The 916,217-nt window shown below is 44.5% G+C and overlaps 3 protein-coding genes, 2 long non-coding RNA genes and 1 other non-coding gene across 12 annotated transcripts; 3 read left to right on the forward strand and 3 right to left on the reverse strand.

Annotated features, from left to right (window-relative positions):
* Nucleotides 1-26,251: 26,251 nt before the first annotated feature.
* On the reverse strand, nucleotides 26,252-32,595 carry LOC115477772. The gene is made up of 3 exons (XR_003943374.1): nucleotides 32,551-32,595; nucleotides 28,064-28,371; nucleotides 26,252-27,659 (listed from the first exon to the last, which is right to left on the reverse strand). It is a non-coding gene; the product is annotated as an uncharacterized LOC115477772 (long non-coding RNA).
* A 38-nt stretch (nucleotides 32,596-32,633) lies between these two features.
* Nucleotides 32,634-305,779, forward strand: WASHC1 (WASH complex subunit 1). 4 transcript variants are annotated; one of them, XM_030214831.1, is made up of 11 exons: nucleotides 32,634-32,752; nucleotides 113,372-113,516; nucleotides 186,201-186,312; nucleotides 186,610-186,756; nucleotides 229,136-229,272; nucleotides 238,428-238,563; nucleotides 256,601-256,805; nucleotides 275,273-275,434; nucleotides 276,155-276,313; nucleotides 304,927-304,992; nucleotides 305,416-305,779. In XM_030214831.1, exons 2-11 carry the CDS (start codon nucleotides 113,377-113,379, stop codon nucleotides 305,568-305,570), a joined length of 1,419 nt encoding a protein of 472 aa, XP_030070691.1. In that variant the 5' UTR covers nucleotides 32,634-32,752; nucleotides 113,372-113,376; the 3' UTR covers nucleotides 305,571-305,779. The 4 variants fall into 4 exon arrangements, with proteins under 4 accessions (XP_030070691.1, XP_030070690.1, XP_030070692.1 ...); XM_030214830.1 differs by lacking the exon at nucleotides 32,634-32,752 and adding an exon at nucleotides 32,825-32,870; XM_030214832.1 differs by lacking the exon at nucleotides 32,634-32,752 and adding an exon at nucleotides 32,880-32,901.
* Nucleotides 305,780-306,280: 501 nt separating this feature from the next.
* On the forward strand, nucleotides 306,281-315,778 carry LOC115477497. The gene is made up of 3 exons (XR_003943340.1): nucleotides 306,281-306,295; nucleotides 315,184-315,189; nucleotides 315,698-315,778. It is a non-coding gene; the product is annotated as an uncharacterized LOC115477497 (long non-coding RNA).
* Nucleotides 315,779-315,802: 24 nt separating this feature from the next.
* Nucleotides 315,803-664,173, reverse strand: LOC115477495 (putative ATP-dependent RNA helicase DDX11-like protein 8). Its single transcript, XM_030214406.1, is given in 31 exon segments — nucleotides 315,803-316,042; nucleotides 316,857-317,011; nucleotides 329,546-329,621; nucleotides 331,071-331,155; nucleotides 331,328-331,428; nucleotides 340,546-340,614; nucleotides 371,017-371,117; nucleotides 371,120-371,165; nucleotides 372,484-372,490; nucleotides 377,657-377,742; nucleotides 377,744-377,762; nucleotides 378,351-378,382; nucleotides 378,384-378,428; nucleotides 390,923-391,035; nucleotides 400,706-400,849; nucleotides 411,658-411,778; nucleotides 426,468-426,506; nucleotides 435,771-435,838; nucleotides 447,912-447,956; nucleotides 459,524-459,603; nucleotides 459,921-459,967; nucleotides 484,832-484,984; nucleotides 508,628-508,830; nucleotides 509,823-509,910; nucleotides 524,374-524,481; nucleotides 544,375-544,420; nucleotides 552,936-553,087; nucleotides 582,141-582,227; nucleotides 603,080-603,328; nucleotides 632,021-632,164; nucleotides 664,115-664,173. Coding segments are annotated over 31 exon segments (2,766 nt in total). The 5' UTR covers nucleotides 664,127-664,173; the 3' UTR covers nucleotides 315,803-315,997.
* On the reverse strand, nucleotides 472,750-472,822 carry TRNAK-UUU. Its single transcript has one exon. It is a non-coding gene; the product is annotated as a tRNA-Lys (tRNA).
* Nucleotides 664,174-677,195: 13,022 nt separating the features above from the next.
* Nucleotides 677,196-837,048, forward strand: FKBP4 (FKBP prolyl isomerase 4). 4 transcript variants are annotated; one of them, XM_030214573.1, is made up of 10 exons: nucleotides 677,196-677,572; nucleotides 702,358-702,502; nucleotides 733,087-733,229; nucleotides 745,461-745,581; nucleotides 759,308-759,464; nucleotides 787,506-787,596; nucleotides 831,973-832,056; nucleotides 832,345-832,530; nucleotides 835,854-836,093; nucleotides 836,296-837,048. In XM_030214573.1, the coding sequence occupies exons 1-10, from the start codon at nucleotides 677,480-677,482 to the stop codon at nucleotides 836,416-836,418; spliced, it is 1,383 nt and encodes a 460-aa protein (XP_030070433.1). In that variant the 5' UTR covers nucleotides 677,196-677,479; the 3' UTR covers nucleotides 836,419-837,048. The 4 variants fall into 4 exon arrangements, with proteins under 4 accessions (XP_030070433.1, XP_030070434.1, XP_030070435.1 ...); XM_030214574.1 differs by having other exon boundaries at nucleotides 677,197-677,361; XM_030214575.1 differs by lacking the exon at nucleotides 677,196-677,572 and adding an exon at nucleotides 687,898-687,902.
* The last annotated feature ends 79,169 nt before the right edge of the window (nucleotides 837,049-916,217 follow it).

Raw genomic sequence — 916,217 nt, forward strand, 5'->3', positions numbered from 1 at the left:
CTGAAGCATATTCCCCTCCCCCGGTCACCCCCTCCTCCCCCCATCACCTTCCCTCCCCCGTCATCTCCAAGAAGTATCACTTCTTTACTGGGTAACTTGGCAGCTTTGCAGTAACGGTGTTATTTTAGCAACAAAAAGGTGTCTTTTAATTTTCGTTTCTATGTTTTATTGCTGTTGATTACTGACGTTACCGACACCCCACAGACAGTTCACCCTAACCCCGGAGCTCTCACACTGCCTGCCTCTCTGAAGCGTTTTAGAATGCACTGCTGCAGCCTAAAAGCGTCCAAAGTCCGGGAGTCGGACCCGCTAGCGTCGCGACGACTACACAAACTTTACAGCGGCCGGCCAATCACACGACAGCTACTGCCTTCCTCTCCTCTGATTGGACCCAATGTTCAAGGCCACCAATAGGAGCAGCTTCTCCAAGGTCCTGGGGAATCATTGTAGGCTGTAGCTGAGTGTCACTATGGCGATGTGGGCTGTTGGAGCACGAGGCCTGCGCAGGCTCCTACTTGACGTTAACGGCGTTCTCTACGACAGCGGTGGGGAGGACGGACTAGGGAGCGCTATTGCCAGTCTGTGCAGGCTGTGCACGCCCTCCCGCACGCACGTTTGTCCAGAAATCCGGACAAACATGCGTGCGGCCAAAACCCGCCGGACGCCCCGGACATGCCCTTAAAAAGAGGACATGTCCGGGGAAATCCGGACGAATGGTAACCCTACCCTGGGTGGGCGTGGCCCGCTCTGGTCCTTTGTTTCTCCCTCTGCCCTACTGCTGGTGTACAGCGCGTGTCTGGCATCTTGGGGCCCGGGTGGCCCTCTGGGTTCTTTCACCCCTCCCTGTGTGTGATTGGGTTCCAGTTCAGCCGTGAGGCTCGCACGACTGGCTCTGTGTGCGTGGGTTCCGGTTCAGCCGTGAGGCCCGCCTGCATGCCTATTTCCCTTCTTCCTGAGGGACTGCGGGGAGGGGTAGCTTAGGGGTATTGGATAGCTGGGGTGTGTGGTGGTGGGTCGGTCTCCCCTTGGCCTCGGCCAGGGCCCAAGGGCTCACGACCAACCCAGCGGATTACACTAACAGATCTGGTTTAGTGTCCAGAAACCGCTGAAGCCCCAACCACCTCCTGCAAAACTTCACTACCACACTCCTCTGAATTGCAGTCAGCTGCTCCATCAAAATCACAAATCTCAGTCTCTTATACCAATCCCCTATCACTGGGGGAGAAATCAATGTCCATGCATAAGCAATAACGCATTTCACCACCAACAAGCAATGGTCAAGCCCCATAAGTAATAAGCACAGTTCTGGAGTATTCCCCAGGTGCAATCCCAGGGCCTCATTAATATCAACTAGTATGCAATCCCAGAATGAGTGGATATAAGGACAGGCCTACAACATGTGTAACCATGAACCCCGCTCCTTGCAGCCCCTCCAGCAATGCCCAGACCCCACCCCCACTCCAAAAGGATTGCAACCAAACAGGGGTCATATTTCAGAGCATAAACACCTTAACGTTGGTGTCCTGCTGCTGAGCCGAAACACTAGTCTTATATACCAAGCTAAACGCCTTTTTCCATTGCGGGATACCATCATTCTCCCAGTGTATCATATAAGAAAGTTTCTTAAATTGATATCCCCAAATACATTTATAGAGTGTAGATATCAAGTCAATTATGGTGGGCTGTTGGGTTCAAAGAAACTCCAAGGGCCCTGGGACCTTTGTGGTCACTGTCTTATAGGGCTCACAGTGCAGGCTGTGTCAGCACTGGAGGTAGAAGAAAAAAATCCAACTTAGTTAAATTATACTCTGACTGAAGCTGGGCAAATGCTTTCAGCTGCCCCTCTTGTAATAAGTGAGGTATCAAGGCTAAGCCCTTTAACCTCTACTTCTCCGCCACCTGTTTCTGATCTGGGGATGCATTCTACACTGGTCTGTCTTCAAAGGGTTTGCTGCCAATCTGCTTGATTCAGAATGCTGCAACAAGACTGCAGTGGCGTAGCCAAGGGTGGGCTTGGGTGGGCCCAGGCCCACCCACTTTGGGTTCAGGCCCACCCATTAGCAGCATACCTATGATGTGGCTGGCAGGGATCCCCAAGCCCAACCAGCCGAAAACTCCCAACAAGTGTTCCTCCTGCATACCTTGTAAGTAGCAGATCTTCGCCTGCAGTGAGCAGTGACATACATACTGCTCGCACCGGCCCCACAGCCTTCCCTCTGATGTATTTCTGCCTAGGCGGAAACAGGAAGCTGCATCAGAGGGAAGGGTGTGGGGCCAACATGAGCAGTGCATATTAGTTGCTGCTCGCTGCTGGTGAAAATCTGCTATTTAAAAGGTATGCAGGGAGGGGGGATGTTTGAGAAACCATATGGCATGCAGATGAGAGAGGGAGACACCAAATCACCTGTGGGATGGGGCGAGGTTCTTCTGCCCACCCATCTTGGGCCCAGGCCCACCCAAAATTGGGTGTCTGGCTACGCCCCTGCAAGACTGATAGAAGGTTGTAAATTACATGACAAAAAACTGCACTGCCTACCAACATAATACAGGGCTAAATTTAAAATTACATGCCTGATTTTTAAGACCCTTAAAGGAAATGGGCCTGAGTATTTGAAGAAAAGGATCTCCTTCTACAAGGTAACTAAGTTCCTCCTCCCAAGGAGTGTCTCTAACCACACCCTCTCTAAAGGACATCAAAGGGTGTGAAACCTGCCAGCAAGCCTTCTTCAGATTAGCCCCCTATATTCTGGAATGCACTCCCTGAAAAGCTTCACTCAGTACAAGACTATCTCTACTTCAGGAAACAGGTGAAAGCTTGGATCTTCTCTCAAGCCTTTAATGGAATAAGCAATTAACTTGCTGGCCCCATTTTGTAGCAGGACTTGCTTATTCACTCCTACCCCAGCAGAGGTTATGTTCTTGCTCCTTTCTGGCTTCCTGTGCAAGTTTGTTTAAATCAGTCCCCTTATTTTTGAACGCCTGTTACTCTCTACCTTATCTGTGTGTTCCACCTTTGCTTTACTCTGTGCTGTCTATTCAGTTGTCTTACTGTGCATTGTGTTGACAATTTAAGTAGCATATTATCGGCCTTATTTTTGAAAGTGATGGGTGCCTATATTTTGTCCCAAATTGGGAGATGGGTGCCCATCTCGCAAAGGCGCCCAAATCGGTATAATCGAAAGCCGATTTTGGGCGTCTTCAACTGCACTCCATCGCGGGAACGAACAAAGTTGACGGGGGCGTGTCGGAGGCATGGTGAAGGCGGGACTGTGGCGTGTTTATCAGCTGAGGAGAGATGGGCACCTTCGGCCGATAATCGAAAAAAAAGGCGGCAGAAGCGAGAATTTGGGTCGCTTTTTCTGGACCCTTTTTTTCACGATCCAAGTCCCAAAAAAGTGCCCCAACTGGCCAGATGACCACTGAAGGGAATCGGGGATGAACTCCTGTCTCCCCCAGTGGTCACTAACCCCCTCCTACCACAAAAAAGAACTTTAAAAACTTTATTTGACAGCCTGTATGCGAGCCTCAAATGTCATACCCAGCTCCCTGACAGCAGTATGCAGGTCCCTGGAGCAGTTGTTAGTGGGTACAGTGGATGTCAGGCAGGCGGACCCAGACCCATCCCCCCTACCTGTTCCACTTGTGCTGGTTAATGTTGAGCCCTCCAACCCCCCCCCCCCAAAACCCACTGTACCCACATGTAGGTGCCCCCTGCACCCCTTAGGGCTATGGTAATGGTGTAGACTTGTGGGCAGTGGGTTTGGGGGGGGGATTTGGGGGGCTCAGCACACAAAGGAAGGGTGCTATGCACCTGGGAGCTATTTTAATTTTTTTTTTTAATTTGTAAAAGTGCCCCCTAGGGTGCCCAGTTGGTGTCCTGGCATGTGAGGGGGACCAGTACACTACGAATCCTAGCCCCTCCCACGACCCAATGCCTTGGATTTGTTCGTTTTTGAGCTGGGCACCTTCGGTTTCCATTATCGCTGAAAACCGATAGTGCCCAGCTCAAAAACGCCCAAATCCTAGGCATTTACCCCGCACAACCCATATTATCGAAAAAAAAGATGGGCGCCCATCTTTTTTTGAAAATATGGTTTCTCCCGCCCCTTCACATGGCCGCCCATGGAGATGGGCACCCACTTTCAATTATGCCCCTCTACGCCATCTATATACTGCTATTTGAATATTTTTACAACTGTAATCGTCTATTGCCTATATTTGACTTAATCTTGCTGTACACTGCCTAGGGCGAGTTACTTCAAAAAGACGGTAAATAAATCCTAATAAATAAATAAATCTTTATTAGTATGCCCATATTTTCATGCATGATAGCATTACCATTAGGTAAAGCCACATGCAAAAGAACGTGTGTAATCACTAGCCATACATTGGTGTTAGATAATGTCCATGTTTAACCATTATTAAAGGTAGACATTAATGCTAACACCTATAAGTATAGTAGCCCCTGTGGCCAATGTGGGAGATACTTGTTCTGTCCTGTTAAGATTTGTTTGTGCAGAATATTTCAGAGAAGTCATTCTGCATACTGAAATAAGTTTTTCACATCAGATCATGAAATCAACCTAGGTTTCTGCAGAGCATAGAGACGTCACTTTCCCATTTCATAAAACCTGCAGTGTCAATGTGTGACTTGGAAATACATTGTGAAGCAGTGTACGAAGAACATGGAATGTGCTGAACTACTCAGAGGGAACTGTTATAATTGAATCTCATTAAACTTGATTTTCCCAAGTAAAACTTAGCTTCTGGAGGGTGAACAGCAGAAAAAGGTTACATGGCAACTTTCATAAAAGCAGATATTTCTAATATATTTGGCATAATCAATGTTCATCACAAAAATGTGTTCTTTGCCTAAGAGCAGCAGCTACCAGATATGCTCCTTTAATAACCTCCAAGCGATTCATGCCTACCCGTTCCACTCCACTTATTATTTTATACACCTCTATCATATCTCCCCTCAGTCTTCTTTTCTCCAAGCTGAAGAGGCCTAGCCGCTTTAGCCTTTCCTCATAGGGAAGTTGTCTCATCCCTTTTATCATTTTCGTCGCCCTTCTCTGTACCTTTTCTAATTCCACTATATCTTTTTTGAGATGTGGTGACCAGAATTGAAGGTTTTCAGAATTCTCACAATTAATATGTGTGAGATAGATGTGCATAGAATGCAACTAATTTAGGGAAATTTCTCATGCATATTCATTGTGAGTATCCTGAGGATAAGGTGTATTGGTCTAGTTACTGTAATTACTGCTGCAAATCAGCCAGGCAATGTGTGGTCTTTTAAAATGACATTCTTTTCAATACATGTCATTTCCAATTTGAAACAACATGAAGAATAAAACTTTTTTTTTCATTTCATTTCTGTATTTTAGCTTGTGCTAAATAGTTTGTGGCATAAATTAAAACAAAATTTTACAGCAATGTAAAAAAACCAAAACAAAGGTTTTTCCCATGCACACACCAAAAAATTACATAAGAGATGTAGGATAGGTGATCTGTATATAACCACAATCCAATGCAGAATAATTTAAAGAGTTCTTGACTATTCCACACCACCAGCTGAAGAAACATGTGAGCCAATTTCCTTCTCACTTGGAATGCCAATCATGAAAGTATGGTAAGTGTGTATGAGTGATTCTGGTGACTCATTTACTTCTCTATTGAGTAGCCCTGTTAGGCCACCCCACCCTGGACCTTTAAAGTCTTTTTCAGAGAAGATCTGGAACAAGGTACCCCCAAACACACATTCAGAACAGGAAATTTGTCCACCACACAATGCACATCAGGAAACTCGTCCATTATACAACCTCTATCTGAGAAGCAAGTATCACATGCAGGACAGGGGGAGAGGTAGAGGCAGACGTTTGATCAGATACCCACAGTACAAGGCTCGGTACCCCCAATGCATAGACAGTTGGAGATAGAGATCCCCATTGTCAATCTGTCAGATACAATATTAACCAAGATGGAGGTTGGTGTTTTACAAAAGGGCCTTACATATGTACTGTCTACCCAGTATAACTTTTTTCAGACCCAAATAGATTTACTTAAATTTACTTGGAAACTCCAAATCATGCATGCATGCATTATGTAACAAAGTGTTGGATCATATAGATATTTCAGTTGTAAAGAGACCCTCGAAGTGGATACCACCTGAACCCATAGATCCACTGATACATACTTTAATTCTTGTGCACAATGTGATATTAAGAAGTTGAAACATACTAATAAGCAATGTTCGTTCTTTAGCGAATGTTAGAGATTCTGCCCACATGATTAATTTGTTAGAAGAGTTTGATGGCAATTTGTCAGGCATTTCGTTAGTCACATTAGACATTGATTCCCTTTATAGTAATGTTCCCCAGCTAGAGGCCCTGTTGGTTATTGAAAATATACTCAGAAATCACACTACTAACTGTAGGCTTCCCAACCATATCATTCTTACTGTGGCCACAATTTATTTATTTATTGCATTTGTATCCAACATTTTCCCACCTATTTGCAGGCTCAATGTGGCTTACATAGTGCCGGAGGTGCGTTTGCAGACTCCGGTGTTTACAAATACAGAGTGTTGTTGAGATAAGATAAAGTTCATGTGGGACAGCCACATAAGGTCATTGATCAGCTGGAGAGTTGTGTTTTGTGCATTCCGAATTTTAGTTTTGTTGTGTTGCAGAGATCAGACATTTATGTTGGATTGGTAGGGTATGCCTTTTTAAAAAGATACGTTTTTATTGTTCTCCGGAAGTGTAGGTGGTCGTACAAGGTTTTCAAGGCTTTTGGTAATGCGTTCCACAATTGGGTGCTTATGTAGGAAAAAGTGGATGCGTAAGTTGATTTGTATTTGAGTCCCTTGCAGCTTGGGTAGTGCAGGTTTAGGTACGTTCATGTTGATTTGGATATGTTTCTCATTGGTAGGTCGATCAAGTCTGTCATGTATCTTGGGGCTTCACCGCAGATAATCTTGTGAACCATTGTGCAGATCTTGAAAGCAATGTGTTCTTTAATTGGAAGCCAATGTAGTTTTTCGCGGAGGGGTTTTCCGCTATCAAATTGGGTTTTTCCAAAGATAAGTCTGGCTGCCGTATTCTGAGCGGTCTGAAGTTTCTTTAAGGTTTGTTCTTTACATCCCGCATAAATTCCATTGCAGTAGTCTAAATGGCTTCGTGCAGTAGTCTAAATGGCTTAGTGCCATTGATTGTATCAGGTTGGGAAAATAATTGCACTTATTAATAATTATTTCAAGTTTCAAGACACATTTTCACCAACAGGTTAAGGGAATGGGTGTGACTATCCAGCTTATTTTCGAAAGAGAAAGATGCCCATATTTCAACCCAAATCGGGAGATGGGCATCTTTCTCCCGTGGGCAAACAAATCGGTATAATCGAAAGCCGATTTTGGTCTTCAACTGCACTCCGTCGCAGGAACGAACAAAGTTGATGGGGCATGTCGGAAGCGTGGTGACGGCGGGACTGGGGCGTGGTTATCGGCCGAGGAGAGATGGGCTTCTTTAGCTGATAATCAAAACAAGAAGGGCGTTTTTAACGAGAATTTGGTCCGCTTTATTTGGACCCTTTTTTTTCAGGTCCAAGTCCCAAAAAAGTGCCCCAACTAACCAGATGACCACCAGAGGGAATCGGGGATCACCTCCCCTGACTCCCCCAGTGGTCACTAACCCCCTCCCACCAAAAAAAAACCCACTGTACAAACTTTTTTCCCAGCCTGTATGCCAGCCTCAAATGCCGTACCCACCTCCATGACAGCAGAATGTGTTCTATCATCTGACAGCCTTTCCCTGGTTCTGATGCGGGTCTCGGGTGAGTGTGACACCCTTTCTGTTATGCGCACCGCAGAGTCACATCAGCAATGCATTGTGGTGGGTGTAGGGTATTGGGCTCCGTGATTCCACTAGCTTGTGTTACATGCTCACGATGTTGGTAGTTGGTAGGCTCTACTCCCATGGTGCTTTTCCCTCTGCTTACTGGGTCAGAGTGTGCCCTGTTTTGTTTCCGGTAGTCCATGAGGTAGTGGCCATTTTTGTAAGACAGTTTTAGATCCCTTTCATGTGTTAGCCACGTTACAGAACTTAGTTCTTACCTTGAATGTTGCTGATAGAGGGCATTGTACACCATTCTGCCAGCTCTGATCTACTGCTCATCTCAGTACCAGGGAGACTCTTTGCCAGTGGGGCACAACCTCTGATCTGCAGTTAACTGTGAGTAAACGTGCTTATTCCGATAAAGGACGTTTTCAGACACATTAGTCTTCAGGTGTCAACTGGTGTGCCAAGATTATACAGCAGCAACAAGTCCTAGAGGCCTGCGTGTATGCAGGTCCCTGGAGCACTTTTAGTGGGTACCGCAGTGCAATTCAAGCAGGTGAACCCAGGTCCATCCCCCCTACCTGTAACACTTGTGCTGGTAAATGGGAGGCCTCCAAAACCCACTGTACCTACATGTAGGTGCCCCCTTCAACCCTAAGAGCTATGGTAGTGTTGTACATTTGTGGGTAGTGGGTTTTGGGGGAGGGGGGTTGGGGGCTCAGCACCTGTGGTAAGGGACCTATGCATGTGGGAGCGTTGTCTAAAATCCACCGCACTGACCTCTAGGGTGTCCAGTTGATGTCCTGGCATGTCAGGGGGGCGAGTGTACTACGAATCCTGGCCCCTCCCACGACCAAATGGCTTGGACTGGGACGTTTCCGAGCTGGGCGTTTTTAGTTTCCATTATCGCTAAAAAAAACAAACGAGTGGAGTGGAACAGGTGGATGTGAAGCGTCTGTTCACGCTTTCCAAAAATACTAGGACTAGGGGGCATGCGATGAAACTACAATGTAGTAAATTTAAAACAAATCGGAGAAAATTTTTCTTCACCCAACGCATAATTTCCTAAAGGACAAGTCCATAAACCACTACTAAATGGACTTGGAAAAAATCCACAATTCCAGGAATAACATGTATAGAATGTTTGTATGTTTGGGAAGCTCGCCAGGTGCCCTTGGTCTGGATTGGCCGCTGTCGTGGACAGGATGCTGGGCTCGATGGACCCTTGGTCTTTTCCCAGTGTGGCATTACTTATGTACTTATGTATAAAATGCATAATTTACAAACATATAAAATATAGAAATATGCATAAAATACAGTGTGTAAGAGCATATATAATCATATAAAGTCAAGGTAACCAGACATATGTGAAACTGTATTATAACTGAACTAAAATGTTGGTACATCACTATATTATATAATAATATAATTAATTATTGATATTGATAGCCCCTTACTCTATTATTTTTGTTGAACTTTGTTTAGTGAAAGTGGTCTATAAAAGTAACACCCAACTCCCTACTCACCCAAACATAAGCTACCTATACTTCACACATATACACATCCCCCACCCCACCAACAGACACATGAACACACAAACACATCTTTTTACAAACCTATGTTAGAAAGCATTCCTAAAATCATACCCCTATATTTTGTATTTATTTATTTTATTATTAGGATTTATTTACCGCCTTTTTAAAAGAATTCACTCAAGGCGGTGTACAGTAAGAATAAATCAAACGTAAGCAATAGACAATTACAGCAGTAAAAATATTCAAATAATACAAAGTACGGCATAGTACATTACTTACAATGTCAACTCAGTACGTAATAGAACATTTTAATAAACAGTGTAGGGTATAAGCAAAGAAGGAGCATATAGATAGGTATGAGAGTAAGAGGAGTTAGAAAATAAGGTGACTAATTTAAAGAAAGTTGCACATGAAATCAGAGAGATTATTAAATGTTATCTCAGGCTAGAAGTAAATAAGCATGTCCTGCTGCAGTATGTACAGCCCGTGTCACTCCTTGTGTATGTGAGACTAACAAGTTAGTTACTTCTTCCATTAAAGGTCTGGTTGAAGAGCCAAGTTTTCACTTGCTTCCTGAAGTAGAGATAGTCTTGTGTTAAGCTTCAGGGAGTGCATTCCAGAGTGTGCGGGCTACTCTGGAGAAGGCTCACTTGTGGGTATCACATCGTGTAATGTCTTTTGGAGAGGGTGCGGTTAGGGATACCCTTGGGAGGACCTTAGTGTCCTTGGAGTTGTGTAGAGGGTCATCCTATTCTTCAAGTACTCAGGGCCATTTCCTTTAAGGGCCTTGAAGATCATAGTTTTAAATTTAGGCCTGTATTGCACTGGTACTAATGCAGAGGCAAATCCCCTGTTTTGGTTTCAGTGAAGATCATCATATGAGGACTGTTTCTGTTCCATAACTGGGTCTGAATCCAGATTGACATGGGTCTAGCCAGTTTCTCTCTTCCAGCCAATCACTGAGTTCAACACAGACTGTTTGTTCTATAAGTTTCCCTGGAAATGGGATGTTGGATACTGGCCAGTAACTTTCAAGTTTGTCATCCTCAAGGTTGTTTTTCTTTAGCAAAGGGTGAACCACTGCCCTTTTTAATGCTGTTGATAGTTGCAAATTAGAAAGAAAGGAGTTCACAATTTTTGTGGTACCTTCTATGAGGCTCATACTTGCCTGCTGCACTATCTTTGATGGGCAGGGGTCGAGGGAGCAGGTAGTTGGTCGAAGGTCTCTTAGGATTTTGTCAAGGCTCTTCTCAGTTATTGGGTTAAATCTATACTTCCTCTGCTCATTTAAATGAGGCACTGTGGTGACTGAGCATAGACAAATGCTTTCCCTGGCCTTTCCTTAATTTGAGGTGACAGCGCAGTGGAAGAAGGTTCATTTAATTTTCTCCACACAATTTCATATGCTGGTAATATCAAGAGAGTGATTTTGCATATCATGAAAAGGATAATAAGGGTCATGCATATTTTAATGAGGCTGACGATGTATTATGCTGGTCAGAGTATAAGGACAGGGTAGAGGCATTTTCTGCAGCTTTTCCAAAGTATGCAGGATGTCAGAGCCATAGTTTTAAATAGGAGCTGCAATTACTTTTATATTGTCACTTAAGAACTTTTAGTCATAAGATTTTAAAATCTTGATTTTGGAGGAATGGCGATCATAGAGTACAATCATTTCTCTTGTATTAAGACTTTTGTCAGAGGGGAAAGGACTAAAAATGATTGTTTGAGCCTCTAGGAGACAAACTAAATTTTATTCTGGTTTGAGGAGTCATACAAGCTTTGTCACATTTTAAAATTAATGGACAATTTCACTATCCTTACCCATTACAGCCCTTGTCTACCCTCACTGAAATCACAAGCAGGGAACCTGCCTCCTCCTCTGGACACAACTGTGAAATAATCCTTGTATAGAGATGGATGAATCAAACTTATAAGATGAAAGCAAAAGCCCCTGAAGTTGTACAATTTAAGATGCATAGTCTATGAATTGCTTTATTTAATATTTGAGAACCAGACTATATTTAGATCTTTTTTGCTAAAAAAAAAAAGAATATGGATTAAAATGAGTTTAAAGGAAGGTTTCCTGTAGTTCTTCTACACTGTAAACTGTCCAGGAACTGCCTTGAATCACAAGACAACTGAGATTAGCTCTTTAAGGATAAACCATGTGGAACAAATTTGGAAAGTTTTGCACACTGATTGATCATTAGTGTGGCTTGAGGCAAAGGTACTCAGCCACTGTGTAAAAAGCTGTAGTTCTGTCTTGTAGAGAATGACACGTGGATGGTGGCATGCAGTTAACCACAGGGACAAGGACAAACTTTGACCCTGTGCCATTCTTTAAAATCATACGATAGTGGAACAGGCTGTTCCAACTAGATGGATCAAAGATTTTGAATAGGTCACTCTAATTTGGAAAGTGGGGGTAATCAATCTACTCTTTACCAAATCCAGGCGCTCTGTTACATATTGATAGTAAAGGCACTCATAGCTAGACCTACTAGCTTAATATTCAGACCTCAGTAGCGACTCATTTCACACGAGGTGCTCTACCAAGTGATTCACTTTATTTGTCATTGGTCTTTCATATCTTTTCCTATATAGTTTATGTCACAAATTCAAGGTAGGTGAAATATTGCAGGAAGACCTTAGGAAATTGGAAGACTGGGCATCCAAATGGCAGATTAAATTTAATGTGGACAAATGCAAGGTGATGCACATTGGAAAGAATAATCCAAATCAGAGTTACCTGATGCTAGGGTCCACCTTGGGAGTCAGCAACTAAGAAAGAGATCTAGGTGTCATTGTAGATAATATGCTGAAATCTTCTGCTCAGTTTGCGGCGGTGGCCAAAAAAGCAAACAGGAATAATTAGGAAAGGGGTGGTGAATAAGACCGAAAATACTATAATGCCTTTGTATCACTCCATGGTATTGCATTCAGTTCTGGTTGCCATATCTCAAAAAAGATATAGAAGAATTAGAAAAGGTTCAAAGAAGAGTGATCAAAATGATAAAGGGGATGGAACTCCTCTCATATGAGAAAAGGCTAAAGAGGTTAGGGCTCTTCAGCTTGGAAGAGACAGCTGAGGGGAGATATGATTGAGGTCTACAAAATCCTGCATGGTGTAGAACGAATAGAAGTAAATCAATTTTTTACTCATTCCAAACGTACAAAGACTAGGGGACACTCGAGGAAGTTACATGGAAATATTTTTAAAACAAATAGGAGGAAGTACTTTTTCACTCAATGAATACTTAAGCTCTGGAACTCTTTGCCAGAGGATGTGGTAACAGCGGTTAGCGTATCTGGGTTTTAAAAAGGTTTGGACAAATTCCTGGAGGAAAAGTCCATATCTGCTATTGAGACAGACATGGGAAGCAACTGCTTGCCCTGGGATTTGTAGTATGGAGTGTTGCCACAATTTGGGTTTCTGCCAGGTACTTGTGACCTGGCTTGGCCACTGTTTGGAAAAACAGGATTCTAGGCTAGATGGACCATTGGTCTGACCCAGTATGGCTACTTATGTTCTTATGGCTCCACTTGCTGACCTTTTCAATGCCTCCTTAGAGTCTGGAGTGGTCCCAGAGAAGGGTGGATGTTGTCCCACTGCACAAGAGCAGGAGGTGGGAATTACAGACCTGTCAGTCTGACCTCGGTGGTGAGTACACTAATGGAAACGCTTCTAAAGCAAAGGATCATGAGGTTTCTCAAATTGAATGGACTGCAGGACCCGAGGCAGCATGGCTTCACTAGAGGCAGATCATGTCAGATGAATCTGATTGATTTCTTTGACTGGGTGACCAAACATTTAGATGTGGAAGGGATGCTAGAAGTGGTGTAATTGGGATTTTAGCAAAGCATTTGACATGGTTCCACACAGGCGACTGATAAATAAACTGAGTGCCCTTGGTATGGGACCTAAAGTGACTGACTAGGTTAAAAACTGGTTAAACAGGAGGAGACAGAGGATAATGGTAAATGGATCTTGCGCCGAGGAAAGGGATGTTATCAGTGGTGTGCCGCAGGCCCTTTTTAACATCTTTGTGAGTGATATTTAGGAAGGGCTGTCTGGTAAGGTTTGTCTCTTTGTTGATGATATCAAACTCTGTAATAGGGTGGACACCCCAGAGGGTGTGGATGACATGAGGAAGGATCTAGGGAAGCTTGAAGACTGGTCTGAAAATTGGCAACTAAGATTTAATTCTAAGAAATGTAGGATCATGCACTTGGGTTACAATAATCCAAGGGAACGGTGCAGTATAGGGGGTGAAGTGCTTCTGTGTATGGAAGAAGAGTGGGACTTGGGGTGATTGTGTCTGAAGACCTTAAGGTGGCTAAGCAGGTAGAAAAGGCGACGGTGAAAGCCAGACAGATGCTTGGGTGCATAAGGAGAGGGATGACCAGCAAGCAAAAAGAGGTGATAGTGCCCTTGTCTCTGGTGAGGCCCCATTTGGAGTACTGCGTGCAAATCTGGAGACCACAGCTACAAAAATATATAAACAGGATGGAGTTGGTCCAGAGGGCGGCTACCAAATTGGTAAATGTCATAAAACATATAGGGACAGGCTCATGGACCTCAACATGTATACGCTGGAAGAGAGGTGGGAGAGCGGGAATATGATAGAGATGTTTAAATACCTCAGTGGCATTAATGCACAGGAGGTGAGCCTTTTTCAAATGAAGGAAAACTCTGGAATGAGAGGGAATATGATGAAGTTAAGAGGAAATAGACTTAGGAAGAATCTAAGAAAATACTATTTCACGGAAAGGGTGGTGGATGTGTGGAATGGCCTCCCAGTGGAGGTCGTGGAGACAAGGACTGTGTCAGAAATTATGAAAGCATGGGACAGGCACTTGGGATCCCTTAGGAAAAGGAGGAGCTAGTGGTTACTGAGGCAGGGCAGACTGGATGGGCCATTTGGCCCTTACCTGCCGTCATGATTCTATGTTTCTCCCAGTCAATACCCGTTCCATGCCCCCTCAGACAAAATCAAATCAGGAAAATACACTAATGCAATTTATTGCGCAGTAACAGCCAATCTACTGCAGAATACTTTAACATATTTGTGCAGTAGCTTGTTACCATACATTAACCACGTGTTTTGGGCTTCAGGTGCTTGAATAAAAGGGCCCCTTAGTTTTCTGTTCTCTAATTAAAGAACCATAGCCTGCTAAAGCATTTTTCAACTCTTCATTTTTGCACCTAGAAATATACATATGCGCATAATATTTTACAATACATCTCACAATTGTTCTATTACTGCCCTTCTCTGTATCTTTTCTAGTTGTACCTTTTTTGAGATGTGATGATCATGAAAACTCAAAGTATTTATCTGGATTTAGCTCATGCTTTATTAATAGCTCAAGGGAATTATATTCAGGCTCAGTAGGTGTTTCCCTATTGCCAGACAGCTTGCATTCTGAGGGCTAGATTTACTAAAATATGCTACCACATACTTATTATATTAAACATGCTATTAGTAACAAGAACCTGTTATATAAAATGAAAGCCATATGGTGTCTTTTAGTAAATCTAGTCTTAAGTTGGCACTTGAGAGTGAAATGACTTATCAAATGACTTGCAGGATTTGAACCCAAGCTTCAGCCCACTGCTTTAACCATAAGGTCATATGCCTCAGGTTGTGAACACTGGCCCTCAGTGAAACAAACGCTCTTTTTGCCTGCTGATACAGAAATTCCCAATACTTAGTTTTGATTGTTTTTTTTTTTATTCCATCCTGAATAATTCCTCTACCAACATTGAACTCAGCATTGTGTACATGAAGGGCGACTTTATAACTGAGCGCCCACATTTACATATCACTTATCCACATAATTGCACCGAATACTGCCTCTGGCAGGTAAGTGGCAGCAAAGTTACTAAGCACTGTTCTGTAACAGTGCATATAAATGCAAATTACTGTAAATTACGCATATGCCTGCCACATTTACATGACTATTGTTATATCAGCTCTATGGCTGCTGTGACTGCAAATGCCTAAATGTATGATGCGTGGATATGCTAGTATTTTGTAATGGAACCCAGGCACCCAGACGCCATTATATAAAAGGTTCTCACTTGCAGCTTGAGGTACCTAAATTGAGACACCCAGTTATAGAATTACCCCCACGTAGTTCAGATGATTAAAAGTTGTAAATTACAGTAAAATATTTTGTTTAAATATATTTTAAACTGTGTGTCTATGTGAATTATCATAGTGCCAAACTGCTATTTGAGAGAAAGAGGAAATAAGTATTGTTTTAATTGAAATCCCACCCTTCCTACCCCTCATTTCATATTTTTCTTACATATATTGCTAGTGAGGCAGAGACTCGGGTTTTTTTCCAAGGTTATCTAATTGGATAAAGTGGTCTCTATGCTCAATGAAACTTCACTTATAAACCCATCCTTTAAAATGGCTTTAACTCTTAATCTCTGGTTTCCCTCAAGCACTTTTATTTGCCTCGTCTGCTTAGGTTGATTAGATTCTAAGCTCTACAGAAGAGACTCTCTCTTATGGGGTGTACAGCATTGCATATATTCAGTAGTGAAATATAAATGAGGTACAGTAGCAAGATTTGTCACTGTAATTTTTTTACTTGTTCACATTAAACTTCATCTGGCATTTAGTTGCCCAATTCTCTATAGGTCCTTTTCCAGTTCTTGTAATCTGCTTGTGTTTAAACTACTGTGAATAATTATGGGTCTTCTATAATTTGATCATGTAAGTCTTTTCTCCCTTTTACAGATCATTAATGTTAAAAGTTAAATAACAAGGTTCCAACACACATCCCTAGTGCATTGTACTACAGATGCGCATTCACTATCAGATGAATAGGAAAATCAAATGAACTGCACCACAATTTTAATTTCTTTTGTTTTTGTCAAAGATACAATTGTGAGCACAGATATATTGGAGCCGCTTTAGGAGGGAGAGATGGAAAGGGGGGGGGGGGGGGACAAGCTAGAAGATTGAGGCACTTCAGCCAGACATGGTGAACTTTTGTGACACATGCCAAACAAGCCTCTCTCTATTTGACTTATCAAAATCCCATGAGTCATGATGACAGTAGCTGGGCAGGAAGAGGCACCACAGGATCATGGCAGAGCATCATTTTATTTCTCAGGTTTTCAGAGAAAGAAGAGATTTTCTGTTTTCTCCCATATTTCAATAATAATTAAAAAATAAATAAATCATCCAAAAATGTACACAGCTCTGTGACCAAAACTAACCTGTGTCAAAAGAACAGTGCATTTCACAACTTTTGCATGGTTTTGGCCTGGTGTCTGCCTGTTAATCACTAAGGGGTCCTTTTACTAAGGTGCACTGAAAAATGGCCTGTAGTAGTGTAGACACGTGTTTTGGGCATGTGCAGAATTATTTTTCAGCGCACCTACAAAAAATGCTTTAAAATTTTTAAATTTAATGTAGGCAGGTCTCTGGGTGGAGGTGGGCTCCGCAGTGCCCAGGACATTAAAAAAAAAAAGTTTTGTATTTAGTGTTGTATCCTTTAGGGTGGGGGGAGGAGATGCTAGACCATGGGGGATGGGTAGGAGGTAGGACAGGGCTGACATTAGGCTACGGGGAGGGATGGGGGGTAGGGTAGGGCTGATGCCTAGCTATGGGATGGATGGTGGGAGTGGGCTGATACCGGGCTATGGGGATGGATGAGGAGAAGAGGGTAAGGTACAGAAGGGAAGGGCTGATGCTGGCTATGGGGATGGCCTTATGTCTGGTCAAGTTTGATATGGCATAAAGTAACTATATTCAAAAATACTGTTTTTTCCATTAAGTATGTATGTGGTTTATATTGATGCAGGGCAGCTGTTGGGCAGACTACTTAGAAATCCATCATCGTGTATTCTAAAGCATTTTGTAGTATCCCAAGAAACACTACTCATACCTATTTACATAGTGCCCACCCATATTAGCTCTGGGTCCACCCAAAATGTCAAGTCTGGCTATGCCACTGGGTCTGAGACCTTACCGCCAGCCATGACCTAGCGGTAAAGTCTCATGCGGTAACTGGGTGGTAATGACCTATGCGCATCAAATGCCACGGCACGCGTCCAATGCTTACGCCCGAAAATAAAAATTAGTTTTCAGACGCACATATCGGATGCATGCCAAACCTGAAATTACCACAAGAACCACGTGGTAGCCGGGCGGTAGCTCCATTTTGACGCACATTGGGCATGCGCAGACACGCGGCTTAGTAAAAGGGTCCCTAAGCAGTCAGAGTGGCATACATAGGACAGAGAAGGCTCAGTGACTCAGGCCCAGGTACACTAAGATCCTCGTTAATAATCCATCCGTATTTTAAAATCGGTAAAAATTAATGATTTGGAAAAACAGAAGAATTCCCAGAGAATTGCATGCAAATGAGCTGCTCATTCCTTTTATGACCCAGTTCATTTGCATGCAATATGGGGGAAGCCAATCGACCATCTGTGCATGCAAAGAACAGTCCATCGCTAAGAGTGGCTGCTCTGCGCATGCTACAGATGTCTCTCATAGACGCAGACAAACTGCGTGTATAAAAGCCAGCGCAGCTTTTTTTTTCCCTTTTCCAAAACTGTGATGCCAGGAGTCTGCACTTGTTCATTGTGGTGCTCGGCCAGACGATTTTGGGAATGTAGCGGCGGAGGCAGAAAAATAGTAGTGGCATGGAGGATTGCGGAGGTACAGCTTCTTGGAGCTCATGGGTAGACCAGAACTTGGCACCGGATGAAATGGAGCAATAATATGCACTGCAGTCTCCTGGGGGAAGGGTGGGGGGTGACTGCGGCAGATCCCAAAACTTTCCGCTGCTTCCCACCCCCAGATTCTCACTCGTGCTAGAACAGCTGATTTCAAAAGAAAAGGAAGGTAAAGGCCTCTCCGGTACTATGTAAGCCACATTGAGCCTACAAATTGTTGGGAAAATGTGGGATACAAACGTAACAAATAAAATAAATGATTTAAAAAGTGATCACTAAAATGTACCATATGCACTGTGATGTCTGTTTTAGTGGCCCTTTACCAGAAGAAAAATAATGTGCACAAATATAACGCATGCTAACTGTGGATATACAAAAAAAACACCTCGTCCCTCTACTTCTGTTTAATATATTTGTGAGAGATATTGCTAAAGGGTTGGAAGGAAAGGTGTGCCTTTTTGTGGATGACACGAAAATTGCCAATACAGTGGATACCCTGGAGGGAGTAGAAACGATGAGAAGGGATCTCCGAACCTTAGAAGAATGGTCGCGGGTCTGGCAGTTAAAATTTAATTTCTAATCCAGGCTCACACTACCTGTGTGCTTGTGTCGTGGATCTCCCTCCCAAACAGCAGCTTAATCCGATATATTAAATGTGGAGAAAAACAAAGCCTCAGAGTCTCCGCCCAGCCAGTCCCCTTCAGCGGACTATAAGGCAGGAGCTCGGCGTGCCATCATGTAGCTTTAGAAAAAAACTCCACATATATTAAATATCAGTCACCAATTCTATTATGTGTACTGCTCAATATTTTGTGTGTCCACTACAACTTCAAACAATATACTGTATCTTCTTGGTGAAAACTCTTAAAGCAACCCAAGGAGTGAAGGAGTGGCCTAGTGGTTAGGGTGGTGGACTTTAGTCCTGAAGAACTGAGTTCAATTCCCACCTCAGGCACAGGCAGCTCCTTGTGACTCTGGGCAAGTCACTTAACCCTCCATTGCCCCATATAAGCCGCATTGAGCCTGCCATGAGTGGGAAAGTGCGGGGTACAAATGTAACAAAATTAAAATAAGTACAATTGTATTCTATAGAATGCACATCTAGCAAATCTTTCCAGAAGAAGTCACCCCAAAACCACTTAGCTTTATATTCACACTAAAGTGTCCTTCTCTGGGTAATTCTTCTTAGTTCATGACCCAACAGGGAGCCCCCGTTTCGCGAATGCTGCGTCAGGGGTAATTTCCAAAATTCTTTCTCACAGAAATGCATCCACTGCCATTACACTCCATTTCCTCTTAAGGCTTACTACAAAACGGTTAAGCCTCTTTGGATCTCAGACGCCATTTAACACGTATGGAGACCAGCTAATAAAGTTTGCTTGCTTTTATTTTTATTTTATTTTAAAATTCTACCTGTGTTTATCAATATCCCACAAGTCCTCTTTTAAACCCTTATCTTGAAGCTATGGCAGAAACTTCAAGTTTTAAAACTATGGGGAAAAGGCTATGGAGACTAGCTAATAAAGTTTGATTGCTTTTTTTATTATAAAATTCTGTTTGTAAATATCCTGCAATTCCTCTTTTAAACCCTCATCTTTAAGCTGTGGCAGAAACTTCAAGTTTTAAAACTAGAGGAAAAGTCTATAGAGACTAGCTAATATAGTTTGCTTTATAAACATTCAATCATTACTTAAATTGGATAGGACTACTATCCAAGTTAAGTAATGATTGAATGTTTATTTCACCAGAGGAATGGCGTTTCAATGAGCCTCTACCATAAGGTATTGTGAAAGGTGTATTTACATATAATCTATGAATAAGAAGAGTGGAGTTTTTTTTTGTGAAGACTAGTGATTGAAGAGTTCTCTGAATATTGAAAGGTTTGCCTTTAAAGAGACAACTCCATGGTTTCTGAAGTCTTTTTTCTCCACAATTATATTCATTTAGAATTGTGATTTTACACCTCCAATACTGGGGTTTATAGGGTAGAATTTTTTTGATAATACTTGATTCATATTCTACTAATTCCAATATTTATATCGGTAATTGAAATCACCCATTATTATGTTGCTCATTTTGCCAGCTTTCCTAACTTCTGTAATCATTTGTTCATCTGTCTGTTCATTCTGTATACTCTTCCCCTTCACACATGGAATTTCTATCAGAAGGATTCCACACTGCTGTTTCATGTAGAATATTTATTTTGTTTGACTCAATTCCCTCTTCAACATATAGCACAATCCCCCCCTCCAGTTTGAACTCTCTATCATTGCAATATAATTTGTACCCTAATAGTGTCCCATTGATTTTCCTCCTTCCACTAGGTCTCTGAAATGCCTATTATATCTACCTATTCATTTAGTGTTATATACTCCAACTCTATCATCTTATTTTTTTAAGCTTCTAGCATTTGTATATAGATACTTCAAATTTTGCTTTTTCCTAGCATCTACAAGCTGCTTTGAAGTTGACGGGGATAATTTGCATCTTTTACTCTGTTCTCCAATTAAACACTCCTGGCTTTCTTTCACCATTACTGAAACCTCTCTATTGGGATGCCCTAAAGATCCTGTTTCAACAGTATCCTTCAAGTATACTCCACACCGAACCATACGCTCCTGAACAACTGTCGGCTTTCCCCCTGTTTTAGTTTAAAAGCTGTGCTACCTCTTTTTTTCACAATCCTCTTGTTAACAACTTTAACTTTGTGTCATCAGCATTTAATTACCTCACTAGTTATTCCCATCTCTAGCTCATTTATAAATATGTTAAAAAAGCAGCGTTCCAGTACAGATTCCTAGGGAATCCCACTATCAACCCTTCTCCATTAGAATACTGACCATTTAATCCTACTCTGTTTTTTTTTAAAATCTTTTAACCAGTTTTTAATCTGCAATAGGACATATCTCCTAGCCCATGACTTTTTAATTTCTTCAGGAGTCTTTCATGAGGTACTTTGTCAAATGTTTTTTGAAAATCCAGATACACAATATTGATCGGCTCACCTTTATCCACGTTTATTCATCCTTTCAAAGAAATGTCCCATCTGAGGGACACCACCTTACAGTGGTGGAGGGGCTTCTGTGTTTCAATGACTCAGAGGGCTATGCTGAAGGGTTACCCATATCAGACAGGCCTCTCAGGAGAAAACCAGACAAAGAGTGTCCCAAACTAGGGAGAGTGGAAAGATGGCGACCTGAAGCTCATACGCTCAACGGCCCAGCTGTCCTCTGAAGTTCTGTCTTTGTTTACTTGAAATTTCCTCTCTGCAACTGCAGTTACCTTAACTGAGAGGAAGGGGACAACCGGGGGTCAGCCGCCGATGGCCAGAGTTTTGTCCCCTGTGCAGCAAGTGTGGGACCGCTGCGCGATGAGCTGCCCACAGATGACTGGGTTGGTGAGTCCTTTGATTAGCGCCGGCGAAGTAGCGTCGACGCTCTTGGACCTGGAAACAACTTCATCGCTCCCGAATCATTTAACCACCTTGTCCAAAGGAGTGGAGGAGTGAGTTAGGAGTCCATGCTGAAACGGAAGTCGTTTACAGCTGAACCCGAGTCGGCGGTGCCACTCCTAAACCCGTAAGAGCTATCAGCTTGGAGTTTTCGGCTCCCATGGAGGTTACATTGAATATCATCTGGAAGGTGCTCCAGGACCTAACGTTGGTAGTAAATAACTTTGCTTCAGATATAATCTTATTAGTGAGTTACATGGATAACCTAATCGAACCCTTTGAGAAAGAAAAATTGATACAGCAAATGAAGTTCTACAAGAGTAGGAAACAGTTAAGATTTTGAAAATGATAATAGACCAGAAATTTGAACAAAAGGAATATTATTACAGATGATTAATATTGAGATTCTTGTTTTCCCAGAGTTCCAGGTATGACTCCTAAAGATTTCCTCAGAAATATTTCCTAAAAATGTTGTTCTTTTCCTTTGTAATGATTCCTCTTAGTAATATAAATTATTACTTAGTAATATTAATTCAAAAGAAGTGAAGCCTGCGAAACTGGAATTACCTTAATCAGTGGAAATTGGATTAGAGACTCAAGTGTTCGCATTATTAAATAATTTCTGGTTTTAAAAGAGAAAAAATGAAATTAGGTGTATTATTTTTACTAATATTGCACAATAAGTATGTTTTCAACGAAATAAATTGAATATACACCATTTTGGGTTTGAAGAAGCCAACCAGACGATCAATGTGGAATAATGATTCAGATACATAATAACTGGGGATAAATTTTTTTTTGCCAGCCTCAAATGTCATACCCAGCTCCATGATAGCAGTATGCAAGTCCCTGGAGCAGTTTTAGTGGGTGTAGTGCACTTCAGGCAGGTGACCCAGGCCCATCCCCCCCACCTGTTACACTTGGTGCTGGTAATTGCGAGCCCTTCAAAACCCACCTGAAACCCACTATACCCACATCTAGGTGCCCCCCTTCACCCCTTAGGGCTATGGTAGTGGTGTACAGTTGTGGGGGGAGGGTGTTTTGAGGGGGGTTTGGGGGGCTCAGCACCGAAGGTAAGGGAGCTATGCACCTGGGAGCAATTTCTGAAGTCCACTGCAGTGCCCCCTAGGGTGCCCGGTTGGTGTCCTGGCATGTAAGGGGGACCAGTGCACTACGAATGTTGGCGCCTCTCACGACCAAATGGCTTGGATTTGGTCCTTTTTGAGATGGGCGTCCTCGGTTTCCATTATCGTCGAAAACTGGGGACAACCATCTCTAAGGTCGACCTAAATGTTGAGATTTGGGCGTCCCCGACCGTATTATTGAAACAAAAAAATGGACACCCATCTTGTTTCGATAATAGCGGTTTCCCTGCCCCTTCAGGGGGCCGTCCTGCGGGGACGCCCTCAGGAAAACTTGGGCGCCCCATTTGATTATGCCCCTCTTGGAAGAATAATATATAAATACAACGTGTAATCATTATAAAAATATGTAAAATCTGTTTATACTAATATAAATGAATACTGAAGTTCTCTATAGGAACACTGAGAAATCAATTTCCGCATTCAGTCCTATGGGTGAGATGGTATTTAATTCAAAGATAAGTCTTTGCTCATATTTCAACAGGGCATCATGAAGGTTCCCTCTCCCCACCTCCCTTTTTGACTATTTTTAGCGCGAAATTAGAAAAGGTTCAAAAAGCAACCAAAATGATATGAGAGGAATTCCATCCCCTTTATAAGGAAAGGCTAAAGAGGTTAGGGCTCTTCACCTTGGAAAAGAGATGGCTGAGGGGAGATATGATTGAGGTCTACAAAATCGTGAGTGGTGTAGAACAAGTAGGTGAATCAATTTTTCACTCTTTCAAAAAGTACAAAGACTAGGGGACACTCAATGAATTTGCATGGAAATACTTTTAAAACAAATAGGAGGAAATATTTTTTCAAGCACTGGAACTTGTTGCTGGAGGATGTGGTAACAATGGTTAGTGTATATGGGTTTAAAGAAGGTTTGGACATGTTACTGGAGGAAAACTCCATAGTCTGCTATTGAGACAGACATGGGGAAACCACTGCTTGCCCTGGGATTGGTAAAATGGAACCTTGCTACTTTTTGGGTCTCTGCTACAGGGCTAGATGGACCATTGGTCTGATCCAGTATGGCTATTCTTATGTTCTAACCAAATGGTCCTGCTGGACAAGGTTTCCAAACACAGATCTGGTTAACCCCCTGCATCCGTTACCTTCGCTCCTGCACCCGATCTGCTGAACGACTCTGGAGGAAATCTCGCACCCTATCAGACTTCACCCATTACAAATTCATGCTATCCTCCTTCCAATCCTCCCTATTCCTTGCCAAACAGGAATATTATTCTCAATTAACCAATTCTCTTGGCTCCAACCCTCGTCGCCTCTTTGCCACTCTCAACTCCCTACTTAAAGTACCCTCCGCTCCCACCCCTCCCTCACTCTCTCCTCAATCACTAGCTGACCACTTCCGCGATAAAGTGCAGAAGATCAACCTTGAATTCACTTCCAAGCCTTCTCCTCCCTGTGACTTCTTAACCCACTCCCTCAACCAACCTAACCCGGCCTCCTTTTCCTCCTTCCCTGAGATCACCGAAGAGGAAACTGCTCGCCTTCTTTCTTCCTCCAAGTGCACCACCTGTTCCTCGGATCCCATTCCCACCAATCTGCTTACCAACATCTCTCCTACAGTTATCCCCTCAATCTGTCACATCCTCAACCTCTCTCTCTCCACTGCTACTGTCCCTGACACCTTCAAGCACGCAGTAGTCACACCACTTCTCAAAAAACCATCACTTGACCCCACCTGTCCCTCCAACTACCGCCCCATTTCTCTTCTACCCTTCCTCTCCAAATTACTTGAGCGTGCTGTCCACAGCCGTTGCTTTGACTTCCTCTCCTCTCAGGCTGTCCTCGACCCGCTTCAATCTGGCTTTCGCCCACTACACTCGACAGAAACAGCACTCTCTAAAGTCTGCAATGACCTGTTCCTCGCCAAATCCAAAGGCCATTACTCCATCCTCATCGACCTATCCGCCGCCTTTGACACCGTCAATCATAATTTACTTCTTGACACACTGTCCTCATTTGGGTTCCAGGGCTCCGTCCTCTCCTGGTTCTCCTCGTATCTTTCCCAACGCACCTTCAGAGTATCTTCTAATGGCTCCTCTTCCACCCCCATCCCGCTCTCTGTTGGGGTTCCCCAAGGATCTGTCCTTGGACCGCTTCTCTTCTCGATATACACCTCTTCCCTTGGCTCGTTGATCTCATGTCATGGTTTCCAGTACCATCTCTATGCCGATGACACCCAGCTTTACCTCTCCACTCCCGACATCACAGTTGAAACCCAGGCCAAAGTTTCAGCCTGCCTTTCCGACATCGCTGCCTGGATGTCCAACCGGCATCTGAAACTGAACATGGCAAAGACTGAGCTCCTTATCTTTCCACCCAAACCCTCTTCTCCTCTTCCCCCACTTTCCGTCTCTGTTGACAACACCCTCATCCTCCCCGTCTCTTCAGCACGCAATCTCGGAGTCATCTTCGATTCCTCCCTCTCCTTCTCTGCCCATATCCAACAGACAGCTAAGACCTGTCGCTTCTTCCTCTATAATATTAGCAAAATTCGCCCCTTCCTCTCTGAACAGACCACCCGCACCCTCGTCCACTCACTCGTTACCTCTCGTCTTGACTATTGCAACCTTCTCCTCGCTGGCCTCCCGCTTAGCCACCTATCCCCCCTTCAATCTGTCCAAAATTCCGCCGCACGTCTTATCTACCGCGTGAACCGATACTCTCATATCACCCCCCTCCTTAAGTCGCTTCACTGGCTCCCAATCCACTACCGTATACAGTTCAAGCTTCTTCTATTGACCTTCAAGTGCACTCAATCTGTTGCCCCCCATTACCTCTCTACCCTCCTCTCCCCGTATGTTCCCACCCGTAACCTCCGCTCTCAGGACAAATCACTCCTATCTGTACCCTTCTCCACCACCGCTAACTCCAGACTCCGCCCCTTCTGCCTCGCAGCACCTTATGCCTGGAACAGACTTCCTGAGCCCATACGCCATGCGCCCTCCCTGCCCATCTTCAAGTCCTTACTCAAGGCCCATCTCTTCTCCCTTGCTTTTGGCGCCTAACCACCTTCCCCATTCCTGTTACCTACACTGACTGCGCAGTCTATTACCGTTAGATTGTAAGCTCTCTTGAGCAGGGACTGTCCCTCCCCGTGTTTAAACTTGTACAGCGCTGCGTAACCCTGGCAGCGCTATAGAAATGCTAAGTAGTAGTAGTAGTAGTAGTACGCCAAAGCCCACAAAAGTCTAGCCACAGCCAGTCACTAGCCTCATTGCTATTCACATCTTAAGGTAGACAGCTAAGTTGTTTACGGCAAGACTGAAACTTGAGAAGCATAGGTTCAGCGAGATAGTTAGATATTTGCCATGTTTCTCCAGGTTATAATGCGAGAGAGAACCTACCTTTAAGAGATAGTTTTTGTCCAGGGAAAAGGTCGGAAGATGAGTCTCAAGCTAAAAGGTCAGAAAATGAGCCTCAAGCTATATTGAAACCTGCTGGTACCGGAACAGAGGCTTTTTACATTGAGGGCTTTGTAACAGGAGAAGCAACTGAAATCAAGAGGATTGGTTAAATAGTAGTGTTTCTGTAGAAGGGTATGGTACATAAGGTCCTAGAGTTTAAAGTTCTTTTAACTTACTACAGTTCAGAGGTGTAAGGCCAAGGGATACCTGTGAACAAGTAAAACAAAAAGCACTGTTTATAGATCTTTAGTAGACAGCTGTCATTACAAGAAACATTTGCCTCAATCATGACTTTAAGAAATGATGGATTTGGAACAAAAATTAACCAAGTCAGAAATTTACAATAAAATAACATGCTCTCTTTCAGGCAGGCGTGTGCTCTGTCCATTTGTACGATTAAGGCTGAATATCCTTTAAACGTTTATCAAAACCAATGTCCAATTTCCAATCAAATGTAAAGTTGAATACTGTTCTGGGAAGTATATTTTTTTCAAACCACCACAGTCACCTTTATTAATAGTAAGAGAGCTTTGGTAGCTTCGAATGTAGAGCCTGAGATTTGTGCCCATTGTAAATCTAAATAGTCCTGGAACATAGTGCTTTTTTGCTACTTTTTGTTAGTTAATGGTTGATTTACTTATTTCATCACAATTTTCTATCCTTGTCTTCCTCCTATTGTGGGCTTGATATATGCTATTGAGGTATTTCTTTTGAATAGTTTCTTGAATCTTTAGCATTTTTCTGTAAATGCTTATATTGCTTGGTAATACATGTAAATTGCCTGAATATTAAAATTTAGTTTAGGTTACTGATGGTATGTTGCCTATTAACGGCAGAGGACATCGCTCCTAACGAAGCTTATTGCGAAACAGAAGCTTGCTGTAGAGCATCCCCTGACAAACTGTTGCTAACAGCTCAGATAAGTGCTGCTAATCTTTTTGAATATAATACAATATAGATACATAAAATTAGCAGCGTTAAATTTGGAGGTTTTTGACTAGTGACGAGCTAGCCTGAAATCCACAGCACGAGCAAAAATGTTCTATGTGGGATATTGAAGGCGTTAACCCTATAAAGTTAATCAGAGCGTTAACAATGAAAGGTTACGCATCTGAAGTCTTTTCCAACTATGTAATTCAATAGTAGATTAGTGAGAGGGTTATGTGCATTATTTAAGCTGAATAATAAAATAAAATCATAAAAACATAGTTCACACCTGACTCCACTGGCATCTGTGGCAGGTATTCATGCCTGTTCATCACTTCCACAATAATGATCTTTTCACTATGGAATCATTTTACTAAGGTGCGGTAACAGATTTAGCATATGCTATAATGGGCGTCTTATCATTTAGCACACGCTAAATCCATTAGCATACCTAGTAAAATGATCCTAAGTTTGTCCCCAGCACATCTGCTGCTCTTGCTCATTGACAAGTCCAACCACATTCACTTTGATGTCCACCCTCCCAAGGGATGCATGCATCTAAGAAAGCCCCCAATGCGATTTTTTTGTACAGGGATATCTTTCCTAGTTTGACTCTTCTAGAGTTATGCACAGTATCCTAGAAAAGAAAGGAAAATAGATGTTAAATATGGACGCAAAAAAATAACAGAAATATGTCCTAGTATAAACATTGATAGATTTCTAGTTAACTACACAAATGACTGTTAAATACCGAATTCAACTTCCTTCTAAATGTTTGGCTTATGAACTTAAGCTGTCCATTATAGCTTGTTTATATAAAGGCTGAAAACAATTCTGCCTCAGTTTTATTACATTTTCATAAATGTTGAGGAGTCCTTTTCACGTAATATATCTTCTCTGTCTAAGTAAAGTGCTTTCACGGCCCTTTCCAATTTCTATTAGTTAACATTCTGTTTTGGGTTTATTTTATAAGCCTTTTGCAGATGAAGTGCTGCAATAAGTCCCATAACCAGTTTGCACAGATAGGAAACACTACTTTACCTGAACTCTCCCATTGCCTTTCTTAAAGTGCTGTCAATGTCATCAGATGAATTGTGACTTTGAGTTTACTTATGTGAGAATGTCATGTCTTGTGTTCCCACTGTTCCAATGAAATAGGTCCCTTCCTCTTGTAGTGGAATTTTCCAGTGCTCTGGTGGAAGAGAATGGTGGGAAGCAAAGAAAGCATTGTTTCCTCAATCTGGCAACCTTCCACCAACACCTCCAGCACTTTTGACAACAGTTCCTCTTGGTATCACATACTGTTGGAAACTCGCACTCAGGGAACCTTCCCTTTTGACAAACCAGTGCTGAAAATTAGAGAGAGTAAGAAACTCAAAGTTTGAAAATAAAACTGAATTTTGCTGCTTTTTATGAGTGAGGATGAAAAATTGGCACCCAACAGGGCAACCATGATGTGCGAAAACTCTTATACAGTAATATTCTTGAAGAATTATTATATTGGTCCAAAAAAATAGGTTATTTCACTACCTGCAAAGAACTCAGTAGCAGAAAACGTAAGAAAACAGCAAGGCAAAGCAGCCAAGAGATAATCCCTTCCTGATAGTAGTAGGAGGTAGAGAATCTGAACCTTCAGTAACATCAATGGTATAAGGGCAGATGCCTGTTGGAATCCTACAGGATTGCTTGACCCAGCAGTATAGGATCAAGGCCAAAAATGTCCCCATAGGGAAATCCTCTGCAGAACAACGTAATTAATGACCATAATCTCTCGCTTCAAGCGTAGAAGAAGAATTAAAACTCTGCACATCCAGGATGGGTCCTGGACTGGTTTAGTAAGACTCAAGGAAATGAAATTAAGGAGGTGAAAATTTAAACCTGTTATTGTCCCACTAGACCAGTTCATACCAAAGGGATGTACAAGAGCAGTGCCTTAATGGTAGAGGGACGACAAGGCCCCCTGAATAACTGCCCTGGCAAAGTCCATTTCCTGTTTGGCCAAAACTTCTATCTTGTAATGCTTTACAAAGGAATGCAGTAATGATCAGGTCTTCTGGTGAAACAGCTTGAGCCTCTACCCAGGACGCTGTCTGTGCCTATTTTGAGTTAGCTTACAGCCCAAGCTTGTGCCTCAATGACCAGTTTAATCCAGCACACTATGAAGGCCTTGGATGCTAAGGGGTACCTTGCACGGCCCATGAAACAGGACAAAGAGTTTGTTGGACTTTCAAAAGGGATTAGTCACCTTCAAATAATCTAGGACCTTCCTCACATCCAGTTTATGGTCCTTGCAGAAGTCAGAACCATCACTCTGCTCAAAGGCTGGCAGAATCGCCATCTGATTGAGATGAAAAGGGGAGATCACTTTGGGCAAAAAGGATGGTACAGTCCTGATCAAAACTGAGTGCTCTGAGAAAGACAGGTAGGGGTCCCTTCAGAATAAAGTCTGCAAATTGGAGACCAGTCTGGCTGAACAAATCACCATTAGAAACGTCATCTTCAGGGTAAGATCCTTCAGGGTAGTATGCTTCAAAGGTTAAAAGGGGGATCCACCCAATACACTGAGGACCAAATTAAGGTCCCACTGGAAAAGAAAAGCACTCAAAGGAGATATTTGACCCCACCCCCACTCCCCAAGAACCTCACCACATCCAAGTGGGATGCCACAAAATAGTCCTGGACTTTGCCCTGGAAGCAAGAGAGCTTCCACCTGGATTCTAAAGGTGTTAAGGGCTAAACCATGTTCCAAATCAATCTGTGAGAAGGCCAAAATAACAGGAAACGGTACCATCCATGGTGAAGCATGTCTTTCAAAGCACCAGTTCTTACTCTCCACACTTGCATGTAAGCCATAGAGGTGGAGTGTCTCTGGACTGTAACAAGGTCTCAACAACTGATGCTGAGTAACCATTAATCTTTTATCAGGTTCCTGATAAAAGAGGAGGGGGGGGGGCCTACCAGGAGGCACTGGAGATCTGCATACCATGGATGTTACTGTCAATCAAGTGCCACTAAAATTACTAGCAAAGCATGCCTTGCCACCCTCTTGCTGCTGATCAGAGGCCGAGGGGGGGGGGGTGCTCTCTGCAGGGCCACTGTTGTACCAGTTTGTCTATTCCTGCAGCTCTGGCCTCCCTTCTGTAGCTTTTACATTCCACCTCAAAGTCATCAGACTGCAACAAGGGAACTCCTAGAAATGCTATGTAAAATTGTGCAGTAATGATTAGTGTAATAGTTAGGTAAATCTATACAAACATGTTTCAACACTAATCAATAATGAGCTATCCAAACTCATGTGATATTTCGCAAGGAGAAAATCCCTCAGAAACCTTTTGGATTTATACAAATCCTAGGTTTACAATGGCAGGACTCTTATGCCATTGTTGAGTTTCTATCATCGGGAAAAAACTCCTTATTGCTTTTTGCTTACTGATATATACGTTTGATATTTTTAATTCAATTCAACATTGAAAGCATTTGTGCTCGCTTCTTATATTCAAGTCAGACTCTATATATCAGCGCCAGATAAAGAGACAACAGCACTTAACTTAAAGTCCGACGGGGCTGCCGTTTCACCTGTGTGGCTTCCTCAGGAACTTGTGCTGTTAGATTTGGCTTATAGATGTTTTCAGTTGTTAAACTTCAAACAAACCTAACCCACTTTGTGAGTTTCTGAGAGGGCTAACAACTTGTTCTCCCCACCAATGACACAGCCAAGCTGCCTCCAGGGCCACCACAACACTCCTGGTCTCTCCGTTTGTTAATATAAGCCAACACAGTGGCATGCTCTGACATCACTTGGACAGCCTTCCCAGCCATGCTTGGGAGGAAGAACCTGGGAGCCAAGCAGATGGTTTGGGTCTCCAGGTGATCAATAGGCAAAAGTGCCTTCCTCAAAGACCACTTGCCCCTACACTACCATGCCACTACCACCAGGCTAGCATTTATTGTGACCACTACCCAGTAGGAACCCCCCTCCCCCGGGCCAAATAAGCTGAATTGTTCCACAAGGCCAATGCTTCCCATAAGACTGGGGAGAGCAGCAGGCGGACTTCAAAAACCTGCAAATATGGAGCCCACCCGAGAGCATGGCTCTTTGCAACAATCTCATAGGCACCTTGGCCTAGGGAACAACTTCTATAGTTGTACCATTGACCCCAGAAGCCCATTTAGTTATGTTTAAACAAAAGAGATCTGCAGGAAACAAAATATTTTTTTTATTTGGAGTTATAAAACCACTTGCCCCTGAAACATGTTCCAAAACAGAACAATCCATTTGTATATCTAAAAGTCAAACTTCTACAAAACAGATGAAAATTTGATTCCATGTGCCCCAGTGAAAGGAGAGTTTAATTCTACTTCCATTTAATTTCAATATATTCCATCATCTTTATAAACACCAGGCTTCCCAGGCAGATTACAACAGTTAAGATGAACCCATTAGGAAACAAGATATCCTCACTGAAATCTGGTCATCTATATTGCACAGAACACTGAAGAAAAATGACTACAACTACCATTTACAATAAATTTTTAAGCTTTTTTTTAAATGATATTCATAGTAACATATAGTAAATGACAGTCCATCCAGTCTGCATAACAAGATAACTCATTTTGCATGGCATGTAATATTTTATATGTATATCCGAGTTTTCATCTCCACCACCTCCCGCGGGAGGGCATTCCACGTATCCACCACCCTCTCCGTGAAAAAATACTTCCTGACATTACTCCTTAGTCTGCCCCCCTTCAACCTCAATTCATGTCCTCTAGTTCTACCACTTTCCCGTCTCCGGAAAAGGTTCGAATGCGGATTAATAACTTTCAAATATTTGAACGTCTGTATCATGTCACCCCAATTATGTCTTTTATCTTCCACCTTGTAAAACCTGCCAATCCAACTGAAACAGCTTTAGGCATGTTACAGATGGATCAACAATAAAGAACTACAACATAGATGCAGCAACTAATAGGTTTGCTTGCTTTGTTTTGAGTGAATGGCAATGACGGCTGCTAGGGGGAGTGGAAACAGAGATGAACCAAATTGACTTCCTTGCTTACAGTGGACTAGATAGGCTCACTTCCACTCCAGTCTATTGCACCTCTTTGTTTAACTTTCTAAAAGATTTGTGCAGCGCAGGGTTATGGCTGGTGATCACTGCATACTGTAAGCAGTAGCGGCCGTAAAAACAAAGAAGCGCTCCTTCTGGGTCATTAAACCTTATTTTTAGCTTCAGAACGCCCGATCCGCTAAATTACGCCCCCCCCCCCCGTGACGTAATGTTTCTGTCGCACGGAGGATCGCAACTTTTAAGGAGGACAAGATTGGTACGGAAATAGGAGGATCCCGGGAGAATAATCCTCAGCGTTAACTACATCAGCTGTCTTCTTCTAAAAACATTTATTTTGGAGGATATATGTAAAATGTCCACATGCAAACCACTGGGCAAAGAAAAATATTAACTTTTAAAAGTGTTTAAATCGAATCCGAGAGGACCCCGAGGATCCTACTGTATCCGTTTTTTTACCTTTTGGCGTCACAGTCTCAGAGTGGACTTCCTTTCCCTGCGTCCTCCACCTCTGATACGATTTCCTGTTTCCGGCAGAGGGCGGGTGCGAGGCAGATTGTGTCACAGAGGGCGGGCCGTCGTAGGAGGAAATCTTTGGGCAGGTTGTAACAAAACCTGTAACAATTATTGCTTCTGCTGGTGATTTTAAAGACATTTGAAGGTAGGAGTGGGAGTTTGAGACTGAGAGAGATACGTCGGACTATAGGTAGGATAGGACGTAGAGTGAAGGAAGAGATCCCGGACGGACATGTTGGACTGGGAAGAGAGAATGAAAGATGGTATACTGAGGGGAGGGGGGATCCCTTGATCGTATGTGAATAGGGATGCTCGATGTGTGAGAGCAGTTAGTTGTCTGTGTCATATGCCCGGTGCGCGTGACTGCTTCATATTTGGGGGCAGGGGGAGTTATATCTCTCCTTGAATATAAAGCTTGTATTTATGGACTAAGTCTCCTCCTAGTTCCAATTCTGCAGTTATGCCTGTTGAAGAAAAAAAAGTTTTATCTTTAATAGTGTGTTTAGAGGATTATATGTACTATTAATAGTTTTTCATTTTGAGCTTTCTCTAATTACTTTGGTACTCCTCCTGTAGCCAGTATCACCAGTAGGTTACCGAACTGTCCAATTAAATAAACTAGCTCTGTCTTTTGAGCCTAGGAGAATGGTGCTTCTGTGCTTTGCTGCATTATTCCCATTGTCTTTTTGCTTCTTACTTTATGCAAAGCACCTGACTTTAGCTCTGATGGAAGCTATGCCTCCAGGCTATCTACTTCCGTTTGCAAAGATTACCAGTACCAGCCCCACTTAAATTCACACACTATTGTTCCAAGCCATGCAGTTTTTAGCTTTGATAAAGTCTTATTTGCTGTGTTAGAGAGAGAGCTGAGGCTTCTGCAGAATTATTTTTCACTTGAGGTCACACAGAAGCTTTTAAGCAATGTGCTTGTATTTTAGCTCTGTTCTTTCACATATCAATCTTATGCACATGTCCACTAAAAGTTTTGTTAGTAGAATCCACTGAGTTATTCGAAGATTTTTCACTCCCCCTGAGATTATTGCTGTGTCCAAGATTTTTCACTGTATCATTGTAGGCAAAGTATAGTGTATCTTAAACAGCCTGCTTATACCATCCCCAAACAGAAACTTTATACCAGTAGACTCGCCATTCTTAAGCAAATCTTCTTTATTGTAGTACTCATAATAAAGAAAATTCAACTTACGGTTCAGTTGCTTAGAAGAGAATTGCTGCCTTCTGCACATAGTCTGTATCTAGCCACCCCAGAGGCAAGGAGATGGCCAGACTCAGCCCAGCTGAGAGGAAAAGCTGTAACACTCACTCAAAAGAGGATAAGGGGAAAATTCAGGAAAAATAAATGGGAATGGCTTGGGGAAATTACTTGGGGCAATGGTGAAAATTCTTGATGGAATTACATTAGATTAAGGAGGGATCAGATCCCTAGAACAGCTGCTGATCACAAAGGCGTGCAAGGAAAACTGGGCGCTCTCACACAGCTCACAAGGGCAGAGAGCGAGGGCTGGCCTTAGCTCAGCTATCAGCCAATAGGGAAAGCTCACAAGGAGTCAATCTCTACAGAAAAAATTAGTCCTAATACACAGTGCTAACTATACACAGACAATACAATTGAATACAAATAATGCTCATATTAAATATACATCACAATATATCCTGGCTACATGAATATGGGGCAGAACACTCGTTCAGATGATGCCAAGCATTGAGTACTCCCATGTTTGTATAAACCCTTTGAGTCGTCTGGTGTATTTGTTTGTAACTGTTTGGTTATAGGGTTCAGCATGGAGGTCAGGGTCATACTGAAGTCCCCCCTCCTATTACCCAGAGCTTGGTATTCCATCAGGTATCTGTCCTAAGTCAAAGTAACCTTTCTGGTTATCAGTGGGGGCATAGACAGATACCAAATTAAACAATGTGCCCTGAAGGTCTGTGGGTCCTTAATAGTGTCCTACCAGAAGGTGTGTGTGGACAAATAGAATATCGACCCCCCTGTTTTTCTGTGTTGGGTGAGATGCAAAAAAGAATGAGTGTGGAAACTGTTTACATCTAAACAATCTCTTGGTTCAGAAGATGCATCTGCAGAAAACATACCAAGGCCAAGAACCTAGCAGCTTTCTTATATATACACTGACATTTGTAAGGGGAATTTCAAGCCCCAAACATTGATAGCTGCAAATTGTAAGGTACTCATGGTGGGTTCCAATTCGGGTTTAAAAAAAAAAGAATTGTAAGATAAAAGTCTTTGATAAGAAATAAAAATTCTCTTGGTTATTCCATTGAACTGAAACAATACAAAAAGAAAAAATGTCACGAAATGCCTTGCCACCTGCCTGAGGTTACCCAGCAGCCACTTTAGGTCTATTCACAGCTCAGGTCCGCCTGCACATGCCACTCGTGCTCTACACTAGCATCCTCCTTCCACTGACTAGGTCACAACTGCCTCTGGGCGAGTCTCCCACTGTCAAATTATCCCCATTGATTTCTAGGTTAGAAGAGGCCACCCTCCCACTGGTCTCACAGTTCCCAGAAAACACTTGCAGACCCAATGCACAAACCACCAGGATTCTTTATCAGTCCAGACAGACAGAGTCAATAAACAATTGTTTATTGTCTTAAAAATATATTGAACAATGAACAAAATGTGCAATCAGCAAACAATAATAGGTAATTGAAATACGGATCAATTATAACACTAACTAAACATTTGTTTACTTTCTAAAATGTACATGGGGAGATCAGGACATATAGCTACTCACCAGTTGGCAAATATAACTGTTTTTTTACAGGGCTTCAGCAAAGAGCTTTCTCTCTTCTCCCGGGCTAAAACTGGGGCAAAAGCCAGTACAATTCAAATGAAAAAAGCTCCTGGGAAAATCAGAGCCCAGTCAAACAACAACATTTTTAAAAAGCTGGTTAAATCTCTATAGGCATTTCCTTTATCTGTGTTAGCTAAAGAAGGGAAAGGTCAGTTCTTTGTAACAGCTTGAAACAGTGGTTCCTAAACCTGGTCCTGGAGGTACCCCAGCCAGTCAGGTTTTCAGGGTACCCACAATGAACATTACTGCAGGCATTTCCTTTATCTGGGTTAACTAAAGAAGGGAAAGGTCAGTTCTTTGTAATAGCTTAAAACAATGGTTCCGAAACCTGGTCCTTGAGGTACCCCAGCCAGTCAGGTTTTAGGGTACCTACAATGAATATTCTTGAGAGAGATTTGCATGCAGTGCCTCCACTGCATGCAAATCTATCATGAATATTCATTGTGGCTGTACTGAAAACCTGACTGGCTGGGGTGCCTCCAGGATCAGGTTTGGGAATCACTGGCTTAAAACATAACATGCACTACCTGCTGGCCAAACTAGAGAAGTGCACTTCAAGTTTTAATAAAGGGAGTTTTAAAGGCTTAAAACACACTGTCACTAAAACCCCTCCCTTCACCTTCCCCATCCCAAAACTCCACTTGTCCTCCCAGGGATACCAACTCTAACCTCACCCCCATGATTTTCCAAGACATGCCTGCTAAACCCCTCCCGGATAGGCTTTGGAGAAAGTGCCCCCCCCCCCCCCCCCCCAGCCCCAGTGGAGCATATTGAATCTTTGCAAGGAGGAAACAAGGTAAGATTTAAAAAAAAAAAAAAAAAAACATAATAAAGTATAAACTAAGCAATATTGACCTATCCCAGACAAAAAAATAACAATTATGTCAGCTTAGAATACTACACATGAGAGAGAGAGCTCAGGTATCCCAAACGATGTCAGTGAGCCTTAAGAAGACAAAAATCCTGATCCCTCAGCTGTCATTGAAGTACTAAGTCCAGTCACGAAGTGCAGGGTAGTGGGCTCCAGTTGCTCAGTGTGGAGGGGTCCCTGGTAATCCTGTAGCAGAGACCTGCCTACATAAGCAGTCATGTCGATTGGTGGCATGTTTCATCTGGGATTTAGCTTTCATTACTGGGGCTCTTTAGGCGAGAGTCCCAGTTTTCTTCCAGGACTTGTACCATCTCGCCCCTGGATTTAGTTAGGTAGTGTTGTCCATCCTTTGTAAAAGTTACGGCAAATGGAAACTGCCAACGATATCAGATACCGGTTTCTCATAAACGTGATATGAGAGGACAGTTTCCCGTGGCATTGAAGAGTCTCTGCTGATATATCTTGGTACAGGGAAATTTCATAGGTATCTCAGGTAATAGCGCCCCTAGTGTGTGCTTGTTTTAAAACTGCTTCCTTTATCTTGAAACTCTGGAAATAAGCCACAGTATCACTAGCCACGTTGGAGCAGGTCTTGCCCAGGGCTTTGTGCTCACATGATCTCAATTTGTGTGAGCGGCACAGGTTCACCAGTTTCAGGAGAGAGCTTGCAAAGTACGGTATTACTTTCTCATAGCATAGTCCAAGAGTTCTGGCACTCCCCAAATTCACAGGTTGCATCAACAGGACCTATTTTCTTCAACTTTAGCTTTTGTGTGTTGTTTTTCACCTCATAACTTTTATCCAAAGAGATCAGTCCTCTGAATGCTCATCAAGCCATTGATCTGTCTGTTTGACCCAGTTGCCGAAGTTGGTTCTTTTTCCCTCTCAGATCTGCACCCAGAGTAGATGGTTCCAAGAGAAGAGCCTTTGTCATCCTTGATTTCCTGCAACCAAGTGTGTATTTCCACTACAGGTTTGAGAGCAGATGCCTGTTCGTCCCCTATATCCATTATTTGTACAACCACAGAGCTTTCCTCTCGATGGTTGCCCGCCGTGCTGGAAATCTTCATATGTGGGGCCTGAACCACACTTGAATAGGAGAACTTTGTGAGGTCTACTCCTTTCCACTTAGAGGACACAACACTGCCAGATATAAGATAGAGATGTTCAGAGCCTAGAATCGGCCAAATGTTTTATTGGATGCCTGGGATAGTGCTTAGATTAGGGCTGGGGAGAGGAGAGCTAAAGACTCAAGTGGCATCGCTCCTGGTGACATCAATTCCTCCCCAGTGCATGGCCGTTTTTAATGATTACCACGTGAGTGCTTACTGTTGCCCATTTTATAGGCTGTAAGGGTTCAAACAGTATCCCTGCACTAACCAGTAAGCACACAATAATAGTTAGTGAGGAATGCCCTCTCTGTTCCTGACACACCCCCTCAAAAATGTAAATATTTTTTTAGCACACACATTTGAAGCTACTTTAGGATACCTGTGTGTGTCCTGTGGTACTCCATTTTTAGCTGCATTAGGCATTCGTCTAAGTAAAAGGACACCTTATTTCTTTTGTCATCTCCTTTATTTTTATCTATAATTACATCAGAGGCCCTGTTATGACAGAGCCTATTAGTGGAACTAACCTTAAAGCTAAGAGTAGTTAGGGAGGTTTTGAGTTCTAGGAAGCATGAATATCTTGTCTTCCCCTCCACTTCGGGTTTTTCTTCTTACCCTCTTTCCTCCTGCTTGCCAGAGTATGGCTGGTAAAAAGACAAAAGCAAGAAAGTTTCCCATTACAGTGATCTTTTTGACACCAGCTAAAAGTTGTGTAATGTCAGCTTCTTTAGTAAGCAGGTGTGGGTGTTCGTAGAAGTTCTGGAGAAGGCAGAGGGATAGCGGTCTATTCTGTATGGAAGAAACATGCTTCCTATCCTTTGAAACCTGGGGGGGGGGGGGGGGGGGAGTAGGGGTGGAATGCATGGAATAGCCTTGACGGTGGTAACTGAATTCAAGAAAGCATGGTACTAGTAATGCGAATGTGAGGCAGGGAGAAGGGATTGTTGAGGTTAACTGATGTAGGTGAGCAGACTTGAAAAGGTCAGTTTAGAAATGTCTGCAAGAAATAAAGTGGTTCTTGGCATCCCAAAATACATCAGCATCTTCCTCCTCTTCTGTTCTCCATCTCTCCCCTTAGGTAAGTGCCTCCTTCATGAAGCCTACCTCTCTTCTACTGGAGGAGACTGCTCCGGAAAGATTTAGGCCACTAGAGCTGTCAGAGAGCAGAGAAGCCCACTATCACAAATGCTACTAATGCCCAAGGTTCCACCACTAAGACCTTAAGAGAGGTAGGCTCACCTAGCTACATGATGGCCAGGGCTATGACCCTCTCCAAGGAGATGACCTTCATCCTTCTCCAGGTCCTTCTAAAAATCCCCAGACCTTTAAAGGAGCTTGAGGATAATTTACTAATTTACTCCCATCAAAAAAAAAAAATATATATATATATATAAATATAAATAATCTGGAGCAAAATCCCATTGCTTGTTAACAAGGAGGAATACCAGCAGGGACCTTAGTCCCTGCTAGATTATCCTGACTAACATGAAGTGATTTTGTTTTTATAGCGTAAACCACAGATGATGTAATGTATCCATTCAGATAATGGATAACAAATACAAAGATGGGGGAAGGGTTAGACAGAAAACAGATGGAAAAAAATCATAGGCACATAAACAAAAAAAAGGAGGTAAAAACCCTCATGATACCGTGAGATATGAAACAAAAAAAGTGAGGAAAAACCAAGTGAGAATATCAAAAAACACTTTATTGTATTAAAAAACGACCCGACATGGCCGTGTTTCGGCCCTAAGGCCTGCCTCAGGGGTCTTGAACAATCTCGGATGATCTAGTGGTAACTGAATATACGATTCTAGAAGAGAGGAGGATTTCCTTTATCCATATAACAGGCCTTTTTTGGCATCGATGTTTCAAAATCAGTTGGTAACTGAATATATGATGTTCTAGAAGAGAGGAGACCAAAGAAGTTTATGTTTAAGTAAAATTTCAACAGTGTACGTTCATACACTAGATCATCCGAGATTGTTCAAGACCCCTGAGGCAGGCCTTAGGGCCAAAACACGGCCGTGTCGGGTTGTTTTTTAATACAATAAAGTGTTTTTTGGTATCCTCACTTGGTTTTTCCTCACTTTTTTTTGTTTCATATCTCAAAAAATCATAGGACCATAAATATATCACTCTGGTGCCCAAGAAGGGAAAAAGTAAGCATTCCTACAGACAGCTCATCTCTTAGCTATTGCCTGTAGTGCCTGGACAATCCTGAGGTTAAAGGTGAAGGCTTGGAAAACAAGTCAGTCTCAGCATTTTCTACCATCAAATGTAGAATATTTTCCTTAAGCATGCTAGACTAACATTAACCATTTATTTACCAGATTCCACTCGGTCTCTCTGCTCCCTGATCTCCCCTAAGAGACAACTATCTTAAATGACAAAGATGATGTTATCAGGGTAGTTTAAAGGGCTGGGGAGAGGTATACCACTCTCCCAGAACCATGAGTGAGAGATTATGTGGATGCCCATTGGCCCTTTCATGGAGAGGTGTCCATATCTAATAACTCGATTGGCAAATCATAGTTCTGACATTTTGCATTCTCAATATAAATGCCTGTAGGGAGGGTTTTGGCAGGCACTGGGTCATCCTGAAAAAGTGGGGGTAGCTTTTTACAGGATACTTTGTACTCTAGAAGCTGAGTATCTGGAGCAAGGTGGCTATTTTGTTTAGCCTGACTCTGCAAGCAGAAGTGCTGGAAGCCCAATCTGTGGTGTCAGGGGGGATGTGCCATCTCTGTGTAGGGGGTACAAGGCCCCTGCCATCATATCACCAAGTTTGACTGAGTTAAACCTGTGGGATACTTGAAAGAAACAACAATCCTGCAGTGCTTGGCTTTACAACCCAGAGACCTTTGCTATGCCTAAATAATTTGCAGAGTTGTCCTTACTCAGAATAAAGACTGCTACGTGCCTGTGTGCTCCAATGAGTTTAGTTACTTGAGTTCTAGGAAAACCCCGAGAAACAATGTCACAAGACTGTTCGGAGCCATGAATTCCAAGAAATGCATCTTGAATTATGTCAAAGCCATTCCTGTGTCTTCTCAAGCCAATCACCTACTAAAATGTAGTATAAACACACACTTTACTGTATTGGCATATACCTAATCTGTCACCCACAAGCAGTTACAAAGTTTGGCCATACAACCTGCAATGTAGTATAAACACACACTTTACTGTATTGGCAACTGCCTAATTTGTCACCCATAAGCAAAGTTTGACCATACAGCCTGCATGTGTTGACATATTAGGTAGTTTGTTTCTTTAGATTTTGCTCACACCTTTTTCAGTAGTAGCTCATGGTGAGTTACATTCAGGTACTCTGGATATTTCTGTGTCCCAGGAGGGCTTACAATCTAAGTTTGTACCTGAGGCAATGGAGGGTTAAGTGACTTGCCCAAGATTACAAGGAGCAGCAGTGGGATTTGAACCGGCCACCTCTGGATTGCAAGACCAGTGCTCTAACCACTAGACCACTCCTCCACTAGTTGCCAGTAGAGTAAAGTGTGTGTTTGTACTAACTAATTTCTGATAATAAAATGCGAGTTTTATTTTCAAAGAACCTTCTCTCTGAAAATGTATGTCATTATTTCATTCCTGTAAATAGTCGCTTACTATATTCTTTCTTTGCTTTATTAGAGTTACATATTCGTATGATCTATGAGAACATATACCGAGGGTGAACTTAGCTGTTTGGACATGGTGTTTATTATTATTTCCAGAGAGCATATCATTACACTAGTCTTAGCTGTGTCTTCCTACCAAACCTGTGGTGAATTCTGACACCCTCATGTTACTACATCTGGGTTTGATTTACAAGATGTTGCACAGTTAATGTAGACAACTTATATGCCTCTGTGAACAGGTCTGCAAGGTCAGCTTATTTGTTGACCTTAGATGTCGATGAAGAAGTAGTCCTTGGGCATGACTTAATTATGCTGTTGACCATAGCAGGAGGGAGGTCATCCTTCCTTGGCCACCTTTCTGGGGGAGGCTGTTTACCTTTCCTGGCTGAACAATACTTAGCATGAGCAGCACCCTGGGATGGCCTCCAGCTTTATCTGTATTGTATTGGAGTCTGATGGCATGTCCCACTCTAATTGATTGGTAGTATTTCAGCTACCTAAATGACTTGAGCCCTGTTGAATCCTATGATTCTCTTGTCTTCTTGGATCAAAGTGCTGTGACTGCCCAAGGTGAGAGTCTACCTCATCAAGCCACCTACTCGCATGTCTTAACTCCCTTCTTGGGAAGAAGGGCTCTTTACAATGGTCTAGGAGACACTTTCCTCAGTCAGTGGTGGGACATGGGGAAGGGTCCACGTTTGATGCTTTGTAGAGAATATGCTAGGTGTGCTGAGCAGCTGTTGGCAAAAGTGTTCAACCTGAAGCCCTGGCTCTTTAATGCCCACTGTAAGTGTTTATCCTTCAAATACACTGGAAAATGACTTACCCTCCACATTGTTGAGACATCCAGTTCGTAAATCAAATGGAGTATGACTTACATCTCTTCTGTGGGTTGGAGAAGAGGCGGGAGTACAAGAAACAGATAGCGTTTGCTGAGAGAAGCAGGGCAAGGGCTTCAAACATTTATGCGCAGTGTGCAAGCATAATAGGGGGACAGATAAGAACATAAGCATTGCTATACTGGGGCAGACCGAAGGTCCATCAAGCCCAGCATCCTGTTTCCAATGGTGGCCAATCCAGGTTACAAGTACCTGGCAAGATCCCAAAACAGTACAATACATTTTATGCTGTTTATCCTAGAAATAAGCAGTATTTTCCCCAAGTCCATCTTAATAGTGGCTTGTGGACTTTTCTTTTAGGAAGTTATCCAAACCTTTTATAAACCCCGCTAACCTAACTGCTTTTACCACATTCTGTGGCATCGAATTCCAGAGTTGAATTACACATTGACTGAAGAAAGATTTTCTCTAATTTTGTTTTAAACTTACTACTTTGTAGCTTCATTGCATGCCCCCTAGTCCTAGTATTTTTGGAAAGAGTAAATAAGCAATTCATGTCTACTCGTTCCATTCAACTCATTATTTTATAGACCTCTATCATATCTCCCCTTAGCTGTCATTTCTCTAAGCTGAAGAGCCCTAGCCGCTTCAGCCTTTCCTCATAGGGAAGTTGTCCCATCCCCTTTAGATTGTGAGTATAAAGGGGGGGGGGGCACCTTGACCAAGTGGTAGCATCCCTGAAGCCCCCTGGCCCGGGTTACAGCAAACCATTTCCCTTTCCTGACCCCTTTTAAAAGGCAAGAAGACAACAACACCCTCCCCACATTGTTAGCGTATGTTTTCCCCGTGAATTTGATTCCAGGTGCTTTTTCCTAGCAAGGTGCACTAGGCACCTGGCTTTCTGTTAATATACTCATCTTTTAATGTGTCTAGAAGGGTATGTGGGTGACAGTTCCTCACAAGGGGAAGAGCTGAAGGTTGAAGAATACAGATGCATAGATGATCGTGGCAGGGCAGGCATTATAAAGAATAAAATTAAAGAACGTGGACAAACATGGTTTAATGGGACAGAATTGGTGGGTTCAGCCAAGGGAAGTCTTGTCTCACCAGTTTGATTCATTTCTTTGAAAACGTGGATAAAGGTAAGCCAGATGATGTAGTGTATCTAGATTAAGTTCCTCATGAAAGACTCCTGAGAAAATTAAAGAGAGTCATGGGAATAGGAGTCAAGGTTCTGGTGTGGATTAGGAATTGGTTATTGGACAGAAAACAGAGGGTAGGGTTAAATGGTCATTTCTGTCAGTGGAGGGGGGTTAACAGTAGAGTGCCACACGGATCTGTACTAGGACCGGTACTATTTAACATATTTATAAATGATATGGAAATTGGAACGACGAGTGAAGTGATTAAATTTGCAGATGATACAAAACTATTCAAGGTTGTTAAAACACATGCAGACTGTGAAATATTGCAGGAAGACCTTAGGAAATTGGAAGACTGGGTATCCAAATGGCAAATGAAATTTAATGTGGATAAATGCAAGGTGATGCACATTGGAAAGAATAATCCAAATCATAGTTACCTGATGCTAGAGTCCACTTTGGGGCTCAGTGCTCAAGAAAAGGATCTGGGTGTCGTTGTAGATAATACGCTGAAATCTGCTCAGTGTGCAACGGCGGCCAAAAAAAGCAAACAGGATGCTAGGAATTATTAGGAAAGGGATGGTGAATAAGACTGAAAATACTATAATGGCTTTATATAGCTGCATGGTGTGTTCGCACCTTGAGTATTGCATTCAGTTCTGGTCACCATATCTCAAAAAAGATATAGCGGAATTAGAAAAGGTTCAAAGAAGAGTGACCAAAATGATAAAGGGGATGGAACTCCTCTCATATGAGGAAAAGCTAAAGAGGTTAGGGCTCTTCAATTTGGAAGAGACAGAAGAGGGGTGATATGATGGGAGTGGAGGAGTGGCCTAGTGGTTAGGGTGGTGGACTTTGGTCCTGGGGAACTGAGTTCAATTCCCAGCACAGGTAGCTCCTTGTGACTCTGGGCAAGTCACTTAACCCTCCATTGCCTGCCGCATTGAGCCTGCCATGAGTGGGAAAAAGCACAGGGTACAAATGTAACAAAAAAAAAAAAGGTCTCCAAAATCCTGAGTGGTGTTGAACGAGTAGAAGTAAATTGATTTTTTTTACTCATTCCAAAAGTACAAAGACTAGGGGACGCTCAAGGAAGTTACATGGAAATACTTTTAAAACAAATAGGAGGCAATATTTTTTTCACTCAACCAATAGAAGCTCTGGAACTCTTTGCCAGAGGATGTGATAAGAGCGATTAGTGTATCTGGGTTTCAACAAATTCCTGGAGGAAAGGTCCATAGCCTGCTATTGAGACAGATATGGGAAGCAACTGCTATGGAGTATTGCCATGATTTGGGTTTCTGCCAGATACTTGTGACCTGGCTTGGCCACTGTTGGAAAAACAGGATTCTAGGCTAGATGGACCATTGGTCTGACCCAGTATGGCTACTCTTATGTTCTTATGACCCTTGCCTTAGATTTCAGCTAAGCTCATTTGGCAGTACTACTGTGTTCTTATACTGATCTCACAATCTGTCTCATGAAATCAGTGCCTGAATGCAGGTTTCCATGAGATCTGCTTTTTGGAACAGTGAAGAATAGTGTGGCAAAAAAATGTTGGTTAGGCTGGGGCCCAGGTGGTTCATCCCTTTCTGAGGTCTATGTTATTTTTGCCTTTTCAACTTGTTTCAGTTTGGTGCTAGATCCATATGTTATATGAACATATTCATTTGATTTTTAAATATAACTGCCCTGAAAATCTGGCTGCTGTAATCTAAATGATTTCGGAGATAATGTATGTACAAAGTGAATACATTAGCATTTTTTCCTCTAAAAAAATGGCTTATTAGTGGAATGTTTGTAATATGGTGGTTCTGAAAACTTCAGACTAGTACTGATCATTGGCATTACAACCACCAAATAAGCATGCCTTTCTCTTCAAAGAAGTTGCTCCAAATTAATTGGATTTTAGGGTTACTTACTCTACTTTTCCAAATCCTAGCTATTCATGAGGGTTGGAATGATTGCTCAGGGTTGTGACATTGAGCATGTGAGAAAATAAACAGCACACTTATGAATAACTGAACAATTATTTTGGGTAAGAATGTTCTGTTTATTCTGGAAAAAGTGGCACATCCTGTCAAACTATATATTGTTCTTGACGTACTAATTTTAATAATTTCAATAAAAATAATTGAACTAAAAAAAAAGAATGTCTACGATGGGTTATTGTAACATTGTATATTTGGGACTAGTCACTTGTGTTCACTCAATGCAAATTGTGTGCGGCTGTGCACCTCATCTGCTTTGTTGAAATATGATCATATTTCAGCTCACCTCAAGTGGCTGGGCTGCCAGTTGCATTTTGGGTGAAATTCAAGTTATTGATGTTAGTTCATCATGTTTTGTTTCATGATTCTACTATGTATTTGAGAAATGTTATTTGGCGTTACGTCCCACAGGAGTAGCCTAGTAGTTAGTGCAGCAGACTTTGACCCTGGGGAACTGGATTTGATTCCCACTGCAGCTCCTTGTGACTCTGGGCAAGTCACTTAACCGTCCATTGCCCCAGGTACAATTAAATACCTGTATATACTATGTAAACTGCATTGAATGTAGTTGCAAAAACCACAGGCAGTATATCAAGTCCCATTTCCCCTTTCCCCTGCTGGGAATTTAGTCGTGCCTGCTATGAATCAATTTCGTTTGGATGTGACTAGAAAAGGCTCTTTTTCAATTGCTGGGCCTTATGAAAGGAATCGTTTAACTGCTGGTTGAAACATGAGACTCATTTATGGACTTTCAAGTGTGGAGGTAAAACACACTTGATGTGTTTGGTTTTCTCTGCTACTTTTTGTTAAGTATAAAGCTGTGCTTTGAAGATTTTTGGCAGTCTATTTAGATTAATGATTGTTAGAATTTAATTCTTGGTATGTTTTGTCTTATTTTTTGTTGTTGTATTTTTATATGTGCATATTGTACCTCACCCTGGATAAGGGTGGGTTATAAATAATAAATCTAAATCTATCTCACGGCCGGGCAAGATTTATTTCATGGCAGTGTTTTCAGCTGTCGACAGAATAATGCTTATTTATTTATTTATTTATTTATTTATTAGGATTTATTTACCGCCTTTTTGAAGGAATTCACTCAAGGGTGGTGTACAGTAAGAATGGATCAAACATACACTGAGACCTTTTTTTAATGCTGGGATCCTAAGTTGTTTGAGGCTTGTGCAACGTACAAGGATTTTTGTTTTTTAAGGGATAATGGGTTACAGAAAGAATCTCTGTTAAGGTTTCGGGGGCAATTTCTTCTGTGACCAGAGCTATATGCAGTTGCACAGAATCTCTGTAGGCAAAAGTAACAAAATATAGCCTGTTTGTATGAATTCCTTAAGACAGACTGCAGTGTGGAGGTTACATTAGTCAAAAGTTTTATCTGCGTGAGACTTGCTCATTATAAAGAAACTGGGGTAGAACGTGAAAGTCCCTTAGAATTGCAGCTCATTAAATCCAGAGAAGTTGGGATGGTCTTGTCTAGGGGCCAGCAGGGGGTAGGCCATTCACATGAAAAGTTAAAATGACTAGCAATAAGTTTAAGACCTGAAGCCTGTTCTCTCATTAGCTTCTTATTTCCACCTTCAGGGTCATCAGTAATTGTTTTCCTTATAGATCCCAACAATTTTGTCATTCTAAACTTCCCAACTGAGTCTTTCCAACTCATTATAATTCTCTGTTTGATGGAAAGGTCTTATGACTCAAAAAAGGGAGCTGGTGACTGACTCTTGTACTTTCATTTTTTTTTTCTCTTAAGTTTTCACTAAAGCGGAGATGTCATGAGAACTAGATTCTGGAAGGCAACATTTGGCTAGTGCTGATTTTATTAACTTTCATACATTCTGTTATTTATAATCTTAATTCCGCAGGTCCTAAAATGCATCAAGAGGATGTTATGAAAACCTGAATTGACTAAAGTCCCTCTTCCCAAACTAGATCTCTTCATGTCTTTGAAATGTTGTGTAAATTTTATTAGAGTTGATGGTTGAAGTGGGCAGTACAAATCTATCTGACTTTGTGAAGTCACTGCTGCAAGCCATAGGTCCAAATGAGTTATTAGTTACACCCCAGCCTGGGTGCAGGTCTGATTGCCAACATCCAGATAAGTATATGTGCATTGCCATTGTAAAATCAGAAACATGCATACCTTGCTTGCCTACCCAAACCTTACCCACAACTTGCCTCCTTTCAAAATGTGTGTGCCGAGGATGTAAATGTGTAAATAGTGATATTCCTAGTTACACATGTATCAAGTGATGAATTGGTGATGGATAATAAAATATTGCATGATATTTACATTTAATACTTTATTCTTCGAGGACAAGCAGACCTATTTATTTTCACAAGTGGGGTGACGCCGACTGCATCACCCAGTCTGGGACTTATGACGAACATAAGTAGACCTTTCTGGAGTGCGAGACACACTCCACTGCGCATGCATGAATACCTTTCCACCCACCACGAAAATGTGGTGAGCTCAGTTCTTTTTCTACCGCGGTGAGGAGAGGGTTGTTTTTTTTTTGTTTTTTTTTTTAAGTCTCCTCACATCGCTTAGTCCAAAGAGCTACATTTTGCACCTTCTGGCATTTTTTTGGCCTTTATTATGTTCCCATTTTTGGAACCCCCTCTTATTTTGTTTCTTTATTGTCACATTCTTTTTTCCCTGGTTTTAAGTTTCCTTGTTTTTCCATTGTCAAACGGCCGTTTTTTAAGCCTTGACTTCAGCCTGTTTCTTCCTCTTTATTTTTCTGGCGCCTTGCCCCTTTTTCAGGCACCATCGCTTTGTTTAATTTAGCTATGGAAGTTTTTCCATCTGTGTCCTCGAAGGTTCCCAGTGGCTTCAAGCACTGTACCCAGTGTAATCGGACAATTTCTGGGAAAGACACCTATTCTTGGTGTCTTCGGTGTCTTGGGCCTGACCACAGCCCGGCTAACTGTGTACTCTGTCTTCATATGAAAAAGAGAATCCAGGTTTCCAGAGAGGCTCAACGCGAGAAGATTTTTGGAGTCAAATCCAGTTCCTTGGCATCGAGGTCGGCGGCATCGACATTGAGCATCGCACCGGCATCGGAAGCAATGATGCGTAGTGTGGGTCTCCTCTGCAGAGCTCCCGGGACTGTCCACAGTCAGACCTGAACTTCAGGCGATGTAAGGATTCAATGCTGTCCTCGTTGGTGCTGAGGAGCCTTGATAGCGAGCTTCAGGGTAAGGCCAAGAAGCAGAGCATAGTCATTAATCGCCCTCAACGCATGATGCTGGGAGCTCCAGGGCATCAAGGGAATTGGTGCCGGGAGGACCGCTCCCCCTCCATACAGGAGGTGTTGATGCGTCAGTCTCCTCAGCTCCTGTATCGACCCCAGTGGTTCTGCAACCTGCTCCTGAGCTGGCATCCCAGCCTTTCTCGGTGTCTACCCTCAATGAGCACATCTAGGCCTTGCTCCATGAGCTGCTGGATGACCTATTGCAACGGTTTGCATCGGGGGTTCTTGAGCCTACCCTGCCTCCTGTTGTGGACTCGTTTGGCCCTCAGACTACGGTGTGGCCACTGATGCTGCATGTGGCCCTGGTGTCGACTGCCACCCAAACCGGCACTCCCTCGACGTTAGTGGAGGAAGCTTACCCGGAGTCGAGGCGGGAACCTGCTTCTCAACGCCATTCTAGAGGACATGGTTCCTCTATGTCGAGGCAGGTTTGGTCTCGACACTTCCTCCTGGAGGTGTTGTCTGACACCGAAGAGGAGCGTTCATGGGATTCAGAGGAGGATCCAAGGTACTTGTCCTCAGATGAGTCCTATGGAATTTCCTCTGAACTCTCCCCTCCACTTGAAAGGAGAGTCTCCCCCGGAGAGCCTTTCATTCCCTTCTTTTGTCAAGGAAATGGCTGCAACCATTCCATTTCCTTTGGAAGTGGAGGGTGAGCCCAGGGCCAAGATGCTTGAGGTTCTGGACTATGAATCCCCTCCTAGGGAGGCTGTGACTGTCCCTCTCCATGAGGTACTCCAGGAAGTCCTTGTCTAGAATTGAGAGCCCCCTCTGTTCGTCCTGGTAATGCCCAAGAAGATTGCTACCATGTACCGGTTCCACAGCACGCCTGGATTTGATAAGCCTCAGTTGCCCCACAATTTCATGGTGCTGGAATGTGTTCTCAAGAGAGCCAGAAGTTCTAGGGACTGTGCCTCGGCTCCCCCAGGCAGAGAAGCTAGAACCTTGGATTCTTTTGGGAGGAAGATGTTCCAGGCCTCTATGCTCGTGTCACGTATCCAGTCTTACCAGTTCTTCACAAGTGTTTGCTTGCAAGACTCGGTGCGCAAGATTCTGGACTTAGCTGACACGCTCCCACTGGAGCAAGTTGAGTCACTTTTTCAGTTAGCCAAGCAGCAGAATATGTACTGGAAGTTCTTGGCCAGGGGCACTTACGACACTTTTGATATGGTGTCCAGGATCTCTGCCCAAAGTATAGCAATGTGTAGATTCTCATGGCTGCGTATTTCTGACTTGAAACAGTCAGTTCAGCAGAGGTTGGTGGATGCCCTATGCCGAGGGGGATAACCTTTTTGGAGAGAAGGTTGAGGAGGTTGCTGACCAAATCAAAAAGCATACTGATACCGTCTCTTTTCTCTCCCACCGGATGCCTTCTGCATCTGCTTCCACATCTAGGAGGACTTTTGGCATGTCAAGGAGGGGTCCCTATTAGTCTCAGAGGTGTAGGTATGCCACCTCTCCAGCCTGTTGAGGCTCAGCCTCAGTGTGCTTGTTCTCGTCAACAGCATGCGTCCAAGGCCCCTACTGCTCCCCAGTCAAAGCAAGGGACAAGCTTTTGACTGGCTCCAGTAGAGCATAGCCGCTGTCAGTGTCCATCCCAGACGAGTTGCCGGTCGAGGGGAGGGTGAAGTTTTTTTCAAGAAAGGTAGCCCCTTATAACCTCCGACTGGTGGGTTCTCCAAATAGTCCGTGTCAGATATGCCCTCAGTTGGTATCCGAAACCTCCAAATTGCCCCCGACAGCTCATTCCTTCAGCTCTCAGCACAGGCAGGTACTTTCAGAGGAACTCTCAGCCCTTCTGAAGGCCCATGCAGTTGAACCTGTTCCACCAGGGGAAGAAGGGTTGGGGATTCAATTCCAGGTACTTCCTTGTGCAGAAAAAACAGGGGGGATACGTCCCATCTTTGACCTAAGGGCCCTGAACAAATTCTTGGTCAACGAAAAGTTCAGGATGGTTTCCCTGGGCACCTTTCTCCCCATGATCCAGGAAAACAATTGACTCTCTGGACTAACTCTCATCCCGATACTTCCAGCCCACCTGAAGTATCTACGATTTTGGCTGGGGACACATCACTACCAGTACCGCGTGTTGCCTTTTGGCCTCATGTCAGCTCCCAGGGTTTTCACCAAATGTCTAGTGGTAGTTGTAGCATCGCTACGCAGACTGGGAGTCCATGTGTTCCCTCATCTCGATGATTGGCTGGTGAAGAGAACCTCGGAGGAAGGTACTCAAGAATCCACATGCGGAGGACTATTTGATTACTAGAGCTACTAGGGTTCGTTTTAAACTACCCCAAATTCCACCTTCACCCTGCCCAACAATTGGAATACATAGGAGCCCTGCTCGACACACACAAGGTTCGAGCTTACCTTCTGGGGCTGAGAGCGGACACTTTAGTCGCAGTGGCTTCCTAGGTTCGAGCCTCTTAGTAGGTCATGGCTCAGCAAATGTTGAGGCTCTTGGACCACATGGCATCCACAGTGTACATATCACTCACACGTCTTCACATGAGATCAGCCCAATGACCCTTGGCTTCTCAGTGGTATCAAGCCACAGGAAGTCTGGAAGATGTCATCCAAGTGTCCTCAGGGCTTGTTCACTCACTTTACTGGTGAACCATTCGATCCAATTTGACTCTGGTACTTCCATTCGAAATACCTCAGGCGAAAAAGGTGCTGACGACAGATCCATCCCTCCTGGGTTGGGAAGCTCATATGGATGGGCTCCACACTTAAGGTGTTTGGTTAGCCCAGGAAACAAATCTTCAGATCAATCTCCTGGAACTCTGGGTGATCTGGAACGCTCTAAAGGCTTTCAGAGATCGGCTGTCTCACCAAATTGTGCTCATTCAGACAGACAACAAGTTTGCTATGTATTACACCAACAAGCAGGGGGGCACCAGATCATGCCCTCTGTGTCAGGAAACCATCCAGATGTGGCATTGGGTTCGCCAACATGGCATGTACCTACTAGCCACTTAGCGGGCAAAAACAAAAGCCTAGCCAACAGACTGAGCAGGGTTATTCAATCGCACGAGCGGTCTCTCATCATGACTATTGTCTGCAAGATCTTCCGAATGTGGGGTATCCCCTCGGTGGATCTCTTTGCCACTCAAATCAATCACAAAGTCCCTCAGTTCTGTTCCAGGCTTCTGGCCCACTGCAGACTAGCGTTGGATGCCTTTCTCCATTGGGGGACAGGTCTGCTGTATGCTTATCCTCCTGTATCTCATGTGGGGAAGAATTTGCTGAAACTCAAGCAAGACCATGGGACCTTGATTCTCATTGCGCCCTACTGGCCTCGGCAGATCTACTTTCCTCTACTTCTGGAGTTATCCTCCGAGGAACCGTGGAGATTGGAGTGTTTTACAACCTTCATAACTCAGAATGAGGGATCTCTTCTATATCCCAACCTTCAATCTCTGGCTCTCACAGCTTGAATGTTGAGAGCATAGAATTTGCTTCCTTGAGTCTTTCGTAGGGTGTCTCCCGGATCTTGTTGGCTTCCAGGAAAGATTCCACCAAGAGGTGTTACTCTTTTAAATGGAGGAGGTTTTCCGTCTGGTGTGAGAGCAAGGCCCTTGATCCCCTTACTTGCCTTACACAGACTCTGCTTGAATACCTTCTTCACTTATTTGAGTCTGGTGTTAAGACCAACTTCGTAAGGGTTCACCTCAGTGCAGTTAGCGCTTATCATCGTGTAGAAGGTAAGCCTATCTCTGGACAGCCTCTAGTTCAATTCATGGGAGGTTTGCTTTTGTCAAAACCCCCTGGCAGACCACCACCAGTGTCATGGGACCTCAATGTCATTCTCACCCAGCTGATTAAAGCTCCTTTCAAGCCATTGACTACTGCCATCTGAAGTACTTGACCTGGTGGCTGTTACTTCAGCTCATAGAGTCGGTGAGCTTCTTGCCTTAGTAATGGATGCTCATTATACTAAGTTCCATCACAACAGAGTATTCCTCTGCACGCACCCTAAGTTCATGCCAAAGATGGTGTTGGAGTTTCATCTGAACCAGTCGATTGTCTTGCCAACATTCTTTCCCTGGCCTCATGCCCAGCCTTTTGAGAGCACCTTGCACACCTTGGATTGCAAGAGAGCATTGGCCTTCTACATGGAGCAGACCAGGCCCCACAGACAGTCTGCCCAGCTTTTTAGTTCTTTTGATCCCAACAGGATGGGGGTTGCCATCGAGAAATGCACCATCTCTAATTGGCTGGCAGGTTGCATTTCCTTATGCCCAGGCTGGGCTGACCCTAGAGGGTCATGTCACGGCCTATAATGTCAGAGCCATTGCTGCATCGATAGCCCACTTGCGGTCAGCCTCCATTGAAGAAATTTGCAAGGTTGCAAGGTGGTCTCCAGCCCACACATTCACATCTCATTTCTGCCTGGAGCAGGATACCCAATATGATAGTCGGTTCAGTTAGACAGTATTGCAGAATCTGTTTGTGGTCTAGAATCCAACTCCACCCCCCTAGGCCTGTTTTTTTTTTTCTGTTCCAGGCTGCATTCTCACTGCATTGTATATAGTATCAGGTTAATCTGAGTACTGTCCTCGCCGTTGCAAGGCCAAATTGACCAATGTTTGTTGTTTTCGATGAGCCTGGATGCTAGGGATTCCCCACTTGTGAAATTAAATAGGCCTGCTTGTCCTCCGAGAAAGCAAAGATACTTATCTTTAGCAGGTATTCTCTGAGGACAGCAGGCTTTATATTCTCATAATCTCTCTCACCTCCCCTCCCCTTGTAGTTGTCTCCTATTTTTTATTTTTTGATGTAGTATATAACTGAGCTCACTGCGTTCTTGAGGTGGGCGGGAAGGCATTTTTTGGTGGAGTGTGTCTTGCGCTCCACAAAGCTCTTCTTATGTGTTCCACAAAGCTGCTCTTATGCTTATCATAAGTCTCAGACTGGGCAATGCGGTTGGCGTCACTCCAGTTGTGAGGATATAAGGCTTGCTGACCTCGGAGAATACCTGTTTTATCCAAGTCTTGTAAAATGATCTTATTGTGTTAGGAGATTTAAATGGGGTTTTTTTTTTTTTTTTTTGGAATGTGGTAGTGTGTGGCCATGGCAATTTCATAATTTCTTTAATGTTAGATCTGCCTTGTTTTCTTAGATCATTAAAGAATCTATTTGTGAAACCAGTTATAGTTTAGATATAATTTTTTGCTCTGAGTCTGTGAAATCTGCTTTCCAGTTCAGGGGATGGCAGTATTCCAAGTATCTTGATATGTTTTTTCTTCTTTTTTTAATATAAATCTTAACAGGACATAGAATCAAAAAAAGAAAACAGTCTGGGATTTGCAATGCCGTAACTATGAGACAAAGCATATTCATCTTAGAGCATATACAATCTAGAACATATTTTACTTAATGGAATTACAAGGTAGTATTATGAAGTTATTTAGGGGCCCTTTTACTAAAGCTTAGCATGTACTAAATGCTAAGAAGCCTCTTAGCATTTAGCGCACGGTAATTCTGTTAGTGCAAGTTAAACTGTAGTAAAAGGGACCCTTAGTGTTAAGTGGTAATGTTTCACTACCTCCCACATTTTGAAATATCACTTTAACATGTATAAACTGTTGAGCTATTGCCGTTTTGTATTAGAGTTTGAAGAACTAACCACCATGCAGTCAAATATCTATTCTGCACTTTTCCACAATTTAAACTTATTTCCATTGCACTCGCTCTAATTGTTATCAAATAATTTAGCTTTCCAATAAGAAATATCAAATTTTCACATTCACGATTTGAAATTTATCTGTTTTAAATCTAGGCTAATTCAGTATTAAAAAGAAGTATTTGATGCCATACATCACACCAGAAGCTTAGGACTAGTGGGTAGAAATATAGCATATGCAACATTATGCCTTTTTTCTGCTAACAGGACCAATATAAGGGTGACGAGGATAAACCTGCATTAATTTTAATTTTTTTATGGGGGTCCATGATGCTTCATAACTAATAATGTTTGAGAGGCACTAGTTGATTTCAGAACTTTAAATGGTTTGGGCCCAATAAAGTTTTTCCATTCTTCTGCAGATAGAAATCTGTAGGTCAGATGACCAAATGTCTAGCCCTTTAATGCTACAAGGGGCAAAAACTCCTAAGTAACTTATATAATTGAGAAGCCACATAATCCTGAGCTACCGACTTATCTGCCTACTTAAGAGCCTCTTTTATCAAGTTGAGCTAACAGTTTTTGCACGGCAATGCTGACAAAGCCCATCCAGAGTGAATAGGCTTTGTTGGCATTACAGCACCGGAGAAATCTACGCAGCTTGATAAGAGGCCCTAAATAAGGTAGGTAATTCATATAACTCGGCTAGGTTTAATTTACTCTGGCTTGTACAATGCTGTAATTGAAGCCATTTATGGAACTAATTATAGGGAAGATGGTATTTTTCTTGTAATGTCTGAAAGGTAGATAATTAGTGTGCCAACTGTTGCTCAACATTCCAAATATTCTTTTGATGTCATATGTTCCAAGAGATTTTTTGTTGATGTGTGATAAAGGATTGTGCCAAATAGATGCAGGTACCTATGGAAAACTAAATATCTAATTCTTTTATGCATTTATAACTTTCTATAAGGGCAATATCACTTCTTATCTGTTCCCTTCTCTGCTACTGCCAACTCCAGACTTCGCTCCTTCTGTCTTGCTGCGCCCTACGCCTGGAATAGAGTTCCTGAGCCCCTACATCTTGCCCCATCCTTGACCATCTTTAAATCTAGAGTGAAAGCCCACCTCTTTAACATTGCTTTTGACTCGTAACCACTTGTATCCTCTCGCCTCCACCTACCCTCCTCTCCTCTTTCCTCTACACAATTGATTTGTTTGCTTTATTTTTTGTCTACTAGATTGTAAGCTCTTTGAGCAGGTTCTTTCTTCTATGTTTGTGCAGCGCTGCGTACGCTTTGTAGCGCTATAGAAATGCTAAATAGTAGTAGTAGTAGTTAGTTGAACTTATAAATCCCCAATGATATATTGTGAAGGAGTGGGTTGTAGTAGTTTCTTCAAGTTTTAACCAGTTAGCATTATAATCTCGGGGGGGGGGGGGGGGGGGGTCTATACCATAATCAGGGCTGGTGTTAGGGGTGGGCAACCAGGGCAATTGCCCTGAGCCCCCATGTCACAGGGGGCCCCAAACCTTCCTGAAGTTAAAAAGGGACAGCTTACAAACGAGCTGAGGGGTGCTGTCCCTAGCATCTGCCCTGGACCCCATCATGTCTGACCACTAGCCTTGACCATAATAAACCTTGGTGTAATATATATAAGCCACCTTCTAGAGCGTCCTTTCAAATTGCCATCTTAGCCACAACATTAAGTACATAAATATTGCCATACTGGGACTGGCTGAAGGTCCATCAAGCCCAGCATTCTGTTTCCAGCAGTGGCTAATCCAGGTCATAAGTACCTGGCAAGATCCCAAAACAGTACAATACATATTATGCTGCTTATCCTAGAAATAAGCAGTGGATTTTCCCAAAGTCCATTTTAATAATGGCTTATGGACTTTTAGGAAGATATCCAAACCTTTTTAAATCCCTGCTAAGCTAACTGCTTTTATTACATTCTCTGGCAATGTATTCCAGAGTTTAATTCCACGTTGAGTGAAGAAATATCTTCCCCGATTCACTGTAAATTTACTACTTTGTGACTTCATTGCGTGCCCCCTATTCTTAATATTTTTGGAAAGAATAAGTGATTCACGTCTACCTGTTCCACTCTGCTCAGTATTTTATAGACCTCTATCATATGTCTCCTCAGTCTTCTTTTCTCCAAGCTGAAGAGTCCTAGCTGCTTTAGTCTTTCTTCATAGGGAAGTCGTCCCATCCCCTTTACCATTTTCGTTGCCCTTCTCTGTACCTTTTCTAATTCCACTGTATCTTTTTTGAGATGCAGTGACCAGAATTGAACACAGTATTCGAGGTGCGGTTACACCGGTCCTCGTTTTTGTTTTCCATTTCTTTCCTAATAATACCTAACATTCTATTTGCTTTTTTAGCCGCCGCCACACACTGAGCAGAGGGTATCAACATATCAACGATGACGCCTAGACCCCTTTCCTGGTCAGTGACTCAACGTGGAACTAGAGATTTGCACAGGAACGGGATTCATGGGAATCCCGCGTAATCCACAGGGTTCCTGCGGGAACGGAAGCAGTTCTGTGGGGATCCCTCGGGGACAGAAGCAGTTCCTGTGGGGTTCCCGTGGGGACGGAAACAATTCCTGCGGGGTTCCTGTGGGGACAGAAACAATTTCTGCAGGGTTCCCGTGAAAGTGTACATTGCACTTGCGCCAGCCTCTCACCTATCGAGTACCAAGTTCTTTGAGTTCTGTCTCCTCCTCCTTGCTCTAACAGCACAGATGTGGAAAGTCTCCATTAAGGAAGTGGTAGAGACACAAATGGTGACGGAATTCAAAAAGGCATGGGATGAACACAGAGTATCTCTAATTAGAAAATGGAAGTTATAAAAAACTTAAACAAATGGCTGCATGTGTTTGGACACTTAGATGGCTACTCTGGTTGTGATGAACTAGGGCCGATACTGGGTAGACTTATATGGTCTGTCTCTCATATATGGCAGTCTGGTTTAGGATGGGCTGGAACAGGGCTGCCGAGAGGGGGGACAGGGGGGACAAAATTCCCGGGGCCAGGGCCTCCAAGGGGGGCCCGGCGCCGCAGTCCCACCGCTACCGGGCCCCTTCCACCCGAACCCCCGCCAGCAGAAGTGCTGTCTTCTGACTCTGGCATGCGCGGCCCACACAGGCGTGCTCCTCTCAGCTGATCTTCGCTGTACTCTGCGGGGCTTCTGTGCGTCTGGAAGGGGCCTGGCCCGGTGGCGGAGGTGGGTGGGACTGTGGCGCCGGGCCCCCCTCGGGGGCGGGGCCCAGGGGCGGCCTTGTCCCGGGCCCGGCCCAGTCTCTTGGTGGGCCTGGGCTGGAAAGGGCTTAGACAGCAACTTTAGCGGCTGGAATATGAGGACAGTGCTGGACAAACTTTTGCGATCTGTGTCCTGCAAATGAGAAGGCAAATAGGCTAGAGTGGGCTTCGACGGCAACTATAGCAGTTTATTTATCTATTTATTATTATTATTATTAGCATTTGTATAGCGCTACCAGACTCACGCAGCGCTGAACACCTGATACGAAGAGACAGTCCCTGCTCAAAAGAGCTTACAATCTAAATAATACAGACAGACAAGACAGTTACGGGTGAGGGAAGTAATGGGTGAGAAGGGAGGAAGGGACAAGGGGAGGGCAATTGTGGCTAGGAGCTAAAAGCAGCAGTGAAAAGGTGGGCTTTCAGCATAGATTTGAAAACAGGTAGAGATGGAGCTAGACTTATAGGTGCAGGAAGTCTATTCCAGGCATAAAGTGCCGCGAGAGAAAAGGAGCGAAGCCTGGAGTTAGCAGTGGAGGAGAAGGAGGACGACGACAAGAGAGACTTGTCCAGTGAGCGGCGTTCACGGGGAGGAATGTAGGGAGAGATGAGAGCGGAGAGGTAATGGGGGGCTGCAGAGTGGATGCATTTAAAGGTCAGTATGAGAAGTTTAAACTGAATGCGGAAGCGGACAGGGAGCCAGTGAAGTGACTTGAGGAGCGGGCTAGTGTGGGTGTAACGATTCTGGCGGAAAAAAAAGTTGTGCCGCAGTATTTTGGACAGATTGGAGAGGAGAGAGATGGCTGAGTGGAAGACCAGTGAGAAGTAAATTGCAATAGTCCAAGCGAGAGGCGACAAGGGTGTGGATAAGGGTTCTGGCAGCGTATTCAGAAAGGAAGGGGGCGAGTTTTGCTAATATTGTAGATAAAGAAGCGACAGGTTTTGGCAATCTGTTGAATATGGGCAGAGAAGGAGAGAGAGGAATCGAAGATCAAGGTTACGAGCCGAGGAGACAGGAAGGATGTGAGAGCCATTAACAGAGATACTTACTACTTATCATTTCTATAGCACTACTAGACGTACGCAGCACTGTACAAGTTTGAGTTCAATGTGGCTTATAAAAAACAGTATAGGATACATAACAAAGAATAATGCATAAGAAAGCAATTTGATTTAAGAATCTAATTTTACAATACAGTATCATAAACATACTGGGATAGCTATGGATGTTTAACATTTAGAAAATCTATTATGAATGAGAAATTGTACATGAAGCAAAGAGAAAGTTAATGGTAAATAGAGTAATAACCAATTCAGGTAATAATTAATTGTTTGAGATATGGTTGTTCTTTGTGAGGGTTTGTTTGAATAGGAACGATTTGAAGATTTTGCAGAATCTAATATATTCCTGTATATTTCTTATTTTGGGTGGTAAGGAGTTTCACTATTTGGTTCCTAGGTAAGTGAAGTCTGCAGAGTGGACAGTTTTGTAGATCACTTTTTTGCAATTTGGGAGGTATCTGAGATACTTTCTTGCCCCATATTTAGTGTTTTTCTGAGGTAAGTTTACTAATAGTACCATATAGTCTGGAGCTGTGCCATTTAGTATTTGAAAGATAAAGGTACATAATTTGAAAGTAATTCTTGCTTTGATGGGAAGCCAGTGTATTTTGATTAATAAAGGGGAGGCACTTTCAAAATGAGAGATCCTAAATAATAATTTGCACCTCCAATGTTCTACGTCTGGATGCCTGGGTTTGTAATACACTTCCCATTGGTCCGCCCTGGCGATGACGTCAGAGGGCGGATCAGTGAAAGGGAAGGGAAGCCAGCACCAGCCAGCCACAGAACGTTGGAGGTGAGTAGAGAATCGCCCCCCTCTCCTCCTCCCCCCTCCTTCTCCTCCCCTCTCTCCTCCGAGTTCCATGCCCCCTTACCTCCCTCCCTCTCCTCCCCTTCGAGTTGCAGGACGCCCCCTCCCCTTCGAGTTTCAGGACGCCCCCTCCCTCTTTCCGAGTTACAGGACGCCCCCCTCTCCTCCGACTTCCACGCCCCTGCGCCTCCCTCCCTCTCTCTCCCCTCCGAATGCAAGCACGACCTGTCCTCTGCCTGCCCCTCGCCTTCCTGCATGCCAGCTGTAATTTAAAAATTCTTACCTCAGGGTCCGGCGTCAGCAGTGAAGGCGAGTGGCGTTTCGGACTGCCTTCCCTTCTGTCTCAGCTCTGCCTCTGGTCCCGGCCTCATTTCCTGTTTCTGGAAGGGCGGAGCCAACAAGTGGGCGGAGCCAACGATATTTTCAAAAAAGATGGCTGGCCATCTTTTTCTTCGCTAATATAGTTGGGCCCGGCCAAATGTCAGAGATCGCCGGGTTTGAGATGCCCGGCTTTGGTTTTCGGCCATAATGGAAAATAATGCCGGCGATCTCAAACCTGGCCAAATCCAAGGCATTTGGTCATGGGAAGAGCCAGCATTTGTAGTGCACTGGTCCCCCTGACATGCCAGGACACCCTAGGGGCCACTTCTAAAAATTAATAAAAAAAAATTGCTCCCAGGTACATAGCTCCCTTACCTCTGCAAGTACCTGCCTGTGCTGAGAGCTGAAGGAATGAGCTGTCGGGGGCAATTTGGAGGTTTCGGATACCAACTGAGGGCATATCTGACACGGACTATTTGGAGAACCCACCAGTCAGAGGTTATAAGGGGCTACCTTTCTTGAAAAAAACTCGTCTGGGAGGGACACTGACAGTGGCTATGCTCTACTGGAGCCAGTCAAAAGCTCATCCCTTGCTTTGACTGGGGAGCAGCAGGGGCCTTGGACGCATGCTGTTGACGAGAATGAGCACACTGTGGCTGATCCTGAACAGGCTGGAGAGGTGGCATACCTACCTCTGAAACTAATAGGGACCCTTCTTCGACTTGCCAAAAGTCCTCCTAGATGTGGAGGCAGATGCAGAAGGCATCCGGTGGAAGAGAGAAGAGTTGGTATCAGTATGCTTTTTGATTTGGTCAGCAACCTCCTCAACCTTCTCTCCAAAAAGGTTATCCCCCTCGGCATGGGGCATCCACCAACCTCTGCTGAACTGACTGTTCCAAGTCAGAAATACGCAGCCATGAGAATCTGTGCATTGCTGTACTTTGGGCAGAGATCCTGGACGCCATATCAAAAGTGTCGTAAGTGCCCCTGGCCAAGAACTTCCAGTACATATTCTGCTGCTTGGCTAACTGAAAAAGTGACTCAACTTGCTCCAGTGGGAGCGTGTCAGCTAAGTCCAGAATCTTGCGCACCGAGTCTTGCAAGTAAACGCTTGTGAAGAACTGCTCTACAAGTCTGGCTTTTTTTTTTTCATTATTGGGCGAAGCCGGCCATCTCGTGAGCATGCCCCAGTCCCGCCTTCACTACCCTACCGATACGCCCCCTTGATGTTTCGCCGGCTCCACGATGGAAAGCAGTTGAACCCGGCCAAATTCGGCTTTTGATTATACTGATTTGGCCGGGTTCAGGAGATCGCCAGCCATCTCCCGATTTGTGTTGGAAGATGGCCGGTGATCACTTTCGAAAATGAGCTGGATAGTAACATAGTAGATGACGGCAGAAAAAGACCTGCACAGTCCATCCAGTCTGCCCAACAAGATAAGCTCATATTTCCTTGTCATCAAGCAGATGCAGCCATTACAGATGGGTTGTGTCCATCAACCAGCAGAGGGAGATAGAGAGCACACTTTTTTCAGTGCCTCATACCAGCTTGCTCCACTGCCTCTCTTCAGTATTCTCTATCTCCCCTAGCAGAGTGGCTGCAGCTTCTTTGAGCGCCATCTAAAATCTGCCTGGAGGTTGCTCCTGTGCTTTTGCCAGTTGTTAGCAGGGGTGTTGGAGGCTATAGCAGCTTCACTTTAAAGGCACATAGGTTCGCCCTTTCACTGCCTTACCCATACCTCCATGGATGTGGACACATTGCTTAGCTTTCCCTGTCCTTCCTCACCAACAGTGGATGCAGGCACATAGGTTCGCCCTTTCCCTGCCTTTCCCACTCACCTGAGCCTCCGGAGTTCTATTTACCTCTGCTTTCCTCACAGCGTTAAAAAAAAAAAGTCACGAAAAAGCCCGCTGGCTTAAAGAATCTACCTTTTCAACTTATTTGCTTGCCAGCCTGCCTCCGCCTGATGCCTTTAAGGCGCATTCCACTAGAGGAATTTCCTCCTCTTGGGCTGAAACTGGAGCACTCTCTCTTCAAGAGATTTGTCGTGCAGCAACATGGGCTTCTAAGCTCTCTTTTGCCCAACATTACAGGCTGGATGTGGCTGCCAGGAGGGACGCACATTTTGGAGCGCAAGTGCTGGCGCGTGGTGTGGCTTGTTCCCACCCTATCTAGGGATTGCTTTGATACATCCCATCTGTAATGGCTGCATCTGCTTGATGACAAGGAAGGGAAAATTAGGTTCTTACTGTGATAATTTTCTTTCCTTTAGTCATAGCAGATGCAGCCATGATCCCTCCCTGTCTGATGCTATCTGCTGTAAATCTATTTCAGGTTCTGTTCGTGTTTCCTGGAGATTCCGTCCTTGGGAGAAAGTCGGAAAACAGTCTTCAGGATTCTTGTTCAATTAAAGGAGGATGACTTAATTCCCTCCAGTTCCATGTTTTGGAGGATGAGTTTATTCCCTCCGGGAGGATGAGTTTATTCCCTCCAGTTATGACTCAGTGGAGGATGAGTTTATGCCCTCCGGGAGGATGTTTCATTCCCTCCATTCTGAGTTAATGCCCTTTGTTGTAGGGCCATCGTTTGCTGTGAGGAAAGCTTATGTTATTCCCATTGCGGTTTGCCATACTGCTTTGGAAGCTTCAAATACTGAAGAGAGGCAGTGGAGCAAGCTGGTATGAGGCACTGAAAAAAAGTGTGCTCTCTATCTCCCTCTGCTGGTTGATGGACACAACCCATCTGTAATGGCTGCATCTGCTATGACTAAAGGAAAGAAAATTATCACGGTAAGAACCTAATTTTCCCATGTGCTACTTTTTGTGTATACCATACCTTGATTTGTATCTGCCATTTTCAGGGTACAGACCGTAGAAGTCTTGCCCAGCACTAACCCCGCCTCCCCCCACTGGCTCTGCCACCCAATCTCAGCTAAGCTTCTGAGGATCCATTCCATCTGAACAGGATTCCTTTATGTTTATCCCACGCATGTTCGAATTCTGTTACCGTTTTCATCTCCACCACCTCCTGTGGGAGGGCATTCCAAGTATCCATCACTCTCCGTGAAAAAATACTTCCTGACATTTTTCTTGAGTCTGCCCCCCTTCAATCTCATTTCATGTCCTCTAGTTCTACCACCTTCCCATCTACAGAAAAGGTTTGTTTGCGGATTAACACCTTTCAAATATTTGAACGTCTGTATCATATCACCTCTGTTTCTCCTTTCCTTCAGAGTATACATGTTCAGGTCAACAAGTCTCTCCTCATACTTCTTGTAACACAAATCCCATACCATTCTCATAGCTTTTCTTTGCACCGCTTCAATTCTTTTTACATCCTTCGCAAGATACGGCCTCCAAAACTGAACACAATACTCCAGGTGGGGCCTCACCAACAACTTATACAGGGGCATTAAAACCTCTTTTCTTATGCTGGTCACTCCTCTCTCTATACAGCCTAGCAACCTTCTCGCTATGGCCACCACCTTGTCACACTGTTCCATCGCCTTCAGATCCTCATCTACTATCACCCTAAGATCCCTCTCCCCATCCGTACATATCAGACTCAAAAAGGCAAACTTTACCTTCTAACGCTTCAGCAATGTCACTCACAAATATATTGAACAGAATCGGCCCCAGCACTGATCCCTGAGGCACTCCACTACTCACCTTTCCCTCATCCGAGCGAATTCCATTAACCACCACCCTCTGCCGTCTGTCCGTCAACCAGTTCCTAATCCAGTTCACTACGTTGGGTCCTATCTTCAGCCCGTCAAGTTTATTCAAGAACCTCCTGTGGGGAGCCGTGTAAAAAGCTTTGCTGAAATCTAAGTAGATTACGTCTATAGCACGTCCCTGATTCAGTTCTTCAGTCACCCAGTCAAAGAATTCAATGAGAATCGTTTGGCACGATTTACCTTTGGTAAAACCATGTTGTCTCGGATCCTGCAACTTATTGGCTTCCAGGAAATTCACTATCCTTTCCTTCAGTATCGCATCCATTACTTTTCCAATAACCAAAGTGAGGCTTACCGGCCTGTAGTTTCCAGCTTCTTCCCTATCACCACTTTTCTCTGGTGGGGTAGTTGTACTCTACTGTTATTGTCCGCCAGGGAAATGGAGGGAGGTGAAGGGTGAATTTTATAATTTTTTAATGACTTAAGGGATACAGTCGAAAGGACAGTTGGTGGTTGGTGATTTCAATATTCATATAAATGAACAAAACTGATCATGTTATACAGGAAGTTTTTTGTATTTATGGTTAGTATTAATCCGAGAATTTCATAGTACTCAACTAGGACATTGGTTGGATTTTTTTTTTTTTTTTTGCTTTGGGCTGGGATTTTGAATTTCTGTTGAGGTTGGGCTCTAACATTACGGTTAGATCATTTTTTTAAATTACATTTTGCAATTTATTGGCAAGAATCTGTTATAAGAGAAAAGGAGAGAAATATTGTGAAATCTGAAATGAGGTGTCGAATAGATCCTTTGCTTTTTCGGTCAGTGGTAAATGATTGATAAATATAGAAAATTCAGTATTGTTGTGCTTAATGGAATAGTATGGTGGAAGAGGTTTTAGGTGAATTGACTCTTTAAAAAATGAGAACGAAAGAAAGAAGTTCATTCTGCTTTGATGGAGATTTACTAAAATTAAAGCAGACATGTAGAAAATTGGAGAAGCAATGGAGAGACTCATTTAGAAGATAAGATTGTGTGGAGAAAATTAGTGAATGAGTATAAAGCCTAGATTAAAATAGCTAAAGAAAGATATTGTGCTGAGAAGATAAGGAAAGGTAGGCCTGATTTTTAAAAAAATTATATCATTGATTTTTTTTTTAAATGAAGCCTGAAGAACTGACTTATAGGGGTTAGTTATCACTCCTATGGCAGATTGGTTGGCTCATTACTTTAGAAAGAAAGAAAGTGGAGGATGTGAAATTGGAGATGGAGAGTAAATCATCAGTTCGTGTTAAGTATGAGCAAATTGTTTCTAGTATGTCAAGAGTGAAGCAGTTGAGAATGGAATGTGCAATAGATAGGTATTGGTCTGAGTTTTTACCAGTTTCTGAAACTGGATTTAGAAGGCTTTTATCAAAGTATATTAGGTCCCAGTGTCAACTTGATGTCCTGTGTTTCTTTTGAAGAAACTGTCTGAGAGTTATGTGAAGATGGGATGTGTTAAATAATTTGCAGGGGTCACAAAAAATGTTAAATAATTTGCGTGTTCTCACCAATTATCTCAACCTCATATTCCCCCAGACTGCTCCTACACAGTCCAGGATTTGACAAACTCCATAATCAGAAGGACTCACTGGGATATAAGAAGATAGTTTATTATAATCTTACCAAAAGTAGTACAAGCAAATTAGGCATTCATCTCCGGTACATGATGGAACACCGCTTCACACAGCAGGTGCAGTCTGATCTCTCTCCTCAGCCTTCCACACCCCTCTGCCCTCTGGAGTCTTCTGATGCCTTCTGCACTAATACCCTTCAGACTGCCCTTTTTATACCTTTCTGACCCTATTCATCCCAATGGACCCTAACTTTCTCACCAGAGCTCTTTGGCCCTTATCAGTTGATACGAATGACTTCACATGTTCCCAAGCTCTAAGTATAAACAAAATATGTTCAGGACAACATCTGTGAAGAAATGACTTCACAGGTCATTCTGCCCTCCTCAGCTCCCCCCTGGATGATCTCATCCGGGGTGCAGCTGACCCAGTACTATCTTCATGAAGCAAAAACATCTTTGCTCATGACGTCTTATAGATGCCAGTCTTGCTCATTTGTTTATAGAGTAGATTCCCCCACCCTTGTCAGCTCTCAATTACCTCATTTCAGCACTTGCCACAGTGAAATGTAATTTGTGTCAGAAGTGATCTTTGATTTTTACAGGCCTAGCTGTTAGCCTGAGCCTGAGCCATTGACCTGTATTTCAAGCAAGTGACAGCATATTTCTACAGATGGCGATGGGTTCAGGATTCATTGGTGAATGGTATTTTCCCCGGAGCAATTAGGTAAGATTATTCTTATCCCAATACCAAAGAATCAGATAGGTGATATGAGTGAAGTGGCAAACTATCGACCTGTAGCCTCAATCCAACTTTATGCAAAAATATTAGAAGGCCTCGTAGTGATTCAACTTATGGAGTTCTTAGAGCATTTAGCTTATTACACTTCTCTTAGTCGGGGTTCAAATGAAGCTATAGCTCAGAGACAGTACTGGATACAATTATTGGTGATTTTAAGAATCATCTTAGTTTTGGCAAATTGATAATGGTTATGCAATTTGACCTATCCAGTGCATTGTGGACCACCAAGTTCTATTAGAGCCTTTTGAGCTTCTTTGGAATTGAAGGTCATGTGCTGGGCTGGTTAAGGGGTTTCTTCAATGTAGATCTTAATAGTGTATGGATGAATAAAGATATCCAAGGATTGGCAAGTAAATAGTGGTGTTCTTCAGGGATCACCCGTTTCACCTATTTTGTTTAATGTGATAATGTTTGCATTGCGTTTGTATTATGATGGTAGAGAACTGGGCAACTTGTCTCCATCTTAAACTAAAGACAAGACAAAGTTTTTGGTGATGACACCTTCTCATATTGAGACTACACTTAATGTTGGACAATACCCCTTTAAGAACTGAAACAGAGTTAAATGTATTTGGGTATCCTGTTAGATCAACATTTGACTATGGAAAAATAATCACTCCAGGTAGTTAGTCTTTTGTTGTACTGAGGAAATTGAGACAAGTTTGTTACTGCTTTAGTAGAGATAATTTTAGATTGCTAGTACAGTATTTCATTCTATTCCAAGTAGATTATTGTAATGTTTTATATGTTGGTTGTAATAGCATAGTTAGGAAGAGAATACAGACAATACAGAATGTGGCCGCAAGGTTAATTTTCTCTAAAACAAAATATGAAAGGATAACTCCCTTATTTAAGTTACACTGGATGCCAGTTGAGGCACGAGGGGTTTTTAACCTTTTACCTTTATTTACTTGATATTTTATGGAGCTGCACCAGAGTATTTGACTATCTGGATAGAGTTTCCTAAGGCAAGGGTTAGAAGAATCGTGGTAAGTTACACTGATTTTGATATTCCCCTCTCCACAGAGAGTGAGAGAGAAAATGTGCATCTTACTGTTGTTATGCTGTTAACAAAATTGTAAGGTTTATGTTAAACTGTATGTACTGTACACCACCTTAGGTGAATCTCTTCATAAATTCTTTTTATATTTATCAGCAAAATGGTAGAGTTCTACCCAATTCAAATAAGGCTAATTCCTCTGTATGAAAGCTCTGAAAACTTAACTATTTGAAAAATAAGTTTTTAACCAGTTGTTATGTATAACATAATTTTTTTTTTTTTGCTATCTGATATATATTTGATTGTAACTCCTGGACTGTCCATTATCTTTTTATGTAAATCGCACTGAACCTTGTTGGGTATGTTACAATCTATAAGAAATCAAAGAAGTATAGCTGGGGATTCAGGCCTTTAGCTCCTTGTGGACCACTGGGGGCCTCCTCAGTTCAACTTGATGGCATTTAGAGCCAGTGCAAAGGCAGAGCGATTTTCAGTTACTGGAGGGACCCAACCTCTTCCAAGATAGATGCCCTTGTACAGCTGTGGCTGGTAGTGGACCCCCCCCCCCCCCCCAAGCCAAAGTCTTCCTTCATGGCCTGTTATTAGTTGCTTGTTGTGCAGTGAGTGTTGCTTGTCATTCTCATTTGTCTTGCTGGTGATGTCAGATTGACCTTGCAGACATTGGTATGCGGATCTCTGATGTCTGCTGTTGGAGGATCTGCTTCTGCTACCCAGGGATCAGGGTCTGCTCCAGTGAGGGCTGGTAGAGATAGAAAACCCTTCAGAAAATGGAAGAAGGAACCGAATGAAAATAATAAGAAACAGCATAAAGAATGTCAAGTCAAATGCAAAGCGCTGATAAGGAAGGCTAAGAGGGACTGATGAGTCGGAGAAACAATGAATTCTCTGTAAACCTGGAGGATGTAATGGGGCAGTTCTACAAGCTGAAGAGTAGCAAATCTCCTGGACCGGATGGTATTCATCCCAGAGTACTGATAGAACTGAAAAATGAGCTTGCAGAGCTATTGTTAGTAATATGTAATTAATCCTTAAAATCGAGCGTGGTACCAGAGATTGGAGGGTGGCCAATGTAATGCCGAGTTTTAAAAAAGATTCCAGAGGAGATCCGGGAAATTATGGACTGGGGAGTCTGACGTCGGTGCCGGGCAAAATGGTAGAGACTATTATTAAGAACAAAATTACAGAGCATATTCAAAAGCATGGATTAATGAAACAAAGTCAACATGGATTTAGTGAAGGGAAATCTTGCCTCACCAATCTACTACATTTCTTTGAAGGGGTGAACAAACATGCGGATAAAGGTGAGCCGGTTGATATTGTGTATCTGGATTTTCAGAAGGAGTTTGACAAAGAACCTCATGAAAGACTCCAGAGGAAATTGGAGAGTCATGGAATAGGAGGTAGTGTTCTATTGCGGATTAAAAACTGGTTAAAAGATAGAAAACAGAGAGTAGGGTTAAATGGTTAGTATTTTCAATGGAGAAGGGTAGTTAGTGAGGTTCCCTAGGTGTGTGTGCTGGGACCGCTGCTTTTTAACATATTTTTAAATGACCTAGAGATGGGAGTAACTAGTGAGGTAATTAAATTTGCTGATGACACAAAGTTATTCAAAGTCGTTAAATCGCGGGAGGATTGTGAAAAATTACAAGAGGACCTTATGAGACTGGGAGACTGGGCATCTAAATGGCAGATGATGTTTAGTGTGAGCAAGTGTAAAGTGATGCATGTGGGAAAGAGGAACCCGAATTATAGCTACGTCATGTAAGGTTCCACGTTATGAGTCACCAACCAAGAAAGGGTTCTAGGTGTCACAGTTGATACTTTGAAACCTTCTGCTCAGTGTGCTAAGAAAGCAAATAGAATGTTAGGTATTATTAGAAAAGGAATGGAAAACAAAAATGAGGATGTTATAATGCCTTTGTATCCCTCCATGGTGCGACCGCACCTTGAATATTGTGTTCTATTCTGGTCGCCGCATCTCAAAAAAGATATAGTGGAATTAGAAAAGGTGCAGAGCGAAAATGATAAAGGGGATGGGACAACTTCCCTATGAGGAAAGGCTAAAGCGGCTAGGGCTTTTCAGCTTGGAGAAAAGGTGGCTGAGGGGAGATATGATAGAGGTGTATAAAATAATGAGTAGAGTTGAAGGGTAGATGTGAAGCGTTTGTTTACGCTTTCCAAAAATACTAGGACGGGGGCATGCGATGAAGCTACAATGTAGTAAATTTAAAACGAATCGGAGAAAATGTTTCTTCACTCAGCATGTAATTAAACTCTGGAATTCGTTGCCGGAGAATGTGGTAAATGCGGTTAGCTTAGCAGAGTTTTAAAAAAGGTTTGGATAGCTTCCTAAAGGAAAAGTCCATAGACCATTATTAAATGGACTTGGGGAAAACTATTTCTGGGATAAGCAGTATAAAATGTTTTGTACTTTTTTGGGGGATCTTGCCAGGTATTTGTGACCTGGATTGGCCACTGTTGGAAACAGGATGCTGGGCTTGATGGACCTTTGGTCTTTCCCAGTATGGTAATACTTGTGTATTTATGATTATCGTTGCAGCTGCAGTGGTTTATGGGGCATGGGTGTGTTACAAAGGAGCCTTCTGCTGCTTGGGCAGATGCATACAGGATTGTTCTAGGGAGCACCTCTGTTTATGTTGGTGATGTCACTGGCAAAATAAGCAGTTCTCTCCAACTCCACCTGCTGGTAGGAAGGGATACTGCCCATTGGTGCAGAACAGTGTTGCTGACTAAACAAAAGGAAATTAACAGGTAAGACATAATTTCTCTTTTATGTGACTTCAGCCAGTGATTTCTAAAGAGGTATTTAACAGTGGCAGTTCATTGGCTGTACCTGTTCACTGATGTGCCTTTTTTGCCAGTGTCTGACATGACCTATGTGCTCCTGATGCTGCACACAAGCTGTGTCTGTAAGGTCTTTTTCACAGGTGATGCAGCAATTGATATCTTTCTCTGTAAAACATCTCTTATGTGTTCCACATGGGGCTGGTAGCAGAAGTGTGCTAGTCTGCCTGTAATTACAGTGCAGATGGGGCCGTTTACCAAAAATGTCAGCCCTATGATGAGCACTTGGCAGTCTTGTTAAAACATCTTGTATCATATTGGATACTGACAGCTTGAGCTGATCACTTATATATAGAATAGGGGAGAGACTCTGGCATTGTGAGCTACCAAGCTCAGAGAAATAAGTAGCAATATGGAGTGGCCTTTAAAAAGGTTTTCTGGATCAGCTTGTAATATATTTAACAGCTTATATCAACCTGCTTTAGTTGCTTCTCCATTCCTCTTTTTCACTTCCTCAGCTTCTTTGGTTCCTTTGTCATTGGTTTGGTTTTTGTCTTCATCTTCTCTTCTACATTTGCCTTTATTCCTCTCTCCCTATTGTGCAGGCACCTATTCATTTCAAGGTAGGCAACATAAAATACTTTATGAAACTGGTTTTGCAATTTTCTTTCTTTTATGTTTTACATGCCATATGCAGTTTTTTAGCAGACGGTTTTCTTGAGGACATTCTTTGTTGTCATTCATACATAACTCCTCCATAACAGACTTAGATAGTAAGGCACATAATAGAGCTGCTGGGCCATCATGTAAGCCATGGTTCTCCCACACTGTTTGCTCTAGTAAGGGAGTACTGCTTTTGATGGTCCCTGGTGCTTGTGATACTCTTGAGATCCAGGAACAAGGACATATCCACTGCAGTTGAAGGTGTTCTAAACAGTAATTGACAGAAAACACATTTACTACTACTACTGCTAGTTATTTCTATAGTGCTACAAGATATACACAGTGCTGTACACAAACATTGTTGCTCAACAGAGCTTACAGTCTATCCAAGTCAGACAAATAGGACAAATAAGAAATTAGGGGTTTCATTTATTATTTGGATAGTTAAAAGATGAGTATTTTTTTTTTGTTACATTTGTACCCCGTGCTTTCCCACTCATGGCAGGCTCTATGCGGCGGGCAATGGAGGGTTAAGTGACACTACCTTTCACCTTTAAGAAGGATCCCTTGGCTACTGTGAGCCACCTTAAAACCCTTAGCCTTGCACAGGGAGAAAGTGAGACGAGAGGGGTGGAGCCAAAACCAGGAACTATAAAAGACAGGGCCAGAGTGGGGTTGAAGAGGTGAAGCATCTTGCATACACCTTTACGACATGTGTCTAGCTACTATGACCTAGCTGAGGTAAGCCAACTTTTGGTTTGAAGACTTGTAAGCTTTGTTCTGAGGTCTGGTTAGAGCCAGACCTGGAAACCCAGAGAGAGAGAGAAAGGAGAAAGTTACAGACTATGTTTGGGGCTTGGCAGTCACAAGCCACAGACCTTGTTTTGGGCCCTGTCAGCCGCAGGCCCTGGTTAAGACGTTGTTCTCTGAAGTAAAATGACTTTACCTTTGTTCCTGGGCTGTGAAGTAATAGGCCTCAGATTGAAGTTTAATAAAGCATTTATTTCATTTTTAGAACCTTGTCCAGCTGTGTTATTGTGAAGGCCCACCCTCAACCCTTGCTCACAGTATCACAAGGGCTAAAGAAGGCTTATGGTGTACTGACTCAAGAAATCTATTCCAGGTGTACTGCACAGCAAGATAGAAGGAATGGAGTTTGCCGCTGGTAGTGGAGAAGGCTACAGATCAGAGTGACTTACCTGAAGAACAGAGTTTCTTGGGAGGGGTTTAGGGAGAGATTCTGAGGAGTTACAGATACAAATAGTACTACTACTAGTAGTAGGGCGAATAGAACCAGTGTTGGGCAGCCTTCTATGGTCTGTTATTTTTGGTGAGCCTGCTGGCAAGGTATTCCCAAATGTGAGAAACAATATCCTACTTGTCCTCAGAGAAGGTGGTTACTTAGCTGTAGCAGATGTTCTCCAAGGGCAGGGAGACATACATTCTCACATTCTTCCCTCCTCCCCTACATCTACATTTTTGCAGCTGAAGGAGGGGGTTATTCGGAAGCCGGAGGAAGGTGGTATAGGATCTGGAGTTACTGCTAGCATAGTCATCAGTTGCAGAAGGCAGCCAGCAACTCCAAAGTGTGGCTAGTCCCTTGTATTCTGAGTCATCTAAGCAGAATCTGACTTCAGGCACTCCTGCATTACCGGTACCTGCTTTACCATTCACTTCTCTGGAAAAACCTGAGAATGTCATGTTACTCTGTTTGAGATACAGTTATTCATTTTGCTTATTTTTTTTTCTGACTAATTAAACCGACATAGATATTGCTTTGTATGAATGTAAATCCAAATTAGTGACCTAAGAGGCAAAAAAACTCCCAAGGTGGAGGTAAAACTAAATGGTGTTCAGTGTAATATTGTAGATTTACAGAAAGTGGAAGATATACATGAATGTGGAATTTATGGATTAATTAACAAAATGGAGAAATTTGAGAACGTTTGTTAGAAGATTGACTCTTCGTTTTGTAAATTTCCCAAGTGTATGGATATTTCTCCATTGGAACTTTTGAGGAAATATTTCCAGGAAGTTCTTGAAATCCTTAAGGAGGCTTTATCACCAATCTCACAGGTATATTTCTTTCCACATAAGAGGCACCAGAATACCAGGCGAGAATATCTTTCCAAAGATGGCCTAAATGTCACTCGAGCCTTTGGAGCTGCAGCTCTACCCTATTTGTATAGTTTTGCCCCAAAGAATCTTCTTTTCCAAAGCGTCAGCAGCAGATGAATCCAAAGACTAGTGGGTTGTGACCATCTGCCAGCAGGTGGAGATAGATAGAGAGTACTGAACTGAAGAGCCTGATGGGATTGAATGCACCTTGACCAGTCAGTATATCGCTGGCAGGTGGATGGACTGCCTTTTCCATGCTCCTGGCTTCATCTGGTGCTAGCTCCTGTTCTGTCTTCAGTTCATTGTAGTTTTGGGAGGACTGTGGTCCCACCGTACCTTATATTTAGTTGGAATTCAACATCATACTACATCATAAGACTCCTGAAGAAACACGGCTGTGTTGAGACATACCTTTTTTTGATGTTACCAATAAACTTTTTTTAATCATACGTCTTTCTCTCTGTTTGGAAAGAGCCTACCTTCCCCACTCCTTCTCTACGTTGTACTCAAATATTGGAAACATCTTTAGAAAGAGGAAATTGAGATCTACCCTCTTGGTGACATTTTGTTTTTGCTCCAGATAAGGATTTGTTCATGAAACTATATTTTAGGAATTGAGAGTAAAGTGGTGTGGTAGCCATGTCAGTCCACTTTTAAAGGTTATAAATAGAAATAAAACAAAACAGAGAAAAGAAAATAATTCCAGCCCCTTTAATCCCTTCCCTGGCAAGTTTCCCTTCTCCCACCCCCTGGACCTCCAGTCCCCCTAATCCACCCTTCTGACAGCAAAAAAAAACAACAACCCAAAACTGTCCCTGGTGGCCTAGTGCCCTGCAACCCCCCAGTACCTTTAGGAAGGAGTAACCTTCAAAATGGCGGCAACTTGCCCTGCCCGATGCATACCATATCCTGAGATGCACCGGACAGGGCGCTGCCATTTTGAAGGTAGCGCCCCAGGAAGAGGGAGTGCTACTCCCTCCTCCCTTCTAAAGGTGCTAGGTTTATTTGGGGGGCACTAGGCCACCAGGGGTATGGTTGCCCACTGGGCCACCAGGGGCAGGTTTTTTTGCTGTGGGGTAGAGGGTAGCCCAGTGGGCCAGCAGGGAAACTTGTCTGTTGGGGGAGGGGCAGGCGGACTGGAGTTCCACTGGACCACGAGCCCTTTGCTTGTGGGAGATGTGGGGCCTGTAAATGCATGCTGGACAGGTCTCCCCATTCCTTCACTAACCCTAACGCCAGCTCCGAGTTGGGGTAGGGTTTGCTGAGGGAGTGAGACCAATGTTTGGCATGCTGCCTGCTGAGCATTGGGGAGGAATAGGTAATGTCCTGTTTTTTTGCATGCAACTTGCAGTCAGAGTCAGCAAGCCCATTTGTTTCACGCATCGCTGGCTCTGATCAAACGCGGGTGCTATTATGTCGCTAATAGCCTCTAGCACCCGCGTTTGCTTCTGATCATCGGCCCCTCAGTAATTCAGCCTCATGGAGTAATGCCTTTAGATGTTTTATGATTCTTTTTTTTTTTTTAAGTATCTTTATTAACACCAGAAAAGAAGTTTACAATACATTGTACCTCATAATGTCTGTAGAACTTATATACAATATGCAGTCAAACACTGCTCATGGTCATGTTCTTTTCAACAATCGCCAACAAATACACAATGTCCCATAAAGGGCGAATGATTCTGTCTTCCTTCTGGCTTTTCTATTTTATGATATAACCCCCACCAACCCCACCCTCCTCCTCCCTCCCCTCCTGTCCCCCCTCTCCATACCCCCCTCCTCTCTCCCCAGGTACTTCTCATTGAGGGCTAATGGCTCTTGGAAATTAATGCCCCCCCCCGTGTCACATAGCAGCAAATAAGTCTTCCAGATGTCTCGGTATGCCTTATGCCTGCCTGTAGGGGTCAATGCATATTGTAACTCCACCCATGCCGTCATCTCTTTCATCAAATGGTGCCAATTTTGGTTTGATGGTGGCAGCGGCTCTGCCCAAAACTGCAGAATACATTTTTGACCAGGAGGGATGCCAGGAGGATAAACCTACACTGTGCCTCTGATAAACCCTCTTCTCTTAGATTGTCTATCCCCCCAGCAGCACTACTTGAAATGACCACTCAAATGGTCTATCTATAACTTTTTCCATAACTTCCAAGGAGTTGGGTCCACAGTTCTGCCAAAGCTTGGCATTCCATAAATGTGTGAATAAATGTGCCTATCTCTCTCTGACACTGCACATCCATCATCCTCCCAAAATCCCATCTCCTTCCCCCGCTGTCGGGTGATATACACCTTATGGAATATACGGAATTGGGTATCTTGTAACGCTGCATTAGGTGTAATTCTGGGAATGTTCTCAAACGCTTCCCCCAACTGCTCATGTGTTATCCTCTCTCCCAATATATCACTCCACCCTGCCGCCAGTCCATCTAAAGGTGGCACCCTCCTATAATCAACTATGCTCTGGTACCACTGGGAGAGTCCGTTTGAAGTTATCGGCATCAACAAAAACACCTTATCCAAGGCTGTGAAATGTATTGGGGAGCCCGTTGCCCATGCTAACTTATAATAGTAGTCTCGTACCTGTGAGAATTGAAAAAATTGTTTATTAGGTTCCACGTGTTCCTAACTTGCTCAAATGTTGGGAAGGCCTGATTACCTAGCTGCATCAGCTGCCCTATGTATTTGCACCCTCCTTCTGCCCATAATTCAAATTTACTTCGCCCCACCCCCATGGGGAATGCCTGATTGTCTACTAATAACAAAAATGGGTATCCTTTCGCAGCTGCTCCTATCACTCCTCTCCACCATTTCCATGCCTTCCTCAAGGCAACTAGAAAGGGGTTCTTGCGGATGTGCTCCAAGAGCTCCCCTGCAACCCCTGAGGAGAGAAAGCACATCAAAGGGGCCGCACCAGCTCTGCCGGAACTCCGGTAATGCATACCTGGCAGATCCGGTGTGGCATTCATGGAGCCAACGCATCAATGTTGTCCTCCTTCTCTTCTGATCCGGACTAGTTTAGCAAATGTGATTCGAGGATGCTTATTATGCCAAATAAACGTACCTATTATGTTACGGTATAATTACTCCTCCCGTTTCACCACCCACAAGGGTATCATCTGCAGCGGGTAGAGTAACATGGAGAGGAGCACCATCTTAACCAGTGCTATGTGACCTTGAAAACTAACCGGCAGGGACTGACCAAGATGGCGTCGAGACCAGACGCACTAAGCTGAGCTCTGGAGTTTTTTTCCTTAAGTCTTCTTTTTCTTAATTTGACTATGACTGCGAGGAAAGGGAAAGTAAGAGGAGGTTTCTCCTTACCCTCTGCGGACCCTACTCGACGACAGTTACCGATCACAGCTTACGCGATGCCGATTACATCGAGGGACGCTCCATTGACCGGATCTGAGAGGAGTCCTGGCCAGGAAAGTGTAGTATCACTTAGTCCCCGCAGTCCTAATCACCAGGTTCTAGAGGCAGAGAGCAGACTGGGTGGTAAACTTGTCCAACTGTCGGAAGTCGCGGCGGAGAGACGAGATAAGGAGAATTCCCCCCAGGATATGGTGACTCCTCATGTGGGAGAATCCCATGAAAATCTGAACCTAACGTCTACTCATAAAGAGAGTGGGAGTGAGAAGTTCGTTTTGGAGAAAAAAATTCTGCTACGCAGCTGGAAACAGAAACGCGGCCAAATTCTGAAACGTCCCTACTACCTTTAGAGAAACCAACAAAGGTAATTTTAGATTCCCTCTGGACTGCAATGGAATCTTTGCATAAGGTATGCCTTACTTTTGTTACTAATACAAATTCGAACTCCTCTAAAATTGATTCTCTTCACGCTCAAATTGCTCTTCAGGAATCTAATTTAAAACAATATGAATCATCTTTAACCCAAGTTACCCATGTTACCTATGTACCATATCTGCATTACTTCAGAATGCAGATATGGTACATCGTAAATTGGAGAACTTGGAAAATTGGGCTAGATTGTTGAATTTGAGACTTTAAAATTTTTCCTTCTACTAAATGTACCCCAGTAAGAGAATTATTTCAAAGATTTTTAAAAGAAGTTCTCCAATATCCGGAAAGTGTTTTTCTTCTGGTGCGAAAGCTCTATTATTTGCTTGCTCGAGATCCTAGATCAAAAGAAAAATTGCCTTTATCTGTTCCCCCTGAAAGTCTGAATGTTTCAGCGCTTCTCGAGCAGTCGCAAGATGAAGTAGATTTTAGGTCTGCTCTATTGGTTTCATTTGTTTTTCTTCAGGATAAAGAGGCATTAATAAGACTTTACTTATGACAGACTACTCCAGTTCTATTCATGGGAGAAAAGATTCAAATATTTCCAGATGTTTCTAGAACAACCCAGGAAAGAAGGAAGAGATTCTTAACTATGAGACACTTTGAATTTGGGAGCTAAATTCCAATTAAGATTTCCTTGTAAATGTGTAATCTACCTTGAGAATAAGACATATCATTTTTTTGAACCATTACAACTTCGTTCATTTCTTAATGCAAAAAATCCTAGCTGACCATAGGGATTCTTATTGTTATTGGACTTTAATTGTATGATGTAATTGTAGTCTCTTAAGCGCTATCCTTGTATAATATGATATAATTTCTTTTTAGTTTATCCTTATCCTCTATTTTTTTTTTAAGGATTAACGTGTCAGTTCCCCCCCCCCCCCCCCCACTAACTTTGAGGACTACAGCATGTATGATAGCAGTGTAAGGGAATTTTTCCCATAATTGTTTTTTTCCTTCTTGTCAAAGTTCGCTTTGGAATTGTATTTAAAAAATCAATCAATAAATAATAATAAAAAAGAAAACTAACCGGCAGGTCCTTCCACTGCAAACATATCCTCCTCACCATTTCTACCTTCTCTATAACATTCTTCCTGTACATCCATTCGTGGTCAGAACTCAGATACACTCCCAGATACTTGATTCCTGTACTGGCCCAAAGCAATGGGAAGTCTTCCAAAGTAGTGCTAAGACATGGTGATGCCACTGCTAGCGCTTCTGACTTCCCAAAGTTGATACGTAACCCAGCAAAAGCCCCAAATTCTCTAATTATCTCCATTACTGCCGGCAGTGACTCTCTTGCATTGTCCAATAATAGCAGCATATCATCGGCAAACATATTAACCCGATACTCAGTATGTCCCGTAGCTATACCCTGCACCCTCCTATCCTGTAGCATCCGGGCAGCCAATGGTTCTAGCGACAATACAAATAGCAATGGAGAGAGCAGGCATCCCCTGCCCCAAGGTGATGCTGGGCGTAAGGGTCTCGTTTATCAACAGCTGGGCCATTGGATTGCTATATAGTTCTCGCACCCAATTCAGAAAAGCCCCTTTAATACCAAAACGCTGCAATACCCAGAAAAGGTAGGGCCACAGGACCTTGTCAAAAGCCTTCTCGGCGTCTAGGCTGGTTATTATCAAATCTCCTTGCCTGTGTCTGCCCTCTCTCAGTATGCGGCAGACTTTCAAAATATTTGCTGACGCAAATCTGCCGTTCATAAATCCTACTTGGTCCATGTGCGCCAAGAGGGGAAGGAGTTCCCCCAGCCTTGCAAGCACACTGGCCAGAATCTTAAGATCTTGCTTTATGAGTGACTAGTAAAAGAGGCCCGTTTCTGGAACAAATGAAACGGGCGCTAGCAAGGTTTTCCTCTCCAACACCCCCCCTCTCCCTCCCTACCTACCTGCCGACCCCTTCGTCGTTCTGACGCCACTGCTCCGCCCTCGGTGTGTGACGCCATTGCTACACCCTCGACATCATCACGTTTGACGCGAGGGCGGGGCCCCGAGACTTGGCGATTTCGGTGGCTTCACCACCACAAACCCTTTGAACCCGTCTTGAAGGAAGTGACGTCAATGACTTGGCTTCACTGATGTCAGTGTCTTCAGAACGTTGAGGGTGAGTTTTATTATATAGGATATGGGTCTATACAAGCCCACCAATTCCATGTCTTTCCCTGGCTTTGGCAATACCGTGATATAAACATGGTTCAATATGGGCCCCATTGTCTGGGACTCACGTATATCGTCACACATATCTACAAAGGTGGGTATGCAGTGATCTTGTAATATTTCGTAAAATTCTGTCCCCAACCCATCTGGACCGAGGGCTTTAGCTAATTTTAGATGCTTTATCACCGTCTGCATTTCCGTTCCTGCAATGGGTGCGCTTATCTGCGCTACATGTTCTATTGTCAACCGCGGCAGTTGCAAATGCTGAAAAAATTCTTCACACCTCTGGCTAGAAAAGGTTCCTGAGTCATATAGTAACGTAGTAGATGACAGCAGAAAAAGACCTGCACGGTCCATCCAGTCTGCCCAACAAGATAACTCATATGTGCTACTTTTTGTGTATACCTTACCTTGATTTGTATCTGTCTTTTTCAGGGCACAGACCATATAAGTCTGCCCAACACTAGCCCTGCTTCCCAACCACCAGCCCCGCCTCCCACCACCGGCTCTGCCATCCAATCTCTGCTAAGCTCCTGAGGAACCCTTCCTTCTGAACAGGATTCCTTTATGTTTATCCCACGCATGTTTGAATTCCGTTACCGTTTTCATCTCCACCACCTCCCGCGGGAGGGCATTCCAAGCATCCACCACTCTCTCCGTGAAAAAAATACTTCCTGACATTTTTCTTGAGTCTGCCCCCCTTCAATAAATGGTAGACTGCAAAGGGTAGTAAAGCATAAAACCGTGTAAACTCTCCCTGTATGTCTGTTTGAGCAGTAATACTTTTTCCCCCTGCTCCCTTCAACTTGTGATGTAGGTTTTCCCCGGCCGTTGCCTCACCAGGGAGGCCAGCAGCTTCCCTGTCTTATTCCCCCATCTATGGAGACCATACTTGTATAGTTTAATGCTATACAAAGCACGCTCATTTAGCAGGCTTTGCATCTCCTTCCTTTATTCCATATATAATCGCCTGTTCTCCTCCACCTGGTGTGATATATACCGTCGGCGAGCCTTTCCCAGTCGTTGCCCTATAAGCACTACAGCTTGGTCCCACTTCTTGCGTGTGGCGGCCACAAATGCAATTATTTTCCCCCTGAGGACCGCCTTTGCTGCTTCCCAGTATACTCAAGGCTCTACATCTGCCACTTGGTTCTCAGCCACATGTTCTACCCAAGCTGCCTTCAGATATTCCTTAAACTCTGTGCTTTGGTATAAAGCTGGATTCATACGCCAGCAAGCTGGCCGAGCGTTTGCGTTCCATTCAATGTCTACCCAGTGCATGATCTGAAATCTTCACTTCCCCAATTGCCGCCCCTTGTGTCCTGCCCAACAGGGTCCCCGATACCAAGATGGCCTTGTGATGGTGAGAGAAAAACGTAAAATCTCTCTCTTCCTCGTGCAGTAGGCGCCATACGTCTTCCATTGCCATTTCGGCACTCAAATAGTTGACTCCCTTATTGAAGTGCTCCTTTAGGAGTTGCCTTGGAGGCTGGAAATCAATGGATGGGTCACTGGTGAAGTTAGTCACCTCCCACAATTAGGGGATAATCATCTATCGTTGCTAATTTGGAGCGGATATGCGTGAAAATTGATGTGAGTATATGTTTGGAGCATAGAGGCTACAAAAGGCTGTTTTAACTCCTTGCAAGTTGCCCGTTACTATCACCCATCTTCCCTCTGGGTCCTGTACTATTTCATGTAGTGTGAATGCCAGGGCCTTGTTTATCAGCACTGCCACTCCTCTCTGGCGGTCACTATAGAATGCAAAATATACCTCCCCCACCCAGTCCCTCTGCAATTTAGCATGCTTTACTTTATTCAAATGGGTTTCCTGTAGTAGTGCTACATCTGTCTTCAGTCTCTTTAAATATTGCAAGAGCCTCGTCCTCTTAACAGGAGAGTGGACCCCATCGACATTAAGAGTCACTATTCGTAGTTTCGCTAAGGCCAGATCTCCGCCTATATCTTTACTCTCGGAGAAACCATGTCTGTTAGGCGGGCCGGCCTCCCAGCCAAGCCTTCCCGCCAGCCCCCTCTTTGTCCACGTCCTCTGCCCTCTGTTCCCTTTAATACTGCTTCCGGTACCTGGAGACCCAACCCTATCCCCCTGCCCCCAACCCCACCTTCCGCTATACTCCACCCCGCCCCCATAACCTGTTCCCTCCCTCGAACATCCTCCACTTCCCACCCCTGCCCTGCTCTCGCCTCCAAGCATTCTTCCCCGCTCCCCTCCAGTCTTCCAAGCCACTGACCAATTAATTCCAATTACCCCCAAGACACATGCACACTTTTCCCCTTCAACCAACCACATCCGGATCAATCGCTCTACCACAAAGTATCACAAGCATTACATAGAGGGGACTCAAACTGTTGTCAGAAAATATAGTAAATCCCCATTACTTATCGTACCCCCCTTCTCCCGCAAACACTACCTTAAATTCCAACCTCCATTCACCCACATAATCCTTTACCCATTATTCAGTGTGACCCTCTAGCAAAGTAAGTAATAATAACATAACTTATAAACATTCAACCTCAACAATCTTTGCTGTAAATCGCCCAGCCACAATTCGAACGCCAGCTCACTTTTCTTCCTCTTCATGATGCACCGAATAGGGTCCCATCACAAGGTTGCAGCACAGTTTTTGTTTGGGGCTCTTTACCCTTTGCAGCCTACCATTTATCACCTTCGATTATCTCGCTCTTGAAGACCAAACAGTGCCACTCATTTCCAGGTCTAAGCTTCAGGCTTGCCCCCATCCCGCCTGCTGTAAAGGAACAATAGCATTTTGTAGGATGCTTCTGCAAACCATCGCCTTAATAGGCCATCTATCCCAGCATACCTCTTTGTTGCAAAACTCAACAGACCGCTTGCCCATCAGCCCTGGTGCCCCGTCCGATTTTCCAGTGATCCACATTCTCCACTTCCAATGTCGCTGGGCACTTTCCAACAAATATCGTCCTCAAAAAGCTGGAATTCCTGATCACTTCTAGAAGGGTTCCCCATTCTCTTCCTGGTTGTGTAAAACACTTCGTAGCACCCTCTTTTAACAATGAGGCTCCTTTAAATCCTGGCTGTAAATGCTTTGAGGTCTGACGGATCAGTGAAGAATAGGGTCTTATTATCATGTGTCATACGTACCTTCACTGGGTACAGCAGCGCAAATCTTATCCCTTTATCATGCAGTATCTTAGTGTTGCCCCATTCGCCTCCTCTGCTCTGAGACCTGGGCAGAGTAATCTTGAAATAATAGGATGCGCGTGCCATTGTAATCCACAGACCGGGTTACCCTGTATTGCCTGCATTAGCTTCTCTTTGTCAGAGAAGTCCAATATTTTGGCCAAGACTGGCCTCGGGCGCTGATCTGCCTTCATGACTGCGCCCATATGGTGCACCCGCTCCACCCACATCTGGCCTTGCAGGTTTTCCACCTTAAGGTGCTCTGGCAGCCATCTAGTGACAAAGTCTCTTAAATCACGATCCTTTACAGTCTCCGGTAACCTGATGATCCTAATATTACTGCTCCGACTTCTATTCTCTAAGTCATCTGTCATCTGGGAGAGAGTTTGTGTCAGTGTCTCCACCGCCGCCATTCTGCCTTCAAGCGTCTCTGAGTGGTCCTCCTGTCGACTGATTCGCTCCTCGGCCTGCTGAAGGCGTAGTGCCCGTCTTTCCAGATTTTCATTTATAGTGTCCACTGATGTTTGCAGCTTTGATAATCTATCATCCAGTACAGTCGTTAGCTGCCTTGTCAGCTCTCGTATTGCCTCTTCTTTCAGCGTTACCACGGCGGCGGGAGCGGATGTGGTTGCCATCTTGGGAGGGGAGGCCGGTGTGCAATCCCTAACAGGCCGTGGCATTTTCACCGGCATATTACCTCGCCCCACAGCAATTGGGTACCCGACTCCGTCCTTAAGGCTGTCGTTCTTCCTGCGTCGGACCAGGTGCAAGTCGCCTCGGTGGGGGTGGGAAAACTAGTTAAATTAGCAGAAAATTCGAACTTGTGAAGCGGAGCAGGGTGTACGAGCGTCCACTCAGCCCGCAAGCATCACGTGACCCCCGATCTTTTATGATTCTTATCAATTTTTCCAGCTCTGGATTGTATGTCCTGTTGTAAATTTAGGGGTTCAGAGACCCCCAAGACGGCTGAAGTGACCTTAAATCTGACTCCATCTCTAAATAGCATTAGTACTGGGGTAATCAAGGAGTTGTGAAGTTCTAAAAGGAATTGCCACTGAGAGAGACGTTAGGTCTAAGGAAAAGATACCAGCCTTATGACAAACTGGATTTAGATTACAAGTTATACAATGCAGCGAAAGATAGCCTGATACAGCAAAAGCATTTATACTTACAGCCTTTCATCATTAAGTGAAGCCCACAAATCATCATTTGGGATGAGGAGTTTATTTACCAAGATACAAGTCAAATCAGTGATTGACAACAGGCACGTACAATCAATTAATTATAGGAATATAATAATCCAGCTGCAAACAGGTGCTATCTGAATCTTAGTTGTTTATAATTTCTTTTACCAATTAGCGGTTTTACAAGGGAAAGCAATTAGGTAATTTGTCAATTCTGCTGGACACATTGGTTTCCCTTGGAGAGAGAGAGTGGCAACCCTTCTTTTCTCTAACTTAAACCAGGAAATACTCTGATTTTTATAGGTGCCCTCAGGATATGAATAATATGACAATAGATATACCTGATTGGATCTATGCTAATGTCATGGTTGTCACTGATTGGCTCATGCTAATGAGTAGCTTTTATCTTGCTAACATGGTTTTGTCTCTAGCTCGCTTGACCACAAATCTTAAGCAAGACCCTGCATCCAGCTACACCTGGCATGACTCACTCATTTCTCAACTTGTTTTTCTAACTTACATTAGAGAAAATTCCACTTTGTAACAGATACGGCTTCCATTTTGTGCTGAAATCCTCCATTTTGTTTCCATATCTATTGACCTAACTTTTCCTAATTTAGCTTATTTAGGCCTCAATCCGGGCTACAAACTAGGCCATACTTTTCCAGTAAGCTCCCAGTTATGTCAGCCATCAGATTTCTGACTCAGCCAAGGTCTGTAATGGCCTGAGCTCTATGACTGGGCCCGCCACCATTCCAGTGGGGGGGGTCTCTGGCTGTACCATAATTATACAGTCCCTACAAGGGGGATTCTCTTTTCTTTGTGCTGCAGTAGGTTTTCTCTGGGTAATTTAAGGGATTGAGAGAAGCCGTTTTTGAGTGGGAAGGTATGGATTTTTCCAGATATCTGTGCCGAGACACAGGAAAAGAGAACAATTTTTGTTAATGCGTCTGGAAGCTTTAGCTCTTGGTGCAAGTTTCTTCTTACAATTTCCAAGTAAATGTTTAATCCAGTTAGAAGGTAACCAGTACTTCTTCTTCGATCCCAAAGAGATTGGAGCTTTTCTTGATAATTTGCGTCTAGTACTGCCTTCCGACTTGTCAGGAGAATTGAATATGTAATAACACTCCTTTCTGAAGTCTTTTCCTCCATAGATTAAAAGAATTCTTGCTGTATTTACTATAGTAGTATTCCTCAGTGGCAAGAATCAGCAGTTAGTTGAAAGTACCACAAGGAAATTAAGGCTGAAGTTATTATTAGATGTACAAAAATAAAGAAAAAAAAGACATCTAGGCAGATACTGTATACTATTTAAACTTCCAAATAAAACTCTGTATTCGATGTCACAATGGAGGCAAGATGGCGGCGATAACGGCTGTGTGATCCCGGAGCTCCTCAGAATCTTCTCTGTACGACCTCGAGAATTTCTCTCCCCGACTGTCTAGATGGGGAAGAGAAAGGCGAAAACGCTGGTACCTACCTCCGTGGCACCAACTTCGACACCAATCTCCAGGCAATCGACATTGGAGAACTTTGGTATCGGGATCCTTGGCGAGCTGACCTCTACTTCGACGGTCTCAACCCCCCCGGGAGATGAGCGCAGCGCCGAGGGAGCGACGTTGAGTCCTCCTGCTCTCACTGCGCCTCCACAACCCGGAAGTGAATTGCTGGTGGTGGGGTCACTGCAGCTGGAAGCGTGTGCTCCATTGTCCGTGGTAGGAGGACCCACCGCCGGATTAACCTCGAGTTTGGAAACAGCAAAGCAGGGGCAGATGCAGGTCACTGCCCCTGTTACCCGAGGTCCTGCTTCCGAGAGCAGTGGAAGAAGAAAAAGACCAGTATCGGTGACTATAGATAGTTTGTGGGACGCAATACAGGAGGTAAATGGAATGTTACTGCAGATGAATGCTTCTATTAAGGGCGAGATAGTGGAATTGAAACAGACTACTCAAGATCTATCTTTAAATGTTCAAGAACATAAGGAAAAGATTTCTGTGATGGAAAATGAGGTTAAACAACTAAAGAATTTAACTGTAACTTTGGTTAAGGAAAAAGAAATTCAGGAAAGAAAGTTAGAATATTTGGAAAATAATAATTGGAAGAATAACCTGAGACTGTTGAACTTCCCCAAATCTCCTTTAATACCAGTATGCGAAATGCTTAAAAAAATATCTTGGTGAGGTATTGGGGATTCCGAAGGAGGGGTTTCCCCCTATAACATGGCTCCAGTATATTACTGGAACTGTGAAACCATCAAAGGAACAATCTCAGGCCACTTCAAGCTTGAACTTCACTGAATTTCTTGAAAACTCTCTGGAGTGTATTACAGAGAGAACAACATTGCTTGTGACTTTTGCTCTTGAACTGGATAGACACAATATTCTAAGATTATATTTTCGCCATTTAAATGACTTATTTTTGGGGCAAAAAATACAGATTTTCCCCGACTTAGCAAGGAACACGCAAAAGAGAAGAAAGGAATTTTTACTTTATAAATCTAGAGCTTTAAAATTGGGTGCTACTTTTTTGCTGAAGTTCCCATGCAAATGTCATATAATGTTTGGTTCAAATAATTATATATTTTTTACCCCTCAAAAATTATTACAATTCATTTCATCTATGGAAAATGTTCAATTACCTAATGTGTTGCCTCCCTAATTAAAGCGTTGTTACGTTGGCTGTAGAAATCAGCTATGTCCCTACCGTTATAAATAATTGGCTTATTTTTTATAGGCATGTTTTTCCTTTCAATTTCCTAGTATCTTGTCTCAACTTATTGGGGACTAATAATAATTTGATATTTTCTTACTTGGAACCAAATTTGGTAATAAGTAATTTTGTTTTTCTTGTTAAGTAGTATTTCTGATATTTCGTACGTTTATGTCATGAGATGTAAATGTGAAAATTTATAAATAAAGAATTAAAACTCTGTATTCACTATCTGAGGTATCGTGAATAACAGACTGGCTTAGATCTCATTACATAGACTTTCTTACTATGTGAGACTATGATACAGGCTCCTCATCAGTCAAAAAACCTCCATTCTTAGTATAATAGAAGTTTATCAGTATGAATTCTTTCTTTCTTGTACTCTTATTTTCACAAATTTGTAAAGGTTTAAATACACCTATCTGGGCTGTAGCGTCATCGGGAGGGTGTGCTCGACAGAAAGCTTCTGTTTCCCAAATGCTTCGTCGGGAGCCAAGCCCTCGATCGCAAATTGTGCCCTTAGTGTGTCTGACTGGTTCTATCAGCTGTCTTGGCCAATCTGTAAAGCTTGGATTCCTTCATTGTCTATTAGATTGTAAGCTCTTTGAGCAGGGACTGTCTTTTTTCTATGTTTGTGCAGCGCTGCGTATGCCTTGTGGCGCTATAGAAATGCTAAATAGTAGTAGTAGTAGTAATAAGGAGACAAAATTTGCAAATTAGCTTTCTCTTTAATGGCTTTGAAAATTAGTATCATTATTTCAATTTTGTCTTACATAGTTAAATACTATAGTTCTCCACTTTGGGTTCTAACTTCATCCCACTCAGTTTATTGATGAGCCTCCTGTGAAGGAACCATATCAAAGGCTTTGTTGAAATCCAAGTAGATTACATCTAGCTCATGTCCATATCCAGTTCTGTTCACGTAATAAAAGAAATTAATAAGTTTTTAGTTTGGCAGGATTTTCCTTTGATCAAACTATACTGCCTTGGATCTTGTAACCCATTGGATTCCAGAAAATCCAGTAGTCTCCATTAGTTTTTCCTCCACCAAAGTGAGGCTTACTGGCCTGTAGTTTCCCAGTTCTTCCATGACCGTAGTTTTATTAAGCGAGACCACTTTAGAGGCTGACTGAATTTCAATTTCGGCACTGAAACTGGCCCAAAATCTTTTTTCTGCCTGGTTTTGATTTTGGCCAAAGGGTTAGTTTTTAAATTTTTCAGCCATGTGTTTGTTTTCGGCCAAAAAGGACCATGTATTTTCAGTGGAAGCCAAAAATTTTTGTTTTGTTTTTTTTGTCTTCTCCCCCCTCCCCCAGGCCTGTTTTATAATCTATGATGGTCTAGAAGTGTAGTTGGTGCAGGAGCAATCCACAGTTACACCTAGTGCTATACAATTCATGATTCAAATTGATTTTCCAATTTGTTTTGGGTAAATTGATTTGTTTTTGGAAATATTTGGACTCTCCTCCTCCCTCACCCCCTCCCTCACCCAAGCCTTCTGCTGCTTCTCTATAGCAGCAAAAAATGTTTAAACACACATGGATGCAAGTATAATTTCTTCTCTTACTTGTTCAGTATATATGGTGGAGTAGTCTCATATATATCACATGAAAAAAAAGGTGATTTGTTCACTCTGTGGTTTTTTTCACCCAATGGCTGGGTGTATCACCCGTGTGTGTAGTCTAATCATAGACTTAACCTCCTCCAACCTTTGCTATTCCCTTGCTTTTATATATTAATTCATCTCTCTTTCACACAACGTGATCGACACAATTTATACAACACTTAACTTGAATAGGTTGGTGCTCTCAGAACCCCGACAGGTCCCCGTTTCGTAACAACTTTGTCAAGGGGGAGTCACCAATTCCGGTAACTGCCTCAAGTGCATATCAAGCGTTGCTTTGTAAAGCAACGCTTGATATGCACTTGAGGCAGTTACCGGAATTGGTGACTCCCCCTTGACAAAGTTGTTACGAAACGGGGACCTGTCGGGGTTCTGAGAGCACCAACCTATTCAAGTTAAGTGTTGTATAAATTTTGTCGATCACGTTGTGTGAAAGAGAGATGAATTAATATATAAAAGCAAGGGAATAGCAAAGGTTGGAGGAGGTTAAGTCTATGATTAGACTACACACACGGGTGATACACCCAGCCATTAGGTGAAAAAAACCACAGAGTGAACAAATCACCTTTTTTTTCGTGTGATATATATGAGACTACTCCACCATATATACTGAACAAGTAAGAGAAGAAATTATACTTGCATCCATGTGTGTTTAAACATTTTTTGCTATATATTGTACACTCGACAGAGCGTAGGCACAATTTTCGTTTTGACATCTCTATAGCAGCAGCAGTGGCAACCAAAAAAAGGTTAACTCACCACGGGGTGGGCGCCATATTGGTGCAGGCTGCCTGCTCTGCCCTGGAACAGGAAGTGACATCAAGTAGGTGGAACCAGCAGCCACACCAATAGAGAGTGCTGCCCTATGGTGAGTTTAGCTTTTTTTTTTTTTTTTTGCCAACACTGTTGCTCTAGAGAATCAGCAGAGGTGTAAGGCTGGGAGGGAGAACGAAGAGGAGGCAGAAGCTGGATTGGGGGTAAACGGGTGGGACAGTGGCTGAATGGAAGAGGTGGGTGGGGGAGAGAGGGCAGAGGCTGAATGGAAAGGGGGCAGAGAAAGAGAGGACACAATACTATACTATATGATACTAAATTCTAAGTGGACAACACTAAGTTTGTTCGTCCTATCAAGTTGCTGGCAGTTTTTAGTCCTTTGATAGTCTGTATGACGTTCTAGGTTTTTTAATTGCTATTGTATGGTAATATGGAATATGATAGGGGAAAAGGAGGTTAAACTCCTGTTTGGAGTTTAGTAGTAGGCTCTAGAAAATGTGATAGAACAGCCATCAGGTTAGATATTTCCCAAAGAGTTCAGCATACTGCAGAAACTAATTGCATCCTTATTAATGTTTTTCTTTTTTTTTTTTTAAATTTACTTCCATTTTTCAGATGGTGATTAGTTCTATTTATAGGGGCAAAGTTCCTTAATATTCCACACAGCACACCTCTTGCCAATCAAATCAGCACCATCTGCATTCTTGATTGCCGATTAAGAGCACTGTAAAACATGGTTAATTAAAAAAAGTATAAATAGGTCTTCACTTCCTCTTTATTTTTCCCCTATAATAACTGAAGCAGGTCTCTCCTCATGTGATCCAAATGCAACTATAAGTACCTTGAAAGTGCAGGTTAACCTACCACTGACTACTCATTTCTGTAGTACAGAATAGTATAGATAAACTTGGGAAATGTTTGCTCCATAGAACTTATACACTTGTCTGTCATGATGTATGTTTGTCTTGATCAGATTTTAAGTTCTATGGAGCAAACATTTCCCAAGTTTATCTAAATAAACAGACTTCTCATACACTTGTCTGTCATGATGTATGTTTGTCTTGATCAGATTTTGAGAAGTCTGTTTATTTTGTGAGCCAAATCCAAATAAATAAAAGTTGGTTTGAATATGACCATAGAGTGAGCATCGGTCATTGATTCAAGAAGTATATTCCAGGCATGTGGTGCAACAATTTGGAAAGCATTCAGTTGAGAATTGGTGATGGAGCAGAAGGGCACAAGTCAAGAATGGTTTGACGGACAATTTGTGTGTTGTTTGATGAACTACAATCATTTTTAGCATTTATTATCCGTTGTCGTTTATATATAATTCTGAATGCACTTTTTAATTCATTTATTTATACATTTATTTGTATATTCTTATTTAACATATGGTTACATGGTTTTGAGAATGTGTATTTATGTTCTGTTTTGCATTTATTCATTTATATTTTAATTAGTATGACTTTTTAGTGATTTCTATATTTTTTTAATAAGGTATGTTGACTCCTGACACAGGCACATAATGCTGAAACATGGTCGAGTCTGTTATATTGTTAGACAGTCGGTTTTGCTTACAAGATTAAAGGTTCCATTTTTTAACTTTTGGAATTCTCATTGACTTTGTCGCCTCTCTTTTTGGTTGTTGCTGCATGCTTGTGAGGTTAGGATTTTCTTCTTCTCCCTTGGACTATGACTTATTTACCACTATTTCTATGGATAAACTGAATAGTATTCCAAAGACAGTCTTGGAGTTGAAACTCCATACCAGATTGAAACCTTATGCTGATGCCAATTCAAATTCAAGATGTAGAAGTTTCAGCTAAATTGATGTTTAGAAATATTGCTTTGATCTTTAGTGTCCTGAACCATAAGTATTAATTACTACATATTTCACGCTTGGGTTGAATAATTGAATATTGCATATATTTTTAGTTTGGAACTGGCAGACCTTTTAATTATTTTCAAAATAAAAAGTAGAGAAGTTGCTAGAAAATTAAAAAAAAATGTATGTAGTGATTGTGAATAGTAATAATTACAAATAATATTCTTGAAAGGGCCTAGTGCCAGAATCGAGACATTGCTTTAGAACATATGAACTCTCCCAATGACCTCTATTTTCAAACGGAAAACAGGCCATTGTAGCTTATTTGAAAAATCTCTCTCATAAGCAATTTTTCACCCATTTGAGCTAGGTCACTTTACCCTAGTTAGTGCCCCATCACTGCTTCCAGGCTGAAATTTTCTATTTTGTCATTACAGCCGTTGAATTTACTAGGTAAGATATTCTGTTGGGTGGTCTGAAAATATCTTTAGAAAAAGATTCTTACGTTTTCTGAAACCATTTTCACAGTGCAGGAATTTACTTTGTAAAGAAAAAGATCTTTTAACAATAGTTCCACAAAAGGTAAAATTCTAATGGGAATAGAAACCATGAGTAGAGATCTCCAAAAACTAGAAGAATGCTCAAAGGACTGGCAGTTAAAATTTAATAAACTGTATTTTTTTAAATCACTACAAAAGTATCAAATATTATAAAATTTTCTTTAGATATAGTGAATAGTGCTCAGACTTGAGTGCTCAACATGGCCCAAGGAGCCATCTCCTCTAGTTAGCATTGCAAACCACCCCATCATTGCACTGGAGTCTACCATCCTACCAGTGTCCTTGTTCATTTTATGTTTCTAACACATTGAATTGTTCACTCATTTAGTCAAGTATCAAAATCAACTTATCTTGTAGTTACAGATTTCTCCACTATGTACAAGTGTGGTATGAGGCAGTGATCGCTCCTGAACACAGGGCTATTTTGCCGCAATCAATTCAAAATCTGTGAACATGTATATTCCCATAGTATTTATAAATCCATCTTTTGTTTTCTACATGCTGGCATGTTTTGCCGTACTCGGCATCCTCAGGAGAACGTTATCTACAAATAAACCCCGAAAAGATATTTTTCATTCTATATGACTAAACAATATATCTAATTTTTGAACTTATTCATAAGCATTTTCAATCTAATATTTCAGTAGCTGACCTGTAATGGAGAGTGCTGCTCTGTCTTCTCCAGACACCAGCAAGACGCTTGTGCATGCACATCTCAGCATTCTAACCCTGCTACCCGCTTTTAAAGGCAGTTCATACTCTCATTGACAGCAACCAGTCAATTTCCTTATTCAAGCCTCCTGGGGCTACTGTCTGCCATTTGAAAATGAATTGGTTCTTTCTCAATAGTATTGTTGGAACATTTCCCCCTTTATTTAAGATTGAGTTAACACCACAAACAATAAATCCTGATCTTTATGTGAATACTGTTCCCAGTGAGCAACAAGTGGATCTTCTTTTTTATGTGCGTGTAAATTACTGAGGTGTTCAGCAATTTAGTGTGCTCTATGTACCACTTTTTACATGGGCCTAGTATACCATAAATTACTTGAGATGAATTGCAATCAGTATTGAATTTCAGTTCAAATCTTCATCCTGTTACTGGATTCTGCACATAAGATGTCACCCCTGCATATTTACAATACACACATTTTTCACGTTTATGATGTCCACCACCAAGGGTTTTGGTCCTTTCTTATTTAGGCATTCATCCAGATTTTTTGCCCTGGTGTAAGCAAATTGGGGATATGTTGTTAACCCATGCAATTCCATCAAATGCCAGTGTTTCAGAAATATTCTTTTGATTTGTGTCGCTTGTATTGAGTATGGTAATACACAAATTATCCTGTTATTCTGCACCTCATGATCTTTCAATGGGTCAAAAAGCTGCCCGTTTATAAGCTTTTTGTATTATTTTTCTTGGATAACCCCTCTGTTTAAACTTGTCACTTAGATCTTGCACCCATGATTCAAAATTCTTAGTATGGCACAACTTCTTTAATATCAAGAGCTGACCCATGGGAATTCCTTCTCTTTGAGCCCGTGAATGAAAGCTATCATAATGTAAAACTGTATTCTTATCAGTGGGCTTCCGAGAAATGGAAGTCTGGAAAACCGTGTGGGACAGCAAATTGGGTTTGCCAGCTGAACGAGTCCAGGAATTGATGGCAGGTAGATCACCTGTTTGCATCAGAAGTGGAGAGCTCTGGTGTGGAGTGGCCAGACCTTATGAGGCTGAACAAATTAGTAATTTGGACAGAATTTCACATCAAAGCTCTGGTAGAATATTGTCATAAACAGAGTCCCAAGAGGACTGTGGTGGAACAAGGAACCTCGATTCCTAGATGATAGAGTTTGTTGCCACATGGAATGAAGTAATCTCCTGCTGTTCATTAGACTTGGTGCTGTTAACAGTGGATAAATTACAAAAACAACTGATTATACAAAATACAGAACTTCAACAGAAAATGGATACAGTTGTCTGTTTTAGATAAGACGACTTATGAAACACAGTATCAAGTCCATGCTGTAACTATAGATAAATACAAGCAGGAAATTAGGTGCAGAAGATCGCCAAGTATAAGAGAGATGAAGCTGATTATTTGAAAGGCTATGTGTATCCATGGATAAACACCACTAGAAAATCGAGGGTATCGATGGATGAAGAGAGTTGGATTTGTTAATACATCTAGTGAATCATCGGGGGATGAAGGAATGAATGGAGACCATGACATCTACCTCATTTTTTTTATATACCACAGGTGAAGTTCAACAGACCCATTGCTATCTCAGACCAGACCTGGCAGGAGTCATCGTCAGCATTGCATTCAGAGAGAGTAGTATATAATCTATCGTCTAAACTGCTCACTACAGCTCAATATGGGGTTATTTTTGTCCCCTCGTCTGGGTATGATGCATTTGAGAACCGAATACAATTGCATAGATTTTTCCGGAAGCTTAACTTGCGAGCATATTTTGGGGAACAAGTGCAAGAATCCTTAATTCCTGATTCTACTTCGTTTATGACTCACTTCCTTCCTTCAACCTGGTTACCACCAGGGCCTCCTGATTCAGTAAATGAAACATTTCAACGGTTAATGTTACAAGATTTAGAGAAAATGCAATAAAATTTGAAATATCCCACAATTTAACGAGAAGACAAAAACAAGCTTTATTAGATGTGTAGCAGGATCAAGACACCATTATTCTAAGGGCAGAAAAGGGGGTGGGGGTTGTAATTCAGGGTGTGAATCAATATGGGATGGAAGCACAAAGACAACTGATGGATAAAGAGTTTTATACTATATTGAATCAGGATCCAACAGTAGATTATCAAGATAAAAGAATCATTGCAGCAAATAACACATAAGGGCACTTTATAAGGGAGTTTCAATATCTGTATAATTCTTGTCCTAAGAGTCCCCAAATTTATTTTGTGCTGAAAATCCATAAAATGCTCCAAAATGCACCAGGGAGACTCATAGGAGGCTTGAATAAGGAGAGTGACTGGTTGCTGTCAATAGAGTATGAACTGCCTTTAAAAGTGGGTAGCTGGGTTAGAATGCTGACATGCACATGCACCGGTGTCTTGCTGTTGTCTGGAGAAGAGAGAGCAGCAGTCTCCATTGTAGGTCAGCTATTGAAATATTGGATTGAAAATGCTTATGAATAAGAACAAAACTTAGATATGTTGTTTAGTCATATAGAATGAAAAATATCTTTTCGGGGTTTATTTGTAGATAACGTTCTCCTGAGGATGCCGAGTATGGCAAAGCATGCCAGCATGTAGAAAACAAAAAGATGGATTTATAAACACTATGGGAGTATGCACGTTCACAGATTTTGAATTGATTGCGGCAAAGTAGCCCTGTTCAGGAGCGGAGATCACTGCCTCATAGCAAACTTGCATGTAGTGGAGAAAGCTGTACCTACAAGATAAGTTGATTTTGATACTTGATTAAATGAGTGAACAATTCAATGTGTTAGAGACATAAAATGAACAAGGACATTGGTAGGATGGTAGACTCCAGTGCAATGATGGTGGTTTGCAATGCTAACTAGAGGAGATGGCTCCTAGGGCTATGTGAACACTCAAGTCTGAGCACTTAAATATTTAAAGAAAATTTTAAAATATTTGATATTTTTGTAGTGGTTTCAAAAAATTCAATTTATTGCAATACAGTGGAAACCAAAATATTAGTAATACCCTGTTAAATTAGTGGAGTTAAAATTTAATGCCAAGACGTGCAGAGTGATGCACTTGGGGTGTGGAAATCCAAAGGAGATGTACCAGATAGGAGAAAGAGATTGTTAAGCACAGCTCAGGAGAGGGACTGTGGTGTGATGGTGTCTGAGAATCTCAAGGTAATGAAACAATGTGACAAGGCAGTGACCATGGCCAGATGGATGCTAGGTTGCATAGAGAGGGGTATAAGAAAGGAGGTGCTGAAGCCCCTGTACCAGTCGTTGGTGAGGCCCCACTTGGAGTATTGTGTTCAGTTTTGGAGGCCATATCTTGCTAAGGACGTAAATACTTGAAACTGTTCAGAGAAAAGAAATGTAGACATTTACTGCATTTGGTGGAAACATTATACAGCAGTATATAAGCCCTTTAAAGGAGGTGTTTATAGTTACAACCTTGAACATACCATCCTTTGTTGTCATCAAAGCAATGGGAGAAATTAGAGAACAATGACATTTTATCCTAATGACTTCTTAGCTGAAGGTTTACTTACAGAATAAGACATGAAATTTGAAAAATTAGCTGTTTTCTGATGATGCATCAGTTTTAAAAATACATATTTATGCAATGTTACATAGCCTAGTGTTAAGACTATCGGAGTCTTAACACTAGGAGCAGTAGAAAGTTCTTTTATCAGCGCTGACTCTGCTCATGCAGATAAGTAGTCGCTACTTATATATATTCACTTTGATTGGGTTGCTCAAGTTTTTGGAAATATTTCAATTTTAGATCCTGTTGCAATTTTTGCATTTCTATAAGATATTTTTAAGCACATGCTCACATATGGCATTCAAATAAAGTACTATTATAAAGACTTCGGGTCCAACTTGGCAAGTGATTAATATTATGCAGTAGGCTCAAGGGTCTGGAATAGCTGAGCGCTGTAGGAGACCTAATAGCCTGGCCACTGTTCTATATCTGGTGCTACCGGTCCCCTTTCCTATATTTTATTTTTTTTTCACATCACAGTATCTTTTGTTCCCTTTAAGATATTGGAGTATTCCATCATAGCATCTGTTACCTCTGACCTAATTTAATTGAATCATCTCTGACATACCCTGCTGATAATGCCTGTGTTGGTAGAATCTTTTCATCAGTAAGTCCACATTTCAGGAAATAGACTATCAAGAACTCTGGAGACTTTGCCTGTGGGGTTTCTCAGTTCATGCTGCTGTAATGTTTAGGTGACCAAGTAGGTAAACACAGAGGAAAGCAAATACACCTTAGCAAAACTACAGGGCTTGTGGGCCAATAATAGCTGGAATTATTTTCAACACTTACTATGACATGAAATGCTTTATAACAGGGTGTGCAAAGAAAGGAAAGAGTCACGCCTCTGTAGCAGAAGTGTGCTTTTACAAGATATAGAAACTGTGACAAAAGGCTTCTAAAATTGTTTGGGAATTGCAGTTCAGCAAAATATTATCAGATTTTTTGTTTTCAAATAAGCCTTTGACTTCAGTAATAGTGATGAATGAAACAGTTGAGGACTGAATATAGTAGCTTGTATCTATACTAATGCAGTGTTTTCTTTTGATGTCAGTTTAGCCTCTCAGCACTGTAAGGTGAACTTATTAATTTTAGAAGTTTAGATATTCATTTATTAACAGCTTGTATTATAGTGCAATCAAGGCATCAGTTAAATTTGCATGTAGAATATCTGTTAATTAAAAAAAGTTTCTAGATGATTGCATGTTCTTCATTGACTGATTATGCTGGATATAGTCAGGTAGGTATGGTGCAGGCTTTTCATTAGCAGTACTTTTTTTTTATTTTAGAGAGATGCTCAAAAAACCTAGGGTAACCACACTTGCAATAAACACTAAGGGCCCTGAATACTAAGCCACGCTAGAGGCACGTTGGTGCTTTTAGTGCCCGCTAACCATTAGCATGTGCTAACTGTGCAGTCGCCCACAATATTCCTATGGGCGCCTACACAGTGCGCCCTAATTTTGTGCATGCACTAAAAACGCTAGCGCACCTTAGTAAACAGAGCCCTAAGGTAAAATATTCAACAAATACATACTAAGACTATGCGTATTCAAATTCTATATAAATACTATAAAAGAACAAATCTTAGATGTGAATGAGTTCAGCCTGCAAATAATTAAGTGTAGGTAACTATTTAAAAAGTAAAAAATTAGGAGTGTCAGATTAAAGGAAGCTTATTACATCTTAAATCATATGTACCAGCAGGCACTTTGGGGGATAAATTTAAGACTGGATAGGCATGAAATACCCAAACACTTTTCTAGCCAAAGACTTTGCACCAATTTCAGAGTGTATTTGGCCCTGAACTTGGGTACTTTCCCTTTGGAAATTGTCTAAAGAATGTACCTGCACACAATTAATACCTGCTAATTTGTACAGGTGCTTTCTTCAAGAAATTTTTTTTTTGTTACATTTGTACCCCGCGCTTTCCCACTCATGGCAGGCGCAATGCGGCTTACATGGGGCAGTGGAGGGATAAGTGACTTGCCCAGAGTCACAAGGAGCTGCCTGTGCCTGAAGTGGGAATTGAACTCAGTTCCCCAGGACCAAAGTCCACCACCCTAACCACTAGGCCACTCCTCCGCACATACATTTGAAAATACAAAAATATGTGTGCATTTCCAAACCCCCATTCTGGTCCTGCCCTGGGGAATCTCTCTCCATACTGTGAGTAGAATAGAAATACACGTGTAGTAGACCTGTGTGTATATTTTAACTTGCATGTAGAGCATTCATTTTTTTTCTAAAAGCCCGTTTATGCAGCTAAAGCACTGTTTGATGTGCATAAGTGCCTTTTAAAATTTCCCATCCTTTGAACTCTGTGTCATTCATATGAATTTTGACCTCATTGGCTGCACCAGGACATAGCCTCAAAGTTGAGAAAAATGCAGCTTACCTGCTTTTAATGTAAATAGAGAAACAAAACATTTTATTAGGACAAATCTTATGACAATTTTGTTATGATTCATGCCCCACTATGAATATTTAATTTCTGTATTTGGTTGTGTGTGCAGACGTATCCATAACAAAATGTTTCTTGAATAATACATTTTGCATGGTTTCGTCAGTAACTATAATCCTTATGTTTTTTTGTGGGATGGAGCTCGCACAGCCTAGTTTCTATACAGGTTTATGCTAGCATTTAATGAAGTAAGTAGTTCATAGTCTTTCTGCTGCTATCTGTGAGATTCTTCATAGTTTCCTTGGTTATTTTATAACTTGATATTTTCACCTTGTGCACATTCTGACTGTCTAGACAAGAAAGGTGCATATGTTGCCTCTAGTTTATAAACACAATATCTGTGCCTTTTAATAAGATAGGAGTAAGATAGGCGTACACTTATATGTATATGTGCTGGTAGAAATCGGCCATATGCTGGCCCATTTTTTTCATTGCTGCTGATTAAGGGGCTGATCCCCAAAACTAAAGCCAGTGTTAAAAAAGCAGTTAGCGTCTGTTCCTTGTCATCAATACCAGACCAGTCCACACCAACGGGTTATGTCCATCAAGCAGCAGAAGAAGACAGAGAAAATAGTCCCAAGTACTTCACCCCTTAAGAGTGCAGCCTGGAATGCTCAGTATTTTCTCTGTCTCCTAGTGGATGGTGGACGGATTGTGCATCTCCTCTCTGGTGCTTGGCTGGAAGCTCCTGTCCTGGCTTGTCCAGGTTGTAGTTGAGCAGAAGGTTATGACTGAGTTTCTTCTGGTTTCTGCCAGCTATGGATGATATCCGGTAGTCCTGGGCCCCTCATCCCTCAACTGGGGTGACAGCTGGTGGTAAAAACTCCCTCTCTCGAGTCACTCCATCCCTTGGTGGGGTCCTTCATGAGTGCTTGGGGTGCATGTTTGGTGGCCATCTGAACAGCAAGTATGTCTGTTCAGTTTTTATGCCTGGCTCTAAATTAACGATGAGTGCCTGACTTTGAAGCGGGAACTGCGCAAAAACCCCCAATTTGGAGTCCCTTTTTTTTTAAAAAGCTGATTCCTTCCAGGTTTTTGTCTATTTTAAGTTTTCCTTTTCCCACTCCCAAGCTGCCTGCGGCGGTTGTTTATTTTTGGTGGGATGCTTGCTCTCTTGGCTATTCCCTTTGGGTTCTGTTCTGCTACCTCTTTTCTGGGTTGTCTCACTGCCTTACTCTAGTGTGGCTTGCATGGTGGTTCGGGAAATGGATTTGATTTTCATTCCTGCTGGCCTCTGCTCCCGTATCCTTGGAAATGCATGGGTGGATAGTTTGCTGACAGGCTGTTTGCTCGTTCTCATCTGAGATCGACTGTTTCCTGTTGCCACATCTTTAAAAAAAAACCCCACAATTTGGCCACATTTCCCTTTTTGCGCACATTGTTGGGTTCGTGTGCTTCTTCTCTTGCTTTTCCCACGCTTTGTCATGGACAATGTTCGGAAAACAGGCTCCACACAGATACGTGGTCTGCTATTTGGTCAACGCCCTTGGTGAGCTTGTGAGTTGGTTTTTTTTTTTTTGTTTTTTTTTTTTTTAGGAGTCCTTCCATTTCTTATTCATTTAACCCAAGGCGGAGCTGGCACCTGTGGGATGGCTTCTCTGGCTGTAGCGCTGCTCTCTGCCTGGGCAGCAGCTCTGTCTGCTCAGGCTGCGGCTCCTCTCTCTGCTGGGGCTATGGCTGTTTTCGGCACTATGGCTGCAACTTCTTTCCTGATCATGACAGTGACTATGTTCAGTGACAGCCTCAACTCTCTGCTGTCTCTGCGACTCTTCCTGATGATGTGTTCCCAGTTTTTTTCTCTGGGCTCTGGCAAACGCGCATCTCTGGGCTTCACTGGCAGCCATTCTCATTTCTCTGCTGGTTGTTTGTCTCTGAGCTGTCTCCAGCCCTTCTGGTTTCAGGAACAGGCTTGTCTCTGTGCTGTGTTTCTAGCCCTGTTAGTACACTGGCTCCTTTTCCTCGCAGGACAGTTTTTGATCTGCTGCTCCTCTCTAGGGTGCTCAGGGTCCACAGTGTCGGCGGGACACATAGCAACATAGTAGATGATGGCAGAAAAAGACCTACATGGTCCATCCAGTTCGCCCAACAAGATAAACTCATATGTGCTACTTTTTATGTATACCTTACCTTGATTTGTGTCTGTCATTTTCAGGGCACAGACTGTATAAGTCTGCCCAGCACTATCCCTGCCGCCCAACCACCAGCCCCACTTCCCACCATCGGCTCTGGCACAGACCGTATAAGTCTGCCCCGCTTTCCACCACCGGCTATGCCACCCAATCTCAGCTAAGCTTCTGAGGATCCATTCCCTTGGAACAGGATTCCTTTATGTTTATCCCACGCATGTTTGAATTCCGTTACCGTTTTCCTCTCCACCACCTCCCGCAGGAGGGCATTCGAAGCATCCACCACTCTCTCCGTGAAAAAATACTTCCTGACATTTTTCTTGAGTCTGCCCCCCTTCAATCTCATTTCATACCCTCTAGTTCTACCTACTTCCCATCTACGGAAAAGGTTCGTTTGCAGATTAATACCTTTCAAATATTTGAACGTCTGTATCATATCACCCCTGTTTCTCCTTTCCTCCAGGGTATACATGTTCAGGTCAGCACGTATGGGCAGTGTCTGCCTCTCCTGATTGGGTGGCGTTGGGTCTCCTCTGTTCTTCTGTGTCTGCTTTCTTTGGTCACTGCACCATTCACAGCTGTGTTCTTCTGTGGCTGCTGATTTTGGCTAGCTTGCCAGGAGCTTTTACAGTGGTCTGGCTCAGATGGGTCACTGCACCTCGCTTGGGCAGAGGTTCTGTGTGTATGGATTATTTGGTCTTTGTCCTACTCTTCAGTATATAGTGCTTTTGCATTGGAGTGGACTACTGGGGTGGCTGCCCTAGCAGCAGTTTGGCCCATTCCGGGTGTTTTCTGCGTCCTCTGCCCTTTCCATGGCGCGGTCAGTCGGAACACGTCTGCAGGGGTATAGTATCCTGAATCCTGGCTCATCTCCCTCCTCTTGTCCGTTCCCCTATTTTCTCAACCCCTCCGTCCTTTTCCTCCTTTCCCGAGGTCACTGATGAAGAAACATCACATCTTCTCTCTTCCTCAAAACGAACTACCTGTTCCTCTGATCCCATTCCTACCCACCTTCTTAACACCATCTCTCCTACTCTCACCCCTTTTATCTCTCATATCCTCAATCTCTCTTTCCACTGTGACCATTCCTGATTCCTTCAAACATGCTGTGGTCACACCGCTCCTGAAGAAGCCATCACTTGACCCTACCTGTCCTTCCAACTATCGACCCATCTCCCTCCTCCCCTTCCTTTCCAAGTTACTTGAAGGCGCCGTTCACCGCCGCTGTCTTGACTTTCTCTCATCTCATGCTGGTCTTGACCCACTCCAATCTGGCTTTCGCCCTCTTCATTCAACTGAAACTGCACTTACTAAAGTTTCCAACGACCTGTTCCTGGCCAAATCCAAAGGTCTCTATTCTATCCTCATCCTTCTCGATCTATCTGCCGCTTTTGACACTGTTGACCACAGCCTACTCCTTGACACGCAATCTTCATTTGGATTCCAGGGCTCTGTTCTTTCCTGGTTCTCCTCCTACCTCTTGCTTCGCACCTTTAGTGTACACTCTGGTGGATCCTCTTCCACTTCTATCCCTCTACCAATCGGTGTACCTCAGGGTTCTGTTCTCGGTCCTCTCCTGTTCTCCATCTATACTTCTTCCCTTGGCTCGCTGCTATCTTCCCATGGCTTTCAATACCATTTCTATGTTGATGACTCCCAAATCTACCTCTCTACCCCTGAAATCTCAATCAGCATCCAGACCAATGTCTCAGCTTGCCTATCTGACATCGCTGCCTGGATGTCTCAACGACATCTGAAACTTAACATGGCCAAAACCGAGCTCCTCATCTTTCCCCCTAAACCTACCTCTCCTCTCCCCCCTTTCTCTATTTCGTTGGGTGGCACTCTCATTCTCCCTGTCTCATCAGCTCGTAAACTTGGGGTCATCTTTTACTTCTCTCTCTCCTTTTCTGCTCACATTCGCCAAAACCTGTCATTTCTTTCTCTATAACATCAGCAAAATCCGTCCCTTCATCTCTGAGCACTCTACCAAAACCCTTATCCACACTCTTATCACCTCTCGTCTTGATTATTGTAACCTACTCCTCACCGGACTCCCTCTTAGCCATCTCTCTCCTCTTCAATCAATCCAAAACTCTGCTGCATGACTCATTTTCCGCCAAAGTCGCTATGCCCACATTAGCCCTCTCCTTAAGTCACTTCACTGGCTCCCTATCCGTTTCCATATTCAATTCAAACTTCTCCTATTGATCTATAAGTGCATTCACTCTGCCGCTCCCCAGTACCTCTCCACTCTTGTCTCCCCCTACATTCCCCCTCGAGTACTCCATTCTGTAGATAAATCTCTTATCCGTCCCTTTCTCCTCTACTGCTAATTCAAGACTCCGTTCCTTTTATCTCCCTGCACCTCACACCTGGAATAGTCTTCCCGAGCTTGTATGTCTAACCCCGTCTTTAGCCGTTTTCAAGTCCGAACTCAAAACCCACCTCTTTACCACTGCTTTTGACTCCTAACTCACTTACCCTGTCCTTTATCCTCACCTCTTATTCCCATACCTTTAATTGTTCTGTCTGTTTACCTGTCTTATCTAGATTGTAAGCTCTTTGAGCAGGGACTGTCTTCTGTGTATGGTGTACAGTGCTGCGTATGCCTTGTAGCGCTGTAGAAATGATAAGTAGATAGATCTTTTCGGCAGCTTGGATGGGCCAATCGGATCTTCTCTGCCATCCACTATTTGGTTGGAAAGGGCAGTTTTTTCTCTCTCTTCTTTTCTGCTGTTGTCTAGCTCAGGTCACAGTGTCAGCAGCTATAAGGGTATATTACTCTGGTTTTCTTTTTTTTTTTTTTTTTTAATTTGTAAAACTTTTTATTAATGCTTCAACAAAACAGAGTAATGAAGAACAATTCTCCTACATATATCAATATCATCAACATTCAAGCAGTGTCAACATTCATTTTTCCCCTCCCCTTTATTCCACAACCCCCCCCCCCCGCTCCCCCCTCTTCCCCCCTCATTACCCCCTCCAATTGTAACCATTCCTCTGCACTAGACTTATATTTTCTCCTGCGTCTGTCTGTCATTTTTTTCCATTCCCATCAATAAGTATAATTTGTCCTTCCAGTCTTGTCTCGTAGGGCCTGTTCTTTGTTTCCATTTCAATGCTATAGTTGTTTTAGCTGCTGCCAGACACATACGCTTTATTCTGGTTTGCCATGCCTTCCCTCCCTTATTCCCGTAACCCAACAAGCACCATTTGGGATCACAAGGAAACTGAGCCCCTATTGCTAGTGTGATTAATCCCGTGACCGTTTCCCAAAAATCCTGTATAATCGAGCATTCCCACCAGTTATGAAAGTATGTTCCTTTCCCCTCCTCACACCTCCAGCATATATCTGAGCCATTTGGGTACATTGTTTTTATTCTATCTGGTGTATAGTACCAGCGACTCATGACTTTATATGCATTTTCCTTGTCCAGCACACAAACAGATGCCTCTTTAACCTCCACGCACATTTTCTTCCATTCTCCCCTACTAAATTCCTGTTTAAGATCATGTTCCCAAGCTTTCATATAGGATAGCTTTTCAAAGGTATTTCCTCTAATATGTTCATACAATTTAGAGATCCCTTTTCCTCCCCCACTTAGAGTCCCCCACAGGTTTTCAAACTTTTCACTCTCTAACCAATTACCCTTATGCCATTTTACTGTCACCATATAATTTTTAACTTGGAGGTAAGCGTAAAGTTCTGTCTCAGGAAGATCATATTCCCTGCTGAGCTCTTCAAAGTTTTTAAGATTACCATCTTTCGTGAACTCACGGAACCTAATCAGACCTTTGTCAAACCATGAGGCCATTATCTTATTCTCTTGCCCCCGAGGGAACCCCGTTTCCTGTGTGAGCCAAGCGTATGTGGATCTATTATGCGTTCCCCTTAGTTTCTTTTTAAGCCTACCCCATAGTGTAAACAATTGAGAAATGAAGGGGTTTAATGTTAGGGTTTTATATGTATATTCTGGGATAGACCCCCAGAGTAATGCATCCAGCCTTCCCTCCTCTACAAAAATCTGTTCCAGCCGAGTCACCGGTGAAAGATCTACCCTACTCCAGACCCCAATTTGCCTCAGCTGGGCTGCCCAATAATACCTTCGCCGCCTGACCTCCCCAACCCTCCTCCTCATTCTCTTGCTCCACATCCTGCTATCCGCGGGAGACATTAACCCTAATCCAGGTCCCCCTCACCTGTCCCCGTCCTATCCATGCGAACGATTCCGGGATGTCTCCAATCTTGTCTCTATTCCCCTCCTCCCCCCTCTTCCCTCCCCTTCTCATGCGCCTTGTGGAATGCCCACTCAGTCTGCAACAAACTGCCCTTCACCCACGATCTCTTCATCTCTCGCTCCCTTCAACTGCTCGCCCTAACCGAAACCTGGATCTCCCCGGAAGACTCAGCCTCAGTCGTGGCCCTCTGCCATGGAGGTTATCTCTTCTCCCACACTCCCTGCCCAGTTGGCCGCGGTGGAGGCGTTGGGCTACTACTCTCGCCCTCCTGTAGTTTCCAACCCTTCCCCCTACCGCAGTCTCACTGCTTCTCATCCTTTGAAGCCCACTCCATCCGGCTATTCTACCCGCTGCCACTCAGAGTCGCAGTCATCTACCGCCCCCCTGATAAATCCTTCTCTTCCTTCCTCACCGACTTTGATGCTTGGCTTTCCGTCTTTCTTGAACCCTCATCTCCGTCCCTCATTCTCGGAGACTTTAACATACACGCTGATGACCCATCCGACCCTAACGCTTCTAAGTTCCTCACCCTAACATCCTCCTTCAACCTCCAGCTGTGCTCCACCACCCCTACTCACCATGACGGCCATCGTCTTGACCTCGTCCTCTCCTCCGGCTCACCCTCCAATTTCCACGTTTCTGCTCTACCTCTCTCCGATCATCACCTGATCACATTTACACTTCACCCCCCCGCCCCGTCCAACTTTAACCACCACCTCCAGGAATCTCAAGGCTATTGACCCTTCCCCCCCCCCCACTTTATCCTCTAGTATCTCTAATCTCCTCCCCTCCATCATGTCCTCCGAGACTGTAGACAAAGCGGTCTCCGCTTACAATGCCGCTCTCTCCTCTGCGTTGGACACCCTTGCCCCATCCACCTCCTGTCCCACAAAGCGTACTAATCCCCAGCCTTGGCTGACCCCTTGCATCTGTTATCTTCGCTCCTGCACCCGATCCGCTGAACACCTCTGGAGGAAATCTCGTACCCATTCAGACTTCCTTCACTACAAATTCATGCTAACCTCCTTCCATTCCTCCCTATTCCTTGCAAAACAGGACTATTACACCCAATTGACCAATTCTCTCAGCTCCAACCCTCGTCGTCTCTTCACCACCCTTAACTCCCTCCTCAAAGTGCCCCCCGCTCCCACTCCCCCTTCACTCTCTCCTCAATCACTGGCTGACTACTTCCGCGACAAGGTGCAAAAGATTAACCTTGAGTTCACTAACAAGCCACCACCTCCTCTTCAGCCTGTAGCCCCATCCAACAACCAACCAACCATGGCCTCTTTCTCCTCCTTTCCTGAGATCACCGAGGATGAAACCTCTCGCCTTCTTTCCTCCTCGAAATGCACCACCTGTTCCTCCGATCCCATCCCCACCAACCTACTTAACACCATCTCCCATACTGTCACCCCCTCCATCTGTCGCATCCTTAACCTTTCTCTCTCCACTGCAACTGTCCCTTACACCTTCAAGCACGACGTGGTCACACCTCTCCTAAAAAACCATCACTTGACCCTACCTGCCCCTCCAACTACCGCCCCATCTCTCTCCTACCCTTCCTCTCCAAAATACTTGAGCGCGCCGTTCACAGTCGCTGCCTTGATTTTTCTCTCCTCTCATGCCATCCTCGATCCACTTCAATCCGGTTTTCGCCCTCTTAACTCGACAGAAACAGCACTCTCTAAAGTCTGCAACGACCTGCTCCTCGCCAAATCCAGAGGCCACTATTCCATCCTCATCCTCCTTGATCTATCAGCTGCGTTTGACACTGTCAATCATGATTTACTTTTTGCCACACTGTCCTCTTTTGGGTTCCAAGGCTCTGTCCTCTCCTGGTTCTCCTCTTATCTCTCCCACCGCACCTTCAGGGTACACACTCATGGATCTTCCTCCACTCCCATCCCACTATCTGTTGGAGTTCCCCAGGGATCTGTCCTTGGACCCCTTCTCTTCTCAATCTACACCTCTTCCCTAGGCTCACTGACCTCATCTCATGGTTTCCAGTATCATCTTTATGCTGATGACACCCAGCTATATCTCTCCACACCAGACATCACCACGGAGACCCAGGCCAAGGTATCGGCCTGCTTATCCGACATTGCTGCCTGGATGTCCAACCACCACCTGAAGCTGAACATGTCCAAAACCGAGCTCCTCGTCTTTCCACCTAAACCCACTTCTCCTCTTCCTCCACTCTCTATCTCAGTTGATAACACCCTCATCCTCCCCGTCCCATCTGCCCGCAACCTCGGAGTCATCTTCGACTCCTCCCTCTCCTTCTCTGCTCATATCCAATAGACTGCCAAGACCTGTTGCTTCTTCCTCTTCAACATCAGCAAAATTCACCCTTTCCTCTCTGAGCACACCACACGAACTTTCGTCCACGCTCTCATTACCTCTCGCCTTGACTACTGCAACTTACTCCTCACCGGCCTCCCACTTAGCCATCTATCCCCCCTTCAATCCGTTCAGAACGCTGCCGCACGTCTTATATTCCGCCAGAACCGATATACTCATATCACCCCTATCCTCAAGTCACTTCACTGGCTTCCAATCAGATACCGCATACAATTCAAGCTTTGCTCCTTCACTGGATGTCTAGCCTTGCTCCATTTCTAGCCATTGTGCCTTTCTCTGGCTGTCGAGCCTTGCTTCGTCACTGGCTGTCGAGCCTTGCTTCATCACTGGCTGTCGAGCCTTGCTTTGTCGCTGCATGGTGAGTCTGTTCAGTCTCCTCTCTATAGGTCACATGGGGCTCCATCTCTGCAGGCCTGGCGTGGCTCTCTCGCTGTGGCTCCCCCTAGGAAACTCTGGCAGAGCGGCGTTCCTGGGTGCATGGCATATTTCTTGCCGTTTCTCCTTTGACACCTTCTTCTCCTCTGGAGGAGGGCTATTTTCTGTGTTCCTGGCTTTGAGGGTGTGCCTCCTTCTCTGTTCTTCCGTCCTTTTGGGTAGGACATGGTTCTGCTTCAGGTTGTAATGTCTAGCTCAGCTGTTGACCAGGCGGAGATTTTCACCAGGAGGCTTTAGGTGTGGTACTGTTCCAACAGTGCCCGGGACTCTACTCTGGTTGCTTGGCACTGTTTCTGCCTATATGCCTGTGTTTCCACCTCTCCCTCATTAGGGAGTTCATCTTCATTTTGGACTGAGGCTGTGGGGCGTGTCTGCACCGGGTTACAATCCAGCCCCCTTCCTTTGGAGTTCTGTTGCTAGATACGCACTTTCAGATTGCCTTGCTTTAAGTGAGCGGTGCATTCCTCCGTCTAGGTTGATGGTGCCTCTCTGATTCCTCTTGGTGACAATGGTTCTCGTGGTCTGCCTGTGGGGAGTCTGGACCCATTTTGGTTTTGTCTCAAGACTTAATTTCTGATCCTATGGCAGATGTTAGATTCTGTACTGGTTTGGACAGTGGTCTGTAGCTTCCTTTCTTCAGTGTGGCCTTCTTCGGTTCCCGGGGTCATCTTTACTGCCTGTGGCACTTTCTCATCTGGGTCTTCGGAGTTCCATGGGTGCCTATCTTGCACTCTTTTGGGTCTTGGGGTACTGGCTCCTACTAGGTGCCTTTTATCTTCCCCTCTGTTCGGAGTTGTTTTCTTTCCACCGTTGGAATTTCTGGATGTTTTCGCCTGGTGAGTTTCCCTCTAGCGGATACTTGGCTTCTTTGTGGATGTTACCTTTCCTTTTTGGGGCATTGATTTTTTTTTCTATTTGTTGTTTTTCCCGTCCTAATCCTGTGACTGCTTTGCTACATTCCATTGGTCTGGACTGGTCTGGTATTAATGACAAGGAAGGAAAAATTGTGTTGTTACCTGATAATTTTCTTTCCTTTAATTGTACCAGGCCAGTCCAGATGCCCACCCTTTCTATTTTCTTGAGTGCCTTCTTTGTTGCATATTCTAGGGGTTGTCTGTTTTTTGTATGTGACGAGCCACTACTCCTGCTTCGAGGGTTCATCTGCATGGATGACGGGAAGTCTGGATGCTGCCTCACCTCGTTCCTCGATGGGTTGTATGGCTGGCAATTGGTTGCCCATAAATTCCAGAGGGCCTTCACTCTGGGTGTTCTTGGCTTCCTCATGGGCTCTTTTCCTTTGCTCTTATTTGAGGCAATTGGGAGCACCATTGCTTGGCTATTTGAAATACTGAGCATTTCAGGCTGCACAATACCCTTAAGGGGCGAAGTACTTGGGATTATTTTCTCTGTCTCCTTCCGCTGGTGGATTGGCATAACCCATTAGTCTGGATTGGTCTGGTATGATAAAGAAAATGATCAGTTAAGAACATAATTTTTCCATTTGTGCCCACATTATTGAGTGCAGAATTGTTCAAAGGGCTTGTGTGCTAAACATGGCCACAAATTGCGGTGAAATGCATTTAAATGGATGCTAATGAGGTCAGTCAGTATTCCTTGCCAATGCACAGTGAAAGTGCTGTAATGCATAGAAGGAAATGATGGCCCATAACCAGTGGTGTGCTGGAGCTGACTCGCACTGGCTCGCAAGAGCCAGTTGTTAAATTTTTGGGCATCTTGCGAGCCGGTTGTTCTGGGAGTGCGAGCCGGCTTGCCTCTCCTTGGATTCTTTTGGGAGGAAAACGTATCAGGCCACTATGGTCGCCGCCAAGATCCAAACTTACCAGCTGTACACGAGCATCCACTTGCGGAACTCGGCGAGACAACTGTCTAGTTTGGTTGAAGCTCTTCCTCCGGAGCTTGCCAAACCTTTTCACCAGGTGGTCAGGCAGCAGAAGACGTGTTGCAAATTCCTGGCCAGGGGTACTTATGACACTTTTGATGTGGCATCCCGAGTAGCTGCTCAAGGTATTGTGACGCGCAGACTCTCATGGCTGCGTGTCTCTGACCTGGATCATAAGACCCAGCAGCGGATGGCGGATGTTCCTTGCCGGGGGGATAATCTTTTGGAGAAAAAGTAGAGGGCATTGTTGATCAGATCAAAAAGCACCATGATGCTATGGATTCTCTCTCCTGCAGGGCGTCTTCTGCTACCACCTCCTCATCCAGGAGATGTTTTGGAGATAGGAGGAGTGCTCCCTATTCCTACAACAGTCGTAGGTACACTCCTGCTTCTCGGCAGCCTACCCAGGCTCAGTTCCAGCACGCTCGTTCCCGTCAACGGCGTGCGCCTAAGGCCCCTTGGGCTCCCCAGCAAAAGCAAGGAACGGGCTTTAGACTGGCTCCAGTGCAGCATAGCCTCGCAAAAAGTGTCCATGCCGGATGGCTTGCCAATCGAAGGGAGGTTGATATTTTTTCACCAAAGGTGGCCTCTTATAACCTCCGACAGGTGGGTGCTTCAAATTGTACGGTTAGGGTACACTCTCAATCTAGAATCCAGGCCTCCAAATTGCCCACCGGGAGCTCAGTCCTTCAGCTCCCAGCACAAGCAGGTACTTGCACAGAGGAACTCTCCGCCCTTCTAAAGGCCAATGCGGTCGAACCCGTTCCACCAGGGGAAGAAGGGCTGGGATTCTATTCCAGGTACTTCCTTGTGCAAAAGAAAACAGGGGGAATGCGTCCTATCCTAGACCTAAGCGCCCTGAACAAATTCCTAGTCTGAGAAAAGTTCTGGATGGTTTCCCTGCCCACCCTTCTTCCCATGATTCAGGAGAATGATTGGCTATGCTCTCTGGACTTAAAGGATGCCTATGCCCACATCTTGAAACTCCCAGCTCACAGGAAGTATCTTCAATTTCGGTTGGGAACTCGGCACTTTCAGAATTGTGTACTGCCCTTTGGACTCGCGTCTATGCCCAGGGTTTTCACAAAATGCCTGGCAGTTGTCGCAGCATTGCTACGCAGACTGGGAGTGCATGTGTTCCCTTATCTTGACGATTGGCTGGTGAAGAGCACCTCGGAGGCAAGCGCTCTACGGTCCATGCGGATGACTATTCGGGTGCTAGAACTTCTAGGCTTCATGATCAATTATCCCAAGTCTCATCTTGTCCCGGTTCAAAAATTGGAGTTCATTGGAGCTCTGTTGGACACACAGACGTCTCGAGCTTATCTTCCCCAGGCAAGGGCAGACAATCTCCTAGCCCTAGTGTCCTTGGCTCAAGCGTCTCAACAGATCACAGCTTGGCAAATGTTGAGACCCTTAGGGCACATGGCTTCTACTGTTCATGTAACTCCCATGGCACGCCTACATATGAGATCAGCTCAATGGCCCCTAGCTTCCCAGTGTTGCCAGGCCACAGGGCGTCTAGAGTATGTGATCTGTCTCTCCACCGAATTTTGCAGTTCCCTTCAGTAGTGGACCATTCGATCCAATTTGACCTTGGGACGTCCATTCCAAATTCCTTAGCCACAAAAAGTACTGACGACGGATGCATCCCTCTTGGGATGGGGAGCTCATGTAGATGGGCTTCACACTCAAGGAGCTTGGTCCTTTCAGGAAAAAGGTCTTCAGATCAACCTCCTGGAATTACAAGTGATCTGGAACGCTCTTAAGGCTTTCAGAGATCGGCTGTCGAACCAAATTGTTCTAATTCACACAGACAATCAGGTTGCAATGTATTACACCAACAAGCAGGGGGGGGCACCGGATCTCGCCCTCTGTGTCAGAAAGCTGTCTGGATGTGGCTTTGGGCTCACCAACACAGCATGCTTCTCCAGGCCACGTATCTGGCAGGCATAAACAACAGTCTGGCCAACAGGTTGAGCAGGATCATGCAACCTCATGAGTGGTCACTGAACATGGACGTTGTCCGCAAGATCTTCCGAGCGTAGGGCACCCCCTCAGTGGATCTTTTTGCCACTCAGTTCAATCACAAAGTCCCTCAATTCTGTTCCAGACTTCAGGCCCACGACAGACTAGCTTCAGATGCCTTTCTCCTTCATTGGGGGACAGGCCTTCTGTATGCGTATCCTCCCATACCTGTAGTGGGGAAGACTTTGCTGAAACTCAAGCAAGACCATGGAACCATGATTCTGATTGCGCCCTTTTGGCCCCGTTATCTGGTTCCCTCTTCTTCTGGAGTTGTCCTTCGAAGAACCCTAGAGATTGGAGTGTTCTCTGACCCTCATCACCCAGAGCAAGGGGTCGCTTCTACATCCCAAACTCCAGTCTCTGGCTCTCACAGCCTGGATGGTGAGAGCTTAGAAGTGGCCTCCTTAGGTCTTTCGGAGGGTGTCTCCCGAGTCTTGCTTGCTTCCAGGAAAGATTGCACAAAAAAGTGTTATTCTTTCAAATGGAGGAGGTTTGCCATCTGGTGTGATAGCAAGGCCCTAGACCCTTTTTCTTGTCCTACACAGACCCTGCTTGAATACCTTCTACACTTATCAGAGTCTGGTCTCAAGACCAACTCCGTTAAGAGTTCACCTTAGTGCAATCAGTGCTTACCATCAATGTGTAGAAGGTCAGCCTATCTCTGGACAGCCTTTGGTTCTTCGCTTCATAAGAGATCTGCTTTTGTCAAAGCCCCCTGTCAGATCTCCACAAGTGTCATGGGATCTCAACGTCGTTCTCACCCAGCTGATGAAAGCTCCTTTTGAGCCACTGAATTCCTGCCATCTGAAGTACTTGACTTGGAGGGTCATTTTCTTGGTGGCTGTTTCTTCAGCTCGTAGGGTCAGTGAGATCCAAGCCCTGGTAGTGTATGCACCTTATATCAAGTTTCATCACAACAGAGTAGTCCTCCGCACTTACCCTAAGTTCTTTCCGAAGGTGGTGTCTGAGTTCCATCTGAACCAGTCAATTGTCCTGCCAACATTTTTTCCCTGTCCTTATACCCACCCTGGTGAAGACAAGTTGCACACCTTGTACTGTAAGAGAGCATTGGCCTTTTACGTGGAGTGGACAAAGCCCTATAGACAGTTCGCCCAGTTGTTTGTTTCTTTTGATCCCAACAGGAGGGGAGTTGCCATCGGAAAACGCACAATCTCTAATTGGCTAGCAGATTGCATTTCCTTCACTTATGTCCAACTGGGCTGATTCTAGAGGGCCGTGTCATTTTATGGCAATAAAATGTGCACACAACTCTTCATTGGCTCATTATGATGCCACATTTTTTCAAATATATTTTTCTTCTATAAATTCTTAAAACATCTTCTCTTAAACAAATCGGACCCAGGGGTTGTTGTTAACGTCCAATTTGTTTAAGAGAAGATGAGTATTTAAGTATAATGTTTTAAGAATTTATAGAAGAAAAATATATTTGAAAAAATGTGGCATCATGGTGAGCCGATGAAGAGTTGTGTGCACATTTTATTGCCATAAAGTTGAGTTGGCAATATGCACAACTGAGGTTCCTTGAGCTATTATAAGAGTATTCTAATGATTGGAAGAAAAAATATATATATACTGAACACATGAGTGGAGGAGAGGGGAGTCATTGATAATATATAAAGAGAGCCTTTGAAAATATGCATCTCTATCTTATATTTTAGTTTTTCTGTAGTATTACTATACATTGAGTCAGACTTCTTGAGGTTTCCAGTTTAGTTTTTTGCCTTCGTATCTCTGTACTTGGTCTGTGGTCCTTTGTTTCATTCATATTTGTTGACAGTCTTTTGTGTGTGACTGGAGTGTGGTATTCTGTTAGCATATAGTTTGCAGTCCTGTAGTTCAGGAGTGATGGAGTAGCCTAATAGTAACATAGTAGATGACGGCAGAAAAAGACCTGCATGGTCCATCTAGTCTGCCCAAGATAATGGTGGAGTTGAGGAGTAGCCTAATGGTTGGTGCAGTGGGTTGAGAACTTGGGGAACTGGGTTCAAATTCCACTTCAGCCTAATGGTTTGGGTTGAGATCTGGGCACTGGGTTTGAATTCCCACTGTAGCTCCATGTAACCCTGGGCAAGTCACTTAACACTCCATTGCCCCAGGTACAAAAAAAACCTTAGATTATGAGCCCATTAAGGACAGAAAAGTACTTGGGAAAAAATAGTATATGTAAACCGCTTTGGTTGTATCTACAGAAGATGGTATATCAAGTGTGGAATAAACATAATCACACACATTTTTATTATTTATTTATTTTAAACACTTCTAACCCTCTTATACCCTAAAAGACCTCCATAAAAACATACATATGAAAAATAACGCAGACTAGGAAATATTATTTAAATAAATATAATATAATTTTAGTTTGTCATACCATCATACAGGGTTTTAGAAATTTTGCAGTAACTGAGATGTGTTGAGGTGCAATAAGAACCTGTTTATCTTGCAACACCCAATCTCATGAGACAGCAAAATCAACAGGCTCTTCATAGAGAAAGCAAGAGAGAGAGGGGCAGGTAGACTGGCTGAAGGCAGATGGGATGTGTGAGAGAGGGTCAGACTGGTATGTATATAGAAAGATGCCATGGTTCATTGGGTCTTAATTGCTTTTTCAAATAATCATAAATTTAAAGCACATCAATTTTCACATAGTTTATAACATAAAGAAAAACTTCAGAAAATATCATTAGTATGCTATGTCAGACCACATTGGTTTCTATTTATAAAACAACAAAAGTACTTAACAGTGGAAAATCTTCTTTTTTTCTGTTTTTATAAACAGACCCCATCTAAATCTCATTGTTAATTTTTACTCAGTTGGTAAGAAAAACACATCATCTGTCAAGGGGCAAAATGTGTTCTGGTCTGTATGCTTATATTTGTTATGTATGTTGCCTAGTTAGAAAATTCTTGGGCATATATTATGCTGCTACCAGGGCCTTTACTATCCCTGAATGGCCAGCACAACAAAATGTATCACCTCTAGCTAGGTCGGTTGATAGTAGATGATGGAACATAAAGACCTGCACGGTCCATATAGTCTACCCAATAAGATAAACTGATAGGATGTGTTGCAGTATAATATATATATTCTTGATCTTGATCTGTCCTTGCCATTGCCAGGGCACAGACTATAGAAATCTGCCCAACGCTGGATATATTCCCCAAATACTGGAGTTGCTGTCGAAGCCCACTCCAGCCCATCCAGATGTGTCTAGCCATAATTAGGGCTCAAATTGTAGAAGTCTGTCTGGCACAGACCTTATTTCCCAATTACTAGAGTTACTGTCTAAGCATGGCAAAAGATTCCTGACTCTTTTTTGTGTTCATTTAATCTATTTATTTTTTCAGGTATGCATTGTATGGGCCCCAAGATCTTTTAAAAATGCACATGAGCAATTGTACATGTTAATTCATAGTTATATGGATGCTCACATTACTGCATGCACTTTAAATTTTTTAGGCACCCAAATTAACTGAACTTGTGCTCACTAATGCACACCCTTACTAAAACATGAGTGCAAAATTTATCAACCTTGCCGATCAGGAATGCTGGACCAGGGAAGAAATACTTTTCCTTCGACTGGCATGCTGTTTTCATAGAGGACACTGATTAACCCTCATATGTTTGTTTCCCACAGACACAATGCCCCAGAAGAACATAGTCCCAGGGCAGACATATTCTGTTCCTCTCATCCAGCCAGACCTGCGGAGAGAGGAGGCCATTCATCAAATTGCAGATGCCCTCCAGTATTTACAGCAAGTTTCCTCCGATATCTTCAACAGGTAGAGTACTATGTTGTGTGTGTATGTAAGGCTGGGGAACTTGAACTCAAATCAACTTTTCAGCTGTTAAGTTTTCTGCTGGCTGTCAAAATGTCCCTGAAAGGGGGAATGCTCTGGATCTTGTATTTCAGAGGGAGTTGTTCTACATGTGTGGTTTGTTTTGATAGTGCTTTAATATGTGGTTAGTTTTTATAAGCTTTAGGATCCATAGTCAAAATTTGATGAAATTCTATACTTTACTGTGACATCCCCCCCCCCCCCCCCCCCCCCCCCCCACCACCACCAGTTTTTCACTTTTCTAAACATACTTTTCTTCACTTGCTGGTTTGCAAGCTGGGCTCATCCATAACTGGATTTGATTGATCTTAGCACTTGTATAGAATTTGTATTTTCTGCATATTTTATCCTAGTGTTTGTTGCTAATCAGGTTGGTTTAGATTTTTGCAATGAAATGCTCAGTGAAGAGCCTCCACTGTACCCACCTAGCATAATCAGTTACCAAAGGACCTGCAATCATCTAAGAAATATTTTTTAATTAACAGATATTCTACATGCAAATTTAACTGATGCCTTGATCTCTCTAGAATACAAGCTGTTAATAAATGAATATCTAAACTGCAAAATTAATGAGTTCACCCTACAACACTATGGGGACCAATCACAATTGCCATGTCTCAGGTAGAGAACAGGTAAAGAGGGGAAGTATACAAATGACAAGGAATGGTAATTTAGCCCTCTGGGATTAGTTAGGTCACAAACTTACCCTTCACAGATTTGAACTCATTACAGTCCAAAATAACACTGAAAGAAAAGGACACAAGGCTCAGATATTATAGGAAAAAATAGAAAAGCTGATTTATTAAATATATTGGCAGCAATCATAGCAATGCAAATTGGAAACAATGCACTTAGGCAGAACCAACCGAAAATGATAGTAGAACCCTGAATTTATGTACCTGTCAGGGCAGGTCAAAGATAACGCATACTATCTCTAGTCCTAGAACTTACAGGACACTTGACTCCCAAGGCACTATGGAAAGAAAAAACAGTTCAACGTGACAGATGTCAACACTTTCTCACCCACCCACCCATTCACAAACCCCAGATCCAGAGGCAGTCAGGGAGCTGTTGGATGAGGCAGGAACCGCAACAGGGATGACAGATGGACTCTTTCTCAGGATGGCCAAACAGCAGCAGAGGCCCCAGGCTGGTCAGCAGATAGCAGCTTTCCCTTTACATGAGCATGAAAGCAGGTTGGCCACACTTTCAACGAGTCATCATTATGTGGTTGGCTGGCTGACTGACAGCAGCTCTCGCGCGAACTGCACCCGATAACAGCCAGATAACACTGATGTTTTCTGGAGCTCTTCTTATATCCTTTTCTCAGGATTTGAAGAGTCATGTTGAGGAAGGACCAAATCTGGTGTTTTGCCTTTGGGACCCAAAGGGCCAGCTTTAGACGTCGTAGTTGTTTTTCACTTGACTCTGATGTCCCCAACTTGATAAACAAAGTAGTCGTTCACAGTTATTTTTGCCTTTCATTAGCCTTGATGTGTCAGCAATGTGCTTGAGGCCTGCTTCATGAACAAGGTTGTGCATGAGAACTGACACTGACTTAAGTCTGTTTATTAAAAAGTCAGGTTCACAGTACAGAAAAGTGCCTTCCGTAGGACCAATATTGTCCTCACAACACTGTGTGACAAAATGCTATATGTTTTTCCGTGAGCTGCTACGTTCAATCCTGAACTAATCTGCTCACCTTCATTACAGTCACATGCCCATCTGACAGTAACTCTGGTAATTTACTGAATCCGAATTCCCAAACGATCCTAGAAGCTTTTTGTCAAATTTCTGTACCTTCTAAATGCACACTTGTACAATATAAGAGCAATTCTTCCTTTTTGCATAAGCAGTATAATGTGTTTTGTCAACACCTGCTGTCATAACTATTTTTTCCATTATGTAGCTTCCCACTATTCCAGAACCTATGGGATAGTTGTGTCCATCAACCAGCAGGCGGAAATAGAAAATACTGAGGAGCTGGGCTGGATACCAAGAGAATTGTCTCATCTCCGTTTCCACTTCTCTATCTCCAGCAGGTGGATGGACACACTTTTCAGCCTCTGGATCTGAGTGCTTTTTCTCCTGGTATACTCGGTCTACTTCATTGTCGAAAAGAAAGAAGGCACCTTTTTGTCCAGTCTTAGATCTCAAAAGGTCTAAACCTCTACCTCTGCGTGTCCCGCTTTTGCATGGAGACACTAAGAGCAGTCGTAGCCTCTGTTAAAGTGGGAGAATTTCTCACAGTCCTTGATCTCAAGGAGGCATACTTGCATATACCCATATGGTCACGGCATCAGAGTTTTCTACGTTATTTGGTGCTTGGCCATCACTTCCAGAAGCTCTTTGGTCTCACTCCAAGAACGTTTACCAAAGTTATGGTGGTGATGGCTTTCTTCTTTTGGCGCCAGGGAATCAATGTTCACCTGTATTTTGATGACTGACTCATTCGTGCATTGTTTTATTTAGACAGCGTGGCAGCAACACAAAGTTCATCTTCTGCAGTCATTGGGTTGGGTGATCAATTTCAAGAAAAGCAGACTAACTCCATCACAATGTTGGAATATCTGGGTGTTCTATTTGACACAGCACGGGAGAGGATCTTTTACAGAATGCAGGAGGTTGAAGCTGGTTCAACAGATTCATCTTCTCCTCAGTCAAGGCAGGCCCAAGGTCTGGGACTATGTCCAGGTTCTGGGGTCAGTGGTGTGGCGGTGATGGAAGTGGTGCCATAGGCAAGGCGTTACAGGAATCTCTTCTCAGCCACAGAAGTATGACCTCTTCCTTGGATTCTGGTTGCCAGACGGAATATGCAGTTGTGCGAATTTGACCTTTGGAGCTTTCTTTCCCATAACACAATGAGAGGTTGTGACAATGGACGCCAGCAAGTTAGAATGGGGTGCCTGTTACAGGTTCCTTCTGCCACAGGACATCTGGATGGAAAAGGAGTCTCTGTGGTCGATAAATTGCTTGGAGTTCAGGGCAGTGCGGAATGCCTTACGCGACTTTGCTCCCTGTCTGGCGGGGCCCTTGTCTGAGTTTCTCTGACAATGTGATGGTGGTGGCTTATATTAACAAGCAAGGCAGGACCCATAGTCATCTGATGGTGGTGGAGGCGGCCTCCTTTATGAGTTGGGTGGAGAAAATTCTTCTATGCTAGTTGGCAGCTCACATCGTGGAGTCCTTGAATGTGGTGGCGGATTTTCTCAAGCACGCCTTGGACCCAGGAGAATGGGAACTATCCAGCCAGGTGTTTCAGACCGATAGAGTTCTCCGCTTCTGGATTTAATGGCGACAAAAAGGAATGCCAAAGTGCCCAAGTTCTTCAGCCATTGGAAAGAACCAGGCTCAATAGGGATTGTACTGCAGCCCTAGCCGAAGACACATCTATCGTATGTCTTCCTTCCTTGGCCCATGGTAGGCGACATGTTGAAAAGGATCACATTGCATGGGGGTTGAATAATTCTTGTAGCCCTGGATTGGTTGTGTCTGTGTTACATGGACCTGATTCGACCTCTGGACCATTATTAAAGTCCATAGACCATTATTAAAATGGACTTGGGGAAAATCCATTGCTTATTTCTAGTATGAGCATCATAAAATGTATTGTACTTTTTTGGGATCTTGCCAGGTACTTGTGAGTTGAATTGGCCACTGTTGGAAACAGGATGCTGGGCTTGATGGACCTTCAGTCTGTCCCAGTATGGCAATATGTATGTACTTTTGAGACAAGTGCAGGGCACTCACCAAAAAAGAGCAAAGCAGGAGTTAGGCTGGGGTCTAGCAGGGATTGGAGCCAGGATCAAGGAGCATGCAAAATGAACTGGATCTGAAGTATATCAGGCATCTAAAGCACAAGGTGACACTGAATAGTGCAGACCAGGCTCTGATAAAGAAGCATAGCCAGGACTGGCTTTATATATAGACGCTAGACAGGACTAAGATGGCCTCTGAAAGGAAGTGACATGTATAGCATGCTAGAGTGGCCATTCAACTGAGTGGAGCTTACTGAGACTCGCTGGCTCGCTGGAGGTCGGAAGTGCATCTGCACAAGACTCTTCGAGGAACTGAGCCACCAGCAGTCTGTCGACAGAACTTATACTTGTGGCCTGAGAGGAGAGTGAAGAGGTTGGGGTAGAGGTAGAGATGAGGATAAGAGGGCTCTGGGGTTGGGTTGAGAAAGAGGATGATAAGAGAAATGGAGGGAGATGACGAGAGAGCTGCAGGGGGCCTGGAGGAAGAGAGATGGATGGGAGGATGGGATGAGTAAGAATCTACACAAGAAAATCATATCTTCCCTCATCCATCAGTAATTACCTATTGCTCATGTTTGTGTTTGATCTATTCATATTGTACACCGCCTTGAGTGAATTCCTTCAAAAAGGCGGTAAATAAATCCAAATAAATAAATAAAGATTGGAAGGGGAGGGGGAGAGCGTATTCTCTCTCATCCATCTGTAATTGCCTATTGCTCATGTTTGATCTATTCATATTGTGGATCGCCTTGAGTAAATTCCTTCAAAAAGGCGGTTAATAAATCCTAATAAATAAATAAAGATTGGAGGGGGGGGGGGAGAGCATATTCAATGTGTACTCCTGCTGCTGCTGCCACCCCTTTCCCTTTCTAAACAAATTGTTGGAGGGAAATGGAGGATGGGAGTACATTTTGTCCCATGAAAGCAAGTCCTAGAGGAATTTTAGAATACATGCTGATCTTGGCATTTGGATAATTTTGCACCTGTAACTAAATCTGACACTTCTGTATTGCTCAGTATACTTGAGCCTTTTAATTACTGCTCCCACTCTCTCTTTTAAATGAGAGACTCCACTTGACTTTTAGTGTTCTCTGAGCTGCTTCAGATGCTGTCTTTATTGGTATAATTAATAGCAGTTTAGTAATTGTGCCAGTCCTTGATTGAAAGTTTCATAGGCTGTTGGTGTTCTCAGCTGGTATAAAGCAAGATTTTCAAGGTAGAAAAGTAGAGACTGGTTTAGTTGCTGCCATCTCTTTGATTCCAGGTAACTTGACTTATTCAAAGTCTGTTCTCAGAGGGAGGAATGGATGGAAATCAGCTAGTAGGGTTGATCCTATTGAACCAGACTCTGTGCAGTTTTGGTATGATTTTTCATTGTGATTGTTTTTATTTTTATTCTTTTTGCATGGTTGGACAAACCCTGATTGGAACAGAGGAAGGAGTTGCCACATGTGGAGACAGTGTTGCTGTTTCTTTGGACAGGATTTGCCGCCTTCCAATGTCATTTCGTACTGCTGTCCTTTTGTTCATTGAAATCTTTTGCCCTTTGACAACACACGTTAACTTGTTTACTAAGTTCTTTCCCCTTCAGTCTTGAAGAAAAATCTGTTACCCACTACTACTACTATAAATCACTTCTATAGCGCTACCAGTCGTACACAGCGCTTTACAATTGAACATGAAGAAAGACAGTCCCTGCTCAAAAGAGCTTACAATCTAAATCAGGACAAACAGACAGGATCAATAAGGATAAGGGAAGGACAGACAGAAGGACACAAGGATAAGATTCAGGTGGCAGTGAAACATCCATGCAGCAATGTCAGAGAGGCAGGCAGATACCTTGGATTGGATTTCTGCCGAGATTACTGGTGTGGAGAGGTAGATCTGGGAGTCATCAGCGTAAAGGTGATACTGAAAGCCGTGTGACGAGATCAAAGAGGAAATAGTCTCTGAGTACCCTTAGAAGACAGCAAAGTCCCCATTAATCTTTTAGGATATGAATAGGTACTGTGAATTCCCTTTGTTAAATGCTCATAAAGCTGAACACATGCTTTACATTTCAAAAGTTTGTCTTTTTATCTTTTATTCAACATTGTGATTGGAGTGTTTGCTATACAATATATGTATTTGACTGTTTATAGGTCTTATAAATGTGTGTAAAAGAAGATACTGTGTAGTCTGTCCATGTTGCAATACACAACATTAGAAGGTTCCATTTGTGCGGTTCTAAGGGACAATATACAGTGGGGGAAATAAGTATTTGATCCCTTGCTGATGTTGTAAGTGTGCCCACTGACAAAGACATGAGCAGCCCATAATTGAAGGGTAGGTTATTGGTAACAGTGAGAGATAGCACATCACAAATTAAATCCGGAAAATCACATTGTGGAAAGTATATGAATTTATTTGCATTCTGCAGAGGGAAATAAGTATTTGATCCCTCTGGCAAACAAGACCTAATACTTGGTGGCAAAATCCTTGTTGGCAAGCACAGCGGTCAGACGTCTTCTGTAGTTGATGATGAGGTTTGCACACATGTCAGGAGGAATTTTGGTCCACTCCTCTTTGCAGATCATCTCTAAATCATTAAGAGTTCTGGGCTGTCGCTTGGCAACTCGCAGCTTCAGCTCCCTCCATAAGTTTTCAATGGGATTAAGGTCTGGTGACTGGCTAGGCCACTCCATGACCCTAATGTGCTTCTTCCTGAGCCACTCCTTTGTTGCCTTGGCTGTATGTTTTGGGTCATTGTCGTGCTGGAAGACCCAGCCACGACCCATTTTTAAGGCCCTGGCGGAGGGAAGGAGGTTGTCACTCAGAATTGTACGGTACATGGCCCCATCCATTCTCCCATTGATGCGGTGAAGTAGTCCTGTGCCCTTAGCAGAGAAACACCCCCAAAACATAACATTTCCACCTCCATGCTTGACAGTGGGGACGGTGTTCTTTGGGTCATAGGCAGCATTTCTCTTCCTCCAAACACGGCGAGTTGAGTTCATGCCAAAGAGCTCAATTTTTGTCTCATCTGACCACAGCACCTTCTCCCAATCACTCTCGGCATCATCCAGGTGTTCACTGGCAAACTTCAGACGGGCCGTCACATGTGCCTTCCGGAGCAGGGGGACCTTGCGGGCACTGCAGGATTGCAATCCGTTATGTCGTAATGTGTTACCAATGGTTTTCGTGGTGACAGTGGTCCCAGCTGCCTTGAGATCATTGACAAGTTCCCCCCTTGTAGTTGTAGGCTGATTTCTAACCTTCCTCATGATCAAGGATACCCCACGAGGTGAGATTTTGCGTGGAGCCCCAGATCTTTGTCGATTGACAGTCATTTTGTACTTCTTCCATTTTCTTACTATGGCACCAACAGTTGTCTCCTTCTCGCCCAGCGTCTTACTGATGGTTTTGTAGCCCATTCCAGCCTTGTGCAGGTGTATGATCTTGTCCCTGACATCCTTAGACAGCTCCTTGCTCTTGGCCATTTTGTAGAGGTTAGAGTCTGACTGATTCACTGAGTCTGTGGACAGGTGTCTTTCATACAGGTGACCATTGCCGACAGCTGTCTGTCATGCAGGTAACGAGTTGATTTGGAGCATCTACCTGGTCTGTAGGGGCCAGATCTCTTACTGGTTGGTGGGGGATCAAATACTTATTTCCCTCTGCAGAATGCAAATAAATTCATATACTTTCCACAATGTGATTTTCCGGATTTAATTTGTGATGTGCTATCTCTCACTGTTACCAATAACCTACCCTTCAATTATGGGCTGCTCATGTCTTTGTCAGTGGGCACACTTACAAAATCAGCAAGGGATCAAATACTTATTTCCCCCACTGTACCATAAAAACATATTGGAGCAGAGAAGAGATACATTTAAGGCACGGTTTGCTATAAAAGAAAAAGCAAAAACACTGAAAATCTTTGGGATTGAAGTTAAAAACGAGTGTTGTGAGGGCCCATGTGCCGTAATGTACCCTTAAAGAAAGAAAGAAAAAAATATGTGAGGGACCTTTGGAAGCTGTGATGAGAAGAGATTGTAAGAGCCAATGTGCTCTGAATAATAAAATTGTAGAGGGCAGCGAACAGAAAAAGCAGTTCTGGGATAGGCAATGTATTTTATTATCCCTCATTTTTGTTTTCCATTTATTCTTAATCACTGTTGTCCCCAGATCTTCTGTCCAGGAAACTTCAAATTCCTCTGCTGACTGAAGTTTGAAAGGGAGATCTTTTGTGATATTAAACTTTATATTTTTTTGGTCAGACAGATTCACTGCCATAGAGAAGGCAGCTTCTGCTGTCTCCTGGTTTGTGATTTGCATCACCTCTACAATATACTTGAACCCTGCTGGATTTGCGTCTGCTTTGTGATAGGGCCATGTCACACTAGGAAGATCCATATGTATTCTGTGAAATAAAAATGGGCACTGGAAAGGGACCACATGCTCTAAAACAGGAAACACTGAGAAGGGGGGACATAAATGATGGAAGGATATTGTTATGGCTTTTGTGCTGACTGTGCTGAAGAGAGTTGATCTTGACTTGTTAGATCAGTAAAATACTGGATAATTGAGTATTTCCAATGTACTGTATTTGGTTAGACTTTCTAGAAGTAGAGAGGGCATTTGTTGTATGACATGCTCATGTCAAGTGAGCACACGAATCCATTTGATGCAGGTTTAAAGGATGGAAAAGCTTAAGCTGTTAAGACAAAAACCATTGTTTAAAGATGAATGTGTTACAAGGGACATAAGATTTCTTGATGAAATCAAGGACAGCTTCATGGAACAGCTAGTTCAGGAGCCGACAAGAGAAGGAAAAATACTAGACTTAGTCCTTAGTGGTGCTCATGATCTAGTGCAGGGGGTAACGATACGAGGGCCGCTTGATAACAGTGATCATAATATGATCGGTTTTGATATTGGCATTGAAGGAAGTGAAACTAGGAAATCAAGTACGCTAGCGTTTAACTATAGAAAAGGTGATTACGACAAAATGAGAAAAATGGTGAAAAAAAGACTGAAAGGAGCAGCTCGCAGAGTAAAAAACTTGCATCAGGCGTGGATGCTGTTTAAAAACGCCATCCTGGAGGTTCAGGACAAATATATTCCACGTATTAGAAAAAAGGGAAAAAAGACTAAACGTCAGCCGGCGTGGCTAAACAGTAAGATAAAGGAAATCATTAGAGCCAAAAAACAATCCTTCAGAAAGTGGAGAAGAGAACCAACTGAAAGTAACAGGATAGATCATAAGGAATGCCAAGCCAAATGCAAAGCGGAGATAAGGAGGGCAAAAAAGGACTTTGAGAAGAAATTAGCGTTGGAAGCAAAAATACATAGTAAAAACTTTTTTAGATACATTAAAAGCAGGAAACCGGCCAAAGAGTCGGTTGGGCCGCTGGACGAAAATGGTGTTAAAGGGGCGATCAAGGAGGACAAAGCCGTAGCGGAGAAATTAAACGAATTCTTTGCTTCGGTCTTCACCGAGGAGGATTTGGGGGGGACACCGGTGCCGGAAAGAATATTTGAAGCGGGGGAATCGGAGAAACTAAACAAATTCTCTGTAACCTTGGAGGATGTAATGGGTCAGTTCAGCAAGCTGAAGAGTAGTAAATCACCGGGACCTGATGGTATTCATCCCAGAGTATTAATAGAACTAAAAAATGAACTTGCGGAGCTACTGTTAGAAATATGCAATCTGTCCCTAAAATCGAGTGTAATACCGGAAGACTGGAGGGTAGCCAATGTTACTCCGATTTTTAAGAAGGGTTCCAGAGGAGATCCGGGAAATTATAGACCGGTGAGTCTGACGTCGGTGCCGGGCAAGATGGTGGAGGCTATTATTAAGAATAAAATTGCAGAGCATATACAAAAACATGGACTGATGAGACAAAGTCAGCACGGATTTAGTGAAGGGAAGTCTTGCCTCACCAATCTAATGCATTTTTTTGAGGGGGTAAGCAAACATGTGGACAATGGGGAGCCGGTTGATATTGTATATCTGGATTTTCAGAAGGCGTTTGACAAAGTGCCGCACGAAAGACTCCTGAAGAAATTGCAGAGTCATGGAATCGGAGGTAGGGTATTATTATGGATTAAGAACTGGTTGAAAGATAGGAAGCAGAGAGTAGGATTGCGTGGCCAGTATTCTCAGTGGAGGAGGGTAGTTAGTGGGGTCCCGCAGGGGTCTGTGCTGGGTCCGTTGCTTTTTAATGTATTTATAAATGACCTAGAGATGGGAATAACTAGTGAGGTAATTAAATTCGCCGATGACACAAAATTATTCAGGGTCGTCAAGTCGCAGGAGGAATGTGAACGATTACAGGAGGACCTTGCGAGACTGGGAGAATGGGCGTGCAAGTGGCAGATGAAGTTCAATGTTGACAAGTGCAAAGTGATGCATGTGGGTAAGAGGAACCCGAATTATAGCTACGTCTTGCAAGGTTCCGCGTTAGGAGTTACGGATCAAGAAAGGGATCTGGGTGTCGTCGTCGATGATACGCTGAAACCTTCTGCTCAGTGTGCTGCTGCGGCTAGGAAAGCGAATAGAATGTTGGGTGTTATTAAGAAGGGTATGGAGTCCAGGTGTGCGGATGTTATAATGCCGTTGTATCGCTCCATGGTGCGACCGCACCTGGAGTATTGTGTTCAGTACTGGTCTCCGTATCTCAAAAAAGATATAGTAGAATTGGAAAAGGTACAGCGAAGGGCGACGAAAATGATAGTGGGGATGGGACGACTTTCCTATGAAGAGAGGCTGAGAAGGCTAGGGCTTTTCAGCTTGGAGAAGAGACGGCTGAGGGGAGATATGATAGAAGTGTATAAAATAATGAGTGGAATGGATCGGGTGGATGTGAAGCGACTGTTCACGCTATCCAAAAATACTAGGACTAGAGGGCATGAGTTGAAGCTACAGTGTGGTAAATTTAAAACGAATCGGAGAAAATTTTTCTTCACCCAACGTGTAATTAGACTCTGGAATTCATTGCCGGAGAACGTGGTACGGGCGGTTAGCTTGACGGAGTTTAAAAAGGGGTTAGATAGATTCCTAAAGGACAAGTCCATAGACCGCTATTAAATGGACTGGAAAAATTCCTCATTTTTAGGTACAACTTGTCTGGAATGTTTTTACGTTTGGGGAGCGTGCCAGGTGCCCTTGACCTGGATTGGCCACTGTCGGTGACAGGATGCTGGGCTAGATGGACCTTTGGTCTTTCCCAGTATGGCACTACTTATGTACTTATGTACTTATGTACAGTTGCCAAGCAATTCTTTCTGTATGTAGTATTTTGGTACTAGCAGAGTTTTCATATAAAGATTGCCATAGAGTGGGATGTGTGTCTTTAGAGGTTCCCTTTCCTTAGCATCTGGGTTGTATCATCCTGAACAAGTGGGTGTTATCTTGTCTTGCCAGCAGATGGAGGTAGAGAAACTGATTTTCCCAGTGACATCACCAATATAAGGATAGCTGGTGCAGACTGGAGAACTCCACGATTTATCTGACATCAGCAGATGTTAGGTTGTTCAGACTGTGGTGGTCCTGGTCTGTGGACTAGCTCCCAGCAGTATAGTCTGATGACTCACAGCTTGGATATGACCTGGTGGTCACAGGGGGGTATGTTTACTAAGGTGCGTTAGCGTTTTTAACGCGCCTGTAAATTTAAGACGCATTAAACAATAACACGCCTATATATTTCTATGGGTGTGTTAGTGTTTAATGTGTGTAAACCATTTACGTGCGTTAACACTAACGCGCCCATAGCACCACTTAGTAAACCTAGCCTTGAGTGAAGTGTGTGCCTTAGGGTACGGATCTCCAAACCCCAACCCCTCTACCTCTGCCCTTGCACCATTTTGGGTGCTTCCCCACTCCCCATCCCTATCCCCTTGGTCTCCCCTGCAGCTTCAGAGAAACAATATTGACCGGTTTAGCTTCACTCCCTTAGAGAATAAAGATAATTTTTAAAAAAGAGAGAGAGAGAGAGAGCTGGTTTTCAACTTTAAAAAAAAATCTGCACACTTGGAGGTGCAAAACAGGGGGCATGGGAATCATGGAGTCCTGGGCTGTGGCCAGCCTGAAAGAAACTGGCAGGTCCCAGTGCAAATACAATAAAATTTATATTCCACTACAAACCATTTTTGGATCAGTGTGGATTACAATATACAAAAGAAGCTAGGCCAACTCTAGTAAAGTGACATCTTACACAAATTTCCAGTATGTCAAAATTGAAACCATCAAACATTAATTAAAATATATAGAAAATAAATGTGTTTTTAATTTATGAAACTGCAAATAGTTGGAAGTCATTCTCAATTCAAAAGGGAGGGAATTCCAGCATTGTGCTGAACTGTATGCAATGCCTATAGCATGGATCGATTTATACTTCACAACTGTAACAAACCTTGATCTCTTAGCCTAAGTGAACGATCTTTCTTCCTAATAACAAGCGAACCCACTAGATATTTAGGGACAAAAGCATAAAATTTCCATAGCCTCAGCAGCAGATGAATCCAGAAACCAGTGGGTTGTTTCTGTCTACCAGCAGGTGGAGATAGAGAACGAAATTGCTGTGAACTATACCAGAGTACAACCGCAAGGTTGCCAATTGGGCGGTTTTCCGCGACCCGCAGCGGGAAATTTTTGCCCGCCGTGGGTCGCGGTTTTTTGGGCTGGTTTTTGGGTTTTCTCGGTGGTTTTTGTGCGGTTTTTCGGGCCGGTTTGGACGGGGCTAGTGATGTTTTGGGCGGGGCTAGTGATGTTTTGGGCGGGGCCGGTGATGGAGGAGGCGGGGCTGTGACTGAGGGGCGGGGCCGATTGCGGAAGAGGCGGGGTCGATGACGGCGGAGTCGATGACAGCGGGGGCGGGGTTGATGACGGCGGGGGTGGGGGTGTGAACTTTTTGGGCGGGTTTCGGGGCCGAGTACCTGGCAACACTGCTCATAGCATTTAGTATATCTGTATCTCCAGCAGGTGGTGGACGGATCTGTCTCCAGCTCCTGGGGCTTTTCTGCTGCTTTTGGGGTCTCCTGGGCTCTTAGCCAGTTGAGATCAGGGGTGCGTGTGGTCTATGACCCGCTTTGGAGGTATATTGTGTTCTAGGTCCCTGCCTCACCCTGTGAATGCAGTGTCTCCCTGTGCTTTGACTCTGTAATTCTTCTCTCTAAACTTCCTCTCAAAAAAAAAAAAAAAGAGCCGAGTAGAGCAGATGCTGCTGTTTGTGCAGCAGGGGAATTCCCCTCTGAGGTGCTGCAGTGTGCTGGACCGGAGAGTCAGTATAATTGAGGGTAATCAGATCTGCCTTTGCCCTTGGTGAGTGATTTCATCTTGATTTCTCCAATTCTTCGTTGTCCTCCCCCTGCGCCCCCCCCCCCCCCGCTATTGGTAATGGCAACAGAGGCAGTTAAGCGCTGCTCCCGCTGCGGGAAGTGCTGGGCTGCTACGGGGGTGTGTAGTGCTGATTCAACCACTTCTCTTGGGGGTGATGCAGGGTCCCTTCTGGCGCACTGGTTTCCCGCGTGGAGCTTGACGAGATGGGCGCCATATTGGATTTGCCCCACGGTTCCGTTTTCTGACTACTACTACTACTACTTATCATTTCTAAAGCGCTACTAGACTCTCTGCAGTCAAGTGTCTGCTCCCTCGACCAAAATTCCGAGGAGGACTGGGGGGAAAGGCAGTAAGAGAGCCTCTGAGGGACCAAGGGACTGTGCAGGATTGGCAGCAGGGGATGAGGAGTCTTCTCTTGCGGGGGGAGAGGGGCATTCTCTTCTGAATTTGTTTTGCTTTTGCACCAGGCTTATTTGTTAAAATGCTCCCTGCCTTCTTCTGATGTGCCAGATGACGGGGATGCATCTGAGTTAGTGCTAGATAGCTCTGTTCAAAGCCTTCATCCTCTGGCCTTAACTCAGGTTCAAAAGCGCAGACGCGCAGAGTCAGGGTCTGACAGGGGCTCCGTGGGGCCGCGTTCAGTTGCCCCTTCCCTTCTGGTCTTTTCTGCGGGCTTGTTGAGATCTGCGACTGTGGAGGAAGTAGAGGAGAGGGAAATCATCTCGGAAGAACCGGATGACCCCATGGCGGTGCGCATTTTTCATAGGGGGGAGCCATCCTCTCTTATTTCCTCGGCCTTAGAGATATTGCATATTGAGGACCCAGAGGCACAGGAGGTGGCGAAGGTAAATGTCTGCATGGCAAGTATTAGAAGGCCTGCTAAGGCCTTTCCTGTGCAGGAAGCTATTCAAGAGATCATTTCTGCTCAATAGCCTGATCCAGATGCGTCCCTTAAGGTGTCCAAAGCCATGTCTCATTTGTACCTGGTGCAGGGAGATCTAACGGAGAGGTTTGAGCTGCCCTAGGTCGATGCCTTGGTGGTGGCAGTAACTAAGAAAACCACCCTCCCTGTAGAAGGGGGAGTGACATTGAAAGACATGCAAGATAGACGTCTGGAAACCACTCTGAAGTGCGCCTTTGAGGTTTCCACTTTGGCCCTCAAGGCATCCATTTGTAGTTCTTACGCGGCTCGAGCTGCTCTTGAGTGGTTTCAGCAGTCTGTAGATCAGGAGCAGGAAGCTAGCTCCTTTTCCTTGGCAGTTGTGCCTAGGATGGAGACTGTTTTGGCATATCTGGTGGACGCCTTATATGATCTAGTGCGATCTTCAGCGAAACTTATGGCCTTGGCTGTCACTTTTCGGAGGTTGCTTTGGCTGTGGCATTGGGTTGCAGATATAGCCTCTAAATAGCGACTTATCAAGTTACCCTTTAAAGGCAAACTCTTGCTTGGAGAAGAGTTGGAGAAGATTGTCAAGGATTTGGGAAACTCAGAGGTTGCCGGAGGAAAAGCCTAGGTTGTCGGCTCGTGCTGGAGCCTCAAAACCTCACTTTCGAGAGACTAGACGTTATTGGCCAGGTAGACCATCTTCGTCCATTCATTGTTCTCGATTCCAACAGAGAACTTCCTTTCGGGATGACGAGAAGGAATTGGGGGCGGTAGCCCGGCAGGGTGCAGCCACTCGTTTTTCCCAATGATGGGATGCCGACCCACTCTGGGACAGTGGAAATAGTTTGTAAGATAGTTTGTAATTCTTCTTGCGATCTTGGGTATTGAGTTCCAATGTTTAGAACCCAGATAGCTGAAACCGGCCATGTAGATGGATTTGTATATTATGTTTCTGCAGTTTGATAGGTGAAGTAGTAAATAGCTTCTTGTACCTGGGTTTGTGTTTCTTTGGGATAGTTCAATCAGGTCTAGCATGTAATCCGGCGACATACCGAATATTATTTTGACAATAATAGTACTGGTTTTGAAAAATAGTCTTGCTTTTATTGGGAGCCAGTGTAGCTTTTTGAGTAGTAGTGGTGCTGTTTTGTATTTCGATTTTTTTATATATTAGTGTTGCTACTGTGTTCTGAACTGTCTGTAGTGATTTTAATGTATTTTCTTTGCACCCTGCATATTCTGTATTACAGTAGTCTAGTTGAGATAGTATTAGCAATTGTACGATAAGGCGAAATGATTGTCTGAGAAAGTAGTCTCTAATCTTCAGTTTCCATAAATTTTTGAAACTCTTTGATGTGATTGCTGATATTTGACTTTCTAGAGATTAGATGTTTATCAAGAGTAATTCCTAGTAGTTTTATTTGTGTTTCAGTATTGCACGTTTGTTGGTCGATTAAGTTTTTGGTAGGAAGTTGGGTTGTGTGGGCTGAATAGAACCAGGAATTTGGTTTTATCTTTATTTATTTTGAGTTTGAAAGTTGTTGCCCATTTTTCCATCAGGTCCAGACCTCCTTTGACCTTGTCTACTATTTCTGTGATGTTTTTGTTGAAAGGTACATAGATGGTGACATCATCGGCATATATGAATGGATTAAATCCCATTTGTTCTAGTTTCTTTTGTTTAGTATAGTGCTGTCTGCTGTCTAATTTTACAGAGATCAGCCAGCTTTTTGTATGTAACTTACTCCATTATCTATGATCTGGCAGGGCAAACAGCTAGCCTTTGTCTTCTTGGCCTTTTCAGGGACAAGATAGCAGGCAGGCTTAGCCCAAGTCATGAGCTATAAAATTTGGAAATGATAACAAGTGTCTGATTGTTCTCAAACAGAGAAACTGTTATCAGTGAAGGACAGATATGAGTGGTAAATATTCAGGAGAATTTGAGGTTACAGAGGGCAAATGATGAACAATGGAAAAAATACCAAAAAAACAGAGATATGATAAGGTGACCTTAGAGGTCAGGGTTGAAGAATACCAGATAAGAAATAGAAAAAAATATAAAAGACATTAAGAGATTAGACAAAGGCAAGTTTCAGTATCTGACTAAGCATGTCTTGTAGCAGTCAGACCTGATAGCTTCCAGGGAAACACATAGAAAAGCCACCAGAGAGACATTTTATTTTGCTTTTGCTGAAATTTAGATTTATTTAAATAAGAATTCAATTTTCTGTAACACTAGGATAAAAGAATTTTATTGTAATCATTTGTTTACTCTAATAAATTTTAGCATTATTATAAAAGAGAAAAAATATACTAAAGTGTGTTCCCTTTGTTGGAAGGGCTTTCTGACCCCTCCGAAGTGTTTAGCTCCCCTCAGAGGCAAAGGAGTGCTTTACACTTTCCGAGTGGAGCTATCATGACTTTGAACAGTGTGGATGATTTTGGAGACCCTGTAGTACTCCACAGTCAGAAATCCAAAGGGTTGAATGTTGGTAGATATTTTTACAGTGTAGGATCTAGTCCTTAGAAAGCCATTGAACCAGCCTTGTACTTCGCTGCTAATTTCCATAGTCGAGCAGGGTCATTAGTGTTGTATGACCACCCAGGACAAAGGCGCTTGTCATATCAAATTGTAATTGGGTGTTCTGTCCTTGGCTTATTAATCTTCTGAATTTTGTTATCAGAGTAATTATGACTGTCTCCGTATTGTGTAGTGGTCTGAAGCCTGATTGTAAGTTATGAAGGAGTGTGAAGTGTGTCAGGTGGTCCATTTATTGTTGTGCTACTAGTCGCTCCATCATTTTTGTCAGTAGTGGTATTGAAACCATTTGTGAGTTCGTTGACTTTGTTAGTTGTATTTTTAGATATTGGAGTGAGTAATAATGTTGCCCTTATCAGAGGGGAAATGGCCATTCAAAAGCATGTATTTTATGTGTTCAGTAAGATGATCAATGAACCAGTCTGGTGGATTTTTCATCATATAATTGGGGCAGCTGTCTAGTAGGCAATTTGCATGTGCGTACTTTGTCAGTAATGCTTTACCTGAGCTGGTTGTAGGTGTCTTGAAGGTGAGCCAGGTTCTCTCTGCCTTGATGTGGTGGTTGTCGGTTTCGCATTCGTGTAAAAATTTTGTAATGGATATTTGTGTTGCAACCAAATTTGTTCTTGTGTTTCCTATCTTTTACTCAAAGTATTGTGCAAGCTGATCTGTAGTTGATGGTGTTTCGTTTGATGTTTGTAGGGTTTGGGTGTTCAGTAGACTGTTCATGAGTTGGTATATTGTTTTATTGTTTGCTTTTTTAGTGTTAGTCTGTTCTGGGTTCATATATAAGGTCATATGATAGAGGTCTATAAAATAATGAGTGGAGTTGAACGGGTAAACGTGAAGCATCTGTTTACGCTTTCCAAAAATACTAGGACTGGGGGGCATGCGAATGAAGCTACAAAGTAGTAAGTTTAAAATGAATCAGAGAAAATGTTTCTTCACTCAACGTGTAATTAAACTCTGGAATTCGTTGCCAGAGAATGTGGTAAAGGCGGTTAGCTTAGCGGTTTTAAAAAGGTTTGGACAGCTTCCTGAAGGAAAAGTCCATAGACCATTATTAAATGGACTAGGGGAAAATCCACTATTTCTGGGATAAGCAGTATAAAATGTTTTGTACTTTTTTGGAATCTTGCCATTATTTGTGAGCTGGATTGGCCACTGTTGGAAACAGCATGCTGGGCTTGATGGACCTTTGGTCTTTCCCAGTATGACAGTACTTATGTGCTGTAGTATTCTGTTTTAGCTTTCTTTATGTTTTGTTTATACTTATTGACTTAGTGTAGGAGGCCTTCAACATCTCTGAAATGTCTTCAGCTGGAAACCCTATTTTGGAGAGTATAGTGGGGCCCCTGAATCATTTTCCTTTCCATAAGATGCTCTCCTGCAAGATGCTCGTGAAGTGGGTGGCTCCTGTTGGGGGGGGGGTGTCCTCTCTTGGTGGCCCCTGATGGGGGGTGCTTTCTGGGTATGGCTTCTGATGGGGGGTTCTCTCTGGGTATGGCCCCTGATGATGGGGGGTGCTCTCTGGGTATGACCCCTGATGATGGGGGGTGCTCTCTGGGTATGACCCCTGATGATGGGGGGTGCTCTCTGGGTGTGGCCCCTGATGATGGGGGAGATCTCTGGTTGACTCTGATAGGGGAGCACACTGGATGGCCAAGGAGTGGAGGAGCCTTCTAGTGGTTAGTTCAGCAGACTGAGATCCTGGAGAACTGGGTTCAATTTATACGAAATCGTTAAAATCACTAGTTGGTACTAAGCTTCCAAAACTCTGAAACTTATATGGTCATTGAAAAAGGAGAAAAAAAATCCCTCAGAAACCTATCGGTTTAAAATTCCTAGGTTACAACAGGTACAGATTTTTGCCGTTGATTTGTTTCTATCAAAGGGATTAAAAAATTTATGTGCAATCTTCTTATTTTAAAAATGTTCTACAAAATTCAATGTGCAAACATCTATATGCAAATCAAACTCAATATTAAAGCGCCAGATACATAAACAACAGAGCTTATGTTTGACGAGGCCACCATTTCACCCATACTTGGCTTCTTCAGGAACATGTGCTTCTTATATCAACTTTTACATATCTTAAAAAAAAAAAAACTTTGTTAATTCCATAAGTATGTATGGTTTACAAAGCTATCTAGCTATATCTCCGGTTCACGTACTTGCAGCTAGTTAAACTTCAAACAAAATGGCGCTGTCACGTCACATGCCAACTCTGCCCTTTAAATAAGTTGATGGTAACAGCTGATTTTAAAGTGACCTGTATATTTAAAGATTCGGGCTTACTTATACGTACAACTAAGTTCTTATTTCAGTGATATTAATTGACTTGGTAAGATGCATTCCAGTCTATCTTATTATTTAATCCTACAGGTTCCAATGTTTTCAATTTGAAGGTCCATTTTGCCTCCCTGTGTTGCAACAATAATTTGCGATTTCCTCCTCTCTGATTTGTATCGACTCTGTCCAAAATGCAACATCTGAGGTCTTTAAACGAGTGCCTCATGAAAGTGCAGTGCTCAACCAGTGCCTCTTTCATGTTTTTTCTCACAATGTTAGATCTGTGTTCTAACATTCTAGTTTTGAATGGTCTCGTTGTCATTTCTATATATAAGAGGCAAGAGCCTTAAAGAAGAACTGTGTCCTGCAGCCCTTCCAGCAACTTCATGTGGAAATAGGAAAATTCAAGGTCATTTCAAATGTGCAACATGCCAAATTTATAGGATTACTATACAAACAAAAATCTTTAAGGACATCCTCAACAATCAAGAATATCCTTGAATTCGTTACACCAATTGCAGAACCAATTTTGTTGTCTACGTCATCCAGTGTCCGTGTTACAAATTATATATAGGAATGTCAAGGAGACCATTCAAAACTAGAATGTTAGAACACAGATCTAACATTGTGAGGAAAAACATGAGAGAGCTACTGGTTGAACATTGTACTGTCATGAGGCAGTAAGTAGTGAGGTAATTAAATTTGCTGAGGACACAAAGTTATTCAAAGTAGCTAAATCACAAGAGGATTGTGAAAAATTACAAGAGGACTTTACGAGACTGGGAGACTGGGCATCTACATGGCAGATGACGTTTAATGTGAGCAAGTGCAAAGTGATGCATGTGGGAAAGAGGAACCCGAATTATTACTATGTAATGCAAGGTTCCACATTGGGAGTCACTGACCAGGAAAGGGATCTATGCATCGTCGTTGATATGTTGAAACCCTCTGCTCAGTGTGCTGTGGCGGTAAAAAAGCAAATAGAATGTTGGGTATTATTAGGAAAGGAATGGAAAACAAAAATGAGGACGTTATAATGCCTTTGTATCGCTCCATGGTGTGACCGCACCTCGAATAATGTGTTGAATTTTGGTTGCCACATCTCAAAAAAGATATAGTGGAATTAGAAAAGGTGCAGAGAAAGGCAACAAAAATGATAAAGGTGATGGGGAAGATTTCCCTATGAGGAAAGGCTAAAGCGGCTAGGGCTCTTCAGCATGGAGAAAAGACGGCTGAGGGAAGATATGATAGACGTGTATAAAATAATGATTGGAGTGGATCGGTTAGGTGTGAATCGTTTGTTTACTCTTTCCAAAAATACTAGGACTAGGGGGCATGCGATAAAGCTACAAAGTAGTAAATTTAAAACGAATCAGAAAAAATGTTTCTTCATTCATCGTGTAATTAAACTCTGGAATTTGTTGCCAGAGAATGTAGTAAAAGCAGTTAATTTTGCAGGGTTTAAAAATAGTTTTGATGGCATCCTAAAGAAAAAGTCCATAGACCATTATTAAAATGGACTTGGAGAAAATCCACTGCTTATTTCTAGGATATGGAGCATAAAATGTATTGTACTTTTTTTTGATTTTGCCTTGTAGATGTGACCAGGATTTGTCACTGTTAAAAACAGGATGCTGAGCTTGATGGACCTACGGTTTGTCCCAGTATGGCAATAATGTACTTAAGCCCTTGTCAGGAACTGGGTGTCTCCTCTGTCGGTCCCTGTCATGCCCTAGAAGATTGACACCCAGTATCGGCGCCACAGTGTGCCTGGTTTTGATAAGCCTCAGTTGCCTCACAATTCCATGGTGGTGGAGTCCACTCTCAAAAGAGCCATGAGTTCCAGGGACTATACCTCGGTGCCCCCAAGTAGAGAAGCTAGAACCATGAATTCTTTTGGGAGGAAGATGTACCAGGCTTCAATGCTCATTTCCTGTGTGCAATCTTAACAGCTCTTCACGAGCATCTACTTGCGAAACTCAGTGTGCAAGTTCTCTGACCTGGCTGAGACACTCCTTTTGGAGCAGGCCGAGTCAGTTCACCAGTTGGTCAAGCAACAGAAGGCATGTTGAAAGTTCTTGGCCAGGGGCACTTACAACACTTTTGATTTGGCCTCCAGGATTTGTGCTGAAAGTATAGCAATGCACAGACTCTCATGGCTGTGTGTTTCTGATTTGGAGCATTCTGTTCAGCAGAGGTTGGCGGATGCTCCATGCTGGGGGGATAACCTTTATGGAGAAAAGGTTGAGGAGGTCACAGACCAAATCCAAAAATACATTGACACAATCTCTTCTCTCTCCTGCCAAGTGTCTTCTGCATCAGCCTCCTCAGCTAGGAGGACTTTTGGCAAGCCAAGGAGGAGTTCCTGTTACTATCCTAGGAGTAGGTACAACCCTTTGGCTCACCAGTGAACTCGGGTTCAACCCCAGCATGCTCATTTACGTCAACAGCGTGCACTTAAGTACCTTGCTGCTCCCCTGTCAAAGCAAGGGATGAGCTTTTGACTGGCTCCAGCAGAGCAAAGCCGCAGTAAAAGTGTCTGTCCTGGACGATTTGCTGGTTGGGTGGAGTCTAAAATGTTTTCATCAAAGGTGGCCTCTTATAACCTCCGACTGGTGTGTTGTTCAAATAGACAGACTCAGATGTACCCTGAATTGGCATCACAAACCTCCAAATTGCCCACAGAGAGTCATTCCTTCAGCTCTCACACAGGCAGGTACTTGCAGAGGAACTCTCCACCCTTCTGAAGGCCCATGAGGTTGAACCTGTTCTACCAGGGGAGAAAGGGCAGGAATTCTAGTCCAGGTGCTTGTGCAAAAGAAAACGGGGGATGCGTCCCATCCTAGACCCTGAGCAAATTCCTATTTCGAGAAAAGTTCAGGATGGTTTCCCTTGCACCCTTCTCCCAGTGATTCAGGAGAACAATTGGCTATGCTTTCTGAACTTAAAGGATATATATACTCACATCCTGATACTTACACCCACTGGAAGTATCTTCGATTTCGGCTGGGAACACATCACTTTCAGTACCACGTGTTGCCCTTTGGACATGTGTCAGCTCCCAGAGTCTTCATCAAATGTGTAGCGGTAGTTGCAGCATCGCTACGGAGACTGAGAGTTCATGTGTTCCCGTATCTCAACGATTGGCTGGTGAAGAGCACCTCGGAGGAGGGTGCTCAGGAATCAATGTGGATGACTATTCAGGTGCTCAATCTACTACGGTTTGTTTTAAATACCCCAAGTCCCATCTCCACCCTGTCCAGTGATTGGAGTTCCTAGGAGCTCTGCTTGATACTCATATGGTATGAGAGTGGACAATCTTCTTGCACTCGCTTCCTATGTTCGTGCTTCTCAGCAGGTCACAGCTCAGCAGATGTTGAGATTGTTGGGCCACATGGCTTCCACAATGTATGTTACGCCCATGACACGCCTTCACATGAGATCTGCTCAATAGACCCTGGCTTCTCAGTGGTATCAAGCACAGGGAGTCTGGATGATGTCATCCAAGTGTTGCCAGAGCTTGTATGTTCCCTTCATTGGTGGACCATTTGATCTAATTTGACTCTGGGACTTCCATTCCAAATTCCTCAGCCACAAAAAGTGCTGACAACGGATGCATCTTGCCAGGGATGGGGAGCTCATGTAGATGGACTTCACACTCAGGAGTTTGGTCCTCCCAGGAAACAAATCTTCAGATCAATCTTCTGGAGCTCCAGGTGATCTGGAATGCTTTAAAGGCTTTTCAAGATCACTGTCTCACCAAATGTTTCTTATCCAAACAGACAATCAGGTTGCAATGTATTACACCAACAAGCGGGGGCACCGGATCATGCCCGCTGTGTCAGGAGGCCATCCGGATGTGCCATTGGGCTTGCTGATGTGGCATTTTTCTTCGTGCCACTTATCTGAGCAGGATAATGCAACCATACAAGTGGTCTCTCAATATGGGCATTGCCCACAAGATCTTCCAATCAGGAGGCACCGCCTCGGTGGATCTTTTTCCCACTCAACTCAACCACAAGGTCCCTCAGTTCTGTTCCAGGCTTCAGGCCACTACTAAAGCCTGAAGCTCACTGATTGTACAAACTGAAATAACAACCACCAAGAAAATGACCTTCCACTTCAAGTACTTCAGATGGCAGGAATTCAGTGGCTTGAAAGGAGCTGTCATCAACTGGGTGAGAACAACGTTGAGATCCCATGACACTGGTAGAGGTTTGGCAGGGGCTTTGACAAAAGCAAACCTCTCAGAGTAGTTCTCTGCAGTCATCCTAAGTTCCTGCCGAAAGTGGTGTCGGCATTCCAACTGAACCAGTTGATTATCTTGCCAACATTCTTTCCCTGACCTCGTGCCCATCCTGGTGAAAGCAGCTTGCATACCTTGAATTGCAAGAGAGTATTTGCTTACTACATGGAGCAGACAAGGCCCCACAGACAGTCCGCCCAGCTTTTTGTTTCTTTTGATCCTAATAGGATGGGGGTCTCAATCGGGAAATGCACTATTTCTAATTGGGTGGCAGATTACATTTCCTTCCCTTATGCCCAGTCTGGGCTGGCCCTAGAGGGTCATGTCACGGCTTATAATATCAGAACCACTGACGCATCGGTAGCCCACTTGAGGCCAGCCTACAGTGAGGAAATTTGTAAGACTGCAACATGGTCTTCAGTCCACACATTCACATCACGCTACTGTCTTGAGCAGGATACCCGATGTGACAGTCGGTTTGAGCAGAGAATGTTTCAGAATCTGTTTGGGGTCTAGAATCCAACTCCACCCTCCTAGGTCCATTTTATTCTGTTCCAGGCTGCACTCTCATTCAGATTGTATATAGTTTCAGGTTAATCTGTGTTATGTCCTTGCCGTATGCGAGGCCCAATTGACCAATGTTTGTTGATTTTGGTGAGCCTGGATGCTAGGGACTTCCCATTTGTGAGAATTATAAGCCTACTTGTCCTCAGAGAAAGCAAAGATACTTACCTGTAGCAGATATTCTTCTAGAAGGGCAGGCTTTATATTCTCACAATCCCTCCCACCTCCCCTTGGAGTTGTCTCCGTTGTTCTTTTTACTTTATTTTTTGTATAGTATTAAACTGAGGAGACCGCGTTGACAGGGGAACCATGATCTTCATTGCTCCTTCCTGGCCAAGGTAACAAAAGAGAGTACACAAATATAAATAATAAGAGAAAAAAGCATAGCTGGGCCTTCAGGATTGAGAGAGACCCGACACAGACCGTGTTTTGGCGCAACAGCGCCTGCCTCAGGGGTCCAAAATCACAATGTTGGAAAAAAACAGGACAATAAAATCCTAGCGGCAATAAAGTATCTCCCAAGGAGAAGTAAACACTGATATCCACACTCTTAAAGAAATGCATTTGGGGAGGAATCAAGATGGCGGCATGCTGGATCTCCTGAATGCTGGTGTGATTAGAGCTCCATTTAAATAACTTTTTCCATTTACTTTTTTTTCTTAACAATGCCACATAAACGGAAGGGGAAGGTAAGGGCCCTACCTGTTTTGGACTCGTTGCTTCCCATGCCTTTGGCATTTCAACACCGGATTGAAGGACGTTTTGCCCAGCCAAACCCCTGCTGTGGCATTGTTAGTGGAAATTCCGACCAGCTTGGGAGTGAGGTTTCTGTCAGTCCGTGCGAGCACTTGATGCCAGCCTGGTTGATGCGCTTTTGGGTCTTATTCGAGAGAGTGCTGTTCAGGATGGAAGTGGTGAGTCTAGCCTTGGTGTTTTCAGAACCTCCTCCTTACCTTTCCCCAGGCTGTGTTGAAGCACACTAAGATACAGAGGGAACCGTTTGGACTGTTCTATCGGATGAGTCAGATGGGCCATTTACCCCATACTGGGGGTCTCCAATGATACATCAGAACAACGGGCTGATTTTAGATCTGGGTCTGGAACAGTACATCAGACAGGGGAAGTGACACTTAAAGTCATTTGGGGCCTACTTACCAAGTTGGAATCGACTATTGTAAGTTGCTGTTCTGGTATTTTTAATCTAGAGCTATCTTGTGGAGTTTTGGCACAAAACTTTGAGTCACTAGAAGTTGGATATCATGAGAAGTTGGAAACTGGAAAAATCACGAAAGATAATTCAGCAGTGGTACAGACTTTGGTTAAGGATAAAATCGTGATTTATCGGAAGCCGGAGCAATTTGAAATAAGCAGCATAAAATTTATTGAGCTTTTTTGGAATCTTGCCAGATATTTGTGACCTGGATTGGCCACTGTTGGAAACAGAATGCTGGGCTTGATGGACCTTGAATCTCCGATTTACTTAACTTTCCAAAAGTACTTGGTGTACAGCCATTGGATACCCAAGTACTGGCAGATAATGGACAATGCAATATAGAGGTATCTGCTATTTTGGACTCTTCTCAGGAATGTGTCTCAGATTGTGCCACTTTACTTGTAAACTTTGTCTTTGAACAAGATTTAAATATGGTGATGCGTTTATATTTTCGCAACTTGCAAGTACAGATTTATGGTCAGTAGGGATATTTCCTTTAGCAGGAGAGACATAAGGCCTTTTTGGCAATGAAGCAGGAGTGCTTATTTCTGGGTGACACTTTTGTTTTACGCTATCCTTGCAAATGTATAATTAAGTATGTGGGTACTAGATATATATTCTTTGTCTCAGAACAACTACGTTCCTTCTTGGATTTGAAGAAGCTCTGTTTCTCCAAGTCTTCCTCCTCAGTCTGGTACTGTTAGCTTGTGCTGTAGTATAATATTTCGGATAATCAACATTCCAAAGCCTTATTGCCTTTGTTGGGTCCCCTGGGAAACAGTGATCAGAATGTGATCAAGTTTGAGATATCTGGGATGAACCCTCAAAGGAAATCTACTGTAGCTGCATTTAATTTTTGAAAGGGCAACTATAATAAAATGAGGAACATGGTTAAAAAGAAACTAAAAGGATCGGCTGCAAAGGTTAGGAAACTAAATCAGGCATGGATGTTGTTCAAAAATACGATCTTGGAAGCTCAGTCCAGATGCATTCCACGTATTTGCAAAGGTGGAAAGAAGAGAAAATATCAGCCAGCATGGTTAAATGATGAAGTAAAAGAGGCCATTACAGCCAAAAGATTGTCCTTTAAAGAATGGAAAAAGGAACCAAATGAAGAAAATAAGAAGCAACATAAGCACTGGCAAGTCAGATGCAATGCATTAATAAAGAAGGCTAAAAGAGAATATGAAGAGAAACTTGTGGCAGAAGCTAAAAGTCACAGTAACAACTTTTTCAGGTACATCAGAAGCAAAAACTCTACGAGGGAATCCGTCAGACCATTGGATCACGATGGAGCAAAAGGGGCACTGAGGGAGGACAAGGCCATAGCAGAGAAACTGAATGAATTCTTTGCTTCTGTCTTTATGGAAGATGATGTAAGAGATGATCTACCTGTACCGGAAATGGTTTTCAAGGGTGATGCAGAGGAATTGAAAAATCTCTGTGAACCTGGAAGATGTACTGAGCCAAATTGACACATTAAAGAGCAGTATATCACCAGGACCAGATGGCATACGTCCAAGGGTACTCAAAGAACTCAAGCATGAAATTGCTGATCTGCTATTAGTAATATGTAACCTGTCGTTAAAATCATCCATAGTACCTAAAGATTGGAGGGTGACCAATGTGACGCCGATTTTTTAAAAGGGTTCTTGGGGTGATCCCGGAAATTATAGACCAGTAAGCCTGACGTCGGTGCCGGGCAAAATAGTGGAAACTATTATAAAGAATAAAATTACAGAACATTTAGACAAACAAGGCTTAATGAGACAGAGTCAGCATGGGTCAGCCGAGGGAAGTCTTGCCTCACCAATTTGCTTCATTTCTTTGAAGGCACAATAAAGTTCCTTATGAGAGACTCCTGAGAAAATTAAAGAGTCATGGGATAGGAGGCAAGGTTCTGGTGTGGGTTAGGAATTGGTTATTGGATAGAAAACAGAGGGTAAGGTTAAATGGTCATTTCTTTCAGTGGAGGAGGCTGAACAGTGGAGTGCTGCAGGGATCTGTACTGGGATCGGTACTATTTAAGATATTTATAAATGTTATGGAAATTGGAACGATGAGTGAGGTGATCAAATTTACAGATGATGCAAAACTATTTAAGGTTGTTAAAACACGTGCAGACTGTGAAATATTGCAGGAAGACCTTAGGAAATTGGAAGACTGGGCGTCCAAATGGCAGATGAAATTTGATGTGGTCAAATGCAAGGTGATGCACATTGGAAAGAATAATCCAAATCATAGTTACCTGATGCTAAGTTACACCTTGGGGGTCAGCACGCAAGAAAAAGATCTGGTTGTCATAGATAATACGCTGAAATCTTCTGCTCAGTATGTGGCAGTGGCCAAAAAAGCAAACAGGATGCTAGGCATTATCAGGAAAGGTATGGTGAATAAGACTGAAAACACTATATTGCCTTTGTATCACACCTTGAGTATTACGTTCAGTTCTGATCGCCTTATCTCAAAAAAGATATAGCTGAATTAGAAAAGGTTCAAAGAAGAGAGACCAAAATGATAAAAGGGATGGAACTCCTCTCGTATGAGGAAAGGCTGGGCTTTTCAGCTTAGAAAAGAGGCAGATGAGGGGAGATATGATTGAGGTCTACAAAAGCCTGAGTGGTGTAGAACAAGTAGAAGTAAATCGATTTTTTACTCATTTCAAAAGTAAAAAGACTAGGGGACATTCGAGGAAGTTACATAGAAATACTTTTAAAACAAATGGGAGTAAATATTTTTTCACTCAATGAATAGTTAAGTTCTGGAACTCTTTGCCGGAGGATGTGGTAACAGAGGTTAGCGTATCTGGGTTTAAAAAAGGTTTGGACAAATTCCTGGAGGAAAAGTCCATAGTTTGCTATTGAAGCAGACACAGTATCATGTTCATGACTTTTTTTCCTTGGGTTGTGCTCCTCTCGCCCTCTGGTGGCCAGAACCGGTGGCTGCCATAGACTTTCCATACTCTTTTCATTCCGGTCCAGATATTTTAGCCTTCCAGTCTTGTGTGGAAGTTTGGCAGCTAGCCTCCCCCGTAGCTGCCTTGTGATTGTTGCAGCTGAGCTCAGCTGTGATGAGCTTATTAGCCACCTGGGAACTTGCTGCCTTTGCAACATTTTGCTTTAGGTCCAGGTTAGTGTTGGTGCACTGTGCACTTTTGACTTATGTGTTTAGCTTCCCTGCCTTTTCCTTGTGGCTCCCCTGCTTTCCCTTTTGGTGCGGTTAGAAGTACTTCGGTTTTGCTGTTAGAAGTACTTCTGGTTTTGGTGCTGTTAGAAGCACTTCTGTTAGTGGAGTGCTTAGGAGCACTTCAGTCTGGTTACGCTGTAGGAACACTTCTGAGTTGCTGAGTTTCCCTGCTTTTCCCTGTGGCTTCCCTGCCTTTCCTTCTTGTGCTTAGCAGCACTGCCGTCTGATCCTGGCCCTGCATTCCTGGTTCTTGGATGGTCAAGCTTGCTCTATAGTCCCAGTCCCTGTGTTATCCTGCAGCCGGTAAGTCCTGCCGGCCGCTTGAACCCAGGGGCTCAACTCCTGGGGGACAGTGGCTAAGTGCAGGTGAAGCAGTGCGGACCAGTTCAGTGTACTCCAGTGCAGGGTGTTCCAGTCCGGTGTGTTGCAGTCCAGTGCGGACCAGTCCGGTGTACTCCAGTCCAGTGCGGACCAGTCCGGTGTGTTCCAGTCCAGTGCGGACCAGTCCGGTGCACTCCAGTCCAGTGTGTTCCAGTCCGGTGCGGACCAGTCCGGTGTCCTCTAGTCCAAGGAGTCCCAGTCCGTGTGTTCCGGCTCGCTGGGCGGCGCCTGCAGTCCTTGCCTGTGCCGGTGTGCTAGCCCAGTGTTGGTTGGTGGGTTTTGCCTGCTGCTGTCACTCCTCGTCAGCAGCCCAAGGGCTCACGTTTGCTCCAGAGCCCGTCCCCGCGGGCTCTGAACCTGGGAACCTGACACACGGGAAGCAACTGTTTGCCCGGGGATTTGTAGTATGGAGTGTTGCCACAATTTGGGTTTCTGCCAGGTACACGTGACCTGGCTTGGCCACTGTTCGGAAAACAGGATACTGGGCTAAATGGACCATTGGTCTGACCCAGTATGGCTTCTCTTATGTTCTTTTTCTTAGCTTTAAGTACTCCACATTTTATTTGTTGTCTCTACCTCCCTCTGCTGGCAGGAGGGGATAGCACCCACTTGTTCAGGATGGTACAGCCGAACTGAAGGAAAGGAAATAAATAGATATGACTAAATTTTGACCTTATAGTAGTTTGCATCATAATATGTTTGATGCTCTCATGGAGTGGCAGAAAAGCAGGCCAAAATGTAAAAAGCTGAAGCTTACATAGGAATGTGCCTGTTTTCTCCCCACAGTTTCTTTGGTTTTGCATAGCTGTCAGGATTGTGAGAACTAGATTGCTGCGTAGGAGGAAGAGCATTAGAGACTTATTCAGGCTGTTTACCTTTGCTGTGAAGTTCCTCTGTTCAATGCTGCATAGCATAAGCGTCTGTTGTGCACAGTGGGGGGTAGGGTAACAGGGGTACCAGTTTATTGAGATACTATTGAGAATAAGGTTGTTATATATAATTTGCTTTTTAAATTTACATAAATGATCTGCAATATTGAAGCACCAAGACTATATACTTCATTTCTGAAGGAGGCAAGCAAAGATCTGTCTAAGTTCAGCCAGTTCTTTATCATTTATCTTTTTTCAAAAATAGAAGAAAATTGCTTAGTTTGAGATTCTGTTTAACTATTGGTAATATTGCATGTCTCCAGGTTTTAGGTCTCTTCTTTTGCATTGTGGAATATAGGGATATGTATCTAGGGTTGCCACGAACATGTTGTGAAGAAACGCCAAAAGAAGCCTCTGAGCTTTTGACCTTGGCAAGAGTGACCAGGAAAACAAAGTATTAAAAAAAAAGAAAAAGCAACAAATGTCTGAGGTGAAGAAGATACGTGTTAAAGCTGTGAAGGACAGAGGAAGTGACGTCGCAGACCTGAATGGCTGCCTAGGTTCGTTGCTCCGACGCACCCCACTCCTCTATTAGCTAAAATAGCGTTATCTTGCTCCTTAATCGTGATTTATTTGACGGCGTTGTGTACTACTCACTGTGCTGAAGCAGTCGCGGTAATTTTTTCCAACGGCTATGGCGACTGTGAGGAAGGAGAGCGAACGACATTCTAGTCGGCAAACCGCTAAGAACTTGCGCCGCCATGTGCTCGCGTCCGATCCCGCCTTGCACTCCGACTCCAATTCGGCTCCGTCGCTTTCTGAGACTGGCACAGTCTCTGTGAAGCGCGGGCTTGCCAAGGATCTGACAAAGTGCTTGATGGAAATTCGGGCGGAAATTAAAAGCTCAAAAAATGAGATTTTGGAGAAAATGGACGCCCTGAGAGTGGACCTCCGTGAGCTAGGAGGCAGGGTAGAAGAGCTTGAGGTCAGAGTGGACGAGCACGAGGTAAAGTTTGGCGATGCTGAGGCGCGCTGCACGAGATTATTTGACTTATACACTGACTTGCAGTTTAAAGTTGATGATCTGGAAAACTGTGGGCGACGGAACAATTTAAGATCTTGGGGGGTCCCGGAGGTAGGGGACAAAGAGGATGTTGCTGCGATTGTGAAAACCCTGTGTAGCAAACTGTTGGGAAATGAGGAGATTGCCATTGAAAGAGCCCACAGAGCACTGGGGAAAAAATTAGAAAATAGACCCAGAGACATTGTTGTCTGCTTTGCCTCTTTTACTGCAAAAGAGCAGGTGTTGCAGCGTGCAAGACAGACCCAGCACATAGACTTCAATGAAGCACAAGTGAAGGTCTTTCAGGATTTGTCTGCCCATACCCTGGCTTTGCGGCGAGAGATGAAACCTGCCCTGGAGATACTAATTAAGCACAAGATCCCTTATCGTTGGGCATTTCCATTTGCCCTTTGTTTCTTGGCTGGAGGGAAAATGCATCGGGCTCATACTATGGCGGAGGTCTGGCTGATCCTGAAAAATGAGGGGTTGGTGACAACGGAGGCTCCTGCAGCGGAGTTAGCTGATGCAATGCGTGCCAAACTGCAACAGTGGAAGAGAGTGCCGAACAAACCTAAGAGCACAAGATCTGCTTCTTGATTGGATTATATACTTAAGGGTCCTTGTATTGCAGTTAAAACAGTGGATTTGGTTCCCAAGTGAGCACGTGTTATATGTTTAGGTTTGCAACATTACCATGTTCTGTAAAAAATTGATTTGTATGAATATAAGGGTGGCGGGATTAGTGGGGGGGGGGGGCAGTAGGGTGAGTGTGTAAGGGGAGCTTAATGGGAGGGGCGGCTAGAATAGATCTGTTTGAAGATGCAGTGATGGGAATGGGGGTTGTGGATGGAGGGGTTCGTGGGTAGTTGTTGGGGTGTGTGCGTTCTTTCTCTCTTTCTAGCTTAGGAGTAATGTCCTTGGCTAGAGGTGGGATTCAGGGGGGGAAGGGGATAGGGATGGCTGAAAGGCTTTTAACAGGGGATAGTGTACTCTGGCGTGTTGGGGTTGTGTGTTTTTTTGGGGGGCAGGAGGGTCTACTTGAGAGGGATAGGTTCTGGAGGGTGGGGGGAGGCCGGGTTGGGTAGGGGGTAAGCTCCTTTTGTTATGCATGTTTGTTTACCAGAAAAAACAAATGGCAAACTTTAAGATACTTACCTATAATGTAAAAGGGCTGAACTCTCCATATAAAAGACATGCTCTGTGGCGTGAACTCAGCTTGTTGCACCCACAGGTGGTTTTTGTGCAGGAAACTCATTTGTTAAAAAGACATGAGGGGGTGGTATCCTCTAGACAATACCCGAAGATGTACTTTGCTTCTGATGTAAAGGGGGCTAAGAAAAGAGGGGTGGCCATTATGTTTCATAAGAATGTACAGGTGCAAATACTGCACCTAAGGAGAGATTCTGAGGGCTGATTTCTCTTTTTACATGTTATGTTGGAACAGGAGGAATATACCTTGGTTAGTGTGTATGCCCCGAATGAGAGGCAAGAGAAATTTTTTGTCTATCTTCAAAAGGAGTTACAGAGTTTTGCTCGAGGCAAATTGCTGGTGGCAGGAGACTTTAATGCCACCATGCAGCCGGGGCTTGACAGATCTGCTTCTCCGGCCCCTCTTGACTATAAAATTTCTCAGGCTTTAAGGAACTTTGTGAATGTTATGGGTCTGTATGACGGGTGGAGGCTGGGACACTCAAGGGGAAGAGATTACACTTTCTATTCACATGTTCATCTCTCCTACTCTAGACTTGACTACGTCTTTCTGGATAAAACTTTGACAGAGGGGGGAGGTGACACTGGCATAGGTTCTATCACAATATCTGACCATGCTCCGGTCTGGGCAATTCTTCCTTCATTGAGGGAGGAAACTAGAGATTGCAGATGGACACTTAACAACTGTTTGTTGCAGGACCCAGACATTGTAGCTAATTTTATACCGGTCTTAAAGGAGTATTTTGCTAACAACTTGGAGTCTGGACCGCCTCTCGGTACTGTCTGGGATGCCTTTAAAGCAGTTTCGAGAGAATATTTCATTAAATGTGCTAGTCAGAAATCCAGAGTACATAAAGAATGTTTGAATCAGTGTATGGAAAAAGTAAGTGTCTTGGAGCAGGCCTACAGGGCTTCTGGCTCCGTGGCTGCTTATCGAAAGCTTCAAATAGGGCGACTGGAGTTGAGTACGTTACATGATGAAAGTTTGAAATTTGTGAATGCACGTTTGAGGCAGGTGCACTATGAATGTTCTAATAAGCCTGGGAGGGTGCTCGCTGCAAAACTTAGAAAGTTGAGAGTAGATAGACAAATCTTGCGAGTGAAGGATGACGGGGGTGCCATGTTGCATAGCTCTGCCCAGATTAGGGAACGTTTTGCTAAATTTTATGAGACACTCTACATGGAGGATACCGCTGTACAGACTGGGGAAATTGATGGCTATTTGAAAGATAAGAAATTGCCAGTTTTGTCTGCAAAACAGAAGTTAGAGCTGGATGCCCCGGTGACGAAGGATGAGGTGTTGCAGGTAATTAAAGCACTGCCGACGGGGAAGGTGCCGGGCCTAGATGGCTTCACAAATGAGTTTTTTAAGACCTTTGCAGATGTGTTGGCACCCTATTTGGTGCTGATAATTAATTCTGTCAGGGATGGAGTATCCTTCCCCAGGACGATGATGGAAGCCTGGGTGGCGGTAATCCCGAAGCCTGAAAAAGACAGAACCGACTGTGCTTCTTATCGCCCTATTTCTATATTGAATACAGACATAAAAATTTTAGCCAAGGTGCTTGCTAATCGTCTGGGGAGGGTCCTTCCTGATTTAATCCACCCAGACCAGGTTGGCTTTGTACCGCAGAGGCAGGCAATGGATAATATACGCAGAACTATAGACCTGCTCTACGCGGCTCAAAGGAAGGCCTGTCCGATGGTGTTATTAGGATTGGACGCTGAAAAGGCCTTCGATCGGGTTCACTGGGGGTACTTAGATTCTGTCCTGCATAGATTTGGGATAGGTCCATTATATCGGTCCTGGATTCAAGCGTTATATACTTCGCCGCAGGCTTGTGTTAAAATTAATGGGGGGCTTTCTGGGGCTTTTTCCTTGGAAAGGGGAACTAGACAGGGCTGTCCGCTCTCCCCACTATTGTTCGCTATGGCTATGGAACCGTTAGCTGCTGCTATACGAGAAAATGTGGATATTAGTGGCATACGCGTGGGAGCTCATGAGCATAAAATCGCGTTATTTGCGGATGATGTGCTCATGTCTCTGACCAAGTCTTTGATCTCATTACCCAATTTGATTAAGGAAATAGAGCAATATTCTCGGATATCTGGTTACAAATTGAATGCCTCTAAGTCAATGGGGTTAGAGGTGGGGATCCCACCACAGATGAGAGAGGTGTTGAAGACTTCTTTTGCCTTTAAATGGTCGGACAGAGATATACAGTATTTGGGGGTTAGGATCCCTGGAGATCTGTCTGAATTATTTGCTCTTAATTACCCGGGTCTTCAGAAGGCTTTACGTAGAGATCTGGATAGATGGGCGACCATGGGCTTGTCTTGGTTGGGCCGGATAGCAGCAATTAAAATGAATATTTTACCGCGCCTCCTGTACTTATTTCAGGTTTTGCCATTGCGGGTCTCTCGGTCCTTTTTGTCCAGCTTACAGGATATGTTGATCAGATTTACGTGGAATCAGAAGAGGCCGCGTTTACCACAGGCCTTATTATATAAGAGTACGCGGGTTGGAGGGCTGGGGGTACCTAATCTGTATTGGTACTACGGTGCTGCACAGACCAGGTCAGCTGTTGAATGGTTCAGGTGTGAGGACCATAAGCTGTGGGTACATATAGAGCAGTCTTTGGTAGGTTCCCGTAAGTTAGGGCATTTAATGTGGCTTACGGATAAATATCGAGGACAGGTTGCTCGGTTTCCTCCAACTGTACAGGCCACCTTTTACTATTGGGACCTTATGTTTCCAGAACGCTGTCCCCCTGTTTCGGGATTGGCGCCAATAGTAGATAATCCTATGTTCGAGCCGGGAGTGGGGAGCACGCCTTTTTGTAGATGGGCGGAAGTGGATCTGGATATGCTAGGGCAGCTCCATATTGGAGAGGATCTGATCCCTTTCGCGACATTAACGGAAGATTATAAACTTAATCCTAGTGACCATTACGGCTACTTGCAGTTGAAGCATTTCTTGAAGGGGCCTATATATGGTGAGTGCCTAAGGAGGGAGGTGCACTCGTTGGATGAAATCTGTGTGACTCCTAGGAGTACGCGTGGGATGATTACTTATTTGTATGGAGTGCTGGCGGCGCAACAAAATCCTTCCTTAGTGCATAGGAGGAAGTGGGAGCAGGAATTGCACTTTGTCCTCTCGGATGAGGAGTGGTTGAAATTGGAGAGAGGGATATTGCGATCATCACTAGCTGTGCATATGAAAGAGAATGCCATTAAAGTGTTTTACAGATGGTATCTTACCCCGGTTCGTCTGAATCACATGTTTCCTACAGTGCCAAAAACATGTTGGAGGCAATGCGGTGAAGTGGGGACTATGGGATACATTTGGTGGTCCTGCCCTAAGGCAAAGGCCTATTGGAAAGGCGTGCAGTCACGTCTTCAGGTGTGGGTGGGAAAATCTGTGCATTGGCATCCTCTGGTCTTTTTACTGGGGCAGAGGCCGGAGGGTTTGCCATCTCACCAATGGTTTTTAGTGAGGGGGGCCTTACATGCAGCTCGACTTAACTTGGCTCAAAACTGGAAGTCGCCGCTGGTCCCCTCTCTAGGAAGGTGGATCACCAGGGTGCGTTATATCTGTGAGATGGAGAGACTGATGGCTGCTAAAAGGAGAATGTTGTCGAAATGGGAAAAGATATGGATACCTTTTTTGAATGTATGTTCTGGTTGATTGATATATTGTTGAGTGATGGAGGGAGCAGAGGGGGTGGGGGTTTAGGGGGGGATATGAGAACTGAGGAAGGCTGGGTGGGTTTGGGATCGGGGGGGGAGGGAAGTAACCTGTAAAAACCAAAAAATGTTTGAAGTCAAGTTGACAGTAGATATAGAGCTGACACGTACAATGTACCCGATGTCTTGTTTGTTTAGTATTTCATGTTAGTTATAATATACTTTGTCCAAAATTGTATTGTACTGAACTACATATGCTTTGTTATGTGTTAACAATGCTTAATAAAGACTTCTATAAATTAAAAAAAAAAGCTGTGAAGGACAGATACTGAAGCATATGAAGGAGACATAGAGTGGTTGGATAAAGATAGTAAGAGCTATGGTGGAAGAAGTATAGCAGAAAGGAGGAGGATAAAATTAGTAATATAGGAAAAATGGTATAGAATTGGACGCAAAAATAGAAAACATAGTTAACAGTATAAAGAAATTAGGAATATGCGTTCCTTAGTGTCAGCAGCAGATGAATCCAGAGACCTATGAGTTGTGTCCGTTTACCAGCAGGTAGAGAGAGAGAGCACTGATTTGCCCTGTGCATATAGGACCTGACACTGCCTGGCTAGTCAGTATTCTCTATATCTCCACAGGTAGACGGATGTGCTTCATAGACTCCTGGCTTCTGTGGTGGCTCCTGTTCTGGCTTGGCTAGTTCAGTAGAGCTGGTGTTGTTCTGGCTGAACAGTGCCAGCTTCAAGGGGGTACACCTGATCACCCCAGTTCCCTCCCCCACCCTGTTCTCGTCTCCCTAAATTCCTTTGCCAACCCTTCCTTCCTCACAGCTCTGTCTGTAGTTTACAACAAAAAAAAAGGGGGGGGGGGGGGGAAGCGTCCATTTTGTGCTTTGGCGAGAGAGAGAGCTTCCTGCAGCTTTACTACCTGAGTTGGTGGGATTCCTTCTTCAGGCTCCAGTGGTGAGTTTATCTTTCCTTCTTTCCTTCAGTGAAAAAAAAAACCAGATGGGAACAGAGGGACGAAGGAAGCAGGATCTAGTGGACAGCTATTTGCAGGCTGTCTTATGGCTGCAGAATCAGTGAAATGCTCCTGCTATAGGAAGCTGCGAGCAGCGTCCGGCCTGTGATCTGCGGGGTGTTCAGGCTCCGAGGCCTTAGATGGTGCCAACAGCGAGTTGAAAGCGGGGGGTTCCTGCACGTGGGAATCGCGCTCTTCCCATTGCACTGAAAAAGAGCAGACATTTTGTCTGGGCAGGGAGCGGTTACCGCAGCTCTTCCTTCTTCTGTAGCGGTTGCTCTCTCCGCTGCTACGGGCTACTCTAGTTCCAGGGGCGAGACTCTTGGGTACCTCCTCTGGGGGAGAAACAGCCTTTCCCTTCTCCCCGGAGTTTGTCTTATTGATGCATTGCACTTTTTTGTTAAAGCAGGTTGCTGCTGGGTTTGACAGCCTGCCTGCAGTCATGGAGCTTGTTGCTCCTTTGGCATCTGCCTCTACAGAGAGAGTGGCCCCTATATCAAAGCGGGGGCATTGGAGGTCAGAGACTGAGGGGGATTTAGACATCCCTTTCTCTCCTGCCCCAGGGGTGGGGGCTCGGCGTCCTTAGCAGAAGAGGACTTGGAAAGGCTAGAGATTCCAGACCTTCAGACTTTGGAAAGAGGTGATCCTACAGCCATGCAGATTTTCATAGAGTGGAGTTGCCCTCCTTTATATACAAAGTCTTGCATGCTTTGAATATTTCTTCTTCTGAAGTGCAGTCCACATCTGCTGCTAACCCTAAAATGGCCAGCACTAAGAAGTCCCATAGGACATTTCCGGTTCATGAAGCTATTCATGAGCTTATTTCTGCGCAGTGGGCCATGCCTGATGCAAACCTCCATATAGCGAAGACCATGTCTCGTCTTTAGCCACTTACTCAGGAGGAATTAGACCGCTTACGCTTACCTAGCATGGATGCCCTGGTAGCAGCTATGACTAAGAAGACTACCCTGCCTGTGGAAGGTGGCATTGCCCTCAAGGATGTACAAGACCAGAAGCTGGAATCCGTCTTGAAGATGTCCTTTGAGCGGTCTGCCGTGTCTTTGCAGGTGGCCGTCTGCCTATGCTGCCCATGCTTCCCTTTCGTGGCTGCAACAAGCGGCTGACACACTGTTGGACTCAGGAACTCAGCCATCCTCGGAGTTTCCTGATTTGGAAACAGGGTTGGCATATTTGATGGACACTATATGATCTGGTAAGAGCTTCTCCCAAGCAAATGGCTTTGGCTATTTCGGGAAATCGGTTGTTGTGGTTATGCCACTGGGCTGCAGACCCAGCGTCAGCGTGTGTTCAAGTTAACTCCTCTTGGGTAGGACTTGGAAAGGCTGGCCAGAGATCTGGGGGATTCTGAGACTCAATGACTCCTGGAAGACACATCTTGGTCTTTCTAGGCCCTCTCAGCAGTGGCCTCGTTTTCATGACACTAGGAGATATTGTCCTGCTCACTCTTCTAGTGCACCCAAATCTCAATACCAACCATGACAGTCCTTTTGACAAGATAAGCGCTCTTTCCCGAGTGCTGACAAGTCCTATCCTGCTGTCCGGCCTTCCCAGTGATGGGGCCCTGTCCCACTCCTTGATTCCTGTAGGGGGCAGTTGTCCCACTTTTATGAGGAATGGGCCAATCTGATTGCAGACCTGTGGGTCTTAGACCTAGTTCGAGACGGTTACAAGCTAGAATTTTCTTCTCCTGTCACAGATATTTTTCTTGGCTTCCTCATGTGCTGCTCCTCAAAAGCGTCAAGCCATCTCTTCCATCCTGCTGCAGCTCTGTCATCTGGTTGCGGTGGTTCCTGTTTCTTCACTGGAGTGCAGTCAAGGACGTTACTCTATCTATTTTGTAGTCCCCAGGAAGGGTGGATCTTTTCGTCCGATCCTAGATCTTCGTTGAGTGAAAAGGTCTCTGCGGGTGCATCGATTTTGCATAGAAACTGTACACTTGATCATCGCTGCAGTTCAGCCTACTTGCATATTCCCATCTGGCCTCATCAGACATTTCTACGATTTGCAAATCTTCAGCATTTCCAGTTTCAGGCCATTTTCTTTGGTCTGACCACAGTTCTGAGCACCTTTTCAAAGGTCATGGTAATACTGGCAGCCGCCTTGTGGCGGGAAGGAATTCGAGTCCATTCCTGTTTGGATGACTGGCTAATTCATACCTCCTCAGTCCAGGCAGTTTGCGGGCCACTTCTCGAGTGGTCTTCCTTCTCGAGTCCCTAGGTTGGGTGATCAATGTGCCCAAGATTCGCCTCGTCTCAACTCAGACACTGGAATGCCTGGGAGTGTTCTTCGACACAGCCCAGAGACCAGTTTTTCTGCTCTGGCAGAGGCAGACCAAGCTTCAGCACTAAATTTGGCTCCTACCCTGGAACCTGGATTATACCCAGGTTTTGAGGTCCATTACAGTGACCCTGGAGGTAGTCTTGTGGACCCGAGCACACATGCGGCCTCTACAACAGTCCTTGTGGAGTCATTTGTCACCTGTGTTGGAAGATTATGAAAGACATCTGCTTTGGAAACTGTTGGCACGTCGCAATCTGCACTGGTGACTCCACTCCTGCAGTTTGATGCGAGGTGTTTCCCTGTTAACTCCTGATTGAACGGTGCTAATAATTAATGCCAGTCTGAAGAGATGGGGGAGCACATTGCCTTTCCTGTTACAGACAGGGACTGTGGTCCATGACAGTGGCACTTTGGTCCATCAATCAGTTGGAGCTTCGGCAATTCACAAGGCACTGCAGGCCTTTCAGGATCTCCTTCGGGGTAAACCAGTACGGGTCCTCTCAGACAACATGATAGTAGTGGCATATATCACTCGTCAGGGGAGTAGTCACAGTCCTCTGTTTACAGAAGAGACGGACTTGCTCCTATGTTGGGTGCAGGAGAATCATCAGCTGTCCACGGTGCACATTGCTAGGGTGGACAATTTGCAGGCCAACTTTCTGAGCAGCACCACTCTGGATCCAGGAGAATGGGAACTTTCGCCGACGGCCTTTCACTTGATTGTGCAATTCCAGGGGATTCCTGTGCTGGACTTGATGTGCGACTTGTGCCAATGCCAAGGTGCCTCTTTTCTTCAGCAGAACAAGGGAGCATGGCACAGAAGGACCGGATGCTGTTTTGCAGCTGTGGCCAGCGGAGGTTCTTCTTTGTCTTTCCCCCTTGGCTGTTGATCGGCAGGGTTCTGTGTCGAGTTCAGGATAATCTGGGCCGTGTGGTACTCGTGTCTCCCGATTGGACCAGATATCCATGGTTTGTGGATCTCATCAGGCTATTGGTGAACAAGCCATTCCGCCTCCGATCTTCTGTGGCAGGGGCCAGTTCTCATGTAGGATCCTTCCCGCTTTAGTCCTATGACCTGGCTCTTGAGCGGGCGAAATTGAGGAAGAGAGGTTATTCGGATTCTGTTGTCACTATGCTGCTTCAGGCTAAGAAGCGATCCACCTCCGCGGCTTATGCATGGGTCTGGCACATATTTTAGGCTTGGTGCTCCGATTTGGCCGTTTCGCCCTTTCAGACTTCATTGCCTCATATCTTAGACTTTCTGCAGTCTGTGCTACAGATGGGTTTAGCTGCCAGCTCGCTGAGAGTGCAAGTCGCTGCTCTTGCCTGTTATCGCAGTCGCATTGCTCAGCTTCCTCTGGCTTCTTACCTGGATGTAGTCCGTTTCCTTAAAGGAGTCACGTGTCTTAGGCCTCTGCTTATTCAGCCTTATCCTAGTTGGAGCTTGAATCTGGTGCTAAGAGAGCTTCAGGCGCCTCCCTTCGAGCCACTACGCTTGGCCTCAATGAAAGATCTCACTCTTATGGTGATTTTTCTAGTGTCTATTTCTTCAGTTCACAGGGTATTGAAGCTTCAGGCATTCTTGTAGAGACCCCTTTTTTTCATTTTTCAGAAGCAGGGGTGACAGTTTGGACTGTTTCTTCTTTCCTCCCGAAGGTGGTTTCCACCTTTCATCTTAATTAGCCATTGTTCCTACCTTCCTTTGGTGTGGATCAATATCCAAGAGAATTTTGCCGCTTACACTGCATGTGCTCCGTACTCTGATTTGGTACTTGGTAATTACTAACGACTTTCCTCAGTTGGATCATCTCTGTGCTTTTCGCGGGACTGGGGAAAGGTCAGGCCGCATCGAAGCCTACAATTGCCCATCATAGCAGCCTATATCTTGGCTAGCCATTCCCCTCTGAGTAGTCCCATCCCTTGCCCCGTAGGAGGGGAGGACACTTCAGCTCTCAGAGGTAGACTCCTTGGCTGGAGTAAGAGAGACAATTAGACTCAGATAAGGCACAGACTGAATAACAAAATCTACTCAGCAAAGCTTTCGCATTCTATGCTTATATACTGTCACAAGTTTCATTTCTCTTAAATCATGTGATGGCGTTCCAAGATGGCGGCACGTAGTTGAGTGAGCTCTGATCTCGATTCGATCGCGTCTTAAAAACTAAATCTCTTTGTTTATGCCTCATACTAAACAGAAGGGTACGGTCCGGGGTAAAGCTTCGATACCCCGGACCTCATCCCTGCAACAGCTTTCGATCAAGCAGTTCATCTTGCGAACTTCTTCCCAAGACGCCGTGAGTGTTCCCGCTGTCCCCCATAGCGGGGGAGCTATGGAGGACCTGGGACTCGATGTCACTCTTTCTGCTCCGGTGCTTAAACCACCGCCGCACCCAGAAGGACGCCGGAACCAGAGAGGTTCCCTCGAATCCGAAGAGGGTGTCGATGGTGAACCCCTAATCGAAGGGGCTGGAGCGGCGGTACCAGACGGGTCGCAAAGGCTTGAGGGCCTGAGCCTAGAAGGGAAGCTTTTGAAATCTGCTCCTGGGTCGGTGTCGTTGGAGAACATTTGGAGTGTTCTCCAACAATTAGCGGTGAATGTGGACAAATCTACGAAAGAACTATCTTCTCTTGTAAGTACAATGAATGCCTTTTCTGAATCTCTGACTGGCATAAAAAAGGAGTTTACAGCTCAAACTATAAAGCTCAATCAAGATGTAAAAAAACTGCAAGACCTATCTTCAGAAATGATAAAAGACAAAACTATAATAGCAAGAAAGATTGATCAAATTGAAAATTATAATCGAAGACTCAATTTGAGGATTCTGAATTTTCCAACAGAGAAAGGAGTAACACCGTTGGATGCCTTTAAAAAAATACTTAATTGAAATTCTGAAATATACCCCAGAAACTTTACCTCCAGTTAACAAAATTTACTATATAATGAATAAGATCTCCTTGTAAGCAGGATCCCTAACTGATAAACCTGTAAATTTAATGGAACAAACAAACTTAAATGTATCTGAACTGTTGGAAGCTACTATATCGGATCAATCAGAAAGAATGACTTTAATGGTTCAATTTGTTTTCTTGCAAGATGTTGAAGCTATAAAAAGACTATACTTTCGTCGAATAAATGACTTGTTTTATGGTAAAACAGTTCGTATATTTCAGGATGTAACGAAACAAATGCAGGATATTAGGAAATCTTTTTTGAGCATGAGGAAAGAGACCCAGGAATTGGGAACCTCTTTCTTCTTAAACTACCCAAGCAAATGTGTGGTGAAACATCAAGGTTTAAAATATATATTTTTCCAGCCAGAGCAGTTAAGAGTATTCATTGACTCTAGGAAGTTATGATTTTTCTACATTCTAACTAATGTTTAAAGCTGTAAGAAATTAAGGAAGAATGATACGTGCGAAGTCTGTTCTTCAGTTATATTTACCTATATTTTTTCCCCATTTATTCTTAGTAACGCCTTGGTCTCGTGTTTTTTTTTTTGTGTGATATAAAAAAGGCATTAATGTATCTTCATAAGATGAATGTGATAACTTCATAATATTCTGTCTGATTTACTTAGCAAGTTTGTCTTGTATTGTAAAGTTTGGAAAGTATAAATAAAAATTTTTTTTTAAAAATCATGTGATTTCTCTTATTCTAACTTATTGTTCATATAAGGATTTTCTTGTTTTCTTCCATTACACATATATGGTTGTATTCTGTTATTTTTTCTCATTATACAAAAATGACCATTTCCTTTATTCTACCATCCTCTCGTGCTTGTGTTCACATGCACGCTTTGTGATCATTGGTTAATCCCTTATCTGTAAAGCTTGATCCCAACATGCTGTACCAGCAAACAAGCAAGTAGCATTAAACACCTGGCTTTCCTATTTCCTAAGCAAATATTTGTGGAGGTTTGTGATCATTAGTTAATCCCTTATCTGTAAAGCTTGATCCCAACATGCTGTACCAGCAAACAAGCAAGTAGCATTAAACACCTGGCTTTCCTATTTCCCAAGCAAATATTTGTGGAGGAACATCTCCTTCTTCGGAGGGGTCCGCAGTCTCGCTTCACCGTCAAGGTTATATTAATTTTTGTCTGCCATATATGGGCCACCTAGCCTCAGTTTCTCATGGTTTCTCCTTGTCATGTGAATTACCAGAAGTGCATACCAATATTTGGTATTTACTGATCATGCACTCTGTATACAAGCAGCTGTAGAGAGAAACAAAACTTATGCTGATGACAGCAGATCTGAGTGCTTACAGGCCTAGCTTTGCAGACCAAGCATAGGGAGGAATATACAGCTCTGGGGTAAATAATATACATTTTCTGCTGACTTTTGTGTCTTCCTGGGCAGAAACTCGCATTGGAAATTTGGAAGAAATTTGTTGGGCAGCTACATGGTCCTCTGTGCACACCTTTGTCTAGCATTATCATATAGACATTTCAGCCAGGGTAGATTCTGCTTTTGGCTCTGCGGTTCTTGATGTCGGGCTTTCTTCTGCCCACCTTGTTTAGGTACTGCTCTGCTACATCCCACAGGTCTATGGATTCATGTGCTGCTGGTGCTAAGGAATGAAAAATTATATCTTACCTGATAATTTTCTTTCCTTTAGTAGCAGCAGATGAATCCTGAATTCCACCCTATTATTCTGCTTGTTCTTCAGTTTTGGTAGAAGGTTTCTATTCTGTGCAGGATTTTGCTGTAGGGTTCTGTGGAGAGGGGACTGTTTCCTTTGTGTTTATTCTTTTTTCTAGTTGTTCAATTTTTTGTTGGTTCCTGAGAGGTATACCTGTGAAGGAGTGTATTGGTTTCTATCCTTTGCATTTTCACAAGATATACTGACTGGCCAGGCAGCGTCACGTCCTATACACACAGGGCAAATCAGTCAGTGGCGTAGCTAGGTGGGGCGCAGGGGAGCGGTTGCTCCCCCAAACAGACTTTTAGAAAAAATGGCGCCTATGCGCCACTGCCACATGCCAATATTGTTCTCTACCTCAGTCCTCTTCCCTCCCTTGCGAGCTTCTCCTGTCTCTTCTGCCTCTCCCATCCGCATGGCCATTTTTACAGCCCTGAAGCGTTCTCCGTCCGGCACCAGCGATTCAGATAGTCAGCCTTCTTGCCAGCGTTGGGGCCTCTTCTCAGGCGCATCCCACCTCTGCGAAAAACAGGACATTGCATTACAGTAGGCGGGGCGCGCCTGAGGAGAGGCCCCGATGCTGGCAAGAAGGCTGACTATCTGAATCACTGGTGCCGGACGGAGAATGCTTCAGGGCACTGAAAATGACTACGCGGACTGTAGAGAGGCTGTGGGCGAAACGCGAAAGATGTAAGACTCGGGGAGGGGGTGGAGAAGGGAAAAGCTGCCCAAGGAGGTTTAATAGGAGTGGAAGTGAGCCTATCTAGTCCATTGTAAGCAAGGAAGCTGGTTTGGTTAATCTGTTTCCACTTCCCCGCGCAGCCGTCATTGCCGTTCACTCGAAACAAAGCAAGCAAACTTATGAGCTGCTGCCTCCACCTTGTCATTTTTTATTGTTGGTCTATCTGTAGCAAGTCTAAGGCTGTTTCAGTTAGATAGGCAGTGCCTTAAAAGCGGGAGGAGAAAAAAAAGAACAATTGAATATCACTAAAACAGCATCAAAAAATATTGTAGCCGGTAGAAACCGCAATTATAAACTCTATAGGTTGAGCTCATTTTTCTTCACTGTTCTTATTCTATACAATACCGATGTCCAGATTTCAGTGAGGATATCCTGTTTCCTGATGGGTTCATCTTAACTGTTGTTGTAATCTGCCTTGGGAAGCCTGATGTCTGAAAGGTGATAGAATATATTGAAATTAAATGAAAGTAGAATTAAACTCTCCTTTCATTGGGGCACATGGAATCACATCATCTATTTTGTAGAACTTTCTTTTAGATACACAAATGGATTATTCTGTTTTGAACGTGTTTCAGGGGCAAGTGGTTTTATAAGTCAAAATAAAAAGAAATATTTTGTTTCATCAGATCTCTTTTATTTAAACATAAATGAGCTATATGCCCCTAATGCAGTCCTTTGGTTTTCTTATATTTTTTGCTTGTGATGACTGTGCCAAAACTGAAAACTCTTATCGGTTGGCTGGTCTTTTGTTCTCTCTGTGGATTAACTTGTTTTTATAACCACGTGCATACATAAAGGAAATATTCAAGCCAATTAGCTTCTTCTCAGAGAAAGTTGTTTGTGACCCCTGAGGCAGGCGCTTTGGCGCCGAAACACGGACCGTGTCGGGTCCTTGATATGAATATTCTGAATAAACTGGTTTTTGATATTATCTCCTTATTGGTTTGCGCATTTGTCAGCCTCTACATTTGCTGTTTTGCGATAATAAAAGGAACACTATCCACCCTAAAAAGTTGTTTTGTGGCTGTGCATGAGGAATTGTGATATTGAATAAATAAATGAATATTTGTGTCCCTAGTCTTGCATCCTACGTTTATATAATCCTTTCAAGAAATCCAGTTAATCATTTAACATTAGTGGAACATAGCCACAGAGGCATGGTATGGTCGCGTTTTTAATAATGGTAATATTAGGGCCCATCTAAGGAACAGGTTATTTTGAGTTAGTCTTCACTGACTATATAATATCCACAAATATTTGATGTATGTATTTTTAAATAGAGGAAAAGCCTCAAAATCTAGAGGAACACTCTAACGTTGATAATATCAGCATAAGGAGGTCCTCTAAATCATCATAAGCAAAAACCTCTTCTAAATATGGCTAATATGCTCAAAATACTTTTCACAAAAATACCGTGTGAAAATTCACTAATTGGTTACTTATCTTTTTACACAACAGTCAACAGACACCATCCATGGCCCCTCCGGCCAAAGTTTCGAAGTACTGCCTCAGGGTCCGTGGTGTTTGACTGAAAAGATCTGAAAAGAAAACATACATCAGTGTAGTCCTCCCGAACTTACAGAGCTCAAACACACTTCTTCAGCTCTTACAAGGTGATATCTCTATCTGGACTCCTTTGCCAAATGATCACAAGATGACTACGGTCTTTTTTTATGTTGACGTCAGACGCCTCCGCTAACTCCACCCCTAAAAAACATTCATCAAAAGATGTAAAATCTTCTTTGCGAAGAACAAACAACTTTTTTTCATAATAAGAGGATTGGTAAAAAAAAATTGATTCCACTCTATCAGGGCCGTGGATGGTGTCTGTTGACTGTTGTATAAAAAGATAAGTAACCGATTAGTGAATTTTCCCACGGTATTTTTGTGAAAAGTATTTTGAGCATATTAGCCATATTTAGAAGTATTTGCCTATGATGATTTAGAGGACCTCCTTATGCTGATATTATCAACGATAGAGTGTTCCTCTAGATTTTGAGACTTTTCCTCTATTTAAAAATACATACATCAAATATTTGTGGATATTTAGTATAGCTAGATTTTCATTCTATTTTTTGTATATCCTTGTTTGCTCTTTATGGTGTTCTAGATTAGTCTTCACTGGACCAAACTTGCTTTCCTTGTGCCATCACTATCCAGCAGGATAGGCAGTGTCTTAAAAAGTGGAGGATAAGGGATTTTTTTTTTTTAAACATTTATGTCACACATCCCAAGCAAAGTCGGATTAAATGTGGCTAATATTTGAAAATACAAATACCTGTTCTGTAAAAGGTACGTTTTTTTTTTTCAATTTTTATTTTGCAAAGTACAGGAGAAAATGCATTTCTGTTTCTTTTTTACCAATATTGCACTGTTTATAGAGTCTGGCTTCCTTGGACAGAGAAGAGGGGGGTCTCTATTTCAATTGTTGTTGTTTTTTTTTTTCTTTTGTGGCTCCATATTTTGTATTAGATTGTTATCATGGAATGTTGTCACAATTTGGTTTTCTGCCAGGTGCTTGTGACCTGGGTTGGCCATTGTTGGAAACAGGATAATGGGCTACATGGACCATTGGTCTGACCCAGTATGGCTACTCTAATGTTAACAAGGTGTCTAGCAGTGAAATAAATGTGTGTGCTAGGTAGTTAAGAAGACAGGTTTCCTGCTCTGGACAGTCCAGGGACCTTTTCTGCATCCTGCCTCCTGATGTAACTTGCTGTTTCCTTGTAGGCAGGACGCAACAGAGACAGCCTGTATTAATCAGTGCCCACAACAGCCCTTGAGCAACAACACAGACGTTGCTGTCTAGCTGACCCCAACCCGGCGCCTATTTTATAAAAGTCTGCTCCCCCTGAGATCAAAACCTGGCTACTCCTCTGAAATCAGTGCTCTTTATCTCCACCTGCTGGTAGAAGACACAACCCATAGGTCCCTGGATTCATCTGCTTTGACTAAAGGAAAGAAAACTATCAGTTAAGACATAATTTTTCATTTTTGTCAGTCATTTTCATCCCATTTTAGTGCACCTATTTTGTATATTAAAATGAAACAGAAGACTGAAATGGGGGGGGGAAGGAAATGGAAACAAAATATGAAATAATTTTCCTCATTTATTTCACTTTTATTTGGCAGTATTTTCAAAGCAGATCAAGAATTACATAATTTAAAGATATAGAGTACATTTGCTTTCTAAAGTGATACTGTATGAATACAGTAGCAAAAGTATCTGTGACACAGCTATCTGATTTTAATTAGCTGTCAACAAATAAGTGGACTGCATATAAAATCTATATGCGTGGAAATGTACCTAAACTAGTGGCAGAAAAAAAAGATTGCATAAGCAGTCTGCACATAGAACCAAAATGAATCACTTTCCCAAAAAATATATGTGGGATTGACTTTGAACAGGAGCTTGGATGGAGGTAATGTGCTTAAAGATAAGTCTTGTCATTTCACAGACATCGATTCAGGGTGGAAGAATTGGAAAATACAAAATGGTTTGAAATAAGCATATTAGAAATGCACATTCTAAATGGAAAGACATGGAATAGGCGAGAGAGAGAGTTTTTTTTTGTTTTTGTTTTTTTTTTTACATACAATTTAAGAATAGATTCTCATACTTTCATTTTTCTTTGTGTAAAAGCTGTCAATATGTTTTTCTGAAAACAGATATGCTAAAGATTTTAAGGTGTGTATAAAAGTCTTTTCCATTTTTGAAAGACTGTGCTTTCTACTATAGCTGAACCACTGAATCAAATGCAACAAATCCATTTGCAAAGAGGAAGTGACTGCAAAAATGTAGGATGAATATGTTTTATGGTAAAGAACAGGCCCTAGGGACCTAACACCTAGTTTGTAAACATGTGAGCACAACTTTAATTTGAGAACAAGAAGAATGGAGAGAATTGAAGAAATGCATTTTGCAGCAAACTGAACATGCTCTTTGAACAGCACTCACTATCTAAGTACAGTCCATTTAGTGATGGACAAAAGATCTTAGTGCAGTAAGAGTTTAGAGAAATCCATTTTTGTGAACAGTTGAAAACTTGTGTGTATTTCTGAGGAAATAATTCTTAGAGATGTCATGAGAAGGAAATTTTTTTTCTCTAATAACTGCTCTGTATCAGACCAAGTAATCAGAATGCTATTATGTAGTTCAGTAGCTATAAATCTAAGACAATTTAGAGACTGACGGGCCAAATTTCAGTTTCTGTGCGGAAACTGACCCCAAAATGCTAATTCAGTCCTTTTTCAGTCTATTGCAGCCTCTGCTCCCGCCTCCAGAGCAGCTCCTGTCCGAGGCCCCCCCCCAATGCCCTACCCACAGGCTTACATTAAAACATTGGTGGTGAAGTGGGGGCTGGAGCAATCTGAAGTTGCCCCTGCTGGCTCCATTGTCAACGTGCCTGTCAGGACTTCAAGCGACTGTCTCATGAGACAGCAGCCAGAAGTTGCGGCAGCCATGTTGAGAGAGGTCCTACCCATACAGGTTCTAGTCTGAACATGGTTGCCATGACTTCTATGTTGACAATGGAGCCAGCAGGGGCAGGGTAAGTGCGGATTGCTCCTGCCCACACTTCACCACCAATGCTTTTAAGGTAAGCCTGGGGTGGGGTGCCTGGGGGATAGAGGGTGTGCAGTTTGGTTTCATTTACAGTTTCCATTTTGGCTAAAACTGAGTGACAAAATTGGTCACAGGTTCGGTTTTGGTCGGACTCTAAATCCATGTGGGAACAGAGCTTGCCCCATCTGTCATCTCTCTGCTTTGAAATAAGAGTTGACTCAACTAAGCGAAAAATTAGCTGTAATAAAAAGGGTCTCCAAAGACAAGAAGACAAGCCATCCTCTCTCCCCCTCACTCCCACAAAGAATCGGACAACCTAGAGTAGAGGTTTTCAAACCAGTCCTCTGGGCACACCCAGCCAGTTTGGGTTGTCAGGATATCCTAATTGAATTCAATGGGGATATCCTGAAAACCCTGACTGGCTGGGAGTGCCCCAAGGACTGGATTGAGAACCTCTGACCTAGAAGCAAATGGATTACTGTGGGTTCTGAGAGGATATGACCTGTTACACAAATACCCACTCCCCCAAAGGATACCCCTGAAAAATGACTTCTCTGCCTTGAAAATGTTGATGCTCCAAGAATTGGATCTGAAGTGATCTCATTAACGAAGAGCAGCCCTCCGTATAGCAGAAATCCCTCAGGATGTGAAATAAAGATGCAAGGGGGAAAACTGAAAATATCAGGAAATACATTCTCACAGAGAGAGATTGGTAGATGCCTGGAATGCTCTTCCACAGGAGATGAAGAATTTGAAAAGATGTGGAATTTACAAAGAGGATCCCTATATGGGAAGAGGATGGAATAAATGTATAGAGGTTTTCCACTCAAAGTACAACATAAATGACTAGCTTAAATAAAAGAAAAAGAGTTGAGGCATCATAGATGGAGGGGAACTGCATAGAGCAGCAAGTACAACCCTGGCCACCTTTCTGGGCAGACTGGATGGACCATTCTGGGCTGTATTCAGTATCATTAACACTGTTAACTATGTTTATATCTAGTATCATTAACACTGTTAACTATGTAAAAGAGAACAATGAGTGCAGTGATTAAGTTTGAAGGTGATATCTACTATAATAAAACTCACCCTCAACGTTCTGAAGACAACGTTCTGAAGTCACTCAGTCACTCACTAAAGGGTTCATGGATTCATGGTGGTGAAGCCAGAACACTGACCATGTCTCTCTGCCCCGTCCTCGCAATACGGACCAATCAGAAAAAACACCCTCAACATTCTGAAACACAAAGGACCATCACAACACCGTTCCCAGGCAACACTAGGCAACGTAAGACGGACCAATCAGAGGAAACTACGTGACAATAAGGGAGGAGCGTTTCCCAGCAGAATGGCTCATTATCTGTGCAGCACGGAGAGCACAGAACCACCGCTGGAACGAGAGAAGAATATTCCTGCTGTGGGTATGTGCAAAAATAGACCGGGGGGAGAAATTTTTAAATGCCTAATGCCAGTACTGAAGAGTGCCAGAGGGCCTATAGCACAGACTATATTTGGGATCGCTTGACATGGAGTCAGAGGAGCCGGAAAACAACATGCCCGTCACCATCTGGGACGTGGGCGAACAGGACAAGCTGCGGCCCAGCTGGAAGGATTACCCACGACCCAGCCAGCAGCAAACAGCGACCAAGGAAGGGGGAGGAGTACTCCTTCCCTGCCTAGGAATCGCTGGAGACTGGCTGCCAAACTAACGAAACAACCGCACACCGATGCACCACCTCCATCATCAACAACCTGCACACACACCGCACCCTCACACACACACACACACACAAAAATAACTCTGTGACACATACACACACACACAAAAAAAACCACATGCTAGCGCCCGTTTCATTGGTTTCAGAAACGGGCTTTTTTTACTAGTAACATTGGCTTGTGAGTAGTTTGTGGGAGACCTGGCAAAAATGGAAGAATGAGCATCTAAAATTTAAATGGCAGTTGAAATTTAATTTGGACAAGTGCAATGTAATGTATATAAGGAAAAAATAATCTTACCTATAGATGCATGATGCTGGGTTTCATATTAGGAGTCATGACCCAGAAAAAAGGATCTTTGAGTCATTAGACCAGAGATCCTTACCCTTTTTTGGTTCCTCCATCTCTTGGATCTAAGAGATACAGGAACCAACTGATGACTACTGACAGCTACATATGTCGGTTAGCCGTTGACAGTGCTAACTGCTAACATGTTGCTAAAATTACAATAGTACACAGTTATACTGTTCTGTCATTTATACCGTACTAGTAAAAAAGGCCCGTTTCTGACAGAAATGAAACGGGCGCTAGCAAGGTTTTCCTCGCAGTTGCAGCTTCCCTGTCCCCTTCGAGTTCCAGAACCCCACCTCCCCTTTGAGTTACAGGCCCCTCCCCTTAGAGTTCCAGGACTGGCCCATGGTACAAACAGCGCTTGAGTATTGTGTGTAGTTCTAGCTGGCCCAACTCAAAATAAATATGGAGGAACTAGAAAAGATACAGTTGAGAATGTTAAAAATAAGAGTGATGGAAAACTTCGGCAGAAAAAGAGCTAAACAGGTTAAGGCTTTTCAACTTGGAGAAGAGGCGGTTAAGAGAAAACATGAGAAAAGTTTATATCATGAGTAGTAGAGAATGACACAGGGAAGGGGACAGATCCCACGGGGACGAGGCGGGGATGGGGACAGAGACCGTGTGGACGGGGACAAACTTTGTCCCCATGTCACTTTCTACTTTGAAGCCTGTTAATGAACTGGACTGTTGTTTATGTTTGATGCAGATGACAATATATATACTTTTTTTTTTTGGGGGGGGGGGGGGGGGGGAAACAAGCAAACATGCTGGCCACAGCTAGCAAAATTTGCATGGGAGATCTTGTGCATCCTGCTACCAGCACATCTTCTAAGAAGACATATTCTATTGCAGGAGGGACTGTGGAAGACAGAAGAGTTAGACTGAATCCTGAGATTGTTGATGACTTATTCATCAACAAATTAAAAAATCGTAACAGTGCTTCATAGGGCATGTTTCTCCCCTCTAGGTCATACAGAGCGGGTTGTATTTGGTACCCCTGGACATTCTAACAGGGTGGATTAGGATTTCTTGGAGTAGTAGAAGTCAGCTATTGTTGGGGTTGGAAGGATAGAGGGTGGTGGTGGTGGTCAGGGCCTGTCTTAGCAAGGGCGGGGCCCTGTGCAGATCAATTTGGTGGGGCCCCATCCTAGCCCCACTCCACCTAGCCCCCCACCCCACCCCACCTTAGGTCCTTAGTGGAGCGCATGATCTGGTGAGGGACGTTATGGTACTGGGGCCGCTTGATAACAGTGACCATAATATGATCAGTTTTGACATCGACCTTGAAGTAACTGTACACAGAAAGTCAAATACGTTAGCGTTTAACTTTAAAAAAGGAGACTATGATAAAATGAGAAGAACGGTAAAAAAAAAAACTTAGGGGGGCAACTGAGAGAGTAAAAACTGTACAACAGGCGTGGACGCTGTTCAAAAATACCATCCTGGAGGCCCAGGCCATACATATTCCGCAAATTAGAAAAGAAAGACGGAAGTCCAAAAGACACCCGGCCTGGTTGAAAAGTGAGGTGAAGGAAGCTATTAGGGCTAAAAGAAACGCCTTCAGAAAATGGAAGAAGGAACCGTCTGAAAATAACAAGAAACAGCATAAGGAGTGTCAAAACAAATGCAAGGCGTAGATTAAGAAGGCCAAGAGGGAGTATGAAAAAAAGATAGCATTAGAGGCAAAAAAACATAGTAAAAAAAATTTTCGGTATATTAAAAGCAGGAAGCCGGCAAAAGAATCGGTTGGGCCGCTGGATGACCGAGGGGTAAAAGGGGCGATCAAGGAAGACAAAGACGTAGCGGAGAGACTGAATGAATTCTTTGCTTCGGTCTTCACCGAGGAAGATTTGGGTGGGATACCGGTGTCGGAAATGGTATTTCAAGCGGACGAGTCGGAGAAACTTACTGACTTCACGGTAAACCTGGAGGACGTAATGGGGCAGTTCGGCAAACTGAAGAGTAGCAAATCTCCTGGACCGGATGGTGTTCATCCTAGAGTACTGATAGAACTGAAAAACGAGCTTGCGGAGCTACTGCTAGTGATATGCAACTTATCCTTAAAATCGAGCGTGGTACCGTAAGATTGGAGGGTGGCCAATGTAACGCCCATTTTTAAAAAAGGCTCCAGGGGAGATCCGGGAAATTATAGACCGGTGAGTCTGACGTCGGTGCCTGGGAAAATGGTAGAGGCTATTATTAAAAACAAAATTACAGAGCACATCCGAGGACATGGATTACTGAGACCAAGTCAGCATGGCTTTTGTGTGGGGAAATCTTGCCTGACCAATTTACTTCAATTCTTTGAAGGAGTGAACAAACATGTGGACAAAGGGGAGTCGGTTGATATTGTGTGTCTGGATTTTCAAAAGGCGTTTGACAAGGTACCTCATGAAAGGCTACAGAGGAAATTGGAGGGTCATGGGATAGGAGGAAATGTCCTATTGTGGATTAAAAACTGGTTGAAGGATAGGAAACAGAGAGTGGGGTTAAATGGGCAGTATTCACAATGGAGAAGGGTAGTTAGTGGGGGTTCCTCAGGGGTCCGTGCTAGGACCGCTGCTTTTTAATATATTTATAAATGATTTAGAGATGGGAGTAACTAGCGAGGTAATTAAATTTGCTGATGACACAAAGTTATTCAAAGTCGTTAAATCGCGACAGGATTGTGAAAAATTACAAGAGGACCTTACGAGACTGGGAGACTGGGCGGCTAAATGGCAGATGATGTTTAATGTGAGCAAGTGCAAGGTGATGCATGTGGGAAAAAAGAATCCGAATTATAGCTACGTCATGCAAGGTTCCACGTTAGGAGTTACGGACCAAGAAAGGGATCTGGGTGTCGTCGTCGATAACACACTGAAACCTTCTGCTCAGTGTGCTGCTGCGGCTAAGAAAGCGAATAGAATGTTGGGTATTATTAGGAAAGGTATGGAAAACAGGTGTGAGGATGTTTTAATGCCGTTGTATCGCTCCATGGTGCGACCGCACCTTGAGTATTGTGTTCAATTCTGGTCACCGCATCTCAAGAAAGATATAGTAGAATTGGAAAAGGTGCAGCGAAGGGCGACTAAAATGATAGCGGGGATGGGACGACTTCCCTATGAAGAAAGACTAAGGAGGCTAGGGCTATACAGCTTGGAGAAGAGACGGCTGAGGGGAGACATGATAGAGGTATATAAAATAATGAGTGGAGTGGAACAGGTGAATGTGAAGCGTCTGTTCACGCTTTCCAAAAATACTAGGACTAGGGGGCATGCGATGAAACTACAGTGTAGTAAATTTAAAACAAATCGGAGAAAATTTTTCTTCACCCAACGTGTAATTAAACTCTGGAATTCGTTGCCGGAGAAAGTGGTGAAGGCGGTTAGCTTAGCAGAGTTTAAAAAGGGGTTGGACGGTTTCCTAAAGGACAAGTCCATAAACCGCTACTAAACGGACTTGGAAAAATCCAAAATTCCAGGAATAACATGTATAGAATGTTTGTACGTTTGGGAAGCTTGCCAGGTGCCCTTGGCCTGGATTGGCCGCTGTTGTGGACAGGATGCTGGGCTCGATGGACCCTTGGTCTTTTCCCAGTATGGCATTACTTATGTACTTATGTACCCTAGCCCCGCCCCATTGACAAAATTATGAAATTTTTAGAAGCATTTTTATTTATGAAATTTCAAATAAAGACAAATGAATCAAAACTTGTACAGAAAAACTGATTGAAATAAGGAAAATGCTATCATAGGAAATCTAATATTAAGCAGTGACCCCCCCCCCCCCCCAAAATTATTCAGTTCAAGTCCATTACAAACGATTAGGAGTTCCAATTCTCATAACAGAGGAGAATAAAGGAAAAATATTAATTAAGAAAAGATCCAGGTATGTGGACATAGTACTTTCAAATTCATCTATTACTGTAACCCACCAACCAGAGAGGCAACACCAGAGATCCCCAAGTATCCTAAAAAGATGTCAAGTGCATAGGTTTCCATTAAAGACAAAACTATATATTCCAGTACCACTCCAGTGATCCTTGGATTTGATTTGAAGACTGATCAACCAACCAACCAACCAAACAAGATCATCCCTCATGACCCCTCAACCCAACTCTCATCATTTTGTGTGGTTGCTGACTGACTGTTGACGTTGTCTGTTGTGGTGTTCATTAAAAGTGATTCGGAGTCAGTCAGTAGAATAGGAAAGAAGAAAGATTTATACAAATTTTGGAAACCTTTCTGAACTCAGTAGTGCCCCCAAAATTAAGGATATGATACTTAAACTTTCATACCTGAGAGACTCAGGGGATCTTTTACTAAAGGTTAGCTCGAGTTATTTGCAGCAGGTCCTATTTTATTCCTATGGGCCTTGCTGCAGATGGCTGGAGCTAATCTTTAGTAATCATTACATTATAATGTGTGTTCTTTCCGTTTCCACCCCCCCCCCCCCCCCCCCCCGTTAGTACACTAGTCTAGTAAAGTAGACTGTAGTAGTACTTACTCTTCTTAGTTCTTCTGCCTTCTAAACACGACTCAGTCTCTGTCACCTCAGGAATCAGGACTATTTGGCTGAGTGATGTTGATTCTGCCAAGTAACTAAGTGCCAAGCTCATGCTGGAACTCTCTGCCGCGGGCCACCCTTGAGGGTTCAGGAAGGAAGTTACATACATCAGGAGGTGGGCAGGCTGCACTGCAGACAGAAGTTTCTTCCGGTGGCAGACCGCACAGCAGACCAGGTGGGTGGGACCATGGCATCATTCTTCTGGAAGACCTACCGACCGTCACCGACATATGTGCCTGGGCCTGGCTGCCTGCCTGCAGTGCTTATGCGCCAGCTGCGCAGCCAGCCACAGCACAGCAGTCAGCAGACACATACCACCACGGCGGTTGGTGGGGGTCATGGACGGGGTGTCAGGTGATGATGCGGCCAGCTACGGTGTGGTGCGTGGCCAAATCTGGCTGGCGTGTGTGGTGCCACGGCGTGCAGAACTTCATATGTGCAGCACATTAAAGAGTCAGACAAGATGGTGGCAATCTGGCTGAAATTGTGTGGCGCTGGCTCCGCGGCGGGAGAGGCCTGAGGGGGACGAGAAGGAGGTAGAGTTTGATTGGATCACATTGATGACTGCAAATGCATGCAACAGGAAGCAACCGGCTGTGCCCCACTGGGCCCCTGTGAGCGCGAGGCCCTGTGCAGTCGCACCGGTCACCCCTGCCCCTGGTGGTGGTGGGAGGGTTTATTATAGCTGCTCATTGTTGTTATTATTTTCTATTTGTAATTTATACCCAACAGTTGCACAGCATATTATTCCTTTTTATACTTTAATAAAAAGATTTAAATATAAAATCATAAGTGTTCGAGGCTTCTGCAGATGAGACCAGAGCCCATGAAGATGGGGCAGGGATGTAGACAGGGCCTGCGGAGATGGGATGGGGATGGAGACAGGGCATGCAGGGATGGGATGGGGACGGAGGCAGAACGGACGGGGACAAATTTTATCCCCTTATCATTCTCTAATAGGGTAGAAGAGGTAAATAAGGAAAGGGGACAGTTCACAAAACTAATAGGTAGCACATTTAAAACAAATTGGAGAGAATATTTTCTCCGAGGACAAGCAGGGCTATGTGTTCTCACACATGGGTAATTCAATCCCACATTGCTTGGTGCAGAGCTTATGACAAGCCGTAAAGAGCTCTGTGGAGCGCGAAACATGGGCCGTCGCATGTGCGCGAGTGCCTTCCTGCCTGCCTCGAGAGCGCGGTAACCACAGTTCCTTTTTTTACCGCAGTGAGGAGTGGTTGCGTTTTGCTGCTGCTGTTCACAGCTCGATCTGAAAGAGCATTTTGGTGCCTCTGTGGTGTTTCCCCCCCCCCCCCCCCCCCCACATGTGCCAATGTTCGGGTTGCTTTTTTCTTCTAACTTTGTTTTAGTTTTCTTCCCTATTTTAAGTTTCCTTTTTTTTCTGCAACAGGCTGCTTTTATTCCTTGACTTCAGCTGGGTTCTCCCGTTCTTTTTCTGTGGTGCCTTGCCCCTTTTTTTGGCACCATCGCTTCATTTCATTTGGCTGTAGAGGTTTTTCCTTCCATGTCCATTCAAGTTCCCAGTGGCTTCAAGCACTGTTCCCAGTGCAATCGGACCATCTCTGGCAAGAATACCCATTCTTGGTGTCTTAAGTGCCTAGGGCCCAATCATAGTCCTTCTGTGTCTTCATATGAAGAAAAAGGACCCAGTTGGCCAGAGAGGCTCAGTGGGAAAGAATTTTTGGAGCCCAGTCTGAATCCTAAACATCTGCATCAAGGGTACGTAAGCCTGCTAGACCTGTGGGCACTGGGAACAGTGATGCATCAAGTGGGTCTCCACCTGCCTTGATGCCAACTACTGTGCAGAGCCCCTGGGACCCGGCCTACATCGGACCCAACCCCGAGACGACGTGAGGATTCAATGTCGTCTTAGCACCGAGGAGCCTCGATGACCGGCTTTGGGAGAAGGCCAAGAAGCATCGACATCGCTCCCTCTCGATGAATGGGGCTGGAAGCTCTGGGGCACCGAGGGATTCGACACCAGAGAATCATCAGCACTGGGAGCACCACTCGCCCTCCATACAAGAGGTGCCAGTGCAGAGGTCTCCAAGCAGCCAGGACCAACTTCCTGCATGGACCCCAGTGGTTCTGCAGACTGTTTATCCCTCTTTCTCTCACCTTAGCCTCTGTTTCACTTCTCATCTACTTACTAGCTTTTACCATTGCTCCCTCTGTCTCTCATTTAACCAGTCTCCTAAACCCCTGTCTTTTCCCATCCTCTTAGCCCTCATCTACCCTCCACTGGATCTCATCACCCTATCATCCCTGTCTCTCTTGCATTTCCTTGCTTACATTCTTTTATCTCTTACCCTGTACCCCATGCCCTTCCATTCTCTCCCCCCCCCTTGCAAGGTCCAGTGTCGCTTCCTCCCTCCCTACAGGGTCCAGTGTCACTTTCCCTCTCTCTACCCCCACAAGGTTCGGTATTCTTTCCCTCCCTCCCCCCCCCCCCTACAAGGTTGGTGTCGCTCTCCCTCCCCCCCCCCCCCCCCCCCACACACAGAGTTGGTGTCACTCTCCCTCCCTCTCTTTCTCCTTTCCCACAAGGTCCGGTGTCACCCATCCTTCCTCCCTCCCTCCTTACATGTCCGGTGTCACTCTCTCCCTCCCTCCCCCCCTCCCGCTGCTGCCAGGTCATGTGTCATGCACTCTCCCTCCACTCTGCAAGTTCCAGTGTCACGCTCTCTCTTTCCTCTCCTTGCACCCCCCCCCCCCCCCCCCCCCACCAACTCTTTCCATCTTCCGGGCTGCTGGCAGTGTTAGCAGTGTAAGCATGCTGCCTTTGCTTGGCCCGGAAGCCTTCTCTCTGCAGCGAGCAACCAACCCACGTGGAAACAGGAAATCGCACTAGAGAGAAGGCTTCTGGGCTGGGCAATGGCAGCGTGCTTACATTGCTAAAGCTGCCAGCAGCCCGGAAGATGGAAAGGCTGCAGCGGGAGCGGAGAGGAAGAGTGACACCAGACCCAGCAGGGAGGGGTTGGAAGGAGAGAAAGAGATGCCACCATGTTGGATAAAGAAAATGAGGAGGCAAGCCGTTTGGGGGGGAGGGGGCATTACTACACCCATGTGTGTGCTGCTTTCAATCCTTGCTAACTAGGTCTGGCTGCAAGGACAGCCATGTGACACTCCTCCTAACTAGACTGGACCAAAAATATGTTTACTCATTTAGCGTGATTTGTTGGGCAAACAATGGGAGAAGGGGAAGTGGACCTTTTAATGAGACAGATGTGTGTGGGTGGGAGACGGTTATACAAGATCTTAGGGAGAGGGTGCATCATGAGAATGGGAAAATAAACCTGTCTTTTTCTGTATTTTTGCTGACCAATGTTAAGATCATGTCTAGGGCAAGGTACTGTTCAAGACAGCATAAGAATTTATTGCTTATGAACTTTGATACAAGCTTTTAGAAGATAAGTACATGCATATAGAATGGTCCAGTGTAATTAAGAACTTTTTTTTAATCATTTATTTATAATTTTTCATTTTACAAGGGTCACTTGCAAACAGTAATACAGAGATGACTGCACATTAATACAAGATAAGAAGAAAACAATCCCAACTAGATATATGGATTATACACAATCTTTCTCTTTCTTAGACCACAAAGTGAAGAAAAATAGGGAGAGTGAGATAAGACAAGGAGATCAATTAAACAGTAAACAGAAAAAAGAAAACATGGTATTCACCTGATTGTCCCAAGATATCACTCATCCAATTCACCATTCCACATTGATCATCTGGTTGGCCTCCCCAAGACCAAATACGGTGCATAGTCAACTCACTTCATTGAGAACATACTTATTGTCCAGATCTTAGCCAGAAACAATACATTCTCTCTCTTCCAAAAACCATCTTAAGTAGAGGAGTGTGGTAGCCGTGTTAGTCCACTCTTAAGGTTATCAATAGAAATCAAACAAAATAAAACATGGAAAAGAAAATAAGATGATACCTTTTTTATTGGACATAACTTAATACATTTCTTGATTAGCTTTCGAAGGTTGCCCTTCTTCCTCAGATCGGAAATAAGCAAATGTGCTAGCTGACAGTGTATATAAGTGAAAACATTCAAGCATTACTATGACAGTCTGACAGGGTGGGAGGAGGGGGGTGAGTAGGAAGTATGCATGGGGACATCAAAGCATATCATTGATATTCTAACAGGGTGGGTGTGGATAGGTGAGGGGAGGGTGATCAACAGAGACATAAAGCTGTATGTCTCTGTTGATCACCCTCCCCTCACCTATCCACACCCACCCTGTTAGAATATCAATGATATGCTTTGATGTCCCCATGCATACTTCCTACCCACCCCCCTCCTCCCACCCTGTCAGACTGTCATAGTAATGCTTGAATGTTTTCACTTATATACACTGTCAGCTAGCACATTTGCTTATTTCCGATCTGAGGAAGAAGGGCAACCTTCGAAAGCTAATCAAGAAATGTATTAAGTTATGTCCAATAAAAAAGGTATCATCTTATTTTCTTTTCCATGTTTTATTTTGTTTGATTTCTATTGAATTCCAAAAACCAGAAATTATCCAACAATACATATACTCAAGTCTCCAATTCAAATCCCACTGATCAAAGCAATCCCAGCTTTCACAGGCTTCACTCCTTTCGAAGTAATAATTAAGGAAATATTTCTGAGGAAAACTTTAGGAGTCGTACCTGGAACTCTGTGAAAAACAATAATCTCGACATTAATCATCCACAATAACATCCACCTTATCATTCAAAGTTTCTGGTCCATTACCATTTTCAAGATCATAACCACTTCTAGCTTGTGTAGAACTTCATTTGTTATATCAATTTTTCACTCTCAAAGGGTTCAGTCAAATTGTCCATGTAATTCTCCAATAAGACTATATCTGAAACAAAGTTATTTACTACCGCCGTCAGGTCCCAAAGCGCCATCCAGATGGCATTCAATATAACCTCCATGGAAGCCAAAAACTCCAAGGTGATTTCTCTTGAGGTGTTTAGGAGTGGTTCCGCCGATTCGGGTTCTGCTCTAAATGTCCTCCGTTTCAGCATATGCATCTAACTCACTCCTCCACTCCTTTGGACATGATGATTGAATAATTCGGGAGCGATGGAGTTGTTTTTCCAGGTCCAAGAGCGTCGACGCTCCTTCGCCGGCACTAATCAAAGGACTTGCCAACCCTTTCATATGTGGGCAGTTCGATGCGCAGTGGTCCCGCACTTGCTGCTCAGGGGACAAAACGCCGGCCATCAGCGGCTGACCGCCGGTTGTTCCCTTCCTCTCAGTTAAGGAAAGTGCAATTGCGGAGAGGGAATTTACATAAAGAAGACAACACTTCAGAGGGCAGCTGGGAATACGAACTCCAGGTCACCATCTTACCACTCTCCCAGTTTGGGACACTCTTTGTCTAGTTTCTCCTCAGAGGCCTGTCTGATATGTGTAACCCTTCAGCACAGCCCTCTGAGTCATTGAAACACAGAAGCCCCTCCACCACTACAAGGTGGTGTCCCTTCGGAGGGGGTAATTAAGAACTTTAATGGATATTTAGATTTATATTAATCTTTGGATCAAGATTTCCTGTGTTTCATACAGTTTGAAACCACATTATATCTAGATAAGTGAAAATGGGAAGTTGGGAACAGTCTGCTAGGTCAACCACAAGGTCAGCTGGTACATATAGTTTGGCTATGTGATACAAAAAACCTGCTGAAATAACATGAGGAGTGGGAGCATGGAATTTGTGACAAGGTATGGTGGGAGAAAAGTTTCTAGTAGGTGGGTGAAGATAGCATGACTTTTGGGCTCATTTTCAAAAGAGAAAAACATCCAAGAAGTGACATAAGTCTGCATTTGGACATTTATCTCACAGAAATGACCAAATCAGTATTTTCGAAACCTCTTTTTAGACATTTTTCTTTGAAGTCTGTTAGAAGGACGTCTAAATCTCAAGGGGGCCTTGCCAGGTGCGTGTTCAAGGCGGGACTTGGGCGTTCCTATGACTTAGACGTCTTTCAGCCATAATGGAACAAAACAAAAACGTCCAGGACTAAAACTTAGACGTTTTGAGCTAGACCTGTTTTTATTACAAATAAGGCACAAAATGGTGCCCTAAGTGACCAGATCACCCACTGGAGGGAATCAGGGATGACCTCTCCTTACTCCCCCAGTGGTCACTAACACCCTTCCACCCTCAAAAATTGTGATTAAGAACATTACTTGCCAGCCTCTATGCCAGCATCAGATGTCATACTCAGGTCCATTACAGCAGCATGCAGGTCCCCGGAGTAATTTAGTAGTAGGTGCAGTGCACTTCAGACAGGTGGACCAGGCTCCTACCTCCCCCTACCTGTTACACTTGTGAAGGAAACTGTGAGCCCTCCAAAACTTACCAGAAATCCACTGTACCCACACATAGGTGCCCCCTTCACCCGTAAGGGCTATGATAGTGGTGTACAGTTGGGGGTGGTGGGTGTTGGGGGGCTCAGCACACAAGGTACGGGAGCAATGGTCAGATGTGTACCTGGGAGCAGTTTATGAAGTCCACTGCAATGCTGTCCTGGGATGTCAGGGAGATCAGTCTACTAAAAATGCTGGCTCCTCCTATGTCCGAATGGCTAGATTTTTGGACCTTTTGCACTTGAACATTTTTTTTTTTCCGAAGATGGCCGAAAAACAAAAACATCCAAATCACAAAACATCCATAGTATTTTCGAACACAAAAGATAGACATCTATCTTTTTCGAAAATTACCTTTTTTCCTGTTCGGAATTTGGATGTTTTGTGTAAAACGTCCAAATTCTGATTTAGACGTTCTATCGAGAATGCCCCTCTTTGTGATTCAAGGTCAGGTGGGGTGATGTAACTGCTATTCTAAGAACTAGAGTATGGACTGAAAATTGATAGGATAGAAGTCACATGTGTTGGTATAGGAAAGTAGATGATTGGTTAGTGGGATGTGCTAAGATGGTAATTTGTTTCCAGATTATTGTATAACATGTACTGTGACAAGGCTACAGCCCAGAGGTACAAAAAGAAACAACAAAACCCTGAACTACATCTCCCAGAATGCATTGCCCGTCCCAGCAAGGGGAGCCCCAGGGATAGGCAAGCTGGCTATATACCAACTCTGACCACAAGAGGGAGGGAGAATGAAGAAGCCCAATTCCCCTGGCTCCGTAATCAGTACATCATGCCTCCCACCTGTAAGAGGGAAGGGTGGGGTGAGAAGCAGGAGGAGGAGTGGATGGATTGGGTGGAGGAGGGGGTTAAGGAGGCTGAGCAAGAGGCAGAAGGCAGGATGGAATGGGAGCTGGAGAGCCCTGAGGAAGATAGCACCTGAAGGTGGAAATCTATGTGTTTAAAAGATGTTTTGATTTATAAACCTGCTGTAAGGAAGCCTGTTTTTGATTAGAACTGTTTGCTGTGGGGGGGAGGCAGAGGGCTGGAAGAGTTACAAGCCTGGTTCCCCCAGCTGCTCCTGATTGTGGTGTAAGGACTGTGTTGGAGCTGGAAACCCTGGTTGGACAGGAGGGAACAATCCCGTTTAGAGGCCAGCATGGCTTGTGATACAGACTTTGAAAAGGGGTATTTTCACAGGGGACTATTGCAGCCCTTCAAGAAAGGGCAGAGACTTTGGATTGCTGGGTGAGGGGCAGCACAGCCCTGCCTGAGGCAGCCCTAACCCAGGGCTGGACTGAAGCTTTTGTCTGTGACTTGGAAACCAAAAATAAAAAGAAAAGAATATTTGAAAGATTGGTTGGTGGCAATTTTGTGGAGCTGGGATTAATCCTGGGGAGGAGACTTCCTTCCTCTCCCTACTGGCGCAGCGGGCCTGTTTACAGTACTAAATCAAATTGTATAAAAATGGGAGAAATCTATGTATGGGGGGCTTCCTTGTTACCAAGGCAGTGAACTGGCTTGGAGACAAGGTGATCTCTCTAATGATTTCTTTTCTGTATTTCAGACTTGCTATAAGCCTCTGCTTGAGCCACTATGTACTTGTTTCCAGAATAAACTTTTCCTTTTATTTCACTTCAGAGTAAGTAAATATTATTTGTTTTATTAGTGTAAAAAACAGACCCAAGAACGTGGGTGTTCCAGCAGTACACTTGGGAGTGATTAACTAATGTGTGATAATTGTAAGCAGACCCCAACAGTTTCTTACTGCTGGCTATTTGGCTCCATTGAGGAGGAGGTTGGAGGTTTTATATTTGCCATACTGTAAAGACTTGTGTCCTGAGGGGGCCGTTTTGTTGCTACAACACTTGCGAGACTTGACAGGGTTGAGAATCCCCTTTTTCCAATTCTTTAAATTTTGAGATCTTTTACAAAGACTCTTGTCACAATTTGCATCGAAAACTGAAGGAGTTGGAAGTTGTACTGTTTAAAGCCAGGGGAAGTACAAAGCTCCTGTCCCACATCTATCACTGTTTGTCCGAGCTGCAACCTTTCCCTGACGCTCTGCATGCAGCAGCTTGGGAGCGATGGCTGGTGATCACTTTGGATATGGAAGACTGGTTCCATATTTATGATTATATTCAACAATGTCCGGCAGTAACTGACTATCAACAACTGCAATTTACGTTGGTGTTGAGACTTTATTGGTATCCTGCCAGGATAAAGGCTTCAGGAGAGAGATCTTCATCCTCTTCCCTTTGTTGGAGAAATTGTGGCCTGGTGGGTAGCCTTGAACATTTGTGGTGGGACTGCCTGCTCAGCCAGCGGTTTTGACAAGGAATATGGATGCAGATCCAACAGTGGTGTGGAAAAATTTGAGACTTTAAGCCACAGATCTGTTTGTTGTCATATGTCCCTGCTTTGCCGCCATGGGCTATACATGAACAACTACTGCTGTCTTTGCTCTTGGTGGCCAAAATAACCAGCTTGAAAGGGCCCTATGGGCCCCTCGCTAGCATCTTTGCGATCTGTTTATGCTGAGATGCAGAAATAAGAGAAAAATACAACCACCTTGCAGGGGAAGCTTGCACAGTTTGAGAACAAATGGAGTCATGTCCCCTATTAACTGCATTGCCTTGTTTAAACTCCAGAGTGTTTGTTCTCTATATTAAGTAGACTTTGTTGTATGTCGCTACCATATGGATCTTGGTATGAAGTCCCTCCTTTACTTAGCTCTACTTGAGTGTTACCATCCTGCTCTTTGGTACTGGTATTTGCTTTGATCTACTTGTACTTGCTTTGATCTTTTTTGATCCTGAATTTGTAGTTAACATATTAATATAGTAGATGACGGCAGATAAAGACCTGTATGATCCATCCAGTCTGCCCAACAAGATAATCTCATTACATATGGTATGTGATACTTCATATATACACCTGGTCTTGATTTGTTCTTGCCATTTTCAGGGCATAGCCTGTAGAAGTCTTCCTAGCATTGTCTTGTTCTAACGTTTCTGAAGTTAATATCGAAGCCCCTGAACAGCTCCACTCCATCCCATCCAAATCTATTCAGCCATGATCAGGGCACAGGCCTTAGAAGTCTGCCCAGCGCTTACCATATTCTCCAACTTCTAAAATGAATCTGTCTAACCACAATTGGAGCACAGACTGTAGAAGTCTGCCCATTACTGTCTTTGCTTCCCAATAACTGGTTTTGCTTCATGATCTCCACTAAGCTTCTTTGGATCCATTCCTTCTAAACAGGATTCCTTTGTGTTTATCCCATGCTGTTTTGAATTCTGTTACCATTTTTATCTCCGCCACCTCCCAAGAGAGGGACATTCCAGGTATCTACCACCCTCTCCTTGAAAAATACTTCCTGACATCATTCCTGTGTCTGCCCCCTTTCAACCTCAATTCATGTCCTCTAGTTCTAGCACCTTCCCATCTGTTTGCAGATAATACCTTTCAAATATTTGAAAGTCCTGTATCACATCAGCCCTGTTTCTCCTTTCCTCCAGGGTATACATGTTCAGGTCAGTAAGTCTCTCCTCATATGTCTTGCAACACAAATACCATACCATTTTTGTCACGATTCTTTGAACCGCTTCGTCTTTTTACATCCTTAGTAAGATACGGACTCCAAAACTGAGCACAATACTCCAAGTGGGGCCTCACCGACAATTTATAGAGGGGCATCAACACCTCCTTTCATCCACTGGTTATACCCCTCTCTGTGCAGCCTAGCATCATTCTGGCCATGGCCACCACCATGTTGCACTTTCATCATCGTCAGATTCTCGGACACCATCACCCCAAGGTCCCATGCCTGAGCCGAGCTTACCAATCCCTCTCCTCCTATCCAGTATATCTCTTTTAGATTTCTGCACCCCAAGTGCATCACTGTGCACTTCTTGACATTAGATTTTAACTACACATATATGCACATCTGCAACTCCAAATCTCTAGATTTATTTATTTATAATTACAGACTATCAGAGGTTGACTTTCTTGAGCTAAAAATTATAAAGAACAGAATTGGATATGCAAGCTGAGATCAATAGAACCTTACAGTTTAAATAAAGAATGAAGGATGAAGTTGGTCTAACCATGTATTTGGATTGGTTAAAGCAGAGGTCATGTGACTGGGGTTGAGTATTAAGATAGAGAAGAATTGCGTGGCCATTTTGACAAATAGAAGCAGGATGATTTATTTATTTATTACATTTGTATCCCACATTTTCCCACCTATTTGCAGGCTCAATGTGGCTTACATAGTAACGTACAGGCGTTCGCCAATTCCGGTATAAACAGTTACACAGTGATGTTATGGTAGAATAGGGTTCATGTGGAACAAACAAACATATTAGGGAATCGTATAGAGAAAGAGTTACGTTATGTCCATTACGTTCTTTGGTTTCATCGTGTTGCTGGGTTCAGGAATTTAAGTAGGGTTGGTAGGGTATGCCTTTTTGAACAGGTAAGTTTTTAGTGATTTCTGGAAGTTGAGTTGATTATACGTTGTTTTCATGGCTTTTGGTAGTGCGTTCCAATAATTCACCGCAGTACAAATTAAGGTATTGGGGACTGAGGAGTTGAATGATATATGTATGTCATACTTGGGAGATAATTTTAGTTGTTTGATTTGTAGGGGTTCCTTTGAAACAGCATAGACAAAACATGTGTTGACACATACCCCCTTGGAAGAAATCTTGAGGGCAAGTACTTAAGGCAGCTTAAGATAAGTACTTGAAGTTTGAAATCTTTAAGAAAAAAAAATAATAATATGACTAAATGAAAAGTGAAAAATGAATGATTTAACAATGGCATAAATGAGTGTTAATTTAAAAATGGAGTAATAGAGTCATATAACAAGACATTTTCAAAAAAACTGTATGATAGAGTAGTTCCACGGACTGATGATATAGGTGTTTCACCTACTTCCAAAAAGTATGACATTTTTATCTCAAGAAAGTTCACTTCTGATGGTCCGTTGTTGTTATAAATAATAAACAAAATCTAGAGATTTGGAGTTGCGGATGTGCATAACCGAGTAGTAACAAATTGTATATCTATCACTCACAACTTATTGTAAGCCACACTGAGCCCGCAAAAAGGTGGGAAAATGTGGGATACAAATGCAATAAAATAAATAAAATATATGTATGATTAGATTGATAGATCTGCAATTAGTAGATTGACTTAACAATAGGCCTTTTTGATACTTAGTTAAGTTTTAACTGCCAGACCCTTGACCATTCTTCTAACGTTTGGAGATCCCTTCTCACGGTTTCTACTACCTCCAGGGTATCCTCTCTGTTGGTTATCTTCATGTCATCCACAAAAAGGCAAACTTTTCCTTCTAACCCTTAGCAATATCTCTCACAAGTATATTAAACAGAATCAGCCCCATCACCAACTCCTGAGCACTACTCACCTTCCTTTCCTCTGAGTGTATTCCATTTACCACCACCCTCTGTCGCCTGTAGGTCATTCAGTTTCCTATCCAGTTCACAGCTTTGGGTCCTAAGTTCAGCCCTCTCAGCTGACTTCTTCAACTGGGTGATCAAATAACTGGATGAAGGACATGCACTATATGTAATCTACTTGGATTTCAGCAAAGCCTTTGATATGGTCCCTCACAGAAGACTCATGAATAAGTCAAGATTCATTTGGCAGAATTTTCCTTTGATAAAGCCACGTTTCCTCGGATCCTGTAACCTGTTGGCTTCTAGAAAGTTAGCTATCCTTTCCTTCAGCAGCGATGCCATTATTTTTCTACCACTGACGTGAGGTGTATTGGCCTTTAGTTTTCCACTCTTCCCTGTCTCTGCTTTTGTGAAGAGGAACCACACCAGCTCATTTCCTGTCCTGAGGAACCTCTCCCATCTCTAAATATTTAGTAAATAAAGAGATCCCGCCAGGACTTCTCTGAGCTCCCTCAGTATCCTGGGATGTATCCCATCTGGCCCCATAGCTTTGTCCACTTTCAGATTCTCAAGCTGTTTATAAATGTTTTCTTCCGTGAATTGCACAATTTCCTCTCCCTTCCCAAATACTCCCTCAGCATCGGACAGTGGTCCTTCTCCAGGATTTTCTTCCGTGAACATCGAAGAGAAGTATTTGTTTAGTACGTTCACTTTATCCTCATCACTCTCCACATAACCATTCTGAGCATCTTTCAGTCTACCAATTCCATTCCTATCTTTTCTCCAATATATCTGAAAAAAGGTCTTGTCACCTCTCTTAACATCCTTAGCTATTTTTTCTTTTGCTAGCCTTATTTCCCTCTTCGTTTCTTTGAGTTTAATCCAATAATCTTTTCTGTGATCCTCTCATTGCGTTCTTCTGTATTTCTTGAATAAAGCCTCTTTTTCCCTTATTTTTTTTTCAGCCACTTGCTTAGAGAACCATATAGGCATCGTGCTTCTCTTGTTCTTGTTTACTTTCCTCGCGTAAAGATCAGTTGCCATATTTATAGCAGTTTTCAGCTTGGACCACTGTACTTCCACTTCACCTATGCCTACCATCAGTTCCTTCTTCAGGTATTCCCCCTTTTTACCAAAATCAGTACATCTGAAATCCAGTTTTGTATGTCCGCACTCCGCTTTTGCTCTTATATTAACCATATTGTGTGATGATCAGTATTACATTTCCTGTTGTTCTCTACAGTGCTCCAACACTGGGAGTTCAAGCAAGAGCCACACAGGCCTGTAAGCTTTTCCCTCATTTTAGAGCCTGAACCAAAGTCTAGGCAGGGGACCAAGGCTCATAGCTGTAGCATTTTTATACAATCCATATGCAGTTTTTCTCCTCTTTTCCCTTTCCCTCATCTCTGTCAGTATGCATCTCCTCCTCTCTCTTTCCTCTCCTCCATCCATGTCCAGAATTTTTCCTCTCTCTCCTTCCTCCATCCTTGTCCAGCATTTTTCCTCTTTCTCCTTCCCTCCATCCATGTCTAGCATTTCTCCTCTCTCTCCTCCCCTCCATCCATGTTCATCTCACTTCCTCTCTCTTCCCTCCCCTCCATCCACGTCCAGCATTTCAACTCTCTCCCCTCCATCCATGTGCATCTACTTCCTCTGTCTTCCGTCCCCTCCATCCATGTCAGCATTTCTCCTCTCTCCCTTCCCCTCCATCCTTGTGCATCTTCTTCCTGTCTTTCCTTCCCTCCAACATTTCTCCTCTCTTCGCTGCCCTCCACTCCATCCATGTCCAGCATTTCTCCTCTCTTCCCTGCCCTCCATCAATGTGCATCTCCTTCCTGTCTTCCCTCTCCTCCATCATGTCCAGCATTTCTCCTCTCTCCCCTCCCCTCCCCTCATGTGCATCTCCTTCCTTTCTTCCCTCTCCTCCATCATGTCCAGCATTTCTCCTCTCTCCCCTCCCCTCCATCCATGTGCATCTCCTTCCTGTCTTCCCTCTCCTCCATCCATGTCCAGCATTTCTTCTGCCCTCCCCTCCATCCATCCATATCCAGCAACTCTCCTCTCTCTCCTGCCCTCCCCTCCCATCCATGTCCAGCGATTCTCCTCTGCCCTCCCCTAACCATCCATGTCCACCGATTTCTCCTCTCTCCCCTCCCATCCATGTCCAGTGACTCGTCCCAGCCCCCACCTGCCCCCCTTTTCAGCCCCCGAGTTCCAGTTCCAACCCCAGTCCCACCTGCCCACCCTCTTCCACAAAATCCTCCCTTTCTTTCCTGTCACCCTGCGTTTAAATCTTTTATTTTACCTCAAGTCGCAGCGACGTCGACAGTGAAAGCAGCAGGCTCGCTTCTAGCCTTCCCTTCCATCTCAGTGTCCCGCCCTCGCGGAAACAGGAAATTACAACAGAGGAAGGTGAGACACTGAGAGGGAAGGGAAGGCTGGAGGCGAGCCCGCTGCTTTCACTGCCGCCGCCGCCGCTGCAACTTGAGGTAAAATAAAAGATATAAACGGAGGGTGGCAAGAACAGAAATGAGGGCTGCTGGGAAGCTGAGGGCGGGCAGGTGAGGACCGAGAGCGGCCTGCAGCTGGGAACTGTGAGCCGCCCGGCGACGGTAAGCATGGCTTGTGGCGCCCCTCTGCCATGCTTACTGGTGTCACGTCTGTGGCCGTGACCACCCTCATACTTACCCTGTTTCTGGGAGTCAGTGGCTGTGCTGGCTTCTGCTTGTCTCTGTGTCTGTGTCTGTCTTAGTTTCTCTCTGGCTCTGTGTGCTGATTGCTCTACTGAACCTCACCTGTGTGGGCTATGCCTCTTCCAAGATGGCTGCCGCCGACTCCTCTATGCCAGTATCCAAGATGGCTTCCGCTGGGCTGACTTCTCTGTGTGTCAAGCCTCTGTTTGGATGCAAGGTGATTGCTGCAGCTGTGCCTCTGGTGTTGAAGGGCTTTATTAATCACTTAGAGACTACAGCCCTTGCCTTTGCATTTCGTCTAAGGGCCCTGGTGTGTAGAGTTCTCTGTGTTTGTTCCTAGTGTTTGACTAGCTAGCTTAGGCACCGCTTGGCTTGTTAGCCTGTGTATAGCTTTGCTAGTTCTCTGTGTTTGTTCCTAGTGTTTGACTAGCTAGCTTAGGCACCGCTTGGCTTGTTAGCCTGTGTATAGCTTTGCTAGTTCTCTGTGTTTGACTAGCTAGCTTAGGCACCGCTTGGCTTGTTAGCCTGTGTATAGCTTTGCTAGTTCTCTGTGTTTGTTCCTAGTGTTTGACTAGCTAGCTTGGGCACCGCTTGGCTTGTTGGCCTGTGTATAGCTTTGCTAGTTCTCTGTGGTTGTTTCTAGTGTAGGACTTGTTAGCTTGGGCACAGCCTTGCTTGTTAGCCTGGGTATAGCTTTGCTAGTTCTCTGTGTTGTTTCTAGTGTAGGACTTGTTAGCTTGGGCACAGCTTTGCCTGTTAGCCTGTGTGTAGCTTTGCTAGTTCACTGTGTATGTTTCCAGTGTATGACTTGTTAACTTGGGCACAGCTTTGGTTGTTAGCTGGTGTATAGTTTACTAAGTCTCCTGAGTTTGCTTAGTGTATGTTTCTTGTGTATGACTGGTTTGCCTGGGCATAGCTTTCCTATTAGCTTGGGTACAGTTTACTAGTCATTGTGTTTAAACCTGCCTACTGACGGAACCCGGACATTCCCTGCCTGTCTGCCTTGCCTTCGCCTAGGTGCCAGGGGGCACTCCTGGATCCTCATTCCTACTGTTCCTGCTTGCAAGTTCCAGTTCCGGTTTTTCCTGTAAGCCCTACCGACCGCCCGAACCTGAGGGCTCAACCCTCGGGGAAAGGTGGTTAAGCGTAGGTGAAACCTAGGTCCAGTGTTTCCAGTCCAGCGGGTTCCGGTCCCGTGGGTTCCGCTCCAGTGTGTTCCAGTCCAGCGGGTTTCACTCCTGTATGTTCCAGTCCAGTGGGGCCCCTCCAGTGTGTTCCAGTCCAGCGGGCTCTACTCCAGTGCGCACCCGTCCGGTGCGTTCCAGTTCCGTGTATTCCTGTGTGGAACTCCAGTCCGGGGTTCCGGTCCAGTTTGTCTCATCTCTACCTTGAAGGTGATCTTGCCTGCCACTGCCGCTCCACGGTAGTGGCCCAAGGACTCACGAAACCAGTGCTCCCGGGGAAGAAGCCTGACCAGTTGCCAAGGTCCTCGAGCACGCGACAACTGGGTTGAGCAACCACTCCTGTCACCCCTGCCTAAGACCGGCCCTGGCAGTCTGCCCTACCGCCCTTCCCTCAGTACGCAACTGTCCAGTTCGGCACCCCTGTGAGTTTGCTGCGGCACACAGTTTAGGAAACGCTGCATTAGAGGACAGGTTGTTAGTGGGAGAGAGGATGTTTAAGGGAACAGAAGGAGAGAGAGAGAGTAGGGTGGGTGGTTTAAAGGTAAAATGAGTTATAACAGGATTATGTTTCTAGTTATGCTTTACTTCTGCCTGCTTGTTGGTGTATGCAAGTGTTTATATCTTTGTTTGTTATACTCTTTAATGAACGCTGAATAATTTTTAAATGAAAAAAAACCCAACCTAAGAATAGTCCTTGTCACTAACTACAGCAGCAAGCTGTGCTGGAGAGAGCTACTATTTTATCACATAGGTGATACCTGTTTTACACCTAGTGGTCTGAATCAGCCCCACAAAGGGCAAAACATGGCCTGTGTTGGGCATCTGGTTCTTTTATCTATTGTGAATCAAATTCTTTGACATATAAGATTTTCTTCAGATCTACTTCTTTGCTTTTACCACATTGGATCTTGTGGATCGTCTGCCCTATTGTATTTTTGGACTAACTCAGTAGTGTAGAGTTCTTATTAGCCAGGAAAAAAACCAACCTAGGCTATGATATACCTCTTGTTGAATAAACCTAAGAATAACCTACAGAATTTGTATTATATAAGTTTTAGAAGCAACATGTGGTGCCACCTCATGTTGTGGCGTGGAAAGCTGCTTATGAAGATATCATGAGCAGATGCCAGGTAAAGGCTAATCTATTTTTTAAAGAGTAAGTTCTAACTCTCCAGCTTGTCAGGAGTTTTCATTTGCTTCTGTTCTAGTACAGTGAATCTCAACATTATCTGTTCAGGATCCACTGAAGAGTAACAGCAAAATCATGCAGCCCATCTCAGCATCTAATTATAGCAGGCAAAAATAAGTTATGTATCCTAGAGATTTTTAGTTAAGTAAAAATCCTTGTTTCAAGACTGCTTGGTGATTAGGCCTGATAATTTGATTCTAACTCTAGAAACTGCAGCTTTGCTGCAAGCCCAAATGTTCTAATGAAGCAAATGTTTAAGACCCGTGTAGTAACATTTGTATGCATTTGTGGGATTTCAACCTATGGGCTATGAAACGCTGATGTTGCTTTGCATGTGCATATGAATACATCACTGCAAGTTTTCTTTTTTTTTTAAGTTAGCTGATGAGAAAACTTGATTAATATAGATATAGGTAGTCTTCTAAAGCCACCATCTCTAGTTCAAAATGGCTTTCAGGTTCCAGAGCCTTAGGTTGGATGAATTTAAATAACTCCTCTAGTCTTCACACTAACCCCAGCTTTTCATATTCTTAATAATCCATATCCTTTAGCAAGACTGTTAACAGCCTAGAACTCTACAGCTTTGATTTCTGTAAATTTTCTTTTTTTCTCTCTCTCTCTAAGGATTTCTCAGCGTGTGGAGACCAGTAGGACCCAATTACAGTTAATAAATGAGAGAGTTGCACTTGCTCATGCCAAAATCAAGAAGATACAGGGAAGCAAGAAGGCTATCAAGGTAGAACTTAAACTTGGTTTAGAGTGAATCTTTGTCTTCATTATGCTTTCTGTCTGCATTTCTTTCTGACTCTTACTCTGTACTGTTATCATCAATCAACCTTAACCTAATACCATATTTATGGCCCCACACAAAACCTCATTTTGTAGCAGTACTTCTCCCTTGACTACCTTTCATTCATGCCTGTCCACCAAATCACTAAGCTGTGGAGAGAAGTTCATTTCTTAATGTAGTATTTTTGTTTATACATTAGCTGCATCCTGTCCATGTGTTTGATTCTTTTTGCTTTTTTAACAGGTATTTTCTAGTGCCAAGTATCCAGCACAAGACAAGTTGCAGGAATACAGTTCGATTTTCGCAGGTGTTGAGAATCAAAGCCCCCAAAAGCGACCACGGCATAAGATTCAGAGTAAACACCGGCTACTAGAAGAGAAGACCTTACAGGTAAATAAAATACAGAATAGAAACAAGAGGTTTTGTGGCGTCTGCCTACCTACATCTGTTGAACGCATTGCCATCTGTGTGCTGTAACCCAGTGTTTCCCAAGCCCAGTCCTGGAGTACCCCTTGCCAGTCAGGTTTTCAGGATATCCTCAATGAATATGCATGAAAGAGATTTGCATATAATGGAGGCAGTGTATGCAAATAAATTTCATGCATATTCTTTGTGGATATCCTGAAAACCTGACTGGCAAGGTACTCCAGGACTGGACTTGGGAAACACTGCTGTAACCCAGCTAATTATTCCTCCCGATTTGTCAACTTGCAGCACATACTGACTCAGAACACCAATAGACCCGCCTCCCTGTGACGTCAGAGAGGAGTGCGGCGTCTATAAGAGGTTGAGGGTGATGCCAGAGGCGTTACTCACTGGAGAGCCATCCGCCAACAAAGGAGCGCTCCTTCGTGTGAACTTGGGGCGAACTGAGGAAGGATTGGTTGTGGTGAACTTTGAGGTGCTATTGAATATTAGTATATTTGAGAAGGTATTAATGATAATGGATGAAAGTTTTATTTTCTGAGCACAAGCAGACCAATAATTCTCACATGTGAGGTGACATGTCCCACTTCGCATGGTTCAGAGATTGAAAAAAGCTTTTTGTAGCTTTAAGAGGGCATGTAGCACTCCCACCATGTTTGTGTGAGTACCTTTCTGCCTGCCTCGAGAGCGTGGGACCTCCAGTTCTCTTTTTTCCACAGTGAGGAGAGGACGCCATTTTTATCACAGCTCGGTTCGAGAGTGTTTTTTTTTTCTGAGTGCCTGTTTTGTGCCTTTCCATCTGTGCTGCTTTATTTTTTACTTTGTTTTATTTTGGGGCAATTTTTCCCCCTTACCCTTGAGTTTTAGTTTCTTTTTGTCCTCTCTTTGTGTCCTTTATTTTTACCATGCTCGGTAGGCCACACTTAGGCCTGAGCTCTGGTCGGGCTTGTTCCTATTTTTTATTTCTGGTGCTTTGCCTTTTTTTTTCCGGCCCATTGAGTCTTTTGATTTAGCCACAGCTGTTTTTCCTTCCATGTCATTGAAGGTTTCTAGTGGTTTTAAGCGCTGTTGCAGTTCCAATAGGAGCATATCTGGCAAAGACACCCATTCTTGGTGTCTTCAGTGTTTGGGACCTGAACATTCCCATTCTAACTTTGTTCTTTTTCTTTGTATGTAGAAAAGAACCCAGTTGGCCAGAGAGGATCAGTGAAAAAAACATTTTGGAGCCAGGTCAGCAGCCTTGGTTGGTCCACATGGCTGCTAGGCCTGTAAACACTCGCAATGGGTCTCCTCTTGCCTTGATGCTGGTTGCTGTGCAGGCCCCCCGGGACCGGTCAGAATCACACCTAACCCCGAGGCTATGTGAGGATTCGATGTTCTTGTAGACACTGAGGAGCATCGATGACTGGCATTGATCGCCCTCGACACATGGTGCTGGTAGCTCCAGGATACTGAGGAAACGCCCGGTACCTGAGAAGCGCTGGAGCCATGGGAATTGCTCCCCCTCCATACATGAGGTGCTGGTGCATGGGTCTCAGCACAGCCAGGACTAAGCACCCACTCCAACCTCGACTGTTCAGCTGCATGTCTCGACGTCCCAGCTTCCCTAATGTCTGACCTCGATGAACACCTCCAGGCCTAGGTCCCTGAGCTTTTGGTGGGTCTCATACAACAGAATGCATCGGTGTCTGGGGTGCTTGCGCCTGCCATGCTGCTCCGCATGGTCATCAGCCTGCAGTGAGATCTCCAATGCCGGTGCCGCCTGTGTTGGGACCCCCTCGATGTCGGTGGAGGAAGCTTCACCAGAGTCGAGGCTGGAACCGATGCCTTGACTCCCCTTTTGGGGACATAGTTCCTCCTTGTCAAGGTGGGCTCGATCTCAGCCTTTTCGTGAAGAGCTTTCTGGCTGACACCGATGAGGAGCACTCATGGAAATCAGGTGAGGATCCACGGTACCTTTTGGAGGAGGAGTCTTATGGCATCCCATCTGATCCCTCTCCTCTACAGGAAAGGAGAAAATCTCTACCTGAGAGCCTTTCCTTCCCATCTTTTCTTAAGAAAATAGCAGCTGCCATTCCCATTCCTTTGGAAGTGGAGGATGAGCCCAGGGCTAAGATGTTTGAGCTCCTGGACTAAGAGTCTCCTAGAAGAGGCTATGATAGTCTCGCTTCACAAGATCTTGTTGGATGTTCAAGTGAAGAACTGGGAGTTCCCTTTGTCAGTCCCTATCTTCCCTAAGAAGATTAACAGGAACCAAAAGGTAACTGAACACAAACGTCCCACGGGAAAATAGCAGCACACAAGAAAGTGGGAATCAAAGGAAAGCTGAACAAACCCCGGGATCAACAAATACAATTTATTGCTGTGATATATAAAAGTGCATATAAATGTGCATAAAACTGAAAATTGATACTCAAGATTCGACACGACATCAAGTTTCATAACGGATGTGCCTGCCTCAGGAGTCTACAGTAAATAGTGAAACACAAAAAATGTTAGCACATAAAAAAGTCAGTGGTTAGAAAAATAAGACAATTATATACTATGTACACCATTGACAGTATATAATTGCCTGTTTTTCTAACCACTGGCTTTTTTTTTATGTGCTAACATTTTTTCTGTTTCACTATTTACTATACTTTAAAGTAATTATAATGTTCATGTTATGTATTTTAGGTAGTCCAACACAAACAACTAGCAAGGTGGACAAACAGGATCTGCTACAATCAGGACAAAGTAAACAAAATTGGGGGAGTAGCATGATCAACACGACTCTTCCAAAAATCCCAGGAGATGTAATGATGGAATAAAGGCAATGTTAATCAACACGGCACCGTGTTTTCGCAAAGGGCCTGCATCAGGAGTCTAAAACACAACAAATAGAAACAATAAATACAATCTTGCAAAAATATGGAAAATTATGTAATCATATAAAATCATATAAGACCATTATCATATTTAAAAAAGGAGATACAATCGTATGTGAAAAAATGTAAAGGAGCATGACATAAATACAACCACATGAGAGAAGTAAAATCTTTGAGTTCATACATATATAGAGAACATTACATGAATATGTGCTTGTATGTAGTGATTAGCATAGTATAAAAATTGAAACAAGAAATAATAGCATATATGGAGAGCATCACATGAATTGCAATCAAACCAGCAGACAAAGGTGGGGGCATCGTCATGGGTAAAGAAGAATATACTTCAGAAATTTATTGCCATCAGACTCCACAACTCAGCTACAACAAGAAATCAAAAATGTCATCAAGGTTGCATCCAAAGCTGGGTTCCTGACCAACGAAGAATGCCAGTATCTCCAAGTAGGGGCGTATCTGCGTGGGGCCACAGGGGCCTGGGCCCCCGCAGATTTCGCCCTGGACCCGCCTACCGCCGTCAACCCTTTCCCCGCCTACCGCCGTCACCTACCCCCGAGGTCCGCTTCCTCCTGCCGGTTTATTAAAATATTATTTCAGCTGGCGGGGGACCCCAACCCCCGCCAGCCCAGCCGAGGTCTTCTTTAACTTCTTCATCCTCGTGCTGTGAAAGCTGTATCCTTCCAGTTGGACAGAGTCTGACGTCGCAGCACGTTGACGTCCTGCACGTACAACATGCTGCGACGTCAGACTCCTGTCCAACTGGAAGGATGCAGCTTTCACAGCACGAGGATGAAGAAGTTAAAGAAGACCTCGGCTGGGCTGGCAGGGGTTGGGGTCCCCCGCCAGCTGAAGTAATATTTTAAAAAACCGGCAGGAGGAAGCGGACCTTGGGGGTAGGTGACGGCGGTAGGCGGGGAAAGGGTTGATGGCGGTAGGGGGGGGGGCGGCGGCCGGGAGGGGCTATAATGTGCCCCCTCACTCTAGCCCCTGCCCCCCCTACCGCCGAACCTCAGATACGCCCCTGTCTCCAAGTACAACACCCCATCACTCCAACCATATATATTACCTAGGATACATAAATCTCTCACTAATCCTCCAGGTAGACCGATCATCTCTGCCAATGGGACCATTCTAGAATCTCTCTCCACATTTGTTGACTTTTTTCTCAGGCCTTTCATACCACAAATCCCTTCTTATATCTGTGATTCATCTCATATGATACAGCTACTTCAAGACTTCAAAGACCTTTCTGGATTGGTCCTTGTTACTATAGATATCAAGGCCATCTACACCAATGTTCCCCAGCTGGAATCATTCATCATCATAGAAGAAATCTTGAGAGCCAGAACCACGCACAGGGGATACCGAATCGTCTAATTGTCACCCTTGCAAGTATAGCGTGACTAATAACTTCTTTTGTTTTCAGAATACATGTTATCAGGAGATTAAGGGCACTACAATGGGTGCATCCATGGCCTCTGATTTAGCCAGTTTATACGTTACACATTTTGAAAGAGTAACCCTCAATTCCCACTAAACCCTTATTATCAAAACAAGATGGGCGTCCATCTTTTGTTTCGATAATACGGTCGGGGATGCCCAAATTGCGAAATTTTGGTCGACCTTAGAGATGGTCGTCCCCGACTTTCGGCCATAATGGAAAGTGAGGCCGCCCATCTCAGAAACGACCAAATCCAAGCCATTTGGTCGTGGGAGGAGCCAGCATTCGTAGTGCACTGGTCCCCCTGACATGCCAAGACACCAAGCGGGCATCCTAGGGGGCACTGCAGTGGACTTCAGAAATTGCTCCCAGGTGCATAGCTCCATTACCTTGTGTGCTGAGCCCCCCCAAAACCCACTCCTCACAATTGTACACCTCTACCATAGCCCTTATGGGTGAAGGGGGGCACCTAGATGTGGGTACAGTGGGTTTTGGGTGGGTTTTGCAGGGCTCACAAGTATAACAGGTAGGGGGGGATGGGCCTGGGTCCGCCTGCCTGAAGTGCACTGCACTCGCTAAAACTACTGCTGGGACCTGCATACTGCTGTCATGGAGCTGGGTATGATATTTGAGGCTGGCATAGAGGCTGGAAAAAATATTAAAAAAAATTTTTTTTGAGGGTGGGAGGGGGTTGGTGACCACTGGGGGAGTAAGGGGAGGTCATCCCCGATTCCCTCCGGTGGTCATCCGGTCATTTAGGGCACATTTTTGTGGCTTGGTCGTAAGAAAAAGAGGACCAAATAAAGTCGTCCAAGTGTTCGTCAGGGACGCCCTTCTTTTTTCCATTATCGATCGAGGACGCCCATGTGTTAGGCACGCCCCAGTCCTTCCTTCGCTACGCTTCCGACACGCCCCCGTGAACTTTGGTTGTCCAAGCGAAGGAAAGCAGTTGAGGATGCCCAAAATCGGCTTTTGATTATGCTAATTTGGGCGACACTGTGAGAAGGACACTCATCTTGCGATTCGTGTCGAAAGATGGGCGCCCTTCTCTTTCGAAAATAAGCCTGATAGTGTTACTCAGAGGCAAGCCACCTCCTTTCATTTTTTTTTCCTACTCAACACTTTATGTTTCAACATTTTTATTGATGACTGTTCAAAATATACAACACCTTCATACAAGGTTAAGAACAACAAATCTAAACTTTACAAATCGTCATCTGATTTCATAATATTTAACTCCCCCCCTCCCCGAACACTATATATGTATTTCCACCCACTCTCCCCCAACTAACGTCCCCCTCCCCTCCCGGTCCCACCTGGACTTGTACTCTGATAGTCCAAGTGCCCCCCCCCCCCCCCTTTCCCTGGTTCCTACTACAGAGCAGAAATAAACATAAAGACTCATCTTAAGTCTAACATAGAAGGCATACATTTTTTTTAATTTTTGTTACATTTGTACCCCGCACTTTCCCACTCATGGCAGGCTCAATGCGGCGGGCAATGGAGGGTTAAGTGACTTGCCCACAGTCACAAGGAGCTGCTTGTGCCAGGAATCGAACTCAGTTCCTCAGTTCCCCAGGACCGAAGACCACCACCCTAACCACTAGGCCACTCCTCCACATCACATTATTGTGTCATGTTAAGAAGCATACTACGTCCCCTTGGACTCAATCCTTGTATATAAGAACTCCAAATCTGTGTAAATTGTTGTAACCGTTTCCGTGATCCTTTCACCTCTCTAGCTTCCCATGTTGCTAACATATGTACCTGATTCCTCCAATGCCAATAAGCTGGCGGTTCTGAGGATATCCAGCATTGTAAAATACACTTACGAGCCACAAGACACAGCCTGCGACACAATAAACAGGCACCCTTGGTTAGTGTATGAAAAGCTTGTTGCGTGTCTAACACGAAATGTGCCCAGGTCCCAGTCACGGGGGTCCCCATTGTTTTACACATGTATCTCTGGATGCGTTCCCAGAAAGCGTGCACCCCTGGGCATTCCCAAAAGGCATGAAAAAGGGTATGAGGTGACTGTCCACACTTGACACACCTGGCTTCCTGTGAGGTTCCCACATGGGCCAACTGTTGTCTTGACATGTAGGCCTGCATAACCACTCTATAGCCACACTCTCGTAGTCTCTCATCAGAGGTCAAAGCCGGGACACCCCTCAACGTTGCCCCCACATCCCAACCTACCAGTGACCCCCCCCCCCCCCCCCCCCCCCGATTCCTGTTCCCATTTATTTTTAATTTCTGAAAAATTTTTTGTATTGTTTCTTTTCGCTAGTGCCCGGTGCAATGTCGACACTGACATACCCTCTGTTTCCAGTTCTTGAAAGAATGCCTGTATGTCCCAGTCGAGTTTTCAACAAATCTTGATTCAGGGCTAGTATGTAATGTTTAACTTGGGTATATGCAAAGCGATTCCCCCAATTTTCTCCGATCTTAGCTTGCATCTCTTCATAACTTAATAGGTCCCCTGTTCCTCCCATTTAATGTTCCACTCTCGTGATTCCAAGGCTCTCCCACCTGAGAAATTGCCCGGGCCTAAAATCCATGTTGCCTCTAAAAGCTAGTTGATCCAAGACCGATGGGTTCCCCCCTAATTTCTTAACCAGTAGCTTCCACATCTCCCTTAACGGTTGAAGTAACGTGCAGTATTTTAGATGATGCGGGAGCTGAGCCAGTTTGTGGTGTAGCAATGTAATGAGGTCATAGGGGGCAAAATACTCTCCCTCTAACTCTATCGGAGTAAACTCACTTGTTTGACAAACCCAATCTCCTAGATGACGCAATAAGCATGCTTGATTTTACAAGTATAAATCAGGTATCCCAAGCCCTCCTTGTTGCCACCCTCCCTCCCCCCACCACCATACTAGAGAACCACAATTTAGGTTTCTTCTTTGCCCAGCAAAAATTACTAAAGATTCTATATATACTTTTCAGGTCTTTTGGGGGCAAGCGAAGCGGGAGCACCTGCAGTACATATAGCCAACGAGGGAATACCACCATTTGTATTAGGTTCACCCTACCTCGCAGGGATAATGGGAGGCCTTCCCACTTCCCCAGTTGATTCTTCGTATCCTCTAATAAGGTGGTGATGTTGAGAGCATATAACTGCTCCAAGTCCATGGTCAGCCTTATTCCCAAATATTTAAATGATCCCACAGCTCAACTCAAGGGAAAGTCCTGACCCAACAGCTGTTTCACCTCCAACGAGGATGCTAACGCTTCTGATTTACTTAAGTTTGAACTCAACCCTGCGTAATGTTCATATTCCCTCAAAATGTCCATTAATGCTAAGAACGAATCCCAAGGTTCTGACAACAGCATTAACAAGTCGTCAGCAAATGCTGCTATCTTAAAGTCACACTGACCACACTGTATTCCTTTTACAGACAGATTATCCAAGATGTCTCGTATCAACGGATCTAATGATAGTACGAATAACAACAGAGACAATGGGCAGCCCTGTAGCGTGCCTCTACATATGGGGAATAGCGCTGATTCCACTCCATTTACCAGAATCTTAGCTCGAGGAGAGTGATAGAGCGCTTTAACTGCAGATACAAAACACCCTACAAAGCCATAGGCCTCCATAGTATTGAACAAAAGATCCATCATACCTTATCAAATGCCTTTTCCGCATCAAAGCTTATAAGTAATGAAGGGGATCCTCTCCGCCTCAGCGTCTCCAACGCCCCCAGTATCCTCCTCAGATTATTGGCTACCCTCCACGAATCCCACTTGTGACTCATGTATCACTTTTGGTAAAACTCTGGCCATATGAGTCGCCATTATCTTAGCCAACAACTTCGCTTCCACGTTTAGTAATGATATAGGGCGGTACGACTCTGGTTTCAATGGAACTTTACCCGGCTTTGGCAGTACTACAATCTGCGCCCATGACAGGCCCGGTGGTAACTGTTCTACCTCAACCGTTCTATTGAGATACCTGGTTAAAGCTGGTGTTATAGACTCCCCCAGCATTTTATAAAACTCCATTCTAAATCTATCCGATCTTGGAGCCTTCAGCAGATGGCCCTTTGCAATCCCCAGAGTTACCTCGTCCTCCTGTATTGGCTGATTCAACATATCTAAATCCTTCTGAGTAAGCGTGGGCAACTCAAGATTATTCAAATAAAGAGAACCTGGTAATCCCTGATCTGCAGGGCTTTCATACAAATGGCCATAAAATCTGGAAAAAACTTCACAGATTTCAACATCTTTGCGCACCACGGTTCCTTGGCTATCTCTCAATTGGAGGACTCTCTCCTTGCTACCTCTAGGCTGTGCTAGGCACGCCAAAAGGCGGCCTGTTTTGTTACCATATCTGTACAACTTATATCTATAATACATTTGAGATTGGGCAGCTCGCTGATGCAGCAATTCATTCAGCGCCACCTGCAGCTCCAACAGTCTACTTCTGTGTGCCACCGCTAGAGTCTGTCCATACAACTTGCAAGCCTTACACACCAAAGAGCTTAGTAACGTAGTGCTAGCTAGCAGGCAAGCAGGCTTCTACTGTGGGGGACTGATGTCAGGAGATGGTTACGAACGCAGTGAGACACACTGGAACGTTGAAGGAGCAAATTATTATATTAGATTACTCTGAATGTTAAGTGGGAAGTAACATGGTTAATGATGACAGATAAAGATCTGAACGGTCCATCCAGTCTGCCCAACAGTCACATTCATTATCAATTCAAGATTAAATCAACAATGAACGTGAGATTATATACTTGACCACTGTTAAGGGACATAGACCATGATCCGCCCGGCTCTGTCCTTATATTCCAATTTCTGGAGTTGCCGTCAAAACCCACTCCAGCGTATCCAAATCTGTCTCATCAGTTGCGTAATACAGACCATAAAAAAAGTGTTTGGCACTGTCCTCACGTTCCAAATTACTGGAGTTCCAATCGAAGCCCTCTCCAGCCCATCCTAAACTGGATTGCTATATGAGGGACAAGACCGTACAAGCCAGTCCAGCACCGGCCTTTGTTTTTATAGCCAGAGTTGCCATCTAAGCACCACTTGACATGCAAACACATATGCAACCCTTTAAGTTTTGTTTTTTTTATACCATTTATTTTCTAACAAGCCGTAAACCCCGTTACAACGAGCAAAATTTCTGTTGTATGCAATGAAATAGCAAAACGGGGAAGATTTTTTATTTCTGAAATGTAATTTTAAAAGTTGATGAACGTAATGTCAGTTGTACAGGTTTATATACTATGTTCTTTGTATAAACAACATTAGATCCTTCAGAATTTGAACCTTGTTATTGTTAGACTTATGTGATTTCACATATCCCTTATTGTTCAAATTTTTTCTGTGTGTGTGTGATAGAAAGCGTGGGTGCGCCTGTCTGAAAGAGAGAGAGAGTGTGTGAGAGAGAAAGGAAGTGTGTGTGTATGCATCTGTCTGAAAGAGAGACAGAGTCAAGGAAGGAGAAGATAAATTTCTCCCTGCTTTCCCGAGCTTCCCTCTTTCTTTTAGTCTTAGAATCTCCAGATTTCGTGCTACTCTGACATAATGTGAATAGCTGATAATTTCACCATGTAAAGCTGCTTTGGCTGCATCCCAGTACAAAAACGGGTCCATCACATGGTCTGCATTCAAAACCTCGTAGTCATGCCAACGCTCCGTTATCTTCTCCCTAAAAGCCTCATTTCCATATAGCTCTACTGGGAATTTCCATGAGCCATAATGAGATTTCAACTGACCCAACTCCCATTCCATACACACCCACGCGTGGTCCGAAATAGCATAGGGTCCAATATTTACCGCTGTAACTTTACCAATTTCGGATACCCTAAACATTCTTGGAGTTACCATCGATCGACACCTAACACTCGAGAACCACGCGAAAAACACAACCAAGAAGATGTTCCACTCAATGTGGAAATTAAAAAGAGTAAGACCTTTCTTCCCAAGAACTGTTTTCCGTAACCTGGTACAATCAATGGTGCTCAGTCATCTAGACTACTGCAACGCACTCTACGCCGGCTGCAAAGAGCAAATAATCAAAAAACTTCAAACAGCCCAGAATACTGCAGCCAGACTCATATTCGGTAAGACAAAATATGAAAGTGCTAAGCCCCTAATAGAGAAACTACACTGGCTCCCACTTAAAGAACGCATCGCGTTCAAAATATGCTCCCTAGTTCACAAAATCTTACACGGAGATGCACCAGCCTACATGTCAGACCTGATAGACCTACCACCCAGGAATGTCAAAAGATCATCCCGCACATTCCTGAATCTACATTTCCCTAACTGCAAAGGTCTAAAATACAAACTAATGCACGCGTCGAACTTTACTTACTTGAGCACACAGTTGTGGAATGCATTGCCGCGCAACATAAAAACGATCTACGAACTAACGAACTTCCGCAAACTACTGAAGACCCATCTCTTTAACAAGGCATACCACAAAGATCAACCAATGTGAATATACACAACTCCTCCACATATATTCAGAACTGTCTTATAATAGTTGCTTGTTATACTACTATCATGTTTTATCATTATCATGTTACGCAAGATCCTTCTGTATCACTAAATGCTTATTTTCTAATATATGACCACCATTCATGATGTATTGTAAGCCACATTGAGCCTGCAAAGAGGTGGGAAAATGTGGGATACCAATGCAATAAATAAATAAATAAACACGTCCCTTGTAATGAGTAGGTAGTCAATCCGTGCCTGTGTAGAGTATGCACGTGACAGATGTGTGTAATCCCTCTCCGCTGGATGCAACACTCTCTAAGTATCTACTAAGTCCGCCAAGCGGCTTAATCTCTGCAAGCCTCTGCTAGATGCCCACGCATCACTCCTCTGACCTTGTGAACTATCCATCAGGGGGTCCCATACCGTATTAAAGTCTCCATCCACCACCATATACTCATTAGGATATCTAAGTAGCTGTCCTATCACTAAATTATAAAGCTTCCTATCATATTGATTGGGTGTGTAAACATTGCACACTAGGACCTTTTGACACTGAAAATCCATTGCAACCAATACGTATCTCCCTTCCGGGGCCGAGAAAATAGGTCGAACTGCCGCTGCTACTCCCTTACGTACTAACACCGCCACCCCTCCCTTCCTACCCTGGGCATCAGCTGAAATACATTCCCCCACCCACCACGTCCTCAGCTTGGCATGCTCTGCTTGATTGAGATGTGTTTCTTGTAAAAGTGCAATATCTATTTTGTGCCTCTGTAAGTGTTGCAGGATTTTAGTCCTCTTTATCGGGGAGCTAATTCCCCCTACATTCCAAGTGACTAGTTTTACCATAAGGAGCTTGAGTGCTGCTCATAGTTATCAACATAATTCCACCTGTTCTCCCCAGGGCGGCATCCCAGCCCCTGCCTCCCCAGGCAAGCCCAAGATCTCTGCATATGCTTCCTCCTCCTTATAACCTCCCGCCTTCCTATACTTTCGTAAGCTCTGCTCCCAAAGTTGCTTGTACTAGTACTATAAGACTTAGACACCTCCCCACTCCTTCCCCTCCCGTTCTCCTCCCTTCCCTAACCCCCAAGACCTTTGTTCCGTGAAAGGGAACCATCACGTATTGACACCCCTCCCACCTCTCCTCCCCCCCCCCAGCCCCACATTACATATTTCCTTAAGGCTTCAGCTTAATCCTCCTCCCGTTATAAGAATACACTGTGGTACAAAAAGGCAAAGAATCACCACACAGACCCCTTTCCATCCATTACTTAGCTCGCATACCCCATACCCAATATTCAGTATAAACTGCAGCCCTCCGTTCCTAAACCCAAATTACTTTCCTGTTGTTTTGGGGCAATAATCAACTTTAACAGTCTTAACATTTTAACAACCTGCCTCATTTGTAATACTCATTGTCCCTTCATTTCACTGCCCAAGCAGCTGAAACCTGGGTATCCGGATCTCGCTCCTTCCCCTCGAGCAGTTCTTCAATGAGTTAAGATCCCGCTTCTGCCTCAGGGCGGTGCATCTCTGCCTGAGTTGTCCGTGAGTTCCTCTTCTAACTGAGTCACGAATTTCTTCACTGCTGACTCAAAGGAACGTGCTGTCCCCTTGTGCATGACCTTCAATATAGCAGGGTACATTAAGGTAAACCTTATTTTCATGGCGTACAGTTTTGCACAGAGCGATGAAAATGCTCGCCGCTTCCCGGAGACCCCCGCTGAATAATCCTGAAAGCACAGGATCCGTTTGTTCTTGTACATTAAAGTGTTTTCTGACCTCGAGGACTGTAGAATATATTGCTTGTGGGCAAAATTCAGCACCCTTAAAATAATCACTCGGTCTGGAGTCGTTTGCCTGGCGGGGACCTATACGATCCGCTCTTTCCACCCTTAGGGGCCCCATACTGATGGGGAAGTCGATTTTATCTGCAATCCATCTTTCCATTGTAGTTGCCAGGTCCTTACCCCCCCAGAGGCTCAGGGAGCCCCACCAGGCGCAAATTATTTCTCCTCGATCGATTTTCTAGGTCCTCCACTTTCTGCTCCAGGGCCGACAACTGTTTCCTGAAGCTTTTTTGCTCCCCCTCCACTTCCGACACTGTCGTCCACCTCACTTGTTCTTGTCTGGAATGCCACACATTCATGAGTCAAATCCTCCATTCGAGATTGCAGTTTCTCTAGTTTTATATCTATTGGACACAACAGCCTCTCTAAAAGTTCTTCTAACACTGTGCTCATTTCTGAGGTTATCTCCGCCACCCACGTGGAGGAGACCGAGGAGCCGGCACATCTCGACGTGGGCGCCATCTTGAATTCCACCAGTTTGTGTCTCAGTTTCTCTTTTTGTGCTGATTTCTATGCCATTTCTCCTCTCCCGGCCCCCCAATCAAATTTCCAAGTGTTCCGCACCTATTCCGCCGTCAGTTTCTTGTTTCTGGGGTGACCGAAAATGGCCCGATGCTCGGGGGGAGAAGTCAGGAGCCGGAGAGCACTTCACTTACGACTGCTGTCTGGCATGGCGTCACGTGATCTCCCTACTCAACACTTTTATGCCTCTCTCTGACATTTAATTTTTTTTTCCACTGCCCTCACTTCGCATTTACCATGGCTTTCTTAATTCATTTTTCAGTATCTTCTCCCCCGTAGCATCACTTATAGTCTATTAGATATTTCTTGTCCCCTTTTACCACCACTCTGTTTTCCTTTTTTCTTTTCTTCTTTCTCCTTTCAGCACCTTTTTTATATGGCATGTAGCACCCTTTTTTTTTTACATTGCCGGTTTGCATTGCCCTTTCTGTAATCCCATCCTTTTGCCCCTTAGGAGGAGAAAACACTTCAGCCTTAGAGAAAATTCTCTTCAGCTGGAATGGTTAGAATGGTGGACTTTGGTCCTGGGGAACTGGGTTCGAGTCCCACTGCAGGCACAGGCAGCTCCTTGTGACTCTGGGCAAGTCAGTTAATCCTCTATTGCACCAGGTACAAATAAGTACCTGTATATAATATGTAAGCCGCATTGAGCCTGCTATGAGTGGGAAAGCGCGGGGTACAAATGTAATAAAAATTTTTAAAAAGTAGACGCAGCAAGCAAACTTTTTTTGGTATTTCTCTAAGTCGGTACAAAAATGATTATTTCCTCTGGAGCAGTTTTTGTCACACAGCCAGCAAGACATTCAGGCTGAGCTACAAGGCTGCTAAGTTTGGCTTTCTTATTCTGCACTTATATACTGTTATAAGTTTCATTTCTTCTAAAACATGTGATTTCTCCTATTCTAACTTATTGTTCATTAAAGGATATTTCCCGTTTTCTTCATTATACAAATAAGTTATTTCCTTTATTCTTACCAGCCTTTCTTGCTCCAATTCACATGCACACTTTGTGCTCATTGGTCATTTTCTTATCCCAAACATGTGATCCCTTCATACAGCAACTGCAAACAAATTGCATGGGACACCTGACTCCTCCTCCTCCTACTATGTCTTTTTCATTTTCCCCCTGCCATTTTTAACCAGCTGTCTTACTGTAGCTCTCTTTATTCCGGTGCATATTGACTTTTTCTGGGGAGTAGTCAATTTTTTGGACACCACGGTCTCAATCAGTGATGGCTGTATACAAACATCTATATACAAGAAACCCACAGACAGATGCACCTACCTCCACAACTCCAGCTTCCATCCTTCACATACAAAAAGATCCATCATTTACAGCCAAGCCACAAGATACCACCGTATCTGCTCTGACCCAGGGGACAGAGACAGACACCTTAAAAGCCTGAGTGCATCCTTCAAACAGAAAGGCTACAACCCCAAAATAATCTCCAAGAATATTGCCTCCTCCCTCAAAACACCCAGGGAGAATCTGCTACAGTACAAGGAGAAAAAATCCACAGAGAGAATTCCCCTTGTAGTGACATACAATCCAGAGCTGGAAAAACTGAGGAAAATCATAAGAGATCTACAACCTATACTCCAGGAGGATGAATTACTGAAAGAGATATTCCCATCCCCACCAGTACTGGCCTTCCGACAACCACCCAACTTAAAACACAAGCTAATCAGAAGTAAACTTCCATCACAGACTGAAAAGGAACAGAAGGGCATACGTCCCTGTAATTTATCCAGTTGCAAACTATGCCAAAATATTTCACAGGACCCCACAGTTACCCACAAAGGAAAGATATTCAACATAAAGGGATCTTTCACTTGCTCATCTTCCAATGTGGTATATATCATTCAGTGTAAAAAATGTAACGAAGGATGCTATATTGGAGAAGCAGGCCAGATGCTTAAGACAAGATTCAATTTACATAGACATCACATGAACAATACAGCCAGTAGGGCCCCCACCACGGTGGGACAGCACTTCACAGAACCAGGACACTGTACCAGTGATTTCACAGTGAGAATACTGAAAGGTAACTTTAAAACCATACAAGAACGTAAGACCTTTGAAGTCAGAATGATTGAATATTTTAACACCCAACAGAAAGGACTTAACAAGGACCTGGGGTTCCTAGCCCATTATAAACCATAAAGCTGTATGTCTCTGTTGATCACCCCACCCCTCACCTATCCACACCCATCCTGTTAGAATATCAATGATATGCTTTGATGTCCCCATGCATACCTCCGACCCACCCCCATCCTCCCACCCTGTCAGACTGTCATAGTAATGCTTGAATGTTTTCACTTATATACACTGTCAGCTAGCACATTTGCTTATTTCCGATCTGACGAAGAAGGGCAACTTTCGAAAGCTAATCAAGAAATGTATTAAGTTATGTCCAATAAAAAAGGTATCATCTTATTTTCTTTTCCATGTTTTATTTTGTTTGATTTCTATTAATAACCTTAAGAGTGGACTAACACGGCTACCACACTCCTTTACTTTTTTCTTTGAGAATGTGGAGATTTGATTGTTGTGTTGGTTACCAGCTCTTAGATCTCCACTGCTCCTTGAAGCTAGCAAAGCTGTTTGTTTCCAGTTTTCTGCTATTTAATGGCTTGTAAAACTACAAGCAGATTGTATAGACTGAAGTGGAAATGCTGTCACCAGCGTGAGATCACCAGGGGCAGGGGAGGAGAATGATTTAAAATGTTATTGTGCTGCAGCAAGGCATGTGCAGTTGCTGCCCCAAGGGATACCCCAGCTTTGATGTTGCACTTTCTCTACTGAATATAATCAGTCAAGTTTGCCTCCTTCAAGTGTATGTGATCACTTGACTGATATAAAGCTAGATTGAGAGGAGATGAAGGAAGTAGTAAGGCTTCTTTTACATTTGTGCAGGAAAGAAGCTTCTAAGAAATATTGTTCATACTCTTTGTTTATTCATGAACTTGATATACAGCCTTTACCTGAACAAGGTCAAAGTGGTTTATTTAAAAGCAATATAAAAAGACAGAAGGGAGCTCCATTAAAAACTGTAAAGAATACAATCATACAGTTGAAACGGAGAGAGAGAGAGGGAGAAGGACTTAAAACTAAACAGAACAGAAACAAAGTGCAGTCTTGTGTTCCTGCACAGCTCACAGATTCAGAGGTAATCAGTCCATTGTCAGATTAAAAGCGAGATTAAAAGAAATAACTTTTTAGAAGTGACTTAAACTTATGTGAAGAAAGCTCAGATCGGATATAAGGAGGAAGATTATTCCAAAGACTGGGGGCAAGAAAGAAAAATGCAGATCTAATGGATTCCATAGTGAGCTTGCTTAGGAGGCAGAAGAACCAGGCAGTAAGCATCGAGGGAACGAGCAAGGGTATAGGGAACATTTACTGAAGAGAGAGGTAAGGCGGACATCCAATATATAGGGCCTTATGAGGAAGGACCAATGTTAAACCAAGATTGCTAGGACAGAGGGAGCCAATGTAACTGCAGAAACAAGGGAGTAACATGTCATGTTGCTTGGTCCTCATTAGAAGGCGGGCAGCTGGATTTTGCAAGGTCTGAAGCTGGCAAAGATGAGTTTGAGCAATACCTGCATAAATAATGTTACAGGATCTAAATTAGAATAATGAAAGAATGAATCAGTGTATGCATTGAAGCAAAATCCAAATACTTACTAATGGAATGTAGCCAACGTAACCAAAAGAAACCTCTTTTAACAACCTGGGATTCCTGGGGTTCAAAAGAAAGGTGAGAATCAATAATAACCCCCAAGTAATGAAAGGAGGGAACTGGAGACATGGGAAGATTTAAAAACAAAAAAGTGTAAGGGGATTGAAGATTGGGAGTGAAACCCTGCTACCCAACAGACAGTGGTCTTTGAAGTATTTAGAACAAGTCTATGTGAGGAAAGCCAAGTAGATAGTGCCATATTAATATGGACTTTATCTAATCATACCTAGATATATTCACACAGAAAACATAAAACTGAATCTCACTCCCATTGTCTTTTATGCATGCTATTTGTATACCTATGCCCAACTGTTCTCATTTTCTTTGTGATAACATACAGTGTATTATAGCTAATTTAGAGTACTGTTCTCATTAATATATGCTTTGGTATGCATCTTATATGTGTATATTGCATATTGTTAACTATACCAACTGTGTAAATTTAGATAGAATAGAACTGAACACAGATGTAATTTCCCTGTCTTGAGCTTAAGAGTATTGTAAATTATTTACCATGATGGAAAGGAAGAATTTCTCTAATTAACTTCTTGAATCCATCTGGAGAACCTTCTATATCTAGTAAGGTTTTAGAAGAGAAGTGTATTAGGATTTGGTCATTCTTAACAAAATTAGTCAAATGATCCATTTATTATTGACAAGGCGGCAGGAGCTTGTTCAGATAAAATAATACTGAGCTCTTGCAGCACAATGCTGCAGTGAGGTTGAATGGGGATATCTGATTGGGGAGATGATGTTTTTGTACTTCTGCTCTTAACAACCTGAAGAAAATACTGAAATCCATCCTAATAATGGGAACTGACAGATAATTATGTCAATGTTGATATGTTCTTGAATTATTAAAGAACACAAATGTCTTGCCTGCTTTCTATTCCATACTTGAATGGCAACATGTTCCAAAGTTATTTTAAGATCTTGGCCTCAGGAAATTAGATTCACATAATTTTATGTACCCCATAAAGACCACCTACAGTGAATGAGAAAAAAAAAGATGTGACAAAGTATGGATGGGATTTATTTGCTGAATAAGTGAATAATGATATAATTATGGGATTATACAGGATTTTGGTATATTAAATACTCAATCTACTTCATTATTTAGAAAGCAATTTTTATTAGAGTTTTGGGGGAGCTAGTCCTTTTTTATGTGGGTGCTCAGACAATGTAATCTGAATTACACTAGGACTATAAGTATTATGTATAGAAAAATTCACAGTAGCTCTGTATAGCAAACCACTTCAAGCAATCAAGAGACATTGTATGGTTTAAAAACGTATTTTTATTCCTGAAAGTACACTGAAACAAATAATAGTATAATTGCACTTCAGTTATGAGGAGTAGAATGCATTCATTACCATGATGGAGTGGTGGCTTATGAGGCTCAATGGGTTCCTTGCACAGGACCCAAGAGGCAGGCAGAGCTCCAAAGTCTCAATGCATGGTTGAGACAATGATGCAAGGATGAGGAATTTAGATTTGTTAGGAACTGGGCAACATTCTGGGAAAGGGGGAGCATGAGAGCCTATTCCAAAAGGATGGGCTCCACCTTAACCAGGGTGGAACCAGACCACTGGCACTAACATTTAAAAAGGAGATAAAGCACCTAACCATTATACCTCCATTCAGGAAATCTAGACTGCCCCAATTTGTTTGACTGCACTTTTTTGTGCTTTAGATTGTAAGCTCCTTTGAGCAGGGACTGTCCTTCTTTGTTAAATTGTACAGCGCTGCGTAACCCTGGTAGCGCTTTAGAAATGTTAAGTAGTAGTAGTAGAACGGAGGGGGCGAAGCTGACAGTTACTGAGGAGTGCATGTGTGGTTCAGAGTAAGGTGTCTTTGAAGGATGCTATCAAAACAGGGAAATCAGGGAATCCTGATAGACAGATTGCCACACAAGTGAAAGAAAGCCAAAAGCCCTTAGAACATAAGAATAGCCATACAGGGTCAGACCAGTGGTCCATCTAGCCCAGTATTGTGCTTCCAGCAGTGGCCAATCCAGGTCACAAGTACCTTGCAGAAACCCAGTTAGTAGCACCATTCCATGCTACCAATCCCAGCACATGCAGTGGATTCCCCCATGTCCATCTCAATAACAGACTATGGACTTTTCCTTCAGGAATTTGTCTAAACCATTTTTAAACCCAGATAAGCTAACCACCTTTACCACATTCTTTTGCAGAGCTTAACTATTCGTTGAGTGAAAAAGTATTTCCTCCTATTTGTTTTAAAAGTGTTTCCATGTAATTTAATTGAGTTTCCCCAGGTAGTTCTACTTTTTGAATGAGTGAAAAATCAATTCACCTCCACCCATTCCACAGCACTCAGGATTTTGTAGACCTCAATCCTATCTCCTCTCAGCTGTCTCTTTTATTTTTATTTTATTTTTTTATTTTTCTTACATTTGTACTCTGTGCTTTCCCACTCATAGCAGGCTCAGTGTGGCTTACGTATTATATACAGGTACTATATTTGTACCTGGGGCAATGGAGGGTTAAGTGACTTGCCCAGAGTCACAGGGAGCTGCCTGTGCCTGCAGTAGGAATCAAACCCAGTTCCCCAGGACCAAAGTCCACCACTCTAACCACTAGGCCACTCCTCCACTTTTGCAAGCTGAAGAGCCCTAACCTCTTTAGCCTTTCCTCATACGTGAGCAGTTCCATCCCCTCTATCATTTTGGACACTCTTCTTTGAACCTTTTCTAATTCTGCTATAACCTTTTTTGAGATACAACGACCAGAATTGCATACAATAGTAAAGGTGAGGTCACACCACAGAGTAATAGGCAGTATAATATTTTTGGTCTTATTTTGCATCCCTCTCCTAATAATTCCCAGCGTCCTGTTTGCTTTTTTGGCCACTGCCACACACTGGGCAGAAGATTTCAGCATACTCTCTACAGTGACACCTAGGTCTTTTTCTTGAGTGCTGGCTCCTAAAGTGGACCCTAGCATCAGATACTATGATCGGATTATTCTTCCCATTTAGATGCCCAATCTTCCAGTTTCCTATGGTCTTCCTGCAATTTTTCACAATCTGCATGTGTTTTGACAACTTTGAATAGTTTCGTGTCATCTGCAAATTTAATCACCTCGCTCATCGTTCCAATTTCCAGATCATTTATAAGTGTTAAATAGCACCGGTCCCAGTACAGATCCCTGCAGCACTCCACCATTCATTCTCCTCCATTGAGAGAAATTGCCATTTAACTCTACCCTCTGTTTTCTGTCCAATAACCTATTCTAAATCCACAGAAGGACATTGGCTCCTATCCCATGACTCCTTAATTTTCTCAGGAGTCTCTCATGAGGTACTTTGTCAAAAGCTTTCTGAAAATCTAGATTACGCTACATCAACCGACTCACTTTTATCCACATGTTTATTTGGGCCGTCAAAGAAATGAAGCAGATTGGTGAAGCAAGACCTCCCTTGGCTGAATTCATGCTGAGTAAAGATTGCAAATTATCCCTGTCAAATTATAAGCAGCTTGTAGATACCAAGAAAAAACACCATTTTAAATGACTGTATAGAAATGCTAGAAGCGAAAAAATAAGGTGGGGGAGTTAGTGTAGCACTAAATGAAGAGGTAGATCTAATAGAGGGGGATAATCGAATGGGGGCACCCATCTCTAAGGGCGGCCCTGTAAAGGGGCGGGGCAACCCCTATTATCGAAACAAGATGGCCGTCCATCTTTCATTTCAATAATACGGTCGGGGACGCCCAAATCATGAAATTTAGGTCAACCTTAGAGATGGTCATCCCCGGTTTTCGGCGATAATGGAAAACGAGGAAGCCCATTTGGTCTTGGGAGGAGCCAGCATTCGTAGTGCACCGGTCCCATTAACTGAATGGAAAAAGCCCTTCCTTTACCAATCTGGAAAGGAACGGGCATGCATGAAGGAAATTGCATGCAAATGAGCTGCTCACTGTTAGCTCATTTGCACACGATTTCCTTCCTAAGGAGGGGAAGCGACGGCAATTGAGGACATCCTTCCCTGTGACGGTAGTTGAGGATGTCCAAAATGTGGATGTTTCTGTGAGAAGGACGTCCATGCCATTGCTATGCCTCCGAAACCCTCTTTATTTATTTATTTGGATCACAAGTAGCAGCAGTGGGATTTGAACTGGCCACCTCTAGGGCAGTTGAGGACATCCAAAATGTTTGAAAGAAGGACGTCCATGCCTTCTTTATCCCTCTCCAGACACACACATACCCCCCTCCCAGGGACCTGCATACTGCCCCCCCCCCCCCCCCCCCACAGGGATGGCCAAATTTCAAGGGATTTTAGTGGCGGAGTGGCCTAGTGGTTAGAGCACTGGTCTTGCCATCCAGAGGTGGCTGGTTCAAATCCCACTGCTGCTACTTGTGATCCAAAATCCAAATAAATAAATAAAGAGGGTGTCGGAGGCATAGCAAAGGCATGGATATCCTTCTCACAGAAACATTCACATTTTGGATGTCCTCAACTGCCGTCGCAGGGAAGGACGTCCTCAACTGCCGTCGCAGGGAAGGACATCCTCAACTGCCGTCGCAGGGATGGAGGCATAGCGAAGGACATACTCTTTAAAAAAAAAAAAAAAAAAGACAAGTTTTTGAAGTTGTTTTTTTCAGGATGGGAGGTGGTTAGTGACCACTGGGGAAGTCAGGGGAGGTCATCCCTGAGTCCCTCCAGTGGTCATCTGGTCATTTCGGGCACCTTTTTGATGCTTGGTCGTGAAAAAAAATGGACCAAGTAAAGTCGGCCAAATGCTGGTGAGGGACACCCTTCTTTTTTCTGTTATCGGCCTAGGATGCCCATCTGTTAACCACGCCCCTGTCCTGCCTTCGGTACACTGCTGACACGCCCCCTTGAACTTTTGTCGTCCCTGCGACAGAAAGCAGTTGAGGACACCCAAAATCGGCTTTCGATTATGCCAATTTGGGCGACCTTAGGTGAAGGACGCCCATCTCCCGATTTGTGTCGGAAGATGGGCGCACTTCTCCTTCGAAAATAAGCAGGATAGGCATCTCAAGAGACCTGGTGGAAGGAGGACAAACCATGGGATTCTATGTTGCCAGGATACAAATTATATTGCACTGATAGGTGGATCAAATTGGAGGGGAATGGCACTATATGTTATAAGGAATTGAGTGTAATTAATAAAAGTTCATCAGGGTAGCAACGTGAAATCCTTATGGAGGTCCACTCCCCCTCTATCTAGGAGGTACTGATGCGTGCATCTCCAAGCAGTCGAGATCCTGCTCTCGCACCAGCCCCAGCGAATCTGCAGCTGCGCCTCAGTCAATGCACAGTCTTTTCCAATGGCAGCCCTCGATGAACGCATCCAGGCCTTGCTCCCTGAGCCTCTGGATTGCCTTATGCAGTGATGTGAGTCGGTATCTGGGGTGCTTGTGCCTACCATATTTCCCACTGTGGCCCCGCCTGGCTCGCAGCCCCTGACGTTGGTGCCGCTTGCGGCACCGGTGTTGACAGCCACCTAGGCTGGCATCCCCTCCACGTCGGTGGAAGAAGCTTCGCCGAAGTGGAGACAGGAACTGGTTTCTCAATGCCGCTTCAAGGATATGGGTCCTTGACATCAAAGCAGGCCCGGTCTCGGATATCCTTTAGGGAGGTGCTATCTGACACTGAAAAGTAGTGCTCATGGGAATCAGAAGAGGATCCTAGGTACTTTTCCTCCAACGAGTCCTATGGGATTCCTTCTGAGCCCTCCCCACCACCTGAGAGGAGACTATCTCCACCTGAGAGCCTCTCCTTTACATGAGGACACCCAAAATCGGCTTTCGATTATGCCAATTTGGGCGACCTTAGGTGAAGGACGCCCATTTCCCGATTTGTGTCGGAAGATGGGCGCACTTCTCCTTCGAAAATAAGCAGGATAGGCATCTCAAGAGACCTGGTGGAAGGAGGACAAACCATGGGATTCTATGTTGCCAGGATACAAATTATATTGCACTGATAGGTGGATCAAATTGGAGGGGAATGGCACTATATGTTATAAGGAATTGAGTGTAATTAATAAAAGTTCATCAGGGTAGCAACGTGAAATCCTTATGGATAGAAATTACATGTGTGGAGGGGAAAATAATACTGCAAGGGTTATACTACCATCCGCCAGGTTTTTTGTTTTTTCTTCTCACATGTTTCTCTACAGATAAGCATGCTTGCACAGCTCTTTACCCTTGTGATTTGGATGGGAAGCTCACTAAGTACTTTTTATTCTCCGAGGACAAGCAGGCTTGCTTAATCTCATGTGGGTAGACACCGTCTCGGTAAATTTGCCATAGAAAAAAACTAGAGCTTTTAGGAGCGCGAGCCACAAGTGTCTTCCTGCCTGCCTACTTTTGCTTTTTCCGCATGAGGAGCAGCTGCTTTTTGTGGTGGCTCCTCACACGCCCGGTTAGATCATTTCTTTCTCTTTTGAGTGCCTTTTGATGGTTTTCTACCTGCTTCATTTTGCCTTTTCAAAAAAAAAAAAAGGTCCTTTATTTTTTTATTTTTGCCCTGCATCTATGTTTCCTTTATTTTTCGACGCAGGCCGTTTTTAGGTCTGCCCAGTCAGGTTTCTTTCTTTTTGTGCCTCATCCCCTTTCTCAGGCACCATCACATCTTTTGATTTTGCAGGTGTGGTTTTTACTTCCATGTCCACGAAGACTCCCAGTGGCTTCAAGCTTTGTACTCGGTGCAACAGGACCATTTCGGTTAAGGACACCCATTCTTGGTGTCTTCCATGCCTTGGGCCCAACCATAGTCCTGCCAACTGTGTCTCTGTCTTCATATGAAGAAGAGAACCTAGGTTTCTCGAGAGGCTCAGCACGCAAAGATTTTTGGAGTCAGGTCTGGTTCATCGGCATCAAGGTCGAAGGTGTCGGCATCAACATCGAGCATCGCACCGGCATCAGTAGTCCAGGTAGGAATGGCTGCTTTGAGACACTGGGAGCAGTGAGGCATCGAGCGGGCCTTCACCTGTCTCGAGGCCTTCTGTAATGCAGGCCTCCCGAGACCATCCATCGTTGGACCCGCCCCTGAGGCGACGGGAGGATTCAACGTCATCCTCGGCACCGAGGAGAATGGGTGACGTGCATTGGACGAAGGCCAAGCAGCAGCGTCGCTGATCTCCCTCAATACATGTTGCCGGGAGCTCCAGGGCACTGAGGGATTCGTCACCCAAGAAGTGTCGACGCCAAGAAGTCCACTCCCCCTCTATCTAGGAGGTACTGATGCGTGCATCTCCAAGCAGTCGAGATCCTGCTCTCGCACCAGCCCCAGCGAATCTGCAGCTGCGCCTCAGTCAATGCACAGTCTTTTCCAATGGCAGCCCTCGATGAACGCATCCAGGTCTTGCTCCCTGAGCCTCTGGATTGCCTTATGCAGTGATGTGAGTCGGTATCTGGGGTGCTTGTGCCTACCATATTTCCCACTGTGGCCCCGCCTGGCTCTCAGGCCGCTGTGCAGCCCCTGACGTTGGTGCCGCTTGCGGCACCGGTGTTGACAGCCACCTAGGCTGGCACCCCTTCCACGTCGGTGGAAGAAGCTTCGCCGAAGTGGAGACAGGAGCTGGTTTCTCAATGCCGCTTCAAGGATATGGGTCCTTGACATCAAAGCAGGCCCGGTCTCGGATATCCTTTAGGGAGGTGCTATCTGACACTGAAAAGTAGCGCTCATGGGAATCAGAAGAGGATCCTAGGTATTTTTCCTCCGACGAGTCCTATGGGATTCCTTCTGAGCCCTCCCCACCACCTGAGAGGAGACTATCTCCACCTGAGAGCCTCTCCTTTACATCTTTTGTATGGGAAATGGCTGATGCCATTCCATTCCCCATAGAAGTGGAGGATGAGCACAGGGCCAAGATGCTCGAGGTCCTGGACTACACCTCCCCTCCTAAGGAGGCAATGATGGCTCTTCTCCACGAGGTACTCAAGGAAGTCCTCATTCGAAACTGGGCATTCCCTCTGTCCCTGTGGTCCCCAAGAAAATTGATACCCAGTATAGGATTCACAGTGAACCTGGGTTTGTGAGGTTCCAGTTACCTCATGATTCTGTGGTGATGGACTCTGTTCTCAAGAGAGCCAGGAGTACTAGGGACTATGCCTCAGCTCCCCCAGGCAGAGAAGCTACAACCCTGGACTCTTTTGGGATAAAGATGTATCAGGTCTCTATGCTCATTGCCCATATCCAGTCTTACCAGCTCTTCACAAGTGTATACTTGCAGAACTCAGTGAGGCAACTGTCAGACTTGGTCGATGCGTTCTCTCTGGAGCAGGCCGAGCCATTTGGTCAAGCTGCAGAAGGCATGTTGCAAGTTCTTGGCCAGGGGCACTTACAACACATTTGACATGACATCCAGGATTTCTGCTCAAGGTATAGCGATGTGCAGACTCTCATGGTTGCGTGTTTCTAACCGGGAACATTCTATTCAGCAGAGGTTGGCGGATGCCCCTTGCCGGGGGGATAACCTCTTTGGAGAGAAGGTTGAGAAGCTCGCTGACCAAATCAAGAAGCATACAGGTACTATATCTTCTCTCTCCCCCGGGCGTCTTCTGCTTCTGCCTCCTCATCCAGGAGGTATTTTGGCAATTCGCGGAGTGCTCCCTATTACTATTCTAGGCATAGGTACACTTCTGTGGCCCACCAGCCTGCTCAGCCCCAGTGCGCTCATTGTTGTCAACAGCGTACACCTAAGGCCCCTGCTGCTCCACAGCAAAAGCAAGGAGCGAGCTTTTGACTTGCTTCAGCAGAGCATAGCCGCGGTCAAAGTGTCCATCCCAGACGACTTGCCGGTCGGGGGGAGGTTAAAGATTTTTCACCAAAGGTGGCCTCTCATAACCTCCAGCTAGTGGGTTTTTCAAATAGTCCGGCTTGGATACACCCTCAGTTTGCTTTCCAAGCCTCCAAATTGTCCAGAGAGCCCATTTTTTAAGCTGTCAGCACAAGCAGGTACTTGCAGAGGAGCTCTCCGCCCTTCTCCAGGCCTATGCGGTCAAACCCATTCCACCAGGTGATTCTATTCCAGGTACTTCCTTGTGCAGAAAAAGACAGGGGGGATGCATCCCATCCTAGACCTAAGGGCCCTGAACAAATTCCTAGTCTGCAAAAAGTTCAGGCACCCTTCTTCCCATGATTCAGGATCTTAAAGGATGCATACACTCTCATCCCCATACTTCCAGCCCACCGGAAGTGTCTTCGGTTTTGGCAGGGAACACATCACTTTCAGTACTGTATGTTGCCTTTTGGCATTGCTTCAGCTCCCAAGGTCTTTACCAAGTGTCTAGCAGTAGTCTCAGCGTCACTACCCAGACTGGGAGTTCATGTGTTCCCTTATCTTGACAATTGTCTGGTCAAGAGCACCTCTGAGGACGGTGCTCGGGAGTCCATGTGGATGACTAGTCTGATGCTGGAACTACTATGGTTTGTTATTAACTACCCAAGTCCCATCTTCATCTTGTTCAACAATTAGAGTTCATAGGAGCCATGCTCGACATGAGGATTGTTCTAACCTACCTCCCAGAGGCATGTGCAGACAATCTTACCTAGAGTCCAAGGTTCGGGCATCGCAGCAAGTCACAGCTCAGCAGATGTTGAGTTTGTTGGGCCACATGGCTTCCACAGTGTACATTACACCCATGGGATGCTTGTACATGAGAGCTGCTCAATGGACCCTGACTTCTCAGTGGTATCAAGCCATGGAGACTCTAGAAGATGTCATCCAAGTGTCCCTGGAGCTTGTATGCTCCCTTCAGTGGTGGACAGTTCCATCCAGTTTGACTCTGGGACTTCCATTCCAAATTCTGCAACCACAAAATGTGCTGACGATGGATGCATCTCTCCTGGGAATGAGAGGTCATCTGGATGGGCTTCACACTGAAGGAGCGTGGTCCTCCTAGGAAACGAATCTTCAGATCAATCTCCTGGAGCTTTGAGCGATCTGGAACACTCTATAAAGGTTTTCAGAGATTGGCTGTCTTGTCAAATTATTCTAATTCAAACCAGACAATCAGATTACAGTGTATTACACCAACAAGCAGGGGGGCACTGGATCTCGCCCTCTTTGTCAGCAAGCCGTCCAGATGTGGCATTGGGCTTGCCAGCATGGCATGTTTCTCCAAGCCACTTATCTGGCGGGCGTAAACAAGGACCTGGCCGACTGGCGGATAATGCAACCACGTGAGTGGTCTCTTCATATGGGCGTAGCCTGCAAGATCTTCTGAGCATAGGGCGCCCCCTTTTTGCCACTGAGATCAACCACAAGGTCCCTCAGTTCTGTTCCAGGCTTCAGGCCCACAACAGGCTAGAGTCAGATGCCTTCCTTCTACATTGGGGGACAAGCTTTCTGTATTTGTATCCTCCAATACCTCTAGTGGGAAAGACTTTGTTGAAACTCAAGCAAGACCGCAGAACCATGACTCTGATCTGCCATACTGGCCGCGGTAGATATAGTTCTCTCTTCTTCTGGAATTGTCCTCGAAGAACCATGGAGATTGGAGTGTTTTCCGATCCTCATCATACAGAACAAGGGGTCGCTTCTACATCCCAACCTCCAGTCTCTGGTTCTCACAGCCTAGATGTTGAGAGCCTAGAATTTGCTTCCTTGGGTCTTTCAGAGGGTGTCTCCCGAGTCTTGCTGGCTTCCAGGAAAGGTTCCTTTAAGAGGTGTTATTCTTTTATATGGAGGAGGTTTGCCGTCTGTACCCCCCTATTTTGTCCTACACAGACCGTTCTTGAATATTTTCTACACACTCCATAAGGTTTCACCTTAGTGAAATTAGTGCTTATCAACGTGTAGAAGGTAAGCCTATCTCTGGGCAGCCTTTAGTTGTTCGCTTCATGAAAGGTTTGCTTTTGTCAAAGCCCCCTGTCAAACCTCCACCAGTGTCTTGGAATCTGAACGTTGTTCTCACCCAGCTGATGAAAGCTCCTTTTAAGCCACTGAATTCCTGTCATCTGAAGTACTTGATCTGGTAGGTTGTTTTCTTGGTGGCTGTTACTTCAGCTCGTAGGGTCAGTGAGTTTCAGGTCCTAGTAGTGGATGCACCTTATACTAAGTTTCATCACAACAGAGTAGTCCTCCGCACGCACCCTAAGTTCCTGCCAAAGGTAGTGTCGGAGTTCCATCTGAACCAGTCGATTGTCTTGCCAACATTCTTTCCGCTTCCTCATGCCCATCCAAATGAAAGCAGCTTGCACACCTTGGACTGCAAGACAGCATTGGCCTTTTACATGGAGCGGATGAAGCCCTTCAGACAGTCCACCCAGCATTTTGTTTCTTTTGATCCCAACAGGATGGGGGTCACCATCTGAAATCACACCATATCCAGTTGGCTGGCAGATTGCATTTCCTTTGCTTATGCCCAGGCAGGGCTCACTTTGGAGGGTTATGTCACGTCTTATAATGTCAGAGACATGGCTGCGTCGGTAGCCCACGAAGTCATCCTCCACTGAAGAGATTTGCAAGGCTACAATGTGGTCTTCAGTCCACACGTTCACATGTCACTACAGCCTTGAGCAGGATACCCGATGTGACAGTCGGTTTGGGCAGTCAGTATTGCAGAATCTGTTAGGGGTCTAGAATCCAATTCCACCCTTCTAGGCCCATTCTATTCTGTTCCAGGCTGCACTCTCATCTAGTTTGTATATAGTTTCAGGTTAAGCTGCTTTAAGTCCTCGCCTTTGCGAGGCCCAATTGACCAGTGTTTGTTGTTTTTGGTGAGCCTAGATGCTAGGGATTCCCCACTTGTGAGAATAAGCAAGCTTACTTGCCCTCGGAGAAAGCGAAGATACTTACCTGTAGCAGGTATTCTCCGAGGACAGCAGGCTTCTTATTCTCACAATCCTGCCCACAGCCCCTTGGAGTTGTCTATTTGCATGTTTTTATTTGTTTTTTTGCTTTGGTATTAAACTAAGGCAGGAATGTTTGTACGACGGGCGGGAAGGCACTCGCGCATCTAAAAGCTCTAGTATTTTCTATGGCAAATTTGCTGGGCCTGGCGACATGGGACAACGTCTACCCACTTGTGAGAAGAAGCCTGCTGTCCTCGGAAAATTCCTGTTACAGGTAAGTATCTTCAATTTTTGGTAGGTTTGCTAACAGATTTTAGAGGGGAGAGTGGAGACCATTTAGAAGTTAGAACCCATAGGATAGAAGGGGGGTTGGGGAGGGCTGCTAGCTGAGGGAGGATATTACTACTACTACTACTACTACTATTTAGCATTTCTATAGCGCTACAAGGCGTATGCAGCGCTGCACAAACATAGAAGAAAGACAGTCCCTGCTCAAAGAGCTTACAATCTAATAGACAAAAAATAAAGTAAGCAAATCAAATCAATTAATGTGAACGGGAAGGAAGAGAGGAAGGTAGGTGGAGGCAAGTGGTTACAAGTGGTTACGAGTCAAAAGCAATGTTAAAGAGGTGGGCTTTCAGTCTAGATTTAAAGGTGGTCATGGATGGGGCAAGACGTAGGGGCTCAGGAAGTTTATTCCAGGCGTAGGATGCAGCGAGACAGAAGGCGCGAAGTCTGGAGTTGGCAGTAGTGGAGAAGGGAACAGATAAGAAGGATTTATCCATGGAGCGGAGTGCACAGGAGCTAGGTTATTTTGCAATCTGCTTTTGTAGGGTATAGGTTATAGGGGGGCTGGGGTAGGGTTGGGGGGGGGGGGTACCTGGAATAACACATCTGGACCACATGGGTTGCTACAGAGTTTTTCTTCTGGCTGGTTTCGTCTTGTTTTCTGCTGGAGTTTGGAATGCCCCTTGGGTTCCAGGTTTGCCCCAGTTCTCTTTGCAATGTCTCACTGTGTATATACAATCTCAAGTTCTTAAGATATTAAGCTGGAATGTGGGAGGGATGCACTCACCAATCAAATGACATGAAGGGGATGTAAGAGATCTATCTTTAAACAACAGAAGACGGTGGTGATGGAGGTAAAAAAAATTCACTCTGTCGAATACCAACAACACAAACCCCCCACTCCAAAAAGTAAGGAAGAGTGAAAGTCTTGTTTTTCCTGTATTGAAGGTAATGGGAAGGGTTTTTTTGCCTATGATGAGGAACAGATCCTTTTTTGACCAAGAGATAGGTCAACAGGATCATCTATAGCTCTGTAGATTCGTTGATCAAGAGCGCCTTGAGACTTTTTCCTCTCTTAAACCTTGAGTCACCAGATTTTCACTGTTCCTTACTATTTGGAGTGGGGGATTTGTGGTGTTGGTATTAAAGATCTATCTGTGACAGAAATTATTATTAAGGGTGATGATATGGAGGAACTGAAACAAATCTTGGTGAACCTGTAAGATGTATTGCTCTGTGGTGCGACCTCACCTTAAGATTTGTGGGCCGTTTTTGCCGTATCTCAAAAAGGACATAATGGAATTAGAAAAAGTTTGAAAAAGAGCAACCAAGATGATTCAGGGGATGGAACTCCTCTTCTTTAAGGAAAGGCTTAGGAGGTTAGGGCTTGACAGCTTGGAGAAAAGATGGCTGAGGGTGAATAAGATAAAGGTCTACAATATCCTGAGTAGAAGTAGAATGGGTAGTCATGAATTGACTCTATCAAGTTGTATGGTAATAATTTTAAAACAAACAGAAGAAAATACTTTTTTAACTGAACAAATAGTTAAGCTCTGGAACTCATAACTTCATAACTGAGATGTGGTAACCACAGTTAGTGTATCTAGGCTTAACAAAATGGTTTGGAAATATTCCTGGAAGAAAAGTCTATATTCTGCTATTAAGGTATACATGGGAAAAGCTACTACTTATCCTTGGGATCAGTAGCATGGAACTTTGCTACTTTTAGGGATTCTGCCAGGTACTTGTGATCTGGATTGGCCACCGTTGAAAGCAGGATATTGTGTTAGATGGACCTTCAATCTGAACCAGTGTGATTTGTATGTATGCTCTTATGTTAGAGAGGCAAAGCTACACAAACTATAGAGTATTGATCTTTCCTCCTAATCTGAGTTGAGAGGATTGAGAGACAGCCTCCTCCATGATCAATGAAATATATATCTTCACTGTGGTGGGTTCCACACTGTGGAACATTCTTCCAGCCGATCTCCAGCTCAAAATGAGCCTATCAAGATTTAAGGCTGGGTTGAAAACCCAACTATTTAAAGATGCCTATGGTTTATGACCTTTTGCCTTCATGCTCAACGGTAGATAGCCTAGTCCAGGTAGCTGCATTCTCCTGTCCCTTCACCTCTACTCCCTGTGTTAATGTATTCTCTGCTACCCTCCTTTTCTTTTTTTTCTTTACATTGGAGATTGTACATAGTTTCTGCTTTCCCTTCTTTGAATTGAAATTGTAAACCACTCAGAAGAATTATTTGATGGGTGGTTTATCAAATATTTGCTAAGATGCTGAGTTAAGTTGAGGCTCATTGGTGTTAACTTGCCTGACAGTTACCTACTGCTGTGATCCTTCCCTTTTATTTCTGCATTTATTTCATGCATTTGTTTTGTGAGATGAAAATAAGGAAGTTTAATAGTTCATTTGAAACAGTCTCACAGGGTTCAGATTTCTTGCTGAAGTGAGAAATATTCATTCCATGAAAATTCTATGTAAAATCATTCAGGCATTCTAAAACAATTAAACTTCCAACTGAAATGGATGGAAACAGAGGAGACGGAAGAAACTGCTGTCAAATTAGAGCAATCCTAATAAGAAAAACACTATATTCAGAACTACTGTACAAGGAAAAAAAAGTAACACATTTTTGTAGAAAAAGAGTAAGCTATTACTAGGTTAATCATATCCTCCAAATGCTTTTCAAAGTATTCTGACATGGCGGTGCTGCTAAGCACCAAGAGTGATGACAGTTTCGATGTTGTGCTCTAGCTGACTCTGCATCAGATTAAGGCATCCAGCTTCATTCATCCAACTCATCCCCTAACAGAATTATTCATCTAGTGACAGCTTACCTACCATGGCATCTGGTAAATCGGGTAAAAAGAGACAGAATTGAACCTCTCTCACCAAAAAAAGATCTAACTCCCGAGCCTGATGATTCCTCTTTGTCGGCCATCTTGGAGGAACTACATTTGCTCAAAGACATGTTATCTGATTCCAAGGAGGATTTAGGTGACATAAAAGAGGGTATACCCACGATAAAGTCAGAATTAGAACAATTTAAAATATGTATTGATACAGTCAGCGGCGGAAGAAAACATTAAATCCTTGCAGAAGCAATGCAAGCACATCTCGTTTCTAGAAAGAGAGCTTGATTGCATGATGAGGAGGAACAACATCAGGCTTCTAGGCATCCCTGAGAGCGCCCGAGGGCACAAATATGATCAAATACCTGGAAGAGCTCATACCGACACTGCTTGATCTTAACTTCAATTGCACCTTCGAAATAGAACATGCGCATCATGTACCATCTCATAGTAGCCCTTGGGCTGCACACCCTTGCCCTATTGTTTTCTGGTGCTTTATTACAATCACGTGGTGGACATTATGCAGCGCACTCAGATCAAAGCTCCAGTTAAACTTGAGGGGGAAATCATCCAACTTTTGCCTTCCACAAAAACACAGCTAAAACCCACAAACAGTTTCTGGCATACCGCCCCAAGCTCAAAGAGCTCAATGCGTACTTCGGACTCTTCTATCTGGCGCAGATGCGCCAGTGATTTCTCAGACTCAAATACCCTAGCTGTGTTTCTTGAATATCTTTTACCTAGTCCTATAGATGTGGTATGATCAACTTGAATTGTATATCTTTATTGCACAGTTTCCTATTCTCATATGCTAGCTAATATTGATCTTTTCCCTATCATCAAGCCGATCAATCCATAGACTGGTGGGTTGTGTCCATCTACCAGCAGGTGGAGATAGAGAGCAATCTTTTGCCTCCCTATATGTGGTCATGTGCTGCCGGAAATTCCCCAGTATGTTCTCTATCTCAGCAGGTACAAGTATGTGGTCACACAGCAGCAGCTCTGACTAGGTCTCCAAGCCTAATTGTTTAGGTTTTGTTGAGTACCTGGGGTTGAGGGCTCTTCGTGAGCAAGTGCAAACCTGGTGGTGCCAGGTCCCTCCTTTTCTCCCCCCTCCCGCTGGCTCCGTTAAAAAAAAAAAAAAAAAAAAATTTTGTTCAAAAAGGACGTCCATTTGCAGCTGCTCACTGGAACAAGTCGTCGCTGCTCGGAGCAAGAAGCAGGTAATTTTTACCTTTTACTAGCGGGCAGGGGGTTCCCCGAACGGTCTCCACGTGGCTATGGCCTCGGATGGCAAGGGCACGAAAAGACGCTCCCCGGAACGCGCTCGCGCGCCTAGCAGGGAAGCGGGGGGATCGAAGGTAGAGTCGCCCTTTTTGGGCGCCCTTTCGGAACCGGGAGAGTTCACCGGTTTTTCCGGCGTGGCGGCCTTTCCCGCCTTAGGCGCCCATCCCCCGCTGGCCGCCCTCCCGGTTGTGACCGGCCACGCGGCTCTGGCAGCTTCTTCTTGGGCCGCCCTCGAGATGGGAGATGTTAACAGCTTGGTCACCCTTGAATCGGGCGACAGTAAGAAGTTGGCGAAGTTAAAACGCCCTTCTTCCTGCGCGGCTCCTGCTGGGAGTTTCGCGCTGGATGCCATTTTGGACGCACAACACGCCTCTCCCCCGCTACTGGGGGCGCAGATGGAGGGCGCCTCTAGGGCCGCGGCACAGGCTGCAGAAATGCACAGACTGGGGGGTTTCTCCCCTGAGTTCATTTTGCTGCTGCATCAAGCCTTTCTTATGCAGAACACTGCCCCTGCCCACCTCTCTGATCGGGGTGATGAGGCCTCTATACTTAAGCGCCCTCGGGTGGATCTTCCACCCTCGGGGGACTCGGTCTCCTCTGATGTGGATGACGGCACATCTGAGTTCTGAGTTCTCCCAGAGATCCTTAGCGGAATCGATGGAAGAGACTTATCCTCGCTCGGATGGAGCGGACAACTCCTCTGCAGCGCGGCTTTTTCGCTCAGAGGATTTGCCCAACCTGCTTGTGCAGGCCATGAGCATTTTTAAGATTGCCTCTCCGGAGGAAGGCTCTCTCTCAGCCTCTACTGGCTCCGCCATTATGCTGGGAACGAAGCACCCGCCTCGAACCTTCCACGTTCATGAAGCCATGCAGACCTTAATTTTCAGCGCAATGGGATGCCCCTGAGGCAAGCCTGAAAGTAGCCAGGGCTATGTTCCGTCTGTACCCCCTTCCTGAGGGGGAACGGGAAGCCTTTGTCTGGCCCACGGTAGATTCCTTAATCACTGCTGTGACTAAGAAAACGGCGCTGCTGGTGGAAGGTGGCATTGCCCTGAAGGACGCCCAAGACAGGAGAATGGAGGCAGCCTTAAAGTCATCCTTTGAGGCGGCCGCTCTGAGTTTGCATGCCTCGGTTTGCGGCTCCTACGTGGCTAGGGCGTGCCTGACTGTTTTGCAGCGGGCTTCCCCCTCGGACCCTTCCTGGAGGGCGGAATGGCCGATCCTGGAGTCGGGTTTGGCCTACTTGGCAGACTTGCTGTATGATGTTTTGAGAGCCTCGGCCAAGGGCATGGCTCAGACAGTCTCTGCGCGGCGGTGACTCTGGCTAAAGCACTGGTCTGCTGACCATGCCTCTAAATCTCGCCTAGCCAAGTTGCCCTTTAAAGGCAAGCTGCGCTTTGGGGACAAGCTGGACAAGATTGTGACGGAGCTCAGCACGTCCAAGGGCAAGAGGTTGCCGGAGGTCAGGACTCGGGCCGGCAGTGCCCGTCCTGGTTCCTCTAAGGGCCGATTCCAGGAAGCCCGTCGGTATCGCCCGGGCAAGTCGGCCTCCTCTGCCTCCGCTTCCTTCAAACAGAACTTCTCCCCCAAGCAGCATTCCTTTCGTAGGGACCGCCGCCCCGGAGGTTCGTTCTCCGGCCCACCCCCAGGGTCGCGTACCCAATGACGGGGACCTGGTCCATGGCCCAGTGCAGATAGGAGGAAGGTTGTCCTCGTTTCTGGGCGAGTGGACCAGGGTAACTTCAGGCGCTTGGGTTCTGGAAGTCATCAGAGACGGCTACAAGCTAGAGTTCCGCCGGCCCCTAAGAGACAGGTTTGTAAACTCTCCTTGCAAGTCTCAGGTCAAAGCAGCTGCTGTGCAGCAGACTTTGAGCAACCTGATCCGCCTGGGCGCAGTGGTCCCGGTGCCAGTAGATCAGCTTGGCAAGGGGCGCTACTCCATTTACTTTGTGGTGCCAAAGAAAGAAGGATCTGCTCGGCCTATTCTCGACCTCAAGGGAGTCAATCAGGCCTTGAAAGTTCGGCACTTCTGGATGGAGACCCTCTGCTCCATAATAGCTGCGGTGAAAAAGGGAGAATTCCTGGCCTCCCTGGACATCAAGGAAGCTTACCTACATATTCCCATCTGGCTGCCTCTTCAGCGCTTTCTGCGCTTTGCAGTGCTGGGCCGACACTTCCAGTTCAGAGTCCTCCCGTTCGGGTTGGCTACGGCTCCACGGACCTTCTCCAAAGTAATGGTGGTCATCGCGGCCTTCCTCCGCAAGGAGGGAGTGCAAGTCCATCCCTATCTGGACGACTGGCTGATCCGAGCCCCTTCCTATGCGGAGTGCGGGAGAGCTACAGACAGGGTCATTGCTCTTCTGAGCTCCCTGGGATGGATCAACTGGGAGAAAAGCCAGCTGCGACCGACTCAGTCCCTAGAGTATCTGGGAGTTTGATTCGACACCCAAGTGGGCAGAGTGTTCCTGCCGGACAACCGGAGCGTCAAGCTTCATACCCAGGTGGGCCAGTTCCTAGCCTCCTCTACTCTTCGGGCTTGGGGCTATGTGCAGCTGTTGGGCTCCATGACGGCCACGATGGAGGTAGTGCCCTGGGCCAGGGCTCATATGAGACCACTACAGCACTCTCTTCTGCGGCGGTGGACTCCAGTCTCGGAGGATTACACCGTACGCCTTTCTTTGGACCCAGCGGAAGGCGCTGAGCTGGTGGCTGAGGCCAGGCAAGCTGTCCGCAGGAATGCCTCTTACGACCCCGGAGTGGGTTGTCGTCACGACAGACGCCTGCTTGATGGGCTGGGGAGCCCACTGCCTGGGACGGACAGCGCAGGGGCTCTGGTCTCCTGCAGAGACGAAATGGTCCATCAACCTTCTGGAGCTCCGAGCCATTCGGTTGGCGCTTCTAGAATTTCTCCCGGTACTGGTGCTGAGGCCTGTACGGGTCCTGTCGGACAATGCCACGGCTGTGGCCTGTGTCAATCGCCAGGGAGGTACCAGGAGTGCCCCTCTAGCCAAGGAGGCCATGAAGCTATGCCTGTGGGCGGAAGTGAATCTGGAACAGCTGTCGGCGGCCCACATTGCGGGAGTCATGAATGTCAAGGTGGACTTTCTCAGTCGCCATACCTTGGATCCCGGAGAGTGGCAACTGTCTGCTCGGGCGTTCTTGGACATCACGAAACGCTGGGGCCGGCCGAGCCTGGATCTGATGGCGTCCTCGGCCAATTGCCAAGTGCCGCGTTTTTTCAGCTGAGGACGGGACCCTCGATCTCTGGGAGTCGATGCTCTTCTCCAGCAGTGGCCGGCACAGGAGCTTCTCTACGTGTTCCCGCCCTGGCCCATGATGGGCAGGGTGCTGGGCCGGGTGGCAAAGCATCCGGGCCGGGTGATCCTGGTGGGTCCGGATTGGCCCAGACGTCCCTGCTATGCGGACTTAGTCAGACTCTCGGTGGACGATCCTCTGCGGCTGCCAGCGGAGCGGGGCCTCTTACATCAGGGTCCCGTGGTGATGGAGGATCCCTCCCCCTTTGGTCTTACGGCCTGGCTCTTGAGCGGAAGCGGCTGAGGAAGAAGGGCTTCTCAGACAAGGTCATCGCCACTATGCTGAGAGCGAGGAAGCGCTCTACTTCAACCACTTACGCCAGGGTTTGGCGTACCTTTGCGTCGTGGTGCGAGGCAGGCTCTATATCGCCCTTCACTGCTCCAATATCTTCAGTGTTGGCGTTCCTGCAAGAGGGGCTGGAGAAAGGCCTGTCGCTCAGTTCGCTGAAAGTCCAGGTGGCGGCTCTAGCTTGCTTCAGGGGTCGTCTGAAGGGGGCTTCCCTGGCTTCACAGCCGGATGTGGTACGCTTTCTCAAAGGAGTTAATCACCTGCGCCCCCTCTGCACTCGATAGTGCCTATGTGAAATCTCAATCTGGTACTACGGACCTTGCAGAAGCCACCCTTCGAGCCCTTGTCAAGGGCATCGCTGAAGGACCTGACATTGAAAGCAGTCTTCCTGGTGGCTATCACATCAGCCAGAAGAGTTTCCGAGCTCCAGGCGCTCTCGTGTAGAGAACCGTTCCTGCGATTCACTGAGGTAGGAGTATCGATTCGCCAAGTGCCTTCCTTCCTGCCCAAGATTGTTTCTCGATTCCATGTGAATCAGCAGCTTTACCTACCCTCCTTTCGTAGGGAGGATTACCCAGAGGAGTACCCTGTGCTCAAATACCTGGATGTTAGACGGGTCATCATCAGATACTTGGAAGTGACCATTGATTTCCGGAAGTCGGATCATCTGTTCGTGCTGTTCGCAGGCCCTCGTAAGAGTCTGCAGGCATCTAAGCCTACAGTGGCACATTGGGTCAAGGAGATGATCGCGTCAGCTTATGTGGCGGCGGGAAAGATTCCGCCTATTCAGCTGAAGGCACACGCTACTAGAGCACAAGCAGCCTCGATGGCGGAGTCCAGATCGGTCTCCTTGGAAGAGATTTGCAGAGCGGCTACTTGGTCGTCGGCTCATACCTTCTCACGACATTACCGCTTGGATGTGGCTGCTCAGGCCGAGGCCCAGTTTGGGGCTTCAGTGTTGCGTTCAGGGATTTCCATGTCCCGCCCTGGGTGAGTACGGCTTCGGTACATCCCACCAGTCTATGGATTGATCAGCTTGATGATAGGGAAGGTAAAATTATGTATCATACCTGATAATTTTCTTTCCCTTAATCATAGCCGATCAATTCATAGCCCCTCCCAGATATCTGTATTGTTTGTGTTCTGGTTATATTTCAGGTTCAAGTTCAGTCTTCATTTCCTGTTCACGAGGACTTGTGTTCAAGTTCTTCCAATTGAAATCTCTTCGAGTTGAGACGATTTTGTGTTACAGTGAGCTGCTGCTTCCTCTCCTCCCGTTTCGGCGGTGGCTGGATTGATAACCAAATTACGCCGGCGCTCCCTCCCGCTTTGGCGGTGTTAGGGTAAGCCAGCTCCTCCCGCGGTAGCAGGATAAGCCAGTTCCCCCCCGCGTCGGCGGGTGTGGTTTCCTGTCCACCGCCCCGGCGGTGGTGCGCTGGAATATTTCCCCTCCCCCGCTTCGGCGGTGGTGAGCTGGGCAGAGTGTCCCTTTGTGGGTGTAATTCTCTAAGTGCTGAGTCCTGCGGATGGAGCTTTGATATCGACATACTGGGGAATTTCCGGCAGCACATGACCACATATAGGGAGGCAAAAGATTGCTCTCTATCTCCACCTGCTGGTAGATGGACACAACCCACCAGTCTATGGATTGATCGGCTATGATTAAGGGAAAGAAAATTATCAGGTATGATACATAATTTTACCTTTCCACTCCAGGTGACTTAATGCTGTTGCATATGGTATTCATTGTCAATAATTATGATTTTTCTCCTTATCAGCTCCTGCTGGTGCCTTTCCTTTTGTTAACTCTTGATATCTAGCTTGCTTAGATATCATCCACTCACTGAGTCAGTGTCTTTATATTGCTTTCATTTTACCTCACTATCCCAGGGGTTACATATTATATATGCTTTCCTACATAATGCTCTTTTTGCACATGACTGTCCTGGGTTCTTGTAATTTTGCTATCATACTAACTTCAGTGGTTATATTACTACTCTGTCATTTTTTTTAATGCAGTACATTATTATTCTAATGGGTGTTAATATTATTTCTCTCAATGTAAGGGATTTTGACAGTCCTATTAAAAGAAAATAAATTCTGTCACAACTCTCCTGATACCATATTCTTTCAGGAGACTCATGTCCATCAAATTACAAACTAAGTGGTCACACCCTCCTGTATTTTTACAAGCTGATGGCAGAAAGATAAGATGGCAGATGTGTGGGTGAATTCTTTGGAGGAAGCTTTGGATATTGTTGGGCCAAAAGAAAGAGATTAAATTGAAAAAGGACTATTGTTCATGTCCTTGTGAAAGTGAGAGCTCAGTTACAACATGCTGAGAGGAAATGACGTAAAAGTAAAGATGTGGATGATTGTGATGGGTATAAGATTTGATTGCTTGAATACACTTGGTTGTGTGAGGACTTAAAAAATGCATATTTTCAACAAAACGTGGCAGGGGCATTAAGTAGACCTAGGGAGTTGTATCAAACTGTGAACTTTTTGTTACATGGATATTAGAGTTAAGAATCTGTTGAAGGATTTGATGCAGATGCATTTTTGAAATTTGTATGTGGAAAAGTGAGGAAATTGAAAGAGGGTGAACTTACAGGTTCAACAGAGAATATCTATTTTATTTATTTGTTACATTTGTATCCCACATTTTCCCACCTGTTTGCAGACTCAATGTGGGTTACATAGTACCGTGAAGGCGTTCAACAAGTCCGGTAGAGGAACAAATACAAGGTGATGTGGTCACTAAGGTAGATATGTTTCGGGTACAATTAGGGTTGAAGATAGGGAAGGTTATAAAGTGTCTGGTACGATCTTTGGTTTTGCTGTGTTGCAGAGTTTAGGCCTTTATGTTGGGTCGGTGAGGTATGCCTTATTGAACAGGTGGTTTTTAGTGATTTCCTGAAGTTTAGATGGCCGTAGATTGTTTTCACAGCTTTTGGCAGTGTGTTCCATAGTCGTGTTCTTATATAGGAGAAGCTGGATGCGTAGGTTGCTTTGTATTTGAGTCCTTTGCAGTTTGGATAGTGGAGATTTAGGTATGTTCATGTTTCTGGTTGGTAGATCAATGAGGTCCGTCATGTATCCTGGGACTTCACCGTAGATAATCTTGTGGACCAGGATGCAGATTTTGAAGGTGATACATTCTTTGATCGGTAGCCAGTGCAGTTTTTCTCAGAGGGGTTTGGCACTTTCAAATCGTGATTTACCGAATATCAGCCTGGCTGCTGTGTTTTGGGCAGTCTGGAGTTTCTTTGAATTGTTCTATGTTTCAGTTAGTGACTGATAATGAGGTTGAAGCCATAATACAGTCAATAACACCAGCACAATCTTTGCATGATCCATGTCCATTGGGTGTGTTGCGAGATTTAGCATATAAAGTGTATCCATCAGTTAGATTGATTGTGAATAAATCATTGTGTGAAGGTATGTTTCCAGACTTATGTAAACAAGTGGAGTGGAGGAGTGGCCTAGTGGTTAGGGTGGTGGACTTTGGTCCTGGGGAACTGAGGAACTGAGTTCGATTCCCACTTCAGGCACAGGCAGCTCCTTGTGACTCTGGGCAAGTCACTTAACCCTCCATTGCCCCATGTAAGCCGCATTGAGCCTGCCATGAGTGGGAAAGCGCGGGGTACAAATGTAACAAACAAAAAAAAAAAGTTACTGTGAAACTGTTATTAAAGCTAATTTGGATCCTGCTGATCTGAGTAATTATCGACCAATATCAACTGTCCCTTTTCTGTGAAAAATCATTGAGAAGGTAAAGCAGCTTGATGATTTTGTGGAAAGGGTAGATGGGTTGGATCCATTTCAATATGGATTTAGAAGAGCTCATAGTGTTGAGACTTTATTAATCTCAACTGTTGATTATTTAAAGAGAAATATGGATAATAAAATTTGCTTCTGTCTTGTTTCTTTTGCTGGAGCTCTTGACTCTGTAGATTTAGATTTGTTGATTGATACACTAAAAGAGTTAGGACAAGATCTTCAATGGTTTATTGTCCGGAGCGGTTCTCAGGTTTCAGCTTCAACTGAAGTTGACTGTGGAGTACCTCAGGGTTCAGCATTCTCTACATTACCCAAAAATATATTAAACAGTAAAGTTTTCCGGGATCTGGAGATTTGTTATCGCTTTTATGCGGATGATGTGCAATATTTTTCCCAATAGTATCATGGGGAGATGTTTTGAATGACCAGTTATATATCACCAATGAAAGGGAAGAGAGTACCAAATCCAGTCATATAAATATAACTCTCAAGGTAATTGGCAAAAGAAAACTCTCAAACGAACACAACAACTATAACTCTGTGAGGTGCATTCGTATTGTTTGAAAAGGGTAAGGGAAAAGGCATCTGATTCAAGCCCAACCTCCAACCCAATAGTTATAGGTTAATAACAAGGGTGGAGTTTTTATGTATGTATATGGGTATATTTTTCGTCATAGGCACAAAACCCTTTGATATACATAAATGCTATCTCCACAGAGTATATGAGGGATCCAAATAAAACATGAAAGAATCAAGTCCAAACTTAGCTTTCAAGTGCTAGTGCAGGGAAATGTGTGAGTCATTGGTTCAGCACGCTGACTGTGGCCATAGTTTCACTAGAGAAGTGCTATATCAAGGCGTGAGTAACCAGAAAATCACTCACGAACAAGGAAGTTTATCAGTTGTCTGTCCTCTTGGTATTTGGGTTTGCTGTGTCTTGTCTTTTCTTTGTGTTGAGTTTGTTGGCGTGTATTAATTCTTCCGTTATTTTGGTTGTTATTCCTTTGGTGAAGTGTATTGTGTCTGGATGTTATGCAGGGTATATGCATTGTGGGTGTGTTGTGATGATTTTGGGAGAACAAAGAATGTTGGGGTATTGCAACTATTTTTTACTTTTGGGATTGCTATATTCAATAAATGTCTAATGTGGAAAGGAGTCTAATTTTGAATTTCTTATAATTATAGAAGTGGAAGGATTCCATTGGTACTTTAGCCACCCAGTAGTAAGATCATTCTAGGGCAGGGGTAGGCAACTCCGGTCCTCGAGAGCCGCAGGCAGGTCAGGTTTTCAGGATATCCACAATGAATATGCATGAGATAGATTTGCATACCATGGGGGCAGTGCTTGCAAATCTATCTCCTGCATATTCATTGTGGATATCCTGAAAACCTGACCTGCCTGCGGCTCTCGAGGACCGGAGTTGCCTACCCCTGTTCTAGGGCATGTTAGAGGGTGAGGTGAGGAGGGGCAGTTTGGGTTAGGTTTTCATTGCTGAAATTGTTTTCATTTTGACACCTTGGGCCATAAGAAACCAGGTTGCTGGTGGCTTTTGCCTTCCTTTCTTAAGTGGAGGGGAGGGGGATATATTTTGGTATGGAGTAGTGTGATGGGTAAGGGGGGGGGTTCTTTGTTTTCGTCAACTTATTATATCTGATAAAAAAATGTAATAAAATTGTTTAAACATAAGAGACAAGCATAAACTATATGATATTCCCAACTAATGTGGCCCTGGCTACATCCGGGATCTTTGTATCCTTTGTGTAGTGGTGTGTTACCAGTACCCCATCTAATTAGTTTGTTTGTTTTTCCAGGAGAAGCTTAAGTACTTTCCTGTTTGTGTGAACACACAAGTCCATGAAGATGATGAAGCAGAAGGAGGCTTGGGCAGTCTACCTAGGAATATCAACTCTGTCAGCTCCCTGCTGTTGTTTAATACTACAGAAAACTTGTAAGCAGCTCAACATAAAAAAAATGATTTCCATTTCACATGTCCATCAGTTTTTTGTTTTTTTTTGTTACATTTTGTATCCCGCGCTTTCCCACTCATGGCAGGCTCAATGCGGCTTACATGGGGCAATGGAGGGTTAAGTGACTTGCCCAGAGTCACAAGGAGCTGCCTGTGCCGGGAATCGAACTCAGTTCCTCAGGACCAAAGTCCACCACCCTAACCACTAGGCCACTCCTCCACTAAAGAAGCATTAAAGACTTTTAGTAGAGACATATTTATCTGAATTAGAGAAACTCACATGTATAATAGGATCTGAACTTTTATATCATGAAGACAAGAATTGAACTTAAAAGATTCTCCAGTTCCATTATAGACCTATGTAAGATGGAATTGGGATTGTAAGTGTGTTTTGTTTTGTTTTTTTACCAATTATGGAGTCTGCAATTAGGAGAGAGACACACATTATTAAAGATAAATCTACTGCACCTGATATGAATACCATTATTAGATTACATAGAAATTAGATTTGTACAAATTTTGGTGGTGCTAGCCTATATTCTGGGTCCAGGTCTCATGTTTCCTTCTTCTTTACAGACAGGAGGAGAATGTTTTTTCATAACTCTGTGTAGCCTCATCTGTCATGTATTACAGGACAAGTATGGCTTATGGTAGGAAATTGAAACCATCTGCTAGAGATGGTTATATACATTAATACAGTTCCCTTCTCCTGCCAACCCAGAAAAGCAAAAATAAGGTAATGGTGTTGTGCAAGGATCATGAATCAGATGGTGATGGGGACAAGGTGTGGAGGAGGAAACTTGGTATTAGAGGTTTCTACTGCTTCTCCCTCTGTCAGCCTAAAGCTCAAACACTGGTGGAGCTGAACCTATGTTCCAGCTTGGTGGTAGAGTTCATGCATCATAGGCCCATCTTAACTTGCTGCTTATGATTGCATGTAGAGATTTAGATTCAGGGGCAGTGGAACACTGTGACAAAACAATGGGTTTTTAAGCCTGTAAAACTGCCTTAATTAATTCTTGAAATGTATTTTTCTAGTTCTACCAGCAGATGGTGCATGTTTATGTTTAAAGCTGTTACAGAGAACTGACAGTTCCTCCTTCAGTTAATACAGATAAGAGGTAACCTGCAGTGATGTGGCCAGCTACTTTTAAAATTTGTTGTTCTGGGCTCTGATTGGCCCAGGAGCTCAGTTCATCTAGAATGTACTGGCTTTTTTTCTCCAGTCTTAGCCACGGAGAAGAGAGAAAAAGATCTCTTTGTTGAGGCCATATAAACAGTTATATTTGGTAACTTGTGAGCAGCCATATGTCCTGATCTCCCCAGGTACTATATAGGTAGCATACAAATGTTTAGCTAGTGTTATAATTGATCCATATTTCAGTTACTTGTTATTGCTTTGCTGATTTCACCTTTTCTGTTCATTGTTCTAATTTTTTTTCATGACGATAAACATTTTTAGTTTATTTCCGCTGCTTGTTTGGACTGACTAAGAAATCTGTTGGTTTGTGTATTGCGTCTGTGAGTGCTTTCTAGGAGCTGTGGGACCACTGGGAGTGTGGCCCCAGTAACCTAGAAATCACTGGGGATAATTTAAGAGCAGGAGACTCACCCAGAGGCGGTTGGGACCCAGTCGGTGGGAGGAGGGTTCTAGTTAGTGTAGAGCACAAACGGCAGGTGCAGACGGATCTGAGCTGTGCTGGGGTAGACCCTCAAAGTGGCCGCGGGGTAGCCCCAGGCGAATGGCTAGACGTTTTGTGACACACCTTTGTGTTGGAGGGGCAAAACAAACCTATTTCTGGCACCACTATGAAGCTTTCTAATTGTTGATGTATTGGGCCATGGCCCCTGTGGTCCACCCCATTTTGCTGCCTATGTTTGGATTTATTTAAAAAATTGGTATTAGTCTTCAGGGGTAACCTGAAGACTAATACCAAAGGGAAGTTAAAATGATTACTAGATGTAGACAAGACTAGAAATAATGGGTTTGAATTACAGTGGGGAAAATTTAGATGAGCTTTCAGCGATAACTCTAACTCCAAGGATAATTAGAGTAGATACCTTCACTAATGTGTTTCAGGGACAGTTTAAATCCATTTGCCCGAAGGCAGGGGACTGGATTAGATAAATTTTATAGCCTATATATCGCTTCGGTAAGAATAAACCATGCAAACCTGCAAGAACACCTTACCGCAATCTTGCTCTACAGACCACCAGGCAACTGGCAAGAATCCCAAACATACCTCATGGACTTTATCTCAAACACTTGTGTCTCCAGCTCAAATCTTATCTTAATAGGAGATATCAACCTACATCTTGAAGATCTCAACTCAACCAGTACACAAGAATGCGTAGAGTTCCTACATTTATGGGACCTTCACAGGACACACACACAACCTACGCACAGACAAGGACACACTCTAGACATCATCACACACAACTTTAACCACAATGCAAACATTACGTTAACAGACACAAAGTGGACACCCGCACCATGATTGGACCACTAGAAAGCAAACATCTCCCTCCAATGGAGAACAAAAGGACCACCGATTAAACAAGAACGGAAAACTTACTCCACGAGAGGAAAAATAGACACGATAGAATTTTGGCAACAGATTTACCACAATGAATGGACAACAAAAACAGACACAATCCAATTCCTCTCAGAATGGGACAATAGATGTAGATCTATACTAGACAACATTGCTCCAACCCAAACAAGATCTTCACACAGAAAGAATTCAACACCATGGTTTAATGAAGAATTGAAAAAACTTAAAACACAAGTCAGAAGGTTAGAACGAGCTTGGACTAAAAAGAAAGACGACACCACACTAAAAGCCTGGAAACAACTCCAAAGAAAATACAAATACACCATAAGACAAACCAAAAGACTACACTACAAAACTTTAATTGGACCAAACTACAAGGACACACACAAACTTTTCCAACTCGTGAGCAAACTAATAGACACCACACCAGTCACAACCAACAGCAAAGACACTCCTGGAGCAGACAATCTTGCGAAATACTTCAACGAAAAAATAGTACAACTACGACTTAAAATACCTGTCAGCACCACCGACTATACTGAACTCCTTAATTGCCTAGACCCAGCCCCTGGCATTCATCCAACGGACAGGACATGGACCAACTTCGAGATACTATCAGAGAACATCATCTCCTAAACGCTCAAAAGATTTGCCAAATCACATTGTAAACTAGACCTATGCCCAAACAACCTGATGACATCTGCCCCTTAACAATTCATAAACGATATAACGAAACACCTGAATTACATGCTACAAAATGGATTCTTCCCGAAGGAAAAAGGAAACATCTTACTCACCCCCATACCCAAAGACACAAAGAAGAGCACTAGTGAACTAACTAACTATAGACCGGTAGCATCTAATCCCTTAATAACCAAATTAACCGAAGGGTTGGTGACTACGCAACTTACAAACTATGTAGATAAATTTTCTATACTCCACGATTCCCAATCAGGGTTTAGGTCTAACCACAGTACCGAAACAGTATTAGTAACCCTCATGTCTAAATTCAAACAAACGATTACATCTGGTAAGAACATACTACTTCTACAATTTGACATGTCAAGCACTTTTGACATGGTAGACCACGGAATCTTACTACACATCTTTGATTACTTCGGAATCGGAGGCAACGTCCTCCAGTGGTTCAAGGGATTCCTAACCGCAAGGTCATACCAAGTAACTTCTAACTCGACCACTTCAGCCGCATGGGTACCTGAATGCGGAGTACCACAAGGATCCCCCCCTCTCGCTGACTCTATTCAACTTAATGATGATACCCCTAGCAAAATTACTATCAAATCAAAACCTCAGTCCATACATTTATGCGGATGACGTAACGATCTACATCCCATTCAAACAAGACCTAAAAGAAATTTCTAATGACATCAACCAAAGCCTCAAAATCATGCATTCATGGGCGGACGCATTTCGGCTGAAACTCAATGCAGAAAAGACCCAATGCCTAATACTAACCTCCCAACACAACAAGAAAGAATACACCGCCATCAACACACCAACTCTAAACCTTCCTATTTCAAAAACCCTAAAAATTCTTGGAGTCACCATTGATTGACACCTAACACTAGAGAACCAAGCGAGAAACACAACCAAGAAGATGTTCCACTCAATGTGGAAACTAAAAAGAATAAGACCTTTCTTCCCAAGGAGTGTTTTCCGTAACTTAGTACAATCATTAGTGCTTAGTCATTTAGACTATTGCAACGCACTATATGCCGGCTGCAAAGAACAAATAATCAAGAAACTCCAGACAGCCCAAAACACTGCAGCTAGACTCATATTTGGCAAACCAAAATTTGAAAGTGCCAAGCCCTTACGAGAAAAATTACACTGGCTTCCACTTAAGGAACGCATCACGTTCAAAATATGTTCACTACTTCACAAAATTATCCATGGAGATGCACCAGCTTACATGTCTGACCTAATAGACTTACCACCTAGGAATGCCAGAAGATCATCCCGCACATTCCTTGATCTGCACTTCCTCAGTTGTAAAGGAATGAAATACAAATCAATGCACGTGTCAAACTTCACCTACTGTACTTGAGCACACAGTTATGGAACGCACTGCCGCGCAACTTGAAATCAATCTATGAAAGAACGAACTTCCGCATATTACTGAAGACCGATCTCTTTGAAAGAGCATACCAAAAAGACCAACCCAAGTGAATATACACTACACAACTTGCCTATTTAATTTCAGAACTGTTTCTTAAAATCTGCTTGTATACTACTACTTTGTTTTTATCATCATACTAACCAAGATCATGCAATACTAAATGTTTATATTACTAACACTCTTCCACTACTCATGATGTATTGTAAGCCACTTTGAGCCTGCAAAGAGGTGGGATAAGGTGGGATACAAATGCAACGAAAAATATATATAATATATAAACAGCTTTGTATCACAGAAATTGAAAGATTGGCATCCAAATGGCAGATGAAATTTAATGTGGGCAAATGCAAAGTAATGCACATTGGGAAGAGCAATCCAAATCATAGTTACCTGATGATAGGGTCCACCTTGGAGGTCAGCAACCATGAAAAAGATCTTTTAATCTTGGTGTCATTGTAGATAATATGCTGAAATCTTCTGCCCAGTATGTGGCGGTGGCCAAAAAAGCAAACAGGATGCTAGGAATTATTAGGAAAGGGAGGGATGGTAAATAAGACTGAGAATACTATAATTCCTCTATCTCTCCATGTTGCAACCTCGCCTTGAGTATTTTATTAAATTTTGGTTGTCGTATTTTAAAAAAGATGTAGTGGAATTAAAAAAGATTCAAAGATTCTTTTATGAAGAAAGGATAAAGAGGTTAGGGCTCTTCAGCTTGGAAAAGAGACAGCTGAGGGGAGATATAATTGGGGTCTACAAAATCCTGAGTGGTATAGAATGAGTAGAAGTGAATCTTTTTATTTATTTATTTTTTTACTCCTTCAAAAAGTACAAAGACTAGGGGACACTCAGAGACCCTTTTACAAAGCAATGCAGCATGCTAATCTGGAGCTACCTCTGGCCCAACACGGGCACTGGTGTTAGTTACAGCCCTGGCGCTCGCCATTCCCCATGCTAGAGGAAATCGGGCTGTATTTTTTAGCGCAGCATGCTACCAGGTTACTGCCAGGTTAGCACAGGAGCTTTCACCACCACCTCAGTGGGTGGCAGTAAGTGCTCCCCCTCGCATGGCTGCACGGTAAGAGCAATCTTACCCTATAACCATAGCTATTTTCAGTCTTTTTTTACCCGCTGTGGTAAAAAGGGCCTCAGAGTGTGGCAAAATCAGCCCCTGCCACTAGAATGGGGCCCTTTGTACTGCAGCTTGGTAAAAGCGACCCCTCAATGAAGTTACATGGAAATACTTTTTTATGTTTCAACAATTTTTTATTGATGAGGTCACATGGTATACAATTCCATCTCAGTCAATATAAATCGTATAACAGCAAAGTCTAGTACATATTACTAAACCTGAAATGTCCATCATCAATGTTTTCCAAACTTTTCTCCCCTATCCCTTCCTTCTTGTCTACTCCTATATCTATAATGTGTACATGTATAATTACTGTGCAGTTGCATAACTATTAACAATAAACTTTTATATGAAACTCCAATATTTATAACTCGTGTTTTACTCAGTGTATTATCCCAACAATATTTACCGGTGGGTCCTCTTAATGTGCTCCTTCAAAGGATTGTTCTACATGGAAATACTTTTAAAACAAATAAAAGGAAATATTTTTCATTCAACAAATAGTTAAGTTCTGGAGCTCTTTGCCAGAAGATGTAGTAACAGTGATTAATGTATCTGGGTTTAGAAGGTTTGGACAGGTTCCCAAGGAAAAGTCCATAGTCTGTTATTGAGACTGACAAGGAGAAGCCACTGTTTGCCCTTGGATTGGTAGCATGGAATGTTGCTACTATTTGGGTTTCTGCCAAGTACTTGTGACCTGGATTGGCTACTGTTGGAAACAGGATGCTGGGCTAGATGGACCATTGGTCTGACCCAGTATGGCTATTATATTCTTATCAAATACATTACCCATTAACATAAATCAATAATGTGGGAAGAACATCTTGATGATTCTAGCTTTTTTTTTTTTTTTTAATTCAGAGGTTAGAGAGCAATTCCATCAAAGAGAGATAACCATAACTATATAAAGCATCTTGTGCTACAGCTATGTGCAATAATTTGGACATCCTTGGTCAAGTTGTGTGTTTGACTGAATCCTTAAATGAATGGAAGCTGACACAGCTCTACATGGTATAAAGTTAAACACGCATCTTTCTCCATATTTTAGTTCCTAATGTCTGATTTTAATAGATTGAAAATAAGTACTTTAAGAAGGTCTCAGCTTGTGATTGTTTTGTCTACTTTCAACAGCCATGGGCTTCTGCAAACATAGGTGAACATGAAGAAAATTTATTCTTATAAAGCAAGGGAAGGCTGTAAAAAATCTCTAAATGCTTGCTAGAAATAATAAAGAAAAAGAAATGTCAATTTTTAAAGAATTTTCCTTGGTTTACTATAATAGAAGTTTTTGTCCCAGATCTTTTGTCTTTCTTGTGTGCCCCCCCCCCCCCCATTTTTTAACCTTATATTAATGTGGTTTTGTCATACTCCACTATGTAAATCCCCCCCCCCCTTTTTTTTTTTTTGCTCTTTCTGGAAGATGATGTAATTTCCTGATAGTGGATTATATTTTCTTTTCTCTAGTGTTATATTTGAATATTGATAATCTGTAAAAGAAAACAACAAAAAAAAAATCTCTAAATGCTTCCAGCAAGTAATTTCAACTACCAGCAACATTGGAAAGAAATGCAAGTTACATGAAACTGGAGTCCGGGCAAGATCTGGAAGACTAACAAAAATGTGACAAACCGCCCCAAAGAGAGTCAGATCTGCAAAACAGAACCTGTAGAAAAGATTAGCTGACACTGGAGTGGTTATCCACAGGTCCATGGTATAAGGTTGCCTATATAACAATGATCTCCATAGGAGAGTGGTCAGAAGAAAACCTTCCCAGAAAAATCACAAAATTTATGGCCTACAGTATGCAAAAAAAAAAATTGATAAGCCTGAAACTTTTTCAAATACAGCGCTTTGGACTGATAAAACCAAAACTGAACTATCTGGCCACAACCACACCAGATATCGCGCGAGAAAAAAAAGACATTGCCATTAAGCACAGGAGTGGACCAATTCTGTTTTGATGTTGTGAAGCAACCAGTGGCACAGGAAAAATTTGCAGGTAGCTTTAGAAGAAAGAATGGATTCAACTAAATATCAACATGTCTTAAAAGCTGATGTTCCACAGTCTGTGAAGCTGAGAAGAGGTTAGATGTTTCAGCAAGACAAGTCTGAAAATACTGCAAAATTTGTACCCCGCGCTTTCCCACTCATGGCAGGCTCAATGCGGCAGGCAATGGAGGGTTAAGTGACTTGCCCAGAGTCACAAGGAGCTGCCTGTGCCGGGAATCGAACTCAGTTCCCCAGGACCAAAGTCCACCACCCTAACCACTAGGCCACTCCTCCACTCCAAGAAAGAAAGATAGTTTTGGAATGGCCTTAAGTCCTCAGACTGTGGGGAAAACCTGAAGGGGAAATCTCAAGCATATAGTACATGCAAGGAATAAGAATATTTCTGAGCAGGAAGAGTTCTGCATGGAAGAGTGAGAAGAAATTTCTAAAGCAAGAAGAGTGATGTATATAGAGACTGTTACTTGTTACAAAGTACTCACTGAAAGAATGCACAGACTTTTATGTTTACCATTCACCATTTATCTTAGTGCTTTATACAGTCTTTTGAATCTATAAAGCACTAAAAATAAATGATTGCACAATAAAACTAGCAGAAAGATGTCATGTTTAACTTTACACAATGTAGGGGTTTTCAGTTTTTCTTCATCTAGGGCGTCTATTGAAACATACAGTTTGACCAGGGGTTCCTAAACCTTTGCACACAATTATATATGTACTGCATAATACCTAGGAAAAAAATCAAAGGAGGCCCACTAGATATACAGCAAATCTATTTATTAATTAAAAATATATTTATACTATTTCTTTAGAGAGAGAGATAATAGAAAGATAACTGGACAAATAGGTCAATTATCTGATCTCAGGGCATCATCCACCAAGGTGGTCAAGTCCAACTAACTCACCAATATTAACTGCCTTGTTTGTACTTCCATGATCACTGTCCTCAGCCTCTCCCACTCACTCTCTTTATCATACAGTTGCCTATGTGACAGCCTTGTGCCAGTCATCACCTCAGGACCACTGCTTCTGCCACATGTAAAACAAAATATGATGTCCTTTACTCTGCCTTGTTTTCCCCCCCTTTTTCTGATGCCAGTAAATTTACATTTTAGAAGTCCATATATAAAGTTTTTCCCATTTTCTGACCTACCCTACGACCCAAGGTGAATTACTAGATGTGAAAATACAGAAATATAGAGCGGAGATTACCAGATGCAGGGATTTTATTTCGGTTTGTTGGCATTTTCTTCTCCCATATGGTCTTTCATTCATGATTTTGAAGCTGTTTTTTTATCGTCAGGTACAAGAAGTATGTTCTCTTGGATCCACTGGCAGGAGCAGTGACAAAAACTCACATGACCTTGGAAACGGAGACTGAAGAGAAACTGTTTGACGCACCGTTGTCTATCAGCAAGCGAGAGCAGTTGGAGCGACAGGTAATACATGAGAAAGCAAACTGTTAGGAAAGTAGTACTCACGTCCTGGATCATGGGTTAAGGTGGGGCATTTTGAAGGTGACTTTGAGGCATATTTTCAAAGCACTTTGGGAGGCTAAGTTCCATAGGTTTCTATGGAACTTTGGGAGGCTAAGTGCTTTGAAAATATGCCTCTTTGTTATGGGAGGGTGGGGCACGATAAAATTCTTTCCCATGGGTTATTTTCTCCATAAACATAATCTAGCAAGGGTGTCATTGTCCCTATTACTATTTACTTTAATGATGGAGCCATCCAAACCTTTTTTTAACCCCGCTAAGCTAACAACTTTTACTACATTCTCTGGAAACAAATTCCAGAGTTTAATTAGATGTTGAGCGAAGAAAAATTTGTAGCTTCATTGTCTTCCCCCTAGTCCTAATATTTTTTGGAAAGAGTAAACAATCGATTCATGTCTACCCATTCTACTCCAGTCATTATTTTATAGACCTCTATCATATCTCCACTCAGCCGTCTTTTCTCCAAACTGAAGAACCCTAGCCTCTTAGCCTTTCCTCATAGGGAAGTCGGCCCATCCCCTTTATCATTTTTGTCGCCCTTCTCTGTACCTTTTCTAATTCCAATATCGCCTTCAGATGTAATGGTCTGCAATAGTGTTAAAAAAAATCAGGGCAATCAGTGTTTGGAGCTTATACATTTAACAAAGTCAAAGGTCTATCATCTATAGTCACTGATGCCTTGACCCATTTCCCTATAGAATCTTTATCATATTTACGCAACTTAATATCAGCTCTATTTCTGATGATGATGGCAACACCATTTTTTTTTAACCATCAGTTGCAAAAAAAGGGGGAAGGAGAGACCAGTTAGTTTTTAATTTGAATTCATACTCTGATAGGTATGTTTCTTGAAGAAAAAAAAAAAAAAAACAATATCCGGGGAATGTTTGGTCAAGGAGTTCATTATTTGTTTCCTCTTGATAGGATTGTTAAAACCCTTGACATTCAGGAATATGATAGTGGTAATCATTTGATATCAAGGGTGATTAATAATATTTTCTCCGAGGACAAGCAGGCTGCTTATTCTCACAAGTGGGTCAACGTCCACGTTGGCCCGGGAATCAGCATTTTGCAACAGCAAAAACAAAAATGTTTTGGCAGATTCTTCTGGTGTGCGTGCACTACACATGTGCAGACTGACTTCCCGCCTGCCACGCAAGCACGTACCTCAGTTTTTCTTTTTCCACGATGAGTTGCGGCAGGTTCCTTCTGTGCTCCTCGTTGAGGCAGGGGAAAGGAGTCTTCCTTGGTTTCCCTCTCTTTTTGTGCCCCTTTCATTTTGGCAAAATCACATCTTTTGATTTCGCCGAGGCCGCTTTTCCTTCCATGTCATCAAAGACACTGTCACAATGGTGTCTGTTTCCTTGTCTGTGCTCACCTCTCCCTCTGGTGGCCAGAACTGGTGGCTGCTATGGACTGTCACACGTTCCAGACTTCAGCCCAGTCCGGTCCGGATCTTCCGGGCTGCCAGACTTGCTTCTCTTGTTTGTGCCTGCATAGCACCCGGAGCTGCCTTGTAATTCCTGCAGCTTGAACTTCAGCTGCTGATGGGCTTTATTAACCACCTGGAAACTTCTGTGTTTGCCTTTGCATTGTCTAAGGTCCCTGGTACATTGGTGTGCTCTGTTGCACTTCTGGTTATTCTGTTTCTTGTCTGAAATCCTTGCCTGGTTCTAGTCTAGTCTTTGTGTAGTTAGCTTATACTTTGTTGCTGGTTTTCTAGTCTTGTCTCCTGTTTGTATTTCCTTGTCAGGTCCCTGGTTATTCTGTGTGTAGTTAGCTGTTAGCTTTTACTGCTAGTTCCCTTCTTAGTGGCTGCTTGGCAGCTTTCTGTTCTTGCTCTCTTGTCTGTCAATGTTTTTCCCTAGTGGCTGCTTGGCAGCTCTCAGTCCTTGCTGTTACCTGTCTTTGTACCCCTTTTCAGTGGCTGCTTGGCAGCTTTCAGTTCTTGTCTTTTAGCCTGTCCACTTCCTGCTTAGTGTTATATTGTCCGTCTGTGAGTCCTAGCCCAGTTTTCTGCCTTCCCATTTATATTCCTTTCCCCTCTGACCCTCAGTCCCTGTTCAGCCTACTTGGTATCCAGTTCCTGCCCTGTCCGGTAAGTCCTGCCGGCCGCCTGCACCCAGGGGCTCAACTCCTGGGGAACGGCGGTCAAGCGCAGGTGAAGTCTATCTGATCCTGCTCTGCCTGTTCCAGCTTGTTTGCCTCAGCTGCAACTCCAGTCTGGGGTTCCAGTCCTGTTCTGCCTTGTCTCTGGTTTGGGGGTGATTTTGCCTGCCACTGCCGCTCCACGGCAGTGGTCCAAGGGCTCACGAATCTAGTTTCTGCCTTGAGAACCTAACAGACACCCAGTGGCTTCATACATTGTACTCGGTGCAACCGGACCATCTCAGGTACCGATACCCATTCTCTGTGTATCCAGTGCCTTGGGCCTGACCACAGCTCAGCTGCTTGTAGTCTGTGTCTTCGTATGAAGAAACGGACCCAAGTGGCTCTAGAAGCCCAGCGAGAGAAACTTTTTGGGGCTCGGTCCGGGCCTTCAACATCGGTACCGGGTTGTCGACATCGAGGGAGGCATATATATTAGGAGCAGAGGTAATGGCTGCTGAGAGACCAACTCTCGCTGGGAGCAGTGAGGCATTGAGTTGGTCTCCACTTGCTTCGAGGCCTCCTGCTATGAAGGCCTCCTGGGACTGACCATCATCGGACCCGACCCCAAGGAGACGTCAGGATTCCATGTCATCCTCGTCGGTACCGAGGAGTCTCGATGACGGGCATCGAGCGAAGGTGAAGAAGCACCATCATCGATCTCCTACACACGGTGCCAGGAGCTGCGGGGTGCCAAGGGATTCGGCACCCAGGAAGTGTTGGCGCAGGAAGTGTTGCCGCTTCCCCTCTATATGGGAGGTGCTGATGCAACGGTCTCTTAGCAGTCCGGTACCTGCACCTGAGCCTCAGCAGATTCTGCCACCGGCTGTTCCGCCAACCCCACAGCCTTCTCCAATGGCTGCTCTCGATGAGTACATCCAGGCCCTGCTTCCAGAGCTTCTGGAAGGACTGCTGCGCCAATCTGCGTCGGTGTCAGGGGTGCTTGGGCATTCCGTACCACCTACTACAGCAGCGTCCGGCCCTTCGCCTGTGGTGAGGTCTCCGTCCTTGGTGCCACTTGCGGCGCCAGTGTCGGCTGCCACCCAGATCGACTCCCCTTTGACGTTGGTGGAGGAAGCTTCGCCGCAGTCCATATGGGCGTCGACCTCTCAACATCACCATCGAGGACGTCGATCCTCGGTTTCAAGGCAGGCTCAGTCTCGGAGTTCCCTAAGAGAGGTATTATCCGATACTGAAGAAGAGCGTTCGTGGGAGTCAGAGGGAGATCCCAGATACTTTTCTTCCAATAAGTCTTATGGGATTTCCTCTGAACCTTTCCCTCTGCTTGAAAGGAGACTGTCTCCTCCTGAGAGTCTTTCCTTCACGTCTTTTGTCTGGGAAATGGCTACGGCTATTCCATTGCCTATAGAGGTTGAGGATGAGCCCATGGCTGAGATGCTCGAGGTCCTGGACTATGCTTCTCCACCTAAGGAGGCTGTGACGGCTCCTCTACATAAGGTACTGAAGGAAGTCCTTATGCGGAACTGGTCGTTCCCTCTGTCTGGTCCTGTGATCCCGAAGAAAGCTGATTCCCAGTATCGGATCCACGATGAGCCTGGGTTGATGAGGTCTCAGTTACCCCACAATTCCATGGTGGTGGACTCCGCCCTCAAAAGAGCCAAGAGTATTAGGGACTATGCCTCGGCAGAGAAACTAGAACTTTGGATTCTTTTGGGAGGAAGACGTATTGGGCCGCTATGCTCGCTGCCTCTATCCAGTCCTACCAGCTCTTCACGAGCGTACATGTGCGTAATACGGTGAGGCAGCTGTCTAGCTTGGTTGATGCCCTCCCTCTGGCGCAGGCCGAGCCTTTTCGCCAGGTGGTCAGGCAGCATAAAGCGTGTCATAAATTCCTGGCCGGGATGCTTACTACTCCTTTGATGTGGCATCCAGAATCGCTGCTCAAGGTATAGTGATGCACAGACTCTCATGGCTGCGTGTCTGTGACCTGGATCATTCGGTCCAGCAGTGGATGACGGATGTACCTTGCCAGGGGGACAACCTTTTTGGTGAGAAAGTAGAGGATCTTGATCAGATCAAGAAGCATAATGATGCTATGGATTCTCTCTCCCACCAGGCGCCTTCTGCTACAACCTCATCTAGGAGATATTTTATGGGGAAGAGGAGTGCTCCTTATTCTTATGCTAGGCATTGGTACACTCCGGCTTCCTGGCAGCCTACCCAGGCTCAGTCCCAGCGCGCTCGTTCTCGTCAACAGCATGCACCTAAGGTCCCTGCTGCTCCCCAGCAAAAGGGACAGGCTTTTGACTGGCTCCAAATAAGCTTAGACTCAGTAAAAGTGCCCGTGCCAGACAACTTACCGGTTGGACGGAGGTTAATATTTTTCATCAAAGGTGGCCTCTTGTAACCTCCGACAGGTGGGTTCTTCAAATAGTCCGGTTAGGATTCACCATCAATCTGGAATCCAAACCTCCAAATTACCCCCCGGGAGCTCATTCTTACAGCTTCCAGCACAAGCAGGTACTCTAAAGGCCCAAACGATCAAACCCGTTCCACCAGGGGAACAAGGGCTGGGATTCTATTCCAGATACTTCCTTGTGCAAAAGAAAATGGGGGGGGGGGGAGGGGGAATGCATCCCATCCTAGACCTAAGGGCCCTGAACAAATTTCTAGTCCAAGAAAAGTTCAGGATGGTTTCCCAAGGCACCCTTCTTCCCATGATTCAGCAGAATGACTGGCTGTGCTCTCTGGACTTAAAGGATGCTTGCACTCACATCCCGATACTTCCAGCTCACAGGAAGTATTTTCAGTTTTGGCTGGGATCACAACACTTTCAGTACTGTGTGCTGCCTTTTGGCTTGGCTTCTGCGCCCAGAGTGTTTAGAAAGTGTCTGGTGTAGTCACAGTGTTGCTATGCTGGCTGGGAGTGCATGTGTTTCCTTATCTTGACGATTGGCTGGTAAAAAACACCTCCGAGGACGGTGCTCTGGAGTCCATGCGAATGACTATTTGGGTGCTAGAGCTACTGGGGTTCGTAATACATTACTCAAAGTCCCATCTCACTCCTGTCCAAAAATTGCAGTTCATTGGAGCACTGCTGGACACGACAGCTCAGGCTTACCTTCCCGAGACAAGGGCAGACAACCTCCTGACCCTGGTGTCCATAGTTCGAGCATATTAGCAGATCACAGCTTTGCAGATGTTGAGACTATTAGGGCACATGGCCTCTTCAGTACATGTAACACCTATGGCACATCTTCATATGAGATCAGCTCAATGAACCCTAGCTTCCCAGTGGGGTCAAGCTACAGGGAATCTGGAGGATGTGATCCAACTGTCCACCGAATTTCGGAATTCTCTTCAGTGGTGGACAGTTCAATCCAATTTGACCAGGGGATGACCATTCCAAATTCCTCAGCCACAAAAAGTGCTGACGACGGATGCATCCCTCCTGGGGTGAGGAGCTCATGCAGATGGGCTTCACACTCATGGAGCCTGGTCCTTTCAGGAAAAAGGTCTTCAGATCAACCTCCTGTAATTGCAAGCTGGAATGCTTTGAAGACTTTCAGAGATCGGCTGTCCAACCAAATCATCTTGATTCAAACAGACAATCAGGTTGCGATGTACTACACCAACAAGCAGGGGGGCAACGGATCTCACCCGCTGTGTCAGGAAGCCGTCCAGATGTTGGTTTAGGCACGCCGTCAGGGCATGTTACTTCAAGCCACTTATCTGGCAGGTGTATTCAACAGTCTGGCTGACAGGCTGAGCACAGTAATGCAGCCTCTTGAGTGGTCGCTGAATATGGGCGTCACCCACAAGATCTTCTGAGCGTGGGGCACCCCCTCAATGGATCTTTTTGCCACTCAGATCAATCACAAGGTCCCTCAGTTCTGTTCCAAGTTTCAGGCCCACGACAGACCTAGCGTCAGATGCTTTTCTCTTACATTGGAGAACAGGCCTTCTGTATGCGTATCCTCCCATACCTCTAGTAGGGAAGACTTTGCTGAAACTCAAGCAAGACCACGGAACCATGATCCTGATTGCACCCTACTGGTTGTGTCAGATTTGGTTCCCTCTTCTTCTGGAGTTGTCCTCTGAAGAACTGTGGAGATTGGAGTGTTTTCCAACCCTTATCACTGAGAATGAGGGGTCGCTTCTACATCCCAACCTCCAGTCTCTGGCTCTCAAAGCCTGGATGTTGAGACCTTAGAATTCACCTCCTTGGGTCTTTCAGAGGGTGTCTCCCGAGTCTTGCTTGCTTCCAGAAAAGATTCTACAAAGAGGTGCCACTCTTTCAAATGGAGGAGGTTTGCCATCTGGTGTGACAACAAGGCCCTAGATCCTCTCTCTTGTCCTACACAGACCCTGCTTGAATACCTTCTACACTTGTCAGAGTCTGGTCTGTAAGGGTTCATCACAGCGCAATTAGTGCTTATCAGCGTGTAGAGGGTATGCCTATCTCTGGACTGCTTTTAGTCATTCGCTTCATGAGAGGTTTGCTTTTGTCAAAGCCCCCTGTTAAACCTCCACCAGTGTCATGGGATCTCAATGTCGTTCTCAACCAGCTGATGAAAGCTCCTTTTGAGCCACTGAATTCCTGCCATCTGAAGTACTTGACCTGGAAGGTCATTTTCTTGGTGGCTGTTACTTCAGCTCGTAGGGTCAGTGAGCTTCAGGCCTTAGTAGTGCATTCACCTTATACTAAGTTTCATCACAACATCGTAGTCCTCCGCACGCACCCTAAGTTTCTGCCGAAGGTGGTGTTGGAGTTCCATCTGAACCAGTCAATTGTCTTGCCAACATTTTTTCGCCGTCCTCATGCCCACCCTGGCGAAAGCAGCTTGCACACCTTGGACTGCAAGAGAGCATTGGCCTTTTACGTGGAGCGGACAAAGCCCTTCAGACAGTCCACCCAGTTGTTTGTTTCTTTTGATCCTAACAGGAGGGGAGTCACCATAGGAAAAACGCACAGTTTCCAAATGGCTAGCAGATTGCATTTCCTTCACTTATGCCCGAGCTGGGCTGACTCTGGAGGGTCATGTCACGGCTCCTAATGTTACAGCCATGGCTGCGTCAGTGGCTCATTTAGCCTCCGTTGAAGAGATTTGCAAGGCTGCAATGTGGTCATCTGTCTACACATTCACATCTCACTACTACCTTCAGCAGGATACTCGACGCAACAGTCGGTTTGGGCAGTCAGTGCTGCAGAATCTGTTTGGGGTTTAGAATCCAACTCCAACCCCCTAGGCCAGTTTTTATTCTGTTCCAGGCTGCACTCTCAGCTAGCTGTATATAGTTTCAGGTTAACCTATGTTATGCCCTCACCATTGCAAGGCCCAATTGACCAATGTTCATTATTTTGAGTGAGCCTGGATGCTAGGGATACCCCACGTGTGAGAATAAGCAGCCTGCTTGTCCTCGGAGAAAGCAAATATACTTACCTGTAGCAGGTATTCTCCAAGGACAGCAGGCTGATTTTTCTCACAATCCCTCCCACCTCCCCTTTGGAGTTGTTATTGTTGTTTGTTATGCTTTTTGATTTAAATGAGGTATGCGCTCGTGCGGCGGGCAGGAAGTCAGTCTGTGTATGCACGCTGCAAGCACACCAGAAGACTCTGGCAAAACATTTTTGTTTTCGCTGTTGCAAAATGCCGATTCCTGGGCCGACGCAGACATCGATCCACGCGTGAGAGTAATCAGCCTGCTTTCCTCGGAGAATACCTGCTACAGGTACGTATCTTCGCTTTATTTAAATTCAACAGACCTACTTCAGCAATATTGACAATATCCCTGCAATAACCTATCAAACAATATGTTATTGTTGGGAGGAAAAGACCTCAAATATCCTTAGCTAGGCGGCAAGCATACAAGCTTAATGCCAGCTCATCTTGGACTATGGTCATATCATTGGTCAAAAACCTCCTGTACTCCTCCTGCAAATATTCAAATTTACTTTTTTGTTTTTATTTTTTAGGTTTTTATGATGGATTTTTGTTCAAAATACCAACACTTAACTATTTTTCAGATCAGACATTAGGTACACTATTACTTAGATTACAGCACTTAGCTCAAGACTCTTGTCCCAATGGGGCTCTCTGTTTCACTCTCTCGATGAGCTTCTTCAAGGGACTAAGTGCTAAGAGTAATACTGTACCTCTCTTCTAAGATGGCGTTCCTCCGGCTGTATGATGCTGACCCCTCCACCAGAGGAATGCCATCTTAGAAGAGAGGCACAGTATTACTCTTAGCACTTAGTCCCCTGAAGAAGCTCATTTGAGGTCTTTTCCTCCCAACAATAACATATTGTTTGATAAGTTATTGCAGGGATATTGTCAATATTGGTTCTTCAGCTTTATATAGAGTGATTAATAATATTAACAGGCATGTTGTTAGGGGGTCACGTGGTGCCATGAGGTAGAACGGCTGCTGAAAAGCCGAGCTCCTACACTTCCTTATAATCTAACTCTCTCAGCTAACGGAAAACAGGCGTTTTTGCAATGGGCAGTTACTGGACGTTGTGTGAAGGTAGCAGGCGTGAGAAACTGGTACTGTTAAGCTGATACAAAATATTATGGCTGCAAGATTACAAAAAAAAGATAAGGAAAAAAGCAAGAGTGCGGAAGCCAAAATGGCGGACAGTCAGCAGCAGCAATGTTCATCAGTGTGCTTGGCGTGGACTAGTGAAATAACAGCTGAGGTTACTGCTGCGGTCGAAGCTGCATTAGATAAAAAGCTGCAAGCCCTTTGTCAAAAAGGGCCAAGGAGGCACATGAACGGCTGGATGGCTTTCATCTAGATTTGAACCAGATGCAGCAACGAATAAGTGATGTGGAGGACCGCATGGAGAAAACCGCGGGACCAGCTGAGGCCTTAAGAAAGAAAGTAGACGAGCTGGAGCAGAAATTGGACGATTTAGAAAATGGTTCACGGTGGAACAATCTGAGGCTCATAGGATTGCCAGAGCAATTGAAAGAACCAGAGTGGGCAGAGTTTTTGGAGCGCTGGATTCCTTAGGAATTAAAAATTAATAATCTGCAGGGGCCCCTGAGAGTTGAGAGGGCACACCGCATCGGACCGAAAAGATCAACTAATGAACGACCGAGAGCAGTGATAATGAAAATCCTAAACTACAGTCACAAACAAGCGATCCTGAGGGCAATGAGATCGGGACAATTATTGCAGTATGAAGGGAAGAAAATTCTCTGCTTCCAGGACTATTCGGGGAAAGTTACGGCGGCGAGAAGGGCATTTGGGTCAGTTTGTGTAGACCTGTACGACCAGAAAATCAAGTTTGCCCTGACTTACCCAGCTAAGTTGAGAATTTTCTCTGAAGGAGGGGAAGAGCTTCGAGTCGGCAGAGCTTGCTAGAGATTTTGTAGGTACTCTGCCTCCCAAAGCAGCGAGCAGGGAAGCTAAATGAAAAGCCGAGAGGGAGTGAGTATGAACTGTTATGTGGAAATTGGAGGTGGAAAAAGGACTTTGGAAATGCCTGCCGAACAGCTGAGCAGTGCTTAGATGCGGTGAGAAGCAACAGGATCAGAAACCGGCTTTCTGGAGGGCTGGCAGCCTGGGGAAATGGGCAGTCCTTTGAAAGTGTACTGTGGCAGAGGATGGAAAGCATTTGAGTTTTGCGGTTAACTGCTATCTGTCTTCTGATAAGACAAATGATTTACATGATGTTGTTAGATAAAGGGTTTAATGAGGGGGGCAGGGTGTTTATGGGCTTATGTTGTTAAGTATGGGAATAGACAGGGAGGAGATAATGTCGTAAGGCTATGTGCTATCAGGGGAAGCCTTAAGGAGAGTATGGGAGAGAAAGGTAATTTAGATAATGGGCATATATGTTAGTTACATACATTTCATGCTTGTTTCTAATCAGTTTTCAATGTATAAATGCCACAGAATGTTAGGATGCATATAAGTGTTTTTATTAATAGAATGTGGCCTATTGGAGTGGAGGAGTGGCCTAGTGGTTAGGGTGGTGGACTCTGGTCCTGGGGAACTGAGGAACTGAGTTCGATTCCCACTTCAGGCACAGCTCCTTGTGACTCTGGGCAAGTCACTTAACCCTCCATTGCCCCAGGTACAAATAAGTACCTGTATATGTAAGCCGCATTGAGTCTGCCATGAGTGGGAAAGCGCGGGGTACAAATGTAACTAAAAAAAAAAAAAAATGTTTGAAGCCGATTTTTCCAGAGGGCTGACTGCCTGATGGGATCGGCAGTGTTCCGAAAATGTATTGTGGCAGAGGTTGGAGAATGTTAGAGTTATCACTTTTTTTTTGATCAGACAACTGATTAATATGATGTTATTAGATAAGGGACTAATGAGGGGGGTAGGGTGCTTGTGTTGTCAAGGTGTGGGATCGGAAGGGGAGGAGCTATTGTAGAAGTGCTAGGTGGTATTAGGGGAAGCTTTAAGGATAGTAGGGGTGAGAAAGTAAATCCAGATAATGGGGTATATATGTCAACCACAAAAATTTCATGCTTATTCCTGTTAAGTTTTCGTTGTATACATGATACAGAAGGTTAGGATGCATATAAGCGTTTATTAATAAAATGTCTGACTCATAGAAGAAGGAAGTGAGACGCTGTTACGTGCGGAGCTTTTTTAGAACTCAGAGGGATAGGTGGGGGAGGGGAGGTAGTCCTGCCACATGAGAGTCTACACAGTCCCTACAATGGTTGGAAAGGTATGGAGACTTGGATTGTGGCAGAAGAGAGTTGCCAGGACCTTTGAATTCCTGTGTGGATGGACATTTAGAGACTTAGTCCCGGACTCAGAGACCATTGCGTGTCATAGAGGCATAATTACGAACGCTTTCACTTAGAATATAGCGCTGGCAGCTGCTCTACATGTATGAGAAGGTACAGATATGGCACAATTGCAAGTGAGCAGTCATTTGAAGCGGAGAGAAATATGGTATTGAAGTGAGAGTGAAACCCACCAGCATCACACAGGAGCCAATGGAGAATGCTGCACAGCAGTGGATTGAGTGTGAATCAGAGTTGCAGGACTGCCGGGGCACTAGAAAGTTGGTATTGGGCCTTTTGAATGGTATATGTACTTGATATTTTGTTTTCTAACAAGTTATTTCTTATATCCAGGTTTCAAGTTATGGTCCCAAAGGAGGGACAAATTGTTGTGTTAAGCAGTTGGCTAAGAGTATCTTTTACTGGTTAAGCAATGAGAGGGAGTGGGGTACCTTTACGTGATGAGTTCAAGGGTGAACTCTATGGGGGTGGGGATTGGGGGGACTAGGAGGGGTGGGGGGGGGCAGGGGTGGGGAGTGGGGGAACGGAAGAAGAGGGAGGGGAGAGGGTATACCATAAGACTCACAAGTTGCACCATATAGGTTATGAGGAAGGGAGAGAACTGTTGCAGTTGAACAATGGGGGGAGGGGTAGGCTGGGATCCCTCTCTCCAATAGGAATACACATCTGGAAAGGGACAATATTACCTGTGGTCACCTAAGGGAGAGACATGGTTAAAATAGTATCATGGAATGTGGGAGGGGTAACTTCTCCAATTAAGCGCTCTAAGATCTTGCAGGCACTGAATAGACATAAGGCGCACGTGGCTATGTAGCAGGAAACGCATTTAGATGCAGCGGAACACAAGAAGCTGTGTTGATGGTGGGTGGGTGAGGTGGTGGATAGTCCCACATCAAACAGAAAAGCAGGGGTCGTTATACTATTTCGTAAAGGGTTGCAATGTGTAATGCATCGCAGGATTACTGATACACAAGGACGATATGTAATGCAGCAAGTAACTTTGAATGGCAGACCACTGCTATTGGTTAATATATACGCCCCTAATCAATATGACAAAAAAAATTTTCAGACCATCATCCAACATATACACAGTTTTGAACAAATCCCAGTGATAATGGGAGGGGATTTTAATCTGGTTTTTGATCCCTTGTTGGACAGCACGGGCCCCTCCAGGGTCAGACCGGTGAATTATGCCAGGGGAGTGCCATGGGTGTGCTTGGCTTTGGATTTGGTAGACTCCTGGCGCTTGCTACATCCGGTAGAGCGGGATTATACCCATCTCTCTAGGGCCCACGGTACGCAGTCCCGTATAGATTACTTGCTAATCTCTCAGAGCATTGTGACATACATGAAACAGGCAGAGATAGGCCCGACACAGGTGTCAGATCACGCTATGCTATGGATCACATTGGAGTGGGACATGAACCGGAAACGCCCGTTTTGTTGGAGATTCCCGAGGATGTTGTATTATGACTTCCAGTTCCATTCCTTTATACTTGATAAGTGGAGAGACTATGCCGAGCTTAATAAAGAAAGTTTTCAATCAGACCCCATACTCTTTTGGGAGGCGACAAAAGCAGTGCTGAGAGGCCATATTATATCTTATTCAGCTCACAAAAAGAAAGTATGGGAGGCTGAAATGCTGCACTTAGAAACAAGAGTAAGGAGACTTAGACAAGTCTATGGTAGGACACATTCTTTTGCCCATAAGAAGTTATATATGACGGCACAAGTGGAATTGAATCAGCTGATTCACTCCCGCACACAAAAGTCTTTGATATATTATAGATATCAGCTGTATAAACATGCTAACACACAGGGGAAGCTTCTGGCGAGCTTGGTCAATCAAGTGGGGGGGAGGAGATGGGTAACACAAATGCGAGATGATCAGGGGGTAATCCACCACACGAATGCAGACATTAATAGGGTCTTCGAAATTTTTTACACTCAGCTATATTCTCCGCCAGAAGATGAGGGGCTAGAGGCGTCAGCATATTTAGAGGGGCAAGATCTTCCAAAGCTTTCGAAAATTCAACAAGATATACTCAATGCAGATATTTCTGAGGACGAGGTTACCTGGAATATAAGAGATAGTGCTCTCTATAAATCACCGGGGGTGGACGGATTCTCGTTGGAATTGTACAAAATTTTGGTTGAGGAGATTGCGCCGTGTGTGGCTAAGATATTTAATCTGCATGTTACAAGAGGAGAGTTACCGAGCTCGTTAAGAACGGCGCAGATTATTGTATTACTAAAGCCGGGGAAGGATTCGACTCGTGCAGAATCCTATCGGCCTATATCTTTATTATCATTTGAAGCTAAATTATTTGCAAAGATCTTGGCCAATAGACTGGCTCGGTTTCTGCCTCATTTGGTGCTAACTCCTCATGTGGGGTTTGTTGGAGCACGTCCTGTGGCAAAAAAACTTGAGAAAGATACTGCTGGCATTGGAACAGGTACATAAAGAGCATACCCCTTCGATATTAGTAAGTTTTGATGCGCATAAAGCCTTTGATAGAGTGAGATGGGATTTTATGTTTGGGGTGCTGGACGCCTATGGTGTGGGTGGGTTTTTTAAGGAGGCTATCAAAACATTATATCAGTGCCCGATGGCGGAGGTGTCAGTGAATGAAGTGATTTCTCGGCAATTTGAAATTGCCAGAGGTACTAGACAGGGCTGCCCACTGTCACCGCTCTTATTTGTTTTGGTTTTGGATCCTCTAATCAGGGATATTATGGGTTCAGCGGATGTACACGGAGTTGTTCTAGGGCCTGAGCATTTTAAGATCTCTGCTTTTGCGGACGACCTCTTGGTCATTCTTCAGAACCCACAGGCTTCATTATCAGCTTTGATGGAGATATTTAGAGAATTTGACGATTATTCGGGGTTCTGCCTTAATGTAGACAAATCGGAGGTTCAGGCCATGAATATGACAGAAGCGGAATGGGTACGATTAGCATGCTCCTTTCGGAGGACAGCTGTTTTGTTTAACTATCTAGGTATACAGTTGCTGGGGGACCCAGCCCAATTGTATCAGTTGAATGTGACTAAGTTGTTTGACTTTACAAAGCAGATGTTGGGGAGGTGGTCCAATTTGCCCATACCACTACTAGGGAGGATTTCCTTGTTTAATATGGTACTTTTCCCCAAGTGGTTATATTGCTTTCAGATCCTGCCGCTGTATTTTACTAAAAAGGATTGGAGGCGGTTAATGGGCCTGCTTTCCAAATTTTTTTGGAATAAGAGACGACCACAGATACATTGGCAAAGTTTGCTAGATACTTGGGACAGGGGAGGCTTTGGGGTTTTGGACCTTCAACGCTATAACAAGGCATGCTTGCTGAGGCATATAGGAGATTGGTTGATAGGTACTTAACATTATACTCCGAGAGAGGTAGAAGAGGCTTGGGTTCGTCCGCTGAGATTACAATATGTGATACTGGTGAAATCTACCGCGCTGCCAGAGCACCTGAGAAGGAGCGTAGTGATTCGGCCTCTTAGACTGGTATGGAGAGATCTAAGCCGAGCTTGGATGTTTGATGCACATCACAGCGGATTATTACCTATTACCGATAATGGAGATTTTCTCCCTAGTATAGACGGCCTCCGATTTCAAATTTGGCAGCAAAAGGTGATTACTCTTACACAAGACATAGTGGATTCTGCTGGTACGCTTAAGAAATTAGAATCTTTGGGACTTGGTGAATTGATTTGGATGGATAACTTTGCTTATTTACAGCTCTCCCACTATATTGCAGCTATCCCTCACCAATCTCTCGCTGTTGATGTGCCCGGCATGATAGACAAACTTTTTGATATGCCTAATGAATAAGCTATATCGATTTCGCTACTTCACAAGCGGTTGCCGCAGAGTACTGCACAGAGAAACCTGACACACCTCGCAGCGCAGTGGTCCGCCAATTTGCATAAAGTGATTTCATGTCAAATGTTACTGACATGCATACGACAAATCCCAAAAGGAACAGCTACTGCTGAACTGCGGGAATGTCAGGGCAGGGTGATATTCAGAGCATACACTTCTAAGTTGTGACTTTATAAAATGGGAGGGGTGGACTCACCTCAATGTGGCAAGTGTGGGGAGCCCAAGAGCAATTATTACCACACTCTATGGGATTGTCCGGAGATAAAGGCTTTTGGGGCAAAACTTTGTAACTTTATGGGGCATATAATGAAGGTCCCTATGTCACTGGGGCCTGAAAACATTCTGTTGGGAGTGGGGGCGCTGAGAGGGACTGGTGCTGTCACTTATAATGTGCTGCTATATAAAGTGCTTCTAATAGGTAAAAAATGCATCTTAATTAACTGGGTAAAACAGGAGGCTCCTACATACTGGCAATGGCGTAACAAGCTACATGCGTTCTTACTATTGGAATTAAGAGATGTTCATCTGAAACTTAAGCGACAGAGAGAGTTTTACATGCCCTTGCACCGCGCCCGTAGTGCCATTCTTAATCAATTGGGTGACTCCCTTCTGCATGTATGAGAGAGGCGCTTACCAAATGCAGGTGACGGTTGACTCCCTTTGTTGAGGAGATGGGATTCTTATGGTGGGGAAGGGGGGGTTTAGGATTCAGGGGGTTGGGGGGGTGAGTTAGGATGGAGAGGGTTTGGGGAAAGGGACCTTGGGGGGGGGGGGGAATTATAAAAACGCTTGATGGCACGTAGTAACTGTATAAATGTATGTAAGATATCGCATTTATTGTCCTGTATATTATGGATACTGACTATGTACTGTGAAATGTTCCATCAATAAAATAGTTGAAATATAACAGGCATGTTGAAGAATTTGACCAGTAACCTTTATTGAGGCAGTAATTAAGAGATAATATGATATGTAAACTGAGTATAAATACTCTTCTCTTTCTTCAGTCCAACATTGGCATCTTTCTGGGTCAGATGATACCTTTGGACCAATCACAGACTGTGTAATAATGTCCAGCCAAATTCATGGTCACTTCTTGGTCATGAAGAGAGGCCCCTTTGTTATAGCAAAGAAACTGTTATTAGACGGCAAGCAAACCTCCCTGATGGATCCTATACTCCTGGAACCATCTGTGTCTGTCTCCTCCATTCTTCCCAGGAGAGCTGGGGCTGGTTTGCAGCAAACACCGTGTCCTTGGATGAAGCAGGGGCGTAGCCAGACTACAAAGTTTGGGTGGGCCAGGGCAAGAAGTGGGTGGGCACCAAGTGTTCTCCCCCCCCCCCCCCCCCCCCCCCCCCCCACTGCCAAAAAAATATCTCAGCTGGTGGAAAAACGCTTCTTTCCACCTTAGCAGTCTGCAGCAGGCATGTGCTGAAAACTGAGCATGTGCAGGTGCTGGTATCATGGGGAGTAGCGTTTTCATTACCATCAAGGGGAAGTCTTCAGCTGGCGGAGCTTGGGAACCCCACCAGTTACTGTTAAATGTGCGCTACTGTTGGGTGGGCCTGAGCCCTAAGTGGGCGGGCCCCTGCCCACCCAGGCCCACCTGTGGCTACGCCACTGGGATGAAGTCACCTTAGTATGCCCAGCAGTAATTTTTCTTTTGCGAAAAGCTGATTTCTGATGGTTACAGATGTATTCAGTTAAATCTTAAATTGAGCAAAATAAAGGATACTTATGCTATTCAAGCTGATCAGATGGAATCCTTTCTATTGTCAACAGCATGTTATTAACTTTTATAAACTGGAGGAAAAGCCTCACGTCATGTGAAGTGACTCCGAACTTCGCAGTTATACTGTCATACACGAATGGAGTATTCACTTGCATCATTGGCATAAAAACCTCCAGTATGTCCAAATTTATTTTTTCAATACTGAACCTTAATCGTTCTAAATCAGAGTCAAGTGAAATGTTCAAACTTTTTTTTTTAACTTATCTTAAGAAGCAAGAGAGATTGCAGCAAACAGTCACGTGACCACGGACCCTGAAGCAGGATCCGAAACTCTGGCCACAGTCACAGCATCAGACTGTATGACTGCAAAGATAAGTTAAAAAAACGTTTATGGGGTTTAGGGGTCCTAGAGATCCACCAGATTTCCAGCCCCCCCAGGTCCCTCATGGTTGGGGGAGGTGTTGGAATAATGGAGGTCCACCGGACCTCCTCCTCCCGCCCCCCTCCCCCATGTCAGTGTCACTGAGGGAGGGCACTAGCCATTAGGGCCTTGATCGATTTTGGGAGAGGGGGGTTGGGGGGACTGCAAGCATGCAAATGCATGCTGGACAGTGCTCCCCATTCCTCCGCAAAACTTATTGCCAGCTCTGAGCTGGCATAGGGTTTGCTGCAGGAGCAGCATCAATATTTGGCACGCTGCCCGCTGAGCATTGGGGAGGAATAGTTATTGACTGGTTTAGAATACATTTGTATGCTCATTGCGTTTAGAGTTGTTGAGCACATTGTTAAACACACTCACCAGCTCTGATTAACGGCGGGAGCAAACGTGGGCGCTAGTACGGTGCTATTGGCCTCTAGCACCCGCGTTTGCTTCTAATTGGGGTTTCAGGAAGGAAAAATACATACTACGCCTGTATATAATACTTCAAATTCAGATTTAGAAAGGTGTGCAAACAAAAAAAAATAAAACCCATATCCATCATCTGTGCATCCAAAAGATCTAATTTTCATTCCTATTCGATACTTCTGAAGCCCTGACACAGCTCTCATCAATTCCAACATCATAAAAGGATCATTTTTGCTTTATATCCTGCAGTCATAAAAATAGTATTTTTTTTTCCTTTATACAGCCACTTATAAGATTTAAAGGGACCAGCCTCCATTCAAGTAACTACACATTGGGCACTGCTTCACTTGGACAACTTGATTCTTGGCATAGATGCGTTTCAGCAAATTTATATATTTTAGAGGCAGAAATTCTTCTGTATTCTCTTGTTCCCTTTTATCTACCTTAATTTGATGTTCTTTTCTGAAAATAGCGTCCAGTCTTCAACAAAGAACCTTGAGTTGTTGGAAAGCCCATAAACTAGAAAAAGAGTTGTTAGGAAGATAATATATCCTTTTGCTACTATACTTTTCCATGTCGGAGCCCTTTTAAAATCCAGCTTTTATAACATTGCCTTGTTTTTGTGCTTCAGACTGCAGAAAATTACTTCTATGTGCCAGATCTTGGACTGGTTCCAGAAATCGATGTTCCAGCCTACCTACCTGATTTGCCTGGTATTGCTGATGACCTCATGTACTGTGCAGACTTAGGCCCTGGCATTGCACCCTCTGCACCTAGCGGCACAATTCCAGAGCTGCCCACGTTCAACATAGAGTCATTGGACATATTCAAACCAGGTATGCTTTTTTGGGTATGTTAGGTAATTCAAGTGGAGAACAATTTATATGAGTGACCAACCAGGAAAGGAATTTTTTTTTTGATGATAAGTTGAAACCCTCTGCTCAGTGTGCAGCGGCTAAGAAAGTAAATAGAATGTTAGGTATTCTTAGGAAAGGAATGGAAAACAAAAATGAGGACATTATAATGCCTTTGTATTGCTCCATGGTGCACTTCAAATATTGTGTTCCATTCTGGTCAGCACATCTCAAAACAGATATAGTGGAAATAGAAACGGTACAGACAAGGGCGACGAAAATGATAAAGGAGGTGGGACGACTTCCTTATGAGGAAAGGCTAAAGCAGTTATGATTCTTCAACTTGGAGAAAAGACGGCTGAGGAGAGATATGATAGAGGTCTGTAAAACAATGAGTGGAGTTGAATGGGTAGTCGTGAATTGCTTGTTTACTCTTTCCAAAAATACTAGGACTAGGGGGCATGCGATGAAGCTACAAAGTAGTAAATTTAAAACGAATCAGAGAAAATATTTCTTCACTCAATATGTAATTAAGCTCTGGAATTCGTTGCCAGAGAATGTAGTAAAAGCAGTTAGCTTAGCGAGGTTTAAAAAAGGTTTGTATGACTTCCTAAAGGAAAAGTCCATAGACTATTATTAAAATGGACTTAGGGAAAATCCACTGCTTACCTAAACATAGTAAACATAGTAGATGACGGCAGAAAAAGACCTGCACGGTCCATCCAGTCTGCCCAAGAAGATAAATTCATATGTGCTACTTTTTTATTTGTACTGTCCTCTTCAGTGCACAGACCATATAAGTCTGGCCAGCCCTATCCCCGCCTCCCAACCACCAGCTCTGGCACAGACCCTATAAGTCTGGCCAGCACTATCCCCGCCTCCCAACTACCAGTCCCGCCTTCCACCACCAGCTCTGGCACAGACCGTTTAAGTCTGCCCAGCACTATCCCTGCCTCCCACCACCAGCTCTGGCACAGACCGTATAAGTCTGCCCAGCACTATCCCCACCGCCCAACCACCAACCCTGGCACAGACATTATAAGTCTGCCCAGCACTAGCCCCGCCTCCCAACCACCAGCTCTGCCACCCATTCTAGGCTAAGCTCCTGAGGATCCCTTCCTTCTGCACAGGATTCCTTTATGTTTATCCCACGCATGTTTGAATTCCGTTACCGTTTTCATCTCCACCACCTCCCGCGGGAGGGCATTCCAAGCATCCACCACCCTCTCCGTGAAAAAATACTTCCTGACATTATACTTTTTGGGATCTTGTCAGGTACTTGTGACCTGGATTGGCCACTGTTGGAAACAGGATGGTGGGCTTGATGGACCTTTGGTCTGTCCCAATATGGCAATACTTATGTACTTATGATGACAGAAGTTACAAGTGTGGAGGAGTGGCCTAGTGGTTAGGGTGGTGGACTTTGGTCCTGGGGAACTGAGAAACTGAGTTCAGTTCCCAGTTCAGGCACAGGCAGCTCCTTGTGACTCTGGGCTAGTCACTTAACCCTCCATTGCTCCATGTAAGCCGCATTGAGCCTGCCATGAGTGGGAAAGCGCGAGGTACAAATGTAACAAAAAAAAAAAAATAAGGCACTGTTTCCCAAACTGTGTGTCCGAGACCTCAAATAGGATCCCATCATCGATAGATAGGGTCACCTCCACTGTGACCTATGCCCAGTAGTGGCCATTAGCCTGGAGGATGTGAGTCAGCAAAGCATAGGCTCTCTGTTCCTCCTCCTAGGTTTTCCCATTACTCTGAAAACCCATACAAAGCACTGGGGTGTGTGAACATACACTGGTGTACAAGTTCCTGCACTAACTGCTGCTCTATTGCCACCACTTCTGCTGCCTGAATGATTTGGATATGTGGGCAGGAGGCAGTAGCTGAGATAAGCAAAAGGCATGAATATCTGCTATTTTGTTTTCATCACCATCTTGGGTCACCTGATTGCATCATACTGGATAAGTGTTTGGGAAGCACTGATAAAGAGTTGCCCTACTGGGTCAGACCAAGAGTTCATCTAGGCCAGTATCCTGTTTCCAACAATGGCAAGTCCAGATTGCAAGTATCTGGCAGAGTCCCAAACGATGGCAAGATTCCATGCTACTTAATCTCAAGGATAAGCAGTGGCTTTCCCCAGGTAAAATAGTAACATAGTAGATGACGGCAGAAAAAGACCTGCACGGTCCATCCAGTCTGCTCAACAAGACAAACATACGTGTATACCTTACCTTGATTTGTACCTGCCTTATTCAGGGCACAGACCATACAACTCTGCCCAGCAGTACTTCCCGCCTCCCAACCACCAGTCCCGCCTCCCATCACCGGCTCTGGCACAGACCGTATAAGTCTGCCCTCCACTATCCTCGCCTCCCAACCACCAACCCCTCTTCCCCCCACCTGCTCCCGCCACCCAATTTCGGCTAAGCTTCTGAGGATCCATTCCTTCTGCACAGGATTCCTTTATGCATATCCCACGCATGTTTGAATTCCGTTACCATTTTCATCTCCACCACCTCCCGCGGGAGGGCATTCCAAGCATCCACCACCCTCTCTGTGAAAAAATACTTCCTGACATCTTTCCTGAGGCTGCCCCCCTTCAACCTAATTTCATGTCCTCTCGTTCTACCGCCTTCCCATCTCCGGAAAAGATTTGTTTGCGGATTAATACCTTTCAAATATTTGAACGTCTGTATCATATCACCCCTGTTCCTCCTTTCCTCCAGGGTATACATGTTCAGGTCAGCAAGTCTCTCCTCCTATGTCTTGTAACACAAATCCCATACCATTTTTGTAGCTTTTCTTTGCACAGCTTCAATTCTTTTTACAACCTTAGCAAGATACAGCCTCCGAAACTGAACACAATGCTCTAGGTGGGGCCTCACCAATGACTTGTACAGGGGCATCAACACTTCCTTTCTTCTGCTGATCACACCTCTCTCTATACAGCCTAGCAACCTTCTCGCTACGGCCACCGCCTTGTCACACTGTTTTGTCGCCTTCAGATCCTCGGATACTATCACACCAAGATCCCTCTCCCCCTCAGTACCTATCAGACTCTCACCGCCTAACACATAAGTCTCTCTTGGGTTTCTACTCCCTATGTGCATCACTATGCATTTCTTCGCATTGAATTTTAATTGCCAAACCTTAGACCATTCTTCTAGCTTCCTCAGATCCTTTTTCATGCTTTCCACTCCCTCCCGGGTGTCCACTCTGTTGCAAATCTTAGTATCATCCGCAAATAGGCAAACTTTACCTTCTAACCCTATGGCAATGTCACTCACAAATATATTGAACAGAATCGGCCCCAGCACCGATCCCTGAGGCACTCCACTACTCACCTTTCCCTCCGAGCGAACTCCATTTACCACCACCCTCTGTCGTCTGTCCATCAACCAGTTCCTAATCCAGTTTACCACATCGGGACCTATCTTCAGCCCATCGAGTTTATTTAAGAGCCTCCTGTGGGGAACCGTGTCAAAAGCTTTGCTAAAATCTAAGTAGATTACGTCTATAGCATGTCGATGATTCAATTCTCCAGTTACCCAATCAAAGAATTGAATGAGATTCGTTTGGCACGATTTCCCTCTGGTAAAACCATGTTGTCTCGGATCTTGCAACTTATTGGCTTCCAGGAAATTCACTATCCTTTCATTCAGCATCGCTTCCATTACTTTACCAATAACCGAAGTGAGGCTTACCGGCCTGTAGTTTCCAGCTTCTTCCCTATCACCACTTTTGTGAAGAGGAACCACATCTGCCGTTTTCCACTCCCACGGAACCTCTCCTGTCTCTAAGGATTTATTAAACAAATCTTTAAGAGGACCCGCCAGAACCTCTCTGAGCTCCCTCAATATTCTGGGGTGGATCCCGTCCGGTCCCATGGCTTTGTCCACCTTTAGCTTTCCAAGTTGTTGATACACACTCTCTTCCGTGAACGGTGCTCTATCCACTCCATTCTCAGGTGTACTTTTGCCAGTCCCTCGTGGTCCTTCTCCAGGATTTTCTTAAGTGAAAACAGAACAAAAGTATCTATTTAGCAAATTGGCTTTTTCTTCATCATTATCTACATAGTGTTTCACTGTATCTTTTAGTCTCACAATTCCCTTTTTAGTCATTCTCCTTTCACTAATATACCTGAAGAAATTTTTGTCTCCCCTCCTTACATTTCTAGCCATTTGTTCTTCCGCTTGCGCCTTCACCAGACGTACCTCTCTCTTGGCTTCTTTCAGTTTCATCCGGTATTCCTCCCCGTGTTCCTCTTCTTGAGATTTTCTATATTTCTGGAACGCTGACTCTTTAGCCTTTATTTTCTCAGCCACTTGCTTGGAGAACCATATCGGTTTCCTTTTTCTCTTGCTTTTATTTACTCTCCTTACATATTATTATTATTATTATTTATTGCATTTGTACCCCACATTATCCCACCTTTTTGCAGGCTCAATGTGGCTTACAGAGTGTTGTTATGATGTATTAAAGGTCTATGGCCCTATTTATTACTTCTTTCAGCCTGGACCACTGTCCTTCCACTTCTTGTACGTCCTACCAGCCCATCAGCTCCTTCCTCAGGTATTCCCCCATTTTACTAAAGTCAGCATGCTTGAAATCCAGGACTTTGAGTTTAGAGTGACTGCCCTCCACTTCAGCCGTCATATCAAACTAAACCGTTTGATGGTCACTGCTTCCCAGGTGTGCACCCACTCGGACATTTGACACACTATCCCCATTTGTGAGCACCATATCCAGCGTCGCTCCCTCCCTCGTGGGTTCCGTCACAATTTGTCTGAGCAGAGCACTTTGGAAAGCATCCACGATCTCTCTACTTCTTTCTGATTTTGCAGACGGAACCTTCCAATCTACATCTGGCAGATTGAAATCTCCCATAATAACGGTTTATGTACTTTTCCTCCAGGAATTTGTCCAAACCTTTTTTTAAATCCAGCTACTTAACTGCTTTTACTATTTGTGCCGGCAATGAGTTCCAGAGTATAACTATTCGTTGAGTGAAAAAAAATATTTTCTCCTGTTTGTTTTAAATGAACTACTGTGTAACTTTATGGAATGCTTAAACAGAGAAAGAGAGAAAAATGTAGGCATGTTTACCTGTTCCACTGCATTTAAGATTTTATAGACCTCTGCTGTCTCTTCTTCAAGCTGAAGAGCGTTAACCTCTTTAGCCTTTCATCATATGAGAGTCCTTCCATCCCTTTTATTTAATCACCCTTCTCTGTACCTTTTCAGTTGCAATATGTCTTCTTTTTTGAGATGCAGTGACCAGAATTGCACACTATACTCAAGATGCAGTCTCACCATGGAGCGATACAGAGGCATTATATTTTTTGATTTATTCTCTAAACCTTTCCTAATTAATTCCTAATATTCTATTTGCTATTTTTAGCCACCACTGCACACTGAGCAGAACCTCCACTGCAAACTGAGCAGAACCTAATGTGGAACCTAGCATCATGTAGCTATAAGTCGGTTATTTTTCCGAATGTTTTCCGAATGTGCATCACCTTACACTTGTCCACATTAAATTTTATCTGCTGTTTGAATGCCCAGTGCTGCAGCTCCTAATTCCAATTCTGATTCAGGATCATCCACTGGGATGGTACTTTCAAGTATTTCTTTTGCCTATAAAGTAATAAGCTTGCCTATAAAGACTGGTAATATTTTGTTGAAAGATGTCTATGAGCTGATATTCATAATAATAATAAACTTGGTAACCCTGCCTTAAAGCTATTGTACTTAAAGTAGTGTTTAATTGGATTCATGAGCTGATATTCAGCATGGACAAGTTATTAAAAGATAATTTGTCATCAATTAGTAAATTCACTGAGGAGACAGTTGAGAAAATTAATGAACAAGATCAAAAATTTCTAAAGTGGTTCAAAATTTGGATAGAGTCCTGGGTTAAATTGTGACAATCTGTGGCAGCTGCTGCTGCCACCACAGATAGTTTAATGGTACATCTTAGCCTGGAAGCTATAGAAAATGTTTCCAGACTTGTAATCTATGTTTTATAACTTTCCACTTACAAATTGTCTTTCTCTTTTGGAATTGTTGAAAATGTATGTAAAAGATGTGTTTCAATTATCCTTTGAATCTTTGGAAATTAGAACTTTGTACTATTTACCTAGGGCAACTAAACAGGAAGGAGATTTTGATAAATTTGAACTCACCAGATAGCTTGGATTTAACTAAGTTTTTCTGGAATCCTCCAAAGAAGGTATTTCCAAAAGAACTACCATGTTGGTAGTCTTAGGTCTGAAGGAGAAAAAGATGTTGTTACTAAAAGCTTATTTCCAAAAGAAAAAGATACCTTTCTGTGGTCAATTGATATTGATGTTTGTTGATGTGGCCAGGCCGAAGACATAGGGTTTTGGCTGTGCAAGGCACATTCTTTTTGAAATTTTCTTGCAAAAGCCTGGTCACTCAAGAAAATCATTCTTATATATTTTTTTTTTTGGATCCTGTTCATTTAAAGACTTTGTCATCTAGAATGGTTGATGGTTCTTTCAAAAATCCTGAGTAGCAGATTGTACTTGGGGTTTATACTACGTCCATAGCACGTCCACGATTCAATTCTCCGGTCATCCAGTCAAAGAATTCAATGAGATTCGTTTGGCACGATTTCCCTTTGGTAAAACCATGTTGTCTGGGATCTTGAAACTTATTGTCTTCCAGGAAATTTACTATCCTTTCCTTCAGCATTGCTTCCATTACTTTTCCAATAACCGAAGTGAGGCTTACCGGCCTGTATTTTCCAGCTTCTTCCCTATCACCACTTTTGTGAAGAGGAACCACATCCGCCGTTTTCCACTCCCATGGAACCTCTCCTGTCTCTAAGGATTTATTAAACAAATCTTTAAGAGGACCCGCCAGAACCTCTCTGAGCTCCCTCAATATTCTGGGGTGGCTCCCGTCCGGTCCCATGGCTTTGTCCACCTTTAGCTTTCCAAGTTGTTGATACACACTCTCTTCCGTGAATGGTGCTCTATCCACTCCATTCTCAGGTGTACTTTTGCCAGTCCCTCGTGGTCCTTCTCCAGGATTTTCTTCAGTGAAAACAGAACAAAAGTATCTATTTAGCAAATTGGCTTTTTCTTCATCATTATCTACATAGCGTTTCGCTGTATCTTTTAGTCTCACAATTCCCTTTTTTGTCTTCCTCCTTTCACTAATATACCTGAAGAAATTTTTGTCACCCCTCCTTACCTTTCTAGCCATTTGTTCTTCCGCTTGCAGTTTTGCCAGACGTATCTCTCTTTTGGTGTCTTTTAGTTTCATCCGGTATTCCTCTCTGTGTTCCTCTTCTTGAGTTTTTCTGTACTTCAGGAACGCCAGCTCTTTAACCTTTATTTTTTCAGCCACTTGCTTAGAGAACCATATCGGTTTCCTTTTTCTCTTGCTTTTATTTACTCTCTTTACATAAAGGTTTGTGGCCCTGTTTATATGTTTAGATTATATGTTGATATCCCCGTCCCTCTTCTCGGTGAGCAGGGTCGCAGGTATAGAGGCAGGGGTAGTGTCTGATCACTGCCTAGTGTGGGTGGAAATAGGTGGTCTGGGGAGAAGAAGAACTCGGGGTGGCGTGTGAACCCTACTTTATATAAGGATCCAGAATTTCGGAAATACATCCTAGCAGAGTGGAAGTTATACTTGGAAGATAACAAAAAAGGGGACATTGACCCGCTGGTATTATGGGAGGCAGGGAAAGCAGTTATGAGAGGGAAAATCATAGCCTATATAGCAAGTTCTCATAAAAAGAGAGAAAAGGAGTTGTTAGATACTTTGCGCCAGCTGCAAGAGGCGAGAATAGCGGTAGCACAGGGAGACGAGGAAGCTAGAGGTACCTTTAAAGAGCTAAAAAGTAAGATAAATGAAATATTGAGCCAAAGGGCGCTGAGAGACATCCAACTATACAAGTACCATCTTCACAGATGGGGGAATAAAACGGGTAAACTGCTAGCTAATATGGTAAGGAACAGGGCGGTGAAACAGGTTATAACCCGGATTAAGGCGGGGAATGGGAAGTGGGCAGAAATGGAAGCGGAGATACAACAGGCATTTGTGGATTTTTACAAAACATTGTATGAGCAATGGACGTGCGACCGGGACCAAAGAGAGACATTCTTTAAGGGCCTCCCATCTCTGTCCCAGGAGCACAGAGATTTCTTAAATGAACTGGTGCAGGGGAGTGAAATACAGCAGGCTATAAAGAAGCTCAAATTAGCCAAGGCCCCGGGCCCTGATGGATTAGGCCCTGAATTCTATAAGATCTTTGGGGGGGGGGGGCGGATAGGGCCATTCACTGAGCTATGTGAGATATTATGTAAAGAACGGCATGGAACGGGCTCCTTGACGCGTGCATTTATCATAGTTTTGCCCAAACCAGGGAGGGACAAAGAGCTATTGGGCTCATATCGCCCAATTTCCCTTCTAAATCAAGATGTTAAGCTCTTCGCGGGAATTATGGCTGCTAGGTTGGGAAAGGTGCTGCCCTTGCTGATACATACAGATCAAACAGGATTTGTCCCTGGGAGATATGCATCTAGTAATATTTTAAGAGCGTTGAGCATGATCCAGGACAAGGGAGGTAAGCAGGGGGATGACCTAATGGTGAGCTTAGACATGGAGAAAGCGTTTGGCACGTTACTGGGGGATCACCTTTTTTGGGTGCTGCCGCAATTCGGTATCTTGGGGGAGTTTTTACAGGGGATAAGAGCCCTGTACAGGAGACCTACAGCTCAAATTTTGATCAATAATACAATGGCTCCGTCCTTTGAACTGTATAGGAGTACAACCTAGGGATGCCCGCTGTCGCCTATGCTTTTTTTGCTGGCACTGGAACCCTTGGCAAGTAAGATCCGAGAATCAGCGGAGATACAGGGCATAAGAGTGGGGGGTTGTGAGTATAAAATTAACCTCTTTGCTGATGATATGCTGATATTTATGGGACAGGCGTCTAGAGGGATCCCTGTGTTAATAAATCTTATCCAGCAGTTTGGGTCTTTCTCTGGACTTAGAATTAACTTTGACAAGTCAGAAGCTATGGCACTATCGGCCAAATGTGCCTGTAGAGATTGCCCTGACTTTCCCCTTTCTTGGACAACAGGGTCAATGAAATATTTAAGGGTATACTTGCACTTAGACTTCCAGGTCATGTATAAGAAAAATGTATGTGATAAGATAGATAAGATCCAAACAATTGTGTAGCCTTTGGAGGGAGATGCCAATATCGTTCATGGGACGGGTGGCGCTAGTCAAAATGGTACTGCTCCCAAAGGTTCCTACACCCTGCAAATGATGCCACTGTGGATAACTCGCAAGGATGAGGCAGGATATAGAGGAGTGATCACATCCTTTATTTGGAGGGGGCGTAGAGCTAGAATAGGGTACAACAAACTTATCTGGGCAAGAAATGAAGGGGGGTCAATTTACCAGACCTTAGGCTGTACAATGTAGCCGCAACTATGCGATGGATACACGAGGTGCATATGGGGCACTATGTGTTTGCACCCTCGGAGGTGTGGGAGTATGCGGCCCGCCCCTGATCAGTTTTTAACGCTTTGCACGCTAGGAAATTGGGAATAAAAATTTCATTTTTGTTAAAAAAAATAACCACTTTGCTCGGCGTGGGATTGGTGGTGACAGAAAGTGGGGGGGGGGGGGGGGGGGGGGGCTGGGGGCTCCTCTCCATTTATAGAATTTCAGGATAACCCAGAATTCCCTGCAGGGCAGGGCGCATCCGTTTTTCATGTATGGGCACGACAGGGATGCAGATATGTAGGACGGGGGGGGGGGGGGATTACAGTGCCGTCCTTTGGCGAGTGTCAGACTAGATGGAATATACCCCAAGCCCTATCATTTTCGTATTTGCAGCTGAAACACTATGTGCTCTCAGTGCGAACTAAGGATAAGAAAATACCCCCAGTTACAGCCCCCGATGTGGTGTTTAAACAGATGCCAGTAGAAAATAATAAGCTTTCTGGGTGGTATCGCTTGGGGAAAATGTGGGCCCCTAGCACAGCACTGGTTCAGCTAGCAATCCGGTGGAGCGACATATTGGGGGTGGAGGTTTCCTGCCTGAGCTTCAAAGATGTTTTGACTTGGCCCATTTAATAACGCCCAATGTGACCTGCCATGAAATCCAATTTAAACTGCTGCACCACACGTATATTACACAGAGTATGGGCAAGGCAATGGGTTTGTGGGAATCAGCAGATTGTGATAAGTATGTGAACCTGAAGGGCACCCTAGTGCACCACTTCTTGGCGTGCCCAGTCCTGAAGGTATATTGGCAGGGGTTTCTGGCATATATGGAAGAGGTGGTTGACATGCAGATAGACTGGAATTACAGGATATTGATGCTGGGGATAGATACTGATCTGGCAGAACAGGGGCTTCCAGTTCTACGCTGTAGATTTGTACTTTTGGCGCTGGTGTTGGCCAAAAAAATTATCCTGCAACACTAGATAGACAAATAGCCCCCACCTCTTGCTCATTGGTATGCTGCTATGAAGCAAATGGCAGAATGGGAAGGAGGTGCAAAGTTTGAAAATGAAGGTGAAAGAGATCGCCTACCTGCAGGCCGAAAGGTGTGGAGCAGAAGTTATGAGTGTATAACACAGTCACACTGCGTTCGGAATGATGAGCAATTGCAGCTCGGGAGTGATTGGGAAAACAGCAACACTAAGTCTCCGGGGGGGGGGGGGGGGGGGCAGGGAAGGGAGCGGGAATGGTGTGCTGGGAGGGGGGGGGAAGTGAAAAATATGTACAAGAGGGAATGCTTTCATGTGTCTCTGCAGGAGGAGAGTGACAAGTGCTGTCAGAGGCAACCAAATGGGGGGTTGGAGGAGACGGGTTTTGCACCCCTGAGCGTTTCAGCTAGTAATTGTGTTTTTAATGAACAAAGACTCGGGTTTATAGGACTTTGAAAATGTTGTCTTATGGGCGTTGTTACCTTCGGGTGGTCATTATACTGATGGTGATGGTATGTGATATTGATACTGTGATTTTTGTTGGATGATGTTTGTAAACATTGCTCTTGTCAATAAAAAATTATTAACAAAAAAAAAAAAAAAAAAGAAAGCTGTTTGAATATTATCTTAGCTAGTGTAGGAGTGGATAACCATGTCCTGCTCTGCTGTAGTGTATGCAGCCGGTGTCGATTTTTATGTGTGTGACTAGCAAGTTGGCTACTTCTTATTGCAATTTATATTCGTTATACAAAGGAACAATTTAAGTAAAATCAGGAAAATATAAAATACCAAGGTGTACCCTACACATTATGGATTCAAGTCCACATCAAGGAGAGAACAGCTAAGTTAGATGCTTTACTAGGTATAAAGGAAATATTTTCTCTGGGTTTGTTTTAAATTTACTGCTTAGTAGCTTGATTGCATGCTCCCTAGACCTAGTATTTTTGGAAAGAGTAAACAAGCGATTCACATCTGCCCATTCCACTCCACTCAGTATTTTATAGACCTCTATCAGCTGTCCCTTCTCCAAACTGAATAGTCCTAGCCATTTTAGCTTTTCCTTATAGGGAACTTATCCCGTCTCTTTTATCATTTTCATCGCCCTTCACTGTACCTTTCCTAATTCCGCTATATCTTTTTTGAGATGTGGTGACCAGAATTGCACACAGTATTTGAGGTGCGGTTACATGTTGGAGTGATAGAGGCATTATAACATTCTCATTTGTTTTCCATTCCTTTGCTAATAATTTCTAACATTTTACTTGCTTCTTAGCTGCTTCTGCACACTGAGCAGAAAGTTTCAGCGTATCATCAATGATGACTCCTAATGTGCAACCTTGAATCACATAGCAATAGTTTGGGTTCCTCTTTCCCATATGCATCACTTTGCACTTGCTCATATTAAACGTCTTCTGCCATTTGGATGCCCAGTCTCATAAGGTTCTCTTGCAATTTTTCACAATCCTTTGCAGCTGCTCCTTTTTAGCTTTTCTTTTCTTTTTTAACCATTATCCACATTTTATCATAGTTGTCCTTTCAAAAGTTAAATGATTTTCAGTGGATGTCTTTAGTGTCCCCTCTCCAGTCATTACCACAAATGTGATCATGTTGCAATCACTATTGCCAAGTGGCCCAAAAGTTCTCCATTACACTAAGGTCTGGATCTCAACTAGGTTTCTCCTCTTGTTTGTTCCCGAACCAGCTGTTCCATGAAGTAGTTGTTTATTTCATCTAGGAACTTTACCTCCCTAGCTTTTCCTGACTTGACATTTATCCAGTCAGTAGTGGGGTAACTGAAATCACAAAATACTAATACAACCACTATCATATCTTAGAGGAAAGGGTTTAACCACATATAACCAACAAAAATATTTTTAAAAAACCGACAAAAGTGAAAATAAAAATAAAGGAAAGAAAGGGGACACATCAGTGTTAGTCACCTTATTTATAACCAGAACAGGGTGCACAAAAACAATGTAATCATTGGCTATCCTATCACCTCCAGAATCACTTAGTATATGTAACGGGTGGGCAAAAACCCGCAATGAGTTATTTAAAAAAAAAAAAAAAAACATCCTACTTCTCCACTGTGCTCCAAGATAAAAAAACAAATTCAATACAAGGTATTTCAGAAAGGTTCTTCTTATACAAGTGCGTGATATAGAATAATTATGACATCTTCAAAAATGGGACATCATCTATACTCAGAATGCTGTCGTCTTCCCTACAAGGAATCCTTATTTTATCGTAGCTGCTTCGAGGGAACACATCTTGTCAGCTCAGACAAACCAAGAGACCAAAATCAAAATTGTTGTTTCTGAAAAAGAGAATAGTAAGATTCAAATCTGCCAATCAGCTATCAGCTCCAGATTAAACCTGCGGGGAAAAACAACAAAAACATATTGAGATGTTAACTGTAAAATGCATTCCATTCTATATGTGAATTTAGACTGAAAGGTTCTGTAGTTTTCAAATATCCATTTTCACATTGATTCAATGCATGTTGGATATCTCCTCTATTGATTGTACTAGGAATGTGATCTATCACAGTGCAATTCAAATGATAAAAAGTATGTTTAGCAACACAGTGATGGACCATAGGTTATTCCATCATGTGATGATATGCAGTTTTTGTGCACTGCTATTTAACCTTGACTGGGTGGGATGTGTGTCCTGTATAGTACAGATGACAAGGATATGTAATCAAATAAATCACATTGACCATAATGTTGGTGGTATTATGTTCAAAAAATATCGCTCTTCTGGTCCTTGAATCCCTCCAATTTGAATCCTCCAGAGTGATTGCACATATCTTGCAGTGTCCACAACATCTGTGTCCATAATGTCCAGTTGAATATTATGACCACACATCTGATTTTTTACATTTTTATTACGTGTATATGCAAACACATTCATGGACTCCAAGGACATTCTGATGTCTTTTTGGTTTTGTTAAATGATCCATGCATGTTGTTTAGACATTGTGGTGTATTTCAAAGTGCAGACAGTATAATCTGAATCCACAGTACTTGGTCTGTCTTATAATAGGCACTCTGTTATTGTAGAAAGCTTTTTTGCACACCTGCTTGGTCAGTCATTCAGGGTATCCTTATGATAGGAATTTGACTGCTAGATTTTCAGAAGTTTGTTGATGTTCCATATTTGAATAACATATTCTGCAGTAATGTAGAAATTGAGCAAAAGGCGAACTAGCTTTAAGTGCTCTAGGATGCAGACTATTGAAGTGTAAGAGAGTGTTCCTACCTGTTGACTTAGAATAAACTGTGGTAGATGTGTCAACTTGTAAAGCAATTACATCGAAAAAAAAAATCACCATTTTTATAGTTTTGCCAAATTTACTAGCTTCCCTAATTTCTGCTAGCATATCATTTGTCTGTTCATTCTGGCCTGGTTGACATTAGTATCAACCTCAAAACAGTTATAAAGAAGGTTTCTACACTAATAATATCGTTATAAATTTAATACAAATTTATTCATTTCAAAGAATCTTTTCAACAGTAATAAAGCACAACAATCTTATCCGTAACAATAAAACATAGCAATCATTCCCCACATATATAACATAGTTAAAAGAACATCTCAAGTCCTCAGCAGTTAATCCATGGTGAAAGTGCTGAAGTGAACCAACCAGCACACTATAAATGTCCGAATCAGTCAATCTGTTCCCATCAATTTGAGAGAGAACAATTTTCACACATGGATTTCCTCCAAAACTCCTCAGTCCATTAATTTGCCATAAGGTATAGACAATTTATGACATATTCTTGTATTTCCACTCTTTTTACAATAATCTTCCAGTCTGTGTTTCCACTCTTTATAATAATCTTCCAGCCCAACACATAATTTGTGTTTCACCCCTTAGGCGTCATCAGGAGCTGTCAGCCAGATATCGAACAATTCACATGCGCAAAGTTGCTCTTTGAAGTAATGGAATAATAGACGGATTGGGATTTTCAACTATGTCACGCTAAGATTGTGAATTGTTCGATACCTGACTGACAGCTCCTGATGAAGCCTAAGGGGTGAAACACAAATTTTGTGTCGGGCTGGAAGATTATTGTAAAAAGAGTGGAAATACAAGAATATGTCATAAATTGTCAATACCTTATGGCAAATTAATGAACTGAGGAGTTTTGAAGGAAATCCATGTGTGAAGATTGTTCTTTCTCAAATTGATGGGAACAGATTGACTGATTGAGACATTTATAGATTCTTTGAAATGAATAAAATTGTATTAAATTTATAACGATATTATTATTAGTGTAGAAACCTTCTTTATAACTGTTTTGATTTAAAACTGAGGTATTGTTTATTAGATTCCTGAATGTGTATTGTTTGATTAGTATCAACCTACCAGTATTCTCTTTCCCTTCTCATAAGGATTTTCTATCCATAAGGATTACACACTACCATTTGTTTCTTGCTGAATTTTTATTCTGGTTTTCTGTTCCCTCTTTAACATAGTTCTATCCCCCCTCCAATTTGATCTACCCTATCATTACGATATTTGTACCCTGGTAAGTGTTTATTGATTGTCCTCCTTCCACCAGGTCTCTGAGATGCCTATTACATTTGCGTCTTCATTTAGTGCTATATAATCAAACTCTTGTATATTAGTTTTCAGACTTCTAGCATTTCTATACAGACATCTCAACATGTGCGTTTTGTTCGTATCTGCAAGCTGCATAGCAGTACACAGGGATAATTTGCAGTCTTTACTCAGCAATCCCCTCAAGGGCTCCTGACTGACTTTTGACTTTGTTGTAGCATTTCTATTGGGATGTTCTGACTTCCCTTGTTTGGTAGTATCCTTCAAAGATATCTCACTCCGAATTATGTGCTCTTGAATGGCTATCAGCTTTCCCTCCGAGTCTAGTTTAAAAGCGGCTCTATCTCCTTTTTAAATGTTAGCACCAGAGGCCTGGTTCCACCCCGATTAAAGGTTGAACCCATCCTTTTGCAATAGATTCCCCCTTCGCCAGAATGTTACCCAGTTCCTAACATATCTAAATCACTCATCCCTGCATCATAGTCCCATCCATGCATTGAGACACTGGAGCTCTGCCTGTAACTTGGTCTTGTACATGGAATGGGGCATCTGAGAATGCTGCCCTGGAGGTTCTGGATTTCAACTTTTTACAGAACAGCCTAAGCTTGGCTTCTAGAACCTCCTTTCCACATTTGCCTTTGTCATTGGCACCTGCGTGTATCAAGACAGCTGAATCCACCCTGGCACTATCTAAAATCTTATCTTGGTGACACATGAGGTTCATCACATTCACTCCAGGCAGGTGAAAATTTCCGTGCTACAATTAATAAGGTACTCTGCTCTTTAGTCCATATCTGTTTTTATCAATGTCTGAACTTGTGAGAAATAAGTGCTCTCAACCTAATGGGTATTTGTTCTTATGTTAAAGAATTCAATTATCAATGTCCTACAGAATTGTATTTTCTTGTTACTGGTGATACTGGGCATAAAGCCTTCTTGTTTTGCACATTGGTCAGACATACGAAAACCACTAAGGGTATGGAACATGTTCATTGATTGGCACCTTAGAAGAGTCATTTACTCCTGGCTGGGACATCATAGTATTATCCTATAAGGGCCACACTGCTAAATTTATAGGAACTTGTGTCATTGGGACAGAAATTGGCAACACTAGTACTAAGTAAAGATAAATTAATGTAAAAATCATTTTATTTGCAGCTGTTACTCTTGGGTATTGAAAATATCCTTGTGAAAAGCCTGAATTCATCTCATAAGCACAGAACATGTACAGGTGGTAGAAGTATATTATAGAGTGCCTTGTAAACATCTTCACATTGTACATTTTTTAATATTCTGTCTAAAATACAATTCATAGTGTATTAAAGTAGGAGTTTTTCACTGATCTATACAATATTCTGTATATGTCATTGTGAGAGAACAATTTGCAGAAATATGGAAAAAGTAATTAAGAATAATGAACCAAAAAGTCTTGATTGCATAAGTCTTCACACTCCTTGACTCAGTACTTGTTGGAAGCTTTTTTTGTAGCAATAATAGCCATGAGTCATTTAGGATAAATGTATTATCAACTTTGCACAGCTGGTTGGAGCAGGTTTTGCCCATCCTTTTCAGAAGATTAGCTCAAACTCTCTTGAAAGTTGGTTGAGGATTGTCTGTGGCCTGGAGTTAAGCATTACCACAGACTGAATATTAGAATCTGGTTAAGGCTTTGACTGGGCTACTCTAGGACATGCTGAGTCACTTCATTGCTGCTTTTGCTTTGTGCTTACAATCTTTATCATGCTGAAAGGTGAATTTCCTAGGTCAGAGGTAGAATGGAATATGTTTTCCTCCAGAATCAACCTACTTTGGACCATCCATCTTTCCCTTTTTCCTCATAAACCTCCCTGTTCCCACTGCTAGAAAGCACCCCTACCACATATTGCTGTTGCCGCCACCACGCTTTACTGTAGGGATGGTATTAAGGTGAGGTGCTGTGTCATCTCCACCACCATGATGATTTACTGTAGGGATGGTTACATACATAAATATTTAAAATAATGGTATTTACATGTGTATGTGTGCACACAGGCAGAATTTTGGCAGATACATACCTAAGTGCCATTCTAAATATGAGCTTTAACTTACACTGCACTTGTTTGCAAGGGGAGCATACACATGGGTAGAGGTAGAACTTACATGCATAACTTACACCCGTGATTCCCAAACCTGGTCCTGGAGGCACCCCATCCAGTCAGGTTTTCATGATATCCACAGTGAATATTCGTGAGAGAGATTTGCATGCACTGCTTCCACTGCATGCAAATCCATCTCATGAATATTCATTGTGGATATCCTGAAAACCTGACTGGCTGGGGTGTCTCCAGGACCAGGTTTGGGAACCACTGATTTACACAATGTGATGTGGGTATCTGCCACATTTAGGTGCTGACACTTACACCAACTCCATGGCTGATGTAGAGATGGTGCCTAACTTTCAAGTGCTTATTTTTTTTTTTGTTACATTTGTACCCCACGCTTTCCCACTCATGGCAGGCTCAATGCGGCTTACATGTTACACTACTATTCTATAAAGGAAAGTAGGTGCCTATGTTCCTTTATAGAATAAGCTGCTACCAGTTATAGAATTGCCGTCTACGTAGCTGTTCAGTAGTGCCTTCCATCTTGCTACCCTTCTGTACAGAACATGTTTGTAGAATAATTTGGACATTTTTGAATAGTCAATATAGTAACACTCCAGCCAGAGATAGCTATAGTTTTGAGAATCTGGGGAACTGGGTTCAATTCCCACTACATCTCCTTGTGAGCTTAGGCAAGTTTCTTAACTCTCCATTGCTCCAGGTACAAAGAGTTAGATTGTGAGTCCATTATGGACAGAGAAAGTAGCTGAAATATAATAAATGTACCATCCTAGCCCTCAGTTTCTGGTGTTCCTCAGTGATCCCCTCCCCCCCCCCCCCCCCCCCCCATCCTGTTCAATTTGATGATGGCTCCACTAGATAGTTTACTGGAATCCAGAGGTTTTATGGCTTTCATTTTATATATATGTGTGTGTGTGTATGTGTGTTTTTCTATTTATGTTTCTTTTATTTTGGGGGGGGGGGGGGGGGGGGGATTTTGCTTGCATATTTTCATGAAGCTCCAGGAGGTAATGGCTGCACAGGAATTCTAAATTATACAGACGAAGCTTTTCCATAGGGTTCCAGGGATGAGCTATTTCAGCACACATCAGCAAGTGAATGTAACTACTACTACTATTTAGCTAGTTATGTTGTTGTCCCCAGAGAACTGTAAGCAACTTCGCTGTGTGACAGTATAATAGGAGGCACAATCAGTACAATTTTTGATACAAATGAGTATGAAATTTGTGTATTATTGTTTCAGAAAGGATAATGGATTCAAATTTTTTTGATTGTCTTTATTTTCAGACCTTCGGGATGAAGGAATGATGCTGTCATTGTCACCACCGCCACCTCCTCCACCACCTCCACCTCCTCCAGTAATTACTTCACATATTCCTCCACCACCACCTCCACCACCACTCACTTCCACACCATCACAGCTAGGAATTGATGGAGGCTCAGATGCAGGTAGGGAGGATTTCTGCAAATGACTAAAGTCTGAGCTGCCTTTTCTTTTTTTCTTTGGTCTATTTTATTGCACTGGATGTTTTCAAAAGTGCAGCATCTGCATTATTTCATGAATATGGGGCTTGATTACTAATGCTCTTATTAATTAGTTTCTTATGATGTAGAATCGTGCCATACTTACTCTCTTTACCTCTGGCCTGAAGATTGTGAGGTCACTTCCCACCTTAGATGTTTATATATACTGTTTCTGTTCCTTGTGATAAAATATTTTGTAAATATGTTTTTTATGATATTTAATAAGATGTGAAGCAAGGCTGAGTTGTATTATCCAGACCCAATGACAAAATGCATTTATTTCAATTATAAGGAATCAAACTATTTCTAACACATTTTGTAGGTGTATATGTAAATTATTTTAAGATATGAAAGGAATTCTTCTAATAATATACAGGAATAGTTTAGTTTGTTTTGGTCACCTGCTTGGAGTCAGGAAGAATTTATTTTGTTTCCATTAAATTTACCTTTCTAGTAGAAAAAGGTGTAGACCTGTATACATTTTGTACTGTGTGTGCAGATTTGCAAGTTGCACAGGGATACTGAAAATTGCAGTCTTGCTGATATGGCCTTATTAGTTCTATATCCTCTAGTATTGAGTTTAATTGTTCAAGCGGTCATCCAAAGTTCTGTCTCTTATTTGAGCTTTGATTTATTTCTATACAGCTCCAGTCCAGGGAGCTCCAAAAGAAGTAGTCAACCCCTCCAACGGCAGAGCCTCTCTCTTGGAGTCCATCCGCCAGGCTGGTGGAATTGGGAAAGCCAAGCTACGAAGTGTAAAGGAAAAAAAGATGGAAAAGAAGAAATTGAAAGAGCAGGAACAAGGTATTTGGTCCTTCCCGAGCAAAGCATTTCATTTATTATCTTAAAGCTGAGTCCTGCCGGCCTTAAGCTTCCAATACCACAGCTCTCTCAAGTTTAATTTCTTATATTGGCATATAAATGCATTCATCTACTTGATACAAAAGGACAGCCTTTCCAGTAAGTTTATACTTCGAAGCATCAGATCCCTTTGATTAAGCGTTGTCCCTCTCTTTCTCATGAGGGTAATTAGTGCACTGCCATCACCTGTTTAAATAACCAGATTCCCTCGATTGAGTCTATTTTCTATCCTCTAGGGTAGGAGTAGACAACCAGAGTCCTCAAATGCCACAACCCAGTTGGGTTTACAAGATTTCCACAATGAATATGCATGAGATTTGCACACAATGGAAGCAGTACATGCAGATCAATCTCATGCATACTTATTATGGGAATCTTAATCGACTGGGTTGTGGCCCTCAAGGACCATGGCTGCCCACCCCTGCTTTATGGCCATGCTACAGCAACAAGATGCTATAGCCTAGGGAGGGAGGAAAGATGGTGGCCACTACTACAATGAAGCTTGCTAACCACAGTTTGATTGTAAGTAATAATCATGGCGCAAAGTTTGCGACCAAGCATTTTTCTGCTGTACCACACTGGGTTCTTGATTAATAATATTGGTTTAGGCTACTTTGAGCTCTAGTCTTTGTTTTGGGCTAAATAATTAATATTTTTAATAATTCTAGCCATCTTTTAATACATTTCACTCTATTTAGATATGTGTAAGCCTTGACTTTTGGGATAACCCTAGGCAACTGTCTAATGTGCACTCTGGAGCATGAAGTCTGGTTGGGTACACAATGTTTTAATTTTAGGGTATGGGCCAAGACTGGAGAAAAGCTCAGAAGGCCGAATAAGGCTGCAATCTACACTCTTAGAGTCAATCAATTCTCAAAAATAAAAGCAGACCACATGGTTGATGTGCTCTGAACCACAATAATTGTTTAACCCTCCTTATTTTTGAAGTAAACTATCAGGGACAATTAAGGCAGAGGCAGTGTAAGTGCAGGGCTCTAGAAAATATTTACACTTCTCCTTTGCAGTATTTCACTTTACTCCTAGTAAAGGAAGCTCTGTGAAGAGTCCCCTCTCTCTCTCTCTCTCTCTCTCTCTCTCTCTCTCTCTAAAACTTCTTCTCCTCTTCAATCTCACATAACAGCCAGTACAATTTGCATGCTAAATATTGTTCATTAAAACGTGATATGCTGTTCCTCATTGAAAAACAAATCAAAACAGTTTATAGACTTAGTTATTCTGATCTCAAAAGGATATCAGGTATGCAGGTGCTGAGCCCTGATAGACATGCAGGAAACGGGAAGTCTTTCAGTTCCCAGTTGTAAGGCTGCAGCAGCAAAAGTTATAATTGTGTCCTAGCTTTCAAACACAGCTGGAGCTTTAGAGTGCCCAACTATTTGAAATAAGTTAATTACCACAGCCACTGCCTTCTCTCTCAGGATGAAGAGGGTTCCCCAATTCCCACTTCACTGGATATAGAGCAGAGGTTTGGGTGACACTTCTTGTTAGCTGTACTGCACTCGTTTCTTTGTAGCCATTGCTATCTAAATGGCTATGCAGTAATTATTTTATCTGGGCCTAAGGCTAGAGTGCTCTCCCTTGCTGAACAGGGTCAGGGCTCAGGAGGCTAAAGCCAACAGACCTTAATTTTTTAAAAACTGGGCTTAGAGAATGACACGGGACAATGTTTGTCCCCGGGAGCTCTGACTCCATCCATACAAGTTTAAATATAAAAACAGTTATGGTTTTGTAGTTAACCTTTTTTTTTTTATTAAAGTATGAAAAGGAACAGTGTTCTGTTCAACTGTTTATAAATCAATAATACAAATCAAGGATCAACAACCCCCCCCCCCCCCCCCCCCGTTTGCCCTCCCTTCCTCCCCCTTCAAAAATATTCTCTCCCTGCCCCACTTACAAAGATGTAAAGAAACGGCCTGAGTTGTTAGCCCTTCCCTGCACAGCCACAGGAAACAAATAATCCAATTCCAACGAGCAACTGAAATAAACCCCCTACATAAGTAATGCCATACTGGGAAAAGACCAAGGGTCCATCGAGCCCAGCATCCTGTCCACGACAGCGGCCAATCCAGGCCAAGGGCACCTGGCAAGCTTCTCAAACGTACAAACATTCTATACATGTTATTCCTGGAATTGTGGATTTTTCCCAAGTCCATTTAGTAGCGGTTTATGGACTTGTCCTTTATGAAACCGTCCAACCCCTTCTTAATCTCTGCTAAGCTAACCGCCTTCACCACTTTCTCCGGCAACAAATTCCAGAGTTTAATTATATCCTTCCAACCCCAACAATGTCCTTAAATTATGAGACATGCACTGCAGCAAATATTAGTTCTAATCCACAAGATACAGCCTGCTCTGTATACCCTAATGGGGAAGAAATATGCCCTTTGAAGCACTCCCTATACTTTCAAACTATTCTGATTTTTTTTTTTTTAGCCATAGATGAATAATATGTCATTTACAATCTCAGGATTCAGTCTAGCTCTCCTTCCTTCCACAATCCTTCCTGCAATAGAAAATGTCCTCTGAGAGGACATGCTGTAGCAGGAATGCATGGGATCCCCCTTGCAAGTTTTGCTAGTTCCGGCCAACTCTTTTATTTATTTTTCCAAAATGTCAAAATATTATCGTAGGCATCAGCGGAACATAAGTAACTGTATAATTCATTAACAGCAGCTTTCCAAGGAGACATTGTTCCATAAGTCACTCAGAAAACTGCTAATGCTAACATCCATTTTCATTCTTTTGGAAGGGCCATGAGGCTCTGTCACAAAACACCTAGCCACCCGCCTGGGGTTACCCGTCCGCCACTTAAAAGAGTCTATCTCCAGCACAACTCAGGTCCGCCTGCACCTGCTGCTTCTGCTGTACACTAGCACCCACCTCCAACCGACTGGGTCACAACCGCCTTTGGGCGACTCTCCCACTCTCAAATTATCCCCAGTGATTTCTAAGTTACTGGGGCCACACTTCCCACAGTTCCCAGAAAGCACTCACAGACCCAACACCACCAAGATTCTTTATCAGTCCAGATGCAATAATCTGAAAAGGAATATTTAATTGTCCTTAAAAATTGAACATTAACCAAAAGAAGTGCCATCAGTAGACAATAACAGGTAACTGAAATATGGATCAATTATAACACTAACTAAACATTTGCTTACTTTCTGAAAAGTACCTGGGAAGATCAGGATATTTAACCTATTTACTGAGCCTTAGCAAAGAGATCCTGTTCTCTTTTCTTCCTAGCTAGGACTGGAGGCAAAATCAGTACACTCTAAAGGAAATGAGCTTCTAGGCCCATAAGAGCCCAGTCAAAAAGATTTAAAAGTATACCACTGCTTGCTTCCTGCTTGTGTTAAAGAAAAAGAACATTCAGTTCCATGTAGCAGCTTTACAGCAAAGAAACACCACCTGCTGGCCAAATATCAGAAATACACTTCAAGACATAATCAAGGCAGGAAAATATCCAATATATTTTACAGACCCAAAACACTGTTCCTTCATAGGCTCTTCCACAAGTGTGATGCTTTCGGAAATTTGGATTTAAAAAGATGTTGATGGACCCAAGCCTTCTATTTCGAGTTGTTGGTACAAACTTCCCAAAGATTTGGTTGCCATGTGTTTACACCCTCTGGGAAGATAATTGGATTATCTTTCAGACGTGCGTATAGAAGTTAGATAAACTTAACCACCCAGCAGCAATGTGCGGGGACAGAGAAATTAGACCCCACATATTCCAGCATGTATATTGGACTTAAGGTCTTCCAAGAGGTATATTAACAATAAGACTATTAACAGTTGTTACATTTTGCACCTTTTTTTTCAGGCAGAAGAAGGCAGCTATCTGAGAGAAGATATGGAGGAGACATGAGGAGGGCAGGAGGTTCTGCCGCTTAATTGTTGGAGCAGCTAGCTTAGGGTCAAAAATGCCTGAGGCTGACACACATAGTGCAGAGAGACTCATGATGGGAAGATTTATTTGAATTTATAACTATCCTGCCTGTCAGATCTCACTTACTATGTTCCTCCCGGCTCTGTCCTTGTACTCTGGGAGCGCTCACTGTAATGGCACACTGACTCGTAAGTACTAGTCACTCACCACAAAACCCACCAAATGGCGCACCTTTACCTCGAGTGTAATGGTGCTGAAAGCCAACCGTGGATCCTCCGTGCTTCGGGGCTGCGGCGCCGCCCTGACGGACCTCGATTCCCGCCCGCATCCCAGACGAACGGTCTCGCCGGGAACTGTAGGGAGGATGGCCTGAGCCCGAGACACCTCACGAGAGCCCTGCGGACATCCTCATCGGACTGGTTAGTGCTGAGAGCGGCTCCCTCCCAGCCTCAGGGCCGCAGCGTCGCCCCGGACTGGACATCGGAGGCCACCCACGGCGTCGCCGGTTTGGCAGCAGCGCCCCTGCACACGCTGTGCAGCGTGGGGAGCTCCGAGTGGCTGGCCGCCTGCGGCTGCAGGGTGAGGTGGAGGAGAGGAGCGTTGCACACGAGGCAGTGGAGCCGGGAGGACAAAGGAGAGGAACAACCCCGAGGCGTGACGCAATAACCTGGGCAGCACGTGGTGAGACACCAAGGCTCCATGCTGATCGCGATGGCCATGGTGGAAGCTGCCCGCGTCCACATTGGGAGTAGCCGGAGTCCCTGTGCCGGGAACAGCTGGAATCCCTGTGCCCTGGGGCGCACCTCGAGGCAACAGATCGTGAGTAAAGAGTGGGAGAGATTTTATTTAGGAAAAGCAATACTTGGGACTGTTAGGCACTTTTGCTGGGGAGCTGGCTGGGACAGATAAGAAGAGCCTAGGGAGGATTGAAACAGTATCTAAGAGCCACATACCAAAGAACAATTGAGTCAAGTGCCTTCCTATTGTCATTCAAACATCTTTCCCTGACCACTTAACTGAAACTGAACTGAATCTAACTTAAAGTGTATGCTGCAAAGTTGATCAGAAGTCTTGAGGTAGGATCAGGGTGAAAAGGAAACTCCCAACCTGAATTCTTTTTGAGGCATGTATAACACCGCCCTGTTAATTCTGTGAAGGTGCACAGAAGTTGGAATCTTCCAACCTAAGTCCTATGGGCTGCACATGTGACACCCTCCTGCTAATCACCTGAAGGAGCTCTGAAGTGACACCCTCCTGCTTAACCGCCTGAAGGAGCTCTGAAGTCCTCCCCCCTCCCCTCCAACCAAAGCCAGTAACTGGAGCCATAAAGAATTTTTGGGCAAGGAGGGAGGGAAATACAAAGCTGCTAAGAGACAAAGAAAAAGAGACTACTGATCCTGTATGTCTCTTCTCCCTCACCCCCCCCCCCCCCCCCACTATCAAACTGCTATCACCTATTCATTGTTGTAAAACTGATGCACGGGACCGTGGGGATATGTGCAGCTGTGAATGTCATGAAGGCACTCAATTGTAGCTGCCTGACTGTTCATTAACCCATCATTGAAACCTAATTCAATACTGACCTCCACAGCTAGAATGGCAAGCTGAAATAACACACAAGATCAAAACACCAGACTCAAACCAAAGAGCAAAACTATTCCCACACACCCAGTCATCTGGAACAGCCCCATTTCTAGCCCACAGAGAACAGAAACCAAAATAAATACCCTCAAACTACTCCTAATAATCTACTCCGTCACTGATCCACTTTACACTGACCACCCCTCTTGCAGACAATAATATCATACGCATACTGCATAATCATCAGAGACTGATTAGACACACCACACCTCATCAATCAGACAGCAACCTAAACAAAGGAAGAACACCAACATGTAGACAATTAACTCAGAATGCAAAGAAGGGCCCAAATAAACTCACCCCATCTAAGAAATGACAACTAATAAAAGTCCACACAACACCAAATGCAGAAGACCCATACCAAACAATCCAAGTGGGCTACATCAATGCCAGATCCGCAGTAAACAAAACAGCAACCCTAACAGATTGGATCACAGCAGAAGACCTTGACCTACTGTTCATCAGCAAAACCTAGATGCACGACCAAAAAGACCCCATAATCCTAGACCTGTGCCCTCCAGGATACAAAATCACACACTGGACCAGAAAGGAAAAAAGAGGTGGAGGCATAGCACTAATCTATTGATCTCACTTTACCACCGAAACCATTGCCGAGTCCATGGCACCTCAACTTGAAATCTATTCAATCAGAATCCATAACAATACCCTACACAACTATTTAAATTGTGTCTTGTTTTACAGACTTCCAGGCAACTGGAACAAAGGCCAGACCAACTTCATGGACTTCATTTCAAACATATGTGTGACCAACTCCAGTGTACTAGTACTAGGAGACATCAACCTTCATTTAGAAGACCCAAATGCAATCAACGCACGAGAATGTAAGGAATTCCTTCACCTTTGGGATCTCAAATGGCCACAAATGCAAGCAACCCACGTGAAAGAGTGAAAGGACACACACTTGATCTCATCTCACACAAACTTTCACCAGACCAGAACTTAACAATAACAGACATTAAATGGTCAGAAACACCCTGGAGTGATCATTACAAACTAAACCTATCCCTACACTGGCAAAAGAAAGGAGTACACCAAATCCAAGAACACACATCATACACATCAAGACGGCATGTAGACGCGAAAACATTCTGGCAACTGATATACAGCAATGAATGGACAGCACAAACAGAATCCACAAACTACCTCCTGGAATGGGATAAAAGATGTAAATGCATACAAGATGAAATAGCACCACTACGAACAAGAACATCACGCAAGCACAGCTCAATACCATGGTTCAACGATGACCTAACATAGGTTACAAACCAATCTATTACTCAGGAACTCATATGCAATACCATAACGAATTCTTCTTTACCATGTATGTACGCACCTTAATGCAATACCACTTTAATCCTTATGTCGAAATGATCTCTCTATAATTGATGACCTAACATATGCTACAATCTAATCTATCACTCAGGAACCTTTATGCAATACCATGATGTATTATTCCTTACCATGTATGTACGCACATTATGTAATACCATTTGTAATTCTGTTAACCGGAAATGACAACTGGCACTACGGCAAATGTAAGCCACATTGAGCCTGCAAATTGGCGGGAAAATGTGGGATACAAATGCTACAAATAAAAAAACTGAAAAAGCTAAAAACACTATCTAGGCAACTCGAACGAGCATGGAAAAATACAAAAGACGAACACTCTCTCAACACATGGAAACAATCACAAAGAAAATACAAATATGCAATAAGACAGACCAAAAGATCATACTACAAAACTAAAATAGGAACAGACTACAAAGACACAAAGAAACTATATCAACTCGTGAATAAACTGCTAGATACCAACCAGGTCACTGCATCGAACACAGACACCCCATCTGCAGACAAACTTGCTAAGTATTTCAAAGAAAAAATTGTAAACCTACACAACATGCTACCTCAAGGCAACACTGACATCAAAAACTTCCTAAACCAGCTGGACCCAACCATTGGAGAACACCCGGTTGACCGCACCTGGCTAAACTTCTCCCTTCTTACCGTCGATACTGTAGCACGGGCACTCAGGAGGTTCGCAACACTCACTGTACATTAGACACCTGCCCCAACTACCTACAGAAATCTGCCCCTGACCGCTTCATAGCACATCTCACATCCCATGTAAATTAAAAAGGGCAGTATCCTACTCACCCCGATACCAAAAGACACCACGAAAAAAGCAAATGAAATCACCAACTACCGACCAATAGCATCCATCCCGCTGTCAGTCAAACTGATGGAAATCATGGTAACTGAACAACTAACAGACTATATAAACAAATTCTCAATACTACATGAATCATAGTCTGGTTTTCGCCCGTTACACAGCACAGAAACGGTACTACTCACTCTCCTAGCCAAATTCAAACAGGAAATAGCAATAGGCAACAACATCCTCCTCCTCCAATTCGACATGTCTAGTGCATTCGACATGGTAAACCATAACATATTAATAAGATTACTCGACAAATTTGAGATTGCTGGTAACATACTCAACTGGATCAAGGGCTTCCTAACCACAAGAACATATCAAGTAAAGTCAAAAACAAACATATCACAGTGGAAAGCAGACTGCGGAGTACCACAAGGATCACCGCTATTGCCGAACCTCTTCAACCTAATGATGATCCCATTAGCCAAGACCTTATCCAACCAAGACCTTAACCCTTTCATCTATGCAGACGATGTCACTATATACATTCCTTACAGATCTACACTGACAGCAATTGCTAACGAAATCAAGATCGGCTTGAATACCATGGACTCCTGGGCAAATGTATTTCAACTAAAACTCAACAAAGAAAAAAACCATTGTCTCATCCTTGCATCCCAACACACCACGGACAATCCCACAACTATCAACACCCCAGACCACACCCTCCCTGTCTCTGACAGCCTGAAATTACTCGGCGTTACACTGAAAATTCACAACAAAGAAAATGTTCTACTCAATGTGGAAACTCAAACGCGCGAGACAATTCTTCCCGAGGGAAACATTTTGTAACCTGATACAATCAATGGTACTAAGCCATGCAGACTACTACAATGGAATTAATGCGGGATGCAAAGAGCAAATCTTCAAGAAACTTCAAACCGCTGAAAACACAGCAGCAAGACTAATCTTCGGAAAAACAAGATTTGAAAGCGCAAAACCCCTCCGTGAAAAACTACACTGGCTCCCAATCAAAGAACGCATCACCTTCAAAATCTGCACTATGGTTCATAAAATTATCTACGGTGAAGCACCGGGATACATGACAGACTTGATCGACCTACCAACAAGAAACACATCCGAATCAACACGAATGTACCTAAATCTCCACTACCCAAGAAAGGACTCAAATACAAATCAACTTACGCATCTAGTTTTTCATACATCAGCACACTATGGAACGCACTACCAAAAGACTTGAAAACCATATACGACCACTTACACTTCAGAAAATCACTTGAACCACCTGTTTACTGTCCCAACATAAACGCCTGATCTCAGCAACACAACAACACTAAAGTTCATAATGGCCATCACACAACTTCTGTTGTACGATACCTTTATGTGGTCCTACAACATGAACCTTATCCTTCCACAACATCACCTTGTATTTGTTTACTCCGGAGTCTGCAAACAGCTCTCCGGCACTATGTAAGCCACATTGAGCCTGCAAATAGGTGGGAAAATGTGGGATACAAATGTAACAAATAAAATAAATAAAACATGCGGCATGTTCAGAAGAAATATGCCACATGGTAAAATATGTGGTAAATGCTTTTTTATTATTTTTTTTTTTTACCTCGGGAACAAGGTTTGTGACCGTTCCAGCAAAGTGGTAAACGCTTCTACTTCTGTGATAATTCTTGCTAATTTTTTTCTACTACTGCAGATTTACCGCAGTTAACTGTGTTTCCTCGTCCCTGTGTCAGTCTGTAACTGGGCTCTCCCTTTTATATTTTCAGAATTTCCCTCCTAAAGTGTATTCCTCCTCTTTTGGAGCTCTCACCAGTAGAATTTAGGACACTTCCATTTCCCCCCTTATTACAGACAGGTTCTTTTGGGATCAGCTGAATAAACACTCTCCTAGCTACTAGTGATGTCATCACACTTCAGATACTTTATGCAGTTGGAGGAACCTGAAGGATTTTTCTATATGCACAATAAGTACATAAGTACATAAGTAGTGCCATACTGGGAAAGACCAAAGGTCCATCTAGCCCAGCATCCTGTCACCGACAGTGGCCAATCCAGGTCAAGGGCACCTGGCACGCTCCCTAAACGTAAAAACATTCCAGACAAGTTATACCTAAAAATGCGGAATTTTTCCAAGTCCATTTAATAGCGGTCTATGGACTTGTCCTTTAGGAATCTATCTAACCCCTTTTTAAACTCCGTCAAGCTAACCGCCCGTACCACGTTCTCCGGCAACGAATTCCAGAGTCTAATTACACGTTGGGTGAAGAAATATTTTCTCCGATTCGTTTTAAATTTACCACACTGTAGCTTCAACTCATGCCCTCTAGTCCTAGTATTTTTGGATAGCGTGAACAGTCGCTTCACATCCACCCGATCCATTCCACTCATTATTTTATACACTTCTATCATATCTCCCCTCAGCCGTCTCTTCTCCAAGCTGAAAAGCCCTAGCCTTCTCAGCCTCTCTTCATAGGAAAGTCGTCCCATCCCCACTATCATTTTCGTCGCCCTTCGCTGTACCTTTTCCAATTCTACTATATCTTTTTTGAGATACGGAGACCAGTACTGAACACAATACTCCAGGTGCGGTCGCACCATGGAGCGATACAACGGCATTATAACATCCGCACACCTGGACTCCATACCCTTCCTAATAACACCCAACATTCTATTCGCTTTCCTAGCCGCAGCAGCACACTGAGCAGAAGGTTTCAGCGTATCATCGACGACGACACCCAGATCCCTTTCTTGATCCGTAACTCCTAACGTGGAACCTTGCAAGACGTAGCTATAATTCGGGTTCCTCTTACCCACATGCATCACTTTGCACTTGTCAACATTGAACTTCATCTGCCACTTGCACGCCCATTCTCCCAGTCTCGCAAGGTCCTCCTGTAATCGTTCACATTCCTCCTGCGACTTGACGACCCTGAATAATTTTGTGTCATCGGCGAATTTAATTACCTCACTAGTTATTCCCATCTCTAGGTCATTTATAAATACATTAAAAAGCAATGGACCCAGCACAGACCCCTGCGGGACCCCACTAACTACCCTCCTCCACTGAGAATACTGGCCACGCAATCCTACTCTCTGCTTCCTATCTTTCAACCAGTTCTTAATCCATAATAGTACCCTACCTCCGATTCCATGACTCTGCAATTTCTTCAGGAGTCTTTCGTGCGGCACTTTGTCAAACGCCTTCTGAAAATCCAGATATACAATATCAACCGGCTCCCCATTGTCCACATGTTTGCTTACCCCCTCAAAAAAATGCATTAGATTGGTGAGGCAAGACTTCCCTTCACTAAATCCGTGCTGACTTTGTCTCATCAGTCCATGTTTTTGTATATGCTCTGCAATTTTATTCTTAATAATAGCCTCCACCATCTTGCCTGGCACCGACGTCAGACTCACCGGTCTATAATTTCCCGGATCTCCTCTGGAACCCTTCTTAAAAATCGGAGTAACATTGGCTACCCTCCAGTCTTCCGGTATTACACTCGATTTTAGGGACAGATTGCATATTTCTAACAGTAGCTCCGCAAGTTCATTTTTTAGTTCTATTAATACTCTGGGATGAATACCATCAGGTCCCGGTGATTTACTACTCTTCAGCTTGCTGAACTGACCCATTACATCCTCCAAGGTTACAGAGAATTTGTTTAGTTTCTCCGACTCCCCCGCTTCAAATATTCTTTCCGGCACCGGTGTCCCCCCCAAATCCTCCTCGGTGAAGACCGAAGCAAAGAATTCATTTAATTTCTCCGCTACGGCTTTGTCCTCCTTGATCGCCCCTTTAACACCATTTTCGTCCAGCGGCCCAACCGACTCTTTGGCCGGTTTCCTGCCTATGGAAAAGTCCACAAGTTCTTACATATGTATGGCCTTGTGAGTTTGTCTTTCCTATCTATTAAATGTTCTTCTCCGGTTTTTATGTATGATTTATGTTGTAAACTGCTGCGATCTTTTTGTAAGTCAAGTGAGATAAAAAGTGTGAAACTATAAACTGAAGTTTTGGTGTATTTTTTCATAATGTTGGATTTTGCATTCCTGCATGAAAAATATGTCACCTTATAATAATCCTCTGTGTATAATTTTTAATATAATCACATTTTTGTTTCAGTGTAAGAATAAATAGTAGTCATAGCTGTGAGTGATAGAGATTTAATGATCTCTTAGACCACTGTATTAATGTTGTTTGATTAACAATGACTAAAAAAGAATCGGGTCCATTAAAGTTTTATGCTGAGTTGAGTAAAAAAACAAAATCTGTGTTAAAGAAACAAACTCAGTATACATAATTTTGTTTACAAGGTGCAACAAAATGAAAATCGAAGGTATCTATACAATATATACTTAGATGATGTTCATATTTGGTTTCTTCAGTGTGATAAACTTCAGGTTTTCACTTGCGTATTGCAGCATGGTACATGGGAAAGAACTTACCCCAGAGAAACATGCACAGATTGTAATTCTGTTCAAAGAAAAGATACCAATAAGAGTAATTTCAAAGAAGCTGAAAGTTACTCATTCAACCGTCATAGCAAGGGTCAGATGAAATGAAGAGCTGAACATATTTGGTCTCTGGCATGCTCAGGTTGACCAAGAGCTATGGATGTACAAGTGGACAATGCGATCATAAAGGCTAAAGGTTCCCCAAGAGCATCATCAAGTGTTGCAGATAGTCCACTGAAGAAACCAAGCAACAGAATGATACATAGGAGATTATTCGATGCTGGACTTCAATCTTATCGGCCTGCTCGAAAACTGAAGCTGTCTACCAAAATATCAGATAGGCTCGCTTTCTGTCACAAGTATAAGCAGTGGACAGCTGATCAATGGGAGCAAATTCTATTTTCAGATGAAAGCACTTTCACTCAGTTCTACTGCTTCTGTAGACAGGTAAGGAACCCTTTAAGTCTGAGACATAACCAGAGGTATGTTATACCCATAGTGAAAGTCCCATAGAGACGTCCCACCTCCAGTCTGGTAGCCCCTGTGCTACCTTGGAGAAGGGAGGTCGCCTAGAAGGGAGAGCATCACCCTGGTGAAGTAGGAAGTACTCCTGTAGCCAGGACCTGCCCACCAGGGGATGTACTATCCTCTCGCACTGAGGATATGTCTCTAAGTGCTGCCCGGGAGGGAAGGGTTAGGACAGCTGTTGTAGTTGGTGATTCAATCATTAATAGATAGCTGGGTGGCTTGTGGATGTGAGGATCGCCTGGTGACTTGCCTGCCTGGTGCGAAGGTGGCGGACCTCACGCGTCACCTAGATCGGATTTTAGATAGTGCTGGGGAGGAGTCGGCTGTTTTGGTACATGTGGGTACCAATGACATAGGAAAATGTGGGAGAGAGGTTCTGGAAGCCAAATTTAGGCTCTTAGGTAGAAAGTTCAAATCCAGAACCTCTAGGGTAGCATTTTCTGAAATGCTACCCGTTCCACGTGCAGGGCCCAAGAGACAGGCAGAGCTCCAGAGTCTCAATGCGTGGATGAGACGATGGTGCAGGGAGGAGGGTTTTAGATTTGTTAGGAACTAGGCAACATTCTGGGGAAGGGGGAGCCTATTCCGAAAGAATGGGCTCCACCTTAACCAGGATGGGATCAGGCTGCTGGCATCGGCATTTAAAAAAGAAGATAGAGCAGCTTTTAAACTAGAAACGGGGGGAAGGCCAACAGTCGCTCAAAAGCGCATGGTTCAGGATAAGGTATCTTTCAAAGATATCTTCAAAACAGGGAAGATAGGGGATCCTGATAGTGAGGTTGCAAAAGAGACCATAGTAGATCAGGTGTCCTTAAATAAAAATAAAAATCAAACAAAAGATTGCAAATTAATACTGTCAAGTACTGAGCATGATGTAAATAGGAACAACAAATATAGTTTGAAATGTGTATATGCGAATGCCAGGAGCATAAGAAATAAGATGGAAGAGTTAGAATATATTGCACTAAATGAAAAATGAGATATAATAGGCATCTCTGAGACCTGGTGGAAGGAGGATAACCAGTGGGACACTGTCATACCGGGGTACAAATTATATCGTAGTGATAGGGTGGATCGAATTGGTGGAGGGGTAGCATTGTATATTAAGGAGAGCTTTGAATCAAATAGATAGAAAATTCTGCAGGAAACAGAACACTTCTTGGAATCACTGTGGATTGAAATTCCATGTGTAAAGGGGAAAAGGATAGTGATGGGAGTGTACTACCGTCCGCCTGGCCAGGATGAACAGACGGATGCAGAAATGTTAAAGGAAATTAGGGACGCAAACAAACTGGGCAATGCAATAATAATGGCTGATTTCAATTGCCCTGATATTGATTGGGTAAATATAACAACGGGGCACGCTAGGGAGGTAAAATTCCTTGATGAAATCAAGGACTGCTTTATGGAGCAGCTGGTACAGTAGCCGACGAGAGAAGGAAAAATTCTAGACCTAGTCCTTAGTGGAGCGCATGATCTGGTGAGGGAGGTAATGGTGCTGGGGCCGCTTGATAACAGTGATCATAATATGATCGAATTTGATATTAGCTTTAAAGTAAGTATACATAGAAAATCAAATACGTTTGCGTTTAACTTTAAAAAAAGGAGACTATGATAAAATGAGAAGAACGGTGAAAAAAAAAACTTAGAGGGCCAAAACTTTACATCAGGCGTGGATGCTGTTCAAAAACACCATGGCCAAATATATTCCGCATATTAAGAAAGGAGGACGGAAGACCAAATGACAGCCGACATGGTTAAAAAGTGAGATGAAGGAAGCTATTAAAGCTAAAAGAAAATGGAAGAAGGAACTGACTGAAAATATTAAGAAACAGCATAAGGAATGTCAAGTCAAATGCAAAGCACTGATAAGGCTAAGAGGGACTTCGAAAAAAAGATTGCGTTGGAGGTAAAAACACATAGTAAATTTTTTTTAGGTATATTAAAAACAGGAAGCCGGCAAAAGAATCAGTTGGACCGCTAGATGACCGAGGAGTAAAAGGGGCGATCAGGGAAGACAAAGCCGTAGTGGAGAGATTAAATGAATTCTTTGCTTCGGTCTTCACCGAGGAAGATTTGGGTGGGATACTGGTGTCGAAAATGGTATTTCAAGCGGACAAGTCAGAGACTGAATTCACAGTAAACCTGGAGGACGTAATGGGGCAGTTCAGCAAACTGAAGAGTAGCAAATCTCCTGGACCGGATGGTATACATCGTAGAGTACTGATAGAACTGAAAAATGAGCTTGCGGAGCTTCTGTTAGTGATGTGCAATTTATCCTTAAAATCAGGCGTGGTACTGGAAGATTGGAGGGTGGCCAATGTAACGCCGATTTTTTAAAAAGGTTCCAGGGGAGATCCGGGAAATTATAGACCGGTGAGTCTGACGTCGGCGCCAGGGAACATGGTAGAGGCCATTATTAAAAACAAAATTACAGAGCACATCCAAGGACATGGATTACTGAGGCCAAGCCAGCACGGCTTTAGTGTGGGGAAATCTTGCCTGACCAATTTACTTCAGTTCTTTGAAGGAGTAAACAAACATGTGGACAAAGGGGAGCCGGTTGATATTGTGTATCTGGATTTTCAAAAGGCGTTTGATAAGGTACCTAATGAAAGGCTACAGAGGAAATTGGAGGGTCATGGGATAGGAGGAAATGTCCTATTGTGGATTAAAAACTGGTTGAAGGATAGGAAACAGAGAGTGGGGTTAAATGGGCAGTATTCACAATGGAGAAGGGTAGTTAGTGGGGTTCCTCAGGGGTCAGTGCTAGGACCACTGCTTTTTAATATATTTATAAATGATTTAGAGATGGGAGTAACCAGCGAGGTAATTAAATTTGCTGATGACACAAAGTTATTCAAAGTCGTTAACTCGCGAGAGGATTGTGAAAAATTACAGAAAGACCTTATGAGACTGGGAGACTGGGCAGCTAAATGGCAGATGACGTTTAATGTGAACAAGTGCAAGGTGATGCATGTGGGGAAAAAAGAACCTGAATTATAGCTACGTCATGCAAGGTTCCACGTTAGGAGTTACGGACCAAGAAAGGGATCTGGGTGTCCTCGTTGATAATACACTGAAACCTTCTGCTCAGTGTGCTGCTGCGGCTAGGAAAGCAAGTAGAATGTTTGGTATTATTAGGAAAGGTATGGAGAACAGATATGAGGATATTATAATGCCGTTGTATCGCTCCATGGTGCAACCGCACCTTGAGTAATGTGTTCAATTCTGGTCGCCACATCTCAAGAAACATATAGTAGAACCGGAAAAGGTGCAGTGAAGGGCGACAAAAATGATAGCAGGGATGGGACGACTTCCCTATGAGGAAAGACTAAGGAGGCTAGGGCTTTTCAGCTTGGAGAAGAGACGACTGAGGGGGAGACATGATAGAGGTATATAAAATGGAGTGGAACAGGTGGATGTGAAGCGTCTGTTCACACTTTCCAAAAATACTAGGACTAGGGGGCATGCAATGAAACTACAGTGTAGTAAATTTAAAACAAATAGGAGAAAGTTTTTCTTCACCCAACACATAATTAAACTCTGGAATTCGTTGCCGGAGAACGTAGTGAAGGCGGTTAGCTTGGCAGAGTTTAAAAAGGGGTTGGACGGTTTCCTAAAGGACAAGTCCATAGACCGCTACTAAATGGACTTGGGAAAAATCCACAATTTCGGGAATAACATATAAAATGTTTGTACATTCGGGTAGCTTGCCAGGTGCCCTTGACCTGGATTGGCTGCTGTCGGGGACAGGATGCTGGGCTCGATGGACCTTTGGTCTTTTCCCAGTATGGCATTACTTGTTTTCACAGCTTTTGGCAGTGCGTTCCATAGTTGTGTGCTTATGTAGGAGAAGCTGGATGCATAGGTTGCTTTGTATTTAAGTCCGTTCCAGTTTGGGTAGTGGAGGTTTAGGTATGTTCGAGATGATCTGGTTAAGTTTCTGTGGGGTAGGTCTATGAGATCTGTCATGTATCCTGGGACTTCGCCGTAGATAATTTTGTGGACCAGGGTGCAGATTTTGAAGGTAATAAGTTCTTTGATTGGGAGCCAGTGCAGTTTTTCTTGGAGGGGTTTGGCACTTTTGAATTGCGTTTTTCCAAATATCAGCCTGGCTGCTGTGTTTTGGGCGGGCTGGAGTTTCTTTGTGAGGTGTTCTTTACATCCCGCATAGATTCCGTTGCTTCAGTCTTCACCGAGGAAGATTTGGGTGGGATACCGGTGTCGGAAATGGTATTTCAAGCGGACGAGTCAAAATTTTTTTCACCCAACACATAATTAAACTTTGGAATTCGTTGCCGGAGAACGTAGTGAAGGCGGTTAGCTTGGCAGAGTTTAAAAAGGGGTTGGATGGTTTCCTAAAGGACAAGTTCATAAACCACTACTAAATGGACTTGGGAAAAATCCACAATTCCAGGAATAACATGTATAGAATGTTTGTACATTTGGGAAGCTCGCCAGGTGCCCTTGGCCTGGATTGGCCGCTGTCGTGGACAGGATGCTGGGCTCGATGGACCTTTGGTCTTTTCCCAGTGTGGCATTACTTATGTACTTATGTAGTCTGCATGGCTTAGTACCATTGATTGTATTAGGTTGCGAAATATTCCCCTCGGGAAGAAAGGTTTTACTCGTTTAAGTTTCCACATTGATTGGAACATTTTGTTTGTTGTGGAGTTTACTTGGCTCTCAATGTGAGGTTGCGGTTGATTGTGACGCCGAGTATTTTCAGACTATCTGAGATAGGGAGGATGTGGTTTGGGGTGATTATGGTTGTGGGTTTGTACGTGTTGTGTTGAGATGGTAGGATGAGGCAATGTGTTTTTTCAGTGTTCAGTTTCAGTTGAAAAGAATTTACCTATAAGTCCATGGTGTGCAAGCTGAGCTTGATTTCATTGATGATCTCTGTCAGATCATGTCTGAAGGTAATGTATATTGTGACATCGTCTGCATAGATGAATGGGTTGAGGCCTTGCTTTGATAAGGACTTGGCTAGTGCGATCATCATTATGTTGAAAAGTATTGGTGATAGTGGATCCTTGAGGTACTCCGCAGTCTGCTTTCCATGGTGGTGATATGTTTGGATTTGATTTCACTTGGTATGTTCTGGTGGTTAGAAAACCCTTGATCCAGCTAAGTATATTTCCACCAATCCTGAAGTAGTCTAGGAGTCTTAGTAGTATATTGTGGTTTACCATGTCGAATGCACTCGACATATCGAATTGGAGGAGAAGTATGCTACCCAATTTTTTCAAGCAGTAAATATCCCCGATAGAGAGTTGCATGGGGACAGAAATCTTACCCATCCCCACCGTCCCCGCAAGAATTTAACCAGTCACAATCCGTCCCCGCAAGAATTTAACCCATCCCCGCAAGACCCATTCCAGTCAGCTCTCTGTCTCTCTCTCTGGATTTGAGCCAGAGCACTGTACGCAAGGAAGGAACGGAAGTTGTAACTTGGAACACTCTGGTGCACACATGTAAGGTTGGTCTCTGATTCACTGGCACTGTGTGCTGAGAGGTCACCACTTGCATGCACCGGTAGGTCAGGTGACATCTGATGCTTGTGCCTATGTCAGAGCTGAGGTCTGCTCATCAGCCCAGGAGCAAAGAGGATTAATAGTAATATAGTAAGTGATGGTAAATAAAGACCTGAGCGGTCCATTCAGTCTGCCCAATAGTCACGCTCATTATTCATGATTAAATCAATGAGTGTGATATTATATACTTGATTGTGTTCTTTCTTTAGTGTTTCTGGGACGTAGACCATAGAAGTCTATCCTTATGTTCCAACTACTGGAGCAGCTGTCGAAGCCCACTCCAGTCAGTTTGTGGGACACAGACCATAAATGTCTGTCTAGCACTGTCCTTATGATCCAGCTACTGAAGTTGCTGTCTAAGCCCTTTCCAGCCCATCCTAAACCAGATTGCCATATATTAGTCACAGAACATACAAGTCTGCCCGGTATCAGCCCTAGTTAATCATAGCCGAAGTCAACATCTAAGCGTCACTCGACACATCCACACACATATGCAGCCATTTAAGTTTAGGTTTTTTATAACTTCCATTTTCTAATTAGAGATCCTCTGTGTTATCCCATTCCTTTTTGAATTCCTTCATCATTTGTGTCTCTACCACCTCCTTAATGGAAGACTTTCCGCATTTGTGCTGTTAAAGCAAGGAGGAGACAGCACTCAAAGAACTTGGTACTTCATAGATGAGAGGCTGGCGCAGGTGTAGCTTACACTTCCGTGGGAACTCTGCAGGAATTCTTTCCATCCCCAAGGGAATCCCACAGAAACTGCTTCCATCCCTGCGGATACCCCACAGAACTTCCATCCCTGCGGGAACCCCACAGAACTTCTATCCCCCCAGGAATCCCGCAAACCCCATTCCCGTGCAGGTCTCTAATCCCTGACTCTCAAATAGTGTTTTGGCCACCCTTGATGTGGTAGCTTTAAACACTAATATCCCACAACTTAGTTCCCTAGAGGTGGCCAGTGAATATCTCTCTCAAGTTTCAGGAGAGAAGCTGCAAATACTATTATAGTTACTGTTTTATGTTATTTTTTGTAACTGTTTTCAATTTGAGAATGAGTTTTTTTCTCCAGATTAAAGGCATTGCAATGGGGGCCACTGTTGTGCCCTCCATGACACACCTTTGTAGACTACATTTGAGGAGATGTGTATAATTCTGTCGATATTCAGAATATCTTAATGTGGGAAAAGGTTCATAGATGGTTATTTTAATTTGGTGGGTCACAGAGGAATCTTTAGAAGATTTAGTTAGGATCAGATCCTAACATTAAATTTACTTTACAGTATAACAACAGAATCTATAAATTGTTTTGATATTAGTGTCCAGATCTCCTGTGATAATCAATTTGAGACATCAGTATATAGGAAAGAAACAGATCGTAACGCTCTCCTCCATTATTCTGGCTTTCATCCGAGAGCATTGAAGGATGATATCCCTGTGGGTCAGTTTCTCAACTTACGCCGTCTACGTTCCTCTGTGGATGAATGTAAAGAACAACCAAAGAGCTAATTCAGAGATTTGCCTTACAAGGGTATCCTATAAGGGTGATTAAAAAGGCATATAAATGTTTTATACACACATAGACCCTGGTTATTTTTACCCCAGACAAACAGAATGAACAGACACCAGTGTGTGTTCTGCCTTATTCTCAGAATGGTTATAAAGTGTGTTTTTAGGATTCTTTTTACTCCCTCCCAAATCTTTATGTACCACCAACCCACAATTTGGAGGGACAAAAGACACCAAGGCTGTGTCTTGTGAAAGTAGTCAATTACTTTATTTTCCCTACTTACCAAATACAAATACAATCAGTAATTGCTTCCGGGAGAGAGAGACTGCTGCATAGAAATGCTATCTGCGTCCAACATCTCCACAGAAGTAGGAAATACAATCACTTATATATTCTCATTAAGGTAACAAGTTATGCATGGGTAATATGACAATAATCAAACTTACTGGATATGGTAATTTTGTGGTTAATACTTATTGGATATGTGCTAATCAAAATCATCATGTCAAAGCATATTTCATTGGCGTTACATGTCTATTAGATTATAACTGCAACTTCATCATGTTAAAACATTTTTCTTTACATTGGCAAAGCTTGCAACCATATTTGTGTTTCTCCACACATCTGCTTCCGTGGTTACTAGAGGTTAACAGAAAATTCCCCTTAGATTAGCAAAGTTATAAACCATATTCTCCTACAAAGCATTTTTCTATTATTTCTCCGTGTCAGCTTATTTTGATCTTTCATAAGCAAAAAGGACATGAGATTCTGTGTCACTCTTCTTAACCTTCTCAGTGACTTGTCATCTTGACCCGTACTGTGAGGCCTAGCTTTACTCACAATTGTCAGGCTGCTGTAGCAGTCCTGTCGTTTGGGTACATGTCCAGCATGTCCCATATCTACAGCTGAGAAGTTGTTAGAAAGTATTGGCATGTATTGAGTATACACCCCTCTCTCCAACAGTTGCCTAAATGTGCTTTCTGCAGTTCTAATAATATGAGAGAAATATTGAAAAACAAACAGAATCTGCAGGTCTGGGTGCACATTCTCCTTGTGGCCATTGCATTTATTGCAAATATTCTAGGACAACTACCACATTGGCTATCTCTAATTTTAATACAAATTTTTTATTTGAAATCATTAACTGACTGCCAAAGCAAACAGGTGGTTTATTGCATTATATGCCCTTGTGGTTTGTATTACATTGAGCAAACGTACAAGTATTAAGTATTGTATAATTGAACACCTTAGCACTATTAGGAATCAACATAGTGAGGTTCCCTTCGTTAGTCATTGGTTGGCCACCAGGCATTCCCTCTGACTTTGCAGTTCCTGGTTTTGAAACAGATATCGAGGAGAGGATGGTAGCATCCATCCCTCTGGTAGTCAAACTGCTGGAAAGCAGGGTAACCAAGCAACTTACAGACTACTTAAACAAATTCTCAATATTACACGAATCACAATCAAGATTTCGCTCCAACCACAGCACCGAAATCACTCTCCTAACCAAATTCAAACAAGAAATTGCAACTGGCAAAAATGTACTCCTACAATTCGACATATCTAGTGCGTTCGACATGGTAAACCATAAAATACTACTAAACATCCTAGACTACTTCAGGATCTGTGGAAGTGTACTCAGTTGGATCAAAGTTTTCCTAACCACAAGAACATACCAAGTGATATCAAAATCGAATATATCACCACCATGGAAACCAGAATGCGGAGTACTTATTTATTTATTTATTGCACTTGTATCCCACATTTTCCCACCTATTTGCAGGCTCAATGTGGCTTACAAAGGCCTGTTATGGCATCGCCATTCACAGGGTAGAAGATACAATCGGTATTACAATGAGATCGAGGATTACATAGAAGAGCTAAGCAGACATTTATAAAGAGGCATTCTTCAGAGTAGGTGGGTTGATGACGTGTTAAGTTATGGATTCTGAGGATAGGCCTTGTTGAAGAGAGAGGTTTTCAAAGATTTGCGAAAGTTACCCCAAGGCTCACAGCTATCACCGACCCTCTTCAACCTAATGATGGCCCCACTAGCCAAATCCCTATCCAACCAAGGCCTTAACCCCTACATCTACGCAGACGATGTCACGATATACATCCTGTACAAACACGATCTAACAGAAATCATAAACAAAATCAAACTCAGCCTGCAAATCATGAACTCATGGGCAGATGCATTTCAGCTAAAACTGAACGCAGAAAAAACACATTGTCTCATCCTCTCATCACAATACAACACAACACGAACAAACCCACCATTATAAACACCCCAGACTACACTCTTAATGTCTCAGACAGCCTGAAAATTCTCGGAGTTACAATCGACTGAAACCTTACGCTAGAAAGCCAAGCGAAAACTACAACAAAAAAATGTTCCACTTAATGTGGAAACTCAAACAAGTAAAACCTTTCTTCCTGAGGGAAATATTTTGCAGCCTGGTACAATCAATGGTGTTAAGTCACCTAGACTACTGCAATGCAATCTATGCCGGATGCAAAGAACAAATTATGAAGAAACTCCAAACTGCCCAAAACACCGCAGCCAGACTCATACTTGGAAAAACGAGATACGAAAGCGCCAAACCCTTATGTGAAAAACTACATTGGCTCCCAATCAAAGAACAAATTGCGTTCAAAATCTGCACCCTGGTTCATAAAATTATTCATGGTGAGGCCCCAGTGTACATGGCAGAACTCATAGACTTACCAACCAGAAACATAAAAAGGGCAGCACGAACATACCTAAATCTCCAGTACCCAAGCTGCAAAGGACTAAAATATAAATCAACATATGCATCCAGCTTCTCCTACTTAAGCACACAACTATGGAATGCATTACCAAATGTCATGAAAACAATGCACGACCTAACAAACTTTCGGAAATCATTAAAAACCAAGTTGTTCAAAAAGGCATACCATAACGATCCAACTAAACACCGGAACCCTGCAACACAACGAATCTCATACCAGAACTCCTATACACACATCCAGAATTGCCTTTACAATATTTGCTTGCTAAACTACCATCATGTTTTTCATTATTATGTTACCCAAGATCCTTTGTTATTACTATATGTACATTTTCTTATATATTTCTTATAATATTTGATTGCTAAACTATTATCATGATTTATTTTATTTTATTTTTATTTTTGTTACATTTGTACCCCGCGCTTTCCCACTCATGGCAGGCTCAATGCGGCTTATTTATCATTATCAAGTTAACCAAGATCCTTTGTTATTACTAAATGTATACTTTCTCATATATTTCCACTATTCATGATGTATTGTAAGCCACAATGAGCCTGCAAAGAGGTGGGAAAATGTGGGATACAAATGCAATAAATAAATAAAACTGGACAAAACTTAACTCTTCCTCCTTAACTACCTAATTTACTCTGTCACTTATGAACTTTAATGCAATACCACTCTGTATTTCTCATACTGGAATTGGCGATCACCATCACGGTACTATGTAAGCCACATTGAGCCGCAAATAGGTGGGAAAATGTGGGATACAAACGCAACAAATAAATAGAATAGTTGATATAACAAATTTTAAATGGAGGGCAAGATGTCCAGCGTAGTGAGCCAATTGTGTTTCATCAGGAAGTGCAGGGGTGAATTCTGTTCCTCCTGAGGAAGCCAGGTGGCAAAATATGGATCTATATTAAGAACAGACATTAACCTAAGGATATTATTGCTGATGTCAGAAGATTTGGTGAAACTTTTAATCTTTGGAGTTCGAAAGAGGAGGGCTGGTATCCCCCTCATGGGCTTTTTTTCATATATAGCCATTATCAAGGAGGTTTGCTTTTGGATATCCCTGAACAAATGATAAGATTTTAGCTTGTTCCAAGCTACTTCAAGACATTGACAGGCACATGATAAAAAAGCCCCGCACTGCTCCAAACAGTGCTCTAAAAATAGTGCTGCAACAGAGCGGGGCATTACTGTACCTATGATCAGAGATAATTGCATGCAAATTTAAGCACGCAATTCTCTCTGATTATGGGGTAGAAGTGTGGGAGGATTGACAGGTATTGGCTGTCAAAAGCCCAGACTGTCAAACACAGGGGCTGGAGGTCCATGGGACTACCAGGCCCCAACTACCCCCACCCGGAGCCAGACAAAACGGGGGCCAGAGGTCCAGAGGACCACTGGTCCCCCTGGACACAGGTTGATGCCGACACCCCCCCCCCCCCCGACAGAGGTTCAGGTCCCTAGTGACCCAGTGGGCGACCGACGGCCCCCCTTATATTTTATTTATTGCACTTGTATCCCACATTTTCCCACCTATTTGCAGGCTCAATGTGGCTTACAAAGACCTGTTATGGTATCGCCATACCAAGATAAAGAATATAATTGGTGTTACAAAGAGTCAAGGAAAACAGGAGGATTTGGTCAAGCAGTTATAGAAGGATACATTCTGAATAATGGTGTATAGGTATTGTATTATAGTTGGTTATGGGTTTTTGTGGTAGGCTTTGTTGAAGAGAGAGGTTTTCAAAGATTTGCGGAAGTTACTCAATTCGTTGATCGATTTCAAGTGAGATGGAAGTGCATTCCACAGCTGTGTACTCATATAAGAAAAGCTGGTCGCGTGTATTAGTTTGTATTTTAGACCTTTACAAGTGTAGGTTGAGAAAGATGCGGGAAGATCTTTTAGCATTCCTGGGTGGTAGGTCCACAAGGTCTAGCATGTAGGTCAGGGCATCTCCATAAATGATTCTGTGAACAATCATGCAGATCTTGAACGTGACACGTTCCTTAAGAGGGAGCCAGTGTAGTTTCTTTCTTAGGGGTTTTGCACTTTTATATTTTGTTTTTCCAAATATGAGTCTGGCTGCTGTATTCTGGGCTGTTTGAAGTTTCTTGATGGTCTGTTCTTTACAGCCAGCGTAAAGTGCATTGCAATAGTCCAGGTGACTTAATAACATTGACTCAACCAGTTTCCGAAAGATAGTTCTTGGGAAGAAAGGTTTTACTCTTTGAGTTTCCACATAGAGTGAAACATTTTCTTGGTTGTATTCTTCACGTGATTTTCAAGTGTGAGATTTCGATCAATGGTAACTCCCAGAATTTTCAGATTGTTTGAGATGGGGAGGGAAAAGTTTGGGGTGGTTATGGTGGTGAATTTATTTGTATTGTGTTGTGAGGTGAGTATAAGACATTGTGGTTTTTCTGCGTTGTTTTAGCTGAAATGCATCCGCCCAGGAGTGCATGATTTGGAAGCTTTGGTTGATCTCGTTAGTGATTTCCTTTAGATCTTGTTTAAATGGGATGTAAATCATGACATCATCTGCATATATGTATGGGTTGAGATTTTGATTGTCTAATAGCTTGGCTAGGGGTAACATCATTAGGTTAAAGAGGGTTGGTGAGAGGGGGGATCCTTGGGGAACTCTGCATTCAGGTATCCATGGGGCTGATATTGTTACTTGGTATGATCTTGAACCAGTTAAGAACGTTACCTCCAACTCCAAAGTATTCCAGGATGTGGTTGACCATGTCGAAGGCACTGGACATGTCAAATTGCAGGAGAAGTATGTTATTGCCAGTTGCAATTGTTTGTTTAAATTTATTCATTAAAGTTACTAGTACTGTTTCTGTGCTGTAGTTCGATCGAAATCCTGATTGAGATTCGTGCAGAATTGAGTGTTTATTTAGGTGGTTAGTGAGTTGTTTCGTCACTACGCCTTCCATAAGTTTGATTATCAGCGGGATAGATGCTACTGGGTGATAGTTGGTTACGTCACTTGTACTTTTCTTTGCATCTTTAGGTAAAGGAGTCAGTAGAATATTTCCTTTATCTTTTGGGAAGAGACCGCTTTGTAGCATGTAGTTTAGGTGTTTCGTGAGGTCTGTTATGAATTGTTGAGGGGCAGATCTTATAAGATTGGTAGGACAGATGTCTAATTTGCATTGTGACTTGGCGTATCTTTTGAGTGATTGAGAGATGTTATCGTTCGATAGTGAGTCGAAGTTGGTCCTTGATCGGTTAGCTGGATATTCCCCATGTATTGGGTCTTAGACATTCAAGTAGATTTACATAATCAATTGATTTGTTGGGTATCATAGTTCGTAGCTTATATGGCATGAAGCCCCGCCTAGTGCATCCCAGGATACACTGGGCAGGGCTGGGCGCTGCCATTTTGCAGGTGGTGCCGATGGAAGAGGAGGGAGGGCACCTCCCTCCTCCAACTTGTTAGGGGGTGGGGGGATTGACCATAGCCCACTGGGTCGCCAGGGACATCTCAGGAATGCTGGGGGTGGGGTTAGGGAAGGCTGAAGCCCCCTCAGATCTCCATCCCCCCTTGAACTTTGGTCGGGGAGACGCCCCGTTGCTGGGGGAGGGGGTGTCAATTGGGTCAGCTTAGCTCTGGGTTCCTGCGGGGGTTGCTACATTGGGGGGAATGGGGGCCTGCAAGTATGCAAATGCATGCTGGATAGGGCTCAACATTCCTCCCCAATGGTCTGCAAACCCTAATGCCAGATGAATATGTTTAGCCCTGTTTTGTATGCATTTGCATACTAGTTGTATTCAGAGCCCACGAGCGCGTTGTTTCACATGCTCGGGGGGGCTCTGATCGTGGGGCGGTAGCAAACGCAGGCACTAGTATGGTGCTAATAGTCTCTAGCACCTGCATTTGCTTCTGATCATTGGCCCATGAATTTGGAAGTACTAACAGTTTGATCTTCACTGATTTGGGAATATTTTTTGTAGACTGTGATAGTGCTGTTAAAGTCTGTGGTTAAGTCTCAGTGATTTATTCATCACTATTATTGGGGTACAATCTATTCATGAGATTATCTTTAGTGCATCAGATTCCCTCATTTCATCTCAGTTGATAATGGATTTTAAATGCTCAGTATGAATAAAAGTTTTTGAATATTCTGTGAATTTATTACCAGTAACAAAAGAATATGTATAGAAATATTCAAAAGTTTAATTAAGAATTCAAAATAGATGTTTAGTGTTTACTATACTGCCTTTTATCTTAAAAAAAAAAAAAAAATCCTTGCACAGATCTTTAGATTTTGCTCATGCCTCTCTCAGTAATTCATTGCAAATTGCATTTGGTACAGGAGATATTAAACACCTTGACTCAATCCTTGGTAGGAACTTTTTTTTGCAGTAATAACATCCTTTAAGACAAGCATCTATCAGTTTGATAAGATAAACAATGCAGGATGGTGCTGTTTTTGCCCATTTTTCTTGGCAGAATAGTTGGCCATGGACCACATGTAGTCTGCAGGATTCAAGTCTTGACTGGTTCATTTGAGGACTCTCACTTTCTTCTAATTGAGCCCCTCCATTGATATTTCTGTTTTGTGCTTGGGAGCATTGTCTTAATCTTTGCCGCAGTTCTTGATCTGTGGTAGACTGGAACAGAATTGCTTCTAGAATCTGTGTATACTTTGCATTATCTATATTTTCCTCAACTTATTAAGCCTCCCTGTCATAGCCAGGTACAAATAAGTACCTGTATACAATATGTAAGCCGCATTGAGCCTGCCATGAGTGGGAAAGCACGGGGTACAAATGTAACGAAAATAAAAAATAAATAAAATAGCTGCTTCAAATTATCCCCACAACATAATACTGCCATCACCTTACTTTGCTCAAGGGATGGTGTTAGCAGTGTGCTTTGTTTCTTTTATGCCATACATAACACTTAACAGTGAGACCAAAAAATTCCACTTTGGTCTACAGAACCTTCTCCTGTCTATATGCAGTATCTTGTAAGTGCTTTTATGCAAATATTATGTGTGACATGGCTTTTCTTTAGCAGTGCTTTCCTTCTCATCACCTTCCTATACTGCTGTGTTTGTAGAGTAATGTTGAAATTGTTGAACAGTCAACATTTTCCCCCGTCTTACCACAGAGGCCTCTGGATAATTGTAGCCCCCCCACCCTGGTTTTGTTCAGCCTGTGGCTACAGACTTTGGCACTAATAAGACATTATAAATAAGGCTATCACAAACTCTTTTTTACTTTATAATGATGGACCTACCAGTGCCCCCAAAGGATAGTCAAACCCACTGAAATTTCCTTTTAGCCTTCCCCTTATCTCAGCCTTTTGAATTACCTTTCCTTGGCAGCTTTGTGTTCAGGAGGTATAGACCTTTGATTCAAACTCATGTTACATAAGAGAGAGAGAGCATGTGATTCATCTAGAAGTATTTGAATCAGCCTTACTAGACTCAGATGAGCTCAATTTATTATGGTACTGTTTAAGGCAATTTTTGGGATTGGGCTTATTTGGGATTGCAATGACAGAATGGAGAGACTCATGCAAATAAGATTTTTTGGGCACTGTTTACAAAGCCTCCTAAAAAGTTTGCATGGCTTAGTAAACAGGGCCCTTTGGTTTTTATTAATTTACATTTTGAATATTCCAATAATTGTTCTTTCACGTTGAAAGAATTGGTTAAACTCCTACTTTTAATGCATTTTGAACTGTATTTTTTTTTTAGATTGAATATAAAAAATGTACAGTGGTGTAAAGACTTGCAAGGCACTGGAAATCGTCTATGCAACTTCAACTCTGTAAATGCAACAAAGAAATAGTCTTTTATTCCTTCTGTGCCTTGAAGGATAAGTTGCTGTCATCTTGATTACTCTGAATGTAGTGATCGAGTACTGAACCTCAAAATAAATGTGATAGGTATGTTGGTACACTATTAGTTTCTCCAGCCTGATGCTTTGATATTTTTCTTTTTTTGTTTCAGTGAGAGCCACAGGAGGAGGAGACCTGATGTCAGATCTCTTTAATAAACTAGCCATGAGACGAAAAGGTACAATATGTATGAGGATATTTTTTTCGTGTGCCACCACCAACGGCCATAGCTGTTGGACAAAGATTTTAGCAGCTGTAGATGAAAGGAAGTGAGCAATTTGCCATAAGTCCAGTAACACCCATCTCAGAATAACAAATGTTTTCTAGAAATCACTATGGGAAAGAGGACAAGGATATATTTTAAGCATGCGGTGCCAAGTCAGCTTGAAGGCCTTCCTCTTGAAAACTGGATAAAACTGAAAGATTTCATCCTGGATATGAAGAAATTAGGTCTTACATGCAAATTTTCTTCCTTTGACACCTTCTAGATCAGTTCAAACACAAGTTTTTCTTGACTGGGCTGGAGAGATAAGAAATGGCTGCTTTAATGCTTCATTCTTTATCCATTTGTAGTCTCATTTCATTTTTATCCCCTTTGTAGGAATCTCTGGGAAAGGGCCTGCTGTAGGAGATGGAAGTGGGGATGCACCCAGCACACCTGGTGGAGCTTTTGCCCGCATGTCAGACACAATACCACCTTTACCACCTCCACAGCAGCCAGCTGGAGAAGAGAATGAAGATGATTGGGAATCATAAATGCCCAAAGTTCAACAGAACTGAATTCTCCTTTTCAGTACTTAAACTCTCAAAGTGCTAAGTTCCTTCTGCCATTTCTGTTATGCTAAAGGAACACAAACATCACAACAAAATGGAGGTACCAATTTTTGAAGTAGATCAATGTCATTCCTTTAAAGATTGGCAAATATCCCCCTAATTCACAGTTTAATAAACATCATGCACTCATACTCCTGCTTTGTCTCATTTCTTAACTACTGTTGAGATAAAATTACTTCTTACTAACTAGTAAAAAAGGCCCGTTTCTGAAACAAATGAAACGGGCGCTAGCATGTGGTTTTTATTTTTTCTGTTTGATATTAAGGGATATAAATGTTTTTTAAAAAGCCAATGAATTTTTTTAAAGTTGTATTTGTATTGTAATTGTTTCTTACATTTTAAATTTTTCCTTGTGTGTGTATGTGTCACAGAGTTAGTTTGTGTGTGTGAGTGAGGGTGGGGTGTGTGTGCCATGGCTGGAAGTTGTCATGTTTCAAATGGCTGAAGTGTTAAGCAGTGTTTTTAAATAGTGTGGGAATATACTGTTTTCTGTATTTGCTTCGTAACAGAGGAAACCAAGTAGGTCCCAGGAAGTATATTTCTAAGATAAAAACATGACTATGAAATTACTGCATTTTTAAATAGTAAACTATGGCATTACCTCCTGCTGTAACTGCCACTCTAGATTTTTTTTTTCATGCCCTGTAGTTTTAAATTAATTACCATACTGTGTAAAAAGTTCATCTAGCCTAGCATTCTGTTTCCAGCAGTGGCCAATCCAGGTCACAAAGATGTGGTAGGAACCCTAAATGTATCAAGAAATAATTCTTCTTATTCCCAGGCCTTCCTTAATAGTTTATGGACTTTTCTTCCAAGAATTTTTTCAAACCTCTTTTTTTTATTTAAAGCATTTACATATTCAAGAACATTTCTTTTCAAACCTCTTTTAAACTCAGCTGCACTAACTGCCTTTTATCACATCCTCTGTCCACAAACTTGAGCTTAATGCATTGAGTGAAAAAAATTTTCTTTAATTTTAAACATACTGATCATATGAAAGGGACAGTAGAGAATTTGTAACACAGCTATACCAAAGGATCCCATTAGAGTTACAACAAATTTTAACCAGGGATTGCACTAAAACAGTATTTTTGAATCTGTAACACCCAGACTAAAAAAAAAGTAGTAGAGGTGGCAAAATGGCTGCTGTTCCACAGGTGTGAGACATCCTCTGAGGTAGCAGACGTGCATTGTTAGCGGTGGCTTCCATTGCCTGGTGACGCTTGCTGCACTGAACTGTAGGCACTTTGCTAATTCATGGATAAACATGTTTGTCAACAATGCCAGAGGCCAAGAGCGGAGAAGAAAGTGCTAGCTTCAGAACACTCCACACTACCTTCCTTTTACACTCTATATAAGATTCCCCCCTCCTTTTAATATGCAACCACACTGCTAAAACAAAACAAAACATGGCCTGATCTGTCGTCTTCTGTTACATTCCTTTGCCCATTTGTTTTCTTTAAAGCTTCCCTTAGTCACAGCTCAGTGGAAAAAAAGCCAAAATCTAACCCCCCCCCCCCCCCCCCCCCGAGAGCAGGGTTGTCCATCCGCTGTTCTAGAAGGCTGCAATCCAGTCAGGTTTCAGGATTTCCCCAATGAATATGCATGATATCCATTTGCATGCACTGCCTTTATTGTATGCAAATAGATCTCATGCATAAAATCTCTGCCTACCACTGGAACCCAACTCAACAGCAAAACAGAGGGCCTTCCGAGCAAAGTGACCTTTGACATCATAGCACCAAAGAGACTGAAAAACAAGCCCACAACGAGGTTCTTGCAGCCAAAAGACATTGTACTGCAAGGATCTCCATTATTACCAACACTGTTTACATCATGGAAGAAACGCTGCCCGACTGGATGACTGTCAGACCGTTCCAGAGACCTTGCTGAAGTCAGCCGGAACGGGCAATTAGACCGTCAGTCCCAAACTTAACAGCTGCAGGGACTGAAAACAATATCAAAGTACCAGCGGACCTCCATGATTGAATTTGGCACCAGAGACTAGAAGCTGCCCGAAGTTCCTGAGGTTTCCCGCCAGCCTCGTGGATGAAACGCTGCCCTGCTGGCTGGTTGACTGACTGACCCTAATTTTCACTGTACCTCGATACCGCCTGATCGGAGCCATTACCGACCTGAGACCTGCTGGAATTCAGCCGGTACGGAATAATTTTGACTATTGGGATTGTATTAGAAGACCGCAGCTGTGATCGGAGCATCTCTAGTGTTCAGCGGCCTCTCCAGAGCTAGTAAAGTAAATGGCTGCTAGGAAGATGGCCGAGAAATAACTGCGCCATAGAACACAGATAGAATCCCAGTCAGAACTGACTGTAATTTAGCCATAATTTATTCGGTCTTATCGGAGGCTCATAGTGATTAGTTGCTGAACCAATTATTGAGCCTCTACAGCTTGATCGTTTGCTTCCGAATTGGATTACATCGCAAACCCACCAGGCCTACAACACGTGAGTGCTTACGACCTTTAATCACGTTGTTTAATGGTCCAATTTGGTGGACCTAGTAGTCTTCACCTACTTCTAATACTGACAACGGACTGATTTCACCTCACATACAACAAATTCACTTGTCAACTAATGAGTCATCTAATACTGATAACGGACTGATTTCACCTCGCATACAACAAATTCACTTGTCAACTAATGAGTCATCTAATACTGATAACGGACTGATTTCACCTCGCATACAACAAATTCAATTGTCATTTTATGAGTCCTAAACTGACAACATCGACCCCAACATCGCTAGCGGACCGCGATTGCATCCTGGATAATTGGTCGCTAACGGTAGCTGATTCACATATACCTTCAGTGCATACGGATGCTAGCGGTTATAGAATCTTGCTGGTCAGACTGCCACTTATTTGTGGCTCCTCAACAGCTGATTTTCCACATCTACCTTTTGTGTATACTGGTGCTAGCGGTTACGGAGCCTTGTTGGTCAAACTGCCACTTATTCGCTGACTCACCTCCTCAACAGCTGATCTTTCGCCGAGTCCTAATCTGACATCGTACTGAGCTGCAGGCTTTGTAGTCTGGTTAGCGCCGGTCGGAAATTCAGTGAGAGCAACGGGTGTGAAAGATTGATTGACTTCACATTGAGCTACAAGGACCGATGGCGTCCAAGGGGTGAGTACGGAGTGTGATTCTGGACTGGTCGATTGTGGTCATTCACCTATCCCTTATACTTCACCTCTTTAAGGTACTAATTCTATGGTCCTGTAGGCTTGACTGTTGCTCCCTAGACAATATTGCAGTATAATAGACATATGATCCTGATCTTCAATTCTCAACTAAACGGAATCAACTAAGACTCTGTCTACCTTACTTCCAAACACCACAGGATCTTCTGCCCCACAGTCGTTTAATTCACCAGAGATCAAACTTTGGGAGCGTACCAGCACTGCAGACATCACAAAACAAATGAAGTTGTCCCAAAGTGACGATTAACCTGGTGTTACAAGGAATTATACTTATTATCCTAAAAAGGTAGTTCTGACATTGCTGCAAAGTTCATCACAGTTTTCTCAATGGCAGGATTAGTTTTATAGAACTGTGCCACTTACACCTCTTTCTAACAACTTCTGTAATTACTAATTACAGACAACTGCATTTAGCTGATGCAATCCTAACAAACCCTATATTCACAAGAAATAATATCAAAATGAATATTACAACATTATTTTTCATCATCTACTCACCCTAATTCACCACCCCCCTATCAGAAACTAATTGTATTCCTACAATCTGCATGCCTTATCGGTCATCCAAATACAATACTCATCACTATAATAACAATAACAACCAAAACAATGGAATCATCAAAACAAAGGAAATAATGGTCACAATAAATCTCTTCAACAGACAACTAAGAAAAATCAACATAACCCCTAAAATATCTGATCCCTTTCAAAAAATCCAAATTGGCTACACAAATGCTAGATCAGCTGTTAACAAGACAACAATATTAACAGATTGGATCATTGATGATAACCTGGATTTTTTAATCATTAATGAAACTTGGATCCATTTCTTTGAGCCTGCAAAGAGGTGGGAAAATGTGGGGTACAAATGCAATAAATAAAATGACCCAATATTATTAGATCTTTGCCCTCCGGGTTACAAAATAACTCACTGGCCTAGAAATGGAAAGAGCGGAGGTGGCATTGCTTTAATATATAAATCCCACTTCATAGTAACAACTATAACAGAATCCATGTCTCCACAACTAGAAATTGCCTCACTTAATATCGACCATTCTACATTATCTGACCATCTAAACATTATTCTGTTTTATAGACTACCAAGAAACTGGCAAGAATGTCAACAACATCTTATGGACGTCATCTCGAATGCTTGCTTATCTAATTCTAATCTGCTTATACTAGGAGACATAAATTTACACCTAGAAGATTACAATTCAAAGAACACACAAGAATGCAAAGATTTTTTCCAGCTCTGGGATTTCAATTGGATAAATACTCAACCCATATCAAAGGTCATGCACTTGACCTCATCACACATAAATTTACTCCTGATCAAATCTTTACAATTACAGATATAAATTGGGCACAAGTACCCTGGTCAGACCATTTCAAACTAAAAATATCCATGCAATGGAGCATAAAAAATATGATCCAGTATTAAGAACGAAAAACTTTCACCACAAGAGGTCACATTATTATTTTGGCAACAGTTTTACAGGAATGAATGGTCAGCACAAGCAAATTCCAATCAATACCTTTTTAAACTGGGACATGAGATGCAACAGCATACTTGATACAATAGCGCCAACACAAACAAGAATGTTGCGAAGAAAAAATTCACTCCCTTGCTTTAACAGCGACCTGAGAAAACTAAAAACCCAAACAAGGAGACTTGAATGTGCATGGATTGAAAAGAAAGATGAGCAAACATTTACTACATGGAAACTAATGTTAAGAAAATATAAATATGCCGTCAGACAATCTAAAAAGTCATATTGTAATTCCAAAATAGGGCAAAACTATAAAAACTTACACGTTATTCCAACTTGTACATAATCTTTTAGACACCACACCAGTCACCTTAACTAACACGGATACCCCATCAGCAGATGATCTAGCTACTCACTTTAATGAGAAAATCATTAAACTAAGATCCACCTTATCAACCAACTCCTCCGACTATGTAAAATTCTTTGACTGCCTGGATCCAACAATCAATGAATATCCAGTAGACCGAATATGGACAAATTTTGATTCATTAACGGAAGATACTGTTGCCCAATTGATCAACAAATTCACCAAATCCCACTGTAAATTGGACGCATGTCCCAGCTACTTAATAAAATCTGCCCCCCCAGCGTTTCATATTTGATCTTACCTCCTACCTGAATCACATGCTTCAACATGGATCCTTTCCCACTAATAAAGGTAATATCCTACTCACACCAATTCCCAAAGACTAAAAGAAAAAACTAAATGATATATCCAATTATCGTCCAGTGGCATCCATCCCATTGGTAGTCAAGTTAATGGAAAGTCTGGTAACCAAACAACTTACCAATTACTTGAGCAACTTCTCAGTATTACACACATCCCAATCTGGTTTCCGTGCCAATCACAGCACCGAAACAGTTCTTATAACACTCATGACCAAATTCAAACAAATAATTCCAACCGGTAATAATGTTCTTCTTTTACAATTCGACATGTCCACCGCGTTTGACATGGTTGACCATGATATCCTATTAAACATTCTTGAGTATTTTGGAATTGGAGGTAATGTACTGAATTGGTTTCATAGTTTCTTAACAGCAAGAACATACCGGGTAATATCTAAATCGATCATATCATCGCCATGGAGACCTGAATGTGGTGTGCCTCAAGGATCTCCGCTTTCTCCGATTCTCTTTAATGATGCTACCACTGGCCAGATCTTTATCCAACCTAGACTTAAACCCATATATTTATGCTGATAATGTGACGATATATATTTCATTCAAAAATGATCTATCAGAAATTGCAGATAAAATTAATCTCAGCTTCCAAACTATGAATTCATGGGCGGATGCATTCCATCTGAAGCTCAACGCAGAAAAGACACAATGCCTTATATTATAATCGCATTTTAATAAAATCAACTATACCAATATAAATACAGTAAACCACACTTATCTGTTGCGGACACCCTGAAACTCCTAGGCGTTAACAATTGATCGTAATCTAAATCTAGATGACCATGTGCAAAATGTTATAAAGAAAATGTTCTATGCAATGTGGAGGCTTAGAAGAGTGAAACCTTTCTTCCCAAGGGAAACATTCCACAGCCTAGTGCAGTCACTGGTATTGAGTCATTTGGACTACTGTAATTCCTTATATGCGGGTTGCAAGGCTCAAACCATTAAGAGACTCCAGATTGATATTTGGAAAGGCGAAATATGAAAGTGCTAGACCCCTTAGAGAAAAATTGCATTGGATTCCACTGAAAGATCATATTGCATTCAAGATATGCACCTTGGTTCATAAAATTATTTATGGAGATGCCCCATCTTACATGTCAGACCTAATTGATTTACCAGAGAGAAATAACAAAAGTTCATCATGCACCTCCTTAAACCTCCATTATCCCGATTGCAGAAAACTTAAATACAAATCAATACATGCATCCAGCTTTTCATACATCTGCACACAACTATGGAATGAATTACCGACCACCATAAGAACACACGACCTGATGACCTTTCGGAAGTTACTGATGACCTACTTGTTCAAAAAGACGTACAAAAAAGATCCCCCATAGGAATTGACACCTAAGCTTCACATGATACAATTATAATGGAACTTCCTAATTTGTCTATTTTAATTTACACCCTAATTGTTGAACATTATATCTTGTCCTGATATCATTATGTTATGTTGTAACTATTTATCCACTTCTTATTATACATAATTTTCTTATGCACCTTAATTGCAACAATTCTGAAATTCTTCTCCGTTAATATGATTGCCATGATATTCTTATGCAACTTATCTGTTATCTACATTTTGATTTTCTTATTCCATCAATGTGATTGTTGATGTATTATATTGTAAGCCACATTGAGCCTGCAAATAGGTGGGAAAATGTGGGATATAAATGCAGCAAATAAAATAAATAAATAAAGATAAATGATAGCTTCTCTTGGCAGCAAACTGGAGGAGAAAAGCCTAAAATCATATATATACGCTGTTGATGTCCCCTTTATGGGAGACCTAACCGATATCACAGACACGATTCAGACCAGGCTAGACTTGATGGAGACACGGGCCTCAGCTTTTAGACTAAAACCGAATAGAGATAAGACCAAATTCCTGGTAATGACAAGCCCCTTCCCATCCAATTTCCTGCAATAGCTTCACAATTGGCCCAACAAATTTCCTGCTAGAATGCAGCCTCAAAGTACTAGGAGTCATACAAGATCAAAACTTGACATTCAATGACCGAAGAGCAACAGTCATTAAGAAAGCTTTCAGGACTCTCTGGAAACTGAGAAGAAACAGAAGTCTCTTCCCAGTCACAACATTTCATCTCTTACTTCAAACACTAATATTGTCCCAGCTCGACTATTGCAACAGACTATATGCAGAACGCAAAGACCTGAGCTTAAAACTAGACTGCCAAAACACGGCGGCATACCTGATATTTAGGTATCCACGTTACCATAGAGGCTCTCCCCTGTTACAAACACACTACACTGGCTTTTCCCTTAAAAGCCAGGATATATTTTAAGATCCTAGATCTTTTCTTTAGAATACTCAAAAGGACTATCCCTAGAATATCTGATCACATTAATCTCTCTTTAATGAATGCCCTGGGAGGCACTCAAAACATTTACTCCATTACCCAAACTATAAAGGAGTTCCCTAAAAATCGATATGTGTCATGGGTTTCTCTTATCTCTCAATCAAACTTTGGAACACCTTACCAACAGATATTAAAAGACTAACTATCTTTCGTAAAATGTTAAAATCGTATCTTTTTGCAAAATTTCTTATTGATGCAGATTAACTCCCTTCAGCTGGCACCCCATAGTCGTCATTGTTCTGCCTTCAAGATATTGCCCCTATACCTGACTGTATTTTATGTTTCTCCCTTTTTAACAAAGTTCCATTGTAAATAATCCTACATCTTAATGTTAACAAGAAATGGAAATACCTCTCTCCAGTGAATTTAACACCTACAGTGGGGGAAATAAGTATTTGATCCCTTGCTGATTTTGTAAGTTTGCCCACTGACAAAGACATGAGCAGCCCATAATTGAAGGGTAGGTTATTGGTAACAGTGAGAGATAGCACATCACAAATTAAATCCGGAAAATCACATTGTGGAAAGTATATGAATTTATTTGCATTCTGCAGAGGGAAATAAGTATTTAATCCCTCTGGCAAACAAGACCTAATACTTGGTGGCAAAACCCTTGTTGGCAAGCACAGCGGTCAGACGTCTTCTGTAGTTGATGATGAGGTTTGCACACATGTCAGGAGGAATTTTGGTCCACTCCTCTTTGCAGATCATCTCTAAATCATTAAGAGTTCTGGGCTGTCGCTTGGCAACTCGCAGCTTCAGCTCCCTCCATAAGTTTTCAATGGGATTAAGGTCTGGTGACTGGCTAGGCCACTCCATGACCCTAATGTGCTTCTTCCTGAGCCACTCCTTTGTTGCCTTGGCTGTATGTTTTGGGTCATTGTCGTGCTGGAAGACCCAGCCACGACCCATTTTTAAGGCCCTGGCGGAGGGAAGGAGGTTGTCACTCAGAATTGTACGGTACATGGCCCCATCCATTCTCCCATTGATGCGGTGAAGTAGTCCTGTGCCCTTAGCAGAGAAACACCCCCAAAACATAACATTTCCACCTCCATGCTTGACAGTGGGGACGGTGTTCTTTGGGTCATAGGCAGCATTTCTCTTCCTCCAAACACGGCGAGTTGAGTTCATGCCAAAGAGCTCAATTTTTGTCTCATCTGACCACAGCACCTTCTCCCAATCACTCTCGGCATCATCCAGGTGTTCACTGGCAAACTTCAGACGGGCCGTCACATGTGCCTTCCGGAGCAGGGGGACCTTGCGGGCACTGCAGGATTGCAATCCGTTATGTCGTAATGTGTTACCAATGGTTTTCGTGGTGACAGTGGTCCCAGCTGCCTTGAGATCATTGACAAGTTCCCCCCTTGTAGTTGTAGGCTGATTTCTAACCTTCCTCATGATCAAGGATACCCCACGAGGTGAGATTTTGCGTGGAGCCCCAGATCTTTGTCGATTGACAGTCATTTTGTACTTCTTCCATTTTCTTACTATGGCACCAACAGTTGTCTCCTTCTCGCCCAGCGTCTTACTGATGGTTTTGTAGCCCATTCCAGCCTTGTGCAGGTGTATGATCTTGTCCCTGACATCCTTAGACAGCTCCTTGCTCTTGGCCATTTTGTAGAGGTTAGAGTCTGACTGATTCACTGAGTCTGTGGACAGGTGTCTTTCATACAGGTGACCATTGCCGACAGCTGTCTGTCATGCAGGTAACGAGTTGATTTGGAGCATCTACCTGGTCTGTAGGGGCCAGATCTCTTACTGGTTGGTGGGGGATCAAATACTTATTTCCCTCTGCAGAATGCAAATAAATTCATATACTTTCCACAATGTGATTTTCCGGATTTAATTTGTGATGTGCTATCTCTCACTGTTACCAATAACCTACCCTTCAATTATGGGCTGCTCATGTCTTTGTCAGTGGGCAAACTTACAAAATCAGCAAGGGATCAAATACTTATTTCCCCCACTGTAATAGCTCATGAACTTTTAACGTTCCAGAAACAATATGAGAAATTATCTATTTAATGTGCTGTGTGACCTTTTACATACTATTTTCTATTGCAATTTTATAAAGTGCTTTCTAATGAAAGTACAACCCTTGTCCACATTTTATGTCCACAAACCCTGAGGAAGAGGGCAGTTCCATTCTATCCACATTAGCAGCATGAAAAGGGTTCCCAGGCTCTCAAACTTTTTACAGGGCAGTTGACTGTTCCACTTGTAGTTATTTCATGTTTGTGCTCTTAACATATTTCTGTTCAATAAAGAAAGGAGAAGCAGTTGCTCATGTTTGTTTATTTATTTTTTTAATAAACTATACAAACCAGAAAACACGTCTCACTTTTTAGAAAGTTGGGGTTTTTTTCCCTCTGCAAGTCTGATATGGTTTATATAAGTAATCCTTTAATGTCACAGAAGGATATAGGTCCATCACATTTGTACAAAGGTCAGACTGATATTTATGAGTGAGCAGTAGCATCATTTCTTGGAATATAATCCTGTTTCTTAGTACTGGCCTGTAAGGCAGGGAGATTTCTTCTCTTGAAAGAACTAGAAAGGAAGAAAAAAAACCATGTACTCTGTTTCTCCAACCTAAATAGACAAGGCAGTGTAGATGTCTAAATTGTAAGGCATATATATGGTTTACCTTCCGCTGTAGTGCCTGGGATGAGGGCTTTATGAAAAAGCTAATGTGTTTTTCAGTACTATTTTTTTTGTCCCAGTAGTAGTACTGTTCTCTTTCTACAATGCTGGTAACCTGGTACCATGAGCTTTCATTTACAGCTAACCTAGGATATTTAGACCCCCCTCCTATTCCTGGTCTGGTCATTAAAGCAATGGTTCTATGAATGGAATCGTACACATGGGCTCCCTTAAGAACCTTGTAACGCTACTGGTTCTAAATCCAGTCACCAGCTGTCATTCTTATGTATGATCATGAATATTGCCTTTGGCTGGTGCTGGAGTTGCTGCAATGTGGGATGCATAAACTGTGATCTGGAAACTGAAGCAAGGACCAGCTCACATTGATGTTCTTATGGTTAAACTACTCCCTTATAAATTGTTTTTCCTCAAGCCTGCCGCTTTCCCCTTGGGTTATGAATACTACTGAAATAATGTTCATAGTCCCTGACTGAACAGCTGAGGTAAGCACTGTTTTTATGCCAATTTGCCAGCTGAAAAGCAGCAGTTGCACCTCGGTATCCCGTTCTCACATGGCAACTGAGCAAAATAGAAGAATGAAAAAAGGCCTACCAGCGAATATTGAAAGATGTTATTTTCCCCCATTTATTGCAAAATGACCAGTATGCCTGGCTCTCAGAATATGTACAAATCGTTTTTATACAGCTCGTGAACCACTTACCTTTCGTACTGCTGCAAAAGCTTGTGCAAAAGTTGGTTTGACCTGCGTACTGGTTTTAATCCACTGTGGAAGCTTGTTCAAGATGACAGGGCGTGAGTATCTGTGATCTAACAGCACAATACTAGCATAGTCATTCTGATGGCGGATTGCTCTCCCTGTGGAGAAAGCACAAAACAAAAACCTTGCATCTGGGGTCTCATGCTAGATAAAGTATATTCACTGTCGAAGCAATGTTCATGAAATATTAAAAGCATCTGAAAAGTTTTTGCTTTAGTGCCATACTGCCCCCATCATAAATATATGAGCGAATGCAGGTCTAGAAATAACAGCCAAAGTCTTCAAAATAAATAAAAGGGGGACCACAGCCCACAAATCTTGAATCAGAAGATGCCTCTGATGCACACATTTACTTTTGGTTTTCCAGGACAATGGCACAGAAAAAAAAAAATTTCCATAGCACAGTATCTACCACCAAACCTAACTACAGTACAGGCTCCATTATCCAACCTTTGCTAATCTAAACATCCAGCATATCCAACAGAACACCCCCTGGTGATGACATTGCATTGCCATTAAGAAATGCGCAAGTTCTGTTCCTGTTTTCCGGCTTTACATGTTGCTGGTGGTTAGTGTTAATAAACAATACAGCGAAAGCTACATACCTGTAGAAGGTATTCTCCGAGGACAGCAGGCTGATTGTTCTCACAAGTGGGTGACGTCGACGGCAGCCACAGAACCAGAATTCTCCCTAGCAACAAAGAGTTTGCTAGCCTCGCGCTCCCGTGCAAGTGCAACCGTCTTCCCGCCCGAACGCGAGCATGCTCCTCAGTCCAATAAAAAGCAAAGAAAGGGAAGACACAACTCCTAAAGGGAGGTGGGCGGGATTGTGAGAACAATCAGCCTGCTGTCCTCGGAGAATACCTTCTACAGGTATGTAGCTTTCACTTTCTCCGACGACAAGCAGGCTGCTTGTTCTCACTGATGGGGTATCCCTAGCCCCCAGGCTCACTCAAAACAACAAACATTGGTCAATTGGGCCTGCAACGGCGAGGACATAACTGAGATTGACCTAACCCTATCCTACTAACAGAGTGCAGCCTGAAACAGAACAAAAATGGGCCTAAGGTGGAGGAGTTGGATTCTAAACCCCAAACAGATTCTGCAGCACAGACTGCCCAAACCGACTGTCACATCGGGTATCCTGCTATAGGCAGTAATGAGATGTGAATGTGTGGACAGATGACCATGTCGCAGCCTTGCAAATCTCAATAGTGGATAACTTCAAGTAGGCCACTGACGCAGCCATGGCATGACCCTAGAATCAGCCCAGCCTGGGCATAAGTGAAGGAAATGCAATCTGCTAGCCAATTGGATATGGTGCGTTTCCCTACAGCCACTCCCCTCTTGTTGGGATCAAGAGAAACAAACATTTGGGCGGACTGTCTGTGGGGCTGTGTCCGCTCCACATAGAAGGTCAGTGCTCTCTTGCAGTCCAATGTATGCAGTTGACGTTCAACAGGGCGGGTACGAGGACGGGGAAAGAATGTTGGCAAGACAATTGACTGGTTCAGATGGAACTCCGACACCACCTTCGGCAAGAACTTAGGGTGAGTGCGGAGGACTACTCTGTTATGATGAAACTTGGTATAAGGAGCATGAGCTACCAAGGCTTGAAGCTCACTGACTCTGTGAGCTGAAGTAACTGCCACCAAGAAAATGACCTTCCAGGTCAAGTACTTCAGATGGCAGGAATCTAGTGGCTCAAAAGGAGGTTTCATCAGCTGGGTGAGAACGACATTGAGATCCCATGACACTGTAGGAGGTTTGATGGAGGGCTTTGACAAAAGCAAACCTCTCATGAAGTGAACAACTAAAGGCTGTCCTGAGATCGGCTTAACTTCCACACGGTAATGGTATGCACTAATTGCACTAAGATGAACCCTTACAGAGTTGGTCTTGAGACCAGACTCAGACAAGTGTAGAAGGTACTCAAGCAGGGTCTGTGTAGGACAAGAACGAGGATCTAGGGCCTTACTGTCACACCAAACGGTAAACCACCTCCATAAAAAGAAGTAACTCTTTTTCCATATCATCAAGCTGATCAATCCATAGACTGGTGGGTTGTGTCCATCTACCAGCAGGTGGAGATAGAGAGCAAACTTTTGCCTCCCTATATGTGGTCATGTGCTGCCGGAAACTCCTCAGTATGTTCTCTATCTCAGCAGGTGGTGGTCACACACAGCAGCAGCAGCTCTGGCTAGGCCTCCAAGCCTAATTTTTAGGTTTTGTTGAGTGCCTGGGGTTGAGGGCTCTTTTGAGCAAGTGCAAACCTGGTGGTGCCAGGTCCCTCCTTTTCTCCCCCCTCCCGCTGGCTCCGTTAAAAAAAAAAAAAAAAAAAAAAAAAAAAAATTTTGAACGGCCTTAAAGGCGTTTATTTCGACGTTTATTTAAGCGTCTATTGCAGCTACTCACTGAGACACCAGGTCGTTACAACTCGGAGCGGACAGCAGGTAATTTTACCTTTTTATAGCGGGCGGGGGTTCCCCGATTCTTCTCCTCGTGGCACATGGCGGCGGAGGGCGAGGGCGCAAAGGGTCGCTCCCCGGGTCGCTTGAGCACTTCTAGAGGGGATGCGGGGGTCTTAAAGCCTGATTCGCCCTTCTTGGGTGACAGTTTCGTGACCGATGAATGTTCCGGTCCTTCCTCCGGCGTGGCGGTTTTTCCCGCCATAAACGCCCATCCCCCGCTCCTCGCCTCCGCCATCTTGGCCGGCCACGCGGCTCGGCCGGCTTCTTCTTGGGCCGCCCTTGAGGTTGGAGACATTAATGCCATGAACGCCCTTAATTTGGGCGACGGCACAGAAGCGGCTAAAAATAAGAGCCGTTCTTCCCGCGCGGCTCCTTCGCGGAGTTTCGCGCCGGACGCCATTTTGGATGCGCAGCATGTCTCTCCCCCGCTGTTGCGAGCGCCGGTTGAGAGCGCGCCTAGGGCTGTTGCCCAGGCTGCGGAAGTGCACGGTCTGGGGGGTTTCTCCCCCGAGTTTGTTTTGCTGTTGCATCAGGCCTTCCTCATGCACAACGCTGCCCCCGCTCCCTCGTCTGGTAAAGAGGTTGAGGTTCCCAGAGGTAAACGCCCTCGGGTTGATTCTCAGGCCTTGGAGGAATTTGTCTCCTCCGATGTAGATGAGGGCAGCGTGTCTGAGGTCTCCCAACGGTCCTTTGCGGATTCCTTGGAGGAGACGGATCCCCGCTCGGATGGAGCGGATGACCCCTCTGCAGCGCGGCTTTTTCGCCCAGAGGATTTGCCCAACCTGTTGTTACAGGCCATGGACACTTTGAAGATATCCTCTCCGGAGGACGTCTCTCCCTCAGCCCCTGTTGGCTCTGCCATTATGCTGGGGACTAAGCGCCCGCCTAGAACCTTCCACGTGCATGATGCCATGCACACCTTAATTTCGGCTCAATGGGATGTCCCAGAAGCGAGCCTTAAAGTGGCTAGGGCTATGTCCCGCCTCTATCCTTTGGCTGTGAGTGAACGTGAGGCCTATCTGTGGCCTACCGTGGATTCTTTAATCACTGCGGTGACTAAGAAAACGGCTTTGCCGGTGGAAGGTGGCACGGCCTTGAAGGACGCCCAAGACAGGAGATTGGAGGCGGCCTTAAGGTCGTCCTTTGAGGCGGCTGCTTTAAGTTTGCAGGCCTCAGTTTCCGGCTCCTACGTGGCCAGGGCGTGCCTGACTATGGTGCAGCGGGCTTCCCCCTCGGACCATTCCTTGAGGGCTGATTGGCCAGCCCTGGAATCGGGCTTAGCCTATTTGGCAGACTTGCTGTATGATGTCTTGAGAGCCTCAGCTAAAGGCATGGCTCAGACAGTCTCTGCGCGGCGGTGGCTTTGGCTGAAACATTGGTCTGCTGACCATGCCTCTAAATCCCGCCTGGCTAAATTGCCTTTTAAAGGCAAGCTGCTCTTTGGGGTCGAGCTGGACAAAATCGTGACCGATCTCGGCACGTCTAAGGGCAAGAAGTTACCGGAGGTCAGGGCTCGGGCTAGTGCTCGTCCCGGTACCTCCAGAGGACGGTTTCAGGAAGCCCGTCGGTACCGCCCGGGCAGGTCGGGTGTTTCTGCCCCCTCTTCCTTTAAGAGGAATTTCTCCCCCAAGCAGCATTCCTTTCGCAGAGACCGCCGTCCCGGAGGTGCTCCCTCCGGTCCTCCCCCAGGGTCTCGTACCCAATGACGGGGTCTTGGTCCACGCCCCAGTACAGATTGGAGGACGGCTGTCCTCGTTTCTGGGAGAGTGGACCACAATCACTTCAGACGCTTGGGTGCTGGAAGTCATCAGAGACGGCTACAAGCTAGAGTTCTGCCGACCCTTAAGAGACGGGTTTGTACTCTCTCCCTGCAAGTCTCCGGTCAAAGTTGTGGCAGTGCAACAGACTTTGGACAATCTGATCCGCCTGGGTGCGGTCGTTCCGGTGCCAGAAAGTCAGCTTGGCAAGGGGCGTTACTCCATTTACTTTGTGGTACCAAAGAAAGGAGGTTCTGTCCGGCCTATCCTCGACCTCAAAGGGGTCAATCGGGCCTTGAAAGTGCGGCACTTTCGCATGGAGACTCTCCGCTCTGTTATAGCGGCAGTGAAGGCAGGGGAGTACCTGGCATCCTTGGACATCAAGGAAGCGTACCTGCATATTCCCATCTGGCCTCCTCATCAACGCTTTCTGCGTTTTGCAGTCCTGGGACGACACTTCCAGTTCAGAGCCCTCCCGTTCGGGTTGGCTACTGCTCCGCGGACCTTTTCCAAAGTAATGGTGGTCATAGCGGCCTTCCTGCGAAAGGAAGGAGTACAAGTCCATCCTTATCTGGACGACTGGTTGATCCGAGCCCCCTCTTATGCAGAGTGCGGCAGAGCTGTGGACCGGGTAGTTGCTCTTTTGAGCTCCCTGGGATGGATCATCAACTGGGAGAAGAGCCAGCTGCGCCCGACTCAGTCCCTGGAGTATCTGGGAGTTCGATTCGACACCCAAGTGGGCAGAGTGTTCCTGCCAGACAATCGGATTGTCAAGCTTCAGGCTCAGGTGGACCAGTTCCTGGTAGCCTCTCCTCTTCGGGCTTGGGACTATGTGCAGCTGTTGGGCTCTATGACGGCCACGATGGAAGTAGTGCCCTGGGCCAGGGCTCATATGAGACCACTACAACACTCTCTGCTGCAGCGCTGGACTCCGATGTCGGAGGATTATGCGGTGCGTCTTCCCTTGGATCCAGCAGTGCGCAAGGCGCTGAGCTGGTGGATGCAGACAGACAAGTTGTCTGCGGGAATGCCTCTGGTGGCCCCAGAGTGGATTGTCGTCACGACGGACGCCTCATTGTCGGGCTGGGGAGCCCACTGCTTGGGAAGGACAGCGCAGGGGCTCTGGTCTCCTGCAGAGGCGAAGTGGTCTATCAACCTCCTGGAACTCAGAGCCATTCGGTTGGCGCTTTTGGAGTTCATCCCGGTACTGGTGCTGAAGCCTGTACGGGTACTGTCGGACAATGCCACGGCTGTGGCCTATGTCAACCGCCAGGGAGGTACCAAGAGCGCCCCTCTAGCCAAGGAGGCTATGAGTCTATGCCAGTGGGCGGAAGCGAACCTGGAACAGCTGTCAGCGGCCCACATTGCCGGAGTCATGAATGTCAAGGCGGACTTTCTCAGTCGCCATACCTTGGAGCCCGGAGAGTGGCAGCTATCTGCTTAGGCGTTCTTGGACATCACGAAGCGCTGGGGCCAGCCGAGCCTGGATTTGATGGCGTCATCGGCCAATTGCCAAGTGCCGCGCTTCTTCAGCAGAGGACGGGACCCTCGATCCCTGGGAGTAGATGCTCTTCTCCAACAATGGCCGACACAAGAGCTTCTCTATGTGTTCCCACTCTGGCCCATGTTGGGCAGGGTCCTAGACCGGGTGGCAAAGCATCCCGGCAGGATAATCCTGGTGGGTCCGGATTGGCCCAGACGTCCCTGGTATGCGGACTTGATCAGGCTCTCAGTCGACGATCCTCTGCGGCTGCCAGTGGAGCAGGGCCTGTTACATCAGGGTCCCGTGGTGATGGAGGATCCCTCCCCCTTTGGTCTTACGGCCTGGCTATTGAGCGGCAGCGTCTGAGGAAGAAGGGCTTCTCAGACAAGGTCATCGCCACTATGCTGAGAGCGAGGAAACGCTCTACTTCTACTGTTTACGCCAGGGTTTGGCGTATCTTTGCAGCGTGGTGTGAAGCAGGCTCACTTTCTCCCTTCACTGCTCCAATTTCTTCAGTGTTGGCGTTCCTGCAAGAAGGTCTGGACAAAGGCCTGTCGCTCAGTTCCCTTAAGGTCCAGGTAGCGGCTCTGGCTTGCTTCAGGGGCCGCCTGAAGGGTGCTTCCCTGGCTTCCCAGCCAGATGTGGTGCGCTTTCTCAAGGGAGTTAATCACCTGCGCCCTCCTCTGCACTCAGTGGTGCCTGCGTGGAATCTCAACCTGGTGCTAAGAGCATTGCAGAAGCCGCCGTTTGAACCCTTGTCGAGGGCATCTCTGAAAGACCTGACGTTGAAAGCAGTCTTTTTGGTGGCTATCACTTCAGCCAGAAGAGTTTCCGAGCTCCAGGCGCTCTCATGTCGAGAGCCTTTTCTGCAGTTTACTGAGGCAGGAGTGACTATTCGCACAGTGCCTTCCTTTCTGCCCAAGATTGTTTCTCGCTTCCATGTGAATCAGCAGCTCTGTCTCCCTTCCTTTCGTAGGGAGGACTACCCAGAGGAGTACTCTGCTCTTAAATATCTGGATGTGAGACGAGTCATCATCAGATACTTGGAAGTGACCAATGATTTCCGGAAATCGGATCATCTGTTTGTCCTGTTTGCAGGTCCTCGTAGGGGTCTGCAGGCTGCTAAGCCTACAGTGGCAAGATGGGTCAAGGAAGCCATTGCAGCGGCTTATGTGGCCGCGGGGAAGGTGCCGCCTATCCAGCTGAAGGCTCACTCCACAAGAGCTCAGGCGGCCTCGATGGCAGAGGCCGGTTCCGTCTCCTTGGAAGAGATATGCAAGGCGGCAACTTGGGCTTCGGCCCATACATTCTCCAAGCATTACCGCTTGACTGTGGCTGCTCGGGCGGAGGCCCGGTTTGGAGCTTCAGTGTTGCGGTCAGGGATTTCTATGTCCCGCCCTGGGTGAGTACTGCTTCGGTACATCCCACCAGTCTATGGATTGATCAGCTTGATGATATGGAAGGTAAAATTATGTATAATCATACCTGATAATTTTCTTTCCATTAATCATAGCTGATCAATCCATAGCCCCTCCCAGATATCTGTATTGTTTTACTCTGGTTGCATTTCAGGTTCAAGTTTAGTCTTCAGTTACTTCAGAAAGACTTCGTGTTCAAGTTTTTTCACTTGGATTCTTCAAGAGTTAAGACGAGTTTGTGTTACAGTGAGCTGCTGCATTCCTCTCCCCTCCGTTTTACGGGGCTGGATTGAGACTTATAATTCTGCCGGCACTCCCTCCCGCTTCGTGCGGCTGTAGGGCAGTTTTGTACCCCTCCCGCTTCGGCGGTGTTCGGGTCAGTCAGCTCCTCCCGCGGTTGCGGTTGCAGGATAAGCCAGATCCCCCCGCATCGGCGGGTGTGGTGTCCCTCCCCCGCTCCGCGGGGATGAGCTGGACGGATTCCCCTCCCCCACTTGTGTGGGGATGAGCTGGGTTAATTCCCCTCCCCCGTTTCGGCGGTGGTGAGCTGGGCAGAGTGTCCCTTCGTGGGTGTAATTCTCTAAGTGCTGAGTCCTGCGGATGGAGCTTTGATATCGACATACTGAGGAGTTTCCGGCAGCACATGACCACATATAGGGAGGCAAAAGTTTGCTCTCTATCTCCACCTGCTGGTAGATGGACACAACCCACCAGTCTATGGATTGATCAGCTATGATTAATGGAAAGAAAATTATCAGGTATGATTATACATAATTTTACCTTAGTGGAATCTTTCCTGGAAGCAAGTAAGATTCGAGAGACACCCTCTGAAAGACCCAAGGAGGCAAAGTCTACGCTCTCAACATCCAGGCCGTGAGAGCCAGGGACTGGCGGTTGGGATGCAGAAGCGCCCCCTCGTTCAAGATCTTGCATACCACTCCCGAGTAGAGAGACCACGCGTGAGGTTGCATTATCCTGCTCAACCTGTCAGCCAGACTGTTGTTTACGCCTGCCAGATACGTGGCCTGAAGAAACATGCCATTCCGGCGAGCCCAAAGCCACATTCTGCCGGCTTCCTGACACAGAGGGCGAGATCCTGTGGCCCCCTGCTTGTTGATGTAATACATAGCAACCTGGTTGTCTGTCTGAATTTGGATAATTTGATAGGACAGCCGATCCCGGAAAGCCTTTAGAGCATTCCAGACTGCTCGTAACTCCAGAAGATTGATCTGAAATCGTCTTTTCTAGAGGGACCAATATCCTTGGGTGTGAAGTCCATCGACATGAGCTCCCCACCCCAGGAGAGACGCATCCATAGTCAGCACTTTATGCGGCTGAAGAATTTGAAAAGGACGTCCCAGAGTCAAATTGGATCGAATTGTCCACCAAAGTAGGGATTCGAGAAAACTCGTGGACAAGTGGATGACGTCCTCTAGATTCCCGGCAGCTTGGTACCACTGGGAACCTAGGGTCCATTGAGCTGATCTCATGTGAAGATGGGCCATGGGAGTCACATGAACTGTGGAGGCCATGTGGCCGAGCAATCTCAACATCTGCCGAGCTGTGATCTGCTGAGACGCCCGCACCTGAGAGATGAGAGGCAGGAGATTGTCGGCTCTCGCCTCGGGAAGGTAGGCACAAGCTGTCAGAGTCCAGCAGAGCTCCTATGAATTCTAGTTTCTGTACTGGAAGAAGATGGGACTTTGGATAATTTATCACAAACCCTAGTAGCTGCAGGAGTTGAATAGTCATCCGCATTGACTGTAGGGCTCCTGCTTCTGAGGTGTTCTTCACCAGCCAATCGTCGAGATAGGGGAACATGTGCACTCCCAGTCTGCAGAGAGCCGCTGCTACGACAGCCAGGCATTTTGTGAATACTCTGGGCGCAGAGGCGAGACCAAAGGGTAGCACACAGTACTGAAAGGGCCATGTCCCCAGACGGAATCAAAGATACTGTCTGTGAGATGGCAGTATCGGAATGTGAGTATAAGCATCCTTTAAGTCCAGAGAGCATAGCCAATCGTTTTCCTGAATCATGGGAAGAAGGGTGCCCAGGGAAAGCATCCTGAACTTTTCTCGGACCAGGTATTTGTTCAGGGCCCTTAGGTCTAGGATGGGACGCATCCCCCCTGTTTTCTTTTCCACAAGGAAGTACCTGGAATAGAATCCCAGCCCTTCTTGCCCCGGTGGCACGGGCTCGACCGCACTGGCGCTGAGAAGGGCGGAGAGTTCCTCTGCAAGTACCTGCTTGTGTTGGAAGCTGAAGGACTGAGCTCCCAGTGGGCAGTTTGGAGGCCAAATTGAGGGCATATCCTAGCCGGACTATTTGGAGAACCCACTGGTTGGAGGTTATGAGAGGCCACCTTTGGTGAAAAAATTTTAACCTCCTTCCGACCGGCAGATCGTCCGGCATGGACAGTTTGATGTCGGCTATGCTCAACTGGAGCCAGTCAAAAGCCCGTCCCTTGCTTTTGCTAGGGAGCTGCAGAGGCCTGCTGAGGCGCACGCTGTTGACGAGAACGAGCACACTGGGGTTTAGCCTGAGCCGGCTGTCGGGAAGGTGGATTGTACCTGCGCTTATTAAAAGCATAGGAAGCATTCCTCTTTCACCAAAAAAATCGTCTACCAGTTGAGGTAGATGCTGAAGGTGCCCGGTGGGAGAGCTTGTCAAATGTGGTGTCCCGCTGGTGGAGCTGTTCTACCAACTGTTCGACCCGCTCACCAAAAATATTATCCCCCCGGCAAGGCGCATCCACCACTCGCTTCTGGACTCTAGGTCAGTGTCACGCAGCCATGAGAGCCTGTGCATCACTATACCCTGAGCAGCGGCCCTGGATGCAACATCAAAAGTATCGTAAGCACCCCTGGACAGGAATTTACGACACGCCTTCAGCTGCCTGACCACCTCCTGAAACGGCTTGGCTTGCTCAGAAGGGAGCTTGTCCACCAACTGCCGCACATTATTCCGCATGTGAATGCTCGTGTAGAGCTGGTAAGACTGAATTTTGGACACGAGCATAGCAGAATGGTAGGCCTTCCGCCCAAAAGAATCCATAGTTCTAGACTCACGCCCAGGGGGGCACCGAGGCGTAATCCCTATAACTCTCGGCCTTCTTAAGGGCCAAATCCACCACCCCAGAGTCATGAGGCAATTGGGTCTTCATTAACTCTGGGTCCCCGTGGATTCGGTACTGGGACTCAATTGTCTTGGGAATGTGGGGGAGTAGTTAATGGCTTCACCCAGTTCGTCAACAATGTCTGCCTAAGGACATTATGAAGAGGAACTGTGGTGAATTCCTTAGGTGGAGATGGATAGTCCAGGACTTCGAACATCTCAGCCCTGGACTCATCCACCGTCTCCACAGGGAAGGGAATGGCCGTAGACATTTCCCGGACAAATAAAGAAAAGGAAAGATTCTCCGGGGGAGAAAGCTTTCTCTCAGGTGAGGGAGTAGGATCGGAAGGCAGACCACAGGACTCCTCATCCGAGAAATACCTGGTGTCCTCTTCCGCTTCCCACGAGTCCTCTCCATCGGTATCGGACATGAGTTGGTGACGCTGTCCTTTGTGGCGGTGTCGAGAGGAAGACCCCCGAGCCGCAGGCGACGAAGCTTCCTCCAGCGACGTCGGCGGGCAGTCAACCTGGGTGGTGGCCGATACCGGTACGGTCAGAGACCTCACCATGGGCGACAAGCCAACTACTGCCTCACTCAACGGTACTGATGGTGCAAGCACTGCAGGTACCAGAACAAACGGTACTGACGGCGCAAGCACCGAAGGTACCGGAGATAGTCGTAACAGCTCTCCCAGAATCTCTGGCAGTACGGCCTGGAGGTGCTCGTTCAGAGTAGCTGTAACATATAGTAACATAACATAGTAGATGACGGCAGAAAAAGACCTGCACGGTCCATCCAGTCTGCCCAAGAAGATAAATTCATATGTGCTACTTTTTTTATTTGTACTGTCCTCTTCAGTGCACAGACCGTATAAGTCTGGCCAGCCCTATCCCCGCCTCCCAACCACCAACCCCGCCTACCAACCACCAGCTCTGGCACAGACCCTATAAGTCTGCCCAGCACTATCCCTGCCTCCCACCACCGGCTCTGGCACAGACCGTATAAGTCTGCCCAGCACTATCCCCGCCGCCCAACCACCAGCCCCGGCACAGACCATATAAGTCTGCCCAGTACTAGTCCCGCCTCCCAACCGGAGCCGGTACAGGCGGCGACGACAGAACCTCTCTGGGGCTCTGAGTCGGTACCGGGATGTCCTGGGCAGAGCGCACCGACACCTCCTGAATGGAGGGCGAGCGATCCTCCCGGCGTTGGTGCTTTTCGGGTGCCGAAGTCCTTGGCGTCCCGGAGCTCTTGGTACTGTGGCGGGAAGGTGACCGATGGCGATGCTTCTTAGCCTTCGCTCGAAGCACACCAATGGTACCCTCTGGTACCGAAGAGGAAGACGTGGAATCCACAGGCCTCCTCAGGGCCAGGTCCGAAGGTCGGTCCCGGGGGGCCTGTAGAACAGGAGTCCTCGAGACAGGTGGAGACCTGCTCGATGGCTCACTGCCACCAGCATGGGGCCTGTGGACAGCCCTTACCTGCACTCCAGACGTCGATGTAGTCTCCGGTACCGACACCGATACAGGTGATGACCTCGATATCGAAGGGCCGGACCTGGCTCCAAACAAAATGTTCCACTGAGCCAATCTCGCCGCCTAAGTCCTCTTTTTCAATTGGAGGCACAAAGTACAGGCGTTGGGACGATGACCAGCTCCCAAACACTGAAGACATGAGACGTGTCTATCAGTGAGCGAGATTGTCCGGTTGCACGACGTGCACTTTTTAAAGCCGCTGGTAGGTTTCGTGGACATGGGCGGAAAAATCACGCCGGCAAGGTCGAACGCGGTGTCAGAAAAAAAGTACACCAAGACGGAGGAAAAAAGGGGGTCCCGCATGGGTGGCCCAAAATGGCTGCTGAAGAAAAAGAAAGAAAACTTACGGGAACCTCTACGAAATAAAGGAAAAGCTAAACTTTTTTTTTTTTTTTTTAAAGAAGTTCGCGAAAAGGGCCAAAAATCGGCGAAAAAAACTCACAGGAGTCTAGAAGAACCGCAGCGAGGGGTCTCTGGGGCAGAGAACAGCAGCGAAGCAGCGTCCCGAGCCGTGGAAAAAACAAGACTGAGGAGCACGCTCGCGTTCGGGCGGGAAGACGGTCGCGAATGCGCGATAACGCACGGGAGCGTGAGGCTAGCAAACTCTTTGTTGCTAGGGAGAATTCCGGTTCTGGGGCTGCCGTTGACGTCACCCATCAGTGAGAACAAGCAGCCTGCTTGTCCTCGGAGAATGTGTTTTAACTACAGATACCTTAACGCCTGTTCTTTATGCATAAAGAATGTTTTCCGTATTATCTGACAACGGCTCAGTCCCATTTATGTCACATAATTGAGACTGTACTGTGGTTCAAGGTCCTCCATGTTTTTCATAATAGGACAGTGCACTAGTACCTATAGACTGGTTCACAGCTTTCATACAAAGGTTTTCAATCAACGATCGGCCTGGGGACTGCCCATCAGCTCTGGGCTGTAAAACAAGAGGAGGGATGGGACATGTTAAAAGGAACACTTACAGTACCAGCACACAGCATATCAGTTTTGTAACTGTCTTTCCCCCTTTCCATGCATTGAAAAAAATGGGGCTCCAATTTCTCTTTATTTTTTTCACCCACCTAGAAACTAGTTTATAAAAACACCTCTCCCAAATTGTGTCCAGCCACAGGGGCCAGTCTGTATCATAATAAATAAAAGCAGAAAGATACCATCCATCCCATGGCTATTATGTCCACCTGTTATTGATACATTGCCAGTCCCAGAGTCTAATCACCTAAAAAGTTTCTCCTTTCCCAGGATAGTCTTTTCTCCTCCACCATCTTTGACAGAAGAGTATATAATGAGCCCCAATTAGCTTCCTCCAGCACTCCACTTTCCCATGCCCAACCACAGGTAGCAATAGTAGCATGGCTGTTTTCCCCAAATGTCCAGAGTTCCTAGGTCCACAGTGCATCCTGCCAGACAGACCCAGTTATATAAGTACCTGCATTTCTATTACTACATAAGTATTGACATACTGGAACAGACTGAAGGTCCATCAAGCCCAGCATCCCGTTTCCAACAGTGGCCAATTCAGATCACAAGTACCTGTCAATATCCCAAAACAGTGGATTTTCCCCGAAGCTCATTTTAATAATGGTCTATGGACGTTTCCTTTAGGAAGCCATCCAAACCTTTTTTTAAACCATACTGCAGGCTGCCTGGCAGATTTCTGATTCTATCATCTTAGTGTTGATCAAGCAGCTCCCTTACCAGTGAGCTTCCCACTTTGCTTGTAGAGTGTGTGAGACAGACTTAGCTTTATGAATGCCCATGTTTCCATTTATTATAAGAGATGCAGCCTGCCAGGTTTTTGTACCCATGATGATTTAAGGGGTCTCCCTAAGGTTGTAAAGATAAATCAACAACAGAGTTGCATTTGAGGCTTTTCCTCCTTTCAACACAAAGTACAGCACATCAGTATTTGCTTGGATATCTTTTGGGGTTTATCAGATACAAATCAAGGTCAGGTATACACAAAAAGTAGCACATATGAGTTTATCTTGTTGGGCAGACTGGATGGACCGTGCAGGTCTTTCTCTGTCGTCGTCATCATCAGCAACATCTACTATGTTACTATTATAGACCCAGAGTTTAAACATTTATCAGGAAATTTTCTGAATATTAATTTATTTTCAGAGTTGGACACTAGGGCAAAGTGGAATTAGAAATAATCTAGCGCTTTCTAAATATCAAGAAATGTTTTCAACTTGGCACTCTTAACATCTAAAATTACTCAGACTTGGTTTCAGGTTCTGTATTGCCTGGAGCACACAACAAAACATTTTACTTCTACCATTTTCAAAATCTCAATTATTCTAAATCACTACTCAACTAACATCCATAACAGCATCATGCCAATGATGAAAAGTAATAGCTATACCATGGATTTGTCAAGATAGGTTATCTTCTCCTGTAGCTCTGGTGATTTGACATTGGGGTATGGCATTCCCACCATAACAACACATCTGGATGGAGAGAGAAATAGGGATGTTCTCACAACCTAGAAAACAGAAATTTCTGCGTGGACCTGAATCAACTACATCTAACAAAATTACAAACATTAATTCATGTGACAAAAATTCCTCTCTAGACATGTATGAATTACCACAGCTATAGAACTGCAATGCCAGTACCGACCTGCCCAAATCATCAGAGAAATTGATTCCTTCACTCATTTTCCCTCCAACCACAGAAAAGAGAAGAGCACCTGTCAGATGCCCTCCATATTGCTTGCAGTGCTGTAATAAGAAAAGAAAGTGGGTGAAAATAAAAAGGGGAATTAAAAGAAAAAAACTTCATGCAGAGAACATCTTAAATCAGTTAAAAAGGAGAGATTTCTTATAAATTGCAAGGTCAATCCTATTTAGCTAAAAGGCATGATGTACTAAGCAGCTTATGGTTAGTGTACCTGTTGACTCCCATTTTAGTATGCTAAAATAACTTCTGATAATATAGGAAAGAAATTAGTACACAAAAAATGTGTGCTAGTACCTTTTTCCATGTAAGTGCACAGAAAAGTCCTGCATATAGCATTACTTCCATTGCAGAAAAGCATACTAAAATTAAAGCATTTTTTATGTTTAAATCTTTTTATTAGTAGTAACATAACAATTCGATGAGGAGTACAAATGCAAATGCAATAAGTCCTACCATTGATCTAAGATCACTAGACAGTTTTAATTTTCTCCCCTCCTCCCTCCCTACTACCCAACTAACATCCCTTATCAGTTCTATATTTACCATACATTTATTGATGATAACAAAACAAATAACTGCAAAGCAGATAAGAATGCGACTTTCCCATAGTTGGCACATTTTGTGAAAGTTACCCTATTGGGATTAATCATCCAACCTTTCCCCACCCTCCTCCTCCCCTCCCTTCCCTCTTACTACCTTCCCTCTCTCCCTCCCCCCCTTGCGTTTGGAGGCTGAGTGGTCAGGGCATCTTCCGCTATCTTTCCCAGTGGTAGGCATATTCTTGGGTCAGTCTCTGCCAGCCAGCTTTTGCAGAATTCGCAGCTTTGATGTGGGGTGGTTAAAGCATTTTTTAAAAATTTCATCTTCTGTGCTCATAGCTAAATTGTTTGCCTATAGCAGAACCAGACAGTTGATTAATCTGTTGAGGGCGGGACATTGAGGAATCCACATGCTGTTTGTGTTGAGTATTTGGGCTAGTGTTTCATTGTTTAATATTAATAAAAGCTTTCATTTAAAAAAAAAAAAAAAGGATACACCACCATCCACTAATCATGCATTATTAAGAAGGGTACTTAGTTCAGTAAAAAGAGGTCTTGACTAAAAGATCCTAAAGCAGAGGGAACTACAGCCACTAGGGTCACGTCCACTCAGTATGAACCACTGTGGTATGGTCCTGTCTGTTTGTTTTAACATCCTGGTATCATGGGGGGGGGGGGGGGGAGTGTATATGACCGTTAATCCATAGCTGATATCAGATGCATCTAATGGCAGTCTATTAGGCCAATGTTGACTTTTGTGGCAAAGAGGTCTATTAATAGCACTTCCCAAACAGGATAAAATATTGCAAAGAATCTGACTGTCAGGTGGCTTCAAGAGGTGACTGCATTTGTCTACCACCTTTGTCCCTTCTGAAGACGTAAGCTGCCCCCAGAAGATATTGTGTTATTCATCTAATTTTTAAATGCCTCCCTGCTTTTTCATGTAGTCTATGGCTACATGAAATGGATCAGAATGGATCTGTCCGATTCTATTTGGTAAGCCTTTAGACCATTGAAAATATCCCTCAGTTTGAGAAGAAAGGCTGACTGCGACTGTCTCTCCCATCTGGCCCAATGGCTCTGGATAGGCAGAGAAAGAGTGTATGAGCGCCCTATCCTAACTTGGATGCATCCATTTGGTGAAACTTTGGATGAAGTGGAAGGCCAAGAATCAGGTTGTAGATGGACCTCCAGCTTTAAAGAGAGGCAAATTCTGTAAGTCAGAGAACAGCAACATTGCTTTCAATGGGCCTTTAATGTCCACTGTAATGGATGCATATGAAGGCAATTGTGAGGAGTCACTGGAAGCCATGTGGCCAAGAAGAATCATTAGAGAATAAGCTGTTGGTGAAAGCTCCATGGTGCATCTGCACCTTGAGTACTGCATTCAGTTCTGTTCACCGTATCTCAAAAAAGATATAGTGAAATTAGAAAAGGTTCAAAAAAGATCGACCAAAATAATAAAAGGGATGAACGCCTCTCGTATGAGGAAAGGCTAAAGAGGTTAGGGCTCTTCAGCTTGGAAAAGAGATGGATGAGTGGAGATGTGATTGAGGTCTCCAAAATCCTAAGTGGTGTAGAATGAGTAGAAGTACATTGATTTTTTTATTCGTTCCAAAAGTACAAAGACTAGGGGACAATCCAGGAAGTTACATGGAAATACTTTTAAAACAAATAGGAGGAAATTTTTTCACTCAACGGACAGTTAAGCTCTGGAACTCTTTGCCGGAGGATGTGGTAACAGCAGTTAGTGTATCTGGGTTTTAAAAAAGGTTTGGACAAATTCCTGGAGGAAAAACCCATAGTCTGATATTGAGGCAGACATGGGAAACAACTGTTTGCCCTTGGATTTGTAGTATGGAGTGTTGCCACTATTTGGGTTTCTGCCAGGTACTTGTGACCTGGCTTGGCCACTGTTCGGAAAACAGGATACTGGGCTAGATGGACCACTGGTCTGACCCAGTATGGCTAGTCTTATGTTCTTATGAGCTTACAGACTAAAACACCAAAGCTCAAGCCCCGTCTTTGGTGTCTCGGTGCTCCTATGTACTGGGTGTTTTATAAAATTTAACCATTATTACCTCTACAGGAATTTCACACTGTCCTACATGCTCTGTCTTTTCATCTTTAGACTGCTGTAATCTGTTTTTTTCTTGATTTGCCTTTATCTACACTACATGGCTTTCAATTAACCCAAAACACAGCAGCATGGCTATTTGTGGGGTTGTACTTATCAAGAACGTTTTTTCACTGACTGTCAAGTTTATACTGCAGCATTCTCCAGTTCATGACAGAGTAGTCTCAAGATGGAGCCATGATTTAATAGGGCATTGCTGATATTCAATGCCAGTGCCCACATAGTTAACTGGCCATGTTGGACCGCATAAAAAGCACTCCTAACTATATCCAGTTAGCTGTGCAAGTATGGCCCTGAATATCAGCCAAAAGCCAAACACCCAGATATTCAGTGTAGGTGCCCGGAGAGGAGCCTGCACTGTGTATTTGGAGCTAATAGAGCTAGTGGTGGTCAGTATTTACATACAAATCTTTTTTATTGAGATAGAATGGGGACAACTCATATAATAGCCAAGTGTAAACATTCAAATTATATGTCCATTCCCATATATCCCTCTCCCCCCCCCCCCCGATCCCTCTGAATTAAACAAAATTAGTAGAAGGTCTGTGTTCTTATAACCTCCCACCAAAGGCGACCCAAGACACAACTCCCTAGAACCCTACCTTTTCCAGGAGTGATGCCCATAAGTAAATATAAGTAGGGTTGAATGTTCAAATCTTTCAATACCATGCTCTGTGTTTGATGTGAGAGGTTCTGAAGATGAGGGTCTCAAATGGTAATGAATCTCCTCTTTTGTGCTAAGGTTACACCTGTGTCTCTAGCTTCCAGCAGCATCAATCAATGAAACGGATTCCATTAAACAATTATGCCCAACCATACATGCCTTATAAAACAGAAGATGTCTCTCCAGTCCTGAGATCCCACAACTAGATGTTTCCCCAAATAAGATACCCAGGGAAGAAAGTGGAATCAAGGTACCTAGAAGACTGTTCAAGTACTGTCATATCCTAGACCAGAACTGGTGAACCTGCAGCCATTGCCAAAGAGCACGAGTGCGTGTGCCCTTCGAATTACCACACTTGACACATATTACAGAAGCATACTCCCAGAATATGCCTACACCTGAGAAAAGCAGCTCTAGTAGGATTCAAAATGTGCATTCTCACCAAGTCATTCCCATAAACATCTTAGGAATAAGTTTCAGTGAGTGACTAATGTCAGGAGAAATCAATCTTGTATCAAGTTCCTGATTTCACTTAGTAGCTAATACTTAATGTGTGTTGGAAGGCATTACATTCCATAAGGCCTTGTGCAATTGTGACACTGACATCCTAGTAGAGCCTACTTCTTCGAAAAAAAAAAATTATTTAGTAGAAACCCCCATAGAAAAAGAACCTCTATTCAAAATAAAAAAAATAATGGGCCAATCGCATATACCAAAAGGTATCTGTGATCCGTACTGCAGGATTCTGTTAAAGAATCTGAAAGGGCATTAGCTTCCCATCCTCCTGTAAAAACTGTGCCATAATATGAAGTCCCTGATGCATCCATCACCTAAAGACCTCATGTGTCATACCCAGAATAAAAGTTACCCCCAATAGGGAGAAAATCTATACAGGTCCAGTTAAAATGTCGTACCAATAACAACTGGTGCCAGGCTTCTCTCAAAGAGCGAAGAAGGGTACTAGTCTCAACAGAATGAGAAAGCCTCTTCCCCACAGCAAGCATAAGATAATTTAAATGTAATTTTCAAAGTAAGAACAGCATAACCATCTAATTATAAGTCGAATATCTAGGACCCCCCCCCCCAATCGCTCCTGACCCCAATTACCAAATAATTTGTCAATTATTAATTTAGGTAAATTTTTTACCTCTCCAGCAGAACCTAGCAACTTCCCTCTGTAAAGTCTTTATGTAGCAACCCTTGGTCTTTTCCCAGTGTGGCATTACTTATGTAACCATAAGGGGACACACTGGAGTATGAACAGCCACGTCAGAATAGGCTAATTCTCCCATTCAAAGATAAAGGCAATGCCTGCCATTTGGCTAACTGATGTTTCATAAATTTGAGGAGCTGAAAGATATTGACATGATATAGTCAGGGATACAAAGGTAGTCCTATACCAAGATATCTAAAACTCCCCTCGTCCACCTCAGCAGGAATTCAGAGTCCCACTGCTGTTACAGAGACTCATCCATGGTCAGGGCTTCCGATTTTGCCATATTTAATTTAAAACCTGAGAACTCCCTAGGGGGTTGATTGATATGTAGAAGCAAATCGTCCACAAATGCGGAAATCTTAAACTCTTTGGAACCTATACAAACTCCATCAATGCCAGGGTTAGAAATGATCTCTCAGATTAGCGGATCCCAGGTAAGTACAAACAACAAGGGGGCATCCCTCCCTAGTACCTCTCTGAACAGGAAAAGGGTCAGAAATCACCCCATTAACCCAAACCTATGCCTGAGGATCCTAGTATAATGCCCTAACCTCATCCCTCAAAAAACTGTCTATCCTATATCTGCCTAAGACCCCATACATGAATCCCCAGTCCACCCTATCAAATGCCTTTTCATCATCAAAACCGAAAAGGAGAGAGAACAATCCTTGTTGGTTAGCAATTTAGCTTCATAGCAAAAAAAAAAAAAAAATGGGCCTATATGATTCTGAACAAAAAAAAAAAGCAGTGTAGTAATACTCTCTCTTGTATGTGTATATATATCATTGTTTTTGATTTTGCATATAATATTTATCAATAAATCCAATCAACAGGGGCCCAGAGCTATTCACTGAAAGTGAAAAGGAGCAAAGGAGGTAAAAGGCCCTCAATAAACTGTGGTTTGTTGCTAGGAATGACAATTTGTTAATCACCCTAGCTGGGTTACAATATTGTCCATACCACAGTACACAGAATTGATCATTGGTCCCGAAAAAACCTCCAACATACTTAAAATCTCACATCTCCTAAATGGGGACCCGTTTCACCATTTGGCTTCCTCAGGGGAACAAAGCTCACTGCCAGCATGCATAACTGTGGAAAAAAACATTAATTAAATATGGAACAAGAATCAAATGAGTTAAATATGGAACAAGAATCAAATGAGTGACATTACATATCAACAGCGTTTCAAAACAGCAAATAACCTTAGCACAGCCCCAAGTCTATTCAGCCAAGAAAAAACTGAAAATGGCGCCTCCTTTTAAAGAGATGCCAACACATGCACCGTGTATAGAAACCCCCGTGTGATATCATAATTAAAAAATATGTTGCAGAAAATCTTATTCAAAAAAACGCTGACCATTCTATCATGGCACTTGATTCGGCTCTGTGGATTTCAAACGGTAAATCCACCATTGCTCTAGCTGCCACAATCTTCTGTCAGTATCACTGCTAGTATGTTGGGAGAGACACTGTCAATAACCCAACAAGAAAAATCATCAAACGAATGTTGTTTCAACTGATTGTGTGCCACTAAAGGAGCCCCAACACGTTGCTGATTAATACTGTCCCTTTGTTTGTTCATCCTAATATTTAATCTCCTGATAGTTTTGCCAACATAGATTTTTTAAGCAGGGGCACTTCAAAATACACACGACTCCTGCAGATTTACAATCGGTCCTTTTCCTTGAATGATACTTTTCTGATCCACAGGATTTACAAAACTGATGCTTTCTAAAGTTATGTTACAAGTTTTACAACTCCCACACTTGGTGATTAACAAATTGTCATTGCTAGCAACAAACCACAGTTTACTGAGGTCCTTTATCCTCCTTTGCTACTTTTCACTGTCAGCGAACAGCTTTGGGCTCCCGTTGGTTGGAATTATTGATAAATATTATATGCAAAGTAAAAAAAAAATGTTTAAAAATTATATACAATAATTTTGCCTCAGGGCAGAGCTACTGTTGGGCCGGCAGTAGTCCCGGAACAGCAAGCGGTACGCCAAGTACTCTTATATGACAAATATTTGCTTATGACAATTAGCAAATGTCTCATCTGGCCTATAACTTCCTAGATCAAAAAAAACCATCCTGATATTTAGAAGTACTGCCACTTTAAGCACATAGAACTGGTCTTTTCCTTCTCCAAAGCTGGTGCATCACCATTACCCCTATGACCAGTGAATGCCTGATGAGCTTTTCCAGCTGGTAGTTATCAATAACTCAAGCTCCTTTATGCCCTTCTCAGCTCAAGGAGCAAAAGACTGCAGTAGAGCACAAAGAACTATAATGCACACAAGCAACTGGGTCTTGTTTAAGTTTAATTAAGGCTTGATATTATCGCCTTTACTTTACAGGTCAAAACGGTGTACAATCAATACAAAAAGTTGGAAAGAAAATCCATTAAAAACAGGAAAGAACTCAGTCACAAAGAATGCACATGAGTATGTATGATGGTGTCACTGTACCATTAAAAACAGGGATCCCTCGAAGCATGTCTATCCCGACGCGATCGACCTGACCCGGAAGTGGTTGAAGGTACGATGGCGACTCGAGGAAAGGGAGAAGCAGTGCAAGAGGGAGGCCCGATTCTGAATGAGTCAACGGCTGAGCGTTTTGCTCCGACACAAAAAATAGCGGCTGTGTCACTGGAGAGCATTTGGAATGCTCTCCAGCGGGTAGAAGCGACGGTTGCCAATTCAGCGAAAGAAATAAAAGAACTAGTAAGTACAGTCGAAAATCTTTCCATATCATTTAATGCTGCAAAACAAGAAACATTAGAGCAAATGGGTGCTCTTAAGCAAGATGTTGTTAAATTGAAGGATATTTCAGCCTCAATTGTAAAAGATAATTTATCTACACAGCGCAGATTAGAACAATTAGAGAACTTTAACCGTAGGCTGAATTTAAGACTGTTGAATTTTCCGAAGGAACTGGGAATTAATCCTCAAGATGCCTTTAAAGTATATTTGTTGGAAGTTCTAAAATTTTCCCCGGAAACTTTACCACCATTGAACAAGGTTTATTATATTCCAACAAAAAAATCACCTGAAATTTCTGCTGAAGCTATCCCAGATGAAAATCAAGAAGAACCTTTGAATGTATCTGAACTTTTAGATTTAACACTGAATGTGAACTCTGAAAGAACTACCTTAATAGCATCCTTTATTTTCCAACAAGATGTTGATGCGGTAATGCGAATTTACTTTAAAAAAATGCAAACATTGTTTAGAGGTAAAAAAGTCTGGATTTATCCTGATATTACTAAACAGACCCAGGAAAGGAGGAAATTATTTTTGCTTATGCGAACAGAAGTAATATCTTTAGGTGCCTCCTTTTACCTTAATTACCCATGTAAATGTGTTATTAAGTATATGAGTTTAAAATATATCTTCTATCAGCCAGAACAGTTGAAAGCATTCATAAATATGAAAAAAATTGGTCAACCGCTGATCTAGAAGAGATTATATGAAATAATTGGATAGGTTGCATGCTAAGCATATTACCACTATTGAGTTTTTCCTCTTTTTCTTTTTAGTAGTTTTTCTAAATTAGACTACCCCCCTGTTTTAGTGGTCTAAAGAAGAGTTAAATATAATTTCCTTGAATTTCTCTATTTGTATGTATATGGAGAATTTATCTCTGTATAAAATATATATGTCTGTATTTCCTGTTCAAATGTAACAGATTGTTTAATTTGATTTAAAATGAATAAATAAATAAAATAAAAAAAAAAAAACAGGGATCCCTTAGTACAAAGGAGGGGGGAAATTATATTTGATGGAGGGGGGACTTTGGGGGGAGGGAGGAATGGGAAGTAGCTGTTGATGTTATAGCTGTAAATGCATATTACATTTCATGTGGTGTATTTATGATTGTCACATTCCTGTTTAAGATTCAACAACAAAGATACTAAAACATAATGCGAAAGAAAATGAGGAGCACAAGGTGGAGGAGGCAAGAGGAAGGCATTGCACCACCTATTTTTTTAATTCATCAGCTACCATATCAGATATGCAACATCAAAGCCTCACTGGGGACAATATCCAAAACAACTTAAGCAGAAATTCTCCATATATAAAGTTGTTATATAATCAAATGTTATCTGTACAAGTGGAGGTAGGGTTAGGGGAAAAAGTTATACGGTAATTGGCACAATTCAGTCAAGCTCCATACATACATTTAGGTGAAACGCACAAATAGTCACAACTTCAAATGGATTATGTGATCTATTTAAAGTTATGTATGCATATTCAGCTAAAGCATAGGCTGGTTAAATATATGCACAACTTGAAAAAAAGGTCACTTCTCAATTTTAAATGTAATGTTTGGCACCGGATAGAATATTGCATACAAACTCTCAAAAATGAAAAACTGCTCAGAATTCATTTTCTTGCTTGACCAGAACAGCACACTCACTCCTGTGAATCCTAAACCTTATGGATCATGAAATCATACAGCAAATATCAATCTGTGCCTAACCAGACTGTATGTCCAACATACACATTTATTTACAGTATTAAGCTTTACTCTTTCTTAAAAGGGTGACTTCCAACTGCATGAGCTTGGGTATCTAATGTATTCTGCATGGATCTCTTACCTTTATACATTTGGCGTACTCTGCTAAAACTTGCTCTACCTGATTTGCTCTCTTGGGTTCCTGGAATATCTAATGGAAACAAAATGTATTAGCTGCAGCAGTGTGTATGCCCTTAGATTTTCTGCACAAGGACGAAAGCCAAGTTGTGTAAGACAAACCACATATAACTCAAGTAAGAGCAGCCCAAACAAGCATCATTTCCCCTGACATTTAAAACAAAAACAAGCACCAGATATATATTTTTGCAGTTGACTGAACTATAAATATTTCAAGATTTGTTTATAACTGAATCCGAAAGAGGAAAGCGAGTCTGTGCATATCCACCCCTGACAGCAGAACCATGCTGATACCAGGCAGTCAGATACATTTGCAGAAAGTTTCCATTACCGTGTTTCCTACCCATCAATTCATTCCTGTAAAGCAGCAGCTTTGAAGGCTCCTAGAGAGCAGCGACAGCAGTGGAAACAAGCATGAACCCAATACACTAAGTACAATTACTGATTAAGTGACCATGCAGGAGCAGAGTAGGTCCTGAACTTAACAGAGCCAGAGGGGAATAGTTTAAATGTAAAATTTATATCAAAACTGTCAGTAGGAGAATGTACTTGTGTATCAAGACCTACAGACCCCAAAGCACTGACAGAGGAGGCCCTGGAGATTCCACTCTCCTATGCTAATGAGCACCCCTACACTATTAAGAATTCTCCATCACTGTAGATACAGGAGATAAATAATGAATATTGTGGAAGGAGTGGTGTAAAAATTACGTATTCAAAAGAAGAACTATTCTCATTGCCCTTTAAGAATGTTTTTTTCAGTCCTGCAATATCACTCATTTTTCTGTTTCTCTCTATATAATTAAGTAATCTTCCTTCGTAAGCTCATCAGGCTATGAACATGTGTATAAGTACATACCAAAGTTTTTGTACTCTTATTATCCTTCTTGCTTCAAAATTGCTTTTTTCCATAATAGAAGAGATGAAGCACAATCATAAGAGATCTTCCTCAGCAATAATCAGGTTAGCTTGGCCTAGATAAATTACTCTGCCTTCAGCCTTGTTATTCACTCAGTCAGGGACCAAATTATTATCTTGTCAACTATCAAGGCTAGTACCATGAAAGTACAATTAGAGGCATCATGTGGTAGAGAGAACACTACTGCCAAGAAGAATTTTAGCAAAGATACTGACAGAGTAACTGTCCTCCCACACTAAACTTCCACTTCTTAGAAGAAAGCTGTATAGTATCTCATAAATCACATGGGGAGGGCAATTTTATAACATTATACCTATAATTTGGCACCTCTATATATATAAAACTCACCCTCAACGTTCTATTGTCTGCTGACGTCACTGAAGCCAAGGTTCGTATGTTCGAAGCTCTGAAGCCACGAAAATCACAGTCTCTGGGCCCCACCCTCGCGTCAAACGTTATGACGTTGAGGGCGGAGCAGATTCTCACCTCCAACGATCTACTCAGGCCACAAACTCCGGATTTCCACACTGTAGGTCTGCTCCGCCCTCGCGTCCAAACGCGATGACGTCGAGGGCGGGGCACGAAAACCGCCACCCACACAGAGCTACAACGGAAACAGCAGCGGTGCATGCCACAAACCAGGTAAAACCGCGACGAGCCATGCAGCCATGAAACCCTTGCTAGTGCCCGTTTCATTGTGCTCAGAAACGGGCCTTTGTTTACTAGTGTTCTATAAAGGAAATAAGGTTCCTACTTTCATTTATAGAATACTAATGTAACAGGTAAAATACCCACCAGATATTTATAAGTAAGGTTATTACTATTAAAATAATCCGTAGTGGATTGTTTTAATAAAGAGAGATAGGATTCATCTTTAAGCAGAGCAGCATCAAATCTCCAGGAAATGCCCGTATTTGGTGAGGTGATTCCTGAAACATTAACAGAAATAGCAGAATGATCTGAGATATAAGTGCCAAGAAAGCGAAGATACTTACCTGTAGCAGGTATTCTCCGAGGACAGTAGGCTGATTGTTCTCACATGTGGGTCGGCGTCCACGGCGGCACAAGGAGCGGAGATTTTTCTAGTAAAATCCAAAGAGCTTTGCAACAGCCAGCAAAGCGCGGGACAGACACACTGCGCATGCGCGGCCATCTTCCCGCCTCAGTTATATCAAAAGCAAATAAAGAATAAAAACAACTCCAAAGGGGAGGCGGGCAGGTTGCTGAGAATAATCAGCCTGCTGTCCTCAGAGAATACCTGCTACAGGTAAGTATCTTCGCTTTCTCCGAGGACAAGCAGGCTGCTTGTTCTCACATGTGGGAAATCCCTACCCCCAGGCTCACTCAAAACAACAAAAAAAGGTCAATTGGGCCTCGCAACAGCGAGGACATAACCGAGATTGACCTACGAAGAAACAACTAACTGAGAGTGCAGCCTGGAACAGAACAAAAATGGGCCTAGGGGGGTGGAGTTAGATTCTAGATCCCAAACAGATTCTGCAACACCAACTGCCCGAACAGACTGTCGCGTCGGGAATCCTGCTGAAGGCAGTAATGAGATGTGAATGTGTGGACTTGATGACCACGTCGCAGCCTTGCAAATCTCTTCAATAGTGGCTGACTTCAAGTGGGCCACTGACGCTGCCACAGCTCTAACACTATCATCCGTGACATGACCCTCAAGAGTCAGCCCAGCTTGGGCATAAGTGAAGGAAATGCAATCTGTTAGCCAATTGGAGTTTGTGCGTTTCCCGACAGCAACTCCCCTTCTGTTGGGATCGAAAGAAACAAACATTTGGGCGAACTGTCTGAAGGGGCCTGTCCGCTCCAATTAGAAGGCCAATGCTCTCTTGCAGTCCAATGTATGCAACTGGCGTTCAGCAGGGCGGGTATGAGGATGGGGAAAAAATGTTGGCAAGACAATTGACTGGTTCAGATGGAACTCAGACACCACCTTCGGCAATAACTTAGGGTGCGTACGAAGGACTACTCTGTTATGATGAAATTTAGTATAAGTAGCATGGGCTACCAAGGCTTGGAGCTCACTGACTCTACAAGCTGATGTAACCACCACCAAGAAAATGACCTTCCAGGCCAAGTACTTCAGATGGCAGGAATCCTGTGGCTCAAAAGGAGGTTTCATCAGCTGGGTGAGAACGACGTTGAGATCCCATGACACTGGTGGAGGTTTGACAGGGGGCTTTGACAAAAGCAAACCTCTCATGAAGCGAACAACTAAAGGTTGTACAGAGATAGGCTTACCTTCTACACGATAATGAAAAACACTAATTGCACTAAGATGAACTCTTACGGAGTTGGTCTTTAGACCAGACTCTGACAAGTGTAGAAGGTATTCAAGCAGGGTCTGTGTAGGACAAGAGCAAGGATCTAGGGCCTTGCTGTCACACCAAACGGTAAACCTCCTCCATTTAAAAGAGTAACATCTCTTCATGGAATCTTTCCTGGAAGCAAGCAAGACTCGGGAGACACCCTCAGAAAGACCCAAGGAGGCGAAGTCTATGCTCTCAACATCCGTGAGAGCCAGAGACTGGAGGTTGGGATGTAGAAGTGCCCCCTCGTTCTGAGTGCTGGAAAACACTCCAATCTCCACGGTTCTTCGGAGGATAACTCCAGAAAAAGAGGGAACCAGATCTGGCGCGGCCAAAAGGGCGCAATCAGAATCATGGTTCCACAGTCTTGCTGGAGTTTCAGCAAAGTCTTCCCCACAGGAGGTATGGGATGATACGCATACAGAAGGCCCTTCCCCCAATGAAGTAGAAAGGCACTTGACGCTAGTCTGTCGTGAGCCTGAAGTCTGGAACAGAACTGAGGGACCTTGTGATTGACCTGAGTGGCAAAAAGATCCACCAAGAGGGTGCCCCACTCCCGGAAGATCGTGCGTACCACGCCCGAGCTGAGCGACCATTTGTGAGGTTGCATTATCCTGCTCAATCTGTCGGCCAGAGTGTTGTTTACGCCTGCCAGATACGTGGCTTGGAGAAACATGCCGTGACGGTGAGCCCAAAGCCAAATCTGGACGGCTTCCCGACACAAGGGGCAAGATCTCTTGCCCCCGTTTGTTGACATAGTACATGGCAACCTGATTGTCTGTCTGAATTTGAATAATTTGATTTGACAGCCGATCTCTGAAAGCCTTCAGAGCATTCCAGATCGCTCGCAACTCCAGGAGATTGATCTGAAGACCTGATTCCTGGGGGGACCAAGCTCCCTGAGTGTGGAGCCCATCTACATGAGCTCCCCACCCCAGGAGAGATGCATCCGTAGTCAGCACATTTTGAGGCTGAGGAATTTGGAAGGGACGTCCCAAGGTCAAATTGGATCGAATTGTCCACCTCTGAAGGAAATTGTGAAAAACGGTGGACAGCTGGATCACATCCTCTAGATTCCCCAGAGCCTGATACCACTGGGAAGCTAGGGTCCATTGAGCAGATCTCATGTGCAGGCGTGCCGTGGGCGTCACATGAACTGTGGAGGCCATATGGCCTAGCAGTCTCAACATCTGCTGAGACGCTCGGACCATGGAAACGAGAGACAGAACATTGTCTGTCCTCATCTCGGGAAGATAGGCCCGAGCTGTTTGAGAATCCAGCAGAGCTCCAATGAATTCTAGTTTTTGAACTGGACGAAGGTGGGACTTTGGGTAATTGATGACAAACCCAGTAGCTCCAAAAGTCGAATAGTCACCTGAATGGACCATAGAGCCCCTGCCTCTGAGGTGTTCTTCACCAGCCAATCGTCGCGATAAGGGAACACATGTACTCCCAGTCTGCGTAGCGACGCTGCAACTACTGCCAGGCATTTTGTAAAAACCCTGGGCGCAGACGCAAGACCAAAGGGTAGCACACAATACTGGAAGTGCTGTGTTCCCAGACAGAAATGAAGATAATTCCTGTGAGCTGGAAGTATCGGAATGTGAGTGTAAGCATCCTTTAAGTCCAGAGAGCATAGCCAATCGTCTTTCTGAATCATGGGAAGAAGGGTGCCCAGGGAAACCATCCTGAACTTTTCTCGGACCAGATATTTGTTCAGGGCCCTGAGGTCTAGGATGGGACGCATCCCCCCTGTTTTCTTTTGCACAAGGAAATACCTGGAATAGAATCCCAGCCTTTCTTCCCCTGGTGGTACGAGCTCGACCGCATTGGCGCTGAGAAGGGTGGAGAATTCCTCTGGAAGTACCTGCCTATGCTGGAAGCTGAAGGACTGAGCTCCCGGTGGACAATTTGGAAGTCTGGAAATCAAACTGAGGGAGTACCCTAACCGGACTATTTGAAGAACCCACCGGTTGGAGGTTACGAGAGGCCACCTTTGGTGAAAAAATTTTAACCTCCCTCCAACCAGCAGATCGTCCGGCACAGGTACGTTTATGGCGGCTATGCTCAGCTGGAGCCAGTCAAAAGCCTGTCCCTTGCTTTTGCTGGGGAGCTGAAGGGGCCTGTCTGGGCGCACGCTGTTGACGCGAAGGAGCGTGCTGGGGTTGAGCCTGAGAAGGCTGTCGGGAAGGTGGATTGTACCTGCGCTTATTGTAAGCATAGGGAGCATTCCTCCTTCCCCTGAAAAAAACGTCTACCTGTTGAGGTAGATGCTGAAGGCGCCTGGTGGGAGAGTTTGTCGAGGGCGGTTTCCCGCTGGTGGAGCTGCTGTACCACCTGCTTGACCTTCTCACCAAAAATATTATCCCCCCGGCAAGGGACATCCACAAGCCGCTGCTGGGTCTGATTGTCCAGGTCAGAGTCAAGCAGCCATGAGAGTCTGCACATCACTATACCTTGAGCAGCGGATCTGGATGAAACATCAAAAGTGTCATAAGCACCCCTGGACAGGAATTTACGACACGCCTTCAGCTGCCTGACCACCTCCTGAAAAGGCCTGGCGTGCTCCAGAGGGAGCTTATCCACTAAGTCCGCCAGTTGCTTAACATTATTCCAAATGTGAATGCTCATGTAGAGCTGGTAGGACTGAATTTTGGACAGTCATGAGGTAACTGTGACCTCATCAACTCAGGTTCTCCATGGATCCGATATTGGGACTCCGCTATCTTGGGGGTGGTGGGATTAGATAATGGTTTCATCCAATTCCTCAGCAATGTCTCCTTCAGGACATTATGCAGAGGGGCAGTGGATGACTCCTTAGGTGGCGAAGGATAGTCCAGGACCTCGAGCATCTCAGTCCTGGGCTCATCCTCATTTACCACAGAGAAGGGAATGCCCACAGACATTTCCCGGACAAAGGAAGAGAAGGACAGACTCTCTGGCGGAGAAAGCTTCCTCTCAGGTGAAGGAGTGGGATCAGAAGGAAGACCACAAGACTCATCGGAAGAGAAATATCTGGGGTCTTCCCCTTCATCCCAGGAGGCATCCTCCTCGGTATCGGAGAAGAGTTCACGAACTACAGTCCAAAACTGGGCCCGTCTTGACACCGAGGAACCATGTCCTCGATGGCGATGTCAAGAGGTCAACTCCCATGCCGGCGACGATGAAGCTCCCTCCATCGACGTCGATGAGGACACGACCTGGGTGGCAGCCGAGGCCGATGCCGCAAGCGGTACCGGCATCGGAGACCTCACCACAGGCATAGAGCCAGCCACCGCTTCCTACTACTACTACTATTTAGCATTTCTATAGCGCTACAAGGTGTACACAGCGCTTCCATCGATGGTACTGAGGGCACAGGCACCCCCGGTACCGGAATAGCCTGGTGCAGCAGCACTTCCAGAAGACCCAGAAGAATGGCTCGAATGCTCTCCTCCAGAGTTGCTGTCGAGGAAAGCTGAGGGGCCGGTACCGGAGTCGAAGTCAGAACCTGTGAAGGCCTGGGAGGCGGTACCAGGCTGTCCGAAAATCGACGCACCAACACCTCTTTTATGGAGGGTGAGCGCTCCTCACGGCGTCGGCGCTTTCCGGGTGCCGAATCCCTCGACGCCCCGGAGCGCCCGGTACCTTGCCTCGAGGGAGACCGATGCTTCTTCGCCTTCGCTCGAATCACGTCACCGGTACCGACGAGGAGGACGTGGAATCCACACGCCTCCTCTGGGTCGGGTCCGACATCGGTCGGTCCCGGTGGGCCTACACAGCAGGAGCCTTCAAGGCAGGTGGAGGCTTGCTCGACGGCCCACTACTCCCAGCTACAGGTGAAGTTCGGACAGCCATTACCTGCGCTCCCAATGTCGATGCCATCCCCGGTGCCGATGTCGACATCAACACTGAGGAATCAGTCGGAGCTCCAAAAAGACGGTCCCAAAGAGCTCTTCTCAACACCTGTGTCCGCTTTTTCAAGCTAAGACACAACTTACAAGCGTCTGGGCGATGGTCGGGCCCAAGGCAATGGATGCACCAGGAGTGCCCAAGATCGACCGCTGGCACCGAGCACACTTCTTGAAGCCGCTGGAAGGCTTCGATGACATCAGCGGAAAAATCGCGGCAGCGAAGTCAAATGGCTCAATTGTGCCGAGGGCATAAAAAAGGGAGTACCGCGGACGTGCGGTCCAAAAAGGCCGCAACGGAAACGAAAGGAAACTTACCAAGGTCAAAAACTAAGGAAAAAGAGGGTTCCTTTTTTTTTTTTTAAACTAGAAAAGAAAACACAAAAAAAGGCGACGTAAAACAAGAAAAAAGCGGCAAATAGCACGCGAAAAGCGCCTAAGTTTTTCCTGGGACCTGAGGGAGACCGACAAGCAGCCCCTCTCCACTGCTGAAAAGAAAAAACTGAGGTGAGAACGGACGCGCGGGCAGGAAGATGGCCGCGCATGCGCAGTGCGTCCGTCCCGCACTTTGCTGGCTGTCGCAAAGCTCTTTGAATTTTACTAGAAAAATCTCCAATCCTGGGGCCGCCGTGGACGCCGACCCACATGTGAGAACAAGCAGCCTGCTTGTCCTCAGAGAATACAAGATTCAGTAATAAAAGGAATGAGAAACTTTGAAATTAAAAAATAATCTATTCTGGTATGGCTAAAATGGGGGATAGAATAGAAAGTAAAATCCTTCTCTGTTGGGTGAAATAATCTCTAAATATCTACCAATCCAAGATTATTTTTTAAAGAGACAAGAGCTTGGTGAGACTTTGTTTGGTGATACATACAATTTGACTTTCTGTCTAGGTGTTGATCTAAAATTTGATTGAAATCCCCACCCAAAATTACAATGCCAGGAAAGAAATCTGGAGAGTCTTTATTTGGAGCATACACATTTAGAAAGGTATAAGCAATATCATCAATTTCTACATTTAATTTAATCTACCTGCCCTCTGAATCTGTTGATTGTTTAAAAATATGCAAAGGAAGGGGTTTGTGATAGAGAATAGCTACCCCATTTTTTTTATTTAAAGCTGGGGAATGACGTGCAACCATATATTTTTTTTATCAGAAAGGTGTTTTATATCTGCTGCTAGCAGATGGGTCTCCTGAATAAAGGCTATATCAGCTTTCAAATGAGAGATATAATAACAATTTATTCCTTTTAATTGGGCTGTTTAAACCCTTAATATTAATAGAAACAATTCTCATAAAACAAAGTGAAAACAATCATCCGTATAGACAACTTTACAACATTTCCGATGCAGGATTTAATACACACAGACTGTTTGTGAGACTTTAAGTAATCAAGATACCCACTGACTAAAAACAAAGAAACGGTAAAAAAAAAAAACCCAAAAGTTGGAAAAATACCAAATGTTGACAGCATCATGAACGGGTCTAACAAGGCTAAATATAACAATAGCGCCGTTAAACATATAAGAATCTGAGCGGGTTGCAGCATATAAGAACATACAACAGAGGACATAAAGAGACTAGTAAAAAAGGCCTGTTTCTGGCGCCGATGAAACGGGCGCTAGCGGGCACGGGACTCCCTTCCCCTCCCCTTCCGGTACCTGTTCCGTCGGCCCAGGAAAGAAAGAGCCCCCTCTTTCCTCCCATAGCGGTGGCTTCCTTGCTGCATGGTGTGGGAGTCCGGCTCTTGGCATTTCAAAATGGCCGCCGAGAGTTGAAGTCTCGTGAGGCAGCGTGAACTCTCGGCGGCCATTTTGAAACGCCGAGAGCCGGACTCCCACACCATGCAGCAAGGAAGCCACCGCTACGGGAGGAAAGAGGGGGCTCTTTCTTTCCTGGGCCGACGGAACAGGTACCTCTAGACCACCAGGGAGACACGCGTAAGGGGAGGGGAGGTGACAGGGAGGGAGGGAGGTTGGTGAGGTTAAGCGTGTGCTACTGTGGGCGGGGCTATGTGGTGAAAGGGGCGGGGTTCATGTGCACGTCAGCGGCGGCTGGGATTTGTTGGAAGGGGAGGAGTAGGGAAACACGCTCCGTGTGTTTCCCTACTGCTCCCCGTGCGTAAATTTGTTTTTGTGTTCCGCCCTCGACGTCATCACGTGTGACGCGAGGGCGGGGCATGAAGATGTTGTGGTGGCTTCACCACCATGAAACCACGAACCGGTGTGTGAGTGACTTCAGTGACGTCAGTGTCCTCAGAACGTTGAGGCTGCGTTTTATTATAGTAGATTATAATTCACAATATAGTTAGCAGAAGTAGATCAATTGCTATTCAGGACATGCCTGTACTAAATCACTTAACAGAGAACAATATAATGGACAAAATGACATTAGTAACACAGCTACCATTTGAGAGCTATATTATGTGTAAGAAGAATCATATTGATCAGAGCATGTCCAAAAATTGCTTGAGAGCATCTGAATCTTCAAAGGTACGAGTATTGTTGTGTACAGTTACTCTCATTCGAGCTGGATATAACAGACCAAATTGTGCACCTAAAGATTTCAAACGATCTCTCTGCTGAGGAAACTGCTTTCTGCTCTGCACTGTGATCTTATTAAGATCTGGGAAGATTATAATTTTTGAACCATCATGAAAAAGAGGATACTTTAACTTCGCCTTTTGCAGAATCAGAAGAGCCTGAGGATATAGAAGAATCTTAACAACCATCAGACGAGGCAAAGCTTGTTTCATGGGTTTACCAGAAGGTACTCTGTGAGCTCTCTCAATTTCAAAAGGCGCATCAAAACGGATGTCAAGTAAAGCAGGGAGCAGATTCTGCATATAAGCAATAGGATCTAAACCTTCAGCACCTTCATGGATCCCAAGAACCTGGATATTACTACGTCTGACTCTGTTATTTAAATCCTCCAGCTCCTTCTTCAAAATAACGATTTCTCTCGCAGTTTTCCTCAGTGAAGCTATCTCCTGTGTGTTAGCCTCACAGCATAAAGATAACGAATCTAGTCGGGACTGTGTTTGTGACAGTTGTGCTTTGATCTCCCCTACTTCCTCTCTTGACTGATTGAGAGAGTAATTTGAGTCCTGTAAAAATTCCCGATGTGATAATAGTTCTCTCATTATTGTTTGAAGAGAAACATCCTCTGGATCTACCTCTGCCGCCATCGACATAGCCACTGTGCTGACTGGATCTTGTCTAAGCTTTTTTGAAGCAGGTGACTGTAATGTTTGACATCTGACTTTGGAGGTTTTACCGGCATCCTTTCTTGGTATGGATAATTCCGTTTTGATTTAAAATTTCCTCTGAATAAGTCAGCAACCTGCAGGATTCTGAGTTCCCAAACAGGAGACACGTAGTTAGGCAGCCATCTTATTCACGCTCGCTAGTGCCCCCCTGCACACAGTATTCTGAATGGGGCCTCACCAGAGACTTGTACAAGGGCACTATCACCTCTTGTTTCCTGCTGGTCATCCCTCTCCTTATGCACACGAACATCTTTCTGGCTTCGAGTGTCACCTTTTCTACCTGTTTGGCCATCTTAAGGTCATCACACAATCACTCCCAAGTCCCGCTCTTCTTTTGTATACAGCTCTTCACCCCCTATATTGTACTGTTGCTTCTGGTTTTTGTGACCCAAGTGCATGACCCTGCATTTCTTAGCATTAAATCTTAGTTGCCAATTTTTGGACCATTCTTCAAGCTTCGCCAGTTCCTTCCTCATGCTATCCACACCCTCCGAGGTGTCCACTCTATTACAGAGGTTGGTATCATCCGCAAAGAGACCAGACAATTCTTCAATAATATCACTCACAAAGATGTTTAAAAAAGCCGGCCCAAGGACCGATCCCTGCAGTACATCACTTGTAACATGCTTTTCATCAGAGCAAACTCCATTTACTACTACCCTCTGTCTCCTACTGTTTAACCAGTTTTTAACCCAGTAAGTCACTTTAGGTCCCATATCGAGGGCATTCAGTTTACTTATCAGTCGCCTGTGCGGAACTGTGTCAAAGGCTTTGCTAAAATCTATATATACCACACCTAGCACCCCTCCCACGTCCAACTATTTGGTCACCCAGTCAAAAAAGTCAATCAGATTTGTCAGACAAGATCTGCCTAGGTTGGCTATATGGCACAGTGGTGTCAGGGTTCTGATTCCATGGACTGATTAAAACTAGAAGAGGCTCAAACTGAGAGATTTATGCTTCCTCTTTTATTGGGGACACTCAAGGAAGTTACACGGAAATACTTTTAAAACAAATAGGAGGAAATATTTTTTCACTCAACGAATAGTTAAGCTCTGAAACTTTGCCGGAAGATGTGGTAACAGCGGTTAGCGTATCTGGGTTTAAAAAAGCAAATGGGTAAATTGGGCAACCCTGCCATGTCCTACAACGAACAGGAAAAGAATCAGATAGGGCTCTATGATAAGCAGTCGATCAGAAAGAGACAAATCCAACCTAGCATCTCATTTGGTATTACAAATTTTCTTAATACCGAGAACATATATGACAATATCACTCTATCAAAGGCCTTCTAGGGCCAACACTACATTTGAGAGTTTACCCCGTTCCGCCAACTGCAAGATATTGAATAACTGGCAAGTATTATCCGTGGAGACATGGCCTTGAATGAAGCCCATCTAATCCGAATGTATAAGACAAGGAAGAATATTTTCCAGCTGAAGCTGTAAAATTTGAGCAAGCAGCTTCATGTCAATATTAAGTAATGAAATAGGGGGGTGCGCCTCAGCATTGTCCACGTCACTTTGCCTTTTACACAACACGATTGTCGCATTGTCCCCAGTTGTGGAAGGGTGTTGCCCCAGATATGAGAAAACCTCCTGTAGCATTGGCTCTAACTCTGTCTGAAACTTCCTATTAAACTCTAAAGGGTAACCATCCGGACCCGCATTCTTCCCAGTCTTTATACCCCGAACAGCTGCTTTCTTAACTTCCAGTATGGAAAAAGGATGATGCAAAGAATCCATCTGTTGAAAGTCAGACTAGGCACAGAAACCCCATTTAGGAAAGTCAGACACACCACCAAAGAAGAGTCCCCTACTCCAGTATAAAATTCCTCAAAATGCATACATAAAACTTGTTCCAACACACACCAAGTCATTACTATCTCACCTCTACTGTTACATAACTGCCGGATCACCATAGTGGCAGCCCTATGGTGTACCATCCAAGCTAATAATGTACTAAGTTTATTACTGTGTTCATAATACTTCATCTTAAACATTCACCAAGATCGTTCAATTTTATCTACTTTAAGCTCTCGTACTTTATCACACATTAAACAAAGCTGATGATAAATACATTAAAAGCCAGTTGCTCTATGTTTTAATTCAGGCTGCACAACCTGCACCTCCCAACATAATTCTGCCTGATTCAATCATTTAGGGCCCTGTTTACAAAGACGCGTTAGAGTTTTCAGCACACTCTAAAAATCAGCGCATTCTAACCTTGTAGACACCCATAGGAATATTATGAGCATCTACACTGCTAGTGCATGCTAAAACCGCTAGCGGGCTTTTGTAAACAAGGCCTTTAATGTGGCGAGAATTATTTATTTATTTGCTGCACTTAGTAACATAGTAGATGACGGCAGAAAAAGACCATCCAGTCTGCCCAACAAGATAATTCATATTTGCTACTTTTTGTGTATACCCTACTTTGATTTGTACCTGTGCTCTTCAGGGCACAGACCGTATAAGTCTGCTCAGCACTATCCCCACCTCCCGATCTTGACTAAGCTCCTGAGGATCCATTCCTTCGGCACAGGATTCCTTTATGCTTATCCCACGCATGTTTGAATTCCGTTACCGTTTTCATTTCCACCACCTCCCGCGGGAGGGCATTCCAAGCATCCACTACTCTCTCCGTGAAAAAATACTTCCTGACATTTTTCTTGAGTCTGCCCCCCTTCAATCTCATTTCATGTCCTCTCGTTCTACCATCTTCCCATCTCCGGAAAAGGTTCGTTTGCGGATTAATACCTTTCAAATATTTGAACGTCTGTATCATATCACCCGTTTCTCCTTTCCTCCAGAGTATACATGTTTAGTTCAGCAAGTCTCTCCTCATACGTCTTGTAATGCAAATCCCATACCATTCTCGTAGCTTTTCTTTGCACCACTTCAATTCTTTTTACATCCTTAACAAGATACGGCCTCCAAAGCTGAACACAATACTCCAGGTGGGGCCTCACCAACGACTTATACAGGGGCATCAACACCCCCTTTCTTCTGCTGGTCACACCTCTCTCTATACAGCCTAACAACCTTCTAGCTATGGCCACCGCCTTGTCACACTGTTTCGTCGCCTTCAAATCCTCAGATACTATCACCCCAAGATCCCTCTCTCCGCCCGTACCTATCAGACTTTCCCCGCCTAACACATACGTCTCCCGTGGATTTCTATTCCCTAAGTGCATCATTTTGCATTTCTTCGCATTGAATTTTAATTGCCAAACCTTAGACCATTCTTCTAGCTTCCTCAGATCCTTTTTCATGTTTTCCACTCCCTCCCGGGTGTCCACTCTGTTACAGATCTTAGTATCATCCGCAAATAGGCAAACTTTACCTTCTAACTCTTCGGCAATGTCACCGATCCCTGAGGCACTCCACTACTCACCTTTCCCTCCTCCGAGCGAATTCCATTCACCACCACCCTCTGGCGTCAGTCAACCAGTTCTTAATCCAGTTCACCACTTCAGGTCCTGTCTTCAGCCCATCCAGTTTATTTAAGAGCCTCCTGTGGGGAACCGTGTCAAAAGCTTTGCTGAAATCTAAGTAGATTACGTCCATAGCTCGTCCCTGATTCAATTCTCCTGTCACCCAATCAAAGAACTCAATGAGATTCGTTTGGCATGATTTCCCTTTCGTAAAACCATGTTGTCTCGGATCTTGCAACTTATTGGCTTCCAGGAAATTCACTATCCTTTTCTTCAGCATCGCTTCCATTACTTTTCCAATAACCGAAGTGAGGCTTACCGGCCTGTAGTTTCCAGCTTCTTCCCTATCACCACTTTTGTGAAGAGGGACCAACAAAGGCCTTTAATGTGGCGAGAATAATTTATTTATTTGCTGCACTTGTATCCCACATTTTCACACCCATGAAGGACTACCTTTAGTGTTTTTCGACCGAAGGACAGGATCATATTCAGAAGACAAATGCACCAACAGCTTCTTGGAGCATAGGAAAACAATATTTCCTACCCAGCAAAGACTGAATCAAACTCCACAACTGACCATGAGGGGGTAAATCTCCCATCCGAATGGTCAAGGCAACAGGATGGTAGATCATGACAAGCCAAAATTTCACTAGTAAGCCTATGCAAAGCAAAGAGGAAAAAATCAACAAGGCTAAAATAATAATACCAAGGGGAGGATTAAATACACACCACACATCCTTCACTCCAAGTTCATCATCATGGCTGCAAGATTGCAAGAACCTCCTTCTCGCCACCGTGACTCCAAGCGATCCAGAGTGGCATTGAGACAGGTATTCCAATCCCCACCAATAACAGTGGTGAGGCCAGAGTATTGCTAAAGAACATCATGAAGGGCTGGTCATGATTTGGGCCATATACATTGGCAGGAATGAATTCTGTGGCCCCAATTAAGACTTTGTAATTCTATTTACTTTTTTTTACTATGTAAGCCGCATTGAGCCTGCTATATGTGGGAAAGCGCGGTGTACAAATGTAATAAATAAATAAATTGGAGAAGAACATAATGTCTATTACTGTCTGAACTAGAATGTAAAACTCATAAGGGTAATGCTTTATGAATAATAGCACAAACCCCTCTACTTCTAGAATTAAATGAAGCAAAATAAGCTTGTCCTACCCAATCTCTTTGAAGCATCTGTTGTAGTCATATGAGTTTCCTGCAAAAAGGAAATCTGTACCTTCTGCCTTTTAAGATATTAGAGAACCCGTGCTCTCTTAACTGGAGTAGCAATACCACCTATGTTGAGGGAAATAATATGAATAGAGGAGCTCACAGCGGAAAATATAGAAAAAGGGATATTAATATGTGCATCTGAGAAAGAAAATGTTCCACTCCCATTGAATATAAAACCAAATTGCAATAGACAAATCTGTAAACACCATATCATGTGTGACTGCTATAATTTTACAAAGTTAAACATCCCAAACCACCCTTTCCCTCCCACCAAATATACACCCAGAAACCTCCCCACTTCTCCCACCCCCTAACCTCAAACAGCCACCCCCATCTCCCAGGCCTCTGAAAGAAATACACAAAAAACCACCATCATCCCTATTCTATTAACTTTGTATTTCAAATTACTATGTAAGCTGCATTGAGCCTGCATTATGTGGGAAAGCGCGGGGTACAAATGTAATAATAATAATAATACCAACAACTATCCCAACTTCCTGTATGCAATAAAGAAAAGATTTTACTGTTACTGATGCACTACGCTCACCTATACAATTGGTCTCAGATTTCTTGGTCTACTATTGTTTGGTCGGATCATTAAATGCTTAAGTGCTTAACTTTACAATCAATTGGGAGCAGAACACACAATGGAAATATAAATATATCCAGAGAGAAATTTGATTCAACTAAATTCTGGTCTCAATTTCATCAGTTTTCAACAGCTGATTTTCCTGTGAATTTTGATGTTAGCTGGAAGGAATTCTGTGTGAAGGTTTTAGATGAAATTGTACCAATCCGTACAAAGACTAAGATTACATGTAAGAGTAATAAATGATTTGACTCAGAACTGCTTGGGTTAAAACAAATATGCAGGAGACGTGAAAGCAAGTGGAAGAAATCTTTAGATCAATATTTAAAAAGAGAGTGAGGACAAGCAAATGCTATTTACAGAACTGCTTTGATTACTAAAATAAAGTTGTGGTATTCTAAGTTGATTGGTACTGATGTATCTAATGTAAAAGCTCTTTTCCAACTGGGCACTAGATTATCTGATTACGACAGAAGTAGCACTCCAGATCCTCAATGTGAATCAGCACTTTTTTCAAAGTGTCCCTGGTGCTTGTGGCCTCCCTCCGCAGCTCTCCTATATCATCTTCAGCAAAGGACAGACTTGCTCTGTGTGTTCAATATGCTCCACAGCTTCCTTTAATGAGGCCAATGAACCCACCTCTGCCTGGATTACAGTAAGTTTAGTGGACTGTAATGCAATGCCACTCCGAATCTCAGCAAGCACCATGTCCAGTGTGACTCCCTCCATTAAGACAGAGTCCAAAGAAACTCCAATATTACTATACATGCATTCAACAGGTTCCTTGGACCGACTCCCGCCACCATCATGATGCAGACTCTTCACCAAATCTTCACCAAACGAGATCTTCACACAGAAAAATTTCAACACCATGGTTCAATGAAGAATTGAAAAAACTTAAAACACAAGTCAGAAGGTTAGAACGAGCTTGGACTAAAAAGAAAGACGACACCACACAAACGCCTGGAAACAACTCCAAAGAAAATACAAATACACCATAAGACAAACCAAAAAACTACACTACAAAACCTTAATCGGACCAAACTACAAGGATACACACAAACTTTTCCAACTCGTGAGCAAACTAATAGACACCACACCAGTCACAACCAACAGTAAAGATATTCCTGGAGCAGACAATAAAGATAAAGGAAATCATTAGAGCCAAAAAACAATCCTTCAGAAAGTGGAGAAGAGAACCAACTGAAAGTAACAGGATAGATCATAAGGAATGCCAAGCCAAATGCAAAGCGGAGATAAGGAGGGCAAAAAAGGACTTTGAGAAGAAATTAGCGTTGGAAGCAAAAATACATAGTAAAAATTTTTTTAGATACATTAAAAGCAGGAAACCGGCCAAAGAGTCGGTTGGGCCGCTGGACAAAAATGGTGTTAAAGGGGCGATCAAGGAGGACAAAGCCGTAGCGGAGAAATTAAATGAATTCTTTGCTTCGGTCTTCACCGAGGAGGATTTGGGGGGGACACCGGTGCCGGAAAGAATATTTGAAGCGGGGGAGTCGGAGAAACTAAACAAATTCTCTGTAACCTTGGAGGATGTAATGGGTCAGTTCAGCAAGCTGAAGAGTAGTAAATCACCGGGACCTGATGGTATTCATCCCAGAGTATTAATAGAACTAAAAAATGAACTTGCGGAGCTACTGTTAGAAATATGCAATCTGTCCCTAAAATCGAGTGTAGTACCGGAAGACTGGAGGGTAGCCAATGTTACTCCGATTTTTAAGAAGGGTTCCAGAGGAGATCCGGGAAATTATAGACCGGTGAGTCTGACGTCGGTGCCGGGCAAGATGGTGGAGGCTATTATTAAGAATAAAATTGCAGAGCATATACAAAAACATGGACTGATGAGACAAAGTCAGCACGGATTTAGTGAAGGGAAGTCTTGCCTCACCAATCTAATGCATTTTTTTGAGGGGGTAAGCAAACATGTGGACAATGGGGAGCCGGTTGATATTGTATATCTGGATTTTCAGAAGGCGTTTGACAAAGTGCCGCACGAAAGACTCCTGAAGAAATTGCAGAGTCATGGAATCGGAGGTAGGGTATTATTATGGATTAAGAACTGGTTGAAAGATAGGAAGCAGAGAGTAGGATTGCGTGGCCAGTATTCTCAGTGGAGGAGGGTAGTTAGTGGGGTCCCGCAGGGGTCTGTGCTGGGTCCGTTGCTTTTTAATGTATTTATAAATGACCTAGAGATGGGAATAACTAGTGAGGTAATTAAATTCGCCGATGACACAAAATTATTCAGGGTCATCAAGTCGCAGGAGGAATGTGAACGATTACAGGAGGACCTTGCGAGACTGGGAGAATGGGCGTGCAAGTGGCAGATGAAGTTCAATGTTGACAAGTGCAAAGTGATGCATGTGGGTAAGAGGAACCCGAATTATAGCTACGTCTTGCAAGGTTCCGCGTTAGGAGTTACGGATCAAGAAAGGGATCTGGTTGTCGTCGTCGATGATACGCTGAAACCTTCTGCTCAGTGTGCTGCTGCGGCTAGGAAAGCGAATAGAATGTTGGGTGTTATTAGGAAGGGTATGGAGTCCAGGTGTGCGGATGTTATAATGCCGTTGTATCGCTCCATGGTGCGACCGCACCTGGAGTATTGTGTTCAGTACTGGTCTCCGTATCTCAAAAAAGATATAGTAGAATTGGAAAAGGTACAGCGAAGGGCGACGAAAATGATAGTGGGGATGGGACGACTTTCCTATGAAGAGAGGCTGAGAAGGCTAGGGCTTTTCAGCTTGGAGAAGAGACGGCTGAGGGGAGATATGATAGAAGTGTATAAAATAATGAGTGGAATGGATCGGGTGGATGTGAAGCGACTGTTCACGCTATCCAAAAATACTAGGACTAGAGGGCATGAGTTGAAGCTACAGTGTGGTAAATTTAAAACGAATCGGAGAAAACTTTTCTTCACCCAACGTGTAATTAGACTCTGGAATTCGTTGCCGGAGAACGTGGTACGGGCGGTTAGCTTGACGGAGTTTAAAAAGGGGTTAGATAGATTCCTAAAGGACAAGTCCATAGACCGCTATTAAATGGACTTGGAAAAATTCCGCATTTTTAGGTATAACTTGTCTGGAATGTTTTTACGTTTGGGGAGCGTGCCAGGTGCCCTTGACCTGGATTGGCCACTGTCGGTGACAGGATGCTGGGCTAGATGGACCTTTGGTCTTTCCCAGTATGGCACTACTTATGTATTTATGTACTTATGTACAATCTTGCGAAATACTTCAATGAAAAAATAGTACAACTACGACTCAAAATACCTGTCAGCACCACCGACTATACTGAACTCCTTAATTGCCTAGACCCAGCCCCTGGCATTCATCCAACGGACAGGACATGGACCAACTTCGAGATACTATCAGAGAACATCATCTCCCAAACGCTCAAAAGACTTGCCAAATCCCATTGCAAACTAGACCTATGCCCAAATAACCTGATGACATCAGCCCCTCAACAATTCATAAACGACATAACGAAACATCTGAACTACATACTACAAAATGGATTCTTCCCGAAGGAAAAAGGAAACATCTTACTCACCTCCATACCCAAAGACACAAAGAAGAGCGCTAGTGAACTAACTAACTATAGACTGGTAGCATCTATTCCCTTAATAACCAAATTAACCAAAGGGTTGGTGACTACGCAACTTACAAACTATCTAGATAAATTTTCTATATTCCACGATTCCCAATCAGGGTTTAGGTCTAACCACAGTACCAAAACAGTATTAGTAACCCTCATGTCTAAATTCAAACAAACGATTACATCTGGTAAGAACATACTACTTCTACAATTTGACATGTCAAGCGCTTTCGACATGGTTGACCACGGAATCCTTGATTACTTTGGAATTGGAGGCCACGTCCTCCAGTGGTTCAAGGGATTCTTAACCGCAAGGTCATACCAAGTAACATCTAACTTGACCACTTCAGCCGCATGGGTACCTGAATGCGGAGTACCACAAGGATCCCCCCTCTTGCCAACTCTATTCAACTTAATGAAGATACCCCTGGCAAAATTACTATCAAATCAAAACCTCAATCCATACATTTATGCGGATGACGTAACGATCTACATCCCATTCAAACAAGACCTAAAAGAATTTTCTAATGACATCAACCAAAGCCTCAAAATCATGCATTCATGGGCGGACGCATTTCGGCTGAAACTCAATGCAGAAAAGACCCAATGCCTAATACTAACCTCCCAACACAACAAGAAAGAATACACCGCCATCAACACACCAACTCTAAACCTTCCTATTTCAAAAACCCTAAAAATTCTTGGAGTCACCATTGATCGACACCTAACACTAGAGAACCATGCGAGAAACACAACCAAGAAGATGTTCCACTCAATGTGGAAACTAAAAAGAATAAGACCTTTCTTCCCAAGGAGTGTTTTCCGTAACTTAGTACAATCATTAGTGCTTAGTCATCTAGACTATTGCAACGCACTATATGCCGGCTGCAAAGAACAAATAATCAAGAAACTCCAGACAGCCAAGAACATTGCAGCTAGACTCATATTTGGCAAACCAAAATTTGAAAGTGCCAAGCCCTTATGAGAAAAATTACACTGGCTTCCACTTAAGGAATGCATCACGTTCAAAATATGTTCACTAGTTCACAAAATTATCCATGGAGATGCACCAGCTTACATGTCTGACCTAATAGACTTACCACCTAGGAATGCCAGAAGATCATCCCCCACATTCCTTGATCTGCACTTCCCCAGTTGTAAAGGAATGAAATACAAATCAATGCACGCGTCAAACTTCACCTACTTGAGCACACAGTTATGGAACGCACTGCCGCGCAACTTGAAATCGATCTATGAAAGAACGAACTTCCGCATATTACTGAAGACCGATCTCTTTGAAAGAGCATACCAAAAAGACCAACCCAAGTGAATATACACTACACAACTTGCCTATTTAATTTCAGAACTGTTTCTTAAAATCTGCTTGTATACTACTACTTTGTTTTTATCATCATACTAACCAAGATCATGCAATACTAAATGTTTATATTACTAACACTCTTCCACTACTCATGATGTATTGTAAGCCACTTTGAGCCTGCAAAGAGGTGGGATAAGGTGGGATACAAATGCAACAAATAAATAAATAAATAAATTCCACCATGGAGGGCTGGTGAGATCTGAGGTTTGCCTTAGACATCTCCAATGATACTTTAGAGGTGCATTTGGTTTCCATTTTACTCACTATATATGTAAAGCTGTGTAAACCCAGTCTTTCAAGTAGAGAAGCCAAGTCTGCAGGTAGAAATTCACAGTTAAGAGCAACAGGACCCAGGAGCACAACAAGGTGCAACTTTCCTCTAGGCAGCCATCTTGGTACCCCAATGTATATAAATAATTCTCACCTAAACATTCTGAAGCTCACTCTGTGGCAGGGAAACACTGAAGCCCTGCAGTGTTGGTAGGCTAGGCTGTCAGCACCACTCACTCTCACTCATAGACCCGCCCTCAGCCACACCCCATCCGCACATTATTCACAACCCCAACGTTCTAATGAAGCTGCAAAGTCTGCAACTTCTGTGGTGGTGTAGATCGGAATTTTTCCCCATCAGTGTCTGCCCCGCCCTCGCGTCAAAACGTCATGATGTCGAGGGCTGAGCAATGACACTCAACGAATAGCATCGCTCACCCACTCCGCCCTCGCGTCTAAACGTCATGACGTCGAGGGCGGGTAATGATACAAGAAAATACAAAAGGAGTTTGTTGCCTCCGCAATGCCGCCACAAGCCCCACTACTAACATTTACAGCGCAAGGTACGGACCACACGTCACCCTCGTCTTCTCTCTGAAACGATGTCACCCGCATGCTGCGAACTTTACTTCCCACTTCTATCACTTCAACTGTGTCGTGGGTTGCACAGCAAAGATGCGAAACAACTGTTTGCTAAATGGTAGGGAAGCCGTGTGGGGAAAGGGGTTTTCTCTTGCTCTCTTTCTTCTTCCTGCCTTTCACTCCGTCTCCCGCGCTACGAGCGCGAGTACACTCCGAGCGGTGGTCATACTTTCCTAAGCTGCCACATCAGTTGACTTTCTCTGTTTAGTAATGGGGAAAATCTAACGTCTATTACAATATATTTTTCATGCTGGAGGCAGGTCTTACTACATCTCTCTGAAGCTGCTTCAGGGGTCCCCCCCCCCACACACACACATACACACCTGGCGATGGTGCTGCTGGAACAGGCAGTAAATGGGAGGGGGAGGGAAAACACTGCAACTGGGACGCAAACCAGTACAACTGGGAGGGGGAAATGAGAGGAAAGGAGGGGGTTGGGTGGGAGTGGGAAAACCCTAGAACTGGGAGGGAGGGGGTTCAACAACACTGCAACTGGTAGGACATAGAGGGAGGGAGGGAGGGGGTGGAAAAACACTGGAACTGGGAGGGGAGGGAGGGGGTGGGAATATCCTGGAAGTGGGAGGGAAAGGGAGGGGAGGGGGGGCCCTCCCACTGTCATTCTCACACAAACACTGTCGCGCCCAGTCTCACTCTCTCTGTCACACACACTCACACATTCACTCTCTCTCTATCACACACTCACTCTCACACACACTCTGTAAAACACATACACTCTGAGGAAAACCTTGCTAGCGCCTGTTTCATTGGTTTCAGAAACGGGCCCTTTTTTACTAGTTATAGTATAATTTGTATGCATGTAAATGTATGCCCCACCCACACGTCACTCATGTCCAACTATGCACTACTGCATTTACCACCCACATGTCACCCATGTCCAACTATGCAAAATTACATTTAGGCATTTACATACATGCGTATATGCCATTATTCTAATAATTTAGACCAGGGGTTCTCAACCTAAGCCACTCTTGTTTTCAAGATATCTACAATTAATATGCATGAAATAAATTTGTATGTACTGGCTCCATTATATGCAAATCTCCCTCATGCATAATCATTGTGGGTATCCTGAAACTGTGACTGGCTGGGTGTGTCACAGGGACTGGGTTGAGAACCTGACATAGACACATATTCAGTGTGAAGATACTAGTGCCCACTTTATAGAATTATCTCATACAGGGCAATTCTATAACTGAGCACCCACATTTATGTGCCACTTGTGTGCATAAATGTATAGCATACTAGAACATTTGCAGATATGTAACATAGTAACATAGGATGATGGCAGAGAAAGACCTGTACGGTCCATCCAGTCTGCCCAACAAGATAAAATCATATATGCTACTTTATATGTATACCTGACCTTGATTTGTCCCTGCCATTTTCAGGGCACAGACCGTAGAAGTCTGCTCAGCACTAGCCCTGCCTCCCAACCACTAGCCCTGCCTCCCAAACACCAGTGCCGCCACCCAATCTCTGCTAAGCTTCTGAGGATCCCTTCCTTCTGAACAGGATTTCTTTATGTTTATCCCACGCATTTTTTAATTCCGTTACCGTTTTCATCTCCAGCACCTCCCAAGGAATGGCATTCCAAGTATCTACCACTCTCTCCGTGAAAAAATACTTCCTGACACTTTTCTTGAGTCTGTCCCCCTTCAACCTCTACTACTACTACTACTACTTAGCATTTCTATAGCGCTGCCAGGGTTACGCAGCGCTGTACAAGTTTAAACATGGGGAAGGAAAGTCCCTGCGCAAGAGAGCTTACAATCTAAAGGTAAAAACTATGTAGTCAGTGTAGGTATCAGGAATGGGAAGGTGGTTAGGCACCATAAGCAAGGGAGAAGAGATGGGCCTTGAGTAAGGACTTGAAAATGGGCAGGGAGGGCGCATGGCGTATGGGCTCAGGAAGTTTGTTCCAGGCATAAGGTGATGCGAGGCAGAAGGGGCGGAGTCTGGAGTTAGCGGTGGTGGAGAAGGGTACAGAAAGGAGTGATCTGTCCTGAGAGCGGAGGTTACGGGTGGGAACATATGGGGAGAGGAGGGTAGAGAGGTAATGGGGGGCTGCAGATTGAGTGCACTTGAAGGTCAATAGGAGAAGCTTGAACTGTATATGGTAGCGGATCGGGAGCCAGTGAAGCGACTTGAGGAGAGGGGTGATATGAGAGTATCGGTTCAAGCGGTAGATAAGACGTGCGGCGGAATTTTGGACAGATTGAAGGGGGGATAGGTGGCTAAGCAGGAGGCCAGCGAGGAGAAGGTTGCAATAGTCAAGACAAGAGGTAACGAGCGAGTGGACGAGGGTTCGGGTGGTCTGTTCAGAGAGGAATGGGCGAATTTTGCTAATATTATAGAGGAAGAAGCGACAGGTCTTAGCTGTCTGCTGGATATGGGCAGAGGAGAGGGAGGAGTCAAAAATGACTCCGAGATTGCGGGCTGAAGAGACGGGGAGGATGAGGGCATTGTCAACAGAGACAGAAAGTGGGGGAAGAGGAGAAGAGGGTTTGGGTGGAAAGACAAGGAGCTCAGTCTTTGCCATGTTCAGTTTCAGATGCCGGTTGGACATCCAGGCAGCGATGTCTGAAAGGCAGGCCGAAACTTTGACCTGGGTTTCAACTGTGATGTCAGGAGTGGAGAGGTAAAGCTGGGTATCATCAGCATAGAGATGGTACTGGAAACCATGTGATGAGATCAACGAGCCCAGGGAAGAGGTGTATATCGAGAAAAGAAGCGGTCCAAGGACAGATCCTTGAGGGACCCCAACAGAGAGCGGGACAGGGGTGGAAGAAGAGCCATTAGAAAATACTCTGAAGGTGCGTTGGGAAAGATACGAGGAGAACCAGAAGAGGACGGAGCCCTGGAACCCAAATGAGGACAGTGTGTCAAGAAGTAAATTATGATTGGCGGTGTCAAAGGCGGCAGATAGGTCGAGGAGGATGAGGATGGAATAGTGACCTTTGGATTTGGCAAGGAACAGGTCATTGCAGACTTTAGAGAGTGCTGTTTCTGTTGAGTGTAGTGGGCGAAAGCCGGATTAAAGCGGGTCGAGGACGGCCTGAGAGGAGAGGAAGTCAAGGCAGCGGCTGTGGACAGCACGTTCAAGTAATTTGGAGAGGAAGGGTAGAAGAGAGATGGGGCGGTAGTTGGAGGGACAGGTGGGGTCAAGTGATGGTTTTTTGAGAAGTGGTGTGACTACAGCGTGCTTGAAGGTGTCAGGGACAGTGGCAGTGGAGAGAGAGAGGTTGAGGATGTGACAGATTGAGGGGTTAACTGTAGGAGAGATGTTGGTAAGCAGATTGGTGGGAATGGGATCAGAGGAACAGGTGGTGCACTTACAGGAAGAAAGAAGGCGAGCAGTTTCCTCTTCGGTGATCTCAGGGAAGGAGGAGAAGGAGGCCAGGTTAGGTTGGTTGAGGGAGTGGGTTAAGAAGTCACAGGGAGGAGAAGGCTTGGAAGTGAATTCAAGGTTTATCTTCTGCACTTTATCGCGGAAGTAGTCAGCTAGTGTTTAAGGAGAGAGAGGAGGGGTGGGAGCGGAGGGTACTTTAAGTAGGGAGTTGAGGGTGGCGAAGAGGCGACGAGGGTTGGAGCCAAGAGAATTGGTTAATTGAGAATAATATTCCTGTTTGGCAAGGAAATGGTATGGGATTTGCGTACATTTCATGTACTCTAGTTCTACCGCCTTCCCGTCTCCGGAAAAGGTTTGTTTGCAGATTAATACCTTTCAAATATTTGAACGTCTGTATCATATCACCCCTGTTTCTCCTTTTCTCCAGGGTATATATGTTCAGGTCAGCAAGTCTCTCCTCCTATGTCTTGTAACGCAAATCCCATACCATTTTTGTAGCTTTTCTTTGCACAGCTTCAATTCTTTTTACAACCTTAGCAAGATACGGCCTCCAAAACTGAACACAATTCCCCAGGTGGGGCCTCGCCAATGATTTGTACAGGGGCATCAACACCACCTTTCTTCTGCTGGCCACACCTCTCTCTATACAGCCTAGCATCCTTCTGGCTACAGCCACCGCCTTGTCACACTGTTTCGTTGCCTACAGATCCTCAGATACTATCACCCCAAGATCCCTCTCCCCGTCTGTACATATCAGACTCTCACTGCCTAACACTCCCTAAGTGCATCACTTTGCAATTATTTGCATTGAATTTTAATTGAAAAACATTAGACCATTCTTCTAGTTTCTGCAGATCCTTTTTCATGTTTTCCACGCCCTCGCAGGGTATCCACTCTATTACAAATCTTGGTATCATCCACAAAAAGGCAAACTTTACCTTCTAACCCTTCGGCAATGTCACTCACAAATATATTGAACAGAATCAGTCCCAGCACCGATCCCTGAGGAACTCCACTACCCACCTTTCCCTCATCCAAGTGAATTCCATTAACCACCACCCTCTGGTGTCTGTCCATCAACCAGTTCCTAATCTAGTTCACCACGTTGGGTCCTAACTTCAGCTTATCAAGTTTATTCAAGAGCCTCCTGTGGGGAACCGTGTCAAAGGCTTTGCTGAAATCTAAGTAGATTACATCTATAGCACGTCCTTGATTCAATTCTCCGGTCACCCAAAGAATTCAATGAGATTCGTTTGGCACGATTTATCTTTGGTAAAACCATGTTGTCTCGGATCTTGCAACTTATTGGCTTCCAGGAACTTCAATATCCTTTGCTTCAGCATCGCTTCCATTACTTTTCCAATAACCGAAGTGAGGCTTACTGGCCTGTAGTTTCCAGCTTCTTATCACTATTTTGAGAAAAGGGACCACATCCGCTCTTCTCCAATCCCACGGAACATCCCCCATCTCCAAGGACTTATTAAACAAATCTTTAAGAGGACACACCAGAACCTCTCTGAGCTCCCTCAATATCATGTGGTGGATCCCGTCCAGTCCCATGGCTTTGTCCACCTTTAGATTTTCGAGTTGTTCATAAACACTCTCTTCTGTGAACGGTGCTATATCCGCTCCGTTCTCATATGTACTTTTGCCAGTCAAATGTGGTCCTTCTCCAGGATTTTCTTCAGTGAAAACAGAACAAAAGTATTTGTTTAGCAAATTTGCTTTTTCTTCATCATTATCCACATAGCAGTTCACAACATCTTTCAGTCTTGCATGTGTAAGTGGCAGCAAAGCAACTTAGCGCTATTTTGTAAGGGCATGCATAAGTGGAATAAGCAGGTAACTGCAAGAGGGGGGCATTCACACGAGTGGAAAGTGATGTGATGTGATCTATTTCTTGTATATCGCTAATGCCGTCTTAACAGAGGTTCAAAGCAGTTTAACAAAAAGAAATAACCAAAAAAGGAAAATGATTATGACATAAACCGTTTAAACAGAGATGTCCTTTAACTGCTTTCTAAAGGAGAGATAACTGGAAGACCTGCACAGTTTCAAAGGAAAAGGAAGCGAAAGCCAGAAATATGGTGCCTGAATGCAGAAAGACATCTCCAAAATCTGTTTGCATCTAACACCAAGAAAAGAGGGCAGTAAAGGACAGATCAAATCCCTTACTTTCAGAACTCTGCTTACAAGAGGGAAAAAAATCAAGTTAAAAAAATATTCTGGAGCACAGCCATCAAATATTTTGAAAATTAAGCAGGCTAACAAACAAAACTCTAAAATGAATAGGGAGCCAGTGTAATGCAACTAGTGCAGCAGTTGTTGAGCTGTCAGATTTTTTAAGGCCCAAAATAAGTTTTGCTGCTGTATTCTGTAATAATTTTAATTTGAGTCAAAATTTTAACGCAAGAGAGACTTATATTTCAACAATTTTATTGGGAACATTTCACAGTACATAGTCAGTATCCATAATGTACAGGACAATAAATGCGATATCTTACATACATTTATACAGTTACTACGTGCCATCAAGTGTTTTTATAATTCCCCCGGCCCCTTTCCCCAAACCCTCTCCAACCTAACTCACCCCCCAACCCCCCCCCCCCCCCCCCCCGAATCCTAACCCCCTTCCCCACCATAAGAATCCTATCTCCTCAACAAAGGGAGTCAACTGTCACCTGCATTTGGTAAGCGTCTCTCTCGTACATGCAGAAAGGGGTCACCCAATTGATTAAGAATGGCACTACGGGCCCGCGGTGCAAGGGCATGTATGTAGCATTGCCAGGTTAAGTAAAACTCTCTCTGTTGCTTAAGTTTTAGACGAACATCTCTTAATTCCAATAGTAAGAACACATGTAGCTTGTTATGCCATTGCCAGTGTGTAGGTGCCTCTTGTTTTACCCAGTTAATTAAGATGCATTTTTTACCTATTAGAAGCACTTTATATAGCAGTGCGTTATAATGGACAGCACCAGCCCCTCTCAGCGCCCCCACTCCCAACAGAACGTTTTCAGGCCCCAGTGACGCAAGAGAGACTTAAAGGGCATTGCAATAATCTAGGTGGCTCAGAATGCATGCTTCCACTACAATGGTAAAATGGGATTTCTCAAAATACCATCTGATATGGTGCAACTGACTTAGCTTAAGAAAGACAATTTGTGATAAATTAACCTGAGGCTCTAAGGAAAGAGACAAATCCAAAATAACACCAAGAATTTTAGAGGACAGGGTAAGGCAGGACTGACACATGCCTACTTAAGAATATAGTAAGTTACAAGCACCCTTGCTGCACTTAGGTGCCCGTAGTTATGGCAGGTCTATGGCTGGTGTTGGCACCTATATTTTAGGTGCACTGACACTAGGTTACACTAGTATTGTACAATGGAATCTGGGCACCCAGATGCTGTTAGAGAATAAGCTCTCATCATGCAGCACTGAACACCTAAAAGGGGTGCCCAGTATAGAACTGCCCCATAGTGTCTAACAGGGTTCATCTCATCTAGTTTTAAAATATTAAATCCTTTGTGCCAATGTTTATTTGCTTCCAATGAAGGGTAGGGGTATGGAGGATAATTATGGATAAATATTGCATTACATTAGATTCTTATTTCCCACACTAATCTCATGAGTTCTGTGTGGCTAACAATTCTCCAAATAAGAGTCAAACTGACTAAACACAATCAGTGGATAAGATAACTAGGCTATATTTTAAGTAATACAAATTTCTGTAATAAAGTAGTTTTCAACAGCTTGCAGAATTTTATATAATTGGTTTGAGATCTTATCTCAGATGGTAACATAGTCCACCATTTTGCAGCATTAAAAGAGAATGTTGATAAATATATTGTTTTATAAACAATCTTCTTACACAGGTTTGTATAAAATTAAAAACTCTTGAATCAGGAACTGAATTCCTTCTAGATAAATAAACTAGATCACATACAAACACGATGGATAAAAGAACAGAGTTTGAATATGGAATGTACCTCCACTTGCAGCCAATGGAATCTGGCCAACAAAGGAATAATCCTCTCAAATTTGGGCATCCTAAAGATAATTCAAGCTGCCATGTTCGTAACATTTCAAGCCTTTTCTGTACCGACTCCTTATATCCTACATATTACAGTAATCTATATTATTATTATTATTTGTATAGCGCTACCAGACGTACGCAGCGCTGAACACCTGACATAGAGAGACAGTCCCTGCTCAATAGAGCTTACAATCTAAAAATATAATACACAGACAAGACAAATTAAGGGCGAGGGAACTACTGGGTGAGAAGGAACAAGGGGAGGCAATTGAGTAGTGGCTAGGAGCCAAAAGCAGTGATGAAAAGGTGGGTTTTCAGCTTAGATTTGAAAACAGGTAGAGATGGAGCTAGATGTACATGCTCAGGAAGTCTATTACAGGAATAAGGTGTGAGAACAATGGTTTGAACAATGAGTTGAAATACATTGGGTTCAAAATACGCCCTGGCTCATCTAAAAATCCAGAATGATCCAAGAACTTTTGTGCCTACATTCTGAGATTGTTTTTCAAATGTAAGATGCTTATCCAAAGTCACTCCTAAAATGTTAAGATATGGTTCCCAACATATAACTTACTCCCTCAATCACTCATACTTGCCCATCTCATTGGTCCATGCTAGCTATATTATCACAAATAACATCATACCTCTTCTCAAAACCAATCCAATCTCGATGCAAGAGAGGCAGCGAAATTGCACCACAGCTGCTTAGAAGGTTACAGAAATGATGACTTCGTAAAATGTTTAACTGAGAAATGCTGCAATAGGATTTATTTCAAATGTTCATTGGTACACGAAAGACTTATTTTAAAACCTAGGGACACACAGCAATATGGTGCAGGAATTCAGCCCGGTTTAGGACATGTATAAAAACAGATAGAGATAATATACAGGTCAAAATGTGTAAGGGAGGCTAAATTGGAGCACAAACTGACAGCCCATCACAACCACAGATTGGGTATGATACAATAGCAAAGTACAGGCTAGACTGCACTCATGGAGTTCATAAGCACAATCGTGTGGGACGCAGTAAATGGGAAGAACAATATGGGAACACAATTCTAGAAGAGAAGAGGGTTTTGGTGCAGTGCGACACATTAGACAGAGCTGCATAGAAACAGTACATATAGAGAAAGACAATAACACAGATTGCATCCGAAGAGCTAAATAAAGGAAGGAAGGTAAATAAGCTTTACAGATTAATTGAATTTCACAGTCAAGCAGTCCAAGAAAATAATGAGCAGCATCTGCCTCCCACTCAATCTTCATGACCTATGGACGCTAACAGTGGAAGACATGAACCGCCACCGAAGTTACTTGAATGGCAGCTAGTAGCTCAAGGAACATTCTTTGCATGGTGCCAGATAATATCTGGCAGGAACATGTTACTCATTCAAGAACATCTATAGCTGCAACACATTTCATACTGGGAATCCATTACCTTTTTCTTCACAGCCAAACGCGCCAGCACACTTGTGTGTTCCCAGTGTGCATAAACCTTCTTCTCATACTCGTAGGAGGGGAAAAAGCAAACCACACCCCAGGGACTACATTACACAAATTGGAAAGAACCCGGCCCATCTCATCCATCTATAGGAAAAGAAAAAAATGTTACTTTCTTATAGCAGGCATTTTCCATAGACAGCAGGATAAGAGTCCTCACAATACAGGCTGACATCACCAACAGAGCCCATGTAAGAAAGCTTCTTCAGCTTAGTAATTACTAGAAACTTTTGAGTCACATCACCACGTATGCATGCTACTTCCTACCTGCCGCTGTCATATGGGATCACCTTAACCTTTTCAGCTAGAGTAGAATACAGCTCTTTGTATGTGAGAACTTGTATTTTGTTCTCCATAGAGAACACCTGCTACAAGTAACTTGGTTTTCTCCAAGGCCAAGCAAAATGGCAAATTCTCACAGCATGGGATTCCTTAGTTACAAGCTGCCTTCAACAGTAAAAATGAGGATCAATAAGGCAATGCAATAGAAGATGCCAACATATATTGCAGTGGCAACCAGTCTTTATATTGTTTTCGTCTTCTTTTTTTTTTTTTGGAAGGTAGCATGGAAGAGAAAAGAAATGGGCCTAGGGGATGGGGTTGGATTCTAATCCCCCAAAGAGATTCCAGAAGACTGACTGGCCAAACCTACCGTTACTTCAGAATCCTTTTTCAAAAACAAGTGAGCTGCAAATGTATGAACAGCTGAGCATGGTCTCATGGATTCCCTCACAGGCTTTATGCTTCTGAAGTGCAATGTCTATGCACTTTGGCCCCCGCCTGGCATTCAGTATCACAAGCCCTCAATATCAATGAAGTTGAGGATGAATCTTTTCTCTTCTTCAGGCGAGACTCAAATGATGATGGATCCTGATGGGTTCTATTAGTGTTTGAGGTTGAGGGTGAACAATGTACTCTCAATACTGATACACTCCCAGTGTCCAATGCAGTTCTAGGACCCTGGAAACCAATGCTTCTAATGCTGAATCAATGGATCAGACTTCTCAGTGCCAAAAATTAATTCACACTGCTCTTCATGACAGTTTATAACAAGAGATCATGGTCAGCCTCAGGCACTACATGCACCAATTATAGGTGTCCATGATGGATATGGTTCTGTTGTACTAGGTGCGCATCTTAAAGCTGCTGGGGGCTTTTTCTGGGACATACCATCCAGTAAAAATAGCCAAAGTGAAATCAAACAACTCAATTTTGAGAGAAAAAAACCTGCCTCGAACAGGAGACCAAGGTCCTCAACAGAGGCCTATACAAAACTGAGCACAAAAAAAAAAAAAAGGAAAATTGAACATAGCTAAAAACTTATCTAAGGTGCTACCAGGAAAAAGTATCACATGACAGCAATAGGACTAGCAGAGAAAACTTACAAAAATCATTATCTCACAACCAACTGGCTCCATAGAAACATAAACATAAGAATAGCCATACTGGGTCAGACCAATGGTCCATCTAGCCCTGTATCCTGCTTCCAACAGTGGGCAATCCAGGTCACAAGTACCGATAGAAACCCAAATAGTAGCAAGATTCCATGCTACTAATCCCAGGTTCCAGGGTAAGCAGTGGCTTCCCCATGTCTATCTCAATAACAGACTATGAACTTTTCCTCTAGGTACTTGTCCAAACCTTTTTTAAACCCAGATACATTAACCAATGGTACCACATCCTCTGGCAACAAGCTCCAGAGCTTAACTATTTGTTGAGTGAAAAAATATTTCCTCCTATTTTGTTTTAAAAGTATTTTCATGTAACTTAATTGTGTGTCCCCTAGTCTTTGTACTTTTTGACAGAGTAAAATATGACAGCAGATAAAGACCAGATCTATTTGTCTATCTACATAATTTACAAATCTCAGCTATCCCTTCCATCCCCTTTAGAGATCCGCTCTGCTTGTCCCACATTCCTTGACTTCAGACACACTCTGTCTCCACAATCTTTCACTGAGAGGCCTTTTCCATGCATCCACCACCTTTTCAATAAAGAAATATTTCCTTAGTTAAGTCTATCCTCTTTCATGTTCATCTTATGCCCCCTCATTCTAGAACTACCTTTCAACTGAAAGATGCCTACCTCCTGGGCATTTATATCACAGAGGTATTTAAATGTCTCTTTTAATATCTACCCTCTCCCACCTTTCTTCCAAAGTATACATGTTTATTTATTTAAACCATTTATTGACTGCTAATTCCACAGTTCTAGGTGGTGTACATGGTTAAATACATAATAGGTATCATTATAACAAACAGCTCATTAAAACAAATATAAAAACAGACAAAATAACTAACTCTAATAAACATAAAAACAGCTTATAAAAAAAATCATTTGCACAGAATTAAAACACACCACAAGCCAAAAAACACCTAACTGCAATAAACCAGATTAAATAGGTAGGCCTTCATAATTTTCTAAAATGTAGAACAGAATCAAAGCTATGAAGTTCAAAGGGCCGTGAGTTCCATAAACAGCCCTTTTCAACACAGACTATAGTGGGACCAATAAACACCAAGTCTGATTTGTTTAAACAAAGGTATTTTTAACAGTAATTTCTCAGAAATTACTTTAGAAGTACCTTTGTTTAAACAAAGATCACTGACATTTTAGTTGCTACCCTCTCTAGACTGACTCCTCTTTATATCTTTTTGAAGGAGCATTCTCCCGAATGGTACACAGTATTCTAAATGCAGTCATATCAGAGACTTACATAAAGGTACCATTACATCCGCCATTCCTCGCCCTACACACCCAAGCACCTTTATGGCTTTTGTCATTGTCTTTTCTACCTGTTTGGCCCCTTAAGAGCCTCAGATATAATCACCCCCAAGATGAAGACAGAGATGGTCCACAGCAGCAGGCGGAAAGTAGCATATATGCTCGGTGAAGTGACTCAAAGGTTTCTAGTAATTATTTGTTTAAGACATTCATATCCCACATTATCCCAAACAAGTTCAGGTTCAATGTAGCTAACAGGAAACAATTACTACAATACAATGTTGGCAAATGTGAGCAAACACAAGAAATGGGACAATCAAAAAAATAAAATTGCCTCTGTACAGTAACCAAAACAAGATACCTAACATGCTCAGGAACTAACAAGCACTAATTACCATGCTGGAGAAACTCCCACATGGCTGCTCTGGTGACCGCCCATGCTGTAAAGACTTGCTAGCCTGCTTTTCATGGACAATTAATTTTACAAACATCTTGCATTTTCCATAGAAGACCCTGATATAATCTTCTCTGACTTCACCCTCAGGATAACCGCTATAGACAGAGTCATGGATTCCAGGGATCCTTGTTTTGAATCCTGATTCTATCAATAACTGTGTACTTGCACTATTTGGGAGTAATTTTATAAACCTTTTTCACATGTAAAACTCTGTTTGATGTGCATAAAAGGCCTCTTATAAAATCAGGTATGCCTACCTGTAGAATAGGTGTGCTCAGGGGACATAGAGTTGCACATTACAAGACTATTTTATAGAACACGCACACAGACTTGAGTACTTTACACAATCTAGGCACGATTTCTGCAGTATTTGTGCTAGTACTTTATAAAGACACAGAGGCACCCAGATGTCTTTATCAAATAAGTGCCTTCCTGCCATATTAACCCTATTATAAAATTATCCTCTTTATATACTAACACGTAACCTCGAGCTTGGAAGAACATAGTGGAACTGTTTATTTTCAATTGTAACTTGCTGAGTGATCCTTTCAGAACAATATGTGAAACATATTAAATCACAGCAAAACTCAGATCGCAGAATAAAACAATTTGTTGCTTAATAGCTGGTGAATCTTGTTCTGTTAAATTCAGTCCTACAGTAAGAGCATGTAGCTGGATTTTGAACTGTTGATATTCTTACCATTTGTATTTGACCCTCAAGCTTTTAAATACTTTCTCTTCAGTGGGTGGGGGGGGGGAGGATGCTATTTCACTGCCGTTTATATCTGTTTTATTGCTCTGTTAGATTTTCAATAAAAATATTCAGTCCCACAGTAATAATATGATTGCTATGATAAATACCAGCCTGAGGGTTGGATGTTATCCCGGGTCAGTAAAAGTCACCCCAATTTTGGGCATGGATCCAAGATCCGCACTCAGACTAGTTAGTTAATAAGCCACTATCAATTATTGGCATAATTGGCGCTATATTAGATTTACACGCTATAGAACATCGGGGTTACTCGCCCTGGTTTCAGCAGGTGTAAATCCTAGTGCCCAGAGTTAGACGCTGGAATTCGCACTAAGCACTATTCTATAAAGAGCGCTCAGCCTGGAGAGTCTTTTGTAGATTAGCCGCATTCTATGGGGGGGCAAGATGGCGGCTGAATGAGCAGCATAGGAAGTCGCTCCGATCGTTGCAGCTACATAATATTTTGAGAAACTACTTACTTATTCAATTATGCCTAAAAGGAGAGGGAAACAGCGAATTGGACCCGCGGTTCCTGTTTCCTAGAACTGCAACGCTTGACCGCCTTCTATCGGGAACGACTACGGGACTATCCTCGCTGCCGAGAGGAGCGGAGGGAGGTCCTCGCTCCCTCGGCTTGAGGCAGAAACAACGCTAGTCCCGAAGTGAGGATTCCTCCTCCGATGCCGGCGATGGCGTCAACTACGGCCCAGAATACTCCGGGAGAGAAAACTCCGACGGGGTCTCCTGGCACGGGCGCCGAAGTGGTGTCAGAGACGCCGACAAACCCCGCATCGATGGAAGCGGGTGCGAGCGGAGGAGAAGAGATTACTGGGGAAATCATGGAGACACAGGAGGAAACTCGGATTTACCCTCTTTTCCTGACTTGGGCCCAAGTAAGTCGTTTTTGCCTTGTAAGCCTCAAAATTACACTAGAAAATATAGGGAGGCACTTGTGGGACTGGAAGCCTCATTTGTGCAGAAGTTTACTCAATTTACCCAGAAATGTAATTTAGATATTGGAAGCATATCTGAATTAGAGACAAAAGTAACTTCTCTGGGTAAAAGTATGGAAAACAACTCAGTTGCTGTTCAAAACTGTCAACAGATTCAGATGAATTTGATCAAGGAAAAATTTTTCTACAACACAGGATTGAAATTTTAGAAAACCACCAACGATCAAATACTCTGAGGTTGATAAACTTTCCTAAGCAGTTGGCTATTTCACCACTGATAACCTTTAAACAGTACTTAACTGAGAATTTAAAGATTCCAGAAAAATCCCACCTCCGATATCCAAGATCTACTATATAGAACCTAATCGGAAAAAAGAACTGTTACAGGAGGATAAGATGGTTCCTCCCCAGAGACATTAGACTTGAACTTGGACTTGACTCAAATAATAGAAGGAGAGAATGTGGGTTTAACAACTGCTACTCTTAAAGTATTTTTCATACTTCAGCCAGATAGAGACTGGATACTTAAGCAATATTTTCTTAATAAAAGTCAGGATTTCTTAGGTTGCCAAATTAGAATGTATCCAGATATCTCTAGGGCGACCCAGAGAAAAAGACAGGAATTCCTTAAATTAAGGCCGAAGGTATTACAATTAGGAGCACTTTTTGGCTGAATTTCCCATGCAAGTGTGTAATAAAATTGAATTCAGTAAAGTATGTATTTTTTGAGGCAAAGCAACTAAATACTTTTATAGAGGCTAAACTGAGAGATTCTTCATCTCCATTTCCAATAACTGTAACAACTTCAACTCCATGATTGATTTAAATTCCCGACGCTCTCAGCCACTTTATTCTTAATTAGAAATTGTTTTCTGATTTTTTTGTATTATTTCCTTAAGATAGTAGGGGCCCTCTTTATTGTGGACTAAATCCCCGCATTCTAATATGGTGCCTAGATTCCGTGCGGAGATATGCGCATATCTTAATTGGGAGGTACAGAGAGAATCAGCGTTTTTAAACAGGCACTTAAGCAATAACTTGCACTAACTGGCGATAAATATAATTTATGCGTGGAAATCGCTAAGCCATTCTATAAGAACTGCCCCTAAATTGAAAAACGCACAGTTCAAATAAATTTGCGTACTTAAAAGGGGCGTGTTTATGAACGTATTTATGGGTGTTTCATGGGCATTCCAAAATTTCCGCACATAATTACAGAATAAAGGTCAATGCACCTAAATCTATGCACACAGATTTACACCAGGTTTTTATTGCGTAAATGAACACACATAGATTTAGGTGCTACGTTATCGACTAAGCGTATTCTATATACCACGCCTAAATTTGATAGAATATATTTAGTTCCGCGCAGATTTTTAGGCGCCATGTATAGAATCTGGCCCTTAGTGTGGATTTTTCCCAGCGCCTAAATTTGAGCACCATTACTGAACCTGGCCCCTCTATGCAGTCTAAAGTTATTGCTATAGTAATAATTAATAAAAACAAACTTGGAGCTCGACGAGCTCTCTTTGGCAATCAAGCAAGATTGAGAAACTAATATTCTTGTCTTAAACTGCCCATGCATGTTTCAAATTGTGCATAGAAACAAGAAAAGTGAAGTTGGTTTTAAGAAAAAACAAGGTAATCTCCTAGTGTTAACAACTACCCTGATATTCAGAAATTAGGTAAGCACTTCCATATGGGCAGGTCTCTCGTTGATTAAGTGAACTCTCGCTGTTGATTGGATGGTCCACTGCAGAGAACAATAGATAGAATGTTGTTTGGGAGGAATCACATGACTAATCAACAACAAACAAGTATATTAGCAGAAAGCATCAAACACTTCATTCTATGTTTAGTTTTAAAAGTCTAACAGTAATTCCCCCATCCCTTCTGCTTCCAGCCTGCCCTAAATTTAGTTTCCTATAATATTAAAGATGCCTGAGCCAACTTTATGTCTGGTTTGTGGGACTAATCTCGCAAGTTTTTGTGTGGTGACCACAAAATGTAGTAGATGTTTTCCTGAGTAGTGGCCGTCAGTGGTACAAATAGATGTAGTCTGGTTGATAAAACAGATCATCCTAATGTGAATAACAGTTACAGTATACAGATCATCTTGTATATAAATATAGCAATGTATTTGTGAAAGCTTAAATAGATAGAAGTGGCTGATCACTGACAGCCACACTCTAGAAACAGCATGGTTTTGCATCCCACAGTGATGATCAGCGTAATTAACACTCTGAGCTCAGTCTGGGGACAGGCAGGGAAGCTGCAGTCATTGCAAGGATTCAGTATAAAGCAAGATAAAATTGCTAAAATGAAATCTGATTATTCCAGCACATGACCTACGGCACCTCCCCCATTTTTACACAAGGTAAAGTCACTCACCACAGGCAAACTCCACAATTCTTTCAGCCACTGACACCAGTAGACAACAACAACTGCTCTTTAAAATCAGACACCTGAAAAGACACAGGAAAACGGCAGTGGGTGTAGCATCAGGTAGTTGAAAAGCTCTTGGAAGCATAGTTCCTAGAGGTCATTATGGTGCTGTAGAATTGCTGGAGCCCCACTTCCTCTGCACAGGAATAACATTGAGGCCAATACTCAATAATAAAGAATTTTAGAATTTGTTACTGTATGTAGGATTTTTAAATGTTTACAGTAATCCAGTCATCCCTGCTTCCCTTAGATCAGAGAGATCCTATAAGAAATTTAAGGCTTCTTTTACTAAACCAAGCTAGCAATTCCTGTGCGGCAAATGAGAGGAAGCATATTCAATTCCTATGGGCTTCCTCTCATTTGCCACACAGAGAAACACTAGTGTGGTTTAGTAAAAGAGGCCCATAGAGTCTTACTGAAAGCTCATCTGTTTTCCTTGGTCTTTCCAAGTGCATGGGTGAGTTAGCAGCCCTATAGGCAGAATCCTGCTCCCCCCCTTTTTTTTTTTTGCTTATTTTCTTCTCCCTTCTTCCTGTCTTTGATGGGTCCATGTACTTGATTTTATTCTATTAGGCTTTCCTATTACCAATGGATTTCTTGCCATTCTCTCTTTTTACTTAATATTTGTACACTGCTTTGATTTTATTGTGAAAAGCGATATATCAAGAGCATAACAAACACACACTATATAAAAATACTACTGCTTCTAATAATCCTCCTGTCAAGACTTAATGAATTTGGGAAAAGAAACCAGATGTCAAGAAAGACATTGATGGAAACAACTTGAAAATCACTTGCCATATAAGAAGCAGCATTGCCCCCTGTGGCCAGAGAAGCTCAGAACCATTTCAATTCTCCTGGTATATATAAATGATTGCAACCAAAATCCTTCTGTTCCAATTACACTACTTCATGTGCTAGTATCTCCCATTTCTGCCATATAGAGGAAATGCTCCCAATCAGTTGTGCATTATTTTCTGTCTGTATTTAAATAAACCATGAATTGATTCAAAGTGCCATTCATGCACACTTAATATAGTAATTAGATTCTCCTAAAATAGGCTTGTCCAAGTTCCAGTCCTCAAGGACTGCAAATAGGTGTTTTCAGGATATCCCTAATGAATATGCACATTTATTGGGGATACCCTGAAAACGTGTCCACTATATCCATTGTATACAGATCTCTCTCATGAATATTCATTAGGGGCAGGGCTCAACAAACCTCAGGCACCAGGTCTCCAAGGTGCCTAAAAAAACCTGACCTTGAGCCTAGGTTTTGCACCCAAGCCTAAAGCGAAGATACTTACCTGTAGCAGGTATTCTCTGAGGACAGCAGGCTGATTGTTCTCACACATGGGTCGACATCCGCGTTGGCCCTGGAAATAGCAGATTTTTCCCCAGCAAAAATAAGTTTTGCCAGAATCTTCTGGCACGCGAGCAGCGCGCACCGCGCATGCATGGACGACTTCCCACCTGTCACGCAAGCGTGTCCCTTCAGTTAAGTTAAAAAGCAACAAATAAACTAACAACAACTCCAAAGGGGAGGACAGCGGGTTTGTGAGAACAATCAGCCTGCTGTCCTCGGAGAATACCTGCTACATGTGGGGTATCCCTAGCATTCAGGCTCACTCAAAACAATGAACATTGGTCAATTGGGCCTCGTAATGGCGACGACATAACATAGATTGACCTGAAACTATAAACAACTAACTGAGAGTGCAGCCTGAAACAGAACAAAAATGGGTCTAGGGGGATGGAGTTGGATTCTAAACCCCAAACAGATTCTGTAGCACTGACTGCCCAAACCGACTGATCCCCACATGTCTAAGGGGTAATTATAAAGGGGAAAATTACCTGAACAAATTTGGTAGATGGATTATATAGGACCTTTACCTAATTTGCAAGGATGTCAATATGTGTGCACAGCAGTAGATACTTATTTTAGATATGTAATTACATATCCTTGCAGACAACACTATTAAATGCAAAGTGATGCACTTAGGGAGTAGAAATCCAAGGGAGGCGTATGTGTTAGGTGGGGAGAGCCTGATAGACACGGACGGGGAGAGGGATCTTGGGGTGATAGTATCTGAGGACCTGAAGGCGATGAAACAGTGCGACAAGGCGGTGGCCGTAGCGAGAAGGTTGCTAGGCTGTATAGAGAGAGGTGTGACCAGCAGAAGATAGGAGGTTTTAATGCCCCTGTATAAGACGTTGGTGAGGCCCCACCTGGAGTATTGTGTTCAGTTTTGGAGGCCGTACCTTGCGAAGAATGTTAAAAAAATGAAGCAGTGCAAAGAAAAGCTACGAGGATGGTATGGGAGGTGCGTTCCAAGACGTATGAAGAGAGACTTGCTGACCTGAACATGTATACTCTGGAGGAAAGGAGGAACAGGGGTGATATGATACAGACGTTCAATATTTGAAAGGTATTAATCCGCAAACGAATCTTTTCCGGAGATGGGAAGAGGCGGTAGAACGAGAGGACATGAAATGAGATTGAAGGGGGGCAGACTCAGGAAAGATGTCAGGAAGTATTTCTTCACGGAGAGGGTGGTGAACGCTTGGAATGCCCTCCCGCGGGAGGTGGTGGACATGAAAACGGTAAACGGAATTCAAACATGCGTGGGATAGCCATAAAGGAATCCTGTGCAGAAGGAATGGATCCACAGAAGCTTAGCTGAAATTGGGTGGCGGGGGGAAGAGGGGTTGGTGGTTGAGAGGCTAGGATAGGGGAGGGCAGACTTATACGGGGACTGTGCCAGAGCCGGTGATGGGAGGCGGGACTGGTGGTTGGGAGGCGGGAAATACTGCTGGACAGACTTATACGGTCTGTACCCTGAAAAAGACAGGTACAAATCAAGGTAAGGTATACACATATGAGTTTATCGTGGGCAGACTAGATGGACCGTGCAGGTCTTTTTCTGCCGTCATCTACTATGTTACTATGTTACTATGTAAATAAACTTTAGAACTGATAATGTTTCCATTTTGAAGGTTAATTAGTATAACAATATGCCTTAAGTCATAATATAACCTTATCTTGATCCTCCGATCTGGGCAAGAAGAATTAACTTATGTCCCTCCAAGCAAGTGTTATCTTAGAGAATAACTGATCTGTTTATATGCTTTAGTCATAGATCCTAGTAACGATCAGTGTAATCCTTCTTCTTATGGTGACTTTGGGTATGGCTATTACCCCTGGTGGACATTTATGACTCACTGCTGAGAGTCAGGGCAAGCTGATTGGGAGATGGAAGAATCATAGTGAAATCTGACAACAAGATAATTACACATGTTCAGCTTACTAGATGTGTCCTGTGGCAACTATCAAATATGGAAAGGAATCCTGCCACACAAATGAGTTTAATATGACTTGCACAAGTCAGAGACAGACAACACAGCATTGCTGACCCAAAAATGCAGACATTGTTGACATTTACACCACAAATGTGTTATTAAGCACATGTTTACATTCTTCTTGTGTGAACACTACACCTATGAAGACCTGTGTAAATACTGTAGTACCCTCAATTGCCTAGATATAGAATAAAATGAACTTGGTATGATATATTGCAAGGAGCTTTTGGTACAAGTGTAGAGATAACAAATGCTATTGATGCTGAAACTTTAGCCTAAGCAAAATGTATCAGAACTGACATTAATCAGCTTATTATTTTGCAATATGATAAAGTTGTTTTTGATTATACTCAGTTTGCAAGTAGAAATTAATATAGCATAATTTACTACATGCATGTTGTAATATTTATTTGCCCTTATACAAAGGACTAAGGCTCAAGATGACTAACTCTGAACACTTGTGAAGGTGAATTTCACCGGTGAATTCCTTCCATAACTTGATTAATAACTTCAAATACTGCCTTGTGCACTGACCTCTTTTGTTCTGGGCAAATTGTGTAGTTTAATATAACTAAGCAGCAGTGGCGTACCTAGGGTAGTTGACACCCGGGACTGGTCATTTTTTAACACCCCCCTCCAAAATCCAGTACTAGGCATGCCAAGAATACAAAACACTCAGGACCTATAGAGCAATTCTACCATACCATAAGCAGTCACTTCTACGAGTCACACAAGGAAAAGGAAAGCACCTTAAAACCTACAGTGAGCACTAGAACATCAATTCACCTATTGTAAAACGAAATTAGACAGAATAGTACAGATCGTCGATCCTGCACAGTCAATGCCAACTGAAAGCCATGTCTTTTTCACAAACACAGATACACCCTAATCCACTCTAGAATAAGTAATAATAAACTTTCTATTTAGATAAAAATTAAACTGAACCCCCAAGATGCCAGACTCTGCATACAATGCAACACCACAGAAACAGAAAATGTCCCCTAGTACTGTGCAAAATATAAAGACAGCAGATGTAAATTTGAAAAAACTAACAAGTACCAATCACCACTTTACAAATTAACAAATAGAAATAAAAACAAATATAGAAAATATAATAATACCATTTTATTAGACTAATACATTTAGCTTTCAGAGGCCAAAACCTCCGTCCTCAGGTCAATACAGTATAGTGCTGTTACAGTATCCTATCCTGACCTGAGGAAGGGGGGGGGGGGGGGTTGTTCTCTGAAAGTTAGTCAAAATGTATTAAAATTAGTCCAATAAAAAGACTAACTTGTCTACATGTTCTATTATAAACATTTATTAATACAGCTACAATACTACTTTATCCTAAAGCAAAAAAAAAATATATATATATATATTTCATTTACAGTTTGTTGTCTCTGGTTTCTGCTTTCCTCATCTTCTTTTCACTGTCTTCCTTCCATCCAGCATCTGTCTTCGTTCTCTCTCTGCCATCCAGTGTCTGCCCTCTCTGCTGTCCCCTCCATCCAATGTCTGCCCTCTCTCCCTGCCCCTTCCATCCACATCTGCCCTCTATCCCTGCCCCTTCCATCCACCATCTGCCCTCTCTCTCTCCCCCTTCCATTCACTGTCTGCCCTATGCCCCTTCAATCCACCATTTGCCCTCCCTCTCCCATCCGTCCAGGGTCTGCCCTCCCTCTCGCCCCCCCTTCCATCCAGGATCTGTCCCCTCTCTCTGCCCCTTTTTTTCAGCCCCCAGTTCCAGCCCCCTTATCCCACCTGCCCCTAGTTCTAGCCCCAGCCCACATCTCCCACATGCCCCCCCTTTTCAGCCCCACTATCCTACCAGTCCCCAGTTTCAGCCCCAGCCCTTTTCTCCCACCAGTCCCGAGCTTCAGCCCCCAGCCACTTCTCCCTGTCCCCTTTTCAGCCCCCAGTTTCAGCCCCAGTCCTGAGCTTCAGGCCCAGCCACTTCTCCCTGTCTCCTTTTCAGCCCCCAGTCCTCACACAGTTTCAGCCCCTGCCCCTTTTCAGCACCCAGTCCCAGTACTAGCCCCCTTATCCCACCTACCCTCTTTTTCAGCCCCAGCCCCTTTCATCCAAATGCCTTGCATTAGGGCCCCCTTTTTCAGCCCCAGACCCTTTCTCCCACCTGACCCAGGCATGCCCCATTTTCTCACCAGCCCCAGGCATGGCCCCCATTTTCCCTCTTGGCCCCTTCTCAGACCCCAGTTCCAGTCCCCTTCTCCCACCTGAGAACCCACTCCACAGCCCCCCTTTTCCCATCTGAGAGAGCCCCCACCCCACCCCAGTCCCCTTCTCCCATCTGAGAACCCCCTCCCCAGCCCCCCCTTCTCCCATCTGAGAGCCCCCACCTCCCTCCCTCCCCTTCTCCCATCTGTGTCAGTAAAGCAGGCTGTAAAACCAGGTCAGAACAACAAGGTACCCTGTTTCGGCACTGCAAGTGCCTTCTTCAGTAGTCTTCATTGTTTTATCCACAAAATGTACCGGATACAGTCAATAAGGAGGATACGTGCTGGTCTTCAAAAAGACCTTTTTAAAGTCGTAAGGATTCTGATGTGAATGCTGCTTTTGCGCTATGGAAAGCAGCATTCACATCAGAATCCTTACGACTTTAAAAAGGTCTTTTTTAAGACCACCATGCATCCTCCTTAGTGACTCTATCCGGTACGTTTTTGAAGAGCCTAGTTCCGTTCCCACTCCCCTTCCTTGCTCCTGAGAATTTTTGTGGGAATCCATTGTTTTTTGTCCACTCCGGTGGCCTTCCGTTCTCTGACTTTTAGTCTATGACAGCATTTCTGTCCTTGGCTCCTCCTCCGTCTCTAACTTAAATGGGATGGCAGAAGCCATCTCGCTAACAAAACTAGTGAAAGAGACCCTCAGGTGAAGATTTATGTCTCTTTTGAGGTGGGGATCCCATAAGACTTCTCCTTCAAGAAGTAGTGTGGTCCTCCTCTGAGTCTCATGAACAGTCTTACTCAGACTCTTCACCATACTCAGGCCTGGCTAAATGAGTCTGTGCATGTCTCGGCTCAGTGAACCATGTCAAAAACCCGAAGAGCACCGAGGTACAGTCCTACTCTCCAATTCTGGGGAACATTCCTCCCCTGACATGAAAAGCGGTACTGTATGTGTCGATGTAGACACCCTTTGAGGTGCCGACGTTGAGGATCTCTGAACAGGAAAGGGCTGAACCACAGGAAGAACCTGGGGCTGAGCTGCACGAAGAACCTGGGGCTCAGTCACAACTGGTGCAAATGCCCTCAACGCTTGAGCAGTTTGCAGCTGCAGAATCTGCACCAACTCCTTGCCGAGCATGGCACAGAAACTCACATCAAAGGAAGCCATCAGCAAAGGCGGGGGAGCCAGGAGATAGGCAGCCTGAGAAAGCATCAGTGTCAAACTAGTAGTGGGGACCTGGCTGTCTGGAGACTTGCACACCAGCATCTCTTTCAAAGAGGGAGAGCACTACCCCCAGTGCCAATGCTTCTTGGGTACCAGTGATGCTCCTAGCACCATGAGTCGATGAGGACCAATGCTTGTACTCCTTGGGCTTTCCCCGAAGCTCAGCATCACGGTCCTTCAGTGCCGACGAGGAAAACATTGAACCCGTACATGTCCTCAGTCCCGGGGCCTACTCTCAGTGCCCAATGTTGAGAGAGGTGAAGACCTTCTCGATGCTGGTGCACTCCCAGTGGATGCTGAAATCTTGGCAGCCATCAAGGCCAATGTTTCTGATGCCGATGACAACAGGTCCTCAAAGAGCCAAAACATTTCTTTTGCCGTGCCCTCTGTGTCCTCAACTGCATTTCTAAACAGAGAGAACAAGAGTTAGGCTCATTGTCAGGCCCAAGACATCCAATGTATCAACAGTGCAGATCCATCACAGAAATCAGCCAATTACATTGGGCGCACCTCCTGAAACCATTGGGCTCACCTCTTGAAGCCATTGGGGAACTTGGAGGACTTCTGGGACATCAAGAAAAGAATCGCAACCAATTTAAACTCCTCTTTTGGTTCGGGGCAGCGCTCAAATTGAGGTTTGTGCTCCGACCTAAATGGGCTTAGTGGCTCGTGAAAATTTTAAAAACTAGCTAATATAAAGGGGAAAAGAAGAATAAAAAATAATAACCCAAAAAAGCAAAAATACCCACGTGGGAAGGCACCGTGAAAGAGAAAGATACATGCAGTGTGAGAACACAAAACATGTCCTCCTTGATCTGTGGGGAAAAATGAGACTGAGGTACCCGTGCTCATGCGACGGGCAAGAAGGCGCCAGCGAATGCACAGTGGGACACTACTAGAAAATTCTCAGTCTTGCTAGCCAGCATCCGCACCGGGCTCCATTGGATGACATCACCCAGCTGTGAAAATACGAAGGCCTTCTTCTCCTATGAGAATCTTGGTTCCTCTTTCCTATGTGTACTGCATGATATCTGGTACTTACAAATGGGGATAGTGTGTCAAATGTGCGAGTGGGTGCCCACCTGGGCAGCAGTGACCAAACAGTTTGGTTTGATATAACAGCTGAAGTTGGGGACAGCCACTCAAAACAAAGTCCTAGACTTCAAGCATGCTGACTTTAGTAAAATGGGGGAATACCTGAGGAAGGAGCTGATGGGCTGGGGGAACATACGAGAAGTGGAAGGGCAGTGGTCCATGCTGAAAGAAGCTATAAATATGGCCACAAACCTTTATGTAAGGAGAGTACATAAAAGCAAGAGAAAAAGGAAACTGATATGGTTCTCCAAGCAAGTGGCTGAGAAAATAAAGGTTAAAGAGTTGGTGTTTATGAAATACAGAAAAACTCAAGAAAAGGAACATGGAGAGGAATACCGGATGAAACTGAAAGAAGCCAAGAGAGGGATACATCTGGCGAAAGTGCAAGCGGAAGAACAAATGGCTAGAAATGCAAAGAGGGGTGACAAAAATTTCTTCAGGTATATTAGTGAAAGGAGGAAGACTAAAAATGGAATTGTGAGACTGAAAGATGCTGCAAAACCGCTATGTGGATAATGATGAAGGAAAAGCAAATTTGCTAAACGAATACTTTTGTTCTGTTTTCACTGAAGAAAATCCTGGAGAAGGACTTCGATTGACTGACAAAAGTACATATGAGAATGGAGCAGATATAGCATCGTTCATGAAAGCGAGTGTGTATAAACAACTTCAAAATCTAAAGGTGGACAAAGCCATGGGACCGGACGGGATCCACCCCAGGATATTGAGGGAGCTCAGAGAAGTTCTGGCGGGTCCTCTTAAAGATTTGTTTAATAAATCCTTGGAGATGGGAGAGGTTCCGTGGGATTGGAAAACAGCGGATGTGGCCCCTCTTCACAAAAGTTGTGATAGGGAAGAAGCTGGAAACTACAGGCCGGTAAGCCTCACTTCGGTTATTGGAAAAGTAATGGAAACGATGTTCAATGAAATGATAGTGAATTTCCTGGAAGCCAATAAGTTGCAAGATCCGAGACAACATGGTTTTACCAAAGGTAACGTGCCAAACGAATCTCACTGAATTCTTTGACTGGGTGACCAGAGAACTGAATCAGGAACATGCTATAGATGTAATCTACTTAGATTTCAGCAAAGCTTTTGACACAGTTCCCCACAGGAGGCTCTTGAATAAACTTGACAGGCTGAAGATGTGACCCAACGTGGTGAACTGGATTAGGAACTGGTTGTCGGACAGACGCCAGAGGGTGGTAGTAAATGGAATTCACTCGGATGAGGAAAAGGTGAGTAGTAGAGTTCCTCAGGGATCAGTGCTGGAGCAGATTCTGTTCAATATACTTGTGAGTGACATTGCCGAAGGGTTAGAAGGTAAAGTTTGCCTTTTTGCAGATGACACCAAGATTTGTAACAGAGTGGATACCCCGGAGGGAATGGAGAACATGAAAAAAGATCTGCAGAAGCTAGAAGAATGGTCTAATGTTTGGCAATTAAAATTCAATGTGAAGAAATGCAAAGTGATGCCCTTAGGGAGTAGAAATCCACAGGAGACATATGTGCTAGGCGGTGAGAGTCTGATATCAACAGACGGGGAGAGGGATCTTGGGGTGATAGTATCTGAGGATCTGAAGGCGACGAAACAGTGTGACAAGGTGGTGGCCGTAGCCAGAAGGTTGCTAGGCTGTATAGACAGAAGTGCGGCCAGCAGAAGAAAGGAGGTGTTGATGCCCCTGTACAAGTCGTTGGTGAGGCCCCACCTGGAGTATTGTGTTCAGTTTTGGAGGCCGTATCTTGCTAAGGATGTAAAAAAAAATTGAAGCTGTGCAAAGAAAAGCTACAAAAATTATATGGAATTTGTGTTACAAAACGTATGAGGAGAGACTTGCTGACCTGAACATGTCTACCCTGGAGGAAAAGAGAAACAGGGGTGATATGATACAGACGTTCAAATATTTGAAAGGTATTAATCTGCAAATGAACCTGTTCCGGAAATGGGAAAGCGGTAGAACTAGAGGACATGAAATGAGGTTGAAGGGGTAGACTCAAGAAAAATGTCAGGAAGTATTTTTTCACGGAGAGAGTGGTGGATACTTGAAATGCTCTCCCACGGGAGGTGCTGGAGATGAAAACAGTAACGGAATTCAAAAATGCGTAGGATAAACATAAAGGAATCCTGTTCAGAAGGAATAGATCCTCAGAAGCTTAGTGGAGATTGGGTGGCAGCATCGGTGGTTGGGAGGCGGGGCTAGTACTGGGCAGACTTCTACAGTGTGTGCCCTGAAAATGGTAGATACAAATCAAGGTCAGGTATACATATAAAGTAGCGCATATGAGTTTATCTTGTTGGGCAGACTGGATGGACTGTACAGGTCTTTTTCTACTGTCACCTGCTATTTGCTATGTACTATTATTTCTTTTGGTGTTGGCTTGAGTAAGTTTTTACCTTATGATGTTTCCTAAAATCTATTTCTAGTTTACTTGTCAAAGTGTAATCTTTGATTGTATAATTTTAAATGCAAATACAATTTTTTTTTTAAAAAGGACACTACAGAGGGCACTATGCACTACATCCAACTTTCTTGCTTCACTGCTTTCTGGAATACAACATGATTACCTGACAACAGAACTGACTTTTCCATTAATGCAGCTATAAGACATCACTCCTAAGACCATAAAACCTTTGAAGAAAGGACGCTAATGAATGATCATTGCATTTATGTTGTCTATTGAAGCTGCATTCACTTTGCTGTGTTTCATCAGTCATAATTATAGACATGATGTTATGAGCTTGACGTTCATTTACGTTTCTGATTTACTACTGTTATATTTATCTGCTAATATAGTTAGTGTTAATGTTTACATGTATTAGTGTTTCACCTGTTCACATATTTGATTCAATTCATTTATTGTTGCATTAGCTTTGTATTCAATAGCCATTGTGTCATTTGGTTTTAGCATATACGATAATGAACTAGTTAATTTTTAAGATGATAGGTGCTCCATTGTTGCTTCTTTCACCTTAAAAGGGTAGGGATTGTCAGAGTTTAATGTGTATCACAGACCTTTGTCTGACCAAGCCAGATTCCAAGGCCTGCAACATCACATAGATTCTCTGTGCTAAAGACTGTTACCATACCCTACCCTGCATCACACAAGGGTAATGAATGTGACCTTGATGGAACAGTATGTTCAGTGACTCATCTAAGAATTAGCCTAGAAGAATGAAGGAGACCTTGAAGCAGGAGAATTCCACCCTATTTTGAAATATCTGTGGCAGGATTTATATGATTGGCAGGTTTCTGTCAACAACTACACCTAACCAATATCAATCTATGCTGCTTTCATGACTTGAAAAATATGACTGATAAGAAATCGAATATAGGGCCATGCAGGGACTCAGCACATCAGTCGATCTCTGAGATTCATCTCCGGGTGCCAGCTCTTAAAGCACACCTGTACCACCTGTTTTACCTTGCCTCTACTGACATCTTCAAGTCATATTGTTTTAAGTTCTGTGATCACTTAAACAGCCCGGTATAGTTAGTTCGCTAATTGCAGGTAGGGAGTACATACTGAAACCGTCTGAAACCCATTCAGTTTCCTTAGCCATAGGTTATATTAGAAATTAAATGTAACTATAAACAAATCTTCCTTCAGATGTCACTTTTTTTAAAATTTTATAAATAAACCATTATCTATTATAGAATTCTCATAGTCAGTAGGTTTCATTATCAGTAAATAAGAGATTAGTGAACTTATTTATCTATTTATCTATTAATACATTTGTACCCCGCGCTTTCCCACTCAAGGCAGGTTCAATGTGGCTTACATAATAATAATATGGATTACAGAGAATTGATAAAGAGAAAATAAGTTAATTAAAGCAGAATAATAAAAGAGATAGGTAGGTAAAGATGGGCAAGGGTGAAGGGAGTAGGAGAGGTATGAGCAAGGTGTAGTTGAGCATAGGAGGAGGAGTAGAGGAGGCGGGAGGGGGGATGAGATACGGGAAAAGCATAGGGAAATTTGGTGAGAGATGTAGTCTGGGGACCTATTTTTGGTGTATCCAATTTCTAGATGTGATGTTTTCTTATCCCTCACAACAAACTATGGAAAACACTCATATCCCCAGCATTCTTCCATTTCAAGTATTTAGCACCAAGATTCAAGGCATCTCAGTATTGGAGTCTTTATAGAGGAATAAAGTCAGCTCTGAGCTTTTTTGATCTGTCTCCATCTGCTGGCAAGGGGACATAACCACTTGTCTCCACTGGTTTGGCATGGATAAGGAAGAGAGGTTGTAGAACATAAGCTGTTGAGGCAACATAGGGCCCTACTTCAGTAGAGTGGAGGAGTGGCCTAGTGGTTAGGGTGGTGGACTTTGGTCCTGGGGAACTGAGGAACTGAGTTTGATTCCCACTTCAGGCACAGGCAGCTCCTTGTGACTCTGGGCAAGTCACTTAACCCTCCATTGCCCCATGTAAGCCACATTGAGCCTGCCATGAGTGGGAAAGCGCGGGGTACAAATGTAACAAAAATAAAAATAAATTAAGGGTCCCATACAATTGGACAGGAGACATCAGCAGCCATTCTCCTTCAAATGGCAATGATGCAGATTACCATCACCAACTTTTTTGAGTAATCGGGTAGACAAACCTATCTAGGTCTAATAAAAAGTAGGAGACTCTAAACTCACCGGCTGCATGGTGCCTCCAGCAATTATAACAGAACGACATTCCTTCACCACCTCAGTAAAGTGCACTGCTGGATTAAGCAACAGGAATTTCAGAGTGCTTTGGCCCACGGTACCTGGGTGGGTAGGTGGATGGGTGGGAGAATTCCAAACAAGAAACAGAGAAAAAGATAGACAGACAAGAGAAGGTCAACACAAGAGTTAGATGCAGCCCACAGTCCTGCATTAGGCTGTATTCTTATTTCTAAGCAAACTAAAAGGAGTATTAGCTAACAATAGTTTTGAAACTGAGGCTCCCTCAGTGACAACACAGTTTAGCTTTCACTATTGGCTCAGTCTTGGCTCCAATCGTGTGTCCCCTCCATGTCTGCCTGAATTGACATTTTTGCTGCATGGAACAACTGTTAGCTGATTCTTTTGGTAAGTCATCATTTCCCTCCCCTATTTATTTATGCTTTACATCTTCTTTTACACATTGCATGTCATGCACTTGGGGCCCCTTTTACTAAGCGGTGGTAAGCTCAACACGGGCTTACTGCTTGCTAAACAGGAAGTACAGCCAGGCTACGGCAGCAGCCCAGCGGTACTTCCCAACCTAACGCACTGTCATATCCAGCGCTACAAAAATATATCTCTCAGAGAGGTGGTGGTACAAAAAAAACCCCACAAACCACCTAAATGTGTTCAGGGAAACTGGTTAGGAAATACTGACTGTATCAGAGACAGACAAGGTGTTACAGGATTCTTATTAAATATATTTATTTTTGTAGTGCCAGGGTGTACCCAGAGGGAATCAGGCAGTGCCACAAATTGCCCGGTTACCGCCGTGTTAGCACGGAGCCCTTACTGCCAAACTCAATGGGTGGTGGAAAGGGCTCCCCCCGAAATGGCTGCGCGGCAAGTGCTTTCCTTCCCACACAGCCATTTCCTGCAGGAAAAAAAGACTTCCCTTTTACCCACTGTGGTAAAAGGGGGCCTCAGCGCAAGTGAAAAACAAGTCCCAATGCCAGCAAGGGCCCCCTTTTGCTGCAGCATGGTAAAAGGGGCTCTTGGCTTTTTAAATTCCACCACGGTCACGCTGTATAGTGAAGATACATACCTGTAGCAGGTATTCTCCGAGGACAGCAGGCTGATTGTTCTCACGATTGGGTCGTCATCCGCGACGGCCCAGAAGACCGGCAAATCTCTAAGCAAACAAAAACTTTCTAGAACGCACCGGCGCGAGGGCAGAGCGAACCACGCATGCGTGAACGTCTTCCCGCCCAAGGCGCGAGCGTGCCCTCCTCAATTTAATAAAAAGCAAAAACTAGAACAACTCCAAAGGGGAGGAGGGTAGGTTTGTGAGAACAATCAGCCTGCTGTCCTCGGAGAATACCTGCTACAGGTATGTAATTTCACTTTCTCCGAGGACAAGCAGGCTGCTTGTTCTCATGATTGGGGTATCCCTAGCACCCAGGCTCACTCAAAACAATGAACATTGGTCAATTGGGCCTCGCAATGGCACGGACATAACATACATTGACCTGAAAAGAAACACAACTAAGTGAAAGGGCAGCCTGGAACAGAACAAAATGGGCCTAGGAGGGTGGAGTTGGATTCTAAACCCCGAACAGATTCTGCAGCACCGACTGCCCAAATCGACTGTCGCGTCGGGTATCCTGCTGAAGGCAGTAGTGAGATGTGAATGTATGGACAGATGACCACGTTGCAGCCTTGCAAATCTCTTCAATGGAAGCTGACTTTAAGTGAGCCACTGACGCAGCCATAGCTCTGACATTGTGAGCCGTGACATGGCCCTGTAGAGTCAACCCAGCTTGGGCATAAGTGAAGGAAATGCAATCTGCTAGCTAATTGGAGATTGTGCGTTTTCCCGATGGCGACTCCCCTCCTGTTGGGATCGAAAGAAACAAACAATTGGGCAGACTGTCTGTAGGGCTTTGTCCGCTCCACGTAAAAGGCCAATGCTCTCTTGCAGTCCAAAGTGTGCAACTTGCCTTCACCAGGGCGGGTATGAGGACAGGGAAAAAATGTTAACAAGGCAATTGACTGGTTAAAATGGAACTCCGACACCACCTTCAGTAAGAACTTAGGGTGAGTGCGGAGGACTACTCTGTTATGATGAAACTTGATATAAGGTGCATGCACTATCAGGGCTTGGAGCTCACTGACTCTACGAGCTGAAGTAACAGCCACCAAGAAAATTACCTTCCAGGTCAAGTATTTCAGATGGCAGGAGGAATTCAGTGGCTCAAAAGGAGCTTTCATCAGCTGGGTGAGAACGACATTGAGATCCCATGACACTGGTGGAGGTTTGACAGGGATTACTGAGACCAAGTCAGCACGGCTTTTGTGTGGGGAAATCTTGCCCGACCAATTTACTTCAATTCTTTGAAGGAGTAAACAAACATGTGGACAAAGGGGAACCGGTTGATATTGTGTATCTGGATTTTCAAAAGGCGTTTGACAAGTTACCTCATGAAAGGCTACAGAGGAAATTGGAGGGTCATGGGATAGGAGGAAATGTCCTATTGTGGATTAAAAACTGGTTGAAGGATAGGAAACAGAGAGTGGGGTTAAATGGGCAGTATTCACAATGGAGAAGGGTAGTTAGTGGGGTTCCTCAGGGGTCTGTGCTAGGACCGCTGCTTTTTAATATATTTATAAATGATTTAGAGATGGGAGTAACTAGCAAGGTAATTAAATTTGCTGATGACACAAAGTTATTCAAAGTTGTTAAATCGCGACAGGATTGTGAAAAATTACAAGAGGACCTTACAAGACTGGGAGACTGGGCAGCTAAATGGCAGATGACGTTTAATGTGAGCAAGTGCAAGGTGATGCATGTGGGAAAAAGAACCCGAATTATAGCTACGTCATGCAAGGTTCCACGTTAGGAGTTATGGACCAAGAAAGGGATCTGGGTGTTGTCGTCGATAATACACTGAAACCTTCTGCTCAGTGTGCTGCTGCGGCTAGGAAAGCAAATAGAATGTTGGGTATTATTAGGAAAGGTATGGAAAACAGGTGTGAGGATGTTATAATGCCGTTGTATCGCTCCATGGTGCGACCGCACCTTGAGTATTGTGTTCAATTCTGGTCGCCGCATCTGAAGAAAGATATAGTAGAATTGGAAAAGGTGCAGCGAAGGGCGACTAAAATGATAGCGGGGATGGGACGACTTCCCTATGAAGAAAGATTAAGGAGGCTAGGGCTTTTCAGCTTGGAGAAGAGACGGCTGAGGGGAGACATGATAGAGGTATATAAAATAATGAGTGGAGTGGAACAGGTGGATGTGAAGCATCTATTCACGCTTTCCGAAAATACTAGGGCTAGGGGGCATGCGATGAAACTACAGTGCAGCAAATTTAAAACAAATCGGAGAAAATTTTTCTTCACCCAACGTATAATTAAAATCTGGAATTCGTTGCCAGAGAAAGTGGTGAAGGCGGTTAGCTTAGCAGAGTTTAAAAAAAGGTTGGACGGTTTCCTAAAGGACAAGTCCATAAACCGCTACTAAATTGACTTGGGAAAAATCCACAATTCCAGGAATAATATGTATAGAATGTTTGTACGTTTGGGAAGCTTGCCAGGTGCCCTTGGCCTGGATTGGCCGCTGTCGTGGACAGGATGCTGGGCTTGATGGACCCTTGGTCTTTTCCCAGTATGGCATTACTTATGTACTTATGTAGGGGGCTTTGACAAAAGCAAACCTTTCATGAAGCGAACTAAAGGCTGTCCAGAGATAGGCTTACCCTCAACACGTTGATGATAAGCACTAATTGCACTAAGGTGAACTCTTATGGAGTTGGTCTTGAGACCAGACTCTGATAAGTGTAGAAGGTATTCAAGCAGGGTCTGTGTAGGACAAGAAAAAGGATCTAGGGCCTTGCTGTCACACCAGACGGCAAACCTCCTCCATTTGAAAGAATAACACTTTTTCATGGAACCTTTTCTGGAAGCAAGCAAGACTCGGGAGACACCCTCTGAAAGACACAAGGAGGCAACTTCTAAGCTCTCAACATCCAGGCCGTGAGAGCCAGAGACTGGAGTTGGGATGTAGAAGCGACTCCTCGTTCTGGGTGATGAGGGTCAGAAAACAGTCCAATCTCCAGGGTTCTTCGGAGGACAACTCCAGAAGAGGAAACCAGATCTGACAAGGCCAGAAGGGAGCAACCAGAATCATTGTTCCACGGTCTTGCTTGAGTTTCAGCAAAGTCTTCCCTACCAGAGGTATGGGAGGATACACATACAGAAGGCCTGTCCCCCCACCAATGCAGGAGAAAAGCATCTGACGTTAGTCTGTCGTGGGCCTGAAGTCTGGAACAGAATTGAGGGACTTTGTGATTGATCTGAGTGGCAAAATGATCCACCGAGGGGGGGGCCCCACGCTCGGAAGATCTTATGGACAATGCCCATGTTGAGCGACCACTCGTGAGGTTGCATGACCCTGCTCAACCTGTCGGCCAGACTGTTGTTTATGCCTGCCAGATACATGGCTTGGAGAAACATGCCGTGACGGCATGCCCAAAGCCATATCCAAACGGCTTCCTGACACAGAGGACGAGATCTGGTGCCCCTCTGCTTGTTGGTGTAATACATAGCAACCTGATTGTCTGTCTGAATCAAAATGATGTGGTTGGACAGCCGGTCTCAGAAAGCCATTAGAGCATTCCAGATTGCTCGTAATTCCAGGAGGTTGATCTGAAGACCCTTTTCCTGAAAGGATCAAGCTCCTTGAGTGTTAAGTCCATCTACATGAGCCCCCCACCCCAGGAGGGATGCATCCGTCATCAGCACTTTTTGTGGCTGAGGAATTTGGAATGGATGTTCCAAGGTCAAATTGGAGCGAATGGTCCACCACTGAAGGGAACTGGAAAAGTTGGTGGAGAGATGGATCACATCCTCTAGATCCCCTCTGGCCGGGCACCACTGGGAAGCTAGAGTCCATTGAGCTGATCTCATATGTAGGCGTGCCATGGGAGTTACGTGAATTGTGAAAGCCATGTGTCCTAAGAGTCTCAACATCTGCCGAGCTGTGATCTGTTGAGACGCTCGAGCCATGGCCACTAGGGCCATGAGATTGTCTAGCCTTGCCTGGGGAAGATAAGCTTGAGACGTTCGTGTGTCCAACAGAGCTCCAATGAACTCCAATTTTTGAACCGGGACAAGATGGGACTTGGGATAATTGATCACGAAGCCCAGAAGTTCTAGCACTCGAATAGTCATCCACATGGACTGTAGAGCGCCTGCCTCCGAGGTGCTCTTCACCAGCCAATCGTCGAGATAAGGAAACACATGCACTCCCAGTCTGCGTAGCGATGCTGCGACAACTGCCAAGCACTTTGTAAAGACCCTGGGCGCAGATGCTAGACCAAAGGGTAGTACACAGTACTGAAAATGCTGAGTTCCCAGTCGAAATCGGAGGTACTTCCTGTGACTTGGGAGCACCGAGATGTGAGTATAGGTGTCCTTTAAGTCTAGAGAGCATAGCCAATCGTTTTCCTGAATCATGGGAAGAAGGGTGCCCAGGGAAAACATCCTGAACTTTTCTCGGACTAGGAATTTGTTCAGGGCCCTTAGGTCCAGGATGGGACGCATCCCCTCTGTTTTCTTTTGCACAAGGAAGTACCTGGAATAGAATCCCAGCCCTTCTTGCCCTGGTGAAACGGGTTCGAACGCATTGGCCTTTAGAAGGGTGGAGAGTTCCTGTACAAGTACCTGCCTGTGCTGGGAGCTCTAAGAATGAGCTCCCAGTGGGCAATTTGGAGGTTTGGATATCAGATTGAGGGTGTATCCTAACCAGACTATTTGAAGAACCCACCTGTCGGAGGTTATGAGAGGCCACCTTTGGTGAAAATATATCAACCTCCCTCCCACCGGCAAGCCGTCCGGCATGGACACTTTTTCTGAGGCTATGCTGCACTGGAGCCAGTCAAAAGCTCGTCCCTTGCTTTTGCTGGGGAGCCGAAGGACTTAAGCGCACAACGTTGATGGGAACGAGCGCGCTGGGACTGAGCCTGGACAGGCTGCCGAGAAGCAGAAGTGTACCTACGCCTATTATAGGAATAGGGAGCACTCCTCTTCCATCCAAAAAACCTCCTAGATGAGGCGGTGGTAGCAGAAGACGCCCGGCGGGAGACAGAATCCATAGCATCATGATGCTTCTTGATCTGATCGACCATATCCTCTACTTTTTCGCCAAAAAGGTTATCCCCCCGGCAAGGAACATCCGCCATTCACTGCTGGGTCTTATGATCTAGGTCAGAGACGCGCAACCATAAGAGTCTGCGCATCACTATACCTTGAGCAACTACTCGGGATGCCACATCAAAAGTGTCGAAAGTACCCCTGGCCAGGAATTTGCGATACGCCTTCTGCTGCCTGACCACCTGGTGAAAAGGTTCGGCCAGCTCCGGAGAAAGTGCTTCGACCAAACTGGTCAGTTGCCTCACCGAGTTCCGCAAGTGGATGCTCGTGTAAAGCTGGTATATTTGAATCTTGGCTGTGAGCACAGCGGCCTCATACGTCTTTCTCCAAAAAGAATCCAAGGTCCTAGACTCTCTGCCTGGGGGCGCCGAGGCATAATCCCTAGTACTCTTGGCTCTTCTGAGAGCAGAATCCACCACCATGGAATCGTGAGGTAGTTGAGACTTCACCATTACCGGTTCTCCATGGACTCTGTACTGGGACTCAGCTTTTCTGGGGACCACTGGATTAGAGAGAGGGAACGTCCAGTTTCGCATAAGAATTTCCCTGAGTGTGTTATGCAAGGGAACTGTTGCAACCTCTGTAGGTGGAGAAGGATAATCCAAGACCTCGAGCATCTCGGCCCTGGGCTCATCCGCAACCTCCATAGGGAAGGGAATATCCTTAGACATTTCCCGAACAAAGGAGAAAAAAGAAAGACTCTCAGGCGGAGACATCCTTCTTTCAATTGGCGGAGTAGGATCAGAGGGGACCCCATATGACTCTTCTTCAGAAAAGTATCTGGGATCTTCCTCTTCCTCCCAGGAGCGCTCATCATCAGTATCGGACAAAAGCTCTCTAAGAGCAGCCCAAACCAGAGACTGTCTCGACGTCGAGGAACGACGACCTTGAGGGGGATGTCAAGAAGTTGACCCCTGCCTGGACTGCGGCGAAGCTTCCTCCGCCGCCGCCGGAGAATCAACCCAGGTGGCAGCCGACGCCAATGCCGCAAGCGGCACCGAGGACAGGGACCTCACCACAGGCGAAGGACCAGATGCCGCTTCAACAGACGATGCAGAAGGTGCAAGCACCCCTGGCACCGAGGTAGACAGGCGCAGCAATCCCTCCAGAAGCTCTGGAAGAAGGGCCTTGATGCGCTCGTCGAGAGCTTCCATCGGAAAAGGCTGAGGGGCCGGCGCAGGACTTGGTGACAGAATCTGAGGGGGCTCGAGAGCCGGTACCAGGCTGCCAGAAGACCGACACATCAGCACCTCCTGTATAGAGGGTGAGGTGTCCTCTCAGTGCCGACGCTTCTCGGGTGCCGAATCCCTTGGTTCCCCAGAGCTCTCGGTACTGCGCATGGAAGGAGATCGATGACGGTGCTTCTTAGCCTACCGAAGAGGAGGACTTGGAATCCTCACGCCTTCTCAGGGCGGGGTCCAATGAAGGTCGATCCCAGGGACCCTGCATAGCAGTAGGTCTCGAGACAGGTGGAGACCCACTCGATGCCTTGCTGCTCCCAGTGCAATATGGTCATTCGGCAGCCATTACCTGCGCTCTCGAAGTCGATGCTTCCCTTGACGTCGACGCCGCAGACCTCGGTACCGATGCTGATGTCGAAGGATCAGACCGATCCGCAAAAAGTTTTTTCCGTTGAGCCTCCAGAGACACTTGGATCCATTTTTTCATTAAAGAGCCCAGCTTACAAGCAGCTGGCAAATGATTGGGCCCAAGGCACTGGAGACACCATGCGTGGGGGTCGGTACCCAAGATGATCCGGTTGCAACGAGTACAACGCTTGAAGCCGCTGGGTGTCCTCGATGACATGGACGGAAAAACGGCGGCTGCGAAATTAAATGATGCAATTGCGCCAATTAAAAAGGCACAAAAAAGGAAAATAAAACCCGTCTGAGCCGCCTAAAAGGCGGCCGTGACGAAAAAAGAAGGAAACTTGAACTTTAGTGGAAAAAACTAAAGAAATAAAGGGAAAATTAAATTTTTTTTTTTTTAAATTCTGTGAAAACACAAAAATGAATAAGAAAAAATAAGAAAAAGGGAAGCGGTAACACTAGAAGAAGTCTCCTCGGCCAAAAATGAACACAGCGGAACACCGTGTCACTCCAGACACCAATGAAAAAGAACTGAGGGCACGCTCGCGCCGTGGGAAGCCGTTCGCGCGGTTCGCTCTGCCCGCTCACCGGTGCGTTCTAGAAAGTTTTTGTTTGCTTAGAGATTTGCCAGTCTCCTGGACCGTCGCGGACAACGACCCAATCGTGAGAACAAGCAGCCTGCTTGTCCTCAGAGAATCTGGATTGTTTGTATATTTTGCTCACATTCTTTCAATTTATTAGTGCTTAGTATATTTTGGGCAGCCATTGTAACTAGTGCTTGTTAGAGCTCTCTTTTTTCTAAAATGTTTTTTAAACCATTTTTTACAAAATGTTCCTGGTCCCTCATCTGTATACATTAGTTGCTGTTATATATTTTTCATCTTATTTTTTAATCCCTATCTCAGATCTGAGATAAATATTTTATGTAGCAGTCTCGTTTTTATTTTTATTTCTGTTGCCCCATTAGCAATATGTTTATAGTCGCCATGTCAGTACCTTCTGGTGATTTAATTTCTGTCTTATACAGACGCTGTTGTATTGGATTGTTCAGCTCCAGTGTATTTGATTTACTGTTGTTGGCTGATATGTTCTATATATGTGTTAAATATCCCTTTTTAGACGTGAAAACTTTTACTGTTTATTCATTGTACATGTCACCTACATCCTGACTTATTAACAAGTATATTTATATAATTCTATATGATAAATATTTATATATGGGAATAATTTATTATTATTTTCTATATATACTTGTATGTTTTTACCTGCATACCCATTTTGTAATTTTTTCATGTTCATTTCTTTTTTATTTATATTAACTGCCTGCTTTATATATAATGTTATATATAACATACATAGTATTTAAAATAATATATATATATATATATATATATATATATATATAGTATTTTAAATCAGTTTTATTATATTTTTGATTTGTATGTTTATATTTTTTAGTGTTAATATAATTGACTCCTGAAGCAGGCACATTGTGTACCGAAACGCAGACTGTCGAGTCCTTTTTCGACTGCTTTTAATAAACCACTGGTTTGGAACTTCAATAGTGTACCCCCTTCCTTTGTTTTTATTGCTGTATCCAGATTAAATGCCAGAACCAACATTTAAGTTAAGTCAGACATTGTGTCAGCCGAACTTGACTCAGTAATTGTTAATAATATAAGACCTCTGCATTGTAATTTACCACAGTCTGTTTCAAAGACAAGAGTATGCTTTCTGCCAATGGGAAAGGCTCGGGCAAATTTATGATGATAAGCTCTTATGAGAAAAGATGCTTATGTACTCAATCTGCATTCTGTTATTTCTAGAGGAAAGCTATATTTCATTTACATTCCAATATTAAATGTATATGTCCTTATTTTACTTGGGTATGTCTTTTCTATATCTGTCTGAGAAGGGTCCTATAAAAACCTCATGCCAAGTCTTGTTTCAGCGCTCAAAGTATCCTTTCTTGTCTCAGTGAGTTCAGTACCTTGTCTGTTGAGGATCACTCTCCCATCCTGATTTGCACTGGTCAGAGCAGAAAGAAATCCTTCAATTTGCATCAGAGGAGATGCCATGCGAAGTTGTCCAGTTTCCTCAGTTTCCTCTAGCAGGTTCTCAAGTGTGAGAGCAGCTTAGGAATGGCAGAGGCAAAAAAGAGAACTAAGAAAAATTCTGTCACTCATTACTCTACCAAAGAGCATATCACCAACAACATTATATGCCAAATACAAAGTTAAGAAAACAAGCAGTCAAATACAGTGGTGGAAATAAGTATTTGATCCCTTGCTGATTTTGTAAGTTTGCCCACTGACAAAGACATGAGCAGCCCATAATTGAAGGGTAGGTTATTGGTAACAGTGAGAGATAGCACATCACAAATTAAATCCGGAAAATCACATTGTGGAAAGTATATGAATTTATTTGCATTCTGCAGAGGGAAATAAGTATTTGATCCCCCACCAACCAGTAAGAGATCTGGCCCCTACAGACCAGGTAGATGCTCCAAATCAACTCGTTACCTGCATGACAGACAGCTGTCGGCAATGGTCACCTGTATGAAAGACACCTGTCCACAGACTCAGTGAATCAGTCAGACTCTAACCTCTACAAAATGGCCAAGAGCAAGGAGCTGTCTAAGGATGTCAGGGACAAGATCATACACCTGCACAAGGCTGGAATGGGCTACAAAACCATCAGTAAGACGCTGGGCGAGAAGGAGACAACTGTTGGTGCCATAGTAAGAAAATGGAAGAAGTACAAAATGACTGTCAATCGACAAAGATCTGGGGCTCCACGCAAAATCTCACCTCGTGGGGTATCCTTGATCATGAGGAAGGTTAGAAATCAGCCTACAACTACAAGGGGGGAACTTGTCAATGATCTCAAGGCAGCTGGGACCACTGTCACCACGAAAACCATTGGTAACACATTACGACATAACGGATTGCAATCCTGCAGTGCCCGCAAGGTCCCCCTGCTCCGGAAGGCACATGTGACGGCCCGTCTGAAGTTTGCCAGTGAACACCTGGATGATGCCGAGAGTGATTGGGAGAAGGTGCTGTGGTCAGATGAGACAAAAATTGAGCTCTTTGGCATGAACTCAACTCGCCGTGTTTGGAGGAAGAGAAATGCTGCCTATGACCCAAAGAACACCGTCCCCACTGTCAAGCATGGAGGTGGAAATGTTATGTTTTGGGGGTGTTTCTCTGCTAAGGGCACAGGACTACTTCACCGCATCAATGGGAGAATGGATGGGGCCATGTACCGTACAATTCTGAGTGACAACCTCCTTCCCTCCGCCAGGGCCTTAAAAATGGGTCGTGGCTGGGTCTTCCAGCACGACAATGACCCAAAACATACAGCCAAGGCAACAAAGGAGTGGCTCAGGAAGAAGCACATTAGGGTCATGGAGTGGCCTAGCCAGTCACCAGACCTTAATCCCATTGAAAACTTATGGAGGGAGCTGAAGCTGCGAGTTGCCAAGCGACAGCCCAGAACTCTTAATGATTTAGAGATGATCTGCAAAGAGGAGTGGACCAAAATTCCTCCTGACATGTGTGCAAACCTCATCATCAACTACAGAAGACGTCTGACCGCTGTGCTTGCCAACAAGGGTTTTGCCACCAAGTATTAGGTCTTGTTTGCCAGAGGGATTAAATACTTATTTCCCTCTGCAGAATGCAAATAAATTCATATACTTTCCACAATGTGATTTTCCGGATTTAATTTGTGATGTGCTATCTCTCACTGTTACCAATAACCTACCCTTCAATTATGGGCTGCTCATGTCTTTGTCAGTGGGCAAACTTACAAAATCAGCAAGGGATCAAATACTTATTTCCACCACTGTATCTCTCTACAGACCTTCTGATGCAGACCCTGCAGGAAGCAAATCAATCTCAGATCCTGAATTACAGTAATTTTCAGAGAGCACTTACACTTCTTTCTTCCTTGAAAGCTAAAGAAGAGGCAAAGTCCAAATGGAGGGGTCCTTTTACTAAGCTGCAGTAAAAGGGGGCCTGCACTAGCATCAGCGCATGTTTTTAATGTACACTGAGGCCCCCTTTTACCGCAGTGGGTAAAAGGCTTTTTTTTTTTTTTTTAAGAAATGGCCATGCGGTAAATGATATAAAACAAAAAGTGAGGAGAATGGATGAGGATACGAACACTTGTATATTTATTCACTTAAAAATTAAAAATTAAAAAATAACAATGTACATGAAAATGACCCGACACGGCCGTGTTTCGGCCAAAAGGCCTGCCTCAGGGGTCTTTGCAACCTTGGTAGATGTAACTCGGAATGTGTACTCCAAGGGAACTAACGAGACACAATCCTCTTAGGTCTCCTCTCTTCAAAAAGGTATATATAAAATATATATTAAAAGGCAAAACGAACTTGTAATACTCCTCTCCGAAGAGATGTCTACAATTGTGAAATATATTGAAAAGCGGTCTAAAACCAAGACATTTTGAGCTAGACATGTTTTTATAACGAATAAGGCACAAAATGATGCCCTAAACAACCAGATGACTACTGGAAGGAATCAGGGGTGACCTCCCCTTACACCCCCAGTGGTTACTAACCCCCTTCCCACTCACAAAAAATGTGATTTAAAACATTACTTGCCAGCCTCAGATGTAATACTCAGGTCCATTAGAACAGCATGCAGGTCCCTGGAGTAGTCTAGTGGTGGGTGCAGTGCACTGCAGACAGGTGGACCCAGGCCCATACCTCCCCCTACCTGTTACACTTGTGGAGGAACGTGTGAGCCCTCCAAAACTCACCAGAAACCCACTGTACCCACATATAGGTGCCCCCTTCACCCGTAAGGGCTATAGTAGTGGTGTACAGTTGGGTGTACTATTGGGCGTTTTGGGGGGCACAGCAGATAAGGGAGGAACGGTGAGATGTGTAACTGGGAGCATTTTATAAAGTCCAATGAAGTGCCCCCTTGGGTGCCCTATTGCTTTCCTGGTATGTCGGGGACCAGCTTACTAAAAATGCTGGCTCCTCCTACATTCCAATGGCTTGATTTTGTGCATTTTACACTTGGACATTTTTTTTTTTAAATGGACCAAAAAATAAAATGTCCAAATCAAAAAACCTTGTTCAAAACAGTATTTTCGGAAAAAAAAAAAGACAGACATTTTTCTTTTTGAAAATGACCTTTTTTCCCCATATTCAGATTTCGGACGTTTTTTGCAAAACATCCAAAGTCGGACTTAGATGTCATATCGAAAATGCCCCTCCGTTCATATGATTTGGCAAGGTACTAAAATACAGAAATTCTGGGAAAATATTCTCACCTATAGGGATCATTTTAGAAGGGCTGCACAACAGCTAGCTATAAGTGCAAACAGCAATATTTACGCTGTTTACAGGGTACGGAATGGGTAGTTTTTATATACAACTAACTACAAATACAAACACGCTTTCCCATGTTACAAATATCTGCTGCCAGTCAGGGGTACATGTCCCCTAGCAGAGAGGGTGAAGAACAGTTATTTGGGTAGCGGAGATATTCAGTGCCACTTTCCAGATAGTGTTAATCACTCAAGCAGTATCTGGATATTCAGCTGCAGTTACTATCTGGTACTGCCTCTGAATATCCCCAAATTTTTTTTTTTGGTTGCAGCAGTTGGCATTTAAAACAACCATCGTGGGCTGATTATTGGGGGGCTAATATTTTGGAAACTATGCCTACAGTAAATCTGAATATTATAGTACAGAGGTGCTTCTCAACCTTTAAATTTCATGGCGCACACTGATCCCTATCTTAGGTTTGATCTCCTTACATTTTGCCCATAATAACTAGTATCCTGCACAGCTTGTTATTCTAATCTTTCACCAGCAGCAAGTGGGGTAGATTTGGAGGGTAGGGGCATTTTGAGGATATGGAAGGGTAAGGAATTCCACCTTTTAAACTGTCTTGCCCTTCTATCTAATTGCTATATTTCTCTCTAAGGCCCTTGTTTTTAAAGCATCTAAACGTGTAAAAGGCAGCATTTAAACATCTGGAGAAACCCAGACATTTAAATGCCATTTTAGAACATGGGCATTATAGACAGCTGGAAGCCAAGTATGACCAGATGGCAATAGGGTGTTGGGAGGGCAGAGAGAGAGAGTGGTCTGAGCTGGACAAGACAGATGTGCATTCCCTATTTCAAACAGGGAATGAACGTATGCAATGGAAATCCCAAATACTGGAATCTAGACATACTCCAAAGCAGATTTAAGTGGCTGCTTAAAGGGCAGTGGTAAATCCCTACGTTTAGGTCCTGCAATGCCAAAGCTTCTCTCCATCCTCCCCCCCTCCAGAAAAAAGCACATCCTAGCATAGAGGCACACCGATTCCATCACAGGAACCCCTTCCCACCAGCACCGAGACAGCCCTGTTCCATCACAAGGCTACCCCCCCCCCAAAGCACTTAGATACCCCTGGACTTCCCCTTAGCAGGGAAAATCCCATGTGGGCACAAGCCCCACATGTGGCAACCTTTCCTACATCCATATATGGGGAAAATGGCCATATAGAGAAGCTTGACTTCCTAGCAGTAATATTGTGATATAACTGCTAAAGACCTTTGTGGCCATTTTAATGGGCAGGAGGACACAGGGCGGGAATAATTGGGCATTCCTCCTGCCCCACTAGTCACCAGGGATCCTGTGAAGTCCGGGGAGTGGGCCTGTGGGATGGGAAGGCTGCCACTTGGGTTTGTGCCCACACATAGGGACATCTCGGAGCTGGCGGGGGGAGGCTCTGTACTCTTGCTAGTGAACGGTTTGGTGATGCAGAGAAGAAGGGGTCGGAGGTGATGCTGCAGGTGTGCAGCGTTTGGCACTGTCATGTCTGTGGTGCAAATCCCACATACACATGGCAGTGCTGAACCTCATAAATCCAGGTGCTTGTGTGGTTGGCGTCTGCATTTTCACCATTTGGATTTGCAAAATAGGTGCTCCTCTTAGAAATGTCACTGCAGGGATGCCCATGCATTTATTTTAGAAGAGGATCTCCTAAGGCAGATCTTTTTCTGATTAAAGAGATCCATGTCAGGATGTCCATAGTCAGGCTTGTGCAGCCTTTCTAAAATGCCGCTCCATTTTTCTAGGCTACAGTGGCTGGAACTCCTTCTCCCAGGACCAATAAGTTGATCCTGCTGTTAATGTTTTGCACACTACAGCACTTCAGTATTTATTTTTTTGTAAAAGATCCACAATGTATTACCCTCCCTATCTACTACATCCAACATCACCACTTTTGGACCCATTTTCGACCATCTCTAAGATACCTTTGATAAGGTAGGTGAAAAAGCGATTGCTCATATCCTATGATCATTGATTCCATTGAAAGAACCCAGTTCTTTCCAATGGCTGAAGAACTTGGGCACTTTGGTATTCCTCTTCGTTGTCATCAAGTCCAGAAGCGGAGAGCCCCATTGATCCACTATCAGCTGAAAACCCTGGTTGGATTGTTTCCATTTTTATGGGTCCAAGGAGTGCCTGCTGAGAAAGTCCATCTCCACATTAAAGGACCCAGCGATGTGAGCTGCCGACAAGCTGAGATTTTTTTTCTCCACTCAACTTATGAGGGAGGCTGCCTCTACCACCATCGGACGGCTGCGAGTCCCGCCTTGCTTGTTGATATAAGCCACCACCGTTGCACTGTCAGAAGAAACTCGGACCATGGCACCCCCCAGAAAAGAAACAAATTTGTGGAAGGCATTCTGCACTGCCCTGAGCTTTAAACAATTTATCAACCAGATACTCCTGCTCCAACCAGGTGTGTCCTGTGCTAAATAGAATTTAGAATGAGCTCCCCAACCTGATTTACTGGCATCAGTGGTCACCACCTCCCACTGTGTTATCAGAAAGGGAGTTCCAACAGTCAGACTCCTAGGCGACAACCACCACCAAGCACCAGCGTCCACAGAAGTTGAAGGACATACTTCTGTGACACCGGAGACCAGTGGGTGAGAAGAGACTCCTATAATAGCCACATATGAGCCCTTGCACATGGCAACATTTCCATTGACACAAGAACCTGGACATAGTCCCAGAACCTGGGCCTGCCTTGACTGAGGAGAAGACAAATCTGTTGAACCAGCTTCAATCTCCTGTGATCTGTGAGGAAGATCCACTCCAGCACCTGCAATGGGGTTAATCTGCTCTTTTCGAAAATGATCACCCAACCCAACAACTGCAGAGATGGACAACTTTGTCCATCACCATCACTCTGTCCAAATAGGACGCATGAATGAGCCAGCTGTCTCAATACAGGTGAACTCTGATTCCCTGGATCCAAAAGAAGGCAACTGCCACCATCATAATCTTGGTAAATATTCTTGGTGCCGTGGGCGAGACCCAAGGGCAAAGCCCTGAACTGGAAATGACAGCCCAGCCCTGTAAAACACAAAAACTTCTGATGCAGCAGCCATATGGGTATATGCAAGTATGCCTCCTTAGAGGGTGATGAGAAATTCTCCCGCTTAAACTGAGGCTATGACTGTTCTTAGTGTTTCCATGCAAAAGCAGGACACTCAAAGGCAGTGGTTTAGACCTTTGAGATCTAAGACTGGATAAAAGGTGCCTTCCTTCTTTGCGACAATGAAGTAGACAGAGTATCTGCCTTGTCCCTTTTCGGTCTTGGGAACTGGAACAATGTCCCAGAGTGCCAGCAAGGAATCTACAGTGGCCTGAACCTCAAATGACTTGGTTCCCTTTCAACAAGGAGACTTCAAGAAGAGAGGAGCGACAAGGCGGGAGAACTCCAACTTGTAACCTTCAGTAAGAATATCCAGAACCCACTGGTCTGACATGATTTTGGCCCACACCTCCTGAAACTGAAGGCATCCTCCCACCTAAAGAAGACAACAGTGGGCCAGAGTTGCATCACTGCAAAGCTCGGAAGGCATTGGGTGCTCTAGCTGACTGAGAGGACTGCCTGTCCACATGAAAGGAAGATTGGCGTGCCTGAAAGCGAGACTTCTGACATATTGCCGACAACCAGGTTGTTACCATCTGCATCTCAAAATCAAGCTCAAGAGCCCCCTGAAGATGGACAGCCAGATGCTTTCGGCTTATTGTCTGGTAACCACTGTAGCTTAGTTTCCCCCAGTTCTTTCACCAAGTTAATGAGATTTTCTTTAAACAGCCACTTGCCCTGGAAGGGCATTTTAACTAGATGTGACTGATGGTGCATCCGCTTCTCAAAGTCGCAACCAGAGTTGCTGAAGTGCTATGATAGCCAAAGATGTACTGTGGGCCGTAACCCTTAACATGTCAAACAGCATCTGCCAAGTAGACCAACCCCAATTCCAGTTGGGAATCATGGCACCCTTCTTGTGCTGCAGACTGATGATGCCACTTCATGAATGCTCTAGCCATGAACGAGCAGCACACTGTCATGAAGGCCCAAAGAGGCCACTTCAAAGACTTATTTCAGTGAGCCTTCTAGCTTCCCATCCTGTAGCTCATTTAGGGCAATGTCCCCTTCAAACTGCAAGATAGTCTTCTTAGTCATTGCCATAACAAGGGTCTCCACCCTGGGAAACTGCAATTTCTCTCTCTCCTCTGGAACCAATGAGTAGAGGTGAGCCATGGTTCTCCCCACTGTCAGCCCAGTGTCCAGTGAAACCCATTCTGCTATAATCAGGTCTTGAATGTCTGGATGCATTGGGAAGGTTGTAGAAGTACCTCTAAAGCCCACTCACGATCGACGAAGATGGACCTCCTGACACCGAAACAGAAGGTCTTCAATGGCAAGCACCAATGCCTCAGAAATAAAAGTACTGAGCAACTCTTTATGAAACAACCTCAGTATTTTCAGGCCATCCCTCATCTCAAGAAGAAGCACTCCTTCCTCTAATGATGGCTCCTCTGAACAGACCGAGGCCACATCAGATAAGGAGGGAGAAGCACAGACAGACCTCCAGGAGTGGACAGATGAAGCTATGAGATCTCTTAGGAGCTGGAGGAGCAGTGAAGTGAAGCACCTTGCAGCAACTCTGATTGTCCTTGCTTAAGTAAATAGGCCTGGTGTAAGAGCAATATAAACTCAGGAGAAAACAAAGATCCCAATGCAGCTGAATGCTCTGTCAGGCCCTGAGGTTGTAAAATGGTGGCTGTGCTCTGTGTGTGATCAGAGGTTGTTCCTCACTGCCTGCTGGCTCCAACAAATGGCGCCCGTTCTGACATTCTCCTGCATCAAACTGTGCAATGGCCCTGCCAGAAAGCCCGAAGTTCCCAGTATATTTGGATGCTGCAGCAAATCCAAAGACGTGATATCACCGACTATTTCCCCCATGTCCTGCGGGATTCCCAGCCTGCACGCACTGCAATGCTTCCACACCAGCCAGTGGGTCTCACAGCATGAATATTGCTTAACTGCCTGTGCGGGAGTTGCAATTCACCCCGGCTGGCACAAGGAAAGCACAACACAGTCCCAAGCAGTGAGTCAGGATCCATCCCCTACACCATGTAGAACTTGCAGCCTTCCAAACAGTTTTGAGTCAAACTTTAATTACCACTACAGGCTGCTGCCCCCAAGCTCACAGTTTCCACAATTCTTACCCCAGATGAGAAAGAATCAGAACTGATACTCTGTCCCACAGTCTCTGGTAAACTTCTTTCTTTTTTTTAAAGATTGTTGTGCTAGAAAAGGAGAGCTCCACAGGAAACAGGGGAGAGATGAAGGGAGGGAAGAAGTAAATTTGCAGGGCACCAGAAATAGGGATCTGAAGACCTCTGTAGAACTCTAAATAAATATTTTCCACACCTCCAGATATGACTCTGCAGACTCAAGCCATCTGCAAAGTTCAACTGGAGACCAATTGGCTAACTGAACCAGGAGCTAATCATTCAGAACCAAAGGCTGAAAAGTGTGTCCATCCACCTGCTGGAGATAGAAAATACTGAGCAGCTGGACTGGATACCAAGAGAGAGATGTCTCAGCTCAGTTTTCAGTTCTCTATCTCCACCAGCTGGTTGATGGACACAACATTCCCACAGGCTCTGGAATAGTGGGAAGCTACGTAATGGAAATTCAGTTTTTCTTTCCAATTATTCACTCATCAGATGTCATTTTTAGGTTGCAAAACATCATTCAGGTTGTGATCTACTGGCTGTCTAATAAGCTTGCTATTAACATCGCTAAGACTGAACTTATGGTAGTTGGCAGCTTGCCAACTCTGACATTCCTGCTATGATATGCTTGTGTTGGGTAGGCATTAATGTCTTTTCTCAGACTTGTAGTCTTGGTGTCATCCTCGATTCTGCATTGTCTTTTAAATCCCATATTCACTCTGTTAAAGATGCTTTTTAAAACTGAAGACACTTCACAAACTTAAATCCATCTTTCTGCAGGATGATTTTAAGAAAAATATCTTTATTAGGTACAAGTATATTCAGCAAGTCAAGTATTACAGAAATGTATGTCATATATCGAACAACAATAAACTAAACAATGTAGAACAGACTTAAATTTGTTGAGTTGTTAAGTCTCTACCCACCCAACTCACTTCCACCAAACAAAATATAAGCCTTCCCTCTTGGGAGACTACTCAAGATCCTGTCTTGGTTTCTCAAAAGAACGTGCAATACTCATATTTCCAAATCATTTAACATTGAGGAAAACACATGTACTGATAAGGTACTCAAATAAGCACCCCAGAGGCCCAAAATCTTTTTTGGAATGTACACTTGTCCTATCCACAGAAGTCTTTCCATGTGCAACACGCAAGATGATTTTTAAATGAGTTCTACAAGCAAAGATTTTGTCTAAATTAGATCATGATGCTTTTTAGTCCTGTAATGTCTTCATATTCTGCCATGATTATGTACTTTTCTATTCTGTGCAGAATATAAATGTGTTAATAAAGGGAACATTATTCAGCCAGCAGCGGTCAGTGTTTCTTTAAATGCCGACCACCGCTGGCTAAATTAGACCCAGCTAGCTATTCAGTGCCAGTCCGTACCTGGGCACCAGCACTGAATACCCAAGTCTTAGCCAGCGCCTGGAAGCTATCTGGGTACAGCTAATATTCACTGTCATACTCACATAGCTAATGAAGCAAATTAAGACTCATTTATGTGGTTCAATATGCCCAGTTAGAATCAGCACTGAGTACTGTCAGTGCCTGCAAAACTCTCAGCTCTACCCTCAGAATAAGCCGGCATCAATCAGAGTGCAGCGGTTGTCAGAGTAGATATTCAGCGGCACTGTTCAGTTAAGTGTTGCTGAATATCCACCCCTGGACTGGCCAGCACAATTTAACTGGGCAGGGGGCCTCTTTTCCTATTAAATCATTTTGAATATCGACCCTGAAGAGACTACCATGTACAATGAAACTCATAACTCTTTGCCCTCCTCCCATAATCTATCTTGCTGAGGTCTAATGAGTGTCAGAGGTCAGCAAGAAGTGCTAAGTCTGGCACAGTTCTATTATTTTGAAAATAAACTTAAGTGTTGCTTTCCATGGTTTTGCTGTACTGTATTACACTTCTGGACTGAAGAAAGTTACTATAAAAAGTGGAGATTTGTGTTCAGATCCCAGTAGGGATGCAAGTTACATGCTACTGATTTGACCTAGCCTAGTAGTGCAGAAGGCATGCAGTAAAACCAAGCTTCTGGCAGGGTTAATGGATGTAGGAGACTGTAATGCATTTTTTTTCCAGGAACTGGTGAATCTATAGATCATTGTCCAATAAAAGATGCTGAAATAAACAATGGATGTACTTACCTCAATACTGCTTACATTTCTTAAAAGTAAAATCAAAGTGTCACATAAAATAGAAATGAGCCACTGGACCTTCTTTCCTTTCCTCAGTAACAAGAATTAATGCATATCTTTTATCTCATTTACCAAAACTTAATAGAGGCAACAAACTCAATAGGCCACAGGCTGCTTATCTATAGTTCAACACGTCATACTCAAACTCACTTTCTTCACCAGTCTTCTGATGCAGACCTTGCAAAAAGCGATGAAATCCCGCAGTCTTCTGATTTTCCTTGTTGGTCTGTACAATAGCAGTTTCTCCGTATTTTTCCAAAAAGCCAAACAGCTTTCAAACCAAAAAACATAACAGAAATGTTTCTCTTTTTTGATGGGTGGCTCAGTCCATATTTTCTAAAATGTCTGGATAGCTATCTGTAGTTCACTTTGTACATTGGGGGGGTGGGGGGGAAATTTTACAAAGCTTTTTTCATATGTTTTACATGTGAAAAATTACTTATATACTGACATTTGAATGTGCAATTTTATAAGTATGTGCTCAAAGATTACTTGTATTTACATGCATGCCAAGTGTAGGCCTTCCTGGGGGCATAATTTGAGTAGGGCTGGATTGGAACTACAAGATACATTTTATTTTATAAAATACACGAGTACACACAAACATTTACACCTTCTTTGGAGCAAGCGTAAATTTGTGGGATTTTTGCACTACTAAGGCTGATTCTGGGTGCAAATTTTAAGAAGGCACACAAGCGTCAAACAGGCACTTTTTATGAACTTTGACAGAGATGTCCTGTTATAAAAATGCTTCCAGTGGAGGCAGCTTGCATACTATCCATAATGAAACAGCCTGTATTTATTTTTTTACTTTTTCTTTAAAAATTGTTGCAGGTATAAACTACCTACAGTCATACTCACCTACTTTCTGTACAGATAAAATTTAGCTTGAAATGCAAATGTGCAATTTGAAAAGAATCTTGATCTAAACCAATATGGAGGCCTGCTCTTCTTCAGCATGTTAAAAAATGATACAAGATTGAGTTGGGGTACAAGAAAAGATGTTGCTCTGAAACTGTTAGATTTATCAGCAATAACTGACAAAAGTTGCAAATGAGGTCAGAAAGGTTCTTGAATATTATCAGATAGGGTAGGAGTGGGTAAACAAGTCCTGCTATAGTATGTGCAGCCAGCATCACTGTAAGTGGGGGAGGTGGGGGTTAGGGATACTCCTTGGGAGGACCTTAGTGATCTTGGAGGTATGTGGAGGGAGTTCCTGTTCTTCAAGTACTCTGGGTCATTTCCTTTAAGGGCCTTCAAGGTCAGAGTTAAATTTGGCCATGTATTGTACTAGTAGCCAGTGAAGGTTTCGCAGAAATGGTGTAATGTGGTCACATCGCTTACAACCTTATACTAGCCTTGGTGCAGCATTCTGAATCAATTGGAGCTGGAGCAGACCCTTTGCAGTCAGACCACTGTAGAGTGCATTACAATAATCTAGTCTTGATGTTATAATGGCATAACATGGCACAACTGAGACAAGGCTTGCCTTCTCAATGTAAGAAGAAGTGCAGCATAGTTGTCGCAAGTGATAGAAGCTGCTCTTGAAGGTGTATGTGAATTAAATTCAAAATACTAATTCTAACCCATAAAAGGGGTAATTCTATAAATGAGTGCCTCCTTTTAGGCATGGGGAGCCAGGCATCCAAATTTTGTTACAGAATACTGCCCTAAGTCGGCATCAGTGTCTCTAATATTTACATGCCCAGAGTTACACCAGCCATAGACCTGGAGTAACTGTGGGCATATGAACTTCTAGCATGTCTGTAGCTTTAATTTAATTTATCTTTTTATGTCTAGACTATGTTCTGTAATTTGATACCATTGTTTTATGATTCAGTTTTGATTTGTTCATATGCTCTTTTGTATATTATCTGTTTCTATTAGATTTTTGATGATTTTTATGTGACTGGTTCTGTTTTTTCATATTTTTGAATATTCTTATATTTACAGTGCTTAGAAGGTTTACTTTCACCTTGTGCATATTCTTAAGCATTCTAATTGGTCTATTGCTTCCCAGGAGGCACTGTTCTCTAAATGCTGTTCAAGTAGATACTAGTGTGTGCACTGCTGAACTTCTAAAGGAGATAGCCTGTGCCTAGTTATGGTTCAAGCTGGCAAGGTTTTGTTTTGTTTTTTTCTTACTGCTTTGAAAAGATTTTTTGTGATTTTGACTTTTGTTGTTAAGCTACATACCTATAGGGAAAAGTTTTTAGTAAATAGGATGCTCAGCTTCACAATTTCATTTTTAGAAACTGTTATCAATGGTTAATGTGTGCATTGTTGCTAACCATTGGATATATGCTGCCCATGAGGCACTGCTCTCTAAGGGCCTCTTTTACTAAATCATGCCAGTGATGTCCAGATCATAAAATGCAACGCAGCCCATTCAATTTGAATGGGCTGACTCGCATTTTCCACACGGGAATCGCTACCACAGTTTAGTAAAAGAGGCCCTAAATGCTGCACCTGTGAAGGAAACAGCCTGTGCATAGTTGTGCTTCAAGCTGGTAGGTTTATTTATTGCTTTTAAGAGATTTTTTTGTGATTATGACTCTTGCTGTTAAGCTACATACTTACTGGAAAAAGGTTTGTAGAAAGATGTTCAGTTTCTCAATATAATTTTTAGGAACTGTGTGAGCAGTGGTAGAGCAGAAACCAGTATGTGCACTGCTGCAGCTGTGAAGGAAACAGCCTGTGCTTAGAAGTGCTACAAGCTGGTAAGTTAAAAGGAGTTTAAAATAATATATATATATATGGTTCGTGATTATGACATTTGTTATTACAGTTACACACCTATCTGGAATAAGATACTCAGCTTTACAATATATCTTCCAGAAACTGAGAGAGCAGTGGTTAATGAGCGCATTGTCACAGCTGTGAAGAAAACAGTTTTTTAGTAGGTATATTTTTTTAATGTTAAATATTTTTCATGTCCTTTAGCTCAATAGTGTTTAATGATGCACTTTTATAGTCTTACAATTTGTAAACTTACACGGCTTTGATCCTATGTTTTATAAACCTGTTGGTTTTAAATTGATCGTTTTGGCTTATGTTTTAATTCCTTAGAGTAGTAATTATTGCTGTCTACTAGCATTATTTTCAAGGAAAGTTTTAAATTATGAAGGTGCTAAGCAACTCTTTTAAAATCAGTAAGGTTTAAATGTAAAATATGAGTAATTCTGTTATCTATTGATTTATTACTCAATTTGTTTTGATATGAGAGGTTGTAAAACCTTTGGTTAAAGCCTTGACAATGATTTTTCTGTTGGTCTTTTATAGTTGTGCTATTTGGTTTTCTTCTTTTTTTAAATAATTTAATGCACATGTCGCATGCACTATGCACTCTAGCAGTACTTTAAAATCTATTTTAGACTCATAGAGAGCACACCACTCAGAATGCTTGAATTATTTATGTTGTTATTTAATTATTTATTTAATCAGTTTGGGGGGGGGGGGTTATGTTTTACACAGCACCTGTCTATTCATTTGATATTTAGTTTTTATGTTTTGAATTGATTGCATGAAACTCTTTGTAGCTGGTATGTTTTACATATACATTGTGCACATCAGTTATTAAATGGATCCCATACATTTTATGTGATATGCGTTATACACTATTTTATCCTTGTATGTTTTACATTTCTTTTTTGTTTGGCAATTTTTAGTATTGTAACCCCTGATGAGTCCATGCATGGGCAAAAAGTGGACCATGTTGGGTATTTTTAAATAAAGGCATCATTTTATATATTGGATTTGGATCTGCTCTCTAAACTTATGGCTTCTTTTAAAAAAGTCGCACTAGCATCGGCAAATGATAGGAAGCCCATAGGAACTACATGGGCTTTCTCTCATTCGCCACACCGAGAATCGGTAGGGCAGCTTTGAAAAAGAAGCCCATAGTAAGGGTGCATGCAACAAATTATTCTGTAAATTATGCAGTGGGGGACATGCCCAATCTTGCCCATTCTCCTCCCACATGTTAGCTCCCTTGCAGTTATGTGTTATAGCGCTTACATGCACCCTAACAGAATAATGCTTAAGGCACTTACTTGCTACTTTTACCTGCATATATGCAGATGCACAGCTCTAGAATTGTCCTTCTCACATTCACTCATATAATTTTGTGATTCTATGTGTTCTGGCAAGGAGTTTGCATCAAGATCAAATCAGTTAACTATTCCTTTTCTTTATATTGCCAGATTGGATTCTAGTAGGCATGCTGCCTTTTATTAGGGAATGCCCTTCCTTTGCACCTTTGGACTCAGATTAGTTTTAAGAAATTTAAGACTGATTTTAAAACAGTTTTTTTATGGCTTTCCCTGAGGTTTGAAGAAGAGGAGGAATTCTTAAATTTTTTGTCTCATATCTAATCTTATTATTGTAAACCACTTTGATCACATATCAACAGGAATGGTATAGCAAGACTTTAAACATATGCACACATGTACTCTCGTGTTCTTCACTTACGCACACACACAGATACACTCTCACTCTTCAAAAACACCCGTTCATGCTGACATGCAAACACACATATGCATTCACTGAATTTTCAGACACAAACATGCAACATACATGTTACTTTTCTGACAGAAACACTTCCAATGCAAACAAAACTCAGGTGCGAGATGAATATAAGCAAAAAATAATAAGTAAATAATATCCACTTCAACAATATATATCAATGTATGTATAAGAAAAGGACCATCAGACATGGAGCAATATCACCTAGTACAGAGGCAAAATGAAATCCTGCTCATTTTGATGTCATTTATCAGCCCCAAATCTTCACTGAAAATTAAAATGCAAAAACAGAGGGGTCCACATGATATGCTGAGAGGAGCGGACGGGCGCTCATTCCTCTCTGGGGTTCCCGCACCCCGATCATCGTTTTTAGAAGCCGCTTCAGAAGTCTTCATGCTGAAACCCCAAGGCAGTGGATGGACAGATTTCTGGTGACACCTGCGAGCAAAATGCCTGCAAAATACCAAAAGCCCGAGCGTGAAAAGCTCCGCACCTGTGAAGACAAGATGGTACAGGCTGAGCACTCCGAGGCCTTGGCATTCTCAGCAACGCAGCTACAATAAATCACAGAAGCCTAGGTCGTGCTCTAGAACCACGCTTGAACAAGCTCTCTGACCAGCTCATTAAAGTAGAATCGATGTTGGTGGACACGAACAAAAGAACCACGGAGCTGGAGGAAAGAGATTCGGCGGCAGAAGACGTGAAGACAGAGACTACAAAAAAAATGGAGCAACTGGAGAAATAAGTTTAAACCTTGGAAGCTCAAATAGACGATTTAGAGAATCGGTCATGGAGAAGTAATTTGAGCGTGATTGGCCTACCTGAATCCCTACCGGACCGGAACCTTCTAGAGCTGTTGGAGCGGTGGCTCCGCACAGAATTTGCGTTGTCGGAGAGTATGGGCCCTCTCTGCCTGGAAAGAGCACACCGGGTGGGCCGTATGCGTGAAGGAGGGAACAAGCCTTGGGCGGTGTTGGTGAAAGTGCACAACTATATACACAAACAAGAGATCCTACGAGGCTTTCAGCAAAAACGAGATATTCTCAAATATAATAGAGCTTCAGTACAGATTTATCAAGATTACTCGGTGGCGTTGCAGGAGAAAAGACGCCGTTTCTCTCCCCTTTGCTCGGAACTACGCAAGCTCAAAGCCCGCTTTATGTTTCTTTACCCAGCATTGTTAAAGATATTCCATCAGGAAGGCATTTGATTCACCTAAGGCAGCACAGCAATGTTTAAATGACTTTCGGGAGACTGCGACCCTCACTACTTGAGCATCTGGGCAGGATCTGGACTGATAAGTATAGTAACTAAATGTACAGATTACTGTTGGCAGGCTGTTATACCAGATTGGGGTGCGGGACGCCATAACATCAGAGTGAATCTCCTATTTTCATCACATGCATGTGGTGGGAATTGTTTTGGGAATAGATGGGGATGGGAGGGAGGGGGGTGGTGGGACAGGTAAGGGAGATTGGGAGTTATGGGGAAAGTGGGGTGCTGCATGGGAGCGGAGGGACTACGGCTAGATTTCGTAGATTGGAATGTGGCTGCGTACATGGTGTGTGTGTGGGGGATGCGGGGACACCACTGGGTGAGGCTGGGCGCCTGGTGATGTATGCTGAATGAGGACTTTGTAAATTTTCAAGACTTGTGACCCCTAGATGACGGCCACCCAGAAAACGAGACACGTTAGATATATATCTTGGAATGTGGGGGCATTACTTCCCCAGTAAAGAGAGCTAAAATCCTGGGGGCCCTAAAACGCCATAAAGCGGACATAGTGTGTCTACAGGAGACCAGGTTGTTGAGGGCAGAGCATTCCAAACTGCAACACCAGTAGGTGGGGCAGGTTTTCTGCTCCCCCTCTGTGGGGAGGCAAGGTGTAGCCATATTACTACATAAATCCCTACAGTGCACAGCTAAACAACTGTTTCAAGATGACAAGGGCCGATACATCGGGATAATGTTGAATTTACATGGCAGGGAACGGGTGCTGTTTGGGGTATAAGGCCCAGTCCTTCGGGAACCATCTTTTTGCAGTTTCCTCCTAAAAGAATGCCTTAAATACACAACCAACCCACTGATAGTTGCGGGGGACATGAAAATGGTATTAGACCCAGAGCTAGATCGCTCTAGGGTACCACATGCTCGAATGGGGCGGGGTGAAGGTGAATTACAAGGGTTGTGCAGGGCTTTAGGCCTGCTAGATCCATGGAGGCTTTTACACCCCAAGGAGTGCAATTGCACGCACACCTCTTGGGCATACCAGTCCCTTTCTTGTCTGGATTACTTATTTGTGAGTAGCGGCCTGTTTCCCCAGGTAGTGTCAGCGGTGATTGGCCTGGAGGAGATCTCTGACCATGCCCTGATATGGGTGAAGGTGGAGGTGGCCCCAGCTGCGCAACAAAACTCGGGGTGGCGTTTTCCCTCGTATTTGTATCACTCCAGAGACTTCCTAGCCTACATACGACAATGGGATGAATATGTTCGGCATAATCAAGAGCATATGACTGACCCCGTATTGTTTTGGCCTACGGGTAAAGCCATACTAAGGGGCCATATCATCGCATATGTTAGTGCCCGCAAAAAACAATTAGCGCATGATATAGTAACATTGGAGCGGAAACTAAGGGCAGCAAAACGGTTCTACGTGGCCTGCCCCTCTGACACCACTTTTGACACTCTACAGGCCACTAGGGTAGCCTTGAACTCCCACATTCACGAACACACCTCACAGTTGCTATTACGAGCACAGCGGAAATTCTTTAAATTTGGGAATAAAATGGGCGCACTGCTCACTAAGGTGGTCAGGTAGTGTGGGGGGGGGGGGGGGGCGGCACATACCAGCTATAAAGACCTCTTCGGGGCGGGTCACATCCAATTTGAAAGAGATGGCAGAGACTTTTGTAACCCATTTTCAGGAATTGTATGCTAGTCCTGAGACGACGGGGGTGGCACCGTCCGACATCGAAGCATACTTAGAGAGGTCAGGGTTGGCCAGATTTCCAAGAGACTTTGTGAATGCTCTCAATGCACCGCTCGCTGCTAAGGAAGAGCAAAAAGTGATTAAAGGCTTAAAATCAAACTTGGCTCCATGCCCATATGGTTTCACAGGAGAGTTTTATAAGATGATGCAGACTCAGATACTGGGCCCTCTTGTAGACTATCTTCAAGAGGTGATTGAAACACAGGGATTTCCGAGACATGAAAACACGGCATTAATCTGCCTCCTGCCTAAGCCAGACCATCCCAGGGATGTGCCCGGGAATTATCGCCCAATCTCACTTATAAATGTAGACGTCAAAATACTATCTAAGATATTGACTAACAGATTGGCAGAGGGGCTGCCAGAGTACATTCACCCGGACCAAGTTGGCTTTGTTAAAGGGCGTCAGTCTGTACGTAATATTCGCAAGTTATTGATGGCCCTCTCCCTCTGTCAATGGAAAGAGATTCCTCTGGTGGTGACTAGCTTGGATGCTGAGCGAGCATTTGATAGAGTACACTGGCAATTCTTGTTTGACACCCTCACTTATTTAGGGGTCTCGGGCTGGTACTTTAGGGCAGTGTCGGCACTGTACACAGACCCAAGAGCAGCTCTGCCAGTTAATGGGCACCGCACTGACTCGTTTCCCATCCTTCGTGGTAAGAGACAGGGGTGCCCTCTTTCCCCCCTATTGTTCCTTCTCACGCTTGAACCGCTTCTCGGAACCCTAAGTAACTCCGCAGCACTGGAGGGGGTCACAATACAACATAAAGAGATCAAAGTTATGGCCTATGCAGATGACTTATTGTTAACTCTCACGAACCCCAAACCTCCATCCCTCATTTAATCCGATTGATCTCTGACTATGGCACTCTTTCAGGGTTCAAATTGAACTTTACTAAGTCTGTGGCCCTTCCTTCTTCTCCCACATACAATGCTCGTGGCACGGGGACTTCCCATTTTCCTGGGTGGACGGCTGGATCAAATATCTGGGTGTTATTATTCCAAACAATTTGCCCACGTTATATGCCTGCAACATTCATCCCTTGGTGAGCTCCCTTTAGAAGACCCTCAACCTGTGGCGAGCCTACCCAGTCTCATTGCTGGGGAGCATAGCACTCTTCAATATGATCTGGGCCCCGAAGTGGTTGTACGTTTTTCAGATGTTACCCCTGTTCTTGTGGGTTAGGGATAAAAAAGCACTGAACAAAATGTTGCAGGTATATCTGTGGAAGGGGAAGAGGGCCCGGCTACCCATATCAATTTTGCAGAAGCCCAAATCACATGGGGGATAGGCCTGTTAAATTTAAGACACCTAACAGTAGCTTGCACAATGAGGCATATTAATGACTGGTATAGGAATGTAAATGACTTTTCTTTATCTGGACTGGAGCTTAACCTTTTTTGCAGATCCCATTTTAGCTGGCAGATACACACAATACTGAAGCGCTCCCCAACACAGCTATGTTATAACCTGTCTATTCAAGCAGCACGAGCATTCTGGAGGCAGCGGCGACTCCTTTTTTGGAAATCAGACACAACCCAGACTTTCCTGCAGGAACTGATTCATTGGTGTTTGCTCATTGGGAGACTCTGGGGATTCAGTACCTGTTCCAGCTGCTTACGGAAGATGGGAAACTGCAACCCTTTGAGGTGCTGAGCACTCGTTATCAACTGCTCCCCACAGACTCTTTTGCCCATTTTCAACCATTGCATTATGTGAACAGCTTGTGCGAAGATGTTCAGGAGACACTGAGCAAAGCATTCACATTGAACTCTCAGAACTTGGTGCCTTTGGCCTTTCATCACAAGTATCTGCAAGAGTCTTCATCAGAGTTGGATTATGCATGGCTGGCTAGGAATTGGAACTTAGACTTGTCAACACAACTGACCAGCCAGCACATCCAAACCTGCTTGTACCAGATATAAAGAACCACCTGCAATGCCCAACTGTGGGAATTACAGTACAAATTTCTTTTGAGGCTCTACATCTCGCTGCGACAAGCACACAAGGCAGGATTTGCGAACTCGGAAGAGTGCCCACGGTGCCTGGGTACCCCAACCTCACTGGGCCATATGCTCTGGATATGTCCCAGAATACAGGGCTTTTGGGCAAAAGTGTTGCGGAAGTCTGAGGCACTGTGGGGATGCACCCTCCATAAGGGCTCCCAGATTACGTTTGAAGACTATCAATTACCGACACCCACGCTCCCGGGCCTCAGACGTTTTCTGGAGACTAATGCTGATGGCAAAAAAGACTATTTTGCAACAGTGGAGGGAGCCCTCGACCCCTACTTTTTCGTTTTGGTGGACACAAATGACTTCTTTGCTGGTTATGGAGGCTCAGAATTTTTCAGAGGCCTCCTTGTCCTCAGGCAAACGTTTTCGCCACTGTTGGGAGCGCTTTGGTTCTACGCTGCAGCCTGCTGCTAGAAATCGGATATTCCATTGAAGGACGGTCAGGCATCCATGCAGCACAGGGGTGGGGGGAGGGAGGGAAGGGGTGGGTTTAAGGGAGAAAATGTTTGTAGTCACTCTTGGAATCTCTCAGTATGGATGGGGGGGGGGGGGTCAGAAGGTATCTGTGACCTGAAAATATGTGTAATTGTTCTCTTGCTGTCATGTTACAATAAAAATTATTTCAAACAAATAAAATGCAAAAACAGTGTCAAAGCAATATCAAAATCAAACATGGAAAACAATTTTTAAAAATGCTTCAAATTCCTTTGCTTATAGATTTTTTTTATAAACATCCGCACCTTCATTCGTCCATGCCTTCATCCAACTATTTATGTTTCATTCAGCAATATATGAAAAAATAACGTATACATTGCTTATTTGTTCTATTTACATTTGTTTAAAACTTTTCAGACAGACATACACACATTCTCTCTTCTGGTGCTGTGCTCATTCAGTCATGCTCATGTGCTCATTCAGTCATTGTCCTTTCCCAAACAGCTTTGCCCACCATGATGTAAATTTATTTAGCACCTTACATTCTCCCCACTCTTCTTACATTCCTACTCCTTCTCAACAACCCTCCTTCCTGCCCAGGATACTCATAGGCCGAAAATCAGTAGCAAACGCAGGCGCTAGAGCTTGTTAACTAGCCCCTGCATTTGCTACCGCCCCATGATCAAAGCCCCCAAGCGCGTGAAACAACGCGCTCATGAGCTCTGAATGCAACTAATATGCAAATGCATGCAAAACAGGGCTCTTAGTTCAAGTAGCATGCAAATGCATGCTAAATGTATTCCTCCCCAATGATCAGCTTGCAGCGTGCCAAACATTGGCGCACTGTCCGCAGCAAACCCTACAAGAGCTTGGAGCTGGCATTAGGGTTTGCAGACCATTGGAGAGGAATAATGAGTCCTGTCCAGCATGCATTTGAATGCTAGCTGGCCCCCCATTCCTTCCAATGTAGCAGCCCCGACCCCTCTCCCCAGTGACACGGGGACTGGAGGTCCGGTGGACCTCTGGTCCCCCAACCCTCCCCCGATACAGGTTCAGGGGGTCTCCAGCCCTCCATAACATCCCCTCAGATGTCCCTGGTGGGCCATAGGTCAATCCCCCCCACCTGGTGGTCTAGCGGCCCTTCGTTGGAAGGAGGTGGCCTCCCTTCTCTTCCATCGGCACCGCCTCGAAAATGGCAGCGCCCAGCTCTGCCCAGTGCATCCTGGGATGCGCTGGGCGGGGCTCCACACCACATAAGGGAGTTTTTCTGGGCAGGGCGCCGCCATTTTCGAGGCGGCTCCGAAGAAAGAGGAGGCCATCTCCCTTCTCCAATGAAGGTAGGGGGTGGGGAAGGGCTGCTAGACCATCAGAGGGGTATTGACCCGCAGCCCACTGGGCCACCAGGGACATTTGAGGGGATGCTAGGGGTGGGTTGGGGGGGGCTGCAGACCCACCGGATCTCCAGCCCTCCCGGACTTGTGTTGGGGGGGGGGGTCAGGGTGACCTGAGGTCCACCAGACCTCTGACCCCTGTTTTGCTTGGGTTCTGGTAGTCCCATGGACCTCCAGCCCCTGTGTTTGACAGGTCTGGGCTTTTGACAGCCCAGACTTGTCAAACAAATGCAGGATGCGCTCAGGCACAATCCTCCCACACTTCTACCCTATGATCAGAGAGATTAGCATGCTTAAATTTGATGCTATTCTCTCTGATCATAGGGGTGGTAAAGCCCCGCGCTGTTCCAGCGCTATTTTTAGAGCACTGTTTGGAACAGCATGGGGCTTTCGATCATCTGCCCATCAATGGTTTCACAGGCTCTCTTCAAGCAGAACTCATGAGCCGATGCTGAGAATTCTGGTGCTACAGCGAACAGCACAGAAAAATAGCTCCCCAATGCTCAATATTAATTGTATGCAAATATGCACACTGCAAGACCAAAAGTAAAGGGGAGGAATGTGCCTGGCACATGCGCACAAGAGTTTCATGGTAAGTGCAGCTCTTGTGCACATGGAGCAGGCAAACCCACAAGTATACATTGGCGCCATTCCTCTGTGCCTTTCAAATTTGTTTTTCCACTGAAGGCTTATATTTAAGCACAGAAAACAGGCACCAAGGTGCGTTTTCATTTTTGGCTTTGCTTGGACTCGCTCAGGTTTCTCACTCCCAGCACTTGAAGGCTTCCAAGGGTTTCCTTCTGCTTCCAAATTCAATCAAGACCAGCAAATTTTAAGGAGAAAAATCATTGGAAATTCTCTCTTCAAACATCCCACCAGCTCCGAGTTGGCATTAGGTTTCCAGCAGTAGAGCAACTTTGTTTTGTGCACTGTGAGCTACATAAGTACATAAGAAAATAAATTTTGCCATACTGGGACAGACCGAAGGTCCATCAAGCCCAGCATCCTGTTCCCAATAGTGGCCAATCTAGGTCACAAGTACCCAGCAAGATCCCAAAAAAGCACAATATACCCCATATGCTGCTTATCCTAGAAATAAGCAGTGGATTTTCTCCAGGTCCACTCCAACAATGGTCCATGGACTTTTCCCTTAGGAAGCCATCCAAACCCCTTTCAAACCCTGCCAAGCCAACTGCTTTCACTACATTCTCTGGCAACAAATTCCAGAGCCAAATTACACGACGAGTGAAGAAAAACCTTCTCTGATTCATTCCAAATCCACTACCCAGCAGCCCCACTGCATGCCCCCTAGTCCTAGCATCCCTGGAAAGAGTAAACAAGCGACTCACGTCCACCTGTTCCACTCCACTCACCACTCTATAGACCTCCATCATATTTCCCCTCAGTTATCTCCTCTCCAAGCTAAGAGCACTGGGGAGGGAATGGGAAATAACCTCATTAACATCTGTTTGACTATTTATAAATACTATTTGAGCTAATCTTTTGTGTGCACGTTGTTTCTCACGCTACAGCCCTCTAAACGTTCTGTGCAGATTAACGCCGGTGCTAATCGGCTCTAGTGCCGACATTAGGTTCGGAACATCGGCCCATCAGTATACCCCACAGCACTTGCAGTACAGCCCCTCCGTCCTTTCACTAGAACAGCCTTCTCATTCGATGAACCGTACCAGTCTCTGTAATGGAAAGGGGGAGGATTGGAAAGCTGTTACGAGGGCTAATCTCTGAAAAATATCCTAACACTTTAGCTATCATTTTAGCTTTAAGACAAATCTGTAAAATCCTGAAAACAAAAACAAACAGTTGCCATTCCTAGCCTCTTGAGTACTCAGCATAAGTAATAGGGCATCTCTAATCTTTCCTATGCCTTAATCCAGCCCTGTGTGCATGCGTGCGTGTGTGTGAATGCTTGCATGTTTCAGTTCTTGTGTATATGTGTATGTTTCTGTGTGTAGGAACCAAGTAGTAGTAGAGGAAGACGCAAATGACGACCGACCACGGAGAAGAACTTCCAAGTTCTTTAATAAAAGCACCAGAATTATGGACCTGAAATGGTCCATGTTTCAGTGGACGCAGCTGTCTGCTTCAAGGGTCACAATCAAACTCTGGCAGTCAAATGAAACAAAGTGTACCCGGTGCAGGTGTGCAGCACAGCTTACTGGTTCTGACTGCTTGCTGTCTGGTATATCGATGATAGGACGCAATGTAGCCAAAGTGGGCTCACTGTGAAAAACAAACGTGGTTTTTGGCCCCCCGCAACTTTAACTCAAACCACTGGGAATACATGGTTTTCGTTGTTACCTTTTGCATATGATGGCACAAGAAAGACTCAAACCAGCTCAAAATTGGCTCACCCACTCCAAAACTCTCATTGGGTCATAAATATTTCATGATCTACAGAGTCAAAGGCTGAAGCAATATTAAACATCACCATACAAGGCCGATTGACCTTCTTCCAACACCCAATGCAACTTGTGCAAGACAGAAACTAAAACCCTTCCTGAACCCATTCAGACAACATAGCACCTATTTTTATGTGATATACATGTAGGTATTCTATGTCTGATCTTCAAGGCCCTTAAAGGAAATGGCACTGAGTACCTGAAGAACAGGATGAACCTCTACACACCTCCAAGGACACTAAGGTCCTCCCCAAGGGGTATCCTAACCACACCCTCTCCAAAAGACATTACACTGCAAGCGAGCCTTCTCCGGAGTAGTCCCCACGATCTGGAAAGCACTCCCTGAAAGGCTCCGCTTAACATAAAAGTATACCTACTTCAGGAAGCAGGTAAAAGTTGGCTCTTCAACCAGGCCTTTAATGGAAAAAGTAACTAACTTGTTAGTCTAACTCACATACACAAGGAGTGACATGGGCTGCAAATACTGCAGCAGGACACGTTTATCCACTTCTACCCTAGCTGAGGTAACATTTTATCATCTCCCTGACCTCATGTGCAACTTTATTTAAATTAAGTCACCTTATTTTCTGACTCTTTTTACTCTCTTATCTATGTTCCATCTTTGCTTAAACCCTTCAATGTCAATTAAAATGTTCTATTACAAATTGTGTTGACATTGTAAGTAGTGTACTATGCAATACTTTGTATTGTCTATCACTTACGTTTGATTTATTCTTACTATACACCACCTTGAGTGAATTCTTTCAAAAAGTACATAAATCCTAATAAATAATAAATAAAATAAATGAAAGGGGGAATAGGGACAATAACTATGCTTAAATGCATATTTGATAAAATACATAGATATTCACCAGTTCTTACTGGCACATACATGCAAAGTTACCCTTGCCTTGTAGCAGGTGTAACTTTGTGCAGGAGCTCTCAGGGAGGCTCTTTACACAGGAACAAGCTGCCTTTATTAAATAAACACAACATATGTACCTGTGTGCCTTTCTTGCTTAGAAACTCAGTTACAAAACTGTCAGAATGGATTCACTAATTTTGTGGATAACTCAAGTTGCCCACAAAATTACCCTCACACCAATGCCCACTATTGGACAACATGAACATAACTGCAACTGTTCCACTGAAAATACCCAAGGAAAGCTGGCACTGCATTACCTTTCTGCTGATCATGCTTTTTGCACAATATCGCTGAATCTGAAATAGGAAGAGAGATAAACATTCAGAATATCGATCCAATCAAGCTCCTATACCATCTCCTACCTCAATTCACTGGCAGATATGAGCAGCATATGTATTTCTGGATATCTTACTTTCCAATCGCTTAGTAATGTTAGGTAAAATGGAGGTAGTGGTGGTGTGGTGATCACAGCAATAGTATTAGAATTTAAGAAGGCATAGGATAAGCACAGAGGATTAAGTTTAAAAAGAGAGACCATTAAAAAAAAGAGTGGGTTGATATGCAAAGCAATTTAACCAGCCAGAAATGGCTCCTGGCTGGTTAAAAATCGATTGTTCAGGGCTAACTAATCATTTTCAGCAGCACTTAACAAGTTAACCGGCAATTTTGGGGGTGTTCTGGGGCGGAGTCAGTCAGTTAAGTACCGAAATTCAGCACTTAAGCACCCCAGGAACCCGCATAAAAGCCAGTCTTATCATTATGCAATGCTCCATAGCCAGTGAAGCACGGACTATCGCACTTAACCAGCTATGTTTTAGCCGGCTGCGCAAACCCAGAACTTTAATGCTGAAGCCCGGACATTGCCCCAGAGTTGAATTTCCAGACATAACGATGGTGGTCAGCAAAACACTGAGTGCCGCGAATGAATACCAACCACCAGGAAATTTAGCTAGAAAATAAAGACTATTTTCTTTTTTTTTTTTTTTAATTTGCATTTAAAACAATACAATTCAAAGACAAACACATTGAAGGACCAGCAATAATAACAAAAGGAAACCAAACACGGTTTGGAAAAAAAGAAAAGGCACACACTACAGTCCACAAAGAGAAAGAGGACCAAGAATTAATATCCAAGAGAAGCTAGAACAATTAAAGAAAATGAGCAAAAAGTAATAAGAGTAATTAACCTACTGCTAATACATTAACAGGGACCAAATAACTAAGGAGTAGTTGGAATTGTTCTGGAGGCACCTTTTCCCTCAAGAAAAAACTGCAATTGCATAGGTTCATAAAAAATATATCATTACCCTGAGAAGAAACAAAGCATTTACAATGAAAATGTAAGTGAAAGGAAGCTCCTTATTCGATAAAGGATTGACAAAAAGTCAAAAAAGCTTCTTATGTCTAAGTTGTGTCCATCTGGAAAAACAAACACCCTCTCTCACAAAAAAATAAACATTGCTCAATCTATAATACAGTCTCAATATAGAATCTACCAGACATTTCTGAAGTTTCCAAGAGCCCAGAGACATCTAACATAAGAGCATAAGAATGGCCATACTGGGTCAGACCAATGGTCTATCTAGCCCAGTATTCTCCTTCCAACAGTGGCCAATCCAGATCACAAGTACCTGGCAGAAACCCAATTTGTAGCAACATTCCATGCTACCAATCCTGGGGGCAAGCAGTGGCTTCCCCCATTTCTATCTCAATAGCAGTCTATGGACTTTTCCTCCAGGAGCTTGTCCAAACCTTTTTTTTAAACCCTCTATCATCTTCCAGCTTCTCCCCATCTGCTTTAGGTAAAGTTAAATGATATATTTTTTGTACAGGAGGCATATTTGTTTCTGAGAATTTCAAAACTGATGACAGGAACTTGGATGATCAGACAGCCTGAAATTGTTGGTAGCAGTAAGATAGCACATAAGGACGCGATTCACATCCAACAATCGCAGGGAAACATATTCTGCAGAACAGACCTCCCTGGAAAAAGAAGGAAGAAAAACAGTCTGATCAACACGAAAAGGAGATACAATCTCTGGCAAACAGGACAGAACTGTCTATATAGAAACTCCCGAGTCAGAAAAGCAGAGAAAGGGATCCCTGCAAGAGAGAGCTTGAAACTCTGAAACTCTCCATGCCAACAAAATAGCAACTAGAAATACTGCCTTTAAAGTAAGATCCTTGACAGATACCAAACAAAGGGGTTCAAAGGGGAACCACTGAAGAGCCTTAAGAATCACTTTAACACTCCATGGAGGACAAATACTGTGAAGAGGGGGACGCAGATGAATGACTCCCTTGAGGAATCGCACTATATCAGGTTGAGCAGCCAATGAGGCATTCTGTATCTTGTCTTTATGACACGCCAATGCTGCCACCTGAACCTTGCCAAGCCTTTTTTGAATCCCTCCTGAAGGAAGGATAAAATTAGAGACAAGGAAGCACGAAATGGAGAAACCCCATCCTGTGCAGACCAGTCCTCAAACATTCTCCACACTAGCATAAGAAGAAGAAATGGACCACTTTCAGGTTTGCAGCGAGGTAGTAATAACATCATCCAGAAAACCCTTCTTCCTAAATAGTACCCTCTCAAGAGCCAGGCCGTAAGACCAAACCGGGAAGGATCCTCCATAAGTACTGTACCTTGGTGCAACATGCCTGTCTGTGGAAGAAGCGTCAACCGAGGAGCAATTTGAAGATGGATGAGGTCCGCATACCAAGAACAACCTTTCCCGGGATGACTTGCAATCCTGAGCAACATCCTTCTCACAAAAGGCCATGGAGGAAATACGTAAAGGAAGCCATCCGATGGCCAAGGTTGTACCAGTGCACCCATTCCTAGGGAGTCTTTCTCACTGAAGCAGCTGTAGAACCTATGTACTTGCACATTGAGTCTGGATGCCATGAGATCCAGAACCGAAAGGCCCCACTGTGTGGAAATGAGGTGAAATGCAATTTTTGACAGTTGCCATTCCCCCGGGTCCAGAGACACTCTGCTGAGGAAATCTGTTTGCAAGTTCAGTGAACCCACCATGCAAAACGCTGAAATCAGAATGTTCAATTCCACCCACTGAAAAAGAAGACACTCCTCCTGGGCTACAGATACACTCTTTGTTTCTCCTTGTCTGTTGATGTAAGACATGGCTGTGACTTTGTCCGAAAGCACACCGGCCTCTCACGAAGAAGAGGCGCAAAGACTAGTACAGCATTCCAGACAGCTTGAAGTTCCAACCTGTTGATGGACTAGGAAGCCTCCACTCTCGACCAGTGGCCCTGTGCAGAGTGGTTCCCCATCCGAAGAGGCTGGCACTAGAGGTGAGAACACACCAACTGGGAGTCTATAAGAGCAACCCCGCCTGATTGTGCGCAGGAAGAAGCCACCAAGTCAGACTCCGTCTGGCTTGAGGCGTTCACAGCACCAGTTGGTTGTAAGTCCCCAAAACTGGAGACAGTAGCTCAACAGGGACGATTGTAGGGGCTGCATGTGGAACTTCGCCTTAGAACCGAGAACCTGAGTATAATCCCACGACTGCAGACAGGAAACTGAGAGAAGCCTGGGAATTTGCTGTTTGAGCTAGAGTTGACAATGCTGAGGCAGGAAAACCTTCCCCACCTGGGTACTGATGTACACTCCCAACCCAGTGCAGAAAGAACTGTGTGTACTGTGAAGGCTCTCTTGATAAGAAGGTGCCCGAATTAGCCAATTGTCCAGGTAAGGATGTACTTGGATCCCTTGCCGGCGAGGTGCAGTGAGACGAGGCCAAAAGGTATGGCCTTGAATTGAAAATGATCTCCAGGATCGCAAACCAGAGAAATTTCCTATGAGGAGGCCAAATTGGGATATGAAAATAAGCCTCCTTGAGGTCCAATGAAGTGAGAAACTCACCTGGCTAGACCGAGGCTATGACAGAACAAAGAGTCTCCATGCGGAAGTGCAGCACTCTGAGAAACTCATTCACCCTTCTGAAATCCAGAACTGGGTGAAGAGAGTTTTTTTTCGCTGGGACAACAAATGGGCTGAATGGCCCCCAGTTGCCTTAAAGAGGTTAAGGTACTGCCAGACTTTTTGCAGAGCTGCTGCAAGGGGACAGCATGAAAAAATCTGAAAGTGGCTTTGAAAACTCTAGCTTGTAGCCATGGAGAATATTGATGATCTACTGGTCTGCAGTAATGGTGGTCCACTCCTTGTGGAAGTGGGATAGACGCCCACCTATGTCTACATACGAGTAAACCTCGACCCCATCACTGTGAGGGCTAAGAGGGCAAGGTTCTTGAGGAAGCAAAACGGGCTTCTTACCTCCTCAAAAGAAAGACCGAGTCTGAGGAAAGCAAGGTTTTTGAGCGGAAGCACTAGCATTCCCTGGTCTATCCATCCATGCTTCTCGAAAATGAGACTTAGCCGCCTGGAGATGAGGCTTAGGCTTGTCCTCAGATAGCCGCTGAACCTTGGAATCTCCCAGGTCCTTTAACAATCTTCTCCAAATCTGCACCAAAGAGTAGTTCCCACCAAAAGGGCAACTTCGCCAGATGAGATTTAGATGCTACATCAGCTGCCCAATGCCTCAACCATAGCCAGCATTGCGCTGAAACAGCCAAGGCCATACCCATAGCCAGTGCTTTTTTTGTGCCGGTACGCACCAGTACGGCACACCGGCACCTTCCCCCCCCCCCCCCCCCCCGGCGAGTCCTGCACCCTTCCCCTCACTCCCCTACTTGCTACGTCGGACTCGGCAGCATGAACGGTGCAGGCAGCAATTGAGAGAGGCTGGCAGCGATGGAGCTTCCCTCTGCGAGTCCCGCCTACATTGTTTCAACTTCCTATTTCCGCATAGGCGGGACTCGCAGAGGGAAGCTCCGACACTGCCAGCCTCTCTCAATCGCTGCCTGCACCGTTCACGCTGCTGAGTCCGATGCTGGCAGGCAGTGGACGAGGAGGATGGGCTGGGTGAAGAAGAATCGCTGGACATGGGAGAGGGGAGGGCAGGGGAGAGAGGAGAATTGCTGGACTTCATAAGAGGGGAGGGCAGGAAAGAGAATTGCTGGACATCGATGGGATGGGAGGGAAGAGATAATTGCTGGACATCGATGGGAGGGGATGGCAGGGAAGAGAGAATTGCTGGACATGGAGGGGAGAGAGGAGAATTGCTGGACATGGATGGGATGGGATGGAAAGGAAGGGCAGGGAAGAGAGAATGTCTGGACATTGATGGGATGGGAGGGGAGGGAAGAGAGAATTGCTGGACATCGATGGGAGGAGACGGCAGGGATGAAAGAATTGCTGGACATGGATGGGATGGAAATGGAGGGCAGGGAAGAGAGAATTGCTGGACATGGATGGAAGGGAAGGGCAGGGAAGAGAGAATTGCTGGACATGGATGGGAGGTGAGGGCAGGGGATAGAGGAGAATCGCTGGACATGGATGGCAGGGGAGGACAGGGGGCAGAGAAGAATCGCTGGACATGGATGACAGGGGAGGACAGGGGGCAGAGAAGAATCGCTGGGCATGGATGGCAGGGGAGGACAGGGGGCAGAGGAGAATCGCTGGGAATGAATGGCAGGGGAGGACAGGGGCCAGAGAAGAATCACTGGACATGGATGGCAGGGGAGGACAGGGGAAGGAGGAGACATACTGGACATGGATGGAGGGGAGGGAAGAGAGGAAGGAGATGCACATGGATGGGAGGGAAGAGAGGAGAATTGCTGGACATGGATGGATGGAGGGGTTGGCGGGGAGAGAGGAGAAATGCTGGACTTGGATGGAGGAGAGGGGAGAGAGAATTATTGCTTTACTAGTAAAAAAATGCCCGTTTCTGACACAAATGAAACGGGCGCTAGCAAGGCTTTCCTCGGAGTGTGTATGTTTGAGAGAGTGTATGTGAGAGTGACTGTGAGAGAGAGAGAGAGTGAATGTGCGAGTGTGTGTGTGTGTGACAGAGAGAGAGTGAGTCTGGGTGCAAGTGTGTGTGTGAGAATGAGAGTGTGTGCATGTGCGTATGTGAGAGACAGTGAGTGTGAGAGTGTGTTTCACACAGATACAGTGTGTGTGAGACACAAACTCTGTGAGACCGAGTGTATGAGACCAAGAGAGTGTGTGAGTGACTGTGTGACACACAGTGAATGTGATACAGTGTGAGACATAGAGTGTGTGAGAGAGAGAAAGACACTGTGTGAGAGATAGTGTGTGTGTGTGTGTGTGTGTGACAGATACCTCCCCCCTCTCTCTGGTGTCAGGCCCCCTCTCCCTCCCTCCCTCTCTCTCTCTCTCCCTCCCTCTCTCTCTGGTGTCAGGCTCCCCTCCCTCCCTCCCTCTCTCTCTCTCTGGTGTCAGTACCTCCCTCCCTCTGTCTCTCTGGTGCCATGGAGAGTGAGTTGTGAAGGTGTACTTGGCTCCGCGCATGTGCGTTGTTGTGGTGTTTTGCGTGGCGAGAGAATGAGGGCTGGACCCATGGAGAGTGGCGCTGGCAGCGGGAAGAGTCTGCCTCAGTGCCGTGTCGATCAGCTGATCAGCGCTGTGAGAGCGAATTGCAGGTGGTGTAGCTGGGTCGCCCATCCAGGACCCAGCCAGGCTCGACCCTGCTTAGCTGCCTCTTCCTCCACACGACTGTTGCCTTCACTCCACAGCAATCTGGCTCCTCTGAGCCTTGGCTCCAGGCCCTGTGAACTCCCAGGACTTCCTCCTCCCTCCGTTCCTTTCACAGAGGCACATTCAAAGCCCAATGTTTATATGTAAGAGCTTTTATTTTCTTGCTTCAAATCAACAAAACACCCTTCACTCCAGGTTGTTTAGGCTAGCAGCCCAGAGCACAATTCAGGTTCAACACAGTCAAATTCAGGTTCAAAAACAGTCCATATAACTTCAAACTCAGGTTCAAAAATAGTCCATATAACTTCACTTCACTTTAGCTCAGATGACTTCACTTAGGGAACAGTACATTATCAGAGGGAAAAACCAAATAGCTTGGTAGGTTGCAGCCCAGACCTTTTTAGTATGAAACAGTTTACACAGTCTTTCTTGCACCTTCTTACAGCACGGTTACACAGCTTTATTCCCACCTGGTTCAGGCTGGGTTTCAATTGTGCCCAGCTCTCTTTCTCTCCCACAGGCTGCACCTGTTTCCTCTTTAGTAGAGATTTCCCCCAGTGCCTCAGCCTCTCTCCTCCGGTCTTCCACCAGTCTCTCCAAAGTACAGCTAGCCACCCTCTTACAGCAGCTTTTTGGGTTTGAGCCAGGGCTCCAATCTCCATCTGTTCCTCCCCTAGTCCTTCAGTAATCTCCATTTTATCCTCCTCTTCAACTTCCCCCGCCTCCAATCTCTCCAGCTGGCCCTCATCACCTTCCTCAGAGACCATTTCCCAATCTTCTATCTCCTCCCCTAACTCTTGCACAGCCGGGTGGGGAAGAGAAGGATTCTGGGACTGGTAGTTCCTCCCCTTCTTCCTTAACCCAGCCAACCTCTCTGCCTCCGGTAGCCCAGCTTTCTGAATGTGGGTGTTGTGCACATGAAATCTGCCCCGTTGGGATTCCCCGGCTCCCTGTACCCCCTTTCTTCGTGCCTTCCCGGATCCCCTTTCACCTGCACTCTCACAGTGGGCAGCGAAAAAGGAGACCCCAAGGAGAGGCAGCTGAGCGTTACTGTGCAGGACGCTGAGCTCTGGCTGTGCTTCAAGGAACTGAGCAATCCTATTTAACAGAATGCACCTCCAACATTCTGAAGCCGAGAAACCTCGTGTGGTTGGTCACTTCTGCTCGTGACGAACCCGGAAGTACAGATAGATAGAGAGAGTACGGATGCTTCAAGCTTCACTTTCTCGGCTTCAGAATGTTGGAAGTGCTTTTTATTATACAGGATATGGACACAGGGGAGGGAGAGGAGAAATGCTGGACATGGATGGAGGGGAGGAAATAAAAAAGAAGAAGATGCACATGGATGGAGATGAGGGAAAGGGAAGAGAAGAGAAAAACTGCATATGGATGGAGAAAACAGGCAAAAGCTAGATCCACGTTATACCTCCTCCAGTCAATTCCATGGAAGAGGATCCAGCTTTTACTTATGGATGCATGGCAAAAAATGAAGAAGAAAGGAGGAAAGTAAAGAAATAAATGGAAAAGAAGCCCTGGAAATGGAGTTAAGGGAACAGAGAGCAGCAGAATCAGAGACTGGGACCAATATGGATAGAAAAACAAAGTCACCAGACAACAAAGGTAAGAAAAATCATTTTACTTTCATTTTAGTGTTTGAAATATGTCCAATTTGAGAATTTACATCTGCTGACTTATTTTGCACTGGGTATACTGGAGCTGTAACAGCTTACAGAAATTATTTATAATGAAAAAAAATCACGTTATTTTTTTTCTCCTATACTAGTATAATATTTTCAATGATGTCTGTTTATATGCGCCATGGCTGGTATAAGGGGTGTGACTAATGTGGGTGTGGCTATCATAGGGGTGGAGCCATGTGGTGACCCCACCCGTAATGAGTACCGGCACCTTTTTTTCTACAAAAAAAGCACTGCCCTTAGCTGACGCTCGGAGAATATCATAAAGAGTGTCTGACAAATAGGACAACCCAGCCTCTAGGGTAGGGAGAAGGTCTGGAGGCGTGTCCAACGTGGACAATTGTTGAATCCACTATAAAGGAGCCCTGGCTACAAATTTATTTATTTAATTATTTGTTACATTTGTATCTCACATTTTCCCACCTATTTGTAGGCTCAATGTGGCTTACGTAGTACCGGAGAGGCGTTTGCAGACTCCGGTGTGAACAAATACAAAAGTGATGTTGTGGTTAAGATAATGTTCATGTGGCACAGCCATGTTAGGGCATCATATAACGGAAGAAGAAATTGCTGCCTGAGAATTTAATGCAGCTAGTTGAAAGGCAAGCTCTGCTAAGAGTCCCTGGTGAGACCCCATTTAGAGTACTGTGTACAATTCTGGAGACTGTACCTTCAAAAAGATATAAACAGGAAGGAGTTGATCCAGAGGCAGCTATTAAAATGGTCAGTGGTCATCATAAAGTGTAGGAGGACAGCCTTAAAGATCTCAATATGTATACTTTGTAAAAGAAAGGCAGACGTGGGGAGGTATGATAGAGACATTTAAATACCACCAAAACATAAATGACAGGAGGAAAGTTTCTCTAGATTGTGGGGGCATAGGATGAAAGTGAAAGGGAATAGATTCAGGAATAATCTTAGGAAATACTTCTTTACGGAAACGGTGATAGGTGTGTGGAACAGTCCCCCAGTGGAGATGATTGAGATGAAGACTGTAGTTCAATTCAAGCAAACAGAGGATCTCAGAGAGAAGAAGGGATATTAGATGGTATGGATGAGCAGACTGGATAGGTCATATGGTATTTATCTCCTATCATTCCAGATTTTTGAAAGAATAATATAATAAACAAATGTTATAATAATCATAGGCACTAACCACTACTGCTTTAATTCTCACTTCTTGAAAAAACCCAAGACAGCACATCTAAACCTGTCAACAGATACATACCATACCATTCCTTCTTATTCTCCTTTCTAGAGTACAAAAAGAGCAATACCTTGAAGAGATTGATATTGTCGATTTGACTTTCAAACAGAAAGTCATTGATGGATTGTAGCTTTGTCCCTGAGGAAGGAAAACAAACACTTATTTGAAAGATCTGATCTGTCATACCACTGTTATACATGCTCTTCTTAAATTAACATAAGCTATTCTCATTAGCTATGCATATTAATTATAGGTTACATATAAATGCATATTTGGAACATTAAGACCAAAATTGTGGAATAAGCCACCAACTGAATTTTGTCAAATTCAATGCTATGAAAAATTTTAAGAGATTTTGAAGAGCTGGTTTTATTTCTGAATACGCTACCAGAACCCTTGTTCAAACCCTTCTCACCTCTCGTTTGGATTATTGCAATTTACTTCTCACTGGTCTTCCTCTCAGCCATCTCTCTCCTCTCCAATCTGTCCAAAATTCTGCAGCTCGACTTATTTTCCGCCAAAATCGTTATACCCACACTAGCCCACTCCTCAAGTCACTTCACTGGCTCCCTGTCCGCTTCTGCATACAATTTAAACTCCTCTTACTGACCTTTAAATGCATCCATTCTACAGCTCCCCATTACCTCTCCACTCTCATTTCTCCCTACATTCCTCCCCGTGAACTCCGCTCACTGGACAAATCTCTCTTGTCGCCCCCTTCTCCTCCACTGCTAACTCCAGGCTTCGTTCCTTTTCTCTCACGGCACCTTATGCCTGGAATAGACTTCCTGAGCCTGTACGTCTAGCTCCATCTCTACCTGTTTTCAAATCTATGCTAAAGACCCACCTTTTCACCACTGCTTTTAGCTCCTAGCTACTACTCAATTGTCTCCCCTTGCTCCTTCTCACCCAGTACTTCCCTCGCCCTTAATTGTCTTGTCTGTCTGTATTTTTAGATTGTAAGCTCTGTTGAGCAGGGACTGTCTCTCTCTATGTCATGTGTTCAGTGCTGCGTGCATCTGGTAGCACTATACAAATGTTAATAATAATAATAAATGAGTTAGCTCTGTTTAATTCACTTAGTTCCAAACATTTTTATTGATATAAGTATATAACATATAAACAATCAATATGTTTACACAGAATGAAATAAAACAGCCCTCAACTTAACCAAGACCCCCACCAACCTACACCCACCCCATCACACATTTCAGAATATATCCAAATCTTGGTTCTTATGACCTCATGACGTTGAAGGTGTCTAACCCCTCCCTCCCCACTACCACTCCCGGAGTAAGCCTAGACTTAACCTAATAAAATCACAGCAATACATGGCAATTCCAAATACTATCATAAGGTATTTAAAATAAGACTTCTCCCAAAAGAGGGTCAATGACTGAATATAAGGATTCCGTATCAGTAAAAACTGTCTCTTATGCTTGAGGGAGCCGTGAGCTTTGCTTGCTTCCCAAATAGTCAATGAATGTAGTTGATTTCTCCATTTCCAGTATTCAGGAGGTGTTGTTTGTGTCCAAGATTGCAAGATGCACTTCCTTGCCAAAAACTCACTTTCCTGAACAACAACGTTCCCCTTTTATCGTGCCTCCGGAAGGACTCAGATCTGTCCAGTAACAATTGTTCAGGTGACTCCTCAAGTCTTTTCACTAAAATAGCGGTCATGTAGTGAGTTACTTTTTTCAAAAATCCTTGAATTACAGGACATTCACAAAAAGAATGATAAAATGTATTGTCTGCTCCTTTACACTTGACACAAATGGGAGAGAACGTTCTACCTGCCTTATAGAGATGTACCTGTATGAAACAGGCTCTATGCAACACTCTAAAATAGCACTCTCTATAGCTCGTGTCAGAAGTCAACCCAGGTAACCCCCTTGAAATTGTTCATCAATTCCCATTCTCCCAAAATACTACCCAAATCCTGCTCCTATCTCCAATTCACCAGTTCTACAGTGGGGGAAATAAGTATTTGATCCCTTGCTGATTTTGTAAGTTTGCCCACTGACAAAGACATGAGCAGCCCATAATTGAAGGGTAGGTTATTGGTAACAGTGAGAGATAGCACATCACAAATTAAATCCGGAAAATCACATTGTGGAAAGTATATGAATTTATTTGCATTCTGCAGAGGGAAATAAGTATTTAATCCCTCTGGCAAACAAGACCTAATACTTGGTGGCAAAACCCTTGTTGGCAAGCACAGCGGTCAGACGTCTTCTGTAGTTGATGATGAGGTTTGCACACATGTCAGGAGGAATTTTGGTCCACTCCTCTTTGCAGATCATCTCTAAATCATTAAGAGTTCTGGGCTGTCGCTTGGCAACTCGCAGCTTCAGCTCCCTCCATAAGTTTTCAATGGGATTAAGGTCTGGTGACTGGCTAGGCCACTCCATGACCCTAATGTGCTTCTTCCTGAGCCACTCCTTTGTTGCCTTGGCTGTATGTTTTGGGTCATTGTCGTGCTGGAAGACCCAGCCACGACCCATTTTTAAGGCCCTGGCGGAGGGAAGGAGGTTGTCACTCAGAATTGTACGGTACATGGCCCCATCCATTCTCCCATTGATGCGGTGAAGTAGTCCTGTGCCCTTAGCAGAGAAACACCCCCAAAACATAACATTTCCACCTCCATGCTTGACAGTGGGGACGGTGTTCTTTGGGTCATAGGCAGCATTTCTCTTCCTCCAAACACGGCGAGTTGAGTTCATGCCAAAGAGCTCAATTTTTGTCTCATCTGACCACAGCACCTTCTCCCAATCACTCTCGGCATCATCCAGGTGTTCACTGGCAAACTTGAGACGGGCCGTCACATGTGCCTTCCGGAGCAGGGGGACCTTGCGGGCACTGCAGGATTGCAATCCGTTATGTCGTAATGTGTTACCAATGGTTTTCGTGGTGACAGTGGTCCCAGCTGCCTTGAGATCATTGACAAGTTCCCCCCCTTGTAGTTGTAGGCTGATTTCTAACCTTCCTCATGATCAAGGATACCCCACGAGGTGAGATTTTGCGTGGAGCCCCAGATCTTGTCGATTGACAGTCATTTTGTACTTCTTCCATTTTCTTACTATGGCACCAACAGTTGTCTCCTTCTCGCCCAGCGTCTTACTGATGGTTTTGTAGCCCATTCCAGCCTTGTGCAGGTGTATGATCTTGTCCCTGACATCCTTAGACAGCTCCTTGCTCTTGGCCATTTTGTAGAGGTTAGAGTCTGACTGATTCACTGAGTCTGTGGACAGGTGTCTTTCATACAGGTGACCATTGCCGACAGCTGTCTGTCATGCAGGTAACGAGTTGATTTGGAGCATCTACCTGGTCTGTAGGGGCCAGATCTCTTACTGGTTGGTGGGGGATCAAATACTTATTTCCCTCTGCAGAATGCAAATAAATTCATATACTTTCCACAATGTGATTTTCCGGATTTAATTTGTGATGTGCTATCTCTCACTGTTACCAATAACCTACCCTTCAATTATGGGCTGCTCATGTCTTTGTCAGTGGGCAAACTTACAAAATCAGCAAGGGATCAAATACTTATTTCCCCCACTGTATATCTTTGTCACATTTCAGTTTAAACAATTCTGTGCCTATTTATATACCCTGGATATCTGGGTTAGCGTGCATGTCCCTAACCAAGGGATACAGGGTCAACACAAAGAGCAAAGGTAACACTGGGCAACTTTGTCTCATGCCCCAACAAATAGGAAAGCTTTTTGAATCGCATCCATTTATCAGTAGTTCAGCTCTGGGTTAAGAGTAGGAGAGCTTTTATCATAGATATAATCTCCCAATAAATCCATACTTATCCAGCGTGGCATACAGGAATTCCAGTGAACATTGTCAAAAGCCTTTTCTGCATAAAAACTTATTAGAAAAGATGGTTGATCCATTCGCTCTCTGTATTCAAAAGAAGTCAGAATTCGTTTTTAGCCACTGATCGTTCCTTAAAAAATCCAACTTGTGAGTCATGTATAAATCGCCAGCAGCACCCTAAACAATTAGCCATGATCTTTGCCAAGAGTTTCACCTCATAATTTAATAAGAAAATTGGTAAGACTCATGGGACTGTAGGGTCCCTTCCTGGCTTTGGTAGTGCAATAATTTGAACCAAGTTTAAGGTATCCAGCATGGCCTCCACCCCCACCAGCACATTAAACAAATTTGTCAATGGCATAACTATCTCCACACCCAAGAGCTTATAAACTCAGCTCAAAAGCCATCTGCTCATGGTGCTTTCATAAAGGAACTCTGCTTGATTGCACAGTCCAATTCTTCTGTAGTAATATGGGAGTTTAGTAAATCTCTGTCAGCTTGTGTTATGCTTGGTCGATCAAAGTCTTCCAAATTTATGCTACTGAATAAGCCTTCATCTTCAGGTGGTGCATATAAGTTTTTGTAGTAATCCTGAAATATTTTACAAATACCCTGCGCTTTCCACTGTTCCAGAACCTGTGGGATGTTCAAAAACAATCCCTAGAGTGGGAGGGATCCTGGCACCACTGCCCTGAAGACCAAAGCCCCAAAACTAACTTCTGAGCACACCACAATGTCCACCCTGTAGTGCTTGGCAAAGGTATGCAACACTGACCACATCGCCACCTTACAAATATCTGCTGGAGACAGTAAGGTAGTCTCCGCCCAGGATGTCGCTGCACCCCTCGTAGAATGAGAACGCAAGGCCTGAGGAGCCTGCTTTCCCGCAAGCAATTAAATTGACGCAATAGTCTCCTTCAATCATCTAGCAATTGTGGGCTTGGAAGCAATGAGGCCAAGCCTCTGCTTACCAAAAAGCAGTGTGTCTAATTTGCACACCTTATTTGTGACTTCCAGATATCTAATAAGGATACTATGCACATCGAGAAGCTTCAAGGAAGAATACTGTGCCTCTTCATCCTCTCTGAGAAAGAATGAAAGCTCCATACCCCTCCGAAGGGAAACCACCTTGTAAGTGGTGGAGGGGCTTCCGTGTTTCAATGACTCAGAGGGCTATGCTGTAGGGTTACCCATATCAGACAGGCCTCTGAGGAGAAACCAGACAAAGAGTGTCCCAAACTGGAGGATCCAAGATGGCGTTGAGGGAGGACGTACGCTAGTTGAGTTCCCGTTTTACACCAGAATGCCTGAAGAAAGAGGGTGCGCTCCCCAGAGAATGGGGAAGAGAAAAGGCAAAGCCGTGGTGCTGTCCTCCTCGAACACAGCTGGGGTTCCCACCACTTCTCACTCTATTTTGGAGAGATTCGGGGTCATAACGTCGGGGATATCGGTTCTTGCTTCGGGGAACAGCAAGGCTTTATTGCCGAATCTCAGTGGAGGGAGTGACTTTGAGTCCCCCTCTTGGCATGACCCCTCCAAGACCCGGAAATAGTAATGCTTCGCTATGGAGGTCAATAATGGAAACGCCCGAAGTGGGTTAGGATTTTCATGTGACTGGGGGATTGGAGAGTGAGCTCTTCCCCCCGAAGATATCTGGAGCGGTTTCTGTGGAGAAATTGGACTTGGTGAAGCCAATAATGTCATAATGGATGTACTATAGGAACTGCAGCAGAATGTGAATAACTCTCTTCTTCAGATGTTTAAAATTTTTCACTATGTGAGTTAAAGAATTTATATGAATACTTATCTAACAAATTGGAAGTCCAAGATATAAAAATAGAGGCTTTGATTACGGAAATGGCTTCTCTATGAAAATCAGGTAATTTGGTAATGAAGAATAGTTATCTTTCTTGTAAAAACTGGAATTTCTGGAGAACCAATTAAGTGAAAATAACTTGAGAATGATAAATTTACCTATAATATCCTATATATCAGCTACTGAATTCTTGAAGAAATATTTCTCTGATACTTTGCTAATACCTTCTGATAGCCACCTTTTGGTGACTAAAATTATATTTCCTTTAAAATCTTCTTTATCAGAGAAAAGAGATGTAAGTTTAACTGACATTTTGGAAAATTCAAAAGTTATAGATAGAGTTATTATTAGTGACTTTCGTTTTTTATTTAGATAGGAACAATGTTTTGAAATTGTATTTCCGATACATGGTTGATAGTTTTTTGGGTTCAAAGATGCATATATTTCCTGACACATCAAGGGAATCGCAGACTGGGAGGTGTGAGGTCTTGGCTTTTAAGCCAGGAATCATTGCCCTAGGTGGGACCTTCCTAACGCGATTCCCTTGTGTTTTATTTCCTTATTACTTATTTGTTTGAACCTAAGAAATTATAAGTTTGTGGAATCCTCTGCAGCAACTTCCTTCAGTTACCACTGTACCGGCTGCAATAACCGATTAACCTTCCTCCCTCAGAAAATGTGAAGTGTAAGATTAACCATTTTGAGTTTTTCTTATTTTCTTTAAGATTGTTTTCCTGATCTTGGATCTTCCAATTGTGGACAATTATGTAAATATATATTGTTGAGAGAAAATGTTTTCCTTTTTATATTAATTTCTGTATTTCCTTACATTTATGTGATAAATGTGAATGTAATTAAGTAAAATGATAAATAAATAAATAAATAAATAAATAAATAAAAAAGCTCCACAGAGCGGTTGAGATGAAATGCTGATACTACGTTTGGAAGAAAGGAAGGAACAGTGCACAGGGAGACCCCCCACATCCAAAAAGCGAAGAAATGGATCCCTGAAAAGAGAGCCTATGTGCCAACACAACAACCACTAAGAAAGCTGTCTTTAGAATAAGACATTTCAAGGACTGGCTCAATTCTGAGCAGCCCAAAGGACTAAATTAATGTTCCACTCTGGACACAGCATACGAAAGAGAGGCCGAAAACAGCTCACTCCCTGCAAGAATCGAATGATGTTCAGGTGAGCTGCAAGAGACATCTTCTATAGTTGGCCCCCGAAACAGGCTAATGTCGCAACTTGAACTTTTAGAGAATCCAATGCCAATCCATTCTGAAGACCTGCCTGGAAAAATGCTAGGATGTGCACAATCCGAGCACAGAAGGGAGGAAATCCAAGCTCAGAACACCAGCCCTCGAAAGTCTGCCATACCCTCACATATGCTATGGATGTAAAATGTTTCCAAGCCTGAAGCAATGAATGAATCAGAATAACCTTTTCATCTCAACCGAGCCCTGTAAATGGCCAAGCCATAAGACAAAAGGGGCACAGATCCTCCATGAGCACCAGACCTTGCCTCCTTGAGAGTTGCCATTCACCCCGACTGTCACCAGCATAGCACATCATGTCCCAAGCATCGAATCAGAATCCCTCCCCTGCACCAAATAGAATTTGCAGCCCTCCAAGCAGTTTTGAGTCAAACTTTAGTCAGACTTACCACAGCCAGCTGCTCCCCCGAGGCTCACAGTCTCCACAAGTCTTACCACAGGTGAGAAAGGCTCAGGACTAATACTCTGTCCCATGCTCTCCAGCAAACCTCTTTCCTTTTTATTTTTTTTTTAATATAAAGGCTGTTGTGCTAGAAAAGGAGAGCTCCACAGGAAACAGGGGAGAGGTGAAGGGAGGAAAGAAGTAAATTTGCAGGGCATCAGAAACAGGAATCTGAAGACCTTCAGATATGACTCTGCAGACTCAAGCCATCTGCAAAGCTCAACTGGGGACCAGCTGACCAACTGAACCACAAGCTAATCACTCAGAACCAGAGGCTGTAAAAGTGTCCATCCACCTGCTGGGGATCGGAGCTGGTCGTCAAGAGAGAGATGTCTCAGCTCAGTTTTTAGTTCTCTATCTCCACCTGCTGGTTGATGGACACAACTATCCCACAGGATCCACAATAGTAGGAAGCTATGTAATGGAACAGAAGTTAAGAGTTCTCTTGGGTCCAAGAAGTAATCAATGTGGGACTGTGTGGAGTGTGCTCATGCATGAAAGTTTTTTATAGAGGGTGTAAAACTTTCCAAACGTCAATAAGGTCTAATAGGTGGCAAAAATTGGGGAGCCGTCTTGTCTTCAAGTTCTTGGAGTTATGTGACCTATCTAAGTCTGGGTCCCAAGCTGTGTTGAAGTCCCCTCCTATTAACAAAGGTTTTTGGTCTCCATTCAGTAGTAAGAGTTACTAATTGTTTATAAAAAGGTACTATCTATGTAATTTGAGGCATAAACACTACCTAGTAGCACTTCTTCTCTCTTTATAAAGTTCTGAATAGAATACACCTACCCCCCCTCCCCCAGGTCTCGCAGGATAGCTTTTATTTGATCAGCTATTCCTTTACGAAAAAGTATCTGCACCCCTCCTTTCTTCCCAATGGCTGATGCCACAATACAATCACCTACCCACCACCCTATCAGTTTGGTATGTTTTGTCTGAGAGGTGAGTTTCTTGCAATAAGGCAGTATCTGCTTTTTTCCTCTGTAATTGCTGTAATATTTTAGATCGTTTGATTGGTGAATTTATTTCCCCCACATTCCAAGTAATCACCCTCACAGCTAATCTGCTTCAAGAGGAGGATCTATCTGCTGCAACAGCATGTAGTATCCATCAAGGTGAAACTGTCCCAGCCACCAGTCCATCCCCTTCCTGATGCTACTTAATTTATACCAATTTTACCCTCTATAGCTACCCATACACTCTTCCATGATGATGTACTTTTTCAAACTGTCAAGGCTGATTCCATCCACCCTTCAACACCCCCAAAATCACCAAACAACATCCCATCTCCTCATCCTGCACCCCTCCTCCATTCCCCCCCCCCCCCCCACCCAAATCTTCTCTTCCTATGTTCCATAGCTGGAACAGGTCACACTTTAATGCTCCCTCCCCTCCAAACCGCCATTGTTATAATTTCGAAACAAGTATCTACCCAGATTTCCCTATATTCACAAACCAACCCCTCTGAAGTGAGCTATAAGTGTGCCCGCCCCCCCCCCCCCCCATTGCTCATACGTTGTGAGCGGCTAAACAAGATAACAATTCTCAACATGTAAAACAATGCATATCAGAAAATAGAAAATGCTCCCCTATGAACAAATCATGCCCCTACAGGACACTTGGCCATTACTGCATGACTCTTTCATTGGGGGGGGGGGGGAATAAGCAGAGGAGGGCTTTCAGTCAGTATTATGTTTGACAGCAATAAACCTGTGCCTTGGCCTTAACATAATCAAGTTATTAACTTAACAACTCATTGTAGCTACTCTTTTAGCTGAGGATCTGCAGGCATATTGTAAGTAACAGTCAAAGGAACATGGAAGGTAAAGAGGAGATACACAGATAAACATGTTTCGAGTTTTAGTGTATTTTCCAAGAGGGGTCCACTTCCCTGTCAAATAGTGGAACCCCTTCCCTGTTAATTGAGGCTCCAATAGCCTTTCCAATTAATTGACAACTTTTGTATGTTTGGCCATCCAAAAACAGCCCACCACCACTATCTCGTGAAGGGCAAAGAGCTGCAGTGCTGAGAATCAGAGTGAGCATCCCAGTCCCCACTGAACCTGGCTCCAAGCCCACTCACGAGACACAAAGGCGAACTGCTATTATCACTGCTAATCAGAGGTGTCACTTGGCAGATCCTTCTCCTTGAACTTCACCAACAGTTAGTTGTTGTAAAAAGGCCTGTGCTGCCACTACTGTCTCATAAATCTGTGTTGCGCCATGATAGGTTACCCGCAGCCGCACAGGATAAAGTGAAGCAAATCTTTGGGCTGCCACTAGGACTTTCTGATTTTCATAAGATAAAATCTTTTCGCCCTAAAGGACCTACATGATAGCTGCCTTGTGAGCAAAGTTTAATACCTTAAATATGACCACTCTTGGCAGCACAGCATGTTGCTGTTTTGTTCCTACACAATGGGCCCGGAAGCTGGAATGAATGGGCCAACCATGTCTCTAAGAACCCTGGCTGCTTCTTTTCTGTTAGCGATTCTGACTAAGGTTGCTTCTGTTTTCTAGGTCCTCCAATTTTTCTTCAAACTCTTCCATCTTTTTAGCTAGCTGAATATTCGGCACACCAAAATACGAAAGCGTGAAACCCTTACGAGAAAAACTACACTGGCTCCCACTAAAAGAACGCATCATGTTCAAACTTTGCACTTTAGTCCATAAAATCATCCATGGTAACACCCCAGCCTACATGTCAGATCTAATAGAACTACCACCCAGAAACGCAAAAACATTTCCCGTACACCCCTCATTCTTCATCCTCCCAAGTGTAAGGGTTTGAAATACAAATCAATGCATGCATCTATCTTTTCCTTTACGAACACGCAGCTCTGGAATGCATTGCCACGCAACTTGAAAACGGTCTATGAACATACCAATTTCCGCAAACTATTAAAAACCTATCTCTTCGACAAGATATATCACAAAGATCAACATGTGTAACTGTATAATCTTTTGAACTTCTAGTACTGTCTTATAATGTCTTTTGCTTTAACACCATTATATAATTCACCACCATGTAACACAAACCCTCTGTAAACCTAATGTATATTCACTTCTATTTCCAGTACACATGATGTATTGTAAGCCACATTGAGCCTGCAAAGAGGTGGGATAATGTGGGATACAAATGCAATAAATAAATAAATAAATAAATAAAACCTGTGAGTCTTCCACTGAGGTTACTCGGTCCTTCAGCTCACTCGTGAACTGCTCAAACACAGCAAAGTCTCTTCCAAGAATATCCAGTTTTCCATGGCGTTTTTCTAATTTAGTATCAATAGGGAGCAACCTTTTCTCCAAAATTAGCTCCACTGCCAAGGTCACCTCAGCTGTAATCTCTGCCACTCACACCGAGCTCACCGTACAGCCTGCAGGGCTGGAAGGCGTCTCCATCTTGTCCTCAGCAGGTTTGTTTCTTTTTCTATCCTTTTTCTGGGTTTTTGTCACCATCGTGCTGTTTGTGCAAGTCACCCTTCCATCTTTCTGCTCCAGAATAGATCTTACTGTGATATGACTTGTTGGGGGAGGGGGGGGGGGTTCAAAATGTGTCCAATTTCAGGGTTTTCAAGGATATGGCAGGAGAAGCTCTTTTTAGCGACGTCTCCCAATCATGGTATCACGTGACTCCCTATGTTTAATTACATAGTAACATAGTAGATGACGGCAGAAAAAGACCTGCACGGTCCACCCAGTCTGCCCAATAAGATAAACTCGCGTGTCATTTTTTGTGTATACCTTACCTTGATTTGTACCTGTCTTTTTCAGGGCACAGACCGTATAAGTCTGCCCAGCACTATCCCCACCTCCCAACCACCCGCCCCGCCACCGGCTCTGGCACAGACCGTATAAGTCTGCCCAGCACTATCCCCACCTCCCAATCACCAGTCCTGCCTCCCACCGCCGGCTAAGATTGTTTACATTTGTGAAGGAATGGAATATTAGGAGGCTGGTTATTTGAAGACATTGTGAAATATATTTTAATTATTGTAATTTGCTTTAAGCTCTTTGGTGAGGTGAATAATCAAGTCTTGTAAAGTAAAGTATTTGTCCCACTCTGCTAACGAAAGTTTCACTTTTCCAGGCCTGGATTTAGGTGCAGACAACATAGGCAAGAACCTCTGGCACAGCTGCTGTTGCTTTGCACAATTCAGGCCTGCTGCTAAATTCTTATGCTGACAGTTGTTGCAGAGTACCAAGAAGATGAAAAGGGCTCAGTGTAGGGCCTTGAAGTCATCATGTATTCTCAAGTTGTGTGGAAGCTCTGCCTTCTTCTCTGCATGAGCTTCCTGTTACCATGGAAATTCATGCAAGGGAGGGGCTTCCGCAAAGTCTAAGGCTGTGTGTTGGCTCCAAAACAGACAATGAACCTTTTGCAACTTGTTACTGTTATTGGTGGCAGAAGAGTGTGGCAGCAGCATGAGACCCGAAGGTCAGGGGAATCCCCTCTACACCCTTCAGAGGGGTGGAGGAGGGAGGAACCCTTTTTCCTGCATGATGGCTGTGAGTACCCAAATTTTAAATCCATCCTCTCCTTTCTCTTTAGGTTCTGCAACAAGACATCTGGTACTATGATCTAGTACTGAAAGAAAAAAACCTATACAAATATATAAAAATGCTAAATAGTAGTAGTAGTAGTAGTAGAAAGCAGGTTGCAACGTCCCAACTTAGCAGAATCTCTTAGATCTTCATTTCATTCAGAAGCTGTCCCATAGGTCATATGACTGAAGTGTGCTGCAAAGTTCTGCACACTAGACAGAACTGCATATTCTGAAGTATTAAACTGCAAATTCACTGGTAATGAAAGTTCATGTGAGAAGACACATTTATAAGAAGTTCTTACCAGCTTCAGAAATGTCCTGAGTGTTTGGGTTCTGATTCACATTTCCTGGAAAATATTAATAGAAAAGCAAGGATTTATTTGTTATTATTTTTACAGTACAAAGACAAGAAAGTGAACGTTTTTTCACACTGCCCTCCAAGTAATGTTGGCAGCCTAGTTTTCAGATACCTAGATCTGCTAAAGTTTATCAAGTTTTACTGTTGCCTAGTTTTTACTATATAAAACTAGGTAAAAATATACGGTAAAACTAGGTACAATTAATTTTGGGTTAAAACAAATCAATTAACTTTCCAGTGTAAAGGCGGCCATGAATGCAATGCAAGTTTTGATGTGGCATTCTTGAGCATCCTGTCTGTGTGGATTCTTTTTTATATCAGCTTATGTCACAATTGAACAGCAAGCTAAAATAGGCCTACTCCATGACAGCTACACATTAGTTCAATCAGTACAGGCATGCAATTGATCTACAACCTAAGAACATTTGCATTTCTTCTGATTTTGCCCAAACTAGCACATACAAAACAAGGTGCTTCATACAGCAAAGACAACGGTGGATTGAGAAGACAATGGACACACTAACAGTAAGCAGCTTTTGCTTTTCTTGGTGTTCAAAACTGTTAATGCCATCTAATGAAAGAGTTATTCTGGTTCGGCTAGTTCTGAGTTTAGTACTACAAAACATAGGCATAAGTCCACCTAACTCAGCCAAAGTAGTAATGCCAGCATAGCTAACATTTTGGCAAAGTATCTACATAGCAGGTGAAAGTATTTCTGCAGACTTGATGATCAAAAGTTGTTTAGTATGGAAAATTTGCAACATAATACATGATACCCCATAACGATAAAACATTAGGCCCAGAGGGTATGCATTCTTTACCAATGTGGCTTCCCTTTATGATCCACTTGTGCTCAAGGGCACACCATTTATGTGACCAGGATACTATCCTAGTTAAATAAATGGTGCATCAGGATATCAAAGCAGCCACAGGCAGACACTAGATTTACCATGCCAGCAGCACTGATGGCCAAGAGTTGGGGACAGTGAACTTTGGCACAGAGGCCAGAAGTTGGCTATCATGAAATATGTTCAAGCAATGAACAAATGTAAATTCAAGCTTCAAGGTTGCTGTTATTTGATTACCGCTTAAGGCAAAAATAATCAATGGGGGAAGGAGAAGAACTCCATTCATTAAGGTAATAAGACAGAGGTAAAAAGGAGAAAGGAGAGGAAGAAAGAGGGATTGCTCTATTGCCCTGTTTACACGTCCCAGGGAAAAACAAATTGTATTTGTGCTGTTTGTGTCTACTTATATACACAGAATGAAGAATAATCTGCAAAAGGCGGCTGAAAGCCTCGCTCTTCCAGGATATGATTTGATTATTGTTTCTTTGTTTTTAACTTGTCTATTTGCGCTTAGATATGATATACTGTACGAGGTGTGTGTGGGGGAAGAGGTTTTGTGAGTAGTTTATATTTATCTGTTTTTGTGTAATTTGATTATAAATGTACTTTACTGTGAACCGTTTTGAAAAGATATTTTTATCAGTATAAGTGGTATAGAAAATTTTAATAAAAATAAAGATAAATCATCAAATAATGTATTTCATTATAGGCCCCTATATTGCAGGTGTTAGGATTGAGTACAGAAGAAAAATAATTATTGTCCTAAGAGTCATATGAAGCACATGACAATGAAGCTACAGGTATGCCAGTGGTTAGACTATGTGGACCGAAACAAAGTACACTGCTATGGGACTTTTTTACAGAATTAGATTGTAAGCTCTGTCGAGCATAGACTGTCTCTTCATGTTCAAGTGTACAGTGCTGCGTACATCTAGTAGTGCTACAGAAATGATAAGTAGTAGTAGTAGTAGTAGTAAGTTAAAGTGGAACATGATGTTTACTCAATCTGCCAGTTATCAAAACAAAGGAAGAAACGCGTCAACACTGAAACATCACTTAGCAAATCATCCTGTTCACTATGATGACTTTGTTAGGCAACAGAAATTGGTTTCTGAGCACAAAGAGGTGCAGGAGAAATGGCAAAAACAGTCAACACTGTCTGGATTTTTCAAGACCAAGTCATCGCAACTCAGGCACTTTTAAAAGAATGAAGGAAACCCTAACATAGCTGGCAGCGTACATGCCAATGTCTCTCAATTTAGTGGAGACAGAACAGTTCACAGCTGTAATTAGATGTGCACACTGTTTATTCGCTTCCATCGAGAAACACACTGAAAAGTTGGTAATGTCCTGGTCAAATGAGCTGAAGTGTGTGTGGCAGACAATGATGGAAAAGCAGAAAAAATTTTCACTGTGCTGTGATTTGTAGAATCAACAAGGGACCCTCCTTATCAAACAATGCATCCTACAGTCCTGGGCTGATCCGGGCCCTCCGTTAATAGTTGCCTGGCATGGTTTTATACAGGAAATGTCAAGCTGGCTGCTTACTTCTCTAAAGTTTTCTGCCTCAATGGGGCACCGTCAGTACCGTGATATATGGAGCAGATATGTTTCTTTATATGTGTCAGAGACTTCTGTAGCAGATATTATTTATTTATTTGTTGCGTACATTTCATTGGCAGCTTTACAGGCTTGCTTGATATTTACCACAGTATCCAGCTTTGTGGGGTGCTCTTCCCCTGACGAAGCCCCATGTGGCGAAACAGGACCGTTGGGAAGCCCCTGGTTGGAGCAGTAATGAGCTAAGTAGCTGTGGTTTTTTTTTAATATTTTGAATATGTTGGAGAAGTTTAGTATTAATAAATATTAGAAACGCACAAACGAACATTGAGGGAGGAGGTTGGCAGAGGACCAGTGATTACAATCTGTGACTACACGATTATAATCTTAATTGATTAAAAAAAGTGTCACTGGTCTGAGGTCCTCTCCCCCTCTGTTATCCATGCACAATCTATTTGCAACACCCGCTGTTTTTTGTTGCTGTTTGCATTTGTATCCCACATTTTCCCACCTATTTGCAGGCTCAATGTGGCTTACAATTTTCCATCATAGCATGCGCCATTCCAGAATACAGATACAATTGGTATTGTAAAGAAAACATGGATGACATAATAAACAATCAGGTAAAAAGAGAAAACATTCAGTTGGTATTACATATAGGACAAGGAAGACATAATAATAGTAAACAATCCAGTATAAGGAGAAAATATTCTAAGTATTAAATAAGTGATGGTGTATTACAGTTCCTACTATTACCCTTTGAGTGTCGCTGTGGAAGGAGGGGAAGGGAAGGGGAGGGTAAGGGAAGCGGGGGGCTTAAATCAATAAACCATGAATCAGAGGGGGGAGCTGACTCTAGGCAACTAGGAAGACCGGAATGTGATTATTAAGTTTGAATTTTGCCTGTGTGCATTCTGCTATGATTTGTAATGTGTTCTGTTGTAGTGCTCTTGCAGCACTCTATTGTATGCATTTCTCTGATTCAATAAAGATATTAAAAAAAAAAAAAAAAAAGAACCAACAAGGGTTGAGTTACTCTTTCATTGGAGTCACAGTACGTTATTACAACAGAGACACATGGTGCTTGAAAACAGCTACTCTGGCATGTCGTGAGCTGCCATATCCACACAAAGCTCAAATCATTTGTGCTGAAGTCCTGAAAACACTAAACTGACTGGGGCTTATGAACGAAAATATCCTTCGTTATGTCACAAATCAAGGAGCTAACATGGTGGCAGCCCTAAGACAATTGTAATTGTAGATCAAACCATTTCAAGTGATACTGACAAAAAAAAAAAGATAATAGTAATGAACAGAGCATCGTCACCATAGACACAGAGGAATTTTTCAACACTATAAAGCAGGCTGAGCGTATTTTCCCAAGACAAAATTCTTGCTATGCTCATTTCTCAAATGTAGCTTGTCATATAGTGCTAGACAAAGCCACATTAAAGATTCAGAAACTATGAGAAAAGGCGATGCCAGTTGTCCACAAATTTGTTACCTCAGGTGTTGCAACTGAGCATCTAAGGAAACTGACAGGCAAAAAACTGCTGAAGGTGCACAGACAAGATGGCACTCATTCTACTATGTGTGCAATCACCTCGTCGAATTGAGGCAAGGTGTTGCCATCTGTGCCAAATGTGACTGACCAACCTGGTCTGACTTGGAACTGTGTTGAGATCTACTGAAACCCTTGGCTGACTTTATGACATATTTAGAAGACAGTGAGGGGCATAATCGAACGAAAACATCTATCTCCATGGGCGTTTATCTCCAAGAACAGGTTCGTGAAGGGGCGGACCAAACTGTATTTTCAAAAAAAATAGACGTCCATGTTTTATTCGACAATTTGTGAGCTGGGCGTTTTTGTTTTTCAGCGATAATGGAAAATGAAAGCGCCCAGCTCAAAAACGAATAAATTCAAGGCATTTGTTCGTGGGAGGGGCCAGGATTCGTAGTGCACTGGTCCCCCTCACATGCCAGGACACCAACCGGGCACCCTAGGGGGCACTTTTACAAAAACAAAAAAAAAGGTAAAAGAGCTCCCAGGTGCATAGCACCCTTCCCTCGTGTGTTGAGCCCCCCAAATCCCCCTCAAAACCCACTGCCCACAAGTCTACACCATTATTATAGCCCTAAGGGGTGAAGGGGGGCACCTACATGTGGGTACAGTGGGTTTGGGGGGGCTGGACGACTAATAAGCATTAAGCAGCACAATTGTAACAGGTAGGGGGGGATGGGCCTGGGTCCACCTGCCTGAAGTCCACTGCACCCCCTAACAACTGCTCCAGGGACCTGCATACTGCTGCCAGGGAGGTGGGTATGACATTTGATGGTGAAAATAAAAAGTTGTGAAACATCATTTTTTTTTGTGGTGGGAGGGGGTTAGTGACCACTGGGGGAGTCAGGGGAGGTCATCCCCGATTCCCTCCGATGGTCATCTGGTCATTTAGAGCACTTTTTTGGGACCTGTTCGTGTGAAAAAAGGGTCCAACAAAAGTGTCCTAAATGTTCGCTAAAAACGCCTTTATTTTTTCGATTATCGCCCTAACGCGTACATCTCTCCTCGGCCGATAACCACGCCCCAGTTCCACCTTCGCCACACCTCTGACACGCCCCCATCAACTTTGTCCGCATCCGCGACGGAGTGCAGTTGAAAACGTCCAAAATCGGCTTTCGATTATACTGATTTATTCGTTTTTGTGAGATAAATGTCTATCTCCCGATTTGGGTCGAAATCTAGGCTTTTTTCTCTTTCGATTATAAGGTGGCGTGTGTACACAACTGCATCAGCAGTTACTCCATGTCTTCTTACAATTAAAGAACACTTGGCAGATCCAGAAGGTCACTTCAGTCATTTCGGTCCAGTGGCATATGACTTGCTAAAGAAATGTGAGCACTCTTTCGCCAATGTCTTGGATCCAGTGAAAGTCCAACCATGCTGATCAGCACCATGCTCAATCCAGAGACAAATCAGTGAAACTTTCAACAGAGTTGTTTCAGCATGGAAAAAATGAATTACACAAGTTCTTGATGTTAGATGCTCGACGATTCCAAAGACTCCAATTCCCATGCACTGATACGCAGTGATGAAGTTTCAACCCACAGAAACCACTGCAACAGATGCTTGGTGCTGAAGCTGACCAACCTAAATCTGGAACATCACAACTGAAATAGCGTCACAGACTTGTCTCCAATTAACCTAAGCATCAGGCAAGGAAGTCAAAAAAGGCTGCTAAGCAAATAACTTCGTGTTGCATCTACTGGAAGAAGATGATTTCAAGCATCTGTATGACAAAGTACAACACATTTGATGGTGTCACTCTTCAGATGCTGTTTCCTGCAACCAGTGCATCAGTAGAACATCTATTCTCAGCTGCAGGCATTTCTTCACCTGGCCATAGAAATGTGATTGGACCACAGCTTCTGGAAGCTGAAGCTATCACCAAGTTTAACAAATACTTCACTAACTGGCAAATGCCCTGTATGTTGTTATTCCAAGTGAATGATTTTTTGCTGACAATCTTTGTGGTGGACTGATTTTTTCTGTCTGACGGCTTGTAAAGACACAGCATTGCCAATAAGTTCAATATATTTTTTTCAGATACACAACAGATTATCATCATTAGAAGGCCAGTAGAAGACATGGGGGCTCATTTTCAAAGCACTTAGCCTTCCAAAGTTCCATAGGTTTCTATGGAACTTTGGAAGGCTAAGTGCTTTGAAAATATGCCTCATGGACACATTGGGCAGTTGTGCCCAAATTTTTATTAACAATGATGTTGACTGTGTTAGATAAGATAGTTTTGTGCTACATCTGAATTACTGATTGTTGAATTCCCACTTTGCATCCACACAAAGATGTTTCTAGTAACAAGAAACGATATTTCTATATTTTGAATTTCTAAAGTCAGGGTGGTTAACACTGCTATCTGTGGAGATAATCGATACTTTGCAGTTGTCAGCTTCTTTCTTGCTTCTTGTACAAATTGAGTTCAACTCAAATACTGCAGCTGCGTAATGTGCAAATTGTTTGTGATTCTCTAACAGTTTTTTAATGTTACTTTAAGTTACCCACTGTTTATGACCATTTTTACTGCATAATACAGTTTGCTGCAACTTAATTCATGTCTAATTATGGCCAACTTAACTTTAATTTTGCAGCACAGCTTAGCCAGTTCAAATAAGGAATAAAGAGCTGATAGTCACTGGAAACCCTAGCTCATGGTTTTTTTAAACTTTTGTTTCCAACACAGCTTGGACATTTAAAACAAAAAAAAGAAATGAATACCCATCAGGGAACAAGGTATAGTCATACTTGTAGGTCTCTATTTTAAAACTGTTTTGCAAAAAGAAAGTTACCTTCAAAGAGAATCTTTTGCAAAGGGTCTTCCTGTTAGGAAGTAAGGAACACTGTGATAGTGTTCAGTTATCTGTCAATCAAGTCACAGGCACTGATTAAAGAGGGAAGTGGAAAAGGGCCCTATTGTCACACTGTTTGCAGTGTGAGTCATTCTAAACAACACAGGCACATAAGAAGCTACACTTTCTGTTCTTCTCTATTCAGAAGTGAAGACTTCCAGAGCAGAATACAACTTCACTGGTAAGTTATTTGCTTGGAAATGCCTTTAAAACTTGGGAAAGGTAGATTTAGAGTTAAATAGGTTATATTAGTATCAAAAACAAAATTACAGAGCACATCCATGGACATGGATTACTGAGACCAAGTCAGCACGGCTTTTGTGTGGGGAAATCTTGCCTGACCAATTTACTTCAACTCTTTGAAGGAGTAAACAAACATGTGGACAAAGGGGAACCAGTTGATATTGTGTTTATGGATTTTCAAATGGCGTTTGACAAGGTACCTCATGAAAGGCTACAGAGGAAATTGGAGGGTCATGGGATAGGAGGAAATGTCCTATTGTGGATTAAAATCTGGTTGAAGGATAGGAAACAGAGAGTGGAGTTAAATGGGCAGTATTCACAATGGAGAAGGGTAGTTAGTGGGGTTCCTCAGGGGTCAGTGCTAGGACCGCTGCTTTTTAATATATTTATAAATGATTTAGAGATGGGAGTAACTAGCGAGGTAATTAAATTTGCTGATGACACAAAGTTCTTCAAAGTCGTTAACTCGGAAGAGGATTGTGAAAAATTACAGAAGGACCTTACGAGACTGGGAGACTGGGCGGCTAAATGGCAGATGACGTTTAATGTGAGCAAGTGCAAGGTGATGCATGTGGGAAAAAAGAACCCGAATTATAGCTACATCATGCAAGGTTCCACGTTAGGAGTTACAGACCAAGAAAGGGATCTGGGTGTCATCGTCGATAATATACTGAAACCTTCTGCTCAGTGTGCTGCTGCAGCTAGGAAAGCAAATAGAATGTTGGGTATTGTTAGGAAAGGTATGGAAAACAGGTGTGAGGATGTTATAATGCCGTTGTATTGCTCCATGGTGCGACCACACCTTGAGTATTGTGTTCAATTCTGGTTGCCGCATCTCAAGAAAGATATATTAGAATTGGAAAAGGTGCAGCGAAGGGCGACTAAAACGCTAGCGGGGATGGAACGACTTCCCTATGAAGAAAGACTAAGGAAGCTAGGGCTTTTCAGCTTGGAGAAGAGACGGCTGAGGGGAGACATGATAGAGGTATATAAAATAATGAGTGGAGTGGAACAGGTGGATGTGAAGCGTCTGTTCACGCTTTCCAAAAATAGTAGGACTAGGGGGGCATGCGATGAAACTACAGTGTAGTACATTTAAAACAAATAGGAGAAAATCTTTCTTCACCCAACGCGTAATTAAACTCTGGAATTCGTTGCCGGAGAACGTGGTGAAGGTGGTTAGCTTAGCAGAGTTTAAAAAGGGGTTAGACGGTTTCCTAAAGAGCAAGTCCATAAACCATTACTAAATGGACTTGGGAAAAATCCACAATTCCAGGAATAACATGTACAGAATGTTTGTACGTTTGGGAAGCTTGGCAGGTGCCCTTGGCCTGGATTGGCCGCTGTCGTGGACAGGATGCTGGGCTCGATGGACCCTTGGTCTTTTCCCAGTGTGGCATTACTTATGTACTTATGTACCATGGAGCAATATAGAGGTGTTATAGTATTTTTGGTCCTATTCACCATCCCTTTCCTAATAATTCCTAGCATCCTGTTTACTTTTTTTGACCACTGCTACACATTAAGCCATCCATTTAGCATCTTTCCATCCCTTCCATGCTTATATCCAACAATTCTCCCCTGCCCTCACCATCCCATCCCATGTATCTGCAGCCTGGTTCCAATCTACTGTAGCTGCATTTAATTTTTGAAAGGGCAACTATAATAAAATGAAGAAAATGGTTAAAAAGCTAAAAGGATCAGTTGCAAAGATTAGGACACTAAATCAGGCATGGATGTTGTTCAAAAATACCATCTTACCTGACCAGATGCATTCCACATATTTACAAAGGAAAGAAGAGAAAACGACAGCCAGCATGCTTAAAAGGTGATGTGAAAAACACTATTACAACCAAAAGAATGTCCTTCAAAGAAATGAAAAAGGATCCAAATGAAGAAACAAAGAAGCAACATAAGCACTGGCAAATCAGATGCAAATCATTGATAAAGATGGCTAAAAGAGAATATGAAGAGAAACTTGCTGCAAAGGCTAAAACTCATAGTAACAACTTCTTCAGATATATCAGAAGCAGAAAGCCTGCGAAGGAACTCGTGGGACCATTAGATCACGAAGGAGCAAAAGGGGCACATAGGGAGGACAAGGCCATAGCAAAGAAACTGAATGAATTCTTTGCTTTCGTCTTCAAGGAAGATGTTAAGAGATCTGACTGTACCGGAAATGGTTTACAAGAGTGATGAAGCAGAGGAAGTGAAAGAAATCTCGGCGAACCTGGAAGACGTACTGAGCCAAATTGTTAAATTAAACAGTAGTAAATCACCTGGACCGGATGGCATATATCCAAGGGTACTCAAAGAACTCAAGCATGAAATTGCTGATCTGCTGTTAGTAATATGTAACCTGTCATTAAAATTGTCCATAGTACCTGAAGATTGGAGGGTGGCTAACGTAACGTCGATTTATAAAAAGGGTTCCAGGGGTTATCCAGGAAATTACAGACCAGTAAGCCTGACTTCAGTGCCAGGTAAAATAGTGGAAAGTATTATGTAATTTATTTATTTACTGCATTTGTATCCCACATTTTCCCACCCATTTGCAGGCTCAATGTGGCTTACATTATGCCGCAATGGTGATCACCATTAAAATGATAAATACAGAGTGGTGTTACAATTAAGGTATATAAAAATATAAAGTAAATTAGAAGTAAATAAATAAAATATCAACTGAATTATAAGTAAATAAAATAAATAATTCATAACAGGTATATAAGAGTCTGGGCCTGGCCCAATCCAGTATGGCGCGAGCTGTGGGCTGAGACTCGTGGGTTTTTTCCAGGTGTATAGTAAAGAAGTGGCGCAACCGTGCTCTTGGGTAATTGTGCACTGGGAGTTTTCAGTTCACAGCTTCGGGGAGTGTGGCTGGCTCAAGGTTTGTAAATGCGCAGACAGGACCTGCCTTTGTTAAACACCCAACGAATTGGATTACTGGTGGTTGGGGGGCGGGGATAGTGCTGGGCAGACTTATACAGTCTGTGCCCTGAAAAAGACAGGTACAAATCAAGGTAAGGTATACACAAAAAGTGGCACATATGAGTTTATCTTGTTGGGCAGACTGGATGGACCATGCAGGTCTTTTTCTGCCGTCATCTACTATGTAAAAGGACAAGGTTAAACATTCAACAATAACAATGTGATTAAAGTAACCAGATAAAGAGTTCAATGTTGGCTTGTTCTGGTGCATCCTTGATGTCAAGTCTCTTATGAAGGACTCTCTATAAGTCTCTTTGAATAGGTTTGTCTTCAGTAACTTCCAGAAGGTTATCAGATCTTTATAAAGAATAACATTACTGAACACAAATAAACATGGCTTAATGGGACAGAGTCAGCATGGGTTCAGCCAAAGGAAGTTCTGCCTCACCAATTTGCTTCATTTCTTTGAAGGTATAAATAAACACGTGAAGGCAATCGCTCTCTTTCAATTAAAAGGAAGCTCTGGAACATTAAGGGGGTAGACTCCGGAGTAATCTAAAGAATTGTTTATTTATTGAAAGGGTGGTGGATGTGTGGAACAGTATTCCAGTAGAGGTGGTGGAAATGAGGACAGAATTCAAATTCAAGCACAGAGGACTCTGAGGGAGAAGAAGGGATTCTAGAGGTTAGAATCTGGTATGGATGGGCAGACTTTATCTACCATTATTTTCTATGCTTCTATGCCCTGCCGATGAGTAACAACCAAGTCCACAGTATGCCAGTGGAGGTGGAGGAAATGAGGGCAGAATCCAAATTCAAACACAGAGGACTCTGAGGGAGAGGAAGGGATTTTATTTATTTATTACATTTGTACCCTGCGCTTTCCCACTCATCGCAGGCTCAATGCGGCTTACATAGTAACAAGAGAATACAATCTGTAGTATTAAAATCAACAAGGATGTATGTGATAGGACAATGAACAAGGAGTAAATGGGATCAAAGAGGTAAGAGTGAAAGGATAGGGATAGGTAATGAGGTGCAGCGATAAAGGAGAAGTTGAGGAAGAGCAAGGAGGGTAAGAAGGTTGGTAGGAGATAATATCTGAGTCATTCTTATTAATGATTAGATGAACCGATTAGATGGGTTGCTTATGTTTGCTTATGATAGGTCAAGTCGTTCAGGTAAACCTGTTTGAATAGATGGGTTTTCAATAGTTTCCTAAAGGGAAGATATTCACTAATTGACCAAATGTATCTGGGTAAAGCATTCCAGGTTGGGATCCCAAGTAGGGGAAGTTAGATGCATGGTAGGTTTTGTATTTTAGCCCTTTGCAATTCTAGAGATTAGAATCTGGTATGGATGAGAAGACTATCTACCATTATTTTTCTATGCTTCTATGACCTGCCGATGAGTAACAACCAAGTCCCAGAGTTATCTATAGAGATAAAGAGGGGAATTTATGCTAGATTTCCAGGGATTAATAGTGAGAAGCCTCCTCTTTGTAATTAAAAGAAAGCACCAGAACTTCCCTTATGGAAACAAGCCACTTTACCTCCCAGCATGCAGACAAACTTCTCCAGTACATAGAGAATTTGTTTAATGTACATCAAGTTCTTTGCTTTCAGATGGTTCCTGTGATATAAGAAAATGGAGTAAGATAATAAAACAGAACCCACCATCTATGCCCTCCAAACCCACCACTACCCATTAAAAACAAAATATTTCTGCAGTTATACCTACAAGGACTCTTAGTTTCAAAATAAAGTACATCAAGAGCTTGCTACAGGTTATGGTGTATGGCTGCATGAGAAAATATTAACCCATTTATGGAAAAACCAACAACTGGAAAACACAGCAAGAAATGGAGAAAAGAGTCACAGCGAGAAAGCTACCCCATATACTTACCTAGCAAAGAGCCCCATTAATCAAGGTAAAAGCAAGCAGCCTACCTGTATCGTTCCATATACTGAAGCAGCTGTGAGTGAGCTTGACAAAGCTGAAAAGGAAGGTACAAAATCAAAAAGGCTCAATGGATCTTTCAGTATTACATCTGAATCAGGCATGAAGGAAATATCTTTCCACCCTCTCCCCTAAAGCCACTCAGCAGCATAATTTATACTGATGAGACAGCATTAAAGGAAGTCTAATAAGCCTACATGCTGCTAATATCCTCCCTCAAGCTGAAAGTTAGCTACTAGGACAAAACATCTGGAAGCACAGAAAAAGGAAGCACGAAAATCAAATAAACTAATAAGCAAAGAACTACAGAACAATTTGGATAAGCACTTTTATTCTTAAACTAGTTTCATAAGTTTTCTGGGGAAAGTAGTTTTTATCAAGATATGCATATCCTTAAAAAAATGGTTAAATGGTTCAGGACATTATGGGTGCAAAGAGACAAAATTAAAATATAAGCTTTGTTTTTGAAAAGATGAAAGCAATCAAAATTAAGTTCTTCTACTGGCAGTGTTTCCAAGCAGTAACAACTTAGGCTAAGTAAGAATTTTAACTACTATTAATATTATTTTCCCACCTCTACTCCGATTTCTACTTCATTTTGAGGAAATCTTAGTGAATATAATATGCTTCTATAGTGTGCTACTGAAATACTCAAAATTAACTTCTAAAGCAATTTTAAGCCAAATTTATCAAGGTGGCAAAGCTTAGGTTAACAAAAAAGGCAAAAGGTCTGCAAGTCATTTTATTTTGAAATCTTTTGACTTTTAAACTTAATTTTTCTGCAGCTTCTGGTAAAGGACAAAACATTACAGAAAGTGCTGCACAAAGAAAAACCTAAGCATAAGTACATAAGTAATGCCATACTGGGAAAAGACCAAGGGTCCATTGAGCCCAGCATCCTGTCCACAACAGCGGCCAATCCAGGCCAAGGGCACCTGGCAAGCTTCCCAAACGTACAAACATTCTATACATGTTATTCCTGGAATTTTGGATTTTTCCAAGTCCGTTTAGTAGCGGTTTATGGACTTGTCCTTTAGGAATCCATCCAACTCCTTTTTAAACTCTGCTAAGCTAACCGCCTTCACCACTTTCTCCGGCAACGAATTCCAGAGTTTAATTACACGTTGGGTGAAGAAAAATTTTCTATACTGTAGTTTCATCGCATGCCCCCTAGTCCTAGTATTTTTAGAAAGCGTGAACAGACGCTTCACATCCACCTGTTCCACGGCACTCATTATTTTATATACCTCTATCATGTCTACCCTCAGCCGTCTCTTCTCCAAGCTGTATAGCCCTAGCCTCCTTAGTCTTTCTTCATAGGGAAGTCGTCCCATCCCCGCTATCATTTTAGTCGCCCTTCGCTGCACCTTTTCCAATTCTACTATATCTTTCTTGAGATGCGGCGACCAGAACTGAACACAATACTCAAGGTGCGGTCGCACCATGGAGTGATACAACGGCATTATAACATCCTCACACCTGTTTTCCATACCTTTCCTAATAATACCCAACATTCTATTCGCTTTCCTAGCCGCAGCAGCGCACTGAGCAGAAGGTTTCAGTGTGTTATCGACGACGACACCCAGATCCCTTTCTTGGTCCGTAACTCCTAACGTGGAACCTTGCATGACGTAGCTATAATTCGGGTTCTTTTTTCCCACATGCATCACCTTGCACTTGCTCACATTAAACATCATCTGCCATTTAGCCGCCCAGTCTCCCAGTCTCGTAAGGTCCTCTTGTAATTTTTCACAATCCTGTCGCGATTTAACGACTTTGAATAACTTTGTGTCATCAGCAAATTTAATTACCTCGCTAGTTACTCCCATCTCTAAATCATTTATAAATATATTAAAAAGCAGCAGTCCTAGCACAGACCCCTGAGGAACCCCACTAACTATTGTGAATACTGCCCATTTAACCCCACTCTCTGTTTCCTATCCTTCAACCAGTTTTTAATCCACAATAGGACATTTCCTCCTATCCCATGACCCTCCAATTTCCTCTGTAGCCTTTCATGAGGTACCTTATCAAACGCCTTTTGAAAATCCAGATACACAATATCAACCGACTCCCCTTTGTCCACATGTTTGTTCACTCCTTCAAAGAATTGAAGTAAATTGGTCAGGCAAGATTTCCCCACACAAAAGCCATGCTGACTTGGTCTCAGTAATCCATGTCCTCGGATGTGCTCTGTAATTTTGTTTTTAATAATAGCCTCTACCATTTTCCCCGGCACCGACGTCAGACTCACCGGTCTATAATTTCCCGGATCTCCCCTGGAACCTTTTTTAAAAATGGGCGTTACATTGGCCACCTTCCAATCTTCCGGTACCACGCTCGATTTTAAGGATAAATTGCATATCACTAGCAGTAGCTCCGCAAGCTCGTTTTTCAGTTCTATCAGTACTCTAGGATGAATACCATCCGGTCCAGGAGATTTGCTACTCTTCAGTTTGCCGAACTGCCCCATTACGTCCTCCAGGTTTACCGTGAAGTCAGTAAGTTTCTCCGACTCGTCCGCTTGAAATACCATTTCCGACACCGGTATCCCACCCAAATCTTCCTCGGTGAAGACCGAAGCAAAGAATTCATTCAGTCTCTCCGCTACGTCTTTGTCTTCCTTGATCGCCCCTTTTACCCCTCGGTCATCCAGCAGCCCAACCAATTCTTTTGCCGGCTTCCTGCTTTTAATATACCGAACAAAATTTTTACTATGTTTTTTTGCCTCTAATGCTATCTTTTTTTCATACTCCCTCTTGGCCTCCTTAATCTGCGCCTTGCATTTGCTTTGACACTCCTTATGCTGTTTCTTGTTATTTTCAGACGGTTCCTTCTTCCATTTTCTGAAGGCGTTTCTTTTAGCCCTAATAGCTTCCTTCACCTCACTTTTCAACCAGGCCGGGTGTCTTTTGGACTTCCGTCTTTCTTTTCTAATTCGCGGAATATGTATGGCCTGGGCCTCCAGGATGGTATTTTTGAACAGCGTCCACGCCTGTTGTACAGTTTTTACTCTCTCAGTTGCCCCCCTAAGTTTTTTTTTTACCGTTCTTCTCATTTTATCATAGTCTCCTTTTTTAAAGTTAAACGCTAACGTATTTGACTTTCTGTGTACAGTTACTTCAAGGTCAATGTCAAAACTGATCATATTATGGTCACTGTTATCAAGCGGCCCCAGTACCATAACGTCCCTCACCAGATCATGCGCTCCACTAAGGACCAAGTCTAGAATTTTTCCTTCTCTCGTCGGCTCCTGCACCAGTTGCTCCATAAAGCTGTCCTTCATTTCATCAAGGAATTGTATCTCTGTAGCATGTCCCGATGTTACATTTACCCAGTCTATATTTGGATAATTGAAGTCACCCATTATTATCACATTGCCCATTTTGTTCGCGTCTCTGATTTCTTTTATCATTTCTGTGTCTACCTGCTCATCCTGGCGAGGCGGACGGTAGTACACTCCTATCACCATTTTTTTTCCCTTTTATACATGGAATTTCAACCCACAGTGATTCAAAGGTGTGATTTGTGTCCTGCTGAATTTGTAATCTATCTGAGTCAAGGCTCTCGTTAATATACAATGCTACCCCTCCACCAGTCCGGTCCACCCTATCATTACGATATACTTTGTACCCCGGTATGACAGTGTCCCACTGGTTATCCTCCTTCCACCAGGTCTCAGTAATGCCTATTATATCCAATTTTTCATTTAGTGCAATATATTCCAACTCTCCCATCTTATTTCTTAGACTCCTAGCATTTGCATATAGACATTTCAGAGTATGTTTGTTGTTCTTATTTGCATGATGCTTAGTACCTGACACTATTGATTTGACATCTTTTGTCTGATCTTTAGTTGTATTTAAGGGCACCTGGCCTACCACGGTCTGTTGTGCAACCTCACTATCCAGAAACCCTATCTTCCCTGTTTGTGAGGTATCTTTGCAAGATACCTTTTCCCGAACCATGCGCTTTTGAGCGACTGTCGGCCTTCCCCCCATTTCTAGTTTAAAAGCTGCTCTATCTCCTTTTTAAATGCCAACGCCAGCAGCCTGGTCCCACCCTGGTTAAGGTAGAGCCCATCCTTTTGGAATAGGCTCCCCCTTCCCCAGAATGTTGCCCAGTTCCTAACAAATCGAAAACCCTCCTCCCTGCACCATCGTCTCATCCACGCATTGAGACTCTGGAGCTCTGTCTGTCTCTTGGGCCCTGCACGTGGAACAGGTAGCATTTCAGAAAATGCTACCCTAGAGGATCTGGATTTGAGCTTTCTACCTAAGAGCCTAAATTTGGCTTCCAGAACCTCTCTCCCACATTTTCCTATGTCATTGGTACCCACATGTACCAAGACAGCGGACTCCTCCCCAGCACTATCTAAAATCCTATCTAGGTGACGCGTGAGGTCCGCCACCTTCGAACCAGGCAGGCAAGTCACCAGGCGATCCTCACGTCCACCAGCCACCCAGCTATCTATATGCCTAATGATCGAATCACCAACTACAACAGCTGTCCTAACCTTTCCCTCCCGGGCAGCACTTGGAGACATATCCTCAGTGCGAGAGGATAGTACATCCCCTGGTGGGCAGGTCCTGGCTACAGGAGTACTTCCTACTTCACCAGGGTGATGCTCTCCTTCTAGGAGACCTCCCTCCTCAAAGGTAGCACAAGGGCTACTAGACTGGAGGTGGGACCTCTCTACAACATCCCTGTAGGTCTCCTCTACGTACCTCTCTGTCTCCCTCAGCTCCACCAAGTCTGCTACTCTAGCCTCAAGAGAACGGACATGTTCTCTAAGAGCTAGGAGCTCTTTGCATCGGGCGCAAACATATGACATCTCACCAACTGGGAGATAATCATACATGTGACACTCAATGCAAAAGACTGGATAGCACCCTTCTCGCTGCTGGACTGCTGACTCCATCTTAGTGTTTTTGAGTTTTCCAATATTTTAAAACTTGCTACAGTATTAAGGATATTGGCCTAATATAAAAGTGTCTTTTACTTTATATAGTGTATTGTATGATTTATATAGTATTTCCTTCTTAGATGGTAATGAAATGTATTTAAAACTCTATAAGAGCACTCCTTACTTGTTACCCTAATTACAATAACTGACTATAAATGAGGAGTTGTCCTAGGGGTGGGTGGGTGGGTGGGAATACTAAATTAGATCCTGCAGTGGCTGTTAGATTCTATCTGTTAATGCTGTGGTACAAGGCTTTTAAAACTAAGTGGAAAAGACTATGGAGATTAGCTGTTTTCTGTTAGCTGTTGAAATTTGCTTTTTAAGTTTGCCTAACACTAACCTACAATTCCTCCTTTAAACCCCAATCTTTAAGTTCCCAAAGCACAAGCAAAGTAGCATTCACTTACCAGAGAAATGTCCTCTTCCCTCAGAACTTCTCAGACAAGCTGTGAGACTTTCACTAATAATTCTCACATTTACTACATTATATATACGATTATCTGCCCTTCAGGAAAATGTTGAAAACATATCTCTTCAAGCAAGCTTACCATAATGACCCAACTTAAGATTATCAGCCCACCCGTACAACCTTGCTCTGATACTATTAATGACCTTGATTCAGATTATATCTTGGACCTCGCTTCCCTATCTCCTTACTTATCCCTAGTCTTTTCTTCTCCATCTCTCCTATACCATATCCCTCTCTATCCCTAGTCCTTTTGCTCATCCTATCTCTGTTATCTTCCCATACCTCACTACTATTATGTTCATTCAGCTTGTATTATTTCTCTTCATAAGACTTTGTTATTCTAGTTACAATGTAAGCCGCAATGAACCTGCTATGCGTGGGAAAGCACGGGGTACAAATGTAATAAATAAATAAATAAATATCTCGCTATAGTAGCATCCAGTTGTACTGATTTCTTAAATACTAATGGATTCAAAATTGGTTTTGAATAGAAGTATAGAAGCTGAGAGGTAGTAAGGCTGTATATCAGAGAAAAAAGGCCTCAGTTCAATAGTAACCCCATTCTTATGGCTCATGAAGTCCATGATTAAGTTTTAAAATAGGCTCCAAACCTCCTACAGCTTTACCTGTTAGCCCTACGATTTAGGTAATATATTTTTGCGGTAAGTTAAAAATGTTCTCTGATTTTTATGTATGATCTTGATTCTACCTTATTTCAGGGTAAGCCTGTTTGCATGGGGGGCAGGAAAGGAGGGAAGGGGCGAATTAGGAGTTGAGAGGGGTATTGACAGGGAGAGAATTTGGTTTGTAGTTATATTAACTTATTCTTTTTCTTAACGTTTTTTGAATGTTAAGTGAGGCTCAGCGTGTGTGGCTTCTGAGTACCTTTTATTGAACCTAGCATCTAAATCACAGCATCAATCATAACTATGATTTAGATTATTATTCTCAATGTGCATCATTTCGCACTTGTCCACATTTATGGGAATGAGGAGTGAGGTGAATACGTTTGCAAATGACATAAAACTATTCAAAATTGTTAAAGAATATGCGGATTGTGAAAAATTGCAAGACCTTAGGAATACTGGACATCCAAATGGAAGATGAGATTTAAAGTAGACAGGTGCAAAGTGATGCACATTGGGAACAGTAATCCAAATCATAGTTATTTGATGCTAGATTCCACCCTATGAGTCAGCACCCTAGAAAAAGATCTAGGTGTCATCATGTACAATATGCTGAAGACTTCTACCTAGTGTGTGGCGGCAGCCAAAAAATGCAAACAGAATGCTAGGAATTATTAGGAAAGGGACAGAAAATAAGACATAGAATATTATAATGTTTCTATTGCTCCATGGTGCAACCACACCTTGAGTATTGTGTGCAATTCTGGTCACCGTATCTTTAAAAAAAAAGACAGAAAAATTAGAAAAAAGTTCAAAGGGGATGAACTCCTCCTATATGAAAAATGGTTTAAGAGGTTAGGACTCTTCAGCTTGGAAAACAGACGGCTGAGGGGAGATATGATAGAGGTCTACAAAATACTGAGTGGTGTAGAATAGGTAACCATAAATTATTTACTCTTTCAAAAAGCACAAAGACTGGGGGACACTCAAGTTACAAGGTACTAATTTTAAAATGCACTACAGAACAAGCAAGGTGGATGTGGAGTCAATTAGATAAAAAATCTTAAATATAAACAAAAAGGGTGGCCCACTACAAAGACAAACAAGTATATGTGAGAATGAAACACTTTATGTTTAAAGAAAGGAAAAAGCCTCAAGGAGCTCCAGACCCACCAGTCTAAACAGCGATCAAAATGACCTGTAGAGCAATCAATATGATCTGTTCCTCATCATTGTTAAAAAAAACCTTCAAAGTTCAGCTTCAAAAGATGTGCAAAATCACACCCCACTAACTTCGAGTATCGGGTGCTCTAAAATTTCCAAGAACGTGCTCAGTTCAAAGCTTCAGGATAAAGTATTTAGCTTAAATACTGTCGTCTGTCCTGCAGTCACATAATTCACTCTAGGCAATCCTCCGGACTGCATTTAAGCTAAGTTCTTTAAGAGCACTGCTGCCCTCCACTAGAATTGTACCTTTCTTTGTGACAGCTGTTACCAATGCATCTAACGTAAGTAACTTAATTTTATCTAATTCATCTAGGAGAAAAGGATATAACCAAAACACAGGACAAACTAAAGAAGGCCAGCGAGCTGCATAGCGAGCAGCCACAAATAACATGGCGGCTGCCTAGCGGTAGCTCCTCCTGAGCTCGCACTGCACTCCGGCTTCCCCGCCTAAGATGGAGTGATGTCACAGGAGACACCAGCATGGATTGGCGGGGAAGCCGGGAAGGGGGTGGGGATCATGGCCTGGCGGCGTGAAAATTTCAAATAAAGGGCTGCCGAGGAGGCAGGGAGGCCTAACGTAAGTAACTTAATTTTATCTAATTCATCTAGGAGAAAAGGATATAGCCAAAACACAGGACAAACTAAAGAAGGCCGGCGAGCTGCATAGCGAGCAGCCGCAAATAACATGGCGGCTGCCTAGCGGTAGCTCTTCCCGGGCTCGCACTGCACTCCGGCTTCCCCGCCTAAGATGGAGTGATGTCACAGGAGACACCAGCATGGATTGGCGGGGAAGCCGGGAAGGGGGTGGGGATCATGGCCTGGCGGCGTGAAAACATGGCCAGGCTGCACACGCTCTCGTCTCCGTCTCACACGCATACTACACACAATGACTAAGTCAAACACATTTTCTTTTGGGAATAAATGGCCGCAGCTTTATTAAAATACATCACCATAACCCCTAGGAAGCACCCGAGCCCTAAGTTCTATGCTGTAGAGGCTTTCCTTCCCCGCCATGCCTTTCCAGCTGGGGAGCACATTCCGTGTGTCGGCCAGCCATAAGTCCGCCTCCAGCGTGGCCACATGCCTTTCCAGCTGGGGAGCACATTCCATGTGTCGGCCAGCCGTATGCCTGCCTCCAGCGTGGCCACATGTCTGTCCGCTTTGTACTGCGCTCCCCGCCCGGCATTGCACCTGCCATTTTGAGCCAGCGAGGTGCTTAGCCTGCCACCCGTGAGTCCTTGCCTCAAGCGCCCGCACTCCCTTTCAGTTGGTGTTCCAGCACCTCCAGCAATTCCTGGGCTCGGGTGCCTCCGCCACAACCCGGGGTTGCGAAGCTTTCTCCGGGTCTCCCCTTACTCCTTAAGTGTCTCCTGCAGCTATATGCTTCCAGGAAGTCGCCGATGGGCAGGTTCTCTGCAAGAATGGCGTCTTACCTGAATTTTCCTGTGATGACGGAGCATAAGACTTAAAGTAGCAATAAAGTAACCTCGCTGTACCAGACTATCGGTCCATGCAACTCCGTATAAGTACATAAGTAATGCCACACCGGGAAAAGACCAAGGGTCCCTCGAGCCCAGCATCCTGCCCACGACAGCGGCCAATCTAGGCCAAGGGCACCTGGCAAGCTTTCCGATATAATGCTTACCAAATGGTGGCAAAGCCAGGAGACACGTACTTGGCAAAACTTAAATCACAGCCAACAGGAGACTAAAGAGGCTGGTAATGCCAAATATGCCTCCAGACCAGCGGGACGTAGAGTAACCTCGGACCAGTGGTCCGCGAGACTCCGTACCATGCTTTCCACGTGGTGGTAGCGCCAGGTAAACTGAAGTCATAGTCCATTCTACATGTGCAGAAACTGACTAGGCGCTTACCATCATAAAGTGCTGGGACCGCAACATAATTGGCAATGCTCTTGGACCACTGGAGTCAGCCTGTCACAGGTGAGAAAACCTGAAATTGGCCCTCTCGCAGTTGAGGAATGGTGTCAGAAGAGTACCAGACCACACGAAGGGATTGCGCGTGATCTTCGAGCTTCCCGAGTGGGGTGAGGGAGTTGTCCTGCAGCATCTGGAGCTGGGGACAAGCTATATGTGGAACTGATAGTCCAGTGTCCATTATGTCCCTTATTGCGGTGTTCGCTAAGCATCTGGTGTACGCGGAACTGATAAGTGTCCATTGAGCCCTCTAGCGGGGGGGGGGGAGGGCGCCAAGCCACTGGTGTTCGATCCAAGGATAGACCAGTGTTCAGAGCTATCAAGCGTGTTCAGAGCTATCCAGCGCTTATTGGCATGTTCGATGTAGGAGGGTCTGCTGGTTGCCTTTGCAGTGGGAAGTCATACTGAGATGCTGTAGCAGACATTCCTACAGTGTAGGAGTGAAGCCCCTACAGGGCATGCATCTAACGTAGCCGCAGGATCGGCAATTTCGATGCAGGAGCGTCTGCTGGCTGCCATTGCAGCGGGAGGTCATACTGAGATGCAGTAGCTGCCAATTCTGCAGTGCAGGAGTGAAGCCCTTAGCATCTCCAGGAGCATGCTTCTTGGTGTAACCGTAGGATCGGCCGACTGGTGGCCTACCTTATAGCGCGTGACTAGACAGTAGGATTGTGGCACATGTAGACTAAAAGGTGCAACCCTTACCGCCTTGATCTTCCTTTGGCCTGACGATACGAATTCAGGCTCGACGTGAGGGATATGTACTGCCTACAATGAGGTTGAGTCCTGTAGGGAGCCAAGCCTGTACCCCTGAGAGTATTCACGAGGAGGTAGGTAGCATGGAAAATGGGTGTAGCGGTCTGGCTAGTAACGGGGAAGGAAGTATACTACTACAGGGACTGTAACATACGGTTGCACCCTGCAGGCAGTTTGAACAAACTCCCCATGATCTTTTTAGGGGCGGAATCCGGACACACTGCTACCCCCCGATGGATGGTGGGTAAAGGACCAACAGGTCCACTGTGCAGGACCATGCCATAAACTGTATGGCTGATCGCAGTGTGTAAAAGTTGGGGATACGGGAAGGTCCAGGTCCGGGAAGGCCCCAAGGTAGCAGAAAGATTAAAAAAAAGGGGGAGAGGAAGATACTCCTTGTATGACCACGATAAATCTTAAGTCAAGATTGAATGCCCGCTGAGGGTTTTGGAGACTCTTGATGGTGGCGATATAAGATGGAGCCTCAAGGCATTGTAGGTTCACATCTCAGCCGTCTGCATCTTTGACTACCATGGGCTGGAGGGACAACAAATCTGAGGTCCAATGCACCATACGGGAATCCAACTTCAAAGATGTTCAGCTAACTCGGCTCGCTCATCCCCGAATTAGGAATCTCCTCATAGATCAAAGCGCGTCTCTGTTTTGGAAAAGTCTAAAGACTGCTACATGATCAAGTCTAAAAGACTGCCACATAGTAATACTCTAGAGCAATTTCCCCCACCTCCAGCTGACTGTTCGTCTGTCCAATTTAGACTGTAAGCTCTGCTGAGCAAGGACTGTCTCTTCATGTTCGTTTGTGCAGCGCTGCTGAAATGTATATTGTTATTATGTTTAATGTGATTGATTCAAATGTGTAAGTCTCGAATGTAGCTGGACAGAGTATAAAATGAAGGAATTAGCACTATATATAACACTGGTTCTAATATATTCCCCAGGCTACAAATTTATTTATTTTATTGCATTTGTATCCCACATTTTCCCACCTTTTTGCGGGCTCAGTGTGGCTTACAATAAGTTGTGAGTGATAGAAATACAGTTTGTTACTACTCGGTTATGGATTACATTGTGAGGAGTTAGGCGAGACAAACTCAGAGTGTCATTTAGGAATATAACAATGGAAAAGAGCAGTTAAACATTAGGGGAACAACGGGAAACTAAAAGGGGCAGTACATACAACAAGAAAGCATAAAGGCATACATTTTCTGTGAGTAGAGGTATGAGTGTGATGAGAGTACAGGGGATGAGAATTCAGAGTGGCTGTATTGAAGCATTGTTGAACCGTGGGTGTGGGCTTTATGTGTTATGGTTCTTTCCGTAAGTTTTCTCAAAAAGATGGGTCTTCAATAGTTTGCGGAAGGTGGCTTGTTCGTAGGTCGTTTTCAGGTTGCGCGGCAGTGAGTTCCAGAATTGCGTGCTCATGTAAGAAAAGGTTGACGCGTGCAGCGCCTTGTATTTCAAGCCTTTGCAATTAGGGAAGTGGAGGTTGAGGAAAGTTCGGGATGATCTTTTAGCATTTCTGGGTGGTAGATCTGGGGCTTCACCGTGAATGATTTTGTGGACTAATGTGCATGCCTTAAAAGCAATGCGTTCCTTAAGTGGGAGCCAGTGTAGCTTATCTCTATATGTGTAGGTCAGTTGACCTAACCAAGACAGAGGTACTACGAGCCTGCTCCAGGCTGAAGGCCTCTCGAGAAAGCCCCTGTTGTCTAAGAACTAAACTCTAAAGGCCTGGCATTTTCTGCATGCAGGTAATTTGGTATCACACAATGTGGATTTTTTGAGCTCCCAGCCGCTTGAGCCTGGAATAAAGGGATGGAATGGTCGGCTCTCTTACAGCAGAATACACATTACATCAGCTAAACAAGCAGAAATCTGAGCTCGACCTTCTGCATTTACCAAGCCAAATGTACCTCCTGGAAAGTCTATGTCGGTGACCACATGTAGGGACAAGGATAATAAAGAAAACCATACTTCTCTCATATCCTGCAAGTAATACTACATTATGAGAAGGGATCACGAGTAGTTCAAGTTCGAGTCCAAAAGCTTAGCATGGGGTGTTGACAATCGCCTTGAGTAGATGAAATTAATTAACGGACTGCCCACATACCAGGAGTACCGACTTGTAGTTAGAGAAAATTGCATTGTTAAGCTTTTTTATTTTTTAAGCTCCGCCGGAGGGAATCGGACGCACTTTGTAACGGTTGGAGGATGGTAGTCTAGTCCCTGTGGCTTACCTACAGAGCAGATAGCCAACATGTTGTAATAGAAAAGTAAAATCCTGGGTGATGCGCCCGCCTGGTAAGAGGAGGCTAGGGGAACTTTCCAGGAGGAGGGATGAAGAAGAGGACAGTATGGGGACTGAATCCATGACCTTGGAATCATTAGCACCACGCTCTATCCAGCAGAGCTAACTGGTCACTGTATTTCAAACCAGTGCTCTGACCACAAGGCCAATCCTCTACTCCGGGAAAGAGACGTTTCAAGGAACCCGCTCACGGATTATTGGAAGGTGAGAAAGGCTAGCACTTAACAGGGGAAGAAAGAGTCACATGTGAAACCAGTTGACATCAAGCCTCGGCACAAGAGGTGAAGACCTAAGGGTGTTATAGACCACTGCACCATAATAAGGGAAACCCCGATAGCAAGATGCAAATTCAAAGTAATCAAGATGTATTGTGTCTATAGTGATGAAGCGGAGCTGCATGGCTTTGCTCCACTCATATTAATACTGCTCTAAGGAAGTGATATGCGGATATGATATGAAATGCTGAGGAACAGGGTCTCCTTTTTTTTGGGGGGGGGGGGGGTGGCAGGTCTTACTCACACAGGGACTTGAACCCTGGACCCTCAGATTAAAAGTCTGATGCTCTACCGACTGAGCTATGTGTGCTCCTAGAAATGATAATAAGGGCAGAGTTTAAATACATTTGCCTGCAATAGCATTGGGGGGAGAAGAGAAGCATTTTATAAAGTCGCACTAGGATTTAAACCAGCACCAAACGGGTGCAAAGAGCGCTTGTATTGAGTAGGAAAGCTCTTTGATAGAGAACGCATGCGGAAACATCAACCCCTGCAATGATAGCATGATGACACACCTTAACCAACGTGGCAGCTGAAACTTTTGTATGCGCACTAGAGAGGAGTACGTGTGAGAACCAGATCTTAATACAAGGTTGGTAGTAGCACCCACAATCAGTAGAACATGCGAGCTGCAGTCATTGCTTCCGAGTTCCCTGCCTTCTGAGAGTTAGCAGAGAACTCGACACCTAGATTAATTACCTGTTGCAGTTGTAAGGAAGTGTAGGCACAGCAGGCCAAACTGCATCGATACAGGGCCTTGACCTCACACTGCGCGTGTTTGCCCTCATGAAAGCACTGGGAGCAGACCGGACTTTAACTATCTAGGCAGTACTTGCTGTAGCTTTCCAGTTCATCTCAGTGACCGCGCACATAGGGCTCCTGCAGGGAGGTGCCACGGAGGCCATATGCTCGTCGGTCTTGGCACTGCCACTCTGGCTGGCGTACAGAGTGCGGCCGCGAAGCCGCAGGTTGGGCAGTAGCGGACGTCACATTGCTCACATAACACAGCTGTTGCCTGGTATCCCAGAGCCGGCAGTGGCGACGGCGGTGGAAGCCAATCGGCTCTGTGCGGAGCGCTGCACCATGCTCCTGTCAGGAAGCCTCACTCATTCAGTGGACCCCCACATCGGCACCGCGGGAAAGCGAAGAGCAGGGCAGACGGAAGGCAGCGGTGGTATAGCTAAATGTGGGTGGCCAGAGCCACAGCCGCACCCTGTTGGGCAACCTGAGACTGGGGAGTGGGGACCCCCAACGACAGCAGCAGGAGGCGGGCAGCGTGACTAGGCGCTCAGCGTCTGAGGCTTACACTGAGATGGTGTGGGCGCACGGCAGACTCGGCCTGAGCGGGGCAGAATGACAGGCTTTGCAAAGGGCTGCTGCTCACCGCCAACCTGCCACTTCTCAGGCTCTACGTGCGCAGCATCGTGAAGCATTCCAAGTTTTTTTTTTTGACCCGAACGTTCCCGCACCGCTAATCACCGACTAAGACACTCCCACGAGGTGAACAACAAAGAAACGGCGAAAGGCTGCAATGCAGTGCCAACAGGAGAAAGCCGCCCAGGAAACAAGGTAGCCGAATGACGCACCCGAGCTAACCGGACTAATGGGCGGCGAGTCTAACCCGACCAAATGGACGGCAAAGCGAGCTGGAGCAGGGAAAGTCTGTTAAAGCGAAAGTCTACTTATCGTTTGTCGTGTTGACCGGCTAAGGGAAAAACTGACTGAATGGAAGGCAACAATTCCCAGGCGACCGCCAGGGGCCGAAAAGGTTTTCCACGCAAACAGGGAAATATTCCCGGACAGGGAAAATACCCGCATGATGATGACAAAAGAAGGAGTGCTTGTTATGAAGATAAAGTTCTGTAGAGTTGAAGTCATTTAAAATTCCCGCACCGCTAACCGCCTACCAAGAGGTCGGACATACGGGCTGCACTCTGGGAATGTCGGAAAGGAAGCAGCACAAAGGCACTCCATCCCCCGCATACACCGCGACTGGGGGGGGGGGGGGAATTCCGACCCCATGGACCCTGCGACCGGATGTCCGTTCCCTCCCGTTTCATGCACTTACTACGAGTCCTTCGGACCGCATGCGACGCCTGCGTGGCTCCGAAAACAACGTCCTACCTTGCTGGGACCCTGCCCGGAAACCCCAATCACTCCTCCGGCTCTCCCGCCGCGCTAGGTACTCACCGCTCAGAGCGAGCGGAGTGCACTGGCTGGGTGCGCTCCTAGCCAACGGGGCAGATCAGTAAACCACTGAAACCCTGCGATAGTGTCGGCTGGGATCGGAGCTTCGGGTAAGTAGTTGTGGCGTCTGGGGCGGGCGAAGACGTGCGTCATCAAGAAGGGCTAGCCGGCAATGCAGGCTTCATGGTGCGGGGAACGATCGCGGCTGCTAGAATGCAAAGTTCTGCTGCTTGCCGCCAAAGAGCCAACACAGGACAAACTACTCTTAGGCTGGAATCAGCTAAAATCAACTTGCATAGCTACATGAATACAAAAGGTTTTAGGAGACTTCTAGGTTCCTGACATAGCAGCAGAAACCTGAAGCATGGGGGAGGAGATATTAAGAACCTCCAAACCCTTTGTTACCAAATTTGGAGCTATTCCTTGTTTAAAAAAAAAAAAGCCTTGCTGCAGTAGGATTGTCACCCTCATCAGCTGGGAATCCTCCTTCCTCTAGTGGTCTTCATTATCTGAATGAATAGACACAACAGAGCTACTACTACTACTATTACTACTATTTAGCATTTCTATAGCCTGCAGTGCTTATTGCTTGCTTGCTTCTTCTTTCTTCGCCCCTCGCCTGCCTCGGCTGGGCTCTCGCCCTCAGCTCACGAGTCACGCCACAGCAGCCAGTTAGCCTTCTTCGGGCGCTCGCTCCCGTCCCGTGGTGTGTGTACTGATCCGCATAGGCGGGAATGCGCGGGGAAGGCAAGAAGAAGGAGACTGAGAGTCTGATGTTCCCAATCCCTCCCACTTCCTTCTAGAAATTTGCACCGACGACGACCGTACCTTGGATTTCAGGAGACAGAGGTAAGGTGCTGCTGACTGACTCTGAAGCAGGTTTTAAAACAAAAGAAGTAAAAAAAATAAATATTTTGTTATTTTTGTAAGTTAGATCTCTTTGTTTAAACATAACTAAATGCTTGGGCTATATAAGCCAAGCAAGCCCCTAATGCTTTTGAGTTTTTTCCTATATTGTTTGTGATGATGAAGACAGACTGTGTGACCTCAACTATTAGGCGGAGATGCTGACTGACTCTGAAGCCTTAAGGTTTTAAAACAAGTCAAAATAAAAAAAAATAAATATTTTGTTTCATGCACATCTCTTTTGTTTAAACATAACTAAATGGGCTATAAGCCCCTAATGCTTTTGGTTTTTCCTATATTGTTTGTGATGACAGACTGTGATCTAGTGCCGTAGCGAGGGCAGCTGACACCCGGTGCGGGTCGCCGCTGCGCACCCCCCCCCCCCCGGGTGCAGCACTGCGCATCCTCCCCCCTCCGGAGCGCACCCCACCCCGGCCCGCCCCTAACCCCACCCCCTTTAGCCTCCCCAAACAGTTGGGCCACCAATCGCCTATGATGATACTCTTGGCTAAACTACTATCAAAACAAAACCTCAATCCATACATAGACGACGTAACGATCTACATCCCATTCAAACAAGACTTAAAGGAAATATCCAGCGACATCAACCAAAGTATTCAAATCATGCACGCATGGGCAGATGCATTTCAGCTGAAACTTAATGCAGAAAAAACCCAATGCCTAATACTCACCTCTCAACATAACACGTCCAAATTCACCACCATTAACACACCAAATCTGGCCCTTCCAATTTCGGACACCCTAAAAATTCTTGGAGTTACCATCGACCGACATCTAACACTTGAAAACCATGCGAAAAACATAACCAAGAAGATGTTCAACTCAATGTGGAAATTAAAAAGAGTAAGACCATTCTTCCCAAGGACTGTCTTCCTTAACCTGGTACAATCAATGGTGCTCAGTCATCTAGACTACTGCAACGCAATCTACGCTGGCTGTAAAGAGCAAATAATCAAGAAACTTCAAACAGCCCAGAACACTGCAGCCAGACTTATATTCGGCAAAACAAAATATGAAAGTGCTAAACCCCTGCGAGAAAAACTACACTGGCTCCCACTCAGAGAACGCATCACGTTCAAAATATGCTCCTTAGTCCACAAAATCATTCACGGAGAAGCCCCAGCCTACATGTCAGACCTGATAGACCTACCACCCAGGAATGCTAAAAGATCATCCTGCATATTCCTTAATCTTCACTTCCCTAACTGTAAAGGTTTGAAATACAAACTAATGCATGCGCCTATCTTTTCATACTTGAGTACACAGCTATGGAACGCACTACTGTGCAACCTAAAAACGAACTACGAACTTACCAACTTCCGTAAACTACTGAAGACCTATCTCTTTAATAAGGCTTACCAAAAAGATCAACAAACGTAAATACACACAACTCCTCCACATACATTCAGAATTGTCTTATAATATCTGCTTGTTATATAACTATCGTTTTATCACTATAATGCTACCAAGATCCTTATGTAACACTAAATGACTATTTTCTAATCTATTCCACTATTCATGATATATTGTAAGCCACATTGAGCCTGCAAAGAGGTGGGAAAATGTGGGATACAAATGCAATAAATAAATAAATAAATAAATAATAAGTAAATAAATGGGTGCAGGCCGAGCAGATATGCATGAGAAAGAAAGAGAGAGAGAGAAAGAGAGCGAGCGAGCAAACGGGTGCAGGCAGGGGGATTACATGTGAGAGAGAGAGGGGGGGTGCAAACGGGGCTTACATGTGAGAGAGAGCAAATGGGTGCAGACAAGGGGATACATGTGAGAGAGAGATAAAGCACAAATGGATGCAGGCAGGGGACATACATGTGAGAGATAACAGGTGAAGGCAGGGGGAATACATGTGAGAGAAGAGCCAAGTGGTTAATGCAGTGGGCTTTGATCCACTGGGTTCTATTCCCACTGCAGCTCCTTGTGACCTTGGGCATGTCACCTAAGGCTCCGTTTCCCCAGGTACAAAAACTCAGATTGTGAGCCCTCTAGGGACAGGGAAAGTATCTGCATATAATATGAACAAGCGATTTGGGGTTCTGCCAGGTACCTGTGACCTGGCTTGGCCACTGTTTGGAAAACAGGATACTACTGGGCTAGATGGACCATTGGTCTGACCCAGTATGGCTACTCTTATGTTCTTAGTAGTAGTAGAGAGAAAGAATGAATGAAGGCAGGGGGAATACATCTGAGAAAGAGAGAGAATGGATGAAGGGCAGGGGGGAATACATGTGAGAGAGAGAACAGATGCAGGAAGGGATACCATTTGTCCTCTAGGGTATAAAGTTATAAATTGTCCACGTAAAGAAAAGAAGGGGTGAGGTTTAGCTTTGATCTAAAGATTTCTTTGATATTAGGATAAAAGACCATTATCAAGATAGATATATTGAACTTATGATATGCCAATTAATGAAAGTGAGTAAAAGCGGTACACTGGGCTTTACTGGCAGTCTGCACAGTAGCTATTTGAAAAACTGCTTTAGTATGCTACACAGTTTTCAGAAATTATTATATTGGGAGATATAAACTTACATCCAGATGATGTGTCTGATTCAGAAGTATTGGCTTTTGTACAGGTTTTAGAATCTTTAAATTTGGTTCTGGATATATCTTTACCTACACATAGCAAGGGACATAAATTGGATTTTATAGCTTATTCCAAATATTGTAGATTTATTGGTTTAGATCACATAAATTGGGGTGAAGTAATTTTTTTTCTTTTTACTTCAAATTGATTAAAATTGACTAAAAAGGTTAGTCATAATAAAAATTTGCAGAGAAGGAAAATTGAGCCTCTTCATTTTTGGAATGTAGTCTCCAGTAAAATTTGTAATAAGGAAGCATTGCAATCTTGGTGTATGGGAAGATTCGATAAATAGACACACTTGCACTTCTTTTTTTTTTATAATTTGTTTATTAAATTTTTACAATATTAACAACATTTATTTGTTTGTTTGTTTATTTATTTAATTATTTGTGGCATTTATACCCCACTCTTTCCCGCTCGATAGCAGGTTCAGTGCAGCTTACAAAGTATGGTCATAGTTACATAGAGTAGGCTTACAAAGTATGGTACCAAGTATCACAGAGATAATACAAAGTATGGAACAAAGTGTCACATAGTTACATAGAGTAGGACAATATTGATAGATGTGGGGAAAGAATTGGAGTATGGGTAATGCTAATGGTGTGGAATTAGGATCGGGGTTTAGGATTGGAGTATGGGTACTGCTAGTAGTGTGGTATTAGGATCGGGGTTTAGGATTGGAGTGTGGGTACTGCTAGTGGTGTGGAATTAGGATCGGGGTTTAGGATTGGTCATTTGGGTAGGCTTGTTTGAAGAGGTAAGTCTTCAGGAGTTTTCGGAAGGGTAGGTATTCATTGGTTTTTCGGATGTGTCGAGGTATGGCGTTCCAGAGTTGGCTGCCTATAACAGAGAAGTTGGATGCGTAGTAGGTTTTGTATTTGAGGCCTTTGCAGTTGGGAAGATGAAGATTGAGATATGTTCGAGAAGATTTGGACCAGTTCCTGGCTGGTAGATCGATCAGGTTGGACATGTAGCTTGGAGATTCGCCATTGAGGATCTTGTGGATCATTGTGTGGACTTTGAAGTTTATGCGTTCCTTGATGGGGAGCCAGTGAAGTTTTTCTCGAAGTGGTGTTGCGCTTTCAAATCGTGATTTGCCAAAGATGAGTCTAGCTGCTGTGTTTTGGGCGGTTATTTGTATATCAGTACAATAACACCTTTCAAATAGTCTCTTCTTAACAATCTTATCTAATCTTCTGACTTGCATCCTATTCCCCTCTCCCCCCTCCTCCCCTCTCTCTAGCTTTATGGTGACGGTAACAAACTGTCTTTTTCATGTTCATATGGTTGCCATATTTTTTGAAACATATGCAGATGGCCTTTTCTCATAGCCATCAGCTTTGACATCTGGTATAGATAATCTAATTTGCATACTATTGTCTGCATCTGCGGGAGCTTAGGTTGCTTCCACGCCCTTGCTATTGCCATCTTAGCTGCTGCAAATATCTGTATGCTCAACCTATGGCAGCGTGCCTTACTTTTCGTTGGCCAAAAATGTAGCAAGCAATATTCTGCTCGGCAAGGGTATTCTATCTTTGTTACCTGACCTGTGACACTTGCACTTCTAAAAGAAAAAAAGTCTAGAACAATTACCAATCCCTGGTACAATGAATCTCTTGCCTCATTACAAAGATACTGTAGACAATTGGAGTGGAGCTGGAAAACAAAGGTGATGATAATTCTCATGTTATGGAAAAAGTAGGTACTTAAGTATAAAACATCAGTTCAATGAAACAAAAAAGGCTTATTATAGTCAGGAGATCAGGAAATTCTTTTAAGCTTATTTTCCAAATTTTTGAGAAGCTCTGAGTTGGTACTTAAGGTTTCTAAGTTTTTACAACCAGATGCAGAAAACTTAGCAGTGTATTTTCAGGATAAAGCAAGCAAAATCAGGCAATCTTTTTCCCAAAAAGAGCAGATCGTTTAAAAGTCTGCCTTTGTGCTTTCTTGGACCCAATCTTTTTCCCAAACCAATTTTAATCGATTGAATAGTATATGTCAAATTATGGTAGATAACGAAGGAGATTTACTGAATGTTTCTCAATGTCGAGAGACATTGGGAAAACTTTGAAAGAGTAAATTCAGCCTGTGTACATAAATTTCTTTTCAGATTATCAAAGAAGATTTTTGTCCCTCTTATTTACTGTGTGATTTTCCTTCTCCTGTCTTTCAGTGGTTAACAGATTTCATTAATGGGTTGTGGCTGTAAGGTTGTTATTCAAAAGCATTATCTGAAATCATTTTAACACCATTACCAAAGGCCCCCAATGGAGACTAAGGTCAAAAATTATCAGCCTATGGCAAGTATCCCTTGGATGGCTAAACTCCAGGAATTTTTAGAGACTTTTGATATACTACACAAAATGCAACATGGTTTTCGAATCTATCAGAGACGTCTCTTTTGGTTCTCACTACTAAAATAGGGCACATACTTGCTAATGGAGGGGAGGGGTTTTTTTTTTTGTTGCAATTTTACACTGTTGTGGGGTTCTGCAAGGTTCTTCACTTTCACCTTCCTTGTTTAATGTCTTTATGAGTTCCTTGGGTAATCTCTCAATACTATACTGTTATCCTATGCAGATGATATATTTCTATTGAGTTCAGTTTTGCCTAGCTGGAACAAACAAAAAAAAAAATAGATTCCATCAAGTATTGTATTTCTTTAATAGACAGCTGGACATTGAACCATTGTCTTAAATTGAACAAACAGAAGACAAAGATTTTACAGTTTAGCGATATAACAAAACTGTCAAATTTTGAGGTTATTTTATGCTCAAGGGAGATATTGCAGATTGAGGAGCACTCAAGGGTTTTGGGTGTTATCTTAGACTCAACTTTGTATTTAAGAAGCAGGTTGATACCCTCTGTAAAAGATTTTTCTTTAGGCTATGGCAGCTAATGAAAGAAGATTTTAGATCTGTGGTTCAGCCATCTTGTTGACCCAGTTGGATTATTGCAATTCATTATATTCCTGTATTTCAGTAAAACAGTTGAGAAGATTACAGCTAATGCAGGATACAGCTATTATGCTGATAAGTGGGGCAGAGTGGTACGATAGGGTTTCTCATATATATAAAGATTTTCATTGGTTAACTATGAACAACCGTATAAATTTTTAAACTTTGGTTTTTCAGTCAATTTTGGGACTAAACTCTAAGCCTCACAGAGATGTTGGTTTTTCCTTCAGCGGGTAGAACCTTAGGCTTTATAAAAAAAAGTTAGGATTTTTCTCTCTGCAAACAGCTCGGTTTCAATCTTTTTTAGAGGCTTCTTTTTTCCCTTTGTCGGAGCAAGATGGTACAAAATAAGTACCTGAATATATGTAAACCACTTTGAATGTAGTTGCAAAAACCTCAGAAAGGCTGTATATCAAGTCCCATTTCCATTATGGAACAGGCTTCCATTAAATGTAAGAGTAGTTCAATCTTATTTTTATTTTAGGAAAATGTTAAAACATATTTGTTTGAATAATACATTCTATTATTTTAAAATATTTTAATTTTTTTAACAGACCTTATTGTATTTGTTATTCCTCCAGTAATATTGAAGTATCTTTTGTTAACCACTTTGAATTTAATTGGATAACAGCGGTATAGAAGAACTCAATAGTATAGTATATGAGAGAGAGAGAAAGAAAGAATGGGTGAAGGCAGGGGGTACATATGAGAGACAGAGATCGGGTAAAGGCTTGGGGAAAATGGGAGCGAAAGAGAGCATGAGTGTGCTCAAGCGCACACACATGTGTAGGAGCAAAACAAACACTATGAGCACTATAAATGTGTTCCTATATAACCAAAATATATGGGAATATAATACATGGCAGTATCTAGCATCAATGACCTGACTAATCTGCAGACTCAGACTTTCCACCACTAAACCCTGTATTTGATGAAGCCTTGACCTTGTATGCACACAAAGACTACCGACACATGATTCTCAATATACTAGAATAACAAGGTTATTATTATAAATCAACATCATGGCTAGAACAGTCAAGGACTCTTGGAATTACCCTTGCAGCTGGCCAGACGCTATGTCTGGCAAACTGCACATTGTATATGAAACCCCGGCTTCTTGTCAAGGTGACTCCTTCAATGTGGTGTCAGTGAGACAATCAGTTGTCCATTGAAGCCACAATATTTGGGGATAACAAGGCCAGAATTTGCATCATCAGTACAGCTGCAGTATGTGATTTCTCTATAAAGAATATCTCTTATCAAAGATAGGGACTGCTATATCAACATCCCACCCAAGGAGCAAACAAGACTGATCATCTGAGGAACACTGCCATCAAGAGATCTGTATCAGCTTGTATATGTGCCATGTACCTTTGTATTAGTTCTCTGTGGGGCTAGAGTAGCCTGACTGGAGTAGAACTCCATCTAGGGATTTATGTGCATTTACTCTGAGCTAGTTTTGTGATGAGAATGGCTTTGTCTCCATTCTTGTCTTTCTTATATCTGCTGCTATTCTAAATAAATAATTACCCTATTTTTATAATACTTGGGTGTGGAGTTAGTTCTTTCTATTATGTTGGGAGCAGTGAATTTGGATCTAAGGATAAGAGATTTGCTTCTGACACTTCATCACTAATGTTAGTCTTGTTTGGGACTCATTTCTTTCAGAATTTATACTAAATGTCAGGTACCCCAATTAACACCCCAAAAGTGTGTTATCTGTATTGCGCCTACACGTCTCAGTCCTCCAAATGTTACAAAATATTAAACGTGCCCCCCGAGAAAAAAAAAAGTTGGACAAGTCTGGTCTGTAGAGCAGTCCAAGAGCTGCACAGAGAAACTTCTACCACCTGCTGGAGAAAACGAATTACTGATCTGGAGCAGCTACACAGTAACCTTTATAGCAGAACTCTTTTTGTACACTCTATCTCCACCTGCTGGTGGTTGGGTATAACCTGCAAGATTCTGATCTGTTGGTGATGCTAATGAAACATGTTTTTCTGTAACACAATAGCTATGCTTAATTTCAACCTCTGACTTGACACAAAAGTACCTATGATCCTATAGACTTCTGGAAGAAAGCTGTGTATAATCATTTAAATATTGCTGGCATGAGCCAGAAACCCATTCAAATCAATTTTCAGCTGACTCATGGGTCCCCTTTTGCAGTAAGCCTCATGGGGAGAGGATGGGTTAACTTACAGAGCATGCTTATTATAGAGAGGAAATGGGGGGGGGGCATGGCTAGTGAGCACTGGTTCAAGGAAGTTCCTCCAGGTATATGTTAGTTAAATGGTTAACTGATTAAACTACTGAAATGTAAACAAATAACTTTAAAAATGAAGGGGTCAACATTCAAAAGGATTTATATTTAGCAGGCAATTCTATAACTTGGTGGCTGCATTTATGTGCTCCTTGTACACATAAAAGTACAAATACTGTCAAGCATGCAAGTGTACACGTACCTTTTTATTCTGTGATGGTGAACTTAAGTGGCATAGCACATAAATACCAGTGGAAAATGTATATCGGCAGCGCAACAGAAGGACATGGACAGGGCTCCCACTTATGCTACTACTACTACTACTTATCATTTCTATAGCGCTACTAGACATACGCAGCACTGTTTTACTGGCAGTATTCTTTAAGTTGTGTGTCCCTGCCGTATTTACATGACTGCAATTATGCCAGCTCTATGGCTGGTTTAACTGCAGGTATATAAGTGTACGGCATGCTGGTACCAGATTACACTAGTATTCTATAAAAAAAAATCCTGGTGCCCAGATGCAGCTATAGAACAGATTTTCAACAGATAGAATCAAGGCACCTAAATGGAGTCACCCGCTTACAGAATTGCCTCCTTCGTGACCACTGTTAAACGTGTAACTTCTCAAACATGGATTTTCATCAGGTCTATCTGGAAAGTGCTGCTTAAATTCTATTTAACCACTATGGCACTATACAGATAGTGCTGGGATTTAGTTAGAGTAGAGCAAGAGTTTAACAACCAATAATATATACATCCTAAATTAAACCACTTACCTACTGTATATGGACAGTTAGTAGCACAACTGCCTATCCATGTAGCAGCATTTAATATATGTACTTTTTTTGGTCTTTATAAAATACTAGAGTTAGAGTAGGAGCAGACATATCAGTCCTAGAGCTGGTGTAAATAGCTGTGAACTATGTGTAAATTATAGTATTTTATAATCTATGTCCATTTGTACAGGTCATCCATGCTCCTCTCAAACTAGTTTTCTGCACACCCACCAAAGTATACATCATCATTTTCAAAGCGCATACTTTTGCACCCGCTAGTATTTTATAAAAGGTAATGTAATGCATATGTGGCCACATCTGCATGTAAATGACAAATACCCCAAAACAGGCATGGTCACTGTTTAAAAAATATAGACTCATTGCTACTGCTAAAAACTGACCTGAATATTTATATCCTTAGTAAATACAAAGCAGGCCTCTCCTGTGAAAAGGAACCGATATTTATTTATTTTATTTGTTGCATTTGTATCCCACATTTTCCCACCTCTTTGCAGGCTCAATGTGGCTTCATGAATAATGGAATTACATGAGAAGGTATACATTTAGTAATAACAGGAACCGATATTAAGAACAGACTCAGACATACCTGAGAACCACTGACTTCAGAGCTGTAGATGGAGGTGATTGTGTCAATCAGGTTATGGGCCTCATCAATAATCACCACCTGGTCCTTCAGTTTGATACCAGATGTCTTCCTGGTGGAGCCATGCAGCAGCATCTGGTACGGCAGCACGACCAACTGCAAATGAACTCTGGCTATAAGAACAGATCTTTGCATTGCTTAAACCTCTCCCTCGCAAAGAGACCAGTGGCCTGCATCTACCTTGGATGGTTTCAGTAAAGGGAATGCATGCTATAGGGATTTGGATTTAGCTCATGCCTTTTCAGTAGTAGTTATTTCTCTCTTTCCCCAGACAGTTCACAGTTGTAGCAAGTACCTAAGGCAATCAAGGGTTAAGCACATACCTAAGATTACAAGGAGCAGCAGTGGAGCTTGAACCCTAGCTTCCCTGGTTCTCCACCAGCTGCAGTGTGGCCCATACTATTAAAGCAAGGTTAAGAAGATAGTGCTGTACCCTTTGTTGGAGTAAAGGGGAATGTGTGACGCGTTCATTTTAAATTGGTTAATCACCTAACCAAACAGTTCAAGGTGATATACACAACAATGGCAGGTGGGAGACAGATTTTATACATTTTGGTTCCCACTGACTCCATTCAGTATTTCTCTTTACAGTACAGAGACCTGAGAGCTTATGTTACTGTTGTATTATTTAGCCATGCTAAAACTGCAGGAAAGTTCAAGTGAATGATGGTAAAGACATACATTTGCACACACTGTACCATGCCACCTACCCCTGAGCCTTAGGCCTATGTCTTCTACACGAGAAGGAAGTCACTTGAAATCACATAATGTATTCAATAAAATCGTCAGATCTTTCTGTTTAGCATGTTTTGATTTTAAAAGATGTCAATTTTCTTATCTTTGCAACAGAACAAGCTGCAAAAATGTGTTAGCATCATTTATGGAAGAAATACTCAACAAAAAAAAGCAGCTGAAATGTTCCTATTATTCAATATCTTTATCAAAAAAATTATCAGGTAAGACAATTTATCCTTCCTTATCAATCAGATGAATCCAGAGACAAGTAGGATGTAGCAAAGCAATCTTCAAAAAGGGAGGGTGGCAGACACTAACAGAGAGAATGGATGCTCTGAAGGATGCTTCTTATCTGGCTGTAATATCCAAAAGATAGTGTTTGGAAAATGTATATAGAGAAGACCACCTGGCTGACCTACAAAACTCATCCAGCAAGAATGAGCTATCAACAATGTTGGGGGCTATGGCCCGAAAGAACATAGGAAGCCAAAATTGAATCTTTGATTGAGGAAGCAAGCAATCATCGCCTTAGAGGCTGCGTCATCCTTCTTTGACCCCCCCCAAACAGAACAAACAGATGATCAGAGTGGCAAAAAGCATTAGTGCTCTCCAGATATTGCAGCAGAACCTGACGTACATCCAGAAGGTGCAAAGGGGCAAAATCTGCTGCACACTCCTCCCTTTTGAAAGATGGAAGAAACAAAGAATGATTGATGTAGAAGGCAAAGATGATCATCAGCAGGAAGAAAGGCACAGTTCTAATGGTCATCCCTGCATTCGAGAATGAAACAAAGGGTTCCCTACAGGATAAGGCCTGAAGCTCTGAGATTCAACGAGCTGAAGAAACCACGATGAGAAACACAGTCTTCCAGGTGAGATTCCTTGATAGCAGTCTTCCTCAAGGGCTCAGAGAGGATTTCTGAAGAGCTTGCAGAAGCAAATTAAAATTCCAAAAAGGGGGGGGGGGGGGCATGAAGCCTGTAGAGAGGGCTTAAGATGTTTAATCCCTTTAAGAAAATGCAGCACTTCAGGGTAAGCCACCGAGGAGGAATGCGCAAGATGCCCCTGATAGCAAACCAAAGCTACCACCTCAACCCACAAAGAGTTGTAGGCCAAACCCTTTTTAAAACCGTCATGCAGAAATGCCAAAATTTGAAGTAAAGAAGACTGAAAAGGGAGAGGGGAAATCGCCCAACCTGAACACTATACTTCAAACACTCAAATCAACAGCAAGCCGAAAACATGGACCACGTCTTGGCCTGTAGTGATGTTGTATCCTCTGGATATTCCTTCCTTAACTGTGTCCTCTCAAGAGCCAAGCCATAAGACCAATCGGGGATAGATCCAACATGCGAACTAGTCCCTGAGAAAGAAGACCTGAGAGCAGAAGATGCCAAAATGGCTTGTCTACTAGAAGCTGGATCAGATTTGTATACCACGGCCTGCGCAGTCAATCCTGAGCTATCAGTATCACCCATCCCAGATGAAGAAAGATCTTGTGGCGAGCCCTGCCTATCAGTAGCCACAGAGTAAATATGTAAAGCAATACCGACTCCAGCCACTGCTGCAGCAGCGCATTTATCCCCTCTGAACTGGGCTCTGTTCTTCAGCTGAAGAATAGAGAAACTTTTGTTTTGCAGTGCAATGCCATCAGGTCCAGGGTGGAAGTTCTCCATCGTTCTGTGATCAACTGCATAACTGTTGCAGACAGCTCCCATTCCCCTGGGTCTAGAGAGTTTCTGCTCAGAAAATCCACTTGCACGTTCAGCGCTCTGGCAAAATGAGCCACTGAAAAAGTGGGAACATGTCTTTACACCGACTGAAGCAGAAGGTGAAGAATAGAGAAATTTTTGTGTTGCGGTGCAATGCCATCAGATCCAGGGCAGGAGTTCTCCATCGTTCAGTGATCAATTGAATAACCGTTGCAGACAGCTCCCATTTCCCTGGGTCCAGAGAGTTTCTGCTCAGAAAATCCGCTTGCATGTTCAGGCCTCTGGCAAAATGAGCCACTGAAAGAATGGGAATATATCTTTACACCCATTGAAGCAGAAGGTGAGCTTCTGCTGTGAGTTTTACGCTACAGGTTGCTTGTTTATACAGGCCACCATCTTCATGTTGTCTGATAGGATTTAGATCGGGTGCCCCTCGAGAACAGCCTGAAAGGACTGCAGAGCTTTCTGGACAGCTCTGAGCTCCAGAAGACTGATTGGCCAGACCAAGCACATGAGCATAACGATTCTGACAGTAGGCACTCCATCCATGACCACCACCATCCACTGTGGGGACACCAAGAGCGCACCCTTTGGAAGGTGATTCGACAGAAGCCACCAATGCATGCTGAGCTTCACTTGTGGCAGCCAAGGGAAAGATTGTACTCCTGAGACACTGGAAACCAGTGAGACAAGAGGGAGTGATGAAGAGGCCTCAATATGAACTCTGGTCCAGGGCACCACTTCCAACATCGCTGCCACAGAGCCAACAACTTGGACATAATCCCATGGACATGGACTGGGAATCCTGGGCAAAAGGAGAATTTGGTTATTAAGCTTTTCCCTCCTAAGATTCTGAAGGAATCCTCTGCCCCAAAGGGTACTGAAATGGACCCCTAGATAACTCCAGAGTCTGGGACGGAGTCAACCTACTCTTGGCAAAATTGATGACCCACCCTACAGACTGCAGGACAGTGATCACCTGAGACATGACTCAAACACTCTCCTGAAAGGAGGATGTTCTGATCAACCAATTATCCAGGTAAGGGTGAACCTTGATCCCCTCTTGTCTAAGGAATGCTGCCACCTCAATGACCTTGGAAAAGGTCCTGGGAGCAGTAGAAAGGCTGAATGGCAGAGCTGTGAACTGAAAATAGCTAAGGACGTGGGGAGGCCAAATGGGAATGTGGAATTAAACCTCCTCGAGATCCAGGATTGTGAAAAACTCTCCCGAATGGACCACTGCTATCACAGTGCGCACCATTTCCATGCAGAAACGTTTGACGCACAGAAACTTGTTGACCCTCTTGAGATCAAGGATTGGCCGATGGGAGACTCCTTTCTTTGGAGCCACAAAACAGAAACATAGAAACATAAAGATATGATGGCAGATAAAGGCCAAATGACCCATCCAGTCTGCCCATCCTCCATAACCCTTAACTCTTCCTTTTCCTAAGGGATCCCACATGCTTGTCCCATGTTGTCTTAAACTCTGACTCAGTCCTCGTCACCACAACCTCCACCAGGAGGCTATTCCACACTTCCACCACCCTTTCCATAAATGAATAAACTTTTCTATTTAAGAGACAAGGAATGGGATTGGGACTTGATATTTTTTTTGTTACATTTGTACCCCGCGCTTTCCCACTCATGGTAGGCTCAATGTAGCTTACATATTGTATACAGGTACTTATTTGTACCTGGGGCAATGGAGGGTTAAGTGACTTGCCCAGAGTCACAAGGAGCTGCCTGTGCCTGAAGTGGGAATCGAACTCAGTTCCTCAGGACCAAAGTCCACCACCCTAACCACTAGGCCACTCCTCCACTCAGTTCCTCAGGACCAAAGTCCACCACCCTAACCACTAGGCCACTCCTCCACTCCATCTTTTTGTGTTTTTTTGCAACTAGGATGGAAAAGACATAGTATATACAGGTACTTATTTGTACCTGGAGCAATGGAAGGTTAAGTGATTTGCCCAGAGTCACAAGAAGCTGCAGTGGGAATCGAACCCAGTTCCCCAGGATCAAAGTCTGCAGCACTAACCACTAGGCTACTCCTCCATGTGGAGTAAAAACCTTGTCATGAAAGGGAATAGAAACCACTACAAAGGTGGTTACTGTGAAAAACTCTGTCACTTTGATGAAGCTTTGAATGGGGAATTATTGTTACATTTGTACCCCGCGCTTTCCCACTCATGGCAGACTCAATGCAGCTCACATAGGGCAAATGGAGGATTAAGTGACTTGCCCAAAGTCACAAGGAGCTGCCTGTTCCTGAAGTGGGAATTGAACTCAGTTCCCCAGGACCAAAGTCCACTACCCTAACCACTAGGCCACTCCTCCAAGAAAAAAAACTCTAAGAACATAAGAATAGCCATACTGGGTCAGACCAATGGTCTATCTAGCCCAGTATCCTGTTTCCAACAGTGGCCAATCCAGGTCACAAGTACCTGGCAGAAACCCAAATAGTAGCAACATTCCATGCTACCAATCCAAGAAGTGGCTTATCCATGTCTGTCTCAATAGCAGACTATGGACGTTTCCTGAAGGAACTGGTCCAAACCTATTTTAAACCCAGATAGCTAACGCTGTTACCACATCCTCCGGCAACAAGTTCCAGGGTATAACTATTCTTTGAGTGAAAAAATATTTCCACCTACTTGTTTTAAAAGTAGTTCCATATAACTTCATTGAGTGTCCCCTGGTCTTTGTCATTTTTGAAAGAATGAAAAATCAATTCACTTCTACTCATTCTACACCACTCAGGATTTTGTAGACCTCAATAATAAAATAATAAAGCTTTACTTATAACCCGCTATATCTATAAAAGTTGGGAACAAGCCACATACAACATACCATAAAACATAACAATTGTCACCACGCCTCTCTCTGGGACCGAGGTCGCCTCCTGCTCTGCCCTGTACAACTTCGAAATCAAATTCAACACTCCTGGCTTGGTGAGATTTTCTTCAATAACTCCAAAATATGGTCCATTTCCCAACACAAACAGTTTATAAGCGCTGTAATTCTTCCTTTAAAAGGGGCTTTCAAATTACAGCTTCTCCTTTATAGCTCCGTACAGTCTTTCGGAATCTGGAGCCAAAAGACACGGACTCTCTCTAGGCACTGCCTAGGGCAGCACCCTGCAAGTAACTAAACCTCCTCTCCCTTTCCCAGTCTCCTGTGTCTAACTTGTTTTTCAGTTTTAGTACTTGAGGTAAGTTCACCCCCTACCAAAGTTCAAAGATTCCCACAGAATGCAGTTCTTCTGTAGATTAAGTCTTTTAAATAACACAGTTCCCTGTATCAAGCTCAAACCTTTTCCTTCACCTCTCATACATACAGTGGCTGAAGGGACCCCCCTCCCTCTATCAGCCTTTAACACCTGGATTCCACCCACTTGGGTCAGATTTGAGCCACACAACACGAATACCAGCTGCAAGCACCGCTTCTGCAGTGAGCTTCACCGGGACTCCCCTGTTCAGACGCCCAGAGTTTCTGCTGTCAAGCACTCCTCCACTTCCCACCCAGGCTAGAAAATAGGGCTGTTATAAACCCTTTCAGCCTTTTTCCCTGTACCTGGGTCAGTGCAGAGATATCCATGAGTTCAACACCGGCTTCCACTACCCCTTGGGACATCTCCACTCCTGCCTCTGGTTGCCAGTCCATCAGCTGTTCTCCCTGTATATTCCCCAGCTGATTATCCTCTCTGAACCAGTCCCCACCCTCCTTACCTGGAGCCTGGGACCTGTAGTTCTTACTCTCCTCCTTAATAGGATCTGGAGTTTTATGCAGAGGCTTTTGGGAACTGTAGTCTTCCTCCATCTCAGAGGAAATAAGATGCTTGTATCTCTGAGAAGGGGTAGGCCATCTACTCCGAGGAACCTGGGACTTGTAGTTTAAGTTTTCACGGGGAAATCTCCCCTTCCTGCTCTTTTCCCTGGCAACTTCCTCACCTATTATCCAGGAATCCTCACACAATAAAATTTATTTATTTCTTCAAAAGAGGCCTAACATTTTTAGCCTTTCCTCATATGGGAGGAGTTCCATCCCCTTTATCATTTTAGTTGCTCTTCTTTGAATCTTTTCTAATACCACTATACCTTTTTTGAGATACGGTGACCAGAACTGAACAATACTCAAGGTGAGGTTGCAACATGGAGCATTACAGGGGCATTATAATATTCTTACTTTGCATCCTTTTCCTAATAATTCCTAGTATCCTGTTCGCTTTTTTGGCCACCGCCACACACTGGGCAGAAGATTTCAATATATTATCTACAATGACACCTAGATCTTTTTCTTGAGTGCTGACGCCTAAGGTGAACACCAGTATCAGGTAACTATGATTCGGATTATTCTTCCCAATGTGCATTACTTTGCATTTGTCCACATTAAATTTCGTCTGCCATTTGGATGACCAGTCTTCCAGTTTCCTAAGGTTTTCCTGTAATTTTTCACAATCCACATGCATTTTGACAACTTTGAATAGTTTTGTGTCATCTGCAAATTTAATCACCTCACTCGTTATTTATACATGATCTGCAAATTGGAACATGTTAAATAGCACCAGTCCCAGTACAGATCCCTGCAACACTCCAATATTCAGCCGCCTTTATTCAGATAAAAGGCCATTTAACCCTACCCTCTGTTTCCTGTCAAATAACCAATCCCTAATCCACAGAAGGACAATGCCACCTATCTCATGACTTCTTACTTTTCTCAGGAGTCTCTGATGAGGAACTTTTGTCAAAAACTTTCTGAAAATCAATATACACAACATCAACTGGTTCACCATTATCCATATGTTTATTCACGCCTTCAAAGAAATTAAGCAAACGGGTGAGGTAAGGCTTCCTTTGGCTGACTTTGTCCCTTTAAGCCATGTTTGTCTATCCAGCTTATTTTTGAAAGAGATCGCCAGCCATCTTCCGACACAAATCGGGAGATGGCCGGCGATCTTCTGAAGTCAGCCAAATCGGTATAATCGAAAGCCGATTTTGGCCGGCTCCAACTGCTTTCCGTCATGGGGCCGGTGAAAGTTCAAGGGGGCGTGTCGGCACGGTAGCGAAGGCAGGACGTGGGCGTGCATTGAGATGGCCGACTTCGCCCGATCATGGAAAAAAGAAAGTTGGCCTTGATGAGAATTTGGTCCACTTTATTTGGTCCCTTTTTTTTCAGGTCCAAGTCCCAAAAAAGTGCCCCAACTGACCAGATGACCACCGGAGGGAATCGGGGATAACTCCCCTGACTCTCCCAGTGGTCACTAACCCCCTCCCACCCTAAAAAAAACAACTTTAAAAACTTTTTTTGCCAGCCTCAAATGTCATACTCAGGTCCATCGCAGCAGTATACAGGTCCCTGGAGCAGTTGTGGTGGCTGCAGTGGAATTCAGGCAGGCAGCTCAGGCCCATACCCCCCCCCCCAACCTGTTACACTTGTAGTGGAAAATGGGAGCCCTCCAAAACCCACCCGAAACCCACTGTACCCACATGTAGGTGCCCCCCTTCACCCCTTAGGGCTATGGTAGTGGTGTATAGTTGTGGGGATTGGATTTTGGGGGGGCTCAGCACCCAAGGTAAGGGAGCTATGCACCTGGGAGCTATTTTTATTTTATTTTTTTTTACTTTTTAGAAGTGCCCCCTAGGGAGCCCGGTTGATGTCCTGGCATGTGAGGGGGACCAGTGCACTACAAATGCTGGCTCCTCCCATGACCAAATGCCTTGGATTTGGCCGGGTTTGAGATGGCTGCCATTAGTTACCATTATCGCTGAAAACCGATGCCGGCCATCTCAAACCCGGCCCCAACCGTATTATCGAAAAATGATGGCCGGCCATCTTTTTCGAAAATACGGTTGGCTCCGCCCCTTCGCGGCACCGTCCTTGGAGATTATGCCCCTCTATGTGTTCCATAATTTTATTCTTTATAATAGTTTCCACTATTTTGCCAGCACTGAAGACAGGCTTACTGGTCTGTAATTTCCCAGATCACCCTGGAACTCTTTTTAAAAAATCAGCATAACATTGGCCACTCTCCAATCTTCAGGAGGATGAGAGAGGAGAACTATAATTTGTAACCCTCTCTGATAATATCCAACATCCATCAGTCTGACGTAATCTTGGTCCACTCTTCAGAAAAGGTCAAAAGATGGCCCCTGACCAGAGGGATGAAAGGGTGAACCTGTAGCCCATCAATGTAAAGGGCAGGAGGCTGGAGAGAACCCCGGGCAGAAAATGAAGATACATACCTGTAGCAGATATTCTCCGAGGACAGCAGGCTGATTGTTCTCACGAATGGGTGACGTCCATGGCAGCCCCCGAGATCGGAAATCTCTCTAGCAACAAAAGTTTGCTAGAGCCTTCGATCGCGCGCAGGCACGGCCATCAGCTTCCTGCCTGTTGCGCGAGAGTCCAGTCAGTTTGATAACAAACAAAGAAAAGGAAAGACAACTCCAAAGGGGAGGCGGGCTGGTATGTGAGAACAATCAGCCTGCTGTCCTCGGAGAATACCTGCTACAGGTATGTATCTTCATTTTCTCCGAGGACAAGCAGGCTGCTTGTTCTCACAAATGGGGTATCCCTAGCCCCCAGGCTCACTCAAAACACAAAGAAAGGTCAATTGGGCCTTGCAACGGCGAGGACATAACAAGGATTGACCTACGAAGAAAACAACTAACTGAGAGTGCAGCCTGGAACAGAACAAAAATGGGCCTGGAGGGTGGAGTTGGATTCTAAACCCCGAACAGATTCTGCAGCACCAACTGCCCAAACAGACTGTCGCGTCGGGTATCCTGCTGAAGGCAGTAGTGAGATGTTAAGGTGTGGACCGAAGACCACGTCGCAGCCTTGCAAATCTCTTCAATAGTGGCTGACTTAAAGTAGGCCAGCGACGCTGCCATGGCTCTAATACTATGAGCCGTGACATGACCCTCAAGAGTCAGCCCAGCTTGGGCTAAGTGAAGGAAATGCAATCTGCTAGCCAATTTGAAATGGTGCGTTTCCCGACAGCAACTTCCCTTCTGTTGGGGTCGAAAGAAACAAACATTTGAGCGGACTGTCTGAAGGGGCTTGTCCGCTCCACAAAAAAAAGAGAATAATAATGCTCTGTTGCAATCCAATGTATGCAACTGACGTTCAGCAGGGCGGGTATGAGGATGGGGAAAAAATGTTGGCAAGACAATTGACTGGTTCAGATGGAACTCCGACACCACCTTTGGCAAGAACTTAGGGTGAGTGCGGAGGACTACTCTGTTATGATGAAATTTAGTATAAGGAGCCTGGGCTACCAAGGCTTGAAGCTCACTGACTCTACGAGCTGAAGTAACAGCCACCAAGAAAATGACCTTCCAGGTCAAATACTTCAGATGGCAGGAATTCAGTGGCTCAAAAGGAGGCTTCATCAGCTGGGTGAGAACGACGTTGAGATCCCATGACACTGGCGGAGGTTTGACAGGGGGCTTTAACAAAAGGAAACCTCTCATGAAGCGAACAACTAAAGGCTGTCCAGAGATAGGTTTACCCTCTACACGTGGATGATAAGCACTAATTGCACTAAGGTGAACCCTTACGGAGTTGGTCTTTAGACCAGACTGACAAGTGTAGAAGGTATTCAAGCAGGGTCTGTGTAGGACAAGAGCGAGGATGTAAGGCCTTGCTGTCACACCAGACGGCAAACCTCCTCCATTTGAAAGAATAATTCCTCTTAGTGGAATCTTTCCTTGAAGCAAACAAAACTCGGGAGACACCCTCAAAAAGACCCGAGGAGGTGAACTCTAGGCCCTCAACATCCACGCCGAGAGAAGTTGGGATGGCCACCGGTGCTTCAGCCACCGAGGATCTTGAGATAAAGGCTGAGAAGGCAGAAACCTGACAACCTCACACAGCGCCCATCATTACTGCAGAGGAGAACTACCTCAGAAACATCCTTACACAGAGTGCTCACGCTGCTGCTCCGCTCCTGGAAGCGGGAACAGCTTAACAAAGATTATTGCAGCAGAGAAACAAAGTAAAAGTAAAACTACTAAGAAACCTGGCATCAAACAAATATTTAAAGCGGTACTCACTCCTACCTAGGAGTTGCAACAACCATTTCTCTGTAAGAAAAGAGCTGGCTTCAGTATAATTTGACCCCCTCCAATTATTCAGCCACTCACTGCAGAAAAACTGTGTGCTTGGAAGGCAATTGCCCCTTGTGCTTACGGAGAGCTTTATCAGGGTTTGGGGGGGGGGGGGGGGGGAGTTGGTGAGAAAGGAGAATCTCATGGCTGGAGGGGGGAGGGACCTGGTACCACTAGGCATACTCCCTATATAAGCACCAGCATCAGCCCAATTACTCCCAGGCTCAACTGAAGCAGCAACCTGGGACAGGAGCCACTGCCTCAGATGATACCAGGAGCTGCTGAGAGACTATCTACGGACTGCTGAGATACTGAATGACCAGGCTGTTTACTATCCTATATCAGAGTTCAGTATATCCTCTATCTCCACCTGCTGGTAGAAAGTCATAACCTACTTGTCTCTGGATTCATATGCTTGATAAGGAAAACAGGTTTTACATGTGATTAAAGCTTTATAAAATTACCCCCTAAAGGACAGAAAAAAAAACTGGGCTTCCACCAATGTGCAAATGGGCCCCGATGCTCAAAACTCCAGCACTATTCTGAATAGCATAGTAAAAATACCACCGGAACAGTGCAGAAGACCACCACCTTAATGCTCAACTCTAATGAGATGCAAATATAGGCATGCTCATAGCGATGAACATTAGGGAGTTCTGCAGGAGGATTGTGCTTGGCGCATATGCAAAAGAGTTCCGCAGTAAGCTCAACTCCTGTAAATGTACACCTGGTAAAACCCGAATGTTTAGCATATATTGGCATCTATTTTCTGCAACCTAAATATAAGCTTTCTTTAAAAAAAAATTTAGCACTGATGTTTTAAATTTAGGTACTCAGGAGCTTAGCCTAGAATGGGTGGCAGAGCTGGTGGTTGGGAGGCGGGGCTAGTGCTGGGCAGACATATACGGTCTGTGCTGGGGCTGGTGGTTGGGAGGCGGGGCTGGTGCTGGGCAGACTTATACGGTCTGTGCCGGGGCTGGTGGTTGGGCGGCGGGGATAGTGCTGGGCAGACTTATACGGTCTGTGCCTGAGCCGGTGGTGGGAGGCGGGGATAGTGCTGGGCAGACTTATACGGTCTGTGCCAGAGCTAGTGGTGGGAGGCGGGACTAGTGCTGGGCAGACTTATACGGTCTGTGCCGGGGCTGGTGGTTGGGCGGCGGGGATAGTGCTAGGCAGACTTATACGGTCTGTGCCAGAGCCGGTGGTGGGAAGCAGGGATAGTGCTGGGCAGACTTATAGGGTCTGTGCCAGAGCTGGTGGTTGGGAGGCGGGGTTGGTGGTTGGGAGGCGGGGATAGGGCTGGCCAGACTTATACAGTCTGTGCACTGAAGAGGACAGTACAAATAAAAAAAGTAGCACATATGAATTTATCTTCTTGGGCAGACTTGGGCAGGTCTTTTTCTGCCGTCATCTACTATGTTACTATGTACAGGAAACAGATGCCAATGTGTGCTTTTGCTTGGGTCTGCTGTTTCTCATGACCAGCGCTTAAGGGCTTGTATGGGCTTCCTTCTGCTTCCTATCAAAACCAGCAGATTTTGCAGAAAGAATCATGAGAAATCTTCTCCTCCAACACCCTAATGCATGCTCTGACCTGGCGTTATTTTTTGCAGTGGTAAGGCAGTTTTGGTTCGGGTGCTCTTTTCTGAGCATTGGAAGGCATATAAAATGACTTCATTAACATGAGCTTGACTACATTAGCATGCTACTTGCATTGTTCATCTACATGCTCATTTGTTCCTGCGCTCCAAGCCTCTGACCATTCTGTGCAGGTAAATGTGGGCACTAATATGGCACTAGTGGCCTCTAGTGCCCGCGTTTACTTTTGAGCATCGGGGCCAGGGTACTCTACTTTTGCATTGAGATGCATCCATAAGGGGTCATTTTAAAAGTCATGGACATGTATAAATCAGAATTTAAATGCTAAAATGAAGAAATTAGATCTTATCTGCTAAATTTCTTTCTTTTAGTCCCTCCAGACTGGTCCAGACGCTTGGGTTATTCACTCATACCAACAGAGTGAGAACCTTTGAAGTCTGAGAGAGCTATAACTGTCCTATGCAGTCATCAGCTAATCAGTATTTCTCTAACAAAGCCAGATGAACCCAGCCCCAAAACCCCTTCTCCCTTTATTGACCATTGCACGTTTTTCCATTAACTGAACAGGAACCAAGGGGAAATCCCCCTTTTCCTTCTTATTCTCTTTTTTTGTTTTCAACATATGGAAACAAATGACAACAAAGAAACAAAAATAAAAAATGTCAGAACACTCATTACTCTTGAAACTGCAGCAAACATTCTGTATCCTTCTGCTCCAATTTGTCAAATAGGACTAGCCTCTCCCCTACCTTGCTCCCCCCACCCCCCAAATACAGTGGGTTCAGGACTAGTCTGGGGGGACTAAAGGGCATCCGCCAGAAAGGAGGTTCCATCTCAATCTTAGACAATTCCAGATCCTTAAGGCTAAGAAATGTCGCTGATCGGACATCATCGGACAACATGGCAGCTTAGCTTCATAGCTCCTCTCCCAGCACCCGATTAAAAAGCTAAATAGCTGTCGCTAACGGGAAAAAAAGGTGGCAAAGGCGAACTGATTTCTTCCTTAAACAGCAGTAGTCATGAGTAAAGCTCGGAAAAAAGATGTAGAGAGGCAGGAGAGAAGCATGGCGGGCAGGGCCACTAAACGCCACGAGTCTACAGGGTGGGCCTCTCCATCGGACTCCGATTCCGCCTTGTCCCTGGCTGAGACACGCATTTCCCCCTCAAAAAAGGGCATTTCCAGTGAGCTCTGAAAATTTCTGTCCAACATCCAGGACGAGATTAAACAATCCAAGGATGAGATTTTGGAGCAAATGGATTCGCTGAGTTTGGATCTCAGAGAACTGGGAGGCAGGGTGGAGGAGACAGAGCTGAAACTCAACGAGCACGTGGAAACTCTGAATAAGCACACCACAACGCTTCGTAGGGGGTATGGGGTGTGCGGGTGGGGGGGCAGGGGACACTGCTTGGTACTAAGGTTTAGGGGTTCTCACTACCAGGATGTAGGGTTTTTGATGTGTAATAAAGACATGCGTTGTTTATATACCATGAGATGAGTACAGATTTAAAGATAATATCTTATAACGTTAGGGGCTTGAATATGCCTCAGAAGAGACAGAAGTTCTATAAGGAACTTAAGCAGCTCAGACCACACTTGGTTCTCTTGCAGGAAACGCATTTGGGGTGAAGACATGAAAAATGTGTCTCTCACTCTAGTTACCCGGTGGCATACTTTGCTTCCGTTGAGGGCTCAAAAAAAGGTGGGGTGGCAATATTGATACACTCCTCGGTGGTGGCACAAGTAATGAATGTTAAGAGGGATCTGGGAGGGCATTTTATATTTTTGCACATTAAAATTGACCAAGTGGATTTTTTTGCGAAGGTCAGGCACTCTTTGGCGGTATTTGCCCTGGGTTCTCTAATATTGCGGAGCAACTTTAATGCCGTGGTGAACCCTGGTCTAGACTGAACAGGAGCCACCAGAACTGAGGGGAAAAAGGAGGCGCTAGCACTGGAATCCTTAGCTTACTCCATGGGCACAGTGGACTTGTGGAGATTGACACATATGAAGGATAGAGACTACACATTTTATTCACCAGTGCATCACTCATATTCTCGTATTGACTATATATTTTTAGATATTGCACTGGTGGAGAGGGGACTGGAGGCGGGGATAGGCAACATGACACTTTCGGACCATGCCCCAGTTTGGGTCTCCTTGCCAAGTATAAGGGTAGAAACAAAGGATAAGAAATGGATGCTAAATGCTAGCGTTTTGCAGGAAGGGGAGGTGGTAGAGGGCTATAGAAAAACGTTAAACGAATACTTATTTATTTATTTTCTGCATTTATATCCCACATTTTCCCACCTCTTTGCAGGCTAAATGTGGCTTACAAATACCGTAGTGGTGATCGCCATTTCCGGAATAAGAAATACAGAAGAATGTTCCAATCAGAGTAAATAGAGTACACAGTAATTTAGAATAAAATCGGTAATCAATACATTTCAGGTGCTGAAATCAAGGGTAGTGAAAAGCGTTCAATAATGACAATGTGATAAAGTAACCAAAATATGCATAATTCAATGTTAAGTAATTCTGGTACAGTTCTGATGTCCTGTTTTTTAAGAAGGGTCCTTTTGCTAAGTCTCTCTGAACAGATTAGTCTTTAATAGTTTCCAGAAGGCTGCCAAATCGTGTGTTGTTTTTATGGCATTCGGCAATGCATTCCAAAGTTGCGTACAAATGTAGGAGAAACTAGACGCATATATTGATTTAAATTTATGTCCTCTGCAATTGAGATAATGGAGATTCAAGAAAGTACGTGACAAACTTTTTGTATTCCTTGCTGGTAAATTGACACGGTCAAACATGTATGTCGGGGCCTCACCATGAATAATTTTGTGGACCAGGGTACAGATTTTGAATTCAATTCGATCTTTTAATGGTAGACAGTGTAATTTTTCTGTGAGGGGTTTGGCACTTTCATATTTCGCCTTTCCAAATATGAGTCTGGCTGCAGTGTTTTGGGCTGTCTGAAGTCTCTTAATGATTTGTGCTTTACATCCAGCATAAATGGAATTGCAATAGTCCAAATGGCTTAACACCACTGACTGTACCAGGTTGCGAAAAACCTCCCTTGTGAAGAAAGGTTTAACTCTTTTAAGTTTCCACATTGCATGGAACATTTTCTTACATTTTTTGCATGGCTTCCTAGGGTAAGATTTTGATCAATTGTGACTCCTAGGAGTTTCAAGGTATCTGAGACAGGAAGAACGTGGTTTGGAGTGTTAATATTAGCATAACTGACCTTGTTATATTGCGATGAAAGGATAAGGCATTGAGTCTTATCAGCATTCAGCTTTAGTTGGAATGCATTGGCCCATGAATTCATTATTTGGAAGCTATGATTGATTTTCTTTGTGATTTCTGTTAAATCATTTCTGAACGGGATATATATTGTGACATCATCAGCATAGATGTAAGGATTGAGTCCTTGATTGGATAATGATTCTGCCAGTGGTGTCATCATTAAGTTGAAGAGAGTCGGTGAAAGCGGCGATCCCTGAGGCACTCCACATAAGATGTAATAGAATTTGAAAGCACTTGGTCATTTCTAGTGGTTAATCTTGATTCGGGGCCATCAATCAGCACAGTGTGGGATGCTATGAAGGCGGTATCCAGGGGCTATTTCTTGCAATTAGCCAACAAATGCTCCAAGGCCCGTAAGGCACAGATAGCAAGTTGTTTGGAAAGAATTTGTTTGCTGGAGGTCCAACATAAGGCCAGTGGGTCCGCTCAGGTCTTGCAAGAGCTGAGGGGGCAGAGAATGTTGCTTGATTCTATTTACTCAGAACAGCTTAGTTTGTTGCAGGCGAAAAACAGGGTGGCCTCCTATGAGTTTTGCTAATAAGGCTGGACGCCTCCTGGCTACACAGCTGCGTAGGCAAAAAGCTGACCGCTCGATCCTGAAGGTGCGTGATACCAAGGGAGGTGAATTACGTAAATCAGAGCAAATACGCAAACGATTTGGGGAATTTTATCAAGCACTATATGCACAGGAGATTAGCCTAGCCTTGGATTCTGTAGAGCAATACCTGATAGCGAACTCTCTTCCTTGACCCAACAACAACAGGCAATGCTGGATAAGCCGGTTACCCCTGTGGAAATACAGGAGGCCATTAGAGGTCTGCCTTCTTGTAAATCACCTGGGCTAGATTATTTATTTTTTATTTTATTGCATTTGTATCCCACATTTTCCCACCTATTTGCAGGCTCAATGAGGCTTACATAGTTTTAATAGCATTGTCATTTCAGGATATCAGATACAGTTAGTATTATGTAAAGATTACGTAGGGAAGAGAGAGGAAAGAAGGGATTGATTAGGGTAGTTATAGAAGGTGGACTTTCATAACTGAGTAGGTTGGTGGGGTGGTTTAGTGAGGTCATCGATTATTGGTTCTCATTGTAGGTTTTGCTGAAGAAGTGTGTCTTCAGAGGTTTGCGAAAGGTGGTTATTTTGTTGATTGTTTTCAGGTCTGTAGGTAATGCATTCCATAGCTGTGTGCTCCCAAACATGTGTGGGATAAGCATAAAGGAATCCTGTGCCGAAGGAATGGATCCTCAGGAGCTTAGTCAAGATCAGGAGGTGGGGCTGGTGGTTGGGAGGCGGGGATAGTGCTGGGCAGACTTATACGGTCTGTGCCAGAGCCGGTGGTGGGAAGCGGGACTGGTGGTTGGGAGGCGGGGATAGTGCTGGGCAGACTTGTACGGTCTGTGCCAAAGCCGGTGGTTGGGAGGCAGGGCTGGTGGTTGGGAGGCGAGGATAGTGCTGGGCAGACTTATACGGTCTGTGCCAGAGCCGGTGGTTGGGAGGCGGGGCTGGTGGTTGGGAGGCGGGGATAGTGCTGGGCAGACTTATACGGTCTGTGCCCTGAAGAGCACAGGTACAAATCAAAGTAGGGTATACACAAAAAGTAGCAAATATGAGTTATCTTGTTGGGCAGACTGGATGGACCGTGCAGGTCTTTTTCTGCCATCATCTACTATGTTACTCCTGTAAGAGAAGGTAGTGGCATGCACCAGCTTGTATTTTAGTCCTTTACAGCTGGGGGGGCGTAGGTTGAGAAATTTGCGGGATGATCTTGTGGCGTTTCTGGGAGGTAGGTCCATGAGGTTTAGCATGTATATTGGGGCATCTGCGTGAATGATTTTGTGTACAATCGTGCAGATCTTGAATGCAATTCGTTCCTTGAGTGGGAGCCAGTGGAGTTTCTCTCTTAAGGGTTTTGCACTTTCATATTTGGTTTTTCCAAATATGAGTCTGGCGGCAGTGTTCTGGGCAGTTTGAATTTTTTTGATAGTCTGTTCTTTACAGCCAGCTTACAGTGCGTTGCAGTAGTCCAGATGATTTATTACCATTGTAGCAGGTACGGAAGATGTGTCTCGGGAAGAACAGTTTTACTCTTTTGAGTTTCCACATGGAGTAGAACATCTTTTTCGTCGTGTTTTTCACGTGGGTATCAAGAGTGAGGTTTCGATCAATGGTGACTCCAAGAATTTTCAAGTTTTGTGAGACAGGAAGAAAACAGTATGGTGTGATTATGGCGGAGACATTTGTTGTGTTATGTTGTGAGGTGAGTACAAGACATTGTGTTTTTTCTGCGTTAAGCTTCAGTTGGAATGCATCTGCCCATGTGTGCATTGTTTGGAGGCTTTGGTTATCTCGTTGGGGATTTCATTTAGATCATGTTTGAACGGGATGTAGATTGTGAAGTCATCTGCATATATGTAGAGGTTGAGGTTTTGGTTGGCTAAAGGTTTGGCTAAAGGTATCATCATTAGGTTGAATAAGGTTGGTGAGAGGGGGGATCCTTGTGGGACTCCACATTCAGGTATCCATGGGGGTGATCTGTCCGCGTTCGTTGTTACTTGGATGGATTTCCCAATGAGTTTTACAAGAGGTTGGCACCCGAGTTGGCTCCACTTATGGTGGATTTGTTTAATCAGGTGGGGAGGGGGGGATCTTTGCCCCTCTCTATGAAGGAGGCCTGGATAGCGGTATTGCCCAAACCAGACAAAGACCGTACTGAATGTGGTTCATACAGGCCTATCTCGGTCTTAAACACTGTTAAAATATTGGCTAAGGTGCTGGCAAGCCATCTAGTGCTGTTGCTCCCGGTTCTCATACATCCTGATCAAGTGGGCTTTATGTCCTATCACAAGTCAATGGATAACATAAGGTGTGTAGTAGATCTTGTGTATTTGGTTAAGAGAGATCAGAGACCAGTCTTCTTAGTCTGGACGCAGAAAAAGCCTTTGATAGGGTTTACTGGCCCTTTATGTATAAGGTTCTGGAGGTCTTGGGGTTCGGGGCGCAGTTTAGGAGGTGGATACAGGCGTTCTACAATTCCCCCAGAGCATGTGTGAGGGTCAATGGGAGCAATTCGGAGCTGTTTACACTGTACAGAGGAACCCGACAGGGATGTCCCTCGTCACCCTTACTATTTGCTATGGTTATGGAACCTTTTGCGTCCAGAGTGCGAATGGATCCGGCTATCTCGAGAGTTAGAATAGGAGATAGAACACACAAGATGGCCCTTTTCGCCAATGATGTTTTGTTGTTTGTGACTCGCCCCTTCTCAACGTTTCCGAGTCTCATACGTATCATATATGAATACTCGGCAGTATCCGGGTTTAAGGTAAATATGGCAAAATCAGAGGCTTTGAATGTAACACTTCCCGTGGAGGTAGATGAATCCATAAGGACATCCTTTTCTTTTCGCTGGGCCAAAAAGCAACTTAGATACTTGGGGGTGAATCTGACCACAGACCTCTCCGAGCTTTTTTCGGCTAATTATAAGGGCCTGGCTAGAAATATTGCGGCAGATCTGGAAAGGTGGGGGGACCTGGCAGTCTCATGGTTTGGTAGAATAGCTATTGTCAAGATGAATGTCATGCCACGTTTGTTATATCTATTTCAGGTGATGCCTGTGATGATGCCCAGGCGATTTATAGCAGCATTACAAGATTGCATAGTGCGCTTCATCTGGACAGGTAAACGTCCACGGCTATCACGTACCCTAACCTCATATGGTACTACAGAGCGGCACAAGGGAAGGCAGCAATTGAATGGTATCAGGACTATCCGGATCGACAGTGGGTACACTTGGAACAATATTCTATGGGTTCGAGGCCACTGGGTGCCCTTATGTGGCTTCCAAGGACTTTTAGATCACTGGGGGAGGGAATATGCGCCCGTGTGTACATGTTACACTTTATTACTTGGACAGTCTATTCCCCAAGAAACAGTGTGTTCTGTCCCATTTTTCACCAATAGCATTTAACCCTCTATTCTTGCCAGGAAGCATGAAGGGGGTCTTCACAAGATGGTATGGGGAGGGTGTGAGAACCTGGGGCCAAATGTTTGAAGCAGATTCTATTCTGTCCTTTACTGCCTTGAAGGCTAGATATCCTGTGGGGTGGGGGGGGGGGGGGGGACAAATTCGTGTATCACCAATTTTCTCATTTCCTTAGGACTTAGGCAGATAGAGTGGTAATGACCCGGGAAAGGCTAGGTTTGGAGGAGATTTGTGAAAAATCCTATTCCTCTTGTGGTCTGATAAGTCGATTATATAAATGTGCTAGTGCACAGTCTCCATGTTATAGTATACATAGGAGAAGCTGGGAGAGGGAGCTGGGTGTAGTCCTGGGTGAAACTGAGTGGGAGAGAATAGAAAGAGCAGTGGTGGGGGTGTCAACCCATGTACCATTGAAGGAGAATGCAGTGAAGGTGCTGTTTAGATGGTATCTCACCCCGGATCGTCTCCAGCGAATATACCCAGCCTCCTCAGGCCTGTGCTGGAGGAAGTGTGGCCAAAGGGGGACAATGGGGCATGTGTGGTGGAGCTGTGTAAAAGTTAGAGCGTTCTGGAAAGTGGTCCATAGTAGGCTGCAGACCTGGGTGGGGTGTCCCGTTTCCTGGGCTCCAGAAGTTTTCCTCTTCTCTGCCAAGGTGGCAGGTCTTACCTCAAGCCAACAGGCACTGGTGAGGCATGCAGTTGGTACAACACGGGTGGTTATTGCATTCTACTGGAAGCAGGTGGGGGTCCCTCCGATCACGAGATGGCCTAATAAATTGAGATATGTGTGTGAAATGGAGAGGCTCATAGCAGAGCGAAAGCAACAGAAGAGTAAATGGCACTCGGTATGGAAATATTTCATTCTTGGTGCTCAAAGTGCTAAGTGTGAGTGATGAGAGTTCGGTATGGATGGGAGTGGCAAGCGGTGTTCCATGGGGTTGGTTGAGGGGGGATGGGGGAGGGTACAGGGAGGGAGATAAATGTATATGTGAAAACTCAAAAAATGTTGAAGTTCAATGAAGTTAATACACGGAAGTTGAAACTGTTGGAAAAGGGTGCACTAGGTGTCTTTGACTGCCTGTATAAATTATGCAATAGTGCCATGTTATCGTTCCTCGTTGAGCTTATTGTTATGTTTTAATGGTCAATAAAGACTTCATACAAAAAAAACAAAAAAAAAGAAATGTCGCTGATCCATCTAACAGCTTTTCGGTCCAACAAAAACACACCCTAGCTATTAGTCCTCTGCAAAATTGGCACATGCAGAGCCAGAGAGGAAATGAGAAAGCTCTGTCTAAGAGCTGCCTCCATCTTGTGATCTTGCAGATCCTTAAATGCAGTTCCTCCTTGGTGATGGTTGTCACCACAGCATCTCTCTTCAGGACCTTCAAGTTATCCCTATCCTCTCCCAGATTCAGATATAAGCTTACCATAGAGCATGCAATCTTCAAAGGCAAACCCAGTGAGTCCCATTCAACCCAGATCACGTCCTGGAGTTCTTGATGCATGGGAAAGCCTTAGCATGCTTTCATATCACCTTCAGCAAAGAATCAATGTTATAGACCTCATCCTCCTTGCTTTCCTCATCAAAACTGAAAGCTGGCGAAACCTGCGTAATGAGTTCTTCCAGCTCATTTCTATTAAAAATGTAGACCACTGAGGGATCCTCCTCTAGAGACAAGTCCTCCAGCCAAGAATCTTCTGCCTGTTGGTCCTGCTCTAAATTCATTTCCCCATCCAGGGCCAGGTCTTAGTCATAGAAAACTGAGCCATCATCCTCCAGGTCATCTGACCATTCAAGCCTCTGCCTTTTGGCTGCACTGAGACATCTCCTGGGGCTGCCCTGACGAACCTCTTTCTTAAACAGAATGCCCTGTACATTGCCAAAATAAAATCCAGAGGAACTCCACCCTTCCAAAGGCCTCTCCAAGGACCCTATCACTTGTCTGCCTTGGGAGACCCTCTATTCCTTGCAGCTACAGTGGCTGTTTTGCCAAGGGGACTGTTTCCAAAACGGCTGCAGCTAGTACCACCACCCTGTCGGAGAAAGATCCTGTACATTGCCAAAATAAAATCTGGACGGAATTTCACTCCTCCAAAGGCCTCCCCAAAGCCCCTATCATTTGTTTGCCTTGGGAGACTATTGCTTCCAGCCACAGTAGCTGTTGTGTCAAGGGGACTGTTTCCAAGATGGCTGCGGCCAGTACCACCACCCTGTCAGAGAAAGATCCAAGATGCATCTGATCCTGGCTGAGCACTTAGCCCTTCAACAGGAACCTCAGATGCTAGGGCTGCTCTCTTCAACCCTCCAGAGAAGCAACAAGGTGCTCCAGAGCAGTCCAACCCTTGGCACCAACATGTGCAGCAGCACTGCAGCTTCTCCGTGCTTACAGCACTCAATCCTGCCAAGGACAGCAAGTCTCCCCCTGCATCCTCCACACACTACCACAGGCCACAGTGAGGCAGAAGGCTGGGCCGCCTGGTGGTAGGACAGAATGACCACTAGAAAGGATAACAATTACTGTGCTGCAGCTCTCCTTTTTTTCCTCTCTTTTCTGTTGCCTCCACAGGCACTCAAGGTTTCCCTTCCTACTTCAAGGAAGGGAAACAGAGGCATACAGCAGCCCTCAACCTGTCCCTGGATCTGGGAGGGCAAGCAATGAGGGAAAGGAGGCTTGTGTTCAGCTTTGGAGGCCGTATCCTACTAAAGATGTAAAAAGACTGGAAGCGGTGCAAAGAAAAGCTACAAAAATGGTTTGGGATTTGCATTGCAAACCGTAGGAGGAGAGACTTGCCGATCTGAACATGTATACCTTGGAGAAAAGAAGAAACAGGGGTGACACAATACAGACATTCAAATATTTTAAAGGTGTTAATCCGCAAACAAACCTTTTTCAGAGATGGGAAGGCGGTAGACTAGAGGACATGAATTGAGGTTGAAGGGGGGCAGACTCAGGAGTAATGTCAGGAAGTATTTTTTCACAGAGAGGGTGGTGGATATGTGGAATGCCCTTCCACTGGAGGTGGTGGAGATGAAAATGGTAATGGAATTCAAACATGCGTGGGATAAACACAAAGGAAGCGTGTATAGAAGGAATGGATCCATGGAATCCTAGTGGAGATTAGGTGGTGATGTCAGTAATTGGGAAGCGAAACCGGTGCTGGGCAGACTTCTACGATCTATGCCCTGATCGTGACTGAATAGATATGGATGGGCTGGAGTGTAAATTTTAAGGGGTTTCGATGTTAGCTTCAGAAGACTTCTATGGTCTGTGCCCTGAGAATGGCAAGGACAAATCAAATTCGGGTATAAAGTATCACATACCATGTAAAATGAGTTTATCTTGTTGGGCAAACTGGACGGACCGTACAGGTCTTTATCTGCTGTCATTTACTATGTTAGATGGTGGCCCCCCACAGATCTCAGTCCCCCTTAATTGGCACCCAAAACCAACAAAAGGGAAAAGGCTTTTTTTTGTTGTTAATAATATGCTAAGGAAGGTTTTGTTTAAAACTGTCTAAACTATATGAGAGTAAAGTATATGCATACAACTTGTATGTACAAAAGTTTACCCAAGCTGTGCGGAGGCGTTCCTGTGGGTGGGGTTGGGGGAACAGTAAGCATCTACACATATACTTTGTAACATTTATGTATAGGAGTATAAAATAATCTGGGTAATTTGTGCTTACTAAACAATAAGTGTAAAAGTTTGAGTAATTTCCAAAGGGAAAGTATGCACATACTTCCCATTCATAACTAGTATAACATGCATACCTGATGCACAAATTATCTGGCCTTTTATAACAAGATTCTGTGAAGAGCAGGTCAATGAATAAACCTTCTTTGAACACATCAGACAGACAATATTTTTCACTTGAATTTATATGATTTTCTAGTAGATAGCTTTCTAGAAGCTAGTAGGATAAATTCCACCTAAAAAAAGTTGGAGAAATGCTAATAATGAGCATTCAACAGTCACACTTTTCATACTAGGAAATGGATGTTCAGGTGGAAAATCCTTCTTTGATCTTCAGTAATCAGGGTAGGAGAGTCTATTAGACAAATCTGGATCTGGCCCAACACAGACAAAAAAAAACCCAAAAACCTAAATTTGATGAGGCCAGGAAAGGGCTATGAGTATTATGGAGGCTCTCTGTGTTTGCACAGTTGGATAACATTACTCATTTGTGTGGCTGCTTTATCCCACCTATCAACACAGAATACTATTGGCAGTGCTGAAGAGAATTTCTAGCACAATGAGAATGGGCTGTAGCCTCACCTGAGCAGCAGGAATAGCAAAGCGACTTCCATAATATGGGCAAGCTTTGGACTCCTTCCCCAACGATACCAGCTGCTCAATATCCTTCACCTCCACTAAAGCTTCATCCCGAAGAAACTGCATTTGCTCATAGGAGTAAAATGGGCATACAGCTCGACTCTTGCGCTGCCGCTTCTTCTCCTCTGGCTCCTCATTCTTCCTCTCTAAGAGTTAACATCAGAGCAAGGAACTATCAGTACTCATTCCCAAGAACATAGAAACCAACTCTATTTATCCACAGAGCTGACTGTGGTTTGGATTAACAAATAATGGGCTCCCAACTCAGACTCAACTCAAATGGAAAGAAGTAGCACAAATCCCCTTCTTTTAGAAGCATCCCCATGAGTAAATAGCAGCATTTACACATGTAAATGGTCAAATACATATAAATGCCATTTTAAAAACTGCCATCTATATGTGGGGATCCATACCATATCAAAATAGGAAAGGGAGCATTAGGCTGACAACCCTAATGTATAGTTTCCATTTTACAAGAAAGAATACACATCACTGGGGAAAAATACAGATATCAGCATTTACCTGCAAAAATGCCTGCTCAAAGATCAGGAATAAAAATCAAGACCAGCTCTGCCACCTGATCTCCTCCTCCCCCTCCCAAAACACCGATCCTCCCGAATATCCAATCCCTCCCCTGGCAACAAGCACTCCTCCAAGCCCTCCCCTGGCAGCATTACACTCCAACTTCCCAGACTCCCCTAACTCCACCACCCACCTCTGATCCAAACCCCAGCCTTACCAGGGGTCCCAAGTGTCTAGTGGAAGAACAAGCCACATCCACTCTCTCCTGCTCTGAAGGCCCTCGGTTCAAAAAAGGCCACCAGGAGTCAGGCTGCCATATAAGGGCATTCTGCCCGTTTCTGACACCATGAAAGACAGGGACTGAGCTGTTCAATAGGAATGAAAGGAGAATGCAGCTTACTTCTCACTTCTGCTGAATGACTCTTGCCTCCTTGTCAGTGGATGGTGCTCAGTGTGGAGAACTGACAGTGCTAAGGGTGGCTGGGATTATGGCTTCAATGTTTGAAGGTTAGGAAGGTGAGCAGAGGTTTGATCCTGCTAGACTTCTTGTTTGGAATGGTTACCAAAGTATGCAATGTGTATTAGGAGAAAGAAACAATACCATCTTCATACATACTATGTTTGCTCTTCTGCATTTCCATACAACGGTCATTGATTAGCTGCACAGCACCCAGGCGCCGCACCTCCTCGTTCACACACAGGCTCTGTAGGTATAATGGTAAATCTAAGCTGAACTAAACTTATTGCAATGATAAATAGCATATCAATAAACGTTCACTTTCAAACTTTTTTTTTCAACTTAAAAGTGGTGCAGATATACTTGGCTCATTCAAAGACAGGTTATAACATTGTACAATGTTGGGCATATTGAGGTTAATTTTAAAGCTTTTCTACGCGTAAACCATGCTTTACATGCAAAAAAGAGGCTTTATAAAATAGTGTGGCCACATATACAAAGTACATGCATTGAAAGCATGCACTTAGTCTTATGCAATGTGCACATGGGTGGAATGGAAGCAATTGCAATTTATGTATGTAGTTTACAAAACATGTGTCTACACATGCACACCGTTATACCTTCTTCAATTTTTAAAAAGGGTTCCAGAGGTGAGCCAGAAAATTATAGAACAGTTAGCCTGACGTTAGTGCCAGGCAAAATGGTAAAGACTATTATAAAAAATAAAATTACTGAGAAGGTAGGGCTACCCAAACTCCAACAACACCAGATAGACCTGCTAAATCACCCAATTGCGGGGAAAGAATTGCAAGAGACAATACAGGCCTTGACCCTGAGCTCCGCTCCAGGGCCAGACGGCTTTATGGGAGAGTACTATAAATCCCTATCAAAGGCAGGATTAGAGGCGCTTGGCCATTACCTAGAGCAAACAATAGAAGACAACCAATTCCCCCCGCATGCGAACGAAGCCCTGATCACGTTATTACCTAAACCAGGAAGGGAGGGGGTGCAGCTGGGCTCCTACCGTCCCATCTCCCTGATTAACGTAGATGTGAAGATCTTGGCTCGGATACTGGCAACACGCCTGGGACATCTATTGCCGGAGCTCGTCGGAGAGGAACAAGTGGGCTTTGACCGGAATAGACAAGCAGGCAGTAACGTTAGACGCCTCTTGTTAGCAATGGCAAAATGCCAGAAAGAGCAGAGATCAGCAATGCTCCTTTGCTTGGACGCTGAGAAGGCGTTTGACAAGGTGGATTGGGGATACTTGTTCGGACTGCTAAGGTGATTACGACAAAATGAGAAAAATGGTGAAAAAAAGACTGAAAGGAGCAGCTCGCAGAGTAAAAAACTTGCATCAGGCGTGGATGCTGTTTAAAAACACCATCCTGGAGGTTCAGGACAAATATATTCCACGTATTAGAAAAAAGGGAAAAAAGACTAAACGTCAGCCGGCGTGGCTAAACAGTAAGATAAAGGAAATCATTAGAGCCAAAAAACAATCCTTCAGAAAGTGGAGAAGAGAACCAACTGAAAGTAACAGGATAGATCATAAGGAATGCCAAGCCAAATGCAAAGCGGAGATAAGGAGGGCAAAAAAGGACTTTGAGAAGAAATTAGCGTTGGAAGCAAAAATACATAGTAAAAACTTTTTTAGATACATTAAAAGCAGGAAACCGGCCAAAGAGTCGGTTGGGCCGCTGGACGAAAATGGTGTTAAAGGGGCGATCAAGGAGGACAAAGCCGTAGCGGAGAAATTAAATGAATTCTTTGCTTCGGTCTTCACCGAGGAGGATTTGGGGGGGGACACCGGTGCCGGAAAGAATATTTGAAGCGGGGGAGTCGGAGAAACTAAACAAATTCTCTGTAACCTTGGAGGATGTAATGGGTCAGTTCAGCAAGCTGAAGAGTAGTAAATCACCGGGACCTGATGGTATTCATCCCAGAGTATTAATAGAACTAAAAAATGAACTTGCGGAGCTACTGTTAGAAATATGCAATCTGTCCCTAAAATCGAGTGTAATACCGGAAGACTGGAGGGTAGCCAATGTTACTCCGATTTTTAAGAAAGGTTCCAGAGGAGATCCGGGAAATTATAGACCGGTGAGTCTGACGTCGGTGCCGGGCAAGATGGTGGAGGCTATTATTAAGAATAAAATTGCAGAGCATATACAAAAACATGGACTGATGAGACAAAGTCAGCACGGATTTAGTGAAGGGAAGTCTTGCCTCACCAATCTAATGCATTTTTTGAGGGGGTAAGCAAACATGTGGACAATGGGGAGCCGGTTGATATTGTATATCTGGATTTTCAGAAGGCGTTTGACAAAGTGCCGCACGAAAGACTCCTGAAGAAATTGCAGAGTCATGGAATCGGAGGTAGGGTATTATTATGGATTAAGAACTGGTTGAAAGATAGGAAGCAGAGAGTAGGATTGCGTGGCCAGTATTCTCAGTGGAGGAGGGTAGTTAGTGGGGTCCCGCAGGGGTCTGTGCTGGGTCCGTTGCTTTTTAATGTATTTATAAATGACCTAGAGATGGGAATAACTAGTGAGGTAATTAAATTCGCCGATGACACAAAATTATTCAGGGTCGTCAAGTCGCAGGAGGAATGTGAACGATTACAGGAGGACCTTGCGAGACTGGGAGAATGGGCGTGCAAGTGGCAGATGAAGTTCAATGTTGACAAGTGCAAAGTGATGCATGTGGGTAAGAGGAACCCGAATTATAGCTACGTCTTGCAAGGTTCCGCGTTAGGAGTTACGGATCAAGAAAGGGATCTGGGTGTCGTCGTCGATGATACGCTGAAACCTTCTGCTCAGTGTGCTGCTGCGGCTAGGAAAGCGAATAGAATGTTGGGTGTTATTAGGAAGGGTATGGAGTCCAGGTGTGCGGATGTTATAATGCCGTTGTATCGCTCCATGGTGCGACCGCACCTGGAGTATTGTGTTCAGTACTGGTCTCCGTATCTCAAAAAAGATATAGTAGAATTGGAAAAGGTACAGCGAAGGGCGACGAAATGATAGTGGGGATGGGACGACTTTCCTATGAAGAGAGGCTGAGAAGGCTAGGGCTTTTCAGCTTGGAGAAGAGACGGCTGAGGGGAGATATGATAGAAGTGTATAAAATAATGAGTGGAATGGATCGGGTGGATGTGAAGCGACTGTTCACGCTATCCAAAAATACTAGGACTAGAGGGCATGAGTTGAAGCTACAGTGTGGTAAATTTAAAACGAATCGGAGAAAATTTTTCTTCACCCAACGTGTAATTAGACTCTGGAATTCATTACCGGAGAACGTGGTACGGGCGGATATCTTGACGGAGTTTAAAAAGGGGTTAGATAGATTCCTAAAGGACAAGTCCATAGACCGCTATTAAATGGACTTGGAAAAATTCCGCATTTTTAGGTATAACTTGTCTGGAATGTTTTTACGTTTGGGGAGCGTGCCAGGTGCCCTTGACCTGGATTGGCCACTGTCGGTGACAGGATGCTGGGCTAGATGGACCTTTGGTCTTTCCCAGTATGGCACTACTTATGTACTTATGTACTTATGTACGGGAACGCTTTAAAAGCCCTGTACAACACCCCCCCCCCCCGGGCAGCTGTTTTGGTGAATGGGGTGCAGGGAGGGTTTTTTCGGATCTGTCAAGGGACAAGGCAGGGATGCCCGCTTTCTCCCCTCCTATTTGTCCTAGCAGTGGAACCACTGCTCTGGGCCTTGCAGGCAGATGGGGGGGTGAGGGGGGTGTACCTGGAGGGTAGAACGGTTAAAGCCCTAGCATTTGCGGATGATCTGCTTGTGGTGGCCCAGGAACCGGAGCAGTCTGTATCTAGGATCTTGGAGGTGATTCAGGAATTTGGAGCCTTATCGGGTTACAAATTGAACATTCAAAAATCTAGGGCCATAGAGATACTGCCAGGGGACAACATAAAGAGCAGGCTACTGTTGCCTATAGAATGGGAGGAAGAGACAATAAAATACCTGGGAGTTGAAATACACCGTGAACTCCCCCAAGTGTATGCTTGGAATGTGACGAAGCTTTTGAATGACACGAAAATGAGCTTACAAATGTGGCAGAGGCTTCCCTTATCGCTTTTGGGGAGAATAGCCTTATACAATATGGTGATAGTGCCCAGATGGTTGTATGTGTTCCAGACATTGCCATTATACCTGACTAAGACTGATGAGAAAAGGCTTAACAAGATCATACAGGCATTTTTGTGGGCAAAGAAAAAACCCAGAATAGCACTGTTGAATCTCCACTTGCCAGCGGAGTACGGGGGCCTAGGACTTTTGAACTTGCGCTACATGACGATAGCAAGCGGCATGAGACATTTGAACGACTGGTTACGGCGTACACAATACTTCACCCCCTCCCGCCTTGAACGCCAAGAGACTGAAGAGAGACACATCAGCTACTTGTTACATAAGAAAAGCAAGGAGGAGACTAGCTTGTTGGCCTCAGCACAGTTATTGACAGCGGCGCAGGAGGTCTGGTGCTGGCTCTGCCGACATCACCGATTCTCGACTCTGACCACACCATACCTCCCAATTTGTGGCAACCCAGATTCCAACCGGGACAGATTTATGCAGTGTTCGCGCGCTGGAGGGATAAAGGACTGGAGTATGTGCTACATGCGATAGATGAAGAGGGGACGATCAAATCTTGGGCAACGCTCCAGGCCCAATTCGCCCTGAGCCCATCAGACTGGTTTCATTATTACCAATTACAACACTATATACCGAGTCTTCCCCAAGAAGCATTGATAGAGGATGTGCAGGAGGAGCTGGGTTCAGCCCTCTCATTAGGAGCACAGCAAAAAGTCCCGCTAATGTACTATCACAGACACCAAAAGGACATGGCGAAAGAGCCAGATTTTGAGAGACTGTCAAATTTGTGGAGCAAAGAACTGGAGACTAAAATAACTCATACGAGAACATCTACTTGGCTACTGTAGGAACACAGACCAAGCAAACTATTGGGAATTACAATTTAAGTTTGTGCTGAGAGCATACATACCTCCCAGACGAGCATTCCACATGGGAATATCGCCGGATGGAGCATGCTCCAAATATGCAGCTGAAGGAGCAACATTGGGTCACATGTTCTGGGGCTGCCCACGAATCAGGAGTTTCTGGATTGGTGTGTCTAGGCAGATAACTGCCATTTGGCCCGTGAGGTGGGTACTAGAAGCTAGACTCCTCTTTGGATGCCCACAGTTGTCCGGACCCCCAGTCAGGGGGAGCCGAGCATTTGTCATGCGCACAGTAATGTTGGCCAAGAAAACAATTTTGCTGGCGTGGCTCTTGGAGGAGGGCCCCACGGTGTCACAATGGAGAGGGCAGATGATCCACTTGCTGCGAACCGAGAGAACAAGTTTGAGAGCTCGACGACCCTCAATTACGCGGACATTTTGGAACTGCTGGACCCCGTTCTGGCTCACACTAACGCCTCAAGCCAGGGGGCAAATAATGAACATGTGACTATGGGTTTAAAGTATCTAGCATAGGGGGTCTGCGAAAAGAGACTGTGGCAGAGAAGGGGCAAGGGCCGGGGGGGGGGGGGGGGGGGGAATGGGGGAGGGAGGGAGGGGGATGGAAATGTAAAAAAGTTACCTGAGAGATAATTACGCTGTTGCAGGCCAAACAATGTGCTGTTATGGTCAGGACATGCTATTTCTAATGTTTGGATTGAGAGGAAGTTAAGCATTGTATGCAAGTGTTTGTTGTGATTTCTCCAAGAAAAATTATTGAAACAACAAAAAAAATAAAATTACTGAGAATATACATAAGCATGAATTAATGAGACAAAGTCAACATGGATTTAGTGAAGGGAAATCTTGCTTCACCATCTATTACATTTCTTTGAAGGGGTGAATAAATATGTAGATAAAGGTGAGCCAGTTGTAATTGTGTATCTGGATTTTCAAAAGACATTTGACAAAGTACCTCATGAACAACTCCTGAGAAAATTAGAAAGTCATGGGATAGGAGGTAGTGTCCTATTGTGGATTAAAAACTGGTTAAAAGTCCTCTCAGCACCGCAGGACTATTACACTGAGAGATGGGAGGAGGCACTTCAGACTAGATTTCCTTCGGGTTGGTGGGCGGGTAGTTATAGACATCTGCTAAAGCCCTCCATCGCTCAAGCCTCGATTGAAAACGGGTATAAAATACTATATTGGTGGTATTACACACCAGATAGGTTACATAAAATCTACCCCCAGATCCCAGCAGATTGTTGGAGGGAATGTGGAGGGCGTGGAACCTTCCTACATATCTGGTAGGAGTGCCCAAAAGTAGACATATTGGACCCAGATAACAGAACTGGTGAGAAAGGTGGTACAGGTGGAATATCCCCATCAGGCAGAAATATGCTTATTACACTCAAGGCCCCCGAGAAGCCGGAAGTACGGCCAAAAGTTGGCGATCCAATTCTTGGTGGCGGCAAAGATGGCACTGGCGAAGGCCTGGAAAAAAGTAGCAACACCCACCATTAAGGAGGTGTTGGTTAGAGCTGATTATTTGCACTTGATGTCGAGATTGACGGCCGTGAGAAAAGGCCAGTTGCACATATATCAGAAAATTTGGCAACCATATGATAATGTAAAAAAGGATTTATTATAGCTCCATAAAGCTGAGAGGCAAGGGGGGGAGGGGTGGGAAAGGTTACTATGGGGGAAGTTCTGTTATGGATAAAAGGTATTGAATGTGGATACTGACCGTTGATTTGAATTGTATCAGTAGTATGTTTCCAAGTGATATTGGACAATGTTTTATAAAACTGTTATATTAAAAAAAAATAAACTAAAAAAAAACTGGTTAAAAGATAGAAAACAGACAGTAGGCTTAAACGGTCAGTATTCTCAATGGATAGTGGGGCTCCCCAGGGGTCTGTAATGGGACAGCTGCTTTTTAACATATTTATTTTATGTGTTTAATTTCTTTTATTGATTTTTGATACAGATACAATCAAGAGCTCACAACAGCAAGTAACATTTTACAAAGTAAGGCAATACCGGAGCTCACATGTAAGAAGTAGCAATCTACATCCAGAATCAAATTAAGTGAAAACAAGAGAGAGGGAGGAAAGAGGAAAAGAAGAGGGAAAGGGGAGGGGGGGGGGCTGGAGAATACAAATCAAAGTATAAAGCATGCATATGCCAAAAAAATACATCAAAGTTAGTACTTATCTTTGAACTGTATCAAAATAAGAGACAAGTGGTAGCCATTTTTCACTATATGAAGCAAAACGAGACGACTGTACTCCTGAGTTGCCCTGTAAATGGATATCCTATAACATATTTATTTTATTTATTTATTTATTTATTTATTTATTTATTTATTCATGCTTGTATCCCACAATTCTCCAAAAACAACTTTTGGTTCACATTTAACAGTTATAGAGGATTACATTGATGCATTACAATCGCTAAGCTATATGGAACAGTGTTATTACGGAATGATGTCAAAATTATTTTTAGTTCGCAAAGGTTAACCATAGAATTTCTTGAAAGGTAGGTCTTTAGATCTTTTCTGAACTGAAGGTAGTTTGTTATGCTTCTTGTGACCTTGGAATTGAGTTCCACCATTTAGAGCCCAGGTAGCTAAATCCTGCCACATAGATCTATTTGTAGATTATGTTTTTGCAGTTTGGCAGGTGAAGTAGTAGGTATCCTCTAGTTCCTCGGTTTGCATTTCTTGGTGACAGTGTAATCAGGTCTAGCATGTAATCTGGAGACATGCCAAACAGTATTTTGAAAATAATTGTGCATGCTTTGAATAATAATCTGGCCTTGATTGGGAGCCAATGTGTAGCATTATGAGTAATGGGGTTGCTCTATCACATTTTGGCTTTTTGAATATTAATCTCGATGCCATGTTTTGGACAGTCTGCAGCAATTTTATCTAGAGATGGGAATAACTATTAAGGTAATTAAATTTTCTAATGACACAAAGTTATTCAAAGTTGTTAAATCACAAGAGGATTGTGAAAAATTGCAAGAAGACCTTACGAGACTGGGAGACTGGGCATCCAAATGGCAGATAACATTTAATGTGAGCAAGTGTAAAATGATGCATGTGCAAAAGAGGAACCCAAACTATAGATACATGATGCAAGGTTCCACATTAGGAGTCACCACCCAGGAAAAGCAACGTTTCATGATACATGTAAACCCTCTGCTCAGTTTTAGTTGGTGGATAAGAAAGCAAATAGAATGTTAGGATATATTAGAAAGGGAACAGAAAACAAAAATGAGAATGCTATGATGCTTTTGTATTGGTGCGACCACATGTCGAATACTGTGTGCAATTCTGGTCACCACATTTCAAAACAGATATAACAGAATTAGAAAATGTACAGAGACGGGTGATGAAAATGATAAAAGGGATGGGATGACTCCCTATGAGGAAAGGATAAAGAGACTATGGCTCTTCAGCTTGAAGAGAAGGCTGAAGGGAGTCGTTATCAAGGTCTATAAAATACTGTGGAGTAGAATGGTTAGCTGTGAATCGTTGTTTACTCTTTCCTAAAATTTAAGGACTAGGGAACATGCAATGAAGCTACTAAGTAGTAAACTGAAACCAAATCAGAGAAAACATTTCTTCTCTCAAAGTGTAATTAAAATCAAATTCACTGCCAGAAAATGTGGTTAAAACAGTTAGATTAGGCAGGGTTTAAAAAAAGCTTTGGATAATTTTCTAAAAGAAAAGTCCATAAACCACTATTAAGATGGACTTGGGAAAATCCACTGATGATTCTAGGATAAGCAGCTTAAAATCTGTTTTACAGTTCTGGGATCTTGTCAAGTACTTGTGATCGGCCACTGTAGGAAACAGGATACTGGGCTTGATGGACCTTCGGTCTGTCCCAGTATGGCAACGCTTATACTATATAATAATTTGCACCTCCAACGTTCCATCGCTGTCTGGCTGTCTGGGTTCGTAACATCTCATGACATCAGCCAGCCCCCAGCGTTCCATTCCCCCTCACTGCTCCGCCCTCGGGTCAAAACGTAATGACGTCAGAGGGCGGAACAGTGAGAGGGAAGGGAACGCTGGAGGCAAGCTGACGTCAGGATGTTACCAACGGAAGGGAAGCCAGCCAGGCCAGCCAGAAAACGATGAGGTACAAAGGAAGGGAGAATCGCAGGACATCGAGGGCAAGGCACAGAGCAGAGCACAGCAGAGCAGAATCAATGGACATGGATGGGATGGGAGGAGAGGACAGGAGAGAAGAGAATCGCGGGACACGGATGGGAGGGCAGGGAAGAGGAGAATCGCTGGACATGGAGGGGAGAGGAGGGAAGAATCGCTGGACATGGAGGGGAGGGCAGGGGAGAGACAAAAAAATCGCTTACAAGAGAGCCTTTCTAGAGCCCGTTTCATTGTTGAAGAAACGGAGTGGAGGAATGGCAGAGTATTTCATCAACAATCCTAACAATTCCGATATCACTAGACACAAAGCTTTTCTTTCTGAATTGTACTCATACTGGAATTGCAATTGACAAGGTCAACATTTTATTGCTATATCTGGCTGTTCTCCGAAGGGAGACATCTAGAAGATTGAACATCATCACAATACCACAGGTATCGACTATTAAACCTAAACTTTGACATGCTTATTATTTCAGCAAGCTAACTTTTCTATGACGTGGACATCAGGAAGAAATGGAAAAGAGATAGAAACTCATTTTGGACTGGTACAATCAAGATTCTACCTGAAAAGTCTGATCCTAATCAGAAACAAGGAATGAAACCGAATAAGAGACTTCAAATAAGACCTTTGGGACCGTAATCTCAAAATATATGTCAACACAGCCTTGACTCTGTGCCTTTGGATTGTCACTACTGAGTGATATTTCTGTTTTGTTAAATTGATATTTTCAGATCTGGAATATATTACACATCTTATTTTCCTTTTGGTTGGAAGGAAGGGGAGTTTTAATGTTATTTTCCTTTGCTGTATGAAAAATATAAAATCAATAAAGATTTAAAAAAATTTTTTAAATCTGATTTGTGACAAGGACATAACGAGCCCATTTTCTCTCTCTAGTCATCTCTTCTGAGAGCACAGTTCAGAAAAGGAGGGAGGGGAAGGGCTAGCATATACCAGCTACTCAAGACCAATTTTCAAACCAGTATTAATAAAGTGTTAAGCACATAGCTATGGCTTTGAAAATGCGATTCACACTGCTGATGTGAAGAGCTGAACTGGACTGACAGAAGGCAATCTCTTTGGCTCTGACTGGGATCAGGAAGGGGCCAAAGAGTGCAGCAGAGCTGTTCAAAAGGGAGAACGTAAAATATAGTGAGAGAGGGACGGGGGTAGGCAGGAACATCGAAGGACAGTGAGGGGGCAAGATGGATTTTCAAATTCATAAATTTGGCTATAATAGCCATTCATTTTCACGCGAATAACTATGATGTTTTATGCTCGAGGCATTAGGAAACAAAAGACCAAGACATCAAAACTGACTTGAATAAGGAATGATATCCTAAAAGAGGGGAGGCTTCTACCGGGGATATTTTCGTTAATGAGAATAGAATCAGAACAAAAAATTTTAACCATTACTTCATGAGATTAAAAGTAAAAATAATGCTTTTTTCAAAATGAAAATTGAATAGGAACAGAAAAAGTACTGGCCCGAATAGAATAAGAACTATAAATAATAATATTTCTTACAAAAAACAGCTTAAATGGAACAAACATTTTGCACATATATATATGCATGAACTGAAGAACTAACATTTTCAGAAGAGGACTGAATAAAAACTAGAATTATAAGGGCCAATATTCAAAGCGATTTACTGGCCGCCAAGTGCGGCTGAACCATGGCTAGAGTCTAACTCAAAGCCGGATATGTTTGGGGTGTTTCAGGGATATTCAGCCCTTAAGTGGCCAGGTTTAGCGCATAAATGGAACCACACAAAAGTATGCCCTATTTTTATGCACTAGACCATGGCCACTTAAGTCCTGAATATCAACTTAAGCAGCTATATGTTACTCGACTTAAAAATAACCGGACATTCATAGCTGAAGCCCATATAGGTCCCAGCTTTAAATATATAGAAATAACTCTTTCGGCAGTGACACTATCAGACCATACGAGTCAACTTTTCAAAATGATTAGGGAGTGCTCAACACGGCACAAATTACCATATAAAGGAAATTAAAGCATGGCAGGATGTGAACACAATTGTCCAGGCTGTCTTTAAATGAAGAAAACAGAGGGTAGTGCACACACAGGGAGGACTTGTGGGTAAAAGAAATGCTAAGGCTAGCACTGCAAATCCCACTAGCCTCTCTTCCTCCAAAACCCCATCTCAATGCTATAGTTTACCATCCTTCTCCCATTCCATCTACACCACACTCACAGCATGTTTTCCAGTCCACCCTGGCCCATCTACAAAACTCATATTCTCCCCCTCCCAGACAGTTCTCAATAGTTCCTCTTCCCCACCTAACCTGTGCACATCAAATGCTTTCTTTTCTCTCAGACTATCCCCAATTCTTTCTAAGTCCTCTCTTGCCTTAATGTCTTCTTCCTCTTTTCACTTTCTTATTCTGTTTTTCCCTCACTTATTTCTCCCAACACATAGCTCTATATTTGTTTTGGGGTAAGGTGCTTAATATTCCTAGCCTGTACCTACTCCAGTCCCCCATTCTATATTTCTCTGCTCCCTACTTCCTCCTGACCTGACCTGCCTTGCCCACTACTGTCACAGACTCAAGGAGATGAATCCTTGGACGCTGCGGCAGGCAAGTCACTCAGACTAGGCACAGCACTAGGCAGAGTACTAGGTTAGGCAGGAACCCGGAACAGAGATCGGTGGCGGTGCTTCTTGGCTTTCGTCCAATGAACGTCACCCATGGTCCTTGGTGCCGACAAGGACGACGTCAAATCCTCACATCACCTCAGGGTCAGGTCCAATGATGGCTGGTCCCGGGGGGCCTGCATAGCAGGAGGGCTCGAGACAAGTGGAGACCCACTTGATGCCTCACTGCTCCCAGTGTCTTGGGGTCCTCCAGAAGCCATTCCTACCATGACTCCCGATGCCGGTGCAGCATTCGACGTCGATGCCGACGCCTCCGACCTTGATGTTGAAAAACTGGACAAGGCTCAAAAAAATTTCTCGTGTTGAGCCTCCCAGGAAAGCTGAGTCCTTTTTTCATATGAAGACACAGGACACAGTTGGCAGGGCTACGGTCGGGCCCAAGGCACTGAAGACACTGCAAATGAGTGCCCTTTCCCGAGATGGTCTGGTTTCACTGGGTACAGCACTTGAAGCCCCTGGGAGTCTTCAATGACATGAAAGGAAATATGGCTTCGGCAAAATCAAAAGTCACAATGGTGCTTAAAAAGGAGGAAAAAGGCACAAAAAACAGGAAGACCCACTGGGCAGGCCTAAATGCGGCCTGTATTGAAAAGAAAGAAAACTTAGGCGCGGGGCAGAACAGAAACTAGAAATAAGGAAAGAAGTTGTTTTTTTTATAACAAGAAAGAAAAAACAAAAGCAAGCTAAGTGGTACAAGAAAACATTGAAAAGGCACTTACACACAGCTCTACTCGCGTGTGAGAGCAGCACAAAAAAAACAGCTTCTTCTCAAGCGGATGAAAAAAAACTGAAGCGGAACATTCGCGCAGCGGGCGGGAAGGCACTCACACGTGTGCCTGAACGCTGCTCACTCTCCTTAAAGCTCCAGATTTTTCCTCTACCAATCTTGCCAAACGGACAACGCTGGACCGCGTCAACCTACTTGTGAGAATGATAAGCCTGCTTGTCCTCAGAGAACATTAACTATATAGAGAGAATCTGCTGATGTGTGCATTTTTTGTGCCTTATAATGTCAATCACGTATCCTTAAGTTTTGGATGTCTGCATTGTTTTCATAATGCTCATTTTTTCTCAAAATTTAACAGTATCCGTAACTTCTCTCAATGGAGGGGGCTCCTATATCTTCCAATAACAACACCCTGCTCCAGACCAATTACAAATTCTTCTCATAAATAACATTTATGTTAGTAGTACTACTGGATCTATCGGATGCGCATGTCACCACGTGTTGCGATGTAAGTTCAATAACAGACAGTGCTCGGGCCGGGGAGGGGGGGGGGGCGGAGCAGCGGCGACCTCGGGGGGGGGGGCCTCGGAACCCCCCCATTCCAAAACTAGCCCGTTTACACGGGCTCAACGGCTAGTATTAGATTAAAGGAGACTTCTTGTATCTTTTCTCAAAGCCATTTATCATTTTAATTAGCCAATTAACTAGCCAATATTTTGCTTATAAAAAGAGGAGCTTTGCTAATTGTATTCTGAATAGAATCAGACAAGGGGAGACACTCTCTCTGTCCAGGCTCTGTTCCTTGCCTTTGCAAATACATTGTACTCAACAGTTAATAAAACAATTACTTTACTGATTTGTTATGCTTGTTCTTTGTTCCACAGCATTATCACCAAGGATTCTCCTCTGGGTTCCGCAGTAACATACTGCATTTTTTCACTGCAAGCACAGTACAGGAAGACCTGGGTACACCACCACTGATCAGTGCCAGCCCTCTTCTCTCAGTGAACAGAACATCTTTACATTTCATGCTCCAGCAAACATAGGAGCACTATACTCTATTTCTCATGTTTAGGATGCTGGAAGTCAAGAGTCTTAAACACTTCCAAATGCAGAGTCTAATTGTTCTTTGCTTTTTATAAATATTTTTATATTGACAGACTCAAAATGTAATTAATTTTAACACAGTTTTGTTAACCTACTACAGATGGGAAAGCACAATTTTCAGATACATGAAACTCCAAAATTGCAAAAGTAAAATACATAGCTTATGCTCCTTTAAAAAGGAAAATCTTTGGGGAAAATGGTGTAACTATACTTGTAAGAGTTTGTGTGTGTGTACTAATATTGCAGGCCCTTCCGAATAAGGACCACCACATTAATACAAAGAAATTAATTTGCTTTAAGAATTGGCAGTTTGAAAACCAGGACGTTGCTAGCTAACAAGCAATATGAAAAGCAAGATAAGCTATAACCAGTAGGTGTGGGGGTGGGGGGAGAAGCCTACCACGCCTGAAACTGCTGATGCAGAAATTTATGTAAGTCTTCAGGACACAAAGGTCTGAAGGCTCAGATAAGAGAACGTAAGCCAAGCATAAGAGAAACTCATGGGTGGACACATGTAAGATAACACCCGAGATGGAAACTCTATAGCTATGGGAAATTTACAGTTTTTAGAAGAAAAGAAATAGGGAACAGAATAAGGGGTGGGGGTTGACATACGATGCTTAGAACTAATAGGTTATAGATATGAAATTAATATCCAATGAAGAATTTAGGGGCAGAAACCTGTGTTACAAGGAATATAAATTGTAAGAATTAAGGTATGCGTGTGCCTGCTTGCTATAAGAGACACCCATTCTTGCAAGATTGTATTTTGAAATAATAAATTAATTAAGATTTGCTTCACCAATTTGTTTTTGAAGTTCTTTCTTTGTATAGGTTCTCAAGTTATCTAGAACCCATTTCTAACACAAACTACCTTGTGGCAAATGTTGGGAGAGAGACCTGTTTAGCAACATGGGCAATACAGTTTATAATCAAAGAAGTTATATAAAACAAAGGGACTTTTGGCAAAGAAGCACTTCCCCTTCCTTGGTCAGGCAATGCATTGTGAGGGATATGTATTGTATACAGTACCTGCCTCGAACCCAGAGACACCAGCCTGATATCCTTGCCGAAGGGACTCTTCTGTACTTCATGCACAAACTGAGCCAACTGAGAATGTGTTCGACTGCAATAATAAATCTGTAAAGGGAAAGAAGAGGCTAAAACAAGCACATACAAGAAGCTTCCTTCACCTCTAATCAAATATGTAAACATCACTTATTGCCAGTACAGAAATAAGGTGAATTCTCCTAGTATTTGCACTAAGCTAACAGAAGTTAATAACATAAATTGCCTATCAGTTCTAACTATTAAGCCATCTGTGTCCTGAGAGAGGGCCATATACAGCACAGGAATAACTATCATGATTAGCTCTAATTTGGTGTTTCAACAGAGAGAAAGAGTTAATGCAGAAACACTGCTCTGCAGAAAAACAAGAGACTGGTTTGACAGTGCAGGGAAAAGAGAAGAGATGCCTAGTCAAGCACACTTGGAATACAGAGATCTATAGGGATAATCTTCCACACTGTTTGACTCTCTCAAAAAGGAAACATAAGCACATGCTTTGATCAAAAATGCTCATCTACTGCATACATTGAAGAGAGCAATCTAGAGGCAAAGTTGGCAAGATAAGGAGAAATTCTGTCTGAACTGTTCATTTCCTTTCCTTGAGTACTAGTAGATCAGTTCAGACTCATGAGATTATGCCATCCTGCCAGCAAATGAAAAGAGATGACCATAACTTTCCAGTGACATCACCAGGATATAGGACTGGGTGCAGATGAGGAACCTGCCATAACAGCATTGTAATAGAACCAATAACCCCCAATGCACCCCCCACATACACACACTCACTACCCCCCAAAAAACAAACACATTAAATAGAGAAACATAACATACACCCCCACCTTTAACTTCCACCAGAGAAGTAGAATAAAGAAAACCAGAGTACTGAAGAATCTATAGGACCCGATTCAATAGCACAATGAGCACAGTGAGATCATTCAGATTGCACCTGAGTACACTGAGAATGAAGCTTTTGAGTTTCATGGAGGGTTCTGGACTGGTCCAGCACAATCCGTAACAATATTTTTCAGACCACGACCATGCAGAGTGCCCCCCGACCCTGCTACAAAACGTGACTATGACGTGCATACATTCTTCTGGGTTGGGTATGACTCAGAGCTTGGGAAACCCTGATCTAGCAGGATTCAAGGACAGGCAGTTAACAGTAAAGCTAAATTTCTCATTCCTTATCCTGCTAGGTCAGTCCAGATATGTGAAAAATAACCTAAAGCTTTCCTAATGTATGTGGAGGAAGATGAGGCTACTCTAAGAATGCCTGCTTAAAGGACAGCCTCTTCCTTGGCCTGCGTATCTAATATTTAGCAAAAGAATGCAGAAAGGATCACACAACCACCATAAAAATGTCTTCCAGAGAAATCACTCTATCTGTCCAGAACAAAGCCTGCGCTCTTGTTAAATGCACCTAAAGCAAATACACTAAGGAAATCATTTCTCTCACCTATCTAGGTAATTATGACTTGGAAGCTACCTCTCCTACATAGGTTCTGCTAACAGATAGTCTCTACAAGGCACAATAGGACCTAGTCCAGTCTTAGAAAAAATAAAAGACATAGAAGCAAGCATTATTAACTAGTTTCCATAGTGTACAACCCTTTTCCCCATAGTTTTAAACTGAAATTTCTCTAGAGATAGAAGGATAGCAGCAAGGATTAAACTGTCCTAAAATAAAGTTTATTTTCTGTTCTTGCCTGCTGGAGAGGTAGCACTGCTACTGACCTGAATTAGGTGTTAATTAAGGTTTGAGGAAGTAGAATATTTGCAAAGGTTACTAAGGCAGCAGAGAATTTTACTTGCCTATGGTGGACTAAAGGTTACTAAGGGCAATCTGCTTACTGGGCTAGCTTCAAAGAGTTTGTTTCAAACAGTCTCCTTAGAACCCAAACTATATAGAGAGGTAAGGTCCCACTTAACTTTCTTTGAGAAGTTCTGCGAGAAGAGGGCATTTCAGTGGGTAAGTGACATTAATTTATTCGGTGCTTGGTAACTTAAAGATTGGGTTTAAAAGAGGAATTGTAGGATATTGATAAACATAGAATTTAAAAAAAATAAAGACGCAAACTTTATTATCTAGTCTTCATACACTTTTCCCCATAGTTTTAAAACTTGAATTTTCTGCCACAGCATTAACAGATAGCCTCTAGAAGGCACAGTAGGGCCTACTTTGGAAGAGGCGATGTTGCAGGAGGGTTTTAGATTTCTAAGGAACTGAGCGACATTCTGGGAAAGGGGGAACCTATTACAGAATGATGGGCTCCACCTTAACCAGTGTGAGACCAGGCTGCTGGCATCGGCATTTAAAAAAGGAGAGAGAGCAGCTTTTAAACTAGAACATTTGGGAAGGCCAACAGTCATTCAAAAACGCATCAGTCAGAGCAAGGAATCTTTCAAAGATATCACCAAAACAGGGAAGATAGGGTATCCCGACAGTGAGTTTGCAAGAGACCATAGTAGATTAGGTATCCTTAAATAAAATTCAGACAAAAGATTGCAAATTAACACTGTCAACTACTGAGCAAGATGTAAATAGGAACAACAAACAGTTTGAATTGTTTATATTTGAATGCCAGAAGCCAAAGAAATAAGATGGGAGAGTCAGAATATATTGCACTAAATGAAAAATTAGATATAATAAGCATCTCCGAGACCTGGTGGAAGGAGGATAACCAGTGGGACACTGTCATACCAAGTTCTATCGTAGTGATAGGGTGGATGGAATTGGTGAAAGGGTAACATTGTATGTTAAGGAAGGCCTTGAATCAAATAGATTTTTCTGCAGGAAATAAAACACATCTTGGAATCCCTATGGATTGAAATTCCATGTGTAAAGGGAAAAAGGATAGTGATAGGAATGTACTACCGTCCACCTGGCCGGGATGAGCAGACGGATATAGAAATGTTGTCAGAAAATAGGGAGGCTAACAAACCGAGAAACACAATAATGAGAGATTTCAATTACCCGGATATTGACTGGGTAAATGTAACAACAGGGCATGGTACGGAGGTAAAATTCCTTGACAAAATCAAGGACTGCTTTATACAGCAGCTGGTACAGGAGCCAAAAAGAGAAGCAAAAATTCTACACCCAGTCCTTAGTAGGGCACATGATCTGGTGCTGGGGCCACTTATTAACAGTGATCATAATATGATCAGATTTGATATCAGCTTTGGAGTAAGTGCACACAGGAAATCGAATACGTTAGCTTTTAACTTTCAAAAAGGAGACTATGATAAAATGAGCAGAACAGTGAAAAAAAAAAAAAAAAAAAACTTACATCAGGTATGGATGCTATTCAAAAATACTATCCTGGAAGGCCAGGCCAAATATATTCCGTTTATTAAAAAAGAAGGAAGAAAGACCAAACGACAGCCAGTATGGTTAAAAAGTGAGGTGAAGGAAGCTATTATATCTAAAAGAAAATCCTTCAGAAAATGGAAGAAAGATCCAACTGAAAATAATAAGAAACAGCATAAGGTATAGCAAGTCAAATGCAAGGCACTGATAAGGAAGGCAAAGAGGGACTTTGAGAAAAAGACTGCATTAGAGACAAAAACACATGGAGGGGCATTTTCGATCGTTGGCGCCCATCTCTTAGTGGGCCCATCTCCGAGGACGGCGCTGCGAAGGGGTGGGGCCAACCGTATTTTCAAAACGAGATAGCCAGACATCTTTCGTTTCGATAATACGGTTGGGGCCGCCCAAATGTCAGAGATGGCCAGGTTTGAGATGGCCGGCCTCAGTTTTTGCCCATAATGGAAACCGAGGCCGACCATCTCAAACCCGGCCAAATCCAAGGCATTTGGTCGTGGGAGGGGCCAGCATTTGTAGTGCACTGGTCTCTCTGACATGCCAGGATACCAAGGGTTCTAAAGGAGGACGCTGAAGCGCTTTGAGAACTAGATTAAGGTTCCAGGATGGCAGAACTGGCACGTGCAGAGAACACAACCGATTTATGCCCCTCAAAAAACGAACCACATCCGAGTGGGAGGCGATCAACGCCCCCTGAAGTTGGCCTCTAAAGCATGCTAGAGCTGCCACCTGCACCTTAAGAAAACTCAACGGGAGTGATTTTTGTACACCCTCCTGAAGAAACGCGAGGATAACCGATACCGAAGCTGCTGACAATCCCGAACTCGCACACCACAAATCGATGGTACGCCACACCCTAGCGTAAGCTATTGAGGTGGATCTTTTCCGAGCCGGAAGCATCGTAGCAATAACCGCGTCCGGATACCCTTTCCTTCTCAACTTTGCCCTTTCAAGGGCCAGGCCATAAGACCAAAGGGGGAAGGATCCTCCATCATGACTGGTCCCTGCAGCAAGAGACCGTCCTGTGCCTGGAGCTGAAGAGGACGATCGAACAGGAGCCTGACCATATCCGCGTACCAGGGATGTCTGGGCCAATCCGGGACCACCAGGATCACTCGACCGGGATGATTGGCAATGCGAGTCTGTAACCTGTCCACCATAGGCCATGGGGCAAAGGCATAGAGCAGGCCCCTGGGCAAAGGTTGTAGAAGCGCATCGATGCCTTCCGAGCCCAGCTCTCTTCCCCTGCTGAAGAAACAGGGAACCTTTGCATTGAATGCGGTGGCCATTAAGTCCATCACCGGCAACCCCCAATGGGCAGCTATCTGATTGAAGGCCAGAGGGGAGAGTGTCCACTCCCCCGGCTCCAACTGGTGGCAACTGAGAAAGTCCGCTTGCACATTCTGTGACCCTGCTATATGAGCCATTATCAAGAGAGAGAGATGAGTCTCTGCCCAACGGCAGATCAGGACCGCCTCGCGCTAGTGGTGCACTCCTGGTGCCCTCCCCCCCCCGATGGTTCACATAGACGACCGCCGTCGCATTGTCTGAGAAAACTCGAACTGGGCAACCACGGAGAAGAGACAGAAACTCCCAAAGGGCCAGACGAATCGCCCGCAACTCCAAGCAGTTGATGGACCAAGACGCATCCGTCGAGGTCCAAATGCCCTGGGCCAACTGCTGGAGGCAATGAGCCCCCCAACTAGACAGCGATGCATCCGTGGTCAGGATCTTCCATTCCGGGGTTTGCAGAGGAATGCCCAACACCAGATTCTTTTGAATGAACCACCAGTGCATGATTGTGTGCAGACAGGTCAAACACGGCACCCGAACCTCGTAATACTCCAAGAGAGGAGACCAACGGCTCAGAAGTTACCACTGCAGGGGACGCATGAGAGCTTTGGCCCACTTTACAACGTCCAAGGTGGAGGCCATGGAACCCAGAACTTGTACATAGTCCCAAGCCCGCGGGTTCGGAGTTTGGAACAGAGCTCGCAACTGACCCTGCAACCTCTGTGCTTGAGCTGAAGGAAGAGAAACTATCCCTGTTTGGGTATCGAAGCACATTCCCAAGTATTCCAGCATCTGGGAGGGCGTAAGGCTGCACTTTGGGAAGTTGATCATCCAACCAAGCAATTGAAGCAACCCGACCACTCTGTCGGTTGCCCGTCGACTCTACTCGAAAGACACCCGCACAATCCAGTCATCTAGATAAGGATGAACTTGAATCCCTTCCTTTCTGAGATAGACCGCCACTACAATAAGGACCTTGGAAAAAGTCCGAGGTGCTGTGGCTAGGCCGAAGGGCATCGCTTTGAATTGAAAATGATGACCGAGCACTGCAAAGCGAAGAAAACGTCTGTGGGGAGGCCAAATTGGAATGTGTAAATAGGCCTCTTTGAAATTGAGAGACGTCAAAAACTCTCCTGGCTGTACCGCTACGATCACTGAGCGGAGGGTTTCCATGCGGAAATGCTGAACCCGTAAGGACCTGTTGATGCACTTGAGATCAAGGACATCCGCCATTCGCTGCTGGATCTTCTGATCCAGGTCCAAGACACGCAGCCTTGAGAGTCTGCACATCACGATACCCTGAGCAGATACTCGGGATGCGGCATCAAAAGTGTCATAAGCTCCCCTGGGCAGGAATTTGCGACACGCCTTCTGCTGCCTGACCACCTGGTGAAAAGGTTCAGCAAGCTTCGGAGGGAGAGCTTCTACTAAACTGGACAGTTGCCTCACCAAGTTCCATAAGTGAATGCTCGTGTACAGCTGGTATGTTTGGATCTTGGTGGCGATAATTCCAGCCTGATACGTATGTCTCCCAAAAGAATCCAAGGTTCTAGACTCTCTGCCCGGGGGCGCCGAGGCATAGTCTCTAGTACTCTTGGCTCTTCTGAAAGCAGAGTCCACCACCATAGAATCGTGAGGAAGTTGGGCCTTCACCATCACAGGCTCACCATGGACTCTGTACTGGGACTCGGACTTCTTGTTGACAACTGAATTAGAGAGAGGGCAAGACCAATTCCGCAACATGGCTTTCCTGAGCGTATTGTGCAGGGGGGCCGTTGCAACCTCTGCAGGTGGAGAAGGATAATCCAGGAACTCGAGCATCTCAGCCCTGGGCTCATCCACAACCTCCATGGGAAATGGAATGTCCTTAGACATTTCCCGCACAAAAGAGGAAAAAGCAAGACTCTCAGGTGGAGACTGTCTGACTTCAATAAGTGGAGTAAGATCAGAAGGAAGCCCACAGGAGTCTTCCTCTGAAAAATACCTGGGGTCTTCTTCCTCTCCCCATGAACGCTCCTCTTCGGTATCGGACAGAAGCTCTCGAAGAGCAGCCCGAACCCGAGCCTGTCTCAACTTCGAGGGTCGACGTCCTCGTGGGGGATGTCGAGAAGTCGACCCCTGCCTGGACTGCAGCGAAGCTTCCTCCACCGACGTCGAGGGAGAGTCGACCCGGGTGGCAACCGGCTCTGGTACCACAAGCGGTACCGAGGGCGGGGACCTCCTCACAGGAGATGGGCCAGATGCCGTCTCAGCAATAGGAATGGGAGGCGCAAGCACCTCCGGTACCGAAGCAGATGGACGGAGCAGTCCTTCCAGAATTTCTGGAAGAATGGCCCGGAGATGCTTATCAAGACCTGCCATCGAAAATTACTGGGGGGCCGGTGCAGGAGTCGGTGGCAGAATCTGAGAGGGGCTCGAGAGCCGGTACCAGGCTGCCGGACAACCGACGCATCGGCACGTCCTGAATGGAGGGTGAGCGGTCCTCCCGGTGCCGACACTTCTCGGGTGCCGACTCCCTCGGCTCCCCGGAGCTCTCAGTACCGTGTCTGGAAGGAGATCGATGGCGATGCTTCTTAGCCTTCGCCCAACGCCCGTCATCGACACTCCTCGGTACTGATGAGGACGTGGAATCCTCACGCCTCCTCGGGGCCGGGTCCAACTCAGGTCGGTCCCGGGTGGCCTGCATAGCAGTAGGCCTCGAGACGGGTGGAGACCCGCTCGATGCCTCGCTGCTCCCAGCTCGAAGTGGTCTCTCAGCAGCCATTACCTGGACTCTCAGTGCTGCTTCCGTCGACGACGACGTCCTCGGTACCGATGTCGATGCCGACGTCGAAGGACCAGACCGATCTAGAAAAAGCTTCTCACGCTGAGCATCTCGAGCCACCTGGGTCTTTTTCTTCATCAATTTACACAGCATACAAGCATCTGGAAGATGATCGAGCCCGAGGCACTGGAGACACCACGCGTGAGGGTCGGTACACGAGATGGTCCGGTTGCAGCGAGTACAGCGTTTGAAGCCACTGGGAGTCCTAGATGACATGGGCAGGAAAATAGCGCCCGCGAAATCAAACGACTCGATTGTGCCAGACAAAAATGCACAAAAAAGGGAAAAAAGACGTGGCCGAGCGACCTAAGGACGGCCGCAACGAAAAAGAAAGGAAACTTGAAAGAAATGAGGAAAACTAAAAAATTAAGAAAAATAATTATTTTTTTATTTTTTTAATTTCGAAAACTAAAGTAAAAATAATTTGAAAAGGGGCGCGATAAACGCGGAAAAAAACACGAACTCCTGGGCAAAAGAAGAGGTGCAGAGAAAAAAAACACTACCCCTTTGCAGTGCGGAGAAAAAGAAACTGAGGGAAGCGCGCGGGTGTCGCGGGCAGGAAGTCACTCGCGCATGTGCGGTGTGTTGTCCCCATGCACGCCACGCCGCTTCTAGAACTTTTGAAAGTTTTTGTTTTGACTTCCGGTCTCCTGGGCCGTCGCGGACGACGACCCATGCGTGATGATGTCCAGCCTGTTTGTCCTCGGAGAACCTCCATCCGTCGGATGTTACCCTGGTCCACTCCACCACGAATAGGGAGAGCCTGCCCCCAATAACTGACTGGAGATGGACCAGGCCCCCATCATTGGGCGGACCTGGCTGCGGGCTGGTTTCTGTTACTGGAAAGGCCCGCCTGTCACCTCGAAAGGGCTGAGGTCTCTGAGAAGACCTTGTTCTCTGAAAAGAGGCCCCGCAACCTGGACGGTAATGACATGTATCCCTAAACGTAGGTCTAGATCCTGCTGGTCGCACAAATTTGGACCTGTCCTCCGGGAGGCGCTGGCCCTTAGAGTCACCGAGGTCCTTCACAATCTGTTCTAGGTCTGTCCCAAACAAAAGCTTTCCCCTAAAAGGAAGACTTGCCAGCCGTGACTTAGAGGCCACGTCTGCAGCCCAATGTCGCAACCACAGCCAGCGACGCACGGTGACCACTAGGGTAGCCTCCTTCGCCGAAGCCCTCAAAAGATCATAAAGAAGATCCGCAAAGAAGGCTAAACCGGACTCTAAGGCCGGCAAAACAGCCACAAGGTCCTCTGGAAAGGAGGCTTTCTGTACCCACGATAAGCATGCCTCGCCGCATAGGAGCCACAAACTGAAGCTTGAAGGGAAAGGAGAGCTTCAAGCAAGTCTCCAACTTACGATCCTGAGGGTCCTTGAGCACCGTGCCACCCTCCACAGGGAGAGTGGCTTTCTTAGTGACCGCTGTGATTATTGAATCCACCGTAGGAACCTTCAGCAAGTCTAAGTCAGCAGCAGGCAGCGCGTAAAGACGCGACATAGCTCTAGCAACCTTAAGCCCACTGTCCAGCGTATCCCACTGCACTGAAATAAGGGTTTTCATGGCCTCATGCACATGAAAGGAATGAGGTGGGCATTTGCTGCCAGACATAATAGAGGGCACCGGACCTGTTCCCCCTGACGATTCAGGGAGTGAAATTGCCAAAACCTCAAAAGCCCTAATAATCAGGGAGGGAAGCTCTTCCTTGCGAAAAAGGCGGACAGCCATCGGGGTCATCCCCCTCCTCAGAAGGCAGGGTGACCTCACCTGCCAAATCCAATGAGGGACAGCTCGGAGACAAAACCGGGCCATCTGTGTCAGATAGCTCCTCGGGATCCAAAATCTCCACCCGGGGACATTTTGGCAGGAAAAACTGAGAGGCTGCCGCAACTGAAATTTGCTGAGGAAGAGACGGGGCTGCCCGAAGAGAAGCTCCTGACTTCTTCAGAAGAAAGGCATTGTGCATTAATAAAACAAAATCCGGGGAATAAGGAACTGAAAGGGACTCCCCTGCTCCCTCTAAATTGCTTTCCTCCATGGGAGCCTGTGCCACAGAAGCGTGCTGTGCCTCCTGTCAACCGCCACGTGCGGAGCTGGTCGCACCTGAGAGGAAAAAATGGCACCCGCCGACACGCGCTGCACTAACTGCCCCGAGGAAACCGCCAAAACTATCGCCTGCGTTTCCAACTCACCAGACGCCTGAGGGGAACCCCCGTCGCTCTGAACACCCGCTATGGGCTGACGGCAGTACAACTCACACTCCCCCGACACTGCTCTCCAGCCCCCACACCGGGAGCAGCGCTTAGCTGCTTCAGAAGGCACTGACAAGCTCCACAAACGCCTGCCCCTCAAACAGACTCGGCAGCCCATCTAGCTCCTCCGTATGATTAAACAAAAACAAAGTCTCTTAAAGAGACGCTTACCTTTTTTTTTTTACTCAGGAGAGAAAGGCAACACCCGATCAGGCCCACAGCCCCAAGCGACGGAGGAAAGGTAGGGGGAGACCAGGAGGGACCTGGCACCACCAGGTGTGCACCAGAAGCTACAAACAGCTACTCAACCCCTGACTGTGCTAAACTAGGCCCTAAGGACACCAGTAGCCAGATCAAACCAGAGCTGCACAGAGATGTCCCTCCACCTGCTAGAGAGAGAGAATGCTGAGGTTTACTTGGCTGCACAGGTCCACATATAGCAAACCTTGGAGCTTCTCTCTATCTCCACCTGCTGGTAGAGGGAAACAACCCACAACTCTCTCGATTGATCTGTGGGATGCTAGGGAACTAGCGCATTAATTCTTCTGAAGTCCTGTACCTTCCCATAAAAACATGACAGACTTGGTAGTTCTTGTGAATTGTCATCAGATCCATGTACAGCATGCCCCACAAGTCAACTACTCTTTAGAAAGCTTCCTTGCCCAGTTCCCATTCTTCAGAGTCCAATGTGTTCCTACTGAGTAGGCTGGCCTGAATGTTTTCTATTCCCATTATGTGAAATACCAGACATTCTGCTCCACTTCCTGAGCACCACTGCACTTCACTTTCCCCAACATTTGCTATCAACATGGCATCACCAACCTCTCTACTAGTGGTAGGAAGTATAGTACAGATATTACAGCTCTGGTTTCCAAACTGTTTATGGACCATGTAGTTTGTTCAAAGCCCCTAGGCTACCTGTCCACAGTAACGAAACATCTTGCACTAAATCTAAGGCAAATTTTAGCACTTACTTTTTCACTAAAGCATTTGAGGGCAACCAGGATTAGGCATTCATTTGGTTGTTCCAGTTCGATTCCTTTTTGTTGTTTATACTGTTATATCTTTAGTGTCATAATTTATGTCTGTACCCTTGTTTTATCTTGACTGAATTTTGTAAACAGCTTTGTTGTCAAATTCATGAAAGGAAGTATAGCAAATATATATAAACACAGCCCATGAGGCTCATGTCCAACATGACTGTAAGCCAACTGGGGTGGGGAAGGTGCTCAAAATCCATAACTTTTGTGAGATTTGCAAGGGTAGACCACCATATCAGGCTCTCCCTTACTAAGAGCTGCACAAGTCAATAAAAAATCCTGAATGAGATGCTTGTGAGCTCTCACTCAGAGTACTAGTTTTAGGGTGGTCTCCATCGAACCCAGCAGTAGAAGGTAATTCCAAACCCTGGAAGCTCTCTAAGAAACATTAGAATCTCAGCCAACAACTTAGATTATTACCTGCACCAAAGATTCACCCACCTTGTGAACCCCTCACCAACAGTATTCCAAGGACTGAGTAGGAATCAATTGGTCTTCTAGGAAGTGTATCACCCTACATGTAGCCTTTCAGCCTTCTGGTTCAATTTAGCTCTTATTTACCAATTACCTAGATACAGATTAACCACAATACCTACCCTGTGTAAAAAGGCCATAACTACCACCAGGTTCTTAGCACTGTGGCCAATCCGCACAGAAGCACTCTGAATTGAAAGTGCTTTCTCAGAGTGAATAACTGCAGTAATCTCCGATGGGAATACAATACACATTTAGAGATCTAGGAATGAAAAGCATTCTTTCCCTACTGCTGTGATAGAGTGAAGCGTTTGCCTTCATGCAGAAGCAAGGTAAATTGAAGACATTTGTTGGCTCCCTTGAGGATGAAAATAGGATTGAATGACCTTTTTTGAAATCACAAAATAGATGGTATACCGATTGTACTGGCAAGATCCAGACAACTGCCCAATCATAATGCCAGCTGCAGAAGCCTAAGAGAACACAGATAGCATGTTGATCCACTGATCCTCTGAGCAGGACTGGAACGATTGCTTCTAGCCTTTCTAGAGTACCATTCACCACCATCCTTTTGGGGCCTGGAAGTGGAAAGGCATGTTGCAAATTCCAGGCAGTACTCTGGAGTAGAAATGATGATGGTCCAGTCCTGGTAAAATTACTGCACATAGCCACCCAAAAGACTTACCCTGGAGGAAATAAGCCTGTCACAGGGAGGGTAAAGAAAAGCAGAGACTAATTCTAGGTGCTCCTCTAATAACAACAGACTGGATCCTCCCTCCCTCACCTCACCTCATTCTTCTGCTTTTTCCCAGAAGACTTTGGTTTGAACTTACAGTAAGTAGAACAACCAGAAAATATCAAAAGTAGGAGGGGGTGGAAATGGGAGTTAAATGGGTGGCTTTTAGTAGTGTTGTGATGGTTAAGGCAGGTGTAGGCCTTTGAAGGATTGGACACTGTTCTTTCTGTTGTCATTTTCTTTAAATCTAGGAGATAAGCTATGAGCCATGTTGTATACATGGAGAATTGGATGTTACCTACTAATTATCTTTCCTTGAGTCTCTCCAGACCAATCCAGACACCTGGGTAATACTCACTCCTGCCAGCAGAACCTGTGTAGCCCACAGACAGCCAGTATTTCCATAAACCAAGAGTACAACTAATTCCCCATCAAAACCAAGGGACAACAAACATATAAGCACTAAATTCCTTATCAACTCAAGATACTGTAGCTCAAGAAAATGAAACCTAGCAGATAAGAGGTCCTCGTCCCTAAATCTGCATAGAATCTTTACTAACTCCCTTATTCAAATATGGATGAGTTCTGGACTGTTCTGGAGAGATTCAAGATCATTAGCAGGTAAGATCTAATTTCTCCTCTCTCACTGTTTCTCCAGAACAGTCAAGACACCTTAGAAAGTACCATGGCAGTGCATAATGAGGGAAGGACTAAGACAAACATTCCATCAGTATACTTTCTTGGTGGAGGAGTGGCCTAGTGGTTAGGGTGGTGGACTTTGGTCCTGGGGAACTGAGTTCGATTCCCGGCACAGGCAGCTCCTTGTGACTCTGGGCAAGTCACTTAACCCTCCATTGCCTGCCGCATTGAGCCTGCCATGAGTGGGAAAGCACGGGGTACAAATGTAACAAAAATAAAAAAAATAAAGTATACTCACCCCAAACACAGCAACCTGATGAGCCTGCTCATCCAGCCTGTCACACAAAAGAATGCTAAGTAGCCACTCTACAAATTTTCTGAGGAAGCACTAAACCATGTTCTACCCAAGAGGAAGCTTCTCCTCTAGTAGAATGAGCTTTCAGGGCAGAGGACACAGCATACAGCCCTCTTTTTAAGTTACTGGGTAGAGACTAGCCATAGAGTGCAGCAGCAGCCAAAAAAGCAAACAGGCTAGGAATTATTAGAAAAGGGATGATGAATAAGACCAAAAATACTATAATGCCTCTGTATCACTCCATGGTGCGACCTCACCTTGAGTACTACGTTCAGTTCTGGTCGCCGTATCTCAAAAAAAGACACAGTAGTATTAGAAAAGAGCAACCAACATGATAAAGGAGATAGAACTCCTCTCGTATGAGGAAAGGCTAAAGAGGCTAGGGCTCTTCAGTTTGGAAAAGAGACGAATGAGGGGAGATATGATTGAGGTCTACAAAATCCTGAGTGGTGTAGAATGAGTAGTAGTAAATCGATTTTTTTTACTCGTTCCAAAAGTACAAAGACTAGGGACACTCAAGAAAGTTACATAGAAATGCTTTTAAAACAAATAGGAGGAAACATTTTTTCACTCAACGAATAATTAAGCTCTGAAATTCTTTGCCAGAAGATGTAGCAACAGCAGTTAGCGTATCTGGGTTTAAAAAAGGTTTGGACAAGTTCTTGGAAAAAAAGCCCATACTCTGCTATTGAGACAGACATGGGGAAGAAACTGCTTGCTCTCGACTGGTAACATGGTATGTTGCCACGATTTGGGTTTCTGCCAGGTATTTGTGCCCTGGCTTGGCAACTGTTGGAAACAGGATACTGGGCTAGATGGACCATTGGTCTGACCCAGTATGGATGTTCTTATGTTCAGCTATTTTTTCACATGGTTTGTGCAGATTCCCATTCCAACAAATTAAGGGCCCTGTTGACAAAGGTGCGCTAGTGTTTTTAGCGCACGATATCCATGTAGACGCCCATAGAAATATTATGGGCATCTACACAGTGTGCGCTAAAAACACTAGCGCACCTTCGTAAAAAGAGCCCTAAGTACCTAACTGGAGTCTAAAACTGAGGGTTTCTGAACTGAAGCCTCGATAAACCTTAGGGTCTTGAAAGGAGCAAATAATTAATCAGAAACTCTTTTCCAACAAATTTAAAATTCTGTAAGCACCAAAGACGAACCAGAAGCTCATTTCTTCAGAAGAGAATTTCAGAAGGTACATCCCCTTAACATTCTGCTTTTTCTACAACAGTGGTTCTCAACCTGGTGTGAAACACAGACAGACCACGAATACGCATGTGATGCACATAAAACTACAATCTGCAGCTGAACAAAGGAAAGTGTCCAAATATTTTCCTGTAGCTAAAAATAATGCAAAAAAATAAGATATTATTAACAGAACCTAATTTTTTTTTAAATTGAAATCAAAATGGGTAATTTTAAACTCACGGAGGTCATCAGTTTTAAAGCCGCTGACAAATCAGACCCAAATATTCAATACCAGGACATGTCAGGGCACCAGCATTGAATATCTGGATCATCCACAGACCCGGACGTTATGCAGTGCTAGCTGGTATTCAGTGCCTGTACCTGCATACCTTACCACGCAAAGATAGGACCTCACAAAAAGCAGTTCTATCTACCCAGTGAGATATGCAGGCAGCAGCACCGAATATGGCCTGTGCTTGCATATCTGCTGGTTTTGTCCTGATTCTGCCCCCGGACTGCCATGGCACTAACCAGACAGTGCTGCGGCAGTCAAAAGGATAATCAGTAGCACTGTCCGGTTAAGTGCCACTGAATATCCCCTCCCAGCCTGGTGTTCAGGGTTTAAGCAGACCAGAGCTTCTCCTGCTTGCTTAAACCTTTTTGAGTAAGTACCCAAAGTTATTTTTTTTTCACAAAAACGTTAATCTTCATTTATGTCATCATTAATTAAATATCTGGGACTGGTGTGGTTCAATAAATAGCTAAATGGTAGATACATTCCCATTGTCACTATCAATTTTTTTTTAACATATTCTGGAGTCTAGCAGAACTAGGACAATTTGGACATATAAAAAAATATATATATTAAGATTCTATATCATCTCAGTTCCACCACAAAATCCATCCACTGCCAGATGCTTTATGAAATTAACACAAACAAGCTATTCAGAACTTCTGTAGTACCTTCTATACTAGGCCATCTCCTCCTTCTCTGCAGTCATCAATGGCAGTGACTATTGCCACAGGAGAGGAAGCAGCACCCTTCATTTATGGACCAGTCTGATAGCAATGATCACGGTCAAAAGGGAGAGAGCAAGATGCGGCATTTCCAGCTCAGGCTGATGGCAGCAGCGATTGTGGTGGCAGCACTACTGGATTCTGAGCCTACGATGCTCATTGCCAATGTATGTTGGGACAAAGGAGAAGCAAATTTTAAACATTTCCAACTTGGGCTGATAGCAACGAAGATCACTGCGGAAAGGCAGAAGCAGAAAAATACGGTAAAAGGGATTTCAAGTAAATAGCTCTGTGCTGCACTCTTCAGCCTGCAGGCACACCTGATTGTTAAGGAAAGCACATACTTGCTGTTTGTCAAATTTCTGGTGACAAACTTCCCAGCAACTGGTGACACACCGGTGTCCTGATACACTGGTTGAGAACCACTTTTCTAGATCTACTAAGGAAGATGCACAAGTTGTGGGTTACAGTTGTCCCCTGAAGTAGAAATCGAAAAAGAAAATCCAGACTACACTTACAATCTTTTAAATCTCTTATAAGCCCTGACTGGAAACAATGGATGTAAAACATGGAGGCAAAACTGCAAAAGATACTGGAAGCATTTAAGCGAAAGACACTAAGTAACTAGAAAACAAAACTGGAATAAATGAAGCTCATACTCCCAGAGATCCATCTGGTAAGAGCCCAAAGCTCCTTCACAGAGGCCTTTTTAAACTCACAAATATTTGTCTGCTGGTTCTCCAGCTCAGCTGGAAAAAAAAACACATTAGAATATAGTACTGAGAAAGGACATGCCAAAATGGATGCTTCATATCATTGATTAAGTGAAGAGCCACAAGTTTCCTCTGCCAGGGCAATATGGTCTCTCTGCTGTCCCCACAACAATTTACCGCTATTCACGGGCTTTCCCCAGAGATGGCAGCATTAGAAACCAGTACAACAGAAAATGTAGTCACCCGATGCAATGCGTCGGGTCCCATACCTGCCATACACCTTTTCGACTTCCCACTGGGGCTCACATAGCTTATACAACCACAAGTCTCGTCATGCATGGTAGCCGCTTCAGAAATTGAGGCTGGTGCTGCAACCTGCTCAGCTAGGAGAAACTACCCCATCTGTTCTAAAAGAAACTTGGCCAACTCCCCAAGCTCCCTCAGGGTTGCTAAAAGAAAAGGAAAGAGACTTAACATTACAGAACTGAACTTGTCCCTTGGTGGCCATTTTAACAATGCAGAACCTTTTCTTTCCACAGAAGAGCAGCAGGAGCTAACAAACATTCTTGTATGAAGCATACACTTGAAACTGTTGTCTCCCTTCAGATTTGGTATTCAATAATTAAATGAAGAGAAGGGTGAAGGGGGAAAATGGGGAGGAAGCTGACTCCTCTGAGCTATGCCCTATTCCCCCAAATATATAAACAGATTCTTCCTAGAGCTAAATTTTCTTAAAATAGTAATCTCTTGCTCCACTGGGTTCCAGGAGCTAATCTTTTCAAACAGTTCACAAGTTGCACAGTCTGTCTCACCAACTGCATGGAGACAGAGAAATGCTCAGCATTCTAAGGCTGCAAGTGCCATTAAGGGGCAAATCACACAGAACTACTTTGCTTCTGTTGGTCAATGGGTATAATCCACAGGTTCTGAACTGGTCTGGTATGGACAATAAGGAAGTGCACCACTAAGACATCCACCCTGGAGACACATCCTCTTCATCCAAGGAACTTCCCTGAGGTCCATCCAAGCTCCTGAGGAATCCTCCTTGGGATCATGAGACAGCTGGCCCTAGCGACAGTCTGTCCTTGAGATTCAATACAGTAGAAAGTCTAGGCCTCTTAGCCACTGAGGCCCCTTCCTATGCGCATAGCCACATTTGCTGCAGCTATAGTTCCCCCTCAGCAGAAACTCTTCTTCAAATAGATAGCCTATGCATAAGAAGGGCAAACTCTCAGCTGATTCATCCATGGGACCTAGAACTGGGGCACCTCCCCCTTGGCCCTATATACTCCCCAATGCAGACAGAATAGCGGTGGCTCCTGCCAAAATCGAGACCCAGACTTTTTATATTAAACATCTATCTTAGGCAGCCTCTCTCATGCCAAAGCCTAAGTGCCATCAGTGATCACGGAACCAGCCCTGAAAAATGCATTTGCACAGTATTCCTCATGTGAGCAGCACCAACTACCAAGCAGACCTCTGGAGTAGTGGCTGCCACAGGAAGTGAACGCTGGCCACACTCGCACTGTGCTGCCATGTGCCATGGTGAAACAATAGTCTCTGTTGACCTACCACTAGTGGGACTCGCTCCTTATAAACAGTTCTTACACTCTACTAAAGGACTCTCCCTCCAACACCCAAAAACTCCAAACTCTACTCACTGCCTCTGTCACCAAAACCTACTACTACTACTTATCATTTCTAAAGCGCTACTAGACGTACGCAGCGCTGTACACTTGAACATGAAGAGACAGTCCCTGCTTGACAGAGCTTACAATCTAATTAGGACAGACAAACAGGACAAACAAGAGATAAGGGAATATTAAAGTGAGGATGATAAAATAAGGGTTCTGAACAAGTGAATAAGGGTTAGGAGTTAAAAGCAGCATCAAAAAGGTGGGCATTTAGCTTAGATTTGAAGACGGCCAGAGATGGAGCTTGACGTACCGGCTCAGGAGGCCTATTCCAGGTATATGGTGCAGCAAGATAAAAGGAACGGAGTCTGGAGTTAGCAGTGGAGGAGAAGGGTGCAGATAAGAGAGATTTACCCAATGAACGGAGGTCCCGGGGAGGAATGTAGGGAGAGATGAGAGTGGAGAGGTATTGAGGAACTGCAGAGTGAATACACTTATATGTCAATAAGAGGAGTTTGAACTGTATGCGGAAACGGATAGGAAGCCAGTGAAGTGACTTGAGGAGAGGGCTAATATGAGCATAACGACACTGGCAGAATATTAGTCGTGCAGCAGAATTTTGTATAGACTGAAAAGGAGATAGATGGCTAAGTGGGAGACCTGTGAGAAGCAAGTTGCAATAGTCTAAGCGAGAGGTGATAAGAGTGTGTGGATGAGGGTTCTGGTAGTGTGCTCAGAAAGGGAAGGGGGAATTTTGCTGATATTATAGAGAAAGAAACGACAGGTTTTAGCAGTCTGCTGAATATGTGCAGAGGAGAGGGAGGAGTCGAAGATGACCCCAAGGTTACAACCTGATGAGACAGGAAGGATGAGAGTGTTATCCACAGAAATAGAGAATGGGGGAGGAGGAGAGGTTGGTTTTGGGGGAAAGATAAGAAGCTTAGTCTTGGTCATGTTTAGTTTCAGATGGCGATGAGACATCCAGGCAGCAATGTCAGACAGGCAGGCTGATACTTTGGCCTGGATTTTGGCTGAGATTTCTGGTGTGGAGAGGTAGATCTGGGAGTCATCAGCGTAAAGATGATACTGAAAACTATGGGATGAGATCAGAGTACCAAGGGAAGAAGTATAGATGGAGAAAAGAAGAGGTCCCAGGACAGATCCCTGAGGTACACCAACTGACAGTGGGATAGAAGTAGAGGATCCACTAGAATATACACTAAAGGTACGCTGGGAGAGACAAGAAGAAAACCAAAAAAGAACAGAGCCCTGAAATCCAAGTGAGGACAGCGTATCAAGGAGTAGGCTGTGATCAACAGTGTTAAAAGCAGCAGATAGATCGAGAAGGATGAGGAGAGAATAGAGACCTTTGGATCTGGCCAGGCACAGATCATTGGAGACTTTAGCAAGCGCTGTTTCAGTTGAATGAAAGGGGCGAAAGCCAGATTGAAGTGGATCAAGAATAGCTTGAGATGAAAGAAGGTCAAGGCAACGGCGGTGAACAGCACGTTCAAGTATCTTGGATAGGAAAGGGAGGAGGGAGATGGGGCGATAGTTGGAAGGACAGGTAGGGTCCAATGAAGATTTTTTAAGGAGTGGTGTGACTACGGCATGTTTGAAGGCATCAGGAACAGTCGCAGTGGACAGTGAAAGATTGAGGATACCTCTGTTAGAATGTATTACATGTATTACTCCATCAGCTCTGCTGTTCCTTGTTAGGCACTCAAGAACTCCCTCCCAGAAATAGGGAAGGGAGACTGAGACACGGGCAGCACAAAAGCAATGGTGGGGGTGGGGGGGGGGGGGGCAGACCAATCGGGTGGAGCACCCCAAGGCACTATGGAGCAGCCCAGAAGATCTTAGCCTGATAACCTTTTTCTTTTTTTTTAATCCTCCCAATACACTGCCAAGGAAATTCAAAATTACAATTTTCAAGGTAGTTTTCCTATCAACAGACTACTAGACCAGAACCAAGCAGAATAGCATATCTCATCTACCATCTGTTACAGACTGGAAAACATTGACTGGCTGTGGACTGTACAGAACCCTTTAAAAGAAAACAGCATAAATCTGTGGTTCAGGGTCTCCACCTGCTGGCAAGAGTGTGTACTACCCACATGTCTGGACTGATCTGGAAAGATAATAAGGAAAAAATAATAGTTGGCATTATATCTTTATGCTTCAACTCACTTTGAACAAGTGTCTGCTCACCCAGATTCTCGGACCCTATAAATTAAGTGCTGTTTATTCCAAGCTTTCCATCATCTGTTTATCCCTTCCATCATTATCACACAGTTACCTTATAAACCTTGATGCTTTATGATGAACTAACATGGCTGTTTCTAATTCATAGTAAAAATCAGCTTTGTTCTGGCCCTTCACGCAGCTTTCAATTCAGCCCATCCCACCATTAAATAAACTGACACCACTTTCACTGTATATTATTGCTAAGGAGGATCCCACCTCACCTTGGTTACATGTTCTTCCTCCAAATCTTCCTCGTCCTCTTCCAACCTATGATAGACCAGAAATCTATCAATATATCACTGAAGTGTGTATCTAGCTGTGAAGATTAAACCACCAGAAAACGTTCATTGATGATAAAGTAGCAAGTTAGAAATACAAAGGGCACTGTAAAGAAAGTAAGAACAAGAGAGGTAAAATCACCTTAAGAAAAAGAAGAGCTGAGAACAAAAGGCTCCTGGGAATTGTACTGCCAAGAGAAATTTGACTTAAAGCCAGTCAGGAGTAAGGAAAGAACTGAAAACATAATAGTGACTGGGGCATTTAGGTGAGATTAATAAAGGATTTAGGGAATGATGCTCAAGGCTGGGCACTAAAGCCCACAAAGCAAAACCCCATAACGCAACAACAGTGCAGAAAAATAGCTAAGCGATGCTCAAAGGAAATGTTATGTAAATAACATGAGCAGTTAATTTTGCACTAACAAACTGAAAGCAAGCACAGCTCTTGTGTACATGTCCAGACAAATCTGGAGGTATAAGCACACATCAGAGATGTTCTGCACTTTTAAATATAAGCCTTTCAAAATTGTTTTCACTTAAAATTTTTCGAATGCTTATATTTAAGTACAGAAAAACAGGTGCCGATGTGTGTGTTCACTTTCAGTTTTGCTCAGTCTCACGCACATGCTTGTTTCTCACTATTTTTATTTATTTATTTGTTGCATTTGTATCCCACATTTTCCCACCTCTTTGCAGGCTCAATGTGGCTTACAATACATCATGAATAGTGAGAATGCATGAGAAAGTATACATTTAGTAACAACAGAAAGATTTTGGGTAACATGATAATGATAAAACATGGTAGTGTTTTAGCAAGCAATCATAGTAAGAAATATTTAAGAAATATATAAGAGTTATATAGAAAATGTACATTTAGTAATAGCAAGAGAAAGAAAAAAAAACATGATAGTGGTTTGGCAAGCAAATATTGTAGGGGCAGTTCTGGATCTGTGTGCAGGAGTTCATATTTATTGATCACTGTTGTATGCCTTGTTGAAGAGATGGGTCTTCAGTAGACTTCAGAAGTTGGCTTGTTCATAGGTCGTTTTTAGGTTTTGCGGCAGCGCATTCCAGAATTGTGTGCTCAGGTAGGAAAAGGTTGATGCATGCGTTAGTTTGTATTTAAGGCCTTTACAATTTGGGAAGTGAAGATTAAGGAATGTACGGGATGATTTTTTAGCATTCCTGGGTGGTAAGTCTATCAGATCTGACATGTAGGCTGGTGAGTCTCCGTGAATGATTTTGTGAACTAGGGTGCATATTTTGAAAGTGATTCATTCTTTAAGTGGGAGCCAGTGCAGTTTTTCTCATAAGGGTTTAGCGCTTTCGTATTTTGTTTTATCGAATATGAGTCTAGCTGCAGTATTCTGACCTGTCTGGAGTTTCTTGATTATTTGCTCTTTACAGCCGGCGTAGAGTGCATTGCAGTAATCTAGATGACTAAGTACCATTGACTGTACCAGGTTGCGGAAGACGGTTCTTGTGAAGAAAGGTCTTACTCTTTTTAATTTCCACATTGAGTGGAACATCTTCTTGGTTGTATTTTTCGAGTGACTCTCAAGTGTTAGGTGTTGGTCAATGGTAACTCCAAGAATTTTTAGGGTGTCCGAAATTGGAAGGTTCAGTTTTGGTGTGTCAATGATGGTGAATTTGTTCGTGTTGTATTGCGAGGTGAGTACTAGGCATTGGGTTTTCTCTGCATTGAGTTTCAACTTGAATGTGTCCGCCCATGTGTGCATGATGTGTAGGCTTTGGTTGATGTCATTGGAGATTTCCTTTAGTTCTTGTTTAAATGGAATATAGATCGTTACGTCGTCCGCGTATATGTATGGGTTAAGGTTTTGGTTTGATAGTAGTTTCGCCAAGGGTATCATCATTAAGTTGAATAAAGTCGGTGAGAGGGGGGATCCCTGTGGAACTCCACATTCAGGTATCCATGTAGCTGATGTGGTCGAATTAGATGTCACTTGGTATGATCGTGTGGTTAGGAACCCCTTGAACCAATTGAGAACGTTTCCTCTGATTCCAAAATATTCAAGGTTATGTAATAATATTCCATGATCAACCATATTGAAGGTGCTAGACATGTCGAATTGTAGCAGTAGTATGTTCTTGCCAGTTGCAGTCATTTGTTTAAATTTATTCATGAGGGTAACTAATACTGTTTCCGTGCTGTGGTTAGACCGAAATCCTGACTGGGAGTCGTGTAGTATTGAGAATTTGTCTAAATAATTTGTGAGTTGTTTGGTTACCATCCCTTCTGTTAGCTTGGTTATTAAGGGTATGGATGCTACTGGTCTGTAATTGGTTAGTTCACTGGCACTTTTCTTTGCGTCTTTGGGTATGGGAGTGAGTAGAATGTTTCCTTTTTCCTTCGGAAAGAGTCCAATTTGTAGCATATAGTTTACGTGATTCGTGAGGTCTGTTATAAATTGATGAGGGGCAGATGTCATAAGATTGTTTGGGCATATATCCAATTTGCAATGAGATTTGGCAAATCTTTTGCACTTAAATCTTTAGCAGTTAAAGTTGCAAAAGTTTCCTTCCGCTTGCAGAAGACAAAACCTGCAGTTTAATGTAAGAAATTGACAAGAAATCTTCTGGTAAAACCTTCTATGCTGCCCCCCCCGGCAGTAAATTTTTTGCATTATGGTCCATCATTTCCTTCTGTGCTTTGGGAAGGAATACTCACTGACCTCATTAACATCCATTTCAATACATTTAAATACAACCATGTTTAACTCGCATATTAACACCAGCGCTTGAGCCCTCTAAGCATTCAGCGCCGTATAATGTGCAAGCAAACCCAGCGTTAACCACATGTTAATGTCAGTGGTAGTTTTGAGCACTTGGCCCTTACTTAGTGGAAAAAAAAAGTCTCTCTAGAAAGGATACTGACAAGTATGCAGAGAGGAGGCACCCCAGCCATTCAGGTTTTCGGGAAACCCACAATGAATATTCACAACATTTGCAAGCAGTGGAACCAGTGCATGCAAATCTCTCTCATGAATATTCATTATGACCAGGTTTGGAAACCACTGGCTTAGCCTGTTATTCTGCACTGTTGTTTCTGCTCCCTCTTCCAGCTTGAACCTCTATTGTTTGGCTCCCCTGCCCAGCAGGGACCCCACCCATTGCCCGTTTTGGAAGTGACATCAGTATCACCAGCTTTAAGAGCAAGCTACTTTTGTGGCGTGTGACTGGCAAGGAGCACACATAAGGAGCAGAACATGCTCCTTCGTGTGCACATTCTAATCAATATGGCCTGTTCATCCACTCCGCTTTTTATCCACTATAAAACACTTATTTCTGTTCATTTTGGGACTTTTGGTAATGACTCTATCTCCCATACCAGTTCTTTGGACCTGGCGTTCTTTTTTGCTCTCATGACCATACCCTCTAGTTCATCAGCTAACTGCCATTCCATGCTCTTCTGCCTGTAAACCTGTACAACAGGATCGCCTTTCTATCCATCTTGCCCTCCTGAACGCCCATTCTTTGAGAGGTAAGCAAGCCTTTTTACATGATTTGATTCTCTACCAATCCTTGGACGTCATCTGTTTATGGGAAACATGGCTAACTGATAGTGAAGTTTCCTACCTTTCCCAATCCCTCCTTCCTGGTTACTCCTATCTGTACTCTAACCGCACAGGCAGATGGGGTGGTGGCCTTGCAGTTCTCCACTCCTCCTCACTTTTGATCCAGCTAAGTCCCGTCACCAGTCCTGGCTCCAATTGAGGCTTTTTCCATTTCTATCTGTGCCTCTCCCCCCTCCACCCTTTTTTCCCTTCTTTTGATTTCTCCACCCTTACTTTTTAAAGTCTGCAGTCATTTCTTGCACAATATACTCTTCAGCATCCTTCTACTGTTATTCTGGGTGACGTCAATCGCCATCTCGACGACCCTTCTGCTCTGTTCGTTACTGATTTCATTACTGTTTCACAGGACCTATCTTTGACTCCACATGTTTCTGCCTCTACCCATTAAGCTGGCAATCTCCTCAATGTTTTGCTGACCCCTCTATCTGCCCAATTTCAATCTTGTCCAATCCTCCTTATCCTATTCCCTGGTCAGACCATTTTCTTCTTAAATTTCACCTCACTGCCAATGCCAGAGCTTCTCCAATGTCCTCCTCTACTCATCTGACTCGGTCTGTAGCTCAACTTACCCCTACTTCCTTTGCTGATACCTTTCCACTTCCTTATCCTTGTTTACTGCTCTCCCTCTTGAAGAACAAGCAACTTCCTGGAATACTTCTATTTTCAATTATCTTGCTCCACTCCAACAATTTAGTCTCCTCCTCTCTGGCACATCAAGCCATGGTATACTCCATGTTCTCCATTTATATAGCATATGTAGCAATGGTATGGTCCAGTTCTTCATTTATATAGTCGCCAGTTTCACCACCTTCAGCGTCACTGGCAGAAGAACCAGCTTGCCAGTGACCTCTCTCACTACAGAGATTTGGCTTTTCACTATAAACTAGCAGTCACCCAGGCTATTCCTCTTTGAGTCTCTGGGCCCCAACCTCCTGTGAGCTTTGTTAAATTTTTCATAAACTTACCTCCCCACCCTCAGTTTCTGTCATAGGTGTTTCTCCATCATCAGAAGATGCATTAGCCACATTTCGCTGCTCTCTCTGCCATCCACGCATATTTTCCTTCAAATGGTCCTGTTTTGCCCCTCAGTTACCCTCTGTGTCTTCTTCAGAAGTCACTCCTCATGCTCCGGTCTCTCCAGGGCCTTCCATCTCTGTTCCTTGCTCAGCTGACTACACTTCTAGCCACTATGAGTTCCACTACATGCACCCCAGGATCCCATGTCATCCTCATTCAACAAGCATTTTTTTTATTCCCTTCTTCCTTTCCTTCACGTGTTAATTACTACCTCAGTCTTCTGGTACTGTTCCTGATACTTGAAAGATAAGTCTATAAGTTCTGCTCTGTTCTCTATTTCCCCCTTTTGTTTCTAAATTAACTGACCAAATTGTTTGTTCGCATTTGGAGGATCATCATGAACAGCATTCCATACTCCACCTCCAACAGACGGGGTTTAGAAAATCATAGAAACTGCCCTTCTGGATCTGGTCACCTGTCTGCTTACATACCATGACAGACATGGCTAACAGATACGGATGCATCAAGCCTGAACCAAGCAACCCCTCCGGGTTATCTCTATTTAACTTGCAACCACGTAACTCGTAAAGGCAGAGCAGTGGCCGTAATATATGGCAACACTTTCAATATTTAACTTTACCAACTCTCCACAACCTGTTTTACAATATCTAAAATTCCACATCAGTATCTCATCACCTCTCAACTTTCTTCTGCTTTACCACCCCCTCCTCCCACTACTGCTTCCTATCTTCTACAATCTGTGATTACAGATTTTTGCCTTCACTTTTGTAGCCTGATCATTTTAGGAGACTTCAACCTTCACTTGGATACTCTGCCCCTTTCTCTCAAGATTATCTCAGATCTTTTTTCTGATTTACAACTTACGCAATACATCACTAGTCCAACTCACCTGTGGGGGGGGCACACTTTAGATCTAGTTTTAACCATTCCTACCCTACTAATCACAATTTTGTTTCTGCAGTGCTTCCTCTACCATGGTCAGACCACTCACTAATTCTTTTCAACTATCGTACCCATGCGATCCCTTCTTTGTCAACAACTAAACACATTCCCTACCATGACCTCACAAATTTCAATCCAACATCATTATTATCTAATTCTAACTTAAACCTAGGTACTTTTATGGGATGATGAACTTTCCTCAGCGCTCGAAGCAACGCACCACAACAATTTCGTACAATTTCTATACAACACAATAAACACAACCCTCGGTTTGTGCAGCAATGCGTACGCTTTGTAGCGCTATATAAATGCTAAATAGTAGTAGTAGTAGTATACTCACGATCTCCATCGATGTAAACAACAACTTTGCCAAGCAGAAAGGAAATGGCATCATCATCCTTCAGCTACTACCCTATCTATAGGAGTATGGAACACTCCTGTAAACTCGCTGTTACAGAAGTAAAAAGAAATTACTATTCAAACATGATTCAAAAGGCACTAACACTTCGATTCCTTATAAAACTAAAAGATTTAACCACTTTAAAACTGCAAAAGTCCAACACATACTCCCTCATCAAAGAAGTTAGCTAGTCACTTTCTGAACAAAATCCACCTATTACAAAGCAACTTTCCCTCAACTTCTATACCACAACCTTCTTCCACCCCATCAAACATTATTCCCATTAGTACTTTTAGCCACTTTAATACTCCTTATAAATCAGATTTAGCCTGCCTCGTTGCCTCTATGAAAATAACCACAGCACCCACCGATCCAATACTTATAACTTTACTGAAACACTCAGACTCCTTGCTCTTGTTTCCCCATGTGATGATAACTAATAGCCTGTCCTCCGGGCTAGTTCCAGAACGTTGGAATCTAGCTACCATTTGTCCAAAGCTCAAGGATATTTCTGGTACAGCTGCTTACCCCAACAATTACCGAACAGTTGCAAACCTCCCTTTTACTTCCAAAATTGCTGAAGCAGTTGTCCATTCACAACTTCTTGACTTTATCTCACAAACCTCAGTCCTTCACCCCAATCAAACTGCATTTAAGAAACCTTTTCCGGACTCTAATGCACTCTCTAGTATTGAGCCATTTCGATTACTGTAATGGGATTTATACCGGGTGCAAAGAACTCATCCTAAAGAAACTTCAGACGGCGCAAAATACAGCTACGAGATTAATATTTGGAAAATCAAGGTTTGAAGCAGCTAAACCCCCTAGAGAGAATACTTCACTGGCTCCCAATAAAAGAGCGTATTGAATTCAAAATCTGTGCTCTAACCCACAAGATCGTATACGGGGAAGCTCCAGCTTATATGTTCAGCCTGATTGACCTCCCTTCCAGAAATTCCATAAAGCCTTCTCGAACCTATCTTACTCTCCACTACCCTAAATGCAGGAATCTGAGATACAAATTGCTCTTCAGCTCCTCCTTTTGCTTTGCAAGTCCTCGTTACTGGAATGCTCTACCATCTACTTTAAAGGAGACTTCCGACCACAATCTGTTCAAGAAGTCCCGTAAGACTTATCTATGTGGTTGAGCATACTCTTCTGTTATTTAATTTCCTACCGGCCCTCGTTTGTATCTCCTGTTGTTTGCTCCCCTCCCATGATGTTACTTATTCTCTGCCCCGACCTTGAATATGTATGATGTTTTTTTCATAAATGTTGTTAGCCACATAGCGCCCACCATGGTGGGAATCTGTGGGATATAAATGTTCTAAATAAATAAATAAAGCATAGTACCAAAACTTCACTGCTAGGAATGGCAATCTATATAGTACACTTAAATCAGCGCAAATCAGTGATTCTCCTGTAATTAGACTTTTCCGCAGCTTTTGATGTGATCAACCACTCCATTTTACTAATTGCATTCACAAAACAGAACGGTTTACATCTTAACAATAACATATCATATTTAAAAAAAACATATAAGAAATCCATTAATTTGATAGAAAAGCACAGCAAACTAAAACATCCATTCTAAAAGATATAACAACAATGGGCAATCATTCATAACAAACTGTATAAACAAGCATATTATTTGTTACTGCATATTCATTCTGTCTGTTTTTCCCCTTTCATCCCAGATTATTATCGAACGTATCCTGAAAAAGATATGTTTTCAAAAGTTTGCGAAACTAAACACAGGACTCTTCCAATCTAACAATTTTAGAAAGACAGTTCCAAACAGAGGGAGCTAGAAAAAAGAAAGCTGAGTTTCTAGTAGATTCCCATCTAGCCTTTAGTACCAGATTATTTTCATAAAGCCAATCAGTAATTGAAATAAGCTTATGGTTCAAAGCATTTAGTTCAAGACAACTACAGGAATCTAAAGGATAGAGAATCTAGATGTCATCTGCGTACACGTACATTGTCATACCAAGAGATTGAGCTAAAGTCAAGAGAGAAGCTAGAAAAATATTGAAAAGTATTGGTGAGAGAAGATATCCTTGACGGACTCCAATACCAGGCTTAAAAGAGGTAGATGTGCATAAGTACATAAGTATTGCCACACTGGGACAGACCAAAGTTCCATCAACCCAGCATCCTGTTTCCAACAGTGGCCAATCCAGGTCACAAATACCTGACAAGATCCTGAAAAAGTTCAATACATTTTATTTGGTGCCATTAAAAGTTACAGTGTATGAACAATCAGAGAGAAAAGAAATAAACCAATCTAAGACTGTGAGAGCAACCCCTATAGAATGAAGACGATGTAGTAAAATGGAGTGGTTGATCACATCAAAAGCTGCGGAAAAGTCTAATGACAGGAGAATCACTGATTTGCGCTGATTAAGTGTACTATATAGGCTTTCCTAGGGTGTAGTTTGGGTGAAAAGAAGAATAGTTCAGACATGCATACGTATTTTATAAAATACTCCAATATATATATATATGTGCCATCAGAAGCTTACCCAGGTCCTTTTTTCTTTTCTTCGTCGCTTTCATACTCTGCCAGGATCAGCTCCTCCTCACTGTGATCAGGTGGCTCTGGCATTTCTGGGCTCTCTGATAACATGTGTTTACTAAGTTGTAGTAGATGCTGTAACTCCTCATCTTCAGCCCTCTGCAAGAACCAGAGAGGTACAATGTAGACTATAGGCTCACTTGGACAGGGAAATAACTCAATTTGGAAAAGTGAATAACTGAATCTAAAATCCTAAAACCAAATTTCTAAAAACTCAGGTGCGGGTCTGAAAGCAGCCAGAAGGAATGAGCAGATCTCTCCCTAGCACAACATAAAGGAGATTCTAGATATTATCCATATTTTCTTGTTAACAGCAGAATATTAAGAACATCAAATCAGAATAATAGTAGTAAGCTTTAAACCATAAATATCTAGAAGATAACATAGTATTTCTCAGCACACAAAAGACTTCTTGGCCCAAACCTGTGTCCTAGATTGCTCTTGTGTTACTTCAGAACCTACTCAATCTCCAGTCATCTCCTTCATTTGTCATAACCACCACCCTCTGTATCTGTCCCATGCATGCTTGAATTCTATCACCAGTCAGCATGACAAGACAGTATGTCGGAACATTCTGAAACACAATAGGACAGCAGATAAAGATATCTATTTAGTGTATATTCCTACCTATGTTAGGCCTATTACCAAGGGCTAAGGCCTGTACTAAGGCCTCAGTTTGGTTCTCACAAGATGGCCTAACAAGTTAGCATCTTTGCAACATACAGTGCTTTTCTCAGGAGCTGAGATCATGCCTTTCATATAAGGTAACCTTGGCAGTTGCTGACAGGCTGAGGACACAATGTGAGCCTAACATGTTGTAGGAGTATTTCCCTGTGTGTCTCACCTTGCGGGCCTTGGCCTGTATAATCCTATGACAGCAAAATGGAGACTGTAAACTCTGACCCGCACATCTCTGTGTCAGCAAGAAACAGCTTTGCAGCTTGTGGAAAATTACAGCAGAAGCTCAACACCAAGGACATGCTGTGGGCAAAGCAGCCCCCCTTATCTCCCTGAGAGGCTGGCTCCAGCAAGGCGGGTGAGAAACAGAAAATGCATACCAAAATGTAACAACTTGAAGGTCAAGAACAACAAACTGTTCTTGCCACACAGTGAACCGAAGAAGATCCATATTGGTTCCTGCAGCCACCGGACCAGGAGGTCCGGGGAAGAGCGGGAACAAGAAAGGAGTTAGTAAGAAGCCTTGGAAGAAGGTGGAGGTGAAAATAAGACCAGTGAGACCTAATAAGGTCCACCAACTGATGAACTGTGTATCTGGAGGAAAGTATCGTGGTTCAGCTGTATCAGCACGGAGTGACCTGTGCCCTCCTTATCTGCTGCAGAGTTCCCTTCCAGCTCTGACTAAGACTCGCTGCTATATCAGCTTGAGTCTGTGAGGTGTCCCGTGCCAGCTCCCGAGAAAGACGACCCTGAGGTCTCAGCCTGGTGAGAAACACGGTGATTCATTTCCTACTAGTCGGGGGCTAGTTAGTGGTATTTACCTGAGCAGAAGGCTGGTGCCGTCATACTTGTGATCAGGAGAAGCTGCTAATAATTGTACTACCTCGTAACATGGTGTGACTGATCAGTGGTGTAATTTTATCTGGTAACCAGTAAGAATTAGTGTTTAGTAGTGTGACGTATGAGTGTAATTTTTATCAGCCAGTAATTTTGTATTCAGCCAAAGCTTTGCAGAGTTCTATTTTGTATACCTTAGCGATATTTTCTTACCTGATACCATAATAAATCTAATATATATCAGCCTGCGTTCTCAGCTACAGTTCTTTCTAACGGAAGTATTTGGCTAGGTTCCAAGGTTCCCACCCCTAGACCTAATTCAGGATTATTTGCTTGCAGATAGTTCTGCTTAGGGGAACCTGGACACAGGTAATTTATTATCTGTGATTTATCCTACAATGTCCAGAATGTTTCATTTGGGGAGATAGAGAGAGAGAGGACACAAGGGTATTGTTCTGGTTGTGCACGCTATACAAATAAGTAATTAGCCAATGGCCACCAAGTGTGCATGTGCACATAATGTCAGGAGAGACTGGTATACCCATATATGGTACAGGCTACTTTCTGATTCTAGTTTAGGGGAAATCACATGATTTATGAGAAACGTAACTTGCAACAGTATATATGTGATGTCCGGGACAGTGTTAGCTGAGCAGATTTTGTTAGCCAGTATTTGTTTTACTGTATGACAACCTGCTCCAGAGAGAAAGAACATTTATTTTGTATCTGAATTGGTGATATACCATAATAAAGATTTTTTGCTGGTGCGCCTATACCTAAGTCTGCTTCTACCTCTCTTATTTTACAGCCCACGAGGCTGAGGTGTTTCCCCCCTCCCAAGGGACAAGGGAGGGAGGGAATAATAAATCACATTTCGCACTCTCCGAACAGGGACATGATTGCCCTGACTTGCCCTTGGTTTGCCCCCCACTAACCTAATCAAACAAGTCTGCGCTATTTCTGCAGCTGGCTGTGGAAAGTTTTGCTTGGCTCAGAAAGAAGAAGAATTACTCCGGAGTTGATATGATGTGAAGAACCTGCAGGGTGTTTTGAATCTCACTGCAAAAGGCTAGGTGGCTGCGGTCACTAGCATAAGTGCAGGTTAGCTGTGTGGATGCGTCGACTGCACAAGGGGTGCATGTCTGGAATTTTGATAGACGTCTGTAAGTATTATTTTTTTATGTTGATTTTGATGAGGGAAGTTAATTTTTAGTTCTCAACTACTTTCATTGAGGGTAGGAAATAGATTGTGTCTTTTAAAATAGTGTGCGCCAGTGATTCTTTAGTACAGAAAGTCCTTGTGACTGTGGGAGCATGATAAAAGCCAGTATCTGTAAGTTTGCGTATTTACTGGTTTTCCTTTAATGGCTCAGGCTATTAAAACGTCATGCCATAAATTGTTAAAGTCTAAGGAGGGATTTTTTTTTCCTGCCCCGCTTCTCTTGTAGTTTTGTTTGTGAGACGGTAAAGAGTTTTATCACAGCATTTATTTCTTTTTTGCCTTTGAATGAAGTGAGGGAAAAAAAGTGCTGGAGTGTTTGTACAGACAGCGAGACTTTCTCCGGGTTTCTTGTGACATCATTTAGTAGGGGAAAGAGGGATTTTTTTTAATTGCAAACAGGCTGTGTTCCTTGCTAGAACTGTTTTGTATCCCAGTACGTTTGATTAAAGGGAGCTGTATTTCTTCCTTCCCTGGCAGGGGTTCTTGGCAGAGGTTGTGCTGTTCTTTAAAGCAGCGGTTTGGAGGATCACGTGATGCACGGCTAGAGAGAAGGTGTCGTCGTGCTGAGCTCCCGCCTTCCCCGCGCCGTTTTGCGCAAATAAATACCTCATTTCGCCGCATTAAAAAGCGAGGATAACAACAACGGCGATCCGAAACATCGGGGTATCGCGGAATACTAAAACGGAGCTTGGCAGAGGTGCGATGGCGGCTAAACCCCCCAAAAAAGAAAACATGCGGACCCGTACAACAGACTCCAAGATGGTGGACGGAGACGGCCCGAGGTCAGTGAGCTCGGCGTGGGCTGCGGAGGTGGCAGCGGAAGTCTCTGCTATGTTGGGGGCGTCAGTGGATCACAAATTACAAGCGATCAAAGAACAATTAGGAGGCATCGACGCAAAGTTGGAGAACATCCAGTCAGAGTTTTCTCAATATAAGCAGCGATTATCTGATGTGGAAGATCGAGTGCAGCAGCATGAGACAACACAAAAAGACCTGGAGAGCAAGGTGGAACGGCTGGAGAGTAAGCTGGAGGACCTGGAAAATAGAGCTCGCAGGAGTAACATAAGAATGATTGGGCTGCCTGAGAAGATCAAAGACTCAGAATTAAGAGACTTTCTAGAAAATTGGCTACCAAAAATTCTACCTTTACAACTGTCTGCTGGGCCTTTAAGAATAGAACGTGCTCACCGGCTGGGGTCTGGAAATTCGAAGGGCCCCCGCCCAAGAGTCGTCATTTTCAAAGTCTTGAATTTTGCCCACAAACAGGAAATTTTTCGGGCGTTCAGAAGGCTGGGACCATACAATACGAGAACCATACAGTACGCTGCTTCCAGGACTTCTCGACCGGAGTTTCTTTACAGCGAAGAGCATTTCGTGGAGTGTGCCAACAACTATTTGAAAAGAAAATTCAATTTGCTTTACTTTATCCGGCCTGTCTAAAGATCTGGCATAATGGGAAACACTCACTGTTCTCATCGGCAGCAGAAGCGTTGAAGTTTGTGCAGCGAAACCTGACCCCTGAGGATCCAGCCTGAAAGAACGTCCAAGGAAACTTGGCTGATTTGATTATGATGGTGATCTTGAAAGCTGGGGTGGCGCGCTCACGCCGAGCTGACGGGACACAGTTGGTAATTTTATAACCCAGAACGTACCTATCTGGTATTGACTTTAAAGAGGGTACGGGGGGGCATGTTATGTTTACTGTTGCTGTTTCAAAGGTTCTTTGTTTGAGGGGGGCCCACAGAATCATACTTTGCAGAAGAGAGGAATGGTTTTACAATTGGGCCCTAACAACCGATACTATAAATTCCCTGGTAGGGATTACAAAGGTTAGATAGGTTTCTTTTAGGATAGAGGTTTTCACAGTGTAATTGTGGATACCCGTGGGGGGATAGCCCCAATAGTGATGGGTCTAGGGATTACATAAGGAGGGGGGGGAAAAGATTGTAGAAGGTACTATACTAGATACTAAATCAGAGGAGGGTGTGGGGAGGAGGGAGCTCACGTGATTTTAACCATGAGTGATTCTTGGGGGGGGGGGAGGGGATAGGGATGGGGGGGTGGGAAGGTTAAAGAGGGAGGGAGGTATCTGACAGAGTTTGGGTTTCAGGGACAAAATTCAAAGGGATTGAAAAGGGAGGCCCTATGGGCTGGGAGGGTTTCCCTTCTTTTGTTTAAATGTATAACTTTTTTCATGATGTTATTGGATTTCTGGTGTACTGGGATCACTTAAAATAGTTTCTTGGAATATTGGGGGAGTGTCGTCCCCGATAAAGCGGACAAAAGTGCTTCAGGCGTTGAAAAGACAACAAGTGGATATAGCCCTACTGCAGGAAACACATTTGTCCTCAGGGGAACACTTAAAATTTTAGGACAGGGTGGGTGGGATCTCTCTTGGAAGCCCCAGCGGTGGGGAGAAAAGCTGGAGTCCTGATTCTTTTTTGAAAAGGACTGCAGATAAAGATCACCTCCACCTCGAGAAGTTTGGAGGGCCGCTATATTCTGGCGGAGATAGAGATTGAGGGTCATACTCTAGTGCTCTGTAATGTATATGCCCCAAATGTATATGACAAGAAGTTTTTTCAGGAGCTGATCTCCAACTTGTCCAAATTTAAAGGGGGGAATATTATCCTGGGAGGTGATTTTAACTTAGTGGTTGACCCCCAGCTGGATAGACCCCCAGCTGGTGCCAGAGGTTCGGGAGGGGTGCTCGAGCCTTGACTTTGCTCTGTGATGCATTGGACCTTGTGGATGTATGGCTTGTTTTACACCCATCGGACCGAGATTACACTCATCTTTCCAGAGCCCATGCATCCCAATCTCGCATAGATTATCTATTTGTTTCAACTCCCCTGTTTTCGCAGATGGTTCAGGCAGAGATTGGTCCCTATGAGGTCTCAGACCATGCTCTATTCTGGCTGAGATGGGGGAGGCCTGTGAAGGGGGGTGGACTGCGCTTCTGGAGATATCCCTTAGACCTAGTAAAATGATCAAAAATTTGGACATTTTTAGCAGAGAGGATAGCAGATTATGAATGCCATAATGGGTTCATAGCCAGCAGCCGACCCTTTTTTAGGAGGCGGAAAAGGCTGTCTTGCGCGGAGACATAATCTCTTACTGTGCTAGAACTCGACGGATTCGAGATAGGGAGATCTTGAGGTGGAATTGCAGGTCCGCAAATATAGAAAACTGTATGGTAGGAATGCTACTGCGGAGAATAAGTCACTGCTTTTGATTACGCAGCAAGAGCTCAACGAATTGCTGCATCGGAGGGCGGTTAAGTCCCAATTTATTATAAATACAAGCTATTCCAATACAGCAATAAGGCAGGGAGGTTGCTGGCGAATATGGTGCGGAGTAGAAGGGGAGCCTCTAGAATTTTACAACTGAAAGATTTAATGGAAAGTTGTTGAGAACGGATCAGGGTATAGCAGATCGATTTGGCCAGTATTACGAGGCCTTATACGCTAGGCCGGAAGATGAAGGACTGAGTGCTGATATGTTTTTAGAGTCGGTACAGCTGCCCAAGTTGTCCCCTCGCCAAGTACAACGATTAACTAGCCCACTTGAGGAGGGAGACCTTATGTTGGCGTTACAACAAAGTGCTTCTCACAAAACGCCGGGTCCAGATGGCTACCGAGTGGAGTTTTACAAACAGTTCTATGAACATATCAAGAGACCGCTTTTAGCCTTGTTTAATTCCATGATAGAGGAGAGGACTGTGCCTGAAACAATGAAGAGAGCTCAGATTGTAGTTATCCCGAAAGATGGTAAGGATGTGGCAGACCCTGGATCGTATAGACCAATCTCCCTTCTCAATGTGGACGCCAAGTTGTACGCTAAGATACTGGCGAACAGGTTGGCCCAGGTACTCCCGGACTTGGTGGAAGAGGCTCAAGTGGGTTTTGTGAAGGGGAGGACAGCGGTTCGGAATCTTCGTGCTATTTTGGCCTCCTTAGAGACGGTGCAATATAAGAGTCTGGCTTCTCTGTTAATTAGTTTTGATGCAGAGAAAGCCGGCTCTGTTGGAGCTATTCCAAGAATTTGGAGATTATGCGGGATTCAAGCTTAATTATATGAAATCTCTGGCATTGGCGTCCTCAGAAGACCAGAAGAAGGAATGGGGCAGGCTTTCCCACTTCGGTGGGCACGAGGGTCATTTCGCTATCTGGGAATATGGTTGTCTATGACCTCAGCGGATCTCTATCGATTGAATGTGAATAGATTGCTAAGTGGTACAGAGACAAGACTGAAAAGTTGGGTGACACTGCCCCTTACACTTTATGGGCGCATTCAGCTGTTTCGGATGGTAGAATTCCCCAGATGGCTTTACTGTCTATGGATGTTACCAGTCCTTATCAAACATAGATATCTCAAAGTCTTACATCGTTTACTCAGACGATATTGCTAGGGAGGGAAAAAAGCTAAAACTACCACTACCTCTGTTAATGGGCAACTGGAAAGAGGGGGGCCTGGGTTTGCCAGACTTCAGACTTCAGACTTCAGTCACTTTGGTGACTGGTTTTTTGACCGTGAAGATTATACACCCTGTAGAATAGAGGCTCAATTTTTTGCTCCTTGCCACTTTTATTTTTTGTTACAGGCACCTGGGGCTCGTATACCTGAACACCTAAGAAATAGCCTGTTGCTAACATCTTTGCGGTTTCTTTGGAAAGACCTGATGGGTATTTGGGGTATATCGAAACACACATCAGATATGTTACCCATTTGTGGGAATTTATTGTTTAAACCGGGGATGGACAATAAAACATTTCAGGCTTGGGGACGCTTGGGCATTAGTCGTCTGGAGCATCTTTTAAACCAGCAAGGGACGCTATTAAGTTTGGGCGCTTTGGGTATTGGCTATGACATGAATAACATTTTGCCTATAATCAAATTATACACTATGTGAAGACGGTAGACTCAGAGGCTTTGAAACATAGACATTGTCACCGAATAAGACCGTTTTTAACAGGAGGAGACACAGAACGACTCTCGGTCTCTAAGTTGTATAAGATCTTGGGGAAATTGCCACTTTTAAAGGACCGGGAGTTAATACAAATACGATGGGCCCGAGATTTAGCGAGACCAGGGCTGTCTTTGGATTTTGATATGTTAATTTCTAGAATTCCGGAGATGACTGGCAATGCAGGCTTCCGTGAATGCCAATACCGAATTTTGCATAGAGCATACCTCACAAAAGCTCAGATTTTTAGGATGGGAGGGGTGGAAGACCCACTATGTGAAAAATGTGGAAGGTTACCTGGGTCATTGTTTCACTGTTTGTGGGAATGTTTTCGGGTACACCATTTCTGGAGGGAGGTTCTGCAATATCTGTCCTTTTTGTTGGGCTCTGGGGTAATGGATTCCCCGATGGGTGTGTTGATGGATAAACATGAGGTGTTTGCACTGCAGAGCATATCTGGAAGACACTTGATCCGTAGGGCCTGTTTGGTTGGCAAGAGGTTATTACTTTGTCAGTGGGTGGGTAGTGCTCTCCCGGATTTCTGGCACTGGAGGAATAGATTCCATGAACTAATGCTGTGTGAGCGCCGAGGGGTGGGATGTTCGAAGAGGAGGAGGAAGGCCTTTTTGGACATTTGGGGCCCGTATATTCAGACACTACATACCAGAGGTAGAAGTCTGGTCTTGAATTCCCTTTGATTTCACAGCAAGATATCTCAGGGTGGGTTAGGAGGGGAAGGGAGGGTAGACGGGAAGAATATGATATAGAATGATGGGAGTCTGAGAGATGGGAAAAGGAGGATGGCATTTAAAACCGTGATATGTTCCTCCTGCCCTGTGGGCGTTAACCTTGTTGATGAATCACAACTTTGACATATGATGGAGGAGACATGGAAAGTAGTGAAACACAGAATGTTGACAGCATTCCATATTTATTTTCATTATGAATCTTGCTGAACAATGCTTCGGTTACTGTTTGATACAGTCCCAAAGGTTCTTGTAAGCTTCTTGACAATAATTCTGTACAGATTTCTCTTCAACAATGGATACAGTCAATAAACATATTACCAAAAAGAAAAGGGAGGGGGATGGGGTAGGGAAAGGGAGGGGGGGGAAATAAAAATGTTGATGATAGAAGTTCAGATGTATTAGTACAGGTTTGAAATGTTTACTACTGGAGTTTTAAGGATTGGCATGATATTGTATCATTTATGCATTCATCAATAAAAACACTATTACATTAAAAAGCAGCGGTTTGGTTTTTTTCTCCTTTCTGTTGCTGTCCGTCATCACTGTGATATGTGTGTGTGAGTGCAGACTGGCCAGTTTATGTGTGGGCATGTGTGCATAACTTGTATTTCTTTCAGGAACAATTCAGCTGCTTGTAACTTTATTGTACGCAGACTAACTGTGTTTCCTGCCTTTTTGCTACTTTCTCTAAGCTGTACAGATTTGTAAGACCATTAATTATGTCCTGTTTATTTACTCAAGTCTTACGGCTGTCCCTATTACGGCTGAGTTAATTGCATTTTACCTTTCAGCTGCGTTGTGATTCAAGGGCCCTGATTCACAGAGCAGACGAATATTTAAAATGTACTACAACTTTTAATTTCCAAATTATAGGCTCTTTTTTTTGCCTGATCTTTTTACAACTAAATTTTATTAGATTGGGTTCACAGCTTACCATCAATTCTTTTGAATTCTTTGTGGTATGTTTCTTCGCTAGCAGGCTCATGCCAGTATTCTTTTTCCCTAGTTTCAAGGCTACAGACTGCTGTTCTCAAGGTCTGTTTGTTTGTTTTTTTTAACAAAAAAAAAAAAACCTTTACAGTTTATGTGGGAGGTCCATATGTGACACAGGATCTGGACTCCTAATTTAACCTATAGTGGGTGCCTGGTCAAAGTTGCAAACCTTTACACTCTTATACTTCTAATGGCATGCTAATTTTTGAAATGCAGTTTTCTTATTTCCAGCTGGTTGCATTCCTCCTTAATAAAAAGAACCATATTATCTGTTGTAGCTTGACTCTGAGGTTTCTAACAACACAGGATTTCATGATCCTGCTGGACTGTTGCCCTACTAAGCTTCTATGTCACTGATTTTACTTTTCAATTTACTTATCAGAAATGTTTGTGCCGACGAGAGGAAGTGACGTCACCGACTGTAATGGTCGCTTGAAATACCAGCTCCTGCTCCCTTTCTATTATAATTACATTTAGCGTCTTTCAGCTTTCGCCAACAGTGTGGAAAACACGAGCCTTTGAATTGGCTTGCTGGCAAGACTTGAAGCCTGACCTGAAAAGATGAATCGGCAGTCAGAATTATCACAATATGGCTTTTCCGGAGTGGCCGCAAGCCGCGTGGTGGGCCCGACACCGGAGGATCCGAGGCAGGCCTCGTGCTCGGGGGATTCGTCTCCGAAAGATCTGTTTGACTCCCAAGCAGATGCAGCAGCGCCGGATGCGGTACCTTTCTCTGAATTTAAAGAATGGATGCAGGAGATTAGAGAGATCTTAAGGCAGTACGTGACGAACTGGTGACCTTGGGAGCAGATTTGCGCGGAGAGATCCGCGAGCTTGGAGGCGCGAGTAGAAGACACCGAAAATAGACTGGACGAACAAGTAGAGGAAGTCTGTACTTTAAATCGGAAATTCTCGGATACACAGCTAGATATTCAGCAACTTAATGAAAAAATAGAAGACCTCGAGAACAGAGGCCGGTGCCGCAACTTACGTTTTCGAGGTTTGCCTGAAGTTCCATTGTACCAGGATTGTGAGGCGACAGTACAAAAAATTGCTAGCTCGCTACTGGCGGCGGCGGGAATAACTGTGGAGCCGCACGAGATTCGGCTAGAACGGTCACACAGAGCATTTGGTCCTAATCGAGGAAATCAGGCTAAAGACCTTATAGCCTGCTTTGAAGACTTTAAGCTTAAGGAGCAAGTAATGCAGGCAGCTCGAAAGGCTCAGAAACTTCAAATGGGATACCTATGGCATTGAGGTGTACCAAGATTTAGCCCTAGCTACTCTGAAACGTAGAGCTGAGCTGAAGCCTGTCACCTTTAAACTTCGTGATCTGGGAATCAAGTATCGTTGGCGCCATCCTTTTGCGCTAGTTTTTTATAAAGATGGCCGACTGCATCAAGTTAAATCTCTCCAAGAAGCACAATTGATTTGCCTGAAGAGAATGCAAAAGAAGCGACAGCTATTCAGAGAAGCGCTAGAGGGGCTTCAACGCCAGCACCCCACATGGCAGCGGGTTGAAAAAGGACATAAGCGTCTGCAGCGGCAAAAAACGGATGGCTGCCTAGCATGAATGACTCAAACTCAAATGCTTTAATACCATGGTCAGGTTGTAATATTGATAAGAAAATATTTCTGGTCAGGGAGTAATATTATATGACTTACCAAAATTGGCTTATACTGTTGGGATTAGTTTGCTTATAATATATATAAGTGTGTTGATATTTTAAGATTGGGAGGGGGCAGTGAGAGCACATCACTTTCCTCCGTTGGATATCTCTCTGTAGTTAGTCAGAGAGGATCAAAAGGTTATGGTTGGGAGGGGGGGGGAATATGTCAACAAAATATGCTTGCTAACAGGTTCGATTATATGGTGGTTAAGAGAGAGAGGGGGGAGGAGGGGGTTGGGCACTCAAGCTTTGAAGAAACATTAAGCACAATATATGTTATTCTAAACAGAGATGTCTGATATACCTTGGTTAGTCCTAAATGTTAGAGGCTTGAACACTCCAACAAAGCGCCAATATTGTATAAGGAGCTGTTGCGCTTGAGGGCAGACGTTGCTTTTTATTCAGGAGACACATTTGAAGCCAGCCCATGAGTCACTTTGCAGGCACCGAGGGTACCCCTCCCATTACTTTGCGTCCAGTAAAGACGGCACTAAAACTAAAGGGTTCTTATTGCACTAGGTGAGTCGTGCCCCTGGACTGTTAATAAGGTGATCAGAGATAGGGAGGGCAGATATCTGTTACTCAACATATCTTTAGGGGTTGTAATTATACTTTGCTGAATGTGTATGGCCCTAACTCAGATCACAAAAATTCTTTTCTCAATTAGACCAAGTTTTACTGCAACATAAAACTGGACACTTGCTGATTGGGGGGGATTTTAATTTGACCCTTAACCCCAATTTGGACAATTCTACCACAGCAGTGATGTATGCGAAGAGGGATCGGGCATTGTTTCGGGATTTTTTTGACACGCTGGCAGGTGTCAGATTATTGGAGGCACATGAATCCTGCTGCCCGGGAGTATACTTATTTTTCCCAGGTTCATAAGTCCTTCTCAAGGATTGATCTCTGGCTGGGAGATATGGAGATGATTCATAATATCCTTGAACATCAAATCACCAGTAGAACATGGTCAGACCATAGCCCCGTAATGTTGCGGTTGAATGTACGGGTGGAGTGGCGAGCCCGGCCAGAATGGCGCCTAGATGATTCTATCTTAGCGGAGCTATCATATGTTGTGCAGTTGGAAACCCAAACAAAAGAGTATATTCAATTCAATGATAATGGTGAGGTTCCTTTAGGGGTGGTCTGGGATGGACTGAAAGCAGTGCTTCGTGGCCATTTTATAGCATTAAAGACTCATGTGCAAAAGGAGCGAAGGGCAGTAGAAAATGGCTTGAGGAGAAGATTGCTAGCAATTGAGAGGATTTTGCATAGGAGAGCTCCGCAACATACCTCATTCTTGTTAGAGCAGATGCAGAAATTACAGCATGAGTTACAGGGACATCAGTTAGCTGATGTTGCTGAACACTTGCAGCGAGTACGACAAAATCAGTTTGAGTTTGGGAATAAATCCAGCAGGCTTTTAGCCTTTAAGCTTAAAAAGCAGGCTTTCCAGAATCATATTTCTGCCCTCAGAGCGGAGGACGGCACAGTTACCACAGACTCAGGTCCAATACAAGACATGTTTCAGCACTTTATGAAAACTTATATACTCCAGATGTTGACCCCTCGGGGAGGATATTTTGAGATTTTTGGATAGGGCTAAGATGCCGATGCTCTCGGAGGGGGCCCAGCATCAGCTGGCGCGACCTATTGAGTTGGATGAGGTTTTGGGGGCAATTCGCACTTTAACAGTAGGTAAAGCTCCGGGGCCAGATGGCTTTACGGCAAAATTTTATAAGACCTTTGCTAAGGTTTTGGGGCCACTACTAGTGGCGCTTGTTTAACTCATTTGCTGATGGTCAACCGATCCCGACCACTTGGAACTTGGCGACTATTTCAGTAATATTAAAGCCGGGTAAAGATCCCCTCCATTGTGGTTCTTATTGGCCCATCTCCCTGTTGGGGGTGGATTACAAAATATTACTAAGATCTTAGCTACCCGCCTGCAAAACTACCTCCCTATCTTAATTAAAGAGGATCAGGCAGGCTTCATTCGGGGTCGGCAGGCCTTTGATAATATCAGACGAGTACTCCACCTGATTCATTACGCTGGAATGACCGAGATGCCGATGGGGCTGCTTTCATTAGACGCTGAAAAAGCGTTTGATAGGGTGCACTGGCCATTCATGTTCGCAGTCTTACAAAACGTGGGAATCCCGGATCAGTTCCTGTCTTGGCTTCTGCTTATATATAAGAGCCTTGTGCTTCTGTGAAGATCAATGGGCATAAGTCTCCCTCATTTTGTTGAGAAGAGGCACGAGACAGGGTTGTGCTCTATCGCCTTTGCTCTTTGCATTGGTGGTGGAGCCCCTGGCTTGTTATATCCGTGAACACCCAGATATTAAGGGGATGAGTATCAAGGGAGTAGAATCGCGAATCTTGCTATTCGCGGATGATATTTTACTGACTTTGACTGAGCCAGAGAACTCTTTTCCTGCCTTGTCAGCTGCATTGAAGTGGTATGAGCGGGTGTCCGGATTCAGAATTAATTTGGAAAAGTCGGAGGGTTTGAATGTCGGTTATTCTGATGCTCAAATAACATGGTTGGAATCTGACTTCCCTTTTCGTTGGGCAAAGAAATTCATTCGTTACTTGGGGATTAATCTAACTAACAATGTAACAGATCTGTATGAGGTAAATTTCCCGGGGAAATTACGAGAATTGTTTTCAGAATTAGAGCGATGGGAGGGTCTCACGATTTCTTGGATGGGCCGGGTGAATGCGGTTAAAATGATAATATTACCCAAGCTGTTATATTTATTTATAGCTCTCCCTATCTCTTTGCCAGACAAGTTTTTCCGAAATTTGAAAAAGAGGGTGTTCTCTTATATTTGGAAGAGGAAACCCCCAAGAGTGCGAGCGGCAGTAATGTTTCAAAAGCGGGAGCATGGGGGTATGGGAGTTCCTTCTTTTAGAGAGTACTATCAGGCGGCCCACCTACGGGTTTTGGCAGAGTGGCTCAGTGGGACAGGAAAAAATGTGGCAGTCTTTTGAACAGGCGGAGCTTGCTCCTTACCCGCTGAGGGCGATTCCTTGGTTACCGGAGAGGCTGGTGCGAGGGGTAGCCCTTGCGGCCCAACCACTTATTAGATGGCCCCTGTTGACCTGGCTTGCAATTCGAAATAAGTTTTTCCCGGGGCGAAATATTTCCTACACATGTATACTAGATTGCACCGTCTTTTCTACCAGGGACCCTTGATCCCTGTTTTCGTTCCTGGGAAAGACTAGGCCTATGTACATTGGGCCAAATTTGGGAGGAGGGTGAGATGATATCATTTTTAGAAAATCAGGAAGAGTTTGGCCTCCCACTATTCCATGAGTTTCAATATCAACAGGTACGAGATTTTGTGAGTCGGAAAGCCAAAAGTGAATTGATCTTATGGAAACACCTTTAGAGAGGGCAATGATGAGTGGGGCAGCTAGGGGCTATATTTCTAGAGTATATAGCGCCCTCTTGACCTATCAAAGACCGATAATGTATTACTTAACTAAGTGGGAGACTGCCTTGGGTGTGTCTTATGAATATAATCAGTGGGAACATATATTTAAATCTTTGCTTAAAGTGTCGATTTCTAGCAATTTGATGGAAAATGGCCATAAGATCTTGTATAGCTGGTACTATACACCAAAGAGGCTTTCCAAGATGTTCCCCACCAGCTCAGCACTATGTTGGCGTCATTGTGGAATCGGAGGCGGACATGGTGCACGTTTGGTGGACCTGCCCGCGAGCGCAGGAATTTTGGACTATTGTACTGGACTTCGTATTTGCTCTTACAAAGACACGCTATTCCGTTGAAAATGGAGCATTGCCTTTTACATGTTAAACCTTATGGAGTTGAAGTCATCTATTCACCAACTGGCAGCCTATGTCTTTGTTGCAAGTAAGTTGTCATTGGCAGCAGCTTGGAAACGACCAGCCCTCCCCAATGTACGGGAGATATTGCGTAAAATGGACTATATCACTTAATGTCTAGATTGACCGCCCTGCGTACGGGACAGCTGGGGCCCTATCATCGGGTGTGGGATCTTTATACGCAATGGACTGCGGGACCTGGTCCCTCATTATTAATGAAGTAAGGGTACTGGCTCATGTCAGCAGCAAGCATAGGGAGGAGGGGAGGGGGGAATATAGAGCAATGTTTGTAAGGTTCTTATATGCTGTGTGACTGACACAGGCATTGGTTTTTTCTACGTGACTTGATTGTTATGCATACTTAAAATCTAAATAAAGATTTAAAAAAAAAAAAAAGAAATGTTTGTGCCTCATCAGGACTTTTCTTAAAACTGATTTTCTTAGAGTGCTTTCAAAACTTAACATTCACTTATGAATTTTGGATTTACAAGGATAAATTTTACATTCACTGGGAGATTTACTGTAGATTCCTGCCTGTATTTTTCTGTTGTGTCCACATGCTACATGCTTTTAAACTCTGTAATGTGCATTAGCTTGCCCATTTTCTCTTCCTGTTGAAGTGCCCCAAATTTTCTTAGTCATTGGTGTTCCCCTTGCTTCACACTGTTAACAATCCTCTGTGTTTGTCCATTTTTCCTCTGCATGCCAATATTGTTTTTGCCTCTACTTCTTCACCAAGAGATAGATCCATGCACCTGCTACTCAATCTGTGAAGAATAATATTCTTTTCACTCCCCGAGTTTCTCCCTTTTACACTCATGTGACCTTTTGTTCTTTTCTATTAAAAATGTATGTCTCATTCATTATTTATATATTGTGATATTTGAACATGTCTATCACATCCCTCTCTCCTTCAGGAGAACAGATTTATCTCTAGAAATAAGCAGTGGATTTCACAAGTCCATCTTAATAATGGCTTATGGATTTTTCTTTGAGGAAATTATCCAAACCTCTTTTAAAGCCTGCTAGAATAACTGCTTTTTACTGCATTCTCTGGCAATGAATTCCAGAGTTTAATTTCACACTCAGTGAAGAAATATTTCTCTGATTTGTTTTAAACTTACTACTTAGTAGCTTCATTGTGTGGCCCCCTAGTCCTAGTATTTTTTGGAAAGAATAAACAGCGATTAAGCTCTACCTGTTCAACTCCACTCATATTTTTATAGACCTCTATCATATCTTCCCCTCAACCATCTCTTCTCCAAGCTGAAGGAGCCCTAGCCACTTTAGCCTTTCCTCAAAGGGAAGTCGTCCCATCCCCTTTATCATTTCATCGCCTTCTCTGTACCTTTTCTAATGCCACTATATCTTTTTGAGATAGGGTGATCAGAACTGCACACAGTATGCGCGTGTGATCGCACCATGGAGGCGATCCAAAGGCATTATAACATTCTCATTTTAAAAGGCATCATTTTTGTTTTCTAGTCCTTCCTAATATTCCCACATTCTAATTGCTATTTTAGACACTGCTGCACACTAAGCATAGATTTTCAACATATCAATGACGACACCATAGATCCTTCCGTGACGGTAATTCCTAATATGGAACCTTGTATTATGTTAGCCCATAGTTTGGGTTCCTCTTTCCACATGCATCCTCTGCATTTGCTCACATTAAACATCACCTCTGCCATTTGATGTCCAGTCTTGTAAGGTCCTCTTGCAATTTTTCACAATCCTCTTGCAATTTAATAACTTTGAATAACTTCGTGTCATCATAAAATTGAATTACCTCACTAGTTGTTCCCATCTCTAGATCATTTATAAATATGTTAAAAAGCAGTGGACCCAGTACAGATCCCTGTGGAACCCTAGTATCTACCCTTCTCCATTGAGAATACCAACCAATTAACCCTACTCTCTTTTAACCAGTTTTTAATCCACAATAGAACATTACCCATGTAATACAGTAACAAAGAGACCTGTTTGGTCCATCCAATGTGCCCAACAAGATAAACTCATAGCATAAAGTATGATGATACTTCATATGTATACCTGATCTTGATTTGTCCTTGGCCATTATCAGGGCACAGACTGTAGAAGTCTGCCCAGCACTGTCCTTGTTCTCCAACTTCTGAAGTTGTCAATGAAGCCCCAAGTCAACCCATCCATAATCAGGACCCAGACCGCAGAAGTCTGCCCAACACTGGCTTTGCTTCCTAATTACTGACGCTGCAATCTAATCACCATTAAGCTTATTTGGATCCATTCCTTCTAAAGAGTATCCCTTTGTGTTTATCCCACGCATTTTTGAATACCATTACAATTTTCATTTTCAACTCCACCACCTCCTGTGGGAGGGCATTCCAGGTATCTACTACTCTCTCTGTGAAAAAGTACTCCCTTACATTATTCTCAAGTCAGGAAATTCCTCAGGAGACTTTCATGAAGTACTTTTAACATAGTAACATAGTAGATGACGGCAGAAAAAGACCTGCACGGTCCATCCAGTCTGCCCAAGAAGATAAATTCATATGTGCTACTTTTTTATTTGTACTGTCCTCTTCAGTGCACAGACCGTATAAGTCTGGCCAGCCCTATCCCCGCCTCCCAACCACCAGCTCTGGCACAGACCGTATAAGTCTGCCCAGCACTATCCCTGCCTCCCACCACCGGCTCTGGCACAGACCGTATAAGTCTGCCCAGCACTATCCCCGCCGCCCAACCACCAGCCCCGGCACAAATGCCTATTGAAAATCCAGATACACAATATCAACTGGCTCACCTTTATCCACATGTTTATTTGCCCTTCGAAGAAATGCAGATTTGTGAGGCAAAATTTCCCTTCATTAAATCCATGTTGGCTTTGTCTCATTAATCCATGCTTATGTACATGCTCTAATTTTGCTCTTCATAATAGTCTCTACCATTTTGTCCTGCGCTCACATCAGGTTCACCAGTCTACAATTTCCCAATCACCTCTGGAACCCTTTTTAAAAGTCGGCGTTACATTGGCCACCATCCAATCTTCTGGTATCATGCTTGATTTTAAAGATAAGTACATACTAATTGCCACACTGGGAAAAGACAAGGGTCCATCGAGCCCAGCATCCTGTCCCGACTGCAGCCCAATCCAGGCCAAAGGGCAACCTGCAAGCTTCCCAACGGACAAAACATTCTATACATGTTATTCCCGGAATTGTGGATTTTTCCCCCAAGTCCAGTTAGTAGTGGTTTATGGACTTGTCCTTTAGGAAACCGGCTAAACCCTTTTTAAACTCTGCCAAGCTAACCGCCTTCACCACGTTCTTCCGGCAACGAATTCCAGAGTTTAATTATGCGTTGGGTGAAGAAAAATTTTCTCCTATTTGTTTTAATTTACTACACCTGTAGTTTCAATCGCATGCCCCCTAGTCCTAGTATTTTTGGAAAGCGTGAACAGACGCTTCACATCCACCTGTTCCACTCCACTCATTATTTTATATACCACTATCATGTCTCCCCTCAGCCATCTCTTCTCCAAGCTGAAAAGCCCTAGCCTCCTTAGTCCTTTCTTCATAGGGAAGTCGTCCCATCCCCGCTATCATTTTAGTCGCCCTTCGCTGCACCTTTTCCAATTCCACTATATCTTTCTTCAGATGCGGTGCCCAGAATTGAACACAATACTCAAGGTGCGGTCGCACAATGGAGCGATATAAACGGCATTATAAACATCCTCACACCTGTTTCCATACCTTTCCTAATAATACCCAACATTCTATTCGCTTTCCAGCCACAGCAGCACACTGAGCAGAAGGTTTCAGTGTATTATCGACGACGACACCCAGTTCTGCAAGTTCATTTTTCAATTCTATCAGTACTCTGGGATGTATACCATCCGGTCCAGGTAATTTGCTACTCTGCAATTTGTCAAATTGCCCCAATACATCTTCCAGGTTTAGAGAGATTTGTTTCAGTTTCTTTGACTCATCAACACTGAATATCGTTTCTGGAATTGGCTTGTAATATACCTAACAAACCCCCCCCCCACCCCCCCCCACCCCCGTTTACTAAGCCACATGCTAATGCCGATAAAGCCCATTGTCACGTTTTCAAAGCAGGAACTAGGTTTGTGAGCCCTTGGGCCACTGCCGAGGAGCGGCAGTGGCAGGCAAAACCACCCCACACCAGGAACCAGACAGAACTCAGATAGGAACAGCAAGAGCAAGCCAAGATGGCCGCTGCACTGGGATGTGTGAACGAGAGCTCTGGTTGATTTCCTGTCTTGAGTTGCCCCAAGGAGCGCTCCCCGTGAGAAATGGGGAAGAGGAAAGGCAAAACAGTGGCTCCTACCTCCTCGAGCGCTGTTTCTGGTCCCGCCTTGGTGCAACCCACGCTGGAAATATTGGAATCCGTCCACCGGGAAATCGATAGAAACTGCCTCTATAATCTCCGAAGTGGCAGCTATGGAGCCAGTACCGAGGGCACTACTCTTAGCCCTCTTGCAGGACTGACCCCGCCCACAACCTGGAAGCAGAGGCGGACAGGAGGTAGCGCTGCTGGAACAGGCGTCCGTGAGGTCGACCTACATCGGCGGTAGTAGGTCCGGTCCAGGCCTCTACTCCAGGTACAAATACAGCGTCAGGGGATATTTTCCCATAGCCTTAACCCATGAGACGTTGTTTTCTGGGTTAGGAGGAGGTGTGTCGAGAAACCTGCAGTAATCACTATGGATGTGATATGGGAGGCCATACAGGGGCTGAATATATCCCTTCAACGTATGTTTTAATGCCACTCGACTGAAATAAGACAATTGAAGGAAAAATCTGAGCAGCACACCACTAGACTGGATATTGTATCAAGATAAATTTTCAAATGTTGACTCTAGATTACAGTCTATTCAAACAACAGTGGTGCCTACTATAAAAGAGAACAAAATCCAAGCTAGGAAATTGGAGTATATAGAAAACCCAGAATAGAAGAAATATCCTTCGAATACTTAATTTCCTACTTCTGCAATTTATAACATCAACTGAACTATTGGAAAAATACTTTTTGGAAGTTCTGGATATTCCTGTCCGAAAGTCACCCTATGGTGAATAAAATGCAGTATATATCAAAAAATCTCCAGTTACTACTATTGAATCAGTAAACGAGGTGAAAGCTGGACTGGAAGAACACTCAGACTCCTTGAATACAAGTGAAAATACCATGCGGAACAACACGCGGACTTGCGTTTTCTAACTGGCAAGGTAGAAGATCTAGAAAATCGAGTCGGAGATCTAACATCAGAATACGGGGGCTACCGGAATTGCCAGAACACAACTGCGAGCAGATAGTGAAGGCCTTGGCTGCCCAGCTCATGACCACACCGGAGCAGGTTACCTCCCCTGAGGATATACGAATAGAACGGGCGCATCAGGCGCTGGGCCACGCCGAGCTAATGTGCCCAAAGATATCGTGGCCTGTTTCTCCGACTACAAAGTCAAAGAAGAACTTATGCAAAAAGCACGGGTGAATGGCCCAATCACATGGAACACCCACCCAATTGAAATAGTCCAGGATATATATCAACCACTACCCTTAAGCGTAGACGAGAGCTACGGCCACTTCACAGAACAACTACGAGTGGAAGGCATAAAGTATAATGGCAGCATCCTTTTGCACTGCTATTTTATAAAGCAGGCAAACAATGCAGAATTACGTCACTGGACGAGGCTCAAGAGCACCTGGAACAAGAAGCAATGGCGGAACCCGCGACACAAGCCGTCCAACTACAGCCCACAGAACAGCACCAAAGCGCGATGGCAGCAAGTTTCACAGGGTCGAGGTCGGCTGAGAAGGCAGCAATCAGGCCATGCAGGTCCCAACCAACGCTGACGGATTACAAACAACGGAGCCTGCAAAAGAGTTATGACGACATCTCCGGAGGGGGCTGCAATGCTGTGTGAAACTGAACACTGTGCAATAGCACCAGGCTGGTAACATGTTCGGGATTTAATTCACCTTACCTACTTGACATGCCACCCTTAATGGGAAAGACATTTCTACATGGTTTTGTTGGGGAATAGGGGAGGGGGTGGGAGGTAGGGATTTGGGAGAGGGGTGCCGGTGGTGGTTACATACAGTGGGGGAAATAAGTATTTGATCCCTTGCTGATTTTGTAAGTTTGCCCACTGACAAAGACATGAGCAGCCCATAATTGAAGGGTAGGTTATTGGTAACAGTGAGAGATAGCACATCACAATTAAATCCGGAAAATCACATTGTGGAAAGTATATGAATTTATTTGCATTCTGCAGAGGGAAATAAGTATTTGATCCCCCACCAACCAGTAAGAGATCTGGCCCCTACAGACCAGGTAGATGCTCCAAATCAACTCGTTACCTGCATGAACAGACAGCTGTCGGCAATGGTCACCTGTATGAAAGACACCTGTCCACAGACTCAGTGAATCAGTCAGACTCTAACCTCTACAAAATGGCCAAGAGCAAGGAGCTGTCTAAGGATGTCAGGGACAAGATCATACACCTGCACAAGGCTGGAATGGGCTACAAAACCATCAGTAAGACGCTGGGCGAGAAGGAGACAACTGTTGGTGCCATAGTAAGAAAATGGAAGAAGTACAAAATGACTGTTAATCGACAAGATCTGGGGCTCCACGGCAAAATCTCACCTCGTGGGGTATCCTTGATCATGAGGGAAGGTTAGAATCAGCCTACAACTACAAGGGGGGGGAACTTGTCAATGGATCTCAAGGCAGCTGGGACCACTGTCACCACGAAAACCATTGGTAACACATTACGACATAACGGATTGCAATCCTGCAGTGCCCGCAAGGTCCCCCTGCTCCGGAAGGCACATGTGACGGCCCGTCTGAAGTTTGCCAGTGAACACCTGGATGATGCCGAGAGTGATTGGGAGAAGGTGCTGTGGTCAGATGAGACAAAAATTGAGCTCTTTGGCATGAACTCAACTCGCCGTGTTTGGAGGAAGAGAAATGCTGCCTATGACCCAAAGAAACAACCGTCCCCACTGTCAAGCATGGAGGTGGAAATGTTATGTTTTGGGGGTGTTTCTCTGCTAAGGGGCACAGGACTACTTCACCGCATCAATGGGAGAATGGATGGGGCCATGTACCTGTACAATTCTGAGTGACACCTCCTTCCCTCCGCCAGGGCCTTAAAAATGGGTCGTGGCTGGGTCTTCCAGCACGACAATGACCCAAAACATACAGCCAAGGCACAAAGGAGTGGCTCAGGAAGAAGCACATTAGGGTCATGGAGTGGCCTAGCCAGTCACCAGACCTTAATCCCATTGAAAACTTATGGAGGGAGCTGAAGCTGCGAGTTGCCAAGCGACAGCCCAGAACTCTTAATGATTTAGAGATGATCTGCAAAGAGGAGTGGACCAAAATTCCTCCTGACATGTGTGCAAACCTCATCATCAACTACAGAAGACGTCTGACCGCTGTGCTTGCCAACAAGGGTTTGCCACCAAGTATTAGGTCTTGTTTGCCAGAGGGATTAAATACTTATTTCCCTCTGCAGAATGCAAATAAATTCATATACTTTCCACAATGTGATTTTCCGGATTTAATTTGTGATGTGCTATCTCTCACTGTTACCAATAACCTACCCTTCAATTATGGGCTGCTCATGTCTTTGTCAGTGGGCAAACTTACAAAATCAGCAAGGGATCAAATACTTATTTCCCCCACTGTATATGGAACCTATTCTGTTTATGGCTGATAAAGAATTGAAATGTGTTACATTGAATGTGAGAGGGCTCAATTCGCCTACAAAACGAAAGCTAATGTCAAAGATATGCTGCGCTTACAGAATGATGTAGTTCTTCTACAAGAATCTCATCTGAAAAAAATGCCATGAGAAACTAGTGTGCCATGGACGATACCCCATCATTAAATTTGCCTCTTGCGCAGCCATGCCTAAAAAACGAGGGATAGTGATAGCGCTTTCGGCGTCTCGTCCGTGGCAAGTTTTAAAAACTATAAGTGATAAAGAAGGTAGATACCTGATGATGGTGGTCTCTATATGCAATAGTGTTTATACTGTACTTAATGTGTACGCCCCCAATCAAGGTCAAGGTCCTTTCTGGGAACAGATAGAACAGATCCTACAGCAACACCAACAGGGCCACTTATTATGGGAGGGGACTTCAATGTTACTAACATCCTCCTACAGATAACTCCACAGGATCAGCAATATATGCAAAAGCAGACAGGAAACTATTGAAAATGCTAATGGCTCGATGGGGACTGATAGATATATGGCGAGAGAAACATGGTAATGAAAGGACTACACATATTACTCTTCTAAGTATAAGTCATACTCTAGAATAGATGGGTGGTTAGGAGATGTTAACATAGCGAACAAGATACAAGAAACTTGCATAGAACCACGCACATGGTCTGACCACTCCCCAGTAGTGCTGGCAATCAAAATGGGCGCTCCCTTTGTAGGCCCAAGATACTGGCACCTAGATGACGCTTTGTTATACGATGAGAAGAATGTACGAGAGATAGAAAAATACATTGTTGAATACCTTAAATTTAATGATACAGGCGAGGTTCAGGTGGTCAATCTATGGGAAGGCCTTAAAGTAGTGATCAGAAGACAACTAATAGCACTACGCGCCCATATATTAAAAACTCGCACGGAACGGGAAAACAACATCAGAAAGGAACTTAGACAGATAGAACAGAAACAAAAAGCACAGCCAGCAGATACTAATGAGGCAGAGAAGCTACACCAATTGAGACTAACACTCAATGAACTTCAATTGGAAAGCCTAGCTGCACAACTACAGCAAGCCCAACAAGACACTTTGAGTTCGGGGATAAGCGGGTAGGCTCCTGGCCAATAAGCTTAAAAAACAAACTCAACGAAACCATATAGGGGGGATACGGAATGCAGGCGGACAGCAAATTGCACAAATAGAGCAAATGCAAAAATCTTCTTAGAGTACTACACATCCTTATATGAGAAAGGACCCACATTAGAGCCAACAATAGTGGAACAATACCTATGGGACAGTGGCACCCCCAACTGAGAGGAGGGAGAGCGAGCCTTTATCGGCCCCCATAACACTTGACAAAATCAAGTGGCGATTGCAGATAGCGCACATGGTAAAGCTCCTGGTCCTGATGGGTACACGATAAGATTTTAATAAAATATTCGCGAAATATCTGACACCAATATTAGAGCGGCCTTTTAACGAGCTGGAAGAGGCTCAACAGCTACCGCAATCATGGAAGCTAGCAGCAGTCACACTACTATTGAAGCCAGGCAAAGATCCACAACAATGCAGTTCCTATCGCCCAATATCTCTTGCTCAACGTAGACTATAAACTTTTCATGAAAATTCTGGCCCATAGGTTATAAAAGCAGCTCCCACATTTAGTTCAGGCAGATTAAGCTGGGTTCATAACAGGGCGACAAACCTTTGATATATCCGAAGCCTCATTCATACCATTCAATACGCAAGGGATGAACAAATACTGGCACTATTGTTCTCCATAGATGCAGAAAAGGTGTTTGACTACGTTGACTGGACATATCTTTTTGCAGTCCTGCAGGCAGATAGGGATAACGGAAGATATCTGCAATGGTTACAACTCATATATAAAGATCCGAAAGCGATTTTAAAAATCAACGGATCATATACAAATACATTCCCGCTTAGGCGCGGCACTAGGCAGGGGTGTAACTCTCTGCCCACCCCTTTTTGCCCTACCTTTGGAACCGCTAGCATGTATACTGAGAAATGATGGGGAAGTGGGGGGTGTTATAAGAGGGCGAAAAGAGCAGAAACTTATGTTATTTGCTGATGACATATTACTCACTCTCACACAACCTGCAATATCAGTACAAAAAGTAATAGATCATGAGGCATATTATGGAGCAGTGTCAGGGTTTAAACCCAATGTAACCAAGTCTATCCTACTAAAGTTGTGTGGAGGAGTGGCCTAGTGGTTAGGGTGGTGGACTTTGGTACTGAGGAACTGAGTTCGATTCCCACTTCAGGCACAGGCAGCTCCTTGTGACTCTGGACAAGTCACTTAACCCTCCATTGCCCCATGTAAGCCGCATTGAGCCTGCCATGAGTGGGGAAAGCGCGGGGTAGAAATGTAACAAAAATAAAAAAATAAATATCACAGTACCGAATGAAGAGGTACCAGAGCTTACGAGCTGCATTTCCCTTCATCTGGGCACAAAAATCCATCAAATACTTAGGAATACAGATCACCCCCAACACAGCAGATTTGTTTCAGGCTAATTTCCCCCCAAAGATAGATGAACTCTTTCAAGAACTAATAGATGGGAAGACCTCAACCTATCTTGGAAAGGGAGTACCAAGATGATGTTGCTCCCCAAGTTGCTATATTTATTTCTAGCATTGCCTATCCCGATCCCTGCCTCCTTTTTTTCACAAATACACAGGAAAATGTTTAGATACATTGGAAGAAGCGGCCTCCGCGAGTGCGAAGAGCCATGATGTACGAAACACTTGACCGGGGTGGCATGGGAGTACCCAACCTCTACCTATATTATCAAGCAGAGCAATTAAGAATACTGTCAGATTGGGCCCCTGGGGCAGCAAAGAAATGGATGCACTGGGAGAGAGCATGGATAGGCAGTATGCGATAGAGGATATTCTATGGATACCAGGGGGGAGAGCTGACACATATAATACAAAGATTACCTGTCAGCTAAAACACCCACTCTAAAACATGGCTACAAATTAGAAGGCACATGTTCCGGAAAGGAAATACTTCCGAAGAACAGCAATAAGATGGGTGGAGGGCTTCCCGCTAGGGGGATCAGAAAAGATATTTGATACCTGGGCCACAGCAGGCTTACACACACTAGGTCAAGTATGGTCAGAGGGGAAAGCGATTAATTTTAGTGAACTTCAAGAAGAATATGGACTGATGGAGAGAGACCTGGTCTATTACTGCTGTTTACGCAGCTTTATTAAAAGAAGTGCACAAGATGAGCTAGACTTAGAAGAAACAACCCTAGAACTAGCAATGCGCAAGGGAGGGAGCAGAGGTAGCATATCCCGAATATATCTCACACTGCTGCGTAGGACCGACCCTCAAGCCGCCTACCATAAGAGGTGGGAGAAAGAGTTACAAACCACCCATCCTAGAACAACATGGATGAGCAACTATAAATACTACTCAAAGCATCTCCAGCACAATCTATAAATGAAAACGGGCATAAATTACTATACTGGTGGTACTATACCCCAGACAAACTGCAAAGATATATCTGGGAACCTTGGGGCAATGTTGGCGAAAGTGTGGCCTTCGGGGCACATTTTACCATATTTGGTGGGAATGTATGAAAGTGGAAATGTTTGGGAGGAAAGTGGTGAAATTGGTAAATAAGGTGCTGCAACATCATACCCGAAAGGGCAGAACATTGCCTTCTCCATTTCCGGCCCCGATCAATCTCAAGTGGGCAGCACAGACTGCCACTCAATACTTGTAGCGGCTAAGATAGCACTTGCACGAGCCTGGAAACAAGCAGAAACACCAGCATTGCAAGTGATAACTCAAAAGTAGACTTTCTCTATCAGATGTCGAAACTGACAGCCAAGAGGAAAGGCACCATGAGAACTTTTACAAGCATATGGTCATTGTATGAACAATTTCAAGATCAAGAGCTAACACCACTGGACTGAGGGAGGGAGGGAGGGTAAGGGAATAGGAGTAGATACTGGTTGAAGATATATGTAATTGGCTTGTTATGTTTGTATATTGTTGCATTCTTAATAAAATAATTCAAAAAAAAGTATCAGGATAATTGAAATCACCCATTATTACTGTGTTCCTCAGTTTGTTAGCTTCCTTAATTTCTGATAACAGTTCTGCATCAGTCTGTTCCTCCTGGCCAGGTGGACAGGAGTACACTCCTATTACTATCCCTTTTCCCCTTTATACATGGAATTTCAATCCATAGGGATTCCAAGATGTGTTTGTGTCCTGCAGAATTTTTAGTATATTCAAGGCCCTCCTTAACATATAATGCTACCCTCCACCAATTTGATCTACCCTATCACTGCAATATAACATGTATCCTGGTTTGACAGTGTCCCATTGGTTATCTTCCTTTACCAGGTCTTAAGAGATACCAATTATATTATATGTATACCCTGGAGGAAAGGAGGAACAGGGGTGATATGATACAGACATTCAAATATTTGAAAGGTATTATTCCGCAAACGAATCTTTTCCGGAGATGGGAAGGAGGTAGAACGAGAGGACATGAAATGAGATTGAAGGGGGGCAGACTCAGGAAAGATGTCAGGAAGTATTTTTTTCACAGAGAGGGTGGTGGAACGCTTGGAATGCCCTCCCGCGGGAGGTGGTGGAGATGAAAACGGTAACGGAATTCAAACATGCGTGGGATATGCATAAAGGAATCCTGTGCAGAAGGAATGGATCCTCAGAAGCTTAGCTGAAATTGGGTGGCGGAGCAGGTGGGGGGAAGAGGGGTTGGTGGTTGGGAGGCTAGGATAGGGGAGGGCAGACTTATACGGTCTGTACCAGAGCCGGTGATGGGAGGCGGGACTGGTGGTTGGGAGGCGGGAAATACTGCTGGGCAGACTTATACGGTCTGGGCCCTGAAAAAGACAGGTACAAATTCAAAGTAAGGTACAAATTCAAGGTAAGGTATACACATATGAGTTTATCTTGGGCAGACTGGATGGACCATGCAGGTCTTTTTCTGCCGTCATCTACTATGTTACTATATCTTTTCATTTAGTGCAATATATTCTAACTCTCGCATCTTATTTCTTATGCTTCTGGCATTTGCATACAAACATTTCAATGTCTGTAGTTCCTATTTACAACTTGCTCAGAAGTTGACAGTGATAATTTGTATCTTGAAAATCTGTCTGCTCTTTATTTAAAGACACCTGGAGGCATATTTTCAAATCACTTAGCCTTCCAAAGTTCCATAGGTTTCTATGGAACTTTGGAAGGCTAAGTGCTTCGAAAATAAGCCTCCATGTCTATTATGGTCTCTCTTGCAACCTTCGCTATCGGGATGCCTATCTTCCCTATTTTGGTGATATCTTTTTAAAGTAACTTGTTTCAAAACCATGCTCTTTTGAGCAACTGTTGGCCTCCTCCAGTTTCTAGTTTAAAAGCTGCTCTCTCTCTATTTTTAATGTTGATGCCAGCTGCCTGGTTCCATCCTGGTTAAGGTGCAGCCCATCTTTCTTTCTTAGGTGAGGGTTTTTCTTTCTCCATTGAAGGTAACAGCTGTTAGACTGCTGGCAAAAAGACATCGAATCTGGATGGCACTGGACCCAAGAATTATCACCCAGTATCAAATGTGCAGTTTCTTGGAAGACTGATTGAAAAAGGGCTCTGTTTCAACTATTGGATTTTGTGAAGGAGTGTAGTACTTTGAATAGCTGTCGGGCTTTCATAATTCTCACAGAAAATGTGCTGATGATGACTGAGGATGGTTTACAGCTATGGCTGGATAGGAAGATATTCAGAGTTGGTAACATTGCTTCTATAAACCACATGTGAGGCTTTCATATTATGCTGTGGTGGTTACAAACAATGGAGATATGCAGTGCATTTTTTTATGGTCTCGACTTATTGTTTCTTTATTTACTAATGAATATATTAATATGGATTTATTTAAAAGACTTGTATCTCGCACTATCCTACAACCTTAGGAGGGTGCGTATTTAGCTCAGATATCAGTAGCAGCTCAAGGTAAGTTACATTCATTTAAGTATTTCCCAGTTCCCAGAGGGCTTTCAATCTAATTTTGTACCTTAGACAATGGAAGGTTAAGTGACAGCAGCAGCAGCATTTGAACATAGCTTTGCTGGTTGCCAGCCTGGTGCTCCTACACTCTACATGTATTTGGTCCTGGTCATACAGGTTTTTCAAACTTGGGATTTAGTTTTCAAATTTATGTGGATGATACTCTACGGTGTTATGTTCTGTTTTATTACTACTGGGAAGGATTAGGATGGTGGTATGGAAATATTGAAGGAGTTCTTAGCACTTCCAGAACACAATGATTTAGAAGAGACAGCCTAGCCCTATTTTCCTATAGATAAATGCAGGTGCTGTGCAAAAGTGTTTGCTTTCCTGAGATCAGACAAAAGTGTCCCTCTCCTGTAAACTCACCCACTCACCTTTCTTTTACATGCATATTTCAGCTGCACATTGTGGCGTATCTGCTCCAGTCGCTCCTCTCTTTTTTTCCTCTTGATCTGCTCTTCCTGTTAGGAAAACAACAAGGAAAACGATGCCTCAATGTGAAATTTTCTTAATCCCTCCATTATACTGCACCTAAGGTCCCTCTGTGTCTACCCAATGCAGACTGAATTTTGACTACTTCTGCTATTCCAATTGTACATTATTCTCTTATTAAAGAAGTATTTTCACACATTCTGTTTGAAACTTCTGCCCACTGGCCATGTATAATTGATTCTCTATCCCTGAGCTCTTTGTGCTATAGAAAGTGCTATTTTCTAATACAATATTGAGGCCTGTAATAGATTTAAATGTTTCTATTGCATCTTGCCAAGTACTGACATATCTTCCCAGGATTCAAATTAGTAATGTCTAGACTTGAAAGCAATAATTTTGTCACTAAGCTAAAAGGCCAGATTCAACCTTTTTTGGATTCAGTTACTTGCCTTTCCAAATCTGAGCTCTAGATGAGTTATAATTCAGATACAGTAGGTATTTCTTAGCCTAAGATGGCTTAAAATCTAACTTTGTTCTGCTCTAGGTGAGTTATAATTCAGGTACAGTAGGTATTTCCTAGCCTAAGATGGCTTAAAATCTAACTTTGTTCTGCTCTAGGTGAGTTATAATTCAGGTACAGTAGGTATTTCCTAGCCTAAGATGGTCACAAGGAGTATGAGAATCAGGTTTTGTATCCTGGTTTTCCTGGTCCTCAGTGTGCTACTCTAACCACAGGGCTACTCCTCCACACTCAATCCACAGCAACTTCAAACCTTAGGATTTTAACATCTGACCTAACACAACACCAGAGCCTCTTAAGCAAGCTAAAGAACCAGCCTCAAGTGCAGCATTTTGTTCATCTACAAAAACCAGTCTGTGCGGCACTGAGGGGAACAGTGTGGACATCCCTAGAGATGTTCCTTGTGGGGAGTTGCAATTCAGCCACCTTTGCAGCAAGTGGCATTAACCCTGCTGGTCAGAGGCTGAACTGCTGAGTTACTATGACAGGATTAATGAAGTGATGCTGCCTGGCAAGAAACAGTAGCTTCACAATAGACATGAAGTTAAAAGCTCTGGAACTGAGCAAAACAGAGAGGCCCAGGAGGGAGGTCCAGAAACAAAGACCCTAGGAGAAGGAATTGGCTGTAAGGAACAAGCCAGAGGTCTTGATACAGAGGACTAAGAGAGGAAGAGCAGGAGCTCAGTGTGATTAAACTGACAGTATTGGATTGATGAGACCTGGCTGAGGTAAGTCAGGAGTGCATTTTATTGTGGGGATCTGGCTGAGGGAAGCCATGAGAAGTACTGTGACCGGGAGGTAAACCATGGTGGTTGGTGAAGTAATTGTCTATTGCTCATGTTTGATCTATTCTTACTGAACACCGCCTTGAGTGAATTCCTTCAAAAAGGCGGTAAATAAATCCTAATAAATAAATAAATTGTGCAAGTGTATTTAAGTGTGCTGGAAACATTGACACTACTTAAGTGAATTATACAAGAGTGCTGGAGAGTTGTGTAAGTATACTGGAAGCCTTGATATTCTTGAACTGAATTGTGCAACAGGAAGCATTAATATTATTTGAAGTGAACTGTGTAGTGTGCTGGAGGTCAGCTGGAGTCGGACCCAACCAGTGAAGTAGAACTGAGAAGCGGTGTTTGGGGCGAGGAAACCTCACACCCATGGACTATTTGGCCTGCTAGGCAGAGGACTATACAGGTGATGTAGAGAAACTGCTTGACTTTACAATCCCGATTCTGTGACATAACAAGCTGAGGATTAAGCAAAATAAAAACTTTATTTTGAGTTTGTAACTCCTATCCGGCTGTATCATTTATCCAGTCACGCCAAACCCAGCTCAGGCATCTTACACAGTTTTTAAAACAACTGATAATGATTAAAAAATGGTTAGCAACAGAATGAACTGACAACTGGGATCTACTCTAATGAGTATCTCTTATTGTACTCTACAAAACATTTGTGAGATTTCATAAGTAATTTCATATAAAGGGACTAGAGTCTGTCCTTCAAGATCCTACTTGGAAAAAGGTGAATTTAAGAGGACATGTTCACATTTTATTGTAATACTGAGATGTGCATATTTATTCCCCAAAACAAAAATACTACTACTTATTTCTATAGCGCTATTAGACATACGCAGCGCTGTACACTTGGACGTGAAGAGACAGTCCCCGCCCGACAGAGCTTACAATCTAAATAAATAAGGCAATTCAAGTCAAAACTGATGATGTACTTTCCTCCCAGTAAATGGACAAATAACTAAATAAATTACATTATTATTAACTATGTAACAATATTAATTGTTGTTGCCTTAACCCACTGGCATGTAACAAGATTAAATATTTTTGCCTTAAGTCATTGGCATGTCCCACAGAAATTAAGCACTGCTAGGATGCCAGATGATTAGGAGACTTCATCATAGTACAGAAATCAGTTATGTGAAGACATTTAATATGGTTGGTTAAGGTTTCTGCAATTGTCTAATTAATGCTTGGCAAAATGAAATCATGATGAATGCGTCATGCTATCAAAATAAGAAAAAAGCCAAACAGAGGTGGAGGTGCACTTGATCCCTACGAAAAACAGTTCAATGTAGAGCAGAGAAGGAGTAGGGAAGATAGGCTTTTCCAATCGGTGAAGGAGACAAATGGATGATAAAAACTTTATTGGATAACATCGAAGGTGACTCGACAAAGCTGCTGTGTTTCGGCGCCAAAGCACCTGCCTCAGGAGTCTACAAAAATACATATAAATAAAAAAACCTAAACTACAAATATAGCTAAACACACATAAATGTAATGAATAAATAAAGGATGTCATATAAAAACAGATCTAAACATGCATACGTACATGATAAAACCTCATATGGACAAATTTGCTTATGTGTAGTTTAAGAGAACACCATCTTTATAGTGAGAATTACATAAGTACATAAGTAATGCCATACTGGGAAAAGACCAAAGGCCCATCAAGCCCAGCATCCTGTCCCCGACAACGGCCAATCCAGGTCAAGGGCACCTGGTAAGCTTCCCAAACATACAAACATTCTATACATGTTATTCCCGAAATTGTGGATTTTTCCCCAAGTCCATTTAGCAGCGGTCTATGGACTTATCCTTTAGGAAACCGTCCAAACCCTTTTAAACTCTGCCAAGCTAACCGCCTTCACCACGTTCTCCGGCAACGAATTCCAGAGTTTAATTACGCGTTGGGTGAAGAAAAATTTTCTCCTATTTGTTTTAAATGTACTACACTGTAGTTTCATCGCATGCCCCCCTAGTCCTACTATTTTTGGAAAGCGTGAACAGACGCTTCACATCCACCTGTTCCACTCCACTCATTATTTTATATACCTCTATCATGTCTCCCTCTCAGCCATCTCTTCTCCAAGCTGAAAAGCCCTAGCCTCCTTAGTCTTTCTTCATAGGGAAGTCGTCCCATCCCCGCTATCATTTTAGTCGCCCTTCGCTGCACCTTTTCCAATTCCACTATATCTTTCTTGAGATGCGGTGACCAGAATTGAACACAATACTCAAGGTGCAGTCGAACTATGGAACGATACAACGGCATTATAACATCCTCACACCTGTTTTCCATACCTTTCCTAATAATACCCACATTCTATTCACTTTCCTAGCCGCAGCAGCACACTGAGCAGAAGGTTTCAGTGTATTATCAACAACACCACCCAGATCCCTTTCTTGGTCCGTAACTCCTAATGTCGTAGCTATAATTCGGGTTCTTTTTTCCCACATGCATCACCTTACACTTGCCCACATTAAATGTCGTCTGCCATTTAGCCGCCCAGTCTCCCAGTTTTGTAAGGTCCTTCTGTAATTTTTCACAATCCTCTCGCGAGTTAACGACTTTGAATAACTTTGTGTCATCAGCAAATTTAATTACCACGCTAGTTACTCCCATCTCTAAATCATTTCTAAATATATTAAAAAGCAGCGGTTCTAGCACTGACCGCTGAGGAACCCCACTAACTACCCTTCTCTATTGTGAATACTGCCCATTTAACCCCACTCTCTGTTGCCTATCCTTCAACCAGTTTTTAATCCACATTACCTCCTATCCCATGACCCTCCAATTTCCTCTGTAGCCTTTCATGAGGTACCTTGTCAAACACATTTTGAAAATCCAGATACACAATATCAACCGGCTCCCCTTTGTCCACGTGTTTGTTTACTCCTTCAAAGAATTGAAGTAAATTGGTCAGGCAAGATTTCCCCACACTAAAGCCATGCTGACTTGGTCTCAGTAATCCATGTCCTCGGATGTGCTCTGTAATTTTGTTTTTAATAATAGTCTCTACCATTTTCCCCGGGACCGACGTCAGACTCACCGATCTATAATTTCCCGGATCTCCCCTGGAACCTTTTTTATTGTAACCAACCACAATAACACAATAAACAATGACTGTCCAACAGTTTCAAACATGCACAAATATGCTTAACCATGAAAATTATGCACTTTGTCAAACTAACTCTTATCTGGTTACAGCATTTGCTTATTTCCCCCCCTCCCTCCATCCTATCAATCCTTAACCCTTTCCCACCCCTATCTCTCCATTATAAAGCATAAGAATCTAAACATCATCTCTTCACGCATCAGTACAATCAAGGTAGCCTCTAGAGGTTTAACAGGTGACTCCGGGCTGCCGGTGTGAGAGTCTGCCATAAGGGAGCCCAACATCGTTGAAATTTCTTCCTCGCTACTGAGTCTAAGGTGGAATGTTCTTGACACTCTAGGCGCATTAAAAACAACATTTTGACTCTCCATGACTGCTTAGTAGGCGGTTTTCTTGATATCCACTCTGCCAAAATCACAGAGATGGTTGCTTTTGTCACAAATTCCGTATATCCCTTGGGCCTGGGCGTACTCAGCCTAGGGTGCCCGAACAACAGGGCAGCGTCGTATGTCCAATTTGAGCCCCATATCTGTGATACATAAGTTAAAATGTCTCTCCAAAATCTTTCTACTGCCCTGCATCTCCAGAACATGTGGCCTAGTGTTGCCCCCTCTCCACCACACTTGGGGTACGAGCCCCAGGGGGACACTCCCAAATGGAAAGCTCTACGAGGGGCCACGTACAGCATTTTCACCTGTATAGCCGTAATGTCAATCAATAGGTCCTCTTTCCACTGCTTTGCCAGTCGCATATAATCTACTTCCGCTGCTGTATCCCGGATGTGTCTGTGATGATAGGTTAGTGGCACTTCCTGCTGCGCCCCCAGTGAGAATGCTGATGCCAGCTCTTCTTGCACATCCTCTGCCAGCCATTCCCATGGCAGTGTTCCAATATAATGTTTGAGTTGTAGGTAAGTGAAATCTGTCTCGCTCCTCCAGCCCATATTCCCTCTGTAAGTCTGGGAACAGCTTTATTTTGCCCTCTAAGGTAAGCACCTGCAGCAAGTGTTCCACCCCATTTTGTCTCCACCTGTGGAATACTGCATATAAATTTCCAGGTGCAAAGTCCCTGTTTCCACAGATGGACCGGAACGGAGTCACTCTTGCTGAAAATCTGTGTAGCCGGCAGATCCAGGCCCACATCGCTTTAGCCGATGACATTATCCCTGAATACTTTAACACTTCTGGGATGGGGCCTCCTCCCACATGCAAGTAGTTAGAAAAGTGTATTCGGGGTACTAGTTGTGTCTCCAGTATGGTGTTGGAAAACTCCTCTGTGCCACGGTACCAGTCATTTATATGGCGCATCCCACATGCCACTGTTAGGTGCCTTACACTTAGTAGTCCAAGGCCCCCATATTCCACCAGGATTGTTGAAGTGGACAATGGAAGGCGTGCCCTCTTCCCCTGCCAGAGAAATCTCTTGTGTAATGTTGGTCAATTTCTTCTCGGCTTTCTTTTTCAAATATAGTGGTATAGTCTGGAATACGTACAACCATTTAGGAATTATACACATGTTATAAAGGGCAACCCTTCCCAAGAGCGTAATGGGCAGTGATCTCCACATGCTCAACTCCTCTGTCTCTGTCAATAATCTCCTAACGTTTTCTTTATATAAGGTTTCCAAGTTTGCAGGTAGTTGTATGCCTAGGTATGTAATTGGGTTTTGGGTCCATTGCAAAGGTCGGGGGCCACTCCACCTGCCCACCTCCTCTGCATTAACTGGGAGTATAAATGATTTGTTATAATTTAATCGAAACCCAGAGCAAGTGCCATATCCTTCAATCTCTTTCAGCACTGCTTCTAAGGAGTTGTTAGGGTCTGTCAGTGTCAGTAGCAAATCGTCCACATATGCGAGTACCTTCAGTGGGCGGCCCTGCACCTCAACTCCCTTTATTTTCTCGTTGTGGAGTAGGTGTTTTAGTAACGGTTCTAATGCCAATATGAACAACAGTGGCGAGAGCGGACAACCCTGCCTAGTGCCTTTGCATATGGGGAACTCTCTCTCTCTCCTTCCACTGACTATCACACTGGCCGTGGGTTTTGTATAGATGACCTCGACTGCTCTCGCAAACCATCCCGAAATGCCTATAGTTGTCAAGACCTGAAATAGGAAGTCCCAGCTCACCTGGTCGAAAGCCTTTTCAGTGTCTAGGCTAATCACCCAAGCTGGCACCCCCCGTTCTTTACATATTGCCATTGCCAGTAACAATTTCCGAACATTGTGGACTGCTCTTCGTTTTTTTATAAATCCCACCTGCTCGGGTTCAACAATGTTAGGTAAACACAATGCTAGGCGATCTGCTAAGGTTATTACTTGAAGTTTTATTTCTACGTTTAATAATGATATGGGCCTATAAGACCCCGGCTTCTCTGGCGATTTCCCCACTTTAGGGATTAGCGACACTAAAGCTATGTTAGCAAAGGCTGGAAAATAGCCGTCGTGAAGCACTTCATCATAGTAGCTCAAGAGGTGCACTAATGCTTTGGGAGGTAGCAATTTATAATACCCTCCGGAAAGTCCATCTGGACCTGGGGCCAATTGGAGTTTTAGCGCCTTTATTGCCTTCTGTAGTTCCTTTATTGTCAGTGGGGCATTTAAACTTCCTAATTGGTGGTCCGTCAGTCTTGGAAGCTGAGCTTCATCAAGATATTTTGCCACTTCTGTCCCCTGGGCGGTCTGTTGTTTCTTATATAATGTAGCAAAATACTCTGTGCCCTGGAACCTTTTTTAAAAATCGGCGTTACATTGGCCACCCTCCAAACTTCCGGTATCACGCTCGATTTTAAGGATAAATTGCATATCACTAACAGTAGCTCCAAAAGTTCATTTTTCAGTTCTATCAGTACTCTAGGATGAATACCATCTGGTCCAGGTGTGAAGATGAGGCTACTGTGAAGATGAAGCTCCCACCTCAGGATCCCAGGTCCCTCTTTCACTCAGGGTGAGCTGGTTCTCAGTATGCAGATTTTATGCAAATTAGTCTACTGCCCCTTTCTGCTCAGGGTGACCTGCTTCTCGAAAGGCAAACATAGTCAAGTCTCACCACAGGATATTTCTCATACAAATCTTTTATTCCAGCTTCCTGGGGCACACTTTTACCAGCTTAAACAGTTCTTCCAGCTTAAACATTTCTTCCTACTCAGTTCAATCTTCCAGCTTAAACACCTGGACACACAGTCCTTCCTTGTAACATGAACACCCCAGTCCTTCCTTGTAACCCGGACACCCAGTCCGTCCTTGTAACACACAGTGCTTATACCTGGCACTCTAGGGCCTTCTTACCCCAGCCAGCTTCCTTGCTTTGCACACAGTTCACCACCAGTCCAAAGGGCTCAGCCAGTACTTCACATGGGGACCTCCTGCTTCAGCTACCAGCTCTCTTCTTCCGCTGCTAGCTCTCCTCCCCCCGTCACCACTCAGGTGGGGTATTAAGTGTTTAATGGCCAAACAGGACCCAGCCCATAACCTGCTGCACCTGTTTCCACCTCCAGGACTCTCCCCGGTCCTAGCGACCTCCAGCTATACCTCCCCTTACTGGCTCCCTTCAGCGACTCACCCAGCCCTTCTCCCTGGACATTTTAGGGGAACAGCGCCCTCTAGGGGCCTAACCAGGGTATGACAGCCTCTCCCTTCTCACACAGGTGATTTGCTACTCTTCAGTTTGCCGAACTGCTCCAATACGTCCTCCAGGTTTACTGTGAATTCAGTAAGTTTCTCCGACTCGTCCGCTTGAAATACCATTTCCGACACCGGTATCCCACCCAAATCTTCCTCGGTGAAGACAGAAGCAAAGAATTCATTTAATCTCTCCGCTACGTCTTTGTCTTCCTTGATCGCCCCCTTTTACCCCTCGGTCATCCATTGGCCCAACTGATTCTTTTGCCGGCTTCCTGCTTTTAATATACTGAAAAAAATTTTTATTATGTTTTTTTGCCTCTACTGCTATCTTTTTTTCGCAATCCCTCTTGGCCTTCTTTATTTGTGCCTTGCATTTGCTTTGACACTCCTTATGCTGCTTCTTGTTATTTTCAGACGGTTCCTTCTTCCATTTTCTGAAGCCGTTTCTTTTAGCCCTAATAGCTTCCTTCACCTCACTTTTCAACCACGCCGGCTGACTTTTGGACTTCCGTCTTTCTTTTCTAATTTGCGGAATATGTTTGGCCTGGGCCTCCAGGATGGTATTTTTGAATAGCATCCATGCCTGTTGTACAGTTTTTACCCTCTCAGTTGCCCCTCTAAGTTTTTTCTTAACCGTTCTTCTCATTTTATCAAAGTCTCCTTTTATAAAGTTAAACGCTAACGCATTTGACTTCCTATGTATAGTTACTTCAAGGTTGATATCAAAACTGATCATATTATGATCACTGTTATCAAGCGGCCCCAGTACCATAACGTTCCCCGCCAGATCATGCGCTCCACTAAGGACCAAGTCTAGAATTTTTCCTTCTCTCATCGGTTCCTGCACCAGCTGCTCCATAAAGCTGTCCTTGATTTCATCAAGGAATTGTACCTCTCTAGCGTGTCCCGATGTCACATTTGCCCAGTCTATATTTGGGTAATTGAAGTCACCCATTATTATCGCATTGCCCATTTTGTTTGCGTGTCTGATTCCTTTTATCATTTCTGCGTCCTCCTGCTCATCCTTGCGAGGCGGATGGTAGTACACTCCTATCACCATCCTTTTCTACATGGAATTTCAACCCACAATTCAAAGGTGTGATTTGTGTCCTGCTGAATTTGTAATCTATCTGAGTCAAGGCTCTCATTAATATACAATGCTACCCCTCCACCAGTCCAGTCCACCCTATCACTACGATATACTTTGTACCCCGGTATGACAGTGTCCCACTGGTTATCCTCCTTCCACCAGGTCTCAGTAATGCCTATTACATCTAATTTTTCATTTAGTGCAATATATTCCAACTCTCCCATCTTATTTCTTAATGTAAAGCATTTTTTTAAACTTAAACAGTTATGTATGTTATGTTCATACCTCTTATTTTGGGGAGTACCGCCAAAGCAGAGAACCGTGATGCAATACGTACAGGAGCATACAAGAAAGGAGTAGTGTAACCAGCAAGGCTCGTCCATAAGGGTATCAGCCCGAGTGATTAAAGGAGGCTCTTGTTATGATCATGTTACTCCAATTTTGAAATCACTGCATTGGCTTCCTGTAAAATTTCATATTGAATTAAAAATCTTATTGCTAGTTTACAAATCAAACTCGGGTATACATATAAAGTATCACATACCATGTAAATGAGTTTATCTTGTTGGGCAGACTGGATGGACTGTACAGGTCTTTATCTGCCGTCATTTACTATGTTACTATGTAGTTTTCAAAATATTGAATGGTAATTTTTCACCAACTCTTAGTGCCATTCTAAGATGTTATTAACACACTCGCTCTCTGAGATCATCTCAGAAACAGCTACTTGACATGCCTTCATTTCATCAGATTTATTTAGAAGAATGCAGATCATCTATTTTCTACATGAAAGGTCCGAAATTATGGAATGCTTTGCCCACTGAACTTCATTCAATACAAAATATGGACCAATTTAAAAAAGCACTGAAAACTCATTTATTTCTTCAGGCTTTTGGTTCCTCTGATGTCTAAATTATTTTAATACCATGTAAACTTTAATCTGCTGTATGTTTGAATTGAAGAGTTTTTTTTATATAGTTTGTTGTGTAAAGAAATAATTTTTATGTTTCAACATTTTTATTGACCAACCGATACAGAAATAAAATTTTTGCACATATGAATCTACAAAGCCAATTGTCGTCTGTGATCATTATCAGCATCCAACATTATTCCCCCCCCCCTTTTCACCCTCCTCCCCCCACCCCTCCCTCCCTCTTCTTTCCAATGATACCATCCATTTGTTTACTCCTTCACCCCTCTCTCCCCGATCTCCCTCCTGGCTTGTATTCTGATAGCCCTGAGAGATCCCTTCCCCCTCCCCTTCCCCCCCCCCCCCCCCCCCCGCTGTCTTTTGACTACAGAATATGTGTGATCAGAATTATCTTTAACCTTCAGGGTGTCGCATTATGCCAATTAAGTAGTAAACTACGTCCTCTAGGGCTTAATGCCTCCAAATAAGGGCCCCATATCTGTTTAAAATGTGCATATCTCTTCGGGGAGCCCCTAGCCTCCCGTGCTTCCCATGTGGCTAAAAGGTGTACCTGATTTCTCCAGTGCCAGTAAGCCGGCGACTCCGGAGCCGTCCAATACTGCAGAACAGTCTTCCGCGCCACCAAGCTAAGCTTACGGCATAAGGTACGTGCCCCCGCTGAGTGTGTCCTAAAGGCCCTTTTTGTGTCCAATACATAGTGATCCCACGTTCCCGTTACTGATGAACCTAGCATCCGGGACAAGAATCTCTCAACCTGTGTCCAGAAAGCCCTTACCCCTGGACATGCCCAAAACGCATGGAACAATGTATGCGGGGTTTGACTACATTTAATGCAACTCGCTCCTTGCGGGGAGCCTATATGTGACAACTGTTGCCCTGACATATATGCCCGCATGATTGTCCTATAGCCACACTCACGTAACCTTTCATCTGACGTAAGGGTTGCTATTCCTTTCAGCATGGTTCCCCCTTCCCAGCCCACCAGGGTTCTCCCTGCCTCCTGTTCCCATCTACCTTTTATAACTTCATAATTCTTTGCAGGAGGTCCCCGACGGGTCAATGCTTTATGAAGTGCCGACACTGACAGGCCTGTTGCTTCTGTTTCTTGAAAAAAGTCCCTTACTTTTTGCCCCAAACCCTGTCTCAGCATAGGTTGATCTAAAGCAGATATATAGTGTTTAATTTGGACATACGCGAACTTATTCCCCCAAGAAACTCCTACTCGTCTCTGCAATTCTTCATAACCTATTAGGTCTCCCTCTCTCCCCAGGAGGTGTTCCAGTTTCCTAATACCCTCTCTTTCCCATTTTATAAATACTGGATTATCTGTGCCTGACTGGAAAGTCGGACTCCCCCTTATTGCCAGTTGGTCAGACACTGTGTAGCTCCCCCCCCAACTTCCTCTCCAACCCTTTCCATACCTCCCTCATTGATGTGAGTATCACACATCCTCTAAATTGTCGCGGAAGTTGTTTCTGGGTCATATGCAACAAAGAGAGGAAATCATATGGGGCAAAATACTCCCTTTCCATATCAGTCGGGGTATATATGTTGGTCCTACAAACCCAGTCCCCCAGATGACATAGCAAGCAAGCTTGGTTATACACATATAGGTCGGGGATTCCCAGGCCCCCCTGATTCCAATTCCCTAGCAAATAGGAAAACCTTATCTTTGGCTTCTTTGCTGCCCAACAGAAATTGCCGAAAATTCCATAGAGCCTCTTCAAATCTTTCCGGGTCAGATGAAGCGGTAGTGTCCGCAGCACATAGAGCCACTTGGGAAATATCATCATCTGCACTAAATTTATCCGTCCTCTCAATGATAATGGAAGATTTCCCCAGTTTACCAGATGTTTCTTGGTTTCTCTCATCAATTCTTTAATATTAAGCTCATATAACTTCTCCAATTCCAATGTCAATCTGATGCCCAGATATCTAAATGAGCCGTCTGCCCAAACTAGCGGAAATGTTCCCCCCCATATCTGTCTCACCTCCTCTGAGGAGGCCAACGCCTCTAACTTAGCTAAATTTATACGTAAGCCCGCAAATTCGCCATATTCCCGTATGATTTCCATTAAGGCTATAAATGATTCCCTCGGGTCAGTCAACAACACCAGCAAATCATCTGCGAATGCTGCAATTTTAAAATCTCTATCTCCCACCCGTACACCTCTCACTGAAACATTATCCGCCACGTCCCTAATAAAAGGATCTAGAGTTAAGACGAATAGCAAGGGCGATAGTGGGCATCCCTGCCTTGTTCCTTGAAGTATAGGAAAACATTCTGATTCTAAACCATTTACCAGAACTGTGGCCTGAGGTGCATGATATAAGGCTTTGACTGCCGACATAAAGCGCCCCCCAAACCCATATGCCTTTAGAGTAGTAAACATAAAGTCCCATCGTACCTTGTCAAATGCCTTTTCAGCATCGAAGCTGACAAGCATTGACGGGATCCCACTCCTCTTTCGAGTCTCTAGCGCCATCAGTATTCTCCTTAGGTTTTTTGCTACTGTCCTCCCCTCCACAAATCCCACCTGCGCCTCATGTAGCAGTCTAGGTAACATTCCTGCCACCCGATTAGCCATTATCTTGGCCAATATTTTGCTTCCACATTTAACAAAGAAATGGGGCGGTAGGACTCTGGCTTAGATGGATCCTTGCCCGGCTTTGGCAGGACTACAATTTGTGCCGAGGATAACGTATGCGGCAGTTTCTCCTCTTCCACCACTCTATTTAAATATCTAGTCAACGTCGGTATGATTTCCTCTCCCAGTGTCTTATAAAATTCCATTCTGAGCCCATCCGGTCCCGGGGCTTTACCAAGTGAACCTCTTGTTATCACCAATGCCACCTCTTCTTCCTGTATTGGCCTATTCAGCTTTTCTATGTCAATCTGCTTCAAAGTTGGCAGGTTAAGATTTTCTAAATAAAGATGTCCCGGCAGCCCCTGGTCTTGCGGCTTCTCATATAGCCTGCTATAGAACTTTTGGAAGACCCCACATATATCCTCATCTTTCCGTACTACCTTCCCCTGATTATCCTTCAACTGAAGCACCCTTCCTCCTCCCCCTCTAGGCTTTGCCAAGCGAGCCAACAAGCGGCCCATCTTGTTACCATGTAAATATAATTGGTATTTATAATAGGCTTGGGATTTAGCTGCCCTCTGATGTAAAAGCTCGTTTAATGCCACTTGCAATTCCATTAGGCGCGTTCTATGAGCCGTACTATGTGTCTGACCAAACTGTTTACGGGCTTTGCAAATTTGCGCACTCAGTCTCAAAATTTCTCTATTACGAGCCACCCTTACAAAATGTGAGTAACTGATGACTTCTCTAAGTACCGCCTTCGCAGCGTCCCAGTACAGAATTGGGTCACTTACATGTCCCCCATTTAAATTTGCATAATCTCGCCAGCAACCCACAATTTTCTCCTTAAAGCGTGTGTCCCTATATAACTCCATCGGGAACCTCCAACAGCCTCTGCCCCCCCTCTGAGAACTCGTGGACCATTCCATGAATACCCAAGCATGATCCGATATTGTATAGGTCCCTATCTCTGCTTTAAGAACCTTGCTAAACAATCCTGTAGACACTAGCACATAATCAATCCTTGCTTGTGTGGAGTGGGCTCTTGATAAATGTGTGTAATCTCTCTCCGTAGGATGGAGAACTCGCCATACATCAACCAGGTCTAGCAAGCTCCCCATACGGCGCAATCCCCTGTCAGATGCCCCCATATCTCTACGCATCCCCTGTGAACTATCTAGCTGTGGATCCCAAACCGTGTTAAAATCACCCCCCACCACCAAATGGGCCCCTATGCAGTTGAGTAGTTGATTAATCACACTAGCATAAAACTTTTTGTCATATTGATTGGGTGCATAGATATTACACAGTGTAATTTTTTGGCCCTGCATCTCCAATTCAATTAGCACAAACCTACCTCCCGGGTCTATGAATATGGGACGAATGGCGGCTGCTACCCCTCTACGGACCAACACCGCCACCCCTCCTTTCTTTCCTATAGCCGCTGCCGCTATGCAATCTCCTACCCACCATGTTTTAAGTTTCGCGTGTTCTGCTTGTGTAAGATGCGTCTCTTGCAGCAGCGCCACATCAACTTTATATCTCTGCAGCTGTTGTAATATTTTAGATCTTTTTATCGGGGAACTAATGCCCCCGACATTCCAAGATACCAGCTTTACCATGAGTTCCACCCATCCAAGATAACAGCAGTCTCATTTCCATAAACTTCACCCCCAGAGAGGCCTCCCAGCCAGCACCTCTCTGGTTTGAATTCTAAATTTACATTTCTTTGTCTATCAAATAGAATCTGGTCACCCCTATCTGTTATTATCGTTCACAGCCTGTCACACATACCGTTCCTATTATCTTCCCCTTCCCCTATCCTCCCCCCCTTCCCCTCCCCCCCTTCCCAGCCCTGCCCCCCTTGATCTCTGTTCCCAACATGGAAACAGTCACGTCTGGACGCCCCCTCATCCTTCCCCTCCTATATCCAACTTAACAACCTCTTCTCTTTTAAATTTAACAGAACTTCCAACTATTATTAACAAAACCCCTTCAAGCTATATCCTATAAACTTTAAACTTCCTGCACAATTCCCACCCCTCCCCCAGAGTAATAAGGGATAGAGAGAGGTAACTTATGTCCATGTTCCAACCTCCATCTCTCCAACCCCTAACGCCCATGCAAAGTCCCCGTGGTTATTTGTCTCTAATATTCTCTGGTTGCTGCCTTTTGCAGCCAAACCTCCTTTCCAATAGAGATTCCTGGCTTCACTCACTCTCTCCAAGTGTCATCTCTCAGCCCGATCCAGTTGCCTGCTCCTCCTCCATCTGTGAGACAAACCTCTGCGCCTCCGCCACTGTTTCAAAAGAGTAGTCTTTTCCCTTATGGGTAATCTTTAAGTTAGCAGGATATATTAAAGCAAATCTGATTTTCCACTCAAAGAGTTTTGTACATATTGGCGAGAAAGCCCGTCTGCGTCCCGCCACTCCTGCTGAATAGTCCTGGAAGCACAGGATCCGCTTATTGTCATATGACAGTTGTTTGTCCACACGGGAATGTTTCAATATAAATTGCTTGTGGGCAAAGTTGAGAATCCGCATGATAACCACTCGGGGTTTGTCCATATGAGTCTTGCGGGGTCCTATTCTATGGGCTCTTTCCACCCTTACTGGGCCCATCTCAGCCGGAAATGCAACAGCTTTTGCAAGCCAGCGTTCAACCTCCGCTGTTAAATCCTGGTCTCTCACGCTTTCAGGGAACCCCACCAGCCTCAGGTTGTTCCGTCTGGATCTGTTCTCCAGGTCCTCCAGTTTTTGCTCCACCGACTCCATTTTCTTTTGCATCGTCTTTTGTGTCTCCTCCTCCTCCGTCATTCTGTCTTCCACCTTGCTCGTCCTCGTTTGGAAGGCCACACACTCGCGCGTCAGATCCTCCATCCGCGTTTGCAGCTGTTCCAGCTTGGTACTTATAGGTGTTAGACGTCTCTCCAGCATCTCTTCCAGAACCATCGACATTTCTGTGGTGATCTCCGCCACCCAGGCCGTTGAAACTGATCCCGCGGGGTCCGGGGACGCCGCCATCTTGGATTCCGCCGATTTGCCTCTGAGTTTTTCCTTCTGCGTCGATTTTGTCGCCATCGGAGCCGTTTCTTTGTTGAGGCTATTACCCCTGCGTGCTGCTGCTGCTCCAGGTTCGTTAGGCACGTTTTTTCGGGGCCGAAATTCAGTACGATTCTCGGAGGTTTAGGATAAGGTCAGAGCGTCGCTCAGTTGCGACCACCCTTCCTCATAGCGTCACGTGACCAAGAAATAATTTTTAATGCTTTGTTTTTTAAATATTTTGTATGTGATTTGTTCTCCGCTTAGACTTTTAAAGGTATAGCAAGATATAAATAAAGTTTTATTTTATATTTTTTAAATTTTATTCTTCAAGAGACCCGACACAGCACTGTGTTTCGGCAAAAAAGCCTACCTCAGGGGTCTTAATGGTTTCCTGGATCAGTTCATTCTAAATGCTGGTTCTGATTAGCTGCGAAACTTTGCTTATACTCTGAACAGTTCTTGAGCAAGCGAGAGTGCTGTAAAATCCTTAGTAATTAACATGATGCTCTCCCTCCTCAACAGGCTGTGAATGCCATCACTCAGTATCCCCAGCTTCTACCAATCCAGGGTGCAGAACATCTGACTTCGGAAATAGCCACAGGTTAACGATCTCTGTCTTTTAGTAGTAGAAGGATAGGTAGTCTGTACATTTGGAGCAGTTCACCCTTAAACTGTATTACAGTGAATGTGTCGGGTTTGATTGCCGGAGCATCTTAGCTAGGGACCCTTGATAAAAGTGCTTCTACAGCACCATGGACAGATGTGCCTCTAACAGAAAGACTGGCCGAGTGGAAGGTACCCAGTAAGATTTCCAGTCTCTCCACTATGGCCTTGTCCTTCCCGAGTGCCCCTTTTGATCATGTAGCTATAGTTTGTGTTCCTCTTCCATACATGCATCACTTTGCATTTGCTCATATTAAATGTAATCTGCCATTTTTATGCCCAGTGGCCGCACATGAAAATGAAAGGAAACTTACTTGAGGGCTAAACTAAAGAAAAAATAAGGAAACTTTTTTTTTAAAGAAAAACGGAACAGCTCGAACGCGAGCACAAAACGAAGAACAAAATCGGCGAAAAGCCGGCTAAGTTGAAGGCTCTTCTTTTCTGGGGCAACAGAACCGCCGTAAACAGCCACTCTTGACCGCGGAAAAAGAAGACTGAAGCGGGACTCTCGCGCGACAGGCGGGAAGATGGCCGCGCATGCACGGTGCGCGCACCCGCACGCTCAAAGGGTTTAGCAACCTTTGTTGCTAGGAAGATTTTCTGGACCTGGGGCTGCCATGGATGTCACCCATATGTGAGAACAAGCAGCCTGCTTGTCCTCGGAGAAAATAACAATATGTAACATTTCCCACAGAAAGGTGGAGCCAAAGGCACTAGACAAGTGATGGCGAACCTTTCAGAGACCGAGTGCCCAAACAGCAACCCAAAATCTAATTATTTATCGCAAAGTGCCAGAACTCATTATGGGTGGGGTCACCACATATGACTCCACCCCTATGATAGCCACACCCCTTACACCAGCCATGGCACATATAAACAGACATCATTGAAAATATTATACTAGTATAACAGAAAAAAATAACATGATTTTTTTTCATTATAAATCATTTCTGTAAGCTCTTACAGCTCCAGTATACCTAGTGCAAAATAAGACAGCAGCTGTAAATTCTCAAATTGGACATATTCCAAACACTAAAATGAAAATAAAATGATTTTTTCTACCTTTGTTGTCTGGTGATTTTGTTTTTCTATCCATATTGGTCCTAGTCTCTGATTCTGCTGCTTTCTATCTGTTCTCTTAACTCCGTTTCCAGGGCTTCCTTTCCATTTATTTCTTTACTTTCCTCCTTTCTTCTTCATTTCTTGCCCTCCATCCATGTCCAGCCACCCTCCTCTCCCCTCCAGCCACAAATATCCAGCCACCCTCCTCTTCCCCCTGCCCTCCCCTCCAGCCACCCATGTCCAGCCACCCTCCTCTCCCCCCTGCCCGCCCTCCCTCCCAGCACCAGGCAGCCCTCCCTCCCACCAAGCACCAGGCCTCCTCCCACCGAGCATCAGGCTTCCCTCCCTCCCTCCCACCCACCCAACACCCAGCAGCACCCAGCATCAGGCCTCCCACCCACCCAGCACCAGGCCTCCCTCCTACCCAGCAGCACCTAGCACCCAGCAGCGCTCAGCATCAGGCCTCCCACCCTCCCACCCAGCACCAGGCCTCCCTTCCACCCAGCACCAAACACCAGGCCGCCCACCCGCCCTCCAACCAACCAAGCATCAGGCCGCCCGCCTTCCCAGCACCAGGGGCCCCCCCCCCTCCTCCTCTGAAATTTAAAAGGCGTACCTCGGGGTTAAGGCGGCGCGCCAAGCAAAGAACACGCTTTTCGCTGCCGCTGCTGACGCCACCTTAACCCTGAGGTATGCCTTTTAAATTTCAGAGGAGGGGGGGCCCTGGTGCTGAGAGGGAGGGCGGGCTGGTTCTTGGTGGGAGGGAGGGAGGGCCGCCTGGTGCTTGGAGGGAGGGAGAGTGGGCGGACCAGCGACGGCACACGTGCCATAGGTTCGTCATCACTGTACTAGGCCTAGAAACTCCCACTTGTAATTGTAAAGGAGCAAAAAGTGCAGAAAAAAAAAAAAAGAAAACCTTCTGCACCTGGTACTCCCAGGCAGTCTCCCATCCAAGTAGAAACCAGCCAGGCCCAACCCTGCTGAGCTTCCAAGATCAGAGATCAGGCACACTCATGGTGGTGTGCTCATAGGCAATGCCTGTACTGCCAGTATAAAAAGAGTTTCACAAAGGAAGGAGGGAAACTTCCAAGCTGTTCAAGCAACTGCCCTCAGAGAAAAACTGAGGGGACAGAAAAGTCTGTAATAAAAACACTAAATAGGCCCTTTCACAGGCCCAACATAAAGGAGCCCTGCTCTGATGCTGTTCACGTCTTTCCCACACCAGGAACAGCCTTAGCCAATGCCACAGTGAAGCCTATTGCTATCAATGTACCCACTTAGGCAAACATGGCATTCCAGCTCAGGAGATTCTTGCTGCCTTTGTGCAGAAAGGGACTGCCCTGAAAAGACTCCCTCCGAATAGAGGAAGACAGGGGAGAAATGGACCCCTACTGCTCAGCTGGACAGAAAACATCCCTCTTCAGGGCAGGGTCCATCCAAAGAGACTGAGCCAGGAACAAGCCAGAAAACTCCAAAGGCTGAACTAAAAAGGAACTGTCAGTTCCCCTACCAGACTTCTGCAACATATAGGCATACAGAGCAGCAGAATGAACTCGGGGGGGGGGGGGGGGGGGGTGCAGGGAGATCAGAAATCCCCTGCCCCAAAGAAGCCCCCAGTGGCTGACGTGCATCCCGAAAAATAACAAAGCACATCGCAGGATCATCAGATTCCTTCTGGAAAACTTAGCCCTCTAGAACCCATCTGCCTGAGATGGGCATAAAAACTCCCCCAATCACAAAAAGGGCTATTGAGGCCAAGCTCTCTTAAGAAGAAAGGTTCAAATTAAGGGTCCCAGAGCAGAGGAGATCCTGCTCAGAAGATATAGAAACACTAAAGTAATTCTGTTCTTTCTTGAATCCCCTTGCATAGTGGGGGCAGTTTGAGAAGAATTTGTGCCACTGCCCCAGCTACATGCAAACAGTTTCTGACTCAACAGTGATTTGGTAAAGGAAACCAAAGGCTAGAGAAAAAAGGGGAATCCCCTGGACTAACAGTCTCTAATGGAACACAAGGTCCTTTAGGAGAAGCCGCCCCTGCTCCCTGCCCACATCAAGGCCGCAGAGCGGGAAAGGATCAGAGCTGATATCAGGAGAAAAGAGAGGGCCACGCCAGCAAAAGGCGCGTGTTCCCGCCATTTTAGCACGGGAAAAGGCTGCTCGGGGAAGGGGAACTTCAGCACTTCCCTCCCCAGCGTTCAAACACGCCACCACACAGAATCCCGCTGCGCATCTGCTACCGCAGCGGAAACAGCTTTCAAACGCCAGCGTCGCCCAATGCACAGTACCCCAACGCCGAAAGAGAAAGGCAGGGACTCACTGAACAGCAGGTGTCTCCAAAGGAGAAGCAGAGTCCCACAGACGCAGCAGCCTGCTGCCTAACTGGCACACAGACTGAAAGCACAGCACTAAGACAAGGAAACCCTGTACTGCCTGGTCCCTGTCAGAAATCTATTGTTTCTTCTGTTTTGTTTTGGTTTTTTTTAACACCAAATGAAGGCAAAGGAGCTCTCTTGGGGTTTTTTTTTTTGTTTTTTTTTACTGATGAGGAAGGCTAGAGCTCTAAAGACCGGGGGAGAAAGGGTGAAGCAGGGACCCAGAAGACTGAGTATGCCCCCAAAGTCGGCACCACCAGCCAGACACCCCTAAACAACTGGCCCACAGGACCCAGGAGTATCCCCAACAGACAAATCCAGGAGCTGCTGAAACGCGGTCCACCACCTGCTAGAGATAGAGATGTACTGAAGTGAAGGAGGAATTGGCCGTCTGGTATCTCTGCCTTCAGTTTTGTAATCTCTATCTCCACCTGCTGGTAGATGGACACAACCCACCACCAGTTCTTGGATTCATCTGCTGCATACGCTAAGGAATGATCATTTAACCCTACTGGTCTGTTCTTGATCTTTTAACTAGTCTTAATCCACATAAGACACTGCCTGCTATCCCATGACTTTCTAATATTCCCTCCCCCCTTCCCATTCAATCCTGTCCAAATTTATAATTCATTTTGTCTGTCCTCTTGGTTTTAAATGTTGTAAACTGCCCAAGATAGTCATAGGTGCGGTCTATCAAGTACAAATAAAATTTAAAACTTGAAAAAACTTAAATTTTCTAAGGAGTCATTCATGAGGTACTTTTTCAAATTCATTCTGAAAATCCAGATACACAATATCAACCAGCTCACCTTTATCCACATGTTTATTCACCCCTTCAAAGAAATGGATCTGCTTTTTTTTGTGACAAGACATTCATGATGTGACAGACAAGAAAGGGTTACTGGAGACACTGTTGATCATGGGCAAAACATCATATTAGAAACTGAACATTATAAAGGCAAGCAGGGAGGAAGTTTATCAAACTCTCGGCAGGGGGAGGCTCTTGAAAGTTCACCAGACACAATTACCAGCTGCTGAAACAAAAGTACAAAGTAAAATTAGAAAAGGATTGCTAACCTTGAGTCTGTTCACCATGTCTCTCTCCACCTTACTCTGGACAAACTGTGTGATCCAGTCGGGCTCTTCTATGGCGTGCTGGAAGTCAACCACAACAGTGCTGGGAGACTGGATAGCAGGACCTTGTTTTTCACTTGTGTTTTCTTCTGTGTTTAGTGTGGCAAGAACCTGGGACTCCTCCTGTCTCTTCTTCTCCTTAAAAATCTCGAAGCCAGTGAGGGCTCCACAGATAAGACTCAAGGACTTCCCCTGAAGAAAAAGTGAAGGTTGAGCAGAATGTCTAATACTTCAACAATAAGAAGCCAAGATTCAGCAGCATGAGAAACAAAAAATTTAACTGGATGTCTTATCTGGTTATGTTCAGCAGCACTAATCTGGGCTTTCATATACCTACCAATATGGGTGAAGCAGTGCAAAAAAGCAGGGATACTTATCTGTAGTATGTATTCTCCAAGGACAGCAGGCCATTCATTCTCACATGCGGGTGACATCAACCACATCGCCCGGCACGGAACACAGCTTAAAGACACGCAACAGTTCCCCATCACGCATGCACTAGTGCCTTCCCGCCCACTGCGACAGCACGGGACCAGCAGTACAATAGTATAGCTATTGGGACAGGAGACAACTCCAAGGGGAGGTGGGAGGGTATGTGAGAATGAATGGCCTGCTCTCCTTGGAGAATACCTGCTACAGGTAATTATCAATGCTTTCTCCAAGGACAAGGAGACCATACTCGCACATGTGGGAATCCCTAGATTCCAGGCTTACCGAAAACACAGTAGGACAACAGGACCTAACAATGACGAGGTCAAAAAAACGATTTAACCTGAAACTATATACATACTGTGTGAGAGTGCAGCCTAGAACAGACAAAACAGGCCTAGGGGGTAGAATTGGATTCCAGACCCCCCAAAAAGTCTGCACAACTGTCTGTCCAACCAACCATCACATCAGGTATCTTGATCTAGGCAACAATGAGATGTGAATGTGTGGACTGAAGACTACATGGCAGTCTTGCAAAATTTCTTCTACAGAGGCTGACATCATGGGCTACCAACACAACCATGACTCTGACAATATGAGCCATGACAGCCTGGGCATAAGTGACAGAAATGCAAACTACCAGATTGGAGATTGTGCATTTCATGATAGCAACCTCCATCCTGTTGGGATCAAAAGAAACAAAATGCTGGGTGGACTGTCTGTAGGGCTGAGTCCTGCTCCAAGTAAAAGGCCAATGTTCACTTGAAGTACAAGGTGTGCAGTGTGTTTTCATCAGGATGGGCATGAGTTTTGGAAAGAATGTTGGAAGAATGATTGACTGCTTTAGAAGGAACTCGACAGCCTTAGGCAGGAACTCAGGGTGCATGCGAAGAACTATCTATATAATAATTTGTACCTCTGCTTCTCTGGATGGATGGCTGTCTGGGTTTGTAACAGCATGCTGACGTCAGCTCACCTCCAGTGTTCCCTTCCCTCTCAGCGTCCCGCCCTCGTGTAAAGACGAAATGACATCAGAGGATCGCTGGACATGGACTGGATGGGAGGGCAGGGCAAAAGCGAATTGCTGGATATTGATGGGATGGGAGGCGAGGGGAGCATCGTGGGACACGGATGGGAGGGCAGGGCTGAGAAGAATTGCTGGACATAAATGGGATGGGAGGGAAGAATCACTGGACATGGAGGGGAGGGCAGGGGAGAGAGGAGAAGCAGAGGGACTCTCCAACGTACTCTACATCACAAGCGATGGGAGGGCAGGGCACTGGCGAATCACTGGATATGGATGGGAGGCAAGGGGAGAATCACGGGACACGGATGAGAGGGGAGAGGGCAGAGGAGAATCGCTGGACATGGAGGGGAGAGAAGAGAAGCAGAGGGACACTCCAACGTACTCTACATCACAAGCAATGGAAGGGCAGGGCAGAGGCAAATCGCACTGTACAACACAAGCGATGGGAGGGCAGGGCACAGGCGAATCGCTGGATATGGATGGGATGGGAGGCAAGGGGGAGAACCGCAGGACACGGATGAGAGGGGAGGGCAGGGCAGAGGCGAATCACTGGATATGGATGAGAGGCAAGGGGAGAATCGCGGGACACAGATGGGAGGGAGAGGAAAGCAGGGCAGAGGAGAATCGCTGGACATGGAGGGGAGGCCAAGGCAGAGGAGAATCGCTGGACAAAGATGGGAGGGGAGGGAAAAATCACTGGACATGGAGGGGAGGGAAGGGAGAGAGGAAAAGCAGAGGGACACTCCAACGTACTGTACATCACAACTGATGGGAGGGCAGGGTAGAGGCGAATCGCTGGATATGGATGGGATGAGAGGAGAGGAGAGAATCGCAGGAAATGGATGGGAGGGGAGGGCAGGGCAGAGGAGAATCAGTGGATATGGATGGGAGGTAAGGGGAGAATCGCGGTTCACTTAAAAACATAATCGCCATTACATGATAGACTTGCTAGTGCCCGTTTCATTTTTAGCGAAACGGGCTTTTTTCGCTTGTTCTGTCATAATTTACATAGTACGTGACGGCAGATAAAGATCTGCACGGTCCATCCAGTCTGCTCAACAAGATAAACTCATTTACATGGTATATGATTCTTTATATGTATACCCAAGTATGATTTGTCCTTGTCTTTCTCAGAGCACAGACCGTAGAAATCTACTCAGCACTGTTCTTGTACTAAGTTCTGGAGCTAACGTTGAAGCCCCTTCAAAATTTACACTCCAGCCTATCCATATCTATTCAGTCACAATCAGGACATAGACCGTAGAAGTCTGCCCAGCTCCCATTTTGTTTCCCAATTACCGGCGTCGCCACCCAAACTCCACTAAGATTTCCGCGGAACCATTCCTTGTAAACAGGATTCCTTTGTGTGGAGGAGTAGCCTAGTGGTTAGTGCAGTGGACTTTGATCCTGAGGAACTGAGTTCGATTCCCACTGCAGCTCCTTGTGACTCTGGGCAAGTCACTTAACCTTCCATTGCCCCGGTACAAAATAAGTACCTGAATATATGTAAACCGCTTTGAATGTAGTTGCAAAAACCTCAGAAAGGCGGTATATCAAGTCCCATTTCTCTTTATCCCATGCATGTTTGAATTCCATTACCGTTTTCATCTCCAACACCTCCAGCGGGAGGGCATTCCACATATCCACCACCCTCTCCGTGAAAAAATACTTCCTGACATTAGTCCTGAGTCTGCCCCCCTTCAACCTGAATTCATGTCCTCTAGTTCTACCCGCTTCCCGTCTCCGAAAAAGGTTCATTTGCGGATTAATACCTTTCAAATATTGAACAACTGTATCATGTCACCCCTGTTTCTCCTTTCCTCTAAGGTACATATGTTCAGGTCAGCAAGTCTCTCCTCATACGGTTTACAACGCAAATCCCATACCATTTTGTAGCTTTTCTTTACACCGCTTCCAGTCTTTTACATCATAAATCAAATTTAATGTAGGTGGATCTGTTACTAGGGCCTAAAGCTTACTCGCCCTGCGAACTAAAGTAACAGCCACCAAAAACAAGACCATCCAGGTCTAGTAGTTTAGATGACAGGAATTCAGCAGCTCAAAAGGAGCTTTCATCAGCTGGTTAAGGATTTTTTTTTTGTTACATTTGTACCCCGCGCTTTCCCACTCATGGCAGGCTCAATGCGGCTTACATATTGTATACAGGTACTTATTTGTACCTGGGGCAATGGAGGGTTAAGTGACTTGCCCAGAGTCACAAGGAGCTGCCTGTGCCTGAAGTGGAATCGAACTCAGTTCCTCAGTTCCCCAGGACCAAAGTCCACCACCCTAACCACTAGGCCACGTTAAGGTCCCATGACACAGGTGGAGGTTTGATGGGAGGCTTTGTCAAAAGCAAACCTCTCATGAGGCAAACAACAAGAGACTGTCCAGAAATGGGTTTACCTTCTATAGGCAATAGTAAGCACTAACTGCACTGAGGTGAATCCTTACATAGTTGGTCGAAAGACCAGACTCGGAAAAGTGTAGAATGTATTCAAGCAGTGTCTGAGTAGGGCAAGAAATAGGATCTAGAGCCCTAGCCTCAAACCAGACAGCAAACCTCCTCCATTTGAAAGAGTAGCACCTCTTAGTGGAATCTTCCTAGAAGACAGCAAGACCTTGGAGACACCCTCTGGAAGATGCAAGGAAGCAAATTCTAAGCTCTCAACATCCAGGCTGTGTGAGCCAGGGACTGTGTGATGACAGAAAACACTCTAATCTACAAGGTTCTTTGGAGTATAACTCCAGAAGAAGAGAGAAACAGATCTGCCTGGGCCAATAAGGAGCGATCAGAATCATGGTTCCTCAGTCCTGCTTGGAGGAATACGCATACAGAAGACCGCTCCCCCCATGGAAGAAGAAGACATCCAACGCTTGTCTGTCATGTGCCCTGACCCTGGAACGGTACTGAGGACTTTGTGGTTGAGCAGAATGGCAAAGAGATCCACACTCTCAGGAAGATCTCGCGGATAACATTTGTATTGAGTGACCACTCATGTGGTTGCATGACCTTGGCTCAGTCTGTCAGCCAGAGTGTTGGATTTGCCCACCAGGTATGAGGCCCAGAGAACTATCCTGTTCTGGATAACCCAGTGCCATATCCGGATGGCCAACACAGAGGGTATGATCCGCTACCCCCCTTCTTGTTGGTGTAATACATCGCAACCTGATTGTATGCAAGTGCAAAGTGATGCATGTGGGAAAGAGGAACCCAAACTATAGCTACGTCATGCAAGGTTCAGCATTAGGAATCACAGAATGAGAAGGGACCTGGGAGTCATCATTGATGATACGTTGAAATCTTTGCTCAGTGTGCTGCTGCGGTTAAGAAAGCAAATAGAATGTTAGGTATTATTTTATTTATTTAGGCACATTTTTACCCCCACATTTCCCATATAAGCAGTCACAATGTGGCATACACAAATTGAAAAGGATACAATACAATACAGAGAAGGCACAGATTTGGAGTGTGACAGGAGGGAAGGTACAAGGGATGGCACAGGTTAAACATTGGATTAGCCAGTGGAATAAGCCTTGTCGAATAGAATGTTTTTAAGGACTTCTTGAACAGTTGATGGTCGACAAGCTCTTTGAGCTGTTTTGGCAGGACATTCCAGGATTTTGGACTGATGTAGGGGAAGGACGAAGCATAAAGGGTCTTGTATTTAACATTCCTGTAGGTGGGGTAATGTAAATTGAGGTAGGTCCTTGCAGATGCTAGTGCATTCCTAGATGGGAGATCGATTAAATGAAGCATGTATTCAGGGGCTTCCCCATATATGATTTTGTGTGTTAGTGAGCAGATCTTAAATGTGATACAGTCCTTTACTGGGAGCCAGTGAAGTTGAAAACGTAGAAGTTGAACAGGGACAAAGCACGATTTCCCCAGGATTAGCCTTGCACCCGTGTTTGAACTGTCTGAAGCCTTTCAGAACATAGTCCTGACAACCAGCATAGATCCCGCTACAGTAGTCTATATGGGATAGGACCAGCCAATGAACAAGGGTACGGAAAAGCTCACTAGTTATGAAATGCCTGAACGCTTCAGCCTCCACATTGCGTAGAACATTCTTTTTGCAATGATTTGCACTTGATGGTCCAGTTGTAAGTGGTTATCCAACACTACTCCAAGGATTCTCAGACAATTTGAGATCGAAAGCTTGTAGTCCTTAATGATGAGTGTACCTTGGTTTATTTTATTGTACTGGGACGAAGGATTAGGCATTGTGTTTTGGTCTTGATTAAGCTTGAACAGAAACGCCTTTGCCCAAAATCCATGATGGAAAAACTGGAGTCTATTTGTTCGGAGATTTCGGCTAGAGTTGACTTGAATGGGATATAGATGGTCAGTCGTCCGCATAAATGAATGTGTTAAGGCCAAGCTTAGATAATGCTTTAGCTAGTGGAATCAGCATAACATTGAAAAGGGTTGGAGAAAGGGGTAAGCCTTGAGGTACCCCACAAGTGGCTTTCCAAGGTGCAGAAAGGTTGGATCGAGCGTTTGACTTGGTAGGTTCGGGAGGATAGGAAACCCTTGATCCAGGTTAGCATGTTCCCGCTTATACCGAATGTGTCCAGCAGGTAGAGTAAAGCTCATGATCCACCATGTCAAACACGCTGGACATGTCAAATTGGGAGTAGTAAGATCTTATTCCCAGTGGATATTCTCTTTTAAAATTAGACAGAAGGGTAACCAGTACTGTTTCGGTACTAAACTGCGGACGGAACCCCGACTGTGAGCAATGTAGTATGTCGAAATTCTTCATATAATCATTTAGCTGGGTATTTGATCAAATTTTCCATTGTTTTAACAAGTAATGGGATAGATGCCACTGGTCGATAATTTGAAAGGACATCAACTTTTATTTTTGGGTTCTTGGGAATTGGTGTGAGAAGAATGCTTCCATGCTCATAAGAAAAAAAGGTCCTTCTTGAGCATGAAGTTTAAGTAGGAGGTGAAATCTATGATGAAGCATTCAGGAGCCGATTTTAACAGGTGACTAGGGCATATATCAAGGCCACAATGTTTCTTAGAGAACTTGGATAGCGCTCTTGCTACATTATCAGCTGTCAAAATACTTAAGTTCTGCTGGGCATTGGCCTGGAGGTGAGTCCAGTGTTTTGAGAAAATCCTCGATGACAGCAGTACTGCTAAAGAGTGGTTTTCTTAACAATTGAATTTTCTCATTGAAATATTGTAGCAAGTTTAGCAGAAGAGGGACAATCTGATTGTGCGGACTCAGTTCTGCTTGTACCAAGGAAGGAATTCAAGAGTCGTTGAAGCTTTTTTAGCATCCTTGCCGACTGACGCTAGTTTTTCCGTAAAGTAAGAATGGCTTTGCTTACATAGTAACATATAGTAACATAGTAGATGACGGCAGAAAAAGACCTGCACGGTCCATCCAGTCTGCCCAACAAGATAACTCATATTTGCTGCTTTTTGTGTATACCCTACTTTGATTTGTACCTGTGCTCTTCAGGGCACAGACCGTATAAGTCTGCCCAGCACTATCCCCGCCTCCCAACCACCAGCCCCTCCTCCCAACCACCGGCTCTGGCACAGACCGTATCAGTCTGCCCAGCACTATCCTCCCCTCCCAACCACCAGCCCTGCCTCCCAACCACCGTCTCTGGCACAGACCATACAAGTCTGTCCAGCACTATCCCTGCCTCCCAACCACCAGTCCCGCTGCCCACCACCGGCTCTGGCACAGACCGTATAAGTCTGCCCAGCACTATCCCCGCCTCCCGATCTTGACTAAGCTCCTGAGGATCCATTCCTTCGGCACAGGATTCCTTTATGCTTATCCCATGCATGTTTGAATTCCGTTACCATTTTCATTTCCACCACCTCCCGCGGGAGGGCATTCCAAGCATCCACTACTCTCTCCTTGAAAAAAATACTTCCTGACATTTTTCTTGAGTCTGCCCCCCTTCAATCTCAAGAGCATCCTGAACCAAAAACATGGAATCAGAATCCTCAGAAATGCTATCTTTGTTTGATAGCGTATTTGTATTTCCGTCAACTTGATTTCCACATCTTTAGTGTACAATCAGACCTCAATTTACGCCATGCTCTTTCAAGCTTTCTAGTTTGTGTCTTTAGTGTTTTAACTCTTTAGTATACCAAGCTGTGGACTTGCGATTGTATGAGGTTTTATATTGCAAGGGCACTATGTCATCTTGGACACACCCGCATCTTTCCTCCCAGGCAGTTAGATAATGGATAGAAGCTTATTGCGCTGACAAGTTATCACTGTATAAGGACTGACAAAATAACTGAGGATCGACCAGTCCTCTTGAATAATAGGCAGTGGGAGCGCTTGGCTGAGAAATGCCCATTTTAACCAGTGCAAGGTGAATTGTAGTTTGAGATGGTCGGACCAAGGCGTCGCAACCCATCTGATGCCATCTAACTGGAAGACCTCATCCACGAGGATATTATATGAGATGAGATCTAGCGAGTGACCTTTTCAGCGCGATGGCAAATGCTGGGGCATTTTAGGTCCCAAGATGGAGAAAATCCAGGAAATGGCTTGCATCCAACGATTGTAGGTTATCCAAATAGAGATTAAGGTCACCCTGAATTATGATATTCGAATGTGCAATGCAGGAACTTGAAATGAAATCCATAAGCTCTGTTTTGCAATACTTCTAGTTATTGGGTGGTCTGTAAAACAGGACGCAAGCTAAATGGTCGCGAAGAGTAGAATGATGGATTTGACTGCAGCAATTTCAAGATAAGGGGATATGTGATTTGCACAAGTTTCTACGGTGAGGTAGGAACGATATATTACGCTATACCTCCGCCTCTTTTAACTGTTCTATACCAGTGTACCAACTTGTATCCTGGAGGGCAAAGGTTTAAGAGAATTGGGTGTTTCTGTAATGAAAAGGAGATCACGATCCTCAGATAAGATCCAATCCGATATGAGTTCAGGCTTGATCACTACGGACCTGGCATTTATGTAACCCACGTGAAAATGAAGGAACTGGTCAGCTTGTTGAATGTCACGCAGGATACTTTTAAGGCATCTAGCTCTCGCAGGAAAGGGATCAGCCAATTATGATTGCGCACTTCTTCCAAGCGAAAGTCATTGCGAGCCGGGCGGCGAGGTAATATTATTAGGAAAGGATGGAAACAAAAATGAGGATATTATAATGCCACTGTATTGGTCCATGGTGCGACTGCACCTAGAGTATTGTGTGAAATTCTGGTCGCCGCACCTCAAAAAAGATATGGGAAAATTAGGTTCTTACCTTGGTAATTTTCTTTCCTTTAGTCACAGCAGATGAATCCATTACGAATGGGTTGTGTCCACCTACCAGCAGGGGGAGATAGAGAACACTGAAAACCATAGTGCCTCTAGGACGGATAGCTCCATCTGCCTCTCAGTATTTTGAAGCTTCCAAAGCAGTGTTAAACCGCAAAGTAGCATAACATGAACTTTCCTCACAGCAACGAACGCCCCAGAACAGCAGCAATAACACAAAGGAAGGACGAACTCAACCTCCTGTAGTAGAACAGAAATCCTGAAGACTGTTTTCCAACTTCTCCCAATGACGGAACGTGTCTGCAGGAAAAACTGAACACAAAACAGAGTCAATCAGGGAGGGATCATGGATTCATCTGCTGTGACTAAAGGAAAGAAAATTACCAAGGTAAGAACCTAATTTTCCCGTCCTTGTCATCAGCAGCAGATCAATCCATTATGAATGGCATGTATCAAGCAATCCCTAGATAGGGCGGGAACAAGCCACACCACGCGCAAGCACTTGTGCTCCAAAAGCGCATCCCTCCTGGCAGCCACATACAGCATGTAATGACGGGCAAAAGAGAGCTTAGAAGCCCAAGTAGCCGCACTACATAACTCTTGAAGAGAGAGTGCTCCCGTCTCAGCCCAAGTGGAGGAAATCGCTCTTGTGGAATGTGCCTTAAAGGCGTCAGGCGGAGGCCGGCCAGATAGCAGATATGCAGAAAAAATGGCTTCCTTAAGCCAACGGGCTATAATGGCTTTAGACGCTGGAGACCCTCTGCGAGGACCTGACAACAATACAAAAAGGTGATCAGAGGTCCTGAAAGCATATGACATCTGCAGATACTGCAACAGAGCCTGCGCACATCCAGAAGGTGCAACTGCCCAAAAGATTCCGGAAACTCCTCCCTAGTAAAGGAGGGCAGAAAAACAGGCTGGTTTAGGTGAAACGCTGAAACCACCTTAGGCAGGAAGGAAGGCACAGTACGTACAGTAAATCCGGACTCTGAGAACTGCAGAAATGGGTCTCAACAGGACAGCGCCTGGAGCTCAGAACCCTTCTCGCGATGTATGGCCACCAAAAAGACTGTCTTTAGAGTCACATCCTTCTCCGAAGCTCACCTCAGCGGCTCGAAGGGCGAACACTGAAGAGCCTTTAATACTAGCCCCAGGTTCCAAGCCAGACAAGGGGCCCGCATGGGAGGCCGGAGCCGAAGCACCCCTCTAAGAAACCGTGCAATGTCCTGATGCACAGCCAGGGAGAGCCCCGAGATCTTCCCCCAAAAACATGCCAACACTGCCACTTGAACACGCAGGGAATTATAGGCCAAGACTTTTTGAACACCATCCTGCAAAAAGTCAAGTATCGGCGAGACAGAAGCCCGCATGGGTGTGATCGCTTTACAAACACACCAAGCCTCAAACTAGCACCAGATCCGAGCATAGGCCACGGAAGTGGAACGCTTGCAGGCCTGCAAGAGAGTGGAGATGACCTTGTTAGAATAGACCTTGTCTCTCAATTGCACCCTCTCAATAGCCATGTCATAAGACCAAAGCGGCATGGATCCTCCATGGTCACCGGGCCCTGCGTCAACAGGTTCGGTACAAGAGGCAAGGGAAGGGGAGCCTCACCAGCATCCGCCGGAGGTCCGCATACCACGGCCGCCTGGGCCAATCCGGGGCAATGAGGACCACCACTCTTTGATGCAGCCGAATTCGCAGGAGGAGTCGCCCTATTAAGGGCCAAGGAGGGAACACATACAGGAGGCTAGGGTTGAGCCATGGCATCCAACCCTGCCGAGCGAGGATCTCTCCGTCTGCTGAAAAAGGACGGGACTTTGGCATTTGTGCTTGAGGCCATAAGATCCGCTACAGGCGTTCCCCATTTGGCACAGATCTGAAGGAACACTTCGTCCTGCCAATTCCCACTCCGCAGGGTCGATTTGATACCTGCTTAGAAAATCGGCTTGCACGTTGCTCTGACCTGCTATGTGAACTGCTGACACAAGCTCCAGAAGTAGCTCGCCCGTGGCATATCTGAGCAGCCTCTGCGGCCAGTGCTTGGCACTGAGTGCTGCCTTGACGATTTATGTAGGCCACTGCTGTCGTGTTGTCCGACAGAACTCTGACAACCAATCTTTCCAGGATCAATTGAAAGGCCAGAAAAGCATGGAATATCGCTCTCAGTTCCAAGCGATTGATGGACCACCCCCGTTTCCTCGGTGTCCACAGACCCTGGGCATAGCTTCCCTGGCAATGTGCTCCACAGCCCTTCAGGCTGGCATCCGTTACCACCAGGCACCAATCGGGAAGCGCTAGCGGCATTCCTCGTCGCAGCATGCTGTCTGAGAGCCACCACTCCATACTGAATCGGGCCGCAGGGAGCCACGTGAGTCTGCGTTGATAATCCTGGGACATAGGAGACCATCGTTGAAGAAGGACAATCTGCAGAGGTCTCATGTGCGCCTCTCGCCCATGGCACCACTTCCAAGGTGGCAATCATCGACCCCAACAGCTAGACAAAGTCCCAAGCTCGCGGGGCGAGGCATCCTCAGGAGCACACGGACGTGATTCTGAAGCTTGCACCGCCTTTGGTCGGGTAGAAAGACAAACCCCGAGGCCGTGTCGAACCGGACCCCCCACATATTCTAGAGATTGAGAGGGGGTCAGGTAACTTTTGGGTATATTGACGACCCAGCCCAGAGACTGCAGTACTGAGACCACTCTGGCTGTTACGTGACGACTCTCTTCTGCAGAGTTCGCTCTGATGAGCCAGTCGTCAAGGTACGGGTGAACCCGGATACCCTCTTGCCTGAGTAAGGCAGCTACTACCACCATTAATGTGGCGAGGCCAAAAGGCAAGGCCCGAAACTGGAAATGTTTTCCCAACACTGCAAACCGGAGGAACTGTTGTGGGGGGGCCATATAGGAATGTGCAAGTAAGCTTCTTTCAGGTCCAGAGACGTGAGGAACTCGCCTGGCTGAACCGCCGCAATGACGGAGTGCAGGGTTTCCATGTGAAAGTGCCGCACTCTTAGTGACTGGTTGACTTTCTTTAAGTCGAGAATGGGCCGATAAGACCCGCCTTTTCGAGGCACCACAAAATAAATGGAGTAACGACCGCAGCCGTGTTCGGCAGGAGGCACAGGGATCACCGCTTCAAGGTGCAACAAGACTTGTAAGGTCTCCTCTACTGCCCGCCCATTTGACGGCAGTGCCGCATCGGGAACTCCACAAACACGTCTCTCACCGGGACACCGAATGCCAATCGGTAACCTTCTCTGATCAGGTTCAAGACCCACTGATTTGAGGTAATCTTGGTCCACTCCTCGAGAAAGAGGGAAAGGCGTCCTCCTACAGCTGTAAAGGAGGAGTGGACCGGCGTCCCATCATTGTGGAGGACGGCCCTGAACTCCTGGCCTTGAGCCTGCTGCTGCGGAGCGTTTGTCCGAGCAAAGGAGTTCCTCTGCTGAAAACGGGCACGTTGAGTAACCCAGCAGAGCGCCCCGGGCGATGCCTTCTAGCTTCACGGAAGCGAGGTCTAGAGGAAGGAACCACCTGACCCTTGGAAGAAGGTCGCAGCCTATCCTCAGTAACCTCTGGGGTTTAGCATTCCCCAGGTCTTTAACAATCTTCTTCCAACTCCTCTCCAAATAACAGAAGGCCCCGAAAGGGCAACTTCACCAGCCTTTGCTTAGAGGCCATGTCAGCCGCCCAATGCCATAGCCATAGAAGGCGGCAGGCGGACACCACCACAGACATCTGTTTAGCCGAAGCTCTGACCAGATCATAGAGGGCGTCAGCTAAAAATGACAAGGCCGACTCCATGCACGGTGCAACCTCAGCGAGGGACTCCGCACTATCCACGGGCTGTTCCACTGCCTGTTGTAACCAAGAGAGGCAGGCTCGAGCAGCATAAGAACTGCAAACAGACGCCCTTAAGGCTAGGCCCGAAATCTCAAAGGACTGTTTTAGCGCTGATTCCAGCCGCCGGTCCTGAATGTCCTTCAGGGCGACCCCTCCCTCTACTGGGAGGGTGGTCTTTTTTGTCACCGCCGTGACTAAGGCATCCACTTTAGGCATCCCAAAACGGGCCAAGTGCTCCTCACTCAGAGGGTAAAGATGCCCCATCGCCCTGGCCACTTTCAAGGGCCCCTTGGGGTCAGCCCATTGAGCCGAAATAAGCTCTTGGATGGAGTCATGCAAAGGAAAGGCACGAGCAAGCTTCTTAGTACTCGCCATCCTCGGATTGCCAGAGGAGGCCTCGCCTTGAACAGGGTCATCAATAGAGGCCTGTAAGGCATCAGAGATAAGTGCTGGCAGCTCATCGCGGTGGAAAATCTGAATCGCAGTGGGATCATCCAGATCCAGTGGCAAATCGGCACCTTTCTCTGGCTCTTCAGACCACGAAGGCCTGCCAGATCCCTCAAAGTCCCCACAGCCCGACCACGGGGGGGGGGGGGGGGGGGTAGAGGAGAGGAGAGCGCCACTCTCCGACGGGGAATTTACCCGTCTATGCTCAGCGTGCATCCAACGCTCAGGGGCATCCACATCTGGTATCAGCCCCGGGCCATCATCTGTCGGAGGGGGACCAGGTAGCAACACAGTGTCAGACACCTGCGGCAGAGCTCTTTTCAGCATGAAGGCTTTATGTAAAATAAGCACAAACTCGGGGAAGAAAAACTCACCCTGACCTCCCATCTCCGAATTAGGAGCCACGGGGAACGGAGCTCCTCTGGTAGCCTCGGCCCGAGGCACCCCTCTGCTCTCAGACTCCTCCGCAACCACGGGGGTCGAGCCATGCGGCGCTTCCAAGATGGCGCCAGCTGCCAGCTCCATCGAGTGGGAAGAATCATCGCCTGCCATGCTCGTACTGGCTCTACCATCTAAACAGCACGTTTTACAGAGCCCCGCTGCTGATCTGCGCTTGCCACAATGGGAACAGCGCTTAACTCCCTCAGCAGCCATCGCCGAAAAACAGTGGAATAAAATTCAAAGTGGCGGCTTTGTGCCAAAATCACCCCGATCGGAACGCCGTCCACAGGCCCTCCCTGGAGGAGCTGAGTACCGCTCTTACCTCAAAGGACCAAGTCCACGAGCTCCGGTCATGCTGCACAGTCAGGAAAAGCCTCAGAAATAGCAGCGCTGTCAAAGCGCGATCTTTTTTTTTTAACGCTGTGAGGAAAGTTGGAGGCAAACAGCTACAGAGATACTCCGGAGGCAGAAGAGGGTGGGAAAGGCAGGGAAAGGGCGAACCTATATGCCTGCATCCACATAGAGGGAAGGATAAGGCAGGGAAAGGGCGAACCTATGTGCCTTTAAAGTGGGCTCCACTTAGCCACAACACCCCTTCTACAACTGGCAAAAGCACAGGAGCCACCCCAGGCAGAATCTTCAAGGAGCTGAACACGCTGCATCCAACCCTGCTGGGAGATAGAGAAATACTGAGAGGCAGATGGAGCTAGCCGTCCTAGAGGCACTATGGTTTTCAGTGTTCTCTATCTCCCCCTGCTGGTAGGTGGACACAACCCATTCGTAATGGATTCATCTACTGCTGATGACAAGGAAAGTGGAATTAGAAAAGCTGCAGAGAAGGGCGACGAAGATGATTAAGGGGATGGGACGACTTTCCTATGAGGAAAGGCTAAAGTGGCTGGGGCTATTCAGCTTGGATAAAAGGCGGCTGAGAGGGGTGATATGATAGAGGTATATAAAATAATGAGTGGAGTGGAACAGATAGATGTGGAGTGTTTACGCTTTCCAAAAATGCTAGGACAAGGGGGCATGCGATGAAGCTGGAGTGCAGTACGTTTAAAACAAATAAGAGAACTCTTATTAAATGGAAGTAGGGAAAAATCCACTATTCCTGGGACAAGCAGTACAAAATGCTTTGCTCCGTGGATCTTGTCGGGTGATTGTGACCTGGATGGGCCACTGTCGGAGACAGGATGCTGGCTAAATGGACCTTTGGTCTGTCCCAGTGTGGCGATGCTTATGTCTTATGTATATTTGAATGAGTACAATTTGGTTGAACAGCTGACCTCTGAACGCCTTTAGAGCATAGGAGGTTGATCTGAAGATCTGATTCCTGAGCTGACCAAGTACCTCGGGTGTGAAGCCCCATCCACATGAGCTCCCCACCCCAGGTGGGATGCATCGTCGCCAACACCTTCTGGGGCTGAGCAATTTAGAATGAAAGTCCCACATTCAAACTGGTTCAAACTGACCACCAGAGGAGGGACAGAACCAACTTTGGTGTCACTCGGATGACATCCGCTAGGTTCCCACAGGATCGACACCACTGGGAAGCTAGAGTCCACTGGGCAGTTTTCATGTGAAGACGTGCCATAGACGTGACATACACCGTGGGGACCATGTGGCCTAGCAGCCTCACCATCTGTCGAGCCATGGCCTGCCAGCTGGCTCGAACCAAATTGGTAATTGCAACTAAAGTGTCCACCCTCGGCACAAAGAGATACGCTCATGCCTGCTATGTGTCTAGCAGGGCTCCAATATACTGCAATTGCTGAACCAGGAGCAGATGGGACTTGGGGTAGTTTAAAACAAACCCTAATAGCTCCAGCATCTGAATAGTTCTCTGCATGGACTCATGAGCGCCTTCCTTCCAGGTGCTCTTCACCAACCAATCATCCAAGTAGGGAAACACATGGATTCCCAGTCTCCATAGCAATGTTTCGACTACCACTTGACACTTGGTGAAACCCTGGGAGCTGATATAAAGCCAAACGGCAACACTTGGTACTGGAAGTGACATGTTCCCACCCAAAATCCAAGATAACTCTTGTGGCCTGGAAGTATCAGGATGCAAGTGTAGGCATCCTTTAAGTCCAGAAAGCATAGCCAATCTTTTTCCTGAATCATTGTGAGAAGGGTGCCCAGGGAAACCATCCTGAACTTTTCTTTGACCAGGAATTTGTTCAGGGCCTTTAGGTCTAGGATAAGACACATCCCCTTGTTTTCTTGGGCACAAGGAAGTATAATCCTTTCCCTTCTTCTGGAGGAACAAGCTCGACAGCATGGGCCTAGAAGTGTAGAATTCCTCTTCAGGTACCTCCTTGTGATGAGAGCTGGTGCTCTCAGCGGAAAATTTGGTAGTCTCTGCCGCCAATGAAAGGCATAACTGAAACGGATTATTTGAAAAACCCACCCATCAAGAGGTTACAAGCGGCCACCTTTCTTGGAAAAGTATCAGCTTCCCTCCTACCAGTAGGTCATTCGGGACAGTTATTTTGACTGTGGCTATGCTCTGCTGCAGCCAGTCATAAACTGGTCTCCTGTTTTGAGTGGGGAGCTGGCTCAGCCTTGGGCGAACGATGAGAATAGCATGCTGGGTCTCAGCCTGCTAAGGCTGGCGAGACAAAGTTTACCTACGCCTCTGTATGCAGTAGGGACCCCTCTTCGACGTGCTGAAAAACCTCCTGGGTAAGGAGGAGGCTGTGTTTCTTGATGAGGTCAGCGACCCACCTTCTCTCCAAAAAGGTTATCCCCCCCCCCCCCCCCCAGCAAATGGTATCTGCCAACCTCTGCTGAACCTCGGGGTCTAAGTCAGAGACACACAACCACTAGAGTCTGCGATTCGCTATACACTGGGCAGAGATGCCACATCAAAATTATCATAAGCACCCCTGGCCAAAAACGTACAACATGCCTTCTGCTGCTTGACCAGCTAGTGAAGAGATTCAGACTGCTTTGGTGGGAGAGAGTCAGCCAAATCAAACATATTGCGCACCAAGCCCCACAAATAAAGGCTCATGTAGAGCTCGTAAGATTGTATGCAGGAGGTTGGAGGAAGTGACGTCAACTTGGTGATGGTAGCTTAACAGAGGAGCTCCTCCGGACCCTGCAGCAATATGCTATAATATGCACAGCCGATGATCCAAAAACTGCAGCAGGCGCACTTTTTTGATGTTGCCAAACACAAGTGGCGATGACTGGCAGAAAAGCTAAAATGGACTTAAAGGCATATGCTTACCAGCATTCAGAGGCGGCAGCATGAGTAACTTCCAAGATGGTGGCAGGTCCTGCGGAGCGCAAGCATGCAGAGGAGAGTGGCACAGCACAGCCTGGGCAAAACAGGAGTTGTATAATGATGTCGAGGGTATATGCAAATCCATTGAGGATATGGGCCACTGTCTCGATGAATTTGAGGAGCGAGTTATAGACCATGATGGCAACATCTTATCTCTGCAAAAACGCTGTACTGATTTGGAAACTAAACAGGAGGAACTTTTGGCTGGATTTTCAGAAGGCGTTTGACAAAGTACCTCATGAAAGACTCCAAAGGAAATTGGAGAGTCATGGGATAGGAGGTAGTGTTCTCTTGTGGAGTAAAAACTGGTTAAAAGATAGAAAACAGAGAGTAGGGTTAAATGGTCAGTATTCTCAATGGAGAAGGGTAGTTAGTGGGGTTCCCCAGGGGTCTGTGCTGGGACCGCTGCTTTTTAACATATTTATAAATGACCTAGAGATGGGAGTTAACTAGTGAGGTAATTAAATTTGCTGATGACACAAAGTTATTCAAAGTCGTTAAATCGTGGGAGGATTGTGAAAAATTACAAGAGGACCTTAAGAGACTGGGAGACTGGGCGTCTAAATAGCAGATGACGTTTAATGTGAGCAAATGCAAAGTGATGAATGCGGGAAAGAGGAATCCGAATTATAGCTACGTCATGCAAGGTTCCACGTTAAGAGTCACAGACCAAGAAAGGGATCTAGGTGTCGTCGTTGATGTTACGTTGAAACCTTCTGCTCAGTGTGCTGCTGCGGCTAAGAAAGCAAATAGAATGTTAGGTATTATTAAGAAAGGAATGGAAAACAAAAATGAGGATGCTATAATGCTTTTGTATCGCTCCATGGTGTGACCACACCTCGAATATTGTATTCAATTCTGGTCGCCGCATCTCAAAAAAGATATAGTGGAATTAGAAAAGGTGCAGAGAAGGGCGACGAAAATGATAAAGGGGATGGAACGACTTCCCTATGAGGAAAGGCTAAAGCGGCTAGGGCTCTTCAGCTTGGAGAAAAAGCGACTGAGGGGAGCTACGATAGAGATCTATAAAATAATGAGTGGAGTGGACGGGTAGATGTGAAGCGTCTGTTTACGCTTTCCAAAAATACTAGGACTAGGGGGCATGCGATGAAGCTACAATGTAGTACATTAAAACGAATCTGAGAAAATATTTCTTCACTCAACGTGTAATTAAATTCGTTGCCAGAGAATGTGGTAAAGGCAGTTAGCTTAACGGACTTTTAAAAAGGTTTGGTCGGCTTCCTAAAGAAAAAGTCCATAGACCATTATTAAATGGACTTGGGGAAAATCCACTATTTCTGGGATTAGCATTATTTATTTATTTATTTATTTATTTATTTATTATTCACTTATATCCCACATTTTCCCACTCATGCAGGCACAGTATAGAATATGTTGTACTTTTTTGGGATCTTGTCAGGTATTTGTGACCTGGATTGGCCACTGTTGGAAAAAGGATGCTGGGCTTGATGGACCTTTGGTCTTTCCCAGTATGGCAATACTTATGTGCTTATGGCTAAGTTGGATGTAGCCAAGTGCAATAACGTACATGCTCGGGGCGTACCAGAGGCACAAGGATATCAATCTGTGGAAGCTCTAATGCAAAATATTTGCTATAAGTTTCTGCATGCAGCCAACCCCGGGGCTGAACTACCAGAGATAGATTATGAATGTGTGCATAGGGCTCCTAGCCCACAACTAGCAGATCACCCATGGGATATTGTGGCCTGCTTCCTCCACCACCCAATAAAGGAGCGTGTCCGAGCCACGAGACAAGTGGATCTCATCACTTAAGACAATGCCAAAGTAGAAATCTTTGCAGATATTTCACCTATTACACTGAGTAGGCGTAGAGACTTTCACGAAGTGACGAGATGCCTTGCTTCCCATAATATTCAATACTAGTAAAAAAGGCCCGTTTCCGAAACAAATGAAACGGGCGCTAGCAAGGTTTTCCTTGGAGTGTGTATTTTTGAGAGAGTGTGAGAGAGAGAGAGAGAGAGAGAGAGAGAGAGAGAGTGAATGTGCGAGTGTGTGTGTGTGACAGAGAGTGAGTGAGTGTGGGTGTGAGTGTGTCTGTGAGAATGAGTGTGTGTGTGATGTGTGTGGAAGTGCGTATGTGTGACACAGTGAGTGTGAGAGAGTGTGTTTCACACAGATACAGTGATTGGGAGAGAGAGAGTGAGACTGTGTTCGAGTGTCTCTGAGAGAGGGAGTATGTGTGTGAGAATGAGAGTGTGTGTGAGAATGAGTGTGTGCCAGGATGGTCCCCCCTCCTGCAAGGTGCCCCCTCCCTGTCTCCCTGCTATGGCGTAAGTGTGTATTTGTGAGAGAGTGAGTGTGTGTGTGAGTGTGTTTGTGAGAGAGTGTGTGTGTGGGAATGAGAGTGAGTGTGAAAATGAGAGTGTGGTGGCAGGATGGGCCCCCCTCCATCAGATGTGGCCCCCCTCCCTCTCCTGCCAGGTGCAAGTGTATGTTTGTGAGTGTGAGAGAGTGAGACTGTGTGCGAGTGTCTCTGTGAGAGAGTGTGTGTATGGGAATGTGAGTGTGTGTAAAAATGAGAGTGTGTGCCAGGGTGGCCCCCGTCCGCCAGGGTGGCCCCCTCCCTCCCAGGTGCAAGTGTGTGTTTGTGACAGAGAGAGAGAGAGTGTGTGGGGGGGAATGAGCATGTGTGACAGGGTGGGGCGCCTCCCTCCCCCTCCCAGATTTAGTGTGTGTTAGTGACAGAGAGAGAGAGTGAGTGTGTGTGAGTGTGTTTGTGAGAGAGAGAGAGAGTGTCTGTGTGTATGAAGGAGAGTGTGTGCCAGGGTGGCCCCCTCCCTCATTGCCTGCTTCCTTGCCAGGGGCCCACCTCCCTCTCTCCCCACCTCCTCCTCCTCCAGCCCTCCCTGCCACTTGATCCCGTTCTTCGGTACTCCTCCCCCTGCCTGCTAGCACTGTTTACCTCCTCCTCTTCTGTCCCTCCCTGCCTCTTGATCGGCGATCTTCGTGACTCCTCCCCCTGCCTGGTAACACACCCACCTTCTTCTCCTCCGGGCCGCCCTGCCACTTGATGTTGTATCTTTGGTACTCCTAGGGCTGGCGCTATAAAAAGAAGCGCTCAGCTGTCCTGAGCGCTAACTACAAAAAATGTTTAAGAAAATGTAAAAACGTGGCACCACAGGCAGCCTTGAGGCATTGGCTGCTGGCTGTGCAGGCTCCTCCCGTCTCTTACGTCACTGCCCCCGGAGTGACTCGCTGCCTGCTGTGCTGTGTTTTTTTTGTTTGTTTTTACATTTTTTGTTGTTTGCGCTCAGGTTAGTCAGCTGATTGTTTGTTTGTTTTTTTGTAGCACCAGCCCTGCTGCTGAACATGAAAAACAGCAGTGGCCGGCAATGGGAGCTGGGGCTGGGGCTGGGGCTGTCGCTGTCGCGGTGGAGGAAAAATGGACTGACAGGGCCCGTCTAGGGCCGGCCGTGGCTACGCCCCTGGCAAAAGTCTTGAGCGATTCTACTCCTCCCCCTACCTGGGTTGTTGTTTGCTGGGGGGGGTGGTGTTACGTGTGTTTGCGGTGGCAACCTGGAGCGATTCTACTCCTCCCCTGCCTGGGTTGGTGTTTGCTGGGGTGTGGCGTTCAGTGTGTTTGTGGTGTCAACCTTCGGGGAGGTGCTTTGGTGACGGGCGGCGACTTTGGTGGGTGGCGGACGTGCTGGGGGGTTTTGTTCCGTGTGTTAGCGGTGGCAACCTTGGGGGGGGGGTGTTTTGGTGACGGTCGGCGACTTTGGGGTGTGGGGGAAGTTGGGAAGGGCGGATAGTGTGTTTCCAACCTTCTAATGGGACGTCATTTTAGGTTGAGCGCTGTTATTTGCTGAGTATCATTGCTCCGCCCTCGACGTCATTATGTTTGACGCGTGGGCGGGGCAGACACTCATGGAGCAAAAAAAGTGGTCTCAGCCGCCTCACTTTAGAACGTTGGGAAAGTGAGGCTTCATTAGAATGTTGGAGGTGCGTTTTATATAGAGAGATAGGTGGCTATATCCCTTTGGCCTATCGTTTGCGATACAAAATCAGCTCCATAAAGTTGCTACACTACATGCGGCACAGACCATACTAAAGGATGCGACACTATGGAAAGAAGAAGCAGAACATGGCAAGTCGGGGAGTGACAAAATGGGTGCCTTGGGCCAGAAGTGGTATAGGGGCAGCCCCAGAACTAGACAACTACAGTGAGATTCCGTGGCTACCTCAGGTGGCCCCACTTGACTGGCTCTGTACTCCACCTTTGATAGCAATCGGTACCAATTTTACCTATCTACCTGTGTGGAGTTGCTCTCTGCTTTGTGATTTTCTCTATATGATCTCAGCAACGCAAACAGGAATACCAAATGTTCGTTTGTGGGATATTTCTGCTGGAGAACATGCGACTTGTCTGTAATGAGGGGAGGGGGGAATATCTTGTAAGCTGTATTCTCCTGAAAGGCTCAATTATGCTGGGCCCTTTTGTTGGATTGGGGGTTAGGGGAATGGTTGGGGGGGTTAGGTATAAGGGATAGCTGTGAAAGTGAGGCAGATGGGAGGAGTGAGTTGTGGTTGGGGTATGAGGAGAGAGCTATTTCTCTGTTTTCTATTCCCTGGGAGAGGTACGTATGCCTTGTAGTGCTATAGAAATGATAAATAGTAGTAGTAGTAGAATGCTGGGGGGATAGGAGGACAGGTTTCTGAATTGGGAATTATATTTCTTGCAACATTAGTAGTATTTTGTTATGTCCTTATCGGTTAATCAGCTGGTTCTTTTCACCTTGAATGTTGTGGCCTTAATACTCCCTGCAAACGTCAGCTGTTACTTAAAGAGGCTGAACGATTACAAGCAGGAGTGGGGTTCATTCAGGAAACGCACCTTCGGTTGAAACATGAATACCTTTTATGCCATAAAAAGTACGCCATATATTTTTGGCATCAAATAGATCTAATGCCAGAACTAATGGAGTGGGGATCACTATTGCACATTCTCTTAAACCAGAGGTACATGAGGTGGTGAGAGATAAATCTGGAAGGTATATTCTTTTCAAGGTCCTCGTTGATAAATCTCTCTACACCTTGGTCAACATCTATGCACCAAATTTAGAACAAAGAGTTTTTACCTGGAGATTGAGAAATTATTAGGTTCCTATTTGGAGGGTCAATTGCTCATAGGAGGCGATTTCAACCTGACTTCGGACCCACTAATAGATAATTCAACAGGTGGGATTCACTATGGTCATGCAGATAGGAGGCAACTGAAAAAAAATGTTCACTAATTTGAACCTGATAGATCTGATTTGAAGCACCTTAATCCCACGGCACGTGATTATACTTGCTATTCAAGAGTCCATGACTTCCATTCCCACATTGACATTTGAAGGATGGATACCCCGCCCATCCCTAGATTGCAGGAGTTTGTCATTGAACCTCGTCTGTGGTCCGTCCACACACCGGTCTGGATCTCACTTTCAGAATCCTCTGACTGATTTGGACAGCAATATTGGAGGTTTAACGATGGACTTCTCCAAGATCCTCAGAAAGTCACCCAAATAGAAATAGCTAATAAAGGGTATATTACCTGCAATGATTTGCCTGAGATTACCCCGGAAGCTCTCTGGGAGGGATTGAAGGTTGTCATTCGGGGGCAGGTGATCTCATTGGGAGCCTATAGGCGAAAGCAAAGATGCCAAAAATGTGCAGAGTTGACCAACTGGGAATACTCGACTAGCAGCATAAGCAGGGTAGAGGGAACAAGATTATACTGGCCAAGTTGGAATCTATACGCAATTCTATTCAGGAATTAGACTTGGAAGATACAGCCGAACGCCTGCAAATTCTGCAGCAGGAATATTTTGAACTGGTAACCGGGCAGAAAGGCTATTAGAATAAAAATTTTAGCAGAGAAAGATAAGGAACTTTATTCCAGTCATCCAGGATTTGGCAGGTGTTGAGCATAGGGTTTCCCCACACATCAGTTCTGTCTTCACGCAATTCTATAGGGATCTTTACACCCCAGAGTCCAGTACAGCAGAACAGGAGTGTATATCACAGAGGCCATGGCAATGTGCAAGCCCTCCATATTTCTAGTTTTTATTTAGTATAGCCATCTTGCATTCTTGAGCTGGAAGCAGACCTAAAATTGCAAGACAGAACTATATTTTTTCTGGTAACTACCCTTCTAAGGCTGTAGAAATTTGTGGTTTGACATTTGGCTATGTTAACTTGGCCTATTCTAACTTGTGATAAGTTGCTTGTCAACAACCAAGAACCAGAGACCCCTATGACTAAGGACTCCTGCAGTATCCAGATAAACAATCAAAAGAAGAAGTAAGTGGGTTTGGGTAAAATTGTAGCTTCAGAAAGAGGGTGTGGGCACTATCATGGTGACTATGTATAATTGGGATACAAGTCCACCATTATCTAATGAAAACATATGCTTATGTACATGACAGGCCCTAACTGTCCATGCAATGAGGGAATAAATGATAGGAGTTGGAAGATGGTAGATAGAGCTGGAACAGGATTCACCATAAAAGGAAACAGCAAGTTCTGGAAAGATGCATTATCATTAGGTAGGAAGGGTAATTAAGATAATAAAGAAAGGAAGAAAAGGTATATAAGAGAAAAAAGAACTGAGGATGTGGAGCCTCAGTGTGTCTACACTAGAAGGTGGACATATTGATAGCTCCCAGGGAAAACTCTGTTCTTTATTTGCTACATATTATACTCTATTGGGATTTTATTTTGTTAATATTTTATTACTTATTGGCTTCTTTGGCTATTTGACTAAACATTTATTACGTCTAATACTTATTGGTAGCCAGAGTTTTTCTTGTATGGGTTCTACCCGAGGGGGGGGGGGGGGGGAGATTACTCGAGGGTCCACCCTCCAGGAGACCTCTAGAAGGCTACTCCTGTCTCGGAGGCAAGGACAGGAGTACAGAAGGTAGACCAATACCTAGCCCAAGGTCAGCTTCCAAGTCTGACACACAGGAGGCCTCTCATCATTCAGAACCTATTACAGAGGAGGAGACTTTAACTGCTATTACGTCACTATCCACTGATAAGGCTCCAGGCTTAGATGGCTTTACCAATGATTTCTATAAATGTTTTCGCGCCTTACTGGTGTGCCCACTAACAAGATTGTTCAATGGCTTCATGAGATGGTATGCTTCCTTATTCGTGGTGACTGGCTGGGGTGTCACTGATCTTGAAGCCCGGCAAGAACCCCTTCTGCTGTAGTTCTTACCTCCCTATTGCATTGTTAGGAACAGATTACAAGATTTTTACAAAATATTAGCCACGAACCTCCAATCTTACATGCCTAGATGAATTCAGGACAACCAAACGGGTTTTATAATGGATCACCAAACTTTCAATAACATCATACGGGTGTTACATGTGCTCTCCTTACCCCACAAGCAACATGATCCTGCACTGGTACTGGGAATCGATGCTGAAAAAGCGTTGTGATAGGGTCTCATGGGATTTCTTATTTAAAACCCTTGACCAAGTGGGGATAATGGGTCAGTTTCTAACCTGGGTAAAACTCTTATACACTAAACCCTTATCCACTCTGCAAATTAATGGGGCCTATGGAGATAGTTTTGAGCTTTTTCGAGGCACCCATCAGGGATGTACCCTGTTACCTTTACTGTTTGCAATGGCTATGGAACCACTAGCTGAGCTGATTAGAACTAGAGTAGATATAATGGGTATCCAAGGAGGAGGTTGCAACACCAAAGTGGTATATTTGCTGATGATATCTCCTTACCCTGACGATCCCCAAGTATCACTCCCAGGGGTGATGCAGGTCCTAGACACTTATGGAAGGGTCTCTGGGTTTAAAATCAATTTAATGAAATCAGAAATTCTAAATATTTCACTAAGGAAGAAGTCCTCGGATTAGATTCATAAAACTACCCCTTTGGGTGGGCGGGAAAATCTTTGAAATATCCAGGGGTCCAGCTCATGGCTAAGAAGGGAGATCTCTATGCAGCCAATTATTCACCTCTGTTACGAACGCTATGGGAAGACCTAGATAGATGGACCTCCCTTCATGTTTCCTGTTTGGGAGAGTTCAAGCGGTCAAAATGATGGTGTTGCCCTAACTCTTATACCTGTTTACAGCACTCCTTATTGCTCCCCCAGATGTATTTTTTAGGAGAGTGCATCAAAAAGTTTTCCAATATATCTGGCGACACAAGAAGCCTAGAGCCCAAGATCTGTGATGTTTCAGTTGAAGGCTAATTGAGGGATGCGAGTGCCTAACTTTAAAAGTTAGTACTTAGAAGCTCAAATTAAATACATGGTGGCCTGGCAGAGGGATGCTCATAAGAGTTGGGTACAGATGACACAACACATGCTAGGATCCCTTGGTTACCTATGAATGAGTTACGGGTGATATGTAAACAAGTTAATTCCATCATTGCTTTACCCATACAGATTTGGATGCACACTAGAAAGCAATTTTTTTTCCTGGTAAGTCCTATTTCCAAGCTACACCGATCCAGGCAGCGGAGGGTTTGAGCTGGGTAGATCAGATATTCACTGTATCCGCTGGGCTGACTCGGCTTATCCCAGTTGGGGCCAGCTAGTTGAAGAAGGGATAAGCCCGAGTCAGCCCCAGCGGATATAGTGAATATCTGATCTACCCAGCTCAACCCTCCGCTGCCCTCTCCATCAGTGTAGTGTCCTGGCTGAGATGCCTGAGTGCTCGTCGGTGTATGAAATCAGATATTTGTCTATATTGATAGAAATCTTCCTTATACACCCCAGATTCTCTTCTCAAGCCCTAGAAGAAGAATCTGGGGTGTATAAGGAGATTTCTATCAATATAGACAAATATCTGATTTCATTACACCGACGAGCACTCAGGCTTCTCAGCCAGGACACTACACTGATGGAGAGAGGCAATGCAGGGGGGGAGTGGCAGGGAGTGTATCTCCCAGATTCTATCGAGCCTTGCTTCAACAAGGTGCCCACCCCCGATTAAATATGTCCAATGGGCATGTGCCTTAGGGCAGGATTACCTCAATCAGGAGTGAGAACAAATATATTGGCAGATTGCTATAGAGCAGTATATGGTAGAAAATGGGTATAAAATGCTACATATGTGGTATCTCACCCCAGAACAATTACATAAATATATCCTTCCTGATCAATGTTGGCGAAATTGTGGCTTACTAGGGACTTTTGTACATATCTGGTGGGACTGCCCCAGAGCACAGACCTTTTGGATAATAGTGTTTTGAACTTCTTCAAGATATTTTGGGCAATTCAGGCAACATAGGATGTGGACTTACGCATATTAAAACTGCTGATCTACCGCAGAAATATTGTTAAACTAGCTTTTAATGTCATACAATGGCAGCCCGCTTAGCTTTGGCAGCTCTCTGGAAACCACCACAGAACCTCACATGTGAACTTTTAATAGCTAAAGTGGACTTTGTCTGCCCTAGAATAAACTGACAGCACTCCACAGGAAATAAATGTTGCCTTCCTGCAAACCCTGGAACCCCTTTGTGAAATGACACACTGGGCTGCCACAACAATAACTTGCTGTTTGAACGTCCTCAGTTTTCTATGCTACTATCCTCAGGGAGGGTGGGGAGGGGGAGGGTTAATTTCATGGGAAGTGTTAATTTGAGGAGGGAAAGTTCTGGGGAGACAAGATGATTATTAAATCTTGCTCAGATATGGGTAATAGCATCATGCCAAAGAGTTATGGTTTGAAGGTTATACTGCCTAGCAAGATATATTGTATAGTGACAGTTCTATTTTGTCGTGTTTTTGATTGTATTTTGGTTTCAAACTTTAATACAAATGTTTGCATTAAAAAAACAAAAACAAAAAAAAAAACAGATTGTATGCAGGAAATGAGCATAGAGACCTGATAACGTTCTGCCCAAAAGAATCCAGGAACTGAACTTCTCTGCCTGGGGGCGCCGAAGCAAAAGTCCCTGAACTCCTGACTCTTTTGAGAATGGATTTCACCACCAGGAAATGATGAGGCAACTGAGGCCTGTTAAACCCTTGGAAACTTTGGATCTGATACATGGTGTCAATCGTTTTTGGGCAGGACAGAGACCGACCAAGGAGACTCCCAGTTCTTCACCTGAACATCTTTCAGGATCGGTAAAGCGGGACCATCACAGCCTCTCTAGGAGGTGAGTTGTAGTCCAGGACCTGAACATCTCAGCCCTGGGCTCATCCTCCATCTCCAAATGAATCAGAATAGCAGCTGCTATTTTCCTGACATGGAAGGAAAGGGCACTCAGGTGGAGACTTCCTCCTTGCCTCTGGAGGGGAGGGATCAGATGGGATACCATAGGACTCCTCCCTGAGAAGTTACCTAGGGGTCCTCATCAGATGTCATGAGTGCTCCTCATCCGCGTCAGCAAAGAGCGCCTCATGGGACAGTGGAGATCGAGCCTGCCTCAAGAAAGAGGAACTATGTTCCTGTCTGTCTGGAGGGACATCAAGGTAAGGCTTCACCTGACTCTGGTGAAGCTTTCTCCACCGAAGTCGAGGGGGTGCCAGAACAGGTGGCTGTCATCACGGCACATGACAAAGGGGTCAGAAGCCTCACCGCAGATGAGGGCCTTGCGTTGAAGCAGGAAGGGTATGGCTTGTTCAACACCCCAGACGCCAATGCACTCTGCTGAAGAGGCCCTGCAAAATGCCATGGAGCATGGCTCAGATGTGCTCATTGAGGGCTGCCATTGGGAAGGCTGGGGGCATCGATTCAGAAGAAGCCTGCTGAACTCTTTGTATCGGTGCGGGTTGCCTGGTCCTGGCTGCATGGAGACCAGCGAATCAGCACATCCAGAATGGAGGGAGAAGCAGTCCTCCCAGTGCCAATGCTTCTTGGAGATCAGATCCCTCAATGCCCTGGTGCTTGCCGGCACCATGTGTCAAGGGGGATCAATACTGATGCTTCTTGCCTGTCGCCTGATGCCATTCATCGATACTCCTCAGTGCCGAAGCGGACGATGTTGAATCCCCACATCTCTCCATGGTGTTGGGTCCAATGCTGACCGGTCTGGGGAACCCTGCATAGCAGCTGACACCGAGGCAAGTGAAGACCTGCTCGATGCACGCCCACTCTCCATGTCTGATAGGGGCCTAGCAGCCATAGGGACCGATGCACCCAATGCCAGTGCAAGGCATGACATCACTACTGATACCAACGTTGAGAATTCAGACCGGGCTCCAAAATGTTTCTTTCTGAGCCTCTCTGGCCAACCGACAAAGAATACAGCTGGAATGGGTGTACTTACAGAGATGGTCCGATTGCACCAGGCACAGCACTTAAAGTCACTGGGTACCTTCAATGACATGGAAGGGAAAACAGCTATGGCCAAATCAAATAATGGTGACTTTAAAAAGGGGCAAATCATCAAGAAAAGTAAGGAAGAAAGCCCACCCGGAGCTCAGGCCCAAGAGAGCCTACTGAGCATGAAAAAATAAAGAAAACTTAAAAGGGAGGAAAAAATGAACTAAAACGTAAGGGGAGAGAAAAAAAAAAAAAAGAAATACCTGGGGGAAAAATGATCCTGCAGGGAAGACACACAAAGACTGCTGGTCCCGCACTCTCACAGCGGGCAGAAAAGGCACTCACGCCATGCGCAGTGGGGCTGCTGTTGCATGTCATTAAAGCTGTATTACACTTTTTTAGCATTCCGTGCTAGGCAATGTGGATTACGTCATCCATATGTGAGAATATGCTTGTCTTCAGAGTATGTGTTTTATTTTCATATATTTCTTAATTGCTTTGTAACAGAATCCAATACAAAAATATTAATATGCTAAATACAAAATGATACACAGAGATGGATTTTCAGCAGCAAACCAGCCAAATAGCTCATCAGTATACAACCTTTTTTGGTACAGAGTCTTTCCTTAAAAACATTTAATAGTCAAATCTTCAAATATGCAGAGCTATCAAATCATCCAGATCCAAGAGGGAAATTCTGGGCCAATCCTAGATTTTTAAAATACCCACCCTAATACATTACGGGGGCAATTCTACTGAGGACGTTACAATTTAGATGCCCAAAAGATACAGTGTATCTTCAGTATAGTAGTGCAGTGAAATCTCCTATGCATATACTTACAGTTCCTGTTGGGCTCTCAAATATCCCAATTTTCCCAGAGTCCAAGACACAGTACAGCTCGGACATGAACTTCTCTTGGATGGAATATGGCTGGTAAGGAAATGGAAAATGGACTGCACCCTCCTGGGTTTTACCGGCCATTTCCTTTAATATAAAGAAACGATTAAAAACACTAAATGAGAATAAGCCTTTTTCAGTCACACAGCTGTTTGTAACAATAGTTGTTTCACATCTTTCTTTCAGCTGAAGGCCAGGTAAAACTAGTCTTAGATACTACCTTCATGGTTCTCTTTTAATCCCTCCACTTATAACACAACATCGCATGATCTGAATTAAACCTACAAAACACAGCACTACATAGCCTTTGAGGGGATAAAAAAGATGTCTCTTCTGATCTGATTACTGAGGTTCTCTGGTTCTGAAGGAGGCAGAAAACCTAGGTAACATCAAAAAATCATTGCTCCAGAGACTGAAAGAGGACATCAGATAAAGTGAAAGATACATACCTGTAGCAGGTATTCTCCGAGGACAGCAGGCTGATTGTTCTCACGACTAGGTGACGTCTATGGCAGCCCCAGGAACGGAAATCTTCCTAGCAACAAACTTTGCTAGAGCCTTCAAGCGAGAGTCCCGTTTAGTTAAATTAAAAAGCAATAACTAGGAAAAGGAAAACTCCAAAGGGGAGGTGGGCGGGATTGTGAGAACAATCAGCCTGCTGTCCTCAGAGAATACCTGCTACAGGTATATCTTTCCCTTTCTCCGAGGACAAGCAGGCTGCTTGTTCTCACGACTGGGGTATCCCCCTAGCACCCAGGCTCGCTCAAAACAACAAAGACGGTCAATTGGGCATCGCAACGACGAGGACAGAACAAGGATTGACCTACAAAGTAGAACATCTAACTGAGAGTGCAGCCTGGAACAGAATAAAAATGGGCCTAGGGGGGCGGAGTTGGATTCTAAACCCCAAACAGATTCTGCAGCACTGACTGCCCAAACCGACTGTCGCGTCGGCTATCCTGCTGGAGGCAGTAGTGAGATGTGAATGTGTGGATTGATGACCACATCGCAGCCTTGCAAATCTCTTCAATAGTGGCTGACTTCAAGTGGGCCACCGACGCTGCCATGGCTCTAACACTATGAGCCGTGACATGACCCTCAAGAGTCAGCCCAGCTTGGGCATAAGTGAAGGAAATGCAATCTGCTAGCCAATTTGAGATGGTGCGTTTCCCGACTGTGACTCCCCTTCTGTTGGGATCAAAAGAAACAAACATTGGGGCAGACTGTCTGAAGGGGCTTGTCTGCTCCACATAGAAGGCCAATGCTCTCTTGCAGTTCAGCAGGGCAGGTATGAGGACGGGGAAAAAATGTTGGCAAGACAATTGACTGGTTCAGATGGAACTCAGACACCACCTTCAGCAAGAACTTAGGGTGCGTGCGGAGAACTAATGATGAAATTTGAGATAAGGAGCATGCACTACCAAGGCTTGAAGCTCACTGAGTCTACGAGCTGAAGTAACAGCCACCAAGAAAATTACCTTCCATGTCAAGTACTTCAGATGGCAGGAATTCAGTGGCTCAAAAGGAAGCTTCATCAGATGGGTGAGAACAACACTGAGATCCCATGACACTGGTGGAGGTTTGGCAGGGGGCTTTGACAAAAGCAAACCTCTCATGAATCGAACAACTAAAGGCTGTCCAGAGATAGGCTTACTCTCTACATGTTGATGATAAGCACTAATTGCACTAAGAGAAACTCTTAAGGAGTTGGTATTGAGACCAGACTCTGACAAATGTAGAAGGTATTCAAGCAGGGTCTGTGCAGGACAAGAGCGAGGATCTAGGGCCTTGCTATCACACCAGACGGCAAACCTCCTCTATTTGAAAAAGTAACACTTCTTCGTGGAATCTTTTCTGGAAGCAAGCAAAACCCGGGAGACACCTTCAGAGAAACCCAAGAAAGCGAATTCTACGCCCTCAACATCCAGGCCATGAGAGCCAGAGACTGGAGGTTGGGATGTAGAAGTGACCCCTCGTTCTGAGTTATGAGCGTTGGAAAACACTCCAATCTCCACGGTTCTTCGGAGGACAACTCCAGAAGAAGAGGGAACCAAATCTGACGCGGCCAGAAGGGAGCAATCAGAATCATGGTTCCGCGGTCTTGCTTGAGTTTCAGCAAAGTCTTCCCCACCAGAGGTATGGGAGGATATGCGTACAGAAGGCCCTTCCCCAATGAAGGAGAAAGGCATCTGACGCTAGTCTGTCATGGGCCTGAAGCCTGGAACAGAACTGAGGGACTTTGTGATTGATGTGAGTGGCAAAAAGATCCACCGAGGGGGTGCCCCACACTCAGAAGATCTTGCAGACTACTCCCATGTTCAGTGACCACTCGTGAGGCTGCATTATCCTGCTCAACCTGTCGGCCAGACTGTTGTTTACGCCTGCCAGATATGTGGCTTGGAGAAACATGCCGTGACGGCGAGCCCAAAGCCACATCTGGACGGCTTCCCAACACAGGGGGTGAGATCCGGTGCCCCCCTGCTTGTTGATGTAGTACATGGCAACCTGATTGTCTATCTGAATTTGGATAAGTTGATTGGACAGCCAATCTCTGAAAGCCTTTAGAGCGTTCCAGACCGCTCGCAACTCCAGGAGATTGATCTGAAGACCTGTTTCCTGGAGGGACCAAAGTCCTTGAGTGTGAAGCCCATCGACATGGGCTCCCCACCCTAGGAGGGATGCATCCTTTGTTAGCACTTTTTGTGGCTGAGGAATTTGAAAAGAACGTCCCAAAGTCAGATTGGATCGAATTGTCCACCATTGAAGGGAATTGTGAAAATCGGTGGAAAGCTGGATCACATCCTCTAGATTCCCTGCAGCTTGATACCACTGGGAGGCTAGGGTCCATTGAGCTGATCTCATATGAAGACGGGCCATGGGTGTCACATGGACTGTGGAGGCCATATGGCCTAAAAGTCTCAACATCTGCCGAGCTGTGATCTGCTGAGACTCTCTGGCCATGGAAACCAGAGACAGAAGATTGTCTGCTCTCGCCTCGGGGAGATAGGCGTGAGCTATCTGTGAGTCTAGTAGAGCTCCTATAAATTCTAGCTTTTGAACTGGGAGAAGATGGAACTTTGGGTAATTTATAACAAACCCGAGTAGCTCCAGAAGTTGAATAGTCATCTGCATGGACTGTAGAGCTCCTGCCTCTGAGGTGTTCTTCACCAGCCAATCGTCGAGATAAGGGAACACATGCACTCCCAGTCTGCGTAGCAACGCTGCGACCACTGCCAGGCATTTTGTAAAGACCCTGGGTGCAGACGCCAGACCAAAGGGCAGCACACAATACTGGAAGTGCTGCATTCCCAGACGGAATTGAAGATACTTCCTTTGAGCTGGAAGGATAGGGATGTGAGTATAAGCATCCTTTAAGTCCAGAGAGCATAGCCAATCGTTTTCCTGAATCATGGGAAGAAGGGTACCCAGGGAAACCACCATGAACTTTTCTCAGACAAGGAATTTGTTCAGGGCCCTTAGGTCTAGGATGGGACGCATCCCCCCTGTTTTCTTTTGCACAAGGAAGTACCTGGAATAGAATCCCAGCACTTCTTGCCCTGGTGGAACGGGCTCGACCGCATTGGTGCTGAGAAGGACGGAGAGTTCCTCTGCAAGTACCTGCCTGTGCTGGAAGCCGAAGGATTGAGCTCCCAGTGGGCAATATGCAGGCTTGGATGCCAGATTAAGTGTGTATCCTAACCAGATTATTTGAAGAACCAATTTTTTTTTGTACCCCGCGCTTTCCCACTCATGGTAGGCTCAATGCGGCTTAGGGACTTATTTGTACCTGGGGCAATGGAGGGTTAAGTGACTTGCCCAGAGTCACAAGGAGCTGCCTGTGCCTGCAGTGGGAATCAAACCCAGTTCCCCAGGACCAAAGTCCACCACTCTAACCACTAGGCCACTCCTCCACTTTCTCCCCATACACCCCAACTTTGCCTCTCCTCCCCCCTGCAGCAAGTTCCTTTTAAATAACAACTCTCCTCTCCCTCCCATTCCCTCTCAATCCCCTCCCCCGCCTCCCCTTGATCCCCAAAGGTTTATCTGATAGACCAAGTCTCCCTCCCTCCCTCCCGATGAGATGAGGAATCCGTTACAAGTGCCCCTTCTCTCTAGGGCTGGATCAGGTTAAGAACAAGACTTCGACCTCAAGGAAAGGACATAAATACTGTAGGTAGAAGTTCCAAATTTGTATGTATGTATGTCCTGCGCTTCCCATGTTACTAATAAATGTACACGGTTTCTCCAATGCCAAAAGGATGGCGCCTCCCGTAACGTCCAATATTTTAAAATGCATTTCTGTGCTACCAGGCATAACTTAAGGTATAAAAGACTATCAAGTTTCAACAGCAGATAGAAAGTCTGCGGCTTATCCAAAACAAATTGTTCTGGCGAACCTTGTATTATTACCCCCAACAATTTGATCAAAAACAACTTTATTTGTTTCCAAAAGTCCCATATAGGGGGGCACAACCAAAAAGAATGACCAAAAGAGTGTGGAACCTGTCCACATTTAGTGCATGCATTCCCTTCAGTCCCCCCCCCCCATATGTGTCAACTGCCCCCTCGTTATATAAGCCCAGAGTACCACCCTATACCCACACTCTCTCGGGTTTTCATCTGATGTTAATGTCAGAATATTCCGCAAAGTGGCTCCTACATCCCAGTTCACCAAAGAGATTCCTAACTCTCCGTCCCAGCAAGCCTTCAGATCAGAATAGTCTCTGGGTGCTTCTCTCTTAGTCAGAAATTTATGGAGTCCTTGACCGACAGGTCTCCTTCTAATATCTCTTGAAAAAACTGACGAACCCGACCTCCATTTTAAAGGCCTAGTCACAATTTATCCAAGGAAGCTACATAATGCCTTATCTGCGCATAAGCGAACCGACTCCCCCATGTGACCCCCTATCCAAGCTTGCAACTCCTCATACGAGAGCAACTATCCCTTACCATTCAGGAGATGCTCCAACAGCACATGCCCTTTTCGGTCCCAGATTCTAAACACTGAATTATCCAGTCCTGGCTCAAATGCCAACATTTGCCCTAATGGACAACTGATCGGCCACCCGAGGGCAGGCCCCCCAACTTTGTGACTAGTATTCTCCACGTCTCACGCATGGGCTTAAGCAACACGCAAGAGTGCAAGTGCTTAGGCAACTGATTAGCAGGGTGATGTAATAATGAGAAAAAATTATAAGGAGTAAAAAAAAGGTATGTTCAAATTCTATTGGTGTGATTATTGTGATCTACCAAACCATTCCCCCAAGTGACGATGAGATATGCCTGATTATATAAGGCCATATTGGGCAAACCCAACCCCCCTCCCCTCCTATCCTAGGCCAGGGAAGAAGAGACGTCCTGGAGACTCTACAAACCAACACAATAGATCTCCTGCCCGTGCAGCGCTCTGAAGAGGTGAGAGGTGCTGCTCGGGTCGTTAATAAGGGGGGGGTCTCGGTGGAGGATGGGGGAGGAGCGGCGTAGTCGACCTCAGGGGGGGCAGCGGGGGCGGGCATGGTGGCGAAAGAATGACGGGGGCGGAGGTTAGCATCTGCAGAAAACAGGAACAGACAGGGAGGGGGACCGGGGCAGCCAGCTAGCATTTTGCTTTTTCGGGGGGGGGGGGGGGGGGAGCGGCGGAAAGTGGGGGAGCAAGGCCGTCCATACAGGACGCCTCCTGATGAGCGCCCTTGCCCCCTCCCGAGCCTTTGTTTTTGGATTTTGCTGACGGGTACCACGTGTATGTGTGTGGCTTTTTTTTTGTTTGTTTTTACGTTATGCAGCATGCGCAGAGCAGCCAGCAAACGCTTGGCTGCTCTGCGCACTGATTTAGGGGGCCGATTACCGATGTGTATCGTGATTCTTTGATACATTGTACGTTTGAATACCGATCTGAGCATGTGTGACTTTTTTTTTTGGTGCATTCTTCGTTTTTTAAAAATCGTAGGGACTTTAACGATTTGGATTTTTTACGTTTGGGTTGCTGCATCTGCCTCATAGAGTCTACACTCACTATTCATCAAGGCATAACCCCCCTTAATTCCACATCACCCATACATATACTCACAGAAATATGTACACCCAACATATGTCTTTGTGCTTTACTACTGCCCTTAAGCTTCCCATTGTCTCCTTCCAATGTTTCAATGTTGATGTCCCATTGTAATATTCCTAACGATACTCGATGGTCTCGCATAACCTGTAGAATGTAACCCATAACCAGCTGTACAATTGTATTTCCACTATCATATCTTATTGTAAGCCACACTGAACCCGCAAAGAGGTGGGAAAATGTGGGATACAAATGCAATAATAAATAAATAAAATAAATAAAGGACGCCCAGATCTTTACGAAGCACCCTTAAGGGCAATGTATGTAAAATATAAAGCCATTGTGGGAATAGGACCATTCTCAGTAGGCAGATCCTACTCATTAAGGATATCGGTAACTCCTTCCAGTTATTTAACTGATTTTTAGTCGTCCGCATAAGCTCTTCTATGTTAAGTGGATACAAGCGTTGGACATCCATAGATAGTCTTATGCCCAAATATTTAAATGAATCCTTCGCCCATCGTAAAGGAAAAGTCCGGGCCCCATCCTTGTTGTACTTGTGGAGAGGGGGCCAACACCTCTGATTTTATCAGATTCAATCTAAAACCTGCATAGTTCTCCATATTCTCTAAATGTATCCAGTAAAGCTGACAAAGACCTCCTGTGGGTTTGTGAGATGAACTAAAGATCATCTGCAAAGGCTGCTATCTTAAAGCCTTGTGTGCCTATCTGGATACCACCTATGGCATCGTTAGTTACAATATCCCTAATCAGAGGGGTCTCTAAAGTCGATACAACAATAGAGGGTGACAAAGGACACTCCTGTCTCGGTCCCCCCTCAGTATAGGGAAATCCGGAGAATCCAGGCCATTAACCAATACTCGCACACTAGGGGCAGAATACAGCGCCTTCACACCCACCATAAATCATCCTGAGAACCCATACGCCTTCAATGTATCGAACATAAAGTCCCACTGACCCCTATCAAAAGCTTTTTTCTGCGTCAAAACCAATGAGTATTGACTGGACTTTGCATCTATGTCCATATTCCAGTGAAGCCAATATTTTCCGAAGGTTCTTAGCTATGGCTGAACCAGCACGAACTCCACCTGTGGCTTCATGAAGCAATTGTGGCAAGAATCAAGCCATGCGTGTAGCCATAATCCTGGCCAACAACTTAGCTTCAAAATTCAGAAGGGATATGGGGCGATATGATTCCAATTTTCAAAAATATCCTTGCCTGGCTTAGGTAACACAACTATTTGCGCTTGTGTCAGACTACTGTGTGATTCAAAAATTTGGTAAAGTGTTGGTATGATTGCCCCCCCCCCCCCCCCCCCCCCAGAAGCTTATAAAACTCGGCCGACATCCATCGGGACCTGGGGCTTTGAGTAATAGGCTACTCGCTATGGCCAACACCCACAGAAGGTGATCTCTCTACATGAGAAATGGGAAAGCCAAATGTACAACCAGTGGATCCAAAAAGTCTTCTCACAAATGGTGTTTCCCAAACAAGGTCTTTATTAGAACAAATAAATGACCCGACACGAATCGTGTTTCGGCCACAAGGGCCTGCCCTCAGGGGTCTATGAATAAACATAAACAAACACCACATATTAATCAAATATATGATGATAATAATAATAATAATAATAAAAAAAATAAATGAATCATAAATAATATTCATGATAATAATGATGATAAAAAATGTAAGATACATACTAGTTAAATAAACCCTAAATAATAAATTAATAAATTAACACTATAAAGTTGTTGAAATATATGTATAAAACTATACTGAAAGGAACGTACCTATAGACTTTGTGCAAAACGAATAATAAAACAATGACTCACGGTCAATTTGTATAGAAAGGTATCTAGGATAAAACATATGTAAAATAATACAAAGGGTGTGACACTAAAAAACCTTACGTCCCAGAGAAAATTATACAATACTATACATAAAAAATGTACCATACTATACATAAAAAGCATTAATAAAATTATTATTAATTATTTTCCATGAAAAAGGCAATCAGGAAACCATTTATAAAAACCAAGCATCATTCAAAGAAAACTGCTTCATACTATATATCGAAAAAAGGAACCATATGTAAACAATGTATATTAAAAAGAAGAATATATAAAAGAAAAATTGAAGTGAAAGGGAGGACAAACAAATCTGCATTTAGTAATAATGTCACAAATAGAGGTTACAACTAAAATATTTTAAATCAATATTCCTCAAAAACAATATGTATAAACAAAATAATTAATAAGCAAATGAAAAATGTAAATTCCATTTGCATATATAGATTATCGATACTGTCACACATGGAGATTACGGCAAGGATTTCTAGACTCTCGTGTACAACCGAAATGAAAAATATATGAAAAATGGGTGAGCATTAAAATGTATATAAACATATATAAATATAATAGGGAATGACAAAAGCAAAAAATGAAAAAAAATTAAAATAAAAAAATGAAAAAACAAGAATATGAAAATATAAAAAGTGAAAAAATGAAAAAAATATGAAAAAATAAATAAAATAATAAAAATAAAAAATATATATGAATGCATGACCTCATATGCACAAGCTTCGAAAAATCTACACAGCCGCAACTATCCACTGAAAAAACATATTAACTGATCTTATATACCATGTCTCTGAAAACAATGCTAAAACACAATTGACTGCAGACTAGCAGACATCTAAGTGATCATTGAATGCACCTTTCAAAGGGCAATTCCCACAAATTGAAAATACAGTAAACAAATTAAAAATGAATGCCTAAAAATGAACAGTGAATCAATAGGAAATATGTGCAACATGTGTATCGCCACTACACAGAAGTGCCCATCAAATATCTTATAAATAGGTAAAGTTATGCGAAAAGAAACTCATAAAATGGAAGTAATGTATGCCTGAAAACAATTACGACTAACCAGGCAGGGACAACCCTGAACAGTTAGCGGACACTTTCGGGACGAACATTCTGCCACAGCATGTCGCTCAAAAAAACTCCAAAAAAAAAGAAGAAAACCTGACTGAAAAAACAGATGTTGACTATGAAGTGATAGCGGGCATTTTCGGGTTAAAAAATTCTGCCACGCCGTGTCGCTCACAAAACTCAAAAAAGAAACCATAACTACAAAAATAGATGCCGACTATGAAATGTAAATATCTAATAGATTGCAAAACAAGGTGATTACCGCATCTAAAGCGCCGCTGCAACAAACTCCCTATCAAGAGTATGTTAACGGTACAAAGAAATTGGGTTATATACATTGTTTACATATGGTTCCTTTTTTCGATATATAGTATGAACAGTTTTCTTTGAATGAGCTTGGTTTTTATAAATGGTTTCCTGATTGCCTTTTTTCATGGAAAATAATTATTAATATTTTTATTAATGCTTTTTATGTATAGTATGGTACATTTTTTTATGTATAGTATTGTATAATTTCTCTGTACGTAAGGTTTTTTTAGTGACACACCTGATGTATTATTTACATATGTTTTATCCTAGATACCTTTTTATACAAATTGACCGTGAGTCATTTGTTTTATTATTCGTTTTGCACAAAAGGCCTATAGGTACATTCATTCAGTATGTTTATACATATATTTCAACAACTTTATATGTTAATTTATTAATTTATTATTTAGGGTTTATTTAACTAGTATGTATCTTACATTTTTTATCATCATTATTATCATATTATTCATTATTATTTTTCTTATTATTATTTTATAATATGTGTGTTTGTTTATGTTTATTTATAGACCCCTGAGGCAGGCCCTTGTGGCCAAAACACAACTCGTGTCGGGTCATTTTATTTGTTCTAATAAAGACCCTTGTTTGGGAAACACCATTTGTGAGAGGCCTTTTTTGGATCCACTGGTTGTACATTTGACTACTCGCTATGGCTACATCTACTTCTTCTTTTCGGATAGGAGAATTCAAGAGTTCTACATCTTTTTGTTTAAGCTTGGGCAGAGAAACATTCTCCAGATACAACTGGCTCGACAGCCCTTGACTGCTGGGAATATCAAAGAGTTGTTTATAGTAATATGAAAAATATCGCATATTACTTTTCTGAGTGCACGTCTGGGAAGTCTAGAGACACAGTTAGTATGGGGTTTGAGGGAAGGGGTCCATGGGAGAACAGTGGCTGCACTTCCTAATCCAACATTCATATTAAGTACCTAGGACGATGTGGCAGTATGTTGTTGTGTTGGCACAGATTTGTTGTACAAATTTAATCAAAAGGGGATGAAGGGGAGGGAGGGGGGATAGAAAGGAATTTGAAGAGGGCTACCTGGTAGTTGGTGCTGGCAGAGCACAGCTACACATCTGTTATTATATTGTGCTCTGTGTTGAAGGGCAGCGCCTATTGAGTTCTATGCATTTGGTAAGAATTGTAGCCCATATTGAGGGTATGAGCAGATTGAAGCATAAAGATATGGGGGTGGGAGGAGGAAAAATGCAAATTCTTGATCACAACGCAGAAGAGATATTACGAGATGTATGACAAAGTGGAGTTATTTGCTTGTTCCAAATAGAATTGTTTAATCTTTGTTATTTTGTTGATCATCAATAAAAAATATTGAAACATACTTTATGAGTGCACAATCTTCCCCATGTCATCTTTGAGAGTTATAATTTTCCTAGTCCCACCCTTTGGTCTAATCAATCTGGCCAGCAAATGCCCCACCTTGTTACCCTGTTTATATAACTGCTACTTGTAATAGACGAGATATCAGGGCCCTTCCATGTAAACATTCGTTAAGTGCTGCCTGTAGGCCGAAGAGCTGTTGTCTACGTCCCTCATCTTGAGTGCGTCCATACTGCCTCCGGGCCCTACACAATTGTGTGCCCAGACGCAATATCTCTCTATCTCTTGCTTGCCTCACAAAGTGTGAATAACTGATGATTTCCCCTCTCAACACCACTTTCGCAGTTTCCCAGAACAATAGCGGTTCCCCCCAAAGACTTTCATTACAGTGCACGAACTGCTCCCAACACTTTAAGAGTTTCTCACAAAAAGCCAGATTAGTTTGTAGTTCTAGGGGATATACCCAACAATACCTACTCCCCACTGCCAGTCCCACCCCACCACTCCATATACACCCAGGCATGGTCTGGATATAGGCGTAAGGGCGATCTCCGCTTTTAACACTGTCCCAAACTGTTGACGTGATAGTAATAGATAATCTATTTGGGCTGCGTGGAGTGTGCCCTCGAGAGATGAGTGTAATCTATATCCGTCAGGTGCAGCACTCGCCAGACATCCACCAGTCAAACAGATCAGCCATACGATGTAACCCTTTATTAGCATAGTAGTATGCCGTTCACCCATCTCCGACTTGTCCATACAAGAGTCCCACACTGTAATTAAAATCGCCCCCTATTACTAAGGCCTTATGCTGATAAGGCAATAATCTCTTAACCACCTCTTAGTAGAAACCTTGTCATATTGGTTAGGTGCATACAAGTTACAAAAAAATAATTTCTGTTGATTAACCATCACTTCCACCAGCAGGCCTCTACCCACTCCATCTATCCATATAGGTTTCACAGACTCTGCCACCCCTAAAGGAAAAAATCCATAGACCGTTATTAAATGGACTTGGGGAAAATCCACTGTTCTGGGATAAAGCAGTATAAAATGTTTTGTACTTTTTTGGGATCTTGCAGGTATTTGTGATCTGGATTGGCCACTGTTGGAAACAGGATGCTGGGCTTGATGGACCTTTGGTCTTTCCCAGTATGGAAATACTTATGTACTTTTCTAATTAACAATGCAATTCCCCCTTTCTTCCCTGAAGCTGCAGGCTGCCACACACTCTCCCACCTACCAAGACTTTAATTTAGAATGTTCCAATTGGTTGAGACGTGTCTCCTGTAGTAGCACAATGTCTATTTTGTCTCTGCAGCTGTTGTAACATTTTTCACCTTGTTTATAGATGAGTTAATCCCTCCTACATTCCAAGTTACAACTTTCACCATATAGGCCATCTTTTTTCCCAAGCCTTATAACAAGATACTGGCTAAGGGGACATCCCAGCCAGCGCCCTTCCCAGGCATCCGTGCCCTGACGATCAACAATCTGTAACATGGTCTTCTCCCCATCAACAAACCATGCTCTTTTCTTCTACCACCCAGTCGACCCCTGACCGACCCTGTAATAGCGGACTCCTCCTCCCCTCTGTTCCCTCCTCTTCCCATCCCCTGGCGGGAACCATCACTTTTAACGCCCTTCCCATTCTCCTTCCTATTACAACAAAGTACCTTATACCAGCTCTCCATCCCCCAACTTCCCTTAACAGAGAAAATGTTAAATAATAATAATAAAAGGAACAAAGAAAAACACACACATTTCATTCTCGTACATTCATGCTTCACCATAGCCTTGCAGATTACTTCTCCCTTGTTTCTATAATACTTTCCTCTGCTTTGTGGTAGCGTTGTACCTTCTCTTGTGCTCTCTATAGTCCAGTGAAACCACTATTCTTGATTTTCAATACAGTTCACCTGCTTATTTCCTCATATAGGTGTATTGTATCAAACGATATAGTCAGTCATCTTGGCCCGTCTTGTGATGGTTCAACTACAGAGTCCTCTTTTTCAAGTTGCGCCATTAGTTCCATGACTTTTCCACTGACTCATATATCTTTGTCGTCCCCTTGTAGATAACTTTAAGAGTGGTCGGGTACATCAGCGCGAAACGAACTTCATAGAGAACCGTTTTGGACAAATAGGAGCAAATAGATTGTAAGCTCTTTGAGCAGGGACTGTCTTTCTTCTATGTTTGTGCAGCGCTGCGTACGCCTTGTAGCGCTATAGAAATGCTAAATAGTAGTAGTAGTAGTAGTAAAGGTCTTGCGCTTTGCTGCTACAATGGAAGAGTAATCCTGGAAACACAGGACTTTTTTATTGTCATAGTTCAAAGTCTTACCTGATCTAATACGCTGCAGATAGCTTGCTTATGGCAAAGTTCAGCACCCCGCGATATACCACTCTTGGTCTGGGTGCGTTGTGCTCCCACTTGATGTGCTCGCTCCACACGTAGCGGCCCAGGGCCATCTTGCAGTTGTAGTTCTCTCGTGAGCCAGCCCTCCATGAAACTTCCCAGATCTCTGTCGTGATTGACTCAGGTAATCCCACTAGTCGTAGGTTATTTCTTCTCGATCGGTTTTCTAAGTCATCTAGTTTTTCTTCCAGTGACTCTACGCAGGCCCTTAGTCTGTTCTGCGATCCTCAACTGTTGAGACCCGATCTTCCAGGGCGCTCATGCGCGATTGAAAGGCCACACCTTCTCTAGCCAATTCTTCCATTGAGTATGCATCCTCTCCAACTTAGTGTCAATCGGAGTCAGGCGTCTTTCTAATAAATCCTCTAGCACAGTAGTCATTTCCGATGTTATTTCAGCAATCCAGGTGGAAAGATACAGAGGGGCCCGCCGGGCTCGCGGGAGCCGCCATCTTGTCTTCCATTTGTCTTCCCCTGCTCTTCTCTTTACTCATATTTCTCGCCGTCATTCTGCCCTCCAATGCCTCAACTCGGGTGCCACTATGTCCCACTGGGTTTTAATCAAAAATTAGTGCAACTGGGGGAGTCGATCCGTTGTACAGACTCAGAGGGGAGAATTTGGGGGTCGGAGAAGATCTCACCAGCGGCTTCTCACGAACATGGCGTCCCTCTGGAACCTTTTAAAAAAAATCATAATCACACTGGCCACCCTCCAATCATCCGGTACCTTGCTTGATTTTAAGATAAATTACATATTATTAACAATAGTTCCGCAAGTTTATTTTTCAATTCTATCAATATCTGGAAGGAATACCATCCGGTCCAGTCGTTTGCTACTCTTCAATTCGTCAAATTGCACCATTACATCTTCCAGGTTTTATACAGATTTCATTCAGTTTCTCTGACTCATCAGCTTTGAATATCTTTTCTGGCGCCAGTATCTCTCCCAAATCTTCCTCAGTGAAGACTGAAGCAAAGAATTCATTTAATCTCTCTGCTATGGCTTTGTCTTCCCTGAGTGCCCCCCCCTTTACCTCTTCCTCATCTAACGGTCCCAACTGATTCTTTTGCCAGCTTCTTGATTTTAATATACCTAAAAAAGTTTTTACTATGTGTTTCTGCCTCCAACGCAATCTTTTTTTCAAAGTCCCTCTTTGCCTCCTTATCAGCGCTTTGCATTTGACTTGCCACTCCTTATTTATTTATTTTATTGCTTTTGTATCCCACATTTTCCCACCTATTTGCGGGGCTCAGTGTGGCTTACAATACTTGTAACGATGGAAGTACAATAAGTTATAACATGATTATAGTTACATTGTGAGGAGTAGAGTTTAAAACAATGTCCAGGTATCGATAAGGGGGAGAGAACAATGGAGAAGAGAAAAGGGCTGGGTGTAGTAGAATTACAGGGATAAGAGTATTAGAGAATGTGTTGATGCATTGCCAACTGTGTGTGTGGACTTCATGTGCTTTGATCCTTTTGATAGATTTTTCAAACAGATAAGTCTTTAGTAGTCGCGGAAGTTCTTATTATTTTCAGTTGGATCCTTCTTCCATTTTCTGATGGATTTCCTTTTAAGCTTAATAGCTTCCTTCACCTCATTTTTTTAACCATGCCGGCTGTCATTTGGTCTTCCTTCCTTCTTTTTAAAATACACAGAATATATTTGGCCTGGGTTTCCCAAGATAGTATTTTTAAACAGCATCCACACCCAATGTAAATTTTTGACCTTCACAGCTGCTTCTCTAAGAATTTTTTTTCACCATTCTTCTCATTTTATCATAGTTTCCTTTTGAATGTTAACTGCTAACGTATTCGATTCATGTGTGTATTTTACTCCAAAGCCTATATCAAATCTGATCATATGATGATCACTGTTATCAAGCGGCCCCATCACCATTACCTCCTGCACTAGATCGTGCACTCCACTAAGGACTAAGTCTAGAATTTTTCCTCCTCTTGTTGGCTCCTGCTCCATAAAGCAATCCTTAATTTGTCAAACAATTTTACCTCCCTACCATGCTCTGATGTTATATTTACCGAGTCAATATCGGGGTAATTGAAATCACCCATTATTATTGTGTTTCCCAGTATGTTAGTATCCCTAATTTCCTTTAACATTTCTAAATCCGTTCATGTGGACGATAGTACACTCCTTTCACTATCCTTTTCCCTTTTCCACATGGAATTTCAATCCATAGGGATTCCAAGATTTGTTTTGTTTCCTGCAGAATTTTCAATCTATTTGATTCAAGGCCCTCCTTAACATACAATGCTACCCCTCCACCAATTCAATCCACCCTATCACTACGATATAATTTGTACCCTGGTAAGACAGTGTCCCACTAGTTATCCTCCTTCCACCAGGTCTCAGAGATGACTATCATATCTAATTTTTCTTTTAGTGCAATATATTCTAATTCTCCCATCTTATTTCTTAGGCTTCTGGCATTCGCATATAGACATTTCAAACTGTTTGTTGTTCCTATTAACATATTGCTCAGTAGTTGACAGTGTTAAATTGCAATCTTTTGTTTGATTTTATTTAAGGACATCTGATCTACTATGGTCTCTCTTGCAAACCTCGCTGTTAGGGTACCTTATCTTCCCTGTTTTGGTGCTATCTTTGAAAGATACCTTGCTCCGAACCATGTGTTTTTGAACAATTGTTGGACTTCTCCTAAGTTCTAGTTTAAAAGCTGCTCTATATCCTTTTTAAATGCCAATGCCAGCAGCCTGGTCCCACCCTGGTTAAGGTGGGAGCCCCTCATTCTGGAATAGGCTCCCCCTTCCCCAGAATGTTACCCAGTTCCTTAAAATCTATAACCCTCCTCCTGTACCATTGCCTCATCCACGCATTGAGACTCCTGATATCTGCCTGTGTCATGCATGGGCCTTGGCGTGGAATGGGGAGCACTTCTGAAAATGCTACCCTAAAGGTTCTGGAGGAAAGGGTATGGAAATTAGCTAATAAAGTTTGCTTCTTTTTTTTTAATTCTACGTTTAACAATATCCTAGGATTCTTCTTTTAACCCAATCTTTAAGTTACCAAGCACCCAGCAAAATAATGTCACTTACCAGAGAAATGTCCTCTTTTCTCAGAACGTCTCAGAAAGAAAGTTAAGCGAGACCCTTCCTCCCTATATCGTTTGGATTCTAAGGAGACTACTTCAAACAAACCCTTTGAAGCTAGCCCAGTAATCAGATTGCCCTTAGTAACCTTTGCAAACATTCTACTTCTTCACACCTTAATTACTACCTAATTCAGGTCTGTAGTAGTGCTACCTCTCCAGCAGGCAAAGAACAGAAAATAACTTTCTTTTAGGACAGTTTGAGCCTTGCTACTATCCTTTCTAATACTCGTGGCTGTTAAGTTTCTATCTCAAGAGAAAGTTTCAGTTTAAAAGTAAGGGGAAAAGGGTTGTACAATATGGAAACTAAATAATAATGCTTGCATCTTTCTTTTATGTTTGTTTATTTTTTTTCTAAGACTGAATTAGGCCCTGTTGTTCCTTCTAGAGTCTCTGTTAATGCTGTGGCATAAATGTCAAGTTTGCCTTCAGAGCCTCTGCATATCCTTGAGGGCTGTGGTCTCCCCCCTCACCCCCCAAACTGGAATTGTGATCTTCTTAGTCACAGCTGTGACCAAAGAATCCATTGCCAGGAGCTTAAAAGACTCCAACTCCTCCAGCATCAACAGGAAAGGCAACACATAGCACATGCAACCTGAAGGCCTGAACCAGGAGCACTCCACTGAGCCTCAATCAGCTCAAGCATTGCCTCATGGATATGGAAGGTCGTAGAAGGCCATTCAGAGCACACATGATGGGATTGGAGGTCGTAGAGGCAGGTTGAGAGGATGGGGTCAAAATATGGATAATATCAAGAGCCCTGGAGATCAAGGAGGTCAGTGCCTTCTTGCAGAACAGGTGCACCACTAAGGGATCATCCCCCTCATCAGGTGGAAGTTCACACTCCTCCAGGGCATCCCGAGAAGCAGACACCACCGAAAAAAAAGAAAGGGGCACTCAGTGAAGGGCTGACGGACACTGAACCCACCTCCCAACCAAGCTGATCCTGCAAGCGCACTGTCTTAGAGGATCGAGGCCCCGGATCTTGAGAGCTGAAAGAAGCCACGGAGAGGCTTGGCAAAGCTGGCTGAGACTATCGCAAAAGGAAGGCCTAGAGCAGAAGCAGCACTAACTCAGAGGAAAAAAAAGGGAACGACCTCCTGTTTCCCCATTGCCAGACCCCCGCACTACACTGATATAGAAACCACAGAGGTCACATGCAGCTGTGTAGCCTGCTGCAAGCAAGACCAAGCAACAGGTGCACAGGAACAAAAATAGCCACATTCCCCACACTAGCTGCATCGCTGTCAGAGCTGGCACACCCATGGGAAACTCAGAGATAAAGACAAGGCCGTGGCTGAAACTCTCTCGCCCAACTCTTGCCGCTGAACAGGCAGCACAGAACATGTGGGATATACTCCTTACACAGACTCATACACCCTGCACTAAGAATAGCACCTAGCTGTCTCTGAAGAGGCTGCCATAGGGAACAGTACTTCAAGCCCAGAAAACACTTGCATATCTAATAAGATCATCTCACCCTTCATATCAAACTGGGACTCATGAAGATCTTCGTCAAAGCTATGAACAAAGAAGGGAAGGGATTTCAATAGGGAGAAAGTGACGTGAGAAGCGCAAATGGCAGCACTGACCCAGCTGGAAGAGCACTCTGAAAAATTTACCTCAGTGGATCAGTGGCTAACAAACCTTGATGTGGGGCACCAGTCTCTGCAGGACAAGTTTGAGGATCTAGAGAACCGCAGTCGTCGTTGGAAACGTGAAATCTCGGATTTTACTTTTTGCAGATGACATCCTGCTTACGCTGATAAATCCACTGATTTCTTTTCCGGCGGTTTTGGATTTGCTACGAGAATGGGAAAATTAGGTTCTTACAATGATAATTTTCTTTCCTTTAGTCATAGCAGATGAAGCCATTACGTATGGGTTGTGTCCATCAACCAGCAGGGGGAGATAGAGAGCACTCAACTTTTCACAGTGCCTCATGGCCAGCTACCTCCACTGCCTCTTCAGTATTTGAAGCTTCCAAAGCAGTATGGCAAACCGCAATGGGAATAACATGAACTTTCCTCACAGCGAACGATGGCCCCTTAACAAGGGCATAAACTCCAAAAAAGGAGGGAATTAACTCATCCTCCTGGAGGGAATAAACTCGTCCTCCACTTTGTATAAACGGAAGGAATACTTGCATCCTCCTGGAGGGAATAAACTCATCCTCCCAAAACATGAACTGGAGGGAATGAACTCATCCTCCTATAACTGTAACAAGAATCCTGAAGACTGTTTTCCGACTCCCCAAGGAAGGAATATAACTTCAGGAAACAAGAACAGCACCTAAAATCAGAATCACTGCAATACAGACAATCATACAGGGAGGGCTCATGGCTTCATCTGCTATGACTAAAGGAAAAAAAATTATCATGGTAAGAACCTAATTTTACCTTCCTTGTCATCAAACAGATGAAGCCATTAGGTATGGGATGTAACAAAGCAATCCCTAAATAGGGTGGGAACAAGCCACACCACGCGCTAGCACCTGTGCTCCAAAACGCGCATCCCTCCTGGCAGCCACATCCAGCCTGTAATGTCGGGCGAAAGAGAGCTTACAAGCCCATGTTGCAGCACTGCAAATCTCATGACGAGATAGTGCTCCAGTTTCCGCCCAGGAAGAGGAAATCTCTCTTGTGGAATGTGCTTAAAGGCTTCAGGCGGAGCCGGCCAGACAGCAGATATGCTGAAAAGATAGCTTCTTGAGCCAACGGGCAATAGTGGCTTTAGACGCTGAAGACCCTCTGCGAGGACCTGCAAACAGCACAAAAAGATGATCAGAGGTCCTGAAAGAATTTGTAATTCGCAGATACTGCAACAGAGTCCTGCGCACATCCAAAAGGTGCAACTGCCCAAATGAATCTGGAAACGCCTCCTCAACAAAGGAGGGAAGAAAAACAGGCTGGTTTAGGTGAAACGCTGAAACCACCTTAGACATGAAGGAAGGCACGGTCCGAACCGTGACCCCTGACTCTGAGAATTGCAGAAAAGGGTCTCTACAAGACAGCGCCTGGAGCTCTGACACCCGTCTCGCCGAGGTAATGGCCACTAAAAAGACGGCCTTCAGTGTCAAATCTTTCTCTGAAGCACGCCGAAGCGGTTCAAAGGGAGCCCCCTGAAGGGCCTTCAATACTAACCCCAGGTTCCAAGCTGGACAAGGTGCCCGCATGGGAGGACGGAGCTGAAGCACCCCTCTAAGAAACCGTGCCACATCTGGATGAGCATCTAAGGACATGCCTTCAACCTTGCCACGCAGGGAGGCCAATGCTGCCACTTGCACCCACAGGGAATTATAGGCCACTTTCCGTCTCTGTTGACAACGCCCTCATCCTCCCCATCTCTTCAGCCCGCAATCTCTGAGTCATTTTCGACTCCTCCCTCTCCTTCTCTGCCCATATCCAGCAGACAGCTAAGACCTGTCGCTTCTTCCTCTATAATATTAGCAAAATTCGCCCATTCCTCTCTGAACAGACCACCCGAACCCTCGTCCACTCGCTCGATACCTCTCGTCTTGACTATTGCAACCTTCTTCTCGCTGGCCTCCCGCTTAGCCATCTATCCCCCTTTCAATCTGTCCAAAATTCCGCCGCACGTCTTATCTACCGTGTGAACCGATACTCTCATATCACCCCTCTCCTCAAGTCGCTTCACTGGCTCCCGATCCGTTACCGTATACAGTTCAAGCTTCTCCTATTGACCTTCAAGTGCACTCAATCTGCAGCCCCCCCATTACCTCTCTACCCTCCTCTTCCCGTATGTTCCCACCCGTAACCTCCGCTCTCAGGACAAATCACTCCTATCTGTACCCTTCTCCACCACCGCTAACTCCAGACTCCGCCCCTTCCGCCTCGCATCACCTTTTGCCTGGAACAGACTTCCCGAGCCCATACGCCATGCGCCCTCCCTGCCCATTTTCAAGTCCTTACTCAAAGCCCATTTCTTCTCCCTTGCTTTTGACGCCTAACTACCTTCCCCATTCATGATACCTACACTGACTACATAGTTTGTAACCTTTAGATTGTAAGCTCTCTTGAGCAGGGACTGTCCTTCCCCATGTTTAAACTTGTACAGCGCTGCGTAACCCTGGCAGCGCTATAGAAATGCTAAGTAGTAGTAGTAGTAGTACACCATCCTGCAAAAAGTACAGAATCGGCGAGACAGGAGCCCGCAACGGAGAAAGCGCTCTTGAAACACACCAGACTTCAAATTGGCACCAAATCCTGGCATAAGCCACAGAAGTGGAGCGCTTATGGGCCTGCAGGAGAGTGGAAATTACCTTATTTGAGTAGCCTTTATCTCTCAATTGTGCCCTCTCAATCGCCATGCCATAAGACCAAAGCGGCAGGCGTCCTCCATGGCCACCGGACCCTGTGACAACAGGTGCGAAACCAGAGGTAACGGAAAGGGAGCCTCCAACAGCATCTGTCGGAGGTCCGCATACCAAAGCCTCTTGGGCCAATCCGGGGCAATGAGCACCACTTCTCCTGGATGCAGCCAAATCCGCAGGAGCACTCGCCCTATCAAGGGCCACGGAGGGAAGACATACAGCAAGCCCAGGGGCCAGGGTTGAGCCAAGGCATCCCACTCGGCAGAGCGAGGATCCCTCCATCTGCTCAAGAAGCACGGGACTTTGGCATTGGAACTGGTCGCCATAAGATCCATCACTGGCTTGCCCCATTTGGCACATATCTGCAGGAATACATCGTCTGCTAGTTCCCACTCCGCTGGATCGATCTGATGCCTGCTTAGATAGTCGGTTTGCACGTTGCTCTGACCTGCAATGTGAGCTGCTGACAGGGACTGTAGATGCAGCTCGGCCCAGTGGCAAATTTGTTCGGCCTGCGCGGATAGAGCTCTGCCCTGAGTGCCGCCTTGTCGATTTATGTAGGCCACTGCTGTCGTGTTGTCCGACATCACTCGGACAGCCAATCCTTCCAGGGTCACTTGAAAGGCCAGAAGAGCCAGAAACACCGCTTTCAACTCCAGGCGGTTGATAGACCACTCCGACTCGTCGGGCGTCCACAGACCCTGGGCATGCTTCCCCTGGCAATGTGCGCCCCAGCCCTTCAGGCTGGCATCTGTCACCACTAGGCACCAATCGGGGAGCGCCAGTGGCATTCCCCGCCGTAACATGCTGTCCGAGAGCCACCACTCCATACTGAGGCAGGCCGCAGGGAGCCAAGAAAGTCTGCACTGATAATCCTGAGATACTGGAGACCATCGTTGAAGTAGAGAATACTGTAGAGGTCTCAGGTGCGCTCTCACCCATGGCACCACTTCCAAGGTGGCCGTCATCGATCCCAACAGCTGGATAATGTCCCAAGCTCGCGGGCGGGGCATCCTCAGGAGCAGACGGACCCGATTCTGAAGCTTGCACCGCCTTTGCTCAGGAAGAAACACATAGCCCGAAGCTGTGTCGAACCTGGCCCCCAAATATTCTAGAGATTGCGAGGGGGTCAGGTAACTTTTGGCCATATTGACGACCCAGCCCAGAGATTGAAGGACTGAAACCATTCTGGCTGTAGCTAGATGACTCTCTTTTTCTGAGTCTGCTCTGATGAGCCAGTCGTCTAGGTATGGGTGAACCCGGATACCCTCTCGCCTGAGAAAGGCAGCTACTACCACCATTACCTTGGAGAAGGTTCGGGAGCTGTGGCGAGGCCAAAAGGCAAGGCCCGAAACTGGAAATGTTTTCCCAACACCGCAAACCACAGAAACTTCTGGTGCGGGGGCCAAATTGGTATGTGCAAGTAAGGTTCTTTCAGGTCCAGAGACGTGAGAAACTCTCCTGGCTGTACCGCCGCAATGACGGAACGCAGGGTTTCCATGTGAAAATGCCGCACTCTTAAGGACTTGTTCAGCTCTTTTAAGTCCAGGATCGGGCGAAAAGACCCGCCTTTTCGTGGCACCACAAAGTAAATGGAGTAGCGGCCTAGACCTTGTTCGGCGGGAGGCACCGGTGTCACAGCCCCTTTCTGGCACAGACTGTGCAAAGTCTCCTCTACCGCCGCCCGTTTGGGAGCAGAACCGCATCGGGACTCCACAAACACGTCTCTCACCGGGGCATCGAATTCTATTCGGTATCCGTCTCTGATCATGTCCAAGACCCACTGATCTGCGGAGATTTTAGCCCACTCCTAGAAAAAGAGAGGAAGTCTTCCTCTGATGACAGGAAACGAGGAGGGGGCCGGCGCACCATCATTGAGAGGGTCGTCCCTGAACTCCAGGCCTTGAACCGGCAGCTGCAGAACGTTTGTCCGAGCGAAAGGAGTTTCTCTGCTGAAAGCGGGCACAAGAAGTGAACCCAGCAGCATGCCCCGGGCGGTACCTTCTAGCTTCACGGAAGCGAGTCTGTAAGAGGAGCGGACCGCCTGACCCTTAGAGGAAGGTTCGGCCTATCTTCGGGCAAGCGCTGAGGTTTGGAATCCCCCAGGCCTTTAACAATGTTTTCCAGCTCCTCACCAAACAGGAGAAGGCCTTGAAAGGGTAACTTCACCATCCTTTGCTTAGAGGCCATGTCCGCTGCCCAATGTCGTAGGCAAAGAGTGCGGCAAGCCGCCACTGCTACAGCCATTTGTTTAGCCGAAGCTCTGACCATATCATAAAGGGCGTCAGCCAAAAAGGACAAGGCCGACTCCATCCGCGGAGACACTTCAGATAAGGTCTCCGCTCCATCACCGGGCTGTTCCACTGCCTGCTGTAACCAAGCCAGGCAGGCTCTAGCAGCATAACAACTGCATGCAGACGCCCGAACAGTGAGACCTGCCAAATCAAAGGACCGCTTCAGAGCTGAATCAAGCCTGCGGTCTTGAATATTGTGATATCCCCCTTCTTACTCAGGGTTACCTGGTTCTCAATATTCAGATCATATGCAAATTAGTGTGCTACCCCTTCTCGCTCAGGGTGACCTGGTTCCCACTAAGCAAATTAAACAGGTCTCACCAACGGCATATTTCTCAGGCAACTCTTTATTCCAGCCCCTGGGCACACTTCTTCTAGCTTAATACTTTATGCTTTCATAGATCTTCACACTGAGCCTCCTCACACAGGTACATGGGCTCAGTACTACACCAATACTTTGGGGACTCTCAACCCCAGGCTTTGCAGCCTGCCTCTCTCAGTACTTTGGACACACAGTCCTTTCTTCTTTGGACACACAGTCCCCCCTCTTTGAACACACAGTTCTGGACACACAGTCCTTTCTTCTTTGGACACACAGTCCTGGACACACAGTCCTTTCACTGAACACACAGTTCCTATAAGTACTGAAGACACACAGTCAAACACTAATGCTTTAGGGACTTCTTACCCCAGGATTTTCAGCCTGCTGATCTCCTTTGGACACACAGTCCACCACAAGTCCATAGGGTTAGCCAGTCTCTTCCAGGGGATCTCTCTTCATCTGCTGCCAGCTCACTTCTCTTCCTTTCACAACTCAGGTGGGGTATAAAGTGGTTAATTAACTACACAGGACCCAGCCCATAACCTCCCACACCTGTGGACATCCCAGGGCTCTCCCCGGTCCTAGCGACCTCCACCTATTCTCCTACTAGCGCCCTCTAGTGGCCTACCCCGTATAGGACAGTCTCATACTTATCACAATATCCTTCAGGGCAACACCTCCTTCAACAGGGAGGGTAGTTCTCTTTGTCACAGCCGTGACCAGGGCATCCACTTTAGGCATTGCAAAGCGAGCCAAATGTTCCTCACTCAGAGGGTATAATTTTCCCATAGCCCTGGCAACCTTCAAAGGTCCCTCGGGGTCAGCCATTGAGCCGAAATAAGCTCTTGGATGGAGTCATGCAAAGGAAAGGCTCGAGCAGGCTTTCTGGTACTAGCCATCCTTGGATTAACAGAGGAGGCTGTGCCACTCCCAGGATCTTCAATCGAGAGGGCTTGTAAGGCATCTGAAATAAGCGCTGGCAGCTCCTCGCGGTGGAAAATCCTCACCACAGTGGATCATCAAGCTCCTGTGGCAATTCTGCACCCGACTCTGGCTCCTCAGCCCAAGAAGTTCTGCCAGACCCGTCAGAATCCTCATAGCCCGACCACGGGGGGGAGGGGGGGAGGGGGTGCGCCACACTCAGAAGGGCAATTAGCCGTTCTGCGTTTATCAGGAGGATAAGAAACAGGCCAAGCCAACTCCAAAAGGCCAGGATCCACCGGGGGGGGCAGGCAGAGGGTCCGAAGATCCCTGTGGAAGAGCTCTTTTAAGCATGTACGCCCTATGCAGCATTAAAACAAAATCAGGGGAGAAAACTGCTCCCTGACCACCCGGATCCTGCCAGGGCTATCAGCTCTATTATTAGCCTCACTCAGAGGACCCCTCCCTCCCCCCCCCCCCCCCGGATTCAGGGCTCTCCGTTGCAACGGAGGCCGCGCCATGTGGAAAATCCAAAATGGCGTCCGCTGCCAGCTCGGAGTGCAAAAGATCGCCGCTCGCCATGCTCGGGCCGGCTCTACCGTCTGTACAGCACGAATTACAGAGCCCCGCTGATGATTTGCGCTTGCACCTCCTTTTTTCTCTTCTTTCCTTTCTCTTTTTTCCTTTCCCACCTGTTGTCTTTCTTGCTTCCTATGTTTTTCCATCATTGTTTTCCTGTTATTTGTATTCTTGGAAATTAATAAAATATTTGGAAATAGAACAGCGCTTTACAGTCTCCGCAGCCATCGCCGAAAACGGCAGTAAAATTAAAAAATGGCGGTTCGCGCCAAAAATGTCCCAATCGCGGGCCCACCCCGGAGGAGTCAGAAAACACTCTTACCTTACTAGACCGAGTATCACAGCTCCGGTCCTGCAGAAGAATCTCAAGAAAAAAACCTCTTTTCCAAGATCGCTGCGCTAAAGCTCGACGCGACTTTTTTTTTTTTTTTTACGCTGTGAGGAAAGCAGAGGCAAAAGAGGTAAATAAAAACACTCCGGAGGCTCAGATAAGTGGGAAAGGTAGGGAAAGGTGAACCAATGTGCCTGCATCCACTGAGTGGGAAAGGACAGGGAAAAGCAAGCTAATATGTCCACATCCACGGGGGCATGGGTAAGGCAGGAAAAGGGCTGACCTATGTGCCTTCAAAGTGAAGCTGCTATAGCCTCTAACACCCCGGCTAACAACTGGCAAGCCAGGAGCCACCCCCAGGCAGATTTTTGATGGAGCTCGAATAAGCTGCAGCCACCCTGCTTGGGGAGCTAGAGAATACTGAAGAGGCAGTGGAGCTAGCTGGCCATGAGGCACTGTGAAAAGTTGAGTGCTCTCTATCTCCCCCTGCTGGTTGATGGACACAACCCATACGTAATGCCTTCATCTGCTTGATGACAAGGAAATGGAGTATTATCAGGGTTTAAAATCAATCTCGATAAATCTGAGGCCTTAGATATCAATTTAACTGATCAACAGCTGACTGTGTTACAATCTGGCTACCCTTTTCAGTGGGCTGCGCAATCTATCCGCTATTTGGGGGCTTGCCTTCCTCGTGCCCTTGACTAGGTGCATGAGACCAATTTTCCAGTCGAGGTGCGAGAATTATTCTTGGACTTAGATCGGTGGGAAGGGCTGACGGGTTCATGGATTGGGCAGGTCAATGCGATTAAAATGATCGTACTCCCAAAGCTATTATATCTATTTACCTATCTCTCTGCCAGATAAATTATTTTGGGGCCTGCAGCATAGGGTTTTCTCTTTTATATGGAATAGGAGGCCCCCACGGGTGCATCGAGCAGTGATGTATCAAACACGCTTGCAGGGAGGGATGGGGTTCCCTTTTTTTCTTCTCTATTGCCAAGCGGCCCATCTTCAAATATTAGCAGATTGGCTCCAGGATAAGAATAAGTTTGGAAACAACTTGAACAGGGGTGGGTAGGTCAATATCCATTAAAAGCAATACTGTGGCTGCCATCTCAACATCTTAAAGAGCTTGTTCGAGGGTCACCCCCTATGCTTCGATGGCCTTTGGCTGTTTGGAGTGCAATAAGAGAGAAATGTTTTCATGGCCAACTGTATTTCTTGCACGTTTATCTGCTTTGCGCCTCACTTTGGCCCAGGGGCTTTGGATGCTAGCTACCGTTCTTGGGAGACCTGGGCCTTTGTGCACTAGGCCAGGTGTGGGAGAAGGGGGAGATTATATCATTTGCTGAATTATGTGAAGAATATGACATCACATGCTTTTCACTATCATCAACTTCAAGACTTTATTGTGCAAAGGGCAAAAGGGGATTTAAGTTTGGCAGAGACTTGTCTTGAGAGGGCGCTGGCTGGGGGGGGAGGGAAGGGGGGGGTTTCTAGGATATAAAGCTCTCCTCTCCTATAATAAACCTATTCTGTATTACTTAGCAAAGTGGGAGAAGGCATTAGGCGCCTCTTATGAATATCTGCAATGGGAAAGGGTATTTAAATCCCTCCTCAAGGTCTCTGTTTCCAGTGCCCTGGTTGAAAATGGACATAAGATACTCTATTGTTGGTACTATACGCCCCAGCGCCTAGCTAGGATGTTTCATTTGGGGTCAGCTCTGTGCTGGCGCCAATGTGGGTTGGAGGGGGATATGTTTTACATTTGGTGGTCTTGTTCCCGTGTACAAACGTTTTGGTCTATGATACTACAGTTTATCTTTCAGGTAACTGCGGTCCAATACCCTATGAAGATGGATCATTGTCTTTTACACTTTAAACCATGGGGAATAAAAGAAAAAAAAACAATTCACTGTTTTGCCATGCAGGTATTTGTGGCAGGTAAGCTGGTCCCAGCAGCAGTGTAGAAGAGCCCTACACTCCCAGGTTTACAAGCTATTCTACACAAGTTGGATTATATTTATTTGATGTCCAAATTAACGGCTATGCGCACAGGCCAGCTGCTGACCTATCACAAGATCTAGGACTTATATATTCAATGGACTTCACATCAGACTGCTCCCGAACCTGCATTTGTTTTGCAGGAGAGGTTTTTCTTTGGGGGACGGGGGAGGGGAAGACATTACATTAGGAAGGGAGGTTTTGGTTATATGATTTTTTTGTTATCTGAATGTTGGATGTGCCTATGTATGTTGTTATTCTTTTCTCATCAATAAAGATAAATACATTGGTAAATAAAGCAAATGCTCAATTTGGTTCTCTCCAGAACTTCAGACCCTTAAGTAAGGAAGAACAGAAACTGGAAAGGAGATGGCATAAATCACTTTTGGATGAGGGTAGGCTAAACTGTAGGAAACACATGACAAAGTACCACCAAGCCTTAACAGCAACCATTAAAAAAACTGTAATTTTCTCAATACATTGAACAAGGCTGCCAATTCAACCAAGCATCTATTCAGCATAGTAAATGGCTTAATGCAACCCCCCACAACTGAACCAGCATGCCCATTTGAAACTGACCTACAATCATTTTTATGGGACTCAAACCAGTAACATGGGGCTTTCACAAAACCCTGAGAGGTCTTGGACCAACTACCTGCTCCTTCAACCCCTGCCCATCAAAGATAATTTAGCAAGCAAGCAGGACCTTATAGTAGGAACCATAAAAATTGCAAACTCCTTTCTAATGCACAACTACCCAACAAAATTAAAAAGGGTAGTAGTGTGTTGTCTGCTAAAAAAGAGCAACCTCAATCAGGGCAAGCTCAAAAGTTACTGGACAGTATCTAACATCCCATTTCTAGGAAAACTTATGAACAGTCTATGTTCATCCAACTGACTGGTAAAAGAGAGAAATGGGCTAGATCCATGGCAATTTGTATTCAGACTTGGTTACTGATGGAGACAGTACCAATGGCACAGCAATTGCCCGGATCAGATCCTATCAGATAGGCAACAGTACACATTGTTTGGCAGCACCTCATCGCCACCATGGATACTGACCTGTGGAATACTACAAGGATCAATACTGTCACCTATTTTGCTTTAATACCTACCCAAGCCACTAGCCGAGCTGCTTTGGATGATGGATACTCAGTTCTACATCTACGCAGGTGACATATAGTTACTCACAACCATTGAACCAGACTCACATACAGCCCTGAATAAACTGACAACTATTTAACAGCAATTCAAGAATGGGCTAAAAACAAACTTTGCCTGAACCCAAGTAAAACTGAATTCCTGTGGGTCCCTAACACAAGCAGCTAAATATCTGACATTACAATCCCTTTTAGGAGCTGACTCCCCGTTAAATCACAAGTCAGGAACTTTGGAATACAGCTAGACAATACTTATGATGCTCCCCCAAATCCAAGCAACTTTCAGGAACCACTTATATCATCTGTGACATCTACCCTGTTTCTCTCCATACATCAAGAAGGCAAGGCTGGTCACAGTGGTTCATGCCATAATATCAAGGCTGGATTACTGTAATGCATTCAACATTAGTCTCACTACAAAGGGTTTACACCAGCTCCAACTGATTCATAATGTTGCAGCATGACTGATAGAATTATCACATCACACCATTTCTACAAAACTTCATGGCTAAATTTTAAAAAACTGATCTTCAAGAAAATGGGCTAGAATACTTGCACAGGACCTCTCTCAATATACCTCCAAGCAGGGCTCTAGAGTTAGAAACAATTTTGGGTGGAGTCGGAGTCAGTAAAAATGTACTGACTATGACTCCATCTTCAAAATAAAAACTTACATTTATTTATTTATGACATTTCTACCCTACATTTTCCCAAGAAAGCTCAGGTTCAATGTAGCTTACATAAATTAAGAAGAAGCATTACAAGACAATATTAATACAAGAATACAATTTTTTTTTTAAACCCAAAACTTTTCATATTAGCTGAACACAGATCTAAAGAAGTGGGCTTTAAGTAAACTTCTCAACAACATATAATCAACTGTCTAATATAGTTGGGTAATGAGTTCCAGAGTTTGGTACTTTGGTAAGAAAACTTGGCATTGTGGATAGTTTTGTAGGTTTATAACAAATGGTTAAATTTATCATTTTATACTTACATATTTTTTTGTCCTATTAAAGCTCATATCTGCTATGGACAACAAAATTATGATCTTTTAGATTATATTGTTGTAGCTGCCTCAAAACTCTCCTGAATTCACCAAGTGCACACAATGCAGCTGGCAATAAGAGAAAGTCTGCAAGGACATGCTGATGCTCCGAATGGCAAGGTGAGGAAAGTAGTTTTTGCTGCCAGAACACCTAAAGTTGAGTTGGAAATGGGGAAATTACTGATTGAGCCACACTCTGGGACAGTACCTATTTAATGATTCAGCACCTGCTTGATCTCAAACCCTTTCTTGTGGGCATGGCCAACCCTCAAGTGATGCCAAGAGAAAGTCTGTGGGACACAGGTGACAGAATTGGAAGAGTTGTTTTGTCACCCATTTATATTCACTAAAATATTACAAGCTGAGGATTTAACTCCAGGTATATTCTTGAAGGAATGGAAGAAGCTCATGTTTCATCTGTCCCAAAAGGAGGGTTAATTACAGATGACATTTCTGCTTCAATAAAACTGAGGCACAATTATTAGACAATAAGACTTTTTGGCAGCTGTTTATGTAGACACAATGCACCTTATTCTTCTGGATAATGAACAGCTGACTAAAGGGAAAGGTGCTCTGTGTGAGGTAGCAGTTAGGATGAATGGGTTGCAGGAATGTAAGGAGGATGATGAAGAATTTAATTTTGATAAATATCTGGATCAGAAAGAGCATGCAAAGCATCACCGCAAAGAACATAATTCCCCCAAACACATACCCCCCCCCCCCCCCATATTTAGCCAGTGGCAGGCAGTGTGGTTAGCTGCCACCACCAGAACTGACCCTAGATATTCAATGCTGGGTCATTTCCGGTGACTGACATTGAATATCAGGGGGGGGTTTTGGCCAGCTCTAACTTAACTGGCTATGTGAATATTCAGCACTGGACAGTTAAGTTAATAGCAGGCAAAGATAGAACTCCTAGTTATGCGGTCCGATTTGCCCACTAAACTTAGCCAGCCAGAGCTTGAATAGTCACAGTAACCAGATAGCCACTAAGTGCTAATATTCAGTGGAGACATCTGGCTATCTCGTGCTGAAAATTAGCACTTAGCTGGCTAAGCATTATTTAACCAGCCAGAAGCTATTCCTGGCCAGTTAAACAGTACTAAATATTAGGCCTATAGAGAACAAATTTAGGGCCCAGTTTACTAAGCTGCGCTATAGGCACGTGTTTTTAGCGCATGCTGATTAGATCGCTAAACGCAAGTCGCCCATATTATGCAGTGCCGATAGTCAGCAATAGCAGGCTGCTTCAGCCTGTCCCGCCCTCGAGAAAAAAAGGGACAAGATGCAACTGAAGAAAGGCCCCTGGGATTGGCTAAAGCAGTCTGCTTTTGCTGATGGTGCCGGCACTGCATAAAAAAATTTACAGCATCAAAAAGAGCGGTACCGGATTGCAGGGGTGGAGGGAGGACGAGGGAGAAAGGTGCTGCACTCAACGGAGCAGTGAGGACAGATGCCCGAGCCACAGGGGAGGATGCAGAGGGGGCCAAGTGTCCAAATTCTGGGAGCTGGTTGTTAAAGTACCCACAGGGGACCTTTACTTTAACTTACTTCTTCTTTGTTACAGCAAAATTCATTGACTCTATTATTTTTAATTATCTCTGATGTTTTATATGTTGCATAGTCAGGAAGTATTTTTTCACAGAGAGAGTAGTGGATGCTTGGAATGCCCTCCCGCGGGAGGTGGTGGAAACGAAAACAGTAACGGAATTCAAACATGCGTGGAATAAACATAAAGGAATCCTGTTCAGAAGGAATGGATCCTAAGGAGCTTAGCCGAGATTGGGTGGCAGAGCCGGTGGCGGGAGGCGGAGATGGTGCTGGGCAGACTTATACAGTCTGTGCCAGAACCGGTGGTGGGAGGCAGGGATAGTGCTGGGCAGACTTATACGGTCTGTGCCCTGAAAAGGACAGGTACAAATCAAGGTAAAGTATATACAAAAAGTAGCACATGTGAGTTTATCTTGTTGGGCAGAGTGGATGGACCGTGCAGGTTTTTTTCTGCCGTCATCTACTATGTTACTATTATTACATTGTTTAATTGTATTTTACTAACTGTAGCCTGCACTATGGTATTGTGTATGCCACATTGAGCCTACAACTAGTGGGAAAATGAGGGGTATAAATGTGTTAAATATATAAATAAATTGGACTTGGGGTAAATCTACTATTTCTGGAATAAGCAGTATAAAATGTTTTGTACCTTTTGGGGATCTTGCCAGGTATTTGTGACCTGGATTGGCCACAGTTGGAAATAGGATGCTGGTCTTGATGGACCTTTGGTCTGTCCCAGTATGGCAATACTTAAGTACTATGTACTTAATGTAAGTAGGGTCAGCACACAAGAGTCCAAGTGGCTTTTGCAGTCAAGCTACAGGAGTAGATGCTTAAAAGAAGCAGCCACGTCACCCTCACAGGCTTGAGGAGACATCACCAAGAGAAAAGCGCGACAGTAGTTCTCTCTCTCTCTCTCTCAAACTGCATCTGATCTCATTTTGGATGAAAAAGGAAGGGAGAGAAAATAACCCGTTGTTCCCACACAAAATATCCAGCAAACACAGTGCCTTAAAGCATCTCTTCCCATCCTCTCCCCCAGGGCTCAGAAGAAGCGTCTCTTCCCACGTACATTTTGCTCTTAGACGCATTTACGGAGATGCTAGACACAATCGACTGCCCTCACACACGCCAAAGACCCCTCTTTCCACGCGACCCGAGACAGACGAGGATCTCTTCCTCTCCTTCTGCACTGCCCGGTACAGCAAGTCTTTCTCTCCCCCCCAATCCACGCACAGACCACTCTCTCTCCCCAAATCCTACCTTCAAACTCATACTTTCAATCGCCCGCCAATGTCTTACTCAGAGTCAGACACTGTCAGACACCCCGCCCCCTTCTGACGCTACTTCCCTTAGGCAGAGTAACAGTTCCGCCGTGCTGAGAGAACAACAAAAAAAAAAAACACGCACACACTCGAAATATATCGTCAGATCAGAGGCAAGGCATGGATGGGGCGGAGGAGGTTAGATTAAGAATATGAGAAGGTTGAATATCCAACCTGTTTGGGAGAAAGTACGAGGCTATGTAGCCCAAGGGGATTTTCTTTAGTCTCCTTAATGTCGCCCATTATATGGGTTGAAAGCCAGTAAGCACCTCACTGATTCACCCAAAACAATAGCGAAAGATTATCAGAAATAACGGACTGCCTATGCATGGTCCATCTGTAAAAAGTGAAAGTCAAAAGCTGTTATAGGCAGTGCTTTAACATGACCAGAAAAACTTTTCGAGATACAGAATATTCACTTGGAAAGCATATATTCACTGTGAAAGCTTCAAAATAACTTATTAGATAAGCAATACTTATCTTGGTATTTCACCAATCCCACTTATTTTCTCAAGATATCCATACATTCCAAGATAATCGCCATCACAAACGTTTATCTTGAAAAGTATAGATATCTTCAGAAAATAAGTATTTCCCCTGAAGCGGGATTGGTGAAATTTACCAAGGTAAGTATTGCTTATCTAATGAGAAGTTATTTTGAAGCTTTCACAGTGAATATAAGCTTTCCAAGTGAATATTCTGTATCTCAAAGTTTTTCTGGTCATTTTTGTTATAGAATTGAAAATTAGGTGGAGTTTTTTTTTTTAATGACTAATGATGATTAGGGAGAGCCACCCACAGATATGAAGGTTTGCCTTACCAGTGGATGCGAATCTCATGGTTTCTGAAGTCTTTTTTTCTCCACCTTTTGGGATAAATTGCTAATATTGTTTCACACGACCCTTCTGGAGATACAGAATAAAATAGTGGAGATTTGTTTGTGAATTGTGATTTAAATTACCCCATTATTGACTGGATAAATGTTACATTAGGGAATGGCAGGAAGATAACATTTCTATATGTAATAAATGACAGCTTCTTGGAGCAACTGGCCCAGGAACCAAAGAGAAGTGGAACCATTTTGGATCTGGTCCTTGGTGTTGTGCAGGGCATAGTTCGAGAGGTTGTGGTGTTGAGTCCCATGGGCATAGTGATCATAACATTATCAATTTTGAACAACTATCTGGGATGAACCCACAAAGGAAATCTACTGTAGCTGCATTTAATTTTCGAAAGGACGACTATAATAAAATGAGGAAAATGGTTATAAATAAACTAAAAGGATTGGCTGCAAAGGTTAGGACACTAAATCAAGTGTGGACATTATTCAAAAATACCATCTTGGAAGCCCAGTCAAGATGCATTCCACGTAATTTCTTTGAAGGCATAATAAGCATGTTGATAAAGGTGAGCTAGTTGATAGTATATCTAGATTTTCGGAAAGCCTTTGATACAAATCTAGATATACTGTATCAACCGGCTCACCTTTATCTACATGTTTATTCATGCCTTCAAAGAAATTAAGCAAATTGGTGAGGCAAGACTTCCCTCGGCTGAACCCATGTTGACTCTGTCCCATTAAACCATGTTTGTCTATGTATTATGTAATTTAATTCTTTATTGGACAGAAAATAGAGAGTAGGGTTAGGTAAACAGTGGAGTGCCACAGGGATCTGTATTGAGACCGGTGCTATTTAACATATTTATAAATTATATGGAAATTGGAACGATAAGTGAGGTGATTACATTTGCAGAATATACAAAACTGTTCAAGGTTGTTCAAACACGTGTGGACTGTGAAATATTGCAGGAAGACCTTAGGAAATTGGAAGTCTGGGGATCCAAATGGCAGGTGAAAATTTAATGTGGACAAATGCAAGGTGATGCATGTTGGAAAGAATAATCTGAATCACAGTTACCTGATGCTAGAGTCCAACTTGGGGGTCAGCAACCAAGCAAAAGATCGAGGTGTCCTCACTGGCCTCCCACTTAGCCATCTATCCCCCTTTCAGTCCATTCAGAACTCGGCTGCACGTCTTATCTTCCGCCTGGACCGATATATCACCCCTCTCCTCAAGTCACTTCACTGGCTTCCGATCAGGTACCGCATACAGTTCAAGCTTCTACTAACCTACAAATGCACTCGATCTGCAGCCCCTCCTTACCTCTCTACCCTCATCTCCCCTTACGTTCCTACCCGTAACCTCCGCTCTCAAGACAAATCCCTCCTCTCAGTACCCTTCTCCACCACCGTCAACTCCAGGCTCCGCCCTTTCTGCCTCACCTCACCCCATGCTTGGAATAAACTCCCTGAGCCCATACGCCAGGCCCCCTCCCTGCCCATCTTCAAATCCTTGCTCAAATCCCACCTCTTCAATGTCGCCTTCAGCACCTAACCACTACACCTCTATTCAGGAAATCTTGACTGCCCCAACTTGACATTTCGTCCTTTAGATTGTAAGCTCCTTCGAGCAGGGACTGTCCTTTGTTAAACTGTACAGCGCTGCGTAACCCTAGTAGCGCTCTAGAAATGTTAAGTAGTAGTAGTAGATAATACGCTTAAATCTTCTCAGTGTGTGGTGGCAGCCCAAAAAAACCAAACAGGATGCTAGAAATCATTAGGAAAGGGATGGTGAATAAGACCAAAAATACTACAATGCCTTTGTATCGCTCCATGGTGCATCCACACCTTTATTGCATTCAGTTCCGGTCACCGTATCTCAAAAAAATATAGCGGAATTAGAAAAGGTTCAAAGAAAAGCGACCAAAATGATACAGGGGATGGAACTCCTCTCATATGAGGAAAGGCTAAAGAGATTAGGGTTCTTCAATTTGGAAAACAGACAGATGAGGGGAGATATGATTGAAGGCTACAAAATCCTGAGTGGTGTAGAACGAGTTGAAGTCAATTTTTTTACTTGTTCCAAAAGTACAAAGACTAGGGGACACTCGAGGAAGTTACATAACATAGTAACATAGTAGATGACGGCAGAAAAAGACCTGCACGGTCCATCCAGTCTGCCCAACAAGATAAACTCATATGTGTATACCTTACCTTGATTTGTACCTGTCTTTTTCAGGGCACAGACCGTATATAAGTCTGCCCAGCACTATCCCCTCCTCCCAACCACCAGCCCCGCCTCCCACCACCGGCTCTGGCACAGACCATATAAGTCTGCCCAGTACTATTCCCCGCCTCCCAACCACCAGTCCTGCCTCCCACCACTGGCTTTGGCACAGACCGTATAAGTCTGCCCACCACTATCCTCGCCTCCCAACCACCAACCCCTCTTCCCCCCACCGGCTCCGCCACACAATTTCGGCTAAGCTCCTGAGGATCCATTCCTTCTGCACAGGATTCCTTTATGTATATCCTACGCATGTTTGAATTCCGTTACTGTTTTCATCTCCACCACCTCCCGTGGAAGGGCATTCCAAGCATCCACCACTCTCTCTGTAAAAAAATACTTCCTGACATCTTTTTTGAGTCTGCCCCCCTTCAATCTCATTTCATGTCCTCTCGTTCTACCGCCTTCCCATCTCTGGAAAATATTTGTTTGTGGATTAATACCTTTCAAATATTTGAACGTCTGTATCATATCACCCCTGTTCCTTCTTTCCTCCAGGGTATACATGTTCAGGTCAGCAAGTCTCTCCTCAAACGTCGTGGAACGCAAATCCCATACCATTCTCGTAGCTTTTCTTTGCACCGCTTCAATTTTTTTTACATCCTTAGCAAGGTACGGCCTCCAAAACTGAACACAGTACTCCAGGTGGGGCCTGACCAACGACTTGTACAGGGGCATCAACACTTCCTTTCTTCTGCTGGTCACACCTCTCTCTATACAGCCTAGCAACTTCTCGCTATGGCCACCGCCTTGTCACACTGTTTCGTCGCCTTCAGATCCTCGGATACTATCACCCCAAGATCCCTCTCCCCCTCAGTACATATCAGACTCTCACCGCCTAACACATAAGTCTCTTGTGGGTTTCTACTCCCTAAGTTCATCACTTTGCATTTCTTCGCATTGAATTTTAATTGCCAAACCTTAGACCATTCTTCTAGCTTCTGCAGATCCTTTTTCATGTTTTCCACACCCTCCCGGGTGTCTACTCTGTAACAAATCTTAGTATCATCCGCAAATAGGCAAACTTTACCTTCTAACCCTTCGGCAATGTCACGCACAAATATATTGAACAAAATCAGCCCCAGCACCGATCCCTGAGGCACTCCACTACTCACCTTTCCCTCCTCCAAGCAAACTCCATTTACCACCACTCTCTGTCATCTGTCCGTCAACCAGTTCCTAATCTAGTTCACCACTTCGGGACCTATCTTCAGCCCATCGAGTTTATTTAAAAGCCTCCTGTGGGGAACCGTGTCAAAAGCTTTGCTAAAATCTAAGTAGATTACGTCTATAGCATGTCGATGATTCAATTCTCCAGTTACCCAATCAAAGAATTCAATGAGATTCGTTTGGCACAATTTCCCTCTGGTAAAACCATGTTGTCTTGGATATTGCAACTTATTGACTTCCAGGAAATTCACTATCCTTTCCTTCAGCATCGCTTCCATTACTTTTCCAATAACCGAAGTGAGGCTTACCGGCCTGTAGTTTCCAGCTTCTTCCCTATCACCACTTTTGTGAAGAGGGACCACCTCCGCCGTTCTCCAATTCCTCGGAACCTCTCCCGTCTCCAAGGATTTATTAAACAAATCTTTAAGAGGACCCGCCAGAACCTCTCTGAGCTCCCTCAGTATTCTGGGGTGGATCCCGTCCGGTCCCATGGCTTTGTCCACCTTTAGCTTTCCAAGTTGTTCATACACACTCTCTTCCGTGAACAGTGCTATATCCACTCCATTCTCAGATGTACCTTTGCCAGTCCCTCGTGGTCCTTCTCCAGGATTTTCTTCAGTGAAAACAGAACAAAAGTATCTATTTAGCAAATTGGCTTTTTCTTCATCATTATCTACATAGCGGTTCACTGTTTCTTTTAGTCTCACAATTCCCTTTTTAGTCATTCTCCTTTCACTAATATACCTGAAGAAATTATTGTCGCCCCTCCTTACATTTCTAGCATTTGTTCTTCTGCTTGCGCCTTCGCCAGATGTACCTCTCTCTTGGCTTCTTTCAGTTTCATCCAGTATTCCTCCCCATGTTCCTCTTCTTGAGTTTTTCTGTATTTCAGGAAAGCCAACTCTTTAGCCTTTATTTTCTCAGCCACTTGCTTGGAGAACCATATCGGTTTCCTTTTTCTCTTGCTTTTATTTACTCTCCTTACATAAAGGTCTGTGGCCCTATTTATTACTTCTTTCCGCCTGGACCACTGTCCTTCCACTTCTTGTACGTCCTCCTAGCCCCTCAGCTCCTTCCTCAGGTATTTCCCCATTTTACTAAAGTCAGCACATTTGAAATCCAGGACTTTGAGTTTTGAGTGGCCGCTCTCCACTTTAGCTGTTATATCAAACCAAACCGTTTGATGGTGACTGCTTCCCAGGTGTGCACCCACTCGCACATTTGACACACTATCCCCATTTGTGAGCACCAGATCCAGCGTCGCTCCCTCCCTCGTGGGTTCCGTCACGATTTGTCTGAGCAGAGCACTTTGGAAAGCATCCACGATCTCTCTACTTCTTTCCGATTCCGCAGAAGGAACCTTCCAATCTACATCCGGCAGATTGAAATCTCCCAGCAACAGCACCTCTCTCTTGTTTCCCAACTTTTGAATATCCGCGATCAGGTCTTTATCTAATTTCTCTAATTGTGTCGGAGGTCTGTAAACAACACCCACGTGGACAGAGGTTCTATCATCTTTCTTTAAGGTGATCCATATTGCTTCTTCCTTTCCCCAGGTCCCTGTCATTTCAGTCGCTGCGATCTCATTTTTCACATATAGAGCTACTCTTCCACCTTTACGACCCTCTCTATCCTTCCTAAATAGATTATAGCCTGGTATGTTTGCATCCCATTCATGAGAACCATTGATCCACGTCTCTGTGATTGTAACATCTAAGTCTGCCTCCAACATCAGGGTTTGAAGGTCATGAACTTTATTGCTTAGACTACGAGCAGTTGTGGCCATCGCTTACCATCTATATTTCCTGGTATGTGTTTCAACATTAGTGATTCGGGGGTGTCTTTTCACTTTGGGTACCTTCATATCTTTTTGTTCCAACTTCATTGCTTTTTCCTCTGCCTCAGTTCTATTTTCAGGAACATCACAGTGCTGTAATGGAGCAAAAGAATTCTTTAGGGGCAACACTTTTGTGGGCGGATGCTTCTGTGTCACATGACAAAGTCTGGAACTACTTTTAAAACAAACAGGAGGAAATTTGTTTTCACTTAACAAATAGTTAAGCTCTGGAACTCTTTGCTGGAGGATGTGATAAGAGCGGTTAGTGTATCTGGGTTTAAAAAAGGTTTGGACAAATTCATGGAGGAAAAGTCCATAGTCTGCTATTGAGACAGACATGGGAAAGCAACTGCTTACCTTGGGATTTGTAGTATGGAATGTTGCCACGATTTGGGTTTCTGCCAGGTACTTGTGACCTGGCTTGGCCACTGTTTGGTAAACAGAATACTGGGCTAGATGGCCATTAGTCTATTCTTAAGATTTCCCTTCACTAAATCCATGTTGGCTGTCTTTCATTAATCCATGCTTATGTATATGCTCTGTAATTTTGATCTTTATAATAGTCTCTACCATTTTGCTCGTGATCAGTCTCACTGGTCTGTAATTTCCCAGATCACCTCTGGAACCCTTTTTTTTTTTTTTAACTGATGCTACATTGGCCACCCTCCAATATTCTGGTACCTTGCTTGATTTTAAAGATATATTACATATTACTAACAATAGTTCTGCAAGTTAATTTTTCAATTATATTTATTTATTTATTTACAGCATTTATATCCCACAATTTCCCACCCATGGGCAGGCCCAATGTGGCTTACAACAGTCTATATAAACACACAACAAGTCAGCGAACAAACAATCAATGTCTTAGAAGTATAAGAGAGAGAGGGTAAAAGAAAAGAAGGGATTTGCTACTCTTCAAATTGTCAAATTGCCCCATTACAAGTTTACAGAGATTTGATTCTGCTTCTCTTAGCACTGAATACCATTTCTGGCACCGATATCTCTTCCACATCTTCCTTGGTGAAGACTGAAGCAAAGAATTATTTAATCTCTCCACTATGGCCTTGTCTTCCCTGAGTGCCCCTTTTACTCCTCGGTCATCTAGCGGTCCAACCGATTTTTTTGCTGGCTTCTTATACCTAAAAATGTTTTATCTTGTCATCAAGCAGATGAAGCCATTACGTATGGGTTGTGTCCATCAACCAGCAGGGGGAGATAGAGAGCACTCAACTTTTCACAGTGCCTCATGGCCAGCTAGCTCCACTGCCTCTTCAGTATTCTCTATCTCCCCAAGCAGGGTGGCTGCAGCTTCTTCGAGCTCCATCAAAAATCTGCCTGGGGTGGCTCCTGGCTTGCCAGTTGTTAGCCGGGGTGTTAGAGGCTATAGCAGCTTCACTTTGAAGGCACATAGGTCAGCCCTTTCCCTGCCTTACCCATGCCCCCGTGGATGTGGACATATTAGCTTGCTTTTCCCTGTCCTTTCCCACTCAGTGGATGCAGGCACATTGGTTCACCTTTCCCTCTTATCTGAGCCTCCAGACTGATTTTATTTACCTCTTTTACCTCTGCTTTCCTCACAGCGTTAAAAATAAATAAATAAATAATAAAAGTCGCGTTGCACTTTAGCGCAGCGATCTTGGAATAGAGTTTTTTTTTTATTGAGATTCTTCTGCAGGACCGGAGCTGTGATACTTGGTCTAGTGAGGTAAGAGTGTTTTCTGACTCCTCCGGGGTGGGCCCGCGATCGGGATGTTTTGGTGCGAACCGCCATTTTTGAATTTTACCGCCGTCTTCGGCGATTGCTGCGGAGACTGTAAAGCACTGTTCTAAATGTGGCAAGCGCAAATCAGCAGCGGGGCTCTGTAATTCGTGCTGTACAGACGGTAGAGCCGGCCCAAGCATGGCGAGCGGCGATCTTTTGCGGTCTGAGCTGGCAGCTGACGCCATTTTGGATTTTCCACATGGCACGGTCCCCGTTGCAACGGAGAGCCCTGAATCCGGGGGGGGGGGGAGGGGTCCTCTGAGTGAGGCTAATAATAGAGCTGATAGCCCTGGGCAGGATCCGGGTGGTCAGGGAGCGGTTTTCTCCCCTGATTTTGTTTTAATGCTGCATAGGGCGTACATGCTTAAAAGAGCTCTTCCACAGGGATCTTCGGACCCTCTGCCTGCCCCCCCCCCCCCCCCCCCGCTGGATCCTGGCCTTTTGCAGTTGGCTTGGCCTGTTTCTTATCCTCCTGATAAACGCAGAGGGGCTAATTGCCCTTCTGAGTGTGGCGCACCCCACTCCCCCCCCCCCCCCATGGTCGGGCTATGAGAATTCTGAGGGGTCTGGCAGAACTTCTTGGGCTGAGGAGCCAGAGTCGGGTGCAGAATTGCCACAGGAGCCTGATGATCCGTCTGCGGTGAGGATTTTCCGCCGCGAGGAGCTGCCAGCGCTTATTTCAGATGCCTTACAAGCCCTCTCGATTGAGGTTCCTGGGAGTGGCACAGCGTCCTCTGTTAATCCAAGGATGGCTAGTACCAGAAAGCCTGCTCGAGCTTTTCCTTTGCATGACTTTAAGAGTGCGGCATTTTCACATGGAAACTCTGCGCTCCGTCATTGCGGCGGTACAGCCAGGAGAGTTTCTTACGTCTCTGGACCTGAAAGAAGCTTACTTGCACATACCAATTTGGCCCCCGCACCAGAAGTTTCTGCGGTTTGCGGTGTTGGGAAAACATTTCCAGTTTCGGGCCTTGCCACAGCTCCCTGAACCTTCTCCAAGGTAATGGTGGTATTAGCTGCCTTTCTCAGGCCAGAGGGTATCCGGGTTCACCCTTACCTAGACGACTGGCTCATCAGAGCAGACTCAGAAAAAGAGAGTCATCTAGCTACAGCCAGAGTGGTTTCAGTCCTTCAATCTCTGGGCTGGGTCGTCAATATGGCCAAAAGTTACCTGACCCCCTCGCAATCTCTAGAATATTTGGGGGCCAGGTTGGACACAGCCTCGGGCTATGTGTTTCTTCCCGAGCAAAGGCGGTGCAAGCTTCAGAATCAGGTCGGTCTGCTCCTGAGGATGCCCCGCCCGCGAGCTTGGGACATTATCCAGCTGTTGGGATCGATAACGGCCACCTTGGAAGTGGTGCCATGGGCAAGAGCGCACCTACAGTATTCTCTACTTCAACGATGGTCTCCAGTATCTCAGGATTATCAGTGCAGACTTTCTTGGCTCCCTGCGGCCCGCCTCAGTATGGAGTGGTGGCTCTCGGACAGCATGTTGCGGCGGGGAATGCCGCTGGCGCTCCCCGATTGGTGCCTAGTGGTGACAGATGCCAGCCTGAAGGGCTGGGGCGCACATTGCCAGGGGAAGCATGCCCAGGGTCTGTGGACGCCCGACGAGTCGGAGTGGTCTATCAACCGCCTGGAGTTGAAAGCGGTGTTTCTGGCTCTTCTGGCCTTTCAAGTGACCCTGGAAGGATTGGCTGTCCGAGTGATGTCAGACAACACGACAGCAGTGGCCTACATTAATTGACAAGGCGGCACTCAGTGCAGAGCTCTAGCTGCGCAGGCCGAACAAATTTGCCACTGGGCCGAGCTGCATCTACAGTCCCTGTCAGCAGCTCACATTGCAGGTCAGCCGACTATCTAAGCAGGCATCAGATCGATCCAGCGGAGTGGGAACTAGCAGACGATGTATTCCTGCAGATATGTGCCAAATGGGGCAAGCCAGTGATGGATCTTATGGCGACCAGTTCCAATGCCAAAGTCCCGTGCTTCTTGAGCAGACGGAGGGATCCTCGCTCTGCCGGGTGGGATGCCTTGGCTCAACCCTGGCCCCTGGGCTTGCTGTATGTCTTCCCTCCGTGGCCCTTGATAGGGCGAGTGCGCCTGCGGATTCGGCTGCATCCAGGAGAAGTGGTGCTCATCGCCCCGGATTGGCCCAGGAGGCCTTGGTATGCGGACCTCCGACAGATGCTGTTGGAGGCTCCCTTTCCGTTACCTCTGGTTTTGCACCTGTTGTCACAGGGTCCGGTGGCCATGGAGGACGTCTGCCGCTTTGGTCTTATGGCACGGCGATTGAGAGGGCGCAATTGAGAGATAAAGGCTACTCAAATAAGGTAATTTCCACTCTCCTGCAGGCCCGTAAGCGCTCTACTTCTGTGGCTTATGCCAGGATTTGGCGCCAGTTTGAAGTCTGGTGTGTTTCAAGAGCGCTTTCTCCGTTGCGGGCTCCTGTCTCGCCGATTCTGTACTTTTTGCAGGATGGTGTACACAAAGGCTTGGCCTATAATTCCCTGTGGGTGCAAGTGGCAGCATTGGCCTCCCTGCGTGGCAAGGTTAAAGGCGTGTCCTTAGCTGCTCATCCAGATGTGGCACGGTTTCTTAGAGGGGTGCTTCAGCTCCGTCCTCCCGTGCGGGCACCTTGTCCAGCTTGGAACCTGGGGTTAGTATTGAAGGTCCTTCAGGGGCTCCCTTTGAACCGCTTCGGCGTGCTTCAGAGAAAGATTTGACACTGAAGGCCGTCTTTTTAGTGGCCATTACCTCGGCGAGACGGGTGTCAGGGCTCCAGGCGCTGTCCTGTAGAGACCCTTTTCTACAATTCTCAGAGACAGGGGTCACAGTTCGGACCGTGCCTTCCTTCATGTCTAAGGTGGTTTCAGTGTTTCACCTAAACCAGCCTGTTTTTCTTCCCTCCTTTGTTGAGGAGGAGTTTCCAGATTCATTTGGGCAGTTGCACCTTTTGGATGTGCGCAGGACTCTGTTGCAGTATCTGTGAATTACAAATTCTTTCAGGACCTCTGATCATCTTTTTGTGCTGTTTGCAGGTCCTCGCAGAGGGTCTTCAGCGTCTAAAGCCACTATTGCCCATTGGCTCAAAGAAGCTATCTTTTCAGCATATCTGCTGTCTGGCCGGGCTCTGCCTAAAGCCTTTAAGGCACATTCCACAAGAGAGATTTCCTCTTCCTGGGCGGAAACTGGAGCACTATCTCTTCATGAGATTTGCAGTGCTGCAACATGGGCTTCTAAGCTCTCGTTCGCCCAACATTACAAGCTGGATGTGGCTGCCAGGAGGGATGCGCGTTTTGGAGCACAGGTGCTAGCGCGTGGTGTGGCTTGTTCCCACCCTATTTAGGGACTGCTTTGTTACATCCCATACATAATGGCTTAATCTGCTTGATGACAAGGAAGGTAAAATTAGGTTCTTACCATGATAATTTTCTTTCCTTTAGTCATAGGAGTGGCCTAGTGGTTAGGGTGGTGGACTTTGGTCCTGGGGAACTGAGTTCGATTCCTGGCACAGGCAGCTCCTTGTGACTCTGGGCAAGTCACTTAACCCTCCATTGCCTGCCGCATTGAGCCTGCCATGAGTGGGAAAGCGCGGGGTACAAATGTAACAAAAATAAATAAAAAATAGCAGATGAAGCCATGAGCCCTCCCTGTATGATTGTCTGTATTGCAGTGATTCTGATTTTAGTTGTTGTTCTTGTTTCCTGAAGTTATATTCCTTCCTTGGGGAGTCGGAAAACAGTCTTCAGGATTCTTGTTACAGTTATAGGAGGATGAGTTCATTCCCTCCAGTTCATGTTTTGGGAGGATGTTTATTCCCTCCAGGAGGATGAGTTCATTCCCTCCTTTTTTTGAGTTTATGCCCTTGTTAAGGGGCCATCGTTCGCTGTGAGGAAAGTTCATGTTATTCCCATTGCGGTTTGCCATACTGCTTTGGAAGCTTCAAATACTGAAGAGGCAGTGGAGGTAGCTGGCCATGGAGCACTGTGAAAAGTTGAGTGCTCTCTATCTCCCCCTGCTTGTTGATGGACACAACCGATACGTAATGGCTTCATCTGCTATGACTAAAGGAAAGAAAATTATGGTAAGAACCTAATTTTCCCATTTTCCCACCTATTTGCAGGCTCAAAGTGGCTTAAATAGTTTTGTTAGTACAGTTAGTCCTGGATGTAAGGTACAATAATTGTTGTGCGGAGATTAATTAAAGGAAGAAGTAGAGAGTAGAAGGAAGGTATTTATTAGGTATAGTAGACGGTGGGTTTTCAGTGGTGGATTAGTTGATGACAAGGAAGGGAAAATTAGGTTCTTACCTTGATAATTGTCTTTCCTTTAGTCACAGCAGATGAATCCATGATCCCTCCCTGTCTGACTTTAGTTTTTGTACAGATGTTGCATACAGACATTGTGCCTCATCAGGAGTACTTGAAGACAAGCTATCAGAGTTACTACATGCTGTTTTGTTTGGTTTTTGCTCTGGTTCAGGGGCGTTTGTTCTCTGTGAGGAAAGTTTATGTAATATTGCCTTTCTTATTCACTCTGCTTTGGAAATTTCATATACTGAAGGCAGAGGGGTCTGGGCCTCCAGGAACACCATGTGCTTTCAGTGTTCTCTATCTCCACCTGCTGGTAGGCAGATACAACCCATCAGTTAATGGATTAATCTGCTGTGACTAAAGGAAAGAAAATTATCAAGGTAAGAACCTAATTTTCCCTTCTCTAGTATTCAAATATACTGATCAACATTTTGACAGTTGCAGAATGTTTCACAATTTAATGTGATGAGACTATAGTGTACAGAGATCGGTATTTCCTGGAGGAAGAGCAAGGGGTTTGCCTTCAAGAATGAAATTTTTTTCAGTTCTACTCATCAGCACTGGGTTGCTGCTGCGTTAGACATGGCATTGAGTGATTAAAATAGGAGTCGGAGGAGCTGGAAGGCTTCATTCACTTCACTGGCAGAAACTGGGAAACAGAATGGGGTGTCCTGATTTTTTTTTTTCTTTCCCAGTTGCAGCAGTGGGCGAGCGCGCTCGTTGAGAACAGTGCCCGGGCTCTACTTGTTCCCTCCCTCTCACCACACCCCTCCCTCCAGACGCTACCCGTCCTCCCGGCTCTTCCAGAAGCTTCTCCTCCCGCCTCCACTTTCCCAGGCTGGTTTTAAACTGACGCTGCGCAATGGTTGCCTACTAGCTATTCGCACGGCGCCGTGGCTATCTCAAGGCAAGCGGGGTGAAGGCAGGGCGGGACTTACGACTGCATAATCGTGTGCGGAAAAGGAGGTGGTAGCTGCAGCTATTTTCTTAACTAGTTAGTGCTGCGGTGTCAGGACGCCTGAGTGGAGAACCGCGTCGTGTTGGGTGCTGTACTTCCTGGGTTTGGAGTTACGGGTGGAGAACAGAGATGACCGCCGAGGAAACAAAGACTGAGGGGCAGCAGCCCATTACTGTGGAGGGGGTGGACATTACCCCGAAGAAGGATGAAGGCGTGTTGAAGGTAGGGGTGGCGGGCCTGCTTCTGCACTGTGCAGTAGGCAGAACCTTTTGTGTCTGGGAGGTAATGGTTAGTAGGCACTGCAGCCACTAGATCTCCGCCCCCTACTGTGATCCCACATTTCCAGGCCACTGGAAAAGTGAAAATGACTAATTATACAATGTTAATTCAACTTGATGAACTCGAGACAGAAGTTGTGTTGGGGTATTAAAGAGAAAAGAGGTTTTATCTCCTAAACTTTTCTACACCAGGGAGGGAGTGGCCTCTTTTTGTATCTTACTGTTAAGTATATGGAACGTTGCAGGTGGTAATAGCATGACTGTAGTGTGCTACGGACTACGGAGGACCGTGGGAGCAGCCTAGGTTTATATCAAAGATTAATCGTGCACTTCCTTGAAAGCACGGCACACTGAAGGGGCCAGTGTATAAAGTTGTCGCGACTCGCGAGCAGAACCTCGCAATTACCGTAAAGTGTACAGACATGTTACTGGGCGCACAATGTAGAGAAGGGCGCACTTCAGAAGTTAATTAAATGACAGAGAGGCATATTTTCAAAGCACTTAGCCTTCCAAAGTTCCATAGAAACCTATGGAACTTAGCCTCCCAAAGTGCTTTGAAAATATGCCTGAGAGTGGCCCATGCAGAAAGCCTAATGGTATAGTCCTTTCTGTTAGTGGCTGTATTGGATCAGCCACTGATAGGGAGGGTAGTAAAATTTGTAACAAAAAGAAAGCTTCTGGTCATAGTCTAATCTGTTCCACTGCCTGCCCATCCTGACTCGACCTCTCCTCCCCCCATATTAAAAAAATATATATTGCCCCCCTCCCTTTCAAAAAAGTCCCTGCTATCCAGCCATACTAGATCCTATATTTTATGTTGCCTTGGTGTTGTCTAGTGGCACTTTTTTTCCCCCTCCGAGTACAAGCAGGCCATGTCATACTCGCATATGGGTAACGTTGCCCAGTGTGGAACACTTTTACAGTGTATTATTGCTTTAAGAGCACACACACAGCTACAAATTCACCTGTGCTTCTTGCTCGCCATGAGTGCAGGACCAGCAGCAGTGACCAGGAGAGAATGCGCTGTTGGAGCGCCTCACAGCATCTGGTGCGTTTGCTGCTTTTTGAGCTCTTTGTGCCTTTTAGGTATTTTTTGTCTAATTTTGTTTTATCTGTTGGGGAGTCTTTTATTTTTTTCCTTCCCTCCCTTATAGTTGTAGTATGTGTCTCTTCCTTCCCCCCCACACTTTTAATTTTTTTTGTGCTCACAAGGCCCACTTAGGCTTGAGCTTCAGTTGGGATTTTTTCCCCCACCCTTTTTCATGGTCATTTGCCCCTTTTTAAGGTTTTAATGATCTTTATTCAGGATCAAACAAAGCCAACATTTAACAACAAAATAACAAATCTAGACACAATCATCAAGCGATAACAGAAATCTGGCGTAACAGCAATCAAGCTTAATGTAATATTAAGCAGAAACATCTTTATAGCAAAAACTGAATAACACATGATCCCTTTTTTATTTTATACGAAGACTCCCCCATCCTCCCTCCTCAGTACCATAATTCCTTTTAAATTTAACTAAAATATGCAAGATTATTCCTCCCCCCCCCCCCCATCAAAACCTACCTTATCCCAAATCTTAAACATACATTGAGATGGCCCGGTGTCTGGGCTCTTATGACCCCAGGCCATCTTTGAAAAGATAATGTCCAGTATTCCCAATCCTCCCTCTTCTACTCAAGCAGAGAACCCCAAGACATCCCCTATTATATCAGTACCAACTTAAGGCACATTCTGAAACCTGTTTAACACTGCACTTCTTGCTTTGGGAGATTTTATTTGTAAGTAACAGTTCCAGATAGACACAAAAGCCCTTTTTCCTTTTGGGGAATACCTAACAGCCCTTGCCTCCCCATAACATACAAGCATGCAATCTATTTCTCCAGTACTAAAAAGAGGGAAGTTCCTCCTGCATCCAATGCTTCAATAAAATAAATAAATATGCACTTCTTCCCCAGTGCTTAAGCTTTGCACAATAGTAATTGCAAATTTTTATCTGAGATCCCATGTGTCTCCCATTATTCAGTAGGACTCCCTTCCAGGAAAAGACTACTCAGTGGATCGACCTCCAAAATGCTTGAATGCCACTACATTGCCAAAAGGCATGAAAGAAGGTGGTGTCCCCCGCTGACATTTGGGGGAACTGATTAGCTGATGCCCAGCCTGTTCTAGCAGGCTGATGTTGTGATATATATGCCCTGTGTACTATTCGATATTGACACTCCTGAAGTTCAGCATTTCCAACCTGCTTTGGAATAGCTTTGAGCAGTTTTTGAAAATTCACCCCCTTCAATTCGTACCCAAGGTCCCTACTCCAAGCCTCCTTAAGAGGGCCATACTCTTGTGGAGGGAGAAGAGAAATCAGAGCTCAATGTAAACCGGATACGGAGACCTGGCCAAAAGCATCTCCTTGCAAAAAATCTCGAAGTTTCAGACCCAACCTCTTTTGTACCTTTCCATGATCTAAAATAGTATAATAGTGATGCAGCTGCTGATATGCAAAATCTGTGTGCAGCAGGGAAAGCCGCTCCTGTAGATCCGGAAAGGAATAAGGCACCTTCCTCATTGAGAAAATACTCAATCAGAACCATATCCGACCATCTCTTAAATTGTCTGTGTTCCGGTGGAATATCAGCATTACCCGAACAGGGTAATAAATCACTTATGTTCGGGTTCTGATTCCAATACTTCAGGAGAGCCCGCCAAGCGCCTCGCAGTGGCTACAGCAATACACTCCTATGATGTACGTGGCAAATTTTATTTTGTCTGGACATGCAAGAGAAAATTCAAATGCCAAGGTGTAAGCAATTCCTGCGCCCATTGCATAGGCGTAAACTGCTCAGTACCAAATAACCAATCCCTAAGGTGCCGCAGAAGACTAGCCTGATTATAGCGCCTAAGACAAGTTAAACCTAGACCTCCTTGTGGCCATGAATCATAAAGATATTATAGATGCATTTTCGATTTCTTCCCCCCCCCCCCCCCCCCCCAAATTTTCTACACATCCTATTAAGCACTTGAAGATCTTTCCACAAAAGGCGCAATGGTAAGACCTGCAAGACATAAAACCAGTGAGGGAAAATATTTTTATAGAGATTTATCCTGCGCCTTAAGGAGAAAGATAAATGAAGCTTGGTGTCTTTTAACAACCTATCAACATTCAGATGATATAGTTTTGAAGTCTCCATAATCAACAACACCCCCTAGTAGTGAAAAGATTCGCCAGCCCACTTCAACGGATAATGTCCCCGGCAGGCTCCACTTTGGTCCCCTGTCCTCTGCAACTCCTCTGATTTGTCAAGATTTAACTTGAAGTCCGAAAAATCTCCAAATTCAGTTATTCATTCTAACAAAGCCCCTATTGAAACTTGGGGATTAATCACGTCAGCCAAGATGTCATCAGCAAATGCTATTATTTTAAAGGTGTCTGTACCTAATTGAAAGCCTTGTATGTCGGGATTCCTCTGTGTGTCACAAAGGAGGGTGTCCAAAGTAAGAAACAAAAGTGGTGAGAACAGGCAGCCCTGTCTAGTAACACGATATTGAAAAAGGGGCAGAAAGCATTCCATTCACCCACACTTGAGCCTGAGAATAATACAAAGCCCGAATCGCTTCTTGAAAAAACCCCTGTATACCATAAACATCCAATACCCAAAACAGAAAATCTCACACCACCCTGTCAAAGGCCTTTTCAGCATTAAAACTGATCCGCACTGAGGGATCTTCTTGATTGGCTGCCAACTCTAGAGTAGTTAAAATCTTTCTCATGTTCTTAGTGATGTTTCGGCCTTGCACAAAACCAGAGCGCATGGTTCGGTGTAGAGTATCCTTGAAGGCTACTATTGAAACAGGACATTAGGGAATCCCAGTAGAGAGGTTTCAACAATGCTTAAAGTAAGCCAGATGTGCTTAATTAGAGAGCAGGATAAAGGATGCAAATTATCCCCTTCAACTTCTGAGCAGTTTGTAGATAAAAGGAAAAAAACACAATTTGAAGTGCCTGTATACAAATGCTAGAAGCCTAAAAAATTAGAGGGAAAGTTACACTATATAGCACTAAATGATGAGGTAGATATAATAGGTATCTCAGGGACTTGGTGGAAAGAGAACAATCAATGGGACACTGTTAACAGGGTACAAATTGTATTGCAATGATAGGATCAAATTAGAGGGGGGGTTGCTATATGTTAAAGAGGGAATTGAGTCGAATAAAATAAACCTTTCACATGACACAGGAGCATGGAATCAATTTTGGATAGAAATTCCACTTGTGAAGGGAAGGAGTATTCTTGTAGGGCTATATTACCATCCGCTGGGACAGAATGAACAGACAGATGAAGAAATGTTTACGGAGATTGGGAAAGCTGACAAATTGGACAATGCTATAATGGTGATTTCAATTACCCTGATATTGACTGGATAAATGTTACATTAGGGAGTGTCAGGGAGATAAAATTTCTAGATGTATTAAACGACTACTTCTTTGAGCAGCCGGTCCAGGAACCAATGAGAGGGGGAGCCATTTTGGATCTGGTCCTTGGTGGCGTGCAGGGCATAGTGTGAGAGGTGGAGGTGTTGGGTCCCCTGGGAAATGGTGATGATAACATGATCAAGTTTGAGCTGCTATCTGGGATGAAACGCAAAAGAAACCTACCGTAGCTGCATTTAATTTTTGAAAGGGTGACTATAATAAAATGAGGAAAATGGTTAAAAAGAAACTATAAAAGGATCGCCTGCAAAGGTTTGGACACTAAATCAGGCGTGGACGCTATTAAAAAAAATACCATCTTAGAAGCCCAGTCCAGATGCATTCCACCTATTTTCAAAGGTGGAAAGATGAGAAAATGTCAGACTGCATGTTTAAAAGGTGAAGTAAAAGAGGCCATTACAGCCAAAAGATTGTCCATGGAAAAAGGACCCAAACAAAGAAAGCAAGAAGCAACATGGCACTGGCAAGTCAGATGCAACGCATTAATAAAGAATGGTAAAAGACCATATGAACTGAATCCTGTTGCAGAGGCTAAAACTCACAGTAACAACTTTTTCAGGTACATCAGAATCTGTGGGACCATTAGATCACGAAGGAGCAAAAGGGGGAGCGCTCAGGGAGGACAAGGCCATAGCGGAGATACTGAATGAATTCTTTGCTTCTGTCTTTACGGAAGAAGATGTAAGAGATCTGCCAGTACCAGAAATGGTTTTCAAGGGTGATGATGTGAAGGAATCGAAAGAAATATCTGTGAACATGGAAGATGTACTGAGCCAAATTGACAGAATAGTAAATAACCTGGACCGGACGGCATATATCCAAGTGTACTTAATTCATGCATGAAATTGCTGATCTGCTGTTAGTAATATGCAACTTGTCATTAAAATCGTCCGTAGTACCTGAAGATTGGAGGTGACGCCAATTTTTTTTGTTGTTGTTAAAGGGCTCTAGGGGAAATTTATGGACTGGTAAGCCTGACGTCGGTTCTGGGCAAAATAGTGGAAACCATTGTAAAGAATAAAATTATAGATCATGTAGACAAAACATGGTTTATTGGGACAGAGTCAGCATGGGTTCGGCCGAGGGAAGTCTTGCCTCACCAATTGCTTAATTTCTTTGAAGGTGTGAATAAACATCTGGATAAAGGTTAGCCAGTTGACATAATGTATCTAGCTTTTCAGAAAGCTTTTGTTAGTTCCTCATGAGGGTCATCCCACGTCAAGTGGTCTGGTGGTCCCTGCACGACCATCACAGATTTAGATGAAATTTTCTGTGAACATTCATACGTGTCCCCAGTGAACATTGGTAAAGTTTTACGTTCGCCGATGCAATACTAGCTGAGCTATAGTAATCTGTTTGTCCCCATACTGCAGCCTTCTATGGTATGACTCCGAGATTTCGGCAACTTTGAGACACTGTATCTCCGGCAATATTTTGTTGAGAGAAACAAAACTTGGCCATCTTGTACAACTTTTTGCGCTCTATTAAATAAAATAATAATAAAATCTTAATGAGCGATTTCCATGAAGAAAACTTGGAACAAACTTGGTCCGAAAAATTTGCAGCACAAAAAAATTGTAAAGCTTGGCTTTTTATATCTCTGGAATTAAAGGTGTGATAAACGTGAAACTTTGCACACAACAACTTATCAACACAAGGTTTTTGAATATAAAATTTCATTCTAATATTTTCCATTAGTTCACAAATTGAGTATAAAATTGATGATTTTTGCAAAAATGCCAAAAATAGGGTATTTTAACCCACTTTTACAAAAAAAGACCTTCTGGAAACTTTTTAATCATTTTCATTAGAGCATGTTTCAAACCCCTGAAAAAAGTAGGGTTGGTTTTTCATCGCTGGCATATAAGGCCCTAGAAATAGGGACAAAGTTAAGGACGTTACTATCGCAACGTCATATACTTCAACATGCATTTTTCTATATTGTGTCATTTTCTTTCCATTTCTGCTGAAGTTTAAAGTGTATAATTCATTTTTTTTGTATGCTATATGAATCTGTTAGTCTACTAGCAGTGCTTCTACACTAATGACATTGGTTAAATATTCTGTAAGTACCTTATTGATGCCGCGCTTTAACATGTTTCGGCTATAGGATTCTTTACTGTGCAGGTGTAGTTGTATGTTTCTGTCATAACATAAGAATCTTTATAACTTCTCTTTTTCAGATTCACATTAATTTAATGCACTTCATATTAATTATTGTGATTTTGTTTTATGCGAAAAATGAATGTCTAAGAGTCAACTCACACAATCCCACTTTGCCCATTTGCGTTGTTGTTGACGACCAAATCTGCCTGCATCACAAAGCGATGTATTTGGAAACGTACAAAATGAAACAAAAGTCGTGCTGCAACACATTTGACAAAATCACATAGTTAAACATGGACTGTTGAAAGTCGATCTAGCCATGTCCGATGATTTGAAAAAATTGAAAACAAATGTGAAGCCGGGCCAAAAAATGTGTTCCAAGTGTAAAGCCAAATATTTTTCTATGGTCGAAAGCAAGGCAGAGTCATCGTCGTCAGAAAATTACGATATGGACATTTCAGACACTCTTGATCAAAGTTTGACAGATTTGGGGACTTCTCCATTAAAAATTCGGTGGTTGGCCAGTAGGGATAAAACTGGATATGTGAAACGAAAAATTGGACGCGTGCAGAAAGTCATTTAACCCTCCATTGTCCCAAGTACCTGTATATATGTAAACCGTTTTGGATGTAGTTGCAAAAAATCACAGGCGGTATATTAAGTCCCATTTCCCTTTCTCTTTCCCCTATTTAACTTTATATGGATTCCCGAGTTTGGTTTGTCTTTGCCATTCTTAGGCTATATCCCTGTGCTCCTCCCATATATTTGGCATATTTTCTTTTTTCTTTTGGAAAATGTCAATTGAAGCACCTTTCTTAGGCTTGCATGTGGCACGCTCTAGGCATAAGTCTATAGCACTGGGCAAGGCCATAGTTAGCACTATTTCCATAGCTGATTTCACAGTTCTTCCCCTTTTTCTTACGATTTACAATTCTTCTTCCTTCCTGCATGTCACTGACTTTCAAAGCCCTTTGGATTCTCCATAGTCTTCATATAAACCAGTCAAGCTCTCTCTCCTGTAATGTTTAATCCTGTTGTCACATTCCCTTCTTATTAGCCTTTGCTGTCGTTAGTGTTTCCAGTTTTGTTTTGTCAGCTCTGCTGGTTTGGAGAAGAGAGAAGCAAAGTGCATTTGAGTTTGCGAGGAAGTTGCCAGTTACTCTCCTGGAGTCTCCCTGTCATCCGTGTCTCAGAGCGGAAGCTGTCAGGGCTGTTTTCCACAGGCTTCTCATCCTTCAACAGTTGACACAGTACTTCTGGTAGCTGTACCTGGATTACTCTTGTCTGCTGTCTACCTCTTGACTCTGTCTGTACCTGCATTACTCTCATGTCTGCTGCCTGCTTACTGCCAGTACCTGGATTCACTTTCTTGCCTGTCTGGCTGTCACATTCATCACCCCGCTTCCTGCTCCTTCTCATAAGCCCTGCAGTACCTCTTTATCTTCATCTTGCCAGGGGAAGGCCGCTGGATGCTCCACAGTGGACAATGGTTATGACCGATTTCAGTCTGAAGGACTGGAGAGCACATTGTCTGGGACAATTTGCTCAAAGTCTCTGGGTTCCGGAGGAGGCAAATAGCTCCATCAACCTCTTAGAGTCAAGGACAATACGCTTGGCATTTTGAGCCTTTTGTCCATTGCTAGAAAGCAGGTCAGTCTGTGTCCTGTCTGAGAATGCCACGATGGTGGCCTATCTCAATCGCCAAGAAGAAACAAAGATCTTCAGTTTGAGCTAGAGGTCGCTTCTTCTTTAGGCTGGGTGGACAGTCATCTGCTAGATCTGTCAGTGGTCCTTAGCAGGGGTGGAACACGTGCAGACGGACTTTCTCAGTCGCACCTCTCTGATTGATTATCAGGGAGTGGACTTTTAGCGACTACGCGTTCCAGAGTCTCGTGCTTCGCTGGGGATTCCCGTCAGTAGATCTGGATCGGCGGCCAATGCGGAAGTGCTGGCATACTTCAGTCGCCGAGGAGACCCCCCCCCCCAGGTCCAAGGATTCGAGGTGCTGCTTCAGCCGTGGCCAGAGGGTCTCCTCTATGTGTTCTTGCCATGGTCTCTTTTAGGTCATCTGATCTAGAATATAATAGCTCAGGGGTACAATGATTTTGTTAGCCCTGGATTGGCCTCTCAGTCCCTGGTATGCTGATCTTCGGAATCTGTTGGCTGGTTCCCCTCTCAGGTTCGCAGTCCTTCCAGGTTTATTAGTTGCAGGAACCGGTTCTTCATCCAGACCCCGGTCGATTTTGTCTTACAGCTTGGCTCTTGAGCGGGCGAGGTTAGTTAATAAGACGTTTCTCGGCGGGAGTAATTTCTGCTATGCTGAGGGGTAGGCGTCGTTCCACTTCTCTTTCTTGTAGATCATCATTCTTGGAGTTCAGCTCGGATTGGGTGTTCCTGTGCCTGGTCCCTTCTTTTCTCCTTAAGGTGTTTCATTTTCATGTTTCTCATCCGGTGGTACTGCCTGTGCTAAGTTCTTTTGGAATGGAGGAGCAGCATTGCCTGAAATGTTTAGATATCAAGAGGGTTCTGAAGCATTACGTCAAGTCTTCCGATGGTTTGCGTCGTTCCGATCGGTTGTTTATTTTGCTGGGCGGTTCGTGCTAGGTCCTTATAGCTTCTAAGTCAACTATTTCCCGATGGCTTAAGGAAATAGTTGCTTCAGCTTACGTTCCTTCTGGAAAATCCGTTCCGGAGGGCGTGGAGGTGCATTCTACCAGAGGACAAGCGACTTCGTGGGCGGAGCGGTGTCTCATACCTCCTGAGGACATTTATAGGGCAGCAACTTGGTCTTCTTTGCATTCGTTTTCAAAGCATTATTGTTTGGATATATTCGGACGTCAGCAAGCTGGTTTCGTGGCGCAGGTTTTGACGGCGGGGCTCCTAGGGTCCCTCCCATGATCGTACTGCGTTGTTACTTCCCATCAGTCACATTCTGGACCTGTCTGAAGGGACGCTAAGGAAGGCGAAATTAGGCCATACCTGCTAATTTGCTTTCCTTTAGTCCAGATATTCAGATTTATTCGGTGATAGTTCGTGGTTATTTCTTGGGAGCTGTGTTGCTTGTTTATGATTTCTTACAAAAAAAAAAAAAATATATATATATATACAGTGAAACCTCTGTTTTCGTCGATGTTTTCGGACGGATTAATCGGCGAAATCCGAAACCAATGAAAACCGAGGCAATTAATGAGGACGGCCAAAATCAGGAGAAGGACGTCCTTCTTTTTTGACGAAAACCGAGACAAATTTATTGTCGAAAAAATCAACGAAATCCGAAACCGACGTCAGCGAAAACCGAGGTACTACTGTATAATGAATAACAGAATTGAAAGAAATTTCTAGTCTCTCAGTTCAAGCCATATTTCTGTGGTTATGGGGACACTATTTTCTTCTGTGGCACGTACCCCGTGTTGGCAAGGCGCTGGTGGCTGCTCAGGCTTTTGGGTGCACAGACGGTTCTTGGCTTCTTTCTGCTTTGGTACTTAATTACTGGGTCTTTCTCTGGTTGGCAAGGGCTCTTATTGGCTCTGTCTAGAGTCCAGTTTTTTTTCTCAGTCTCCACCTACTGGAAGGCGTGTACAACCCATCAGTCACATTCTGGGCCATTCCGGAGGTACTAAAGGAAAGCAAATTAGCAGGTATGGCCTAATTTCTCCTATTCTTTCAAATGGAGGAGGTTTGCCATCTGGTGTGAGTGCAGGGTCCTAGATCCTGTTTCTAGCCCTTCACAGACCCGGCTTGAATACCTTCTACACCTTTCCGTTCTCGAGACTGTGTAAGGGTTCACTTCAGTGGAAGATAAGCCCATATTTGGACAGGCTCTAGTTCGATTCATGAGAGGCTTACCTTTTACACAATCTCCTGTCAAACTTCCATCTGTGTCATGGGAGCTCAAGTTCATCCTCGCCCAATTGGTAGCTCTTTTTGAGCCGCTCAGTTCCTTTCTTCTGAAGTACTTGACCTGGAAGGTCTTGTTTTTGGTGGCTTCTGCTCTCAGGGTCAGTGAGCTTCAGTCCCTAGTAGCAGATCTACCTTAAACTAAGTTTTGTCATAAGACACCCCATGTTATACCTAAGGTTGTGTTGGAGTTCCATCTGAACCAGTAGATTGTTCTTCTGACATTCTTTCCCAAACCTCATTCCCATCCTGGTGAAAGCGCACTGCCCACCTTGGACTGCAAGCAAGCATTTGCCTTTTTACTTGGAGCAGACTAGGCCCTACAGACAGTCTACCCAGCTTTTTCTTTTGAATCCAACATGATTGGGGTTGTCAATCTCCAATTGCCTGGCAGATTGCATTTCTTTTACTTATGCCCAGGTTTGGCTGACTCTTGAGGGTCATGTCAAGGCTTATAGTTTCAGAGCCATGGCTGTATTAGTAGCCCACTTGAGATCGACCTCTGTTGAAGAAATTTGCAAGGCTGCAACATGATCTTCGGTCTACACATTCACATCTCGCTATTGCCTTTAAATAACATACTTGATGTGATGATCACTTTGGACACAGTTGTATAGAATTTGGGGTCTAGAATCCATCTGCACCCTCCTAGGCCCATTTTGTTCTGGTCAGGCTGCTTTCAGGTTGATTAGTATTTTGAACTTGCCGTTTGGTTCTAGTTGTCCTACTGTTTTTTATTTGTTTGTTTTGTGTTGTTTTTCGGTGAGCCTTGTAGATAGGGATTCCCATATCATATGTCATGGCCTGCTTGTCCTTGGAGAAATTGGAGATACCTATAGCAGGAATTCTCTGTGGACAGCAGGCCAACTATTCTCACATACCCCCTTGGAAGTTTTGTATAGCTGTTTTACTGCTGGTCCCGCGTTGTTGCGGTGGGTGGGAAGGCACTCGTGCATGCATGGTAAGGATGCTGGTGCATGCTCTTAAAGCTGTATATACTGTGAAAGTATTCTGTACATGGCAACGTGGTGACATCACCCACATGTGAGAATGATTGGCCTGCTGTCGTCGAATACCTGCTACAAGTAAGTATCTTCGCTTTACAGGTAAGCAACTTGGTTTTATACACCAAGTGAAACAGGCTCTTTATACAAGTTAAATTGTTTATTTTCTTTAGTCTTAGTTGGATTGTATATGTATAAATGCCGAATGCATCATTGCCGTGGCTTGTTCTTTGTAGGTATTTAAATTTTGATGTTTGCTTGTACTTTTTATGTAAAAGTTGCATGCATATTAACCAAAACCAAACTACTTTATTTTGTGCCCACTGTTTTCTTGGTAATATATAAAAATATGGCAGTTGACCACACTTAACCTTTTTCTATTGAGTCATTCCGTGTCAAGTGGACCAATTTTAAAGGTCGTCCCTACCTCACCATCTCAGATTTTGATGAAATTTGGTACATAGTTTCTTTATGATAAAAAAAACTAAGCTGTGCAAAATTTTAGTTCAAAAGACTAAAAATTGGAGGTTCTAGGGGACCCTCAAGTAAAGGGTTGCAAAATGTCCCCTGAGCAAAAATGACATTTTGGGCCAACTTCCAGAAGCTGTAAAACTGGAAGTTTTAGTAGTACAAGGGGGATATTTGGAGAACCTGCAAACGGCAAACGGCAAAAATTAATTTACAGTGATGTTGAGGCTGCTGTAGTTTCTAAACTAGTTGGACTTTCAGGTTAATTTTTGGTAGGTGTACTAAATGCACGGCTGTAATGAGGCATTCCAATTTGCAGCACTTTCCTTCAAGTGGTTGAAAAATTATAAGCATTCAAAGTTGGTATAAAAAGCATTTTTGCCCATTTTGGGCTATCTTTGATGCCCTTGATCTCCAGTGGGACAGCTTCAATATTCTTTCTTTTAGCACCGTTAGAAAGAGCAGATTTCCTTCTATCAGAATATGTAGTTTTCATTTTGCAGTCTCTTCATATAAGGATTGCAAAACTTCCCTCAAATGTTTGCGGGCAGCAGCCTGTGATTTCTTCACTTCACCCTTGATACAAGTGTAGTAAAAGTGATTCTTCTTTCAAAAAGCACCAATTTTTTAAAATAAAGAACACATCTAATATAATAAAACGCACCGTGAACGTTCTGAAGTCACTCAAACACTCCCTGGCTGTAGGGTTCGTGGATTCATGGTGTGAAGCTAGCCAGCCGTCTCTGCCCCGCCCTCACGTCAAACGTCATGACGTCGAGGGCGGAAAAAAAAACAAACGGATCGCACCCACGCACGGTGCGTTTTATTATATTAGATTTACCTCCGTGGTGGCGAAGGGAAGGCTAGACGTCGGGAGCGCTGCCTCCTTCCCTGACGCTGCGCTGCCGGAAACCACCACGGAGGTAAATTTAAAAAGAAAAAAAAAAGGGATGTTGGGGGGAGAGAAGAGGGTGGGCAGTAAAGTTGAACAATGGGAGCGGGAGGGCAGGAGAGAAACGACAGCATGGATGCGAAGAGGGGGGGTAGAAGAGGGCGGGCCAGGCTGGGACATGGGAGGGAGAGGAGCATGGATGCGAGGGGGGGTCATGGAAGGGAGAGAGGGGAATTGCTGGAAAAGGATGAATGGAGGGGGCAGGGGACAGAAGAGCATGGATGGGCATGGATTGGGAGGGCAAGGCTCAGGGAGAGAGAGGAATTGCTGGAAAGGGATGAATGGAGGGGGCAGGGGACAGAGGAGCATGGATTGGGAGGGCAGGGCTCAGGGAGAGAGGGGAATTGCTGGAAAGGGATGAATGGAGGGGGCAGGGACAGATGGGCATGGATTGGGAGGGCAGGGCTCAGGGAGAGAGGGGAATTGCTGGATAGGGATGAATGGAGGGGACAGATGGGCATGGATGATATGGATTGCAGGGCTCAGGGAGAGAAGGGAATTGCTGGATAGGGATGAATGGAGGGGGCAGGTGACAGGAGCATGGATGGACATGGATTGGGAGGGCAGGGCTCAGGGAGAGAGGGGAATTGCTGGATAGGGATGAATGGAGGGGACAGTTGGGCATGGATTGGGAGGGCAGGGTTCACACTATCTCTCTCATATACAGTGTCTTTCTGACTCACACTCTCACACACTCTATCTCACACTGTATCACATTCACTCTCTATGTGCCACACAGTCACTCACACACTCGCTTGGTCTCATACACTCACTCTCACGGAGAATCTGTGTCTCACACACACACTCTCTCTCTCTCACACTGTGTCTCACATACACACTTGCACACACACACACTCTCTCACAAACGCTCACACCCAGACTAACTCTCTCTCTCACACACTCACACTTTCACTCTGTCTCTCACACAGTCACTCTCACATACACTCTCCCAAACATACACACTCCGAGGAAAACCTTGCTAGCGCCCGTTTCATTTGTGTCAGAAACGGGCCTTTTTTACTAGTTATGTTATAAAACTGTATTCAAGAAAACTAAAAAAACAGGAATGTTTTTTAGGATGTGGAAGGATGAGGCCAGGTTTCATAACAGGTTTAAAGAAAACGGCAGTCAGTTAGGATGACCGACTTGGCCAATTATGATTGGTGGACCCTGTTGCAAGGCGTCTGATTGTCTGTTGCTGGTGTTTCTTCACCCTTGCTACAGTTTGACATCTTAGTGAACTGTAGGCATCAAAGTAAGCCTAGCAACAGACACCCAGGAGCCAGGAGGTACCAGAAGCAAACAATTGGGCAATGAATCAAACAATTCTGCCTTGCAACAGGGTTCACCAATCATAATTGGCCAAGTCTAACTGGCTAAAGAAGTTTTCTTTAAACATTATGTTATAAAACTGTGTTCAAGTAAACTAAAAAACAGGGTGGAAACCATTGTATACATACTTCTTGTTGAAGAAACTCGCACCTGCACCGACAGGCTCATTTATATTGAATTAAATGCCATAAATGAGGATATTAATCACTTTAGACTGAAGTAAAATTTTACCCGTAAATGCGTTTGTTGAACTGATGCTAATGGTCATCAATGGATTCAGAAAGATCAGATGAATTTCCACTTTGCTCAGTTGGCTGTTCAAGTACATCAGAGTGTCATTTACTGACATACAATAAAAATAAAGGTTTGAAATTAATTGAAGAGCTTCTGCCTGATCAACAGAAGTTGTTACAAGAGCGTTCTGGTCAACTTTTCAATGCTGGATCAACTATTTGCCTTCATCATGAATCCTTACTGTTGAAAAAAGTTTGAATTTTTGCAAAGAACCTGCTGTAACCCATTTTCCAAAGGTGGTCATAATGCAAAAAGGGGCTTAAGAGTGCTGGATGACACACTAGCAGCCCAGCTAAAGGCCTTAACAAGCAAAATATTTGTGCCGGGTCAGAAACTATGTCCATCTTGTCGAAAAGGCGTTAGTAACAGAGCTGCTGATTCTTTATCATCATCAACAACAGCAGATGATGAACACAGTGACATTTCTGGCAAGTTGAACACAAGTTTGACATCTCTTGGTATTTCTCCATTAAAGTTCAAAAAAATCAGCAAGCGTGATGTACGAGGCTACACCAAGCGCAAAATCAGGCGAGTGCAAATACTTTGAGTCATCATCTTGCAGTTGCTGGTGGCTTATGTCGTGGTCCTGATGCCACTCTGAGGTAGGTGAGCTCTTGAGTTCTCCCGAGCTTGACTAGTCCCAGGAGATAACCGCGCCCCCGACTCTTCACCCGCGGCGACCGCCGTTCACCGAGGGTTGAGCCCTCAGCTGCTGGCGGCCAGCGGGACTGCTGGAACCACGGGGTGACGGCTGGCCTAGCGGGAGGTGGACACAAGCACAGTCTAAGAAACAGCTGGCAAGACGACTAAGCGCCACAAGGAAAACACAGTCTAGGAAATGGCTAGCAGGACGGCTAGCTCCACGAGGAAAACACAGTCTTGGAAATGGCTAGCAGGACGGCTAGCTCCACGAGGAAACACACAGGCTTGGAAATGGCTAGCAGGGTGGCTAGCTCCACGAGGAAACACACAGGCTTGGAAATGGCTAGCAGGACGACTAGCTCCACGAGGAAACACACAGGCTTGGAAATGGCTAGCAGGACGGCTAGCTCCACGAGGAAACACACAGGCTTGGAAATGGCTAGCAGGACGGCTAGCTCCACGAGGAAACACACAGGCTTGGAAATGGCTAGCAGGACGGCTAGCTCCACGAGGAAACACACAGGCTTGGAAATGGCTAGCAGGACGGCTAGCTCCACGAGGAAACACACAGGCTTGGAAATGGCTAGCAGGACGGCTAGCTCCACGAGGAAACACACAGGCTTGGAAATGGCTAGCAGGACGGCTAGCTCCACGAGGAAACACACAGGCTTGGAAATGGCTAGCAGGACGGCTAGCTGAGTGGCTTCAAACAAGGAAACGGAAGCACTGGATCCCCTCCGTGCTTCCGTTTAAATTCCCCGCTCGTCCTAGCAGTGGAACAGCTGGGGCCAATCCTCGCTGCCGGGGCCGGCAGCGGGGCCCTGATTGGTGCTCCCCTCCGCGGGGCGGAGTTCCTCCTAAGATGCGCCAATCCGGCGCGAGTGGGCGGTGCCTCCTCGCTGGTCCTGCTGCAGCGAGGAGGATGCCGACGCCGGCGCCGCCATTTTGGCCGGCGGATCTCCCTCTCCGAGGCCGGCGCTAACTCCCCGGGATCGCCGGCCTCGGAGCAAGTTGCAGCTGCTGCGATCCCCGTGGGAGCCCTTCCTCGCTGCCCCGTCCTCCTCGGGCGCTCCAACCACCTGTTCCGGCCCGTGGAGCCCCAGGTAAGGGCCCGGAACGGGACAGTATCCTCCCCGGAAGACCCCTTCCTCCGGGGCCCGGGTTTGGACGGATATCGGGCGTGGAAGGCCTTGACCAATTCGGGAGCATGAACATTAGCCGCGGATTCCCAGGAATTATCTTCGGGACCAAACGATTTCCATGCCAACAAATAATACAGTCTTCCCCACCGCCACTTGGAGTCAAGAATGTCTTCTACCTCGTATTCCGGTTCTGGAGACACCTGGAGATCCTTCTCCGGGACGGGAGGCGGGTGCCACCTGGACTCTCGAAACCTCTTGAGGAGCGAGATATGGAAGGCGTTATGCACTCGTAGGGTGGTGGGTAACCGTAAGCGATATGTTACAGGTCCAATCCGTTCTTGGATCGCAAAGGGTCCCGCGTATCTCTGTCCTAGTCTTCGGGAGGGTCCTGGGAGTCTTAGGTGTTTCGTGCTTAACCACACCTTTTGTCCAGGGTGGAGCACGGGAGCCGGCTGCCGGTGGCGATCTGCAAAGTGCTTGTCTTTAGCTGCGGCCTTCTCTAATTGTTCCCTAGCTATCCTCCAGACCTTCTGTAGGTCGGCTACTACTTGGTCCCCAGTTGGTGTCATGGTGGTAGTCGGGAATGGGCCTGGAAGCCGTGGATGTCGTCCATATACCAGGAAAAACGGGGACTGGCCTGAGGATGAGTGGTCACTTTGGTTATAGGCGAACTCGGCCCATGGAAGTAGTGAGACCCAATTATCTTGTCGTTGGTTGACAAAAGCTCTTAAGAAGTTTTTCAGGGTTTGGTTTACTCTTTCCACCATGCCGTTGGTCTGCGGATGGTACGCGGATGAGAAATGATTCTCCATCCCCAAGGCTTTGCATAACCCTCTCCAGAAACGAGAGGTAAACTGAGGCCCTCGATCACTAATGACTCGAATGGGCAGTCCATGTAGTCGAAAGATGTGGTGGACGAATGCTTGAGCTAGCGCTGCAGCTGTCGGAAGGTCTGTGAAGGGAACAAAGTGAGCCATCTTAGAGAATCGATCTATCACCACCCAGATCACAGTCTGACCCTGGGAACGAGGTAGATCGGTGATGAAATCCATGGATATCTCCGACCAAGGACTGGTCGGTATGGGTACCGGTTGTAGGTCTCCCACAGGGGGTCCTCCTACAGGCTTGGTTCGAGCACATACTGGGCACGAGGTAACAAACTGGAGGATGTCTCGTCTCATCTGAGGCCATCGATAGTGTCGCGCAATGAACCGGAGGGTCTTGTGGAACCCGAAATGTCCCGCGCACTTAGAGGCGTGTCCCCATTGCAGGACTCTCTTCCGATCGGCGACCGCCACGAAGCTCTGGGCTGGGGCAAGCTCTTCGGTGGCGGTGCTGAGACAAGCGGGATCTAACATAGGCTGAGTCTCCTGAATGTCCTCGGGTATCTCAAAGGCCCGAGAGAGCGCATCTGCCGGAGTGTTCTGGGAGGCTGCTCGGAAGACTAGTTGAAACTGGAATCGGGAAAAGAACAAGGACCATCGGGCCTGTCGGGGATTCAACCGCTGAGCCTCTTGAAGGTATAGGAGGTTTTTATGGTCCGTGATAACCGTGAACCGGTGCTCTGCTCCTTCCAGTAAATGCCTCCACTCTTGCAGTGCGAGTTTCAAGGCCAAGAGTTCCCTATCTCCAACTGTATAGTTTCGCTCGGCAGGAGAGAATTTGTGTGAAAAGAAGGAGCAAGGTTGCCGCCGACCCTCGGGGTTGATCTGAGAAATGACCGCCCCGGCCCCTAACGCGGAAGCGTCCACCTCTACCGTGAAGGGTTTCTCAGGATCGGGGGTTAGTAGAATAGGCGCGGATTCAAAAGCCTCTTTGATTTGCTGGAACGCTGCCTGCGCTTCTAGCGGCCAATCCCTCACCCTAGCGCCCTTATGGGTGAGCTCCGTCAATGGGATGGTCAACCGGGAATATTGTGGGACGAATTGCCGATAGTAGTTCGCGAAACCCAGGAAACGTTGTAAGGCCTTCAGACCCTTCGGTTGGGGCCACTCGCGAATGGCCCGGAGTTTGTCTGGCTCCATCTTAAGCCCCCCTGGAAGCAGTACATGCCCCAAAAATGGTAAGGATCGTTGATGGAAGGCGCATTTACTTAGCTTCGCGAACAGATGGGCTTGACGTAGGCGGTACAGCACCTCACGTACATGCCCCGGATGCTCCCTGGGGTCCTTAGAGTAAATTAGGATATCATCCAGATATACGATCACCGTGGAATTGAGCAAGTCTTCTAGTACACTATTGATGAGCCGTTGAAACACCGCAGGGGCATTACAAAGTCCAAATGGCATTACCCGATATTCAAAATGCCCCTCATGGGTATTGAAGGCTGTCTTCCATTCGTCCCCTGCCCGGACTCGTACTAGATTGTAAGCTCCCCGCAAATCCAACTTCGTGAAGATCTGAGCTCCTTGCAGTCTATCCAAGAGCTCGGGAATAAGTGGTAACGGGAATCGGTCCTTCACAGTGATGGCATTTAATCTCCGATAGTCTATACAGGGTCGCAAGGTCCCATCCTTCTTGGTGACAAAGAAAAACCCCGCCCCGGCTGGAGATGTAGACGGCTGGATGAACCCTTTCCGAAGATTCTCCTGGATATACTCTCGCATAGCCTTGGCCTCTCCTCGGGACAATTTGTACGGGCGGCCTCGGGGAGGAACCGTATCGGTCTTCAGAGTAATGGCACAGTCAAAAGGCCTGTGTGGGGGTAGTACTTCTGCCTCCTTGGAACTAAACACATCAGCAAAGTCTCTATAATCCATGGGCAGGGAACCCAGCTCCTCGGTTCGCTCCCCGGGCAAAGTATTTAAGGCCGGGCAGCTCCCACCCCGGTCCTTACAACAGGTCTCCTGACAGGATCTTCCCCAACCTTGAATCTTTCCCCCGGCCCAGTCGATGACCGGGTTGTGGCGGCGTAGCCATGGCAAGCCCAGGACTACCGGGTGGATGGTCCGGGGTAATACTAAAAACTCGGCCTCCTCCAAATGTCCCTCCCCTACCTGTAGGCCCAGCATAGGCGTAATCTCAGTGACCGGCTGGGGAAGTGTAGTGCCCTGGATGGAAGTTATCCGCAGGATAGGCCTGCGGGGAAGCGTGGGCCAGCCCACCTGCTGAAGCAGTTCAAGCCCAATAAAGTTGCCCCCAGATCCCGAGTCCACCAGAGCCCGAGTCTGGACCGTGGTCTCCTGCCAGCGTAAGGTCACTGACAAGATAAGCAAGGTCTCAGGTAGGGGAGCAGCGTGCCCCAAGAACCCTCCCCTCAGGGTGTCTTGGGGAGCGCATTTCCCGACCGAAGGGAGCAATTCCGGAGGAAATGCCCAGCCTGCCCACAGTATAGACACAGTCCCTTAGACTGACGGAATTCTCGCTCGGCGGGGGTCAAACGTTGCCGACCCAACACCATGGGCTCCTCTCCGGGCTCCGTAGAGTCCCGGTTCACCTGACGGGGCGACGGTCCCTTGCTCGTCCTGGCGGAACTACGTCCCCACTTCTGCCGCTCCGCCCGGTCCCTGGCCCGCTCCCGGAATCGGGTGTCCACCCGGATACAGAGTGATATGAGGGCATCCAGAGACCCAGGGGTCTCCCGTCCCGCCAATTCATCCTTGATTCTCTCATGTAACCCCTCTCTGAAAATGGCCGTCAAGGACTCCGGGTCCCAGCGCAACTCGGCGGCTAAGGTACGAAACCGGATGGCATAGTCGGCCACTGTCCCTTCTCCTTGATGAATCCGAAGCAGCTCGGATGCCACGGAGGAGGGTCGTCCCGGAATATCAAACACCATCCGGAACCGGCGCTGAAATTCGCTATAATTCCCCAACAGGGAATCGTGCTGTTCGTCCAGAGGGACCACCCAGTCCCGGGCCTTCTCCGTACACAGGCCCATGACGTAGCCTACCTTACTCTGATCCGAAGCGAAAGCCTCCGGTTGCATCCGGAAGGCTAGATTACACTGATGAAGGAACCCTCGACAACCCTCCGGGTTCCCATCGTATCGTGCTGGCTCAGGGAACCGAGGTCCCACGCGGAACCCTCCCATACGGGGAGCGGCTACGGCCTCTTGGGCCGTAGCCGCCTGGTTCTGTACCTGAAGCGTGGAGAGTTGGGAGCAAACGTTCTGGAGAGCCCCAGACAGGGCATTAAGCTGTTCCTGTTGCTGCTGGAGAACCTTGGCCAGGTCCCGGAGATCAGGTTGCGTCGGTGAGCTCATGGCTTCCGTTTTCTGTCGTGGTCCTGATGCCACTCTGAGGTAGGTGAGCTCTTGAGTTCTCCCGAGCTTGACTAGTCCCAGGAGATAACCGCGCCCCCGACTCTTCACCCGCGGCGACCGCCGTTCACCGAGGGTTGAGCCCTCAGCTGCTGGCGGCCAGCGGGACTGCTGGAACCACGGGGTGACGGCTGGCCTAGCGGGAGGTGGACACAAGCACAGTCTAAGAAACAGCTGGCAAGACGACTAAGCGCCACAAGGAAAACACAGTCTAGGAAATGGCTAGCAGGACGGCTAGCTCCACGAGGAAAACACAGTCTTGGAAATGGCTAGCAGGACGGCTAGCTCCACGAGGAAACACACAGGCTTGGAAATGGCTAGCAGGGTGGCTAGCTCCACGAGGAAACACACAGGCTTGGAAATGGCTAGCAGGACGACTAGCTCCACGAGGAAACACACAGGCTTGGAAATGGCTAGCAGGACGGCTAGCTCCACGAGGAAACACACAGGCTTGGAAATGGCTAGCAGGACGGCTAGCTCCACGAGGAAACACACAGGCTTGGAAATGGCTAGCAGGACGGCTAGCTCCACGAGGAAACACACAGGCTTGGAAATGGCTAGCAGGACGGCTAGCTCCACGAGGAAACACACAGGCTTGGAAATGGCTAGCAGGACGGCTAGCTCCACGAGGAAACACACAGGCTTGGAAATGGCTAGCAGGACGGCTAGCTCCACGAGGAAACACACAGGCTTGGAAATGGCTAGCAGGACGGCTAGCTGAGTGGCTTCAAACAAGGAAACGGAAGCACTGGATCCCCTCCGTGCTTCCGTTTAAATTCCCCGCTCGTCCTAGCAGTGGAACAGCTGGGGCCAATCCTCGCTGCCGGGGCCGGCAGCGGGGCCCTGATTGGTGCTCCCCTCCGCGGGGCGGAGTTCCTCCTAAGATGCGCCAATCCGGCGCGAGTGGGCGGTGCCTCCTCGCTGGTCCTGCTGCAGCGAGGAGGATGCCGACGCCGGCGCCGCCATTTTGGCCGGCGGATCTCCCTCTCCGAGGCCGGCGCTAACTCCCCGGGATCGCCGGCCTCGGAGCAAGTTGCAGCTGCTGCGATCCCCGTGGGAGCCCTTCCTCGCTGCCCCGTCCTCCTCGGGCGCTCCAACCACCTGTTCCGGCCCGTGGAGCCCCAGGTAAGGGCCCGGAACGGGACAGCTTAGACCTAAATGAGTTTGAAACTCAACCTTCTACCAGTCAGAAATGTGACAAATGTTCTGATTATGATGACCTGCTAAACGAGTTGAAAAACAAAGTCCAAGTTTCAGCAAATCATGCAGAAAAACTGCAAATACTAACTTTAGCACCAAACAGCTGGTCTATTGAAAGAACTGCCTCAGAATTCATGGTTTCAACTAGAATGGTTAAAAAAGCAAGAAATCTGAAATCAGTTTGTGGAATTCTGGCAAAACCAGACAAGAAGAAAGGTAAAGTTTTACCAGAAGAAACAGAAAAAAATATTCTTGGCTTTTTTGAAGAAGATGAATTCAGTAGACTGTGCCCAGGGAAAAAAGATTTTTGTCTCTGTCCGAACTGGCACTGAAAAAATTCAAATGCAAAAGCGCTTGCTGCTTAGCAATCTAAAAGAAATGTATGTTGCATATCGTACTCGAAATGGGCCAGAAGTGAGTTTTTCCAAATTTTGTGAGCTAAGGCCAAAATGGTGTGTCACTGTTGGCTCATCTGGTATGCATGCTTCACAGGTGTGAAATATGTCCAGGTAAAGATGTGCTTGAAAATTACCTGACAGAAGTGTTCAGTGATGCTGACCCAGGTGAAACAATCGAGTTTAAGCAGTGGGTTCATAACAGATCGCACCACACTGGAGACCAAACAGATGTATGTTGATGATTTTGTATCTGAGCTTGCATTGAAAGTTTCAAACCTGTCAATTCACCATTACATTTCCAAACATCAGACACAATACTTAAAAACTGTTAAAGAAAACCTAAATCCTTGTGAAATTGTTGTTCTCTTGGACTTTGCTGAAAACTACTCCTTTATTGTCCAAGATGCTGTTCAAGGTTTCCACTGGGAAAACAGTCAAGCTACACTGCATCCATTTGTTGTGTACTTCCGTGATGCTTCAAGTGAAATTCAGTGCATAAGTGTTTGCATAATAAGTGACAGCTTGCGGCATGATGCAGTTGCTGGACATGCATTCTTGGAAAAATTAATCGCGTTCTTGAAAAGCAAAATTGGAGAAATAAAATATGTAACCTACTTTAGTGATGGCTCAGCTGCACAATACAAGAACTTCAAAAACTTTGCCAACTTGTGCTATCATCAAACAGAATTTGGAATAAGTGCACAGTGGAATTTCTTTGGCACAAGCCATGGCAAGTCACCATGTGATGCCATAGGTGGTACAACAAAGCGACTAGCTGCTCAGGCTAGTTTGCAACGACCTAAAAATAGCCAAATTCTCACAGCACAAGGCTTGTTTGAATTTTGTGATCAAAAAATAAATAAAATCAAGTTCATTTTTGTTTCCAAGGATGAAATTGAATCTTCAAGAGGAAAGATTCAGTAAAGCTTCCACAGTTGCTGGAACTCGTGAAAATCACCAGTTTATTCCCATTGACTTGAACCAAATTTCAGTCAGTAGAGTGTCAAATGATTCCTCCTCATTTGTTGTCAAACTTTGTCAGTCAGATGACCCAGTTAGTGTACCTGGCATAAATGTGTCTCAACTTCAGCCTGGGCAGTATGTTGCCTGTGTTTATGACAAATGGTGGATTGGCAATGTCTGTGACACATCATTTGAAGAACATGATGCCTTGGTCAACCTTGTGCATCCGTGCGGGCCTGCACACTCATTTCATTGGCCTAGCAGAAGAGATTCTTGTTGGATTTCTGAACAGCATATTCTAGCAGTTCTTCCAGTACCAGCAACTACAGCACTTGGGCGACAGTATACATTTCCAGAAACAGCAGTGAAACTTATCAGTGAAAAATTCTTGTCACTTCAGCACTGAGGTTTTACTTGGGAATCATTAAGACACCCCATTAGGCTTGAGAAACTAGGCAAAGACAACCAAATGAGGCTTGGGAACCTCAAGTAAGATGCCCACCTTCAGGCTTGGGAACCTGTGCCAAGTGGTCTGACTTGCCTGGCTATCGGGCGTGACCTCTTGGCGATGAGGTTGCCACTTCCTATTGAATTGGTAGTGGCTTAGCCACCATGGACCAACGCATGCTTAAAGCAACTGAGTGACTTATACAGCAATTAGAAACATTGATGGGCCCTATATCCGTTTCATCTATCATTCAACAATACTGGCCAAAAACCACTTTTTTTGCAATCCTTATAAGAAGAGACTCCAAATTGAAAACTACATATTCTGATAGAAGGAAATCTGCTCTTTCTAATGGTGCTAAAAGAGAGAATATTGAAGCTGTCCCACTGGAGATCAAGGGCATCAAAGATAGCCCAAAATGGGCAAAAATGCTTTTTATACCAACTTTGAATGCTTATAATTTTTCAACCACTTGAAGGAAAGTGCTGCAAATTGGAATGCCTCATTACAGCCGTGCATTTAGTACACCTACCAAAAGTCAACCTGAAAGGCCAACTAGTTTAGAAACTACAGCAGCCTCAACATCGCTATAAATTGATTTTTGCCGGGGTTTTTTTTTGGCAAAGTTTGAGCCTAAACCATTCAAAAAGTAAGAGGACTAGGAACATGGGGTTTTGCCAGTTCATTAAGCCCTAAAAGTAGTTCAGGTTCTCCAAATATCCCCCTTGTACTACTAAAACTTCATTTTACAGCTTCTGGAAGTTGGCCCAAAATGTCATTTTTGCTCAGGCGACATTTTGCAACCCTTTACTTGAGGTCCCCTAGAACCTCCAATTTTTAGTCTTTTGAACTAAAATTTTGCACAGCTTAGTTTTTTATCATAAAGAAACTATGTACCAAATTTCATCAAAATCTGAGATGGTGAGGTGGGGACCCCTGGTCCACTTGACACGGAATGACTCTATTATCTGTGATCATTACATAAAGGTTTGCCTCTTCTGTCTGAATTTGATTTGAGAGAGAATTCTTGCAGATGAAAGCCTTGTGCGCCCATTCGTACACTGGATGCTAAAGTATAGTACAAAATTTCCCTGTTTTGAAATCTTTTTTTCCTCATCTTTTTATAACAGTTGATCAAGAAGGAGGGGACTGGCGATGACACCCCTATGATAGGCGATAAAGTGTTTGTCCATTACACAGGGTGGCTGCTGGATGGCACAAAGTTTGACTCTAGCCGGGACAGGAAAGATAAATTCACCTTTGACCTGGGAAAAGGTACTGTTCGTGCAAGGATGAAACATAATTTTGAGACAGCCTAACTTGAATTGTATGGTGTTTTAGTATGTATAATACAGGTTTTGTGAATCGTGTCTTTTAATAGTAATGTTTGTTAATAGTACGATTGTGTTCTATGTAACTTCTATGCTGCTACTAGATCAGGGCCCAAAGCCTCAGGTGCCAGGCTAAAAAAAATCAGACCTGGTGCCTAGTGCTTAGAACACATGGGCAGACTCCTGAAAGGATGGCGCATGTGAGTGATAAATGGGTGGAGGCCCACAACAAAATGTTGCTGGCAGCTGTAGTAGCATCATCCCTTTTGGCTTTCTTAGTGCATTGCAGGAGATTTAGTGGTGCCAGGGAAGTACTTCGGTGTGTCTGCCACAGGATTTGAAAGCAGAGAGTAAGTACTTCTATACCGCACTCTGCTTTCAACTCCTGCATGGTGCTGACAGGAAGAGCAGCAACAGAGAAACATAAAAGCTCCCACTGCTTTGCTGGGGATGAGAGAAGGGTGATGTGAGAGCTAGGAATGCCAGATGGTGGCTGGTATTGGAGAAGATAGGAAAAGAATCCTTTATGGGGGCTCCCACTGCTTTGCTGGGGATGAGAGAAGGGTGACGCGAGAGCTGGGAATGCCAGAAGGTGGCTGGGATCGGAGAAGATGGGAAAATCTTTATGGGGGCTCAGCTATCACAGGGGCTTGGGATGAGAGAGGGGACAGATAATGGGGGGGTTTGGGGTCAAGAGGCTGGGGGCTGACAAGGGGAATGTGGGAGAAAGGGGAGGGTGCTGGGGTGCACATGGGGGAGAGGATGGTCACAATCTGAGGCTGCTGGTGTTCAGCAACCTCGTCTGTGTTTTCTGTCTCTAGCAGGCGTATGTGCTAACTTGTGCAGCTTTGGAACTGATTTGACACTTGCTCCACGCTTAATTTCTGGGACAGTTGAGCTGGGGGGGGGGGCTCATTTCAGACTACCAGACTGACTTTAGGGGTACACCTGGTGGTGCCATGTCTCCTCTCCCCCCCCCCCCCACATAATTGCCAACTTCATTGCCTACCTTTTTTTAAATAGAAATGGCAGCTCTTTACCTCATAAGCTCCTTTTTGTGGCGTTGAATCAAGTGCAGCTTATCTTTGTCATGAAGAAAAATAGAGCATCTTGAGCTCCCCCCCCCCCCCCCCCCCGTTAACTCTATTTTTTTTTATTATGATACTTAAGTTGAACGAGCAGAAAAGCTGTGTGGGGAAAGTGATGTAAACTTGTTTTTATGCTTGATAGCACCCTTGGGATCTCCTTCCGACTCTAAGCCAGGAGGACCAAGAAGAGTTCAGGCGGATCTGACTGAGGAGAAGTTGGCAGGCTCTGTGGTGGTCTCTTCATAGCACAATTAATCGATGGCCATTGTGTAATTGCTAGTTCTGCTCTTGCACCTTTGCTGCTCATGACAGCATTTCAGATGTGCCCTTTCCTCATGCCTTGTCTTATGCTGGGGGATCCGGGTCTGTTCCTCCAAGTATAGTGCCTGAATTCACATCAACGCCTTTTTCTCAGGAGAGTTTTGCTCCACCAAACATATTTAATGAAGCACAACCTTGACGTTGAGATACTCAGATACTCCAGTAGAGGGAGGGGTCGCCCTGATGGACAATCGGGACCAGCGGCTGGAATCAGCGCTAAAACTGTCCTTTGAGATTTTGGGCCTAGCCTTAAGGGCGTCTGTTTGCAGTTCTTATGCTGCTTGAGCCTGCCTCTCTTGGTTACAACGGGCAGTGGAACAGCCAATGGATGGTGGAGTCCCTCGCTGAGGTTGCACCGTGCATGGAGTCGGCCTTGTCATGTTTAGCTGACGCCCTCTATGATCCGGTCAGAGCTTTGGCTAAACAGATGTCTGTGGCGGTATCCGACCGCCGCCTTCTATGGCTACGGCATTGGGCGGCTGACATGGCCTCTAAGCAAAGGCTGGTGAAGTTGCCCTTTCGGGGCCTTCTGTTATTTGGAGAGGAGTTGGAGAAGATTGTTAAAGACCTGGGGGATGTTAAACCCCAGAGGTTACTTGAGGATAGGCTGCGGCCTTCTTCCAAGGGTCAAGTGGTTTCCTCCTCCTCCAGACCTCGCTTCCGTGAAGCTCGAAGGTATCGCCCGGGGCGCTCTGCTAGGTTTACTCAACGTGCCCGCTTTCAGCAGAGGAACTCCTTTTGCTCGGACAAACGCTCTGCAGCGGCAGGCTCAAGGCCAGGAGTTCAGGGCCGTCCTCCACGATGATGGGATGCCGGTCCACTCCTCCTTTACAGCTGTAGGAGGACGCCTTTCCCTCTTTCTCGAGGAGTGGACCAAGATTACCTCAGATCAGTGGGTCGTGGACCTGATCAGAGAAGGTTGCCGATTGGAATTCGGTGCCCATGCAGTACTGCCGTCAAACGGGCGGCGGTAGAGGAGACCTTACAAGTCTTGTTGCACCTTGGAGCAGTGATCCCTGTGCCTCCTGCTGAACACGGCTGCGGTCGTTACTCCATTTATTTTGTGGTGCCGCGAAAAGGCGGGTCTTTTCGGCCCATTCTTAACTTAAAGAAAGTCAACGAGTCACTGAGTGCGGCACTTTCACATGGAAACCCTGCACTCCGTCATTGCGGCGGTACAGCCAGGAGAATTCCTCACATCTCTGGACCTAAAAGAAGCTTACTTGCACATTTCTATATGGCCCCTGCATCAACGGTTCCTCCGGTTTGTGGTGTTGGGAAATCATTTCCAGTTTTGGGCTTTGCCTTTTGGCCTCGCCACAGCTCCCCGAACCTTTTCCAAGGTAATAGTGGTAGTAGCTGCCTTTCTCAGGTGAGAGGGTATCCGGGTTCACCCGTACCTCGACGACTGGCTCATCAGAGTGGACTCTGCAGAAGAGAGTTGTCATGTAACAGCCAGATTGGTCTCAGTACTGCAATCTCTGGGCTGAGTCGTCAATATACCCAAAAGTCACCTGACCCCCTCTCAATCTCTAGAATATTTGGGGGTTTGTCTTTATACCCGACCAAAGGCGGTGCAAGCTTCAGAATCAGGTCCTTCTGCTCCTGAGGATGCCTCGTCCGCGAGCTTGAGACTTTGTCCAGCTGTTGGGGTCGATGATGGCCACCTTGGAAGTGGTGCCATGGGCGAGAGTGCACATGAGACCTCTGCAGATTGCCCTGTTTCAACGATGGGTCTCCTATGTCCCAGGATTATCAACGTAGACTCGCGTGGCTCCCTGCTGCCCGACTCAGTATGGAGTGGTGGCTCTCAGACAGCATGCTGCGGCGAGGAATGCCACTAGCGCTTCCCGATTGGTGCCTGGTGGTAACGGATGCCAGCCTGAAGGGCTGTGGAGTACATTGCCAGGGAAGCTATGCCCAGGGTCTGTGGACACCCGAGGAAACGGGGTGGTCCATCAATCGCTTGGAACTGAGAGCGATATTCCAGGTTCTTCTGGCCTTTCACATGACTCTGGAGGGACTGGCTGTCAGGGTTCTGTCAGACAACACGACAGCAGTGGCCTACATAAATCGACAAGGCGGCACTCGGTGTCAAACACTGGCTGCAGAGGCCCCTCAGATATGCCACTGGGCCAAGCTACATCAGAGCAACGTGCCAGCCGTCTTTCTAAGCAGGTATCAAATCGACCCTGCAGAGTGGGAACTGGCAGACGAAGTGTTCCTTCAGATCTGTGCCAAATGGGGAACGCCCGTAGTGGATCTTATGGCCTTAAGCACAAATGCCAAAGTCCCGTCCTTTTTCAGCAGATGGAGAGATCCACGCTCGGCGGGGTTGGATGCCTTGGCTCCACACTGGCCCCCAGGCCTCCTGTATGTGTTCCCTCCTTGACCCTTAATAGGGCGGCGACTCCTGCGAATTCGGCTGCATCAAGGAGTGGTGAGCCTCATTGCCCTGGATTGGCCCAGGCAGCCGTGGTATGCGGACCTCTGGTGGAGGCTCCCCTTCCTTTGCCTCTGGTTACCGAACCTGTTGACGCAGGGTCCAGTGACCATGGAGCATCTCTGCCGCTTTGGTCTTACGGCATGGCTATTGAGAGGGCGCAATTGAGAGACAAGGGCTATTCTATGACGGTCATCTCCACTCTCTTGCAGGCCTTCAAGCGTTGCACTTCCGGATCTGGTGCCAGTTTGAGGCTTAGTGTGTTTGTAAAGCGATCACACCCATGCGGGCTTCTGTCTCGCCGATACATGACTTTTTACATAATGGTGTACAAAAAGTCTTGGCCTATAATTCCCTGCGTGTTCAAGTGGCAGCGTTGGCATGTTTTTGTGGGAAGGTCGCTGGCCTCTCCCTGGCTGCACATCCGGGCATTGCACGGTTTCTTAGAGGGGTGCTTCGGCTCTGGCCTCTCGTGCAGGCCCCTTGTCTGGCTTGGAACCTGGGGCTAGTATTAAAGGCTCTTCAATGTTCGCCCTTCGAACTGCTGAGGCGAGCTTTGGAGAAGGATGTGACTCTAAAGACAGTCTTTTTGGTGGCCATTACATCGGCGAGACGGGTGTCTGAGCTCCAGGCGCTGTCCTGTCAAGACCCATTTCTGCAATTCTCAGAGTCCGGAGTAACGGTACGTACTGTGCCTTCCTTCCTGCCTAAGGTGGTTTCAGCGTTTCACTTAAACCAGCCTATTTATCTGCCTTCCTTTACTAGGGAGGAGTTTCCGGAATCTTTTGGGCAGTTGCACCTTCTGGATGTGCGCAGGGCTCTGTTGCAGTATCTGCAGATGTCATATACTTTCAGGACCTCTGATCACCTTTTTGTATTGTTGTCAGGTCCTCGCAGAGGGTCTGCAGCATCTAAAGCCACTATAGCCCGTTGGCTTAAGGAAGCCATTTTTTCTGCATATCTGGCCGGCCTCCGCCTGACACCTTTAAGGCACATTCCACAAGAGCGATTTCCTCCTCTTGGGCTGAGACGAGAGCGCACTCTCTTCAAAAGATATGTAGTGCAGCTACTTGGGCTTCTAAGCTCTCTTTTGCCAGTCATTACAGGCTGGATGTGGCTGCCAGGAGGAACGCGCTTTTTGGAGCACAAGTGCTTGCGTGTGGTGTGGCTTGTTCCCGCCCTCTCTAGGGATTGCTTTGATACATGCCATTCATAATGGATTGATCTGCTGCTGATGGCAAGGAAGGGAAAATTTTAGGTTCTTACTTTGGTAATTTTCTTTCCTTTAGTCACAGCAGATGAATCCATGATCCCTCCCTGATTGACTCTGTTTTGTGTTCAGGTTTTTCTGCAGACATGTTCCCTCATTGGGAGAAGTTGGAAAACTGTCTTCAGGATTTCTGTTCTACTACAGGAGGTTGAGTTCGTCCCTCCTTTGTGTTATTGCTGCTGTTCTGGGGTGTTCGTTCGCTGTGAGGAAAGTTCATGTTATGCTATTTTGCGGTTTAACACTGCTTTGAAAGCTTCAAAATACTGAGAGTCAGATGGAGCTATGGTTTTCAGTGTTCTCTATCTCCCCCTGCTGGTAGGTGGACACAACCCATTCTTAATGGATTAATCTGCTGTGAGTAAAGGAAAGAAAATTTTCCAAGGTAAGAACCTAATTTTCCCATTCCTAATCCGCCTTCCCTCTCCTACCTAAGCAGAGAACCCCAGAATAACCCCTAATATAGGAAACACTCAGAAACCTATTCAGTACAGCGCTTCTTGCTTTATGGGAGATAGTTTGCAAATAGCAATTCCAGATAGACATTAAAGCCCTTTTTCCCTTTGGGGAATTCTAGCAGCTCTTGCCTCCCATAGCATTTTATTTATTTGTTGCATTTGTACCCCACATTTTCCCACCTATTTGCAGGCTCAATGTGGCTTACATAGTACTGTCAAAGGCGTTTGCCCAGTCGGTTGATAACAAATACAAGGTTGTATAGTGATCGAATGAGGTATATGTGGAGGATCGGAAGGGATGAAAATTGCGTGATGTCCAGTGCGATCATTAGTCATGTTATGTTCCTGGGTGAAGAGGTTTACGTGGGGTCGTTGGGGTAGGCCTTTTTGAAGAGGTTAGTTTTTAGTGATTTTTCTGAAGTTCAGGTGATCATGGATTGTTTTCACCGCTTTTGGGAGGCCATTCCATAGTTGTGCGCTTATGTAGGAGAAGCCAGATGCGTGAGTTGTTTTGTATTTCAGTCCTTTGCAGTTTGGGTAGTGAAGGTTTAGGTATGATTTTTTTTTTAAATTCATTTTTAATCTTTCATTTTACAAGGGTCACGTGCAAACAGTTATACAGAGATGACTGTAGTCTAGTACAATACATAAAAAAAGAAATAAAAGCAAGAATGTTTTATCCAATCACTTTCTTAGACCACAATAAGAAGAAAAGTGGGGGGGGGGGGGGAAGCTTTATAAATGAGGAGATATTTATATAGCAACACCAATTTAAGGAAAATGGCCTGGTCAGTTCACATACTTTTAATCTTAATCGGAAATCTTATTCTCTAAACCTCTTATCTGGAATCTTTTTACTGTCTAAGAAAACCTGAAGCTGATCCGGTTCAAAGAAGACATATTTTATCCCCAAGACCTTTATCAGACATTTACATGGATATACTAAAGAAAATGTTGCCCCCAAATTTTTTGTTTCTTCTCTGAGCCAAAAATCTTTCTTCTATTCTGTGTTGGTTTCATGGCGTCATGGAAGAGCCAAATCCTCTGTCCCCCAATTTTTTTTTTTTTTGGAAGGGTTTTTTAAAGTATAATTTTATAATCGAGTTCACATCTTGCTCAAATACTAAAGACACAATTAAAGTTCTTCACTGAGTAACATTAGAAAGAGAGACTTCTAATAAAACTGATGTATTCAATGGTTCATTTGGTATATTTTCCATTTTTGAAGATTCTGTTCCAGTTAGTGGCCGCAATGGCAAATATATTTTATTCACCGGAGGAATAGCTGAGTTTGGATAAGCTAACACATCTGTTATAGTTCCATTTGATTTATACCTTCCACCACAGGAAAATTGAGGATTCTTAAGTTTAAACATCTATTAAAGTTTTCCAATTGTTTAGTTTTTCTGTTAATGATAATTTTATCTTTTATCAGTACTTCCTCTGTGTTTTTAATTTCTTTTATATCTTGTTGAATTTGGATAATCTGGTTCTTAGATTCTTGCTTAGTATTTTCCAAAGATTGAGTTAAGAAATCAACTTTACTCACAATTGCTGAAGTGTCTTGGGCTGATTTTGTTACCGTTTCAGTCAGATCTTGTAAAGACTTCCAAACAGCCTCGAGGTTAATCTCCGTGGGAGATAATAGCTCCTTGTTCTCTCTCCCTGCTCCCTGGATTTGTGCACTGCCAAATGGACACGGAGGGCGATTAAGTTCAGAGGCGACAAAGATGTTTCAATTGCCCGGGGAGCCGAAGCTCCTCCTTCGGCTCTCAGCAAGGGCTCAATCACTCCAGCTGCTTGTGAACTTGCTGTTGTGTATCTGTCTATCGACTGCTGAATCGGGGAAGATGTTCTGACCAGCGGCAGTTGGCCTTTCACCAATCCCTTTCTCTTCGTATGAGGCATGAAGAACAATGATTTGCAAGCAAACAGCAGACGATTTAAGAGACAACCAAACGGTCAGACCGCCATCTTGGCTCCTTCCCCAGCCGGTTTATATATGATTTTGACGATCCAACTCTGTTTCTTACTGGTAGATCTATAAGGTTTATCATGTATCCTGGGACTACGCCATATATAATTTTGTGGACTAAAGTGCAGATTTTGAAGATGATCCCTTCTTTGATTGGGAGCCAGTGCAGCTTTTCTCGAAGGGGTTTGACACTTTCGAATCATGTTTTGCTGAATATCAATCTGGCTGCTGTATTTTGGGCGGTCTGGAGTTTTTTTTGTGAGTTGTTTGCATTCCGTGTAGATTCCGTTGCAGTAGTCTGCGTGACTTAGGACCATTGATTGTATCAGGTTTCGAAAGGTTTTATTTATTTATTTATTTGCATTTGTATCCCACATTTTCCCACCTATTTGCGGGCTCAGTGTGGCTTACAATACTTTGAGAATGATGGAAGTACAATTGGTTACAGTACGATTAGTCGTTTGAGCTTCCACATTGAATAGAACATTTTCTTTATTACAGAGTTTACTTAGCTCTCGAGAGTAAGGTTGCGGTCTAGTGTGACGCCGAGTATTTTCAAGCTGTCTGAGGTAGGGAGGGTGTGTACTGGGGTATTTATGGTTGAGGGTTTGTACTTGTTATGTTGAGAGGAGAGGATGAGGCAGTGTGTTTTTTTTTTTTTTTTTTTCAGTTGGAATGAGTTTGCCCAGGAGTCCATGATGATCGGGCCATCGTTGATTTTATTGGTTATTTCTGTCAAGTCATGTCTGAAGGGGATGTAGATTGTAACATCATCTGTGTAAATGAATGGGTTAAGGCCTCGATTGGATAAGGACTGTGCCAGTGGAATCATCATCATGTTAAAGAGTATTGGTGCTAATGGTGATCCTTGAAGTACTCCACAGACAGTTTTCCATGGTGGTGATATGTTTGAGTTTGATATTACTTGATAAGTTCTGGTGGTTAGAAAGCCTTTGATCCAGTTAAGTACATTTCCTTCAATCCCGAAGTGGCCAAGTAGTCTTAGTAGTATGTTGTGGTTTACCATGTCGAATGTGCTCGACATATCGAACTGGAGGAGGAGTATGCTTTTACCTATGGCTATCTCCTGCTTGAATTTGGCCAGGAGAGTGATTAGGACAGTTTCGGTACTATGGTGGGATCGGAATCCTGATTGTGAATTATGTAATATTAACAACTTGTCCAGCTAATCCGTAAGCTGTTTAGTCGCCAAACTCTCCATCATTTTTACTACTAGTGGGATAGACGCAACTGGGCGGTAGTTGGTGAGATCGTATGTGCTTTTCTTGGCAATCTGTTTCTCCAATACCAGAAAGATGGAGGCGCTTCTGCATCCACTGCTTAAGTATGCACTTTTTCACCAATGCATAATCTTTTTATTAAGTAGTAAGCATGAATTTTTGTCAGAGATCCTATATGCCTCCCATTTATTCAGTAAAACTCCCTTCCAAGAAAAGACTACAAGGTGACCGAAAAGAATCCTTAAGTATCGATGAAGTGACCTCCAAAATGCTTGAATGCCACTACGTTGCCGAAAAGCATGAAAAAAGTTATTGTCCCACCACTGACATTTGGGACATTGACCAACAGGCACCCAGCCCACTCTGGCAGCCTGATATTGTGATATGTACGCCCTGTGGAGTACTCTATATTGACTCTCCTGGAGTTTGGCATTTCCAACCTGGAAGTGGAGGAGTAGCCTAGTGGTTAGCGCAGCGGACTTTGATCCTGAGGAACTGGGTTCGATTCCCACTGCAGCTGCTTGTGACTGTGGGCAAGTCACTTAACCCTCCATTGCCCCAGGTGCAAAATAAGTACCTGTATATATGTAAACCGCTTTGAATGTAGTTGCAAAATACCACAGAAAGGCAGTCTATCAAGTCCCATTTCCCTTTCCCTTCCCTTCCCTTCCCTTTAGAATAGCTTTAATCAGTTTTTTAAAAATTCTATCCATTTCTTTTCATATCCAAGGTCTCTACTCCAAACCTCCTTAAGGAGACCATACTCCCTGGGAGGGAGAAGAGAAACCAAAGCTCTATATAAACCTGAAACAGAAACCTGGCCAAAAACATCCCCTTATAAAAAAAAAAAAAAAAATCTTGGAAGTTTCTAACCCAGCCTTCTATTGCACAGTCTTGTGATCTAAGCTAGAATAATAACTGTGCAGCTGCCTATAAGCAAAATAATCTGTGAGTTAGGGAGAGTCTCTGCTGTAAATCCAGAAAAGCATAGAAAACCCCTTCCTCATTGAGAAAATCCTCGATGAAAACAATGCCCATGTCCGACCAACTCTTAAACAGATTGGACTCCATTCCTGGTTGAAAATCAGCACTACCCCTACATGGCAATAAATCGCTAACATTCGGGTTCTGATTCCAGCAGTTCAAAAGAACCTGCCAAATTCTTCTCAGGGCAATGCAAATTTTTTTGTCTGGGCATGCAAAAGAAAATTCAAATACCAAGGTGTAAACAATTCCCTTTCCCATCATTTAGAAGTAAACTGCTCAGTATCAAACAACCAATCCCTAAGGTGCCGTAGAAAACAAGCTTGATTATAACACTTAAGGCAAGGTAAACCTAAACCTCCTTCGGCCAGGAATCATAAAGATATTCTATACGCGTTTTTTATTTTCTCCCCCCCCCCCCCCCCCCCCCCCCCCCCCAAAAAAAAAAAAAAAAAAAAAAAATCCTACATAGCCTGTTTAACAGTTGTAAATCTTTCCACAAAAGGCACAATGTAAAACATAGAGCCAGCGAGGAAAAATAATCATTTTTAATAGATTAATCCTGCTCATTAAAGATAAAGGTAAAAGACTCCATTTCTCAAAATGAAGCTTGGTGTCTTTTAACAGCCTGTCAACATTCAATCGATTTATAATCTCGAATTCTCCATAGACAACACCCCCCAAATAACGAAAAGACTCGCTGGCCTATTTCAACAGTTTCCCCCGCCAACTTGATTCCCTTGTCTCTTCAATGCTTCTGATTTTTCAAGATTTAACTTGAAGCCTGAAAAATCTCCAAATTCAGTCATTCATTCTAACAAAGCCCCTATTGAGGGAGACAGAGAGGTGCATAGAGGAGACCTACAGGGATGTTGTAGAGAAGTCCCACCTCCAGTCTGGTAGCCCCTGTGCTACCTTGGAGGAGGAAGGACTCCTAGAAGGAGAGCATCACCCTGGTGAAGAAGTCCTGTAGCCAGGACCTGCCCACCAGGGGATGTGCTATCCTTTTGCACCAAGGATATGTCTCAAAGTGCTGCACGAGAGGGAAAGGTTAGGACAGCTGTTGTAGTTGGCGATTCAATCATTAGACATATAGATAGCTGGGTGGCTGGTGGACATGAGGATCGCCTGGTTACTTGCCTGCCTGGTGCGAAGGTGGTGGACCTCACGCGTCACCTAGCTAGGATATTAGATAGTATTGGGGAGGAGCTGGCTGTCTTGGTACATGTGGGTACTAGTGACATAAGAAAATGTGGGAGAGAGGTTCTGGAACCCAAATTTAGGCTCTTAGGTAGAACGCTCAAATCTAGATCCTCTAGGGTAGCATTTTCTGAAATACTACCTGTTCCACGCGCAGGGCCCAAGAGACAGGCAGAGCTCCGGAGTCTCAATGCATGGATGAGATGATGGTGCAGGGAGGAGGGTTTTAGATTTGTTAGGAACTGGGCAACATTCTGGGGAAGGGGGAGCCTATTCCGAAAGGGTGGGACCAGGCTGCTGGCATCGGCATTTAAAAAGGATAGAGCAGCTTTTAAACTAGAAATGGGGGGAAGGCCAACAGTTGCTCAGAAGCGCATGGTTCAGGATAAGGTATCTTTCAAAGATATCACCAAAACAGGGAAGATAGGGTATCCTGATAGTGAGGTTGCAAAAGAGACAGTAGTAGATCAGGTGTCCTTAAATAAAAATCAAAATCAGACAAAAGTTTGCAAATTAATAAGTACTAAGCATGATGTAAATAGGAACAACAAACAGCTTTAAATGTTTATATGTGAATGCCAGGAACCTAAGAAATAAGATGGGAGAGTTAGAATATATTGCACTAAATGAAAAATTAGATATAATAGATATCTCTGAGACCTGGTGGAAGAAGGATAACCAGTGAGAGGGACACTGTCATACCGGGGTGCAAGTTATATCGTAGTGATAGGGTGGATCGAATTGGTGGAGGGGTAGCAAAAAATTAACGAGAGCCTTGAATCAAATTGAAAATTCTGCAGGAAACAAAACACTTGGAATCACTGTGGTTTGAAATTCCATGTGTAAAGGGGAAAAGGATAGTGATAGGAGTGTACTACCGTCCGCCTGGCCAGGATGAACAGATGGATGCAGGAATGTTAAAGGAAATTAGGGACGCAAACAAACTGGGCAACACAATAATAATGGATGATTTCAATTACCCCGGTATTGACTGGGTAAATGTAACATCGGGGCACGCTAGGGAGGTAAAATTCCTTGATGAAATCAAGGACAGCTTTATGGAGCAGCTGGTACAGGAGCCGACGAGAGAAGGAAAAATTCTAGACCTAGTCCTTAGCGCATGATCTGGTGCAGGAGGTAATGGTGCTGGGACCACTTGATAACTGATCATAATATGATCGGATTTGATATTAGCTATGAAGTAAGTGTACATAGAGGCATATTTTCAAAGCACTTAGCCTTCCAGAGTTCCATAGAAACCTATGGAACTTTGGGAGGCTAAGTGCTTTGAAAATGAGCCCGATAGGAAATCAAATACGTTAGTGTTTAACTTTAAAAAAGGAGACTATGATAAAATGAGAACTGTGGGGAAAAAAAAAACTTAGAGGAGCGACTGCGAGGGTCAAAAATTTACATCAGACATGGATGCTGTTCAAAAACACCATCCTGGAAGCCCAGACCAAATATATTCCACATATTAAAAAAGGAGGACAGAAGACCAAACAGCCGACGTGGTTAAAAAGTGAGGTGAAGGAAGCTATTAGAGCTAAAAGAAAATCCTTCAGAAAATGGAAGAAGGAACCGACTGAAAATAATAAGAAACAGCATAAGGAATGTCAAGTCAAATGCAAAGCACTGATAAGGAAGGCTAAGAGGGACTAAGAAAAAAAAATTGCATTGGAGGCAAAAACATATTAAATTTTTTTTAGGTATATTAAAAGCAGGAAGCCGGCAAAAGAATTGGTTGGACCGCTAGATGACCGAGGAGTAAAAGGGGCGATCAGGGAAGACAAAGCCATAGCGGAGAGATTAAATGAATTCTTTGCTTCAGTCTTCACCGAGGAAGATTTGGGTTGGATACCGGTGCCAGAAATGGTATTCGAAGCTGACGAGTTGGAGAAATGTAATGAATTCTCTGTAAACCTGGAGGATGTAATGGGGCAGTTCTACAAACTGAAGAGTAGCAAATCTCCTGGACCGGATGGTATTCATCCCAGAGTACTGCTAGAACTGAAAAATGAGCTTGCGGAGCTATTGTTAGTGATATGTAATTTAGCCTTAAAATCGAACGTGGTACTGGAAGATTGGAGGGTAGCCAATGTAACGCCGAGTTTTAAAAAAGGTTCCAGAGGAGATCCGGGAAATTATAGACAGGAGAGTCTGACGTTGGTGCCGGGCAAAATGGTAGCGACTATTAAGAACAAAATTACAGAGCATATTCAAAAGCATGGATTAATGAGTCAAAGTCAACATGGATTTAGTGAAGGGAAATCTTCGCCAATCTACTACATTTCTTTGAAGGGGTGAACAAACGTGGATAGTCTGGATTTTCAGAAGGCATTTGACAAAGTACTTCATGAAAGACTCCAGAGGAAATTAGAGTCATGGGATAGGAGGTAGCGTTCTATTGTGGATTAAAAACTGGTTAAAAGATAGAAAAGTGGAGTGGCCTAGTGGTTAGGGTGGTGGACTTTGGTCCTGGGGAACTGAGGAACTGAGTTTGATTCCCACTTCAGGCACAGGCAGCTCCTTGTGACTCTGGGCAAGTCATTTAACCCTCCATTGCCCCATGGGAAAGTGCGGGGTACAAATGTATAAAAAAAAAAGAGTAGGATTAAATGGTCAGTATTCTCAATGGAGAAGTGTAGTTAGTGTGGTTCCCTAGACCTAAAGATGGGAGTAAGTAGTGAGGTAATTAAATTCGCTGATGACACAAAGTTATTCAAAGTAGTTAAATCGCGGGAGGATTTTGAAAAATTACAAGAGGACCTTAAGAGACTGGACGTCTAAATGGCAGATGACGTTTAATGTGAGCCAAGTGCAAAGTGATGCATGTGGGAAAGTGGAACCCGAATTGTAGCTACGTCATGCAAGGTTCCACGTTAGGAGTCACAGACCAAGAAAGGGATCTAGGTGTCGTCGTTGATACGTTGAAACCTTCTGCTCAGTGTGCTGCTGCAGCTAAGAAAGCAAACAGAATGTTAGGTATTATTAGGAAGGGAAAACAAAATGAGGATGTTATGATGCCTTTGTATCGCTCCATGGTTTTACTGCACCTTGAATATTGTGTTCAAATTTGGTCGCCGCACCTCAAAAAAAAATATAGTGGAATTAGAAAAGGTGCAGAGAAGGGCGACGACAGTGATAAAGGGGATGGGACGACTTTCCTATGAGGAAAGGCTAAAACGGCTAGGGCTCTTCAGCTTGGAGAAAAGGCAGCTGAGGGGAGATGTGATAGAGGTCTAAAATAATGAGTGGAGTTGAATGGGTAGATGTGAAGCGTCTGTTCACGCTTTCCAAAAATACTAGGACTAGGGGGCATGCGATGAAGCTACAATGTAGTAAATTTAAAACAAATTGGAGAAACTTTTTCTTCATTCAACGGGTAATTAAACTCTGGAATTCATTGCCAGAGAATGTGGTAAAGGCGGTTAGTTTAGGTAGCAGAGTTTAAAAAAGGTTTGGATGGCTTCCTAAAGGAAAAGTCCATAGACCATTATTAAAATGGACTTGGGGGAAAATCCACTATTTTTGGGATAAGCAGTATAAAATGTTTTGTACTTTTTTGGGATCTTGCCAGGTATTTGTCCACTGTTCGAAACAGGATGCTGGGCTTGATGGACCTTTGTTCTTTCCCAGTATGGCAATACTTATGTACTTATTAGACTTGGGGATTAGTCACATGAGCTAACAAATTATTAGCAAATTTTGCTATTTTAAAGGTATTTGTACCAAATTGAATACCTTGTATGTCTGGATTCCTCTGAATGTCACGGTGGAGGGGATCCAAAGTAAGGCAAACAAAAGCGGTGATAGCGGGCAACCCTGTCTGGTACCACAATATATGGAAAAGGGGGAGGAAAGCAGTCAGCTTGAGGAAGAAAATACAGAGCCTGAATCACTTCCTGAAAACACTGACACATTCCATAAGCATCCAATACCCCAAATAAAAAGTCTCACACCACCCTGTCAAAGGCCTTTTCAGCATTAAAACTTGATCAGCACGGTGGGAATAGCCTGACCAGCCAACTCTAGAGTAGCAAGAATCTTTTTCGCATTGTTGGTAATGTTGTGGCCTTGCACGAAACCCACTTGAGAATTCTCAATCATGTGGGGAAGTATTTGAGAGACCATTTGCCAAAACTTCAGCAAATAATTTGACTTCATAACTTGAGTAATGAGATCAGCTTATTTGACCCTGGTTCCTGTGAATCTTGACCCAGTTTTGGCAAAATGACTATCTGGGCTAACTGTAAGGATTCAGGCAGCTGTCCCTGTTCTACTGTAGAATTAAACATAGAGGTCAGCAGGGAAACAACCTCCTCCTTCAGCATCTTGTAGAATTCTCCTCTATAGCCATCAGGTCCAGGAGTCTTAACCAAGGGGTCTCCTGTGTATAGCCCAAGATAACATCCTCTGCTGAAAAAAGGGCATTTAGTATAGCCAAACTGTGTAGATCCAAACCAGAAAGATACAGAGACCTTTCCAATGGAGGAGGATCAGGGGATGAATACAGTTGGGCATAGTAGTCTCTCATAATATGATTAATTTGAGTATCCCTATTTTCCAAAACCCATTGGAGAACAGAGCATCAATCTTAAAGGGACCCTCCTCACCAACTATTATCCCAACTCTACAGATCTCACCGCGACCTCAATAACCTCATCTCTATTCCTCTACTCCCTTCCTCTTCTCTGCCCTTCTCTTGCGCCCTATGGAATGCCCGCTCTATCTGTAACAAACTCCCCTATATCCAGGACCTCTTTATCTCACGTCACCTCCATCTGCTCGCCATAACAGAAACCTGGCTCTGCCCTGATGACTCTGCTTCAGTCGCAGCCCTCTGCCATGACGTTTATCTTTTTTCACATACTCCTCGCCCTGCTGGTTGTGGGGGCGGTGTTGGGACTACTTCTTTCTCCCTCCTCCAAATTTCAATCCCTTCTTCCACCTCAATCTCACTGTTTTTCCTCCTTTGAAGTCCACTCTATCTGCCTTTTCTCTCCTCTGCCTCTTCGAATAGCGGTCATTTATCGTCCCCCTGATAAGTCCCTTTCATCCTTTCTCAGTGACTTTGCCTGGCTTGCCTTCTTCCATGATCCTTCCTCCACCTCTCTCATCCTTGGTGACTTTAATATTCCTGCTAATGATCCTTCCAACTCTTATATTTCCAAGTTACTCGCTTTAACATCCTCCTTTAATCTCCAACTATGCTCCACCTCCCCCACTCATCAAAATGGTCACTGTCTTGATTTCATCTTCTCCTCCAACTGTTCACCCTCTAGTTTCCTTGCCTCTGATCTTCCCCTCTCTAATCACCATCTTATAACTTTCACACTTCAATCTCCTCCCTCCCAGTCCCGTCCTATCTTTTCTAATTTATCTAGGAATCTTCACGATATTGACCCTTCAACTCTATCCTCCCATTTTTCAAACCTCCTGTCTACTGTGGCACCATCCACGTCTGTCAACGAGGCTGTTTCTTCTTACAGCAATACTCTATCCTCTGCCTTAGACACTCTTGCACCTTTGATGACCCGCCCTGTAAGGCGTACAAAACCCCAACCTTGGCTGACTTCTAATATCCGCTACCTACGTTCGTGTACCTGCTCCGCCGAACGCCTCTGGCGGAAATCTCGGGCCCTTGCTGATTTCTTACACTTTAAGTTCATGCTGACCTCCTTCCAATCTGCTCTTTTACGTGCCAAACAGGATTATTATATCCAACTGACCAACTCTCTTGGCTCTAACCCTCGACTTCTCTTCACCACATTGAACTCTCTCCTCAAGGTGCCCCCTCCCCCAACTCCTCCTTCATTATCTCCTCAGACCCTTGCTGAATTCTTTCACGACAAGGTTCAAAGATAAACCTTGAATTCTCTACCTCGCCACCTCTCCCTCCACTAGTCTGTTCCCCTCTCTCTCCTTCCCCTCATTCCTTTTCCTCCTTTCCTGAAGTTACTATAGAGGAAACTGCACTTCTCCTTTCTTCCTCAAAATGTACCACCTGTTCCTCTGATCCCATTCCCACCCACCTTCTCACCTGCTCTTATTCCTTTTAGCTGTCACATTCTCAACCTCTCACTTTCCACTGCAATTGTCCCTACTGCCTTTAAACATGCTGTGGTCACACCTCTCCTTAAGAAGCCTTCACTCGACCCTACTTGTCCCTCTAATTACAGACCCATCTCCCTCCTCCCTTATCTCTCCAACATAATGCTGTTCACCACCGCTGCCTTGATTTTTCTCTCCTCACATGTTATTCTTGACCCACTACAATCTGGTTTTCGCTCTCTCCACTCAACCGAAACTGCACTTACTAAAGTCTCCAATGACCTATTACTGGCTAAATCCAGAGGTCTCTATTCCGTCCTCATTCTTCTTGATCTTTCCACTGCTTTTGACACTGTCGATCACAGCATACTCCTCGATGCTCTGTCCTTTCCTGGTTCTCTTCCTACCTCTCCCTCCGCACCTTCAGTGTTCACTCTGGTGGATCCTCTTCTACTTCTATCCCTCTGCCTGTCGGCATACCTCAGGGTTCTGTTCTTGGTCCCCTCCTCTTTTCTATCTACACTTCTTCCCTTGGTTCATTAATCTCATCCCATGGCTTCTCCTACCATCTCTATGCCGATGACTCCCAAATCTACCTTTCTACCCCTGATATCTTACCTTTCATCCAAACCAAAGTTTCAGCGTACTTGTCTGACATTGCTGTCTGGATGTCTCAAAGCCACCTGAAATTAAACATGACCAAAACCGAGCTTCTCATTTTTCCCCCCAAACCCACCTCCCCACTCCCCCCATTTTCTATTTCTGTTGATGACTCTCTCATTCTCCCTGTCTCCTCAGCTTGAAACCTTGGGGTCATCTTTGACTCTTCTCTCTCCTTCTCTGCTCATATCCAGCAGATCGCCAAGACCTGTCGTTTCTTTCTTTACATCTGTAAAATCTGCCCCTTTCTTTCCGAGCACTCTACCAAAACCCTCATCCACACCCTTGTCACCTCTCGTTTAGACTACTGCAATCTGCTTCTTGCTGGCCTCCCACTTAGTCACCTCTCCCCTCTCCAATCGGTTCAAAACTCTGCTGCCCATCTCGTCTGGAGCTTGAATGTGGTACTCAAAGCCCTATATAAGGCTCCTTTTTGAGCTTCTTGGGAATTCCACCTTGAACGGTTGCACTTGACAAGTTTTTTTTTTTTTTTTCTTTTTCTTTTTCTAGCTATTACTTCAGATAGAAGGGTTTCAAAAATTCAGGCCATTTTATTCAGCCTCTTTCCTTCCTTTTTCACAGAGGACTGTATGGCAGATTGTAGTTCCTTAAGGCTCCTAAATGTACACAGCCCTCTTCTAAGATACTTGGGGGTGACCAATGAATCTTTGTCATTTGCTGGTCCCAGGAAGGGCATAGAGGCTTCTAAACCTACAGTGGACCCGTTTGTTGAAGGAATGCATTTCTTCAGCTTACATTTTGGCAGGGAAACAACCTCCTTTAAATGCTCATTTATGAGAGCATTGGCTATTTGTCTTGCTGATGCTCAATTCATTTCCATTGATTTGCAGATCTATGACTTGGTCCTTGGTTCACATCTTTTCTAAGCACTATTGTCTGGACCTGTTGGCCAGGCAGGAGATCTCCTGTGGAACTTCAGTACTTTCAGCAGGGGCGTCTCATTTATCTCCCAACTTGAGGACTGCTTTTCTGTATCCCTAAAGTTTTGACTGATTGGGATGTAAAGGTAGGAGAAATGTAGTTGTTCTCTGCTAATTTTCCTTTAATCCCAACAAATCAGTCCAGAACTCTCCCTCTTTTCATCAGATTGCTTTTGTGTGTGTATTTGAAGAGTTATTACCTGTATATTATTTATGCTATTCCACTGTTCTGTGGTTGGATACTGAAAAGAGGCTGCTGCACTTGGGTCTTATGGTGGAGTTCTGCCTTTCTGTTGCCACCTGCTGGAAGACAGGCGTAACCTACAAATGTGGTCTGATCTGTTGGGCTTAAAGGAACGAAAATTAGAACTCATTTTTTTATAAACTTGGCTGCAATACAGTAGGAATTGAGAAGAAAGTAGAGGGTGATGCACAACTCTGAAGCCGGGAGGATTCAGGTTCACTCTTTGTAAGGCATCACAGTGAAAGACTCGACACAGGCCTGTATTTTGGTGGAAGTCTGCCTGCCTCGGAGGTCGCAAGAGTGAACATAAAAATATACAAATGTATGGTTACAAATAAATACATCAAAACAAAGTACATATAAAGCAGAAAAATGTGCAGCAATAAGTTATCTTATGCCTATAAATAATGGGCACTAAACATACAAACACTTAAAACGTGATCCTTTTACATATGTCGATAAAATGTCTTGTACCTTATATAAAACTGTGCTATGAAATAAATGAATAAATACTGTAGGCAAAGTACCAGTGCTTAATACTGAGAGAGACTTTAGTTATGACTGTGTATCCCAAGAAATATAAAGATGTAAAGAAAGTATGATTTTTCTCCTATTGCCTTAATTATAAAATCATAAGGAGTGGAACTTGAAAAAAAAAAATATATATAGCTACAGAAGTGTAAGGTATGGAACATAGAAAGAAATGACTAAATGAGTAACTGAGTTGTATGTTAATGACCCACCTTAATTATTATTATTAGCATTTGTAAAGCGCTACCAGATGCATGCAGCGCTGAACACTTGACATAAAGAGACTCCCTGCTCAAAAGAGCTTATAATCTAAATAATACAGACAGACAAGACAGTTACGGGTGAGGGAAGTAATGGGTGAGAAGGAAGGAAGGGACAAGGGGAGGGCAATTGAGTATTGGCTAGGAGATAAAGGCAGCTGTGAAAAGGTGGGTTTTTAGCATAGATTTGAAAACAGGTAGAGATGGAGGTAGATGTATAGGTTCAGGAAGTTTATTCCAGGCATAAGGTGCCGCGAGAGAAAAGGAGCGAAACCTGGAGTTAGCAGTGGAGGAGAAGGGGGACGACAAGAGAGATTTGTCCAGTGAACGGAGTTCACGGGGAGGAATGTAGGGAGAGATGAGTGGAGAGGTAATGGGGGGCTGCAGAGTGGATGCATTTAAAGGTCAGTACAAGAAGTTTAAACTGTGTGCGGAATCGGACAGGGAGCCAATGAAGTGGCCTGAAGAGTGGGCTAGTGTGGGTAAAACGATTCTGGCGGAAAATAAGACGTGCCGCAAAATTTTGGACAGATTGGAGAGGAGAAAGATGGCTGAGTGGAAGACCAGTGAGAAGTAAATTGCAATAGTCCAAGCGAGAGGTGACAAGGGTGTGGACAAGGGTTCTGGTAGCGTATTCAGGAAGGAAAGGGCGAATTTTGCTAATGTTGTAGATAAAGGAACGACAGGTTTTGGCGATCTGTTGAATATATGCAGAGAAGGAGAGACAGGAGTCTAAGATGACTCCAAGATTACGGGCTGAGGAGACGGAGGATGTGAGAGCCATTAACAGAGATAGAGAAGAGGGGAGGAGGGTTTAGGGGGGGAAATGAGAAGTTCAGTTTTGGTCATGTTTAATTTTAGATGGCATTGAGACATCAAAGCAGCAATGTCGGACAAGCAGGCTGAAATTTTGTCCTGGATTGAGGTTGAGATTTCAGGGGTGGAGGGGTAGATTTGAGAGTCATCAGTGTAAAGATGGTATTGAAAGCCATGGGATGAAATCAGGGTACCAAGGGAAGAGGTATAGATGGAGAAAAGGAGGGGACCAAGGACAGAACCCTGAGGCACACCAACAGAAAGCGGGATGGAAGTTGAAGAAGATCCACTAGAGTGAACACTGAAAGAACGAAGTGAGAGGTAAGAGGAGAACCAGGAAAGAACAGGGCCCTAGAATCCAAGCGAGGACAGCGTATCCAGGAGTATAGTGTGGTCAACAGTGTCGAAAGCAGCAGATAGGTCAAGAAGGATAAGGATAGAATAGAGACCTATGGATTTAGCCAGTAGTAGGTCATTTGGTAAGTGCAGTTTCAGTAGAGTGAAGAGGGCGGAAACCAGATTGGAGTGGGTCAAGAATAGGTTGTGAAGAAAGAAAGTCAAGACAACGGTTCAAGTAATTTGGAGAGGAAAGGGAGATGGGGCGATAGTTGGAGGGACAGGTAGGGTCAAGTGAGGGTTTTTTAAGGAGTGGAGTAATAACAGCATGTTTGAAGGCCTTAGGAACAGTTGCAGTGGAGAGTGAAAGATTAAGGATGTGACAGATGACTGGGATGATAGTGGGAGAGAGAGTGTTAAGTAGATAAGTGGGAATAGGATCAGAGGAACAGGTAGTGCATTTGGAGGAGGAAAGAAAAAGGGCAGTTTCCTCAGCAGAAACATCTGAGGAGGAGGAGAAGAAGGAGAATAGGGGGTGAGGTCTAAGGGGGAGAGAGATGGGGAGGGTTTGGATAAAAATTCAAGGTTAATCTTACGGATTTTATTGTGGAAGTGCTCAGCTAGGGTCTGAGGAGAAAGAGATGGGGGAATTGGGGATGGAGGTACTTTGAGAAGAGAGTTCAGTGTGGCGAAGAGAAGTCGAGGGTTGGAGCCATGGGAATTTGTCAATTGGGTGAAGTAATCCTGTTTGGCAAGTGAAAGGGCAGACTGAAAGGAGTTAAGCATGAATTTGAAATGAATGAAGTCGGCAAGGTACTTGTGGTAGTCCATCTCACTTTACAGCTTGTCAGCATTGAAGGGAGTGGGGGAGGGGAAAGAAATTTCTTTTAAATGCATGACTGCTTCCCTTTTATGTTTAATATCACTACCATTGTCTATATTAAATATCGCACTTTATGAAACATGAACAAAATATAAAATAAAATAATAAACCGTGTATTGCATAACCAATTAGAAATGACTGGTTATGAGGGCTTAGAATTAATTGTTTCTCCAGCTCTAAATGTGCGGCACAAATTTGATAAACTAAGTGCTATAAGGCTTTAAAACATGCGTAGTTATGCGGCATGATACAATGAAGCTGGTAAAAACATATAGTAAAAGTCAGAGAATAGGATCTTAACTCGTGTGAAATCCCACCAAAATATTGCAGTGTTCAAAAGTGCTGTTGTCACAAGATGTCATGAAAGAGAATGTTGGGTGGCTATAGAATATTTTTATAAAGGCATTCATGAATATGCATGGGACTCCAGTGCTGCGATTCAAAAAAGTAAAAAAAACTGAAAGTGCAGATGAAACTAATATCTCAGAACCCCTACATACACCTTTCTGGGACATAAACCTTGTAGAAGATGTAGTGTTTGCACTCATGTCATTAGCACTAACATAGTCGTTAACCTACAGTCTAACAACTACTACTACTATTTATCATTTCTATAGCGCAAGCTCATTCCCCTGAAATATTCATCTGACTGTAATATTGCTTGTCTATATTATCTAATGTCCCTGTCATCTTATGTAGGAAAAGCTATATGATCTGTGAAAACAATCATAGACTGTTCTATCAGCGGCAGCATCACTTCAGCACCTATAGTTGAACACTGGAACACCCACAATCACACCATCAGCAATTTAACATTTTTGGTCTACAAGGTACTTCAAAAATCCTGGAGGTGTGGCAACATAGATCAGCCTATTGAGAAAGGAACAGAATGCAATTCACTACTTTAACACACTTTCACCATGAGGGCTGAATTCGGAATTGTATAGCAGTGCTGTTTGAATCCCCATGCATATTCATGAAATGCCCCTATAAATATTATTTAGCCACCTAACATTCCCTTTCATGATGTCTTGTGATGACAGCACTTTTGAACGCTGCGATATTTTGGAGGGATTTCATGCGGGTAAGAGCCTATTCCTTAGCATCCCTCCGGACCAGCCCAGAACGTGACTGATGGGTTGTGCACTCCTTCCAGCAGGTGGAGACTGAGAACTCTGACTCTCGTGAGAGCCAATAAAAGCCCTGGTTAGCTAGAGAGATTCAGTATTCTCAGCCTCCAGCAGGTGGAAGGAGATGAGCCCTTCAGTCTCTTTCTAATTTCTCCCTTTTGATTTTACAACTATATGATTCTATTTATTTTCTGTAAATTATGTGCTCCAGTGTTTCTCTGAAGGTTGAAGGCTGAGGCCGGCGGGGGTTTTCTGTAAGTCTTGGGGGTGCTAAACTCAGATGGTGGGGTCCCTCTCCCCTAAATCCTCCCAGATGTTTGTTTGAATGCCTCTATCTTCAGTTGGCTGAAGTTTTGGATTGGCACTGCCTCAGCCCCTTTGCAGGAAGTGTGTTTGAGAGCCGGGAGAGATGGCCAAGCTGCTTCTGTGGGGGGGGGGGGGGGGGGAGGGGAGATAATACAGACAAGCAAAGCAGCTCTATTTTGCCTTTCTTCTGCAGCTGTTCTCTGCTTGTTGGCTGTCTTTCCTTGCTTGGGAGAGTATCAGGTTGAAAAAAAAAATAGCCGGGTTTGCCGGTTTCTGTTATGGCAGAGAAACTGAGGCATTTTGAGGTCTGTGAAATAGGGTCATTTAGGGTTGGTCAGATATTTCCCGACGGTTTCTCTGCTGAGTCGGCGGTTCTTTTGTTAATGCCGTGGTTTTCTTCAGTGTTGTGGGAACCCGGTTAGCATTGGCTTTAACCATTTTTTTTGGCAGTTTTTTTTTTTTTTTTTTTTTTACAGAGCCTCATTCTGAGGCAGAGACGCCAGCTTTTTGTAACTGCCACGTTTTCTTTTCTCTCTGCTGCAGGAACCCGGTTACTGTCGGCTTCAGTTTTGGCGGGAAACACCGCCATTTTTCCAGAGCCGTATTACTGAGGCAGAGAAGGCGGTTTTTCTTTAATGTTTTTTTTTTTTCACAGCTTTCCCGTCCCCAGCAGGATTTTTCTCCTGAGTTTGTTTTGGGTGCTGTACTTTTTACATGAGGCTGCTCCCTCTGGTCCACTCCTTGCTATTGCAGAGGGGATTTTATCTTCAGTTAAGGGTCCCAGGGTTTCTCGGGACCTGGTGCATGCCCTGTGTCTTTTTCACACCCGGATATGCTCTTTTATAAGCTGATACTTATTGAGATGTGACAGCGTTTCTGAGGATCCTGATTCCATGTTTTTGGTTCAGGATGCTCTTGAGATTGAAGGGGGGCAGACTCAAGAAAAATGTCAGGAAGTATTTTTTCACGGAGAGAGTAGTGGATGCTTGGAATGCCCTCCCGCGGGAGGTGGTGGAAATGAAAATGGTAACGGAATTCAAACATGCGTGGGATAAGCATAAAGGAATCCTGTGCCGAAGGAATGGATCCTCAGGAGCTTAGTCAAGATCGGGAGGCGGGGCTGGTGGTTGGGAGGCGGGGATAGTGCTGGGCAGACTTATACGGTCTGTGCCAGAGCCGGTGGTGGGCAGCAGGGCTGGTGGTTGGGAGGTGAGGATAGTGCTGGGCAGACATTATACGGTCTGTGCCAGAGCTGGTGGTGGGCAGCAGGGTTGGTGGTTGGGAGGTGAGGATAGTGCTGGGCAGACATTATACGGTCTGTGCCAGAGCCGGTGGTTGGGAGGAGGGGCTGGTGGTTGGGAGGCGGGAATAGTGCTGGGCAGACTTATACGGTCTGTGCCCTGAAGAGCACAGGTACAAATCAAAGTAGGGTATACACAAAAAGCAGCAAATATGAGTTATCTTGTTGGGCAGACTGGATGGACCGTGCAGGTCTTTTTCTGCCGTCATCTACTGTGTTACTATGTTACCTGGAAAGATCCTTCGGTAGTAAGATTCTGTATTTACTGCTTAAACTGTCTTTTATTCTTCCTAGAGTGCCTGTAGATGTATTTATATCCATAATATCTCTATATATAAAAGGCACCACCAACGTTCTAAATGAAGCCTCCAGCCGGAAGTGTGAAGGGGAGGAGATATCCGGTTTCCCCATGAGTGTCTGCCCCGCCCTCGCTCTCTCTGTAACACAAACAGTGAAGGAAAACACAGCAAAGCACGAAATCAAATCGCTCTCTCTGTAACAGTGAAGGACTCAGAGGGGGGAGGGGAGAGAGGGCAGAAGCCCTCACTATCTCTGTAACACAAACAACACAGCAGGAAACTTAACACTGAAGGACTCGACTCCGAGGGGGGAGGGGACAGAGAGGACAGACAGCACAGGGGAAGGGAGAGAGGGCAGAGGGCAGGAACACACACACTCCCACATGCACACAGAAGAAAACCTTGCTAGCCCCCGTTTCATTTGCATCAGAAACGGGGCTTTTTTACTAGTTATTAATATATACGTAATTCAGGAGAGGTCTTTCCATCCTTTGGACTATCCAATTCAATTTTCACCTTTCCCTACACATTCTTTGATGTTAGTTTCTTGGACTCAGAACACTGTATGCCACTGCAATAACGTTAAAAAAGAAACCCACGTTGTGCCAAATCTTGGGATGCAAACAGCTTATGGATTTGATATACTTCTTTTTCTATGGGTACTTTAAAGGCAGTTAGCATTTCGTATATGCAGGGGGTTTTTTTCTGCCCCTGGTGGGGTCACTGAGTTGTACCTGGAGGAATGGAGAATTCTTAGTTTGTTTCTCGGACACTGAAGAGTTGCATTCCTCAGGGTTACAGGGGACTACAGTGGGGGGGGATTAATCCAGCTGCCTGGGTTCTGGACTCCCTGCACTGGCTGTTACTTTCCTTCTTCTCCCTTTATGCCATGTATAAACAGTTTTGCTTAATTGTTTCAAGGGACGTGCTGATCTAAGTTACAGGTGTTTCTTGGTGCCTTGTTCATGGTATACTCTTGTTCCTCCCATATTTAAGTACATCTGGTGCTTATATGCTATAGCCCAGGTGCTGTCCTAGAAGAAAATGTCAGTTAGACACCTTTGCCATGCATGCAAGTGGCACGCTTTATGCATGTGCTTGCTCTTCTGGGGCAAGACCCCAATTACCACTATTTCCATTACTGTTATCACAGTTTACCTTTGTTATGGAATTGCAATTCTTCTTCCTTCCTGCATGTCACTGTCTGCTACGATCCATTAGTTTCTCTGCCAGTATCTTCTGAACCAGCCAAGTGCCCCCTCTGTTCTGGATGATTGTCGTCCTCCTTTCTCCCTACTCTTCATATCCTTAGTGACGGCAGGTTTATTTTCTCCCTGCTGCTGGTTCAGGGTAACAGAACCAAAGCACTTTAGGCTTGTTGCAACTGTCGCCGGCTACATTCCTAGAAGCCTCCCTGTCGATCACGTCTTCATACTGTGGGCTCTGTACCTTTGGCAGATATCGGAACAGGGCTCTACGCTATTCTTTTCGTCTGTTCCAGTTACAAAGGGTCCTTTTTAGGTTGATTTTAGTTCTCTAAGTGGGCATCTGACCACTCAAGATCTCCTCTTGTCTTAGGGAAGCTTTTCTTTTCTTCATAGTTTCTGTATGTTCTAACGGTTTCTTACTCCTCTCGTCTTTCAGAGGTCTTTCTTCCCATACAATTTCATCCACTTCAGCTTTCTTCTCTTTGAGATCTTGGACAAGCATTCTCAGTCTCCAGCTTTGCCTTTGATATCGCTACAGTTCCTTGAGAATTCATGAAGTTATTGGAAGTAGTAGCGCCAGCTCTTTGGTACAAAGGTATTCTAGTTCACCATTTCCTGAACAATTGGTTAATCAACGCAGAGTCTTGGCACAAGAGGATGCAGATTGCACCTCCAGTCCCTTGGTTGGGTACTAAACCGTCTCAGATTCGTTTCCGATATATGGAGGCTCTGAGAGGATTGCAATCTCCTTCGATTCTCCTCAGGGCCGAACATGTCTTGTGTAGGACAGGATGGCCATTCTCAAGGTCAGTTTGATTTTCTCCTGTGCTGCTGGTTACCTTCTGCAAGGGACTGTCTTCAGTTTTTCTTTTTTTTAGGTTTCTTGACAGCAACAATAGAAGGAGTGCCTTGGGCCAGAACACTCAGCAGACCTCTACAGATGTCCCTCAGGTCTCCATTTTCAAACCCGTTCACTGTCAAACTGCCTCTCAGAACTTTCACTTGAGAGAGTTTCCGTGGGTGGTGTCTGACTCCAATTCTGAACAAAGGTGTTCCTTTGGATCCACCTCAGTGGATAATAACGCCGATTCCAGTTTGGGGGGCTGAGGAGCTCTCTGTATAGGGCATCTGCTTCAGAGTCTGTGGTTCCTGTCGAAAGTTTGCTGTTCCTCACTCTGTGGGAATCTCGGGCATTCGTTCTCTTCTACAGTCTTGCCCATGTTTAGCAGATTTAAAATCTGGGAGGATGCTTTCGAACAACGTGGCAGTAGTCTAGGTCTCTCGTTATGGAAGGACAAAGAGACGATCTTTACTACAGGAGGCAGCGTTTCTCATGGCTGGGGCAGAGCAGCATCTTTCGGAACTGTTGGCGTCTTTTTGTAGAGGGGACAGCAAATGTTCCAGTAGATTTCTGTCATCACAGTCTTGTCCCAGGGGGCGTGGCCTCTCGGGACACATGCATCTTAATCAGCTCTTCTCCATTGGGGGTCTCCCTGTCATGGATCTCATGCCGCCAAGTCTCAGTTGATAGGTTCCACAATTCTTCAGTCTAAGGAAGAATCTAAAAGTGGGGGGGGGGGGGGCATAGATGCTCTTTGTCTACCTTTTTTTTTCTCTGTGGCCTCTTTTAGGCAGATGCATTCAAAGGATCATGGCCCACTACAGTCTTCTGGATAGCATCGTATTGGCCTCTCAGGCCTTAGCACACTCAGCTTTTGCGCCTTCCGGTGGACTCTCTGTTGAAGCTTCCGGAGCCTCTCGGCCTTCTTCTCGGACCTCTGGTCCTTCCAGATTCTGCTCAATTTATCTTATGGCTTGTCTCTTAGTACAGCATAGTTGTTTGACAAGGCCCATTCTGCTAAAAGTGATATTTATAATACTATATCCAGACCTCGTACATTTCGACTCTGTGTGTGCCGAGATTCAAATTCCTCCTTTGCTTGCTTCAGTATCTTTCTAGATAGCTTTCATACATGGCTTGGCGCATTCTCCCACTACGGTGCTTCTTGGTTTCCCTGCTTGTTTCCAGGGCAGGAATTTCACTACATATCCGGATGTTGTCCATTTCCTTCAGAGGGTGAAGTTATTTCGTTGGGATCTTAACTTCATTCTTTGTCTTCACTAAACCTTTTTTTTTTTTTTTTTTTTGGAGCCTTTGTTAGACTGCTCTTAAGGATTTATTGCTCAACTTGATCTTCTTCCGGGCCATTGCCTCTGCTGTCTTCGGTGTGACAAATGTTTTCCTGCTGCTCTCCTTTTTTTATTGGGAGTTTTTCCGTAGGAGCAGGTGGTCCTTTTGCTTCCTGCTCCTTAACTTCCAAATGTTTTTCTTTCCCGATTTCATTCGAGGCATACAGTAGTTTTGCCGGTCTTTGGTTTCTTAGCGCCATCTATGTAGACTCATTTCTAAAAATAATATTTGCTTTCCCTTGAGGACTTTAGTCAATCCACTTGTCTTTTTCTTTTTCTCTATTCGGGGGGCCCATCATTTATATTCTGGGCTGATCCGGATGGACTAAAGGAAAGTAAATTAGCAGGTAATATCTAATTTCTCCCCCTCTGACTTTTACCAGCTTCATTTTATCATGCCGCATAACTACATATGTTTTGAAGCTTTATAGCACTCTTAGTTTATCAATTTGTGCTGCATGTTCAGCACTTGGTGTCATTTCTAACTGGTTATGCAATATCCGGTTTATAATTTTACCTGGTTTATTATTTTATTTTGTTAGAGTGTGATATTTAATATAGACAATGGTAGTGATATTAAACATAAAAGTGAAGCAGTCACGCATTTAAAATAATTATTTCCCCTCCCCCACTCCCATCTGACTTTACGTGTCAACATTGAATAGCATACACCATCCACAGTTAACATACACAGACTATTGACTTAAGGTGGGTCGTTGATTATACAATCAACTCATTGTCTTCTATGTTCCATACCTTACACTGCTGTAGCTATCTAATATAATAATTTGCACCTCCAATGTTCTGAAGCTGACTCCGTGGCAGTGAAGCTGTGTAGTGTTCGTAGGGTTCGTAATTGCCCTGCCCTCGAGGGAACTCTGTATAGTTGCCAGGGAAACAAACGCGACGTCAGAAGGAGAAGGGACCAACTACAGGCAATCGCACTCGCTCTCACTGCCTCGCCCTCAGAGGGAACGGAAAGCTGCATATAATATTCACCCTCCGGAAGTTCGTTCCTCCGAGTTCCAGGGTCGTCGTCTGTCTGTCCCCCCTCCCTCCCAATTCCAGGGTTCCCCCCTCCCTCCGAATTTTAAGACATCCTGACTTACCTTGCGCGGTAAAAAGCATGCAGGCTCGGCACTTCAGTTTTCCCTTCTGTCTCTCAGCTCTGGTCCCGCCCTCATTTCCTGTTTCCGAAAGGGCAGGACCAGAGTTCAGAGACAGAGAAGGGAAAACTGAAGTAAGTGCCGAGCCTGCACTCTTTTTACTGCTGCTGCCGGCCGCCATAACCCCGATGAGGTAAGTCAGGATGACTTTTAAAATTCGGAGGAAGGGGGCCTGGAACTGGAAGGGAGGGAGGGACAATGGCCATGGAACTCGGAGGGAGGGAGGGGGGGGACCCTGGAACTGGGAGGGAGGGGGAATGCTGGAACTTCCCTTAAAAACATTAATGGCAGAAGGTGATTACCTTGCTAGCGCCCATTTCATTTCAATGAGAAATGGGCTTTTTCTACTAGTTTTTATATAAATTTTGAGTTCCACACCTTATGCTTCTGTAATTACGAAAATAGGAGAAAATTATATTTTCTTTACATCTTTATATTTCTTTAGATACACAGTCATAATTATTCAAAGTCTCTCTGTTTTAAGCATTGGTACTTTGCCTAGAGTATTTATTCATTTATCATACATTTCATAGCATAGTTTTATGTACGGCAGAAGATGTTAGTATTACTGACGTGTATAAGGATTATCATGTTTTTTTTTTTTTTTTTTTTAGTGCCCATTATTTATAGGCATAAGAGGGCTTAGTGCTACACATTTTTCTGCTTTACATGTATTTTGTTTTGATATCTTCGTAACCATACATTTGTGTATTTTATGTGCAGTCTTGTGACCCCTGAGGTAGGTGGCCTTCCGCCAAAATGCAGGCCCATGTCCATTGTGGTACCTTATAAAGAGTTTGAACTTGAATCCTCCCGGCTTGAGTCATGTTTCGCCATCTACTTCTTGATTCCTGCTGAAGAATAAAGCACACTATAAGGTGAGTTTTGGATGCTTTTTATTGACTTGTCTATAGCTCTTTCCAGAGTACACGGATATTTTTGTTTCTTTAAAACCTATAAAAATGTGAATTAAGTTTTCTGTATTAAATTTGTCTTTGTATTCACTTGAGACTCTACAGGCTCCAAGGGATTGTTTTCTTTTAGGTTAGTAACTTCCTTGTTCTGTGTACAGTGGTATTATCCTTAAGTATGGTGGGGGGGGGGGGGGGGAGATAGCTGTTGTTGATGGCAAAAGCTACCTTGTGTTCAAGTCACAAATTGACTTAATTTTTTTGGTAAACACTAAGTAGCAGTTCTTATTGCCAAAATGCAACTTCTATGTTTTAGGTCAGGTGATCAAAGCCTGGGACATTGCTGTTTTAACTATGAAAACTGGAGAAATCTGTCGCATTATCTGCAAACCAGAATATGCATATGGATCTTCTGGAAGCCCGCCTAAAATACCTCCGAATGCCACACTTGCTTTTGAGGTAAGATCTTCCAGGTGGGCATTGATTTCTGTGGGGTAGCCCAGTAAGCCAGACTCTGGGTTGTCTAGTTACAACTTTGTTTTGGATTTTTTTATGACTTCTGTTCACTAAACAGGTGTGTAAGATTGTAGTTGCTTACCTGTAATAGAGGTTCACAGCAGGGGAATGCCAGCTATATCTGTTGGTGACACTCGGGCTCCAGCTTAGTGTGTGGTGCGCTCAGTTCGTTCTTTTTTTTCTTTAAGGGTGTTTGAGCATGCATGAGTACTCTGCTTAAGCTGGCTGTTACCTTTTTAGGTCAGTTAATATCAAAGCATAAGGAAAGAGAATAGAGCAGAAGGTGGGCAGGAAGTATGACTGTATTTCCCCTGCTGTCTTAAGGAGAACTATGGTTGCAGGCATGCAACTATGCTTTCTGTCAACAAGCAGGGGACTTGCAGGCACACTTGTTGGTACGACTGCAGAGCGGAGAGTCATTTCCTTAGATGGATAAGAATGTCCAAAGAGTAATGTTTTGTGAACTTTATGGACAGAGGATCGAGTGGTTTTCCATATGTGATGTTGCACAAATGTCTTAGGAAATGCACTGTTACAGACCTGCTTTTGCCAGAACATGTGTTGGTGGCTATTGGACTGTAGTCACCTTTGCTTGGATGCTGGTGCTCCTATAATTGGATTGTAGGTGACAGTCAAAAGATCTTTACTTAAAAATGAAGTTCTTTTAAGTAATGCAGGAAAGATTGTTCTGCCATGGTTGAATAAGGAGGTTTCTCTAAGCACAAGTAGGATGATCTTACCTGTGGGTGATGCCATCCTGACGGAGCACATGTGGGAATGCTGCCTAGCTTATTTCCATGAAGCTTTTGGAAGCATTGCATCTTCCTGCTTGCTTCTATAGAGCAGGACTCTTTCAATCCGTCTTTCTACGGAGCAGCAGTATGTAATATGCTCTTTGAGATTGCCTTGTAGCGTTGAACCTTTGTCTTTTTCCCATAGAGTTTGTGCTGTCACTCCATAAGACCTTATACCCAGTAGTTGACTTACGATGTTAGGAAAACTTGAAAACAAAAGTACCAATTTTTCCACAGCTCACTAGTGCACTTGAGCATTGTTCTGGCTTTGAGCGTCACCTTTTCTACCTCTTTGGCCACTTTTAAGTTCATCAGATACAATCACACCCAAGTCCTGCTCTTTCATACACAGAAGCACTTCACCCCCTATACTGTACCGTTCACTTGGGTTTTTGTGAACAAGTGCATGACCTTGCATTTCTTAGCATTAAATTTTAGTTGCCAATTTTTGGATTCTTCAAGCTTCACTAGATCTTTCCTCCATGCTATCCACACCTTCGGGTGTGTCCACCCTATTACAGAGTTTGGTATAAGAATCTAGCATGGTCGGTTTTCTTAATGCAAACCTTTGGCTTCTTGCAAAATCAAGAATGTCTTGTAGCTGTAGAATTTTTGATGTTGTCCACATCCTGGGTTTCTTGCCACTTCAGATATTCTATAGCCTCTGACACTTGTGGTGCAGGAGAGGAGGAACATCGTCATCTTCCTCATTTTCAGCTTTGTCTTCTGATTGTGTGGCTGTGACCGTTCGCTGAACATTTTGCCACAGTTTTATCAATCACATGCTCGTAAGTGGGGCACTCGTCAATTGAAACCCAATTCAGGATATCATTATGGACATGTTCAAATTTTTTTAAATGCCTATTCAGCTAACAGCACATCGCCTGAATAAAAGCCAAAAAAAGCTTCCTCATGGGCATCTACCCCATCAATTGTCGAAGGGAATATGGATCCAAACCCCTTCATCCAGCTTAACCGCACATCCTCTGGATAAAAGCCAAAGAAAGCTTTCTCATGGGCATCTACCTCATCAATTGTTGTTGAAGGGAATACAGATCCAAACCCCTTCATCCAGCGTCACTCAGCGCAAGCTACTGAGCGAGCATCCCAGACCTTTCCACTGAGTTGACAAACTTCTTGCAGGTGAATGATGCCAGCCAATGCTGCATCAACTGTGGCAGGGTTACCTTCTACCATCCTCTTAATTAACGTTGGTAGTTTGTTTTAAACACTGAAATAATGCCCTGGTCCATTTGTATTTTTTAAAGTTGTATTTCTTGGTAGAAAAGACGCTTTGTTGCCAAAACAGCTCGCAAACTCTTCTGCTGGAGGGAGTGCTGGGAAACTATCTAGTAGTAGTATGGTGGTCGTCTTTTTTTTTTTTTTTTTTTTCCTCTTTTTTGTTTACGTAAATGAGCTCTAACAACTGGAGCAAAGGATTTATAAAAACAGTTGTAATGTTCATCCAAGCATTCTTCCTGTTTGTATATTCATAAGGCAAATATTTAATATGTACAGGATGAAAACACCTGGGTTTTAAATCAATCATGAGTGGCTTTACTTTGCCAGATTTATTTGCACAAAAAAGTAATGACCACTCTGTCCTTTTTGTTTAAAGCCTTCCCGTTTGTGTACATCATCCTTACAATCTGGTAACATTTTGAAGTGGTCTTCTTTCATCACAGTTGTATTCTTAATCCTTAATGTACCCTCCTTCCAGCAATTTAAGTTCTCTTAGGGAGTTGCACGGGAACAGAAATTTTACTCATCCCCGCTAGTAATCTCCTCCATTTCCGCCCCTCTCCTGTTCTAAAATAACCCGCCGTGTGGTAAAATAACCCATCCTGTGCCATCATTCTGGAAGAACTTAAAAGCTGTTCCTTGTCATCATCAGCAGATGAATCCATTACGAATGGGTTGTGTCCATCTACCAGCAGGGGGAGATAGAGAAATACTAAGAGGCAGATGGAGCTAGCCGTCCTAGAGGCACTATGGTTTTCAGTGTTCTCTATCTCTCAGCAGGGTTGGACGCAGCTTGTTCAGCTCCTTGAAGATTCTGCCTGGGGTGGCTCCTGTGCTTTTGCCAGTTGTAGCAGGGGTGTTGTGGCTAAGTGGAGCCTACTTTAAAGGCACATAGATTCGCCCTTTCCCTGCCGTATCCTTCCCCCTGTGTGGATGCAGGCATATAGGTTCGCCCTTTCCCTGCCTTTCCCACCCTCTTCTGCCTCCGGAGTACCTCTGTAGCTGTTTGCCTCCAACTTTCCTCACAGCGTTAAAAAAAAAAAAAAAAATTGTGCTTTGACAGCGCTGCTATTTCTGAGGCTTTTCCTGACTGTGCAGCGTGACCGGGGCTCGTGGACTCAGTCCTTTGAGGTAAGAGCGGTACTCAGCTCCTCCGGGGACACCCGAGGAAACTGGGTGGTCCATCAATCGCTTGGAACTGAGAGCGGTATTCCAGGCTCTTCTGGCCTTTCACAAGACTCTGGAGGGACTGGCTGTCAGAGTTCTTTCAGACAACACGACAGCAGTGGCCTACATAAATCTTCAAGGCGGCACTCAGTGCCAAGCACTGGCCGCAGAGCCCGCTCAGATATGCCACTGGGCTGAGCTACATCTGCAGCTTCTGTCAGCAGCTCATATAGCAGGTCAGAGCAACGTACAAGCCGATTTTCAAAGCAGGTATCAAATTGACCCTGCGGAGTGGGAACTGGCATGCGAAGTGTTCCTTCAGATCTGTGCCAAATGGGGAACGCTCGTAGCGGATTTGTGGCCTCAAGCACAAATGCCAAAGTCCTGTCCTTTTTCAGCAGATGGCAAGATCCTCGCTCGGTGGGGTTGGATGCCTTGGCTCAACCATGGCCTCTGGGCCTCCTGTATGTGTTCCCTCCTTGGCCCTTAATAGGGCGGCGACTCCTGAGAATTCGACTGCATCAAGGAGTGGTGATCCTCATTGCCCCGGATTGACCAGGCAGCCGTGGTGTGCAGACCTCTGGCGATGCTCCCCTTCCCTTGCCTCTGGTACTGAACCTGTTGACGCAGGGTCCGGTGACCATGGAGGATCTCTGCCGCTTTGGTCTTACGGCATGGCTATTGAGAGGGCGCAATTGAGAGACAAGGGCTATTCTAACAAGGTCATCTCCGCTCTCTTGCAGGCCCGCAAGTGTTCCACTTCCGTGGCCTATGCTCGCATCTGGCGCCAGTTTGCGGCTTGGTGTGCTTCTAAAGCGATCACACCCATGCGGGCTTCTGTCTCGCCGATACTTGACTTTTTGCAGGATGGTGTACAAAAAGGCTTGGCCTATAATTCCCTGCGTGTTCAAGTGGCAGCGTTGGCATGTTTTTTGGGGGGAAGGTCTCGGGCCTCTCCCTGGCTGCGCATCAGGACATTGCACGGTTTTTTAAAGGGGTGCTCAGGCCTCCCATGCGGGCCCCTTGTCCGGCTTGGGACCTGGGGCTAGTATTAAAGGCTCTTCAGTGTTCGCCCTTCGAGCCGCTGAGGCGAGCTTTGTAGAAGGATGTGACTCTAAAGACAGTCTTTTTGGTGGCCATTACATCGGCGTGACTGGTACTGTGCCTTCCTTCCTGCCTAAGGTGGTTTCAGCGTTTCACCTAAACCAGTCTATTTTTCTGCCCTCCTTTACTAGGGAGGAGTTTCCGGAATCTTTTGGGCAGTTGCACCTTCTGGATGTGCACAGGGCTCTGTTGCAGTATCTGCAGATGTCAAATGCTTTCAGGACCTCTGATCACCTTTTTGTATGGTTGTCAGGTCCTCGCAGAGGGTCTCCAGCGTCTAAAGCCACTATAGCCCATTGGCTTAAGGAAGCCATTTTTTCTGCATGTTATGATTGGGGTCAGAACCCCTCTCAAACTTACCTCTTTCCTGGGGGTCAGTTTCTTAGCTGGCTTCTGTTTCTTTTCTCTGTCCTTTCTGAGCTGGCTCTGTCTCTCTGTGCTGGCAGCTTCCAGCAGCATGGGGTTAATTGTTTTACTTTACTACAGCTGTGTGGGTGGACTGAGTTAACTCTACCTCTCTTTGGGTGTATTGGCTTCAAGTGCTTCACGGTGTTGCATTGGTGTGGGTTGGGCCTCTCTGGGTCAGTGTGCTTTTTGCCTAGGTCTAGGGAGTGTGACATCATCAGGGAGGGCCTTGATAAGGAAGTGGTGGTGTTTTCTTCAGAGCCTTTGCAATGGTTGTATTTGCTTTAGGTAGGGTGGTGCAGTGTGTACTTCTGACTTTGTGTCTAGTTTCCCTGCTTGATTTTGCTAAGGTCCAGGTTAGTGTTAGTGCAGTGTGCACTGGTGTTTGTGTGTTTAGCTTTCCTGATTTTCCCTTGTGGTTCCCCTGCTTTTCCCTCTTGGTTTGGAAGCTTTGCTGTGTGTAGGGCTTTGGAAGCTCTGTTGCTGTTAGAAGTACTTCAGGGTTTGGTGGTGTTAGGAACACTGCAGAGTTTGCTGTTAGAAGTACTTCTGGTGTTTGTGCTATTGGGAGCATTGCAGTCTTTGCTGTTGGTGTTTGGTGATTTAGAATCACTTTTGGCTTATGTGTTAGCTTCCCTGCTTTTTCCTTGTGGCTCCCCTGTCTTCCCTTTAAATGCTAGGAGCTCTTCTGGTTGCTTGCCAGAGTAGTGCTTAGGAAGCTCCTTGTTAGTTTTGTATCTAGCTTGCTAGAGCAGTGCTTAGGTAGCTTGTTAGTTTTGTGTTTAGCTTATTAGTGTAGAGCTCTGCTTGTAGCTTGGTGCTTAGTAGCACCTGTGTTAGCTTTGTGTTTAGTTCCCTGCTCTGTTAGTTTAGGGCTTAGGAAGTCCCTTTCTTGAGCAGGGCTTAGGAGCTCCTGTTTAGTATAGGGCTTAGGAAGTCCTTTTGTCAATTTATTGTTAGGAACACTCCTGCTGGTTTAGGGCTTGGGAGCACGTAGATCAGTTTAGGTTTAGGAGTACTTCTGTTTCCAGTCCTGGTCCCTGTGTCATCCGGTATCCAGTAAGTCCTGCCGGCTACTCTAACCCAGGAGCTCAACTCCTGGGGGGCTTAGTAGCTAAGTGCAGGTGAAGCTGTGTGGACCAGTCCGGTGTGCTCCAGTCCAGTGTTCCAGTCCAGGGGATTCCAGTCCATGTGTTCCGGCTCGCTGGGCGGTGCCTGCAGTCCCTGCCGGTGCCAGTGTGCTTGCCCAGCGTTGGTTGGTGGGTTTTGCCTGCTGCTGTCGCTCCTCGTCAGCAGCCCAATGGCTCACGTTTGCTCCAGAGCTGAACCTGAGAACCTGACACTGCATATTGGCTATTTGGCTGCCCTCCGCCTGATGCCTTTGGCACATTCCACAAGAGCGATTTCCTCCTCTTGGGCTGAGACAGGAGCACACTCTCCAAGAGATATGTAGTGCGGCTACTTGGACTTCTAAGCTCTCTTTTGCCCGTCATTACAGGCTGGATGTGGCTGCCAGGAGGGACGCGCTTTTTGGAGCACAAGTGCTTGCGCATGGTGTGGCTTGTTCCCGCCCTATCTAGGGATTGCTTTGATACATGCCATTCGTAATGGATTGATCTGCTGCTGATGACAAGGAAGGGAAAATTAGATTCTTACCTTGGTAATTTTCTTTCCTTTAGTCACAGCAGATGAATCCATGATCCCTCCCTGATTGACTCTGTTTTGTGTTCACTTTTTCCTGCAGACACGTTCCCTCATTGGGAGAAGTTGGAAAACTGTCTTCAGGATTTCTGTTCTACTACAGGAGGTTGAGTTCGTCCCTCCTTTGTGTTATTGCTCCTGTTCTGGGGCGTTCGTTCGCTGTGAGGGAAGTTCATGTTATGTTACTTTGCGGTTTAACACTGCTTTGGAAGCTTCAAAATACTGCGAGGCAGATGGAGCTAGCCATCCTAGAGGCACTATGGTTTTCAGTGTTCTCTATCTTCCCCCTGCTGGTAGGTGGACACAACCCATTCGTAATGGATTAATCTGCTGTGACTAAAGGAAAGAAAATTTCCAAGGTGGTAACCTAATTTTCCCATAATTGGTCTCTGCTGCCACCTTTGGAGTGGAGGAGTAGCCTGTTAGTGCAGTGGCCTTAGAACCAGGTTTGGATCCCACTGCAGCGCTTTGTGATTCTGGGCAAGTCACTTTAATTCTCCATTTCTCCAGGTACAAAATAAGTGCCTGCATATAATACGTAAACCAGTTTGATTGTAACCACTGAAAGGCATTATATTAAATCTCATCCTCCTTTGCCAGCTCCATCACCAGTATCACACGTTTTTCTCTTTCCCATGCTTTTGCTTTCAGAATTGCAATTGGTGAACAGAAAATGAGTGAAATATCCCTTATTCAGAGTGTTGACCCATTTTGTACCTATGGGGAAAAAAAACTTGGAATGGCCCTATGTACCATGATGAGCCGAAGTAAACTGGAATCTTTGATAAGAGAAGAGCTATATAAATCGTACTTCTAATCCCTTTTCTTGGAAGCACAACCTAGTCAGGTTTTCAGGATTTTTCAACAATGCGACAGATGTACAAGCAAGAGAACACAAGAGTAGCCATACTGGGTCAGACCAGTGGTCCATCTAGCCCAGTGTCCTGTTTTCCGAACAGTAGCCAAGCCAGGTCAGAAGTACCTGGCAGAAACCCAAATCATGGTAACACCCCATACTACAAATCCCAGGGCAAGCAGTTGCTTCCCATGTCATAACAGACTATAGACATTTCCTCCAGGAACTTGTCCAAATCTTTTTTTTTATTTTATTTTTTTTTTTAAACCCAGATATGCTAACTGCTGTTACTACCTCCTCCGGTAGTGAGTTCCAGAGCCTTAACTATCCATTGAGTGAAAAACTATTTCCTCCTATTATAAAAGTATTTCCATGTAACTTCATTGAGTGTCCCCTACTTTTGGAACGAGTAAAAAAAAAAAGATTTACTTCTATTCGTTCTACACCGCTCAAGATTTTGTAGACCTCAATCATATCTCCCCTCATTCGTCTCTTTTTCAAGCTGAAGAGCCCTAACCTCTTTAGCCTTTCCTCATACGAGAGGAGTTCCATCCCCTTTATCATTTTAGTTGCTCTTTGAACCTTTTCTAATTCCGCTACATCTCTTTTGAGATATGGTGACCAGAATTGAACACAATACTCAAGGTGTGGACACACCATGGAGTGATACAAAGGCGTATAGTATTTTTGGTCTTATTCACCATCCCTTTCCTATTAACACCTAGCAAGAGGTAGCCCTGTAATATTGGTGGGGCAAGAGATATCTCCATCATTGCCAGGGGGGATGGTGTAAAAGAAGGCTATGTCCGTCCTTTTACCTATTACCAGGGCACAAGAAGCTGTACTTGGAGACAATTGTTGGACACCATTCATTCATTCTGTCAACGAGATAGTAATGCAACAAAAACTGAAGGTGGTGTTGCATTAGGGGGCGGAGCTTGGAGGTCACACTCGCCAATCACCAGTCACTGCACACGCACCTGTCATTTGAGTGTGACATTTCAGTCTCGCCTCCTGATGTAGTACCATCTTCAGTTTTTTCTTTGCATTAGTATCTCATAGCATATTCGGTCAAGAACGAGGCTTGGAACGCATGATTTCCTCTGACCTCAGAGTGAATAAGGCTTTCTGCATCTGTCTTTGGTTCCAGTTGGTGTTGCTGACGCTCCTGAGTGTCGCCAATGGTCATGCTTGTGTTCCCTTTTTCTCCTAAACTTTGTGGCAGCTATTCCCATGTACAATGTACCATGTACAAGGTAAAACCGTATGTCTGTCGCCGACTTTCATGTACAAGTTACCCAACATCCATGGGAACTCCAGAGTCATCAGGTAGGTAGGACAGGATTAGGGAAAGATTGTGTAGGGCCCACGGTATGCGAGGAACATTCTGATGCAGCACCATCTTCAGTTTTCTTTGCATTAATGGCGTTTTAAAGGGAGGTAGGATGGCATGGGACTACACTACTGCAGGAACCCTGCAGGACCTGTGTCCATCCCCACGGACCTCGAGGGGATCTTTACGGGAGTCCTGTGGCCCTGGAGGGGATCCCCACAAACCCTGTTCCTGTGCAGCTCTCTAGTAAGAAATGTGCTGCATCCTTGTCGGCTGAATGGAGCTTCCCTGAGATGAGGACTTGACATGCCGCCTCTTAAATCTGTCGAGCCATCTGTTACTGGCTTTGAATATAGACTCTGGCCGTTTAGGTGTCTGTCATTTTTCTACCTGGGCTTTCATGATGGGGCCAGAAATAGGGACTCTTGGGACTGAGCTTGGACAAACCATTAATATAGTTCTGAATTGCAAGCTGCTTTAATTTTTTTCCTTTGTAATTCAGCTTCCTCTTCTAAAATACAGGGCAAACTTTGCAGGGGTTTTTTTTTTTTTTTTTCCTTTCCTCTACCTTCTTGAGTAGATTCATTGATGCCAAGCTGTCTGGTCAGCTTGAGTTTGCTGCTTACCAGATTTCAGTTAATTGAGCACAGATAACTTTTCTTGAGTAGTGAAAGATTTCTGCTTACAAGATGGTTTATCTATGGGAGCGGCCTTCAACTGTATAGACAGAGCTCACCTGAAGTTGTGGGTTTTTTGGTTTTTTTTTTTTTTTTTAACCATCACCCAGGGGTGTAGCCACGGGTGGGCCTGGGCCCACCCAATTTGGGGTCAGGCCCGCCCTGCAGCAGTGTGGTAGAGGGGAGGAAGGGAGAGATGCTGCATGGGAAGGGGAGAGAGATGTTGGACCCAGAACACAAAGGAGAGGGAGATGGTGGACAGTGGGAATGAGAGGGGGAGATAGACTTGGGGGTAGATGAGAGGGAGGAGAGGTACACAGGTGGTGGGGGGGGGGGGGGAAATGCTGGGCTATGGGGAGAGGACAGGAATGAAGAGAGAAGGGGCAGGAAAATATAAGGCTGGTGGGGAGGGGATCAGATGCTGGTTAGAAGGGTGGAGGGAGGAAGATGATGGGAATGGTGGAACCCTGTCGGAGAAGCCAAGACGGGGAGGAGGGGGTGGCAAGGAAATGAATGAGAGATAATGAGTACAGAGGGTAGAAATATGGTAATGGGAAGTAGATTAAAGATCAGTGTTTTTTTTTTTTCTTGCAAAAAAGGTGCGGGTACTCAAATGCTAGGCCACCCTTCAGAGGTGGAGAGATCTGTGAGGGACCTTCCCCACAATGGCCAGGCCCCCTGCAACCAGTCACAGAATCTATGACAAGGCAGAATTGGTGTGTAGAGCCTGACCTCTTTCATTAAAATTTGGGTTCCATAGGTCAATTTTAGGAGACAATGAAAAAGGTGCCGGTACTCAGTACACCCAAGTACCCCCTCAAAAAAAGCCCTGTTAAAGATAAAAGAGAAAGTAGAGATGGGGAAGAGTAAGATGGAGAATGGGAGAGCTAGTGGGTGAAAGAAGAAGATGGAAATTTGATAGGTAATTGAAAAGTAAAAAGGAGACGAAGAAGGGCGAGAGAGAGGCCGAAAAGAGCTACAAAGGAATGATCAATATGTCAGAGGCAGGAATAGTGAGGGATCAGACAGGAGAGAAGAGAAAAGACAAATGGACTGCAACCGCTTGAAGAAGAATTAGCAGATGACAGAGAGGAAAGCAGAAAAGAGAAATTGGAACCAGCAAGATGGAAAAATAAAATGTCCAGACAACAAAGGTAGAAACAAAGTATTTTATTTTGAATGTTTTAAATGGAATGTGTTAGGTTTTGGAAATGTGCATAGCAAATGTCTTTGTATTGTGTTCTGTAGAAAAGGAAATGCATCTCTGTTTTATGTCTCCAGTGTTGCAGTAATGCTATGTTTAACTTCTTGGGGTTCCTTTTCAATTTTTGTCTAAATATTTTTATTTCTGTGATCCCTTGTTCTGTATTTGGTGAGGGTCTGTTGGTGTGATAGTAATGGCAGGTAGGAAATTGGAGGGGAGGCAAAGAGGAGAGGGAATCGGGGAGGGGAGCCCTCCTTTATTTTCTGACCTGAGCCCAAGCAGGTCTAACACCAGTCCTAACCCTTGCTATATAGCTGGTGAGGATTCCCAGCTAAAGACCTCTTCCAAAGGCGGCCAGAACTCCCTTCTACCAAGCTAAGCATGTGTGGGGTGCTGGCATCAGTGGCTTAGGGTCATTGCTACTGCCTGCCAAGCTTGGTAAAAGAGTGTCTGGCCACCTTCAGAGAAAGTCTTCAGCTGACTGAGCTTTGAGGATCCTCATTAGCTAAAGTATTTATATTTTGAGGTGGAGGTAGGGCAGAGTAGAGAAAATTTTGTGCCCACCTACTTTGGGCTCAGGCCCACCCAATCTGGCTGTCTGGCTATGCCACTGCCATCACCGAGAGCAGCTTTCAGCTGTGTAGACAGAGCTCACTAGAAGTTTTTACACTGGGGCTAGGCCCAGGCCCTCCAGCGTAGCTAGACATTGGATGGAGTGGTTTTCATGTAGGCACGGAGGTGGGTTGGTAGACTGGCTGGAGTGTTTCTATGCAGGCATGGGAGGGGGTGGGCGGGCCCCACTATTTTGTAGTTAGACACTGCAAACAGAGGAGCTGTATGTAAAAATAAGAAAAACAAAAAAAGCCATGATCAAGTTATTGTGGGTTCGTGTTATATTGGGATTCCACTGTACATTCTTGACTGAAAAGTGCTCACCAAGACTTGGCCAGTAACAGCTGCTAACTTTAGCCAGGCACAGCAGCTAACTGGAGCCAGGCACTGTAATTTTGTACTTTTGTGTTTTTTTGTTAATAAGGAGGAAGTTGAACCACAGCTGAAACATGGAGTGGGGGTCAGATGACCCACCACCACATGCCCACAGAGGAATCCAGGAGCTGCGCTCAAAACTGTCTGCCACCTACTCGAGATACAGATCTCAATTTAGAACACTGTGTTGCTGCTTCAGTTCAGTATTTCTCTCTCTTCCTCCACCTCCTGGTAGATCACATCACACACAAGTTGTGGACTGACCTGTAGGACACTAAGGAGGAAATGCAATTTTAAGAAAAATTGGTTTTGAGCATGTTTTTGGTACTGTGGCTGCCTGGTAGTTTAACATTCAGTGGTTAAGCTTTAAGAAATATTCCATATTTTCTTCATAGAAAGTTTTGGCCTTTTACATAGGTGTTTATGAACTGAAGTTTCTCCAAGACTAGCCATTCAATTCTACTGTTATGTCCATGTTTTTTGATGCTTTAGATTAATTTGTCATAATTAGTTATTTGGAAATCAACTGCATAAACAACTGAATTTTGGGAATAGGGTCTGGATGAAGGCTTTTCATCCTTGAAGAACCAGTTAACTTAAAGGTAGAAAATGATGAACGTATGTTTCCTAGATGTGGGGGTGGGGTAGTTCAGTACTATGATAGGCATGCCATGTTTGCCATTTGAATGATTTTTTTTTTGTAGGTGGAATTATTTGAATTTAAAGGTGAAGATCTTTCAGAGGATGAGGATGGGGGAATAATACGAAGAATCCGTGTGAAAGGAGAAGGCTATTCCAAACCTAATGGGGGTGCTGTTGTGGAAAGTAAGTAAAACTGTCCAGTTGTAGAAATGTTAATGATTTTATATATAGAACATGTAAAAGGCCATGTTATAACTAGGTTGTCATAGCTGATAGAAATTCTAGATATTTAGGTTGTGTTCGTATGCATTAAAAATAAATAAATAAAAAACTGGAAAAGGCCACGTTACTTGTACTTGTGTCATACTGTGTCAGAGGAGGCTATTGGCAACAGTTAATCTTTCCAGACTTGTTGCCTTAGTTCCATATCCTAGTTTGGTTCTCACTTGCATTTAAGGCTGGGCTGAATAGCAGACAAGGAGGCTAGTAGTGACAAGATGCAAAACTTGTAACCTTCAAAAGAGACAAAATAGAAAGGGTCGTAAGTAAATTTTTCCTTCTATATAAGTGTAATATGTTTAGATCCTTTTTGGTTCCAGATTTAAATTCACCTTTGCAGATGTAATTTCTGTGTGTTTAATTTTGGAAATGGTTGCATGATGCTTTTTAGCATCTCTTTTCTGTCAAGACAATGGTGTGTGTGCTGTAACTTGACCTAGACATGTTCTTCAGTGCCAAGACCCTTGTGCTGGTGGTGCCCCTGGAGACTTCTGGGGTGGTCCTTTATTCTGAATGTATTTATTTTTGCTACTGTCTGTCTCACAGCAGAAAGGGGGAAGTGGATGGAGGAAGAGCCACATGCTTGAAGGACAAGGCATTTCTCAACAGAAAGAGTGTAGCACATACGCACACTGAGGCCTCACATGGGAAGATATTTGATGGCTTTTCTTCAGTTTATTTGGATCCAGTGTGGCCCTCACTTAACTAGGGAAGACCACTGACATAGACTATAAATGTTTTTCTCAGCAACGTTGGTTCAGTTTTTTTCCCCTCCTTTTTTATGGTTTAACGTTTTTATTGAAGACAGATCAAAGTCAATAGCATCACATTGGTTACACAACAATTGAACTTAACTTGTTCAGCAACATGCCATTAGGTTACACCCATCTTCAAAATATTTAACCATCCCTCCCCTTTCCCCCCAATTCAAGGGACTTCAAACTATAACGTCCTTGTCATCAAGCAGATGAAGCCATTATGTATGGGTTATGTCCATCAACCAGCAGGGGGAGATAGAGAGTACTCAACTTTTCACAGTGCCTCATGGCCAGCCAGCTCCACTGCCTCTTCAGTATTCTCTATCTCCCCAAGCAGGGTGGCTGCAGCTTCTTTAAGCTCCATCAAAAATCTGCCTGGGGGTGGCTCCTGGCTTGCCAGTTGTTAGCCGGGGTGTTAGAGGCTATAGCAGCTTCACTTTGAAGGCACATAGGTTAGCCCTTTCCCTGCCTTACCCATGCCCCCGTGGATGTGGACATATTAGCTTGCTTTTCCCTGTCCTTTCCCACTCAGTGGATGCAGGCATATTGGTTCGCCTTTCCCTGCCTTTCCCACTCATCTGAGCCTCCGGAGTTCTTATTACCTCTGCTTTCCTCACAGCGTTTAAAAAAAAAAAAAAAAAATGGAACAGAGGTTTTCCTTTGATTCTTCTATGGGACCGGAGCTGTGATACTCGGTCCGGTGAGGTAAGAGTGTTTTCTAACTCCTCTGGGGTGGGCCCGCGATCGGGGCGTTTTTGGCGCGAAACCGCCACTTTGAATTTTCCCGCCGTTTTCGGCGATGGCTGCAGAGAATGTAAAGCACTGTTCCCGGGTTGCAACAGGCAGTGGAACAGCCCAGAGATGGAGCGGAGCTCTTCTCGGATGTGGCTCCGCGGCTGGAGTTGGCCTTGTCCTTTTTGGCTGATGCCCTTTATGATATTGTCAGAGCTTCAGCTAAACAAATGGCAGTAGCAGTGGCGGCTCGCCATCTTATTTGGCTACGACATTGGGTAGCGGACATGGCCTCTAAGCAAAGGTTGGTGAAGTTGCCCTTTCAAGGCCTTCTATTTGGTGAGGAGTTGGAAAAAAATATTGTTAAAGGCCTGGGAGATCCTAAACCCCAGCACTTGCCGAAAGATAGGCCGAGGCCTTCCTCCAAGGGCCAGGCGGTCCACTCCTCTTACAGACCTCGCTTCCATGAAGCTAGAAGGTACCGCCCGGGGCGTTCTGGGTTCACTTCTCGTGCCCGTTTTTCAGCAGAGGAACTCCTTTCGCTCGGACAAGCGTTCCGCAGCCACTGGCTTTAGGCCTGGAGTTCAGGGGCAACCTCTCAATGATGGTGCGCCAGCTCCCTCCTCGCTTCCTGTCATCGGAGGACGTCTTTGCCGAGGAGTGGGCCAATACTTCCTCAGATCAGTGAGTTCTGGACCTGATCAGAGATGGCTACAGAATAGAATTCAACGCCCCAGTAAGAGACGTGTTTGTGGAGTCCCGATGCGGTTCTGCCGCCAAACGGGCAGCGGTAGAGGAGACTTTGCAAGGTCTGATTCAGTTAGGGGCCGTGTCCCCGGTACCTCCCGCCGAACACGGCTACGGCCGATACTCCATCTACTTTGTGGTGCCGTGAAAAGGTGGGTCTTTTCGCCCTATTCTGGACTTAAAAGAATTAAACAAGTCCCTGAGAGTGCGGCATTTCCACATGGAAACCCTGCGCTCCGTCATTGAGATTTTCTCACATCTCTAGACCTGAAAGAAGCTTATTTGCACATACGAATTTGGCCCCCGCACCAGAAGTTTCTGAGGTTTGTGGTGTTGGGAAAACATTTCCAGTTCCGGGCCTTGCCTTTTGGCCTCGCCACAGCTCCCCGAACCTTTTCGAAGGTAATGGTGGTAGTAGCTGCTTTGCTCAGGCGAGAAGGTATCAGGGTTTACCCATACCTAGACGACTGGCTCATCAGAGCAGACTCTGTAACAGAGAGCTATCAAGCTACAGCCAGAGTGGTCTCAGTACTTCAGTCTCTAGGCTGGGTCGTCAATATGGCCAAAAGTTACCTGACCCCCTCGCAATTTCTAGAATATTTGGGGCCAGGTTCGACACAGACTCGGGCTATGTATACCTACCCGAGCTAAGGCGGTGCAAGCTTCAGAATCAGGTCCGTCTGCTCCTGAGGATGCCCCGCCCGCGAGCTTGAGACATTGTCCAGCTGCTGGGATCGATGACAGCCACATTGGAAGTGGTGCCCTGGGCAAGAGCGCACCTGAGACCTCTACAGTATTCCCTATTTCAAAGATGGTCTCCAGTTTCTCAGGATTATCAATGCAGACTTTCTTGGCTCCCTGCGGCCCAACTCAGCATGGAGTGGTGGCTCTGACAGCATGCTGTGGCGAGGAATGCCGCTGGCGCTCCCCAATTGGTGTTTAGTAGTGACAGATGCCAGCCTGAAGGGCTGGGGTGCACATTGCAAGGGGAAGCATGCCCAGGGTCTATGGACACCCGAGGAGTCGGAGTGGTCCATCAACCACCTGGAGTTGAAAGTGGTGTTTCATGCGCTTCTGGCCTTTCAAGTGACCCTGGAAGAATTGGCTGTCCGAGTGATGTCGGACAACACGACAGCAGTGGCCTACATAAACCGACAAGGCGGCACTCAGTGCAGAGCACTGGCCGAACAGATTTGCCACTGGGCCGAGCTGCATCTTCAGTTTCTGTCGGCAACTCACATTGCAGGTCAGAGCAACGTGCAAGCTGATTATCTAAGCAGGCATCAGATCGATCCAGCAGAATGGGACTAGCAGGCGAAGTATTCCTGCAGATAGGTGCCAAATGGGGCAAGCCCGTGATGGATCTTATGGCGACAAGTTCAAATGCCAATGTCCCGTGCTTCTTCAGCAAACGGAGAGATCCTCGCTCGGCAGGGTTGAATGCCTTGACTCAGCCCTGGCCTCCGGGCCTACTATATGTGTTCCCTCCGTGGCCCTTGATAGGGCGCATGGTCCTGCGGATTCGGCTGCACCCAGGAGAAGTGGTCCTCATCGCCCCGGATTGGCCCAGGAGGCCTTGGTATGCGGACCTTCAACAGATGCTAGTGGAGGCTCCCCTTCCTTTACCTCTGGTACCGAACCTGTTGTCACAGGGCCCGGTAGCCATGGAGGACGCCTGCCGCTTTGGTCTTATGGCATGGCGATTGAGAGGGCGCAATTGAGGGACAAAGGCTATTCAGTCATTTCCACTCTCCTGCAGGCCCGCAAGCGTTCCACTTCCGTGGTTTATGCCAGGATTTGGCGCCAGTTTGAGTCTTGGTGTGCTTCAAAAGCGATCACACCCATGCGGGTTTCTGTCTCGCCAATTCTGGACTTTTTGTAGGATGGTGTACAAATAGGCTTGGCCTATAATTCCCTGCGGGTGCAAGTGGCAGCGTTGGCCTCCCTTCGTGGTAAGGTTGAAGGCGTGTCTTTAGCTGCTCATCCAGATGTGGCACAGTTTCTTAGTGGGGTGCTTCAGCTCCGGCCTTCCGTGCGAGCACCCTGGCCAGCTTGGAACCTGGGGCTAGTTTTGAAGGCCCTGCAGGCTTCTCCTTTTGAGCCGCTTCGGCGAGCATCGGAGAAAGATTTGATACTAAAGGCCGTTTTTCTTGTGGCCATTACTTCGGTGAGACGGGTGTCAGAGCTCCAGGCGCTGTCCTGTAGAGACCAATTTCTGCAATTCTCAGAGTCCGGGGTCACGGTTCGGACTGTGCCTTCCTTCATGCCTAAGGTGGTTTCAGCGTTTCACCTAAACCAGCCTATTTTCTTGCCCTCCTTTGATAAGGAGGAGTTTCCAGAATCTTTTGGGCAGTTGCACCTGTTGGATGTGCGCAGGACTCTGCTGCAGTATCTGTGAGTTACTATCTCTTTCAGGATCTATGATCATCTGTTTGTTTTGCTATCAGGTCCTCGCAGAGGGTCTCCAGCGTCTAAAGCCACTATTGCCCGCTGGCTCAAAGAAACTATCTTTTCAGCTTATCTGCTTGCCGACCGGTCTCCACCTGTAGCCTTTAAGGCGCATTCTACCAGAGCGATTTCTTCCTCTTGGGCTGAAACTGGAGCACTCTTTCGTCAAGGGATATGCAGTGCAGCAACATGGGCTTCTAATCTCTCTTTTGCCCGACATTACAGGCTGGATGTGGCTGCTAGGAGGGATGCACGTTTTGGAGCAAAAGTGCTAGCGCGTGGTGTGACCTGTTCCCACCCTATATAGGGATTGCTTTGTTACATCCCATACGTAATGGCTTCATCTGCTTGATAACAAGGAAGGGAAAATTAGGTTCTTACCTTGGTAATTTTCTTTCCTTTAGTCATAGCAGATGAAGCCATGAGCCCTCCCTGTATGATTGTCTGTATGCTGTGAATCTGTTTCAGGTTCTGTTGTTTCCTGAAGTTCCTTCCTTCCTTGGGAGAAAGTTGGAAAACAGTCTTCAGGATTCATGTTCACTTATAGGAGGATGAGTCCATTCCCTCCAATTTGTTTTGGAGGATGAGTTTATTCCCTCTTGGAGGTTGCGTATATCCCCTTCAGTTATACAATAAGGAGGATGAGTTTATTCCCTCCAGGAGGATGTGTTCATTCCCTCCTTTTGAGTTCATGCGCTTGTTAAGGGGCCATCATTCGCTGTGAGGATAGTTCATGTTATTCCCATTGCGGTTTGCCATACTGCTTTGGAAGCTTCAAATACTGAAGAGGCAGTGGAGCTGGCTGGCCATGAGGCTCTGTGAAAAGTTGAGTGCTCTCTATCTCCCCCTGCTGGTTGATGGTCACAACCCATACGTAATGGCTTCATCTGCTATGACTAAAGGAAAGAAAATTACCAAGGTAAGAACCTAATTTTCCCTTCTTTTGAAAGAGGCACTCCAAAAAAAACCCTCTCCCATACATACAGAGTAACCATAACGTGTAATTCACCTTCCAGTATGAATACAAACTTCCCCCTCTGGCCCCAATGGGCTCCTCAGAGAATGTTACCTAATAGTGGCCCACTGCCTTGACTCGCTGGATACTTCCCAACCAAGATCCGGACAGTGGGACCTGTCTTTACAGTAAGAGCCTAATTACCCTCCCCTCCCCCCCCTTACTAACCCTTCCCCCCTCAGGAACCTTGAGAAACCAAAATTCAACCGTGTATGAAGCTCACCCTTCATTAAGAAGTAAACTGCGACCTCTAGGAATTAAGATTTGCAGATAAGGGCCCCAGGTCGCCAGAAATGTGGTTCTCTTTCTCTGTGAAAGCCTAGAGTCTCGTGCCTCCCAAGACACCAACAAGTGCAGCTGATTCCTCCAGTGCAATATGCTGGAGGATCTTTAACAGTCCAGTACTGTAAGATACATTTTCTAGCTAAGAGAGACATCTTGCGAAGCATCAATGTCTCAAATCGATTGCTACCTCTAAAGGACCCCGGAATGTCTAAAAGCAATTGTTCTACCGTCCCCAAAACAGGAATCCCTAGCTGCCTGCCCCAGAAACCCTGGACTTGACTCCAGAACCTCCCCAAAGCTGAACAACTCCAAAACATATATAACAGAGTACCCGGGCTCCTCCCACATTTAAGACACTCTGGTCCTTGAGCCCCTCCCATATGCACCAATTGAGTTGGGGCTACATATCCTCTGTGAATACATCGGTACGCACATTCTCTCAATCTGGCATCTGACACTAGGAGAGGTATTTTTGCTACTGATTTAGGTATATCCCATGATAGCACTGACGAGCCCAATTCCTTCTCCCAAGCTCTTTTCAGGGGCGCATAATCCCTGGGGGGCTGCCACCCAGTTACTATCTTAAAGAGCAACGAAATGGTAATCTCTCCCTCACCAACAGACTGGAAAAAGTCTTGTAGTTTCTTTTCCTCCTTTTTCAACTTTACATTTTTATTGAAGTTTAAAAAGTAAAATACTACCAACAAACCTGAATCATACCGATAAACTCCCCCATTCTTATGCCCCCCCCCCCCACCCTAACTCATTCAAACTGAGTAAACCATTTATGGCGCCCAACAGGGACTCTTCAGTGAGTGCAAATCATTAAAGAAGAGAGGGAAAAACCTCTCCCACTCCCCAAGAAACCCCATAAAGTCTCATAGTAGAAAGCATAGTGGATAACGGAGTCCATTCTTTCAGGCTCAGGATTAAAATGACCATGATAGTCAAGTATTCCCAATCACAAACTACCCAGAGACAAGGTTCCCAGGCTTGGATCGTGGGGCTGATAGGTTGTTCCCACTGTGCTGCTGTTGCATATTTCGCTGTTACACAAGTCCTTTTAACAAGAGTTTGCCATTTGCGGCCTCTTAGATTGCCCAAACCAGCAGACAAAATTTAGGCTGAGGCCGTCTGGCCTTGCTCCGGCTGAGGCCGTCGGGCCTTGTTCCATCTCAGAACATTGAGTCTTGATCCACTTGAGACCATCTGGCATTGGGGCGTCTCTGGTTCTTGGCATTTTTGCAGCAGTTGGGTATTGTTCTGGCTGCGGCAGTTGAGCTCGTCTCGGCCGACGGCAGTAGAACCTTGCTCCAGCTGTGACCATCCAGTTTTTTCCGTCTCAGCTTCAAGCCTTGCTCCTCGTGAGGCCGTTTGGATTTCGCCGGACTCTGGTTGTTGTCTTGCTCTGTCTGTGGCTGTCAGGCCTTGGGTCTGTGGGCATGGTGCCATACTTCAATTCTGTATGTCATGCCTTGTTCCATTCCAGGCCGGTGGTCCTAACTTCCGTCTTGGGACGTCCAGAATCACCTTGGATGGGGCTGTCGAGCCTTGCTCTTTTCTGTCTCTGATGGGCAGACCTTGTTCTGCGGTTGGACGTCGAGCCTCGGGGTTTCTGCAGGCGCTTGTTTCTACTCCTTCGTGGGATGACAGTAGGCCTCTGATTCTGAGTGGCGGGGCTAGTACGCTTTCGGCTGGTGTTGGTTCCTGCTACGGTGGCGCTGACACGTCTCTGAATATGTGGGGCAAGGGCAGCCATAGGGGGACGGCTCTTCCTATCTCTGAGTAGCGAATTGGACCATTTTTTGGGTTTTGGACTTCTTTTTTGGTTCAGCCAAGCTACTCTTCCTCAGCTCCTCTCAAGACTTCTCAGACTTTGGCTAACTGGCTGGGCTGGGGCCCCGCAGTATGTTTGCTGCTGTCTTTGACTGCTTCTCTTTGCTGGGCATGGTCGTCTTCATCTTGCATGTAGAGTCTGGCCTGTCCGGCAAGTACATTTTTACTCTGTCTCCGGAGGCGGCTATTTTTCTGTTTTTGGAGGGCAGTCTTTTCCGGGTCTGGGGCTCGTTCAGCTATTTTGGATATACCTGTCTCCATGTCAGTGGGTTGCAATTGGTCTGTTGCTGGGTGTCCAGTTTTCCTGTTTCTGGGTCTTTGCCCTTCCGGGCTTTGGATGTGTTCAGTCTTTGTTGCTTTAGCTGGCATGTCTCTGTTATGTGTCTGGCTTCATGGTTGCCTGTCGGACATGTTCCTCTGTCGAGCTTTGCTCTTTGGGGGGTGAGCCTAGTGTTCTGGTCTGGGTCTCTCCGTTGGACATCTAGGGTGGTGGTCTGGCTGTGGCTGTTTGGCTCTGACTCCTCGCGGGAGTCGGGCTGTAGTTTCTTTCTTATTTGGCTGTGCCTACTAGATGGCCTTCATTCTCCCTTTGGGAGCAACCCAGGCATTCTCTGTCTCTCGAGAGTGTTGTCCTTTCGGTCAGTATGGCTCCTCAGCTCAGTCCGCAGTTATTTGCTTCATAGCAGATCAGCATGGCGATGGACGCTCCTATCGTTCAGGCTGGACCGGTCTCAGGGGCTCTTGGGCCTTTCCGGGCTCTGCTTTGCATTGTGAGTCATGCTGTCTTCTACAGGATAATGCAGCGACCGTTCTATGTTTTTTTTCTGTTTCTTCTTGATCTGGGGAATGCTTTTCATTTCATCTGGTGATGGTGAGTCCTCTGGGAGTGTTGGATTTGCTCCGTCCTCAGTCTTTGGATTCGGTTTGGGACTGTTATCGGGCCTTGGTCTATTTTGGAGGTCCCACCCTACTTTGGGGACTGCTTTCGTACATCCCACTCGTCTCTGGATTGATCTGTGGGACGCTATGGAAGGTAAAATTAGTTCTTGCCTGATAATTTTCTTTCCATTAGTCCCAACAGATCAATCCAGAGGCCCGCCCTTTGATGGTTTTGGGTCTGTATAATTTCCCTTGTTATGAAGGGGCTGTTTATTCTTGTTATGGTCCATTAGGTTCTGTCCTTTTCTAAAGGACCAACGGGAACTAAACGAAAACTACAGAGGATAGAGCGCTATCATGATTCCAATTCACCACTTAAGTGGTTTCCCTCCTGCTGTAGCGGTAGAGGAAGAGCCTGCAAGGGTTATTTGGAGGCAGGAGTGGAATTTGTTGTTGGACTTGCTTTTCTTCTTCAGCTGCTTTTGTATCGACAATACTGAGATTAAGCTGGCTGCACAGGTCCACATATAGTAAGACTCTGAAGTTCTCTATCTCCATCTGCTGGTAGGGGGACATAACCCACTCATCTCTGGATTGATCTGTTGGGACTAATGAAAAGAAAATTATCAGTTAAGAACTATTTTACCTTTTAGAGTTGCAACGTACTCTAAATGAATTAATTCATCACAATACCCCAAAATCAGTTATTTTCAATATCAGTTATACAAGCATGCAAATAAGAGTGGTAGATTGCTAGCCCAGTTGGTTCGTCCCCGTCAGGGTCCATTTAAGATTGGTGCCCTATACTCTTCCAATGGGGTTTTGGAAAATAAGAACATTCAAATCAACTGCATTCTGAGGGACTACTATGCACAATTGTATTCGTCCCCTGACCCTCCTCTTTTGGAAAGCTGTTAAGCACTATCGTAGAAGAGGGACGGTTGCCTGAATCTGTGCGGCTAGCCCAGATGATCGTTTTGCCAAAACCAGGGCGAGATCCACTAAAACCGGAACCATTGCCGAAACCAAGTCGAGATCCACTAAAACCGGAATCATATCAACAGATCTCATTGCTCAGTTATGAAGTTAAATTACTTGCAAAAGTTTTGGCAAAACATTTATCTCGTATTCTTTCTAATATGATCGAGGACTCTCAAGTGGGTTTCGTGCAAGGCCACCATATTGCCAAAAATATTACAAAGATTCTTGCTACTCTAGAGTTAGCAGCCGATCTAGATGTTCCCTCAGTGCTGATCAGTTTTGATGCTGAAAAGGCCTTTGACAGAGTGGTGTGGGACTTTTTGTTCATGGTACATAAGTAATGCCACACTGGGAAAAGACCAAGGGTCCATCGAGCCCAGCATCCTGTCCTCGACAGCGGCCAATCCAGGCCAAGGGCACCTGGCAAGCTTCCCAAACGTACAAACATTCTATACATGTTATTCCTGGAATTGTGGTAATGGATGCTTATGGCATACAGGGAGGGGGAGGTGTTCAGGAATGATACAGGCTTTGTATTTTCTTCAGCAAGCTCAAGTGTTGGCAAATGGATTGCTTTCCTCCCCCTTCTCAATATATCGTGGTTTTAGACAGGGTTTCCCGCTCTCACCACTTTTGTTTGTCCTTACTCTGGATCCCCTCCTATGTGACATTCAGAGGAGCCCAGACATACAAGGCTTTCAGTTAGGTACAGATACTTTTTAAAATAGCAGCATTTGCTGATTTGTTGGTTCATGTGATTTAGCCCCAGGTATCCATAGGGGCTTTGTTAGAATGCATGACTGAATTTGGGGATTTTTCAGGCTTCAGTTGAACCTTGACAAATCGGAGGTGTTGCAAAGGGGGGGGGGGGGTAAGGGGGGGGATTGCCGGGAACATTATCTGTTGAAATGAGCTGGTGAATCTTTTTGATATTTGGGGGTGGTGTTGGCTATGTAGACTTTAGATTATATCATCTGAAAGTTGGTGGGTTATTAAGACACCAAGCTTCATTTTGAGAAATGGATTCATTTAACTCTAATGGGTGTGATAAATCTTTAAAAAATTATTATTTTCCCACGCTGGCTGTATGTTTTGCAAGTTTTACCATTGTGCCTCTTGTGGAAAGATCTCTAGCAGTTAAATAGAAAATTTGTGTGTGTTGGGGGGGGGGGGGGAACCGAAAATGTGCCTTGAGTATCTTTATAATTCCTGGCCGCAAGGAGGTTTAGGTTTACCTTGTCTTAGGTGCTATAATCAGGCTTGTCTTTTGAGACATCTTAGGGATTGGTTGTTTGGTGCTGAGCAGTTTAGTCCCACGTGATGGGAAAGGGAATTGTTTACACCTTGGCATTTGAATTTTCTTTTGCTTCCCAGACACAGAGTTTGCCTCGCTCTTGTCATGGCTGAAGCCACTGAGGGGTATCTGGTGGGCACTTTTGAAGTGTTGGAATCTGAATCCGAATGTTAGTGATTTATTGCTGTGTAGGGGTAATGCTGATTTCCCACCAGGGCTAGAATATGGACAGCTTAAGAGATGGGCGGACATGGGCATTGTTTTGATTATTTTCTCACTGAGAAGGGTGTTCATTCTTTTCAGGATTTACAGCAGAGGCTTTCACTAACTCACACAGATTATTTTGCTTATCAGCAGTTACACCACTGTTATACTAGTCTAGAACAAGGGGCTATGCAAACGAGGCTAGGTCAGAAAATCTGAGATTTTTTTGCAGGGAGATGCTTTTGGCAAGTTTCTGTATCTGTCTACATAGAGTTTTGGTTTCTCTTCTCCCTCCCTGAGAATATGGTCCTCTTAATTTTAAACGTTTTTTATTCAGGATCAAGCACATCCAACATCTAACAACAAAGTATCAAGTCTAGACAAGATCTTCAATCAAACATAGCAGAATAATAATCAAAGACAACAAACAGCAAAGAGCTGGATAACATTTGATCCCATTTTGCTTTGTGAAAATACTTTCACACCCTCCTCCCTCATTACCTTTGTCTCTGATCAAAGCAACAATGTGTGTTCAAAAACACCCCTTCCCTCCTCTAACCCTACCACCCTGAACGTAAACAAACACTAAAATGACCCGGTAAATATGGTCGTCTTAAAGAGGCTTGAAGTAGGGATCAAGGGTACTACCTGCAAGGGGTGGATTTTCAGAAACTGATTAAAGCTATTCCAAAGCAGGTTGGAAATGCTGAACTTCAGGAGAGTCAATATTGAATACTCCACAGGGCATATATATCACAACATCAGGCTGTTAGAGCAGATTGGGTGCCTGTTGGTTAATGCTCCAAATGTCAGCCGGTGGGGGACAAGTACCTTTTTTTTTTTTTTTTCATGCTTTTTGGCAATGTGGCATTCAAGCATTTTGGAGGTTGCTTCGCTATTGGTCTTTTTGTGTGACTCCACAGTTCTTTCTAGGGCCGATGACTGGGTTATGTACAGCCTTTTGATGCCTTTTGCCTTGTCGCTGATGGACCCGTTGTTGAGACACTGAGTACCTTCTTCTGTTGGCTTAGCTTGGATGCTTGCTGTTGTCAAAGCTCTACTTCTTTTGACTTTTGTCTTAGTTTGGAATCCTACGGACATCTGTTATACCCATGGACTGGTTTGCTTCCGTTCAGCAGTGCCACATATATGTGAGTGTTTTGGGCTGGGGGGAATAACCAGGTGGTCACACTGGCTTCTTTCGGTTTGCTCCTTGAGTGACTCTTTGCGAATCTTTCTGAGTCTGTGTGGTCTTTTTGCGACAGTGTTTGCCTCTTTTGTCTCCTGAGTGACTTTCTTTACTCTTTGTGAATTCTCTCTTAGTTTATTTTGCTCTGCTTCTTCTTTCTCGCTCGCGCTCTTGTCCTTGCCTCTGCATGATAGGGGAGAGTAGTTTCAAGGTTATCTTGAGCATCCATTGTTCGGTGACAGGTCTTCTCCTACTGTATTGATGTACAGTTTCTTCCTTTGGCTCGTTCTGAAAGAATTTAGGTCTCCAATTGACAGGAGTGTTCTTTGGCAACTCTGACGAGGCGTATTCTAGTGCTCATCAGTCATTCTGGGCTGGTCCGGATGCTAAGGAAGGAGAAATTAGGTCCTACCTGCTAATTTCATTTCCTTTAGTCCCTCCGGACTGGCCCAGATCCCTCCCTATTTGGTATCCAATTTGTTTTTGGAGATAGTTTTGTACTGGTATTAGTTTCATTCACTTTTATCTCTGTGGGGAGCTGTTTGATCACAAAAAAAAATTTACAAAAAAAATATATATATTTACGGGTATGTCTATATTTGCAAAGAGACCAATTATTCAACCATTTCTACGTGGTTGTACATAGGCATGTTGCTGACTCAGTTTGAAGTAATCAAATTTTTTCGACAGAGGGCAGCAAGGTCTCTTTGGTAGGTGGCTGTATGAGCCAACTGGTGCATAGATGTTCAGTATCTCTTTTCTTTTGCTTTGCTATGCAAATACTGAGATTTCCAAGGGACTGAGCATGACACTTATTGGCTGCCTCAAAATCATTCTTCTCAGTCTACACCTGCTGGTAGGTGTGCACAACCCATCAGTCATTCTGGGCTAGTCTGGAGGGACTAAAGGAAAGCAAATTAGCAGGTAGGACCTAATACCTCCTTTTTTAAAGATTTGTTTGGACTGTGCTTCTAATGAAATTTGAAACAATAGAGTTTGATCTATGATTGTTCAAAGCCTAGCCAGGAATTCTGATATATCCAGTAGGCAGTGGTGCTGTGTTCTCTTTCCTCAGTAAGGAGGCGCTATTAGAAGCATATTGTACTTATAGCTCAATTGCTGAAATCTATTTATATTATTGAAGCTGTTTAGTTAAGAATTAGCTTTTTCATCTCCAAGTTTGTGTAAGCACCTGCGTGCACAGACTGTTATTTTCCAGTCACACTTCTGCTAGATACCTAACATTGAGTATGTACTAACAGTTCATCTGGAAGGCTACTGTGAAGACCGAATGTTTGATCAGCGTGATTTGCGGTTTGAGATTGGGGAAGGAGAAAGCCATAATATTCCTCCTGGTCTGGAGAGAGTCTTACAGCAAATGGAGAAGTATGAAGAATGTGTGGTGTATCTCAAACCTATGTAAGTCCTTTTCAAGCTGCGGTTGCTTCCATTAGTGATCCTGAACTCCTGGTTTTATGAATTGTCCTGAGACTTCTAGGACTGACTCTTCAGTTTGATATCTTTTATGAAACTGGCATAGATAAATGTCCTTGTGACTATATAAAGCTTTGTTATCTAGTTGTTGAATAATTTGAGGATGGCTAGCTATAACTTCTAACTCTTGTTTAGTATTACGGGGTTGCTTTTGATTTGTTAGTACAGTGATCCACTTCATCTATGCTGTTGATGGCACATCAAAATGCAGCTTTTTAGTTCTGATGCTTTAGTGTGGTGTTTAGACTGAGGGTTTAAGTAGCAATGATACTGGCATACCTTGCATGTTCAGAATATTAATACTCGTATTGGTAAGATCCGGGGTGATTTTAAAATATAGTTAATTATAACATGAAGATAAGTTGTGAGAAATGTCCCTAGTTATTCCATTTTCCTCAAGTCCTGTTTCAAAATGTTAATAGTCTAGTAATAAGTACATGTTAAGTATCAACAATTCTATCATACAGTGTGTATTAAGCTAAGAAGATACTTGTATGCCTTGCTGAAGAATTAGAAATGGAAGGATTAATTTTTGTAGTGGAGAGAATTAATTGAACCAAGGTATCCTGGATCCAATTTTTCTCAGCTGTAGGATCAACTTAAGGGATCTTTTACTTAAATGGCGGTAGGGCTGCTGCCAGCTTGGTGTACGGCAAATCAGCTTTACCCGGTGATAGTTCCGGGTCTCCTGTGGGCCATTTCTGGCACTGAAAAATACCATTTTATTTTCTGGAGCTGAGGGGTGTTGCCCGATTTACTGCCAGAGCCCTCAGTAAGGGCTGCGACAGTAAAGGCTGCGCAGCAATTTTTTAATTACTGCACAGCATTTCTCTGAGGACAAGCAGGCTGCTTGTTCTCACTGATGGGTGACGTCCACGGCAGCCCCTCCAATCGGAACACTTTACTAGCAAAGGCCTTTGCTAGTCCTCGCGCGCTGATGTGCACCGCGCATGCGCGGCCGTCTTCCCGCACGAACCGGCTCGTGTTCGTCAGTCTTCTTTTGTCCACGCTCGGGACGGTCGTGTTTGCGCCGTTTGCGCCCCTTAAGTTGACCCTCGCGCGTCTTTGAGCTTTTCGCTTAGAAAAAAAAAAAAAAGGGATCTTGGAGAAAGACCTTTTTGGTCTTTTTTCCCCTTCCCGTGTTTCCAGTTTTTGCCCCGCTAAGTTTCCTTTCGTTTTCGGGGTAGGCCCTTTTGAGGCCTCGGTTCGCTTACCCAGCTCTACACGAGCATACACATGCGGAACAATGTGCGGCAGTTGGTGGGCTTGGTGGACAAGCTCCCTTCTGAGCAAGCCAAGCCATTTCAGGAGGTGGTCAGGCAGCTGAAGGCATGCAGAAAATTCCTGGCCAGAGAGGTATATGATACCTTTGATGTTGCGTCCAGGGCCGCTGCTCAAGGTGTGGTGATGCGCAGACTCTCATGGCTGCGTGCCTCCGACCTGGAGAATAGGATCCAGCAGCGGATTGCGGACTCTCCTTGCCGAGCGGACAATATTTTTGGAGAGAAAGTTGAACAGGTGGTAGAGCAGCTCCACCAGCGGGATACCGCTTTCAACAAGTTCTCCCGCCGGCAGCCTTCAGCTTCTACCTCCACAGGTAAACGTTTTTATGGGGGAAGGAAGACTGTTCCCTACTCTTCTGGTAAGCGTAGGTACAATCCTCCTTCTCGACAGCCTGCGGCCCAGGCTAAGCCCCAGCGCGCTCGCTCTCGTCAGCAGCGTGCGCCTCAGCCAGGCCCCACGGCTTCCCAGCAAAAGCAGGGGGCGAGCTTTTGACTGGCTCCAGCAGAGCATAGCCGACATCAACGTGTCAGTGCCGGGCGACCTGCCGGTCGGGGGGAGGTTGAAAGTTTTTCACCAAAGGTGGCCTCTGATAACCTCCGACCGTTGGGTTCTTCAAATAGTCCGACAAGGATACACCCTCAATTTGGCCTCCAAACCTCCAAATTGCCCACCGGGAGCTCAGTCTTACAGCTTCCAGCACAAGCAGGTACTTGCAGAGGAACTCTCCGCCCTTCTCAGCGCCAATGCGGTCGAGCCCGTGCCATCCGGGCAAGAAGGGCTGGGATTCTATTCCAGATACTTCTTTGTGGAAAAGAAAACAGGGGGGATGCGTCCCATCCTAGACCTAAGGGCCCTGAACAAATATCTGGTCAAGGAAAAGTTCAGGATGCTTTCCCTGGACACCCTTCTTCCCATGATTCAGGAAAACGACTGGCTATGCTCTCTGGACTTGAAGGACGCTTACACGCACATCCCGATACTGCCAGCTCACAGACAGTATCTGCGATTTCAGCTGGGCACACGTCACTTCCAGTACTGTGTGCTACCCTTTGGGCTCGCCTCTGCGCCCAGAGTGTTCACGAAGTGCTTGGCTGTAGTAGCAGCGGCGCTTCGCAAGCTGGGAGTGCACGTGTTCCCCTATCTTGACGATTGGCTGGTGAAGAACACATCCGAGGCAGGAGCTCTACAGTCCATGCAGATGACTATTCGCCTCCTGGAGCTACTGGGGTTTGTGATTATCCAAAGTCCCATCTTCTCCCAGTACAGAGACTCGAATTCATAGGAGCTCTGCTGTATTCTCAGACGGCTCGTGCCTATCTCCCAGAGACGAGAGCCAACAACTTGTTGTCCCTCGTCTCGCGGGTGCGAGCGTCCCAGCAGATCACAGCTTGGCAAATGTTGAGATTGCTGGGCCACATGGCCTCCACAGTTCATGTGACTCCCATGGCCCGCCTTCACATGCGATCTGCTCAATGGACCCTAGCTTCCCAGTGGGTTCAGGCTGCTGGGGATCTAGAAGACGTGATCCACCTGTCCACGAGTTTTCTCAAATCCCTGTATTGGTGGACGATTTGGTCCAATTTGACTCTGGGACGTCCTTTCCAAATTCCTCAGCCACAAAAAGTGCTGACTACGGATGCGTCTCTCCTGGGGTGGGGAGCTCATGTCGATGGGCTTCACACCCAGGGAAGCTGGTCCCTCCAGGAACGCGATCTGCAGATCAATCTCCTGGAGTTACGAGCGGTCTGGAACGCTCTGAAGGCTTTCAGAGATCGGTTGTCCCACCAAATTATCCAAATTCAGACAGACAACCAGGTTGCCATGTATTACATCAACAAACAGGGGGGCACCGGATCTCGCCCCCTGTGTCAGGAAGCCGTCAGCATGTGGCTTTGGGCTCGCCGTCATGGCATGGTGCTCCAAGCCACATACCTGGCAGGCGTAAACAACAGTCTGGCCGACAGACTGAGCAGGATTATGCAACCTCACGAGTGGTCGCTCAACTCCCGAGTAGTGCGACAGATCTTCCAGGTGTGGGGCACCCCCTTGGTAGATCTCTTTGCATCTCGAGCCAACCACAAGGTCCCTCAGTTCTGTTCCAGGCTTCAGGCCCACGGCAGACTGACATCGGATGCCTTCCTCCTGGACTGGGGGGAAGGTCTGCTGTATGCTTATCTTCCCATACCTCTGGTGGGGAAGACTTTGTTGAAACTCAAGCAAGACCGAGGCACCATGATTCTGATTGCTCCGTTTTGGCCACGTCAGATCTGGTTCCCTCTTCTTCTGGAGTTGTCCTCCGAAGACCCGTGGAAATTGGAGTGTTTTCCGACCCTCATCATACAGGACGAAGCGGCGCTTCTGCATCCCAACCTCCAGTCTCTGGCTCTCACGGCCTGGATGTTGAGAGCGTAGACTTTGCCTCTTTGGGTCTGTCAGAGGGTGTCTCCCACATCTTGCTTGCTTCCAGGAAAGATTCCACTGAGGAGTTACTTCTTTCTATGGAGGAGGTTTGCCGTCTGGTGTGACAGCAAGGCCCTAGATCCTCGCTCTTGTCCTACACAGACCCTGCTTGACTACCTTCTGCACTTGTCTGAGTCTGGTCTCAAGACCAACTCTGTAAGGGTTCACCTTAGCGCAATCAGTGCATACCATTACCGTGTAGAAGATAAGCCAATCTCAGGACAGCCTTTAGTTGTTCGCTTCATGAGAGGTTTGCTTTTGTCAAAGCCCCCCGTCAAACCTCCTACAGTGTCATGGGATCTCAATGTCGTTCTCACCCAGCTGATGAAACCTCCTTTTGAGCCACTGAACTCCTGCCATCTGAAGTACTTGACTTGGAAGGTCATTTTCTTGGTGGCAGTTACTTAAGCTTGTAGAGTCAGTGAGCTTCAGGCCCTGGTAGCCCAGGCCCCTTATACCAAATTTCATCATAACAGAGTAGTCCTCCGCACTCACCCTAAGTTCTTGCCAAAGGTTGTGTCGGAGTTCCATCTGAACCAGTCAGTTGTCCTGCCAACATTCTTTCCCCGTCCTCATTCCTGCCCTGCTGAACGTCAGCTGCACACATTGGACTGCAAAAGAGCATTGGCCTTCTATCTGGAGCGGACACAGCCCAACAGACAGTCCGCCCAATTGTTTGTTTCTTTTGATCCCAACAGGAGGGGAGTGGCTGTGGGGAAACGCACCTTATCCAATTGGCTAGCAGATTGCATTTCCTTCACTTACGCCCAGGCTGGGCTGGCTCTTGAGGGTCCTGTCACGGCTCATAATGTCAGAGCCATGGCAGCGTCAGTGGCCCACTTGAAGTCAGCCACTATTGAAGAGATCTGCAAAGCTGCGACGTGGTCATCTGTCCACACCTGCACATCTCATTACTGCCTGCAGCAGGATACCCGACGCGACAGTCGGTTCGGGCAGTCAGTGCTTCAGAATCTGTTCGGGGTTCAGAATCCAACTCCACCCCCCTAGGCCCATGTTTTATTCTGTTCCAGGCTACACTCTCTGTTAGTTGGATAAGTTGTTAGGTCAATCTCAGTTATGTCCTCGCCGTTGCGAGGTCCAATTGACCATGTTTGTTGTTTTGAGTGAGCCTGGGGGCTAGGGATACCCCATCAGTGAGAACAAGCAGCCTGCTTGTCCTCAGAGAAAGCGAATGCTACATACCTGTAGAAGGTATTCTCCGAGGACAGCAGGCTGATTGTTCTCACAAACCCGCCTGCCTCCCCTTTGGAGTTGTGTCTTCCCTTGTCTTTGTCTTGCTACATATGGGACTGACGAACACGAGCCGGTTCGGGCGGGAAGAAGGCCGCGCATGCGCAGTGCGCATGGGCACGCGAGGACTAGCAAAGGCCTTTGCTAGTAAAGTGTTCCGATTGGAGGGGCTGCCGTGGACGTCACCCATCAGTGAGAACAATCAGCCTGCTGTCCTCGGAGAATACCGTCTACAGGTATGTAGCATTCGCTTTACTGGCCCTAAATGGCCGTGCAGTAACAGGTGGCCTCTGCAGTTGCAGTCCACGTTCCAACGCCACCGCAGGCCACCTTTTACTGCCATTTGGTAAAAGGTCCCCTAAATTTTATGAAAGATGAATGGTTGCTGCTTGTAGTTCTGCATATACAGTAGATTCTGGTTAATTGGGACACATAGGAACTCCTATACTTTGCCCCAAATAAATGAAAATGTCAGGGTTTCGTGAAAATTTTAGTGAAGCACGGGATAAAAGTAAAACTTTAATTTATTCTGGAACACAAACCAGCACACAACTCAGATTAAAAAAAGGTTGCAAAGCACAGATAAATATGGGTACTCATTGAAAACAGTACTAATGTTGTAGATATCAAGCGTACCTTGATGAGCTCTCTTCAATGACTGCAGCTGAACAAAATCGGCACAAGTCTGTAGAGCAAATACAGGACTGCATTCATTGCCTTCGTACATGAAATACATTATTTTTTATTTTGAAGCTTTTATTGAAAAAAATCAATTAACATACAACAAATATAGTTCAACGTATCAACCCATTCCCCACCCACCCCCTCCCATCTCTATCCCCTGTTAAGGTTTCCATTACCGTGTGGGATAATTCTCCTCTTCGTTTTCAGTCTATACACCTTGTTAAAGAATTTTTTTAACCGTCCTTGATTTCTCTAACCCCCTCCTCATGAGATTTACCCGAACACCATGACTTATATTTGTCCCAAATCTTATAAAAAGAGTTCAACTGTCCATTTTTAATCACTGTCAATTCTGCCATAAGGTGCAGGTAGTCCAATTTCTTCAGGCAAATAGCCACAGAGGGAAGTGTTGTAGTTTTCCATGGGTAGCCAAAGCCAGACGGACCGCTAGAAATAAATGAATAGCCCATCTGTGATGTTCAATTTTCACACCAAAGGGTTTATGATGCAGTAGACAATGTTCTGCTCGCATAGGGTATGGCACCCCCAGGATCTGCTGTGCCATAGAGGTGATGTCCTGCCAGTATTTCAGCGCTGCGGGACAAGACCACCAAACGTGGTAAATGTCTCCTGTCATCCTGTATTGTCTCCAACATAATCCTGTTCCTGCATAATACATATGAAACAATCTTTGTGGAGTATAATACCATCTATATAACATTTTATGACCATTTGGCAGATCTCTTATTTTTCTAAAAAAATTAAAGCCTTATAATAGTAGTGGGGCAAGATGTTTCCCCAAAGCATTTATAATATTTGTTTGTAATCCTATCGGGGCCTGGGGCTTTCCAACTTTAGGGATTTAATTGCCCATTCAATCTCCTCTAGATCAATAGATTGGGAAAGCTCTTCACCATCTGATCTTGTGAGTCTAGGCTATTGCTTAGACACCAGGTAGTTCTCTATCTCCGTAGTTCAGGGTTTATATCTGACATGTAGAGTGCTGTATAGTACTGCTTAAATACCTCTTTAACGTCCAAAGTGATGGAACTCTATTCACTGGGTAAATCTCTTATCTGCACCTTTCTCCTCCACTGCTAACTCCAGACTCCGTTCCTTTTATCTTGCTGCACCATATGCCTGGCATAGACTTCCTGAGCCGGTACGTCAAGCTCCATCTCTGGCCGTCTTCAAATCTAAGCTAAAAGCCCACCTTTTTGATGCTGCTTTTAACTCCTAACCCTTATTCACTTGTTCAGAACCCTTATTTTATCATCCTCACTTTAATATTCCCTTATCTCTTGTTTGTCCTGTTTCTGTCTTAATTAGATTGTAAGCTGTGTCGCGCAGGGACTCTCTTCATGTTCAAGTGTACAGCGCTGCGTATGTCTAGTAGCGCTATAGAAATGATTAGTAGTAGTATAAGGATAAGTCCCCAGTCTGAACGTGAATGGCCTGAATTTGGGTTAAGGCCACTTTCTTGTGTAATTTATGGGCCAGCAAGCGACTTTGTTCTCAAATTCAAAATGAGTTTGCTGGACTTGTTGTAAGTGGGTTGCCACCTCCACCAGTTGCAATTTATGCAGTTCTAATCTTAAGGTATGTAATTCTTCTCCCCCTAAATGTGAATCTCACGTATGCTTTGCTTTTTACTCAATTCTATCATTTTTGTTCGAATATCGTGCTCTGCTTTTGTGTTCTGCAATTTCAAATGGGCTTGGAGCGCTATAATACCCCTCATTACTACCTTCTGTGCGTCCCAGAGAGTTAATGTGTCCACCTCACCAGTATCATTGATCGATATATTCCTTTAGATCTCAATCCAGTTGGAGCACATTACTAGGTTCGAACAAAATAAGCATCATTTAATCGCCAATATCTGGTGCCACCATATTCTAACCCAAGAAATAAATCCATCTGCAGGGGAGAATGGCCTGACCAGGTTCGAACTCCGATATGAATGGATTTCGCCCTCCTCTGAAGGATGGCGTCTCCAAACCAAAAATCAATACATGACCTAGTATTAAGGACCTGTGAGTAACACATATATTCCCTGTCCTGCGGGTGGAATTCCCTCCATATATCCAATAAGCCCCATTGTGTTAGAAATCTCCAGAATTTCTGTTTCTTTATTACTATATGTGGCACCTCACGCTGAGTTGTCTCTCCCTGGATCCAGGGTCAGATTGAAATCTCCCCCTATAATAAGTGTGCCTTGTGTGTGTGTGTAATAAGCTTCCTGGTCAGTTCTTGCAGAAAAGCTCCCTGATCTGTATTTGATGTATAGACATTGTGCAGCGTATAAGACACCATGCCCAATGTTGCTAACAGAATGATATTTCCTTGTCATCAAGCAGATGCAGCCATTACATATGGGTTGTGTCCATCAACCAGCAGAGGGAGATAGAGAGCACACTTTTTTTCAGTGCCTCATACCAGCTTGCTCCACTGCCTCTCTTCAGTATTCTTCTTCGAGCTCCATCTAAAATCTGCCTGGAGGTTGCTCCTGTGCTTTTGCCAGTTGTTAGCAGGGGTGTTGGAGGCTATAGCAGCTTCACTTTAAAGGCACATAGGTTCGCCCTTTCCCTGCCTTACCCATACCTCCGTGGATGTGGACACATTGCTTAGCTTTCCCTGTCCTTCCCCACCAACAGTGGAAGCAGGCACATAGGTTCGCCCTTTCCCTGCCTTTCCCACTCACCTGAGCCTCCGGAGTTCTATTTACCTCTGCTTTCCTCACAGCGTTAAAAAAAAAAAAAAAAGTTGTGTCGCGCTTAGACGCTGGAACAGAGGTTTTTCCTTGCCTTTTTCTGTGGGACCGGAGCTGTAATACTCGGTCCAGTGAGGTAAGAGTGTTTTCTGACTCCTCCGGGGTGGGCCTGCGATCGGGGCGATTTTGGCGCGAACCACCATTTTGAATTTTACCGCCGTTTTCGGCGATGGCTGCGGAGACAGTAAAGCGCTGTTCCAAGTGTGGCAAGCGCAGATCAGCAGCGGGGCTCTGTAAATCGTGCTGTACAGATGTTAGAGCCGGCCCGAGCATGGCGAGCGACGATTCTTCGCGCTCTGAGCTGGCAGCTGGCGCCATTTTGAATTTACCACATGGCGCGACCTCCGCTGAGACGGAGAGTCCTGAGCCCGGGGGGAGGCCTCGGAGTGAGGCTGATATGGGAGCTACTAGCCCCGGGAGAGATCCAGGTGCCCAGGGTGAATTTTTCTCCCCTGATTTTGTCTTATTAATGCATAAAGCATACATGCTTAAGAGCTCTCCCACAAAGCCCGGCACGGGTCTCTTCTAATGCCCCCCTGGTGGATTCTAGCCTGGGTATGCCCTCTGAGGCGTTATTCCCTGATAATTGGCAGAATATGAAGCGCAGAAGGGCTCATTCCCCTTCAGAGAGTGCTGCACCTCCCCCCCCCCCCCCCCCCCCCCCCCCCCCCCCCGTGGTCGGGCTGCGAGGATTCAGAGGACTCTGGCAGGCCTTCATGGTCTGAGGAGCCAGAGTCTGGTGCAGAAGTGACTCAGGATCTGGACGATCCCTCCGCAGTGAGGATTTTCCACTGTGATGAGCTGCCAGCGCTTATTTCTGATGCCCTGCAGGCTCTCTCTATTGAGGACCCTGCCAGTGGCACAGCCTCCTCTGTGAATCCTAGGATGGCTAGTACCAAAAAGCCTGCTCGAGCCTTTCCTTTGCATGACTCCATCCAAGAGCTTATTTCGGCTCAATGGGCTGACCTCGAGGGACCTTTGAAAGTTTCCAGGGCTATGGGGCAATTATACCCTCTGAGTGAGGAGCATATGGCTCGCTTTGCTATGCCTAAAGTGGATGCCCTAGTCACAGCTGTGACAAAGAGAACTACCCTCCCTGTTGAAGGAGGTGTTGCCCTGAAGGATATTCAAGACCGTAGACTGGAATCAGCACTTAAACGGTCGTTTGAAATTGCAGGTCTCACTATTCGGGCATCTGCATGCAGTTGTTATGCTGCTAGAGCCTGCCTGTCTTGGTTGCAACAGGCAGTGGAACAGCCTGGTGATGGAGTGGAGCCCTTTTCAGATGTGGCTCCGCGGATGGAGTCGGCCTTGTCCTTTCTTGCTGACGCTTTTTATGATATTGTCAGAGCTTCGGCTAAACACATGGCAGTAGCAGTGGCGGCTCGCCGTCTTCTTTGGCTACGGCATTGGGCGGCGGACATGGCCTCTAAGCAAAGGTTGGTGAAGTTGCCCTTTCAAGGCCTTCTCCTGTTTGGTGAGGAGTTGGAGAAAATTGTGAAGGGCCTGGGTGAGGCTAAACCCCAGCGCTTGCCCGAAGATAGGCCGAGGCCATCCTCTAAGGGTGCGGCGGTCCACTCCTCTTACAGACCTCGCTTCCGTGAAGCTCGAAAGTACCGCCCGGGGCGTTCTGCTGGGTTCACTTCTCTTGCCCGTTTTCAGCAGAGGAACTCCTTTCGCTCAGACAAACATTCCACAGCCACTGACTCAAGGCCTGGAGTTCAGGGGCGACCCTCTCAATGATGGTGCGCCGGCCCTCTCCTCGAGTCCTGTCATCGGAGGACATCTTTCCCTCTTTGCCGAAGAGTGGGCCAACATTTCCTCAGATCAGTGGGTCTTGGACCTGATCAGAGACGGTTACAGAATAGAATTCGACGCCCCTGTAAGAGACGTGTTTGTGGAGTCCCGATGCGGATCTGCTGCCAAACGGGCGGCGGTAGGTAGAGGAGACTTTACAAGGTTTGATTCAGATAGGGGCCGTGTCCCCGGTACCTCCCGCCGAACACGGCTGCAGCCGCTACTCCATCTACTTTGTGTGCCGTGAAAAGGAGGGTCTTTTCGCCCTATTCTGGACTTAAAAGAATTAAACAAGTCCCTGAGAGTGCGGCATTTTCACATGGAAACCCTGCGCTCCGTCATTGCGGCGGTACAGCCAGGAGTGTTTCTCACGTCTCTGGACCTGAAAGACGCTTACTTGCACATTCCAATTTGGCCCCCGCACCAGAAGTTTCTGAGGTTTGCGGTGATGGGAAAGCATTTCCAGTTCCGGGCCTTGCCTTTTGGCCTCACCACAGCTCCCCGCACCTTTTCGAAGGTTATGGTGGTGGTAGCTGCATTTCTAAGGCGAGAGGGTATTCGGGTTCACCCGTACCTGGACGACTGGCTCATTCGAGCAAACTCTGCTGCAGAGAGTCAGCATGTAACAGCCAGAGTGGTCTCAGTACTTCAATCTCTGGGCTGGGTCGTCAATATGGCCAAATGTCACCTGACCTCCTCGCAGTCTCTAGAATATTTGGGGGCCAGGTTCGACACAGCCTCGGGGTATGTGTGCCTACCCGAGCAAAGGCGGTGCAAGCTTCAGAATCAGGTCCGTCTGCTTCTGAGGATGCCCCGCCCTGCGGCCCGACTCAGCATGGAGTGGTGGCTCTCAGACAGCATGTTGTGGCGAGGAATGCCGCTGGCGCTCCCCGATTGGTGCCTAGTGGTGACAGATGCCAGTCTGAAAGGCTGGGGCGCACATTGCAAGGGGAAGCATGCCCAGGGTCTATGAACACCCAAGGAGTCGGAGTGGGCCATCAACCGCCTGGAGTTGAAAGCGGTGTTTCAGGCGCTTCTGGCCTTTCAAGTGACCCTGGAAGGATTGGCTGTCGGAGTGATGTCGGACAACACGACAGCAGTGGCCTACATAAATCTACAAGGCAGCACTCAGTGCAGAGCTCTAGCCGCGCAGGCCGAACAAATTTGCCACTGGGCCGAGCTGCATCTACAGTTTCTGTCGGCAGCTCACATTGCAGGTCAGAGCAACGTGCAAGCCGATTATCTAAGCAGGCATCAGATCGATCCAGCGGAGTGGGAACTTGCAGACGAAGTGTTCCTGCAGATATGTGCCAAGTGGGGCAAGCCCGTGATGGATCTAATGGCGACAAGCTCCAATGCCAAAGTCCCGTGCTTCTTCAGCAGATGGAGAGATCCTCGCGCGGCGAGGTTGGATGCCTTGGCTCAACCCTGGCCTCTGGGCCTACTGTATGTGTTCCCTCCGTGGCCCTTGATAGGGCGAGTGCTCCTGCGGATTCGGCTGCATCCAGGAGAAGTGGTTCTCGTCGCCCGGGATTGGCCCAGGAGGCCTTGGTATGCGGACCTCCGACAGATGCTAGTAGAGAATCCCCTTCAGTTACCTCTGGTTCCCAACCTGTTGTCACAGGGTCCGGTGACCATGGAGGACGCCGGCCGATTTGGTCTTATGGCCTGGCGATTGAGAGGCAGAGGCTATTCCAATAAAGTAATTACCACTCTCCTGCAAGCCTGCAAGCGTTCCACTTCCATGGCTTATGCCAGGATTTGGTGCCAGTTTTAAGTCTGGTGTGCTTCCAGAGAGATCACACCCCTGCGGGCTCCTCTCTCGCCGATTCTGGACTTTTTGCAGGATGGTGTACAAAAAGCCTTTGCCTATAATTCCCTGCGGGTGCAAGTGGCAGCATTGGCCTCCCTGCGTGGCAAGGCTGAAGGCGTGTCTTGAGCTGCTCATTTGGATGTGGCACGGTTTCTTAGAGGGGTGCTTCGGCTCTGTCCTCCCGTGCATGCACCTTGTCCAGCTTGGAACCTGGGGCTAGTGCTGAAGGCCCTTCAGGGTGCTCCCTTTGAACCGCTTCGGCGTGCTTCAGAGAAAGATTTGACACTGAAGGCCGTCGTCTTAGTGGCCATTACTTCGGCAAGACGGGTGTCAGAGCTCCAGGCGCTGTCCTGTAGAGACCCTTTTCTGCAGTTTTCAGAGTCCGGGGTCACGGTTCGGACCATGCCTTCCTTCTTGCCTAAGGTGGTTTCAGCATTTCACCTAAACCAACTTATTTTCTTGCCCTCCTTTGTCGAGGAGGAGTTTCCAGAATCTTTTGGGCAATTGTACCTGTTGGACTTGCGCAGGACTCTGCTGCAGTATCTGCGAGTTACTAACTCTTTCAGGACCTCTGATCATCTGTTTGTTTTGCTATCAGGTCCTCGCAGAGGGTCTCCAGCGTCTAAAGCCACTGTTGCCCGCTGGCTTAAAGAATCTATCTTTTCAGCTTATTTGCTTGCCGTCCGGCCTCCGCCTGATGCCTTTAAGGCGCATTCCACTAGAGGAATTTCCTCTTCTTGGGCTGAAACTGGAGCACTCTCTTCAAGAGATTTGTAGTGCAGCAACATGGGCTTCTAAGCTGTCTTTTGCCCGACATTACAGGCTGGATGTGGCTGCCAGGAGGGACGCACATTTTGGAGCGCAAGTGCTGGCGCGTGGTATGGCTTGTTCCCACCCTATCTAGGGATTGCTTTGATACATCCCATCTGTAATGGCTGCATCTGCTATGACTAAAGGAAAGAAAATTATCACGGTAAGAACCTAATTTTCCCATCTCCCTTCTTTATCACATATTACTTTCTGAATTGCTCATTGTTGTTTCCCAGAAAGAGCAATCAAGACTCCCTTAGTTTTCCTTTGTAGTGTGTTAGAAGCAAAGCACACGAGGGGGTACCTCTTATGGTAGCATAAAAGTTCATGACTAGGCAGTAAGTGCGTCTCTTGAATAAAGGCAACTCCCGCGTCAATTCTATCTAGCTCCTTAAATAAAAGATGCCTCTTAGTTGCGGAGTTCAATCCTCTTACATTACAACTAAGGAAAGGCACTGCAGTCATCTACCTATGTCAATATAAACTTTCCTATGTGCCAGTCTAGGAAGATTGAGGTATGCCTCCTCCACACCATCCTCCCTTGAAATTTCCACCTCTAATCTTACGTATCCCACTAGTATCCCCTTAAGAACCCCTCCCTTCTCCCCCTCTATCCACTCTTCCTCACTGCCTGTATTCCCTTCCTCCCCACCCCCCTCCACCATCAACAGGATCCAGTCAGGCCTCCCAGTATCTGCAGATGGCTGTTGATCCTAGGAGAGAAGTGCGCACCCTCATGCCCACCCCCCACCACCATATTCTTTAGCAGACATATCAGTATCACATCTCTATCTCTTAGTATTTGCAGTGGTGAAAACCGTTTACATCAAATAAAACAGTGCCCCAGATAGCTAAAGTAATGTGCCCTCCATCCCGGTCTCTCAAAGCAAAACACCTGGTTACCCTGGTGTAGAGTTCAGGCCACCGTGGTAACGTTCATATATTTGATGGAGGCTTGCTGTTTCAGTCTACCGCTACCTTTTGGAGAGACTCTGCCATTTTGGCTTCCATGAAGTGGCCTGTTGAACCACCTTTAAGTGCGAGTCTGTGTCCCTTGCTATTGATTCCGGAAAGAATTCCTTTGCTTCCTCCAGACTGCAAATTTGATGTTTCCCTTCTTTATAGAATTGCAGTGCAAACGGGTATAGCCATTTATATGGGATTTTTAGTTCCCTCATTCTTTGAGTAACCGGTCTTGGTTCCATCAAGCACGTAAGTGTTGCACCCGCTAAATCCTGATATATTTCAATTGGATAAGAATCCCATTGTAAGTTCACAGTTTTTCTTGTAGCTTGCAGGATTTTTTCTTTCACTTTATAATGTGTGAAGCATGCCGCTATATCCTTCGGTTTATTGTTGCGTGGCACTCCCAAGGCCCTGTGTGCTCTAATTGTACTGTAGTCTCCTCCTGACCCAGAAGCGTCTGTACAATAGATAGTTGCTGGAGTCTCCTTGATCCCACGAAATCTCAAGTTATGCCTCCTTTTCTGTTTTTAATATCTTCCAGTTTGTCTGAGAGGGTGATATTAGCTGCTCGCAAGTCTTGGAGCTGGGAGGATGACAAATTCAGAGTCTCATCTTGTTCATCCTCTCTGTGTTCTGTGTCCTTCAGTCTCAGTCCCAAATCTGCGTGTATCAAGACCTTTGCGGCGTCAGCCTCATGGTGGTAGGTCCCTGCACTCCCAAGTAAGCAAAACTAGACAGATCTATTGAGCCGCTGGTCTTACTCACTTTCTCGAACAGTATGTCGTCGCGGGGGTTTCTCACCCTGATTAACCAACTCGGTGCATCTGAGGTCTGCAATAATATGCTTATTTATGGGGGTTAGCACCCGGATTGAGTCTTTCACGCTGCCATCTTGTGCGGTGATATCACTTCCTCTCTGAAATACATTATTTAATCCAGAAATAAATCCCCTCAGACACCGTTTCACGCTCTGTGACTGTTTCCTGATCTTCAGAAGTCTAGATGAAATTTGCTCAACAAATCTTTTTCACAAACTTCTTTTTCATTATAACATTGAAGATTGTTGATACATGAAAATTCTTCGTAGTTTACAACATGGTGTGCTTCCACAACATGATTTTCAGCTATATCCTGTGTTATCTGAGTTGGATTGTTTTAAATCCACTGTGAGCAAAACTACTACTACTACTTATCATTTCTAAAGCACTACTAGACGTACGCAGCGCTGTACACTTGAACATGAAGAGACAGTCCCTGCTCGACAGCGCTTACAATCTAATTAGGACAGACAAACAGGACAAGCGAGATAAGGGAATATTAAAGTGAGGATGATAAAATAAGGGTTCTGAACAAGTGAATAAGGGTTAGGAGTTAAAAGCAGCATCAAAAGGGTGGGCTTTTAGCATAGATTTGAAAACGTCCAGAGATGGAGCTTGACGTACTGGCTCAGGAAGTCTATTCCAGGCATATGGTGCAGCAAGATAAAAGGAACGGAGTCTGGAGTTAGCAATGGAGGAGAAGGGTGCAGATAAGAGAGAGTTGCCCAGTGAACGGAGTTCCCGGGGAGAAATGTAGGGAGAGTAGAGAGGTACTGAGGAGCTGCAGAGAGAATGCACTTATAAGTCAATAAGAGGAGTTTGAACTGTATGTGGAAACGGATAGGAAGCCAGTGAAGTGACTTGAGGAGAGGGCTAATATGAGCATAACGACACTGGTGGAATATTAGTCGTGTAGCAGAATTTTGAACAGATTGAAGAGGAGAGAGATGGCTAAGTGGGAGACCTGTGAGAAGTAAGTTGCAATAGTCTAAGCAAGAGGTGATGAGTGTGGATGAGGGTTCTGAGCCCATATGCCAAGCCCCCTCCCTGCCCATCTTCAAATCCTTGCTCAAGCCCACCTCTTCAATGTCGCCTTCGGCACCTAACCATTATACCTCCTATTCAGGAAATCTAGACTGCCCAATATGATTGCACATTTTGTCCATTAGATTGTAAGCTCCTTTGAGCAGGGACTGTCCTTCTTTGTTTAACTGTACAGCGCTGCGTAGCCCTAGTAGCGCTTTAGAAGTGTTAAGTAGTAGTAGTGCGCTCAGAAAGGAAAGGGCGAATTTTGGTGAATATGTGCAGAGAAGGAGAGGGAGGAGTCGAAGATGACCCCAAGGTTACGAGCTGATGAGACAGGAAGGATGAGTGTGTTATCCACAGAAATAGAGAATGGGGGGGGGAGGAGAGGTTGGTTTAGGGGGAAAGATAAGATAAGCTCAGTCTTGGTCATGTTTAGTTTCAGATGGCGCTGAGACATCCAGGCAGCAATGTCAGACAGGCAGGCTGATACTTTGGCCTGGATTTCGGCTGAGATTTCTGTGGTGTGAAGAGGTAGATCTGGGAGTCATCAGCGTAAAGATGATACTGAAAACCATGGGATGAGATCAGAGTACCAAGGGAAGAAGTATAGATGGAGAAAAGAAGAGGTCCCAGGACAGATCCCTGAGGTACACCAACTGACAATGGGATAGAAGTAGAGGAGGCTCCACTAGAGTATACACTAAAGGTAAGCTGGGAGAGATAAGCAGAAAACCAGGAAAGAACAGAGCCCTGAAATCCAAGTGAGGACAGCGTATCAAGGAGTGGGCTGTGATTAACAATGTTAAAAGCAGCAGATAGATCGAGAAGGATGAGGAGAGAATAGAGACCTTTGGATCTGGCCAGGCACAGATCATTGGAGACTTTAGCAAGCGCTGTTTCAGTTGAATGAAAGGGGCGAAAGCCAGATTGAAGTGGATCAAGAATAGCTTGAGATGAAAGAAGGTCAAGGCAACGGCGGTGAACAGCATGTTCAAGTACCTTGGATAGGAAAGGGAGGAGGGAGATGGGGCGATAGTTGGAAGGACAGGTAGGGTCCAATGAAGGTTTTTTAAGGAGTGGTGTGACTACGGCATGTTTTGAAGGCATAAGGGACAGTCGCAGTGGACAGTGAAAGGTTAAGGATATGACAGATAAAAGGATGACAGTAGGAGTGATAGTGTTAAGTAGATGGGTGGGAATAGGATCAGAGGAACAGGTAGTTAGTTTTGAGGAGGAAATAAGATGTGTAGTTTCCTCTTCAGTGATTTCAGAAAAGGAAGAAAAGGAGGCAGGGGTTGGAGGGTTGAGAGAATGGACTAAGGGAAGGAGAGGTGGAGGTGACCTGGTTGAGAATTCAAGTTTAATCTTGTGAACCTTATCATAAAAGAACTCAGCCAGAGTCTGAGGGGGAAAGTGAAGGTGGGGTTGGAGGTGAAGGCACTTTGAGGAGAGAGTGCAGTGTGGCAAAGAGACGTTGAGGGTTTGAGCCACGAGAATTCGTCAACTGGATGTAATAGTCCTGTTTGGCAAGTAAAAGAGCAGACTGAAAGAATGTCGGCAAGAATTTGAAATGTATGAAGTCAGCATGGGCACGGGATTTCAGCCAAAGGCGTTCGGCAGAGCAGGCACAGGAATGTCGGTAGCGGATTCTAGAGGTCAGCCAAGGCTGGGGTTTGGTACGTTTTACAGAACGGGGAATGGGAGGAGCGAGAGTGTCCAGAGCAGAGGAGAGAATAGTATTATAGGAAGATACAGCCTCATTGACAGACTTGTATAACATAGTGGTAGAGAAGAGATTTGAAACACTGGAGGACAGAGTAGAAGGGTCAATAGCCTTAAGATTCCTAAATGTATTGGTTAAGATTGGACGGAACTGGGGAGGAGGGTGTTTTTAAGTGCGAAAGTTATCAGATGATGGTCAGAGAGGGGAAGAGCTGAGGTACAGAAACTGGAGAGTGAGTAGTTTGAGAAAAGGATAAGATCAAGACAGTGGCCATTCTGGTGAGTGGGGGCAGTGGAGCACAGTTGAAGATTGAAAGAGGATGTTAAAGCAAGAAACTGAGAAGCATAAGAGTCAGAGGGATCATTAGCATGAATGTTAAAATCCCCAAGAATGAGGGAAAAAGATGAAGGTTCAAGAAAGAAGGAAAGCCAGGCATCAAAGTCAGTGAGAAAGGAAGAAAGGGACTTATCAAGGGGTCGATAAATGACTGATACTCGGAGAGGCAGAGGAGCAAATGGATGGAGTGGACTTCGAAGGAAGAAAAACAGTGAGACTGAGGTGGAAGAAGGGTTGAAATCTACAAGAGGGTGAAAGTAGTAGCCCGACACCACCTCCGTGGCCAACCGGGCGAGGAGTATGGGAGAAAAGATAATCTCCATGGCATAGGGCCGCGACTGAAGCAGAGTCTTCAGGGTTAGGGCAAGCAGATGGAGAGTACGAGAGATAGGTCATGGATGTAGGAAAGTTTTAGACAGAGGGCATTCCACAGAGTGCAAGAGAGAGGCAGGGAAGAAGGGGGGAGGAGAGGAACAGAAATTAGATTGGAGATATCACGGTGTGACCTACACAAATAGGAATGCTTGCATTGCTGAATGCTTGCAATGCTAACATTTCAGTAGCTATCAGCAATAAACTGCACTGCTTGTAAAAGATCACTCTTTGCATTGTCCTCCTTTGCTGTTGAAGATGTGAGTAGACTTTCTTTGATAGCCTCAAGGGTGTAATTGCCACCTTTGCACACGGTATAAGATGTTCAAGTTTTTTAATAATTCCCTTGTCCATCGGTTACATCAGAGTTGGTGTTGGATATTCAGAGAGTCTATGTGTGGATGTGCTGCACAATCTTCCTAGACTTCCTTTGTAATTCAATTTCTCCGAGAACAAGCAGGTTGATCATTCTCAGGTTGACGATCTGCGCCGGCCCGGGAACCGGCCTTCCATAAAGCAAAAACTTGCTAGAGCCTTCTGAGCACAACGTGCGTCCAACTGCGTGTGCGTAGAGTGCCTTCCTGCCCACGCTCCTCAGCGGCAGTTGTTTTTATGGCTCCATTTTTTTCGTCCGGGAAAGCCTTCAGTGCCTTTTTCTTTAATTGGCATTTCGCCTTTATTTTCTGTTTTTCTTTGGCTTGTTAAAAAAAAAAATAGTTGTCCTCTATTTTCTTAGTTTTTTTTTTATTTTTGACCCGTGTTAAGTTTCCGTTCTTTTTAGTCACAGCCGTCCTTAGGCCTGCTTGGCCGGGTCTTGTGCTCTTTTTCAGCAGAATCACGGTTTTTTTGATTTAGCTAGGGCGGTCTTCCTTTCCATGTCATCAAAGTGCCTGAGATGGTTCGGTTGCACCGAGTACAATGTTTGAAGCCACTGGGAGTCTGATAACCATTTTGTGGTGTATACAGTACCTTGGGCCTGACCATAGCCCAGCTCGTTGTGCCCTTTCTCTTCGTATGACGAAAAGGACTCAACTGGCTCGAGAAGCCCAAAGAGAGAAACATTTTGGGGCTTGGTCCAGTCCTTCGGCATCAAGGGAAGCATCGTCATCTGGAGTGGAGGTAGGCATGGCTGCTGAGAGACCAAGACACACTGGGAGCAGCGAGGCATCGAGTGGGTCTCCACCTGCCTCTTGGCCTCCTGCTTGGCCTCCATCGTAGGACCTGACCCCGATTTGACGTCCTCGTCAGCACCGAGGAGCCTTGGTGAGGTGCATCGAGCGAAGGCTAAGAAGCACTGCCACCATTCTCCCTTGACAAATGGTGCTGGGAACTCTGGGGCGCTGAGGGAATTGGCACCCAAAAAGTGTCTACGTTGGAAGGACCACTCCCCCTCCATACAAGAGGTGCCGACGTGTTGGTCTCTCAGCAGTCCAGTTCCTGCTCCCGAGCCCCAGGCAACTCTGCAGCCGACTGTTCCACTGGCCCCACAGCCTTTTCCGATGGTGGCTCAATGAGCGCATCTGGGCCCTGCTTCCAGAGCTTCTGGAAGGACTGCTGTGACACACATCAGCATTGGGGGTGCTTGCGCTTGCCATGCCATCTGCTGCAGCTGTGTTTGGCCCTCCACTCGCGGTGCGGTCTCAGAGTTTGGTTCCACTTGCAGCTCCGGTATCGACTGCCACCCAGGTCGGCTCCCTGCTGTCATCGATGATGGAAGCTTTGCCATAGTCCATGCGGGAGTCTGCCCCTCAACATCACCACCGGGACCATGGGTCCAGCGTTGAGGCGGGTTCGGTCTCAGAAATCACTGAGGGTAGTGCGCTCCAACACTGAGGAGGAATGCTCGTGGTACTCTGAGGAAGATCCCAGGTACTTCCACATCCTCAGATGTCCTTTGGGATCCCCTCTGAACCTTCCCCTCCACCTGAAAGGAGACAGTCTCCACCTTAGAGCCTCTCTTTCATCTTTTGTACAGGAAATGTCTCAGGCCATTCCATTCCCCATAGACGTGGAGGATGAGCCCAGGCTGAGATGCTCGAGGTCCTGGACTATACTTCTCCACCTAGAGAGGCAATGACAGCTTCTTTGCATAAGGTACTCAGGCCAAAATGCACTAAAGTCGTCGTTAGAGCCGTTCTGTACCGAATTCCATAGCGATTTCGGTAGGGAACGGCTATGCATCAAGGAAAGGGAATGCAAATGAGCTATTCGTTGTAGCTCACTTGCATTCTCTATTCCTTCTTAAAACAGTCGGAGAATCGGCCGGTCAAGCATGCACAGAGCAGCAAAGCGTTATGCTGGCTGCTCTGCGCATGCCAAATACGCCTTTATAATACGTTTTTATTATTGTGGGGGAGGACGCACAAAAGCTTTATTAAAAAAAAATCACAGGCTCCGATGCTGCTTCTGCTAATGTGTTGACTGAATTTCACTCATAGCAAGCAAGTGCAGTTTGGACATTGTTGGTTCATGAATGGCAGAATAACAAATGGTCAAATAAATAAAAACGGGGAGAAAATAATAACTCCATTTTTAACAAAACTATTAGTGGGATTTGAACCCGCCACCTTTGGATTACAAGACCTGTGCTCTAATCACTCACAACAGCTCTATTTGCATGGCTGTCCCTCCCTTACTTCCAGGTCTCTCAGCCGAGTGAAGCACGGGCAAAAAGGACGTTTTTATTATTGCGGGGGAGGACACACAAAATGGACATTTTTTTTTTTATGCGAAGCTTTATCAAACAGGCTCCAATCCTGCAGGCTCTTTTTTGGGCATTCAACCCCAGAATAATAAAAATGTCCTTTTTGCCCGTGCTTCACTCAGCTAAGAAGTCTCTGAGCCAATCATAGCGTGTTTAGCTCAGCTAAATGCGCTGGGATTGGCTCAGAGACTTCCAGGTTTTGTTTAACATTTTAATAATTTTTCCAATCCCGCGCAGCCCTAACGAGGTACAGACCTCTCGTTAGATTTTCCAGCATTAAGGCAATCGGAAAAGGTTAGTGCATCTCGTTACAATAGGGTTTCTACACGATTTGCTCATCTGCTTTCCGTTTTCGTTAGCTGCTACCGTCGTCAGGGAAAAAAGTGTTTAGTGCATGCCAGGGTTTACTGCTTGCTTGTTAATGGCTTATTATTGGCTCGTAAAGTTTAGTGCATCTGGACCTCAGGGAAGTCCTTATGCGAAACTGGGTGTCCCCTGTCTGCCCCCGTAATCCCGAAGAAGACAGATTCTCTCAGTATTGGATTCACGGGGAGCCTGGGTTGATGAGGTCTGTTACCCGACAACTCCATGGTGTTTGACTCTGCCTTCAAGAGAGCCAAGAGTTTTAGAGACTATGCTTCAGTGCCCCCAGGCAGAGAAGCTAGAACCTTGGATTCTTTTGGGAGGAAGATATATCAGGCCGCCGTGCTCATTGCCTGTATACAGTCATACCGGTTCTTCACGAGCATCCACTTGCAGAGCTCGGTGCGACAGCTGTCAAGTTTGGTCGATGCCCTCCCTCCGGAACAGGCCAAACCTTTTCACCAGCTGGTCGAGCAGCAGAAGGCGTGTTGTAAATTTTTGGCCAGGGGCGCATACGACGCTTTTGATGGAGCATCCAGGATATCCGCTCATGGTATAGTAATGCGCATACTCTCATGGCTGCGTGTTTCTGACCTGGACCATTTGGTCCAGCAGAGGATTGCGGATGTTCCTTGCCGGGGGGATAATGTGTTCGGAGAGAAGGTGGAAGATCTAGTTGACCAGATCAAGAAGCATACAGATGCTATGGCTTCTCTCTCCCCCACCAGGCACCTACTGCTTCCACCTCCTCAACTAGGAGGTATTTTGGTGGGTCACGGAGTGCTCCCTATTCCTATTCTAGACATAGGTACACGCCGGCATCTCGCCAGCCTACCCAGGCTCGGCCCCAGCGCGTTCATTCCCGTCAACAGCGTGCGCTAAGGCCCCAACTGCTCCCCAGCAAAAGCAGGGGACGAGCTTTTGACTGGCTCCAAGGGAGCACAGCCACAATAAAAGTGTCCGTGCCGGATGACTTGCTAGTTGGGGGGAGGTTAATGGGTTTTTTTCACCAAAGGTTGCCTCATAACCTCCCAACTGAATTCTTCAAATAGGTTAGGATACCACCCTCAATCTGGTATCCAAACCTCCAAATTTCCCACAGAGAGCTCATTCATTCAGCTCCCATCACAAGCAGGAACTTGTAGAGGAACTCTCCGCCTTTCTAAAGGCCCATGCGGTCAAACCCATTCCACCAGAGGAAGAAGGGCAGGGATTCTATTCCAGGCACTTCCTTGTGCAGAAGAAAATGGGGGATGTGTCCCATCCTGGACCTAAGGGCCCTGAACAAATTTCTGGTCCGAGAAAAGTTCAGGATGATTTCCCTGGGCACCCTTTTCCCCATGATTCAGGAAAATGATTGGCTATGCTCTCTGGACTTGAAGGATACTTGTACACTCATATCTCGATACTTCCAGCTCACAGGAAGTATCTTCGGTTTTGGTTGGGAGCGTAGCATTTTCAGTACTGCGTACTGCCTTTTGGCCTAGCGTCAGCTCCCAGGGTATTTATCAAGTGTCCAGCGGTAGTTGCAGTGTTGCTATGCAGACTGGGAGTGCATGTGTTCATTTATCTTTTTTTTTTTTTTTTAACTTTTCCAAATTTTTATTGAATAAAGATCCAACATACAACCATAAATTCAAGTACACAGTCGTGCACCCTCCAACATATCAGTATAACATCTTCAATACATTTTTTAACCAACTGTTTATGTCCCCCCCTCCCTCCCCCCTATTGAATTGTCAGGGTAGAGTCTGGTCGTGCCAACCACTCCGTGTAGGGGTCACAAATTCGGTGGTATGGCAGCAAACGACCCAGATGCATCGCAGTCAACTTAGACATCAGCTGAATATAGTCCAATTTACGCAGAATCGACTTCAGTCCCGGCAGTCTGCTGCTTCCATGCCGCCGCCAGCACCAATTTGCTGGCCACCAAAATCTGAGTGGCCAGTTGGTGCGCATATTTTTTACTGCCCTGAAGTCTTATGTGTAACAAGCAATGGTCCATTTTCATGGGAAAAACAATTTTTGTTATACTTGCAATCAATTTCAGAATCCTTGTCCAATACTGTTGAGCCTGTGGGCAAGCCCACCAGATATGGACCATGTCACCCTCCATACCACATTGACGCCAGCAGAGAGCGGACCCTCCCTTAAACATCTTGGCTAGTCTCTGCGGTGTGTAATACCAACAGTATAATATTTTATAGCCATTTTCTACCAATGCATTAGAGATTGACACTTTAAGTAAAGATGTAAACACCCTTTCCCACATATGGTATTCATAAGACACCCCCAATAGTTTTTCCCACTTCTGTGTGTAGTGCAAGATGGGCTGCGAGTGTAATAGGAGCGCTTTATATAATCTAGATACCTCTCCTCTTCCTCCTCCTCCAGCCAGTGCCCGCTCTAATTGTGTTTCCTCCAAACACAGCTCTTCTTTTGTACGCCTCAGGATAAAATCTCTTAATTGGTGGAACTGAAAGGCGTTGGAGGCAGGAATCCCATATTCCTCCTGCACTTCCTCAAAAGTAAGAAGTTCCCCATCGTCCCATACGTGACCCAGCTCCCACAGTCCCCTCTGTTCCCACTTCTTAAAGCAGTATCTGAGAATCCCGGGCCGAATCCCGGTGCGTATCTAATCATCATGTGCAGGAAAAAAGTTCGTCCACGAAAAAAGCTACTGCGAATTTGACTCCATGTAGTAAGTGGCCCCCCCCCCACCAGTGGAGGGGCCACCTTTATTATCTCTTTTAGCTCCCTATCAGGCAGCCAGGGTATGGCTTTTAACGGGTGAAACTCGCACCAGGCCTGCTCCATAACTTTTCCAAGCCTTCGCTTTCCCATTATGCCACTCAGCTAGGATACGGAGATGGGCCTCTCTGTAATAAAGCAGAAATGAAGGTACTCCCATCCCCCCATGTGCCCGTGGCTGATGCATTACTGACCTACGCACCCGTGGTGGCTTCCGCTTCCAAATGAAGGAGAAAACTCTCCGCTGCAGGCCTCTAAAGAATTTGTCGGACAATGGGATAGGTAGCGCTATGAATAGATATAATATTTTGGGCAGTAAAATCATTTTAACCGCACTGATCCGCCCCATCCACGAGATCGTCAATCCCTCCCATTTATCTAACTCCTGAAATAACTCCCGTACCTTTGCTGGAAAGTTGGCCTCATATAGGCCCTCCCATCGTTTCGTAATATTTACTCCTAAATATTTAATTGATTTAGGCGCCCATCGATAGGGAAAATGAGCTTGCAGCTCCCCCACTTGATCTGCTGGTATAGTAATATTTAAGGCTTCTGATTTTTCCATATTGACCTTAAATCCAGCCACCCAGCCATAGTCCTGCAGGGCCGCCCCTACAATGGGAAGTGACTTAACGGGGTCTGTTAGTGTGAGAAGAATGTCATCCGCAAACAGTGTTCATTTATCTTGACGATTGGCTGGTGAAGAGCACCTCGGAAGACAGTGCTCAGGAGTCCATGCGGAGAACTATTCAAGTGCTGGGGCTGCTGGGGTTTGTAATCAATTACCCCGTCCCATCTCACTCCTGTTAAAATTGGAGTTCATTGGAGCGTTGCTAGATAGAGGACAGTTTTGAGCCTATCTTCCCGAGACACGGAGAGACAACCTTCTGTCTCTTGTGTCCACGGTTTGACAGTCTCAGCAAGTCACAGCTCGGCAGATGTTGAGACTCTTGGGGCACATGGCTTCGTGTTCATGTTACACCCATGGCATGTCTGCATATGAGATCTGTTCAGTGGACCCTGGTTTCTCAGTGGTATCAAGCCACGGGGAGCCTAGAAGATGTCATCCAAGTGTCCCCCCATTTTGACCATGGGACGTCCATTCCAAATTCCTCTGCCGCAGAAAGTGCTGACGACTGATACATCTCTCCTGGAGTGGGGGCTTCACACTCAGGGAGCCTGGTTCCCCCCCCCCCCCCCCCCCCCCCCCCCCAAGGAAACATCTTCAGATCGACCTCCTGGAGCTCTGAGCGATCTGGAACGCTTTAAAGGCTTTCAGAGATCAGCTGTCCAACCAGAAAATCTTAATTCAGATAATCAGGTTGCAATGTACTATACCAACGAGCAGGGGGGCACCGGATCTCGCCCTCTGTGTCAGGAAGCCATCCAGATGTGGCTCTGGGTGCACGTTACGGCATGTTTCTCCACGCCACTTATCTGGCAGGCGAAAACAGCCTGACCGACAGACTGAGCAGGATAATGCAACCTCGTGAGCGATCCCTGAATATGGATGTAGCCTGCAAAATCTTCTGAGCATGGGGCACCCATAGACCTTTTCTTGTCCTACACAGACTGCTTGAATACCTTCTACACTTAGTCTGATCTCGACCAACTCCGTATGGGTCCACCTAAGTGCAATTATTGCGTATCATCAGCATGTAGAAGGTAAGCCTATCTCTGGACAGCCTTTAGTTGTTTGCTTCATGAGAGGTTTGCTTTTGTCAAAGCCCCCTGTCAAACCTCCTCGAGCGTCATGGGATCTCAACATCGTTCTCGCCCAGCTGATGAAAGCTGCTTTTGAGCCACTGAATTCTGCCACCTGAAGTACTTGACTTTGAAGGTCATTTTTTTGGTGGCTGTTCAGCTCATAGGGTCAGTGAGCTTCAGGCCTTAGTAGCGAACCAATCGATTGTCTTGCCAACATTTTTTTTCCCTGTCCCCATACCCACCCTGGCGAAAGCAACTTGCACACTTTGGATTACAAGAGAGTGTTGGCCTTTTACATGGAGCAGATGAAGCCCTTCAGACAGTCCACCCAGTTGTTTGTCTCTCTTGATCCCAACAGGAGGGGAGTCACCATCGGTAAACACACTTATTTCCAATTGGCTAGCAGATTGCATTTCTTTCGCTTATGCCCAAGCTGGGCTGACTGTGGAGGGCCATGTCACGCCTCATAATGTCAGAGCCATTGCTGCATCGGTGGTCCACTTGAAGTCAGCCTCCATTGAAGAGATTTGCAAAGCTGCGACATGGTCCTCAGTCCACATCTCATTACTGCTTTGAGCAGGACACCCGACACAACAGTTGGTTTGGACAGTCGGTGTTGCAGAATCTGTTTGGGGTATAGAATCCAACTCCCCCCCCCCCCCCCCCCCCCGGCCCGTTTTATTCTGTTCCAGGCTGCACTCTCAGCTAGTTTGTATATAGTTTTAGGTTAATCTATCTTATTTCCTCGCTGTTGCGAGGCCCAATTCACCAGAGTTTTTTTTTTTTTTTTGTTTGTTTGTTTTTTTGGGTGAGCCTGGATGCTAGGGATACCCCACGTGAGAATGATCAGCCTGCTTGTCCTCGGAGAAAGTGAGGATGCGTACCTGAAGCAGGTGTTCTCCGAGGACAGCAGGCTGATCATTCTCACAAACCCGCCCACCTCCCCTTGGAGTTTTCTTCTTTCTCTTTCTTTCTTACTTTTCACTGAACTGAGGAACACGGCCACATGGCCGGCAGGAAGGCACTCTGTGCATGCGCAGTTGGATGCACTCAGAAGGCTGTAGCAAGTTTTTGCCGGTTTCTGGGCCAGTGTGGATCACCAAGCCACAAGTGAGAATGATCAGCCTTCTGTCCTCGGAGAACACCTGCTTTAGGTAAGTATCTGCTGTCCCAACTCGTTAACCAGTTCCTAAACATTTCAGTTGTCATCCGTGCATTTTTGTTTGCATAATGCAAAACTGGTAAACTTTCCATACTGATCCCTTTAGAAAACTGAGGCTTTACACTTTTTCCAGTAACCAGTAGTTTACGTTATCAGTTCCTGACATGTTGGAACAGTATAACACTGAGACATGATCCATTGCTCTCTTTGAGCCTGGCAGTGTTGTGTGTTTTATAGGTTAGGGAACCATCTGGTGTGGTATGGTAGAATAACCTTGTTCGACGGTATTATAGATGTCATCCACACAAAAATTACAAAGTAAACTTGCAAGTTTTGTGGCTTTCTGTTGTTTGGTACTTTTAACTTCAGCGCTGTCTTTCTCACCATGTGCTTTCTTAAACTTTATCCCAAATCTGCATTTCCATTCTGATAACCATCCATCTGATGCTTTAAAATTATTGTGACTGAGTTTTCTTGCTAAGTTCTCTGACTTGCTTTTTAATATTGGTCCACTCACATGAATACCTCGTCCAGTTACAATTTGAGAAACATTGATTGAGGGCCTCTTCAACATCTGGATTCTTATCTTCATGCTTCTGTTTCTGGGGAAACTCCCTCTTGCCTCTTATGTAATGTCCATTCATTTCTCAATTTTTCATGTTGTACAGTATGTACTTTCATAGATTTTGTCACTCTGGTAATCTCTGCCAGTTGGCATTGACTGGTGTGTTATGGTGGTTTTTTCAGTTGCTCAAGCAAGCCAATTTTGTCTGCGAGATTTAGATGTTTCCTAGGCATTTTAAATGCAGCTGCCACAGATGGAACGTGACACACCCCACAGTAGCACATGTACACAAAAATAGCTGCCCATTTATATGTAAAAGTGACGCATCGATGATGATCTGTGGAAATGGCATGGTGTCCCAAATAAGCAAAACGTTTCCCCCTTTTAATTGTGCTTTGTTTTTGTTCTCTCAGGTTTGGACCCAATAAATGGGTGCCCCAATTAACCAGAATCTACTGTATAGATATAAATGATATCCCAGCCCATGAAAATAATGAAGAGTTTGTTCTAGGTGATGTATGCCATAAAGTATCCACTTTAGGATGCCTTGTGCTCAAAAGGAGCCATATTGGGAGTATTCCTTAATAGACCTTTTCTATTCTAGGTATGGCTTTGGAAGTGCTGGGAATGAGAAGTTTCAGATCCCTCCAAATTCTGCACTGCGTTATGAAGTAAAACTCAAAAGCTTTGAAAAGGTAGGTGAGGAGCAGTAGTGACTGTACAGCAGTCATTGTAAGTATCTTGCTGCCAACTGCATAATTTGAACAAATAACTCTTTTCTCTGATTCAAGGAAGAAAATGCAGTAGGAAATATGTAACTGGAAATTTTAGCAGCTGTTATGTGTCTTTAAATTTTGGCCTATGTTAAATTTCCTAATTTGCCCAAGTAAGGCTTAAAAAATATTTGACTTCCTTTTTCATCTTGCTAGACCAGCCCAGAACAGATTATGATGCCCTACCTGCAGATGGAGTCAGAGAAGCTGAACTGTTCCAGTGACATCACCAGTATAAGGAGTGGTGCAGCCTAGATTTTGCCGGATTGGACTTGGAACAGCAGGATTTCTTCAGTACAGGCCTGATTTCCCAGGATGCAATCCATGGGCTGGTTAAGCTTGGAGGGTGCCTGAGTCTTAGAGGTATATCAAATGCATGACCTTTACCCATGGGCTCTTGCTCAATGAGGCTAGCTGGCAAGAGGTCCCAAAGGACTTCTGCCAGCAGGGGTGAATAGACTTAATCTTTTAACCTTTTTTTTTTTTTTTTTTTTTTTTGCTGCTCCCCCTGCCCCCAATGGGACTCCTGCAGATTGGGTTTATTTAAAAGGAAAAGGGGGTGGCCTTCAGTAATAAAGGGCTTCTGGTTGGTGAACAGTTTATAGGGCAATCGGCAAAACAGTGCAGTGCTGAGTTCAGGTGGTTTGTTTTGTTTTTGTTTGGTTTTTTTCTCTCCTAGCTGGATAAGCGATTGTGGGTTTGTGGAAGTAAGGGATACTTCAGCCGTTTACTTTGGTGGCAGCTTCTGAAGTAAGATATGTTGCAGTAAGCATTGTGGGGCATGTGGAACCATCTGGAAAGTAGTGCTGCCAGTCTACTGCCGTGTGTATGAGATGACGGTGAATTGTTTTTTGCTTTGGGAAAGACCTGGAACTAGTACTTAGTACAGCTATTTCTGCAATAGGCCTGTGTCCTCTGAAGTGGTTGGTTGGTTTCTGGACCTGCTTTCATGGCAGATAATGTTTTTATGATCTGGTCCACATTTCCCCATCTGTTAGTATGGTAGCCTTGATGGTGGTCACCCACAGTTGACTGTGGCTCCCACACTCTGCTGTGCCTCAAATCTCACTTGAGCAAGTTTCCCTTTTAAGGTCAGCTGTTTGTGTTTATGATCTGCTCATGAAGAGCTGCTAGCTCTCAACACCTTCTGGAGATGAGATTGATTGGTCAAGGCTCAAATTTGGCAGCCAGAACTAAGGATTAAGGCTGGTACCTCCTGGTCAGATAGGCTGCGTTTGTCAGCAAACGGTTTGCTCTTCTGAGAAGCAAGGAGGTTTGGGGACACTGGTACCACCTCCTCTGTCAAGGGCCCCTAGTAAGGATCTGCAGGCTCAATTAGTGGGGGTGCAAGTAGGGAGAAATTTGTTAACCCCCCCCCCCCCCAACCTATGGGTTTTGGAGGTTATTCAGCAAGGTTATGCTCTTGAATTCACAGAACCTGTTACAAATGCCTTTTTGAATTTCATTTATGGTTCCTCCCTCAAAAGGTTGTGAATGCAAATTGCAATGGTTGCTTCAGCTGGGAGCTCTGGAGTCCCAGAAAGAAGACACACTGTGGCCTCTTAAGTCCAGAATGGATCAGTAAATCTTTCAGGTCCCATGCTTTCACATGGAGACCTTGTAATGTCTTCAGTCAAGCCAAGGAAGTTCCTAATTTTTGGATTTTGTAGAAGTTTATGTTCTATATCATGACTAGGGACAGGCATAAGCACTACTGCATTTCTGCATCTTGGGCAAGCATGTTCAATTCAGGGCTCTGTAGAAAATCGTGGGTGCTGTTGCAAGACTAAAGAACAAGTTTTGGTAATGGCTATGTATCTCTGCAAGCAGGGATTTAAGCTCACCCATTCTTGAGCTATTGACTGACTTGGGCTGACTCAAATGCAGATTCATGGAGATCAATGGCCAAGTTATTTTCCTGTTGGAATGTCTCTAGGTTGGGTGGTAAACTATACCAAGTGAGCTTGTCTTTTCACAAGCTGGATTACCTTAGGATCTGCTTTGATACCAAGTGTGGAACTGTTTTCTCACCCTTTAATGGGTAAACAAACTTCTTGTGCTCAAAACTCCCTCTCCTGGTCCCAAAGATCCTCTCTGCTGGAGTCAATGGTGGCAGTGCTGGATTTGGTCCTATGGGCAAGGGTTCATAGACTGTTCCAGTGGGACGTCTTGCTGAGTCTTCTCAGTTCTAGGAATTTGAAGCCCGGCGCATACTCTCATTGAGTTCTCTCACTTGGTGGAACTATTTAGCTCCATCTCCTGGAAAGAGTTCTCTATATAATCAAGATTGTGGGTGGTCATTGTCCATCAGTGCATGTCTGGAGGGGGTGGGGGTAGACCCATTGCCTTTAGCAAATTGCACTAGTTTGATGGATGAAGCATTATGGACTATCAACTAAATGGACACAAGGGCCATTAGCTTAGCTCTGCAGCAGTTACCGTCTTTCTTATGAAGAAAGGCAGTTCAGGTGATTTCTGACAGTGCTTACAGCAGTGGCCTATCTCAATAGGCAGGACAGGACCTAAGAAAGCTAGAATGAGCATAGGTCAGTTGGATTTACAGCCGAGTTGAGCTCAATCTATTAAATTTCAGTAGCTCACATTGCAGCAGTGGAAGGTATGGAAGCAGATTTTTCTCAGTTGGCATTCTCTGGACCTGAGGGAGTAGGAGTTCAACATTTTAGCTCCCCTTGGATCATTGGAGACGCCATTCTTTGATGGTTTGGAAGGTGGCAAAAAAAACAGTTTCTTGTAGAGCTGTACCAAATAGCATGTTTTACTAGTTGGCTGAATACAAATAATTAAAAATATTATTTGGCTGAATACAAATAATGGGCATTGAGCTTTGACATAACAAATAATAAAAGAAGCAACGTGAAATCAGACCAATGTTTCTCTGAGGACAAGCAGGCATGATATTCTCACATGTGGGTGACATCTTCCACAAAGCCCGGTGCAGACACTGCCATAGTGCACTGTCACTTTAAAACTGAGGCAGTGCCCCCACTGCGCAAGCGCCTTCCCACCCGAGACTTGAGCACAAGACCAGCAGTCTAATGTTTTCCACGGAGCAGAGAGGTTGGTTTCTTAATTTCTCATCAAACTTTGCCTTTTTGGTGCCTTCCCTTTTTTGGGATATCTTTCCTTCATATTCTTCATTCTTCTTACTTTGTTCACTTCATTTAAAAAAAAATTTTTTTTTTCAAATTTATTTTTCACTTTTTCTTTTTTTTTTTTTTTTTTTTCAGCCTTTGGAACCTCTGAGCCCTTTTTTTGCTCAGGAATCATCAACCATTTTCAAGTATGGAACTACTCATGCTCCATGGGCCATTAAGCCTTTTGATCTTGCATTGGCCGTTTTTTCTCTCTGTCGGTGAGGGTGCCCGAGTGGCTTTAAGAAGTGTACTCAATGAAATAGGACTGGTGTATTCAGTGCTTAGGTCTGGAGCACCGGGAGATACTGTGGCCTCTGCTTGTGCATGCAAGTGAGGGCACTTAAAGCCTGCGGAGTCCAGTGTGACAAGCTTTTTAGTTCTGCATTGAGCATGGCAGGAGATGTGACATTCTGTAGAACCTGCATCAACATTAGTTTCACAGACGCATCAAGAAGGTCTGACATCGTACTCTGTATTGCAACTGCGTAATGACTCTACATCCTTTTCCTCGGTGCTGCGAGCATTGAGAGACCTGCAGCATAAAAAAATCTAACTGTCACCATCATTCTCCCTCCAGGCACTTTGCCAACACCTCCCCTGCATCAACATCCTCAATGCACGGGAAGCATCCATGCTGCAGTGACTACTCCTCTCCAAGTTTTCTCATTGAGAGTCTTTGAGATCTCCTATGCCTGTGCAGGCTATAACTCGGGCTGCTTACTCAGAGCTTTCCCAGCTGGTACCGACGCATACTCTACCTGAAGCATAAGCATGAGATCTTGCACTGCAAAAGTATATTTTAAAGCCGATTCCACAACTAAGGAATGATGGGATAACTGCATTTTTTTCCAACCCTGTGCATTTCTGAATCCTGTACATTGTATCAGTTTTCTTTGGCGTAACTGTCAGTGGAATTTCCCAGTTCTTGATCAGTGTTCTTCATAATTGTATGAAGTGGAACAGTGATTCCTTCTCAAGGAGAGTCATAATCTAGAACCTGAGAGTTCTGAACGAGGTTCTTCCTTTGTTTCCGATTTGAAAGGTATGGCTTGGGTCATTTCAGGTGGCGAAGAAGAATCAGATGGAATGCCGTAAGACTCCTCAGCTAACAAGTTGTGTGTCCTGTTCTATCTACCAGTACTTTGAAGAGTCTGACTCTTCAAAGTACTGTTCTTGGGAAGTATGCGAGGGTCAACTAGAACACTGGCTCTGTGTCGAACTGCATCGAGGCAAATGAGCCTCCGAGGCTGGAGAAAGTTCCTTTGCCAATGTAGACGTTGATCAGGTTCATGGTGCTTCCGATGGTTGACACCGTGCTGGTATGTGGGACCTCTCCCGTGACAGTCTCTTCGATGTATTTATGGGATGGGAGGAGGCTGGCACAAGCACCCTACCCTGTAAGCTAGAACATTAGACTTTTGGCAGAAGAACATTTTAGGCCTCAGTGCTAACCAATCGCGTATTAGATTATCAACTTTATTCCACAATTTGCTTAGTCTCTAATACAAAATACTTTCTCCTTTGCAGACTACCTTCTACCTGTTTTACAGGCATCTTCTAAATTGTCGTAAATATCTGGCAAGACAGGTTGTTGACGCCTTTCTCTTTTCACATATTTGTCTTATGAGTGACAATGCGACGTCTTTCCTGGCTCAGAGTCTCTGACCTTGAATCTGTTGTCCAAGAGCTTCTAGCAGATGCCCCTTGTTGGGGAGACCACTTACGAAGTGGTCTAACTTCTGCAAGAGTAAGGACAAAAATCTGACTTGGTCTAAAAAAAAAAACAGCAACCCAGTTTTTCCTAGAGAGCATTGCCACTGTCCAGTTGTCCATGCCAAGTGAGATACTGGTAGGAGGAAAACTCATCCTCTTTCAGTAGAGGTGGACTCTCATAACCTCCAACCATTGAGTGCTACTCACCAAACAGCATGATTACACTCTGCTTTGGGGAAAAAAAACACCTCCTGACCATCATCCAAGGGTCTCGATTCAATTCTCTCCAGATGATACTACTTTAAGAAGGGCTCTCTGTCCTCTTCTGGCAAAATGCAGTGGAACCAGTTCCTCTGCTGGAGGAGGGGTCAAGGATTCTACTCTAGGTATTTTTCATACTAGAAAAGACGGGAGGAATATGACCAATTTTTGATCTGCGAGACAACAAGTTTCTACTCAAAGAAATTTTGCATGGTTTCCCTGGGATCACTGCATCCCATGATACAACTCATTCTGGCTTTGCTCTCTAGATCTAAAGGAGGCATACATGTACATACCTATTCTCCCTGCTCACAGAAAGTTCCTGCTCCTCCGGTGTGGGACTTTGCATTATCAGTACAATGTCTTGCCATTTGATTTGGTTCAGTCCTGCGAGTTTCACAAAGTGCCTCATAATAGCTGCAACACTCCATAGGTTGAGCATACAGGTCTTCCCCTACCTCGACAAGTGGTTAATCAAGGCAGCCTTCAAGAGTCGGCACAGATCTCAATTCAGTCCTCCATATGGCTCTGGATCCTCAGGTTTGTGATCAATTACTCCAAATCACATCTTCAACCGGTTCAGACCTTACAGTTCATCGTGGCGCTCCTGGACACTAATCAAGGCTGAGTATTTCTCCTTCAACCAAAAGCAGACAACATAATACATCTCTCCGCTCAGGTAAAAAAAAATCTACCTAGGTATCTGCTTGTTGGATGCTCCACCTACTAGGTCATATGGCTTCAACAGTCCATGTAACACCGTTGGCTCAACTCCAGTTCAGTTCCGCAGTGGACACTCTTCTTGGTCCCAAGCCACGAGATTGCTCTTGGCTTGTATTTGAGTTAGTCCACAGCTGTGCCACTCTGGAGGATGGTATCCCAGAATCTCACCTTGGGTATTCTGTTTTTAGCCCCTTCCACATAACAGCCCTTACCACGGATGCCTCCATAGTAGGTTGTTCACTGTGAGCAGTCTGGATTTCCTTCAAAACATTCCTGGACTGAGTACTTGATAATACTAGTTTGCACAGACAACCAGGTTGCGATTTATTACTTGAACAAAGAGGAATAGGTTCTTACCACCTCTGTCATCAAGCAATCCAGATATGGACTTGGGTGGTCTCTCAGTAAGCCTGTAGTTTGTTGAATATTCAAGCAGTGGTGAACCCCAGTGATAGACCGATTTGCTTCTCATCAGATCAAGCTCCCCTGCTTTTGTTCCAGACTGTGTGCTCCCAGTATAGCCCCTTCTTGCTCCACTGGAGAATGGACCTTCTATACTCTTTCCCCCCACTGCCTCTCATAGGGAAAAACTCTGTCTTAAACTACGTAGAGACAATGGGACTATGATTCTAACTGCTCCTTACTGCCATGTCAAATCTGGTTCCTTCTTCTCCTAGAGTTATCGTCCAAGGAACCATTGAGGTTAGACCCCTTACCAACCCTGAAAAGAGGTCCCTACTTCATCTGTACCCTTGCTGTATGGCCGTGATGGCTTGGTTCCTGATGACATAGACTTAATATCCTTAAGCCTTCTGGATACAGTCTCTAGGATACTCTTAGCCTAGGAAACCACTTACACAGAAATTTTTGTTTCAATTGGAGATTTTTTCCTCTAGTGTGCAGCCAGAGCACTGGAGCCTGCTAGGTGCTCTCTTCCTACCATTATGGAGTGCCTCTTCCATCTTTTGGATTCTGGTCTCAAAACTAACTTGAGTACACTTAAGTGCCATTAGTGCTTTTCGGTCTAGGGTTTCCATTCATCCCTTGATAGGTTTATTTCATACCAAACCTCCTTTCAAACCACCTCCGGTGGTGTGGAATTTTATCTGTCATGAAACCTCCATTTGAACCACTCCACTCCTGTTCCCTGAAGTTCCTCACATATAAAGTACTGTTTTTAATAGCACTTCTGCCAGAAGAGTAAGCAAACTTAAAGCCCTTGTAGCAGACCCTTCTTACAACAGGTTCTATCGTGACAGGGATTGTTCTCTGAACCCACCTAAATTCCTCCCTATTGGCGTTCCACCTCAATAAATCCATTGTACTTCCTATTTTCTTCCCTAAGCCACACTCATCTTAGAGAAGCAGCACTACGTACCTTAAGATAGCAAGTGTGATCTAGCTTATTATCTGGAGCATACAAGACTTAGTAGAAAGTCCTCCCAGCCTTTTGTGCCCTTTGACCGTAACAGATTGGGGATTCCCAACACCAAATGTACTATCTTGACCTGGCTGGCTGACTATCTCCTACAAGTATGCTGAGGCTGGGCTTGACCCTTCATGGCCTTGTCATTGATCTCAGTGTAAGACCCATGGCGGCTTCAGTAGCCCATTTCCGCTTTACCTCCATTGAAGACAAGGCAGCAATGTGGTCTATCCACACGTCCACTGCTCACTGCTGTCCGGAGCAGCATTCTAGACGGGATAGCCGGTTTCAACAAGTTTAACTTGCCCTCTGGTCCTGTTTTTTTTCAGCCAGGCTCACTTTCTACATAGTTACCAGGTCCATTATTGGGAGCCTGGCAGCTAGTGAGTCCTACATGTTTAGAATATGCCTGCTTGTCCCCGGAGAAAGCTAAGTTACTTCTATCAGGTGTTCTCCGAGGACAGCAGGCATATATTCTCACATCCTTCCCACTTCCCCTTAGAGTTGTCATCTTAGCTTTAGTACTGTACTGCTGGTCCTGTGCTTCAGCGTCAGGTGGGAGGGCACCCTCACATACGCTGTGGGAAATTGCATCAAAGTATTAAAATGACAGTGCATGATGGCAGGATCTGCTTCGGGCTTAGTGGATGACATTGCCTGCTGTCCTCAGTAGGACTTAGCACAGTGGAGCCCCAGATTATTTGTTGCCCCTGTTAATGCAAATCTGAATTGCTTGGTGGCAGGTTCTCTGGTTCCCTTACCAACGGGCCCTGGTCCTTCTGTGTCCTGTTCCTAACAGAAGATCTGGATCTGTTTTGGGCTTAGTTTGGTCCTTGAGAGGTGATGCTTGAAGGGCGAGGGCTACTTGGCTTTGGTCATTGCTATCTTGTGCAAAACCTGCAGAATATATGTGCCCCTGTGTGACTGTGTAACAAGTCTTTCAGCCCTTGTGTTCAGGAGTGTTATCTCATTGAGCATCTAGAAATTTATTCTAGTGTTTCTGCATAAGGGTCTTGATCAAGGGTTGGCTCTTATCTAAGTGATAGTTTGGTCCCCTTTTAGAAATAGGGTTTATGTTATCTTTGTGGCTTAAATGTGGTTCTCAACGCTCTGGCTTAATCCACCTTTTGAGCATTGCGTCAGGCTTTTGAAAGACCTTTCTTGAAAGCATTTTTTATAGTGGCTCTTTCATATACAGATCTTTAATTGTTCAGTCAGTGCTGTTTCTGTTTGCACAGAGGTGGTTTCGTCTTTGTGAATCATGTGGTTTCACTTCTATCATTCTCAGAGAAGATGGATTCAGGGCAGTGACTTAGTTGTTGCTCTGTGTGTTTTTGATGTCCAGACTAGAGATGATAGTGCCTTTTGGCACAGCAGTGTTACAGGGAGGCCTTGTAAATTTTTTTTATGTCCATTGGTCTAGACAGTTTCAGCAGTATGAAAAGGTCAGTGAAATAGTCTTACCTGAATTTCCTCCCTGATGTCTGGAACACAGTCCTGTAAGACTTGCAGGGTTCAAGGAATTCTTGGTCTGCCTGTTTGCTCATTTCCTAGTGCTTTTGCCTTTGTGAAACTTTAGGGGTTTCAAGATATTGTATGTAAGTTCATTTAGTATGTTTGCTTTTTCAGTGGCATACTGGCAAGTTCGGTCTACTACTCCTTATACTGGGGATGTCACTGGAAGAGATCAGCATCTCTGCATCTATCTGCTGGTAGGGCAACACCTCTTGGTCTGGACTGGTCTAACAGGAATCAAGGAAAGGAAACATCTGGTTAGATTACATTTCACCATACCTACAAGGACTCTGGTTGAAACAACCAACTCATGCAAATAGGCTATACTAATACTGCATATCATTTAATACCCACTGAGGACTCGGAATTGGTGGGATATAAATTTTAAATACTTAAATTTATGTTGCGTACTACATATTGAATATTAGGTTTTCCAAAGATGAGCAGGTTGACCTGCTGCAAATGCGGGTGACATCCAGTGCAGCTGACAATCTGCATTTATTCTGGAAAACCTTATTGGCTTTTTCAGTTTTATATAAGGAATTTCATGGCTACATGTCTACTCATGGATCAGCCTTAGAGCTGCAGGAAGAAAAACCAAACTTAAAAAAACATAGTCTCTGTTAATGTCATCTAGAGGTGTCCCTCCCCTCCTTCCCCAGAAAAAGCTTTGCCATGAACCTTTTAAAGTCTTCAGAATTTGGAGTATCAGTAAGATTGCCTTGTGTAAACAAGCAGAGAAACAGCAGCACTCTTCTATTGAAATGTCAAGCTATGGAACTGGGTCATTTTTCAATTGCCCTACTGTGTCATATCAAAGGTCCATCTATCCAGTGGTCAGTCCAAGTACCTGGTTGGGTCCCAAAAAAATAAGATTCCATGCTACTTAATCCCAGATCAGCAGTGGCTTTCCTTAGATCTGCCTTAATGGTGTATGGCCACCCCCCCCCCCCCCCCCCCAAGAATTTGTCCAAACCATTTTTAAACCCAGCCACATACTTGTTCCAGAGCTTAATTATATGTTTAACTAAAATGCATTTTCTCCTATTTGTTTTAAATGTGCTACTATGTAACTTTCCTTCAGCCATCTCTTCTCCAAGCTGAAGAGCCCTAACCTCTTCAGCCTTTCTTCATACAAGTCATTCCATCCACTTAAATCATTTTGATTGCCCTCACCTGTACCTTTTCCAGTTCCACTATGTCTTTATTTGAGATGTGGTTACCAGAATTGTACACAATACTCACGTTACAGTCATGGAGCGATAAAGGGATTATATTTTCTGTTTTATTCTCTATTCATAACATTGTTTTGCTCCTTTTTTTTAGATGCCACTGCGTGCTTAGCAGAAGATTTCAACATATTCATAACACCTAAATCTTTTTCTTGGGTGGTGACTGCTACTGTGGAATCTAGCATCATATAGCTATAATTTGTGGTGTTCTTCCTAATGAGCATTACTTTGCACATGTTGACATGAAATTTAATTTGCCATTTGGATACCCAGTTTGAATACATTGCTCATAATTCCCATTCTCTGAGGGCAAGCAGGCATTCGGTATTCTCTCACATCTAGGGTGACGTCATCCAGCAGAGCCCAATACGGATGTATATAACTATTAGAAAATTCTAGCAGTGTCCCACCATTCATGCGTGGGTGCCTTCCCACCTGATGCGCAAGCACGGGTTCCTCAGTCTGCTTTTTTTTTCCTGCGGAGCCGAGAAGTCACTATGGGGCATACAGTTACACTATTTTGAGGTGTAATTGGGAACGTGACACTTGGTATAGATTACAGAAAAACATGACACCAGCCCGTTGTAGACAATGTAGTGTCTGGAAAGTGATTGTGTTCCCTTTATCTATAGACCTGAATTCATAATGCCCAAATAATAACAGAACTAACTCCACACCCAAAGGTATTATAAAATAGATTGCTTATTTACAATAGCAAAAACAGTGAAAGAGATGCAAGAATGACACAGATGGTCTTAACATAGAAACAGCTGAGTAAATGCACATAAACTAGGCTTTTAATAAGGCCAGCTAACCCCCATAGCACTATACATCAATTACATGGCAGCTGTACAACTGAATGTTGATGAAGCCAGATGGAATGCAAACAGCCCTTTGTCTTAGTTTTTAGCCCTTTTTATGAGAAAGCATAAGCTTCAGTTAGTGCAGCGACGTCAATCTTGGCCTAGTTGAGACACACATATCCTGGACGTTTATCCTTTTCATTCTCGTCTGGCTCAGACATTGGGACTTAGAGTTTCATTATTGTGCCCACTTTGTGGCATGTTGGAGGTCAACTTGTTTCAGTAAACAATATGCTTTTCTTGGGTGAAAACGGGCCTTAAAGTGGTGAGGTAGTGTGGTTGTTCTCCATGTTTTGCAATGTTACTTGCAAGTCTGAAGCCTGACAAGCAACAGGCTTTAGCAGTGAAAGATGAGGTTAGCCAGAGTCTGTATATTTAAAATCAGGTTGGTAATGCTGGATAGTGTCATATTCTGTGTTATGATTCTGCTAGTCCGACAGGGGAATGCTTGGAATCGCTCCTGATTGGTCCGTCAGGGGCTGAGCTGATGTCAGTCTGATCTAGTTAAGCTTACCTTTCCCTACAGCCCCAGCTTTGGCGTTATTCCTATTCTGCAGAAGCCTTACCTGCACTCTGTCTGAGCTATTAGCTCTGTGCTTTCGTGGGGTTTGATTACTCCTTACCTTGCGTGCAGTTTCTGTTCCTCTGTCTCTGTTTGCCGGCTACTTCTAGCATGTGTCTAATTACCTCTCTACACTGCACCTGGGATTCTCTCTGTTTGGCTGAGGTGCTGTGTGGTGAGTTCCTATCTCGTTCCGTTCCAGTTTGTTTTGGTTTCCCTTTCTTCGGATTTACCCTTTGTTGCTGTGTTTGTATTCTGATTTGTATATCCTGTCCTTGTAGCAGGCTCAGGACCCTTTGTTTCGCCCCTTCGGGGTTGTTTGCTCTTTCCCTATACTCCGATTAACCCGTTGTCTGCAGTGTTTGAGCTTGGTTTAATCCTTTGTCTGCAGAGTTTCCCTGCTTCTGGCAGTTGTCTGCTTGGTGCAGTTTTCCCTTGTGACTGTCAGTCCTTTGTTGTAATTATCTTCTGTATTGCTGAGCACTTCCTTTCTGTGCTGGGGGTGTGTTAGGCACCGCACTCCGTTTTGCTGACTTTTCCCTCTCCTGTCCACTGAAGGGTCTCTGCTTACAGTATCTTTATTTCGCAGTCCCTCATTTCCTTTGTGTGCCGTGGGGTACTGCTTGACGTGTTTCTGTGTGTGCTTCCTTTTCTCCTTGATTGCCTAGGGCACTGCCTTGTGTTTCTTGTAGATATGTCTGTCAGTTCCTTTTCCTATGTGTCCTTAGCCTTCACCGTAGGTGTGCTGGTGCTCTAGTTCCCGTGGAGACCTTGTTTTTTCCTCTTTCTTCCCTCCCTACGTATGAGTCGTTTCCGGTTAGGCTGTGAGGCCCGCATGCTTGAATTATGAGTAAATGGGTTCTCGATCGGCCGTGAGGCCCGCCTGAATGCCCTACCTTCCCTTTTCTGGAGGTGCAAGTTGGTTGCTGTGTGTGTGTGCAGGACTTGGTAGCTGGGGTGTAGGAGTATTTCCCTGTGTGTCTCACCTTGCTGGTATTGGCCTATACAAGCCTATGATATCCTGTTTCAACAAGATGGCTGCATCCATCCCTGACCCGCACATCTCTGTGTCAGCAAGAAACAGCTTTGCAGCTTGTGGAAAATTACAGCAGAAGCTCAAAACCAAGGACATGCTGTGGGCAAACCAGGCCCCCCTTATCTCCCTGAGAGGCTGGCTCCAGCAAGGCTGGTGAGAAACAGAAAATGCATACCAAAATGTAACAACTTGAAGGTCAAGAACAGTGAGCCGAAGAAAGATCCAGATTGGTTCCTGCAGCCACCGGACCAAGATGTACTGGGAAGAGCGGGAACAAGAAAAGAGTTAGTCGGAAACCTTGGAAGAAGGTGGAGGTGAAAAGAAGACCAGTGAGACCTAATAAGGTCCACCAACTGATGAACTGTGTATCTGGAGGAAAGTATCGTGGTTCAGCTGTACCTGCACTGAGTGACCTGTGCCCTCCTTGTCTGCTGCAGAGTTCCAGTCCTAGCTCTGACTAAGACTCGCTGCCATATCAGCTTGAGTCTGTGAGGTGTCCCGTGCATTCCCGGAAGACGACCCTGAGGTCAGCTTGGTGAGAGACACGGTGATCTATTGCCTATTAGTCTGGGTTTAGTTAGTGGTAATTACCTGAGCAGAAGGCTGGTGACGTCATACTTGTGATCAGGAGGAGCTGCTAATAACTGTACTACCTCGTAACATAGTGTGACTGATCAGTGGTGTAATTTTATCTGGTAACCAGTAAGAATTAGTGTTTAGTAGTGTGATGTATGAGAGTAATTTTTATCAGCCAGTAATTTTGTATTCAGCCAAAGCTTTGCAGAATGTCTATATTTTGTATACATTACCTATATTTTCTTACCTGATAAACCATAATAAATCTAATATATATATATATATCAGCCTGCGTTCTCAGCTGCAGTTCTTTCTAACGGAAGTATTTGGCTAGGTTCCAAGGTTCCCACCCCTAAGCCTAGTACAGGATTATTTGCTTGCAGATAGTTCTGCTTGGGGAACCTGGACACAAGGTAATTTATTATCTGTGATTATCCTACAGGGGTAGTGTGTAGCGCCTGCTCGGTCCACCCCGGCCTTGGCCTAACACCTATTCTAGGCCTTTACCTTGATTTCTCTCATTTTCTTCATAGTTTTAAAGTTTCAGTATCTTTCCCTTTTATTTTCTAAGATTTTTGGCTTTTTAAACTTCCTTTCTTTTTCATGCAGCTGTTTTTGAGCACCAACTTCAATTTGAGTCTTGCCCCTTTTTGACACCCAAGATTTGAAGAATTTAAGCATGATTCTTTTCTCAATGTATAAGACCACCCCCAGTGGGTTCAAAAGGTACACCCAATGCAATCAGGTGATGTCTTCTACAGACCTGCACAATTGGTGCCTTGGGCCTGACCATCAGCCTGTTTTTCTTGTTCTCTGTTTACAAATGCAGCAGAGAACACAGAGGGCATGTCAGATCCAGCAGGAGAAACCTTTTGGCTTCTCTATCAACATGGACACCAGAAGCATTGACCTCGATGGCTGCCCAGACTTCAACCACTGGGATTGCAACAGCATCAAGGAGGTCTCCACCTCTCTACGACATCAGGCACCAATAGTAGGCCCCGGGACTGGTAAGCATCGGACCCAACACAGGACATGTATGGGTCTGACATCCTTATTGGTGCTTATGGACCGCAATGCTGAGCATCAAAGGAAGCCAACGAAGCACAAGCATTGGTCTCCTTCAAAGCATGGGGCCAGGAGTGCTGAGGCATCGGCAGAGACTTGCCAGAATTGAAAGGATGCTCCTCTTTGGTGGAGGTGCTAATGCACCAGTCTTCGGGCAGCCAGGTTTCCGCTTCTGGTTCGACACTGGCTCTTTCTCAGGCTGTCTCTGAACCAGCAACCCAGCATTTGCTGATGCCTGCATGATGAGCAGTACCAGGCCATGCTGAGATCCGGTTCCATGAAGGATGATACCCCGAAGGCTGTCTTTTTGGTGACTGTTTACAACTCCGAAATTCTTGCCAAGCAAGCACTGTCTTGCTAAGAACCTTTTCTCATGTTTTCCAGTGAGTGTGTTTCTTTGGCTGGTTCCATCTTTTCTTCCCATGGTGGTGTCTGCCTTTCATATTAATTGGTTGATTGTGCTCCCTGTGTTAGACACAAAAGGAGATGCTGAGCAGAAGCAGCTTTATAGGTTAGACTTTCAAAGGACTTTGCTTGAGAGGATGATAAATGAATTTTGTTAAGTCCTGTGCTGTTTGGGGGACATAGACAAAAGAAAGTGGCCTTGAAAGCCATGATAGCCTTCTGGCTTAAGGAAGCAATTGCCTCAGCTTATGTCCTCAGAGGCTGTTCCCCATTCGATCAGGGGAGCAAGCAGCTTCATGGGCAGAAAATTGTCATATTCCCTTAGCTTCCATAGCTGGCATCATAATTGTTGCAGTTGTCCAGGTCTCTCAAACCTGATTGGCTGGAGTTTGAGATGGTGGTTCTAGTCATCTGGTTTGTTTTATGCTGTAGATATTGGAGGTTATTTTTTTTTTTATTTATAGAAGTCTTTAAGTGTTGAGAGACATTACAGAAGCAAATAAGCCACAGCCTTCAACATAATCATATACAATGCAATTATAAAACAGCGCAAACTCAAATAATCAATGGAAACAAGTACAAAGTGTATTTATTTATATTAAACTCTCAAACCTAGAGTAACAACCAATTATATACAATGCAATACAAAAGGTTCCCAAATAGCTTCCCACTTGGACAGAGTATTGCCATTTCACAAATGTACCACAGCTTATTTAACCATTTTACCAAAGAAGGAACAAGAGGAGACTTCCATTGAGTAGCCAGAGTGACCCTAGCGGCCGACATAACATAGCGAACTAATAAGGTCTGAGATTTAGTAAGGCCTGGAGGTGTTTTAGGGAAAAGAAAAAATTCAGGTGACCACTTTATAGGCTTACAGAGCCAGCCCTGGAGTCTGTGTTTAATTGCTTTCCAAAAAGCCCGAGCCTTAACACATGACCACCAGAGATGACCCATGGTACCCTTCTGCCCACACTCCCTCCAGCACAATGGTGATACCTTTGGGAACATGTGATGAAGGCGAACTGGAGTCAAATACCACCTGTACAAAACTTTTACAGCATTTTCTTTAAAAGGAACCGAAATGGTAATCCTCGGTAAGGCATTCTCAGAGTCCAGTCATCATCACCCAATGTCAAGCCCAGTTCCTGATGCCAGCGTAATTTATGCTCAACAGGAGGTTGCCCCTGCTTACGCTGATAAGTATATAAGCAAGTGATAAGACCCCTCGTCCCTTTAGAATCTTCACACAAATCTTCCAAAAAAAAAGTGGCCTCTCGAATTACCTTGGCCGTTATTTCAACGGCAGAGAGAATGTGTTTCACTTGAGTATAAGCAAAAATATCATTGTGAAAATTGCGTAGGTTTCAACCAAAGTGTTGAATGGAATAAAGGACTCATCAAAAAATTGACCCCAGGTCTCAAGACCCACAGAAAACCAACTTGAGAAAGGCCCTGGTTCAAAACCAGGTGGAAAAAGTGGGTTATTTATTATTGGAGTAAGTTTGGATAAAACAGTCAGGCTTGGCAAATAAACTGTCCCAATAGTAAAAAGTTGTCAAAATCGAGGGACACTCGTCCTTGCACAATGAACAATATCTCCGAGGAAGCCACATTGTTGGCTCATGCCCTTTGCGTTCATTAGAGTCCTGCTGCAACCCAATCCACGGGTTCTGGGGGCTAGCGTGAAACCATTCAATAGCAGCCTGAGCAGCTTTGTAATACCAGTACACGTTAGGAATGCCCAAACCGCCCTTTTTCTGATCCCGGTACAGCAATGTTCTAGAGAGACGTGGCCGTTTATTAGACCAAATAAAGCGAAGGAGACGGGCCTGGAGACCTGATAGAAAATTACGGGACAAACGAAGAGGGAGAACCTGGAAAAGATATCAAACGTGGCAACACATTCATTTTCAGAGTAGCAATCCGCCCAAACCAAGATAAATCAATGTAACCCCAAGACTCCAGATCTTTATATAGTTCCCACAAAAGGGGAGGGTAATTAGCTGAAAATAAATCAGAAAAATTCTTGGTAAGATGAATCCCCAAATACTTGATACTTCGGTTCACCCACCAAAAAGAGAAGGCTTGTTGTTTAGATTGTTGTAAGATCGGGCTAGAAATACCAATAGCCATAGCTTCTGATTTAGTCATATTGAGCTTAAAACCCGAAACAGAAGAATAATCAGCTAAAAGCTTAATTAAGTTAGGCAAGGAGAGTAGCGGTTTGGTCAAAGAGAGAAGGATATTATCAGCAAACATTGCCAATTTATATTCCTGACCACCTACCTTAATGCCCGAGACATTTGGATTAGAGCGTATAGCAATAGCGAGGGGTTCCATAACCAAGGCAAATAACGTTGGCGAGAGAGGGCATTCTTGACGTGTCCCCCTAGACAAAGGAAAAGTAGGAGAATTTCCACCATTAACACACACACACGCTCTAGGAGAATTATAGAGGGCTTGAGACCAAAGGCCCAAATCCAAATCGTTCCATAACACTAACCATAAAGAGCCAATGAACACGATCGAATGCCTTCTCAGCATCTAATCCAAGAAGACACAAGGGGGTATTAAACTTTGTAGCTACATGTAGCAAGTTGACCATAAGGCGAACGTTATCTTTAGCTTGTCTTTGTGGAACAAACCCAACCTGATCTGGATGAGTCAGGACAAACTTCGCTAGTTGATTGCCTAGGACCTTAGCTATAATTTTAACATCAGAATTAAGAATGGAAATGAGACGATAGGAGGCGCACTCCATCCTATCCTTGCCTGGCTTTGGAATCACTGCAATCCAGGCATCCATCATAGAGGGAGGCAGAACCTCCCCACTCCGAACTTCATTAATAATCTCGACTAGCAAATGGGCAAGCTCCCCCCTAAAAATCTTGTAAAAATCATTCGGTAAGGCATCCAGACCAGGGGCCTTCCCAGTGGATAGATCCTTAATAACTTTTACAACTTAGTCCACATGAATCGGGCCATCTAAAGAACAGTGCTTCTCTTCTGTCAATGAAGGAAGATCTTGAGATAAGAGAGCCTCAATAGTGTCAGGATGGATCGTAGAGTCAGCCGAATATAGAGACTAATAAAAGGACTGAAAACGCTGACGAATCAAAGAGGACTGTCAGCACTGTATTCTTTCCGTCTCCAATCCTAACAATAGTATGATCAAATGTTTGCTGCCACAATTTAAGGGCCAAGGAACCGCCTTGTTATGGTTAAGATATTGAAGTTGTTGTTGTTGAACCCAGATAAAGTGCAATTGATCCAAATAAATATTATCTAATCTTAACCGGAGAGCTTGAATGTCTCAAAGTAGAGATCGAATGAGAGGATTTATGAAGGTCCTGTAAATGGGACAACTGAGAAATGCAGTCTGCACCTTCCATCCTCCTGGGCCAAGCCCGTATGCTTGCCTGTTTTAAGAAATAAACCCTCATTACCACCTTTATGGCGTCCCAGATAATCCCCAAAGCAGGACCCGAGTTCAGATTAGTGTCAAGATACTCCCGCAAGTGTTCTATAGCTAGCTGAGCTTATCCTCCTTCAGCAAGGAGGTGTTTAAAGTCCACCTCCTATCCTTATCTTCCTCACAAAAAGATGGAAGCTGAACCCAGGTCGGAGCTTGGTCTGATACGGTTATGGGGCCTATGCCTGAGGAACAATCCCCCGTATCAAAGAGATATCAATTAGTAAATGATCAATGCGGGAATATGAATCGTGAGAATGGGAATAAAAGGAATTAAACCCGTTCCTTCAGATGATGTAAACGCCACACATCACAAGTAGCTAAAGCTCGGGTCAGGCCGATCAACGCTTTCAAGTTTTTGACATCCATTCCCGACACTGCAGTAGATCTATCCAAAGCTGGGTCAAAAGATGCATTAAAATCGCCTCCCAATACCAGTTTACCTTAGGGATCCGATTGGATAACCTTGCCAAGCCTGAGAAAAAATTTATCCTGGGATTCATTGGGCGCATAAATTCAGACCAAGGTAAAAGCTAAATTATTTAATAAGAAGAGGTGTAGAAGCAAAAATGTACCAGCAGGGTCATGCCTGGTTTTCAAAACCTGAGCCTGCAAGGAAGAATGAAGCAAGATTGGAACCCCACGTTTTTTCGATGCGTCTGCAGCAGGGGCGTAGCCAGACTTCGGCAGGAGGGGGGTTGAAGTAAGGGGGCACATTTTAACCCCCCGACCCCTGCCGCCACCACCAACTTTGACCCTCCCCCCTGCCGATGACCCTCCCGCCGTCATCTACCTGTGTTGGCAGGGGACCCCAACCCTTGCCAGCCGAGGTCCTCTTCTTCCTTCGTTCTGATTCTGACGTTCTGCACGTTGTACGTGCAAGACATCAGACTCGCAGAAACAGAACGAAGGAAGAAGAGGACCTTGGCTGGGGGCAGGAGGGGTGGTCGGCAGGGGGGTCCAGGGCCAAATCTATGGGGGCCCAGGCCCGCGTGGCCCCACTTAGCTACGCCCCTGGTGTGCAGCAGAAGCATAATAGAAATATAGGTAATGAGGATGAGGTAAATATTTTTCATGTTCCCTCTTTAAATGAGTCTCCTATAGAAATAACACAAGGTTTATGGAACAGCAATGCCTTAAATAGCTTTTGACGCTTTTGAGAAGAGTTCAGACCTTCATTGTATGTCAAAAACTTTAAAGCCACACTTATTTAAAATTCAGCACACAAGGCCAATAAACTCTGATACATCATGGAAACCAGACATTCTCCGAGGACAAGCAGGCTGAATATTATCACGTATGGGTCGTTGTCCACGACGGCACAGGAGACGGAACTCTTCAAAACAAAGAAACTTCTAGAATGCTGCGTCATGTGAGACAAAACGCACCGCGCATGCGTGAGCAGGTTCCTACCTGCGACACGAGCGTGCCACCGCTAGTTCTTTTTGATCCGCGCTTCAGGAGAGTTGTGTTTTGCTGCTACTCCCTTTTTGGCTCAGGAGAACCGTTTTTTTCCGCGTTTATCGCGCCCTCTCTTCTTGTTCTCGAGTTCTTCTCAGATATTAAAAAAAAAAAAAAACCAACTTAATTTTCCTTTACTTTTTAGATCTTTTCTAACTCTTTGAAGTTTCCTTTCTTTTTCGTTGCAGCCGTCCTTTAGGCTGCTTGATCGCGTCTTCCCCCTCCCCTTTTTTGTGGCTTGTTATTGGCACCATCGGGCCTTTTTGATTTCGCGGACGCTATTTTCCCGCCCATGTCATTGAAGACCCCCAGCGGCTTCAAACGCTGTACTCGCTGCAACCGCTCCATCTCGTCTACCGCCCCCCACGCGTGGTACCTTCAACGTCTTGGGCCTGACCATCTCCCAGCTGCCTGTAAGCTGTGTTAAGTTGATTAAGAAACGGACCCAAGTGGCTCGAGAGGCTCAGCGTGAGAGACTTTTTTCTGACCGGTTCTGTCCTTCGTCAGCATTGACATCGGTACCGAGGTCGGCGGCATCGACGTCGAAGGAAGCAGCGACACTGAAAGCTCAGGTAATGGCTGCCTAGCGACTGCATCGAGCTGGAAGCAGCGAGGCATCGAGTGGCTCTCCGCCCATCTCGAGGCCTACTGCTATGCAGGCCCCCCGGGACCGACCTTCGTTGGACCCAGCCCCGAGGAGGCGTGAGGATTCCACATCTTCCTGTTCAGTACCGAGGAGTCTTGATGATGGACGTCGAGCGAAGGCTAAGAAGCACCGTCATCGATCTCCTTCCATGCACGGTACCAAGAGCTCCAACTTATTGGAAGGGGGGGGGAGGAAACCCCCACACCCCCATTTGGACACTCCCTCCCCATACAAACAACCCACCCTCCATACGCACTCTACATCATTCTCCCCCTCAGGTCCTTCCCCCACCCAACCCCTCCTCCCATCCCACACCAAACAATGGTCTCGAGGGAGACCAGAATAGGTAAAGAGAAGAAAAGACATCATAGGACCCAACCAGCCTACCTAAACCACCCCCCCCACCCGCTGCAGACATCCTCCCCCTCCCCCGCTACACACATCAAAACCCCCCATCCCCATACATGCTTCTGAAGTCAGCTAGCGAAAGTAGGAATTCCACCCTTATTAGAACTCGAACATAGATAAACTCAAAGCCTTTGGTAGTTCCACAGGAAAGTCAAACATGCGAGGAGATCCTTGACTTAGGTGCAACCCGCTTCCACGTTTGCAAACGATCCTTTGTAGAGGAAGCTATTTCCACTGGTGGGACCGCTGACTGGGACAATCCCGCCTCATGCAGAATCTTCCATGCTTCCGAACGATGGCGGACTCGATGCAATTTCCCATCTAGAGTGAAGTGCAGGGCAAATGGAAAAGACCATCTATAAGGAATTTTCTCCCTGGCTAAGACTTCCAGAGATGGCTTCATGAGGCGTCTCTGGGACAACGTAAATGCAGAAAGGTCGTGGAAAATCCGATCTTTAGCTTTGTTGTAATCTACATACGGCATTTGACGGGCACTTTTCAGCAAGCACTCTTACAACCGAGGAAGCAAATTTAGCAATAATGTCTCGCATTCTATTATGCAGTGGCTTCCCAAAAGCTTGATGTGCTCTTTCAATCTTAATTGGCTCCCTAGACTGGTCCGTGCCCAGCAACCTTTCACAGATAACCCGAACTGTTGGAACATCTTCTGCCTTCCCACATCAGGAACGCCACAGAAGCAAAGGTTATTCCTTCTACCCCGATTCTCCAGGTTGTCAACTTTAAACTGGAGATCAGAATATTGAGAAGAGACCAGCTCCACCTTCGAGGCTAGATCAGTGAATTGCACAGCTTGCTCCTCCACTCAGCCTTCTAGGTCCTCCACGCGACCACCTAACTACCGCAGGTCAGTACTTAATGTCTCCATCCTCTCGAGGATTTCATTCTTAGAGGATTTGATCTCCTCTCTTTTAGTTTGGAGAGATTTAACCAGTGTTTTTGGTATCTCTTGCGACACAGCAGCAAGGCACACCTCCGACTGAGATGCCGCCGAATCCAAGTGCGAGAGAGGAGCTGGAGACACATGGCACTGCGGGCCTCTGCTAAGTTGCTTAGCTGCTTGGCGCTCCGATTCTTTATGGAGTTGCGACGCGTTCTTACTTATGATAGCTTCGAGTCTTCCTACCTTCACCTCTGCTCAAAATAAGGGCAAAGAGTATATTGATCAGGGTGATGAAAGCCTTTAAAGATAGGAGGGTGAGGGAGCTCTCAGTTCAGTCAGCCATTCAGCACAGTGACGTCACTTCCTCCCCGATATTCGAGTTGTTTTACGGTATGAAGGCAGTTTTTTTTTTTTTTTTTTTAATTGCATGAAGTCTTTATTAACAGGTTAAACATACAATAAAAGGAAGAAGTAAAGCCACCAAACCACTGAGCATCATTCGACATTCACCTTAACTGTTTGGTACATAACAATAACAATTTGTTTTAACCCTCCCCTTGAAAACTCAAAGCACTCCAAAGTTTTTAATACAGTTTTATAGTTAACCAACACCCCCCCCCCCCCCCCACTCCCCGGTTAGGTCTCCACCTCCCCTAATAACACTTGGTCTCCCCTATGCCTCAGTAATTTTTTTGCAAAACTGGTAAAAGGGACCCATATTGAGTGCCACCTCTGCTGTTGATTACGCCTTTCCACTAAGAGCCTTTCCATTGCACAAACATGCCCATTCCTCTCTGAACAGACCACCCGAACCCTCGTCCACTCGCTCGTTACCGCTCGTCTTGACTATTGCAACCTTCTCCTCACTGGCCTCCCGCTTAGCCACCTATCCCCCCTTCAATCTGTCCAAAATTCCGCCGCACGTCTTATCTACCGCGTGAACCGATACTCTCATATCACCCCTCTCCTCAAGTCGCTTCACTGGCTCCTGATCCACTACCGTATACAGTTCAAGCTTTTCCTATTGACCTTCAAGTGCACTCAATCTGCAGCCCCCCATTACCTCTCTACCCTCCTCTCCCCGTATGTTCCCACCCGTAACCTCCGCTCTCAGGACAAATCACTCCTATCTGTATCCTTCTCCACCACCGCTAACTCCAGACTCCGTCCCTTCTGCCTTGCATCACCTTATGCCTGGAACAGACTTCCTGAGCCCATACGCCATGCGCCCTCCCTGCCCATTTTCAAGTTCTTACTCAAAGCCCATCTCTTCTCCCTTGCTTTTGGCGCCTAACCACCTTCCCCATGCATGATACCTACACTGACTACATAGTTTGTTACCTTTAGATTGTAAGCTCTCTTGAGCAGGGACTGTCCTTCCCCATGTTTAAACTTGTACAGCGCTGCGTAACCCTGGCAGCGCTATAGAAATGCTAAGTAGTAGTTTACTAAGCCATCTTGCTATTGGAGGAGTCAAGGGCTTCTTCCAAAAAGCTGCCACCACCACTCTAGCTGCACTTATAGCATATCTCATAAATGTCTGCTGAGCCTGCGAAAGACCCACAACCTTTGCAGAAAAAAGAAAGAGTTGGGTTCCACGGAACCTCACATCCCATCCACTTTTGCAACCTACTATGTACTGATTTCCAATAGGCCCGTATTTTCATACAGGTCCACCAGACATGTCCCATTGTGCCCTTAACCCCACAGCCCCTCCAGCACACACCCGACGATGCGGGGTATATGCGCTGAAGGCGCTCAGGCGTCAAGTACCAACGGAACATCACCTTCACCGCATTCTCCCTAAAGAGTACATGTGGAGACACCTTCACCGTAGCTCGCTCCAACCTCTCCCACTCCGCCTCCACCATATTTATACCCAGCTCCCTCTGCCAACTCTTCCTATGAAGAGTGTAGCTAGGCTCCCGTAAGTTAATGATACTATATAAACGCTATATTAAACCACTAGTTGTGGCGGACCCCTCACAAATTTCCTCCAAAATGTTTTTTTCCCTGGTTACCACCTCTCAGACAGCTCGTGTGTTAAGAAAATGTGACAATTGGCGATATGCAAAATCATCACCCTTCAACTTTGGGAAGGTCCCCACCACAGCACTGAAAGGTAAGAAAGCGTCTCCTTCGAACATTTGATTCCACCTTCTTAATTAAACCTTCCTCATGCCACCTCTTAAATACCCCCTTCTCAGTCCCAGGGTAAAATAGTGGATTAAAAGCTATAGGGGATAAGCGCGACAACACGCACTTCCTATTAGGAAATAAACTATCCCAGTAATGCAGAGTTACAAGGATAGAAGGGCAGAGTTCCTCCCCAAGTGACCGAAACTGGCTAGGAAGCCACATCACTGCTTCCAGAGGTCTCTGGCCTATAGAGTATTGTTCCAAATTCACCCACTGTCTGTCGGGGTATTCCTGAAACCATCCAATGGCTGCACATGCTTGGGCTGCTCTATACTACTAGCTCAAATTGGGGACCCCCAGACTTCCCCGCCTCCTAGACTGGTACAGATACGAACACGACAAGCGCGGACGTTTCCCTGCCCAAATAAATTGCACAATATGATCCTGCAAGGTTAAGAGGTATATTTTAGGCATTCGAAGCGGGAGAACCTGGAATAAATAGAGCAACCGGGGCAAAACATTCATTTTAACAGCAGCTATTCTGCCAAACCATGAAAGCCCCAGATCACCTCATCCATCCAGGTCCGCCGAGATAGCCTGTGCTAGCCCCTTATAGTTTGCTTTAAAAAGGGCTCCTAAGTTAGCTGTCAAGTTTACACCCAAGTACCTAAGCTGCTGAGGTGCCCATCTGAAAACAAAGGAGGATTTCAATGACTGTACCAGCTCATCAGGGAGAGATATAGTCAAGGCCTCAGATTTTGTCATGTTTACCTTAAAGCCAGACACTGCCGAGTACTTGCTAATCGCATCCAGCAGGCTGGGGAATGAAACCAGGGGACGGGTAACAAACAAGAGCACATTGTCTGCAAAAAGTGCCATTTTATGTTCTCTCCCCGCTATAGTAACTCCGGTGATGTTTGGGTCTGCCCGCACTGTAGAAGCAAAAGGCTCCACAGCCATAGCAAATAGCAACGGGGATAGTGGGCAGCCCTGGCAAGTTCCTCTGTACAAATTCATAGCTGAATTTGCCCCGTTAACTCTTACACATGCCTTAGGTGACTCATAAATAGATTGGATCCAGCTACGAAACTTGAGGGCCTATCCCAAATGCCTCCAACACTTTATACATATATGGCCACTGGACCCTATCAAAGACCTTTTCAGTGTCTAGGCTGAGAAAACACATGGGCCTCCTTACTCTCCCCACCAGATGCATTAGGTCAACTACCCTCTGAGTATTGTCCATAGCCTTTCTGTAAGGCACGAAGCCTACTTGGTCAGGATGAATAATCGCCGGAAGCAACGGTGCCAGTCGATTAGACAGCACTTTAGCTAATATTTTTACATCGGCATTTAGAACTGATATTGGGCGGTAAGATCCACACTCCGTGTGGTCCTTGTCTGGCTGGGGTAGAATAGCAATCCATGCTTCTAGCATAGTGGGGGGCAAGGCCTCTCCCCTCCCAATCTGGTTAAACAGGTCCGCCAACAGAGGTGCCAGCTCCATAGCAAACTTCTTGTAAAATTCATTGGGAAAGCCATCCAACCCCGGAGATTTACTTGAAGGCAGATGCTGAATGGCCTTTTGTATCTCCACTGGAGTGACCGGCTTATCCAATTCTGCCCGTTGCTGATAGGTCAGGGAAGAGAGGTCACTCTCTGCCAAGTACTCGGCAATAGACTCAGGGGAAGGATTTTCTTCCTGTGCATACAGGGCTTGGTATTATTCACCGAACCTCCTACGTACCCTGTTTTCCCGAAAGTAAGACATCCCCCGAAAATAAGACCTAGTAGAGGTTTTCCTGAATTGGTAGATATAAGGCCTCCCCCGAAAGTAAGACCTAGCAAATTTTTGTTAGAAAACAGGGCCACCTAGAGCTGGACAAGGTCGCCCCCCACCCGAGGTCGCCGGGCCCCTCCACCCATCCTCCGTCGCTCCCGGAACTAACCTTAAACGCCTCCTTTCACCTTGTGGGGGTGGGGGGGCCTGGGGGCGGCGGCCTTGTCCCGTGCCCGGCTCTGGCTCTCGGCGGCCCTGAAACACGGTATGTTTTCTGATGTGATGAGCATACCACCCGTACTGTCCCTCACCTGGGTTACCGTATGATCTATTTTTTGCCTGTGCAATTTCATAGCAAGCCTACGCCTGCTTTATTGGTGAATTCATCTTAAGTAGAGGAGTGTGGTAGCCGTGTTAGTCCACTCTTAAGGTTATCAATAGAAATCAAACAAAATAAACCATTATAAACCATAAAGCTGTATGTCTCTGTTGATCACCCTCCCCTCACCTATCCACACCCATCCTGTTAGAATATCAATGATATGCTTTGATGTCCCCATGCATACTTCCTACCCACCCCCCTCCTCCCACCCTGTCAGACTGTCATAGTAATGCTTGAATGTTTTCACTTATATACACTGTCAGCTAGCACATTTGCTTATTTCCGATCTGAGGAAGAAGGGCAACCTTCGAAAGCTAATCAAGAAATGTATTAAGTTATGTCCAATAAAAAAGGTATCATCTTATTTTCTTTTCCATGTTTTATTTTGTTTGATTTCTATTGGTGAATTCATAATTGCTACTTTTAATTCTCGATTGTATTAAGCTTAACTGCTCAGAATAAATGGAGTCCAGCTTCAATCTCTCGCCCCTTAGCTCTTCAAGTACAGCTAGTGACCTCCCCGCCTTATGTTGTGCCTCCAAGCGCTGAATGTTCACTAAACACCTTGCCACTTGGGCTCTGCGGATTTTCATGCTCTCGCTTGCGAGTTGTAAAAAGTAAACTCTCGTAACTGCCTTCATGGCATCCCATACCACACTAAGGGGAGGCCCTGATTCCATGTTAAGCTCCAAATATTCCTTCAATACTTTCCTACAACCCTCCACCACCTCTTCCTCCTGGAGTATTGAGCGTCCACTTTTTCTCCTTAATCTCAGCCCTAATAGATGACAGAGTTACCCAGACCAGAGCATGATCAGATAAGGTCATACTACCTATCCCTGCTGTTGGACCCCTCTCAACCAGCCCAATATCCAGAAAGATGCAATCGATACAGGAGTAGGAATCGTGAACAGAAGAACAACATGTATAGTCCTGCTCCCCCCCATGGCCCCCCCTCCACACATCCTGCACCCCCAAGGAGTATGCCAGTGCTCCCAATGCTGTTGACTCCCTATTTTCCCCAGGACGAGTAGCTCCAGACCTATCCAATGCTGGGTCCATTAAGGCGTTAAAATCGCCACCCAAAATCAGGAAACCCTGTACAAAGTGGCAAGAGTGTTTTTCACTTTAGTAAAAAAGGGGCCTTGTTGCTCGTTCGGGGCATACACAGAAGCCAGAGTAAGGTCTACTTGATCTAGCACTATGTACACAAACAAAAACCTTCCCCCGGGATCTCGTTTAATATGCATTATCTGCGCCGCCACCGATGCATGTAGCATCACCGCCCCCCTCTTTGAACCTTCAGTCGAGGAAGCAAAAAGAATATGCGGGTAACTGGGGTGGGAGAGGAGTTTCTCATGTTTACAGCGAAGGTGCGTTTCCTGTAACAAAACTATTTGTGGCTTTAGATGCAGCAGCTCCTTAGAAAATGTTTGCCTTTTCTGAGGCATGTTCAGGCCCCTAACATTGTAAGACATGATCTTTGTCAACACTCATGTATATTAAGTAACAAGGCCCCCCACCATTCTTGCAAGGAGATCCAGCTCCCATCTTAGGGGCAAACCACCTATTTCAAGCGTTAGATCAGACCCAGCTGCCCCCCCCCCCCCCACAGAAACACCAATCAGAAGACACATATCCCCGGAATGGAGAAAGCAACCCATCAACCCCTGACAGCCCAACCCATTACACCCCCCGACCCCCCCCCCCCAACCCTGCCCCCATCATCCAACCCAGAACTCCCCAGTCCCTTACCAAAATCCCCACCACAACATAATACAATCAAACCTCGCCCATTCACTCAATCCCCTCCCTCCCTCCACCCTCTACTCCTTCCCCCCCCCCCCACCACTCACTCTTCAGAACCTCTTACAGACCCTGTACTTATACCTAATCGTACCCCAGAACTCAGGCTCCAAACAGGGCATTGCCCCTCACAACAGAGCAGGTACAAGTCTCCCCAGGTAGAACTTCAGCCCCCATAACACTGTTCAAAAGTTCGCGAACCCTCAACTCAAGCTTGCCAGCTGGATTAACAGCTTCATCAAACCTTCCTCAGGGTAGTTCAGGTCTCCTCTGCCCCTGCACGTTTTTTCAGGTTGCGCCGATTGGCAGACTCAGGGACCCGCTTCCATCGTTGTAGCTTTGCCTTTGTGGCTTGCGCCAATGCCCCTTGCAGCGCATTTGTTGAGGCCAGTCCCGCTTCATAGAGAGTCCCCCATGCTTCTTTCAACGACTGAACTCTGTGCTTGGTTCTGTGCAGCGTATACAACAGCGAAAATGGGAAACCCCATCTGTAAGGGATATGCTCTTTCGTTAGTATGTCCAGAGCCGGCTTCATCAGGCGTCGCTGTTGTAAGGTGAATTGCGAAAGATCCTGGTAAACTGATATTTTAGCACCACCGTATTCAAAGTTCCGCGCTAGAGCAAGTATCTTCTCTCTCACCTCATATTTGTGAAATCTTGTGATGATGTCCCGCACTCTATTGCCCTGCTTCTTACCAAGCGCTCTATGTGCCCTGTCCAAAACAATCTCCACCGCTCCATCCACTGGGCCCAACAGCCCCGCGCACATGGTTCTCACGATCTGCGGAACATCTTCAGTCTCACTGCCCTCAGGCACCCCTCTGAACCTTAGGTTGTTCCTCCTGCTTCCATTTTCTAAATCGTCGAGTTTGTATTCCAGTTCAGCGTTTTTCTTTGCCAAATCTCGAAAGTGGATCTCATGAGTGCTCAGGGTTTCTGCATGTTCATCCATTCTCATCTCAACGTCCTCTACCCTGCCCCCCAACTCACGCAAATCCGTGCTCAGCGCTTCCATGCGATCGAGGATCTCATCCTTCAATCCCTTGATGATATCCTGTATTTTGGACAGAAGCTGACGGAGCTCGGTGGAAACACCTTTTCTTGTTGGGGGCTGCCGCGATTCAGCCAAAGATAGTGCCGAATCCGAGTCAGATGGAGACTCCCACACTGCGGACTCGTGGCGCTTGGACGCCCTGCTAGGCCCTCCTCCCGATGGCCGCTCCGCTTCTTTGTTTCGCGCTGCAGCGGATTTACTCATAATTGCTGGCGCTATAGTGATCACTTCTCACGTTTTTCCAGCCCGCTACGGAACTGGGAACCGCTGATAATTGCTTTTTAGAGGTTCGGGGAGCGGGAGCTCGAGAGCTAGTCTGCCATTCAGTGAGATGACGTCACTTCCTCGTGAAGGCAGTTTTTTGTGGAGAGATTCATATTCTTTGAGGTTTTGTCTGTGTATGTATCCTCTTTTTTGGTGGGGGGGCATATCGTTAGTAAGTGAATTTACATAGTTTGAGAAATGCTTAAATGGTTAAGCAGGTGAGTGGTCTTTCATCTTGTTTTAGTATGGAAATATTGACTGCCTGAGGACTCTGCAAGGCAGACATAGGATTCTCTGAATTCTATATTCTTAGTCATCTGCTGATAGGCGTGTATAACCCAAGCATCTGGGCGGTCTAGGGAGGGCTAAAGGAAAGAATTAGCAGACGAGAACTAAGATCTAATTTCTCCTGCCTGGAAGTCCTCAAGCAGGTTTAATATGGGCAAGTAACCCTAACCGTGTATACAGTATTTGGTTTATTGTAGTTCTTGCTATATTAGCCTTCTGTATAACAACTGGGGCAGTTGAAAGGAAATACAGCAATCAATAAGAAAGAGGAAATGGTGGATATGGAAGGAGAAGGGACGGGGGAAGGGAAGAGAAACAGGCTATACTATGAGGACAAGCAGGCCATATTCTCACATGTGGGTGATATTATCCATGTCGCCTGGTGCGGAGCGCTTTAATAACGTACTAGTAAAAAAGGCCCGTTTCTGACACACATGAAACGGGCGCTAGCAAGGTTTTCCTCGGAGTGTGTATGTTTGAGATGGAGTGTGTGTGTCAGAGAGAGAGACAAGAGTGTCTGTGTGTGTGTGTGTGTGTGTGACAGAGAGATAGAGTGTGATAGACAAGGGAGTGTGTGAGAGACAGTGAGTGTGAGCCCCCCTCCCCACCCCCACCTTTCTGGTCTCAGGACTCCCTCCCTCGCTCCAGCTACCCATGTCCAGCGACACCCCCCCCCCCCCCCCCGGCGCATGAAACCCCCTTGCCACCCGCAGCTGACAGTGGTAACGCTGTCCGGCCGCTGCTGCTTCTCCTGTTGAGCAGTAGCGGCCACTACAAAAAGGAAAAAAGCAATAAATGTTTTTAAACCCAGGCCAAATCATTCGCACATGCCTGAGTCTTAAAATGCAGTCTCTGCAGCCGCTACTCCTCTCACTTCACTGCGCTCCTCCGGGGTCTTACTCCAGGGGCAGTGACGTGGAGGCGAGAGGGGGAGCAGATGCAGAGACTTGTGTTTTAAGACTCGGGCATTTGTGAATGATTTGGCCTGGGTTTAAAAACATTTGGTTGTTTTTTTTTTTCTTTTTGTAGCGGCCGCTGCTGCTCAACAGGAGAAGCAGCAGCGGCCAGACAGCGTTACCAGTGGCAGCTGCGGGTGGCGAGGGGGTTGATGTGCCGAGGGGGGTGTTTGATGGGGGGGGGGGGAGGCGCATCAGAGGCTTCGGAGTAGGATTCAAATCATCCTTTTCTTTTTCTGTTCAGAGCTGCCTGTCAGGTGCCTGTGTCATGGCAGCAGGAGTTAAGTTGCTTCTGTCGCTTTCTTTAATGTGTGTCCCCCCCCCCCCCTCCCCTTATCTTGTCTGTTGTGTCGGGTGGATCGGGAGGGCGTTCGGTGAGCGTGGCAGGTTCGGGAGGGCGGCAGTCTCTGTTGTTTTTGTCCTTTCTTTTTCTTAGCTTTTATTTTCCACGAACGTTCGATGAAGCTGCCTGGGCCCGCACTACTGTTGCTTGGGCTCTCTGGATGACATCATCCAAGGCTTCAGGCACAGCCAATCAGAATGGAGGCATGGGCCCAGGCAGCTTCATGGAACGTTCATGGTGCAAATTATTATATAGGATATAAGTTCAAGTGCGAGGCCTTCTTGCCCATCATGAGAGTACGGGACCAGCAGTCTCCATCTTCCTTGAGGAGAGAACTGTCTTCTCCTCACAGCGTCTGGTATGTGAGACACTTTTTTTTTTTTTTAATATATATAATTTTTTTTTTAGCATTTTCAGTGCCTTCTTTGTAGGATTTTTTCCATGTTTTATTTTGGGTTTTGTTGGGATTTTTAAAGCTTCCTTGACCTCTTTGTTTTGTTTTTCTTTTTCCTTCACTCTGTAGGCCCTCTTAGGTACGGTGAGGAGTCTTTCCTTGTCTTTTTTTTTTTTTTTTTTCTGGTGTTTTGCCCCTTTTTGAAGTCATTAGCAAGTTATTTGATTTGGCCATGGCAGTCTTCCCTAATGTGATCGAAGGTTCCCAGTGACTTCAAGCTCGGTGCAATTGGACAGTGCTATTGATCATATTTATAAATTATATGGAAATCGGAGCAACGAGTGAGGTGATTAAATTTTTAGATGACACAAAATTATTCAAGGTTGTTCAAACATGTGTGGACTGTGAAATATTGCAGGAAGACCTTAGGAAATTGGAAGACTGGGCATCCAAATGGCAGATGAAATTTTAATGTGGAGAAATGCAAGGTAATGCACATTGGAAAGAATAATCCGAATCATAGTTACCTGATGCTAGGGTCAACCTTGGGAGTCAGCAACCAAGAAAAAGATCTAAGTGGTGGTGTACATAATACGCTGGAACCTTCTACTCAGTGCGTGGCGGCGGCCAAAAAAAGCAAACAGGATGCTAGGAATTATTAGGAAAGGGATGGTGATTAAGACCAAAAATACTATAATGCTTCTGTATCACTCCATGGTGTGACCGCACCTTGAGTGTTGCATTCAATTATGGTCACCATATCTCAAAGATATAGTGGAATTAGAAAAGGCTTAAAGAAGAGTGATTAAAACGATAAAGGGGGTGGAAATCCTCTCGTATGAGGTAAGGCTAAAGAGGTTAGGGCTCTTCAGCTTGGAAAAGAGACGGATGAGGGGAGATATGATTGAGGTCTACAAAATCCTGAGTGGTGTAGAATGAGTAGAAGTAAATCAATTTTTTACTCTTTCAAAAAGTACACAAGTATTGACACACTGACTAGGGGACACTCAATGAAGCTACATGAAGATACTTTTAAAACAAATAGGAGTAAATATTTTTTCACTTGAATAGTTAAGTTCGGGAACTCTTTGCCAGAGGATGTGGTAACATTGATAACAGTGGTTAGCGTATCTGACTTTAAAAAAGGTTTGGACAAGTTCCTGGAGGAAAAGTCCATAGTCTGCTATTAAGACAGACATGGGGAAGCAACTGCTTACCCTGGGATTGGTAGCATAGAATGTTGCCACGTTCTTTGGAACAGACACCCATTCTTGGTGTCTTCAATGTTTAGGGCCTGAACATTCCCTTTCCACTGTCTTCTTTGCTTGCATATTCAGAAAAGAACTCGGCTGTCTAGAGGTTCAAAAAGAGAATTTTTGGAAACCATTCCAAAGCATTGGCATTGACTTTTGCGTCTGTACTTGCACTGGCATCAGGTGCATTGGTCCCCATGGCTGTGAGATCCATGTCTGACACTGGGAGTGGGTGTACATTGAATACCTGCCTCAACACCAGTTGCTGAGCAGGACCCGCGGGACTGGTCAGCATCAGACCTGACATTGAGGACGTGGGGATTCAACGTCGTCCCTCGTTGACAGAAGGAGTATTGATGATCAGGTGAAGGCCAAGAAGCACAATCCCCCTCTATGCATGGTGCCAGGAGCCCAGGACACAGAGGGTTCTGGTCCCCGAGAAGCGTCGCCACCGGGAGGCGTGCTCTCCCTTCATTGAGAAGGTGCTGACATGGGGGTATCCATACAGCCAGGACAAGGCGCCCACACCGACCCTGGCAGTTCAGCAGGCTGCCTCTGAACCGAAGCCCCAGCTTTCTTGATGTCTGCCTTCAATGGGTACATCCAGGCCATGCTCTTTGTGCACCTGGCAGGGCTTATCCAACAGAATGCATCGGCATCTGAGGTGCTTGCACTAGCCATTCTTCATCTTGCTGCCCCACAAGGCCCTGAGCCTGTGGTGAGGTCTCAATGCCAATACCGTGTGCAGTTCTGGTGTAGACAGTTGCCTGTGCTGACGCCCCCTTGACGTCGATGGAGGAAGCTTTGTCGGAGTTTAGGGTGGAGCCTACATCTCAATGTCCGTCCAGACAAGGACATGGTACCTCTTTCTTGAGGCAGGCTCAATCAAAACCCTTCCATAAGGAGGAGTTTTTTTTTTTTATTTTTTTTTGCTGACATCGAGGAGAATACTCGTAGACATCTGGTGAGGACCCTAGGTATTACTTGGAGGAGTCCTATGATTCCCATCTAACCCCTCCCCTCCAAAAGAAAGAGGAAGTCTCCACCTGAGAGCCTTTCCTTTCCTACTTTTGCCAGGGAAATGGTGGCTGCCATTTCAATTCAGTTGGAGATGGATGAGCCCAGGGCCGAGATAGTTACTGCTATTGGACAATGTTCTGTATAATGGTTAAAAATTAATGAAAATATTTTAAAAAAATATCTCATCAGCCGTCAATATCTTTCTCCGAGGACAAGCAGGCTGCTTGTTCTCACTGATGGGTGACGTCGACGGCAGCCCCTCCAATCGGAAACTTCACTAGCAAAGTCCTTTGCTAGTCCTCGCGCGCCCATGCGCACTGCGCATGCGCGGCCATCTTCCCGCCCGAACCGGCTTGTGTTCGTCAGTCTTCTTTTGTCCGCGCTCGGTACGGTCGTGTTTACGCCGTTCGCGCCCCTTAAGTTGACCTCGCGCGTCTTTTTTGGCTTTTCGCTAGAGAGAAAAAAAAAGGATTTCGGAAGAAGGCCTTTTCGGTCTTTTTCCCCGTCCTGTATTTCCAGTTTTTGCCCCGTTAAGTTTTCTTTCGTTTTCGGGGTAGGCCCTTTTGAGGCCTCGGGTCGAATTTTTTCTCCCCCTCTTTTTGGTGCCTTACCGCAATTACGAGTTTAGATTTTGCCGGCGTGATTTTTCCACCCATGTCATCGAAGTCTCCCAGCGGCTTCAAGAAGTGCACCCAGTGCGCCCGAGTAATCTCGCTCACTGACAGGCACGCGTCGTGTCTTCAGTGTCTGGGGGCTGGGCACCGCCCGCAGGCCTGTAGTCTTTGCGCCCTTTTACAGAAAAGGACTCAGGTAGTGAGATTGGCCCAGTGGAACGTGTTGTTCTCGGGCTCTTTGTCGGCATCGACACCGGGAGTATCGAGTGCGTCGACAGCGTCAAGACCTCCGTCCTCGGCCGCGAGTGCATCGACCCTCTGCATCGGGGCCGAGACATCGGAAGGCTGCGTCGGCGGTACCGGGACCTCCACTAGTGCTGATGTCGTCGGACGGTGGTGCTTCGACTGGAGTGCAGATGAGGGCTGTCCATTCCCCTGCTGGTGGCGGTGAGCCTTCGGGTGGGTCTCCCCCTACCCTGAGGGCTCCTGCGGTACAGCCCCCTCGAGACCGACCTTCTTCGGCCTCAGCCCCGAGGAAGCGACGGCTGGATTCTACGTCCTCGTCGGTACCGGGAAGCTCTGGTGACATGCTTCGTTTGAAAAAGTCAAAGAAGCATCGACACCGGTCTCCTTCCCGCGTCGGTACTGAGAGCTCTGGGTCGCCGAGGGAGTCGGCACCCAGTAGGCATCGGCACCGGGAGGACCGCTCACCCTCTGTTCAGGAGGTGTCGATGCGCTCCACCTTGGACAGCCCGGAACAGCCTCCACGCCCGGAACAGACTCTGACATCGACTCCTGCATCGGCTTCCATGTCTTTCTCCAAAGCCGCCCTGCACGAGAGTCTCCGGGCCGTTCTCCCAGAGATCCTGGGAGAGCTGTTGCGCCCTTCTCCTCCGGTACCGGGCGTGCTTGCGCCTCCGGTACCGTCGAGCGAGGTGCCGGCTGGCCCCTTGCCCGGGGTGAGGTCTCCGACATCGGTGCCGCTTGCAGTACCGACTCCGGTCGCCTCCCAGGAAGGCTGCCCGACGACGTCGGCGGAGGAAGCTTCGCCGGTGCGGGCGAGGGAGTCTACCTCTCGACGCCCACACCATGGCCGTGGTTCCACGGAGTCGAGCCGGGCACGGCTTCAGACACAGGTCTGTGAACTTGTGTCTGATATACCGATGGTGAGGCCTCGTGGGAGGAGGACATCAGATATTTCTCTGACGAGGAGTCTGATGGTCTTCCTTCTGATCCCACTCCCTCCCTTGAAAGGCAGCTTTCTCCTCCCGAGAGTCTGTCTTTTGCGGCCTTTGTCCGGGAGATGTCTACGGCCGTCCCCTTCCCGGTGGTTGTGGAGGACGAGCCCAGGGCTGAAATGTTTGAGCTCCTGGACTATCCTTCTCCACCTAAGGAAGCGTCCACAGTACCCATGCATCATGTCCTAAAAAAGACATTGCTGGCGAACTGGACCAAGCCACTAAGTAATCCCCACATTCCCAAGAAGATCAAGTCCCAGTACCGGATCCATGGGGACCCAGAGCTGATGCGCACTCAGTTGCCTCACGACTCTGCAGTTGTGGATTTGGCCCTAAAGAAGGCTAAGAGTTCTAGGGAGCATGCTTTGGCACCCCCGGGCAAGGACTCTAGAACCTTAGACTCCTTTGGGAAGAAGGCCTACCATTCTTCTATGCTCGTGGCCAAAATCCAGTCTTACCAGCTCTACACGAGCATACGCATGCGGAACAATGTGCGGCAGTTGGCGGGCTTGGTGGACAAGCTCCCCCCGAGCAAGCCAAGCCATTTCAGGAGGTGGTCAGGCAGCTGAAGGCGTGCAGAAAATTCCTGGCCAAAGGGGTGTATGACACCTTTGATGTTGCGTCCAGGGCCGCTGCTCAAGGTGTGGTGATTCGCAGACTCTCATGGCTGCGTGCCTCCGACCTGGAGAATAGGATCCAGCAGCGGATTGCGGACTCGCCTTGCCGTGCGGATAATATTTTTGGAGAGAAGGTCGAACAGGTGGTAGAGCAGCTCCACCAGCGGGATACCGCTTTCGACAAGTTCTCCCGCCGGCAGCCTTCAGCTTCTACCTCCACAGGTAGACGTTTTTATGGGGGAAGGAAGACTGTTCCCTACTCTTCTGGTAAGCGTAGGTACAATCCTCCTTCTCGACAGCCTGCGGCCCAGGCTAAGCCCCAGCGCGCTCGCTCTCGTCAGCAGCGTGCACCTCAGCAAGGCCCCTCGGCTCCCCAGCAAAAGCAAGGGACGAGCTTTTGACTGGCTCCAGCATAGCATAGCCGCCATCCAAGTGTCAGTGCCGGGCGATCTACCGGTCGGAGGGAGGTTGAAAATTTTTCACCAAAGGTGGCCTCTCATAACCTCCGATCAGTGGGTTCTTCAAATAGTCCGGCAAGGATACACCCTCAATTTGGTCTCAAAACCTCCAAATTGTCCACCGGGAGCTCAGTCTTACAGCTTCCAGCACAAGCAGGTACTTGCAGAGGAACTCTCCGCCCTTCTCAGCGCCAATGCGGTCGAGCCCGTGCCATCCGGGCAAGAAGGGCTGGGATTCTATTCCAGGTACTTCCTTGTGGAAAAGAAAACAGGGGGGATGCGTCCCATCCTAGACCTAAGGGCCCTGAACAAATATCTGGTCAAGGAAAAGTTCAGGATGCTTTCCCTGGGCACCCTTCTCCCCATGATTCAGGAAAACGATTGGCTATGCTCTCTGGAATTGAAGGACGCCTACACGCACATCCCGATACTGCCAGCTCAGATAGTATCTGCGATTTCAGCTGGGCACACTTCACTTCCAGTACTGTGTGCTACCCTTTGGGCTCGCCTCTGCGCCCAGAGTGTTCACGAAGTGCTTGGCTGTAGTAGCAGCGACACTTCGCAGGCTGGGGGTACAAGTGTTCCCCTATCTCGACGATTGGCTGGTGAAGAACACATCCGAGGCAGGAGCTCTACAGTCCATGCAGATGACTATTCGCCTCCTGGAGCTACTCGGGTTTGTGATAAATTATCCAAAGTCCCATCTTCTCCCAGTACAGAGACTCGAATTCATAGGAGCTCTGCTGGATTCTCGGACGGCTCGTGCCTATCTTCCAGAGGCGAGAGCCAACAACTTGTTGTCCCTCGTCTCGCGGGTGCGAGCGTCCCAGCAGATCACAGCTCGGCAGATGTTGAGGTTGCTGGGCCACATGGCCTCCACAGTTCATGTGACTCCCATGGCCCGCCTTCACATGAGATCTGCTCAATGGACCCTAGCTTCCCAGTGGTTTCAGGCTGCTGGGGATCTAGAAGACGTGATCCACCTGTCCACGAGTTTTCTCAAATCCCTGTATTGGTGGACGATTTGGTCCAATTTGACTCTGGGACGTCCTTTCCAAATTCCTCAGCCACAAAAAGTGCTGACTACGGATGCGTCTCTCCTGGGGTGGGGAGCTCATGTCGATGGGCTTCACACCCAGGGAAGCTGGTCCCTCCAGGAACGCGATCTGCAGATCAATCTCCTGGAGTTACGAGTGGTCTGGAACGCTCTAAAGGCTTTCAGAGATCGGCTGTCCCACCAAATTATCCAAATTCAGACAGACAACCAGGTTGCCATGTATTACATCAACAAGCAGGGGGGCACCGGATCTCGCCCCCTGTGTCAGGAAGCCGTCAGCATGTGGCTTTGGGCTCGCCGTCAGGGCATGGTGCTCCAAGCCACATATCTGGCAGGCGTAAACAACAGTCTGGCCGACAGACTGAGCAGGATTATGCAACATCACGAGTGGTCGCTCAACTCCGGAGTAGTGCGACAGATCTTCCAGGTGTGGGGCACCCCCTTGGTAGATCTATTTGCATCTCGTGCCAACCACAAGGTCCCTCAGTTCTGTTCCAGGCTTCAGGCCAACGGCATACTGGCACCGGATGCCTTCCTCCTGGACTGGGGGGAAGGTCTGCTGTATGCTTATCCTCCCATACCTCTGGTGGGGAAGACTTTGTTGAAACTCAAGCAAGACCGAGGCACCATGATTCTGATTGCTCCTTTTTGGCCGCGTCAGATCTGGTTCCCTCTTCTTCTGGAGTTGTCCTCCGAAGAACCGTGGAGATTGGAGTGTTTTCCGACCCTCATCACACAGGACGAAGGGGCGCTTCTGCATCCCAACCTCCAGTCTCTGGCTCTCATGGCCTGGATGTTGAGAGCGTAGACTTTGCCTCTTTGGGTCTGTCAGAGGGTGTCTCCCGCATCTTGCTTGCTTCCAGGAAAGATTCCTCTAAGAGGAGTTACTTCTTTCTATGGAGGAGGTTTGCCGTCTGGTGTGACAGCAAGGCCCTAGATCCTTGCTCTTGTCCTACACAGACCCTGCTTGAATACCTTCTGCACTTGTCTGAGTCTGGTCTCAAGACCAACTCTGTAAGGGTTCACCTTAGCGCAATCAGTGCATACCATTACCGTGTGGAAGGTAAGCCGATCTCAGGACAGCCTTTAGTTGTTCGCTTCATGAGAGGTTTGCTTTTGTCCAAGCCCCCCGTCAAACCTCCTACAGTGTCATGGGATCTCAATGTCATTCTCACCCAGCTGATGAAACCTCCTTTTGAGCCACTGAACTCCTGCCATCTGAAGTACTTGACCTGGAAGGTCATTTTCTTGGTGGCAGTTACTTCAGCTCGTAGAGTCAGTGAGCTTCAGGCCCTGGTAGCCCAGGCCCCTTACACCAAATTTCATCATAACAGAGTAGTCCTCCGCACTCACCCTAAGTTCTTGCCAAAGGTTGTGTCGGAGTTCCATCTGAACCAGTCAATTGTCTTGCCAACATTCTTTCCCCGTCCTCATTCCTGCCCTGCTGAACGTCAGCTGCACACATTGGACTGCAAGAGAGCATTGGCCTTCTATCTGGAGCGGACACAGCCCAACAGACAGTCCGCCCAATTGTTTGTTTCTTTTGATCCCAACAGGAGGGGAGTGGCTGTGGGGAAACGCACCATATCCAATTGGCTAGCAGATTGCATTTCCTTCACTTACGCCCAGGCTGGGCTGGCTCTTGAGGGTCATGTCACGGCTCATAATGTTAGAGCCATGGCAGCGTCGGTAGCCCACTTGAAGTCAGCCACTATTGAAGAGATTTGCAAAGCTGTGACGTGGTCATCTGTCCACACATTCACATCTCATTACTGCCTGCGACAGTCAGTTCGGGCAGTCAGTGCTTCAGAATCTGTTCGGGGTTTAGGATCCAACTCCACCCCCCTAGGCCCATGTTTTATTCTGTTCCAGGCTACACTCTCAGTTAGTTGGAAAAATTGTTAGGTCAATCTCAGTTATGTCCTCGCCGTTGCGAGGCCCAATTGACCATGTTTGTTGTTTTGAGTGAGCCTGGGGGCTAGGGATATCCCATCAGTGAGAACAAGCAGCCTGCTTGTGCTCGGAGAAAGCGAATGCTACATACCTGTAGAAGGTATTCTCCGAGGACAGCAGGCTGATTGTACTCACAAACTCGCCCACCTCCCCTTTGGAATTGTGTCTTCCCTTGTTTTGTGTTGCTACATATGGGACTGACGAACACGAGCCGGTTCGGGCGGGAAGACGGCCGCACATGGGCGCGCGAGGACTAGCAAAGGACTTTGCTAGTGAAGTTTCCGATTGGAGGGGCTGCCGTGGACGTCACCCATCAGTGAGAACAATCAACCTGCTGTCCTCGTAGAATACCTTCTACAGGTATGTAGCATTCGCTTTAAACAACATCTTTTAACCCCCCACACTAAACTAAACCCACAGCAACTTGTCCACAGGGCCGAGATATTTGAGGTCCTGGACTACAATTCTCCTGCGGAGGCTGTGACAGTCCTGCTTCACAAGATCTTGCGAGACAATCAAGTGAAGAACTGGGAGTTACCTCTCGGTCCCTGAAGATAGGTATTATGTGTCAGATCCAGAGTTCCCCGGGTTTGATAGGACACAGTTGCCTTATCTTTTCTTTATTTTATTTTTTATCATTTTACATTATCATTTATGCACATACATAAAATCAGAAATACGGAAAAGGGAGAGAATTCAATATTACATCACTCAGGAAATTGAAAAAAGAAACATATTTACTCCTCCTTTTTCCCTAAATTATTAGACCACAACACTGGATCCAAGTTCAAAGAAATATTATTTGAAGAATTATTTAAACTAATAAACAAAGACGGAAGAATTCTTTAGGAGCGCAGCCGATCTCAGCTTTTAATTCAAGGCATGAATCTCTACTCTTTACCAATAATAAATTCCTGAAGCTTCTCAGGCTCAAAGAAAACATAATTCTGAGAATTAACTCGTACTACACAACTACAGGGATATTTAAGGAGGAAGGAGCCTCCAATACTAATCAGCCTAGGCTTCAAAGTTAGAAACGCCTTCCTCCTTTTTTGGGTATCCCTGGACAAGTCAGGAAACATTTGAATTTTTGCGCCTAAGAATTCTTCATTTATGTTACGAAAGTACAACTTAAAGACATTATTACGGTCTAGCTCGAATGCGAAGGACACTAACAAAGTAGTTCTCTCAGTTATTACTTCAAGTGAATCCTGGAGAAATTCTTTTTTTTTTTTTTTTTTTTTTAAATATCTTTATTATTAGAAGAAAAGACATGTAACATTTGAACATCACATTTCGGCTCAATGAAGCCAACTATTTCCAATATTTAAGTTCATTTGTGGGGTTTCCCCCACAGCCGAACAAATTCCCGTTATATATTGAATTTTAGTCATTGGTGGTATATTTTCCTCCAGGATATGTAAAATCTCTTTCAAGTACTTCTTAAACATCTCCAATGGGGCAATTAATGGAGATTTTGGAAAGTTCAGTATCCGCAAATTATTCTTACGAAGCTGGTTCTCTAAATGTTCAAATTTTCTGTTTTGAATATTTCTTTCTTTGGAAACTAAAGCAGTAAATGTTTTAAAAGTTTGTACCTCACTGTCCAAAGCCTCCATTCTAGTGTCCTGGGCTTCAAGCTTGATCTTGAAATTCTCCTGCACCGTTTTAATCTCCAACAGTTCCACTTGTGTTGTCTTGGAAATTCTTTCTAGAGTAGCGTTCATGCCTTGAATGGCTTCCCATACCATCTCTAGGGTGACCACAGCCGTTCTATTTCGTTCTTCGATAATTCCTGCAGGCGACTCCTGCAACAGCAGACTCCCGGACCAAAGTCCTGACTGCCCTGATGTCTCCGCGGGAGAAGAAGTTGTGATGGGGCCTCCTACTACAGCCCCAGGGGCTGACCGATCTCCGGATCCCTCATGAGGCTGTTCCTCCGACGCCACTTTTCCACCTGTAGGTCTCGGAGGGGCTGTGAAAGGGGGAGGACTCAAAGAGACTCCCTCCAAGCTGTGCTCCGGCAAAAGCGTCGAAGCGCTCAACGAGGATCCCGGCGTGCGCACCACTATCGCGTCCAATGTTCCCTGCCGCTTGGTGGAAGATTCTCCCTGTCTCAAGGAGGTGAGCACAAGGGATTTCCCCTTTCTTTATCCCATAGTGGGTGTTAGAAAGGTCCAATGCTCGAGGGAATCACTTGGCGTTCAGGAGGTGTCCGCTCGCACATCCGTCTCAGGCGCCATCTTGGATCCCACAGTTGCCTTATCATTCCCTGGTGGCGGAATCTGCGCTCAGGAGTCAGAGACACTGCTTCATTCTTGTGGGCGGAACATGTATCAGGCGTCTATGCTCATCTCCCAAATACAGTCTTACGAGCTCTACATGAGCCTTTACTTGTGGAACTTGGTGCGCAGTATGTCTTAATTGGTGGGCTCTCTCCCATCGGAGCAGGCTGAAACTCCGGCAGTTGGCCAAGCAGTGTGTTGTAAGTTTTTGGCCAGGGGTGCTTATGATACCTTTGATGTGGCATCTAGGATGTCTACCCAGAATATAGCAATGCGCAGACTCTCAAGGATGTGTGTCTCTAAGTTGGACCTCATGGTCCTTCAGAGATTGGTGGATGCCACATACTGGGAGATAACCTTTTTGGAGAGAAGGTGGAGGAGGTCGTTGACCGGACGCCTTCTGCACTTCTCCTCATCCAGGAGACTGTTCAGGTAAGACTAAGAGCTCCCTACTACTCTGAGGCGTGGGAACATGCCTCCTTACCAGCCTCAGTAGGCTCAGCCCCAGCTCATTCGTTCTGGTCAATAGTGTGTGCCTAAGGCCCAGCTGGCTCCCCAGTCAAAACAGGGGACAGTTTTTTTTGGAGTGGCTCTCACAGAGCTTAGCCCGCTGTACCAGTGACCATTCTAGATGACCTACTAGTGTGAGGGAGGCTTGAGTTTTTTTTTTTTTTTTCAAGAAAAGTGACCTCTTGTAACCTCTGACTGGTAGGTTCCTCAAATTGTTTGTCTTTATGGGCATTAAAGACCACTAAATTTCCCTCCGAGAGCATGTTCCTTCAGCTCTCAGCACAGGGTGGTTCTTGCAGAGGCACTCTCTGCCCTTCTAAAGGCCCATGCTGTCGAACTCGTTCCACCAGGGGAGGAGGAGCAGGGATTCTATTCCAGGTACGTCCTGGGGGATGCATCCATCTTAGACCTAGGGTTCCTAAACAAATTCTTGGTCAAAGAAAAGTTCAGAATGATTTCCCTGGGCATCCTGCTCCCAATGATTCAGGCTCAAAGATTGGCTGTGCTCTCTGGACTTAATGGATGCCTACACTCACATCCCGATACTTCCAGGCCACACGTCTCTTCCAGCACCATGTGTTGCCATTTTGACTTGTCAGCTCTCTGATTTGTTTTCTTCAAACATCTAGTGGTAGTTGCAGCATCGCTACGCAAATTGGAAATTCATGCATTTTCCCCTACCTGGATGATTGGCTGGTAAAGAGTACGTTGAAGGACAGTCCTCGGGAGTCCATCTGGAGAACTAGTCGGGTGCTGGAGCTACTAGGGTTCATTTTAAACTACTCCAAGTCCCATCTGCTTCTGGCTCAGCAACTGGAATTCATTGGAGCCCTGCTATATACACACATGCGAGCCTTTCTCCCCATGCTGAAGGCGGACACTCTAGTCGCACTCACCAAGAGCCAGCTGGCAGGTCACAGCTCAGCAGATGTTTGAGACTGCTAGACGTCATTGCCTCCCAGTACATGTCAATCCCTTGATATATCTACACATGAGAACTACCCATTGGTATACTGTGAGATGCCAATACTGGTTTTAACATTTTAATGCTACTACGCAAAGCCTTTAATTTGAACACTAAATTCTGCTTAACCAGTAGCTCAAGCTGGAGTACAGTAAGTTGAAACCACAATCATATCATCCATACAAAGTGTATTATACACTTTCATCCACCCTCTGTCTCCTATGTAAAACAATCGTATTCCATGCACATCAAATACTACATCTGCTTTCCCAATGCTATGCATGAGGAACAGATGAGACTAACCCATCTCAGTTCATTATAGCTTAATAGCATACACCCCTCACATAAGTTTGTCTCCCCTATAATATTTATTTATTACATTTGTACCCCACGCTTTCCCGCTCATCGCAGGCTCAATGCAGCTTACTTAGTAACAAGAGAATACAATCTGTAGTATCAAAATCAACAAAGGAGGTATGTGATAGGACAAATGAACAAGGAGTAAAGCTTGACAGATAAACCATAGGAAGACTGCTTTCTTAAACTCTAGAGGGAATGCTTGTCTCGGATATAGAAGTAGAAAAGGTAGAGCAAGATAAGAAACTGCATTCATAAAGCAACTCGCTTACCTGAAACAAGTGTTCTCTGAAGATGAAGATAATCATTTTTCCCTAATGGAGTTTCTATAGATAGCTATTATACAAGACAGAGGGCTCTGCATAGAGTCCTGTGATTTATTTATTTGTTGCATTTGTATTTCACATGTGTTGATCTTTGTGATATGTCTTGTTGAAGAGATGGGTCTTCAGTAGTTTGCAGAAGCTGGTTAGTTCATGGATCGTTTTTAGGTTGCGCGACAACCTGGTGACTGGTACAATGAAATATAACTTGTGTTTGATGTACCCTGTTTTCCTCAGATAATGTCTGTTACAGATAAATCATTACTGTATATGGTTGAGTTGTAACTGCTCTTTCTGCCATCTACAATGATCTCACTAGATTAACCAGTAGCATTTCTTATTTTATATCCTGCCTTTCTCCATATTACAAGGAAGCTTAAAATATATGTTTATATATATATATATATATATATATATAATCAGTATCTATAGAGCACATCACAGGGTTATGGCCAGCCCTCCTCTTACAAAATGCAGATAGACTTGGGAGTGCAGGTGCACCTTTCATGATGGTGCTCAGATCTGTCATCCAACAGAGGTGCTTTAAGGCTTACTGGGGTTGGTTGCTGCCATAGAAAAAGGTTAACTGCAGCCTTACTTGAGTGCCATGTGCACAGTCTCTGCTATGCCTTGCCTATTCCAGATTGTAATTTTGAGTAGTAGTAATACCCTCTACCTTGAATGCACCTATAAAAGTACAGATCTGCTTGAGTGTAGAGGCTCATGGATTAGGATTTGTACTATGAAATGCCAGTAAAAATAATTAGGTAATTGGTTTCCTGATTTATCCATGTGAATTATCAAATTATTTACACAGGCAAAGGAATCATGGGAGATGAACTTAGAGGAGAAACTGGAACAAGGAGCTATTGTGAAAGATAAAGGAACTGTGTTCTTCAAAGTAAGTTCTCAATATCAGGTTACCATCTGAGTTGTGGTAGCGCAGCAGTAATTTTGCAAGGATGTGTAAATGTTTTGGACACACTACACTGATGGCATAATTCGGATCTGTCTCGGACCATATGTTAAAACGTTTGCACAGATTTAGGAAGTTGCATAGCAAACTTGTTTCAATTTGTACCCTGTCAAGCTGCTTGAAGTTTTGGTCCTTCCTGTGTGCATATTGTAGTATGTAATAGTCTGTTTTCAGAACTGGAAAAAACATATTCAATGTTTAAATTTTATACAGGAAGGGAAATTTAAACAGGCTGTAATACAGTATAAGAAGATAGTGTCATGGTTGGAACATGAATCTGGGCTCTCTGAAGAAAATGAAACCAAGGCTAAAGCTCTGATCCTTGCTGCCCATCTTAACCAAGCCATGTGCCACTTAAAATTGAAGGACTACTTACCAGCCATGGAGAACTGTCGTAAGGTATGAGCTTGTTAGAGGCACCAAGATAGCGTTGTACTAATGATTTTCACTGTTCTGATGATACACAAGCTGCAACAGTCTCAGCTCTGGGAGGCAGGTTGTGGTTGTAATTACTGTAGTACAGAATTAACTTCTAAATCAACTAAAAAAAACAAAAAAAATACTGTAGTGCATAGGTATACAACTACTACAGAAAAGATTCATTAACATCAAAGTGTTTTGGGAAGGTTTTATTCAGTGTGAATGCCTTTTTATCTAATCCACAAAATCATTATGCTCTTTAATTTCTTATAATCAAGTTTCTTTCAATGAATTTTTAATCTGAATAAACAAATTGGATTTAGACTTAACATTATTTCTTTGTAGGTTCTGACCAAAATTTGACTTAAGAGCCCCAAGTGAATACTTGTAAAATTGTTTCTCTCATGAACAATTTGATGTGTTCAGAATTTGTCTAGGAGAAATTATATATATATATATACAGTGGTGGAAATAAGTATTTGATCCCTTGCTGATTTTGTAAGTTTGCCCACTGACAAAGACATGAGCAGCCCATAATTGAAGGGTAGGTTATTGGTAACAGTGAGAGATAGCACATCACAAATTAAATCCGGAAAATCACATTGTGGAAAGTATATGAATTTATTTGCATTCTGCAGAGGGAAATAAGTATTTGATCCCCCACCAACCAGTAAGAGATCTGGCCCCTACAGACCAGGTAGATGCTCCAAATCAACTCGTTACCTGCATGACAGACAGCTGTCGGCAATGGTCACCTGTATGAAAGACACCTGTCCACAGACTCAGTGAATCAGTCAGACTCTAACCTCTACATAATGGCCAAGAGCAAGGAGCTGTCTAAGGATGTCAGGGACAAGATCATACACCTGCACAAGGCTGGAATGGGCTACAAAACCATCAGTAAGACGCTGGGCGAGAAGGAGACAACTGTTGGTGCCATAGTAAGAAAATGGAAGAAGTACAAAATGACTGTCAATCGACAAAGATCTGGGGCTCCACGCAAAATCTCACCTCGTGGGGTATCCTTGATCATGAGGAAGGTTAGAAATCAGCCTACAACTACAAGGGGGGAACTTGTCAATGATCTCAAGGCAGCTGGGACCACTGTCACCACGAAAACCATTGGTAACACATTACGACATAACTGATTGCAATCCTGCAGTGCCCGCAAGGTCCCCCTGCTCCGGAAGGCACATGTGACGGCCCGTCTGAAGTTTGCCAGTGAACACCTGGATGATGCCGAGAGTGATTGGGAGAAGGTGCTGTGGTCAGATGAGACAAAAATTGAGCTCTTTGGCATGAACTCAACTCGCCGTGTTTGGAGGAAGAGAAATGCTGCCTATGACCCAAAGAACACCGTCCCCACTGTCAAGCATGGAGGTGGAAATGTTATGTTTTGGGGGTGTTTCTCTGCTAAGGGCACAGGACTACTTCACCGCATCAATGGGAGAATGGATGGGGCCATGTACCGTACAATTCTGAGTGACAACCTCCTTCCCTCCGCCAGGGCCTTAAAAATGGGTCGTGGCTGGGTCTTCCAGCACGACAATGACCCAAAACATACAGCCACGGCAACAAAGGAGTGGCTCAGGAAGAAGCACATTAGGGTCATGGAGTGGCCTAGCCAGTCACCAGACCTTAATCCCATTGAAAACTTATGGAGGGAGCTGAAGCTGCGAGTTGCCAAGCGACAGCCCAGAACTCTTAATGATTTAGAGATGATCTGCAAAGAGGAGTGGACCAAAATTCCTCCTGACATGTGTGCAAACCTCATCATCAACTACAGAAGACGTCTGACCGCTGTGCTTGCCAACAAGGGTTTTGCCACCAAGTATTAGGTCTTGTTTGCCAGAGGGATTAAATACTTATTTCCCTCTGCAGAATGCAAATAAATTCATATACTTTCCACAATGTGATTTTCCGGATTTAATTTGTGATGTGCTATCTCTCACTGTTACCAATAACCTACCCTTCAATTATGGGCTGCTCATGTCTTTGTCAGTGGGCAAACTTACAAAATCAGCAAGGGATCAAATACTTATTTCCACCACTGTATATATATATATATATATATATAATATTTTGTTTTAAGCTTGTTCAACGTTTTGCTCCAATGTACTTGTATCCTTTGATTACATTATTAACATTGATTTATAATACCAGGAATGATTTGCGCTTATCTTTGCCCTCTTTTAAAGAATTATCCTTTTAAGAAAATATTTTTAAATTCATTTATATATCTGGCTTCAAAAATTTGGAATGCTTTGCCAACTGCTATTACTGTTTCTTCTTGGGTAACTTTTTCATAAATTCTTAAGGCAGTACATTTAGGTCATTGAGGGTTATGTCGTGATTTAACCCCCCCCCCCCCCCCCTGGTTACTAAGCAGCACAGCTGGGCTGTGTCAGTAAATAGGGGGTTAGTATTCGTTAATTCCCAGTTATACTGTAATCTGCTCAGAACTATTTGTTTGTTGTGAGCGGACTAGAAATCTCTGGTAATGTGTATGTGGAGACTTAGATATATTGTGTTTAGCAGAGACTTGGATATATTGTATTTAGTAGGGATTGTCCTTGTTTTGCCCAGATAGGCTTGATGTGTTATAACACTTTTTAAAAATTTTGCAGTACTATAACATTATCTGAGGGTGTTTGGACTAGCTTGAATTTCCTTGCTCTCCATTTATCTCCCAAGACAAAAGTATACTTATATTGTCAAAAATATTGTGTGGAACACCAAGCTTAGGGGTTCTTTTACTAAAGCTAAGATTGAGTAATCTGCAGTAGGGCCATTTTATTCCTGTGGGCTCTGCTGCAGATAACTTGAGCTAAACTTTAGTAAAAGACCCCTTTAGTGAAGCATCCTGTGCAGACATGAGGACAAGGTAAAATGTTGGAAATAAAATAGAGGCCAAAAGGAGACAGGAGATTCAGATGGAAAGGTGATGGTATTTTGTGAGGTGTATGCTTGAATACTGTCCTGTTGCTGCAAGATCTGAAATCAGAGCAAAGTGGTGGTCTGGACCTGAGAATCAGATAATGGTGACTCCCCCCCCCCCCCCCCCCCCCCCCCCCCCCCCCCCCCCCCACTCTTGGAGTGCCTGATCATGTCTGAAGGCACACTGGTTGGGAAACACTGCTGTAGTACATAAAGCCAGCACTGGCACCATTAGAACATCTATTTTGCTATGACTACTTCTACTAAATACAGTTCCACAGTGTGCATGATATGTGGTTATCTGGTTGTGGCCTTGAATTTAAAACTGTTTCCCTTCTGTGTATTTCTCTCCCCATGTCTGTTAGGCACTGGAGATAGATGGCAATAATGAGAAGGGTTTATTTAGGCGTGGAGAGGCCTATTTGAGTGTGAATGACTTTGAGCTGGCTCGAACAGACTTCCAGAAGGTACTACAACTATACCCCAGCAACAAAGCAGCGAAGGTGCAGTTAGCAGCCTGTCAACAAAAGATCAAAGAGCAGCATGAAAAGGAAAAAAAGATGTATGCAAATATGTTCCAGAGACTTGCTGAGAAAGATGCAAAGGTAAGTTAGAAATCATTAAAATTAGGGGAAGAGAATCCTAAAGCAAATTATCCCTAGCTACTCACATCCTGTAGGAAACTGACCGATTAATCTTAAGGGTGGTGGATAACATAGGGATGATGATGGCCCCAATAAGGGTCTTGCTGATACTTGGCGGCAAAACCAGAGTCAATAAGTAAGTTTTTCGATTTCTGTCCTGTAGGTGGAAGCTGGAAAAGTTCAAGACATTGGAATCCAAAAAGAGGATGTAGAAATGAAAGAAGAGACTGAAGCAGCATTGGAAAATGAAGCTAAAAATAGATCTGATCTGAATGCAGAAGCATAATGGCAAATTCATTTCATAATGGAGGAATTTCCACCAAATTAGACCTTTATTTTTTTATTAGAGAGTAGTGGTCTGGGCTACATGCCTGTAAAAAATAAAATGTTTGTATATGTAAGTGTGAACTTGGTGGTGGCAGAGATTTGGAACAATCATAAGGGGTCTTATTTATTCATTCTTGCCCTCTGCAGCTGTAGTTTGGGTTCCATGTTCATATTTTTAGTTTGGATATCTTCCAGTCAGTTTGGATTCATTCCTCATTTGGACTTTTTGTGTGTTTTCAGCTAAACAAGCCCGAATATCTAGAGCTGTTGGAAGATTTTTATAGACAATTTGAGGTGTGGTCATGTATGAACTATTCTAACAGTGGGTGCTCTTGAGTATGAAATTTACTCCTAGCTCTTCCCATGCTTGTATTTTTGCCAGCCAAAGCAGTAATTAGAAGTTACTACGTCAAACTTTTTTACATTGGATAGTCTCCTCTCCACAGTTCCAAACTTTTTATCTCCAGCTTTGTAAAATTATGCTCTAGTTTGAAAATGTGAATGTGGCCCTTGCTATGGGGTTTGGTTCAAGGCAGCTATGTTATGGTTTTTTTTTTGTTTTTTTTAATAAAAATCGTGTGACATCATACTTTTTAAGTTATTTTGCTGTGGTGGGTTGTACTATTAATGCTGAGCATGTCTGAGGTGATGGAGGTAGAATGTCATGGGATGAGCAGTGGAGCTTCACTCACACTAATGCCAAACATAGACTCTCAATGTTTCAGCTTTTTAAAGAGGTTTACTTATCTGTGCTGTTATGACCCAGTTACAACTGAGTAATGGTTGCAGCTTAAGAAAGTTATATATCTGATACCCTTGTAGTTTGTTTTTACAGGATACTGTATTACGCAGATTACTGTGTATATAATTGACTACAAGTTGAGGGCAGTTTTAGAACTAAATATAGACAAAAATGCTGTGAGCCATGTATAGTTGAGGCTCCCCTCTAGCCCTCATTCCCTCACCTGGGCCAACACCTCTTTCCCTTCCACTTTGGGGTCCAAACTTGCTCCCTCTGCCAGCAGGTTCAGCATCTCAATTCCCACCACCCTTGCTGTGTATTTATTTCTTGCATTTGTACCCCACATTTCCCCACCTATATGCAGGCTCAGTGTGGCTTACATAGTACCGTCAAAGGTGTTTGCCCAGTCAGTTGATAACAAATACAAGTTGTATAGTGATCGTATGAGGTATAAGTGGAGAGTCGGAATGGATGAAGATTGCGTGATGTCCTGTTCGATCATAGTCATGCTGTGTTGGTAGGTGAAGAGGGTTACATGGGGTCGTAGGGGTAGGCCTTGTTGAAGAGGTAGGTTTTTAGTGATTTCCTGAAGTTCAAGTGGTCGTGGATTGTTTTCACAGCTTTTGGGAGCCCATTCCATAGTTCTGTGCTTATGTAGGTGAAGCCGACTGCATAAGTTGTTTTGTATTTCAGTCCTTTGCAATTTGGGTAGTGTAGGTTTAGGTAGGATCTTGACGATCTGACTTTGTTTCTTATTGGTAAGTCTATAAGGTCTGTCATGTATCCTGGGACTACGCCATACATGATTTTGTGGACATATATTAAAGGGTCCATATAAGATCATACTTGACTGCATAATATCTTATGAACTAAAGTAAATAATTCAGGGGGTCTTTTATAAAGCGGCATGCTATCCCGGAACTACTGCTGGCCCAAAGTGGCAATTGGCAGTAGTTCCAGCTCCAGCCTGCTCCATGCCAGAAAAAGCCCTTTTTTATAGTATGAAGCTAACCTGGCGTAAATGGGCATTGCCGCGAGCAGCTTGGATATCCTCCATAGAGCAGCAGCAAAGCAACAATACTCCTTGGCTGGCTGCAGCCTGCTCTGGAGCGCACTCTGATCGGTCCTGCCCCTTCTGTGACTCAAGTTCTGATTCATCCCTTAAAAAGGGCACTCAAAATTTTACTGTTTAGAATAATTCAATAAATCTTAAAAAATCCAAACCATATAAGTTTTTTAGAAACTCATTGTGGATATAATTTGTCATATTCACTCATAGTTTAACTTAAATTACTTGAAAGGCCATAAGAAGCTACTATGCCCGTGCACCAGTATGCTGCAAACTGCTACACTCTTCAATGGTCTTATTTTCTTTGTAATTTTTGAAATCACTCATTCCAAATTTCTGTGTTATCTTGTATGTTCTCAAAAGCATTCACTGTAATAAGTAAAATGTGCAAATTTTAGGTGCAAACCAAGCACTTATCTTTCATAGATAAACAGACCAAAGCCGACATGCATGTTTCGCCTCAATCTGCATCACGGCTGGTCCTCTAAAAATAGAAGATTATCAGATTTCAAATAACAATATAAAATTGTAACATATTGTAAACATATCTACAAAAAACTCACTGAAATAGAGTACTCCCAAATTTTAGCATGTCATCTTCTATAATAAGATTGGAATGATACTTGAATATACCGCTTTTCTGTGTTTTTTTGCAACTACATTCAAAGCAGTTTACATAGTATATATACAGGTACTTATTTGTACGTGGGGCAATGGAGGGTTAAGTGACTTGCCCAGATTCACAAGGAGCTGCAGTGGGAATCAAATCCAGTTCCCTAGGATCAAAGTCCACTGCACTAACCACTAGTGCTACTCCTCCAGGCTGCTGTGCTTTTTATGTTAGTGTTCAATTCAATGAACATCAATGACAAGAATCCTGATTGGACAATTCAAACTAAAGACATCCAATCCAGCTCAGAGTTCAATCCCTTAGGTTCCAGAGTGTCTAGTTGAAAAATCCAATGCTGTTCTTTGTAATTAAGCATTGTAGCACATAGGGAGTGCAAACAGCATTCTGTTGAGGATATTAAATGGAGAATTCTGGACTGTATTGGAGCAGGGTGGGAGTAAAATTTAAAAAGCATGTTTGAGTCAAAATTTCTCAACTTATAGTCAAGTATATACGGTAATTGTGTGTACAGTTGGAAAGAAGGTTTGATCACGGTAAGATGCATGAGCAGTGACAATTATACAAAAACCTCAGAAACAAAACGGGACACAACCTGCTGCAGTATTCAAGCAGACAGTACAAGCAGCAGCAGTGATCCAAGGAAGGATGAGACAGCATCTGAACTGATGGAATTGCAGTACACGTTGGCTACTTATGCATTTACCAGTGAATATATTTGGAAACCAGTGTGACCCCTGATGAAGGTTATCCAAAACTTGGCCAGGTTGGGTCTAGTTTCCATTAAAATTATATTTCAATGAATTTTTGCAGTCTCATCTTTCCTTGGATCACTGCTGCTGTGTGTACTGTCTGCACAAAAATTTCATCCAGCTTATTACTTTTGTACCAATGACTTTATTGTTACTGTTTGTTACATCCACACTGATGGGTGATATCATGCAACAGAGCCAGGTGGAGAAGGGTAGTTAGTGGGGTTCCCCAGGGGTCTGTGCTGGGACCGCTGCTTTTTAACATATTTATAAATGACCTAGAGGTGGGAGTAACTAGTGAGGTAATTACATTTGCTGATGACACAAAGTTATTCAAAATCGTTAAATCGCGGGAGGATTGTGAAAAATTACAAGAGGACCCTGGGAGACTGGGCGGCTAAATGGCAGATGTTTAATGTGAGCCAAGTGCAAAGTGATGCATGTGGGAAAGAGGAAACCGAATTATAGCTACGTCATGCAAGGTTCCACGTTAGGAGTCGTAGACCAAGAAAGGGATCTAGGTGTCATCGTTGATATGTTGAAACCTTCTGCTCAGTGTGCTGCTGCAGCTAAGAAAGCAAATAGAATGTTAGGTATTAGGAAAAGCATGGAAAACAAAAATGAGGATGTTATAATGCCTTTGTATCGCTCCATTGTGCAACCGCACCTTGAATACTGTGTTCAATTCTGGTCACCGCATCTCAAAAAAAGATATAGTGGAATTAGAAAAGGTGCAGAGAAGGGTGACAAAAATGATAAAGGGGATGGGACGACTTCCCTATGAGGAAAGGCTAAAGCAGCTAGGGCTCTTCACCTTGGCGAAAAGGCGGCTGAGGGGAGATACGATAGAGGTCTATAAACTGAATGCGTAGATGTGAAGCATTTGTTTACGCTTTCCAGAAATACTAGGACTAGGGGGCATGCGATGAAGCTACAATGTAGTAAATTTAAAACGAATTGGAGAAATTTTTTCTTCACTCAACGTGTAATTAAACTCTGGAATTTGTTGCCAGAGAATGTTGTAAATGTGGTTAGTTTAGCGGAGTTTAAAAAAGGTTTGGACAGCTTCCTAAAGGAAAAGTCCATAGACCATTATTAAATGGACTTGGGGAAAATCCACTATTTCTGTGATAAGCAGTATAGAATGTTTTTTGTACTTTTTGGGGGGATCTTGCCAGGTATTTGTGACCTGGATTGGCCACTGTTGGAAACAGGATGCTGGGCTTGATGGACTTCTGGTCTTTCCCATTATGGCAATATTTATATATATGTACTTATGAGAGGAAACATAGTAGATGATGATGGCAGAAACAGAACTGCATGGTCCATCCAGTCTGCCCAACAAGATAATTTCACATGTGCTACTTTTTGTGTATACCTTACCTTGATTTGTATCTGCCATTGTCAGGGCACAGACCGTATAAGTCTGCCCAGCACCAGCCCCGCCTCCCAACCACCAGTCCCGCCTCCCACCACCGGCTCTGCCTCCCAATCTTGGCTAAGCTTCTGGGGATCCCTTCCTTCTGAGCAGGATTCCTTTATGTTTATCCCACGTATGTTTGAATTCCGTTACCGTTTTCATCTCCACCACCTCCCGCTGGAGGGCATTCCAAGCATCCACCACTCTCTCCGTGAAAAAATACTTCCTGACATTTTTCTTGAGTTTGCCCCCCTTCAATCTCATTTCGTGTCCTCTAGTTCTACCACCTTCCCATCTCCGGAAAAGGTTCGTTTGCGGATTAATACCTTTCAAATATTTGAACGTCTGTATCATATCACCCCTGTTTCTCCTTTCCTCCAGGGTATACATGTTCAGGTCAACAAGTCTCTCCTCATACGTCTTGTAATGCAAATCCCATACCATTCTCGTAGCTTTTCTTTGCACCACTTCCATTTTTTTAACATCCTTTGCAAGATACGGCCTTCAAAACTGAACAGAATACTCCAGGTGGGGCCTCACCAATGTCTTATACAGGGGTATTAAAACCTCTTTTCTTCTGCTGGTCACACCTCTCTATACAGCCTAGCAATCTGCTAGCTACGGCCACCGCCTTGTCACACTGTTTCGTTGCATTCAGTTCCTCATATACTATCATCCCAAGATCCCTCTCTACGTCCATACCTATCAGACTCTCCCCGCCTAACAAATACGTCTCCCTTGGATTTCTACTCCCTAAGTAGTCCAGCGAGACTGGACCGCATAGAGCTTTAACTGCACACCGAAATAGCTCCCCGTGGAGAACTCTGACCGTCCGAGAAGTTTACCCAGAGCAGCCTAGCCGCCAGCACACCGACCGGCACGTCACGCCACCAAATCAGGAGTCAGCCCAGTAAGGCCCATACCGCCAGCACATCACCCGAAACCCCTGCACCACCCGACCAGAGGTTAGCCAGAGAGAGAGGCGATTCGTCAGCACACCGACCTGAATGAATCCGGACTGAGCATCAGAGAAAATCATTCACAACGCGTGCCAGAAACAAAGAACTACAGACTGGGGACTTCCCGAGAAACCACTGCTCCTGAACTGCTGCTGCATGACTAAACTGCTGCACAACCGACTTCTTTGCCTTGCTGCAGGCTACATGCTGAAAGCTGACTTAATTGCCTTAAATGCTCAAATACTTTACCTAATCCCGTCAATTTGCTTTACAGGTTGGTAGTACTGCTTTGCAGGCTTTATAATTTGTCTAATCTATCTCTGTAAGGCACGGAGAAGGAAAACACACTTTTGCTTACTACTCACTATGAATACTGCTCATTCATGCTAATGTCCATCCAAGCTAAATGCTTAGATTTACTTATTATTGACACTGCTTTAATGTGCCTGCACGCTTATTGATCATTAATATCAATCATCATTATACTTAAGTCTCAGCTATGCCCAATGTTATGCATGCTTAAAGCTTATACACACAAATGTATACCATGCTTAATGCCTAAGAATGCTAAATGTTGACACCGCTAATGTCCACACCATTGCTAAGGCTACATGTTTAATTGCTTATCATGCTCGATGTTCATATACGCTAAAGTTCACTATGCTTATGCTTCTCCATTCTTAATGTTGAAACTGCTGATGCTATATCAATAGGTTCAAGAATTGCTTATATATACTCACACATGATGAATGCTTACATATGTCGAATGCTGATTGATGCTCACACTAACCATCACCAAACAATACTCACCAGACTTACCAAACATCACTAAATACAGCTAACATGAACACAAACTACTCATGGTAATTTACTTCCTTCCCTTAATTCACCACATATGGACCACTCCCAATATAAACAACAACCTCCCCACAACTTACAAAAATCATAGACAACCCAATCACAGTGCAACAAACCAAAAGAATAACGACCAATTAAAACTAAAAACAAAAACACACGAAAACAACCAACAGAAAGAGAAGCAAGGACACAACAAAAACAAATGCCAAGAAACCAGACAAATAAGAATCAACACAACCAATTCCCAGACAAAACCATACAGACAAATTTAAATGGTATACACAAACGCCAGATCAGTGGTAAAGAAAACAGAGAACATAATGGACTGGATCACCACAGACAACCTAGACCTCCTATTCATCACTGAAACATGGATTCATGACCTCAAAGACCCTATAATTTTAGAACTATGTCCACCTGGTTACAAAATCACTCACTGGACAAGAAATGGAAAAAGAGGAGGAGGAGGAATAGCAATTATATACAAATCTGAGTTTACCATCGCAACAATAACCGAATCGATTCTACCACAACTTGAAATTGCTTCGGTAAGAATAAACCACGCAAACCTGCAACAACAACTTACCGCAGTCTTGCTCTACAGACCCCACCAGCTAACTGGCATGAATCCAAAAAATACCTCATGGACTTTATCTCGAACACTTGTGTCTCCAGCTCAAATCTCATCTTAATAGGAGATATCAACCTACATCTTGAAGATCTCAACTCAACCAGCACCCAAGAATGCGTAGAGTTCCTACAATTATGGGACCTCCCATAGGACACACACACAACCTACCCACAGACAAGGACACACTCTAGACATCATCGCACACAACTTTGACCATGATGCAAACCTTACATTAACAGACACAAAGTGGACACCCGCACCATGGTTGGACCACTACAAAGCAAACATCTCCCTCCAATGGCAAACAAAAGGACCACCGATTAAACAAGAACGGAAAACTTATACCACGAGAGGAAAAATAGACCCGATAGAATTTTGGCAACAGATTTACCATAATGAATGGACAATAAATACAGAAACAATCCAATTCCTCTCAGAATGGGACAACAGATGTAGATCTATACTAGACAACATTGCTCCAACCCATACGAGATCTTCACATAGAAAGAATTCAACACCATGGTTCAATGAAGAGTTGAAAAAACTTAAAACGCAAGTCAGAAGGTTAGAACGAGCTTGGACTAAAAAGAAAGACGACACCACACTAAATGCCTGGAAACAACTTCAAAGAACATACAAATACACCAAAAGACTACACTACAAAACCATAATTGGACCAAACTACAAGGACACACACAAACTTTTCCAACTCATGAACAAACTAATAGACACCACACCAGTCACAACCACAAGCAAAGACACGCCGGGAGCAGACAATCTCGCGAGATATTTCAACGAAAAAATAGTACAACTATGACTTAAAATACCTGTCAGCACCACCGACTATGTTGAACTCCTCAATTGCCTAGACCCAGCACCTGGCATTCACCCAGCGGACAGAACATGGACCAACTTCGAGATACTAACGGAGAACACTATCTCCCAAACGCTCAAAAGATTTGCCAAATCTCACTGCAAACTAGACCTATGCCCAAACAACCTGATGACGTCTGCCCCTCAACAATTCATAAACGACATAACGAATCACCTAAATTACATGTTACAAAATGGACTCTTCCCGAAGGAAAAAGGAAACATCATACCCCCATACCCAAAGACACAAAGAAGAGCGCTAGTGAACTAACTAACTACAGACCGGTAGCATCTATTCCCTTAATAACCAAATTAACCGAAGGGTTGGTGACTAAGCAACTTACAAACTATCTAGATAAATTTTCTATACTTCACGAGTCCCAATCAGGGTTTCGGTCTAACCATAGTACCGAAACAGTATTAGTAACCCTCATGACTAAATTCAAACAAACGATTGCATCTGGTAAAAACATACTACTACTACAGTTTGACATGTCAAGCGCTTTCGACATGGTTGACCACGGAATCTTACTACACATCCTTGATTACTTCGGAATTGGAGGCAACGTCCTCGAATGGTTCAAAGGATTCCTAACCGCAAGGTCATACCAAGTAACATCTAACTCGACTATTTCAGCTGCATGGGTACCAGAATGTGGAGTACCACAAGGATCCCCCCTCTCGCCGACTCTATTCAACCTAATGATGATACCCTTGGCAAAACTACTTGCAAATCAAAACCTCAATCCATACATTTATGCGGATGATGTAACAATCTACATCCCATTCAAACAAGACCTAAAAGAAATCTCCAATAACATCAACCAAAGTCTCAATATCATGCATTCATGGGCGGACGCATTTTGGCTGAAGCTCGATGCAGAAAAGACCCAATGCCTAATACTAACCTCCCAACACAACAAGAAAGAATACACCACCATCAACACACCAACTCTAAACCTTCCTATTTCAAAAACCCTAAAAATTCTTGGAGTCACCATTGATCGACACCTAACACTAGAAAACCACGCGAGAAACACAACCAAGAAGATGTTTCACTCAATGTGGAAATTAAAAAGAATAAGACCTTTCTTCCCAAGGAGTGTATTCCGAAACTTGGTGCAATCATTAGTGCTCAGCCATCTAGACTACTGCAACGCACTATATGCCGGTTGCAAGGAACAAATAATCAAGAAACTCCAGACAGCCCAGAACACTGCAGCTAGACTCATGTTTGGCAAACCAAAATTTGAAAGTGCAAAGCCCTTACGAGAAACATTACACTGGCTCCCACTAAAGGAACGCATCACGTTCACAAAATTATCCATGGAGACGCACCAGCTTACATGTCGGATCTAATAGACCTACCACCTAGGAATGCCAAAAGATCATCCCGCAAATTCCTCGATCTGCACTTCCCCAGTTGCAAGGGAATGAAATACAAATTAATGCATGCGTCAAACTTCACCTACTTGAGCACACAGTTATGGAATGCACTGCCGTGCAAATTGAAATTGATACACGAAATAACAAACTTCCGCGCACTACTGAAGACCCATCTCTTTGAAAGAGCATACCAAAAAGATCAAGCCAAGTGAATATGCACAACTCGCTTATTTAATCTTAGAACTGTCTCCTAAAATCTGCTTGTATACTACGACTTCGATTTTATCATGCTGACCAAGAACATGCAATACTAAATGTTTATTACTAACATTCTTCCACTACTCATGATGTATTGTAAGCCACTTTGAGTCTGCAAAGAGGTGGGATACAAATGCAACAAATAAATAAATAAGTGCATCACTTTGCATTTCTTCTCATTGAATTTTAATTGCCAAACGTTAGACCATTCTTCTAGCTTTCACAGATCTTTTTTCATGTTTCCCTCTCCCTCCGGGGTGTCCACTCTGTTGCAAATCTTGGTGTCATCCGCAAAAAGGCAAACTTTACCTTGTAACCCTTCGGCAATGTCAATCACAAATATATTGAATAGAATCGGCCCCAGCACCGATCCCTGAGGCAGTCCACTACTCACCTTTCCCCCCTCCGAGCGAACTCCATTTACCACCACCCTCTGGCGTCTGCCCGTCAACCAGTTCCTAATCCAGTTCACCACTTCGGGTCCTATCTTCAGCCTGTTTATTCAAGAGCCTCCTGTGGGGAACCGTGTCAAAAGCTTTGCTGAAATTAAGTAGATTACGTCCATATCGCGACCTTGATTTAATTCTCCGGTCACCCAGTCAAATAATTCAATGAGATTCGTTTGGCACGATTTCCCTCATTGCACATGTGCATGTCTTCCTGCCCACGTTTTCAAGTGGGACTGGGTCAGTCTTAGTTTTTCCATGGAGGAATAAGGACACTGTGTCAGTATCTCATCTCAGACTACACTTTTTTTTGTCCTCCCCTCCCTCCTCCCCCCCCCCCCAAGAAAAAAACAGCTGTGTGTGTTGCATGGAGCCGGAATCCTTTCCTTCTCCCTTCTATTTTTCTATAGTCAGATTTTGGTTCTTTGAGTTTTCTTTGATTTCCATGGCTCAACTGGCTCCCTTAGGTCTTTGAGTTTCCCCGCTCAGGGTGTATTTTTCACAATCAAGCCATTTGATTTTTGCCTTGGCTACTTTTCTGGATATGTCATTTTAAAACTCCCAGTGGTTTTAAGAAGTTGTGACAGTGCTTATGCACAGAATGCTTAACATTCAGATGTGCTGCTAGTAGACCCCCCCCCCCCCCCCCCTATACATCAGATTAACAAGGTGGTCAATTCCAAAAGGCCTCCAGATTTTGAGAAGCTCCAGCTTCTTCATTATTTCACAGGATCAGAAAGCAGGGCTGTCGGGGAGCTAAGGGCGGGCAGGTGGGGCTGGGGTTGGTACTGGAACAATGGGGGCTGAAAAGGGGGGCAGGTGGAGGCTGGGGCAAGTTACTGCACATGGAAGGGAGGATAGGGGGCAAAGGAGAATCAGAGGACATGGAGGGGAGGATAGGGGGCAAAGAAGAATCAGAGGACATGGAGGGGAGGGCAGAGAAGAATCGCTGGACATGGAGGATAGGGGGCAAAGGAGAATTGCTGGACATGGAGGGGAGAATAGGGGGCAAAGGAGAATCACAGGACATGGAGGGGAGAGCAGAGGAAAATTGCTGGACATGGTTGGGAGGGGAGGATAGGGGCAAAGGAGAATCACAGGACATGGAGGGGAGAGCAGAGAAGAATCGCTGGACATGGTTGGGAGGGGAAGATAGGGGCAAAGGAGAATCGCTAGACATGGTTGGGAGGGGAGGGCAGAGAAGAATCGCTGGACATGGATTGGAAGGGAGGGCAGGAGAGAGCAGAGTTGCTGGACATGGATGGAGGGAAGGGCAGGAGAAATGCTGGACATGGATAAAGGAGAGGGAAGACAGGAAGGAGATGCACATGGATGAAGGGGAGAGAGGAGAAATGCTGGACATAGATGGATTGGAGGGCAGGGAAGAGAGGAGATATGTTGACGGGAAGGAAAGATGGATGGTGATGCACACTACTTATTGACCTGAATGTAATGACAAAAATTATTCTCAAAGGATACTGGACTACTGGTGTCATTGGAGAAAATGGATTTGTCACTTAAGGCAGTTGTAGATTATCCTGGGTCAGTTATGATCACTAAGTTATATAATACAAAGAATACAAAATAAGCTGTAAATGATTTTGATTGTCCTTTTTCTTCATTTATAACTGTGAAATTGACCTGATCTGTTGACTTTAGATAAGACAAAATCCTTAGCATTCTTACCAGAGCAGTGCAGAATTTGTGGGTTCTCCGAGGACAAGCAGGCTCACTATTTTTACGTGTGGGTCTTCGTCCGCGATGGCCCAGGAGACCAGAAAAAAACTTTCAAAAGCTTAGGAATCTTCCCGAACGTTCTGTCGCGCGGGCCGACTCACTGCACATGCGCCAGCAGCTTCCTGCCCACAATGCGAACGTGCAGTTCTCAGGTTTTTTTTTCTGTCTGGCGACTGGGAAAGTTGTTTCTTTGATTCGTTCCCGTTTTTTGTCTCAGGAGATCTGGTTCGTGGCGTTTCATCGTCCAACTTTGTATTTTTGTCCTTTTCTTCTTTTGTTTCAACTTAAATATATATTTTTAAAAAATCTTTTCCCTTTATTTTTTCAGTTTTTCTGCCCTCTTTTAAGTTTTCTTTTCGTCGCGGCCGCCTTTAGGCTGCTCGGTCGGGTAGTTTCTCCTTTTATTTGTGCCCTTTTTTCTTGGCACAATCGAGCCTTTTGATTTCGCGACCGCTGTTTTCCCCTCCATGTCATTGAGGACACCCAGCGGCTTCATGCATTGTACCATCTCCAGTACCGACCACCATGCATGGTGTCACCAGTGTCTTGGGCCCGACCATCTTCCAGCTGCCTGTAAGCTGTGTAAGCTTATGAAAAAATGGACCCAAGTGGCTTGAGAGGCTCAGCGTGAGAAACTTTTTTCAGATTGGTCCGGTCCTTCGACGCCTGCATCGACATCGGTACCGAGGTTGGCGGCATCTACGTTGAGGGAAGCATCGACATCGGGAGGTCAGCTAATGGCTGCCAAAAGACCGCAAATTGGTCTTGCCCTCTCCCTATTCCAGTGGTCCCCAAGAAGTCCGAGTCCCAGTACAGAGTCCATGGAGAGCCTTTAATGGTGAAGGCCCAACTGCCTCACGATTCCATGGTGGTGGACTCTGCTCTCAGAAGAGCCAAGAGTACTAGAGACTATGCCTCGTCGCCCCCAGGCAGAGTCTAGAACCATGGATTTTTTTGGGAGGAGAACGTATCAGGCTGCAATGCTCGCCGCCAAGATCCAAACATACCAGCTCTACATGAGCATTCACTTACGGAACTCGGTGAGGCAACTGTCCAGTTTAGTTGAAGCATTTCATCTGGAGCTTGCTGAACCTTTTCCTCAGTTGGTCAGGCAGCAGAAGGCGTGTCACAAATCCCTGGCCAGGGGGTCTTAGACACTTTTGATGTGGTATCCTGAGTAGTTGCTCAAGCTATAGTGATGCGCAGACTCCCATGGCTGCGTGTCTCTGACATGGATCAGAAGACCCAGCAGCGAATGGCGGATGTTCCTTGCCGGGGTGGGGGGGATAATCTCTTTGGAGAAAAAGTAGAGGACATGGTCAATCAGATGAAACAGCATCATGATGCCATGGATTCTCTCTCCTGCTGGATGTCTTCTGCTACTGCCTCCTCTTCTAGGAGGTTTTTTGGAGGGAGGAGGAGTGCTCCCTATTACTATAATAGGCGTAGGTACACTCCTTCTCGGCAGCCGGGTCAGGCTCAGCGTTCTCATCAACGCCGTGTGCCTAAGGACCCTAGGGTCCCCAGCAAAAGCAAGGGACGGGCTTTTGACTGGCTCCAGTGTAGCATAGCCACAGAAAAAGTGTCCGTACCGGGCAACTTGCCTATCAGGGGGAGGTTGATATTTTTTCACCAAAGGTGTGGCCTCTTATAACCTCCGACAAGTGGGTTTTTTCAAATAGTTCAGTTAGGATACACACTCAATCTGGCATCCAAGCCTCCAAATTGCCCACCGGGAGCTCAATCCTTCAGCTCCCAGCACAAGCAGGTACTTGCAGAGGAACTCTTCGCTCTTCTAAAGGCCAATGCGGTCGAACCCGTTCCACCAGGGGAAGAAGGGCTGGGATTCTATTCCAGGTACTTTCTTGTGCAAAAGAAAACAGGGGCGATGCGTCCCATCCTAGACTTAAGGGCCCTGAACAAATTTCTAGTCCAAAAAAGGTTCAGGATGGTTTCCCTGGGCACCCTTCTTCCCATGATTCAGGAAAACGATTGGCTATGCTCTCTGGACTTATAGGATGCCTATACTCACATCTCAGTACTCCCAGCTCACAGGCAGTATCTTTGATTTTGGTTGGGAACTCAGCACTTTCAGTACTGTGTACTGCCCTTTGGCCTAGCATCTGCGCCCAGGGTCTTCACAAAGTACTTGGTAGTTGTCACAGCATCGCTACGCAGACTGGTAGTGCATAATATGTTCCCTTATCTCAACGATTGGCTGGTGAAGAGCACCTCAGAAGCAGGGGCTCTATAGTCCATGCGGATGACTATTCAACTGCTGGAGCTACTGGGGTTTGTAATAAATTATCCCGTCTCACCTTGTCCTGGTTCAGAAATTAGAGTTCATGGGAGCTCTGTTGGACACTTGGACGTCTCGAGCTTATCTGCCCCAGGCAAGGGCAGACAATCTCCTGGCCCTAGTGTCCTTGGCTCGAGCGTCCCACCAGATCACAGCTCGGCAGATGTTGAGACTCTTAAGACACATGGCTTCCACAGTTCATTTAACTCCCATGGCACGCCTACATATGAGATCAGCTCAATGGGCTCTAGCTTCCCAGTGGTGCCAGGCCCCAGGGGAGCTAGAGGATGTCATCATCTCTCCATCGACTTTTGCAGTTCCCTTCAGTAGTGGACCATTCGATCCAATCTGACCTTGGGACGTCCATTCCAAATTCCTCAGCCACAAAAAGTGCTGACGATGGATGTATCCGTCCTGGGGTGGGGAGCTCATGTAGATGGACTTCACACTCTGGGAGCTTGGTCCTTTCAGGAGAAGGATTTTCAGATCAATTTCCTGGAATTATGAGCGATCTGGAATGCTCTCAAGGCTTTCAGAGATCAGCTGTCCAATCAAATCATTCTAATTCAGACAGACAATCAGGTTGCTATGTATTACACCAACAAGCAGGGGGGCACCAGATCTAGCCCTCTGTGTCAGGAAGCCGTCAGGATGTGACTTTGGGCTCACCACCACGGCATGTTTCTCCAGGCCAGACTGAGCAGGATAATGCAACCTCACGCGTGGTCACTAAACATGGACGTCAGCAAGATCTTCCGAGCGTGGGGCACCCCCTCGGTGGATCTTTTTGCCACTCAAACCAATCACAAATTCCCTCAGTTCTGTTTCAGGCCCAGGGCAGACTAGCGTCAGATGCTTTTCTCCTACATTGGGGGACAGGCCTTCTGTATGCGTATCCTCCCATACCTCTAGTAGGGAAAACTCTGCTGAAACGTAGGCAAGACCTTTCTGGCCCCGTCAGATCTGGTTTCCTCTTCTTCTGGAGTTGTCCTCTGAAGAACCGTGATTGGAGTGTTTTCCGACCCTCATCACCCAGAACGAGGGGTCGTTTCTACATCCCAACCTCCAGTCTCTGGCTCTCACGGCCTGGATGTTGAGAACTTAGAAGTTGCCTCTTTAGGCTTTTCGGAGGGTGTTTCCGAGTCTTGCTTACTTCCAGAAAAGATTCCACGAAAACGTGTTATTCTTTCAAATGGAGGTTTGTCGTCTGGTGTGACAGCAAGGCCCTAGATCCTTTTTCTTGTCCTACATGGACCCTGCTTGAATACCTTCTACAGTTATCAGAGTCTGGTCTTAAGACCAACTCCGTACGATTTAACCTTAGTGCAATTAGTGCTTACCATCAACGTGTAGAAGGTCAGCCTATCTCTGGACAGCCTTTAGTTGTTCGCTTCATGAGAGGTTTGCTTTTGTCAAAGCCCCCTGTCAAACCTCCACCAGTGTCATGGGATCTCAACGTTGTTCTCACCCAGCTGATGAAAGCTCCTTTTGAGCCACTGAATTCCTGCCATCTGAAGTACTTGACCTGAAAGGCCATTTTCTTGGTGGCTGTTACTTCACTCGTAGAGTCAGTGAGCTCCAAGCCTTGGTAGTCCATGCACCTTGTATTAAATTTCATCAAAACAGGGTAGTCCTCCGCACTCACCCTAAGTTCTTGCCGAAGGTGGTGTCGGAGTTCCATCTGAACCAGTCAATTGTCTTACCAACATTTTTTCCCCGTCCACATACCCGCCCTGGTGAGGACAAGTTGCACACCTTGGACTGTACGAGAGCATTGGCCTTTTACGTGGAGCGGACAAAGCCCTACAGACAGTCTGCCCAGTTGTTTGGTTCTTTTGATCCCAACATGAGGGGAGTCGCCATCGGAAAACGCACCATCTCCAATTGGTTAGCAGATTGTATTTCCTTCACTTATGCCCAAACTGGGCTGACTCTAGAGGGCCATGTCACGGCTCATAATGTCAGAGCCATGGCTGCGTCAGTGGCTCACTTGAAGTCAGCTTCGATTGAAGAGATTTGCAAGGCTGCAACGTGGTCATCAGTCCACACATTCACATCTCACTACTGCCTTCAGCAGGATACCCGACGCGACAGTCGGTTTGGGCAGTCGGTGCTGCAGAATCTGTTTGGGGTTTAGAATCCAACTCCACCCTCTGAGGCCCATTTCTGTTTTGTTCCAGGCTGCACTCTTACCTAGTTGAATTTATTTTCAGGTCAATCTCTGTTACATCCTCGCCATTGCGAGGCCCAATTGACCAATGTTCTTTGTTTTGAGTGAGCCTTGGAGCTAGGGATACCCCACACGTATGAATACTGAGCCTGCTTGTCCGCAGAGAAAATGAAGATGCATACCTGTAGCAGGTGTTCACTGAGGACAGCAGGCTCAATATTCTTACAACCCTCCCTCCTCCCCGTTGGAGTTGTTTCACTTATATTGCTATGCTTTTTATTAAACTGAGAACTGCACGTTCGCGTAATGGGCGGGAAGCCGCTTGCGCATGCACAGTGAGTCAGCCCGCGCGATGGAACGTTCGGGAAGATTCCTGAGCTTTTGAAGTTTTTTTCCAGTCTCCTGGGCCGTCACAGATGACGACCCACACGAAAAAATATTGAGCCTGTTGTCATCGGAGAACACCTGCTACAGGTACGTACCTTCATTTTATGTCCATTAACCAGCGGATAGAGACATTCTAACTTTTTGTGATTTACCCCTTAAGGGCATGTTCATTTCTCTATCTCTAGTAGATGGAAGACTGGCTAACTGTGCAGCTCCTGGACTATTTTCAGTTGAGCTGGGGGTTACTTTCTAATGTTTAGGCTCCACGAGTCAATAGATGCCTGGGTATAGCTGAGAGGTCTAAGTTCCCTACCCTACCCTGTCCTGCCCCATCCCGCTACTACCTCTATATATTGAAACTTCCAATAGCAAGAAGCTAGAAGAAGCCTCCTTTGAAGTCTATGGATCTTTTTGTATCAAGGAAAAGGTTTTACTACAGGAGGACTGAGTCTTGGATGTCTGAGTGATTCTCTGTTTCTGCCCTACTGTCTACCTAAGTTTTGTTTGCAGTAAAATCAGCTTATTCCTTTCTAGGTTTTTGACCATGTACTGTCCATCTCCTACTCTCAGATCATCTCAACAACATTTACTAGTCATTCCTTCTTTTTGAGAGATTGTGACAATTTGATGCTCTGTTTTTTTTTTAGTGCAGGGGCCAGAGCTCTGGAATAAATTGCCACATTTCAGAACTCAATCATCCATGCAACAATTACAGATTAAAAACCTTTCCTATCTGCATCAGACAAATTCAGAATTTGGTGGGTTGTGGCCATCTACCACCAGGTGGCGATAGCGATTACTGCCCAGAATACAGAAGCAGACAAGACAGCCCCTTAGTCATAGAATATTTCCAGCAGGCAGTGGATGGTTTCTCAACAGCTCCTGCAGTCTTCATGCTGTGCGGAGTACTCCTGGACCTGGGGACCTGGATTGAGCTAGAGGGTGGTAGACTGAGCGGTACCACCTATGGGGGTATACTAGGTGTGTCCTGGTCCTTGCCTTAGCCCACGTGCCTCTCCCCCTGCAAGCCTCTTGTCTGAGCTAGCCTAGTGCCTCTGGAGCCTTCCTCACAAGAAATGGGGGAGTTAGACAGCTTAAACACAGGCTAAAGCACACTGTGGATCCTCTGGAGCAAGTTGGTTGTGCTTGCACCAGGTGCCAGGGTCAGTGCTTTTGTTTTCCATCAGGGGGGTTGGTTCATGCTTCAGACCCATATCAATGGTCCTCAGCTATGCGGGGTGAGTTCCCTTTAAGGTTGGGCGGTGCACTGACAGTGGGAGTGCCAGTATGGTAGCGGACGCAGTAAAAAGATGTTCCTGCTGTGGGAAAAGGAGATCCACAGTGGGGGTTTGTCCTGCGGGGTGCACAGATGACTTGTTGGAGTCGGATAGTATCTTCCTACAGAGGCAGCAGTTTCCTGCTTTGAAGTGGCAGGCACATGTGCCATCTTTTCTGCTTCTGATGCGGCCCCACTAGAGGCCTCCACGATAGGAGCAGAAGCGGTACCCTTGGGTGTGCTGGCCCTATCCAATCGCGGCTTGGCTGGCCTGGGGTATTCTGTGACATTGCCTGGGGGGCCCAGGGACCCTCTGAGGTCTTGAGCTCAGGGGACATGTTCTCCCCCAAATTTGTTTTACATCGGGCCTATTTGTTAAAAAGGGCTTTGCCTTCGGCTGCATCTTTCTTAGCATAGGCAGCCCCTGGTGGTGGGGGGGGGGGGGGGGGACTGGGGGGTATTTATGGCAGGCTGTGCAGGACTGCCCAGAGGAGCCTAAGGTAGGCAGGTGAACAACACATCTGAGGGGGTGTCGGTGGGCCCTGCGTCCCCTCCCCTTTTGGAGCATGCCTTGTTGAGAGAGTTGCTCTGGCCATCCCGGGCGGGTGAGGTGGAGGAGAATGAACTCCTTCCGGAGGAGCCCAATGAACCTACGGCAGTCCATATTTTCCATCGAGGGAAGCTGCCATCCTTCATTATGGATGCGCTGGCGGCTCTCAATATGACAGATCCTGAGGCACAGGTGGCTGCCACAGTGAACCCAGAGATGGCGAGTACGAGAGCCTTCTAAAGCGCACCCCATCCATGAGGCAATTCAAGAGCTCTCTTCAGCTGAGTGGGCCACCCCGGATTTGGGCTTGATGGTGGCCAAAGCAACGTCATGCCTGTACCTGGTATGAGCGGACCATCGGTAGAAAATTGCGCTACCTAAGGTGGATGCCTTGGTAGCAGTCACCAAAAAGACCACATTCCCATTGGAGGGGTGATTCTAAAGGATGTCCAGGATAAGCGTCTGGAGGCAGCTCTGAAACATTCCTTTGAGGTGTTGGCTCTCGTCCTCTAGACCTCGGTTTGCAGCTCAGGCGTACAGCAGGTGGAGGAGGACGATCAGGCCGGGTCCAGTGCCCAAGATGGAGTTGAGTTGATGTACCTGGCTGACTCCCTTTATGAGCTATTGTGGATTCCAGCTAAGCTCATGGCACTGGCTGTTTCATGCGATCACAAAAGAGAGGGTATTACAGCATACATACAAACATACAGTACAAACAAAAAAAAGCAACACTGGGCCTTCAAGAAAGAGATAATAGTCGTTCTTTATTGTGAAAATGACCCGACACGGGCTGTGTTTCGGCGCACAAGTGCCTGCCTCAGGGGTCTAACATAAAAACACAAAAATATAATTGTTGATACAGACTATGCAAGAATAAACATCTAAAATAATTTAATAAATTATTAAATTATAAGATCAAAACAAACTATGATCAAATGTAATGAATGAGGATCAAAATCGTGTCAGTGATAAATTAAAATGTAAATGAAATAAAACATTGTCATCAACCAGTATTTACAATTTTATGCAAAAGCATCAAATAACTTCAAACAATATGATATACAGACATATTGTGATCAAGATCACACTAAAAATGATCAAAGTGTCATGAGTGTTATTAGAAAAGTGTGCTTTTGTTCTATGCAAGCAGTGATTAATATATATATATATATATATATATATATAAATCTACATAAGAGGAAAACGAGAATGGCTGCATCAGTGTATGTATCTGCATCAAAAGAGGGTGTGTCTGCAGAAAAGTGGGGGGAAACAAAACGGCTTACCAAATTATATCTTCACAGTGTGTAGGCAGGGATTTTCAAACAATCCTGATAGATTACCTAGTTTGTGACAGAAAATGTATTTTAATATCTCTAGTAATAAAGAGAGAGCAGTACCCTTTTTATATTATAAACGGTAAGACGTGATGATAATGTATCTATCGATCCATGAGAACTACCTAGTCTGGTACAGTTTAGTTGAAGAAGCTGTATAAACATCAAAACATCACGACGTGTATTTGAACAGCATTTAAAAGGCAGACGTCACGTCGTATAGTAACTTATAACATATAACTATATGCAAAGGGAACTTGTGATATCGTATACTCACTAAGTGTATGTGGACTTCTATTTAATTCGCCAATCCTTTTGGGATGTAAACATGTATACGGCGCTACCCAAAGTATTGAACGTCCTTAAACATCCTTAGACATATACCCCGTGATCGCTGATTGTACTGGAAGAACTTTTCAAAGTGTCAACAGGAGTTAAACTGATGCAGCCATTCTCGTTTTCCTCTTATATAGATATATATATATTAATCACAGCTTGCATAGAACAAAAGCACACTTTTCTAATAACACTCATGACACTCTGATCATTTTTAGTGTGATCTTGATCATAGTATGTCAATATATCATATTGTTTGAAGTTATTTGATGCTCTTGCATAAAATTGTAAATACTGGTTGATGACAATGTTTTATTTCATTTACATTTTAATTTATCACTGACACGATTTTGATCCTCATTCATTACATTTGATCATATTTTATGTTTTGATCTTATAATTTAATAATTTATTAAATTATGATTTTAGATGTTTATTCTTGCATAGTCTATATCAACAATTATATTTTTGTGTTTTTATGTTAGACCCCTGAGGCAGGTGCTTGTGCGCCGAAACACGGCCTGTGTCGGGTCATTTTCACAATAAAGGACAGCTATTATCTCTTTCTTGAAGGCCCAGTGCTGCTTTTTTGTTTGTACTGGCTGTTTCATCCCATAGGTTATTGTGGCTTCATCATTGGGCAGCAGGTATGGCGTCTAAGCAATGGCTGACTAGGTTGCCTTTTTGGGGGAAGTTGCTGTTCGGTGGTGATTTGGAGAAGTTTGTGAAGAATTTGGGTGACCTCTTGGGGGTAGCCCATCCTTGATTGCGGGTTGTGAGGTGGTACCGCCTGGGGCAGTCTTGTGGAACTTTCCAGCGGCTTAGGTATCAGAAATGTGCCTCATTTCAGAATGACAAGCTTTCCTCAGGCAACCCCTCTTACCTGCCTAATGATGGGGCGCCGGTCCACTTGGCTGAGTCAAGGATAGAGGGTTGGCTGACCTTGTTCTAGGATGAGTGGGCCAAAATCACCACAGATCAGTGGGTCTTGAATATTCTCATAGATAGTTACAAACTTGAACTCTTTGTTCCGGTTGGAGACTTTTTTTTCTTGGAATCCCCGTGTGTATCTACTCTCCAGTAGCGTGTTTTTTAAAGGGAGCGAATCATCTTCGACCTCCATTTAGATACCCATGTCCAGATTGGAGCAGTAATCTGGTTCTTAAAGCTCTATTGTGGGCACCATTTGAACCATTGTGCGGGGCTTCGGGAAAAAAATCTTACACTGAAGGCGGTGTTCTTCGTTTTGTGGCACGGGCGTGATGATCTGTATAGTCCCTTCCTTTTTACCTAAGGTAATTTCTCTGACAGACTTTGCCGGCTTGCATTAGTAAGGTATCTGACCGGCATTCTTCAAAGCTAATGTGACAGTCCAACAGCCAATTAGAAGCAAGGACATATCCAAGCCCCACCCTCTTTCAGTCTAGGCCCCATCTAATTGCCTGCTCCCTTCCCCTTTTATATCACTGGATGTGATGTCATAGCCCTGCCCCAATCCTGCCTTATTTGCTTAGCCCTACGCTACATTTTGTGATGTCACAGGAAATGGTGTCATAGCTATGCCCCTTTTCAAAATGGTGGCCACCACTGGTACTACATCACTTCATCTTGGATGGGATCATGTGAAGGGAAGTGACTTCAGAAAACACCGACACCGCCCCCTACAGATGTTGAATGTGTTCATGCACTGCTTAACTTTTTACTCACAGGAAAGAACATAAACATTTTGTTTTCTTTTTCTTATAATTATTTCTTTCAAAAGGATACCTTGTGTATATTTTTAAAGCTGGATGCTAAGCTGTTTTTAGATTAACTTACACAAGAAACCGTAAGGGGTTTGGCTCATTAGCCACTTTGAAAATAAATTTAAAAAAAAAGCTGTGTTAATGATTATGTAAATCAAACTTACAATGTAGTATTTACCAAAGCCATCTTCTTTTTTTCTTGGAGTGAGAGAATCCACAAACCCCTACCCACACAACCCCCTCCCTTTTTTTTTCCTGCAGAACCTACCAGTGTGCATATCTACACTTTGTCACACCCCCTTCTGTTTTTAAGACATTTGTATGAGATCATGCCCTGCAGTGTTGGTTTCTGGGAAAAACAATCCACACACAGAGCCATAGCTGTTTTATGTTATAGGTAAACAAACTTACAGGGACCTCCCAGACCTCCCTGCAAACAAATAGCATCTGTTTTTTTGTGTGAACTGCTTGCTTTATATTTATTCATTTTTATATTATACACTCTAAGAGAGATAATACAGGAAACTGGAAAATCTTAACATAAAGAAATATTCAATGTTACCAATAAACGGAAATAAATTCACCACTTTCGACCATTATAATTATGTAATTTGGATCCAAGAAAATTAAGAATGACTCATAATAATTATGCTTAGGAAATTAATTACTAAATTAATGCTACCCAGGTAGCTTCCTCCAATCTATTATACAGTGTACTTTCTGTGACTAGACTATAACATTAACCTCTTCTGTAGACAACAAGAATTCTTCTAACTGCTTGGAATCAAAGAATTTAAATTGCTTAGCTGAAATAATAATCGACATATGCAAGGAAATTTAAGTACGAAATTTGCACCTAAAGCCAAAGTCCTTGGGCGTATATTTCTTTAGAAAATCAAAAGAAAAAAAGCAGATCAAAAAAGACAAAAAAATAGAACAAGAGGGTAACAGAAGAAGTGGTTTATTACAAGTTACCCGACGTGGCCACGTTTCGCCCTCAGGCTGCGTCAGGGGTAAAAAAACTACAAAATAAAAATACATAATGAGTAAAACATAAACTTCACCATTGTATATTTGATAATAAAACATATCTAAAAACACTATCACATCATATAAAATAAAAACAGATCAAATCTAAAAACATAATACAATAAAATATAATATCAAATCAATATCAGTTAAAAACATTCAGATTAAATATGCATGCAATAAAATAATAATTTTAATACAAGACATGATATCAACACAAAATATTATAATAATATCAACACTAAATGTATATCAATAGAACTGCATCGGACAGATAGGTGGAGATATACAACACTAAATTAACTAAATGACCATACATACTAAATATCACCTACCTAATAGGGGTAAAAAGAAAAGTGAACCCCTAAAAGTAGTCCTACAACCACCTAAAAAATACAAAATAAATAAATAAAATCTCACAATGCTTGGCCTCAATTGCCGTCTTTTATGCACATTCAATGATCTAAAAATATTGAAATTAATATTCACTTTGTTAAAAAGTGAGAATCAGTGGGTTTCCATGTTCTAATAGATAGCAACTCAAATCAATAGAAATTGATACAAAGTACCTAAAAACATCATACTGTTCTATGACAATCACATGTATCCTGATGATGATATCATTCACAAGAACTCCACAGTGGCCAATGTGGGCCAATTGTTCTTTGGTCATGTATGTCCGAACTACCACCCTACAGCCACATTCTCTTGAGTCTCGCATCTGTCATTAGGGCAGGGATACCTCGCAATGTGGCAGCGACATCCCAGTCCTCCAATGATGCCTCTAAGTCTGCTGCCCATCTACCTTTCAAGAGTGTAAAGTCTTTGCGAGATTCTCTTTTAATAAGAGATTTGTGAAGCCCCAACACTGAGAGGCCAACATCTGACACCTCCTGGAAAAAGTCTCGAATTCGGGTCCTCAAGTGACAACCCAATAGAGACTTATCTAAGGATGTTATATAGGGGTCACGTGACGCTAAGAGCTGTGCTAGCAGTGCAGTGTCTCAGCTCCAGGACCCTCACCCCTTAAACAGCTTAATTACCTCACCGACAGGCTGCCAAACATCGCAGAATTTGTTGATAACGAGCGTATGGACAGATATCTTATGAAATCGCCAGCAGAAATGACCCAACGGCCCGCCAACAAAGGAAAAAGAAAGGCAAGTAGCGCGGAGGGGAAAATGGCGGAGGCCGCCACGGACGTCGTGCCGACACCAAGTTTTACAGAGCAACAGCTGGCACAACTGACGGCCGCGATCGCGAGCGCATGGGCCCCGAAGTGGACTGCATTGCAAGACAAACTTGATCACCTTCAGACAGCGCTGGACGGGTTGGGGTCTCGCACCAGTGACTTAGAAACGCGGGTATCCGCGCTCGAGGATGACTCACGCGGTTATGGCCCCGACTTGCGCAGCCTACAGCAACAATTGCGGGAACAAGAAATAAAGCTCGAGGACCTGGAAGGCCGTTCACGCAGAAACAACGTGCGAATAGTTGGGCTCCCGGAGCAACTACCAGAACGGAATCTGGAGGTATGGCTGGAGGCCTGGCTTGCTAAAGAGTTGGCCCTCACAGATTCCTCAGGATCGCTGATAATAGAATGTGCACACCGCGTGGGACGCAGACTAGAGGTGAATGCCAGGCCTAGAGTAGTGGTGGCCAAGATCTTGAATTATAAACATAAAATTGAGATACTGCAAGGATTCAGAATGCGGAGAGACTCTTTGAAGTACGGAGGCCAGAAAATACTAATATTTCAAGATTATACACAAACAGTTCAAGAACAACGGAAAAAATTCCACCCAATCTGTTCCCAGTTAGTGGCGAATAAGATAACATTTGCATTACAATATGCCGCGAAATTACGGGTGTATGTGCAAGAACGATGGCAGACTTTCCAAACGGCAACAGAGGCGGAGAAAATGTTAAATGACAATAACTTATTGAAAGCCGCCTGAACGTGCAACAGGGGTAACTATGAATATCAAAGCAAACTGTTGAGTTAAGGTTATATGGAAATGTTAAATGTTGACACTGGTCAGAGATAATGTGGGGTGAGGGTCCATAGCGGAAAGCGTGGCCTCAACATTGCTGTGGGCGCCTCAGTCCACGCGGATGGCACCGGGTACCATGGGGGGGGGGGAAGGGGGCGGGAGGGGGGAGACAGACGGCGTAGAACTTCCCCCAATAATTCCAGGATAGATATGTCACAAAATACACTCGCAGCACACGCTGATATCGAGCATCCTAGCGAAGAGATGTTAAAACAGAAACCAGACTCCTCTGCATCAGAGAGCCGCTGGTGGGTGGAATAATGCCTGTACGTATAATTACATGGATCGTGGGGGGGGGTTAACCTCACCCATAAAACGGGTCAAGATATTGCAGGCCTTGAATAGACACGGCGCTGATATCGCTTGCCTGCAAGAGACCCGCCTTTCTGATGTAGAACATAGCAAATTGAGAAGAACTTGGGTGGGTGAGGTCTTTGGAAGCCCCTCGGCTGGGAGAAGAGGCGGGGTGGTCGTTTTGTTCAGGAGGGGCCTGTCCTATAGGGCCTCTTTAATAGCTAAAGACACACAGGGGCAGTACATACTTCTCAAACTCTGGTTGCAGGGTTTGGAGCTGCATTTGCTGGTGGTATATGGCCCTAATAGGTCGGAGAAAACAACAAAACAAGCGGAAGATATCCAGAAGGACCAGACTGAAGCCACAGATGTTGAAAACCAAAATAATTTATTACGACCCAACACGGTCTGTGTTTCGGCCGAAAAGGCCTTCTTCAGGGGTCTAGAACAAAAATATAACATATATAATAAAAACACCTCATATATAACAGTGGCATTAAAATAAAAATTGTATTAAAAATATACATATAAAATACATATATGTAATCGCAACCCATTTATATAATAAAACAAAAGTATATAAGAACTTGAAAAATATGACATTTAAAATAACTGAAAAAATTAAATACACATCATGGGAGGAGTCACGTGATGCACTGAGAGAGAAGGACGCGTGTCTTTTGCTCTCCAAGGCCCTCCGCCCAAAAACGCCTGAAACCTCCTAAAATTTCGCATACCAGTGAAAGCCCAGCGTGACTAACCTACCTGTAAGGACTATGGATGTTTGTTGAAGCGGCGCCCAAGATCTTGCCGGCGCGGGGCGCAAAAAAAGACAAAGAAAAGCAACGGACGGCGGAGCCCAGCTACGCGAAGGCCCCGCTCCAGAGTGGACAAAGCTTCTCACCGGAGCAACTGGCACAATTGACAACGGCCCAGGCGCTGGAGCCGCGATTTGAAAAACTCTTGACCCAAGCACTGGAACCACGCTTCGAAAAATTATCCGCACAGTTCGCAGGGATTGAAACCGCGCTGACGGAAGTAACGCAGAGGGCTGGAGAACTCGAGCGAAGAGTATCCGAACTCGAGGACACGCATCAGCCTTTGCACTCGCAGATGGACAATTTGCAGAAGAAGGTAGATACTCTTAATGGACAAAGTTGATGAGCTTGAAAACAGAGCGCGCCGTAGTAACCTACGCCTAGTTGGCATACCAGAATCAGTAGGAGAATCGGTGCTGTCCACAGTGGTAGAAAAATGGCTGATCGCGGAGTTCGCCCTGTCAGACCATGCGGGGGCACTATGTCTGGAGCGGGTCCACAGGCTGGGCCACATTCAAGATGGCCGCCAGACCCCGCGACCGGTAATAGTGAAGATCCATAATTATATCCATAAGATGGAGATATTACGGGGCTACCGGCTCAAACGGGACACCACAACTTATGATGGAAAGCTCATTCGAATCTTCCAAGATTTTTCAGCCTCCCTACAAGAATGCAGAAAGAAATTCACCCCGCTGTGTCGCCGCCTTCATGAGATGCAAGTACAATTCATGCTCGTCTACCCGGCGGTATTAAAAATCCGGCAAAATGGCAAATGGCTGAATTATGACTTGGTTACTGCAGCGCAAGAGCACATTGCCAGCTTGGAGCAGAAACGGCATGAGCAGGATGGTAATCAGTAACCAAAGTGAGGGCAGTTTTCAAGGACACTAATTTGCAGGTACCGAGTGGTATTGGTTTTGTAACTATGGAAATTCAAGCGGAGGTAAATACATAACTGGACATGGACAGGGCGGTGGGCCTCGAGCATGGCAGAGGCTCTGATAGAATTGTTTTTGCATGTTATGGGGTAAGGGTTTAGAATTAAACGAAGGGAAGGATCAGGGGGTGCGGGAGGGTAGGGGAGGGATAGGAATGGGGAAGGGGGGGAATCATCATTAATGGACAGAGACAAGGAGCCGGGAAGACAGGGATTTAGACCTACACAGCGAGGGTTAGAAAGCTGTATGCAATCGGAGGTGGCAGGGGGGAGAGGGACCTTTCTGAAGCGTCTGGGATGTGGCTGGGAGCCCCGGGCGTCCTTTCAAACTGGAACACACGCACAGATGCCCGGTCAGCTAGACCCTGAGCGGTAAGATACGTCTGGTTTCCTGGAATGTGTGCGGCATAACTTCTCCCATTAAAAGAACCAAAATTCTAGCGGCCCTTAAACGCCACAGAGCGGGAATTGCTTGCCTACAGGAGACCAGACTATCGGGGGAAGAACACGAGAAGCTCAAACGGGGCTGGGTGGGGGAGGTGTCTTATGCACCAGCCACCGGCAGGCGAGGGGGGACAGCAATCCTCATACACAAAGCGTTAATGTGCACGGCCAAGTTAGCGTTTAAAGATGGCATGGGCAGGTACATAGGAATTCACCTTAATCTCCAGGGAACTGAGATTCTCTTGGTATCAGTATATGGCCCCCATATAGCTGCAGACAGCTTTTATTCGCAGTTGCTAGTGCACTATCAAGACCACTCAAACTTGCCCCTGGTGGTAGCCGGAGACATGAATCAGGTGATAAACCCGGCGTTAGACAGGTCCACACAGTCATATGCTAATCCCACTGGTGCCCCATCACTTTTAGATCTGTTTTGCCAGAAACTAGGCTTGCTTGACCCCTGGAGACTGCTTTATGAGGAGGAACGAGACTACACACATACCTCCAGAGCACACCACTCTCAGTCCCGGCTGGACTACATATTCGCGTCCCATGATTTATTCCAGAGAGTGGTCGAGGCCACGATTGGCCCAGAGGAGATCTCCGATCACTCCTTGGTGTGGCTGGAGATGGAGCCGACGGCTTATTTTAGCCGGCCCTTTAGCTGGAGGTTCCCATCTTACCTGTTTCATTCGAAAGAATTTCAGGGGCATCTACAGAAGAGTTGGGAGGAGTTTTACACACACAACCAAGGCATGTAGAAGACCCAATCCTATTCTGGTCCACAGCAAAAGCAGTGTTAAGAGGTGGGATGATAGCATTTGTTAGTAACCGTAACCGGAAAATATCGCAAGGCATTGTAGATCTCGAGCGGAAACTTCGAGTAGCAAAGCAGCAGTATAGTAGGCGGCCCACACACGCACATTACGAAACGCTCATGTCCACGAGAACCGCACTTAATAGTCTCTTGCATGAACGCACGACTCGCTCCCTCCTTTATCGGAAGTATAGGCTGCACAAATTCAGCGATAGGGCTGGAGGGATGATGGCCCGTTTAATAAAAGGAATGCGTAAGAGATGCTATATAGCGGCTATACGCCAGCACACAGGGACTGTTGTCACTAAGCCAGAAGAGATAGCGAAAGTATTTCATCGACACTTTGCCGCCTTATATGAGGGAACATTAGGGCCAGCAGATATGGAAGGAGCCATCCAAAAATACTTAGAGAAAGTAAAATTTGGGAAACTAACGGAGGAGCAACTACTCTCTTTACACAATCCAATAGAGGTCAAGGAGCTACACAAGGCTATTGCTGCACTGAGGTTGCACTCTGCGCCAGGGCCTGACGGCTTATCGGGAGAGTTTTATAAGCTACTAGTAAAAAAGCCCCGTTTCTGATGCAAATGAAACGGGGGCTAGCAAGGTTTTCTTCAGAGTGTGCATGTGGGAGTGTGTGTCCCTGCCCTCTGCCCTCTCTCCCTCCCCCTCCCCCCTTGGAGTCCAGTCCTTCGTTTCCTGCTGTTCTGTGTATGTGTTACAGAGAGAGTGAGGGCATCTCTCTCCCCTCCCCCTTTGAGTCCTTCACTGTTACAGAGAGAGGGATTTCGTGCTGTGCTGTTTTCCTTCACTCATGGGGAAACCGGATATCTCTGGCGCTTCACACTTCCGGCTGGAGGCTTCATAGAACGTTGGTCTTGCCTTTTATATATATAGATTAAGGCCCCAGATAACAGAACCGTTACTAGATTACTTTCATACGGTGATTGAAGTAGGGCACTTCCCACACCATGCCAACACGGCATTGATAAGCTTGATACCCAAAAAAGGCAGAGATTTACTGCAGCCCAGCTCATACAGGCCCATCTCGCTGATTAATGTGGAGGCCAAACTGCTGGCTAGATTGTTGGCTGACAGGCTGGCCCCACTATTGCCACAATTGGTGAGAGAGGAGCAGGTCGGGTTCGTTAGAGGATGCCAGTCGGTCATAAATGTGCGCAAAGTGCTCCTGACCACCTTTACAGACACTGATGCAGTGTCATCGAAGCTGTTGGTGAGTTTGGACGCGGAGCGCGCGTTTGATGAAGTGCTGTGGCCTTTCCTATTTGAAACCCTGAAATGGGTGGGGCTGGCGGGGTGGTTCCTACAGGCAGTAACGACTCTTTACACCGGAGCACGGGCAATGATTTTGGTGAACGGGGTCAGAACAGAAGGATTTGACATACAGAAAGGGACACGCCAGGGATGCCCCTTATCACCACTGTTATTCTTACTGACCCTGGAGCCCTTGCTCTGCGAGATACGCACAAATAATCACATCCAAGGGATACATATACACGGACATGAGCTAAAGGTACTGGCTTATGCGGACGACTTGATGCTGCTGTTGAGTCGTCCGCAGATATCCTTGGGCCTGCTCCTCCGCACCATCGAGAACTACGGTGCACTGTCCGGCTTTCGGCTAAACCTAACCAAATCATTAGCACTGCCGCTGGGCGTGGAACTGCGGCAGGGCTGGAGTGGACTATTCCCTTTAAAGTGGGCGGAGGAGCAGATCCAATATTTAGGGGTGACCATTCCCTCAGATGCGGGAAAGCTTTATGACAGGAATGTCCTCCCGTTGATGGCACAGACGAAGCGTACGCTGCAACTGTGGGGGGCCTTCCAGCTGTCCTTAGCAGGCCAAATCGGTCTGTTTAATATGATGTTAGCTCCCAAATGGCTCTATCTGTTTCAGATGCTTCCCTTATACTTGAGACGGAGGGAGGAACGGATTCTGAATAGGATGATACAGGGTTTCCTGTGGCAAGGGAAGAAACCCAGACTCCCAATTCATATTATTCAGAAACCCAAGGCGCATGGTGGGATGGGCCTGCTTAATGTCAGATATCTGACAGTGGCGTGCGCAATGAGGCACATCAGGGACTGGTTGACCGGGCAGACAGAATTTTCTAACACACGACTGGAGATGTCCCTCTCCCCTACTGCACACTTGGGCTGGTTGTTGCATGCACCTGGAAAGGGGGTAGCGGCTAGAATGGGGAGTAATTCACTAGTTACATCTGCACGTGCGGCGTGGAGATGGCTTTGCAAGTGACATCATTTCAATTGGAGAGCGACCCCTTTCCTGCCTTTATATCACAACCCGGACTTCCCAGAGGGATCTGTCTCAGTGACCTTTAAGTGGTGGAGGGACAAAGGAATACAATACATGTACCAGCTTTTGACTGACGAGGGGACCATGCGCCCCTTCGCGGAGCTTAAACGAGAATACCAACTGGCTCAGACAGACTACTTCGCCTATCTGCAGATCAGGCACTATTCGAGGGCCCTGGGTTGGAGCAATCTCAGCGAAGATGTACAGGACGTACTGAACACGGCTCTGACTCTTGGGGCCCAGAACCCCGTGCCCCTTAGCTATCATCACAGGTATCTTCAGGACACTACAGAGGACATTGATTACATCGGTAGAGCACAAGCCTGGACCAGAGATTTGGCGATGGAAGTGACAGCGGAGATTTTCCGCGATTTTCTTCGCTCGGCACAGAGCAGTTCAGTTAACACTCGCTACTGGGAGTTACAGTACAAATTTGCAATGCGGCTCTATATTTCCCCAGCAAGGGCGCTGAAAGCAGGGTTTGGAGACTCAGGAGCATGCCCTAGGTGAGGTCAGACTTTGGCGACCCTTGGACATATGTTCTGGCTCTGCACCCAGGTAGCGAAATTCTGGTCTCGGGTGCTGGGTGAAATACAGAGATATTGGGGACGCACCATACAGAACCATCCATTGCTGCTCTTTGGGATTTACAAAAGCAGAAAGCCCACTCCCCCGGGATTCATCTCCTTTACCAGGCGAGCTGTGTTAATTGGAAAGAAGACCATATTACTGAGTTGGCGAGAACCTACGGCCCCATCAACAGGTGTATGGAGGACGCATATGATCGAGCTATTGAAATTAGAAAGATGTGGGATTATGGACTTCTCCTCTGAAGAGGGCAGGAAACTAGAAAGAACGTGGGCGAATTTTTGGGACACATTGCAGCCAGTGGCGAGAAGCAGAATCCTCAATTAAACACATGGATGGACTTATGCTGTGTGACCTGGACTCCTTGCAATAACAAAGATCATAAGGGGGGAGGGGGTTAGGAGGGTAGTAGTTTTGGTACTTCATTGTATTTGTGCATGAAGGCATTTCTCTGTGAATTGTTCATACTACGTCATGCACTGTTGGTGCTGGAAACTTAATAAAAATGAGTTAAACATAAATACACATCATGGAGGCAGAAAGGCTTATGGAAACAGTAATCTTATAATGGCCATGCACATTATACATACAAAGGCAAAATATATGAGATTTAGCAGTGCAATAAATTACTAAAAACCTATGTAAGAATACAATCAGCAAGGTTACAGACAAAGGTAAAAATAAATGATAGTTATAGAGACACCAACACTTGCATAAATGTTATTCAATATTTGTCATACCTTCAGACTGGCATATACAGGAATTCCTCCAAAGAATCTCAAAAAAATTAGACGATCTGGACAAAAATAAATGCAAAAATTATAAAAATAAATCAAAAATAAGTGTGTTAATAAATATAGGAAGGTACTAAACAGATGGCAAACTATGTAGTGTAAAAATGTATATATAATATAAAAATATATAAATATATCTATCACGGATACTTTAAGTACTAAAATAAGAGTATAGCCTTTAAAAATACATTCAAGAGAATGTGTATATATATGGCCGTCTGAAATCTATTTAAATTGAGATAAAACCTACAGATATAAACATTTACCGCCAAACTGGATGAAATGTAAAATAAGATATCCGTAACAAAGTAGCGGATTCTATCCATATACATGTGCACGATTGAATGCACTGATGTATAAGTAATCTCAGAAAGAATCATGTGAAATGTTAAAGTCATACCGCTAATGCTATTCAAATAACAGTCGACTTGCCAGTCTGCAATAGCTGGCAGTGACAAGAAACGCTGTTATTTTAATCAATAAGTGACGTATACAATGTGTAAGAGCTAATATTGGTTGAGAGCCTTGGTGTTCAAAAGAAAATAGGATGACGTCTCAAACCGTCTCAATCAATTAGTGATGTATGTCAAATTGAAACTCAGTCCCGAATAACATTGAAATGAACCATATATTAAGAACGGTTGAAAAGCTAGTTATAACACAAGAACTTGTAAATTCGATGTACTTGTTAGAAAAAAAAAAGTATATGCAACCGACCAGTCTTTTTTGGACAACTGGTGTAAGATTTTGAATCAGTGCTCATTGGATCTCAAGATCCTTCTCATACAGACAGCAAAGCAGAAAGCAGAAGATTTGAAAAGTGTAATCCAAAAAGATTTGGAGTCCCTTGAGAAGGATGACAAACATTTCAGTGACATTATATTAGATGTCAATAATCGCAGTAAATGTTTTAGGCAGGAGTTGAAGCAAGGTAAGATGGAAAAGTTCAGGCAGGATATTGATGATTATCGTAGAGGCCCGATATACCCATGGGCCAAGGCAACGGTAAAGTATCAAGTTAAGAGATCAAGGAAATCACAATCTTATGCAGATACACATGGTGTCAATCATAGATATCTAAATAGAACAGATACTTATCGTGAACCCAATAATAAGAACAGCATAACTGTTCAGGCTGAGGTACATCAGAATATGGAAGATTCCTCTAGATCAGTAGCTAGAGGAAGGAGTCGTAAGAGAATTAGAAGCATGTCGGACGATGAACCATTTACATCTCCTCTCTCTAGTCCCATAGCACAGACTACTTCAACACAACATTTTTTAGAACATCTTTGGCAAAAGAATTACCCTCGGAGAGACAGACACACCTCCACCATAGGACAAACACCCTCAGCTCACAATTACTTCCCTCATCACAGAGGTCGTGGAAGAGGCAGGAGCAGAGGACAAAGGGACTTCCGACTCGGTTGGTAGATAAAATCCCTATTTTCAATTTATCTCAACACCATCTCACAGATTTAGAAAATCAGATACTGCAGAGGGGCCTCTCCTTCTCCCCTACATCTAACTATGATGCGTTACAGACGCGTAAAGACCTATTCAAATTCCAAAGGAAACTACAAATCAAACATTTCTTTTCTACCAATTCTGCTTCTCATATAGATATGTCCGTTGTAAAAAAGCAATCCAAATGGGTTCCCCCAGGACCAACAGACCCTATTATCAAAGCCTTCCATGAAGTGGTTCTTAGAGACATCACTGATTTAGAGAAGAGTGGCACTAGAACTCCTTATTACAATCTAACTAGAGAAGAAAATATGGCTCTACGCTCTCTGGTAGCTAACCGCAACATAGTTATCAAACCTGCTGATAAAGGTGGGGGTTTAGTGATTATGGATAGGGCTTTATATATTGCTGAAATTATGCGGCAGTTAAATGACACAGAATTTTATGTTCTTCTTCAAGAAGATCCAACAGAATCTCTGAAAAATGATATCATCGAAGTAGTCGAATATGCTAGTAAGATGGGTTATTTGACATCCAAAGAGAAACAATTTTTAATGAACGAACATCCCACTATTCCCATGATTTATATTCTACCCAAGATTCATAAGAGCATAGAGAATCCCCCTGGACGCCCCATCATTTCGGGCAATGGCTCAATTTTAGAGCCCTTATCTATTTTTACTGATTTTTTCTTGAGGCCATACATTCCACTTATCAAGTCCTATGTACGAGATACAGCACATTTCATCAATATACTTGAGGAATATGATGGTGATTTAGAGGAATTAATGTTAGTCACCTTAGATATTGAGTCATTGTACACGAACATCCCACAACTAGAAGCGTTAACCATCATTGAAGAAACTATCAGTGATAGGAAAACCAACACCAGGATTCCTAACCGTCTAATTCTGACTTTAGCCACCATAGCTCTCACTAAAAATTACTTTGCTTCCAATGGTAATTTTTATTTACAGATTAAAGGAACAGCTATGGGGGCTACTATGGCCCCCGATATAGCTAACCTCTATGTCGCTAAGTTTGAAAAGTTGTTCCTTGATGACCATCTATACAAAGAAGAGATAAAGTTATATAAAAGATACATAGATGATATTTTTATTTTGTGGAAGGGCAATATAGAATCAATGAGTTCCATGGTTGGCTTAATAGTTTAGATATTAATTTAAAGTTCAAAATACAATTCAGCACAGAGAATATTTCATTTCTAGATGTGTTGGTTATAAAAGAAAAATACTGGCTGACCACGTCACTGTATAAAGAAGCCTATAGATCGGAATTGCTATTTACATTATACTAGCTATCACAATCGTGCTTTAAAAGATAATTTGCCTTTCTGTCAATTTTTGAGACTTAAACGTGTATGTGCTAACACAGAAGATTTTTTGGAACAATCTAAAATTCTCACAGAAAGGTTCATTCAGAGAGGATACCCCAAAGCATGCATTAAGAAAGGTTTTAATAGGGCATGTGACAGAACACGAGAAGATCTCTTACAGACTGGTAATAAAATCAAGGTGACTCCTGATATTGTATGCAATTTCCGTTTTTCATCATTCAGTCATCATTTTAAAGACATCATCAAAAAACATTGGCACATCATATAGACACTTCCCTGTTTTAGAGACATCACACCAACATTTGCTCTTTCAAGAAATCCAAATCTGAAAGATTTTCTAGTTCCATCGGCCCTTCCTATACTTGACAGAATGGTCGAAGCTAAAGTTGGCCATCAACCATGTAACAAATGTTCAGTTTGTGTTCCTTCATTAACTCTTCAAGAATTTGTCCATCCCACCACCAAAAAATGCTATAAATTAAATTTTAACAGTAATTGTCAAACACAAAATGTGGTATATATTATCCTGTGCCCATGTGGCCTGATATATGTTGGTAAGACCAGTAGGATGATTAAGGTTAGAATTATAGAGCATCGTAGCTGCATTAAGAGACAAATTAAGACAGCACCTTTGGTGGATCATTGGATACAGGCTGAACACAAGTGTGAGGATATAAAATTTTTTATTTTTAAGACCTTCAAAAGTGGTTGGAGGGGTGGAAACCTAGATAGTACGTTGTTAAAAGCAGAACAACGTGCTATTTACGAATTAAATTCAGTAATTCCGAATGGTCTAAATAAGGAATTAGAACTCATACATTTTTTGTAATGTACATCTTTATAAGAGTAACTGTTCACTACCGATTGGATATACATGGATTCTCTCGGATCTGGTTTCTTTTTTTCAATTTTTCCATTTTTATATATTTTTATTATTTATTAATATTCCTATTATCACTTTTATTTTTACCATTTTTTCATTTCATTATTTTTTTTTTTATTATTTTTTTTCTTTTTATTACCAACAGTTCCACTGTTACTTTAATATCATTCTTATCGTTAAAGTTTTTTACATTTTTATATATATTTGGTTTGTTTTACAGTTTTCATTCATTTAATAATGAAATATAGAAGTATTCTCCTTTTTATAATAGTTTATAGTTTTTTGTAATGATTTACAGTTGTTCCGGTTTGGGATATCGTACAGACCACTCTTTGTACTATTGACAAACGGATCCCGTGTCATCACTACCTCTCTTATTGGCTTTTAGATATATGGTTCATCTGAAAGTTTTATCTTGCACACGTCACTAATTGACTGAGACAGTTTGAAACGTCATCTTATTTTCTTTTGAACATTGGGATTCTAAGTCATTATAGGCTGCCATACAGGGCTCACGCCATTAAGTGACGTCAGTGCATTTCCTTTAAATAACAGTTGCTTCGCTACTGCCGGTTTTTTGCATACCAGCAAGTCTATTCGGACAGCATTAGCAAGTCTATTCGGACAGCATTAGCGGTAAGATCTCAATTTGTCCCAATTTTTTCGTATTTTGTTAATATAGTTCTGCATACATTGATGAACAAATTCTGTCTGCGCGCATATGCATCTTGTTTCCGATAGCCTAGTTTTTACTATATTAGCGTTTTCTATCCATTCAGATTAGAAGCACATATCCACAGGCTTTTATTTTATCCAGGTCTTTATTTAGCCGGATACTTTAAAACCCTATATATACCTTCTATTTTTAATTCAGTATTTGTTTATAGCGCATCAAACTATATGTGACAAGTATTTTTCAATATTATATTGATCAACTCAGTTCCACTCGGTTTTTAATAAAACACTTCGGTTGCATATACTTTTTTTTTTTTTTCTAACAAGTACATCGAATTTACAAGTTCTTGTGTTATAACTAGCTTTTCAACCGTTCTTAATATATGGTTCATTTCAATGATATTCGGGACTGAGTTTCAATTTGACATATGTCACTAATTGATTGAGACGGTTTGAGACGTCATCCTATTTTCTTTTGAACACCAAGGCTCTCAACCAATATTAGCTCTTACACATTGTATATGTCACTTATTGATTAAAATAACAGCGTTTCTTGTCACTGCCAGCTATTGCAGACTGGCAAGTCGACTGTTATTTGAATAGCATTAGCGGTATGACTTTAACATTTCACATGATTCTTTCTGAGATTACTTATACATCAGTGCATTCAATCATGCACATGTATATGGATAGAATCCGCTATTTTGTTACGGATATCTTATTTTACATTTCATCCGGTTTGGCGGTAAATGTTTATATCTGTAGGTTTTGTCTTAGTTTAAATAGATTTCAGACGGCCATATATATACACATTCTCTTGAATGTATTTTTAAAGGCTATACTCTTATTTTAGTACTTAAAGTATCCGTGATAGATATCTACTATAATAAAACTCACCCTCAACGTTCTGAAGACAACGTTCTGAAGTCACTCAATCACTCCCTGAAGGGTTCGTGGATTCATGGTGGTGAAGCCAGCCAGCCTATGCCCCGCCCTCGCGTCAAACGTCGATAGAAGAAAACATTCACGTTGCCAGGCAATGGTAATCACGTAGGAGGCATGAAGGACCAATCAGAAAATACCACACACAATGTGAACCGTTACCAGGCAATGCAATGCGACGTTAGGCAGACCAATCACAGGAAAGTACAAGGCAAGAAGGGAGGAGCATTCAACAGCAGAACGCCACATTATTGTGCAGCACAAAGAACAGAGGAGCAACGCTAGAACGATAGCACAATATTCCTACTGTGGGCATTGAAGAGCGGATCAGAACGGAGAGTAGAGGACCACTGCTACCTGTGGGTATGTGCGAAATACTTGCGTTCCATTCACGTGGACTAGGTGGAGCCGAAAAACAAAAGCATGCCCCTCACCATCAGGGACGTCGCCGCCCACAAAAAGCTGCCGCTAACAGAAACCAGTCACCCAGCTGGAATGAGTAGCCATGAGCCAGCCAGTAGCAAACAGCAACCGACACAGGGGGAGGAGTAGGGAAACACGCTCCGCGTGTTTCCCTACTCCTCCCCTGCCTCGGAATCACTGGAGACTGGCTGCGAACCTGCAAAACCAACCCCACACCGACGCACCCCCCCCCCAATTCCCACACCGACGCACCCCCCTTCAAGCGTTTCCCTCCAGCGGACTGCAAAGGACAAAATGTTCCGGTTCACCCCCCGACGCCCCAACAACGTGCTCCTCTCCCTTCAGCAAGTCGTTTCACAGATCCACGATGCCAACAAACCTTCCACAAGACGTTCCCGTTCATTCCCCCCCTCCCCCACGCCCCAACAACGTGCTCCTCTCCCTTCTCACCCGGGGAAATCGTCAAAAAAAACCCAGGATGTCCACAAACCTTACAGAAAACGTTCCGGTTCACTCCCCCCCCCCCCCCCCGACACCCCAACAACGTGCTCCTCTCCCTTCCACCTCGGGAAAATCATTTCACTAATCCAGGATGCCAAAAAAGCTTCCAGAAGCAAAGCACTTCTCTCTTCCTGCCTTACCCGACACAAAATAACATGCTCCTCTTCCTTCAAAAAATATAAAACAACAATGCTCTTCAGCAAAACAAAGAAATAAAAACATATCCAATTATCAGGAAAGGATAACCCCAAGACACACATTTAAATTTCTGGAAAAAAAAAAAAACTCCACAACCCCCCCCCCCCCCCCCCGATACACAAAAGCACACCACGTCCCTCAAACCCCCACCCCCCAAAAAAAAATCTGAACAAACACTTATATCCCTTAATATAAAACAGGAAAAACAAAAAAATATAAACCATATGCTAGCGCCCGTTTCATTTGTTACAGAAACGGGCCTTTTTTACTAGTATTTTTATATGATATATTTTTATATTATATATACATTTTTTCACTACATAGTTTGCCATCTGTTTAGTACCTTCCTATATTTATTAACACACTTATTTTTGATTTATTTTTATAATTTTTGCATTTATTTTTGTCCAGATCGTCTCATTTTTGTGAGATTCTTTGGAGGAATACCTGTATATGCCAGTCTGAAGGTATGACAAACATTGAATAACATTTATGCAAGTGTTGGTGTCTCTATAACTATCATTTATTTTTACATTTGTCTGTAACCTTGCTGTTTGTATTCTTACATACATAAGTACATAAGTAATGCCATACTGGGAAAAGACCAAGGGTCCATCGAGCCCAGCATCTTGTCCACGACAGCGGCCAATCCAGGCCAAGGGCACCTGGCAAGCTTCCCAAACGTACAAACATTCTATACATGTTATTCCTGGGATTTTGGATATTTCCAAGTCCGTTTAGTAGCGGTTTATGGACTTGTCCTTTAGGAAACCGTCCAACCCCTTTTTAAACTCTGCTAAGCTAACCGCCTTCACCACATTTTCCGGCAATGAATTCCAGAGTTTAATTACACATTGGGTGAAGAAAAATTTTCTCCGATTTGTTTTAAATTTACTACACTGTAGTTTCATTGCATGCCCCCTAGTCCTAGTATTTTTGAAAAGCGTGAACAGACGCTTCACATCCACCTGTTCCACTCCACTCATTATTTTATATACCTCTATCATGTCTCCCCTCAGCCGTCTCTTCTCCAAGCTGAATAGCCCTAGCCTCCTTAGTCTTTCTTCATAGGGAAGTCGTCCCATCCCCGCTATCATTTTAGTCGCCCTACGCTGCACCTTTTCCAATTGTACTATATCTTTCTTGAGATGCGGCGACCAGAATTGAACACAATACTCAAGGTGCGGTCGCACCATGGAGCGATACAACGGCATTATAACATCCTCACACCTGTTTTCCATACCTTTCCTAATAATACCCAACATTCTATTCGCTTTCCTAGCCGCAGCAGCACACTGAGCAGAAGGTTTCAGTGTGTTATCGACGATGACACCCAGATCCCTTTCTTGGTCCGTAACTCCTAACGTGGAACCTTGCATGACGTAGGTATAATTCGGGTTCTTTTTTCCCACATGCATCACCTTGCACTTGCTCACATTAAACGTCATCTGCCATTTAGCCGCCCAGTCTCCCAGTCTCGTAAGGTCCTCTTGTAATTTTTCACAATCCTGTCGCGAGTTAACGACTTTGAATAACTTTGTGTTATCAGCAAATTTAATTACCTCGCTAGTTACTCCCATCTCTAAATCTTTTATAAATATATTAAAAAGCAGCGGTCCTAGCTCAGACCCCTGAGGAACCCCACTAACTACCCTTCTCCATTGTGAATACTGCCCATTTAACCCCACTCTCTATTTCCTATCCTTCAACCAGTTTTTAATCCACAATAGGACATTTCCTCCTATCCCATGACCCTCCAATTTCCTCTGTAGCCTTTCATGAGGTACCTTGTCAAACGCCTTTTGAAAATCCAGATACACAATATCAACCGGCTCCCCTTTGTCCACATGTTTGTTTACTCCTTCAAAGAATTGAAGTAAATTGATCAGGCAAGATTTCCCCACACAAAAGCCGTGCTGACTCGGTCTCAGTAATCCATGTCCTCGGATGTGCTCTGTAATTTTGTTTTTAATAATAGCCTCTACCATTTTCCCCGGCACCGACGTCAGACTCACCGGTCTATAATTTCCCAGATCTCCCCTGGAGCCTTTTTTAAAAATGGGCGCTACATTGGCCACCCTCCAATCTTCCAGTACCACGCTCGATTTTAAGGATAAGTTGCATATCACTAGCAGTAGCTCAGGAAGCTCATTTTTCAGTTCTATCAGTACTCTAGGATGAATACCATCCGGTCCAGGAGATTTGCTACTCTTCAGTTTGCCGAACTGCCCTATTACGTCCTCCAGGTTTACCGTGAAGTCAGTAAGTTTCTCCGACTCGTCCGCTTGAAATACCATTTCCGACACCGGTATCCCACCCAAATCTTCCTCGGTGAAGACCGAAGCAAAGAATTCATTCAGTCTCTCCGCTACGTCTTTGTCTTCCTTGATCGCCCCTTTTACCCCTCGGTCATCCAGCGGCCCAACCGATTCTTTTGCCGGCTTCCTGCTTTTAATATACCGAAAAAAATTTTTACTATGTTTTTTTGCCTCTAATGCTATCTTTTTTTTCGTAATCCCTCTTGGCCTTCTTTATCTGTGCCTTGCATTTGCTTTGACACTCCATATGCTGCTTTTTGTTATTTTCAGACGGTTCCTTCTTCCATTTTCTGAAGGCGTTTCTTTTAGCCCTACATAGGTTTTTAGTAATTTATTGCACTCCTAAATCTCATATATTTTGCCTTTGTATTTATAATGTGCATGGCCATTATAAGATTACTGTTTCCATAAGCCTTTCTGCCTCCATGATGTGTATTTAATTTTTTCAGTTATTTTAAATGTCATATTTTTCAAGTTCTTATATACTTTTGTTTTATTATATAAATGGGTTGCGATTACATATATGTATTTTATATGTATATTTTTAATACAATTTTTATTTTAATGCCACTGTTATATATGAGATGTGTTTTTATGTTTTTATTATATATGTTATATTTTTGTTCTAGACCCCTGAAGAAGGCCTTTTCGGCCGAAACACGGACCGTGTTGGGTCGTAATAAATTATTTTGGTTTCCAACATCTGTGGCTTCAGTCTGGTCCTTCTGGATATCTTCGGCTTGTTTTGTTGTTTTCTTGTGTTTTTTTGCGGGAGATTTTGGACTCTGTTGTTTTTTCCTAATAGGTCGGATCCAGAATTCTACCAATCTATTCTCAAATTGTGTCACCAACATGGGGGGGGGGCCACTGTTCCTGGTAGGAGATCTAAATTTGATTTTGGACCCTGACTCAGACTGCACAAACCCCGCATCCATGCATTACAGGGAATACAGACAAAATACTTTATCCACCATAGTACAAACACTAGACTTGGTTGATTCATGGAGAGCCTTACACCCGACCGAGACAGATTTCACACATCGCTGCAGGGCACATGGGACACAAGCCCGGCTGGACTACATACTTGTAGCCCGCAATCTGTTTGACAGAGTGCGCAAGGCAGTGATAGGACCGGAAGAGATTTCGGATCACGCCCCAGTGTGGATTGAGTTGGAAACTAACCTAAAAAGGGAAGTGGGGGGTGCACTGGAGATTTCCTGCATACTTATATACAGACCAACAGTTCCAAAAGTATATAGCGGAGAAATGGAATGACTATATGCTAAATAATATCCAGCAGGAAGATAGGTCAGAACTGTTTTGGTCTGCCTCCAAGGCTGTACTTAGAGGGGATGTTATTGTACGTTAGTTTAAAGAAAAAACGTACGGCTGCTAATATATTACACCTGGAACAACAATTGAAAAAAGCCAAGCGAGCACATATCCAACATCCCAGTGCACAGACATTAGAAAATTTAAAAGCAACCTAAGTGTCACTCAATACTTTATTGCACAAAAAAGAAACACACTCTTTAATATACAGGAAATATAAGCTGCACAGATATGGTAACAAACCCGGAAGGATGTTAGCTCGGGTTATAAAAACCTGGGGAGGCCCTAGAACGATAGACGCACTCAAAGATAAATCAGGCAAGATTACAAATAACTCGGCAGAGATAGTGCATATTTTCAGCACACACTTTGCTTCATATATACAGCTGAGAGTCAGTGACAGGCACACAAGAAATTGCACAATACCTGGCACAGGCTGACCTACCAACATTAACTGAGTCAGAGATAGAGGCCTTGAATGCCCCGCTGACATCCAGGGAGGTACAAGCTGCAATCAAAAAGTTAAAACTACATTCAGCTCCCGGGCCCGATGGGTTTTCAGGGGAATACTACAAAATGCTGCCACCCAGGGCCATAGGGGTACTGCTCGCATATTTTGAAGATGTAGTAGACGCTGGTACATTCCCCCGTTATGCCAATACTGCAACCATAACCGTAATACCCAAACAGAACAAGCCAAAAGAACTGGCCAAGTCTTATAGACCAATATCATTGCTGAATGTTGATACAAAATTAATAGCAAAGATACTGGCAGAACGGCTAGCATCCATCCTACCCAGATTGATTGGAACAGATCAAGCTGGCTTTGTTAGAACTCGACACTCAGTCCGAAACGTCAGGAAACTACTGGTGGCGATGGCACAGTGTCAAGAGGAGGGAAGACCCGCTATGTTGCTAAGTCTAGATGCCGAAAAGGCTTTTAACAGTCAGCTGGGACTTCCTCTTTCAAACACTAACACATATGGGATTCAATGGTTGGTTTCAGAAGGCTATTAAAACATTATATGGGAGAGCACGTGACATGATGAGCTGAGCAGACGTGCTTTGCCTCAGCTCCTGAGCCCTCACTCTATAAACCTTCAAAATACTGCAAATCGCAAGTAGAAAAAGGAAACCTGAGCTCTATATATCATATGGACAAATACCTTAAACAATCCCCTGCTGGAATGGCGTTGCGCACCGGGAAAAAAGAAAAGGAAAAGAGTAAAGAGCCAACAACGGAATCCAAGATGGCGGACGATCCGCTCTCGGCGAACCAAATATTCACAGCGGCGCAGCTCGAGCAGTTAACGCTTGCGGTGGCAAATGCTTGGCAACCCAAGTGGGACGCTCTGGATCAAAAACTGGACTCTTATCAAACGAACCTGGAAGGTTTAGGGACCCGAACGGAGGATTTGGAGACCAGGGTATCTGCCCTGGAAGATGATTCCCAGGGCTATAGTACGGACCTGCGGGAGATTAAAAAGCAGCTCCAGGAGCACATGGACAAATTAGAAGATCTTGAAAATCGCTCCCGCAGGAACAACATGCGCATCGTGGGCCTTTCAGAAAAAGTACCTGAAAAAAACTTGGTTGACTGGCTCACGGAGTGGTTATCAAAGGAGCTGGCCTTGTCGGATGGCTTCGGGCCCCTGGTAATTGAGCGAGCGCACCGCGTGGGCCGTAACAGGGAAAATCAGGAAAGACCTAGAGTGGTGGTGGCGCGGCTCCTCAACTACAGGCATAAGTTGGAAGTGCTGCAGGGGTTTAAGATCCGCAGAGGAGATTTGAAACATGAAGGCCGCCAAATCCTGATATTTCAGGACTACTCATCAGGTGTCCAGGAGCGGCGACGTAAATTTCATCCATTATGCACTGCATTGGTCCAGAAACAAATTTGTTTTGTTCTACAATACCCAGCGGCACTGAAAGTGCTGGTGCATGGACAATGGAAAGTGTTTAAGTCACTGGAAGATGCAAAAATTAAGCTCCAGGATCAAGGTATCCTGGAAGGAGACTGAGAACAATGATAAACCCTATGGGAGAACAGGTTTCAAAAGGTTTTTATTTTCTTTCTGTAGCAGTAATAGCTATAAAAATGTTTTCAGCAGGCAGGAGTAGAGGGCTCTTGACACGTTAGGTGCTCCATTGCTAATTCCCGGTTTTGGTGTGGGAATATGGCAAATGGGTTAGTTTTGGGGGGGGGGGGGGGAATGAGGGGGGTTGGGGTAAAGGGCTTATGGTTTCTGAGGGAATATGGGACTAGGGGTATGTTTCGACAGTGTTGGGGGCAGTATCATGCAGGCTTAAAAAGTGATCTGCTGGAGTTTTATCTGCAGAGGGTGGATCTGGGGCTGGAGGGACTTGCAGCATCCCAGGAGTATATGGTCAATGAGAGCGGGAGGTTCCAGGGATGACTACTAGAATTGTATCTTGGAACGTAGGTGGTATCAGCTCCCCAATCAAAAGATCCAAGATTCTTTCAGCACTTAAGAGACACAGAGCTGATATTGCATGTTTGCAGGAAACACGCCTCACAGACTTAGAACACTCTAAGCTGCAAAAATATTGGGTGGGGGAGGTATTTGTGGCTTCATCCCAGAGTCGTAAAGGAGGGGTGGCGGTGCTGTTTCGAAAGGGGCTCCCATATAAAGCAACTGTAATTGACAAAGGGGCCCAGGGGGATCACATATTGCTAAAAATATGGTTGTCTGGTAGAGTCATTTTGCTATTGGTCCTCTATGGACCTAACAACCATAATCCGGCCTTCCTTACCAACTTAGCGGGGAAATGCTTACAGAGTAATAGTGGGGATTTGATTGTAGTGGGAGACTTTAATGTGGTCTTGGACTCAAGGCAGGATTGCTCCAGTGCTTTAGTGCGGGCTAAAGAATTTCAGACATTTAATAGGACCCTCGACCTGGTAGACCCGTGGAGGATACTCCACCCTGGAGAGAAAGATTACACGCACAGGTCGAGGGCCCATGGCACATTTGCCAGGATTGACTATATTCTGTTTGCTCGCTCCTTATTCCACCTGGTAGCTGCAGCATCTATAGGCCCAGAGGAAGTAGCAGATCATGCTATGGTGTGGTTAGACCTTGTTAACTCTGCGGCGGCTGGGGGAGGTAGGGGGTGGAGATACCCAGTGGGCCTCTATCAAGATTTACAATTACGGGCACACGTACAACAAAGTTGGGAACACTATATAGACGATAATCACTGGCATGCTGTTCATCAGCCTGAGTTGTTCTGGATGGCCTCGAAGGCAGTCCTGCGGGGTGCCATTATAGCCTACTGTAGTATGAAAAATAGGAAGAAAGCGGCAGGCATCCTGAATTTGGAGCGCCAGTTGCAAAAGGCCAAAAGAATACATCTTCACCACCCCACACCAGTTAACTTAGAGAATCTAAAAGCTACCCAGGCAGCGTTAAATAGCTTATTACATGAAAAGGAGATGAAATCCGCCCTGTTTTACAAATATAAGTTGCAGAGTTTGGTAACCGGGCAGGAAGAATGTTAGGTAGGCTGATTAGAAATTCGGGAGCCCCAAGGACAGTGACTGCATTGAGAGATGCAAAAGGGAACTTAATAACAGATAGTCGAAAGATCGGGCAGGCCTTTACAGAGTACTTTAAAACATTATATAAATCCAGGGTGTCTCCCTCGGCACAAAAGATGCAGGAATATCTGACCCAGATTGGGCTCCCAAGACTAACAGGGGAGCAGTTGGAGAACCTGAACAAACCGATAACAATGTTAGAACTGCAAGGTGTGATTAAAAAGTTAAAGCTTTGGTCTGCCCCGGGCCCAGATGGATTTTCAGGGAAATACTATAAAATTTTGTCAGGGGAGGCCCTAGCATCCTTGCTGGAATATTATCAGGAGGTGGTGGGGAACAAAGAATTTACGAGGCATGCCAACTCAGCGCTCATAACTTTAATACCCAAGCCAGGGAAGCCTTTGGATAACGTTGAATCTTACCGACCAATTTCTTTGCTAAACGTTGACACTAAAATATTGGCAAAGCTGATGGCTGAGCGTTTGGCAGAATATCTACCATTCCTGATAAGTCAAGAGCAAGTTGGGTTTGTTAGGGGCCGTCAGTCGGTTCATAATATCAGGAAGACCCTTGATGGCTATGGCGGCCAGCCAGCAGCTTGGGGCCTCCACCCTGCTCTTGAGTCTAGATGCTGAAAAGGCTTTTGACCAGGTGGGGTGGGAGTTCATGCACCAGACCCTGGCTGCCATGGGTATAGAGGGGTGGTTCACGCATGCAGTTCAGGCACTTTATTGTCAACCTAAGGCTGGAGTGTTTGTAAATGGAGTCAGAGAGCCAGAGTTCCAAATAAGCTGGGGTACACGACAGGGTTGTCCCTTGTCCCCTTTATTATTTATATTGTCCTTGGAACCGTTACTGCGGAGGGTCTCCTCAGCCCCAGACCTCCAGGGGGTTAATCTGGCAGGAAAGGATATTAGGATTCTAGCTTATGCAGATGATTTATTAGTAATTTTGAGAGAGCCCGCTAAGTCTTTAACAAATTTGCTGTGGTTAATTGAGCAGTATGGGAGATACTCTGGGTTTCGTTTAAATTTACATAAATCTATAGCCCTACCAGTGTTGTCAGAAGAACCAATAACCTGGCTGGGGAGCTCCCCCATCCAATGGACACAGACCTCCTTGAAATACTTGGGAATCACCATCACTAGGGATTTATCACAACTCTATGTGCAAAATGTGCAGAGATTATTGCGAGACACTAATAGACAGTTGGAGGCCTGGGGGCCGTTGCCACTTTCTCTGATGGGAAGGATTGCGCTGTTCAACATGGTTGTGGCCCCCAGATGGCTCTACACATTTCAGTCACTCCCATTGTTTCTGAAAAAATCTGATGAACAGAAGCTGATAAAAATGGTGCAAAAGTTTTTATGGAAGAAGAAAAGACCACGTCTGTCATATTACGCATTAAGTGTTCCAGTGGAGTACGGAGGCCTGGGACTATTAAATATCAAGTATATGGCAGTGGCAAGCGGAATGCGACATATCAATGACTGGTTCCGTGGAACCCAGGACTATACAGCCACTTCTATAGAAATGCATCTGTATCCCGAAACGCATTTTAGTAACTACCTGCATACAGCTGGGCCTCCCTCGCCATATATACTGCAAAAGACAGGAATTCTGAGGTTGGCGAAAGCTGTATGGCAATGGGTCTGTAAATTGCATCAATTCTCTGCAAAAACTACCCCGTTTCTATCGATTTGTGAAAACCCTGCTTTTCCACAAGGCATTTTATATCCAGCTTTCCAAAGGTGGAAGCGGAAAGGGATGATATACTTATTGCATGTAGTCTCTCCAGAAGGACGGATAAAGTCATTCCAGGAGCTCCAGGAGGAATTTGGTCTGCCCCCTTCAGACGAGTTTCACTACAGTCAGTTAAAGCACTATATCAAGTCCTTGCCCTGGGAGGATTTAGCGGAAGACATTCAGGAAGAACTGGCCTCAGCATTTTCCTTAGCAGCACAGCAGCAAGTGCCGCTCAAGTTTTACCACAGGCATATTAGAGACACAGTGCAAGAACCTGATTATGTTAAGTTGTTATCCCAGTGGAAGCAGGATATTCCGATGGATTTTACAATATCTCAGTTGAAAACTCATGTTTTGACTTTGAGGAAACACACTTCTATGGTTTCGCACTGGGAAACTCAGTACAAAGTGGCACTTAGACTGTACATTCCTCCTAGGAGGGCTTTCCATATGGGGATCTCTCCGTGGGGGGAGTGTCCCAAATGTAAGGAGCCTGGAGCCTCTCTGGGGCATATGCTCTGGAGGTGCAGGGGCATTGTCAGCTATTGGAAGCAGTTAATACACTATTAGGCTCATTTTCAAAGCACTTAGCCTCCCAAAGTTCCATAGAAACCTATGGAACTTAGCCTCCCAAAGTGCTTTGAAAATATGCCTCTATGTGTCTCATATTTGGCAGACCAGGTGGAAATATGACCCAGGTTTGTTGCTGGGCCACCCTGTACTCGTCCGACCAATACCGAAAGGATTTACAACTTTTGTGCACAAAACCATAGTAGTTGCCATGCAAGTGATCCTGTCGAAGTGGGTATCCTATAATTATCCATCCTACTCCCAGTGGCGGACACGTATGATCCTGCTGTTGAGAGTCGAAAGGATGGGGGTGCATGACTTTAACTCTGGACCTGGTCTGCGGTTTCTAGATACTTGGCACCCATTGTTAGATACACTGACCCCAGCAGCCAGGAGTAGGTTGCTGAACTTTTAATAGTTTCCCAGGCAATGCAAAAGAAAGGGGAGGGGGAGGGATTGTAAAAGGGAGGGAGGGAATTTTGGTAAATTGGGGGGAGGGGGGAAGAGAGGGGTGGTAGGGGGTTGTTTAGGGAGGTAGGGGAATTTATTAAAAACTGTATTAAGTTGTGGACATGGTTGATATTCTTTATTCCTGTTGTGATATAGACTTACAAATCTGAGTGTATAACTATCGCTTAGTATTTTTTTTTCTTGTACAGGATAATTTGTCTTCAATAAAAAAGATAAACCATAAAACATTATATGAACGCCCACACGCAGCGGTAGTTACTAATGGCATATTGGCACCCAGGTTTGACATAGAGCGAGGAACACGACAGGGATGCCCACTGTCCCCCTTACTGATTGTTCTGTCTTTAGAACCCTTGCTTAAACACATACGTAGCAATGGGGCAGTGAAGGGAGTGCAGGTAGTGGGACACCATATCAAGACTCTGGCATACGCAGATGACTTACTGGTGATCATCTCAGATATAAAACGATCCGTGGGCCCTTATTGACAATTTTGGAGGAGTATAGGCGAGTAGCCGGCTTCTCAATGAATCTTGATAAATTCCAAGCCATGGGGGTAGAAGGGGATCCAAGGGTCCATGACACGGGGGGGCTCCCCTTCCAACGGACGGATGGAGCGCTGAAATATCTAGGGGTATGGATACCAGCTGATTTGACGGAACTGTACACACAGAATATCCAGTTACTACTGAAAGACACAAGACAGAGGCTCTGCGGGTGGGAATCTCTCCCATTGAACTTACTGGGAAGAATAGCGGTATATAACATGTTTATAATTCCCAAGTGGCTATATGTATTCCAGATGTTGCCTTTGGTGTTAAAGCGTAGGGAGGAGAAAGTGCTACATAGTATATTAAGACAATTTATCTGGAAAGGGAAAAGAGCACGCCTGCCCCTCCAAACCTTGTACACACCGGTGGAATATGGTGGGTTGGGATTAATCAGTATGAAGAACATTACTGTTGCCAGTGGTATGAGACACATCAACCACTGGTTCCACTCCCAATCAGAGTTTTCTAACACCGAATTGGAATTACAACTTCTCCCAGAAGTGCACTTCAGTAACTGTTTGCACAAAGCGGGGGGGGGGGGGGGGGGGGGGGGGGGGGGGGGAGGGGAGATACCAAATATACTAAAATTCACGGGAATAATGAGTTCTGCAAAGGCAACCTGGCAGAGGATTTGCCGGCTCCACCAATTTTCAACAAAAGTGACTCCATTCCTTTCTAATGCACAGAATCCACAGTTTCAACCAGGCTGCCTTTACCCAGCCTTTATGAACTGGAGGCGACGAGGGATAATATATCTCTTACATGTCCTGACACGGGAGGGGAAACTTAAATCCTTTCCAGAGTTGCAAGCAGAATACTTAATCCCCCCGAAGGATGAGTTCCATTATACCCAACTGCAGCATTATATTCGCACCCTCCCCTGGACAGACCTAATGGAAGATGTTCAAGAAGAATTGCCAACGGCTTACTCGCTGGAGGCACAGGTGCAGATCCCCCTGACTTTTCACCATCGCCACATCAAAGACACTCTTCCGGAAATAAACTATGGACAATTAGCCCTAACTTGGAAAAAAGATCTACAGTTCGAGCTGTCTGCAGAGGAGCTGAAAGAACACATAGAGGCTTATTTTCAAAGCACTTAGCCTCCCAAAGTTCCATAGAAACCTATGGAACTTAGCCTCCCAAAGTGCTTTGAAAATATGCCTCACAGTGTCCATCCGCAGGGTCACAGACTATTCGATACACTGGGAATTACAATACAAATTGGTCTTGCGGGTGTACATAGCCCCAAGAAGGGCATTTCACATGGGGGCCTCACCATGGGGGTCATGCCCAAAATGTGGGGCAGAAGGAGCGATACTAGGCCACATGATGTGGTTCTGCGCCGGCATAAAGACATTCTGGAAGGCATTGGCAACCCAAATATCTGGACAGTGGCGGGTGACCTGGCGAGAGGATGCCAAGCTATTGTTTGGATGTTACAAACTTACGTCTCCTAGCCCAAAGGGATTAAAAGCTTTCCTGAGGAAATCAATTATAATTGCAAAACAATGTATCCTAGCCGAATGGACAACTAACAGACAAACTACACTTCAATAATGGAGATTACGTATAATTGATTTGATACTTACAGAACGAATAGCCATTAAAATTTTTCAACAGCAAAGGGGGAGGAATGGCTGTGCTGTTGGAGCCCATTTCTGAACACTATGACACCAGCTGCACGGAGTCGTGTACTGAACAGATGACAACTTCAGGACTGGCCAGTTGGACATTTGAGACTGATACTGGGGTATGAGGGACGGGGAAGAAATAAGGAAAGAAGAGGCGGGGAGGGGGAGGGAGAAGGAAAGGGAAGGGAAGGGGGGGAAGGGGTATGGAGGGATAGAGGGGAGGGATGTTGGGTCAGTTGGGGAGAAAATAGTAAAAAGTTATTGAAACTAGATAACTGTTGGATAATTGTGACCCATGTTGGGTGAGATGTTTCGTCAGAATTATATGTTCATGCTTTTGAAGTTTCTTTTGCTAATAAACAGATTTAAACATAAGGATGTTATATAATGTTTAATTTGTGCATATGCTAATTGACTTCCCCAAGTGGTCCCCACCCGGTTTTGCAATTCCTCACGGGAGTAGATCACCCTCCCCCACCAGCAAGTGTTCCAGAAGGGATACACCCTTTTGCTCCCAGACGATAAAGCTCAAAAGCACCGTTACCCTGAATGGAATGTTGATCAGATATGAGTGCCCCCCCTCAGTCTTCCCACGAGCGCCCTCCACACCTCCCTCAAAGGCCAAAGCAGCATGCTCCCTCTTAAATTACAAGGCGTCTGGGTTGGTGTATGATGTAACAAGGAGAAAAAGTTGTAAGCAGCATAGTACGAGCGCTCTACCTCTAAAGGTATATAACTCTTGAGTATGACCAAACCTAAATGACATAGAGGCATATTTTCAAAGCACTTAGCCTTCCAAAGTTCCATAGAAACCTATGGAACTTTGGAAGGCTAAGTGCTTTGAAAGTATGCCTGATAGTAGACACACTTGATTGTATAGTTTCAAATTGATCTTTGGCTTTTTACAAGCCCAGCAGAAGCAACTAAATAGTCTATAAATTCCATGATGATTTGTGCAACGTCAAGTGTATGTGGCAGAGATTCTGTGTCAGCGATCTTATTAAATAAGTTGGTGAGTGGGGGTATAACTTCCGCACCCATGAGTTTGTAAAACTCTGCCCGGAAGCTGTCTGTACCTTAAGTAAGGGGCTGCGGTCTATCGCCAGTGTGACCTCGTCCTCCTGTATCAGTGAATTTAAGAAATCCCTATCTTCCTGCCCAATACAGGGCAGAGACACATTGTCTAGTTATCTATATTAATAATTCTCACCTCCAATTCTGAAGCTCGCAGTGTGGCAGGGAAACACTCAAGCCCTGTACTGTTGTAGCCTGTCAGCCACCACTCACTCTCACTCATACACCCGCCCTCAACCACACCCCAGCCACGCCCCTTCTGGACATAATTCGCTACTTGAACGTTCCATTGAGGCCCCAAGCTCCAGCCACTTCTGTCAAGGGTTCATTAGTTCATGGTGGTGAAGCCTCTCCACTCACCATGTCTGTCTGTCACGCCCTCACGTCGAACGTCGCGGGCGGAGCTATTTCGACGAACGATGAACGACACAAACGCTACGGAAAGGGGGGAGTTGCAATTTCCACCAACGAAGAACAACACGAATGCAAAGGAAAGGGGGGAGTAGGGAAATAGGGGGAGTTGCAATTTCCACCAACGAGGAACGACACAAACGCAACGGAAAGGGGGGAGTACTCCTCCCCCGCCTCACAATCACCTCAGTGCGCCGACGAAACAACAATGGCTCCCAACACCACCGTTCCCAACCGCCACAAAACGCGACCTCAGACGCCAGAGAAGGAGCACCTTCACAGTCCAAAGGTCTGCTGGCTGCCTATGGTGCCGTCGTGCTTCTACAAAACAGCTGATCCTCTTGGCCAGGTATGTTCGGTGGATGGCCGGATGAGGAGGCTATTGACGACCTGCTTGGGGTGGGAAAGGGGGTGCAGTGGGTGCGCACACTGCAAACCTTCCTCTGCAATCCCTTTGCTAGCGCCCATTTCATTTTTTTTAATTACATTTGTAGCCCGCGTTTTCCCACTCATTGCAGGCTCAATGCGGCTTACATATTGTATACAGGTACTTATTTGTACCTGGGGCAATGGAGGGTTAAGTGACTTGCCCAGAGTCACAAGGAGCTGCCTGTGCCTGAAGTGGGAATCAAACTCAGTTCCTCAGTTCCCCAGGACCAAAGTCCACCACTCTAACCACTAGGCCAATCGTCCACTAGTAAAAGATGCTTGAAACGGGCATCTTTTACTAGTAAGTACATAAGTAATGCCATACTGAGAAAAGACCAAAGGTCCATCGAGCCCAGCATCCTGTCCCCGACAGCGGCCAATCAACGTCAAGGGCACCTGGCAAGCTACTCAAATGTACAAACATTTTATATAAGTTATTCCCGAAATTCTGGATTTTTCCCAAGTCCATTTAGTAGCGGTCTATGGACTTGTCCTTTAGGAAACCGTCCAACCCATTTTTAAACTCTGCCAAGCTAACCGCCTTCACTATGTTCTCCGGCAATGAATTCCAGAGTTTAATTATGCTTTGGGTGAAGAAACTTTTTCTCCTTTTTGTTTTAAATTTACTACACTGTAGTTTCATCGCATGCCCCCTAGTCCTAGTATTTTTGGAAAGCGTGAACAGACGCTTCACATCCACCTGTTCCACTCCACTCATTATTTTATATACCTCTATCATGTCTCCCCTCAGCCGTCTCTTCTCCAAACTAAAAAGCCCTTGCCTCCTTAGTCTTTCCTCATAGGGAAGTCGTCCCATCCCCGCTATCATTTTTGTCGCCCTTCACTGCACCTTTTCCAGTTCTACTATATTTTTCTTGAGATGTGGCGACCAGAATTTAACACAATACTCAAGGTGCGGTCGCACCATGGAGCGATACAACGGCATTATAACATCCTAACATCTGTTCTCCATACCTTTCCTAATAATACTCAACATTCTATTCCCTTTCCTAGCCGCAGCAGCACACTGAGCAGAAGGTTTCAGTGTATTATCAACGATGACACCCAGATCCCTTTCTTGATCCGTAACTCCTAATGTGGAACCTTGCATGACGTAGCTATAATTCAGGTTCTTTTTTCCCACATGCATCACCTTGCACTTGTTCACATTAAACGTCATCTGCCATTTAGCCTCCCAGTCTCTCAATCTCGTAAGGTCCTTCTGTAATTTTTCACAATCCTGTCACGAGTTAACGACTTTGAATAACTTTGTGTCATCAGCAAATTTAATTACCTTGCTGGTTACTCTCATCTCTAAATCATTTATAAATATATTAAAAAGCAGCGGTCCTAGCACTGACCCCTGAGGAACCCCACTAACTACCCTTCTCCATTGTGAATACTGCCCATTTAACCCCACTCTCTGTTTCCTATCCTTCAACCAGTTTTTAATCCACAATAGGCCATTTCCTCCTATCCCATGACCCTCCAATTTCCTCTGTAGCCTTTCATGAGGTACCTAATCAAACGCCTTTTGAAAATCCAGATACACAATATCAACCGGCTCCCCTTTGTCCACATGTTTGTTTACTCCTTCAAAGTATTGATGTAAATTGGTCAGGCAAGATTTCCCCACACTAAAGCTGTGCTGACTTGGTCTCAGTAATCCATGTCCTTGGATGTGCTCTGTAATTTTGTTTTTAATAATAGCCTCTACCATTTTCCCCTGCACCGACGTCAGACTCACCGGTCTATAATTGCGCGGATCTCCCCTGGAACCATTTTTAAAAATCGGCGTTACATTGGCCACACTCAGAGTACTATATCTGGAGGCAAAGCATAGAGGTGTCGGTAATAATTGTTAAAAATGTTGCAGATGACCTTGTCCGAGTGAACGCTGACCCCTTTGTCATTGTGGATAGTTAACATTTTTGGTGCCCCCGCCCCCATTAGGCCGAATCAATCGAGCTAGTAACTGCCCCACCTTGTTACCATGCTGGTACAACATATAGCGGTAATACATCTGAGACTCGAGAGCTCGCCAATGCAGAAGCGTATTCAGCGCCACCTGAAGGTCTGCTGATGATACGCCCCTGCATGGGTCACTCCAAAGTGTTGACAGGCACGATGAAGCTGTGAGCCCAGCCGCAGTATCACTTTATCTCGTGCAACTTTGACAAAGTAAGAGTAGCTTATAATTTCCCCTTGTAAGACATCCTTCGCGGCTTCCCATTACAGTGTGGGATCTACTTCGTGAGCAGCTTTGTGAGTCTTATAGGTCCTCCAGCAGCTTAAGAGTCACTGCTGAAAGACAGGGTCTTTTTACAACTCGAGAGGAAACATCCAGCATCTACACCGGGTCTCGACAGGGCCCAGGGCCCAATGTAGCCACACTTAGGCGTGATTCAATATGATGTAGGGTCCTATCTCTGCTTTCACCACCAACCCAAATACCTGCCTCGAGACCAAGAGATAGTCTATTTGGACTTGAGTGGAGTGCACTCGAGAGAGATGGGTGTAATCCCTCTCCAAGGGATGCAACACCCTCCAAACTTCAATGAGGTCTAATAGGTGGCTCATTTGGAGCAATCCTTTGTTGGTATAATATGAAATTAAATGGTGTGCCCTGAAAAAGATCTATCAACACTAGGGTCTCAAACTGCATTGAAGTCCCCAACCACTACCAGAAAAGTGTGCTGAGGTATGAGAAGATTAATCACACTTTGATAGAATTTTTTGTCATACTGATTAGGGGCATATAGGTTGCAGTAAATAAATGATTAGATGCTTATATACAGTGTTCAACAATTTGTGTCAGGTGAACTGCCGGTCCATCCAGGCCGGTGGCCTACCCAATCGAAACAGCAGGGCTGTTGTGACACAAGGGTCTCTAAGCAGCCTTGAGGCCCATTAGCCAAAATACCTTGGTGGTCCCAGAAGAGAAAGCAAGTGATAATCAAGATGATTGTCCTACCTAAACTGCTATCTGTTTTCCCAATATAAACCAGCAGCACAATTTGTCAAGTGGGACAGGATGTTGTAAAAATGTATTTGGAAAGATACAAAACCTGGATAAATAAACTCAGACTGCAAAAAAAAAGGTGGGGGGGTTGCCCTCCTTATTTTGAAACGTATTATGAGAATGTGATGCTATGGGCAATAAGGGACCACCTCTGGAGACTAGCTGGAACAAGATAAAGAAAGTGGTGGTAGACCCACTTTATTTATTTCAGGCAAGGGGACCAGAGTGGAAGGACCTCTGTGTGTTAGGTAGAGACAATCACCTGTTTCCAACCCCCCCACCCTTTCCAGAGTTTGTAAAATAGTGAGACAGAGGTTGGACTTGGTGGGGACTCTGAAGGATCTTCGACCTATGTCCTCTGCTGATCTTTAGTCAGTAAGAAAGGTTTGGGAGTGAGCATGCTTAGGGAGTTGGTATCCTATAGAGAAATTGGTCTAATATGCATAGGTTTCAGAGGTAACAAGCTCTAAATACAATGTGACCTGTAGACATACCTCACCCCAATGAGGATATCCAAAATGGGCAGGGTGAAAGATGACCACTGCTGGAGAAGCTGGGGAAACAGGAACTTTTGAAAATGTGAGAGTACAGATATTTTGGGGTCAGGTCTGAAACTGGACAGACAGCTGGATGCAAACTGATTGGAGAAATAGTCTGAAACGGTTAAGCTCAACATTTATTTATTGCATTTGTATCCCACATTTTCCCACCTCTTTGCAGGCTCAATGTGGCTTACAGTTGGTGAACAATGCTCCTCAAAAAAATCAAAAGCTGATTTTTGTCACTGCAATTGGTGACAAAAATGACTGAAACATGAAAATGGAAGGATGAAGTTGGACCTACAGTACATGTACAGAACAGAATAGAGCTTGGGCTGAACTGCTGCAAAATACCAAACTGACCTGGGAGCTAAGCGGTTGAACTGAGGTGTATCAAGATTTGGTCTCCATTAGTGAATAGTTGGGAAGAGCTAATGTGGGTGTTTTATTAGGAGGCCCAGAGTAAAAAAAAAGAAAGAGAAAGAAAAAAAAAAAAGCTAACGCTATTGTTAGCACTTCTGTACTGGAGAGGTGAGGCAAGGGAAGAGTATGATACGGATAGAATGTAATGGACCATGGGGTGTTGGGGGGAAACAAGATGCATAACACGAGAATGAAATCTTAGTGAAGTGCTGCTGATTTCTCTGGACCAAGGTTCTCAACCCAGCCCTCAGGACACACCTAGCCAGTTGGGTTTTCAGGATCTTCACAATGAATGTGCATGAGTAAAATCTGCACACACTACCTCCACTATATGCAGATTTATCTCGTGTATATTAATTATGAATATCCTGAAGACCCGGAGGCTTATTTTCAAAGCACTTAGCCTCCCAAAGTTCCATAGAAACCTATGGAACTTAGCCTCCCAAAGTGCTTTGAAAATATGCCTCCTGGTTGGCTGGGTGTGTCCTGAGGACTGGGTTGAAAACCCCTGCTCTGGACCCATACAAAAGTAATTTTCCAGGTTCTTCTTTCTTGACACTTAAGCTCAGGAGTAAAGTCATTCTTCTGAATCATAAACCAAATCTCCCCTTTGGAACAGCACAATGGGATGGCCCATACTTAAATCACTGATGTTCTAGACTGATGGTGCTCAACTGATATGTTATGGGGCCAGCATACAAACTGAGCAGCATTTATTTTTTTTGTAAAATTTGCAACATGTCTCTTTTCTATTCCTATCCCTCCCACCACTTTAGCACTTCTCCCTCGTCTTCCCTCAGACACCTCCCCGGTCCATCAAACCTGACTCAGTTGCTGCAGTGGCAGTGATAACACACTACTTGGGCCAACCTGAACCTCCTCCCTCTGCTGCATCTTGCCCCTCTAATGCAACTTCCTGTTTATACATACACAGAACGGAGCAGTGGAAAGTTTCTAGTCGGCCCAGGCAGTGTGATGCTGCTGTCAGTAAAGTCAGTTTTGATGGACATGTATGTATGTATGTGTGTGTGTGGCTGCACCCACGATGAGGTGAAGGGAGAGATGCCAGACCATGGGTGAGGAAACTAGGGAGAGTGGTGGGAGATGCTGGTATATGAAAGGGGGGGGCTAGGGGGAAATGCCAGACCATGAGAAGAGGGAGAGTGAGTAAGAGAGATGGAGAGAAGAATGGAGAGAAGAGATGGGGAAAGATGCTGGACCCACAGGAGACACAGCAACACAAATCCTGATTGTCATGACCACAGGCTGATGAGCTGTTGGACTGCAGCTGGAGCTGTGGCAGACAATGCCCCTGGGCTGGCACAAGACAAGAACTAAGGCAAAACTAAAACGCAGGCAGGATGAGACAGGACAGGGCTAGACTAAAAAAGGCAATGCTAGGCTGGCCACAACTAGCCAAGACAAGACAGACTAGACAGGAACCGGATCCAGACAAGGTAAGGAAGGCAACAGGGCTAGAACAGAACCTAGACGGGAACGAGGCAGAAACTGGCTACAACAAGAAACACAACAAAGAAGAACAAGACAGGGCTAGGCAGCGAGGCAAGAACTGGAACCCAGACAGGACAAGCCAAACAAGGAACTAGGCTAAAACTGGGTCCAGACAGGCAAGACAAGGGCAAGGCAAGAAATAGACAGGACGAGGCAAGACAGACAAGACAGGAACCGGATCCAGACAAGGCAAGGAAACACAGGGCAACAGAGCTAGAACTGGAATTGAGGCAGAACAAGGCAAGACACGGAAATTAGGTTAAAACTGAGTCCAGACAAAGCAAAGCCAGGCAGGGCAAGGATTCGATCCAGACACTTGGGCAAGGTAGACCAAGAAGCAAGGCAAAACCTGGACAAGACAGGACTTGGTATGGCAAGAACAAGTGTCTAAGGTAAAGCAAGGTCTGGAAACAAGGCAGGGCTTGGAGTTTGGCAGGAACTTGGAGACAAGACCGGGCTGGAGCAAGACAAGAACCTGGCAAACAAAGCAGGAACCAAACAAGGTAGACACACAAAGCAAGGCTAGTGCTGGAGATCTCATTGCGAAGGTGCTGGGAACAAGCCCAGGCCTTCCTGAAGTACCATGGGACAGGAAGTAATACCCCCTGCAGGGTTCCCCAGGGACTGACAATAAAAAAGGTCTCTTTGACGTGCATGCACCCTAGGAGGTGCAGCTGCACCACTCAATGTGGGCCTGGAACACTGCGGGACCTGCCAGGAGAACATGTGCATTGGGTGAAAGCCTGAGCTGTGACACTGATGCCATGCTGTTCCCAGGTTGTACAGGCAGTAAATTGCACGTAACAGGATTTTTTCACTTCCAGTGTATGATTTGCTGCCTACACAACACAGGAAGGAGCACAGCATCAGAACTTGTGTTGTCTCTTCTGCTGCCAGCCTGGGTTTCCTGTGTCTGCTCTGCCCTTCCTGCTGCTACCCTGCTCAACACTGAAGCTGCACTTTTTTGGAAGGGGAGAAGGGAGAAAGAGGGGACAGAGAGTTGCTGGACCATAAAGGTGGAGGGGAAGGGAGAGAGAATGGAGACATGCTAAACTATAGGGGTGGAAGAGAGATGGGGTAAGAAGGAGCCAAGTGGTGTCACCCCCATCCTTCTCCCTGTTCCTGATCTTAGAGAAACTGTTTTCTGTTTTCCATTGTAAAACAATCGCTTGTTGCTGTTGTGTTGCTCAGTTTTGTTTCGTTTCTTTTTGCTCGGCTGTTCGCTGATTGGGCAAAATAATGATTAAAATATTTATTTAAATATAGAAAAAAACAAACTCTTATAGAACACCGTGGGATTTGTCTGAAGTCCATAGTGTAATCCTGACCCCTGCCCCTTGGGAGGGGACTACATTTCAGCCTTAGAGAAGTTCTCCTTACTTGCAGAAAAACTCGTTGGCTGTGTTTAACCTTATACCTATGACTCCTTATCAGACAGGCTGCAAGATGCAAAGCTAAACTTTCAGACATTTATTCCCTGGATAAAATAATTTGGATTAAAGAACACAGGAAGAGATACACCATTAGCCAATCATAAATTTATCACAGAAGCTTATTTATTACAAATAGGAAAAGAAACATCTAATTGCTGCTTTTCCAATTACAATTCAAAAGTAGTACATACAAAAAGTCTTTTTACTTTCTTGTTCCTTTGGAGAAATTACCAGCCTGGAGCAAAAGTGCTACGCAGTGCTAGTAAGATTCCCGTTTCTGCAGTAATAAACTATTCCTTTTATACCTTCATCAAACTATGTGTATGTGACCATACCACATGACTCTGTTACTAGAATACATGATTTTGTGGTATCATGTCCCAGTTAACGTAACTTCCACCAACCAGCCTACCAGACGCTTGTTTATAGTTTTTCTCCACTGTAATTGGTTGGCTTCACAGCATGATCACTGCATGAACCTTGCTTTTCCACTCACCTGCTCCACATCTGCTTCCCCACCCCCCTTACATAAACATGTGTATGTGTCATTTTGCATATTCAGCCATTCCTTTCAAACCACCTGAATTGCTTCACCTCCTTACACACAATATCCTACAGATTTTCTTCAGACCATCCATTTGTCTTGTTTGCTATTTACCACTTATCTATCCATCATAGCTTATCTCTCCAGCACTTGATTGCCCACAGCTGGCCAAACACACCAGGGGAACTGTAGGGGTATATATAGATTATCCTAATGGACTAAATGAGTGATTACACAACCAATCACAATACTGATATCCTAATGATTATTATGAGAACTTACAACAGACATCTTATGCAAAATACACAGCAGCTAAATTAACAGACCATAAGTCATGACATAAAACCCAACTGTCTCAGACAAAAGCCAAGGACTAATTATCCCCATGACCTTGCCATCTGTGGCAGACTTCCAATGGTAAAGAAGCAGATTCCTCCTCTGAGACTCAAGCTGAAGCCTCAGCGAGTCTCTCAGTCCAGGAATAAGTCTGAGATCTGTATTCTGGATACAGATGACACAGTCATTAGGTAAGGCCGTATATTGTAGCTGAGCTAATCTTGTGAGTTTGTTACAAGGTATGCAGTTCATTGATGTTTAGGAAATCAGTCTCTTGCTCTTTCCGAGCCTTCTATCCACCTGCAAAGTCCTCTGGTCCTTCTCTCTTCTGCCCACCTTGGCATCCAAGGGTCAGATGAACTGTGGACCAATCACAGATGGTGTAATAATGTCCAGACAACTTCATGGTCATGATGAGAACCTTTGTTGTAGCCATGAAACTGTTATCGATGGCATGCAAACCTCCCTGTCTGATTCCATACTCCTGGAGCCATGTGTGTCTCTCTCCTTCAATCTTCCCAGGAGATAACTAGCACACAAACTGTACACAGATCATAACCTATCAATAACAAACATCAAATGGTCAGAAACACCTTGGACCGACCACTACAAACTGAACATATCCCTAAACTGGCAAAAGAAGGGATTAACTCGCACATCAGAACAAACAACTTGCACTACGAGACGGCAAATAGATCCACAAATATTCTGGCAACAGATATATGACAATGGATGGATAACAAGATCTGACTCCATACATTACCTCAATCAATGGGAGGATAGATGCAGAACCGTACTAAACAAAATAGCACCTTTAAAGACGAGAACATCAAGAAGACAAAACTCAATACCTTGGTACAATGACGAATTAAAAAAACTAAAAACACAAACCAGAAAACTAGAACAAGCATGGAAAAAAAAACAAAAGATGAGCACACACAATGCATGGAAACAAATACACAGAAAATACAAATATGCAATTAGACAAAACAAAAGGTCCTACTTTAAAACCAAACTAGGACCGGATAACAAAGTTTTCAAGAAACTATTTCAACTCGTAAATAAGCTATTAGACACCACCCCTGTCACTACACAGACATCCCACCTGCAGACAAACTGGCCACCTACTATATAGACAAAGTAACGAAACTATGCAGCACCCTTCCTCATCACAACACCGATATCGAAAACTTCTTTGACAACCTGAACCTAATCCCGGGCGGATACCCAGCTGACTGAACCTGGTCAACATTCAATCCACTCACCACTGAATCCATCACACAAGCGACTCATAGGTTCGCCAATACCCACTGCAAACTGGACACATGTCCCAGTCACCTACTTAAATACTCCCCCACCCGATTCATAGAAGACCTCACATCCTACCTAAACTTCATGTTACAACAATGCTCCTTCCCCAAGGAATATAGCAACATCCTACTTATCCCAATACCTAAAGACACAAAGAAAAAAAAAGAAATAATCTCATCAACTATCAACCAGTTGTGTCTATCCCTCTAGTAGTAAAATTAATGGAGAGCTTGGTAACCAAACAGCTTACGGAATACTTGGACAAGTTCTCAATACTGCACGATTCACAATCAGGATTCTGCTCCCACCATAGCATTGAAACTGTACTAGTCACTCTCCTGGCCAAATTCAAGCAGGAAATAACCATAGGTAAAAGCATACTTCTCCTCCAATTTGACATGTTGAGCGCATTCGACATGGTAAACCACAACATACTACTGAGACTCCTTGGCCACTTTGGGATTGATGGACACTTACTTAACTGGATCAAGGGCTTTCTTACCACCAGAACTCAAATATATCACCACCGTGGAAAGCAGCCTGATGATGATCCCACTGGCAAAATCCTTGTTCAATAGAGGTCTAAACCCATTCGTCTATGCAGATGACGTTACAATTGTAATGATTAGATCTGCCTCACCCGTTTGGGCAGCGGAAGCCAGGGGCTCTCTCTACTATCCTGGATAGAACTGCATATCCCCTCTAGATACTTAATCACCCCAACCTTGCATCTGCTCATGACAGTTCTACACCGTCTGAGCAGTGGCAAATTCCCCAATTAGAAAGAAACCCAGTATGCAGTAGATATGGTAAGACAGTTTATTAGCATTATCATCTCACCCAATGATGGTACAGGCAAGCAGGTATTCATATGAATTGAACAGCAATCCATGACACGTCTCTCTCTCCAGCCTTCTGAAGACTTCTGCTTCTAATACCCCTCAGACTGTTCCTTATGTACCATTTTAACCCTATTCATTCCAATGGACCCTGGCTTTGTCACCAGGGCTCTTTGGCCCTTATCAGTTGATCAGAATGACTTCACAAGTTCTCAAGCTCTAACTATAAACAAGATATGTCCAGAGCGCATCTTGTGAGATGACTTCATAGGTCATTCTGCTCTCTTCAGCTCCCCCCTCCCTTTACTTGCAGCTAACCCTCTACTATATTTCATTTTAATCAAAACATCTTGGCTCATGACTTCTTGCAGGTGCCAGTCTCAGGATTGTGGACAAGAGCAAATGCCCCCTCCCTTGCCAGCTCAGCACTTGCTACAGTGAAATATAACTGTGTCAAAGGTGATCTCTGATTCTTACAGGCCTAGCTCTCTGGGAACTAATTTCAGCTTGAGCTGCAGTGAAATATATTTTGTATCAGAGATGATTTTTGGATTTCAAGAGGCCTAGCTCTTAGCCTGAGCCATTGGCCTGTATTTCACTGAGAGCAAGGGCTAGCAAGGCTAACATATTTCTTCACAATATACATTCCCTTCAGACAGGACTTGACAGAAATAACCAATGAAATTAATGATGGCCTTAACATCATGGACTCCTGGGCAAACTAATTCCAACTGAAAAAAACACACTGCCTCATCCTCTCATCACAACACAACAAATACAAACCCGCAACTATAAGCACCCCAGGACACACACTCCCTACTTCAGATAGCTTAAAAATACTCGGCGTCACACTCGAGAACCAAGTAAATACTGTAACAAAGAAAAAGTTCTACTCAATGTGGAAACTCAAATGAATAAAACCTTTTTTCCCGAGGGAAACTTTTTGAAATCTAATACAATCAATGGTCCTAAGCCATGGAGATTACTGTAACGGAATCTACGCGGGATGTAAAGCACAACTCACAAAAAAACTCCAGACTGCCCAAAATACAGCAGCCAGATTGATATATGGTAAAACACGATTTGAAAGTGCTAAACCCCTACGAGAAAAGTTGCACTGGCTCTCAATCAAAGGACAGACCATCTTCAAAATCTACACCTTGGTACACAAAGAGGCATATTTTCAAAGCACTTAGCCTTCCAAAGTTCCATAGGTTTCTATGGAACTTTGGAAGGCTAAGTGCTTTGAAAATATGCCTCCAAATCATCTACGGCATAGTACCAGGATATATGATAGACCTAATAGAGCTACCAACCAGAAACAGAATCAGATCATCACGATCATACCTAAACCTACATTATCCAAATTGTAAAGGACTAAAATACAAAACAACTTACGCATCCAGCTTCTCCTACATAAGTGCACAGCTATGGAACGGACTCTCAAGTGCTGTGAGAACAATCCATGACCACTTAAACTTCAGGAAATCACTCAAAACTCACTTCTTCAAAAAGGCCTATCTCACCGATCCAACATAAATTCCAGCACCCAGCAACACAGCATAACTAATGATCATACTGGACAATTTATAATCTTACCTTCCTTCGACCCCTTGATGCCTGATCCACACATACCTCATCTAACCACAATATAACTTTACTAGTAAAAGAGGCCCGTTTCAGAGCAAATGAAACGGGCGCTAGCAAGGTTTTCGTCGCCAACACCCCCCCTCCCTGGCCAACCCCTTCGTTGTTCTGCCATTGCTCCGCCCCCAACGTCATGACGTTTGACGTGAGGGCAGGGCCCGGAGCGATTCCCCCCCCCCCCCACCTCCCTCCCTGCCAACCCCTTCGTTGTTCTGCCATTGTTCCGCCCTCGAGGGCGGTGCCCGGAGCGATTTTGGTGACTTCACCATCACGAACCTTTGAACCTTTTTGAAGGAAGTCAGGGCTTAGCTTCAGTGACGTCAGTGTCCTCAGAACGTTGAGGGTGAGTTTTATTATAGTAGATATCTGCTATCAACTGATGTTACGGTTGGTGAGTTCTTGTGCCATGCAAAGCATCAGCAGGAAGCCCATGCTCAGCTGGCAGCCGAACAATTCCCAAAGCTTCACCTGTGACAACCGCCATTCCCCGAGGGTTGAGCCCCAGGTGCAGGCGGCCGCCAGGACTTACAGACGTGGCTGGGATCAGAGTCAGGCAGTGAGCAACGGACTGGTCAGGAGACTGGCAGTGATCGAGGCCGGCGGCAAGCAGAGAGGAGTCCAAAGACAGGCGGTGGTCAAGGCAGGCAGCAAGCAGAGAGAAGTCCGAAGTCAGCAGAGTTCAGATCAGGTCAGGTCAGATGATAAGCAGTAGTAGATAACCACACAGGAGCTCGAGTCACTCTACCAAAGTAGAAGCTGAAGCACCGCTAGTGGGAAACGTTGCTCGTTAAATATCCCTTACTATCAAGAAGATAAGAATCAGCTGGCTGGAGGTAGGAAGATCAGGAGGCGGGGCAGCAGGAGAGCAAGCCAGGAAACCCGGATTGGCCAGCCGGTAGAAGGAGGCGGAGACAAGCCACAGGTGGCCAATCCGGGCCAAGGTGGTGTGTCTCAGGTTCCCGGGCCCCATACCCGGAAGAATTCCGTGGGGGACACCGTCGCCGTCAACATGGCCGGCCTTCCCTTGCTGCGGCGAAACAGAAGTGCAGCGTTAACACTACCGTGACCGCCAAGGGAGGAAGCCAGGCGCGAGGGCAGAGTTAGGAACGTCGGCCTAAACAGCCTGGCTGACGCCCTCTCCTACCGCGGCGGAGCTGGGGCGCGGGTCGGCCGTGAGGAGTGGACCACAAGTGAGGGACACAACAACCAAATTGGCAACAGCCTCTAGGGTACTATGTAAGCCACATTGAGCCTGCAAATAGGTGGGAAAATGTGGGGTGCAAAAGTAACAAATAAATAAAATAAACAAATAATATGTCCATGGATGAAGTCATCATAGTATGCTCAGCAGTAATTTTCCTTTGTAACAAAGCTGGTTTCTGATGGTTACTGATGCATACAGGCCACAGGCTGTAAAATCCATACTGTTATAACAGAATGGCTGTATAGGCCAAGACCAGCAAAGGTGAGATCTCAGGTAAATACTCATAAAGAACTTACAATTATCTATGTTTATTCAATACTTCTGATCCTTAGACCTGGTTGTGCTGGACCTTACAGGGCATAAATTACAGTCCATTTCTACAATAGGATCTGGTCCGAAGCTCATTGGAGCAAGTTTCAGTGGGTTCACGAGTGTTTGAGGGGGGCAGGAAGAGCAGTAGGACAAAGGGCTCAGAGCTGAGAGCTACCAAGGTTTCAGGTGTACACATCTGTATCATCAATCAACACCTTCGTCTCATGACCTTTAGACTGAGAGGTCATAAGTACGTAAGTATTGCCATACTGGGACAGACCAAAGGTCCATCAAGCCCAGCATCCTGTTTCCAACAGTGGCCAATCCAGGTCACAAATACCAGCAAGATCTCAAAAAATTACAAAACATTTTATGCTGCTTATCCCAGAAATAAGCAGTGGATTTTAACCAAGTCCATTTTAATACTGGTCTAAGGACTTTTCCTTTAGGAAGCCGTCCAAACCTTTTTTAAACCCCGCTAAGCTAACCGCCTTTACCACATTCTCTGGCAACAAATTCCAGAGTTTAATTACACGTTGAGTGAAGAAAACGTTTCTACGATTCTTTTTAAATTTACTACTTTGTAGCTTCATTGAATGCCCCCAAGTTCTAGTATTTTTGGAAAGAGTAAGCAGACACTTCACATCTACCCTTTCCACTCCACTCATTATTTTATAGCCCTCTATCATATTTCCCTTTAGCCGCCATTTCTCCAAGCTGAAGAGCCCTAGCCGCTTTAGCCTTTCCTTATAGGGAAGTCGTCCCATCCCCTTTATCATTTTCATCGCCCTTCTCTGCATCTTTTCTAATTCCACTATATCTTTTTTGAGATGCGGCGACCAGAATTGACACAATATTCGAGGTATGGTTGCACCATGGAGTGATACCTAACATTCTATTTGCTTTCTTAGCCACCGCAGCACACTGAGCAGAAGGTTACAACGTATCATCAACGACACCTAGATCCCTTTCTTGGTCAGTGACTCCTAACGTGGAACCTTGCATTAAGTAACTATAATTCGGGCTCCTCTTTCCCACATGCATCACTTTGCACTTGCTCACATTAAATGTCATCTGCCATTTAGACGCCCAGTCTCGTAAGGTCCTCTTGTAATTTTTCACAATCCCCTCGCAATTTATTTTATTTTTCAAATTTTTTCATTATACAATATTCAATCAATCTTGAATATTACACGATACATGCAATAATACCATCTTTTTTTTTTTTTATATTGTTTATTTATACATTTTCCAATATCAACCAATTCAATGTTCATAACTTACATAACCATTTTGTGTTTGTAATAACTTGACATATTGAACATAAACATTGAGAAAAAAAATAATTTCTAACAGCGTCATCTATATCATTCAATAAAACTTTGATCTTATTTCCCCCGTTCCCACCCCCCTCCCCCCAACCCTATGTCTGTGTGTGTAGCGTAACTGTCGCTATGTTCTTAGAGGCCCATGTAGTATACTGATCCCATATCTTGTGATATTGGGCAATTTGCCCATTACGTATTGCTGTAAGCTTAGACATCAGTTGAATGGATCTTAGTTTATTTATAACCACTGACAGATCTGGTAAGTGTGATTTTTTCCACCATGCCGCCAGGACCATCTTCCCTGATACAAACACCTGTGTGACAAACCTGTGGATATGGTTTTTGAATCCTGGTGGCTTGAAGTGTAGTAGGCATGTGTACAGTGTCATAGGATATTGTAACCCCGTCACCTGGTTAATAAAATCCCCTATCTTCTCCCAGTATCTCTGTGCCTGATCGCACGCCCACCATATATGGTACATATCTCCTAACTCTCCACATTGCCGCCAGCATAGGGCTGTGCCTGAGCGATATATAGCTGCCAAGCGGCTGGGAGTGTAGTACCAACTATATAAAATCTTATGTCCGTTCTCAATCAGTGAACTAGATATCGATACTCTTAGAAGAGATTTGAAGGACTGTGCCCATTGTTTAGGTTCAATGGGTACCCCCATTATCGATTCCCATTTTTTTGTGTAATATTCCACCGGCTGGGACCATGAAAGCAATGCCTTATATATCCTTGAGATACAACCTCGTCCCCCTCCTCCCATCATCCCCTTTTCCAACATTGTTTCCGCTAAGCTCAGTTCCTCCCCTGCATCACGGCAGATAAAGTCTCGCACCTGGTAGTATTGAAATACTTGAAGCGGTGAGAGCCCATGATCTCGATGCAGCACCTGAAAAGAAGGAACCTGCCCCTCTTCGGACATTTGCCCCAGTGTACATAATCCCATGACCTCCCACTCCTCATATGTTTTGTCAATTGCTCCTGGACCAAATTGAGGTATGAATCTAAGGAATGCATGTTTAAAATACTTCCTCTCCGAGAAGAATTGCTCTCTAATCTTGTACCATGTATTCAATGGCCATTGAATCAGGGGGGGACTGTCTTTCATTACCCTCTTCAGTTGTTGCTTTTGTAGCCAAGGTATAGCCCTAAGTGGAAATGGTTCCAACCAGCTCTGTTCTATACGTTCCCACCTCTTTCCCTTATTTTGCATCCATATCGCTAAAATTCTTAGATGGGCTGCCTGATAGTATGCACGTATTGCTGGGACCCCCATACCCCCCCTATCTTTTAATTGGCACAACACCTCCCGTCTAACCCGGGGTGGTCTTTTCCTCCAGATAAAGGAAAATATCTTCCTTTGCAGGCCCCGGAAAAAGTCTTCAGGAATATCAATTGGTAAGGCCATAAATAAGTACAGAAGCTTTGGGAGAACCATCATTTTGATAGCGCTAATCCTTCCTACCCATGATAGTGTTAGGCCCTCCCATTTCTCCAACTCCCGAAACAGTTCTAGTGCTTTTGCTGGGAAATTACTTTTGTAAATTTCTTCTATGCTTCGAGGTATATTTACCCCCAAGTATTTAACATATTTCTGTGCCCATCTGTAGGGGAACTGGGCTTTCAGCTGATCTAGTTGTGTATCAGTTATATTTATATCCAGTGCCTCTGATTTGTCAAAGTTTATTTTGAAGCCTGATACAGCTCCATAAGCTTGTATTTCCTCTTCAATCAGTGGAAAAGCTGATATGGGATCTTTTAGGAGCAGCAGAATGTCGTCCGCAAAAAGAAGTATTTTAGTTTCAATCCCCCCTCCTCGTAAACCTCGTATTCCATCGTTTGCTCTGATTCTGGCTGCTAAAGGCTCCATAACCAGAGCAAACAGCATTGGTGACAATGCACAGCCCTGTCTAGTGCCTCTATAGAGAGAGAATGGCCGAGACAAAATCCCGTTAACTCGTACCCCTGCTCTCGGGAATCTGTATATAGATTTTAACCATTCCGCAAACCTCCCTTCAATACCCGCCTTCTTTAATGCTGCAAAAAGAAAAGGCCAACTGACACGATCGAAGGCCTTTTCAGCGTCCAGAGAAAGTATACACATTGGGGAGTTTGTGAGTTGTGCCCCTTGAATTACCTGTAATGTCCTCCTTATGTTATCAAAGGTTTGACGGTTCTGTACAAAGCCTGCTTGATCTTCGTGTATTAGTGCGGGGAGATATTTCTGCAATCTAGTAGCTAAAATCTTAGTAAATATCTTATAATCTACCCCTAATAATGAGATAGGCCTATAAGAACTACATGCGAGAGGGTCTTTGCCTGGTTTGGGGATTACAGTAATGGTCGCCAAGTTCCAGGTTGGTGGTAAGCCAGTGACCTCATTTATGGAGTTGAAGACTTTTAATAAAATAGGAGATAATATCTTTCCAAAGCACCTATAAAATTTGTTGGTAAACCCATCAGGCCCTGGTGCTTTGTTAGGAACCAATCCTTTAATCGTCTGCTCTATCTCTTCTATTGTGATGGGACTGCCTAACGATTGGTCCGCGTCTGTTGGAAGTGCTGGAAGGTCTATTTCCTCCAAATAATTGGCTACCTCCTCTGGGCTCTGTGTTATTTCTGGTTTATAAAGTTTTTTATAAAATCCTCTGAAAGCCTCTTCCATAAAATTTTGATCAGATTGTACATTTCCCCCTTCATCTCGTAACCCTTCTACTCCAGTTCTAGTTATTTGTTGTTTTAATTTATGGGCTAACAGTTTACTTGGTTTATTACCAAATTCGAAGTGTATCTGGTGCACTCGCTGTAGCTGCTCGTTTATATCAGCTAATTCCAAATCATGTAACTGTGACCGCAGGTCATGTGCTTGCATCTTTCGGGCTGTGAGATCTGTGGGTTCTCCCTTTTGCAATAATGCCTCAACCTCTGCCAGTTGCTGGCGAATATCATTCTCTTGTGTACATCGAGCTTTCCATACCCGTGATTTTAATGCTATAAGGTAGCCCCTGGTCACAGCCTTAAGACCTTCCCATAGGGTAATTGGAGACACTTCCCCATTATCATTAAAAGTAATATACTCTTTAAGAGATTGTTCTATTTGTGTTACATTATTTGCATCTGAGAGTAGTGCATCATCCATTCGCCAGGGAGGTCTCGGTTTTCTGGGCCCTACTCCCCTGATTTGTAATATAACCGGTGAATGGTCTGACCAGGTATGTGGAATAATCTGTGGAGTTTCAGCTCGTCCCAAAAGGGAGGCATCGCCTAACCACATATCTATCCTAGATGACGTATGATGTACTGATGAAAAAAAGGTATATGTGCGTTCGTTGGGGTTATCTTTACGCCAGTAATCTATTAACTGCCAGCGTGTAAGGAAATCTTGGAAATTTCGCCTATCCTGCTTAGCATACTGTGCAACGGCTGCTGAATTATCTAAGTTCGGATTCAGTGTAAGATTAAAATCACCTCCTATTAATAAGGTTCCTTCTATATTCCCACACAGCAGGAGGTCTAGCTCTTTGAAAAATTCCGAATGTTGCGTATTGGGCCCGTATATATTTACCAATGTATAGGTCTGGCTTGCTAGCTCAAAAATTATCAATAGATATCGCCCTTGTTTATCTTTTATCACTTTCTTTATCCCCCAGGTCTTGTTCCCTCGAAACATAACCAGCACCCCTTTGCTTTTCGTGTTATCCCTACTGGATGCAAAATAGATAACCGGGTATTGCCTATGTTTGCATAGATATTCATATTTTGCCTTCAGGTGAGTTTCCTGAATCAGGCCCACATCTATTTGTAACCTCACCAATTCCCGGAACAACAACTGCCTTTTTCTGGGAATATTGAGCCCTTTTACATTCAAAGACATGCATTTAAATTCCCCCATATTCATTCAATGTTGCTATTCTTTCCTTATTTCCCCTATTTGCTCGCTGGTCATTACTTTCCAGGAGCTCTTCATTTTTTGTTACATGTAACTGATTACCCTTTGTTATCACACAGACCTGACCCCCCTCCCCCCCCCTCCCTCCTTTGATTATACCCCTTCCCTTCCCCCCAAATGTCCCTAACAGTTGTGTAATACCCCGTGGTATACCCGCGGGTGTCTACCTATGGAGGAAGTAGCCGCCCCGCTTCCCGTCCACCCCACAGAGTTCTCATGGTTTCATACCTGAAATTAACAGATTATATGTGATTTATGCAATAACAGTGAACTTGAGTCTATTTGATGTCTGCTTAGCTTCAGGTGACTCTTGTGGCGGATTGTTGGCGTTGTAATCTTCTGGGCCCTTTCCCCACTCTTTGCCATCTTGGTGGTAGGGGTCTAGTGGTATTCTTTTCCTCCTGACCCCCTGCTCTTCTCTCTTCAGGTTCCGGTGTTTCAGGACAAATAGCTCTCGCCTCTTCTATAGATTTTATTTGATGCATTTTCCCATCTTTGTAGAAAGCTAATGCAAAAGGGTGCCTCCATCTGTATTGAATTTTGAGTTCTCTCAAGTGTCTGGTGAATGGTTTCAGGTCACCCCTTCTTTTTAAAGTTGCTGCTGCCAGGTCCTGGTAAATCTCGATAGCATAAGAGTCCCACTGAAAGTCTGGTATCTGACGGGCCATTTTCAGCACCCGCTCCTTTAGTTTAAAGCTAGAAAAGCAGGCTATGATGTCCTTTGGTTTATTGCTCCGATTAGCTCCCAGTGCTCTGTGTGCTCTTTCTAATTGTATGGTAGTGGCCTCCACCGCCTCTCCGTTGTTTGAGAGCAACGCACTAACCAGTTGTTGTACCACATGTTCACAGTCTTGGTACGTGGGCACTTCTGGCAAGCCTCGAAACCTTAAATTGTTGCGCCGGCCCCGATTTTCTAGGTCTTCTATCTTGTCTAAAAGCTGTTGCTGGGTCCCTTGCACCTCCCCAATTTGCTGATCCATGTTTCCCATGGCTTCACTATGTGTTTCCATCTGCGCTTCGATGTCTTCCAGGCGTGAGCCCAGCTCCCGGATCTCCCCTCTCAGATCCTCCTTGAGCGTCACCATCTCCGCTCGAAGTGCTTTCAAATCAGCGCTAATGTCCTGCAACCAGGTTTCTAGTCTCTGAGGGACCTTTTCATCTGTGGCTCGCTCGTTTTGGAGCTCCGATGCGTTTCCCGCCGACTTCGTTTTCCCTCCAGTCGTTGGCTCCGATGCCTTCCGCATCTCCGCCATTTTGTTTCGGGACGCCGCTGTTTTTTCTATAAAAGCGAAACGGGAAAGATCCGCCACTTTGAGTGCCGATCCCAGGTTTGTTCGCCTCTATAACTTCGCTTTGAATCTCTAGCTCCGTTTCAGTTCTCAGATGTCGCTATATCTGCTGTTTAAGCTTAAATTCTCCGTGGGGCTGTGGGAGCTTAGCTTTTAGGCGGCCATGCTGTTGGATGACGTCACTTCCCCCCCCAATAATACCATCTTTAATTACAAAATCATAATTCTAAAAAGCAAATAATGACTATCGTCCACAAATAAATGTAATTGACCCAAAATGGAAAATATATATATTTATGAGCTAATATAACAAAGCTCAATCAATTATAATTATCAACAGATTGCGTCATATTCAGAATGACCTATTCCAGGCTGCTATACAGTGTTACATTTGGTTCTAAATTCTCACAATCACACCCTCTTTGCTTTTCAAAAAATCCTCCAATTGACTGGGTTCAAAAAACTGAAATTGCTTTGTTTGGTATAGAATCCTGCAAACACAAGGAAACTTTAATTGAAAATTTGCACCAAGTGCTACTACCCTTGAACGCAGTAATAAAAATAACTTTCGTCTCTTCTGGGTTTCCCTGGAGAGGTCCGGGAAAACCCTTACTTTTGAGCCCAAAAATAAAGAATTTAGATGTCTCAAGGACAGCCTGAGCACTGCATCTCTATCTATCTCGAGGGCAAATGTCACCAACAAAGTTAACCTTTGCGTGACCACCTCCAGAGAGGATTCTAGGAACTCAGTTAGATTCATTCCACCCGAAGGATTTAAATTATCTAGTACTTTACCAGTACTCTGTAAATAATATGCTCTTGTAATAGGTGGTAATGAACTATCAGTCATTCCCAGAACCTCCACTAGATATTTCTTAACCATTTGTACTGAAGTAATAAGTGGCGATTTTGGAAAGTTTATAATACGCAGGTTAAGTCTCTTTGATTGATTCTCCAAATACTCCAAGCGCTTAGAGGCAAAACACCTATCCTTAATCAAAGATTGTTCCACAAGTTCCATTTTTGCAAATTTTTCAGATAGAGTTTTAACCTCCATGGCTTGGTAATCATTAATTTGTAATTGTTTTAATGCAGTTTCGGCTATGGCCTTGATACTTTCAGTATTCTTTGCTATCAAAGTCTGTAAGGCAGAGAGAGTGGAAGAATTCAGTTCCCAAAGTGACTCTAGCGTCACTACAGCAGGTTTTTCTTTTCCCTCGAAAACCAGTTGAGGTGCTCTAGCAGTTTGTTCCAGGATACTCACAATTGTAGTAGAAACTACAGGAGCAGAACTACCCTCTGGTATATTCAAGCTGGCAGCATTTGTTCCGGCTTCGTGTAGGTTCCCTCCCTGAATGCTCTCTTCTCCCGTCGGGGTTTGAGCAGCAGGACTCATCACGAAGCGCTCACTTCCTGGTTGAGGGGGCGCTGCACGCAGAACAGGGCTCAAGGAAGCCCCGTTGACACTGTCGGCCAGCTCTGATACGCTGGCTCCAGCAGCAGGGGTAGATGTCACTTCTGAACCGGAGGCGATTCCAAACCGCTCGAGCGTCGACTGTTGGAGCGGGGGTCTACTTCCAGGGAGAGAGGGAATCTCCCTGACCTTCCCCCGTCTCTTACCCATCGCAAACGGCAGGTAAGGCTCTCTTTCCAGTGTTTACTAGAGCCGGATTGCAACGCGTCCGCTGACGCCAATCATACCGCGGCCATCTTGGATCTCTCCCCCCTCGCAATTTAACAACTTTGAATAACTTTGTGTCGTCAGCAAATTTAATTACCTCACTAGTTACTCCCATCCCTAGGTAATTTATAAATATGTTAAAAATCAGCGGTCCCAGCACAGACCCCTGGGGAACCCCACTAACTACCCTTCTCCATTGAGAATACTGACCATTTAACCCTACTCTCTGTTTTCATTTAACCAGTTTTTAATCCACAATAGGACACTACCTCCTATCCCATGACTCTTCAATTTCCTCTGGAGTCTTTCATAAGGTACTTTGTCAAATGCCTTTTGAAAATCCAGATACACAATGAGGCATATTTTCAAAGCACTTAGACGTACAAAGTTCCATAGTAACCTATGGAAGTCTAAGTGCTTTGAAAATGAGCCCCAATCCCAACCAGCTCACCTTTATCCACATGTTTGTTCACCCCTTCAAAGAAATGTAATAGATTGATGAGGCACAATTTCCCTTCACTAAATCCATGTTGGCCTTGTCTCATTAATCCATGCTTTTGAATATGCTCTGTAATTTTGTTCTTTATAATAGTCTCTACCATTTTGCCCGACACCGAAGTCAGAGTCACCGGTCTATAATTTTCCAGATCTCCTCTAGAACCTTTTAAAAAAATCGGCATTACATTGGCCACCCTCCAATCTTCCGGTACCACTCTTGATTTTAAAGATAAATTACACATTACTAACAATAGTTCCGCAAATTAATTTTTAAATTCTATCAGTACTCTGGGATGGATACCATCCGGTCCATGAGATTTGCTACTCTTCAATTTGTCAAATTGCCCCATTATAGCCTCCAGGTTAATAGAGATTTAATTGTTTCTCCCACTCATCAGCTTTGAATACCATTTCTGGCACCGGTATCTCTCCCAAATCTTCCTTGGTGAAGACCGAAGCAAAGAATTCATTTAATCTCTCCTCTATGGCTTTGTTTTCCCTGATTGCGTCTTTTACCCCTCGGTCATGTAGCGGTCCGACCGATTCTTTTGCTGGCTTCCTGCTTTTAATATACCTAAAAAAAAATTTACTATGTGTTTTTGTCTCCAACGCAATCTTTTTTTTTTTCGAAGTCCCTCTTTGCCTTCCTTATCAGTGCTTTGCATTTGACTTGACATTCCTTATGCTGTTTTTTATGTTTCAACAGTTTTTATTAATGAAGCACAGAAATTATGTTTGCATAAGTACCATTACAATCAACCAATGAACATTAGTTTCAATAAATGTCGAATATTACACACCTTCATTAATCTTTTAACTTTTATCCCCCCCCTCTTTTCCTGATACTTAACATTCTATTCAACAAGATTTATTTATTAATAACAATTTGACAAAAACTCCTTTCCCCTTCTAACTGGATCAAGACCTTACACTGTTTCTTATTATTTTCAGTCTGTTCCTTCTTCCATTTTCTGAAGGACTTTCTTTTAGCTCTAATAGATTCCTTCACCTCACTTTTTAACTATGCCGGCTGTCGTTTGGACTTCTTTTCTCCTTTTTAAATACGTGGAATATATTTGGCCTGGGCTTCTAGGATGGTATTTTTGACCAGCATCCATGTCTGATGTAAATTTTTGACACTCGCAGCTGCTGTAAGTTTGTTTTTTCACTGTTCTTCTTATTTTATCAAAGTCTCCTTTTTGAAAGTTAAACGCTAACGTATTGGATTTCCTGTTTGTACTTACTCCAATACTAATATCAAATCTGATCATATTATGATCACTATTATCAAGCGGCCTCATAACCATTATCTCCCGCACTAGATCATGTACTCCACTAAGGACTAGGTCTATAATTTTTCCGTCTCTGGTCGTGTCACGACTGTGGTTGTGATCCCTCTCTGACTCACCTTATGTCCTGATGGTCAGCTGCTGTGCTGGCTACTGTCTGTATGGTTTCTTTCCTGTGTGTTTCAAGCCTCACTTTGGGTTCTGTGTATTTCCTGCCTCTGTCCTGTAGGGTTTCCACTTCCTCTGTGTTTCAAGCCTCACTTTGGTGTTCAATGTGTATTTCCTGCCTCTGTCCTGTTTATAAGGAAGTGGTGCACTTTCATTCAAAATCAAACAAGAAATTGCAATTGGTAACCATATCCTCCTTATGCAATTCGACTTGTCCAGCGCCTTTGACATGGTTGATCACACCATCCTAACTAAACTTTTGGACAAACTTGGGATAGGTGGCAACATCATTAACTGGATAAAAAGCTTCATCACTACAAGATCCTACCAAGTCAAAGGGCCTACAAACATGTCATCCCCATGGCTATCGGAATGCGGAGTGCCACAGGGATCTCCACTTTCTCAGATTCTGTTTAACCTTATGATGATCCCTCTGGCCAGATTGCTAACCAAATATGTCCTTAATCCCTTTATTTACGCTGACGACGTCACCATATTCATCCCTTTTAAATCAAACCTATCTGAAATCTCCAATAAAATAAACACAGGTTTGACCACTCTAACCTCTTGGGCCGATGATGAAATTAAATAAAGATAAAACACAGTGTTTAATCATCTCATCTCAACACTCTCTGCTCCTCCCAACTACTCTGAGCACCCCAGAGGTCAAACTTCCCATATCAGACAACTTGAAAATCCTTGGAGTAACGATTGATAGCCATTTATCATTTGAAAACCATGCTAAATTAATCAACAAAAAAATGTTCAACATGTTGTGGATTTTGAAACGAGTGAAATCGTATCTTCCCTTGGACACCTTCCGGAACCTAGTACAATCCACTGTACTCACACACGCAGATTACTGCAGCAGTGTTTTTTTTAGGTTGTAAGTCCCTAATTTTAAAAAAGCTCCAGACTACCCAAAACACGGCAGCCAGACTTATTTTCGGCAGGTCAAGATTTGAGAGCGCAACACCTCTCCGAGAGAAGCTTCACTGGCTTCCCATCAAAGAAAGAATTGTAAAATCCACACAATGATTTACAAGATATTACACGGAGAAGCCCCCACCTACATGAATGACCTCATCGACCTCCCAACCAAAAACAGTTTGACGTCTTCCCGTACTTACCTTAATCTACACCTTCCCAACTGTAAAGGTATTAAGTACAAATCCTTCTTAGCATCCAATTTTTCCTTTTTTGGGTAGCCAGTTTTGGAATGCATTACCAAGATCCATCCAAACAATCAATGGCCTTTTGCTCTTCAGAAAAGCATTGAAGACTCATCTCTTCAAGAAAGTTTACCCTAATGTTTCAACATAACTAAGCCTGCCCACATGATTGTTACCGATGATTGTTTATACACTGACCATGTCTCCTATTATCCTATTACTATCCCTTATCTATTCCTTCCATCTTCCTTACGTCTACCTCCTAACGCTTAATTCCTTACGACTTTGTTATTCTTTATATTGTTATGATGTAAGCCGCATTGAGCCTGCCATGTGTAGGAAAGTGCGGGGTACAAATGTAATAAATAAATAAGATGACACGAGCCCAGCACAAGCCCCTGCACTAACATACAGTCCACCAAATAGCTTCAAAACACAAATTTTACAATAAATCATAACATTCTAACATTACACAGCATTTAAGTAAAATTTAAACATATTTTCATACCTTTTTAAAGTCCTGGAGTGCTTTATTTTCAGTTTTCTTTCCAGCACGTGCCCGCTGCACAGCTCTGCCATGAGGCCAGCATCTGGCTCATGCTGTCAGCTGTTTCTCCTTCCTTGAGGCACCCCTGCCAGCTAACCGAACGCCCACCTGCTTTCCGGGTCACCGCCCCAGCAGCCTGAGGTAATTTTGTTTTAACCACTAGTGGTTACATATAATTAACACCTTATCACCAGGACTTCATGCCTTTTTTATTATTACTAGTATAAAAGGCCCATTTCTGACACAAATGAAACAGGCGCTAGCAAGGTTTTCCTTGGAGTGTGTATGTTTGAGAGAGTGTGTGTGAGAGTGAGTGTGTGAGAGAGAGTGAATGTGTGAGTGTATGACACAGAGAGTGAGTCTGGGTGTGAGTGTATCTGTGAGACAGTGTGTGTGTGTGTGAGAATGAGAGTGTGTGCAAGTGTGTATGTGAGTCACAGTGAGTGTGAGAGAGTTTGTGCTTCACACAGATACAGTGTGTGTGAGAGAGTGTGTGTGAGACAGAGAGAGTGTGGGAGAGTATGTGTGCGATACACAGACTCTCTGTGAGACTGAGTGTGTGAGAGTGGCTGAGGCCCCCCCTCCCTCTCTGGTCTGAGGACCCCCTGGCCCTTCCCCCTCTGAGGGCTCAGGACCGCCCCTCCCCCTCTGAGGGCTGAGGCCCACCCCTCTCCGTCCCCCTCTCAGGGCTGAGGACCGTCCGTCTCCGTCCCCCTGTCAGAGTTCAGGACCGCCCCTCCCCCTCTGAGGGCTTAGGACCGCCCCTCCCCCTCTGAGAGCTTAGGACCCACCCACCCCACTCCCCCTCTGGTCTGAGGATTCCCCCCCCAAGCAGAAGCAGGCTTGTGAAGTCATTGAATAAGAACCAAAGTCATCTTACTGTTTGTTTTTGGGTTTTCCAGCCTTTTCTGCGTTTTTCTTCACCTTCTGTTTCAGTGCTTTAGGTTTAGCTGGGCTGTTACCAACTTTTTTGTGTTTAAGCACTTTCCGTTTTGTGGGGCTTTTTGTTTTGATTTTTGTAGGGGCTGCTGACGGTTTCTTGCCTGTCTTTGGTCTCTCTGTAAGTCCCGGTGATGCCGCTTGAAGCAAGGTTTTTTTTCCTCCACGTTGTAGCCCGACGCTGCCAGAGCCTTCTTCAGGGCAGCCAGGGACATAGCGCTGCGCTCGTGACTTGCGTGCTTTCGCTGCTGCAGCCGGCTTCTTCACGTTTTTGTTGGCCGCGCTTGGAGCCAGCGCCATCGCCAGGTGTCTGCCACTGCCAGTACAGAGCCCCACGAAAACGCAGCATGCGCCCGAGATCCTGTGAGATAAAAGAAAGCGGTGACGTGTGGTGTGAAGCTTGCTCCTTAAATGTTTGGAGGGGGGCGCACGGCAGCATTGCGGAGCGGTCTTTTTTTTTTTTTTCATTACCCGCCCTCAACGTCATGACGGTTTGACGCAAGGGCGGGGCGAGTGAGCGATGTGATTGGGTGTCAGTGCTCTGCCCTCGACGTCATCACATTGTGACGTGAGGGCGGGGCAGACACTCATGGGATCTACACAACTACAAATTGTAATTTTGGAGGCTTAATTAGAACGTTGGAGGTGCGTTTTATATAGAGAGATATTTCTTATCTGCCACCTCTGTTATTTCTACCCTCTACCTTTCTGCTCTCAATCACTTTGTGGAAGGTCATCTTTTCGAGGTTCAATATTATGTACCACCACATTGTTTTATATGAGATAGAATTCTATTTTCTTATGTGCTCTCTGTTTTAAATAGGATCCATGTCTCAATATGTTGGCTCTGCCTATATTCTTAAGAACATAAGAACAGCCATACTGCGTCAGACCAATGGTCCATCTAGCCCAATATCCTGCTTCCAAGAGTGGCCAAGCTAAAGTACAGAAACCCAACTATCAGTAACATTCTATGTTACCAATCCTAGGGCAAGCAGTGCTCCTGTCAGTTGAAATCAGTGCTTGAAGTCCCATAATGCAGCAGGATCAGGTAGTCAGAAATGCAGCATTAACCTAAAAATCTCCAGCGTGAAAGTGGGTAACTTGGCATATCTCCACTCCTATTTTAATTGCACGAGGCTCCAAGAAGTAATTGTTATTTAATAACCCAAAAACCAGTATACAATGTTGGTAGAGGTTTTAGTGCTTGTTCAACACATTTGTGACCGCACACACAGCACCTCCGT

Source organism: Microcaecilia unicolor, chromosome 9 (assembly GCF_901765095.1).
Source record: "Microcaecilia unicolor chromosome 9, aMicUni1.1, whole genome shotgun sequence".
Classification (NCBI taxonomy): domain Eukaryota; kingdom Metazoa; phylum Chordata; class Amphibia; order Gymnophiona; family Siphonopidae; genus Microcaecilia; species Microcaecilia unicolor.

Bases quoted from the DNA above. Each gene is read 5' to 3' on its own strand.
- WASHC1 (XM_030214830.1), top strand. From the start codon at position 32,840: ATGTTGGACTGGGAAGAGAGAATGAAAGATG. The intron at 238,564-256,600 runs GTAATACATGAG...TTTGTGCTTCAG, and splicing joins GAGAGCAGTTGGAGCGACAG to ACTGCAGAAAATTACTTCTA. The intron at 275,435-276,154 runs GTAGGGAGGATT...ATTTCTATACAG, and splicing joins TGATGGAGGCTCAGATGCAG to CTCCAGTCCAGGGAGCTCCA.
- FKBP4 (XM_030214573.1), top strand. From the start codon at position 677,480: ATGACCGCCGAGGAAACAAAGACTGAGGGGCAGCAGCCCATTACTGTG. The intron at 759,465-787,505 runs GTAAGTCCTTTT...TTTCTATTCTAG, and splicing joins GTGGTGTATCTCAAACCTAT to GTATGGCTTTGGAAGTGCTG. The intron at 787,597-831,972 runs GTAGGTGAGGAG...TTATTTACACAG, and splicing joins AACTCAAAAGCTTTGAAAAG to GCAAAGGAATCATGGGAGAT.